The following is a 1,107,692-nucleotide window of genomic DNA, read 5'->3' as shown; positions in this document are numbered from 1 at the left end:
ATAAGAGCAACCCATTTAATGTATGTAAAAAATATTGTTCGCATGTTTAGGGCGCAATTTTTGAGTTTTACTTCCATGGGTGAAGTATTACTTGATGTTAGCAGGTAAAATGTCGATGCATATATATCTGTATGGACGATGATGTATTTGTATTTTCGAAAGCTCGTGAGGAACAAATCACGAGTTTAATTCTTGATCCACCCTCCTATGAGCAAACGGATGGATGATGCAAAAGTGGTATTCAGATGTATAACTGAGCACTGTTACAGTGGCTTCTGTAGTAACATATGTAAAAGTGGGCAGTAATTCACTTTAGTGTCTCCAGTTAGCTCTTCTGACAAATGAGAGTACATAATATTGTTTGTGTTCTGTTTCCTTGCTTCCAATAAGCAAAGCGTTTCTGTTAACAAATGTACCCTGGTAGTTGTCTTGTACTTTGCAGAAATTCGATGCAAAGTAGGTCAGCTTATCTCTGTTGACGTAGTTCTCTTAGCAGAGTTTTTTTCTTATGCATCATGGTGTTTGTCCAACGTTAAAGCACCTTTTAATTTATTAGCGCATTAAAAAATTGTATTTGTTCTCATGTGCTTTTTCTCTCTGTCATCAGTCCGCAATGTGTCTGCCAAGTGCAACCAAAACACTAGGCGTTATCTGAAAATGCAAGATATTGCATTACCACATGATTAAACACAACGATCCTTCTGTAATGGGGAATGGGAATTTTGGTTTTTGAAACCAGAAGTGATGTAATGGTTGAACTGGGAAATGTACAGCTTCTTATGTTAGAACACAAAGGGAGGCCAGAGAGAGGAAGGGCTATGTAAACCTAGGAACAAACCTGCAAAACATTAAGGGCCGATTGATAGTTTGGCAGACTGAGTACAGTCCATCAGAGTGGCAGAGGACATTACCTTTGATACCTTGGCTTACTATGCCTGCCAGATTTAGATATGACCTCAGGTCCACCGGGCATCTCTGTATGCTGAAAAGAAACGCCATCATGACTGTTTCTTTCAAGATACAAAAATGTTTGGTAGAAAGCTGCTGTCAGTTTGTGACTGTCTTCCACCTACTTTATAATATTTTTTGTTTTTGAGAAACAAACTCACAAAGTGGGAGGTTTTTTTTGTTGGAAAAAAAAAACCGCCAATGGCCTCACACTGCAGAAGTTTTCTCCCATGGCATGAGGGTCATTTTTAGGTCAAGCATCCGAGACCTATTGTGATTTCTCTTGTGGCTTAAAACCATCCCCCTGCTCTTGATTTGTTGTTTTCAGAGCCCTTTAAAAATCCTTGCTTGCTAGTGGCCAGTCCTGCCTCTTTGTCCCTCCATTTTGTCTTCTGTTCCAGGGACTAAGTACTGGCTCAGTACGCAACGGTTCCTTATTTGTTCTTTGAGGGACTATTTTTTTCCTTGGTTTCCTGCTCTGTTACTGTTCGCCTGTGTTCAGCTTTGGTGACATAACTCTTTAGCTTTAACTATAGAATTTCTCCCTCCCATCTTACCTTAATGCTACAATTGGGTCAGTGCTGCCTCCCACGCAGTGCCTTCCGCTCCATTGGTTGTATTTTTTAACCTTTTTGCAATTTTCCATGTCGATCTGCAGTTGGGCTTTTGTTTGGTAGGATATGACTTCGGTCTTCTTTTTACGGGTAGTGGGTTGGTTTTGTTTTCCTTAACTCAATTTAGTAATACACAAAACACTATATGCTTAAACAAAAAAACAATATTTGGGCATTGTCCTTCCTCTTTTTAAATGGTGCAGCACCCTTAGTGCTCGGTGTGAAGATGGTGCAGTCCTGCTATGCTTTCAGTTGTGGGTACAGGTACAAACTGGAGACGCCCATCTTTTACCACAAGTAAGAAAATATTCATGCTCTCGCGCTTTGAGCGCGGCACCATTTACTGTCTGCATTGTCATGTCTTAAAATATGATTACAGCCTATTATGCTGCCTTATTTTAGCCCACTCCAACATGGCTGCCCTTGTCCATGTTCTTTCCATCCTACAGGCATGCGCTGAAACTTTACTAATCATCTCTTTGCCTCTTTTACTTTACCACATTCTGGCGTTTGGCTTCCTGACAAAATCCTCACTGGCAAGTGCTGCCCCTTGCTCTACATTGAAAGTCTGTGAGGGTTCTTGTTTCACTATTTGTTTATGTTTGATACAATGGCTGTGTGCTGGAGCTCTTTAGCAAGAGCACCATAGAAAAATATTCCCTCAAGGTAGGACGGCTGGGAAGGGAAGGTAGAGCTAAACGTGGGGAGACCTTTGCATTGATCACACGTTGCCCGATATTAAAGCGTGTTCAGAGTTTTTATCTCGTGATTTCATTTGTTGTATTTGTAATCTTGCTCTTGTGAGTAAGGAATGAAGGCAACTCGGATCAGGATGTGATAGGATACGAGTTTAATAGACAGAATGAAGATGTCTGTAATAAATTCATGTCACACACCCCACTGATAACTCTGAAATTGGCCCTCTTCTTCAGATTGAATCCTACTGTCATCCGCCATTTTGATGTCTCTTAAATCCGTATAAACTAAAGTGAGTTTACTAAATCTGCAGTCTTTGCTTTTCTTGCTGAAATGATTTGAGGAATAATTTTAATGACAACAGATTTCCTTGGCACTGGATGTCATTTGATATCCTTATACGGAGCGTTGGTTATCACATTTCCTATTTATATTCTTCTCTTGAACGAATGAGGTTTATGGCAGTGCCCTTAAAGTCTTTCTTCCTTACTCGTTCCGACTTTTTAGACATGCGCTGTCTCTCGTCATACGAGGGCTTCTTGGAATCGATGCGATTCCTGAAGTCGTGTCTCAGCTCCGCCCCTAATTTCTATTGGCGTGCTTCATTTACCGTCATAGCTTATGCTAAACGGAGACTTCCAATTATAAATTAGGCTATTTAGTCCCTCCTGGTTGCCGCCTTGTCTCCTTTTGGCCCCGCCCCCTGGGATTTGGTCTTTTACTGGCGACGCGACACTCTCTCCTTCATTATTCGTTGTAGGCACTTTTTTCCATTAAGGAGAAAGCCTTTCCGCAATGGGGACGGCTCTTTCTTCTCCTGCAGCTCACGCTGTGACCGCTTTGAACTCAAAGCATTAGCGCTCATACTGTTTCCGTGCATCCCCCTCTCTCTAACAACATATAATAATGAATTCTGTTCGACTCGATCAACTCGTGAATGTCTTGCAGCATGCTCCACTACTCACTTGCCAACAATGTTAAAGGTAATCTTCATAGAACTCAAACTATTTGGTTTGGCAATTCGAGATTCGGGGGGTTCTGGTATTTGGACAACAACCGCCTCGAAACGGTTTCCTATCTTTATCCTGTCATTTTATTTGAAAAAAAACTTCACAGAAAAACGTCCTTTTGAATACCGGACATTGTCCTTGTATCACATAGCGCTCAATTAAAATGTGGACTTGTTTTCAGGGATATTTATTGCGCCCACAAAAAAAGTTCATACATAGACAACTCCACATCAGCATTCGTTTAGAGTTCTCATACGTCACTCTGGCTGGCAGCTGTTCAAGACCCTTATTGGCGTAGTTCCTTGGCTCTGAGGAATGGGCCCCCTTTGGAACGTGTAAGAGTCGAACTTAGTAAGACGTCTTCATTTATAAGGAATTGCTTTAAACTCATCGCGGGGTTGATTTTATTCACTTGTTCATACATCATGTGATGCTATTTGTCCATGAACATTTTCTAATCTGATGAAGGGGGTGGTGTTAAATGCTGTAAGTGCACCCCCTTCAGGTTCACTGCTTGGTTGCTGATGATAGGTCTTGTGAATGTTTTTGTGGACACTTTCTAAAAGAGACCCCCCCTTTGAGTGGACTTCACTGTATACTGGTTGTTTCAGTTCCAAAACCAAATTCTTATTTGTATTTTTTCTTCTGTAGCCATGTACCAGTGATCAATTTCTAGGAAGTTCTTTTCGATCACACTGAAATGTCATTAATGCAGCTTAGTTTTGGTCACATTGTGATGTTGGCCCAAGACATTCAAAAGATACTTGACCTCGGATTATTTTCTTACTTTTGTGGCCTGGAGAAAACTCTAATTCTGGTATTGTTGTGCTGCAAGTGTGTGCTTTTTGCCATCAAACTTACCCACTTAAGTTGCTGGGACATAGTTATCAACCGTGCACCAGGTCCAGGTGCACTGGGACCTGGGGGGCAGTGGGGGCCCTGAACCCAGATTAAGGCTTCATTTGTCTCCCCACATGGCGGCTAACCCATATGGTCCAAAAAACCTATTTTATAAGAGGGTCAAGAAAGGGACTTAGTTTTAGGACTAAAACACCTCCAATCCCATCTAGACACTACAAATAACCATCAGAAGGTGCACAGTCCAAATAAAGAAGAATAGCTAACCAATAATTACTGTAGAGGAATGCATGAGATCCTACAGGTAATTGGGACACCACCTAGCAGGAGGTAAGAGTCCATCAGCCCACCCTTATTGGCGGAGCATCGTCATTTGGAACTCTAAGGAATCACGGTCTGAGCCCAGGGTCGCGGGTCACCAAAGACTCTGCTTGGTGCGCAGGCCAGTGATACCCAAGAAGAAAACAGACTCCTGCCAGGGTTTGTACCCAAGACTTGAGGACTCAAGTGATGTGCAGTGCTTATATGTGATGTGAAATTAAAAATGAATACTTGGTCAAAAAATATGTTTAATGAGAATTAACCAAGTTTCATGACTAAAAGAACCTATATTCTTATTAAAATTCTATAGACTAATTCTTGGTTCAGTTATGGTGTGGTCGACATGTTTCAGCCGGAGTGGTCACTTGACCCGGCTTTCTTCAGGACCAAAAACACAACTAAAATGCTACTGCTAAACTAATAATAAGTGAAAAATCAAAACCCATGCAATCCAAATGTGAGTGTTGGGACCTCCCAGACAGCTCGTGGGCCAGTCTGAGGTATCGACGGACAGAGCGGTGCCTCCTTCTCCGAGCAGTCAGCCGGGTGAGGTGAGGCAGTTCTCCCACAAAAAGCTGGGAATGGAGACATTGTTCTTGCGCTCAAGCACGAGACTGTTTGTCTGGTAGGGTGGCATTTGCCACTTTCTTACCCAACACTCACATTTGGATTGCATGGGTTTTGATTGTTCACTTATTATTAGTTGAAACATGTCGACCACACCATAACTGAACCAAGAATTAGTCTATAGAATTTTAATAAGACTATAGGTTCTTTTAGTCATGAAACTTGGTTAATTCTCATTAAACATATTTTTTGACCAAGTATTCATTTTTAATTTCACATCACATATAAGCACTGCACATCACTTGAGTCCTCAAGTCTTGGGTACAAACCCTGGCAGGAGTCTGTTTTCTTCTTGGGTATCACTGGCCTGCGCACCAAGCAGAGTCTTTGGTGACCCGCGACCCTGGGCTCAGACCGTGATTCCTTAGAGTTCCAAATGACGATGCTCCGCTAATAAGGGTGGGCTGATGGACTCTTACCTCCTGCTAGGTGGTGTCCCAATTACCTGTAGGATCTCATGCATTCCTCTACAGTAATTATTGGTTAGCTATTCTTCTTTATTTGGACTGTGCACCTTCTGATGGTTATTTGTAACCCATATGGTCTCCTTGCTTTCACTAGTTGTTTACCTACTCGACTTAATCATAGTTGTATCTTATTATTGAATTGACTGTTGATTATTTTTTACGTTTTTATACACCAAATAGGATAAAAGATTAGCTTAAAAACAGTGTGAAATACTGCTACTTGCGCTAAACTTGTAACAGGTGCAACAATAAACAGAAAAAAATATTTGTAACTAATTTATTATTTCCACTCAGCTCTAAATGAGCCATAAATAAAGCACTACTATTTCTTTTCTGAAACCTATCCTCGAAAAAAACATATTTCCCCTTTCTCACCAGCTCCCAGGAGGACCCTAATAATACCTCAACCCTGTATCTTCACTAATGGCCTCCATCTATGTATTGTAACAACTATTATTACAATATAATTGTGCTCAGATGGCGGCCGAATCAGTGGCCGGTTAAGCGGGCGCTTTCTACCTCCGCAAACTTACTGATGTATTTTGAGGTGTTTCGAGGCAGTTGATGGCGTTTCTACGTGCCTGAGCAATCCACGGACTGCGGATTACGGATCATGGTGGTAGGATATTGTCGGTGTGGACTCCTTCGACGCTGTCTCCAAGGATATTGCCGCCTATGCTGTGGCGGCTCTCGAGCTCCGCGTCCGCCTGGTGTGAGGTGCGGAACCTGCTGCGACTACGGCGCCTTCTCTTAGGGTCTGCTTGCTACTACGTGCCTGTGAAGGTTATGGCAGGGAAGAATGTGCACCCGCGGGCTGGGCGCAACAGAGGTAATGCTCACTCTGCGGGCACTCCGGCGAGAACACGGCAGATGGCTGCAGGGGAGAAGCCGGCTGAGAAGGTGGGAGACGGGCCCGACGAGGTCTTAGGTAATCGGCAGGAGGCTAATAACGTGCCTAATGTATCCCAGGCGGTCGCTGTGGGGTATGCAGTGGTGGAGATGGGGGGGAGTGCAATGGATTCAGTACACCATATCCCTGCAATGTTTAAACTTAAAAATACAACACGAAAAGACCGAGGCTTAACTGGCGAGCCAGCTCTAGCTGTGGTGGGAGTACAGCAGAGTATAGGTGGCCAGAAAGCTCAACAATTGCCTCCAGCAATCCTGACCCCAGCCAGCCCAGGCAGTGGGATTCTGGGAGATGTAGTTCAGGGAGGTTTAGATCAGACATATACAGAGTTGGAGGAGGTGGTGCAACAGTCGATGCAGCCTGGAATCACAGGGATGTTGAGAAAATCGTCTGACCTACCTGATAAGGTCTCAACTACGGAGGATTTTTTCTCTTTATCTGATAGGTGCTCGGCCGATAGTGCAGTACAGGACTGGTTGGAGGCGGCCAGCACGGGGGCAGAGGAGGAGATCCTCGAGGATTCCGCGGAGCTTCCGGGGCGACGTGACCAGGCTGTTAGAAGTAGGACTGGGATAGGCTCAGAAGCCTCTTCCATATGGGATGAACAGAGCTCGCCTAACTTTGTTGGGATTGTCATATTTGGTGAGGCTGCCTCATCCGTAAAGGCTCAATTAGGTGAAAGAAATCCAGTGCCTGGAGAGATTACATTAACTACAAATTATGAGCTAACTATGACGCATAGGTCAGAGACACAGGCCGGCTTAACTCGTACTCAGAACGCCTGTAAACGTTTACAGAATGCTGTCAGAAGAGTCGCTAAGACATGTTCGGATGTTGCTATAAGGATGAGCGAGGCTGAGACAAGGATCTCCACACTGGAGGACGAACTTGCAGCTCAGAAGAAAACTGTGGAGTCTCTTAAAGCATATAGGGACGATGTCCAATGGAAAGTAATTGATCTTGAAAATAGGTCTAGACGTAATAACCTGAGAGTGCTGGGTGTGCCGGAGGGAAAGGAGGGATCTGATCCGTTGAAATTTGTGGTGGAGCTATTATCAGAAGCCTTTCCGGAGCTGGGACACTGGGAGTGGCAAAGGGAAGTTCAAAGGGCACACAGATTTCCATTTGCACAGAAGAAAGGGCAAGTGTCAGATTTCCCTAGGGCTATTTTGATTTCATTGAACAACTTTCAGGCGAGAGAAGAACTCTATGATCTAGCACGACCGAACAAACTGAGAAATGCCAAGGGGTGTGAATTCTTTGTCCGTCCGGATTTTTGCCAGTCTACAGTTGAGCAACGTTGGAGGTTCAGACAGCTTATCCCAATGTTCCAAGCCAAGGGGGCTCAGGTGTTCCTTCAAACTCCGGCTAAACTGAAGGTGGTCAAAGGTGGCCACAGTCATTTCTTTACATCCGAAGTTAAGGCAAAAGAATATCTTCAGTCAATTTAAGTACTCTTATAGGCCCGTTTATACATATGCACTGATGTTTGATATGGGAGTAAGTTGACTAATGGATTTGGATAATCAGGGAGATATATGGACCTATTAGGGATTGTATAGTGATTCTATAGGGCGGTTTTTGTTGAAGTCTGACTTTTTCTTTCAGTATTATGATATGTTTGTAAGTTGTTGAGGTGGATTCATGGGCACCGAGCTTTACCATCACTAGGGAAGAGTTTCCCAATGCCCTATGAGGGGGGTAAAGGGGGGGAATGGGGGGTTGGAAGGGTAGGGGTTGGGGTTGGGGGGGCTAGGGTTGGGGAGGTATTGGTGGTGGGGGTAACAGATTCAGCGAGGAGTAAAGATTTCATGTTTTATGTTGACCTGTTCCAGATAAAACAAGCAGGCATACAGCGCAAGATTAAAAAGACCGACTTAGGTGTCAATGGACAACAGTTATACACTGGGCAAACAAGCTGTCGGTCTAGAATCACTTGGTTTGAGAAACTTTATTGTACCAAATTTCTGAGACAAAACTTGGAACTGGATAAGGATTTTGGATGAGGAAATTAATATGCTGCACTCTTAAAATTTGTGGGTTGAACGATTCCAGGAAAAGACGGGTGTTAGCTGGAATTATATATGCATGTTCGTGGGATCTGCTATTCTTGCAAGAAACTCATATAGCATGGTCTAACAGGGCCTGGTTTAGTTCCCTTGGGTTAGAATTAGTAGCTTGTACATCTCAGTCAGTTAATATCAAAGGAGTTGCACTACTGGCTAAAAAGGGATTGTTGGAGGTGAGGAAGCATAAGGTTGATAAGCTGGGACGCTGGGTTATGACGGAGGTAGCTGTCTCTCAGCAAGTTATCACATTGTGTTCAATATATGGGCCAAATTTAGATGACCCGGATATCTTTCAAGAGATTAATACAGAACTTTCATTATACCCACAACCTATGATAGTTTGTGGTGATCTAAATATCCATCTTCATTCACGGTTTAATTTAAGAACAGCCGAATCCTACATGGGAAGGAAGCCACGAGGGTTTAGGGGTTTGCAAGCACTTGTCCAAGATCAAGGCTTATACGACGTTTGGGTGGAGCTTAATTCAGGTCAAGATGGCTATACATATTTTTCTGCCCCGCATGGAAAGATGGCACGGCTAGATTATTTTTTGGTTTCCGATGTTATTTTATCAAGGGCTTCTATTAAGATCCTCCCCAAAATAATATCTGATCATAACCCGGTGGTACTGGAGTTTGAGTGTACTGGTTTAACGTCTAGGATCAGAAAATGGACGTTTGATAGAAGGCTCCTTCTTAATGAAGATTATTGTAATTGGATGAAGAAATGGATCCCTGAATTTGTTCAGGTAAATATAGGGTCAGCTAGGATAGATGTTGTCTGGGACGCACTGAAGGCGGGGGTAAGAGGTGAGACAGTTAGATTTGTTGCTAGGAAGCGCAAAACTGACCGTCTGAAGTCTATAAACGATCTGGCCGCCCTCTCTCAGTTAGAGCAGAAATTAGTTCAAGAAATAAACAGTGGGGGTAGGGTCAAGGAGGTACAGGCGGAAGTCGCTGTCTGTCGAGCAAAAATATATCAAGGTTATGCAGATGAGGCAGCCGCCAAGTATCAGGTACATAGGAATGAATGCTATGAATATGGAGAGAGGGTTGGGAGAGTTCTGGCTAATAGACTACGCCAAAAAGAGGTCCATTCTAGGATAGTCAAGATTAAAGATATGGAGGGGAAATTTGTAGAGACTCCGTCTCCGATTCAAGATTCCTTTAAAAAATACTATGAACCATTATATACGGCAGAGCCAGTTGTAAGACCCGAGAGTTATCTTGATGAAATGCCGTGTTTAGGGTTAGATGAGTTGGATAAAGATGTACTGTCGGAAGTCCTCTCTTGGGAGGAGATTAAAACTGCTATGCTGTCGCTAGCCTCTGGGAAGGCGATGGGCCCTGACATGATCCCCCTAGAGTTTTATGTTAAGTTCAGGAAAATCCTAGAGGGGATAATGACCTCAGTATTTCAAGGGGCGTTTGATGGGGTTCCCCCAGCTTCTTGGTCTCAAACAGTAATAGTGGTTTTTAAAAAGAAGGGAAAGGATCCCTATGAGCTTTCTTCATATCGACCAATCTCTTTAATTAATGCGGATAATAAAATGTACTCGAAATGTTTGGCAAGGAGACTGGGGGCAGTTATTACCCCACTAGTGTCCTTACAGCAACACGGGTTTTCTTGCTGGGAGGGGGACTACGGACCATGTTAGACGAGTCATTTCCATATTTGATTGGGCCCAGGCGATGAGTGTTCCTGTAGGGGTGGCCCTGTTGGATGCCGAAAAGGCGTTCAACAGGGTCTCCTGGGAGTATTTATGGGCAGTGATGAGGTGGAAGTCATTTCCTAATGGCTTTATACAGGCGATACAGTCAATGTATTCCACCCCGGTGCAATAGTACGGCTGTCGGGAGAGGAGTCACAGAGGTTTTCGATAAACAGGGGCACCCGGCAGGGGTGTCCCTGCTCTCCACTTCTCTTTGCCTTATTTATTGATCCTCTTATCTCTAGACTGGAGGTTGATATGGAAATTAGACCGGTAATGGCGCAGTCATACTCAGTTAAAGTCTTAGTATATGCCGACGACTTGGCAGTGGTGTCTACAGATATGAATAAGGCACTGCAGAGAATTGAGGTTATTACTAAAAAGTTTGGAGCAGTGTCTGGTTACAAACTAAATTTAGGGAAAACACAAGTGCTACATACAGAATTTGGATTATCAATCGAGATGGAGGTAGTTACAGAGGCAAAGTATTTAGGCATAATTATCTCACCTCAAATTCAAAATATCCCAAAGATTAATGTGGAACCAATGCTCGCATCTGCGAACAAAACTTTGGAACGATTAAATCGGTTGCACCTGTCTTTATATGGAAGGGGTAATGTTTTGAAAATGTCGATTTTTTCCGAAGTTCTTATATTTGCTTCGGGCTATTCCAATTCTTTTTCCTAAATCTATATTTACTAAAATAGAACGAATGTGCTCACGATTTATGTGGGGTTACCGCCGATCTAGAAGAGCAATTAAATGGCTCTATCTGTCAAGGGAACGGGGAGGTTTGGCTCTTCCAAATTTTTATTTATATGATTGTGCCACGCTACTTCAATTTATGGGAGTTCTGGTCTGTGGTGGGATGGCGGTTTTGAATCCTGCTTTCTCACCCTCAATATATGAATGGTGTCTCGGGGAATCGGCGCAAGGGTTACTTTTAAAAGTTTTGGAGCCAAGCTACTACAAAAAGACTAGGTTTAAAATTATCCAGGCAGCACACTCAGTTTGGAAGAGGCTGTGTAAGCAGCTTCATATCCCTGGTATTATATGGTATACTCCATTGGATTCGACTGCCATACTACCTGCTGTTTTTCAGGATTAGATTATGCGGAGGTGGGCACAGAATGGCATTAAACTAATTGGGGACTTGGTGGAGCAGGGAGAGATGGTGTCGTTTTCAGCATTGCAATGGAGATTCAGGGTCGGAAATGCTGATTTTTTTAAATACCTGCAGTTGAGAAGTTTCCTGCAGGGTGCAGTTACGGGGGGTAGATGCCAGGTCCGACAGATTCGAATTCTGGATTAATGAAAGGGAACTCTAAAATAGGGCAAATATATATGGAATTTATGTTGATACAATCTGATGATATGACCAGACAGGAAGCAATATGGGAGGAGAAATTGCTGGTAACTAATCTGGATTTACAGCTGGTAATGCAAATTGCTGGCTCTATTTTGCTCTCTGGTAGCCTTAAGAGTCAGTCATATATGGCTGTGTTTAATTTATACTATACGCCTGCAAAGATTGCAAAATGGAAGGCGGGGAGGGGCGATAAATGTTCAAGATGTGGCCTTCATGCGGCAGATTCGATTCATATGTTCTTTTCATGCCCTGCACTTCAGCCACTATTGCTGGATATTGAGCGTTTTATGTTGCAATCTCTGGGAATTCCGATATGTATAACAGCAACTCTGGTTTTGTTTGGTATAGAATTTGGTATAGATTCGGGTAGGCGAGCGGCACCTCATAGGTGCATGTCGGTTCTGAGATTATGTATAACGTCACAGTGGCTTGACTCGGACCCCCCGTCTTTTGCTAATTGGAGGGCTAAGATTATATCAATATATAATATGGAATCGGCATTGTATAAATTGAAAGGTATGTCAAAGAAAAAATTGGGGGCCTCGTTATGGGAGCCGATAAGAAACTGGGTACAGTAAGGATGTCTAGTGTATCTGTATCACTGCGCTTTTTTTTTTTTTTTTTTTTTTGTTTCTCTCTGCCTTTTTCTTTCTTTCTTCCTTTATGTGCTCTGTTTTTTTTGTAATAATGTAATGCTACCCCGCTGAATCTATAAAATAAAAAAATAATAATAATTGTGCTCAGTTTGCCGAGGTGCCAAGAGGCAGTGTAAACGGTACAGGGCGCTACATAAACGCACACGCAGGTAATAGAGCATAACTAGTCAACACTTGTGCCCTGCGGTATTCTACAGGTTGTATGGCTGGTCAGACACATATCACGGAAGCACGTCGTAATAGTTTGAAATGCTGCAGAGACCTCCTTTTGATGCGTGCCTCTCTGGGTGTGAGCCAGCGGTGCTGTGTGTGTCTCTTTAAATGCCTGGTGATAAACTGTATCCTACAGGACACTGGCCTGCTGCCCCCGCCGCCCTACAGAAGCTGAGGGGAGGAATGTGCAGCCCGCTCCAGCCCTGTCCCAACTGTCAACCCTCTCACGTGCCCTCTGATCGCCTGCAGATGTGGCGCGGAAGGAGGTAGCACGCGCACGCAGCTGCACGAGGGACTCCCAGCCGCTGGACCAGAGAGGGAGCTGCCGAGCAGCGCCACTGGCAGCACCTGACTGGGGAGGAGAGGAGCCGGGCACGTAGGACCAGCGGCGAGGGATCGAGGGACTGTATCGTGGCAGGATGCGCCTTCAAGCCCTGCTTCTCCTCGCCTTTTATTACGGCGTAAAGGGCAAAAGTCTCCAGCAAGTGGACAAGAGGTAAGAATAAAGGCTTGGTATAATGGGCATCTCGGTGGGTTTATTGCCTGCAGCAACAGTAACGTAAAACCTTAAGGAGCAAGCCAAGTGCATTTTTATTTGCAGGTGCTTTTTGATTAATATATTTAATATGCTGCTCATAATACGTAATACATTTTTTTTATCGACAGTTTATAATTTTTTAGGTCTTTTTATACATTGTTTTCAAATAAGTGAGATTAAACATCTTTCAGATATTCAGAGTTTATGTACAGCTGTTCCTCGGCAGAACTATCGTCCAGGAGCGCTACCTCTTCTCTGGACCTGCCCTGCTCCTTAGCTGGAGTGATCCGTTCCGGTGGGCACCAGTCTTTCCTGTGGAGCAGCACCAATGTATTCATTTATTTATTTATTTATGTATACATACGTTTTTATATAGCGCTTACTTTACCCAGAGGTGTCAGAGCGCTTCTCAATGGAGCGAACTAATTTACAAAAAGGTATTAGGAGAAATATGGTAATAGGAGAAATATGGTAATAGGAGACAGCGAGACACTACTATATCTACAACAGTTACTCGTGGTAAAAGTTACAGAGTAACAAGTCACATATTCACACAACATTACATATTAAAAAAAGGAGCGATTAGGGTTATAAAAATTACATATTAACAAAATTGAGGTGGAGAGTCGTGGTAGCTCTATCCAGTGTGATATAACAATCAGGGTCATGACCTGGGATGAGGGGGCATGTGCCTGGTGGGGAGCTGGCCAGAAGAGTTATTGATAGAAGTGTCTTTGAAAGAGTAGAGATTTAAAGTCTGTTTTGAAGATCTAGAAAGAGGTGGTGGTGCGAAGGATTGGAGGTAGCGAGTAACAAATTCTAGTTGTATTGCCTGGGAAGGATTGCGCCATAAGTCTTTCCCTTTTGAAAGTTGGAGGTTCGAGCAGTAGATTTTTAGCATTGCGTGAGTGTCTGGAGCCGCCTGAAATTTTTAGTTTGTTGGCCTGTTGGCAGGTGTGGAAGTGTGTATGGATTTATGGGTGATGCAAGCAGCCTTATATATTGGCCTAACTTCAGTGGGAAGCCAGCCAAGAACAAGCATTTAAAATGCAATAGGTCTCGCCTTTGATTAAGTTAAAGCCATTTGCTTTGCTAATGGTATTGTTTATAGCAAAGCAAATGGCTTTAACTTAATGAAAGGCGAGACCTTTTGCATTTTTAATGCTTGTTCTATTTTATGGTTACACCAACTGAGTGGGAAATGATGCCCACATTTGATGTGACCTTTTTGCTATTAACGTTTCTTTATGCTAGAGGCCCATTGAAGTGGTTAACATAACTTTTTTTAATGCACCCCTAAATTACACAATTGTGTGGCTTCATTGCAATGAAAGCAAATTGTTTTTCTATACCCCATCTTATATGCTATTCTCTGTATGCTGAATGATTAAAAGTCTTAGCCTGGGATTGCCAGTATTTCACAACAAGTTTATTTACAGATGGCGATATGGAGCCCCATTAGACAACCACTGAGCACTCAGTAATATATTCCAGCCCTAAAGAGTACTAGCGCATTTGTTTTAAATAGGAAGCAGTTCGTATGATTAAGGGTATGACACTGTGACAACTTTACAATTCGATTTTTTTTAACAGGGGGTGTACCCAGTTCAGGCTGCCTATATACTCGAGCAGTGGAAACGAGCCTGTAGGCTAGTGTGCTTCTGCACCTTCTTGACTAACACCAAAGGCCTAGGTAACAAGTTGGCAAGCCCATCCACAAAAGTGGTAATCCTATAACAGACCCAGACAGTCTCCTTAAACGTGGGTCCTTCAGGGGACATTTATCATCGCTGGGGTGTTCTTACTTATGTTCCGGATAAAACCGTCTGAACAAAGCCAATCACTGTGGCCTATTCTGTGTTATGAGAGTGTGCTCAGTGGTATTAGGTCCACCGTGTCTTGCTTGCAAGCTATTGATTGGACAAGTGTGAGTACCTACTATTTTTAGCTTTGGTGTTAACCAAGGACTTTTGATTTAAATAAAATTAGATGTATAATACTCAGGGTTTCATCCACCCCTATTAATTCATTGATCTGTTATTGTGTCATTCACTTTCAGGGAGTACTCTGATGACAATATGCTTTGGAGATAGCAAAAATATTTTGCTTTTAGACATTTTTTTAAATTTACATTGATAAGGGCCTGGCAGCATCCCCTAACAAAGTTACAAAAAACGTCTGTCAAATTAAAACAAGCTTGCACAGCCATCTCAATGTGTTTTGTGTGAGCTGTGTTTTTTATATGGGGGGTGGGGGGCGCTTTACTGGTCTGCAATGGATGGGGAGGATTACAAGTTCATGCTTTGTGTTATGGGGCTGTGTTCGCTGCTACGTTTGGGATGTATTCACTCTGTGCCCTTGTTATTGACTGATGAACATTCAGAAGGGGAAGAATTAATGCCTGTTGATGTGCTAGGTTAGTGAGTTCACTGCTGATATTAGGGAAACTTGTCCATATTTGTGCCTTTACTGTGCGAAATATGAGCACCTGCTATTATCTTGCTAGTGTGCTATGTGACTACCCACAATTGTCTAGTTGAAATGTTCTTGGGACTGAAAGGTGGCACGTGTCATTTGCATGATCCTAGGGATGAGAATAGACCTGGGTAAGATTCCTGGTACATTTCAACTTTTCCTCATTGGGGTTGTGTAATCTTGGGTGGTGTATGACGGTGAATTTTCATGGTGTATTCCTGTTAGGAGCATTTACACTGGTAATGGAGCAGCATGTGCCGTTGTATACTGATGCTGCGTCTTAGCGTTTTTCATTGTTATGCTCAAAGGTGTTGTACTTGCTATTTCTTGTTTCTGTGCTTTGGTTGATGTTTCTTGCACTTTTGTTTTTGCTACGAGGGATGAGTCCTAATCTTTGTAGCTTAACTATCTCTTTGTCCTGATGTAGTGAATATTCCATGCATGATGATTTGAGTGTTGTGTATTCTGAGTTCAGTGGAGTATTTGTTTTTTTGCACTCTTTCACAAATTATCAGCGCATTGTATATATTGTATTCATGTAGACATATTTCATAACATAAAGAGGAAGACAAAAAATGGGTTTGAGGAAGGTAACATGGGAATAAGGGAACTATGGAAACAGAAGTAAGGACTGGGTAGGTGGGAGAAAGGAGGCAGACTGGAATAGAAGGTGCAAGGCAATGGGAGAGCAATAGGCAGAAAGGTGTGTGTAAGTATAGTGGACTTGCAACAACATAAGGAGGCTAGTTGAAGGTTACTCCAGGAAGAGCTTAAAATTTGAATGATGATTCTTTGTAGCCCAAACCTATTGTGAGCGAATTCCAAAATCCTGCTCCTGCACTAGAGTTGGATTGGTTGCCTTTTGGGTATATATTTCCATGTTTAAAATACTTACAATGTTTAAAACACTAATCCGATTTCTGCGTTATGTCTGAGGGCAGAGCATCTTGTCCCCATTGCTTCTAATCTTGTATCTTTTACATTTTCACTCACTCTGACAATAACTGGAATAAACCTCATCTTTGCTGAGGCTAACGTTCTTCAAATCTGGGTTGTAACCTTTGGCTGCTACACCCCACATTAGAAGCGCCACCAAGTGCCTTAAATGTTTGCTGTTTCACCAATTCTCATGAGACATCTGCTGGAAATACAGGAAATGTATGGTACATCATGCCTTCCCACAACTTAGACCAGTAGGTGATCTTGAGGCTTAGCTAGCCTAAATAGGTAGTCGTGGTTGGGGGATGGGTAAAATAAGGGAAAGGTGTGATTTATACTTTCTATTACAGGGTTGGCTTGGTTGAGACAAGTGGTCCGAGGTATTGTTTATCAATGAATCCATGGGGTTCTTCTAAGGTGCCCTGTACTTTTTTAGTATCAGTGCTTTATACATAGTACTAGAATAGGTTTTCAAAGGTGAAATGGACAGTGCCTGCTCTTGTGTAGTTAGTACACACAGCACGTTACTGACATAGGAAATTGCTGCATTGTAAAGAGATTCAGGGTTTTTAGGTCTCGCCTAGGTAGCGCTTGTGCTGTCTCTGCGGGACATACTGTAGTGAGAATATGGCCTTTAAAAGCTCTGCCCATTTTCAAGGACTGCCCGTTACAGGTGTTGGTTCTTGGCTCTTATTCTGCATAGGTAGAGGTGAACAAGGCATTTTGTTTTCTAAGGAGCTACTTCTTGGGACAAGTAAAGACTACATGCACCTACAGCATGTGGGATCAATGAGCAGACATAACTTGACCTGGATGATGCTTGGGAGCCAACTGTGGTCATGTGTTGGTTCCATGTGTTATGCAGAAGGGCAGTGCATGTGGGATGCTGGTGTTTTGTTTTGTGTAATTGTAGGTAACGTACGAGAGGTTTCTACGCAGGCGCGGTTGTTCCCCTTCTGTGAATCCTTTGCCTCTGCAGTTCCTCGGTATTACTCAAGTGCGCGACTATCCATAGTAGGCAGATCATACATAACCATATAAATATACATGACTTTTGTTACATCACTGCAGTGATAGGTATGGCTCTCATGGGAGTTGTTTGTGCTTCTCCGGTGGCTCTGTTCCTTGTGACTGGTTCAAAAAAGTTAGCAGTTTTTAGTTCTTGGAGGCTACGTCATGGAAGGGTTCAACTGCATATCAGAGAGGTGGACCCACTCACTTTTTCACCTCCACCTTGAGGGCCGTGGGTGTTCAAAAGACCACCCCGTAGGGCCCCTCGACCTTGCCCTCTTTCTATTTCCTCACAAAGTTCTGAACATACATCTCTTGTCCAGGCTGAGGTATTGGATATGGCAGCTTGCTGTTGGTGCATATAGATGTTCTGTGGCTGACCTGTGTCGTGCAAGGTCCCACTTCAATCCATCTGGGGTACGGACAGACAACTACAATCAAATAACTGTAGTTGGCGCATCCATCAATCATGTCAATGAAGACGATGTGCAGTGCATTAAACCACCCCCCAACACGGTCTAGGGATGGACAATGATATGACCTTGAGTGTGGATTTAGGTGAAAAAAAAGTGACAAACTGTGCACTCGTTTAAGTACATTGTTACTATTTCTGTAACATTGGGGATAAACCAATCGGTCTGAAGTTCCACCAACATATTTTGTTTTTTGCACTGTGTCCTGGAGGTGCAGTTGGGGCAGTGCTGTGTTTACCAAGCTCTGAGGCATGACTGGTTTTCCCGTGGTTGTGTGTCGATATCTGAACTCGTGCTGTCTGTGTGCAGCCCCTGTCTTTCTGTAACCATTTCTAGTGTTTCATGCAACTCTCTCCGATATTATATTGCCATTTCTGTGTTTGGTCTGTCCTGAGTGGGTTTCTTTTCTGCTGTACGAGGAGTATGTGTCTGTCCCCAACCGCTCTCTAAGCTGCCTTCTTTGCCATCTGGCCGGCTAGTGCATTTCCCTGTGATGTAAAGTTCTAACCCCCAGTATGCATGACACATTTTACTACGGCTTTGCATTACTGTTGGGTCAGTGCATTAATTAGTAGTTTAAGAAGGTCCTTGTACATTACAAGTGTACCGTCCTTTATCAGGAAGCCTCGCCTTTTCCACCTCCCTATGCTCAAATGCACTGTGGTGGTGACATAAGCTGAGTCCGAATAAATTGTTACTGTTTTCCCCGTGCTTTGGGTGAGAGCTTCAATCAATGCTAATAACTCTGCTGCCTGTGGTGAGGTAGGAGGGTTAGGTGCGACGTGACCTGTAGCTTTTCCGAAGGCACGCGGCTATAAGCTGTCATTGCCACTGCCCCTATCTTAACCCTGTTTCTTAGTCAACGAACAGTGCCTCACTGTCTGGAATGGGATCCTCCTCCGCCTGGCTGATTCCATCGGGGTGTATGCTGCACAGTCATGAATCTCCTCCTTCCTCCTGTACTTATTGGCTATGAAGGTGTCATGCTTCAGCAAGTGACATCGCACTATTTTTAGTGACGGTCTACAGAGCATAATCTCGTATCCGAAACCCGTTACATAGTCAGCGTGCTCTTACACTGAATGTTATGCATACAGAGTCAGCGGTGCCTCCATTATCATGGAAGTGCTTTTATCATTGGCAAAAGCTGCTGCTGGCAGAGCGTGCTCATCTGAGAATTGGCCCTGCATGAGTAAGTCTACTTGCCTGCTGTAGTACGCAAGGGGTTTGTGCCCCAATGGATATTTCTGTGTCAAGACTACTAAAATGACTCGCCAGTCACTGTGGCTGAATAAGAAGAATTCCTTATTATAGTCGAGTGTCTCTAACACAGGTGAACATGTTATCTTGGTTTTGAATTTACAGAAAGTATTGTGCATTTCCAGTGTCCACATTAGTTTCTCGCTGCTGTTTTTTGTCCTTTTCATAGCCTTGTGTAGGGAGGCAATGAGTGTGCTGTAATCTAATACCCACTGCTGGATGTAATAACAAAGTCCCAGGAGTTTTTGCATGCTCTTTTTAGTTTGTGGGGGTGGCCCCTGAAATTAGTTGGCCTAAATAGCTAACCTCTTGCTGTACATATTGCAACTTGCCATTCTCTACCTTGTATCCCTTCTCAGCTAGGGCAATAAGGAGAGCTATTGTGTACCGACACCATATTGATTTGCTTCAGAGGGTCTACATATCAGGATGTCATCCTCTTATTGTATCAGGGTGCTATTCGACTGGACGTTAGCCAGATCTCTCCTCCGTATTTGATTAAAGATATTTGGGGACTGACAGTACCCATGTGACAATCTCCGGAATAGCAGCTGAACCCCACGGAATGTAAATACGGTCAGCTACTGACTATCGAAGTGTAGTTGGATGCTAAAGAATGTTTTTTTTATATGAATTACTGAACAGTAATTTGCCTCCGCCTGTATATTTGTTAAGAGGATGGAGGGGTCTGATACTATATGGAACTCTGGGACCTCGATGTCATTGAGAGGGAGTAGATCTTGTAACAAGCGCCACATTTCCCTTTACTGTTTTTACGTGGAAAATCAGAGTACTAGAGGGGATACTCCCACTTAGAGGACCCCTTTATCAATTAGAGCCTCGATTGTGGGCACTATGCCCTCTTCGGCTTCCTTAGAGAGTGGGGTAGCCCCTTCTCTCAACGTTATTCTCAAGAGTTCGACAGTATTGATGAGACCTATGTCATACGGCCCTTTTGTCCACAGTTGCTATAGTACTTTTGACAAGTCCTGCTCTTGGAAGGTCGTTAGCACCGCCATTGGTTCTAGAGGTCTTATTTTGTACTTCTACTCTAATCTCTACCGGGTCTTTGAAAACAACTGTTGAAGTTCCTGGGTACTGGTCAAACAGCTGTTCATCTGTTACTTCTAGTACACTGAGGTCAGGTGTTACATGGATTATACATGCCCACATTACGTCTGCGTGGTTGGTGGCCAGCAAGACCCCATAACTAGGCCATATTTCCACTGCCTCTAAGCAGAGCAGTACCTCCTCCTGGGGTTCCCAGTCATTGTGTCCCTCCCGGCAGATTAGGCATTGGCTTGACAGTGGCAACCTCTTTGTCCCAACACTTCCGGTGTGTTTGCTGCAATAGTTAAGACTGCCTTAGTGTAGGCGGTCCGATCGGCAGGTGACGTTCTCATTGGTTCAACTGTGCTGTGGGGGCACCGTAATGATATGAATCTTAGGGTGAAACACCAGGGGTGGAGCAGGTCATAGTCCAGTCATCAGAGAAGTGAATTGTCATGTTCAGTTTGGCCATTAAGCCATGTCCCAATAGATTAGTTGGGGACAAGGGGTAATATAACAGATGCCCCTTCAGACGACTACCTCCTATATCCAATTCTAAGGTTTTTTTTTTTTTTTTAAAAACCTTTATTTCTTCAAGAGTCTGGACACAGCTATTCAGCCGACAACCCGGAGGTTCGGCAGCTTCGTTAGAGGAGGACAAAGAAGCGTCCACATTGCATTAAAGGAGCAGTGAAAAGATTCCATTTTTAAGTAAACACGAACAAACAACCAACCCCAGCAAGGCAAAAACACTGAATGCCCATGGTGAAAGCCCCCCAGGGGAGGCCGGACCCCAATCATCTAACAGTCACAGTACTGTGATAAGAGGAAGAAGGGGGACAGCAGAGGCCCAAGAAGTCAATTAATCATCACATCTTATATACTGAGCTGGAAAGAATGTCAAGAAGAAAGCTGTTCCTCGGGGGGATCCAAATCAGGGGCAAGACATATTCCCCCCCTGTATTGATTCCACCGCCCCCAGATGGCGTGCCACTTCCGAGGGCGGCCTCTAGCGCAATATACTGTCTTCTCCCTGAGCATACTCCAATCCATATTTTCTTTCCACGCAGTCAATGTGGGGGGCCCCGCGGAGCCCCACAATCGCGCGATATCTCTCTTAGCGACCATGTTACCCAGAGTCACCCATTGGGTCTGTGCCGCATCGTGATCAGTGGGCCCCCAGACATTCAGGAGACAACACCGCGCTTCCGGCTGCATAGCAATGCCCGTCACCTCCCCCATCACTGCATGGACTCTCCTCCAGAATTCCGCGATGACACCACATTCCCAGATGATATGCAGGAAAGTACCCACCATACCACATCCCCTCCTACATAGGCCTTCCTCAGAGAACCCCATATGAACCAGCCTTGGCCCCGTCACATACACTCGATGCAGTATTTTGAGCTGCACCAGCCTCAGACGCGACGGGATCGCAACCTCCTTGGGAGAGGAAACAGCAGACTGCCAATCCTCGTCATCCAACTCGAGTCCATCCCTAGTCCACTGGTCCCGCAGCCCCAGAAGCGCATCCGCCCGGACGTTTATCAATTTCTTGTAGATGAGCGAGATCGTGCTCTCAGGCATATGGCCATCAAGGATCCGGTCCTCCAAAGGAGAAGACTCCGGCACCTTCTCACCCTCCACGAGGACTGACCGGAGGGCATGACGCACCTGAACATAGCGGAAAAACTCGGAAGTCCCCAACTCATACTCCTTCTGCAACTCTTCAAAGGACTTCACCCTCTCCTTAATCAGCACATCTCCGACCCTGGAGATGCCGATCCGGTCCCATTTATCAAAACCTTTTGTATGCCAAAGCCTACCCAATCTTTCAGATTCAAACAGCGGGGTAGCGAGGGTGAGCCTATCCTTCCAGCCCAGCGAGTCAGTTGCCATCTTCCACACACGCACCGCCACCCCAGTGGGCCCCGTGAGGGACGAGTCCAGGGACCGCGAGTACAACGCCCTGTGATAGTTACCACCACGCAGCAACCACCTATCCATGGCATAACCAGGGCTGAGGGCAGGGCCATAGAGACCATGATTAATCGCGCTCAGCTGGGTGGCCCAATAGTAGCGTCGGATGTCTGGAAGCGCAATACCCCCATCATACCATGGAAGCGTCAACTTAGCAATTGCTATTCGCGGCCGCCCGTCCCACAGCAACGTTCGTTGGAGGCTTTCGATCTCCCGAAAGTATTTGGCCGGTACCCAATCTAGAGTATTCTGCAATGCGTAGAGGAACCGGGGAAGAGACATCATTTTGAACAAGGCAGCGCGCCCAACGAGGGAAAGCGGCAGCCTCCGCCAGCCCTCTACATCCCGCCGCAGGCGCGCCAGGGGGGGGAGCAGGTTCCTCTCATACCGCAAAGCGGAGTCCGTGGAGATAAAGATCCCCAGATACACGAAGCCCTGCTGAGCGATCTGGATCGAACAAGTTCGCGGGATCGGTGGAACCTCGCCACTCAGAACATATAAATACGATTTACTCCAGTTGATGACGAGACCCGAATTCCTACCGAAAGATGCAAGAACGTCACAGACCACTATCAGTGATTTCTTGGCCGAGGCAAGATACAACAGGATGTCATCAGCATATAGCGAAATGCGGTCCTCGTGTTCGGGCGACCATCTAAGTCCCCGTATATCCGGGTTCCAGCGTATCCACGCCGCCAGTGGCTCAAGGGCGAGGGCGAACAACAATGGCGACAGGGGGCAACCTTGCCGAGTGCCCCTTCCAAGCTGAAACGGAGTCGACGCCCGGCCATTTACCACCACACTCGCAAGGGGTCCCTCATACAGCAACCTCACCCAGCTCACAAAGCCATGGCCAAAGCCGAACTTGGCCAGCACAGCCCACAAATATGCCCATTCCACCGTATCAAAGGCCATCGTGGCATCGAGAGACGCCACAACGGCTGGTTCACGCAGCGTGCCCGCCCTGGCGATTACGCCATGAAGGCGCCGAAGGTTTAACGCGGTGTTACGATGCGGAATAAAACCGTATTGATCCGGGTGGATCAGGTCTCCAAGTACCCTGATCAATCGGGCCGCAAGGACTTTAGCCAGAATCTTCGGCTCGGCGTTAAGAAGTGAGATAGGCCTATATGAGGCACACTTATCTCGGGGTTTACCATCTTTGTGTATAACAACAATTGTCGCCAGTCGCTGATCCAACAGGAGGGTCCCACTCCCCCGCGCCTCCACGAACATGGCGCGCAGGTGAGGGGCAACCCTATCCGGAAACAGCTTATACAGGTCAATTGGCAAGCCATTCGGGCCCGAGGCCTTGCCCGAGTTCAGCGCGCGGATAGCTCCCGCCACCACATCGACCGTTATGTCTCCATCCAAATCGTCCCTATCTACGTCGGAAAGACAGGGCAAAGCGATATCACGCAAGAGGTCACGCGAGTCCTCGGGCGGCCTATCCGACACTGAGGCATAAACCATACGGAAATAGTCCGTGAAGCACTGTACAATCCTCTCAGGTTCCACAATCACCTCTCCCCCCTCTCCCGTCAACTCCGGCACTACTCTATTAACCCGTTCTTTTTTGTCCAGCCAAGCTAGGAGTTTCCCGGCCTTGTCACCAACATCATACAAGCGGCCCTGCTGTTCCCTACTCAGGGTCTTAGCAGCATTCGTCACCAGGTCCTTATACTCGGCTTGCTTCAAGCTCAGCTCATGCAGTGAGGCCTCTGTAACCTCCTCCTCTAGCGCTCCCTCCAAAGCCACGATCTCCTCCTCAACCTGCATAACCTCGCCATCTCTCCGCCGCTTGGCCGCCACTACAAGGGAGAGGGCCTCCCCTCGCAGCACGGTCTTAAATGCTTCCCACAGCGACACTGCCGAGCAATTCTAAGGTTTTTTGACTGGGCCCCTCATCGTACCGGAAAACCCCTGAGGGTCCATAGTGTCTCTTGATAAGGGGACTATCCATTCCCTTAAGCATGACTTTGTTGCCCCCGTGTAAATTAGGAAGCAATAAGGTGTGTTGTTTACTGTCACTGTTATTGTAGGTTCTTTAGATTGACACGTGACTGATAGTATGGGGCATGTGGTTGTGTGTGTGCCTGGTGCTGGGTTGACCATTTTTGGCCCCATGCCTTATTTTCTCCTGGGAGTTGAGGAGGAACTGTGACCATGTTTTGCCACTGGGAGTTCTGTGATGTCTGGCCATTTCTTTCTGTCCACTGTGTAATACTTCCCTGGGTCCCTCTACTACTTGATTTGTCCTTTCTAACTCTCTGCGGCTGTATTCCCATCGTTACTCCCACCTTCTGTGCCACCGTGGCTACATCTGCTCTTCCCAGGGCCACCAGTCCCCAGTTGGGTTGCAATGATTCTGCTGTGGTACCCTGGTTCTGCCCTGGCTTTTTTCTGACCTTTTTTTCTGATGGATACATCTGCCTGTGGATTCCTCACCTTATGAATATCACCTGCGCCAGCATTCCGCAGAATTTTTTCCTAGCTCTCCATGCCAACGAGGACGTCACAATGCTACGGCTCAGCATGCTACTCCACTTGACGTCACCGGAGCCATAAGAGAGCCTTGTCGGCGTGATGTCAGTTTTTTCCGCGCTGTCGACGTGTAACGGTTTTCTAGGACTCTCCATATTTTGTTGTTCCTTCATCTTTAACTGTTGCTGTTGCGATGTCGTCTTTGAGGAAGCCCGGGTTTAAACCCTGTAGGGAGTGTGGTGGTCACATGTCCATCACTGACCCCCATGAAGATTGCTTATGGTGTTTGTCGTTGGATGATGACGTAGAAGACTGTTCCAGTTGTGGAAAAGATGAATCCAAAGGCTCTAAAAGAACGGGGGGCTAAGCTTTTTATGGCAAAGGCAAAGAAGGAAGGAAGGAAGAGGCCGTAAAAGAGCTAAGTTGAAATCGAAGTTGTCGACTTCGCATACGTCGAGAAAACACAAGAAGAAGAGGAAACATGGTTCTCGGTGCCGTTCGTCGAAGGGTAAGGCTTCGAGGTCACCTTCGCCGGCTCCTCGACGTAGTCAGGAAGACTTTGTTTCTCCTTCCCCATCTCCTCGAGTGACTCAGGAGAGATCTCCTTCTCCAAAAGGCACTCCGGCACAGTCTCCGGCGCCGAGGGGTTCGCCAGATTCAGAGGGCTTGCCAGTTCTGGATGATCCTTCTCCTGTGCACGATATTGAACCTGTGGCTCTGCCAGTGGATCTGGCTGTTCTGACGTCTGATGCTCCTCATGTGGATGCTAGCTCGACTCCATATCCACAATTTCCAACTCCAGGTTCGGATCCAATGCATTTTTTAAAGGCAATGTATGGAGTATTTGCTAAGGCAGCCTTCCCCTGCGGAGCACCTTTGGGTCCGCTGGCCTTTAACTTGGGTGTGCCTCAGGACTATGCCCAGGCACCCTTCGTGCCTTTCATGCCGATGGCGCCGTCATGGCATGAAAGAGATTTTCGACGGTGTATATGGAGTCCCTGGCGCCATCTGGTGGACCTTCGTTTCGGCCTCGTATGGCTCCGATTCCACCTTCGGGTCCTCCTTCGACGCCGGCTCCAAACTGTCGACGCCGCATGTGGCGCCGCTGACTCCACAACCAAGGTTTCGTACAAGGAGAGTGGCACAGAGACTGTTGGAGGAGCAACAGTATCGGAGAGAGGAGGTTGAAGAGGGTGAGATAGATTAATCTGTTGATGAATTCGAAGAAATTCAGGAGGCAAGTGGACTGGACACCTCCCCTGAGTGGGAGTTTTCTTCGTCAAGGGCTTCTCCACCTCAAAAGGTAGCTCCTTATCATACTGTCATAAGAAAGGCTGTGGATCTTTTAGACTTACAATTACCTACTGCTGAGTATAGGCCGAATTTCCTCACTGAAGTTTTGCATTCCCCTTCTTCAATTGTTGAGCCCTTGTTGCCCTTTAATGAGTCTTTAACTGAGCCTATCATGGATGATTGGCGTAAACCTCTCTCTTCTCCTGCTGTGTCTAAATCTGTGGCAAGAAATAGAACTGCACCAGGAGACCCTCTTTTTCTTTCTTCTCATCCGTCTCCAGAAAGTTTGGTGGTACAGGCGTCCTGCTCTAAATAATCTTCAGGGGCTTTTCCTCAGGCTCCTGCCGACAGGGACTCTAAGAAGCTAGAGCAGTCAGCTAAAAAGGTCTTGTTCGAGGCATATGAGCTGCAGATTACACACTTGTGCAAAGATCGCCATCTGGTGTTGGGCCCGGATGTTTGCAGTTTGTTTTTCCTCTTGGAAAGTCTTTGGAAGTCACGAGGTCGGTGACTCCTCCTTTGGATCGTATTGCGTATGGGCTTCGGCTCCATCCTCAGATAGCTTTTTTCAGCCATCGGGCTTGGATGTGATCTTCGCGCTCTGGTTCCGAACAGCTTCCAGTTCGACGGTCGACGCGCAATCCTCACCTTAAACCGGGGTATTGTTTCGATCGCGATCTCCCCCACTCGAAACGCCTTCTCATCGGCACGGACCTTCAGTTCCAGTCGTCGACGGCGGCCTTCGGGCCTCTCCAAGCTTCGGTCCTGGCTAATGGAAAGGACTCCATTTAAAAAGGGCCCTCAATGTGGGTCCAAATTCCCCCTCACCGATCTCCACGAGGTATGCAATCTCTGCCTCTCCCCTGAACACGAGGCTCGAGACTGTCCGGCGTGTAAGTCCTTCCGGTCCAAAAAGACTATTCGGGACCGAAGATCCAGAAGAACTATGGCGCACTCCTCGACGACGATTCCGGATTACATCTTCGGAGAAATCATCGACGCTCCAGAGCAGTACACCGAAGAGGGCCTCGTCAGCGCTTCTGAGGCCGACGACTCAGATGTGGAGGACATCACCCCGGTGCAGAGGGTTGTGAGTACTGATCCCCTCCCCACACCCCTGCCGGCACCGAAAAAGGCTCCGGTCACGCCTTCGCCTCCGGGCCTAGGCAAGACCAAGGACACTGCTTTCAACACCCCACCTTCGGGCCCGGTGAAGAAGCCAAGCAAGCCTTCTGGCGGCTCGGGCTCGAGCCAGCCTACTCCCGGTACCGATAAACACGCTTCGGCGCCGAAAAAGAAGCCGACCCCCATATCGACACCGAGCTCCGCACCAAAGCACTCTGGTCGAAACCCAGCTCTTCGGCACCGACAACACCCTCGGTGCCGACCAAAGCACACAAGGCCACCGGCACCGACACTTCGAGGCCGAAATCCATCTCGGCGCTGACCAAGCATCCGGAAGTTCCCCAACCAGGTTCCAAACAACGAACCGGCACGGAAAAGCCTAAAAAGCCAACGGCACCGATTCCTTCGGCGCCGACGGACAGACCTGCCTCACCGGACTTATTTACACCGGATCCCTTGCAAAAAACACTCACCAATGATCCAAAAACTGGACATTTGCCCCTTTCTTCCAAAAAGAGACATTTGGAGAAACCTGCTCCACCTCCAAAGAGGAAGGACTCTGCTACCTCCCTGTTCAGAATACCTTCCCCTCCTCCTCCACCTCCACCCCCTCCGCCTTCTCCACCCCAACCTCATCGTTCTTCCACCCCTTCTCCACAAGATGATGATCACGGGGACCCATATGATGACATAGGGGATGTCCCACAGGACCTACCCACAGGGAACCTCACTCCTACAGGATCCCCAGACCCATGGGACGACTACAATATACCTGATATCCCCAACGTCCCACAAGATGACCTTTACCCCTCCAGGCCATCTCCACCAGAAGACTCTTCGGGGTTCCACCACCTACTGCAAAGGGCGGCACACTATCACGGGTAGACTTGCATACCGACCCCGTGGAGGAAGATTTCCTCCTTAACACGTTCGACACCACACATAGGTCTACCTCCATATTACCTATGCTTAAAGGAGTGGTAAAGCATGCGCCAGAGGTTTTTTTTTTTTTTTTTTTTTTTTTTTTTTGAAACCGTTTATTGCATCCATAAAAAGGTTACAGGTATGGGCCTACAACCGCACGGCCGGCCGCTAAAGCATCACAAATATAGTACATACAGACAGTAAAGGTCTCTCAGCGGTGTACAGTAGAAACACAGGAGTAATCAACGGTGCAGGCCTCACGGCGTCCTGCCACAGAGTACGGTTTCATTTTAAGGACTAACAACATCAACAAAAAAAAACCACAACCGCAAGGCAACCCGAGATTCAAGATGACAACACTTGCTCCATAGTGTGGGATCCAGACTGGCAGGAAAGATCTGAAGAGGGGGATGGGAGGAGATCAAGGACTGGGGGGCCGCGTGCCCGCGGCCGAGCAAGAGGGTCCAGCTAGGGAGACGGAGCAGGCGAGGCAGCCGGCAGCTGTGGTGGCTCACAAATGCCCCCACGGTAGGCGTTCCAGGGGCCCCAGATTTTCACCCACGCCCCAGGCTTACCCCTCGCCACATACACCACCCTTTCACGGAACATACACCAATCCATGTGCTCTTTCCAGGCCGACACCGCAGGGGGCCTCTGGGATCCCCACAATTGAGCAATATCACGTTTCGCTATCATGTATCCCAGAGTCACCCACCGCGTCTGCGGAACCGAGTAGTCATTCGGTTCCCATACATTCAACAAGCACCTCCTCGCTTCGGGCAGCAGCGCTACACGCGTGACCACACGCAGGACCTCATGCACACCACGCCAGAATCGCTCCACCTTCGGGCACTCCCACAGTATATGCATAAAAGTCGCCAACGCACCGCATCCACGCCTACACAGTCCGTCCATGGCAAAACCCATACGTAGAAGCCTCGGCCCCGTCACGTAGACCCGGTGAAGAATCTTGAGCTGGACGAAACGAAGGCGAGCCGGGATGGCCACCTCTTTCGGAGAGGCCACCGCGGACATCCAATCCTCGTCGTCCAGCTCCAGCCCGTCGGCCACCCAAGCCTCGCGTAGACTAGTTAACAGGCACGATCTATCATTAATCAGCTTCTTGTATATGAGGGAGATCGTGCTGTCCGGGACATGGCCATCCAGCACTCTGTCCTCCAGGGGGGAAGACTCCGGGATGGATGCAACATCCGGGAAGACGGAGCCCAGCGCATGGCGGACCTGCAGGTACCGAAAGTACTCACTGCCCTGCAGCTGGAACTCCGCCTGCAGCGTCTCAAAAGTTTTGAATCCCCCCCTCGTCCAAAGATCCCCCACTGTGCTGATTCCGATCGTGTCCCACTTCTCGAAGCCCTTCGATGTCCACAGGGAGCCCAGTCTCTCAGAGGCATACAGTGGAGACGCCCGGGTCAAACGGTCCTTCCACCCCATAGCTGCATTAGCCGCGTGCCAAACCCGCACCATTACACGCGTCGGTCCCGTCAGACGGGAGTCAGGCGCACCAGAGTACAGCGCTCGATTGTAATCGCCACCGGGCAGGAGCATCTTGTCCATCTCGAATGCCGGGTTCAGGGCGGGCCCGTAAAGGCCATGATTAATTGCAGCTAGCTGGGAGGCCCAGTAATACCGTTTAATGTCCGGGAGGGCGACCCCTCCATCGTACCACGGGAGCGTCAGTTTAGCCAGAGCAATACGCGGCCTCCCGTCCCAGAACAGGCGCCGCTGAAGGCCCTCCACCTCACGAAAGTAGCGTGCCGGGACCATATCCATAGTGTTCTGGAGGGCGTAGAGGAAGCGCGGCAAGGACATCATTTTAAACAAGGCCGCTCGACCGAGCGGCGAGAGCGGGAGACGCCGCCAGCGCACCACATCCTCCTTCAAACGCTGGAGAGGGGGCAGCAGATTCCGCTCATAGCGGGCCTCCGGGTCAAGAGTGATATATATACCCAAGTACCGGAAACCCTGGGAGGCAATCTGGATCGGGCAGTCCCGCGGCAGGACCGGAGCCTCCCCGGAAAGCACGTAGACGCAGGATTTCGCCCAGTTAATGACTAGGCCTGAGTTGCGACCGAAGGAGCGCAGAACATCAACTAGGACGATCAGGGACTTGCGCGGGGAGGCGAGATACAAAAGGATATCGTCCGCGTAGAGGGACACGCGGTCCTCGTGCTCGGGGGTCCAGCGGAGACCACGGATGGAAGGGTGCCACCGCAGCCACTCCGCCAGGGGCTCCAGGGCCAGGGCGAACAGAAGAGGCGACAGGGGACAACCCTGTCGCGTGCCCCGCCCCAGCGCGAACGGGGTCGACACACGCCCGTTCACCACCACCTGCGCCATCGGGCCCGAATATAGTAATTTGACCCAGCTGATGAAACCCGGGCCGAACCCAAACTTCGCGAGCATCGCCCAGAGATATGGCCATTCGAGCGTATCAAACGCCATGGTGGCGTCCAAGGACGCCAAGATGGCTGGCTCCCGCACAAATGGGACACGCGCGAGCACGCCGTGCAAGCGCCGTAGATTAAGAGCCGTATTGCGGTGTGGGATAAAGCCCGATTGGTCTTGATGGACCAAATCGCCCACCACGCCAACCAACCGGTTAGCCAACACCTTGGCGAGGATTTTGGGCTCCGCGTTCAAAAGCGAAATCGGCCGATAGGATGTGACCCGTTCACGGGGCTTCCCCTCCTTGTGGATTACCACAATTGTGGCCAGACGCTGGTCCGGCGGGAGGGAGCCCTGCGAGTGGGCCGCGAGGAACATCGCTCGCAGGTGGGGTGCCAGCACATCCGGGCGTAACTTATATAGCTCAATGGGAATGCCATTGGGGCCCATGGCCTTGCCGGATGAAATCGAGCGAATAGCCGAGGCAATTTCGTCCGAGGTGGGAGGGACGTCTAGCGAATCTCTGTCTTCCGCCGTAAGGGAGGGGAGTGCAATATCCCGAAGCAGGGCACGGGAGTCCGCCTCCGAACAGGGAGAAGCAGGGGAGTAGACTCCGCGGAAATAATCCGCGAAACAGGAGACAATGGCTTCCGGCTCCGTGGCACACGCACCATCCACACTCTCAATCAAAGGCACCACTCGGCTCGCTCTCTCTCTCCTATCCAACCACGCAATCAATTTACCGGCCTTATCACCCACATCATACAAGCGCCCCTGCTGCTCTCTACCAAGGCCCCTGGCCGCCTCCGTGACGAGGGCCCGGTAGGCCGCCTGCTTTAACTGCAGAACATGTAACTTGGCGTCTGTTACCCCGTTCCCCAGGTCACCCTCCAATTCCGCAATCTCGGCCTCCAACCGGGTCACCTCCTCCCGCTCACGCCGCCGGGCACTGGCAATAAAGGAGAGGGCCTCCCCTCTAAGAACCACTTTGAAAGCCTCCCATAGGGAGATGGCAGATGGGACCGACCCCACATTCTCCTCAAAATAGCGCTGCAAGGATGTGACCAAGTCGGCACGAATGGTGGGGTCGCGCAGATACCAGGCGTTAATCGGGGCCACCCTGCCATCCCCCCTCGGGAAGACATCGAAATGCAACAACAATGGGGAGTGGTCTGAAATACCCCGTGCCAGATGGCGCACCTCTCCCACCCTCCCCGCATGGGCCGCTGGGACAAGGATGTAATCAAGCCGCGAAAGACTACCATGGGCCCCCGAGTGGAAGGTGTATTGTTGCAATACGGGATGCTTTAAGCGCCAACAGTCCACCAGGCCCAGTGTGTCTAAAAGGCCAGGCAGCCACGCCTGTGCCCGGGGGAGGTCCCTAGGGGGATGGCGATCCATAGATCCAGAAACAACCGCATTAAAGTCCCCTCCAACCACCAATAGGCCACTCGGAAGTTCCAGAAGGAGGCGCCCCAGGTCCGCAAATGTAGTGGCCTGTAGCCCAGGCGGGACGTACACCGACACAAAACTGAACACTCTACCCTCCATACGTCCCGCCAGAGCAGTGTAACGTCCCCTCTCATCGTGGTGCACCTCATCAATCTCCAACGGGAGCGAGTTCCTAACCATAATACCCACCCCCCGCGAGCCTGAGGTGAAGCCAGAGTGGGCCGCCAAACGATATCCCCTCCGATTCATTGCATGAAAGGTGTTACCTATAAGGTGCGTCTCTTGCAGAAAGACAACATCTGGGGAAATACGTTTTAAATACTGCAGGACCACACCACGCTTAATCCTATCCCCCAGGCCGTTAACATTCCATGACAACACAGTCAAGTCCCTACCCCCCATCGTACGTCGAAACAATCGGTCGTCCCCCACCGAGCAGTCTAAAGACAACAAAACAGTCGCAGGATTGCCTTGCGGTACAAACAAACAACACACCCCCCCCACCCCCCGGTCCCAACAAAACTCCCCCCTCCCTGCACGAGCCCAGACAGCCCCCCCAAAGTGCAGTGTGCCTGTCGCCCCATAGCTAAATACTAATTAGTCCCCCAGAGGAGGAGGGAAGCCCCCAGCAGACCCCACATGACCTCCATGGGAGGGGAACCTACAGAAGCAGTATGTGGTGAAGGAACAATGTCCCGAGTAAGGCAATACAGTCACCCCTCAATTCTGAACCAGCGGGCCCCCCTCGCCAGCTGCGCTCCCCCCACCCCCTCGGCCCCGATCCCCAGGCAAGGTGTCCAACCAGTCCCCAGCCGCCTCGGGCCGGTCGAAGAAGTGCGTGCGACCATCCACCTCCACCCGCAGCTTAGCCGGGAAGAGCATTGAGTACTTAAGATTTAGGTCCCTTAAACGACGTTTGATGCCAATAAAGCTCTGCCGCTGCTTCTGGACTGCCGGGGTAAAGTCTGGGTAGAAGTTTACGTCCATGTTGTCCAACCTGACCGGTCCCTGTTGCCTGGAGGTCTGGAGGATGGCATCTCGGTCCCGAAAATTAAAGATTCGGGCAATAAGGGGCCGCGGCGGGGCACCGGTCTTAGGGCGGCCCCCGGGGACCCGGTGGGCACGTTCCACCGCAAAAAACTTACTCAGCCCCCGGGGCTGGAGATGGGTCAGGATCAAGTCTTCCACGAAGAGATCCGCCGCCTCCGCCTCACGTCCCTCCGGCACACCAATAATGCGGATATTATTCCTCCGGGCGCGACCCTCGGAATCCTCCAGTCGCCGGTCCATCAGGGCGCTCGCCTGGCCAAGCCGGCGCACCTCCTTCTGGAGGGCCACCACGTCAGTCGTGAGGCTCGTTGTGGTGTGGGTCAGGGAATCGACTCGGTCGTTCGTCTTTGACAAGTCCGCCCTCACAAGGCCCACATCCACCAGGACCGAGTCAATTTTTTGCGACAAGGTATCAAAACGCTGGTCCACTGAGGCCTTCAGTTCAGCGATGGCGCCCATGACGTCCCGGAGGGTTAGATCCACTGGGTGGGCAGGTGTCTCCGTCGGTCCCACCGGGGATGACCGCGTTGTCTCCGGAGAACCCCTTTGGAGCGTGTAGCGGTCCATACTATTGGCCTGGTGCGCCGTGCCACGGCGGGTCGTCTTCACCTTCGCCCGGTCGCCATCTTGTTTGGTGGCCATGCTGGCCCTTCCACCGTCGCGCCAAGATCTCCAAACGGGCCGTCACACGCGCCAGAGGTTTTTAAGGACCCAGTTAGAGCCAGGGTCATTAACCCGCGCATAGAGAAAAAATACAAAGCTGCCCCCACAGATCCCTCCTACATCAGAGGGCCAGCACCATTAGACTCTCTAGTGGTATCCACTGCACGTAAAAGGGCAAATTCCCAGGCGTCAGGCGAAGCACCACCACCTGACAAAGAGTCGAAGCTACTGGATGCATCAGGGAAACGCACTGCGTCACAAGCAGCCAATATGTGGCGTATTGCCAATACTCAAGCGCTATTGGCCAGATATGACAGGGCACATTATGATGAATTAGAGAGCATAATGCACCACCTCCCTGAGAAATATAAAGCTAGGGCCAACAAACTAATTCAAGAGGGTAAAACCATTACAAACACCTCTATACGCTTTGCCTTAGATGCAGCAGACACAGCTTCCAGGGCCATCAATACAAGCGTCCTCCTGCGTCGCCATACGTGGCTGAGAATATCAGGTTTTAAGCCGGATGTACAAGCCTCCATCCTTAACCATCCCTTTGACCAGGAACATCTATTTGGCCCAAAGGTAGATGAGGCCCTAGAAAAAATGAAGAAGGATACAGATACGGCGAAGTCCATGGGAGCCTTACAGTCACACCCTCCTAGACGCTCCTTTCGCCGCTCTTCCTTTCGCAGTACATCTAGAGGCTACTCCTCAGATACCGCGTCCACTTCGTACAAATCCCCCACTCAGTCCACCTTCACGAGGGGTTATCAAAGAGGCGTCTATAGGGGTAACAATAATAAAGGCAGAGGCAAGACAAACAACGCCCGCTCTGCCACAACGCCTACCCAATGACTTCCCCCCACTCCCCTAAGACCATTCCACTCCGGCCGGGGGCAGACTCCAACATTTCCTTCCCGTCTGGACTACCATCACCTGAGACAAATGGGTGACACAAATAATTCAATCAGGTTACTGCCTAGAACTGATATCTACCCCCCAAACATTCCACCCAGGCAGCGCCCAATGTCACAAGAACATTTAATACTCCTAAAGCAGGAGGTAGTCTCCCTCCTACAAAAACAAGCAATAGAACCCGTTCCTACCAACCAACAAAACATGGGAGTCTACTCCCTATATTTTCTCATACCAAAAAGGGGCAAGACTCTGCGGCCCATCCTAGATCTCCGGCCCCTAAACACATACATACACTCAGACCATTTTTATATGGTAACGCTTCAGCAGGTACTTCCGCTTCTCTCCCAAACGCGTATTTTCACATTCCGGTGCACAAAGCTCACCGCAAGTACCTCAGATTTGTAGTGGACAGACAACACTTCCAATTCAAGGTGCTCCCGTTCGGAGTCACAACAGTGCCAAGGGTATTCACCAAGTGCCTAGCATTGGTAGCAGCACATTTACGAAGACAACACATCCACGTCTTCCCATACTTAGACGACTGGCTGATAAAAGCCGGGTCGTACAATCAGTGTGTTCAGCACACATCTACCACCATTCAATTACTCCACCAGCTGGGCTTCACAGTAAACCACCAGTAGTCCCATCTCCAACCATCCCACATAAAACAATTCCTCGGTGCCACTATAGACACCTCAAGAGCACTAGCCTGCCCCAATCCGGCCAGGATTGCAAGCATTCAAGCTCTACACGCAAAATTCGCACTACAACACTCCCTTCCAGCTCGAGTGTTTATGCAACTAATAGGGATGATGGCCTCTTGCATTTTCATAGTGCCTCACGCAAGACTCCAGATGCGTCCTCTCCAAGAGTGCTTAGCGCGCCAGTGGAACCAGGCCCAGGGTCAATTAACAGATCTGGTGTTGGTAGACGATCGCACCCATCGCTCTCTGCAGTGGTGGAACACCACAAACCTTTCCAAAGGTCGACCGTTCCTGGACCCGGTTCCTCAAATAGTACTGACAACGGACGCATCACTCTCCGGCTGGGGAGCTCATCTACTACATCTCACCACACAGGGCAGGTGGACACCTCAACAAAAGTTACTCCATATCAACCATCTGGAGTTACTTGCAATCTTCTTAGCCCTAAAATCTTTTCAAACTCAAATTTCAGGCAAGGCAGTCCTGATCCGAACAGACAACATGACAGCCATGTATTATATCCAAAAACAGGGCGGCACACACTCTCCACAGCTCTCTTACCTAGCACAGAGCATATGGAGATGGGCAATACCCCAGAACATTTTTCTCCTAGCTCAGCATGTCCCAGGAGTCCAAAACACAGTGGCAGATCTGCTCAGCAGGCAGACACAACAGATCCACGAGTGGGAGCTTCACCCGCAAGTTCTTCACCCATACTTTCAAATGTGGGGGCATCCACAGATAGACCTCTTCGCCACCCACGAAAACGCCAAATGCCCAAGCTTCGCCGCCAGATACCCACACCCACTATCCAAAGGAAATGCGATATGGATGAACTGGTCAGGCAGATTTGCGTACGCTTTTCCGCCTCTCCCACTCATTCCACTAGTGGTGCGCAAACTCCAGCAACACTCCCTCACACTAATCCTAGTAGCTCCAACGTGGGCCAGACAACCGTGGTATACCACACTGCTGGAACTATCGGTAGTGCCGCACCAAAAACTACACCTCTCTCCACCCCTCTTAACCCAGAACCATAGAGAGATCAAACACCCGGACCCAGTGCAGCTCAACCTTGCGATCTGGCTCCTGAAATCCTAGAATTCGGGTACCTAAATCTTCCCCCTGACTGTATGAACGTCATCAGAGAAGCTAGAAGACCTACCACTAGAGCGTGCTACGCCGCCAAGTGGAAACGTTTTGTTGTTTATTGCCATAACACCATCAATCCACTCGACATGTCCATTCAACACATAATAGGCTACTTACTCCACCTACAAAGGTGCAATCTAGCCTATTCGTCCATTCGACTACACCTCGCAGCTATTGCAGCTTACCTACAAAACAGGCAACATCTCTCACTCTTAAGAGTACCAACCATTAAAGCCTTCATGGAAGGCCTTAAAAGAATAATTCCCCCCAGAGTGCCACCCTCACCTGTGTGGAACTTAAATATCGTTCTCACAAGACTAATGGGGCCTCCCTTCGAACCTCTCCATAAATGCGAACTACAGTTCCTAACATGGAAAACCGCTTTTCTTGTAGCCATCACTTCCCTTAGAAGGGTCAGTGAGATACAAGCACTTACCATTCAAGAACCTTTTCTCCAAATGCACCATAACAAGGTTGTTCTCCGTACCAACCCAAAATTCCTCCCTAAAGTCATTTCTCCCTTTCACCTAAACCAAACAGTAGAACTACCAGTATTTTTCTCGCAACCACAGACCGTTGCAGAAAGGGCTCTTCACACACTGGATGTCAAAAGAGCCTTACTCTACTACATTCAGAGAACACAACCTTTCCGTAAGACCAAACAACTGTTTGTTTCTTTCTCTCCACCACACAAAGATAACCCCATCTCAAAATCGGGGATAGCTAGGTGGATTGTAAAATGCATTCAAATCTGCTACCATAAAACAAAGCGAACGCTATCCATTCCCCCGAAAGCCCATTCTTCACGGAAAATAGGGGCTTCCATGGCATTCTTAGGGAACATCCCATTAGATGATATCTGCAAAGCAGCTACATGGTCAACACCGCACACTTTCACTAAACACTATTGTGTAGATGTGCAAACTAAGCAACAAGCTAGTGAGGGCCAGGCTGTACTCAAAACATTATTTCAAACCACTGCAACAGATACGGGTGGTCGCCGCTAATGGTGGGTACTGCTATATAATCTATGCACAAGTCTGTAATCTGCAGCTCATATGCCATGAACGGAATATGCTACTTACCAGTATGCATCTGTTCTTGGCATGTAGAGCTGCAGATCTACACACACCCACTTGCCTCCCCGGCTACCTTTATCTGTTCCAGTTTATCTTATTTAGATAGCACACACATGGGCATCTTCACTGTTACTACTACGCTCCATCTTTCCCTGCTGGCGAAAAAAAATCTGAGGATGGAGCCGAAGCCCATGCGCAATACGATCCCAAGGAGGAGTCACCGACCTTGTGACTTCCAAAGACTTTCCAAGAGGAAAAACAAACTGCAAACATCCGGGCCCAACACCAGATGGCGATCTATGCACAAGTGTGTAGATCTGCAGCTCTACATGCCAAGAACAGATGCATACTTGTAAGTAGCATATTCCTTCTTCATCTAGCATGGCACTAAAATCAACCAATGCTACCAGTTTGTTGGGCCATTATATACATGCTTTGATGGATTTGGCGAAGCAATTGGCGCCCAAGTTGCCTGATGAGGAGCATGGAAGTTTTATGGAGGTTCTGTCAGATGCTCAGGCTGCTGGTCGACAGGTTAGTCAATCTGGCCTGGATAAGGCTGATTCGGTGGCTAGAGTTATGGGTTCCTCCGTAGTTACCAGGAGACAAGCGTGGCTTAGATCCTCTGGATTTTCTCCGGATGTTCAGGCAACCCTTCTTGATTTGCCCTTTAATGGTTCGAAGCTTTGCGGGGAGATGGCTGATTCGGCACTTCAAAAGTTTAAAGATAGCAGAGCCACGGCGAAATCCTTAGGATTGCAAACCCAGTCGAGGGGGTTTGGTTATAAAAAGCATCGTGGTTTTGGAAGGTCTTCCTTTCGCAGCTTGCGACAGCCTCAGCAGCAGCAGCAAAATCCGCTCTATAAATCTTATAGAGGAAGAGCCAGAGGTTGCCAACGTGGTTCTGCCCGCAATCTCTCCTCCTCCTCTTCTACCTCCCCTGCTCCCCCTGGTAATGCAGGAAAGCAGCCCTAGATCCCCCATCCTGGGTCCTTTAGGGGGTAGGTTGTCTCACTTTCTACAGGGTTGGAAATCGGTAACATCAGACCTTTGGGTTTTAAACCTTGTAGAGAATGGATACGCCCTTCCCTTTCGGGAATTTCCTCCTCCTTGCCAAGGATTTTGCTCGGAGGACCATTTGCTTCTTCTACAGAAGGAGGTCCTTACTTTACTACAAAAAGGTGCGCTAGAGGTGGTTCCGGAGCAGGAAAGGGGTCAGGGATGATACTCCCGGTATTTCCTGATCCCCATGAAGGATGGCAGGTGGCGTCCGATTCTGGACCTTAGGGACTTGAATTTTTACCTGAAGCAGGAGAAATTCAAGATGCTAACCCTTCCTCAGGTTCTTTTGGTGCTGCAGCAAGAGGACTGAATGGTGTCGATCGATTTACAGGATGTGTATTTTCATATCCCCATCCTGACATCGCACAGGAAGTATCTCCGTTTTACGGTTGGGTTGCAGCACTACCAGTTTGCGGTCCTACTGTTTGGTCTTACTACTGCACCTCGAGTCTTCACAAAGGTGGCAGCTCATCTCAGAAGGTCAGGGATTCCAGTTTTCCCTTATCTGGACGACTGGCTGCTCAAAGTGGAGTCGCGGAGATGGTGCTTCATCATCTGTGAATAGCAACTCGGCTGTTCAACCTGGGTTTTTCTATTAACGTGCCCAAATCTCACCTGGTGTCCTCTCAGCGCAACCTGTTCATAGGGGCGGTACTTGATGCTACTGTGTGTCGAGCTTTTCCTCCTCCACAAAGAAAACTCGACATTCAGGACATGATTCCTTTGTTTCACAGTGGAGCGGTTGTTCCGGTCCTGAAGGTCCTTCGCCTGCTCGGTCTGTTCGCTTCCTGCATACTGTTGGTCAAACATGCATGCTGGCACATGAGGGCACTCCAGAGGTGCCTCCGCAAGCGTGGTTTCAACACAACGGAGATCTTATGGAGTCAGTCAGAATCTCAAGAGACGCTGCAGCGGATCTGACTTGGTGGAGTGTGCAGGGTAACCTGTCTCAAGACAAACCCTTTAAACCTCCTTCACCGGTGACCACAGTGATCACGGTTGTCTCCACTCTAGGGTCGGGTGCTCATCTGGGGGATCTGGAGGTCAAAGGTCTTTGGTCTCCAGAGGAAAGGTTGCTTCGCATCAACCTTCTTGAATTGCGGGTGATTCGTTTGGCACTAAAGGCTTTCCTTCCTTCCCTTCGCGGTCAGTCGGTTCAAGTCCTGACAGACAACACTACCGCGATGTGGTACATCAACAAACAGGGAGGTTTAGGGTCGTATTGTCTCTGTCGAGAAGCTCTGCGACTCTGGTCCTGGGCTCAGGACCATTAGATTTGTGTGTTTGCAAATCATCTAGCCGGTGTGCTGAATGTTCGTGCGGACAGTCTCAGTCGACAATACTCGGCCGATCACGAGTGGCGGCTTCATCCGGAGGTGGTCCATCACATCTTCTAGATGTGGGCGTCTCCTCGGTTGGACCTGTTTGCCACTCACGAGAACGCGCACTGCCAGTTGTTCTGCAGTCTCCAGTATCTGATGCAGGGAGCACTGGGGAACGCGTTTCAATTGGATTGGAGCTCCATACTCCTTTGCGCGTTTCCTCCCATACCCTTGATTCCTCGGGTTCTGAGGAAGATTCGCCAGGACCGGGCCCAAGTTATACTAATTGCTCCGGACTGGCCAAGAAGAGTGTGGTACACAGATCTACTTCACCTCTCATCGCACCTTCCGCTCCGTCTCCCTCTCAGGGCAGTACTCCTCTCGGAGTCGCAGGGGCAGGTTCTACACCCCCACCTCCGGAGCCTGCACCTTCATGCCTGGAGGTTAAACGGGGCAACCTGAGTTCCTTCTCTCTCCCGCTGGATGTGGTGGATGTTATTTTATCGCCCAGGCAACACTACACCAAGTCTGTCTACTCTTCCAGATAGTCTAGATTTGTTAAATGATGTGGAGAGAGGTCCATTGATCCTTTAAAGGCCCACTTATCAGATGCTCTTCAGTTTTCACTTTTCTTGGCCCAGGAGGGTTGTGCTGTGGCCACTGTTAAGGGCTATTTGTCGGCTTTATCGGCGTTTCTTTGTTTGCCGGATCAGCCGTCTTTATTTAAATCTCCTATTGTTTTGAGGTTTATTAAGGGCCTTACCAATAAGTTTCCGCTTACTCCCTTTGTTATGCCTCAATGTGATTTAAATCTTGTTTTGACTTTCTTGATGGATTCCCCGTTTGAACCGTTACATAGTTGTCCTTTGAGAATCCTGTCTTTTAAAACGATCTTTCTTGTGGCTATCACCTTAGCAAGGAGGGTGAGCGAGCTTCAGGCTCTCAGTTCAAAACCCATTTTTGACCATACATGCTGAAAGGATGGTCCTCAGGACCAGGACTGCTTTTCTGTCTAAGGTAGTTACTCCCTTCCATCTAGGGCAGTCCATTACTCTTCCTGTGTTCTATCCTCCCCCTCACCCTTCAAGGAGGAGGAGAGACTTCACCGCCTGGATCCTAAAAGACCGGTGAGCTTTTATTTGAACAGGACTAAGGACTTGCGATTGGACGATCAGCTTTTTGTGGGCTACGTTGGACGCATGAAGGGCAAGGCTGTGCACAAGCGCACTTTATCCAGATGGATCATCTTGTGCATCACGATCTGCTACGCCCTTGCTGGTAAGGAACCGCCTGAAGGTATTAGAGATCATTCTACTAGAGCAAAGTCATCCACTTCTGCTCTGACTAGAGGTGTTCCTGTAGCGGACATTTGTAAGACAGCGACTTTGGCCTCCCTCCACACTTTCGCAAAGCATTATTGCATGGACTCCGAGATGAGGAGGGAGGGCCACTTTGTGCGCCCTGTCCGGCAGGACTTTTTGGTATAGAAGGATGGACACCCTCCTCCGGGAGTGGGACTGCTGTGGGAATCTATTCATAAAGTGAGGAATGCACAGGTAGATGTATCCATCAGAAGAACAAGTTACTTACCTTCGGTAACGCTCTTTCTGGTGGATACAGAATCTGCCTGTGGATTCCTCACTGTCCCACCTTCCGCCCCGATGTCCACCCTTGTATACCATAAAGGTTTCTTTGTTTGACATGTTGTTTTACATTGTATCTTATATCTATCTGGTTCATTTATAGGAAAGGCTTATATTCTTTGGCTTTCCTTTTGATGTTACACTATGTGTATTTGTGTGAATATTGTGTACTGTGTATACTTTGAATCTGTTGTCGGTCCACCTATTCGCCTTGGAGGTATGGAAAAAATGGGTGGAACTGACGTCATCATGCCGACGAGGCTCTCTTATGGCTCCGGTGACATCATGAGGAGTCGCGAGCGTAGCCATTGCATTGTGACGTCCTTGTCGGCGTGGAGAGCTAGGAAACAATTCAGCGGAATGCTGGCGCAGGGTATAATCATAAGGTGAGGAATCCACAGGCAGATACTGTATCCACCAGAAAGAGCCTTACCGAAGGCAAGTAACTTGTTTCTCTCTCTCTCGTTCTGTATCTTGATGGGTAACCCTTTCTTCAAAACATTCTAGAAGAATGAGACTTGTGGGCCCGTGTTAGTCAATGTCTGTCTGGTTTCCTGTCCCCATCTTTCCCTCTTTCTATTTAAGAAACCATTTATTCTTTCCTCTGGCTTCATGGTCACTGCCATTAGCCCTCCTGCATCTGGGCGGTCAGGAAATTTTTCCCTCAGAGCGGTCCTGATCCGGTGCCTGTGCGTATGAAATGTGTAGTGAAAACGCCGTACGCCGGGAAGTTCAGGCATCGAAGTTTATTCCAATATACAGCAACACAGCAGTAGGGAAATCCGCCCGATTCAAAGCAGCCTCCAACTCCCACAACTGCTCTCCTAAACCAGCCCAACGACTCCCATCGCCTAGCAACACTCCAACATTCCCCATGATGACACCATCAAAGGAATGCTACGAACAGCACTGAATACACAATTCTCAGCTCACTAACAGTAATACAGAGCCATAACATAACATACCCTCCTTTCTCCTTTTTTTTAAAGAAAAGCACATAACTCAGTAAAGTCAAAAGTTGAAAGAAAACAAAATACACAAAAAAAAACATCAGCATATCGTATCAACATAAGCATTTCACATAAAAAAAACAACAGCATATCATATCAACATAAGCATTTCACGTACCGTATCTTATAGGAATCATTCTCTTCCTCCCGCTTCTCCTAGTCGGGACCTCGAAGGATCCAGTAACTCCCATACTAGAAGAACCCGAAGAAGGAAGCGGAAAAACATTTTTAACCTTAACGACTTTACCTACATTCCACCATTTGCCCCCCTCAACTTGAATGGAATTCCTTCCCACCTTGGTAACAAGAACAGGAGGCCCAAACTTACTCTCTCCCTTCTTGACATGTAAAGGGGACTTAATTCGCACCATGTCTCCAACCCCTACTGAAACCAATTTCACACTTTTTTTTGTATCGAACCATGACTTTTGTTTCATCTGTGATTTAGAGACATTTTCTCTCACCAACTTCATAAGTGAATCCACATCAGAAACATTTTTGATCCACTTATTCATCCAAGCAGGCTTTAAATTGGTGTTCGCCTTCCTCCCCCTCAGTAGCTCGAAAGGAGATACCTTTGTAGTTGAGTGAGGAGTGGTCCTGTAGAACCATAACATACTCTCTAGAGAATTGACAATATCCATGTTTCCACACTTGGCCCATCTAATACAGTCCCCCAGAACTCTATTCATGCGCTCCACAAGCCCATTAGATTGTGGGTGATAAAGAGAACTCTTTACGTGCTTGATGTTACAAGATGAAATGAACTTTTCAAAACCCAAACTGGTGAACTGAGTCCCATTATCTGTCACCAATGACTCAGGAAACCCCTCTCGCATGAAAACTTCTTTGAGGAACGAAATAACAGTGTCAGTGGAAACCTCCTTAGCCAATTTTATCTCAGGCCATTTTGACACATAGTCGATAAGGACAATAATGAACCGACTACCACCAGGCAACACATCAAGAGGCCCCATAATATCCAAACCCACTTTTGCCCACGGACTAGAAGGACATTCAATGGGAATTAGAGGAGGTGTAGCAACTTTTAATCCTTTGTCCCCCAAACGACATATTGAGCACAAATCAACAATTTCATTAATCTGGTTATCCATTGAAGGCCACCAGAAAAACTCACGAATGCGTCTTTTAGTGAGTGTCGAACCTAAATGACCCTCATGAGCACGCATAATGATCTCCCTCCTAAGACCTTCCAGAGGGATAAATCTGTCAGAACGAAGTAAAATACCATCTTCCAAAGAAATTTCTGATTGGACTTTCCAGTAAGGTTGTAAACTAGGAAGGAGAACACGCTCACTTGGCCACCCTGATTTCACAAAAACACAAACCTGCTGCAAAATCACATCTTCAGAGAGAGCTTTCACCCAATCTTCTTTAGCACCAACACCATACTTGATAAGATCAATTGAAGCAATAAGACAATCAGAATCTTCCTCACCACAATCATTCAAAATAGAATCATCCTTATCTTCATTAATCGGAAAGCAAGATAAAAAATCAGCCCTGACATTCCTGCCCCCAGAGACATGTACAACATCAAATTGATACTGCATGAGCCGTGACACCATTCGTAAAATTCTAGGGGAGCAAGACTTCCCAGTACTTGAACTGAGAATATTCACCAAAGGTTTGTGATCAGTCCTCAACAAAAAACGCCTTCCCCAAACATAAGGGCGAAACTTCTCTATTGCCCATAAGCATGACAATAATTCCTTTTCAATGACTGAATATTGAAGCTCACTACTTCTCAAAACCCTGGAGGCAAAAGAGACTGTACGTTCACCATTATTCTCGTTTTGTGTAAGGACCGCCCCCAACCCTACTTGACTCGCATCAACAGTTATACAAGAGTGTAGACTGGGGTCGAAAGGCTTAAGAGCTTGACTGTTCTTTAAACACTCCTTCACAGCCTTCAATGCCGAAGCACAATCATTGTCCCAATCAAAACTCACACCTATTTTGAGAAGAAGACTGATAGGACGTACCAAAGAAGCATAATTGTGAATAAATTTAGAATAGTACTCGAGGAGACCAAGCAAAGATTTGACACCTGATTTATCACAAGGAGTTGGAGCATGGGTAATAGCATCCAGTAAACCCTTCCTTGGCTTGATACCTTCACCTGAAATGAGATGACCTAAGTATTCAATCTCATCACAAAGGAAACTACACTTTTCAGACCTAACGCTAAAGGGTACACCCCTTAGTTTGCGCTTGATTGGAACAGCTCCATCCTTTACGAGTATCTTGTGTTTGAAACCTTGTATAGTTCCTAAATTCTTTGAAAAAAGGAGAAAGGAGTAAGTGATGCTCACTTTAAAATCTTTAACGTAGTGATAGACGTGCCGATCGTCGAGATCGGCGAGAAAAAAATAAAAATCTTTATTTCCGATGTTGTGAGTGGGTTGCTAAGCAACAACCGCAAGCTTGCGTGCGTATGAAAAGTTGTGGCCTACCGCGCATGCGTTAAGGATAAACAATGCGCATGGGAACACTATTCAATTTAACAAGATGCCGCCGATAATTGTCGAGCAATTGAGCTGAAGTGCGCCACAGCTTTGACGGAAATGAAGCTGCAACGAGGGTAAGTAGCGTAATGGGCCGAATGTTAAAAGATTAGATCTCTGTGTAGATCGTGTAGCGGGATCGGATTTCCCAATGATGTAGAAGGCGAAATTATACTGCCTTGACGATTTTTGGGAAGCGGAGCAAAAGTCAATAAAAAGAACAGTCTTACCGCTTGTTAAGACAAATTGTCTTTCGTAACTTTTTCATGCACGGTGAGTCGCTGTGTCGCAAAGAAGATCGTCGCCAATAATTGTAGTGAAAACGCCGTACGCCGGGAAGTTCAGGCATCGAAGTTTATTCCAATATACAGCAACACAGCAGTAAGGAAATCCGCCCGATTCAACGCAGCCTCCAACTCCCACAACTGCTCTCCTAAACCAGCCCAACAACTCCCATCGCCTAGCAACACTCCAACATTCCCCATGATGACACCATCAAAGGAATGCTACGAACAGCACTGAATACACAATTCTCAGCTCACTAACAGTAATACAGAGCCATAACATAACAAAATGCTAGCCCATCATGCTGGTTATCTGTTAGTCTGATTGCTGGAATTCAAGCTTGGATGAAAACCGTGTTGGTCTGTTCCCCTATTGGGCTGCTTAGCAGACTCTTAATGTCTCTTATTGTTAGGTTGATACCTGCAGTGTTTTTCTCGAAGCATGTAATCCATTTCCCATCCCAACCAGCAATGATGATAACTTTGTTCTCAACCCCTCTTCGACCATTTGGGCCCATGGCACGTATACGATCCCCACTGCGCCCTTCTGCAGTAACATGCCAATTCTCATTGTCTCCTCAACATAGCGTTGCCATCTTACGAGGCATTGCTGCTTGTAGAGGAAGTCCTAACTAAGGTTTTCTCCTTCATGCCTGATGCAATCCTCCGCTACTCCCATGTCTCCTGGCTCAGACGATCCTTTCCTCAGCCAAGACCTGTCGTATTGGTCCCTCTCCTCAGTCCAATCTGCTAATAAGTCATGAAACAGGTATGCAAAAGTCTTGCCTTCCTTTTTGGCTATTATCTCCCTCGGGGTTTGTTTATTTTTGTCTTTCACCCATGTGGAGCTTTGTGTATTCTCAGTGCTGCTTCCCTCATGTGCACGCACAGGTGCCATTTTGTTTTTCGTGCGTCGCAGGTACATAAGTACTAGGCTTTCTTGTTCCTTTATGTCTTGGTTAGCCCATCTCCTTTGTCAACTGGACGGTGTAGCTCTGAGCCCTGCTAGCAGCCTTTCATCTACTTACAGCTCTTTCCAGTGCTGTGCCCTTGTTGGAATGGGTAAATACGATGTCAATGAGTACCATGATATGTGCAGGCCCGACAATTGCAAAACCAATAAATCTGATTTCAACATATGCTGCAACCTATGCCTGCACAACAGCCATGATACTGGCAGTAGTAATGTCAATGTATGCCAAAATCTATGCCTGCACAACAGCCATGATACTGGCAGTAGCAATGTCAATGTATGTCATAATCTCTGCCCGAAAGATGATGTTGTTACCAGTAAAAGTGATATCGATGTACGCCATGATTTAGGAATGCATAACTGTCAATAACAATAAAGACAATATCAGTGTGCACTATGACAACTATACATGCATTGTTGAGAATGTCGATAGAGATGATACCAGTGACTGCCATATTATTTTTAGGAGTTCTGCCAGTGAAGTCGCATCATTGCTGTCAGATTTACCTATGGTGACCTCCCCATCAACCCAGAGTCAGAGGTATGTGGTCAGACCGGTCCTGCAACCCACACCGACGCCTATCAAATAACAGGTCACAGGTGGGGCCTCTCTGAACCCAAAGACAAACTCTGATACCAGGGAAAACCCTGATTGATCCTACAGTTAGATTGTTGCACCACAAACAGGTCTGAGGCAAATGGCCCCAATATAACAGTTTGTCCAAAGGCTCTCGTTCCCCACAAATACCACAAAGCTAGATACCACATGTAGATTGAAACACTCAGGATACGACTTGCACACCACAAGTAGTGATCATGCGCTCCTCATGTTGGACATCTGGACACACACACACACACACACACACACTGGCCTGCATTATCTCTCCCCCAAGCCAAGAGCTATTGGTGTCCTTATCAGATACCCAGCCTTGTTAATTTACGACTGAGATGCTTTCTCAAGAATGCAGAAATGGTTTTATTGTACTTCACAATATATATATATATATATATATATATATATATATATATATATATATATATATATATAAAAAATACAAGCCAAAACTTTGTACATTGGTAGACTTACCTCGGGCGCCTTCTGTCGAGGCTCTCCCGGCCGCTGCGTTTTATTAAACCAACTTGTTCCTGTTTCGTCAAACTACCCTTGTCTTTTAATTTCTTTAAGGTAAATTCATATCTTTGCAACATTTTGGCGAGCCAGCCAGGAAAGATTGGTTTATCGAGCCCGACTGCTGTCAAAGGACAAGAACCCCTGCCCGAACGAATTCATCTGTACAAACAAGACTGGTGAGCAGACGCCATAATTGATTAGAAGTTCTGCTAAATCCACGGGGTGTAGGTCTATCCAGAGGCAGCCGTCACAGGGTAAGAGACTACATCTGATCCTTAGTCTCAGTAAGTGGGGTATGGTAAAGTAGGACAAGCACAGATCAGTTTTTGCTTGTTCCCTAGTCTGCACGCTAGAGAAGGCGAATGTGACTACTATTGTTTGAGATCACTGTGGGGGACACATGATATGCCTTGTCCCTGTCTGTTAGTAGAGGATCGCTTGGACCTTTTGGCGTGGAACTGAGGTACGACTCGTCTCTGGGTGTTGGTATGAAATCACTGTGATCACGGGGTGTGGAACAGAGGTAGCGTCGTCCCTGGGTGCTGTATAGGGCTCACTTCGCTCTGCGTGTTACGCCAAGCGCCCTCCATACTCCGGCTATAGGCACTAGGAATGGACTAAGTTTTGGGCAAAAATAATCATTTTTTCTGTAGACCTTTCTTGAGAGAAGCAGGCAACACAGGTGAGAGTTAGAGGAAAGACAACACTTAAGGATGGAGAGAGAGAGCTCTGTCCTGGGAAGCCCAGCAGGGAGAGTAGTCCACTCCCACGTAGGGAGCAGGAGCTGGGCTTCAGGCCCCACATTGAGATGAGCCTTACTTAGTCACGCATATCACCTGACCTTTGGCAGAGGAGAGGGGCTGACTGGAAAAAAAGCAGTCAGGAAAGCCTGACAGGGACACAATTAAGACATAGAAGGAGCAGCATGGCACCCTTACACGTGCACAAGCACAGCAAGGACTTCTGCCGCTCCCCTTGAACGCACTCATCAACAGTACAACCCTTAGAGAAATAGTATCCAGAGAAGAGGGTGAGGCCTTTGTGTGACTTTTCTGTCATCTACTAGCCTGCTGGACTGAAAGGAAGGGAAGTTTGACCTTCCTTGGCCAGAGAAGGGTCCTTAGAACCCGAAAACATGGCCATTGCCAAGGACTGCATTCGGCATGAAGGAGGCGATCTGAAATGGAACTACCCCTACATGCAGGAGTGCGCGAGACGAAGGGCGAGCTACATCGAGGAGAAACCGATAGAGCTGTCCCAACCAAAAATGTGTCTGCACCTGCAGAAAGGTGCAGCAGGAACTATCTATGTGCCTTGGGAACAGATGGACAAAGAAGGGCTCAGGAATAAACTGCTCCCATTGATAGACGGCGCAGGGAAATGGATCTCATGCTTTGAAAAGAACACAGCGACCATACATTTAGCTGTAGGGCATATCAAAAGTCTGCTCAGCAGCCTCATTGGAGAGCAGACCAACATGGTGTTCTCCCAAACCTGCATCCCCACAGTCACGCTTATCAACACCGAGCTTGTTGGGCTGCATTTAACTCATTCAGGCACCAGATCTGGACAGCCCTAAGAGAGAGATTTCTTGACTGCCCAGACATAGGAAGACTGATGGCAGAGAGCATGAAGCTGGGGAGACTGCGTCTGAATTCTTAGACAGAATGAGAGAACGATGGGGGAAGGAGACAGGTCAGCGCTGGACCGACACAGGTCGCATTCTTCTATAATATCCTTAAGAGAGGGCTTCCTATTGAGATCCAGACCGGATAAGATAGTGTAGTAGGGCTGGACATCAAACCCTAGTGGGAAATACAGGCCCACATATTACACTATTACCGTAAGAGACAGGAAAAGGACAGGGAGAAGCAAGACCGAGCCCAAAGAGACTCCGCCTAACTGGCCCAACATAGCTGAAGAAGAACGCCCTGGTTTTATTGTACCTCATGATGTATACAAGAGACTTTCCTCAGACGCAATCTGTCGTACTCTCCAAGCCGCTTCGTTTGATTAAGCCAACTTGTTCTTGTTTTGCCAAATGCATCTTGTCTTTTCATTTCTTTAAGGTAAATTCATTTCCGAGAAACACTCTGTACCTGACCCTGCTTTCCTCATGAAAAGAGTGCGCTATCCTGTAATCTTGCTCTAACTCCCCGGTTGTGTGCCCTTTCTTCCTCGATCGATCTTCAGCTCACGCCTTTCTACCTCGCGCCATCTGGCCTGTCTCTTTTGCTCTGAGCTACGCGCTGCTTTTGTTAGCCTGGCTTGTTTCCTTCTCGGCTGCCTGGGCAAACCTTTTAACCCCACCCTCGTCATCAGTTTCTGTGGGACTGGAGCTCCCTTCATCTCCTTAGTTCGCTGAGTCGCTATTGAGAACCGCCACAGACTGACACTCGTTTATGCTCGCCTGAACCAGTAGGAGTGTGTATTTTACTTGCCTTTGTGTCACATGTTGAGCATGGTGGACGGGGCGTTGAGTTTTTGGCTGCACTGTATTTTTATTTATTTATTTATTTAGTGTTTTCTATAGCGCGGACATGACCCTGCGTAGGGTATCGGAGCGCTTTACAACTGAATTTCGGTGAAACAGAACCGAATACATTACAAGTCATTAGATGCCTACCAAGTTTAGAACAGAGCATTAGGCAGCAAAAGATAATATATACACATATTGAATTACCATGAGTAGTTTAAAGTAAAAGTAAAAGACTACAATTTGAACATGTATATACAGGCCCATATAAGGTTAGAGAGCAGCTAGCGGGCACATGGAAAAGTCATGATAGGTTTGTAGACTGTGACCAAGATGTACTTATGGGAGAAATTTCCTCATATAGAATGCTTTTGCTTCCTTTTTGAATGCCGTGATGGAAGGAATTCTTCTAATGTTAGGGGGGATAGCGTTCCAGATTCTTGGAGCAGCCCCGCAGAATGCTCTATCATAAGTTATTTTCTTACAAAAGCGAGCCGGTTTCAATAGAAGGTCTGCATGGCTCCTGGAAAATCGGCACCCTCCTGATAGCGTGAGTTTTTTTGCGGGGTAAACTGGAGTTTTGAGATGTAATGCTTTGTGCGTGATGCATGCCAACTTGAATTGAATTCTTGCTTCGGTGGGCAGCCAGTTAAGGGCTTTCAAGTGAGGGGTGATGTGGTCGAATTTTTTGGATCCAGATATAAGTCTTGTGGCAGCATTCAGACATGCTTTCAATGGTGCTGTTGAGATCTTGGGGAGGCCGGCCAAAGTTGTGCAACCATACTCAATCCTGGATATAACCAGTGCCTGAACTGCTGTCTTGAGATCTGTGTTATTTAGGAATGGTTTTAGTTTCCGCAGGTAACTTAAATGGAAACGGGCGTTTTTTGCCATTGAGTTAATGTGAGCTAACATGTTCTCCCTCCTAGGCCCGAAGCTTTGGAACTCCCTTCCGCAACCTCTCCATCTAGAAACAAGGTACACTCACTTCCGTAAAGCCATTAAGACCTGGCTTTTTAACCAGTGACCTGTTAAGGTTTTTCTCCTATAACCCTTTCCTGTCTCTCTGGTTCAGTATTCTGCTTCAGCGCCGGGAAGCCCTTCTTGGGTATCTGTCGCGCTCAATAAGCCCAATAAATAAATAAAAATGTTCAGGTTTTTGTCCAGAGTAATTCCCAGAGATTTAGTAGAGTCGACAATCTTCGGAGTACATTTTAGAGCAGTGATAGTGTTGGTCCATTCTACTATAATTGATTTGCTTTTTTGGGGTGTAATCAAAAGGAATTCTGTTTTCTGGGCGTTTAGCTTCAGGTGGTTAGCCGTTAACCATTGGATGGTTCTCGATAGTGCATGGTTCATGGTCTTTATCTCTTCAGATGATGAGACCTTGATGTACAGCTGGGTGTCATCGGCGTACATGTGGAACGAAATGTTCGCTTTTTGTAGTATATCCGTTAGCGGTTCTACGTATAGGTTGAATAGTGCCGGAGATAGTGTTGACCCTTGCGGAACTCCGATATTGTTGCTGGATGGTCCTGAGAGGGTTTGGTTGACTATGAATTTTTGTGATCTATTCTCGAGAAAGGATCTAAACCATTTAAGGACTGTTCCCTCTAGACCCATTCTGTTTTTCAACCGATCGACTATTTTTTCATGGTTCACCGTGTCGAAAGCCGATGACAGGTCCAACAGGATAAGGAGGCATGTTTTGTTATGGTCAAGTGCCAGTAAAGCGTCATCTACTATCTGCAGAATAGCTGTTTCTGTACTATGGTTTGGTCTGAAACCAGATTGGAAATCATTTAAAAGATTGAATTTCGAAATATGAAGACTCAGTTGTTGTTGGACACATTTTTCCAGAACTTTGGCTTGCATGGGAATATTTGTTACTGGTCTGAAGTTGTTGGGATCAGATGGGTTGTCTGTAGGTTTTTTTAAGAGGGGAATGACTTGACCAGTTTTTAGGCAGGCCGGTATTTGGCCTTGTGGCAATGAAGCGTTTATGACCTTTGTCCATGATGGGATTAGTAGGTGGTTTATCGCAGACCAGCACTTTGCCGGTATGGGATCGTTGTAGTGATTGTTAGGTTTAGTGGTTGACAAGATCTTCGCAATGTCTAGTTCGCTGACCGGCTTAAATCTGGACCACTGAGCCTTGTTTTTTGGTTTTTCTAATTCTTGTTGATTATGCTGATCCATTGAGAAGTCCTTATCTCTTTCCTTGTTTTCGGCTGCTTTTTTGAGCTCCCTCTCCAGTGCGTTGGCTTTGTCTGTAAAGAAAACGGAGAAGTCTTCACTATTCAAGGTCGTATTCGTGATGGTTGGTGTGGATTTGGCAGATTTATTTGATTGATCTTTTAGAAGATCGAATAGTTTCCTTGGTCTGTTTACTGCATTATCCAGTTCTTTCCTGAAAAAGTCTTTCTTAGATTTTAGAATGCTTTTATTGTAAGCTTTTCTGGATTGTCTCAGTTGGGTTAAGTGGGGCGACGAAGGGTGTTGTCGCCATTTACGTTCTGAGAGTCTTAGAGACCTTCTTTCTTCATTAAGGGCGCCGTTGAACCACGGGTTTTTGTTTTTTTCAGAGATTCTTTTTAGTTTAAGTGGGGCTATGTCCTCGATGATGCTTGACATTGTCTTGTTATAGTGCAGCGTGAGGTCATTGACGTCAACCATGCTCTTAGGCGGCTGCAGGTCTATTTCACAGCGCGCTGCTGCATTTTCCAAGTTAATTCTTCTGGTGTCCCGGGTCCATTTTTTTGGTTTAATAGATTGTGCGGTCGATTTAGTTTTTCTGAAAGGAATTACGAATGAAATTATGTGGTGGTCAGACCAATCACAAGGGGTGATTACGATTTTCGCGATCGCTTTCTCTTTTGCTAATATCCAATCTAAGGTGGAGCCTTTAGAGTGGGTAGGGAGTTGACATCCTTGAACTAACGCTTGCTCTTCCAGGAATGCTTTAAACAGTGCGATCTAACTATCAGAGTTATCCTCCCAGTGAATGTTGAAGTCTCCTAGGAAGATATCATTAGATTGCAGATTAGAGTTGGTGGTTATAATTTCTATCATCTGGTCTATGAACATGTTCTTAGTACCAGGTGGGTGGTAGATTGCATGTAATTTACAGGTTTGGTTATATGCCGAGCTAAGTGACATGCCCAGATATTCACACGATTCTAAGGGGTCAGCCTGTATTTTTGTGATGGTTATGTCTGATCTGTGTATACAGGCAATGCCTCCTCCCATTCTGTGACATCTGTCCTGTCTTAAAATCCGGTAGTTCGGGGGAACTAATAGGTCTAAGCATGGAGAGGACGAGTCAGAAAGCCATGTTTCTGTTAAAATGGTTACGTCAATTTCCTGGTTTAGTATAAGGTCAGCTATGTCGGATGCGTGTTTATTCGCTGAACGACAGTTGAGTAGTATGGCCCGGATGTGTTTTTGGGAACTGATTGTAGGCAAAATAATCTTTCCTGGCAGTAATGGTACATTCTTTAGGTTGCTAGCGTTTATCCTTCTATTGTTTGACTTTGAAGTTCTACCAGCGTTCGTTGGGATAGTTTGGATCAGGCTCTCACCTATCGGCGTAGGCATAGGGTCATATGTAGACAGGATGGATAATATCTCGCTGTCTGTCAGATAGTTAAGTTGCGCCCGAGGGCGGTAAATTCTGTTTGCTGCCTCCATGGGGGTGGAGCGGTGTTTAACTTGTGTTTCATATGAGGAATTCTGAAGATCCTCCATTTTAGTGAGCCATTGTTCAGATAGGTATAACAGGTTCTTCATGTCTCTAATAGCGAGAAGCATGGCTTTGTGAGTCTTGCTAGATTGTACATTGAAATTATTAGATTCCCTAATAGTTTGATCGGTTCTAATCTTTTCCGAGTCTAATCTGAGTTGGGCGTTAGTGGGCGGTTGTGTGGGTAACCCTAACGGGGGGTTAGCTGTGTATATCTCTGCCGGATCTGTGCATGATATTTTGTGATTAGATACAGATGCACGGATCCCTGTGTTGGTCACTTGGGGAACTCTCCCGTCAACTTGTTCAACAAGTGTAGTTCCCGACCTGCAGGCTGTTCCCAGTAGCGGGTTGGAATCGATGTCAGAGGTGGGAAGGGAGCTAGAGTCAAAGGGTATGGTACCTAGTGACCGCTGAGTGCTGCGGTACCTTTCTTCTGACTTACTAGTTACGTGATTTAGTTGTTGGGGTTCATCATTGGTGGAAGTGCATTCCCATGCCAACTCAAGATCCGACTGTTGGAGTTCTATCTCCCCGAAGGAAGGATGGGAGCTAGAGTCAAGGGGTAAGGTGACTAGTGTTAGCTGAGTGTTGAGACCCCCTTCTTCAGACTTACTGGTTTCATGATTCAATTTTTGGGGCTCATCATTAGTGGAGGTGCATACCAATGCCAACTCATGGCCTGACTGTAAGTGTCTGGTCTTGCTTGCTTTTGGATTTGTTAGACTTGGACCTAACTGTCCTTCTTTCGGTGGGGGGCTTGTCGGCTTCCACTATTATTGGGTTTGAATATCCTAACGCAGAGGGAGCTGGTGTGAGTACATCCATCCCTGCATATGGTGCGGAAGGTGCTGACGCCTTGTTTTCTATCGCCATTGTGGGTTTTTTGGTTTGAATTTCTTCAAAGATATTCCATAATTCTAAGCCTGACTTTCCTTTGTCTCTTGTCCTGCATGATTAGTCTTTATATGTGTTTTAGTGTGTTCAATTATATTTGTGTCTAATGTTTACTCCTTAGGCCTGGGAAAGGTGTGTGCTTTTGTGTATAAATTCAACTCTTGGCAAAACATATACATTTTCTTTATCTGTTTGAGGAAGCTAATTTTCCATGTGCTTCAACGGGGAATCCATGGTAATTTTAGTAATTTAGATAAAGAACTCAAATATGGGCTTGTTTAATCGTAGGGCCACTGTAATAAATTTTGTACTAGGAGCTCAGCGCTTGCAATATTTGCATTAAACAGTTCCAACGAACATTTCAATAAAAATGCATATTTAGAAGTACAACATAGGAAGAAAATGGCATATGTTTGGATACCATCTGAACAATATCAGTTTTTCACATCATACAGTTTACAATAAACAATCAATGCAACATCATCACATATATTATAGTGTCCAATAACGCTTGACAGAAAGAAATATTCTGTCCAAAAAAATGTATTGTGTTCTCATCACATATTATCCTCAGCAAGAGAAGACTAGCGTGGGCAACCTTCCTAAGCGAGCTGGGTAGTCAGCCAATATCTGCCCTTAGACAAAGGTGGTAATCATACAAACCATATCGTAAGATTTTGGGAGCCATCTGCCCCTCTTTGACCACACACAATTTATGCCCAGTTTTCTGAGTCCAGTTTTTACCTATGTCCGAATTCCGCTTTGTAACGCCCAAGTTCAAGCTAGATACACATCCCACACTCCTTCCAGATACTAAGGGTTTAAGAAACCTCTTTACCACTGGGAAGACGTTGAAGGCCCTCGCTTCGTCAGATAACGTGGAGAGAGAGAAGTCTCTTAAGAATTACTCGCAATCGGTCTCTGTTCTGATACCGACAGGCGCATATACACTCTCAAAGTGTGTAGCAAAGACTTCTGCTATATCTGAGCTTGTTGTCTGCAGTGTCCCCTTCTTGTCCATCACACCTGTCACACAGGAGCGTTCTCTATCCCGTTTCTCCAGCCACGCCAGGAGTTTCTACGCCTTGTCCCCTGTATCGTACACATTATGTTGAGTTGCGAGGGCTTACGCTCTCGCTTCACAGTCCGCTAGCGCTCGTAATTCACGTTGTTTTAAAGGTAGTCTATGCTTGATTCCACCAGCGGTGGTGGTGGCTGCCTCCCTCTCCAACTCGACTATCTCAAGCTCCAAAGATCTAATTTGAAGCACCTCGTCCTTTTTTTTTTTTGTGCCAATCAGAGCCTGTGCCAGCCCTCTCAGCACCGTTTTATAGGCCTCCCATATTGTTATGGGCGAGGCGCTGATCCTTTGTTTTCCTGAAAGTAGAGCTCCGACTCTTCTTGGAGCCGGTCTTGAAGTTCCGGGTCTCGTAAACGCCAGGGGTCAATCCTCGGATAAGCTGCCCTAGTCATAAGCGGTCCCCTAATGGCCACCTCTACCGGAGAGTGATCGGAAATGCCCGAGCCACTTGTCTTGGGTCTGTAAACTCGTCTACTTTATCAGTTTGTGTGAAGAGATAGTCAATCCTGGAAAAGGAGCCATGTCATGCAGATTAGTATGTATACTGGTTGATTGAGGGGTTGTGCATGCTCCATATATCCACCATACCCATGGCAGTCATGAAGTCTGCCAAGTCATGCTCGACAGCTAGAGCGATCCAGTTCTGGATCCATGATGGCATTTGTTTCCCCACCCACCAGTAGAGTGCCCAAGAGCAACTCAAGCAAGAAGGAACTGATCTTCGTGAGGGTTATCCTATGCAGCCCCCGGGGTACATAAATTGAGCAGAGCGCAATGGTGCGCCCCTCCCATTTACACGCTGCAGCCATGCTACAGCCTGCTTCGTCCTCCCACACGTTGGTTATGGTTAGCGGGAGCGCATTACGAACCAGAATTCTGACTCCCCAAGCCCCAGAAGAGAATCCAGAGTGGGCCACCTGCCTATACCAAATCTGTCCAGGGCTTTACACTTGCTACCCTTTAGGTATGTCTCCTGAACCAAGACTACATCAGGGGAGGTCTATAGATGTGCTGTAGGACAAGGCTGTGCTTAATTTTGTTGCCCAACCCGTGAAAATTCCAGGTCCACACCCTTAGGTTAAACTGTTCCCCCATGATCGAAAGCGTGGAGCATACCCCCAGAAGTCCTCCCCTCTCCCAGAGCCATTTCGTGGCAACCTGCTGTACCTGTGTGACTGCGGTGGTCATGAGCACATATGCAAACATGCAAAACAACATTAAATACCATAAGCTGGCTTGCATCACTCACAAGGCGCTATACTCCCAAGACCCCAGCTTTTCTCACCCAGAAACTCATGATATCCAGAGGATCCAGAAACTCACGATCCGCCAGAGACCTTTTGCTCCAACCAGCACGCCTGCGGGGGAAAAAAAACGTACAATCGGGCCTTCTCTATGGTCGCCCCAAGGATATGAAACTCACTCACGCCCACCATCAGAAGACTTCCATCTTTGGCACGTTTTAAAAAGGAGACCACATCTTTCCTTATGGGCAAATTCCTCGCTTAACGCTTGTATTTCAATCACCTCAGCAATTTTGTTTCTCCTTCTATACAGCATTAACCATGACTCTTCTGGATGATACCTACCCAGCACTTCTGGGCATCCCACCCGGGACTTGAGACCGCTGCTCTCTCCTATAATGTATCTACCTGTTTTTATACCACCTGTATCCGGAATATGTTACTGCCTATTATTTCTTTCCTTGTATAATGCATCTACTTGTTCCTATCCCAATTGTATACACCCGTCCTAAGACTGTTTGTACCACCTGTCAATCCTGTAAAGCGCTCTGATACCCTCATGGGTCTGGTTCGCGCTCTATAAATCTCTAAAATAAATAAAAATTCCCATCCCCCCACCCTGCAACCCTGTTAGGTGAGTAATAAACCTCCCAAACACAGAGTGCCTGTCACCCAAACAGTGTTATAGTAAACAGTAAAGAAGGGGCAGCGTGCCTTCCGCCAGCACGAAGCATGATCTAACCGCTGTAGTATACAACTAAACCCTTAAAGAAAATCTCAGTAGTTACTTAGTCCTTGCATACTCATCCCCTGTTTCAGAGTAAAGTCTTATAGTTCAACGCCACTAATGTCTCTGCAGCCCTTCATTTCGATGAGGAAACTCACGCCACCCACGTTGAGGAAACCTTCCCCCTCCCGATCAAGCCCAAACCCAAGAAAAGAAGCACTTAACGTCAATACTTTCGGGGGGGGTAGGCAACTCTTGGTCTAAATATGTTCACCCATGCTGTTTAAGGCCCTCTGTTCCATGCTCCGTCTCCCCATTTCCAAGCGTGCTACCAGTCCTGGGAGGCACGAGTCTTCCCTCTCTTACGCTCAACTTTACGCCAGCCTTCCAGTCAGTCAGTTGCCTCCATTGGTGAGTCAAAGAAATTAGTTTTTCCCTCATCCATGATTTGAAGATTTGCAGGGAAGAGCATCATATATTTTTAAAAAAAGACACATTAGGTAGTGGTGTCAATGAGGGTCGCACCACCAGATCGACTAAAAGTATCGGTCTTATACAATAGAAAAACAATTGTTACAAGAAGAAAAAAGTCACCAGGGTGAAACACCCCACTACCTAAGGTGTATTAGGACAAGAAACAGCAGTAACCTGACAAACATTTTTGAAAATAACCCTGGCACTCACAATATTACAGATTTCATTAAAGACAATGATCTGTCAGTTTGACCCAAAGAAAAAACAGGTAAGAAGAGATGCCACATAACACAGGAAACAAAGCAAATGTAATTATATATTCCATTAATAATTTATTCATATATTAACAATGTGTTATATTCGCTACAAAAGGGCATGCTTGACATAATTATAAAAGCTTTCTTCCAGGATGTAATGACGGTCCAGTCCTCGTTTCTGAAAACACACGAATGATAGCCAACGCGTGTTTCGTCACCACCGTGACTTTCCCAAGGCTGTAGGGACAATAGTAAAGAGAAAGCATGTATATAAGCATTTGTTATTTCCTAGATGATTTAAAAACTTTATTATCCACAAGGGACGATGTGCATTAAGAATAAAATTAAGAGAGTGAAGACATTACACAAAATGTGCAGCAAACCATTTACCCAAAAATGAACAGGTGAGACGGCCCGATAAGGTGAACAAAGAAAAATGAAAAAAGTGAAGGCAGAAAGTAAAATAAAAATATATCGGCGCCTGATATTCTAATACATAGAGTGCATAGAGTTACTAGCAGAGCATTGTGAAGAAACCTTATTCTTGTTACTACTCAATGCGATATAATAACCAGAATGTGTTTGTACCAAAAAGAATAGTAAATTGGACCCGTAACCTCTATATTGTCCCGATAGTACGGAGAAGCTCCACAATTCAAGATCCGTGATCCATCTACATGTAAATTCAGCATTCAAAGCTTGTAATGAATGGAAAAATGATTGTAAGAAAACACCAAAAGGCAAGTTTTACTGGTGCTTCAAGATAAATATTGGTAACTAGTTCAGTCAGAATGGCTCACTTTAAAGGTAGCAGTGTCTCATTCATCTCCGGTCTCCGTTACCGCTGATGATAGAAGTGAGCCAGTCTCCAAAAATGTTCCTATCCACGTATTTACTATGGAAAAGATATTATAGTTTCTATTATAAATGTCTTTAACATTTTTACATTCTTGATCTTATGCTGGATTTTTTGTCATATTAAAACTAAAAGTCCTAGATTGATAAATATCTCAACTTACATGAGAGAACAAGGCTCCTAGTGATTCCACAAAAACATTAATAGCGGCATCAGGGTTACTTTGATAGGTCCCTAAGACAAAGAGTAAATTGTTCAGCCATTGCATATTAGCTGACCCAAAAGAACAAATTAAAACTAAAACCAAAACAAATCCTGACTGGATGTGTAACAGGTAATTCTATATGTATTTTTCTGTATTAGTTTATTCACTTTTGGAAAGTTAGCCTCTCTCTCATTGTACTTAGTACGGTCTAGTATTTAAACATACCATGACTTAAGAATAAAACATGATATGTTCTTGGTATATGCCTTCTTCCATGGCCCTTGAATTATTTAAGATAGAGTACTGAAAATTAACCGTCCTAAATTCCCGACGTCAAGGAGACCATAAACCTATCTGTAAGAGATCATTCGATAACACTTGGTAGCCCGGGCAAAAGCACAGTGTACAAATCTAGCAAAAATATGTCGGTGCGCGTCACTATCGCAAAGTATCACTGAGACTTCACCCGTTGTTAGAAAAATAGAGCAAATGTACACAAACAGAATGGTAGCACCACCACTTCACATGGTGGTACCATGCTACGTTAGTAACCCTGTCTTAATGATATCACTAAGAAATTGCCCGGTTTTTGACACACAAAACAAATGTGCACTGACAAAATGGTAGCACCAACCATATCTATGATAATACCGTATTACAGTGCTAATCCATCCGAAAGGTGTGCCATTTGTTAAAAACATTTAGTCATGGGCAAAGACATGTAAACACGATCAGCAGCATTTCAACTCGATATGCCATATCCATTAATATATTAAAAACACCGAAAATGCATGGAAGTGAATTGCAGACACATGTTAGCTTTACGAGTTCATGAGCAGGCATGTTAGCTTTACAAATTTGCAAACAACTATTGTTTGTTTAATGCATACTAAATCGCCCGTCTACTAATAGCTATTTCCATAGAAAGCCTTCATCCTGCCACAGTTGTTAAAGAAAACATATTTGGAAGAGGCATATGTAACCGACTAACCTTATTTTGATGCCATTCCATGGGGTTTGATATTCTAAATATCAAACCCCAGTGGGCGCTGCTGTTTTGATACCCAAGAGTCGCCCCGCTGCCAGAACATGGCGGATCTACAGTGCACGCAAACTAGAGCGCTTTATGGAATGAGGAGGCTGCTATTGCGTGATTTCAAGGACCGCAGAGACAGGTACTTCTATCAGGATTAACCCTGGGTGTAGTTTGCGTAGCCGCGCTACGCGAAGCTACGGGAAGATGTTAAAGCTCTACGCGAGCGGGCGTAGTTGCTTGTTGCGCCCGTTCACGATGTGCTTTTCTTGTTCGGGAACGCGTTGTGCGTGTTCAGGACGCTGTTTGCGTTTTCGGGGGATAGTATCTCGCGAACTTGCCTATGCGGTCCCCTATGGGCGCGTCCATCTTATTTTTCAATTGTCCCGCCCGTTCGCGATGCCTAATTTCCTGTTCTGGGTCGCGTATAGCGTGTTCTCGTGCTCGGGGGAAAATATCGCGCAAACTTACCCACGTGATCACGTTGGGCGCGGCCATCCTGTTTTTCACTCTATGCTATGGTGCTTGGCCTACTTTTCTATCCTCCCTCAATCTTTGCAATCCTTAGTTTTTTACACTGTTTTTCTGTTTTTTTAAAATGTGTTCTCTCTCTCTCTGTCCCTAAGTATATTTTGCATTTTATTTCTACTTTTACTGTGTTGTTTTTACTTTTCTACTGTTTTATATTACTTACTTCTTTATCTCCTACTTCTTTCCCTAACTTTATTTTTTCCTTCTAACTTTTCTTTTCCGCCTCCCACACACCCAAGAACTATGGCGAAGGGTAGCACTACCAGCTCCAAGAGCAAGGCGCCTGCGCCCAAGAGCCGCCTGCCTTGCGGCACACTGTACCCTGCAGGGGTTCAGGCCCGGCAGCTTTTTTGCGAGGTGGAGGTGGCTGCCCTTGTTTTTTTTGTGCAGGGCCACCTCCCCTTGACCTTGGCAGCAGGCGGCAGGCCAGTCTCCGGGTACTCTACCCAGAAGCGTCACCGCCGGTGGGCAAAGGTGCGCTGGGCAGTGTTTCGCTGCTCAGGGGTCCGGCGCACCCATAACCAGCATGCCCACCGGTGGTCAGATATCCTGACCCGGGAGCAGGACCTGTTGGACCTGCTAGGTGTCGCGGTCGTGGGGCTTGGTGAGTAGCTAATATATAGTAGTATAAATATTGTGTATAATTTTTTTACGAATAACAAGAATACTGCTGCTTACATTGCAGGTAATTTACGTTTCAATATCTGTGATTGTAGGACACAGGTGCTCGGCGCTACTCTTATTTGTTTGAAACTTGGGCTGATTATTATGTAAGAGTTTACTTTAGAGAACTTAAGTTAGGTAATGCTATTGCTAGAGAGACTCTAGTCCTTCCTTTGTCCTCCTGTCAATTAGTGGTTGATGGGTTGATACTAGGTTTAGTTAGTAGATAATTTTTTAGTGGTCTGCGTGACGCATCCTCTGTCTTTGAGTGCTGCTTACCCCAGTCCTTAGTAGAACCTTTTGTAGTTTGTTTAGTGAGTGGTAGGCGTAGCAGTGTCAGTCAGTAGCAGAACATCAGACGCAACCAACCAACAATTTGGTGTATGCACAAATGTATGCATGTGTCCTCCATCTCAGCTATGCATTTTTGAGGGCTAAAATAAATGGAAAGACTTGGTGAACAATTGGCCCGTCTGGAATAGGTGGGCTAGGTCAGGTGGTACTTAGGCTTAGTTAGTATTCTGGAATCAGAATGGAACACTAGATTAGTGTTCATAAATAAGTAGACGGTCCGTAAATCCCGCGAGCCAGTAGCCTATCTGATTAGATAGGTACATTTTATTGCAATTAATGTTTCCTAAAATGTTTTTGGAGCGTTTAAAAAAAATAATAGCAATCATTAATGTTTGTCTCTTTCTTTATTATATCTTACATGATCAGCAGCACCCAGGGGCCCTGCTGCTGGCCCCAGTAAGTCCTCCAGTGGTTAATATTAACAATTATATTTCCCTAACTTTTACTGCACCTTATTTTTTCTGAACTATTAATTCTGGTTCCACTTCCTAATTCCATTTTTTACAAAAGCTTCTTTGATCTTAACTATCTATTTCTAAATTCTGGTTATCCCTGCCTCTAAGTTCTAACTGCCACTGCTATGACTCTGTACTACCACTATTAGTCTGTCTATAGCTAAGCTTGCCCCGTTGGCCACTCTTTATTTAAGGTTTTGAATAAAACTCAGATTGACCAATAGATCTAGCCACTGAGTCCAGTCCTTTGGGTTGTCCTCTTCTAGTCTTCTTAACCCCTTCGCTGCTGCGGACATTCCGCTGCAGCGCTGGGGGGGGCAGGGGGGCAGCGCGGTGGGCCTGTGCTCATGACGGAGCCGCTCCGTCATGAGCCACAGTTGAGCTGTGCTCATGACGGAACGGTTCCGTCATGACTCCGCCCATTTGCGTTGTCCCCCCGCACAGGCGGGGAAACAGCGCCGCGCAGGCGGAGCGGCCGCCAACAGGATTGTCATGACGGAACCGTTCCGTCATGAGCACACGCCAACCGTGGCTCATGACGGAACGGTTCCGTCATGAGCAGGGAAGCAGTTAAACTTGAGGCCTTGACAATTCCCACCAACAAAATGCCCAACCAGATATTTGACTATTTTTGATAGGATATAGTACATACTACTACTGATGTGGGGATTTTGCACAGCCACATACAGAACTATGCACAAGAAAATAGGATGTTGGTGATGGGAGGTTGGACCTTCCTCACACCTCAGTCAGAACCCACAATCCCCTGACCGACTAGCTATAGTGTCTCTTTAGGTCCCTGAACCCGAAGATACCAAATGATTACACAACCCAGAAGATAACATAACACCCTTTCGCTCACTCATTTGTGTAAGTCCACCACCACGCCAAATACCACAGAGTCTATGTGTAAGTTCAAAAGGTTTATTTTCAACTAACAAGCTCTGTACATTGTTATATGAAATTCAGTGTACTACAGCCAGCTCCAACAGCAAAATGCATAAGATTAAAACAATAAACATTGTTACAAGTGCATAGAAGACAAAGGATCTGTGCGAATTCTGGGAGACCCCTCACCGTAGAACGTAGAAGTACTGGTTACATGCATCATGAGCTCTGCAAATCTCTGGTTCGTAGAAGGGAATCTTCCGCCTGTTATGAGAAAAATGGTGCGCGTTAGATAGTATAATGCAAGCATTTCTCAGTCATGCCAAAAAGTGTAACATGTTATGGCTAAGCAATACGGACTAACCGAACTCCATAACAAAGTGGCTTGTTTTTAGACCTCTTGTACGCAACGCTCAGACAGTAGCTGTATGAGCTCATGTGGGCTCAAAGGCGTTTTACTGCACAACAAGCTGCGAGGTAACATGCGCAAAAGACATGAAGCTAAAATGGTTGCATGGTTCAGGCTAACTTTGCAAAAAGTAGAGTAGACTATAATGACCCAAGGGACCATAACACTACTAGTGTCTACTAGCTCTACTCTAGTACCCGATTTGGACTAGTGATGTATGTTGTATATGTATGTATTAACTTTTTTTTCAATCTTGCTAGTGAAAACTAATAAATAGGGGGAGGTATACAGCCATCTAAAAATGTGTAATGTTTTTTCCAGGCGTACTACCGACCACCAGTGCAGGCGGGGCCAGCACGATGGCGATGCGGCCATTCCGGAGGGGGCAGGAGATGCGGCACCTGCAGGAGCTACAGGGGGTGAGCCAGCAGCAGTGGCGGGTAGTGGTAAGTTATATTCATTACTTATTGACATTACACTAGCTGGAAGGGTGTTCACTTCACTCACTGTACTGTTGAGACTTATTAAGTATGAAGTTGTAGTGAACATTATACAATGGTTGAAGAAGACACTCTTTACTTAGCATTAGCAATGCATTAGCAATGTGAGTTGAGTAACCAATGGCCTCTTCTATCTGACTCCAACTCAGCTGTGAAAGTTTTATGGAGAAGACTAAAAGTCAGATCAGATGACCTTGATGGATGTGTTGAACAAAAAGGAAAAGAAGGGTGGAAGGAGGAAGGACGGGCAAGATTTAATATGACTGGCAAAGAAGGATACGTTGGAAGCATGCATAGGTGGCTGATCGGAATCAGCTGCATGGGTTGTTAAAGGATGGGTGGAAGGTAAAAGAAGATGCCTGCCAGGGTGGGAAACACAGTATGGGTGGATACTGGATAGCAAGAATCATCAGCGGTGTTTGGGTCAAACTCAAACCCAAGGCAAGCAAGGAAGGAGTGAAAGAATGGGTGGTTGTTGGTGAAACAAACTAAGGTTTGTTGAGAGATTAAGAAGAATGATAGACATTTACTTTGAATGGATGGATGCCTGGATGTATTCATCATAGACAGCATAGGTGGAGACTGTCACTGGATGCAGAGTCTTAGTTTGAAGAGAATTTAAAAGGAAACGCGCTAGATTAGCGAAGCCGAGGGGAATTTAAGTTGTATTTTCAGAATACAGTAAGTACCTTATGCAGTAGCGGTCGGTGGTAGGAATGCTGCCAGGTGGTGATGTGGGGAGGGGAGGGCAGGGTGGGGGGTAGTAAACTATGGATTACGGACATACAGGTAAGTAAACATAAAAATAAATAAAATTAATTTCATTGTGCACACTGCACCACCAAATGCGATGCAGTGTGCGCAACTAAATTAGTGTTATTTATTTATATGTTTACTTACCTGTAATCGGCCGTAATCCATAGTTTACTACCCCCCACCCTGCCCCTCCCCACGTCACCGCCCGGCAGCACTCCCACCACCGACCACTACTAACCTTATGTCATCGTCCCATATATAAGCAATGATCATTGGAACAGATATATAATCTACCTTTTTGTAGTAGCCAGGGCAGGGTGAAAGTTATGTTGAGCAATTGCCCTTCATGTAACAGAGAGAGTATTGCCAGTGCCACCCGTAATAGAAAAATACGATCTATCCCACCTGCAGACAGTAGTAAATAAAACTAATGTGAGTCTGCGTCATGACTCGTATGTTTGGCTTGGGTGCAAGCTTAGCTGACTGAGCTGGCATGCCGGCGACAACAAGGTTATGTTATTTCACTAAACTAGAGATAAGAAGAAAACTGGTGTACTGGAGTCCATAGTGCTAGTATAATGCCTGAAACTCCCACAAATGTTAGAGGCAGAGGAAGTGGGAGGATAGATACTTACCACAAATGTTATGTACTGTGCTTGCTGTTGCTACTGTGCCACTATGTGTTGAATTAATTTTGGGTTACTGTTTTCTTTCTTGATATAGATCCTCCTTCCCAAGAAAAACCAACATGGAAGGAATTGGCAGCAAGGGCCCGGCACTGGAAACTGGAGGCCATCTGCCAAGAGTACTGGTGGCTCAGGCGGAGGAGGAGGCGGCAGTAGCTGCAGCCTCCTCCAATGCCCCGGGCCCCAGCCAGGCCCCGCCTCCTGTGGTACGGTGCCGCGGTCAGGCAGCCGCCCGCAACCGCACTACTTTAACATCCAGCACTGCTGCCCCCCACCCTGGATGCAACGGCAGGGCATTTCGCCACCAGATGCTCCTCAGAATGGCACGCCTAGAGGAGCGGGTCAAGATCCTTGTGGACAAACACCTTAAAGCCAGCCGAATCTAAGGGCTATCTATGACCCTGTTGGATTGCCCCTTTCTTATTCCTTTTGTAGGTGGGTGGGAATTGGGCGTTGGGGTTTATGGACATTGTTTGGACTTTTTTGTTTTGGACATTGGTTGGGGTTAGGGAGAGGGGTGGATCAGGTGTGGGATAGTTTATTTTTGTTAGGGTAATAAATTATATTTATACTTAAACATACAATGTTAATGTTTTGTGGGAGGGTTACTGGTTTATGAATTTACATCACATTGTTTCCTTGCTGCTGCAGGGCCGCAGCCAGTGTTTGATTTAAATAATCTGCCAATTTTATAACACACAATCAGATAGATGCGGTACCCCTCACTGAGTTATATGTCCTACTAGTACTGTCAGTCTCTCCTCCTAGTCCATTATACCTCCCACCAAACTTATCTTACCTGTGATTGATGATGATTAAGCTCGGCACGGCGATGGCTGCATGGTTTCCCAAGAGAATGGAGAAGATGCCATGGTTGTGGTGGTAGTAGTAGACACTGGCAGTAGCATTTGCACAAAAAAAAGACTGTCACTCGCCTGAGAGAGACTGTGGGAGGAGTAGTAGAACAAAGTAAAGTACAGTACAGAAGAAGACTGCCAAACAAACAATATTGCAACGGCTAAAGTAAAATAAAACATAATGGTGGCGGGGACAGCCTAGTACAAGAAGTTACAAACTGTACTTGTGTCGAGTCACTTAACACAATCATAATTCGTAACATTTACTGCTGTGTTGATGATGAATCCAATCAATGCCGGCAATTAATTATGATGTATTAGCTCCCTTTGGAAAAAAATTTGGCTTGTACATAGACTGAGCATGGGTGGGCAAGCAGAAGAAGATCCTCACCCTGCCTTGAAATTGAATTAGTGTTGCTTTCACCACATCTGCCCCAGCAAGCGTGTGATCAATTGTTGGTGTCCATTTAATGTAGTCACACCTCAATATATATCACACAGCCCGGGGGAAGAGGGTTAGGGTTTGATGAATGGATGGGAAGGGGGGTTTGGGGAAAGGTTTGACAAAGAAAAACAGTACGCATGGACACAACAAACGCAAAACACAATCTTGGCAGATGACCATGATCTTATCCAATAAATCTATAAAGAGAGAAAAAGGAAATGCATTTGTTAGACCTGGCACATTGGCGTGAGTCTCCCTTCCATTTTTTCGTTGTGCCTCATATGTTTTTGCTGGTGTTAGTTGCTCAGGGCACTGTGCCACTGCTGTCCAGTGCCACAGTGCAAGTGCTCCCTATTGTAAATTAATGTATAATTTGTGATTCCATGATTGGTTGGTTTGGTTTACTTGTCAGACCCTAGTACAGTGCACCAGGAGTGCCCAGGGCTTGTAAACCAAATACTGCTGGTGGGCTTGCAGCACTGGTTGTGCCACTCACAGAAGTAGCCTGTAAACATGTGTCTAAGGTCTGCCATTGCAGAGCCTGCGTGCAGTCTGGTACTGTCATGCTGACTGGGCAAGTGCACCCACTTGCCAGTCCCTAAGCCTTCCCTTTTCTTCATATCAGACACCCCTATGGTAGGCCCAAGGGCAGGGTGCATTGTAAGGATAAGGTAGAACATGCACTGGTGTGTGTGTGGCATGTTCTAATAGTGAATTACGGCCATTTTCGTTTTTCACTATTGCAAGGCTACCTGATCTCCATAGGCCAGAATGGGCAGTTTGGTTATTACAACTTATAATCCTAACTGACTCAGGGAACATGGTAGAAATTCGAATTTAGTATGCCTGAACTCCGAATGATAAAATACATCTTTTAGTGAAGTTTGTTTTAACATCCTGTGTTTGAAAATGCCACTTTGAGAAAGTAAGCATTTTCTTGTCTAACCATTCAAACCTGCCTCTGCTAGGCTGTGTGTATTCCTTTGTCTGGAGTTTGAGTGACAGGGCTGGGGAATTCCAGGAGACAGGGGGAGGTGTCCCAGTGGTGAATAGAGAGATCTGCATCCAGATGGGTGGGAGAAGTTGCACCTGGGACCTGAATAGGGCTGTGCCTTCCCTCCACAATGCTGGCTCCACCTCCTGGGGAGCGGCTGATGTCTCTGCCCTGCACAGTGAATGAAGAGGAGGAATCTTGTCAACAAAGTGCTCCAGGACTGTACTTGCCTTCCAAAATGCTCGCTCCACCTCCTGTGGGGCGTCTAATGTTTCTGCCCTGCACTGTGAAAGGAAAGGAGAAGTCTGGTAAACAGGAGTGCTCAGGAACTGGTTTGGACTGGGCAAAGGCCCCTCTGCCTTCAGAGGACAAAGGATTTCTGGGTATAAATATTGGGACCCTGATCCCAAGAACTTAGATCACTTTGCGAAAACAAGAAGAACCTCTGCTGAGGGAGGAACCAGAAGAAGCTGAGGAGGAAGCTATCCCTGAAACTGGGGGATTGGCCTGCAGTGGTTGCCTTACTGCCAAAGAGAGGAGAAATGAACTTTGTGTGTACTTTTGCTCAACTTGTTAAGGATATCCAAGGGCTTGGAAAAGAGCTTGCCTCCTGCTGAAGTCTCAGGAACAACAGACTTCACCCCCAGCTCCCCAGAGTTCTTTGGAAGTACCTGCTGCTGTTGTTGGGCTTTCTGAGGGATTGCGTGTCACAAGGAGCTGGAAGCGCGACTCAAGAAGGAGAAGCGTGCCACCGTCGGAGCTGTTGTCGTCGCATCTCGTAAAGTGTGTCGCAGCTGCAGCATCGCATCGAGCGGAAGCATCTCGCATCATCCAGGAAGTGTCTCGCAATGCTGAAGAAATGTGTCGCCATCGTAGCTGACGCATTGCACCGCATCAAGAAAAGCGCCTCGCATCCATGGAGAAGCGTGCCTCCGTCGGATCTGCTGTCGTCGCATCGCGTAAAGGGGTGTCGCCGCTGCAACATCGCATCGAGCGGAAGCATCTCGCAAACGTCAGAGAAGAGTGTCGCTGCCAAGGCCGCTGTCGTCGCATCGCGTAAAGTGTGTCGCAGCTGAAGCATTGCGTCGAGTCTTCTCGCAACATCGGAGAAGCCTGCCACATCTGGAAGATCTTCACGTCTTTAGTTCTTTGCACCAAAATCTTCATCGCATCAACATCGTTGCAACACTTTTGTTGCCCTGCGTATCGCATCTAAAAGGTACATTGACTTAAAGTGTCGCATTTAAGAACTTAAAAGAACTAAGCAAAATCCTACCATCTAAAGTAACAGTATTGTGTGTTTTTGTCGTTTAATGGTCTTGTGGTAAATCCTATATAAAGAATACTTATTTTTAATATAAAAACCTGTGTGGTGTCCATCTGTAGTGTTGTCACTTGGTTACTGTATGTGTTCACAAATGCTTTACACACTTCCTCTGAGATAAGCCTGTCTGCTCGTGCCAAGCTACCAAGGGGGTGAGCAGGGGTTATTTTAGAAGTGTACCCCCTTACCCTGACTAGAGGAGAGGGTCCCTATTTTCACAAGTGCATACCTGTGCCAACTAGAGACCCCCAAGTCTAACAGCATGCATGATGAAGATAACTTGATGGTTAGTGAGTAGTACTTACTAACTACTAATAGACAATTAGACGGTACAGGGCAGCAGTATATTAATATGCAATTTGCCTTGCCTGTATGCCCTCAGAGAGACCCAAATTACATGTTGTACCGGGATTACTTTTAAAGATAGCAAAGAAAATTAAAAAATAGTTGTAGGGATCAATAAGCAAACAAACAACAACACAACAGACAGTCGTAATGATTGAAGAGAAAAAAGGAATCAAATTAATTAAAAGACGAATGATACTAAAGTTACTGTATTAACCTGGTCAAATTGTGGAGTTGCATCTCGTCATTCCTCTTGGTCCTCCCTTCCATGGACGCTCCGCACATCAATCTTGGGTGCCACTGCCTGCCTGATGCAGATTGGTAAGTTAAGTGTGAGTTGTTTCTCCCAGTATAGCACAGGGTAAAGGCCGGCCAGTAAGTGTAGATGGAAAAACAAAAGGGGTATTGAAAAATCAATGAATTTAAAAAAAAAAGCACCAATTACGGTGGAGCGCAAGAAGAGAAGAGAGAACACTTTCAGACTGAGGCAGCTTGCATACATCGTGTCTACTCTGTTTACAGCATTAAGCTACAACAACAGGACAGAACAGGCCCACGGCACCGGGCCGTGACCCAACCTCCATTTAGCTGAAATTTTGAAGAGAGCCAGACAAAAGGCATATACAGCAACCTAGCATTTTCAAAATTAAGTGACTAAATCAATGCACCGCTGTCAGTCATACCACTACACTCGACTTCACCTCTACACGGACATGTAGGTCTGCTGTGGTTCTTGCTGAATTGTTGTGTTTACCTTGTATGCCACTTCATGAAACTCAGTTATTCCATCAGTCATCTCCAATCCTATTGACTGACTGTGAAGAGTATAGTATGTGGTTATCATGGTGTCCAACTCAGTCTGTAGTGTACCAAGTGAGTCCAGAGTCCATATTCAAATATTCAATGGATCACCCTGCAGTAGAAGTACAAGTTTGTTACTAAACAACAAGTCTGTTTCCAGCATTAACCTGAAACAGGACACATATACAGCAACATAGCATTTTCCAAATTAAGTAACTAAATCAACACACAGCTGTCAGTCATACCTCCACTACTACACTTGTGACTAGTACTACTCGACTCCACCACTACACAGACATGTAGGTCTGCTGTAGTTGTTGACTTATTTACCTTTTATGCCACTTGATTTGAAAGTAAACACCAAGTTATTCCATCAATCATCTCCGATGCAACTAACTGCGTGCAAAGATAGTATGGTCATCATCATGGTGTGGGACGTGTTGTCCAACTCCAACTCAGTCTGTAGTGACTCTGATTAAGTCCTTATTAAAAAAATTGCAACGGATATTGGCCTGCACCTGCAGTAGTAGGAGTACAATTTGGTTATTAAACAACAAGAAAGGAAACATTGACTGTCACTTGAGTCACTTTTACTTGGTAGATTAACTAGTAGAGTTCGACTTCATGCACAACATCAACACAAAAAACAACAGCAATTGCTCGGAGTCAGCAAGCATCCAATGCATGCCATCATTACCTGTCTTGCGCTTCTCTTTGGGTGTCAGATCAGATGCCTAGTTCTGACAGGTGTGTGTTTTTTTTTTTTAACGAGTCAGTGGCCTCATTATTACTCCACATTAATTTTGAGTGTTGTTAGTCGCTGGTTGTTTTCTTCTTATTCATCTGTGGCACTTTGTCGCAGTTGAAGTTGGTTCACATGGTCAGCGCTGTGATGGGCCGCAGCCTGGGTAGCGGTCATTGGTCAATTGAGTTTGCAGAAATGCCAGCAAGTTTCTTTGAACATTATTGTTTTTGTCTGCCAAGTACCTTCTGTTCTGACAATGATGAGCTTTGGATGCCTGCCGAGGCTGTATCCTTCGGACAGTGATGAGTTTACTTTTGGATGCCGGCCCAAGTTCTGACAGTGAAGAGTTGTGGATGCCTGCAGAGGCGGTAGCCTTCAGACAGTGACGAGTTTCGGCTCAGAAACAAAACGGAGGATAGCTATAGTCACGTTTCACTTCTTCTGGAGGTACTGTTAGAGGCAACATTTTTTGTACTATTCTCCGTCCAATGTCTGGCTTGATGGAAATGTATTTAGGGTGAGTCAGGAAGATGGAGCAGGACTCTAAGGAGTGGAGAGTCAAATGAACAGAGGTGCAACTCCAATAGGGAAATAAAAAGAGAAGACGTGGTGATGGCTTTGTTGTGATTTCATTTGAACCAGAAAGACAGATACACACACAAATAAAGGAAGAAAGAAAGTAACAATTTGAAAGCCTAGTTGTCAGGGAAGAGGAGCTCATCCTCAAACTCTGGTGGTTCGAACAGAAGTAGGTCATGTAACCCGCTACTTCCGTCATCGAAGTCGCTCTCCTCTTCCTGCTGTGATTCACGTATTTTGTACTCCGGTGGTATAAAGTGCTGATTCATTTTGATCATGGTTAACCTCTCCATGCTTTTGGGCGAGAGACTGGTCCTTTTCAAAGTTTCAGTGGCACCAGCAGCACTGAAAACACGCTCAGGAGACACACTTGCGACAGGGGAAACCAGATACTTTATCGCCAGCCTGCTGAGCACTGTCCATTGGCTTCTTTTCCCATACCAATACACCAATGGGTTTGGATCCATGAAGACCTCTGTTGGGTCATCCAGATAGGCCTGGACCGTCCGCTCAATGCTCAGGGGTGCTCCGATGTGCTCGGCCTCTTTTGCCTTTGCATCAGCACTGGACTTACCATACCCCTGCCGTAGAAACCAATCAGTTGCCGATTGTTCTGTGGCTGATCCTGTTCTTGCTGTTGTTGATTTGTTGATGTTATTAGTAGTGTTGGTGTCGGTGACTGCTGGGAGGCAAAAGCACTGCTCTCAGGCTCTGAAGTAGAACTTGACTCTGGATGCCCTGTAGTACTTATTCTGGCCTGGGGAGGGGGGGGGGGCTCTAATTACCAGCCGTTTGTTTTCAAAGTCAGTGGCTTGCTCAGCTATCAAAGTTTTGTACTTGGCAACATCCACTTCTGAAAAAGGAATTACTGCCTTACTGTTCAGAAATACTTTGTACCGTGGATCCAAAATTATGGCAGTAATGTAATGTGGATGTGACACAATGTTATTTTGAATCCTTGTATTTTCAGATAAGCGAACGGCTAAGGAGTCTGCCAAATAATATGCGTCTTGTTTGTCATCCACACCTGCGTACGTTTCATACACCTCCTTCAGCTATTTCTCTTGCATGTGCAACAATGGGATAGCTTGGCCCGTAACATAGTCCTCCCTGCTGACTTCACGTGTGAAGACCTCAAAAGGAATTCGCATCTCTGTCAGGCATTTGACGAGGTCCCATTTGCCCCTCTCAACGGTCATGCCTCTCACAGTAGGATCCCCTAAGCATTGAGTGGTATGTACTGCTCAAACAGACGATCAAGCATGTAATAAGTTGAGTTCCAATGTGTTGGCACCTCTTTGAGTGCTTTGACTGGCATTTTATGCTCACGTTGAATGACCCTCAGCTGCTTCCGAGCTTTAAAAGAATGGCTGAAATGTGTGCATATTCTTCTGCAGGTGGCCAGTAAGTTGCTGACTTTGTATTCATTTTTCAGAAAGTCTTGAACAACAATGTTAATGCAGTGTGCCAAACACGGGACCCTGAAATAGCCACCATCTTTCATAGCCCTAACTACATTACTGCCATTGTCTGTGGCAACAAAACCAATGTTAAGCCCTCTTGGGTGCAGGCACTCAAAGACCTTGCTGTTAAACTCAGCCAAAATGTTTGCAGCAGAATGAGATTTCTCCATGGCAAACATGGCTACAGTTGCATGTTTGCGAGTGGCATGAAAAATCTCAGCAGCATCAACACCAGCAGATATCTGTTCTCTAACCCCCATAGAAGAGATGCAGTGTGCAGTGATGCACATTTAATCAGTGGCTTGGCAACTGGTCCACATATCTGTTGTCAGGTGGATACTCTGAACAGCACTCTGCTTTAAGGCTTTTCCAATCAATTCCAGCACGTCGTGATGTAGTGCTGGAATGTTAGGAGCACCAAAGGGGAACGTTGTCAGCGCGTTCTGCAATGGCCCGTAGGGAAGAAACTACATTTCCCGCTGGGCAATGCGGCGCGCCTGAGGCGTGATGACGCAGTGTCCAGCGTGTGACGCTGTTTTCCGGCGCCACTCGCCCGTAAAGGAGGGTCTGAACCGCCAAGCCGGTGCCGGATATTCCTTTCGTGTTCCCGAGTGCAGACGGTCTGGTAAAGCAAACGGTGGGCTGAAGTGGTCGGGTAAGGGTGCACCAGCACCAAAAAAGACTCCAGTACATTCAAGTGTTGGTTGGGTACGGGTGGAACGCTGGCGGCTGAGGTATTACCCACGTTTGTGAATCTTCACGGAGTAAGAGTCTCCTGTTCCTTCACGGAGTAAGAGTCTCCTGTTCATGGGGAGGCTACAATTTTGGCACAAACGACAAAGGTTGGAAGCGAGCTCATGGAGTGTACTGAGTGAACCTGTATGTGTGTGGAGTTGGAGTGTGAGAGAGCAGCCGTGAAGTAAACGGCTCTGGCACTAACTTTAAGCAAATACATCATACTCCGATAGAGCAGTATGAATTTTGGAGCACGTTGATAACTGGGTGGAGCACTGAGGGCCGAAGCCGGGATTCGAACCGGCAACTACAGAGTGCATAATAAACCTTGCCGAAGCCGTGTTGAGAAACGGTGGAGTTCACTAAATGTGATTTTGTTTGCACAGTCAGAATTGTTGGCTTACTAAGACACATTGTTTATTTTGGTTAAATCAATATCTGTTACCTGTTGTGTTTTAAGTAACAGGGAGGGGGCATTTCAAGAGGCTGGAAGTTCCCTGTGAGTCACATCCCCCCTCTGAAGTATAGGGTGAAGGCATGCCCTGGTAAAACCACAGAAGACAGAACCTTTCATGACGAAAATGAGATCCGGTGTTATTTTCTTTTACAGGTCTCCCTCCCTGCTGTCCCCATCCTTTCCTTCCCTCGCTTGATCCGATCTATCATCTGTGCTATAATAGCAGACAGAGGTGAGACGATCAAGAGGTGGAACCCTTTGTGCAACGAACCAACTCTGAGGTGTTCAACGAACTCTACGAGAAGCTATCAGAGCTGATATGGAATGGCAACTCTGGCAAAATAGTAGTGGCTGGGAACCTGCCATTTTGGGGAGATGGCTCTCACAAATTCCAGAAAACCCACCCCTTCAACAAAAGAAAAAGGGAGAAGGTCCAGTGCTAACATTTTAGCCAGCTTCGCATTGTACAAACGTGCTATTGGGTGGTTGCGTTCGTACTGCCCCTCCCCCCTAAACATGCTGATAATGGTAGGCTGCATGGTTTTCCTTTCTCTTAGGTTCAACGACGCACTTTTTTTCACTGCGGTACTCCTTGCTGTCTCAGGCTGACTCTTACTCTTGTGCAACTGAGATGTTGCTGAAGATGTGGGAGACAATAACACTGCACTGTTGGGGACTGTGCTACTTTGTGTACCACTACCAGAGAGAATGTCTCTCTGTCCTTCCTCTTCCACCATGATCGGATCTTCTACTAGTTTATCCCCACCAACGCCAATGGTTGCAGTTTTTATGCTACAAATGTGGTCCTCCCAGTCGATCAAGTGGTGTTTTTTCAGATGGGTTATTTGGCCTCCGGTACCTTAGTTTGTACCAAGCTTACCCCAACTAACAGGTATTACAAATGGAGCATATAGCAATGTTCTCCTCCTTTTCGCTAACGGTAAAGAAGTCCAAAACTGGGGAGCTTAGCTTTTGCCTCCTGCTGGAGGTGCCACTTCCAATGCCGGATGAACTGGAGGGTGTGCGTTGAATTTGATTCTGTGCTGTACCACTACCTACTTCTACTGAGGTGGTGGTTGTGCTGGATGTAGGCCGCTGCCGGGCCTTTGCTAATGCAAATATGGAAGTTGTAGGTCGTGTTGGTGTTACCTGTGTTGGAGGTATGCATGCTACATCCCTCCCAGTGATTTTGGATAGGGTAATAATGTTGGTCTCCATCTCCTCGGGGCCGGGAGTGATGTCCGTGATGAGTGGCTCATCATCATAATCCTGCTGTTCTACATCGACCTCCATAAGTGTAAGGCTTTCTGGAACCTTCCTTTTCCCTAGCCTGGTCTTGGGACGTGGCCCCCTCTCAGACTCAGTTTGTGGCTTCCAAGTGGCATCTAGATCATCAGAAGGGGTGCTTGGCGAAGAACTTGATGGGCTAACCCTCCTTTTCCTTGCTGGGGATTTGGAAGACAATAGATCTTCTGAATGAGTGGCTTCCTCTTCTTCCTCCTCTGCATGAGGCTCAATTTCCTGAACAACCCCTCCTTCGAGAGGAACAACTACTATTGCGGACGGTGGTTGCGGCTGTTGTTGACCACTTATCTGCTGTGTTTCCTCCTGCGTTGATTGGGTACTACTTTGAGATAGCGATAAGTTTATCTCAGGCTCAGTATCAGTGGTTTCCACCATTAGGCTGGCTACCTCTTCCACACTCATGTGCTTGGGCCTGGGTTGGTGGGTTGGGCCCACTGATGCGGAGGTGCAGCTTGCCACTTGGATACCGCTGCTGCAGGCGTCATTTTTGGTTTCCCAAAAAGGTTTTGGGCGGCACACCAGACTTGAGTGTCACTTTCTTCTTGTGTTCCTTCTTCTCAATAGCAACTTTCTTGGTACTGGAGGACCTGGTACCTGCATTCTTTGGGGGCATCTTCTTCAGATGTCAGCAGCACTCAGTTGCACAAGTTGCAGAGATGTCTGGTCGGGTCACTGTCACGTCGTGTACAGCAGCAGGACGTCTGTCTGGCAGCACAACGGGCGATGATGACACACTTCCTCCTCAGTCTTTAGTGCACCTAAAAGCAAAAAAGCCAGAAGATCATCAGTCAAACGATAGTACAATCAAACTAATATAATATATAACTTAGTGTGTGGTGGTCACAATTATTAAATTTTAGTAACTCCGTGAACAACAACAGTGTAGCCATTTATGAGACTTTGACAACAAGGCCAGGGCTTTCCTGGTGTACTGTGTACACTCAGGAAGAATAAGAATAGCAAAGAATAAAAACAAAAAAAATGTAGTGGAACCTTTTTGGCCTAAATTTGTGCATCACGTGGGATGGATGCAGCATCAGGGAGCTGCATCTGGCAATGGGGATGGATTTGGAAGCAGTAAGACAAGAGGAACAATGGAAAGACGCGCAGGCCTATGTGGCAAAAACAGCACACTACTAACTACAACCACAAAATGGCCCCCAGCTACATGGTCACTCACAGGCACAAGGCATGGCAAACAATGAACTCAAGCAGGACTAAATGGCCAGACAAAGGATGCCTGATAAACAACACAGCTTTAATGCAAAAACGAAAATCCACACGGCTAAAAACAGGTTGGAAAGTTACACAACAACCACAACACATACACATGCAAAAAAGGCATTTATTCAACACACCCAAAAAGTGAAATACACCCCCAAAAAATCTCACATTTTGCAATTCAATCCAATGTCATCCATGCCCTAAATGAAATTCAAAAGACACCACAGAAACAGTTGCTTTATGCACCCATGAGTACCTCTGGCCCTACTGGCTGAAAAGGCCTTACACACACCCAAAAAGTGAACCCCCCCAAAAACCACATTTTACAATTCAATCCAATGCCATCCATGCCCTAAATGATGTTTAAATTCAACAGACAACACAAAAACAGTTGTTTCATGCACCCATGATGATTGATGAGTACCTCTGGGCCTACTGGCAGACTAGGCCACAAGCTTGGAGGCCTATGGCGAAAGCACAGTGGGTGGTCCCACAAAATGGCTGCCACCACATGGCCAGGCTACCCACAACAACAAGAAAAGGAAGACAAGACAGACAATGCAAGCCTATGGCAAAAGCACAATGCCTGACTTCACAAAATGGCCGCCATCCAGATGGCCAGGCCACCCACAATAACAAGAAAGTGAAGAAAAAGGACAGGACTAGGAAGTTGGAGACTCTGGGGAACTACCTTTCTCCTTAAAAAAATTATAAAAAAAGAAAACTACAGCCAAATGACAACCTGGGGAGTTTTTTGAGCAAAATTAACAAAATCATCATTTTCGAGAAGGTTGTATGCTGCTCGAGAGATATTCTTCGCCGGATGGCAAATTCTGCGTGTTCGGCATCGCGATCTTCACAAAAAGTCGTTATCGCGTGCGCGAACACTCTTGTTGAACGCGCAAAGAAGAAAAAAAGTGTAAGTCCGCGTTGTCGCGCAGTGCGGAGTTGCCTAAACTATGCAAGCTGAACGCCCAGGGTTACCTATTGGCTGAAAAGTCCTATTTATTTAACACACACCAAAAAACTTAAATTCCACCCTAAAAAACACATTTTGCAATTCAATCCAATGCCATCCATGCCATAAATGATGTTAACATTCAACAGACAACACAGAAACTGTTTTTATGCACCCATGATGACTACCTCTGGGCCTACTGGCAGACTAGGCCACAAGCTTGGAAGCCTATGGCAAAAGCAAGTGATTTTTTATGAACTGAGAAATTCACTCACCTGTGATCAAGGCTTGCAGGAAGCTGAAACGAGTCAGGAAGCATGTGATACTGTAATTATTTCTCTGAAATAAAACGTTGGCAGTACCAGGAATTGGGCTTCTGCATTTTTTGTGGACATATATATATATCTATATATATATCTATATATATATATCTCAATTAAATAAGGTTGCCCTCAAAGAAAGACGCCGCACATGAGAAGTTGACACCTTTAATTGCGGACAACAGCAGAGACGGTACATTTACAAGAATCCTTGTTTATTATGCCAAAATGCCAGTCGCGTTTCGATCATCATTGTGTCCTTGATCACAGGCTCAGCAAATAAAGGAAACACCAGCATGATATAAGCCACCATGGGTGTCAGCAAGGTTGCATGCTGGTATTTGTGGTCTTATAAAATATCAAACCCCAGTGGGCGCTGCTGTTGTGATACCCAAGAGTCTCTTTACCCAATGGGTTAATCCTGATGGGAGTACCTGTCTCTGCTGTCCTTGAAATCGCGCAATAGCAGCTTCCTCATTCCATAAAGCACTTGAGTTTGCGTCCACTGTAGATCTGCCATGTTCTGGCAGCGGGACGACTTCTTGGGTATCAAAACAGCAGCGCTCACTGGCGTTTATAATTTGGAATATCAATCCCCATGGAATGGAATGGCATCAAAATAAGGTTAGTAGGTTACATATACCTCTTCCAAATATGTTTTCTTTAACAACTGTGGCAGGAAGAAGGTTTTCAATGGAGATAGCTATTAGTAGACGGGCAATTTAGTATGCATTGAACAAAAAATAGTTGTTTGCAATTTCGGAAAGCTAACGTGTCTGCAATTCAATTCCTTGCATTTTTGGTGTTTTTAATATATTAATGGATATGGCATATCGAGTTGTGTATATATATGTGTATATGTATGTGTGTATATGAATATGTGTGTATATATATATATATATATATATATATATATATATATGTGTATGGAACTTGTTCCTGACTCTCCACACTTCCCAGCCGGCAAATGTACGAAGAGAAGTATACGGACACCAAATTCTCGTGGTAAAAGCAGGTCTTTATTTGGGTTCAGCTTGTCAGACACGTTTTAGATAACACAGTATCCTTGATCACTTGCGGAAACGCAGTCCGCTTACTGTTTTTATATCTGTTATGTCTTGTGTGTTTTTCTTAGTGGTGCTCCCGTGTCACGTGATAAGTGGTAAACATAAAAAACATACTTAAATGGTGATTGCACTTACTTTGTTTTCCACAGAATTATTGCCGTTTGTAAACAAGCCGGATCGGTTTGTGGGTAAAGCTTGAAATTACAAGGATACATATGCCTACATATTGCTGTTTCTGTCTGCATGAATGCAGCAACATATTAAAAATTAATTGCGGATTCATATCATTGTCATAGGAAATTATTTCATGATATAAATACGGGCAAAAATAAGTTCATATATTGTCCTTTAGCAAATTTGCATGTAATTACTCATAAAAGAAATACAATAAATATGAAAGAAGTGGTCTTCATAGATATTAAGTATTAAAATTCACAATGAATAATAAAATTAATCACGCAATGGCTGCTGATTCATATTTGAATACATTAATATATGTACCTCTATATGCATATGTAAACCTGCCAATACCTCTATAAATATGTGCAAAAATTCACAAAATGTAAACAATTAAATGGCCTATATGTGTATATATTACCTACTGGCGGTCGCCAGTAGGTAGTTATAGTTAGGACCAAGTTTCCATAGGAAGAGCATTTCTTGTTTTGCTTATAACTTTGGCGTTGTTTGATGAATCTTACTGACATTTTCCAAACTAATTCTTTGTTCATATCAGCTCCTATGTGGGAAGTTTGGGGGTGATTTGTCAAGGGGGGTGGGGGGCGAGAAAAAAGGGTGTCCCAAAACGTGTTTTCTCCATGTTAATTTCCAAAGGAAACTTTAGACAAGGCTACAGGTCGAACGGGTGAACGGAATTACTCCAAATTTGGCAGGGGGGAGGGTCTTGGTTTAGAAAGCACACTTTTGTTTATTTGGTGTAAATCCATTCAGTAGTTTTTGAGAAAAATAGAAATTTACAGATATCGATATTTGGGTATTCTGCCATCTGATTGGCTGAGGCGTTCGAAAACGAGCTTGCTGCTTATTGGTTGTGATCGGTGCGAGCGGTTGCAACTAGGAGTGTTGGCTGCCATTTTGTGATTCCATTGAAGCGAGTAAGGGGAAAAAGGGGCGAAAAGAGTAGGAAAGAGGAGGGTAGGAACGCTGTGAAGTCTGTGGGGTGGTTAGGGTGTACTATACAGGGAATGTGAAGCGATGTATTCATCCCTACCGGTGTGAAAGTGCTGTTTTGCCCAGAGTAACATGGTGCTGAGGTGAGGTGCCGGTACACTCGGGGAGGAAACCGTGAGCTGATTGCTGTAAACTGTTGTGCTGTGGGCGCTGTAGGATACTGGCTGTTGTAGCATATCTGTGCGAGTGGTGTTAGTATGGGTTTAGAGTATAGCGGTGTGAGCTCTGTGGGGTGGTTAGGGTGTGCTATACAGGGAGTGTGAAGTGAAGTATTCACCCCTACCGGTGTGAAAGTGCTGTTTTGCCCAGAGTGAGGTGGTGCTGAGGTGAGGTGACTGTACACTCGGGATGAAACCGTGAGCTGATTGCTTTAAACTGATGTGCTGTGGGCGCTGTAGGATACTGGCCGCTGTAGCATAGCTGTGCAAGTGGTGTTAGTATGGGTTTAGAGTATAGCGGTGTGAGCTCTGTGGGGTGGTTAGGGTGTGCTATACAGGGAGTGTGAAGTGAAGTATTCACCCCTAGCAGTGTGAAAGTGCTGTTTTGACCAGAGTGAGATGGTGCTGAGGTGAGGTGCCGGTACACTCGGGAGGAAACCGTGAGCTGATTGCTGTAAACTGATGTGCTCCTGGTGCTGTAGCATACTGGCCACTGTAGCATAGCTGTGCAAGTGGTGTTAATATGGGTTTAGACTATAGCGGGAGTGGGAAGCAAACTACTCACCCTTACCAGTCTGAAGACTCAAATGGAGTGTTTTAGCAAGCAGGAATAAAGAAATAATCGTGAAGAATATAATGCAGAATGTTGCAATGCCACAGAAGACAAATGGTGAAATCAGGTGTGTTTAAGAAAGTGGTAGTGTGGGATAAAGCGATGGAGTCTGCAAGTTATGTAAAAAGTGTCTTAATGTAAGTGCCATAAATGGAATCACTGGTGCAAGAGCTAAGGCATCCAGCTGAGGCAAACTCCAACCGCTTCTGCTGTATTCAAAGCGAAGTTTCTGCATCAGTCAATTCCACATTACATGTTACAGTTCCATGTGACATAAACAATACCTATTAGACATGAATGACTGTAAATTGTAGAATGAAAATAAAGGTAGGATACGATTACCACACTGTGCCTACCAGTTCCTAAACAATGCCGTGTTTTTTGATCTTGATCGCCAGTTCGTGAGCAGAGGCTGAGGATGAGCTAATTTGTGTGAAAGGGCTTCGTGGATCAGAGGCAGGCAGAGAGACGTGTGTACAAAGAATAGATATGGTTTCAAAATGGATGTCGGGTTTAGGTTAATTTAGGAAGTAAATAGCGTATTTGCATAGGCCATACATCATCCATCCCTGGTTAGTGTGGAGAGGTAAGGGCCAATAATGAAAACAGAGTTCAAATGCCTAAGCATACTCAGAAAGTTATTATATGAAAATAGTTCAATTGAAGTGTATTAAAAAAATATGTAGGAAAAAGTAAAAAAAGTTGGAAAAAAGCAATCCAAGAATAAAGTAAATTTCTTACAAGTCTTGGAGATTGCAGTCCGGAAGTTCTTCAGCAGCTTGAGATGCGTAAAGTTCCAAGAGGCGATTGTTGCCATCGTGTGAGAAAAGCGAAGTGATCCAATTCATATCCTCGAAGGGACAGTAATGTTCCTCGAATGTTGGAGCGGCAATTTGAATTGGCAGGCAATCTGCGATGTTGTCAACGGTCTCATGTTGCAGGAGATCTTTTGCGGCTGCGCAGAAATTCCATTCCGCCACGTTACCTTTTTGCTTTGCATCCGCCATTGCTCCACTGCCCGAACAATCAAGTTCATGGTTTTCAAGATACTCCATTACCTGCTGGATATCGAGAGCGTTTGCTGGGATGTTGGCAAGGCATAGATCCATTCGCCAGTCGATTGGGCAAGTTTTGCAATAAAAAGATGGTTGCACACAGATTGTATATGTGTAAATAAATATTATGTTATAGCTGGCTCCGATAACAGATAGAGGCAGGCAGCCGAAAAGTTGTTCCATTTTTTTCACGGTATTGATGTAGCTTCGCATAGAGGCGTATTCTGTCGGACATGCTTGTTACCACAGGGAGTGTAGCCATTTTAAACAAGCTAAAATAGTAGTAGGATGGCTGCTAACAGAGCGAGAATTATGGGCACTGTTGCTGTTATTCCAGACATGATCGAATTAATGAAGTCTGGTATTAGACTTAAAAACAGTTTGAAAGCCGGTGAGAAGGCCGGAGGAGACAATGTTAAAAAAGTGTGCCAGACCTTAAATGTCAGATGTGTTGAAAATTGGGTAATAATTCACAAAGTCTAATGGGAGGTTCGTATTTAAAAGGGAGTGTATTTTACTTGAAGTTCGTGCTATCTGCAGTCGATAAATTACTTTTGGAGAAGTGAGGGACACTTCTGTTTGAAACAAAAGCGCTTTCAGTTTGCTCCATTTAAAAAAATCGGTTTTCAAAGTAGGTATTGAAGGCCAAGTTGAACTTTGGGAGTTACTTTGTGAGGGTGGAAATAGAGATTGCCAGAGGAAGTGATCCTGTTTGAAACAGTAAGGACATACGGTATGCCAGCTCACATTGCATAGCAGTCCATGTTATTAAGAAGCAGATAACTGCCGTTAGAAAGCTGTGTGAATGTTGGTCTGATTGTGGGAGTTGGCGTGCTTTTAAGAAAGCACGCACGATTGGGGGCTGTAAGCTTAGAAGCATCATGCAGTTGGACATTCTTGCATAGTAATGAATGATTGCCATTTTGGTCCCACTTTTCACCTGTGAGAAAAACTTCGGTATCCTCTTAAAGACAGCGATATGTAAATGGGAGAAAACACTGCTCGTGAATAAACGCGCTACCTTATATAATCACATACAACATGACAAACAACATGTACACCTAGCTGACACAGCGTACTGTGGGAACCGTGGCTAGCCATATACACAAACCAAACATATCATGGCACCTCTGCCACACAATGCAGAATGCTGGGAGAGATGGGGGCAAAGTATGTGCGAAGGTGGCAAGTGATTCTCGATTATAAAAGTATACAATGCAAAGTGTTGAGGGGATATGCCGGACAGACTTGAGTATGCAGAGCACAGACATCTACATGTCAACATATACTGACGGTCTATTGAGTGAAGTCGACAGTGGACGCTACCATGATAGTACATTCAGTAGGGAAGAATACGAAGACCTAGCGCGTACGTGCCCCCCCCCCCCCCCCCCCGAATCTTTAGAATAAAAGGCACGTTTCTCTGGGTGTGGTTCTCTTCCGGAATGGCGAACATGTCTGCGCAGCTTACACCGCCACGAGGCTTACGCCATGAGCGAAGTTGGCTGCGGGAATAATGCTCTCAGCCTGCTGCTACCCAGAAACCGTCATGGCCGCTGTGACGCACATATGCCCCACAGTTCACCTTTCGACACCGTCGTAGGTGAAAGAGGGCCCACCACTTGCCGGCGGAAGCTTTTGGGCCGAGGTCTGCGAGCTGGGAAGGCTCCTGAGATCATCGCTGGCTACCGCGACACAGGCAGATAGCGCCCAGCCTGAGGCCCAGCACCGTGAAGTGCTCTGTATACTACTAACACAGTAGTCGAAGAGGTCCCAACAGTGGAACGGTGTCTTGATCCCGCAATGGACGATGTTAGAACTGCATCTGAGAGTGCAGAGAACTGCATCTGAGAGTGCAGATGAAGGTACTCCTTTCGACCAGCTGTAACCAACTCTAGGTCCCAACAGTGGAACGGTGTCTTGATCCCACAATGGACGATGTTAGTACTGCATCTGAGAGTGGAGATGAAGGTACTCCCTTCGATCAGGTGCAAGCAACTCTTGGTCCCAACAGTGGAACGGTGTCTTGATCCCAAAATGGACGATGTACGATAGTACGTGCTGCTTGGTTTTCACAGAACTCACTCCGTTGAGGTGCATCAGACTCTGTGCTTCTGTAGCTAATTGCTGCACATGATTATTGGGGTTGGGTGACTGCAGTCGGTGGAGTACATCGCGGTACAGCAGGTACGAACAGTGGAACGGGGTCTTGATCCCACAATGGACGATGTTAGAACTGTATCTGAGAGTGGAGATGAAGGTAGTCCCTTCGACCAGGTTCAACCAACTCTAGGTCCCAACAGTGGAACGGTGTCTTGATCCTAAAATGGACGATGTCCGATATTAATTGCTGCTTGGTTTTGACAGCACTCTCTCCATTGAGGTGCATCAGACTCTGTGCTTCAGTAGCTAACTGCTGCTCATGATTATTGGGCTTGGTTGACTGCAGTCAGTGGAGTATACTGTGGTACAGCAGGTCGGAACAGTGAAACAGGGTCTTGATTCTGTGATTGAGGATGTCAGAATTTAAAGTTTGTGATGATTTCTGTGTACCCATTCCGATCAGTTGCAACCAACTGCGTGCTTCGGAATCCAACGGCACGTTGCTGTCAGGCGTTAATGACCACTGCCTCTGGTCTACACTGCGGTCCGCAGGGCTCACAATTCAGATCGAGTGGTGATTGATGACTTATAGGTCTAGTACAATGACCAAATTCTTCTTGGAAGTGGTAAAGAACACTGAATAACAGTGTACACAGTGGACAGCAGAGATCGCAATTCGAATTGTTTTGATTTATTTATTGCAGAGTTTTGTGTAATTTATGTTGTATTTTGTGAAGAGGACGTGAGAAAAAGTATTCATGGAAGACTGCTCACTACTGCCTTCAATTTACACTGCAGACAGCAGTGTTCACAATTCAGATCGAGTCGCTATTGTAGATGACGCAGTCCTGTAGGCAAAAGACATTGCTCCAGTGCGCTCTGTCCGCACCACGCATATGCATTATCACAGGGTCCGCACACGGTGTTTGTTGCTTCGCGTACGGCAAACAGAACAGCTCAAGTCAACGCCACGTGGCTGTGGGCCCTTGTTGACCGCTCTCTGGCCTACACTGCAGACAGCAGTGTTTACAATTCAGATCGAGTCGCTATTGCAGATGGTGTAGTGTTGTAGGCAACAGACATTGCTCCTAGTAAGGCCTGCCCACAGCACGCATCATCGCTGGCTGTGCACATGCTGAATGCTTTTGATGTGGCTATCTAAGTGCACTAGACCTGATGGACCCTTTATGATACAATCTTTTTGTGTATTATTTCAGATCTACTGCCTGTATCTTAGTATACCACAAGTTATGGTTGTTTTACGATAGAATCTTTTCTGTATTATTTCACATCTAGTGTCCCTACGTTACTGCAGCACAAACGATTGATCCTTTTATTATTGAATCTCTGTGTGTGATCCAATGATTACTGTTGTAGTTGATGCTAGCAGCAACCATTCCCTGAGGGCTGGTTTACACTCACCCCACACGCATCAAGCACAGAGGTCACTGGATATGTGACTCTGGCAATAAAAAGGAGTCCAGCGCACGTGCCTGTACCCACTTCCACTATCTATCTGTGTCCGTGTGTTCATTATGTATGCATGATACTGCCCCTGGGCCGTACCACATTACATTGTACTGTGGCATGCAACCATGTTACCTCTGGCAGTGTGGAAAAGTTCTGTTATTTAACTTTTAGATGCATGGCTTTCACAGGTGGAAGGCTGCTTTACAGAGCATGAATTTTGATGAAGATGATGGTTGCATGTTGTGTGTACTGTCAGATATGTGTACATAGCAAAAAGTTTTTTTTTAAACTGTAAGCAGGAGAGTCTCATCAAACGCTGTAGAGAAAATGGCGAAAATGGGTGGGGTCCTCCAACTGTTACAATGGGAAATGTTATGAACCAATCAAATGCTTTTCTTTAAGGTCACATGGCAATCGCACAGCGAGCGCGCAAGGACGCGATTTTGAGAAACTATTACCATAATATTAGTTTATTACAGTTAGAAATATATAAATGTTTAAAATATTTTAGATTATCGCTTGTTCTCATATACACTTTAAACTTATTTAGATATAGTTTCGAGACAAAACAAAAGAGGGAATTGCGTTCCCGGCAAGACACCATACATCTGAAGTAACACAGGGCCTGGCAGCATGCACTCGTCGCATACGCAACGCACAGCGGGCGTGACCCCATACATACATGACGTAAGGCGCGACTTGGTACTGCGTACCCGTCGCATACCAAAGTAGCATCTGGTGCGATCACATACGTATATGATGTTATGCGGGATGCGGTGCCATGAACCCGTCGAATACGAAATACGCATCCTTTACGAGTTTAGCAATGTGGCAGATTCGCATGCTGATGGAGCTTGGTACACTACCGGTACGGGACTTCAGTTTTCTCAACAAAAAAAAAGCTATACATACTTTTTTTTGAAGATATAAAACATTACATATTTTTCAAATTAAAAACAAAAAAGGATAAGAGTTCCAAAATATTACAAAATAATAGAAAAAATATAGGTTTTATAAATATTAAAATATGAAATTAACATTTAAAAAAACCTTTGAAATTCACTTAAAAAACCATAGGTTTAACAGACGTTCTAGTTAGGAATTAGCATTCAAAGATGTCATCAGTGATGTCATGAGTGATGTCACTGACCATGTCATGAGTGATGTAATATGTGACGTCATCAGCAGTGCATTGCGGGCTCGCGAGTTATAGTTAGCTCAACTAACTGTAACGGGCGAATTTCTCTGGTTTTATATGAGTCAAATGTCCAACTAACTATAATGTCCCTGAAACCTATGGGTTGTTCAGTGAATTTCTAAGGTTTTTTAAATGCTAATTCCCAACTATAACGTCTGTAAAACCTATGGTTTTTTCAGTGAATTTCTAAGGTTTTTTAAATGCTAATTCCTAACTATAACGTCTGTAAAACCTATTTTTTTTCAGTGAATATATATCAATTTGCAAGAACGCTCCTTCTGACTGCTCGGGACCCGCGAGAGGTGGCGCACACACCGGCGGAGCACGCCGGAACGTAGTCCTCTAGCAAATAAAGTCAATATCCTGCGCTCTCAGTAGCCAAAGACTCCAACAGATCAGATGATTCAAAAAGAGTGTTTGTTCACAACGTGTTTCGACTACAAAAGCCTTGATCACGTGAATAATTGTGCTTACACTGGTGTCTAGATAAAGTGTTTGACTGTGGTCATGGAGGAAGGACAACCTCAGTATACATAGTGCAAACACGGCAGACATCTTGTAACAGTATAAACCAGTAATGCTGCTTAATGCAATTTCAGTTAACACGCATATGTTTACATATATGTTCACGTTCCATCAGCAGGCATCTTCAGCAAAAAATGTGTTGTAATATTATGAGCTAAACTTCTTATATGCCATGCGTTTAAAGCAAACTGTGCATATTACATACATAAACATAATGTCTATAGAAAATTTGTTCGCATATAAACCAGCATGACAAAAATGCACAATACCATCGACAGATTTGTTGGAATCCGCGAATGCTGAATTATAAATTGCATTGCACAATAAATCACACATTGAATGGGCAAGTGCCCAGACATGACATGACCCCATCCGTCCAAATTGTGATAGATGGGTATCCCCTATTGTCCGTGAATACCTTGCAATACCTTCAAGAACATATTCTCACCAGTCCAAAATTCTGCATAAACAAATTACTATTTAAAATTATAATTACGATAACTGACTGTATCCAATGTGGAAACTAAAGTCCAATACTCTTATGCGCCACGTCTCACAGTACCCGACATTCAACAATAGAAGTGATAATGAGAGGAAAAGGGTAGGTTGCCCGTGAGGAGTGAGTGCTGGTGTCTGGGCCCCTTCCTTTCCTCCTGTAACATAAATCAGAAAACATAATGGAAAACAATTCACACATTCATTTAAAAACTATCTAATCTTTACTCTAGTGCACAATGCTGAAAATGGACGGAGGGGAGAGAAGAGAAAACAAAAGCTCACTTCAAGGACACCAACTGGAAAATAAGCACAATACCTTGATATAGACACATTATTCTCTGAGATGTATGGCCAATTCTTCATCATGATTAAGGCCCCCCCGGATCCTTGGTCTGGAAATCCACAATATACTTGGATTCCCTTTGCCTTAATCTCAACACCCTATTCCCTCCCCTAGGATTATTCATGATTTGTTCCAAAATAAAAAATCTAAGTAAGGTGGGGTCGGAATAGTGTTGGTCTCTAAAATGGCGTGCAACTGGATACTTTTCATCCACATGTGTGATGGCCCTGCTGTGTTCCAGTACCCGTCTTTTTGCCTGGAAAGTGGTACTGCCTATGTATCAGAGTTTACATGGGCACTCAATCACATAAATTACAAACGTGGTACTGCATGTGAGAAATTTATTAATTTCTTTGTCCACCCCAATTGTAGGTGGTCGTATTGAGGAAAGTACTATTCCTGCATGCCTTGCAATGGCCGCAGGGAAAAAATCCCTTGAGGCCATGTTCATGTCTCATAGGATATGTGGTCACATCACTGTGTACCACCGTGTCTCTGATATTTCTCCCTTTCCTGTACGTGATACTAGGTCGATTGGGAATGCTGGTGCCAATAGTATTGTCACTTTTTAGAATGTCCCAGTTCTTAACAAGGATTTTTTTAATATTGCCGGAATCGGCATTATATGTCATGATGATACGAGTGTTGTTTTCATCCTCTGTTATGGACTGTACAGGTTTGTCCGTTAAGGTGAGGGATCTAGATATCCCATTAGCTCTGTCTTTGGCTCTGAGTAACACCCAATTTGGGTAACCTCTGATCTTAAAACGGTCCAACATTTCCTTACTTACTTGTTGATAAGCATCTTCAGTATTACTGTTCCTCTTGGCCCTCAGCAGCTCTCCAAATGGAATACTCCACTTCAGAGTCTCCGGGTGACTGCTGAGGGCATGACGAATACTGTTACCTGCAGTGGTCTTTCTAAAAAGAGTTGTCCGCATTTTGTTGTTTTTGATGTCAATCCTGACATCGAGATATTCTGCTTGCTCTTTGCTAATGTGGCTTGTGAGGACAATATTGTTGTTATTGACATTCAGATCTTCAATAAATGTATGTGTCTCTCTCTCATTGCCCCTCCAGATAATAAACAGATCATCAATGTAACGCATCCACGTGGTTACATGTTCTAGATGGTGCACATACTCAAGGTTCGCAAATACCTCCTCCTCCCAGTATTTTCAATGAAAAGATTGGCAAAACTTGGGGCGAAGCATGAACCCATCGAAGTGCCAATTACTTGTCTGTACAGAACACCATTGAACAAAAAGATATTATTGGAGAGACAATAGTCTATCATCCCCAATATCATCTTACTGTGTTCTCTGAGCCTGAGTGGCCTATTGTTAAGAAAATGACCACACGCTTCCAACCCTTGTTTGTGATCAATGATGGTGTACAATGATTGTACATCAAGTGTGATGAGGAGTGAATCTTCACTCCACTTGATGTCTTGGATCTTTTTAAGAAAGTCTTTGGTGTCCTTGACGTAACTGGGTAAGCTCATGACATAGTCCCTGAGGAAGTGGTCCACATATTTACATGCTCCAACACACTCCCTCTAGATGACACTATAGGACGTCCTGGTGGATCTATGGGATCTTTGTGTAATTTGGGCAAAAGGTAGAGTACAGGAAGTATTGGATGGTCATTCTTGAGATACCTCTACTCCTCCCATTCCAGAATGCCTTTATCTTTCCACATAATGAGCTTATCCAAGATGTCAATGACACTGTTATTGTACACTTCTGTAGTAACAGGAATGTAGCTTTTGGGATCATCTAGTTGTTTCATGGCTTCGGCAATGTATTTGTCCTTATCCAATATGCCCACATTGCCTACTTTATCTGCGGGGCGTATGACAATGTTCATATCCTCTGAGAGAGACTTGAGAGCCTGTCTCTGATCATGGGATAGATTATTGCGCATGTACTTAAAGTTCTTCTTTTTATGTCTGAAATTGCATAAGGCTTTCGTGACACACTCATGAAAAGTGTCAATACTGTCATGTGGAAGAGTGGGCAGAAATGTAGATTTGGGTTTGAAACTTGAGAGAGCACTGTTGACAGTAGTCAATCCTAAGTTATCCAACGCTGCTCTGCCTGTTGTCATCAGCATGGGGGTCAGATGGATCACTCCAACCTTCCCTACTCTCCCCAAGACTTGCTTGCTCCAACTCTACCAAATTGATAAGAGTGTCAATGTCGCCAGTGGTGACATTGTCATGTTGTCTGGGAACAGGTAATCTAATTCTTCTATTGTCCCCCAATTTTTTCAAAGTATGCCATTTTTTAGTTTCAACTTTCTAACAAATTTAAATAAATCTATTCTGGCATCAGTATAGTTAAAAGATTTTCATCAAAAGAGAGGCCCAAACATAAAGTCCTTTTTTCCATATCAGTCATCACTCTTTTAGACAGATTTATAATAGTCCTATTTACCATTTCAGAATCCATCAGCGCATTCTTCTGGAGCGGGTTCTGTAATTTCCCATGCCACCCCTTGCTCTGCCTCTTCTCCTTTCGTTGCTGGAGTCTTTTTCTTCTGTTTCTACGATTCCCTGTCCCCTGCCTCTTCCCTGTCCTCGTCGTCCTTGTGTGTTCAATGCCCGAGTCTTCTTCGTTGTCCACCTGCTCCGGCGCAGATGGCGATATTCTTCTAAAAAATTCACTGGGCGAGTCGTAGGATCGAGACTGGATGCTCCTTCAACTGAAATATCTGACACGGTTTCACTTGCCGTAGAAATTGAGGCTGCCCGATCGGATTCTATGTCAAATGTTGTGGTTGGTGTTTCCTTCTTTTCGTAAAGATGGTCATATTTGCGACTGAAAGTGAGAATTCTCCCACTCTCATAATCGTTGTAATCTCTATTGATTTTTCTTTCCTTATGGGCTTTAATATCCTCTTCATATTTCTTGAGGCGATCTTTCATGGCACTTAATGCCCTTTCCACATTCTCGCGTTCAGTCACCTTTTTGAGTTCTTCCGTAATCTCTTGTATTTGTTTTAAGATAAAATCCCTGTCGATCCATGCATATTTTACCAAGATCTCTAACATCCTTTTGAAACTTAGTGCAGAATTTTCTGACCATTCCGTAAGCATGGCTGGATTGGGTGTGTCATATGTCTGTGTGGTGAAAATCCTTAAGCCCCTAGGTATCATTTCTTGATCAATATAATTTTGTAAGGAAATAGCTTGCCACCACTTCGAAATTTCTGTTTTTTTCAACTTTTCCAGTTTGGCCAATTTGTCATCCATAGTTGGAATTTGGACTGTCCCTAATGTTGTTCCAGCCTTAGTTTTAGGCTTTCTGGTGAAAAGAATCTGGGCTGCTGCCCTTTGTACCTCCTCTTCCTCCATAGTGCACTACACCCTAATAAATGTCAGCTTGTCTGTTGGAGTCGATCCTACCCCTGTTTCAATACAGGTTCCTCCTGCCGTTCATCTATGTATTCACCACATAAATTCTGGGAAATGTTCATGAAAGAGTTCAATGAAAAGTCGGAGATGCACTCAGCAATTGATATTGCTCCTCGGATTCACACAGGTAAGATGCCTTGTGTGTTGCTGTTACATGCACTCCTGACCAGAGATCTCAGTGTTACCGTGTTTCTTTCTCCGCGGAAAAACACAATGCCCAAACGGAGTTCGTAGCGGGAAAGTCCCAAGTGCCCAAAGGATAACGCGGTCCCTCTGCCACTGCCCCGGGGAGAGAGCCGGCAGAACCGCAATTCTGGTGTCACCCGCCCTCAACCCCCAAGGGACGGACAGTACGGGACCAGCACTTACCTTTGAGCATGTCGTTCCATGCACAATCTTGCTCCCGACTTGTCAGAACTTTCGATATACGGCCGGTCCAAGTGCAGTCCTCACTTTGTAACAATTTGCAAGAACGCTCCTTCCGACTGCTCGGGACCTGCGAGAGATGGCGTACACACCGGCGGAGCATGCCTGAATGTAGTCCTCTATCAAATAAAGTCAATATCGTGCTCTCTCAGTAGCCAGAGACTCCCAACAGATCAGATGATTCAAAAATCAAATATTGACTTTATTTTATATATATATATATATATATATATATATATATATATATATATATATATATAAATTCGTCACCGTTTACAACTTCAAATCCTTCAAAACAACGGATCCGGACCATGGTATTGTGCAATAATTTACCCTTTACTGGTGCTAGTCGGCATAACGCGTTTCAGCTCTCGCAGGAGCCTTGATCGCATGACAAAGTTTAGCGTTATCATTGGTGGTTTCAAAGTGATTGGTGCAGGCGTGAATACATTCACATGTGCAAAATACGCTATGGACATAAAAGAGTTACTACCTTGAATTCTTCAACGCACAAATACAAAAGGGTAACAATATGCAAATTCAAATACATTCATACCATTTGATTTTTAGTAAAAATACATTGCCTTATATCAGATCAGAGTACAATATTTCCAGTTGCTATATAACAAATTTGATTTTGTATGCATATCATACCTCCCAGTGTATTTGTCTATTACAGTCCTGGCGTATATCTGCCTTCGAGCTGCAAAAGTGCTATTGTGTTAAGGTGCCAAGTGCTAATCACCTAATTCCCTTGGTGTGTACCGCAACTTTCATTTATCAAAATTATAATTTTTTCTAGTTTTTAAGTGCTCTTTTACTGTGCTTAATAAAAAGTCTTAATTCTATGTGCGATTGTTCAATGTTTTTGAAAAGCCAAATGCTGGAGATGGTTTATTCCATTTACACTCTCTGGAATCAACCATCTCCAGCATTTGGCTTTTCAAAAACATTGAACAATCGCACATAGAGTTAAGACTTTTTATTAAGCACAGTAAAAGAGCACATAAAAACTAGAAAAGATTATAATTTTGATAAATGAAAGTTGCACACTTGCAAATTAATTCACGTGTACACTACAATAACCACAATGCACCATCAGGTAATTAGTAAAACCTGAGCACATGTAGAAATAAAAGAAGTCTGTGTCACACAAATCACATCTCGTGATCAAGCCTCAGGAGAGGTGAAACGCGTTGGGTGAAGCAGCGTCTTTGAAAATAAAGCGCCTTTAAACTTCAATACACAAGTGACTGCATCCTTAAATTCCAAATCTGGCCGTCGTAAGGCAGAGTTTTTGTTTTTCTGATTGAATACTAAACCGGCTTGTCCCTGTCGGAAAGGATGCACCGCCCTAGAGGGGAGCGCCAGCGTCAACATTGGGACACCACCGAATGAATACAAAAATAGACGCGAGGCAGCCGTCACGTAAAAAGAAATACTTGAAATTGGTTGGAGCTTTGTGGGATAGGAGGAAAGAAAAGTAATGGCTGAACGACTACATCGAGAGAGCAATTCGTAAAACCACGGAAATACTCTAGCGCGGCAGAGCATCTGTTCAAGGAATCTAATACGAACAGAGAACAGCAAATAACCATCACGAAGCAAAGTAAATCGACAATTAAAAGGACACGCGCTAAACTCGTGCAGCAAAGGTTCAAACCGTTAATGTCAAACTGCTCAGGAGTCCGGGAGAAAACAACGGATAACACGGAGCATCGGACACAAAACGGAGGGTAAGAATCTTTGCTTCTTTTTGCCTCTACTTGCTTGAAATGTTTAAAATTTGAAAGCCTAAACACACCTTCCCACAATTAGCGGAAACAACCAACACTATAAAGTATAGAACGTGACAAAGAGGGCCCCAAAATAATATCAGATTAAGGATATTACTTTTTTCCTCAAAAAACTTTATTGATTGCATTCGAATACAAATAGCCAAAATGGCTTTAGCAATGGCAAACTTCTAGGGACTATATCTCAACATTCTAAATAGTTCCATAAGTTAAGCCACATCAGTCAAAAAACAAGCAAAGAATTGAGGGAAATGGGACTCGTGTAAACAAAGGCGAAACAAATAAAATCAAATAATCGGAAAACAAACACGCTCACAATGGAAAAACGTGAAGCCAAACGGAATGCAGAAATATCCAACTTATTCACAGCCACACAAATAACAAGAACTGAAAGAGGAGAAATCACAACCAAATGTGACAATAAGGATTAACTAAGATATTGGGAAAGATTATCCAAAAAAGAGATAAATAAATGGTGGGAACTGATAACTCTGCAAAAATATGTAGAGGTCAAGCGAATCCCCAGAGGCCTTCGCCTTATGCTCATGCCAAGCCATCAGGACACAAGTGGGGAACTCCTACAAGAATGGGGAGAACACCTATTAGAATCATCAATGGGATTAATAATCATTCTAGTAAAACATATTGACAAAGCCTTAAAAGAAACGAGAAGTGAGCTGAAAACTTTGGAGGAAGAAATAAATAAAATGACCCTAATTGAGGAGCTTCAAAAACTCAAATCGGATATCTTGAAAAATTTAGAAAAGCATGAGGAACGAGTAAAACTCCGTAAACAACATAAATTCCTTCGTGACAAAATAGACTTTGAAGAAGGCAGAATCTTCACGTTCGGAAGACAATATGAAGAACGCAAAGGAAGAACACAATTGGAAATGACTAATCAACAATCATCAAGCTTAGACTCCCTAACAAGCACTGATTTCAGTGACTTAGAAGATCCCCAACAATCAACAGACCTGAGAAAAAAGACCAATTTTTTAACAGAAATGAGAATGGCTTTGGAACAACAAAACAAAACCAATCAACCGAAAAGAGGTGGTGGCAGAGGCAGAGGAAGAGGAGCACAGCGAGGAAGACAAGGAGATGGCAGAGAGGGAAGGGAGGAACAACAAAAAACAGACATGTGGTCCAAGGATCGCCTGAGACAACCGAAGAAACAGAAATAGAAGCGATAACCTTCAACTCCCAGGAACTTAATATAATTAACCTCTCACAAAGAATCCTGGCACCAACAGAAAATGAGGTTCTAAAGAAAGGATTAAACTTTTGCCCCACATCACATCTCGATATTGCTCAAACAGGAATAGACCTATACAAATACACACGCAAATTAAAATTGGCAGAAATCTATGCAGAGAAAATGAACAGCATTCAACAACCCACCACCAAACAAATCAAGAATAATCTTCAAGTTGAAGACCTCAAGAACTTAGAATTTTTAATGACAATGGGTATGACAACAGTATCCCAGGAAAGAGAAGCAATCGTGGAACTACAGGAACTCCAGTTGACAGAAGGAGCAGGTGAAAGTGGTCTCAAAATGAAATCGAAATACTATCCTATTTTACCAGCAGGCAATAAAATTGATGTCTTCCATGAGGCTATAATAGAAGATCTATACAAAATAACTAATTGCAAAGGAAAAAACAATCTTTCCAAGAAACAAATGGATACCTTAAAAAATTTACAAGAAGACAAAACAATTGAGATCAAACCCGCAGACAAAGGGGGAAACATCGTGATCATTAACAAAGAAGATTACATACTGGAAGCAAGAAGACAACTAATGGATCAATCATGTTACCAACAACTCAACAAGGATCCAACCAAGGAAATTCAACACAAATTGGAGGAGAACTTACAGAAGTGGTTTCAAAATGGACTATTAAATGAAGATGAATATCGCTATTTAAATAAAAAAACATCCTACCATGGCAACCTTCTATTGCCTTCCAAAAATCCATAAAGACCAAACAAATCCCCCAGGAAGACCAATAGTGTCTGCCAATAATTCACTACTAGAACCAATTTCGGATTATATAGACCACTTCCTGCCACCTTTAGTAACTAATCTCAGTTCCTACTTAAAAGACACAACTGATCTCCTAAAAAAACTGGACTCAATCATGTGGAATCCAACTTATAAATTAATAACCATGGATGTGGTATCATTATATTCGAACATTGAACACACCATAGGAACTGAAGCATGCAAATTCTTCCTGGGAAAAAGAAGCATTCAATATAAAGAACATAACGTAATGCTAAATGAAATGATCTCCATGTGTATACACAACAATATCTTTTTGTTTAACAAACAAATATTCAAACAAACAAAAGGATGTGCAATGGGCTTTTCATTCTCGCCAAATTACGCGAATCTAACAATGGGGTGGTTCGAGCAAAAAGTGGCATGGAATACAGCAAACTACGAATTCCGAGAAAAGATAGTTCTATGGCTTCGGTTCATAGACGATCTTTTGATCATTTGGGATGGAACCGAATTGGAATTCAAGACTTATTTTGAGAGACTGAACAATAGTCCAATGAACCTCAAATTTACATACAAACTCAACTCTGAAAGAGTGGAATTCTTGGACACAGAAATCTATGTTGAAAAAAACTCTCTTCAAACTACACTACATCGAAAGAAAACAGCAACAAACGCAATCTTGCATGGGAAAAGCTTCCACAGAGAAAGTCTAAAATGGAGCATTCCATATGGAGAGTTTTTAAGAATGCGTAGAAATTGCTCCGAAGATATTGAATTCCTGAAACACAGTCAACAGGCAGTAGCACGATTTCTCAAACGGCAATACCCGAAAAAAGTAGTGGAAAAAAGCTTAGATAGGGTGCTAACCTTAAATCGAAAAGACATCCTACAGTCACAATCCACACCAAAAGAAAAAGAAGAAACGATTATAAGACTGATAACCACGCAAAGTGCAGAAAATCATAAGTTGTCAGCAATAATCAAAAAGCATTGGGGAATCCTGCAATTGGACCAAACCTTATTCAAAATCATCGGTAACCACACTAATATCACATATCGAAGAGCAAAAAACATAAGTGATAAAATCGTACACAGCCACTTTCAAGAAGCACCTATAACAACTTGGCTCCAAAGAGTAGGATTCTGGCCTTGCAAACAGTGCAAAATATGTAAAATTGCAACCCCGACGAAAACTCTAGATATTGGGAAAGGCAAGACATGGCAAATTAAACAACATCTAACATGCAAGAGCACCCATGTAGTATACATGGTAGAATGCCCCTGCAAGAAACGCTACATCGGCAGCACAACCTTTGAGGTAAAAAAGAGAATCCTAGAACACACCCGAGCCACAACCCACAGAGATTCAACAAATGCCATAGCAAAACATATGGCCCAACATCACGATGGTAAATGGGAGTCACTAAAATTCTGTGCATTGGAACAAATCCCACAATCAGAGAGAAGCGGAGACCGAATAAAAACACTCAGACAAAAAGAATCCCGCCATATCATAACATTCAGAACTCTTGACCCTAGAGGATTGAATCGAAACGAAGAATTATATGTACATCTGTGAATATATTAGAATCAAATGAATATTTGAAGAATAAAAACTCACCAGAGAGATGAAGTGATCACCAAACAACGAGGATACGAATATAAACTGTGAATATAAAAAACTCACCAGAGAGTGTAAATGGAATAAACCATCTCCAGCATTTGGCTTTTCAAAAACATTGAACAATCGCACATAGAATTAAGACTTTTTATTAAGCACAGTAAAAGAGCACTTAAAAACTAGAAAAAATTATAATTTTGATAAATGAAAGTTGCACACTTGCAAATTAATTCACGTGCACACTACAATAACCACAATGCACCATCAGATAATTAGTAAAACCTGAGCACATGTAGAAATAAAAGAAGTCTGTGTCACACAAATCACATCCCGTGATCAAGCCTCAGGAGAGGTGAAACGCGTTGGGTGAAGCAGCGTCTTTGAAAATAAAGCGCCTTTAAACTTCAATACACGAGTGAGTGCATCCTTAAATTACAAATTTGGCCGTCGTAAGGCAGCGGTTTTGTTTTTCTGATTGAAAAAAAATATATATATATATATATATATATATATATATATATATATAGTATCATCAGTAACACTCTTTATATCAAATCTTTAATAATAATATATAAATATCTCCAAGTAGCTTCTTTACATTACAGAAATGAATACAGAAAGACTACCTCACATAAACAGATGACTCAGGACCACCTGACTCACTGCCGCATCAGTCTTCCATGCCGAATCCAGGCGGTAGTGGTTGGTGAGCATAAGGACGTTCAACCATGTTGCCGCTCTACAGATATCTGGGAGCGATACTCTGGCAAAAAGGGCTGTAGAGGCTGCCACCTTTCTTGTGGAATGTACTGTAACCTGTGCAGACAGTGGTCTTCCGGCTTTCTCATGGCAGTAGGCAATGGCAGATGATATCCAACGAGCAATACTACTCCTCGAAAGAGCGTGGCCTTTCCTTGGAGATGTAAACGATACAAAGAGCTCGTCTCACTTCCTGAAAGTCTTTGTTCTGTGAATGTAAAAATGAAGGCAATGTCGCACATCCAAAGCCCTCTCCGCAGGAGTGGAAGGGTTTCCAAAGTATGGGTCAAGTATTATCTGCTCATTTAGATGAAAAGAGGTTGTAACTTTTGGAATGAAATGTCGATTTTTTCTCAATAGTACTTTGTCTTGTTTAAACTGGAGAAACGTTTCAGAAAACGTGAAGGCCTGAAGTGCACTGATCCTTCTGGCCAACGTGAGCGCCAACAAGAGTGCTGTTTTCCACAAGACGTATTTTAATTCCACGTTATGTATCTATTCAAAGGGTGGCTTCATGAGTTGAGGGAGAACAGTGTTTAACTGCCAGGGATCCGCAGCGCGCTTCAAAGGTAGAAAAGTCCTGAAAAGGTCCTTGATGAACTCCTTTACTATTCTCGTAGACCACAGCAGGATCTCCCCTGGATTCCTGCCAAACATGAAAATTGCTGCCAGGTGCACCTTGATCGATGAATGCGCCAATTTTGATTTCACCAAAAGAAGGAGATAGGGCAGTGCTTGCTCCAGCGAAGAACGGAGAGGATGAATGCCCTTTTCAATGCACCAGTGGCAGAATCTCCTCCATTTTGATGTATTTTGATTTATTAGTGGAAAAAGCTCTGAAGCTGTAGGATAGATTACACTCTGGTGAAATGTCTAGATCTCTAAACTCATAGTCGTGAGGTTCCAAGCTGATAAACTCGGAGATTTTATCTGAGGGTGAAGAATCTGACCGCTGTCCATGGACAGTAAGTTGGGCAGAGTTTGAAAGAGAATGTGCGGGGTTATTGACCGAAGTAGAAGCTTCGGGTACCAAAACTGTTTCAGCCATACCAGGCTATGAGAATGAGATGGCATGGTTCCTTCTTCATTTTGCACACTACCTTTGGGATGAGTGGGAACTGCGGAAAGGCATAAGCGAATATTCCTGTCCACTGAATGTGAAGAGCGTTTGCCCAAGACTTGGTCTGAGGAATCCTGCCTGTCTGGGATGTGTTCTATTTGCATAGTTATCTTATGCTCTATCGGCCATCTCCAGATTTCTTGGGCTTGATCCAACAGTGTTCGAGACCTGGTGCCCCCTTGCTTGGTCAGGTAGAACATCGTTGTGGTGTTGTCTGTTCTTAACAGAACAGAAGCGCCTTGAATCCTTGGAAGGAATGCCTGCAGCCCTAAGAACACTGCCCTCAATTCCAAGAGATTGATGTGCATTTGCGCCTCTTGGACCAACCATCTTCCATGAATTTGTAAGTCTTGGAGATGTGCTCCCCAACCGTCCATCAAGGCATCCATTGTCATGATGAAACTGGATTGATTCACCTGCAATGATAATCCTGGAGAGATATTGCGTTCTTTCTCCCACCATGACAGGTCTTGTTTCATTGTCTGAGAGATGAGAATGACATCTTAGAAAGAACCCTGCACCTGAATCCACTGCATATCCAATTGTTCCTGAAGAGGTCTCATGTAGACGAGAATTTTTTATCAATGGGATGCATGATGATAGCATCCCTAGCAAAGACTTGTACTCTCTTACAGAAGTTGACTCTTTTGAGTGCAGCAGCGCTGCCATTTGCATTATCTTGTGCTTTCACTCTGGTGTGGTAAAAGCTCTAATTATTCTGGTGTTCAAAACCGCTCCAAGAAATGTCCGTTTCTGGCTTGGAATAAGACTTGACTTTTCCACATTGTGCTGCAAGCCTAGAGATTTGAAAAGCTGACGGGCCCGTGCAGATCTTCTTGCAGAGTGGAACGTGGACCCCTTCACCAGCCAGTCGTCCAGGTAGGGAAACACCTGATGGCCCTGCCTTCTCAGGAAAGCTGCTACCGGGCCATGCACTTTGTGAAAACTCTGGGGGCTGAGCAAAGTCCGAAAGGATGAACTTTGAACTGATAGTGGTACCCTGCCACCTCGAACCTCGGGAACTGACAGTGTTTGTGGAGGAGAGGGATGTGGGAATATGCGTCTAGTAGATCGAGTGACGTTAAAAAAATCCCCTTTGCTCACCAACAAGAGAATCTCTTGCAGAGACCGCATTCTGAATGGTTGTTTCTTGATGTATTTGTTCAGCTGTCTGAGATCCATGACCTGTCTGCATTTCCCGCATTTCTTTCTTATGAGGAAGAAATTTGAATGGAAGCCCTTTCCTCGTTGGTGGGAAGGAACTCGTTCTATTGCCCCCTTCGACAACAAAGTTGAAATCTTTTGCTTTAAAAGAGGAAGATGATGTATCCTCCTTGAAGGTGGATGGCGTGGAGGCTTTGAACAAAGTCCATAGTGTGGCCTCGATGGATGATTTCTAACACCCACTTGTCCTTCGTGATAGCTTCCCATTGATGGAAAAAATTGGACAGGTGGTGGATCCACTGAGGCTGGTGACAAGGAGAGGTGGCTGGTGGGCGAAAGACGTGAATGACGTCACCGTCTTCTGCAGGTATCTTGAGATTTAACTCGTTCCAAAGATCTGCGCCTAGACAACTGTTGGTTGTATGGCGCATTGGAAGCACACCACTGTTGCTTCTGCTGATCTCCGTACTGCTGCCTATAGCTCTGTTGGGAATAAGGCTGAAATCTGTACGATTGAAAAGACGGTCGCTGCTGAAACTGACCCGGTCCCCTTCCTCCACGAAAGGACTGAAAACGCCTTTGTTGTAGAGTTCCTAAAGAGCGTGCCGTCTCCGTATCAGTCTTGATGCCCTGTAATGCCTCGTCCACAGGTTCTCTCCATCAAAGGGCATATCCAGGATTTTCAATTAGATATCTGGACGGAAAGACGTAGCTTTCAACCAGCCCTGTCTACGGAGAACAGCGGCCCCTGCCATCTGCCTGAAAGCGGTTAAAGACAGATCCATAGCTCGGGCACCTTCCTGCCGAATGTCTCTTGCTTCCCTTTTCTTGTCTTCAGGTAGGTGTTCAAGAAGTGATGCCAGATCAGACCACAACTGGCAGTCATACCGTCCCAGGATCGCTAAGGCGTTGGAGGCCTTAATGGAAGTAGCTGCCATAGTGGCAAAGCACCTGCCGATGTTGTCCAGTCGTTTCCCCTCCCTATCCGGAGGCAATGAGCAAGGAGCTGTTGGATTCCTGGAGCGCCTCTGCACTGCTTGCATTATTACTGAATCCGTCTGAGGATGCCCAATCAAGCACGGAGGAGCTTGATTGGGCAGGGGAGGGGCTTTGTATTTTCTCTCCGCTCTTATTTTATTTATTTTTTTTCCTCATACACCGTGGAGGGCATTCTTGATGGGAAACGGAACACCCCCTCTCTCAAACGGCCAACCTGTTCCAACCCCATCTCAAAGGCCCGTACTGAGAGTAGGGTGGGAGACGAAACCCACAATCTAATACTGTTTTCCCAGTCCTCTCCAGTTCACACTACTGAAGGAACCCAGTGTTACTAAGGAGACTAAGGACCAACAGTGCCCGGGCAAAATCATAGGACTGCCATTTACCTATTTTGCCATGTCACCAAGGCAGCCCAGATCTTATTGTAGCTTGTACTGTCACAGGTCATATCCGATTCACTGGTAAGGATTATATATTTCAAACATTCCATGAAAGTTGAGGGATTTACATTTTTCCATGCCCTGCATACCGCCTTGCCAGAATAATAACATAGAAAATAAATTAAGAAACTAGATCGTTCGGGTTATAGTCTGTCGTAAGACCAAAAAAGATAGTCCCCGGGGTGATCTCCACTTGTTGAAGTAACACATCCTCCAAAAATTCCTGTATCTCAGCCCAATAATTAGAGATCTTCGGGCAATCCATGAACATATGGAGGTCGTCTGCCGCAGGATACTTACACCTAGGGCAGTGGTATTCTAGACCTGTGACCTTAGCTAGTTTTCTAGGTGTTAAATATACTCTGTGTGTAGTATATAAATGATTTCTTTTCAGTGCTGCGGGTTTGACAACTGCCTGCAGCATAGTAAAAGAATCCCTCCAAATACCCTTGAATTCATTGGATTTGAGAATGATGTCATTGCCCCAGAGTTTTTGGAGTTCAGATTCGGTCACTCCTCCAGTTTCTAAAAGGGCCCAACACCAAAAAGAAACCTCCCGTTTCCATGCCCCCCTCCTTGAGACTGAATCGAATTTTGGGTTTAGTTCAAAGTCCCAAGATTTTGTTGCCCACCATCCTGACAGCTGATAGTATTTAAATCTAGTAATGTCCCTCCTGTCAACCCCGATAGGGACTCCCAGCTCAAGAGCTGCGAGTCCTTCTGCAAATCACCCCAACAAAATATGCCTGCCATTATTAAGGGCCGGGATAATTGATCTTTAAGGCAGTCAGGGGTACCAGGAGAATCCTAAATTGGGGCCTTGGGTGCATAGTAAGGGATTTTGAGGCTTTTCCTGATGTATAGCCAATTCCTCTAGGCAGCACCCAGAATCTTAAGCCTAACCTTTTAATAAAACTTTGGATCCCCGAATTTAAAAAGAAAAAACTCTTGACCCTGGGGGATGTCATGCAGCAGAGCCTGAAATAATAGACCCAATGATGAGACATCCCTCTTATTGGCCAATATTCTAAAGTTTTTAAAATGAAATGAGTGACAGTAAGTAAATAGGTCTGGTAGAGCTAGGCCGCCCATGTATAGGCTTCTCCGGAGCTTTTTCCAGGAAATTCTGGAGGACTTGGTATTCCATATAAAAGACCCAATTTTTCCCTGCAGTTTTGCAATGTCTAATGTCATAAAAGATAATAGGATTGAGTTGAATAAGAAAGTTATTTTTGGTAAGATGATCATTTTTATCAAGTTAACCCTTCCAAAGATGTTTAAAGGGAGGCTAGACCATCGCTGCAGCAGACCACAGACATCCTTAGAGACTCTAGCCAAATTGACTTTAGGTATATCGTCGACTTTCTGGGCCAGATGGATCCCCAGATACCTCATGTGAGCTTGACCCCTTGTGTCCCCACTTCTTGATTCCATTCCATAATCTCGGTCTTATTTTTATTTATTTTAGATCCCGAGATCACCCCCAAAAAGTCGGCCTGATCTACTAATCTGGGAATGGCTTCAGCTGGATTTCTCTCCGTTCTTGGTAATACGACCGTAACAGAGCCCGGGTTTGTCATCAACTTTAGCCCTTCCTCTCAGATGTAATCTACTATTGGTTTGGATCGTACCGATTTCCTGGCAGGATCTTTGAAATCACATAGAAAACATTTGTTCTGGGTTACGGTAAGTGGTAAATCAAATCTTTTGGAAGCTCTTTCCAATAGCTCATGGAAGCCTCCAATATCCCCTGGAGGAGAACTCGCTGGAGATGGTGACGGTGAAGATGGAGCAACATATGGGGGGGCGATTTTAATTGCACCTTTGACTTTGGATGGGATAGATTTACTCCTCCACTGAGAGGTACGACAGCAGCCACTATGGCTAAGGGACTTAGGAACTGGATTGCGGGGTGGGGGTTCATAGATTCTTGGAGATTGCACAACACACAAAAGAGAGAAAAGTTCTTACTACTCCTGCCTGTACGACCCACACACAAGAATAGATATGTTCCTCTGTTCAGATAGGCTGGTCCGATGTTAACTAAGGCTGACTACCTAGGCAGATCCCTTTCTAAACATAGTCCCTTGCTAATGTGATTCACCCCTACTCCTGAGAGGGCCCCCATCCCACTGTGACACCTAGATCCCACCTTACTAGAAGACGAAAGCTTTAAATAACGCCTCTCTGAAGCTATGGCCACTTATTTTAAGAAAAACCAAGGGGCCGCTAGCTCCCTCTTGGTAGAATGGGATGCATTTAAGGTGGTAATCCGAGGACAGTCTCTAGGGCAGGTGGTGGGGGCCAGACGGGAGATTTCCCAGGAACTTGAGGCCCGGGAAGCTCAGATACTGGCATTGGATAGAGAGATAGAGTGAGGGGTTGAAGTGCAGAGTCGCCTAGCAGATGTGAAGAGTCTTTCTAACTCCCCATGGGACAGGTTAATGACACTGGATTACCGAACATATCAAGAACAGCAACCTGTGGAAGGGAGTAGAACGGGGAGGCTATTGGCCTGGTTAATCAGACGGAAAGCAGGGGAGCTCCAATTCCCAGTATCTGTGCTATAGATGGGCACGTACTTTGCTCTCCGAGGGACATTAATGACTCGTTGCGGGAGCACTATGAAAAAATGTATGGGACCCCAGGGGATGTACGGGGAGACGACTTGATGAAATATCTGGAAGGGCTAAGACTACAGGGATTAGACCTAGACTCTCGAATTGATGGCACTGCCAGTAAAAGTGGGGGATATCAGAGCAGCCATCAAAGAATTGGCGTGGGGGAAAAAACCTGGGCTTGACAGCCTCCCAGACGAATTTTACCTCTTTTTTTTTTTACCTGGTTGGAGCGGGTATATGTGACTGCCCTAGGGGAGAAACGTCTACTGCCATTGATTAGAGAGGCACTAGTGATTCCTTTACCAAAGACAAAGAAAGCGGTAGCAGAGGTAACAGAATTTAGGCCATTGTCCCTGTTAAACATTGACTTTAAAATCTTAAGCAAGGTGCTGGCGACTAGGCTTTTGCCACAGATGCAGAGATTTGTCCATACAGACCAAGACTGTTTTATTCCCTCCCGCTCCACATCCAACAACCTGAGGAGATTCTATAATGTTCTGTTCCATAGAGACTTGGGAAAGTACCCCGAAGCCGTGGTAGTAGCTGTGGACCTGGAAATGGCCTTTGATTTCCTGAGATGGGACTTTTTATTCACAGTAATGGGAAAGATGAAGATAGGTGATGGCTGGTCAAAATGGGTCCGCCTCTTGTACCAGAGTCCTAGGGCTAGAGTGCGCGCTGGCAACACAGTATCTGCCCAATAGTTCATAAATAGAGGAAGCCGCCAGGTATGTACCCTGTCACCACTGCTTTTTGCTCTAGCCATGGAGCCATTGGCGGAGCTACTCAGGCAGGAGGGTCTGAGGCTGGGAGTGGCTCTAGATGGGACTAATCATATAGTATCACTATACACAGATGACCTACTAATCTATCTACGCAATCGATCTCGCGAGATCCCGACAGTGTTGCGCTTGAGGAGTTTGCTGAGCTCTCGGGATTACGTGTGAACAAAAAGAAAAATGTGTTCCCGTTGAATCCTGCCCTTGCCCGACCACCGAACTTCCCACTGGACCTGGAATGGACGTCGACATCTTTCAGGTACCTAGGAATACAGATTTACTATTGTCAGGTGGACCTGTTTGAGGGAAACCTTGGAGGTGCCCTGACAACATTGCGGGCAAATGTGTCCTTCTGGCGTTCACTCAAATTGCCGGTATTGGCTAGGGTGGCATTGTCTAAGATGGTGGTACTACCATGGCTCTTATATTTCTTCCTCAACCTGCCTATGGTGATCCCGAAGAGTTGGGTTAAGACCCTGGACTCATTACAGAGAGATTTGGTGTGGGATGGCGGGCGTAGCAGGGTATCCCTGCAGACGTTGCGACTTCCACTCACGGGGGGAGGACCGGGTGATTCCGATTTTGAAGCTTACTGCTTGGCTGCACAGCTCCAGTGGTTGGCCAGGTGGCTCGATGGCTTGATACATTATCACTGCCGACTAGCACCGCTCCAATGGCCCTGCTCCCTATAATTCTCAACCGTTGCCAGAAGGTTAAACACATGGGGACATTACTCTCAGTGGCGGTAATGTGCTGGGATAGATGTACGGCAAGAGCTAAAGATACACTGCTTTATGCACCAAATATTCCACTAAGGGGATTACCGCAGGTAGGGATGGGTCCACCTCTTACTCAGCTGCAATTGCAGGGCTGGGAGGAAGCAGGAGTGTTGTCGGTTGGAGAGTACTACCGAAATGGGGAACTGCTTCCCTTAGCTGAGTTTCTGGAATATCATGACCTGCCACCGGGACAGTTTTTGAATTATCATAAGATACGGGGGCCACTGACTGAGTTGTGGGGAGGTGACCCGAAAGAACCTGTCACTCATACGGCCCTTTAGGCGATGGTGACTTTGGGGTCTGCAGGACACCTGGTAAAATGCCTCTACCTGGCAATAACGGAGATGACCTACCGTCCTTTGCCTCGAGTACACGAAAGATGGGAGGGCATCCTAAGTAGGCAGCTGACTGATAAGGAATGGAAGAAAGCTCTAAGAAGCCCAAAAATAGTGTCCAGAATGCAGCCTTTAAACTCATACAGTTAAACATACTCCATAGAACCTACTTCACCCCACACAGGTTAAATGTAGTGTATGGCAGCGATGACCAGGTCTGCGCCAGATGCTCACAAAAAGACCATGATTTTGACCATATGGTATTGTCCTGTCCTGGGCTCAACAATTACTGGAACAGGATCGTAGACACTGTAAACAGGGTTTTGGCTAGTAATGGCGCACTCCCCAGAGGTATGCCTTCTAGGCCTATTCCCGAGACCCAAATCCAAGAGAATGGGTCATAGGTTTGTAGACCTGGCTTTCCTCTTGGCTAAGAGGAGACTAGCTCTCAGGTGGAAGGCAAAGATAAATTCTTTAATAGTAGACTGGGAAAAGTATGTTTCCTGTTGGGCTAAAGCAGAGGAAAAGGCCTTGATCAGGGTAGATAAGATTACGAAGAGGCGCAAACCCTTGGCAGAACCATGGCCGGAAATATTAAGGGCATGGGACACACGAAATACACCTGACCAGGAGTCTCAGACGAGCACAGCTGACTCTGAGGGACTAGGGGAGGCACATACCCCCTAAACGTAGGGTTACTATTGCAGAAGAGAGGGTTGGGTCAGCCTTATCATACCATGCCACAACTTGGATGACCCCTTCGGTAGGTTGGTTGCCGGTCCTTGCCCTCATCTGCCTAGGGCTCTCCTTGCTTTACCCTCGCGTTTTCCCCTGCCCTTGGGGCCCTCGACCCGATGGAAGCACCAACCAACGTGTTTCTGATGTATCTACTGACTGGGGACGCCTGGTAGATTTATATAAGTTTTAGTTGAGCATCTATGTTATGGATGCACTGAGTGTGTTCCCTTTTTTTCCTTTTTTTTATTTTCTGAGTTTCTATATGGCAGCCATATAAGCATTTTCAATAGATGTACATACTAGATGGTTATTGCTGATGGCAAACCCAGCTCCAGTGGTTGGCCAGGTGGCTCGATGGCTTGATACATTATCACTGCCGACTAGCACCGCTCCAATGGCCCTGCTCCCTATAATTCTCAACCGTTGCCAGAAGGTTAAACACATGGGGACATTACTCTCAGTGGCGGTAATGTGCTGGGATAGATGTACGGCAAGAGCTAAAGATACACTGCTTTATGCACCAAATATTCCACTAAGGGGATTACCGCAGGTAGGGATGGGTCCACCTCTTACTCAGCTGCAATTGCAGGGCTGGGAGGAAGCAGGAGTGTTGTCGGTTGGAGAGTACTACCGAAATGGGGAACTGCTTCCCTTAGCTGAGTTTCTGGAATATCATGACCTGCCACCGGGACAGTTTTTGAATTATCATAAGATACGGGGGCCACTGACTGAGTTGTGGGGAGGTGACCCGAAAGAACCTGTCACTCATACGGCCCTTTAGGCGATGGTGACTTTGGGGTCTGCAGGACACCTGGTAAAATGCCTCTACCTGGCAATAACGGAGATGACCTACCGTCCTTTGCCTCGAGTACACGAAAGATGGGAGGGCATCCTAAGTAGGCAGCTGACTGATAAGGAATGGAAGAAAGCTCTAAGAAGCCCAAAAATAGTGTCCAGAATGCAGCCTTTAAACTCATACAGTTAAACATACTCCATAGAACCTACTTCACCCCACACAGGTTAAATGTAGTGTATGGCAGCGATGACCAGGTCTGCGCCAGATGCTCACAAAAAGACCATGATTTTGACCATATGGTATTGTCCTGTCCTGGGCTCAACAATTACTGGAACAGGATCGTAGACACTGTAAACAGGGTTTTGGCTAGTAATGGCGCACTCCCCAGAGGTATGCCTTCTAGGCCTATTCCCGAGACCCAAATCCAAGAGAATGGGTCATAGGTTTGTAGACCTGGCTTTCCTCTTGGCTAAGAGGAGACTAGCTCTCAGGTGGAAGGCAAAGATAAATTCTTTAATAGTAGACTGGGAAAAGTATGTTTCCTGTTGGGCTAAAGCAGAGGAAAAGGCCTTGATCAGGGTAGATAAGATTACGAAGAGGCGCAAACCCTTGGCAGAACCATGGCCGGAAATATTAAGGGCATGGGACACACGAAATACACCTGACCAGGAGTCTCAGACGAGCACAGCTGACTCTGAGGGACTAGGGGAGGCACATACCCCCTAAACGTAGGGTTACTATTGCAGAAGAGAGGGTTGGGTCAGCCTTATCATACCATGCCACAACTTGGATGACCCCTTCGGTAGGTTGGTTGCCGGTCCTTGCCCTCATCTGCCTAGGGCTCTCCTTGCTTTACCCTCGCGTTTTCCCCTGCCCTTGGGGCCCTCGACCCGATGGAAGCACCAACCAACGTGTTTCTGATGTATCTACTGACTGGGGACGCCTGGTAGATTTATATAAGTTTTAGTTGAGCATCTATGTTATGGATGCACTGAGTGTGTTCCCTTTTTTTCCTTTTTTTTATTTTCTGAGTTTCTATATGGCAGCCATATAAGCATTTTCAATAGATGTACATACTAGATGGTTATTGCTGATGGCAAACCCAACCAAACCCTATAATGCACTCTCCCATAGAGGGGATTTTAGTTATTATTACTGTAAAGCTAGAGGACGATTGACACTCTAGAAGGAATTGTACTGGGAACAACGAAGTGGGACAACAATGTTTTGACTCAGTGGCATATAAATAATGTAACATGGAGAAGGACGTTTGATAATGTCTTACGGATTGTCTCGCTGCTGTGAATATGAAACTGTATTGATTGTAACAACGTTAATTTTACAAATGCCAATAAAACAGATATTTTAAAAAAAAGATGGAGTAATAGTCATCCCATTCCCAGCCGACCATGTCTGTATCCTGAATAAGCTCTCCCTCCTCAGTCTGATCATCAGCATCACTTTCAATGTAGTCATCCCTTATTGTAATACTCAGAGGGGCTGGTTTCTCCCCCTGTGTTGGAGGTGGCAGAGTAACCACTGGCGATGTCGAAACCTGTATGCCAGGCCCCCCTGGGGTCAAAGGAACTGGAGCGTGAGTGTCCGGAAAACGTTTATAATAATCATGAAGCAGCATGTGCCTAAGGTCGGTAATGAGAAGTTGGTACCAGCATGGCATCCCTTCATACATTCTGATGTTCCTCTTATGCTTCATACGGATAATGCTCCTGAAAAGAATCATATCGTTGTGTTTGATGGCGAGCCGTGAAGAAGTAGTTCCCTTCCATGTACTCTGAGGTATCCTGGACATGAGCGTCAACCTCATTATCAGTGTCCTGGCACTTAAGGTTGCGAAGGACTGTAAGCTGGTCCAAACAAGCTCTTGTCCCCCGCTTCCTCTTTATCCAGAAGATGAGATGGAGTTAGAGGTGAAATCAATGTTAGGGATGTTAGGCCTGGAGACCTCTGAATCAACTGATGCCTTTTAATGTCCTTTTTATGCTCCATCAACAACACTGTCGAGGAAGGAAGACGGCTAAAGGTAATCACCATCGATACCGGTATTCTTGAAGGGGACTTGAACACTGTCGTCGATGGAGTTATCGTCGGCAAGACCGTAGAAAATGTCGTCGACTGAGTCACTGTCGTTGGAGACTGTGTTCGTCGATGAGGCTGTCGCCACTGCCACCGCCGACACGGATGAAGGCAGCACAGTACAAGCTCTGTCGTTCTTGAGACCGGGTCCATCTGCAGAGCTTTTTTTGTCGACGAAACCTGCTTCTGAGGCGTGACAAGCATAGAGGCAGAAGAAGAGGCTTTCTTCTGGTCAGAATCCTTAGATGGCTGTTTCATTGCTGCTTTCACAGATGTGGATGGTTTGTCAGCATTCATCTTCTTCGATTCTGCCTTTAATGAGATGGAGCCCTCACTGTTACCTTTCCTCTCAGATGAGGATGGACCAGGACTTTCCTCCACATCAGATCTGGAATTTTTCTTCTGAAGCCATAATAACAATCTGGCCTCTCTGTCCTTCAGAGTTTTGGCTGAAAATATCCCGTAATATTTACAATTCTTGGCAGTATGCTTGGGATATAGACAGTACAGACAGTCCTTGTGGGGGTCCTCAGAGAAAAGTCTTGCCTTCCCACAAGATCTGCAGGGTCTTAAAAGCCTTTTCTTAGATCCCTCTGACATCCTTGAAAGTATACAAGATAGAAAACAATACCTTAAACTGAATTCCGCAGGGTCAAAAGTTCACTAACTGAAAAACTGAGCAGAGCTCATGGAGACTCCCTCACACACGACGTGCGGTTAGAAATCTGAGGTATGGTGGCTCTGTAAGGGAGATGGGGTCTGGGTCTTGGCACTGATTGGTCAAAGTTTGGACCTAACATAAAGATGCAGGTTGGTTTTAAAATTCCCTTCTGTCTTAATGGTTTCTTATGTTATTATACTCCCACCATCACTATGGGGAAGATTCAAGCATGTGGATATATGAAAGATTCGATACTGGGGTTATATATATATATATATTGTACTGTGGAAAAAGGCGTTATGCCGAAACGAGTCCTGTCCCTATGCATGAGTTCTCAGTGTTGAAATAAACAACTGAATTTTCCCCAGAAAGCTGTCAATAACTAGTAGTCTAACTTTTCCCATGGAAAAAGCGTTTCTTGTTATGCTAATACCTTTGGTGCCATTTGATAAATCTTCACCAAAATGTCCAAAAAAACTGCCCTGCGTTGCGTAGTTCTGCATGGGAAGTTTCAGGGCGATTCGTGTAGCGGGGGCCCAGAAAATGGTGGAGTCCCAAAACTATTTTTCCCCATGCAATGTTTGAGGATTTTGCAGTTTTTAGGCACGGCTACAGCTGCTGAACGGATTTACACCAAATTTGGCAGAAGGCTAGATCTTGCTTCAGAAAGAGCCCCTTTTGTAATTTGGTTTAAATTCAGAGTTAAAGTGCCGCATAAATTATGCAAAAGAGGAGCAAAACACTCTGGGTAGTTCCCAAGTTTATGTAGGGAGCAGCTGATGTACAGAGCACCCTACAACACCAGCGGTACTCTGAACCTGCTCACCTCAAAGGTCTGTTTTTGTAGCAAAGTTTTTAAGCATAGGATTAGCACAGTGCCATCCACGCCGAGCTGTTAAATGACAAAAGCCTGTTACCACTGTAGGCACAGTATTGCAGTTTTGGAATGGTGTAAATACCATCCAAGCTAACCTGGAATTAATAAAAGCAACCCCTGACACGTGTTTTGCTATCGTTATAGCTCTACAGAGAAGTTTTTGTGCAAAAAAGAAGCAGGGACACAGTCTTTGTCATTTTACAACTCTACATGATGGCACTGTGCTAATCCTATGCTTAAAGAATTTGGCTTTAGAAATTGCAAAAGACTGTCCGTTTCTAGCTTGGCGTGTATAGCACTGTGCTAATCCTATGGTTAAAAACTTTGCTAGAAAAAGACATTTCCACCTAAGCTTGGGAACTACCCAGTGTTCTCTGCTTCTTTTTTGCATAATTTATGCAGCACTCTAACTCTGAAAGGGTTTTGTTTTGCTGTATATATATATTCAATGAAAGAAAACCAAGGTTTAAGCTTAGTTATAGGTATGAAAACTTTTTTCCCCTATACAAACGAAGATTGAACTACATAAACCTGAAAAAATCTACAGTTTATAGTTATAACTTTAATTTACAATGTTTCCACCACCTTCAAATTATTATAAGTAGCTCACCTCGTAACACACACCTTTCAGCTCGCTAACCAGACAATACTAATTATAACTTGCCACTCTACCATGCACTGTGTTGTGACAAATGTCATTTGAGAAGTTAGAAGTGTTATGAATTATGAGAAATAAGGTCTCTAGTTGGCAGAGGTTTGCACACTGTCAAAGTAGGGACCACAATACTAGTCAGGGTAAGCTAGGTACACACTTTAAATTAGCCTATGCTCACCCTCTGGTAGCTTGCACAAAGCAGGCAGTCTAAACTTATGAGGCAACGTGTAAAGTATTTTTGCAACACACACACAGTAACACAGTGAAAAAAACTAAAAAAGACTCCACACAGGTTTAGAAAAATAGAGAATATTTATCTGCGGTATTCAGGACCAAAACTAAAAAAATAAAACAATCAGTAGAAGACGAGCGATACGTTTTTAAAGAATAAATGAATAGTGCTTAGAAATCACTAGCAGTCAGTAGACTACTTGGAGTCGTGAGGGACTGGTACAAATCCAAAGTTCAGGGCAACCGTGATGGAGGACAGGTCTGCTACAGGACCCGGACTCTTGGCTGGAGCAAGTGAAGTCGGGAGCCTACTGTGTTGTTGTCAAGCCACACAAAGGTTGTCTCACATTGTCAAGATCTGTTGGTGTGAATGCAATGCATTGTTGTTGAACTGCACATAGTGTCGCTGTCAAGCCTCGTAGAGCATCGCCGTCAAGCTGTGCAGGCTATGGATCCGCTGTCGTCGAGCAGCCTATGCGCCGAAGGGCATTGCAGTGAAACACCTCACGCAGTCAGGACTATGCTTCGTTTTTTGAAGAAATCCACTGCAGAACCCGCTTCTGAGGCCCAGGACTAGAGGGGGCATCTCAGGCAAGGGTGGGACTCACAAAAGGCATGGTCCAGCAGCACCACCAGGATTGCAGGAAGTCTTTTGTGTCCCTGAGACTTCATCCTTGTCCTCAGCAAGGCAGAGCTCAGCAGGCAGCGGGGCAGCTCAGCAAAGCAGTTTCTCAGAACAGTCATTTAAGACAAAGTGGCAATCCTTAGAGCACAGCAGTCTTTACTCCAGCAAAGGTCTTCCCAGTTCCAGGAGTGTACTGATTTCGTGGGGTCAGAGCCCCAGTACTTAAGCCCCAAAGTGCCTTTGATGTAGGGAATGATTTCAAAGGAGCTCTCTGAAGTGCACAAGGATCACTTTCAACCAGTCCTGTCTCCCAGGCTATCGGTGGGGGGTAAATCTGTGCTTTGTGTGTGGACAAGACACTACCTAAGTGTAGGTATCAGCCCCTCCCATTCCTCCCTGCCCAGGATGACCCTTCATAATGCAGATGAGTCTCACTTTTTTGTGTTTGTGGCTCTCTAGATAGAATGTACACAGTGTAGCTGTCAACCAACCCAGACGTGTATTGGAATCAGGCTGCAGGCACACAGAGCAAAGTTAAGAGCAGAAATATGTCAACTTTGTGGCATTTCTGAAGTAATAATGTCAAATCCAACGCTACCACTAAAGAGGATGTATCATTGCCATTGCAAAGATATGAACCATGATCTTGGTTCTCCTTTCTCATCAGGAATTACAGCTTAAAAGTGTTTTAAGGAATTCCCAACGCTAGTCTAGAGGAGCCAGAGGAGTAGGCCTCAAGTAATGAGAAACAAATTCAGCTATTTATCACTACTAGGACATGTAAAACTTAAAAGTGCATTTCCTACCTTTTAGTAACACAGCACCCTGTCCATAGGGCTTCCTAGGGCCTACTTTAGGTGTGACCTATGTGTAATAAAGGGGATGTTTAAGGCTTGGCACGTGTTTTTAATTTCCAAGTTCAAGTGGCAGTGAACTGCATACACTGGCCTTTTATTTTTTAATAAAAGTGTGTTTCAAATCTCAGTTTGGAGTGTCATTGTTTGGAGCGTCATTCATGGGAGTGTCATAAAGTCAGGTGTAGTACAGTACGGTAAAGGAGAGAGCTTTAGAGTGGAGTGGAATAGAGAGGAATAACATGGTGTAAGGTGTTGTATAGTGAAGTGGCGTGGTGTATCAAATCGTGGGTGGAGTATCCTAGAGTCGAGCGACGTGTTGTATAGTGTAGTGGTCTGTCATAAAGTAGAGTTGAATGTTGTACAATGGAGTGTCATCGACAAGTGTCGTGAAATGGAGTGTGGTGGAGTGGAGTGTCATCGAGTAGAGTGTTGTAGAGTGGCGTAGAGTGCAGCAGAGTGTTATAGAGTGTAGTGGCATAGAGAGGTTTTCAGTGGAGTACAGTTTCGTACAGTTCATTGTTGCCGAGTAGAGGAGGCGGTGAATCTCGTATCGTTTAGCGTTTTACAGTGAAGTATTATTTGTGAGAACACATTACATGGTAGTGTGGCGAGTTAATGTTAGTGTTGTCTGGTTAGTGAGCTGAAAAGAGTGTGAAATGAGGTGCTTTACTTATAATAATTTGAAGGTGATGGATCAATTGTGAATGAAAGTTATAACTATAAACTGTTGAATTTTTTAAGTTTGTGTAGTTTGCACTTGGTTTGTTATAGAGAAAAAAAACGTTCTAACTATAAGCTTAACCTTTGTTTTTTTAAATTGAATTTCAATGGTATTTTACATATTTCATAAAAATGGGTTTCAAATTTTAAAGTCCAGTGTCGAGAATGTAGAGTTATTGTGTGGAGTTTCATACAGTACAGTGAAGGAGAGTGTTAAAACTCAATTGACATAGAGCGGAGTATTGTTTTTGGAGGCAGGTTGTATAATTGTCAGCTGTGCGGACACGCTGGATTCTGACTGCCTAAAGTGGTAACTCCCACCCTGTGTAGTTGCGCTTTCGCTTACCTCTACTTTGAGTTGCTTTCCTTGTAGTACACTAGGTACGGGGAGGTGCCTGGCTCCTGTCCCGGTTGGCGGCCATCTTAGGTCGGCCTTTTTGGCTGCTTTTAATTGGTTTTAAGAGTTTATTTTATCCTGCTTTTGTTTGGTTATTTTAACCTGGTTTCCTTTTCCCAGTACTTTAATCTGGAAGGAGAGCCTTAAACTATGTCTGGTAGACCTGGCCAACTGGATGAAGGACATTTATCTGAGACTAAACGCAAATAAAACAGACATCCTGGTGGTAGGGAAACAACATTCCATCTGGTCTACTTTGTGGTGGTCAAACGAGCTAGACCCTATGCTGATTCCCAAATCTAAGGTGAAAAATCTAGGAATCTGGTTCGATTCCAGCCTATCTTTTGCAGATCAAATCTCTACTCTTGTTGCACTTGTTTTGGAACCTTGAAAATTATTCAGACGATTTTGGAGCTTTTACCTGACTCCGCGAAAAGAACGGTACTCCAGGACCTCGTGATATCACTAATGGATCACTGCAATGTACTTTCTCTGGGGGCCTCTAAGGGCAGGCTTCAAATGCTCCAGAGGGTACAAAAGGCAGCAGCATGACTGTTGCTGAACATTCCCAGATGCGCTCCGATAGGGCCAGCTTTAGCAAAACTTCATTGGCTTCCCATTGAGGAGAGGATTTCCATCAAAGCCATGTTCCTTGTTTATAGGATCTTCACCAGAAAGGCTGTATCTATTTTCACCGATTAAACGGTATCTTCCGAGTCGATGTCTGAGATCATCTGGGACAGGCCTGTCCAAAGTTCCCAAATTCCTCAAAACATGTCTTGGTGGCAGCTTTTTTAGGTTCCTGGCAGCCAAGCAATGGAACCGACTCCCGCTCAATCTTAGACTAAAACCTGCTGAAGTGCTTTTTCAGAAACACCTAAAAGATTGTTTTTTTTTTAGAAATGGCCTTGTCCATTAACAAAGTTGGGACTCCCGTTATCAGTTTTGTCAGTTGGAATTCAGTGCGGGACACTCCGGATTGGGGGAACCAGGTGCTTTACAAAATGCTAACATGACATAACATGACATATTGTAGATTGGAATAGAATAGAGCAGAGTCTAGTGCTGTATTGTACATCGTAAAGTATTCTATAATGTAGTAGCATGATGTCTCATATAGTGGAGTCAAGTATTGTAGACTCGAGCAGCAAGTTGTATAGTCGACTAGCATGTCGAACCGTAGAGTAGAGTAGAGTGGAGTAGGGTGAAGTAGAGTGGAGTATTGTTAAGTGGAGTTTATAGAGTACAGTTGAAGAGAGTTTTGTGGGGTGCTGTGTTATATAGTGGAGTGCTATATCATAGAGAAAAAATAATTGGTATGTGGTTGAGTGTCATACAGTGTAGTACAGTGACATAGAGTGGAGTGGAGTGGAATAGAGTGTGTTCAACCGTGTTGTAGAGTGGAATTACATACAGTGGAGTTGCATAGAGCGGAGTATGGTACAGTGGTGTAGAGTGCGGATAAAGTGTAGTAGAGTGGAGTATAGTGGTGTGGAGTACACTAGAGTGGGGTAGTGTGGAGTGAAGTGTCATAGAGTGGATTGGCATTCGTAGGCTAGTGGCGTGGAGTGCAGTAGAGTGGAGTGGTGTACTATATACAGTCGAGTAAAGTGTCATAAATAGGAGTACCCTGTTGTACAGTATAGGGTAGTGGTGTGTCGCACAGTATTGAAAAGTTATGTAGACTACAGTAGAGTCTAGTTGAGCTTTTTGGAGTGGTGTACAGTACAGTGTTGCAGATTGTGGTAGAGTGAATTGGCATACAGTGTTATAGAGTGCATTTGAATGAAGTGATGTAGAGTGGATTGGCTTACAGTGGAGTACTGTGGAGTACTGTGTCGTAAAGTGGGGTGCAGTGGCATGCAAAGAGTTGTGTACAGTGTTGTATAGTGGAATAGAGTATCATAGACCACCACAGGGTGGAATGGTGTGGTGTGCAGTGGTAGAGCGATTTAGACAGGAGTACAGTTTCAGAGAGTAGCATACTGTATAGTAGAGTATTGTAGATTGGAGTTGCATAGAGTACAGTAGTGCGTCAAACAATGGAGCTGTGTAGAGTGGATTGTTGTGTAGAGTGAGGTAGAGTGTCATACAGTGGAGTAGATTCGAGTGCAGTGGCATAATGTAGTGGGGAGTAAAGTACTATATAAAGTATTGATGTGTTGTAGAGTGGCATGGAACGTAGTGTAGTTGCGTAGCGTAGGTAGTAAACTGTTATAAATTGGAGTGGGGTCTCGCACAGTAGAGTGGAGTGCTGTGTTGTATAGAAAAGAGTGGAATAGAGTGTTGTACAATGGAGTGTACGGACATAGAGTGGAGTATAGAGTTGGACAGTGGAGTGTACTTCAAGAGTGGCATCGAATGTTGTAAAGTGCCATAAAGTGTGGTAGACCTTTATAGAGGAAAGTTATATAGAGCTGACGAGTGTCATACAGTGGAGTGGATTACTCTAAAATGAAGTAGCACATAGTGGGATGCGTACAGTGCAGTGTAGAAGAGTGGAGTGACAGAGTGGAATATTGTAGAGTGGAGTGTTGTACAGTGGATTAGCGTAGAGCAGAGTGGCGTAGTGTAGAGTCAAGGAAACCTATAAATTGAACTGGCTCCACGTACAGTGGAGTGCGGTGTTGTACAGTGTTGGAAACTGTTCTGGAGTAGAGTGTTGTACAATAGAGTATACAGGCATATAATAGAGTACAAATTCGGACAGTGGAGTGTACAGGGATACAGTGGAGTAGAGTCTAATAGAGTGTTGTAGAGTTTTGTATAGTTGAGTTTTATGGCGTGGGGGAGTGTACACAAATGCCGTAGAGTGGAGTAGCTCACAGTGGAGTGGCATAAAGTGGAATAGCGTGGAGTGGCTTACATAGGAGTGGTGTAGAGTGGAATAGCATATAGTGGAGTAGTGTACTGTGGTGTGACATACAGTGTATTGTGGCTTGATGGATAGAGGAATGGGGTAGAGTGGAACACCATAGAGTAAAGTGTCTAAGATTGAAGTTGCGTACAGTAATATAGCGTAGAGGAGTGGTGTACAATGGTATAGCATAGAATGGAGTACAGTGGTGTGGCATAGAGTAGAATAGCGTGAAGTAAAATGGCGTACAGTGGAATAGCAGAGTGGTGTAGACCGGAGTGGGGTAGAGTGGAATAGCATATAGTGGAGTGGTGTCCAAAGGACTAGCGTAGAGTGGAGTCGTGTACACTAGAGTGGCATGGAGTGGAATAGTATAGAGTGAGGTGGTGCACAGTGGAGTGGCTTAGAGTGGAGTGGCATACAGGGAAGTGATGTAGGCTGGACTGGGGTAGAGTGTAATAGCATACAGTGGAGTGGAGGCCAATGGTATAGCGTAGAATGAAGTGATGTGGAGTGAAGTGGCATACAGTGGAGTAGCATACAGTGAAATATTGTACAGTGGAGTGTTATATAGTGGAGGTGCATATGGGGGAATAGTATAGAGTATAGTGGCATACAGTGGAATAGCATATACTAGAGTAGCGTATAGTGGAGAGTCATACAGTGCAGTGGCATACATTGACGTGACATAGAGTGGGTTTGCGTGCAATGTAATAGCATAGAGTGCACTTGCGTAGAGTGCAGTGGTGTACAGTGTAATAGTATATAGTGGAGTGGCATAAAGTGTAATAGTGTATGGTGGAGTAGTGTACAGTGGAGTGGTGTAGACTGGAGTGGAGTTGAGTGTAATAGCATATAGTGGAGCGGCGTATATTAGAGTGGCGACCAATGGAATAGCGTATAATAAAGTGGCGTAGAGTGGAGTGCCGCACACTGGAATGGCATAGAGTGGAGTAGCATACAGCGAAATAGCATGGAGTGGTGTAGAATGGAATAACTTATACTGGAGAAGCGTCCAGTGGAGTGGCGTAGAGTGGAGTGAAGTAGACTGAAGTAGCGTAGAGTGGAGGCGCATACAGTGTAGCGTTGTAGAGTGTAATCGCTTACAGTGGAGAGGCATAACATGGAGTGTCATAGAGTGCAATAGGGTATAGTGTAGTGACGTACAGTGGTGTGGCGAACGGATGTATGTGAAATTTTGCACGAATATAGAGTATGGTGAGCAGAGGAAGGCAAAACCGCAAATTGCGCAGCCTCCCATTTTTGGCCAGATTCGCGGACCGTCCCTACATGAAACCCGCCTAATTATTATTTTTTTTTAAATGTTTTTTTGGGCCCTAGGGGTCCCAGGCCTAGGGGGTCAGGTTGATTCTACCGGGTGTGGAGCTGCAGCTCACTTCTCTGGAAGTGGTCATTGACCCCTTAATTGGGGTGCTTCATCAGGGCCAAACAGGGGTTGAGCCTGTGCTCTCTTCAGTGAAGCACTGTTTAATATTTTGTTAAGCTCTTGGGTTAAACTCGTTTTGGGGGCCCCAGTGGACCAGTCTGTAGCTCATAGACACCACCCCTGCCCCTTGAGACCCAGCCAGCCTACTCCATGTAGCTTTGTGGTTCAGGCTGCCACAGCCTCCCTGACATCAGCGCCCTTTCTAACATCCCTCCAGACAGGGAGTCTTGATACTTTTTTTTTTTTTTTTTTTTTTTTAAAAACCTTTATTCGTGCATCTTAAAAGAACAAATACGGGCCTACAACCGTCAGGCCGGCCACGATACAGTAAAGCACTGATACCCACATTACAGCCCCCGTGCATCAACGGTCAGGATTAACAACAGGTTATACGTTACATACTGGAGATATCTTTGAAACCCGGGGAAGGAGAGGTGAAGGTTAATTTTAAGTTTTTTGATGATTTTATCAGAGAAAAAAAATCAATGAAGGATAAGAGCAAAGTAGATTCGAGTCCGCAAGATAGCTTCACCACACGGGCGAGCAGCAACATCAGTAAGAACAACAATGGGAGTAAAATCTCAATCAGTGAGGCGGTGCAGAGATATATCAGGATAGTCACATAAGCAAGTACGCGCCCCTCCAGAGCCGCCCCCACTCGATCCACCCCACACCCGGACCCCGAATCGAAGAAAGTAGAGCACAGAGACATAAAAGAGAAAGGCCCATAGAACTAATTGAGAACAGAGTATTACCCCCCCACCCTACACCAATGCGGAGGCTACGGCCTACCCCCCCCCCAGCATAGTGCCTGTCGCCCAATGAACCCGAAATATAGAGAAGAGAGAAAGTAGGAACAGAGTAAAGAAGGGAAGAAAGCAGAAAAGAAGGTGGGGGAGGAGCCCACTGGACACCAGAGCGCCCCGAACCATCAGCCAGTTATGGCCCCCACACACTGGAAGCCCTCTACGCCAAAAAACGGCATGCAAAGATACCATGGCACCACAGTTTAAGCAAGGGATTCAAGTCGCGACGAGTGCGCGCAAAACATACATACAGTCCCAGTCCCAGGCCAGCCCGTCCATAACCATAGCGATAGAAGTCAGTCTAGCCCTGGCCCGATCGCGGGCTTGGGATTAAACCAGCTCCTGCGTGAAGGCCCCATGTCCCGAGCAGACAAAGACAAGATGGCCGCTTGTGAGAGGATGATGAAGTAGGATCACGAAATGGCCGCCGACCACCGATTGGGGTCCCTCGTTGCACCACATAAAATCCAAACCTGGCAAGTAAGGTACAGGAGTTCCAGAAAAAGGCAGCAGTGGGCCACCGCGGACGGTCCCTCGAAGCCGTTAGGTATCGCTCAGCAGGATAGCCTCGCGGACGCGGTGAGGCAGGGAACAATGAAGCAGGCTGCCATGACCAGGGGGACAAAGTATCCGCAGTTGAGGTGGAGAGCGGTGGACCCTGGGCGCCGGGAGCGCTAGATGAAGGCACCAGTGTAGCACAATCATACACCGCCGCTGCGTCCCCGCAAGAGGACAAGAGCACCGGGAGACCTACGCCCTGTGGATGACAAACAGTGCGCTCACGGCCCGCAGCCGACAGTATGGGGTCAAACCTCTCGCTCAGCGCCTGCAGGCCAGCGCACATCTGTAGTTGAAAGTCCCGCAGGACAGCCAGAACGGAGCCGCATGTCAGCGGAAGCTGGGCCCCAACATCAGCAGCAATCCGGGACGGCACTGTGGAGCTGGTGTCCGGAAGAGGGAGGGCGAAGTGGGCAGCGGGCGAGACCGGAGTATCACCCCCCAGCCGCGAGCAGGCACTCAACGCCATGTTTTGCCGCTATACGGTGCACTGGCCAGGGGGGGGGGTCGTGGCAAGGGGTCAATTCCCCTCAGGTCTACGCCGCAACAGGAAAGGCCGACAGTCGCTTATCTTCTCGCCGGTCCCCCTCGCCGCTGGCTAGGCAATAGGCAAAGGGGGCAGCAGCCCCCCGCAGCTCGGTCCTCAGAGCGGGGCAGGAGACTCACCGCACCGGGGCCCACCCCACAGCTCCAGCCCGTCAGGCACAGGATGCAGAAGGTGTCCGGCCGTCTCTCCTCGGGCTCATCCGGCAACGATCCATGGTGCAAGGCGAGATCGGGACCGCGGGGCTCAGGTTAGCGCTAGCTGGTCCGGTAACTGCGGAGCTTCCAGGAGGCCGGCAAAGGCCGTAAGGGCGCAGGGTTCAGTGCCGAGGACAAAAGCACCCAGAACACGGGCATCCGGGCGGGTTGAGACTCCGGGAAAGCAGCAGCGCGGTCAGCTCGTCTTCGCACACGGTGCACCTCGAGAATCGGCAAGGATGAGCATCAGGATAGTAGTCCGAGGCCACGGACCGACGGAGCCGGGCGCTTAAGCGTCTGCTCCGGTCGCCATCTTGGCTCCTCCCCTCGAGTCTTGATACTTTTGATATGCATATTTTGTCTGCCCTGAGTTCCTCTTTGCGTTACTTAATAATGCTTATGTTCTGAGATGGTTTTCTCACGTGCCGTGGGATTCGGTCTCACACCTTCTCCCTTGCTCCCAGATGAGACCCACAATGATCTTACTCCGTTACTTCATGATGGCTTACAAGCAGCTAAATTGCTGATTCAATGTGGTAAGGATACCGCAGATTCTGTTGGGCGAGCCATGGCTCTTTCAGTGCCACTTTGCCGGTGTGCTTTGCTTTGCACCTCTGGCTTTTTAGAGACTGTTCAATCCACCTTGGGGAACATGCCTTTCGATGGTCAACATCTGCTCGGCGCTCACGCTGATTCCGCTTTACACTGTTTTCAGGACAGTAGGGGTGGGAGCAGAATCTTAAACCCTGTTTTGCTGTACCATCTGCTCCTCTTCTTCCTCCCGTACTGAGCTTTTCTGGTCTCCTTGATTTTCTAGTGTAGTGCTCATTGGCTTTTTTCTTTCGAACTTCAACTACTGGTGGCACCTGCTGAGGTGCTCCTGCAGGTATTTCTTTTATCACTTCTTAAACGATCAATGACTAGTTATGGTCCCCATTATTTGGGATGCATATTGTTTTATGGCCCTGTTGGGCTTCAGTGCCTGTTGGTGCAGGGTGTTCTTTTGCTTTTCATCACAGGTTCTCAATTGGGTATTTTGCTTGTATTGTGTGGATGCACTGTTACCTTGTACCCGTTTCCTACAGGGTAATTCATCTGTATGCTTTACATGCATTCCTACATATGTTTCTGGCACTTTACTACTCCATAAAGGGAACTTCAAATTGTGTGCTTTGGTAAGATGGTGTAAGGGGTTTCTCCTTGCTCCCCCCCTCTTTTGTTGAGTATATTCTCACCAGCCGGGGGTTCTTCCTTACACTCTATCTGTTGCCCTTTCTTTCCTATCGGACGCAAGGGAAGAGGGTACAATTCTTAGCATAGGGTACATTGTCTTATCCTGGCCTAGGCGGTGTTCCTTCTATAGTCTCTTTCAGGCGTTAGCACTCCTTATACTAGCTCTTGCTATGCACTGCAGGCAGGACTCCTACCATTTCTATTGCTCTCAAGGTTCCATGTGGGCATACCATGTCCAAATCTTAGCATGGGTGGATTACTCTGCCTACACCTTCTCTGCTATTCCACTGCTTGGACTGTTTTTAATCTGCTTCTGCCATGTGAGAGGCTGTTGTGCTTTTTACTTTTGGGAAACGTTTTTGTATCTGTTGGAAACATTTCCATCACACTTCCGATACCAACCCAAACACTTAGTACTGTACTGCTTGCTCTTCAGATGTTGCCTTCTACCCCTCCTAGGGATTTATGGCTGTTTTTCTTTTTATGTTTCTTCTCGAACGTGTGTTCCTTGACAACCCTCTCTTGGGTGTGGTTATTAAGGTGGTTTGGCCATCCTTTCGGGTTCTTACCGGAGAGTTTCCTTTACTTCTCGCGAGCGCGGATAAGGTTCTAACCCCTTGTGGGGTTGTCATCCCTTAAACTAATGAGTATGGAAAATGAAGAACTTGAGTGATCCCCAGGACCTTCACTCATGATGTTACAGGAATTGTTAGCTGGGCACAGATCGTCCAGTGGAAACTGGAATTTGTTTTTTTTGTTAGTGGATTTTTCCCTCTCCTTTTTCTTCCTTTGGAAGCGGTAGGGTTCTTTCTCCTCCATGGTCTTGGTATACTAAAGGTTTCTTGCTGTATTTAGATTATACCTTCTGCCCATTTTTATGGGTCTTGTATTATATTGAGACATTTGTTATGTGGCCTTCACACTTGTTATGCTGTATGCACTGCCACGCCATCTGTTGTTTCAGTTCCTTATATTGATCCTTGGTTTTGGACCTCCACTTGTCGTGTTTGCTTTTCCACAACTATTCACTCTGTCTTTTATCCACTGCTTCAGCCAGGTTCCCCTTTTCTGTCTGATAGTCTTTCTTAAGATGGATACTATTTATCTGAAGAGGCCTTCCCAGTGTTGACCTTTGTTCAACTTCATCTATTTACAGTCCCAGATAGTGGTCTTCAGTTCTCTATTCCAGCTGGGTTGATTTTCCCCTGCCATTTTCTTTTTCAGTTATCTCTCAGCCGCCTGATTGTAACCATTTAATCTGATAGAGACTTCTAGCTGAAGATTCCTTACCTTTGAATTCCCCGGGCATCTGGCTGGATCCGGAAACCTTTGCTGAGCAATTCCCCTTGCACACGGCATCAGGTGGCTCCATAACATTCCGCTTCGGTTATGATGTCGCGGTGCCTTTATAGGCGCTACCCAGGTGCGCGGACTTCAGTTATTTGCTTTCCGTGCCAATTAAGCGCTGATCCTGGAAGAGCTACCCCTCTGCTGCTTTTTGGCAGGTTTTTTTCTTGACTTCTGTCGAATTCAGAGAATTCTTTCCACATCTTGTGAGAGGGATGTCTTCAAGAAAGACCAGTTTCAAGCTGTGCTGTGCTTGCCATCGCATGATGTCGATTACCGATCCCTAAGTCATCTGTCTCTAGTGTCTCGAGCAAGACCATGATTCGAAGTCATGCTCGGACAGCCGAGCCATGGCTCCGAAGACCTTGAGGGAGTGAGCGATAAAGCTCCTCATGGCCCAGCAGTTGACATGACCAGCAAGACTCCACAGAGGTCCCGGTCCCGATTGTAGAAGAGGTGGTCATGGGACTGCTCCTGGAGCGCTAAGTCCTCTGCATTCCACTTGAGGTCCTCGGTGCACTCTGGAAAGAGGCATAAGAAGAAGAGGAAGTCCAAGCGAATTTCACCTTCACCTCGGCTGGCATCCATCGTCAAGAGCGGTAGGGAGCACCGACAGTTCCGCGAAGCTGGAGCCAGAGTCGACTTTGCGCCTCCCACCCTTTCCGCGAGCCGTTCAAATAAAAGAATTTTACGAGGCCATGCTCCGCGTATTTGAGCGTAACAACCCCACTGGTGTGCCTTCAGGCCCCGCAGAGTCAGAAGGGGCCCCATCGGGTTCGACGCCGTCGGCTCCGGCCACAGCGCTTGTGGGGCTTTAAGCATCCGATCCCAGATCTGGGTCGACACCGGTAAAGTCATCGAGTCCTTCCCTGGCGTCAGACCCAAAGTCAGTGCCTGCCCCATCCTCATCCTTGATGACACAGAGCCAGAACAACGTTGCTCGATGACTATTCCAGCGCTGATGGAACCCAGAGGTTCTCTGTTGTCACCTGAGCACTTTGAGGATGTGCTAGGCTCAGGAGAGGAATAGGAGGGGTCTGTAGACCCTCTGGAAGAGCAGGATGTCACTGAGAAATCCTTGTACTGGTATGGGGAACGTGGGGATGCCAGTGGACTGGACACCTCCCCAGATACTGGCATGCCCTCTCCGCCAACAGTGGGTACGGAGGAGGCTGCATCCTATGCCATGGTGGTGAAGAGGGCAGCTGAGGTCCTTGGACTAGATCTGCCCTCAGTGCAGGTAAGGACTAATCTCTTGACCGAGGTGCTTCTACCAGGGGCTTCCACTTCCGAAACTCTGTTGCCCTTTAATGAAGACATCCTTCTAGGCATGTGATCCAAGCCTAGCCCAGGAGCTCCTGTGAATAGGACGATTGGACGACACCATCACCCAGCTCTGGGCGGCCTTAAGTTCCTGAGCCAATACCCCACTCCAGAAAGTTTGGTGGTGCAGGCCTCTACGTCCCAGGGTGCGTTTTCTTCCGCCCCTCCGGATATGGAATCCAAGAAGTTGGATGCATTTGGGAAGAAATTGTTTTCTTCCTCCCTACCTAGCATTGCGATAAGTGAACACAGCATGCTTATTGGGTAGTTTCTCCTTTTCCCTGGAGGATGCCTGGGCTGGGCTCTCTCAAGAGGCCAAGGATGGGAGAAATGCAGCAAAATTCACCATACAGTTTGGTATAGATACGCCCGATGCTCTGGGCAGGTCAATTTCAACGACCGTGGCATTGAGGCGCCACACCTGGCTTCGAGCAACTGGCTTCTCGGGGGATGTCCAGGCTAATCTGATAGACATGCCCTTTGATGGAGCCTGCCTTTTTCGGGAAAAGGCAGACTCCGTCCTGGTCAGGTTTGAGGACTCGAGCTACGGCCAGATCCTTGGACCACTCCTCGTGGCCAGTCTTCCTTTCGTGGCAACAGAAGGGGTTTCCAGCCGCGTCAGCCCTATCTCAGCCACCACCCTGTTGTTGCAGGGATTCTGCTTATACACAGAACTATGCGTAGAACCCCAGGACCTCAGTGAATTGTGGTGTACCAGAATCTCACCTCAGAACCCAGAACCCAGTATCCGGCTAGCATAAGTGTCCCATTCGTTATCCGAGATTTGGCTCGGCGATCTCAATGAAAAGACAACCCAGAACAAGCTACTCAGTGTACTCTCAGGAATGGTGGGAATCGGAAATACCGGTTCGTATATTATTCTTACATCTGTCCACAACAAGAATAAAACAGAGACACGGTGAAAATAAAAAGAGTTTATTTTTATAGACCACGTGTCCTCATATGCAGTACTTTGGCTAATACAAGCAGACAAATGATTATAATAAAAACCATCAGCATCGTTACAATACCATAGAATAGAGAAGGAGTTATCATGTTATAAATGACAGTGGATACTACCACCTTCCTTTTATTAAGAAGCTAATATTACTATTATGCTAATAGAAGGTCTCTTAGGCTTGAATAGGGGACCCCATACCTCAAAGATCAGCTTAGTGAATTCACATCACAGGAGCATCAGGAGTCTTCTCGCAGGAAGGCTTGTCTTCGGTCTGAATATTAAACATGATGTCTGCAATATTAAAAGCACCAGCTTTCAGGTATTCGCAGCTGCCTGTGTGTTATGGCTAAATAGTGGGTCGATCAACCTAGAGTGGAAAACATGCATTGTCCAACAACCAAGACTGTTTTGTCACACCATGTACAGACCAAGGTCGCTGCGCAGAGCTCGGGATGGTAACAATAGATTGCTCTCATGGGAGGCAAAACTCGAGTCAGCAGTTTGTTTAATCAATAACATGTAAACGTGCAGTGTCGTGCGCAAAAGCAGCAAGATGGCTTTCTAACATCTAACGTGGTTATGCTAACTTAACAATGCATGGACGTATTACGGGAGTCCTCACTACATGCCCCCTTGATCGAATCACTAACCAGAAGGGAAGAAATGAGAGAACGCAGAGTTCAATTTCGATAAAGCAGGACAAGGCGAATTCAAATTGAAATCAAGCAAAAATATAAAAAACCTCAAAGGGGAAAAAAATCAAAACAGATGCTGCTTAATCCAGCACGCAAAAGTCACAGATAACGGAAGGTTCATGACATGGCGGAAAGAAGCACAGCAGAAGACAGTTCACTCAATCCATGAACGTGTATGCAGCATACGTAGCAACAGCTTCCAACAGAAAATCGTTGGCACCGCCACCAAAAGTTTCAGCCATCCAGTTAATCAAAGAAAAGGAACATACATGTTCTTCAATAAGCGGAGCCTCTAGCACGATCAGAGGGCAACCGACGTGTTCCTCCAGATAGCTCATATTCAAGAAGTCATAAGCAGCCCTTGCGATGTCCCAATTACCCAGGATGCCATGCGCCGCACCACAGGCCATAATCCGAACACCAGAACAGGCAAACTCGCGAGACACTAAGGGCCTCATCAGTCGATCATAATCCGGCACCGGAGACACCGTGTTGGTTAAGCACAAATCCAGAGGCCATTCAAAGGGACAATCTAGGCAGTGAAAGACAGGTTGCACGCAAGTGAAGTATGAATACCGGAAGGATAATCCATACGCCAGGCTCAAAGTCGCCAATGGCAGCGTACCATAATAGTCAAGCATCCTGTCACGAAGAAGGTGCAAACGGGACAGGTTGTCGTGTGGCACAGGAAGAGCAGCCATTTTGTAGTATGAAAAGCAAAAGTAGCACCCCTGCCACCAGCGCCAGAATCAGCGGGACACCTCCAAAGACGCTCGAGAATATAGAATGAAAAAATGCCGGAATTACACCAAAAATAGTTTGGAAGGAGGTCACGAGGCCGGAGCCCACAAGTTTAAAAAAATGAGCCAGGCCGGTCGTGGACGAGGCATTGAAAATTGTTTGGATCAAAGCTCCAAAATGCAGGGGGAGGTCAGTATTTAAAAGCGCCTGTACCTCAGTGCGTGTATTTGCTACGTGAAGGACAAATGTTTCTCGGGAGGAAGTCAAAGGAACCTCCTTTTGGGACAATAGAGCTCTTATTCTGCTCATCTTGTTGAACTCTGCTTTCAAGGTCGGAATCGAAGGCCAGATAGAAACATCCAGCCGCCCATGCGGGGGAGGAAATAGAACATCATTGCAGCAGACTACTCTCTGCGAAACAGTTACTATATATGGGATTCCCACTAACATCCCTCAGCAAGCTTCATTATTCAAAATCAAATAACTACCGTTTGCAAGCAGCGTGAAAGATGGTGTAATCACTGGTACTGGGATACCTTTGAGGACGCAGGCCAAATTCGGGGCGTGAACATTGCAAGCACCGTGCAACTGAATGTGCCTACATACCAAGGAATGATCTGGTGTCGCGGTACATTCCTCACCCTTCAGATAAACCTCAGTACCGTCTCTAGTACATCTATACGTAAAGGGGAGGGACCAAACCTCATGCATGAAAGCGGTACCCAGCTGTTCATATCTACCCAGAGCATAATGTTTCATACAGGACGTAAACTTGAAAAGCGCAAAAGGTAGAGTGATCAACCCATGTATTAACCACGTGGCCGAATTCAGCTCCGCCACAGAGAAAGGTAACGGCTCCAATTTTTCAATATGTAACAATGAATATGTAGCATCCTTCATGGACATGAACCGTTGTTTCTCAGTAAGGTTAAAGGGAAGAAATAAAGATGTTGTATTCAGAAAGTCCCAAGGGACCCTCCCTGCCTTTAACGTTTGTAATGTCCATGCAAACTGCATAACAGAACGCAACTGGTTTTGACCATGATACAATACAGACATATCATCATGCACAATATCAACAACTGAAGAAACAATGTTATCTAACGTATAAATTCTTGAAGAGAGAGTGTTAATGCTGTTATCTATAACGGCTAAAACCTTTTCCATATTTGCTTGGTCAATAGCCCTTAATCTAGAAGCCGCTTCAATTTGCGACAATTTCCATACTTCGTTGTAAATAGCATACGCCCACCTCTTTAATCTGCCACCCACAGGACCTTTAACAAAATCATTCAAATCTATTTTGTCATGTAATTTTGATAAATGAACTTTGACAGATGCCAAGGTGGAATGTCGCAGCCAGGATTGACATAATTTCCCTACAGAGTAGGTAGTTACTGTATGAGAGGACTCAAACCGAGGGTCCACGCGTTGTTGAGTATACCCCGGTTTGAGACCCATAAAACGACGTTGACAGGCATCGGAACTGCTTTGCCAAATTAACCACCCTTCATTACTAAATTTCGAAATATTGAAAGATGTATTAGAAACTAATAACTGCAAAGCAGGAAGGGACAAATCTGTGTGGTTATCCCAATTTGGGTAAGCGCCCAGATCCGGCACAGAGGGGAAATTTAGTTTTTTAGTAGTGGCCAATCCGAGACAGGTGGTCTGGAAGATTGTCGAATTCAAAAACAACATATGATTTGGTATAAGACAGGCACGATGTAAAGCTTCAGTTCCTTGAACCTGCCATGGTTTGGAACCCCAAACCGATTTGAGATCTATACTAGCCTTCCACAGATCATAACCTTTTGTTGACAACTCATCCATAAAGGACTTAGAATAGAGTAATTTGGTGTGTGTCAGTCTAACCTTTGAGGCAGACTCAGGCATAACTTTAAAATAAAATGATACAGGGTCGGAAACACTGAAATCAGTAAAGTAGGTATACTTATCAACTAAGGTAGGTGAACTACCGAAAGAGGGGGTGGGACAGTGTTCCCATTGGGTAAAATTTACAAAATTACGAAAAGTGTTTGCCTTATGCAGGAAGTGATTGCCATAATGTTGAAAACAATACTGTTCTGCATAGTTAGCCGCATTTTCATATAAATCTTCTGCATCAAAAGCGGCATAATATTTCAAATCAGAAAACAGTGCTTCAATGGCATGAACATCCCAATCATCAGAACGAATGTTCTGCTTAACCATATTACCCATAGAAACACGAAATACATTAGGCACATTGATGACCTCTGTAGGACCATGAATTTGGAATTTAACAGCATCCCACGCAATTCCATCCAAAACGGGCCAGGCAGTAATATTCACAAAAGTCTGGTCCCTTTTCATGATGTGGGACGATGAGTGGGGGGCCAAAGTTCCATTGATGAGTCCAATTGTTGATCTCTCTTTGAGATAATGTCCATCCACCTGACGGAAAAACACTATTACAAAGCCAATGGACATAAACAAAAAAACACTAAAAAGAAACAGCCAGATGTATGTCCAAGGGGTAACCAAAAAATGTCTTTTAAACCATCCAGCAAAAACAGCAATGTTCGAAGGTGTAGTGGAGGGCAATGAGTTAGTGTCAAAGGAGAAATGGGACTGGTCAACTGCCGTAGATTGTAAAACAGGCAAGTGACCATTTGTAGGGTAAGCATACTCAGTCTCTTCGGGCAGACCACCAGCCGGTGGTAGTAACAAAGGATCAGTAACTGACTGCATCTCGATGGCAACATCAGACAAGGTGTTAGAAGCAGGAACCAACATTGAATTTCTTTGCATCGTCTGGCATGAAACTGCTGGAGTCATACTAAGAAGTATCGGCCACTCGCTGTAGTTTGACATTGTCAATAGAGATGTACCTGTTTTCTTTTCGACCAGGAAGTGGAGGTAAAATGACTGTTCTTGTACCCTGCACTCCAAGCACTGGAACCGGTGCACAATAAGAGGGGCCGAACTCCTTCTTGTTCTCCACCTTCTCACGGACCAGGTCTCCAACTCGGGGTAGCCAACCGACTACCGGAATCTGAAGCTCAGCATCAGACGTGGAGGGCAAGTGTTCCTTCGAAAGAGTGTCTCTGGCTTCTTGTAAAGTCTGCAAAACAGCACAGTGATCATCTACGTCAAAGGGTGCGGTCGACGCCGCCATGTCTAGACCATCAAGGTCTGGGACAAACATCCTGATTCCGAAGAGCATCATGTACGGGGTCCGCCCACCCAGAGACCTTCTAGGGAGATTATTAAGTGCACGTTGGACGTTATACAAATGGGCTAGCCAGTTCCGGCCTGTGCCTAAAACACGTGCTGTCAAAGATTGCTTTAAGTCACGGTTCATTCGCTCCACCACACTATTACCCTCAGGTCGGTAGGGGGACGAAAATTTGACTTGGACCCCCATATTTCTCATATCCTCCTTGTAAGCCTTAGAGGCGAACGCAGGGCCCTGATCAGAATGGAAGGTACCACACGCAAAAGTTCCCACAAAGACACGCAAATCCCTGATGACAGTCCGCGAGTCAGCACTCCTTTGTGGCCATACCCAAAGAAAACGTGTGCACGAATCCACTGCAACCAAGATATACTTGTACGCAGTATCAGAAGAAAAAGGACCGCAGTGATCTAGATAAACACAACCAAATGGTTTATTAGATATGTACAACTGTGTTTGTGGTGGGCGCGCAACAGTGGAAGGTTTAATCTGTTGGCAAATGTCACAATCTAGTACATAAGCGCGCGCTTGTTTATATAAACCAAACCACCAGTAACGCTGTTGCAACAGAGATATAGTAGCGGACACGCCGGCGTGGGCTGACGCCAACCCCTCGTGCGCTGCTAATATCAAAGCTGGTCTGCAGTCCGCGTTGGGAATAATTCTGTCACCAACGTCGTTTATCCTCACTAACGGGACGTTATCAGGACTTAAGTGATAAATATAACGAGAAGGAAAACCCTTCGGGTAATCCCTTCCCTTCTCTGTAGCAGCAATAGCTGCCAAGATGTCATCATCAATCTTACTTTTGGATCTTGTAACTGCTGCCACTAAGTATGTAGCCACTGCGGTTTTAGCTGCCTCGTCAGCCAAGCTGTTACCGACAGCATGGACACCAAGTCGTTGGTGACCAAGAGTGTGAATAACATTCACAAGAGGGAGACGTTCTTTAAAGTCTGCCACTCGAACCCAAAGCAATTTATGCTTAATTGTGCTACCTTTGGTATCTCGGTAATCGTTTTGAGACCAGAAGTGTAAGTTGTCATTGTAGGACTGGACACAATAAAAGGAGTCACTTACTATAAGAGTCGTGACTCGGGGATCAGCAAACTCCAGTGCAAGCACCAGAGCCCGGAGCTCCGCCAATTGCGCGGTACAATCACCCAATGACTGCGTATGCACTGCATCAGATTGGAATTCACCATTCACGAATGTACCTACGACAATTGCGCAAGCCGCAGAATAGGCGTGCTTTGATCCAATCGCGGGCTGCGCCGAGCCGTCAGTGTATATGACACAATGGTATTCTTCGAGCGGGCGCAAAGACAGAGGAGCCAGATGAACGAATTCATACTGCAAGAACTCCTGAGTCTGTAAAGAGGCGTCAAAGATATAAGTGACATCTGGGGATGTCCGAGTCGTGGCCCATTGTATCCACCGTGGATGCAAAGCTTTAGAATTTGGTACACTTGCTTTAGTCACTGCCTCTAGGGCAGGATACGGTGTTACAACCAAGATCTGTTTTCCATGCGACAGTGCGCGTTCCTTAAGGATCGCCATCTGTACTGCCGTCAGAACTTTCTCGACGGTGGAAAAACGTAATTCAGCAGAGGTGTACAAGTGTGATTTATACGCAATGGGGACGGTATCGCCCTCATTGAACGTCAAATACGTGAAACCCACAGCGCCTGGTACTATTCTTATTACCAGGTTCGTGCGGTTATCACGCGTCAGCAAGTATTTTGAAGCAAGAAGATCAGCCTGTAAAGACTGTAAAATAGCAGAATGTTCTAGCTGCCAGCTAGACTTCGAAAAAGAAGGTTGTACCAAGGCGTATAGCGGCTTGATACGCTGGGCATAATCAGGAATATACGTACGGCCGAAATTCAGAAAACCCAGTAGAGATTGTAATTTTTTCAGTGTCGTAGGAGCACGCAAGCATGCGCACTTCTCCAGAAAGTGAGGAGCCAAACCCTTACCCTCGTTGTTGAGCTCGTAGCCCAAAAACAACACTGTATATTCCGCGATGTGAGACTTCGCAAAATTAAATTTGTAGCCATAGTCAGCAAAACTCACTATTATATTGTCGACTCGAGACAGATGTGGCATCAGCTCATCATCCGTGAGGTAGATATCGTCAACATAGGAGTATGCGTCGGGGTCTATTCTTTCTAAGAGCGAGACCACGCAAGCGGAAAAGACGCCAGGGCTGTTCTTATAGCCCATGGCTAATCTTGTAAACTGTTTCTGTTTGCCGCCCGAAGTAAACGCCGTCCACTGGCTACTCAGTGTGGACAGGTTGTGGCTAAAAAAGCCATTGGAAATGTCAAGTGTCGTTTTAAATCTCTTACGCACGAGACTGTCGACAAGAGCCGAGCTGTGAGTATTTTGTACCGCGCAGGTCCGGCAATGCGAATTTAGGTGCCGGTAATCCAAAACTAAACGGTACGACCCGTCAGGCTTCGTCACAGTGAATAAAGGGTTATTCATAGGGGACACACAAGTTTCAATAACACCCTGATATTCCAATTGTTCAAGGATTGCCGCGACGTGCGGTCTAGCTTCACGACGCATGGGATATTGGGGTTGAGGCTGGGGCATAGACCGCAATGGAATCTCATGGCAGGGGGACAGCCTGTCCCAACCCACTTGAGTACGATACACCGCCGGCGCAAGCGCCAGCGCCCACTCCTCAGCGTACACTTCAGCCTGGTCCTTAGGCACCGTGTGCGCAAAGGACGGGAGGATCACCTCCTCCCCTCTAGGAGCTTCTAAAATGAAAGCTGGGGGCCAATCCGCCTCCGCTAGGAGGATATCATAAGTGGTAGTCAGATTATCCCAAAAAATCCCCTTTATTGTACGTTGTATGTCACCCTCAATTAATAAGACTATTTCATAAAGTCTGTCAGGGGGAGCCACTCTGGTGTCAGCTGTTTCAACAGTAACCGATATATCAGTTGCTGTCACCGCCAGAAATGGACGCAGAGCTTGACGGACTATGGTAATTTCCGCTGCGCTGTCCAGTAGCGTCAGCGCCCATGTCCGGTTCCGAAGCTTTGTCCGCACTATCTGAGGCATATCTTGCCGTCAGAGCAGCCACTTTCTTCTTCTGAAACGGGGGTCTTTGTCGTGCAAATTCGTCCTGCTTGCCTTTACCTTCAGTCTGTCGGGGCTGATCACGTGTCTGTGGAGCACCCCGACCTTTGCCACCGCCTCCGCCACCGGACTGTGAAGCCGATGTTTCCTGTGAAGAACGAGGAGAACGTTGTTCAGAAACCTGAAACCTATCAGGAGACTTAATAGTAGCACAATCACGTAGATCATAAGTGCGTCCACTACCTGACTGAACGGGAGAGGCAGGCCGAGAGCCCTGTTTCTGCTGCTGCTTTCCCTGTTGTTTTGACCGCCAATTTTGTTTTGGAAAGTTTGGACGGTCATCCTTACCAGAGGCTTCCGCCTTACCCTGCTGCTTAATTTCGGGAGTTTTGACCACAGGTTTAACTCCTAAAGAGCTACGACCCAAATCTCTGTACGCTGACGAGATTATTTTCGCAAATTCCCGCGGCTTATCCTCATCAGCAACCTTCTTCAGTTCATTACGAACTTGGAACTGCATAGCATCACCTTTAAGGTTACACATCATCATGGAAGCCACCAGGTCAAACTGTCCGAGGAGCCGCATTCCTAATTCTACCGCAGACTCCGCACCGTGGTTATCTTGAACACGTTTAATAACGGAGGGCAGCACCGACATAGACGGAGTGCCAAAGCACTGCGAGTACGTCGCCGCAAAGACCTTGCCCCAGTTAACACAATCATCAATGTCGGGGACCAAGTCTTTAGGCCAGGGGTCTCCAACCTTTTCTGCAGTGAGAGCTACTTCTGATCCGTGAAATGATTGTGAGCTACTAAAGGCCAAGCAACTTGTGAATCGTTCCCAAAGTCTCTTCACGCGCAGCTTCATTGACGAAGGATAAACAGATACCCATTTAGTGTCTGTAATGCACAATATGAAACCAGAGAGCCCGGTATAAGTCCTGGCTTTCCTCTTCAACAAACTGCATACTCCTGACCTCTGCCATAACCAGCTAAGAAGACTACAACCATAAGAAATCTTATGGACGTGCAGTGCTGTTCAAAGCTGCAATCATACTAAAAACCATAACCTGCACATCTGTCTCTCACATCTTTTCATCCACCAAACTAGTACGTTCCATAACTCGGTATTCGAACCTCGGTGGTCATCATGCACAACATGGAACACTTCCCACATAGGCTCACAAAATAAAGATAACACCTTTCCCTCCACAAACCCTACACATGGATTGGCTTGCAGGGTAGTAAGCAGTATAAAGTAACAAATGCTGCAATACAAATATTTTATTACATCATACCTACTTTTTCTACTTTATCACATGACTAGACCTTGAAATGCATGAGTTCAGGGTTTGCACTGTACAAATTCTCTCCTAACAGACCATAAATGTGTTCCATGTAATAATAACCTATTCCACATGTATGGTTCACATGACTTGCCACTAAGTTCATTATCATAGAATTGTCATCAAGGATGATGGGAGTCCATGATTATTTCATGATTAAAAGCTATTACTTCTAAAAATGCCTCTTAATCTTCAAATCCTGGTCAGTGGATCATAGGACACTCACCAGAGTCCTGAACATACAGCTGTATGAAATGCTTCCTATTCGAAACGAGGTGCATTTGTCTTGAACTCTCATAGCTCCACTTTCCGCCCATCAAATAATAAATGGACAGAAACAGTGTACATTGCTGCAAATAAATATATTATATTGCTTAAGGATGTCTGGTCCTGGGCGCAGAATCAAATTTTACTTTAAATCATATTTAAATTTCATTTGGTGAAATGTTTTCAACCAACTCACCAGCTTGATTATAAAAGTTGGTTCTTGGGCAATAAAATGGTCACTAAAATATAACTATGAACTTGGGATGCAGGAAATCCTCAATCCACTCCACATTATCTGATAATAAACTGCTCCATAACCATTCCGGAACAGAGTGTAATAATGTGCCACAGACCAATTGTGATACTTATCAGTTAATAGAAAAATTAAGAACATAGGGACTGGGTGGACCAATAGTGCAGGACAGGGATACAAAGAGTTTGAATGATAAAAAAAAAAAAGTCTACGTTTATTTATTCTCTTCTCTAAACGTTTGGAAAACCTGTGTGAAATGAATTGGTATCTAGGGTTTCCAGTAACCAATAGGCAAGTGTTTGCCTCTAAATGAAAGCTACCTTAGCAGAAAGGCCAAAGACTGAATGGGCATGGCACCAAAATACGTTTATAACTACCTTAGAAGGTTTGATACAAGATTCAAAGAAATACACACTGCTTCAGGTGACCTTAAGTGCCAGATTCACATAAAATGTATATTCCAGGCATATGTTAAGAAAGAAGCAATTTACACCCGGGAGCCTACGTAAACCATGCATGGGTGAGTGATGCAAAAACTAGATTTAAATGTACTTTATGTGAATTTAATAAGCTGGAGGCGAGGTGGAAGAATCTGTTTTGTGTTTTACAAACAGGATTTTTATAGTAGCAGGAGGCCCGCGAAATAACAGCGCAGGACACACAACAGAACGGCAGGGTCTGAGGGGCCCAGTCAGGACTGGATTACAGGAACCAGGATATGCTGGGGAAGGTTGGGTAGGAACATGCACACGAGAGATGATGATAGCAATTTGTAACGTGCATAGTTACTCTAAGAATGTACCAGCGCGACGCAGCATAGATTGGAAAGTGATCTGAATGCTACACAGCACACTGTACACATTTCATCTGTATCAATGGGCGCCATGCACACGGTGCACAGTGTGGGTAGAAATGTTTCTGAATGACCCAACAAATCATCAGTTTCCATGCTCGGATTCTGAAAATGAATTATTTCTAGCACGCCATGCCAGCGGCAAGAACCTAAAGTTGCGGAGGGAATCTTTGAGCACTAGAACCCCGCAGCCATGTGTTAATGTTGTAAAATTGACAAGCCCTGGTTCCCCCCATCTGCTTCTGCCGCCTTTCTATGCCTTGTTCACAGCAGCAGGTGGTGATGTGGTCTCTCACTGGTGGTGACATCTCCTGCCCCAGGCCCTCTCTCCCTGTGCTCACTGACAGACTCGCTCTCCCATGTGGCCGAGGAAGGAGGTGGGAGGGAGGAGTGAGCCCAGCCAGACCCAGAGGCTGCTGCATGCCAGCAGAGAGGCGCTGCCTGCCCAATGAAAGCCAGGGGAGGCAGAACTGCCAACGACTGGGCCTCTCTTCTCCCCTCAGCTCACAGACCCCACAAATTGCATCCGAAGGTAGGAATGCCGTGAAGACAGCCGCAGACTCGCTGTTTGCTCCTCAGCTGCTGTTCAGGAATCACAGCAAGCTGGCCTTTCCCTCGTGCTCGGATTGGTTTCATAAGGAAAGTTTTCTTTATCTGGTAGCAAAGAGCCACCAAGCAACAGATCTGAGCTTTCGGCTTGGGAAATTAATAAACAATAACAAAGGGTATAATAAATAAAATATAGCGAGGGGATCCCACGCCCGGCAAAATTAAAGATGCTGACAAGACACTTTCAGATAAGCCCCGTCTCGTGTCCGGAGTAGGACAGACTGCGAAAAGGCACCCTGCGATCTCGAGCCCGAGAGGAATCTGGATTTTCCGTTTCTCCTTGTGGAAAGTCGCATGGTGAGATAGTATGCTCAGTCTTATCACCCTAAGAATAAGGCAGCAAAGCAGAGCTAAAAATGAACAATTTACCTCAACAAGAGCTACATAATTTCAACAGCCAAAGCCATTTGGAAGGAATTCTGTCCACATTTACTTGTTTGAAGTACTACTCATATTTTATTTATTTGAGATGCCTTGAATAACGGTATGCACAGGCATCTATTGGAAAAAAAAATAAAGCGCCTCTTGCCCACATATCTGCTGTCTGTCTGGTTCTGCTTAAGGTGGCTGACACTGCATCTCCTGTATTTCAGCATGGAGATCCAATTATGCCTTCCAGGCTGCCGCTCCGGCCGCAAAAGTGCACAGGATCATAGAAGGGAGACATGCAGCAAAAGGCGCGCATAATGGTTCTCCGAGGGCAGCAAACACTGCCCATGCGCTGGCTGATGTCACCACTCCACCCCGCCCCAGATTGGCTCAAATAGCAGGTGCTTCCTACGGCGGGAGAGAAGCATCTACAAAAGACCTAAAAAACAAACAAAACGACAATGATAGGCTACTAAAGTAGAAGTCAGATCGCGAGCTACTGAGAGGGCACCTGCGAGCTACCGGTAGCTCGCGATCGACCGGTTGGCGACCCCTGCGTTAGGCAAACTAATGGTAAGGATCCTGTGTTTCTCCACAGGAGATGTATTCGGATAAACCGCTTCTATCTGGTCAAATTTTTCAGCAAGCCAAAAGGGGAAATCATCCCGCGTTTGGGGGCGCTTGCCCATAACAGAATTAACCATAACAGGACTAATGACCACCGCGTGATGGTCAGTAGGCTGTCCCGCAACAGCAGGTGCCCCGGCCTGCACATTGCGCGACACATACTGCACTAACGCCTTATATACCGTAATAAGGGAAGTGTGTAGTACACGCAATTCAGCCACCGTCACCGTGAGGTAACGGGGATGAGGCGTAAATCCGGCTAGTACTGGCCAAGTGGCCCCGGCAATCGATAAAGGGCCCATTCTCGGCGGTATAACCACATGGGGAAGGGCCAAATAACATGCTGCCAAGCAGATATTGGTATTTCCTGTGTCCTATACGGCGTATAGTTCGCTGGCACTGCAGTGGCAGTGTAAGAATGGAAGGTATTATCGTCCTCACTCACTGCCGGAATCGTCACCCAAGAGTAGAACAACTCATATGGATGAGCCGCATCGGCTCCTACCACAAAGATGACGTTCCTGCCAGTGTCCGGCACCCCATACTGCGTCAAATGACGTTTCAGAGCTGCACGGCTGTGCGCCGCAATATCGACCGACATAAGGACAAGCTACACTCGAAGTAATCAGTAGCACAAGGGTTCAATAACCTTTTTAATGATCAAGCTTGAAGAAACCTATATCAACAGAAATAGGTAGGTTTAAATCCGTCAGACTTGTTATCCGGAAACAAGAATGAGGGTGTTGTGGACTAATATAAGCACTACTAAGGCGTTTCAGCTCATAGATCAAACGTTAGGTGCGCCATGTTGCAGGGATTCTGCTTATACACAGAACTATGCGTAGAACCCCAGGACCTCAGTGAATTGTGGTGTATCAGAAACTCACCTCAGAACCCAGAACCCAGTATCCGGCTAGCATAAGTGTCCCATTCGTTATCCGAGATTTGGCTCGGCGATCCCAATGAAAAGACAACCCAGAACAAGCTACTCAGTGTACTCTCAAGAATGGTGGGAATCGGAAATAGCTGTTCGTATATTATTCTTACATCAGTCCACAACAAGAATAAAACAGAGACACAGTGAAAATAAAAAGAGTTTATTTTTATAGACCACGTGTCCTCATATGCAGTACTTTGGCTAATACAAGCAGACAAATGATTATAATAAAAACCATCAGCATCGTTACAATACCATAGAATAGAAAAGGAGTTATCATGTTATAAATGACAGTGGATACTACCACCTTCCTTTTACTAAGAAGCTAATATTACTATTATGCTAATAGAAGGTCTCTTAGGCTTGAATAGGGGACCCCATACCTCAAAGATCAGCTTAGTGAATTCACATCACAGGAGCATCAGGAGTCTTCTCGCAGGAAGGCTCGTCTTCGGTCTGAATATTAAACATGATGTCTGCAATATTAAAAGCACCAGCTTTCAGGTATTCACAGCTGCCTGTGTGTTATGGCTAAATAGTGGGTCGATCAACCTAGAGTGGAAAACATGCATTGTCCAGAGCTCGGGATGGTAACAACAGATTGCTCTCATGGGAGGCAAAACTCGAGTCAGCAGTTTGTTTGATCAATAACATGTAAACGTGCAGTGTCGTACGCAAAAGCAGCAAGATGGCTTTCTAACATCTAACGTGGTTATGCTAACTTAACAATGCATGGACGTATTACGGGAGTCCTCACTACACTGTACAGACTGCCCAAGGAAGGTCGAGGTCGTGGACGCGGTGCATTCCGATCCAGGAATGGAGGCCAGAAGTCGGTGTCCACACTGCCCCCAGCAGACTCAGACTCCAAGCTCTCCTAGGCTGATTCTGCAGGGCCACACTACTCCAGTTGGTGGGAGAATTCATCATCTCCCCCTTAGTGGAGATCCATAACATCAGGCCAATGGGTCTTGCAGATCGTCCAGGAGGGCTATTCTCTGCCTTTCCTTTCCTCCTCTCATTCTGCTAAATCAGGAACGGCTGACAGAGGATCATTTAAAGTTGCTCCAACAGCAAGTTTCAGCTGTCTTGGCCAAGGGAGCTATAGATAGGGTCCCAGTTTCAGAAGTAGGCAGTGGTTGTTATTCCCGCTACTTTCTGGTTCCGTAGAAGAGCAAAGGATTGCAGCCCATTTTAGATTTTCAGACTGTTAATCTCCTTCTCAAGAAGACAATCAAGATCCTCACTCTAGCTCAGGTCATGTCTGCCCTAGACCAAGAAGACTGGATGGTACCGTTGAACCTGCAGGAAGTGTATTTTCACATCCCCATCCTGCTGGGCCACAGGCGTTACTTGCGGTTCAAGGTAGGCTGTGAGCACTTTCAGTTTACCGTGCTTCTCTTCAGACTTACCAGTGCCTCTCAGGTGTTCACCAAGGTGATGGCGGTGGTCGCAGCTCATCTGCGCAAGTTAGGTGTGTCAGTCTTCCCTTCCTCGATGACTGGCTGTTGAAGGCGTCTTTGCCCCAGGCAGTTGCCTCTCACCTTCAGATTGCGGCAAACCTCCTGCATTCGCTGGGGTTCTCTATAAAAGTGCCGAAGTCACACCTGACTCCTTCTCAGACACTCCCTTTCATTAGGGCAATTCTGGACACAGTGCAGTTTCGGGCCTCCCTACCTAGCAGCAACTCAAGGATACTCCGGTTATGATTTTGATGTTTCGGCCTCTATCCTGTATTTCGGTTAGACTGACTCTGAGGCTGTTGGGCCTCATGGCCTCCTGCATCCTGTTGGTGAAGCATGCCAGGTGGCCTATGTGGGCTCTGCAGTGGGACCTGGCATTCCAATAGGCACTTTATATTATGTACAAAGGTCCTTAAAAAACATTTATAACATAATGATAAATATAGACTAGGATCAGTATTATATTGTAGGATGTCCAGCCGGATAATTTTTTTAAATAATTCAAGAATTGTTTAGGCATATTCAAGAGCACACAAAGAAATAGAGTGGGACACAGTCCTGCGCCCTACATATAAACAGAAGACAATTACATTTGAACATTTAGTATTTCAGGCAAAAAAGCAAATGAAGCTTATGGTCAATGCTAATAAATGCAAGCTCTCCATAAACAATATTCACGCTGGGTTTAACACAATGGTTTAGCGTGTAAATATGTTCCAATAGGCACAGCATCGGAGAAATCTCGCTTACATGGTCAAGATCTTGGAAGGAACTGCGAGAGATCTGCAGTGGTGGTTGACGAACTCTGAGAGGTTCAAAGACCGACCCCTCTCCCTTCCCCAACCAGATCTCACAGTCATGACGGATGTGTCACTTCTGGGATTAGGCAGCCATCTGGGGGAGGTGGAGATCAGGGGTCATTGGTCTCTGGCAGAGTCAGGGCTCCACATAAATTTGTTGGAGCTTCGAGCAGTTTGGTTGGCATTGAAAGCATTTCTTTCCTCTGCCAAGGGGAAGCTAGTGCAGGTGTTTACGGACAACACCACCGCCATGTGGTACTGCAGCAAGCAGGGCAGGGTGGGATCATGGACCCTTTGTTGAGAGGCTCTGCGTCTCTGGAGATGGCTGGAACAGCAGGGCAGAACCCTGGTGGTTCAACATCAGACAGGTTCTCTGAACGCCAGGGCGGACAAACTCAGCTGTTGATGCCTAGTGGATCACGAACGGCATCTCCAGTCGGAGGTGGCGCAAGGTTTCTTTCAGCAGTGGAGAAAACCTTGGTTAGATTTGTTCGCCTCTGAAGAGAAAGTGCAGTGTCAGCAGTACTGCGCACTGGAGTTTCCAAGGTGGTTATTGCTCGGCGACGCCTTTTGTCGTGAGTGGAGCTCAGGCCTGCTGTTTTTGTGGCTCCGAGCTGGGAGAGGAGAATCTGGTATCCAGAGCTTCTGAAAATGAGCATCGATCCTCCAATCAGGCTGTCCCTTTTGGAGTATCTTCTGTCGCAGCAGCAGGGGTGGGTTCTACACCTGAACCTGTCAACTCTGCGCCTCCATGCGTGGAGATTGAGCAGAGACAGTTGATAGCTTTGACCACTCAGCGCGCAGGCTGGGCTTAAGCAGCCGCGTATCTGAGCAAAAGCAAAGTTTGCATAATATATTCCTCACAGCGACAACACATGTCTGACATGGGTCGTCTAAGATCTGGTGCAGGAGGCCCAACCGGCCAACTACCCCCATCCCGCCCCCAATCGGCTAAAACGTTGAATGAAACTTCCATTGATCCCATGTCCAGTAAACTAGATGCGGTATTGGCTGCAGTGGAGAAGCTAAGCACCACAATGAAGCTAACCTGGACCTCCCTCGAAAACAAAGCAAGCAGCAGCTGAAATTGGAAGCCACCAGAGCAACACACTATCCGAGGAAAGCCCGCATGACAGAACACGTCATGCGGAATCTATCAGCAGAACCTCAAACTCTCAGGACCTTTGCCAGAGATCACGTCTCACACGGCAGATGACATAATATAATAAACTGTTGGCTGCCCGATCAATTCCAACCACAATGCTATAGCGACGATCATGCAAGTACTAAGGGACTCGCATAGTACTGTAACCTTTACTCCTTTTCTAACTGTGGCAGCCATAATACCCTGCTCAATGAAAAAAAAAAGTGTCTGTGTAATTATGGCCGCTAAGATCTTGCAACTCTCGCTCATAGAGCGCTAGGTGGCGCACTAGCGAATGGACGCCTTCACGTGAGGCTCCCGCTGGTTGGCGCTGATTATCCGTGTAAATATCCTAATTTGGCACAACTGGGGGCCGTAGACGTCCGTGGATCGATGGGAAGGTCATCGGAGTGAGCTGGCCAAGGCTGAGAGATTTCGGAGTAGTGGGGACGGAGAACGGACACCCTGCATTGGCGGCGGAGGCGACGGCCGGAGACGCTGGGACGTACGGCAGGATTACACTGGCACGCAAGGCCGCGGCTGCGAGAACGGCTATCGGCCGTGGAAGCAGGAAATGCGCGGGATGCTCCCGGAGGCCGCCGAGGTTTGAATGCGGGTGAAGTGTGCGCTGCTCGGTGACCTGCTGTTGAAGGGGGAGAAGGAGTGTCAGCGGTGCCCCCTCCCCGCCCGCCTGCAGGAGCTGTGAAGGGACTGTGGCCGTCCCACGAGAGGAGCGGGGCCCTGGATCGCTACTGGAAGCGCTGAGTCCCGAGGTGCTGCGCTGTTACTTGTGAGGGACATCGCCCCCCCCCCTCCACCCCCCCCTCTCCGGAGCTGTGGGAGACGCGGTGTTGCGAGTTGTCAGGTACTGAGGAAGCAGAGTTGGGAGTGCTGGGGGTCGGGCGCGGTTGCGCCGAGTGGAGATACTGTGCCTGGAGGCGCTGAGGATCAGAGAGGCTGTGGATCTAACTCCGAGCTCCTGTTGTGACTGTTGAGGAGGGTGCTGGCCTGCTGGTGGACACTCATACTTTGGGCCAGTGAGAGGGGGGTGCTGCGTACGGCCCGATTTCCTGGTCCTACTGGTGCAGGTGTCTGCTGTGTCCTGCTACCTTTGAGAGTGCGCTGAGGGTACCGCTGGCGGCTGGGGTGCGGAAGGACTGCGCTGCTGAGAGCTTGGAGGTAGAGTCGGCGCCACTGGCGTTTGGGAGGAGATCCGCTTGTGGTCAGCCCCTTTGCTGGTGTCACGGGAGAGCTTCGTCCTGGGATCAGGATGGGAAGGACTGACGCGAGGCAGCCCAAACTCACGTTTGAGGCGAACAAGAAACCGGCCAAGTCTGGGGAGGAGACTCGCGGCCTGGCGGAACCACCTGGAGCGGCGGGAGGGTCGGCGGACGCGACGACAAATCTGCAGGAGGTACTACGGGAAATGCGACAAGGATTTGCGACGATCGCGGATAAGGTTGATAGGGTATCATCCTGAATGGAGGCGGTGGTGCAAAAACTGGACGCACACGAGGCAAGGTTGACGGTGGCGGAACAGCGGATCTTGGACGCCGAAGATAGGATGACGCAACACACCTCGCAGTTAACCAGAATGGACAACCTGCTGCGCCTCATTGCGGCTAAAAATGAGGAATTGGAAGCGAGAAGTAGGTGGAATAATGTACGCATGGTTGGAATTCCGGAAACAACAAATGTGGGTAAAATGGAGGAGTACGTCGAGAAGATGTTAGTGGCGGCGATCGGCTCGGAAGCCTTTTCTCCCCAATTCATTGTGGAGAGGGCGCATAGGGCCCTGGGCCCCAGACCAAAGCCGGGAGCGCCGCCCAGGCCGATCATTGCCCGGATGCTCAACTATCGGGACCGGGATGCTGCCCTACGGGCTGCAAGAAGCACGCGGTCGTTATCCTATGAGGGGAACTCCTTCACGCTATATCCGGACTTCACTCAAATAGTGCAAGAGGAACGTAGGAAATTCCTGGCGGTAAAGGCTAAGCTGCGCAATCTACAACTGGATTGCTCTACCCGGCGCGACTGCGAATCACATACCAGGGGAGACAGAGGTTCTTCACGAATCCTCAGTTGGTGGAGGACTTCTTAAAGCAATACAAGCATGCTCAACGGCCGGGGGCTGTAGCGGAGGACGACGCGGACCCCCAGCATAGAGAACTGGTGGATTGTGAACCGTGAGTGGGGAGGCCCTTGATTACCGACTGTGTTGGACGAGGAGGTGAGAGTGTCGCCCAGGACCTGAGACTGGGGTCCCTGGCTGTGAGACATTGCAATGACCCTTGCTGCAGGCTGGGTGTTGCGGGATAATGAGGTTTGGGGGATTGTTGAGAGTTTCGGAGGTCTCTGCATTATCAGGTGTTGGTTTGATTGCAGGGAATCAGGAGAAAATTTTGTTATGGCTGGCCAAGGGATGATGCTGGTGGATGATTGCGGACCTCAGGTGCTTCAGCTTCTAGCGCTGGCCCCACACCCCCCGCGTTGCCGGGCCGGACTGCGCTATGCGTGGTCGGGCTGGAAACCGTGGGGGGGGTATTAGTGGTGCCACCTAGGTACGCTTTCCGATGGGAATAACCCTAGTACATGGTTGGGGATCTGGGAGTATATTTGCCCGTGTTCTGTGGGGCATGTGTGGGAGGGGGGGGTGCAGGACTGGCAGATTGGGGTTTGCTTCAGTGGGAGTGGGGTGGGATCATGGGGTTCAGTTATGGTTTGGATGTTTGAAGTTCCAATATGTAGAAAGGAGACTCGAGCTGGTTGTGGGTTGCTTGTCTTTGGAGGCGAGAGATGGCAAAAATGCAATGCGCTATTGACATGGTTTTGTGGGAATCCACTGTTGTGGGGTCAATGGGGTTTACTATGGTGTGGGCTGTGTGTGGGGCGGAGGCGGCATACTGTTTTGGGGGGCTATTCGGACCTTGGGAGGGTAATGGATGATGGCTGAAAGCGCACGAATGTCGAAAGTCACGATCATGACCTGGAATGTCCGGGGGCTGAATGACGCGAGAAAATGTAGGAGGGTGGTGGCGTATCTAGAGCAGCATCGGGTGCAAATTGCATTGTTGCAGGAGACGCATCTTAGCCCCCGGGCCACCTATACATTTGCGAGCAAATGGGCGGCAGTGCGGAGCTTCTCCTCGTACTCAGGGTATGCCAGAGGCACGGCGATACTGATCAAGAAAGCGGTGCCATTTGTGTGGCTCGGGGAACTTGCGGACAATGAGGGGAGATTTGTCTTGCTGTGGGGTAGGCTTGGCACTGACACGGTCACTATAGTAAACTGTTATGGTCCAAATGTGGATACGCCCGCCTTTTTCACCATGCTGTGGGGCAAGATACTCAACACGGGGTCTATGCATATTATATGGGGTGGGGATTTTAATGTTGCAATGACTCCAGGGATGGACAGGTCGGACGGAAGCCCACAATATAATAAGGGAGCGAGGGACGCTGTGGCGGGCATAGTGGAGGAAGGGGGACTGGTAGATAGCTGGAGGTTCGTGCATGCTGGGGTTCGGGAGGGGACGCACTTTACAACGTATGCCAACACCTGGGCCAGGCTTGATTATTGCTTTCTATCTAGGGGATTAATGGGGGACTTAGGGCGAGTGACGCATCTGCCGAGGTCTTATTCAGATCATTGTCCAGTGCTGGTACAGGTAGCAGTTCCAGGTTATGGAAGGGCGGCGCCGAGATGGCGTATGCTGCCCACGGCACTGTTGGATCCCCTATTTCAGACAGAATTGGGGGAGGAGATAGCAGAGTTCTTTCCCCGCAACAAGGGGTCGGTGGATAGTGTTGAGACCATCTGGGAGGCATTCAAGGTGACGGTTAGGGGGTACTACATCTCTAAGAGCTTTGGGGTACTTCAGGCCATAAGCAACTCGCTCACCAAATTGGAGTCTGACCTGGCGGAGCTAGAAGCCAGAATGGCCCAGGAACCGATGGGTCCTATCCACAGGGAATTCAGGGAGGTGCTTACCCGGTATGAGCAGGAAGCAGATAGGGAGTCAAAATTCAGGGGCAAATATTGGCAGGCCCGTCGATATTGTGAAGGAGAGAGACCAGGCCGCGCTTTAGCGGAAATCGCTAGGCAGCCACGGGGCACCTCGCATATATTGGAGATACGAACACCGGGCGGGGTACTACATCAGGACACGAAGGGGGTCTTGAGTCAATTTACCGAACATTATGCAGGGTTATATGTGGCAGGTGGAGGTGAGGAGGTCAGACTTGGAGAGTTTTTGGATGATGTGGCATTATGTTGGTTGAGCGATGAACATAGACAGTTTCTCAGGGCCCCGTTTGAGTTGGATGAAATACGAGAGGCGATTATGTCTCTGAGTAATGGTAAGGCGGCGGGGCTGGATGGGCTACCGGCGGAATTTTATAAATGCTATATAGATAGCATGGGTCCAGTGCTTCGGGAGGTGTTTGAGGACTCCCTGGAGGTGGGAGTGTTGCCTGGGACAATGAGGGAGGTGTTGATTACCTCACTGCTGAAGCCGGGTAATGATCCGGTGGACTGTGATTCGTATAGGCCGCTGTCTCTGATAAACTGTGATGCCAAGATCTTGGCGAAGGTGTTGGCCACTAGACTATCTCTGCTTATGACTAAAATTGCCCTTCCGGATCAAGCGGGGTTTGTCCCGGGGAGATCCACTGCTAGTAATCTGCGAACGCTTTTTTCGTTGATCCACACGATAGCACCGGAGCTGCCTGTCGCGGCTGTGTTTCTTGATGCTACCAAGGCATTTGACTCGGTGGAGTGGAATTACTTGTTTGCTATTTTGTACCGGATGGGGTTCCCCAAGATCTTTGTGGCATTGATTAAATTGCTCTATACTGACCCGACGGCGAGAGTGCTAATTAATGGTGAGATATCCGAGCCTGTCCCACTGACCAGGGGTACTAGACAAGGTTGTCCGCTGTCCCCATTGCTATTCGCTATAGCGATCGAACCACTGGCATGCCGCATCCGTCAGTTGCATAAGCGTAGTGCCTTTAAATGTTACCAGCGTCAGATCGATGTATCACTATATGCTGATGATTTAATGTTGTATGTAGTGGACCCGCAGACTAACCTTAACCCACTGCTTCGAGAATTCTAGGTGTTTGGGCGATTATCTGGCATCCAAATAAACTGGAAGAAGTCGCAGTTTTTTCCCCTGACCCCTGCGGTAGGTCGATTCTCATTAGACTATCCGCTCGAATGGTGTGAGTCGGATCTTAGATATTTAGGGGTGCAGGTCCGTGAGGAGATGCTGCGGTTGAACTATGGTACTGCCATAACTAAGTTGGTGGAGGATGTTACTCGCTGGATATCCCTGCCATTTACGATGGCAGGTAGAGCCTCACTGATCAAAATGGTTGTGCTACCTCGATTTCTATACTTCTTTCAGAATATTCCATACTATCCAGGTGCGTTTTTTTTTCGGACGTTGCGTTCCGAGCTATTGCGATTGTTCTGGGCTGGAAAGCAGCCTAGGCTGGCTTGGTCGATCATTACCCAGCCGTATGATAGAGGTGGATTTGATGTCCCCGACTTCCTAGCGTATTATCTGAGTGCACAAGCCCACTTTGCTTATCATTGGATTGCACCTGCGCCATTTATGCCGCAATTAGCGGTGGAGGATTGGATAGCTCGACCCCTGCCGTTGAAGGGCATTATACAGGGCCCCGTACAGGTGATAGATGCGCCATTCAATACGGTGACGTGCACGGTAGATGCATGGCGGCGAGTCCTGCGAAGGGTGGCACTCAGTTTTCTGTACGCTCCCATGTTGCCGCTCGTTTATCATCCAGAATTGTCGTTGTTGCAGGAAGGAGGGTTCCAGGGGCTATGTGCTAAGATAAAGATCCGACATTGGGGTGATCTCTTTACTGGCGGTCGGTTTAAAACGAGAGAGCAGCTGTTCCGTGGATATCAGCCTACTCCGCTGGATGTCTTCTACTATGTTAGACTGCGGCAGGGGCTGCGGGCGATTCTGCCGCACTTTCTGCAGGAACCTGAGATAGTTAGGCCCCTACAAGTTCTGCTTACGTCTACGGATGGCAGGCATTTAGTCTCCCAACTATACAGCAGTATTAGGGAGCACAGTGGGGGCGTGGAAAGTGCGACGCTCAAACAGTGGAGGGCCGAGCTGGGCAGGGACATAACTGAGGCGCAATGGGCATATTGCTGTGAACAGACATCCCAGATATCGTCCAGTTGCAGATTGCGTATTATTCATTATAAATTCCTGCAGAGAATGTATTACACGCCTGCTAGAAAGTTTAGATTCCGACTATCGGACAATGATAGATGTGAGCGGTGCCACATGGAGGGAGCTGATTTCTTGCACCTGGCCTGGCTGTGTCCAGGGGTGGCTGATTATTGGTCGCAGGTGCATACGGCGCTAACCTCTATGTTGGGCGACGCGGTTGAGAGGGATCCACTCATGATGTTGTTAGGCTATACAGTGTCGATACCTAAGGGGCATCGGAAGTTTGGGAACATAGCGATTTTGATGGCGAAGCGGAGAGTTGCGTGTCGGTGGGGTAGGGGTCGCGCACCGAAATTTAAGGAATGGATTGAGGATTTACTGTACTGCCAGGAGCAGACGGCAATATACGCTGATACACAACCATTGAAGAGCAGGGCTAAGGACATATGGGACCCATTCAGGGCGTACTTAGCAGCACAGCCTAGCTCCGCTACCGGGGAGGGACAGGTCCCTGAGGGTGTGGGACAGACGGACGCGGTACACACTGAGACGTCATGCACTGAGGACAGACGGTGGTGCGGACAAGGTGGGTGGTAATGGATTGAGGGGCGCTAAGATATTCTGGTTAGGATGTGGTGTGTGTGGAGGGTATGGAATGTAGTGGTACGGGGTGCTCCTGGACACTCACGCTCCAAGGTTGACGCTGACGCATGGAACTGATGTGCCTGTTGGGCAGTGAAGTCAGCTCGTAGTCCCAGATTGTAGAGCTATCAGCAGGATTGATATCAGGACGGGCATGTTGGGAGTTGCCGCCGGACCTCCGGGTTGTAGGTCAATTGGCTGTGTACAGGATGGATGGCGCCGCTGGAGATATGTCAATTGTAGCCGGCCCGTGAGGTTGTAGGCGTGAGATTGTAAGCCTGTGACGTGTTATAATAAAGGTTTTGGAACTTTAAAAAAAAAAAAAAACTCTCGCTCATACAAATGACTTCTGTACTGACACTTTAACATATGTCATTGCGTTCTCTTCGACAAAGGGGGGGATCACAAACCCTCTAATTTCTACTGACATGTCGCCTGGGTGGCTCTACCCACTAGCCAGCTTTGGCATGTCTGTCTGTATTATGGTTTGGACGATTGCATGTTGCATTTTTGCCCTACGGGTATTACATGTTTTGATTTTTGTTAGCTTAGGCACCCAACACACACCAACTTGATTTAATATTCAAGACAACATACTCTGCCTTTGCCAAAGGCGCACTAATATGGGTCCGGCCAGGTACCCCATTTTGAGCAGATGAATTGCTCATAGACACAGGCGGTCGATATGTCTTGGTAAAGGGTAGACTGGATGGTAGACCCATAGTATTGGCCTCTATAAATGCACCTAATACTGAGCAAGCACTGTTTCTTGACTCCATATCGAGCAAACTGTTAACTTGGCATGGAATCTGGTTGCTCCTTGGAGGAGACTTTAACTGCGTACTTGACACGTCCCTGGACCACTCCTTTCCTCCTTTACCTGGGACACTCACTGTGGCGGCCATGAAGGCATTAAACTCTTGGATTACACAATGGCACGTGGTAAACTCTTGGCGGCAGAGAAACGCCAAGGACCTAATCTACTAATTTTACTCAGGGTCACACGGTTTATACGTCCGACTCAACAGAATACTTGTTACAGCGGATTTATTACCAGTTATAACCTAGCTCCAATATCTTGGGAGAACTAATTCCGATCACAACACACACACACACTACAAATAACATGAGACAATTACACATCTTCAATCCCCAGATGACGCTTGCAACACGAAACATTAGAAGACAAACCATTCCGAGAATCCTTAGGCACTGCTGTACTGAACTACTTCAACGAAAATGTAGGCACTGCATCATCAGCCCTCACTGAATGGGACTCCTTTAAGACTGTAGTGCGAGGACTTTGTCTAGGCACACAAGCTGGCATGCTTAGAACACTTGAGGCATACCTTACCAAGCTAGAAAACTGGTTAGCCCAACTTTAAAAGCACACATCCACAGACCCTTTAACTAGCATAAGATTGTGAGAGAGCAGGGCAGAACACACCCGCCTTTTGGAAAGACTCCGCTGTCTCAATTACTCCACACACACCCATAATGCCGCAGATAAAGCTGGCGTGGCTCATTAGGCAAGTTGATGCTAAGTCTCTTATCACATCCGTGTGCTCCCCACGAAGCACATTACTATGTTCACAACAGGAAATACACAAGGAATTCACACAACACTATGCTGCCCTGTATAAGTTCACAGTTATGGTAATGGCAAATGAGATTCACCAGTATCTCTCAGAAATCACCCTCCCTAAAATAACTCCAGAACAGAAATTAGAACTTGACGCCCCACTTAACCTGGAGCAAATCCTGGCAAGCATGCACTTCTTGCCACAGTGAAAACCCCAGGCCCAGACAGTTTGCCACCTGAAATTTATAAAGCCTATACTGCATTACTAGCACCTCAGCTAAAAAGAGTGTATGACGCCGCGCTAGCTACTTACACACTCACGAACACTCAATGAGAGGCACTGTTGGTCTCTCTCCCCAGATCAGACCAGACCCGGCCCTACTGGGTTCCACTAGACCACTAGCACTCCTCAATACGGACTATAGAATCTTAGCCTCTATCATTGATGCAAGACTAGCACCCTTAGTAAAGAAGTTACAGATTTGTTTCTACTAAGAACACTTCCCTGAACATACGAAGATTTTTCAGAATTCAAGAATACGCCACGTATGCTTGGCACAACTCTGGGTGCATGGTTCTGGATTTGGAGAAGGCTCTCAAATGGCCCTATATCTTCGAGGTACTGCACAACTACGGCTTCAGGTACGCTTTTCTCAAGCTGATTAAGCTGCTTTACACACAACCCATTGTTAGGATACGCACAGGCAGTAGAACATTGGAGAGTGTATCTATAAACAGAGGCACTAGACAAGGATGTCCCCTGGTCTCACTAGCCATGGAACCGTTCGCAACACAATTACGTGGCGGGGCAATAACTGGGGCATCCAACTGGGGGCCGTTATGCATGCAATCTCCCTATATGCAGACAATCTCCTGCTGTATCTAAGGGACTTGCATAATATCCCAGACACCATAGCGGAAACACTATGGCAATTTGAAGCGATGTCGGGTCTGAAAGTGAATTGGACCAAATCATGTTTGTATCCCTCTGGGGCTGAGACTCAGAATTAAGATCTGATAAATAACTGTCCTCTCAATTGGCAACCAAACTACTTCCGATACCTAGACATTTTCATTTACCACAGCCCCACTGACATCTTCGACGGTAACCTGACCAGATCTATTTCCTCCATCAGATCACAAGTAAAGTTCTTGAAAACGCGGCCATTGAATGTGCTGGGCGGAATAGCTTTGACTAAATTGGTAATATTGCCCAAGCAGCTGTACTGTTTCGCAAACCTCCCCGTTTATGCCCCAACTAAAATTTTTCACTAGCTGGAACAACTGATTCGAGACTTCATATGTAACAAAAGTCGACACAGATTAGCACTCTGGAAATTGTATGCGCCTCCAAACAAGGGAGCTGTCCCAAACATGGAGCTCTATTACCTGGGCTGCGCAGCTGCAGTGGGTGGCGAAGTGGTTCGCTGGGCTCAATCTAGCAGATACGGCCACAATACAACTATCTTGGACGTTGTCACCAATCTACCACTTGTTCCATCCATCAGCCCGGCCCTCCACCCGGTCGCTGCCTGACCCAGCCCTAGCTTACTGATGTCATAGATGTAGCCTATACCTCACCAGAAACAGAACTCCCTATGCTCCAGCACTACCCCTCATTGGTACTGCAAGAAACAAAACTGGCACTTCAAATGGTGCACTTGTTCATTTGCACGATGCGGAGATACACACCTTTGGTGACTTGTACGACGACGGCACACTGATACCCTGCGATCGGCAGACCTGTGAGAATGACTTGCCGGCAGGTCAATTCTTCTTACATAACTCGATCATAAGATCACTAATGGTGGCTTGGGGAGATTTAAGCACTGAACCACAAATGGATCTGTTGATTCAATACCTATACGTAATGGGGAATAAAAGCCACATTATACACTGGACGACAGAAGCATTACTAACTCACATTCTCCAACCTGCGCACACAGTGGGAGGGAGACAGGGGAAGACCATGGTCTGATAGAGAATGGGACACAATCCTTGCTAGTCCGATGCAGATCCCACGAAACGCCACATTTTGTGTTATACAGATGTACATCATACACGAAGCATAGATGTCACCAGATAAATTAAACAAATACTTTCAATTAACCAACTTGGCATACACCCATTGTAACCAAATGGGGGCAGATCTCCTCCACATGACATGGTCCTGCCCTATGCTGAGTATGTATTGGCAGGAAGTAACAGCGGTGCTAGCAGTTTACACTAATCGACCCCAATTACACACATGGGAAGAATGCATACTGGGAGTATTCCCCAGATCTAAGAAACATAAAGCTGCCACAAGATTCATAGATTTAGGGCTCATAGTTGCTAAAAGATTAATCACCAAACTATGGAAAAATAGGCAACCCCCTATCCTTAACAACTGGAAGTGTTTGCTTGTGGTATTGACTCGGGCAGAAAGAATAGCACTGCATAAGGAGGAGATAGCTGACTTACGTAAATACCCCATCACACAATGTTGGGACACAATATTGGCAGCAATCCATAATGCGGACCAAGGAACAGAGGTAAATAACTCACAAAATGCCAATGAGAGCATAGGGGATACAGAAACTTTAATGGTATACACTCTGGGCTCCATTCGCACTATTGAGAAGGGGCATCAACCAGGAGATGTGCGCAAGGGTAACCCAGGGGTGTGGATGAATACAAACTTCAATATAGGCTGTCCTGGGGAGGTGGGACATGGGGGCTGGGGTCGAGCACCCTCACGATATAACTCTTACAATGGACTGGTGTGATTTATGTGTGTTGGTTTGTTGCAATAAGTTTACTTTTACGTTAACAATGCATTGTTCCAATCCAAACAATATTGGCCACGGGGGGGCGCTAGCGGGCCCGAGGCAAGATGGCAGCACTGTAGTGCAGCTCTGCCGACTGGGCTAACAATCCATCAGAAAACTTCTGACCTGGTGTTTCATTGGACCATAACATTGGCAGCATTGAACAGTGGAACTAAAGCGAAACCACTTCTTATGAAGCAGTATTGTGTTACCGCCACCGCGAGCCATAATCGTGAGCCTGTAAACATAATTGCATGATTGGTGACGAACAAGATGGCGGCATGCCTGGTCTGAACAGCAACACAGCGTGGAGAAGGGCGGCGCATTCACTGTTGCACCGGAGCCTAACTGTAGTGTCGGACCGCCGTGTGAGTAGAGCCAACAGCTAAGTAAAGAACGAGTGCTGGTCGCAATCATCTGGCAGCTGTGGTGTGTGGGCGGCACCGTAAATGCCGCGGCAGGAAGTGCCCATTGTAATAAAAGCGGCGCAGCAGCGGACGGCCTGTGACTGAGGGCCCTTGTGGCACGACATACGAGTAGAGTGGCAGTGTGGCTGTGTGCGGCCCAGGGATCGTGCTGCGGGACGTACTGAGGCTGGGGGGCGAAATCGGACTGGGACTGCACAATGAGGTGTGACGTGACTGTGTGTCCCAGTGTCTGTGCAGTTTGAGGAGTGCAGAACATCCGACGCCCCAGGAGTGCTCGCATTTTGCTGACTGCGGTGGCGAAAGCTGCTGTGGAACCCCATTTGTGGATCGTGAGAGTAAAAGACACGGGTGATCGCTGTGTTCCCTGGCAGCAACCTGCGGATGCTACGGTCCTGGGTGTATGTGGAGGCTTGTCTGCTAGCCGTGGATGCACTGGATAAAGTGTTCAGTGATACAGTATTGGAGAAGTTGCTTAATTAGGAGCGAAGCCTGCCGGTGACATGCAAACAGCAGCGTGGAGTTGGTGAGTGCAAATGGTACAGCAGTGGGCGGCCTGTGCTGCAGATAAGGATGGCTGGCGCCTCGTGGATACGCTTGTGTTGAGAGCGGACGTGACACTGGAAACTTGTTGAAGGGTGTGGAAAAAAGTGTGGAATGGCAGCTGAAAAAAGTGCCAGCTGCGCACAGTGCTTGAGCAATATCCTTAACAGCTGGCTATAAAAAAAAAACACCAGGGGGAAGGCTGACCAGCAACAGCCGAAATTTTCATTTGAATCTCGCTGCTTGAATCGTCCGGTGGGGATGTACTCAGGCACTGAGCTGGAGCAGAGCCAATCGCATAACCCCACCTTAAACGCCACACTGCAGGCTATGCAACAAAGCTTACAGGCCATTAATGGCAAGATTGACAAATTTTCCCTCAGGATGGACAAGATGGCAGCCACATTGGACAAGCAGGGAGAACGACTTACGACAGTGGAGCACTGAATTACGGCCATTGAGGATGAGTCTCACTCCACGACGTGCAAGTATAAGGAAATGGAGAAATTGCTTGAGGTCATCAAGGCTAAAAATGAAGACTTGGAGGCACGTTCCCGACGTATAATCTACGAATAACGGGTGTTCCTGAGAGCACGAACACAGGCCGGTTGGAAGTTTACGTTGAGGGAATGCTGAAGGATTTGTTGGGAGCGGAACATCTCTCCAGGTACTAATTGTGGAACGCGCACACCGCTCGCTGGCATTGAAACCACCTTCGGGTGCACCACCGCGCCCAATAGTAGCTAAGATATCAAACTACAGAGATCGGGACACTGTCCTTCGACTGGAAAGAGAACAGCAAAACAAGTGCTACCAAGGAAATATGGTGTCTTTTTTCCCTGATTTTACTCTGGCGGTGCAGATAGCCCGTAGACAATACGCAGAGGTGAAAAAGAAACTGCGTGCGCTGGAGATCCCATATGCAATGTTATATCCCGCCAGGCTGAGGATAACAGTGGAGGGTAAAAAAGTGAAGATATTTCAGTCTCCCAAAGCAGCACAGGATTTTCTGAAACAAATTCAGGCCAGAAGGAAAGCAGCGAGGAGCAACGCATTGCCCACGCACTCTGAAAGATCGGATTCGGAGAAATAAAAGATGTATGTTGTCCAGGCTTACATCTATAGGGACTCTTGTAAGGGTTAAGGTAACCCCTCGCACATATAGCCTTCATGTGCACATGATATGCAAGAGGTGGTTACAGAGTGCGAGAAGGCTTCTTGCGCTCGTAAACTGGTTGACCCGCCAAACTGTAAGTGCTTTCGGTCACATTTATTTTTGTAGGTGTGAATGAGGATAGTGGCCGATGGACAGAGGGGGATGTGTATCCTCTACAGTATTATGAACAAGACATTATAGCCACTCGGGTGGGGGCCATCGGTATCTGTGTTAGGCATGTTGAGTGGGCGGGAACCACACCAAAAGTATTTCTCCTACAATATCGTGTTGTGTTCGCAGACTGTGGGCTTGCCTCCGAGTTTAGTACTGGAATATAACAATGGCTGGGGTGGGGAAATCTATTGTCTGTGTCTGGTTCAAGGGTGTTGCAATGGGGAAACCGGTTGGTCCTAGAAAAAGTATGCCCGGCCACGTCTGCTCTGCAGGTGGGAAACAGGTATCTGGTCGCCCCCCATGTGGGTATTCCCACATGGGGGAGCCCTTGAGCCTGCTTCAAACTTTATTGGCGAGCCCATCGGGGGTAAAATTAGTCACCCGACAGTACAACGCGATGCAGTCAGACACTGCACCTACTTCTAGTAAGGCATGGGAGCGGTGGGAAACGGCACTGGGCATCACACTCAACGATGGGGACTGGGAGTTCAGTTGCGCTGTGACCCGACGGCTGATGGCTAATTGCAATTTACGCATAATTCATTTTAAATATGTACAACAGTTATATTACATCCCCAAAGGTATGGGTTGAGGGAGATGGCTAGATGCAAAATGTGCCGGGTACAGGAGGCAGATATCATCCATCTGGCATGGTTGTGTGACAGGTTTCACTGCTTTTGGGTGTTGGTAACACAAGTATTAACCGCCATGATGTTGGAGGAGGTGGGTTGCACCCCACAGATATGTTTGCTGGGGTTGGTGAAACGCTTGAAGCCAGAAAACAGACTCTTGGTGTTGATCGCATCATTATTGGCCAAGAGAAAAGTGGCGCAGACATGGGACAGCAAACATGCTCCTAGCTTTAAAATCTGGTTGCAAGACATGGTGTTTTGTAGAGATCAACTGTCATGTTATGCCGAAGAACTTCCAGCTCTGTCTAGACCTAAGGACATTTGGTCTCCACTTACGGCATATTTGCTGTCTAGGCCCCTGGATGTCAGTCGACACAGGAACATCTTAGATGCTATTGTCCTAAAGTGTATAAAGGATTTGGATTATCGCAATACATATGTATGTTTAATGGTATACTGCAAACATCAGTGTATTTTGCTGTCACACATGGTTTTGTTGTTGCGTATAATACGCAAATGTTGTATGTTTCTGGAAATGCATAAAATAAGAATTACAAAAACAAAATATTGGCCACACAGACCCTGTGTAAACTGCAAATGACCTGTTGCCATATACGTTTTTCAGGATATAATATGCTTAAGGAAGTGTGAAACTTTTTTGTGATCTCTGATAAAACTTCTTTTATGCAAAGTGCTGATTGCTACTTGAAATTTGCCATGTATCCTGTAATGTTTAATTGTGGACATTGTACCTATAATATTAAACATGCAAATAAAGAAATGTAAACAAATAATGAACTGCTTAATGCAAAATAGCAAACATGATCTAGTTGGGGGTGTCTTAACTGCATTTCAAATCTAGACTGATAATCTAATGAGCTAATCTGCTGCAGTTGAACAGTGTTTGCTTTAAAAATGTATCTGTTGATGAAGAAGCACAATGCCATTCATGCCTTCGCTTCGAGTTAAAAACCAATAGCAATTTAATGCATGCAAACCGCCTGCAAAGTGGAAATATTTCAAAAATCTAACCATAGGAGCAACAGAAGCTGAATCAAAGATCAGTTGATTAGGAGACTCAGACCTTAAACACAGGAAAATGCAAAACTCTGGCCTTCAGCTCAGAAAAATACAGTCCGCAACCAGCTCCAAATCTAGTTCCCTGCAATGAGATTTGGAAGTTCGTCTCAAAAGTAATACCTTTCAAGTACACTTGGTATCTCCGTTGAAAAGCCTTTTGAAATTGAAAAGACACTCCCATAAACTGAAACATGTTATATCTCATAGATCTCTCATTTTCAGACCTGTATGTTTCCAACATACAGAGAAGGTTCTAGTGCATATGAGATCAGTCCAGCGTTGTTCAGGGAGATTTAGAAAATAGATATTTGTCATTAGCATATCCTGGCCCCAACTGCTGAGGGCTGTAACTTAAGGATGACACTATGTAAAATTGTAGACTTTTCACACTCTGAGACTAATATCACTGTGGGCGGGGACTTCAGACTTCTTATAAAGGAAGATTTGGGGGGGAGGAGCCAAGATGGCGACCGGAGCAGACGCTTGAGCGCCCGGCTCCGTCGGTCCGTGGCCTCGGACTACTATCCTGATGCCCATCCTCGCCGATTTTCGAGGTGCAACGTGTGCGAAGACGCGCTGACCGCGCTGCCGCTTTCCCGGAGTCTCAGCCCGCCCGGATGCCCGAGTTCTGGGTGCTTTTGTCCTCTGCACTGAAACCCTGCGCCATTACGGCCTTTGCTGGCCCCCTGGAAGCTCCGCAGTTGCCGGACCAGCTAGCGCTAACCTGAGCCCCGCGGTCCCGATTTCACCTCGCACCACGGATCGTTGCCGGACGAGCCCGGAGAGGGACGGCCGGACACCTTCTGCACCCTGTGCCGGACGGGCTGGAGCTGTGGGGTGGGCCCCGGTGCGGCGGGTCCCCTGCCCCGCTCTGAGGACCGCGCTGTGGGAGGCAGCTGCCCCCTTCACCTATTGCCTAGCCAGCGGCGGAGGGAACCTGCGAGAAGAGAAGCGACTGTTGGCCTTTCCCGTTGCGGCGTAGACCTGAGGGGAATTGACTCCTTGCTACGACCCCCCCCCGGCCATTGCACCGTATAGCGGCAAAACATGGCGTTTAGTGCCTGCTTGCGGCTGGGGGGCGATACTCCGGTCTCGCCTGCTGCCCACTTCGCCCCCCCTCTTCCGGACACCAGCTCCACGGTGCCGTCCCGGATTGCTGCCGCTGTGGGGGCCCAGCCTCCGCTTACATGCGGCTCCGTTCTGGCTGCCCTGCGGGACTTCGAACTACAGATGTGCGCTGGCCTGCAGGCGCTGAGTGAGCGGTTTGACCCCATACTGTCGGCCGCGGGTCGTGAGCGCACTGTGTGCCATCTACAGGGCGTGGGTCTCCCGGTGCTTTTGTCCGCTTGCGGGGACGCAACGGCGGTGTGTGACTGTGTTACACTGGTGCCTTCACCTGGCGCTCCCGGCGCCCAGGGTACACCGCTCTACACCTCAACTGCGGATGCTTTGTCCCCCTGGTCATGGCTGCCTGCTTCATTGTTGCCTGCCTCACCGCGTCCACTGGACTATCCTGTTGAGAGATGCCTAACGGCTTCGAGGAACCGTTCGCGGTGGCCCACTGCTGACTTTTTGTGGAACTCCTGTACCTTACTTGCCAGGTTTGGATTTTATGTGGTGCAAAGAGGGACCTTAATCGATGGGCGGCGGCCATTTCGTGATCCTACTTCACCATCCTTTCACAAGCGACCATCTTGTTTTTGTTTGTTCGGGACACGGGGCCTTCATGCAGGGGCTGGTTTAATCCCAAGCCCGCGATCGGGCCAGGGCTAGACTGATTTCTATTGTCATGGTTTATGGACGGGCTGGCCTGGGACTGGAACTGTATGTATGTTATGCGCGCACTGTTGCGACTTGTATCCCTTCGCTTACACTGTGGTGCCATGGTATCTTCGCATGCCGTTTTTTGGCGTAGTGGGCTCTCAGTGTGTGGGGGCCATGATTGGCTGATGGTTTGGGGCGCTCTGGTGTCCCGTGGGCTCCTCCCCGCCTTCTTTTCTGTTTTCTTACTTTCTTTCCTCTATTCCTACTTTCTTTCTCCTCTATATTTCGGGTTCATTGGGCGACAGGCACTATGCTGGGGGGGGGGTAGGCCGTAGCCTCCGCATTGGTGTAGGGTGGGGGGGTAATACTCTGTTCTTAATTAGTTCTATGGGCCTTTTTTCCTTTGTCTCTGCGTTCTACTTTCTTCGATTCGGGGTCCGGGTGTGGGGTGGATCGAGTGGGGGCGGCTCCGGAGGGGTGCGTACTTGCTCATGTGACTATCCTTTTATATTTCTGCACCGCCTCACTGTTTGAGTTTTTACTTCAATTGTTGTTCTTACTGCTGTTGCTGCTCTCCCGTGTGGTGAGGCTATCTTGCGGACTCGAGTCTCCTTTGTTCCTATCCTTCATTGACTTTTTTCTTGATAAAATTATCTAAAAACCTTAAAATTAACCTTCACTTCTCCTTCCCCGGGTGTCAAAGATATCTCCAGCATGTGATCCATAACTTGTTGTTAATCCTGACTGTTGACGCACGGGGGATTTAATGTGGGTATCAGTGCTTCATTGTATCGTGGCCGGCCTGACGGTTGTAGGCCCGTATTTGTTCTTTTAAGATGCACGAATAAAGGTTTTTTAAAAAAAAAAAAAAAAAAAAAAAGGAAGATTTGGGCAATCATTGGCCCTGTAAATTTGAACCAACCAGGACACATCTTTGTGAATGATATATTCTTTAAGATGCATGGCGCATACACCACCATAATGATGGGGTATTCAACATTCCCTCACATACACAATACAGTTATTCCAGGGTTTATCCCATTCTTATTGATAAAGTCCCCCTTTCGTTAAAGGATTATACATTTATAGAATCTATAAAACCAAGGAGCATGCATGTGTCCAGCAAATGTACACTGCTTCAAATACAGGTTGGTTTACTAGCACCTGGAGAACAAATGAAGATCTACTAAAAGATGAAAATTCACTGGCATTAATCAGGGACTCCTGATTTTTAGGACATTCTCTACCCCACAGATCTTCTTGCCATCATAGAGGCCAATATTGGAGATACCATGATTGGGATTATGAAAAACAATTAAGTTTATGATACCAAACGGAAAAAAAAAGATTAACAGAACTGAACAAAGACTCGGTAAGAAAGGTAGTGCCAATTTAACTGTATTACGATATTTTAAATAGGAGTGTTTTCAGTAGGAGGACGTACCTATGGTTAAAACTACAAATAGTCAAGAAATTCTGTGCATGTACTATAGCTGGAAGAGACGTAGCAAATTACTTGATATACAAAATAACTAAATGTGTTGCCAATAAAATATGGAGATGGCAAAATATGCACAAAGACTAATGATATTGCTGAGTTCCCTGGGCATATTGCACCTCATGGAATGCTCCGGCTTAAAAAATTGTCATTCTGCAATGTTTGTCATTTTTCAATACACTTGCTCTCTCAGTAATCTATGAGACTGATAAAACCACACTTGAAAAACCTGTAGATAAAAGGAATTACTTGTGGTTATTAAATCCTTAAAGATGGGTGTATCACCAGGACCAGGTAGATATGGTGCCCTTCTTTATAAACTTTGCAAGGAAGTGGTTAATTGAAGCCCTTTTTTGCTTATTGGAATTCTATGCTTGTTCAGGGAAGTTTCAAGTCACAACAGCGGAAGCTACTATTGTAATCTGTAAATACAGAAAAGGTGCAATGTCAAACAAAAAACTAGAGATTCATCGCTCAAATCAGATTGTTACATATTTGCAGACTTCTTTGCAGATCGATTAGAACCACTCGTCCAGCATCTAATTCACCCAACAAAGATTTTTGAGTGACTACATCAGACTTTCTCAAAAAAACTAAATTGATGAACTCCACAACAGCGGGGCTAGCCTTGACATTGAAAAGACATTTGATATAGTTGCTTGACATTTCTATATGCATCTCTTGTTCAAATTTATTTAGCAGAACAGTTTGTCTGCATGACCATGGCCCTTTATGCAACACCATCCATATGCTAATGTGAAAGTGATTGGTGTACTGTAGCTCCGCTTTCTTTTGTTGTTTAAACCTTTTCTTGAAAGCAGATTAACAATTGTAGATATTGGAAAGGCTACATATGTAGTTGAGACTTACAAGAATGACCTTGTAATCCTTACTGCTGAAGCTGATATGGCTAGGTATTCTTAATAAATCTCTTAAATATTCAGGGGTAGCAGGATACACCCTAAAAAACACCCGTTTGTTACCGCTACACCTGAATTATTCCGATGCTTCAATCTTGACCTGCCAATCCTAGTTCCTCATGTATTTAAGGATATGGTTTAGCAACAAATTTAAGATTCACCTCTCTATAACATAACATATATTTTTTGAGTTAAATCACATCAATACAGTTAATCCTTGCTAGGAAGTCAGAAGTACAGGTATGAACTCAAGCATGCTTTATCATTAAGCTCTTCCTGGCACCGGTTATCTGGTTCCTGGTGCGGGCTACTTATTATATAAAGGAACTTCAATGCTAGAGTTTCCCTTATATTGGGTGCATTGGAATAAATGAGTGGGGGCCAATTCAACCCACAAGGAGAGGTCAACATGTTTCTGTCCTAAGGTCTTCCTCTAAGTAGTTGTAAGGGCTCTCATCAGGACCATTGACCCTCTGCTGTGAAATGCAAAAGAGAAAGTGATTTTATAAGCGGTTATTTACAGATCTAAGGGCCTCATGTAGGTAGCCAAATACCGGTCGGTAACGGACGATTTTCGGTAATTATACCGTTACCGACCGGTATTTAGGCTTTTGGTATGTAGGGGGACAATTTCTGTATTCGGAATTTACCGAATCGGTAAAATTACTGAATCGGTAATTTTACCGATTCGGTAAATTCCGAATACAGAAATGAGATGTAGGGGGAGTGTGTGGGTGTTTTTTGGAGTCGGTATTTACCACCAACTAATAGTTGGTGGTAAATAATGAATGGATGTGTTTAAGCATTTTAAAGCGCTTAGAAGTGTGCAATGTGGCAGACATACATGCCCTTCGGGCATGTATGTGTGCCACATGTGCACACATGGCCGAATCAGGGGTGCAACAGGGTGTCAATGTGACACCCTGCCACCCTTGCATGTGTTCCCCCCATTACCGAATCTGTATTACCGAATTTTACCGAATCGGTAATATTTACCGACTCATTACCTACATAGCATTTACCACTTCATAAATACCGAATCGGTATGATTCGGTATTTATGAAGTGGTAAATGCAAGCCCACCTACATGAGGCCCTAAGTGTTTAATCCACCTGGTTAGAGTAAATAATTCATCTATAAAGCAAGAATATGCAGTTTAGTGAAGATTTAAACATTCAGGTCAGCATAGTGTGAAGTCAGTTTACATTAGAGTGGCAAGTAAGTGTCTACAGTGAAGTAAGTGCTACGAGAAGGGCTTCTGTTCTGGTAACATTACAAATATCTTACTCTTCAAGGGGGTTCTGTTGTCTCATCTCACCGATAGAAGGATAGGAACCAAGCTACTGATGAAAAACATAAAGCCTGTTAATAGATATACAAGGCTTGTTTGTTTATATGCAGGTTCAAATGCAAGTCAGGTTATAAAAATTGCTAGTATCTAGTTTTGCCCTATGTTGAGGGAGCAGGCAAGAACTTTGCAGCTTTAATTTCACATTCAGGTATAGGCACAAGTAAGTGACAGTACCAAAATCTCATTTTAAGCCCATCTACAGAGAGCAAGGGAGGCCCTTTAATGTAGAATGATAAGAAGGTGGTGTGATCAATTATAAAGCGCTGTGCCAAAGTCTGGCTAAATCTTGAGACACACAAACAAATGTAGGTACACTTTATTAGAACTGTCAGGGTCTCAATTTAAGCCCATCTCCAAGAAGCATTCAGGTCAAAAAGGGAAATTATGATGACACTTAAAGCTGCATGTCCAATTAGCCCAAATCCTACCATCTTACCTTATGCTTCTAGATCCGAACTAAGCATGTTGTCCTTCGCAGTAAGGGTTCATAGCCGGGTTATTAAGCCATTGTGTAAGGACGCGAAGCGGCACATCTTGCATCAGTGACCTCATGCACGCAGCGCTCATTCGGTATCATGGGAAAGTTAGTTGAAAATATTAAAATGTGTTTGTCGAGAAACGTAACATTTCAAGTTTTCTGAAATCTAGTAGCAAAAATGTATGGAAATTTATAAATCCATTTTTTAAGGAAATGGAAACAACTCTAGCAGAAAATTTAAAAAGTTAAAGTGAAAAGTGGCTATTAGTATGACTGTTGTAGTAAAATGTTGCAAAAGGGCCTTAATTGTCACAAAAAGGTAAAGCAACATAGTTTTACATAGATGTTGGTATGACCGTTGGTATTTAATGTGATGGTATGCTATATCAAAATGCAAGTCAGCAGTACCTTCACTCCAGGTCTTGTCAACCTTTATATACTTGACTATATATGCCTCCATGTAAGATTATATGCATGACTTTGAGGTTAGCTGTATTTATCCAAACACCAATCCCTTTTACCAAAAGGTACTTAATGTGTTCCAGTATTATAGAATTTGGTCAGTTATTAGAAGCATCATGGTAGATTTCCATGGTGAAGCCAAGTCTCTTAACCCCCCGCCACCCCCCCCCCCCCCCCCCACCCCAAATGTTGGACCTGACATCCTTGGCGTATTTTTCCCCATCTTTTTGCCTTCCATCCTCCTGTTATTGATTACTTTGTTTTTGTTGGTCAATTTACCCCTGCTCACCCTTATTAAAGTGCTTGTGCTCTCTCCTTTAAACATAGTTGAAATAGCTTACATCCAATTGGCATATTTAATATACTTGTAAGTCTCTAGCAAAGTGGTACTACATATACCTTGTCATGTCTTCCAGTTTGGCCTAGGGGGAAAAAATGCCATTTTACATGTACACAGGTGTGTCTCAAACTTGCCTTCACTTGTACACGATGACTTCTGACAAACATTTGCATCTTTGACAATCTGGATTAGTTTCTTGGAAACTACTTGCTTACAAAATCAACTTTGGAAGAACACTATCATTCTACCGTGACACCATGTGCGAGGTGTATATATATATATATTGTGCAAATGTGCTTGTTTTCGTAGGTATGGTGACATAGGTATCTATAAATCTGAAAGAAACACGTTAGTTAGATTCCTCACCTTAGAATATCCCCAGGCGTCAGGCTGGATCCGGAAAGATTTTTGTAGCAATATCCCTTGCGCGTCGCTAGGCGTCGTCTGCGGCTCCCCGTCCGTCGCCGGCGTCGTGCGCCGGAATGACGTCGTCGGAGTACTTAGACGCCGCCCTCACGCGCTGACATCCGTTCTTTTTTCCGCGCCAGTAAGCGCCGATCCGGGAAGAGCTTACCCCTAGTCATTTTTTGACTATCTTTTTTAACTTATTTTGGTCTATCGACTCGACTCTGGTGCCGGTAGGATGCCTAGTTTCAAAGCCTGTGACGCCTGTCATCGCCTGATGTCGGTGACGGATCACCATCGCCGGTGCCTTTATTGCCTGGGGGCCGACCATGACGCGGAGTCGTGCCTCGATTGCCAGGCCTTGACATCGAAAGCTAGGCGGGAGCGGTCCCGTAAGCTTCTCGAGCTTTGGCACTCAGCTCCACGCCGCTCTCGGTCCTGGTCCAGGAGGAGGTCCAAGAACCGGTCGCGGAGCCGCAGCCATCGTCATCGCTCGTCTGGGTCTTCGGTTAAGTCGAAGCACTCCAAGAAGTCCAAGAGACGACATCGCTCTTCGAACTCCCCTCGCCGGTCGCGCAACTCGGCTGAGAGTCAGGGTGGTCCCACCCCCGCGGCTCCGTCAGAGCCGCAGGAGCTGCGTCCGTCCCCATACCCGCCAGTCCCTGGGACTGACGCGACTCGGCCATGAGGGGCCTGGCTCCGCCGTCGACGCTTGTTGGCGCGCCTTCGGGCCCCGCAGGTACGACTGGGCGACCTCGCGTGCTGGTGGCCCCGGCGCCGTCGACGGCTCCGGCCCCCGTTCGCCGCAGGTCCCCGAGGGATCCAGGCCTGGATCTCGGTCGGTGCCGGTCGAACTCACGACGCCTCCTCTGCCGGTGCCGACACCAGTTCCACCTCCGACGCCGTCCCCGGGCGACGTCGTTCCCCAGTTTAGCCCCGGTCCGGGCCCGACGCCGGCACGGCGCCACCCGGCGCCGCTGCCGGCGCCAATTGGTGAACGCTTCATCTACTGCCCGGCTCCGATCATTCCTCCTGTTAATCGGGAATCGGATGACGAGGGCGACTGGGAGGGGTCTGAAGACCCTATGGCCGCTCAGGCCCAACTTTCTCAGGACTGGGCAGAGGAATTGGGGGATGCCAGCGGTCTGGATACCTCCCCGGACACTGGTTTCATCTCTCCTCCGACTATGGCCTCGGAGAAGGGTGCAGCCTTCTCAGTGGTGCTGCGCAAGGCGGCCGAAGTCCTAGGGCTCGAGTTGCCTGCTGTGACAGTGAGGACTAACGTCCTCACAGAGGTCCTTCAACCGACAGCAAGCTCCACTGAGCCTCTGCTGCAGTTTAATGAGGCCCTCATTGACGTTCTGCAGGGCACTTGGTCCAAACCCTCCACAGTCCCTCCTGTGGACCGGAACGTTGCCCGGCGCCACTGCCTTGCTCCGGGCGACCCCAGTTTCCTCTCCCAACACCCCACCCCGAGAGTCTGGTTATCCAGGCCTCAACCTCCCAATCCTCCTTCCCGTCCGCTCCTCCGGATCGGGAATCAAAGAGGTTGGAACAGTTTGGCAAGAAATTGTTCTCGTCCCTGAGTTTGGGGCTGCGGTCTTTAAATACCGCTTGCCTTTTGGACCGTTATTCCCACTCTCTGTGGGATACGGTGGAGGACCTGCTGCCCTTGTGCCCGGTGGAGGCCTGGACACGACTCACTCAAGCACTTGCTGACGGTCGAGATGCAGCATGGCATGCTATACGGTGTGGACTTGACACCACAGACTCGCTGGGTCGGGTGATTTCCACCACGGTGGCGCTTCGGCGTCACGCCTGGCTGAGGTCCACGTCATTTTCGGGGGATGTCCAGAGTTCCCTCATGGACATGCCCTTTGATGGCACTCGCGTTTTTGGTGAGAAGGCGGACAGTGCGCTGGCTCGGTTCAAGGACTCCCGGGCCACGGCCAAGTCCTTGGGTCTTTCGGCCCCGCGGCCGCAAACTTCTGCCTTTCGTCCCTTTCGTGGCCAAGGAAGGGGCGCCTCCTCACGTCCGCCCAGCCACCGGCCGCAGAACCAACCTGCACGCGGTCGCGGACGTGGATTCCGCCGAGGCGGTACTGGAGGTCAACGTGTCGGTCAGTCCACATCCACCCCGGCAGCATCCGCCTCAAAGCCTTCCTAGTCCGAGCTTTCAGGCCCATTCAACGCCAGTGGGCGGCAGGGTTCGCCATCACCTTCTCCACTGGCGCTCCATCACGTCGGACAGGTGGGTGCTGCAAATTGTCCGAAGGGGCTACTCCCTCCCCTTCGAGACGACCCCTCCAGCCATGCCACCGCTGAACCACCGTATGTCGGGTGATCATTTGCATCTTCTACGAGAGGAAGTTTCGGCCCTCTTGGCCAAAGAGGCCGTCGAGCGCGTTCCTGCTCCAGAAGTAGGTCGTGGTTGTTATTCCCACTACTTTCTGGTTCCCAAGAAGGGCAAAGGGGGCCTACGACCGATCTTGGACCTCAGGAGCATCAACGCCTTCCTCCGTTGGACTGGTTCAAGATGCTCACACTAGCTCAGGTTCTGGCTGCTCTAGACCCTGTAGACTGGTTGGTAGCGTTGGACTTGCAGGACGCTTATTTCCACATCCCCGTCCTGCCGGCCCAACGGCGTTACCTGTGGTTCACGGTGGGTCAGAAGCACTTTCAGTTCACCGTGCTCCCCTTCGGCCTCACCAGTGCCCCTCGGGTGTTCACGAAAGTGATGGCGGTGGTCGCAGCTCATCTGCGCCGATCAGGGGATCCAGTCTTCCCCTATCTCGACGACTGGCTGTTGAAGGCGGGCTCGCCCCAGCAAGTCGTCTCCCACCTCCAGACTACGGCCGACCTCCTGCACTCGCTGGGATTCTCCATCAATGTGCCGAAGTCCTACCTGAGTCCCTCCCAGAAGCTCCTTTTCATTGGGGCGGTTCTCGATTCGGCGCAGTTCCGGGTCTATCCGCCGGAACAGCGGGTCCGGGACATTCAGGCCCTGATTTCCATCTTCCGGCCTCTGTCCTGGGTTTCGTTCAGGTTGGTGCTGCGGCTTCTGGAGCTGATGGCCTCCTGCATCCTGTTGGTACCTCACGCCAGGTGGCGGATGCGGGCTCTGCAGTGGGACCTGAAGTTTCAGTGGGCCCAGCATCGAGGCAACCTGTCTGACCATGTCTTGATCTCGGAGGGCACTGCGAACCAGCTGCAGTGGTGGCTCACGAATCGCGATTGGGTCAGCGGCAGATCCCTCTTCCTACCCCAACCAGAGCATGTCGTAGTGACGGATGCGTCCCTCCTGGGATGGGGGGGCCATATGGGAGAGGCGGGGATCAGAGGACTCTGGTCTCCGGCGGAGACTCGGCTCCATATCAACCTATTGGAGCTGAGTGCGATCCGACTTGCACTAAAAGCCTTCCTTCCCTCTGTCCGGGGAAGTGTCGTGCAGGTGTTCACGGACAACACCACCGCCATGTGGTATTGCAACAAACAGGGCGGGGTGGGGTCGTGGACCCTTTGTCAGGAGGCTCTGCGCCTCTGGACATGGCTGGAACATCAGGGCATCACCCTGGTGGTTCAACATCTGGCAGGCTCTCTGAACGCTTGAGCAGACGAACTCAGCCGCCGGTGCATGATGGATCACGAATGGCGTCTGAACTCGGACGTGGCGTAAGGTCTCTTTCTGCAGTGGGGAGAGCCTTGGTTAGATTTATTTGCCACCGAAGAGAACGCGCAATGTCAGCAGTTCTGCGCGTTGGAATTTCCAAGGCGGCACTCGCTCTGAGACGCTTTTCGTCACGAGTGGAGTTGCGGTCTGTTGTACACCTTTCCGCCTATACCACGTCTGCCCAGAGTGCTGAAGAAGATCAGGCGCGACCGGGCCCAAGTCATCTTAGTGGCTCCGGATTAGGCACGAAGGTACTGGTATCCTGAGCTACTCAGTATGTCTATCGATTCCCCGATACGACTGCCTCTTCAGGAGGACCTTCTGTCGCAGCAGCAGGGGACGGTCCTCCACCCGAACCTGTCCAGCCTCCACCTCCATGCGTGGAGATTGAGCGGCGGCAGTTGATGCCATTTGACTTGCCTCCTGAAGTCTGTGATGTCATTCTGGCAGCCAGGCGTCCCTCCACAAAGACGGTATACGCCTGCCGGTGGAACAAATTCGTGGCATGGTGCACAGCAAAGGCTGTGGATCCCCTTTCTGCCCCTCTTTCTGAGGTTCTCCTCTTTCTTCTTTCTTTAGCCCAGCAGGGCTCTGCTCTGGGCACCTTGAAGGGTTATCTTGCTGCAATCTCTGCTTTCTTAAGGCTACCTGATCAGCCTTCTCTTTTCAAGTCCCCTGTTGTCTCCCGTTTTCTCAAGGGCATTACTCATATGTTCCCTCCTGTTCCATTCGTAATGCCTCAGTGGGACTTGAACCTTGTTCTCACTTTTCAGATGTGCGCTCCCTTAGAGCCCCTTCACAACTGTCCCATTTGTCTACTGACTCTGAAAACTGCCTTCCTGGTGGCTATCACCTCCGCTAGGCGGGTAAGTGAGCTCCAGGCTCTGTCTGCTAAGCCTCCCTTCCTTTCGGTTCATCCGGATAAAGTTGTCCTCCGGACACGTCCTTCTTTTCTTCCTAAAGTCTTGACTCCCTTTCACATTGGGCAATCTGTCACGCTGCCCACCTTCTTTCCGCCTCCGCATCCTTCAAAAGATGAAGAGAGGCTCCACCGTCTGGACCCAAAACGTGCGCTGTCATTTTATTTGGACCGCACAAAACAGTTCCGGGTGGACGACCAACTTTTTGTTGGATATGTAGGTGCGAAGAAGGGTAAAGCTGTGCACAAGCGGACCATCTCGCGATGGGTCGTGTTGTGTATTAAACTCTGCTATTCTTTGGCGAAAAAGGTCCCTCCTGTTGGGCTGAGAGCCCATTCCACCCTGGCCACAGCGGCGACAACTGCCCTGGGACGGGGAGTCCCCTTGCAGGACATCTGTCAGGCGGCGATGTGGGCTTCACTGCACACATTCGCCAAGCACTATTGCCTGGACAGCCAAGTCCGGAGAGACGGCCACTTTGGCCGTTCTGTTCTCCAGGACTTTCTGGTGTGATCTTGGTTCGCAGGCCCACCTCCGGGGTTGGTATTGCTGGGGTATCTATTCTAAGGTGAGGAATATAACTAACGTGTTTCTTTCAGATGAACAAGTTACTTACCTTCGGTAACGATGTATCTGTAAGAAACATTAGTTAGTTAGATTCCTCACCGACTACCCAGCCACCCCGTTCTGCGAACCGCCATCTAGGGTTAAGGTTCTCCCTTTCAGGGCCCTAGATTTTTTGCCACCAGTGTCAGTCTCTTGCATGGCTCAGCGTCCCTGGCGCGGAAAGCTATGTATAAGAACTGACGTCAGCGCGCGAGGGCGGCGTCTTAAGTACTCCGACGTCATTCCGGCGCCCGACAACGGACGCGGAGCCGCAGACGACGCCTAGCGACGCGCAAGGGGTATTGCTACAAAAATCTTTCTGGATCCAGCCTGACGCCTGGGGAGATTCTAAGGTGAGGAATCTAACTAACTAATGTTTCTTACAGATACATCGTTACCGAAGGTAAGTAACTTGTTCCACACAACCAATGTCAGCCTGATCAAGATCTCAGCCAAAGACAAGGATGCCTTTTCCTATAAATGAACATCCAGGTGTTGGCAGAGGAGTGCTTTGATATCATTGGCGATGTCTTTACATACTGATACTTCAGCCCATCAGCCCATCAGCCTACTGACGTCTCTGCGAGGTGTGTTAAGCACGTGACCACGACCGGGATCTACATTCTCTCCCTTTCAGGTAACAGAGGTTGGTTCATCCAATACGAAGATTGTTGGCAGAACATACACACATGCCCTAGACACTTAGGTTAGGGGAGGCATAGTAGGAGTATGCTAGTTTTATATTGTTTTATATGCTTGCATATATACATTGTTTTAGCACAATGGTGGAACTTTGTTCTGTTCACTATCCTAGTACTTATAATAACATTATTTTGCTTCTGTCGATTGATCGTTACATCACATATATTTTATACAAGAATTGCGCTGGTTCAATAAATATTGAAAACGTCCAACTTTTTCTCTGAGAGAAAAAAAGCACGAGTGGCTGAGCAAAAGGGTTCTAGGTCTGTTATGATTCCTGGGCAATCAGGGTTGTCATGTTAAGTGGTTGCCAGAACCATTTGCTACCCACTAAGTCTGTGGGGGTGTGTAGTGGCATTGTGAGCTAGCTGGCCTGTAGGACGACATATCCTGAGGGAGTGCAGAGAATCAGTCTGGCACCATCCCAACAGTTATGCTGTCCACAAAATTGCAGTTCCTACAGTAGGGTGTAAATTACACCTGTAAATTAAATGCTACTGGTGGACCACCAGCAATTATTGTGCCACCCATTTAAGTAGCCCTTTAAACATGTCTCAGGCCTTCCATTGCAGCATGTCTGTGCAGTTTGAATTGCAAATTCGTCCTGGCAAGATAACCCTCTTGCCAGGCCCAAACCTCCATTTTTTATACATATGTTACCCCTAAAGTAGGCACTACACAGCCCAGAAGGCAGGGTGCAGTGTATTCACAATGTTGGCCATGTACTTTTAAGCGTTACATGTCCTGGTAGCGAAAACTCCTTAATGTGTTTTTCGGAAACTGAGAGGGCTACTACTGTCCTAGGATAACATTGGGTTTCTTTATTACATGTAATAAGTAGTAACTTTCAATTCTGAGCAGATTGGATTGTCGAGGTTGGTGTCTAAAGCATTGAAATTCAAAATCCTCTTTAATGGTAAAGCTAGATTTTAAGTCACAATTCTAAAAAAAAAAAAACACTTTTAGAAAGTTGTCTGTTTCTTGTCCCAAATCATTTGGTGCCTACATTCTGTATCCTGAGTCACATGACTAGGTGTAGTTGGTAGTTGGTCCTTGTGTATTGCTCCCAGACAGAAACATTTTAATAAATGTTAGCATGATGGGCCATTTCTGTATTGAAGAGGGAGAGAGGCTGTCACCTACCACATTTGTGTATCGCAAAGGATCTAGCTGAGCATTCTCACAAATGGTTTGACACTAGTCTTTTGAGACCCAAAACAAGCTGGGGTCGGGTCAGGCAGGCGAAAATAACAAGAACTTCTGGGGGTGGAACCTCCAGAACCTTCTACTTCAAAGTGGGCACTATTTATTAATAATGGACCCTCAGACTGAACTCTTCGATATACTTTTGGGCCGGTGGAAGACTCCAAAGGACTGCTGTGCTTCTCCGCACGAAGAACTGCTATTCTGCTGCCTGAGTGAAGGGGTCTGTACCTGCATCTTGAGCCTAGGACCACCAGAGTTACTCCAAGGGCTAACTGGCTGCCCTCCTGAACAGAGCCACTGAAACAGAAAAGGCTGCAACCACCTGGAACCCAGAACCTGGACTCTGTCTACTGTGGCTCCTACAGCCCCAAGTGGTGCCACCCTAGTCCTGGGCCCTTGCAGGTGGATATGAAAGTGCTCTGCCAGCCCAGCTGTGGTCTTTGGGGCAGAACTGCCACAGTGCGAGCATCTCCAATGCCAAACCTCGCATCTAGCCCGCAGTCTCCTCTGAACTGTTGCTGTGTGATGCATCCTCCAGCTAGGCCATTTCATCGCAAGCTCCTCTTCTGCTCATCCTCGATGACAGCGCAGGGCTTTGCATCGCCATGCCGCAGCTTTTCTGGAACCACCACTTCGACGGATCCTCAAGCCCTCATCAACGGCATCCTCGATGACAACACAGGACTCCGCATTGCCCCGTAGCTTTCTCTGCTCCGCCTCTCTCGATGCACCCTTGATGCGAGATCTCACTACTATCCGCAAACCAGGATTTAAGGTAGATTGTTCGGAGTGCCTAACTTGTTCCCTGTAGCCAGCCCATGCTCCATTGCACTCGGCCTAAACTTGTGACTTTGTCCTGGTCCGGCACGACCTAATAATCGCAGTCGGCGCTTTGTGCTTGTGGGCACTCTTTTCACTTAAAATGTTCTCTGATTCTATTGATAGGTTTTTTGTCGTATTTGATCTCCTCAAATAATTTAATACATTTTGCTCTATTTTGGGATTTTTCTTTTGTTGTGTTTTCACTTTATTACTGTTTGATGTAATTTATACATACTTTGTTAAACCTGACTGCTTTGTGCCAAGCTACCATAGGGCTCAGCACAGGTTAATTTGGGGTTTGCTTATGTTTTACCCTAACAAGAATTGTGGTTGCTGCTTGAATAGGGTTTCCCACCCCTCAACCAGTTGCCCAATTTCCTACAACCCGTACTTGAATCAAGCACACGATCTGTAGCTTATCTGTTAGACCTGACATCCAAAGCATGGTATTCCCCCAAACCGTTTGCATTCAGCCCGTCTGTTTTGCTGCATTCGTTTTTGATTACTTTAGGAATCTGTGCACGTTACCACTGCCAACCAGTTGTAAAGTACTTGCACACTCTCCTTCAAGCATGGTACTATTAGCCTATACCTAATTGACACACATAATCTACTTCTAAGTCCCTAGTAAATGATACTACATGTACCCAGGGCCTATACATTAAATGCTGATAGTGGGCCTGCATCACTCATTGTGCCACCCACTACAGTACCACAGTAAAACACGTCTCAGGCCTGCCACTGCATCCTGTTGTGCAGGTTAAAACGGTCATTTCGACCTGGCAAACATTAACCTTTTGAAAAGGCCTAAACTTTCCTTTTTACAACTTGTAAGTCACCCCTAAGGTAGGCCCTATCCACCTAGAGTAGAACAGGGTGCATAGTATTTAAAAAGTAAAACACATGGGTTTAATTTGTAGATGTTCTGGCAGTGAAAAACTCCTAAAGTCGTTTGTCACTATGGCAATGTCCATCTTTACCATTGACAAACACTGGGTTATCGTATTATAATAATGATAATATTATACAGATTTATAGAGTGCATGGCTATTCCATTGAAGTGTGTCAGTGCTAGGATTCTGCCCAAAAGGAAAAGACTACTCAGATGGGAGGCTAGCAGTGTAGGTTAGAAAGCCAGGTTTTACGCTGTTTCCTAAAGAATGCTTCAGATGGTGATTGACAAACTTTTAAAGGTAGATATTCCAAATCTTGGTGGCCAAATATATGAAAGGACTGCCTCTTACTCTGGCTTTGTGTAATTTTGGACCTGAGCTAACCTAGCATCAGATGATCTTACGTTTCTCCCAGGGACACATGGTGCAATCAAGGATTGGAGCTATCATGAACCGGAGCTTTTTTTAAAGCCCTTTAACCCCTTCGGTGCTCATGACGGAATGGTTCCGTCATGACCCACGGTTGAGCTGTGCTCATGACGGAACCATTCCGTCATGACCACGCCCGCGCAAGATTCCGTCAGCACAGCGGCGGAATCTGCGCAGCATCGAAGGGGTTAATAGTACCAGGGGGATTTAAAAAGGATCAGAAACCAATACAAATCTTTCAAACTGCTCCCTATGGAAGCAGGTCTGGGAAGCTTCAACAACAAACGAGCAGCAGAGCCTTGAATTCTCTTTTTATTGTCTGTTAAGTTATGTTTGTGAGAGCTCCAGATATAGAATATTACAGTAGTCTAATCCAGAGATGACCAAGGCCTGTGTGATAGTATTTTGGGCCAACAGGAGTAGGAATTTCTAGATCTTCTGAAGGACTCTTTAACATCCCAAAGCATCGACCAGCTAGAAGATTTACTTATTTGTGAAATGACAGCTTGTCAAGATTTCTTACTTTTTTGTTTTGGGGATGGTAGAGGGCCTAAACTGGAAGGCCACCTTGTAGGAGATCAGATATTGGGCTGATTTCCCCGAATCAGCACCTTACTCTTATCACCATTTAGCTTTAAGCAGTTGTTATCCATCCTTATTGCTACTTCCAGGAGAGACAGCCCCCACTGAGAAGCAGTACTACTGATATTTTGGTGTGATCAACTGCTGGTTGTCTACATAAGAGATAATAGTGAAGCCAAAGGCTTCAATTACATCAGCCAAGGGGTGGACATAGACATTAAAGATAGATGAAAGTCCTTGTTGCTATATGAAAACTTTCAAATTAAACGTTTTTAGGGAGACCCAAAATGACTTTTCATGCAAGTAAGAGGCAAACCAAAGCCAAGCCTCATTGCCAATGCTGCTTTCCCACAAATACTTTGGGAAACCGTAACAAAGGCAGTGCTGAGGTCCAACATAATAACTGCTGCGGGACCACCTGAATCCAGGATGTGACGCCCGACTCGATGGTCCGTAGCAAGGCAGATTCTGTACTGTAAGATGGTCAAAAGCCTGATTGGGATCAAAGAAGAGAAATGTTCATTTCTATAAAGTTTGAAAGAGTTGCTTATTCACATGATTCTTGACAATCTTGGAGAAGAGAGTCACCTGGGAAATTGGTCAGTAGTTCTCAGACTTGAGCAGGTCGAGCTGTGGTTTCCTCAAAAGTGGAACTACCATCGCATGTTTCCAGCTCTGGGGTACAAATCCTGTGGCTAGTGAACAATTCAATAAGGCATAAATGATTGTTGATCATTGCCAACCCTGCTCCAGAAAATGTGGGGATGCAGGGTATCCAGAGGGGAACCAGATTTGAAAGAGGAGCAGAGAGTGACCATATTTGCCAATTTGGTAGCATCACATGTAGAGGGGGAAATAGGACGTTGTTGCAACAAGTAACAAACTGGGAAACAAACACCATGTACGGGATTCCTGCCCGCAGACCGCAGCAGCCATGATTATTAAGAACAAGATATCTGCTATTTGAAAGGAATATGAGGATAGGAATAATTACCAGATCCGGAGTTCCTTTCAAATAGCAAGCCATATTAGGTGCAGAAACATTACAGGCGCCGTGGATTTTTGCTTGTTGACAGACAAGGGAATGGTCAGTAGTGGAATCGCACTTCTCTTGCGGTATGTAAAAGCCATGGACCATAACTCATCTATGTAACTGCTCCCATGGGGTTCATATCTACCTATAGAGAAGTGTTTCATGCAGGCATAAAATGAAACATCGAGATGGACAACAAGATAACCCCGGGTATTAAACTATCTCCTGAATTAGTTTTTCTATATGTAGCATGGTATAACTCGCGTCTTTCATAGCCATTAATTGCTGTTTGCGTGATCTGAAAGAAACACGTTAGTTAGATTCCTCACCTTAGAATATCCCCAGGCGTCAGACTGGATCCGGAAGATTTTTCGTCAGCAATACCCCTTGCGCGTCGCTAGGCGTCGTCTGCGGCTCCGCGTCAGTCGTCGGCGTCGTGCACCGGAATGACGTCGTCGGAGTACTTAGACGCCGCCCTCGCGCGCTGACGTCAGTTCTTCTTTTTTCCGCGCCAGTAAGCGCAGATCCGGGAGAGCTACCCCTTTAGTCACTTTTTGACTAACTTTTTTCGATCCTTTTTTATCTTGTCTCGACTCCGGTGCCGGTAGGATGCCTGGTTTTAAAGCCTGTGCTGACTGCAACCGCTTGATGTCGGTTACGGACCATCACCGCCGGTGCCTTTACTGCTTGGGCCTCGACCACGACGCGGAGTCGTGTTCGGACTGCAAGGCCCTGACCTCGAAGGCTAGACGGGAGCGGTCCCGTAAGCTTCTCGAGCTTCGCCACTCGGCTCCGCGCCCCTCTCGATCCCGGTCCAGGAGGAGGTCCAAGGATCGGTCGCGGAGCCGCAGCCGACGTCATCATCGATCATCTGGCTCCAAGTCTTCGGGTAAGTCGAAGCACTCCAAGAAGTCCAAGAGGCGACACCGCTCTTCGGACTCCCCTCGCGCGACTCGGCCGAGGGTCAGGGTGGTTCCACCCCCGCGGCTCCAGCGGAGCCGCAGGCGCCGCGCACGTCCCCATACCCGCCGGTCCCTGGGACTGACGCGACACCGGCGGAAGTCAGTGCCTTCCTCTCGGCCATGAGGAACCTGGCTCCGCCGTCGACACCCGCTGGCGCGCCTTCGGGCCCCGCGGACCCGACTGGGCAACCTTGCCTGCCGGCGGCCCCGGCGCCGTCGACGGCTCCGGCCTCGATGCCGCAAGTGCCCGAGGGACCCATTCCCGAGTCCCCGCCGACGCCGGTCGACCTCGTCACGCCTCCTCCGCCGGCGTCGACACCGGTTCCACCTCCGACGCCGGCTCCGCTCGGCGTCGAGCCCCAGTTCAGCCCCGCTCCGGACCCGGCACCGTTACGGCGTCGATGGACGCCGCGTTCGGCGCTGCTGGAGACACATTATGTCTATCGTCCGGCTCCGATCCTTCCTCCTGTTTACCAGGAATCGGATGACGGGGGCGAATGGGAGGGGTCCGAGGACCCTATGTCCGCTCAGGCTCAGCTGTCGCAGGACTGGGCAGATGAACTGGGGGAGGCCAGTGGTCTGGATACCTCTCCAGACACTGGATTCATCTCTCCTCCGACTGTGGCTTCGGAGGAGGGTGCTGCTTTCTCTGTGGTGCTGCGCAAGGCGGCCGCAGCCCTTGGGCTCGAGCTACCTGCCGTGGCTGTGAGAACTAACGTCCTCACTGAGGTGCTTCAGTCTGCAGCAAGCTCCACTGAGCCTCTGCTGCAATTCAGTGAGGCCCTCATTGACGTTCTGCAGGGCACCTGGTCCAAGCCCTCCACAGTTCCTCCTGTGGACAGGAACGTCGCCAGGCGCCACCGCCCTGCTCCGGGCGACCCCAGTTTTCTGTCCCAACACCCTACCCCCGAGAGCCTGGTTATCCAGGCTTCTACCTTCCAATCCTCCTTCCCGACCGCTCCGCCGGACCGGGATTCCAAGAGACTGGAACAGTTTGGCAAAAAGCTGTTCTCCTCCCTTAGTTTGGGCCTGCGGTCTTTGAACACCGCCTGTCTTTTGGACCGTTATTCCCACTCTCTGTGGGATACGGTGGAGGACGTGCTGCCCCTGTGTCTGGAGGAGGTCCAGACACGACTTACCCAGGCTCTGGCCGATGGGAGGGATGCAGCACGACATGCTATCAGATGTGGGCTTGACACTACGGACTCGCTGGGTAGGGCGATTTCTACCACGGTGGCACTTAGACGTCACGCCTGGCTGCGGTCCACGTCCTTTTCGGGTGATGTCCAGAGCACTCTCATGGACATGCCCTTTGATGGCACTCGCCTTTTTGGTGAGAAAGCGGACAGTGCGCTGAATCGCTTTAAGGACTCCCGGGCTACGGCCAAGTCCTTGGGCCTCTCGGCCCCGCGGTCGCAAACTTCCGCCTTTCGCCCCTTTCGTGGCCAAGGAAGGGGTGCCTCCTCACGTCCGCCTAGCCACCAGCCGCAGAACCAACCTGCGCGCGGTCGCGGACGTGGTTTCCGCCGAGGCGGTTCTGGAGGCCGACGCGGTCAGCCCACATCCACCTCAAAGCCTTCCTAGTCCGAGCTTTCAGGCCCATTCCACGCCAGTGGGCGGCAGAGTTCGCCATCACCTGCTCCACTGGCGGTCCATCACATCGGACAGGTGGGTGCTGCAAATCGTCCGAAGGGGCTACTCCCTCCCCTTCGAGACGACCCCTCCAGCCATGCCACCGCAGCACCACCGTATCTCGGGAGATCATTTGAATCTTCTCCGCGAGGAAGTTTCGGCCCTCTTGGCCAAGGGGGCCGTCGAGCGCGTTCCGAGCCCAGAAGTAGGTCGTGGTTGTTATTCCCACTACTTTCTGGTTCCCAAGAAGGGCAAAGGGGGCCTACGCCCTATCTTGGACCTCCGGAACGTCAATGCCTTCCTCCGGAAGGAAAGGTTCAAGATGTTAACTTTGGCTCAGGTTCTAGCTGCCCTAGACCCTGGAGACTGGATGGTAGCGTTGGACTTGCAGGACGCATATTTCCACATCCCCGTCCTGCCGGCCCACCGGCGTTACCTGCGGTTCACGGTGGGTCAAGAGCACTTTCAGTTTACCGTGCTCCCCTTCGGCCTCACCAGTGCCCCTCGGGTGTTCACGAAAGTGATGGCGGTGGTCGCAGCTCATCTGCGCAGATCAGGGGTTCCAGTCTTCCCCTATCTCGACGACTGGTTGTTGAAGGCGGGCTCGCCCCAGGCCGTCGTCTCCCACCTCCAGACTACGGCGGATCTCCTGCATTTGCTGGGATTTTCCATCAACGTGCCGAAGTCACACCTGAGTCCCTCTCAGAAGCTCCTCTTCATCGGAGCGGTTCTCGATTCGGTGCAGTTCCGGGTCTATCCGCCGGAACAGCGGGTCCGGTATATTCAGGCCCTGATTCACATCTTTCGGCCTCTATCCTGGGTTTCGGTCAGGCTAGTGTTGCGGCTTCTGGGGCTGATGGCCTCCTGCATCCTACTAGTGCATCACGCCAGGCGGCGCATGCGGGCTCTGCAGTGGGACCTGAAGTTTCAGTGGGCCCAGCATCACGGCAACCTGTCCGACCATGTCTTGATCTCGGAGGGCACTGCACAGCAGTTGCAGTGGTGGCTCATGGACCGCGATTGGGTCAAGGGCAAGAGCCTCTCCCTTCCCCAACCGGAGCATGTCGTTGTGACGGATGCGTCCCTCCTGGGATAGGGTGGCCATATGGGAGAGGCGGAGATCAGAGGCCTCTGGTCTCCGGCGGAGTCTCGTCTCCACATCAACCTGTTGGAGTTGAGAGCGATCCAACTTGCACTGAAAGCCTTCCTTCCCTCTGTCAGGGGAAGTGTCGTGCAGGTGTTCACGGACAACACCACCGCCATGTGGTATTGCAACAAACAGGGCGGGGTGGGGTCGTGGACCCTTTGTCAGGAGGCTCTGCGCCTCTGGACGTGGCTGGAACACCAGGGCGTCACCCTAGTGGTTCAACATCTGGCGGGCTCTCTGAACGCCAGAGCAGACTAACTCCGCCGCCGGTGCATGATGGATCTCGAATGGCGTCTGAACTCCGAAGTGGCGCAAGGTCTCTTTCAGCAGTGGGGAGAGCCTTGGTTAGATCTATTCGCCACCGAAGAGAACGCGCAATGTCAGCAGTTCTGCGCGTTGGAATTTCCAAGGCGGCACTCGCCGGCGACGCTTTTCGTCACGACTGGAGTTGCGGTCTGTTGTACGCCTTTCCGCCTATACCACTTCTGCCCAGAGTGCTGAAGAAGATCAGGCACGACCGGGCCCAAGTCATCTTGGTGGCTCCGGATTGGGCACGAAGGTACTGGTATCCCGAGCTACTCAGTATGTTGACCGATCCTCCGATACGTCTGCCCCTTCGGGAGGATCTTCTGTCGCAGCAGCAGGGGACGGTCCTCCACCCGAACCTGTCCAGCCTCCACCTCCATGCGTGGAGATTGAGCGGCGGCAGTTGATGCCATTTGACTTGCCTCCTGAAGTCTGTGATATCATTCTGGCAGCCAGGCGTCCCTCCACAAAGACGGTATACGCCTGCCGGTGGAACAAATTTGTGGCATGGTGCACAGCAAAGGCTGTGGATCCCCTTTCCGCCCCTCTTTCTGAGGTTCTACTGTTTCTTCTTTCTTTGGCCCGGCAGGGCTCTGCCCTGGGCACCCTGAAAGGTTATCTTGCTGCCATCTCTGCCTTCTTGCGGCTTCCTGATCAGCCTTCTCTTTTCAAGTCCCCTGTAGTTACACGCTTTCTAAAAGGCATTACTCACACGTTCCCTCCTGTCCCTTTTGTAATGCCTCAGTGGGACTTGAATCTTGTTCTCACATTTCTAATGTGTGCTCCCTTTGAGCCTCTTCATAATTGTCCTCTTCGTCTGCTGACGCTTAAGACTGCTTTTCTGGTAGCCATCACCTCGGCTAGACGGGTGAGTGAGCTCCAGGCGCGGAAAGCTATGTACAAGAACTGACGTCAGCGCGCAAGGGCGGCGTCTAAGTACTCCGACGTCATTCCGGGGCACGACGCCGACGACGGACGCGGAGCCGCAGACGACGCCTAGCGACGCGCAAGGGGTATTGCTGACGAAAAATCTTCCGGATCCAGTCTGACACCTGGGGATATTCTAAGGTGCGGAATCTAGCTAACTAATGTTTCTTACAGATACATCGTTACCGAAGGTAAGTAACTTGTTCTTTACGTTTGGAACTTCAAGTTCACAAGAACCTGTTAACGAGCATGAGCCGGATTATAGGCATGATAGGTCCGTCCTTCACGCCTTTCAAACTGTCACTCTTTCACAGACACACAAAGCTATTTTAGCATGTAAATCATGTTCGCCATTGGATGCGTGCCCCCCAACGATACTACATCATATCATGGATATAGTAAATCCTGTGATTAATGACATTGTGAGTTCCTCTCTTGCCCCCGGCATGGCGCCCGATGAGTGGAAATTTGCTATAGTAAAGCCACATAAGAAAAAACTAAATCTGGACCCATCTAATCTTTCCAAATATAGGCCTATATCCCTACCACCCATTTTGGGTAAAATTACTGAAAGAATGGTCTATAAGGAACTCTCTAATTTTTCTGAAACAGCCCAGATTTTCCACCCTCGACAATCTGGCTTAGAGACCCTTGCCTCTAGTCAGGGTAAGGGGGTACACTCCTAAAATAACCCCTGCTTACCCCCTTGGTAGCTTGGCACGGCAGACAGGCTTATCTCAGAGGCAGTGTCTAAAGCATTTGTGAACACATACAGTAAGCAAGTGACAACACTACAGATGGACACCACACATGTTTTATATCACAAATAAGTATTCTTTATATAGATTTAACACAAGACCATAAACAACAAAAATCCACAATACTGTTACTTAAAAATGGTAGTTTTAGCTTAGTTCTTAAAGTGCGACACTCTTAGTTCAATGTACCTTTTAGATGCGACACGCAAGGCAATGAAAGTGTTGCAAGGTCGGTGATGCGCTGAAGATTTTGGTTCAAAGAAATAAAGACGTGAAGATCTTCCTGATGCGGCACGCTTCTCCGATGTTGCGAGAAGACTCGACTCAATGAGTCAGCTGCAGCGGCGGCACCCTTGTCCAGTGATGCGATGACAGCGGTTTTGGCGGCGACACTCTTCTCCGACGATGCGAGATGCTTCTGCTCGATGCTGCAGCGGCGACACCCTTGTTCAGTGATGCGACGGCAGCAGCTCCGACGGCGGCACGCTTCTCCGTGGATGCGAGGCGCTTTTCTTGATGCGGTGCAATGCGACAGCTACAGCGGCGACATCGTTGTTTAGAGATGCGGCGGCTGCGATGGCGACACACTTCTTCGTTGCGAGATCTTCTCGTGATGCGGTGCAATGCGACAGCTCCAGCGGCGACACCCTTGTTCAGAGATGCAACGGCGACACGCTTCTTCTCCGTGAGTCGCACTTCCAGCTCCTTGCGACACGCAGTCCCTCAGAAGGCCCAAAACAGCAGCAGGCACTTCCAAATAACTCTGGAGAGCTGGTGGTTGAAGTCTGTTGTCCCTGAGACTTCAGCAGGAGGCAAGCTCTTTTCCAAGCCCTTGGAGATCCTTACACAAGTTGATCAAAAGTACACACACAGTTCCTTTCTCCTCTCTTTGGCAGTCAGGCAACCACTGCAGGCCAATCCCCCAGTTTCAGGGATAGTTTCTCCTAAGCCTCTTCTGGCTGCTCTCCTCAGCAGAGGTTTCTTCTTGTTTCCCAAAGTGATCTAAAGTTTTTGGGTTGGGGTCCCAATATTTTTACTAAGTTTTCCTTTGTTCTCTGAAGGCAGAGAGGCCTTTGCCTAGTCCAAACCAGTTCTGGTCAGTCCTGGAGGTCTTTGTTGACATGACTCCTTCTTTCCTTTCACAGTGCAGGGCAGAGACGTCAGACGTACCACAGGAGGTGGAGCCAGCATTGTGGAGGGAAATCACAGCCTAATCAGGTCCCAGGTGCAACTCCTCCCACCACTCTACATGGAGATCTCTCTATTCAGCACTGTGCTGACTCACCCTGTCTCTGGGAATTCCCCAGCCCCCTGGAATTCCCCAGTCCTGTCACTCAAACTCCAGACAAGGAATACACAGCCTAGCAGAGGCAGTTTTGGATGGTTAGATAAGAAAATACCTACTTTCTAAAAGTGGTATTTTCAAACACAGAATGTTAAAACCAACTTTACTAAAAGATGTATTTTTATCATTCTGAGTTCAGGCATACTAAACTCGAATTTCAACCATGTTCCCTGAGTCATTTAGGATTATAAAATGTAATAATCAAACTGCCCATACTGGCCTATGGAGAACAGGGAGCCTTGCAATAGTGAAAAACGAAAATGGCTGTAATTCACTATTAGAACATGCCACACACACCAGGGCATGTCCTACCTTATACTTACAATGCACCGTGCCCTTGGGCCTACCATAGGGGTGTCTGATATGAAGAAAAGGGAAGGTTTTGGGACTAGCAAGTGGGTGCACTTGCCCAGTCAGCATGACAGTACCAGACTGCACACAGGCTCTGCAATGGCAGACCTTAGACACTTTTACAGGCTGCTTCTGTGGGTCGCACAACCAGTGCTGCAAGCCCACCAGCAGCATTTGATTTACAAGCCCTGGGCATGCTCAGTGCAGTGTACTAGGTTCTGACAAGTAAACCAAACCAGCCAATCATGGAATCACTAATCCATACATCAATTTACCATAGGGAGAGCAAATGCACTTTAGCACTAATCAGCGGTGGTAAAGTGCCTAGAGTCATAAAACCAACAAAAACAGGTCAGACAAAATACAGGACGAAGGCAAAAAGTTCAGGGATGACCCTGAAAAAAGGGCCAAGTCCAACACACAGAATATGCACTACTAGAGATATCAGACACTCTGAAATTCATCACAGATAATGGCAGGAAGGCAGTGCTGACCCTTCTCGATTTGTCTGCCGCTTCTGAGACCATCTCTCATGACATCCTCTTGGCCAGACTAAAATCTTGCGGCATTTCTGACACGGCACTGGCTTGGATCACGTCGTTCCTGTGCAATCGGAGGCAAGCAGTCTCCCTTGGCACCTTTCTTTCCTCAGAACGCAACATTACTACTTGAGTCCCACAGGGCTCCTCACTTAGCCCACTTTTATTTAATATATACATGGCCCTGCTTATTTCCCTCATTTTGGCCTATGGAATTGAAACAACATCTTACGCTGACGACACTCAGCTGATCTTGTCCCTTGACAAAAATTCCACGGAAGCTGAAGAAAGCTTCAAATCCTGTCTTACGGAGGTCATCAAATGAATGAAAAACAATCACCTCTGATGTAACACAGATAAGACAGAAATCCTGTTGATAGGAAAAGACAACCCCTTTCAACACAAGGTTTGGTGGTCGGAGGATGCAGCAGCCCCTCCATCCACTGTGGAGGTGGCCAAAAACCTGGGGGTGTGGTTTGAGTCCTCCCTCTCCTTCAAACCCCATGCACTTAAGGTGGCGGGTGCATGCTTCGGCTTAATTAAAACCATGAAAAAATTATTTGATTTGATTCTGCTTTCTGCGAGGAAAAGAGTGGCGGTGGTGCTAATACTTTAACGCTTAGACGACTGTAATAGCCTCCTCGCAGGGGTCAATAAATCAACCCTGAAGAGGCTACAGGTAGTGCAGCACGCAGCAGCAAGATTGATTTTAAAACTTCCCCGTAGGGCTTCAGCCTCAGCAGCGCTGAAAACTCTTCACTGGCTCCCGCTACACAGGAGAATTCTATTCACACTCCTTGTCACTACCTTCAGAGCTATTCGCCGACTGGGGCCAGTATATCTCTCTACAAGATTCACACCATACACTACAACAAGGACACTCAGATCTGCATCTGCAAACCTACTCAAACAGACTGGTTTTAAACTTAAAACGAGGGGAGGGAAGTCCGCAACTGTGTTAGGTGCAAAGGCTTAGAATCTTATTCTAAACAAATTGAGATCGATAGAATCTGAAATGCCGTTTAGGACGGCCCTACAGACTTGGATCTATGGAGCACCCGATGAACTTTGCCTAGCCCTCATCTAGGTCTCCATTCTCCATTGGTAAGTGTGTTATCTGTACAGTGCCAGGAGGCTCCTTTTGGAGTGACAGTTCACGCTTTATAAATGCCACATTTCATTTCATTAAATTGAATGGTAAGAACAATGCGCTACAATTCAGGTAATGCCAAGGTACGCACCCATTATTCAGTGTTTACAGTGTCCAACCAAATTGCATAACCGATCTAAGTTGATGTTAACCATGATACAAGGTAGACACTTCATTCTGCACAATATCAAAGGCAGAAGAGACAATATTATCTAAAGTATAAATATGAGATGATAAAGTATAAATGCTGTTGTCAACAACAGCAAGCACTTCTAATTGTCCTAATAACTTTGGCATAAATGCACAGCAGCCTCCATTTGCAACAGTTTACAAAATTCGTTATATGCAGCATACACAAATCGTTTTGAACGAGGGGATTTTGGACCCAAAAGGAATCAGAAAGTTTTATGTCTTCTGATAGAAGGAAAAGATGCTGTTTCATGGCAGAAAATGTGGAATGTTCTAACCATTGTTGACATAATTTACCTACAGAATAAGTGGTCACAGTGTTGGAATGTGGGGAACGTGGATCAGGTCTATTTAATGTAAACCCTGACGTAGTGTTCACAAAATAAGAATGATAAACATCCGTGTTCAAAGGCCTTAATGACCATCCAGATGGAGACATCGCAGTGGAATTAAATGTACCATTTTGTATCATACTATTTAGTTGCTCTGCAGTATAATTGGTATAAGATTGCAAATCATCAAACAGGGCCAAGGATGTAATAGTGGGAGTATTCAATTCTGTAATCTGAGCTTGCCCCAGACAAGTAGTCTGTTGGATGGTGTCATTAAGCAAAATAATTTGAGCAGGTATCAGACAAGCAAGGAATAAAGGTTCAATACCTTGGATCTACCAGGACTTAGTACCCCATAATGATTTCAAATCGATATTGTCTTTCCAATAATCGTATCCTTTCAGTGGAAAGTTGTCAATAAAATTAACTTGGTCTGAGTAACCATGTATTTTTTTCGAAAGATCGGAAGCCAATTTAAAATAATATGATACAGGATCCGAAAGGTTATAACCGGTACAATAAGTGTACTTCATTTTTTGCATTAGATCTACCCTGTGATGGGGTTGGACAATATTCCCATTGAGTTTTGACGAACAGTGCACCCGTGCACAAACGATGCTATGAGTCTTTGGGTCCATTAGGAAATTTCTTGCTTTATTCACATCTAATTTTCAGATTTGTAAAATTCAAAGGTTAAAAACCTCCAGCCCAACGCGTTTTGTTCAAACGTTCTTGAACTTCCTCAGGGCTGTAGATAATATACAAAAACTCAGCATAAATATAGACATAAATACACATATAATATACAAACCAACATGTAAAAAATTAGGACATAACTTTGTTTTGAATAATAAACCATAACAAAATTACATAATTTAGTGCTAGTAAACACTTATTTAACCAATAATACAGAGAATGGACCAAAAGAATAGACATCCATTAACGTCATCAGCCTATGTGTCTCATGGGTAATGAAAAGGTCTACAGAGATAAACATCACAAAATTCAAGTACAACAAAAATGTGCTTCCCCATTTTATACACAGTGGATAACTAAGTGAAACTGTCACATAAGAAACACATTAATAAGCGTATACTTACAATACACAAAGAAACAGATGAAAAACATGATTACCTCATTTTATTTTGTTAACACACTTAAGGCAATAACCTTATTGGGTGCGTGGAATCAAGTCATGATACTTTTAATACATTTCATTAATTTTTGGACGGAATGTCTTGCGCGTACCAAAAATATCCCATAGTCAACTATATTCCCAAGCGTGAGCCATTGCTACTACAGTTCTTTTACAATAAGTTTTAAATAACTACCTATTAATATATTAATACCTTAATGTTTGCAAAGCAAATGTACCTTATGCTTATATGCCGTTGCGCCTCTCTTTCAATACGTATTGATTCTTCAAATGGCCATATTGTTGCATTATACAGTAAAGCTGGCTCAAGTGTTGATTTATATAGTCAATATGGGGATATTTCTTCCCCTTGTCAAATACTTAAAAGAAGTTATAGACATTATACTGTAAAGTTACAGCAAATTGCCAGTATAATCCTTATTACCATAACCATTTACATTTTCACTGCAAAATCAGAATTTTAATCCCAATCACTCATTTGACATGCACCTTAAGGAAATCGGAGTTCACGTAGAGAGGTAATCAAAAATAAAAAATAATAATAAATATTCACCACAGATTCCATATTCCATTCCCCATGTACTCATTTTGACATGCACCTCAGTCAAGTCCCACACACGTGCCAATCATATTAGCCTATATTCACCTAAGGAGGCAACCGGAAGTAAAGCACAATTGTGAGTGAAACACAATTCTAAGCCTATTTGATCTATATCAAGATTTTAGAGTAACTTCACTTAAGACTTCAGTTTGAGAAGGAATCCTCTACAGACATATTTTAATGTCAGTAAACCAACTCTGCGTAGAAATGCACTCTGAAATGGGAAGACTCTGGGGACATAGCCCCTACGTAACATGATTTGTGCTGCCATGACATATTAAGAGCGGAAAAAAGTATCCTTCCGTTTCCCAATTGCCAGAAACTTACCGGCACAGGGCATTATGTCCCAGTCATTACGGAATGTAACTTCTAAGATCACATAAATAAGCTACGTGAACAAATGGTGGAGACAATCCCATTGAGCCCATTTCCTTACAACCTGCAAAAAATACCCTATCGCCACCTTACTTGAATCCGTATTGTCTTGTGCAAGCCCACATTTGGTTGGTCAAACGCGACCAATAGAGATACCCTTATTTATAAGTATGAACGACATAGGCGGAAAAAACGCACTTGCGTGAACACTCGTGAATCGTTCCTCCCTTTACAGGTAGAAGAAAATGCATACTTAACGTGGCAGCCATTTTGGAACTGTACGAGTAAATACATTTCTCGTACGTGTCCTGACTCAATTTTGTTTAATTCACAACCCTATGGGCCACATCAAACAATCCTGCTTAGCAAAACACTCCGCCTTATCCTTTGGCGTACAGCACCCTTCCAGATTGTTGTAGTTATCAAGATGTCAACCCACTATAGTAACATCAATTAAATGTAGTCGATAGAGAAACATGATAAACATGTATTCTACGGCAGCCATGATGGAATGGAACAAGTTACATATGCAATCATGATATACCAATGCTTGCCACCTTCACAGTTTGTTTTAATTACCAATCAAAAATTGCCAACCTACATTACTTAAAAGTCATGTTTATAAAAGCACCACCAAACAAACTAATGTCATTGCGGTCCTACAACATAATAACTAATGACTACAAAAATTAACACAGAGGCACATCCACCCGTAGCAAAAGAGTCCCTTATGTTCCCCATACTAAAATGTCATGAGGACTGATGTAAATGTAGATAATTAGAGCTTAGGCAATGCCTCCTTTTCAATCCGTGTCCTACCAAGTAACTGCCCAATGTCGTGCGGGGGCCATAATAAAAATGGCTTCCAAAAATGATTTATTACCCCAATTCGTGTTGGTATGTATCACATTCAAATCAATCATAAACAATCATCATATTCCTCCATATTGTTCACATTAGGGAACCATTTGCAATCTCCCCTCGAGTCTAAATATCGACAAATGAAACAACCCAGAAAGATGTGAAACTCATTGTCCGTTTGTGACCCAAGTGGGTGGCTCTAAGACGGCAAATCCATTTTGCTTTACTTTGTCTCAATGCCAACTCCAGATCGCCACCAAGAAGATTTTCTGGTGTATAATCAATACCAAAGAACCAAAAGTTGAAATCATTTGGATGATCAACCTTGTAATGCTTGTTCATAGCGTATCTGGTGTCACCATTCCGAAACGCCCGGCAATGTTCCTGTATACGTGTCTTCAAAAGACGAATTGTGATGTCAACATAAATCATATCACAGCTACATCCTATTCTTTAGACAACAAATCGTGTGTTGTAACTAATAAAGTGTCTTATGTGCTTCACTTGTATGGAATCTAAACTGTTCATTTTTACCAAAGCGGCACACACAGCATTCATTGAAAGTATAAAAACCAAATGGTTTCGACGGTAGCATTGTGTTCTTGTTATATGTAGGGGTAACGTAATGTGGACATAATGAATTCCTCAACATACGCCCCTTTCTATATACAACTCTGGGCTTCTTTTCAACCTCATTACGTAACCCAGGTACCTCTGTTAGAGGTCCATGTGTTTACGTGGATACCTGTAAATCTTGTGACTATGGAGTGAATATGTGGTGATGAATATGGGATTATTGAAACCTTGTTGTTTCCTATTCTGTTTGTTTTTTGGTTTTTTTTACTCGTACTCGGTTTTAAAGTGGCTACTCTAGTCACTTCCAGGACGTGCCATTCTGCCTTCACCAAATTCTTGGCCTTATATCCCGTGTTCAAAAACTGTGTTTTGATATGGGCAAAGTTAGCCTTGAAGAGTGAGTCCTCACTACAATTTCGTCTAACACGGATCATTTCTCCATATGGGATGTTCTTTATGACATAGGCCATGTGTGCACTGGTAGCATGCAGCATACTATTACATGCTGTCTCCTTACATTGCCATTGAGTACAGTTAAAGTGGGGATGTTGTCCATTTGCTCTGTGTAGAAAATGATGACCATAATGTTGATAACAGAACAAATCTGCATAGTTAGTAGAATTTAAATATAAATCTTCAGTATCAAAAACAATGTACTATTGCAATTCAGAAAACATCAATTGTACATCATTGACATCCCAATCATCTGATTGCAACCCAGGTATTATCACATCATGCATAGAAATACGGAATACATATGGAATCTGTAGGGTCTACGTAGGACCAAAACATCAAATGGTACTTTATCCCATGCAATTCCATTAGTGACTGGGACGGCTGAAATATTAAGAAGGGACTGGTCTCTTTTAATTTTATGCGAGAATGAATGTGGGGCCAACACCCAGTCGACAAGTTCTGCAGCAGAACGTTTCGGGAGGTAGTGGCCATTAATCAAATTTACATGAACAAAAATACCATGGAAAACACGATCCAGACATACATCCAAGGTGGAACCAGATAAGTTTGTTTTAACCAAGATCTGAACACACAAATCCTCGCTGGTGGTGTGGATAAAACGGAAGACAGTGAAGAATTGTCAGAAGAAAAATTGTCTTCATGTATATAGTAACCAGAAGAACTCAGCTGAAATAATGGAGGCTGGGATTTTTAATTTGAATTTGAGCTTGCACTCCTGTACGGGACTCAAGGGGTGAACCAGAATCCACTATTTCCATTGTGGAGGGTGTAGAATGTAAAATGGATATCCGGTCAACAGAAGGCTCGACATCCCCCTCCAGCAGCCGGGGAGAATAAGAAAGAATGGAGCTCACAGGCTGTAAGTGAATATCCCATCCTGGGACACCCCAAGGCATACTATTCAGTATTGGCCATATGGTGTAACTTGACATGCTCAATTGAAACAAAGTGATTATCTTTGTATCCAGGCAGAGAAGGTAAAACAGTCATCTGCACAGCGGTGAGAATTTTTTCAGTAGAAAAGAAACGCAATTCCGCAGGAGTATACAGATGCAATTTATAAGCAATTGGGACTGTGTCACTAAAAGTCACATAAGTGAAACCAATTACTCCGGGCAGAATCCGGATGACCAAATTTGTAGTATTTTATCTGTTTTGTAAGTAGTGCATTGCAAGTAAGTCAGACTGTAAAGCACGCAGCACTGTGGTATGTTCTGGAAGCCAAGAGGAAGTAGAAAAGGATGGGTGTATCAAAGCATAAAGCGGTTTGATACGCTGAGCATAGTCAGGAATGTAAGTCCCCGAAATTGAAAAAAACCTAGCAGCCCCTGCAATTTTTGTTAGAGTAGATGGAGGTTGCAGTTGAGCACATTTCTCAAAAGAATAGGGGACCAAACCCCTACACTCATCCTTCAGTTAATAACCAAGAAAGCGAACAGCCAGAAACACAATCTGCGATTTTGCAAAATTGAATTTGTAGCCGAGAGCTGCAAATCGTGCAATGATGCAATCCACTCATGCAGATGGGGATTCAGTTCATTGTCCATCAGGTATATGTCATCGACATAAGAAAAGGCATCAGTATCAATTTCATTCAAAAGGGACACTATGTGTGCCGCAAAAACACTGAGGCTATTCTTATACCCCATAATCAATCTCCCATATCGCCTACGAGTGCTGAGGGCGCAGAATGCGGACAAGTCCTGGCTCTCAGGAGCCAGGTTGTGACTAAAAAGCCATTTGAAATATCCAAAGTGCTATTAAAACTTTTGCGTACAATATTATTGATCAATGCTGTACTATGCATGTTTTACACTGCATAAGCACAAGTATGGCTATTTAAATGTCTATAATCCAAAGCTTTGCGATAGGAACCATCAGGGTTCACAGCCAGAAAAAGAGGGTTTTTCATCGCAGAGACACAGGGTTCAATTACACCCTGATACTCCATCTTTGCATCACATTTAATTTGATATTGAGGCTGTGGCTGAGGAACAGAGTTAACAGGCACAACATGAGAGGGAGATTGTTTATCCCAACCAGCCTGGTTGCGATATAAGGCAAGAGCTAAGGCAAGAGCCCTCTCCGAAGCACAGGCATTCTTAGTCTCATCAGGGATGTATTGCGAAAAGGAGGAAGTGATCACATTCTCACCTCAAGCACAAGCAGGAACAAATGGGGGGATAGGGCAATCGACCTTTGCTTGTCCCAAAAAATAGTATTTATGTTGCGTTTAATGTTACCTTCAATCTGAATGTCCACATGATAATGTCAGGGGGTGCTACACAGGTGTCCGCAGTTTCAGCTGTGACAAAGGTATCAGTTGCTTTCGCCTTCAGAGTGTCTGGCGCACTATGGTAATGTCTGCTGCGCTGTTGAGGAGAGTCACCACCCAACTCCTGTCTAGGAGGAGGGTTCTCACCATCTGGGACGTATCTCGCTGTCATTGCCGCAACTTTTTTCTTCTGGAACAGGGCTCTAAATGGAGGTGGTTCCTTTCTCTTGACTTTCACGTCAAAAGAGCACTTCGGCTCCCGCTTGGTTTGCTCATACTCGCCTTGTCTGGGATTTTGCCGTTGTCCTCTGTCATACTGTTGCTCAGACGATTCCTAAAAGGAACAAGGAGAACGAGGATCAGGAACCTGGGACCTCTCAGGAGTTTTAATCTTAGAGGTGTCACGTAATTCATATCTAGGTTGAGAAGCATCCGGTGGTGGCGAATCTTCACGAGACCTCGACTTCTATTGCTGCTTATTTTTGTACCATGTCTTCTTAGGAAAGACTGGGCGTCCCTACTTTTCAGGAGGGGGCTTACCCTGAGGAGAAGGTCTAACCCCCAAATTATTGTGTCCCAAGGATGTAGAAAAGTCAGCAATAATAATCTGCAACTGACATTCCTGATCAATGCCAGGAACCTCTGAAAGGCGAAGACGACCCATCAAAGCCACTACTTCACCTTTAATTCCGGAGACTACGGGAAAAATACCCAATAACGTCCTCCCCAGATCTAGAGCAGGACCTGCCCCATTTTTATTCTGTACCTATTTGAGAATGCTCAGAAGAACACTCAACAAGGGGGTGCCATAACAAAGTGTACACACTGAGGCAAACACCGTTCCCCAGGTGTTGCAGTCGGCCAAAGGAGGAATTAGACCACTAGACAAGCACATAGTAACGATCCTGTGTTTCTCTACAGGACCCTTAAGAGGGAAAACTGTTTCAAGCTGTTCAATTTTTTGAGCAATCCGAAACGGCTAGTCCTCACAATTGGGAGGACATTTGCCCATCACCGAATTAATGATAACGGGGCTAATCACAAGACATCCACCGTGTGCAGCCTGCACCGGAAAGCTTGTGCAACAAATTGGATCAGGGGCCTATAAAGAACTATCTGACCATACAATAAACAAACTTCTGTCAAATTAGCATTAAGATAATTAGGATGCGGAGTAAGCAGGCCAAAACAGGCCACGACAAACATCCGTGTTCGAAGGCCATAATGACCATCTGGATTAGTTGCTGTGCAGTATAATTGGTATAAGATTGCCAATCATCTAACAGGGCAAAGGATGTAATAGTGGGAGTATTCAATTCTTTAATCTGAGCTCGCCCCAGACAAGTAGTCTGTTGGATGGTTTCATTAAGCAAAATAATTTGAGCAGGTATCAGACAAGCACGGAATAAAGATTCGATACCATGGATCTGCCAGGACTTAGTACCCCATACTGATTTCAAATCGATATTGTCTTTCCAATACCCGTATCCTTTCAGTGCTAAGTTGTCAATAAAATTAGATGCATAAATTAACTTGGTTTGAGTGAGCATGTATTTTTTTGAAAGATTGGAGGCCAATTAAAATAATATGATACCGTATCTGAAAGGTTATAACCAGTAAAATAAGGTTACTTCATTTTTTTCGTTAGATCTAACCTGAGATCGGGTTGGACAATGTTTCCATGAGTATTGACAAACACAAAGGTGGAACGATGCAATGAGTCTTTGGGTCCATTAGGAAATAACTCGCTTTAATCACATCTGATTTTCAGATTTGTAAAATTCAAAGGTTAAAAACATCCAGCCAACGCGTTTCGTTCAAACTTTCTTGAACTTCCTCAGGGCTGTAGGTAATACACAAAAACTCAACATAAATATAGGCATAAATATGAATGTACACATATAATATACAAACCAACTTATAAAAAATTAGGACATAACTTTTTTTGAATAATAAACAAAACATCACAAAATTATATAATTTAGTGCTAGTAAGCACTTGTTAACCCAATAATACAGAGAATGGAGCAAAAGAATTGACATCCCTTAACGTCCTCAGCCTATGAGTCTCATAGGTAATGAAAAGGTCTACAGAGATAAACATCACAAATTTTAAGTACAACACAAATGTGCTCCCCCATTATATACACAGTGGATAACTAAGTGGAACTGTCCCATAAGAAACACATTAATAAACGTATACTTGCAATACACAAAGAAAAATAAAAAAACCATGATTACCTCATTTTGTTGTGTAAACACACTTAAGGCAATAACGTTAGTGGGTGCATGGAATCAAGTCATGATACTTTTAATAAATTTCATTACATTTTAGACGGAATGTCTTGCGCGTACCAAAAATATCCCATAGTTAACTATATTCCCAAGCGTGAGCCATTGCTACTACAGTTCTTTTACAATTAGTATTAAATAACTACCTATTATTATATGAATACCTTAATGTTTGCAAAGCAAATGTACCATATTGTTGCATTATACAGTAAAGCTGACTCAAGTGTTGATTGATGTATTCAATATGGGGATATTTCTTCCCATTGTAAAACACTTAAAAGAAGTGATAGACATTATACTCTAAAGTTACAGCATATTGCCAGTATAATCCGTATCACCATAACCAATTAAGTTTTCACCGCAAAATCGTAATTTCAATCCCATGCACTGATTTGACATGCACCTTAGACGAAATCCGAGTTCACGTAGAGAGGCAATTAAAAATAAAAGATAATCGTAAATATTCACCACAGATTCCGTATTCCATTCCCCATGTAGTCATTTTAAAAAAAAATATTTTTCTTAACAAAGCTCAAAAGACCATCGTATTCAAAGACAATGACATGAGTACATTGGTTGCCATATACAGAGAATCAATGTCAACATATTCTTGGATGAAGCAGAAATGCTTGTTGCCCCCCATCTTACCGTTATCCAGCCCCCAACAGCCCCTGTACCTCCTCCACGGCATCCTCACCCTCTCCCATTTCTTGACACACACCCTACTCTTGTACACTGTTTCCTCAGCCCTCTGACACCAATCAAGATCACGTTTCCATTCCTCCACCTGCGGGGGCGCCGGCACCCCCTAGCTTCTGGCAATATTGCGATTTGCCACCCCCGCCGACAAGACCAGCCATATCTGGACCAGTCTGCCTCACCTCTAATCATAAGTAAAAGCCATCTTGGATCTAATGGAACAGGCTCTCCCACCACTTCTGACATGACTTCCGTAACTTTCCGCCAGAAAATGGAAACCTCGGGACATTCCCACAATATGTGGATGAAGGTACCTTCCTCCCCGCACCCCCTGACACACAACGTGGACATGGCCCGACCCCAGGAGAATAGGTGAGTGCGAGGGTAGTATGTGCGATGGAGGATCATGAGCTGCACCAGTCGAAATCTGACGCGCATAGCCACTCCTCCAGTGCTCAGGAGCGCCTCCCGCCAATCCTCATCAACCAGAGCCCTCAGGCCGCAGACCGCAGACCCATGCCTCCCTAAGAGAGGCCAAAGGGTCCGGGAGGTTGTTGATCAATTTGCGGTAGATCGTGGAGGTGGGTTTCACCTGTATGGGGTCCAGCTGTAGCCGGTCTTCTAGCGTGGAGTAGTCTGGAATGAAAACCACCTGCTGGATATTGGTGCACAGAGCATGTAAAAGCCGCAGGTGCGTGTATCGCTGCGAATCGTGCATATCGTATTCTTTCTGCAGGTAGTCAAACATGCGAGGAGAGTACCCCCGCCACACGTCCCTCAAATATTAAATTCCAATCAAGCACAAGCCCTTGAACCCCAACAGTGTAGCCACCTCCCTGAGAGGGTTACCCGCCCAGAGTGGGGTTCTACCCGTCAGCCTCCCCGCCCAGCCCAGTAGTTTATTGGCATCTCTCCAACATTGGACCTCCACTTTAGTATGCTCCGCCCAGTCCGGGGGAGACCGATGGGAGTACAGAAGGGGTTCGCAATTGCCCTGTGGCATTGTCGCCCTGTCCACTCTGTAAGCTGGCTCTTCCATCCCTGCATAAACCCAATCATTGATCACCTGCATCTGGGAGTCCCAATAGTACAATCTAACATCCGGGACTGCAATCCCTCCATCAAAGACTCCTCTATGTGATTTGTGTAGAGCAATTCTCGGCGATCCTCCCACCCCAAGCAGTCCACACTTCCTGTGATATGTGCTTGAAAATAGTCGGCGGTATCTGAAAGAGAGTGTTCTGCATTATATAAAGAAGCCCGTCCCATAAGTGAGAGCGGAAGCAAGCGCCAGTGGCTAACATCTGCCGTCAGACGACTCATTTGAGGCCCCTGGTTCCTCTCCAGGAATTCTTTCTGGTCCCTGGTAATGTATATCCCCAAATATATAAAGCCATCCACCACCACTGGGGCCACACACCGCTGTGGAACCCTGGAGGGGGCCCGAAAGAGGAAAGATCACTGACTTTGACCAGTTGATATTGTACCCGAGTAGCTCCCAAACAACTCGAAGAAATGGAGGACCCACGCTATGGAATAGTACGGTCGTGCCAGGTATAGTACAATATTGTTGGCGTACAAAGAAATACGTTCTTTCCAATCTTCCGGCGCCCGCAGTCCCCAAATCTCAGGATCCCTCCTGACCCAATGAGCCAGAGGCTCCAACGCCAAGGCAAACAGAAGCGGGGAAAGGGGGCACCCCTGCCGAGTGCCCCTCCGGAGCCGAAAGGACCTAGACAGGGCACCATTCACCCACGCCGTGGGCCTCTCATATAGTAGTCTAACCCAGCTGCAAAAGTAGAGGCTAAAGCCCAGCCGCTGAAGGACCATAAATAGGTATGGCCATTCAATACTATCGAAGGCCATCGAGGCGTCCAGCGCCATCAATGCCGTCTGTTGAGACACGTTACCAATAGTCATGTGCAACACCCGATTGAGCCACCATAGGTTGTGCCTACTGCTTCTATGAGGCATGAACCCCGACTTGCCCACATGTACAAGGTCCTTGATCACCGATATCACCCTGTCCACCAAAACCTTTGCCAGGACTTTGGCCTCTCCGTTGAATAAGGAAATAGGACTGTAGGAACCGCACTGGTCTGCTGGCCTACCCTCCTTGTAGATCACTACGATCATGGCTGCCATTTGGTCTGCCGGTAGGTGACCCACCTCCTGTACCTCCAGGAACCTTTCTAAGAGCTGGGGAAATATGACCGTTGCCTGCTTCTTGTATATTTCTACTGGGAGCCAATTGGGTCCGGATGCTTTTCCGGATCTAAGCGAGTCCAATACTTTACCCAGCTCCTCTACTGTAAGGTCTGTCTCTAGATCGTCATACGCTTCTGGGGGCACCATGGGCAAGTTAAAATCCTGGAGGAATTCTGCACGGTCTGTTTCTGACCGTGTGCTCACCGTAGCGTAAACACGCTCAAATTGTGTTGCAAAGGCCTCTGCAATGTCAGAACTGGTGGACTGAAGCACGCCTTCTGCGTCTTGGATCCCCACCACCCAGGACCTGTCCCTGTCACGCCTCTCTTGCCACGCTAGGAGTTTAAGGGCCTTATCCCTGACATCATATAGGTGATGTTGGGTGGCTAGCTCATATGCCCGTGCCTCACCTTCCGCTAGGGCCAGAAGGTCCCGCTGTTTCAATGCCAACCGGTGACGTGCCTCCGCACACAAGGCAATCCCAGCCTCACTCTCCATCTGAATGATCTCTTGCTCAATTTGTCTACACTGTAAGGTCTCTTCTTTTTTCTGTGCCCCAATTAACGCCTGCCCCCGCAATACAGCCTTGTAGGCTTCCCACAGCGTGATATGCGACTGCACCGTCCCCTTATTTTCTTTAAAGTACAACTCTGAACCCTCCCGGAGCTTGTCACTAAGTAGCAGATCTCGCATCCGCCAGGGATCCTCCATGGGAAGGCTGTTCTGTCAATAATCGGGCCTTTAAGAGTGACGCAGACCGGTTAGTGGTCAGAGATCCCCCTAGCCATGTGTTGGGCGTTGGAAAAGTCCCCCAACCTGTCCATATGAGTGAACAGATGGTCCAGTCTTGAGAAGGACCCATGTCTGGCCGAGTAAAAGGTATATTGCCGCAGTGAAGGGTTATGGGCCTGCCACAAGTCCACCAGACCCAGCACCACCGCAAAATCTGCAAGGCCGCATTCCCCCTGTGCACGAGATTGAGAGCCAGACCTGCCCATTTCTGGGTTCCTTACTGCGTTTGTATCGCCTACAAGAAGTAGGGTGCCGAAGGGGAGGTCTGTTATGAGTGTACTGAGCTGTGGGAGGATCACCGAGGGAAGCCCCGGTGGTACATAGCATGAGCAAAAAACTAGTAAGCGCCCCTCCCATTTGCCCACTGCCACGGCAAAGCACCCAGCAGTATCTGTTCAAGTGTCCGTGATCACTAGGGGTAGCGCTTTGCGTATTAGGATCCCCAACCCCCGGGCCCCTGACGTAAACCCAGAATGGACTACCATTTTATAGCCAAATTGGCCTAGGGCTTTACCTCTGCTTCCCCTTAAATGCGATTCCTGTATAAGAACAACGTCAGGGGAATGCCTCTTAAGGTATTGCATCACTAACGCGAGCTTAATCTTATTGCCCAGCCAGTTCATATTCCAGGACCAAAACTTCACATTAGCCGAGTCACCCATTGGTGCTGCTTCGAGCTGTTAGCAATGGGGCGCACCTGCTCCACCCCCATACTCTCCGCGACAACCCTCCATTGCTGATAGATACATATGTCTCGAGCAACTGCCCCCCACAATAAACAAAAACAAACAACAATCACAACACCCCTCTCCCTGCTTCCCTGCTTGGTGAGTCCCCAACCTCCCACCACCCAAACTTCTGGAGTGCCTGTCGCCAATAAAAAACCCAGAACCCATTATTGAGGGGTCGTGGTCCAGCCTCCAGCGTGAAGAGAAACCTGCCTGCTGCCTGGGATTCTCAGCCCCACAACTACGCCCCGCCAGGCCCACTCATACAAACTTCTCCCTGCAGCACCGCTATCTCACTAAACAGGTCAAAGTAAAAATTATGCAGTGCTTATATCCCACCAACATGTGTTAAAAGTCCAGGCCCCAATGTCATGGTAGCAGCATATATTCCACCCTCTGTCCACAGGCCCCCCCCCGGAGCCACATCTTAGTCTCAGCCCACAGAAGGGTGTCTCAATAGCTACTCATCTATCCGTTGTCGGCACTTCTAGCCACTGGGCGAGCCCCCAGCCTCGTGGCCTGACTCCTCACCACCCCGGTCTGTCGCCGATCGTCTGTGCCCTCCTTTGCGGCCCACGGTGCGCCAGCCCTTCAGCCAGTCGCTCGCCTCTTCCGCCTTGTCGAAGAAGTATGCCTTTCCATTGCCATGGATTTTGAGTCAAGCCGGAAAGAGCATCATGTACTTCACGCTCTGTTCCCTAAGGGCTCATTTCACCCCATCAAAGGAGCATCGCTGGTGCTGTACATGCAGCATAAAGTCTGGAAAAAAACAGATCGTCGCATTTTCGGGCCTGAGGTCTCTATGCATCCGCGCCGCCTGCAATATAGCATCTTGATCCCTGAAGTTCAGGATATGGGCATTAATGGTGTGGGGGGTCCCCGGCCAGGGCTTATCCCCCAGCGCCCTGTGGGCCCGCTCTATTGAGAAAAACTGCGAGAGGCATTTTGGTTTTAGCTGGTTCAGAATTAAGTCCTCCAGAAAGAGGTCTACGGCTGGCTCCTCCATACCTTCCGGCACTCCCACCACACGGATATTGTTGTGCAGGACCCTCCCCTCCTGGTCTTGGACCAGGCATATATGTCCGCCTGGTTCTTCGTGAGGGTCAACACCTGCTCCTCAAGGCCTTTCGTTTTTGATTGAATACCCCCGATGTCCGCCTCCGCCGTGGCCACTTTGTCAGACATTTTGCAGAAGTCAGCCCGCAGGAGATTCACCTCTTTGGTGACAGAGTCCAATTTTGGCTCCAGGGTGCCTTTCAACTCGCAAATTTCCCTCATAATGTCTTTCAGGGTCGGGTCTGGGCCCTGGTCACCCACGTCCCCTTGTGAGTCTCCTCCGACCGCCCCAACGCCGCGCCCCATGGCGACCGTGTATTTATCAATTTGGTTAGCCTCTCCAGGCCCCATCCCCTTGGTGCGGCCCATGACACAGTCCGTGGATGCAAAGGGCCGCCTCCCACCGGCTTCGGCCCGCTCCGCAGTAACTGGCACCGTCTAGAGGGGCCCCTGCCCAGGCTTCTCCTTGGATGTGGGGAGTACTCAATCTATTCGCAGCCTGGCCTCCTGGGGGACCTTTTCCACTCAAGTGTGCTAGGTTGGGGCCAACCCCGGCCGATGGACGGCTGTAGGCAGCGCTCTCCACCAACCTCCCGGCTGGGCCAATGCACTTCCGGCCACCATGCACCCTCGAGGGCCATAGTCTTGCACCCCCAAAGGCTGCACCCAAGTCCCTCACTGCTGGGTGGAAGGGGGGGTGGGACACGGTCCGTGCCCCCGGTATTCCTCAAAGCCGTCTCAAAGTCACTGGACGTGCCCCCACACTGGCACGCGGGCGCCCCTCATCTCTGTAACCCACTGGCAAGGGCCCAAGGGCTGCTGGACTTCACGGCCGCACCCACACTAACCTAGGGCGGCTGCCTGGATACACCGCAATCTGCCTCCCTCGCTCCGTCAGGGCTGAGCGTCTTTGCCGAGCGGCGCTGCGGTCTCGCTGCAGGCAAGGCAGGCAGTTGTCACTTCGTACGCCTGCAAATGGTTTCACAGCATCGCTCCTCCTGAGGCTCCCAGGGGTCGCCATTCAAACCGACACTCGCTCCCGTTCTCTAATCGTCGCTCCGCTCTCCCACAGCTGTTTGCCTCCGGATTTTCAGTGTTTGTCAAGCACCGCCGCCACTCTGACTGCTCACCACTGTAAATCGGCCCTCCAAGCCAGGATTATATTGGATGTTCGGGGCAATTCCACTGGTTGCTAACGCAGCACACTCAGCCTGCGGCCATCTTCCGCGGCTGCAAGCCACGCCCCCCCATGTAGTCATTTTGACATGCACCTCAGTCAAGTGCCAAACACGTGCCAATCATAATAGCCTATATTCACGTAAGGAGGCAACCAGAAGTGCAGCGCAATCCTGAGTGAAACACAATTCTAAGCCTGTTTCATCTCTCTCAAGATTTTAGAGTAACGTCACTTAAGACTTTAGTTTGATAAGGAAGCCACTACGGACATATTTTAATGGCAGTATCCCACCTCTGCTTAGAAATGCAACCTGAAATGGGAAGACATCAGGAACATAGCCCGCATGTAACATGATTTGTGCTGCAGTAACTTATATCAAGTGCGGAAAAACAGTCAGCATCCTCCCCCTTCACAATTGCCAGAAACCAACCGGCACAGGGCATTATGTCCCAGTCATTACAGAATGTAACTTCTAAGCTCACATAAATAAACTATGTGAACGAATGGTGGAGACAATCCCATTGAGCACATTTCCTGACAACCAGCAAAAAATACCCTATCACCATCTTACTTGAATCCGTATTGTCTTGTGCGAGCCCACGTTTGGTCGTTCAAACGCGACCAATGGATATACCCTTATTTATAAGCACAAACGACATAGGCGGAAAAAAACACTCTTGCGTGAACACTCGTCGGCATCATTCCTCCCATTACAGGAAGAAGAAAATACATACGTAACGTGGCAGCCATTTTGGAACTGTACGAGTAAATACATTTCTCATACGTGTCCTGACTCAATTTTGTTTCATTCACAACCCTATTGGCCACATCAGACAATCCTGCTTAGCAAAACACTCCGCTTTATTCTTTTGCATACAGCACCCATCCAGATTGTTGTAGCCATCAGGATGTCAACCCAATATAGTAACATCCATTAAATGTAGTCGATGGAGAAACATAATAAACATGTATTCTACGGCAGCCATGATGGAATGGAACAAGTTACATATGCAATCATGATGTACCAATGCTTGCCACCTTAACAGTTACTGTTCGTTTTACTCACCAATCGAAAACTGTCAACCTACATTACTTAGGTTTATGTTTATAAAAGCACCACCAAACAATCTAACGTCATTGCGGTCCTACAACATAATAACTAATGAACACAGAGGCACGTCCACCCGTAGTTAAAGAGTCCCTTATGTTCCCCATACTTAATTGCCATGAGGACAGATGTAAATCTAGATGATTATAGCTTATGCAATGCCTCCTTTTCAATCCATGTCGTACCCAGTAACTGCCCAATGTCGTGCCGGGGCCATAATAAAAATGGCTTCCAAAAATGATTTATTACGCCAATTTGTGTTTATATATATCACATCCAAATCAATCATTAACAATAATCATATTCCTTCATATTGTTCACATTAGGGAACCATTTGCAATCTCCCCTTGAGTCTAATTATCGACAAATGAGACATTAACCCAGAAATATATGAAACTCATTGTCCTTATTGTGACCCAAGTGGGTGGCTCTCAGATGGCAAATCCATTTTGCTTTAGTTTGTCTCAATGCCAACTCCAGGTCCTCACCACGAATATTTTCTGGCGTATAATCAATACCAAAGTACCAAAAGTTTAAATCATTTGGATGATCAACCTTGTAATGCTCGTTCATAGGGTATCTGGTATAACCATTCCGCAACTCCCGGCAATGTTCCTGTATACGTGTCTTCAAAAGACGAATTGTACTGCCGACATAAATCATATCACAGCTACATCCTATTATTTAGACAACAAATTGTGTGTTGCAACTAATAAAGTGTCTTATGTAATGTGTTTGACTTGTATGGAATCTAAACGCCTTCTATTTATTTTTACCAAAGCGGCAAACACAGCCTTCATTGAAAGTATAAAAACCAAATGGTTTCGACAGTAGTCTTGTGTTCTTGTTACATGTAGAGGTAATGTAACTTGGACATAATGAATTCCTCAATGTGCGCCCCTTTCTATACACAACTCTGGGCTTCTTTTCAACCTCATTACGTAACCCAGGTACCTCCATTAGAGGTCCAAGTGTTTACGTGGATACCTGTAAATCTTGTGACTATGGAGCGAATATGTGGTAATGAACATGAGTTTATTGACACCTTGTTGTTTCCTATTCTGTTTTTTTTTTTTTGCTCATCCTTGGTCTTAAAGTGGCTTCCCTAGCCCCTTCCAGGACCTTCCATTCCGCCTTCACGAAATTCCTGGCCTTACATCACGTGTTCTGAAACTGTGTTTTGATCTGGGCAAAGTTAGCCTTGGAGAGTGAGTCCTCACTACAATTTCGTGTAACACGGATCATTTCTCCATATCGGATGTTCTTTATGACATAGGCTATGTGTGGCCTGGTAGCATGCAGGATACTATTACATGCTGTCTACTTACATTCCCATTGAGTATAGTTAAAGTGGGGATGCTATCCATTTGCTCTGTGCAGAAAATGATAACCATAATGTTGATAACAGTACAAATCAGCATAGTTAGTAGAATTCAAATATAAATATTCAGTATCAAAAACAGTGTAGTATTGCAATTCAGAAAACATCAAATGTACAGCATTGAATTCCCAATCATCTGATTGCAACCCAGGTATTATCACATCACCCATAGAAACACGGAATACTTTATCCAATACAATTCCATTAGTGACTGGGACCGCTAAAATATTAAGAAGGGACTGGTCTCTTTTCATTTCATGCGAGGATGAATGTGGGGCCAAGACCCAAGCAACAAGTTCTGCAACAGAACATTTCGGGAGGTAGTGGCCATTAATTAAAAGGAAAAAACAGTCCCGTTTCAAATCCACATTAACAAAATTACCATGGAAAACACGATCCAGACATACATCCAAGGTGGAACCAGATAAGTGCGTTTTAACCAAGATATTAACACACAAATCCTCACTGGTGGTGTGGATAAAACGGAGGACAGTGAAGAATTGTCAGATGAAAAATTGTCTTGATGGATAGAAGAACTCAGCTGAAATAATGGAGGCTGGGATTCTGGATTTGAATTTGAGCTTGCACTCCTGTAGGGGACTCAAGGGGTGGACCAGAATCCACTATTTTCATTGTGAAGGGTGTAGAAGGTAAAACAGCTATCAGGTCAACTGATGGCTCGACATCCCCCTCCAGCAACCGGGAAGAATAAGAAAGAACCGAGCTCACAGGCTGTAAAGGAATATCCCATCCTGGGACACCCCAAGGCATACTATTCAGTATTGGCCATATGGTGTAACTTGACATGTTCAATTGAAACAAAGCGATTATCTTTGTATCCAGACAGAGAAGGTAAAACAGTCATCTGTACAGCAGTGAGAATTTTTTCAGTAGAGTATTAACGCAATTCCGCAGGAGTATACAGATGCGATTTATAAGCGATTGGGACTGTGTCACTAAAATTCACATAAGTGAAACCGATCACTCCGGGCAGAATACTGATGACCAAATTTATAGTATTTAATCTGATTTGTAAGTACTGCATTGCAGGTAAGTCAGACTGCTGGCCACGCAGCACTGCGGTATGTTCTGAAAGCAAGAGGGAGTAGAAAAGGATCGGTGTATCAAAGCTTAAAGTGGCTTGATAGGCTGAGCATAGCGAAGAATGTAAGTCCTGCCGAAATGTAAGAAACCTAGCAGCCTCTGCTATTTTCTTTAGGGTAGATGGAGGTTGCAGTTAAGCACACTTCTCAAAGAAATAGGGGACCAAATCCCTATCCTCATTTTTCAGTTAATAACCAAGAAAGAGAACAGCAGAAACGCACTATGGGATTTTGCCAAATTTAATTTGTAGCCTAGAGCTGTAAATTGTGCAATGATGCGATCCACTCATGCAAGATGGTGATTCAGTTCATCGTCCGTCAGGTATATGTCATCGACATAAGAAACGGCATCAGTATCAATTTCATTCAAAAGGGACACTGTGTGCCGCAAAAGCACTGGGGCTATTCTTTTAACCCATAATCACCTCCGAGTGCTGAGGAGGCTAAATGCGGATAGGTCCTGGCTGTCAGGAGCCAGGTTGAGACTAAAACACCATTTGAAATATCTAAAGTACTCTTAAAACTTTTCCGTACAATATTATTGATCAATGCTGTACTATGTTATGCATGTTTTGCACTGCATAAGTACGGTATGACTATTTAAATGTCCATAATCCAAAGCGTTTCGATATGAACCATTAGGTTTCAAAACCGGAAAAAGAGGGTTTTTCATCACAGAGACACAGGGTTCAATTACACCTTGATACTCCACCTGTGCGTCACATTTAATTTGATATTGAGGCTGTGGCTGGGGAACAGAGTGAACAGGCACAACATGAGAGGGATCATTAAAGAGAAACAGTGTGGCTGACCATGGTTAAGCACATCAGTTTCAAAGTCAATGTATGAGTCCTTGGTTTGTGCACAACACGTCCGGAGTGCGCCACACGTATGCTCCACTGTAAAAACAGATACCAAACTGTTTGAGGGCAAGGACGGTGCACCACGTAACAAAATTCAAAGAGCTTCCAATCTTGCGAAAATAAGTTATTTTTCAATCTTTTAAAAAAGCCTCAGCCAACGAGTTTCGTTCCAATGGAACTTCGGCAGGGCTCAACACTCTCTTGTTGTTCAAGAGCGAAGGTTAAAGGAATCAAAACGGTATTCCAAGCGTGTTAGGTTCTCGTTCTCATAAGTGTCCTGTTATTGATGCAGATCACATGCTAATGATCTGCAATCCTTGCTCACGACCCTCTTACACAATATTTATATAGGAAAGACTAGCAATCTGTTTCCTTCTGAGTCAGAGGAGATCCTAATGGTCCATGAGCGTGGCACATATATCTCAAAGCGTGATGGGGCATAAATAACCCCCAGGGTAGGTCGACCGACCGTCCCACCCGTCTACATAGGTCCTTTGTTGAGAATCCTCCCGATTGTCTCGGTGCAAATCCGACCGTGAACGTCCCCGCGAATTCAAAGGGGACGTTCGCGGTCGGATTTACACCACCAGCTATAGTGTCTCACTTGCCCTCTTACTCAGTCACAGAGGAGCAAGTGATTAGACACCACAGAACACAACACTCCCGACCTTCCCAGGAATCGTGGTTACAGGACACACCCTTTCGCTCTCACACTCGTACTAGTCCACAATAAGTTCTGACAGAGAGACAAGGAAAGTTTCAAATGTTTATTTTAACTATCGTGCTCTAGTATGCAGTATACATGACCCAACAAGTAGGAAAATGCCTAACACAAATACCATTAGCATAGAAAGTAGTCCGTAAATCATAAATAAAATTAAATAAAAAAATTTAAATAAATGGAGCTGTCATTCTGTACAACAGTGTAACGTAACCTCCCTCCCCTTCAAGAGAAGCAGAATGATTATATATCAGATCTCTAGGTGTGAATAGCAGACCCCGTAACTTAGTAGACATGGATACAATTTCTATATTTTAGGTGCTGTCACAATCTTTTCCCTGGAAAGGTCCATCTCCAAGTGAGTGTTACCTATCTGTGCATACCTATATGACAAAAGAACGTGTTCCTACACAACAGCTGCATTTGTGGGTTTCGTCTAGGTGCTAGGGCCTGACCAGAACAGAATAACAAAGGGACATTGTTGTTTGACCTCGTCTACATGTTCACACTGAATCCCAGGAAGAACAGAACGCAAAAAGAACAGTGTGTTCTGTGTGAAAGTACAGTGTGGCACAAAGCAAAAAGTGGCAGTAGAGTAACGTGTGCAAAGCAGAGGGCAGTCTGCAATGTGCTCATGCTAACATAGGGAAAACGACAATGGGCTTGCACAGGACATATGACAATGCCAGTGCCCTGGGTCACTTGAGTGTTAATGGCTCTGCTGCTGGAGTTTGTGTATATCTTTCAGAAAGTAATACAAAGGGCCCTTAGGAGTGGACAGTTTGGGCCATCCTGGCACAATGACTGGGAAATGGCATTTCACAGCCCCACTTACACTTCAAAGGGCTGTGCTTCCTGCGCACACAAAGAAACCGGACTTCACGCATGCCTTCTCACCCCCAGACAGTTTGGAGCCTTGACAGGGTAAGGATAAGAATTTATTGGAACCAGATGTAGGGTATGACAGGGAGTCCTCCCCACACATTGGCTGGTATTAGAATAGAAAATCATGCTTACGCATTATTCTATATATCTTAGCATTCGCTTCGTCATTTTCTATTCCCGTGCCATTGTGGGTTATAATCAAAACTTATCCTTTGTCATTTATGAGAAGAGGCCTCAGTTAGGTTTCATTTCCCCAAGGCTGGAATTCACCTCCCTAATGAATACGCTGTTCTTATTAGCGCATGCCTTTCCCTTTAGATAGAAGCATTCTCCCACTTGTCTAGTGGCTGGCACAGGCAGAACGACCTTGAATGGTAGATAGTGTGTGCCTGGCCTCAGGATCGAAACGTCATTTTTTTCAAAGGGGACGTTCGCGGTCGGATTTACACCACCAGCTATAGTGTCTCACTTGCCCTCTTACTCAGTCACAGAGGAGCAAGTGATTAGACACCACAGAACACAACACTCCCGACCTTCCCAGGAATCGTGGTTACAGGACACACCCTTTCGCTCTCACACTCGTACTAGTCCACAATAAGTTCTGACAGAGAGACAAGGAAAGTTTCAAATGTTTATTTTAACTATCGTGCTCTAGTATGCAGTATACATGACCCAACAAGTAGGAAAATGCCTAACACAAATACCATTAGCATAGAAAGTAGTCGGTAAATCATAAATAAAATTAAATAAAAAAATTAAAATAAATGGAGCTGTCATTCTGTACAACAGTGTAACGTAACCTCCCTCCCCTTCAAGAGAAGCAGAATGATTATATATCAGATCTCTAGGTGTGAATAGCAGACCCCGTAACTTAGTAGACATGGATACAATTTCTATATTTTAGGTGCTGTCACAATCTTTTCCCTGGAAAGGTCCATCTCCAAGTGAGTGTTACCTATCTGTGCATACCTATATGACAAAAGAACGTGTTCCTACACAACAGCTGCATTTGTGGGTTTCGTCTAGGTGCTAGGGCCTGACCAGAACAGAATAACAAAGGGACATTGTTGTTTGACCTCGTCTACATGTTCACACTGAATCCCAGGAAGAACAGAACGCAAAAAGAACAGTGTGTTCTGTGTGAAAGTACAGTGTGGCACAAAGCAAAAAGTGGCAGTAGAGTAACGTGTGCAAAGCAGAGGGCAGTCTGCAATGTGCTCATGCTAACATAGGGAAAACGACAATGGGCTTGCACAGGACATATGACAATGCTAGTGCCCTGGGTCACTTGAGTGTTAATGGCTCTGCTGCTGGAGTTTGTGTATATCTTTCAGAAAGTAATACAAAGGGCCCTTAGGAGTGGACAGTTTGGGCCATCCTGGCACAATGACTGGGAAATGGCATTTCACAGCCCCACTTACACTTCAAAGGGCTTTGCTTCCTGCGCACACAAAGAAACCGGACTTCACGCATGCCTTCTCACCCCCAGACAGTTTGGAGCCTTGACAGGGTAAGGATAAGAATTTATTGGAACCAGATGTAGGGTATGACAGGGAGTCCTCCCCACACATTGGCTGGTATTAGAATAGAAAATCATGCTTACGCATTATTCTATATATCTTAGCATTCGCTTCGTCATTTTCTATTCCCGTGCCATTGTGGGTTATAATCAAAACTTATCCTTTGTCATTTATGAGAAGAGGCCTCAGTTAGGTTTCATTTCCCCAAGGCTGGAATTCACCTCCCTAATGAATACGCTGTTCTTATTAGCGCATGCCTTTCCCTTTAGATAGAAGCATTCTCCCACTTGTCTAGTGGCTGGCACAGGCAGAACGACCTTGAATGGTAGATAGTGTGTGCCTGGCCTCAGGATCGAAACGTCATTTTTTTGTTTTCACTGTTTACTGCATCTGCTTGGAAAATTCCATTGTGGGTGTGCCTTCATTGATTCTGAAATGTACATAATGAATCTCCATGCTTGCTGATGTCAGTCCCTCTGCAGCACTCCTAAGTGACTGGACAGACTTGGCTCCACTCTGAGTGTACCTGTATAAATAGATATTGGTTTGTATTCTCTATTGTCTGACCGACTCTTCATTTGGTATGGAATGCTGCGAGGTGGTTGCGGGTAACCCGGGCGACCCTAATTGGGCCACTTCCTTCACTGGCATCAATTATAAATGCTTGACTTCCAGAGCCACTCCTAAACCTGTGGAAGTTACAGAAGAAGGACAACCCTGCTACTTGAAGGACTGCCTTGGTGTCTGAGAAGAAAACCTGTATCTGCTTGCCTTCATGCAAGGCTACCCAGAGGGACTCTAAGGGTCAGTTGGGTGATCTGTGTGAGCAACAAGGACCCAACACGCTTCAGTTGACTCCCTGCAAATACCCAACTGACCTGCTGCAAATGGACCTGCCTGAGCCTGACTAGCCTCTGCTGGAGTGAGTCCCTGATTACCAAGAGGTGCCCTCAGCTCCTAGAACCTTAGCTGGCATCAGGGTATTCTTCCTGAAGAAAAGGTGAATTTCCTGAAGTTTGGGCTCCTCACAACAGCACATGTCCGTACTGCCTTCTCCAATGTGAATGGCACCTGGAAGTTAACTTTTTAGCAGGACTACCTGGTCCCAGTATTCAGCTATGCTCCGTTGTGGTCAGCCTGGACTTGTGACTTTTCTGTGGTTTAGTTCAACCAACCAGATGATCACAAGTGGCTCTTTGTAGGGCTGTCTTTTCAAAAAACGTAAAAATTTAATATCGCTGGTTCTACTGACTAGGTTATGTTGTTCTGGTATAAGTTTATTTATTGGAATTTACACTATTTTTCTGAATCTGTTTGTGCTTTTCCCTGTCTTTTGGTTTCCTTTTATTACTGTATGTGTGCTGCATAAATACTTTATACTTTGGTTCTACGTTAAGCCTGACTGCTTTGTGCCAAACTACCCGAGTGTTAGGGACAGCTTAATTTAGTGACGTTTGTGGTTCCCCTATTAAAGATTGTGGTTTTTGCCATAGTGGGGCTTAAACTCACCCCAACAATAGTCCAATTTTCTACTGTATCCTTTGTAAAATTTACAAATTAACCCTGGGCACTGTGCCTCCTGACAAAAATTAGGCAAGTCTGCAGCGGGAGCAAGACTTGGAATGCACCATTACTGATAAACAGGGGCTTTTCTGATGATTACTATTTAGAAGTACCATTTTCAGTCGCAGATACTTTACTCTTAAGTGATGATTCAAAAGACATACATCTCCTGCCATAGCCAGTGCAGAAAGATCTCTCAGAAGGAGGCGGGAAAGGGCATTCTTATCCTTGTGTTACTTTCCAAAGTAACACAAGGTGGTTCAAAATGCTGCTGCCCGTCTGCTTCTTGACCTCCCTAAACGCACCAGCAGCGGGCAAAACCTGCGCAACCTGCACTGGCTACCGGTGAAGGCAAGGCCACGTTTAAAGCCCTGGTAACTATTCATGAAGGACTCTATGAATATGGCCCCCTCTACCTCAGGAAGCGCTTTCAGTTCCACTCCCCCAGCAGACATTTGTGTTCCTCTAATATGCTACTGGCTTCTGTACCCAGATTCTGCTTGAAGAGAAAGGGCGGAAGCTCCTTGGCCTACTTGGCAGCCATGGCTTGGAACTCGCTCCTTCTTGATCTGCATAGTCTGCAGAATTCTACCCAATTTAGGAAGAAACTAAAAACCTGCCTTTCTCAATGATCTGATTTTGTGTTATTGGCTCTTATTATCTCTCTTTCCCTCTGCTGTCTCTTGTATTCGTGCTGGAACACTCTTGAGTAGCTGTGTGCGTTATAAAACCATAAACATAAACATCTGAAACACACATACAACATGGGTTTTCTCATATCCACATGGGCATTTGGAAACTATGTATTGCTAATGCATATATTCCCAATTTTAATCTTGAATATGAATGCATGAGTCTTCCGCTGTCTGTGGTTGTTGGATGTTCAGGACTCTCAGGATTGCACTAAAAAAGCAATAACATGTATTAGAGATTCTGGATACAGAAATCTTGTGGGATCTATACAAATCACGCCTCCATGGACTCCCATGGGTGTTTAGCTTTCAGAAATGTCTGACATTAGTAGGTTTCCTTCGGAGTCACCCAAGCTCAAATGCCGCAACTACCCAGATAGCCAGAATGAGTAAATTTCAAAGGAACCATCTTGATGTCTTTATATTGCATTTTGGGGCAATTCCTGCTGCGGGTAATAGGCTCTTCTACACAAGCGAGGTTCCTTTTTTATCGAAAGAAGTGTGGGAACATAGAATAGTAGAACAATTGTTATTATTTATTGAATTTCTCTCCGTATTTGCAAAATGCCCACTGAATCAGATAGTTACCATACATGTACATTTCTACAAATAGCAGCTATACTTGAATTTAATATCCTGTATACATTTAAAAAATGCCTAGGTTTCCTTCCTACTTACTTTTAGTTCATTAGAGTTTACCAAATGAATGATGTATTGTTGGTATACAAAGGAAACTCATTCTAAGCTGCATCTCAGTTGTTGGCTCTGCATATCTCGTTATTTTTGGACAAATGAACAAATACTATATATTCCTGCAATCAGACGAGTCTGACCGGCATAACGGTATATTACCGGTATAGACAAGCCACAATGACATATAATTATTAAAGATGAAATCTGTAAGAAAGTGGTCTATTAGTTGGGGTAGATTGGTGTTCACCACAAGTAAAGTCACTTATTAAGTCCATTCAAAGGTTTCTGTGATTTAAACTTAAGTTCAACATCTGGTAGCTGTGGCACAGAGCAAACATTTACCTTAGAGAAAATGTGTAAAGCATTTAGAAGTACCAAAACAGTTGAAAAGTGAAAAACACAACACAATAAAAATCCCACTCCAGTTTATAAAAAAATAGAGTAAGATTTATTAAGCAAAATAACACCAAAACGACAAACGTCCAATTAGGGAAACTGGAGATATGGATTTTTTAAAGATTTTAAAGAAAAGAGCTCCAAAAAGTGCAAAGCGTCAGTTATAGTTCTGTAGTGGCAGCCGATTGGGACCTAAGCGCAATTTGAGGCCGACCACGATGTATGTATCGGATACACCAAGTAGATTGTTCCTGCTAGGGCATGGAAGTTGGGAAATTCGAAAACGTTTCTAAGTCCCCTATCTGAAAAGGTACTTTTTGTTTTTCTGATGAAAAACGTCTCTGTACAGGACAACCCTGAAATTCAGTCCACGGCAGCAGAACTGCTGGTCGGATGCTTTTTATGCATGGTCCCCTTGAAGCTCTGCAGCAAATGTTTTTAAAACTTCTAAAACTTCTTTCGGTACCCAAACAACCACAGGTGCACACTTCCCTGGCTCTCAGGACCTCAGGAAGAACATTCAGAGAGTCTCAGAGTGTCAAGCAGAGGGCAACAGCAAAGTTCAGTCCAGGTCCAGTTGCCACTGGTCAACTGGGATACTTCAAAGGAATGTCCTTTTCAGCATTTATATGTTCCTAGAGCCAATCAGGAGATCAACCTTTCTGTACTTGGATTTCAAGTGGAAGGAGGTCCAGTCCATGTGCTTCATCAAGGTCACAGAAGCCATGTGCAGCAGTTTCAGTTCACGTGGTATCCTTTCTGAAGTCAGGCAGTGGTCTGAGGAAAGCTGGATGAGCGTCCAGCTTTGTAGAGTTCACAAGCCTTTGAATGGGGGACACACAAAGACACTCTTAGTTCCTCTCTGACCAATGGGCTAAAGGTTCCCAGGCCCTGAACTAGCTACTCTTGCGATAGTTCCTGTTTGCTCTACTACAAACAGGACCAAAATGCCTTGAGTCAAGGCGTTCTCAAGATGGTGAAAGCCTTTGGCCACACTGAACTTGAGCCATGAGGGCTAAGGTTGAGTGTGTAATATGGTAATTCTCCTGTCCTCCTACATCTAACACTAAAATCCAGTTTGAATTAGGCACTGTATCCACAATTGATAGGACAAAAGCGGGGTCCTCCAACAAGCGTACAGGTGACACACAAGAATTGTCCTACTTACACATGCTTCAGACAGACCTGTCATACAGGATTTGACACAAGTGGTCACCTGTAGGGGGCACATACCATGCCCTGCATATTCTTTTATGCTCAGTGGAGTCATCTCTGCCCAATTAGGTCAGCCTGATGTGAGCTCATGGTAGGAATGACATGCCTCATTCACGGCTGGGTTAAGGCTGGTAGTAGCTGGAGATACAGTCCATATTAGCCCTCCGAAAGCTAAGGGTAACTTTCTAACAGTTAGTTTTCCTTAATATGTATTAGAAACTTTACTTTGCCATTGATTTGATTTTAAATAACTATTAAATATAGTAGGTTAGTTATTTTTCTAACTGGTCCCATTCCCAAGTTAGCAGTATTAGTATTTTAATCTATACTCTTGTTTTCTACAGAGGATAGCTAGGCCTACCAAAGTGAAAATACCGCTTTGGGCCTTGTCACTGTAGGGACATGTTAATATTCATTTTCTACATGTTCCACTTTTAAATACCATGCACCTTGTCTTGCAGGCTGCAAGGTCTACTTAGGGATGACTTACTAATATTTAAAAGGGAGTTTTTTTACTTGCTAAAAGGGTTATTTAACAAGTCACACTGTGTGTTTAATCTTCAGCATCCAGGGCGCATTGGTAGTCCTAAAGCCATGTTTTCCATATTATACTGGTGGATGGCACAATATGTACTGCAGGTCATAGGTGACGTTCAAGTTTCCATGCTGTGGGTGCAGTTTCTACACCATGTAGTATGTCTTTATAGAAGTGTTAATACGCCAAACAGGGATTAGCCAATTTCTGTGTGTTTTAGGGGTCAGAGCACATACTCTCCTCACTTGCCAGCAGTGCCCCAGTGTGCAAAGTCTAAAAATCAGCAATAAAATTGAGCAAAAAAATGAGTTAGCATTATCGCACAAAAACACTGTCATCTATTTATACTTTTGGTACTGTCAATAATTTGCGATTTAAATTATTAATGTATTTGGGAAAACCATGAGCGACCTACTCAAATGACCTCTTGCTAATACAGATTTGTGTCCACTTTTAAGAAATCCGCACCTTTGCAGGTACATCCATGGGTTCCAAACCAGTTTCTAACACAAACTGCATGTAGGTATATGGTTTGAGAGGGAGCATGCCTTGGCAATTTCGGCAGGTAAATGGATGGACTGCATTTTTTTCTGTGGGCGTTTTATTGACGATATCTTGATTATTTGTACAGGTAGCTAAGGAGACCTGGTGGACTATTTTGAGTATCTTAACAACAATGGTCATAATGTTGCTTTCACTATGTGCCATCATCCCAATAGAATAACTTTTTTGGATGTGGAACTAAATATTTCTGACAACAACATTCAAAGTAGATTGTATCGAAAAGAAACGGCCATCTAACAATATTTTGAGAGCAGACAGTGTACATCCTCATAATGTAACTAATGGGATACCTTATGGTGAGATGATCAGGGTCAGAAGAAATTGCAGTGAAGAGAGAGATTTTGATACTTGTATGTATGGTTTGAAAAGTGAGAGGTTATGGGGAACAGGTTCTAAATTGAGCAGAGAAAAGAGTTCAAAACACTCAACTCTCTAATACATTGGTTAAGAAAGTAAGAAAAAGCCAGTCTGACAGATTTAGCTTTGTTTCTATCTTTAGTGAAAATCATTTATTCATCTACAAAACATTGTGCAAGAAATGGTCTCAAATAAGGGGTGTTCCAGGACTGTTCGACAGTATCCATGAGAGACCAAACATCACAGACAGAAAAGGACCGACCATTAGGGACAAAATCATGAGAAATTATTTGAGACCTTTAGATTCCCCCAATCAAAATTGGTTACCATCACAACCGACAGGATTTTTCACATGTGGTATGTGCATAGCTTGTAATTTTGATTTGAACAAAATTGAAGAGTTTTCGTATAATACGAGCAGCACTTACCACATTAAACAGTTCATTATATGTAACACAGTTTTTGTGGTGTATGTGATTGTGTGAAACTGTTCGAAGATTTATGTAGGAAGTTAAAAGAGTCAGTTGAAACTGAGAATCCATGAACAATGCAGATAGTTTGCAATGATGATGAACCTTTAGCCCAAAATATCAAGGAGAGTCATTCAAATAGTCGCAGTTTCAAATGCCATGGTATTTGAAGAGTAGATAAGGGTGAAAGAGGAGGAGAAAAGGATCTTGAAACTCCGACAAGAAGAGCCCAAATGGATTAGTCGTTTGAGAACAGTGCAGTTAGGAATGAACATTGAAATTGAGTTTCACTACTTTCTTTGATCATGGGTACACTGGAGTTTTTCTATGGGCGAAGCAGAATACAGGTACTTTGTGGTAACTGTATATGTCCACAGACTGTAGTTGATACCTAGATGGGTTGTTCACTATTCATTTACGGGCATATATACGGTTGGACAGGGCCGGCTTTAGTGTTGGTGGCGCCCTGTGCGACAATGTTTGTTGGCGCCACCCCAATGACCACATCAACCACAGATTCTCTCACTAGCACCCTTTAACAGTGACCAAGTCACCATAACCACACTCTCTCAGATGCATTGAATTCGTTATATAGCGCCACTCATACCAGTGTAGGGTGTCCGAGAACTTTGCATCACACACACATTACACAGAGACAATCAATCATACGTGTGTAAATCAGTGTATAGGAAATGTTACATAAGCCTAAGGACTAAAAGTGTAGGAGGCACATGTCATCCATACTGGTAGGCAGTATAGTTTAAGAGTGCTTGGTGTGGAGAAGCACAAACTCAGAGTCGAAAAAGAAACAGCATAGTTGGGAGTTTTCTTTAAAAATAACAATCGATTCCTAGCCAAATTAACCCTTTTTGCAACATTAATCAATGTTCTAATAATGTATACTTTGCAGTGTGTATGCAGTGCTAGGATGAAAGTTTTTTTATTTTTTTTATTTTTTTAAAGAAACCTTTATTACACAATAAAATACATACAAGGGCCTACAACCTCCAGGGCCGGCCGCTACAGAGCCCGAGGGCCCGCAATGCAACGCCACACATTCAAATGAACCAGAGGCGAAGCTCCCGGCAGTTCGTGAGCACATGCAATAGGCCGTGGCCATAGGCCAAGAGCAATCGGAAATAACAGATTCATTTTCTATTAAATACAAAACACACTCAAGGCAATGAGAGTCCGAAATAGCAGCGTGCGCTTCCCAGGACGGGGGACAACGTACAGTGTCCGAAGCAGTTCTTGACAGGAAGTGGAAGTGGGGGGCGGTGGGAAGACAAAACATGGAACACACCTCACACAATCCCGCAGAATGTGTGGCTAGGGGGACAAAGCAATATCAACCTCTAACGGCAGAGGCGGGGTGCAGATATGTCCACGATATAAATTCCATGGACCCCATACCTTATTCCATTTCCCAGGCTTGCCTCTCGCCACATACACCGTCTTTTCCCTAAACATACACCAGTCCATATTCTCCTTCCGTACTGCGATCGTGGGCGGCCTCGGGGAGCCCCACCGCTGTGCAATATTACGCTTAGCCACCATGTACCCCAAAGTCACCCACTGCGTCTGTGCCACATTATAGTCATTCGGTTCCCAGACATTCAACAAACACCTCCTAGCCTCTGGCAACAGAGCAACGTGCGTGACCTCCTCCATTACGGCGTGGATACCGTTCCAAAATCGTACAACCTCCGAACATTCCCATGGGATATGAAGAAAGGTACCCGACAAGCCACATCCACGCTTACACATTCCATCCCTCAAGTAACCCATACGTAGCAAACCGGGCCCCGTGACATACACTCTATGGAGGATCTTCAGCTGTACGAATCGTAAGCGGGCCGGGATCGCCACCTCTTTCGGGGAGGCCACCGCCGATACCCAGTCCTCATCGTCCAGTTCCAAGCTGTCGCCCGTCCATGCCTCCCGCAGACGGATCAGCAAGTCCGCGCGATCATTAATACGTTTTTTGTAAGTAAGAGAAATAGTGCTGTCGGGCACATAGCCATCCAACACTCTATCCTCCAGCGGGGAATTTTCGGGGATAGAAGCAGCGTCCGGAAAGACCGAACACAGGGCATGGTAGACCTGTGCATACCGGAAGTACTCTCTATCATTTAATTTGTATTCAGTTTTAAGCATTTCAAACGTTTTGAAAGACCCCTTCGCCCAAAGATCACCCACCTTACATATACCAATCATATCCCATTTCTCGAAGCCTTTCGTTTTCCACAAACAACCCAGCCGCCCGGAGGCATACAACGGCGTCGCCCGAGTCAAGCGATCCCTCCATCCCATCGCAGCACTCGCCGCATGCCACACACGTACCGCAACCTGCGTGGGTCCTGTCAACCGTGCAACCGGGGTCACCGAATACAGCGCCCTATTATAATCCCCACCCGGGAGCAGTAATTTATCCATCTCGAAGGCCGGATTCAAGGCAGGACAGTATATCCCGTGGTTCACCGCCGCCAATTGAGACGCCCAATAGTATCGTTTAATATCGGGGAGGGCGACCCCCCCATCGTACCAAGGGAGCGTCAACTTGGCGAGAGCGATCCGCAGCCGCCCGTCCCAAAACAGTTGGCGCTGAAGACCCTCCACCTCACGGAAATAACGGGCTGGCACGACATCCAGAGTATTTTGCAAAGCGTACAAGAAGCGAGGCAGCGACATCATTTTAAACAATGCCGCCCGTCCGAGCGGCGAGAGCGGAAGTCGTCGCCACCTCGCGACGTCGTCCTTCAATCGCTGGAGGGGAGGGAGAAGGTTTCGCTCATAGCGGACCGCGGGATCCAGAGAGATAAAGATTCCCAAATATTTGAACCCCAGTGTAGCAATCTGGATAGGGCAATCCCGCGGCAGGAGGGGGGCCTCGCCCGAGAGGACGTAAACACATGACTTGGCCCAGTTGATAACCAGGCCAGAGTTGCGACCAAAGGAATTCAATACGTCTACCAATACAATTAGCGACTGTCGGGGAGAGGTAAGATACAGAAAGATGTCATCCGCGTAGAGGGAGACCCGGTCCTCAAACTCCGGCGTCCATCTAATGCCACGCAGCGACGGCTCCCAACGCAACCAGGCAGCGAGAGGCTCTAAAGAAAGTGCAAAGAGAAGGGGTGACAACGGACAACCCTGCCGCGTACCTCTCCCCAGCGCGAGGGGAGCCGACACCCTACCATTCACCACAACCTGTGCCAATGGGTCAGCATATAGTAATTTTACCCAACCAATAAACTCAGGGCCGAACCCGAATTTCGCCAACAGGGCCCAAATATACGGCCACTCCAAAGTGTCGAACGCCATAGTAGCATCTAAAGATGCCAAGATGGCCGGCTCACATATAAACTCCGCTCTAGCAAGCACGCCGTGCAACCGCCTCAAATTCAGGGCGGTATTCCGATGGGGTATAAAACCGGACTGATCCTGATGAATCAAGTCGCCCACGACCCGAACCAGACGATTAGCCAATACCTTAGCCAGAATTTTGGGTTCTGCGTTCAACAGCGAAATGGGCCTATAGGAGGCGCAGCGATCTCGCGGCTTCCCCTCTTTGTGTATCACAACTATGGTGGCGAGACGTTGGTCAGGGGGGAGGAAGCCCGCCGCACGTGCCGCGAAAAGCATGTCCCGAAGATACGGCGCTATCTTATCGGGACGCAACTTATATAGTTCAATGGGAAGACCATTAGGACCCACGGCCTTACCAGAAGCGATCGAGCGAATGGCCAAAGCGATCTCATCTGATGACAACTTCGCCTCCATCAATATTGCATCAGCCTCCGATAGGGTTGGCAATGCAATGTCTCTAAGCAACAGATGAGAATCCTCCTCCGAACACACAGAAACCGGAGAGTATACCCCGCGGAAATAACCCGCGAAGCAATCAACAATCTCCACCGGGTCAGTCACACGCACTCCATCCATTCTCTCCACAACGGGCACCACCCTGCTCGCTCTCTCCTTCCTATCCAACCAAGCAATCAATTTTCCGGCCTTATCCCCCACATCATACAGTCGTCCTTGCTGCTCTCTACTCATCTCTTTAGCGGCATCCGTGACTAGCGCTCTATAATCTGATTGTTTGAGGCTGAGAACGTGCAATTTCTCATCAGTAACACCCCGCTCCAAGTCCTCCTTCATTTCAGCTATTTCAGTTTCCAGGCGAACCACCTCTGCTCTCCCGCACCTCTTAGTATAGGAGACAAGTGACAAGGCCTGTCCCCTGATCACCACTTTATAATCCTCCCATAGGGAGACAGCCGACGACACCGACCCCACATTATCATTGAAGTAGTGATCGGTGGACTTGACCAATTCCGCGCGGATCTTAGGATTACGTAAATACCAGGGGTTAATGGGCGCTACTCTCCCCTCTGCCCCAGGGACAACCTTCAGTTGCAACCATATAGGGGAATGGTCAGAAATACCTCGGGCCAAATGACGCACCTCCCCAATCATCCCAGCTTGGATCGCCGGCATAAGCATGGAATCAAGTCTCGAGAGACTCCCATGAGCCCCCGAGTGAAAGGTGTATTGCGCCTGTCCCGGGTGCATCAATCTCCAGCAATCTACAAGTCCCAAAGTGTCCAGAAAGCCACCCAACCAGGCCTGAGCCCTAGGGAGATCCCTGGGGGGGCGACGGTCCTCCAACCCGGATACAACAGCGTTAAAGTCACCCCCCAACACCAGAACCCCCCCAGGGAGTCCCAGGACCAGACGCTCCAAATCAGCAAATGTAGCCGTCTGTAATCCCGGAGGCACATAAACAGCAACGAGCGAAACACTCCTACCCTCCCATCTCCCCACCAGTGCCACATAGCGCCCCCTATCATCGTGAAGCACCTCGTCCACCTCCAATGGGAGAGAGGCCCTAACCAAAATGCCCACTCCCCTTGAGCCAGAAGTGAAACCAGAGTGAGCGGCAAGGCGATAGCCCCTCCTATTTAGGGCATGGAAGGAGTTCCCAATCAAATGTGTCTCCTGCAGGAAAACAATGTCGGGCGAAATCCGTTTCAAAAACTGCAACACCACCCCGCGCTTGATCCTGTCCCCCAATCCATTCACATTCCACGAAAGGATTCTCAATCCCCTACCCCCCACCCCACTCCCGTGCATGATACCCACATCCCGGAAAGCACAACCCGGACAAATCAGCAGAGAACTTCACATTGCCTTGCGAAACAAACAAACAGTCCCCAACACCCCCCCCCCTGCCCCACAATCCCCCAACCACAACTCCCCCCTCCCTGCACCCCTGCTTGAGCCCAAACAGCCCCCCCAACTCGCAGTGTGCCTGTCGCCCTAACATATACCACAAAAAGAACCCCAGAAGGAGGAAAGGGCCCCAATAAGCTCCCCACAACCTCCAAGCATTTGAAGGGCATATTGTGCCAAACTATAGTCCAGTTGAGCCAAGGTACAAAACGTCACCAGTCTAGTCCATCACCAGGAACCAAGTTCTAGTCCTGCTCCACCAAACCCTCTCCGCCATCCGACCGTCCCGATCCTGTCCCCGAGGCAGGGCATCCAACCAGTCTCCAACCGCCTCCGGTCGGTCGAAGAAGTGTGAGCGACCCCCGAACTCAACCCGCAACCTAGCCGGGAATAACATCGCATATTTCAGCTCCATGACTCTCAAGCGCCGTTTGACGCCCAAAAATCCCAGCCGTTGTTTTTGGACCGCTTGCGTGAAGTCCGGGTAAAAGCTGACAGTGGAGTTCTCAAACTTCAGCGGCCCGGCCACCCTCGACGCCTGAAGGATAGCATCCCTATCCAGAAAGTTAAAAAGTCGGGCGATTATAGGCCGCGGGGGAGCACCCACTTTGGGCGCACCGCCCGGAATCCTGTGGGCCCGCTCCACCGCGAAGAACTTGCTCAGCCCCTTGGGCGCGAGACGATTGATCACCAGATCCTCCACAAAGAGATCAGCAGCAGAGTCCTCCGATCTTTCCGGCACTCCAATGATACGAACATTGTTCCGTCTAGCCCTGCTTTCGGAGTCCTCAAGTCGACGGTCCGTCAGGTCACTGGCTAGCCGCAACCTACGGACCTCCGTCTGCAGGGCGGCCACGTCCACAGTTAGGCTCGACGCAGCTTGAGCCAAGGAGTCGACCCGCTCGTTAGTTTTGGACAGGTCTGCCCTGACCAAATTCACATCGATCAGGACCGCGTCCAATTTATGAGCCAGGGTATCAAACTGCTGATCCACAGCAGCCTTCATCTCCTCAATGGCGCCCATGACGTCCAGCAAAGTCAATTCTGACGATGGGCCCGAGACCTCTTTGGACCTCTCAGGCGATTTATGCGAGCCACTAGGGGATCCCTTTGCCTGCGCATAACGATCCATGTTATTGACCTGAGTATAGGCTCCCCTCCGGGTTGACTTGGGTTTCAACTTGTCTCCGTCTAGTCTCGCCGCCATCGTCCGGAGGCCACCAAGGTTGGCACCCGCCAGCACCAGGAACAGGGACCAGGCAGCTAATTCAATTGGACACAGCCGTCGCAGACAGTAAGCCCGTGTATAGTCCGAGAGTCAGGCCAGACACTCCGCCATCCGCGCCCCTCTGAAACACCAAAGTCCCTCATCCGATATCAGTAAACAAGCTTGAAAACGAAAGTGAAAGTGCGGGGTACGTGGCAGGTCAAGCCCAGCATGCCGCTGTTGTTCACTTCGTACCCGGGCACCTCACCAACTCGAGATCGGGACCAAGGCAAGAGCAGGCCGCAAACTTCAGAGCGCAACCATTCCGGTTCCTCGCGTCCGATCTGAATTTGGAAAACGGGTGGCACCTCAGCGCAAGTTCATCAGCAAAAGCCCGTCAAATAAACCAGGATTAAGTCAGGATAGACGTGGGAGGTTGCGGAGGCCCTCGAGAGCCGTAAGCCTACGCCGCCATCTTGGTTGCGCGCTAGGCTCCTCCCCCGGATGAAAGTTAATAGCTCACTAATCTCTCTCCAGGAAGATAATTAATCACACGAGTTATCTTGACATTTATGTGAGGCCTGGTAATTGCGGGGGAAAGAAACGCTGCAGCAGGTGCTTCAAAAGCATAATTAACTTTCAAACACAGCGCCCCCAGGAAGCCAGCACCCGGTGCGGTGGCACCGGTCGCACCGCCCTAAAGCCGGCCCTGAGGTTGGATGAGGAAAGGGTGGCTTTTTGAAGCACTGTCTTATTATTGGTTCAAATAGGTAAATATGATATTTTTTATTAATTACTGGACAGGACAATTGGACAGCTTAGTGTGATGTTATGGTTATTTTTAGAACATTTAAATATGTTATCATAACTTTTTCCTTTCCGTAAGTTTCTGTTTTTTGTAGCCAATATATGTATGTGATTAAATTACAAGTAATAGGTGGATATTTAGATAGGTAAGAATTGGAGGTGACACTATTTAATAATTGTTTTGGATTAGATTCAGAACGTTTTTTTTTATAAACTAACTTTTCCTCAGGAATATAATTGAATGAAAAATATTGAATTACAATGTGAAATTTTTTATTTGATTGGTCACAATATGATGAAGAAAAGGTGTTTCTTTGAAACATTGTTTCACCATTGGCTAAAAAGGCAAATACAACTTTGTGATTGGGTGTCTATCAATGTGTGATGAGGGGAAGGTGTATCTTTGAAACATTGTTTCACCATTTGCTGAAAAAAGGCAAATACGACTTTCTGACTGGTTGTCTATCAATATGATGGGACTGCGCATTTTGGCTATAAAGATATCTTGAGATTACCATTAGTCCATTTACTCACAAATTGGGTTTTCTCTTTTCACATCTTGTCAGGATGAATTTGGTTGACCTTAGTAGCAAGCATTTGATAGGAGGATTGGTTCAATGGACCAGAGTGGAAACCCCATACGTCATTATTTCGTTACAAGAAAGCCTATTGGTTATTTTCTATCCTTGAATGATATTGGCCAGGTAACAGGCTTGTTTTCTTACTGTGCTAGAGATTATGACCAATTGGGTACGTTCACCTTACATCATGTCAAGATAAACTCTGTTGACATTAGTAGCAAGCATTTGATAGTGGGATTGATTCGATGGACCAGAGTGGAAATATCATATGTTTTTATTTTGTTACAATTAAGCCTATTGGTTCTTCTCTGTACTTGAATGGTATTGGCCGTGCAACAGGCTTAAAAGAACCATCGTATGTCCTGGCTCAGTTACACTCTGAACCCTGTAGATGGTAGCTGTCGGCTTGGATCCATGGAAGAGCAATATAAGTAAGTGCTTGAGGCCTTTTTTGTTTGTGCCAAATGATAGAATGGTAGTTGTGTTTGAGGCTTAGTTCTTAATATATTGTATAAATTGGGGAATGAATGCTGGTGTAGTGTTCAGAAACATTTAATATTGTTTATCAAGGGGCCAGTAGCAAATTATGTTTGTAAATATTAGATATATTCGTTATACTTTTTTGTGGAGTGATTGCCATCTGTATCTGTTGTGGTTCTTTCCACAAGTGAGCTGCAGATAACAGCTTATTAAAAGTGTCTTTTAGTTAGTGTGAGTTATATATAATAATTATTCACTGGGTGTTGTGGATAGGCTATGTCTTATCTTGTATAGATATATTTTTTTTCAGTGGATCATAATGAATGAAATGAAATGAAAGTGACATTTATATAGCACATGGCTACCCGGAGGCCTCCCAGCGCTAGGCGTGACCAGTACTCAGAAACACAGACATTTAGGGGAATAGGAAAGTTTTAAGTTGTTTACGAAAGACATGGTAGCTTGGTTCCCTGCGGAGATGGAGTGGGAGTGCATTCAACAGTTTAGCAGCGTTAAAGGAAAAGCGTCGACCACCGATTCTGGATCTCTTGATCCTGGGTTTTTTTTTAATTAGGTGAAGGTCATCTTCGCTTTGTAGGGGTGGATCATTGCCGAAATAAAAGGAGGCTTATCCTTGCAGGGAGCTATGGATGATGCAGAGAGCTTTAAAGCTAATTCTTTCCCTCACTGGAAGCCAGTGGAGGGCGGAGAGGGCGGGTTTGGCTGAGAGGCATTTGGACATACCTAACAGTAGTCTTGCGGTGCAGTTTTGGACAGTTTGTAGTTTATTAATGACTGCGATCAGGGCCCCCAGGTAAAGTGTGTTTCCGTAGTCTATCCTTGAGAGTATCAGAGATTGGACTAGGATTTTTTTAGCTTGAGGGGGGAGAAGGGGAATCACCTTTCTGGCCGTTCTGATCAGGCCAAAGCATGTCGCAACCATCTTCTTGGCTTGCGTCTTGAAAGTCAGGTTCTGGTCTAACCAGATACCAAGGCTCTTTATTTTGGACTTGGGAGCTGGGGCTGGGCCCATACAGGCTGGCCTTGTTAGACCCCAGAGTCGCATATAGCGGATTACCCAAGATCATGATCTCCTTCTTTTCCCCATTGAGTTTCAGGTGGGACACCCCCATCCATTTAGCGACTTCGGATAGGCAGGTGTTTAGAGCCCCTGGGTGTGGTGTCGCTTGATTCAGTGATACGACCAGTTGGGTGTCGTCTGCATAGGTAATCATGTGGATCCCAAAAGAGGCCAAAACTGAAGCTAGAGGGGCCATATATACGTTAAAGAGGGTTGGGTTTAGCGAAGAGCCCTGGGGAACGTCACACGGCAGGGGCATGGGTTTGGAGCTCACAGTTCCTTCAAAGATCTGGAAGGAGCGTCCTTCCAGGAAGGAGCGCAGCCACTTTAGTGCGTTGAGAGTACTCCTATGTTTCTGAGACGGTGAATCAGAATGTGGAGATTCACCGTATCAAATGCTGAGCTCAGATCAAGGAATATGATGGCTGCCGACCCTCCTGAGTCTAGGATCTTCCTGCTTTCGTCCACCACCGCCAGCATACCAGTTTCCGTGCTTTGGCGGGGGCGGAATCCTGTCTGGGAGGGGTGAAGCAAGCTTGAGGATTCCAGGAAGTTAGAGAGAGTGTGACTGACGTGATTTTCAGCAATTTTGGCCATTCCTGGGAGAAAGGAAATGGGACGGTAGTTGCCTAGATCAGTAGGGTCCAGATGTGGCTTCTTCAGGAGTGCTTTTACCATTGCCCTCTTCCAACTGGGGGGGACTACTCCTGAAGTAAGTGAGGTGTTGATTACGTTTATGGCAGTGGGGGCAACTATGGATGCTACCTTTTCCAGAATGTTCATAGGAGCAGTGTCAGAATTGTTTCTGGGGGGGGTGGGTTGGACTCCAGCAAGTGTCTGGGGAGGGGGGATCCCCAAAAGGGCGCTCGTTTGCTGGGGCATGTTTGTCGACAACAGGTGGCAGTAATTTAATGATGGTTTGGATTTTTGCAGTGAAGAACTCTGCCTGTTTATTGCAGCGTTGGCCTGACAGATCCGGAGCAGTTTGAGGAGCCGGGTTTTTAAGGAGCTTATTAATCACACGGAACGTTTCTCTAGGGGAGTGTCACCGCTCAGGACTTGCAAGGAAAGTAGGCCTGAGCAATAATGTGGACTCGAGGGATATTGAGTTTTACGTCCTTTATTTATATATATAGAAACACCATGTTGGGTACGGAGACCATCGTGTGGGTATTGTAACCATACACCGGCCGTCACCATGTGGAAACCAAAGGACATAGGAAGGGCGGAAGGACACTGCGCCACAATGTGACCACCCACTAGCAGCTATCCGTTCTCTCCCGTGGGATGTAGAATTCCCCGGAGCTTCCTCCGTACCTGTTGTAGCCACACTTCTCCTGAAGTGTGGCGGGGCAATAAGAGTTGTCGTTGGCCTCCTGGCTTTCCCTCCACCGGGCTCCCACCGCGCTCCGTGCCAGGTGACACCTCCTCTGGCCGATAACCGCTTCTCTTCTCTGCTTCTTCTTCTTCTTTCTCCTTCTCCGCGTCTTCTTTCTTCCCTGTCTCCGCTTTTCCGACTGCTCTCCAGGCTTTTGCGCCGGCGTCTTCCGTATCCACCCTGTTCACCATCAGCGATGTGTGGGATAGGCTGGCGAAGGCTGACGTCACGGGGGCAAACTCCACCTCCGACGGGTCCGGATCGTCTTTAAAGGGGCCGTCTCATCCCTGTGGACGAGAACGACAATCACCTTCTGGTATGGGTCCGTCTGTCCTGTCGACCCCGTGACAGGGAGTTAGCGGCAAGTAGGATTTTTTTCTCACCTGCGCCTTTTTAATTTCGGTTTTGTACGTCCCGATGGCCTTCCTGTATTCGAGCTTCTTGTTGGGGGAAAAGTCTTTCCTCCAGGCTCTCTCTTGTGCTTTGCAACAATGTTTTAGGATGCGTAGTTCAGGGGAATACCAGGGGAATTTGTGGGGACCAAACTTTTTCTTCATGAGGATCTTAGGGAGGACGCGATTCAATGAGCCTTCTATCCAGCTACAAAAATCGCTGTCAGCTGAGGCTGGACTAGGATCAGACCTGGGTCTGGTGCTTTCCATTTCTTGAGCCCATTTGCCCAATGGGAGTTTGGACCAGGGTCGGTTAAGGGTACGTAGGGGTTGGGAATAATGGGTGGGGGCCTGGGGAGAGGGGGATAAGAAAGTGGTCGGACCAGGGAATGGGGATGGGGTTATTTCCTGTGAGATTCTCCAGATTGGAGAACACGGGGGTCGAGGCAATGACCAAGGACATGGGTTGCCAGCAAGACTTTTTGAGATAGCGGAAGAGCCGCGAGATCACTTGCTAATTCTTGTGCGAGAGCAGCTCCTTGGTCGTCGAAGTGTAGGTTAGGATCCCCCAGGAGAGTGAAATTTGTGGCCGTGCTGGCTAGGTTAATCCCTGCTTCTGTTAAACAGTTGCAGAATGTGCCTGCAGCACCTGGAGGTCGATAGATCAAGATGCCCGTGAACGAGAGAAGAGAGGTGAACTCTAACGAGAAATGCACATTCTCACATTCAGGTAGTGGGTTTCCTAGTAGGCGACAGATAAGGTGATCTTTGTATATGATCGCGATTCCCCTGCCCTTGCCAGTTCTGTCCACTTTTTGTATAAGGTAACCCTGGGGGAGTGTTTGCACAATGTCGGGCTCTGAGCTTGTGTTGAGCCATGTTTCTGTTAAGAATAAGACCTCTGGGGCTTGATCCTGTAATAGCATTGAGATTTCTGCGGTGTGTTTGGGCAGGGATCTGCAATTCAGCAGGAGGAGTTTGTAGGAAGCCATAGATGAGGGAGGGGTGGTGGGTAGGAGAGTGAATGTAAATGAGCAATGACGGCACTCTGTGGTAGGACTTTCACCTAGCATGTGGTGGTAGCAGTTGGGTCTGAGGGTGCTGTTTAGTAGATGGAGTTGGGCGCTCGAGTAACGGTGGTTACCTGGGTGAGGAGATCCAGGGGTCCTGGCCCCTGGGCCCTTTCGGACACAGACAGGCGCAGTGGGGCTTGCCTTTGGTGCATCCGCTGCGTGGTCGTGTCATCAGGCATTTTAACCGCTTCTCTCGGACGCCGGTAGCAGCAACTAGACCGCTGCCCCGTGCGCCTAAGGTGCTGAGGAGGAAGTGATGCGCGCACCCTCCTCCCCTAGAGCACTGAACACAGCTCTTCCGGGTGAGGGGGCGCCGTGTGGACAAGTGACAGTTTGATTTAGTTAAAAACTGTAAGATGTGCAAAGATACAATAGTTAAAAGCACAAGCAAGTACAACCTACGATCTCTCTTCCCCTTACGAGGGTTCCGAGAGACTGGTCAGCCTGGGCGCGGCACGTCATCAGGCGTTTTAACCGCTTCCCTCGGACGCCGGGAGCAGCAACTAGACCACTGCCCCGTGCACCTAAGGTGATGAGGAATAATGAATTCACTTCTGATGAGGAAGATGTAGGGTTGGAATAAATAAATTGGAGTTAAACATAGAATATTAGAACTTTATCTGATAATAATACGATTGAAGTAATATTTTAGGGATCCTGAAACATTATATTCCATATTGTATTCGGACTATCGACTGAGATCCACTGAATTGCAACGCAAAGCCTAACTAGAGATGATACACCTGGTGGACCATTTACTTACAAGTGAGGTTTATGGAATATGATTATATTATTTGGGGTCATGAAAATTTATTTTCTGCCAACAGTAAGAAATGTGGTGTGTCTTAATCTATCGTGGTAAACTGATTTGTATTGTAGGAATTTATTTACAGTCACATTGTTTTGTTTCTTATCTAAATTGTGTCTTCAATATGTATCAGTGTATTTTAGAAATATTCATTATAGATATCTGATCCTGCATGAATATACATATGTATTTATTTATCCATTTATAGAGCGCATGGTTACACCGCCGGTGTGTCCCCGCGCTAGTAGCAGACTCTCCAATGGCAGGAGTTGGAAGTAAGGCCTGTTACATCTAGCCCATGAGCATGTACCAGGGTTACCAGGGTCTATTCTAATTTCCTAGTGGGGAAAAGCCACATTTTCAGCTTTTTCCGAAAGGTAGCTTCACATGGCTCTATTCTCACATCAACAGGTAATGAGTTCCAGTGTTTCCCTGCTGGATATCTAAAAGACCACCTATCCTAGCCTTCCTTATTCTAGGTACAGTTGCTAGAGCATTTCCTTTGGATCTCATGTTTCTGTTGGGTTTGTAGGCTGTTATCAGAGTTTGAAGGTACCGTGGTCCTTTTTTTGCCAAGATTCAGTGGCGGTAGCACATTGTCTTGAACAATAATCTTTTCTCCGCAGGTAGCCAATGCAGGTTGGCTAAGGCCTTTGTAGTAGATGTTCTATTAGGGAGATTCAGCACTAGGCGGGCAGTTGCATTTTGTATCGATTAGCCTTTTTTTAGATGCGCCTAAATATAGGACATTGCCGTAGTCAATCTGAGAGGTGACCACGGCATGTGGTATAGTTTTCCTGGCGTTAACTGGTAGTAGATCGAGGACCTTCCTCAAGACTTTCAACGTCCCGAAGAATTTACCTGTTACTTTCCGGATTTGACTCTCAAAAGTCAGATTGGAGTCAAGCCACATTCCACGATTTTTGACTTCTGTTTTAGGGGTTGGAAGTTGGCCAAGCGTATCAGGCCACCATTCAGATGTCCAGACAGATGGAGCCCATCCCCCTATTATCACCTCTGTTTTACTGCCATTTAGTTTCGGGCAGTGATTAGACATCCATGCTGTTACCTCCTCCAGACATTGGGAAACTTGGTGGACAGTCCGTTCCGGGTTTTGAGACAGTGTGACAATTAGCTGAGTGTCGTCAGCATATGAAACAATAGACACCATATGACCTTGCACTATGCTGGCGAGTGGCCCCATGTATAAGTTAAACAGAATGGGACTAAGAATTGGGCGTTGAGGGGTTCCTTGTAATAGGGGAGATCTTTTGGGTGTATATGTGTCTTGCGTGACCTGGAAACCCCGTGATGCCAGGAAGGATATCATCCAAAGGAGGGCCATGCCCCTAACACCACTTGTCTCTAATCTTTGGAGAAGGAGGCTGTGGGAGACGGTGTAAAAAGCTGCACTGAGATCCAGCAGGATCAGTGCAGATATATGTCCTTCGTCCGCCCGTTGGTGTAGGTGGAGTCATGGTCTATTTGTATTGATTATTTGTTGATTGATATATGAAAATGATTTGGGTGCTTTAGATTGAAAAAATGTACATTTAAAGCAAAAAGTTGATCAAAAATGTTTTGTTTGTGTTTTAATCTTTTCAACCCTGATGAAGTCAGTTTAGGACGAAAGACATTGGCTGGGCTGAATTCTATGTCAGGACCGGAGGCGAGGATTATGCTCATCTTTCTCCACTTTAATGATAGCAGCCATTCAAAGTTAAACAAAATAAGACCACTATTCCCATGAACCATAGGGAATAATAACACAAGAACAATAGAGTGTCTATGGATAGATAGTCCTCTTCCAATGCACCAATCACAGGGCTCCTGGGAGTATGTAGTCCTCTGTTACTCTCCATTCCCCCTTTTTCTTCACTGATTGCAACCAGATAAGTGCTTTATTTTTTCCTCTCCTCATAACTTGTGGAATTCGTATTACTGCTCTGTTTTATGACATAATATGCGATAATAGAACTGTCTCTGACTCGCGGTAGCTTGCTTGTGCTCTCCGCTTTATTCTGAGTGCTGTTGTGCCCGTTTGATCTTATCTGTGGTAGAATTCATGCTTAACTGTGTTTGCGCGGCGCCCCGCTGCTTCTACGCCTATTTCGATCACAGAGTTTCGCCCGACTGAAGAGTTTCGGTGTTGTATAGCGAGGTAACCGCTACTCGGTTCCGCGCGCAAAGCAGTGGGAGCGCTCTCACTCCCTAACGGCTGCTACTGTGGTGCCGGCTCGAGGCGCTCCCTCCCGCCGCCAGAGGGTGCCTGTGCGTGTTCCTGGCTCGACATGCGTCTCCTGGCATTCCGCGCGTTCCTCAGCCAGAGACGTATCGCCGAACCGAGCCGTTGCCTGCCTCTACGCCTGAGTGGTCTGTTCCTGCCATGAGGCAGTGTTTTCTTCATTTCACGCCTCCGTGAACGCTGGCGCATCGACGAAAGTCTGTACCTGGCATTAGGCAGAGTTTATCTCGGTGGTTTCCCACCTTGGTGGTCAGTATTTGCATTAGGCCTTAAACCCACGCTCTCCAGCAGAGTCTGTACTGGGACATTGATTTATTGGCAGGCTGCCCTATATTAACACTGCACCAGGGCTGATTGTCCCAGGGTTTCTACCCAAGTTTTCACGCAAGCATTGCCCACACCTGATTTAGGCTGACACCCAGCCCCCCCCGTATATTGAGGTCACCCCTCTACACAATTACCCACTCACCTGTGTGACGCTCCATCTTCCTGGTAGCATGGAAGCATATGAGGAAGAGCCCTATCAGGATGATCAGTGGGAGGAGGATCCCCTCACTTCCCTTCAATGGGATGAGGACTTTTATGACGCTGTGGACGAATCAATACACAAGGTGGTGGAACAGGCCATGGCGCCCCTAGAGGACCGCCTGTCTCGCAGAATTGAGCAGGTTTGTGAGAAACTGGCTAAGGCGATGCAGGCTCTCCCCGCTTCCTCGCCCAACACCGGCGGAGCTCCCGCCAATTCTCAGCCCCCACCCGCTAAACGTAGAAACTCCGGGGTGGACATGGATGCTTTTGATCGCCTTAAGCAGGCGTTTTTAGCGAGCAATCCCAAACCAGTGACACCCACTTCACCAGGGGATGCCGAAGGCAATGTGGACGACGATGCTGGTCCATCCCGTCCCTGGCGCCAGCCCATCCGGACCCCGCTGCCGACGCTCAGAATCTTTGTGCGGATATGCTAGATCCTGACGATATCCTACACCCCTGATCCTCCGACTGGGCCCCCTCGGTGAAAGTGGCCCAGTACGTCGCCAGCAGAATCTGCCAGCCGTTAGAGGCCACAACCCGGAACTGTCTTAGGGCGTAATGCCCCCGACCTTCGCTTGCGGGGAAGGTGGTGGCTACCCCGGAAATTGAACCCCGTATGGCGACGTTTCTCCAAAAGTTTGTTAAGGACCCCAAGAAGGGTATTGACAGGTCCTGGCGCGCGTGCCAGGACAAGCTCCTCGACGCCTTGGGCCCCATTACGAAAATACTAGATATAGCTGAGGAGGCTAAACTGTCGGGCTCCCTGATATCCCCCGACAACCTCTCAGCCGGGCCAAACGCGTGGTGGTTTTCTTAGGAAACGCCAACTGCGCGCTTTCCACGGAAAGACGTCGGAGCTTGTTAATCAAAGTGGACCCCAAACTTGGGGACATGGCTGACTCGGAAGCGGGTTCCGTGGCTCAGGGCGGTCTCTTTGGAGAGATCAAAGAGCTGGGCAAATTCGGAAATACGTTTACCTACTTAGACAAGGCCCAGTTTTCCATCAGGAAGGTCTTCCGCCCTTGGGTTTTCCGGGGGGCCGGACGAGGCAGGGGCCGCTCATCCGCCGTCCTAATCAGGGCAGAGGGCAAGGCTCCGATAACGGCAACTACCAAGACCAAGCCAGATTCAGAAACTTCTATCCGACCAGAGGACGTCGAGGGAAACACAGAGGCGGCCGAGGCAATAGAGCCTCCAATTCTTCCGGTGAGTGTTCTCCCTTCTTCCCTTCTAAAAGTGGGGGGCCGTCTGGCGTGTTTTTTCCAGGCCTGGACTTCTGTCACAGGGGACGCCTGGGTGTTGGGTGTTGGTCGAAGAAAAGGTCTGCTCATTGCGCTACAAGAGGCGATCATGGGGGCGCTTCTGCACCCCAGTGGTTTTCTCAGCAATTTGTTCTTGGTGGACAAGACAGACGGGACAAAGCGACTGGTCATAAACCGTGTATCGCCACTTCAAGATGGAAGCAATCCATCCATTGCGCGACCTCCTCAGACCCAACGATTGGATGGCGCCCCTCAACCTCAAGGAAGCCTATCTCACGATACCCATTTTCTCTCCTCACAGACGGTTCCTGCAGTTCCCCTGGCGGGACAAGGTGTGCGAGTTCACCACTCTTCCATTTGGTCTTTCCTCCGTGCCTTGGTGTTTCACCAAGGTTCTTCGGCCAGTGATCGAACGCCTGAGGGCATCTGGTATGCGTCTGATCATATACCTGGACGACATCCTGCTCATGGCGCTGTGCCCCCAGGCCTTTTTGTGTCAGCTTCAGACAGCGATCATCCTCCTTCAGAGCTTGGGCTTCATTATCAACGAAGCAAAATCCACTCTTGTTCCTGCTCAGAAGGTGGTGTTCCTGGGGTTTGTGATCGACTCAGCGGCATCCACACTAAGCCTCCCATCTCGGAAAATGACGAAGATCCGTCACAAAATCAGGAGAGCCCTTACTCGGTCCCACCTGTCTCTGTGTCAACTTGCCTGAATAGTGGGTCTTCTATCGGCCTCCATCCAAGCGATCTTTCCGGGCGCTTTGCATTACAGGGCCCTCCAGCGCCTCAAGGACGGCCACCTTCGCTGGGGTCTTTCCTACTCTCAGAAGGTCACCCTCTCGGCCGAGGCCAGGGAGGAGCTCCAGTGGTGGCTTGCCAATATGGAAGCCTGGAATGGGCAGGCGATCTTCGATTCTGCGCCCGATATCATTATCGAGTCCGACGCAAGCGGGTCCGGCTGGGGCGCGAGGTGTGGAGAGTTCACTACAGGAGGTGTGTGGTCTCCACAGGAGCAACTGCTCCACATCAACTGTTCGGAGCTCTTAGCGGGCTCCTTCGCGATCAGGTGCTGGACCAAGGACTCGGTCAAATCCTGCATTCTCCTCAAGATGGACAACATATCGGCGGTCTGGTACGTCAACCATCTGGGGGGTACCCGCTCTCAGGCTCTGTCCGACCTGGCAGCAAACTTCTGACGGTACTGCCTAGATCACCACGTCTCGGTGACGGCGCAGTACCTCCCGGGTCAGGACAACCAGGTGGCGGATTTTCACTCGAGGCATTTACAGGACGTGAGCCCGTGGAAACTCCACCCGAGTGTGTTCGCTGATCTCCAGAACATCTGTGGTCCGTTTTTGGTGGACCTTTTTTTCTCCCGTTTGGATTTCCAGCTTCCCCGGTTCTTCAGCTGGAGGCCGGATCCTCTGCCGACAAGCACGGATGCGTTCCTGCAGAACTGCAGGGAGGAGGCGGGTTGCGTCTTCCCCCCGTTCGCCATGCTGACGAGGGTCTCGGCCCATGTTCGTCGCCAGAGGGCAGATGTGGTGCTGATATCGCCAATTTGGAGATCTCAAGCTTGGTTTCCGGTTCTTCAGGAACTTTCTTGGGATTTTCCAATCCCACTCCCCCGCTTCCCGACTCTTCTCCTCAATCCAGACAAAGCATCTCATCCACTCATCGCTCAGGGATCCCTTGCCCTGGTGGCGTGGCGAATTACCGGGGACGATGGGTGGTCCCAGGCCTTTCGGGAGCAGCTGAGAAGTTCATGTCCAAGGCTTGGGTCGATAGATAGTACAGTCAAGCGGTACCGCTCCACATGGAGACGATGGGTTCGATGATGTGTGCGACGGGGTCTTAATCCCGTGGCAACAGATGTGACTTCGATCCTAAATTTTTTGGCCCCCTTGGCGGTGGACGGGTTGGCCTATAGAACCATTAATACCTTTCGGTCGGCCATCTCTGCTGGTCATTCCATGGTGGATGGCTCCCCAGTGGGCGAGCAGCCTCTGGTTTGTCGCCTCCTTCGTGGTATTTGCCTCTCTCTGCCACCGGAACCTCGCTATTCCCAGTTGTGGAATGTCAATCAAGTCTTGAACCTGTTACTGTCATGGCACCTGACTGTTTCCTGTCCAGGAAAGAACTTTCAGCCAAGCTGGCCGTGCCCCTTTGCCTTATATTGTGCAGGCGAGTTTCGGATGTCCGAGCACTGGATGTCTCAGGCAGGATTTTCTCCTCCTCCGGGGTCACCTTCACGGTCCGGAGGCGGACGAAGTGCGGGACAAATTCTATTTCATACCCGGCCTTTCCAGATTCTCCTAAACTCTGCGTAGTGTCTTACCTCAAGGCTTATGAGGAAATGTCAGAGGAATTCCGTCCTCCAGGGGAGCGACAGTAGCTCATCGCGCTCAAGAATCCCCATAAGGCAGTCTCCTCCCCCACAATAGCCTGTTGGGTGCAGTGGGTGATGCAGGAGGCTGGTATTAATCTCCGGGCTTTTGGTGCCCATTCTACTAGAGGGGCCATGGCCTCTAAAGCATTTGCCCTGATAGCTCGTCTGGAAGACATTCCCAATGCAGCAGACCGGTCTTCGGACTCCACCTTTAAACGGTTTTATTTCAAGCCGGTGCTAGATATGGCACACTTGGTGGTTAGCAAGCTTTAAACGAGCATAATCCATGCCTCAGGTCCTGACATAGAATGAAAAATGTCCTACCTAACGTAATGGAAGGTTTCAATTCTATTAAGGACTTGGAGGCGAGGATTATCCCACCCAGGGTACCAGTTTGAGTGTTACCTTCCCGCCCTCGTACTGGGGTAAGTAACTGGTTTTCAGACTTCTTGAGGTTCTCTTGAGTAAGCATTGTGTATGTTATGGTGTCTTCCTTCCCCTGTAGGGTTAAACTTTAGCCACTACAGTCGCTTATACTGTGCCTTACTTCTGCAGGCGACTCTGGCAAGCAAGATTCATGAGGATCTGGGACTGGCTGACCTAGAGCGACGAAAGAAGGGGAATGGAAAGTAACAGAGGACTACATACTCCCAGGAGCCCTGTGATTGGTGCATTGGAAGAGGACTATCTATCCATAGACATTCTATTGTTCTTGTATTATTATTCCCTATGGTTCATGGGAATAGTGGTTTTATTTTGTTTAAATTTGAATGGCTGCTATCATTAAAGTGGAGAAAGATTAGCATAATCCTCGCCTCCGAGACCTTAATAGAATTGAAACTTTCCGTTACGTTAGCTAGGAAATTTTTCATTCATGTTTACATCTACAAAAAGAATAGAAATAAAGCAAGATTTTTTCATCAAGATTCTGTGACTCCTGTATTACTAATGTGCACTCCCTTAATTACGGGTTGGATAATTTATATATTTGGTCTATATTAATTATGATGTCTGGGCATCATCAATGATGGAAATGTGAAGTTTCTAAAAAAGATTAATGATATTATCAATAATAACATGTGTAGATAATAGACACTCCTGTCTTGTATGTGCATGTAGGTAGAATTCACAAAAATGGGAAAAATTCACTGCCAGTGAGAACATTTCAAAAACGGATTTAAATAAAAAGGTTTTTTTTCATACATCTCCATTTGTTTCTGAATGCTCTTAAGATAGTGATGGTAGCACAGCAAAACCTTTTTTGATTCCATCCTTAATAAAATAAAAATATGCTCTTTCTTGCTCAGTACATTTCTTCCATTTAAAAAACAAAACAAAACAATTCCCAACCTTCTCGCTTACTACTTGGGGAATCCACAAATCCTATATTCAGTGAGAATCCCTGGCATGTGTGCTTCCAAGACTCGAATTTAATATTGATACACTTTGAGGAAATAAATTGAAGAAAGCTTAAGCGCAAACTGCCTCAAGCAGAAAATAGGGCTGGGAGGATTTAGGGGGGGTGAAGAGCTTAAGCACATATGTGGTCAGTATTGCAAACTAAACATTTCTAAATCACAACAAATAAACTAATTTTTGGCAGTAGATTGCAAATTATCCATCTTCCAGTATTTTGATCACGGTCATCTATTAATCACAATTATTGTACTGTTTGCAGACATTGCGGAACCTTTCTCATTGATGTCATACTGCATTTTTTTATTGCTTATTTTTTATGATCATTTAGTAATACTGAACTGTATATTTTGCGCCCAGAGACCACAGTTTTTTCCATATTGTTTACATTCATGATGTATTGTTGATTATTTTTTTTGTGTTTTCTCCCGTGAACTTTCTATCATTTGAGTTGCTATTTGTCCAGTATGTATTCATAAATCTTTTTTATTATTTATTTTGAAAGTGTTGTGCAATCACACCTCTGGCTAGACACTGCCATCCTTGTGGCAACTCATAGTTGTGTTGTACTGTATGTATGTATGTATGTAGACCCGCTTGTTGACTGCTTATCCATGTCTACCTCGAGAGTGAAAAAGGCTTAGTGAGGACAACTTTCTATCACAGGCTCTGCCCCTAGAGCCCCAGGTAGAAGGGCCAGCTAGCATTCTCATGTTCTCAGTACTTCCTAATCCTATAGCTGTGGACCCTGCTGAGAAAGCCTGCCAGAATGCACACACCTTGTAGTCTGGATGCAAGTGAAGTGATGAATATTTCCATCCCTCTCCAAATCCACAGTCAACCGTACCTTAGATTGATTAGTAGTAGACCTAGGGAAACAGGAATGGATAAGAGAAAAAACAGGAAAACTGAATATCTCCACTCTGACTCGGCATCCAGCTGGGCATTGCCTTCAACTGGTTAAAATGATTTGAAGTGATTGTTCTTCTTTCGCTATAGAAACCAATCCTCTGTTTTATGAGATCACATGCCCTGATTCAAATACATTTGAGGTTATTTGTTCTTACAACTCCATTAGAATTATAAAGTTTACTTGGACAGCAAACAGTACCTTGTACAATATGTGCATCCAGATGAAAATATAGCCAAGTCTTATTAGTGGTGAAGATCCTTACGGTTTTTCATATACAATTTGTGTATAGTAATACAAGTTTATAATCTTTAATGGATAGTGATGAAACAGCATTTCAAGAAATAGTTTACCCTCACAAAAATAAATGGATTCCCAAGAATAGTTTTCTGCATTCAGTTAGGTCTTCATTGTATTCCAAAAGTTATCACAGACAGTTTCCAAGGTTTTCATAACTTTTTCTAGAGATCCTGGCTGCAACAACTGTGTATCTCAGTTGTGACTGTAGACGTGTATTATTCCTTGTTCTATTCAGGCATCTCATGTAGTGAGTGAATATAAAAGCTTCTCTCTCTGCAGTCCAATGCTTAATGTGCACCACCAGCCTGTCCATCTTCTGAACGCATACACCGTCCGACACATCAGGGTATCGCGCTTTTTGAATTTAAAGTGGCGAATGCAAGCTACAGATTTGACAATCTCTTCTGGTTATGAAACTCTTTTGTTGTAAAGCTCAAATATGTAGGTGTTTCTAATAGCTGTAGGAAACCAGATTGTCTAAGCATCAGGAATAGAGATCGCTCCCCAGATACCTGCTGTGGCTGAGATCCAAAAAGGAAAAACAATACCATTCCTATTAGGTACACAGGCTTCTTTGACGAATCCTCACCTTACTATAAGTAGCCTCTCACAAACAGCAAGGCCTCACTCAGATAAAACTGCATGCAGTAGATGAACAGACACACAAAATAATGTCCTAGTTGAGAAAAAAAAAGGTAGAATTCCCAGACCAGTTTAGTTAGAGAATAAATTGTGACAAAATTAATAACTAAAATAGAACAGTGGAATCAGGAGTTTTAAAAAAATATCAAAAAGTGTCCAGAGCAAACAATAGGAAAATAAAATGAATTTGTGATGCAGTGGGTTGCAATGGACCATGTCCTTTGTACTGGTAAAGTGATGTTGGATGCAAGCTGTAGGCTCATCTTAGTGAAGCTTAATGGAGGATGAGAACTGAAGTACTTTTTGTGGCCGTCAGGCAACTGAGTGGAGTTCAGACATGGGTTTGTAGTTTTTCTTAGACAAACATTTTACTTTCTCACCTTGTCTCATTTCTGGAATTAAAAATGTGTCAAGAGAGGCACAGTTAAGCACTGTGGCCATGCAGTGCTCTATGGGGGAAGATACATTGATCTTGAGGTCCTGCTGGACTTCGAAACTTCAAAAATCTCGGTACAAGCCATGAAAGCATATCCTCCAAGGGCATGTTTTCATCAGGTACAGTTGTATGCCTTTTTCTGCTCTTGCTGTTCACCTTACAACTTTAAAACTGTTTTGTAAGTTAAAGTTAGTCAGTGGGACAAGGCTGAAAGCTATATCAGTGTATGGCTCCTGAATGTCAGATATCTTGTTTTGCAGTCCCACTAGAGCCTCAAAATATGCAGTAAAAAGCTTAGCATAAAGAAGACCATGAACATTTGCCTGCAGGGTTTGTGTCTAGGGTAAATCGGCGTAGCTTGTTGTGGCCATTCAATCATTTTCAAAGTCCTAACTCCTCTCAAAGTTCTTGAACTCCAAAGGCTCCCAAACCCCTAGGGACAGCTTTTATGATTCAGGACCATGGGCTTAAAGAAACGAAAAAAAAGCTTTATCACACTCTTCTTGGGGATATTGCCAAAACAGGAGTTCACCACTAATTCTGCTGGCTTTGTTCTTGGTAGCTAAAGCTGTCTCTGTTCTTAGATCTTCACAATTTCCCTGGTTTGGGGGAAAGACGTTTCAAACAGGAGACTGGGTTCTCCCTGTCTAGACCTGGACCACCTCTTCCTTTAAGGGTCACAAAAAAGGCTAATATATTTAGTCTCAGATCAACCTTCTAGTTCAAGGAATTTGAGTGAGAACAACTCTCTTCAGTCCTTCCCCAGATGGATGGTTATTCTTCCAATATTCAGTATGCAGTCATCAGTCCTTCCAGCTACACTCAATTCCATACCCTGACAGTAGTAATGGGAGCTTTTATAGGATAATCTCAACTGTGACTATCAAATTTCCTTAAGTGTAACAAGCTAGGATTCCTGCACATGTTCCTCCTTTTACTGCCTAGCACCTTTCCCTAGTCTGGCATACTTCTAAAGCAAGTCCTCAATACTTTGTTCTTTACCTTTCTGAAATGGTGGGACTGAGCTTAGCCTATGTTTTCTTCTCTAGCCTAACTCCTCCTTAAGCCAATTTACTCTGGCCCCTAGAGGATCAAAGGAAAAGTCCATCCCTTCAAGATACCTCAGCTTTCCAAACCTGGGAAGAGAGGCTCTTTAGTGTCTGTAATGTCCCTTCCCTTCAAATAGGAGAATGTGAGTGGTGCTGTGGTTATTGAAATGATGTAACAAAGATCTTTGATTAATATTAAATGGCCATGTGTCCCAGATGGCCATTGAGAAGACAAGACTAGGTGCAAATCCCTTTAAGCCCTATGGTTCACTTCTATGGTAGGCAGTTTAAGGCCACCAGAAAAGACAGAAAATGTGTCAGCTTATAAAAATCAGTTTAGAAGCATATACATTTTTTTAAGTGGCACTGCTAATGTTTTTTTATTTTTCTTAAATCGGTGTAGGCCACAAAAATGGCATTCGTACCTTTTACTATATTGGAATTTAGCGGAAATATAGTGAGTTTTCCCTTCATAAAGCACTTTCAAAGTAAAGAAGGGCTTTTCTTTCAGCCGCTAAACTCCTGCTTTTCTCCATGCGTCGCTGTTAAAGATAAGCTGCTTCACTGGCTTCATACCTCTCCAAACTGATGTTAAAAGCATTTTCAGTCAACCAGAGGATAATAAAAAACAAGCATTGGAAATGCAATAGATCTCGCATTTGTTAGAGCTATTGGCATTGTAAATGAAAAAGTGCATGCTATAAAAGTATGTCTGTTGGAAACCCCCAAAACACAGTAAGGTTTTTTAGTGGGGTCACCAAGTTTTGTTCTGCAAATTGTGCAAGGTGAAACACAGACAAGCGGCAGAGAAGGAAACATACCTAGTTGCAGCCAGTGCTGTGGGGCCCCTCTGTGACACTGCAGACTGAAAGACTAAAGTCCCTGAAGTGACTAAGTGAGATGGGCTGCTTTATTGTATGTACCCTATTGCGACTTTCGGTTCTTTACCCTTAAAAGGCCCACAGTGCAATAAGGAAGTAATCCGTAGAGGGCAAGCTGTTCAGCTCTAAAAGTGAATGCAGATGTTTAGTAGACCCCCCCTGAACTTGCTTCCTTAAACTTATTTTCACACATGGTGATGGCTGCTTGTTTCCATCAGAATGCAACTGCATGCTCTGCGCATGTACATTTTTAGTAATTTTGTAAAGAGATGCTCTGACTCGCACCAACCTATTTGCATCATCTTTCGTTTCTTAAAATCTTGAATGTAGCTGTAACTCGTTTTTGTAAGTTTTACGAGTACCTATAAGTGGTTGCACCTACTTCCATGCTACTCTCATTCCTTATGTAATTTACTTTATTCTATTGTAAAGCGCTCTGACACCTCTGGGTATAGTTTGAGCTATATAAAAATGCATAAATAAATACATAAATGTGACATTTAGCTGCTTTTGTGAAGGATTTATTAACACACAGGGGCAGTTTGCTTCCATCACAGCAGACTTTTCTAGTAGCCCCCCCATGGACCACAGTGCGAGAGGGGGCTGTGATTTGAGCATGTCTGCTGGGATAAAAAACGGACTGCATAGTTTTTCTGTGAAATTACAGCAGACCGCGCATGCGCACTGATTCTTGACCTAAAAACACTTGTATGATTTTTAGGGTTTGGTTTCTTCCTTTGAGCTAGAGTGAGGTGAGACAGTTTACTGTAACAAAGCGGCTTGTCTTTCACCGAAGTGCCTGGAGAGACACAGGAGTTGTGGAGCTGAAATGAAAGTTGTTTTCCGTTAGAAATAAAAGTAGTGTGCATTAAAATAATAAAATGACTGGTGCCTAGCCAAAAGCCAGTGAGACAGGGCGTACCACCACTCTAGAGGAAATGGGAACTTGCAGCCAAAGAATGCTAACTGAGAGGAGCCAAACATTATATACAGCCAGCAAAGGGAGCCTTCTAATCGTCTGAGCAGCTCCCAATGTTCCAATCTGAGTGCTCATTTCAGATAGGTTATTGAGAAGGTGATCTTGTATTGATGTACTGCTCGATTTTCCCGGCTCTCTTGTGATTAAGGGGACTAATGTGACTTCAGTCTCTTTCCATCCAAGTCTAAGGGTTAGAGTAGTGTATAGAGCCTATTTATTAGGCACTTCGACATGATCCTGTGTTCTTCCCCATAGATTAGGGTTTGCACATATATCCTAGAGGATAGATCTGTTAGTATTAGGGGTAATCTGTTCTATAGTGAGGGTATTTCATGGAGTCGTGCTGAATCCAGGCCTGGTAGGCCTTAAACGGGAGAGACTCCATCTTTCTTTCCTCTCCGGCAGCTTGGAAAGTTTCTAGGTCGAGGGTGATGTTTTAGTTACGAGGTGTTATTCGCTTGGAGAGAACCGGTTCAGGCCGGCCCTTATCGAAGGATTGTATTTTTCTTCATGCCGAAGACACTACATCAGGCCGGCCGGCTGGGAACGTGTCCTTGGTACGGGGAGGTACAAGAATTTGGTGGGCGGCAGGTTACGGGCTGGAATTTTCCATGAGAAAATGCACCTCTATATTAGTGAAAGTCTGAGGCAGATACTTGCACTTGCTTTTTAGTCCGTAGGCGGCACCTGGCCGTTAAGCAGTAAAGCTACTACTTATTCCAGGGAAGACAGATGACAAACTCGAAGGTGGAGAAAAACCGAGAGATAGATATTCTTCTAACAGAATAGCCAAAGAAAAGAGAGTAGCCGATGAGGAAGAGGTCCCAGTGACTCGGAGAAGGAGAAGGGAGTAGATCCGTGACTGCGGAGGTGTGACTTCCAGGCAAAGCCGAGGCACAGACGAGAAGGGAACCTAGATGACCATTGAGTGCAGGCTACATACAACCAAGGTGATGTCAACCCCTTTATTATTAGAGTGTACAACTTAATCTATCACTTTTCTTTGCAGGTCATATGTAATATGTATTATGTTTTGTGAGCGTGTATGTAGTAACTAAATAAAGTATCCAGTTTGTAGTGAATCAACATGTGCTGCGTGTTCTTGTATAAGAGGGTAGCCTATTCTTCTAGTCAGCTGTGACTTGATATGAACAGATGTTAATCCTGATCAGGTAAGTGGTAGCTGAATAAGGGAGAAAGGAGCCCCTCGAACTGGGGAACAGGTTGTGCTCAACTAGTAGTCTTTGTGTGATCTGATACATAGTAACACTGGTTCCCTTGTTGTATGTCGTGGTAATTATAGGATGAACTTGTGCTAAGGCTGCCGTCTGGGTAGGAAGTCCTGGGTCCGTTTGGGACCGCGAGGCTGAGGCTGCCATCTGGGCAGGAAGTCCTGGGTCCGTTTGGGACCGCGAGGCTAAGGCTGCCGTCTGGGTAGGAAGTCCTGGGTCCGTTTGGGACCGCGAGGCTGAGGCTGCCGTCTGGGTAGGAAGTCCTGGGTCCGTTTGGGACCGCGAGGCTAAGGCTGCCGTCTGGGCAGGAAGTCCTGGGTCCGTTTGGGACCGCGAGGCTGAGGCTGCCGTCTGGGTAGGAAGTCCTGGGTCCGTTTGGGACCGCGAGGCTAAGGCTGCCGTCTGGGCAGGAAGTCCTGGGTCCGTTTGGGACCGCGAGGCTGAGGCTGCCGTCTGGGTAGGAAGTCCTGGGTCCGTTTGGGACCGCGAGGCTAAGGCTGCCGTCTGGGCAGGAAGTCCTGGGTCCGTTTGGGACCGCGAGGCTGAGGCTGCCGTCTGGGCAGGAAGTCCTGGGTCCGTTTGGGACCGCGAGGCCGCCACTTGTATTATAAGAGGTCTTGATATATATATATATATATATATATATATATATATATATATATATATATATATATATATATAATAGGAATTCCCTGTCCTTAGGTGGTATATATATATATATGTGGTTTCTTAGGTGTGGATAGGCCCTAGGGAGGGGGTAACGTTCTGGCTGGGTTAGAGAGGCTCTGTTGAGCGGGTTCTATCTGATCCAGAAAAACCAAGCAGAACATTTGGCGTCACGAACCGTTTACGAAACCTGTGTGCGTTGTGGTTGTCTTGTGTTTGCTTTCGGCGCGTGCGTGGTTTTGTTTGCATTTTATTTTTGTATACTTGTGTATATAGTTTTTTTTTTTTTCTTTTCTTCTTTCTTCTTTTTCTTCTTTTTCTTTTCCACGATGTTTTCTAGAAGATCTAAATCTACTTTTAAGTTGCCCGTTGATATTCCCGGATGGGATTCAACGCCTTATGAAGCCTTGGCCCGTGAGTGGGCTGATTCTACTGGTTTGAGTGAGAATTGGAATTCTTCTTTGGAGCTGGCGGAGCCGGCTAATGTGATTACTTGTTTGCAGAAGGCACCCATATCGAAGGGTGAAGAGATTCCTATTTTGGGGCGCAGAGGTTGGATTGTTCTGTCTGCGTATCGGATTCTACATGAGAGATTGTTGAAATTACAGATATCTCTTAAAGATGTGGAAGCGCACTTTGTTGAGATTCAGAATTCTCATACTTTGTTGCGGTGTCAAAATAAGTTGCTTGCTGATAAGCTGGAGACTTACCAAACTATTGCCGAAAGGGCTGCTGTGCGAATTGCTCGTTATAAATACAAGAACAGGCGCGGTCGGGTTTCGACGCGAAAGGTGCGTCTGGTCGTGGCGAAAGCCGGACTGGATTGGAATCCTGATGAATGGGATGGTAATATCTGGAATTCGAGTGATTCTTGTTCCTCGGGTGAGGAGTCTGTCAAGCGCGAGTCTTCTCGTTCCCGTCATGATTGTAAGTCTGCTTCTCGCACCTCTGATGGTGCACCCCGTGATTACGCTCGTTCTTCGGGTGGGATCGATACCTCTTACACTGATTATCCCTCTACGAGTTCTGATCGGGCTCCTTGTGATGCTCGTCCCGCGGTCTCTGCGCATCCAGTTTTTCGTCGGAAGTTGCAGCAGTCTCCCGCTGCTCCGCAGGGTATTTCTTTGGACTCTTTAGAGGACTTTACTCAACAGGAAATTAGTGATATTTTGCAGCGATTTCGGCAGCGAGCTGGTGAGACCTTGCTCACATGGATGGTGCGCCTTTATGAACTGGGCGCTGCTGGTATTATGTTAGATATTGGCGATTGTTTGAAGTTTTGTTCCTTGAGTTCGGATTCTACTGTACAGGATCATTTTCGTAACTATAATGGTGGTGGTCAAATTTCTTTGCTTCAATTGGCGACTGAGGGTTGTAATCAAAAGTATCCTACTGAGTCTGATTGGCCTGTGAATGACAAACCGTGGTATACTTTGCGCGACGCTGCACAACGTCTCAAAGAGGAGGTGATGAAAACGGCAATTTTTTTGGGTACTGCTGACAGGTTGCTTGATGGTTTGTTGACATCTTCTGTGCGGAATCGCATTATTCGGTCTTCCCCTGTTGCCTATAAGCAGGTCATGATGACTTTATTGATTAATCAGACTGGTAACGTGTTATCTACGGTACTGGAGTCGGTACGCCAACTCGGTGAGTTGGGTGAGTGGTTTAAACCTGAACGTCAGTCCCGGCCTGACACCCGTACTCCTGGTGAAAATAAACTTACTAGGCGTGATATCTTTTCTGGTCCTCTAGCTGATGGTGTGCGTAGGGAGGACATTGACGGTGAGACTACCGCTCGTTTGTGGGAGTTGTTTCGCAAACGTGGTTTGGATCGGAAGGAGGGTGCCCGGCGTGTTCGGACCACTGAGTGTGATCGTGGTGGTTCTGACGGTAGCGGTGATGACGACCGCCGTGGGCGCTCTGTTCGTCGTGATGATCGACGTTATGTACGTGATGTGTCCCCCCGTCGAGAGGGAGACAGGGAGAGAGAGGGGGAAAGAGAAAGGGGGAGAAATGATTATGTTTACAGCAGACGTAGAGATGATAGGGATCAATCCCCTGAGTTGAGGAGGAGAGAGGATCGTCACAGTTTGGTCGATCGTAACCTGCAGTACAATGCTGAAGACTCGAATCCGTTCCGTACGGGGAATGGATATGAACAGGAGGTACCGATACCTAAGAAACGTGAGAGTCTTTATCCTGATTTGTCCTGGTACACAGAATGCAGTAAGAATGACTAGGAAATAGGTCAAGCTCCGGTACACAGATGGGCTCACCGAGATGATAGACCCTATGTAGATATTGATATTTATTGGAGACATCGTAATATCCAAAGGGCCCGAGCATTGGTAGATACAGGAGCGGAGGCCACTCTTATTCATGGAAAATCAAAGAAGTTTACAGGTCAGCCTTTTACTATTACCGGATTAGGTGGAAAAGAAACCCCTGCAGTTCAAACTTTGCTTGAAATAAGAATAGGTAGAATCCCTAGAAAAGAATATTCTGTACTAGTGGTGCCACTCTTAGAATTCATAATTGGAATTGATATCTTGAAAGGAATGACGTTGCATCTAGATGATGGGTGTTACCAATTTGGAACCACGCATTATATATCGTCCAGACCTATACGGGTTGGTCGTTTAAGAATGCCTCCCATACAAGTTCCCCAGGCGACAAAAGTGGTTTGTCAGAAGCAGTATCGTATTCCAGGTGGCCATGAGGAGATTAGTACCACTATTCAGGAGCTGGTGGATGCAGGTGTTATAACCCCGGTTACTTCTGCTTGGAATAATCCTGTTTGGCCTGTACGTAAGAGTGATAATTCTTGGCGCATGACTGTTGATTATCGAGAATTGAACAAACACACGCCCTCTTTGACTGTTGCAGTGCCGGATGTTATTACCCTAATTGAAAGAATCCAAAAGCATCCAGGTACATGGTATGCGTCCATTGATATTGCTAATGCTTTCTTTTCTATTCCTATTGCCCCTGAGTGTCAGGAACAGTTCAGTTTTACGTGGAACGGGCGTCAGATGACGTTTAGGAGTCTTCCTCAGGACTATGTGCATAGTCCTACAATATGTCACCGGCTGGTGGCAGAGCATTTGGCTGAGGTACCGGTTCATTCCCAAATTCAGATATGTCATTATATTGACGATGTTTTGATCCAAGGCGATACACAGGAGGAAGTTCAGACCCAATTGGACAGGATCATTGAGTGCCTGCGTGGGAAAGGTTGGGAAATCAACCCAGATAAATTGCAAGGTCCGTCCCAGTCTGTAAAATTTTTGGGTATTAATTGGCATGAAGGGCACCGTGAAGTGATCCCTCAGGTTAAACAGAAGATTCTTGATTTTGCAGTTCCGAGGAATAGGAAAGAAGCCCAGAGCTTCATTGGCCTGTTTGGTTTTTGGCGCCAGCATATTCCTCATTTGAGTCAAATATTGGTCCCCTTGTACCGGGTCACGCGTAAAAAGAATGCATTTGAATGGGATGAACCACAGCAAGATGCGTTTAGTCTGGCAAAAGAAGCAATTCAACATGCTCTGGATTTATGGCCTGTACGTGATGGTGATGTGGATTTGAATGTGTCTGTACAGGGCCCTTATGCAAATTGGAGTTTGTGGCAGAAACAAGGCAGGAGTAGAGTACCGTTAGGTTTTTGGACCAAAAAGTTACCTGATGCTGGTGAGCGTTATACACCCTTTGAGAAACAGTTACTTGCTTGTTATTGGGCTCTGGTGGATACCGAGCAATTGACTTTGGGACATGATATAGTTTTGCGCCCTGAAATTCCTATCATGCAGTGGGTTCTGAGTTCGCCGAAAACTCACCGAATTGGACATGCTCAAGAGGCGAGTGTGATTAAATGGAAATGGTATATACAAGATAGGGCACGTGTGGGCCCGAAAGGAGTTGCTTCTTTACATGAGCAGGTGGCGCGAGCGCCGTCGACTGAGACTGAGAGTGAATGTTCCGTACCTTTAGCACAGGAGTCTCCTGTCAAGTGGGGTAAGCCTTTTGATGATTTGTCCGCAGCGGACAGAAACCATGTTTGGTTCACGGATGGTTCAGCGAGGTTTATAGGGACGACACGGCACTGGAAGGCGGTGTCCTATAATCCGGTCACACAGAAATTGCTGAGCACAACTGGTGAAGGTAAAAGCAGCCAATTTGCCGAGCTGTACGCTGTTTATCAAGTTTTGAAACAAGAGTTACCTGGTACATGTCATATTTTCACTGATTCTTGGTCTACTGCCAATGGACTGGCTGTTTGGTTGCCGACTTGGCATTCCCATAATTGGAAGTTACATTCCAAGGAATTGTGGGGAAAAGAGTTATGGCAAGAGATTTGGGAGATGCTCCCACAGAGTACTGTTACAATCTTCCATGTGGATGCTCACACCCCGATAGATTCTCTTGACAAATTTTTTCATAACATTGCAGATGAGAAATCTAAAATTGCTGAGGCAGTGGTGGACAGGCAAGATTCTGACATTGCGGGATTGGCGAAATGGGCACACCAGAAGGCAGGACATTTTGGAGAGAAGGCCACTAGCAGGTGGGCTGCTGATCGAGGAATTTATATTCCCCTAGATTTAATTAAAAATGTTATCTTACACTGTCCCGTCTGTGAGCATATCAGACAGCGTAAAGTGCCCCAAATTGTTAAAGGTCATTTACATCGCGGAAAACTGCCCGCTCAAATTTGGCAGATTGATTACATTGGTCCACTTCCTATGAGTAGGAATTGTCAATATGTTTGCACTATTGTTGATACATACAGTGGCCTGCTGGTAGCCCTTCCCTGTAAGCAAGCTACCCAATTGAATACCATTAAAACATTAGAATTGATTATGATGTATTATGGTGTGCCATTCCAAATTCAATCTGATAATGCATCCCATTTTCGTGGAAGATTGGTACAGGAATTCTGTGCGGAAAACAATATTGAATGGATATTCCATATACCCTACTATCCACAGGCCTCGGGCCTGGTGGAGAGATTGAATGGCCTGCTAAAGGACCAGCTGCGTAAGTTAACAAATGACAAGTATAAGAATTGGCGAGACTTTTTGCCTCAAGCGTTATTGATTTTGAATAACCGTCCTTTCCTAAATGCTGAATCCCCACTTATGCGTTTGTTTTCTCCGAATGTTGATGCTAAGCCCAATGAAATAAGAGAGACTATGATGTACTGGGAAATTACTCCTGGAGCTTTGGCTCCATGTAGAGCGACCCCAGGGTCGGCAGGTTTAGACTTGCATGCCATGGATGACACCGTTTTAAAAAGTAAGGATCGGGTCATCATTGCTACCGGTGTTGGTATTCATATACCACCTGGGAATTTCGGATTAATCGCCCCTAGATCGGGGCTGGCTGTAAAAGGCATTCAGGTGCTTGGAGGAATAATTGACAGTGATTATCAGGGAGAGATTAAGGTGCTCCTGCTGAATAGCAGTGAGGTTGACTTACTGATACACCGCACTGACCGAGTGGCTCAATTACTCATTATGCCTGTTTTCAGTGGTACATTAATGAAAGGCACTGCCCCAACTTTGCTCACTGTACGAGGCCAGAAAGGTTTTGGCTCTACGGATAACCCTGGGGCTAGGGTTTGGGTGCAGTCGCCTAAAAATCCCCCTGAACAAGCAGAGGTTATTGCCACTGGTCAGGACAATACCATTTTGGTTATGAGACCAGGGAAAGATAGCTGGGAGGCGGTCCCGGCTGACAAATGTTATTTACGAGAATGATTAATGCCTGTATTTGATTCTCTTTCAGATCATTCTTTGGACTGTTGCTGCAGGATGTGTCGGTACTGGACTCCTTTTGGGATGGTACGACGGGAAAGGAGGGATCCCGTCAACCCGGGATGAACTGAGAACCCGAGTGTTGCGTTCCTTCGCTGCGTGGGATTCATCATCGAACTTTTGGACATCATTAGCCAAGAGGGTGACTGATGCCCCTCACTTCTGTTTGACACCGATGAGATCTGTACATGATATTCTGGCGACCTGTCTGGTTGCTGTCCCTGCCTCGTTGGAAACCCTAATTCACATTTTTAATGTTTCAAAGGCTCGTCCCAATGTTCTCCTGGGTGATTTTGCTACCCATGTATATTGCCCTTTATGCACTGAACTGCCGAACGAGCCACCCCCCATCCAGTCCCAAATAGTTACCTATAATATCACACAAGGTGATTTATGCTTCTTTCTTACGTGTAATCCTAGTGCGATCTCTGAATGTCTACGCCTCAAACTAAAAGGCGCCACTTCATTTACCGCTCATGAACGGACTTTGTGCTTTCAAAGGACACCGACCACATGTGTTTCAGTTCAGAACAATATGACTTGCAATAGTTTGGTAGTTACCCCCAGTCATTATCGCACGATGTTACTACCTGCCGGATGGCTTTTCTCATGTGGTAATACTTCCTGGCCATATGTCCCTGCAAACATTTCCGGAGGCCCTTGTGCTATTACAAGACTCAGTTTGTTAATGTTTTCATCACATCCGAATGCCAACTCTCGTGTGATTCGAGATACTGTGATGTTACAGGAGGATTGTGACTCATCTTTGCATTTATATTCCAAGTCTGAATACCTTAGCCTGGCTATTTCAATTATTGGTGTTCCTGCTCTGGCAGTTTATAATGCCAAATCCATTGGGAAAATGGCCTGTTGGATGGTGAAATCCATTAATCATACTTCTACAGTCCTGTCCGACATGTTATTAGATGCCCAGGGTGAACGTAGGGCCATTTTGCAAAACAGAGCGGCCATTGATTATCTTTTGCTTAAACATGGACATGGTTGCTCCGATTTTGAAGGTCTCTGTTGTTTTAACTTGTCCGATCATACACAATCCATACGTGCACACATTGACAAGTTGCGTGATTTAACGGAAGAAGTTAGAAAACACGTTGATCAGGGCTGGTTTGACTGGCTCTTTAATTGGTTGCCTGACGTACACATGCTACGTCAAACATTAGGTGGTATTCTGATTGCTGTTGCTGGTTTGATTTCTATCTGTTGCTTTATTCAGTGTATTCCTTCACTGCTTCCATTCTGTACGCTCGGTACTAGACATAGATCAGTTAGCTTTGTTTCATATTATTCTTCCACAGATGTTAGCTCCATTTAATGAATGTATAATAGACTGAAGTCAAGGGTGAAATGTACTGCTCGATTTTCCCGGCTCTCTTGTGATTAAGGGGACTAATGTGACTTCAGTCTCTTTCCATCCAAGTCTAAGGGTTAGAGTAGTGTATAGAGCCTATTTATTAGGCACTTCGACATGATCCTGTGTTCTTCCCCATAGATTAGGGTTTGCACATATATCCTAGAGGATAGATCCGTTAGTATTAGGGGTAATCTGTTCTATAGTGAGGGTATTTCATGGAGTCGTGCTGAATCCAGGCCTGGTAGGCCTTAAACGGGAGAGACTCCATCTTTCTTTCCTCTCCGGCAGCTTGGAAAGTTTCTAGGTCGAGGGTGATGTTTTAGTTACGAGGTGTTATTCGCTTGGAGAGAACCGGTTCAGGCCGGCCCTTATCGAAGGATTGTATTTTTCTTCATGCCGAAGACACTACATCAGGCCGGCCGGCTGGGAACGTGTCCTTGGTACGGGGAGGTACAAGAATTTGGTGGGCGGCAGGTTACGGGCTGGAATTTTCCATGAGAAAATGCACCTCTATATTAGTGAAAGTCTGAGGCAGATACTTGCACTTGCTTTTTAGTCCGTAGGCGGCACCTGGCCGTTAAGCAGTAAAGCTACTACTTATTCCAGGGAAGACAGATGACAAACTCGAAGGTGGAGAAAAACCGAGAGATAGATATTCTTCTAACAGAATAGCCAAAGAAAAGAGAGTAGCCGATGAGGAAGAGGTCCCAGTGACTCGGAGAAGGAGAAGGGAGTAGATCCGTGACTGCGGAGGTGTGACTTCCAGGCAAAGCCGAGGCACAGACGAGAAGGGAACCTAGATGACCATTGAGTGCAGGCTACATACAGCCAAGGTGATGTCAACCCCTTTATTATTAGAGTGTACAACTTAATCTATCACTTTTCTTTGCAGGTCATATGTAATATGTATTATGTTTTGTGAGCGTGTATGTAGTAACTAAATAAAGTATCCAGTTTGCAGTGAATCAACATGTGCTGCGTGTTCTTGTATAAGAGGGTAGCCTATTCTTCTAGTCAGCTGTGACTTGATATGAACAGATGTTAATCCTGATCAGGTAAGTGGTAGCTGAATAAGGGAGAAAGGAGCCCCTCGAACTGGGGAACAGGTTGTGCTCAACTAGTAGTCTTTGTGTGATCTGATACATAGTAACACTGGTTCCCTTGTTGTATGTCGTGGTAATTATAGGATGAACTTGTGCTAAGGCTGCCGTCTGGGTAGGAAGTCCTGGGTCCGTTTGGGACCGCGAGGCTGAGGCTGCCGTCTGGGCAGGAAGTCCTGGGTCCGTTTGGGACCGCGAGGCTAAGGCTGCCGTCTGGGTAGGAAGTCCTGGGTCCGTTTGGGACCGCGAGGCTGAGGCTGCCGTCTGGGTAGGAAGTCCTGGGTCCGTTTGGGACCGCGAGGCTAAGGCTGCCGTCTGGGCAGGAAGTCCTGGGTCCGTTTGGGACCGCGAGGCTGAGGCTGCCGTCTGGGTAGGAAGTCCTGGGTCCGTTTGGGACCGCGAGGCTAAGGCTGCCGTCTGGGCAGGAAGTCCTGGGTCCGTTTGGGACCGCGAGGCTGAGGCTGCCGTCTGGGTAGGAAGTCCTGGGTCCGTTTGGGACCGCGAGGCTAAGGCTGCCGTCTGGGCAGGAAGTCCTGGGTCCGTTTGGGACCGCGAGGCTGAGGCTGCCGTCTGGGCAGGAAGTCCTGGGTCCATTTGGGACCGCGAGGCCGCCACTTGTATTATAAGAGGTCTTGATATATAGATATATATATATATATATATATATATATATATATATATATATATATATATATATATATATATATATATATATATATATATTCACTGAAAAAACCATAGGTTTCACACATGTTATAGTTAGCGGAAATTTTACTGATAAAAAACCAGTGAAATTCCCCCGTTATAGTTAGTGCAGGCAACTATAACTCACGCGACCGCAATCCTCTGCTGATGCTAATACTGTATTTAGACACTTATTTGCCCATGTCTTCTTCCATACATTTTTAGCTATACATATATTACAAATATTTTTTTTTCATAAAGACACATATGTCATCAGCAGAAGATTGCGGTCGCGTGAGTTATAGTTGCCTGCACTAACTATAACGGGGGAATTTCACTGGTTTTTTATCAGTAAAATTTCCGCTAACTATAACATGTGTGAAACCTATGGTTTTTTCAGTGAATTTGCAAGGTTTTTTAAATGCTAATTCCTAACTATAACGTGTGTGAAACCTATGTTTTTTTCAGTGAATTTGTACGGTTTTTTAAATGCTAAGTTACTTTACGCCATTCGTGGCGTGCGCGCCCACTTAACACAGTTCGTTCCGTGCGCGCACGGTGCGCTTCGCGCACCGTGCGCGCACAGTAAGCACGCGGTGCTTACTGTGCTTACGGTGCTTATAAGCCATGCACAAATGGTGCCCTTCGGGCACCATTTGCACACAGGGTGGAGAGAGTGTGGATAATTTTTTCTTTTATTATTTTTGTTAAAAATATTGTGGTTTTCCTCACGTCTGATAAGCCCTGCACATTTGGTGGCCTGCGGTCAGCAAAAGCACAGGGGGTGGGGAGAGTGTGGATAGTGTTTTTTTTTTTACATTTTTTACCGTACGCGTACGGTAAGCGTAATCGGCGAAATTAGCGAAAAAATAAAAATGGCATTTTTGGCCTTGGGGGGTCTTGGGGGACTCCCTCATCATGCCTATGTGTGTGCGAGCTGTCAAAACAGCTCCGTTACATGTGTATTGGTTTTATTTGACTACCTAACTCTCAGTGCGAGAGAGAAAATGGCGGCCGCCGCTTCCTGGTTTCGGCCGATTCGAATGTTTACTAAGATCTAAGAGCCAATCAGAATCGCGCTCGCGCACGCCACCGTACGCGTACGGTAAGCTTACGGTAAGCGTACCGTAAGCTGGCTCAGATATATATATTGATTTAAAGGCTATTTTCTCAGAATCTACTGAACAGATTTACACCAAACCTACAAAAGGCACTTCCTTGACCTGAGGACTACCTCTCTGCCAAATTTCAAGTAATTCTGTTCAGCCGTTCGGGCTGTAGCCCTGTCTAAAGGTCCTATGGAAAAATGCATGGGAAAAACGCGTTTTGGGACCCCCCTTTTATCTCAGCCCCCGCTTGACGAATCCTCCCGAGACTTTCAGGGTAGGAGCGGAGCGTAGCGCCCCACCTATTTTGAGAAATTCGCGAGGATTCGTCGACCGGCGCCAAAGTTATTCAAAATAGAATGTTGCGGATTTCCTATGGAAAAGGGGTCCTAACTATAACTACCTACTGGCGACCGCCAGTAGGTAATATATATATATATATATATATAATAGGAATTCCCTGTCCTTAGGTGGTATATATATATATATATGTGGTTTCTTAGGTGTGGATAGGCCCTAGGGAGGGGGTAACGTTCTGGCTGGGTTAGAGAGGCTCTGTTGAGCGGGTTCTATCTGATCCAGAAAAACCAAGCAGAACAATTGACAACATGTTGCTATTTTCAAAAGCACAATCTTTTCTACTAGTGCAGATTTGAAGTTGCTTTTTGCAATGTTCAGTGAGCTTTGGTAATTAGCGAAGCATTGCTGCCCACTCCTGCGAGCAATAAAAACATTTAATTACAATCTGCAGAGTTATGGGAGTAAATACCAGCTGTAATTGCGCTGCAGCTAAGTTTAGAAAGGGCATTAGCAAGTCCGCCTTCGACCTCACCCAAAATAAGGGGCGCTGTAGGAGCAGAAGCCGTCTCTTACCTTAAATGAGTTTCCATTCTACCGTGGCCCCCCCTCTTCCTCCTGGAGCTTCTGCCGTTCGTTTGATGAAAGGGAAGCAGAATCCGCAAAAGAAAAATAGGAAAAAAAGATTCATCTTCTATTTATCATTGGCGGATTTGGTCTTCCCCCTGACCAGAAGCAAGGGGTGGTTCCCATAAAGCTGTGTGTGACCCTAGTTGCTTTATATTAGCCTGAGAAAGTGCCACAGGAGAAAGAAACTGGGTATTTTTTTCATCCCATTTTTAAGGTGGAGATAGCTCCTCCAGCGATTCCAGGGTTCAAAGCACAACCATCTCAAGGACACTGAGCACGTGTTAACCTGCGTGTGTCTTCCGTTGTCTTGTGGATGCGGAGACACGCAACAGTACTTACACCTTTAAGGAAGGAGAGCGGACATAAGTTAATCAGTGCGTGACACACGTGTGAATTTCCAGCATGTACCTTGGTGACCAGTGCAGCAGATTGGTCTCGAATGAGGTGAAGGTAACAAATATTTACGGCAAACAGGATGGCGAGTGTAAACTTTGCTGTGTCGACTGGTTGAAAACAATACTTTGCAAGGAGGAACGCTACTGGATTTTGAGTCCTGGCTAGGATTGGTGGAACAGAGACTCTATAGGCTGGTATTTGAAGATTGCAAAAGCAATTGAAACTTGTTTGTCAGACATCGGTGACAACTTTTATTATGTTAGTTTATTGTTTTAGCCATCCAGGTAATGGTGACTACTTTTGCTACGAAGGCTTATGTTGGAAAAAAGTACCAAAAAAAGGAGAACCCTGGTGGAATATTGGTATTAGCAAGAGTTAACAGTGTATATATAAATTGGGTAATAGTTTTTGCTGTGGCCAATGTGCAATCAATTGCAGCTCCATCAACCGTTTTAGCTATTCCTGATGAACCCATCATGCCGTGGGGGACTGGCGAGAGGCCTTTGAAACCTCTTTGGAAGCTATAGGTGGTGTAATATTTGTTGCGAAGAGAAAATTGGCATTGATAAAACATAATTTGGGGGTGGAGGGCAGGACGGTACTAAAAAAATTGCCAGTACCTGCAAAGGATCATGAAGGAGGGGACAATGTTTCTGATATGGAAGAGAAGGTGAACAATGTGTTTGTGTCTGCTATGAAAGCACTAGAAGAGATCCATGGAAAGAAAATGTGTGGTGTTGTAGAATTACCGAAATTCTTCTCTAGAAGTCAGTTGCTTGGTTAGTGCGATAATCATTATGTTGCAGTTTTGCAAACTTTGGCTGCAACATGAAAATTCAAGAAGTTGCATGAGGACGTCATTCATGATCAATTAATCAACTGTACTTCAGATATGAAAATACAAGAAAAGTTATGGACTGTCCTTAGAAAAGTTTAAAATGCCGAATTGAAAATACCTCCTGCTATATGGAGGAGTTGAAAGGACACGAGGGAGTGTACAAAACTAACTTGAATCTGTGCAATCTACATAGCAGGTGGCATAAAAGGCCAAGAAGAAAAGAGACGACATGTTAAAAGATGGTTCTAGCAATGGAAAAAGTCACTGTATAGATGTGGCAGCGCAAACATATTGCACTTTTATATATTGTCCAGTGTCAAGGGCTAAATGTTTTAAGTGCCAGAGAATAGGACATTTGTCAAGGGTATGTAAGCAAGTGAGTACTGTCTCTAAGGTCAATGTAAATATGGTGAAAGAATGTGGGATAAATACCAAAGAAGTGGATTTAGAGGATGAAGTATATCTATTAGCAGTGTGTGTGATATATATCTAAGAAAACTGAGCTTAAAACAGGTGCTAGTGTTGAGCCCTATCATCCACCAAAATATTTGGTGAAGATATGCTAGAAAGAAATTGCTATGTGGGGAGATCCTCTCTCTGTACACTTTGGTGAAAGAGGAAACGTGGGGCAAATTGGGTCTGAAGGATTTGTTGGGAGCAGGTGGTGAATGGGAAGGCTGCTGTGGAGTGAAATTGCCTGGTATATGATATTTGGAGACAAATTTGCGTTTCAAGGGAAGATCTGCATGGGGTCGAGTTTATGTTGTCAAAAGAGGGAGAACTCGTATGTAGTGGGTGAACAAAGAGCATTGGGAAATGTTTTGAATCCTAATGAGGAAGAGCAAATTTTAATTTTGGATCAGGATGAAACCCAGGGAAGGGTATGTCAATTTCATAAACTGGTTGGAAGTGACTTGGAATGCCTTCCGAAGATTTATGCATAACATTTTTCTTAGAAAGGATGCCATACCCACTGTACACGAGGTGTGTGGTGTAGAATTAGTTCTAAGAGATTCCTTGAAAGTAAAATGTAATAGGTTAACCAAGAATAACATCACTGAACTAATAGAAGCCTATATTTGGGTCCAGTTGTTATTAGATGCACGCTTAATGGTAAGATATAAATGTGTGTGGATCGCAGCAAACTTAATAAAAACATGTGGGTGGATCGTTATCCGCTGCGGAATATGGATGAAATACCAGCCAGTGTGACTGGAGGACGGTATAATTCTACATTACATTTATCTAGTACTTACCATCATATACGGTTGCATCTTGACTCAATGCACTTGACCACAGGGTGCATTTTGTTTTGTGAGTATTTACTTTAGATTAGCATCTGCATCCACAGTATTCATAGGGTCATGCAGCAGTTTTTTGATGATGTTGAAAATGTGATGTTCTTCCAGTATGATGTGTTGATATGGGCAGCAAGTAAGGAAGGTAATGATAAATTCTTGAAGAAAGTACTGAATGTCTTGAAAGAAGCAGGACTGACTGTGGAGATTTGATCATTTAAATTTGCGGTTGAAGAAGTGAGTATTTGAGACATAGCATTTCCAGATCTGGCATAAGTTCAAAAGTTAAACTTATGGAGGCTATTGAGTACCATGTACCCAAGATAAGGATCAGTTCAGATCTTTTTGGATCTAGCAGAATACTATGCCAAATTTGTTGATAATTTCCCTGATAAAGTTCCACCAATGAGACTTTTAATGAAACAAGGTCAGAAGTTTGAGTGGACGCATAATGGCAAAAAGCGTTTGATTTGGTGAAAGAAGGTACAGTGAATGTTGTGGGTCTCAAGCCATTCGTTGCACTTGAGAGCACCTTTGTGGACACGAGTGCCAGCATGCATGTTTGGGTGCAGTGTTAATTCAGATAAACAAGGGTAATGGAAGAATAGTAGATTTTGCTTCTAGAACTTTGAGAGATGTGGAAATAAATTACACCACCATATAGAAAGAAGTGGTACCATGCTGGTGGTGTGTGCAACATTTTTGGAACTATGTGTGGGGTATTGAGTTTTAGGACAGTTCATAAACCTCTGATAGATTTATTTACTACCAACGGAGCTATAGAGTTTGAGGACAGTACCAGCTTCAAGAATTTTCTTTTGTCCTAAATATGTACCTGGGATTAATAATTTCAGTGTTGACTGTTTTTCTCAATTGCCGGTACAAGCGGGTGATTTTGAGCAGGAAGAGGACTGGATGGTTGCTGTTGTGAAGTGTGATTGTTTGAAAGCCATATTGGAGGAGGAATGGAAACTGACTTTGTCTAAGGATGCTGTTATGCAAAAGATCATTGAGTTTTTGCTATAACGTTGGTCATCATTTTGTGGGGAGATACTGGAAGTGATTGATTATAAGTCTATATGGAATGACTCTTATCAAAGAGATATTTTGAGAAGCAGTAACAGATTGTTGGTTCTATTGGAGCTGCGTGGTAGGATATTGGGAATCTGGCTTCGCTGACAACAGAGGGAGCAGGAGCACTCCCTCCCTACTTCGCATGATGCTTTGACCCGCCCTCTAGGCCTGGCCAAACCATCATGTGCACTTGTCATGTTCTCCATTTGGCTGTGCTACACAGCCCTGTGGAGAACATGCCCAGCCTCCCCAGGCACTATCACGACGCTGCTCCTGCAGCGTTTTGATTTGGCTGGCAGAGTCCAGAAGCTTTGGTGCTTCTGGTACTTCTTCCAGCAGAGAAGGAGACGGAGGAGAGGCGAGATAGGGGCGTGTAGTGGAGGTGGCAAAAAAGGTAGGTTAATTTTTTTATTTTTTCATTCCTTCCCCGGTCCTTACACCCCTGTTCACAGGCGGCCACCACTGGTTATTTGGAGTTCAATTAGTGAATGACGTTTCGAATGACGTTTCAATACCCTTGCTAAAGATGGAAAATATTGAAGTCAGTTTTCAGTTTTGGGATACCTTGAGATGTGTTCAGTATTCCTCCAGAAATTTGAAATGGCTCAGTTTTTTTTAACTATGCTTCGCAAAAGAATTTGGGCAAAACCAGTGGCTTGGCTTTCACATTATAAAGGCGGAACCTGTTGGCTTTGTCAGTGATTGTTGTATGATTGTACCACATGTTCAGATGAGTCAACCTGTTGTTTCTCATGAGTTATTTATCATATTTTGACAGGAAGGCAGTAACTGCACTATTATGTAAAAATATGTACTTCTATACTACAGATAGTTTAACGAGTGTACCATTGTTGTGACTTTTGAATTTCCATCCTATTCACCTTACATGCAAACTGATTCAGTGACTTATTTGTGCCTCGGCCTGCAACAGATGAGGTCAACCTGGCACAAGAAACGGCATTGGAATGTTAATATGCAGTGTGTTATTAAGCTTATTTTGCCACGTAGAACACAGCCAATGGCCGCCCATGTATAGTGCATATCAGCACAAGCGTTTTTATATGTACAGAAATTGTAATTTACAGATATTTTTTATTAGCACATAATAACGATTTCCATTTCTTTAAACATAGATACAAAAATAATTTTTACAACATTTACCAACTTAAAAATAAAGTTAGCTATTAAACATCTCAAGTTTACATCTAAAGTAAAAGCACATTATTTTATAATACACTGTTTAAATACTGTGGAGTGTCAATTCCCTGGTTCGACTTTGCAGGTATGAAATTGAAATTCTATGATTCTTTGTATCAGTAGTTATAGTCATCCTTCTTTGCAGTTACTTTTATTGTGGCTGTAGAGTATTGACAGTCGAAGGTTGTCAGATGAATATCTGCTCGAGACGTTTTTTTGGACCCACCACATGAGTGATCAATCTTGCAGTTGGAGGTATAGGCCGAAAAATTGTTTACTCTGTAAAGTTCTGCCTGGGTTTTGCAACACCCAAACCTGCTCATCAAAAGAAAGAAATCTCTACGAAATGCTTTTGTAAAAATTGCATATAAAAACGGGTTTGCACAAGAGTTCACCGGATAAAATAAAACAAGTAAAATTTTAGAGTTTGTCACAGTGATGAGAGGTACTTTAAAAGCAGCAGATATAGCAAAGAATGATATCGGTGCCATACAGGTAAAGTCAGTGAAAATCAATACAGCCATTTTTTTGGCAATTTTTGTATCTTGATTTGTAGTTGTCAGCTCCGGATTTTGAACTGCAATATAAATTTTTATGTAACATGCACAGATAATTATAAAAGCAACAACATTAATGACTAAAGTAAAGATTATATATGCCTGTGACAAAGTGGTTTCTATGTCCATAGGCAGGCATATGCTGACTTTAATGTAATTGCTGACGCCGAACAGGGGCAACAATGCAACTACAAGAGAAAATAACCAACCCCCAAACATAATCATTATGGCATGTCTTAATCTGATTTTTCGATCTAACTGCATTGCGTAAGTGATTGTATGCCATCTTTCTAAAGTAATAACAGTCAATGTGTAAACTGAGAGTTCACTTGAGAAAACTGTGAAAAAGCCAGCAGCACTGCAGCCGCTACCTGTTTGCCAATCAATTGCATGGTTATAGTACTGGTTTTTTGTTTGAGAGTCAACTGAGGCAATAAGCAGCAAATAAAGCCCCATGCAAAAATCTGCAAAAGATAGGTTGCACATTAGAAAACGTGGTACTGTGAGTTTGTAGTGACTTGTTAGCAAAACGAATAGGACAACTGCATTTCCAGCAATGGCAAGGATACTAATGAACCAAATCATGATCCGAAGAAAGTCGTATCCCATGATATCTTCACAAGGATTAAAAGCATCTGGCTCTGGAATGCATGTAAGCTTTTTAGGATTACATATGTAGTCGTAATCTGCAGGTATCTCGTCATCGAAGTTACTTGATGCAAACGTTTGAGATATATTCTGCTCTTCATACCATGAGGAAAGGTTGAAAAACTCATCCTTAAGCCTGGAATAAAATTAGACATGTTTATAAGAAGATTCCAGGATATATAATTCAAGGATAGATGGTCACAGAATTATTACAATTTGCATCTGTTGTCATTTTTGATACTGCTGATTCCTGCACTGTTGAAATCTTGCATGCTAAATAGTTAATACTAAACCTGTATGACTCTGGGATTGTTATATAGAACTTGGATTTATGGGTGCCTTGAGAATCCATTCAGTCTATGTATTAAATTCTTCCTGCAACAACTGAATGCAATGATTAATGACCCTCCTTCGACTGGAAATTTTAGCAGAATGTATGTCAGTTTTTGAATGGATGATATTGAATAAGGTGTCCTCAGGCACAGGACATGCTTTTAGGATCAATTCAATTGCACAGAATGACTGTTCTATAAGAAGTTTTCTTCTGCTGAATTATTTCACCTGGGCGTCTGTATTGGGTAAGCTCTTGTTACAAATTAATGCCCCTTCGACCTTTTGAGGAGTGCTCAGCATTGAAGCTTACTGTTTGACGTATACACATTTGCTGTTTTCGCTTTCAGATTGTCATCTATGATCAGAGGATTCATCAACCCAAAAAGCATTGATTTTGTTAAGTAGTCTACAAAGAGGATTTTCGCATACTTCGGTTTCCATAGCATGCTTTAATTGCATGACTTTTTAAAAGAAAGTACACCTCGCAAACCAGCAATTGCTCAAGCAATCGGTACAAGAACACGGCTGGAACAGTATCTCAGAGTACGGGTTAGGGATAATCATGATTTTTAATCTACATTTTTCATGGTCACTGCCTCTTTCAAGTAGAATATTGTAAGCTTGACGCTTGTCCCTTAGAGAAAGTTAAAATATCCCTATAGTGACACCAATGATGGGCAACAATGCAAGCATGTAGATGCCGAAGAATTTCTAAAGTCTCAAAGAGGTAACTAGATCCGTATGCACTAGAGCTACCCAACCTGAACACCTTTCAAATGGCATGTGTACAGCTGAAAGGGTGGCTAAATGAGTACAGAAATTCTCCAACAATATCAACTCTTTGCTGGGATGAAATAAGCTATATTAAACCAGTATTGCTTACCCTCTGTATATTTCCTGCTAGGACAATTTTACATCTCATTTTTAAACAATATGTTGTGTATTTATGTTTAATCAAGAATAGAACGCATTAGCGAATTATTTATTTCTCATAATTTGTGATTAGCTCAGCTGGTTCGAGGAGAATGGAAATAAAATTATTTAATTAAGTAAATGACTCAAGGTCCACCTGAGAGCCATACTGAGTGAGTGGAAAACAACTGATGTTATGTAGTATCACAAATGAGGTGCAGGCAGCCCAAGGGGAGTGTGAATGAGATCATGCTGGGCTGCAACTGATATGCGGCCACATCAATGTGAGTGACAATGAGGGGTGTCAGAATGAGATGATAGAGGGCCACCATAAGGTGTTTGTTGACAAGTGAAGTGCTAAATAAGGTCATGCAAGGTTTCAAATTAGATGTGACCAGACTGTGGGGAGGGGAATGAGACTATGGCGACTTTAGTCAACCAGTGAGATGAAGACATACAAGTCATCATTCAGTTTTTTTGGTTCAGGACAGCTTTTCATTGAAAAGGGCATTTTTGATTTATAAATTTGCCCTCTGTTACCAGATTGCCACTAAAAAGCTAAAGATGGCAGTGAAAAAAGATGCGTTTTCCACTTTCAGCCTCCACAGGAAATTTTGCTTGTGCCTTCAGCAAAACCCGTTGGATGGGTTCATGCCAAACTTTGAATGAAAATAGAACTTTTTCAGAAAGCATGCTTTTGTTAGTTTGGCGTTAATCCGTTCAGTAGGTTTGTGAGATGTAAGAGGTTGCCAGGTAGGCTTTAAAGGTTTATTACTTTTGTATGATTCCCATAGGTTGTATTTGAACTTTCTTTCAAATGTGATTGCCAGATGAAAAACTCAGAAGCCCAATTATGTAGATCAGTAATCTCAGATTGTATGAAGCTGGACAATTTCCTAGACATCCCTTGGCTTAAAACTGTTTTAGGGATTCAAAAGTTTAGATATCCCAGCTCTTTATCATACCCCACCTTTTCGTCATTGGTTTCCTCAGCACACATAAAAAAAACCTTTTTATCAATGTGCGTAAAAAGCACGGCTGGACGATAGCCAGAAAGAGTGCGGAGTTAATCTTCAGGCTCCACTATTACGCCCAGCACTTCACTTACAGTTTATTGTAGATGAAAGACAGAAGCTTCTACTCACAAGGTTTCGTCTACAAATCATACACTTTTTGGTGACTTACCGCTCCAAAGGTACCTGGTTTTCATTATTACCTCTCTGTCATTGTGACATCCCTGCTGAACAGAGCTCTTTGCACTTTACATTATTTTGCACATTTTATCTACATCAAAGTAGGCAGTTCTTGTGCCCCATATTGTGTGCTTTGGACTCAAGATCTCACACAGCAGCCTTTTCTTACTTGCAGTGTCTGGGAAATAAAACTGTAATTATCACTGATTTAAATTATATCTTAAGTTCCCTGAAGCTACGATATAAATATTGAAACTTTTTGGTATTGTGTTGCGGATATATTATTTAATGGATTCTATCTGAAGTTTTTATGGTGTATTATTTGTATTGTGTATTTTATGATATGAGTTTTATGGCTCGTTAGAGCCGAATAAAGAATTTGAGGATGATGATTGGCAGATGAAAGATTTATTTCTTCCCATTATTTACAAAACTGTGATCTTTTATTTTTTTTAAATCATGATTTTCTCACTGTGAAATAAAACAGCTCCACTACAATTAGGGGTAAGGGGGCACCCTGAGACATGCCCGGCACAGAGAAGTTCTTGCAGTGCACTTGTGTGTGTGTAAGTAATATTATGAAAGCTAAATTAAAATATAACAGGTTCTCCATGATGGTTTTGATTTTTGGTTTTCACACAGCCACCAATTTATACTTATGAAAATAGGCACCATTTTGAGTCCATTTTATTTTTTGGGAGGCACACAACGCACGTCATAAATCTTAGCTCTATACAAATTGATGTATTTAGTCTGAGCTGCCTGTCCTGCCCCGCCTCGCTCTGAAGCAGGAGACAGAAGAGAGGTAGTAAATCAACTTTCTGTAATGTGAGGTCTGATGCAGGGCTTACCTTTCTACAGGCCTTCATTGCCATTGTAGCCTACAGTGGTATCCACTGTAGGCCAGTGACTGTCACCTTCCTAGTTTCGGGCGTCAGATCTCCATCCCTGCGTGGGGCCAGACGTCAGGCATTCACAGGCATAGATCCCACCCTTTCCCATTCAATACATCATAGGACTGGATGCAAGCATGTGCGATTTGGCGCCTTGCCTTCGGTAATGGTAAGGGTTATAATGCTAATGTTGTGTCATGTATATTTTGCTGAGACCCCTGGTTATGCTAACCTCCCTATTGTGACATCCCAGGCCCTGCCTGCAGGATGTTGGCCCCATTAGATGTGTCACTGCTATATTTGTTGCCCCACGAAATTGATCCAAAAGAGAGTAGGGTTTTTGTTCCCTTGTGAAGTTGATTCAAATATCTGAGCCAAGTGCTTATAGTATACAGTTAAACACTGGAAGACGTTAAAACTGGCCCTTTCTTCATGCTCTTTACATTAATGCCAAAAACATGGATTAATTTCCGAACAATTAATGTTAAAACCGTTAAGGTAATGCATGTCAGTGATTTAGCTCCTCTTTTATTTCACATTATACTTCATTTTGCTTTCCCCAAGATTGTTGGCTATGCTATCATTTGTTTCTGTATTTTTTGTGCATCTTATTATTGTTACATAGTGCATACTTTGAGTTGTGCCAGGTGTTTATTAGGGGCTTTGACTGAGCGCTTCGAGGCTGAAGCCGGCAAAGCAGAGTGCCTGTCAGTGGGTTGGCCTCTCTGCAGAACACACAGAACAATGGTCATGTATTCCAGTTGCAATTCTGTGTAAGTGTGTGTGAAGGGGGTACACAGATGTCAAAATATTTACAAGGTGAAAGTAAAAGAAAATAAAGTGCTTAAATGTGAGTGACTGTTGTGTATGTTTGGGGTGGTGAAGTGAGGGAAATGCAAGGAGTTGTATTCGGGAGTGAGTAAAAAGAGGGTGCTGAAAAGGAAAGTGATGAAATTGAAGATGTGCAGGTGGATGAGATGTGTAGAGAAAAATGGTGTACATATTCAACATAAAGCGCACATAACTGAAGGTCAATACTCTTTCGACAGGACTCAATAATATTTAGTTCACATTCTCACACTTTCAGAATTGAAACTTTTCTAATGTTAACTGTAACAAATCATTGTTGTTACTCATTTATCTTAAACATCTAACAGCCATGAACACAGACACTTGTACTGGCAGGTGCTAGGTGTATGTCAGTAGTTGTGTTATATATCTGGATGCAATAACATCTTAGAGAGAAACCAAAATCCCAGTCGGGTGGCATATTATGGAACTCACAGAAATTTATTTTAAATGATCCCTTTTAGTGAGCCCCCACTTTTTCCATCCCAATTAAAGACTTGTCTGCATATATTTCTATATGTCTGATTGCAGCCAGCAGCTGTGGGTGCTTCCTGTAGCCTCGTTAGAGCATTCTCTTCCAAAGTCGATGCCGCATGCAGTGGAAGCACACACTTTAAAGGGCTAGAAGTGGTCATGCAGTACAATTTGTACATTACAGTAATTGTTGAAGGCAGTAAGATATGGGGCAGTTCCTAATGTGTTTAGTACTTTAAGTCTGTATGTTCCCACTGTTTTACACACCTTGCTTTTTCACTAAATTAATTTGCTTTAAAATGAACCATTTGCCAATTTCTTTTTTTCAGGAGGAGGTCCCCCCGCCCTCAGACCCCATGCTTGTCTATGAAGATTGCTCTCTTTGCTTACTACATAAAAGTCAAATACAACTTTTATGCGACACCACTTTCAAATGTCACCAGCCACCACTAAGCATGAGACAGTGCACATCGCTTGGTAAGCTGCATTGTACTTAAACCCTACCAAAACCAGGGGCTGTTTGTTAACTGATAGGAAAGTGGCAAATATCAGAAAAGTCATTTAACGGGATAAAAGCACTGCTATGCGCACCTCATAATTTCTTGACAAGACACATTAATAGGTCTAAATAAATTATACCCTGCAATACATTAGAACCTATCCATCAGGGATTTTTAAAGCGCACTACTCACCCTTGAGGGTCTCAAGGGGCTGGGGAGGGTGTGGACAGCTCCAGTAGGATCATTCGAAGAGCCAGGACATCATGTCCTTCCTGAATTGGTGCAGTGTCGGGCTCCATTGGAGGTGAAGGGGGAGTTTGTTCCAGGTCTTGGCTGTGAGGTAGAAGAATCTTCCACCTGGTCTGGTCCTGTAGATGCAAGGGATGGTGGCTAGGGAGACGTCGGCTGAGTGGAGTTTCTCTTGGGGGCGTGGAAAGAGATTCTGTAGTTGAGGTATTGTGGTCCGGTGTTGTGGAGGGCCCTGTAGGCGTGTGTGAGCAGCTTGAAGGTTAGTCTTTTTTCGACGGGGGCCAGTGGAGGTCGCACTGGTATAAGGTGATGTGGTTGACCTGTGGGATATAAAGGATTAGTTTGGCTGTAGCGTTCTGGGTGGTCTGGAGTTTGTGGAGGAGTTTTTTGTTGATTCCGGCATAGAGGGCGTTGCCGTGGGCTAGTCTGCTGGTGATGAGTGCGTGAGGGACTGTTTTTCTGGATACGGGGGATCCACTTGACCGTCTTGAGTAGTATGCGGAGGGTGTTGAAGCATGCGGAGGAGACAGCATTGATATGAATGAATAAATATAAAATTTATAGAGCGCTAACTTAGCCCAAGGGCATCAAAACGCTATAGCAGAACAATGTGCGGACAAGACAGAAGCACACTCAGACAGGGGTAGTTGTAAACAACCAGGTCTTTAAAGCTTTGCGAAAAAGGGAATGCTCTACCTGCCCGGAGATTTCTTCCGGGAGGGAATTCCACAACGTAGCTGCAGCTGACGAGAATGCTCTACCTCCCCATTTCATCTTTTTGAACCTTGGTACTATGAGGAGGTTTTTTCTCGCCGACCTAAGCTCCCTAATGGGTATATAGCGCTTAAACATGGATTTGATGCCCTCAGGTCCCAGACCATAGTAGGCATTGTGAGTCAAACAGAAGGTTTTGAAAAGGATTCTGCAATCCGGTGGCAGCCAGTGCAATGTGGAAAGAGAAGCCGATGCTGAGTGGTACTTTGGCAAGTCCATTACCAGCCTGGCAGCGGCATTCTGCACCTGTTGTAGGCGTTGCACAAGTCCCTTGTTAATACCCAAATAAAGAGCGTTAAAATAGTCCAATCTGGATGTTATTACCGCGATGACAGCTTGTTTGCGGGAAGCAAATGATAGGAACTGAGAAATCTTTCTAATGGTTCTGATTAAGCCAAAACAAGTCGACACTGTCTTGTTAATCTGTAAACTCAAAGAAAGGGAATTGTCCACTAGGACTCCTAAATTTTTCCCATGGGAGACAGGACTTGGACAGTTACCTAGCGAGTCCGGCCACCATTTGCTGGACCAGATATCCAAATTATTCCCGAATATTAAAACCTCGGTCTTCTCACCGTTTAACTTCAAGAAGTTTTGCATCATCCACGAGGCGACTGCTTCCATACAGTTTTTGAAATTGGTGGTGGATTCACTAATGCTATGGGTGATGAACACCATAATTTGAGTGTCGTTCACATATGACAACACTTCCAGGCCAGTGGGGCAACGTAAATGTTAAATAACATGGGGCTTAGGGAGGTGCCCTGAGGGACTCCACACAGAAGGGAATTCGGAGCTGAGTAGAAATTGCCCAATTTCACCGTTTGTGTCCGATCTCTAAGAAAGGAAGCGAGGAGCCCCAGAGCCGAACCACCGATCCCTATTTCCCTGAGACGGTGCACAAGTCTCAGTGGAGATAGGGTATCGAATGCTGCAGTAAGGTCGAGCAGGACCAGGAATGTGGTTTGGCCTGCATCCACCTGAGTACGGATGTTGTTAAATACTGCAGTAAGTGCAGTTTCCATACTGTGACAGCTTCTAAAGCCGTGCTGTGAACCATAAAGAATTTGATTGGCCCTTAGATAGGCACTGAGGTGAGAATTTAAGTTCTTTTCTAACATCTTGGCAGGAACTGGCAGAAGAGAAATCGGCCGGTAATTATTTTAGTTCCATAGGGTCCAATGAAGGCTTTTTTAGAAGCGGCCTAATAACTACAGCCTTCCAAGCCATAGGATATTGCCCCTCTGAGATGGCTAGATTCATGACCGTGGTAAGGTGGGGTATAATAGCTTCTCTGCCACTTTTAAGCACCTTTAGGGGACAGTAATCCAAAGGGGATCCAGAGGTGACTCCTTCTAGTAACAGGTCAGTGGTCTCCAATGATATGCTAGGAAACATGAGCAATCTAGGTGTCTCATCCTCAATAGCACTTTTATTCTGATAGATTACGGGCTGAGTGGCTGATTCCTTTTTTAGATTTGATGCTTCCAGCTGGGTATAAGTGTCCGAAATTTTTGTACAGAAAAAAGAAGAAAGTGTATCACAGAGCTCCTGCGAAGCCTCTGAAGAATCTATGACCGTGGGGAGATAAGGGAATTAATAATATTAAAAAGCTCTTTGGGGGATTTATTCGACTCTATTATTTTAGAGTAATATCTTCCCTTTTCCTCCATTATAGCTGCCTTATATTCTTTCAGGCATTGTTTATGCTTCTCTCTGCCTGCGGGTGCTAGATCAGTACGCCATGCCCTCTCCTGTTTCCTACACACCTGTCTCAGCTTTCGAAGTCTGTCGGTAAACCAAGGAGAGGAGGTTTTGTTTCTTGCTGTATAATGTCTTTTTACAGGTGCTAAAGTGTCCATGACCACTAGCAGCTTTTTGGATAATTCTGCTGCAGCCCGAGTAGCATCCAAGTGCTCTGGGAGCTAGAAATTTGTGAGGAGGTTCACAAAAGCCTCTTTACTAATATGATTGAGATTCCTCCTTTCAGCCATTTTCCTATTTTCTAATGGAGCATTGGTTGATGCCAAAATCCTTAAATTAAACGGAATGGCGAAGTGGTCTGACCAGGCGAGTGGAAGAGGCTCTCCCACCTTAATTGGTTCATCATTTGTAATGTAGGATGTGGTCTGCCACATGAGTGGGAGAAGAAACTAGCTGAGTAAACCCCCAGCACTTCATACTTTCCAGCAACATTTGTGTGTCATGACTTAAAATATTATCCAGATGAAAATTAAAATCCGAGAAGTGTAAAATTGGCTCTATCTAAGTAGGGCTCCAGAAGATTACCAAAATCTTGACTGAAAGAGGTCCTAGAGCCAGGTTGGCGATAGCAAAGAACCCCAGTAAAACTTTTTGTGGGATGGGTATTTATGGAAAAATATAACGCCTGGTACTGATCCAGAGAAGAGGTGAGTGGTTCTGAACGACAGATGAATGTGTCCTTCTGCAGAATACCCAACCCTCCACCCCGTCGTCCTATCCTATCAAATCTAGCTAAACTATAGCCAGCAGGGATTGCTTCTACTAGATCGGGGCCTGAGCAATCATTGGTCCAAGTTTCTGTTAGGAACACCCAATCCGGCTTTCGTAAGGAAACAAAATCTTTAAAGGCCACTTTGTTTTTAATTAATGATCTAACATTAATGAGGCAGCCAAGGATCAACTCCTCAGAGGGGGGCGGGGTAGTTATGTCCTTATTAGTAACAGCGCACTCCCCTTCTGACCAGACAGGACAATGACCACAGAAGGAGCAGTCCGGAAAACCATTCCTGACAAGGCTTTTCGGGTCCAGTGTATGGTAACATGGAGTTTCAGCCTTACAAAGATCTAGGAGTTCTTTTTGAGAGTACGTAATCCCTACCTTTGGAGCTGGCAGGAAAATACCAGCATCCCTGGCGGAAGGCGCGGTCTTGGCGCGGACGGGCGCAGACGGGCTTGCCTTTGGCGCGCGTCCTCTGCGCGGCGGACAGGGCATGCTATTTAAATAGTTTTCGCGCACTAGAGCGCTGACCGCCTGTCTCCGCCCCACTCCAGACGGAAAAGGAGTAGGGAGACCGCCTGCACCCTCCACAGCGAACGGAAAAACACGCGGTGGACCGGGGTGCGGGCGGAAGCACACACAGCGCTACCAGGAAGTCGGGAATCAAAAAAGTAAGAGCAATGCAAGTTAAAACAAATTGTGCAAGTTGCTCGATGAAAATCAAAATTATGGTATTAGCACCACAATTAGTTGTTGCATTTTAAAAGGTTTAAAACACAATATGCCCCAACAAGTTTAAAACACAGAATGCCCCCAACAAATGTTGTCTCTGCGTGAGCTAGCTTGCCTACACACGTCCGCTGCGTGGCAGACAGGGCATGCTATTTAAATAGTTTTCGCGCACTAGAGCGCTGACCGCCTGTCTCCGCCCCCCTCCAGCCGGAAAAGGAGTAGGGAGACCGCCTGCACCCTCCACAGCAAATGGGAAAACCTGCGGTGGACCGGGTGCGGGTGGAAACACGCACAGTGCTACCAGGAAGTCAGCAATCAAAAAAGTAAGAGCAATGTAAGTTAAAACAAATTGTGTAAGTTGCTCGAAAATCAAAATTACGGTATTAGCACCACAATTAGTTGTTAAATTTTAAAAGGTTTAAAACACAATGGGACACATGCATCAACAATGCCAATTGCGATTCCTTATTAGCGAAAAATAAGGAATCGCTAATAAGGAATAGCAAAAGGCTATGCATGTAGGAATCGCTATTCAAATAGCGATTCCTTAACTTTCCTTAATTGCGACTAGCAATTAAGGAATGCCGTCCCAATCATTCCTATGGGCCAACAGGCCCATAGGAATGAATTGGAGATTGCATGAGCAAATTGCGAGTACCAGTAGGTTCTCGCAAATTGCTCATGCAATTTCAAGGGTGCAAGGGTGTGAAAATGACACCCTATTGCACCCCTGAAATTGATATGTGCACATATGTAGCACACACACATGCTCTAAGGGCATGTGTGTGCGCAACATGAAACTTTGAAAAATGCACAAAAGTGCATTTTTCAAACTTTTAGCAAATTACCATGCAGTTCATCTTCATGGTAATTTGCTCACCCTATTAGCGAATTCGCAATTTTTTTAACTTTCATGCATTGCATTTAAGGAATCTCAATTTGGGATTCCTTAAATGCAATCGCAATTTAAGGAATCGCTATTTAAGGATTCCTTAAATAGCGATTTTTGTATTTGGGTTGATGCATTGGGATTAGGTTTTATTTACTCGCTAACGGGTGTTATTAGCGATTCGGTATTTTACCGACTGGATTTTGGCTTGATGCATGAGGCTGAATATGCCCCAACAAGTTTAAAACACAGAATGGCCCCAACAAATCTTGTCTCTGCATGAGCTAGCTTGCCTACACGCGTCCCTTGGCGATTCATAGTGAGTGATGAGTCCAGTTTGATGCCAAGGTTGAGTGCATGGTCCGTTGTGGTGGGTGGGTTTCCGAGGATGTAGAGCAACCAGGTGTCGTCCCATGCAGAGGGGGTGGGACCGAGGATGAAGACTTCTGTTTTTTCCAAGTTGAGTTTCAGACAGCTGTTCTTCATCCAGGTGGTGACAGATTTCATTCCTTCTTGGAAATTGTGCATGGTGAAGGAGAGGATCAGCTTGGTGTCATTGGTGTAGAAGACAATGTGGAGCCCCTGGTTTCTGACGATAGTAAACGTTGAAGAGGGTGGAGCTGAGGGAGAATCCTTGGGGGACTCCACATCTGATCTCTGTTGGTTCTGAGAGGAAGGGCAGGAGTATATTCTCTGAGATGGTTCTAGGATTTTCCCTGCCTGCATTACAGCGATAGAGTGGCATGAGTGCTATGTTTTCACTTTGCAAAAGCTAAGTCACTGACATTAACTGAGCTTTCCAAGAACACAGACGAAGCATTTTGCAGCACCAGTTATACCAACTGAAAGAAGGCACTAGAAAGGTTCAAAAAGCATCAGAACAGTTATGCTCATTCATATGCACTGAGTCAACTAGCACAGTATAGAAGAGGCCAACCAATCAATCAACAGTTATCACATCAAGTCCAACAACAACAGAAAGAAGCCTGGCTTGTCTTAACAAAATATTTTATACCATAGCTCTTCTGGTGAAACAAGGCCTTGCACTTCAAGGTCATGATGACAGCGATGGGGATTTCCGTCAATTTCTAAGGGCACGAGTAGAGGATGTACCTTCCTTGAAACTGTGGATTACAGCATATCGAACAGAATATTTCAACCCAGATATCCAAAATAAAGTTCTTCAGTTATTGTCCCATGCAATTTTGCATCAAACTTTTAAAAATATTGGTGACAATCCATATGCAGTAATTCTTGATTGGCACACTGGATATATCTGGTCAGGAACAAGAAAGCATTTGTATTTGTTACAGTAACCAATATTTGTACCCTTGTAAGCATTTTACTGGACTGTATCAGGCTCTATAAGTACTGCAGCTTCTGTAATGTTTCAATATTGCCATACAAGAACACCAGCAAACTATATCCAGGCTACTAGCTGCTGTGAATGTAGCAAAAAGTGCAATACTAAAGCTTTGTAGTGATGAGTCATTTGACAGTCTGCTCGATACCAATAACCACATGACTGCTAAGTACCATCTTAATGCCATTGAATGATGAAGGAGCAGCAGAAACTTTTCATCCTGCAACCGTCAGGGACTACTATCGCTCTCAGTATTTTGAATTTTTAGATACAGTTTCTCTTCATCTCGCTCAGCGTTTTGACCAGGAAGGCATTCAAACATGTAAAAAACTTGAGTAGGTGCTTTTAACAGGCAATGGCATTGATTCTCTTGCTCAGTACAAAGAAACTGACCCTTTGCTGCTCTCAACTCAGTTAACTATATTATCAAGTATGTTGAATTACTCTTCAGTCCCGGAACTGGCAGACATAGTCTGAAAAATGTTTCCAAGAGGGAGAGAAAGCTTCTTTTTCATAGGTGTAGAAGCTACTCCAGATTCTTTTGGTTATTCTAGCATCTTCTTGTGAGGCTGAGAGAAGCTTCAGTGGTCTCTGCTGACTGAAAACGTGGCTAAGGTCAACTATGTCCCAGAAAAGACTTAACCATGTTGCTATATGCAACATACATAACATAAACCTCTGCACTGAACGGCGCAAGAAAGTATTTGGCTTTGCAAATAAAGTTTATAATTTTATTATAGATTCATGCAACAAGAAACAACAATTTCTAATTATTTCAGTTGGATTTTGAGGTTTAGGAATGTCGCTAAGAGCATTTAGTTTATTCTTCCTTCTTTTCGTCCCACTGTTGCTTGCTTGATACATGAAGATGCAAAATTCATAAACATGTTGTTTCACATTTGGTTTTATTGCTTTTGTGAATGTGAATAACAATAAAGCAAACTTACAAACTGTGACCACATGACTGCCTTTATCAATAATTCACTTTAAAACAATGCAATTGTATTAGTTTAACTGGGCATGCGGTTCTCACACAACAGGCGATTCGTATAAGGTCACTTGAAAGTCCACAAGGTTGTCCCTGTCCCCCCCAGAAATGTACTGTCTCCTACACCCCTTAGTAGTACCATAAAAAAAAGGTATTCCAACACAACCTGGAATCCGCTATATGATCTGAGACCGAGGCCAGTCAAGCCCACCAGGCGCCAGCGATTATGCTGGCATTTTTATACATAGGGGTGGGGGCTGCCCATAATGGTCATCCCAATGTCCCCACCCCCCAAAAAAATAGCCTTAGTCTTTCTGCCCCCTTGTGGGCATATCAGGGTAATAGCCCCTGATTCTCCCCTCCCCAGGTCAGCAGAAAGCCCACTAGGCACTGACTGTTTTTTTGGAATGTGCCTACCTGTGGATTTTGGGTCCTAGCGCACCTGGCACCCAAGAAAACCTAACAAACCTATACATTTTTTACAACTAGCCGCCCAGGGGAATCCAGGATGTAGTGACTTGTGTGGCTCTCACTAAGTTCTGTTACCCAGAATCTCTTGCAAGCATCACACTTTGTAAAACATCTGCACAGATCCACAAGCTTCCACCCACCCCGCTTTCCCCAGAGTCTTCCGATAAAAATTATACCTCACTTGTGTGGGTAGGCTTAGTGTCCGCGACAGGAAACAACTAAACCGCAACGTTGACACACCACGTTTTTACATTGAAAACTGTACCTTTTTTCGGCAAAGTGCCTAGCTGTAGATTTTGAACCATAGCTCTGCCAGCACCTACGGAAACCTAATAAACCTACACATTTTTGAAAACTAGACATCCCAGGGAAGCCAGGATTGAGTGACTTGTGTGGCTCTCACCAGGTTCTGTTACCCAGAATCCCTTGCAAACCTCCAGCTTTGTAAAAAAGAAAATAACACATTTTCCTCATATTTCTGTGATGGAAAGTTCTGGCATCTGCATGGATGACCAAAAATTCCTCCCATCCTGCATTCCCCAAAGTCTTCCGAGAAAAAAGTTACCTCAATTGTGTGGGTAGGCCTAGAGCCCTTGACAGGAAGCGGCGCAAAACGCAACATGGACACACCACATTTTTACAGTGAAAACTGACCTTTTTTTTTGCAAAGTGCCTAGCTGTAGATTGTGAACCCAAGCCCTGTCGGCATCTAAGGAAACCTAACAAATCTATACATTTTTTAAAACTAGATACCCAGGGGAATCCAGGATGGGGTGACTTGTGTGGCTCTCACCAGGTTCTCTTACCCAGAATCCCTTGCAAACCTCAAACTTTGTCCAAAAAAAGAAATTCTTATCACATTTCTGTGATGGAAAGTTCTGGAGTCTACGTGGATCCACAAACTTCCACCCACCCCGCATTTCCTAATGACAAGAGACCCTGGTGAGAGTCCGACAAGTCACCCCATCCCTGAATTTCCCTGGGTGTCCACTTTAAAAAAATGTATAGGTTTTCTAGGTTTCCCTTGCAAAAAAAGGGTCAGTTTTCATTGTGAAAATGTGGTTTGTCCACGTTGCATTTTAGGCCATTTCCGGTCGCTGGCACTAGGACTACCCACACAAGTTAAGTACCATTTTAACGGAAGACTTTGGGGAATGTGGTGTGGGTGGAATTTTGTGGATCCACGCGGATTCCAGAACCTTCCATCACAGAAATGTGAGGAAAATGTGTTTCTTTGACAAAGTTTGAGGTTTGCCAGGGTTTCTGGGTAACAGAACCTGGTGAGAGCCACACAAGTCACCTCATCCTGGATTCCCTTGGGTGTCTAGTTTTCAAAAATGTATAGGTTTGCTAGGTTTCCCTAGGTGCCGGCAGAGCTAGGGTTGAAAATCTACAGCTAGGCACTTTGAAAAAAAAGGGTCAGTTTTCACTGTAAAAATCTGGTATGTTTCCTTCCGCAGGCACTAGACCTACCCACTCAAGTGAGGAACCATTTTTATTTGGACACTTAGGGGAACACAGAATTTTAGAGCAACTGTTATTACCTATTGACTTTCGATGCATTTATGCCTCTCAAATCTAAGACAATGTGTAAAAAAGAAGTCACTTTGAAAAATGTCCTATAATTCACATGCTACTATGGCTACCCACAATTTCAGAAAAGTTCAAATAGCTACTGTTTCTAAACTCTATATTTTGTTTCCATTTCAGGAATACATAGGTGTCTTTCATACTGATTTTTCACTATTTATATTTTCCCAAATGAATTGCTATATACCCGGTACACAAAAAAAGACCATTTCAAGATGCTGCTCAGTTATTGGCTCTGGGTTCCTCGGGTTCCTAGTGAACCTACAAGTCCTATATATCCTCACAACCAGAAGGGTCCATTGGACATAACGGTATATGACTTTAAAAAATCTGTCATACTTAGAAGTTACAGGTGAAAATGTTGCCACAAATGGCTGTTTTTTTCAACTCATTTTCTTTTTTTTCTATTTTCAACTGTTAGTTTCCATAAGAAAACCTTGAAGGATGTACACAAATTACCCCTTGCTAAATTCAGACTTTTGTCTACTTTTCAGAAATGTATAGCTTTCCATGATTCATTATTTCTTTCATACCCATTTTTACCATTAACTGGAAGGAGGTTGAAAGCACAAAAATTAGCAACAATAGGCTATGTCCCAGTAAAATGCCAAAACTGTGTAAAGTTTGTTGGTTGTCTGACAAAAGTCTGTCAGTCTCTGAAAGCTGTGAAGATGCTGATTTCAACACCACAAACCCTTTGTTGATACCATTTGCAGGGAAAAAAACAGACGATTTCCTCTGCAGCACTTTTTTTCCCATAAAAAAAAAAAAGAATTCTGGGTCCCCTCCAGGGTAATGAACAAACTTTGGTTACCTTTAAAATCCCCATGATGTTGGAAGAAAAGGACGCCAATTTGGTGTGGATACCTTGTGTGGTCAAAAAATTACAGGGGCCTAAGCGCAAACTACCCCAATTTGCCCCAAAAATGCGTTAGAACGGGGGGGGGGGGGCCTAACAGCGAAGGGGTTAAGCAGTGTGGTAATTTGTGGATATTACCTTGGTACCCATAGATTTTTTCAGCATATTTAAAATGGTTAAAAATCGAGAATACACTGTAGTACACTATATTTGTCAAATATAGTATATTACGGTGTACCGCTGTACTCCCTAGTCAGTACCGCGGTACTCCATCATTAAAAAAATATATATATAAACTTCTAAATATATTTCACTACCTATTGACACTTTAATAAAGTGGTAATAGGTAGGGGAAACATATCAAACCTAATACGTAACCTAAATCTGAAAGTGTAAAACATGATACAACCATGGTATACCTTAAAACAACATGGCTGCCTTTTACATTTGTTTAGACAGTCATTAGCCAATCACATAATGACTTGTATTTGCTATGTACCGTTGTGTTTTCTACAAGGCAAAATGCCTTATAACTTAAAAAACACTTACCTGTAGTACTAGAAAGGCTCATCTGTGTACCATAATGTGTAATCCTGCCAAATTTCATTCTAATCTGTCCAGCCGTTTTCACGTTATGTGTAAATACAAAGTCTATGGGGAAATGCATTGGGATCTGAAAGAATTTTTTGGGTCCCCTCTTTTTTCTTTGCACTTCCTGAATGAATCTCTGTGAAACTTTGTGTGCTCTGCCGGCGTAGAGAGAGGAAATGTTCTGCAAGGTTTCATGCAGATCCATCAAATGGGCGCAAAGTTATTAGCGACCAAAATTCCAAGGAATTCCTATATCTGGGAATCCTAACTATATCTAGAGAGTGGCTAGCACCACTCAGTTTTAATGTTTGTCTTTTTTCAGTTAATATATATATATCACAATGTTATAGTTGGGTATGATAATAATATCTTACTTTGCAATATTTTTAAAAACTTAGAAATTCACTGAAAGAAACAAAGGTTAAAGAGACGTTCTAGTTAAGGGAACATGTCTGTTAAAACATACCATTTTAATCAAACAAAATCACTGAAATTCACCACTTATAGTTATCTCAAGTAACTATAACTTATGCTGGAAAGTAACTATAACTTGCTCCCCTGCCATGTGCAGTGCTGTCATCAATGATGTAATTTCATATGTTGCAGTGATGTTTCCAGTAGGGTCATAGAATGAGTAATGTACTTTTGGAGGTAATTAGTAGTGCATGAAGAGCCTATGGCCAGGCCCTACTCACAACCCCTTGCTGGCAGCCAACCTCACCCTGCACACAGAGCACGCACAGCTGATTATGTATAACAATATAAATGGTGTCATTGTAAGTAAGGCTCTATAAAAAATGTCACCAATAACTAATCAGATTTATATTCCATGAATTCACGCATTGCAATTATTATTAAAAGTAATTGTCATAAAATATTTTGAATGAAGCCTTTAAAAAAAAAAAAAAAAATGTCAAAGTCTTTTAACGTTTTTCAAGGCACAAAGTACAATCATGGGACCAACCACTAGAGGTCTCTGCCCGTAGCTGAAGAGCATACAGCTCTAGCTCAGAGTGCTCTTAAGAAATATGGTAAGCTTTCCTGGGGTATATAATGCCCCACAGTCTGGCCTGCTCCCCTGCATGTGCACATCCTGGGTGCAGCGGGAGCTGGCTTTGCTCCTGCCCAGCGAGAGCAGGTTTTTTGCTTTGCTTCTGCAATGCGGGATCAGTCTGTTTCCCTGCACACGAGTGTGCAGGCAGGGAAAGAAATGGGTGTTCCCGCCCGGCAGGAGCATTTCTCTATGCTATAAAATCAGAATTGTAGCATTTTTTACCTATTTGCCATGCACGCTAATTAAAGTGAGCAGTTACATAATGAATCTCTTTCTGTGCAAAAACTGACAATATACTTTTCTGGTTTCTAGGTATAACGTTAAAATAGAAAAAAGCAATGAGAAGTACTTACATTGTGTCATTAGTATACATTCTCGGCGTGTTGTCACATTGTTTGGTAAAATTCTCAAATAACAAAAGAAGACTGTTTGGTCTGAAATTAAACCAAGAAATAGTTGAAGCTTTGATCTTCCCATTTTTTAATATGACAAAGTGGCTTATCTCCTAATTTTTCTTTTTTTTAAAATCAATTTTATTGGCATTTTGTAAAAACAAGGTAACCGTGGTAACATTTGTATCACTGTGACATGTATAACATTTCCTTACATATCCAAATATCTCCCCAACGGTAGGCGTAAAAAGATAAATAATAACAGGCCTGCCCTTTGCGCTAATCGTAATTAGTCCAAAAGTCCTGTCCATTTGCCCCATATTCGGTCGTATTTGTTCGGGCACCCTCTTGCCTCGTAAACTGCTTTTCCTTGGATAGCACCCCAGTCGACCCCCCTCCACCATTTCGTCACAGAGGGAGATTTTGAGTCCTTCCAGGCCATTGCAATGTCTCTTTTAGCAATCAACATGGCTGTTCCTAGAAACAATTTGTCGGCTTGGGAGCCATCCATTCCCTCCATCACCCCCAGAAGTAGAGCAGGAGGACTAAGGGGAACCTCCCACCCCAATATGCAGCTTAGTTCAGCTGTGATTGATGCCCAATATTTAGATATGACTGCGCAGGAACAGACCATATGAAAGAAGTCGGCTGGTTCATCTCCACAACATGGACATTGCGGGGCTGAGAGAAGTCCAGCTCTGTGCAGTCGTGCCAGTGTAGTGTGCAGTGGAGAAAATATATCTGTATAAGGTGAAGTCTTGCAGATATGGTGAGAGTTCTCTGGGCCATGAGAGCGTCCCTCCAATCTTCGTCCTCCAGAGAACCTATCCATCTTTCCCATCTGGTTCTAAGAGGGTCTAGCATGGATGGAGTATGGTTTATCAGGGATCGGTATATTTGGGATATACCACCCTTACCCTGGTCACCCATGAGAATTTTTGCTTCCAACGGGCTGAACTCAGAAAATGACTCTTGGTTATGGATGTGCGAGGCAAGGGCGTGACATAGCTGGAGATATTTAGAGAATTATGTGGAACGTAAGGAGTATGTGCGTTGTAAGTCCTGAAAGGAGGACATGTGTGCTCCTTTCTAGACGTCTCCTCGGTAGGTAATGCTTATTAGATCCCATGCCTGAAAGCCCGTCAGAGTCCCCACATCTCGCAACCAAGTGCAGTGCCATAGTGGAGTTTGTAGTGTGAGTCTGTTGACCCGGTGGATGTGCCTCAATGCCGATCGCCATGCTAGGAAAGCCGTACGAGAGACTACTGGTAGGGCCTGAGGGATTGGGACTCCGTACAGCATTGCCTGGGTCTGAGAGAAGCCAAGACGTCCCAGTGCAAGTCGATTTGCTGGATCCGACTATCCCCCGTTAAACCAATCATGAATTATCAGGAGGCGAGCGGCGAGATAGTATACAAAGGGATTCGTCATGCCCATTCCTCCTTCGTATGTGGTACATTGGCAAGTCGTGAGAGCCAGACGCGCTTTTGAGCCCCCCCAAAGGAAGTTACTAACCAACCCATCCAGATCACGAAACCAGCTGCGAGGGAGATGGATCAGGAGATTTTGGAGGACATATAAGAGGCGGGAAGGACCATCATTTTGAAGAGGGCAACTCTCCTGAGAGCGCTGAGAGGGAGTTTTTTCCATTGACGTAAGTCCTCTTTAGTGCGTCAGGGAAGTGGACCGACAATATGGGACCAGGTCAACTCTGGGAGAAGCGCCACCCAGATCTCAAGGTACCTGAAGGATAATCTTTGTATGGGCATGGTTGTCTGCCTGTTGAAGCATTCCCTGGAGGCATTAAGGGGGACCACCGTGGATATGAGTGGGTTAAGGCGTAGTCCAGACGCCCGCCCAAAGGAGTGAAGGATCTGCAAACATCTCGGCTCGGATCAGGCTGGGTCAGCGAGCTACAGGAGGACATCGTCTGCGTTCAATGCAATTCAGTCCTCCTGAGATCCCAGCCAGCGCCAACCTTGAAATTGTCACCTGTCCGGATATGACAGGCCAGAGGCTCAATCGCTAGGGCGAAGAGGAGAGCGGACATCCCTGCTGGGTTACCCTCGCAACCGGGAAAGCCTCGGACAATTGCCTATTTATAAGGACCCTAGCTGATGGATTAGAATAAAGCACTCCTAACATTTTCTGATAATAGGGTCCAAAGCCTGCCCTTACTAGCACATCTTGCATGTAACCCCAGTCAACCGTATCAAAGGCCTGCTCGAAGTCGAGTTAAACTAAGGCCAGATATGATGTAAGGAGGTTCCGGTAGGCAAGGGCCACGTGCAGGCATCGAAGGCAATGTTGGGTGCTGCGGCGTGGCATGAAGCCACATTGGTCAAGGTCTATGAGGGTGTGGAGCACTTTTTTCATCCACGTGGGCAGAATCGTTGCATATATTTTGACTTCAGTATTGATGAGGGAGATCATGCGATTTTGTGTACAGGAGACATGGGGAGGGTGCGTCTTTTTTATGACCACAATGGTGGCTGTGTCAGTGATGGAGGAGAACGACCTCTCTTCTATAGCTTCCTCAAATAGGGCATGGAACATGGGATCAGAGTTTTTCAAAACGCCGTGTAATACTCCGCAGGGAGCCGATCTGGGCCCGGGGTCTTTTGATCGGCATGAAAGGAGATTGCCTCGCTTACTTCTTCAGTATTGATAGACTCATCCATGGTTTTCTGTTCAATCTCTGATAGTCTTGGAAGGGGGACATTTTGCAAGAAGGCTGAACTATCACCCGTTGTGTGTGGGGAATCCGCTGAGTATAGTGTCTTGTAATAGTTTGCAAAGGTCTGCTCAATTGCTACGGGTGTCTGGCCCTGTGTGTCTCCACCCATATACCCTGGCAACTGAAGATCTAATCAGTTTGGCTGACTCAATGGAGATATTCCTAATTTCTTCCCGCACTAATTGCATTTGTCGGCGCTCCACATTCCCCTCCACCGTCGCCGCCACCCTTTCCAGTCGGAGCGACTTAGCTTCGAGTTGAGCGAGTTGGTGGTCACGGGTCTGATGCTTGCGCTTAGGGAGTCCTCTAGCGTAGCCCGAATTGTGGCTTTACTCGTCTCCCAAAGTGTGCCCTGGCCCTGCACTGTACCTTCGTTTGTACGGAAGTAATTACTGAGTTCCTACACAACAGTCTCTCTGTATTCTTGGTCTTGGAGGAACCAAGCATTTAGTCACCATATGAGCTTGAGCGTTGTCGTGGGCCCACCCACTTGCAAAAGGAGCAGGGCGTGGTCGGATACTCCGCGTGCTAGGATTTAGATTTCAGAAATGGCACGGCAATCGGAAGCAGGCATGAAAAGGAGGTCTATACAGGAGTGGTTGTGGTGCGCCGCAGAGGTGTGTGTATAGACATCACAGAGCCCCAGTGTGGCGGTCCAATCCCCAAGATGTCTGGCCCCCATCTTTCTATGAGAGGATATAGAACCCGTAGCGTCCTCCGCGGGCTCCGGGACAGCATTAAAATCACCCCCACAATCGTCAAGCCTTGGGGAAGAGCGGATAGTATTTTCAGTGCAGCTTGGAGCGTGAGCTCTAAATTGGCCGGAGGAGCATACTGTGATACTAGATTGATGGTGGCCTCTCCCAAGGTACCAGAAAGAGCTGTGAATCAGCCTGAGAGGTCGTTAACCACTTGGGTCATTGCGAAGGGAAGGGAGCGGTGCAAGAGTACCCCGAGCCCCCTTGGAAAACCCAGAATGCCATACCCTGTCAAATTCCTGACGCGCCAGGAAAGGGCAGAGGTTCCCAACTAGGTGTGTCTCCTGTAGTAATAAGATGTCTGGGGCGTTCCTTTGGACATATTTTAAAACCTATGTACATTTAATTTTATCTATGAGGCCATTCACATTCCATGTGAGGATTCTCATGTGCTCGCTTCTATGATATGGATCTGTCACAGTGGCAGTGTGAATGTCTGGAGCCGACCATTTGGTGGTCTCCAATTGATCAGGTATTGGGGCTTCCGAAGGAAGCTGCGTGTGCTCAAGGGTGCTATTTGGCCTATTGAAGGGAGAATCTTGCATATATTGAACAGTGTTACCATGGCACATGTCAACATGAACAACGTCTGGAAAAACATTACCAGTAGAAGATCCCAACCAACACACACCCCATACTTCCCCGAATAAAGCATCTATCCCCCAATCAACAAAGGCTCAGAGTGCAAACAAGTTAATCGGGGTCGTGGTCGATGACAGCATACTGAGCCCCTCGAAGCTCAATGATAATTGTTCCTCTGGTGTAGACTTCTGAATTAGTGGTGCTTGAGTTCATATGCGGGGGCCGCAGGAGAGATCAGTGTCATCTGAGCTGGGTCTAGGGCATGGGTACTCACAAACTTTCTCTCGGGGCCAAATTTACAGTGTGGTTTGTGGCCGAGGGCTGCACTGGTGGGGGCGGGGTCAGTAGGGGAGGGGGCGGGGCTAGAGCAAAAACAACTGGGACCATGAGGTTGAACACAGCCCCCTGCAGCAGATGCATTCGTCCACTGAGCCACTAGACCCGGCATATACACATCTATCTCTCTCTATTTCTCTTTCCATCTCTCTCTCTCCCTCTCTCCCTCCCTCTGTCTCCCTCCCTCTGTCTGCCTCTCTCTGTCTGTCTCCCTCCTTCTGTCTGTCTCCCTGCATCAGTCTCCCTGTGCCTCTCTCCATCTGTCTCCCTCCCTCACTGTCTCCCTCCCTCTGTCTCACTCCCTCTGTCTCTCTCTCTCTCTCTCTTATTCTCCCTTCCTCTCTCTCCCCCCTCTGTCTATCTCCCTCCTCCCTCTGTCTCCCTCCCTCTGTCTGTCTCCCTCTGTCTCCCTCCCTCTCTCTGTCTCCCTCCCTCTCTCTCCCTCTCTCTCTCCCTCTGTCTGTCTCCCTCTCTCTGTCTCCCTCCTCCCTCTGTCTGTCTCTCTCTGTTTCCCTCCCTCTGTCTGTCTCCCTCACTCTACCTCAGTGCGTCCGTCTCCCTCTGTCTGTCTCCCTCCTCCCTCTGTCTCCCTCTGTCTGTCTCCCTCCCTCCCTCTGTCTCCCTCCCTCTGTCTCCCTCCTTCTGTCTCCCTCTCCATCTGCCTGTCTCTATCTCTGTCTCAGTCTGTCTCTGTCTCAGTCTGTCTCTGCCTCATCTGTCTCTGCCTCTATCTGTCTGTCTGTCTCTGTCCCTGCCTGTGTCTGTCTCCCTCCTCCATCAGTCTGTCTCCCTCCTCCCTCTGTCTCTCTCTCTCTGTCTCACTCCCTCTGTCTCCCTGCGTCTGTCTCCCTCTGTCTGTCTCCGTCCTCCCTCTCTCTGTCTCCCTCCCTCTGCCTCCCTCCCTCTGTCTCCCTCCCTCTGCCTCCCTATGTCTCCCTCTCCATCTGCCTGTCTCTCTGTCTGTCTCTGCCTCTATCTGTCCCTGCCTCTATCTCTGACTCCATCTCAGTCTGTCTCTGTCTCAGTATCGTTCTGTATCTGCCTCTATCTGTCTCTGTCTGTCTCTGTCTCAATCTGTCTCTGTCTCTATCTGTCTCTGCCTCTACCTGTCTCTCCTGCTACCTGTCTCTGCTACTACCTGTCTCTGCCTCTACCTGTCTTTGCCTGTCTCTATCTCTGTCTCTATCTGTCCCTGTCTCTATCTGTCTCTGTCTGTCCCTGTCTCTATCTGGCCCTGTCTCTATCTGACCCTGTCTCTATCTTTCCCTGTCTCTGTCCTTTCCTGTCTCTATCTCTGTCTGCCTCTGTCTGTTTCTGTCTTTATATGTCTCTGTGTCTCTATCTGTATTTGTGTCTCTATCTGTCTCTGTGTATCTGCCTCTATCTGTCGCCTCTATCTGTCTCTGTGTCTCTATCAGTCTCTGTCCAAACAGGAAGCTTCCCAAAACGCCTTTTTAAAAGTCAGCTGGGAAAGCACTTACAGCTGACTTTTAAAGGGCCTTTTGGGAAGCTTTCTGAAGGTGCCCTTACGTCACAGAGGCGGGTAGTAAACATAGAAGATGGCCAAAGGAGCATACGTAGTGAATACCTATTTAATACATTTAATACGTCAAAAACAAGCCTGATAGTGGAACGCTCACATCCACAGCACCTGAACTACTATCCCTCTAATATTCTAACCCCTCTATGTTTATTAGGGGCTGTGTGCACACTGAAACGCACCCACTGTCATAGTGCAAGTCCCCATGGGATCATAACATTTTAAAACATAAGCACAGGTGCACCACACATCAATTTAAAAAAAACTGAGAGAACAATTGTTTAAACTGTATACAACGCAAATATTTTTCAAAGGTTTTCCTTTTATTCCAATACTGAATTTTAAAACGTGGTCGTAAACATCAGATTTCACCACGAAAGAACCGACACATTTTGTCCTACTAGAGGACTTCTTCAGGGCACTGATAGATTGAAAAGGTCAGTCTCGGCAAAAAGTAAAGCCAACGGATAACCAGAACAGCAGCCTGTGTGTCGTACCACGTCAGAGTCACGGTTATCTTAAAAAGTTCGATATCAAATGTATATGCAACATTCCTCCTATGAAGATCAAGAGGTTGCAGGAAGCAAAGATGCCAGTTAGGTCCAGTGCTGGGGCACCAACGGTTGCGAAAAATAATACGTAAAAACGGTGATTACACTTGAACTGGTCGATACTGCATTTGAGTATCAGTAAATGTGTAAATTCCTTGTCATGACACATATATACCAAAGGTACAGGTGGGACCCCAAGGAGGAGGCGCGCATGTGAATATTAATCTGTCCAGTCTAATTGTAATACCTCTGTCGAATCACATAGAGCACAAAAACATTAGCCCCAACATCGTATGCAGCAGACCCAATCGTGTCAATTCAAAAGCGTAATGTATGTTCAAAGTCAATGCCGGCTGCCGATATTAGGCTGACACCATATCTCCAATGGCCGGACCTCACGATGAGAAGAACTGTTCCAGATAACCGTGACTCTGACGTGGTACGACCTATTTAATATGTATTCACTACGTGTGCTCCTGTGGTCATCTTCTGTGTTTACTGCCAGCCGTGGAAACTGCAAGGCAAGGTCCATGGGCCGCCAGTAAAGGCGTGTTGGCCGCTGGCGGCCCGCGGGCCGTATTATGGGCACCAATGGTCTAGGGGATCCCCTAGGATCTGTTCCGTCCATTCGGACAAGGTCATTCACAGTCTTCCCGGTCTCTGGCGATTCATCTCTGTCCTGGGTCAAGCCACTCGGTGATTGGGACTGTGTTCCTTGGGGCCTGCATCTTCTACGGTATCCCGCATGTCGCCCATGGGGAGTCGCAGATTCTTTAGCAACTGGACCTTTCTGGTAGGTGGCTGCCTGTGCATTTTTGGGTAGGCGGAGTGGACACTCCTCAGTCGCCCACGCCAAGGCTGCCTCAGGTGTGTTGAAGAAATAGGATTTACTTTGGAATATCACTTTGAGGCGGGCTGGAAAGAGGAGCCTGTAGGACAGGTTTAATGCTTGCAGTTTTTGTTTGACTTGGACATAGGATTTTCTATGGGCCTGCACCTCTCTGGTATAATCAGGGAGGATCATGATTTTGGATCCCTTATAACTGAATTCTGGCCGCGAGCGGGCTTCCTGCAGGATGGCATCGCGGTCCTTGAAGTTAAGGATCTTCACAATTATTGGTCAGTGTGGTGCTCCCGGGGGAGGTCCATCTCCTAAATTTGAATGTTGCATTTAGCAAAATGTATAATTTTTATCTGAAAAGTTCCTACTTGACTATATTTATATGTGAATATATCATTTTGTGCTGCAGTAAAGATACCGACCTGCAGACGGTCCTGACCAAAAGTAGTGGAAAAGATGGGGAAGCTCCTGCTTCCCAGCTTGGTTGTGAAGGACTGGGCATACATAGTGCTTATAAGCAAACAATGAGCTATGAAAGTCCAAGCTTACAAAGGCCCCAAAAGCATGAAATATGAAAGCATAAGGGAAGCCACTGATAAATACAAAGGAGAACAGTACAGGGAAGAAAGGAAAAGAATATGCATCAGTACTAGCATTTTATGTAGGTAAATTGGGACCATTTGTAGAGACCTCTGTGATGCTAGCAAGTGGCTACTAGATAAGCCAAAAATTAGATCAGCCAAATAAAAGGAAAGCTTGGGGTCATCCTGTCATACATAGCAATAGAGATTTATTTTGCAAATAATTAAAATTGTTACAACAGATAAAACAAAACATATTAAACAATATTTAAACCAGCCTTAAACAGTACAAAATACATTTGGGCCCTGCTATTTGATTACAGAAAACAAAGGAGTTTAGATAATTAAGCATAGTGCATACGTTTTTGCTTTACATAAAAATCATTTTTTTGTGTGAATCCTTTGGTATATAGTAAATTAAGAAAATAATTGAAATTGCATTATTGTCAATAAGTATCAATTTACATTCTACCTAATTAGGAAACTCACTCTTTTGTAGTTTTAAAATAGATATGTCTAGAAATTTCACCAAGCAACCTATACATTGCCAGTCATAACCATCAAAACAATCAGAAGTTGCATAACACCACTGATTCAGACACTTTGAACAAGTGCTTCAGAAACCTTTTTCTCTCACTTAGCGGCTCCAAAAATATATCCAGAGTAGGTAAGTTAGGGTCTCTTCCCTTGCCCCACAGAGATGACAAGATAGACATTTAAACTGTGTGTTTCCCTTCCATGCAGATCTAAATTCAGAGAAGCATACAAGGAGTAGACATAACTTCAAATACATTTGTTTAAAAGTTTGAATTATAGGATCAGTTATATACCAGTGTGGCAAGAAAACATCAAATGCATCTAAAGTGTATTGTAATCTTTTCAATCTTTAAAATATTAAGAGTGCCACAAGATATGATGATTCAATAATTTTCTCTTGATCTCCCTCTTCAAAGTAATGTGTTGCTTGAATATGAATTTACCTTGAAAAAACAAAAGGCAAGGCATTTGGCAAAAGAGGAACAGTTGGTTTAATTAAAATAAAGTTCGACTGTGTACTTGGTGTGTGTGGGCTTGCGCTCGGCTGGCGGTGTGTGTAGGCTGGCGCTTGGCTGGCAGTGTTCATGGACTAGTGCTTGGCTGGAGGTGTGCATGGACTGGCACTTGACTGGCTGTGTAACTGGACTGGTGCCTGGCTGGCGGTGAGCGTGGACTGGCACTTGGCTGGCAGTGGGCGTGGAATGGCGCTTGACTGGCAGTGTGCATGGACTGGGGCTTGGCTGGCGGTGTGTGTGGACTGGCACTTAGCTGGCAGTGTGTGTGAACCAACATTTGGCTGGTGGTGTGTGGCTGACGGTGTGTGTCAACTAGCACTGGGCTGATAAGTGTGTGCACTGGTGTTGGGTTGGCAGAGTGTGCTCACTGGCGTTTGTCAGATGGTGTGTTTGAATTGGGGATTTTGCTGGCTGTGTGTGTCGGCTGACTTCTGGCTGGCGATATGGTTGGCATTCAAATGGTAATGGGCAGACATAGGGTTTTATTATGTTAACGGTTTATTTCTTGTCATCATTTGGGCTTGTAATGTTTTATTTCTCCTTTTTATTCTAGTGCAAAAGCTTTCATTTCCTGTGCTGTGACTCCTGCTTGTGGTTTCGGCACTGGTAGAGTTCCAGTTTGTGTAGTTGCATGTGTTTGGTAAGAAAAGATTTTCATACAGTTTACTGTAAATAAGAATAATTTCCCTGCACCAACATGATTTTTGTAAAACCTGTAATAATAGCAATATATTTAGCTTATGTTTTATTATGTGAGTTTCTCCTTGGATTTGTGCATGATGTGTATCATGTTGTCTTGTGTGTAATTTTCTTTTGTTCATTCTTTTTAGGGGGATAACGTTGGTGCTTGTCGTGTATGCGCAGAGTCGGTGCTGGTGAGTCTTGCTGTCTTCTGGTAAGTGAGTGGTATTGTTTTTCAGTATATTGACTGTGTGAGCTTTGTATTAATTGACTTTTCCTTTCAGATTACCAATAGTTTTACTTTCCGTTTTCTAAACCCACACTTTATTCATTACTTATTTTACACAGTGTTTTGCATTGTTGACTTATTTGTCAAGTTACTTTTCTTAGTAAGGATTATGGCTATCCGCAGAATTAGCTCTCTGCAGATTGTTGATATGCTTTGAGTCTTCCTCTGACCATGATTATGAGACTGACTCTGCATCTGAGGCAGAAAAGGAAGTTCATGATTCTAGCAGTGAATTTTCTATCCATGACTAATCATGTGATGATGATGCCACTTTCAGTGTGGAGGAAGTGCCTCATTTAGAGGAGTACACTGATGCGCCAATAGTGCAGCAAGAGGTATCTGAATTGCAGCCTGGGGCTGAAAGGCTTCCCATTGACAGAGCTGAACTCTGGGTTGCCCGATATATGGTGCAGCCGGCGTTTCCTGCCTTTAATGGTGTCGCAGGGTGTAGAGTGAATGCCGAAAGCTTTTTGCCTATAAATTTCTCTCAGTTATTTATGGAGGATGTATTTTTGGATGAGATTGTTGACCAGACTAATTTATGCGCTGAAAAGTATTTGAGGAACAATAGTGCCAGACTTAGGCCCCACTCTTGGACTACCCGGTGGACTCCCACAAATCCGGATGAGTTGAAGAAGTTCTTGGATTTAACTTTTTTGATGGGCTTGATAAGGAAGCCCTCATAGTCTTCATATTGGTCTACTAGTCCCTCGATGGCAATGGCTATATTTCCTGCAGCCATGAGTTGTGATCGGTATTTGATGCTTCTTCAGGTGCTGCATTTTGTTGATAATGCTTCACCCTGATTGTAACCGTCTTTTTAAGATTTGGCCTCTTCTTGATCACTTTGTAGATCGATTTTCTGAGATCCAGGGAGAGGAAAAGCTGTGGATGAGTCTTTTTTCCTGTTCATGTTGCTGTTTGGTTTTTAGGCAGTGCATTACTAGCAAAAGGGCACGTTATGGAATTAAGATGTACATGCCGTCTGAGAGTAGTACTGGATATGCTTATAATTTCAGGGTGTACTTCGGTAGGGATTCCAGTTTTGACCCCCCCTCCCCCTAGTTGTCCGTCCACTCTCGGAGTGAGAAAATTTTGTGGAAACTTGGTAGAGGACGTTTTAACCAAGGTCCCCATTTATATGTACATAACTTCTACAATGGTGTGCAATTGTTCAGGAAATTGTTCATAGTGGACACTGTTGCTTGTGGCACAACCCGCTCTAACTATAAAGGCTACTCAAAAGAGCTTGTTTGTAAAAACAAAAACTTGAGAAGGGACTGTGCAGTGCCTTGCGTAGTGATGAACTTCTAGTTGTAACATTTTCTGACATGAGAGATGTCTAAATGCTCACTGCCATCCATGATGAAAGTACTTCAACCTTTGACTGGGGTCAGGTTGCTGAAGTGCACAAATGGGTGTGCATTTTAGACTACAATAAAAACATGAGTTATGTAAACTGACTAGTATGTATTGTTTATATTTTTTGTTTATATTTCTTGGTTGGCATTAGGGTGATGTATTTAGTTAGAGCAGTTGTGTTTGTAGGTATAGTTTTGTATATATTTCCAATTGGTTTGTGTTTTCTTTTTTGTTCCAAAATATTGTGATGGCAGTGTGCGTGGACTGGCGCTTGGCTGGCGGTGTACATGGACTGGCACTTGGCTGGTATTGTGCTTGTACTGGCGCTCGGCTGGCGGTGTGCATAGATTGGCTCTTGGCTGGCGGTGTGTGTGAGCTGGTGCTTGGCTTGCGGTGTGGGCGAGCTGGCATTTGGCTGGCAGTGTGTGAGTAGTGTGGTTCTGCTGGTCACTACACACACTACTAGCCAAACATACATGTTGTGTCAGTCATGTGGGTGTATGAAAGTGATGAGCTCTTGAATGACGCTGTCTGTTGATGTGAGTATTGTAATGTGCTGGGCCCACGGCTGGCGGTGTCAATGGTCTTGTGTGTGTCACACATGAAAGGTGTGTGAATGGCCTGTAAACCGGTTAGCACCTTGTCACAGCTTTAAATCTCATGATTATTAACTGTGCATTTCATTTTTGTGAAATCTCTTGTTAATAAAATATAAATTTTTAACCTTTCACTCACCCTCGAGCCAAATCCAACCAGTATGTGTGTGTACAGCCTATACAGTAATATTTGTTTTTTCTGTCATTCTCTGCCCCGGTGAACGTTGTCTCTAGGGAGAATCTACCAACTCAAGTGAGGTATCATTTTTATCAGGAGACTGAGAGGAATGTTGGGTGGTAGGAAATTTGTGGTGGGAAGGTCATCCCACACAGAAATGTGAGGAAAATGTGATTTATTTATTTTTTTAGCTAAATTTGAGGTTTGTATGGGTTTCTGGGTAAGAACACGTTGAGGAATCTATGCAAGCCACACATCCCTGGACTCCCCCAGGTGTCTAGTTATCAGAAATGTCTGTGTTTCCCTAGATGGCTGTTGACCCCATGACCAAAAACGCAGGTGCCCTCCCTTTCAAAACCCGGTCGTTTTGTGATGGATAATTTTGATGTGTTTTCTAGACAAATGTTGAGTTTTGCAAGCGATTTTAGATTACATCTATGTTTTTTTTTGTGAATCATAAGTGTGTACAAACATCTCCCCAAAAATGTGTGGGTACATTTTGAGTCCACACATCCTAGTTAAAGGTTTTAAGCAGCAGAGACCTGTGGGGAAGGATAATGAGCACAGAATCTCATTTTCCTCCATTTGTGACAAAGTCGAAGGTATTCCCTTGCTGCTCTGTTATTCGTTGCCTCCCATGTAACAACTGGAGATGATGGTGGGGTCTGCCAATGCCTTCAGCTTCCACACCTAAGTTACTGGGAGCAATATTGTTTTTTACGAACCTTGAAGGACCTTTATGTGTCAATCCATGCATTAATATTTTCACCCCTAAGTTAAGGTGGGAATGTAATTTTGCAACCGACAATTCGCGAATCTCCACTGCTCACACATTTCAGGAGTGGTAGAGTATGCCTATAGAAAGGCAAACATATTGTTTCTGTTTTGGGTTCACGAGGTGTAGAAGCATTTTACCTTTTGTAAATGTCTAGATGCATTTTAAGGACTATAGATCCCTACTTACTAAATACAGACTCTGAGCCTGCATTTTTGATCAAGTCCTTTATATATATATATATATATATATATATATATATATATATACACAACAACCACGATGACGCTGTACCTCCTTCTCGGCGAACAGAGACACCACGAATCCCAGGAATAAGGCAAGATGTTATTTATTTAACAGATGCACAAAATCTGACGCGTTTCGGGCGGTTGCCCTTGCTCACAGATGATATATATATATCTATATAAAATAATCAGTGGGTGGGCATTACTGCTATTTTAAGCACCCTGTTGGCATGGTGATAGGGGCCTATTGATGTCAGAAGGCTCCCGGTCCCATATTAATGTCAACCATTGGAGCAGGCAGCACTGACATGTAACGTATATGGCAGTGCTTACGTTTACATTTCTAGCCTTAACCTAGTGGTAATAATGGAAATGTTTACTCTAGCTGCCATGGATTTCAGGAGCAGTGAAGGAGGCAGGACTGCATTAAGCCTTTACCTGTGTCAAACGTGGCTTGGTCAGGACTGCTATAGGGAAACTGGAGATGCTCCAAGTGCCAATTCTATGTCAGGACTGGAGGCGAGGATTATGCCTTCTTTCTTCACTTTTATTCAACAGAAGCCATCACAATTTTAAAGACAAAACTACTTTTACCATGAAATCTTGGGATAAATGTCCAATAGAAACAGAGTGAACGTCCAATCAGAGTGCAAACAGTCCAACATAGTCCTTCTTCACTGGAACCTTGTGCTCTTTCTTCGCTGCTGCGCAGCCGAGATAAGTCTTTAATTCCATTCTCTGTTGCATGGTTGTGTTTTGAGTATATTTCTGATGCGATAATGCACCACTTATTATTTATGTTATTACACGTTATTGATAACGCTGCCGCTTTGTGAAAACGCTGCCCCTTTGTGAGGCGTGTTGCCTCGTCCGAATTTCTCTTTGAACGTGTTCCTTTTTATCAGCGGTTTAATTTCCATTGTTTGATCTTAGAGGCTCTGCCACGTCTGCTGCCACTGTTGTGTGTGTTTCCCCTTAATTTGGCAGCTTCGGGACTCAAGAGCAATCTCCGCTCTTACGCGCCCCTGTCCTGGTGCACAGGTGGCCTCCCGCCACTAGAGGGCGCTGGAGGGGGCGCAAGCATGCGCATTCGTTTGAAATTCCTCCCAGTGCCTGTTCATCTTGCCGGCCTGAGGGAGACGCCTGGACGGGTCCGCAACGATCGAGCCTCATTTAAATAATAAAATTCAGGCCAATCGTATTCCTCTCACACTCTGCAGCTATGGGGAAAATAGTGAGCTGCCGAGTCAGTATAAACCATTTTCTACGCCCTTTGGGTCTGTACTATTGGTCCTAAGTGGGCTTTTGAGACACACACCCAGGCCGGCCTTCCTTGTAACTGTACCAGCACCAGGCAAGTGTCCCAGGGCTTAGACCTACCAAGATTCTTGCGAAACCCTTCGCATATCAATATTTACGGAATGCCTCCCAGTCCCCCAATAAGTGGTCACTTTGGAAGAGGGCTACTAGTCTGCTACACAGACTTCTACAATTCATCCTTCCCTCGCTAGTCCACTAACATACTATACTATGGACTATGAGGATGATTCCCAAGGGGTGGAGAACCCTATGGCTGACCTTTCCTGGGTTGATGGTTTTTATGACGCAGTGGATGCCTCAATCTATTGGGCAGTAGAGGAGGCTATGACCCACTTAGAAGAGAGACTCTCTTGCCAAATTGCCCAGGCATTTGCTACTTTGAATCCACCGCCCATGACCTTTCCTCCTCCCTCAAGTACCTTGGGAACTGCCCCTAAACTAGCAAATTCAACGAGCCCTCCTGCAAAATGTACTTGTGAGGCATGGGTGGATTTGGACGCCTTTGACAGGCTCCGTCAAGCTTTTCTTGCTACTCAACCCAACTTACCGGTAGGAGATGGGGGCTTAACTCCTAGCAAGGGTTCAGTCGATCCTGACAATGAGGCTGGGCCTTCCAATCAAGACCACTCCTCTCTGCCCTCTGACATTTCAGATATGCTAGACCCTGAGGGCATAATACATCCATCTTCTGAATGGGCTCCGGCCAACAAGGAAAGGAAGCCCATAACTGCCTCCATGCCGAATGTCCTTGTCCCTCATTAGAGGGAAAGTTAACCCTAACCCCGGAGATTGTCCCTCGTATGGCCACCTTTTTTAAAAACATTTATGAAAGACCCTAAGAAGGTTATCGATCGGTCTTGGCGTGCATTCCAGGACAAACTCCTGGATGCCCTGGTGCCCCTCACCAAGCTCCTGGACATGGCTGAGGATGCAAAAATATCAGGTGCCCTTATCTGCCCAGAGAACCTTTCGGGGTGGGCCCAAAGAGCTATAATTTTTTTGGGCAATGCAAATTGTGCCCTGTCAACAGGGCTTTGCCGCTCTCTTATCAAAAAAGTGGACCCTAAATTGGGATATTTGGCAGATTCCGAAGCAGGGGCAGTTGCAGAAGGAATTGCTCTTTGGTGAGACATTCATGAAGGAATTAGGGAAATTCATCAACACCTTCAATTCCCTAGACAAGGCACAGATGACCATCAAGAGGGTGTTCCCTCGGGTTTTCCGCGGGACTGGTCGAGGTAGGGGCCGCTCGACCGGCTGTGTCTCCAACCAATAGCATCAGAAAGGGCAAGGCCCCAGACAGTACCAGGACCAAACCAGGTTCGGAAACTTCTATCCCATGAGGGGGCGTTGTGGCAAGGGCAGAGGTTACCGAGGAGCAGCAACTTCCTCAAGCCCCAGTGAGTGTACTCACTTCTTCCTACTTAAAAATAGGGGGGGGGGGGGGCTGGCGAGGTTTTTCCGGGTGGGGAATTCCATCATGAGAGGTGCGTGGGTCCTTTAAACTATTAAAGGATTCCACATAATTTTTCGGGGAATCCTTCCAACGAGTCCGTCCTTGCCCCATCCATTGTCCTAACAGGGTGCTGCTCTGGTGGACCAAGAAGTTGCCTCCCTTCTCTCCAAGGGCACCATTTTTCCCTCCTTCCCCCACCGCGAGGTTTCATCAGGATGAGGTCTGAGACCTGTGATAAACTTAAGCAACTTCAATGAGTGGGTGGTCTACCACGTAGGGGATCCATCTCCACAGGGATGTGCTGAGATCCCTAGATTGGATGGTCCGTTTGGACCTCAAGGATGCCTACCTGGTTGTCCCAGTTTTTCCACCTCATCGCAGGTTCCTTCAGTTCATTTGGAAACATCAGACGTACAAGTTTGCGTCACTTCCCTTCGGTCTCTCCTCAGCTCCATGGAGCTTCACCAAGGTGCTCAAGTCAGTGGTGGAACATCTCAGGACTCAAGGTATACAAATGATGGTTTATCTAGACGATTTGCTTCTAATGGACTCATGTCCTCGTCAACTATTTTCCCATTTGCTGCAGAGTCTAGGCTTCGTGATCAACAAGAAGTCACTCCTATCTCCTTCTCGGAAGGTGACATTTCCAGGTTTCGTGATGGACTCTACCTCTCCTACTCTAAGTCTTCACTCCAGAAAGGTAGCGAAAATTCGACACGAGTTAAGGCGTACTCTGTCCGGGCACCAGGTGACTCTCAGACAGATAGCACGAGTGGTGGGCCTTCTCACCGCATCAATCCATGCCATCTTCCCTGGGCCCCTCCAAAACGGACCCTACAACGTCTAAAAGCATCCCACTTACGTAAAGGTTACCCCTACTCTCACAAGGTGTCACTGTCCGACGAGGCTTGAGAGGAAATCCAATGGTGGCTTGTCCACATGGAGGCCTGGAATGGCCGATCGATCTTCGGTCGACACCGGATTTGGTTATAGAGTCCGACGCCAGCAAAACAGGCTGGGAGGCCAGGTGCAGCTCTATTTCTACAGGAGGCTTGTGGTCTCAAGAAGAGTGACGGTTACATATAAATTGCTTGGAACTTCTAGCAGGTTCGTTCGCAGTTCACTGTTGGACAAGAGAGTCGAAAGCCCTTTTGGACCTGGCGGACGGATTTTGGCAGCATTGCCTGGACCATCAGGTGTCGGTCATGGCGGAGTACTTGCTGGGCCGCAAGAACCAAGCAGTGGACTTTCAATCCCCAACTTCAAGGATTCCAGCCTTTAGAAACTCGATCCGGAAGTGTTCACGACTTGTAACACCCAGTGGGTTCCATTCTCGGTGGACCTTTTCACCTTGAGATTGGACCACTAGCTTCCCCGCTTCTTCAGCTGGAGACCAGACCCTTTAGCGGGGGCCATAGATGTGTTTCTCCAGGACTGGAGTCAGGAGAAAGGGTACGCTTTTCCCTCCTTTGCGATGGGTGAAAGCATAGGTCAGGAGACGAGGGCCGGAAGTGGTTCTGATCACCTCCCTGATGAGGTCGCAAGTTTGGTTTTAAGTTCTACTGGAACTTTCTTGGGATTCTCCAATCCTACTCCCCCAGTTTCCGACTCTCCTCAAGAGTGGCGACCAAGTTCCCCATCCACTGATTCAGGAGAATTCATTGTGGCTCATGGCATGGCGGATTACCAGAGATGTTGGGAGGTCCCGGGCCTTTTGGCAAAAGCTGAGATCCTCATGTCCAGAGCGTGGGCAGACAGTACTGTCAAGAGGTATAGATCCACATGGGGCAGATGGTCCGATTGGTGTATGTGAAGGGACCTTAATTCCCTGGACGCAGATGTAGTCCACATCCTCAATTTTCTAGCCCATTTAACTCATAAGGGTTTGGCTTACAGATCAGTTAACACCTTCCGGTCAGCCATTTCTGCTGGACATACCCTGATTAATGACACAGCAGTGGGAGAACACCCCCTAATATGCAGATTACTACGAGGTATCAGACTCTCTATTCCTCCAGAACCTCGCCACTTGACTCTCTTGGACGTCAACCATGTCCTCAATCTATTCCTTTTCTGGCAGCCGAATCATTTTTTGTCTAGGAAAGAATTGTCAGCCGAATTGGCTATGTTGCTTTGTCTCATATCTTGCCGCCCGGTTTCTGATGTGAGGGCGTTAGATATCACAGGCAGGATCTTTTCCCCGACTGGGGTAACTTTCACTCTCCACAGGAGAAGTGTCGCACGAGAGTAATTTCTTACCCAGAGTTCCCAGACTCTCCCAAACTATACGTGGTGCGATGCTTAAAGCATATGAGGAAATGACCGAGGAGGTACGCCCTCCCGGGGAGCAACAGCTACTTATTGCACTAAGTAAACCCTTTAAGGCAGTCTCTTTCCCCACCATAGCTAGGTGGGTTAGATGGGTAATGCAGAAAGCTGGTTCAACCTTTGGATTTTTGGAGCACACTCGGCTCGAGGTGCTATGGCTTCTAAACCATTTGGCTTAGGCGCAAGTTTGGAGGATATCCTCAATGCGGCACTCTGGTCTTTGGACTCAACCTTTAAAAGGTTCTACTTCATGCCAGTGCTCATGGTGAGCAAGCTTTAAACTAGCATAATTCTCGCCTCCAGTCCTGACATAGAATAAAAAATGTCCTAGCTATCGTAACAGAAAGTTTCAATTCTATTAAGGACTTAGAGGCAAGGATTATCCCACCCTAGGGATTACTTCAAGGAAATCACCCTCCTCGTATTTGAGTAAGTAATTCCTGCATTTACAATTGACTATTAAAACGTTGGTATTGATTGCACACTATTGCTTTGCTCTTTGGTGTTATTCTCCCCACAGGCTTTAGTGGTTGAAGGCCTTGGTGGTGACAATGTTCCTTGTCTTTGCAGGATCTGATGCAAATAAACAGGATGCATGAAGGTGATCCAATGGCTGACTTTGCACGACGCAAGAGGACAAGGGGCCAGTGAAGAAGGACTATGTTAGACGGTTTGCACTCTGATTGGACGTTCACTCTGTTCCTATTGGATGTTTTTGTACTACATTTATCCCAAGGTTTTATGGGGAAAGTAGTTTTGTCTTTAAAATTGTGATGGCTGCTGTTGAATAAAAGTGAAGAAAGAAGGCATAATCCTCACCTCCGAGTCCTTAATAGAATTGAAACTTTCCGTTACGATAACTAGGAAATCTTTCATTCCAGCATTACTCTTTGAATGATAGATGCACTGCAATCTGCCCAAGTCATACCCAATGACACAAAACATTTTTTTTATACACTGGTTGTGTATACGTCATTTTGCACGGCACCTCTTATATTATAAACTGGCAAATGCTCTTTGTGAATTTGGACATGTGCAGTTCATGGAAAAGGTTTTTGTGAATCTGGCCTAATGTGTATATAGATGAGTGTAAATATAGCCTTTGTATCATGTCTTTCTCAGTTTTAAATATTGGTGAACCTAAAAGTAGAAACAATTGCAGTTGTCTCTTTGATGCAGTCTAATGCAGATTCGTTTTTTGAATGGTTTGGTACTGCCTGTTGAGACCAAACCAATAACCCTTTTTAAATGTCTTACCTGTAAAACATATTATGCATTATTAGAAATATGTTGGTAATTGGATACATTGAATTATAATAAGATGTACTTACTCTTTCATTCTCACGTTTCTAAAAGCACAACAATGGCTTGGATATGTCAATTTGGCCTCTATGAGATGAACAAATCTGTCCAAAGGTGGCAACTTCTTCAAAGAGTAGGATGATTCAGCAACTAACACTTGAATTGGCTCTAGTCCGTAGCTAGGTAAAAACTCTAGTGCTGTAGAAGAGATGTCCCTGAAAACAAGAAAACATACGTTTAATACCTGTAACGTTTTAGAAAGGTTCACTATTTGCTGTATTTGGATTAATGCATTGGATTGTGGCACACTTGCAGTACTGCATTAAATTGCAATAACTGAAAAGTCAGTGTAGGTTAAGATGTTAGATGATATTGTGCATTATGCTGTAACCTTAAAATGTTCTATTACTCTGTGGTCTGTATTCACCTAAGCCCTTCCATTACATTTAAAGTAAGTCATCCTATCAAAATTTGAAACACAATTTTTAATAAAAAAACATATGTACCCACACACCAACTAACATTCTACTCTTTATGATTGAAGAGTGCCAAATTCACAAAGCGTTTTGCTCCTGTATCTTACAATTACAAGTGGAAACAGATTTTTGGGCGAGGGTAAATACAGTTTTGCAATGCACAAAGTCTGATTTTATCATATTAAAAACATTTTTTACGTTTTTGTGTGAGTAATTTGGGGTGGGGAGGGGATATCACCAAGTAGGAATAGGCTGGATACACAATGTCAAATCACAGAGATCCTGAAAGAAGGATTTGGTGAAGGTTACATTGGCCCAAGGGAATGGAAGGTTTAAAAAAAAAAATGAACCCACTGATTCCGATTATGTACCTGTTCCCAAAAATACATAAGGAAGACAAATTGCCCCCGGGACGTACAATAATCTCCGGCTGTAACTCCATTCTGAAACCTATTGCACAACCTGTCGATTTATTCTTAAACCTGTGTGACACCATAGATTTCATCACTAAAATGGAAGGCCTGCAATTTAATTCTGAAAAAGAGGCAGGCCACTCTTGACGTAATATCACTGTATACCCTGAGAAGATGGATTAGAGGCAATTGAGACCTATCTTGAGACGAGACCAAGAACACAAAAAGTGCCCACTAAATTCATCATCGAATTGGCGACGTTCACCCTGAGGAAGAACTATTTCAAGTTTGAAGGTTTGCTCTACCAAGTCAAAGGGACTGCAGTGGGATGGTCCTGTGCTCCAGGGCTGGCAGTTCTGTAGATAGGAACCAAAAATTGATAAGCGCACTATCCGTGTTGATCGTTGTGGTTGGCTGTGGCGTGCTGCTGGGGTATAACTCTCTGGTCTAGAGTGTCAGAATTCAAATATGGCAAGCGTCTCCTGAAGAAGGGGACACCCCCCTGCGCACAGCAAGAACCCCTAAAGGGTTTAAAAAGTTTGATAATCAGTACACGGTGGTTTGAAAAAATAGTCGGAGACTATGTTGGGATGGTTAATTTGATGATATTTAGTTGATCATATCACAAAAGATTCATCCATGAATATTCAAGGTATCAATCCATTAGTTATAGTGAACCTTTCCCAATGCATTTCGGACCTATCACGACCTTCATCAGGGGACATATCTACAAGAAAAGTTTAAAGCAAAGAATCAGGAAGTAACCAAAAACATAACAGTTCATGTCAATGTTGGTATCATCATGGCAAAGCATAAAAAAGCAACTCATCAAATCCGATGTAACAGTAATACCCATCCTGAAGGGAAGGAACTGATGGTGTGGCTCACCAAGATAGGAAAGCAATTAAGGAAGTGCAATGTATCCTTGAAGAAAAATCGAGCCAGAATGGCAAACCAGCATCAAACCAGCGGCTTGCAGGAAAATAGACGAGTGATAGCTATCTCATAGAAAGTAGCGAAACGTAACCATACCAGAAAGCAAAAAGTGTTTTAACCAATAGAAAACAAATAGTGTTGAATAAAGTTTCCTCGTACAAATGAAAACAAACGTGATAAAATTGCCGCAAATCGGGAAATACGAAGGTTATAAAACGTGTTGCGGCCAGTAAAAAACGACTCCTGCTCAATGTGGTATCCTCATGCAAATAAAAACTGAAGTGGTAAAGTTGCCGTGAAACAAAGATAAACCCACGAAAAAAAGCGGTGGTTGAAAACGAAACCGTTCACAGAGTGTGATGAGTTAACAACGATAGAGGGAACGACTACCAGGTGACAGGGTAGAAGATTAAGCAAATATACTAAACGGTACAACTTACAATGGACAGCGTGTCACCAAGGTTATCCCGAGTTCCCCATGTTTAGTAATTGGAGACGCGAAGAGTATAGCGGTTATATGAGCATAGCGTGACAAGTGAAATAGAAAGAAGACTAGTGCTGAAAACAGATGAAGGATGAAAGGTTACAATGACGATGATAATAAACAATACAAGGAGTCTGAATAAATAGGAATCATGAGAAAGCGAGGATACACGAAAAGTTAGTGTAGAAGCTAATCAAGTGTCAGTGTTGTAAATAGAAAAGAATGAGAATAGTGGTAGAGAATAGAGATTGAACATTTTAAAATATAGAAAATATAACAATAACACAGTCATCAAGAAATAAACAAACAAAACTCAAAGGCCAGAAAATAAATGGACATTGAAAATAAATAGAACAATCTCCCAAAGAGGAAAAAAAGGGTTTCAGGAAATGTAAAGTATGAACAGAGATCTGTCACAAATGACACGAAAATTCCATACGATCGTTGAGTCCATGAGGCTTCATGGAGTTCAGAAGCTTAATCCAGTGATTTTGCCTTTGGAGAAGAAGATTGTGAACGTCTCTTCCTTTGGCTGTTTCAACGGTCTCTAGGACTATGAATTTAAATTGGCTGACGTTACGATGAAATTCAGAAAAGTGTGTGGCTATCACTGATTTGGTATTGTTTTTTTTTAATAAATCTGTTTATTGAACTTAAGCAACATAGTCATGCTTTATAGTTACATGTGTCGTACGTCATATTAGTAAACATATTTTAAAGGCAGATATACATTATTTTCGCTATGACGGGCAATCTTACCATTCACGCAGTGGTAATTATATCATACAATGTTCCTCGGGTGTTGGGACATTTGGGGGTTTGCACAGTCCTCCCCGATACACATTCCATTTAGACCATATTGCAATCCATTTTTTGGGGCACCCCCGAGCCACATAGACTGTTTTCTCTCTCAACATACACCAGTCCATGCCCCCTTTCCATTTCTTCAGTTTCGGCGGCACGGTGGCCCCCCATGCCTGCGCTATGTTACGTTTAGCAATCATCTGTCCCAGAGTGGCCCATATTCTCCCCTTCACATCGAGATCTGTGGGCTCCCAGAAGTTCAACAGGCATCTCTTGGCCTCGGGCATAAGAGGGACTCCCCAAATCGCGCTCATACATTGCAATTTTTGTTTTCAGTGGCCTTGAATTATTGGGCATTCCCAAAGAATGTGCATGAACCCACCTTCCATCCCACACCGTCTTCTACACTGCCCGTCTACGCTTTTGCCCATAATCCTTAATTGCTTCTCTGAGAGGTAAGCCCTGTGTAGGATCTTGAGTTAGACTAGCTTGAGTTTAGCAGATATGGCCACTTCCTTTGGCGATGAGAGTGCCTCCTGCCATTCCTCATCGTCCATTTCAAGGCCATCCCTTACCCATTTCTCCCAAAGCGCAGTGAGGGGATCAGGGGTATTATGAATACGTTTTTTATATGTGAGGGATATACATTTTTCCGGTAGGTGCCCGTCGAGCAGCCGGTCCTCGAGTGGGGATGACTCAGGCAGCTCCGTACCCGATGGGATATTCGCCTGCAGGGAGTGTTTAATCTGCGCATATCAAAAGCGCTCTGAGTCAGCCATTTCATATGTCTGCTGTAATGTTGGAAAGGGTATCACTCCCTCCCTCCCCCAGAGGTCCCTAATGTGCGAGATACCTATAAGGTCCCATTTGTCAAAACCTTTTGTCTGCCCCAATGTTCCCAGCTGTTCAGCATCCCATAGGGGGGTGGCCATAGTGAGCTTATTGGCCCATCCTAACGCTTTGGTGACTACGTGCCACAGCTGCACAGCGTGTTTCGTGGGTCCGGTAAGTGTGAACCTGGTTGGTTTGGAGTAAAGTGCTCTTGTGAAATCACCACCAGGTAATTACCACCTATCCATACCGTATGCCGGGTCATCCCCATACCCGTATTGGCATTGGTTGATTGCAGCCAGATGCGCTGCCCAGTAGTACTTTTTGATGTCAGGCAGGGCAATACCCCCATCGTACCAGCCGAGCGTAAGCTTGCCGAGCGCTATCCGCGGTCTACCGTCCCATAGTAGATCTCTCTGCAGGGACTCGACCTCTAGAAAGAATGCACGTGGTACCACATCCGGATAGTTCTGGAGGGCATATAAGAATCTAGGCAGAGCCATCATTTTAAACAATGCCGCTCTCCCGAGCAGAGACAGGGGCAGCTTTTTCCAGACTTCAACATCCCGGCGTAGCCTCCGCAGGGGAGGGATCACATTCTTCTCGTATCTAGCTCTGGCATCAGCGGTTATATATACGCCTAGATAGTGAAAGCCATCAGCCGCAACCTGTATCGCGCAGTCTCTAGGAAAGGAGGGGGCGGCCCCGTGGAGTACATAGATCGTCGATTTGCTCCAGTTAATTCGGAAACCCGAGTTTCGTCCGAAACTGGCAAAAATGTCTAGCACTACCCTCAGTGAACGCGCAGGGGAAGAGAGGTAGAGAAGGATGTCATCAGCGTATAGCGAAATTCTATCCTCCCACCACTCGGTCCAGCGAAGTCCGCAGACAGAGACATCACTCCGGATCCACGCTGCGAGCGGTTCCAGGGAGAGGGCAAATAATAGCGGCGAAAGAGGGCACCCCTGTCTGGTACCTCTGCCCAGGGCGAACACCTCTGACCTCTTATTATTGACCGCTACTTGTGCCAGCGGGTCCGCATATAGAAGGCGGATCCACCCTATAAAGCCGGGCCTGAAGCCCATCTTCTGAAGCACTGCAAAGAGGTATGCCCATTCTAAGGTGTCAAATGCCATGGTTGCGTCTAACGAGACCACCACTGCATCCTCTTGAATTCCGGGGCAGCGCCCCAGAACTCCGTGCAGGCGCCGTAGATTGAGGGCTGTATTCGGATGTGGTATAAATCCCGATTGGTCCGGGTGCACTAATTTAGTTATGATAAGTCAGAGTCTGTTAGCTAATAGTTTAGCCAGTATTTTGGGCTCTGCATTTAGAAGGGATATTGGTCTATAGGAAGCACACTCGTCTCTGGGCTTCCCAGGCTTGGGAATGGTGACTAGTGTTGCTATGCGCTGATCCCTTGGCAGCTTACCAAGCTTTTTACTATCATAGAACATATCTTTCAAATGGGGCACTATTTTATCTGGCTTGAGTTTGTACAGTTCAATAGGAAGACCGTTGGGCCCTAATGCTTTGCCTACTTTAAGGTCCCCTATTGCCTTAGCCAGTTCTTCTGTAGTGAGGTCCTCCTCCAGCATCTTGCGATCTTGGTCAGAGAGAGTGTGCAGTTTAATGTCTGCCAAAAATTCTGACGAGTCGTTCTCCGTGAACTCAGAGTCTCTCCGGTACACCCTCTCAAAATGTCTAGCGAATTCCCTAGCTATGTCGTGTGGTTCAGTGAGGATAATTCCCGATGCACTCTTAAGCTCTGGGACAACCCTCTGTGCCTTCTCTTTTTTATCTAGCCAGGCTATAAGCTTACCCGCTTTATCACCCTGATCATATATGCGTCCGTCCCTATCATGCGCCAAAGTTTGTGCCGCGTCTGTGGCTATAGATTTGTATTCTGCCGCTCTCAGCTGCAATTGGTGGGTGAGGTCGTCATCTAGACCGCACGCTGCTCTTTCCTCTAGTCTAGCGATTTCACATTCGACCTCCCTCAGCTGTTTTTCTTTATCTTTCCGTCTACCTGCGACCACTGAGATGGCCTGACCCCTGAGTACTGTCTTGAACGCCTCCCACAGAGTAGCAGGGGAATCCACAGTGCCCTCGTTGTCGAGGAAATATTGGTCGATGACTCTGCCCAGTGCTGCTCTAGTTTCTGGACCTTTCAAATACCATGGATTGATAGGTGGTATACCCTCAACTCTTTTGTCCCCAATCGTAAGGTGGACCCATATTGGTGAATGGTCAGAGATTCCTCTAGGCAGGTGCTTGATGTCTGTTGTTAGCATGTCTGCCTGCACAGGAGATAGGATATAGTCAATTCTCGAGAGCGTATGATGAGCTCCTGACAATAATGTGTATTCTTTACTATCCGGATGTCGCTTCCTCCAGAGATCTACAAAGCCGAAGGCGTCAAGAAATGTAGGAAGTCACTGCTGTCCCGGTACTATGTCCCGGGGTGGGTGTCTGTCCAACGCTCCCGAAAGGACGGCGTTGAAGTCGCCTCCAATCACCAGGCGTCCCTCTGGGAGCCCGAGTAGAAAAGTGCCGAGGTCTCTATAGGACTGGACTTGCAAGCCAGGTGGAATGTATACCGCCACTAGTACAAGCGTGCGTCCCTCCCATCTCCCCTCAACCGCCACAAAGTGTCCAAGCGGGTCCACCCAGTTTCGCTGAACCTCGAAGGGGAAGTTGTGGCGTAACAGGTCCCCTAGACCCGGTAGTGAACCCTGCATGTGCGACCAGTTTGTAGCCCCACCTGTTGAGTGCTCTACATGTGTTACCTATTAGGTGTGTTTCTTGCAGTAATGCAACATCTGGGGAGTGTCGTTTAAGGTGCTGTAACACAATACTTCTTTTGATTTTGTCCCCCAACCCATTGACGTTCCAGCTTATAAGTTTAAGCCTTTCATCCCAGTGCATGGTTGTTGTGAAAGGAGCTCGTCCCGAACCATTCATGTACCCTGCCTACCATCCGTCGTACGAACACTCTGAATTTGCATGACAAATAAGAACTCCCCCCTCCTCCCACTCCCCACCGCCCACCATCTCTCAACAGCAAACTTAGTAACTCCAACACCCAACCCCCCCTCCCTGCTACCCTGCCACGTAGGTTCCAAACTACCCACATCCCCAACCAGCAGAGTGCCTATCGCCCCAAAGGATGAACAACTGTGTCTTGGGGCAGTAGTCAATGGCCGACCCCAGCCGCCCAAGGTCGTATCCCCTGTTTCGCAGTAACATAACTCCCAGTCATGGGTATTAGAGCGGCTCTTCCGCTCGCGGGTGTAACTGGTTGTGATAGTACGTGAGGCACCCCACCCACCAATAAATGAGGTGGGTCCCATGTGTGACCACGAGTCCCCCAGGCACCCCCAAAGTGCAGCACCAAGGTATGTGACCTGTACATAGACCGGCGGGCCCATTCTCAGCCGCCCTTTGGGGCAGTACCTCCCAGGTTATACATTACGGTTTTTCGCCATCTGTCCCTGGCAGGTTCACGGAAGTTCTGCTCCCTTATCTTGGCGCATGGCCCGGGCTGCTGGACCTCGACCTCCAGTACGGTGTTCCTGATCCATAAGTTCTCCCGTAGTCGCTTCCTCACGATGCTCCGGTTCTTTGAGTTTCACAGTGGCTCTGGAGCCCTTCATCTGGTCCGACTTCCCCTCTAGCCAGTTACGGACCTCCTGGGGGTCGGTGAAGAAAAGTGACTTCCCATCCACAAGGATTTTTAACTTCGCCGGGAAGAACATCATATATTTGATCCCGCGCTGTCGCAAGGCTGCTTTCACCCCTTCGAATGAGCGCCGCTCCTGCTGTACCTTCTACGTGAAGTCTGGGAAGAACCGAATGTTCGCGTTGTCTAATTTAACGTCCCCCTGGGTCCTGGCTGCCTGCAAGATGGCATCCCGGTCTCTGTAGTTCAGGATCTTTGTGATGATAGTTCTGGGAGGCTCTCCTGGCCTTGGTTTGGGGACTGGCGCCCTCTGTGCCCTTTCTACCGTGAAGAGCGACGATATTCTGGCTGGCTTGAGGTGATTTAGGGTGAGGTCCTCCAGGAAGAGGTCAACGCTCGGGTCCTCCCGTCCCTCCGGGACCCCCACCACTCTAACGTTAATGCGCCGGGCCCTCCCTTCTTGGTCCTCGAGCTTCATCACCATCTGACGGTGTTGGTGAGTCAAGGCGTTTATTCTCTCCTCCAATCGTCTCGTGGTTGTCTGGAGGTCCGTGACATTTATCTCAGTCTCTTTGACCCGCTCGTTCATTTCAATCAGCATTTTGTCCATTTTCGTTTCAAGGGTGGTTCCCAGCCCTTTTATGGCCGCCATGATGGATTGCAGGGACGGCTCGGGCTCCCCCTGCAGCTCTTCCTGCGCGTCATCGGGTTGCGTCGCCGGCCTGGGAATGGCGTATTTGTCGAGCTTGTTGGACTGCACCGCGGTGCCATTTTTGGGTCTCATAGCTGCAGCGCGTCCGCTGTCGCAACGCCTCCAGCAGCCCGCACCAGCCGTCCCTCAGCGTAGATCTAGACGTGAGGGGTGTTTAGCAACCTGAGTGCTGGTTCTCCCTCGGTGCCCCCGCGTGTCAGCGTGGTTTTATTTGCCACAGCTTCTCCCCCAGACACGGCTGCGGTCAATGTTGCCCATTAAATGTGGTGCTGGTCGTCTCGACCCAAGCCCGTTCATGCGGGTCTCTCTGGCTCCATAAGTTTGCACCCACCGTGCGCGGTCACCCAGACCCGCGCGTTGATTCCACCAGTCCCCTCCTGGAGGAGTCGCCGCGTTCACCACAGTGCAGCCCCCGGGAGCCCGGTATCTGCTCTCGCGCCGTCCCCAGATCAAGCAGTGATCGCCTCAGTAGGCCCCAACTCTCCCGGTAGCGGTGCCCTCTGGTCTGGCTCTCGTCGAGTTATGGGTTGGGCTATGCAGGCCCAGGCCGGGCCCCTGCCGCCGCACTGATCAGCCTAGGCGCCGTCTCCGCTCACACCACGCCGCATAGCCAGAGTCCCAAGGCAGGCACACAGCGGGCACGCACCTCTCCGGACCTCCTCTCGGTCCGCTCACCTCCTCGTCACCGCAGGGGCAGCTCCAGGCACCTCACACAGCTCTCAGGAGGTCCGCCTCACAGCGCGCCGGCAGCAACCGTCGTCCCCCACAGGCCCAGTGTACCGCCGTACGCCTCGCACTGGGCCCTCCGCACAGTATACGTACTCCGTCCTCCCAGTCAGCCAGCCGTCAGAGTACTTCCCGGGATCCCTCGTTGCGGTGCCATCCAGCGCCCACCTTGCCTGAGGTAGCGGTAGGGAACGTCCGAGAGAGCCCTACGACACCGGCACTCTGTATGGCCTCTCGCGTTCTTCAGCCGGGCCTTCCTGTGATTCTCGCGCCCGCACTTAGTTTGTTTGGGCGCATCCACTCAGAGGCGTCGCCGACGTTGCTCTTCCCCGGCTCTCCCGGGCTTTTTGCTTGGATGCGGCGGTCTTTTCTTGGGTTTTTGGGTTCTGTGCCCCGTCCGACACTGATAGCGCCGCTCTACTCCCGCTCAGCCGGATTTTTAAGGATTTTACGGGGGTCTAGGGCCCCGGCTACGGCAGAGCTGTCGTGTTAAGCGGCCATCGCTATCGGCGCCAAGCCTGATTTGGTATTGCTGGTACGGATGTTACTCTTGTGTTCAAGAATTCTAATCTTGACTTTTCTTTCAGTTTTCCCGACATAAACAAACTCGCAAGGGCATTTGAGAAGATAAATCACATTGCTGATGTTGCTTGTGGTGTTGACTTTGAGGTTGATGTTGGTGCCTTTCATGGGATGGTTGATGTAGGATCCAGTGATAATACTGTTACAATTACTACAGTTGTAGCAAGGTCTAGTTCCTTTGTACATAGTAGAAACAGTCGTACTTATAGGTTGAGTAAGAATTTCTTTCAAGTTTTTGCCTCTTTTGAATGCGAAGATGGGTTTTTCAGTAAATAAGCCCTTGAAATCCGGTTCTACGGCCAAAATAGACCAGTGTCGCAAGATGATTTTTCTAAAACGATTGCTCATTGTTGAAAATTTAGAAACCACAACTGATCGTTGGCTGATGGATTTGACAGTTTTGGTTAGTAATTGTGTTCGGTTTTTCATTGAGCAACGTTGTTTGGCCTGAGCTAAAATCTGTTGTGGGTAACCGCGCTGAGAAAACTTCTTTACCATCGTTTCTATTTGTTCAGAACAAATGTCCGGTTGTGATACAATGCGTTTGACACGGAGTAGTTGTGAGTAAGGCAAATGATTTTACAAGGCTGGTTGGTGGAAGCTGTTAAAGTGCAAAAGATTATTGCGATCAGTTTTCTTGCGATACATGGTGGTTTCAAGTCTGTTGTTGATGCGACTAATCCTGACATCGAGAAATGTCGTAGTGTGTTCCTGAACCTCAAAGGTAAATTGTATCTGTTCGTTGATGGTGTTCAGAGAATTCAATGCTGACATAAGTTCAGGCCGTGGTCCTTTCCAAATAAAAAAGATGATATCGATGTATCTAAGAAATAAGATGGTATGTTCTTTCCAAATGTTAACACTCAAGATGTTCTCCATCTCAAATTTTTCCATGAAGATATTGGCGTATGCCGGTGCGGCACAATTGCCCATTGATGTACCAGTGAGCTGCAGGTCCCATTGTTCTTGCCATTTAAAGTAACTATGGTAGAGTGTGAAAAGTAATTCCATGAGGAATAATTGAAGATGAGGATCCAAGTTTGATTGTAAAAGGGTGTTTTCAGTTGCAGCAATACCCAAGCCGTGTGGAATGGAGGTGTATAAAGTTGTCACATCAACAGTATATAACCAGTATTCGTTATTATCATCTAGATTGATGGTGTTAATTTTGTTGATGAAATCCGTGGTGTCTTTGACATAAGTAATCATTCTCAGGACAAAAGGTTGTAAATATTTATCCAGCAGTTTACCGATCGGTTCATGGAGGCTTCCTCTGGTGGAGACGATGGGCCGAAAAGGTGGTTTGTCAATGTTTTTATGTATTTTTGGAAGCATGTACAAGGAGGGTGATCTGGGATGGCTTTTCAGTAAGAATTTGTAGGCTTTCTCAGAGATCACGCCATCATCAAGAGCTTTCATTAAATCTGTTGAAGAGTAGACGAAAATTGTTGAGTGGGATTGTGAGTCAGCCTCATGTATGTCTCAGTGTCCGATAAATGAGTGTGTACCTGTTGTATGTAGAACTCGGTATCCATAATAAATAATGCTCCTCCTCCTTGACCAATCAAAGCTACTCACACAACACTCTGCAAGAACATCATTGATGTTAAAGAAAAGAACATGAATGGCAACATAAACAATAAATAAAAAAACAAGCCTTACACTACTGCCTAGGTGGGCGTAAGGCACATCTATTTTTTTCTAACTGTAGTGCCTTTAATGCACTTCACAACAACAAACACAGCACTTTACGTGGGGCGATCCCAGCACTTTCCAACATGACGGTATTACTTTAGTCAGTAGCGGCACTTTACAGATAGAGCTGCCACTTTCATGTAACTACATTGGCTCTTCCCTGCTTGTATGGCCTGCAAAATCCCCACTGTCCTGAATGAGTTAACGGTGACGTGATAACAGCAGCTACAAGCGCAGTAACTCACCCAATACACTACGAAGAATAAATCAGCCAAATTACAGGCAATTCACAACCAAAACCTGTAACCGCACCAATGGGACAGTGATTGCAGTTTGTATCCACAGCTACAGCACATTTAATGGGACACCACCTGCTTCACCCCTTCAAGCACTTTCAATGGCATAGTAGCAGCACTTAGCATCTAGAACGGTGATCCACGTTTAAAGGGGCAGTGCGTGCTTGACGCTTAGCACACTTTTAACGGGACACCCCGGGCACATCTCAACATACCTGCAATGCTTTCCACGGACTGGCAGAAGCACTTTTTCGAAGAATTTGATTACATTTAGTGGGGCAGAGGCAGAGCCAGCAGTCTCAGCAGACATCCGCCACTGCTGATGGGGCAGTACGAATTATGCCGATCTCTGCGAGTCTGCTGCACGTGCGGTGGAGTAGTGAAAACACAAACAGATCTAAGAGCATCTTCTAGGACATGAAGCAGCACTTCTCAACAGAACTTTATGGGACAGTATCAATACATCCAACCCAACTCCACAGCATTTCATGGGACAGCATAGACGGATCCCATAGCATTTCACGGGACAGTACACAAACGTATCCCAGAAAATTCCATAGGCACTACAAAGAGAACCCGGAACATTCCATGGGGCAGTACAAACAGATCCCTGAGCATTCCACGGGGCAGTAGCACCAACAGACCTAAGAGGATGCCATGGGACAGTACAAACTGATCCCTGAGCATTCCATGGGACAGTAGCACCAACAGACCCAAGAGCATTCCATGGGGCAGTACAAACAGATCCCTGAGATTTCCACAGGGCAGTAGCACCAACAGAACTAACACCATTCCATGGGGCAGTAAAAACAGATCCCTGAGCATTCCACGGGGTAGTTGCACCACCAGACATAAGAGCATTCCACGGGGCAGTACAAACAGATCCCTGAGCATTCAGCAGGACGACCAAAAGCCTCTCACCCGACTCCTTAATCAGGCGAACAATCTCACCTCCTCTCTCCCCAATGCAGCATATATATCCATTGTATTTCTTTTTTAAATATTTTACAAGTATGCATAACAAAGTCTGTATCATCACGTTACCAATACATGTTACACATCATAAGCATCCCACAATGCCACATACAGTGGACTTAAATACATTGCTCCTGTGAACCTTGGTTCGAAGGGGTGATGTCTATACTATTTTAGGCCTCGACTGCTGTCGAGAAAAGGTATGCTGTAAACAGACTCCTATATATCTGTTGGCCTCGAGGGCCGCAGGAGTTCCTCAGCGTAAAAGTCCAGCTGAACTCTGCAGTATGCCATGTCCTTTATCCACTGATCAAGTTTAGGAACTGCTCTCTTACCCCAGTGAATAGCCACCCTCCTTTTTTCTAGTAATAAAGCTACTGCCACCAGCTCACGATCAGCTGGCTGCAGAGGCTTAACAAGGCCTAGGAGACAGATGTGGGGGGTGCATGCTACTTGCTCCATCACCATATCAGACAGGGCCTGTGTCACCTACACCCAGAAACTATGATTGGAGCCACACGCCCACACCAAGTGAATGAAGTCCACCTCCATGGCCCGGCAGCGAAAGCATTTTGTGTTTGCGCAGAGCCCATTTTTGTGCAATTCAAGAGGAGTATAATACATTTTTTGCAGACACTTAAAAAGTATAATCCCTAAATTACAATTAGATGATAGTCTGCTCCTGAGTGTGCAGTAAAAGCCGACGTCCTGTAAAGTGAGTGGGTTCTCCAGGAGGCTATTCAGTTTGTCTAGTATGATGCTCAGGCCTATAATTCTGTCTTTCTGGGAGGCATTGTATAATCTGATAATGAGACTTTTATTGATTCTACTTGTGAGTAGTGTCTTCAGTGCCCCCAGTGTGGGCGGTTCATCTGGGAAATGTGAGTAAAGTGCCTTCACGGCCACACAGAGTTGGTGGTACATAAAAATCAGCTGTGGGGTCAGAAGCTGTGTTTGCACTATGTCATCTAGTTCAATAAAACTTCCTCCTGGGTAAATATCTCCCATTGTTCTCAACCCTGCCTCCGATGGTATGGACAGTGCCTTGGGCCCCTGTGCAACTGAGACGGCCGGATGAAACAGCAGCGGCAATGCTGGTACGTATAGAGGGGACTTGTTTGCTGGATACTAACTGCATGCCAGGCGCTTGTAGTATTATGTATGTATGTATGTATGTATGTATGTATGTATGGTGCTGATTTCCCCTTAAGTAATGGCCGTTCACGCATGTGGAATAATAGGCTGTCTAGATTATATTTAATAATGGCAACCCAGGATGTTTTAACATCTGCACTTGCTGGGATGGGAGCCACAGTTTAATTTCCTCACCAAAGTTACTTGTGGCAGGGATTATCCCAATAAACTAAAGATTATGTGTGGGTATGTGATATTTGCCAGCAAATAAAAAAATCTACTCTTATACATGTAAGTCTTAGGGTGGTCTCCCCCCTAACCTTTTGTCTTCCTGTTCCATTTTTACTGACCTTGTTTTTGCTGGCTTTGGGACTATGCACTTTACTACTGCTAAACAGTGGGCTAATGTGCTTGTATGCTCTCCTCTAAACATGGTAACATTGCCTTATACCCTATTGGCATATTTAATTTACTTGTAAATCCCCAGTAAAGTGGCACTACATGTGCCTAGTGCCTGTAGATTAAAATGCTACTATTAGGTCTGCAGCATTGATTGTGCCACCCACTCAAGTAGCTCCTTTAACGCAACTAAGGCCTGCCATTGCAGAGACTGTGTGTACAGTTTTAAACTGACATTTTGACCTGGCAAAGTAAATCTTTTAATATAGTGTTTTGCACACACCCATTTTTATTTATATGTACCTAACTCAAAGAACTCACTTGTCTAATTCTTAATGTGTTCAGTTTGTTTGGCGTGCTGGTAAGGAATGAGGCTGCCTACCTCATGTACAAATTGTGTCTATGACAAGTGTAAAAGGTCACTTGCTACCTAGCCACACAGCATTAGGATCAGTCCAACAATCTTTGACTAGTTTTAAATTGTAATTCTTGAACAAAGAAAATATTAAAATGTATTTCACTTTTTTATTGTCGAAGTGACTTTCCACCCCTGTGAGTCACTCTTTCAAATAAACAGTATTAGAAAAGTCATACATTAATGCGTTATATGACTCCAACATAGGCGAATAAGAAAAGCATTCCATATTTTACTATTTAACAAAAAACAATGTTTTCTCATGAAGTTGTAATGAATGCCCAATGCATTTCGGGAAGAAGTTAATCTTTTTCCAGGCCCAAACCTTTCTATAAGCCACCCCTAGTGTAGGTCCGGGGAAGCCCAGAGGGAATGTGCAATGTATTTAAAAAGTAGGACATGTACTTTTCAGTTTTACATGTCCTCACAGTGAAAAACTCTTAAATTAATTTTCCATTACTGCAAGGCTCCTCTCTCCCATAGGATAATATTGGAGTTGCCTTATTACCTTTTATGAGTGTATTTTACAAATGGGAAGAGATAACCAGTTCATGTTTGGTGTCTCTGGAACCACAATTTAAGATCGGAACTTATGGTGAAGTTGGATTTTAAATTGCAATTCTGAAAATGCCACATTTAGAAAGTTAGCATTTTTCTCCATTATCCATTTAGTGCCTCTCTCTTGTCACATGAGTGGGCTTTATGTATTCTTCCTAGACACACAATAGGGAGCTTAGGCATGCCTGGATGGGCCATCACTGGCAAGATGGGAGGGAAGAGCTGGGCACAGCCCCACTTACACCTGAATAGACTTTGCCCTGCCTCCACACAAAGGGCTGCCTACCCCTTGTAGTTAGTTTGGAGCCATGACAGGGAAGGCAGGATGCCTGGGGACTTAAAGGGAAACCTCTAGAATCTTCTTCCCCCACTTCCGAGACACAACTGGGTATAGATATTGGACCTCTGACACCACCACTTCAGTACACTTCTGGACCTGTGGATACTCTGCTGAAGGACTGCCACTCTGCTGGACTCTTGCTCTGCTGCCTTCTTGCCTTGGTGAGAAGGACTGGGCCTGCATCTTGTGAACCCAGAACCCCACAGCGACTCCACGGGCTAGTTGGCTGGCCTCCTGACTTGAGCCTCAGGTACAGAAGACTCTTACAACCTTGTGTCTGCACCTGGGCTCTACCATCTATGAGTTTACCCTGCCAAGTGGTACCACCCCAGTCCTGAACTCTTGGAAAAGGAGTTTGGGTGCTTTTGCCAGCCTCTGTGAATCCAGCAGAACTGACACATCTCCTCTGCTGCGCAGCACAACCCTGAGCAGAATAGATGCATCTCTGCTGCTGCATGGATTGGACCCATCGCAGAGACCTGCATTGCCATGGCAGCCCTAATCACATTCGGAACTGCCTCTGCGCAATGCATCTGCAGCGCAGACCCTTGCATCCCTAGTCAACGTAATCCTCGACGAGGACGGCAGACTTTGCAGCGCAGCCTTGCAGCTCCTCAGAACAAACACATTGCTCCGACTGCCCGACACATCCCCGACTCCAGACTTCACATCACAAGCCCTCATCGAAGGGACCTGTGAGGCTCACTCAACTGTACCTTGCACTGCAGCTCACAACGCTCCGCAAACCAGATTAAAGGTACTTTGTTCAGCTGGCTTCACTGGGTCCCAGTAGCTGGCCCGCGTTTCATTGTAGTCGGCCTGGACTTGTGCCTTTGTCTTCGTGACAGAATATCCACAGTTAGTACTTTACACCATTTGGTGCTATTTCTATTAAAACCTTGACAATTGAATATCACTGGTTCTACTGATTGGATTTTTGTCATTTTGGTCTTGTTTTATTTATTAAAAACTACTCTATGTTTCTAATTCTTTTGTGGGCTCCTTTTGTGGTGTGTTTTCACTGTGTTACTGTTAGGAGTGTTGCACAAATACTTTACACATTGCCTCTGAGTTGAGCCTGACTGTTCTGTAACAAGCTACCCAAGGGTTGAGCACAAGTTAATTTAGGGTTGCTTGTGACTACACCCTGAGAAGAATCATGGTTGCTGCTTGAGAAGGGTTTCACCCCTCTCAACCAGTAACCCAATTTCTTACATCCATCATTAAGAGGTCAGAGCAAACCCCATTATTTTTTTTTTTTATTATTTTTATTGACATTTTGATTAAATGAACAATTAAGGACATTGTAGGATTCTTTGATGGTACATACAATTGACTCAGTAAGGTATGCATTAGTGCACCAGCCGATGCATTGCAATATGTGGGGTTCACGCTGACCTTAGCTTGTGGGCCCGTGGCATACATTGCAGCTCGTACCCCGTCTTTTAGTTTGGTCCAATCAGTCACTTGTTTCCGACAATAAGTCTATGAGTGGGGGTTCACATATATTTCCACGATAAATATTCCAACCTCCCCACACCTGTGTCCATTTTTGGGGGCAGCCTCTGTGTGCATAGACTGATTTTTCCACTATCATAACGCTGTCCATATCTTTGTACCACTGGCCCAGGATAGGGGTTTGATGGGATCCCCAGTGCTGTGCAATATTACGCTTTGCTAATATCATGCCCACTGTCACCCAGTCTTGTGCTGTGTGGTTGAGATCCATGGGTTCCCACACATTGAGGAGACACTCTTTTTAATGTGCGCATCACTGCGGTCCATTAACCCGCAACCTTCGGGCAAAGCTAGAGGGTGTGGAAGAATGTACCTGGTGCACCGCATTGTCTGAGGCAGAGTGGTGTGTCTGTCTGGTTAATTTTGTGTAGGAGTGTCCTAGTATAATAGGTGCGGTGTAGGATTTTTAAATGTACCAGCCTGAGTCTGGACGATATCGCTACCTCTTTCGGAGACGCCAATGCCTCCTTCCAATCTGCGTCATCCATTTCACCCACCTCTTGCTCCCATTTAGCTTTAAGGGCCGCAGTGGGATCTGGATGATTATTTATGAGTTTTCGATATGTTTGTGAGATGGCCTTTTTGGTGAGGTGGTCTGTAAGGAGTCTATCTTCCAGTGGTGAAGATTCTTTGAGCTGTGTACTTTGTGGAATTAATGCCGTGAGTGCATGCCTGATCTGCGTGTATCGGAATATTTCCATGTGTGCCAATTCGTACGTGGTCTGCAACTGAACGAATGGGACCATTTCCCCTTTTTTCCACAAATCTCCAACATTCGAGATTCCTATCAGGTCCCACTGTTGAAAGCCCTTTGTGTTACGAAGTTTGCCTAATATTTCCGTGTCCCATAATGGCGTGGCCTGTGTTGTTACTCCCTCCCAACCTGTTGGAAACAGCCCACTCCCACTCCGCAGGGTGGTGATGGACTCCCCGAACACACTGTGGTAGCTTGGCTCGAGTGGTCAGGAATCAGGCTCCGTGCTAAGCATACAACATACCCAAACAATAACCATGCGTGCATCCGTTCCAAAAACGACTCCACACCGTAAAAATTATGAAAATATTCTTCTTTATCTTTTTCTCTTAGTTGCTGATTGGAAAAATAAATAGGTCAATCACAATATACAATTTTAAATAGTGCAGGTTAAATAAATATTATCTGAAGATTCAATAAATAGGGGTGATCATAAATACAAGGGACATAAATATCAGTGCAGGTAATACAGGCAATTAAATATTCTGAGGCAATAAATACTGTACCAATAAATATTGTACACCATCAAGTCCTGTGGACCTATAAATATAGTGAAGCAATAAATAGGTAAAAACTCAATAAATACAGTACCCCCAATAAATAATTAAAAGTATACAGCAACACTCATGTAATCAGTTGACATTTCAATTCCTAAGGGCTGATTTGGCCCAGGCACAGCTTGTAGGGTTGTGGAAGGCTTGAGGGGGGCTACTCCCTGGCTGAGACAAGGCTGAGGCCTAAACTGAGGTAGATCAAAGGGGGGAATACCAGTGCCCTGGCTTTCTCTCTCCACACCACCTCTCTAGGTTAGTCCCAGTTCACCCCAGGCACAGTCAGGTTGGTTCCAGCACCTCCCTAGCCCCTTAGAGCAGTCTCTCAGATCTCCACAGGGCCTTAGGCGCCCTCTACTCCACTTACTGCCCTTTTTCTGATGTTCCGACGCCGCTGGAGTCGTGTCGATGCCGTGAGGCGGTTCCGGTTCGGTCTCGGCGGCCTCGGCACAATGTCAGTTCTAGACGACGCCGGTAGGCGGTTCCGGTCCGATGTCGGCGGCCTCGGTTCGATCTCGACCTCCGATTCGACGGCGTCGGGCAGTCTCTACTCGGTGTCGACTTCGGGCGGCTCCGGTCCGATGGCGCTCTCGGCTCCGATGACGTCGGCCGGCCTGGCCTCGATGTCGACTTCCGGCGACTCCGGGGTGCGATCCTCACCCCCGACCTCCGGTGCGCCTCCTCTCAGGTTCCGGGCGACTCCGGAGTGCGATCCTCACTCCCGACCTCCGGTTCACCTCTACCTCGGTCTCCGACGACTCCGGAGGGCGGACTTCACTCCTCCGATGACGCCGCTCGCTCGACCTCGGTTCACTTCCTCCTCGACCTCTGGAATTCCTCACGACCTCCGTCGGCGCCCTCTCACGACCTCAGGCGGCTCCGGGTACGACGTCTGCTTCTTCAGTCAGCGCCGCTTCTCCACCTCGGGCTCCAGGTCTCAGGCTACTCGACGCCGGACTCCAGGGAAACCAGTTTCCAGGTCAGGATCTTGCTGCTTTCTGCTTCTAAGGCCTGTTCCTGCTGTTCAGGTCCTTAGGATGAGTTTTTCTGTCTTCTTCCCACACAGGGCTATAGGCTGGGATCCATCAGTAGGGACAAGTATCAAGGGTGGGTTTATGGACCCCACTCCAGGCACAAGTTTCCACCCCTGCTGCTTCACTCCTTCCTCCTTCACTGTTGTGCTCCTCTCTCTTCACCAGTCAGGTGCCAACTGCCAGCTCCAACTGCCAACACTCTCTCTTATCCTCCCAACATTCTAAACGGCCTCCAACTGTCACAGAGTTCTGGAATCTCCTGGAATGTTCTGGAAGGTGCTGGTAGGTTCCAGTGGATGCTGGTGATGTCACAGGTGGCCACCATTTTGTGCTCCAGGCCCTCAGACAGAAGTTTCAGGGGTAGGTAAAATGGCCCCCTGAATCTGCAGCAACACTAAAAAGTCTGGTGGTTCCCAAAAAGGAAAAATTCAAACAGGGTTTGAGGCAAAAGTGGGACAAAATAAATAATGATGAGGAGGGACCACCCAAAGGGCTGACAGGTCTAACACGCGTCCCCCCCAGCTGAAAGTGGGGAGAGCTACCCAACCCCTTGGGAGTTCTCATCACTAAGGCGGAAATACCTTGAGAGACCGTCTGCATTGGCGTGGTCCACTCCAGGCCGATGTTCCACCTGAAAGTCCATCCCCTGTAGGGAAATAGACCACCTCAACAACTTGGGATTCTCCCCCTTCATTTGCATCAGCCAACGAAGGGGTCTGTGGTCGGTCTGAACCAGGAAGTGCGAGCCAAACAGGTATGGCCGCAACTTCTTCAGAGCCCATACCACTGCAAAGGCTTCACGCTCTATTGCACTCCACTTCTGTTCCCTGGGAAGTAGTCTCCGGGATAGGAAGACCACGGGTTGATCCAGACCCTCTTCGTTGAGTTGCGATAACACTGCCCCAATGCCATGTTCTGATGCATCTGTCTGGACAATGAACTTCTTGGAAAAGTCTGGGGCCCTTAAGACCGGGGCCTCGCACATGGCTTTCTTCAATCTCTCGAAGGCTTGCTGACAAGCCTCCGTCCAGACTACCCGTCGAGGTTGTTTCTTGGACGTGAGCTCCGTGAGGGGGGCTACGATGGTACCGTACCCCTTCACGAAGCGGCGGTAGTATCCCGTGAGGCCCAAAAATGCTCGGACCTCAGTCTGAGTCTTGGGGGGTTCCCAGGCCATGATGGCCTCGATCTTCGCCTGGAGGGGTTGCACCGCTCCCCTACCCACCAAGTGTCCAAGGTACACTACCGACCCCTGCCCGATCTGGCACTTGCTGGCCTTGATCGTCAATCCAGCTTGTCTCAGGGCCTGGAGAACAGCTTGCAGGTGACGCAAGTGATCCTCCCAGCTGTTACTGAAGACGGCTATGTCATCCAGATAAGCAGCAGAGAAACTCTCCATTCCGGTGAGGATCTGGTTTACCAGGCGCTGAAACGTGGCAGGTGCGTTCTTGAGCCCAAAGGGCATCACACAGAACTGGTAGTGGCCATTGGGCGTGGAGAAGGCTGACCTTTCCCTTGCTCCATCAGTCAACGAGATCTGCCAGTACCCTGAAGTAAGGTCAAAGGTACTTAGATATTGGGCAGCTCCCAGCCGGTCAATCAATTCATCCGCCCTAGGGATCGGATGAGCATCAGTTTTTGTCACTGAATTCAGTCCCCGGTAGTCCACACAGAACCTCAGTTCTGGTTGGGCACCCGGTGGTGCAGCTTTTGGTACTAGTACCACCGGACTGGACCAGGGGCTGCTAGAAGGTTCGATCACTCCTAGCTCCAGCATCTTAATGACTTCACTATGAATGCTGGCCTTCACCTTGTCTGACATCCGGTAGATCTTGGACTTCACAGGTGGGCTGTCTCCTGTGTCCACGTCATGGACGCACAGGTGAGTCCTACCCGGGACAAGGGAGAACAACGAAGAGTACTGCCCCAGGACCTGGCGACAGTCCTCCTGCTGTTCAGGAGTTAGAGATGGGGAGAGAATCACTCCCTCCACCGACCCATCCTTTTCTTGAGACGCAAACAGATCAGGGAGAGGCTCGCTTTCCACGTCCTCTCCTCCGTCAGTCACCATCATCAAGATGACTTCGGGCCTCTCGTGGTGGGGTTTGAGGCGGTTGGCATGCAGCACCCGCAGGGGCTGACGAGGGGTCTTCAGGTCCACCAAGTAGGTAGCCTTACCCTTCTTCTCCAACACCTCAAAGGGTCCTGACCAGCGATCCTGGAGGGCACTAAGCTCTCCTGGTTCGATCACCCACACCTTCTGGCCAGGCTCCAACTCCACCGGGTGAGCATTGTGGTCATACCACGCCTTCATTACTGCTTGGCTGGCTTCCAAGTTGTCAGAAGCTTGCTTCCACAACTTAGCCATTTGGCTCCGGAAGGCCAGCATGTAGCTCACCACATCCTGGGGGAGCTTTCTGGGAGTTCTTTCCCATCCGTCTCTCACCAGGTTAAGAGGTCCACGTACAGGGTGCCCATACAGAAGCTCGAAGGGGCTGAAGCCCACTCCCTTCTGTGGCACTTCCCTGTAAGAGAAAAGTAGACAGGGTAGGAGGACGTCCCATTTCCTCCGCAGGCTCTCAGGCAGACTTCTGATCATGCCTTTCAAGGTTTTGTTAAACCTTTCCACCAGACCATTGGTCTGGGGGTGGTAAGGAGTTGTGAACCGGTAGGTCACTCCACACTCCTTCCACATCGCCCGCATATACGCTGACATGAAGTTGGTCCCCCTGTCGGACACAACATCCTTGGGAAAACCCACTCGGGTAAAGATTCCCATCAGGGCCCTAGCCACAACAGGTGCTGTTATGGTCCTCAGAGGTATTGCCTCTGGGTACCGTGTGGCATGATCCACCAAAACCAGGATAAACCTGTGACCAGCTGTAGTCGGCGGATCTAATGGACCCACAATGTCGATGCCCACCCTTTCAAAGGGGGTGCTAACGACAGGAAGTGGTTCCAGGGGAGCTTTCAGCTTCACCCCTGTTTTCCCACTGGCTTGGCAAGACACACATGTGCGGCAGTAGGTATCGGACGACACTTTCATCTGAGGCCAATAAAAGTGTGGGACAAGACGGGCGAAGGTCTTGTCTTGCCCCAGGTGTCCTGCCAATGGTATCTCGTGAGCCAACTCCAGAAGGAAGGCTCGATAACGTTGAGGAACTACCAAGGCTCGTGACGATCCGTGTAGGGGTGCCTTGGGTTCACTGTAGAGGAGGCCATCCTCCCAGTAAACACTGTAGTTCCCTTCAACGTTCCCTGCTGCCTGGGCTTCGGCCTGTCGCCTCAGCCCCTCAAGGGTAGGGCACTCCCTCTGGCCCTGGCAGAATTCCTCCCTGGACGGGCCTCCCTCCACGTGCCACTCGGCCGGGATGGGTAGGTCCTCCAGGTTGGTAACGTCCCCCTCCGCAGACTCCTGGTCCACCACCTCCGGTGGCCTATCCGTCCTACGGGGTGGAGACGCCGAGGCAGGCTCCTCCTGTCCTCGGTTCTTCCCTTGACTGGCAGCTGGCTGGGCCTTTGTTCCAGGCTCCAGCCGAAATGAACTCCCTCTTCGGGTAGTCGCGGACCTTGTGCTAACACAGGCCCAGTCAGGTGTACCCAGCATCTCGGTGTGAGTCCGGTATTCCACCTCCTTCCAAGCGTTGTGCTCCATGTCATTCCCCAGCAGACAATCGACTGGCACGGCAGGGCTTACGGCAACTCGAAGTGAACCTGCAACCCCCCCCCATTCAAAGGGAACCTCGGCCACGGGATAGTGACCTGTTCTGCCGTCAGCCATCGCGGCTGGGTGGAGTACATCGGGAATTACCTGCTCTGGAGACACCAGTTGACTACGCACCATAGTCATACTGGCTCCTGTGTCTCTCAGAGCCTCCCCTCTTTGGCCGTTGATGGTGATCCACTGCCCATACTTTGCGGTATTTGCGGGCACCTGGATCTTAGGAACCATCTCCCGTTCTCCCAGGGACACTAAAGTGACACCCGCCCACTCCCTTCCCTTAGTTAAGGGCATCCCCTCCCCGAGCACTGCACTAGCTACTCCGGGGGTCTTTCCTCCAGTGGGAGGGGGTGGACGTTTCTGGCATTTCGGATCTCCTTTATAGTGTCCAACGCCACCGCACTCGTAGCAATGGACAACCCTTGGCTGCTGACTCTGGCCAGGATTAGGGTTTCTGGGCGGGTTAGCCTTAGAGGTGAATCCTGTTCCCTTCCCTTGGAAGTTATTTTGGGGGCCTTTGGAGAACTCCTTTTTCTTTTCCCCTCCCTCTTTCTTCTGGGGGGCGCCCTGTCCGGCCTTTTGAGTATCCCCTCCAGTCCCCCTTGTGGACACCCGGGTACTAGCCCAAATGTCCGCCTCCTCAGCAAGCTTCCGGGGACTGGTCAGCTTGCTATCCACCAGGTGTTGCCGCAGTTCAGGGAAACATTTCTCGAGCAGGTGTTCCTTCAGTACTAGGTCAAACAACTCCTCGTAGTTCCTCACTTCACTGCCCTGAATCCAACCTTCCATTGCCTTCTTCGCATAGTCCAGGAAGTCCACCCAATTCTGTGTGCCCAGTTTGTGACTACCCCTGAACTTCTGTCTGTACTTTTCAGGTGTTAGTCCAAACTTTCTGATGAGCGCCAGTTTCATGGCGGGGTAGTGGGTCTGCTCATCCTCCTCGAGGGCCAATAAAGCATCCCTACCAGCTGGAGGCATGTACTTGTACAATCCCCCTCCCCAGTACTTCTCCGGAACCCCATGGGCCCTCAGTGAGACCTCATAGGCCGCTAGCCACTTGGCGATATCGTCGCCCACTCCATAGCTAGCCACTATGTCCTTTGGCAGGTATGGTTTGGATTCCCTGGTGATCTCTTGGGTTTGGCTGCCACCATTAGGAACAGGTTGTGCCCCGATTCTCAAGATCTGAAGATCTATTTCTTTCAGTCGCAATTCGTGGGCCATCCTCTGCTCCTCCTTTTCCTTTTCCAGCCTTGCTAAGTCCCATGTGAGCTGTCTTTTCTCCCTCCGGTCCGTTAGCTCCACTTCAGACAAGCCACCGCTAGAGGCACTGCTGCCCTTCCTAGAAATGGTTCTGGGCCCTGCTGACAGGTTCCCCACCTCAGGTTGGTACATCTCAGCCCCCTCAGGGTCAGGCTCTCCATCCCTGTCTTCCTCCTCAGCCTTGCTTTCTCGGCGTGCCTCCCCCCAAGCCCTTAAGCTGGTTTGGAGTGCACCCTTCTTTGCTCCTGGGGGACAGTACACCCCCTCCCGCTGGCAAAACTCCCTGAGTTGGGCCACAGTGTAGGTTTCTAGATTTTCTAGTACAAACTCCATCTTGCCCACTCAGGTTAGAGGACAGGTTTTTGTGCAGTAACTATGCAGGGGGGTACCTTTAATAATACCTCCTCCCACCACCAGAGTAAATTTGGAAAAAACAAAAACCCACAATTAGGAAGGCCGCTCTTGAGAAAACTCCCGGTGTAGGCCTATGGACTACCCACAGTTATTGTTGAGTATACGTAGGCACAGCTCAATCCCACCACTGGACACCAATTTATGTTGGAAACAGCCCACTCCCACTCCGCAGGGTGGTGATGGACTCCCCGAACACACTGTGGTAGCTTGGCTCGAGTGGTCAGGAATCAGGCTCCGTGCTAAGCATACAACATACCCAAACAATAACCATGCGTGCATCCGTTCCAAAAACGACTCCACACCGTAAAAATTATGAAAATATTCTTCTTTATCTTTTTCTCTTAGTTGCTGATTGGAAAAATAAATAGGTCAATCACAATATACAATTTTAAATAGTGCAGGTTAAATAAATATTATCTGAAGATTCAATAAATAGGGGTGATCATAAATACAAGGGACATAAATATCAGTGCAGGTAATACAGGCAATTAAATATTCTGAGGCAATAAATACTGTACCAATAAATATTGTACACCATCAAGTCCTGTGGACCTATAAATATAGTGAAGCAATAAATAGGTAAAAACTCAATAAATACAGTACCCCCAATGAATAATTAAAAGTATACAGCAACACTCATGTAATCAGTTGACATTTCAATTCCTAAGGGCTGATTTGGCCCAGGCACAGCTTGTAGGGTTGTGGAAGGCTTGAGGGGGGCTACTCCCTGGCTGAGACAAGGCTGAGGCCTAAACTGAGGTAGATCAAAGGGGGGAATACCAGTGCCCTGGCTTTCTCTCTCCACACCACCTCTCTAGGTTAGTCCCAGTTCACCCCAGGCACAGTCAGGTTGGTTCCAGCACCTCCCTAGCCCCTTAGAGCAGTCTCTCAGATCTCCACAGGGCCTTAGGCGCCCTCTACTCCACTTACTGCCCTTTTTCTGATGTTCCGACGCCGCTGGAGTCGTGTCGATGCCGTGAGGCGGTTCCGGTTCGGTCTCGGCGGCCTCGGCACAATGTCAGTTCTAGACGACGCCGGTAGGCGGTTCCGGTCCGATGTCGGCGGCCTCGGTTCGATCTCGACCTCCGATTCGACGGCGTCGGGCAGTCTCTACTCGGTGTCGACTTCGGGCGGCTCCGGTCCGATGGCGCTCTCGGCTCCGATGACGTCGGCCGGCCTGGCCTCGATGTCGACTTCCGGCGACTCCGGGGTGCGATCCTCACCCCCGACCTCCGGTGCGCCTCCTCTCAGGTTCCGGGCGACTCCGGAGTGCGATCCTCACTCCCGACCTCCGGTTCACCTCTACCTCGGTCTCCGACGACTCCGGAGGGCGGACTTCACTCCTCCGATGACGCCGCTCGCTCGACCTCGGTTCACTTCCTCCTCGACCTCTGGAATTCCTCACGACCTCCGTCGGCGCCCTCTCACGACCTCAGGCGGCTCCGGGTACGACGTCTGCTTCTTCAGTCAGCGCCGCTTCTCCACCTCGGGCTCCAGGTCTCAGGCTACTCGACGCCGGACTCCAGGGAAACCAGTTTCCAGGTCAGGATCTTGCTGCTTTCTGCTTCTAAGGCCTGTTCCTGCTGTTCAGGTCCTTAGGATGAGTTTTTCTGTCTTCTTCCCACACAGGGCTATAGGCTGGGATCCATCAGTAGGGACAAGTATCAAGGGTGGGTTTATGGACCCCACTCCAGGCACAAGTTTCCACCCCTGCTGCTTCACTCCTTCCTCCTCTCTCTTCACCAGTCAGGTGCCAACTGCCAGCTCCAACTGCCAACACTCTCTCTTATCCTCCCAACATTCTAAACGGCCTCCAACTGTCACAGAGTTCTGGAATCTCCTGGAATGTTCTGGAAGGTGCTGGTAGGTTCCAGTGGATGCTGGTGATGTCACAGGTGGCCACCATTTTGTGCTCCAGGCCCTCAGACAGAAGTTTCAGGGGTAGGTAAAATGGCCCCCTGAATCTGCAGCAACACTAAAAAGTCTGGTGGTTCCCAAAAAGGAAAAATTCAAACAGGGTTTGAGGCAAAAGTGGGACAAAATAAATAATGATGAGGAGGGACCACCCAAAGGGCTGACAGGTCTAACACAACCCATCGCCCGTTATGCCGCGAACCATACGTTGATAGTGTGTGCTGTTGGACCTGTAAGGTTGGTTTTCCTGACCTTGTTGTAAAGTGTCCCCATAATCCCTGCAGCTCCCAGGAGGTGTCTATCCATCTGATATGCTGGGTCATCCTGCGGTATGTGAAGCCATTGATTTATAACAAAGAGCTGAGAAGTCCAGTAGTATAACTTGATATGAGGGAGGGCAATGCCCCCGTCATAGCAACTTCTCGTGAGTTTATTTAGGGCTATGCGCGGCACCTTTACATCCCACAGCAGACTGGTCACTTCTGCGTTTATATCTGTGAAGTACTTTGGAGCAACGGGGAATGGTGTATTTTGTAGTGCATATAGGAATCTGGGGAGCACCATCATTTTGAAGAGGGCTGCTCTTCCCAGTAGCGTCCGCGGGAGTGAGCACCAATGTTTGACGTCACGACGGAACCTCATCAGGAGCTTCGTGAGGGTTTCAGCAATAAATTGTGTTTTATCGTGCGTTACATATATCCCCAGATATTTAAACCCTCCATCAGCTATTTGAATGTCACATCCCCGTGGAAGCCGCGGAAGGGAGCCGTGTAATATGTAGAGAAGCGGCTTTGCCCAATTAATGGTGTAACCTGATACCCGTCCATATGATGTGCATATATCTAACAGGCAGTTAATTGAGCGCACCGGGGATGCCAAATATAACAGTATATCGTCTGCATAAAGCGAAATGCGGTCTTCCCAGCACATGGTCCATTTCAAACCGCGTTTTGCCGGGTCCTGACGCACCCAGGCCGTAAGGCGATAGGGGACAGCCCTTTCTCGTTCCTCTACCCAACAGGAAGTCTGTTGATATATGTCCATTCACTACAACCTGCGCCAGTGGCTGTGAATAGAGCAGCTGGACCCAGGCGCAAAATTTGGGACCGAATCCTAAGTGCCTAAGGACCGCAAATAGGAAGGACCATTTGATTAGGTCAAACGCCATACGTGCATCCAACGATGAAATAACTGCATCCTCTTCTATAATAGATTTGCGTGCCATGACCCTATGCAGGCGCCTCAGATTAAGTGCCGTGTTACGATTTGGCATGAATCCGGATTGATCTGGGTGGGTCACAGTGGCGAGATGCGGCAGCAGTCGCATGGCGAGGCAAACCCCATTATTGGTCTCCAATAAACCATTCAAAATGTTGTATCAGGGCCGTTGCGGTCCTTTACAATCTGCTAACTGCTTACAATATATTTTGGTGGCAGTAGTAGATTCATGTTCTTGGTTCCTATTTGTGTGGGCTGAAAAATGTTCCGATGCTAAAACTGTTATAAAGGATTTGCCTGTCTGATTGCCATGAGCAGGGTGCACACATTAGATTCAGAAAATGGCCTAGAGTTCGCCTCAAAGACTTACAGCTATGCAGTTAGTTTGGTGATTGGTGGTGATGTCTCTCCAATTCTGTTATCCATTAAAAGGTCATGCTAATGGTTTAGTGGACTGTGCTAACTGCATGCTTAAGGAAGCCATCATCTGTGTAGAGTCCAGAAAGCATTAAATAATGTGCCTAGCGGAGTGTTGGGATGTCGCATCCCATACGAGGTACTCTTCGGAATACCTATATATGTTCCTCACCTAGATTCTGGGAAGGTGGGGGAAGAAAATCTTTATGGCCTAGACCAACGTTGGACTGTTTTGCAAAAAAGCCAAGACATCAGAGAGATGCTTTTGAATGTCAAGCATTCTCATTCTGCCTTCAGCGGAGAGAAGGATTTGCCAGTCCTTCTAAAGTGGATCCCCATTGTAGGAGATCAGATTTGAAAAAAGATTCCAGACAAATAAGTGCTTGGACATGATATCGACCCCCTGTACGTATGTTGTGGGTTAAGGGCATCCACACTGTAGTGTTGCCTCCCCTGCCTGGCTCAAACAATGTAATAGACCAGTATAAATTGAGTCCGTCAAAAAGTGTTATCTGGCTGATTCTTTGTGGTTGTTACACTCAGATACAACAATGGAGGCCTCAGGTTAGAACGTCTCATTCTCTCCCTACCCTGCAGGAGATTCCTTTTGATGAGCTCAACAACCAAGAGAGCTTAAGTCACAGCCTGAGGACAACCAGAACTGTTGACACTTCTAGTTTACACACATTAAATTCCATGGAGGAGTTTGATGACTTTGTTTCTACAAGAACAACTGTGCAACACAATATGGAGATGCTGCCCATCAGATCCAGAATTTGGTGAGACTGAATCTGGATACATAGCAGTTGACTTTTTCTGACACAGCACTTCTGAACATTTCTAGAGTCTGGTACTGGTTTCATGATCGGTTTTGATAACACCATGGTCCTGTGTTTGGACTGCTACAGGAGTGTTCTTTATCATGGGGCTTTTGATGAAAACATTGTGATAATATTGTTAAATGGACATTATATTCCAGACACAACTGTGCCACAGATAGTGGAAAAAGAACTACAACCACATTTCTCTTCCCACAGAGTTCAAAGAGACTTGTATGCTTTGAACATTAGGGCTTACCAGATGATATGGCTTGGGAGAAGGTCCTTTGCCAGGTTGTGGGGCCTACTAAGATATTGCAATTACTGTAGTTTTATAAAAATGTCAGTGGATGATTTAACTCCTGCTTCCATTTCAGATAAATGATATATAAAGACGGTAAAAAGTATGATGTCTGATGTAGAAATATATACTACCCTTGAAGAAGAAGACCCATATTTGAATGTGCATAATTATAATGAAATGTATTGCTATCATCACTATGAACATCACTACCTCCATAGGACCATTTGCCACGCGAAATATACACTTATTCACAGTGGGAACTCTGCATAATACCTCCAGTAGACAGCACTGAATATTACATGAAGAAATGTCTTCATTTCTCTGGTGAAAACAGAGCAGATCCATCTGTTTTCTATTATAAAAAGGCACCTGAGGAAGTGCGAAAGCATATATTGACAAGTACTAAATGAATTTATTCTGATTAATTTAATGGAAAGTTAAACCTACAGACTTACGGGTATTGAAAAGAAATAGCAGACTTGAAGTTTTGGCAACTACAAGGCAAAGAAGCCCTATTTAGCGCATGTAGGATATCAGGGAAATTATTTTCATGAATTAAACTGTTTGGCAAACTTCTGTGTGGTAGTATGAAAGACATAGGTGACGCCTCCATTCTCAAGGCAGCGCGATTCATAGATTGGGGGCTGAAAATAAACACATCTGAAGACATTATAAATGACATGATTAAAAATGCTATGTATAATTCATCTATGTGATATCCAGAAAGTGTGCATTAAACGGTTCTTCTCTAAAAAATCCTCGTTTCAAAGCTAACTGTTCTGATCCACGTTTTGAGAGCATGGATGTACCTGTAATTGTTACCGCTTGTCAACATTAGTTGCAACACTGCAGTCTACCGGCCGTGAAGCTACATTTGTCACAGACCATGGATATTCCTGACTTTATTTTGGGAACACATGCTCCTAAAATAAAAGGCATTATATACTTTGTTTATAATGAGTTATTGAAAGTTTCACAGCAAGAAGCTGCTGAAAGTATTATGCAAATTGATAAAGAGAATTTGGAAAACGCTTTATACTTAGTCGACAATTGTGTGAATACGTTATGCAGATTGCAAAATGCGATGCAGCGCGCGCAACGAAAATCGTTTTATTTATTTAAATGTGTACTTACCTCCGTTGATCCATATTCCGGTGTTTACATTACCCCACCCTGCCCCTCCCCCGCCCCGCCTCACTGCCCCACGGAACTCCCTCCACGGACCGCTACTGGTTGTTATTCTGCGTCTTGAACAGGATGCGGTAAGGCCGGCATTTTATTATTTAAACAGCTTCCGTGTTGAAGTAGGTGAAAGGCACTTCACACTGGAGTTATTATGAATGCTGCAGGGAGCTGTTAATGAGATTCAATCATACATACCCACACATTCATCCTAAGAAGTAAGGTAGCTGTGCAAGCAGAGATGTGTAAAGGCTTGTACACTAAGATGGGGTGTATTTTTTAACACACTGAGAACAGCTTCCTGAGACATTACACCAAGGTATAGGGTTGGATCATTCCACCTGGGTCTGGCAGAGAATGGTACTCCTACAACGCTCTCATGTTCGACTAATGGTTCTACATAGGAGTCATATTAGGAACACTTAACATGGTTCGAATTGTTTGTATTTTTTACCATTTTAATAATGTTTATAACAATGATGTCTCATCTGTTTAATAATTGCAGTTTATCTGTAATATCAGATATCTGATTAATTCTTGTGAATTTTGTTTAGTGCGTTACAGGTTTCTGAACACATATATATTTATTTACAGTATTTCTTTGTTTTGTAAATTATCCCCTTGTTGGCTAATTACTTTGGTTTATATTGTTATCCAAGCTCACAAGGGGTTGTTGGGTTGCCCTTCTTACTTCTATATTTTCTGAGATTGCGCTGTAAAACATAGGGCACTGTTTAACTTTGCCACTACAGCATGAAAGTTCTACTTTATAGGATTTTGCCAAACTTTAATTTGATTACCAGGTAGCCACCTTTAACACAAAGCTACCCATTTAGTTTTTTTTTGTATTTACACAAGCAGCTTGGACGGCCCAATGGAATTTGTCCAGAAAATGTGCATCAACACACAGGAGACTGTCTGATTCTGGCGGTATGGCACACCACCACATAAAACAATTTAAAAAGTTATATATTTCTGTTTTGTCGCGGAAGCAGCCCTGTTTTGGATTTGCCAGCAGAGACAAGAATGAGTTGAGGCCTAACTAACTCCTGAAAATTGTGGGTAACCATAGATATATGCTGTTGATATATCGGATATGAAAAAAACTGCTGCACCTCAGTTTATGTTTGTTTTGCAGTGACCACGAGGCACATGATGTGCACTCACATTTTTGTAACTTGGAAGACGCAAGTGCCGATTTAGGTATGAAGACAGTGATTGATGTCTCTTGATGGTTATCTTTTTTTTAGGTGACGACAACAATGAGACGCTGACACTCACTTTGGAACACTGGTTATACTCAATTACCTTCATACACAGAGCATAATTACTTTTTGATGGAATAGCGACTATAGATATTGGTCCCAATGAATTCCTAGCACCTGATTATAGTGTCTTATAAATGGGCAAAACATGTTGATCCCTCTACCAACATTGGGTTTTTATTTTCTCAATTTCACTTCCTTGCACAACTTATCCACACTGACAGCTCACGTAGGGCACTCACTCTAACTAAACCCTCCAAAGAGCTCCTTCCCAACAGAGGAATTGTAGCCCACACCGTGAACATCAGTGAGTGGTGTAAGGAGGAACCCTTTGATGAAGTATGATTTCAAAGGGTGGGCAAGGGTTCTCATCCTAAAACAAGAACATTTGTCACAATAATGGAGACGGGAAAACTCTGAGCCACCCACTACGATTGACTCGAGTCTTTGTACATCCTTGTGCATTTGTTTCGTATTTGGGAGCCATGGACAACTGGTCTTAGAAATGCTCCCCTCTGACCCTCTTTGAATGTCAATGTAATAAATGTGTAACAATGAATTTTAGTTCGGTATACATGAATTGTTCATATTGTTCAAAACCATGCAACAAGACTGTGATTTATTGGCAAGCAGCACATTTCAGCTTTACGGGCGCACTTAGCTCACTTTGGTCTTGTCACTTCAGAGCACTCTGTTGCCCAATCGAATTCTTTTTCTATTTAATTATGCTTTATTGATCTGGCTTGCATATTCTTTCCTTGGACAATTTATGTGCCGTGAGCATACTATTTTACTGATGATTGACAATATTTTGATAGTTACAGCGCTACTACAATTTTAACAATATTTACTCAATAAATCTAATAGTTTAACAAGACCATGTAAATGCCTTTGTTGGAATTATTTGCAACGGAGGTTATGAGTCTACTTTGCCTTCCCTTGATTCTGCGTATCAACAGTTCTTGGTAGAACAGAAGCTTCATCAGTTCTTGGTGGAGAATGTAACAGGTATTGAAATAATTTAGCCATCACATTAATGAACAATGTTTGTTTGATAAGAAACCTCAGCAAAAGACTGTGCAGTTTGAAGGATTGGGACACACGAGCAAATGTTCTAAAGCTGTAAGTCTGTGAAGGTTGGTGTAGAAAAAAATAAAGTTTCCACTCCTTGTTGGTTTAACATTTCTGCTTCCTCCTATACTGTACATTAAGGAAACACAATATTTGACTTTAATGTGTATGTATTACTACTTCTTACACAACTCCACCCATGTATTCTGTCTCATCATGACACATACATGACATTTTCTGGTTACTGCCCTGCATGAACTTCACAATGTATCTTTTTACCTGCCGTGACACTTAGTATAGTACTTTTCTATTATGATATGCAGATTTATGGAGAGCACTATCACCCTTGAGCGTATCCTGGCAATAAGCAGGTGAAAGTCTAGGCATATGTAGGGCCTAGTGGGACTACTCCAAAAGGCAGGTCTTCATCTTCTTGCGAAGTTCAAGAAGTGAAGCGGAGGCTCTTATTTGTAGCGACAGGTCGTTCCACGCTTTAGGAGCGATGAAGGAGAAGGCTCGACTGCTGGATCTGGTTTTCCACATGTGTGGGATTTCTGCAAGGAGGAGTCCAAACAAGTGTGATTGTTGAGATATAATGGGCCAGTGTTATGTAGTTCCTTGAAAGTGTGTATAAGGAGTTTGAGTTATGCTCGTTTGTGAATGGGGGATCAGAGTAGCTCCTTCAGGTGTGATGTGGTGTAATGTGAGTGCGGAGTGGGAAGTTGAGAGTGATTCTGGCCCCTGAGGTCTGAATGGTCTGCAGTCTTCTGGTGAGTTGTTTTGGTGATTCCGGCATAGAGGGTGTTCTCGTAGCTTTATTGAGGTCCGGGAATGCGTGATGATTTTCCAGGTGCTGATTTGGTGCCATCGGAAAATCTTCCTCATCATCTTCAGGGTATGGAAGCATTAGGCAGTGATGGCATAAACTGTGACAGTCATGTCAAGATTGCTGTCAAAGATGATCCTGGATTTCTTGGCGTGGGTGGTGGGTGTCGATACTAGCTCTGTTGGTGCCACCAGGCGGAGTCCCACAGTGAGGTGCTCTTCCTGAAGATCATGATTTCGGTCTTGTAGGTGTACAACTTTGCAGGCATTGAGCTTGATTGGGGTACTGGGTGTCTTGTCCGTAAGAGAGAGAGAGTGAGTTGCTTGTCATCGGCGTAGAAGAGGATATTGATATTCTGAATGCTGCAACAAATGATGGTGAGCAAAAGACGATGGATTTAACACAGATCTCTTGACTGGGGGGTGAGTGAATGAATGACTCATTCAGCATTCTGTCCATCATTTTTTGCATAGGACTTTTTGCCTTAAGTGGGATGGGTATGCCCAGATGTGGTTACCATGCTCGCTGTGCAACTGGATTCAAGTGAACTTGGCTGAGGAGGGGTCATACCCCGAAACTGGTCCCAAGATGCTTGGTTCCAGTCCAGGGAGGACCGGGCATGGCAGTGCGGGCTGGACTGTTCCCATGAGGAGCAGGGTCAAGACTGATTTGCATATTGCTGGGTCTAAACCGAGGTGGCTTTGTGGGCAAAAAATAATGGATTTAACCCAGATCTCTTGACAGGTCATTCAGCATTCTGTCCATCATTTTGTTGAGTAGTACTTAATTGATATTGTGAGAGCAGATACTGCCGGCTACAGGGATCATGTATGCGTTGAAGAGGGTTGTGCTCAGGGAGATCCTTGCTTGACTCCACAGATGAGGTCACAGGAGTCCGAGTTGTGCAGGGCCAGGGTCCTTCCAGTCAGGAAGAAACAGATTCATCAAACTGCATGTTCCAGGATTCCAATGTCATGTAGGCATTGGATGAGGATGGGATGGGAGACTGTGTCAAATACTGCGAATTTTGTCCAGGAAGATCAGGTCTGCTGTGTCTCCTCATCATGCAGATTACATCTGTGGCAGGGATAAGGACAGTTTCCATGCTATAGCTGGGTCTTAAACCAGACTGAGTGGTATTGAGGAGTTGGTGAACGTTGAGGTATTCAGTGAGGTGACTTGATGATCTACTGTAAGACCTTGGTCGGAAATGGCAGGAGAGAGATCTGTCTGTAGGTTTTTAAATTATTTTACATTGTTCAACTAATATACAGCTTAATATTGCAAAGTAACATAATGACTGCAAGCACAGTTACATAGGTTTAGTGGAGACAATAAGGCTGCAACATTTACTGTCAGGGTAGCCAGGTTGACAACAATTGGAACAGTACATTGGAAGTTTCAGAATGCGATATACAGACATAAATAACTCGGCAATCTCGGGTGCCCACAGAAGTCAGAGTATACAATGAGAAATACCACTTAGTTAGATCGAGGCCCCAGTGCACTAACATGCAATTTCACATCTGCACGTCAGGAACAACAGTGCAAGGAAATATCATACTGAGTCCATCACTCATCCCTGACAGCAACAACCGACTCCTCTTTAAGATCAACTGTTGCAACGCTGGACAGGCAAGTTGGATAAGGTCCCCAAATGTCTCTAGGGCAACTCTGAGGTTGGTTGGAGCAATTCACTATATGTGTCAGATTGCACATTACAAAAGGCCATATCAGTGTACAAGACTTTCAGTGTCGGTGAGAGGGCCACGGGCCCAGCGCATAGCCACACATTGTCTTGCGAGTAGGAGACCGATGGCTACCAATCGTCTAACTGTCCCCTGAACTTCCTTGTTATAACCCAGCATCGCCGGTACAGGGGTAGGCTCCTGCATTTCGCCAGTGATGGCCTCTAGTTTACAGAAGGCTGCCTGTCAGGTCACATGCTTTCCAGGATATAACCAAGCCAGATGTGCGAATCCCATCTCCCAAAGTGCTGACTATTTGCACTATCAAGCAGACTATCCGTGGAGGTGTGCAGGTGTTTAGTCCATCTTATTGATGTCAACCGTTCAGTGAGCTAATCCTCACTACTGCACAACAATATTTCCATTGCTTATTACTGACAAGTATTCCCGAATCCCTCTACCACTCGAGTCTAGCTTTGGGAATTTCGGCCAATGTGCCTTTTGTGCAAACAAATAGTCCCTCCACCAACCGGCAGAGGGTTGCTTTCTGCAGGAGAGAGGACAGCGCCGGAAACTCAGGGGGCTCCAGAATGTCATCACTCAACAAACTCTGCAGTATGTCTCTCGCTCTATTATAATGAAATTGGGTGAGGAGGAAGGGCTTATCACCTCGCTCTTGAGACTCTTCCCATGTGCACATTGCGCCATTCTGAAAGCACGCACGCCAAGCTCCCCTAATGCAACTGATGCTCCTCGCTCCTGACCCATAAGGATCCATGAGCACCAAGCAAGGGTATGTGTGGCGATATAGCACGGAACCAGCTTGACGCTGCAGGAGGCTCTGCCAGGAGTGCACTGTGGCATTCAGGAAATCAAAGATGCCATGCCGCCGTATCAGGTCTCTAAATAATGTCTGGGGTAATGTGTGTGGTTCTGCAGCATCGCCCTCAAGCCATAGGTGTAGTAAGTTTCCCAGGCCATGAATCCAATAGTGTGCAAACATACTTGTGTACCACTCTGTAATATATTTCTCCAATCTGGGGCATTGAGCTCCCCCATATCATACGGCAAGGTCAGATTTTCCCAACGCACCCGCGGCTACCTTTCGGCCCAGGCCAAATGTATCATTTGGGTCCAAAGGCTATCAAACACTGCTTGAGGCAGTAACATTGGAATATTTTGAGACAGAAATAGGAATGTAGGAATCTACCATCTTCATTATGGCTGTCCATCCGATGAATGACAATGGCAAGTTAATCCATCGATCAACAGACTCCGAGAGTCTCTATGTTGCCCTATCATAGTTGTCTAGCATTACTACCACAGAGTCCGTGTGTACCTATATCCCCTGGTAGCGCATCGAGTCCATCGACCACTGCAGTGGGTATTCTAATTGTATGCTGGAGTGAGCAGGAATATTATGGACTTATATCAGTTCGCTCGCAGACCAGAGTATCCCCCGAATTGTACCACCTTGAACAGCACTGGGGTGAGATTGTGTTCCTGATTGCTTATGTAGGGCAGTGTGTCATATGCATATAGACCAAAATTATAGCATTTTAGCTTGGGAATCGCAGGCCCTAGTGTCTGTCTTCCTGGAGCGCACATGCTAGCATTTCATCAACCAGGTTGTACAACAGGGGAGACAAGGGGCAACCTTGTGTGGTGCCTCTTGTAATATCAATGGGAGCAGTAACAATGCCATTGACTCGTATTCGGGAAGAGTACCGTCACAAGGGGCAGGAAAATTTCCCCTACTCCTATGTTTCTCAGGATCGCAACATGAATCCCCATTCATCCTAGTCAAAAGCTTTTCCAGCGCCAAGGAACACAGCTGCTGCCCGCTCCTCTGGGCCTGGAGGTAACCCATTTCCACCATCTTCTCATACAAAATGACCAGGTGAGGGATACATTGGTACTGACAGGCCTAGTAGAAGAACCCAGTGAGCCTGTCAGTGCCTTCCCAAATGACATTTCATTTCTTGTAGCGCAGCAAATATCTTTTCTGGGCCCACCGGTGCCAAAGGTGTTCCCTGTGTTCTTTTTGTAAGCCAGGTCATGGCTATGTGGCAGCAGTGTCATTATGTGCGATACGCAATTTGAATAAGTCAGTATAATGTCTGCGAAATTGGTCAGATACGTAATAGCACTGCCAAAGTTGTACCAGGACGTTTGCCTTCTACGTATGTACGCACTACTGCAAACTTCCTTAAGTAATGTACCTCTCTCTGGACAGTTTTATTGAATTTGTCTATATTAGCTCCAATATCACCAAGGAGGTGATGATCAGCCTGTATCCCGATGCTGCAGATTCTAAATGAGCGATCTCCGTCTTGCCGCTAGCCAATCGACTAAACAACAACCTAACAACCCCAGAATGCTTAGATAACGTGACTCCCCGGATGTAAACCTTGAATTTTTCCCACACTGTCACAAACTTATTGACCATTCCCAAATTGATATGGAAGAACACGTAGATCACCTGCGCTAGTTCCTCACAAACCCCCGTGTGTAATAAAGAATATGGAGGGAAGCTCCAAGAGAACTCAGTCGGTCGCAGAGCACGCAGCTTCACCTCCAACAACACAGGTAGCTGATCTGAGTCTGTCCAAGATAGCGTCTCACATTGCTGAACACAGGATGCCAGTCCCTTCCATATCAGCCAAAAGTCTAAGGGTGTATAAAAATTGTGTATGGTGGAATAGTGGGTATATCCCAACTCTGTGGGGGACTTATAATGACATATCGAGCAAGCTCTCCTGACTTGCTATCCCTGTGAGAGCTCGAGCTGCTGATGAGGGTCTGCTTGGGGGCCCTTAGAGCGATCCCACTCCGAGCATAGCAACCAATTAAAATCCCCTCCCCAGATTTGTGGCAGGTCACCCCATTGTAATAGTCTTGCATTGAGGGAATAATAGAATTTTGGGTCATCGTAGTTGGGCCCATATACCCCGACCAGTAAAACCGACCAGGTCACCCTTGAAACAATGTGCCACCACAAATCTGCCCCCCGGTTTTATGCATACTTTTGCAGGCAGAGATCTGTCTGTAGTTTGCAAGCATTGAAGTGTCTGAAGGGGGTTTCTTCAGCAATGGGAGAACCATTGCATGTTTCCAAACATCTGGGAAGGTCTCGGAAGATGCGCTGATGGGTTGCAGTCCTCTGGAGTAAAGCATGGTGGATTCAGGAGTCAGATGGTGCCCCTGAGTGGATTGACTTCATTGTGGCAGCAGCTTCTTCTGGGTTGATGACAGGCCATGCGGTTAACATTGGTTCTTTGGATAAGATCTGGAGGAGTTTGGCATGGTCTGTCTCGTCCATTTGTGAGCCCGAAATCGCTGCAAAATGGTGGTGCTTTTGTTGCTGAGAGAATGATAGAGTTGGAGGCGACCAATGCTGAGGTGAAACCTTTCACAGTGGTTAAGATTTCTTTACTTCTGTTGGTGCTGGCATTGATGTGGTCTGATCATTTGGTAGTAGGAAGGGCATATTTGAGCTTGTTCATGCCTGCATTGTCCTGGCTCATTCATTCATTTGTGCTCATATTCTTTGCTGTGATGTTTCATCAATCTGGTTTCCTCTGTGTAATATGTGGTCTGAGGTGTGGATCTTTTTGTATTGTTGTGTTTGATGGGGGCCAGGGAATCTGTGTAGGATATGATTCAGTTGTTGAAATTCTTTATGGCTTTGGGTAAACTGTCGCTGTGTTTGGGCCGGTGGTTGTTGAGAGTGGTGTTCCAGCCCTTGTCAGTGATGTTATTCCAATAGCGGCGGACTGGTCTGGTGGTGGTGCATGTGCATTGGACTGGGACGGGGATGCTGTACTTGACAAGGGCGTGGTCTTTCCAGGAAACTGGTATGGGCTTGTCGACTTGGGTCTTTTTTTCTTCCTTTACTTAGTCCTCATATATTACATATGCAAATAGAACTATTGATGGACAGAATGCAGAACAATGTCATACATTCACCCCAGTACAGAGATCTGGGCCTAAATCCATCGTTTTTTTGCTCACCTTGCCATTCCAGTTTGGACCCAGCCATATGCAAATCAGTCTTGACCCTGTGCCCAATGGGAACAGTCCAGCCCAAACTGCCAGGCCAGGTCCTCCCTGGACTGGAAACAAGCATCCTAGGACCGGTTTCGGGGTTTCACCCCTCTTCAGCCAGGACAGCTTGATTCCAGTGGCATGGAGAGCACGGGGCTCACGTCTGAGCATACCCGTTCCACTCGGGGTGACAAATGCAAAAAGAACTATTGATGGACAGAATGAAGAACAATGTCATACATTCACCCCAGTACAGAGATCTGGGCCTAAATCCATCGTTTTTTTGCTCACCATGCCATTCCAGTTTGGACCCAGCCATATGCAAATCAGTCTTGACCCTGTGCCCAATGGGAACAGTCCAGCCCGAACTGCCAGGCCAGGTCCTCCCTGGACTGGAAACAAGCATCCTAGGACCGGTTTCGGGGTTTCACCCCTCTTCAGCCAGGATAGCTTGATTCCAGTGGCATCGAGAGCACGGGGCTCACGTCTGAGCATACCCGTCCCACTCAGGGTGACAAATGCAAAACGAACTATTGATGGACAGAATGCAGATCAATGTCATACATTCACCCCAGTACAGAGATCTGGGCCTAAATCCATCGTTTTTTTGCTCACCATGCCATTCCAGTTTGGAACCAGCCATATGCAAATCAGTCTTGACCCTGTGCCCAACGGGAACAGTCCAGCCCGATCAGTTGACTGGGGGTGAGTGTTTGATTTGCTCAAACGCTCTGTCCATCATCCCCTTTGGTATCGCTTTGTTCGCCCTAAGTTGGCAGGGTATGCCCAGAGTGGGTCCCTTCCTCACTTTCCCACTGGATTCAAGATAGCCTGGCTGATGAGGGTTATGAACCCGAAACCGGTCCCAGGATGCTTGTTTCCGGTCCAGGGAAGACATGGCTTGGCAGTTCGGGCTGGACTGTTCCCATGAGGCACAGGATCAGACTGATTTTCATATGGCCATGTCTGAACTTGGGTGGTGGAGTGAGCTAAAGAATGATGATGGATTAAACCCAGATCAGTTGACTGGGGGTGAGTGTTTGATTTGCTCAAACGCTCCGTCCTTCATCTCCTTTGGTATTGTTTTGTTCGCCCTAAGTTGACAGGGTATGCCCAGACGTGGGTCCCTTGCTCACTTTGCCACTGGATTCAAGATAGCCTGGCTGATGAGTTATGAACCCGAAACCGGTCCCAGGATGCTTGTTTCCGGTCCAGGGAAGACATGGCTTGGCAGTTCGGGCTGGACTGTTCCCATGAGGCACAGGATCAGACTGATTTGCATATGGCCATGTCTGAACTTGGGTGGTGGAGTGAGCTAAAGAATGATGATGGATTAAACCCAGATCAGTTGACTGGGGGTGAGTGTTTGATTTGCTCAAACGCTCCGTCCTTCATCTCCTTTGGTATTGTTTTGTTTGCCCTAAGTTGACAGGGTATGCCCAGACGTGGGTCCCTTGCTCACTTTGCCACTGGATTCAAGATAGCCTGGCTGATGAGAGTTATGAACCCGAAACCGGTCCCAGGATGCTTGTTTCCGGTCCAGGGAAGACATGGCTTGGCAGTTTGGACTGGACTGTTCCCATGAGGCACAGGGTCAGACTGATTTGCATATGGCCATGTCTGAACTGGGATGGCGGAGTGAGCTAAAGAATGATGATGGATTAAACCCAGATCAGTTGACTGGGGGTGAGTGTTTGATTTGCTCAAACGCTCCGTCCATCATCCCCTTTGGTATCACTCATATATTACATAGGCGGGAGGTGTAATCCGTAAGTGACCTGGGAAAGCAGATAATTACTAGGGTTTAACTTCGTTTGTTTAGCCTTCTTCATTCAATTGTTTGGCGGGGGGGGGGGGGGGGTTGCAGGAACCACTGCTGTACTGCTCCACTGTTTAAGTTTGTCTTTAATCCTTGGACTGTCGTAGTTAAAAGTTGTTTGTGTTCATAATTGCTAAAAGCTATTATCCCATCCCTAGTATGAGTGCAACTGCCCCGGACGAAAGAAGGGGTTCCCACATTTTCATTCTCTTTGTTGACCCGTTTAAACAGTCCAACCTGGCAATGTGCTTCGTAGAGTCCACCCAATCCAAGCAGGAAGGTAATGTGTCAGGAACCCATTTATGCATATTTCTGTTCATGCTATAATTATTCAAACAAAATGCAACTGGGTTTGTATCTTTCCCAATCTTTATGCAGACCCTCCACCTGCTAGAATCCCCAAAATAACCAAAGGAAGGCTTACCTCTGTCTACCCTTAGGATTCCCGTTAGCACCTTACCCACTTCTTTACAGGAGAGCAAGATACCTGGGCACTGTTATAGGAGATGAACGTCATCTGCATTTTTCATGATTCTCCTTAGGGGTTCAGATCTCACCGTTACCCAAAGTGTACACATGGATTCTTGCCGTAAGTGAAGAATTTCCGAACTTGGCAGGTCTGCCCTCCATATCTCCTCAGGCAATGTGGGATGCCATCTTCACCTTGTACTAAAGCCCAGTACCCCTTGGCCCCTTTGTTTCTGTGTATCTGTTCCTTCTGTAGTTCTTCCTCCCCTTCTGTTCTGCTCCCTATGTTAGATTGCTCTCGAGACCAGCTTACCATCTGATACTATTTAAATCTGTAGAGTCTGTTAATAATGGCTTTTGATAAGGGGTTCCATAAACCAAAGAACCTTCTTCAAATAACTGACCCCAATGTACTATGGCCGCAGTCTGCAGCAGAGTGGCTACAGCATCTTGTAGGCACTGAGGGTCCCCGGGGATTTCCATTTCGGGCCATACTGTTATAGTATGAGATTCCCAGAGTTTCTTCCAACTTGAATCCACACTTTACATGCTGCCGTTAGAACTTTCAAATGTGATCTTCTTAAAGCACTTGGGGTGTTTAAATATGAATTAGAAGTAACTGCCTTCCTCAGGGAGATTTTTTGGTAACGTTCTGTATCGTAGGGATAGCTATTGATAGCTATCCATTAAAAGCAATCTTGTATTTTAGAGGAAAAAGGCCTAATAGTAAAGTTGAAAATCTGGGAATGCTATACCTCTATTTTCTTTTTCCAGAGTTTTTTCCCAGCTACCCTTACGCTTTTGTTCCTCCATATAAAGCGATTTAATTCTCTGTGTAGTTTTTCAAACCATTCTGTTTTGTTTTTTTGTGTTGTAATTCTTTATTAGCAATTTTAAAATAAAATAACATCATACGAACATCAGCATCGACCAAACAGATACAATGACCACATTAGATATTACAGCAAAACAATGTGTGGTGTGTGCCTCTTGGAGATCGAAGAAAGTATTCAAAAAGAGGGTGGTAGGACAGAGGGAAGAGATAAGAAGACAGGATAAGAAGGGAGACATGCCTATTTCCGTGTATTAGTTGTTAAACATGCCATGTTGAGGTGTGGGTGAGGGAGGGGGGAGGGATTGACGTGTGGATGATAACATAGTATAGGGGGCCATGTCGTGTCTGATCACGCTGGGGTCGTGCCGGTTTCTAGGCACAGGGGATGGCTATGCCCAGAGTGTATAAGTCCGTAGGGAGATGTGGAAAGGTGATGTAAGAAAAAGGAAACGCCTCTGGCATGTGTTAACTGCGATATGAGGTATGAAAGAGGGTAGGTGCTCTGTTTTAAAGTTACATTGGTAATACCAAGGGCATAGTAGAGGCACAGAGAGGGGAGGGTGTTAAACTTCGTCAATTTATGATTAGCCTTATCGTAATATCTGGGTGTAACTTAGCTAATATTAGCCTGTGGGGCCACGGGGCCAGGAAGCCAAGGAGGAGGGGGGGGGGGGTAGGGAAAGGAGGGATAATAGTGATTAGTGGGGGTAAAGTTTTCACTGGGAGTGAGGAGGGCGAGGGGAGGAGGTAAAAGTGGGGGGTGGGAAGTGGATGGGGTAGGGGAAGGGAGGGAGGCTCATGTGTATGGGGTGAGGTAGAGTGAATAAAAGTAAGGCGCTGTGACGTCTTGATGTTGTCATGTTGATGTTGGAGGCAGACTTTCTGTCATGGGGCATCCCTCGCTGTCACTCTCTCTGCGTAGGAAAGGCGCCCACACCTGAAGGAAGAGGTCAGATTGGTCCTGGAGGTTGTATATGACTTGTTTGTGGGAGGCTGTGTGGACCATGGCCACTAACCAAGCCTCCTGAGATGGAGAAATCGGCACTTTCCACTGGCGCAGGATATATAGCTTAGCTGTGGCAAGTGCTGAATGGTAGAGTCGATGTTGTGGTTTTGACAATTCTGGGGATCACCGTAGGTCATGTAGAAGGATAGCAGCGGAAGTAAGCGGCAGGCGCCAGGGCATAGTTGTGCTCAGGGTCTTGCCCACGTAAGCCCAAAAGGACTGTACAGAGGGACACTTGCATATGATATGGGTCGTATCATAAGCCGCATTTGCGCATCTCCAGCAGTTTGCATGCGGGAGAAGGCCTGCTTTATGCAATTTCATCGGTGACCAGTGCAACTCGTGTAGGATTTTAAATGGACAAAATTTCAGTCATGCCTCCCGGGCACCCCTGTCCAGGTCGTTCAAGACTTCTGCCCACTCCTCTGTTTTATAAGAGACCGAGAACTGGGCTTGCCACCTGGCGCGAAGAGTTTGTAATAGGGATTGTGGGAAGAGATGAGCGGTGAGTACTCCGTTGAGGCTGCTCGTAACTACTTTGTGCGTTCCCCACGTGTGGAGGTTCGATAGCACTGGCTAGGTTGGTAGTGACCAAGGGCATGGTCCCAGACATTTCTCCTGCCAGTGGCAGAGCTGCATATGTTTGCAGGACGGAGACGTGGGAAGGCCAAATACCTCTTGGAGTTGCGCAAATGTCTTAAGGTCCCCGTCTTGGAGGAGTTGGTTCAGGGTATGGATGCCCGCTGTCTCCCTTAGGGGCCATGCCAGAGGCTGCCTATTGATGTGTATGCCAGTGTTCCCCCAGAGAGGGGCTTTCTTGTGAAATTGTGGGTATGAGCCCATCAGCCAATGCGCTTGTTGCCAGGCCTTGTGCATGGCTAATAATACCGGGTTTGAGGGGTCTTGGCGGCTTGCCCCTTGTTCATATAGAGCAGAGAGGCCTAACCCTGCAGATAGCAGGTGTCTCTTCATTTGCACCCATTGCGGTACATCAGGGGTACCTGGCAGCATGTACGCCATTTGAGAGAGCTGCAGTGCGAGTGCAAAGTGTTCTATTGACGGGAGGTTTAGTCCCCCGCAAGAAAGGCGAGCCTTAAGTTTCAGCACGCCCAGACGGGGCCTCAAGGAGCCCCACAGGAAGTATTTTATTTTGGAGTAGATTAAATGCAGTGTGGCCAGAGGTACCTGTAATGGAAGCATGCCCAAGGTGTAAATGAAGTGTGGGAGTGTGACCATGTGTACGGCTTGTACTCTGCCCCACATAGAGATCCCCAGCGCCTTCCATTTGTCAAAGTCGCGTTGCATCTGGGTAAGGTCTAGAGACTACTTGGAAACCACCCGAAAATTATATGATTAATCGGATTCTCTGTTATATTCTAAATGTACTGTCTTTGACTAATCACTATATAAACCAATGAGTTGTATCATCATGTATTTTGACAATTTAAACAAACACTAGACTGTGGTACGCATGTGTAATGGTTGTATGCAGTGAGCATGTTGCATAAATTATTGTCTCTGTAAATTCATACTGATCATGATTGAAAATTTTCAACAAAATCGTATATAATAATAACATTGTTTTGTATTTTTCTAATTCTTAGTGTCACTACTATTATTTGACATGTTTTGATTTTTCTATTGCATTGAAGTTGCCCTAGAATATTTACAGTATATAAGGTCTAGAGGTAATGCATTAAAAATGAAAGTGAACTTTGGAAGGATCATCATCTTAATTACATTTGTTCTCTTTAGAATAGAAACAGGGAGGTGTGCCTATAATTGCAAGAGCTTTTTTAGTTTCCAGCATGAGCCTGCTACAGTTTACGTGCACCATTTACTGCAAGCCTTTATTCACCAGTACTCCTAAATTTCTGATTTCTAACTTTTCTAAAGGACTATTCATTGGCCCATTCCAAGTCATAATCTCTGTTTTATCTTCCTTGACTAGGTAGCCGGAGACTCTCCCAAAAACTTTCAATGGTTTTATTATTGTGGGAAAGGAGGATTTAAAATCACGTATGTGAATTATAAGTTCATCTGCATACGCTTCCTTTTTAACGCAATCCAAATATTGGAAGGGCATGCTTTTCTGTTCAGGCCTGATTCTTCTAGCCATTGACTCAATATAATGGTTAAATAATAACAAAGAAATGGGCAGCCTTGCCAGGTGCCCCTGCCTATTGGGAATTGTGAGGTGCGAGAACCGTTGACCAATATCCTGGCTACTGGGGTGTTATATAATTGCTTCAAGGAAATGATCCCCAGTCCATTTTGTTTGATCACTTCATATAGAAAAGGCCAGCTGACTCTACCAAAAGCCTTTGCGGCATCTACCGTTATAACCGTTAGTGGAACTTCTGTTACCACGGCTACATCAATTGCGCTCACTAAATCATGAGTCAGCTCATAGAGCTGCCTATGCTTCATAAAGCCTTTTTGTTTTTCATGTACAATGTCCCCTAGTAACTTAACCAATCTTTTGGGCTGTATTTGCGTGTATATTTTGTAATCATTATTAAGCAAGGAGATTGGTCTGTACGATTCACATTTTATTGGATCTTTGTAAGGTATTAAGATCAGTGTTATTATTGCCTCATTCCATAACATCAGAGGGCTTTGATGCTCTATATAGATGATATTCAATAGTTTGGTCAGAATAGAACACCTTATATAGTTCATTAGGTATGCCATCCGGGCATGGCACTTTCCCCATTTGTAACCCTCTTAATGTTTTATCGAGTTCCAAATTAGGTATTTTTTGGTTGAGAAGCAGCTGTTTATACTGACCTAAGCTATGATGGGTATCTTGCTTTACGCACTCTTTGATTTCAACCTGTGTCGCCTTTAAGTCATCAGTTTATTACTCTTGGAATAAATCCACAAAGTCCCTTCCAATATTGATATCTTTCTTGCATTGTTCTTTAGAGGCAATAATCTCTATTTCCTTAATCACATTCTGAAAAATGTCTTGCTTTGTTTTCCAGGCAAGGAGTTTCTGACATCTTTCCCCATACTCGTAGTGTGCCAGCTTACTGGCATTCCATCTATCCTGCACCCTTCTTTCCAAGTATTCTGCTAGATGTCCCTTGGCCTCCATTCATTTCCCAAGAAACTCTAATTCTCTACAGGGATGAGCACAACTTTCCAGCTCATTGTTAATTTCATCTATTCTCGGCTCACATTTTTTTACTTTCTCTCCTTCTATATGCTGCATAGCTGATGAATCTCTCTCAAATGAAGTCTTTGTATATATCCCACACATTATGTATGGGGGCAGAATCCTTGTTTTAGTCAAAGAACTTTGCAGTATCTGTCTACAAGGTGCTTATAATTTCCTGCTCCCCGAATAGTCTTCTGTCTAGGGTCCATCAAGTCAGAGATTGCAGACTCTCCAGGGAGAGCTCCAGTTTTCCACAGCATGAACTAATAAGTGCTCTGGTTGATGTACTGCCCTACTGATACTTTTTCCAAGCTTTATATCTGTTAAAAAGAAATTTGACCTAGAAGCATGAGCATATTCTTTATTCTGATAGGTGTATTTTTTCGTCTGGCCTGCCTTTTGCCGTCAAATATCTATGAGACTCAGGTTTTTCATCAAATTTTGGAGGGGTTTGCCATTGGTCTATCTGTCAAGCACCGGGTTTAATAGTGTATTAAAGTCTCCTGCGATGACTAAATAATTCCTTGTATCAAGTAGGTGTTTATATAGTTCCCTGCAAGGGTTTGAATCATCTACATTAGGCCCATAGTATTCTACAAATGTATACCCCATTCTATGTAACCTTACATAACAATTAGCTTTCTGCACTTGGGTCTGCTATAAAGCTCTCTACCCTGGCTTCTGCATTGTTTTTAAACAGATTGTCACCCCTTTTACATTGCAGGATTGATTGGTACAGGCAAATTGATTAATCGATTTATGTATCTTTAGAACCTCCTACCATTCTTCTCATCGTAAATGCGTTTCTTGTAGTATTATGAGATCATTACTGGAGATTTTGAGCAATTCCAAAATCTTCCTTCTTCTGTTATTAACCCTCAAACCATTTACATTCCAGGATAATACCCTTATGTTGTCAGTCTTCCTTAATTCCTCCATCTTCTTTTTACATACTTCTGAACTAACCACCTCCAGTCAGCACTAGTTTTTTATACATAAAAGGGGACTACAATTGTTTTGTATTCCCCACATGCTCCCCACCCTGTGCGCAATAAAACTACACACCACTATATCTGCAGTGACAGTGTGTAACCCCCCTCTCCTCACCCCACTAATGCCCTCCCTGGGGAACCCTCCCTGTATCCAATCGGGTAGTGCAGCATACCCTTTGAGCTTAAGCTCTCTGGCTTACCTTCTATATCCCTTTCTGCATTTTTATGTGGCTAATCAAGTCATCAACCTCAGACACCTCTTTCAAATTGTGCATTTTATTGTCCCCCAGTGATTTCAGATCCTGAATACATTTCCCTAATTCCCAATGATGATTATGAGTAATTTTCACAATATCTGACCATATAGTATATAACCAGTAATTTTTCCAGAAATCCTTTGATTTAAGCCCTTCCATGAGGATTAGTTATATTATTACATAGGTATGAAAGTTTAAAAATATTTCCTTGGTTTCTCTAATTTGGGATTCCTTCTGAATGGATCACGATGGACCCTTTGTATGTCCTTGTCAAGGGAGTTTGTTGCTGCTATATATTCTCGGATCTGATCTATAACAAAACATTTCAAATTTTCAACTGCTGCCTGCTTTGGGATTTTTAAAAGCCTTAACTTATTCCTCTTGAAGTTGTTTTCTAATACTTCCAGCTAAGCTCTTTTTCTCCTGTTTTTAATGCTTGAATCTCTGATTGGACTTAACCTACTCCTGTAAAACCCCAAGTGAGGTTTCCATAGCGGATAATCTCTCAGTGCTGTCCCCCATTTTCGGCTCCAGGTTCTAACAAGCCTCCTGTATTTTCGCTTGATTATTTTCGGAGATTGTAAATTTGTTTTTAATATCTCTTGACAAAGAAAGTAATAAGGAGCTCACATCTGGTAGCTGTGCGTTTTTCGCTGTTACCATACCCTCCTCACAGTGGGTTAGTTGAGCCTCCGCCCCTGCCGAGTTATCTCCTGTGGGATCTTGAGAGAGAGACAAGAACCAGTTTGAGGGAGTGAGATCAGCCCCCCTAGTTGTCACTAACTGAGGAGATTGAGAAGCATTTGGTAGATCCAAATCCTGGATATACTCATTGTGATTCACCTTAGATGAACTATCCCGGGGGTTCAGTGTCCCAAACCTTAAAAAATTGTCTTAATGATGGTGTGATTTTATCTTTCCCTCCTGATGTGTTTGCTATATCCCTTATAGTTCTAGTAGCTCTCAGCTTCCCTATTTAAGTTGAGAACCGACCTGAGGTATTTACAGGGAGGGATGACGTGTGTATAACATGGGGGGGGGGGAGGGGGAGATTAGTCACCTTGTTCAGGTGCTAGCCGATTTGGATCTTGCCAAAATTGGTAGAAATAGATTCCAGGCGGTGTCTAGCGACATGGGTAGGGCCCTTTGCTTGCTGGGTGAGGCCCTGGCTTCCAAGGTCTTCAATGAGTGGTCTTGAGTTTGGGTCAGTGTCGTTTTCTAGGTGTAAGTTCAGATCTCGGAGTAGGATATAATTGCTAATATCGAGGGTGAGTGGTACAACAAAACCTGTGATGTCTCTGAAGTTGGTGCGTGGCCCCGTTGGTCTGTAGATGAGAGAGTGCCAGGTACAGTAAAGTTGACTGTGACGTGGAGCTTGAATAACAGGTGTTCCATTTTGGAGGATGACATGTCCGTGGATGTGGTGCAGCTGATTCTGTTCTTGTGGATGATGGTGATTCTGCCTGTGGGCTTCTGCAGTCTGTCTTGCCTGGCAATCCTGTTGCCAGGGGGGATGGCTGTTGCGATGTCAGTTGCAGATGCAGGGTTCAGCCAGGTTTCCACAGGAAAAAGCAGGTCAGAGGCACTGTCGTGCAGCAGATCCCAGATCTCTGTGGTGTATTTGCTGAGTGAGCAGGTGTTGAGGAGCATACATGCAAGTGTGAAGTGTTGTGTATGTGGTTGCAGGTCTTTGTGAATGTCAGAGAGTGGGGTGAGTGTGGGAAAGTGCATGAAAACTTGCTTGAAGTGCAGGAGAATGCTCCCTTGAGGTTGTGTGATGGGGCGAGGCAGCAGCAGGGTCTGTGGGAGCAGATGTCATCAGGTTAATAGGCCCTGTGCATAAACACTTCCATTTTACATATTCATGTTTAAAGTTGACATCCTTTTTAACGTGTGACTTTTAGCACCCATATGCTTGCGCACCATATGAAATAGTGTACTCAGAAAAGGTTTGCTTACAAATACATTTCTTCATAGGCATATTATCATAACTTAGAACATTCTGTCCAAAGACTGGGTACACTGCGCAAATTGGCCTTGTTTCTTCTCTGTTTGACAGCAACTCTGGGCGGGTAGAATCAACAATGACAACCAGACCAGAGCTCAGGCACAGAACAGATGGGTCCTGTTTTATTATACAAACTGCACCAAGCCTTTGTTTGGCTGAGGAGCATTTCAATGGATTGTCATGATCCCTGAATTCAAGCCCAGCTGAATTCCATCACTATTCTGAGAGGGACCACGGCCTGCTCTACACCAAGACTGGTTACCAACTGACACACTAAGGCAGGTAAATGGGGAGTTAGACAACTCTATAGTATCTGGCAGAATAGCATCCACCCTATGCTCTCTAGCATAGGCAGTTTCTTCGACTGATAATTGCAGCATACGTATTTTACATAAGGACCCCATTGCTTCAATAAATATTTAAAAGGCCTATTTGTGTATTTCTTGTGTCTCCCTTTGGGCATGCCTGAGTTAACAGCGAAAGGGTAGATCTGTTTCCATGATTTCCTTGGTGAAATTAGGGTTGTCATGTTCTGACTTTGCAGATACCATCAGGTACCTTCAGGGGTGTGGAATTTAGTAAAATATCTACTTGTCCATGGGACAGGTAGCTTCATAAATCTACATGTCCTGTACAAAATCCACTTGTCCCTTTGGTGCCTTGATGTGCACCGTCAAATAATGGCAGCAATCATTATAGAAGAGCTCGGATAATAGCCTCTCTGGTTATGTCAGGCTCATAGTATAGAAGGATTTAAAAACTAGTGATTTCCGTATTTTGCCTCTTTTCTGCAGACCTACACATTTATCCTTTCAAACATAGCCATCCATCCATCTTTTCGCTCACCCATTCTTCCTCTCATCCATCAATTTACCCTTTCACTCATCCATCCTTCCACTCATCCATCAATTTACCCTTTCACTCATCCATCTTTTCGCTTACTGATCCATCCACCCTGCAACCCATCTATCTTTTCACCCTTTCCTTCATCAACACATCCATCGTCCATCCAACATCCCTGTCACTCATCCACCCTTTCACTCGCATCCATCCTTTCACTCACTCATCCTTACACGTTAATTATGGGCTTTTGTCTGCCGAGCTCCAGACAGAAGAGGCTCATCAAGAGCTCCACCCTGCTGTAGCTGCTAAAGCGAGTGGTTCACAACACCCCTGGCCAAACCTATCCTTCCAGCTCCAAATCGACCATTCAAACTCATCCATCCCTCCTTCCACTCATCCATCCATCCTTTTGCGCATCCATTCATCCACTTTCACCCCCTCCATCCACCTTTTCACTCATATCCATCCACACTTTCACTCATCCCTCCATCCAGCCATCCTGTGCTCTTCCATCTTTCACTCCTCCATCCCACTCAAATCCATCCACCCTTTCACTCATCCCATCATTCATCCTTTTGCTCTTCCGTCTTTCACCCCATCCATCCTCCTTTTCACTCAAATCCATCCACCCTTTCACTCATCCCTCCATTCATCCATCCTTTTGCTCTTCCGTCTTTCACTCAAATCCATCCACCCTTTCACTCAAATCCATTCACCCTTTCACTCAAATCCATCCATCCACCATTTGACTCATCCATCCATCCATCCATCCACTATTTTACTCATCCATCCATCCACCGTTTCACTCATCCTTCCACCCATCAATCTTCACATCCTTCCACCCAGCCATCCATCCATCCACCCAGCCATCCATCCATCCACCCAGCCACCCATCCACCCACCCACCCACCCACCCAGCCATCCTTCCACCCATCCACCCAGCCATCCACCCAGCCTTCCACCCACCCAGCCATCCATCCATCCATCCTTCCACCCAGCCATCCATCCTTCCACCCAGCCATCCATCCTTCCACCCATCCATCCTTCCACCCAGCCATCCATCCTTCCCCCCAGCCATCCATCCTTCCCCCCAGCCATCCATCCTTCCCCCCAGCCATCCATCCTTCCCCCCAGCCATCCATCCATCCATCCTTCCACCCATCCATCCACCCAGCCATCCATCCATCCATCCTTCCACCCAGCTAGCCATCCAACCATCCATCCTTCCACCCAGCCATCCATCCTTCCACCCATTCCATCAGCCATTCATTCACTCACTCTCTCTCATCCATTAATCCACCCTTTCATTCAACCATCCATCCTTTCACTCATCCATCCTTTCACTCATCCATCCACTTTCACCCCATCCATTCCCCCTTTCACTCATCCATCCACACACATCTATTCACTTTCACCACATCCATCCATTCACCCTTGCACTCATCCATCCATTCTTGCACTCATCCATCCATCCACTCATCCATCCATCCTTTCACGCATCCAGCCTTATATCCACCCATGTATATATCCATCAACCCTTTCAAGTAAATTATGAACCTTTGTATGGAACTGCAGAAAGAAGAGGCCCATCAAGAACTCCACAGCTGCTGTTAGCTACAGTGGCGTGTTCAGATGCCCCTGGTGCAAGCACAAAGTGAGAGGAGAGGCCCAGTGCAAGGAGAGAAATTAGGGTGCACCTGAGCATTGCATGAATTCCCCATGGGTAAACTAATGAATTTTAATGTAAGCCCTGGATGATGTAAGATATGAGAGGCCAAGGGGAGCGGGGTTAGCAAGTACAGGCACTGGGTGAAACATAAGGTGCACAGGAAAGGCAAAGTGCAAAGGAGGGTTATGCAGGGGCTGCAAGAGAAGAGAAAGCATGGGCTTTACTGTAGGCCCCCGGAGACGAGGGCAGGAGGGATCTTGGGGCTGATTTGAGGCTGAAGGGTGAAGCACAGAACAAAAGGCACGGGTCACAAGGTTAAAGTCAGAGCATGAGCCAAGAGGCCCAGCCTCTTACATTTCAGTGATGTGAGTGTTCTGGAGCTGCATCTTGTGCTCGAAGAAAAGGAAAGGGCCAGAGGAGGGCCTGGAAGCCTCAGGGAGAAAGCAAAATGACTCTTGCCTGACAGTGCTGTGGATGTTTTATATGGAGCTGCAACTTTGAGCTCAGCTCACTCATGTTGTTCTGCTCTGGTGAAATTAAAGTGCAGGCCCCAGCTTTTGAATTGACCCTTTCACTGCCAATAAACTGCTCAGAGCTCCTTATTAACTGGCTGTGACCAAGAGGGTTAAACAGCTGTGTATCAGATTACCGTAAACCTGTCTACTTGTCCTTTGGACAAGTTAGAAATTAAAACCTCTTGCCCTTGTAAGAAATCTAGATGTCTCGGGCGTCGGGAGATAGGAATTCCCCACCCCTGTACCTTGTAAGGTTTATGGGTCCAGATGGTGCACTGTAAGCTAGCCAGGAACAAGGCCAACATTTTCAGATGGTTTGAGTGGACTCAGTCCCCATAGTTTTGACACTTAAGTTGCCCCAACACACAGTCTTGCTGGGAACCGTCTGAAATGGCGCCACCAATGTTCTAAGTCAGGCACTTATTTAATGGGTCTCCTGAGTAGTTTTCTTACATGTGCCCAAAGCCCCTAGTCACCATCCTAACTGAGACATCCATGGTGTTAAGGAAAACTCCTCAGTAAAATAGGTAACACCTATTTCTCGCTGTAGGATTTACAAGCTTGAACCTTCAAAAGGAATACCCCACCATAGTATAACTTCTCTGAACCCATTCACTAAAATGGCTAATCTAGTACCAGTGGTCATACCACTAAATTGCAGACTTGGGTAACACAGATGTTAAAACACCATGGGCTTGCTCTTATTGGAGGCCGATGAAGCATATATAAAGAGGCATTCTATTCATGGGTAACATTTACAGCAGCAGACGCAACCCCTAGAACATTTCATACATGCACTTAAGCAGCAATTCCTAATCATTATAGAGCTTACGAAGATTTAGAAACAGGAACACATAAACTAGTTCCAAGGCACCCTACTACATCCACTAGCACATGTCAGACTGGGTCCCCTCAGCAATGAGAGGGCAACATGGGCAGTCTTAGTCGGCTATACACCATATCCACAAATAGCAGAACTCACAGAAGCTGAGCTGCGTACAGTTTACACTGGGCTAGTTAGATTATACAGATGTATGACACAGTTCATTATTTGAACAATAATGACAAACCCAGCAATGACTGCTCAAGCTGTGCAACCACATTTGGAAATGGCAGTAATTAGTCCAGTAACCATTAACTCAATTATGGGAAAGATTCCCACCAGACGGAAGGAGATTCCATTCTGGATTGCACAAAAAACAAATAAGCTTTAAGCTTTGTTTCCCCATACGGGACCTCAAGATAAACTTAGAATTCTCACAATGTGCCTACCTTCAGGGATGGTTCCCCAGGTAGAAGAGATTACCAAAAAGCTCACCGGTGTCTGCTTTGGCACCCTCAAGGCCTTAAGAAGGTTCTTTCCCCTACACCCTAGAGAGGCTAAAGAGATGATAGCCCGTGCCTTGATTCTCTCCCGCCTCGACTATGCCAATGCTTTGTTCATTGGCATTCCTGGGTATTTGCTGAAAAAACTACAAACTATAAAGAATGCCGTAGCCAGACTCCTGTTCAACATCTCTAGGAGATCTAGTGTTCGGCAGCATTTACGGGATCTGCACTGGCTGCCTGTAGTCCAGCGGGTACAATTTAAGGCCCTTACCCTTTCGCACAGGGCCCTCCATGGCCAAGGCCCTGTGTATCTCAGGAGGCGTTTTGCTCTGTATGTGCCCAATCGATCCCTGCGGTCTGCCTCTCTACGTCAGATGACTATTCCGCGATTTCGTAGATCACGTTTGGGGGGCCAGTCTCTTTCTGTAAAAACAGCAGTTGCCTGGAATGCTCTCCCCTCAGATCTACAGCACATTCAAGACTTCCGTCTTTTTAAAAAACGTTTAAAGACACATCTGTTCAGTCAGCTCTTCTAAATGGCTCTTGCTTGCTCCACCCCCAGCTCACTCCCGCGCCAGGACACTCTAGAGTATTTGTGCGCGCTACAGGCTCTTTATAACATAACATAACATGGGGCATGGTGTTTGCTGCAATCACTACCATCAAGCATGGGACACCATCCTTAGCTGTTTTGCCTGAAGTACTCACACAAATTCAAAATCAATACTCGGCAGCCCCTGCCGTGGATTTAGGGATGAAGCCTATTGGTATTATGCCATGGTATCCTCTATTATTCTAAGTAACATTAAGTGGGAAGTAGCAGCTTTGGATGTACACCCACACCTTGTGCAGGTTACTCTGGCAGATCAAGAGCACAAATGATCTAAAATGATTGCTGAAACCTATACATCAATAGGTTGAGATAATTTAGGGGCCAGACCTTATAAACCACAACGTAGAGGTAATTCGGAAAAGGATCACTCAAAACAGGCACCAGAGTCTTCAAAAAAACTGGTATAATAAAAAAAATAAGGAAAACATTAAACCACAGGGTGTGTCTCCTCCACAGCAATCTCAACAACCGTGAAACAATTAAACAGCCCAATAGGTATACTTATACATGTCCTCGTTCCTTTCCAAGTCACCAGAAAAACCCTTGGAGAGAGGAGGACACTCAGAGGGCAGGTTGGACTATGAGAAACTTCTAGCATCACCATTAAAAGGGAAGAGAAACTTCTCCAACAAAAGCCTCAATTTAAGAAGAAAAAGGTAGCTAGTATCACGCTTAAATATGCCACAAAGTTTTGAGGACTCTGTTTCTGAACGAGGAGTGGGCTCTGATTTTGTTAAACAGCATAGCAGAAGTCACAACAGTTCACCAGAATCTTCAAAAGTTTCTGGTGGCAAAAACAACTAATGGATTTGTTCCAGTTGAAACAACAGATCAACGAATTAGTTCTCCGGGCAATTGTATAATTCATAACTCCAAATTGAGGGTGATATACCCCTTACTATTAACCTAATATTGGACTATGACATTCCTTTGGCTGAAAAAGATTGGTCACTTGAGTTTGTACGAAAATTGCCACCAGGGGAAAGTGTGATAGTACCATCCTTCTCCGTACTTGTTCCCAAAGCAGTTACACATGTGTGTGCCAAGGAATGGGCCTTTGCACACGCCCCAGCTGTTAGACCTGTCAACCTTAGAGTGGTGTTTCCCCAAACATTTTGCATGCTTACCTCCTTTTTTTGTTGGATGTAGGACTCTGAGCACTTTGCCACTGCTGACAAGTGCTAAAGTGCTTGTGCTTCTCCCCTAAACATGGTGTCATTGGTGTATACTATACACATTTGACATATTTAGTTTACTTGTGAGTCCCTTGTAAAGTGGTATACCATATACCCTATACCTTTTCAGACACTCGCCCCTAGTCACAGATCTGGGTTGAATCCATCATCAGTTTTTAGCTCAATTTGCCACCTCAGTTCAGACCCAGCTATATGCAAATCAGTCTTGACCCTGTGCCTCATGGGTACAGTCCAGCCCGAACCGCCAAGCCAGGTCTTCCCTGAACCGGAAAAAAGCATCCTGGGACCGGTTTCTGGGTAACACCCTTCATCTGCCAGGCTAACCTGAATTCAGTGGTAAAGTGAGCAAGGGACCCACGTCTGGTCATACGCTGCCAACTTAGGGCGAACAAAGCAAACACAAGGAGATGATGGACGGATCGCTGAAACTTTTCATACACTCTCCCCCAGACACAGATCTGGGTTAAATCCTTCATCATTCTTTAGCTCATTTCACCACCTCAGTTCAGACCCAGGTATATGCAAAGCAGTCTTGACCCTGTGCCTAATGGGAACAGTCCAGCCCAAACTGCCAAGCCAGGTCTTCCCTGAACTGGAAACAAGCATCCTGGGACCGCTTTCTGGGTAAGACCCTTCATCAGCCAGGCTAGCTTGAATTCAGTGGCAAAGTGAGCAAGGGACCCACGTCTGGGCATACCCTGTCAACTTAGGGCGAACAAAGCAAACACTTTAGACAGCCACAAACAAAGGAAGGGTGGGTGTGACAGAGAACTCATCTGCATTCTAATAGCTCTTCCTTGGTAGGATAAGGGAGGGAAAACTGACACTTACACCTGAATAGGCAGAGTCCTGTTTCCCACACAAAGAGCTGAGTACCCCCTACTGACAGTCTGGAGCCAGCGCTGGGAAGAAAGGGGGACCTGTGCACTTCTAGGACCTGCTTTGAAGTCACCCACTTTTCAGAGGCATAACTAGGTGTATGTACTGGGACTATGACCGTACCAAAACAGTACACTACTGGGCCTGTGAAGAACTCTGCCGGGAGTAAAGAGTGCTGTGCACCTAGGATTGCCACTCTGCTTAACTGCTGCTCTGGAAGAACTGCTTTTCTGCTTTGCTGTGCTGCACTGCTGCCTGCTAATGTCTGTCCTGCTGAAACTGGACCATCTAACTTGAACCCAAAGTGACTCCAAGGGCTTGCTGGCTTCCTCCCTGTTCTGAAGTCTCAGGTCCATCTAAGACTTCCTACAACCCTTCACCTGGACTCTGCCATTTGTGAGTCCTGCCCTGCCAAGTGTTGCCAATCCAGTCCTGGGCTCTTGAAAGGTGACTTCCGCTATACTGAACAATCAAAATCGACGCAGTGATGACTTTGCGCTGATCGGAAGCGATGCATTGCCCTTTGACACCAATGCAGGAGCTTATTGGCATTGCTTTGATGGACTGCGTGGCTGGACGGCGATGGACAACGCTGCTCAACGACGATGGTGCAGTGCATTTATCGTGAAGGGGTTAGGCGATAAAGCCTTCATTATCTGTGCAGATTGGAACTGACACATCGAGTCTTCAATGTCGACGCTTCCTCCATTCAAGGTACTTTTTAGCTGGTCCTGCATGAGTCCTGTAGCCGTCCTGCCCTCCATCTCATTGGGCTTGAACTTTGGATTTACTCCGGTAGAGCGTGACCTCAAGTAACTCCCTAAACACTATTTCCTTCTAAGCTCTACATTTGGATTTAATCTTTAAAAAAAATCATGACCCTGGTTCTACATATTGGATTGTTGCTGGTTTGGTCTTGTTTTACTCATAAAAATATTGCCTATGTTGTAAGCATTCCTGGAGTATTTTTGTGGTGTTTACATTGTGTTGCTGTGTGTGTGTGTTGCACAAATACTTTACACATTGCCTCTTTAGATACATCTGGCTGCTCTATGGCAAGTTAGAAGAGGGTGAGCATAGGGTATCTTTTAATGTGTATCTAGCTTAGCCTAACAATAATGGTGGTTCTTGATTGTGCAGGGTGCATAATCTGACAGCCAGAAACTCCATTGTTAATACCAGCATTATATTGTAATCATGTGGGCTGGGATAAAGATTCACCTAATATTATACATAATGACACAAAGAAAAAGCTTTATGGATAGATCTGCCAAAAACTTTATATCTCGACTGAAGTCTCAATCCAAGAAGAGAGACTCATATGATAAATATGCTACAGACATCGTGTGTAATTACATTTGGGTACAGAGTTTGGTATGTATCTTCTCTACCAGATAGTGCACCGCATAGTTGGGGACACATGGTGGGATACCCCTCAGTGTTTTGCATTGTTTTAATTCTTGGTACTTCTTTCCATGTCCCGAGTATTTCCTTTCTTACGAACATCTGGATATCTTAAGCATGGGGGCACAATTATACTCAAAAGATCAGGGTAGATTGAATGCTTTATATGAAGTTGGCATTTTTGTATATATTACTTTTATTAAGGATAAAACCATATATATATTCCTCTATATAATTGGTGTGAATTAAATCTAAATCTGCACACAACAGGGTGGTCGGACTCCCTATGAAGTCCTGTATGGAGCCCAGATGTGGGCTTCAGTCCTCAACAATCCTAGCAAAGTGGCAGCAAAGACATCTTTTGATATCAATGAACGTTTGGCTATCTTAAAGGATCTGAAAGACTTCTGGTACAAGCAATAGAATGAGCTCGAGAAACAATATGCCACTGGAGAAGTGAAGGTTGAACCAGCAACTCCTGGCTTGAATCTAAAGATTGGGGAACTGGTCCGAGAGAAGATTGTAGACAAGAAGGAGTGTGGCCCATCTTACAGAGCACTGGTGCCAGTCCTGGCAGTTGAAGGTACCAGAACCGCACTTTTACTGCCCTTTGCTGATTGGAAAAACAAAAAGTTGATTGACCTGATCAAACCACACCATGTGGCAAGTCTTGCACAGTAGGCCACAATGGTTCCTTAGTAGTTACCTGCCTCCTCTCACTGCCATAAAGGAGATACCTTTACAAGCATTAACCAACACAGAGGTTTCTGTTCTCCGCCTGGGAATACCTGACACTGAAGTTTTGCTTCTACCTCTTATATCGATAGACAGCATACAAACACTGTATGCGAATTCACCGTTTTCAACACCACACACCAGCAATAACGTTGTTTAATATGATTCACAAATTGAGTTACCTACTAGTTCCACACTGCCTGTGAGGTCCCTGTTTTGCCTCTGACTATTTTGTCAACATTGATGACTTTTCCTTGGATTTTTCAGAACCACCATTGTATGGAATGTGCGCATTTATAATTTGGCTCAAGACAACATATTTTGGCCCACTCTGGATTCACATTTGGATTTAGATTTTGTTGCTTTTCCTTGTCATCTGGATTGGTTTTGTGACAGTATTGTTTTTACTTTTAAGTGGACTTTCTGTCCCAGAACGCTCTGCAGTTGAGGTATTGAAGACCTATTCTTCATCACACAAAGTGTGAAAAGACCTGTTCCTGGTGAACATTTCAGTGAGTCTGGTAATTGATGGAAGTGTTTGGGATAAGGTACTATTTGGCATTTATGGTGCGACAGAGACTTTTCAAATAACATATGTATTCAAAATATCACTCAATAATGTTATCACTCCTGGCAGCATCTCTGATGATTGGGATATTAACCCTATTCCATCTATACTCTCCAAGGCAGAAAATTATGCTGTATTTGAGAGTGAAGCTGTGTATAGTGGTACAGCTAATTATGATGAACTGTTTTGTTACCATTATTTACACAGAACTAGTACTCCACTTGCAGTATTTAACTATACACAATCTTAACATTGCCCTACACTACTTTTGGGTAGTTCAAAAACATTCTCACAGAAGTTTGCATATTTTTCTGGCAACAACCCCGTAAACCCAGAGTCTTATTATTATAAACTTCTCCTTTCCTCGGTCAGGAAAAATATGCTGACCAAAATAAATGTAATTTACTTGGCCCCCTTTATTTACCCTTTGTTGATACAAGGGTTTGCCTTTTGGAAAGACAATATTGATTTACAAAATCTGTTTGGGGAACAAAAGACTAGCAAGTTCAAGATAATGAAGCTTGGTTTAGAGCATGTCTAATACCAAGACTGTTAGACCTGATACTCTTGAAGTAGTGTTTCCCTAAACTTTCTTGCTTTTTCCTCATGGGTTTTGCTGACTCTCTTTTTGTGGCCTTAGGACACTTTTCCACTGTAATGCAGTGTGAAAGTGTGCACGCCCTTGCTACACATGTTAGGAAGTGGTGCTTACCTGATGTTTTTAAACATGTCTAAAGTCTGCCATTGCAGGCCTGTGTGTGCTCATTTGCACTTATGCTTACGTTGACCTTTTTAAATCATTGACCAGTGCTAATGTGCCTTTCACTAACACTAGAGCACCCCTAGGGTGAGCCTTGGGGGGTGGAGCAAGTGATAAACGAAAGGCAGGCAGATACACGTGTGTTCCATGCCCAGGTGAACATGGGGGGATGACTGAGATTACTTTAAGCTGTAATAGTAGCTTACAGTAGAGCAACCTCATAATGTTTCCTTTAATTGGATTCACAATGACATACCCTCTACTGTGGTAAATGTAGATTTGTCCTCAATAGCTTAGAAATGGAACTTTTAGAAAGTGAGACCGTCTGTGCTCTTAAACTCTTTGTGTGTCGTTTAGTTTGACTCCAGTCCACACCCAAGACTTGGAGAGCACATCTCTGCACATCTCTGCATTCCCCAATGACAGCCATAAACATTAGGCATACAACTGGAATGACAGACCTCTGCCATTTAGGATCTGGCTGGATAAATTGGGGGGAGAGGTTTTGACACTTGGCCCCAGAGAAGCCAAATCATGGCCACACTAAATATTAAGATCTGTATTTAGACTGGACTACAATTTAGAGGACACATCTGTGGTTCAAAGGGGAGGCCTCAAACACCCTCACTTCAAAGGCACACTACAGTATAACTACTGGAGCCATACTTGTCTTGTATTGTCTTCAGATTGGACCTCTCCGCTCGCTGTAGCTGGAAAGGCGCTTTAGTTTATAGACCGCCTGGGTCAACACTAAATTTTACTAGTCTACTGCTCGAGTTTATCTCTCCTTATTTAATTGCTTCACGTAAATTTCTCCTGCTTGGAGACTTTAATATCCATAGCGAAGATGCTTCCAATCAAGACGCAAGATTATGTTTGCAAGACCTAGCAGCTGGAGGTTTAGCTATTATCAACACTGCTCCCACCCACATTGCAGGTCATACCTTGGACCTCATCCTCGCTAATTCTCTGGACATTAAATGTGGCGAGACTTATCCGCTTACATGGTCTGACCATTTTATGATAAATTTCCAACTGTTAGGCCCCATTGACCATGTCCTTGCGGTAAATAATAAATTTGGCTACCCGAGAGTACAGACCCTGGCACAAACTAACATCTGACCATCTTTCCCTGCTTTTTGCCGGGTGGGACTGGGACTGTATGCAAGGTGATGTAAATCAGCAACTTGACTCTTTTGATTTAGGATTTAGTAATTTACTCGATAAAGTAGTTCCTCTCAAACCTCTTAGGCATTCACCCAAAAGTTCCGCCACCGGCTGGTATACGTCTGCTTTACGAGAGGAGAAAAGTGCTTGTACAAAACTGGAGCTTGTTTGGCGGCGCTCGCATAATGAGCAAGCCAAAACTACCTATAAAGCAGCTATGATAATTTATCATAATAATGTTAAACAGGCCCGTAAAACGCATATTGCAGAGACTTTGGAGCATGCAGGTAACAACCCTAGAATGCTTTTTCAAATTGTGCGTGATTTTACGAACCCCAAATCTTGTCAAACCAGGGATATTTCTTCTCAGATACTATGCGATAATATCTCCTCCTTTTTTGTACAAAAGGTTGAAAAGATTTATCAAAATATCACCCTTTCCAATACTTCTATCCCTGTCCCTGATGTGACTACATTCCATCCCACTAGTGCAAGCCCTCATCTGACTACATTCCCTAATATCACCACCACTGAAGTGCAAACACTTCTGGAATGCACCAGATCTGGATCCCCTCTGGATATCATTCCAGTTAAAATCTCTTCTAGATTTGCGGCTCAGCTGGCTTCCCCACTATGCTCTATCATTAATAGCTCTTTGAAATCTGCTAGTCTTCCGCAAAGGTGGAAACACGCCCAAATTATCCCCATTCGTAAAAACCTAAACATCTCCCCTGAGGAACGGTCTAATTATCGTCCGATTTCTTTGCTTCCATTACAGAGTAAGATCACCGAAAAACATATTAATAAGCACTTATCTGCTTTCTTGGAGTCCTCTAGTGCTCTTGATATTTCTCAATCAGGCTTTCGTGCTAAACATAGCACTGAGACTGCCTTAGTGGAGGTTACAGACAATATTAGAATGGCTTTGGATCAAGGTCAAGCAGCACTCTTGGTGCTGCTTGACCTTTCAGCAGCATTCGATACCATCTCTCACCAAGTTCTTTTGTACAGATTACAAGAGCTTGGCATTAACGGATCTGCATTGAGCTGGCTGTGAGACGTTTTGTCCAACCGTACTCAGGCAGTATCATTGGGTTCTTTCTCTTCTGCTCCCTCACAGGTTACCAGGGGTGTCCCTCAGGGCTCATGTTTGAGCCCTACTTTGTTTAACATCTATGTAACACCTCTGGCTATACTGATGAGGGACTTGGGGTTTAATCCTATCTCTTATGCAGATGACACCCAACTCCTCCTCACCTTCGACAAAACTAGATCAGACATACAAACTCTTTTTTCTCGGGGTATGATGGCAATTGCCTCCTGGATGACAACTAACTATCTCCAGTTAAACTCCGAGAAATCTGAGATTTTGTTGTTTGGGGGTGCTGACATCTGCTGGTCGCCCAGCTGGTGGCCTGAGGAGTTGGGTAAAGCTCCCTCTCCCAAAGAGGTAGTTAAAAATCTGGGCATTAAGCTCGATAAGCAACTTACCCTTCAGACCCATGTTAATACAACTGTTGGTTCCTGCTACCATATTTTAAGTTTACTTAGAAGAGTCTTTCCGCTGCTCCCTCTTTCCACCAGGAAGACTCTAATTCAGGCTTTGCTCATGAGCAAGATTGACTACTGTAATGCTCTTCTTCTTTCTGCCCATGCAGCCTCATTGGACAAATTGCAGGTTATCCAAAATACGGCTGCCCGTCTGGTAACCGATTTACCTGCTAGGACTCCCTCACTGCCTTTGTTGCATGAACTACATTGGCTGCCAATCAAAAAAAGAGTGCAATTTAAAACAAGCTGCATGATTTTTAAGGCTATAAATGAGCTTAGCCCTCTTTATCTTGCTAGGAAATTGAAAGCATATGCTCTCTCAGATCAGGATCTAAAAAACTCCTTTCTGTTCCTAGAATAAACAAAGCCCGCACTGGTGGTAGGGCCTTTTCGTATCTGGCTCCAATGTTCTGGAACAATCTTCCCCAATATCTTCGTACGGAAATGCCCCTTCTCCAGTTCAGAAAGCTGATGAAAACGCATCTTTTCTAGTGTTGAGATAGTCTTCTGTTGCAAGCGCAGAGATACCCCTTGGGGTGATTCAGCGCTATATAAAATCATAAATTAAATTAAATACTTCAGCAGGGCAGGGATACACTTGTGGGGATGTGGGACCAGACATCCTGTACTGCGTGGTGCACACTGCCAGAGGAATCTGTTCTGCACAAGGAGGATTACTGCTGTGCACCCTTTGCACCTTTCCTGAATCGTGAGTGGCTGGCCTGGGATGGCTTCCTGCTGCTGTGTAGCACCCTAGAGTATGCTCTCCAAGGGCTTGTTGGCTTGCCCCATGCTCTTTGCGGAGGTCTCTGGGACATCAAAGACCTCCCGTGAGGGACCTACAAAGTCTGCGTGTTCCACCTGGAGAGCGGTGCCCTCTCAAGTGCCTCCCTTATCTGCTGGATAGTGACTGAAGTGGGGTTGAGCGGGGAACTAATTATTGTGCCTGGAGACTGGATTGCCTTGTGCGGAACCCCCAAAATATGCCCGCATCCAAGGAGCATGCACAACTTGTAGATGGTGAGCGGATTCACTGGTTGCGCAAATAAGCATGGCCCGCTTTGTTGTCCGTGCGCATCTCTCTCTTGCAACACACTACTGATTACAAGCTCATTGCGTGCGGTGTCCGATTCACAGGTTGTGACCCTTGGAGGGAGGGCGCAGCTGTAGTAGGGCCTCATTCTACATTGTGCGATACTACTAAACTTGTGACTGTGTGTGTGGGACTGGATTTACAGGTGCGACTCGTATCATCTTGCACCAGGCGTTGTGTCTCATTTCCAGGGAGATACAGAGAACCCGACTTATGATTCATTGTGATGGGATTGTCTGGGGCAACTTTGATAAACACGCTCCAGATGTTGTATATCACTTCACGTGGGATGCGGGGACAGCTACACCCCCCCCCCCCCATTCACCAAGTGTTCCATCTTGCCATCAGAGCGGTGAATCAACTTCCCTCTTCTCACCTGGCCCGATAACTTTGCCTTGCCAGGTAGTATCACCCGTATCGGGCCTGGGTGGTGAGAGTAAGTGAATGGGCTCAGAAACACTTCCCAGATCAATCAGAATTGGGTCAAGAGTCTGTGTGACCCCCCCTGTGCTTCGCAGAACTAGGATGGTGCTGGAAGGTGAATTGAAGGACCTCTTGATCTAACTGGGACAGCCTCTAGCCTGTTTCTGCTCCAAGTAAAGTGAGTGAACTTCCAGAGTGGTGGCCAACCCCCCCATTTGTCAACTGTTGCCTGGTTACCCTGATAGTTACTCCGGCCTTCTCCCCATGGCCCCTGACTAAGGGACTGATTACGATTGCAGTGAGACTGCCACAAACAGCCCGTCGGTGGGGGTCTTACAGCCATCGTAGACAGGTTCACTGCCTGCCATATTACAATGATGGGCAGTGTGATGGCGGTTTCCGTCTGCCACACATCCAACGGGCTCCTTGAGCCCAGAGGTGCGGCGGAGGGCCTTGTATTCCCTACAGTGGTGGCAGTGCCTACCAGGCACTGACGTAGGGATTACAAAGTCCCTCTCCGCTCACCCGATCATGGTGGTTAACCTGCCATGAATCGGCTGGCGGAAATGGACATTGGGGGCCCGTTGCAGGCCCCCCCTTCCTTCCTGGCCCTAAGCTGTGGGTACTGGGGGTGCCCCCCTACATATCTCGGCTTTATGTCGCAGGCACTGCATGGTGCCTGCCATGTAGTGCAGGGATATTTAAAGTGTCCCTATTTTGAATTGTGGCGGGTGCTGCAGTCAGCAGCACCTGCTGCAATACAAACTATAGGCATTGCGACCGCCATGGTAGCGGTCACATCATAATATCTAATGCAGTCTGTCTGGCGGTTCCGATTTCAGATAGGGTGGCAGGCGGACATAAATCCGCCCGCTATTGTAATCAGCCCCTAAGTCTGACTCCGGCCCTAAACCAATCTAGTAAGGGCTGGGGTGTTTTTGTACTCTAAACTTTGGGCAGAGTAGTGGGGGTAACTAAGAGGTGTGGGAGGGATTGTACCACAGGGTCCGCATTCCTATCATCTGACCTGCCGGATATAATTTGCACGGTTTGGATGCATGTGTGTGCAAGTGTGCTTCATACAGTCTTGGCAATGTCCTTTTAACTGCGTTACGGTGCTGTGCGAGAGTAGGAGTGTGCTGCATGAGAACAGCCTGTTGATAGTTGCACCACACAGCTGTGTTGTTTTACATGTTTGTTTCATTACCTAATGAATACTTCATTTTGACATTGGTTTTATCCATATTGCCGATGCCCACAGTGCTGCTGAAAAGTGTCATAGATTTCCATGTGTACATATTCCGATATCGTTGTGACCTGGGATGCACCTAGAAATGTTTGGATTTGAATTGTGTTGTTTGCCAGGGTGGGCCCGGTTCTGACAACATATCGCACCTCAAAAGGGTGCTGAGTTAAAATAGGATTTTTCCCAATTCTGCATATTACTGATATCATTTTAACAGTGTTGAGCCTAGTGTTGCTTGTAATATACACCTTGTGTGAAGTCTCTTTTGTGACACTCGGTCTATTTATTGTGTCAGAGTGTTGTGTCAATGCTTTTGACATTACCTCTGTGATAAGCCTGACTGTTCAGTGCCAAGCTACCCAAGGGTGAGTGCAGGTCATACACTGACTGTAATCATCTAACTCTGACAGGAGTGGTAGGTTCTGTCTGTCTTAGGCACAGCCTCAGCCAACCAGAAAGCATCAGTTTCAACAGAGACAAATGATTTTTCTGAACAAAACTGTACAACAAACATCCTGCCAAGGCTTCGCCAAGATAAAGGTTTTGAAAATTAGCAACAATTCATCAACCACATAGTTGGAAAGCTCAGCAGTATACTAAGGAATGGTACATATAATTTTGCCTATTCCAGTCCAGAGGGGTGGCTAGTGTGGCCATTAGATACTAATGGTTATCATGTCCAATTTTTGAACAACACGAAGGGTTTTAGAATAAAAAGGCCAGTTCCACGTTACTTGCAGACACAGCACTCGCAGTGGTAACAATTTACAGTGTGAGAAAGTTATGCCTTCAATGGTTACAACATTACACATTAGACGAAGTAAAAAAACACTTGCCTCTCCTTTCAGATGACAAGGATTTCTAGGAATTTTGGTTAGGTTGTAGAAAGCCACATCAGAAACGCTTTTTGTGTGCTGTATACTACAAGTTGTAGAAGGTGTCACAGCAGGAAGCTGCTGGGCTGATACGTGAGGTTGGCAGAGTAAATTTAGAAAATGCTGTAGCAGTAGTTGACATTGGTATGACTTCTTTATCCACTACAATTTATTCTCTGAGTAACATTGTGTAATCGGCTATTGGCATCATACAGAGTGACATATACCTTTTACAACAGGGACAAAGTCAGCTTAGATCTGTCATGCTATTAAGCTGGACTTTACAAGCTCTGAGAAATGGTCGCATTCCCTCGAAGGACTTGAATGTGACGGATTTATTTCTGCCATACAATTCAACACAAGAGCAGAAAACAAAGGCGAAGAAGGACGCAACATACACAATGTCAAACATAGAACATCTAGAGAAATTATCATTTACTGTAGTGGAAACCTAGTAATGGATTTATTTGTCTGCCAATTTCAACATTCCAGTTTAGGTCCTGTTTAACACACTGGTGGGCAGGTATAAGCATTAGGGGAGAGATTTGTACACAAGCCATGAGTCCTACCTTCTGTTGACAGGTGTAGGAATGTAGGAATGGAGACAATTAAGTTTTTCTTAGTAGAACAGACTGCGAGAATACTTTTGGCTATTCTTAGGTTTGTAGGAAGGTTACACTTCATGGAGCATGTAATACATCAATGGTAAACTTAGCTTCTTATGCGAAGGCTTCCCCAGCTGCTGTAATTCGGCCAGTATTCAGATTACTTTCCAATGGAAGTTGTTTGATGTTGAATACCAAGGTTGCTGTAGGGTGAAACCGGGAGTGCCCTATGTAATGGCGGTTTTCAGGGCCATGACCTGTTGTACAAATGTGCTTTTTCCAACGGCTCGAAAGGTTAGAGGGGGCTCCAATTTTTATTGTGAACTTTGATATTCTGAGCAGACTGAAAGACATTGTTTCAGAAGGAAATTTCTTTAACATCTGCAAAAAAGATGTTTGATCTGCAAGTTGCAAAGTCTTCTTCTGAAATCCAGTCGCTACTACGCACCAACCTCCCACAACCCTTTGGAGAACTTGTGCACCACATACTTAATGCTCCAAATAATGTGGGAGTAGTACATTTTTTAAAGCAATTTGGTCTTGGTTTGTAAGTACTTTCCAGACCATCTTTGGAGTGATTCCATCTTTCATACACTCCCTTTTTTCCAGCATCTTTGGAGGCATACCACTGGTCCTATTCCTCATTGTCGGGATCCTGTTTCAATTTTTGCTGCTCCGCAATGGATGTTACGCCATGCTTCCAAATAGGAATGGCATTACCAAATGTGCTGATGTGTCGTAAACGCATGATGCAGTATTTTGGTGTGCCCTTACTTCAAAAACTGATTGACAATTTATATTTTCTCAACAACTTACGGATTGTATGACCAGGTTATTCAATCATATTTTCAAGGGAAGCAGATCTCCGAGTTCCTGGTCTTTGGCCAAAAGTGTGGTATTTCCGCCCCAAAAAAGGGTAATGGAATTGAGGTGCTATTGCCCAATCACTCTGATGAATGGTAATTCTAAAATATATTCTAAAATCTTGCCTTTCGTCTAGCTCCAATAATTCATAAGATAGTATCAGTTCGACAACATGGGTTTATCCCAGGAAGAGTCACAATTGACCATGTGCCGAGAGTGATCTCGTTTTTTGATGCTATGTTGCATGGGATCCGATGGCTTTAATTCTTCGTTATGCAGAAAAAGCCTTTATCAGGGTCTCCTGGAAACTTTTGTGGGTGGCCCTGTCAAGGGTGGGTGTCGGTAAGGGATTTATTCAAGCAATTAAAATGCTATATTACCATCCGGTGGCCAGGGTATCTGTGAATGGGGTACTGTCAGATTCATTTTAGATCTCACGGGGGACTTGGCAAGGCTGTCCCTGTTCCCAGTTACTATTTGCAATATATATCGACCCCTTTGTACGTAGGCTGAAAAATAACAGTGCAATCTTACCTATCCAGATACAAGGGTGGGAAACCAAGACGTTGCCGTATAACGACGATACTGCCCTGGAGACCGCTGGTCCCTTAAGTGCACTCAAAGTGGTAGAAGATGAGGCAGTAATATTTGGGAGATTTTCTGGCTACGTGTTAAACAAAAATAAGACCCAGATAGTTATCAATGACAAAATAAAGCTGATTGATAAGCGGGTTGTGGACAAGGCAGTATATCTTGGAGTTAGTATTAAGGCAGAATTAGATAATATAGTCAAAGATAATACAAGACCTTCTTGAATAAAATCAAACTAGATTTGGGCAGACTAAATACCCTTCATCTATCCATAGTGGGTAGATGTAATGTCATAAAGAGGCTTTTTCCCCCCCAAGGTCCTCTATTTATTTCAGGCCATTCCATTGACATTTTCTATTCAGTGGCTTAAGAAAATTATTTATATAGATCTACACTAGACCTAGAAGGGCTCTCAAATTTCATATGTTACCAAAAGTGAGAGGAAGCTGGGCACTGCTCAATTTGAAACTATACTATTGGGCCATATTGCTATTACATAGCATAGTTTTGCTGCAAGAATACCCTGAAGAAGGGTTAGTAGACCGTGTACCTTCGCCGTACGAACTTTTAATGGGGAAGGAGGCATAGGGTTGTCTATTGCGACAGCTAAATGACAGTTATTACAAAAAAGTATGTTTAATTACTCTTTATGGGGTCTTTAAGGTATAGAGTGCTGCTTGTAGATTATTTGGGATCGGCAGACTGAATTTTTACACGCCCTTGGCAAATAACGCAAATCTACCAGAGATTTTTAGGGATCAACCTATGAATAATTGGGTCAAGGAAGGGCTGTTTAGGGTGGGATTTTTTCTCTCCCTTGGGCATAATCCCATTTGATGATCCTAAAGATAAATTTAATATCGGTTGGAGGAAGTTCTTTAAATACCTGCAAGTGAGAATTTATTTGTTAAGAAAGGGGGGTGGCCCAGCTGGGTTTGGAAAATGTGCGGTAGTCGATTGTGTGGAGATAGTGAGTGCTCGATTGGGGTAATTTATGGTCTTTTTAATTATGCAAAGAAAGAGGATTTGGATAAATATTCCCAGAAGTGGCAAGAGAAGGTGGGGATAACAAGTGTAATGTTGTGGTAATAATTGAAAAATGTTCAATAAAAAGTATTTTAAAAAAAGGAACTGAATGACGATTGGTCCTTGTCTTTTCGACATGTATGGGTACATTGCGTACAACTTGTGTTCCACTGTTTGATGTGCACATTTGAGTGTGCCTTGGATACATGCCTTGGAATGCAAATTGGTGCAATCTACAGATGTGGTATTGCTGATGGGTCCATTAAGAATCCATTTGGAAAGATTTCCTGTCTGTGCTGCAAAATGCACTTTATGATCCATCTCTGGATGCCTCGGCTCCTGGATTTTCAGATCCTGGCTCGTACACTACGGATGCACTACTGACTGTCACACCTTCAGTGGCTGCTGATTGGGATGGATACAATCATGTTTGTTCTTTGGAACTTCTGATTGGGGTGCCAACGGAAACATCGTCTTCAAAGCTGGAAACAACATTGTTTCTGCTAACTTTTGGAACAGTTAAACATTCATGCAGTTTCGAGAACTTTTTAATTCAGCAACTTTTTCATACAAAATTAATTTTTTTTATGCAGATATTATTTGCATATTTTTTAAATGGCTTTTAATTCAATTGAGCTTTCTTTATGCTTTGTTATTAAAGTGAAATTAGTTTTTACACTTTTAGGTTTCCTGAGCAATTGAAACTTTGATTTTAGTTTATTTTTAGGTTTAATACGAAGCTTTCATGAGTATGAAGTAAACTTACAGGCAAGGAGTGGGTGTTGTAAGGTTAATAAGCTGTGTGCACAAACACTTCCATTTTACATGTTCATGTTAAAATCTGATATCCTTTTGAAATGGTAACTTTTAGCACAATTTGCCAGCGTTTCCATATGAGATAGTGTACTCAGAAAGGGTTTGCTTACACATATATTTCTTCATAGACACATTATCAAACCTTGGAACATTCTGTCCAAGGACTGGGTACACTGCGCAAATTGGTCTGTTGTTGTTGTCTGTTCAGCGATTACTATCCCCAAAGACTGTTTTTAATCGGAACTGTACTGTATTGCGCTCTGCTATCTTTTCATTTTTGTGTATTGTACTGTATTGCTTTGGGGAGCGGGGAGAGACGAAGGAGGGTATTGTGGAGAATTGTGGAGTATTGTAATACATCGTTTGAATATTGCACTTACCCGCACTGTAAAACTCCTCATCCACTCTCGCACTTTGCGAGGGACAGGGCACTGGGTCGGAGCATTGGGTCCTTCGCACGGGTAGTTGAGAAGCTTTTCCCCCACTTCCGGTTGACACCGGAGCATCGCCATTTTGGTCGACGCTCTAGTAGTTGAACTACCACAGCCGGGCCCTATTTAGGAGGAGACATGCAAGCGCGCAGCGCGTGCGCGCAGCGGACGCGTCGATGGCGCGCCGGAGGCGCGCCAGAGGCAAGCCCGTCTGCGCCCGTCCGCGCCTCGTCCGCTCCTAGCGCCAGATACGCTGTGCGGCCCGCACAAAGTCCTTTTACATATACAAAGGAACAACTTCTGGATATTAGGAACAAGGTCAGTGGGGGAGAGAAGGCCACTAGGGCGCCGCGGCCTAGCCCGGTCCTTGAATGTGGCTTGCTCAACTGTCGCTCCCTGGCCAAACACCATCTGGAGGTATCAAATCTGGTGGAAGATCTGCAACTGGATGTCCTATTTTTGACGGAGACATGGTGTAGTAGTGACTCCTCGGTAGAACTGGGGCTTGCCTGCCCGGAGGGCTACAAGATCTTTCATAAGCCCAGAGCAATGGGGAGAGGCGGAGGGGTTGGGGTGATGTTCAGGGATATATGGGATTTTGCCCCGTTCAAGGTTGACGAGGTGGTGGGTATTGAACTATTGGGCTTCACCCTACAAGAACAGAGGGGAAGGCTCCTTACTGGGATGGTCGGATACAGACCCCCTAGTTCTAATACTCAATACCAGGCGCTCCTGGATGTCATCGCAGCCCAGTCACTGACTCACTCCAGAATGCTGATCCTGGGCGATTTCAATCTATGGGAGAATGGCAGTTTAGATGGCCACCTAAGAGACCTCAGGGAAACCTGTGAAAGTTGCAATCTGCATCAGCTGTTCCAACAACCCACCCATCAAGGAGGGCACATTCTGGATCTTCTGTTTGCAGACTGTAATGAAACTGAGGTGACCAACATTCTACCCCAGACTTGGACTGATCACTCGTTGATCCTGTTTCAGATTCGCTTACCTGCTGGAGAAGTAACTAGGCCACCCCTATAACATATCGTATGGGGAGAGACTGGGCTAAACTTATGAAAAGTCGGACGGAGCCGCTTTTTCAAAACCTGCCTCCTTTTGATCCCTACGAATCAGTGGGGACAAACTATTGTTTGTACCACAATTACATCTATGAAGTATTGGATCAGCACGTGCCTCTGAAGCGTCTGAAGGTCAAAACGAAACATTCTGCACCATGGTTTACTGAAGAGCTGAGCACTACTCGCAGGTCCTGTCGGCTGGCTGAGAGGAAATGGCGTAGGCACTATGCCGAGCATGACAAAGAGGCTTTCAAAGGGGTGCTAGCTCGGTACAAGGAGCTGATCGTTAAAGCCAAGGCTGACTTTTTTGCCAACACCATCTTGTCTTCATCGAATAGCGCCAGAGCTCTCTTTAAGATCGTTAGAGACCTCTCTACGCCCGCTAGTCTGGGAAATAAAGTGGTGGCCTAACAGGCACTATGTGACAAAATTGCCTCCCATTTTGAGGAGAAAATTTCTAAAATTGTTGGGGGCCTTTCGTTGAGTACCGTCTCCCCCCAAAATATTCATAGTCAGAGGCCGGTGGAAGAACCAGAGGTGGCAACCTCTCTGGAGCATTTTACACCGCTCACAGATGAGCTGTTTAACTGCTGTGCATAGAATGTGAGGTCAGGATCTCCGCTAGACCCCTTACCTAATAAGATCTGGAAAGAACATGCACAGGCACTGCTTCCTCATGGAACGGAGACGGCTCTGGTCACCGTGCTAGACAATCTGCGGATGCGGGCTTACAGAGGCCTTTCATCTGTATTGGTCCTCTTAGATATGTCCGCCGCATTCGACACGGTTAACCACCGAATCCTGTTGAACAGACTGGAACTTCTGGGAGTTAAGGGACGTGCCATGAAGTGGATGCAATTCTACCTTACTGGGAGACAACAGGTGGTCACCCTGTCCCCCTTCACCTCCAGCAAGACCCTGGTAGAGCATGGGGTCCCTCAGGGGTCGGCCATCAGCCCCATCCTCTTTAATATTTACCTGCAGCCACTGATCTCTATAATCAAGTCGTATGGGGTCGATGTGGTCAATTATGCAGACGACACCCAATTGGTGTTCTCATTGGAGGGGAAGGGTGCTTTGACTATGGATGACTTCCAGATATGTATGCGCCAGACTTCGGAATGGCTCAGGGCCAACTCACTGCAGTTCAATGGAGGAAAGACAGAGGTGATCTACTGTTCCTCTGCTGGAGTACGTGACATGCCCTATGATCTCAGACTGACCCCAGAGGCGGAACCCATTCTCCCTGTGACTACTGTGCGGAATCTGGGGGTCATGCTCGACAACAATCTTCAAATGGCCTCTCAAGCTAAAAAAACTGTGGGGGTCTGCCTTGCTCTCTTGAAGGACCTACGACAGATTTTACCGCTTCTGCCAGCAGAGAAAAGACCTTCGGTGGTACGCAGCATCATCTTGAGCAGGCTGGACTACTGCAACTCTCTGTACCTAGGAGCTCCCCTTTACATCTTCCAGAGCTTGCAGAGGGTCCAGTCTTTGGCAGCCAAACTAGCGTTGAATAAGAAACGCGAATTTTCGACCACAATGGTGCTACAAGAGCTCCACTGGCTTCCTATAAAGGAAAGGGTTAGCTTCAAAGCCCTATGCATTGCCTATAAAGCGGTACACGGCCTCGGCCCGACCTCCCTGCAAGAGAAATTGTCCTGGTATAAGCCTCAAAGGATGCTGCGCTCTTCAAATGCCTTTTTGCTAACTACTGGCAAGGTTAAGAAAGCCAGGATGGGGGACAGGGCCTTTAGCACAGTGGCAGCACGGTACTGGAATGATCTTCCGTTGAACATTAGACAGGCCAACTCTTTGATGAACTTTAGGCACAGCTTGAAAACCTGGCTATTCCCTAGGGAGAAGCCCCTGATCGTTTGATCTCCTATCCTGCACCTTTTGGCCGACCTCGGCCTCTCTCGTAGTCTGCATGCGGCTACCTGTCCGGTTAAAAGTTTCTCTCACCATCTCAGTCTAGCGCCAGGATACCCGTTGGGTGACAGTAGCGCTCTACAAGAATAAAATACAAAATACAAATACTATGGGTTGGTAGAATCAACAATGACAGCCAGACCACAGCTTGGGCACCGAACAAACAGGTCCGGTTTTATTATATAACCTGCAGCAAGTCTTTGTTCAGCTGAGGAGCATTTTGATGGTTTGTAGCGGTCGCCCTGTGCCTAAATTCTAGCCTAGTTGAATGCCATCACTATCCTGAGAGGGACGGTGGCTTGCTCTATACCAAGGCTGGCCACCACACATGCACGCAGACCACTCTAAGGTATCTGGCAGAATAGCATCCACCCTATGCTCTCTGGGATAGGCAGTGCTAGGTAGGAGTACAATTAGTTGTATTCATATAATCAATGCAGCAACTATAATGGTTGAATTATTGATCTTTTTCACCTTTCCTGTAATGCTGGTTACTATGCTCTGTTTTCTAGTACTGATATTTGCAGCACAAGTATATTACATAAGAATCAAACTGCTTCAACTAATGTTTGAAATGCCAATTTGTGTATATCTTGTGTCTTCCTTCGGGCATGCTTTAGTTAACAACAAAAGGGTAGTTCTGTTTCCACAATTTCCTTGGGGGAACTAAGTTGTCATGTTCTGGGGATGCAGATAATATCAGGTACCCTGTAAGGTTTTTGGGTCCAGATGGTGCACTGTGATCTAGGTCAACATATTCTGAGTATGAGAGGACCCAGTCCCCATAGTTTTGATGCTTATGTTTCCCAAACGCACAGTCTTCCTACAATAGTCGGAACTGTACGACACAGAGGGCTGCAGCACGGTGGCAGTAGGAGGAACAGGGTTCCTTGTGCAGTCCTGGCACAGTTGGGCACAGACATTGTTGCCTATGACACGCCTGCTGCAACTGTCCGCTACGCTTTCCCGCTGCGGCAATCAATAAGTAGATTCTCAGAGAGGAGAGGAGTGGTGGCCCTTCCTCGGCAGATGAATGATGAGAAATCCGGTGATGTTTCAATGTTTTATGGAAGCTTCTTTGAAAATTGGTGTCATGTCCCACACTAGTCAGCAGCTGTGCAGTAGCATAAAGGGCTGGCGTTGGCTCAGTGTCTGTTGGCCTTCAACTCTCCCTAGGTTTGGGTTTTAGCACCCTAAAGGTAGTTTTGAGTTGCCAACACAAGGGGTGTTTTGTAGGTCTCACTGTGTGGCACACTGCCAAAAGACTGGGCCTTGGGAGCTGCAAGTGATGGCAGGTCCAGCTGTTGGACCTTGCGATTCAGACTGCAGACAGCTGTCCTTCGTGGGAGCTTGCCAGGACAGATACTATGCTGGCCAAACCCAGCAGGTTTAATTTTGGTTGTTCTTGCGAAAAAAGGCCCTCCCTTTTCAATAAGAGTTATCCGTGTCAATACTTCTTGAATTACAAATTCTAAAAAGGTTGACCTAGAAAAGACATTTTGCTGTCTTTTTGTGCAATCATCCTTACGCAAAAACGACAAACCAGGAAGGTCCCATTACTAGCATTGTGGCCCGAGGCTCTTGGTTGTAAAGGTCACAATGTAAGGCTAGTGACACGGCTGTATTACCCAAACAATGAAACTCATTTTGTATGCGTTTGAATTAATTTTCTTCCGTGGAGCTTTCTTGGAAGTAAAGGCAGGAAATGTGAGGGTGTTTTAAGTTTTTTATGGCACAATTATCAGGCTTACAAAGAGAGGCAAAAGTTGCCAATCTTTGTTTTGTTTTGATGGGTAGGGGAGCAGGCTTTGAGAAAGGTGCAGAAGGCGCTGAGCTGTTTTTTTTGTCTTACTAAGCAGGGGACCAGGCTTGAGGAGAGGTGCATATTTAACCCTAGTGGACTGGAGCGTGAGTTTAAGGTTTGGAGAACAACCTAGGTAGGTGTTAATCATTATTATGGGGCCGGCAAGAGGGTATGTAACCCGTGAGGCGCTACACAATGCTTAAGACAATATACTTTGTTTTGATGGGCCTAGCACAGCGCTTTTGAGTGGGTGCTCTAGGGCTCTGGATTGAGGTTTATATTATTTCAGTAGACAGAGACTTGGGGAAAGCCTGGGATGTTCAACACTGTTTTCCTTTATTATACCAGAAGTTGCTCTTGGTATAAAGAATGTGTGGGGTCTGTAATTGTTTTGTCCATTAATTGGTGGGCTAGTTGTACATGTACACTTCAAACTTGTATGCAGCAAATTCACTATTTGCAACAATAAAAACTTTGACCTCCTACTAATATGCAAAATCACTGGGATCTACCTAAACTCTGATCTATTCAAGCAGTCTGGCTCATATCTCCTCTTGTTTTAAACACTGTCTAGTTCAATGCTCCTGAAAGAATACTGCCTAGCAGCCTTCTCAGCCAAGGCCTCATCCTCTGATACTCTGGCCTTCTATGTCCATAATCCTGGGCAAAATCACTTATATCTTGATAGTGGCTAAGGGAGGCTCCAACATATCCCTGTTTATGAAGCACCAATGGGGTACTCTATTGCCTAAAATTAAAAAGGCCTTATTCACCCACTGATCAACTCTTCTACTCCATGCCTGTCCTCTGATCAGCAAGCAACTACTTTTGAGCAAAAGAGTTTTGAATAGGACATCTCAACCCGTAGCCTGAGGAGTTTCTCAAACTGAGATGAATGCTGTAGGCTAACAGTGCAGTAACTACGCACCATGTAAGACTCATTCAGTCCTCATAAACACCAATCACAAAACCTAAACAATTGTATTCTACAGCTATATTTCAACAATCCATTCTCTGTTAGTAATACAAGAGGTCTGGGTGAGATGCCAACTCTTTAGCAAGTCATAAAAATGGTGCCACCTGCTATTAAAATATGTGTTTGCTTTTTTCCCACACTCTCAGTGTGCTACTGTATGTTTCCTGCACCCAAAGTACTTGAGTAGCCCTCTTGCTTACTGTAGAGCGACATTAGGTACCCCCAAGATACAATAACCAGCCTAGCTGTTTATATACAAACACAGAAGTACCTAACTTTTTGGCCTACTGTAAACAAAAAAGCTGAACCTGCCCAAATCTAGCAGGATCTAAGTGAGAGACCAGGATGTCTGACCCATGAGAAGATGCAGCCCAATTCAAAATAGTCATGGGTACTATAGAGCTATTGAGTAAAAATATCCTGTCCCTCTGACCACATTAATGGAGAGCATAATCAGTCAAGAAAACTCTTTAGCATCTTTCAGTAACAGACTCACCGAAAGGCTTTATAACACACCCAACTGCATTTGTGAGCTTTCATACTTCAACTCAAAACACATGAAAACGGAGAGGTCATTAGAAGCTATTCAGAAACATCCTCCTACCTAGTTATTCCACCACCCAGTTGGCTTTCATCTTTAACAAGCTTACATCTCACGGAGTAGTCAGACGTTGCTAGATTTGTTTTCAAAGCATCCAATTTACCAGTTGACCCACGTCCTGCAGCATGAATTAAACATGAATTCCTACCTTCACCAGTGACATCACAAGCTTAGTGAATATCTCCATCACTGAGGAAAGAATACCTCGCCCATTAAGTATTTCAGGACTCCTTCCTTCTTAAGAAATCCACTGTGGATCCAGAAACTGCAGCAACTTACAGGCCATGTTTTTGCCTTCTGTCTTGCATGGTAACCATGAGTGCCAGAAACATTCACATCGAGTTTACTGTGACATCAAAGAACACATTTAGATTACATATGAGGACATGTGATGGCATTTTGGACCGTTGGAACAGGGGTATGCTTTGTGAACTCATGGCTTTTCCAATTTATTACTTATACAACTGACCCAATTCCTTTATCTCCCTTGCTTCATTTCATTTGTTTTTGCCAGTGTTGGAAGAGATACAGAACAGGATAAACCTTGGTTTCAAGTGCTAAATAGAATACCATGTAGGTAGGAATACATCTACCTGTGTTTTACATCGAGCCTCAAATCATCTGGAAACAGGATTTCTGTTGAACAAACGTGAAAAAATAAATGTACTGCTTCTGGGTAAGTCATAACAGGAGTTGGACAAATAGAATATCATGTGCTTGACTGACAGCACCTTTAGTGGATAGTGCCCTGCTGTTACTTGTTTCACATATGCCTGGAGGTGCTGATGTGGTGGGGGAGTCTGTTTCCTTGGGGGCGAGGTAGGGGAAGAAGGCTCGGCAAATGCGGAGATTGTGGGAGAGGAGAAGGCTGGCTGAGCAGTGTTCTCTGGCCGTGGAGTAGAGTCGGATGCTGTTCCTGAGGTAAGCTTGGACTTAGTTGTGAAGTACCTTGTAGGTGTGCATGAAGGAATTTGAAAACAACGCATTTGTGGATTGGGAGCAGTTGAGGTCTTTGAGGTGTTTAGATATTTGGGTGCAGTGAGGAGTTTGAGAGTGATCCTGGCAGCTGTGCTCTGCATTACTTGGAGCTAGTTAATGAGTTACACTGAAAAGCTGCCGTAGAGTGTGTTAACGATTTGAGCCAGCTAGTGACTAGGGCTTGCGTGGCAGATCTGAAGGTGTCCAGGGGAGCCATTTTAACACTTTCCTAAGCATTTTGAGGGTGTGGAAGCATGTGGAGATGACCGATTTGATGTGATTGGTCCTGAAAATTTGGCTTTCAATCACAATACCTAGGTTCCTGGCAGCATTGGATGGGTGGGGGGAGTTAGTCATACCCCAGCGAGACACCAGCCTGAAGACCAGAAAGAAGTGTCTTTGTCAAAAATGGCTACTTCTGTTTTGTTGCAGTTGAACTTGAAGCAGTTCCTTTTCATCCAGTCTGCTACTGAAAACATGCAGCTGATGAAAAATAATGAAGAATAACAAGGCAGCGGAGCAGGAGAATAACAACCAGAGCAATAATGCTGACCTAGCCTTCCTTTCTCCATGTTGTATCCACTCTGCTATGCCATTTATATTGACTGCAGCATCAAAGTATGATGCCCACAGTAATTGAAATTGTGTTACGAAACTCTTAATAATTTTAATATACAAATAGATAATAGTGAGGATCCTCTGTTCAAGCGCTTTCTAGATACACTAGCAGCTGTTTACTTGGCGGTAGGCCCTACCGACTCGACGCATAAGGCTGGGCATGCCATCAATGGGATAATGTCTAACACTGCGGTCCAACTGAAGACTCCAAGCCAAAGAGTCTGGTCAGACCATGTATTAATTTCCTTTTCATTGATCTTGTCCTTACCCTCACAGAATGAGGCAGTCACACAAGCCTCCACAACACGACCCTGGAATAAAATCTTAATCTACGATCTCCAAAAGGTTTTAATTACTACTAAACCGGTGCTAACAGGAGAATTCATGGGGAACGAGAATTTTATTAGCGGACAGCTTGGGGGGCAGCCGAGGTGGTGGCACAAGTATCAACCACCCAGAAGGGCAGAGCAAAACGATCAGCCCACTGGTTCTCCCAGGAGCTTGCTCTTGAAAGGAAAAACTGTAAAATGTTAAAAAGACAGTAGAGACGAGAGTATAAAGAAGAGGATAAGATGCTATATAAAAGCGCTTAGTACATACCATGGGAATATAAAGCAGGCGCGTGGCACGTATTATACATGCTGCATCAGGGAGGCTGACAACTGTGGCAAAGGAATCTTTAAAATAATGTCTAAATTCACAGACCCAAAGGTGATGGCACCACCATGTTAGGTAAATCTGGAGCTATGCATGAACCTAAGCAATTTCTCTGATGATAAAATCAGAAGGATTCAAACAAATCTATTAATATCTAATATGGGAACCTATACAACTGGCCAAGGACCCTATGTTACCCACAGGTGATCGGAAGCTGCTACAATTTTCTCCTCCTAAAGAGGACGAACTGATGGATGCGATGAGGATGTGTAGGTTGGGCTGCCCGTCAGATCAGTTTCCTCCTCCTATTTTGAATTTAGTTGCTGAGACGGTCAGTCCTGTATTTTTAGAGGTTTTCATGGGCTCTTTGCAGGCAGGGATAGAGCCTGAACCCCGGAAAAAACAAAGGTGATCTCCCAATGCAGACCCTAAAGTCTTGTCAAACTTTAGACTGGTCTGTCTGCTGCCAGCCGTTGCAAAGATTCTCCCAAAAATTATTGTCTACTTAGCTATCTGTTTTTCTAACCACCAAAAACTTCTGCATCCATCCCAATCATAGCACCGAAACAGTGATATTGGAAATAACAGAATCCAGCAAGTCAAGCTTAGATCTGGGACTGAACATTGCCTTGGTTCTTCTGAACCAGGAGATATAAGAGCACTTCTAGTTCTCAGAAGATATTTCCAAAACAATTCCATGTCAGCAATATAGGGTTTCACTCATTACCATTATCCCAGTATAAGGCCCCAGGTCCGGGTGGGATTCCCCTGGACCTGTTTCGGAATAATAAAGACATGTCGGCCCAGGTCCTGACTAGGGTATTAAACTCAGCAGTGTCATCATCCATGCCCCATTCTTGGTCTACAGCCATTATTGTCTCTGTCTTCAAGAAGGGTGACAGGGAAACCCTCATTATTATTGCCCCATATACTTGATAGACTCTACTGTTAAGGTGATGGGTCGGGTCTTACTAAATAGGCTCTCTGAGTGGGCAGATTAAAATCCAATTATTTCTGTGGTTGAATATGGCTTCAGAATAGGTAAATCAACAGTAGGCCAATGCCTGAACGTTTATCTTTTGATATCCAAATATACAGCTGCCAAAGTAGGTTCTATCTATCTATGTTTTATGGACCTCACTGCAGCATTCGATAGTGTAAACCGCAGTAAATTGTGGTTACTACTAGATGAGTTAGGCGTCGAGAGCACAATAATAAATGTTTTAATGACTCTCTAGGCCCATGCATCAGCTACAGTCTGCTTTACTCAAGAGGGGGGACTCATTGATAATTTTAAATGTTCAAGAGGTGTGCGTCAATGATGCATTCTTGCCCCATTTTTATTTACATTATAAATTAATGGGTTAGAATCTGCCCTGATATCATTGCAGGCTGATACGCCGAGAATAGGCAGTAGACCAGTGCCAGTTCTGTTGTATGCGGATGATGCTGTGCTCATAGCACTTACTCCCAGAGCGATGCAAGTCCTAATTGATAGTTTGTATCCTTCATGAATGGGCTGGACCTGTCCCCTAATTTTTGCAAGTTGTTTGTGATGGGGCTAGGTGGCAGAGGGACTAGTTTGAAAACCTACAAGGCAGGCACTTTCAGCCTAGCCAAAGTCCCTGCCTTCACATATCTTGGTGTCCTATTTGATGCCAAATTAAATTGGAATAACCTGAGGGCAGAGAACCTATGGGGCATAAAAAAAGCCCTGGGAGCAAATTATGCATACAGATTGTAAACATTTTCTCCGAGGGGTGATCATAAAATTATATCAGTCCTTCTTTATTTCCAGGTCCTTGTACGGGAGTGAGATGAACAAGTTACTTACCTTCGGTAACGCTTTTTCTGGTGGATACAGTATCTGCCTGTGGAGTCCTCACCTTGTGAATATCCCCTGCGCCTGCAACATTTGGAAACTTATGTAGCTCTGCACGCCGACGAGGACGACGTCACAGAAGCACGGCTCTGCTCGCTGCTCCGCTGACGTCACTGGATCCGTAAGAGGACCTCATCGGCGTGATGACGTCAGTTCCGCCCTTTTTTCCGTGCCTTCGAGGCACACGGACGGACTGACAGCAATATATACACAGTACATAATATACAAACCAACACACACAGTGTGAAGATAATACAGGAAGGCAAAAGAAATAACACACTTCCTTTGACAGAAATAAATGAATTTTGAAACATCATCACTATTGTAGGTATACAAGGGTGGACAACGGGCAGGCGGTGGGTCAGTGAGGAATCCACAGGCAGATACTGTATCCACCAGAAAAAGCGTTACCGAAGGTAAGTAACTTGTTCTTCTGATGGATACATCTGCCAGTGGATTCCTCACCTTGTGAAAAGATTCCCACAGCAGTCCCACTCCCGGAGGAGGGTGTCCACCCTTCTATACCAAAAAGTCCTGAAGGACAGAACGAGCAAAGTGTCCGTTCCTCCTCACCACGGAATCCAAGCAGTAATGCTTCGTGAAAGTGTGGAGGGAGGCCCAAGTTGCCGCCCTACAAATGCCCTCCACAGGAACACCTCTAGACAAGGCAGATGTAGAAGACTTTGCCCTGGTAGAAGGAGCCCTTATACCCTCTGGAGGTTCCTTACCAGCCAAAGAGTAACAAATCTTGATGCACAAGATAATCCATCTGGAAAGGGTGCGCTTGTGCACCGCTCTGCCTTTCCTGCAGCCAACAATGCCCACGAAGAGCTGGTCGTCCACTCGAAAGTCCTTAGTCCTATTGAGGTAAAAGCTCACCGCCCTCTTAGGGTCCAAGCGGTGAAGCCGCTCCTCCTCCTTGGAAGGGTGAGGGGGAGGATAGAAGGTAGGAAGGGTAATGGACTGCCCCAGATGGAAAGGAGTTACCACCTTAGGCAGAAAAGCAGCCCTGGTCCTGAGTACCATTCTTTCAGCATGAATGGTCACGAACGGGATTTTGAACTCAGAGCTTGAAGATCACTTACCCTCCTTGACGAGATAATGGCAATGAGAAAGACCGTTTTAAAAGACAACAGCCTTAAGGGACATTTGTGCAAGGGCTCAAAAGGAGAACCCATCAGGTAAGTTAAGACAAGATTTAAGTCCCATTGAGGCACAATAAACGGAGCAGACGGAAACTTATTGGTAAGGCCCTTAAGAAATCATAATACAATAGGAGACTTAAACAAAGACGGCTGCTCCAGCAAACAAAGGAAAGCCGATAAATATCCCTTTACAGTAGCTACAGCAAAGCCTTGCTGAGCAAGAGAAAGAGCAAACTGAAGGATGTTGGATAAACAAGCCCTCAAAGGGTCAATAGACTTCTCTCCGCACCAAAGAACAAATTTAGTCCACCTATAAGAATAGATAGATTTAGTGGGATGATGTCTGGCAGACAATATTACATCTACCACATCAGGAGGGAGAGAAAAAGAATTCAGGTTGCCCCGTTCAATCTCCAGGCATGAAGGTGTAAGCTCTGGAGGTGGGGGTGTAGAACCTGCCCCTCTGACTGCGAGAGGAGGTCTGCCCTCAGAGGGAGATGGAGCGGAGGACACGAGGAGAGGTGGAGAAGATCTGTATACCACACCCTTCTTGGCCAATCCGGGGTGATCAATATGACTTGGGCCCGGTCTTGGCGAATCTTCCTCAAAACCCGAGGAATCAAGGGTATGGGAGGAAACGTGTTGTGAGTCCCATCTCTACTGAAACGCGTCCCCCAAAGCCCCCTGCATCGGATACTGGAGACTGCAGAATGATGGGCAGTGAGCGTTCTTGTGAGTGGCAAACAGGTCCACACGAGGAGTTCCCCACGTCCGGAAGACATGACGAACCACTTACGGATGAAGCCTTCACTCGTGGTCGGCAGAGAATTGCCGACTGAGGCTGTCTGCATGCACGTTCATAACTCCGGCCAGATGATCTGCCATGAGACAAATCTGATGATCCTGAGCCCACGACCATAGATGCAGAGCCTCTGCAGAGACAATGCGACCCCACACCTCCCTGCTTGTGACATACCACATCGCAGTAGTGTTGTCCGTCAGGACTTGAACCGACTGACCGCGAAGGGAAGGGAGGAAGGCCTTGAGTGCCAAAAGTATCGCCCGCAACTCCAAAAGGTTGATGTGAAGCAACCTTTCCTCTGGAGACCAAAGACCCTTCTCCAGATCCTCCAGATGCGCACCCCTCCCTAAAGTGGATGCATCCGTTATTACTGTGGCCACCAATGGAGGTAGATGGAAGGGCTTTCCTTGAGAAAGATTGCCCTCCACGCTCCACCAAGACAGATCCGCTGCAGCTTCTCTGGAGATCCTGACTGACTCCCTGAGATCTCCGTTGTGCTGATACCACTGCCTGCGGAGGCACCACTGAAGCGCCCTCATGTGCCAGCGTGCATGGTTGACCAACAGAATGCAGGGAGCAAACAGACTGAGCAGGCGAAGGACCTTCAGGACTGGAACAACCGCTCCATTGTAAAACAAGGGAATAATTTCCTGTATGTCGAGAATCCTTTGAGAAGGTGGGAATGCCCGACACACAGTAGTGTCCAGTAACGCCCCTATGAACAGGTTGCGCTGAGAGGGCACCAGGTGAGATTTGGGCATGTTTATCGAGAAACCCAATTTGTACAACAGCTGAGTTGTAACCTGCAGATGATGAAGCACCTTCTCCGACGACTCTGCTTTGATTAGCCAGTCGTCCAGATAGGGAAAAACTGGAATCCCCGATCTTCTGAGATGGGCTGCCACCACTGCCATCACCTTGGTGAAGACTCGAGGTGCAGTAGTAAGACCAAACGGAAGGACCGCAAACTGATAATGTTGCTACCCTACCGTAAAACGGAGATACTTCCTGTGCGACTTCAGGATGGGGATGTGGAAATACGCATCCTGCAAGTCGATAGACACCATCCAGTCCTCCTGTTGCAGCGCTTGAAGAACCTGCGCAAGGGTGAGCATCTTGAACTTCTCCTTCTTCAGAAAAAGGTTCAAGATCCTGAGGTCCAGGATTGGACGTAGCCTGCCATCCTTCTTCCGAATCAGAAAATACCGGGAGTAGCATCCCTGACCCCTTTCCTGCTCTGGAACCACCTCTATCGCACCTTTTTTTAGTAACATAAGGACATCCTCCTGCAGGTGAAGGTGGTCCTCTGAGCAAGTACCTTGACAAGGAGGGTAATTCGGAGGGAATTCCCGAAAGGGAAGGGCGTACCCATTTTCTACAAGATCTAGAACCCAGAGGTCTGAAGTGACCGATTCCCAATCTTGTAGATAATGGGTAAGCCAGCCTCCCACAGGACCAGCATGATCCAGAATGGTGGATCTAGGGCTGCTTTGCAGTGGTGGGAGGGATGGAGGAAGAGGGAGAGGAGGAGGAGAGCTGCCGACCTCGAGCACGACCTCTGAATCTGCCCCTGCAGCTCTTATACAGGGTGTTCTGTTGCTGTTGTTGCTGCTGCTGCTGGGACTGCCTGTAGGTCCGAAAAGACGACCTTCCAAAGCCTCTGTACCTCCTAAAAGAACCCCTAGGTTGTGTCTGCAGACCCAGAGATGTGGCCGTGGCTTTACTTTCCTTAAATCTCTCTAGAGCAGCATCAGCCTTTTTGCCAAAAAGCCCAGAACCGTCAAAAGGCAGGTCCAGAAGGGTTGCCTGCACATCAGGGGAGTATTCAGATGTTTTCAGCCACTCACTCCTCCTTGTGGCAACACAGGAGCCCATAATTCTGGCGACAGAGTCCGCAGTATCCAGGCCACTCTGGATAACCTGACGTGCAGCCACCTGAGTGTCTGACAGCACCACATTAAAGTTCTGTCTGTCCTCCTCTGATAACTTTGGGGCCAGTTGTTTAGCGGAATCCATGAGAGCATGGATATAACGGCCCAAGAGACAGGTGGCATTTGTTGACTTTAAAGCCATACTGGCCGAGGAGAAGACTTTCTTGGCTGATTGGTCGCGTTTTTTAGCATCCCTGTCACTAGAGACCTGAGGAAAGGCACTTGAAGACCTCTTAGAGCAAGCAGCCTGAACCACCAGACTTTCTGGAGAAGGATGAGAAGTAAGAAAGTCTGGATCACCTGGAGCCGCCCTGTACCTTCTAGGCACAGTTTTAGAGATCGCAGGAGCTGAAAAGGACTTTTGCCATACCTCCAAGACTGGTTCAGTGATGGCCTCATTAAATGGTAGTAAGGGCTCTGTCACAGTGGAGGGAGAATGTAAAACCTCAGTGAGGATGTTAGGCTTAAATTCAGCAGTTGGCAGCTGTAGATCCAAAAGCTCCGCTGCTTTTCTAATGACCGTGTGGTAGGGGGCCACATCTTTAGAGGGAGTATCTGATGGAGGAGTAATCTCCCACTCTGGCGATAAATCTAAGCCACTAGCCTCTTTCAACTCCTAAAACAAATCATCAGACTCCATGAGCTCACCCTCTTCCATCTCCTCAACCTGGTACCTTTGCTCTTCCAGGACTCTTTGAGCTTCTCGCCTGGACCTAATCCTCAGGACCGGAGTCGGTGGCGCCGCAACCGACTCCGACGGTGCCGGAGCCGGCGGAGAACACGGATCCGGAGGAGCAGCCGGAGTCGAACGAGGTCGAGCTGGAGCCGGTGAAGATGGAAGCGGCGGCGATGTCCTCGGCGCCGGGAAATGCCAAGACGGCGTTGCTGAGAAAAAAGGCATAAATGGAGCCTGAGCATAGGCTTGAGGAACCCCCAAATTGAACCATTGGACTCATGGGACCCGAAGGTGCTCCAGAGGGGTATATTGCTCTAGTGAAGACTCCATACATCGCATTCAAATAGTGCGATGGATCTTGTCCCGGGCCTGGAAAGGGGGGATATGGCTCAGACTGAGGCATAACCGTACTCGGGCCAAATCGGCGCCGACGGTGGAGCCAGCGGAGTTGAAGACTCTTCAGGAGCCGGAGCTTCTTCAACTGGAGCTGGAGAATGAGCCGGCGTCGGAGATGGAGCCGGAGCCAAAGAGTGCTCCGGTGAAGCCGCAGGTGAGGTCAGGCAAACAGGAGAAGCAGGAATTGAGACAGGAGAGGGAGACACAAAGTCCTTACGACGTCGAGAAGGTGAAGTCGATCTCGGAGCCGCTTCTTTATCCAAACGGTGTCGAGAATCATGCCTCTTCTTCTTTTTATGCTTCTTGGACTTAGAAGCATGCCCTGACGTCGACTTCGACGCCGACCTCGACCTTGACCTCGATCGTCTTCGACCTCTCTTCTCTTTTTTCATCCTAGCAATAAACAACTTGGCTTTTCTTTCTTTTACGGCCTTAGTACTCATCTTTTGACAGCAGGAGCATCCCTCGACGTCGTGATCCAACGACAGGCACCAGACACAGTCCTTGTGCGGATCCGTGATGGACATGTGCTTACCGCACTACCTGCACGGCTTGAATCCGGACTTCTTTGTCGACATCTTTTAACAAGAAGCAAGAAGAGAGAGAAACACCAGCAGAAACAAAGTAACTAGCCAAAGCTACGGAGAGTCCCAGAAAACCGTTAGCGTCGACGGCGTGGCAAAAAGGGAACTGACGTCATCACGCCGACGAGGTCCTCTTATGGATCCAGTGACGTCAGCGGAGCCGCGAGCGGAGCCGTGCTTCTGTGACGTCGTCCTCGTCGGCGTGGAGAGCTAAAAAAGTTTCTGAATGTTGCTGGCGCAGGGGATATCCACAAGGTGAGGAATCCCCTGGCAGATGTATCCATCAGAATTGGGGATACATGGCAGCTGACAAATTTCAGACAGTGCAAAATACATTTTTTAGACGGATCTTAAAAGTCTCAGTTTAGGAGTCCTAACTTTACTACTCTTAAACTGAGAAAAATCCTAACTTTAAGACTTTCGGTATTCACAGAAGGCATTTAGGAGTCCTAAAGTTAGGACTCCTAACTTCTGTGGATACCGAAATGAGTAAGTGCCTTTTGTGAATACCAAAATGGTAGTGGGTTTAGGATTTTGTCTTAAGTTAGTCCTGTGAATCAGGTCCCCAGGCTTTTAAGCACAGTTAATAATGTACGCTGTGACTCATTTCAGGCCAGAAGTGTGAGCACAATTGTCTGACAGTCAGCAAAATTTCAGATTTAGCTGCAGTATCCTCCAACCTGCAAAATGCAAATCACTCGAGGGAAGCTGGCTGTTGCATTCAACAAGTACATAAAGCATTTGCCACCAACAGGAATCTTCCTCTGCCTATTTTTTTCCATTTAAACTCCTGTGTCATCTCCATTGACTAAGATAAATGCTTGAGATGACCGCTGCAGGGAGGATTAGGCTCCATCAAAACATCAAAGTCTGTTAAAAAATTTGTTGTCACCAGTTCAACACCCTAACGGCAGTCTCATATACGTCCACTAAAAGATAATCTAACATTAGGCCCAATCAATATAAGCATGGTGGTTTATAGTCAACAAATTTATCAGCAAAAATAACTTTTAAACCACTTATGTACTGAATTCTAGCAAAAAACCCAACCAAAATCTCAACAGTCATTTATGAGTGGAGTGCATAAACACTTTATTCACATAAACATATAGTTACACTCACATTTATCCATTAACTGCTCATGAAGTGATGGCATGGTTTAAAACGATAAAAGGTGAAAAATGTTCTCAACTCAGACAATAAAAGGCTAATGAGAGATGTGTAGATAATAATAAGAATAACGTGCCCCAAACAGAGTGGTCCAGAAGCATAGCTTTATAAATGGTGGTGGTGTTTCGACTGTTTTATGAATTCAGATGTCATCATCAGGTCTGGTATGGATGTTTAGTTTTGATTAAAATGTCATCAACGGAGCTGGGAGGGATAAAATCAATAATAGACCATACATCTGGACAAGACCCCATAAATTGTAAAATCATAGAAAATGTCACAGAGGAGTCACTAATTGAAAATATTTAATGCTGAGTAAGGACTTCAAAGGAGTCAATAAGAGTCACTCAATAAAAGAAAAGTGAATGCAATACAAATAGGTAACTGTGACTGGTGTGACAGGGAATTGCACATGGGGGACACATTACGTAAGCAAGGGACAATGAACAGATGAACTTTAATGTTGTAGAGTGCACTAATCACCTGTGAGGGTATCCCGGTGCTTGAGCAGGTATGTAGTTCTGGTTCCTGCTGAATTACTTGAAGAGCAAAGTCTTCACATTCTTGTGAAACTCAAGTAGCGAGGAGGAGGCTCTGATGTGTCGTGGGAAGTTGTTCCATGTTTTGGGTGCTATGGAAGAGAACGAGTGGCCTCCTGCTTTGCTTTTGTGAATGCAGGTGTGTGTGCGAGTGTACGTGAGGCTGAGCATAGGTGTTTTAACAGCTTGTGAAAGTGTATGCAGCTGTTAAGGTATACGTTTCCTGTGTTGTGTAGGGCTTTGTAGGTGCATGAGGAGTTTGAATTGGTTGTGTTTGCCATGGAGCTCCCTGGTGAGGTGAGATGGGAGTGTGGTGAGGAAGGTTGAGTATGAGTCTTGCGGCATCATTCTGGATGGTCTGAAGTCAGTTCAGGAGTTGACTGGAAATTTCGGTGTGCAGTGCGTTGCTGTAGTCAAGTTGGTTTGTGATGAGTGCTTTTGTGGCAGTTCGTCTGGTGTTCTACGGAAACCACTTGAAGATTTTTCGTAGCAGTAATAGCATGTGAAAACTGAGCTCACTGCGTGGATTTGTGCCATCATGTTGAACTTTTCGTGTGGACGTGGGTGTTGGTGTGGTCTCAGTTCTGTCGGCTATCAGGTGCCATCCCACGAGGAGTTCTCATTTCCAAAGACCAGTACTTCAGTCTTGTCAGACTTCAGTTTCAAGCAGTTGGTTCTCATTCTTTCCTCTACCAGGGTCATGCAGTTGGTTCTGGTGGTGAGTGTTTTGTCCATCGAGGACAGGATGAGTTGGGTGTCGTCTGCGTAGAAGATGATGATGATGCCTTGAGATCTGATGATGTTGGCCAGTGGAGCCATATAGATGTTGAACAGTGTCAGATTGGAGAATAAACTCTGGGAGAACTCCACATACCAGTTTCTTAGCCTTGGATGTGAAATGTGGCAGTGTGACTCTGTGTTTTTCCTGTGAGGAAGGAGCAGATCCCGTTTAGCGCACGTCCTTGAATACCACAATTGTTGACTCTTCTTATGAGTGTGTTGTGGGAGACTGTGTCAAATGCCGCTGGGAGGTCGAGCAGCATGAGGGCAGCTGTTTCTCCTTGGTTAAGGATGGTCTTGATATAGTCGGTGGCTGCTATCAGTGCAGGGTCTGTGCTGTGATTTTTTTCTGAAGCCTGATTGTGAGTTGTCCAGTAGGTGGTGGAGCTCGAGGTTGCTTGTGAGTTGTTTGTTAATGACTTTTTGATTACTGTCGTTGGGTAAGGATGGAGAGACATAGGCCAGATGTTTGCCAGTTGGCTTTTGTCAGCTGAAGGTTTTTTAAGGTGGACATTGACTTCTGCATGCTTCAAGGCTTCCGTGGAGGTGGTGGAGGTGTTCAGGATGTGGATGAATCCTGTACTTATTGGTGATATGCCAACATTAAAGATGTGGTGTGGGCAAAGTTCTGATGGGACCCCAGAGTAGATGGTTCACATGATATTAACTGTTTCTTCTCTGGTGAGAGTCTTCTCTCTAATCAGGTGCATCGAGCATTTGACAGGTTGGAGACGCACCTGTGAGGAGGAGATGCACCTGCGAGGAGGAGGAGTCTGCCCGAGTTTGCCCGCGGTTTGCAGTCTGAGCGATTGGAGCCGAGTGAAGCCGGTGCCGGAGTGAAGCTGTGACCGGAGCCAGTGATCAGAGCCGTGATCAGCTGTGATCAGAGCCGGAGGTGGGGTGGAGCTGGGGTCAAGCCGAATCGAGCAAGCTGGTGTGGTGTCCCATTCTCCCGCTCCCCCACTCCCTGGCTCTCCCTTTTTCTCACCCGCTCATCGAGCGAGCGAGCGGAGCCGGTAACCAGAGAGCTGGGGTTGAGCCGAGTTGAGCTGAACCCGAGCGGCGGCTCACTCTCCCGCTCTCTCACTCCCCCGGCTCTCACATCTCACATTTCTTCACATCGAGCCGAGGCGGACACTTCCTACACCAAGGCAGACGTCGTTCTGACCAGAAGGAGCAGAGTGGAGTAGTGAGAGGTGCCGGAGCCAGTTCACCGGGCTGTGCAGGTAAAGCGAGCGAGTCTTAGCTAGATGCTCCCTGATCCGCCTCGCACTCCTTGCACCCATCTGGGTGGAATTGTGCTACTGTAGCGCGGCAAAAGGGATTGTTAGCCACAATAGCAAAAGTGGCAGTTCACCACAATAGCAAAACATCTGAGACCATCGGTACAGTACAACTGCCCTCCGCATCAAACCTGCCCAGCCAAAACAGGCCAGAGGTAGCTGGATAGAAGGGGCACTGCCGTGTGAGTTAATAATTAAGAACTCGCCCACAAAAATGAGTTGTTTCATGAGGAAACACGAGCAGAAATTTGCCAAAATCACACAGGCAAATCTACGAACATAATAAGCATCTAAGTAAAAGTTCCCTCAACCCCATCCCCGCAGAGTTTTTGCAGAGAACCCAACCACAAAGAAGGTCCAGCGAGCGGCTAATCAGCGGATTAAGTCAAGTAGCAAGGAGTATGAGAACAGGAAAAATCCGTCTGGCACCTACGAGCAAATCCAGGAAGAAGGCACTCACAAAAGACTTAAATCTTATTTCAAACAAAAAGAAAAAGAAAGAGAAATCCACTTTGCAAAAAGAGAGGCTGGTCTCAGCTCCAATGCCATAATCAGTCCTTTTCAAATTCGGGGGCAAGAACGGAAAACAGAAATTTTACTTTCTAAAGGATCCAATGACTGCAATTTACGCCTCCCCGGATGAGGCATCCAGCTTGCAAAATCCCATAATCCCCCAATATTCCATAATCTCCAAAAAATTAGGAGAAGCAAGTCCCCTATCCTCAAAACCGCAAGTAGAACCCCCCCAATTAAGTGAAAACACCCCACAAAACAGAGAACCTGGTCAGGAAATAAGCGTAGAGGTAGCTGATTATGAAGTAGAACCTATTAAAAGGGTATTGATAAAAACACCAGCACAAGTTCACCTGCCCATGGCCTCGTCAGATTTAATTAAGGAACGGGAAAGCAGAAAGAATCAAGATAAAAAAGGAGGCACAGGTAAAACTGGTTTCCAAGATATAATACAAATAGATGAATGGATCAGTTCTTTCTCCATATCAAATGACACTGACCTTATCCAAGCCTTGGAACTAAACACACAAACCAAAGAGGATATTGACACAAACAAGCAAAGGAAAATCCCAGTAGTCGGCTAACCTTCGAAATGTAAAGTCGGGGAGGAAGGAGGGGGGGGGGGGGGGAGAATCGCTTCCACACCCATAAAACTCTCACCCGGTCAGGACCAGCAGGAGGGACTGAAAATCATATAAATATTGTAAAAAATGTTATAATGAATTACACTCTTGGAAATATCGTTTTTAATTTGATTGCTTTTAAATCATGTTATGGTGTGCTTTATGGTTGTGAAATACCAAATAAAGGCCATTTGACTATCTAATCAGGTGGTTGTCATGATTGGTGATAGTCAAGTTGATGAAGAGTTTGCAGGGATTTGGTTGGTGTGCAAAGTTGCTAGAGATTGTCATGATTTTGCTATGGAAGAAGTTGGATAGGTCGTCACAGAGTTCTTGCGAGGGGGTGATGCTGTTGGCAGAGGCAGTGGGTGTGATCTTTGCTGCTCTAGGAGCTTCCTTCGATACATTACGCTAGTGCTCTTTTCGTGGTTCCTCTTAGTTCTCCAGTATTGTATCTTTTCTAGATTCACATGCTTGAATCCTCCCTGTTGTCCTGGTGAGCGTGCTAGGTAACAATAAAAATAGCAGATCTAAAGCATACCTATAATCTCCATTGAAAAGCAATCAAAACGTCAGCCAATTCGAGCAGAGACCCTGGAGTATTCATCCCCTGCAAAGCCATCATACCTCAGAATTCTTACTGCACGTCATGTGTTAGGGAGTCTCCCTGAGCTCTGCTCAGTCGCAGTGTTTCTCTATTACCCTTTTGACCTCCAGCTTTCAGCTATCATTTCATCACCTATCAACGATACTGTGTTTGACTATATTCACAAAGAATGTCAGAGTCTAAAAAAGGGCTGGTTAGGCCCTGCAAGACCTGTGGAGAAAGCAGACTTTTCTCTGAGGATCATCATGAATGTATGTATTACCTCTATCATCATCACAAACCCAAAGACTGTAAGTACTGCCATACGTTTTCTGTCATAACCCTCAAGGACAGAGAGGGTAGACTGCTTCTATTGCTCCAGAGAAAAATATCAACCTCTGAATTAGCCTCGGAGCGTGAGGAGAAGACTCATTCCTCCTCTAAGAAAAGAAACAAAGGAGAATCCTCTTCTCCTCACAAGGACTCTAAAAGATCAAAATCTCATGACAAATATGTTTCTGAGGAGGGAAAATCTAAAATAGACCAGTCTAGCCCTTTCACTTCTCTTCAGATTTCTGGCTCAGCTCCTCTGTCTGCACCTCATACTTCTTTCAAGGAGCCTTCCTCACTATCTGAATGACCATCGACGGCTCCGTCGTTGAGGATTCTGCTGTCTTCTGTGACAACCTCCGTTTTCACAACATTGACGGTCTTATCTGCAACATCCACCACGTCGGCGTTCAAAACATAAATGGCAACAGTGTCATCGAGCAAGGAGATGACCATTACTCCTCGGCGGTTGGACCTTCATCGTGGACCACCTCACCATCTTCAGCCACATCTATGGTTCCGCTGATGAAGACTCTTCACGCCACGTTGTTGAGGTTGCTTTCAGCTATGTCGACTGGCCCATTGACGCAGGGGAAAAAGCATTCTACCATCAAAGCCAGTCTTTCAGGACTATTCTGAAATCTCGCCATTGCCCCAACTCACCTCCTGGATTTCCAGAAATCTGAAGATGATGGCTTATTTGGCCATGCCTACAGTCCTTCCCAGTTAAAGGTTAAATGTCAGGGATCTGATGAGAAGGATGGAACGGATGACAATCCTTCTCCTTACCTTCAGGGTGACTACTCCTTCACGGATAGGGTCCTCCTTCAGCTCAACGCCTGGTCTCCTTTCAGGCGCATTATCCTTATGAGGAGCAAGAGGAGGAGCACCAACACCTTCAGTAACCCATCCCAGTTGATCCACCGGACAGCGATGACCAGTTAATGTAGGAGAGTGAACTCCACACAAATTCGGATGCTCCTGATGAATGGGATGCTTATGTTTCCCCGATGCCACCATCTCCTACCCTGCCAAGAGCTAATTCGCCTCCTGTGAATATTGGTGGTTTTCATCTTTTAGAGTGGACCTCCAACCGCTTTGACCTTCCTCTGCCAGTCAAACAAGTGGAGTGATTCCTCAATGACTTTAAACCTGGCACACAGGGCACCATTTGAGCTATCCCCATTGTGGATTTCTTGTGGCAGGAGGGACTCAAATTGATGAGATCACCAACATCCATTCCAGCTGTCGTGCCAAAGCTCGACAAAAAATATAAGGTCCTTGTAAACTCCCCCACGAGTCACATTGGGCATCCTCGGCCTGATTCTGCCATTATGCAGGCAGCGCAGCGTAGGTTCAAGAATCCATCTTCTCCATACACGGCCCCACCGGATAAGGAAGGGTGCTTTCTAGAAAATATAAAGTATTTTCTACCCTGGCGGCCACTTTCATTAGAGCCTCGAATGCCATGGACATACTGGGGCGATACGACCAACAGATGTGGTCTGACATCTTGTCTCTGTTGGAGTATTTCCTGGAAGACAAGAAAATAGAGGGGAGAGACATTCTTTCTGGAGGAGAAAAGGCCTCTTCCTAGCTGATTGATATTGCCATGGACATCTCCTTCATTGCCTTTAGACAGATGGCCGGAGCTGCGGTGTTGCGCCGCCAGGGATGGCTTAAAGCCAATACCTGCTGCCTGGAAGCACAGGCCTCGGTGTTAGACATGCCATTCGATATCGATGGTGTGCTCAAGTCCATCAAATCAGACACTGGCACAGCCAAATCACTCATCTGTTTACAGCAGCGGACATTTCAGCCCCTTTCGAGGCAGAGGAAGTGGTCAGGAACCTATCTAGATCGCAATTTCAGCAGCGGTTCCAACCTTATTCCCAGCAGATCTTTCAACTGTCTTATTACAGCCAAACCTACCAATAGAATACTACGCCATCGTACTCGAGGGCATCAGGGCACAGATTTCAACCATCAGTCGGGAAGTCTCAAGATTCCAACAGGAGACAATAAGAAGCAGCAGGCCCCTGCCACTACTCTCCCACTTTGATTCGGTTCCACCTTGTCAAAATTCTTAAATCAATGGAAGTCCATCTCGTCAGACAAATGGGTGTTCGATGTTTTCCAGCATGGTCACAGCCTGGAATTTGTTCATCAGCCTCCAAATTTTCCTCTAAGGAAGACATCTAATCGTCATCCTCAAATTCTCAGAAAAGAAATACAATCACTTCTTTTCAAGTACTCAATTGAAGAACTACCACGCAACCAGTGCCATATGGGATTTTACTCCCACTTCTTTCTCATCAAGAAGAAAACAGGGAAATTGAGGCAAATAATGTACCTCAGGTTACTAAACAAGTTCACCAAAAACCAACCATTCAGGATGCTCTCTCTCCAAGAGATCTTGCTGCTTAGGAGGAGGGAGATTACCTCACCTCCCTCGATCTTCTCTTTGCTTACTTTCACATCCGCATACATCCCAAGCTTCCCAGATTTCTCAGGTTCGAGGTGGCAGGGTGCCATTATCAATTCAAAGTGCTGCTTTCGGGTTGAAGTCAGCACCCAAAGTGTTCACCAAGTGCATGGCCATGGTGGCAGCTTTTCTTCAACTTTCTGGTCACCAGATATTTCCCTACCTGGACGATCGGTTAATCAAAGCTCCATCCTTCCAAACAGACAAGAAATCCACACAAGCCTCCTGACAACTCTTTCAGTTGCTTGGTCTCCGCCTCAACAAGGAAAAATCATTTATTTTCACCTCCGGGTTGCTGGTTTTCCTAGGGGTAATCCTTGACACAGAGCTCTTAAAAGCTTTTCCCACAAAAGAGAGGATTGCACGTCTGCAAAAAATAACACGTCTCCTGTCGGCAAAAAAGTCAGTTTCAGTAAGGACATACAAATCCATGCTGGGGATGATGTTATTCTGCATCCCATTGGTCCCCAACTGCGGTTCCCGCATGAAAGCACTGCAGGAGCAGCTTGATGCACAGTGGGCTTAATTTCAGGGTTAAGTAGATGACATTTCCATAACCTCAGAAATTACCTCAGCAATGTCCTGGTGGATGGTCAAGGACAACATCTTTCGGTGTCTCTCCTTCCTCCAGACAACACTGAAAAATGGTGATGACTGCAGGTGCCTCCATGGAAGGATGGGGAGCCCACCTCCAGAATCTAAAGGTTTACGGCAAATGGTCCAACCAAGAAGCATCGTGCCACATAAATCTTCTGGAGCTAAAGGCAGTATTTCAGGCTTTCAAGCCTTCCTCACAAGGATCTGGGGCTCTTCGGTACTCGTCAGGACGGACAACAACACCACCATGTTTTATCACCTCAAACAGGGTGAGACGAGGTCTCAAATCCTCTCAGCCCAAGCACAACCGATATGGGAGTGGCTGATGACCAATGGCATCTCATTAAAAGTGGAGCATGTGCCAGGATTACAGAACAAGTGGGCCAACTCCCTCAGCAGGGACACCAAGCAGTGTCACAAATGGGACCTCAGCGACAATCAACTGCAAAGTGTCTTCCAGTCTTGGGGTTATCCAACCTTAGATCTGTTTGCTACATCTCTCAACAAAAAATTCCTCAGCCAGGATCTTGGGGAAACACCTTTCACTTCTCATGGGCAGGTATGTTAGCTTTCGTATTTCCTCCTTTCCCTCTCATCCCAAGGATTCTGCAGAAAATGAAACACAAACTGTGCTGACTCATTCTCATCGCCCCGGCGGGGGCGAGACAATACTGGTACACTGGTACACCAAGCTGCATCTCCTATCAGAGTGCTCGCCCATTCAGTTTCTACCAGTGGAGAATCCCCTCTCTATGAACCAGGGCCAAGTGGTTAATCTGCTGATTTGTACTCTCCACTTATCAGTAAGGCTCCTCACCATGCTGAATTTGGAAACCTGAAAATATCTGACAAATGCAAATTGATACTTCACAAAACTCAAGCTTCTTCTACCCTCAAGTGCTACATGGAGAAATGGAAGTGGTTCTGTACATGGTGTGCTACATAGTCGCGTCATCCCTTTTCTTCCACGACTGGGGAGGTATTACCATATCTCGTGCATCTTGCCAAATCAGGTCTCTCTCATTCATCCATAAAGGTACACTTAGCATCTATTTCCAGTTACATATGACATTTTGGTCAATTGTCCTTGTGGTTCAACAGTCTTGTCAAGGAGTTTATAAAGGGTCTCTTCAGGGCTTACCCACCTCCAAAAGCCTCCTCCAGTGCTTTGGCAGCTGAACACTGTCTTATCACAACTCATGAGCCCTCTATTCGAGCCTATTAACAAGTGTGATTTCAAATTCCTTTCTTGAAAAGTGGCTTTCCTCTCAGCCATCACGTATGCAAGACGCATTAGCAAAAATCAGGCCTTCACCATAAAATAACCTTACTTTCAGTTCCTACAGGACAGAGTAGTCCATATCACTAATTCTTCATGCATTCCTAAGGTCCCTTCAACATATTACCTCAATGAACCAGTTTTTTGCCTACATTCTTACCCAAACCTTCTTCAACAGCAGAGAAGGCATTACACTCGCTGAACTTTAAGCATTGTTTGAGATTCTACTTGCAAAGAACTAAGCCTTTCCGCAAATCAACTCAGTTGCTCATCTCCTCAGCCTTACTCTCTGCCATGAGCAGGCTGGACATCCACGCCCTGCAAAGGTGAAGGCTCACTCTACTCGAAAGATTGCAGCCTCTCCAGCCCTATTCGCAGGTATATCTCTGCCTGGCATCTGCAAGGCGGCGACATGAGTGAATGCCCACACCTTCATGAAGCATTATTGCCTCGATGGCTGGAGAAAAGCAAATGTGGCAGTCGGTCAAGCTGCTCTGCGGCATCTCTTTGCAGAAGGTATGCAACTGATAAGCTCAACATTTTCTATGCTTTAATGTTAAGTAACTGCTCTTATTAGGTTTGGTAAAACATATTTCTATGTATCTTCTAATTTTGTGCAGTTTTTAAAGTCATATCCTTGGCTTGTATTTTGGTTCAGTGTCATGGTGGGATGGTTCGTCGTCCTACCACCATTAGTCTTCGGATACTGCTAACTAGTCTGATTCAAGAATGTGAATCTATAAAAGATACAATACTAGAGAAAACCAAGTTACTTACCTGTACACTTTGGTTCTACAGTATTGGTATCTTTTATAGATTCACATGCAACCATCTTCCTCCCTGTTCAGGCCCACCATGGCATACCTCTATTTGTTTTTTTCTATTTACGCTCATGCTCAAAATCTGAGGTATAGCGGCTATGCAGGGGATGAATACACCAGGGTCTCTGGTCTAATTGACTGAAGTTTGGATGTTTTACAACAATGTAAATAGGTTACTCAATATTATTGTTTTTCAATGGAGATTAAAGATAATGCTCTAGCACTGCTATTTTTACTGTTGCCATGGGACTCCCACAATGACGACGGGGAAGATTCAAGCATGTAAATCTACAAAACATATGGATACTGGAAAACCACACAGTGTTCAGGTAAGTAACTTGTTTTTTGCTGTTGGTAGCATCCGAGTGTAGCTTTGAAGATGGTTCTGTTGGTGTCTTCTTGGCTGCCTCTCCACTTTTTCCTCTAGCTGTTTGCAGTGTCTTTTGGTGTCCCAATAGTCCATTGTGGCCCATCTAGCTTGTTTGTTGTTTCCTGTCTGTTTGTTAAGTTTGATGTGTGCAAGGGAGTGCAGTTTGTGATCACCATGTTGATGTTGTCTGTTGGGTTGGTTTGGGTAGGCTCGCGTGGAGGGCACTGAACCATTCTGATTCTGAGATTTTGCTCCCACTGCAGGTAAATAGGGAGACGGTGGGTGAGTTAGTCTGCGGTGTGTAGATTTGGAAGTAGCTTAAGGAGTGGTTGGTCCATGTGAGGGGTAAGATTGAGTTGAGATTGATGTCATTGAAGGTGGTGAAGTTGGGATCCAGTGTGTGTCCAGCAAAGTGTGTGTTTCTGTGATGAGCTGAGTTAGTCCGATGTTGTTGAGGCTTTCTAGGAGTGCTGTGGAGCAAGGGTCATTTAAGTTTTCCTGGTGGAAGCAGAGGTAATGGTGATGGCACAATGAAGTCTGTAATGAGGTTGTTGAAGGAAGCGTGTGATCCCGGGAATTGAGTAGACACGGGTTCCATTTATAGTGATGTTTTTGGAGATATGAAGTGCAGATGTTCCATGAATAGTTGCTGAGCTAATGATGGAATCTTTGTAGATGATTGCTTCTGATGGCTGTCATGTTGTGCAATCTTGTAGACTGCCGAGATTGCCGTGGTGATGTCTGGTGCCGATGATGGGTTGAGCCATCTTTTCATGAGGAAGCGGTGGTCTGGTGGATTGCTGCTCAGCAGGTCCCAGATTTCGGTTGCATGTTTGCTGAGCAAGCAGGTATTGAGTAACTTGCATGTGAGTGAGTTTTGGGGTGCTCGTTTGCTGTTGCATGAGGTGTTGTTTGGGAAAGTTGTGGTGGCTGGTACTTGTGTAGCGGGGGTGCAGGAAGGATAGTGCCGGTGCAACAGCAGTGGTTGTAAGTGAAGGATCGATATCTGCTTCCGCCATCAATGAAGGACAAGTAACACTAGTTGATTTTTGCTTTTATATTAAATGGTGGACGCTCTACCAAAGACTGTTTACGACAGCTCTAAGTCATGTCAAGTGACTGAGACATGGACATACTTTTACCAAGCAGGACAATGTGATGTGACTTTATCAATGATTTAAATGAGAAATGTGGAATACAAAGTTTTAGAACAATAATTGTAGTTATTCATTTTGATTCTAGAACGGACTAAACGTCATTGTGTAATCGGATGTGACAAAATCGATTACGAACATTTCCAGACGCAGTTAATCGGAAATATAAAGTAGGTCTGTAAACGGGTATTAAAAACGTTGATTAGAATTGTTCTAGAAATTATCAGTCACAGATGGAGTTTACTGATGACTGTTCTGTTATGTTTTGTTAGTCAATAATTCCTTTCTAACTAAACTATATGTTTTCAGGTGAAGAAATTAGATTCTCAAAATGCATTGGACTAATTATCAACGGAAAAAGAACAATGTGATGAAGCAGTTCTGTTGAGAGAAACACAGTAGATTGATATATTTTAAGCATTTATTTTTGAAAATTGGAAATTTCAAAAGGTAGTTTTCTGATACAGATTTCTAACTGCAGATTCCTCACCTTTTGAATACTCACAGGCATCAAACTGAATCCAGAAACCCTTGCATAGGCAGTAGGTGGCATCATGTGACTTCATGCTACCTCGTGCTGCTCTGTCTCGTGCCGACGTGACATCTGGATCAGTATAAATACACATCACCTACTCTCACTGGTGTCAGTTCCTTTCTTTCTGTGCCAACTGATGCGGATCAGGAGCTTCAACTGTCATTTGACAGTTTTTGCCAATTTTCTCTGAAAATTGTATTTTCTTTCAACAAAATGTCACATAAATGATCAGGGTTTAAGCCATGTATGGCTTGCAATAGACAGATGTTGATTACAGATCCACACAACATCTGTCTTTGGTGTCTTGGTGCAGGCTACGACTTCAAGTCATGCTCGTCGTGTGACAAGAGGAACAAAAAGGCTATACATGACCGTGAAACAAAGTGGCTGTCACGTAGTAGAGGAAGTTTAAGACTTGGTCTTGATGGAAGTCTGCTGCTTCGGGATCCTGGTCGAGGTTGAGAGAGAGGACAGGCTCTCATTCCTGAGGTCGTTCTAGTGACCAAACCTCCTCCAAATCAGATAAATCTTGAAAAAGCCATAACAAACACAAGACATTTAAGAATGGGTCACCTGCATTGAGACACTCACATCATTCAGTCACACAATGCATCTGGCATCTCGAGTGCACAGAGTTGTTCCCCCATTGCAGAAATGGCAGCTGCGATGTTCCCTTTCTGGATTCCTACGGATCAGGTAGCATTGCTGAATCAACTCTGTCAAATAAAAGTGGCTATGGATAAACTTTCCAGAGCCACACCGGATCCCTTTGGTGCACCTTTGAGCCCTCTGAATTCAAGGAGGCCTCCAGCTAAACTCTTGCCAGCAGACCTGGCCTCATCAGCTTTGCCCCTGAATCTTGTTCTGAGGTTGATGTTGACATTGGGCCCAAAATAACACCTTTGCCTCTATCCTTAACACCACATGGTCATTACTGTGCCATTATAACTACTGTTGCTGACTGATTCAAGATCCGATCATACTGTTGGATTTAGAGCATGCTCTCTCTCCTATGTTAGGGGTCTAAGACCAATCAGAAACAGATATAGAAGGGAGAGAATTCATAAATGATATTCAACATCAACCTTTTTGTGCACAAGGCAGTTTTTTGGATGACCTTAGGGATGCTCATGGGTTAGTTACTTTGCCCGATATAGGATTGGCATAATCTAACCTTGCAGTGGCCACTGAGGAAACAGCTTCTCCCACCACAGTGTTACAAGAAGTGACAGAGACCTTGGACCTTGTTCTTAACACTAAGGGGGTGAAGACAACACTCTTGACAGAAGTGTTGAACCCAGCTCAGTCTTCCTAAGAGCCTTTGTTATCCTTTAATGGGGCTGTTAGAAATTGGGTTGACTGGCACTAGCAAACCTCAAATTAACTTCTGCTAACTCTCTGCTAGCATGGCACAGACCAGTGAGGCTTACCCTGAAGGCAATGTGTAAATTATTTGTGCAACACTTCAAACAATAAAACAGTGAACACACGGCACAAAAAGATCCCACACCATGTTTAGAACAATAGAGAAGATTTTATTAAATAAAACAAGACTAAAATGACAAAAATTCAATCAGGGATACCGGGGATATTGAATTTCAAAGTTTTAAGGTAAAATAGCACCACAAAGCGCCAACAAGGGATATCTGGTCACCTGTACAAAGTCCAGGTTTAGGCCAACCGCGATGGAGGCCGGGCAGGTTATAGAGACCAGGGTAGACCGCAGAACAAAGTATCTTAAATCTTGGTTGCAGAGTGTTGTGTGAATCCTGGGTGAAGAAGCGTGACACAGTTGAAGCAATGCTTTGATTCCGAGATACGGCGAGGCTGTGGTGGAAGGTACTGTTGTGTTGTTGTTGACGATCCCGTAGCCAGGGCTAGCTATGTGAAGTCCAGGCATTGAGAATGCAGCATGCAGCTGGTGGAGCTTCAGTTTCGAAAAGCTGCAAGGCTGCAATGCGGAAGTCGTTTTCAAGCTGCAGTCGACGAGATATGCGAGGACCTGGGTTGGAGATGTGCCGCACCTTTGTCGATGCATCTGTCTCGTGGTCTGCAAGGGTGATGCTGGCCTTCTGCACCGGGTCCAATCCATGCAGCTGCTGAAATACGTCACTTTTGCTCGAGCATGCTCTGCTCAGCCGAGGAGATGCGTCGAATCAGCTTGAGGATGTGCCGCTCAGCGGAGAAGATGTGTTGGTTCCATTGGTAAGCACCATAGGCCCACTTCCAAGCGTCCACAACTGGGCTGGCACAACTTGGCAGGGTAGATTTACAGATGGCAGAGTCCAGGTGCAGGTTGTTGGAAGCCTATGTCCCAGAGGCTTCAGATCAGGAGGCCAGCCAACTAGCTCTTGGAGTCACTATAGGTTTTGAGTTCAATTGATGCAGGCGTAGTCCTTCACACCCAAGCAAAAGGGCAGCAGGCCTGTACAGCAACGCTGGAGTCCGGCACAGTAGAAATCCAGCAGAGTGGCAGTCCTTTCAGCAGCACAACAGTTCTTCTTTCTGGCAGAGTATTCACAGGTTCAGTAGCGTACTGAAGTAGTGGTGTCTGTGATCCAGTACTTATGCCCACTGATGCCTTTGAAGTGGGGGGAGGGGGGAGACTTCAAAGATATGCCTTTGAAGTGTCCTGGCTCCAGACGCAATACAGCGGTGTATGCAGCCCTTTGTGTGTGGACAGGACACAGCCTATTCAGGTGTAAGCAAGGCTGTGCCCAGCTCCTCCCTCTCATCCTGCCAGAATGACTCATCAAGTCACACCTAAGCTCCGATTGTGAGTGGCTGTCTAGGAGAAATACACAAAGCCCAACTGCTAACTACACCCAGTCACGTGGCCAGAGACAGGATGCAAGCACCAAATGGCTAAAGCAAACAAATGCAAACTTTCTATAAGTGGGATTTTCAGATTTGTAATTTAAAATCTTACTTCACAATAAATTTGGATTCTGGAGACACCAAGCTTGAATCAGTCATATCTTCCAATTTGAAAATTACACTTATAAAATGTAATAAGGTAACTCCAATGGTATCCTATGAGAGATATAGGCCTTGGTGTAATGAAAAATGAATTTAAGAGTTTTTTCCTACAAGGACATGTAGAACTTAAAAGTACATGTCTGATGTTTTAAATACATTGCATCCTCCCCTCTGGGATGACTAGGGCCTTCACTTGTGGTGACTTATATGTTTAAAAGGAAAGTTTAGGGCCTGGCAAAAGATTTATTTTTCCAGGTCAAAATGCACACACAGATTCTTCAAAGGCAGGCCTGAGACATGGTTACTGGGCTATTTAAGTGGGTAGTATTTCATTTACAGGCCCTCTGCCCATTTAGTGCACTGTATTAGGGACTAAAATAAATATGCCAATTGGGTATAAGCCAATTCTACCATGTTTTAAGGAGTGAGCACAGACACTTTGGCACTGGCAAGCAGTGGTAAAGTGGACAGAGTGCTAAGGTCAGCAATAACTAATTCAGCAAAAAGTGGAGGAGGAAGGCAAAAGGTTTGGATGTGATTCTGCAGAGAGATGCATTTTAAACAGAGGCATCAGCGGATGTTCTATTGGGTACCTGGACAAAACCAGGATCTTGCCCATCAACTAACAGGCAGGTAGTAAGGCGCCATAGGCCATTTCCTGATGACCTCTTTGTTGCAGCACCTAACCCCAGAAAGTGTTGTAGATCAGGCTTCTAAGAGATGTACCAACCCAAATGTGTTTCCCACCACTCCTCTTGATAGTGAGCTGAACAAAATGGAAGCATATGCGAAGAAAGTATTTCAATCGACAAGCCTAACACTTAGGACTGTTAGGATGTTATGTCTTTTATGGAGATACGCCCATGCTTTATGGGATAAAGTGGCTGATGGTCTGCCAGCAATCTCTGATGTAGTCTGGCTGGTATTACTACATCTAGTCTATGATGGACAGGATGCTCCGAAGTATTCTATTAAAGCAGGCTTAGCTGCCACTGATTGTCTGGGTAAAGCAATTGGTACTAGTGTGGTGCTCTGAAGCCATGCTTGGGTTCACTCTATGTGCTTTCCCATTAATGTGCAACAATCATTAATGATATGCCCTTTGATGGTTTTAAGATTTTCAGTGTGAAACCGATTCAGCCTTTGAAAGGCTCAAGGACAGTAAGGCTACTGCTTGCTCATTTAACTTAGCTTCCTAAACTCAGCAGTTTCCCCAACAACAGTGCCCTTTTTTAAGCTTCAGAAGGGGATTCATGCAGGCAGGCACTATTCGGCTCAGAAATAGCAGACAGCCAGTCCTTTAGAAGAAAAGGTCAGAGAGCAAGTCATCGCAGAGAGGAAGTTGTATCAGTCAGGTCCCCAAGGTCAACATTTCAGTAAGTCTTCTGCTTCTCATAATGCAGTAGCAGCAAAAACTCTTTCATGTGGTCTTGACATCCCACGATCGGCGACCGGATGGAGGAGCATCACTTCAGATCATTGGGCGCTCCAGATCGTAGAACAAGGTTACTCTCTACCCTTCCTTTCTTATCCTCAGGACATGTTACCTGCACCACAACATCTCCCATAGGATTACCTGTCTATACTCAGAGGAGATGTTCTAGATCTCTTGGCCAAGGGAGCAATAGAGAGGGTGCCGGTTTCAGAAATTGGGACTTGTTTTTAACTTCTGGTACTTTCTGATTCCAAAAATGACAGAGGCCTTCGTCCTCCAAACTGCTTCTTAAAGAAGGACAAATTCAAGATGCTCACCCTGGCCCAAGTTATTTCTCCTTATGATTCAGGAGACTGGATGGTAGCGCTGGACTTGCCAGATGCACACTTCCACATTCCCATCTGGAAATCCTGCAGGCTGTATCTGTGGTTGCAGGTAGGTCAGGAACACTGTCAGTTCACTGTGTTTCCCTTTGGCCTGACCAGTGCACTTTGGGTGTTCGCAAAAGTGATGGTGGTGGTAGCAATTCATCTGAAGAGGTTGAGAATACCACATTTCACATACCTTGGTGACTGGTTCCTGAAAGCGGGTTCATCTCAAGCAGACGCAAACCATATGCAGACGACAAACCTGCTGACATTGTTGGGGTCTCCATCAATGTGATAAAAGTACACATAACTCCTTAACAACAGCTCCTGGAAATGGTGTTTTTCAGAGCTTTCCATCCACCTCAAGGAGCCCAGAGCATTCGGGCTATGATCCTGATGTTTCAACCTGCAGCCTGGGCCTCAATGAGGTTGTCGCTAAGACTACTTGGCCACTTGGCTTCCTGCATCCTGCTTATGGACCACGCTCGGTCACAAACGTAAGCTCTGCAGAGTAGCTTGAAGTCTCAGTGGGCTCGGCACCAAATAAATCTGTCAGATTTTATCCAGGTGTCAGAGGAGAGGGCAAAAGATCTGCAGTGGTGGCTGCTCGACCACAATTGTACCGGTGGCAGACTCTTCTTCCTACCTCTCCCAGATCTGACAGTCGTAAAGGATGCATTGTTACTGGGTTGGGGATGTCTTCCGGGAGAGGTGGAGATCAGAGGATTCTGGTCCCCAACGGAGACTCACCTCCACAACAACCTGTTGGAACTGCAAGCCGTTTTCTTGGCACTGAAGGCATTACTCTCACCCCCACGTTCAAGCTGGAAAGAGTGCAAGGGTTCACGAACAACAGTACCGCCATGTGATATTGCAACTTACTGTTGTATTCTCTGCCTTACTTCTTTTAGTGCTGTAGCCTTATGTTGCAGCTCAATGTTGCTAAGCTTATGTCATTTATAGTGGAATGTTCTATGGTTGCCTTGTTGCTGGGTTGGAAGGTATTCAAAAGGGTTTGAGGGGGGGGTTGGAGCTGGATGAAGAGCTGCCTATGTCTCCTGTCTGCCGTGTACCCTACAACGAATAAAGCTGTTAAACCTACTTCAACAGGCCTGCATTTTCACTACAAATTTGTGACGACGCGCTGGCAACACCGTAACACGCTGAACCCTGCGTGTGCATCCCGCTGTCCTACATTTCAAGTGAAGAAACCTAAAGGTTCCTACCTTCTTTGGCGGTAAGACTGTTTATTATGACTTTCCCCACTTGCCACTTCAGTCGTCCTCACGGCGCACTGCCTCCGAGTTACCTCGTGCACTGGCAAGCCTTGTTTCTCACATCGGAGTGTTCCCTTGGCGTTTTGGTGGCTGACTCTTTTGTGTTCTCACCGGAGATCCTCTTGCTACCCTCCAGACACCGCATCTCGTTTCCTTTTTTTGGGGGCGGGCGTACGCATTTGTTTGTGCGCATCCGATCCGTTCATCCAGTGGGCCCAACGTTTTGCCTGTCCTTGCCTGACTTTGCGCTTGAGACGTAACACGCTTATTTGCCCGCCATTTCTGTTATGTCACAGTGTGACTTAAAGGAAGGCTTTTACGGGCGCTTGACAACCAGTAGCTGCCTAGCAACGCCCTACGTTCAAGTGTGACGCTGGTCAATGTGACTGGCACACCTCTTTCTTCTTTCTTCAAACTTGGTTAAAGCATGGTGAGGCATATTTCGCTCCAGTACGTAGCCGGTCACAGTGATTGGCACACCTCCTTTTTCTCTGTTCAAGTACAGTACGGTGAGACGCTCTTCATTATTTGCATACACTTCTGCGGATATTTTTACGGTGATCCGCACACCAATACAGTCAAGGGAAATTTTCACATTAGAGCATACAATTGTTCATGCATGAAAAGCTGATCAAGGGGATTAGCAAACTTTTGTTGTTTTTTCTTGTTGACGTATTTTCACTTTATGTGATCACCACATCCCAAGTGCAATTTATTCTTTCTTCAAAACCAGCTTGCTAACATTCTTTTTCTTTGTATTTATACAATTTTGTGGATATTTCTTCGATGATCCACACATCTTATCGATGATCTGCACATCTTAAGTCTACATAGTGGATCTCAACAAAGTGATTATCATACTTTTTCCAGTTTTATGTTTAAACAGGGGAAAAGCGGATTATTATACGGTGATTCGCACACCCATATCTTCATATTTTTTAGTTTTTTTAATCATTCTGTTGTGTTTCCATGGTTTAATACTTCCTGTTTTCATTTCTGTGTATTTCTCAATTTTCATCTTTTTGGTGACATTCTTTAACTTGCGTTTTTCTTTCTCTTTTCTTCTTTTCCGTCTATATATTGATCATGCAATCTGTTGTTCCTCCTCCTTCTTTCTTGGACTCTCCTGGAGAACCTCCTGTTCGATGGGAGATTTGGTACGATGCTTTTAATACCTATCTTGGAGCAATTGGTGCTTCCAGATTCAGCAGTGAGCGCAAAAAATACCTTCTCCATTCTTTGGGATTTGAGGGTAGGTCTATTTTTAAGCACTTGCCTGAAATACCTCACCTTCCAGATGATGACGTTAATGTCTATCAAGACACCATTACAAAATTCCAAACGAGGTTTGACAAACAACCAAGCCTAAGGGTTTTACGTCACAAATTCTTTCAAAGACATCAAGGTGAAGGAGAAGATGTGGATTCCTATATCTCCGTTCTCTGCAACCTGGCCTCTGTTTGTCAATTCGAAGCATTTACAGATTAGTTGATCAGGGATCAATTTGTATACCAATGCAAGGACAAACAAATTCGACAAAAGTTATTGTCTCTAAGTAACCCTACGCTTGACGAGACAATCAAAATAGCAAAAAGTATTGAAAGGTCCCAGATTTCGCTGGATGAACTTGAGGACAAAGCTTTAGAATCAGTAAATGTTGTTATAAGTAATTCTAAGAGCAAACGTGTTGACACTCAATATTCTTCCCTGAGACCTAGTTCGAGTAAAAACTAATCTCTGGGAAAAAATGTGACAAACTTTCCTAACACAAAACAAATGTGTTATCGCTGTGGCAACCCTCCTCACCAGAAGGGTGGGAAGTGTCCAGGTGCTAATGTTACTTGTAATTTCTGCAAAAAAGTAGGCCATTTTGCAAAAGTATGTCTGAAAATGAAAAACAAAAGAAAAACGGTTGCATGCATGTTGGAATCTGATCAAGAGTCAGATTCTGACGTTGTCTCAGTAGTTAATGATGTGCATGATTCTGAACCTGTTGATGGTGATCCTAGTAACTGTGTTGATCCCATAGTTGAGATCTGTGTCGGTGATAAATCGCTAAATTTGCTTGTTGATTCAGGCTCCAGAATCTCAATGATAAGACAGAAACTATTCAGTGAAACATGGGAAGACAGACCTCTTGAGCCTCCCGATCGCTCCCCTGATTCATACGAGGGACGAAAAATTGAACTCTTAGGTTACATCGAAGATGTTTTGGTTTTCAAGGGAAGGAAAATTAGAGGCAAGATCTACGTTGCCCTCAAGGGATTGAACATTCTAGGTTGGTACCACCAAGGGTTATTTGGAATGATTCTCATTCTCAAGACAGGTAAAAGTTCTTGTAGTTTCAGAAGATTATCAGCAATGTAAGTGGAAGGAAAGGTTTCCATCTGTTTTCAGGAATGGTTTGGGAATGATACGAGGTTTCAAACACAAGATCATGGTAAAGGATGGAGCTCTTCCTGTTAAGTGCAAGTTGAGAGGTGTGCTTTTCAGCGTCAGGGATGATCTTGAGAAGGAACTTAAGTCCTTGTGTGATCAAGGCATCATCGAACCTACAGTGTCTTCTCTCTGGCTTTCGACATTTGTCGTTGCACTCAAGAAGTGTGGGAAGTTACGTGTTTGTGTTGACTTAAGGTCCTTAAATAAAGAAATTTGGGTTGATTCTCACCCCTTACCAAAGATTTGCGACCTGTTTGCGAGTGTTAGGGGTTCAAGATATTTTTAAAGTTAGATCTTGCCAGTGCGTATCATCAAATTCAGTTATATCCTGAATCACTGCGTTTGTGTCACCCCTAGGTACGTTCTAATACAAACGAATGCCCTTTGGGCTAGCTTCAGATGCCTTTGTCTTTCAACGCGTCATAAAGAATCTACTAGGTGGTATTGAGGGAGTTTTAGTGTTTCAAGATGACGTGTTGATTCATTGCAAAGACGTCCCGTCACATGATCTCTTACTGAGCAAGGTTTTGGGGATTTTTCACGAACATGGCATAGTGGTCAAATCAGAGAAGTGTAAATTTCTTAGTGAGGAAATTGAGTGTTTTGGTCATCTTGTTTCTGGTGACGGTATCAGACCTAGGAAGGGGCTGTTAGATGCTATTACTCATGCTGCTGCACCAGTGGACAAGACCGGAGTCAAATCTTTACTTGGTCTCTTGGAATATTATTCTAAATTTATTTCCAATTATGTTACCATTGTACGTCCCATCAACTCTCTTCTTAGAAAAAGGACTGAGTATACATGGTCAGATGAATGTGCGTTTGCTCTTAAACGTGTGAAAGAACAGTGGAGCACTTAAACCTTATGATCCTGATCTACCCTCATGCATAACTGTTGACGCCAGTCAAGCTGGGTTGGGGGTTGTTTTGACCCAGAATAGTTGCAATGACAAGAATACTATTGCATTTGCCTCTGAGTGTTAAGGGATGGAGAGCTTCAATACTCCGTCATAGGAAAGGAACTTCTATCTTGTTTGTGAGCAATCGAAAAGTTTCGCCCAAATGTCTGGGGCAGACATTTCTTATTGAGGACTGATCACAAACCTATGATCAGTATATTTGGTGCTGGTACTAATAAGTGTTGTTCCCTTAGAATTCTCCGGATGGTGTCTCGCCTCATGCAGTATCAATTTGATGTTGTCCATGTTTCTGGTGGAAGGAACATCAGGGCTGACGTTTTGTCACGGTTTCCTGTGAATGAGGATGAAGAGGAATATGGTTTCCTTGATTCTTGTGAAGATGATTCTGATGACTGTTTCGTAGCTTCACTCGATTTACAGGAACATGATCTTGGCACAGAGGAAAACTGGCTGAGTGCTCTTAGCAATGATGATGTCTTACAGCAAGTGTGTGAGTTTGTCAGGTGTGGCTGGCCCAGAGAACATGTTCTTTCTCCACGTCTTCAACCATTTTGGAAGGTTGAGTCAGAAATATCTCTAGAAGATGGAGTTTTGCTACTCTCAGACAAGTTTATTCCTCCCCAGAGCCTCAGAAAAGGAATGATTGCCAAAGCCCATGATGGCCATTTGGGTTCTACCCTTACAAAGCGACGTATTCGTGAGGTTTTCTGGTTGCCCTCTATGGATGTTGACATCAATGAAGTGGTTGATATGTGTGTTCTGTGTCGTACAGCTGACAAGGGGTTAAAAGTTTCGACACCACCTCTTCTTCCTATCGAGTGTCCGTCTGGACCTTGGACTAAGGTTGGTATAATGGGTCCTTTTGAAATTTTGCCTGGTGGTTGTCGATTTATTTTGGTGCTTGTTGATTATGGGTCCAAATGGCTAGAAATCAAATTAGTCAAAGATCCATCTTCTGCTGTTGTCATATCTTTCCTTAAAGAAGTGTTCAGTAGGGAAGGGTTTCCTGAAAGCATGGTCACAGACAATGGACCACAATTTGTTAGTGCCATTTTTCAGTCTTTTCTACAGTTATGTAATATTAAACATGTAAGGAGTTCTCTTTATCACCCCCAGTCTAAAGGACTCGTTGAGCGCATGAAGAGAGTGATGGGTGACTGTATCAAATGGGCCAAGTCTAGTAATTCTGATGTGGCGAAGTCCTTGGATAGCATGCTCTGGTTTTATAGGAAGACTCCCCATTCTACGACCAAAATATCTCCTTTTGAACTTTTAAGGGGAAGGAGGGCCAACACTAGGTTTAAGCCTGCTTGGATGAATAAGTGGGTTAAGACCTTATCTGATGTAGAAGGTCTTATGGATGTGGCAAGAGAAAATGTTTCTATCTCACAGTCTAAACAAAAGTCCTGGTATGACAAAAAGAAGCTGTTAAGACTGTCCCTGTTATTGTGGTAGATATGGTGCGTGTAAAGTCTCCCGTACATGTTAAAAAGGGGCAAAGCAAGTTTGGTGCACCCGTTTCTGTCACCAGGGTGGGGAGGAATGCTGTTCAAGTTGAGGGAGGAAAGTGGTGGAATGTAGGTAAGATCTTCTTTAAGACATGATGTTAATGTGTCTTCTGAGGTTCCTGTTAGGAAAAGCATGAGATCTAGAGCTATACCCAGCAGATACCGAATGTAATGTTATGCTCATTATTATTTCTGTTTCTCTTTGGCTTGTTAAGTTATTTTTTATTGTTTAATTCTTGTTTAATTGAGAAAAGAGGATATGTTGTATTCTCTGCCTTACTTCTTTTCGTGCTGTAGCCTTATGTTGCAGCTCAATGTTCCTATGCTTATGTTATTTATAGTGGAATGTTCTATGGTTGCCTGGTTGCCTTGATGCTGGGTTGGAAGGTATTCAAAAGGGTTTTAGGGGCGGTTGGAGCTGGATGAAGTGCTGCCTATGTCTCCTGTCTGCCGTGTAGCCTGAATAAAGCTGTTAAACCTACTTCAATGTGCCTGCATTTTCACTACACATACATAGTGGAGTGGGGTCAGGGAATGTCTGTGAGGAAATTCTACACTTCTGGAAGTGGCTGAACTTTCAGAGCAACACCTGACAAGTTCTTTAAATACCACGGTAGACATACCCAGCTTTCATTGCCTAACGGATTACATATCATGTCTATGCTCAGAGGTGGGGAAGGGAGCCTCCCAACAATGAGAATAACCCTATACCAATTTATTGGCCACAGTGTCACTTTGTTAGACCTGTCAGTCCTAGGGTGGTCTACCCTGTTTTTTTTGCCCTTGTCGCCACATTTTTGCCGCCATCTTTTTGTTGGCCCTAGGTCTCTGGGCGCCTTACCACTGCTAAACAGTGCTGAGGTGCAGGTGCTCTCTCCTACCAACATGGCTGCCACAAGCCCCTGCTACTGCGGAGTGGCCATTGCAAACACACACTAGTGGTTAGGAGCAGGCTGGGACATCTTGATATAGTATCTTTACCATCCCGCCTTTTTGTCCCATAGACTGTTATGTGGAAGCTCCTAGAACCTTCCAGCCCTGGGAGGGATTATGCTTTGCCGTCTTTGCAGGAGGGTCACCTGACCTGGGGGTATAAGGGGAAAGGAGGGAAACCGGACTAGTCAGTTGGGGCACCACTGGACCTGGGGGAACTTCTGCCGGAGCGTAGGCGGTTGGGCCTATGGGAGAAACCTACACTATTTGGACTGACTGTGTCTATGCCCTGCTGTACCCAAGTTAGAAGAGGGACTCTGCCTGCCTGCTGATCTTGCCTGGTGAGAGCGCAACCCAGGGGACCATCTCCAGTGTGCTGCAGGGACCTACCCTGCCTCTGATGCCTACCAACTCAACCCCTTTATCCCCCTCCTAAACCTGCCAGGGAGACCTGCCATCTTCTTGCCCCCCTAAGGCAAGTGCTGCCCTGGACACATGGACTGTCGCGGTGGGCCCTACAGGAACTGCAGGTAAAGCGCTGTGCCCCCCAAGCGCTGTGCTGCCAGAACTGGGCCCCTGAGGAAGAAGCTGACCATGATAGAGCGCTATGTCACCTCTCAGCGCTACTGCTTTGCCCCCCCTGGCTGCTGCTGTGCCTCTAAGCGCTGTACCTCTAAAGCGCTGCCCCGTTCAAGTGCTGTATCCTCCGAGCACTGGGCCTTCGAGGCGCTGTGCCCCTTTAAGCGCTGTGTGTCCGCCATCACCGCAGCGGCCCAGGAGCTTGCCGCCACCATGATCGCCTGTTGCGCCATCACCGCCGCGGCCCTGAAGCCTGTGGTATTGAGGAGGCCTTCAACGGATCAGCGCAGCTGGCGCGGCCCCGCTCACGTGACGGGGGGAACGCCGGCTGCGTCACCCGCCACGCCCCGTTAGTGCAGCGCAACTATTGGCCAGAGCTGCCGCACCCCCCCAGCGAGCCGCGCAGGAATTGGCCGCTGCGGGTGCGACCTGTGGGATTTGTGCCCGGGGTGAGCCCGGGACGAAGAAGACGGCACGAGGCGGAAGCCAGCCCCGGGCCTCGCCCCCGTCTTGTGCAGAAGTCGCAGGGAGCCCACTTTGCCTGCGCGGGCTCCCGCCTGGCCTGGAGGCCCCACTAAAAGGTAAAACCCCCTGGCGGGAGGGCGGAGAGACTGCGTGAACCGCGGGGCTGCCCAGGAGTTCCCATCGTCTGGCAAGGCAGCCCCACATCCGCCCCCTCCCCCGCCGGGGACTGCAACCGGGCCCGGCAAGTCCCCTCTGAACCCACAAAATAGAACGGCCGGGCTGGGGCCGATGATTATCCCCAGTTTGGGGGCCTAGCCATGTGAGTTGGCCTTGACTTGCGAATGTTGCGCCCATAACCCCCCCCCCACTGCAGAGAATCGTGTTGCCTTTGGCCTGAGGCCCTAGTAAAGTGGGGATTCCTGTTTTGGCCAGCACGGAACTTGGACACCTAGGGGAATTAATTGCTAGTTTGAGCCCTGATAATTCATTGGTGGTCATGACGTGATTGTGACCTTAAAATGTGTTTACTTACCAGATTGAATTGTTTGTTACACTGAAATACTCTGTTTACTGCCTGTGATGAATTCATGGTTGCCCAGAAATGCACTGATTTATTTACTCTAAGGAATTGATTGTTGCCCTGCAATGCCCTGGACCATTTAATCGAATGAATTAATAGTTGCCCTGCGAATATCTGGATAGCTACTTGAATGAATTGGCTGTTACTCTGGATTGCCTTAATTTCCCCTGAATGATTTGATTGTTACCTTGGGGAGCACTGATCTATTGGCCTGAATGAATTCGCTGTGGCTTTGAAGTTACCTGCATTGTGCTTGAAAATGAGTTGATCCATCACTAAGTAACATAGATAAAGAATCTTGTTTTATCAAACAACTTGGTGTGGTGTCCTTCATTGTGTGCGCGTCATTGAGTCCAAGTGGGTGAGTGCTGCACAACTGCTTTACACATTGCCTTCGGGTGCCTTCCTACCTCGCGCCAAGCTACCACGTCGGAATTGGTGACCCCAGTTCTAACACTGGTGTTCAGCTGTGGGATAGGGACTTGTGCTTGTGCAGCACCCTACAGGGACTCAGTGTGCGCCGCAATTGGACACCGGTTGTATTGCAAGCCTAACAATTTCCCTTGAATTGTCTGGGGCCCCACCTGTCAGGATGGAGTTCGAGCTGGCCAAACTAGAAATGTACACAGTGGCGCAGCTGAAGGAGTTCTGTCAGTGGATGGGGGTGTCCGTCAGGCGGGGCGCCAAGAGAGAGGAGCTTCAGAAAGCCTTGAGGGCATGGGTATTGGCCCACCCGGGGGGGGGGAGAGGGGACGAGGGACAGGGGGAGTCGGGTGCTTCGGGGGAGCCAGGCGCTTCGGGGGAGCCGGGCACTCCAGGAGAGTTGGACCTACTGCAGGTAGACATTAGTGAAAATGTGTTGCCAGGGAGACGTTCCAGGGCAGGCAGTAGTGTGTCAGCAGAGAGTGTGTCGGGGGAGGAGTACGAGGACAGGAGGGAGGAGAGGCAATTGAGATTGGAGCTTGCTAGGATGGAGAAGGAGAGAGAGGAGAAGAGGCTAGCCATGGAGGAGAGTAAGCTTGCGCATGAGCTCAGCCTGAAGGAATTGGAGTTGCGAGCATTGCAACTAGGGGTGCAAGGCAACAGGAATGGTGGCAGCGTACCCGCTGAGGCTCCACGAGAGCCTAAGTTCTACCTACCAAAGGAGGTGGTGTCCAGTTTTAGTGTTGGGGATGACATAGATAAGTGGTTGGCGGCATCCGAGGTGTCCTTGGTAGCCCATGGGGTGCCCGAGAGTTACTGGGGGGGTGGCCTATACCGGTACATGCCTCCCGTGGCAAGGGACACACTCTTGACCTTAGACAGAGAAGAGCGGACAGATTACCCTGTCATGAAGGAGGCCCTGCTTAGGAAGTTTGGTCTCACCCCAGAGAAATATCGCCAGAGGTTCCGCAACAGCCATAAGCTTCCCACACAGAACTGGGTGGATTTTTGTGATTATGCACGTAAGGCCTTAGAGGGTTGGGTGTGTGGCAGCAAATTGAGCGACTATGAGGGGCTGTACAACTTATTTTTAAGAGAGCACCTCCTTGATAAATGTTTTCCAGAGCTACGTCAACACCTGGTGGACCGCAAGCTGACCGACCCTCGGAAGCTTGCGGAGGAGGCAGATACCTGGGTTAGCAGTCAGGTGTTCCATAAGGGGCCCGGGGGAGACACCCCGAAAGGCAGACAGGGCGCACCCCAGAAGAGAGAGGGGGGATAAAAAGAAGGAGTTCTTTAAAGGCCCCCAAAATAGACCGCAAGGGAAGGGGGTACGTTCCCCACCCCAATCTGGATCACCGAAACCCACTTACCCTAGATGAGGGGGGTGAGTGGACAGACCTGACCCTGGTTTCACTGGGGGATAGAGAGATGGTCCCAGTGACACAGTTACCCTCAAACACTGCCAAGTACCAGCAGAGGGTAAGGGTTAACGGGGAGGAGGTGGAGGCTCTGAGGGACACGGGTGCCAGCATGACGATGGTAAGACGTCAGCTGGTGTCCCCAGGTGATTCCTGAAGTATTCCACTCGGTGGTAATGGCCGATAACCGACAGAGTCATTACCCCGTGGCCCAAGTTCCCTTTGAGTGGGGAGGAGTCTCAGGCCAGTTGAGAGTCGCCGTAAGCCCTGCCATGCCAGTGGATTGTGTGCTCGGAAACAACTTGGAACATACCACCTGGAAAGAAGTGGAGTTCAACGCCCATGCTGAGATGCTGGGGTTACCTGGACGGACCTGCGTGGTCACGAGGTCCATGGCTGCCCGGCAAGGAACTCAACCCGGTTGGAGCCTGGAACAATGGCCCAGCCCAATGCTGGTCAAGAGGACGTTGTAGAGGACACACCCTGCGAGATGGATGGGGAGCCCGCGGAGGTGGATGTTGTTACCGTGGGGGACTTACTGACCCCTGCAGAGTGGCAGGTGGAAGGAGGGCCTACCCAGGAGGAATTTTGTCGGGCACAGAGAGAGTGCCCCACGCTTGAAGGTATGCGGTGGCAGGCCGAAGCCCAAGCGACGAACCAAGAGACCGGCAATTACCATATTCACTGGGAGGATGGCCTCCTCTACAGAGAGCCTAAGGCTCTGATGCATGGGTCATCAAGGGCCTTAGTGATCCCCCAATGCTACCGGGCCTTTCTGCTAGAATTGGCACACGAGATACCACTAGCAGGACACCTGGGCCAGGACAAAACATTTGCTAGGTTGGTCCCACATTTTTACTGGCCCAGAATGCGAGTTGCCTCTGACTCATTTTGCAAGACCTGTAAGACTTGCCAGGCGAGTGGCAAAACTGGGACTAAGTTGAAGGTCCCTCTGGAACCGCTCCCGGTTGTCGGTACCCCTTTTGAGCGGGTAGCAATTGTCGGGCTGATAGACCCGCCGACTTCTTCGGGACACCGGTTCATCTTGATGGACCACGCCACCCGGAGGCAATCCCTCTGAGGACCATCACTGCACCTGCGGTGGCGCAGGCCTTGATGGGGATTTTTACCCGTGTGGGATTTCCCAAGGTCGTGGTGTCGGATAGGGGCACGAATTTCATGTCGGCCTACATGCAGGCCATGTGAAAGAAGTGCGGGGTGACCTACCGGTTCTCCACTCCTTACCACCCCCAGACTAACGGGCTCGTAGAGCACTTCAATAAGACCCTGAAGGGAATGATCCAGAGTCTGCCAGAGGCCTTGAGATGGAAGAGGGATGTCCTCTTACCCTGTCTGCTGTTCTCCTACCGAGAGGTGCCGCAGAAGGGGGTCGGTTTCAGCCCCTTTGAGCTGCTCTATGGCCACCCCGTTAGGGGGCCCCTCAGTCTTGTGAAGGAGGGGTGGGAGAAGACTTCTACCAAGCTCTCCCGTGACGTGGTCAGCTACATGCTGGCATTCCGCAACCAGATGGCCAAGCTGTGGAAGGAAGCCTCAGACAACCTGGAGGCTAGTCAAGCCGTCATGAAGGAGTGGTATGACCACAACGCTCGGACGGTGGAGTTGGATGTTGGGCAGAAGGTGTGGGCAATAGAGCCTGGAGAGCTTAGCGCCCTCCAGGACCGGTGGACTGGACCGTACGACATTGTGGAGAAGAGAGGCCAGACCACTTACGTTGTCGACCTCAAGACCCCCCGACAACCCCATCGGGTGTTCCACATCAACCGCCTGAAGCCGCACCATGAGCGATCCGAGCTTGCTCTCCTTATGGTGATGGATGGGAGCGAGGAGGAAGAGAGCGAGCCTCTTCCGGACCTTCTGGTGGCCCAAGAGAAGGATGGATCGTGGAGGGGGTGGTCCTCTCCCCATCCTTGACCCCTGAGCAACAGAGGGACTGCCGCCAGGTCTTGGAGAAGTACACCTCGTTGTTCTCCCTCACTCCGGGGATCACGCATCTGTGTACCCATGACGTGGCCCGCCCATGAAAACCAAGTCTTACCAGCTGTCCGACAAGATCAAGACCAGCATCCAGAGTGAGGTGGCCAAGATGTTGGAGCTGGGGGTGATCGAGCCTTCCAGCAGTCCTTGGGCTAGTCCGGTGGTGTTGGTGCCGAAAGCGGCCCCACTGGGCACCACACCGGAACTTCGGTTCTGTGTGGATTACCGTGGCTTGAACTCTGTGACCAAGACAGATGCTCACCCCATCCCTAGGGCGGATGAGCTTATCGACCGACTGGGAGCAGCTCGTTATCTAAGTACCATCGACCTGATGTCAGGATATTGGCTGATTGCCATGGCGTACGGAGCCAAGGAGAAGACTGCGTTCTCCACCCCCGAGGGCCACTTTCAATTTCGGGTGATGCCCTTCGGGCTAAAGAATGCTCCGGCCACTTTCCAGCGGTTGGTCAACCAGGTGCTTTCTGGCCTAGAGGCCTTCTCAGCTGCCTACCTGGACGACATAGCTGTCTTCAGCAGCAGCTGGGAGGACCATCTGGAGCATCTCCAGGAGGTGCTACAGGCTCTACAACGGGCTGGCCTGACCATCAAGGCTAGCAAGTGCCAGATTGGACAGGGATCTGTTGTCTACCTGGGACACCTGGTGGGCGGGGGTCAGGTGCAACCCCTCCAGGCCAAAATTGAGACCATCCTGGCCTGGGAGCCCCCCAAGTCCCAAACGGAGGTTCGAGCTTTTCTCGGCCTCACGGGTTACTACCGCCGGTTTGTCAAGGGGTATGGAACCATCGTGGCCCCCCTGACTGAGTTGACCTCTAAAAAGCAACCCCGTAAAGTCATCTGGACGGCTGCCTGTCAAGAGGCATTTGACACCCTTAAGCTCGCGTTGTGCACCGCTCCGGTGCTTTGGACTCCAGATTTCAACAAGGAATTCATCGTGCAGACAGACGCCTCCGAGCATGGCATTGGAGCGGTGCTCTCTCAACTGAATGAGGAGGGCCAAGACCAGCCAGTGGCCTTTATTTCCTGAAGACTACTCCCCTGGGAACAGGGGTGGAGTACCATAGAACGCGAAGCTTTCACCGTGGTTTGGGCCCTGAAGAAGCTGAGGCCATATCTTTTTGGCTCTCACTTCCTCATTCAGACCGACCACCGACCCCTTTGCTGGCTCATGCAAATGAGAGGCGAAAACCCCAAATTGCTGTTGTGGTCCATTTCCCTCAAGGGGATGGACTTTAGGGTGGAACATCGACCCGGAGTAGACCACGCCAACGCTGACGGTCTCTCTCGGTTCTTCCGCCTTAGTGATGAGAACTCCCTAGAGGTTGGGTAGCTCTCCCCACTTTCGGCTGGAGGCGACGCATGTTAGATCTGTCAGCCCTAGGGTGGTCTACCCCGTTTTTTTTGCCCTTGTCGCCTCATTTTTGCCGCCATCTTTTTGTTGGCCCTAGGTCTCTGGGCGCCTTACCACTGCTAAACAGTGCTGAGGTGCAGGTGCTCTCTCCTACCAACATGGCTGCCACAGGCCCCTGCTACTGCGGAGTGGCCATTGCATACACACACTATTGGTTAGGAGCAGGCTGGGACATCTTGATACAGTATCTTTACCATCCCGCCTTTTTGTCCCATAGACTGGTATGTGGAAGCTCCTAGAACCTTCCAGCCCTGGGAGGGATTATGCTTTGCCGCCTTTGCAGGAGGGTCACCTGACCTGGGGGTATAAGAGGAAAAGAGGGAAACCTGACTAGTCAGTTGGGGCACCACTGGACCTGGGGGAACCTCTGCCGGAGCGTAGGTGGTTGGGCCTAGGGGAGAAACCTACACTACTGGGACTGACTGTGTCTAGGCCCTGTTGTACCCAAGTTAGATGAGGGACTCTGCCTGCCTGCTGATCTAGCCTGGTGAGAGGGCAACCCAGGGGACCATCTCCAGTGTGCTGCAGGGACCCACCCTGCCTCTGATGCCTGCCAACTAAACCCTGTTATCCCCCTCCTAAGCCTGCCAGGGAGACCTGCCATCTTCTTACCCCCCTAAGGCACGTGCTGCCCTGGACACATGGACTGTCGCGGTGCGCCCTACAAGAACTGCAGGTAAAGCGCTGTGCTCCCCAAGCGCTGTGCTGCCAGAACTGGGCCCCTGAGGAAGAAACTGACCGTGATAGAGTGCTATGTCACCTCTCAGCGCTACTGCTTTGCCCCCCCGAGCTGCTGCTGTGCCTCCAAGCGCTGTACCTCTAAAGCGCTACCCCGTTCAAGCGCTGTACCCTCCGAGCGCTGTGCCCCTTAAGCGCTGTGTGTCCGCCATCACTGCCGCGGCCCGGGAGCTTGCCGCCACCGTGATCGCCTGTTGCGCCATCACCGCTGCGGCCCCGAAGCATGTAGAGGGCTGCCGCGGTATTGAGGAGGCCTTCAACAGATCAGCGAAGCCGGCGCGTCCCCACTCACGTGACGGGGAGAGCGCCGGCCGCGCCACCCGCCACACCCCCGTTAGTGCCGCGCAACTATTGGTCAGAGCTGCCGCACCCCCCCCCCAGCGAGCCGCGCAAGGATTGGTTGCTGCGGGTGCGGCCTGTGGGATCTGCGCCCGGGGTGAGCCCGGCACGAAGAAAACGGCGCGAGGCGGAGGCCGGCCCTGAAGCCCCCGGCCTCATCCCCGCCTTGTGCAGAAGTCGCGGGGAGCCCGCTTTGCCTGCACGGGCTCCCGCCTGCCCTGGAGGCCCCGCTAATAGGTAAAACCCCTGGCGGGAGGGCGGAGAGACTGCGCGAACCGCGGGGCTGCCCAGGAGTTCCCATCGTCTGGCAAGGCAGCCCCGTGTCCGCGCCCCCCCACCGGGGACTGCAACCGGGCCCGGCAGGTCCCCTCTGAACCCACAGAGTAGAACGGCCGGGCTGGGGCCGATGATTATCCCCAGTGTGGGGGCCTAGCCATGTGAGTTGGCCTTGACTTGTGAATGTTGCGCCCATAACCCCCCCCCCCCACTGCAGAGAATCGTGTTGCCCGGGGCCTGAGGCCCTAGTAAAGTGGGGATTCCTGTTTTGGCCAGCACGGAACTTGGACACCTAGGGGAATTAATTGCTAGTTTGAGTCCTGATAATTCATTGGTGGTCATGACGTGATTGTGACCTTAAAATGTGTTTACTTACCAGATTGAATTGTTTGTTACACTGAAATACTCTGTTTACTGCCTGTGATGAATTCATGGTTGCCCAGAAATGCACTGATTTATTTACTCTAAGGAATTGATTGTTGCCCTGCAATGCCCTGGACCATTTAATCGAATGAATTAATAGTTGCCCTGCGAATATCTGGATAGCTACTTGAATGAATTGGCTGTTACTCTGGATTGCCTTAATTTCCCCTGAATGATTTGATTGTTACCTTGGGGAGCACTGATCTATTGGCCTGAATGAATTCGCTGTGGCTTTGAAGTTACCTGCATTGTGCTTGAAATGAGTTGATCCATCACTAAGTGACATAGATAAAGAATCTTGTTTTATCAAACAACTTGGTGTGGTGTCCTTCATTGTGTGCACGTCATTGAGTCCAAGTGGGTGAGTGCTGCACAACTGCTTTACACATTGCCTTCGGGTGCCTTCCTACCTCGCGCTAAGCCACCACATCGGAATTGGTGACCCCAGTTCTAACACACCTCTTTTGCACCTTGAATTTCACAAGGCAGTATTCCATGGGAGATGCCGTCTGCCTGCATTGGGGATCAGGATTTCGTATTCCTTTCCTCCCCTTCCTCTCCTTTCCAGAGTGCTCAAAGAGATCAAACGAAGATCGGGCCCAAGTCATCCTAGTGGCTCTGGACTGTTCAAGGAGAATGTGGCAACTAGAACTTCTGACCATGAGCATCTGTCCTCCAATTCGGCTCCCTTGTCGAGACTACATTTGGTCGCAGCAACAGGGTCGAGTTCTGCACCTGAGCTTGGATTTACCCCTCTGTGTGTGGAGATTGAGCAGCAACAGTTGATGATTTGATCTCACTCTTGACGTAGTTGGTGTTATCTTAGGCCCAGGCATCTTTCTACCAGCACTGCTTATGCAGGATACTAGCTGAAGTTTGTGGTGTGGTGTTCTACCATCTTATCCAACCGTTACAAGCATCACTTTCTGATATTCTTTTGTTCAGTTTATCATTGGACCAGTAAGGCCTTTCTGTGGCCGCAGTTAATGGTTACTTGTCAGCCATTTTGGCCTTTCTACGTTTACCAGATCACTCGTATCTCTTCAAATGACCTATTGTGATACGGTTCTTGAAAGCTTTGGCTCACATTTCCACCTATCCCCTATGTAATGCCACAGTGGGATCCAATCCTGGTCTTAACTTACCTGATGTGCTTTCCTTTCGAACCAATGCACAGTTGTTCTTTGCAGTTGCATACTTTTAAAATGGTGTTCCTTATCACCCTTACATTGGCAAGTTGAGTGAATGAACTTCAGGCTATATCAGCAGTACCTCCTTTTGTCTCCTTTCTGGACCAGTTGGTCCTTCAAACCAAGGCAGCATTCCTTCCCAAGGGGCTTACACCTTTTTTGTGGGTCTGGTATATTGACGACATTTTGATGATATGGGGCTGCACTGAGAAAGAACTGTTGACTTTTCACACATATTTGAATATAAATGAAGTAAATGTAAATGTCTTTGTAATATAGTAAGAATAGCATCACATTTTTTGACTTGGAAGTCTACACGAAGATCCAGACCCTTAGCACTAGATTGTTTAGGAAAAAAACAGCCAGCAAAAGCATTTTAGACTTTCAATCAGAACACCAGCACAACCAGAAGAGAAACATACCATATGGCGAACTTCTTAGGCACAAAAGAAATTGCTCCAATGAAGATGATACCACTCAGAGAAGTGTGAAGCCTTAGAAAGACTTGCTGCAAGGAAATATCCATCTAAGTTTCTGTTAGATTCAGCAAAACGAGCCCATACTATATCTAGGGATACTCTTCTTAAAACCGGTAGTTGTAAACAAAAGAAAACACAACAAAGGCTAGATCAGAAAGTAAGATTTATTACTAAGTTCTTTGTTGAAAATAGAAAATATTCGGTATTCCTAAGAAACACTGGGTGATTTTACTGACAGACAAAGATCTGCATATTACTATAAGTACTAAACACGTGGTCCACTTTAGGCACTTTTATTTACTTGGTCTCTTACATGTAGAACACTTATAGCAAATCTTAAACTTCAAGTTCACGTACTATGCCCTTGCTTTATGTTCCTTCAAAGAAAATCCCCATTAGCACTATTTATTATCTAGTGCTGCACTAGACACAACCTCTTGAATATTAACATTAGATATACTTATGCATATACGTGGAATCTTGTTGCTCTTCCTACTTGCTAACACTTTGGTACATCTCTGATTAGGATATGATTGATTTAACTTAGATTCTTAAATTCTTAGCAATACTTATCTCAAGTCTAGTATTTAAATAGAACATTTTGTGTTTTGTTGATACAGAGTACCTGGGAAACCACTTCGAACTCTATATACAATCAACTTATCCACACACAACTTATTAATTGATGTTTTTTGGGAAACCTTTTTGTATGATACACTACGGACATATGTAGCTAGGTGAATGAAACCACCAATAGATTTAATGCAGTGATTTCTATGAGATAGTCGTGTCTATTGCGCTTCCACTCCAATGTTTATTTTTATTGGGACTTTAATTAACGTCAAGAAATGGGCAAGATAATTGTTATTTATATTTTGTCTGAAAGTGTTTTGGGCAAAGTGGCTGTAATATATTTTATTATCTTCAAGAAATGTTTTTCACAGTTAACATGAATAAATGATGTACAGGTATAATTATGTCAACCTTTTAGATAAAATCAAATTAATTCAGTTCTAAAAATGAAAATAAGTTTATTATTTCTTTTCATCCCTAAAAAAGTGATGTAGTCTGCCACGAAACATGTGTTGGCTGAAAGATGTCAAGTTGGCTCTACATAATAGAGTGATACTAAATTATCTTTATGTAGTAACCATGGATATTTGCTAACTGTTTAGTACCAGAATGACTGTATAATTTAATTCCAAGAATATATAGTTTTTACAGAAGAGTTATCTATTTTAAACAAAAGGAGTGAACCTTACTTTGAATTATTCTATGCACCCAACACATATTGTTACTAATTACCTTTTCATATAGGTCAGTCTATCACTCTATCTTCCTTTTATGCACCCTTTTACTTTTCACCCCTAAAGGAAAAAGAGTGTTTACACCACCAGAGCGAAGGCTACTACCACAGAGTTGGCATGTGGTGTGCCAGTCTTGAAAATCTGCCAGGCTGCTACATGGGCATCCATCCACACTTTTACTAAACACTGCTGTCTGGTTAGCTATTTCAGGACAGGCATTTCACATGTTCGGTCCTGCAGGAGTTCCTGGCTCAGCCATTCCACAGACCCACATATTCAAAAGGTCTGAGTTTATAAATCTTCATCTGAAGAACAAGTTACATACCTTCCCTAATGCCTTTTCTGATAGAATCTTTATCTAACTCCTCACCTGCCCTCCCAGGTTTGTGTAGGGGTCTCAAAAATATATATACGTAATAAGATTTCCATACTGAAAGTCTGCACACTATTTTAATGATGGTTTCTTAAAGCTCCACGTCTGTTGGCACAGACAGACTACAGAAAGAAACTGACATCAGCATGAGCTGGTGACCTGTATATACTGGTCCAGAGTCACGTCAGCACAAGATGGAGTGACACAAGGTGGCATGAACTTACATGACGCCACCTACCGACGCGGGAGGGAATTGCTATGCAAATGTTTTCGAATCCAATCTGACACCTGGGGGTATTCAAAAGGTGAGGAATCTGAGCTTAAATAGAGCCTCTACCAGAAAAGGTGTTACAGAAGGAAAGTAAATTGTTTGTTTTGCAGGAAGGAAATGGGTAGGATCAGTCCTTGGTACGGCTGGGTTGAAGATTCAAGTCATCCATAAAGATAATTTTAGAAGGGTCATAACATGATCAGTGCATTCTTCAACAACTGTGCAGTTTTTCCCTAGTGAGTATAAAATGTCTTTGAGTCACTTTCTTACAAAGGTAGAGGATTTAAGCTCTACTTTGAGACATTGCAATGTTGTATCTATATTGGATTGAATCTTTATTATAAATACAACCTTACTTCAGACTTACCTTTGCTTTGTAGTTGAATGAAAGAGACGTTGGATGGTTGGAGCGCGTCCATAATAATTATGGGATGCATCGGTTAACCATTTGTCAGGCATGATCAAGAGGTCAAGTTTACAGGAAGCGTCATTGCTATGAAGCGGATCTGCGATTGTGTAGAATACAGTAGGACTGCGGTTATGACTTCCAGTCATGTATAAAAGGCTCACGTAATTCACATAGATTCTACCGAGCACTTTTTCTCTAGTGTCATATAAAACAGATCACTTTCAAACAGGAGATTGAAAAAGCAAATGTTTATCATCACTGTTGTACTTACAAACGATTTGGTCCCGTAGCACCCTTGAAGACATCACTGTGCATTATTCCAAGGTTGTGATTGTCATTAAGAAACCTGTGAAACCCCAAATTATTAATAAAGGTATTATTATTAATGAAGCTGCATACTTTCATTCCAGTCCACAAGACTTCAGCAAATAGAGTCAGAGCCATGACATAACAAGTCAGTCTAAGCAAATTGCAAATAGTATACATGATGAGATGGCCCCTATAAATGTGCCAAAATTACTTACTATTCTTATGATCTTTCAAATAGTGACTCCCTCGGGGAAAAATTTAAGGCTGAGAAACTACAGAGCAATAGTGTCATTATCCATCTGAGTGTTTTAATATATGTTGAAATATGTAATACCTTAGATAAATTGAAAGGATGTATCCTCAATCGCAAATCAACACAGCTATAAATCCTTCAAAATCAGTTATAAAATATCGTCTAAATCCTTTACTGATCCCTCGAGTGGCCTCTACTGATGAGCATGCATGTTAAGTTCATTCTTACTGCTTCATTAAGATGAAGTACATTTGCATTTCTGTTCAAAATATCACACATTTCTGCATCTAACACTTTGTTTGTTCTCTTACTGAATGGAAAGATTTAAAACTGCTGATTGAAGCAATCGTTTTCTACTTTAAGGCCATGAAAAGTAGACGATCTTATGCTCTCTATTTTTTTTTTATTAAGACTGAACTTATGAATCTTTAGGGGACATTTATTGATATTTTAAAAGAGGAGATGTTGATCTTGTGAATAGCCACAAGTTTGTCATTTCTAGAGAAGTGTCTTGAGTGCTTTTTAGCAACACAATAACACCACACTTCTAAATCCCTTCTTAAAATCTATTAATCTGGCTTCTGTGTTGGCTATAGCACTCATATGGTAATCATGTGCTCAGTGTACAATATCATGTATGGGTTGGACTGGGTAGGGCGTGCTTATCTTCTTGTAACTGGACCTCTGTGGCTTGCAACACAGTCAACGTGCGTCTCTCTTTTATATTTACTTGCATGTGATTTGTGGCCAGTATCATAATTTCTGTCTAGATGTGCCCAGTTTATCTGTCTGCCGTCCATGACACACTTGCTCACACCATGCACTCAGTGGGTTCATCTTGTTTAAACTTTACATCTATAAATTGGGAAAATGCTCACTAGGACCACAGACAACAGCTCAGATGGCCAAACAAAAAGCTTTCTGCTCCCTCAGGAAAACCACATCAATTGACCAATGTACTTCAATATTTCCACAAAGTTAAATTGACATTTGTATACAACCCTGATTACCAGTCCCCTGTAGGGGTAACTGAGACCTATGGTTATGAAGAGAGACGAGGAAAGACAAAATATAAAGGTCACACAAACCATAACGCTAAAGAAAATCTCCTCTAGCTACTAAGGTCAACCTATAGATAGCCCTCATCTCCTTTGAGGAAGTCAAGAGAACGCAGAACACCACAAATAAGCAGGAGAAGGATGACTCTGAGGATGGGGGGTGGACTTAAATGAGGACGAGGAGGAAGGAAATGGCCTGGCCACAGACCTAGAATTGCGACACCCTAAGGAGAAGGAGAACTACTTTCCTACAGGAGTGCAGTCCCCTGCCAGGACAGGGAGGAATTTGGGCTCCGTAACCTGTCATCTGAGGAACTTGACAAGAGGAAGGCTAAGAGGGAGTTCAAGCTGTTGCTGGCCAAATTGAATCCAGAGGCTGCTAAGGAGCAGGCAGCTGCTAAGATGGCACTAGAGGAGATTGTTCCTACAGGAAATGCTGCCATAGCAGAAGAAACCTGAAAGAGCCTTAGAGCAGAAAATAATCTTTTTGGCAGGAAGGAGCTGGACCTCAAAGCCAAGCATTGTACAAGGTCCAGCAGTAATGGTGGTGGCAATATTTCTGTATCTACTGCAGATGTGAGGGTCCGCATTCCCCAAGACATTATGCTAGCTATGTGTTAAGGGATGACATTGATTATTGGTTTTCAGCCTATAAGGTAGAGGTGAGGATGCATAGGGTTCCAGAATAGGATTGGGGATAGTCTCTAGAAACACATGCCTACAGTGGGTAGAAATACCCTGCTAACACTAGAATTAGGAGACCAAGTTAGGTATGTAGTTATGGAAACCATTCTTTATCACCAAGTTTGGACATGCCCTAGAGAAGTACACAATGAGATTTTGGGACAACCAGAAGCCGGCAAACTGGTCTTGGGTGGATTTCCTTGATTACTGCAGTACGGTCCAGAGTGGTTGGATGAGAGGCAATAAAGTGAGCGATTTTAATGAGCTGTATGACCTGATGTTGAGAGAGCACATGCTCAGTACTTGCCTTACAGAGTTTTTCCAACACTGATTCAAAGCAAGCTTACTTCACCTAGAGAGCTTGTCTAGGAGGCTGACATTTGGGTCAACACCAGAGCGTCCAAAAACGTATTACGAGAGGGGGAGAATCACTGAAAAGGTGGGCAAGGCCCTCACCAGAAGAAAGAGGATAAAGACAATATAAAAACAAAGTTCTCTCATGGCCCACAAACGCAGTTCTCAGGGGAAGTATTCCCAGTCCCAACCTGACCAAAAGCAGAATGGGTGTCTGAAAAGAGGCCCTCAGGGAAGTCCTCCCCCCAAATGCTATGAGTCTTGCAGATACATAAGGGAGTGCCAAATTCCCCAAGAGGGTGCTGCTCCCCCCCCCCAGTGGTGGACAGACACTGGGTATGGCTAGTGTAGTGCTTGAGGAGGAGGTTGACTCAGTTAGCACAAGAGGTTGTGCAGAGAAAGCCTAGCTGTCCCTCGGTGACAAGGAGATAGTGCCAAAGGAATGTCAAGAGGACCCGGAACCTGGAAAATAACCCAGGTATCTGCCAAAATGAGGAAGGGCAAGGGTCATGGGAAGTTGACCTCTAAAACTCCCACAGTCCGAGAGGAGGCTGAGCCTGAGAGCGACACCCTGGAGACTACAGAGAGAGGACATTGCTGCTCTGGGAAATGTATCTGAGCTGGTTGGTTTGCACGCTGAGAGAGGGCCCACCAGGGAGAAATTCTGCAAAGCTGAGATGGAGTGCCATACTCTTGAGGGCCTAAGGCGGCAGGCCAAGGCCCAGGCTGCTGGTAACACCTCTAGTGATCACCTGATATACTGTGAGAAAGACCTTCTGTACAGAGAGATGAAAGTTTCTGGGAATGGGGCAGCCTGTGTGTTGGTGGTCCCTCAGTGCTACAGGGCCTTCCTAATGGGCTGGGCTCATGATATACTCCTGGCTAGACCATTGGGGCAATACAAGACCTTTTCATGGCATTACACCCACTTTTACTGGCCCGAAATGAGAATGACCTAAGATGTATTCTGTAGATCTTGTCCTACATGCCATTCCAATGGAAAGCAAAGGACTGTCCTTCCTGTCTTAGGCATTCCCTTTGAGTGGGTGGGCATCAACGTTGTGAGGCCCTTGTACCCCAAGACTACCCTGGGCAACAGGTTCATCCTGGTCTTGGTTGACCATGCCACTAGGTAACCAGAGGCTATAACTCTGAGGATGTTGTCAGGACCTGCAGAGGCCAGTGCATTGATTTTACATGGGTGTGATCCCCCAAAGAAGTGGTGTCCGACAGTGGCACCAACTTCATGTCTGCCTACATGAAGTCAATGTGGGAAGAGAGTGGAGTAATGTACAAGTTCTCCACACCATATCACCCCCAGACCATCAACAAGACCCTCAAAGGCTTGATTATGGACGTGTCAGAGCCCATGAGGCAGAAGTGGGACATCCTCTTGCAATGCCTTGTGAATTAGGAGTGGGAGCAAGCTCCCAAGAAACACCCCGCACCCCTCCCAGTATCTAGTCAGCTACATGTTGGCTCTCAAGACACAGATGAAGCACTTCTGGTACAAGGCTATGAAGAACCTGGCAGACAGTCAGGGGTTTATGAAACTCTAGTTGAGCTTCAGCCTGACCAAAATGTGTGGGTGTTGGACCCTGTGGAACTCTAGACCCTACGTCACTGGCTGTCTGGGACCCATGAGGCGAAGGATCGCAAGGAGGAGGTCTCCTACATTGTAGGCCTAAAAACCCTGATCAACCCCTTGAGGGTCCTGCAGGTCAACCGCCTCAAGCCCCAGCATGTGAGGTCTGAGGTTACCATGCTCTTGGTGACAGATGATTGAGCTTAGTAGGAGAGTGAACCTCCCCATAACCTCTTATCTTTCAGGGAGCAGGAAGGGTTGACTGAAAGTATCAACCATTCCCCTACTCTGACCCCAGAGAAACCAAGTGACTCTAGCCATTTTTTGGGGCACTTTGCCTTTCTATTCTCACTAAGCCCTGGTCTTTGTGTACCCATGACATTAATAAAGGAGAAAATATAACAGTGAACTATAGGATCTACAAGCTCACTTGACAAAGTTAGAGCCAGTATCAAGGTGGAAGTGTCCAAGATGCTGGACCAGATGCTAGTGAGCACACCAGCATACCTTGATCCAGCACAGTGGTGTTGGTATGCAAGGCCTCCCTACCAGGGCCCGCCCTAGAACTCTGGGTGGACTGTAGATAGCTCAACCCAGTCACCAAGATTGCTCCTTACCCCATCCCCCAAGCTGATAAATAGATGCTAAGTTCCTAAGTACCATCAATTTGATATCTGGGTACTGGAAGATTGCCCTCACCTCGGGGGTTGAAGAGAAATTTGCATTCTCCACCCCAGATGGCAACTTCCAGGTTATGGTGATGTCATTTGGGATAAAGAATGCCCCTATCACCTTCCTGAGGTTCGTCAACAGGGTCCTGGCTGGGGTCCTTCAGTGCCATCTGACTGGATTATATTTCAGTCTTCAGCTCCAGCTGGGAGGACCACCTGTTCCACATCCAAGAGGTGTTTCAGGCCATGCTGCAGGCTGGCCTGACTATCGAAGCTGGCACCTGCCAGACAGAGCAGAGATCTGTGGTCTGCCTGGGACACTAAGTAGGGAGGGGCATGGTGCTGCCCCTCCAAGCCAAGGTTCAGACTATACTAGGCCTCAATGGATAGTACAGGAGATTTGTCAAGGGCTATGGCACCATTGTTGCCCCCTTGGCAGACTGACCTCTAAAAAGTAATCCAAGAAGGTGATCTGGACAGAGGCCTGCTAGAAAGCCTTTGACACCTTGAAGGAGGCCATGTGTACAGCAGCAGCACTCAAGGCCCTAGTCTTCTCCAAGGAATTTTTTGATAAACAAGTTTTTATTGTTTTTGACAACACAACAGAGAAAACCTTTGGACCCCGTGAACCACCACCCCACAGTAATACATTAGAAGGAGCACCACAAAACCACTCTCCCCCCAAAACCCTCCCCCAACCGCCAAGTCGCCCTATGAAGGTACGTTGCCCAGCCATTTCCCCCAGACCTTTCGATATTTCTTGGGGCAGCCCCGCGCCTGGTAAAGAGTCCGCTCCTGCGCCGCACACCAGTCCACCCCTGCGCCCCATTTGGCTAAACTGGGCGGCTGCGGCTGTTTCCATTCCGCTGCAATGTCTCGTTTAGCCACCATTAAAGCAGTCATAAGGAACAGCTGTTCCGGGCGTGTGCCATCTAAGCCGTCAGTGATTTCCAGTAGGGAGTGTTTAGGTTCATGTGGCAATACCCACCCCAGGACCTCGACGCCCCTCCAGTATCCCTCCAACTCCGCGCACGACCACACCATGTGGAGGAAATCAGCCGGCTCAGAGCCACAGCGGGGACAGGTCGCGTCAGTGGAGAGGCCCGCTCGGTGGAGGCGGGCCGGCATAAGATAAGCAGTGTGAAGGTAGTAAACCTGGATAAGCCGCAGTCTGGCGGAGGCCGTCACTAAGCGGGGAGCCATAAAGGCGTCCCGCCAATTAGCCTCATCCAGGGGCCCCACCCAGCCCTCCCATCGTTCCTTAAGGCCCTCCAGGGATGTTGGGGTGCAATTGACAAGGGAGCGATAAATCCTGGAGATGCCCCCCTCCCTAAATTGCCCAGCATGACGTGAGCCTCCGTGGGGCTGTGGTCCGGCAGCCGGATGTCCAGCGGGGTGTATGTGCGTATGGCGTGTCGCAATTGGAGGTAGCGGTAGAATTGGGAGGAGTGGAGGGAGAAGCGCTCCTGCAGCTCCGAATAAGAACACATTCGCCCCCCCCCGCCAAACGTCTCCCAGCTGGGAAATACCGACGAGGTCCCAAGAGTTAAAGCCCTCCAGATCCGCGACCTCCCGCAGCCATGTCCCGTGCCACAGAGGAGTGACCCGGGTCAGCCTCCCAGTCCATCGGGTGTGACGGAGCGCCGCTCGCCAGGCCAGGAATATAGCTCTGGTGATATCCGGGCAAGAGGCAGGGATGGGGGCGCCATACAGACGGTCCTGAACGCCGGAGAAGCCCAGCTCCCCAAGTTCCACCCTATAGGCCGGGTCGGACCATCCCCCCCCAAACCAGTCGTGAATGACCAGGAGGCGGGTGGCTAGATAATAGAGGTAGAGATTAGACATGGCCAGGCCCCCATCGAAGGTGGGCAGGCGGCAAGTCGACAGAGTCAACCTGGGCTTCCCACCCCCCCAGAGAAATCTCGTCGCCATCCCATCTAGTTCACGGAACCAAGCCCGCGGAAAGGAAAGGGGGGTATTTTGCAGCACATACAGGAACCGGGGGAGAATCATCATCTTGTAGAGGGCCACCCGCCCCAGCGGGTTGAGGGGCAGCTGGTGCCATCTCGCCAAGTCTGCATTAGCTTTCTTGACCAGGGGGGTCACGTTGAGCGCCCAGCTCAGCTCCGGGAGGAGGGAGACCCAGATGCCCAAATATTTAAAGGACAACCGGCGGAGGGGGATGGTCCTCTGCCAATCAAAACAGTCCCGGGAGGGGTGCAAGGGAACCAAAACCGACTTCCTCGAATTCAGGGACAGACCAGACGCCCGGCCAAAACGACCCAAGATGGACAATGCACGAGGTCCAGAACGCGCCGGGTCGCCAAGATACAGCAGGACGTCGTCCGCGTAGAGGGCGATTTTATCAGCCTCAATGCCCGGCCATTCCCAGCCTTGAAGGAGATGGTCACTTCTGATCAGGGCCGCGAGGGGCTCCATCGCGAGCGCGAAGAGAAGGGGTAACAGCGGGCACCCCTGCCGCGTCCCCCGGCCGATCCGAAAAGGCCGCGACTGCACTCCGTTAACCAAGACCCTGGCACGGGGGCGGGCATACAGGACCCGCACCATCCCCATGAACTTAGGGCCGAAACCCACATGGGCCAGGACGTCAAATAGGTATGGCCACCCCACCGAGTCGAAAGCCTTTTCGAAGTCGACAATGAGGAGGGCGAGGTATGGAGTCAGGCGGTGGCGGTTAGCCAGGGCCACGTGGAGGCGGCGAAGACAGTGGCGAGTGCCCCGCGCTGGCATGAAGCCGCATTGGTCCGGGTGGACCAGAGTCGACAAAAAGGGCCGAAGCCGCTGGGCCAGGATCGCCGCGTAAAGCTTCACATCAGTGTTAATAAGCGAAATCGGTCGGTAAGCTGCTCTGTCGGTGTACGGCGGCGTAGATTTAGGCAAAACCACAATGGTGGCCAAGTCCGCTTCTAAGGGGAAAGAGCCCTTCTCGATCGCCTCCGCATAGTGGTCCCGCAGCTGCGGGACCAGGCTGTCCCTATATGCGGCATAGAATTCCTGGGGGAGGCCGTCGGGTCCCGGGGTCTTCCCCACGGACGTACGCCCTATCGCGTCCCCAATTTCCTCAAGGGAAATGGGAGTTTCCAGGCCCTCCCATTCGTTCGGTCGAAGCCGAGCAAGGTGCACGTCACTGGACGCGAGCAGAGTGGCCAGCGAAAGATCCGGTGCCCGAGCCCGGTAGAGCTGGGAATAGAATTGGGCGAAAGCAGCCGCTATCTCCACGGAAGAGGAATGGAGCACGCCCTCGGAATCGGTGATCGCCGGAATGATGCGCGATGTCCTGGGATAGGTGGCCAGGCGGTGCAACAGCGTGCCGTTTTTGTCACTCCAGCCGTACACCCGTGCCAGCGAAGACTGCCAGAGAAGCTTGGCCGCCTCAAGGGAGCGCTGCCGAATCTCCTCACGAAGGAGCCGCAGCTGCCGGTCCACAGCCGGGTCGTCGAGCTCAGCGGGAGACCGTTCCAACCGCAGCGCCCGGGCCTCACAGGCAGTGAGCTGCCGCAGCCGCGTCTGGCGGTGTCGCACCACGTGCGCCTTAGCCGCGCCTCTGATGGTCGCCTTGTAGGCCTCCCACAGGGTGCCCGCCGAGAAGACCGATCCCACGTTGGCGCAGAAGTACTGGGTAAGCTCCGTGCCCACCGCCTTACGAAGCGTCCTATCCTGGAGGAACCAAGCGTTAAAGCGCCACATCGGCCGGGCCGTGGGAGGCGGAGGGCCCAGACCCAGGAAGACCGGAGAGTGGTCCGAAATCCCCCTGGGGAGGATACGGATATCTTGGGGGACAAAAATCATGTCAATACGCGCATGAGAGCGGTGAGCGGCCGAGGTGTGGGTGTACTGGCGCGCGTGAGGGTGCCAGGTCCTCCAGGCGTCGCAGAGCGCCCGGGCCTCGGCCCAGCCTGCCAGCTGCCTCGCCCGTGCCGCACGGGAGTCCGACACCGGACCCGACAAGTCCAGCTGAGGGGCCAAGACAGCATTAAAGTCCCCCCCAAGCACGACATCGCCCAACGGGAAGGCATCCAACAGAGAATCTGCGCTGGATAACGCCTGCGACAATCCAGAGGGTGGCGCATAGAACGACAGGAAGCTGGTCGGCCTACCGTCGAGTGTGCCGCAAACAGAAAGCCCGGTTCCCTGAGGGTCATGGATCACCCGTGTGAGGACAAAGGGGGGGGAGCGTCGCAACAGGACGGCCACCCCGCGGGAGCCACGAGAAAAGCCAGAGTGCCACACCCGGTCATACCCGTAGCGGGCTAAAAAGGGACACCTCTCACCAAGAAGATGGGTTTCCTGAAGCAGGAGCACATCGGCCCCCATTCGCTGGGCGTACTTAAGGACCGCAGCGCGTTTAAGCCGATCCAGCAGGCCGTTGACATTCCAGGATAGGATGCGCAGCTGAGCCTTGGGGGCTAAGTCTTCCATGGGAACAGTGGGCGGGAATCGCAGCGGGGGCGAGACACCCAGGGGGGCGGCGGCAGGACACCGAGCAGCAGGGACGTGCGGGGAAGGGACAAGGTGCATGGAAGCGCCCCGGGGAGCATGAATGACCTATTAGGGGGAGCCAAGGAAGGCCAGCAGAGAGCGGGTGCTGGCGGAGCGCATGTGAGTGTCAGGGGGAAGCCACGCAGTGGCACTCGCAAGAAGCTGTTGTGTGATGGGTCCAAGAAAAACCAAACCTGAACTAAAAGGAACACCCTCCCTAGTAGGAACAACCGACAAGACCCCCCTCCCGACCCCCCACCCCCCACCCTACACTTCGAAAACGGAAGCATCTGTCGCCCGAACTTCAACAAACAACTACAAAGCCCCAAGCAGAGGCGCTCGGGTGTAAAGAGCGTGGTGGACCCCTCCTGAAGTACGGATGGAATGGTGCTGTCCTAGGTAACTACACCAGTGCGGAAAGCCACCGAGGCCAAGTCTGAGATTGAGGCCCGTGCAGCGGGACCAGGCCGTCGAATCCTCCGCCGAGACAGAGGACAAACAAAAGTCCCTTCAAATGGCTGGGCTGCGGGAGAGGTCGGAGAGGTCTATGTGCAGGGGGAGGGGGGGGGGTCGGGGACGGGTCAAGCAAAGGCGATGAGCGGAGGCGAGAGCCCCCAGCCGCCTGTGAAGAAGTCCCAGATGAGGCGCATGAGTCCCTTGGTCTCCTCCCCGACATACTCACGGATCGAGACCCCTTCGCCGCCCCGCCGCGGGGTCGCCAGGACTGCGTGCACCGCCTGCGTCGTGGGCGCGGGAGTCGAGCTGTGTCCTGAGTCGAGAGCCGCTGGGTTGGCGACACCCGCCCGGGCTGGCGCAACGGCCGTTACTCGGTGAGCCAGGTCCACGCCGCCCGAGGAGTGTCAAAGAATAATGTCTTGCCCTGGAAGATGACGCGGAGGCGCGCCAGGAACTGGAGTTGGTAGCTGAGGCCCAGGGAGCGCATCTTGTGTTTCACCTCCATGTACGAACGGCGCTGTTCCTGGACCTCGCGGGTGTAGTCCGGGAAGACCATGATGGGATGGTTGTTAAAGACCAGGGGGGCTTGCAACCGCGCTTCCTTCAGGATAGCGTCCCTGTCTCTAAAGTTGAGGATCCGCAAGATGAAGGGGCGCGGGGGGCCCCCACAGGGGGCCTGGCCGCCAACGACCGATGCGCCCTCTCCACCACAAACCAGGTGGACAAGCTGGCTGCCGGCATCCAAGATTTGAACCACTTCTCCAAAAAGTCGTTGGTGCGGCCAGACTCGACCCCCTGCGGAAAGCCCACCAGGCGGAGGTTATTGCGGCGGGCCCGGTTTTCGGCATCTTCCGCCTGTCGATGCAGCTCCTGAGAGTGGGTCGTGAGCTCCCTGACTTGGTCTTGGAGCTGCCGGATGTCATCCTCCGCCGTCGAAATACGGCATTCCGCCTCCGTGATACGGGCTGTGGTGTTGCGGAGGTCCTGTCGCAAGAGCGCGACGTCCACCTTCACCTCCCCAACCATCCCCTCCAGGGACGCGCGGGAGGCGTTGATGGCCAGCAGGATGGCAGCGAGGTCTGTGCCAGGAGCCGACGCCGTCTCACCGCCCGTGCCCGGGGGGTCCGGGGTCGTAAAGCGGTCGATTGTGGTCTGGTGGGACGTGGTCTTCGACTTGGCGCCCCTGTCCTTGCCCATGATGGTGCTCGGGATGAGTACGCCAGCGTCCGGGCTCAGCAAGGCGAATCGGTGGCCAGCCGCGCCCCTCCGCCAATCGACCGGCCGGCGGGAGGCCAGGGACTGGAGGTGCTAGAAGGGAGAGCAAAGGCAACGCCGTACCCAGGCGGGGGGAGGCCGGGAAGCCGCCGGAGATACCACAGCCCCGCTCCGGGCCGGGCCGCCCCCTCACCTCACCAGAGCCGCTCCGGCGCGGACCACCCCGCAGGCGTCCTCAGTCCAGGCACAGTCCCGGGGCCCTCTCACTGCAGCCCCTCACCTTAGGTCCACTGGTGCGCCCGATGCAGCAGGCCAGCTGGCAGACGCCCCCGGGTCCGGTCAGCAGCCGGGGGGGGGGGGAAGAGAAAAGAGCGCCGTCTGCCCATCCGCGGCGAGGCCCCACCAGCAGGGGGGGAGGAGATCCGAGGCCACAGACAGGAATGGGTTCCTACGCCGGCTGCGGAGGCCCGTGGCCGCTGGGCTCCGCCGCTCCCCGCAGTGGATCCCACCACACAGCTCTCCAAAGGGCCGCCGCCCGGTCACCGCTGGTGCGGGTCTGCAGCGGTGGCGAGAAGATACACAGGAGCCGGTCCCAGCGCGGCCCACACAGGCTCAGCTCGCCCGCTCCCGGCCGTCGTGGGCCTCCGCAGGTCCAGGGGGCACCCCACGGCTCCGGAAACAGCACCCTGCCGGGTCACCAGTGGTTGGGGCAGCGTTGAGGCAGCGGTCAAGCAGGCATCGCAAGAGGCAGCCTTCCCGGGTCCCGCAATGGCCAGCCAGCCGCCACCGTCCACACGGCCTGCGGCCCTCGTTGACGCCGCGGGGCTTGCGCAACTGCCAGCGCCGGCCACGGAACCAGCCCGTCGCGTCCCCAGCAGCCTCGTAACCAGGGGCAGCAGAGCTCAGCCCGGGGAGCAGGGAAACAGCCGAAAGTCGCACCGAGTGTGGTGCCTCGGTCCCGCTGCAAGTAGAGACCTCCGGATCACTGCTAGGACAGCGGGGGACGGTGAAAGGCCGGATGAGAGGGGTCAGGCATCAGGAGCCTCACAGATGGGCGGCCATCTTGACCAGCGCCACCTAGCGCTCCCCAACCTTACCCCTTCTCCAAGGAATTTATTACTCAGACAGACACCTCAGAGTTTTTCATAGTGACTGTGGTCCCACAGCTAACCGAAAAGGGCTTAGGCCAATCCGTAGGCTTCATTAGCAGGAGGCTACTTCCCAGGGAACAGAGGCTGAATGCAATTAAGAAGGAAACCTTTGCAGTGGTCTGGACACTGAAGACGGTGAGACCATACTTGCTTGGGACTCAGGTCCGGGTTCAAACAGACCACACACCCTTCAGAAGGTTAATGCACATGGGGGTGAGAATTCCACACTTGTGAGCCGGTCTATGTCCCTACAGTGGAACACAGTCCTGGGATTGACCACTCCAACGCTGATAATCTTTCCAGGTTTTTCCACATTAGTGATTAGAACTGACATGAGCATTAGTAGTTCTCCCTTCTTTCAGCTGAGAGGCTCAGGGTGCTCTCTCCCTAAAACATGGTCAAATTGCCCTACACTTTGATTGGCATTTTTCATTTACTTTTAAGCCCATGTAAAAAAAAAATGCATCTAGTGGGCCTGCAGTACCCATTGTATCACTCACTAAAGTAGGACCTTAAAACCTTTATCAGGCCTATGATTGCAGCTTATAGTACAGTTTTAAACTGCTATGTCAACCTAGTACACAACAGATGATGGAAGGATGCTTGCAATAAGTTTACCCACTGGCAATCACTCAGGTAGCATTAAAACCTACCTTTTGCCCACCATGCCCCCTCAGGTTTAGCCCAGATATTTGCAAATTAGTCTGTTCTGCTCCAATGGGAACAGGTCAGTCAAACTGCCAAGCCAGGCCCTCTCCGAACCAGAGCACAAGCAATCCAAGACCGGTTTCGCCCGGAGTGGGGCTCTTCAGTTTAGTGCAGTTTGGTTTGAGTGGCACAGTGAGCAAGGGATCCACATCTGGACATACCTTTGGCCACTTGCATAATTAAATCAAACATACAAAAAGTGATAGGGGGATGCTTGCATTATTAGTCTACCCACTATAAATCGCTTTAGGTATCATTCTAAACCATTGTTTTTTGCCGACCATGCCTCTTCAGATTAGACCCAGCCAAATGCAAATCAGTCTTGGTCGTGCTCCCACGTCTAGGCATAGCCTTGACCACTAGGGGCTTTACATCAGGGCAAAATCGGTCTTGAGTTGCTTGTGCTTTGATTCGGAGAAGACCTGGCTTAACAGCTCAAGCTGGACTGTTTCTATTGGAGCAGGGTCATGTTTGTGAAAACACTATGCAGCACTGCAAATAATATTAATCTTTGTGTCATCTTGTATATGTTGAGAGAACAAAGTTATGAAGAATTTTCCAAATTCTTTTTTTGGGTATGTTATTTGGGTAACATTCCCATTCTTATCTTGTTATGAATCTCTGACTTCTCTGCACTTTTAACTGCGATGTCAACAGGGTCTGCGCATTATTGCCCCTTCATAGAAAGTACAGCCCAGTTTCAAATGTGTCCTCTCAGCCAGTGCCTAACTTGTAAAAGAATGAATGCTGGTACCAGTGCTCTGCTCAGAAGCCAATGGACAGTGCGATTAAGTGTTGGCACACAGGATACACCTTTATCGCACTCTTGCAGGTCCCTGCTTTCTCCCTTTGTGACTGGTTTTTCCATCTTTCTCTTTCTTCTTTCCCCTTTGTGTGTTTTTCCCTTTTCTTCTCTTTGGAAATAGTGAGGTGTTGTCCTTCATAATGCCTGTAAAGAAGACTGTGATCCTCTGAGTCAGTCCTGCTTCATTACACAGTCTCTGAACACTTCAGCAGAGATTCACCTGTGGGCTCCCAGTCACACAAGCAAACATGTTGCAGGTAATTTCACCATGGCCAGGATCGGATTGCTGAAATAGCTGCAGATATTATTCTGTGCTTTAAGGTCTGGAACATAAATTGATCCTCTTGTAGATTCAGTGGACAAGGGAGAGAGAGAAGTCCCTAATATTTGGGTGCGGTATGTGCCAGGAATTCTCCAACGTTGATTTTGACAGGAGCTTACTGCTCCTACCAAAGTAGGGTTTCCATACTAAGCCGCAGTCTCCTCCGGAATCACCTTTTTCCTGCCCCTCCATAAGTGTACCAATAGTGACGCTGTCCAGTGTTTGGGGCATAGCTATTTATGTAGATGGTTATATGGTGGAAGAACAGCACTTGCACCTTTATGATGCTCCCCCTTAAGATTTCTCACTATTGTCACCTTCTCCCCTGCCCACTATTTTTACCTAAACATCCCCCCCTTTGCCATCGTAGTGGGTTCCGCTGCTCAGTGCGGTATGGGGCACTTCCTATTCCTAATTCTAAAGAGGTCCCGGTGCAGCAATTGGGTCTCCTGGAGGAATGTTATGTTTTGTTCATGTTGCTGTATTTAGTGCAATAATTTGTACCTCTTATTAGACAGGTTTAACCCCCACATGTTGAGTTAGATCACCTTGAAGGTATAGGTCAATATCTGGTTAAGTAAATGAATGTGGTATGGTACACTTAATCAAGTCAGAGTAAAATGAGTAATACAGTGATCCCAAATAGAAATTCAATATCCAGTATTTTACAGTTTCGACAAATCTAGTAGGTCTGTGTATATAGAACAACAAAACTTCTTAATATATATTCAGTAATTGTTGGTCTATTTGGCTAGCTCACAGTATAGCATCTAAACTCCTAAACCTCCAGAGGTATAGATGGTGTCAATAACCTAGAAATTGATTCCCCAAGGAAATCGTGGTAACAGTTCTAACCCTTTCATTTTTGTATGCATGCATTGCATGCCCAAAGTGTTCACAAAGAAAAGATACAATATTGCATTTAACAGTTTATTGAAAAGCTCTAATCTTTGTATATAAAACATGGACTGCGATTGTAAGTAAGATAAGACACGTTATTGTAAAAAGCATTATTAGAATAGTGAATTTAATCATTGTAATTGTTCATAATGTTGTGAAAGTTACTCCTATCTATTACTAGCCTCTATGCTAAAGAGAGCATATGGGGAGTATCCATCTGCCAGGCCTGTTGGAATGACCTAACCCCATACCTTGGTACTGAATACCAGAAAACCAGGGTTAGCGCATACACAAATGCACCTCCGTCTGAGTGTACAACTATCTTCCTTCTCAGGATGAAGTTCGGGGACAGCAGGACTGCATGTTACAGCATGGTACTGTGATGATTCAGGGAGGAAGTGAACTCTCACCAACTTCAGCACAGACTCTGCTTTTATAATAAAATGTCAAGCTTATCACACTGTGCCAGAGGTGCAGAACAGCCCTCAAATTTGACTAAAGCAGAAAACTTACCTCCTTGCGAGCACAGAAAAAAAAACAATGCTATATGTTCTGAGTTTGTGCGACCCCGGAACTAAATGTGCAGACTCCAGGGCGTGTACAAACCACTAATAAAATGATGGTAAAATAGAATGAGGAATAAAATGAGGACTAAACATAAGCCGCATAACACCAGGACACAGAAACCTGCAAAGAAGAGTACAACCAATTTACATAATGATTTCCAGTAGACATATCCTACAGGGATTAACAAAAGATCTGACCCCTCCTCAAACACCTTCATCCAACATCTTCCCCTGCACCACAACACCATCATGTCATTGCTGCTGATAGTCGTGCTCGGAGCCGGGTTCCCTTTGAGTACTGGACGCCCAATTCCAATTGGTCATTTGCTCACTGTCTTGAAGGTGCTAATCAAGTCACTTCTTTCTCTTTTAGTGTCTTCAGGTGATGGCCTTCGATCCATCAGAGTGTGGCCAACTCTGCTGCAACGTCTTGCATGAGACTTCTTTGCTGGTATTACTGGTTGTATTTCCAGCAGTTTATGCTCCTCGACTTGAAATTCTGGCTATAGCAGCCTCTGTCCAGGACAAATCTTGCCTTGTCGCTGGAAGATGAGGTGAAAGATATGGCCCCAGCAGTCCTTGATATTTACCTTTTGTAAATGGTCAATTAGGGATTTAAGATCTTTTCTTTTGTATGGTCTTGTAAGGCTTTGATAGGGTTCGGTAAATTGGGAAATGTACTCGCTCCCCGCTTATGTCCCATTTCTGTTGCACCAATGCGACGTTCTTTTCTTTTAGGACATATCGGTGGACTCTTATGAGGACTTCAGGGAAGATGGGGGAAGTACTTGTTTGGACCACACTGGAGTCCAGTCTAGTGCATTCAATGCAATTTGATAACTGCAGGCTGGGGGGTGGAGTCAGGCCCCAGTAGATCCTTCAAAATTGAGTGCAGGTCATAATCCGTTTTTTCTGGTCTGAACCTTTGGAGTCTGATGTTGTTGCAGCAGAATCTGTTGTCCAAGTCCTCTAATTGCCTCTGAAGCGGTATAAGTTGTTCTTGTAGCTGTAGAATTTCCTGTGTAATGAATTCCTACTCTTCAGCTAGCTCATCTTTGTTCTCTGTCAGCAAGGAGAAGAACTCCCGTAGTCACTGACACCCTTTTTTGGTGTCTCATGAGCTCTTTGTTAATGTCCATCTGGAGACGTCCCAGGTTCTCCTTGAGGCATGCAAATAACCCTACAAAATATTGGTGCGCTATCGGTGCCTAATTAGATTCTGTGTCTGACCGTTTACTAGTTCTTCCTCTGGGGGTCACTGGTTTGTCCTTCTGGCAGATGACCTCTTTCACTTGGGATAGCTTCAACCAAATGTCCAAAGAATGCTCTACATTTGACCTTTATCTGGAGTCATCTTGTCACTCCAAGTCATTGTTCAGGCTGCTGATAGTTAAGGGGGGAGCAAGTTAGGTCACGCCTGGCCTTTATCAGCTAGGGACAAAAAATCTAGAAGCAGCCAAGACAACCTCTTGGCTCAGTAATATGTCTAGTATCTGCACTCTGGCCCTGCACTAACATTTGCCAGGGATGAAGCGGTGTTCCCTTGAAGTGGTGTTCCCCCAGGCCACCTCACTGGCTATTCTACCCAATGGTTGATACCCAGGAAAGAGCTCAGCCTTCAGTGGGCAGCAATGGCCGTACCATAGGATAAGCAGAGGTCTAGTTCTGGTTTTGTTCCCCGAGTACAGTTCCTACACTCGCCTTGGCTATCCAGTGGGTCTACTTACCCCTGCACCCTGGCCACTACCCTGCTGGTCGAGGGTCTGCAAGCCTGTCAGCACTCAAGGCTAGAATCTGGTTCTGGTGCTTCCTCTTATTCATGCTGCCACTCCTTAGCTGCAGCACTCACAGGTTCCAATGACTGCCTCTGCTGCCACCTCCAAATCCACCTCACGCCAGCTCACCCATGGGCCTCTGCCAACCGAATAAAGCCTCTGCAGTCAGCCGGCTCTTGTCAGGACTGGCACCAACAGTGCTTCTGGATGGGCCCTCTACGATGGGCATTTGTGTGCTCCCTGAATGCGTACAAGACCCACAGAGGCCAGTTGCACCTTCCTGCCAGATCATTTCCTCAAGAACAGGGCACCGGCTGGTGTTTTCTTTTTCAGGACTTGGCTACCATCTTGGGGCTCTGCCTTGTTCTCGGGGCAGCTTGAGATATCAGGTCTGGCAGTGGGGATCCAGGCACATCAAACATTGCCCAGCCCCCTCCACACTCATGGAGAATCAAAGGTTTCCGTACCAGTGAAGAGCTCATCAATCAGATTCGCGGAATAGAGGGATGGAGATTCTCGTCCGTCTATGCTGCTACCTTAGTTACGCCCCCTGTGAAAATTCAGGATGGTAGAAAATTTGCTATTATCAATTATTTTTCACAAAAGATTGATCTTCTTATTTTTAATGTTAACAAAAAACAGTGTTTGCAACAAACTCAACACAATCTGATAGTGTTATGGCTTTTCTGAAAGGTTTGAATGACTCCTAAACTTAAATTCTGATTCTGAAGTACATTTTAAAAATATACAGCCTTCCCTGATATTTAATGTATATTCATTTAACTTTTTATTGTGAAGTGATGCTTTACTGGAATATATTGAAAGATCATGATAAGTCACTGTTTGGTTGTTGGCTCATTTTTTGAACAAACAACAAAAGCTCTACATCTGTGTCACTGGAAGAGTCTGATGAATGTAGTGGTGCAGTACTTTTGTAGATCAGCTTTCATTGCCAAACCTTACAGGTGTAAAACTTGTTGAAACTGTCTCTTCTCTCCACTACATTCAAATAACACTGTAAACAGCTAGAAAGGAAATGGAAAGCCATCCACAACACTACCAACAGAACTAGTTACAATGCTGCCCTCAGATGCTATCAGCAGCAAATAAGAGATATAAAGAAATAAAGCACTAATGGACCGCTTTGAAGAAATCTCAAACAGCTGCAATGAGATCTTCTCGATTGTCAAGGATTCAACTTCACCCTCAACCACTGTCAACAACATTGCTGCCTCCCAAAAACTCTGTGACAACCTATCCAACTTCTTCCACAGCAAATTCGCTAATATCCAAACTAACTTCGCACACCAACACAACCCCAGATAATTAATCACTAACCTACCCACCCAATCAAAATGGACACCTGACTGAATGCACAACCCTCACCATAAATGGAACTGTGGCAGTCATGCGAACCATCCATTTAGGGGCCTAAACCACCACCACATCTACAATCTGGGAACATCACCAATCAGCACCACCCTAATCCACATCTTCAACACCTCCATCATGTCTGCTCTTTCCCAGATGAATAGAAAATTATAAAAATCAATGCCGTCGTCAAGAAGCCCACAGCTGACCCGAATCAAATAAGCAACTTCCAACCCATCACTCTGCTCCGCTATCCAGCCAAAGTGATTGAGAAGGCAATCAACAAGCAACTTATAACCCAGCTCGAACTTCACCATCTTCTAGACAACAACCAATGAGGATTCAGAGAGAACCAGAGCACCAAAACACCACTCATTGCAGTCACCAACAACATTTAAATCATCATGGACCAAGGAGAAACAGCAGCCCTCATCCTCTTGACCTCTCTGCAGCCTACGGCACTGTCTCACACAACACTTTAAATCAGAAGACCCCACGAGATTAGCATACAAAGATCTACTCTCACATGGATCTCTTTCTTCCTCATGGGAAGAATCCCAGGGGTCAGGCTGCCACCTGTTACATCAGAGACCAAGAAACTGATATGCAAATTCCCACAGGGATCACCCCATAAGCCCACTTTTTTCAACCTATACATGACAACAGTTGCCAAGCCATGCAGTGTGCACCTCCTGCTTCCACATCCTACGCATGGTGCGAAAGATTTCGAAATGGTATTCTCCGAACACCAAATGGACCGTCATGCAAGCACTCATCACCAGCAGACCAGACTATGGCAACACTCTCTATGCCAGAACTTCCAAACAACTCCTACAGAGAGTAAAGACCACCCAAAACACGGCCGCAACACAACATAGGACCAGAATACCTGAACAACCGCATACGCTTTCACCAACCCACCAGACACCTAGGCTCTGCCTTACTCTCACACATTCCACGCATCCGCAAAAGCGAAACTAGAAGTCACTCCTTCTCTTACATTGTACCCAAGACAAACCCCCCTCAACACATCAGACCCCATATCTTAACTTCTTGAGTTCCATAAGAATCTGAAGACCTGGCTCTGCGTATGAGAACCTTGGGGACCTATACACCTGCTCAAGCACCTGGATAGTCTGTGGGGTGATTAGTGCACTATACAAATAAACATTACCAGTCTTCACAAAGTACCCTTTGTCTACTTTTCAGAAAGTGATAGCAGTTGTCTTGATTCATCCAAAAACCTCCACGAACTGAAAGCAGGGAGAAACTGCAAACAAGGGAAATAATATCCACTACTTGTGAAAAAAAAAATCTCTTTGCCCGTGTCCGTTAGCTTTAAAGAGGGTGATATTAGCACAGAAAAGCTTTTGTGGACAAGGCTTTTTGAACAATTACCACACACCTTTTTGTAGACCATGTCTTCCCTTTAAAAGAGAAAATATCGTTGCCATGGATTGTCAAATGGCTCCTCCAGGATTAGTCACAAATCCTAGCTGTTTTCAGAATCTCCAACATGGGACAAAAAAGGACACACATATAGCCAAGCTATCATTTGTGGAAATAAACTGTTACATAGGCATACACATGATCATTTAAAATGCCAGAAAGCCTAGTATTCTTTGGGGAAAAGACTTAGCAACCAAATACTAACAGTTGTTCTGCACTGTCCGCTGCCATGTGCCTAACTATATGTACACCAAAATTGTAATTTCTAAATTAACTATTGTTCCAGATTTAAGAAGTACCCAGCTGGCAGTGATCGTTATACCTAGTTTAGAAAGAATGTAAAACATCCTGGCTGGTGAGAACATTTTTTTTCTGTTCCATTAAGGACATGTAGTTGAGGATGCTGCATCATCAGCTTCATTTATTAGGCTCAGTAGCTCACCCATAGCTCTTCCATTGAAAACACCTGAAGTACATGTATGCTTCTTGGTTCACAAAATTAGAACAACCAATAGAAGACAGTGGTCAATCATTCAAAGCTGACAAAGTACTAGAGTAGAGTTTCTATCCCTCTTTTCTTTAGTGAAGCCAGGCTCCACTTCCACTGTTCATTTCAATCCTTATTCATGCTTCTGCCCGATGCTATGGCAAAGGAAAGGAAGAAATTAAAACAGGGGTTACAAACTAAATAAAACATGTCCCTGAAAGTGATGCATTAAGACTGTGATATCCCCAGAAAATGAAAAACACTACTAACTTCAAACATGAAGACCGCCTAGCCAAGGAAAAAGAAGCCTTACCCATGAGTGGGTTGTCAAATATGTCAAAACATCTGGTGGGATACTCCTCATCTTCGTGTCCCAGTAGAGAACTGAAAATGTCCTTCTCATTATCTAGAACATTTTACAGTCTGTGGCAGGACCAGAGAAGAGGATTATGCATGTTTAGAGCTTACTACTCATGTCAGAAGCCATTCCTTTTTTGGCGTAATGTAAAACATTTTAAATGTTGAATCGGCTGACCAGTCGGCCACAACCATAATGTCCTTCTAACAACCTCCTAATGAGAACTTGCTTTTCAAGCCAGACAGGAGCCACATACCAAAATATCAATTCCTGTCTACTGCATAACCCGCTGAAGCCATCTTGTGATGGGGTGGAAGAGACAAGACACTGGTGCACCCTGGTGGGTCATTGTTTAGGCACCATAACTTTAGAGCCCTTGAGTACATTGAATGACACGGAAATTGGAAAGGCCAGGAACTAGACATAGTCTTCCTGTCAATGGTGAACATTGCATTTGACACCATTCAAAATGGCATCAAACTGAGGAGCATAGCTATCTTGGCTGAAAATTCTTACCTCACTGTCTTGCCAAGATAAAGAGATTCAATACCGAATTACCATCCCATACATGGGAATACTGAGGATCTGGACCTACTGCACACCCCATATCACCACACACACCCCACATTCTTCACCTTTTAGCATTTAATTAAAAGGCACTTGTCCCTCTGAAACTGCCAACCTAAAAGGATAGTGTTAGAAACTGGCTTCCTGGTTGGTAGAGGTATGCACCCTGTCCAAGCAGGAACCAAAAACCTAGTCAGTGTAAGTCACAAACACATACCTTCTGGTAGCTTGGTACAGAGCAGTCAGGTTTAACCTTGGAGGCAATGTGTAAAGTATTTGTGCAACACTTCAAACAGTAAAGCAGTAAAAATGTCATTCAAAAAGATACCACACCTGGTTAGAAAAATACCACTCAATTTATTGAACAAAACAAGAGCAGAACAACAAAAACCAAAGAAGTAGAACCAAAGTAATGAATTTTTAAAGAATAAATGGAAATGTAGTGCTTAAAAGCATAAAGCACCAACCAGGGCTATCTGGACACACTAGACCGGGTCAAATCCAAAAGTACAGTCCGACCGCGATGGGGCGTGGGTCAAATATAGGGACCAGCCTTGCTGTAGCAGCAATTTATCCCCATTTCTAAGGGCTCAGGACTGGATTGGCACCACTTGACAGGGCAAGACTCACAGAGTCCAGGTGCTGTAGCAGGCGAGTTGGAAGCCTTTTATGTCCCTGAGACTTAAATCAGGAGGCAAGCCAGCACGCCATCGGAACCACCCTGGTTCTGGGTTCAAGTGATGTGGGTCCAGTCCTTCTCATCTAGGCAAGTAGTGTAGCAGGTCAGCACAGCAAGAAGGCACTTCTTCCAGAGTAGCAGTCCGGCAGAGTAGTAGTCCTTGAGCAGTCCTTTTTCCTGTCAGAGTATCCACAGGTCCCAAAGTGTACGGAGTTGGTAGGGTCAGAAGTCCAGTTCTTATACCCAGTGGTACCTTTAAAGTGGGGTAGACTTCAGAGAGGGGCTTTTACGTGCACAGTGGTCTTCCTTTCCTGCCCTGGCTCCAGACTCACTACAGGGGGATAAGCAGTCCTTTGGGTGGGGACAGGACAGTCTATTCAGGTGTAAGTCTAAAGCAACAACCAGCTCCTCAGTCCCATCCTGCCCAGGATATCCCATCAGGATGAATAAGGCCTATCAGTCACACCTAAACTCTCTGTGTGGCTGTCTAGAGGGAATGCAAAAAGCCCAGCGGTCACCCACCCTAGGCGTGTATTGGAGACAGGCTGCAGGCACACAAGACTTTGAGCAGAAATAAGCCATCTTTCTAAAAGTGGCATTTTTAAAATTGTAATGATAAATTTGACTTTGCCATTAAACAGGTTTTATCATTTCAATTCCATAGGTACTAAGCATGATATATTATCTACCTCCTTCCAATTGGGAATTACACACATTATACGTAACAAAGAATCTCCAATGTTAACCTAAGGAAGGGTAGGCCTCACATTAGTGAAAAACAAATATGGGAATTTTTCACTACAAGGACATGTAAAACCAAAAAGTACATGTCCTATCTTTTAAATGCACAGCACTCTACCCTATGGGCTACATATGGCATACCTTAGAGTTGACTTAAATATAACAAAAGGGGAGTTCAAGGCTTGGCAAGGGGTTTGAAATGCCAAGTCGACATGGCAGTGTAAACTGTACACACAGACTCTGCTGCAGTGGCAGGCCTGAGACATGTTTTGAAGGGATACTTAAGTAGGAGGCACAACCAGTGCTGCAGGCCCACTAGTAGCATTTAAGGTACAGTCCCTGGCCACATGTAGTGCACTTTACTAGGCACTTATAACTAAATATGCCAATTGTGGACAAGTCAATCAAACCATGTTTAGGGAGAGAGCACATGCGCTTTAGCACTGATTAGCAGTTGTTAAGTGCCCAGAGTCATAAAACCAAGAAAACAAGATCAGCAAAATTGGAGGCAAGCAGGAAAAATGTTTTGGCGATGACCACCATAGGTTGACAGGTCTAAAAGATTGAATGTCCTATAAGCTGAAACAGGGCGCCAAACACCAACATGACTACTGTCTCCATGCAAATCAAAACCTTCCTCTCAAATGACTGTGATCATCCAGCTTTTTCTGTAATCATCCAACTTTCCCTGTAGTTGTCTAAGTCATTAAGTATAGCGATCAATCTATAACCAATTAGTGTGACTACCCCTAACAATTTGCCTGATCCTGGAGAAGAGGGATTGGAATAATTTAGAAAATTCCACTAGAACTGTAAACCACGCTTGAAACCTCCTAAAATCTAGTCAGCTACTTGTCTTCTGGTTTGGGCCATAAACCTGCAAACTATGGCAAAGAGGGGAAATGTGTAATGCATGTCCTAGACCAATCTTTTATAAGCACATTCACCACAGTCACCCCTATGCCAGGCAGCTAGTAGTTCAGTCAAGAATCAAAGAGATCCATCTTGCAGAGATGGCATCACTATATCAGTGTCTGAAAAGATCCATCAATATAGTTGCCGGTCACTAGTGTTCTGCAGAAATCTAGAGGTCCAATCTGCAGTCTGTTCTTTGTCTATGGGGGGTACTTTACTGTCACCAGGAGTGTGTTACTTCAGGAATAATTGCCAAAAATCATTTTCCAGTTCTGCCAATATCATGGGCTAAGTGGCCTGTAGTAGCTTATGCAATGAATCAACAACATATTTTCCATTTGCCGCAGGATGCAAGTTAATTTTATCCTGCATTATGCCCTTGACCACAAAATAGAATACCAGAATCTCAAGGTACTTGATGTGACCACTTTCTCTCTGTGGAAATATCCCTATTTCAAGCTCCCTGGAACATAAAATGATAGCTTGTCTTGAACTGCTCCAGCCACCACAGAATACTTGTCCTGGAGCAGTCTGAGATGATACCAGCTCCAAACTGATGATGCCCCTCTAATGATGATAAGCTTTGAGTCTCCGCAGAGTGCTGTGGGGTAGCGACCTCGGAAATATAGCCATGATTGGTGATGACAGCAGCCAAACGATTCTGGCCACCTCTCTGAACAAGAACCTGTCCCTGAGGACTCCTCCTTTCAGTTCCTCCTTGATGTTTGCCACCTTTGTTACAGTCAGCCAGAGAATGGCGAGTATAGGAAGAATCCCAAGATAATCATGACTTGAGATCAAGACAACTTCAACATTTCCCTATTGATAAAAGCTCCAAATTCTGCAGAAGGGTTATTGTCACATTGTTCACATGCCCTGTCAGCCTAGTTGGGCATTGGATTATGAACAAAATGTCATCCTAGCACATCAGAAGTCTCACTCCATAAAACTCAAAAACGCCTCCATAGGTTTGAGGAGCTTGGTGAGGCACCATGGAGATGAGAAAAGGCCAAAGGGTAATGCTGTGAACTCAAACACTTGGTTCCACTACGCAAACTGAAGAAAATGGAGGTCACAGAGAGAAAATGGGGACAGACAAGTATGTGTCCTTCAGATCTGGCTGAAACCTCCAGTCAAATCGCCACAGAGCTTCTCTTAGAAGGAGGATGTCCTTTATCTTGAAATGTTGGTGTTTCAAACATTAGTTGAAGTCTACAAGGTCGAATAATGCACAGAGACCCTTTTAGTTTTTTTCCATCAAAAATAAGTTCTCCAGAAATGGGGAGATGTCCTATAACTAGCCTCTTAAACTTTCATCTTGGCCACCTCTGTGTCTAAAAGCATGCATTCCTGATGTGAAAAGAAGTGTGGGGCACCACTACAGTGTATATGAAACCCCATCACCGTCTGAAGAATCCACAAATCTTCCATAGTTTTGCACCACTTGTGGAATAGTCATGCCAGTATGCCCCAATACTTGCTAAGGAAAACTAATAATACTTACCAAATTATCCTCCTGGGGCAGTGACAGTGCCTCTGAAAGCATAAGTGATCTTGCTTCCTTTTTCTTCACCTCTAGAATGGAAAAATCCTCCAAACCGCTTATGGTCTTGCCATAGTATGTTTCTTCTAGTGGCCTGGCTTCGCTGAGAACTTTGGCTGGATAAAAGGCCTTTGTTATGACCAGCCACGGAAAAAGCTTTAAGTCCAAAAAACATTTAATGGCTGTTTGTGCATTGTCTGGGGAAACAAAGGTAGACACAGATTTACCCAGTATCTTCATAAAGGGGTCACCGCATGGCCATCACTGCACCATGGGCCCTGATACTGACGGGCCCGTTATGCTAACTTTGTGCTCATCTTAGTCAACAGAGTACAGTGCCTCTTGGGAGACAGCATGCAATTTGCATTTCCCTATGAGAATATGGCCTGTTCCAGGTGAACCACTCTATCTGACTCCTTGGTCTCAGCCATATTGAGAATTATTGGCAAGGTGCAGATGATGTCCAAGAGTTTACCCTCACATGCCTTCCAGGTTATATCTATCCCTCTCTTTGGATCCTTAATGAATTTGGCCAGAAAAGTAGTCATTCTTTTGGGAGTCTTGTCCCCTTTCCCCTCCAAAGAATCAAACCTCCTTGTTGAGATGTTTGTGTATTTTGTTACCAATATAATAGAGGTAGATCCATGTTGGGATGAGAACACAGATGTCAGAGATACTCCAGACAGTCTGCAAGGTGCAGGGACTATTAAGAAACGCCTCCCAAAGTCAAACGTGCCAAGAAATCATTTTCCCCTGTTGCTTGGGGCCTCAAGATCCATTCATTCTTCTACTCTCTATTGGAGGGATTCTGGGTGTTGGTCAGCCAAAATAAGCAGTTTTCTTCCTAGGGACCAAAGTCTTGTTTACCCTGTTGACGGAAAAGTTGATGGCATTAGACAAGCTTGGTCTCAGAGGTATGGGGGACCCCTCCTTCATCTCTACTTAATGGCCATTTTGATATTCTCCTAACTGAATTATTATCATGGTCAAAGTGATATTCGTACTTATGCAGTCACAACCTTGTTGCAGCAGAGATTAAAAGCACTTCCCTCTTAACGTTGCCAGGAGATGGCACTTGCAAGTGCTGGGAAAGAAATAATTATACTGCTGTTTGGTGTTTAGTGTTTATTGCTGGTGGTTGATGTCACAAAAGTGCACTCGAAGAATGTTGGGAAATATTGGCAACTCACTGACCAGAAGTTGTCACATCATGACATGCGGAAGGTAGGAAAATGTCTCCGCTGTCCTGCTTATGCACCAAGCCTGCAACTTCTCAGCACACCAACTTGTGCAGGGCTCCTTTGCTTCTGTGCAGGTAATCGCTCACAGCCTGGATGTCCTCACCTAGGACACGGTTTCCGTCCCTTGACAGCCAATAACAGTGACACAATATGCAAATTACCTAAGGCATAACCCACCAAACGACCCCTCGCTCCCCGATCCCCTGAAACTCACCACCTTGAGAACAAGGGGACTGAAACCTGCAAAGGAAAACACCTTACCTGTGTACAGCAAAAATCTAAATTGAACCGGAAGTTCAGTTAGCCACAAGCCGAAGTAATAAAAGCAAGAGACACCTTTGTAAGCAACCCCTCAAGTCAGAACGAGCATTTTCAATACAAATTGGTCTCACAGTTGTGGGAGTTAAAGGTGTTGGCGCTGTAAATGAGAATGTGTTTTACTCTTCTGTTTTGGATTGGAGTGTACGTATGTGATGTGGAGTGGAATTATTTGGTTTGGAATTGTTGGTTGTGGAATTCTGTGTGGTGGATTTGTGTAGTGGAATTATGTGGCATGGTGTGTAATTAAAATATGTAGATGGTAAGTATGGGGCATTGAGTGTATTGGAATTATGTTGAGTGGGATTGTGTGTCAGTGTAAATATGTGGAATGGCATTTTATGTGGTGGAGTGGTATGTTGTTGCATTTAAGTAGGATGTATGCTGTTGAATTGTGTGGCAGGATGTGGAATTCTGTGGTGTGGATTGGATGCATGTAGTGTGGTATGTAATTGTGTTATATGCAGCAGAGGGACAAGTATGGCAGGGCTGTGCAATGCCAGTCATCATATGGGTGGTGCATGAAACCAACTCACACTGTATATACACGCCAGAGCGTCCACTCAAAATATATGTCCACGTGTACATATATAAACGTGTAAGCGCTAAATGGCAATGGGTGGAAATGGCCGTTGGCTAGCTGGTGATAAAGAGGTTATCTGCTGGCCCTGAGGTCGCTATTATGACACTATGTCGGGCTAGTCAAGGTCACCATATGTCCACTTGTGTGAACATGGGCTCCCATGGAAGAAGAAATTGGGTTTGCGCTGTCGCTAAAGCTGGACCTAAAAATGGGTCTGATTCAGCACTCACTAGTGTACGTGAAATCCCATACACACAAACACAGTGATAACGCATGCACTTGTCCTGCACAGGGATCTTGCTCTTAACTGTCTGCAGCGACGCCCTGGGGTCAGACGGCCAGCTGTGCTGGGAGTTTGACGAGTCACACTGCGCATGCGCGGATCGACCACACCCTCTGAACTCCAGTCTTGAACACACATAGGAACTGAGGGTCAACGTGGTCTTAACTTCCGGTCCGATTCACAACTAGTAACCCTGGTTTAGCGCACGTGCAGTGACTAAAAACCGGTCTTACTATGATTAACAGTGTGTGCACAGCTCTCTGTTGTCGATGGGAAGTTAATCGCCCTCTGAACCTTGGGCATTTTGAATTCAACCTAATTGCATCCCCAATCACATGGGGTATGTCCCCCGGGCACTGGTTAAATGGTCCTTCAATGAGGTTTCAACAATTTGTCTGTCATTCAATAAAACGCAATTCTAGGTTTCAATTGTTGTTTGTATTGTTTCATCACAACACAACATTTTTCATATTCCACATGTTGGACTGCAGTTCCCAGAATACATCACTACTGGTGTATTGCCATCATTAGTCCCAATGCATTTCGGCCTATTGGCCTTCGTCTGGGGACGATCTGTAAACTTAAATATGGTTATAATTAATGAAAAACGAAGAAAACCACTGAGTTTGAATACATACAAGTGCAAAATTAATATAGGTGCAAAGTTAACCACCTTGGTGCGTAATCAAATTAAAATAACACATTTAGTGCATTATGTGTTCCACTAAGTCGGTTCTCAATTGTTTGAATGTATTCTCAGGAAAGAAGTTTGACTTCAAGTTTACCGGTGTACCATGGGGATGTTAATGGATGTTTTTATAGTCAGCGGTTGGGGTTCGTCATTCACCATCGCCTGTTGTGTGGTTCTTTAAAGAGTTATGGGTTCGGGTGCATGTAGTGAATGTCTGTCAGATTGCTGTTTAACCGTACGGGTGACGTGTTGTACTCTCACATGAAGTAGACGCTGTTAGCCATGTAAGATCTTTTAGTACCTTTATTCCAGTTGTACAGCAAGTAGGTTCACAGGTACATCAACCAGGTAAAACAGGTAACAGGATAAGGTAATGTAGGTTAGCCCAGTGGTCAGTCCTTGGTACTATGTCACAGCAAACACCTTTGTAGTATCAAACTCCCTTGGTAGTATCTAACCCCACCAGGAGCAGCCTGCCTGCTGCTCAGCCCATCTGTAACTGTCATCTGTCACCCAGTCAGACTTCCAACGTTCTATGCATCACAGCATTCTCAACATTCTACTCCAAACACTCGCTGTGGCTGAACAGCAGGAGAACTGGGAAACTGCAAGATATTAAAATACTATGCAGGGCATAACATATCCCCCTTCTTTTAAAATGAAAAACAAAAGTGACATTTGTACTATGGAAATGCCACAATGCAATATGAGCAAGCCATACACAAAAGAAAATACACTTGTAATTAAATAAATACAATAGATTGAGACAATAGGTAGCGTATAGCAAAAGGGGAACAAACCCGCAAAAAGCACATATTGCCAAGTCTCAAAGATAGCAAAATTACCCAAGAAAAGAATGAAACAAAACCAGGGATGTGCAAATAAGAACATCACGAGAGATAATGAACCATTCAAAGTAGAGAACGGATAAAATACAACAATTCTGAAAATTGAGTACAACGACCCATCCTCTCCCAAAAACAAAAATGAGAAAGTGTCATCGCGTTAGACAAAAGGTAACCACCTTTCCACTGTATTCGAGTCTAACTCCCATGCATGCACAACCTGAGTAGGATTGACCTAGAAAAACATGGGACCCATCCGACACATACCAACTCTATAGTACAATCCCTAAAGAAAGGGAACAAATGAAAAACACAGTTCCTAGCATAAGGAAGCTCACCTATGTTGTGAAGATGACACAAGCAAACCTTCACTCCTCTTGTGAGGTACAAAAACTCGGGATTATGACCCTAAAAACCACCCTAATGAAAGGGTCTCAGACTATAACAATGAATATGGGACCACCTAACTAAAAGATACACCCTGTGTAGGGGAACCGTACCCATAAGTCTAAACCAACCCAGAGAGGGTAAAATGTTATGTTAACTGGTGGAAACCAAGAAAACATGACCCGCGTCCGGGTTACCATAAGAAACTAATCTCTAAACCTTTAATGGGAACAACACCCATAACTCACCTTAGTAAAGGCTGCGTGTTACGCACTATGGAAAGGGGCTCGTACCCAGACCATGACCATCCCTATAAAATGGGACCTGTGAGAAGAAATCTCACTCACCAACTCGCCTCAATAAACAGGCCGCGTGTACCGCTTAATGTGTAACATGACCACATACCCACCCCAGAGCAGGGGTTCCAATAACTCTAAATGGGAAGGAACTAGAACCAAACCCATACCCATCCCTAAAATAGGGAACGTGTAAACACAGCCCCATAAAGACACTAAGAGGGCAACCTGTGGAATTAGAACCACTGAGGAGTAGGAGTAGACACCTCAACTTTACACTAACAAACAAAATCAGGCATACGTGTAGCCTCTGCCCAACAACACTAATAGGGCATCCCTTGCCTAAGGGTACTGTAACTATACGATGAGCGTTAACTGAACCACACCCCTGAAACTAGAGATGAACCTGTGATTACCACCCCGACATTATATGTCCTACCCATATGAAGGGAAACAAATACTGTGGAAAATCACACTCCAAAAACACTTTACATAAAATATGCAAACATTTTTCATGCAAAACATCTTAAAACTGTATGCACCGGTGTGCGATTTCTCACCCGAAAACATTTCCACCGTTAGAGTAGAAAAATCACCAACGCTCCAAATAGTCATTGCATAATGTTCAGCCCCGATGTTCAGAAACAGGAACATTCTCTGAATTTAACATTCCAGAAGTCCAGCGCCAAAAAGTAGATCCAAGAACTTTTTTTTTTTTTTTGCCACCGGATACTCTTAAAACTGAAGGAACCATAAACTTCCACTCACCGCTGGTGTAGCAATCAAACACCTGGACCATCAGCAGCCCGCTCACACACCAGTTGAGAAGACCTTCTCGATCATCTTCGTGCTTCAGAAAAAGATTATAGAGGACACAGGGCAAAATGTTACAGTTACGTGGTTGGCCGAATCTGCTGAACAACAAAACTTATGGACGATCGCCAACCTCAAAATGGCGCCACGCTTCATCACGCCGTGTCGAGTGGCTCACGGCACGCTCTGAGCGCCAAGCGTCGCATAACAAGCAGTGCAGACTCCGGAGGACGTCATAGAGGACCACACGAAGCCACGAGCGTCTTCATGGAGGTAAGATTTCACGAGCCATACAGAGCTCGTGCCACGTTTGAATTTGAAAAACAAATAGGCGGTTGAGAAACACCGCGACTCTAAGGTCTCAGAATGGACTAAAAACCCAAGACAAACACAAAAATAAGTCTCACCTGCCACTCCAAAGAGAGGCTCGTACTCATCCACAACTTGCCAGTGTCACTGCACATCACACACTTTCCTTCGTGTGAATTCTCCACGCTGAGGATGGCCCACAATGCTCATATTTCTTTAAAACCACATCGTTGTGAGAAGAAACAACCAACAGATCCATCAAAAACATTGTAGATCCTTGTACCCAAACCACGTAAAATCATGAGGTAAAATCGTTTTTTCAAGCACATGAAAACCACCTCCAGATGTCAGACTTGACGTGTGCTGTAACCCTCATGCACCTCCAAAGTAACGCCAACACCAGGCATCATCAAAATATGGCGTTAAACAGCAGTCCACGTTTGTCTTGATCTTTGCTGCGCCAAAGTACTTGTAGACATATACTTCCAAGCCATTAACTTTCCCTTTAGGCGCAGAACTTGTGGGTGTACGCACAACCACATTGTACAGCACTCTGTTGCTTGGGCTGTCCGATGTACAGGACACTGGTGGGGTTGCGAAGAGTGCTGTGCCACTTTCTTCTGTTGCTAGTGACATCTTGAGTTACTTCTTTAGTTGCGCTGTAAGAAATTTCTTCTTCTTTCTTCTTCTTGTTACTGTACCATCTCCCAGGCAGTGAGTACGTTTCCAACTCTCGCTCGTCGCCAAAAATAATGTTGTACTCTCACATGAAGTAGACGCTGTTAGCCATGTAAGATCTTTTAGTACCTTTATTCCAGTTGTACAGCAAGTAGGTTCACAGGTACATCAACCAGGTAAAACAGGTAACAGGATAAGGTAATGTAGGTTAGCCCAGTGGTCAGTCCTTGGTACTATGTCACAGCAAACACCTTTGTAGTATCAAACTCCCTTGGTAGTATCTAACCCCACCAGGAGCAGCCTGCCTGCTGCTCAGCCCATCTGTAACTGTCATCTGTCACCCAGTCAGACTTCCAACGTTCTATGCATCACAGCATTCTCAACATTCTACTCCAAACACTCGCTGTGGCTGAACAGCAGGAGAACTGGGAAACTGCAAGATATTAAAATACTATGCAGGGCATAACATGACGCTTGTTGCATGTAATGTAAACTGGGTGAGGTTCTACGCCGTGGCGCGGTTTGCCGTATTTACACAGATAACGGGAGTTCTAACAACCTGTGGTTTATGCGCTCGCATTATGCATGTGGCTGCTTACCGATGGTGCCAGAGTAGTTGTTCCTTTCATGCGCTATCCTAGGCAAATGTTGCTTGTAAAGTAATTTGTGTAGATGTGTAAACTTTAAACTGAAATGTCGGTGCGAGCGATTGGATGGCGGGTTACGCGTGTGCGCGGTATAATGGAGATTGAAGAAGGACAAATGTGTGATGTGTATCATATACATTGTGTTTGGCAGACATATTTAAATACTATGCTGGTGTTGCGTAAACGTAAACAGCTGATAACCCATGGTAAATAGTACAACTACATTTCATTCATGAATATTCCCAGTATCCTGCCAAACAAATACTCGTTAAGGCAATTCAACTGGAACAGAAACACAAATAAATCAATTTATGTATCGCCGGAGTGCATTTATAAATAATATTGGAACTCCATCCGTTCATAGTTCTCACGTTGTATTAAGTGGCTATGATTGTTTCTTCCTTCACATTTTTCAACGATTTCCAGTATGCACAACTTAAGTTGGCTGATGTTATGACCAATGTCATTAAAGTGTCCCGATACTCTAGATTTCATTTGCTTGGTTCTGATGTTACTCTTATGCTCATTCAATCGTGTTTTGATTTTCCTTTCTGTCTGTCCAACGTAGGGTTTTCCGCAGGTACATTTTAGCATGTACACCACGTTTGAGGTGTCACATGTGGCATTTACTTTTAATTTGATTTTATAACCTTTCATAGGATGTGTGATTCCTTAATAATGTTATTGCAATTGTTGCAGTTCCAACAGGGTCTGGTACCTTTATAGATGACTGGTTGGTTTTGGTAAGTGGTGCTTTTGATGATTTCGCCTACGTTCTTACCTCTGGTGCATGCAAAAATAGGTTCTTGATCAAAGATGTGGTTGAAGTCCTGTTCCAATTTTAATATCGGCCAGTGTTTTTTTATTATCTTTTTGTATGGGCCACTCATCGTTGAGAACTTAGATACTACTGTTGTCCGTTCTTGGATTGATTTCTGTTGGGAATGAATAGTTCTTCCCTGGATTTGTTTTGGCATCGGTTTTTAGCCTGTGCTAACACGTGATTCTGATATCCCCTTGTTTTGAATCTGTGTAGCATGTTGTTTACTTGTTCTCCTTCTTTGTCTTGATTTGAGACGATTCTTTTTGTCCTTAATAATTGTGTGTATGGCAAATGATGTTTGAGTGACTGTGGGTGAAAACGTCCGTATAACAGGGTGTTATTTCTGTCAGTTTCTTTCCGGTATAAGTCTGTTTCAAATACTGTGGGTGTTTTGAAGGACCTCATTAAAGGACCATTTAACCAGTGCCCGGGGGACATACCCCATGTGATTGGGGATGCAATTAGGTTAAAAACTGGTCTTACTCACACATCTCATTTTAACGTGTACTCTCCAAACTAGTAAACGCAGATCTACACTCACTACATCCGATATGTGTTCCCAGTTTCCGCTAATTTGTGTGGGATACAACTCTCCTGTCGGGTGCACAGATGTGGCCTTTATGTGCCCATTTGGTGCAGCCACCAAAAAAAACACGTGCTGTCAATCATTACCGATCTCTGTACTGGGGTGAATGTATGACATTGTTCTGCATTCTGTCCATCAACTGTTGTTTTTGCATTTGTCACCCCGAGTGGGAAGGGTATGCCCAGACATGGGTCCCGTGCTCTTCATGTCACTGGAATCAAGCTATCCTGGCTGAAGAGGGGTGAAACCCCGAAACCGGTCCTAGGATGCTTGTTTCCAGTCCAGGGAGGACCTGGCTTGACAGTTCGGGCTGGACTGTGACCATGAGGCACAGGGTCAAGACTGATTTGCATATGGCTGGGTTCAAACTGGAACGGCATGATGAGCAAAAAAACTATGGGTTTAGGCCCAGATCTCTGTACTGGGGAGAATGTATGACATTGTTCTGCATTCTGTCCATCAACTATTGTTTTTGTATTTGTCACCCCGAGTGGGAAGGGTATGCCCAGACGTAGGTCTCGTGCGCTCCATAACACTGGAATCAAGCTATCCTGGCTGAAGAGGGGTGAAACCCCGAAACCGGTCCTAGGATGCTTGTTTCCAGTCCAGGGAGGACCTGGCTTGGCAGTTCGGGTTGGACTGTTCCCATGAGGCACAGGGTCAAGACTGATTTGCATATGGCTGGGTTCAAACTGGAACGGCATGGTGAGCAAAAAAACGATGGGTTTAGGCCCAGCTCTCTGTACTGGGGTGAATGTATAACATTGTTCTGCATTCTGTATATCAACTATTGTTTTTGCATTTGTCACCCCGAGTGGGAAGGGTATGTCCAGACGTGGGTCCCGTGCTCTCCATGCCATTGGAATCAAGCTATCTTGGCTGAAGAGGGGTGAAACCCCGAAACTGGTCGTAGGATGCTTGTTTCCAGTCCAGGGAAGACCTGGCTTGGCAGTTCGGGCAGGACTGTTCCCATGAGGCACAGGGTCAAGACTGATTTGCATATGGCTCGGTTCAAACTGGAACGGCATGGTGAGCAAAAAAACGATGGATTTAGGCCCAGATCTCTGTACTGGGGTGAATGTATGACATTGTTCTGCATTCTGTCCATCAACTGTTGTTTTTGCATTTGTCACCCCGAGTGGGAAGGGTATGCCCAGACGTGGGTCCCGTACTCTCTATGCCACTGTAATCAAGCTATCCTGGCTGAAGAGGGTGAAACCCCGAACCCGGTCCTAGGATGCTTGTTTCCAGTCCAGGGAGGACCTCGCTTGGCAGTTCGGGCTGGACTGTTCCCATGAGGCACAGGGTCAAGACTGATTTGCATATGGCTGGGTTCAAACTGGAACGGCATGGTGAGCAAAAAAACGATGGATTTAGGCCCAGATCTCTGTACTGGGGTGAATGTATGACATTGTTCTGCATTCTGTCCATCAACTGTTGTTTTTGCATTTGTCACCCCGAATGGGAAGGGTATGCCCAGACGTGGGTCCAGTACTCTCCATGTCCCTGGAATCAAGCTATCTTGACTGAAGAGGGGTGAAACCCTGAAACCGGTCCTAGGATGCTTGTTTCCAGTCCAGGGAGGACTTGGCTTGGCAGTTCGGGTTGGACTGTTTCCATGAGGCACAGGGTCAAGACTGATTTGCATATGGCTCGGTTAAACTGGAACGGCATGGTGAGCAAAACAAATGGATTTAGGCCCAGATCTCAGTATTGGGGTGAATGTATGACATTGTTCTGCATTCTGTCCATCAACTGTTGTTTTTGCATTTGTCACCCCGAGTGGGAAGGGTATGCCCAGACGTGGGTCCCGTGCTCTCCATGCACTGGAATCAAGCTATCTTGGCTGAAGAGTGGTGAAACCCCAAAACCGGTCCTACGATGCTTGTTTCCAGTCCAGGGAGGACCTGGCTTGGCAGTTCGGGCAGGACTGTTCCCATGAGGCACAGGGTCAAGACTGATTTGCATATGGCTGGGTTCAAACTGGAACGACATGGTGAGCAAAAAAACGATGGATTTAGGCCCAGATCTCTGTTTTGGGGTGAATGTATGATATTGTTCTGCATTCTGTCCATCAACTGTTGTTTTTGCATTTGTCACCCCGAGTGGGAAGGGTATGCCCAGACGTGGGTCCCGTGCTCTCCATGCCACTGGAATCAAACTATCCTGGCTGAAGAGGGGTGAAACCCCGAAAGAGGTCCTAGGATGCTTGTTTCCAGTCCATGGAGGACCTGGCTTGGCAGTTCGGGCTGGACTGTTCCCATGAGGCACAGGGTGAAGACTGATTTGCATATGGCTGGGTTCAAACTGGAACGGCATGGTGAGCAAAAAAACGATGGATTTCGGCCCAGATCTCTGTACTGGGGTGAATGTATGACATTGTTCTGCATTCTGTCCATCAACTGTTGTTTTCCCATCAATCATTACCAAGACCTCAGCCAGGTGACTGTTCAGGACATGAGCTCTGTGGCACAGACTTTAACAGGCAGTCTGCAGGGCGTTCAGCTGCCCCCGCTGCTTTATGAGCAGATGGCTGCAGTTCATGAAGAGTGTGAGGAGCTGCAGTGGCAACAAGCGCTGCTCACACAGTGGGAAATTATTCCCAAAAATGTGATCCCAGCTACCAGAGTGGACCCCATGGACCACGTGGCTGCTGGAGCCCAGAGAACACCATTGTACTGGTCTGCGGCTGAGCCAGAATTATGCCCCGATGAGCCAGTGCCTGAAATGGGTTATCTCTCACTATGTTTCTAATAAAAATGTGCTGTTTAAAAAAACTATAATAGTACTTACTAGGGCTTAGCGGGCAGTCATCTTCAGCTGCCTGCATTGAGTCGGTTGGGGTGAGCCACTGTCAGACTGACTCTGTGGTGACTGCTGCCTGCAGAGGGTACTGTTGCGGCCAGCTGCATACCCAGGGTGATGGAGTTTATGCAGCCCCTGGTGCCTGCCGCGGCCAGCAGCGTCCCAACCACAGCCCGCATGGCTGGCAGGCAGCTGGTGAAGGCCTTGTTTTTCTTGAGCTCCAGCGGGGCGCTTTTCGGTAGCTTGGGAGGTGGCTGTGATGGGGCTGCGGTGAGAGGGGCACCCTCATCCTCCTGCGGGGTCCGCCCATCCAGCGAGATGTTGGTGAGAAAGGAGAGCAAGGGTCCATGCTGCGCCTCCTCTGGGGCTGCAGCAGCGGGGAGTCCAGGCTGCGGTGGTGCTGGACTCAAGCACTGCTGCCCATAGCAGTTGTATAACAAAACAAGCGCACCCCACAACCCCAGCGTGGACCTGGAAAGCAGCAGGATAAAGAAAAAATAGGTACACACACCGTCTAACAACGAAGTAAGGGGTCCAGTAGCCATGGGAGGATACTAATAACATCATGGCCTTACTAAGGCGGGACTAACAAGCCTATTATGGAATCACATGCCAGCATTTACAAAGGACAAAGATAGAAGCCAATTAAAAATATGGGCGGAGAGTGGGGGGCAGTTTGTCTCCCATACTCTACTACCGCAGTCTCGCAAAGCGAGCGGCACATGCACGCTGCCGCTAAAGCTTGACCTAAAAATATTGGCAAGGGAGGTGAGGTGGCAAGAAGAATCATCTATGCCTAACCCAGGGAAGATCAAATATCTCAGTTGCTTAGCAGCAAAAACAGAAGGGTGAAAATTCCTTTTAGAAACTTTGTTGACTGTGATGGCTTGTGATTGCCCATTGTTTTCTATTTGTGCTTCTAATTCCGGGAATCATGGGAAATGCAGTTCTAATGTTTTAGCACTAGTGCTTTGGCCTTAAACATTGAAAAAGATGATGCATAATCCTCGTGTACAGTTCTGACTTCGAAGTGTCAGGAATGCATTGAAATGTAGAATTGGTACAATCGATATTGGGAAACAGCACATTCTTTGTGCCAGCAATATATCCTCCAAAACCGTCCTTTAAGATCTTTATCCCACACCACATTATTATTTATTGTTTGGTAATTTGAAACACAATTGAGTCTTAAGAGAGAAAATACTTACAACTGATCCAACTTTGTCCCATTGAATGCATGACTTTTTATATCTACAAATCCGTTTCTGAACAGTTTCCTAGAAACGACAAATATACAGCTGTAAAATAATTTATAATATTGTTTCATCAAGCAAAACATGTCTAAAATGTGCTAAGATGTTTAATGCTTGTGTGTTTTTACTGTATTAAAACTGATGAATTCCAGATGATAAACGCACTCTTCAGTGGATCAACCAATTCCTCGTGGTGTGAAAACAAATCTTAAAGAAAGAGAAATGCTAACTTGTGTTAACACAACTCAGCGTAGATTACCACAACACTGTTTACTGCAGCAGATATTACTGATGTAAAAGGTGCACCACATGCCCAGGCTTGCACATCTATGACTCAATGTACACTTCACCTAAAAATGCAGTGGGGTCCATTTGGAGATTTATGGAAAACAAGATTTTCTTTTACTGTGCTGATCCATATTTATACCCATATCTATAAATGTTTCCACTGCTAGGTGCTGAACTGCACTTACGTATTTCCAGTGAGCATGCACTTCACATTGCGCGGTCAGCCAGGAACAACTAAATGCTGCATTCATAAGATCAATGGGTGTGCTCGATTAGTGACGTTATTGTTTGTCAAATCAGGGTTTTAGTTGCATTGCAGAGGAAAGAAAATTCACGGTGCTAACACCGTTTTCCTGTTCTTGCCTGCAATGTTTAAAGCAGCACAATATACTAGAGGTTCACAAAATTGTAAAGTTCACCTGGGCCCAAATGGGTCCTATTTCAAAATATGGTGCAAGCAGTCTTGCATTAGGATGCAGGACACTCTAGGCACAAATGCGAGGATTGGCGAGTGAATCAGGGATCACTGACAGAATATTGACCATCACAATATCGACTTACACAAATATCGAGACATAAATATTGTTGTAAAAAATATCGACATCCTATCTTTATAATGGTAAGTACAAAAATATCGGGAAAAAAACATTTTTTATATGTATACAAAATATTGTAAAATAAATAATACATTTAACTTTAAAAAAATTATTTAGATTTATTTGTAAATTTTAACAATTATAAGTAATAAATGTAATTAAACACATATATAAAATGTGATATATATATATTTACTTAAAAACAATTAATACATATTAATTTTAATTAATTTTCAAATGTTATAAATATATTACACATTATAAATAAATATATATATACATACACCTGTAACATAAAAATTAATTTAGAAACATTATATTAAAAATTAAAATATAAAAATATTTAATATTTTTTAAGTACATTTTGCACTACATTGAGTGTAACAGTAGAGAAAGTGTTGGAGAGCGGAGGAGTAAAAACTTACTATTCCCACTCCAGCGAGTGCAACAGTAGGGAAAGTGTTGGATAGCGGATGAGAAACAATGACTAGCAGATAGGTAAAAAATACTCCAGGAGGGTCATTCCGATGGCAGAAGAACCGCCACCGCAGGGCCATCGCACAGGATTTTCCCACTGCCCAATTAGGATGGCGCAAAGTCCGTCCGCTTCTTCACCGCCAAAGGCAATTGGTCCGATTGCCTGGCGGACTGTGCAGGGTGCCTAAAATGCCTTTTAGGCACCGTCCACAAAATTAGGATGTGTGTTTAAACTGGCCTCTCCATGTCGGCGGTGTGCTGCCATGGAAAGGCTGGTGGGGATTGGGGGCCCTTTGCGGGCCCCCTCTGTGTAGGGGGAGGGTGGTTGTGCACTGGGGGGTACCCATGGTACTCCCTGCATATTCCTGCACAAAGTGGCAGGCACTGTGTGGTGCCTGCCACGTAGTGCAGGGAAGTGCACTACGTGGCATGTATGCATTGCAAATGGTGCTGCAGCCAGAAGCGTCGTCCGCAATGCTCAGGACCCTGGATGCGCCCGCCATAGTGGCGAGCACATCCTAATTCACTTAGCGGGACCACCGCTTTACCGACGGACGGTCCCCAGCACCGCAACGATGGTGGACGGACTGATGTCCGCTCGCCATCGTAATGCGCCCCCTGGAAATGCAACAGTTGGGAAAGTGTTGGATAGGTAAAAATTAATATTCCAACTCCAGCGAGTGCAACAGTAGGGAAAGGGTTGGATAGCGGAGAGGTAAAAATTAGTATTCCCACTCCAGTGAATGCAATAGTAGGGAAAGTGTTGGATAGCAGAGGGGAATAATTTACTATTCCCACTCCAATGAGTGCAACAGTAGGGAAAGTGTTGGATAGCATAGGGGAAAAAAATACTATTCCCACTCCAGCGAGTGCAACAGTAGGGAAAGTATTGGATAGCAGAAGACTAAAAATTACTATTCCCACTCCAGTTAGTGCAACAGTAGGGAAAGTTTTGTTTAGCGGAGGGGATAAAATTACTATTCCCACTCAAGTGAGTGCAAGAGTAGGGAAAGTGTTGGATAGCGGATTGGAAAAAATTACTATTCCCACTCCTGCGAGAGCAACAGTAGAGAAAGTGTTGGAAGCGGAGGGGTAAACATTACTATTCCCACTCCAACGAGTGCAACAGTAGGGAAAGTGTTGGATAGCGGAGGGGATACATTTACAATTCCCACTCCAGCGAGTGCAACAGTAGGGAAAGTGTTGGATAGCGGAGGGGAAACAATGACTATTCCCACTCCAGTGAATGCAACAGTAGGGAAAGTGTTGGATAGCGGAGGAGTAAAACGTACTATTCCCACTCCAGCTAGTGCAACAGTAGGGAAAGTGTTGGATAGCGGAGGGGATACATTTACAATTCCCACTCCAGCGAGTGCAACAGTAGGGAAAGTGTTGGATAGCGGAGGGGAAACAATGACTATTCCCACTCCAGTGAATGCAACAGTAGGGAAAGTGTTGGATAGCGGAGGGGTATAAATTACTCTTCCCACTCCTGCGAATGCAGCAGTAGGGAAAGTGTTGGATAGTGGAGGGGTAAAAATTACTATTCCCACTGAAGAAAATTCAGATTCAGAAAAGAAAAAATATCAACTACAATACAAAAGATAATGAAAAACCAAAAAACAAAACATATATGAAAATATCAAAAACTGCAAAAATTAGAAACATTATAATGTTAAAAAAAATTACATACAAAGATGAATTTATATAAAGTTAAAAATAATTTACAAACAAATAAATATTTTGTAATAGAAATTATTTATAATCAAAAAACATTAATTATTACATAAATGTAATATTGTTTTCCAACCCTATAACACCACACAATTTACAACACACATATACATTTTAAAAAAAAGTGTACCTCCATAATTAATGATCAATTGAACAAATATTATTAATTAAATAACACATGAAAACAGATAAAAATGAATGTACTAACAAAACATTACCCCTATTGAACCAAAATCCACAAACAAAATAAAAATAAACAATTACCAAAAATAATTATCAAGTAATACATTAATATTAATGATCAAGTAATGATTAATTAATTTAAACTAAATTACTTTCCACCCTCTACCCCAATAAACACCACTACACACACCTAAAAATAATTACACAATTTCCATAACTAATTTTACATTATTAAATTAACATCAATTAACCACAAATCATTAATTAATTAAAAAAGATTTACTTCCCACCATTTACCACTATTACCCCAAAACCCACACATCAAATTAATTACACAATTGCCATATTTACATTTTAATTAATTAGTTAGCAATAATTAACTAATAATTGATTAATTATAAATAAATTACCTCCCACCCTATTCTCCTATAAACCCCACCACTCATTTCTAAAAAAATGACACCATTAACATAATTAATTAACAATTAATTCATTATTAACAATTAACAAACATATTATAAATAATTGTTAATAAATTGATTCCCACAATTGATACTATAAAATTAAATAAAATAAATATTATATAAAAAATATTAATAACTGTATTAAAATGTAATTACTTCCCACACTACTCCCCTGTCAACCCTCAACCCTCTCCTAAAAAAAAAGACACAATTAACATAATTACCAATTAATTAATCATAATTAACAATCCAAAAAACTTAAATAATACATTAATTCCCACAATTACCAGTAAAATAAATATATATATATATTAATTAATACAAAATAATAATAATTTAATTATAATTAAATTACTTCCCACCCTATTCCCCTATAAACCCACAACCCACTCCTAAATAAATGACACAATTAACATAATTACCAATTCATTAATTAATTAAAATTACCAGCCAATTATTATTTAATAATACATTAGTTCCCACAATTGACACTATAAAATCTAAATTAAATAAATACTAATAAATAACAATTTATATTTAATTTATTATAATTACTAATGATACCCAAATGATTTTACCATCCTCAATTTAAATTTTATTATAAAAAACATACCTCACAAGCATGGGCTTGTCGATGGTTTGGGGTTTCTTCATATTAGACAGAAATGGTTCACTTTTCCTATGCTTACAGAAGGAAATAAAGATTTATGAAAGACTCCTTTTTCACAAGTAAACATATCTTAATCCTGGAAACTGAGGAGCAAGTCACCACATACGCCTGAGGTATGGCAGAACTACTCACAAAAGAGCTCTTTGAACCCGGCCTGGATATTCAGATAAAATTGAAAGGTAAGTCAGCAGTAAGACACACCTTCTCATAGAAAGAACTTTGTGATTCGGTCTGTCTGATTATCAAATGTTGCTCCCCGCAGCATTACTTCCACTGAGGTAAGATTTGTCCTCCCAATATTAAGGGGTCCATTACGATGCCTGCCACCGTAACGGCAAAAGGGACCGCCATATGTGCGCGCAATTGACATTAGGATGCATACCCGCATTTTTTACATTGCGGCGGGCGGTGCTGTCAGCAGCATCCTCCGCGGTGCCTGCCACCTTGTGCATGCAAATGCAGGCGGGTACCATAGGTACCCCCCATGTGCACCCTTCACCCCCCAACACCCTGGGGGCCCGCTACGGACCCCAACAACAAAGTCCGCGAGCCTCTCCATGGCGGAAATGCCTGGATATTCAGATAAAATGCCGCCATGGAAAGGCGAGTGACCGCCTGCATCTTAATATGGATAGCGGTGTCTTGCAGACACTGCCACCATGTTAAGCCCCTTTTCCGCCCGGTCAACTCGCCGGCGGGCAGAAAACCAGTGGACGGTCTTCCCGTCCCATGGGTCCCCTCCGCCATCGGAATGTGGCGGGGGTGAAAAGGTAGGCAGGCGGTGAATGTTGGCGGGTGGATCGCCACCACCATGTGGGCAGTGGCGATCCGCCCGCCAACATAATCGGCTCCTTAGTGCGGCTTCAGTTTCCAGTCACCCAAGATCATCGTCAGTAGCTTGACCCCTCAAAATGAACGCTCATGCTGGCTCATCAAACGGGTCTTTACACAGTAACTTTTCGGGCAGAGTTAGTCATAGGTCACAGCTGCTTATCAAAGATAAATCATTTTAGATTGTTTGTTAGACTTAAATGACTCTAAACATAATGATTAAGGACCTTGCCGTGTGTGGTAAGGCTTTAATATATATTTTGAATGTCACATACAATAAAAGTCATGGTTGCGTGCTACTGCAATAGCTTGTTTAAAATGGATGCAGTGCATGGTGTAAGTACGGAGCCTCGAAGGCTAACTTGATATTTATGCAAGTAGCAAAGGAATGTTTGGCAGTGGCCTAACATTAGCTCCGTGGTGTGGGCAGTCCACTTAGTTCCAGAGGGCCCCCTCCATCACTGTGCACAGCACCAGGCCTGAGAGCTCCTGACTGGGTCCGACAGAGGGGGCGGGGGCTCCATGTACTTTGTAGGGGAGTCCCCTCCAGCACTGTGCACAGGCCCCAGGCCTGAGAGATCCTGACTGGGCCCGGTGGGGTGGGGGGGAGGGGGCTCCATGTACTTTGCAGGGGAGTCCCCTAAAGTTTCGCTACATTACTGGTGTTTGGATTCCGACATTTGTCTTAATCCAAGCTAACTCGGAAGCTGGGATATAGTAATTTATGTGCTCTATCTTTGATGAAGAAGGAAAAAGGTAGAATTAAGTATCTGCATTTATTTTTAAACAAGAAACATTGTTCAAATATCCTGTAGCAAAACAGGAGCCAAGCATGATCTACTCCCTTCTAGCTCCAGAGAACAACATGCATGAGATAGATATATAAGATAATAGTGAGAGGGGTGAGGTAAGACATAGAGGCTGATTGCTGGGGAGGCATTACACGACTTGGCATAATGCGAAGAAGTTGTGCAACCATATTCTTAGACAGCTATATCATAGGTAGGTTAACAGGAAGGGTAAAATGATTAAATATGGATGTGGGACAGGTATGCCCAGACGTGGGCCCCGTGCACACTGTGTCAATGGAACCAAGTTTTACCCGGCTGATGAGCCCATAACTAGGAGAAACCGGTCCTGGGTTGCTTGTGTAAAGGTTCAGGGAGAACCTGGCTTGGTAGTTCTGGCTGAACTTTTCCAACTGTAGCTGGGTCAAGACTGATTTGCATATAGGTTGGTCCAAACTGACGTGACATGGTGTGCAAAATAACAATAGATTGGGATGCGGCTTAGTATTTACCAGTGACTGAGATTAATTTGTATAATGGTTGCGGACCTGTTTAAAATGCATAGTTATTCTAATACACATGACGTAGTTAAATAGTGCAAAATAAATACTCTTACAGTGAAAAGTACCAATCATTGTGTGTAGATAATGTTTTTGGGGTATGGGACGAGGCTCTGTGAATGCCACCTGCAAATGGTAGATATTCCTACAGGTTTGTCTGACTCCTTTAATAAATCTATGGGAGAGGAATGAGAGACACCTGTCAGTTCGCCTTTTCTCCCAAAAGAATGCAGTTTCATTTTTGGGACTTAGGGGTGCAACTGGATGCGACCCCAATCATTTTGGGGCAATACAACATGCCTCTCAATGTAGGGCCTGGCCCTGATAGCCCTGTAACCCAAAAATAGGTTGACCGCATAATCTTAACCAAACATCCAGAGGTACTTTACAATCCTCCTTAGTGTTAGGAAAGATTTATTCTTGCACATCTAAGGTTTCTTGAGTGCTTACTGTTGGACTTGGCCCTTTTTGCAGGGTCATCCCTGAACTTTTTGCCTTCCTCGTAATCTTCTTTCTGACCTGGTGTTGGTGGTGTTAGGACTATGCGCAGGGTGCATTGTAGGTAAAAGGTAGGACATGTACTTTAAGTGGCTAACATGTCCTGATAGTGACAAACAGACATTTTGGTTTCTCACTGCTGTGAGGCTGCTCTCTCAAAGGAATGCATTGGGGATTCCCTGATAAGTGTTTCAGTGGTAATTCCCGATATGAGAGGAGCAGCATGGTCAAGTTTGGTATTTTTGTAATATTGATAATAAATGCTGCGTAATGGTGTGCGCAGATCTATTATCACTATTTTAGAAATGCCACTTTTCGAAGTTGGCATTTCTGTGTGCTATGTGTCTCTGCCTGCCTGATGTGTATTGCATGTCTGGCTCTGGAGTGACAGGGGCTGGTGAGGTGTGTGGCTCCAGAGGGGCTGGGTGAGTCAGCGCTAGGCTGAATGGGCAGATCTGCATTTGAAGTAGTGTGAGGAGTAGTCCCTGACCCTGAATAGGTCTGTGCCTGCCTGGGTGACTGCTGGCTCCGCCTCCCTGTGGTGTGTCTGATGACCGAGCCGCCACCTGACAAAGGGGAGCAGAAGCATTGTAAACAAAGTGCTTCAGTGCCCCCCAGACCCAGTTGGGACTAGTTCTCCAAGCCCTGTGTCAGGGCAGAACAAAGAGAAAAGGGTGTATAAATATTGGGGCTGTGACCCCATGGGTTTGTGCTGTTTTGGGTGCTTGAACTGCCGGGCCCCAGGAGGAACCCCCACGAGGGATCGCCCCTCAGCTGGACGTCCCTGTTAGCTGGCCTGCCTGGGCCCAGCTCTGCCCTGTGGGACTTTGGGGCAAGAGGAGAGGACTGCTCCTGTATTTTGGCACCACTTTGTGCCCAGCTTTGCCTTTTTGAGCTCTTGGCTCCTAGCACATCATGAGTGCTACCTTTTGAGGCCAAGAACGGGAGGAGCGCTTGTGCCCTGCAGCGTGGGCCGCGCCCACCTCCTAAAAGCAAATGGAGCCCACACCGCCCTGGGGCGTGAGGAGTGCCCCAGGGGTCTTGATGCCCTGAGCAGCGCGTAGAAAGCTGCATGACCTATGCCATACGGCGTGGAGACTGCGCTCCGTGAATTGTGACCAGGAGCAGATGTGCCGGGATCCTGTGAGTCGCCGCGGACCGGAAGACAGGCGAGGAGAGCCTGACTTGGGGCATGGCCAGGGCTGGAAGACAGGCAGAGGGAGGCCTGATTGCTGATGGGGCTCTACTCAGGAAGCAGAGAGCCCCTCGTGTTGCCTGAGGAGAGCGAGACCGGTGTTTGAAGAAAGACTGGAGCCCCGCTGGCTCCTTCATGCCGCTCACCACCTTTCAAGGCTCTCAAGACACGGTTGGTGCCGGTGCTTTATCTTCACAGCTGCACCGCTGATTGTGGGCAGCTGCAGCGAGAGGGCATGTTGTGTGGAAGTCCCGAAGTGGGGCTTCAGTGGCACAGTGGTGCCCAGGCTGATTTCCTCAGCGGCACCGCAAGAGCACGGGCAGCTGCAACGAAGGGGCCATTTCTTTTCTTTTGGGCCCACCTGCGAAGCCCCATGAGCCTTGTTGGTGCTCATTTTTGAATGCACAGCTGCACCGCTGGATACCAGGCAGCTACAATGTAGGGGGCATTGTTTTGGGTCCCTGGAGAGACCAGGGTGGGTTGCACTCTCGCCCCATTTAGAGCCCTGGCTTTTTGGCAGAGGGTATTTGGGCCCCAAAGAAGGCCAGTTGGCCTGGGGTCATTTGGTGTCCTGGGGTGGCGTAAGGCCCCCAAATGATGTGTGCACCTTCCTAGTGTTACTGGGGTGCACTGCTGGTTATTTGGATGTATGCCTAATGTGATGCCTAATGCTAATGCATAATGTGTTTATGCCTAAGGTGATGATGCATACATGGTATAAGCCTAATGAGATAATGCTGAGTTCAGTATTTTACAAGTAGTTACTGGTGGTGTTATTACTTGTTCTAATGGTTCTGACAGTGGCCCGATTGGCCCTGTCTTGTATATAATCCCCTGTGAATTATTGCCTAGTGCCAGGTGACACAGTATACATTTGTGATTATGATTCTAATGTGTTTATGATAATACCAAGGCTAATTTTGATATAACCTTGTGTGGAGTTTTTTTTGTTGTGTGCCTAGTGTGTCGCTGTTGTGAGTGCGTTGCGCAAACGCTTTACACATTGTCTCTAGGATAAGCCTGACTGCTTGTGCAAGCTACCAAGGGGGTGAGCAAGGGTTATCTTCAGCTTGTAACTCCCTTGAACTGACTAGAGTGGTGGTTTCTGCCTGACTTAGGCGCATACCCTAGCCAACCAGAAATCCCATTTCTTTTTTAACAACAAATTTTATTGATTTTATAGTAACAAGTGGGCGAAACCCAATAAGCGGCATATAGGTACATGACGAATAATGAACACAATATGTACTGGAAATATCCTCTCCAGGAGGTTTGCAGAACATCAGACCTACCAACCCACCCCTCACCCCTCCCTCTCCCCCTCCCCAACCCTGCACCACACATCCCTTGAGAAGTGATACGTAGTTGTACAATAAAGAGATTAGTTCCGCATCCATAACAAACTAACACATTAGATTGTTGAGTCATTGATAATCAATCGTTCAAGAGGGTCCTGATTTGCTGGTTGCGTTAAAAGAGACAGGTCAATACCCCGGTATTTTGCCCATCTGGCCCAGATCTTCCCATGTTTTTGTGGGCAGCCCCGTGCCTGAAACACCGCCACTTCAGCCGACATACATTTATCTAAGGCCGATTTCCATGCTGCTACCCCAGGGGGAGAGGAGGCCTTCCACTGCTGCGCAATGTCTCGCTTGGCTAAGGTGAGGCCCAGGAATAGGAGGTGTCTCTTGTATCTGTTACCCCCGATATCATCTGCGCTGTGGAGAAGTGTCAGTCTAGGGTCTGCCGGGATGTCCCACGCCAACACCCGCCCCAAGCAGTACAGCGCGCCCGACCAAAAGTGCTGCAGTGCCCCGAAACTCTAGACGGTTTGAAGGAACGACCTGTCATCGGAGTTACAATGGACGCATGTGGGGGACAGTATAGCCCCCATCTTCCAGAGGCGAAGGCGAGTATAATAAATTCTGAGGAGGTATTTGAACTGGATCAGCCGGTACCTAGAGGAAACAGAAGAATACCTGGGGCTGGCTAGGGCCTCCATCCAGTTGTTGTCAGTCAGGGCTGGTAAGTCCGCCTACCACGCCGCCCAGGTCCGATGTATGTTAGTTTTGGAGTGTGTGGTCAGGGTCTGATATATTTGGCGGATTTTGTGTGCCCCTAGATCGCCCATTAGTAGTCTACCTTCCATGTGGTGAATTTCAGGTAGTGATTGGAGGTGTTTAATCAGAGGAAAAAGAGCATGGCAGAGCTGCAGGTGTTTGTGGAATTGAGATTTGTGTAGGTCAAACTCCTCCTGCAGACTCTAAAAGGATTTAAGTGTGGGTCCCTGCATTACGTCCCCGAGTGTAGATATCCCTATATCATCCCATCTGCGAAACCCCGTCAGGGTCGAAACGGGCCGGAGGCGCGTGCCCCGCCAAAGGGGAGTAGTGTCTGTCAGCATGTCCCACCAACCCATGGACCTGGACACACGTCACCAGATCTGAATCACCGTTCGGCAGGCCAGGGGGAGCACCTCTAAGGATGAGCTACTGTATTGGAGATTAAGCAGCGGGTATTCCGCTAGGAAGAGCCTTTCTACTACATAGGCTGGATCAGCTTGAGAGTTATACCACCATTCATTAATTACCAACAGCTGAGATGCCCAATAATACGCTTGAACGTCCGCTGCCGCAATCCCGCCGCAGTACGTGGTTTGAAAACACGTCGCTAGGGCTACTCAAACCGCCCCTCCCTCCCAAAGGAATCTATTGAGGAGCGCATTTATTTGGAGAAACCACGACTGGGGAATGGGATATGGATAATTCTATAGCCTGTAAAGCAAGCGTGGCAAGGACATCATTTTAAAAATGGCGGACCGACCATATAGTGATAAGGGGAGGTAGGACCACACTGTTGTTTCCTCACGCACCGCCGGGAGCAAGGGGGCTATATTGCGTGACCACGCTATAGTGGGGCATCTGGTGATATGAACACCTAGGTACTTGAAACCCTGCTCCGCGACGATCAGCTGTGAGGCCGAAGCATGACTCCTCTGTTCGCCGCATATGGGGAAATGAACAGATTGGGACGGGTTGGCACATAGTCCAGTTGTCTCTCCAAAGACCCGCAAGATCTGGAGAACCCTTCGCCCAGTGACCCAAGGGTCAGAGATGAAGAATAACGCGTCGTCAGCATATAGCGCAATCCTGTCTGAGCATTCGGGTGACCAATCAAACCCCCGGAAGACCGCGTCCAGGTGCACCCACGCTGCCAATGGCTCTATAGCTAAGATGAATAAAAGCGGGGAAAGAGGGCAGTCCTGTCTGGTCCCCCTGCGGATGGGGAAGGAGGCAGAGTGGTAGCCAGCCACGCGAACCGTGGCCGTAAGATCTGTATATAGTAATTTTACATAGGCACGAAAACGGGGCCCTAGGTTAACGGCTTCTAGGAGTTTAAAAAGATAGGTCCAGCTCAATGAGTCGAACGCCTTATCGATATCTGCTAGTAGGACAGCCGCAGGGCGTCCCAGGTGGTGGGCCTCAGCCACAGCAATGTGGGCCCATCTGATGTTGTGCTTGGTAGAGCGTTGTGGCAGGAAGCCAGATTGATCTGGATGTACCAGGTCCAGAATACAAGTGCGCAGGCGATTGGCCAGGACTTTTCCTAGCAATTTCGGCTCGAAATCCAACAGTGAAATTGGACGATACTAACCTGGATCTTCTGGAGGACGGTCTGGTTTAAGGAAGACAACTATTTTGGCATGTCGCCAGTCTGGAGGCAGGATACCCTGTTCCGAAGCCATGTGTAGCACTTTAAGTAAGTGTGGGCCAATGGTCTCCATATGGGGGCGCATAAAATCGCATGGGAACCAGTTCGGGCCCGGTGTACGGCCCGGGTGCGTATTGGAAAGGGCTGCATGTAACTCATCTAGAGAGATTGGCTTGTCCAAGGCATCCCGTTGCTCGTCCGAGAGGCATCTGGGGGGGACATCTACAAGAAAAGCATCTATGAGAGGTTCGGCCAGTCCCTCGTGGTCGCTGTATAGAGCCACATAGAAATCGGCCAGGTCCTGAACTACTGCCTCGGGGAAGGTACAAGTATCGCCTCCAGCGGATCTCAGGAGAGGGACTTGTGTCGGGGATGCCCTAGCCTGGCACAGTCTATGGAGCATCTGACTAGATTTGGCGCCCCATTGATAAATCCTGTATTGAGTTGCTAGCCAGGCTTCTTTGGCATTATCTGTCAGCAGCTGGTGCAGCTGCTGTTGGACATGTAGTAAGTTACGGCGGGTACCGACGTCAGAGCCGCAGAAATCCCATTTCTAACACTTACCAGTTACAAAGGATCTGCCAAAATCATTAATTAGTACCAATTCCGATTCTTTGTAAACAACGGCAAGAGAAGCAGAGCAAGAAGGACTAGAAACAGTTGACGTAACAACAAAGAACATGCACACTGCCCTTTCTGCCTGTCAGACACCCACAGGATTCTCATTAACCAGAAGTAAAGCAGTATTAGTTGCCAGAGCAGACACATTATAGAACACATTCTATTCATGCATTTTAGGAGGAGCTGTGGCTGCAAAAATGCTTTTCACACGATATGCAATAATAGGTCCTGCAGCAAATTTGAAATCAGACAAATAATTGAAGTGCTGTTATACATAGAAATTATAACTCTATTTTAAGCAGGGCTACCACTTGTAACACATGCAATGTGTTTAGGTCACCTAACATTGCCAGCCAGACATGTCCCACATTAGCTACATATACACCTCATCTAGAAAAGGAGTGTTTGCCCATAGGAAAAACTAGGGAAATGAAGATGAGGTAATAGCCATATACAGACAGTTGACACTATTGGCTACATGTTCAAAGCATTTTTTAATGTCGCAAATGGCCCGATTTATGAAATGCTTTTTGTAACTTATTACTGAATCAAAATTTGGGTAATGGAATTCTGTATTAGGAAGGAGGTGTGTTGAGGACGTCCCTTCCTAATACCGGATTGGAATGATATGTACTAATGTTTTGTGACAGAAATGAGGTTGCAAAACATTCGCAATTTACTGCCAGTTGAAAGATGGTGGTAAGCCATGCCCACGGCCAACTGCCTACTATTAAAAAATGAAACTTCCAAGTTTCATTTTTTTTTCTTTTTAAGACAATCCTGTTTTTCTTTAAGGAAAACGGACTGAGTAAAAAAAAGATTCCTATATTTAAAAGCAATGCCAGACATGGTTGTCTGCTGACCTCAGCAGGACATCATCCCTGTGAGGGCTGCGATTCCTAATGGGTTACAAATTGCTACCTACATCATTAATATTCTTGAGGTAGGTCCATTTGCGACACCCTAGGAATAGCTAATGAAACTCAAAAGAGTTTCATACATTAGGAATAGCAATTTCCTAATTACGATTTGCAGGGAATCACAATTAGGAAATCGCTATGCGTTTGTACATCTGGCCCTATGTGTGTTAGAGCAGCTGGGCACTGAGGTCATAGCCACTACTGAAGCACCTATACATGCACAAGCCAGTGTCATTAATTCACAGACTATAAATGCAATAATGATGTGATGCCCAGCTAAAAAAAACAAATTGAGTTTTTGGTAGCTGGGAAGATCTATCTGTTGAAGGCAGTTTATCCTCACTCAACCCCACAGGATAAACAAGGCATAATTAATATTTACATTCCAATGGGAATACGACAAACCCACAGCAGTGCCAGTCATGGCGAATCTTATTTGCAACCTTATACACTACCATACATGGCATTTCTTCAGTAGTTGTGTTACCTTAGATTCTAAAGCAAATAAGACCAGCGCATGGTGCCTCACCTGCAGTAGGCCTGGATCTGAAACTGATAGGCACCTTGAATACTGTAGCTGAAATAGTTCTTGTTAACATTAAAAGTGATGTGGCTCTTTTGGCCATATGCCAAAGCTATGGTTAAACTCCACAAGATCAAAATAGATGACGTTCCCAAAAATTAACTCTCAAGTTTGTCTCCACTTAAAGAGACACCATAGGTACAAAGGACTCAGTTAAAACCTAATTCTGGAAATGAAACAAAGCAGGGTTTTTAGATATGCCAAGAGGATGGTGCAAAGATCTTGGGTGGATTTAAGAAAAAGAAGTTAAAATGTTATCACAGAGACAAATCGCATTTAGGGTATAATGTGAAGAATTGGAAAGGAATTAGGACTCCAGTGAGATATCCATTCTTTGATGAGGATTATTCTCACTCTTTTACTGAATTGTGGACATAAGAGTGCTAACCCCAGAGGTGGCCCTCTTCCCAGGGATCTGACAAGGGACAGACCTACCAGCCAGGAAGGGAGTACGGAAGGGTTTTCGGAATGGGACTGAAGCAACACTTCCCGAAGAGTGAAGAATCTGAAACAAGAAAGCAAGAAGTCTTACAAAACATGGGTCCTACAGAAGAATGGGGAATAGACAACAGCCACTCTAGACAGTGGGGCGGAAATCACAATAGGCCATTTGATTCTCACACGATTCCTGATCACGAAGGACGCTGACTATGTTCACGTGGATACACCTGATGGGCTTTTAAACAGTCGGGATTTACTTTAGAAACCATCAGATCCAAAAATTTTTTTTTTTTTGAAACCGTTTATTGCAATCTCAAGAATATACAAGTATGGGCCTACAACCTTCCGGCCGGCCGCTAGAATGACAGGAGCATATGACATACGTTCAAAAACACTTGGCCTTGCAGAGAAGCAGAATCAGGAGGTATCAACGTCGTGGGCCACATCACTCTGACCCCACAATACGGTTTCATTTTATACAAACAACACGAAAAATCACACCCGCAAGGCAACCCGCAATCGAAAGTAACAGCACGTGCTCCCCGAATGGGGGACCCCAGCCATCCACAGGAGTCTAAAGAGGGGAAGGGGAACAGATCGAGGACTGGGGGAACTCTGTGCCCGGGGCTGGGGAAAGGAGTCAACTAAGGGGACGGGGTTGGCAAGGCAGCAGGCAGCAGTGGTGGCGCGCAGATACCCCCGCGGTAGGCGTTCCAGGGGCCCCACACTTTCACCCATGCCCCAGGCTTACCCCTCGCCACATACACCACCTTTTCTCGGAACATGCACCAATCCATGTGTTCTTTCCAGGCCGACACCGCCGGGGGCCTCTGGGATCCCCACAGTTGAGCAATGTCACGCTTAGCAATCATATATCCCAGAGTCACCCATCGCGTCTGCGGAACCGAGTAGTCAGTCGGTTCCCACACATTCAGCAGGCATCTCCTCGCTTCAGGCAGCAGCGCGACATGCGTGACCACTCGCAGGACCTCATGCACACCACACCAGAATCGCTCCACCTTCGGGCATTCCCACAAAATATGCAAAAAAGTAGCCAAAGCACCACACCCACGCTTACACAACCCATCCTCAGCATAGCCCATACGCAGAAGCCTTGGCCCCGTCATGTAAACCCGGTAGAGTATCTTAAGCTGGACGAAGCGAAGGTGAGCCGGTATGGCCACCTCCTTCGGAGAGGCCACCGCGGAAATCCAGTCCTCGTCGTCCAACTCCAGCCCATCGGCAACCCAAGCCTCGTGGAGGCCAGTCAGCAAGCCCGATCGGTCATTAATCAATTTTTTGTAAATAAGGGAGATCGTGCTGTCCGGAACGTGGCCGTCCAGCACCCTATCCTCCAGGGGGGAAGACTCCGGGATGGAGGCGACGTCTGGGAAGACGGAGCCCAGTGCGTGACGGACCTGCAAGTACCGAAAGTATTCACTGCCCTGCAGCTAAAACTCCGTCTGCAGCGTCTCGAATGTTTTAAATCCCCCCTCGTCCAGAGATCCCCCACTTTACTGATGCCTATCGTGTCCCACCTCTCGAAGCCCTTCGAGGTCCACAGAGAGCCCAATCTCTCAGACGCGTACAACGGTGATGCCCGGGTCAAACGGTCCTTCCACCCCATAGCTGCGTTAGCCGCGTGCCATACTCGCACCATGACACGCGTAGGTCCCGTTAGGCGGGGGCCGGGCGCGCCAGAGTAGAGCGCTCGATTATAGTCGCCACCAGGCAGGAGCATCTTGTCCATTTCAAATGCCGGGTTTAAGGCGGGCCCGTAAAGGCCATGGTTAATTGCAGCTAGCTGGGAGGCCCAGTAATACCGTTTAATATCCGGGAGGGCAATCCCCCCGTCGTACCATGGGAGCGTCAATTTCGCCAGGGCAATACGCGGCCTCCCGTCCCAGAACAGGCGGCGCTGTAAACTCTCCACCTCACGGAAGTAGCGCGCTGGGACTAAATCCATAGTGTTCTGGAGAGCGTACAGGAAGCGTGGCAACGACATCATCTTAAACAATGCCGCCCGGCCGAGCGGCGAAAGCGGCAGGCGCCGCCAACGCGCGACGTCCTCCTTCAAGCGCTGGAGGGGGGGAAGCAAATTCCGCTCGTAGCGGGCCTCCGGGTCCAGAGTAATATAAACACCCAGGTACCGAAACCCCTGAGAGGCAATCTGGATCGGACAGCCCCGCGGGAGGACGGGAGCCTCCCCGGAAAGCACGTACACACATGATTTAGCCCAGTTGATGACAAGGCCTGAGTTGCGGCCGAATGAGCGCAAAACATCAACCAGGACAATCAGTGATTTACGCAGGGAGGCTAGGTACAAAAGGATATCGTCAGCGTATAGGGACCCGCGGTCCTCATACTCGGGGGTCCAACGGAGACCACGGATGGAAGGGTGCCACCGCAGCCACTCCGCCAGGGGTTCCAAGGCCAGCGCGAACAGGAGCGGCGACAAGGGGCAGCCCTGTCGCGTGCCCCGTCCCAGCTCGAATGGGACCGATACTCTTCCATTCACCACCACCTGCGCCAAAGGGCCCGAATACAACAATTTGACCCAGCTGATGAACCCCGGGCCAAATCCAAACTTCGCCAGCATCGCCCAAATGTATGGTCACTCGAGCGTGTCAAACGCCATGGTGGCGTCTAAGGACGCCAATACGGCCGGCTCCCGCACAAACGGGACACGCGCGAGCACCCCGTGCAAGCGCCGCAGATTGAGGGCCGTGTTGCGATGGGGAATAAAGCCGGACTGGTCTTGGTGGACCAGATCGCCCACCACGCCGACCAGCCGGTTGGCTAGCACCTTGGCGAGGATTTTGGGCTCCGCATTCAAGAGCGAGATGGGCCGATAGGATGTAACCCGGTCCCGGGGTCTCCCTTCCTTGTGGATCACCACGATTGTAGCCAGACGCTGGTCCGGCGGGAGGGAGCCCAGCGAGTGGGCCGCCAGGAACATCGCGCGGAGATGGGGTGCCAGTACATCCGGTCGCAGCTTATACAACTCGATAGGGATGCCGTTCGGGCCCATGGCCTTGCCGGATGCGACCGAGCGTATGGCGAGGGCAATTTCGTCGGAGGTGGGAGCGGCATCTAACGACACCCTGTCCTCCACCGAAAGGGAAGGCAGTGCGATATCCCTAAGCAGGGCATGGGAATCCTCCTCCGAGCAGGGAGAAACCGGGGAATACACATCGCGGAAATAATCCGCGAAACAAGAGACAATGTCTTCTGGCTCGGTGACACGCACACCATCCATCCTCTCAATCAGCGGGACCACACGACTCGCTCTCTCCTTCTTATCCAACCACGCAAGCAGTTTACCAGCCTTATCACCCACATCATACAGTCGCCCCTGTTGCTCTCTACTGAGGCCCCTGGCCGCCTCAGTGACGAGGGCCCTGTAGGCCGCCTGCTTAAGTTGTAGGACATGTAGTGCAGCATCCGTCACCCCACCCTCTAGATCACCCTCCAATTCAGCAATTTCGGCCTCCACCCGGGTCACCTCCTCCTGCTCGCGCCTCCGGGCATGGGAGATAACGGAGAGGGCCTCCCCTCTAAGAACTGTCTTGAAGGCTTCCCACAGGGAGATAGCCGAAGGGACGGACCCCACATTCTCATCAAAATACCGCTGCAAGGATTTAATCAAATCAGCGCGAATGGTGGGGTCGCGCAGGTACCAGGCGTTGATTGGAGCTACCCTGCCCTCCCCCCTCAGGAAGACATCAAAGTGCAACAGGAGCGGGGAGTGATCTGAAATACCCCGCGCCAAATGGCGTACCTCTCCTACCCTCCCCACATAGGCCGCAGGGACAAGGACATAATCGAGCCGAGAGAGGCTACCATGGGCACCCGAGTGGAAAGTGTACTGCAGCTGCGTGGGATGTTTTAAGCGCCAGCAGTCCACCAATCCCAGTGTATCTAGAAAGCCGGAGAGCCACGCCTGCGCCCGGGGGAGGTCCCTAGGGGGGTGGCGATCCACGGTCCCAGAAACCACCGCATTGAAGTCCCCCCCAACCACCAGAAGCCCCCCCGGAAGGTCAAGAAGGAGGCGCCCCAGGTCTGCAAAAGTGGTAGACTGTAACCCCGGTGGGACGTACACTGATACAAAGACAACTACTTTGCCCTCCATTCTCCCCACTAAGACAGTGTAGCGTCCCCTCTCATCATGGCGCACCTCGTCTATTTCCAACGGGAGCGAGTTCTTCACCATGATGCCCACCCCCCGTGAGCCCGACGTGAAGCCCGAGTGGGCCACCAAACGATAGCCACGCCGATTCATGGCACAAAAGGAATTACCAATAAGGTGTGTCTCCTGCAGAAAGACCACATCTGGCGAAGTTCGTTTCAAATACTGCAGGACCACACCTCGCTTGATCCTATCCCCCAGTCCATTAACGTTCCAAGACAATAAAGTCAGATCCCTACCCCCCATCACGTACAGCAGCCATCATTCGTCCCCCTGAGAGCACCTTAAAAACACCAATACAATAAAGGGTTTGCCTTGCGGTAAAAACAAACAACACCCCACCCCAACCCACCCATCCCAACAAAACTCCCCCCTCCCTGCACCCCTGCATGAGCCCAAACAGCCCCCCCAAAGTGCAGTGTGCCTGTCGCCCCATAAATGATTAAACTAACTAGTCCCCCAGAGGAGGAGGGAGAGCCCCCAGGAGACCCCGTACTACCTCCACAGGAGGGGAACTTACACGAATCAGTCAAAAGTGACGATAATGTTGTCCAGAGCGAGGCCTACTATTAGTCCCTCAGTCCTGATCCGGCGAGCCCTCCCCTCCAACCGCGCCCCCCCCACCCCCCCGGCCCCGATCCCCGGGCAAAGAGTCCAACCAGTCCCCGGCCGCTTCGGGACGATCAAAAAAGTGCGTGCGGCCATCCACCTCCACCCGCAACTTAGCTGGAAAAAGCATCGCATACTTGAGGTTCAGGTCCCGTAGACGACGTTTAACTCCGAGAAAGCTCAGTCTCTGCTTCTGGACCGCTGGGGTGAAATCAGGATAGAAGTTTACGTCCATATTGTCGAGTCTGACCGGTCCTTGTAGCCGAGAAGTCTGCAGGATAGCGTCTCTGTCCCGAAAGTTGAAAATCCGGGCAATGAGAGGCCTCGGAGGGGCTCCGGCCTTAGGTCTTCCTCCGGGAAACCTGTGGGCACGTTCCACCGCAAAGAATTTACTCAGCCCCCGGGGCTGGAGATGGGTGAGAATCAGGTCCTCCACAAACAGGTCCGCCGCCGCCTCCTCACGTCCCTCCGGCACCCCGACAATGCGGACATTGTTCCTCCGGGCCCGACCCTCGGAATCTTCCAGTCGACGATCCATCAGGGCGCTCGCCTGGCCAAGCCGGCGCACCTCCTTTTGGAGGGCCGCTACGTCCGTTGTGAGGCCCGAGGTAGTGTGGGCCAAAGAATCGACCCGGTCATTGGTCTTGGATAAATCGGCCCTTACCAGGCCAACATCCACGTGGACCGAGTCAATCTTCTGCGCCAGTGTGTCAAAGCGCTGGTCCACCGAGGCCTTCATCTCGGCGATAGCGCCCATGACATCTCGCAGGGTCAGATCCGCGGGCAGAGCAGGAGCATCAGTCGGGCCCTCAGGGGACCTACGCGGCACCTCAGGAGATCCCTTCTGGAGGGTGTAGCGGTCCATGTTGTTGGACTGATGGGCTGCGCCACGGCGGGTCGATTTCACCTTTGCCCGGTCGCCATCTTGCTTTGTGGACATGGTTTCAGTCCCCAAATCGTGCCAATCACCTCGGAAAAGGCCGACAAACCAGTTCACGGGCTCCGGGGGGGGCAACCACAGGTCCGCAGGACGGATCACAGCCGGCGGGCCGGCAGGGCACCCCAACGAGGCCACACCACCGCACACCGCCCCGCAACCCAACCTCGCCTACGCAGCAAGGAGAGTGCAAAAGCGAAAGTGAAAGTGCGGGGTACGCGAGTCGCCCGGCCCTGCCCGCCGCTGTTGATCACTTGGTCTCCGGATCGCCCCACAACTCCAATCCGGGGGGCCGGCGTGGAGAAGGCCGCAAACCTCACTCGGTGCTCCCGCCGGTGTCCGAGGTCCAATTTGGAAGCGGAAAACGGGTGACACCTCAGCTCGGGCTCACCAACACAGTCCCCTCATCTAGGACAGGATATTGTCAGGATTTATGTAGGAGGTCACGGAGGTCCTCGGGAGCCTCGCACCTACGCGGCCATCTTGGTTGCGCGCTAGGCTCCTCGTCCCATCAGATCCAAAATTGAAGGGGACATTGAGTAGAAAATATTTATGAATTTCTGGACTCACAAGACAGATTCCTTTGCTATTACACCTGCTAAGGAAGACAGCCCCCACACTTTACTATAAATGCTTGAACTGGAGAAGTTATGATGTGAAACCTCTCTTTGCTAGTGCCCTACCCACTCAATAAATGGTATACCACAAAGTGGGCCTTAGAAATGGCTACAGTGCTGTATAAGACTGAGGCAGGTTGTGTAAAAATGCTGTTGCACGTGTGATCTTGAGAGACACTGCCGGTTCAAAAACAGTATCCTAAGAAACTGGAAAAAAGGCAGTATCTAAAATGCATACTGGATGAATTGCAATATCAGAGAATAATCACAGCATGCCAACCAACCATGAACACCCCATTTCCCAGTTCTGAAACCAGGTAGGAACTGGACCTTTGTAATTTCAGTCACTAATGTAAATCCTATAATGTACAGAATGCGCATAGTACTGGATCAATGACTCTATGGGCTAAAAACAAAACCACAATGGACATAGTGAATTGGTTCTTCACCGTAAACATAGCTCCTGGATTGTATCACTTAATGTTATTCACATTTGAAGAGACATGACGTAAATTTACAAGACTACTCCAATATTATAAAAATAGCCAGGGAAGTGAGTCTGCTTGCATTAGTGAATTGCTGGAGGAGGACATGAGCATGCTATCTTAGATAGATGATATATGCAAAAACAGGTGATGAATTAAATGAACATCTTCAACACGTAAACAAAATAGTCGCAATAGTTGAAGAAGCAGATTACAAACAAAATTTCAGAAATTCCAAAATAAGGTATTTAAATCTACTATTTATAGGATATGAGTTAACCTGCGATGGGATAGGACTCACATCAGAGTTCCTAGAACATTGTGGGACATGAAACCCCCCAAATACTCTCAAAAAGTTATTAGCTTTAATGCAATTTCTGAATGGAATGTTGGACAAATCTCCCATATAATGCATAGAGAGTGAAGCCACTATACTATCTGATCAACCCTACCTTTAAGGAAATGCACTGGGGAGAAGAACATGCTCAAATCCCAAGGGACTTACAGGAAGACATGATTTCAGCAGCAGGTTTACAGACATAGGAGAGCACATATAAGTTAGTATTAAGAAACCTTCCTAGACAATAATGGTTTACGTTCATCTACAATGAAGGCGAGACAACACGTCACATATAATTCAACATTTATATTTTACAGCTTGGGAGCGCTTCCCTCGACCGAGAACATTCTCGTGGCAATGCAAACATCCATCATTAAATAAAGAATCACTGCACAAGGCAATAAATTAGAGGTAGCTACTAAAGCAAGCGTACCAAATTCTAGAGCCTTATATCGCAACTGGGTGCAATGTGGTGGGAGCCAAGCCTTCTCAGATAACACATTAGAGAATGATCTGACATTAAAAGCACAGGAAATGAATGGTGAATGAATGAATAAAAAACGTTATTTAGTTAATTTAAACGGCATGGGGGAATTTCACTAACACACAACAGCAAACATTTCAGAAAATTAATTTATAATTTAAAACTTCCATTAGAAACTAGTAAAAGTCCAGCCATCAGTAGTATCAGATGCCCTAAAATTGCAGATAACAGTACAATACAGTTAAAATCTCAAAGTAGTCTTTAAAATAACTATTTCAAAATCTTACATGAAATAATAAAGCCTCTATTTAACACTCTAAAATGGTTGAATTAAACCAATGCTATTTAGCATTGAAAATCTCAACTGAGTGGTAAGGTCTGGTACACGTAAAAGTTGGTTGTGTTAAGTTTCATTCGTCCTTTGCAGTTACCACCTTAATTGCCTGTTTTATGGATTTAACTTAGGGAAATGAGGTTTGCAAATGATCCGCATTTAGGGCTTAGGGCACGGCCTCATTGGCCCAGTGGCAGCCGCTGTTAGATAATGTCTACAAAGTGTGTCCATGACTTTTTGCCGTATGCACTACCTGATGTTGGAATGGATAGGAGGAGACCATCCCTGACGGACTTCTAAAAGTGGAACTAGAAAAGGCCATGAACGTAAAATGGCGTGTATAACAGATTCGGACCAACTAGTTATCAAATAGGGCTGAATTACATTGTCTGTATAGGAATCAACCCTATACGGAGACATCTTTTTTACCTTTAAATTCGGCCAAGTCAGCTGCATGTGAAATTACTTTCACTTGCCTTTTCAAAACTTTCTTAAACTGTGCCACAGATGTTGGTAAGCTTCAGAGGGTATCAGCCTGTAATGTATACAAAGCCGATTTAAGATAATTTAGTTAGGAAGTTGGAAAATATACTCAAAAAGCTTGGAGAGTAACCCATTAAGCCACATGCTGGCCAAACCTGGAAGAGCCGGGAGGCCAATCCATATACCAAGGAAGGCAGGTACCTTGCACATATGACCATAAGTAAAGGTGATATGGAAGGAGCTTCCAGTTTGTTGTATAGATGTTTCATAGCGAACCGGAGCGATGCTACTTTGGAGTTTAGATAATCAAGGTGCTCTCTTGGGGAACCTTTATCATCAAACCAAACTTCTGAATAGCAGTACTTTCTTTGTCTTCCAGCAAACTGATCCCCGATTGACCGCCAGGTTAAATTACAGTGCTTGTTGCTAAACACTAAAACAGCGCACTTATTACAATTCATGCTCAAATTATTAGATACATTGTAAGTATTTAGTGCATTGAGGGCTTTTTCTAATCCTGTTGTAGTGTGAACCTGATCACTATATCATCTGCATAGTGTAGAGACTGTAATTGTTTTGATGCTTAATTAGGAGAGCAGGTCCCTTGTACTTTGATGGCGGCTGGCAAATCTGCTGCATATAAAATTAAAGAGCAATGGAACCAGCACACACCCCTATTTAAGACCTCTGATTATTTAAATCTTTTTAGAAATGTCCCCACGGTTGACCAGTTTCACTTGCACCCGGGTATTCCAATATAAAGACTGTATAGCTCTCAAAAACGGAGCCGGGATCCCCCAGCTCTGTAGTTTAGACCACAGGATAGAGCAATTTACTCCATCGAAGGCCATGGGTTAGTCTATGAAGCAAGTAAACAGGCTAGTGTGTTTTACTGTTAGCATCTTCTGAATGACTAAGGAGAGGCTGAGAACGTTGTCCAGAATGCTACTGGCTCCTCTGGTCAGTTTGAGTGAGGAGGTACTAGGTTGGTGGATTCGACCCAGGATTCTGGGGGCATATTATCAAGCCAGGCGATAAAATTATCGCCACTTTAGCGGCAGAAAACTGCCGCTAAAACGGCGATAATGTGCTTGATAATATGCTCTATGGAATTCCAATTGAAGCTCATGTTAGATGTCCTTCACATTTAACATGGGCTTCAATTGGAATTCCATAGAGCATATTATCAAGCCCATTATCGCCGTTTTAGCGGCAGTTTTCTGCCGCTAAAGCGGCGATAATTTTATCGCCTGGCTTGATAATATGCCCCCTGGTTCTTTGAAAGGTGTTTTGGTGTAAAATTTAGCCTCTACGTCAAGAAGGGTAATCATCCTTTGGTTCCCAGGTATCGTATGAGGGATAGACCCCTTCCATGATGTGGGAACACACTCTGTTTTAAATGCATAGGAAGCTAGGTTTGTTCGAAGTGGTTACCAGCAAGCCAAATGTGATTTGAAAAGGCCATTCGAGAGACCGTTGGGTCCCAGGGCACCATCTGATTTGGACCCCTTGATTATCAACCTAATCACATTGGCTTTCACTGGGGGAAGAGGCGTAAATTGGTATAAATAGACAGGACCACCCCTGTCTCTAACCTACATATATTGCCTCTATATGGGATGACCATACTGGCTCAGGAATGATGTTACCCTGCTTTACGGGATGCTGCGGTCCAAGTTTATTTATAAATACCCAAAACTCCTTTATTGAGCCGGATTTACAAATTTACACAACCTTCACCTATTGAGATTCCTTATAAGCTCTTTTTGCCTCCCATATCTTCTGCTTGTATTGTTGAAGTAGAGTGTGTACCCTACTGTTAGATGGATTCAGGGATAGTGCTCTAGCTTGTTTTGCTGCCTAACTTATTTGTTTCTTTAGTTCTCTAATTTCCTGAGTGAACCACACATTTTGGGCTTTGGCTCCATGACTGGAGCAATGTCTGCTATTAGATTGTATGAAAAAAAGTATAACAGAGTGTTTGCCAGATGGGATCAGATATGTGATAAATGTTACTGTGGGCTATCAGCGTCATGAATAGCCTGCAGATGGTCCTGAATGCTGTCATTAATGAGCAATTTGTCTATCTGTGTATTTATGGAAAAAGACCACCTGATTCGTCTCAGAAGTTGTGAACCCAAAGGACCCCCGATTGTCTAAAGGACTTAATACCTTGTCGGACTGTAAAGTGTACAGTTACTTTGAATGACATGATCGCTTTCCACAGGGGGGATGATGTTAAAAGAGGAAAAGCAACCAAAAAATGTAACGGAAACTAAAGTATAGTCTAAGATTGCATTTCTGAATCTAGAGGAGTGTGTGCACTTCATAGGGATGTCACCCTCCACCCTTCCATTTAAAAAGTGTAGGATATAAGCATGTAGCCACCTGCTTAGCTGGTGGCCCGTCGAGTCACTATGTTGCATACGTGGTTGAGCCCAGGGAACACCCCAGAGTTTATCTATCAGGCTGGGTATCGAATCTTCTGATGTGTCATATGCAAGATTTGAATTAAAGTCATCTGTTAAAATACTTAATGCATTTGGGCATTCGGATCCGCGATTAGTAAGAAAATGTCACCAATTGTTTGATGGTCTCAGCTTTAAGCTTAGCATTAGAGTGCAAATATATACGTTTTTCAGCACCAGGTGAACAAAGGAGCTCCTGCCCTCTTTAGTAGTTATGATAATTACCTGAATATTGTCAGAACCAGAATCTATGCTGACAGAGTTACAGTCCAGTGTGTTCGGGATGAAGACACATTGACCACTCTTTAGTTGCCCCCACATTATCCCTTTATGGCATTCACTTGAAAAATATGGTACCCTGGAAGGGCCAGTGGCGTGCAGAGCCAAGATTCTTGTATTCTTGTTCCAGAAAAGAGCAGAACTCACCAGATTCCAATATTTTGGACAAACCTGCAACATTTCAGGATAACACAGAAAGAGATTGGTAGTTAGTCTGTGGTGGAATGGCAATGGCTGTTGAGGATACCTTATCAGGCTTCTTGTCAGAAGAAAATTTGTTGGTACGAGTAATGGTGTCTCGAGTGAGTATTCATGCTAGCAAACTCCAATCCTCCTACGACAGCTGAGGATGCGTCTTGATTGAAAAAAAATAACTCTCTGTTCCCCTTGTGCAGTTTATTACCAGATCAGTGTGTGACTGTTGGGTCTCTGATGCAACTACATGATCTTTTAGAATTGATCTTTTAGAATTTGACTGAATATTTTGTGAATTAATTTACTGTATGGATGGTTTCAAAAGAGTTAGGATACCCAACATGTACTGGTAAAGATAGAGTAATTCCCCAGGTCCTAAGTATGTCTTTCCTGACCTGCTGTAAGGCAGCTTTGCGCCTCCAGGTAACCCTCATGCACTCTTTGCCAGGGAACACTACCTTGTCCCCAAATTTAATCGAGAGAATGTCCCCTGTGGTGAGTGAGTGTGTATAGGGTAAGTGGTTTAACAGATTAAGAATGTTTCTTCTGTTTAGTGTATCATGTTGCCCCTTTGTCATGTGTCCTGGTGTTAAAATAGCTGTGTAGTAGCCATAACACTGCATACCTCGTACAGCATAGTGGGTGGTCTTTTGTTGTGCCTCCTAGGGGATGTTCATTGGTAAATTGCCCGCTGCCCCCCACCGCCCTTAGTGCCCTCCTTTTTGTGTGTAATTCTAAAAGACGTTGCCTCTTCACCAGGTACTAACAGTTGTTTGTTTGAGGTTTTGCGAAGATGTATAAGCTGCAGCCACTTTGGGTTCCTGAGTTGCTGTTTGATTTGCAACACAGCCATTGATTGCTTTATTTAACTGTGCAACTGAAAGTCCTTGTCACTCAGCAAATACCAGGGAAGGGTGTGGTTTGCATTTGTAGACTGCAACAACCAGTGAGAGGATGAAGGAGAAGTGGCCAAAGCCCAGGACTCCCTGTACTAGGTACTTGCAAATTTGATGCCTTGTTGCTGTTTTCAGATATTGGATAAACATTGGTGTTGGTTCTTGTAACTGTGAGGGAGTTTAACATGATTTTCAGTTTCTGTGTGAGTGGTTTAATCTCTTCTATGGAAGATGAAATTGGTAATGCCTCCTTGTTCATATTATCCGTTCATTGTTCCCATGAGGAGGGAATAATGACAGCCCTTAAATCTTAGTTACCCCCTGTACTGCGTTGAGATGTTGTTAGAGCAGCTGATCATGATTTCAATTACCTGTGCGAGTTCTGGTATCTGATTGTGGTATTGGCAAAGGGCTGAGGATTCTTAGATTTTTACCACGGTACTTATGAGCACTGGCAGTCCTTCCAGTTGGTCAATGACTGAACCTCAGATGCATGGGAGCAGTGAAGATCTTGCATCAACTATTGTAGAGGTGATACAAGAACCTCTGAAGAGTGTCATAGGGTCAACAGTGTACTACTAGAGATAGACTGAGAATCTATGACAGGGCTACCACTCTGTGTGGTGACTTGAATGAACCTGGCAAAATGTGACTTGGGTTCAGGGAAAAGAAGGGGAGACCCAGAGAGACTGTAATCAAGCTGGGTGTCACAATCAATGAGAGAATAGGTAGTACCCTGTAGTGGACAGTGTGAGAAGGCACCCCCGTGGGAGAAGAATTTTTTATTCCAACAGGGTGTGACGTGGACTTCACGGATACTATTTTTTGCTGCCGGGCCGAGTGAGTGATCTCATGCTAATTGTGTCAGTTTGTTTTAGTTGAACCTGTATAATGGCTTGAACTGTGATTATTTTGGCATGCCTGGTTTCACCCCCACCTCATGAGCTTTATCCTCCTGCTGCCCTAGTTGTGTCCTAACTAATATTTCGGTAGATCCTAGATGCTGTTGGCTGGTCTGGACTCCATTGACTCATTATTGCCCTCACTTGAATGTAGAGGTGGGCTTGTCTGGTACAAGTGTAGAAGCAGAGAAGGAGGTAAAAAGACAGTCTCTGACTGCTGATGGAAGCCGTCCGTCTATTTCTAAATTGGAAAAAGTCTTACTTCTGGTGACAATCTATGTTCGCCGTGAGGGCTTGATGTGCCTCGAGGTATTTACACAGGCCATTGTTCGTCAAAAGAAGAAAAAAGCCAACAGAAAAAAAGAAAGGATACCTTTGCTTACCGGTCGCCGCCTCCACCCACAGCTGTGACTCAAGATATGTAAGAATGCAGTTGTAACAATGTCCTTGGTGAGGTCTATGCAGGGTAAACCCCTGCCTGTGTCTAACTGACAAAAGCTTGGCTGTGATTAGACTCTGGTTTCTGGTCTCTGATTTAAAGCCCTGTGATTCACAGAGAAAACTGCTCTGAACCATAAAGCCTCCTTAACCAACCTACTACAAACCCCAACCAAGCCCAGCTTCCCAAGCCTGGGAAAAAATGTGCTGGGCGATGGCAGGGGTAAGACAAGGTTTGGCAAAATGAAGTGCAGTCACCTCTAAGCTGGAAGCTGGAAGTCTACAGTACTCTTAAGACTCACAAGCCTGGGCATGAAGCAGGACCAGTGCCTCAGGCAGTCCCGAGTGAGTTACCCTGAGACTAAACACTGAGCCTGTGGCACAACTAGAGCAGTTAAAGTAAATTAAAAAACAAGAGCGATGTCACCCTTCCCCAGTGCCGCTTATGTTTTTTGATTCGAAAGCTCAGAGCGGTAGAAATTCAGACTTCGCGCCCAAGGAATGTCGCTTGCCAGCATGATTCTTTTGGCACTTTTGCCCGCTCATGATTTCTTTGTACGCACTTAGTCATTTGATTGGAGCACATATTATTCTAGCATGACAAGGCTGGAGGCTGTAGCTGAAGAGGTCTTCATAAGGCCAGATACCTTCTGCACAAGTTCCCACTGTATCAGTAAATCAGAGAGCGGGAGAAGCCTGACTCTCTAGCCCAGCAGCGAAGTTTAGCTCGGCAGGTTTGTCTCAGTTCTATAGACGTCCCAGGATTTCAGGGGTGGTAGGAAGGGTCCAGCCTGACACAGCCAAGGTGTCTAGGACCTCAGGAACAGCCTTTGGGGGTCAGGGCTCACTACAGCACATGCCAACAGCAGGGCAGTTCCAGTTGGAACTGGGCAGTTGCATGAAAGTACTTTTGTAGCTTGTTGTGTCTGTGTGGCTTAAACAGGACATCAGCCTTCAAACCTTTGGAGGCACTTCTTTATCCTGGGTACTACCAGAGCAGGTTCAGCCCTTCAGAAGTTTTCCCAGGTCACAGCACAGACAGCAGGTTCAATTCCTTTCTCATTTTCCTCTGATACAATTGTGGTCTTAGGAGGGTACCGGGATGCCACATTTTTGCCTGGCACAGGCTTGTGGGTTTGGGTGCTTCCTGGCTCCTTCCTAAATAATGGAGTAAATGTTCTCAGAGGTTACCCTACCCCCATTTGCAGCATTTCCTGTGTGCCCTAATATAATCACACCCACAGAGCCCCAGTGCCTAAATCCACGATGAGGAAACCCTTCTTCCCTTGTGTAGAGCCTGAGTGCTTACCCCAGAGGTGTCAGAGAAATGAGCAACCCTTCTCTCTGTGGTCACTTCAAACCTGCCATGGAAAAGCTGGCAGAAAGGAACATAAGGGGCCCGTAACAGGCCCCCCTTCCCCTGGCCTTCAGACATGGAACCTGGGTGCCCCCCTACATATCACTGCACCATGGTGCCTACTAGGCAATGCAGGGATATGTAACATGTCCCTTTTTTTAGATTGAGGCAGGTGCTGCAGCCAGAAGTACCCGCTGCAATCTAAAAGATAGGCATTGCGACCGCCGTGGTGGCGGTCACATTGTAATGCCTATTGTGGGACCGCCGCCTTGTAGGTGGGTGGTCCCTTTCCTCGATACGATGGCAGACGGACTGAAGTCCGTTTGCCATCGTAATTATCCCCTAGATTTACTGACAAAATATCGACCCCTAAATTATCCACATACTAAAATATTGTGACCAAAATATCGATGTCAAAAATATTGTCATCCTATACTTATAACGGTAAGTACAAAAATATTGAAAAAAATACATCAATGTCATTCATATAGTTATTTTGATTTTTAAATACATATTAAATAAAATCATAATTATTAAATATATTTAATAGTAACATTAATTTAAAAAAATGAAGACATATTTCATATATATCTTAACAAATATAACAAATAATCTTATTTTAAAAAAGTTAAACCCACATACATAATAATAATTATGAATATTTACATATATCTACTTACAAAAAAGTTATAAAACTAATAATTTTAATTTATATTAGAATTTGAAACTAATGGTAATACAAATAAATATATATTCATATACCATTAACATTAGGGGGCCGATTACGATGTCGGTCAGAGTTGCCTTCGACCGACACCGCCGTGGTCTCGTGACTGTTCTAACTGCCTGATTACGATGCGACCGAACACTGTTTGGTTGCATACTCCCATTTCTCTTTGGGAGCTTGTGCAATGGTTGTAAACTGGCCATAATAAAGGCTCCCATGAAGAAATGGGTGTGTGTGTAAAATCCTGCACCCTGTGGCAGGCACCCTATGGTGCCTGCTACATAGTGCAGAGATTTACAGGGGGGCATCTAGGTACCCCCTCGACAACTAACCATATGCAGTGGAGGCAGGGGGGGGCCTGCTAGGTTGGTTTCTCACAGCCTTTTGTGTTAGAAAGGCCAGCACGGAAAGGCTGTTGGAAACCATCATTGTAATCCCGAAGGCAGAAACAATGTCCAAAGGGGATTATGGTGCGGGTCCGACTGGCTGGAAGTCTCCAAGAGCCGGATGAAACCGTGTCGAAATGACTGGCTGGTTTTCGCTCTGACAGCCGACATCATATTTCCGCGGTTGGACTGCAAACCGACCATGTCGGTCGGAAAGCATCTGACCGTGGAGACTTTCCGACCGACATCGTAATCGGCCCCAAAATCTTTACAAAATAAGTAAGAAAATTGCACAACTTAAAGTTCTTTAAATTTAGTACAAGTTATTTCTCACATTTAAAAATATTAATAATGTAAAATATCATAATTTTAATTAAACCAAAACATAATAATATACATTATAACAGCATAAAATAAATGATAAAATACAAAATGTAATACAAATACAATTCCTACTACAATTTATAGAAACTACACAAACTATTAAAATAAATATATACAAAATGTACTACTCCCACCTCACAGAACGCAAACATGATAAAACTGGGTAAAATCTACAAATCTCATTTCAATAAATGCAACAGTACTACAGGCACTGGATTTAGGATAGGTAATAATTACTGTACCCCTTCCAACCAGTACAACAGTAGGAAAACTGTTGGAGTGCGAAGGGAAAAAATGTACTATTCCCACTCCAATAAATGCCACAGTAGAGAGAGTGTTGGATAGCGGAGGGGTAAAATTTACTATTCCCACTCCAGTCAGTTCAGCAGTAAAAACAAACAAAATATCATCAACAAAATAAATTATTATAAAAAGAAAGTAAATTAAAAAAAAAATATATATATATATATATATATGTTGAAAACTAAAATAAAAATATGTAATATTAAAAATAAAAAAAATAAAAATATTACGTTATTACGTGTGATATGTTAAATAAACATCACAAATCTGTACAGATTTGACTATAACTAAAATACAAAATTAATGTTCATACAAATGAATATTTTATTTAGGAATTATTTATTAGCAAAAAACATTATTTATTACATAAATTTAGTTTAGTTACTTCCCACCCTATAACACAACAAAACTCACAACCTGCACCTAAAAAATTCTTTAAACTATTAATATAAATATTCATCAACAAACTCATTTTCCTTACTTCAATATGAATTATTAATTAATTATAATTAATGTACTTCCCACAATATACCGCCACAAAACAAACAAAACACATTTAACAAAAAATTATTTACACAATTAACCTAATTATTAAATTAATAATTAAAATGAATTGAATTATTGTTAATGGCTTAAATTAATTTAATTCCCACCCTATACCCTATTTAATTGCACAACTAACATCATTAATTATCAATTAATTAATTATTATTAATAAACAACTAATTCTTAATTAATGAAAAATAAATTACTTCCCATCCTTTACCCCTATAGACGCCACAAACCGCACCTAAAAATACATTACACAATTAACATAATTATCAATTAGTTAATTATTATTAATTAACAACGTATGATTAATTTGTTAAAAATAAATTACTTCCCACCCTTTGCCCATATAAACCCCACATCCCACATATACAAATTACCCCGAAAAAATGTATAGCACAATTAGCATACTTAAATATCAATTAAATAAATAATATTAAATACAAAATAATCCTTAATTTATTATAATTAAATGACTTCCCACCCTATACACCCACAACCCCCTACGGAACTAAAAAACTAAAATTTGATTACATTAAATTGAATAACTCCTAAAAATGTAACACATATATTAAAAACATAAACAATATGTATACAAAACAATTACATCACATACTAGAATATATACTAAAATACATAACACTAATTAAAAAACAATATTTTAAACAACTATATTTTTGCAAACGATATTAATGACATATATTTTTAAAATCGATATTGCTTACCTTAAAATCGATATTCTTGACATCGATATTCTTGTTGATGATATTTTCATATCACAATATTTTAGACGCAATATTTTGGTATGGGGATATTTTTTTCGATATTCTGTCTAAGGTAACAAAGAAGAGGCTGGTGCAGGTGTCATCTGGCATGTTTCTGTGACAGAGGAGGCACCTTTGAAGTTAATTAAGTTCCAAGAGGAAAAAATCACCCTGTCACACCCAAGTGTTTGTCTTCTGCTCTAGGAGCACTTTTGACACCTGATTAAAGGTAACTTTCTCAAATATCGTACCTTAATATTCATCAAAACTAAATTTTATTTTCGACTTAGAATAATGAGGATAGCAAACAGTACATAGGGGCTCATTAGGATGGTGTAAACCGGAACCGTCCGCCATGCATGTGGCGGTACCGCACACTGGATCAGGTGCGACCGCCACCGTGGCGGTCGCATCCTGCATCTTAACATTGCGGCGGTTGCTGCTAACGGCAGCACCCACGCATTGCGAAAATGCTATGTTGTGCATTTCACAGCACTACGTGGTAGGCACCTGCCATGTAGTGTTGCGAAATGTAGGGGGTACCCATGGTACCCCCAAGTGCACCCTGGCCTCCCCCAACACAAGGGGGGCATGCAACGGGCCCCCAAACCCAATCCTCAGTAGCCTTTCCGCCATGGAAAGGCTGCCTCCAGCCTTCATCGTAATTTGGCGGGCGGTGCCTGCTAGGCACCGCTGCCATTTTACCAGTGAAGACCGCTCCACCAGGCAATCCGAAGGATTGCCTGTGGCGGGACCGTAGCAGACAGTCTTTGCGACCGCCACGGTCGTGGTGAGATTCCCCCCTAATTTGGCAGGGGGAAACTTGCGGTCGGCGTACAGAAGGACCGCCACTGCATGGCTGGCGGTGGAGGTCCTTCTGCCATCGTAATCGACCCCATAGTATGGATCACTTCAGAGTTACAGTAATAGGTAATGCACAAAGAAAACGCATCATATCAATCACTGCCCAGGTTTTAGTATGACCACCACTTCCCCCAGATCTTTCCATGATTATGAGGACAACCCTTGGAAGTTTATATGGGTTCCTCTATCTTTGCTCACCTGTCCATTGCAGACCGCCATTCAGTCAGTGTTGGTGGCCCCGGGGATTTCCAGTGTCAGGCTAAGTTGCGCTTGGTAATCATAGCATAGAGTAAGCATAGAGCCAAGGTGTGCTTTCCCAAGGGACCTCCCAATCCCTCCATGATGCCCAGCAGTGGAATACGGGCGGAGTAGTCTACAGGTCTCTCTATGATTTTGTAAGTGTGTTAAAGATCACAGACCAGCATCAAGCAACAACCAGGCAAGTCAAAACCATATGTAAAAAGTTGCTATCATTCCTGACGTATGTGGGGCATGTGGGGCACGGGTTACACCCATACTCTATAGTTACTGTGGGTTGAGGGATGAGACATGTCGACATCTTAGTTGTAGGCGGGAGGTGATTGCCAGTTCACGGGGGCTATCTTGGCATTCCTCTAATTGACGTTGTCAAGGGGATCAATCCATCCCTCTCTTTCAATCCAGTGTGTGGCAGAAGAGTCAGGGGTATTATTGACCAGTGATGTGTATAAGCTTGAAACACCGCCCTGGCCTAGTAGAGCCACAAGGACCTGGAATTCAAGTAGATTATATTCCTGCAGTTCAAGGCATTATGGTTGGTATACCAATAGTGCATGGCACAACTGTAGGTATCTAAAGAAATGGTCTTATGGAGTTTAAATTCCCCCTGCATGTCTTTGAAGCCCGTTATCGACCTGCCCCATATGTTCTTGGGGTGGGAAATGCTAATGAGGTCCCAGCACTCGAACCCCTTCATGCCGGAGGTCTGGTGGAGCCAGTTATCCCATCACATGGGGTCACTTGTGTGGATTTACAGTCCTAAAGGAGCCAGCGAAGGGTACACCACCAGCAGAGGAGAGTGTTGAATGGGGGCAGCTGTATAGGAAGCATAGGATGTATTGGCGGGCTAAGAATGATCTTTACAGGCAAAACACAGGGTTGTCTGTGCCTCTGAATAGTCAGTCATTAATTATTTGGACCTTTGAGGACCAGTAGTATAAGCAAACATCGGGCACTCCCATTCTACCAAGTAAAGCAATTGAACGTATCTATGAAAGGCAATTCGTGGTACCTTTTTTCCCATTAGAAGGTGTGCACCACTTTTGTTAAGATGGTGAACCAGGATTGAGGGACAAATAAGGGAAAGTTCTGCAGAACATATAACAGTTTCAGCAAAATAATAATTTTGAAGAGTTCAAGGTGGTCTAGTACATTTATTGGTAAGGTAGACCCATTTAGCCATGTACTGGTGGACCTGATTTGGAAGTGGCATAAGTAAGCTTGGGCTCTAGTGCAATAACATACACCCAGAAAGTGCAAACTCAGTCTGCAGATGGGGCTGGGGGGTGCCAGCCAATGCCTTCTCTGCTCCTCTGCAGTGGGACCAGGATCAATTTAGGCCAATTAACTGTAAGCCCGGATACCTCACCATACAGGTAAAGAAGCTGGAGGAGGTGTGCCCCTGAGTGGTGCAGTTGACAAAGAAATAGCAATATGTCGTCAGCATAGAGTGTGGTTGGGTCCTCTAGGCCATCCCTCCACTGAAATCCCCAGATTTTGGTGTAGCAGGGCGCCCAGGCTGCCAGGGGTTCAATTGCTAGGGCGAAGAGCAGGAGCAAGAATAGACATCACTGTCTGGTGGCCCTGCCAATCCGAAATGGTAGCGAGGCACCACCATTTACTTTAACCTGCGCTCGGGAATGGCCTTAGAGCACTTTACCAACTGAAAGGAAACATGGCCCAAATCCCATTTGAGAATGGACTTGAAACAAAAAAAAAACAGTCTAAGGAGTCGAAGGCCTTCTCAAAGTCCAAGCGCATGAGTACTGCGGGGTCCTTGAATTGTTGGTGATGTGCCATGGCCAAGTGTTCTCTGTGGATGCAGTGGTGGGTGCTGCAGAGGGCCATCAGCCACACTGGCCCGGATGAACGAGAGAGTTCACTAACGGTAGGAGGCGATTGGAAAGAATTTTAGGAAAGATTTTGTGTTCTGCCTTAAAAAGGAAGATTGGGCGGTAGGAGGAGCAGTCCTCGGAGGGGCTTTCAGGTTTTGGAGTACTATTATAGTACCAAGTTTGGGAGGGAAGTGGCCAATCTCTGCAACTTTTTTTAGTATTCAGTCCATCCAGCCCTGGTGTTTTACCTGACTACTGGCCCGCCAATAGCATCGGCAACCTCTACCGCCATGAAGGGCAGTATAATATCACCGATATGTTGTTCGGATCGGCAGGAGTAGATCAGTGGTCAGGCAGCAGATAGCTTCATGTGCAGAGTGGTGTCACCCTGCATACAGCTTGCTGTAGTTAGAGGCAAAAGCAGCCACAACCTCTGAGGAAGTCTAAAGCTGCTGCTCGCATATAGTACGGTTTGTAGGAATCAGCCTGTAAGTCACCTCGCGGGTCAGAAGCCAGTACAGAAGTTTACTGGGTTTATCTTCCTGATCCTAAATACATCTGGTGGAGGCCATCTAGCATTGCTTGGCTTCTTCCATGCAAAGATGATTAAGGGAAGATATGCACTTCCCCTTTAGTCTCAGGGAATGGTCTTCTCTTTGCCAGTGGTATCTGTGTTCAAGAGGCATAGATTCCACCTCGAGATCGGAAACTATCTGGAGTGTACAATTTAGTTCAAAGAAGAATGGGCTGACCCTACCCCACAGAATCGTCTTTCCAGCCATCCACAGGGTGCCCTTGGATTTTACAGAGTCCACATTAAGATCGAGTAGACTTTTAATTCCTGAAGCATGTGTAGCAGGGCGCCCAGGCTGCCAGGGGTTCAATTGCTAGGGCGAAGAGCAGGAGCAAGAATAGACATCACTGTCTGGTGGCCTTGCCAATCCGAAATGGGAGCGAGACACCACCATTTACTTTAACCTGCGCTCGGGAATGGCCTTAGAGCACTTTACCAACTGAAAGGAAACATGGCCCAAATCCCATTTGAGAATGGACTTGAAACAAAAAAAAAACAGTCTACGGAGTCGAAGGCCTTCTCAAAGTCCAAGAGCATGAGTACAGCAGGGTCCTTGAATTGTTGGTGATGTGCCATGGCAAAGTGTTCTCTGTGGATGCAGTGGTGGGTGTTGCAGAGGGCCATCAGCCACACTGGCCCGGATGAACTAGAGAGTTCACTAACGGTAGGAGGCGATTGGAAAGAATTTTAGGAAAGATTTTGTGTTCTGCCTTAAAAAGGAAGATTGGGCGGTAGGAGGAGCAGTCCTCGGTGGGGCTTCCAGGTTTTGGAGTACTATTATAGTACCAAGTTTGGTTGGGAAGTGGCCTATCTCTGCAACTTTTTTTTGTATTCAGTCCATCCAGCCCTGGTGTTTTACCTGACTACTGGCCCGCCAATAGCATCGGCAACCTCTACCGCCATGAAGGGCAGTATAATATCACCCGATATGTTGTTTGGATCGGCAGGAGTAGATCAGTGGTCAAGCAGCAGATAGCTTCATGTGCAGAGTGGTGTCGCCCTGCGTACAGCTTGCTGTAGTTAGAGGCAAAAGCAGCCACAACCTCTGAGGAAGTCTAAAGCTGCTGCTCGGATATAGTACGGTTTGTAGGAATCAGCCTGTAAGTCACCTCGCGGGTCAGAAGCCAGTACAGAAGTTTACTGGGTTTATCTCCCTGATCCTAAATACATCTGGTGGAGGCCATCTAGCATTGCTTGGCTTCTTCCATGCAAAGATGATTAAGGGAAGATATGCACTTCCCCTTTAGTATCAGGGAATGGTCTTCTCTTTGCCAGTGGTATCTGTGTTCAAGAGACATAGATTCCGCCTCGAGATCGGAAACTATCTGGAGTGTACAATTTAGTTCAGAGAAGAATGGGCTGACCCTACCCCACAGAATCGTCTTTTCAGCCATCCACAGGGTGCCCTTGGATTTTACAGAGCCCACCTTAAGATCAAGTAGACTTTTAATTCCTGAAGCAAGTGGGCAGTGCATTGCCCATTGACCAGGCACCAGGTGTTTAAGTGACGCACCAATCTGTCAAATCCAGGATGCCTTCCCATGTGTAGCATAAACAGAAGATGGCCAGAGATGCTCCGAGGCTGAATGTGAGTTGCTCGTACACTTGGGATATCTGTGGCCGGGAGGAAGAAGTATTAGAACAGGCTGCAGTGGGCCAGGGAGGGATGGGTCTATTCTGTCGCCTGTGGGTGCAACATCCTCCATGCATCACAGAAGCCCAGGGAGGCAGCCCTGTCTGCAAGTGTGGACAATAGTTGTGGTTGTAATACCCGTACTCCGGAGGCATCTGGTTTAGGATCCATCACAACATTAAAATTTCCACAGATAGTGGTGGGTACTGGCAGCAGAGCCAGGACAACATCCCTGAAGCAATCCAGGAAACACCTGGCCAGGTGTTGGGGAAAACATTCACCTAGGGGTTTGTAATATTTGCTTCTAGAAGGCCCTTGACCCAGACATATGTCCCTCTGACATTAGAGGCAGAATGAGTAATGGATAAGGATTTGTGGGGAAGGATTGCACCACTGGTTTGTCCTGCATAAAAGGCTGTCATAACTGAAAGGGGTCAGGACAAGGCTTTGGGTCCTCCCGAGGTGGTGTGTTTTTTTCAAGAGTAGTATGGCAGGGAAGTGGCACTCTGCGAAAACAACACAATTTCTCAAGTAACTCCCCACGAAGCCCCTACACCATGCTTAAACACCAAAAGCATCTGTCACACAAACTCCCAGTAAAGCATAACTAACAAACAAAAGGTGTGGTAAGGCAGTGTCCTCCCGGTTCATTTAATCAAATAGAAAAGGATGTAGTCCTGCTGGCTCAGAATGTATGAGTTTAAAAACACTAGTATAGTGAGAATTCTGATGGACCTGTGATGCTGCATCGATAGGCCCAAAAGAGGGGGTGTCTTAGCCTGTGTCCTGAGTCAGGCCGCGCCAAAGCTGGAGCCGTGGGATTGCTGTGATTTGTGGCCTCTCCTTCCATGCCACTGCTGTGGTCACCCCCTGCATCAGAGAATCCAGGTAATCTGAAAGAAACAGTTAGTTGTAGTTTCCTTACCTTAGAATAAAATTTACCCCAGGCGTCAGACTGGATCAGGAGATTTTTCTTTAGCAGTACCCCTGCACATCGGTAGGTGGCGTCGGTCGACTCCACATCCGTTTTCAGCACCGTGGTCACCAGAATAATGTTGCGGTGCCTACTTAGACACCGCCCCTGTGTGCTGATGTCAGTTCTTTCTTTTTCTGCGCCAGCCTAGCGCAGATACGGAGAGAACTACTCCCTAGCCACTTTTTGGCTGTCCTTTTTACGACATTCTGTTGACTTCTTTTCGAGTCTATCAAGTCCTGGTGCGCAAGGGCTGTCCCAGCGTCGGACTGGTTTCAAGTCTTTGGGGGTCTTGTCACAAGATGATGTCAGTGACAGACCCACACCTCGAGTGCTTGTGGTGGCTGGAGCGCGACCACGACCCAAAGTCGTGCTCCGATTGCCTGGCCATGCATCAGAAGACCTAAAAGTTGTTTAAGGCCCGGTGATCTGCTCTGCGATGTTCCCGGTCTCGTCTGAGAGGAAGGTCTCAAGGCCGCTCGCCAAGCCCCCACTCCTCATCACACTTAAAATCGTTGAGTTCATCAGGTAAGTCCAAACACAAGAAGAAGGCGAAGAAGCACATGCGCTCTTCACCTTCTCCCCGTCGGTCAGTTGACGCAAGGCATGATTCGGAGCTTCGTTGCTTGAAGTCTCCGTCGCCGGTGCCTGATTCAGGGATGACTCCGCGCCTCCCCCCATTTCTGGGAGCCGGAGCATCCCCTGCTCAACTTTGACACTTTTACAAGGCCTTACACCTAGTCTTTGGGCGGCCCGACTCCGCTGTTGCGCCTTCGGGCCCCGTGGAGCGGGTTGGGGGTTCCTGGACCTTCGATGCCGGCAGCTCCTGCCCTAATGACGCAGGAGCCCCACGGATCCCGGCCTGAATCCATTCCAATGCCAGTTGATCTCACATGACCTTCCCCGGCGCGATTCCCTACAGACGCTGTCCCTATCCTCATCCCCAAGTTGGACCCGGAACCAGACCGACATCGGCCAACGTTGGAACCAATGCCGGTGGGTACTTTTGTTCCCCTGTTCATCCCTGGTGTTCCCGATTGACCAGAGAGTGGTGATAAGGACTGGGAGGGGTCGCTGGACCCTTTAAGTGACCAGCTGGAAGAACCGGTCTGGCGAAAGGACCTGGGTGATGCTAGTGGTCTGGGCACTTCTCCAGACACTGGCTTGCTTTCTCCCCCTACCATGGCTACTGAGGAGGAGTGTCCTATGCTGTGGTGGTGAGAAGGGCAGCTGAGGTCTTGGGCCTTGAGCTCCCTTTGATGGCGGTACGGAGTAACCTTTTGACAGAGGTGCTTCAGCTTGCGGCGTCCACTTCTGAACCCCTACTGCCGATTAACAAAGCCCTCACTGATGTCTTCCTAGGCACCTGGTTCAAGCCAGTACAGGGGACCTGTGAAGAGGATAACTGCCCGCTGCCACCTCCCTGCCGCAGGCGACCCAGTGTTCCTGACCAACACCCTTCCCCAGAGAGGTTGGTGGTCCAAGCCTCTTCTACAGAGGGCCCATTCCCTTCTGTCCCTCCAGATAGGGATTCCAAGAAGCTGGACCATCTTGGGGAGCAAATGTTTTCTTCCTCCAGCTTGGCACAGCGGTCCGTGAATACCGCATGTTTATTGGGCTCATACTCATACCATCTGGGTTACAGTTGCGCAGGTGCTGCCTCAGTGCCCGTAGGAGACCCGGGCCGTTCTTTTCCAGGTAGTGGCGGATGGGAGAGACGCAGCCAAATTCACAAACAGATGTGGACTGGATACCACTGGCTCAGTGGGCAGAATGATTGCCACGTTGGTAGCTCTTAGGCGCTATGCCTGGTTGAGGACATCTAGCTTTTCGGGGGATGTCCAGTCAACCTTGACGGACATGCCCTTTGATGGCCGTCGTCTTTTTGGTGACAAAGCAGACTCGGCGCTGGAGCGCTTTAAAGATTCTCAGGCTATGGCCAGATCTTTGGGCCTCACTGCGCCTTCTCCCCCACTCCAGTTTGCTTTTTATCCTTTTCATGGCTACAGAAGGGGCACCCAACTACCTCGGGCCCAGTCTAGCCACCGGTTCATGCAAACTGCCTAGCCTCTGTGTGGTCGGGGACGTGGGACCCAGTGACCTTTCTGGTCTGGGAGCAAGCGGGTGGCCCAGTACACCCTCCCCCCCGCCGCAGCCTTCAAACCTGCCTAGTCCAACGTTTTAGGCCCTTCAAAGGCCAGTGGGAGGAAGAATTCACCATCATCTCCTCCACTGGAAATCCATCACATCGGACAGGTGAGTTTTGCAAATAGTCTGAAGGGGCTACTCCTTCACCTTTGAGACTACCCTTTCCTCCATGCCACCATCTTTCGATCGCATGTTGGAGGATGATTTGGCCCTTCTCCAGGAAGTTTCAGCTCTCTTGGCCAAGGGAGCTATAGAGAGGGCCCCTGCACCAGAAGTAGGTAGTGGTTGCTATTCCCGCTACTTTCTGATGCCCAAGAAGGACAATGGCCTGCGTCCTATTCTAGACCTCACAGCCCTCAACCGCTTCCTCCGGAAGGAGAAGTTGAAAATGCTCACGTTGGCTCACGTCCTGTCTGCCCTCGACCACGGAGACTGGATGGTGTCATTGGACTTGCAGGATGCCTATTTCCATTTTCCCGTCTTGCCAGCTCACAGACGCTATCTATGGTTCACAGTGAGCCACGAGCACTTTCAGTTCAGTGTGCTCCCCTTTGACCTTAGCACTGCCACTCAGGTGTACACAAAAGTGATGGTAGTGGTCGCAGCTCATCTGCGCAGATCAGGGGTTCCAGTCCTCCCCTATCTTGACGACTGACTTTTGAAGGCAAGTTTATCCCAGGCTATCGTCTCCCACCTCCAGATTACGGCAGGCCTTTTGCACTTGCAGGGGTTAACTATAAACGTGCTGAAGTCACACTTGACTCCCTCTCAGACACTCCCTTTCATCTGAGCTTTTCTGAACACAGTGCAGTTTTGGGCCTATCCTCCCGAGCAGCGAGTCCAGGATATTTGGACTGTGATACCGATGTTTCAGCCTCTATCCTGGATTTCGGTGAGACTGACTCTGAGGCTGCTGTGACTCATGGCCTCCTGCATCCTGCTGGTGGATCATGTCAGATGGCATATGAGGGCTCTGCAGTGGGACCCGAAGCTCCAGTGGGTGCTGCATCAGGGGAATCTTTCAGACTTCGTTCAGATTTCAGAGGGAACTGCACAACAACTGACGTGGTGGTTAACAAACTGAGCTTGGTTCAGAGGCAGATCCCTCTCCTTCCCCAATGAGATCTAACAGTCGTAACAGATGTGTCACTCCTGGGATGGGGCGGCCATCTGGGAGAGGAGTAGATCAGAGGCGTCTGGTCTCCGGCAGAGGCTGGACTCCATATTAACCTGCTGGAGCTCTGGGCAATCAGACCGGCACTGAAGGCATTCCTTCCCTCTCTCAAAAAGAAAGTGGTGCGGTTGTTCACAGACAATACCACCACCATGTGGTACTGCAACAAACAGGGCGGGGTGGGGTCATTAACCCTCTGACAGGAGGCTCTTCGCCTCTTGACATGGCCGGAGCATCAGGGCATGACCCTGGTGTTTCAACACCTGGCAGGGTTCATTGAATGTCAGGGCAGACAAACTCAGCCATCGGTGCTTGGTTGATCACGAATGATGTCTTCATTCGGAGGTGGTGCAAGGTCTCTTTCAGTGGTTGGGAGAGCTTTAGTTAGATCTGCTCGCCACCGAAGAGAATGAGCAATGTCAGCAGTATTACGCGTTGAAGTTTCCAAGGCGGCACTCGCTCAGTGGCGCATTTTATCACGAGTGGAAGTGCAGCCTCCTATAAGCCTTTCCACCTGTACCACTTCTGCCCCAAGTGCCCAAGAAGATCAAGCGCAATCAGGCTCAAGTTTCATGTGGCTCCAGATTCGGCACAGAGTCTGGTACCCCGAGCTCCTGAGCATCGCCATCGATTCTCAAATCAGACAGCCCTCTCCAGAGGATCTTCTGTCACAGCAGCAGGGGATGGTTCTTTACCCGACCCTGTCCAGTCTTTACTTCCTTGCGTGGAAATTGAGCGGCACAGTGACAGCATTCGACCTTCTGTCCGAAGTCTGTCATGCCAACTTGGCAGCCAGGTGCCCCTCCATTAAATCGGTATCTGCCTGTAGATGGACAAGTTTGTTGCATGGTGCACAGCAAAGGTTGTGGATCCCCTTTTTGTCCCTCTTTCAGAGGTCCTCTTGTACATTTTTTCATTACCACAGCAGGTGTCTGCTCTGGACACTCTCAAAGGCTATCTTGCTGCTATCTCTGCTTTTTCGGCTGCTAGATCAGCCATCCTTATTCAAGTCTCCTATTGTAAATCGGTCCTATAAGGGCATTACTCATTTATTTCCTCCATCTCCTTTCATAATGCCCCAGTGGGACTTGAATCTTGTTCTAACATATCTTATGTGCGCTCCCTTTGACCCTTTTCATTACTGTCCTCTTAGGCTCCTTACTCTGAAAACTGCTTTCCTTGTAGCCATCACCTCTGTTCACAGGGTGAGTGAGCTGCAAGCTTTTTCTTTCATGCCCCCTTTCTTCTCCGTGCATCCGGATAAAGTAGTGCTTAGAACGAGCCCTTCGTTCCTTCCTAAAGTGGTTACAACATTTCATTTAGGACAATCCATCACCTTGCCTACCTTTTTCCCACCTCCTCACCCTTCCAAGGAGGAGGAGAGACTCCACCATCTGGACCCTAAATGTGCACTGTCATTCTACCTTGACCACACCAAAGATTTCCGGGTCGATGATCAACTCTTTTTTGATATGTAGGTGCCAAGAGAGGCCGGGCTGTTAAAAAATGTACCATCTCTCCATGGTTTGTCCTTTGCAGAAAGACCTGCTACGCTTTAGCAAATAACGATCCTCAAGTGGGGCTGCGTGCTCATTCCACAAGGGCCACGGCAACAACCACTGCATTGGCACGTGGAGTCCCACTCCTTGATATCTGCCTGGCGGCAACGTGGACATGTCTGCACACATTCACCAGACATTACTGCAGGGTCAGTCAGGTTCAGAAGGATGGCTATTTTGCCCGTTCTGCCCTCTAGGACTTTTTAGTCTGAACTGTGTTTGCAGACCCTCCTCCGGGATGGTATTGCTGGGGTATCTATTCTATTCTAAGCTAAGGAATCTACAACTGTCTCTTTCAGATGAACAAGTTACTTACCTTCGGTAACGATGTATTTGTAAGAAACATACGTTAATTGTAGATTCCTTACCACCCCACCCATACTCCCTGTTCTGCGAACTGACTTCTAGGGATAGGACTCCCTTACAGGGCCCTAGTTGTGGTGCACCAGTGGTCAATGTCTTTCATGGCTCTGCGCTTCTGGTGTGGAAAGTACTGTCAGAACTGATGTCAGTGTGCAGGGGAAGCATCTAATTAGGCACCGTGACTTCATACCGGCGACGATGATGGATGCGAAGTCGACCGATGCCACCTACCGATGCGCAGGGGTATTGCTAAAGAAAAATCTTCAGATCCAGTCTGAAGCCTGGGGGAAATTCTATTCTAAGGTAAGGATTCTACAACTAAGCTATGTCTCTTACAGACACATTGTTAGCGAAGGTAAGTAACTTGTTCTTCTAGCACCATTTTTTTGTGCTGTCTGCACCACCACATCCACATCCACCACCATTAGCCATACCTCTTCGAGGTCCATTGGGGTTGGGGGCATTGTGTCTCGGGAAGGGGAGTGACATGTGAAATCCAAGTTCCTTGCCGAGGCCCAGGCCACCTTCACGGAATCGAAGAAGGAGGCATGGGATTTGTGAAGGAGCTTTCATTTGGCCTGAAACATAAACATGTAGAAAAGGTTAATTGCCCAGAGCTTTCATTTTATGGAGTTAAAGGTTTTCTGTTGTGTCTGAACCAGACAAGTGTAGTCTAGAAAGATGAGGATAGACTGGAAGAGAAAGAGTACTTTCATTCTCGCTTCCCTTAGTCTCTATATTTGAGGACTTTGGCAATAAGATGTCTGGGACGGGGAGAGATCTGGTAGTGGTTGTTACATCATTGACCGGTGTGCCTATTCTAGTACGAAGCAGGTCGGAAGCTGATCTGCTGGGAGCAATGATGCAATCCAGCCCTCTGGGAATTTTTCCAGGAGATGGGACTTCAATCCCTTCTGGAAAGCCAATGAAATGAAGGTTGTTCCTAGGAGCTTGCTTTTCAGCATCTTTGGCTTGTTCCTTCAGGAATTTGGAGGATGTAGACATGTGCATAATATTGAGTTTACCTTCAGGAACAGTGTCTTCAAGTTCCAAAATATTTCCTTAGGCATCGGTGAAGCTGTCCACAACATTGCACAAGTCTTGGTGCAAAAGGCCACATCAATTGCTACCTTTCCAATTTCAGTGTAAAGGGTTGATTAAGACACTTGTGTAGCTTGCAGGATAGAGTCAGTGCCAGCCATATCTAGGGGTGCAGGGGTCAACTGAGGGGGCCATTGCAAGACCTAGAGGCATATCCAGAGGTAATGGAAAATCTATCAATTTTTGGTCTGCGCCATGCTCCCTGTTGTGGCGTCTCAGGTCTTTGAGTCCCAAATGGGTGGAGGATCAGCCCGCTTGCACCACAGGTCCACAGTGTATGTGGGCAGCACAAGCAGCTGAGTGCTCGCGGGTGGAAAGCAGTTGAGTAGAAAGAGGCCATTTGGGGGCCCAAGGTCCACTACAAGTGTAAGATCTTCAGGGTGTGGAGGTTTCGGATAATGATTTGAAGCCCCACATTAATGTCTTCCATGTAAATGTAGGTGTGGGGGAGGACGCCACAAACTGGGCAGGAGATTCATCTCCTAAAGGTATCCCATTAGCCCGCTGGGTCTGGGCCCTTTCCACTCACCAAATGTGATTGTTGCAGGGTCACACAGGTTGGCGTATCCCCATTATTCTCAGTCCCAGGCCCCTTACGGCCAGATCCAGCACTCAGAACAACATCTGCTCAAGTGCGACTATGTAGCGGTGAGACCCGCAGGCCGGTGCGTGGCAGTATGGTCGCTCCCATCTGAAAGTGGCACGCCCGAGATGGCCAACCCACTGATCTTCTGGGAGATTTTTTTGTTTTGCCCTGAGGATAGTCTTGAGCCACCCATGCTAGGAGGTGTCTAATGTGGACAGCCGGACAGGGTGCATTTGCAAAGACCAGGAGACCGTCAGACCACTGAGGGCGGGCCCTGACTGCCACCATGTTAAATAGTGCTCTCGGCCTGGGTGAGCTGTCAACTAGGTCATCCAAGAGGAAGGGGACCTTTGCACCCGAAAACAGTCCTCAGAGCATGGGAAATCATCCAGGGAGGGGGAGTAGGGACTGGGTCGGTTAGTAATAGAGGCGCCAGCAGCAGGAATAGGACAGATGCGAGGATCGGCTGCAAGAATTCTTTAAGGTGCGTCCGCCATATTGGCTGGTCAGGCCACAGCTCACTGAATTGAGCTTTTAATAAATATTACAAGAGTCCAAGAATTACATTTCTAGATGTTTCCCCACTAGAGATAGCATTATTACATTTAATATTGCCTCCCAATATTTTCCTATGGAACAGCCAGTCTTCCTACAGTGAAAATAACTTTTGGGGCCTAGTCACTTTAAGGACATGTAAAACATTTACCTTCTACATTTCCTACTTTTAAATACCATGCACCCTGCCCTACGGGCAATATGGCCTACTTTAGAATGACTTTTTAATATTTGAAAGGAAGATTTAGCCCTGTTAAAGGATTTTATTTTGATCGGTTGAATTGCAGGTTAGAAGCTAGCTGCTTTAATCAGGCTACAATTGTAGGCCTGAAGCCATGTTTTACACCTCCCTGTAGTGAAAGGCACAATGAGTGCTGCCGTCCACTAGTAACATTTACCTTACTGGCTTTGGGTGCGCTTTGTACCATTCCTAGGGACTTATACGTAAGTTAAATGTGCTAATTAGGGGTATACCAATTTCATTATGTTAAAGGGGGAGCATAGGCACTTTAGTACTGGTTAGCAGGAGTAAAGTGCACACAGTTCTACAGCCAGCATAAACAGACAGAACACAAATCTGGCAGCACACCATTTTGGATACTCTGCACATATTGCAAGAGTGCTACTGTTAGCTGTTAATGTCCAATATAGCTTGGGTATATGTACTATAGTGCAAAATCTACAGCTGATAAAACCTGTCATTAGAGTGAAACCACCGCAAACCCCTCATTTGAAAGTTTCCTCACACATAGCCTAATTAAGCCATGAAATAAATATAAATACGTGCTGGAACCTGTAGACTTCTGGTATGACCACAGTGCCAGCTCATGGCTTGCCCAGTTGCAAAATACATTTACTTAGTAGCAATAGATGATGTGTGTACCTTTCACTTAGATCACAGGCCAGCTTTTACCTCTAAGGTATTAGCGGAAATACTTGTTGTGGAGTTAGTACGCCCCTAATTCTCACATCCCTTTAGGAGCACCTCAAACATATAGAAAGCCAAAAGTATGCTTTAACCAGTCTTTACTGTTAGAGCCTTAGATAATGTTGCATCTGGCTAAACAATCACTATGGCGCACAAAGGGCATTAAATAATACAGCAAGTTGTCTCTTGAGGAGCTGTAGATCATATGAGATGTTATTTGGCATGATGATTTACATGCCGGACCTTCTGGGAACAGCGAATCCTCATGATCTGTTACATGATTTGAAGTTCACCCAACAGAGACTGAGTGAACCTACAGTGGCTGCAGCCCCATTGACATCTGCTGTTATTGGCTAGTTACCCAGGGTTGGAGAACATGTGGGTCCAAGATAAAAAGAAGGTCAAAGAAACAGAAAAAGTGGTTCCTCCTTTGGTGTGCACCTACCAATCATAGCAACAGAAGGAACAAGAATGGCGATTTTACCACTATGACCTGTAAAGAAGAAAAAGAGTCAGCAGCACATCGACTTGGTAAAACCATGCGATATGGCCCATCCTGTATAGATGACCAATGCAGCTTAGAGAAATGCCATGCCATGTGCAATCTACAAGAATGGTAAAGTATATCACAGTTGGAATTCTCCCAAAAAGATGAGCAGCTAGGTCCAAGCATGTATCAAAAAGCAGTAAGCACTGTAATGTTTGAAAATGCAATAGCAGCAGCATTACACTACCATTGACACCTGTCTGATAACATGATGAAAGTTTAGGTTAAAGCACCAGAAACCCACATATGCTAATTCTGTACTGTTAGATTGTGATATGTTTGTTGTCCAGTGGATTGCTGATGTTAGAATTAGAGATTTGAAATAACTGTCATGCAGAGTTCACACCGAAGTTGGTGAAAAAGAGGGGTTGAGTTCATGAAATGAATACTTATTCAAAGTTGCCCCATCTGGGTAGCATTGACATTAATTTTTACTTGGCTGACCATGTTGGTGCTTCTAATCCAAGTGGCACATGATGTTGCTTTCTAGAAATTGCAGATCCAAATTAAGTAAGAAAGAAGCAAAACAAGCAAGAAGGACTACATAGAGTCACTAGGAGTGTGTTGAGTTAGTGTACAGTCAGAATAATAGTCACCCCGGGAACTTGAGTTTCCAGAACATAGGAAGAGCAGACATGGGGCAAGCGTCCCATATATTTTTCCTAAACTTAGATAACTTCTTATCACTAAGTTCTCTTGCCAGTGACTGGGATAGGAATACCGTAAAGACCTTGCTTGCAGATCTACAGCTTATTCTTCAATGTACAATACAGATCCTCCTCTCGCTACAGAAAATTGCATGTAATTGTAATAACTGATAGAATAATTGGATTTAACGTATCCATGATGCTACTAGAATGGTATTTTTGCACAATTTTGAGAGCACTGTGCCCTGAGCTTTTCTAAGAGTGCCATGGGGTAGACAGATTCCCAGCCATGGACATTCTTGACCCTGCAAACCTGTCCTGGCAGATAATCCTCTGGAGAAACCAGACTTTCCACCACCACTAGCTGGCGAAGATATCCAGCAGAGCAGTGGCAGGGTCCCCATTCACTGTGACTCTGTAAAAGTGATTCCTACCCCCCTCGGGGAACACCAGTTTACCTTTTGAGTCTGCTTCCCAGCTAAGAGCTACTAGGGCCTGTTGTGTGTCGCTTTAGATACCCGTATATAGGTCTATTGAATCATGTCCTTATATAGGCACAATGGACATGTCCTTATTTAGGCATAATATTCCAGTCCTTATTTAGGCATTGGCCATGCAGATCCAAATACAGGCATGGTCACCTACATCCGTCCAGCCCACGTCGCAACAAGTTCTTAGAAAACAGACCCTTAAGCCATTGGGATTTTCCCTGCTGGGATTATTGATTTCTCCAAAAACTCATCGATTATGCATGAACTACTATTCCTTAGGGGTTCATTCAAGACGTCTTCCTCTGCCCGACTTTACGTCAATGCTAGCATTCCTAGACACCTTCCAGGTATAAATATACCTTCACTTGCCCTGGCAATTCACGGCACGGCACAGCTCGGCTATACAGCTCGCCATGGCAAGTCCTGAAGGAGTTTGAGTCCCCACCTGACGCACTGAACAGATGCTGTCTTCCCTGCATGCAGAGATTCCAGCTTCCAGTGTTCCAACTCCCCTTGCGGGGTGTTAGAGTTTGCGATCTGGAAAGAGATTCCCACCTCTCTCATTCTAAGGTATGGAGCTGACTAGAACCTAAGGAAATTCTTGGCATCTCATATAAAATACTAACTTAAGCTCAGACCAACTATAGCTTAAACCAGCACCTACATCCTACCTCGCACTACATTCAAGTTAGGTACACTGGGGGAGAATTACTTAGAAGCACCAGATGAGTATCCACTTTTAGCCTGTGTATTTATGTGTATGGATATAGATATAGGTCATAGCTAAAAGACAATGCTGTTACAGTTTTACTTCTTCTTACTGCTGACGCTGTGCATATTATATCTTGCTTACTGTCTAATGATCGTGACAGCTCATATCTCTTACACGAGAACTAAGACAGTTCAATAAATCCTTTTTTATTGAAAATGCCCATCTTCCTATTTTCTATGTAACTCTGAAGAAACTAAGTATGTGAAACAGTTATCTATTGTTTCTACGATTCTGAGACACGTTCCGATTCTGAAAGGAAACAAAGTTGTCATGTTTATGCGGCTGTCAGAAACGAATCTCTTCTTGTTCATTCGAGAAGTTTCTAGTGACCTCTGAGTTAGCTGGCACACAAGTAATTAAGTTTAATATACTTGATAGGAGCATACTGACCTCAGTTCTATGCACAGAACTATAGTGTATACTATTCCAATGCGCAGAGCCTATAAAGGAAATAGGAACTACACTACATGGCACCCAACGGTTTGGTAAGGCACTAATTTAACGCTAGATACTGGAGTAACTCAGTCGTGCTTTTCCAATGGGGATCACACCATATCCGGAAGACTGCACCACTTGAGGCACAGTCTTTGCTGCCATCAATACTAAAACACACGGTGGTCCGTCTATTGCGGTAATACCTGATGTCCTGAAACAAATTAAAAATGAATACAGGGCAGAGACTGCTCTGAACTTAGGTATGAAATTACTGAAAAACTTTGACCAGGTCTCAACAATAATATTATCTAATAATAAAGGAGAGGCAGCATCAGTGGCAATCCGCCAGAAATTGAGAGAATTTGATGTAACAGAACAACAAAAAGAACTACCCAGAATAATAGAAAAATCTTGGGCAGGAACTGTTTAGGAGGGAAAACACTTAAACCACAACTGTCTGACGATCCTGAAAAGGACTTAATTGAACACAATCCTACATCTTCTAGAAAGAAGTGGGAAAACAAAACACAACTTTCAAAGGAGAACCGTTCTCAATCCCGAGGTAGGTCTCTTCAAAAGGAGCCTCTGAAAAGAGGTATAACCTCAGGAATAGGGACAATTTGAGAAAACCAGACAGGTATCAAGATACTGATAAACGTTCCTCTCGTACCTTGCAGACATCTTCACAGACATCCAAAAGAAAAGGCCGGTCAGAGCAAAAAGAAGAACGCGTGAAGTCCAGAGACGATCAACACGTTCAGAAAAATAAACCAAAACCTCAGTTGTCCAAGAAAAAAGTAGCAGGTCTGAGGATCAGAAGTGCCGAAAATCCTGAGGAACAACTCAAGAACGGAGAATGGGCTCAGACAATGCTGGACAGTGCACCAGAAGTAACAATAGCTCGCCAGAACCTGAAGGAATTTCTGGAGATAGTGGGCTTGAATGAATACATAACAGTTGAAACTGTAGAAGCAAGGGTTAGTTCTCCAGAAAAGTTATATGAAATAACACTCCAGATGGAGGGAGACATTCCAAGAAAAGTGAAAGGACTCTTTTGGGAGAAGCTTTCAAGGGGTTATGAACTACTTCTAGCAGAAAAAGACTGGCTACCATAATTTGTCAGGGAGTGCCCACATGGCGAAGACATAATTATGCCAGCCTTCTCTAGCCATGTTCCAGTACATCTAAAATATACTTATGCCAGAAAATGGGCAGCAGCCCAAGCTCCTGCATTATATAAAAATCATGTCGGTGGGATGAGGGTTCACCTCACCATAAAATCCAATTAAAAACTCAACCAACTGCATAAAGGCAGTATCCTATTAAGCAAGAAGCTAAAAAACAGGTCAGGGAGATCTTAGATTAACTTGAATATCAAGGGTGATTGAAACATGCACGTCATCAATGAACAATCCTTTGTTTCCTGTTGCAAAACCAGACAACACATATCGTCTAGTTTTGGATTACAGACACCTGAACACTTGTTCTAAAACATTTGCAGTGCAAAATGCACACAGCACAGCATTAATGAATAACATTGTGCATAAAAAAATAAAACCACATTGGATATTTCAAATGGTTTCTTTTGTCAGAACATAGCACCTGAAAGTAGGTACTTGACAGCTTTCTCAATAATGGGGACCCAGCGTCACTTTTGTCGACTCCCACAAGGGTTCAAGAAGAGCCCGGTGTTATTCTCAGCAAGAGTAACAGAGTTACTACAAATTTATGATGATGAGGCATTGTCATATGTCGATGACATATACTTAACAGACAATAACCTGGATAGGTACTTGAACAGGGTAAATACCATAATACTGGGATTTGCCTCTGAGGGCTACAAATTCAATTAAAAAAAATCAAGAATTGCCCATATCAATGTCCTTTTTCTAGGATATGAACTTTCAAGTGAAGGCAAAAGCCTGGCAGCAAACTTTTTAGAGAAATGTGCGCTGCTCCAACCTCCAAAAATGCTGAAAAACTTAGTCAATTCTAGGTTTCCTGAATTTTGGAAGAACGCGATTCCTTTTACTGTGAACAATCATATAATGAATATTTACAGAATTGGCTTCAAAATGGTTTCAAAGATGCAAAAGGTGGCACAATTAAGCATAAGACGCTTTGGGAACAAGTAGTTCAGTTGAGAGACAGACTACAAAACACTCACGTGATACACACGCTGAGTCATCAACGTGATGGCGTTCACATTGCAGGGAATTCATTGGCTGACGGAGCAGCGAAGGGCGCTGTGCAAACGGCTTCTGTAGCTGCGATCACTCGTTCACAAACGAAAATAGACAGTGAGATATTTCTGGCTGTCAATGCTTCAAGCAAAAGCAGCGGCGCAGCGTTACCTAAAAAGTTTTCACTCAAATACTCATACATAATTGATGCAAACAATGTTCCTTTTGCTCGAATCCCTGGAGTGGGGGATAGGGTAATTCCAAACATGGAACATAGATTAGGACTAATCCTAGCAGCGCATGAAGGGATAGCCTCTGCCCATGCAGGTGTTTCCGCCCCAGTATCACTATTAAAACAGAGATATTGGTGGCCCGGCATTAGGAAACAGACCAAAAACGATGTTTTGGAATGTGAAATATGCCAGAAGATGAAAGTCTCTACAGTGAAACGTCCTGCGCAGACACCCCTGTTATTTCAGGTAAACCATTAGCTTGTGTTTACCTGGATCACTGCGGTTCCTTGCAAAGGGATGGTAACTATAAATATATCATGGTTGCAGTAGATTCGTGCTCAAGGTTCCTACGGATGTGACCTCAGCGCTCGGCTGACGCTCCAACTGTTATGAAAGATTTGCAAGTCTTTATCGTCACATACGCAATTGGCACGCTACACTCTGACTAGGGCCCTGCGTTTAGCTCTCGAGCTTACAAAGAAGCCATGGAAAAGTTTGGGCGTTGCATTGCGGTACTCTTCTCCATTCCATCCTGAGGGAAATTCGGTTGTGGAAAGAAAAAAACGGGACATAAAGCGGTCTATAACAGCTAGAGTATTAGGTACGGGTGACGGGTGGGACAAACATCTTTATTGGTTCCAATGCTTTTTAAACAATATGCCAAGAAGTTCTCTAGGGGGAATCACTCCATAGGAGGTCCTCTTTGGGACAAGAATGTGGGTCCCAGATCTAGAATGTGCAGGCACAGTGGTGGAAAATAAACCTTTTGATATCAAAGATTGTTTGGGTGTTTTACAGGACTTAAATGAATTAAGAACGAAACAAAGCAACGTCATTCTGAAGCCAACAACCACTGGGGAAAAACCAGCTGTCCCAGCAAGGCATGTCAGGATACCAAAGATTGGGGATCTTGTCAGAGAAAAGATCGTGGATAATAGGAATTTGGCAATACGAAACCAACAGAAGGTGCACAGTCCGTTCAGACCAAAATAGCAGACCAATAGTTATTGTGGAGAAGTACATGAGATCCTGCAAATAGTTGAGACACCCCCCCGCAGGCGGTAAGAGTCCATCAGCCCACCCTTATTGGCGGAGCATCGTCATTTGGAACTCCAAGGAATCACTGTCTGAGCCCGGGGTCGCAGATCACCAAGGACTCTGCCTGGTGCGCAGGCCAGTGACACCCAGAAAGAAAATGAACTCCTGCCAGGGTGTGTACCCAAGTAATCGAGGGCTCAAATGATGTGCAGTGCTAGAAAGTGATGTGAGGTTAAAAATGAATACTTGATCAAAAAATATGTTTAATGTGGATCAACCAAGTTTCATGTCTAAAAGAACCTATAGTCTGATATGAATTTTCAGAGGCTAATTCTTGGTTCGTATAAAAGTGTGGTCAACATGTTTCAGCCGTTGCGGTCACTTGACCCGGCTTTCATCAGGACCGAAAAAACAACAAAGGAAACAGCTACTGCCAAACTAATTATAAAGTGAAGGATCTAAACCCATGCAAACCAAATGTGAGTGTGGGGTACGATCGTGGCACTTGCCACCCTACCAGAAAAAGCTCGTGCTTGAGCGTAAGGACAATGTCTTCATTCCTGAAAAAGATTATAAACATAAACCTCATGCATATCAGAACAAAACTACTAATCGCCAATAGGCAGAGCTGTATCAGCATCGCCTTGATTAACAAAGAAACTCTTAACGATGTTTAAATATACAATTGTATGTAAAAAATGGAGAAACTCACCCAGCTTTATGTGGGAGAAAAGCCTCACCTCACCCGGCTGACTGCTCGGAGAAGGAGGCACCGCTCTGTTTAAATGTGGAGAAAGAAGCCAGACAGATTGCAAATTGATACCCATCTGCTCAAGGCTCAACACACGTACTTTTAAACATATCAAAAAAAGACCTGCAGTAATTAAAAAAGTCCAAGACCTCGTGACTCCCAAGATATATCTTGTATTATTTAGATGATGTCTATTTACAAACCCCTATCAGTCATCTAGTGTAACCAGGTAACAGGTAAAACTATGAATAATTATTACCTATGTGAGTAAGGGAGATGCTGTAAGTTAGTGAAAGGCTTACTCTAGTGGCTGAATATGTCCACATTACTCTACAAACTAAGTCTGGAATGAAATTACATCCAAAAGAAGTTTACAAGGACAATCAGCTCAGGCCCAAAGAAACCTCCTACCTTACCTGTCCGTCGATACCTCTGACTGACTCACGAGCTGTCTGGGAGGTATCGGCAGGAAGGGGAGGATGCTATTTATAGCGCTTGCGTTTGACGTGCTTGTCTGTAATTAAAGTCAGCTGTGAATAGTCGTTAGTAAACACGAGCGTGTAAACAAGAAAGCGCATGCGCCTAGTTAGGACGCATTACGTCAAAAGCTAGCGAAATATCTGATGTCAAATGCGCATGCGTCAGCGGTGGACACTCTGAGGTAGTGTCGTGTCTACAGAAATCTCGGTTGTTCAAAAAGTAATGATGGAGATAAAGGTAGCCACATGGTGAAAACGCAGGCGTGTGGATATACGAAGCATACAATATAAATCACTCCTCAAGTGAAACCTCGTATGCCTATCGCGCACGCGCCAGTAAGCAGTGTAATCTACCCACGCATGCGCGAAGCGTCGCAACAATGTAATGAGAAATAAACAACTAGACCACCGATGCGGGTCATTCCAACGGGATGTCGCAACCGCAATTAGGCACTCTAGTGTTAAAAATCAAAGGGGTCGGGGGAGGATGAGTTAATACTGCCACCTTCCAATTAAATATATAGGTTACACAGTCTTGTATTAGTTATTTACAGACTTCAAAAAGGGATTGGATCATGAAAATGATACAGGGACAAGAAAAGGGGTGTAAATGACCACCCATGACAATAGGACAATCGAAAACCATATAGTCCCAGCAGGATACGCTGTTATGTCCATATACCCGAGGCTGCTAAAACAGGTGTCATGTCGAAGAGATATAGCAACCTCATCAATGTAGATAGTGGCCTGAAGGGCCCACTAATCAGTCCTGCTGGGAAGAGTATTCACTTTAGCCCCTCTAATGCCAGTTTGGTACAGAACTGACATCCAGGTTATGACATCAAGGGTCAGAGTGGTGGTGACTCACATTAAACGGTCCAGTACCCAGATAGTATGCTGGTCAATTATATTCTCCTTATGAGGCGATCTATCTGAGTCCCCGAAATTATCTGAGGACAAACAATAAGCCCAAAATCAAAACAGATGAATATAAAGCTTCACATATCAGCAAACCATTGGGTGCTGTAATAACACCAATTCAGTTGACATGTAAAGGTGTCTTATTGGGAGAAATACGACACCTGAACCCTAGAATTCCCGCTAGGGATTGAATAACTTATCCCTCAAAATGAGAAATGCATCTCGTGATGATCAAACGACAAAAATAGGTCAACTATCAGTGTTCATTTAGATTCAAACGATCTTCAGGAAAGCAGTTTCGCTGACTTAAGTGTAGACAGAAGCCCACGATATGTTGTCGTTCAGTCCTTTAGTGTCAGTCTTCAACTTGAAAATCCATCTTTGTTCTTTGGCAAATAAGAACTGGGAGACGTCCGTTATGTGTTGGGGAATAAACGGGCGTTCTAGTACAAGCCACCTGAGGTCCTCAGCCTTGTGTTTTTTGGCTAGGAAATGCTCAGTCAGACAGGTGGATTGTTTCATGCAGCGGATGGTACTTTTGTGCTCGCTGATGCGAAGCTTAACTTTGCGTGTGGTGTACCCTATATAATGTAGGGTACATGGACAAGTGATTCTGTAAATTACGCATTCTGAATTACAATTCGTATGGTTGCGTAATATCCAGGGACGTTCTGTGCCTATGTCCACTGATGTGGTCTTGATGGTCTGAGGACAGACGCTACACGTACCACACGGAAAATGGCCTCGAACTGGAGGTAGTGACCACAAAGTATTGGTCTCACAAGTGGGATATGACAGCGGTCTTGTGTGGACCAAACTGTCACGCAAACTTGGGCCCCTCTTAAAAGCAAATAAGGGAGGCGAAATTTTACCAGCCGCTATGTTCAGTATCTGCCAATGTTTCCGTACTGTTTTTTGTATGTGATTGGACAGAGTACAGAAGGTGGTGACAAATGTGAGTCTCTCGTTGGTAGTCCTAGACACGTTGGTGTCCAGTAGGGCATCACGGTTGTTGTTTGATGCCCGTTTCCAGGCTTGTCGTACTAGACGTTTAGGATATTGTCGTGATTGTAATTGTGTAGCTAGTACTTCAGCATGTTTATCAAACAACTGTCTGGTGGAACAGTTTCTGCGGATCCGCAGAAACTGGCCAACTGGAAGATTCTCCCGGAGTGCCTTAGGATGATGGCTGTTGAAGGACAACAGAGAATTTTTGGACATGGGTTTCTTGTACAGTTCAGAGCTTAATGAATTCTCGTGAACGAAGATAGAGATATCTAGGAAGGCCAACCGGTGTTGATTGTATTCGATGGTGAAACGCAGATACGCATTCTGTTGGTTAAGCCAGGAGTGAAAAGCATGAATTTCGTCGCTTGTGCCTCGCCATACCACCAGGATGTCGTCTATGTATCTCTTCCATAGCAACAGTTGGTGACGATATGGGTTACTGTGGTTGAGTACATAGTTCTGTTCGAACAGATGGACATAAAGGTTGGCGAGGCTAGGCGCGAAAACAGTACCCATCGAAGTACTGCACATCACTTGAGCCCTCGATTACTTGGGTACACACCCTGGCAGGAGTTCATTTTCTTTCTGGGTGTCACTGGCCTGCGCACCAGGCAGAGTCCTTGGTGATCTGCGACCCCGGGCTCAGACAGTGATTCCTTGGAGTTCCAAATGACGATGCTCCGCCAATAAGGGTGGGCTGATGGACTCTTACCGCCTGCGGGGGGGTGTCTCAACTATTTGCAGGATCTCATGTACTTCTCCACAATAACTATTGGTCTGCTATTTTGGTCTGAACGGACTGTGCACCTTCTGTTGGTTTCGTATTGTCTAGTTGGGATTGGAGGTGTTTCAGTTCTTAAACCAAGTCCCCCCTTTTCTTGACCCTCTTATAAAATTGTTGTTTGGTTCTGAGAGCAGCTACGGCTGCGGGTCATTATTTCTAGACTCTAGGAATCTCTAGTAGTCGTATACCGCTCCCTATTGCCCTTGACCTCGAGTTTCTCCCCCACAATGGCCGACTTCGCAGGCCTCGCTTTTGATGATGAAACCTTGAGCAACATTTTATCTGACAATCCCAGTATCCTAGATTCCTTACCAGAGATCACAGGGAATCCTAAGGATGACTGGGCTACTTTACTCAATCTCAGGAAGAATCAATCACGGACCGCAGTTCATGGCCTAGTCATGGCGGAATATCTGCGAGGGAAATGTGCCCCCACGGGGTTGATTGTGACAAACGCTCCGAGATTGTTCCTCACAGATAAACAGTTTATACGAGATTGGTCACTTATAGCCTGGCGGTGTACCCGTGACTGGCTAATTCTTATTATCAGCACGGCGAAACGTCAGGCTGATGCAATTCTCGTTGAAATTCAAACTTTGGAAGGGCAAATCAAAACTACCATCACAGCAGCCCTTTTCAAAAAACAAATGGATGAGACAAATAAAACCAATAAAGAGTACAGGGATAATATCTTGATCAATAAAATCGACAAATTCAAGAAAGATCTGGCCCGATTCTCATGGGAGAAGATATACACATATACAAGTGACACCTATGTAGCCCCCACATTTAACAACAAGGGGAGACGCTATGTGTTGGAAAAACACACTCCCACACTGAAAGGGTGGTGGTGTTCTTCCGGACACACTGTGGTAGCTTGGCTCGAGTGGTCAGGAATCAGGCTCCGTGCTAAGCATACGACATACCCAAACAATAACCATGCGTGCATCCGTTCCAAAAACGACCCTACACCGTAAAAATTATGAAAATATCTTTCTTTATCTTCTTTTTCTCTTAGTTGCTGATTGGATAAATAAATAACAATCACAATATACAAACTTTTTAGATAGTGCAGGTCAAATAAATACTGGCTTAATGATTCAATAAATAGGGGTGATCATAAATAATGAAGGCATAAATATAAGTGCAATACATACAGGCAATTAAATATTCTGAGGCAATAAATACTGTAAACCAATAAATATTGTGCATCAATAAATACTGTGGACCAATAAATACAGTGAAGCAATAAATAGGTTAAATACAATAGATACAGTGCCCCTAATAAATACTTAAAAGCTGACAGTGACACTCATAGAATCAGATCACTTTTGAATTCCTAAGGGCTGATTTGGCCCAGGCACAGCTTGTGGGGATGTGGAAGGCTTGAGGGTGTCTACTCCCTGGCTTGGACAAGGCTGAGGCCTAAACTGAGGTAGATCAAGGGGGGAATACCAGAGACCTGGCTCTCTCCCTCCACACAACCTCTCTAGATTAGTCCCAGCTCACCCCTGGCACAGTCAGGTTGGTTCCAGCACCTCCCTAGCCCCTTAGAGCAGTCTCTCAGGTCTCCACAGGGCCTTAGGCGCCCTCTACTCCACTTACTGCCCTTTTTCTGATGCTCCGACGCCGCTGGAGTCGTGTCGACGCCGTGAGGCGGTTCCGATTCGATGTCGGCGGCCTCGGCACAATGTCAGTTCCTGACGACGCCGGTAGGCGGTTCCGGTTCGATGTCGGCGGCCTCGGCTCGATCTCGACCTCCGATTCGATGGCGTCGGGCAGTCTTTACTCGATGTCGACTTCGGGCGGCTCCGGTCCGATGGCGACCTCAACTTCGATGACGTCGGCCGGCCTTGACTCGATGTCGACTTCCGGCGGCTCCGGAGTGCGATCCTCACTCCCGACGTCCGGTGCTCCTCTCCTTAGGTTTCCGGCGACTCCGGAGTGCGACCTCCACTCCCGACCTCCGGCACGATTCTCTCAGGTTCCGGCGACTCCGGAGTGCGATCTCCACTCCCGACCTCCGGCACGCTTCACCTCGGTCTCCGGCGACTCCGGAGGGCGGACTTCACTCCTCCGATGACGCCGCTCACTCGACCTCGGGTGACTTCCTCCTCGACCTCTGGTACTCCTCACGACCTCTGACGGCGCCCTCTCTCGACCTCTGGCGGCTCCGGGTACGACGTCCGCTTTCCAGTCGGCGCCGCTTCTCCACCTCGGGCTCCAGGTCTCAGGCTACTCAACGTCGGACTCCAGGGAAACCAGTTTCCAGGTCAGGATCTTGCTGTTCTCTGTTTCTAAGGCCTGTTCCTGCTGTCCAGGTCCTTAGGATGGTTTTTCTTGCTTCTTCCCACACAGGGCTCCCGGCTGGGCTCCGTCAGTAGGGACTAGTATCAAGGGTGGGTTTATGGACCCCACTCCAGGCACAAGTTTCCACCCCTGCTGCTTCACTCCTTCCTCCTTCAGGTTTCTGCTGCTCACTCTTCACCAGTCAGGTGCCAACTGCCAGCTCCAACTGCCAACTCTCTGTCTTAGCTTCCCAACATTCCAAACCGCCTCCAACTGTCACAGGGTTCTGGAATGTTCTGGAAGGTGCTGGTAGGTTCCAGTGGATGCTGGTGATGTCACAGGTGGCCACCATTTTGTGCTCCAGGCCCTCAGACAGAAGTTTCAGGGGTAGGTAAAATGGCTCCCTGAATCTGCAGCAACACTAAAAAAAAGTCTGGTGGTTCCCAAAAAGGAAAAATTCAAACAGGGTTTGAGGCAAAAGTGGGACAAAATAAATAATGATGAGGAGGGACCACCCAAAGGGCTGACAGGTCTAACACTATGGATCCAATTATTCATCGTCCGGGTCCGAAGTGGGATCTGATGATTCTGATTCTGGTGCGACAGGGGCCCCACAAGGAAGAGGGAGAGGGCAATCCCGCAGGTATAATAGAAGGAGGGGTAATCAAAACTTCTACCCCAATCAAGGTCAATGGTGGCCACCGGCCCCTTGGGGTTACCAACCACCTCCTTTTCCGCCACACATGCACACCTATCCACCTCAGCAGCAATTCTTCCCTAATCAGTCTTTTTTAGAACAGGGACAGGGACGCAGCAGAGGCAAACGGAGAGGAACTCCAACGGTCCACTGGCAACCAGACCAGACTTTTCCCAACACTCGGAGCAGGAGGGGCAATCAACAACCACCAACGAACTCGACCAGCGAGTAAATGATCTCGTAGTTAATCTCAGTTCGAAAATCCTTACGATCGATGAACAAAATGTCCTAAATAGGGGTTTGGGCTTTGTTCCCACACACTCAGGTGATCCTTTCACTCTGAGATGTGAAATTGAGAAATTCTTCAGGAAGATTCGGCTGCATTTCTTCTTTAAAGAAAAAGATTCAGCAGTCCCAACCCTTGACAACGAGACTAATGTTGTGAACACGGGACTTCGTCCTAAAAGTACTTTTACTCCTCTGCCCCACCAGGTCCCTTCACAAGTCTCTACCTTTGAAAAGGCGGTTGTTCATGACTTGATGGCATTGTATGACACCCGGCCTCACTTCTTTTGTAACTTCTCTAAGAAGGATAAAACTGCCCTCCAGAATCTCACTAAAGACACGTCGGTCATCATCAAGCCGGCAGACAAAGGCGGGGCGACAGTCCTACAAGACACTGTCGTCTACCGGGCTGAATGCCTTAGACAGTTATCAGATCCTAAATCTTATCGGGTCCTAGAGTCAGATCCCACTTCTAGACTCTCCCTAGAGATCAAACAGCTGGTCGAGGAAGGGGAGGCAGAGGGATGGATAACATCACATGAGGCTAAATTCCTGGTGACCAACAACCCAGTGATGCCCTACTTCTACTGCCTCCCCAAAATTCATAAACAGCAACGACCGCCTCCTGGACGTCCCATTATTTCTGGGATTGGTTCATTATTGGAACCTCTGTCCAAATTTGTAGACGTGTTTTTACGACCTATGGTCACTGAGATGCCAACCTATCTCAAAGACACGTCTGATGTCCTACGAATTTTACCTGAGGTTGAATTCAACTCTGATACTGATCTCTTGGCTAGCCTGGACGTAGAGTCACTGTATACGTGCATTCCGCAGCTAGAGACCCTCGATGCCATCAGAGGACTCTTGGAAGCACGTACTTTGGACAGCATCACCCCGTCCCTTTTATCATGGAGTGCGCCAGACTGGCCATGATGGAGAACTACTTCAGGTTTGAAGATCAGATCTTTCTCCAGACATCTGGTACTTCGATGGGTAGTGTTTTCGCGCCTAGCCTCGCCAACCTTTATGTCCATCTGTTCGAACAGAACTATGTACTCAACCACAGTAACCCATATCGTCACCAACTGTTGCTATGGAAGAGATACATAGACGACATCCTGGTGGTATGGCGAGGCACAAGCGACGAAATTCATGCTTTTCACTCCTGGCTTAACCAACAGAATGCGTATCTGCGTTTCACCATCGAATACAATCAACACCGGTTGGCCTTCCTAGATATCTCTATCTTCGTTCACGAGAATTCATTAAGCTCTGAACTGTACAAGAAACCCATGTCCAAAAATTCTCTGTTGTCCTTCAACAGCCATCATCCTAAGGCACTCCGGGAGAATCTTCCAGTTGGCCAGTTTCTGCGGATCCGCAGAAACTGTTCCACCAGACAGTTGTTTGATAAACATGCTGAAGTACTAGCTACACAATTACAATCACGACAATATCCTAAACGTCTAGTACGACAAGCCTGGAAACGGGCATCAAACAACAACCGTGATGCCCTACTGGACACCAACGTGTCTAGGACTACCAACGAGAGACTCACATTTGTCACCACCTTCTGTACTCTGTCCAATCACATACAAAAAACAGTACGGAAACATTGGCAGATACTGAACATAGCGGCTGGTAAAATTTCGCCTCCCTTATTTGCTTTTAAGAGGGGCCCAAGTTTGCGTGACAGTTTGGTCCACACAAGACCGCTGTCATATCCCACTTGTGAGACCAATACTTTGTGGTCACTACCTCCAGTTCGAGGCCATTTTCCGTGTGGTACGTGTAGCGTCTGTCCTCAGACCATCAAGACCACATCAGTGGACATAGGCACAGAACGTCCCTGGATATTACGCAACCATACGAATTGTAATTCAGAATGCGTAATTTACAGAATCACTTGTCCATGTACCCTACATTATATAGGGTACACCACACGCAAAGTTAAGCTTCGCATCAGCGAGCACAAAAGTACCATCCGCTGCATGAAACAATCCACCTGTCTGACTGAGCATTTCCTAGCCAAAAAACACAAGGCTGAGGACCTCAGGTGGCTTGTACTAGAACACCCGTTTATTCCCCAACACATAACGGACGTCTCCCAGTTCTTATTTGCCAAAGAACAAAGATGGATTTTCAAGTTGAAGACTGACACTAAAGGACTGAACGACAACATATCGTGGGCTTCTGTCTACACTTAAGTCAGCGAAACTGCTTTCCTGAAGATCGTTTGAATCTAAATGAACACTGATAGTTGACCTATTTTTGTCGTTTGATCATCACGAGATGCATTTCTCATTTTGAGGGATAAGTTATTCAATCCCTAGCGGGAATTCTAGGGTTCAGGTGTCGTATTTCTCCCAATAAGACACCTTTACATGTCAACTGAATTGGTGTTATTACAGCACCCAATGGTTTGCTGATATGTGAAGCTTTATATTCATCTGTTTTGATTTTGGGCTTATTGTTTGTCCTCAGATAATTTCGGGGACTCAGATAGATCGCCTCATAAGGGGAATATAATTGACCAGCATACTATCTGGGTACTGGACCGTTTAATGTGAGTCACCACCACTCTGACCCTTGATGTCATAACCTGGATGTCAGTTCTGTACCAAACTGGCATTAGAGGGGCTAAAGTGAATACTCTTCCCAGCAGGACTGATTAGTGGGCCCTTCAGGCCACTATCTACATTGATGAGGTTGCTATATCTCTTCGACATGACACCTGTTTTAGCAGCCTCGGGTATATGGACATAACAGCGTATCCTGCTGGGACTATATGGTTTTCGATTGTCCTATTGTCATGGGTGGTCATTTACACCCCTTTTCTTGTCCCTGTATCATTTTCATGATCCAATCCCTTTTTGAAGTCTGTAAATAACTAATACAAGACTGTGTAACCTATATATTTAATTGGAAGGTGGCAGTATTAACTCATCCTCCCCCGACCCCTTTGATTTTTAACACTAGAGTGCCTAATTGCGGTTGCGACATCCCGTTGGAATGACCCGCATCGGTGGTCTAGTTGTTTATTTCTCATTACATTGTTGCGACGCTTCGCGCATGCGTGGGTAGATTACACTGCTTACTGGCGCGTGCGCGATAGGCATACGAGGTTTCACTTGAGGAGTGATTTATATTGTATGCTTCGTATATCCACACGCCTGCGTTTTCACCATGTGGCTACCTTTATCTCCATCATTACTTTTTGAACAACCGAGATTTCTGTAGACACGACACTACCTCAGAGTGTCCACCGCTGACGCATTCGCATTTGACATCAGATATTTCGCTAGCTTTTGACGTAATGCGTCCTAACTAGGCGCATGCGCTTTCTTGTTTACACGCTCGTGTTTACTAACGACTATTCACAGCTGACTTTAATTACAGACAAGCACGTCAAACGCAAGCGCTATAAATAGCATCCTCCCCTTCCTGCCGATACCTCCCAGACAGCTCGTGAGTCAGTCAGAGGTATCGACGGACAGGTAAGGTAGGAGGTTTCTTTGGGCCTGAGCTGATTGTCCTTGTAAACTTCTTTTGGATGTAATTTCATTCCAGACTTAGTTTGTAGAGTAATGTGGACATATTCAGCCACTAGAGTAAGCCTTTCACTAACTTACAGCATCTCCCTTACTCACATAGGTAATAATTATTCATAGTTTTACCTGTTACCTGGTTACACTAGATGACTGATAGGGGTTTGTAAATAGACATCATCTAAATAATACAAGATATATCTTGGGAGTCACGAGGTCTTGGACTTTTTTAATTACTGCAGGTCTTTTTTTGATATGTTTAAAAGTACGTGTGTTGAGCCTTGAGCAGATGGGTATCAATTTGCAATCTGTCTGGCTTCTTTCTCCACATTTAAACAGAGCGGTGCCTCCTTCTCCGAGCAGTCAGCCGGGTGAGGTGAGGCTTTTCTCCCACATAAAGCTGGGTGAGTTTCTCCATTTTTTACATACAATTGTATATTTAAACATCGTTAAGAGTTTCTTTGTTAATCAAGGCGATGCTGATACAGCTCTGCCTATTGGCGATTAGTAGTTTTGTTCTGATATGCATGAGGTTTATGTTTATAATCTTTTTCAGGAATTAAGACATTGTCCTTACGCTCAAGCACGAGCTTTTTCTGGTAGGGTGGCAAGTGCCACGATCGTACCCCACACTCACATTTGGTTTGCATGGGTTTAGATCCTTCACTTTATAATTAGTTTGGCAGTAGCTGTTTTCTTTGTTGTTTTTTCGGTCCTGATGAAAGCCGGGTCAAGTGACCGCAACGGCTGAAACATGTTGACCACACTTTTATACGAACCAAGAATTAGCCTCTGAAAATTCATATCAGACTATAGGTTCTTTTAGACATGAAACTTGGTTGATCCACATTAAACATATTTTTTGATCAAGTATTCATTTTTAACCTCACATCACTTTCTAGCACTGCACATCACTTGAGCCCTCGATTACTTGGGTACACACCCTGGCAGGAGTTCATTTTCTTTCTGGGTGTCACTGGCCTGCGCACCAGGCAGAGTCCTTGGTGATCTGCGACCCCGGGCTCAGACAGTGATTCCTTGGAGTTCCAAATGACGATGCTCCGCCAATAAGGGTGGGCTGATGGACTCTTACCGCCTGCGGGGGGGTGTCTCAACTATTTGCAGGATCTCATGTACTTCTCCACAATAACTATTGGTCTGCTATTTTGGTCTGAACGGACTGTGCACCTTCTGTTGGTTTCGTATTGTCTAGTTGGGATTGGAGGTGTTTCAGTCCTTAAACCAAGTCCCCCCTTTTCTTGACCCTCTTATAAAATTGTTGTTTGGTAATAGGAATTTGGGCCTTCTTTTTTTTTTTTTTTTACATTTTTTATTATTTATTGCCACAAAAAAGAGGAAGAAAATAATTAAGAAAAAGCATAGAAATGATAGTAAATATAAGGCAACATTTTCAAATACAAATACATCAGTATGAATATGCAGAGCATAAAGAAGCATTACAAGTAAAAAGAAAGAAGGAGGGAAAGAAAAACACAGGGAGAAAAGAAGAAAGTACAAAAAGAAAGAACAAGAGAAAAAAGGGACTACATACAATCATTAATTCCACTGAAGACAGGACCAAACCCTTCGCAACTTTGACACGGATCGAGGGCCTCTAGCTTTTGCCAGTGCAGTTTCCATTTCAAAGATTTCCCTCAGCAGAGACCAAAATTCGTTAATACTGGGAGGTGTAGCATGTATCCAAGAACGGGCTATACAAAGACGAGCACAAGAGGCAATAATAGAAGCTAAGGGTTTTGAAAAAGATCCTGATTCGGTGAATAGTCCCAGCAACAGCTCTTTCCCTGTGACCGGGCTATCAAAGCCAACCCAAGTTGACAGAGCCAGAGCAATGTTAGACCAGAAAACCTTCAACAAAGGGCAGGTGAAAAAAATATGGTTTAAATCTGCAGCAAATTCCTGACATTTTGGACAGTTGCTCTTAGCAGTAGTTGAGCTATTAGCCCATTTAGAGATTCGCTCGGGAGTGTAATACAGCATAAAAATAATTCTATGCTGTTGTAGTTTTAAATTGACGGATGCTACAGGCGAATCGATGGTTTGAAGAGACTCTTGAATTTCCTCCCTAGAAATAGCAGAGCCAAAAGCCTGGCTAAGTTTAGCTGCAATTTGAAGACCGTCATCTCCAACTGCCCCAATGAGTTTTTGATAAATTTTACCGATAGCTCCTCGCCCTCTGGTGCTAACAAGTATAGACAAGAACTCACATGAGCTGAACAGCTCAGATAGTCCCCGACCTCGAGTAAAATAGTCCCTGACTTGCAAATATTTGAAAAAGTGGGCGTATGAGAAATAGAATTCTTCTTTTAGTGATAAGAAAGTTCGAAAACCCTGATCATCGCACAGCTGACCCATCCGCATTATGCCCTTAACTTGCCATTCTTTCCCGATATGATCGTGGAATATATTAGGAAACAGAGGGTTCCCCCATAGCAGCGTATATTGATGCAAGTCGGGTACTGCGTAGGTTTTGCAGATTTCACACCATATTTTGTTAATGTCTCTAACTACCTTAAAGCGAACTCGTTTGAAATAGTTGGGGTCAGATGTTTGGTATAATAAAAACCCAGTATTAGGCACACACGCCAGTTGATATAAAAACCAATTGGGATTTGTTTCAGTTCCTCTGACTAAACTCTGTATCCGTCCCATAAATGCCGCCAAGAAGTATAGCTTAAAATCGGGGAGTTTGAATCCGCCCTGTATATATGAGAGTTTTAGAAGTCGAATAGCTCTTCTAGCCCGTCGATATTCCCAAATAAAACTGCCTAAGACACTATCGAGACGTTCGAAAAAAGAAGGTGGTATAATTAGTGGGATGGTATGAAAAAAATATAAAAATATCGGCAGAATATGCATTTTAACCACATTGCACCGCCCATAGATACTGAGAGGGAGACGGTGCCAGCTCCGTAACTTCTCTGCTACTTTCTTTAATAATGTATCATAGTTTAGTGGGACAATTTCATTGACTTGACTACTAAGTCACAACCCCAGATAAACAGCTGTCTTTGTAACACCAAGAGTTACTGGGGGGGAAATTAATTGAAAATTTAGGATCGTCTGTGTTTTGTGCGAATTTAGCTTGTAGCCAGAGAAGAAGCCAAATTGTTGTGCTTCATTCATGATTGCGGCGATAGCTTTGACAGGGTCGGTTGACAAGATCGCAATGTCATCCGTGTAAGCGGTTAATTTTAGAATGGTCCCATTCAAGATAACTGGATCAATATTGCCATTAATGAGTAGATGTTGAATAAAAGGCTCGATATAGATAGCAAATAATAAAGGGGATAGAGGGCAACCCTGCCGGGTCCCCATTTGAACTGAAAATGATGAAGAAGAAAGCCCATTAAGTTTAATTGTAGCTGTTGGGTGGTTATATATTTTCTGTATCGCCGAGATAATCCTTTGACCAAGGCACATACAAGACATAAATATCCATAGTGTTTCCCATGTCACCCGGTCGAAGGCCTTCTCGGCGTCTAACATCAGCATACCTATCTGCTGACCTATCTGACCAGAGATATTGAATGCATCTATTGCAGTGTTGATATGAGCAGAAGTGTCTCTTCCGGGTACGAAGCCGTGCTGCTGTTCTGAGAGTATTAGATGAATTACTGGAGCTAGACGGGCCGCGAAAATATTAGAAAAGAGCTTAGCGTCGGCATTAATCAGCGCTATCGGTCGGTATAAGCTCATATCATTAATAGGCTTCCCCTTTTTTGGGAAAACAACAATGTTGGATATATTTCACGAGAGAGGGACTTCTTCTCCTTGAAAAATAGAGTTGCATACCTTAAGGAAGACAGGGACCAATATATCTTTAAAGAGTCTAAAAAATTCCAATGGAATCTTATCTTCACCGACTGCCTTGCCAGCCGGCAGAGCCTTAATAGCTTCCTCAATTTCACATGTATCAATAGCCGCGTCCAATGCCTCAGCAGCCATCGGACACAGGGTTGACAGCTGACATTCCTGCGCATAATCCGAGATGATCTGTTTTCCCAAACTACTTGAACCGCTATACAAGTTAGCATAGAATAACCCGAGTTGTTTGACAACGTGAGCAGACCTCGTGTATATCAAGCCGTCCACCCCTTTGATAGTTTTTACATGGGTTTTAGCATTTTGATTAGCTAGTAGCCGACCAACTCTTTCGCCGTACTCGTACTGTTTAGTCCAGAGCTTAAGATAGTTATTAGCGACTTTATCTTTTAGCCGTCTTTTGAGCTAGGCCCGTGATTCTACAACATTTTGACATAATGAATGTTCAGTCCCACTCTTTGTGATACTAGCCGCAGCGTGCTGTCGCTCCAAATCTAAGCACCGTTTTTGCTCCTGGTCCCATTGTCGAGAGTCCAGCCTGTTTTGCCTTATGATAAATTGGAGTGTAACTCCTCTCACATAAGCCTTTAAACAGTCCCAGACAATTGCGATTGATGCCGAACCCATATTAGAGTCGATATACTCCCCAAGTGCCTTACGCATCAGCTCTATCTATTCTGAATTGTTAAGAAGGTGTCTAGGGAAAGTAAAATCCCTGGTTGGTGCTTGTGTGTTTGACTGTAACTGTGCTATTAACATAACGGGGTTATGATCGGAAGTGATTTTAGGACAAACTACCACCAGTGCATTCTCCAAGATAGTGTATTTAACAAAAATCATATCGATTCTAGAATAGTGCTTATGGGGAGATGAAAAAAAGGTGTAGCCCGGGACATTGGGGAATAGCCTCCTCCAGGAATCTTCCATCTGATGCAAATGTAAGAGCTCATGTATGGCATTTCTAGTTTTACACATTCTGGCGCGAGCAGAACATTAGTGGTATCAATCCTCATATTCATTATGCAATTAAAATCGCCCATCACTATCTTATCGCCAGGCCATTCCAACAGCTCGGCGCTCACTTGATGGATAACGTCTGGGCAATCTGTGTTAGGGCCATGTACCATACATATTGTGAACGTATGTCCATAAAACGGAATTTATAGGATTGCCCACCTCCCCCTAGTATGTGCGAGTGAGCGTTCAACGGTAACCTGACACAGTCTAGATTTTAACAGAGCCACCCCACGAATAGATACTGTTTGTGATGTGAACACCATAAGGTCGTATCCCAAGTGTTTAAAGAGTGCTTTGTCTTTATAAGCAATATGCGTCTCTGCCAACCCTATAATATGAGGCGTAACTCTTCCATTACTAATTGTCGTTTCCCCACTTGATTCAATCCTGCTACATTCCAGCACATACACTTAAGTTCTGGCATTGTAAAATATTCTAAATTCGGATTGTATTATAAGTACTCAATATAGAAAGCTCCTCTGTCTGTTGCTCTGCATAAATAACAGTGTTTAAACTTTCAAAGCTGTGGCTTTTGCCCCCCCCCCCAGGTAGCCATCCCTAGATGACCCTACTTCCACCCCCCTCCCAATTACTAGAAAAAGGAATTACCCCTTTCCCTGCTGTCCCATGGTGACAGCATTGCGAAGACGCCCTCCCTGGATCCCCCTCCATCCCCGTGACCCCCACTATCCCCACCTCTGTCCCCAACCCTATACTTCAATCATACCTACTGAAAAAAGAGAACCCCAGAAAGAAGAACAGAGAGAGAAAGAAAAAAAAAGGGACAATGAAGAGAGGAAGTCTCTTAGGAGTGTCCGTTGTAGTATCCGTTATAATGCAGACAGTAAGAGTCTATTTCCACAAGGACATCCTCTCTTAGGGATACTGCGATGGGTTTAAGACTATAGATGCTACTTGCTAGCCGATTGCCATTTGCTCACAGCTTGTTTGGCGTCTTGCTCATTAAGAAAAAAATATTGTCTGCCATCCTTGACTACTTTTAAACGTGCAGGCTCTTGCAAGAACACCTGTGACGAGACAATCTTAAAAGGATCTATAAGTTGGCGGAGCCTCCACCGTTTGTCCATAGTCGCCTTGCATAAGTTGACGGGGGAAAAGGAAGATGGAGGTGTGATGCCGCGAATGCGTTGACGCTCTCCCAGCTCTTCTTACTCCTCCGTTAGTGCCTCAGTGACTCTCTACTTGAGTTCCCCCGCAGATAACATGTGTCATTTTTCTAGCTGCTAACGGATCTACGGTTAAACATGCTGGCTGAGATTTAAGCATTCGGCGTGCGCCTCAAGGACCTGGAACAGGGCGCCTCCTCCGAGGTGTGCTCCGACATTGCTGGCTGTATCATCCAGTTGCTTACTTGCCTGTTCGCTGATGTAGCAAAGCCGCAGGAATCACAGTAGCCGTCGGAGCTGTGAGAATCGCTGGACGTGAGCTGCAGGACGCTGCTCGCCTCTGGGGCCACGGTCCCGCTGGGTTGCTGTGCTGCCTCGCTTGGTCTCAACGGCTCTACAACAGACTCTCTGGCTCCCCACATTGTCCTTTCCTTAGCTGTGGACCTACGAGAGTTACGGGCTTCTCCGTCCAGGGCTTCCTTCTGTCCCACTGCTGACTATTCGATTCCCAAGGCTGTTTCGCTGGCTTGCTGCTTGTTGGAGTGGTTTGGCTCTCGTGATAAGAGGTAAAAGCAGCAAGTGTGGAGACGGGCATGTACACTTCCCTCAAGGACTGTTTCCTTTTGATCTTTTGATCTTTGAATAATTATTTGTAGCTGAGACTCTGGGGAGCATCTTCGAATAAGAGGAATCGTTTTTTTGTTGCTTTTTTTGGGGCTGGGATTCGATCCGGTCGAACCAGACACTTTTTTTTTTCTTTTTGTTTTTTCTCTTTACTCTCCATTTCCACCATAAGATTGGCGGATGTGTCGCATCTCAACCTTAAACCGCAGGGTTTCCCAAAACCACTGCGCTTGGTGGTTCTCCTCGTCAGGCCCGCTCCAGCTCTTTTATACACTTCAAATCCCCTCAACTGCTCCTATATTGTGTTCTGCTTCTGCTTCTGCTACTTTTTCAGGGAAAGCATCTCTACAAGAAATGGGTCCACCGCGCAATGTAAAAACCAGGCGCAACGAAGTCGTTACACAGGCGGAAACAAGTGAAGTACTCCGTGTGGGGGGTAGAGACAAGGAGAAGTAGAAGGCTACTGGGACAACCGGGAATAACGGGGTGAGCAATACAGCTCCCTCTACAATTGGTAAGTGGGTGCCGTCCAAGGGAGAGGTCAAAACTTTTATCTCTAGACTTTTAAACGCTAATCAATCTGTTGCCTCCCCGACTAATACATCTGATGGAGACCGGACAGACCTTGGTGATGGAAGGGACCGGAGACAACCTTCATCGGCTCCTTTGGAGAAGCCTGACCCTCTACCCGGTAGTACTTTATCAAAATCTTCAACTCCTTCAACGTCTTCAGTCTTCTCCCCTGATCCCCATCCTCAGGTGTTAGCTCTGAATCTGTCAGAAGCTGGTGTTAAAAGCTTCAACGGTGCAGGAGAAGATGCTCCTCTCTCCAGCATTCCAGCCTTCTGTCGGCACTGAACATTCAGAGAGCAGAAGCCCAACAATACTATCTGCAGGCTAAAATTAATAGCTCTGAAATAAAGCAAGCATTGGCGGAGGTCACATCCAAGGTCGCCCAACTCTCTTCCGAAGTCGCTGACTTACAACAGCGAGTGGTGGAGGTGGAAGAAGCTAATACATCTACAGTCAATCTTGTAAAAGCGCAGGATTCTCAAATGGCGGGAATACAGTTCAGGATTGAAGATCGGGAAAATCGCCAGAGGTGACAGAACCTGCGAATTTTGGGAATTCCAGAGGGCAGAGAAGGCAGCGATCCACGCGCTTTCATCTTCATTCTCTTCCAAAAGGCCTTCCCTGACCATGCAGACTGGGATATGGACACCCAAGTCCAAAGAGCACATAGACTACCGTTGTCAGTTTCTGCCTCCCAGGGTAATCAAGCTAAACCAAATTTTGCCCGACCAATTTTGGTGTTCCTGGGTAACTTTTTTTGTGCTAAGCAATATATTTTAAGGCGCGTCCTGCAGCCCCAGTCAAGGTAGATACAATGACTATTTTTGTGCGGGATTTGGGCTTTCTTACAGACAACCAGTCCCTGTCCTAGCAATCCACGGATCAAGAACAGTATTCTGCCACCCCTTGCTGGTAAAAAGGAGAAAAGATTTGTGTCCATCGACCACATCAAACCACATCATGTGGCCAATACTGAATGGTAGGCCAAGTGGACTCCGACCAAGTAGCAGACACACTCCTCTAGCTACTATCCAAGAGGTTCAAACTGAAAGACTCATCACCTTTGAGACTCCAACAGTAAAAAATGAAGGACTAAGCAACAATGCTATGGAACTCGTTGCTCTTGAAACCCAAATAACAGTTCGCCCTGATACATCTGTCTACACCAACGTAACACGTGATCAGCTGGTGCCAGCGATTTCAACGAATCCTGAAGCAATTCCAACCATTGACAGAACTGCCTCTGGCTATTTCATTAACTTTGATACGTTTTCCGAGGATCCCAGCGAACCAGAAACAACACCAGCAAAAAATACTTTGAAAGAACAAGCACAAGACTCTTTTCTTCACTTGAAAAAGACTTATCTGGTTTCACCATGGATTGAACTATGGATTATTTCTGTAATTTTCTTCTTTCTACTTTGGCTTGCTTTGGTAATAACTCTGAGCATGTTAACAGAGGGAAGATATATTCACTTGGACACAGAAAGCAGAACTGTGAACTTACTTTTGAAACCACACAAATCATCCCATTGTGAAGCAAGAGACTTGTCAGCAGTGAACATCACCGCCGTTCCTATACAAGATGGTATCGTTTGGGACAAAACGGATTATGATATATTTGGTCCGTCTGAACTTCTGAAGATTCCACACTTATTCAAAATATCATTAAGTGACTTTATTACCTCTAGTACCTATTCTGATGATTGGGACTTTGAGACTGTTAAAAACATGATGTCTGATCTAGTAAGGTCTGCTACATTTTCTAACCATGAATATTTAGAGGATTCAACAGACTATGAACAGCTTTTTTGTTACAACCACTATGGTAATAATTTCTTGCATAAATCTACAACTCCTAGAAATGTATTTTTGTATCACCAATGGGAACATTGTCCTACACCACTGAGGGGTAGCTCAAAAACATTAGAAAAGAAGTTTCCATATTTTTCAGGATACAATACATCCATCTCAGAAACGTTTTATTACAAAAATGTCAACAAAACAGGAAAGAAAAATATGTTAACTACAAAACAGATTTATTCTGCATCTTTTATTGAATAACTGTCTAGACCGGGTTTCGATTTTTGGAGACAAACTATTGAAACACAATCTGGCTTGGGTACCAACATATTGGCAATTGCAGGGGATAGAAGCTTTGTTTAGAGCCTGCATCATCCCACAGCAGATAATGTTTTTGAATGACACTGTCCAACAAGCATCTTGCCTTGGATTAGCCAAGATCAAAGACATGAACACTCCATCCATACCTAAACCTGCCAGTAGTAGCACGACACAGGGGAAGTCGACATACATGAAATTCTACAAAACAACCGAACAGATTCCGAATGGGAAAAATGGTTGCTCTGGCCCATAGACACAAACAACTGTGAAGAAAGATTCCTGAACAGAACACAGGGCTTCACAATCAGTAGGCCAGACCCACGCTATGTCCAAAGACAGCATCCAGGGGTAGTAACAACATGCAATGTAGGAAAATTATACCTCGACTGGCTGCAGACATCTACACTAGAGGATGTGAAACAACACTTATCTCTACTTAAAGACGACACAGACCTTAGGGATTTCTTGCTAGGACCAAGAAAACCGCGTCAAAAACGTTTCACATATGCAGGTATCTATGCTGCTTATAATGAAATATGGAAGGTTACCCAAGCAGACGCTGCAGAGAGAATACGAGAAATTGATCGTATTAATTTAGAGAAAACTCTCGCTGCAGTCGACAATGGGTTAACGACTCTGTCATCCAGGATATATTCATTGGGCAGCATTGTATCCTCAGCAATAGACATTGGGAACAAGATTTGGTCCAGTTGCAACAAGGCCAGTCTCAATTATGTTCTATTCTGTCATTAGGCTGGACGCTAAAAAACTTGCGTGCAGGCTATGTGCCTTGGCGTTTCATTAACACGTCTTCTCTGTTCTCAGAATACAATCTCACTGATAAACAGATCGAACTGGCACAAAGGGGGGCTAAGTATTCAATGCTGAGCATTGAAAAACTGGAAAAAATTCCTTTTACGGTAGCAGAAAAAACAGCTACTGAATGGATAATCCATGGCAAAATAACTCTGCCTGTTACAACCTTCCATTTTTCAGTATTGCCTCAAATACATACCAGCGGGCAAATATGAAAGGTTGGGTAAAGAATACATCAGGACATCCTGGGATTACCTTACAAACAAAGATGTTGGAGTGGGGGGCATGAAGTGTTTATTAGCAGTACACACTGTGAAAATGCACTGAGCGGTTCACCCATATGTCCGGATATTAGTTTACACCGGGCCTGTAGCGGTTCCATTTCAAACTTATCCTCCCACCTGCAGGGTTCACCAGCCGCTGTGATTAATCCAACGTTTGGACAACTTTCGAATGGGAGTTACCTCATGTTGAATGATCAGAGCTGTTGTGGCATGTTGCCAGGTATCCCATATCTAGCAACGGTTACTTCCAGGGTCACTTGCTGTAGGCAAGTCTTGTTCCCCCAAATAGACACAGTCAGAGAGTCGCCTTTATGGCCTTCACTGAACATCTCTTCTATACGAATTGATACTCTAAGCAGAGTAAAAGCCATTCTTTTGCAGAAAACTGTGCCTTTGATCTCTGCCAAAAAAAACTATAATCTACAAATTGCAACCACTTCGGCTGAGATACAGGCTCTTTTACATACCAACTGCCCTACACATTTCACGGAAATGTTGGGACGTATCCTAAACATGTCTGATACGAGTGGTATTGTGCATGTATTTAAGACCATATGTTCAGGACTGTTAACACCTTTTCAAGCAGTCCTCGGAATCATTCCTAACTTTATGCACTCGGTGTTTGGTGGTCTGCCGCTTCTTTTAGCACTCATTGCGGGAATCCTATTTTTTTTTCTCTTGCTACGCTATGGCAAGCCTATCCACCAGCGTCACTCCCAACAATTTGGAGAAAGTGCTCCTAGAGAGGAGGTGTCGTGAGTGCATAGTACAACTACTGGGTTTACCTCGTCTACGAGAACTGAACACCACATGGTTTCTGTCATTCAGACCAATCGGGCAGGATTGCATCTTACCTGTTCTGCGTTGCCTGCTTTGCGCTGAAGAATGCATGCTAGACATATGTCTGACACTTCCATCAGTCATGCCTACGGATATCGATAATCTGCTGGACCCGATAACGGCCCATGCTCTGTGTTGTCCCCAGCGGCTACCAATCCTGATGACGGCATTCATTGAGATCTCACAGACGCGACATGCTACTGCTGAGGTAAGAGACTGATCAACAGGCGCACAGGTAACATCGAATACTGCTACTGACGATGTTCCACATCTATGTCTAGTTAATCTTCAAAATGAGGTATTTGACCTGTCACCAATATCGGTGGACGACTTCTTGTCTACAAGATTGGAGGATTACATGTTCTCTCCGACAACTTCCACTAACTTTTGATTTGGCTCACATTGTACCAGACAGTCACTGAATTTGGCCTTCATTTTTCTAAAAACAAAAGACGGAGCTTGTAACTTTTCATTTTTTTGCTTTATTGTTTTTTTTTGTGCTTATGGACTTTGCTTATAGAATAACTATTCATAGAGAATAGATTTCCTTGAACATTTCCAGGGACACGTTGTCATCTTATATTTTTTAACACCGATGTATTCATGACATGAAATGGTTTGTTTTTCCTTTCTGTACCATTGAACCATTTCATTGTATGTATATTTGTATATACTTGTGCTCATTCATTTAGCGATCGTTGTAATCTGTTTTGCTTAGAATGAGACTTGCTTTAATTATGTACAGCACTATTGCCTTTTAATGCATAGCCACTGTTTTTAGAAGACGGTTTTGATGCTTTTAAATATGTTTTTAGTGAATCATGTGATACTCTATTTTCACATATTTATCATGTTTAGCATTTAGTAATGACGTTCTATCGAAAGTCGAGTGGGAGTTGTGTATCGTTTTAGATACCCGTATATAGGTCTATTGAATCATGTCCTTATATAGGCACAATTCAACATGTCCTTATTTAGGCATAATATTCCAGTCCTTATTTAGGCATTGGCCATGCAGATCCAAATACAGGCATGGTCACCTACATCCGTCCATCCCACGTCACAACGAGTTCTTAGAAACCAGACCCTTAAGCCATTGGGATTTTCCCTGCTGGGATTATTGATTTCTCCAAGAACTCATCTATTATGCATGAACTACTATTCCTTGGGGGTTCATTCATGACGTCTTCCTCTGCCCGACTTTACGTCAATGCTAGCATTCAGGTATAAATATACCTTCACTTGCCCTGGCAATTCACGGCACGGCACGGCACAGCTCGGCTATATGGCTTGCCACGGCAAGTCCTGAAGGAGTTCAAGTCCCCGCCTGACGCACTGAATAGACGCTGTCTTCCCTGCACGCAGAGATTCCAGCTTCCAGTGTTCCAACTCCCCTTGCGGGGTGTTAGAGTTCGCGATCTGGAAAGAGATTCCCACCTCTCTCATTCTAAGATATGGAGCTGACTAGAACCTAAGGAAATTCTTGGCATCTCATATAAAATACTAACTTAAGCTCAGACCAACTATAGCTTAAATCAGCACCTACTTCCTACCTCGCACTACATTCAAGTTAGGTACACTGGGGTAGAATTATTTAGAAGCACCAGATGAGAATCCACTTTTAGCCTGTGTATTTATGTGTATGTATATAGGTCATAGCTAACAGACAATGCTGTTACAGTTTTACTTCTTCTTACTGCTGACGCTGTGCATATTATATCTTGTTTACTGTCTAATGATCGTGACAGCTCATATCTCTTACACGAGAACTAAGACTGTTCAATAAATCCTTTTTTATTGAAAACGCCAGTCTTCCTATTTTCTGTGTAACTCTGAAGAAACTAAGCATGCACGAATGACTGAGTGAAACTGTTATCTGTTGTTTCCACGATTCTGAGACACCTTCCGATTCTGAAAGGAAACAAAGTTGTCATGCATATGCAGTTGTCAGAAATTAATCCCTTCTTGTTCATTCTCGAAGTTTCTAGTGTCCTCTGAGTTAGCTTGGCACACAAGTAATTAGATTTAATATACTCGATAGGAGCATACTGACCTCAGTCCTATGCACAGAAATATAGTGTATATTATTCCAATGCGCAGAGCCTATAAGGGAAATAGGAACTACACTACAGGCCTCCTGTGGTTAATCCTCCTCCAAAACTATACTGTTCACTCATGTGGAGTGCCCACTAGTGTTGGCCTTCTTCTTGGGGTAAGAGGAATTTTCCTTTCTGTGCCTCGGTTGAAGGTTGTCAAAGCACCTACCCTGCTCAGAGGGATCCCTACCCGTGGGTTCCCACTTCTCTGCTTTCCAGGAGTAGTTTGGAATTCTTTACCCTTTGCAGGCATTTGGGGCCATACTGAGCGTTCTTTTTTGAGAGGTATTGTGCTCCTCCTTTACCTTGATCCTGGTTACACCCCCTCCTATTTGGAATCACCCCCCTCCGTTGTATCTTTTGATTGCCCTAGTGCATACTCACACATCAGCTGTCCTTCTGCATTTCCTGGATCTATTGAGTCCACTAGATGCTTGTGTAACTCAAAATAACAACTGATCAAGATGTGCTCTTTCATATTCAAATTGTATACCCCAACATAACTATTCACAGCGTTGCCCTTAACCCATCCTTCCAGTACTTCCAATGAGGTGTTTACAAAATCCACCATTGATGTTCTTGTTGGTGTGTGTTCCTGTACTTTTTCTGGTAGTTCTTCTGGTACTTCAAGTGTGAGACCAAACATCTGTACTAGTGCATACTTCATTTGGGTGCACAATTCAGCTACACCTCCTCCAGAGTCAGAAGAGTATCTCTTCCCAGTGTAGGTACTAATTACCACAATAATACTCCCCAGTGGTGATGGTGTACATGGCAGAATATTAATACTGTTTCATAGAAGGCGAACCATGTGTCAATGTCATTGCACCGCAAAGCTAAGCCCTATTCTCTTTGGTAAGGGGGAGGTGTGTGGCCCCCTACAGGCACCTCACCATTGCTGCCACCATCCTCAGTGGACTGCATGAGTCCCAATCTGCCGCCTTCTTCAGTACTTGTTTCGGTTCCTCCAGGTCCTTTGCTGCTAATTTGGCCTGCAGCTCCCTTGCTGACTGCTTGTTGCTGTACTCTATCAGCCAGATGGCCTTCTCAGAAGGGCTTTGGCTTTTAGAGCATGCAAGAGCCCCCCCCCCCACTCCCACCTTGAAGGGTCACTGGCAAGTCCATGGTGGGACAGGATGTCTACTGCACCCTCCCCTTACTTTTCCTCAATCTTTTCATTCTCATCTGAGGTGGTCTGGAGCTGGAAGTCCTCTTGCCAGGCCCTGATGGCTTTGTGGAAAACCTCTTTCTTGCATTTCCTACAGCCTTCTTTGCATGTGCATGCCCCTCAGCTCTGCCATGCTAAGGCACTCTATGGTAGACAGATCTCCCTCCATGTTTTAAAAAACCACTTCAAAAGTCAGTTTTTGCATTTAATTAAATTCACGGGTTTCTAATTTCAACTTCTAAAACTGAGTGGTACAGCTAAACACAAGTTGTAAATAAAACTGCTGAGCACCAGTGTAAAAAAATGAATTATTCTTTTTGGTGGATTGTAGCACACCACACGTAATAAAGTCACAACTCAATAGGTGCAGTAAAAGGTTTCAGTAAATTAAACCTGAGCTCAACCGCTGGTAGCTATGGTACAGAGCAGACAGGCTTTCCTGAAAGAAAATATGCAAAGCACTGAGAAATACCAAAACAGTTAAAAAGTGAAAGACATAAAACAAGACAAATCTTACTCCAATTTATAAAAAGAGAGAAGAAATTAATATGTGCGGTGACTTTCCCATAAGATTGTACGGAGATCGCGGTTGTGTTCTCACACTGCACGCGTCCCCCGTGGGTCCCCTGTGTCACTACCTTGGGTGTTTCCTTGGGATTCCAGCGATTGTACGTGCTTTAGGCACTGTGCCTAGTCAAGTCGTGGTTCTTATACCACTTTCCTAATATATGGTTTGGTCTCCCCCTGGGGCCCATTGTATATTGTGCTATTTACTGTTGTTTTAGAACTGTATTATTGTGTGTCTTGCTCTCTAATCTCATAAAGAGGTTAGTAGAGAGTGTTTAGAAATACATACATATATTTTATATATATACCTTGTGTGGTTCTCCTTTCATTTAGTTATTAAAGAGCTTGTAATCTGGTAAACCACGCTGCTTTACACTCCTTCAAGACTTAGCCTGAAGGCTGCTCTCCATAGCTACCACTAGGATAGCTTTCAATAAAGGTTGTCTTAAACCTAATCATCAATAAGGGTTGTTTAGACTGGTGCAAGGTGCCCACTATACCTAGTGGACAGCATATGCCAGGCCATCTTCTCACACGTAGGACATCTAGATACTCTGGCATTGTCCTGAAGTGACTTTAGAAAACAGGTTCCATTGGTGGATGTTCAGCACATACCGGCACACCAAAGTGCGGTAACCCATTTAAAGGGCAATTCTACTGTTATCAAAGCTGAGAAATCTGCAGTACAAGTACATCAAGTAGTTGTAATAACCAGGCTACAAACTAAGATCAACCTGAAAATGCACTCTGCAACAATCATCATACAAATAGACAGACCCAACTCCAGGCTTTCAGGCAAAATACATCTGTTTCTTGGAAAATCAAGGCTACCTAAAGTTAGAGTCTAGAAAGTCGAAGAGCAAGATATGTCTAATGATTTAGCTGTTATTAATTGGAGCAGCTATGATGGAATGGATTTAGATAATGCAGGAATTTCTGCACCTCTGTATTACTACAAGAATGTTATTGATGGCCATCAATACCAAAGATGACCTGGCTGTAGGTACTACAGTGCAAAATTACCAGTTAATGAAACCTTAAGCAACAGTATGATCATCTCAGATACCCCTTGAAAATCAGTTCAGCCACTTTAAATAAGAATACCCATCACATTTGTCTGCTCAAACCAGTAAATTAATATAAATATATATTGGTAGTGGTAGCCTCCTGTAATCGCTTTACCTGGTATAGCCACAGCACCCAGCTACATCTCGTGCAATAGCACAAATTAAGGACTTAGTAGAAATGGGTGGAGTGTGAATGTTTCACTCAGATGAAGGGCCAGCTATCACTATCAAAGTATAAGTGTAGGAACTCAGTAAGGGAGAGTAAACCTTCACTTTTCCACATCGTAAAGCCCAATTTACGCAGAGTAGTAAAGAGGATAAATAGCATGCTTAAACAAGCCTTGATTGGAACAGTCTTAAGTGATGGTGCAGCCTGGCTGATTAACATGTACGATTGCTCCAATTTTAGAGGTTGCCATCCCACCAGAGGATTGCGTTGCCCATAGTTGGAAGCATCTTTATGGATACAAGGCTCGAAATAAAGGCGGGTTCAGAGGAGTTAGTCTTAGGCATTCTCAGTTAAAGCATACCAGGACTTTTTCATATCTGGGCATACAATTAGATTCTGGTAGTACTTGGAAATATAATCTCAAGCAGAATCAGTTTGAGGGCAGTAACTGGTTTGTTTGCTTTCTCAATGAAATTATGGATGAAAACCATTGGACAGACAAGAGTAATCTGTGACTAGTGTCGGGTGCATATGGAGCAGACATCTGGGGGTATGCAAACATCACTAAATTGTAGAATTCCCCAATAATTTGTTTCCAAAGACTGCTCTCATTCCCCACTATCTGCTCCACATATGTGATCCATAAGCAATTGGGTCTACCCTTTTTGGAAGACTACATGAGGCTTTGTCCTCATCTCCTCCGGTAAAAGGCATGGACTAAGAAAGAACCTAAATTTAGCAGATCAACAACATTTTTTATACCTTGGCCTAGCCCTCCATATTTCCCGGCTACGACTATGAATATTTGTATCAAGCTGATGAGTCCTAATTTGTTCAGTGACACTATGTCACTGAATTTGATCAGTTAGGAGGACTAAAATAGTTGTGTCTTCAACCATTCAAAGGTGAAATGTAAAATAGAAAGGAGGAGTTAAGCTTAGGCATTCTACATTCCTGCTCAGCTAAACAAGCATGTTTGCCGTTTTCTCAACAGGACCCCATTTCTGTAAATATAAAGAGCCCCAGTGTGAAAGCTACCAGGTCAGCTGACATTCCACTGGACTTGTTCAAGGAGAGCATCCAGTGCTGGGGGCCCCTTTTAACTAATGTTTTGAGGGCAGCATGTAATACAGGTAAATTGGAATCATGGTCAGAATCCTTAATTGTTCCAGTCTATAAAAAGGGTAATTGGACCAATCCGACTTGCTAATGCCCTATTTCACCGCTACAAGCCCTAGTGACAGTTGTGGGCTGCAACAGTGGAGGAAAGATAACTCTATGCTATCTGACATGCAATATTAGTTTTGCAGGGTCATAGGGACTGTTGAACAATGTCTGAATCTGGGACTCTGATTTCTAAATATGTACTGTGGCTAAAAAGGGTACAATGTATCTAGTCGTTATGGCTCTGTCAAGTACATTTGAATGTGTTTCACACACTCTAAGCAGGGGCACTTAATGGAGAAACTGGGGTTGGAGACTCCAAATGATCACACTTCTTTGAGATATCTATGTTGGCACAAGAGTAAAGTATGCTCTCAATGGGCAATGCAATGAGGATTTCAGCATGATTTGAGGGGTTAAACAGTGGTGTGTCCTTGTGCCTTTCTTCTTCACCCCCTACTTTAACAAATTGGAGAGGGTGATTGAGAGGTGTAGGGACATGCCACCGAAAGGTCATCATTCAGTGTTGGCCCTCCTGTATGTGGATGACACATTGCTTATGTCCCTTACCACAAGGTGTCTGAAGCTACTTTTTAATACCTATACAGTTTTCATGGATGAATTTGATCTTTGGGTCAAAATGGATAAAACCTATATTATGATCTAGGTTTCTTACCGGCCTGCCTCCTGTCATTTTATCCAAAGGCATTCCTAGTTAAAGCAGACCAGGACCATTTCCTAACTAGGATTACAATGTGATTCTGGTAGTACTTGGAAATGTAATCTCAAGATGAATCAGTTTGAGGGCAGTAACTGGTTTGTTTGCTTTCTCAATGAAAATATGTCTGAAACTCATTGGACAGATAAGAGTAATTTCTCAGGCTAAGTAAATAGTGTTGGGTGCATATGGAGCAGACATCTGGGGTATGCAAACATCCCTAAATTGTCAAATTCCAAAAATGTTTGTTATCGAAACTGCTGTCATTCCCTCTAGCTGCTCCATATATGTGATCCATGAAGAATTGTGTCTACCCTTTTTGGAAAACTACAAGAGGCTTTGTCCTCTTCTCCTCTGGTATAGGGTATGGACTAAGGAAGAACCTAAATTTAGTAGATCAACAATAAAAAATTGTTTATACCTTGACCTAGCCCTTCATTTTTCCTGGCTCAGGCTTCAGTGACTCTATGCCATTGAATTTGATTAGTTAGGTGTACCTAAAATCTTTGTGTCTTCAACTATTCAAAGAAGAAAGATGTAAAATAGAAAGTCATAAAGCCAGTGTTCCCTTGCATGCTCATGTGGGTGACTGAAGGTTTACATACTTTTTTGGATTTTGTACTAAACCTTCAACATAGATTTGTATTAACTAGACTGGGATGCAATACAGTTCATTGCTTGTTGAAATTCCCAAGGCAACATGACCGGTCTAGACAACTAGTAGCTTGTCCTTGAGATGGCGTTGCAAATCAGGATTCAAGGCACTTCATTATAGAAATTATAGAAATGGTAGACAAGCTTAAGTCTTTTTGCAATAAATGTTTCAGTAAATACCTATATTGGGCATGCCATCAGTATCAGAAAAAGGCTTGGGCCACATGTAGCATGCATTTTACCAGTTTGCGACCGGTAAAATGCTTTTTGGTATGTATGAATTCCAATTTGCGATTGAGTAATATGCTACCGAATCGCAATTCGGAATTGCGAAAACATACCGATTCGGTATTAGGAAGGGGTGGTTTTAGGGCCAATCGCAGAAGTATGTAGGGTGTTTGTGACCGAAATGTCACAAAACATTTGCATCTTGCCACCTACTTCAAGTAGGTGGTAACCCATTTGCAGACAGGAAGAGGTCCCCAAGGGAGCCCTTCCCCTTAGTGAATGTTCATAAAAAATGTTTTTTAGGACCCCGCAGTGGTCCAAAGGACCACTGCCTGCTCTTAAAAAATTCAAAGAAAACTTTTTTTTTTTTTTTTTAAATGCAGCCCTCTTTCCTTTAAGGAAAGAGGGCTGCATTTAAAAATAAAATGATTGCTTTATTTAAAAGCAATCACAGACATGGTGGTCCGCAGACCACCATTCCTGTGATTTGAGCAATTCCTAATGGGTCGCAAATTGCAACCTGCCTCATTAATGTTAATGAGGTAGGTCGATTTGCGACACATTAGGAAACGCTAAATGAAACTCATGGAGTTTCATACATTTAAATAGCGATTACCTAATTGTGATTTGCAGATATTCGCAATTAGATAATCGCTATTTGAAATAATGATACACGTGGCCCTTGGAAGTTTTATTTAACCCTACTGGACAGCTAATGAGTTTTGCTATGAAGAATGGGGGTTTGCTTGAGAACAGTGCACTTTTGTATTTTGCAGCTTTTATCGTTTCATTTGTTTTTATGGTGTTTTAGACTTTATATATGCATTGAAGAGAATATAGAATTGTTAATGAGTTTGATCTATATTATGTATGTTACTTTTATGGTTTTATATAAAACGAATAAGGTTGCCATCTGAATAATGAATTTGTATAGAGAACATGGCCGTATTGCTGAAACACTCACCATTATGAATTGTTATATGGCATAAAAATGTACCAGCTGGACTTTCCATAAGGACAACATCTTTATGATCAAGCATGTCTTGATCCGCTACAGGTAACCTGACAGAGTTTGAGTGAGTGCTTTTTGTATATACTATTTATTCAGTTAAACTTTTTTAGAAATATCTGTACTTGCATCATATGTAGAAGAATAGTATTAATCATAAGGCAATATTATACATAATTGACCCGCAAAAAGTCACAGGATGGACCAGGGGCAAAACTGAGGGCCATACTTCACCACAGTCAATTACTTAGGAATGGAGCTTGAAAAAATATCTTGAGCAAGAACTATTACAGCTAGATTGCTGGCATATATCAACACATAAATATAAAGTAGAAAGCTTGATGCAAACATAAACATGGACAAAATTCAAAATGTTTTATATTCAAAATATCAAAAATATTTACTTGGTACACAATTAATGAGAAAGCTAAAATGTTCTTGAGAGGCTATCCATGCAACTGTTGAAAAATAGTATTTTATGATAAGCCAAGCAAGATTACATATCACAGACATCCAATGCGGTACTTTGATAAAAATACAGTCAATTTGACATATTTTCAAATAACCATGAGAATGTCTGTCAGTAAGAGGTGTAAATTCCTATAATCAATGGTTGATGACAATGTGACCTATCATATTATGGAGGGCTTGGAGATGTAATTACTATGCGCGTTTCGGTGAAATGCCGTCATCAGGAAGCCGTCACATTAATATCTGTAAAAAAGCAAAGGAGTAGTCCAATGGTATTCGTATAAAATTTGCCCTTGAAAAGATTATTAATTTGTCATCAAAGTAGTTGGAAAAGATAGATTTAAAACAGTTGATGTGCTTACCACCAATAGACGTGTTGTTGTAGCAAGAAATAATTGGTGAGTGGAAAAAGAGGGCGTAAGGACAAATGAACTATTGATACCCAGTGCATAAACAGGAGACTGTGTCCTAAAAAAGTGAATGATAAGTTTTGATCAAGCTAACTTACATATCAAAATACTGATGGAGCATGCCATGCCGTGTCTTAAATTAAAAATTAAAAAGGTAACTTAGAGTAATAAGAAAGTACCTTAAAGTTAGCATGGGAGTTGTCCTGGCCTACAGGAGTGGTGGCCAAGTCCCTCTGGTGAGCAAACTGCAGTTGCAGGCAGGAAAAGAATGGACATATGACCACCGCTGCGCAAATGACATACACTGTCAAAAGGCCCACTATCAGAAACGAAAAATTAATAAAGAAATAACTAAATTACTAAATTTGAACAACATGATGGGCAGAGCATATACACTGCGCCTCTAACTGGGGCTTTTTACTGTGTATGTATTAGGGGACAGCCCTCTATTATATAATTTTCTTACCTAAATATATTTAAAAGCTCATTAGCTGATGCAGGTATGTCAAAAGGAAGTATACAGCATGCATAGGGAGCGCATCCTGAAATGAAATAGAATTGTATGTTATCCCAAAAGGTGTAAAGAATATTTATACTGGACATACTGTGTAATCAATAGATCCACTAATGGGTTCTTCATGGTTATAGATTGACTTCTCAGTCACTACCTATAGAGTAAAAAATGTCCTGCAGGGAATACTTATAAGCCGCAAGCTCACCACGATGTGGAATACATTTATGATACAGCAGTCAAAAAAAGGAAGTAGAATATGGAAGATGTGGGCTCTACCTATGTATGTGGTAATACGCTTACATAAAATATTTACATGGCTTACCACAGGTTTTTCTGTAGCTGGAACCACATAATATAGAGTCTAGGAATATAACTGCAATGTGTCCTTATTAAAGGAAACAGTTCTTCTTCATGTAGCAACAAGAAAGTTCATCCTTTCCATTAGAAATGCGCCTTGCCACTGGCCTTTTGTTTTCCTTTTCGGTTCACTTTATCTTAAACAACTCCTTTGTTTCCTTTAATTAGGACACATTACAATTATATTGTTATGTTTGTCATGTTAATTTGTATAGCGCATTAATCACCCAAGAGGTTATCAGGCACTTGGAAAGGTCTGTGTGGTCACCAAGGTGCTTATACGAAGAGATAGGTCTTAATCTTCTTAGGGAACTCAAGTAGTAAGGAAGATGTTCTGATGTGTTGATGGAGGTCATTCCTTGTCTTGAGTGTGCGATGCAGAAGAATGAGAAACCTCCAGTTTTGATTTTGCAGGTGTAGGGAATGTATGAGAGTGGGGAAGAACGTAGGTGTCTGGTAAGTTGGTGAAAGTATTTGCGGCTCTTCAGGTTATTCTGGTCCTGTGTTGTTTAGGGCTTTGTATGTATGCGTGAGAAGATTGAATTGACTGCAATTGTGAATTGTAAGCCAGTGAAGCTTCCTGATGTATGGCGTGGCATGTAGAGAATGAATCTTGTGGCGGTGTTCTCGATAATCTTAAGTCTGTGTAGGTGTTGTTTGGAGATTCCAGCATAGAGAGTGTTGATGTAGTCCAGCCTGCTGGTGAAAAGTGCTTGCATGGCGGTCCATCTGGTGTTCGGACGCAACCATTTTAAGATCTGATGCAGCATGTATAGGATGTGCAAGCAGGAGTTGCACACTGCGTTGACTTTAGTCGTGATGTTGAGCTTGTCATCTAAGATGATTCCTAGATTTTTTGTGTGGTCTGCGGATGTGGATGTTTATCCTAGCTCTGATGGCCTTCCTTCGTGTCAGAATTGAGCTTCAGGCAGTTGATTCACACCCCGACTACTACCATGGTCATGCAGTTGGTCAATTTGGTTCTGGTGATGGTTGCCTTGTCTGTCAGGGAGAGGATAAGTTGGGTGTTATCAGTGTAGGAGATGATGATGATGTCTTCTGGTCAGATGATGTTGGTGAGCGGTGTTGTGTATATGTTGAAAATGATGGAGATGAGGGATGATCCTTGTGGGACTCCACATATCAGTTTCTTGGACTCTGGTGTAAAGGGTGGCACCCTGACGCTTTGGGCTCTTACCGTGAGAACGTAACAGAGACATTTGTTGATGGCTTTCTCAATCACGTTGGCTGGAAAAGGGAGCAGGTAGATGGGTGACAAGTTTGCTATGTTGATTCAGATCGGCTGTGGAGTTCTTGAGGAGAGCATTGATTTCTGCAAGTTTCCATTCATCTGTGAAAGTGGCAGACATGATGGAGGTGTTGATGATGTGGGTGAGGGTGGTGCTGATTGATGGTCCCAGGCTGTAGATTTGGTGGGGACAAGAGTGGAAGGTCGACATGACTGCTGCTGTGTTGTTTATAGAGAGGGTTGTCCATACAATCAGGTGACCGTGTTAGTTGGTGGTGGGTAAGTTAGCGATGAGTCCGCTGGGGTTGGGGTGGGGTATGGCGTTTGGGGTCTAGCGACATAAGGAGTGCTGCAGAGTATCACTGGCTGGGGATCGGACCAGGGTACCTGATGCTGTGGACGGACACAGACAGGCTTGCCTTTGCCGTGCCCGCTGCATATCCGTGTTTCAACTGCTGTTAAGAAGGTCCTGGCAGCAGGGAGGAGTGCAGGGTGCCTTGATGTCATTTCCTGTGTTGATGGTGGTGGGAAATAACATCCTCTTGCTTGGCTTCTCCTTTTAAAAGTGGTTTTGGTGGGGAAAACCAGTAATGTCAGTTGTTGCCCAGATAGATGAGGAGAAATTGAGTGGTCACATCCTGTGCAGCTGAATAATGGGAGATCCAGTCATGTCAATTCCTGTGCTGATGGGTGATGGGAAAATCAAAATCAATATTGCAAATCAGACCCTTATGTTTTGGGGCGAAATTCATCAAATGTTAAAATGGTGTGTGTTTTCATTGTACTATTTAGATGGAAATCTAACAAGAGGTATGGCAAGTAAGAAATGGTATGGAGCACAACAGATGGGTAAATGTCCAAAACGGTGGTATAAAGTATCTGATCAAAAGTCCAAACTAAGTGTAGTGGATCAGGTTCCAATTTATTCCAATCTTGAAAAGATCATATTTCCAGTTCCACAAATATCAACTCCTGCTGTAAAGGGATATATAAAAAAAAGTCCTTATGACGGAAGAACCCGCAATGTCATAGAATATAACCAGTTGTTGGTACAGATATTGTAGAAGCAATTAATACAGCCAGCACGTGTTTCATCTCATAGACTTTTTCAAGGCTGTAAAATAAATGCTAGTACTGCAATAAACACAATTTTATGAACATAGGCGAAGGAAGGGGGATGTGTTATTTACAGAATATGGGTGGCAAAGGCAAAACAGATCATGGTGAGTAGTAAAGACCGGGGAAGCTATAACCAAAGTTAGGGGGTGAGTCCGATGGTGGTCAGACGCTTGTCTGACTGTCATCATTTCAGGCCCAGGACCCCCCAATAAGTAGTCGGCGATCCCAATCGGCGAATTATGATCCGACCACTGTGTAGGCAGTTGGAAACATACCTTTTTGCATTGAGGCATGTGCTGCAGCCCAGAAAAGGGCTGCAACACAAGCCTCAATGCAAAAAGGCGCTGTTTAGAAACATCCCTGCACCGTGTGCCAGGCACCATGTGGTGCATGGCACAGGGTGCATGGATGTTTCAGGGGGCACCACAGGTGCCCCCTGGACTCTAGAGTGGAGGGCCTGGGGGGGGAGGGAGCCAAGCTAGTCGCCCTCAAAGTCGCTTGTGGTCTGCCTTTTCATGGTGGTCGGACCGCCATGAAAAGACAGATGGAAAGAGACATCGTAATCCTGACGGGTCATTCAGGGATTACCTGTCAAACCACCCTGATGGGATCTCTGAACCTGTTGGAGGCAGCGGTCTTTCCCTCTGCCCACAGTGCTCCGACCATCGGCATTGTAATCCGCAGGTCGAAACAAGGCCCTGGATGTCAGACGGACTGCCACCGATGGCCTGTCGGTGGCGGTTCGTAGGACATTATAATAGGGCTCTAAGTCTTGAAATGGACTGTAAAAGTATATAAAACTTGCACATTAGAAAAAGATGTCTCAGTATGTAACTACCAAGTGATAATGCTATCGGCAATAACCACATTGCGAACTAAGAAAGGAGCACGGGCACAACATTATTACACTTTTTCCCTAACTGCATGCAAAGAGAGACAAAAGAAAGCAAAGCAATCAAACTACCATCCGGATGTCAGAAGAAAGTTATCATATGGCATTAGTAATTGATGATTTATACATCTAAAAGCTGTAGTAAATATGATAGTGAGTAGATAGCCCAATGATTTAAGTAATGTAAAAGGTAATCAAGGAGTACTAACTGCAAAGTGTCCTGTACTTCTGATAGAGTAAATTCTTGAACTATGAGGTTGTTGCAATCCACAGAAATAATCATGAGTTGTATGATATAGTTGGAAGATGAACTTGTTGTATGTAACAAGGTCTTGCAGTAGATTGTTGATGGTTCTACTCCCCTAACGTACGAATATGATGTGAGCAATCTTAAGTTAATAAGCAAAACTGAGCCACCCTAAGAAGCATACCTATTGATTTGTTTTATTTGTAGAGCTATGTCTCTGATATTTGTATCCTATTGAAATGCACTGTAGAACATGCCTGGTTTTGAAGGTCACAGAAGCAGCATATAGAATGTTAAGTCATTTTACATAAACATATATATATATATGTATAGTGACTTAATAACATATATATATGTATAGTGACTCAATAACATTGTATGTTTGATATAAGCTTTATTTCGACAGAGATGTCATAAAAGCTACGATTACAATAAAAGCACATTGCTATTCTTTGAAAGACCAGAATACAGATTTACAGCGTCATTGCATTTGCGAATATGTTACTACAACAAAATGATCAATTAAGCTCATAATACAATGTTGCGAATATCATGTTCAAAGAGTTGAGAGATTAAATCTTTAAAACAGGGAAACAATTAATATATACACAGTTTAGTTTGAATTATCTAGTAGATATCAACATTAAAAACTAAGAAAAAATCATGTAATGCTTCATTGTTACAATGGAATATTAAAAATTCAAAAAGACATTCAATTTTCCTTGGCTAACGGCAAACATTTTAGCGAATAAAGTGCTTGTGCATAATGGATCCAGCAACTTATATAAAAGGGCTTTAAGGTCCCTGCTAATCTGCTTTCAATTAAGGATGTCTTTCTTGTAAGCACCTTACACCTTATGAGCCATGCTTGTCCTAGAAATTTTGCTACACAGCATGCGTAAAACGGCCTGGAATCAGACCAAAGAATGCGTATTGCTGTATAGTAGTCTTGTGTGCCCAGTTGTCGACAGAGCGCTTTCAGCCATTTTGCCCGCGATGATTTATATGCCGGGCAAGCAAACATTAAATGGGCAGTGCTTTCAACCGGGGCCTTACAACATGGGCAATTTTTATCCTTGCTTGGGCCCCACTTTGTTGTTGCCTCGAGGACAGGGAGAGTTTCAAGCCTAAAATGGATGTAGAGTGTTCTATCTCTTGGTACTTTGATTGTGTCGAGGAAGGGCTCAAAGTATCTAATTTGCTTGTGGGAACATTTTATATATCTATATATATCATTTGAGGTAGAAATCACCCTAAATACATTACAGCTGGTAGAACTTCTGAAGCGCTACAAATAGAGGTGCTTTCCATAGCTGGAGGCGCCTGCTGAAGGTGGCAGCGTGGAGGTCATAGACACGGCCTGGTCGATGGGGGTGAAGCAGATCCGCATGGCGGCGACACCGGAGGGGTGCTCACCGTAGAGCGATCCACGTGGCACCGACCTGGATGATTGCCGGGGAGGAACGAAGCGACGACGACTCCTAGTAGATCCCTGGATAACGCGGTTAATTTGATCGCAGCGAGTGGCCTTACATTATTTGCTGTGTGGAGCCCACCGCTGCTCCTGCCCCGAGAGGCGGCAGTTGTGTGTGCCCTCTGGAGGAACCACTGAGTAAGGAGCGGGGTCATGGGGAACCGCAACACAGATCTTCGCAGTACCAAAGCCCATCACGGTGAGTGAGCATATCGCCACACCCCATTCCGACATTTTCGTATGCCGTGACTTACACCGCAATATAAGCTGGAACGAGGCTGTTAACTGGATCTTTGCTCCATACCCCGGGGTGGAATGCGCAATGTGGCTGGTGTGTACAGGGTACATTTGAGGGCAGTGTACAGGATACATTTGGGAGCAAGAGAAAGCTGGCACTGAAGCTGTGGCAAGTGGTGGAGTGCCCTCTGCCCATTTCAGCTGCAGCAATGACAGCGGAGCATCCTTAGTAGGAGAGGAGTGTATTATAAAGCCTACAATGCAGAGCGAGTGGAGTGCTGCGGCCCTTACTCCTATATCACCATGTCGCAAACAGCCAATGCCGCAATTGTGACACATACTGAGCCAGTAAGATTTAGAGAGAGTAGTGGAAGCAGTGCCACAAGGATTGTGGCTGGAGGTCTCTGCAGTATACAAACCCACAGACGCTGGGTGAAATGACCAGCACAAGGCACCAGCACCCAAGCGGCAACTAATTGCAGCGCTCTACGTCCTCTACAAAGGGAACCACAGGCCCTGCGTGAGCTGCAGATCCTGGGAGGCCGGGGAGGTAAGCCACCATGTGGAAAGTAGATAAAACCCAGCTGAAATTGCAAATTGCAATTTGAACAACCCAAAACATCAAGACACAGAGAAGAGGGAACAGAATCAGCTGCTTCAGACGAGAGGGATGCAACTGATGAATTTAGGGCTGATTTACGTCAGATACCGATGGCAATGCGGAAGAGCCTCGCCACGACTGACGGTAAGATAGACTACCATTCCTATCGGATGGACCATATGATCAAACGGACTGACAAACATGCTGAACGCCTGGATATGGCAGAAAGAAGCGTGTCTGAGGTAGAAGATGCCCAAATGGAGACCAATAACAATCAGAAATTAATGGGGAAGCTCCTAACATCAATGCAAGATAAGGCCGAGGACCTGGAAGTGAGATCCAGGCGAAACAATATACGCATAATAGGCCTGCCTGAAACTACAGCAACTGGAAACATGGAGTCATACACAGAGCAGCTGCTTGTGAACTTGCTTGGTCATGACACATTCTTCCTAGTGTTCATTGTAGAATGTGCTCATCGCTCCTTATCTCCTAAGCCACCTCCTGGCGCCCCCCGGCCAGTGATAGCACGGCTGCTAAAATACAGGGATAGAGACGCTGCGCTTAGGCAAGCGCGAGGACTGCAAGAGCTTAAGTTGGAAGGCTCCGTGCTGTTGCTCTTTACAGATTTCACCCAAAGGGTGCAGGAGGCGAGAAGGCAATTTGTACCCATGAAGCTCAAGCTAAAGGAGCACAATCTGGAGTACACAATGCTATATTGAGCCAGGCTAAAGGTCACTATAAATGGCAGCTCCAAAATCTACACTGACCCCAAACTGCTTCAGCAGGCCCTCAAAGAGTACATACAGTAAGTCGGAAACACGAAAGCGATCTACAGAATTTGACAAGCAAGACAGAACATCCAGTGACGACAACCAAGATTTACACTTAACTACCTAATGCAATGTTCATTTCAAACTCTAGGTATAACGTACAAAGTTCATATATGTTGGACTTCATAATGAATATTAAGAATAAATAGGAACTCAGAGTTGGGAGGCAACAGTAGCTATAGCAGACTGCAAGGTATCATCTGAGCTGGTGCTGAACCATTTATTAATGCCATATTCGTTGAATGTCTATTAATTCCCACTGTAATGAGTAATATACGGAAATGAATTGCACAATATACAACTATTAATCAATTGGGGAACATATGGTGGTAGGACGGTTAGATACCACAGGAGGACAAGTGTATTCACCGGTAACATCGGCCCGTGTGTTATTCACTTTAAGGCAAAGATGCTTGTTTTTCTTTTTGTTGTTATGAAACTAATTAGGGTAATGTTTTGATATGACAGGGAGGGTAATTTACTGTCTATGCCCAGTTGGGGCCGGGATAGCGTGGGTGGGGGGTGAGGTTTTTGTTTTTGACTCTACAGTATACATGTGATATATGCACAAGGCTCAGAGATGGAGGCTGTCGCGTCTGGAGGGGTGGCTGGAAATAGATAGATGGATTGCTAAATGGCACTAAACAAACTAACACATACCTCTCCTAACAGAGACCGGTTCCTGACATGGAACATCAGAGGCCTCAACGACTTCAGGAAGTTTCGTAAAGTTGTTGCTTATCTTAAGCGGCATGAGGAGGATATTGCGTTGCTTCAGGAGACACATCTCCCGCCTAATAGTAATATGCTCACCCACAAGCAACTCCTAGGACACTTTACGGCCGCAGGGTTTACCACACATGCTAGGGGGTTCTGACGTGGGTAAATTCAAAATCAGGTATTACATTGGAAGGGTTAGACATTGACCTCAACGGTAGATATGTGATTTCACGGTGTCATGGACAGGGTGTGGACGTTTATGAAGTCAGAATTTGTGGGCCAAACTATGACGATCTGCAGTTTTATGCACTATCCGCCCGTATGCTGCAGGACACCCATATGCCACAAATATTGGGGGGCAATTTTAATTGTGTTCTAGATCCATCCCTCGATCAGTCTAAAGGCCCATCCAGACACCCCTCAGCGACGGCTAGAGCAATTGGAGCATTACTACGCAATTGGACCTCTTGGACGTCTGGTGAATGTGATACCCTGGAGCAGGAGGGTTCACTCGCTATTCAGCCCAATACGACATCCACACCAGAATTGGTTATTGGTTAGTCTCTAGAACACAGTTTCCCCGTGTGGTTGATTGCACGCCACTTCCCTGCTCTTTTTCTGATCACTCCCAAATATTGATGGATATTGATACTCCCCCAAAGAAGAGCGACCCTTTCACATGGAGGTTTCCCCCATATTCATTATTAGGTGCAGTCTTTAAATCTGAGATGGCCTCAGCTATAGAAGACTTCTTTAGAACAAACTTTGGGACGGTCGATCACTTATCCACAGTATGGGAAACGTTTAAGGTGTTCATTAGAGGGGTAGCCATATCCAAGCATGCAGGTGTGATCCACTCTTTAAGAAACAGACTGTCAACACTCGAGGAGCAATTGGTTAGTATGGAGCAGATTCTTTTTCAGGGTCTCAGAAGATCTAAAAAAACTCTTGAGGAACACCATAAAGTTGCAGATAGTGAAGTGAAGCACATGGGCAAATATGCTACCGCTAAAACATATGGCGAGAGTGAGCGCCCAGGCTCAGTTCTCACTGCGTTGATACCGCGCAAAAGAGAATGATCTGTTGCGAAAGCCATCAGAGATGACCGACAGATTTTGCAGATACTACACAGATCTATACAGCTCCAAAATAAAGACAGATGACTCAGCATTAGTAGAATACCTAGAGCGCATACAAATGCCATGGCTAACTACTGACCATAGGCCACAACTAATGGGGCCGCTGGACTTCAATGAAATCTGCACCGCGCTTAATGCTATGTGTGACAGTAGCGCACCAGGACAAGACGGACTAACAGTGACCTTTTACAAAGCATATAAAGAGCTCCTTATACCGCACTTAGCTACTCTTAGAGAGGGGTGATGCTCCCCACAATGGGGGAAGCCTTGATTGTGACTCTGCTGAAACCAGGTAAACCCCAACCAAATGCTCGTCCTATAGGCCACTGTCACTTCTAAATGTGGACACAAAAATATTTGCTAAAATTCTAGTGAACAGATTGAGTCTTTAGTACCCTACCTGGTCGGGCCAGAGCAAGATGGATTTTTTCTGGGGTGCGCTTTAGCATATCATTTGAGAACGGTATTTGGGGCGATACAGCATATAAAACCTGTGGTCAAAGTGCCTGTGCTGTCTTTCTAGATGCAGAGAAGGCTTTTGACTCAGTGGAATGAGCATTTATGAAGACAGAACTGAGACGGGTTGGGGTGGGCGAGGTCTTCCTCAATTTGGTTACGGTCTTATATAACATGCCAGTAGCCAGGGTCAAAATCGGTGATACGGTCACAACTACCATTGAGGATTTTTTTTTGTTGATTTTTTTTTGTTGCTCCCATTGAGATTTTGAGAGGGACACGACAAGGCTGCCCGCTATCTCCATTACTATATGCAATAGTTGCGGAGCCATTGGCGTGTGCATTAAGGGAGTATCATGGACATAGAAGAATTAGATATCCTAATTACCATCTCATTGTATCTGCATACGCAGAAGATATGCTTTTATACGTCTGAGATCCAGGGTCTAACCTAACCTAACCATGGTACTTAATGAGTTTTGGAGCCATATCAGGCTTCAGAGTTAACTGAGCCAAGACCATTATTTTTCTACTGACTTCGGCAATGACACCAATCGAATTGGACTACCCACTACAATGGTCCTCTGACCCAGTTCGTTATTTAGGCATACAAGTTCATGGACTAGGATTTGTTGCTCATCGAGAATTACGGGAAGGCAATTTCTAGACTTGAGGAGGACATTAATCAGTGGATTCGCCTCCCACTATTGTTAATAGGTCGCATTTCCCCTTATGAAAATGGTAGTCCTTCCTAGATTTCTATTCTTGTTTCAAAATATCCAGATGATACTCCCAAAACAGATTTTTAAAGTTCTTCAGTCATTATTGATAAAATTAGCCTGGGCGGGAGAGCACCCTAGGCTTAAATGGGACATACTCACATTGCCCTATTCCATGGGAGGCCTCAGTGCTCCAGATTTAGAATTATACTACAGTACAGTGTTCATACACACATTATTGGATACACAACCCACAGAACCTTCCACATTTACAGATTGAAAGGATAGCTGCAGACCCTTTCACTCTCCCCAAAAGCTGTTTCAGGTCCCTGCCAGGCAACCCGGCATACTGGATTCTATTAACTTCACTGTTCACGCTTGGCAGACCATAATAAACAGACAGGCAGGTTAACTTCTGTACTCCCCCTTGACTTCGGTGGAGTGGTGTCATTGGCTTTCTGTTAGTAAAGAACATCAACTGTTGTTTTTGCATTTGTCACCCCGAGTGGGACGGGTATGCTCAGACGTGAGTCCCGTGCTCTCCATGCCACTGGAATCAAGCTATCCTGGCTGAAGAGGGGTGAAACCCCGAAACTGGTCCTTGGATGCTTGTTTCCAGTCCAGGGAGGACCTGGCTTTGCAGTTCGGACTGGACTGTTCCCATGAGGCACAGGGTCAAGACTGATTTGCATATGGCTGGGTTCAAACTGGAATGGCATGGTGAGCAAAAAAACGATGGATTTAGGCCCAGATCTCTGTACTGGGGTGAATGTATGACATTGTTCTGCATTCTGTCCATCAACTGTTGTTTTTGCATTTGTCACCCCGAGTGGGACGGGTATGCTCAGACGTGAGTTCCGTGCTCTCCATGCCACTGGAATCAAGCTATCCTGGCTGAAGAGGGGTGAAACCCCGAAACCGGTCCTAGGATGCTTGTTTCCAGTCCAGGGAGGACCTGGCTTGGCAGTTCGGGCTGGACTGTTCCCATGAGGCACTGGGACAAGACTGATTTGCATATGGCTGGGTTCAAACTGGAATGGCATGGTGTGCAAAATAACGATGGATTTAGGCCCAGATCTCTGTACTGGGGTGAATGTATGACATTGTTCTACATTCTGTCCATCAGCTGTTGTTTTTGCATTTGTCACCCCGAGTGGGACGGGTATGCTCAGACGTGAGTCCCGTGCTCTCCATGCCACTGGAATCAAGCTGTCCTGGCTGAAGAGGGGTGAAAGCCCGAAACCGGTCCTAGGATGCTTGTTTCCAGTCCAGGGAGGACCTGGCTTGGCAGTTTGGGCTGGACTGTTCCCATGAGGCACAGGGTCAAGACTGATTTGCATATGGCTGGGTTCAAACTGGAATGGCATGGTGAGCAAAAAAACGATGGATTTAGGCCCAGATCTCTGTACTGGGGTGAATGTATGACATTGTTCTGCATTCTGTCCATCAACTGTTGTTTTTGCAAGAACAAGAAGTACTGCAATCTCTAGCAACACTTAACATTAATAAGATGGGTGATCTATTTTCAGATGGCTGGGCTCGCGGATGGGCTGAAATTGAAGCAGAGGGGCATGATTTTATGCCACTCACACATTATCACTTTTACAGGGTCAAACATGCACTACAAGAGCTATTTGGGGACGACATGCAGGAACCCCTCTGAATTGTTGACCCTCTAATTTCTTCTGCGCTCTGTATCCCCTTCTAAGACAATAACCACTTTTTATGACTGGACGCAAAACATCTAGGAGGCCGCAATCCACCAAAGCCAGGCTGGAATGGCAGGGGCACCTTGGATTATTGTTCTAGATGATAGCACTTGGCGGTATTGCTGTGAAATAACTCAGCCCATTCCACTTAATGAGAGGCACCAACTTATCCATTTCAAATTTCTTAACAGGTTCTATTACACACCGGAGAGATTATTTAGGTATGGTTTAAGGAACACAGAAACATGTGAGTATTGCAAGGAAGGTATAGCTGGGTTCATGCAAGTAGCCTGCTTTTGCCCGAAGATCTCAGAATTTTGGGATAAGATTATACATACCTTAAACAAGGTTACAGGGCTCTCATTGACTCCAGACCCAATGCTGGCGTTGATGGGTTTCACTAAAATTCTGAAGAAAGGGAATAGCAATGGGCTTACTGCTCACTAAGCGTAGAGTTGCAATGTGCTGGGCTCGAGGTCCAGCTCCGAAAATAGCAGACTGGTCCAAAGATGTGTTCTATTGTAATACGCAGTCCGAAATTTATAACAAATTATTACCTCTTCAAAATCGTCCTAAAGGTTTTTGGGGATTATAAAAGCAATATCTTGTAGGGAAAGAAACTGGCGAACCGGAAGGAAGAGATATTGAATAGACTTGTTCGACCTCTATTTGTGCTGCAAATGGATTGCTGTGGTATATGTAAGTAGTTGAATAAGATGTGTACTGAGGAACAATAAGCACCGTGAATATATGCATCACCTTTTTTTCCATTTTTTTTATCATAAGCATGCTGTTGTGCATCTGTAATTCACCATCTCTCTGTATGTGATGTCAATTATGTTTTTCCAAAGTATTATGAAGACATGTGCCATCTAATTCCATGGCCATGAGCCATTATTACACTCTAAAACGATGAAATAAAACATTTTCTTTTTAAATGGTGAGGTCTAAGGCAGTTTCACCCTGTGAATATGTTGATGCTCTGCTGGCATTTGATGAGGCATGTCTCAGATTTTTTTTTTTCTCTAATGATTTTCTCATGGGAAATTATGGTTGGTAATTCAGAGGTTATGAAGAGGACGCATTTTGTATAACTTCACAAATATCTTTCTAACCCATGTGAGACAAAAACTCTCACATGCTGAGAGAAACACTACTTCCACAAGCAGCTGCAGTCTGTAAACTTATTGCCAGGTGTTCTACTGCATCTTCATCAAAGAGTTCTAACAACTAGAGTGCTAACATCCTATACTCATGACTAAAATGAAGCACTCTTGGCCGCTATGTTGCTGGAATGGGAACTGTTGAATTTAAAGCCTATTCAATGCAGCAGGCTGAAGTAAATGAATATTAGGGATCAATTAAGTTATGATACCAGCTGTTTCAAGCTGCCAGGGGAAGTATATATGTTTTTATCCATATAAAGCGTACACTTTTTAAAGTGGCTAAACATGGTTAATGAGAGCATTCCATTTTCACTTCTGCTTCCTAAGACAATCCATCCTGTCTGCTGCAGAAATCACCGTCATTTTGCAAGTTTTTTGAATCTTTGATTTCAATGCATGAGAGTAGATTTTTTAGAGGTGCAGGAAGAGTAACACCTTGAATGGATTCGCTTTTTGGACATTTAATTTTTCTTTATACTTCTCCAACTTACTTCTGTATATAGTTGGATTTCCCTGCATGAACATGCACCTGCTTCAAAATCATTTGTATTTTGACTTAATTGTAAGGAAATTATGTAACAATTAAAAAAATATATAGTGTTGTGTATAAAAATCTCTTTTTGTATTCCGTACAAACATTTACATTTGTAGGTAATGAATTAAAAAACATGTTTTTAATAATTAACATTGTAACGCAAACCCAGCAGAGGGACAATGAATGTAAAACACAGGGAAAACTGTAATGCACTGCTCAAATTTCACAAATTGGGAATACTGTAAGCATGTAAAACAAACATATGGAAAGGAATCTTTATGGACTTCAAGAACTTGTAACAGCAGGGATGAGAACTATCATGTACATCTTCAGACTTTTACATAGGAATACAAATATTCTAAAGCTTGTACTATTAATGGTCCAGGAACAAACTATTTTAAGTAATCTTGTTTAGCTAGGGCTAGTTACTAGGCTTCTCACCTATTTTGCCTCTTCCTGTGTCCTCGGGGAGGATTACTACCCTCCCCCTTGCCTGTAAAGAAAGGACAGAGCTAGAGAGGTTGTGGCAAGAGGGATGGGATCCTGCAACCTGAGAACTAATGATCGATTCTTCAAGGTTTAAAAGATATCTCTGCAAGGACCCAGTGACTTGCACACATTCACTGAGCTGCTGCAATTAATGGTACCTGGAGCACCTTATTTTAAGCAAACCTCTTTAGATAGGGATATAGGCTACAGCTATTGCTCATCTATTGTGCCACTTCCTGTGTCCTCTGGGAGGGTTTTCTGCACTGCTAGTAAAGAAAGGAAACTGTGACGGGGCAGTGTGGAGAGGTTCATGTTCCAGGAACCTGTGAACTGCTGATTGGTTAAGATTCAAAAGACAGCTGTGACAAAGAAACTATAACTTTCACACATTCATCGAGATGGTACGATTAATGCTGCATGGAGCACCTTACTGAGCAATCCTGTTTAGTCACTACAATTGGCCAGGTTCACATTTTTTGACCCTTCCTGTGTTCTTGAAGAGGATTACCTAAACTTTGAGTAAAGAAAATTATAGTGTGGGAAAGTAGGTGTGAAGGTGGACAAGCTCCTGGCACCTAAGAATTGGTGACTCGTTGAGACATTTTGTTTAAGGAAAGATACTCCCTAGGAGTGCTGTAAATAGAGTGACGCAGATAAGTTATTTCAATGCCAAATACAATGTTAAGGCCCTCAGGCTGGAAGACGGGATCCCTATGTTGGAACACAAAGTAGAACTGATAGGTATTTTAATGATGTTGTTGACCCAAATACTGATCAGCATAGTGCTAACATTCCTAAATTCACATATCAAATCATAGTCCCATTTTAAAATCTACTCAGTTGTCAGTCTCCCTTTGTTTAGATGTAGAATAATTGCATGGTATGGAGTAGAATGTTTTCAAACTTTAAATTGTTACTACTATCTCTCCTCTATCTGATGACACACTTAATAATCTATAGGTGCTAAGGGAGCTCCAGAAGGAATAAGTCAGGAAAAATAAGAATAAATGTAGGGAGGTTGGTATCAAGTGAAGCTACTTACAGCATAGGAATTCTTTTCAGTTTCCTTCGGTATATTGGATATAACAGTCCTGGCCCCTTGATATACCTCCGTAAAAAATTGTTGTCCTGAGATTTTCCCTTTTGATGTGTGTTTTTGTGTCATTAGAGAAGTAATTTAGCTGGGGTAGACATTGCTAATTCGGGCCAAATGTTTCTGGATGACATTTTTAAAAAGGGCGAATGTGTTGCAGTGATGATGCAATATTTCAGGAAGCACAAGACTTATATACTTCATTTTGGTGTCAAAACAGGTTTTGGGGGTTAAGTAGTCTTATAGAGACACAATATTACTCCTCAGAGCAACCCTGCTGCCATTTTCCAAAATGGCGGCTGTATAATGATGAGTTTTAGCCATCATATTGGTAATATATTTTGATATTGTTTTTGTTTCAGGTTTTCTATTGATTCAAATTTGTAAACATGAGAGAAGTAGGTGGTAGCAAATGATCTTTACCTCCTGACAGAGTGTTGCTAACTAAAAAATCCAAGGACTCCTTCAACAAAGAAAAATGTATCATATGCCAAACTATTCCGAAAGAAAAGATAACATCAACTGCGGCTAGACAGAAGAGAATTCGAGATACTGCAGAAATATGGCAAGATGAAGTTCACAAAAGAGTGAAACTGATTGGTGAAGAGTATCAAATATTTTATAATTGTAACAATAAGTGCTAAAGGTCATACAGTGGAAAAAAGCCTGGAAAAAAATTGTCTCAAACTAGTGGAAACCAGTGAATCACAACAAGAATTCGAGCCTTCTGAGAAAGCGACAACAACCAAACCCAATGCCCATCCACTTAGAAGATCCATGGCTACCCCTCTTCCACCTCCAACAACTGATCAGAAAGCAGGGAATCTACAATGTTATCTGTGGTTTAGCCAGAACAAGGGCCAAAGGAATTGACAAAAGAACAAAGAACAGTGTATGTGAGTCTCAAAGGGCAAACATGTTTTTATCTGCAGCTAGTTTCCTTCAAGATAAGGCTCCCAGCCGAGTAGCTGAGCTAAACAGCGAAGTGAATGTATCTGCAGCGGATTTGTATGCCCACCTGAACTACATGCGTGCATACATTAAAAAATATGAATGTACAATGAGCTCCAAGCAGCAACATAACTGCCAGACCTCAGTTAAGTTTGCACTTTTTGAAAAAGCCAAACCACTCTTGGAGTGCTGGCTACAGGTTCGCAGTCAGTGAGATCAGAGAAATAATGGTCAACAGTGCTGAAACTGTATAGATCCATAATAATTAAATTAAGATTTTTCCAGTGAGAATGCACAATCACAGAATTTGATTTTGTCAGTCTAACAAAAAGAATGAGCCACTAATAATGCTCTCAGCTGATTTGACTCCTGAAGTTCTCGCTGCCAAAATAAGATCATAGGATGCAGTATAATCACCAGGAACCATTTTAAGAAACGTCCTGAAAGCTTAGATTTTGGATTTAATGAAAAATTTTGTAATGCCCCAGAGCTCCACAAAACATGGGAGTCAACAAGAATGCCTGATGTTGTCTTAACATCATTGTTTAATATCAGCAAAGCAAAACTGTTGCAAACTAAAGTTCTTGAGTACGGAACAGAAGCCGACAACATTGATGATGGCTTTAAGGATATAAGCGAAGAAGTAGAAGACAATCCCATGAATCGAGCAGTATATGGTATGCAAATGTACTGTCTTTTCCATCATGTTTTATGAATTACATCACAGCCAAAAGAAAACTCCGCTACACATGATGACTGCCCACGCAATCTATGACAAGTGCAAAGGTAGAGAGCTAATCACTTAAATAAATAGGATTGGTGTAGCAACAAGTAAGAATGACATAGTACAGAGCAGGAACTTGTTTGCAGGTTATGCTGAAAACTCTTGTGAATCTGACAGCTCACCACTTCCAAGTCACTTTACCAGGAAAGGATTTACAATTGCTGCTCTTGATAATTTTGATTTTGAAGACAGCTCTTCTTTGTTTGGAACATCCAGCACGCATGATACTGCCATGGTGCTTTTTCCAGACTGTACCAATGCAGTAGCTGCTGGAAAGCAAGCTGTGTCAGCTGTATGCATAAACAAACAACGCTGCAAACTTATAACCCAACTGCCTTGCCAACGTGTGCAGAATCCTGACAAGCCATCACGTCTCAGTCTACCAGAAGATTTGAAAGTGGCTGAGGACATGGATCTTTTTCTACCTGATGATGCAGTCCGCAAAGCTGATTTAACTGAATTTATCATATCGCTTATTCGGTGTGGAATGGAAGATAAAGAAAAGCCAGTTCCTCCTTGGGCTGGAATTCATGCTCTGATCTTCCAGAATACCGTCCCACTGAAGAAGGTTGGATTTTTATAAGTGATACCATCTCCAGTCACAAACTACGCAACACAACTCTAAAAAAGTTAAAAATGTATGGGCTCAGCTTGAAGACCAACCTATACTGCCAATTTTCTGCAATGAAGGTGTTTTCCGTATTGTAGCTGACATTTTTATGAGCAAACCAGTAAAATTAGATGGTCTTTATCTTACAATGGGCGTTTTTCACATGACAAAAGTTGCGCTGTGGTGTGCAGAAAGTCATGTCAGAGGATCTGGCATAGACAATGCACTTATTGAGGCTGAAATCTTTGGAAGCTAAACTGTCCAGTCAGTATTGAGTAGAACTCATTATGTCCTTTCATTGCAAGGTATACTCATCATATCTGAAGCTATAGAAACATTGAGTTGGAAGGCTTTCTTGAACAAGAATGAAAGATTAGGTTTTGCGTATCTTATCTCAGTAGTGAACAAGGCACAGGTTGCACTTGATTCAAAAGACATAATGCTAAGCCAGGCAATGTTCAATAAACTCAGTTCAACATTAGAAAATCTGAAACCCAAGTTTGTAGAGTTTTTCAAAGAATGTGAAGAAAAATCAGAACTTTGCAAGGACTGGAGAAATGTTTTACACAAGATAGCTCTAGTAAATAACTTGGTACATGCTGATCGGGAAGGTGATTGGGAGCTGCACGTTAAGACTGTGGAGTCACTGATTACTGTGTTTCTCGAATTCAATTGCATAAACTACCTGAGATATGGATCCTGGTATTTGGAAAGAGTGAAGAAGCTAGAGGTTGAAAAACCATACCTCTACAAAAAATTCATCCATAGACATTTTGTAGTGAAAGATAGAGAGGGAAGGTTCAATGCTGCAGCTGCAGCTGCAGATATGAAACTGGAACAGATGATCCAGAGATCACAGAAAAGCTCCAAGGGAATTGTTGGTCAGACAATGTAAAAGTGAATATGTTGCTCAATGTCAGCTAGTTTACCATGAAGTCCTTTCTATTTGCAACATTTTTAGAGAGATGACATTCAAAATTAATGGACCCCTTTGAAATGACTGAGCCTGTGCAGCTACACTACTTCGTGACGGAACAATATATGGATAACGATATAAAGACACATCTACTAGATGTCCTGGAACATGGATTGGAACTATATGCAGAACTGAAGCAGGAGAGATTTGTATTGAAAGAGAAAAAGCTGTTTGACATAATCACTAAAGTTAAACTTTCACGCTTTTATTGCCATAGTAAGAGTTTTTTCATCCAACCAGCCACTACAAAACAGGTTACAAAAAAAACAAATTTCGTGAGCACATAGAGAGATGGAGGTAGCAAAAGAAACGGGTGAATTTATCAAGGACATTCTGTTGCATAATCTTCTTCCAACAAGCGCATTATTTGATGGTGATGTTGCAACCAAACCAGTGAAGCACAAACTCATAATAGCTTGAAAAAAACCTTTCATCTGAAGAATTTCAATTTGAAAAGGTGTCCTCATTGAAAACTACTGTTGTTTTTGGCTATATATCACAATTGTGACTGGTCAAGATTTCATCCATTCAAAACTTTAGAGAGGTCATTCAGACTGTTCTACAGATATCAAAGTCAGTGTGCACCCTGCAAGAACTGCACACTGTCTTTGACAGTTATCTTGAACTGTCTGTCAAAGAATGTGAGAGAATCAGGTGAATGTCTACAAGTGGAGTAATTGACCTTGTCTGCATCATAAATTCGACACATATACCTCTGCAACTTGATAAATTCTGGTCATCAACCTCGAGCAAGATGAATTAGAAGATGTAAACTCGCCAAAACATTGCTGATCTTTCAGTGAACAATGACTTTCCAATTATTGCAAGTGGAATGATCGTCAATGAGGAGTTGATGCCAGCAGAGAAATATTCAAAAGGTATGGACCATATTGTTCAAGAACGTAAAAGCAAATTAGAGGAAGCTGCCACATGCTGAGTGGGCTGGTCGAAATGGTTCTAATTGAGTCATTGGACTGTCGAATGACACAGATGTTATTATTGAGCTACTTAGATTTATTACAATGTTCCTAAGTCAAGGATTGTCAGAGTTATGTATAAGTTATGGATCAGACGAGAAAAGACACTTAATATGCTTTATATTCTGAACAAGAGAATTTACCCAGAAATGCCCAGTGTTCTTATCAGGGCACATATTCTTTTTAAGAAATCTTTTTATTAACAGTCATCGACATACAAGGGAGCATTGCAACAATTGAATATCAGTTTAGGCATGACAGAGTTTGGCATTAGTCATTCACATTATACACAGTAAGGACAAATCATAGGGAGAGCAAGTCATCTAAGGCATGTTGCTGAGGTGGAGTACTAATGTTCCCCCGGTACGAGTACCAGGCCCCCATAATCGGGACCACTTTTTGGGGCAGCCACAAACAACATACACTGTCTTTTCACTGAACATGCATCAGTCCATACTTGACTTCCATTCTGCCAGTGTGGGCGGTGCTGCGCCCCCCAGGCCTGGGCAATGTTCCTTTTTGCTAACATGAACCCCAGAGTTGCCCATTGTGTCTGGTGTGTGTTCAGATCAGTCGGTTCCCATATGTTCAATAAACATCTGCGGGCTTCCGGATGAAGAGGAACCGCAAGGACTGCCCCCATCACTTCATGGATATCCTTCCAGTAGGATTGAATGTGTGCGCATTCCCAGATGATGTGCATAAAAGTGCCCGTGTGCCCACAACGCCTACGACCCCTGTTTCTGCTCTCCCCATATGTACCAGTCTAGGCCCTGTAATATATATCCTGTGTAGGATTTTAAGTTGCACTAGTCATAGTCTTGCTGGAATCGCTACAACTCTGGGGGAGGACACAGCCTCCTGCCACTCCTCATCGTCCATCTCAATGCTGTCCGCCACCCATTTTTGTCGTAATAGGGAGAGAGGGTCTTCCATGTTGTATATTAGTTTGTTATAGATCAGCGAAATGGTCTTCTCCGGGAGGTAGCCATCTAATATTCTATCCTCCAATGGGGAGGATTCTGGAGGGGAGGGACCCTTTGGGAGGGCTGAGCATAGGGCATGACGCACCTGTGCATAACCAAAATGCTCCGAATCCACCAGTTCGTGTTGGCTTTGAAGGGCAGCGAATGTTTTAATTTCTCCCTTTTCCCACAGGCCTTGAATTCGTGAAATGCCAATTATGTCCCACTTGTCAAACCCTTTTGTCGTCCACAAGTTACCCAATTGCGCAGAGTCCCATAGAGGGGTGGCCAACGTAAGTTTACCCTCCCAGCCTAGGGATCTGTTAGCGGCATGCCACACATTTATCGAATGTCCAGAAGGGCCCGTCAGGGGAGGCCGGGCAGGTTTCGAATAAAGCGATCTATTATAGTTCCCTCCCGGAAGGAGCCACTTGTCCATTCAGTAGCCCAGATCTTCCGGGTCACTATAGGTGCTGTGATTAATTGCAACCAGGTGAGCCGCCCAATAATATTTTTTAATGTCGGGGAGATAATGCCCCCATCATACCATTTTAAGGTAAGTTTCCTTAGGGCTATACGCTGTGTTCCACCCCATAATAGTTCTCTCTGGAGGCGCTTAATTTCTTTAAAATAGGCCAGAGGAACAGTGTCGAGTGAGTTTTGTAGGGCGTATAGGAAGCGGGGTGGAAATCATTTTAAAAAGGTCCTCCTTAACCAGGAGGGACAGAGGGAGAGATTTCCAACTGGCTATATCACGTTTTAGCCGCGATAACGGGGGAAGCAGGTTGTTATTGTAACAGAGTGTGGAGTCTAAGGAGATGAATATCCCTAAATATTTGAACACCGTGGTACTGACTTGAATTGGACAGTTATGAGGCAGGGCTGGTACTCCCCCATAGAGGACATATAGATGGGACTTGGTCCAGTTAATCGTGAACCCTGAATATCTCCCAAATACCGCCATTATATCCAGTAAGGCGATTAGGGGTTTTTTGGGGCCGGTTAAGTAGAGCAATATGTCATCAGCATAAAGCGATATGAGGTCCTCCCAATCCGGTGACCAGCGAAATCCGCAAATTACTGGGTCCCGTCGGATCCAGGCCACCAATGATTCCAACGCTAAGGCAAATAGGAGAGGGGAGAGTGGGCATCCCTGTCGGGTGCCCCGGCTCAAGGCAAACGGGTCCGACTTTTTGTTATTGACCACAAGGTCTAGGAGGCGCACCCACCGGATGAACTCTGGGCCAATCCCCAGTTTCAGGAGCACAGCAAGGAGATAAGGCCGTTTGATCGTATCGAAAGCCATAGTGGTATCCAAGGAAACCAAGATAGCAGGTTCCCGGATAGTGTCGGGCCTGCCTAGGACCCCATGGACTCGGCGCAGGTTCAGAGCTGTATTCCGATGTGGAATAAAACCAGACTGGTCAAGGTGTACGAGATTTGGTATGATTTCAACTAAACGATTAGCCAATACTTTTGCAAGAATTTTGGGTTCAGCATTTAGGAGGGAGATAGGTCGATGCGAGGCACAGTCTGTTCTGGGTTTGCCTTCCTTATGAATAGTGCCAATATTGGCAAGTCTTTGATCTAACGGTAACTCCCCACTCTCCCTGCTCTCCTCAAACATGGCTTTAAGGTGGGCGGCCAATTTATCAGGATTAAGTTTATACAAATCGATAATGATCCCATTAGGGCCAGAGGCCTTCCCTGAGTTGAGCGATCTAATTGCCTGTGCAAATTCGTCCGTAGTCAAAGAACTGTCCAATAGTCGTCTTTCAGTCAAGGAGACGGTGGGCAGTGTTATGTCCCTCAATAATTCAGCTGAGTCTTCTTCGGTGTAGGGTGCTACCGCCGTGTACACTGCTGCGAAATGACTGGCAAATTGATTTGCAATTTCTTGAGGGTCTGTTATGCTGACATTGTGAGTGTCATGGAGAACTGGTACCAGTCTCCTTGCCCATTCCCGTTTATCAAGCCAGGCTATCAGTTTCCCAGCTTTATCTCCCAGATCATAAAGTCTCCCGAGTTTCTCCCTCCCTAATATTTGAGCTGTGTCTGTAACTAATGCTCTTTATTCGTTCTGTTTGAGACGTAACGGATGGAGTGATTCAGGAGCATCATGGAGCTCCATTTCCCTCTCTAGCTGGTAAATTTCATCACCTATGTTAGACATCTCCCTTTGTTGTTCCTTCTTGTGACCCGATACTAGGGACAAAGCTTCCCCCCTAATTACCGTTTTGAAAGCCTCTCAGAGTGTCTGGAAGGAGTCCACTGTGCCCGCATTTTCACTAAAATAGAGGTCCATTGCGGTTAGAAGATCCTTACGGATTTGGGGATTGCGGAGGTACCAGGGGTTAATCGGGACAACCCTGCATACCCGTACATTATCCAGGAGCATATGTACCCATAAAGGTGAGAGATCGGCTATGCCTCTGGTTAAGTGTCTGATCTTGTGGACATGTGAGATTTGGGAGCTGGGAACAAAAATATAGTCAAGTCTAGAAAGGCTGTGGTGGGCACTGGAGAGAAAAGTGTGTTGTTTTTTTCTCTGGATTGTAGGTACGCCAGCTGTCCATCAGCCCAATGGCCTCGAGGAAGTCAGGTAGCCATCTAGTGGTGGGCCCCAATTCACGCGGGGGTGAGGATCCATGCTTCCCGAACCCACTGAGTTAAAGTTAACACCCAGTAATATTAGTCCCTTCGGCAGTGAGAGAAGTGTAGTGCGGATATACTGAAATGTTGTAGTCCGGAGGCCAGGTGGGACATAGATAGACAGTAATGTAATGGTGCGCCCCCTCCTAGGACCCAGCAATGCCTACATATCGACCCCCTATCGTTTGCCCAAATGGAATCTACACTGAGGGGGAATGTGTTCTTTACCATAATACCTACTCCTCTAGAGCTTGTTGTGAATCCTGCATGTGCCACCAATTTATATCACCCCTGCTCCTTGCCCTACAAGTGTGACCTATCAAATGCGTCTCCTGAAGAAGGACGATGTCAGGGGCCTGTTTTCTGATATATTGAAGAACGATACCACGCTTAACCTTGTCTTCAAGCCCATTGACGTTCCAGCTTAGAATTTTAGCACTTTTATCCCACTGTGTCTGCATTAATATTGTAGGAAGTCTCTAGAACCTCAGTCACGCCTGTCTCAATGCTCGTCGATGTGAAAATTGCAGCAACAAACAACATCAAACTTCCCTATCAACAGCCCCCCTCCCTGCTTCCCTGCCCTCTGGACTTGAAACTGCCCATACGAAACTGGCAGAGTGCCTGTCGCCTAACTTCTAATACTAAATTAAGAAAATTGGGGAATGCAATGCCCCTAGTTCCCCCAACCCTCTCCCATAAGCACTGCGCTTGATTCCGAGAGGAAACAGTCTGTCATTAAGTGGTCCGATGCTTAAACCTGTTTCACCCCTTTTACCGTTCTCATAAAGCACTACACCGGCCATCCGAGGCTACACCACGGACCATCATTTCTCCGGTGGAGTACACAAGTGCACAATGACGCCTGTTCCTTTTTTAACGCTTCTGAGCCAGGTCCCTTGGTTCCATCCGTCCGAACTCACGCTTTGTGGGACTCCAACCAGGTCGCTGCCACCTCAAGGTGGTCGAAGAACTAGGCCCTTCCATCTTCTTCCACTCGAAGTTTAGCCGGGAAAAGCATTGCATATTTGAGGCCCTTGTCCCTAAGCAGTTTGTTGACACCCAAAAAGGATCTTCGCTGTTTCTGGACCATCTGGGTGAAGTCTGGGAAGAAGGTAAAGTCGGCATTTTCAAACCGGAGCGGGGTCCCTGTTCTGGCGCGCTGAAGTATGGCTTCACGATCTCGATAGTTGAAGATCCTGGCTAGGATTGGACGTGGGGGGGTCCCGGGCTTCGGGCGACCCCCCAGGATGCTGTGAGCTCGCTCTATGATGAAGAATTTCCCAAGTCCTTTGGGTTTGAGGTGTTGAAGGATAAGGTCCTCCACAAACAGGTGTACTGCCTCCCCCTCCGCTTTTTCAGGAACCCCTAATATGCGGATGTTGTTACGTCTAAGACGTCCTTCATAATCATCCATTTTGGTCTCTGCGAACTTCCTGAAAGACTGCAGCTCGCCAATCTCGGATTGTATGTGGGAAGTATCTTCCACCAAGCTATTGGTCTTGAGTTCCACCTGCTTAAGCCTCTCATTATTCTTGTTTAGATCTGCCCGGATGAGATTTACTTCGAGAGATATGGTGTTCATTTTATGTTCGAGGGAGGTTTTGATCTCTGAAATTGCTGCCATGACATGAGGGTGGGGTCCTTGTCTGGGTTCCCTGGGTCCCCAGCAGCCTTATGCTTGGGCGAATGATCCTATATACTCTTTTTGGAGAAGGCGTACTTGTCCAGCTTATTTGTTTGAACTGACTTGATGCCTCTCGAGGATGCCATATTATAATCCTGAGGCAGTCTACTGCTGTTTGTGAGAGGATTTCCCTGTTGGCAAGTATGGGTAAGTACTCCGTTCTGTGATGCTGCCAACAAAGGCTCCAAAATCACTGGGTTAGAGCCCGGGTGTGTTACAGGCCAACTACAGGGAGGGAGTTCATGAGCGGTCAGCGTTCGCCCTGTGCGCAAATATCCACTGCTTAACGGTCACCGCCTCTGAGCCCCGATTGGGAACAGTCAGGCAACTTAGCCCGCCGGATGTGAAGCAATGCCACCACCTCCTCACTGGGACATCTCATGCTGGACCATAATAGCTCTGTCGCCGTGCCAATCCTCGTCCCCACTATGATGGGGTTCCAATCAATTGAGCCAGCTGCTCCCCGGTGCCCCAGTCATAACAAGTGGAACATCCGCTACAGTATTTAGAGGCCAGCTCCGTCAGCAGAATGACACTGGCGGGGGAGGGAGAGGGGGTCCCACTCCAGCACGAGCGAAACTCTTCCCCCAGCCACGTCCCAGCCCGACTGTGACGCTGGTCTACAAACGCCTGCAAAATGGTTGCACCAGATCAGCGTTTACGGCACCGCGGCCCCAGCACCTTACTTGCTCTTTGAAACCTTGTGGACGGCCAGTCCGGCCGCGTATTGCAGTGGAGGTATGTGGGTGAGATGGTCGATCAGGGATAGGTGAGCCGGGGTCAGGCAAGTGTTCCTCCCGCCTGCGTCAGCACGCACGTGCCGTCCGTCTTTACTCGAGGTCCCGGCTCTCCCGGTCCTGCAGGCCCTGCGACGCAGATGGCGATATCTCGCCACAGAGTGCAGCGTCAGGCCCTGGTCTTGCAGCAAAGAGGTCTGGGCACCTTCCGATCATTGGTTTCCTCCGCAGATGGACAGGATTTTTATGACGGAGATGTGGGTTTGGGTTGGGTTCGCCGGAGCCCTACGACGCCGGGGCCATTTCGCGTCGCCGCGAAGCCACGCCCCCCCAGGGCACATATTCTTACGGGTGATGACACTATGAGCAAAATTGGAACAAAGCTTGGAGCTTAAACTGCTGAACCTGTGAAGTTTCTAAAAGGATTTGCTAATACAGAAGAAGAATGTGACTTTAAAGACATAGACTAATACCTTGTGTGTGTGTGAAAACGAGTTCTGACTGTCACACACTTGACGATCTTCAGTACAGTGAGTTCATGAGATCAGTCCCGCTAAGTGACCTTCTACCGGCGTCATATTCTGTGTGGACACATTAAATGAGCATTCTACTTGATCAGAAGATGTGTACATTTTTGGATCATCCATACGTAGAGAATATGTGAATTTGGTTGGGAAGATATTGATGGGGTGCTAAAACCTGCAAAATTGCTAAAGTCTCTAACCACAGAACTTATCCATACATGTTCTTGCAAAACCTGTGTTACATAAAATGTCACTGTCAATATGCTATTCTCAAATGTTCCGCATTCTGCAAATGTAACACGAGCTATTGCTAAGTGAACTATGAAAATGTGTCTAAAACAGGAGTGATAAACATTATTTTTTGTTATATTCAGATCATAAACATTGTTTAGGGTATACATAAAACCATTATTACTTTTTTCATCTCTATATATTTCTCTTCTTCCACTATTATAGCTGCCATTTTGGAAAATGGCGTAAGGGTTGCTTTGAGGAGTTATTTTCTGTCTCTATAAGACTACTTGACCCCAAAAACCTATGTTTTCACACCAAAATGAAGTATGTAGGTCTCATGGTTCCTGAAATATTACATCACCACTGCAACACACCCGCCATTTTTAAAACGGTCGTCCAGAGAAATTCGGTCATGTTTACCCAAGCTATATTACATCTATAATCATCCTAAAACACAAATCAAAAAGTGGAAATCTCTGGAAAACATGTTTTTTTATGAAGGTATATCAGGGGACCTGGATTATAAAGGGTCTGCAACTTTCTTAGTATGTTACATATTCCTTATTTAGTATTGAAAAATCTTTTTGTTAAAATACATTTTTCATGTTTGCTCTCAGTATGACACAGTGCACAACTTTTTAGAGCCTTGTATTCTCTATTGACGATGATGTATTCAGCTTAGGAAAAACAACAGTTGATGGACAGAATGCAGAACAAGGACATACATTCAACCCAGTACAGAGATCTGGGCCTAAATCCATCGTTTTTTTGCTCACCATGCCATTCCAGTTTGAACCCAGCCATATGCAAATCAGTCTTGACCCTGTGCCTCATGGGAACAGTCCAGCCCGAACTGCCAAGCCAGGTCCTCCCTGGACTGGAAACAAGCATCCTAGGACCGGTTTCGGGGTTTCACCCCTCTTCAGCCAGGATAACTTGATTCCAGTGGCATGGAGAGCACGGGACCCACGTCTGGGCATACCCGTACAAATGCAAAAACAACAGTTGATGGACAGAATGCAGAACAATGTCACAATGCCATTCCAGTTTGAACCCAGCCATATGCAAATCAGTCTTGACCCTGTGCCTCATAGGAACAGTCCAGCTCGAACTGCCAAGCCAGGTCCTCCCTGTAATTCTTTTATAAATAATGTCTAAAGTTAATTTAGAAAATTAGTGGGGCTTAGTATGAGCACTTTTAAAGGAAGACTTGATTTTCCTGTCAGTACCAATAGCTATAAAAAATACATGGACAAACAATCTTCTCAATGAGTTATGCCTATGAAAATGGTTAAAGTAAACATAAAAAGAAATGTTGCTGAGGTCAATAACCTAATAAGAGGATGTTGTTTTTCATGAGCTCCAGGACCTAATGGTCTTGCCACTGAATTCTTTCAGTCAGATGCAGAAAACTGGTCTAAGTTACTTTGTCCCTTTAGATAGATTGGAGAAGGATCTGGTAGACTGGCAGGTCCTCATGGGAAATCTGTCTCTGGGTGTGGCGGGAGGATGGATTTGAAGAGGCGGGGTTTGAAAGTTCACAGGAAAGAGGCAGTGATCTCTGACAAGTACTCCTGATGGCGCGGTGAAAATAATTTGTATAGAAACGTCTTTCAGTGGTAACTACATGGAATGGATCTGACGAGGGGTCAAGCGGAAAATGAATGACCTTCAAGTGGCCCAGGAGGGTGCTTTATGTGATTGCACTTTACTTAATGTTGGTTTGGAGTTAACCTTTAATTTTTTGTCTTGTTTCTATGCCTGTGTGATGCACGTTTTTATAGGAGGAAAGTAGTACAACATAGAATGTGTCAATGTATTTTGCTTATTACACAATGCTGTACGATACGATATCTAATAAACAGATTGCACACAAAAACAATCATTACAGTTACCATTCCTCCAGAATGGAAAAATTCAATTCACCAACTCATCTATTACTGGGGCTCTATGTCTGATCCCAGAAGATATAGGTTGATAGTGCTCTTAGTTGTGGATGGAAAGTATTTTTGCCAGGATATGGCCCTCTGCACTGAATACCTTGGTTTAAGAAAGACAGCTTAATATTTTTACTCAACCCAACTTTCCAAATAAGGGGTCTATTACGATGGCGGGCGGACAAAGTACCCCCCATGTGCACCCCCACCCCCCAACTTCCTGGGGGCCCGCAACAGGCCCCCAACACAGAAGACCGCATGCCCTTCCATGGCGGCATCGCCGCCATGGAATGGACAATTACCGCCATCATCATAATATGGATGGCGGTGTCTTGCAGACACCGCCACCATATTGTACATGTTTTCCGCCTGGTTGAAGAGTCGACTGGCGGAAAAGCGGCAGACGGTCTTTCCGTCCGCCGCGGACCCCCCAGCCATCCTAATATGGCGGGGGTCTTTTAGGTATGGATGGTGGGTGGATCGCCCCCGCCGGGCCAGTGGTGACTACAGCCAGCCCGGCAGGGGCGATCCGCCCGCCATCCTAATAGGCCCCTAAGTGTTCAACTCTAGATAATATCATGACGTTAAAGGTATCGCCTTACTCAGCAAAATTTGTAAAAGAAAACCTTATGGTTGTTTCATCATCTACAGTGCTGCCTTTGATCATATTGTTATGTTATGTTATTTATATTTTTATAGCGCACAGCTGCCCCAGCAAAGGGGCGTCCTGGCGCTTTGACAGACACTATAACATAACACACAATAAAAGAAAAGGAAATTAAACAAACACGGGAAACAGGAAAGTTTTAATCGCCTGCCTGAAGGCGAGCAGGTCTTCAAGAGCTCGGATGTGTACCGGAAGCGAGTTCCATAAACCTGCCGCGAGCACCCTAAAGGAGCGGCCACCCATACTGCTCAATTTAAAGCGTGGACAGACAGCCAGATGAAGCCCCTCCGATCTCAAGGATCTCAAAGGAATATAGGGCGTGAGTAGGTTGGCAAGTGCCGGCGGCGAAGAAGATTTCAAAATTTTAAAGGTCAGGCACAGCGCTTTGAACTGGATTCGCTGTCTGACCGGGAGCCAATGTAAGGCCGTGATGGTACCAGACACTGAGCAATGTCTAGGGAGGCCCACTATGGCCCGTGCCGCGGCATTTTGTACCCTTTGGAGCCTAGAGGCCTCCGCTTGATTCACCCCTAACAGCAGTGAACTGCCGTAGTCCAGCCGAGATAGTATAGAGGCCTGGACCACAAGCTGTCTGGTAGGGGGATCAAAGTACTTTAAAACCGGCCTTATTCCCCGCAGAATGCCATAGCACGTGGCAGCCACCTTCTTGGTGTGGTCCCTGAAGGTGAGCGCAGAGTCCAACCAGATGCCTAAATTTCTCACTCCAGAAGCTGGAATGGGAGTGACACCCAACTCTGATGGCCACCACTGGTTACCCCATAGCTCAGCGTGCTTCCCTAGTACCAACACCTCTGTTTTGGTGGCATTCAACTGAAGGCAGTTGGTGCGAAGCCAGCTTGCTACTGCCATCAGACCCGCTCGGAATCTGGGGGCCTCCACCTCAGGGTCTCCACTAAGTGTCACCGCTAGCTGTGTGTCGTCCGCATATGAGGCCATCGTAAGACCCCACTGTTTGACGACACCAGCCAGCGGTTTCACATAGAGGTTGAACATAGTAGGGCTCAACGAGGATCCCTGTGGTACCCCCAGCTCCAGGGGATAAGTGGCGGATTGGCCAGGTGGTATAGCCACTTTAAAGGATCGATCCGATAAAAAAGACCGAAACCACTGGAGAGCGAGATCAGTCACTCCCGCCTCCTGTAAGCGTTGGATCAGTATATGGTGGGACACAGTATCGAAGGCAGCGCTTAGATCTAATAGTAAAAGCGCTGCAGTACGACCTGAGTCCAGTACCTGGCGAAGATGTTCCGTGATGTAGAGTAATGCCGTCTCGGTACTGTGTCCCGACCGGAAGCCGTTCTGACTGGGATCCAATATCTGGTTGCGAGCCAGATGCTCAGACAGAACAGAGTTGACGTGGGCTTCTGTTACTTTGGCAATCCAAGGCAACAGGGATATGGGTCGATAATTTTCTGGCAACCGGGGGTCAGAGTTGGCTTTTTTTAGTATAGGAGTAACCACTGCCTGTTTCCATGCCGTGGGTACCGTTCCGTTGGACAATGACATATTGATAAGATTCAATATGGGGTCACGGCAAAGTGTGTTGATAAAGGCTGGCTTTAACGGGTCCGAGGGAGAACCTGACTTGACCCTGAGGCTAAGCCTGTCAAAGGTCTCAATAGTCAGTTCAGGTAGCATAGCAAGGGTCTCATATCCCATCGTATCGGGGACAATAACCTCTCGGTTCTGGTGGAGTGTGTCAAAACCTTGGTAGATTTTTTTCACTTTCTCCACAAAAAAGGAGGCCAACTTATCACAATGGGAGTCTGTGCAAATCACCTCTGAGGTGGATCTGTTTTTCATAAGGTCCTTCAGTACCTTAAAGATCAGTTTTGATGGGTTGGGGCTGGTAGCAAATTCTTGAGCGTAAAATGCGGCTCGTGTTCTGCAAATAGCTCTATGGTAGAACTTCAGCTCAGTAAAGTACCGAGTTTTCAGAGCAGGGTCATAGGATCTTCTCCATTCCCTCTCTGTTTTTCGGCAAGCTTTTTTCAGTTCTGCGAGTGACTCATTATACCAAGGACTAGGTGTTTTTGTCCGGCCTTTCGACCACCGTAGAGGTATGAGAGAGTCCAGGGCATCGGTGATCCAAGCGCAGAACTGTTGGTAACCTTGTTCCACATTAATGAAGGTGCTCAGAGGTTTCTGTTCCAGTATGCTATAAAACTCTTCAAGCCTAAGCTTGTGCCAAAGCCTTTTTAGAATAGGTCTGTCCACAGCTATAAAAGGCTTATCGTGGACCGGACAAAAGGCTTCTACCAGCAGATGATCAGTCCACCCCATCAGCCTCGGATCTGACAACCTCACCCCATCAAGTGTGGAAAAGAAGGGGTCCAAAATATGGCCCCCTGAGTGGGTTGGAAGGGTGACGAGCTGAGTGAGTTGAAGAGCTTCAAGGTTCGCCAGCAGAGTGCTCACAGTAGTGGATGACCCATTATCAAAATGGATGTTGAGGTCCCCCACGATGTTGAAATTGGCACAACCGAGTGCTATAGGACTGACCATATCGGCCAGTGCGGACCTGAAGACAGAATCATTGCCGGGAGGACGGTAAATGAGCATACCACTGAAAGTGAATTGATGGGAAAAAGCGACTTTGAAAATAGCTCTTTCACATGCAGGTAGTCCCGACGGTTTCCATTCAGCTGGAAAACAGGATTTGACTGCCATAGCAATACCACCTCCTCTTGTGGTCCTATTGGAAGTGAAGACGGTATAGTTCTGAGGGAATGCAAGATTCAATATGGCAGAATCCGAATCCTGAAGCCAGGTTTCTGTCATTAGAAAGACATCGGGGTCCTCTTTCTCAAGCAAATCATAAATGGACAGGTGGTGTTTTACCAGCGATCTAATGTTTAGACACCAAATACGAAGATCTCGAGATGCAACACACGTTCGCGTAACAGGAATAGCATCTTCCAAGGAACGGATTTTAGTAGGGCTCTTAAGTGACCAGCCTTTGCAGGCACAGCTGTAAGGGCCGACTAAAGGGTCCACAGGCTTACAGACACATCCTCTGGACATTTGCCCTATGTCCAGCAGCTCGGACCGTGTGTAAGACAACATACCTGCCAGAAGCGGCGAAGCAACACCGCGACAAAAAACAGAGCCTGCCCCGCCTCTCGCTGCCTCGACGCGGACGAGCGCAGACGGGCAGGACTCTGGCACGACTCCGGCTAAGCGACGGCGTCCTCACCTGCGCGTCCCGCTGCGCGGGAGAGGGGAGCATTAAGTAGGCTCACCAATCCTAGCGCGAGCGCGAGGACGCTCCAAGATGGCGCCCGAAGCTACATTTACAGCCCTACCCAAAATGGCGCCCACAGTGAACCACCCCCGGGATCCAGGCCCGCCAAAACGGCGGTGAGGGAGCCAATTATATGCGGAATGAGGAAGGGGGCAAGACCCTGCTAAAAACAGGGGAGAAGTGCAGCAAAGTAAAATAAAACAAATTCACAAAATCAGGAGTTTTAAAAAGCGAAGCGCCAGCAGCAGCGCCAACAACAGCGAGTGCGCAATAGAATAAGCGTCTGTCAAGCTGAGGGCAGCTTTGGAAGAAGGTGCATGACTGGCATGAGATTATTATGGCACTCTTAAGTTTATTAAGACCGTGTCATGAAAAATCCTACGTCAGTGTTGAAGTCAATGGATGAGGCCTGTCACCAAATATTCTCCATAGTCAATGTCTTAAAACAAGGATGCAATTTGGCACCCTTGGTGTTCTGTATTGAAATTACACCCTTCATCCAATTCTAACAAAACAATCAGTCATTTAATTTACATAGGTGAATTGGTTATAGCGTCAAACACACCTATTGGCTTACAAGGACTTCTACCCAAAAATTGAAGCGCACATGGCATTTGAATAACAAAAATATTTAGGTGGTGTCCCTTTATTGTTTTTTGGATATGATGTTAGACGCACACCCAAAATGGGAGAGTTATCTAACTAAACTAAAATCGAGATGCATTCTGGTGGTATCTGGAATCTTGTGATTCAACTGGCTTTTTGGCAGAGGAAGTCTTGTTTAAAACATGTTATGTTGTTTTTTGCTAATCGCCTGATATGGGGACTGTAGAACTTAACACTTAGGTGCCGATTACGATGTCGTGCGGAAAGCCTTCGACCAACAGTCGGATTCCCCTAGACCGTGTCGGAAGCCATCCTCTCGACTCGGTCGGAAACAATTCCGCCGATCACGTTGCTTGCGGTCGTAAGAGAAACCTTTCGTTCATTCCGATTTGGTTCCGACCAGCACTCAGAGGATCCGAGTAAGTCGGAGCTGATTCATACAGCTCTACAGACAGCATTTCCGACCGACTGATTATGATGTCGGATCCTGACAGGCTTTCCGACTCGGTGTGTCTGACACATAAAGGCTGTCAGAAACTGCTTTTCAGGGCTCCTAGCAAACCCCCCTGATGAAGCTCAGATTTCATCTGGATTCAGGCATTGCTTTATTTTTGTGTTTCAGACAGACTGCATTTTAAAATGACACTTTTGGTGCATGCCAAGTGAAAAACATGAAGAGGACTGCAAATGAAATCATGTAAAACCATGTTTAATTAATTAATCATGGATCTTTAATGTGTTTAGTTTAGATTTAACCTCACTATAGAATGTACATTTAATTTAGAAAACTTTTTTTTTGAACTTTTAAAGTAGCACATAATTGTGCTGAATTAACGTGTATTTGCAGTGTAGAAAACTTGTGATTTCAGTTTCCTTTAGAAGGCTCTCTGTGGCCTCTTTAGCTTTGAACATAAGAATAGAATGTGTGTTCTCTCCTCCAGCTCCTTTTCCTTGTAATCTACACTCCCTGTTTCCGTCTCAAGAGACTTTGGCTTTGTTGCATATCTAGGCAATGCATATTCAGTTCATAACACATCTTCTTATAATGTGTATTAATTAATCAACCATGCACCAAAACTACATGTGGGGCAAACAAATTTTGCATGAAAAGCTATTTAAAACATTAGAGCATGTTGCTATGAGTATGTATTAATTGTTTGCGCTTTGAAAATTTGCATTGGTGCATGTTTATGCTATGTTGTACATTGCACATTTTTGCATGTTGTGCACAAATGATAGAAAAGCTGCTTTAAACTAATAGCTGTTGCTGGGTAATACCTAATACAGGGTACTAGTATGGGGGAGGTCAACTTAATGGGGTTTAATTCATAAATTCATATTTTTTTGTGTTTGTTTTGCTTTTGGGCACACAATAAAAAATGGCTGCCTAGGAATCCAGCATGGCTGAGAATTGTTAGCAGTGTGCTGAATGAGAGACGCATGCGCAGAAGAATGTGCCAGCTGCATGAACTGCCAAGTGCCTCAAGTGACACGGGTCAAGGCAACAGTGATCTGCACACTCCTGTCACCGTGCCAATGTACCAATGTTTGTGGGAAAGTGTCATCCCTGTGTGCGATGTGAAAGAGAGACAGGAAATTGATTGATACATTTTGTTGCAAGAAATGTTCTTATTTATACATGCTATGTATATTGTTCTTAGCATTATGCCCCTATTGTCAGAACCGGTATGGGTTGGATTTGCAATGAGAACAGGATGATGAGACCCCGATGTCATCTGTGCTAACCAATCACAGTGCGAGTTTCTACTGAAACTGCAACATTACTAGTATAGTCAGCCAAGAATTAGAGTATTAATAATGACCCCTTAGGGGGCGTGTCAGTCTTACAGGAGAGGAGAGGAGAGGAGAGGAGAGGAGAGGAGAGGAGATGGAGCAGATCTGACCAGATATCATTTGGGTTAGGTACGTGCACATCACGGGTGCAGCCTAGGAGGAGATTGCGTCCGAGGAGACACATAGGGAGGAGGGGGCCTTGCTCATATTTTTTTCAGAGAGGCCTAGGCTAGCCTTGCATGTCATATTTTTGGCAAGGCCGATCAAATTCTTCTATGGTCTTGTGAAGGGAGGGTATTTTCAAGGAGGAGCTTCTCTGTCAGACATGGAGAGGGAGAAAGACAGATGAACAGACCAGCAAAGAGAGAGCAGCTGAGAGATCAGGACAGGTTTTTGTCTTATGCATTTATTTCTCTTTATGGGAGATTTTTGCTAATTATTAATTATTGATTAGCCTTGCAAACCTCACTCTTGAATTATATTTTTCCTGAAACTCTTTAAAGAGTTCTGACTGACAAAGAATTAGGGGTTTCCCTTTCTTTATGGAGTGCTCTGTATGCAATCTATAATATGTTTTGTCTTAATTCTATTTTTCCAATTTTTTTCAATTCTGTAACCTGATTGATATTTGACTAATGAATAAAGGGTCAGAGAAACTTAACTTTGACTAGAAAATAAAACCCTTTAAAATATTCACAACTCTCTTTATTGGCTTAAATATTAATTTCATTTAGATTTTCCATGTTTATGTAAAGTCTCCTGAAGGTGATAACGCTGTGGCAAAGGTCCATCACCTTTAAAGCTGTAAACTAGAGGTAAAAAATGTTTTGCATTGAGAAATTACCGTGAAATTACCGCTGGATCACCCCTTCATCCGGGCGCTCTGGCTAGGGGACATGGGGGTCCCCAAGGGACCCCCATTTGTAAAACCATGCACTTTGTAGCAGGCACCATGAGGTTCCCGCAACAGGGTGCAAGGTTTTTCTGCAGACACCCATTTTCCCCATAGGGGCCTGTGTTGTCCGTCAGAACACAGGCTCCGAGTCCTTCCGAAAGGTGTTTGGAAGCATCATAATCGGTCGTGCAGAACCGCCGATCGCGAGTCGATCTGAACCAAATACGGCAAGGAGTCGGGCGTAAAGTTTCCACACATCGTAATTGGCCCCTTAGTAAGACAGTGAATTGAACTGAACGTATACAATTTTTAGAACCAATTACCTTTATCAAGTCTTCAGCTTAAATCTTTATTAAAAAGACATGGTAGAAAACACTGTTTTATTATTGACCATGAAGCCTGCGACACCATTAAATGTAACAGTTCATGCATATCCCCTTCATATTTATACCTCTGGCAAACAAGGATATTTAATTTCAAGTCCAACAGCAAAAGTGAAACATGATTTTATACAACTTAGATTTTTTTATTTTCCGATTTTGCGATTTGATGTTTCTTGGCAACTCAGTGGAAATATTTTTTTTTTTTTTTTTTTTTTTGTGTTTTAAAAGTTTTATTGAACAATAAGTCGATTACAAGCACGGGCCTACAACCACCAGGGCCGGCCGCTAAGTACAGAATGAAATATACATTTATCAAAGCTGCAGTCGGTTCCCGGGGGTCGGCCCCGTAGTGAGTCCGGATAGTTCTAGAGGCACAGGAGACTTAGATCAAACAAACACAGAAAACTAAAAGAAAAACAAAAGGCGAGGCATAAAGACAAACGGCGCAGGGCAGGCTTCCTCCGGGGAACTCCAGGTCAGACCATTAAGCAGCACACGACAGGAAGGAGTACCGGGAGGCTGGGGACGGGGGGGGGGGCCAAGGGAACTGAACGTCCATATATAGTCATTCCAAAAGGTGCCCGGAACCGTCAAGGGTCAGGGGGACATGGCGATATCGGTGTCCACCAGGGGGGGCGTACAGATACCCCCGCGATAAGCATTCCATTGCCCCCAGATTCTGCCCCATGCCCCCGGCTTACCACGGGCAACATACACAGTCTTCTCCCTGAACATACACCAGTCCATATTCTCCTTCCATACTGACACGGTGGGCGGCCGCTGGGCACCCCAAAGCTGCGCTATATCTCTCTTGGCAATCATGTTCCCCAGGGCCGCCCACCGAGTCTGAGCCGCGCTATAATCATTGGGCTCCCACACATTCAGAACACAACGACGCACCTCCGGCAGCAGCACAACCCCAGTGACCTGTCCCATAACCGTATGTACCCGGCGCCAGTAGTCCGCCACCTCGCGGCACTCCCACAGGATATGGAGAAAGGTGGCACTGAGCCCACAACCCCGCTTACAGAGCCCATCGTCGGAATATCCCATCGAGACCAAGCGAGGACCCGTCACATACACCCGGTGAAGAATCTTAAGCTGTACCAACCGGAGACGGGCCGGAATGGCGACCTCTTTGGGGGACGACAGTGCAGACTGCCAGTCCTCGTCGTCCAATTCCACCCCATCCCCCGTCCACGCCTCCCGAAGGCGCACCAAGAGGTCAGCCCGATGATTAATCAGTTTCTTATAAATTAAAGAAATAGTGCTGTCCGGGACATGTCCGTCAAGTATGCGGTCCTCGAGGGGCGAGGAAACCGGGATCGTGGTCCCCTCTCCAAAGACCGAGAGCAGGGCGTGTCGAACCTGGGCATAGCGGAAGAACTCCCTATCCGTAAGCTCATATTCGGCCTGAAGAGCCGCGAAAGTCTTAACCGCGCCCTTATGCCACAGGTCTCCCACTTTGCTGATGCCAATCGTGTCCCACTGGTCAAACCCCTTCGTAGTCCAGAGGCTCCCCAGGCGATCGGAGGCAAACAAAGGAGTAGCACATGTCAGTCGCTCACCCCAGCCCGTGGCAGCAGTGGCGGCCCTCCAGGTCCGCACAGCAATCTTAGTAGGACCCGTAAGGGTCCGGCCAGCCGAGCGGGAGTACAGCGCCCTGTTATAGTCCCCGCCGGGAAGCAGGAACTTGTCCATCTCATACGCCGGGTTCAGGCCAGGCGCATACGTGGCATGGTTGATGGCCGAAAGCTGCGCGGCCCAATAATACCTGCGAATGTCGGGAAGCGCGATGCCCCCGTCATACCAGGGGAGAGTAAGCTTAGCAAGAGCAATACGCGCCCGCCCGTCCCACACCAGTCTCCTCTGCAGGCTCTCTACCTCCCGAAAGTAGGCCACTGGGATGACGTCGAAGGAATTCTGGAGTGCATAGAGGAACCTGGGAAGGGACATCATTTTGAACAGCGCGGCCCGACCCAGCGGGGACAGGGGCAGCCTGCACCACCTGGCCGTATCCTCTCGCAATCGCCGAAGCGGTCGCAGGAGATTCAGCTCATAGCGAGCCACCGGGTCCAGCGAAACGTATATCCCCAGGTACTTAAAGCCGCTCAGTGATACCTGGATCGGAAGCCGAGGCGGTAGGAGTGGAGGACCACCGGAGATCGGATAGACGCAGGATTTAGACCAATTGATCGTGAGACCCGAATTATTCCCAAAGGAAGTCAGAACGTCAAAGAGGACGTTGAGCGACTGCCGCGGTGAGGTGAGATATAGGAGAATATCGTCCGCATACAGCGAAACCCGATCTTCAAAGCCCGGGGCCCACCGGATCCCTTGAAGCGAGGGCTCCCAGCGGAGCCAAGCCGCGAGTGGCTCCAGGGCGAGAGCGAAGAGCAAAGGGGACAACGGGCATCCCTGCCTCGTGCCCCTGCCGAGGGCAAAGGGCCGAGAGACCCGCCCGTTCACCACCACCTGAGCCATGGGCCCCGTGTACAGAAGCTTCACCCAGCCAATAAACCCTTCCCCAAAGCCAAATTTAGCCAAGACAGCCCAGAGGAATGGCCACTCGATGGTGTCAAAAGCCATCGTGGCATCCAAAGAAACCAGCACGGCCGGTTCGGAGAGGAGCTCCGCCCTGGCAAGGGCGCCATGAAGACGCCGCAAGTTAAGAGCGGTGTTACGATGCGGGATGAATCCGCATTGGTCCGGATGAATCAGATCGCACACGACGCTCAACAGACGATTGGCAAGGACTTTCGCCAGGATCTTAGGCTCCGCATTTAGCAGTGAAATAGGCCGGTAAGAAGTACAGCGATCTCGCGGCTTGTCCTCCTTGGGGATAACGACTATCGTGGCCAAACGCTGATCGGCCGGGAGGGAACCCGCCGCCAGAGACTCACGGAACATGCGACTGAGGAAGGGCGCAAGCTTGTCAGGGCGCAATTTATATAGCTCAATGGGCAGACCGTTGGGACCCATAGCCTTGCCCGAGCGAAGGGAGCGGATCGCGGTCGCTATTTCATCCACCGACAAGGGGGCGTCCAGCCGCTCACGGTCCTCAACGGACAGGCAGGGCAAGGCGATATCCCTCAGTAGAAGGCGAGAGTCGTCCTCATCCCTGTCAGTCACTGGGGAGTACACAGCCCGGAGGTGGTCGGCAAAACATTCCACAATCTCGCCAGGCTCCGTCACACACACACCATCCGCAGCACGCAACTCCGGGACCACACGATTCACTCTCTCCTTCCTGTCCAGCCACGCGATCAACTTTCCCGCCTTGTCCCCGGCATCGTACAGTCGACCCTGCTGCTCCCTATACATAGTTTTGGCCGCGTCAGTGACCAGGGACCTATATTCAAACTGTTTCAGGCTGAGGGCATGGAGCCCGTCCGGAGTAACATTCGCCTCCAAGGCCGACTCCAGCCCCAAGATGTCAGTCTCCAGCCTCACCACTGCCTCACCCTTGACCCTCTTAGCCACCACTATCTGGGAAAGGGCGTGTCCGCGGATCACGGTTTTAAAGGCTTCCCACAGGGACATTGCAGAAGACACCGACTCCTCGTTATCCAGGAAGTATTGGTCCATAGCCTTAACCAGGCTGTCACGAGTCGTAGGGTCTCGCAGGTACCATGGATTAATGGGAGCGATCCGCCCTGCAGACCGCGGCCCGGTGTCAAAAACAAGCCACAGCGGAGAATGGTCGGAGATACCCCGCGCCAGGTGCCTGACCTCTCGAATCCGACCAGTCTGCGCCGCGGGCATAAGGAAGTAGTCTAACCTAGAGAGACTCCCATGCGCCCCCGAGTGAAAGGTGAATTGACGTTGGGTCGGATGCATCAATCTCCAACTATCCACCAGGCCGAAGGTCCCCAGCATCCCACCCAGCCATGCCTGGGCAGCGGGGAGGGTCCTTGGTGGGTGACGATCCAGTTCACCCGAAACCACTGAATTAAAGTCCCCGCCCATGAGCAGGAGGCTGTCCGGAAGGTCAAGCAGCATTCGACCCAAGTCAGTGAAGGTGGAGTTCTGGAGGCCCGGGGGGACGTAAACTGAAACCAGGGCAAGGGGCTGCCCCTCCCACCTCCCAATCAAACACACATAGCGCCCTCTGTCATCCGAGACTATCTTAGTGATCTCCACCGGAAGTGAGGTTCGCAGCAGAATGCCCACCCCCCTGGAACCAGTTGTGAAACCAGAATGGGCCACGAGGCGGTATCCCCCCCTGTTCATTGCATGACAAACATTGCCCACCAGATGCGTCTCCTGGAGAAACACCACATCAGGAGTCAGACGACGCAAATATTGCAGTACTACACCCCGCTTGATACGGTCCCCCAACCCATTGACGTTCCATGACATAAGCCTCAACCCGTCCCCCCCCATCCCCCCCAATAGATCAAGGGTCCCCCAGCCTGCAGCACAGTTCCCAAATGTGGACAAAAATCAGTACCTCGCCCTGTAAACAAAAAACACACAGCAAAACAAACCCTCCTCCCCCCCAACCCCACCCCAGGACCAACTCCCCCCACCCTGCACCCCTGCGGGCCAAAAAACCCCCCCAACTTGCAGTGTGCCTGTCGCCCCACTAACCCCATTCTACGAAAAGAACCCCGAGGAGGTAAGGGACCCGTCCCCGCCCGCCCCCCTCACTGGTCCTGGTAAAACACAATATGCAAATGAAATAAGACCCGATTGTACTGTGCAAAAAGGCAGAATCAAGGACCAAAAGTCATTCTAAAGGGGACCCATCACCTGCGGTGCCCGCAGAGGGTCCGGGACGGCCACCTCCGTCCGGCAGAGAGTCCAGCCAGTCACTTGCAGCCACAGGAGAGTCAAAAAAGGCTGTCCGATCCCCATGTTCCACTCGGAGTTTTGCAGGGTAGAGCATCGAATACTTTAGGCCCAGCTCACGGAGACGACGCTTCACCCCTTGGAATCCCATCCGTTGTTTCTGAACCAGTTGCGTGAAGTCCGGGTAAAAATTGATGGTCGAGTTCTCATGGCGAACCGGGCCGTGGGTCCGTGAGGCCTGAAGAATAGCGTCGCGGTCCCTGTAGTAGAACAGTTTGGCCACGATAGGCCTCGGGGGGGCCCCCGGCCGTGGCCGACCGCCCGGAACTCGATGGGCCCGCTCCACGGCAAAGAACTTACTTAGGCCAGCCGAGGACAACTGTTTCAGGATAAGTTCCTCGACCACGAGGTCAACCGGGCGGCCGTCAGAGGACTCCGGTACACCTATGACGCGGATGTTGTTGCGTCGGGCCCGTCCCTCGAAGTCCTCAAGCCGCCGGGCCATATGGTCGTTAACCACCCTAATGTCTCCAAGCGCGGCCCGCAGATCCGACACATCCGCACCGAGGGTGGAGGTCCGTGCGTCGAGAGCCTGGACCTTCTCGTTAGTTTTGGAGAGGTCGGCCCGGATCAGGGTGACATCGATCGCGACAGTGTCAATCTTACGGGCCAGGGCCTCATATTGCGTCGCGATGGTTTCCCTGATGCCATCAATGGCGCCCATAATGTCCTGCAAGGATAGTTCCGTAGTGGCGGTCGCGCCTCCTTCCGCAGTATCCGAGGGGAGGCCAGCAGCGCCAGAGGGCCCCCTGCCCTGGGTGTAGCGGTCCATGTTATTGCTCTGGACTGCCCCCCCGCGGAGGGAAGCCTTGGTCTTGCGGCCCTCGGGACCCCCTTTGCCCCCCATGTGAACACGGTCACCCGAGGGGACCTCCAATCAAGAGGTGTAAGGCACCAGCTAGAAGACCACAAAATGTCGGTATAGGGGGTCCGAGGCGATAGGCGCTCTAGTGGCAGATGAAAGAAAACCTCATGCAGAGGCCCAGGAAGCACCTCTCCACCCCGAGCGCACCTCCCTGCCGGTCTCCTGAAGTGCAAAACCGAAACCGAAAGTGGTGGATCGGCAGCTGGCACCGCGCTGAAGCCGCTGTTGTTCAATTGCAGCCCGGTCCCTCGGGTCACCTTCACCCCGGTCACCTCCGTCGGGTGGGTCCCAAAAGTTCCGACGACGACAACTCAGGATTCCCAGGTCCGATTTGAGTTTTGAAAAGAGATATACGCTCAGCTGGTCTTTATCTCCCAGATTCCATAAGCCAAGTCAGGATATTCTCAGGATAAATGCCGAGGAGCAGAGAGGGTCCGGGGAGCCCTGTGCTCACGCGACCATCTTGGATGCGCGCTAGGCTCCTCCTCCCTCAGTGGAAATATTAACAAACTACATAGATTGCGCAAAACATTTACGGAGACTATCAAACGGGAGTTGTCTTTGTTCTCTCTATGAACCCATAGCTTAAGGCTTTTGAGGCTATATTTTAACTAAGCAGCTGTCAGGAGTGTAAAATCAACATCTTTTTACTTTAAAGGGACTTCTAAATGTTATATTAGTCGGCCAATGAAACATATGCATTATGCTTCTATTAAATTAAGAAATAAACAAAGCAGGAACCGATATTGAGCGTCCTGATTAAAGTGGTATTTTAGTTTCTGTGTTATGCAAGGCTGTCAGTTTTATATTTATTTTCCTTTTTGTTTTAACATTTTTATTGCTGAATTAACAGTCAGATGCTGTGCGGTTTACCTGCATGTGGTTCTATACTGTATTGTTTCAGAAACATTTTGCCAAACAATACAGTTTATTCATTACCATAAAGCTGTCTTCTCTAGTAGCATATCTACCAGTGCAGGGACATTCTGAAAGCCCGGTGAACACTAGGAGGGATATTATCAAGGTCAGGCGATAACTATTGCCAACGCCAGTTAGCAGCAGTTTTGTTATCGCTGCCTAACCCTGAAAACTATCGCCATGTTAGTGGCTTATCATCAAGCCGTCGCTACATGGCGATAGTATCAGGGAACGGCGGTGAAAACTGCCCCTAACATCCGCTGGAGATACCTAGCAATAGGCCCATTACTGGCAGAAAGGTGCCGCTAACTCAGCGATAAATATGCCCCCTAGTAATTTAAACATGTGAAGCAGTGGAAGTGGTAGTGGTCTTCAGAGTGTCTCACTCACTCCTGTTCTCCCCTTGAGACAACCTTCCTCCACAGTCCCTCACTGACACCTATGCCCTTTCCCTCCCCACCTCTTTCTGAAGCCCTCCATCTGTGAATCTCCCACCTCACCTCTTCCCTGTCCGCACCCTCTTCCCGCTCTCTTCTGCGCATACTTCCTTGTAGCTCCCTTCCCCGCACCTCCCCACACAGAATGTACCACTCACCTCTGAGCCCTGCATTTTCTTTACCTTTCGCTCTGTCAATATTTCGACAGCTGTGTGCCTCAATAACACACTTTTGAATAGAGTCACAATTACAATTGGCCCACGTGGCCGCTGCTCTGTGTGCGCTGCAGAGAGGCCAAGGATTGGATGAGCAGTTCATCTGAAAGGCCCCACTGAGAGGAACTCACTCTGCCTCCAGCCTCAGCTGCAGAGCTGTCAATCCTGTCCCCAGCCTGACCTTTCACAGATACCTAGCGGTGAATCTCGCCACACTAGGCGCTATACACGAGTAAAGTGCTGCATGAAAAGACTGCACAAACACATCCTGGAAAAGCACTTCCTCTCAGGAATGCAAGGGTACGTAAAAGGTGATGTGTGCACAGGGACACACGGCCGGGTCTACCGTCACCGGGGTGGGGCATAAGGGGGGCCAGGACATTCACAGGTGGGGAACTGGACCCATCTGCCCCCACTGCAGTGACGCCACCAGAGCTGGCATCACCAGAGCACCCCTTCTGTGGGTTTATGCCCCCTGGCATTAGGATGGGGGCCCCAAACCTTGTCAGGTCCTAATACCCATTATCAAATACCATTGTTGACCTCATTGCACCCCAGGGTCTCCCATCCACCAACGACATCCTACTAGGTGATGTCAAGTTCCACCTTGACAACCCCAATGACCAGGACACCACCGCCTTCTGGGGAAGGTCCCCAACATCAGACGCAAGCAGCAACTCACCTCAACAGGCAACATAGCAGGACATACGGTCGACCACGTCACCACCGCCAGCGGGAGCTTCAACTTCAGCCACAACACCGGACTCTCCTGGACCAACCATCATTGTATACATCACGTCTTCACCATGCCCACCGTACACCACCGCCATCATCGCACACATCACAGATGGATCAAGTCTACTGAAGTACGTCTCGTTAACTCCCTCAGCACCACCACTAAGCATACGCTTACAGACGATGACACCGCAGCGCCCAAACACAACCGATGGATGTCCAACTGCGCCGACACCCGGGCACTCCTCATGGACGGCACTGCGTCAGCACCTTATGCCTGCCTGATGGAGTTGCGTCATGGTTGTGAAACGACTGCAGCAAAGCGTGACTTTAGCGCAGACAGATACATCAGGATTCCAGACTTATCTGTCATTACTTGCGTCATGGAGCTCTGTTCAGTGAATACTGCGCATCCGTGGTGTTGCATGAAGGGGGTAGAGAAAAGTTTTGCAACGCTGTCCTGTTGCAGCGCTGAAACACTTTTCATAAGTGAGGCCCAGGAATGCACACTATCTTATTGATGGTGCACAGTCATTCCCTGTAATTTTGTGGCAGGGCAGCGCAGCAACATTGCTTGCAGCGCGGTCCAGCAACAAATCCTGCTGAAATGAGGCCCCAAAGGTTAACTCCATTTTAAGACCTGATATTTTCTGGTCTTAAAAAACTGCCTCCAGTTGCAGTTAGAGCCATTTTTGGGGGTCCTCTGGACTTAAGGAATCCCCTTGTGAATATGGAAATGTTGGGTTAACGGCAGATTTTGCATGGGAACGCCTACCTTGCATCTCATTAGCGATAAATACCGCTAACAGAAGTCGCGATCTTTTAAATGGACGTTTTTGTCAAAAAACTGTCGCTAATGGCTGTTAGCGACAGCTTGCTAATAAAGCAATAAAATTATTGCCGCATTACCGGCAGAAAAGTGCCACTAACGCAGCAATAACTGCTTGAGAATATGCCCAGATCTTTATTAGAACTCTGTAATGTTCAAAGGCAGCTGTTGGGGGAAAAGCATAGTGATATGTGGATTGATACCATGAGGCTTGTTTCAGGTCTTAGCTATAAATCACATGGATAGCTATCAACCAACTTAGAGTCAATCAAAATGCAGCATTGTGGTAGTGTACGGCTGTCTGATTTTTAAATATTATTATTGTTCAGGGGTACAGAGGGGGCTACATTTTACTGCTTGCAGATAAAAAATTCTTTGATAGGTTAGATCTGACTCCTAACACTCTATATGAACATACCAAAGTAGGGAGATGTGAGAGGCTTGCCAGTTTTCCTATTCTCCCAAAATGCAGTAGTTTACTTTTGGGGCTTACAAAACCTAACAGGTGTGACCACAATAATTTGCCAGAAACGACACATTTCCTGAAGAACCATAGATTCAATTGCTTTCCCCACTTCTAGGAATTGTTTTTTTTTAAAAAGATCTTTTAATTGAACAATCCAAAACAAGAACAGAAAAGAAAGTAAAATACAGTGCGGTCATTAATAATTTCGAACAGTCACAGTGCATTGGTACAATATCGATCAGTATGATATCTAGGGCCCATAACGAGACCCCGTATCTCAGTAAATAATTTACGATCTAAACTTTATTCTTCCCTGTGGTCTGTTGTTGACGGGAAAGTGTTGTTGAATGGGGTACATATCATTCCTCTAGTCACATTCCACGCACCCCAGATTCTGGACCGTTTTTATGGGCACCCTCTTCCCTCATATATCACTCTTTCCGCTTGCATGCACCAATCCATATCAGTCTCCCACTCACTGAGTTTGGGCCTAGTGACCCCCTTGCATGTTCTTGCTATGTTCCGTTTCGCCACCATGCAACCAAGGGAAACCCACACTCTCTCAGCTTGTGATAGGTCGGTTGCCTCTCATATGTTGAGGAGGCACCAGCGGGGCGAGACCTCCATTGTTTTGTGACTGGTTGAGAACATTGCCGATGTGACCCTCTCCCAATATTTCTGGATAATCGGGTATTTCTACCACTGGTGCAGGTAGGTTCCTATTTGGCCGCACCCCCTAGGGCACGCCGTGGAGTTCAGGGCACCCGTTTTGACCAATACCGAACTTGTATAGTATGCTCTATGCAGGAGTTTGAGCTGGATACATTTAAATCGGGATCGGATCGCCACCTTCCGGGGGGATGCCAGTGCCTCCTGCCAGTCTTCGTCGCTATTGCCCCCAACATCCTCCACCCATTTTACCTGAGTTTTCCCCATTGTGTCCGGTGTATTGTTTAATATTTTTTTGTATGTCAGAGAGATCCCCTTATCTGGTAGGTAGTCATCTAGGAGTGTAACTTCTAGGGGCGAGGAGTCAGGCAGCTCAGTACCTTTGGGTATCGCCCTCTGCCACTTCTAGGAATTGTGGCTTTTCTCTATTGACACTTTGCCCTTCCTCCAATAAAGTCCTGCTATTATTGCCCTAGTTACCACTTCCAAACAAGAGATGTAGGCAGGGATTCTGTTTTGTGGCTAGTTACATCTCTGTTTCATGAGCATCCCAAAAGGGAAGCCCCAATTTTAAATAGGGTGGCAGTATTTACCCTGATTTAAACGTGAGGCAGTAGTTTAGAGGCGAGTTCTGCCCACTCCGAACTGAAGTTGGCTCCCCATGAGCCTTTTCCTGGGAATTAGGACGTCCCTGGGGCCTCCCCTAGTCAATAGGAACATCTCACATAGGGTCAAGGTAACCCACTGGCCACCCTAATGCTCCCTACGTAATGGCCTTTGTGGAATCTCCTCAACTTTACCAGGTAGCTCAGGAGTGCATTTAAGGATTTACTGGGAGACCCTTATAGTCTGTAAGGAAGGCGTGCTTATTGATTCCAAGGATAACCTAAGTTCTAGGATTTAGAGTATTTAAGGAATTTCTAACGTTTTAGGACGAGGAGCTGTAGCAGAGTGGTGGCCACTCACCTGTTGTTCTTCATAGCAAAATGAATACATGATCATTATGATGTCTGCCACCACACTGCCATTGTCCTGCGGGGCCCTCTCTGTCCTAATCATTGAAGAATAAACTCTCAGTGCTGTGACAGAAGGATGACAGTGTAATGCCCTGGTGTATAACTATATAGGAACTTCAGTACATACACAACCCGATTGCCACCCAGGGCCCCCATACTACATGCACTAATATTCCAGAGTAAGTGGTTGATCTAAAAAGGGAACACCTGAAAACCTTTGTTTTGTTTCAGCTACTTACAATGTCAGAGGTTCACTGTTCATTCCTTGGAAAGCATTTGGTGGTATTGTTGTTACGTGTATGTTATCATATACCTCTCTGTAAAAGACAATAGTAAATGGAGCATTATAAACAGAGTAGCACCATGAAAGCCTTAGTGTATTGTAATCATTTTGGTAATACTTACAAAATGAAGTTGAGCTGGGACGAAAACACCCTTGTTACATCTGGAAATACTCTTATTCCTGTGTTGCATATACTCCTAGGCAGAGGTACAGTTAAATATGTTAAAACATTTGACTGTATTTACTTGTACAACTAAATCAGAAAACATATTGCAAAACATTAGAGACAAGACTGTATCAAAATATTACTGTCTGGGGAACAGTATGCAATTGGCGAACTTTTGTCTATTTGCCCACTGTACGCTATAATGGAAAGTGAACAGGTTACTCATGTTCTAGTTAAAATAAGAGGCTTTCTGCTGTGTTGCTCACTTTTCATATTTAAATTGTACCACAAAAGTACAAATCGAGGAGAATCTGGGTAGCTAGCAGACCATGGTATGTCTAATTGGTGTTCTAATACTCAATATGTTCTTGTGGTGGAACCAAATTTCAGTTTATAAAGTTTAAATCTGTTGTTATTTCTAGATGTGGAGCTGTTGCTTTAAAAAACAAAAAATAAAAAACACATTTAGAGGCTTTGTCTGTGACTACAGCACTGTAACTGCCTAAACATGATGAAGCCCATACTGCATAAAGGTTCAAGCAGTTTCTCTTAAGGAGGCAAATGCCAGTACCTCTTAGCACATTAGCATTGCTGTCTCTCAGAAGATATGTTCAATTGTTACTAAAATACTGAGCTTAATGTATTCCTCAGAATCACATCATCTTGATTCTTGTTAAAAATTGTATATCTTCTTGAAACCTAATGTATATTGTCACCTATGAGTATCATTCTGTTGTTGTGAGGTTGGAGGTAATAATTCAATCCAGCAAAGAATTTGAGTTGTGAGGTCACACTCGCCAAAGTAATGCAAAAGAGTACTGTTTTGTTTCCAATTTCTTACAATATGTTTCATTTAAACATATTCTTTATCAATCTGAAGTGCCAGAACACAAATGTATTGAGTTGGAATCACCTGGTCCCAGTCCTGTTCTGTCTGTACTCTAATGAGCTTTCGAAGGATATCCTAGCTGCAGCAAAGGGTAACTCTCACCATTAGGGGTTCCCTGTTCCTAAACCGCTGTATGGCCAGATCCTATTATGCTGGCATGCACTCCAAAGGCCCTTCACTAAAATGAAAGCCATGGCAACATACTGCTGTAAATATAAACTGCAATTGAACTTCAAGAAATTAAAAGATATGTCATTTCGTCAACATTACAATTGCACGCTTGAGTTCATGCTTGGCTGTGGCTATCTGAAAGAGGTTAATGTTCTTTCCTGTCTAAGCATAACATTCCCAAACACCATGTCATGGAAACTGCACATCGAAGCCACACAAGATAAATCAGAGGAGCCTGGAATGCAATCTTGTGCTTCATATGAAGACATGAAAGCTTTGTCAAAATTCTGTCTGACACGTGTGGTAGTACTATGGCCAAAGGTGCAGAACTAATGGGTCTTGACTAAAATACTGCCCAGATTAGCATGAATAAAAGTTCCTTTTAGAAAAAAGTTGGTTTGTCCTAAGGAGTTTCCCGTCCATTGTGGTTGCCTCAGACTTGTCAGATTCCCCTATGGAGAATTGTAGGAGGAATATTCTAACCTAACATAGAATAAATTGACATGTCTCTTAACTGACTAATTTGGAATGAACACTGTGCACTGTTTAAATCATTAAGACATTTAAAGGCTCTTAAAAAAGTTGCTGCAGCTTAAACATGTATTGGTCACTTGGAAGAAATTCACAGAAAGTAAACCTTCATTAATCACAGTGTTGAAGGGGGTGATGACAAGTCTGGTGCGCTGGGAAAGGTGACACAAATTTAGAAGACTATGCCCACCTCACATGGCAAGACATCTACAACCATTCTATGTTTCAACAGCCATATTTGTTTAAAATAACAAATCTTAAAAAGAGGCATCCTCTTCCTCTGGAAATTATGTTCACAACCTAAAAGCAGCCACGGCCGCTGCAGGTAAGAGCGGTGGGGCCAGGTGAGGGGGGATTTCGAGAGACTACTACGAAGGACAATAAATAAATAATTAATTTTCCCTTGTGGTCGTCTCTCTAAATCCCCCCTTACCTGGCCCCACCGCTATTACCGGCATCGGCCGCGGCTGCCTAAATGCCATATCAACAAGGATTTGCCCTAAAATCTTCACCACTTTCTTGATTTTTCTACGCTATGCTGACCTGAAATAGGCACCACTGATTTCATGCATAATGTTATAGGACTATTTACTACTTGTTGGGAGACGGGGAGGGTTAAATTTGAGTAATGGCAAGAGAAGCACGCCTGGGAAGATTGCTACATGCCTCAACCATGACCAATTGACCTCAATGAATGCTCATGCTCTCTAGCTCACTACTATATCACCTTGAATGAAGGCATACATTTCCAAGACAATACATGACTCCCTTACAGGACAACATTGTGCAACCAGTGGCAAGAGGAAGGACACAGAAAGAAATCACATCGACACGCTGAAGCAAAGAACAGCACTTTCAAGACACAAAGGATAAAGTCACAACCAACTTCCTTCCATTTCTGAGATGCATAAGTGGTTCCATGTCAGCAACAGGCGCATGCAGAAGGGTCACAGAAGAGACACTCTCTGCAGTTGATTTAAAAAGTACCTCAGAAGAAAAGGAAAACAATACTGTTAGAAATGGTAGTCTCTAGTTGGCAGAGGTAGGTACCTTTGTCCAAATAGGGATCCTTGCTTCTAGTCAGGGTAAGGGGGATACACACTTTAGATAACCCCTGCTCACACCCTGGGTAGCTTGGCATGAGCAGACAGATTTATCCCAAAGGCAATGTGTGAAGCATTTGTACTCAAAACACACAGTATTACAGTGATAACACCACCAATGGACACCATACCAGTTTAGGAAAAATAATGTATCTTCATCTAAACTCAACAAGACCAAAACAACAAAATTCCAATATACATGTAATAAGAATATGACTTTTAAAAAGGTTTCAAACAACTTGGTCCATAGAAAGCCCTGGGTGCATGATTTCTAACAAAGTACCTGTAGATGAGTCAAAATTCACAAGGCCAAACAGCCGCAGAGATGGGAAGCGTCAAGAAACAAAGAGATGCGTCAGCTCCTGAGACCGTGGGGAGACTATGTAACATTTCTGCTGCACGCAGGAGAAGTGATGCATCGAATCCGGTCTGTAGGGGGAAGTTATGCGTCGACTCCAAGATGGTTCTGGTCCGTGGATGATGCGTCGGGAAAACTTGCCGCACAGGTGCAATGTGAGGAAATCTGGGATGTGTCGGCAATCGATGCAGCAGCGTTGAGCGGTGCTGCGTCAGTTTCTTCATCCGCGATCCCTCGAAGTGTCGGTTCTTGCTGCGGCAACAGGCGCTGCGTCGCTTTAGGTTGTGGCATGCCGATGCGGGGAGATTCTTCTCACACATCAGTGTTGCATCGGAAAAACGGCCACAAGAAGAGCGATGCAATGATTTCTTCAGTTCTTTAGGTTTCTTCCAGCTCCTAGCAGCAAGCACAATCTCCAGAGGCTGAGAACTTAAACAGGTACCTCCTGGCAGGTCAGAACTCTCAGCAGCAGAGTTCAGGGGAACTGGGGGTGAAGTCTTTGTGTCCCTGAGACTTCAGAACAGGAGGCCAGCACACACTGGCCCTTGGAGATCTTCTTCAAGCAGGTTCAAAGCAAAGTTCCAGTCATTGTCCTTTCCTTGGTAGAAACAGCAACTGCAGGCCAACCCCACAAAGCACGCAGCAAAGGGGCAGTACTCCTCCTCACAGCTCTTCTCCTGGGCAAAGGTTCCTCTTGAGTCCAGAAGTGATCTAAAGTTCTGGGGTTTTAGATCTATTACTTATACACCAAAATGTCTTTATTCTCATTGTGCAAGGGTCTCTGAGCCCAAGCCAAACCAGTTCTGTCCTCACTGGTGGAATATGAACACAGGGGGTAGAGACAGCATTGTGCAAGAGAGACAGCCCCTATTCAGTTGCAAGGAAATCTCCACCCAATACTCTAAATTCAGCCAATGTCTATTCAGCTCACATTACAGTCATCCAGGAAGGGCCAGGCACACCTCAACCCCCCCAGTAGCTGTCTACAGTGAATGAACATCCCCAACCCCTCTCTCTCCAAAACCACTCAATACACAAACAGGCAGAGGCACACAAAATGGTTAGACAAGAAAATGACCACTTTCTAAAAGTGGCAGTTTCATATACACAATTTAAAAACCATCTTTACTAAAAGATGTGTTATTAAATTCAGAGTTCAGAGAGCTTTAACTTTATTTCGTTATCTTGTCCCAATGGGAAGTTATACTTGTAAGATGTTACAAAGCCACTCAGTCAGTCAAATCACTATTCGAATCTTATATGATAAGATCATAAAAGTACAAATATAAAAATATTCAACAATAAAAAAAAATCCATCATAGTGCAAAATGGTGAAAAAAACAGCTAAAACCCTTCATCATTGTGCAAAATATTGAAAGGACAAGTAAAAGCATTGATTTAAAACTAAATAGAACATATAATTCATAGATGATTATTGTGTAATCGCCTGGTCTTCCAGAAAAGGAGTAAATAAGACCCCACGGAATAGCTGACTAAGTGATCAGACAGTGATTGTAAAAAATACATTCCTGGGCGGCATTGTGTGAAATTATATTTTTACATAAGTGGCAGAATGAATCTCTTAAAGTGTTCCACATAAAATTAGCACAAGAAAAAAATATGTAAGTTTGATTGTGTGGAAACGCCATCACATGGACAGGCAGGAAGATCATGTATGGAATAGATTCCCGATGGGTGGGCCAGCATGCAAGGTATAAGGTTCAGATGGAACCTTAATAAGATAAATCTATGGCGTGGGTTTGGTACAGTAAGTAAACATGAGGCTATGACTTTGTGGCCAATCAGACGTTCTATATAAGATTTTCCAAAATATTTTAACAATTGGTTTTAAATCTGTCAGTTGTCCTTTATCAAAGAATCGGGTCTTTGTCTCCTTTTTCGAGATGGTAAAGCAATTTGATGGTGAAGTGAATAAGTGCTCTAGACCAAGGGAAGAGAAGCTATTTTTAATGTATCTAATCAACGGGATCCTAAGACCATATTCAAGAGAGAGACAGTCTTCTCTTAGCTTCTGTGTGAGGTTAACAGAGTATCTTCTCCAAATAGAATGGTATAGTATAATTGGAGCCAGGCTAACTGTGTCATTAATAAATGGAAAATCCAATTCTGTGTGACAAATAAAATTAGAGCAACATGAAGGGAAGCCAACTAGATAAGAAAAGGTATCAATTTAGGCTATTTTCTGGCCAGCTATATAAAAATTTGGAACCTTCCTATCTTTACGGCCAGTGATTAAAATAAAGGACTTCGCCTCATTGATTTTTAGATCCAGACTGTCCATGTAACTGTAATAATTTCTGTAGGGCTAAGCCCATACTGGCAATTAACACTGCATCGTTTGCATAAAGAAGAATTGGGGAGCGCACATTCTTAATCTTAGGAATATGCGAGGTTGAGTTTGACTGGGGTGTTTCCACCCCATTGGAATAGATGGAGAAAGGAAAGGGGCAAGTACACAACCCTGCTGAATGCCCTTGTTGATTGGTAACGACCTAGTGCACTCTCCCTGTCTCCCGTAATGGTCGCAGGCTGTAGCCGAGGAATAAAGCTGCCTGATAAAAACAATATTGGCCTCATCGATGCCTGTTTCTTGCCCATTTCTTGCATGATGCTCCACAGGTGGTGATGAGCAACACAGGCAAAAGCTGCGGCTAAGTCTATAAATGCCAAGTATAACTTGCCTTGCTTGGCTTGAGTATACTTAGCAATTAACAGACTTAGATTGAGGCATTGGTCCTGGGTACCTTGCCCCTTTCTAAAACCATATTGCACTGGAATCAAGACATTATTATGGGTGGCTCATTCCTCTAATCTATTTAATAAAACTCGACCCATAAGTTTAGCCGTGCTATCCAGGAATGAAATTGGTCTGTAGTTTTTGGCCTCGGATTTAACTCCTTTGTTATAGATAGGAACAAAGATGGATTTCAGACATGAGTCCAGTGGGCCCACAATGTTAACTGCATTAAAGACATTTGTCAGCACTGGTCCCCATAGGTCTGGCTGCTCCATGAAGATATTTATCGAACTACTATCCGGGCCAGGGGCTCTATTGCTGGAGCACTGCATAAGAGCCTCTCTAATCTCATAAAGATTCAAAATGAGAGGAGATTTGGAAGCAGCGATAGTGGCTACTCGCTGTGTAGCCACTCCCTCAGCATTTGGGTTGAATATTGAGGAGAAGTGTGTGATCCAAGATTCCTCATCCATGTGACTGTCTAAGCTCGAATTCATGAATGGTTTGAGAAGGGGAGCATTGATAATTCTCCAAAAATCACTGGCATTATTTGAAATGGCTGCTTGATATAGTTGTTCCTAAGCTTCTTCCTCAAGAGTTTTGGTTCTGGCCTTCCTTGCCTCTTTATATCGGAGACGCAGAAACTTAATCAGTTCCGCAGCTCTAGGGGTGGATCTAAGGGCCCACAGCATTTCCCATTCTATCCATTGGGGCAAGATAGCCATTCAATAGTGAAAAATGAAATTGCCTGTATTTCACTATTAGAAAATGTCACACACACCAGTACATGTCCTACGTTTCACATACATTGCACCCTGCCCAGGGGGGTACCTTGGGCCTCCCATAGGGGTGCCTTACATGTAAGAAAAGGGAAGGTTAGGGCCTGTCAAGTGGGTGCACTTGCCAAGTCGATTTGGCAGTTAACAAACTGTGCACAGACAATGCAGTGGCAGGTCTGAGATACCTTCTCAGGGCTACTCATGTGGGTTGCACAATCAGTGCTGCTGCCCACTAGCAGCATTTGATTTACAGGCCCTAGCACACTTCAGTGCAGTTTATTAGGTACTTACCAGTAAATCAAATATGTCAATCGGAGAGAACCCATGGTAATCACAATTTACACAGGGAGCACTTGCACTTTGACACTGACCAGCAGTGGCAAATTACCCAAAGCATCTAAACCAACTAAAACGAAATCCAGCACAGCATCAAAAATACACGCGGTAGAAGCAAAAAGTCAGAAGAAACCACTCCAAAGATGCCAAGTCTAACAAACACAAACACTGCTACGCTGGCCCAGTAAATTGACTGTATTGCTAAGAAAAGGTGAGAGTATCTCATTTGATAACTTAAGCAAAATAGTTTAATACATGTGTCAATCTTTCATAATTTAGTCAATTTAACCTGAGAACTAATGCAGTATAACTGCAGTGTAAAGTGATTTCTGACTAAGAATGACATATATTCAACAAGAGGGCATACAAAACAACTGTTGATTTTAACCATTTGCGAGCCCTGAAGAGTGAAGAAACTAATAAGAACTTGAGAACTAACAGTTGTTGCAGGGCAACACATTTCCTCCCTTGTATCAGAAGTGGGAAAAAATGGAAGCCTTCTGGAGCAAGCAACAAGCTGAGTGAGCAATTGTGATGCTCAAAGCAGACTGACCAGTTATTTTTTATACTTTCCATATAGAACTAACCTGAGACAGGAAACAGAAAGAACTGAAAGTAATGTTTTACCATAATTTATTGTAAAGGTTACTTAGAAACAGATGATAAAGTGTGTATACTTCCGAAAGAAATAATTGACTTGGAACAGAACTAAGGTAAAATGAAAGGCTCTGGGTTCTCAATGGACAGAGTCTGAACTAAACTACACAGGGTCTAAAAAGTAGGGAGAAAATGTCCACTTGAACCCGGCAAAGTGTTTGATGTGGAACCCTAGACTGCTAACCAGGAGCAATGCCAAAAAACTTGTGACGAAACAGCCCAGCTGACAATGGCTGGACTTCCAAATGTGCGATGCAGTTGGCATGTATTGTCTCAATACCACCTACCCAGAAAACCCTCCCCATCCTAATCCAAGATACAGAATGGAACACCATCCTAGATGCTAAGAGACCACATTTACAAACAAGACTAGAGTTAACTATATCTTTCAGTCTGAGGGTAGAATCAACCCTCTTGTAAATACTAAGATTTTGAACACTTTCCCTTCCCTCAGGATGACCAATTTTCCCCAGAGGGCTTAGAAGAAAACGATGTACCAAACGAGGGATAAGAACTTGAAATGCTAACTCCCCAGAAGTCCCAGAGGGAAGCTATCCCTTCTAAACAATCAGAAACTAAGGAGTTCCTCTATAAATTCTACAGTCACATATTTAATTTACTTCTTACTCCTCTTGTCCTTTACATAACTGATGAGTAGATGAAAGAACTCTTTTCTTCCTAAATCTTTCAGCAGATGGATCTGGTTTAAAAAATGATACATGAGCGGAAGTGGGTATCATCCAGAAAAATTGCAATTTTAGTCGGTGAATGAGTGAATAGATAATATGGGCAAAGTATAATAGGCCATAGTGTCTCTGACCCAGTTTAGATCTATGAAAAGTCTATGAGGAGTTATCTCACATTGAATTTGGAGCCGGTTTGTGAAGTCTTTTTGTCTTAATTTATCAAGAGTTTTATTCTAGTCTCTCTCCTGTCTGATGGTTTTCATAGTTTCCAATGCTGTGGGAACTTGTTCTTCAACATAAGAAGTTACTGTAAGGACCTTAGGATGGAATGTATAGGTTGCAAAAAAGGTATTACTTCCAAAGAAGAATAAATAGCATTACTATAGGTAAACTTTGCAGTAGGCAGGAGAGATTTCAAATTTGTTTGGGTGGCATTTACTATAGAGCAAAGGTAAGTCTTTCTGATTGACTTTTTATCTGGGCATGAAACCCAGATGAGATTAGCATTGTGAATTGTAGAGTTGAAGCCACAATTTAGAGATGAACTGAGTATCACAGACTGAAAGTATCCTTGTTGGAAAATTTAAAATAAAAATAACCTCAAAAAGCACAAAGAGCCAACTGGGAGAAGCTTGTTGCGCTATAGCAACACAAAAGTAAGATTTAAGGCTGACCACAATAAACCGCAGGTTGAAATACAGAGGGCAGATAGGTCCCAGATGAAAAGTTAACTTCACACTTATAGTATTTCCAAGAGGGTAGAGCCCTCAGAGGGGAAAGGCTGCAGGATGGATCTGAAGACAGGCTTTTCAATGGCGGGCTGACGAAGGACCAGGTCCTGATGAAGCAGTCAAAGATGCTGGGAAAAGCTCAGTGTGGGAAAAGTCTAGAGTTCGTGCCCAGGAAGTCATCTGGATTGATCGGATGCTGCTCAGTCTGGTCTGTGCAGATTTCTACCTTCACCTTAGCAGTACAGGCTGACGGCTGTAGCGAAGAGGGTTTTAAGTCATTGGATGCTGGTCGACATCTGGCCTACTGAAATGGATTTTCTGCTGCTGAGAAGAACCTAGCGGGAGCTGCAGCGAATTCAGGCCCATCAGCGGATTAGCTGGCAGGCTGCTCCCAGTCCCTTGACAATTCACTAGGCAAAAAGTCTGCAAATAGTTTATAGGACTTGGGTTTACAGGTTTAGGCAGGAGGAGCACACTCTGACACAAGCCTAGGGTTCTAAGGCCTCGGGAACAGCACTTGGGAGTCCAAACTTGCTCCGACAGAAGCCTTTTAGAAAAGTGAGCTTCTTGCAACTTTTGCGTCCCTCTAGCTTAAAAGGAGGTCAGCCAACTGACCCTGGAAATTCAGTTCTTTGCCCTGTGCATATATGGGTAAAGGCCAAGTCCTTAGGGTTCTCCTTACAGGTATTAACAGCAGGTGTAGTCCTTCTTCTGTCTTCCAAAGGTCCAGAAGTGTTCTGAAAAGGGTGACCAGGGGTGCTATATTTATGCCTGGCTCTAGCCTATCGGTTGGAGTGATTCCTAATCCCTCCCTAACTAAGAGGGAAAAGTTCCGGAGGTAACCCTACCTACTTTTGCAGCAGTTCCTTTGTGCCCTACCGCAAATAACCCCACAGTGCCCTTCTCAACCTGATGTCCAGATGGCAGCACCTTTCTTACCTTGTGCAGAGCTCCTGTGTCCACCCTAGAGGTTTGGCCAGGGAAATGAGCAATCCCCTCCTCTGTAGTTACTCAAAATCGGTTCTTGGGACAGTCCGTCTTCTACTGGGATTGGTGCCTGACTATCTATAATGACAAGAGAGGGAGCAGGCCCAGATGTTAGCTACGTCTGCCTGTGACAGGGTAGGCCTTTTTGAAGATAATTAAGTCCTTGGGCACTGCTCAAATGGTCATCCTGTCATAGGAACAGAGAACCTCCTCACACCCAATACATTTATCTTAGCTCTGGGAGCAAGTTCACGCCACATCAAGGACCTATTCAGCTCCTGGGTTACAGTTGGAAGCTTATGCAAATGAGTTTCTAAAGACTTTAGGCAGGCAAAGGTGACTTTTTAAAAATAGGTTTTGTAACATATTTAGTACAAATCTGGCTTTACCAAAGAACTGGATTTATAATAAATATTTTAAAAAGCATCAGAAATTTAAAGCTGGGTCCTGGGTGGAGATAACCTTTGTTAACTTTAACATTATCTACCAATGCGTGCCTATGGAACAGCTAGTCCTGCTACAGTGAAAATAGCTTTGTGTGTCTTGCAATAGTAAGCACATTTTGTTTACATTAAACATTTACATTTTCTACTTTTAAATACCGTTGGACATTCTGCAGGGTGATTCCCAAACTTTTTACCTTTACCGTCCTGGTTTCTGAACACATTTCTGTTGGCTCTTAGGACTATGCACACTTTACCACTGCTAACCACTGTTAAAGTGCTTGTGCTTTCCCCTTAAAACAAGGTGGAGTTGGTTTATACCCAATTGGCATATTTAACTTAATTGTAAGTCCTTAGTAAGGTGGCACTACCTGTGCCTAGGGCCTCTACATTAAATGCTACTAGTGGTCCTGCAGCACTGACTGTACCGTTGCATCCCTTGTTGACAACGCTGGACTCCACACCGCAGCCTTCCAGGTCCTTGGAACCGATGCATCACCCTGACTGTGGCGCATCCTCGATGCCGGACTTCACATCAGAAAACCCTCATTGGCGGGATTCTCGACGACGATTCTGGGCCTCGCATCACAGCCTCGCTACATCTCAGAATCGATGCTTCGCTTCAGCTGTGTGAAGCATCTTCTACGCGGATCCTTTAAATGCTCAGCAAACCAGGATTTAAGGTATTTCGTTCAGTTGGCCTAACTGGTTTTCTGTAGCCGGCCCTTGCTACAAGACAATTGGCCTGATCTTTTGACTTTGTCCCGGTCTGGCGCAAACACATATCCACAGTTGGCGTTTTGTGCTTTTTGGCGCTATTTTCACCAAAAGCTTTAAAATTGCATATCTCCACTTCTACGGATTGAATTGTTTTTGTTTTGGTCTTGTTTTATTAATGAAAGATCACCCTATGTTTTTTAACTAGGTGTGGGATCCTTTTTGTGTGGTGTTTATCACTTTCTTGCTGTTTGAAATGTTGAAAAACACTTTACACACTGCCTGTAAGTTAAGCCTGACTGTTCTGTGCCAAGCTACCAGAGGGTTGACCACAGGTTAATTTAGGGCTGGCTTGTGCCTCACCCTGACAAGTATTGTGGTTGCTGCTTGACTAGGGCTCACACCTCAGTCGACACCAACTCAATTCCTTACAAATACCATGCCCCCTGCCTTATTTTGCAAAATAATTACTTAAGATGACATATTAATTTTTTTAAATGAGGTTTAGGCCTGTCAAAAGGGGTTAACTGGTTATTGGTGCAGGCTTGCAGTCATGGTTTGCACAGTCATCTAGTGGTGGCACAAGGTGTGCTGCAGTCCACTAGTGACATTTAACTTACAGACCCTGGGTACACGTTGTACTATATAATAGGGACTTATAGGTATGTTAAATATATCAGTTAGAAGAGTAGCCAATTTCAACATGTCTTAGGGGTCAAAGCACATGGATTGGTGCCTGGTTAGAGAAGTTCCAGTGCCCAGAGTCTAAAACCCAGTAGCAGCATGGAGATGACCATGTAAAGAGAGGCATTTTCCTTCCAGAACAAAAATAAAAGAAAAGGGAAGCATCATATGGACATTTAGAAGAAGTCATTAATCTGTTTGAGCAATTATTCTGAAGATATTCCTGAAGACCTTTATGCTCACTTGGTGAGACACAAAAAATATTTCGACTAAATGGAGCTACTGCACCAAGTAATGAATCAATTGAGCAATCAAAATGTCTATGAGGTAGTAAAAAATTCTTTTTTTGTCTCTATAATGACATCAGAAAATTAAAGATACTTGGCAGGAATAGATGTGCTATAGTTTATGTTGCTTATGTTTGTTCCTTAAATTGCAAAGTGGTCTTCAGAATAATTAACAATTGCAATGTATTTAGATTGTTGATCAGTGGAAAGGGCTTGCATTCCGTTCTTTGGGGCATATCAACAAGGGCTTTATCTCTGCTTTTTTGGCTTTAAAAGCCAAAAAAGCAGAGATAAAACTAGCACCCTATCAACAACAGGGTGCTCACATGCAAATTTGCATGTTAGCACCCTTTTACTCTACGCTTCCCTTTGCATCTCTAATGAGATGCAAAGGGGGCGTTCCAGAGTACAATAATAGGAGAAATGTCGCTAAGCGACATTTCTCCTATTATCAAGAATGTCGCTAACCCTGTTAGAGACAAAAAAAGCAGCGCTAACCGCGGTTAACGCTGCTTTTTTACGTCTGGTATTTTTCAGACTTAGCCATGATATCCTATGGAAGGAGGATATCATGGCTAAGTTTGCCTGTCCCTATCAACAAGGTAACGTGAGATTATCGCTGGGTTTCCAGCGATAATCTCACGTTAGCCTGTTAGCGTGAGGATTTTTATCGCTATTGAGATAAGCGTTGCTAATAGCACGCTATCTCAGCGATAAAAATTCACGCTAGCCGGCGATAATTATCCTAGCGCTAAGTGCGCTTAGAGATAATTATCGCCGGTTGTTGTTGATATGCCCCTATATTTTTCCTGAATTAGATGGGGTCTTCGTGGGCATTTCGCAGTAAGGTGACATTTAGTACCACAGTATAGACAAAGCTTGATCTTCCGTCTTCCTCTCTCTCTCCTGTTCAGATAAAGGACCATGAGGAAATCCTAACTGCAAAGTGTAATCAGTCAAATAATTTGTGCTTTCAAGAGCACTGAACTGAGCTATGTAGGTCTGCAAATCCATAGACCCATGCTGAATTTCCAATAGATCGTCTTGCCCCTATACCTTTCGTTTGTCAGCCTAACATCTCTTTAAAGGCACTTAAAAAGGCTGGGTAATTGTCAAGCAGAGGACTGGATTCTGATATGAGGTGTAGTCCATGCTAAAGTGGTTCCTGAAGTATTGCTACTACTAAAGAAAACTTTGGCTTTATTACGCCTACATAAGTGCGGATTGAAGGTAACATGGATTAACTGACCAGGACAAGACTATCATGCTATGAGTTGTACTGGCAAAACTGTGGTTTCTAGCAAGTTTTTTGATAATGTAGGATGATAAGACTTGTAGTGTTCTCAACATTCTAAGGGCATAATTGTTAACACTTTCAGTCAGAGAATCAGTCAGAAATGAGTGCACCAGCATCAGCACCTGAGTGGGAATTTATTTAGTTACCACTACCACTTTTGCATGTGCAAACTTAGCCAAAAGGCAGTGGAGCACTGTATAGGGTCACAGACAAACCTGAAGTTAAGTAGTGGTAGGAGTGATAGCTGGGTTGTGGATGGTTATTGCACAGTGATATAGTGTTCTTTAAAGTGTTGAGTCTTCAACTCTCTTCTAAATTGGAGCAGCGTGGGACTGATACCGATGGGTACAGGGGTGTTTTAGAACCTGGGTGCATACATGGAACAGGCCTGCTGCCTTGCTTTTTCCTGTATGCACTCCTTAGTCCACAGTCTCATTGTGTTCTGGCTCTGAGTGTGCCAAAAAACCACCAGATATGGCGATATTGTCTGCAGGATAAGCAGGTTTGATGGCTTTTTCAATGATGCATCTGGTTTTGAAGATGGCACGGTCTGGTGAGGGGGAGCCACTGGAGTAATGTGATAATATTTTGTCAGGCCCTAGATTAGATGGGCTCTGTATTGTGTAGGAATCCCTTAAGGATTGAATCTGGAAGGCTATAGACAAGGGTGCACACAAAATGCAGGTTATATATTACTTCCATACATTGTCTCCAGACAAATAATCCTCTCAGGAGAAGGTCTTCTTGACCGGATGGCTGGGGAGGGGTTGTTCCCTACCCTGATTACATTTCACAGGGTGCAGCCTGCAGCACACACAAAGGAACCTGACACCAGGCCTGCCCTTACCATTGTCACCCTAGACGGTTTGGAGCCCGGGCCAGGGAATGGGGCAGATATGACAAGAACCAGTTTTGGGGATAGGTCAGGGAATTCTCCCGCACAAAGGATGGCACCAGGTATAAAAGTAGAACCATCAGAACCTCACATCAGTACACTCCTGGACCTGTGGAACATTCAGAAGAAGGGCATCCCTGCTGACTGAGGAAAAGGGACTGCCCTGTTGACTAAAAAAGGAAGAGTTGACCTGCTTGCCTTAAACTCAGGCTACTCAGAATGAATCCAAGGATCGGTTGGCTGACCTCCTGTGTGAGCCACATGGACAAAACAAGCTTCCAGAAGACGCCCTACAGTTGCCAGCTGAGTAGCACCGAATGGACATGCTGGAGTGAGTCCTGATCTCCAACAGGTGCCACCAGGTCCTGGACCTTTGGCTGGCATCAAAGTACACTTCTCTTGAACAAAAGCAGAACATACAGGGGCTTCGGGCTCCTCCTGGCTGTGAAGTGACCTCTTGTGCTGAAAATCAACTGCCTACAACCACCTACGCGATGCTCCAGCGGGACCTTCTCTTTACGCCTAGAGTGATGACTGGAAATTCGAGACCTGCTTCTTGCGCTGAACAGCAACAGCCCTCTACAGCTGCCAAAGTGAAGCATAAACAATGATCGGCTCTTCACGCTGCAGAATGAGAGTTCACGGCTTAACCTGCTCCATGCACCAACAGCAACCTCCTTGTAGTCCCCACCCACGTGAACAGCATAGTTTGTGCGAAGTTGAAAAGGTATCACTTCCCCAGGACTAACCTGGTCCCTGTATCTGACCTGCGCTCCCTAGTGGTCTGTATTTTCATGGTTGTATTTTGTGCATCTGATGCAGACTAATTGCTTGTAATATCACTCTTGGCATGCCTTTTCCTTCATTTATTGTCACTCCCTTTTATGTATGCTTCTGCAAAGTTTGTTATTTTATCAATTCAATTAGGTTTCATTCAGTGCGTCCAAGGCTATTATGTGTTTGAATCCCTCCTGAGGCGGAAGCCGGGAGGTTGCTGTGCTACTTTGTAAAAATGTTATGTTCCTTGTATTTTAAAACTGCTTTGCCTACTTAGCTCGACCAGCTTGATCTACTAAGCGTTATTTTAACAATTGTTGTAGTGATCAGCTTGATACAAATATACTTGTATTTTAATGCTGTGTGTAACGATCGGCTTGACTCACTAAGCCTTTTAAATTTGCACTTCACACTTTGTTATCCCCCCGCTCTGCTTGGACCTCTCAGCGCGGTCTCAGCACCTCCCCACCCTTGTATTCTCACACTTACTGGGTCCGTCCCGGCCGACTCAGGCGCTGAGGACATTTCTCCATCCCGGGGCGTCAGACGCTTCCCAGTGGACAGCATAAAAGAGGAAGGGCATGCCTCCGCGCAGCAGACGCGAGCAGCGGTCGCGCCGGGTCCGCGCCGGAGTCGTGCCAGAGTCCTGCCCGTCTGCGCCCGTCAGCGCCAGGGAGGCACCAGGGGCCAGGCATACCACTCCCCAAAATATAGATCCAGGTATTTCCAGGGAATTCATACTTTCTCTCAATAATCACTCTATACATTGTTAGAATGTTCTGAACCCTGACACATGGGTAGGCCCAGTCGGCTGTCAGTACTGTAAAGCTACTTTTGCCCCAGGGCCAGCACCCAATGATAAACCGCAGCCTATTGTCCTGCAAGGGGGGCTCACTAACGCTAGGTCTCTGTGCAAGAATGCTCTACACATCCATGACCTGATCATGGAGGGGGATTTAGATTGGCTCCTTATCACAGAAACCTGGCTAAAGGCCTGGTGCAATCTGGATATAGCAGTGGCCCTCCCGCAAGGCTTCTTAATTCAACATCTGGATAGGCAGAAGAAACGGGGAGGAGGGCTGGCCATCATCTATCGTGACACCATGAAATGTACCACGTATGAGCTACCAGATATCAAGGGTGCAGAGGCCATGGCCTTCTGTTTAAATATCCATGATTCTTTTACGTTCTCCGGTGCCCTGGTGTACCGTCCCCCGGGCCAACCCAAAGATTTCCTGGAAAGCATTGGTGATGTTCTGAGCGAGCTCACGCTCAGATTTGCTCACTTTACGATGCTTGGAGATCTCAATCTCCATCTAGACTCCCCGGAAGGACCAGGGGTAGCCCGTTTCATGGACATAATCAGCGTCCTCGGCCTTAAACTGATGACGCAGGAACCTACTCATACCGCAGGCCACATACTAGACTGTATTTGCTCCAACTCAGACGCTTTGACGATCAAACCCCCTAGCATCCAAACCTGGTCAGATCATAAATTTGTCCCATTTGACCTGTCACTGGGAAACAATGCTCCAAGGAAAACCACTAGGAAAATAACCAGGAGTTCCAAACCTGACTGGAAAATATCACCTACCCAGCCAGATCTCTTAGGGAAAGCAATAAAGAGCAAACCCACACTAACTGGCCACACCTCGACAGACAACCAGCTGTTCTGTGAATGGATCATGTCACTTAGCAAGCCCTCAGATCCAACGAGCTCAAAAAACAATTCACGCGGTATGAAAAATAAAAAGAGTGCCCAATGGTTCTCACAAGCGTTAAAAGTGGAATTAGGCGAAGTTAGAACGTTGGAACGAAGGTGGCGTAGAAACTATGAGGCCAACGATTGTAACCTCTATAAAGCAGCCCGGAGGCAGTACCATGCTTCAATTAAGCTGGCAAAAAAAGCCTATTACCTTGAGGCGATTTCCTCTTCTGATAATGGACAGAAAGAAATCTTTAAGATCGTAAATAGTTTCACCAACCCCAGAGCCCTCTCACAGGAAATCCCACCATCCTTGCCCCTCTGTAACTCCATTGCCAACTACTTTGAAAAGAAAATCCTAGACATCGTCAAGGACTTTCCAAAACCGATACTGACCGCCTCAGAAACTGAAAGGAGGGAGTCAATCAAGGAAATCACCAATCCACAAGTATGAGAGGCAACACAAAAACAAAAGTATTGAGTAATTTTCAAAGTGAAAAACTGAGTGTTGAGTCCACACAACTGTAGAATATTTTCATAAATCCATTTATTTCAAACTTCAGTGCGACCTGATCTGCAGCCAACGCGTTTCGCCCAAACATGGGCTTCTTCAAGGCTAGGTTAATAGTGTATGAGCACACGTCAAATTGAATTACGTAGTAGCGTAAAGAGAACAACTGGACCTAGAAATGAGTCTAACTAGGTGATAGGCCAGTGATTGTTGAGCGTCCGTTTGGGTGTGCACCAAAAAGAGTCTATACTGCCAGGTTCTAATCAGTCGAATTGTGTGAATCTCCGTGAGTAAAGTTCAGCCAGAGTCCGAGGCGCGATGAATCACGTCGTGTTGAGACGGATATCCGTACAATTCGACCAAAGTCTGATAGGGGCTGAATTTGACTGAAGTAGGGCATGAAAAGATGACTGCCGGACCAATACCCTGTGATGCGCAAGGAAAAATGCCCAGGTCTTAGATGCTGATATCAGCAACCATCCCCCACTAACATGGTAAATAGCTACTTAGTATTTATCCAGAGGATCACACACTCCACGTTTCTCAATATTATTCAGATGGTGTATTCAACTTTTAGCGTGCAGTAGGGTTTCACTCTCTGATCCAAGAGTGTATCAATTCAGTAATTCAAAAGCGTTTCCTGCTGGGGATCGTCCCCTCTTTGCACGGCTTGAAATCCTAACCAATAGGATTGTTTGTAAAGTTCATGAATCTTAATCACGATTGAAGACTCAAATATTCTGAATAAATTTTTTATTCATGGAATTACCAATGAAGTTGTTATAGGTGGTTGTCATTTGTATCCATATTGAGTAGTAAATACAAATTTCAAAAATCAAAGAGCTTGTTCATAAACAAAAATAAAACCATCCCATCCCAATACGATTCAGGCCGAATTAGCCCTTCATCAGGGGATCATAAATATGCAAAACAGTAATGTGCAAAAGTCACAACAATAGCCAGCCTCCTGGCTGTACCAACAAAATCATGTATGTACAATACAGGTATGTTTTGAATATGACACTCACACCTCCTCTTCAAAAATATAAGTCCAACAAACTGTGTCATAGTGCCCGGATGATCCCGATAGAGAACTCCATAGATTGAAATCAATAATGCATACATTTCAGCCAACCGTGTTCATATAGAGCACCAGTCAATCATGCCCCATTGTGTACATACATTGAAAAACATAACCTAATAAAACTGAAATAAATCAAGTCCTCGTATGCAAATGAAAGTGCCAGTGCCTGTTTAGAGAACGTTCTGTAAGTGATGGTCCAACATGTGTGACACCGTGAAGAAAATTACACTTACTGGTGAGACAGTGGGTACTCAAACCCAACCTGGTGAACCTGATCCGTTCCACAGCATAGTAAACGCACGTGCAGCGATGTGAAGATAAAAGAACTCTTAAATCTTTAAAGGCGCGTCTTGTAGCATTGGTTACATTTAACAAATATGTGACCCGCAGTGTACTCACGAAACAGAAAACTATAGACGCGTCCCAGTGCTAATAACAATTAAGATAAAGTGGTCAGAATAGATTTACAAAGGTCTTAGGTCGGTGCGGAGCATGTGAACGTTTTCTCCCATCGGCGGTAGTCCGAGATGTTTCCAAGAAGCCTTAAAGCTACCCGGGTAAATTAGGTCAGTTAGTGAAAAGTGTGCAAATCGCGGCGGCCATATTAGAAGGTGTAAATCACCTAAATTAATAAAACTGAAAAAATCATGATAATGTTATACACAGAAATAAACAATTTTCGGGGCCATATTGGAATATTCAATCTTGCAAGTGAATCAGAATGACTGGAAAGTTGGTGCATGTTCACATTATGTTGAATTGAATGGAGGCCATTTTTAAATGTATCTCACAAGTAAATCAAAATGATTGTTAAATATCCACAACCGAGGGTTTGTAATAAAGGTAGTGAGATTACAGATAACAGCTGAATTCCATCTTATCATTCAGACCATTAGGCATCAAGGTGTCCAGTCTTTTGATCCAGTAATTCTCTTTATGGAGGAGGTGTTTGTGGTTGTCTCTTTCCTCCTTTTTTTCCACTGTTTCCAAAATCATAAATTTTAGTTGACAGATGTTGTGACCAAATTCTAAGAGCCACAAGCACTGACCCACAATTTTTCTTTCGGCTTTCCCTATGTGAGTCAATCTGCATGGGCATTTTAGAAGATACACCACATTCATGGAGTCAGAATTGGCTGTAATTTTTAGTGCAAATTTATTGCCTTTCCTGGGATGACAAATCCATGTGCGTCTTATGATGCTGTTGCAATTGTAACATGGAACGGTTCCTTTATATGTCTGAGTTGTTGTCTGTGAGCAATCAAATGTCGTTCTGAAAAAATCCCTTTAGAATCAGGTTTGATTAGCAACATCGGCCTCTGTTTTATGATGATTCTCTTGAAGTGCATACTCATAGTTGAAAATTTGGAAATTGACACCATTCTCTTTTTTGACTATTTCTTGTGTTTAGAAACCAATAGTTGCTGTTGTGTTATTGAGGTACAACGTTCTTTGGCTTCCTTTAGGACCTTTAGAGGATACCCTCTGTTTTCAAATTTCTGAGTCATGTCTCTGACTTGTTCATCCAATAGCTTAGGGCTAGAAACAATACTTTTCCGTGCACCGTGGGTAGCCGATGTCGTGAAGAATGCCTTGATGCACTACAGACATTGAGAGGGTACTAAATGTAACTCCCCTAGATTGGCCTACAGACTGCACACAGCTAGTACTTTGCAAACCCTCTTTGTTGCTTTCTGGGCCAAGGAACATAATGGGACATGAATCAGACAGTCATCAAGGTATGAGAATCATGTAGACCCCATACAGTTTTAGAAACCCAAACAGAGGTGCCAGAACTTTGATAGAAACTCTTGGGATTTTCAAGCTGAATGGCAGTACAATGAATGGAAAATGCTGATCACATACACCATACAAGTGAACTGTCTCTATCCTTGTCAATGAAAACCTAGAGACAGCCATGTTGATGATCCAGTGATGAAGGCAAGTCTTCAAGAAGAACCATTAGAAGAACATTTTGTAGAGTCAACATTTTGAAACATTGGTGTAGAATCCATTGGTTCAGAAGTTTGAAGTTGATTGCACCTCTGAATACTCCATCACCTTAGGAACCAGGAATACAGTTGAATAGAATCTAGAGTCAACATCTTCTTTTGTAACTACCCTAATAGTTTTTTGGGCTAACAGAATCGATAGGCCCTGCTTCAGTGGGGATTGCTTGGCAGGATTTCATGGCTAAGGAGTGAATCGGACTACTGAATTTGGATGAAGACAAGTTCATTCCAAGCAATTTCTTGTATTCACTACACTCTATACCATACACTCCATATCCAAAGATTGGATGCTGATTTTATCCATTTGGCCACGAAAATGTCTGTTTTCTGGGGAATCCATTGATGGAGAATGTTTTTTACCTCTCTGAGTGTGAAGGCAAGATTTTCCCATGCCAATAGGGGGAATAGAATATTTTAAAGGAAATGCAGGTCTGAGAGAGCAAGACCCAAACTTCCCATCCTTAACTACATCTTCGCTGAATCCTGCATAGATAGACTGAGACTGGAATGGAAAGGCATATTTTTCATTTTCAAAGGCCCTTTTCACGACTTCATCTAATTTGAATCTGAGCAATTTCTTACATCAGTTTAATATCAACCTGTTTCTCCATTGCAGACTAAACTTCTGTGCAATCAGTCTCATCCTCGTGAGCTCATAAAACGTAGAGAAATCCTATCACAGTGATTTAGTTACTGCTGACTATAGTCCTACATGCATAGGTAGCATGGTTCCTCCGTACACCTTATTAAGCACCAAGTCTACTTTCCATATAGTGGATCGCTTGAAATCAGAACTTCCACAGATATAGAGAGATGACGCCTAATGTTCAGGAGAATGGCATTGCCTGGAACCTCATCACATAGTCATAACCCATCATGCACTACTGATTATAATTTAAACATAAACTTTCTAAAAGTATGCTTTTCTGTATCATTCCCTTTCAATAACTAATTACATAGAGGTGCCGATTCCGATCTTGTAAAACCCGGGAATTCCACGTTACAAACCAGCAAGTACGATTCGTACAGAAATACCATTTCCGTACGAATCGTAAAAAACACCGTACGACTAAAAAATACATACAATTCTGATCCTGGACAGCGCGTACGCGATGTCCGCACGGAGTCAGGCAGCGTTTTACGGACCAGCAAGTACAATTCGTACCTACAGCACTCCGCACGGCTATATTTTTACGGGAGCCAAAAAGTGCCGGAAAAGCTAAGTACGCTGCGATGCATGACGAAAAGGGGGCCCGGTACGTGACGTACACGCCATCACCCACATCGTACGTGTCATCATGTACGGTGCGTACCCCAACATTGCATATGTACGGTGCGTACATACGCGCTGTTGGGGTACGCACTGTACATAGGCCAACAGTGTGTTTGTACGGTGCATATGTCCACACCGTTCCCCCCACCCGCCCGTATGTACGGACCGTACCCCCCCACCCGCATATGTCCGAACCGTACCCCAGGCGTACCCCAATCCTCGGGTATGTACGGACCGTACATACGCGAGGATTGGGGTACGCCTGGGGTACGGTCTGTACATACGTGGGGTGGGGGGTACGGTGCGGACGTATGTGGGAGGGGGGAGGCTGGGGGGGCCATACGACTCGTACCCCGGGCACAAGTGTACTCGGGGTAGGGGTCGTACAAAGTTCGCTCCGTACGGGGCCTTTTCCATGCGCTTGTGTTTTCGGACGGGCGGTACGGATCGTACTTGCGCGCTCGGACTTCAGTTTTACGATTTGTATGTAAAACCGTCCGGGGACGTCTCGTAGACTTTTCCCGAAGCGATTTGTATGTATTTTTCACGTACGAATCGTACTTCGCCGTTTGTACGGGACTTGTACGATTCGTACGTAAATAAATACAGATACGAGTCGTACAGTACTTTTTTTTAACAGATCGGAATCGGCACCAGAATGTTAAAGGCGAATTGGACAGTTGCTCATATTTATGAAAATAACAGGGAGGGTTAGATCTCCCATTGGGCTTGTAGTGGACATAGAAGATCCAGTTTGTTTAATAGAATTAACTGTGACAAAGGTTGCATTTAAAAAAATATATATAACCTTAACCCTGTCTGTTAAAACTCAGTTACCTCACCTAACTGTGTTGGCTCTCGTTGTTTTCTCTTGTCGCTCACTAAAAACCACAGGAAAAAAAAGAAAATGCTCCTTGGGCTTTTCCTCAATATCAATTTGAAAGCTGGACCCTAAAGGTCAGCTGAATCTCACTCACCAAGATGAAACAGGCATGAATTGGAAACAAGCTAAACTGGGTAGCTTGTCCATCGCCCTTTTCCCAACTAAGCTTCTTTTAGGATTCCTAAAAATCACAGATTACTATTTCACAGGCATTCTCTTCCTTAAGTGTTTAACTTTAGCCTCTTAAAGGTTTAGCACTTAGTCCTGTATATCTGAATGTTTTTCATTTTCATTTGGTGTTCCTCAAATCTGAGAGGAACTTGATGCATGATTTATGCTATCTTTAAATCAAAAGCTAAAATCACCTCTTGTATTTTTAATTCTTTCACCACTGATTAATCACAATTATTTCAATTTTCCAAGGGCACTTGGACAAGATTTTCTTTGACACTTAACAATTTGAAGTTTAGTGAGAGAGTTTGATCTGCACGGACATCTTCTGTAATGTCTTTACTAACCATTTGTTCTACATGATTACAAATGATGGAGCCTTCCTATTGGCCCACCTTAGCTAATGGTTTAAATAAATCTCACAATCACCTTGCTTGAGAGAGCCATCATTTCCAAGAACATATGTGTTGTAATCTCATATCCATAGTCATAATGGTACAACAATATGCCTTTAGGTATTCTCTTTAGTCTCTCTTTCTTTCTGTTTGTGGTGCCCAGATCACCAGAATTGACTGTAGGTGGGTTTTTACTTATCTCATCATATTCTGGTCATCAGTGTCCTAGGGATGACCTGACATTGGGTCAACAACATCTTTTTCTGCACTGGCTTCTTTAAGGGTTGCTTCTTCCAAAAACATGATTAGCTCTCATATTATCATACTTAGACCTGAATACGAGTTTGGCGGTCCGACCGCCCAAACACTGTGGCTGTGTTCTCTAGAACACCACAGTGCCAACGGTCTTCTGACCGCTGTATTATGTACATATACGTATGGCTGCGGGGATCTTGCGGCAGTGATGATTACTCTTCCATATGCCTGTGTGAGCATTTCGACTATATATATGTGTCAAATGCACACATACGCATGATACATGTGGAAAAATATCACCTACCCATTGCCAGGCAATGGGTATATGTTACAAAAAGGACTCACCTGTATACTGCCCCAAAAAGGGTCATAATCCTCTGGGTGAAGATGCTGCTGTGAAAGGAGACCTGAAGAAACCCAGCTCGTTGAAAAGCCAACTTATAATATGGATGGTGGTGAAGCTCCCTCCCCTGTACTGCCCTATGGCAGCTGCTTTTTCACGACTGCAACCCCGGCGATCTGCGGTGTGCTGGCGGTATCGACGGTCTAGCCGCAGTCTTTCCAAATGCGATCCACCCAGCTCCAAATACGGCGATCAGACCACCAAGCTCTCGATGGTTGGACCGCGACCGAGGGTATGTCAATTCACGGACCACCAAACTCGTAATAATGCTCTTAGCCGAGTCTTGATACTTCTTTCTATCACCTTCTATGGACTGCTTGTGAACTGTTCATGTCTGAGACCTCTACAGAGAGACTTTTATTCTTGTCCAACTGCGATGATGCCTATATTTTGTTATTCATCATTTTAGGAGCGGGCGCCTTAAATGTAACTTCCGATAGACAGCTATCACGTGCACAAGAGTAGACTGTATGTTAGCAGATTCTCTTCCTTTCAGCGTTAACATCACTTCACGGACCTTATCACGGTTATATTTACATTATTCTAGTTTAGCTTCCTCCCATTTTCATGTACTGATTTTTAATTTTAAGATTGATGATGGTCTAAAGCCTAAGTGTTAGAAATGGGGTTTCTGGTTGGCTATGGTGTGCACCTAAGCCAGGCAGAACCCACCAGTCTAGTTAGGGTAAGAGAGTTACACACCTAAGATAACCCCTGCTCACCCTCTCGATAGCTTGGTAGAGCAGTCAGGCTTATCTCTGAGGCAATGTGTAAAGATTTTACGCAACACACTCCCACACTAGCGACACACAAGGCACACCACAAAAAGTGACTCCACACAAGGTTATATAAAAATATCCTTTGTATTATACATAAAAACACATTAGACCACAAACACATAAATCACTTTTCCATATAGGCAATTGTCATGACGTCACGTAGAACATAAACCATTTAGCCAACCAGGCAATTGTCATAACATTACATTTAGTGGAATGAAGTAAATACTAATACTTTGCACATGTTACATAAACACTCTATACCAACATTGTACGATTATGTGACGTTACAATGAATGCCATTACATGGGCTGCTGTTGCAACGCAAAACTTTACCCCGACTTTCTGTCGGGGGTGCGCTGAAAGTTGGTCTAGATTAATTTTCTATTCCAACTCCAGTGTGTGCAACAGGAGGAAAGGTGTTGGAGTTAAATCCAACACCTTCTATCCACTGCTGCACACCTTTCGCGTTGCAACGGCAAGGCGCAGTTTGTAGAGGGGCACCAGATACCTTGTAAGGTATCTGGTGCCCCTGTTCCCTTCACGTAGGCTCCTGGGCCCCCTGACCACCTACAGCAGAGAATGGAATACTTAGCTCCAAGCAGCAACGAGCACTCTAGTGCCAGTGAATTATAGCCACTTGGGACCGAGAAAAGCAGTGTGGCAGGCGGGCAGCGAAGAAACAAGAGGTACGTCCGCCCAAGACTGGGTGAACACTGCGGCACTTGTGGGCCCTCTAGGCCACTTAGAGCTGTGGCGTGGGACATTGCCAGGGAGAACGCCTCCGTTGGGGGAGAGCCTTCAACTCTAGCACCCCCGGGCTCTCCTTCTTCTACCCCCAGTGCAGTGCAAAGCCTCTGTCAGGGCAGAGCCTTCTGCCCTACACCCTCCTACCATGCTTCCTGCAACCACGCGGTGCAGCTGCTCTGCCTTGGCAAGGGAGCACATAGTGCGCTATACACATCGATATAACATAACAATAACAGCAGACCAATGTGAACTTAAGGGCGCACAGAACCTCCCAAGAGCACTTCCTAAACTTCCCTCAACCTCTCCCTCATTCTTCATCCAGACAGATTTCTAGGAAGACCCCCATACTGTAATAGAGCAAGAGAAAATGTGCCACAAGAGCCCCCCAAGGCTGCAGTCTTCTGATGACAGCCACAACAAACCTCTTCACTTCCCTCATGAATGCTGAATCTAAGCGGGACTTGAAATCCTAGACCTCGCCTATTTTCATAAACAGGAGGATTAGCAACCATGTTGTTCATGCAGGCGTCACCGTCCATGTCTGCTACTGTGTCATTACCTAGATATGTGCCGGGGCAAATGTATTTGTGAGCGAGGGTTCAAGAAATGGACATTTTGTAAATCAGTGTACCGATACACAGATACAACCACCCATCGTCCCTCCTCTCCTATATCCGTCCTCTCTTCTAGAAAGCAGAGATCAGAAATATCACAGGACAACTAGGAAGTGCTATAGAACACATTTGTTTCATCTCTGCATCTTTAATATTGCGCTTAATTGTAATACTGACGTGTCTGATCACTTTTTTTGTACTTTCCAGTTCTTGAGTGAACACTGTAACTTCAGAGGAGGTGGGCTTTTTTTCTGTATATATCTTAATTTTTACATATGAAGGGGTGTGACACATTTTTTGTGGCTCGAGCTGACGTGTATTAAGTTGGAGGGCACGTACTTTGGATATAGCTTTCAAGTACATTTCTGAAATAGAATAATACATTTTGTGTTTCTGTCAACAGGTTGAACAAGATTACAAACATGTTTTTACAAGGTTTCAAGACATTTCCCAGGATCATCCTTTTTAATTACCTTGGGTAGGGTATATATGTCTAAATAATTACGTCTCAACCTCTCTTTTGGGTCTTTAATATTAAGAGGATGAATTTTTGGTGCATCATCATTATCATAATATTTAGCGGTGTTCCATTCATATCTTAGAGATAAATATTTCATTTTCGTTTACGAGTAAACTCCTACTTCCATGCCGGACCTTAATACATTATGTACAGGGCTCCTTAACAAACTGGCTCAAAAACCCTGTCTTACTATGACTTATTGAACAGATTGGCATACTCACCTCCTTCTTAGAACACAGTTGTAAAATTCTGACCAGCCACTTTCCTTCAATTTCTGATTCTTAAATGCTTTCAGCCTTCTCTCCCTACCACCCACACCCATGTGTGTGCCATTCTCGACAATGCTGCTTTTCAAACAAAGCCGAATTCTGCTCCAGAAACACCGTCTCTGACCTGTGACTAACATTTAAAGTATGCTAGTCAAATGAATGCATCAATGAGACCTAACTGCACGCATGTGCTTGTGTGTACTTCTGTCTGTGCTTTTGAATTGAACTGTGCATAAACAAATGAGAGAAAATAAAGAAAATTTCTTACAAGAATTTTAACCGCGGGAGATTTGAAAATGCTCCATTTTCAATGTGCAGCAAATGTTTTGTGTTCCGGATTAGTCTATAAAACATAGAAAAAAGATAATATCAACCTATGTGAAAATAAACACTTGTTTTTACTTCTGACTTTACCATTTGAATTGAATTTTAACATGCACGTGCTCACAAACAATAATACAAATGCAAATTCATACAAAACCCGATAATCGTCCGTACGGGTGAGTATGTGAGATCACTGGTTGATAAAATATCGGATTGGTTATTCCTTGAATAAAATGCAAAAAATCATAGTTTACACATTAACGTCCCATTCTTTTTAAAAAAAAATAGTTTTTATTCGTCAACAAACACATACATTGCAGGCCCCTGAAGTCCCAGGGGTACCGGCCCAAGCATTGCACCCATGATGTCATTGACATTTTACCGTAGTAGGATACTTGAAAATGCACTTCAGTTGAAAAACAAAGCCCCAACCCTCCCCCCCCCCCACCTCCCGGATCCCCCCGACCGCACCATACCATATCTAACAAGTGACATCTTGAATGAGCATAAGCTAGACAGTTCTGACCCCAGTCCCTGCGCGCGCCCCCTCTCCCCCGGGGAACTAGATGGACACCTCCTCCCGCTCCTCCCGAACCGGCTCCAGGGGAAGACCCCTGTAGTCTGCCCAACGCTTCCATATCTTGTAATGTTTATGGGGGCACCCCCTATCTGCAAATATGGGGAGCTCCAAGCCCATGCTAAAGTCCAAACCCCTCTTCCATACATTCAGAGAGGGAGCTGCCGGAGCCTTCCATGCCCGGGCGATATCCCTCTTGGCCAGTGTAAGGCCCAACAGCAGTAAATGTCTCTTATATATATTGCCACCAATATCGTCCATAACGTGCAGAAGTGTCAACTTAGGGTCTGCGGGAAGATCCCAACCCAGCACCTCGGATAAGCAAGACAACACCCCTCTCCAAAAACGGGATAGTGACCCACAGAGCCATACTGTGTGAAAGAAGGAACCCTCCTCCTGCTCACATCGGAGACACTCCGGAGAAACAATCAGGCCCGCCCGCCACAGCCTCCTACGGGTAAAATAAGCCCTATGCAGGTATTTAAATTGTATGAGGCGTAGTCGGATAGCTATGGCTGCCCCCCAGGGCGAGGCCAACGCCTCCGTCCAGTCCGTCTCGTCGAGGGGGCCAACATCGTCCTCCCATTTCCTCTTGAGATGCTGGAGCGAGGGGGAGCTGTGAATAATGAGCGTTCGGTATATCTTGGAGATTTTCTGCTCTTGTAAGTCACCCATGAAGAGCTTCGCTTCCACTGGGCTAAAATCAGCTATGGAGTCTAAGCCCGCCAGGCTGGGGGAGAGTGCATGACGGAACTGGAGGTACCTATAGAACTGTGTCCGCAGCATGCTGAATTCTTGTTGAAGATCCTGGAAGGACTTCAAAGCGCACCCCCACACCACATCGCCTATGGTGGAGATGCCTATCCGATCCCACCCCTCAAACCCTGACAGGGCCGCCATCTGTGGTAGTCGCCCATTGTGCCACCCGACGGAACCAGCCCGGTGGAATCACATACGGATGATTCTGCAGCTGGTACAAAAGGCGGGGAAGGGCCACCATCTTGAAAATCGCAGACCGGCCGAAGATGGTGAGCGGCATGCGGGTCCACAATTTAATGTCTTGACAAACACGTTCCCACACGGGCACCACATTACGCCCCCAAGAAACCGCCGGGGTAGTTGATAAGAACACCCCTAAATACTGAAGCCCCCCCCCGCCGCTATCCGCACTGGGGATGCCCACCCCTGCAACTGAGTCGGACCCCCCAATACCCACAGGGTAGACTTCCGGGGGTTCATGAAGAGACCCGACGTCTCACCAAATATCTGCATAATACGGAGTAGCCGGGGCCCCGTGCGGTCAAGGTCTGTCAGAAAAAAGAGGATGTCGTCCGCATAAAGGGCTATACGATCGGCCAGTCCATTCTGCCACTCAAATCCGGAGATTTGCGCGTCCATCCGCACCCACACCTCCAAGGGTTCCATGGCCAGGGCAAAAAGATACGGGGACAGGGAGCACCCCTGGCGTGTTCCACGCCGTACGGGGAACGTCAATGAGGACGCCCCCGCTACCCTGACCGAGGCCGTAATCTCCGTGTAGAGAAGCCGCACATAGGATATGAACCACGGCCCGAAGTTCAAGCGTTGCAGCAGCAGGAACATATATCGCCAGCTCAGGGAGTCGAACGCCCGATCCATGTCCGCCAAGAACAGGGCTGCTGGAACCCCCAACCGCTGCACTTCAGCGATCGCCACGTGAGCCCGCCGAATGTTATGTCGCGTGGCACCAGAGGGCATAAACCCCGCCTGATCCGGGTGGACCAACGAGGTGATGTATGGCAGAAGACGATTGGCCTATGCTTTCGCCAGAATTTTTGTCTCCACATTGAGGAGGGAGATCGGACGATACGAGGCATCCTCCTCCGGGGGTCTGCCCGGCTTGTGGAACACTACAATCTCAGCATGCCTCCAGTCCCAGGGTAACAATCCACGCTCTCGGGCCTCCTCCACCACCGCCGTATAATGTGGACCTAATTGTAGGAAATACTTCTTAAAAAACTCACTCGGGAACCCATTCGGGCCCGGGGCCTTGCCCGGTTTCAGCCCACCCAGCGCCTCCCCTAATTCTTCCACCGTTAACGGAAGATCTAATGCCGTCCTTGCCGCCTCTGATAAAGCCGTGATAGGGTGATCACGCAGGAACCGCTCCACCTCCGCTTCCGTGAGGCATTCGCAGGGACTATATAGGCCTGCATAGTATGTAGCGAAGCTATTGGCAAGCGCACCCGGATCCACTAGAGGCATGCCCCCTGGGTCCACTATCCCTGGGAGGTCCTGGGTATGATACACCCCCTGAAACAGCCTGTGCAGCATTGCACCCGACTTGTCCCCCCATTGGTACACTCGACTCCTAGTGGCTAGCCACACCTGACGTGCCTCGTCAAGCAATAGAGAGCCGTATGTCTGCTGTGCGTAAAGTAGCTGCCGACGATACGCCTCGCCCCCATCCTCCCGGCCCCTACGCTCCAACTCCATGACCTCAGCATCTGCCCGAACCAGCCCCGCTCGGCGCTCGCGGCGGGCCGCCGCACAGTATGAGATATCCGCTCCGCGTAGTGTCGGCTTCAGCGCCTCCCACAACATGTCCGCCCCGGACACGGATCCCACATTCCGTGACAAATATTGATCGACCGCCGTAGTCATATGCACCCAATAGTCATTTTGTTGCAGATGCCACACCGAGAGCCTCCCCACGCCCCCCATCCGTATGACCGCAGACACCGGGGAATGGTCCGATAGCGAAAGAATCTCCGCTGCCTCCAACCAGGACTCTGCGGCCCCAGAGAGGAAGATGTAGTCGAGTTTCGTCCGTACACATTAACGTCCCATTCTAATCCAAACGTCCCTCACATTTAAGATAAGAAATAAATTAACACGCATTTAAATAACGTTGTTTTCACGTCTGTTTCTTCAAATGAATAAATCCTTCTATGCTAATTGCAGCTTCATTTGTATAATAGGTGCTGAGCATGAGCATTGGGCACGCGGGCCAAGGTTTCAACCGAATGACAGCACTGCTCTGCACCAGATTGATTTCGGTCACTTGTTCAGGAAAATAGATAACTATTTCACGAAATGACTGATGGAACAACGTTAAGGGGCAAAACGAGTGTTCTTTAGGTAAAGGTAGAAATAGAGGTTAAAATGAGAAGTGTAATATTTATTTTTAAAGAGCAACCCTTAGTTAAGCTTGTTTTCCTTCACAAACCATTGTCTAGAAACCTAAGTACCTGTTACTTCTAATGGACAGTCCATCATCCAAAATTTGGGACACTTGCTTACCTAAATAGATTGGATGTATTACATTATTTGGTGCTCCCTGAGCTACTAGGGATAAGAAACATTAGATCACAGGTACACCAGCTTGTAAAGCGATAATCATAGTATCAGCAAACGTTTTGGAGAGGAGCTACTTTTACAATCCATTCAAACGAGGCTGTGATTTGGAAGATTCCCAACATTCGTTAAAAAAAAAGGTGATTCAGGATATTTCGGGCTCCAAATTGCTAGATGTTATTTTTTCACATGCCCTAGGGTCTTTAAATGCTAGACTGTATTCTGATATGCAAGTTAGATGTATCCACCAGGATGTGGGGGCAAGGCATTAGATAAACTATTGTGGTAAATTAGAGTTAATTTTGAACTTCCGCCCGGACAAACTCATGTTCGCACTGGGTTTCAAAGATCAGAGCCTCAACTGGCTTTGATGTTGGAAAACCTTCACCAGGTGGTCCACCCACCACTGGAAAACCGGGTCACAGTGCCACCTGCCCGCACTGTTTAGAGGTTGTGACCATCATTGCCTTTTTCCTTCCTGGGACCACCATACAAGGTATGTTGGTCCCAGGAAGAAAAATGTGAAAAAGTTTGTGACGCTCAGTGACAAAACTCTCTTCATGTTAGAAGGGCCGTTTGTTGGAGGACCGACAATGCTGAGTGGGGCGAAAAATCATAGCAGCCCACTCAGAGGGTACATCTGGCACACCAGCGGACACACTTTCATCACTGAGGTCCTGGCCATAACATTATAGAGGCCTTTGACTTAACCTGTGATATGAATCCGTCTTTCTTGTTACAAGGGGTGTCTTTGACCTTGGCTCAATGTCCACTAGTGAAATTTCTAACTCCATGGAACGTTCAGATCGATATGTTTAAATATCCATCTGCTCTGTGGGCCCCACTTCTCGCAACTGTGGTCCACTCGATGCGTTATGGTAACTTTCCATTGAAACAAATGCTTATATATCTTGGAGAAGGAGAAAAAGGGAATATCCTACCTGCTACAGACCAATTTCTCTTCTAGATTTCATGGTCAGGTTGGTGGGCAGACTTCTACTGATGTGCATTCAGGCATGGGCTGAGGAGAAGGATGTAATGTCGAGATGCATTATGGTTTCAAAACTACCTAAAGACAAAAATGCAGAAGCAAAACGGGATGCAATCGCATTCAGGCCAGCTTTGACTCTGCGGGCCTGGTGCAACAGTCTGTGTTGTTGCCCCCTCCCCAGTTAGCTTCTCCACGGATTCCCTCATTCCCACCTGCCACACGTCCCCCTCATCTTTCGCTAGACCCTCTTTTACATGTAATTAATTTCTTTTATAGCACTCCTCATCCCAATGCAGGCTGCACATCACTCACATATTATACAGAGACAATGACTCATACACGTGTTTAAATCACTCTATAAGAAATGGTAGGGCTACAAGTTATTGTCACATGTCATCCATACTGGTAGGCATTTGTTAAGATTGTTTGGTCTGAAGAAACACACATTTTGGATTTGAAACATAACAGAGTGTTTGGGATTATCTATATTAAAAGAATTTATTACTGCCCAAATGAACCCTTGTTAGCAATCTTAGAATAATGAAAGATTGAGAAAAGAATCTGAACCTATGCCTTGCAGTTTGCATGAAGCTGTATGATTCGGTGGTACATTTCTTACATGACTTCCCCTTTCTATCTGAGTACATTCATAATTGACAGTTTAGAATGTTGTGGTGGTCGAGAATCACCTCAGTGTGAGGAGAGCCTCAAAGATGAATAAAACGAGTACCTACTTTGTAGGATTTTTCGTATTTTTTATGTCACTGGCAACTTGGATGATATGGTGAAGGGGACAGAATTTTCATCTTTGCCCCACGCTGTTGCTCTTCATAGACAGCTAACATCTACACAGAGCTACTTGATTAATGACATGATTTCCACCACTTTAAGTTAACTTTTTGTTCCAACACTCTCTGACCTGCTCACTGATACCCTCCTTTTAGTTGATATCAGTTGTTGGTGATATAGCGCACTTTTCAGGGTTATGCCAAGAGGGGCTCTTAATCCCAAAATTTAGGTGGAGGGTGTATTTCCCAAAACTCATATGCAACAGGATGGTTGTGATTTAGACAAGCACAGTTATAGGAAAATGAACATGCCACAGAATTATGAAACACATGACATTGTGAAGGTGTGCCATTTATCATACATAAATCATAGAGTGCATCATACATCAAATAAGGCATATGTTCAGAATAATGTGCAGTTCATAAATGCATGAGAATTCTTCTTGTAGTATAACCCAGGCGATGTCTTGATATTTTCACTGTGACGGCTCTATCCTAGAGTCACAGATGCCTGTCACCTTCTCGTTTTAATAGTCATATGCACTGGCGGCTCCTCCATTGGGTGTTTGGGCGCCGCCCCACTGCTTTCTCGCAGTGTGAGAAGGCAGAAACATAAATGGTAATAACTACCATTTATGTTTCTGCTTCTCGCACTACGAGAAAGCAGAAGTGCCTGGTTGGGGGTGGGCGGTCCTGCTCGAAGGCAGGGGGAGTGGCCTGGCCACTGTTGTGCATACTGACTGAGGGCTGACCAAACAGTCAGTATGCGCAACAGTGGGCAAGCCACTCCCCCCTGCCCTCGAGCAGCCTACATAGAGAAAATGGCCCGGTGGGGCGCTCTCAGAGTCGCCTCACCAGTTGTGGTTGGAGGAGGGAAGGGAGGGAGGCTGCCTTACCTGATGACCCGAGGAGAGCTGCAGCCGGTGGGCCTGGAATTCGAAAACCCAGGAGTCAGGACCGGACGTCGGGAACCTTCCAGAAGATGGCGCGGAGCGGAGGGACGGTAAGTTTTATTTTATATTTTTCTCCCATTACACCCCTTCCGCCTCCCCCCCCGCGCGGCGCGTTGGCCAATTTCAAATTACAAGCCCCGCCCCCACCCGCCCGTAATGCTGCCCGCGACTTCTGGAATGAGTGGCACACGCAGACGTTGTAGTGAGTTATTATAAAGTGTTCTGAGGATGTTGCAATCAGAGCCAGTGCAACATTAGGACCAGTGTGGGACAGTGTCTGGGGGTGGTCGCACATAAGACCACAGTAGGGCACCACAGTAAAAGAGGTAACCTCAGAAAAGCCGTTGCTCAGGGTGAGGGCCCAAACGGCAAAATATCATTTTGTTTGGAGCTCCACAAATCCTTACAGCCGTGCTGGTTGGGTGAGATCTGGCTTAGTAACCAGAGCTGCCGACGTTGGAGTCTGTGGAGCCATGTTTGAATCCTATCCTCGGCGCTTGAGTAAACATCGTGTGATTCTGTGCAAATCAATGACTCTCCCTGTGCATAAAACAATGTGAAATGAAATATAATTTCCACCTGATGTGCAGTTCCCCCTGCCTCCCCCCACAATTAAGGTACAGTGCCTCCTATCTAAGTTAGCACTACATACATACATGTTTTACAAAGAGATGGCTTTCGAGGGGTGTTTTGGTTTGGCGTTTCGAGGCCATGCACTGAACACAAGTCACAGGCACTTGTCACAGGAAAACTGAGGAATTATAGTATTTTCCTTTGACAACTGTTGGCAGATGAACACAGTTATGAGGGTATGTGTTCAATGCCTAGATATGTATAATTCCGTAACCCCAGGACCCGCTCTCTGCAATAGTCCTCACTGTCGCCAACGTGATTTCATCTGTCACCTTTGGGCACCGCTTTTCCCTTAATGATCAGATTTTCCACAACCTGATCAATGCCACTGATCTTCTCATCAAGTTTATGGGCAGCGTCTATGGAAGGGTGAGACAAACAACCTTCTTTTACTCTTAGAAATAAAACCCTATGATCCTAATGGAATGGGTCACGCACATTGCGCTAAAGGGGCCATCTAATGTAGAGAAATATTAAAGTTCTTTTTAACTTGTCCTGCCACACTAACAATCATCAATAATATTCAACCTAGAATGGTATTTTGTTTGATGTTTGATTGTATTTTGAGTCCTATTATCACATCATTCACTGGTTGATCCCCAATGCATGACATGTGTATCAATGTATTTAGAACCTCGAAACAAGTATTATACTCTTGCATGGTTGTGTATTGCTAGGTTTTGTGAACATTTGCACTAGATGGAGCCTTATATGCCTGTTCACTTCTTTTTCCGGTTAGTGGAAATACATGTACATAAGGTTATGACCATAAATCCTGCCAGCTGCTGCCTTCAATATGTTCCTGTATTTATCGATAGTAGCCTGCATGCTAAAAAGGCTTTTCTGCAGAGGGGAATGAAACATCTGCTAAGCCGAAACAACACGTCGCTGTAAGTTGTTTCCATAGTCTAAGCCATAGATGGATGGGTGGGCGTAAGAGTTGCAGGACAGTTTGTCCAGAAGGATGGGAGGATATATAATGAATGAACGGACGAATGCTCCATATGATGGACCAATGAATGGATAATTTTCTAGTATATGGATACATGGATGCGTGGGTGGATGAGTGAATGTGAGAGTCTCTAGAAGGATGGATGGATGTATGCATGGAAAAGACAGGAAAAGACAGGTAAGAGCAGTTCCTCTAAATGGCCAAGAATGTGGGGATTCGAAAGGATTAATATTCAGGTGAGGAGCAGACACGTCCTGTTTTGGCCTGCCCCCCGCCAGCGTTTGGTGGGACCGTTCCAGTGGTCCGGTTGCTACTCCTTTACCTATGAAGCTCTGAACCCCTCACTCTGAGGCGGAGCCATTTATTCTGTACCATACTTAGGTTCAGCTTTACATGTGGTTGACCTCCAATACCCCGTTATAAGAAACTGAGGTATATGTACTTATTATTGGTCCCACGGTCCTGAAGAAGTGTCGCTCGAACTTGAGCATCTGTGACACGAAACATGTTGACCCCTGTCAACTATAGGCTACCCTGATACCTAGAATCACCTGAGTAGCCTCCCTGGTTTTACCTAGTCCCAGCCCTACCTAACCTTATTAAAACTACTGAGGGGCCAGGGCCTATTTTAATCCTTTCGAATCCCCACATTCTTAGGAGCTATTACCCTCCACAATCATTTACATGGTCTTCACACAAAACGGCGTTCTCAGATCAAAAGATCTCCGATAAAGATGCCACCAGGCCCGTCGGACATTGCAGCGCCGGTCCGACGAGGAGCACGCCCAATGATGAAGCATGACACCCTAACAGGTGTGTGAGGGCAACAAGATCTGAAATTGAACTTTCCCTTCTCAGATCAGATTAATCATTACTATCTTTTCCAAATTGGCCATTTAGAGGAACTGCTCTTACCTGTCTTTTCCTACGTAGACCCCTGGGAGCATTAGAACAGGACCTCTTTAAACAACCAGCTCTCGTGTCCCCCCTTCCTGATTACATGGATGTATGCATGAACAGATGCTGTGAATGATGGAAACATTGATGAATAATGGGGGTTGATTTGGTCAATGATGAATGGGCTGAACACCCTCACTCCGGCTGGACTCTTTCGCTATGTAAAATTAATCGCCAACTTTTACACCCTACCACTTTGAAATGTCACCAGCCGCCACTGGTGATATGCAAACCTCATATTTACACTTGCTGATTACTGAGTAGACACCATTATGGGGGTTATCCAATATTTTGACTACATTGCATTTTAGGAACTGGAACAAATTCCTGCTTTGACAGTCCACCATTTAGTGTGTCACCCTTTTGTTTAACGATGATACGCACACATTATTCATTTTATGTTGCCTTCAGGATCACCACCTTGGTTTATTGTGTACTTTTCAGTATACTCATTGTTATTTTTATATTGTAGCCTTACTTTTAGTATACATTATTTAGTTGTCCTTCACACTCCCAGTTCTTTCTCATTCACCCACTACCTTTTTTAAATGATATTGGTGAACCAACTTTACCTTGCAAAGAGTGGGCCAAATCATTGGAATCTTATTTAATTGCAATTGGGGGTGGACGTTTTAGCCCTGTACATAAACAGTTATTTTATATATTTGGGGAATTCAAGGAAGGAAAATTACCAGAACCTATTGAGTCCCGGGAGGGAGAGGGAGAAGGGGAGTTAGATGTATGCAAAACAACACCGATTAAATTAAAACAGCAATTTGATGACAGAATCAATGTTTTACTAGGACATAAGCTTTTCAGTCATAACCAATGAAAACCAAAAAGTGTAATCAACTACATTGCTGTTTTTAAGGAAGATGTCTAAGGTGTGTGATTTTAGCGGTCTCACTGACTCTGATAAGAGATAAAATAGTTAGGTGTACAAACAATGATCATATCCAAGAAAAATTACTAGCAAAGAATTCTTACTTACAAGGAGTGATCGAGATTGTAGAGCACCCTTTATGTATCAAAGACATGTATCTATTGGAAATAGATTTTTTTGGTTTGCTAATAACTTTGATGCCGTTTGACGAATCTTCATGAAACTTTCCCAAAAAGTATCATCCACCTCAACTTCTCCCTGGAATGCTTCAGGGGGCAAAAAAAGGGGGTCCCAAAACATGTTTTCCCCATGCAATTTTCAATAGGAAAATTGAGCAACAATACCACAAAAATTACACTGTAATAACATCAAATTAGTCCGAAACCTAGACCTTGATCCAGAAAACGTGGTTTTTGGTGTAAATCCGTTCAATAGTTTAGAAAAAATAAAATTATAAATGTATGCATGTTTCATGCCGTGGAAGATTGAACAGATCCACAATCTGCTAAAAAAAAGGGCAGGCTCTTGCCCTTTTAAATCTTAATCAGTGCACCGGTTGGGCCAGGTTTGCCAATTTATTATTTTAGGGAGAGGGGCATGCAGTTACCCCCCTAAAGCCATTAAATAGCCCCTGGGACTCAATCCACTGGGTCCAGATCACATTTTTAAGGAGAAGGGCCGTTCTTCCCCAATCCCTGAGGAATTACATGACACCAGAGACCCTATCCCCATGGACCTAACCAAATTAAAGGTTACTGTGGATCCAGAGCATTTAGAGAGCATGGGGTCTCGGGAGATCCCCATGGCCCGACTGCCCCACTGGCTCCCCTGCCTGCATCCATCCGAGGGCCTCTCACAATGCACTGCTTTTACCTGGGATCTCAAACCTTTTATGTAATAAGAGCTACTTATGTTCAATGAAAATCATCAGAAGCTACTGATATTATTACGGTTATTTTACTGTATTACAAGATTACATTAGTGGCTACCATATGCAAGATTACCAGCAGTAATCACCTCAGTGCATTAAGCACGGTTACAAGCAGTAATGTAACAAATACTCTGTCAATGTGGATTGCCTCTGGATGGGTATTATATAAAAGCCATAGCTGCAACGCCTCTGGCACCAAGTTACTAATATCAGTAATACATCTCCCAACACTGTGTGATTAATCACTCAAATATCAGCTTGAAATATACTTTGGCAATTTAGCCATTTTCCTTCAAACATCAGCTTATGAGTTCTGAAAATACACACATCTTCACCTCGAATAAACACTGGTTAATATGTATAGATATTTTTTTACATTTTCATCTAACTATAACGTCACTTTAACTTTTGTTTTTTTCAGTAAAAAAAATATATGTACTGCACATACAATATAAACTTTCTCTTCCTGTCCTTTGGAAACTCCTTCCTGTTCGATGATGAGCCCTTGGTTATTTTGGATTTGGTTTCTGGAGGGAAAGCACCACTCATTTTTGCCTACAATCTCTTCTGCATCATCCACCCTTGGAAGTTTTTTCATTTTTTGGACAAAATCAAGTATGTTAAGTGCAATACTCTGCAAAACGCTTGATGATTCAAGAGAGAAGGAATCACAATTTTTTCACATTGTGTGTGTTGCTAGATAGCCTCAAGATTGCACTGGGGTGCAGAGGAAGCCTACGTAGCATTAAGAAATAAAAATGTGAGAGCTACATACATTTTGCCATGGTGGCAACATGGTATTATTTATTGATATTTCCTCATTGTTCATATGTTTTTGTTCTGATTTGTGATTACACTGGTGTTTTACTGTTAGGGGCACAGTCTGCTGTAAGCCACTGATATATTTTTAATGTAGTTTTCAGATTCTCACTGCTGCTATGCTAGAGACATTTTTATTGACTGATGGTATTGGGTAATTTTTAAAGTTAATGTAATTTTTTTTTGCCGTTGTCCTAATTTTTTACATTCTTATTGCTGCTTTACTTGTGGTACATTGGACCATGGATGGGCCTGGGTGTCAGACTCAAGTTACCACTAACATGTAGAAAGATATGTTACAGCATGAACGGGGTGTAACTGATCAGTCTCCTTCCCAGTCAGGAGTGCCAAATTCGTCCAATGCTGCAGTCGATTCTGATGGCAAAGAGTGCGGAAGTGGGATAAGGATATGAATGAAGGCACTTCGGGTTCTAGTCACACAGTTTATCTTGTCAAAAGGAGGTTCTCTCTGGGGTTCTACAGTCTTTCACAACTGGCTGTGCTTATAAACTAAACAGAACACAAGACTACTGTTACTGCTCTTACAACAATTTTCTACAGAAACTGAAACAGTACCCAATTAATACTCTAGCAATAAGGCAATTATATTAAATACTCAACAAATCAATGGTACAGTTACATTTATATTACAAAAGCCAAGGGAATCATTGTGAGACTGGTCCTGTTCCAATATCCTACAGACAGTTGTTAAAGCGGCACAACTTGACACAGAACAGAAAGAAAGATTTACTCGAGGTTTGTAAATAACTCTATGAAGGCCCAAGAGGCGGTTGTTACAGCAGAAATTAGAAGGTGAGACAGAGTTCCAATACTAGGTGCAAGAGGCAGCTCAAGAATCCACTAGTAATTTTCCAATCCAAACTAATAAATCTAACTCTTCCTGCTACTCACTAACCTGAGGCACCAGAAAACAGTACTGGAAGAGGTCCAACGATGCAAGGCAATTCTTTGAAATTGTGCTCAAGAAGATGTTTCAAGGTGCACCACAAGCAGAATACTGAGAAGACGACCTTGTCGTCTAGCTTGATTATTGTCTCAGCTGGAAAGCCTAGTACACCAGTAAGGAGCAGAATCCAAACAGAGAAAAACTAATTTTGCAGTAAATTCTCAAATACCAGGATCCTTCAATCCAGTGGGAGATCCTCTAACCCTGCTGTAGATCATCCTGCTGCAGCCTGCCACTGAGATGGAGAACATTGTCACAGCCTTTTGGGTGCTCATGTGGGGACAGCATTGGCTGTAAGGGTGATGGAGGGGGGTCAGAACTGGGATGCACATGTATGGGATCCACAATTTTGGGTGGCATGACTTCTGTCATGCCAGGGCCAACGCCTTTCTGAGTGGCATTACCCTGAGCAAGTTGTGGAAGAGGCAGCTAATAATGCCAAGGACAAGAGGTGGATGAGAGTAGGGCCGAACACATCCTGCAAGCCATAACAGGCACATTTTTCGTATATATTTGTGCATTCTTTTTCCTTTAAGGCTTGTTGGCAAAAGGGGAAGAAAGGGACTTCAGTACGGGCAACCATCTTTTCTTTGTTCTACATGACGCCTTCTTCCTTGCGATGTGCTCATCTACCATTTTGTGAAATCTTTGTGTGTATCTGACTAACAATTACTAACCATTTTATGTTACTTTTAAAAATCTTCTGCTGAGAGCATTGTATGTTGTGACAAATGTGTTTTCCTTTTTTCATGTATATAGCTTGTTATTATATGGTGGTAATGGGCAGTTTATTGTAGTCAGTGGGTTGTTATTAACATTTGTAATTAATGTAATTAATTTTTGCCAGTCCATTGTTGGGGCCACAAGTAGCCCCTTCTGTAATATTGATAGTGCTGGCAAGCATGCAGCGCCAGCGCTATCTTGAGAGCATTCCCTCATGTGGATGGGCAAAAAGGTGGCACACTGTCAGTACGCCACCCGAGGGCAGACCTCTCAATGGATGAAAGGGGGTCCCATGGACCCCCCAGACATCCCCTTGCAGGTGGTTGCAGTCACTCACTGCACCCGTCAGAAAGGGGACCCATCCCCCTCCTTGAAAAAGTGCAAGGTGATTGCCACCTGAACTGTGAAACACTGAGAGACTTGTAAACAGCTGCTCTGTATTTCACTGAATGCTCAGCCACAAGGACAGACAGCACATTCACATAATAGGGCGCACTTTCCCTGTTAGCACCACGCCCACCTTTTGAAAGGTGCGGTATGGCGCAAACAGGACAAGTGCACCCTCTGTGTATTAGGGCCCGAGGTACTTATTTCCCATTTCTTTGATTTTCCCATATGTTCTGTCTCACAGATTGGGCCCTCTCGGCTATGCTTAGTGTTATTTTTAATTTAATATAATTGACTTTTGCCAGCCATCCCTGACTCCAGTAGAGACCTAATAGCCCTTGGAAGGACAACAGGTATTTATTTCCCATTTGTCAAATCTTTCCACATGGATTGGGCCCTCTAAGCCATGGTTATTATAATTGTGACATGTATTAGACCGGAGTCACACCATGCTCGACAAAGGAAAAGGAAGCTTCCTGTAAGCCTAGTTGGCAGTGAATAAGATGAACAAATGACTGTTCAGTGTTGAGAGTGGCACAGAGAGGGTGCCGATCACTTCTATTCAACCTGGTACTGGACCACCACCTGCTTCCATCTTCTCAAAATCCCTAGAAACCAGCACCAACAACCCCAATTGCCATCTCAGCCTTCCCTAAGGAAAAGCAGAAGTAGCCTCTCTCCACCACAACATTCAGCTTCGACTCCATATGGATGCTCTCCTCCCTGGGTTCTCTACACTTAGACTGAATGAAAACCGCATTATAGACTGCACAGCTTTCCGCATACCAGTGCATCGTGGGAAGCTAAAAGGAAATTATTGTAACTGGGGCCACTTGACCCATATGAAAAACCAGCATCCCGTACATTGCTGACAACACCTAAAAAGGTGGCTGTTGCTAAGTGGGAAGAACTTCAAAAAACAGACTAAAACTTGCCTCGAAAATCAGCCCTGTCTCCAGTAGTATGTACTCATTACTGGCAGCAACTTCAGCTTGGCAGAAGGATAAGAGGGTTGTCACAGTCCCCCAAAGCAGCTATGCTACCTATCTCTACAGAGGTCAATTGATGTGGGATTGTCACAAAAACAAATACAACAACCCACTACCAAGGCTGTGTTCATAAGGAGTCCCCATACCACCTAAACCATAACCTACTCCATTTATTTGATGGAAAAATGGTCAATATTATAATGGAATTATTTGCTGATTTGATGGAGAGCACTGTAAAGTCCATCCATCTCTCAACAGACATGTGGGCCTACTCTCAAGCTAGAGAGTGCATGTGTATCACAGCACACTGGGTCTACTTCCAAGGGGTAAGAAAAGGAATGCCAGTTGTACCCACCAATGCTGATGCTTTTGGAGCCATTTGCCAGCATAGAATAGTTGCAATGTTCTCCATGGAGAAGGTCCACATAGCTACCAACATCTTGAAAGAATTCAAATACCAAAGTCTTTAAAATGCTTTGTCCCAGAGCTCTTAGAATTGGAATAGCTGCTACTAACAATGGCAGTTAAATTGCCAAAGATATGGCAGATGAAGGATGTTTCATAGTGCGATATTTAGCTCTCGGCATCAAGCTAGTCCAGAAATATGTCACAACTGCTGCAGCAGAATCTGCCAATGGTAAAACAGTCACCATTTAAAGACACACCTCCTGCTTCTAAGTTAACAACACCAACAGCATCAGATCAACCAATCCTCTGTGAGGGTTATTTTGTGGCAGTTCCAGGACATAAATCATGCACACTGGTGCAAGAAATTCAGAAACAGCAAATATCAACAACTATGGTAATAGAGAATATGGTACAAGACAACTGGGAAGACCAAATATTATTCTACTTAGTGTAAGAGCCATTAATCTATTGGGACTACAGGCTGGCAATAAAATATTTAGCACCATATTTCGCCAGTGTATCCTATGAATAGGCTTTCAGTGCAGCTGGTGCAATTATCATGGTTGGAATGATCAGCCTCTTTCCTCAAAATGTGGGGAGACTGACGAAACATCTAAACGAATAAACTTTTATCCTCAGGAATTGTCAGATTCCAGAAGACAAAGCATTGGATGAGGGTGATTTTTTCCACATTTAAAATATAGGGAGTGATCTCCCTCCAGACAAAGTCTCTGAATATATGGACTCTTTTCTGGACCAAAATGTAATACACTAGTAACATAACAGAAATGCCTGCTGTAAAAAAAAGTAAGAACAGAAGAGTTCTCAGGGTGTGCAAGAAATGTAAATAAACTTAAATGAATCAGCGTGTAAGGCAGAAACAAACAATCAACAGCACTTCCACGTTTGCTGGTGACTGAAAGGTAAAAAAAAAAGAAAATACTCTTAGGGTCAACCATAAACTTTGCATGAGCAATGACCTCTAAGTCCTCAGTGGATGTCTCCTTTTCCTGCCGAACCTTTCAACCTCATGCATTGGGAGAACATTGAAAGAACTGCACAGCTTATGTGTGTCACTTCCATGAAAGAGGAGACAGATAGATAGACATAACACTTAGATCAGGTGACTTGCATTAATTTATTAATGCTAAATGAGGAATCATTTGATAGACGGAAGAGGCTTAAGTGCACATGATATTTTGAATGTTTGGATGGTCATTCAGGGTGCACCCTTCGATGTGTCTCTAGGAGTTTTACTTGATTGGCCTTTTGTTAATTGCTCATAAGCATCTCTTTGATTTTCTGATAACTATCATTTTACCTTCACTCAAAGGCACAGTTTTCTTATTCAACAGGTCTGTGTCTTTTGGGAAGAAAATAAAATCTGCATGTTCAATCAAAAACATTCAGTTGAAGTACCCATCTCCACTCACTTCTATGGGAAAGGACTATGGACTGTGCAGAGGTGATTTATTTAGAATAATGTTCACTGGTGGCTCAAATGCTAAGTGATTCATGTTGTTGACATGATGGGCTTAGCTAAACTTGACTTTTTATAGTTTAGGTGATCAAACCATTCATGGTACATGTAGCTAGATGTCTGCAATTGGTATTAGATTGTCCTTTGATCAATGGTACTCAAACTTATGCTTCGCACTCCGGGTCCTCGAGCACCATGTCCTCCTTAACTCAAATATTATCCTTTTGTTTCTTCCTTCAACAGGCCTCTTTTTCTGCAAGAAACCACAATGGCTGTTCTGTGCTGCGGTTCAACCCTGCCCCCAATATGGACAATGCCAGAATGTGCTTTTTCTTAGAAGTATTTTCAAGCTGTGTGTGTCTTCCCTATTCTGCGTTGCAGCCTAAGTAACTGCTTTGGGAATCTGTGGGCTGCTAAAGACTATTTGAATAGGTTAACTTAACTATCATCTTCCCATGCCAGGTGTGCTGTGCCCATGGAGTGGCTGAATAATTTTGCCTACTGTACTGAGATGTTTTAACTACCACACTGGTGCACAGTACTTTATAATGTGATATTAAAAAATTATAATAAAAATGATGTTAAAAAATGGAGTGGCTGAATACTGTCTCTGTGTAATTTCCTATATCTATCCATCGATTGCTTCCCTACTACTCTTCCCCCCACTTGTGAGATCTAGTGTGCTTTAATCAATTTCCACGATCAACAGCTCCCACACTTGGTGGGTGCATGTGGTGTAAGGCTACACTGTTACAGGAGGGTTAAAAAATGTCACATCTCCCACACCAGCCCTCACCTTACCCATGAGATATGCCTGTGCTGAAAAAAGGTACTTAGTGGTGAACTAAGGGTAGATAGTGTGTATTTTATTATACTCTACGCACCCCAAAAAATTGATTTGCTGAAGAAACCTCTTCCTGATTTCTGACTTGTACACTGGCATACAACAGAATAATCAATACTTTGCCTATAATGTATATGCCTTTATTATGTGTAATACACTACATGTGAATCCCAAAAATATTGGTTGCTGAATTTTGTAGAAATTAAACTGTCTGCAGTGTTGAATTATGCTGGAATCTGTTTTGAGTTTACAGTAGCGACAGGGGTCGTGAGGCAGGGGAAGGGGGAATGAGGGAGGAGGGAAATAATAAAAAAATAGCACTTACCTCTTTACCACTGACTGCCAGCCGCCGCCTCTTTTTTCTCCGTCCTCCTACTCAGCAGGAAGCACACAGCCTCTCAGAATGCCCTGACCATCACAACCCTGCCTTAGCAGCATTTTAATTGGTCTGAAAGTCATGTTTCGACGCACAGACAGGGGCTGACAGGCTATGCATGTTCTCCACGCAGGCTGCAATACAGCCTGCATGGAGAACATGCAGAGTGCGATTGATGCTTTGGCCAGCTCGAGACGGCCGGCCGAAGCCACCACTCCTCCCCCTGGACACGGGGAGCCCAGCTCAGCCCCCCCACCTAGTCTCAGCTGCAAGCTGAATACAAAAAACAAAATGATAATAACGTACGTTATCATAATTCTTTTTGTTGAATTCAGCTTGCGGATGAAGCAGTGGGGCGATGCTCCTCCGCCTTAGGGCAGCAGCCACCACTGTGGGTTTACCACTGACTCTCTTCTTTCATGTTGCAAAATACATTTTGCTAGTTCACATATTCCACTTGAAACATGAAACATAATTTTCTGTGGTCTGATCCCTGTTTGCGCATGTTAGGCCTGTCAGCAATTAGTCCCATGGGCAAACCTCCTGCATCAATAGCTACTCACATGGGTGTTGAGTTGACGGCCATTCGCACTCAGGTGCAGAAGCAGAGGGAGAGTTTTGTGTTTGGGAATGTTTGCAGTGCAGCATCTGTCATAGGGTTCTTCTGAGTGGAGATTTCAGATGGGAGGGCCACAGCCTTTACTAAAGGAAAGGGGCTCCAGTTACAAGAAGTTACAAAGGGAGGAATTGGGAAGATTTCCGATATTGATTGCAGGAGGCAGAAGGCCCTCCATTGGGTTTGGCTGGCAAGGGAGAGATCACATAGAATGATTTAGAGAGAAGATGATGAAACCTTTGGTCTTGTGATTTCATGATTTACTGGAGGCATCTCCCACACCACAAGCAAAGGAACCAGTGCCCCTTGTTCTTTTTGCAGAGTCCGTGGAGCTGTTTCAATGGGAGAAACATTGGTGCTGCTCTGGAAAGTGTCACTCAATACCAACCCTCAGCTTCTGCGCTACATCATGGGTGGCTGGGGTCCAGCAGAGCGGGGCTCTGAAAGGACTTACAGGCAACAGCTGAAGCTTGTACTTATGCTGATCTCTATCACATGGAGGTGAGAGGGCAGCAGCTCCCATTTACCACTGTTCCCCCACGTAACTGCTCCTCCAGGTGCTATCCATTGGGGCAGGGAGGTTGTTGGTCAGTGCTGGAGCCCCGTTACAGGCACGGATTATTTGTGCCCATCAGAGCAACACCTAAACATTCAATTATGTGAGGATGCCTTGCTCCAAGCTGCAACTTCCCAGTTTCATCTAATTCCCTCCACCTCCCTGACTGTTCTCCTCTTGGGGCTTTCACCTGTCTCCTCCATATCATCTGCCCTCTTGTCCTGTACAGAGTTCTGTTTCCATGAGCAACTCCAGTGGTAATACACAGCAAAGTTCACTGTGAAACTAAAAGTAGTTTTTTAACACAAGGGCAATCCAGTAATTGCCAAGGACCTGGGCAATTGGTTAAACAAGGAACAGAGGTCCCTAGTTGAAGGAATACGCATAAATTATATGCAGTCAGATGGCAATTTTAATCAATTAAACAATTAAACTCCCAAAAAGGCACAGTGAGTACTGCTGCAGAATAACATGCTTGGTGCTCCTTCATAAGTGACACACGCATGTGATAAACATGATCATCCTGTGTGTTAAATTAAAATATATTCTACACTTGCACTCTCTGTGTCGTTGTTGTGGCTTTCATTCTTTAATTGATTAAAATTGTCATTTGCCTGCATATGCCTGCAACTAGGGATCTCTGTTTCTTGTTCTACCACTGTCAAATTAGAGCCATAGAACAAGTTCAGTCTTTCCCCAGGCCAGACCCCCTGGCCAAACCCATGCCACACATGGCCTGGAGACTTAGCATAGTTACATATGGTAATCAAATGTTACTTAACGTTAATAAAGATCCTAGAAGTTCACAAAAAACACAAAGATTAAAGTGGCATTCTAGTTAGGTGTGGTAATAATATCTTACTTTAATTTTTTATTTAATGTAGCATGTTAATCAAAAAAATAAATCGCAGATAACTTAACTTAAGTAACTATATCTCACGCCGTCGCCATGCACTGCATATGACCTCACATATTACGTCACTTATAACATATTCTATGACATAATTGATAGCAAAACTGATGAAATCTGAAATGACATCATTGAAGACAACACCGTGAATGGCGAGGGTGCAAGTTATAGTTACTTCAATTAATTGTAACTGGCGAATTTCAGTGTTTTTTTTTTGTCTCAAATGTTACGTTTAAACTGACATTTTCACAATACATATTTATGTAGTTATAGTTACGACCTATCTTGAAAGTTTCGGGGTGATCCGTCAAGCGGGGGCTGAGAACCAGGAGGTGCTTAAAAGAGTGTTTTCCCCATGTTAATTCCGATAGGACCTTTAGACACAGCTACAGCCCGAGCTGCTGAATGGAATTACACCAAATTTGGCAGGAATTAATGCATTCATTCATCCATCTGTTTTTTCAACCATTGACTCCTTCTCACATACCCCTACAAACACATCCACACACTTGCCAATCTCTTTCAGTAATAAAACATCCACTCACAAATTCGGCTGTTTAATACATTTTTCCATGCACATTTTGACATCAGAACACACTGGTGATAAGAATATGATAGGTCTGATTTTTAAAGGAAAAGTGAAATACAGACACAAATCCACAAGTGAAAGAAAGTACCTCCAACTTATTGTCGCTTGTTAGGGAACTTCTAACAGCAGATTTTCATCTGCATATATCACTTCTTTCACAGATCAGATACTTGATTAAGATCAAATGATCTTCTAAAAGGAGAGACACCTCACCTAACAGGACATGTGATTCTGCAAGTCAGGGTACTGGTTATGACATTTCAGAAGCTTGTTTCAAGGAACTTTGTCTCAAACCTTTAAAGAGGTCCTGGCTCGGTGCAAGTCTCCCAGGACCCCTTTTGCAAAGACAGAGTTTATTGATCGTTCCTGTTTCTTGCAGTGATGTTGGAGATGATTCTGATTGTACCATCATGTCAGACTCCAGTGGGAGATTGGTGGATATAGAGGGTTTGAATACGGTCCTGTCTCACCTGAGGAAGAATTTGGGACTTCCTTCTGACTCATTTGAAGATCCTTCTTACAGTTCTGTGATCTTTTCATAGTTTTTTCACCTCCAATTAGATCTCTACCTACAATACATGGGTTCCAGTTTAGAAGAATGGAATGACATGGAAAAATCTTCTATTGCTCTATTTTTTTAACTGGGATGTAAACTGTGGATAATCGAGATCTTCCTCTTTCTGGTGATCCTATGAATTTTGCAGGTAGATCGACTGTGATTTTACTGGAATTTTTCCCTTAAAAGGTGGTGGATTGGTCCCTATGTAAGGCCTGGGCAGAGCACCACATGTATTTGCATGAGAGCATCAACGTACTCATTGTATGCTTCCTAGAGTTTGGCCAGCGCCTTTCAGGCTCTTTCCACCTCTATCCTGGAGTGTAAGGATTGCACCGATCTTCTTGCCAATGTGGAATGACTAGATTACCTTTTGGCAGGTGCTTATTTTGACATTCTGAGAGATACAGCTATTTCCTCTGAAGCAGTTGTTGCTGCTCAACGTTGATGTCTGGACCCATGATTGAAAGAGAGAGGTTGTTCGGAAATATGCTTTTCTTTCTCTGCCTTCTTTTGGACACTCTTTGTTTGGACTTCAATTGGATGATATACTTTACAAGTCTTTCTAGAACAGACAGCATACCTTGCCTTTTACTTCTAGCAATAAGGGCTTTGGTTTCTTGAAGTTGTCTTCCAAAACCAAAGGTGCCAGTCATTTCAGGGGCATGAACTGGGAATCCTTGTCTAAGGCCTCTTCTGATTCTACAACCAATCCTTCAGTATCTCAGTTAGTGGGAAGGTTTAGATGCTTCTTGGACATTTGGAAACAAGTCATATCAGATATCTGGGCATTGGATATTTTTTTATTGGAGGGTACAAAACTGAGTTTTTCTCTGTGCCTCTGTATTCAAGGTCTTTACTAACTCCTGGGCTTGATATTTGGCAAACCTGTAGGCTCCAATGTAAGGAATTAAAACCCTCTAAAACAAGCAGGTTACCACTTGTGTTCCCCAGAAGGAACAGAGAAAAGGCATATACTCTCATATATTTCTAGTCCCCAATGTATTCAGATTAGGATGCCTCAATCTGAAATGTCTTAATCTGTTCAGTGGGACTATTCACTTCAGAAGTGACACTCTTCAGTCAATTATTCCCCTCATCTACTGTGACCCTATCTTCACGTCCCTATTTGGCCATTAAGCTTTTCCAAAAATTCTAGCACGGTGTTTGCTTGCCTTCACAACAATGGAAGATCCATCCATATCCAGATCACCACTGTAAGAAACTGGGTAATTAGTTGAATCTGATAAATTCCCACCTCAAGTAATAAACACAAGCCTTGTGAGGGTTAACCAGTAAAGGCACTTAATAAACCTGAGGCTCAACCTATTGGTAGCTGTAGCACAGAGCGGACAGGCTTAACTTAAAGGTAATGTGTAAAGTATTTATACAGTAATAAAGTTAAAATGCAAAACAATAAAAAATCACAAAACAAATGAGAAAAATTGAGTAAAATTTAATAAGCAAAATGACACCACAAATACAATAATACATTAAGCGATGCCAGAGATATAATTTTTAAAGTATTATCAAGACCTATGCATAATTTGATGCTAAATCAGATGGAGGGCGGTTCGGATACACTAACCAGGTTTATCCTGGTCGTAGATTTTACCTTCTGACTCTAGTCCTTCAGTCCCAATTTACCACAGATGTACACTTCTCCAGCCTCCCAGGACATCACGGGAAGCACTTAGAGACTCACAGCGTGGCAGGTAGAGGCCAACTACAGGGTCCAGTCCAGGCCAGTTACTGCTGGTCCACTGGGCAGTTGCAGGAAAAGGACTCTTGTAGCTTGTTTTGTCCCTGTAGCTTTAACTGGAGGTCAGTCTTATGACCTTTAGAGTCCACTTATTTTTCCTGGCAGCAAGGAGAACAGGTTCAGTCTTCTAGACTCTTTTCAGGTCTCATACAGCGGGTTCAGTCCTCTTCTGGCAGCTGGATCAGTTCTCTTCTGACCTTCCACAGGTTCAGGAGTATTATGAAGTGGGTGCCTGGAGATGCCACATTTAACTCTGGCACAGGCTAATAGATGTGAACGACCCCTGGGAATGCCCAACGAATGTAGAACATTTCCCGGGCTAACCCTTCCCCTTTGGGCTTTTTGAAGATGGCCCAAGTCTTTTGCCTGGGCTCCTAGGGCTGGGAGTGTACTATGGTTATCCTAGTGTCATCCCACATCTAACACAAAAATCCAGTTTGTGGCAGTTCATGTCCCTGTACCTAAACCAACCTCAGAGACAGGAGTCTGGTAGAACAAAGCTGAGCTTTCATCATACAGACATGGGATACTGTTAGAAAGTCATCCTTTTGCCCTGTTCAGCCCATTTTATTCTAGAATTATACTGGTGTTAACTGACTCTGACTGTGCCCTGGGCTTTGCTAAATAGGCCCAGGGCCAGTGCTATGTGTAAAAAGGTACATATAAGGGGGTACACTTACACTTGACAATGACAGACCCTATAAATCCCTAGTAGATAATAGTGCCAGGGAGTGCAATCAACCTATAAGTCCCTATTATATAATGGGTCTTGGAGGTTAAGAGGCCAACAGACTTCCTGCACTTGCATGTGTGCACTGCTGAGTACCTGCTGTCAATTTAAAGACAGCCTGGCCTTGCAAACTGTCTTAAAAAGTAAAATTGTTTGCAAACTCGACTTTGGTGGTATGGGCACTTTAAAAGTGATCATCTACCTTATTTGTACATATTAGGTGCTTCCAGGGTGCCCTCTAGGTGTCCCAGGCATGGGGCGTCTTGTAACTATAAGCAGGGGCCTTCTAAAATATGTTGTATATGCCCTGGTGAGGGAAAAACTGCTCATTTCATTTTTCTCCATTGTAGATACTTAGTTCCACAGGCTGACATTGCAATATTTTTATTTAGTTATAAATATTTCTAGTAACTGACTAAAATATAATTCAAGGACTTAAACGATTGGTATTGATAAATCCAACAACTGGACACTGTTGAATTTTTCATATCTAGTAACTTTCTCTTCTGCAAGCTAAAATTCAGCCTTTTAGTGGTCTCTGCTGATTGGTTTGTCTTAACAGGCTTCTTTGTTTAGGTGATAAGTGACTCTGGAGAGAAATCATCCATGTTCGATTTTGGAAGTGCAATGCTTGGTGGGATAAGAAGATGCCACACTATGGAGGAAGTTGGCATGCTTTTGGCTCGCACCCAACATCTCATTAGACAGAGGTGGCCCCTGCTTGTCGCCCCAGAAAACTGAATAAATATGTGAGAGCTGCATAGTTTGTCAGATTTGCTGCATGAAACTACAAGAAGAAGAAGGACTTCCCATGCTGGAATCTGGATTTTCACCCAAAGGCCTGCACTCTGACTGACTGTGCCTGCTGCTCAATCTGGTACTACAGCCCTGGGGACTGTACCTTGCTTCAAAAAGGATTAAGGAGTGGACTCCCTGAAAGCTGCAAACTACAGGTTAACAGAGCCCACCTGCATCATCTCCACCAAGAGTCCCCATGTCCAGTGGGCATTTAAGAATTTGGCCTGGTGCATTGTGGGAATTGTAGTCCAGACATCCCAGGGACCATCTAGGAGATTCCAGACCTTTAGATTGGTGTATTGGACACTTGGAACCCATAAGGATTCCTTTAGGAAGCACCTCCTGAGGTTTGGAGAACTTTTGTGAAAAAGCTCAATATGTGACCATCCTGGCGTTCAGAGTCAAGCCAACTACATTCAACCGCGACCTGGCCTGGATTTCAGGTTTGTCCAGCTGAAAACTCTGGTGCTCCATACTTCCCGGATTGGACAGGAGCCTCTCAGAAAGCCAAGCCGGCGAACCCTCATCGAATCTGGCCTGCTGTGGAAGGTCAATCGAAGTCGGAAGAAAAAGCTCCCGAAAAGTTTTTTAAGTGTGAAGATAAAATTTTGATCAGGGCCTCCTGCTTAATGTATCTGACCAGGGCTCGATCGTGGTCGGCCTCAAATGTTGACTTTGTCCCAGCCAAGTGTGAAACGGTGTCCCAGAGTGGCGCTATATGTTTTTAAGCACTATGAAGTGGTTAATCTTTAAAAATTCATATCTCTGGTTCTCTACATTGGATTATTGTTGTTTAGGTGTCTATAACAATAATTCCTATTTTTATAAACTGTTGTGGGATTTTTATTGTGTGTTGTGTCTTACTTGTTTGATGTATTGGTGTGTTTAAATGCTTTACATTCCTCTCTCCTAAATTAGGCCTGACTGCTCATTGTCAGCTACCAAGGGTTGAGCAAGGGGCTAATTTACTGAGACCTTTACTGTACCATGGTGGGTGCATACTTACCCCTACTAATAACCTACTTTCCAACAGATACACACTAATCATTTTGGCAACTGCCTTCACCCTTTGAAGTGCACCCCAAATGTTATATATAAATCCAGCAGACCTGTCTAACAGGATGTCATACTGTAATGTCAAAAAGAGGCCCACTATGATTGGGGCCTAGTTGGTTGGGGGACCATAGAAGGGTCCCGTCCAGGTGTCAACTAGCAGTTGTCTGTGACGGGTGAGGCTTCTTAAAAGTGTGGCCCAAGTGTTGTTTGAAAAATCCCATGAGACTTGTCAAATAGGATGTGACATTCAAGCAGGATGTGATACTTTAATGTCAAATAGGATCCTCCCAGCTCCCTCTACATCTTCTGTCATGTTCAAATGGCTCATCTTGGGGGCAAGTTTCCACCTCTTTCATGCCTATTTAAACGCTAATCATTGACTGGCTGAAGTCAGAGAGCAAAATGCTGATTTTGCTTCCAAGGATTTCAGGCAGGGCAAAGGTAACTTTCTAAATTTATACTTTTCTGTAATTCTTTAAAAAAGCAGGCTCCACCATTGAATTGGAATTTTAACAACTAATAAAATAGTTGTTTAATTATTTGTCTAGCTAGTCCCATTTCAAGATACATTAGCACCAGCCAGCTTGCTATAGTGAAAATTGTGTTGAGATGCTAGTCACTGTCAGGACACGTTTAACAGTAAATGTTTGCATATCCTACTTTTAAATACCATGAACTCTGCGTCATGGGCAATGAGGCCTACAATGGGGGTGACTTTTATATATTTAAAAGGAAGGTTTATGCCTGTCAGAAGAGGTTATTTTCGACAGGTCAAATTTGCAGTTAAAAATAGCCAGGATACTGGTAGCAGGCCTGCAGGTGAGTTTATATTGACACTGTAGTGGAAGGTACAATGGGTGCTGATGTCCTCTTGTGATATTCTAACTTACAGGCCCGGGGTACATGCTGGTATCATATACTAGGGACTTATAGGTAAGTTAAATATGCCAACCAGGAACATACCAATGTCATCTTGTTTAAAGGGGAAGCACAGCACTTTAACATGGGTTAGCATGGTCCATCAGCTAGCAAAAACAGTCAAGGCAAAAATATGAAAGAATTCCCTGCAAAAGATGGTCATTCCCAACAACTTCCTAGTGCATGCCCCTTCAAGTAATCAGTTTGTGGCAGGGGTGAAGTTGGTTTGCAAGGTATTGACCTCCCTGGGTTTCTTCATCAACCTGAAGAAATCCACACAGGATTTCTAATTTACAGGAGGATGTGGAAATGCTACCCTTGCCCCTGGATCATTCAGGCCATCTCCATCTGAATTTGATGTCCTTGCTCACTCATGGGCAGCTCCAGCTAAAAGCTGGATTTAGATCCAAGTAGAGAAGGTGGGTATTTTTCATTCTTCAGAGGGTATAGTTTGCCCTTTTCTCTGGAGATCCTGTGTCATTTCCTAGTGTATTCTTGTTTTGTGTATTTCTCTCTAGGCATCCGCAGTCTTTGTTGTTCTATGAGCACATCTCCACTTGGTGGAGTGTTGAGACACTCCTCAGTTGGTGGGATCCAGCCTCTTGTGTTTATAATCCTAGAATTCCAGTTAGGGTGTAGATTGCCCAGGACCATTGTTCGTGGTTGATCCCAACTTGCCTGGACAGGACCTTGCTCCTTGCATCACCACAGCTGGTCATTCTTACCACAGGTGCCTCGGGCCTTAGTTGGGGAGCAGCTTGGGAATATCTTTCAGCCCAGGGCATGTGTTATAAGTGGGAGCTGGAGTATTCTTTCAACTGGAAAGAGCTATCTCCAATACTGAGATCATTAGAGAATCTCTGAGTCAAGTGTTTCCCCTTTCTCAGGAGTTTTGCTTGTCTCTGGAAGCATTTCTCCAGATGTAAAGAAGATTTGCCAACCCTGTAGCAAACTAATTTGCTACCAAGGCCAACACCCTGGAAATAAATGCCTGGAGTATGAACGTCCCTGATTTGCTCAGTCCAAAGATCTCCTCTTCACATTCCCTCCTTTCCTATCATACTGAAGTTGTAAGGTTGTGTTCTGATGTGCCACCCGAGGCTCATCCTTGTGGTATCTTTCTGGTCCCGGATATCCTGATTTCTGATCCTCTGCCAGCTATCCATTGACTCAAGAATAGATTATTTGTGAGGATCCAACTCCTCTTTGCTCTCCTCCTCTGTCGGCAATCCTCTCTTCTGAGAGGATTGTGACAGAATCCTCTCTGTCATGGTGGAGGTTGAATGATTAGGCTTTAATATCTAGGCTTGTCTAAAGCTGTGGCTACAGCTGTTCAAACCTCCAGAAAGATGTCTCGAAAAAAGGCATAAAATCACCAAAGGGGCTCCTTTCAGAAATGGTATGGGTGAAATGTTTGATCCCCTGCGAAGGGAAATGTGGCCCGATCTTGATCCTTCAGTTCATAAAAGGTGTGCCTGGGGTCTGACATTTCTGTCACCTTTGTTCACCTCTGTTTTCTTCTTTTTCAAAGCTGTTTTTTTGCTTGGGTATGTCCTTACATGTATGGATGGGAACAAGGAAGAGAAATAAGGCTGTAAAGTATATATTTCTTACCAGTAATAGCATTGCTCTAATTTTCTCTTTCTTATGCTAAGTATTATACCTTCCGTCCTGTGCCCAGTTTTGGCCTTTAGTTTAGGGAGTTATTCAAGGATGTGGGATGGGCTTGATGCCCTCATATAGGGTGTTTAGGGAGGCTATATATGTGTCTTTGCTGTGTGTATGATACCTGAAGGATGTCTTCAAGTAGGCTGGGCTTGTTCACATGTAAGGTCTGGGGCGAAGAAGTGAAAATAGTGTAGTGCTATTAATTGTAAGTAAATTAAATATTACCTCTCAGCTATAACTCAAGACATTTGCCCTTCCTGTATATCCTTTCTTTCTTGTGCTTTATACCAAAGGCTTGTGTACTTCCTACACTTTCTAAAATCATTCTTAGCCAAGACATTTGAGACATTCTGAGCTGTTTCCAGACTTGTTTGTGTCCTAAGATCCTAACTATATACTTCTGAAGTTGTTATTTGGCATTGATTGAGGATTGGAAAGCAGTACTGGATAAATGCTTTTCTATGTGCCAGACAAAGATCTGCATGTCAGAATCAAATTAGAGGTTATCTACAAAGCAATATGTGTATATCTGGTATGAGAAGCCTGCCACTTTGTCATAATGCCATGTCAGCATAACAATATTCAAGACTATACTCCAACTACTGCCTTTCTTCACCTTGCACATGTTAACAGATCAAAACCATGCTGTAATCAGTGCTGCAATTCGTAAAAGTCCTTTCAAACTTGGTGAAAAAAACATCTAGTAAACAGAATATACTGCAATTCGGTAGTCAACACTTACAGTTCAGTTAGGTTTGGAAGGTCTTCAAAAGCATTAACTTCTATTTTTTCTATAGAATCACTCTCAGAGATTAATCTGTAAATGACCAAAGAAAATACATATTAATTACACTATTATTTAAATAAATCAAATAATAGATGTAAATGCTTAGTATGTACTTGTTGAATCACAGTTAGTTGACTTGTGAAAATGAATTTTATGTCAGGATAGGAGGGGAGGATTATTCATTACTTTCTTCTTTATTTTCTCCAGCAGCCAGTTAAACTCAACGGGCCTGATTCACAAAAGTAAACTGAGACGAAAGTCTAACTTCACGGCCTTTTAGTATTCACTACTCGTAAATGCCCTTTGTGAATACCGAAAGTCGTAAAGTTAGACTTTCATCTTATTTTACCTTTGTGAATCGGGCCCTCTATATATGAACTACAGTTTCCAGAAACATAGGAAAGAGACAACAGATATAATCCAATCAGCATCCTCTATCTCTTGAAGAGGCTCTACAGTTTGGTGTATACTCCACTTTCTTCAGTGCCCCAGAAGCAGGATAGGTATCGATTTCTTTACTTTCAACCTTGAATTTTGGATGGGTAATACATTTCTCAAAAGCATTTCTTAATAATAATGTTTTCTCCCATTCCCACCCCGAGACCACGGACCTGGCTTAGCCGAACGTGTGGCACACTCTTAGGCATTGCAGAACAGCTGGGACGTGCATACATGTGGAGTGGTCCTAGCAGTGGGTGCGCACAGGTTTTGCTACCGTTACACCATGGCGGCCCCCTCTCTCTCCCAATTAAGACCTCCAACTGCTAGAGGGCACCAACCCTCACTCTGCCTGTTGGTGTAGTACCCAGAAAACAGAGTCAGGTTTGTGTCAAACACACAGATTGAGGGCAACGAGTGGAGATTAAAATATTCACAGTAATTGACTGCACATGATCGCTTCTCTTCCCACAGGGACTGGAGCTAAACGTCCCTTACTGTATCATGCTGTTTTAAGCCATGTCTTTCACCTCCATTGCTTTGAGGACAAAGACCAGGACCCAGCCTGTGTAACCAGAGGACATAATGTACCTTAGCCCCATTGGATTTAACCTGCAAAATAATACAGCACTAAATGGAGTGCGTTCCATGGAACAATGGTCTGGTCGAATCGATAGACGCTTCCGTTAAAAAATCCTTATCAGATGCACTAGTGCCACTAGAGAGGAGAATCATCTAACTGGCCACAGACCTACTAGAACCCCTTAGATAGGGAAACTAGCATCTTCTGCAACCATATCATTAAAGAGCCATGGAAGTTGATCTACACCTTCACCTCACTGGACAAGTCCCAGGCTTCTATTAAGATAGTCTTTGCCCCCAAGGCTTTTACCGGGGTTTGATGAGGCAGGGAGCACTCAACGGATTACTTGTACAACAACTCGCTCCATTGTAGCCAAAACCTCAAAGGAGACCACTGGCAGTGTCAGAGAAGGTTTGCAGGCTTGTTCCCCCTAAAGTGTGCCGCAAGATCATGATGCCTCAAATGAGTGACTTCTAACCCTAATAAGTCTCCCCCTTTCTTCCCATGGAAAAATAAAGGGCAGGTTACCACTTTTTTCCCAGAACTAGAGATGGCTAACAAACAATGCTTGGGTGTTACAGATGGTCAGCAGATGGTCAACAGGTTCCAAATAGAGTTGTATGTTTCCCCAAATTTGCCCTAATTTGCTGTTCTTTTTAGAAGTAGACTCAATAGTAGCAGACAGAGGTGGCAGATCTCAAGACCAAGGATGCCATCTCCAGGCCTTATCCCACGAGGAGTTCTAAGCAGTCTTTCTTGCTGAAAAATAACTTTCATGGCCATAGCTCCATTATAAACCTGTGGCAGTTCAACAAATGGCTCTTATTCTGCCACTTCAAAGAAAGAGCATCCACCTCTTCTGAGACATTCTACAGTAAGGAGACTGGTTGGTTCGTCTGGACATCAAAGACACATAGCTCGCGATCCCCATCTTCAAGCCGCACCGCAGGTTTCTCCAGTTCCTATAAAGGCAACAGATCTACAGGTTCAAGACACTAATGTAGATGGTCTCCCGGCTGGAAGGCTTAAGACTTGTCAGCAGTAGGGAGAAATCCCTACTACATCCCTCGCAGGAGGTGACCTTACTGGGATTCGTGATAGAATTGGTGAGAACTACACTCAGCCTCATCTCAAAGAAAATAGCTTAGATTTGTCAGGAGCTGTAGGGAGGAATGTCCGAACCCGGAACTTCTCTGTGTCAGACTGCCAGGATTGTGGAACTGCTAGGCTCTTTGAGACAGGCAATCTTTCCATGACTTCTCCATTACAAGGCCCTAAAGAAACTCAAAGCCTCACACCTGTGAAGAGGACTAGCATACTCAGAAATAGTACACTATTTGGAAAAGGCCAAGGAAGAAACTGGTGGTGGACATAGCCTACTTGTTGGTAAGGAAGCTTTGAACTCGCCTTCAGTCTTGACATATAATGAAAAATGCCCTAGCTAATGTAAAGGAAAGTTTAAATTCTATTAAGAACAGAGAGAAAAGAATTGCCCCACCCATGGGTTTTCTTGGAACCCAAACACACCCAGATTTATACAAAGATAATTTTCCAGCAATATGTATGGTGAAGTTACAATCTTCTATATTTAATGTAGGTCATATTTTTATTTTGAATTGCTCGGTCGTACATATAACTTCATTTGTCTTACATGGTACACTAATAAAAACAATTTCTCCACAGTCTTAAGTAATGACCAGAAATTGGATTAATGCAGGACAATTAGAATTAATTGTGGCTGTTGTGTGAAGAAAGCGGGAGCAATGAAGCTGAAGAGTCACATTAACAGATAGGAGGATGCTGATTGAATGAAATGTGTTGTCGCTTCGCTGTGTTTCTGGGATGCGCAGTTGATATATATTGAGGTTATGTGACTGCTGGAGAGCTTAAAGAAGAAACTAATGTATAGACTTCACCTCCATTTACTTCATAGAACTCAAACTTTCCTTTACGTTAACTATGAACATTTTTCATACTACATATGTAAATAAAAATTTCAAGTAATATGTAACAAGATCTGACACGATAAGCAAGAGAACTTTTTTGCCACACTGACCTCTACTGTCTGATCAATGGTGCACTAGATACACTTTAAGATACTTGGTCTAGCCTGTAGCAAGAGTGGATGAAAGCACTGTTGTTTATGAAGGGTAGAATAGGAATGCAGTGTTTATATTAAAGTTAAGAAATCATTATTTATTATTAAGCTTTTTAGTGCAGGTGTTGGCCCCAGTGCAACCCTCAGCTGATGTTAGAGAAGATTTCAAAGGAACCTCCGGTGCTTGCACATGAGGTGCACTGACATCACAAACCCCCAACAGAGCGGTGAGGAAGGTGCAGATGAGTTTTCCCCTCAAGTGTCCGGTGCGAGTCCTAGGTCCCAGGTGGCCTACCCATGTTTGTGGGAAAAATAGCTGGTAAGGGGAGAGCCCCCCGTTTACAGGGATGCCTTCCTCAAACAAATTCATGCCTGTGGTTTTGCAGATGGGTGCAATCCACATGTGGGAATTCACTAGACACCAGGTAATGTGGGGGTCTATTAGTATGGCAGGTGGAGGCACCACCGCGGGTGTGACAGTGGCGGAAAATGTTTTTTTCCACATGTTAGCAGAGGTCCTCATGCCCGCCATATTAGTATGGCCAAACATAGCCCATTTCCCGTCAGCCGTTGTTTGATGCGGACCGCCATCAAAGTGCGCCCGCCACCGCGGTGGTGGGAGCCAATAGAGACTCAACGTCATGCGGAATGACGTCCCATCTGCTGTACGAATCAGGATGCCCCAAACATCCAGTCACACCACAGCGGAGACACCGCCCAACCAGAGACGGCGGAAGCACGACAGCGGCGCATGAAACCAGAGTCCCGGTCCCTTCCACCCGGTCCAGACCACAATGGATCCAGCTCTACACGTCTTCCCAGTGCTGTACCTGATACATTACCAGCAACTCATGGACTGTCGCGGACGACACAACAGGTACGCAAACACACAATCCCGCACACAACCACAACACACAACTCATGGGCTGATATAGGGTTCCTGTCCACACCAGACACCCTGGTGGGGACAGGAACACATCCACAAGTGTACCCACACATGTCCTACCTATCACAAAATCACCCCTCCGCATCCAGGTCACCCATCTACCGCGATCATGAAGTAATGTCCCGGTCACGTCTCTGCAGCGGTAAAGACGCGTGAAAACATGTGCACAATGCAGAAGGAAGGGCCAGCACCAGGCATGGGCAGTGCCACAGGGCCACACCTCCACCCTCCCCACACCAGCCCCCCAACATGAAGGGACATGCCATGTGCCCCCCTGTGCTCCCCTATGCACAATAACCAGCCAGGTGAACCCACACCCTGCACCACACACAAAACAACTAGGGAGACAGCCACAGCAGGTGTGGCTGCAGAGGAACACACAGCACAGAAGCACAGGGCCAGGGCAACCCACACACCACAACAACACCACACTCACGGCAAGAAAAGTCCAAGCACAAAATGAACACACACACAGATAATGAACAATCACTCTACTGGACACACAGCCTCCCAAGTCACACAGACATACACACAGACATACACCACACTGACACACAGCCACATACACAGACCACATGCCAGCAGCAATGGAGCACAACATATGGGAAAGCTAAAGTGAGGTGCACACAAATGGCAGGCCAAGGAGCTAACCACCAAGCATGTGTACATCACATGCAAGAGAAGTAACATATAACAACACCCTTAGCCCTTCAAATCACACATGGCTGGCACAGTGAGTGAATTCAAATCACAGTCACCTCAGTGCAACAACTCAGGGAGACAGCAAGTCAACCCACGTATAGGTACAGGGATGAAAGGAAGGGTATGAAGTCAAACAGTGAACAGCCACATATCTGTATCCAACTACGTGACATGAGTATGTCAGCAGCACAACACACAGGGCCCATTGCAACACTTCATGACTGTCAAACACAAGTAGGAATCTTCACACATACCCCCATCACACCTGCAGCACAAAACACCAGTGTCAAACACACAGAAGGGTGCCAATAATGTCCAGTCAATACACTGACAAACAATCACACTCCCTGGGGGGTATCCACAAACATCACACACACACAGGGATGCCTGAACCAATGATTGCACAAAAACAACAGCCAAACACATAACTCAACAAAAACACACACAGAACCACAAGACCAGACATGACCTGTGCAGCAAAACTGTTGAAATGAAATGGGAGCACAGACAGAACAGGAGTGCACACCTCATCAGTCGGGAACAATGCACAGACAACATACCACAACACAGACAAGAACAGACAAGAAGTGCACCATCACAAAACAATTATGGACACAAACTGGGAGAAATGGGCCTACAATGACACACATACCACACCACCCATCAAGTCGACATGGTGTCACAGTGAACTCCATGCCTGCACATGCAAAAGAATGACAAGAGACAGCTCAAATATGAGAAGATAAAACACCAAGGGCGCACGTAACACAAGCACAGGAACTAGAATAGACCTAAGTTCATGTGACAGTCACACAAGTGCACTCCTTTTGTTATATAGATTCAACCAACCTATTATGTATCTCAAACTGTATTGCGTGCTACGTGTGATGAATGTCTGCCTTACATGTGTGATCGAAACAACAGTGGGCCAGGTTCCCAAAGGGCAACCTGTTCTCAAACGTGCACAGCTTGGGGGGATAAATACAATTAATTTGTCCGTTTTTTTTACCTTATACCAGGTTTATGCATGTTATAAAGAATTGTTTATTGAGCACAAGTCAGCACTGGGCTTTTAGCATGTTTATATAAAATCCCGGAAAGGGTTTTGGCACTATAAACACTTTGTACAATTAGCAATATATTGTTCGTCATATTTTCATTAATGGTACCACAGAGTGCACGAGAAATGATTACATTTGTTCTTTTTCAGATTTGTTTCCCCTGACGAAGGGACAGGTCGTCCCGAAATGCATTGGGCTTCGCTATGTTTGGGTTTTGTTCTTTATGTTTCCTTGCATAAAACAAATGTGTAAATAACATATGATGATCTAATCTTGTTTGCAAGAGTCTTGAAACGTAGACTGATACTAGTACTGTGTATTGTTTATTAAATGAAATACACACGCAGTAAAACATATGATTTATTGTAATAATTTAAGGTAAAACAGACAAATTATTTGTATTTATCCCCCCAGGCAGTGCATGTTTGAGACAAGGTTGCCCTTTGGGAACTTGGCCCACTGTTGTTCAGACACACAAGTAAGGCACACCACACTGGCAACACACATCTGAATGAAACACACCACACCAACAAAACACACACACTGACATGCAAATAGAACACCACACACAGAGCATCTGTCAACTGCAAGAGACAACACAGCCCAAACACTGCACACAGCCACATCAAACACACAACAGATGCACATGCCAATAAATCACATTGCAAACACGGCAGGACATCAGGGAATGCACACCAGGCAAGGACAAGGCAACATACACTCACAGCACTGCATGCACAACAAGCAGTGTGTGCACAACAAACATACCAGTTCCACACAGATATGAGTGACACACCATGAACACCCACTATAACAATCAAAACAGCACACAGACAACATCACACTCAGGAAGTGAAGCAGTACCTCAGCAAACACACATACAGCTAACCCAACACCCACAGATGCACAAGTCTGGGACCCCAAAGTTGACACAACATGACCAGAGTACTGTACAGCACAAACAGTTGAACTGCATATGAGCAACCATGACTGCTAAACAGTACAAGAAAATCACATTTAACCAATTGTGAAAAAGTCCTGAGTGGCACATTGCTCCTGTGCACACATCTGCACCACAAAGCACAGTGTTACAAATGAAGTGATGGGGAGGCACACACACAGGCAACTCAAGGGGACAGCTGACATGAAAGTGAAGTGTTTTGTACGTCAGTAGTGGACATGGCAGGAGCGTACCATACACAAATAGATGGAGTGCACACTCACAATAGGTAGGCATCTGAAGCACAGATAGTGGATGGTATGACACCACATGCCATACTGGAGGCAATAAAGCCCCATGTGATAGCAATGCATGAGAAAACACACCCACAATGTCAGGTGGCTGAGAAGGTCTGCACAGTGACCACAAACAGTATCAAGACACATGGCTGATCAACAAAACACAACACTGACTTGCCATTCACACACTCTGCATACTCCCAATTGTCAAAAACAACAAGTAGGAGTCAGCTAGAACTGCAAGGACACACCAACACACTGCACAGTGCACAACATACAACACACACGTGCTCACAATCACAGGGCTGAACAATCACACAAACAGGCACTCTACTCCTGGGTGACACATGTGTGTAATTGACATTGCAGGGGAACACACACATCAACACTCCCGACTAATTCACCCCCTTCACACTGCAAACTTCTTGACCACCCAAGTGCACACATTATAAGTAACCCATGTGACTAGGATGACTGCCCATCACAAGATGACTAGACACCAACAGTGCTGGGCACACATAAAGTAAGATCACACATACATGATTTTCCTGGCCAGCCTGCCTGCCTGCAATCCTGTGGATAGAATCCCACTCTGTGCTGGCAGTGCCTCCAAACCTGACATGTGTACAATACAGCTAACATGATCAAAGAATGATAATGATAACGGTATGTCAGCAAAAACCACCATCATTGCACCCACAAGCATCAGAGCCAGGAAGAACTTAAGTCCCGGTCACCCCTGTAAAAACTAGAAACAGTGAGACAAGCCATTGGCAATGTTGAAGTGGCATACAGAGCATGTGTCACAGTAAAACATACCCACACAGAAAACACTTTAATCAGTAAGGACACTGACAAACCAGACAACAGGAGCAACTGTCTTTATTCACATATTGCACAAATAGGCACCAATATCAGACAAGAGGAAGGCCAGTGGCCAGCACAAAGTGCAGAGTAGTTACATGAGATGCTGCACAGGCAAGGGGCAAACGGCAGTGAACAACAAGGCCAGTGGCCAGTCCAATGTGCAGAATAAGTCCATGAGAAGCTGCACAGGCAAGGGGCAAACAGCAGTGAAAAACAAGGCCAGTGGCCAGCACAAAGTGCAGAGTAGGTACATGAGAAGCTGCACAGGCAAGTGGCAAACAGCAGTGAACAACAAGTCCAGTGGCCAGCACAAAGTGCAGAGTAATTACATGAGAAGCTGCACAGGCAAGGGGCACACAGCAGTGAACAACAAGGCCAGTGGCCAGCACCAAGTGCAGAGTAAGTCCATAAGACGTTGCATAGGCAAGGGGTAAACAGCAGTGAACAACAAGGCCAGTGGCCAGTCCAATGTGCAGAATATGTCCATGAGAAGCTTCACAGGCAAGGGCCAAACAGCAGTGAACAACAAGGACAGTGGCCAGCGCAAAGTGCAGAGTTAGTCCAGGAGAAGCTGCACAGGCAAGGGGCAAACAGCAGTGAACAACAAGGTCAGTGGCCAGTCCAATGTGCAGAATAAGTCCATGAGAAGCTGCCCAGGCAAGGGGCAAACAGCAGTGAACAACAAGGCCAGTGCCCAGTCCAATGTGCAGAATAGGTCTATGAGAAGCTGCACAGGCAAGGGGCAAACAGCAGTGAACAACAAGGCCAGTGGCCAGTCCAATGTGCAGAATAAGTCCATGAGAAGCTGCACAGGCAAGGGGCAAATAGCAGTGAACAACAAGGCCAGTGGCCAGCACAAAGTACAGAGTAAGTCCATGAGAAGCTGCACAGGGAATGTGTGCGACTGTACCCTGCCATGGTCAGCAACACAGTCAGGGGGATAACAATGGGCAGTACAGGCACCTCTGTGGGCAAGACAGGTGTGTGAGGGTGACTACCACTCAGACTTGGCTGTCAGTCGGACTGGGAGCTGGCTGTGTGTCGGGGACAGTTGGAGGACTTGACCGGAGAGAGAGAGGCCCAGCTGAGGTAGAGGCATCAGTGGCTTGGGAAGCCGTAGGGCTGCTTGGACCTGGTGGTGTAGTGGCACGTGGAGGTGGAGTCATGCTGCCGTGAGACACAGTGTGGGTGGGAGATTGTGGAGGGGTGCCTTTCCACTTCTTGGGGAGTCGAAATGGCTTCCCTGTCTTGGGATTAATGGCAAGTGGCGTTGACACAACAGGCACACTCACCACCAAAGCTGCATCAGGTGCAGACTTTGGCCCTCCGTCTGGGGACAAGCTGGATCCAGCTGTTTGCTTGGCCTGGCCTTGTCTTTGCCCCTCCATCCCCTGTTTGCCAGGTTTACCCCCTACAGTGCCCTCCTTTCCCTGCTTCACAGGGCTTTGGATGGGAGTTGAGGTTGTGGGTCAATCTGCCTTGGAGCTCTTCTTATGTGTACTCTTAGCAGGCACCATCTTCTCAGTGGGCACAGAAACTGTCTGCTTGTCTTTGCGAGACACTTTAGGGACAGGAGAGTCCTTGGCTGAGGAAGCCTCTGAGGCATGTGACCCTGAGGTCTGCTTCTTGGCTTTGTGGCCCTTGGTGTCGCCTGACGGGCTTTTGTGTTTGCGCTCTGGGTTGGCTTTAGTTTTCTGTGGGGATGGTGTCTGTGCCCTGGACCGCTTGGGCTGCTGCTGCTGTGTGCTGCGTGTGCTATTTCTTGCCCTTGATGTCTGTTGCGTGTGGTCACTATCGTCAGATATGGCCACTGGCAGGGGGGTGGACAAAGGGACTGGAGCTGGACTCCGAGATTGTGCCAATGAAGGGCTGCCGTCACTGAGGACACCCAGAGCCCACACCTTGCATGCAATGGCCCTCCACACGGCCTTGCGCTGGTGTACTTTGAGCTGCAGGCATGGGAGACAAGAGGGGGAAAACATCAGTGGCACAGTGTTATGTGCCAATATCTCTCAGTACAGTAGCATGATAATAACTCATTCCAAATCCACAGATATTTCTAACAGAGTCAAGAATGCATCTCACATGGAACATCAGCATGGGAGAACCACATGTAAATGCATGCAGGTGTGAGGGTGGACACAGTGCCTGCCCATCTCATACACATGCAGGATGCCAGCACAGAAAGCCATGTGTAGTCTGCCCACATCTACTGTCCATTTTTAGGTAGAGCAAGACATACATTACATATCAATATATGTTTGGGGGTAGACTCACTGTGTCCAACACTGCGCAGCCCTCAATGTCCTTGCCCTGTGAATGGCTCTCTGTGTCATGGATGTCAGATTGAGGGACATGATCTCACAAACCCACACCCTTCTCACAAGGCCTTTCGTGTGCAATCTACAGGGCTGAGATGGCTCATTGATGGAGAGTAAGGAAAAAAAGACACATGTAACACTGTACATTCAGTGATGTGTCCTTGTCAGATTGGGCGGTGACTGTGCAGGCCAGGTGGGCTCACACTGAGAAGGACAACAGGGACCCAAACAGCCATTCACACAAGCAATCACTGTCCTGACTCCTGCATTACCAACGTGCTGCGTCACTGTATGGCTGACAAGACAATACATTACCCTCAAATCTTGATGTGCAGGCAGGGAAATGTGTGAAATAGGCTACACACCCCTTCTCCCTGGAGAAAGCATGCTAGGCAGTGCATGACAAAACTCCACACTCTCAGGCACATACTGCAGCAGCTCAACTTCATGTGTGCCCTCCGCACTCTCGCTCACACTGTTGAAGACTTACCACGACATTTGGGGCACCATATAGCCTTGGATACTGTGTGGGCACCTCGTCCACCAGGACCTCCAGCTCCTCGCTGGTGAAGGAACTGGCCCAGATCTTCTCAGTCCTCGCCATCAGTGTGGCCAGGAGACAGCAGCAGCAGTAGTTGGTGTTGAGGGGTGGCAGGCAGCACTCCCTGGATACAGCGCAGTTGGTGTTGAGGGGTGGCAGGCAGCAGTCCCTGGATACAGCAGCAGCAGAAGTTGGTGGTGAGGGGTGGCAGGCAGCAGTTGTTGGATACAGAAGCAGCAGCAGTTGGTGGTGTGGGGTGGCAGGCAGAAGGCTCTGTGATCTGTGGAAATGTGAGGCTCTTCCCCACACATATATAGCCCTCTGGGCTAATTTCAGAGGTTCTAAGCTGCTGCAATTGGTGTTCCAGGTCATCCTTTTTCAAATGCATCCAATGACGACCCCGCGGTGGCGGAGCACGCCTACCGCGATTTTCAAAATTGCATTAGGGTACCACAATTGCAGTTCCCATTGGCTGTAAGGGCATGGTCCATGGCGGTGACACACCGCAGGGGCCAGGCAGTAGCTACTTCGATTTGGGTACCATACATTGACATGAGTGACCGTGATTTGGGTGGCGGAGCATGCCAACCACCATTTGGCAATACTCATATGCCTATCAGTACCACGAGTGTGGCTTTTGCGGTGACACACTGCTGGTGCCAGGCTGTAGCTACCGCGATTTGGGTGCCATACATTGACATGAGTGACCGTGATTTGGGTGGCGGAGCATGCCAACCGTCATTTGAGCATGTGTATATGCCTATCACTACCGCCCTTGCATTTTGGAGATTGGTGGTTACACACTGCTGGTGCCAGGCGGTAGCTACAGCGATTTGGGTACCATACATTGCAATGAATGACAGTGATTTGGGTGGCGGAGCACTTTAACAGCACCTATGGACACATCATGCTGTGACAATGGCCAATGGGCAGTTATCACCAGTGCACAGTGGCCACATGATTAATGGCACATCATTGTGCACACAATGCCAAGGTCACATCGAGCCCACTGCTAACTACACATGCCATGTTTGTGCATGTGATTTTGAACATTGGCATGTACTCCCTCACATGTCACTTTTGATATTGATGGGCATGTACACAGAACAGTGTTGTGATGGACTCTCCAATGGGTACACATGTCAATGTGTGAAAGGGCTGAGAAAATCACAGTGATGTATGTCTTAATGAACAATGTGCATATTTGCCTGTCTCATTTTGTTGGCTCAGGCACACACTTGTTGTTTACGCACAGACTGCGCTCATTGTGTTGTTGATGTGTGCCCTGTTCAAATTAAGCCTGAAGGTGTGGCAGGTACAGCAGCTAGGTATAAGATAGTAGTGTTGCAGTTTCACACATATGCAGTATGAAATACTCTCAGGGCTGCTCATGCTAGATGTGGCCATATCCCTTTGTGCATTCTCATAGTCAGATATTGTTTTGGAGGTACTTGCTGTGTGAAAGGGGACAAGTGTACGAGTAGTGTAGCTGAAGGTGTCCCTACATGTAAGATGGTCTGTAACTCGACTGTGATGACAGTCATTGTTGGCGTTGTGTCAGTCAAAACGTAAGATGTTGTACACATCTCATGGTGTATTGCATTGACATGTGTCCCCTTTCATCTCAACTAGGAGGAGACCAAATCTGCATCGTCCCTTCACAGTGCTGGCAGACATGGAGAATGAGGAGATCATCAGGAAATTCCGTATAGATAGAGCCACCCTACGAACCCTATGTGCTATGTTAGAGCCCCACCTGCAGCTTTGAAGAACATATCCAACTGCTTTCATCCCAACATCGAAGGTAATGGCGACCCTGAATTTTTTTGCCACTGGATCATTCCAGCACATGGTGTCCAGCGCAGGTGGGATGTTGCAACCTATGTTTAGCATGGTGCTACGGGATGTCCTGTCCTCTCTGATGATCTACAAGGACAGATATATCCATTACCCCAGGAGGCATGAGTTGGCGGGTGTTAAGGGTGATTTTTATTTCCTTGGGCACATCCCTCAGGTTGTTGGTGGCATTGATTGCACACATGTTGGGCTGGTTCCACCACAGGCACGTGATCACGTCTACAGAAATCGGAAACATTTCCATTCCATCAACGTGCAAGTGGTGTGCCAGGCGGATATGATCATCTCGCACGTGTGTGCCAAATTTTCAGGCTCAGCCCATGACTCATACATCATGCATAACAGCATCGTGCCCCAGCTGATGGCTAATCTGATTCCTGAGCGGGCATGGATTGTGGGTGAGTATGCAGAGTCAATTAGCGTGCTGTGTGTGTGACATGCTGTCCTCTGCCACAGTTGTATCACAAAGTAGGTCTGTTAATCTCACACCTAGGTGACTCTGCATATCCCAACCGTCCTTAGTTGCTAAGCCCACTGCGCAATCCCCAGACACTGGCTGAAGTCCGCTACAACGATGCCCATGGGAGGACCCGTCGTGTGGTGGAGTGTACTTTTGGTCTCCTTAAGTCACGGTTTTGCTGCCTGGACAGGACCGGAGGTGCCCTGATGTACTCGCCCCAGAAGGTGTGCCAGATCGTTGTTGCATGCTGCATGCTACACAACCTGGCCTTGCGCAAGGAGATCCCCCTGCTCCTGGATGGTGATGAGCAGCCGAGGCCCCCGCCTGCAAACCAACCCATGTCTAGTGACAAGGATAGTGGAGAGGAGGAAGGTGTTGACCTGCGTCAACAGCTCATCAACCGCTACTTCACTTGAAGGTAAGTGACAAGGTGCAACGGGGCCATTGTCTGCCGATGCCATTGTTGTTGAAAAGGTCTATGTGAGCTTTGTGACTGCAGCCTGTTGTTGACTCAGTGCTGGCTGCCAATGTTTAGGGAACAGGGTAGTTATGCACGGCTACAGGATGTCTATGTCGGTACTGTTGCTCATTGTAATGTGCGCAGATTGGAGAACCTTGATGACAAGTGTTGTGTGCTGGCTGTGATGCCACCGCCTGACTAGTGACTATTGTTCTTTTGTGTTTTCCTATCCATGCTCCTGTGACATTGTAATCATGGTTAACATTGCACATACTGTGATAAACATGGAGCAGACACAACAACATTGGTGTGTAAGGAGTGTTTATTTACAATGGGTATATGTGACAGGGGAATGAATATTTCCAGAAATGTGAAGGGTGAAGCAATGAGTTGTCAGTGATGGTAGATGAGACAATTGATTCCTCACCACATTGATGTGGTGACCCAGTCCAACAGACGGATGCCATTAACATGGCAGTGTGGGGAAGGACAGTTAACAAAGTCAATGGCAGGGGTGAAGAGGTGTGACATCATGACTGGCTCCTTGGATGGCGTTTGGCAGGTGCTTTGCCACAAGTTGCTCCCAAGAATTTCTTTGGACTGCCCCTTGGTTTTTTGGCGGGGGGGCCACAGCTGCAAGGCCAGTGGGGTCTGAGGATTCACCCCTCTCCGTGTCCACAGGGGAGGATGGGCAACTGGCATCCTGCGGGACACCAGAGGGAGGTGGAGATGTTGTTTGTGCCACTGGCCTGATCCTCAGTACCGCCACGAGCTGGCCCAAGAGGTCCACGATTTGCCCCATGCGGTTGTCCAAGGACCTCAGCAGCTGTTGGAGCTCACGGGCATCTTGGTGAGCCTGGCCCGTTTGTCCCTGGACCTGTTCATAGGCCCCAAGGACTCTTGTGATGCTTGCCAGGGCTTCGGTCACATGGTCCTGTTGTCTTCGTATCTCCCTTACCTGCCCTGCTGTCACGGACCTGTTGCCTCACCACTGTATGCACACGCCTACTCTCCCTGCCATCCGCAGTTGTTGGGGTAGTGTGGTCATCCTCTGGGGCAGGGCGAGTGTTGCAGCCAGCACTGGTGGTGGTGTGGCCGCACAGGTCATTACAGCAGGGGTCAGCATTGTTGTTGTTGCTGAGGGGCCGGGGTGTCCTGGGACCTGTTGCGCCCTGGCATACCAGATGCGCTGGCTTGGAGATCCAAATCCTCAGAGTCCAGGGAGTCCGCATCAGAGAGTTCATGATCCGGGGGAGGAGGCAGGCTCTGCAGGTTGATGTTGTCATCCTCTGCAGTCAGTTCTTGGTCCCCTGTGGGACAGAGGGGAGATGGTCATTGACATGCACACCTCAAGCTTGATGTTCAATGTCTCTTATTTACAGGTAATGCAACACACATTTAATTATTTCACACATTGTATGTCTGCACAGTGATGTACATCATGACTTGATGTGGGGGTACATACATTATTTTTACATGGTGTGACATGTCAATGGATACCATACCCCACGTGAAGATTTTAGTATTACGATGAAAGGTTGTCATCTGACAACTGGCGCATATACAACTTGATGTGAAGCATCTTTGCTGATTACTCTACCTGGCAGCCGTTACTACTGCGCATGAACTAGCCATTGTCATCTCATGCATACCTTTGTCCTGTCCTGTCCTTTGATTTCTTTGTTCAACAGACCATGCTTGTTTACTTTTCCTAAGGTTCTTCATGATCAGCCCCCATCGAAGTTACAGAGAGCATTTATTGCTGTGCATGTTGGTGCCCTGATTTGCTTCAACCTTGGATTTGGTGAGTCACACTTCTGTTGTATCGGTGTCAAAGTGTTGTGTGATGTCAGGCCTTGTGTTGTCATATGTCTCCATGATTTTCTTGAGGTAAGCTGGGGTGCATGCACTGTCTGCTTACCTGTCCTGTTGTCACATTGTGGTGAACTTTCTGGCACATGCTTCTGGGTGGGAAGGAGTGCTCCATCCTGCTCAGGAATGGGACAGGGGTGCCTGGTGGGTGTTGTGGTGCAGGCCTCCCACCCCCAAACAGCCCTCCCTGGGAAGATGGCTACCTACCTGTGAGTTTGGTTGATGAGATACAATGGCTGCCACATGCTTCTGGGTGGGGGAGTGCTCTCCTGCTCAGGGGTGGGGCAGGGGTGCCTGGTGGGAGTTGTGGTGCAGGCCTTCCACCCCCAAACAGCCCTCCCTGGGAAGATGGCTACCTACCTGTGAGTTTGGTTGATGAGATACAATGGCTTCCACATGCTTCTGGGTGGGGGGGAGTGCTCTATCCTGCTCAGGGGTGGGACAGGGGTGCCTGGTGGGAGTTGTGGTGCAGGCCTCCCACCCCAGACAGCCCTCCCAGGGAAGATGGCTACCTACCTGTGAGTTTGGTTGATGAGATACAATGGCTGCCACATGCTTCTGGGTGGGGTGGAGTGCTACATCCTGCTCAGGGTTGGGACAGGGGGGGTCTGGTGGGAGTTGTAGTGCAGGCCTCCCACCCACAGACAGAACAACCTTGGTAAATGGCTACCTACCTGTTAGTTTGAAGTGTACAATGCAATGGCTGCCACATGCATCTGGGTGGGAGGGAGTGCTCCATCCTGCTCAGGGTTGGGACAGGGGTGCCTGGTGGGAGTTGTGGTGCAGGCCTCCCACCCCCAAACAGCCCTCCCTGCGAAGATGGCCACCTACCTGTTAGTTTGGTTGATGAGATACAATGGCTGCCGGGTTGGGTGGAGTGCTACATCCTGCTCAGGGGTGGGAAAGGGGTGCATGGTGGGAGTTGTAGTGCAGGCCTCCCACCCACAGACAGAACAACCTTGGTAAATGGCTATCTACCTGTTAGTTTTGAGTGTACAATGCAATGGCTGCCACATGAATCTGGGTGGGAGGGAGTGCTCCATCTTGCTGAGCTGGGGGACAAGGAGGCATGATGGGAGTAGTAGTGCAGGTCTCCCACCCCAAACAGAACGAGCTTGGTAAATGGCAGCCTACCTGTTAGTTTTGAGTGTACAATACAATGGCTGCCACATGCATCTGGGTGGGAAGGAGTGTTCCATCCTGCTCAGGGGTGGGACAGGGGTACCTGGTGGGAGTTGTAGTGCAGGCCTCCCACCCCCAAACAGCCCTCCCTGGGAAGATGGCTACCTACCTGTGAGTTTGGTTGATGAGATACAATGGCTGCCACATGCTTCTGGGTGGGTGGAGTGCTACATCCTGCTCAGGGTTGGGACAGGGGGGGTCTGGTGGGAGTTGTAGTGCAGGCCTCCCACCCACAGACAGAACAACCTTGGTAAATGGCTACCTACCTGTTAGTTTGAAGTGTACAATGCAATGGCTGCCACATGCATCTGGGTGGGAGGGAGTGCTCCATCCTGCTCAGGGTTGGGACAGGGGTGCCTGGTGGGAGTTGTGGTGCAGGCCTCCCACCCCCAAACAGCCCTCCCTGCGAAGATGGCCACCTACCTGTTAGTTTGGTTGATGAGATACAATGGCTGCCGGGTTGGGTGGAGTGCTACATCCTGCTCAGGGGTGGGACAGGGGTGCATGGTGGGAGTTGTAGTGCAGGCCTCCCACCCACAGACAGAACAACCTTGGTAAATGGCTACCTACCTGTTAGTTTTGAGTGTACAATGCAATGGCTGCCACATGAATCTGGGTGGGAGGGAGTGCTCCATCTTGCTGAGCTGGGGGACAAGAAGGCATGATGGGAGTAGTAGTGCAGGTCTTCCACCCCAAACAGAACGAGCTTGGTAAATGGCAGCCTACCTGTTAGTTTTGAGTGTACAATACAATGGCTGCCACATGCATCTGGGTGGGAAGGAGTGTTCCATCCTGCTCAGGGGTTGGGCAGGGGTACCTGGTGGGAGTTGTAGTGCAGGCCTCCCACCCCCAAACAGCCCTCCCTGGGAAGATGGCTACCTACTTGTTAGTTTGTTTGTAGTGATCTAATGGCTGCCACATGCTTCTGGGTTGGGTGGAGTGCTACAGCCTGCTCAGAGGCGGGACAGGGGGGCCTGGTGGGAGTTGTAGTGCAGGCCTCCCAACATCATACAGCCCTCTCTGGGAAGATGGCTACCTACCTGTGAGTTTGGTTGATGAGATACAATGGCTGCCACATGCTTCTGGGTGGGGGGAGTGCTCCATCCTGCTAAGGGGTGGGACAGGGGTGCCTGGTGGGAGTTGTGATGCTGGTTGCTTGGACACATGCCACCCTGTAAATGTTGTGTAGCTTTGGGGTAATTCAGATGGAGTGAATGTTACATCTGTGAGACCTGTGTTGGGTGTTGTGGTGCAGATAGATGGACTTGGGCCTAGGAGGTGTAGCTTTGTAGTTATGCAAGACAGTACATAGCAGTGTGATGGTATACATTTGTTTGTACTTACCAGTCTGCGCTCCCCCTGCTATTCCTGTGAGACTGTCTGGATGCAGTATGGAAAGCACCTTTTCCTCCCATGAAGTGAATGTTTTTAGTGGAATGGGAGGGCCACCGCCAGTCCTCTGAACCAGCTCACGGTTCTTGCTCCTCTTCTTCTTCACGACTGTCTTCAGGTCATGCCACTGCTTCATGATTTCATTTCTGTTGCGCTGGGTCGTCCCTACTGTATTGACCTTGTCAACTATCCTTACCCACATTTGTGTTATGGTGGCTAATGGTGTCTGTTGGACCAGGTTACCAAACAATTGTGGTTCAACTCTGATTATCTCATCTACCATTACCTTCAACTCACTCTCTGTGAATTTTGGCATTTTCTGTGGTGCCATGGTATGTGATGTGCCAAGGGGTTAGAGGTGCAGGTATTGAAGTGGTGGTTGTGGTGGTGATGTGTATGGTGTGTGATGTGCAAAGGGGTTAGAGGTGCAGGTGTCGAAGTGGTGGTAGTGGTGGTGATGTGTGTGTGGTGTGATGATTTGCCTCTCCTTTCCTCTGTGGTGTTTGTCCCTTCACTTCTGGTGTGTTGCAAAGGATTGTGGTCAGGGAAGGGGCTGGTTTTATACTCAGCTATGTGGGTGTGTCAAAATGGGGTATTGCTGTCAGTTGTGTTGTGTGGGTTGTCCTGGGATTTGTACTTTTTTGAATTTGCCATGGGGGTGTCTTTGGGATGTGTTAGGTGTTTTTAGGGGCAGGACTAGTTTGCTGTGTTCACTTCTTGGCCTTGGTGTGTATTTTCATATCAACCGCCATTTTTTTCACGGAGCGTCCGCAGCAGTGGCTATGCTACAGCCCTTCCGCCGTATCTCCCATTCAACACTGTTTGCGACCACGGCGGTCGGAAACAGTGGAACATACTGCGGTCACAACGTGGATATCCTAATTTTCCGGGCGGTGTCTCCCCTGTCCTGGTGGCGGGTTGGTGTGTTTCCACTGCGAATCCGACTGCCGTGAACAGGTTTTCTCCTTTTCTGCCCACTACGGGTGTTTTTTCGGTGGCTCTTACTGCCACGGTCGTTTTTTTTGGGCGGTAGATCCTAATTGGACCGCCGGTTTTGCCACGTACCGGCAGGCGGTTGTTTTCCGCTACCATGGCGGTTGGGGTGGTTTTCTGACCGCCATCCTAATGGGCCCCGAAGTGTTTTTGGGTGGTTAGCCCCTCTGGCATATGCCCCCTCCCACTAGTCTGAGGGACAGGTTTTTGCTGGCTTTGATATTTCCACAACACTGAAAAAAGCTCACACAAAAAGCATGCAGCCTTTCATACCTTGGAAAACTGCAAAGCGTATGTTTACAGCTTCAAAATTGTCCCAGTGTGCAAATGTGAGCTACTTTTTAGGTCTGCACTAGGCATGATCTTTTGATTTTAATAATATATATATAGATAAAATATATTTATATATATATATATATATATATATATATACAGGAGAGTAGTGCTATGCTAGAAAGATTCAGGGAAAGAGGCTACCCCAAACAGGTATTGAAGAAAGCGAAGGACAAGGTTGACGAGATCAACAGAAGTGATACCCTGATTTATAAAGGACCATCGGAGGATGTGGCAGATAGCGACAGTACCAGGATTATACTTTCATATCACTCTGACGTTGACAATATCAGACATATTCTAGTGAAGAATTGGGACACCCTTAAAAATGACAACGTCATAGGGAGGATATCCAAGAAAGACCTAGCATCACGTTCAGGAGAAGTAGGAACCTCAGGGACATGCTTGTGCACAACGATGTCACTAGACACATGACCAACAGCGAACACAGTCTACAGGGATTTTTTCCCTGTGGACATTGCAAAGCGTGCAAACACAGCATGTTTTGCAAAGAATGTACATCAGGGACTCAGAGAAAGGCCATTACACAATTTCTAACCTGTAGTACCAGGTATGTGATATACGTCATAGAGTGCCCTTGCAAACTTTGGTACATCGGCAGTACCACTCTGATGGCCAAAAAACGAATCCTTGAACACATGCGGGCAATAACCAACAGAGATCCGAAATATCCAGTTGCCCGACATTATCAAGCTAAACATTTTTCTGACTCCTCAGTTCTCAGTTATTTTATCTTGGAGCAGGTCAGCAATGACCCTAGAAGAGGAGATAGAACACTGAGACTCAGACAAAAAGAATCCAGATCTATAATAGATTTTCAGACTAAGATCCCGGGGGGGTTAAATCAAGACGAGGAATTAGCCATACACCTCAAAACAGAATAGTTTGTCACCTGCCTTGGGCTTTCCATTCTACCATAGTGCCTTTACTATTCTATTTGGCGTCTCACCCAGCCTCTGTGTAATTCTATATATTTATCCGTTTCTATATATGTATCTGTTTCCAACCTCCATTTTTCTAAGTAGTGCATTTGGAACTGTATTGTATGCTATGACCCTTGTTGTGGTCCATCATTTTCACATGTGTATTTGTCTTGTTTCTTACTTTACTACTCCTAAACTGAGAAAAATCCTAACTTTAAGACTTTTGGTATTCACAGAAGGCATTTAGGAGTCCAAAAGTTAGGAGTCCTAACTTTACTATTCCTAAACTGAGAAAAATCCTAACTTTAAGACTTTCGGTATTCACAGAAGGCATTTAGGAGGCCTAAAGTTAGGACTCCTAACTTCTGTGAATACCAAAATGAGTAAGTACCTTCTATGAATACCATAATGGTATTAAGTTTATGATTTTGTCTTAAGTTAGTTCTGTGAATCGGGCCCACAGGGTATAAACTTATGATGGAGTAAATAGAGATTGATAGTATGAATTCATTTTTCCTCAATTTTATATATCTTTAAGTTTTGTTACCGGGCTATGCTTATGCTGAGGAACACTACTGACACAGGGAGAAACAGCACAAAGAAGTAACACCATTGAGGAACCTCTTTAGAATAATTGGCTACTTCAGCCTAACGTAGTAAAATTAATTTAGTTGATACGATATACTACCATTTCGTGCTGACCCACAGGAGGGATCGACATGCTCTTGGTTTTATCCCCAGAAATTGTAAAAACTGAATCAGGAATAGGGGCACTAGACCCTCGATCAATTCACTAATTTGGCAATCCCATTTTTCGAAACTTTCTGTTTTCCTTTTATTTTCCTTTGATATCCTTTGTTACTAAGCATGATGATAGGACCAATATTATCATATCTGTTCAACCCATATATCGATTGATGAAATGAGTTTTGTTAAATTAAACTCAAAACACGAGGGCAGACCATGTTTTCAGTTAAGGCCACAATGCACTATGGCAAATGTATTTCTTTTTACTGTCATGATAGTAAAAATAACAAAAAAGAGTACAATGTACTAATAATACTGTTGTATAATTATATACTGTTCTGTCTGCCTCATTCATGGATATTTCAATACTTGATTAAGTGTTTTACCTTAGTTTATATACGATATACGTAACATGATGCCTTATTATCTCAGTCTGTGCCTGCTGGATCGCAATCTTGCAAAGTAGAAACGAGCATCTGTTGTCTATGCCCATGAGAAACACAGTTGCACTGATGTAGTATTTAAAGATCAAAATGGATTGTTGTGGTCATGTTACCAAGACAAGCGCATCGAAACGAGTTATCTGTTGTAATCTGTCTGTTATCTGTTGTCGTCTGACTGAAAATAAAATTGCTATCTGTAACGCAACTCCGGAGTGGCTGGCCTTCTTCCCGGGATATGTTTGGGGAAGACGGGTTCTTCTGTATGTGTATATGTATATGTATATATATATATATATATATATATATATATATATATATATATATATATATATATATATATATATATATATATATATATATATATATATTATATATATTTATTCACTTAAAAAACCATAGGTTTCACACACGTTATAGTTAGGAATTAGCATTTTAAAAACCTTGCAAATTTACTGAAAAAACATAGGTTTCACACATGTTATAGTTAGCTGGACATTTCACTCGTAAAAAACCATTGAAATTCCCCCGTTATAGTTAGTTCAGCTAAATATAACTCGCGCGACCGCAATCCACTGCTGATGACGTCACATATTACATCACTCATGACATGGTCAGTGACATCACTCATGACATCACTGATGACATCTCAAATGACATCACTGATGACATCACTGATGACATCATCCAGTGAATATGTGTCTTTCTGAAAAATAAATATTTTTTATATATGTATATCTAAAGGTTAATGGAAGAATAAATGGGTAAATAAGTGTCTAAATGGATGTTTTTTTTTTTGTAAAATTAATTGTATAACTGACTTATTAACAGTATCTTAGTGAATACAGTGATGTAATATGTGACATCATCAGCAGTGGATTGCGGTCGCGCGAGTTATATTTAGCTGAACTAACTATAAAGGGGGAATGTCAATGGTTTTTTACGAGTGAAATGTCCAGCTAACTATAACATGCGTGAAACCCATGGTTTTTTCAGTAAATTTGCAAGGTTTTTAAAATGCTAATTCCTAACTATAACGTGTGTGAAACCTATGGTTTTTTAAGTGAATTAGCAAGGTTTTTTAAATGCTAATTTCTAACTATAACGTGTGTGAAACCTATGGTTTTTTTAGTGAATTTGTAAGGTTGTTTAAATGCTAATTTATGTATGTATTGTTATATTTTTTATATATTTATTTTACAATAAACTACCTATGTATATAGTTATAGATTGACTGTATCCTGTAATATGGAATGGCTCGTTTAAAATGTTTTTTTTTTTTTAAGGGTTTTTCACCGTGCGCACACCGCGATTTTTTGAAAAAATAAAAATGTTTTTTTCACCCTTCGGGGTCCTCCAGGAACCCCCTGACAAAGGCTAGGGGGTCAGGAACTCTCTACCCTGCCCCCTTTTCACGTTCTCCACCTTTGTTTTTCACTGCCACACACAAAATGGCGCCCGACACTTCCTGATTTCGACCGATTCAAATGTTGACTGACATCTAACCACCAATCAGAATTACGCTCGCGCACGGCATCGTGCGCGCACGGTGCGCGTATATAGATATTTATGTACTTTTAACTGCAATTTTCTCAGAAACTACTGAACAGATTGACACCATATATGCAAAAGGCACATCCCTGACCTGAGGACTACCTCTTTGCCAAATTTCAAGTAATTCTGTTCAGCCGTTCGGGCTGTACCTTCGACTAAAGGTCCTATGGGAAAATGCATGGGAAAAACGTGTTTTGGGACCCCCCTTTTTTCTCAGCCCCGCTTGACGAATCACCCCGAGACTTTCAGGGTAGGAGCTGAGCGGAGCGCCCCATTAGTTTTGAAAATTTCGCGAGGATTCGTCAACCGGCGCCAAAGTTATTCAAAATAGAATTTTCAGATTTCCTATGGGAACTCGGTCCTAACTATAACTATCTACTGGCAACCGCCAGTAGATTATATATATAAATATATATATATATATATAATATAATTTTGATTACCGCCTTCTTGTAACCTATTTGTATTTTCTGATATTATTATTATTTTTTTTTTTTTTTACACATCACCACCACATTTTACTCAATTAACTCCTTTTACATCTGGCAAAATTCACTATTTTGTGTTTTCTTCGGATGCTTTGAGACCTTATTTACTGATATTTTTAGTCTGTTTTCTACTTTCACTGAATTTTGGTGTTGCTCCTCCATTTATTTCGTCATCATACTGCATTGCATCATGTGATCAAGCTCCCTGCGTGGAGTGAAACGCGTCATGGAGGACACTGGTCCTATGATTAATTGACATTTAAATTCTTTGGGAGAAATAAATACCTGCTTCATACATTCTTTGCTGATTTTTTTCGGAGGAAAGAGGCCCGTACCTTCATGTTTCTGCTAATGTGAAGAGCAGAGAAGGACTGTTTCTATCTCTAATTTTCACCGGAGCAGGCTGTTTCCGGCGTTTACGGACCCTCCCGTGTTTGCTTCTGTGAGGCACAGCTTTTCTACAGCTTCCTGCGTCTCGACGCATACAGTGTTTTGCTCGGAAGAGACTTGCTTCTGCTGTGCCCCCTGTTTAACCCGTGGATATTGAGATCACCGTGGTGCTGACTGTTCTCCTGACGACGTGAGTTTGCTGAGTCCGTGTGGTCGGAGGACCGAGGGAGCTGCATTTCTCACCACCGGTAAGGAGACCGTCGCGCTTGGTGTTATCTTGAATAAGGGAGTTAACAGGTCACAGGATTTTCCTCCATTAATACACTTGCAACCAACGGAGCAGGACCCACGTTATCAAAGTTTAATTATGTTTTCCAGCGATGCCATGCGCAATAGGGAATCAGCGGCGGATGCCCTATTCCTTAATCTTCCTGAATCTACAAAGGAACCGAGCAGTTCCAAGCATATTGCAGCAACCAGTGATGTGAAAACACTCTTAAAGACACTAAAGAAACTACTCAAAAGTGAACTGTCTAAATGGTGGGAGAAAAGTCTTTGGAAAAATACAGAGACGCCAATCGTGTACCAAGGGGGCTACGTGTGCTCATTGCTCCTACATTCGAAAATCCTAACCCAAGTATGCTACAAGAATGGGCAGAAAACTATTTACAAGCATCAATGAATATGATTAATATTCCGATTAAATATGCGGAAATTGATCGTAATGCCCTATTAGTGGAAATTGATCGCATTAGTGGGTTACTGGATGCAACAGGTCAAATTGAGGCGATAAATAAGGGGAAACTTGACATTGACACACGTATGAAAAAACATGAGGATGTGATCAAAGAAAGAAAGGCTTTCAAGTTTGCCCGTGATCAGAACGACTACACCACTGGTAGAATTTTTACATTCGCACGCAAGTATGATAACTATAAAAGACAAGCATTATCTGGCGGTGGCACACGTGACAGACAAGGAACCCCTAGCAATGAGGCACAAATCAGTGATGGCGATTCTGATGTAGTATCTCTGACCACTAACAGTGATTCGGAAGATGGTCAACCGGGTACATCGTTGCCACTTTCTTCCAATATTCCTAGTTTTTCTCTAGTGGAGGAACTGAATTTTGTGAGCGAGGACCGGAGGTACGCCTTGCGCCCCCGCAAACCTCAATTCGCGCAAGGGGAACAATCAACCAACGCAGGAGGGAGAGGAGGCTCAGGCACCGCCAAAACTTTCTCAAGAGGGAATTCGCGAAGAGCCTGGAAGAAATAACAAGCGTTACTAAGAATACTGTCATTAATCTAACTGATACAGTATTATCATCAGCAGAACTGCAGCTCCTGTCCTTAGGCCTCTCGTTCTGTCCCAAACACCGTTTCTCCTACAATCAGACCAGAATTGATTTATTTAAATTTGTAAAAAAAATAAAACTAAAAAAATATTTTCAACTGAACATTTTCGAAGGTAAATCTTCTGGTTCTGTCAAGAAAACCACCGCCTCTCTGGGTCCTCTACAAGTCAAAGACATCCCAAATTTACAGACATTAATTGATCTGAGCAGCGAGACTGAAGGTGATGAATCAGCTATGGCCACCCCTGATATTATCCGCCCTAAGACAGCCTCCAGCACTTTCCGTCCCACTTCCACTTTTCTTCCGCTAATGCCTAAAGACGCTGTCGATGTCTTCAGTGACCGTGTTATCACTGAGCTCAAGACACTTAACAGGAAGGTACCTTTCCAATCACGAAAGAACGATTACCGCAATAAACAATACCATGCCCTTATTTCTAAATTGCAACACAATCATAATCTTGTCATCAAGAAATCTGATAAGGGTGGCAATACAGTTCTATGGTCATGTTCGGATTATTTAGCAGAGGCAGAGCGACATCTTTCGGATACCTCTTGCTATAGACATTCGTCCAAATTTGAAATGAAGGCTGCAGAAGATACAACTCGGAAGAAAATCCTCCATTGGAAGAGAATTGGTCTTTTATCTAAAGATGAAATGAACTTTCTTTGTATTGACCATCCAATCACTCCTATGTTGTACTTTTTACCGAAGGTCCATAAGAATAAGACTCCTGTCCCTGGTCGCCCCATAATCTCTGCACAGGGCAGTATGAATGAGAACTTATCAAAATATGTTGATTTTTTTCTGCAGCCCCATATGATTTCGCTGCCATCCTTTATCAAAGATACTACGGATTTTCTGAATAAAGTTAAGGATATCACATGGTGTTCAGACTACCTACTGGTAGTGATGGATATAGAATCCCTTTATACAAGTATTGACCATAAACATGGCATAAATGCCACTAAATACTTTTTGGAAAATAGGGATATCAACATGCTGAAGCATAACACTATGCTCCTAGAAATGATTGAAATATGTCTATCCACTAACTTTTTTCTTTTTCAGAATGACTACTACCATCAGGTGCGCGGGGTGGCCATGGGGGCTTGTTTCTCCCCCAGCTACTCATGTCTTCATGTAGGTTGGTGGGAGAGCAATATCCTCATGGTCACTCACGAGCGTTGGTGGAGGCATGTAGTCCATTATTGGCGGTACATCGACGATATATTTTTGGTTTGGAAAGGTTCTGAGGAAGATGCTAGGATTTTTGTTGAAGACATTAATGTGAATGAGTTGAATCTCAAATTTACTGTGTCCATTGACAGCTCCTCTGTAGAATTTCTAGATGTCTTGGTATATATAGACAATGACAGACTTTGTACTAAGTTACTTAGAAAAACAACTGCGGGGAATTCTATTCTCCATGCTACGAGTGCACATCCTCGGCATTTGATTAATAGTATACCCTATGGCGAATTCATTCGTATTCGAAGAATTTGCAGTACTGAATTGGTCTCCACTGAATGTCAGAAGGCAGCATTCATTAGATTTTTGGAAAGGGGTTATAAAGCTCATCTCTTGACCCTCGCCCTTAACAAGGCCAATAGTAAATCTGGGGAGAGTTTATTGCAGCCCAGTACTAAAAATGCAACTGTGATTTCAGAACTTTTGGTACAGCCAGTACGTTTGATCACCACATTTTGTACTCAAGAAAATGCCATCTGCAAGATTATCTATTCAGAATGGCCTATTGTCCTAACAGATAACATTCTTGGCCCCATTCTTCCTAGTCTCCCATCTATTACCTTTAGAAAGGCTCCTTCAATGAGAGATGCCCTTGTGAGACCTATGCTTGCATCCAGTACCAAAGGCACGTGGCTTTCCAGGACGGGCTTCTTTAAATGCAATTCTTGCCGAGCTTGCACTTTCGCAACTAACAGTACGCACTACAAAACAGCTTTTAGCGACAAGGAGATAGCTATCCAAGGGCATTTAACTTGCCGTACAGAATACGCTATCTACAAACTTAAGTGCACTTGTAATTTAGAATATATAGGCAGCACCAAACTTCCGGTGCATAAGCGTATTCTCCAACATGTAAGAGCTATCGTCAACAGTGATCATAATTACCCAGTTGCTAGACACTTCAAATCCATTCATGAGAATAAATTAAAGGATTTGGAGTTTACGGTCATTGGGTCAGTTGCCAACCCCGGACGGGGTGGTAATCGTGATAAGTTATTGAGGCAACAGGAGTCCCATTTTATACTTGCTCTCGATACTAGAGTCCCCAATGGCCTTAACATGAATGAAGATCTGCACAACTTTTTATGATTGCTGTTGTACACCAATTTTTTAGCTTTTTTAGAGTCGTTGTCTGCCATATTCTGTTGTACATTTCAAATCTAGTCTTTACATGTTTTCTCATTTTTGACTTGCTGCTATTGCTCTTTTTATCTGCTAAATTTATAGCGCTATTTTTGCACTGTTTGTTCACCAGCACCTTAGTTTTTAGATTTTTTACAGACTATTTATTATAGGGGTATTTATTAATTTTTTTATTTTTATGTATAGAGGTCATTTAACTAACTATAAAATGTATAGAAAGAATTTTTTTAGACATCTTTTTATCATGAGGTTTTAGCTATTTATGAAGTCCGGCAGTTTATATTGTTGCACTGATATTGTTGGAATTTTTTGATTTAGATTTTACCTTGACACCAATTGCTTTACCTACTGTCTTTTTTACTTTGTTGATGATTTTTAATTGGTAACAATATTAGCTTCTTAGTCTATTGTATGTATACATTTTAGTCTGATACTTGCCTGTCCTACAATATCTTTGGGATGGTCGCATGTATCTACATGGTGTGTCTTATGTTTAGTTATATCTAGCTACCTCTCAATGGCATTTTACCCCTTAGTTGTTTTTTGGTCTCATTCTTTTAGTGTCCGCAATCAAGTGTATAAATTGATATGATTTGTCAGATGCATGTTATGAGTTAGTGGTGGGCATTTTTCAATGGACACTAGTCCTTATTTTATCAGATTCTTGCACATTCAGGTACTCATTGAAGCGGTCCAAATGCACTATGTACTAATTTTGATTACCGCCTTCTTGTAACCTATTTGTATTTTCTGATATTATTTATTATTTTTTTTTTTACACATCACCACCACATTTTACTCAATTAACTCCTTTTACATCTGGCAAAATTCACTATTTTGTGTTTTCTTCGGATGCTTTGAGACCTTATTTACTGATATTTTTAGTCTGTTTTCTACTTTCACTGAATTTTGGTGTTGCTCCTCTATTTATTTCGTCATCATACTGCATTGCATCATGTGATCAAGCTCCCTGCGTGGAGTGAAACGCGTCATGGAGGACACTGGTCCTATGATTAATTGACATTTAAATTCTTTGGGAGAAATAAATACCTGCTTCATACATTCTTTGCTGATTTTTTTCGGAGGAAAGAGGCCCGTACCTTCATGTTTCTGCTAAAGTGAAGAGCAGAGAAGGACTGTTTCTATCTCTCTCTCTCTCTCTCTCTCTCTCTCTCTCTCTCTCTCTCTCTCTCTCTATATATATATATATATATATATATATTTCATTTTTCAGCGAGGACTCGTTTTGGCGGCATACGGCGCTCTTGGCGGTGCGAGCTGCGTGGAGACGGCAGAGTCAGCCGTTATAAACATCAAACAAAGCTCCTTCTCAGGATAAATCCACACGCACTCCCTGGTATGGTGTTATTTCCAAATTAATTTAATAATATCCATAGCATGGCAAGCAGGTAGCAAAAAAACCAACGCGTTTCAGTCAGCTGTATATATATATATATTATCTACTGGCAGTCGCCAGTAGATAGTTATAGTTAGGTTCCCATAGGAAGTCTGAAAATTCTATTTTGAATAACTTTGGTGCCGGTTGACTTATCTTCGTGAAATTTTCAAAACTAATGGGGAGCTCCGCTCAGCTCCTACCCTGAAAGTCTTGGGGTGATTCGTCAAGCGGGGGCTGAGAAAAAAGGGTGGTCCCAAAACGCATTTTCCCCATGCATTTTCCCATAGGACCTTTAGTCGAAGGTACAGCCCGAACGGCTGAACAGACCTACATGAAATTTGGCAAAGAGGTAGTCCTCAGGTCAGGCATGTGCCTTTTGCATATATGGTGTCAATCTGTTCAGTAGTTCCTGAGAAATTCAAAATCAAAATCACATATATATCTGGGCGGAGCCTAACCTCACATCTCATCGTGAGATCTGATTGGCTGTCAGCACTTCATCCAAAAGTGTTCGCAGCCATCTTGGGACCAATATACATGATAGCACCTCATTAAAAAGCATTGCAGTTAATAGAAGGTTTTAAGACTTCAGTTACATTATAAATCATTTGTTGATGGTACCATACTCATTTTAGGAATTGTGGTGTGTTCCAAGGTGATTTTACCATGTGGAAAAGCCTTTTTCTGTGATATCATGAATCATGTTTGAGAGAAAACCATTTTCTCATGCTTTTCCCACAGAGGTTTGGAAAGTTATCTATAAGCTAAACTGAGAGCATATTTTCTGTAAATTCACATTATCTTTCTCAGTCATGTGAGAATGAAGTCTGACATTCTCAGTAAAACATGTACATCCAACAAGGGCAGAGACTGTCAGTTGATTCCTTTGTGTTCTACTGCAGCTTCCCAGAGTGTTCTAAAGAACAACTAGAGCGCTAACAGTCCTACTTATGACAAACGTATTGCACACCTGAAGCCATCTTGAATGGAATAAAGTGGTAACTCTTAAAATATTTAATTTAAAAAGGAACACAATGAGGGGTTCATTTTGCCATAGAAAGTATGATTAGTGCTGCAGAAAGAAAAATTAGGGCACATTTTGAGTGACTTCTCAAATCCTCTTCTATTTCATTAAAAAATTCTGACATGCAGACTGAAATATGCACTTTCAATACCAGCAGCAGACTTCCCTGGTGAGCAGTAGCTTTACTAAAGTGATCTAATAAGCAACTACAGTGCTAACATTCTGAATTTATGGCAAATGTGTGACACATCTGAATGCCTTCTTGATGGAATCAAAGTAAAAAACTGAAAGTATTTCCTACTGAGGAGACTGTAGTATACGAGGAAATTAGGAAACTTCATAACAGATAAATCTCCCAAGATGGCCACCAGAGACAAAAGAGCCCAAATGCAGCACAAATATAACCCAGATGTAGCCCAATGACAGAAGTGTGCAAAACACATTTTTTGTGTATTTGCAGTTTTATATAGTGCAGACTTGTCAGGTATTGGATTGCTTTACATGAGCATTGGTTACATCACACAAGATCAAATTCATTTTGGTTGTAGACATGGGGAGATTAAGTGATTTGGTCAGAATCACAGAATGTTGAGCTGAAGCAGAAACTCCAACCTGGTTCCCCAGTTGCAAAGTCTGCAACTCTGGAAGTAACACCACATCCTCTCCCCTAGGTGCAACATTTAATCAAGTGGTCAACTGGATAAAAAAAATAAAGATTACAAATTATTTAAAAGTTCTTTGTCGCTATTTGAAAACTCAGAAAATATGTCCTCAGTTTAATTTTTTAGAGCACTAACAATAATTTTGATGCAAATAAGACCCTCTCATATATGTAATTTCTATAGGAAATGCTCTAGGTATTACAGTTTTGATTACATCAAGATGATGTCAGGCGTTCCACACTTTTGTAATAAATATAGAATGTTAGCAATCTAGTTGTTCATTGGGATACTGTTGAGAGGCCGAGGGCAAGGGCACGGACTCTGAAAATTGAAGGCAGGTAGGAGAGTGCAGAGGCAACAATTTGACCACACTGGGCAGGCAGGAAGGGCAGTGGCAGCACAACAGACAATGGAGGACAGTGGAAAGGGGGGCAGGGGCAACAAACCAACAATACAGGACTGGCAAGAGAGGCTGTGGCAATATAATAGACCAATGTGGGCAGAAGGAAGAGGCAGTGGTAGTACAACTATACATGCCAACAGCTCAAATGGGCTTTATTTGATCTGTCTCCTGTCTACAATCTCCTCTTTTTCAATGTAACTCAAAGGGGAAAATCAATACCCCAGTTTTTTTTCAATATCTCCCTCTTACCAAGCTCAAAAAGTTCGCAAGTATGGTACATTGGATCATGGTAGGCAGGAGGAATTGGGGTAGGGACATGGACTCGGATAACAGAGAGCAGGAGGGACATGGAGAGGTGCACCAAACTGACCCTACAGGGCAGGCATCAGGGTTTGCAGCAGCGCAAAACACCAGACAGGGCATGCGGGACGGGAGTGCAGCACAACAATCCATAGAAAACAATAGGGAGGGGACAGGACCATGCACATGGACAACAGAGAACAGAGGGGAAAGAGGCAATGGTAGCTAGCTGACCATAATGGACAGACAGGAGAGAAAGCTGCAGCATAACAGACCATAAAGGGCAGGAGGGACAGATCAGGGGCATTACAATGGAACAGACAAGCCCGGAGGGAGGGAATAGAGGTCTGCACATGGAGACAGAGGGCTGGGGGCAAGGGGGCAGGGCAGGAGCAGCAAGATGACCATGGAGGTCAGGCAGGATGGGCACTAGAAACAAGACACACCATGGAGAGCAACAATGAGACTATGATGGCATACACACAGACCATGGAGGGAAGGTGGGAGGGGGTCAGGGGAAGCTAGCTGACCACACAGGGAAGGTGGGAGGGGCCATGGCAGCACAGAAGGCCATGCATGGCAAGCGGGAGGGTTAGTGGCAGCACAATGGCTATGATGAGCAAGAAGGAGGGTGCAGGGGCATGCACAAAGGACCATGGAGGATAGAAGGGAGGGTCAGGACCTGGGCACAGACAAGAGAGTTCAGGGGAAGGGGCCTCACAACAGACAGCGCGGGGCAGGCAGGAGGAGCAGTTGCAGCACAACAGACCAGGGAGGGCAGAAGGGTGTGGCAGTAAAATGGACCATGGAGGACAGGAGGAAGGGGATAGGGGCATGGCATGTGGACAGGCAGGGTGGAGGTGGCAGGGACAGGTTGCAGTCATCTGACAATGCTAGGCAGGTGGGAGGGGAGTGGCAGCTCAACATAACACTCAGAGTAGATAGGAGTGGCAGGTCCATGGAACATGGTGGGCAAAAAGGATGGAGCAGGGGCATGTACAAAGACATCGGAGGGCAGGGGGAAGGAGAATAGGGGCAGCAAGCTAAGCACAGAGGCTAAGCAGGAGGTCAATGATGGGCCATAGAATTGGGCAATGGAGGGCAGGAGGAGTGGACTGGTACATCATGCTAAATGGAGGGCAGTGGCAGCACATCAGACCATGCATGGCAGGAGGGAGGAGGCTAGGTCCATGGATTCAGACAACAGAGGATAGGGAGGAGGTAGATTGGGCAGCAAGCTAACTGTTCAGAGAAGGTGGGTATTAGGAACTTTATTGTTTTTTAAATGTGTTTCTGTGCGAACTACTTAAAATATGAACAAGTATGCAGCATAATCTCACTTTTATTCAGGAATAAGAGGACGTTTGTGACTGTGACTCTGGGCTCCCTTGGGAGAAACACCCCCTGACCCTCCACCCCCCATCGCAAAATGTAATGCCCGTGAAAAGGGTAGGTGAACGCAGTGTTATATAGAACATAGTCCTGAGAGCACGATTGAAAATGAAAACAAGATATAGTATATGGTATAAACTATGCACCAAAAAGTGTGATATAAGATGAACCGGGCGTGAAATATAATATGAAATACATTGTGCGCAGTGACAGATTAATTGGAGAGCGCGAGATAGCACAGGTACTAGCGCGTGCTATGCGTTATGCGCCTTGGAGTGTAATATGCACAGGGCAGTGTTGTGTAACCTAACTAGTCTCTAAAGTTGTAATATAAAATATGTGCTGGGGAGTGTAACATTGCATATGCACAGTGACAAAGATATGGATCCCAGATTGTAATATGTATGGCATAGCGCTGTCCATTATAACATAGGCATCGAGGAAGGCACGTTAGATGGGGCAATATAACCCGTGCGAAGGCAAGTGTGGCATGACATATTCACGGGGTGGTGTTACAGTGCACATGGGCTAGAGAGTGTCATAGCATACGCACTAGCTGGTGGAATACAACACAGAGGTGTGTGGCACTCGGTGGGCACTGGTGGGTGTAACACAGAATTGGGCTCAGCCAGGAGCACGCTGTGACTCTCAAGTGAGGTTTGTCTTCTTTCCAGAGAGTAAAATAAAAAGTATTCCACATCCGGCGGTGGATGTGTGTTTTATTAACTGTGAGGGGGGTTTCTTGCATAGTTTGGTCGAATTTTTGTCGAATCCCCTTTAAATGGCTTGGTGTGCGTGTGTATTAAATGTGCCCGTCAATAGCTACCCATCTTTGTATAAATAAACGACAAGGGTGTCTACTTGGAGAGTACCCACCGGCGGGGGCGCCGGGATTAGGCAGGGTAGGTCTTCAGACACGTCAGAGCTTCACTAGCGGTGTAAATACATTCCACGTGGATTCATTGTATGCATAGTCGCCTTTTAATGAATATCACGCAAATCGTCATGGTGATAGGTACATACGGTTTGTCCAGCATGTCCTAGGTGTTTCTATAAATATATATTTTTTTTAAATAATAAAAAACAAAGGCCGGCCCCGGGGGATGGGGTCCCCGGGGCCATAAGTGGCCTGAGGAGGGGGGCAACGCAGCCCCCCTTCTAAAGATTTTTTTTTTAAAAAGGCCATGACTCGGGGGTTGGGGTCCCCGGGGCCGATTAAGGCCTTGGGAGGGCCAAATTAATTTTTTTCAACAAAAAAAATTAGGGTGCAGGCCTTGGAGGATGGGGTCCCCAGGGCCAATACATTAGAAAAAGAAGGGGGGCCACACAGCCCTCCTTCTTAAAAGAATAAAATAAATAAAAGACCGGCATCGTGCCGGAGGCTACGCCCCCTCCTTGCAGCACTCTGCAAACGCGCCCCCTGGCCAGTTGTAAGTTGGGGAATTAATTCCCCTTCAATACTGAGGGTCCCTGAGGGCCAACTAGCCCAACAGGTATCTCCAGTATGCGCCAGGGAGCTGCGTTGCAGACAGGTGTTCTGAGGCCACGCCCCTTTTCACACCTCTATGCAACGCAGCTCTGTGGCGCTTACTGGAGGTACCTAGTGGGCTAGTTTGACCCTAGGGACCCTTAGGATTCAAGGGGACTTCATCTCTCAACTTAGAACGCCCACAGGGCGCGTTTACACAGTGGTGAAGGGAGGGGACGGGGCCTGAGGTGACATGTGCAAACACGCCCTGAGGTGCGTTTTAAGTTGGGGAAATAATTCCCTTTCAATCCTGAGGGACCCTTGGGGCCAACTAGCCCACCAGGTGCTTCCAGTAAGCGCCACTGCTCTGCGTTGCAGAGAGGTGGTGCAGGCCGTGCCCCTTTTTACACCTCTCTGCAATGGCGCTTACTGGACGTACCTAGTGGGCGATTTTGCCCCTAGGGACCCTCAGGATTCAAGGGGACTTAATCTCCCAACTTAAAAAATGGCCACACGGCGTATTTACACAGTGGGGAAGGGAGGGGACGGGGCCTGAGGTGACGTGTGCAAACACGCCCTACGGCACGTTTTAAGTTGGGGAAATAACTCCCCTTCAATCCTGAGGGCCCCTGGGGGCTAACTAGTCCACCAGGTGCTTCCAGTAAGCGCCACTAAGCTGCGTTGCAGAGAGGTGGTCCAGGCCGTGCCACTTTTTACACCTCTCTGCAACGCAGCTCTGTGGCGCTTACTGGAGGTACCTAGTGGGCTAGTTGGACCCTAGGGACCCTCAGGATTCAAATGAACCTAATCTCCCAACTAAAAACGGCCACAGGGCGTGTTTACACAGTGGTGAAGGGAGCGGACGGGGCCTGAGTTAACGTGTGCAAACAAGCCCTGTGGTACATTTTAAGGTGGGGAAATAATCCCCCTTCAATCCTGAGGGACCCTGGGGGCCAACCAGCCCACCAGGTGCTTCCAGTAAGCGCCACTGCGCTGCGTTGCAGAGAGGTGGTCTAAGCTGTGCCCCTTTACATCTCTCTGCAACGCAGCTCTGTGGCGCTTACTGGAGGTACCTAGTGGTCTAGTTGGACCCTAGGGACCCTCAGGATTCAAGGGGACTTAATCTCCCAACTTCAAACGGCCACAGGGCGTGTTTACACAGTGGGGCAGGGAGGGGACAGGGCCTGAGGTGACGTGTGCAAACACGCCCTGTGGTGCGTTTTAAGAGGTAGTTTTAATCCCCTGCCCTATTATATACTAGGGGCTTACAGAGGAGGTCATGCTAATCACAGGGGGACCCCAACGCATAGTGTTCCCTAGTGTATGTAGATGTTTTCACTGTATTCTGAGTGTCTTTTAACATAGCACTGGCTCTAGGACTGGTTAGTCAGACTCAGTTACCACCAGTATCCGTCTGAAAAAGTTGAGGGTACAGGATGATTTTGCAACAAGGCTTCTTTCTGCTCTTCTGTTTGTTCTTTCAGCACGTTATCCTTCTTCCTGCACTTTTCTTCATCTTTGAGGACTTCTGTTGCTTGTTTCTGCATTTCTTTTTTTTCTTTCTGTGCGTTTTTTCTTCTTTCTTCACATGTCCTATGTCTGTAGGCATAGTTAGAAATTAGCATTTAAAAAACCTTTGAAATTCACTGAAAAAAACATAGGTTTCAGGCACGTTATAGTTAGGAATTAGCACTTAAAAAACCTTAGAAATTCACTGAAAAAACCATAGGTTTCAGGGGCGTTATAGTTAGCTGGACTTTTCACTCGTACAAAACCATTGAAATTCCCCCGTTATAGTTAGTTCAGCTAACTATAACTTGCGCGCCCACAATGCACTGCTGATGACGTCACATATTACATCACTCATGACATGGTCAGTGACATCACTCATGATATCACTGATGACATCATCCTTGTGATAGAGTGGCAGACCTCCTCTCCCCCTAATATAACCTTTGATACACACATTCAAAAATAGAAACTAAAATTTTCAAAACAATGGACATACCAATACCAGTTACAACAACCTATTCAGTAATTCTAAGATCCACATACACATCCACTCATTCACCAACCGTCCTATACAGTCACTCATACCTGTACTCACTCATCATATGTACTCATACACCTATACATCCTGTTACACAACGCCACACATCCATAGAGTTACTCACACACATAGTCGCTCATGCTAATAAAGAATCAAACATCCATTTACTTTCATATACAGTTATACACACACCACCACCCTTACTTCTACAGAAACTTACACATACTTAGTCTTTTAAACAATCACTTATAGAAACACATACTTATTCATACAGGAACTCTTTCAATCTCTCACTCTGACATATACTCACTTATGTACACCAATAGTCACATATACTAGTTTAAAACATATGTAGTTACACATAAAGACACTATTGAGACACTCATTCACTCACTAACACACCCATGCACACACTCATCCACCCATACAGTCCTGCACACATGCTGTCTTCAACACATACAAACAGTGAGTCACTCATTCATGCACCTATACACTGCGTAAAACCCCCCACCGAACCATACAGACACTCATACTGATACTCAAAAAACCAACTAATAACCTATAAAGACACTCATGTAGCTACTCACCAACCCATGCAGCCACTTATACACAAAGTGGGAGACTGATACAGATATTTACATATTTAAACATTACTCACTAAGCCATGTATTCACTAAGATACACTTAATCAGTCAGTTATACAATCAATTTTTCAAAAACAAATCATCCATTTAGACACTTATATACCCATTTATTCTTCCATCGACCTTGAGATATACATATATAAAACATATGTGATTTTCAGAAAAACACACATTCACTGGATGATGTCATCAGTGATGTCATCAGTGATGTCATCAGTGATGTCACTGACCATGTCATGAGTGATGTAATATGTGACGTCATCAGCAGTGCATTGCGGGCGCGCGAGTTATAGTTAGCTGAACTAACTATAACGGGGGAATTTCAATGGTTTTGTACGAGTGAAAAGTCCAGCTAACTATAACGCCCCTGAAACCTATGGTTTTTTCAGTGAATATATATATATATATATATATTATCTACTGGCGGTCGCCAGTAGATAGTTATAGTTAGGACCGAGTTCCCATAGGAAATCTGAAAATTCTATTTTGAATAACTTTGGTGCCGGTTGACTTATCTTCGTGAAATTTTCAAAACTAATGGGGCGCTCCGCTCAGCTCCTACCCTGAAAGTCTCGGGGTGATTCGTCAAGCGGGGGCTGAGAAAAAAGGGGGGTCCCAAAACGCGTTTTCCCCATGCATCTTTAGTCGAAGGTACAGCCCGAACGGCTGAACAGAATTACTTGAAATTTGGCAGAGAGGTAGTCCTCAGGTCAGGGAAGTGCCTTTTGCAGGTCTGGTGTCAATCTGTTCAGTATTTCCGGAGAAAATAGCATTTAAAAGCATATAAATATCTATACGCGTGCACCGTGCGCGCATGTGCACGCACGGTGCCGTGCGCGAGCGAAATTCTGATTGGTTGTTAGATGTCAGTCAACATTCTAATCGGTCGAAATCAGGAAGTGTCGGCCGCCATTTTGTCTCTCGCACTGAAAAGGAAAGGGGGAAAAAGGTGGAAAACGTGAAAAGGGGGCAGGGAAGAGAGTTCCTGACCCCCTAGCCTTATTCAGGGTGTCACAGAAGGACCCCCATGGGTGAAATAAACATTTTATTTTTTTTTATAAAAATCGCGGGGTGCATGCATGGTGCACGCACGGTGCATGGTGCGCGCAGCGCAACGTGCGCCCAAAGCACACGCACGGTGCGCGCACGGTGAAAAACCTTAAAAACCGTACAAATTCACTTAAAAAAACCATAGGTTTCACACACGTTATAGTTAGGAATTAGCATTTAAAAAGCCTTGCAAATTCGCTTAAAAAATCATAGGTTTCACACAGGTTATAGTTAGGTGGACATTTCACTCGTAAAAAACCAATGAAATTCCCCCGTTATAGTTAGTTCAGATAACTATAACTCGCGCGACCACCACTCTATCACAAGGATGATGTCATCAGTGATGTCATCAGTGATGCCACTGACCATGTCATGAGTGATGTAATATGTGACGTCATGAGCAGTGGATTGCGGGTGCGCGAGTTATAGTTATCTGAACTAACTATAACGGGGGAATTTCATTGGTTTTTTACGAGTAAAATGTCCACCTAACTATAACCTGTGTGAAACCTATGGTTTTTTAAGTGAATTTGCAAGGTTTTTTAAATGCTAATTCCTAACTATAACGTGTGTGAAACCTATGGTTTTTTAAGTGAATATATATATATATTTTTTTTAAACCAACTTGCGCATAGGAGTGCACTCAACTTTCCCCAGCAACACTGGCATAAACATAGCAGCCTGCTTCCTGTGGTTCAATTTTGAAATGCCGACGCACTTCAGGGCAAAAAGCCCCTTCTTCATGGGCTCAACAGAAACACTTGAAACGCTGATTGCTCTTTCCGGTACACATTTATTTCCGGCATTTAAATGTCAATTGTCCGCCCCCAGTGGCTATTTGCATAGTGCATAATCGTTCTGAAGCATGATGGGACATCAAGTCCTGCAGCGTTAAAACATTATTTCTTAAAGTAAGTTTGAATGTTAAAGTTGATTTGAATTCATTAATACCTTAGTAGGCTGTTGCACAGAAGGCAGACTACATCCGCCTGGGTGAAGTGCTGATCCACGCTGGAAGGTACAGCTGGCAGCCTCGTAGCTGGTTCCTTTGTTTTCACCAGCAACGATGGTGCCACTCCTCACGGCCGGACTGCCGTGTAAATATTTTAAACCAATGTGCCCTTGCGCATAGGAGTGCACTCAACTTCCCCCAGCCACACTGGCATAAACATAGCAGCCTGCTTCCTGCGCTTCAATTTTGAAATGCCGACGCGTTTCAGGGCAAAAAGCCCCTTCTTCATGGGCTCAACAGAAAGATTCAAAAAGCTGATTGCTCTTTCCGGTACGTGTACCGGAAAGAGCAATCAGCTTTTTGAATCTTTCTGTTGAGCCCATGAAGAAGGGGCTTTTTGCCCTGAAACGCGTCGGCATCATCCAGTGACTGTGTGTTTCTGTAGAGTTTAAATTTGTTTTATATATATGCCAAGCTGTATTGAAGAATGCGTGGGTGTATAAGTGTCTGTATGGAGGATTTAGTAGGTACGTTACTGACTGTATAAATTAGTGATTAAATGTGTCTTACTGAATGCATGGGTTAGTGAAAAAACTGAGTGAAAGTCTGTATCAGTCTGTCTGTTGTTGTGTAAGCTGCTGCATGGGTTGGTGAGTAGTTGCATGAGTGTCTATATGGGTTATTGATTGCTTGCCTGAGTATTTATATGGCTGCTTGAGTGTGTGTGTGGGTGGGTGGAAGGTGTGTGACTCTGTGCATAGATGTGTGAGTGGTTGATTGACTGGGTGTATGGGTTCAAGAGTGCATGTGGAAACAGCTGTATGGGTGGGTGAGTGTGTGTATGGGTGTGTTGGCGAGTGAATGGATGTCTCAGTGGTATATGTGCAAGTAACTACATATGTAAAAGGCAGTATATGTGAGTGATGGTGTATATAAATAACTATATGTGAGAGTCAGTAATTGTGAGAGTGGCTGCATGGATGAGTGTGTATTTGTATCAGTGAGTCTATAAGAGAGTAATTATGTGTTAGTATCTATGAATAAGTGAGGTGGTGTCTGTATAACTGTATAGGTGAGTAAATGGAAGTAGGATTGATTCTTTGCATGACTGACTAGGTGTGTGAGTAGCTCTGGATATGTGGCAGTGTGTGAGTGTCTACATAGGTGTATGAGTGCATATGATAGTGTTATATTGATGAGTGACTGCATGTATGAGTAACTGTATGGGTGAATGAGTGGATGTGTGTGTAGACCTAGGAATCAGTCAGCGCGTAATTAGTAACTGGTATTGATGTGTCTATTTTTTCGAAAATGGAAGTCTGTATTTTAGAGTGGGTGTAGCAAAGGTTATATTCAGGTGTGAGGAGGTGCATCAGATTTTCACATGGATAATGTCATCAGTGATGTCATTTGACATGTCATCAGTGATGTCACTGACCATGTCATGAATGATGTAATATGTGACATCATCAGCAGTGCATTGCGGGGGCGTGAGTTATAGTTAGCTGAACTAACTATAACGCCAGAATTTCTATGGTTTTATATCAAGTGAAATGTCCAACTAACTATAACGTTCCTGAAACCTATGGTTTGTTCAGTGAATTTCTCTAGTTTTTTAAATTCTAATTTCTAACTATAACGTGTCTGAAACCTATGGTTTTTTCAGTGAATATATATATATATATATATATATATATATATATATATATATATATGTGTGTGTGTGTGTGTGTGTGTGTATGTGTGTGTGTGTGTGCATGTGCGTATATATTACCTAGTGCCAGTCGCCATATAGTTAGATCTGCTTTTCCATTGATGGAATGTCTTTTGGTTTGCTAATAGCGTTTGCCCCATTTGATGAATCTTCAGAAAATGTTCTAAAACAAAGGTTTATCCACCTCAGCTCCTTCCTGGAAAGTTTTGGGGTGATCAGTCTAGCGGGAGCCGAGAAAAAAGGGGGTTTCCAAATCATGGAATCCACATGCATTTCTATAGACTTCTTTAGACACACAAAAACTGCTGAATGGAATTACACCAAATTTGGCAGCAAGCTAGATCTTGGTACTTAGATTGTTCTTATTGTGATTTGGTATACATCTGTTTAGTAGTTTTTGAGTAATTAAGGGTAAACAATTATTGTATATTTGGATGGTTGGGCTAGCAAGAGTCCCACAACCCTCCAGTGAGAGCGCAAATAAAAAAATTGAGTTTTGTGATTTGTCGAGAGGCCAGTTTCCCACATGAGCTTTCACACTCTGCGAGTACCGCAAGCGCTCTGATTGGTTGCCTGTTGAAATGTTAGAAATGAAATGGTCGCCATTACTGTTTACTGTGAAAAATTGGAGGTGTTATGGAAATAACATTTAAAAGCTATATATGGAGGTAGCAGAAAGGCATGCTGCCCCCCCTAAATTAGAGAGGAGGTGTCTATGGGATAACTGCTGTGAAGAAATTTTTTAAATATTTTTTTAACTCATTTTTACAATCTCGCAGGGCACTCGCGGGAAAACGAATAGTAAAAAGAGAGGTTGAGGTCTCAATACACTCCATTAGTTGAAATGCATTTTTTTGGTGCTTGTTTGTAAGAGAAGGTGTTTAAGAGATAAGTACTGTGATGAGTAGATGGTTATCTTTTAGGGGGTTTGTTAAATCTTGCGAGCATCCAGTGAGACACACATGGGAAAGCCTGCCATGAAGTATTTGAGATCCTCAATGCTTTCGTGAGATTCACATGGAAAATTACTAGGCCTGCCATGAGGTATTTTATGATCTTGCAGGAGTCTTGCGAGGAGTGAAAAAAAGGGGCCTAAGCTCAATTAAGAGATGTGGCGCCGTGGCCAGGGCGACTGACTCCGGACGGTTCGATCCCCAGCGCCGGCGGCAGATTAGCCCAGCACCATGTGACTCTGGGCAATAGCTTGCTTAATGTTCCCGATGGCCCCCAGCGCCTAGAGACCCTTAGGGGTGATTGTTCGCGCTTTACAAATGTGGATATTATATTCTTATTACATGGTTTAAAAAATGCTGTGCTGTGATTGGGTGCAGAACCAGAGATAGCTCACTTTGTCCTTGGTGCTTGGGAGGAGAAGGAAGTCTCTTTGATTGTGCTCAGCAGAAGTCAATTTATCTGGAGTTGAAAGAGAATGGTGTGGTCATTTGCATTTAAAAAAAGAAGTCCAAGTTGAGGTATTAAGTAATATATGTCATAAACTTTGTTGTGAAATGTCAGTAAGTATAAAAATGTTGGTAAACTTATTCCACACTATGTTTACAGAGTGAAAGGTTGTTTGGGGAGGTGTAGATGTGTTATTATAGCTTTTGTGAGGTACAGCTTAGAGAGATGTGAGCTAAGTTTGCAGGATGTGTTAAAAGTGAAGTGTCCAAAACTGTGTGTACTTGTAAGTAAAGGAAGCAGTGTTTCTGAAATTATAAAACAAAGAATGTAATACTACAAGCTAGACTGTTTGTATGAGTTTGATTGTACGTTTACTTTAGCCCTATGAAATGTTCGAGTGGTGTATGCCATTTGTAGAGTGAAAAGCTGTGGTAAATGTTAGCAAGGTGCCTCAAGAAGAATGCATAACTTTATAAAGTTTTTATTAAATGAGGTGTAAAAATGTATTTGTGCAAAAAAGTGCTATGGGTGAGGGTGTGGAATTTTTCAGGAGAAAAGAATAACAAATTGCTGCTGCATTAGATGTAAATATGTGATTGTGAGTGAAAAATGTAGAAAGGTTTATAACATACATCGATGTATCACTTTTATTATTTATTGACCAGTCTGTAACTTTTATCTTTTTGGGTTATTTTGTCTTTTTTAAGGGGTGAATGGAAATTTGCCTCTGATTAAATAATTATTTGTTTAAGCAGCAAAGAAGAGCCATGTTAAGACAAGCAGGTGTATTGTGCTGTTTAGCAATAACTACCTCTTCAGGCACAGTGTGTTCATGTTGGAAGGATGTGGTGGCGCCAGTACAGTTAAGTAGTTCAGCAGCACGGACTAACTCTGCATGAGCTAGGCTTTGTGAACTGTAATTTGTAGATATGCTGCTTTGCTGGGGCTTTAAGGCAACCTAGCCTGCCATCACATACCAGGGAATTGAAGAGTCTTTGGCAGACTAAGGTGGCTAAAAGGCTGGAAAAGAAGTACTACCACAATCAAAAGACAGTAGGCAAATAAAGCAAAAAAAGGGTGAGGGGTGTATATAAGTTGCTTATGAGTGTTAGAAAAAATTGTTGTAGTTTTTCTATTGTTGTTAAATTGTTTTGTTGTAATAGAAAAGTTTAATGTTACTTTGGATTACTTTCCTTAATACTTATTATAAATTTCAAGCATATTTTAGTATTGCAATATTCAGTAAAACTGGCAGTTCCATGTTTAGGAGGGACTGTGAATATGCTACTACACGGGTGCAGAGAAAGAATATCGAATATAAAATATCGATTTACACAAATATCGAGTTAAAAATATCATGGGTCAGAAATATCTACAGACAAATTCTCGTAGTGAAGAATATTGAATTTAGGTAAGTAATATCGATGTTAAAAATATTGAAGTGTAAAATATCATTTGCAAGAATGTAGTTGTGAAAAATATCTATTTTTTAATAATGTTATGTATTTTAACATATATTTTATATGTATGTGATGTTTGTTTTTTTGTATAAGATGTGCTTGTATTTTTAATATATGTGTTACATTTTTAGTAGTTATTAATTTTTTTAATTTGATTTTTGCGTTTTTAGTTACGTAGTGAGTTGTGGGTTTATAGGGGAATAGGGTGGGAAGTAATTTCATTATATAAAATTAATTGATCATTTTTAGTAGTTATTAAAAATAAATTATTTGAATTCTGCATTTTTAGTTCCGTAGCGGGTGGTGGGTTTATAGGGGGATAGGGTGGAAAGTAATTTCATTATATTAAATGTATTCAATATTTTTATTAATTATTATTTGTTTATTGAGATGTTATAGTGTTAAATGGGTAAAGTAATGTATTATTAATTAATTAATAATTGGTTGTCAATTCATTTTAATTAGTTATTTGGTAATTAATTATGGTAATTGTGTAATTAATTTTAGGTGTGTGTTGTGGTATTTATAGGTGTTAAGGGTGGGAAGGGTGGGATAATATTTATCTTCAATTGATTATTTAATAATTTGTTCTTAATGAAGTTTGATTAATTAATTAGTAATTAATTATGGTAATTGTGTAATTCATTTTAGGTCTGTATTGTGGTGTTTATAGGAGTAAAGGGTGGTAAGTATTTTGTGTTAATTAATGTTATTTATTTGATATTTATTTTGTGTAATTGTTTATTTTTTGTATGTTGTTTTTTACTTTTAAAGTGGGTATTAAATACATTTTTATATATTTAATTATTAGTTGTTAATAATAATAGTTTTTCTTTTCAAAATAGTACTTTTATTGTGTTTTATTATTTTGTAGTTTAATGTAGGTGTGTGTTGTGGATATTATAGTGTTAAAATGTGTAACCAATACTTTTTTTTTATTAATAAGAGTTTTTTAATTGATTATTTATTATGTTAATTCTGGAACTAAATGTAAATAAAAATGTTTAAGTGTTTTGTTATTGGTGTGGTGTTATAGGGAAGGAAATGCGTTTATGTTTTAATAAATGTTTTCTTTGTTAAGATTTGCTACTTTTAAATAATTATTGTTTCTTAACTTATTTATTAATTTATTTTATACGTTTTTTGTAGGATTATGTTATGTGTAATTAATATTATAATATGTGTTCTTTTTATATGTTTAATGTATTCAATTTTATATTTATAAAATATTGTTTATTTATTTGTATGATTTTTACAATTTTGTAATATTGTTCTTTTTTTAAATTGTTTAAGTGTTATTAGTAATTTTTGTTTCTCTACTATCCAACACTTTCCCTAGTGTTGCAATCACTGGAGTGGGAATAGTAATTTTTACCTCTCTGCTATTTAGCACTTTCCCTACTGTTGCATTCAATGGAGTGGAAATAGTAATTTTTCCCCTCTGCTATCCAGCACTTTCCCTACTGTTGCACTCACTGGAGTGGGAATAGTAATTTTTGCCCCTCCGCTATCCAACGCTTTCCTTACTCTTGCACTCACTGGAATGGGAATAGTAATTTTTACGCCTCCGCAATCCAACATTTTCCCTACTGTTGCACTCACTGGATTTGGAATAGTAAACTTATTACTCCGCTATCCAACACTTACCCTACTTTTGCACTCACTGCAGTGGGAATTGTAATGTTTACCCCTACGTTATCTAACACTTTCCCTACTGTTGCACTCACTGGAGTGGGAATAATAATTTCTACCCATCCGCTATCCAACATTTTCCCTACTGTTGCACTCACTGGAGTTGGAATAGTACATTTAATTCCTCCGCTATCCAACACTTACCCTACTTTTGCACTCACTGGAGTAGAAATAGTAATTTTTACCCCTCTGTTATCCAACACCTCCCCTACTGTTGCACTATTTTGAGTGGGAATAGTAAGTTTTGCCCCTCCGCTATCCAACTCTTTCTCTACTGTTGCACTCACTGTAGTGGGAATAGTAATTTTGACCCCTCCACCATCCAACATTCTCCCTACTGTTGCACTCACAGGAGTTGGAATAGTAAATGTAATTCCTCCCCTATCCAACACTTACCCTACTTTTGCACTCACTGGAGTGGGAATAGTCATTTTTACCCCTCCGCTATCCAACACTTTCCCTACTGTTGTACTCTTTGGAGTGGGAATAGTATTTTTTACCCCTACGCTATCCAATACTTTCCCTTCTGTTGCACTCTTTGGAGTGGGAATAGTAATTTTTTCCCCTCCACTATCCAACGCTTTCCTTACTCTTGCACTCACTGGAATGGGAATAGTAATTTTTATGCCTCCGCAATCCAACATTTTCCCTACTGTTGCACTCACTGGATTTGGAATAGTAAACTTATTACTCCGCTATCCAACACTTACCCTACTTTTGCACTCACTGCAGTGGGAATAGTAATGTTTACCCCTACGCTATCTAACACTTTCCCTACTGTTGCACTCACTGGAGTGGGAATAATAATTTCTACCCATCCGCTATCCAGCACTTTCCCTACTGTTGCACTCACTGGAGTGGAAATAGTAATTTTTGCCCCTCCGCTATCCAACGCTTTCCTTACTCTTGCACTCACTGGAATGGGAATAGTAATTTTTACGCCTCCGCAATCCAACATTTTCCCTACTGTTGCACTCACTGGATTTGGAATAGTAAACTTATTACTCCGCTATCCAACACTTACCCTACTTTTGCCCTCACTGCAGTGGGAATAGTAATGTTTACCCCTACGCTATCTAACACTTTCCCTACTGTTGCACTCACTGGAGTGGGAAAAATAATTTCTACCCATCCGCTATCCAACATTTTCCCTACTGTTGCACTCACTGGAGTGGGAATAGTACATTTAATTCCTCCGCTATCCAACACTTACCCTACTTTTGCACTCACTGGAGTAGAAATAGTCATTTTTACCCCTCTGTTATCCAACACCTCCCCTACTGTTGCACTCTTTTGAGTGGGAATAGTAAGTTTTGCCCCTCCGCTATCCAACTCTTTCTCTACTGTTGCACTCACTGTAGTGGGAATAGTAATTTTGACCCCTCCACCATCCAACATTCTCCCTACTGTTACACTCACAGGAGTTGGAATAGTAAATTTAATTCCTCCCCTATCCAACACTTACCCTACTTTTGCACTCACTGGAGTGGGAATAGTCATTTTTACCCCTCCGCTATCCAACACTTTCCCTACTGTTGTACTATTTGGAGTGGGAATAGTATTTTTTACCCCTACGCTATCCAATACTTTCCCTTCTGTTGCACTCTTTGGAGTGGGAATAGTAATTTTTTCCCCTCCACTATCCAACACTTTCCCTACTGCTGCACTCACTGGAGTTGGAATAGTAAATTTAATTATTCCGCTATCCAACACTTTCCCTACTGTTGCACTTATTATGTTTGGAAATGTAAATTTAATAGTTCAATGTTTTAATTTATTTTAGAATTTTTTTTATTTTAAATTATTGATATATATATATATATATATATTTTTTTATATAATTATAACGTTTAAAAATCAAATAAAGATAATAGTTAATACATTATTTTTAAGTAAATATATGTATTTGTATAATTTTGTATTTGTTATCTCCAATACAGAAGGCGGTGAGGGCACCAAAGATGTGCACACTGGTGAGTAATTTAGGTTATTCCAAACAGTCTCGTATTTGTTCAACGCTTTACTCTCAGAGGTCCCACCGCCACTGGGCCACAGTCCTCATATAGTCACCAACTCTTTGAAAGGGACGTCTTAATTCCTACAATTCTAATCAATCAATTATTGATGTAATCATTCGATAAGAATCAAGTCCAAAGGCAAGCTTGCATTTTTTGAAAAATTCTGTTGTTTATTTCAGAAACAGTCTTTATACTGAATCCAAAACCTCATATAACATAAATCAATCAGCCTACGTGTTTCGTTCACACTTGGACATCATCAGGGCTCAAAATTAGTTCAATGTATATTCACTCCATTTAGTTATCCTCAAGTTCCTTTCATCAGCCCATTAGTGGGGAAGTTCTCTTTTTAGGGGCCGATTCTGATACCAGCCGCAAAACGAACCGACCGACACGGACCCGGACCGAATACCGACCGACACGGACCAGCGCCGTACGACCCGTGCAGTACGATGCAACACGAGTGAATTACAACCGACACGTACGAAATACAAGCCGTACGACCGAGCCTTAGGGAAAATAGTGATCCAGTCGGAAAACCGACGTGAATTTCACCGACCGACACGAACCCGGAATGAACCCGACTGACCAGTACCCACGATGTCCGATCCGCGCAGTACAATGCAATGCATGTAAAACCAGACCGACTCGCACGGAGACCAAGCCGCACGACCGACACGCACAGAAGGGCACACAAGCAATAGAGACATTCGCGACCGACGCGTATCAAACACAGAAGATAGGCAGCGTGAACGAGGCGGACAAGCCCTCACGAGACAACAGCAGCGTCCGTTTCCGTCACATGAACGTCTTCTTCATGCCTACAAAACAGAAAGGAAAAAAAAACAAAAAAAGGACCAAATAAGCAATGGCAAAGCCAATAAATACCAAAAAAAAAAACATGGGACAAAGACACACCCACAACTCCAACTATATAAAGGACTACAATCACTACCATCATCCCTTGCAAACAGGAGACACAGCCAGCAGCAAACACCATTACACAGCAACCACAGACACACTCACAACTCACACATCTCACAACCCATACACCATCAGCACCTCATCCAAAAGCACACACACATACAGCCAGCAAAACCAACACCAACCCACCTTCACTTGCACCCTCACACACACATCCCTCACCACTACCACCCATCACCATGCCCCCAAAGAAGAATCCAAAGTTCACAGATAGTGAGTTAGAAGTGCTGGTAGACGAGATCATCAGAGTAGAGCCACATTTGTTTGGTACATTGGTCCAAAGGACCCCCATGTCACAGAAAACAAAGATGTGGGCGAGGATTGTGGACAAGGTGAACGCTCAAGCACCAGCAAGGCGCACAAAGGACGATATCCAGAACAGTTGGTATGACGTGCGCAGGAGGGTCAAGAAACTCAACGAAAAAGATCACGCCCTGAGTCAGTGCACCGGCGGTGGCCTTCCTGCCAAACCAGTCTACTTCAGGACCTGGGAGGAGAAGGTGCGGGACATCCTACCACCAGAGAGCGTCCATGGCCTACCAGATATCCCAGAGCCTGGTGAGTACACAAACAACATACCCAAGATTGTGTGGCAAGGGGACAGTGAAACCATGCACCGCAAGCAAAGCTACAGTAACCAATAGATAATCATCCCAAGATGTGTATGCCAGTCAAACAAACACACTACCTACCATCTCATAGTGACTTGGAACTGTGTCATGCACCAACCTACAAACAAATAGAGCACGCCAGTGGCACAAAGCTAAATAGACACTGCCAGACAGTTTGCCGCCACAAACACACTACCTCACAGCGCAGCTGACTGACAGGAAGGAATTGTGGGAATGCAGGTGAAGTGAGTGTGTGCAAAAGCATGATGGGGCCTGTAGTCACAGAGAATGCTCCCCCTCCTGATTGGCCCATCAAGACCTCACTGAAACATGCCCACATCACAGGGAGTGGACAATGACTGACAAGATGGCTGACACTGGGGCCTGCTGTGGGGAGCACAATGCCCTGCTAGGGTTTGTGTGAAAATCAGAAGCAGGACACCACTGACTGACATCCTGAAAGACAACTTGCACACCCTACAATGAAAGCACGTTTCATGATGGGAAGGAGCCCTGACCATACTTACCAGTATGTGGAGACACGCCCCCCCTCAACACAAACTCCACACAACTCACCGGGTAGAATGCATTGACACAAACCTCATTGAAATATCAGCAAAAGATATCCCATACTGGGTGCTGCTGTGTGAAGCACAGGGGCTCTCATTGGACTTGTAGCCAAACAAACACCAGGATTTCACAGTCACCCATCTTGCCATTGCTGTCACACCCCCTCACAGCGAAGCAGAGTCAAGAGGAAGGAAGTATGGGCATGCTGGGAAGGGGGTGTAGCCAAGAGTATGATGGGAGTCGTAGTCACAGACAATCTACACCCACCCACATGGCCCAGCAAGCTCACACTGAACCATACTCGCCTCACAGGGAGTGGGAAGGGACTGACAAGATGTCTGACACTGGGCTCTGTTCTGGGGAGCACAAGGTCATGCTGGGAAATGGCCAACAACAATATCAAACTCTGTCCGTGACAAGCTGGAAAAAAGCAGTGTACAGGCAGGCATCTGTTCGAAAAGTAGAAAATGTCATGTTTGTGAACCATCAATGCATGTAGAAACATAACTCACATCGTGTGTTTCTTCCAAACACAGGTGGTGCTGGGCACCCAGCACCAAATGATGAGGATTCCCCGGCCCAGACTCTGGTGGACACTGAGCTCTCTGGTCTGACTCTCTCTCTGTCCTCTTCGGATGACGACGACCAACCATGACCTCCGGTGTGTGCCATCATGCAGCACCAGCAGCATCAACATCTGCACCCCCCGTACCCACGCCTCCCGCATCTGGACACCGACAGGGCACCCCCGCCAACACGGACAGAACAAAGCCAATGAACACCCACAGCGCAGGGACACAGGACCCCCAGGAAGCTACAGCAAACACCACCAGCAACACCACCCAACGGGTCCCAGTGTCACCTGTGCGTCCCACAGCTGGTCCTGGCCGTGTGGATAGGGGTGCTGGGAGGGGTGGGAGGCAGAGGGCGCGCCTTGCAGAGGGGTCTGGACTGCATGATGACCCCCACCTGGCACGCATCATAGATGCGTACCAGGATAGCACTGGAGGATTTGGCCAGGTAGTGGGGATCCTCAAGGACATGCAACACGAGCAGGTTGCCCACCATGCCCGCATGGAGGCCAAGTGGGATGCCCTTACTGCGGTGCATCGGGACATACTCCAATGCCTCCGCCAGACCAACACCAGCCTGTCCACACCTCCCTGTGTGGCCACAACATCTGTCGCAACACCGTCTGCCAGCGCCACAGGGAGGGAGGAGGACTCTGGCAGAGAGTCCCCTGCACCACAGAGGCCTGCACATGAGGATCCCCCCGTAAGAAGAGGGGTCGTCCAAAGAAGGACATGTGAGAGGCAGATGTCCCAGCACATCCCCCAGGGACTCTAAACCTGTTCTGGACAATGTTCTTTTTGCGCAACCCGTTCACCTTGTCCAATCGCACACAACTCGCCCACATGACATGGAGGGTTCATGTTGGGCCAATGTAGCAGATGACTGTGGACTTTACTCTGGACATCTCATCTTCCAACTCTAATGTGAACTTTGGATTCCAAAAACAATGTACAGCACCCACCATCCTGTGCCCTCACACATGTTTGAAAATAAACTCACCAGTACACCATACTTGCCTCTGTTGTGATTCCAACTTGTCATGTTCAGGGAGATGTCGACCTGCTACACAACACAGTGCATGCCAAATACTGCAACAATGTGACCAACGTAAGGTGAGTCATGGTGATGTAACACATGTGAGGGAGACACACCACTATGGCACCACAACACATACTCACCATGGCCATGTTACTCATTCCACACAATGATGTTGACCTGAAACACATTGGCATGCACAGACACAACACCAACCCCAGTCAGTGGTAACAAGTCCACAGGTGAGGTAAGCAGATGTCACTCAGATGTGGGAAGACAGACAACACACATAACAAAGCATAGCACAGGTTCCTTACACATCAGCAACACGTTTATTCCACAATAGTTGCACGGTAATACTACGTAACAGTGGACACACGCTCACAAAGTGTTGGAGAATTGAAGTCCAGGGATGTGTGGTACATCAGTTGATGGGAATTGACAACTTCCACACTGGTGTTGGCTTCTGGGTGTTGGGGGTCAGTGTTGACCAAACAACAGGCAAAGTACCCTGGGAAGGACAGACACAAGACACAGTCAAAAGCACAGCAGAACAGGAGAGAAATGCAATACACATGCACAAAACATGTTGCAAGAAACCTACACAAAAACAAGTTAGCAGTACTACCCTATTGTGGAGTACACACCACCTGAATGGACACATCACTGCACGCATCCAGTCAAGTGGCACACAGACACACTCAGACAGCAACAGAGCTGCCACAACACATTCCAGGCTACCTCCATACATTCACATAACAACACTTGAAACTCACATTCAGCTGAAGAAGTTGTTGATGAGCTGTGAGAGGACGTCACCCTCATCCTCACTATCACTGGCATCTTGGCCCAGCCCGGCATCCTCCACAGGTGCCGGCGGTTGGTCATCGTCATCGTCATCCTGGATGAGAGGCACCTCTTTCCGCACTGCCATGTTGTGTAGCATGCAGCATACAAGGATTATTTTGCACACCTTTGCAGGCTCATATGGGAGGGGCCCACCGGTCTTTTCCAGGCCGCGAAAGCGGCTTTTAAGTAGGCCAAATGTCTGCTCAATCACCCTCCTGCTCCGACCATGTGCCTCATTGTAGCGCAGCTCGGCTGGTGTCACAGGGTTCCTGAGGGGTGTCAGCAACCACGGCATGTTGGGGTATCCGGAGTCACCTACACACACAAAAATGAACAAGTAGCTGAGTTTTGCAGGAGTGCGGAATACATCATTTACAAACACACACAATGAGAAACAGTCAGTACACACCGACAAGCCAGGCATGCTGAGCTGGCATCTGTGACATCAGCGTTGCAATGCGACTACTCCTCATAATGTAGGCATCGTGCGCAGAACCAGGGAACCGTGCACACACGTGTGATAGACATGTCAGCAAGACATACCACCAGAGCATTGATGGAGTGGTAGTGCTTCCTGTTCCGGTATGCCTGCTCATGTGCTTGTGGTGGTATCCCGGCCACATGTGTCCCATCAATAGATCCGATGACGTTTGGCATCCTGCCCAGTGTATAAAAGGCATCCTTTATCTCCGGGAGTTCAGCTGGGCTAGGGAACTTGATGTAAAGGTCTAGGAAATGCAACATCCCCTCCAAGACATCACGTAGCACCCGACTAAACATCGTTTGCGACATACCACCAGCAGTAGCCACAGTGTACTGGAAGGTACCAGTAGCAAAGAAGTGCAGGGCTGCCATCACCTTCACCTCTGGGGTCAGTGCTGTAGGGGATGTCCGGCCAGGTAGCAGATGTGGCGCCAACTGCTCCGCCAACTCCTCAATCAGTGGCCTGGTGAAGCGGTACCGTCTGATGCAGTTGCGTTCCAGCATGGTTGCAAGGTCTGGGAACGGTCGATGGACAGCTGGTGCCCTGCAGTACAGAGATGCACAAAGGAAGATTGTCAGTTCATCCACCCATGTGGCCATGACCAGGCTCAATCGCACATGATATATCATGACATTACACAATGTACTGAGGTGTGTGCTGTTGGGCATGGACACATATGTCACCTACATGACCACCACCTCACACCTCAATTTCACATGTCCACATGAGTCCCATGTAGTGCAATGGCCAATCATCTGGCTGTGTCACCCAACCTATGTACTGCTGCAACGTTCCAAACACACACTACAGTAACTAGTGAGGTCTGATGTCTCCCAGGCATCACAGATCTTTGCCATGCAGAAACCCAGGGTCCCTGTATTGCCACATCGACACTGGCATGGACATAGCGTATCACGTACACACCACAAGGCAAGCGTAAGTCCCACAGGTAGTGGCCACTGTTGTTCCTGCCGGCCCTACATGTACGTCTCTTAGACACACACACACCATCAAGGTTGATGCATATACCACATGGATGTGGAGACTGCCACCCATTGGGCACATTTGATCAGACACATCTGAGACACAACATGCACACAGACTCTGGGTACACATCAGTATTGTGGCTACAGGTCCCACTGCGATGTACATGCATTCACCCCCTGGACTCAGGGTGTATGTGACATGTCCCAAACATATCCAACATGAAACTGTGTCCGTGACTCATGCCCATTACTGTACAATTGCACATCACAGTGGTAATGTGCACAACACACAAAGGATTCTGCCCCCATGTACACGTGCACAGCCTGGGAGTGGCTGCACAAAAGTGCCACCCAACAAACCATATGTGCCCCCCCAAACACCCAGGGAATGCAGCCTTACATGCCATGGGACACTGTGTGGCCAATGCTGTAGTGTGGTAGGTGTGCACAGGTGTCCCTGGCCAGTAAATGTGTGTTGCATCCGTAGAATAGTCACACTAATGAGGTCCGACGCGGGTGACAATGCGTACGCATTGCACGGTTCATGACCGAGCCATGCGTACGCTTTGTCATTGAATGCAATGAGGTCCGACGCGGGTGACAATGTGTACGCATTGCACGGTTCATGACCGAGCCGTGCGTACGCTTTGTCATTGAATGCAATGAGGTCCGAGGCGTGTGACAATGCGTACGCATTGCACGGTTCAGGACCAAGCCGCGCGTACGCTTTGTCATTGAATGCAATGAGGTCCGAGGCGGGTGACAATGCGTACTCATTGTACGGTTCAGGACCGAGGCGTGCATACGCTTTGCCATTGAATGCAATGAGGTCCGACCCGGGTGACAATGCGTACGCAATGCACGGTTCATGACCGAGCCGTGCGTACGCTTTGTCATTGAATGCAATGAGATCCGACGCAGGTGACAATGCCTACGCATTGCACGGTTCAGGACCGAGCCGTGCGTACGCTTTGTCATTGAATGCAATGAGGTCCGACGCGGGTGACAATGCGTACGCATTGCACGGTTCATGACCGAGCCGTGCGTACGCTTTGTCATTGAATGCAACGAGATCTGACTGGGGTGAAATGGGAACACATTGCACGGTTCATGACCAAGCCGTGCGTACGCTTTGTCATTGAATGTTATAGGTCCGACGTGGGTGACTATCATGCATACGCGTCGGGCAGGCATGGTCCGAGACAGGCGTACGCCTTGGCCATTGAATCGTATGGAGACGGGTGCATGTGTATTTCCAAAATACCCGTTGTACAGTCAGTTGAACGAGTCGGGCGCACCCATTGGCTCCGGACTGTCATGGAGACGGATGCGGATTCAAAACTTGTACGAGTTGTGCACTGGAAATTCAGTTGGATGCCTACAACAATGTTGCAATTTCAAGTGTTTCATGAAGGTGAAGATTTGAACGATGTGGAAGGCGTGTACGAGTCTTACATTTAAATGAATTGGCCAGATTCATAGAATGCAACCGTGTTGGACCTATCATTTTAGACACGTGGCACAGATTCTGCCTCTGCAGCACAGATATAAGGCTGGCTGGCCCCCAGGGAGCTCACTTGCCTGCACTGCATGCTACTGGACCACATCCCTGCTACCACTGCTGCTGTCTCTGCATCCTCTGGCTCCTGCTATGGCACGTACTCTGGAGAGGGCCCCAGCCTTCACTGAGGAGGAGAACCAGGCCCTGCTGGACGGGCTCCTTCCACAGTACAGCAAGCTCTATGGGAAACCAGGGGAGCAGGTGAGTGTGCAGTCCACTGCCTTCCTAATTATACATGTTGTCTGACTAGCAGGACTAGCAGTGTGTACACCAGTGGCAAGCATTCTCACTGACTACTTTCATGACCCAAAGTGTGTAGGTACATGTAATGAACAGGTGTCCTGCTGCTAAAGTGCATTGGTGCAAGCTTAAACTATCCAGGCATTGTTAATATGTCAGACATGCAGGTGTTTTTTCCTTCCCCATGGTTGCACTACCTTTGTAACTCATTTCCCTTTGTGACGATGACATATATATCCAAATGTGTGCTGCACAAATCTGGGGCATGTGTGTTAATGTACTTTTCACTTTGTCATCCTCACAGGTTGATGCCCACCAGAAGCAGGAGATCTGGCTGACCATCGCCCGGGCTGTTCGTTCGGTGGGGGTCTACAAGCGCCGGATCCGCAACTGCCAGAAGAGGTGGCAGGACCTTCGGGGCTGGACCTGGAGGATAGAGTCCAGCTGAAGCTGTCACCTCCGCGCAGGAGGGGCGGACACCAGACCCTGACCCCCCACATGCTCTGGATACTGGCGGTGGTCTTCCCGGACCTGGATAGGCAGCTGAAGGCCAGACAGCAGCAGGAAGGGGGTAAGTCCATGCCTAATCTGTGTACTGTGTCTGATATGCCAATTGCAGTCTTTTGGCCTGGTCACACTTCAACATTACGTAGGTCTTTAGTCCAATACTCAGGTCCCTCAATTGTGTGATGACCCTCCTCATCTGTTCCACAGGTGTGGCCCCTACAGTCTGTTGCTTGTGTCACTAGGGCACTGTGTCCCTGCAGTCAGCTATGCTTCATCTACCAGACAGCATCTGTTCCCGTGACTCAGGTGTGTGTTTCATGGGTGGGTCAATTGTTTACCCAATGCCTGAGATCTAACATGTGATCTGTGTGGGCCCTTGAGATGTGTTCCAGTTGCTGGTCTGACTCCCCACATGTGGCTGGGGTATTCCAAACAAAACCATGCAGCAGGGGACTCCAATTTTGGAGCCTTTGGAGTATGTATATCAAGTATGTCACACTTGCTTAGCCACCTGACTACTGTCCAGGTCCAAACACTGTTTCATGTAGACCTGGCCAGTCATGGCTCCTCAAGGGCATTTAGAAACACTCTGTAATCCCACTCCTGTGTATCAAATAACAGGTTGTGCTTAGTGACATGTGCCCTCAGGTGTCTGCCTCTGTGTCATTAGGGTGTGGCTTGTTATTACGGACAACTGGGGTGTCCATGATTCAGAGGGTCAGCATGACATCTGAGATGTTACTGTGAGAGACAAGACCTGTGTGACATATAGGTGTGTGATCATCTGACAGCACACAATGGTGTATGCAACTGTGTCCTTCATGCAGCTGGGTTACATGCATGGCAGACTGTGATGTGTTAATGTACAGGGAGTTGTGTTTGCAGAGACTCATATGTCTTATTTGCATGCTGTGGGGTCTTCTGGGTCCTGTATATGTTGTTTGCAGGGGATGGGCAAGTGCGCCGACCATCTGCAGAGTTAGCTTCACCCCTGAGCTAGGATTGTGAGTCAGTGCATATTGTTGTTGTCTGGATGCCCTGCCCCTGTGACAGGAGACAGTGTTGACTGACTTTCTGGGCATCCCAGTGCCATGGCATTTAACTTGCTATGAGTGATCCTGCATTGTGTTCAAGTGTGCACCATGCACCCCATTGTGGCATTGCCCATTAGGTCATGAGAAGATCATAGTGTGTGTTGCTGGCATGCATCACAAGCATGTTAAATGAGTCTCTGCCCATCCCTTCATCCGGACACCTGTACTGAGTCAGTAGCAAGAGATGTGCTGTGTGTATAGTGACACACTCCTACATGTTCACTTGCATGTCCAAATGAGGTGTGGGTGGTGCATGTCGGCACATTGGGGTGTTAGCATCCAACATGCAACAGACATATGTGTGAAAGTCAAGGAGGGATATGTGTGCCATGGTTGAGGTTGAGAATGACAATTGGCTTATTCTAAACAGTGTTGGCACTTTGAGCTGTGTTCAGCTGATGATGCCAGGGCTTGCTCTGTGATGTGATGAACTCACTGTGGTGTGTGCACAGGAGGGGAAAGCTCCACGGACCAGGAGGAGCCACAGAGCCTGACAGGGACAGAACGAGAGGAGTTGGGGGGACCCAGTGGCACGGAGGGCGAGTGGAGCCACACAGAGGAGTCGTCAGCACCATCACCCCCAGCTGAGGGCCACAGCAGCTCTGAGGATGACTCCCTTGTGGAGGCGGGTGTCAGCAGCCACCAAACCCCAGCTAGTGGGGCAGTCCCCGCCACCACCACCACCACCACCCTCCCATCGGCTCCCATCCCAGAGGTCCCTGTAGGCTCCCGTGTTCATGAGCATGTCTCCTTTGTGCCAGGCACCGCACCCCCTGCCCCTGTGTCCCCTGCTGCCCTGAGTGAGGAGTCTGTGGACTTACTTAGACAGATCCATGTAGGGCAGATGTCGATGCTGAAGGTCCTCCATGCACACACAAGTCTGTTGACACAACTGGTGTCGTTCATGGAGGGCATTTCCTCGTGCATGTCTGCCCTACAGAGGAACAATCAGTCCGTGGCCTCCTCCCTGACTGCAGCAGTGTCCCTCCTCCAACAGTCCTGCACCCCTCCTACCCCTGCACCACCCACGATTCCTAGCAGCCAACCTGTCCCAAGCACACAAACACCCAAACCAAGGTCTAGACGTGCACACAAGCAAGCGCAGGGGACTGATACCACACTCACAGGGGCCGGTTTGCAGACACACACACAGTCATCTACACCACTCCGCAGTCCTCCGAGACCTCTCCCTCCCAGCCCCCTTCCCTTGCATCACCTGCAACCCCATCTCCCCAGAAGCTCTTCCTCTGTGACCTTGGCCTCTTTCCCACCGACCCAGCAGATCCTGATTGCAAGGGGAAGAGGCAGTTCCCACACACAGAGGGGAGTGCCCCTCACACCCGGACACCCTCCCCAGCCACAGTCAGACTGAGACCCCCACCCGCAAGTCCCCGTGGAGCCGGAAGAGCAAGTCCCCCTGCCACCACGCAGCTCCAAGGCAAAGTCTCCGCCCTCCATCCCCAGGCCACCACTCCAGAGGTTCCCTGCCACTCCCTGCCCCAGGTTCCCCCACCCACAGATACACCATCCCCAAAATGCTAAGGCCATCCCCCCTACCACTTGCTCCTCCACACCTGGTCAGACGGTTAGTGCCACTGATGTGGGGACCGTGTCCCCCCCTGTCCTGCCGACCTCACCTGCCCCCCATTCCGCTCCCATGGATGTAGGCACTGCAGTGGAGTTCACAACCACCCCGTCTGACTTGGGCACCGCAGTGGGGACCCAATCCACTGCATCTGACCGGCCCACTGGAGTTGTGCCGGCACCCACCCCATCTGACTTGTGCCCCACAGTTGTGACAGCACCCACCAATTCAGTCAGCTCCACTGCAGTTGCAAGTGTCTCGCCTGCATCCACCACCTCTTCACTGCCTTCTTCTGCTGCGCCCTGATCCTGTCCCTGCGGTGCCTGGCCTGCCCCCATGTATTCCCCTCCAAGGGGATGACCCGGTCCTTAGCAGTGCAGGCAAGCAACGTGTGACAGTTGTCACTCTAGTTCACTCCTTGGCATTTGGACATGGACTGGCCATTGGCCTTTTGTTTGAATGGCCGTTTAACTTTTAATATGCTGAATAAAGTTTTTTTCTTTATCCCTGTGAACTTGATTTAGCTGTACATTATGTTGATGATGTTTAACATTTCATTTGCATGGTCACATCTCTGGCTTGCACCCATGCACATATGATGTGCTTCCCATTGTCCAATTTTTCAATTCCACAAACTTTGTGCGCATCACCACTGGACCTACAGGTGTGGGCATCATTGGTATAGGAGCAACTGGGTCCTCTGTGCAACTTGCTAGACATATGTTTTGAGTATGTGCAGATGAGTTAGGGGAGACTCACTGTCAGATCTGTGCTCTTCTCTCCACACAGGAGCAAAACGTCGCAAGTTCCTAATGCCTCCCTCGGTCTTCCCAGCGACCGCCTTGAATACGTGTCGCCAAAGAAACCCAAAGGGGGAAAGGGGATGGGACAGAGAAGAGACAGTCACTCAGCAACTCTTCTTTCTTCAGCCTGGACGTCTATCTATCTTCAGCTTTTCTCCTGGGCTGACTGGTTGTTGCACTGAAAATAAATGTTCACATTAAACTTAAAAGATATCTTAACTTAATAACTATTCTTTGCATACGTGTTTTTTTTTATTCTGTAAACCTACCCTGTCTGTGAGTGACCAATGCCTCTCTTCTAGTATTCTTTCGTGTCTTAAATTTTGCCTTCCTTCTGGTGCTGTAGACTAAAATATTACATGTGTTAGCTTGTTACCTTGCATTAAACTACTCTTTGTTTCTTGTCTTTTTCTACAGTCTTCCTCACCAGCTATATCCTGAAGGATGCCTTGAACTGGATACTCCAAGGTAAGTTGTATTTCTATCGCTGTTTGCTCACGCTATTCTTATGTGGTGAGTAGTTTCCATTTGAATGCCTTAATACTGTTTTTTCTGCTCTCCGTTAATCTTTTACTTAGGGGAATATTAAATCTGCTCCCAAAGTTTTCTTCTTTTTGTCTCCACACCTTAGTACCTATCTTTCACTGTTTGTCATTCATTTTTAATATTTACAGGTAATTACTAATTACAGTTTGGCACGTCTATATTAGCTTAGTACAGACGCCGCCACACAGTCATTTATTAACTGTGCTAAAAATCTTCTTATCAGTTTTATTTACATCTAGAACAGTGCGCTTGCCAGGAAATTGAGCACCAATTCCGGAAGGCGCGAACACCTTCAAAATATCTCAAAAGATTTTCACGGTCTTACTTGAGTTGCTATGACTCCGCGACTCCGTAGTATCTCACACAACTAGGAATAAACGCGACTAATATCTTCCCTCACAAACTACGCGTCGCTCACTGTTTTCGGTCTTCTCTCCTCAGGTAACTTCGGTGAAGTGCGCCGCTCCTCAGACTTGACACCTGGATCTAGCTGATTGGATAAAAACACTAGAACGCTAACCTGCTATTCACACGACCAACCCTGCGCCCATTTTGGATTGAATCGGTTAATTGCCTTGTCCTTAGATGATAGGATTTTAGAGGGTTCTTTCTCACACGAAGCTTGTAAGTTGGATACGGCCTGACAGTCCTGACACTCACGTACCCAGGCTGTTGTGACCAGAGCCTTCATTGTGTGGTAACTGATGGCTGACTGACCAAGTGTTCTGCAGACATGAGTGAGAGGTTCTGTAAATATGTTTGGCACAGCTGGGCTTCCACAGGAGTTGGGTCCCCTCAAGTAAGTGTGTTGTCCCGTGACATAGCCTGGGCCCATGGTGTGTGTTGTATGAGCATGTGTGTGTGTCCACAACCCTGTTCATACACAGGCAGTGTTCCCTTGATATGTTCCTGTTGTTGATGCTTGCTGAGTGGTACTGGCTTCATCCCACTACTTGCCATGGGCTACCAGATGTGTGGGTACATGACACACTACTGTTAATTGGTGTATCATCATTGCGATTTGTCAGTTCTGAGTGGTGATGATGTTGTCAGACACAGATGGGACACAGTCAGGGTTCCCCAAGGCACTTGTTTATTTGCAAAATCATGTAGTTGTCCCTAGGTGGTACCTTTCAGGGATTGACACATTTGTATGTGTGTGTGACTGCTCCCACTTGTCGGGTTCATGTCTGCAATGTTGGCAGGTGTCAGCATGTGTGCCTTGTGGTTCTCCTTGGCTTCTGCATTGTCCTGGGACTGTGGCAGGTATTCAGAAGGTTACGTGAGCTTTGAAGTCATGGCCATGTACTGCATCCTGTGCAGTATGTCTGTCATTCAAGCATGGCGGCAGAGGCAAGAGGTGCCCCGTTCTTTTCTCGTTCATTGAACTGCAGTGAGCCTAACTACCGCGCGCCCTGTTACAGTGGCGGATTATGCCAATTCTGATCCTGCTGTGGGGAAGTCTGGTCGTGTTAGGAAAGCTGTGGCCAACGCAATTCAAAAGAAGTGAAATCACTTTGCGGGTTGGAAGCATCTCTCGTACCAGTGGAGGAAGATCTTTCATCCATTATTGTGACTGGAGAGTGCGAAAGTGACAATGACATGGCAGAAATGCCAAAGAAGGTGTTAGCAGCAGGGAAAAAGAAAAGGAGCAAGAGAAACGAAGAAACCTTACACAGCAACATTGGGGATGACTAACCCATAGACATTTGGCTGATGCTTGCCTCCTATATACGCCCAGAAGATATCGTGAAATTTTCTCTTATTTGTAAGAATGCCTGGACTGTTACTTGCACTGCAGCATTTTGGATGAGATTGTACAAAAGGCACTATCCAACTACTGCTCTGCTTCCAGTCCGCTTGAGGCCAGAGTGCATTGAAAAACTGTGATGTCTGCGAGCCTGTGTGATCCGTTCATTGTAACATATGTATGAGCCATTTACTTCTCGACTGGCAAAACGTCCTATAATCCCGGAATTGACTCCTAGCAATTTAGCTTATTCTAAATGTTTATTTTTCTGGTGCAGAAAGACTATTGGGATTCGACAAGAACCAATGTGGGAGTTTAACTTCAAGTTCCAAAAGCAGTTTCCTAGATCCAATAAGAACAGTCATCCTGTACTGCGTCCTCCTTCTAGATATGTGGAAGTGCATACTAACCCAGATCAGGACTGCTGCCTGCTGCAAGTCACCACCCTCAATTTTAAATTTATACCAGTTGTCATGGGCATGACATTATCCTGTCTCCCCCTGTTCTTTTTGAATCTTGAAACTCATCCGGCAGAGCCCGAACCGCATGGCCGATTCCCGATGGAACTGCACCGACAGCTATAGGGGAGATTGGCCCTGGCACACCGCTTTGGCCGTCACCTACCCAGCCGGACTTTGGACATATGTCTCGCCTTTCTCTCTGCCGCTGTCTCCTTCCAATGGACTCCCAGCTCCCCCTGTTCTTTTTGAATCCTGATACTCGTCCTGCCAATAACTCCTGTATTTAATTTGTAATTTTTCTGTAATTAATGTGAATTTTTCTGTAACTGGTAACACGCTGTTTCTTATGTAAAGCGCTCTGATACCTCCGGGTCTAGCTAGCGCTATATAAAACTCTCTAAATAAAAAATAAAAAGAAATTCCCCAGGATTGTAAACTGTCCTTGTGTGATGTGTCTGTGCACCTTAGTTCCTCCCAACATTCATGTGTTTGTCATGGGTGCATGTGCAATGTCACCTGTCCATGTGGGCTTTACAGATGCACATTGTTGCAGTTCAGGGTGTGTCTTGTTGAGGCTGAACTGATGTAAATGTTTGCATGGATGGTCCCCTAGCTCCCGTTTGTCCATGGATTAGGGGCCATGCTGAGTGATTTGTGTTTGTGTATGTGTGATGTACGTTTGTGGAACAGGACACATGTCTGGGTTTCCGAGTTTGTACGACATCTGCCTTTGTCATCACAGTGGAGGTGTCATGCATGCTTGTGTCACCCCAATATCTGGTCCCTGGGGGTAGTGCTTGTTGGAGAGAGGACCACCGGGGAGTCGGGGGGACTACTCCGGGGCACCTTTCTACCGCAAAGTTATAGCCGAGCGCCGCTGAGAAGCCCCCTAGGGGAGGTCCTTCTCCTGTGATCGTACTAGGCCCAGTAACACCACCACACAGGACTCCGTCTCAGTTGCTTATCTTGGTTCTTTATCAGTAGTAGCACATTCAATATTTACAGTGGGATCGAGTGATCCAGTAAGAGTCTCAATGTCCTTGGAGGGATAGGGTAGCGGGACAGTCTTAGTACCAGCTAGGTACGGGAAGGCTCTGCGCCAGACCTTGCGTGCTGGTCTCAAAGCAGCTCGGACGTGGAGAGCCGCGACGGCGTCAGCAGGGCTCGGGTGGTAGTTCCGCTTGGGTCGAGCCGCGACACAGTCAGCAGGGCTCCGGTGGTAGGTCCGCTTCGATCGAGCCGCGACGAGGTCAGCTGGGCTCTGATGGTACGTACAACAAGGTCGGGCCGCGACAGCGTCAGCAGGGCCCCAAAGGTTCGTGAAGGTCTTTAAGCACGGTGGAGCCGCGACGTCGTCAGCAGGGCTCAGAGTGTGGTTTCAGGATGAGTCTTTCTCCGTAGGGTCAGCCGCGATCCGATCAGCAGGGCTCTTGACTCCGGGATACAACTGTCGTCTTGTTGCCGGGTCGCCCCAGATATAGGTCTGGAGCCCTTTGATGTCCGGACCCTTGCGCCCGGGGGGGCGGAGAGGCCGGGTAGGGAGCGGCCCGACGCCCAGCAGGAGAGGCGCCAGGCCCCAGAGAGCTGTGGGGCGATCGCACCTAGGTGTGGAAGGATGGTTGGGGGTCCCATCGATACTGCCCTCTACCGGGAGTGGGAAGGGGGCACGTGGTATCCCCCGGGCCAGGGGTTGGCGCCTCGATGTCGGGCCTCGCTGGGACCGAGGCCGGGTGGAGCGGGGTCACGTAGGTGGTTACGTAGAGTCACGTACAATCCAAAATGGAGGAGCCCCGAGGTGCATGGGACCTCGTGCGGCTTAGCGAGGGGGAACAGGACCACGCCACGAGGCCGGCTCCAACAGTGCTATTGTGTGTCAGTCTCTTGCTGTGTTAGTTGGTGTTCATTCCAGCTTGTGTCACATGTGTCTTTTGTGCTCCCTCTCATCTCACAATGCCTGATTGCCCACTAAGGGTGTCCCAATTATGGTTTACTTTTGTATGGCACTGTGTCCACATCTGTGTCACTGTGGTTCTGCCCCCCTCATGTGTTGTGTAGTTGCCTGGGGATACTGTGACACACACACACACATGCTGTGTCAGATGTGCAGTGTGAGGTTGCCTGTTTGTGTTTGTGCATCTGCATCAGTGCATTCGTATTGCTGTTGTGGGCCTTTGTCTGGATGCTGTTTCTGTGATTTTCCCTGCTGTCCCTGTGAGTCATATCACGTCATTGTGCACATTCATCCTGGTTGTTAGGTGCCATTGCTGGCATGGAATGGGAGTTTGTGAGCTGACACCTACAGTCTACACAGGTTGTTTTGATTAGTGTGTCTATTTTCGAGATGTGTGTATGCTTGGTGATGGTCACTTCTGCTCTTGTGTCATTGTACACTGTATGCATTGTCAGCCCCCATGTGTGGTGCTTGTCTGCACATGGCCGAGAGTGTGTCAAGTTTTCACAGCACTGTTAGCCTCACCACATCTCTGTGGGAATGGGACACAACCACTAGTTTGCCACAGAAGTGTTTAATGGATTGGGAGCAGGGATCATACATGCTGTTTGTTATTTGCAGCTTTGACCATGATGACACTTACCTTTTGGTCACTGTGATGAGGGGGGGTTTAGAACCCATCACCACAATGCTTAACATCTGCTGCAGTTTGGAAGACCACACTTAACTTCTGTTCTACTCAGTGAGGGGGTGTTCTTTTTACATTGCCACAGTGCTATGGTGATGCTTGCCTTGTGTAGGGCACACTCATTTGTTGGTCACACGTGCTGTTAGTTACATTGTATGTTCGAAGTCATAATCACTGTTGTGGGCATTTGCCACAGACTACACACTGTTGTCATGATGTTAGGGGGATGTATTTTGCTGACATACCTAATGTTGGAGTATGATGAATGTGTGGCGCATCACCCATCCTATGAGTGGGGGTGGCATAGGTGATGGGCAATAGGTCCCCTATGAGTGGGGGTGGCAGTAGTGATGGGCAACAGGTCCCCTAGGGGTGGGGGTGGCAGTAGTGATGGGCACCAGGTCCCCTATGAGTGGAGGTGGCAGTAGTGATGGGCAACAGGTCCCCTATGAGTGGGGGTGGTAGGGGTGATGGGCAACAGGTCCCCTATGAGTGGGGGTGGCAGTAGTGATGGGCAACAGGTCCCCTATGAGTAGGGGTGGCAGGGGTGATGGGCAACATTAGCCCTATGGCTGGGGGTGGCAGGGGTGCTGAGGAACATAAGCCCTATGGGTGGGGGTGTTAGTGGTGCTGGCCATGCAACCCCTATGGTGGCCTGTTGTTAGTGGCCAGGATGTGGATCCCCTGTGTGTGTTACATTTTGCGGGTACGTGTTGTTTGTTTATGTGGTAGGTGTCTGACTTACCGCCTGCGCCGACGGCGTCGGTTCATGAGCCAGTCATAGATGTAGAGTACTGGTATGACCTGCACAATGGGATTCATGATGTGTTTGTGTCGTACACGCTGCTTGTTGCTCCGTCTCGTACCTGCTGCAAGCTGGTCTGTCTCGTAGCCGTGGATTGAGTTGTGGCGCGAATCGTAGCTGATATGCTTGTTTTCAGGATGCTGTGACATCCCGTACGTGGCGACCCATCGGGCGCATAGGGAGAACGCATCGTACTTGTCATGCCGGAAACTGCTATGGATACTGCTTCCGGGCGACTCGGTTCAGCGTTAGGAGTTACGGCTCGGACGGAGAATGGAGCTTGAATCACAGCCTACGTGTCGGTCGTGTTTTTGGCAGTTATGCACATCGTACTTACTCTGCAGGACGGACCGGCTACGGGTATGTGTAGGTCGCACGGTCTCTCGGAGAGCTGTCCGACCTGGTATAGGAATCGATCCCTCAGTAGCGAGTTTCCATCTAACGCGTCTGCATCCTGGCCGGTATTAGAATTCCTGCCGTCACTGGAGGGGGGCTGTGCGGCCTCCCTCTCGAGGCTGATTTCTGCCCCCCAGGGATCCCATCCCCAAGGTCTAGGCCATTATATATATATATATTTATTTTTCGAGGGGCCTGTGTGGATCCTCTCCTGAGGCCGATATTGCGCCAGGGACGCCATCCCTCGGGGCATGGCCACATCCCTACTTTTTTTAAATAAATATAAATGGGTAGGAGAGCCTGTGCGTCCCCCCTACCCGGGCTATTTTCGGCCCCAGGGACCCCATCCCCCAGGGCCTGCCCTTTATTTTATTTTTTTGGGAGCGGTGCCGCACGGCCCCCCCTCCTGAGGCGGAAACCATCCCCAGAGGCATGGCCACATCGTTTGGGGACCGCGGGGGGAGCCTCAAGACCCCCGGTGTCCCTGCCAGCTCCTTGCCTCCTGAGGGAGCTGGCATTGCTTTTGGGCTTAGGGAGCTGCAAACAGAGCTCCCTCTGCCTAAAAGCAATTCTGCCTCCCTTCATAAAATCGAGAGCATTTTTCCTGCTCTTGCTTCCATGAAGAGAAGCAGAGTTTGCTACTGCAACTACAACTGTAATTGCAACTTGGAAACCCGGAAACTTGAGAACCTGGGGGGTGGCGGACCCCAGGGCCATGGAGGGCCTCTGGAGAGGGTTGCACAGCCCTTGCCCTATCTTCACTGTAGCCTCGGGGAGGTGGTACCCAGGGATAGGGGTCCGCAACAGACCCCAGCCTTTACTTGATTTGTGCCCCGGGGAGGTGGTGGTCCCTGGGGCAGCGGTGGAGCACGTGGCCTCCCCGCATTTATTGTAAATAGCCCTGGGGAGGTGGCGGTCCTCAGGGCAGCGGGGAAGGGTGTGCCCCCGCATTTGAATGAAAATAGCCCGGGGGGGTGGCAGTCCCTGGAGCTTCGTGGGGGGCAGGACCCCCCACACATTCATTTTTAAAAGAAAGGCCTGGGGAGGTGGCCCCTGCATTTTGCAAACAGAGCCCCGAGGAGGTGGTGGTTCCTGGGGCTGCATGAGGGGGCAGTAGCCCCCACACACTTTCATGATATATTAAGCCCTGGGGAGGGGGCGATCCCCGGGGCTGTGGGGGTCGTGTATTTCCCTGCATACATTCTATAAGCCCAAGGGAGGTGGTGGCCCCCGGGGCATGCAGGGGCCCACATGGGCACGCGCATCACATTTTTCATTGCCCCCGGGACCTGATCCACCCTGAGGCTTAAAGAAAACGAAGCGCGGGAGCCCATGTTTCGTTTTTTAAAATATTTATGGCTGGATTTGCGGATCCAACATGAATCCCGTCAATTTTTTTAAATGCTTTTTTTGGTCCTGGGGGTTCCTGAGGGACCCCCTGAGTAGGCCTTGTATGAGTAATTGAGCTGGTATGTGTATAACTGTAGAGGTGAGTAAATGGCAGTGTGATTAATTATTTGCATGACTGACTAGGTGTGTGAGTACCTCTATGGATGAGTGGCGGTGTGTGAGTGTCTATATAGGTGCATGAGTGCATATGATAGTCCTGTACAGAGTGACCATAAGTATGAGTGACTGTACGGGTGAGTGAGTGGATGTGTGTGTGTAAACCTAAGAATCAGTAAGTGGGTATGTAGTTATTGGTGTTGGAGTGTCTATGGCAGTCTGTAATTTAGAGTGGGTGTATCAAAGGTTATATTAGGGTGTGAGAAGATGCATCAAATTATCACATGGATGATGCCATCAGTGATGTCATCAGTGATGTTACTGACCATGTAATGAGTGATGTAATATGTGACGTTATCAGCAGTGCATTGCGGGGGCGTGAGTTATAGTTAGCTGAACTAACTATAACAGGGGAATTTCTCTGGTTTTGTACGAGTGAAATGTCCAACTAACTATAACTTTCCTGAAAACCTATGGTTTTTTCAGCGAATTTCTAAGGTTTTTTAAATGCTAATTTCTAACTATAACGTGCCTGAAACCTATGTTTTTTTCAGGGAATTTTAAAGGTTTTTTAAATGCTAATTTCTAACTATAACGTGCCTGAAACCTATGGTTTTTTAAGTGAATTTCAAAGGTTTTTTAAATGCTAGTTTCTAACTATGGCTACAGAGGTAGGACATGTGAAGAAAGAAGAAAAAACGCACAGAAAGAAGCAAAAGAAATGCAGAAAGAAGCAACAGAAGTCCACAAAGACGAAGAAAAGTGCAGGATGAAGCAAGACATGTGTAGAAAGAACTAACAGAGGAGCAGAAAGAGGCCTTGTTGCAAAATCATCCAGTGCCCACAAGTTTTTCAGACGGGTACTGGTGGTAACTGACTCTGACTAACCAGGCCAATGCTATGCTGAAAGACACTTAGAATACAGTGAAAATACCTACATACACTAGGGAACACTATGCGTTGGGGTACTCCTGTGATTAGCATGACCTCCTCTGTAAGGCCCTAGTACATAATAGGGCAGGGTATTAAAACTACCTCTAAGTCAGAGGTGCAGAATTATGCTATTTTAACTAGTAGTCACGTTTGCAGAGTGGTGGAGAAAGTGTGCTGGGTGTCCAACCAACACTCAGGAATTCCGCTGCGTAGGACTTACAGGAGGTACCAGGAAGGATTCTTGGCCCCCAAACTCCCTCAGGACTAAATTGGACTTCATCCCCCATCCCGTAGTCTGCCACAAGGCACGTTTGCAGAGTAGTAGAGAAAGGGGGCCATGGCTTCCAAAGACGTCTTAGCAATCCCACTGTGTGGGACTTACTGGAGGTAACAAGAGGGGTAGTTGGCCCCCAAGGACATCCTTGGGGGCCAACTTCCCAAACTATTACCTCCAGTCAGTCCCACACAGCAGCATTGGTAAGTACTCGTACCAGGCCACGGCCACTTTGCCCACCACTCTACAAATGTGCTCCCTGGCACGCTCTTGGATGGGGATGGAAGTCCCCTTCACTGCTGGGGGTCCTTTAGGGGCCAACTAGCCTACCTTTTACCTCAAGTAAGCCCCACGCAGTGGGATTGGTGAGAGGTAGACAAAGACCATGCCCCCTTTCTCCACCACTCTGCAAACGCGCCCCCTGGCGCGTTGTAAGTTGGGGGATTAAGTCCCCTTGAATCCTGAGGGTCCCTGGGGTCCAACTAGCCCACCAGGTACCTCCAGTAAGCGCCACAGAGCTGCGTTGCAGAGAGGTGTAAAAAGGAGCGTGGCCTGGACCACCTCTCTGCAGGCCACAAAAAGTTTTTGACAAAGACTGTGTTGTCGAAACGCGTCAAAGTCAATAAATACGAATTTCCCGCGAAACGCAAATTCTGAGTGCGACTTTTTCTTGTGCTGGAGCAGCGCGATGCGATTGCAATATATAGATATATATATAAACAAGGCTTGGATGCCTGGCTCAAACTGCCGCTGCTCCAGAACGAAGGGCACGTAGTCCGTGCGGATCATCCAGGCAAGATCCGTTATAAATCCTCAATATTCCTAATTGTTGGTGAACAAGCCTGCATGACAGGCGAAACGCGTCCAGCAGCTGACAATTAAATAATTGGTATTTCAGCAATACACGGCGTCGTCATCTTTTCACTTTGGTGATTAGGAATATTGAGGATATATATATAGATAACTGCAAGCAGTCTCAACATATCCAGGTCAGTGGATAGAGATGACACGAATCCCAAAATTCAGGCACAAGTAGATTTATTTGATTATAGAGCCAGCGAATCAGACGCGTTTCGGGCCGTTGCCCTTGTTCACAGATATAATATATATATAAATGTCTTACTATCATCTATCCATCTATCTATCTATAGATAGATAGATCGATAGATAAAGTAACTTCTGTCATATATTATTAGGATATTGCAAGTCACCAAGGAGTTGCATGACCTTATAGAGGAACAAGGCTGAAGGCCAAGTTAATTTTTTAAGGTTATGGAACTCCGAGGTGACTCGAAATATCTTTATCATGTATAACAGGGGTTACTTTATTCTTTTTAATACATGGTCAGTCCATCACCTTTCCTACAAAACACTTGAATCCTTGGTGCATAGCTCTTTCATATGAGAGAGAGAGAGAGCATGTTTGCAAACATGAAGAAGAATTTAGAGAAAAATTAAACACATGAAAAAGCTGTTAGATATCTGTTGCAAAAAGATATTTGAAGCAGTTTAATACAAGTTAGTTCTTTCAAAAAATGGCAGTAGGAACTTGCAGAAAGATACTAACATTTCAGTAACTATGCAAGGAATGCAAAAAGTAAACATTATAAAGAAATTAGAGACAGGCTTTTATACAGGGTTTGCAGACTCCCATGTAGATAGTTATAGTTACAACCTAGTTTCCATAGGAAATCTCAAAATTCTATTTTGAATAACTTTGGCGCTGGTTGACAAATCCTCGCGAAATTTTAAAAACTAATGGGGCGCTCCGTTCAGCTCCTACCCTGAAAGTCTCGGGGTGATTCGTCAAGCAGGGGCCGAGAAAAGAGGGGGGTCCCAAAACGCATTTTCCCCATGCATTTTTCCATAGGACCTTTAGACACAGCTACAGGCCGAACGGCTGAACAGAATTACTTGAAATTTGGCAGAGAGGTAGCCATAAGGTCAAGGAAGTGCCTTTTGCAGGTCTGGTGTAAATCTGTTCAGTATTTCCTGAGAAAATAGCATTTAAAAGCATATATATATGTGGGCGGAGCCTAACCACATATCTCATCCTGAGATCTGATTGGCTGTCAGCACTTCGTCCAAGAAGTGTTGGCAGCCATCTTGGGACCAATATACATGAAAGCACCTCATTAAAAAGCATTGCAGTTAATAGAAGGTTTTAAGACTTTAGTTACATTATAAATCATTTGTTGATGGTACCATACTCATTTTAGGAATTGTGGTATGTTCTAAGGTGATTTCACCATGTGAAAAAGCCTTCTTCTGGGATATCATGATTGAGAGAAAAATATTTTCTCATGCTTTTACCACAGAGGTTTGGAAGGTGATGTATAAGCTAAACTGAGAGCTTATTTTCTGTAAATTCACATTATCTTTCTCAGTCATGTGCGAATGAAGTCTGACATTCTCAGTAAAACATGTACATCCAACAAGGGCAGTTGATTCCTTTGTGTTCTACTGCAGCTTCCCAGAGTGTTCCAAAGAACTACTAGAGCGCTAACAGTCCTACTTATGATTAACGTATGGCACACCTGAAGCCATCTTGCTTGGATTAAAGTGGTAACTCTTAAAACATTTAATTTAAAAAGGAACAAAATGAGGGGGTTCATTTTTCCATAAAAAGTATGATTAGTGCTGCAGAAAGAAAAATTAGGGCACATTTTGAGTGACTTCTCAAATCATCTTCTATTTCATTAAAAAATTCTGACATGCAGACTGAAACATGCACTTTCAATACCAGCAGCAGTTTTCCCTGGTGAGCAGTAGGTTTACTACAGTGATCTAATGAGCAAAAAGAGTGCTAACATTCTGAATTTATGGCAAATGTGTGACACATCTGAATGCCTTCTTGATGGAATCAAAGTAAAAAGCTGAAAGTATTTCCTACTGAGGAGACTGCAGTAAATGAGGAAATTAGGAAACTTCATAACAAATAAGTCTCCCAAGATGGCCACCAGAGACAAAAGAGCCCAAATGTAGCCCAAATATCACCCAGATGTAGCCCAAGTATAGCCCAATGACAGAATGTCCCAGAATGTTCTTAAAAACAACTAGAGCGCTTACTGTCTTCATTATGACAAAAGTATGGCACACCTGAAGCCATCTTGATTGGAATAAACTGGTAACACTTAAAACATTTAATTTAAAAAGGAACACAATGAGGGGGTTCATTTTGCCATAGAAATTATGATTAATGCTGAAGAAAGAAAATGAGGGCACATTTTGAGTGACTTCTCAAATCCTCTTCTATTTCATTAAAATATTCTGACATGCAGACTGAAACATGCACTTTTAATACCAGGAGCAGACTTCCATGGTGAACAGTAGTTTTACTACAGTGATCTAATGAGCAACTAGAGTGCTAACATTCAGAATTTATGGCAAATGTGTGACATATCTGAATACCTTCATGATGGAATCAAAGTAAAAAACTGAAAGCATTTCCTACTGAGGAGACTGCAGTACATGAGGAAATTAGGAAACTTCATAACAAATAAATCTCCCAAGATGGCCACCGGAGACAAAAGAGCCCAAATGTAGCCCAAAATCACCCAGATGTAGCCCAAATATAGCCCAATGACAGAAGTGTGCAAAACACTTATTAATTTGTGTTTTTGCAGTGTTATATAGTGCAGACTTGTCAGGTATTGGAGTGCTTTACATGAGCATTGGTTACATCACACAAGAACAAATTCATTTTGGTTGTAGACATGGGGAGACTAAGTGATTTGACCAAAATCACAGAATGTCGAGCTGAAGCAGAAACTTCAACCTGGTTCCCCAGTTGCAAAGTCTGCAGTTCTTGAAGTAACACCACATCCTCTCCCCTAAGTGCAACATTTAATCAAGTGGTCAACTGGATAAAAAAACATAAAGATAACAAATAATTTAAAAGTGCTTTGTCACTATTTGAAAACTCAGAAAATATGTCCTTATTTTAGTCTTTTAGAGCACTAACCATAATTTTGATGCCGATAAGACCCTCTCATATATGTAATTTCTAAAGGAAATGCTCTAGGTATTACAGTTTTGATTACATCAAGATGATGTCAGGCGTTCCACACTTTTGTAATAAATATAGAATGTTAGCAATCTAGTTGTTCATTAGGATACTGTTGAGAGGCAGAGGCCAGGGGCACGGACTCTGAAAATTGAAGGCAGGTAGGAGGGTGCAAAGGCAACAATTTAACCACACTGAGCAGGCAGGAAGGGCCGTGGAAGCACAACAGACTATGGAGGGCAGTGGAAAGGGGGGCAGGGGCAACAAACCAACAATACAGGACTTGCAAGAGAGGCTGTGGCAATGTAATAGACCATTGTGGGCAGAAGGAAGAGGCAATGGTAGTACAACCATACATGCCAACAGACCCGATTCAGCCAGGAAACGTCCAATGTTTTTAAGCTCAAATGGGCTTTATTTGATCTGTCTCCTGTCTACAATCTCCTCTTTTTCAATGTAACTCAAAGGGGAAAATCAATACCCCAGTTTTTTTTCAAAATCTCCCTCTTACCAAGTTCAAAATGTTCGCAAGTATGGTACATTGGATCATGGAAGGAAATGGGATAGGGACATGGACTTGGATAACAGAGGACAGGAGGGACATGGAGAGGTGCACCAAACTGACCCTGCAGGGCAGGCATCAGGGTTTGCAGCAGCACAATACACCACACAGGGCATGCAGGACGGGAGTGCAGCACAACAATCCATAGAAAGCAAGAGGGAGGGGACAGGACCATGCACATGGACAACAGAGAACAGAGGGGAAAGAGGCAATGGTAGCTAGCTGACCATAATGGACAGACAGGAGAGAAAGCTGCAGCATAACAGACCATAAAGGGCAGGAGGGACGGATCAGGGGCATTACAATGGAACAGACAAGCCAGGAGGGAGGGAGTAGGGGTCTGCACATATAAACAGAGGGCTGGGGGCAAGGGGGCAGGGCAGGAGCAGCAAGATAGCCATGGAGGTCAGGCAGGATGGGCACTAGAAGCAAGACACACCATGAAGAGTAACAGTGAGACTGTGATGGCATACACACAGACAATGGAGGGAAGGTTGGAGGGGGTCAGGGGCAGCTAACTGACCACACAGTGAAGGTGGGAGGGGCCATGGCAGCACAGAAGACCATGCATGGCAAGTGGGAGGGTTAGTGGCAGCACAATGGCTATGATGGGCAAGAAGGAGGGTGCAGGGGCATGCACAAAGGACGATGGAGGATAGAAGGGAGGGTCAGGACCTGTGCACAGACAAGAAAGTTCAGGGGAAAGGGCCTCACAACAGACCACATGGGGCAGGCAGGAGGAGCAGTTGCAGCACAACAGACCAGGGAGGGCAGAAGGGTGTGGCAGTACAATGGACCATGTAGGACAGGAGGAAGAGGATAGGGGCATGGCATGTGGACAGGCAGGGTGGAGGTGGCAGGGACAGGTTACAGTCATCTGACAATGCTAGGCAGGTGGGAGGGGAGTGGCAGCTCAACAGAACACTCAGAGTAGATAGGAGTGGCAGGTCCATGGGACATGGTGGGCAAAAAGGATGGAGCAGGGGCATGCACAAAGACATCGGAGGGCAGGGGGAAGGAGAATAGGGCAGCAAGCTAAGCACAGAGTTTAAGCAGGAGGTCAATGATGGGGCATAGAATTGGGCAATGGAGGGCAGGAGGAGTGGACTGGTACATCATACTAAATTGAGGGCAGTGGCAGCACATCAGACCATGCATGGCAGGAGGGAGGAGGCTAGTCCATGGATTCACACAACAGAGGATAGGGAGGAGGGGGATGGGGCAGCAAGCTAACTGTTCAGAGAAGGCGGGTATTAGGAACTTTATTGTTTTTAAAACATTGTGTCTGTGCGAACTACTTAAAATATGAACAAGTATGCAGCATAATCTCACTTTTATTCAGGAAGAAGAGGACGTTTGTGACTGTGACTCCGGGCTCACTTGGCAGAAACACCCCCTGACCCTCCACCCCCTATCGCAAAATGTAATGCCCGTGAAAAGGGTAGGTGAACACAGTGTTATATAGAACATAGTCCTGAGAGCACGATTGAAAATGAAAACTAGATATAGTGTATGGTATAAACTATGCACCAAAAAGTGTGATATAAGATGAACCGGGCGTGAAATATAATATGCAATACATTGTGCGCAATGACAGATTCATTGGAGAGCGCGAGATAGCACAGGCACTAGCGCGTGCTATGCGATATGCGCCTTGGAGTGTAATATGCACAGGGCAGTGTTGTGTAACCTAACTAGTCTCTAAAGTTTTAATATAAAATATGTGCTGGGGAGTGTAACGTTGCATATGCACTGTGACAAAGATATGGATCCCAGATTGTAATATGTATGGCATAGCACTGTGCGTTATAACATAGGCATCGAGGAAGGCACGTTAGATGGGGCAATATAACCCGTGCGAAGACAAGTGTGGCATGACATATTCACGGGGTGGTGTTACAGTGCACATGGGCTAGAGAGAGTCATAGCATATGCACTAGCTAGTGGAATACAACACAGAGGTGTGTGGCACTCGGCAGGCAATGGTGGGTGTAACACAGCATTGGGCTCTGTCAGGAGCGCGCTGTGACTCTCAAGTGATGTTCGTCCCCTTTCCAGAGAGGAAAATAAAAAGTATTACACATCCGGCAGTGGATGTGTGTTTTATTAACTGTGAGGGGGGTTTCTTGCATAGTTTTGGTCTAATTTTTGTCGAATCCCCTTTGAATGGCTTGGTGTGCCCGTCAATAGCTACCCATGTTTGTATAAATAAACGACAAGGGTGTCTACCGGGATTAGGCACGGTAGGGCATCAGACATGTCAGAGCTTCACTAGTGGTGCAAATACATTCCACGTGGATTCATTGCATATGCATAGTCGCCTTTTAATGAATATCACGCAAATCGTCATGGTGATAGGTACGTACGGTTTATCCAGCATGTCCTAGGTGTGTCTATAAATATATATTTTTTAAAAATAATAAAAAACAGTGGCAGGCCCTGGGGATTGGGGTCAAAAAAATATAATTAGGAGACAGGCCCTGGGGGATGGGGTCATCAGGGCCAATAAATTAGAATAAGAAGGGAACCACACAGCCCCCCTTCTTAAAAAACCTAAAATAAATAAAAGACTGGCATCGTGCCGGAGGCCATGCCCCCTCCGTGCAGCACTCTGCAAACGCGCCCCCAACAGGCATCTCCAGTATGCGCCAGGGAGCTGCCCTGCAGACAGGTGTTCTGAGGCCAAGCCCCTTTTTACACCTCTCTGCAACGCACCTCTGTGGCGCTTACTGGAGGTACCTAGTGGTCTAGTTTGACCCTAGGGACCCTTAGGATTCAAGGGGACTTAATCTCTCAACTTAGAACAGCCACAGGGCGCGTTTACACAGTGGTGAAGGGAGGGGACGGGGCCTGAGGTGATGTGTGCAAACACGCACTATGGCACGTTTTAGATTGGGGATATAATTTCCCTTCAATACTGAGGGCCCCTGGGGGCTAACTAGCCCACCAAGTGCTTCCAGTAAGCGCCACGGAGCTGCATTGCAGAGAGGTGGTCCAGGCCGTGCCACTTTTTACACCTCTCTGCAACGCAGCTTTGTGGCACTTACTGGAGGTACCTAGTGGGCTAGTTGGACCCTAGGGACCCTCAGGATTCAAATGAACTTAATCTCCCAACTAAAAATGGACACAGGGCGTGTTTACACAGTGGTGAAGGGAGGGGACGGGGCCTGAGTTAACGTGTGCAAAAACGCCCTGTGGCCTGTTTTAAGAGGTAGTTTTAATCCCCATGCCCTATTATATACTAGGGGCTTACAGAGGAGGTCATGCTAATCACAGGGGGACCCCAACGCATAATGTTCCCTAGTGTATGTAGGTGTTTTCACTGTATTCTAAGTGTCTTTTAACATAGCACTGGCTCTAGGACTGGTTAGTCAGACTCAGTTACCACCAGTATCCGTCTGAAAAAGTTGAGGGTACAGGATGATTTTGCAACAAGGCTTCTTTCTGCTCTTCTTTTTGTTCTTTCTGCACGTTATCCTTTTCCTGCACTTTTCTTCGTCTTTGAGGACTTCTGTTGCTTCTTTCTGCACTTCTTTTTTTTCTTTCTGTGCATTGTTTCTTCTTTCTTCACATGTCCTATCTCTGTAGGCATAGTTAGAAATTAGCATTTAAAAAACCTTTGAAATTCCCAGAAAAAACCATAGGTTTCAGGCACGTCATCAGTGATATCATTTGAGATGTCATCAGTGATGTCATGAGTGATGTCACTGACCATGTCATGAGTGATGTAATATGTGACGTCATCAGCAGTGCATTGCGGGCGCGCGAGTTATAGTTAGCTGAACTAACTATAACGGGGGAATTTCAATGGTTTTGTACAAGTGAAAAGTCCAGCTAACTATAACACCCCTGAAACCTATGGTTTTTTCAGTGAATATATATATATACGGAACACCACAATCCCGTCACTCCAACTCCTCGGATAGCCAGATCAAGGTCGTGGGAATGCGACCAAAACGCGTCATGTCAGGGTGCTCTGAATAAAGTTTGCACTGAACATTCAATTTTGGTAGTACGCTGTGGTCTGTAGCTGTGTATCTTATTGGAGACTACGGAGAACGGAGAACGGGACAGTGAACTTTTCATCTATTCCTGGCAGAGTATGGCTGTCTCTGCCTCTACGGACCCTCCCTGTGCTCAGTGGCAGGTTTGCTTACGGCCAACATCGCGGAGGCTATCTTCATGTGACCCGGAAGGAGTTCTTTGCAAACCAGCCCCTCGCTGACGTGACTCTGCTGTATTGTGAGCCCCGGCGGCATCGGAGGAAGACGGAAGGCTCGCGTGGGGTTGGAGGATGCCAGCGGACCATCTTTTTTCTTTATCAGTAAGCCTGGGCCACACAGCGCTGTATAACAAGCGGGTAGCAGGGATAGTGCTGAAATTTACGAAGGAACGTGTCTTTGAATATTGAAGTCAGCGTCCAAGTGCATATTCTAACTTTAAACCGGATAAAAATGTCCACCCTGTCAGACACGCTAAGTGATCGAGAAGCTGTAGCAGACACCCTATTCGACAATTTGCCTGAAACTGATGAGACACCACGGGGCAGTAACGATAAAATTCTGAATGTGTCAAATGATGTTAAAACACACCTTAGAACTCTAGAGAAACTCCTCTGAAACGAGTTAACGAAATGGTGGGAGAAGCGGTCGCTTGAAAAATTCAAAGAAGTGGGGAGAGTACCACGTGGGTTGCGAGTTTTGATTGCTCCATCATTTGAAAACCCCAACCCACTAATGCTAAAAGAATGGGCCACTGATAATCTTGAAGCCTCCATGAACATGGTTACAATATTAATTAAATATGCTGCCATCGACAGAGAGGAAATACTCAAACAAATTGATTCCATCAATTTGATTCTGGCTGACCACGAACAACAAGATTTAATCAAAAAGAGCAGAGCTGAAATCGATTTACAGCTCCAAAAGCATGAGGAAACGATCAAAGCTCGCAAAATATTCAAATTTACAAGGGATAAAAAAGAATACGAAGCTGACAGAATATTTACCTTTGCACGCAAATTTGATATAGTGAAAAGACAAGCAATGGGGCCTATTATACCATCAGCTACTATAACTACTTCACGCAATACCGAGATCAATGAGAGCGACCGTAGCTCTGTGGCAAGTAGTACAGGATCACAAGAAAGTGGACTGAATCAATACCCATTAGTCTCTCACCATCAGAAGAACTCCGTTTTTTAGTAGAGGACTGCCGTCAAACTTTACGGCAGAGCACTCAAGCGAAGAGAGACCCAAACGGAGGTACAAATGCAGACAACAAAGGCGCCAATGCAAAATCAGGAAACTACAGGGGAAGATGGTGCAATTTAAAGAAGAAAAACTAAACACTGACCAATCAACCCACGTGGACAACACTGTCATCAATCTAAGCAATTTTCATCTTACTGCAGCAGAAACTCGATTATTATCTTTAGGTTTGTCATACTGTCCGCCAAACCGATTCAAATATGTGCAAACTAGAATCGATATTTTTAAATTTGTCTGTAAACTCAAGCTTTTGAAGCATTTCAAATTGGATAAAGCTGCGAGCAAAGTCACAACTATTTTGGAAATGGACAAACCAAGCAGCAAGCTACAAGTAGGCGACATTACTAATTTAAAAAACATTCATGCGCTTGTGGTTAATAGTGATGATGGTGTTTGCAGCACACAGGACCAACTAGTTAATCTTGGTACCTCCGGCAATCAACCTGCTCCAAGCCCTTTTCGGCCACAATCTACATTTATTCCACTCATGCCCAAAGATGCCATCGACACGTTTAGTGAGTGTGTCATCAATGATCTAAAGGCTCTTAATTGTAGAGTACTGGCGAAAATGAAGCACTGCTCTTACAGAGATATACAGTATGCAACATTAATGAAAAAGCTAAGAGACAATCCTGACTTAATTATAACTAAGGCGGATAAAGGTGGCAACACGGTACTGTGGCCCAAAGCGGAGTATCTGCAAGAGGCATAGCGACATCTCAATGATGCCTCATGCTATAGAAAAGCCATGACCAATGATATGAAACAACTGAAGGATTTGGTTCACGAGGTACTTGGGCAATGGAGAAGGGATGGCTTACTGAATAAAAATGAGTACTGCTTTTTAAAAGTTGATTTTCCCATCACAGCGGTACTCTATTTCATCCCAAAAGTACATAAACAAGTGTCACCTATTCCGGGTAGACCTATTATATCGGCGCAGAGGAACCTTTTTGAATCTTTGTTCAAGTACATGGATTATTTCCTACATGATTTTGTTGAGGAATTACCATCCTTTATCAAGGATACCGGACACTTTTTATCCAATGTGCAATCAGTGAGATGGCAGGATGACTATTTGTTCATTGTTATGGACATTTTTTCTTTGTACACCAGTATACGACATACTGACGGGCTAAATGCAGTTAAATTTTACTTGGAAAAAAGAAGCATTGTTTTTTACCAGCATAACAATATGTTATTACACATGATTGAACTTTGTTTACAAAACAACTACTTCATGTTCAATAATGAGGTTTTCCAGCAGCTGCGGGGCGTGGCCATGGGGGCTTGATTCTCCCCCAGTTATGTGTGTTTACACGTCGGTTGGTGGGAGGAGCATGTCCTCAGGCAGACCCACGGCAAACTGTATGAAACCCATGTTGTCTGATGGTATTTGTATTATCTGGAAGGGGTCATTTGAATCAGCCAACAATTTTGTGGATTGTGTTAATAACAATAGTCTCAACTTAGAATTCACTGCTCAGATCAGTCCAGAAAGAGTTCAATTTCTAGATGTAGAACTATATATTGAAGACAGCATGCTACAAACAAAGCTCCATAGGAAAGTGACAGCAGGCAATGCAATTTTGCATGCCCACAGCTCACATCCCCGTCACCTTTTGAAAAGTATCCCTTATGGAGAATTTCTCTGTTTAAGACGCATTTGTAGCTCTAACAATGATCTGGTGAGTTGTCAAAATCAATCATTTGACAGATTCTTAGCCCGTGGTTATAAGAGCAGTGATTTGAAGTTAGCTCTAGCCAAAGCAAACAGTATGGATCATACTGATTACCTTGGCACAGTATCCAATAAGACAGTACGTAAAAGTACCGCTACTTCCTCTGAATCAGCTCCTGTCCGGTTAATCACCACCTTTTGCAGTCAGGATAAAGAAATAAGAAGGGTCATCTACAAAAACTGGCCTATTGTTCAAACTGATCTTACCATGTCCCAATTGGTCCCCAATCTACCTCAGATCACTTTTAGAAGAGCACCCTCCATGAGAGATGCTCTAGTAAAAACGAGCCCAGAAATAACGAAGGTAGGCACATGGCTGTCCAAACGCACCGGGTTTTCTAAGTGCAGTACATGTATGGCCTGCAAGTTTGGAACTACCACTTCTGAGTTTACCAATGCTTTTGAATCCAAGTCTACCAAAATATCAGTTTTTTTAACTTGCAGAACGGACCATGCAGTCTACATACTCGAGTGTTCGTGCAAGTTAAAATATGTGGGTAGCACGAAATTACAGGTATTCACTCGCATTTTACAGCACCTTTGTGCTATTGTCAACTCGGACGCCAGTTACCCAACTAGTTCACCAAAACAACCTAAATGATTTGAGATACTTTGTTATTGATGCGGTGCCCAAACTATCGAGAGGTGGCAACAGGGAGAAAAGACTAAGGCAACTTGAATCCCATTATATAGTATTACTTGACACCAAGATGCCAAATGGGCTCAACACGGGAGAGGATTTGCATAATTTCTTATAAATACAGTTTATCCTCTTCCTGTTGTTGCTTATCCTGTTACTGTATCTTAGGGGACTTCTTGTTGTATTCATCAATTCTACTGTCCTTTTAACCAATTTCATGCTCGATTTTTAACCTGATTTTAACCTTTTGGGGTTACTTTTGGGTTTTTAACTTGGGTGTGTGGTTGGATTTTTGGACGGTTTTCTTTGATGTGACATGGTGATCCTATTTTATTCGGTTCTACATCAGTATGCATAGTACTTTACATCCTATTCAAGTATAGGGCCGTTGTTATAACATATATGTTGAACCCTTCCTATGCTGCTTAATCTTTATGTGTTTTGTACTGTGTCTCTTTGATCTCTGTATATCAAAAAGAAGGGGGAAAGAGAGGTTTTTTAACGGTTAGGTTCACCCTCCCATTGTGTATATGATTAAATAAATAATCCGAGTCTTCAGATTATGAGAACCTAACCAAAGGGTGTGAGGAAAGCACTTGTTTCCCGAAAGAACACCCAGGCAAAAGAAAGAAAGGGCAATTCCTTTCTTTAGTCCCCTCACTCACCAGGGTTTCCCCACGGTGACATGCTTCATCATTGGGGTCCTCTCAGTCCTCTACGGGCTGAGGCGTGCTGCGACTTGCGGATTTACGTAGGAGCACTGAACATGACTATGTGTTGTGCAAGTGTTGTGGTGTGGAGTGGTTTAAAGTGAGTTAAAATAATCAACTAGTGGGCCAATATAAATTTTAATGTTGCTCCTAGCTAATTAATTAAAAAGTGGGTGATATGCTAGAGAAAACTACTATAATGGGTAAGTGTACCTAGCATACGGTCGACTAGTTTCAAGCTTCCCAAGCTCTTCATCAGGACTACACTGGGACCAGCCCAGTGTAAGTACCACTCCTAGAAGACCTAATTTGGTGCAATAATAAGTGAAAAAAACACAAAACGCTGTGCAAAATTTGCATGCGTTAATCAAAATACATACGTAAAGTACGTCTAATGAAAATCTGTAGGATGGAAAACAGACGTTAAAGGAGAAAAGGCAGATTATGCATTATTGTCATAGGATAAAAAAGTGATTACACTATGCACCAGTGTCGCAATGCTCAATATTCACATATTCTTATTGTGCCACTGTATAGTTCTCCAGACAGTACATCTTTCATGCTGGCGTCTAGCTATATCGTGAATAAAAGGTGATCGTGAATGCACGAAGTGCACATTTAATAATACACACAAGGTCAAAAAACATGCGTCTGACAACATAAATTACACACAAGACAAACAAAAGTACGAAAATACATACATTTTAAAAGGCAAAACTGTGCCTCATGGTCGACTGAGGGGGGGTTGGACACTCGTACACCTAGGATAGAAGTACAAGCGATAAAGTAAAAAGTTCTTGGAGCGCTGTCCTGTTAGGAGATCCAGCGCAAAATGAAGAGAGTTAAAATGAAGACCCATCTAAATTACGATGGGCCAAGGGCATCCCGCTGCTGCGTGGTTACTCACTTGTACTCGTCAGGCCACCCGCCGGAAACACCTACTAGTAAGCTGCCTCGCCGACCGCATACTGAATGGATGCGAGCCGGGTGCCTTGATATCTACCTGGTGGGGGATGTGAAGAGGAAGAAAGGACTCGCCGGTTGCGGTCGCGCTCAATGGCCGCCATCTTGGAACTGGCAAATATCGTAAATAGATTAAGAGTAATTCAAAAAGGAATTAATTGTTAGCAGTAAAAAAAAAGGGATTAGCCATCCGCTGCGTTTTTCTAAGAAAAACGGATAAGGAAGAGCTCGCTGGTTGTAGTTCCCCTCGATCGCCGCCATCTTGGAGCAGGCACCAGTCGTGAAAGTTAATAAAGACTAAAAATTAAGAGAAATTAATTTTAAGCAATGACGAAAGAGGTTATGCTCATCTGCTCCGTTCAGCGCACTAAAAACGGACAAGGCTGAAGAGCCTTAGGGTGTCATTTCTCGTAATTTGAATTGGTTCGGCCATCTTAGGTAGGGAAAAGAGTGTAATTTCTTAAAAGGTTATCAAGCAGTGCCAAACTGATTTTCTTGGTAGTCAATAAGTTCCTTCCCCACAGATTGGGAAAAACAATTGTCCCATTAGTACCTCCTTTCTCGGTTCTGAACAGACCCAATTACACTTCTCATGGGTGAATGAAAAGACAGTTACCTCAGTTGTAATAGTGATTGTAAAGACATCTTGTGAGGTGCCCCAAATACTGGAGAGTAGTTGTATATCTCATGTTTTATGAAAAACAATGAAACGCAATGGCGTGCTTGAATTGCACAATATAATTTGATAGGCTCATGTATTCAGGGTGCCAAAATCAGAGTGGTTAAATAACAAAGGGTTGCTGACAGATAACTCAGTTTGTTGTGAAATGGCCCCATGGTATATCATCATTAAGGCCGAGGTCGTCTGAACGCAGTTTAAACACCCAACGTTGTTCTTTTTCGTGTAGATTCTTCTCACTGTTGGGATAGTTGTTAACATGTTCAAGAATGACCCAGCTGAAGTCATTTGGTGTATGTTGTTTTTCCAAGAAATGCGTCGTCATTTTGGTGTTATTATGTTTGCATCTGAAGTTGCTGCGGTGTTCGACCATTCTCGTGCTCACTTTTCTTGTGGTCATTCCCACGTAGTGGAGATTACACACGCATGTAATGAGGTATACTACCCCGGTAGTGTTGCAATTCGTAAAAGATCGCAGATTCCACGTCATGCCATTGTTGCAGGTAACAATATTAGTTGCTGTGGTTAGGAGACATACGCTGCAATTGCCACAGGGGTAATGTCCCTCTGGGAGTGGGTGTAGTAGGCGTACTGGACCAACCGTCCTTGTCGAATTAGGTCTGGTATGTACCAAGTAGTTCTTGATGTTTTTTGCTTTCTTATGGCTAAACATTGGTAGTTGCAGATTTAGACCTCCACTATTGAGGATTCGCCAATGTTTTTTAATGATCTTGGTCACCTGATCTGATGCGGTGTTGAAAGTTGTAATGCAGATTTGTCGTTTCTCATTCTTATCCAATATTTTTTCAGGTTTAGGTTCCAGAAGCGCATCCCGGTTGTTGTTGGATGCTCGTTTTTGTGCTTTGGACACAAGATGTGGTGGGTAATGTCGTTGCATCAATTTTTTGGATAGATCTTGAGCTTGCCTTTTGTAATCCTCTCTCGTGGTGCAGTTGCGTCTTAGACGCAAGAATTGCCCGAAGGGTAAATTATCTTTGAGACTCCTCGGGTGGAAACTTTCATATACCAAAAGGCAGTTTCTTGCCGTGGGTTTAAAGTGTGTGGTCGTGATCAGGCGGCCGTCGTGCGCCGATATGTTAAGGTCAAGAAAGACCAACTCTGATCTGCTCATGGTGAAGGTGAACTTTAAAAATTGATCTTGTTGGTTTAACCAGAGAAAGAAGCATTCAAAATCCGTCTCTGGCCGCCTGATATTGGATAAGAATGAGAAACGACAAATCTGCATTACAACTTTCAACACCGCATCAGATCAGGTGACCAAGATCATTAAAAAACATTGGCGAATCCTCAATAGTGGAGGTCTAAATCTGCAACTACCAATGTTTAGCCATAAGAAAGCAAAAAACATCAAGAACTACTTGGTACATACCAGACCTAATTCGACAAGGACGGTTGGTCCAGTACGCCTACTACACCCACTCCCAGAGGGACATTACCCCTGTGGCAATTGCAGCGTATGTCACCTAACCACAGCAACTAAGATTGTTACCTGCAACAATGGCATGACGTGGAATCTGCGATCTTTTACGAATTGCAACACTACCGGGGTAGTATACCTCATTACATGCGTGTGTAATCTCCACTACGTGGGAATGACCACAAGAAAAGTGAGCACGAGAATGGTCGAACACCGCAGCAACTTCAGATGCAAACATAATAACACCAAAATGACGACGCATTTCTTGGAAAAACAACATACACCAAATGACTTCAGCTGGGTCATTCTTGAACATGTTAACAACTATCCCAACAGTGAGAAGAATCTACACGAAAAAGAACAACGTTGGGTGTTTAAACTGCGTTCAGACGACCTCGGCCTTAATGATGATATACCATGGGGCCATTTCACAACAAACTGAGTTATCTGTCAGCAACCCTTTGTTATTTAACCACTCTGATTTTGGCACCCTGAATACATGAGCCTATCAAATTATATTGTGCAATTCAAGCACGCCATTGCGTTTCATTGTTTTTCATAAAACATGAGATATACAACTACTCTCCAGTATTTGGGGCACCTCACAAGATGTCTTTACAATCACTATTACAACTGAGGTAACTGTCTTTTCATTCACCCATGAGAAGTGTAATTGGGTCTGTTCAGAACCGAGAAAGGAGGTACTAATGGGACAATTGTTTTTCCCAATCTGTGGGGAAGGAACTTATTGACTACCAAGAAAATCAGTTTGGCACTGCTTGATAACCTTTTAAGAAATTACACTCTTTTCCCTACCTAAGATGGCCGAACCAATTCAAATTACGAGAAATGACACCCTAAGGCTCTTCAGCCTTGTCCGTTTTTAGTGCGCTGAACGGAGCAGATGAGCATAACCTCTTTCGTCATTGCTTAAAATTAATTTCTCTTAATTTTTAGTCTTTATTAACTTTCACGACTGGTGCCTGCTCCAAGATGGCGGCGATCGAGGGGAACTACAACCAGCGAGCTCTTCCTTATCCGTTTTTCTTAGAAAAACGCAGCGGATGGCTAATCCCTTTTTTTTTTACTGCTAACAATTAATTCCTTTTTGAATTACTCTTAATCTATTTACGATATTTGCCAGTTCCAAGATGGCGGCCATTGAGCGCGACCGCAACCGGCGAGTCCTTTCTTCCTCTTCACATCCCCCACCAGGTAGATATCAAGGCACCCGGCTCGCATCCATTCAGTATGCGGTCGGCGAGGCAGTTTACTAGTAGGTGTTTCCGGCGGGTGGCCTGACGAGTACAAGTGAGTAACCACGCAGCAGCGGGATGCCCTTGGCCCATCGTAATTTAGATGGGTCTTCATTTTAACTCTCTTCATTTTGCGCTGGATCTCCTAACAGGACAGCGCTCCAAGAACTTTTTACTTTATCGCTTGTACCTCTATCCTAGGTGTACGAGTGTCCAACCCCCCCTCAGTCGACCATGAGGCACAGTTTTGCCTTTTAAAATGTATGTATTTTCGTACTTTTGTTTGTCTTGTGTGTAATTTATGTTGTCAGACGCATGTTTTTTGACCTTGTGTGTATTATTAAATGTGCACTTCGTGCATTCACGATCACCTTTTATTCACGATATAGCTAGACGCCAGCATGAAAGATGTACTGTCTGGAGAACTATACAGTGGCACAATAAGAATATGTGAATATTGAGCATTGCGACACTGGTGCATAGTGTAATCACTTTTTTATCCTATGACAATAATGCATAATCTGCCTTTTCTCCTTTAACGTCTGTTTTCCATCCTACAGATTTTCATTAGACGTACTTTACGTATGTATTTTGATTAACGCATGCAAATTTTGCACAGCGTTTTGTGTTTTTTTCACTTATTATTGCACCAAATTAGGTCTTCTAGGAGTGGTACTTACACTGGGCTGGTCCCAGTGTAGTCCTGATGAAGAGCTTGGGAAGCTTGAAACTAGTCGACCGTATGCTAGGTACACTTACCCATTATAGTAGTTTTCTCTAGCATATCACCCACTTTTTAATTAATTAGCTAGGAGCAACATTAAAATTTATATTGGCCCACTAGTTGATTATTTTAACTCACTTTAAACCACTCCACACCACAACACTTGCACAACACATAGTCATGTTCAGTGCTCCTACGTAAATCCGCAAGTCGCAGCACGCCTCAGCCCGTAGAGGACTGAGAGGACCCCAATGATGAAGCATGTCACCGTGGGGAAACCCTGGTGAGTGAGGGGACTAAAGAAAGGAATTGCCCTTTCTTTCTTTTGCTTGGGTGTTCTTTCGGGAAACAAGTGCTTTCCTCACACCCTTTGGTTAGGTTCTCATAATCTGAAGACTCGGATTATTTATTTAATCATATACACAATGGGAGGGTGAACCTAACCGTTAAAAAACCTCTCTTTCCCCCTTCTTTTTGATATACGTTGATTACAGCACACAGCTGAGGGAATCTGTACCTTGATCACAGAATCTTAGTCTGACATCCAACATTACACACCATACTCACACTTTTACCAACCATGGCTGAAGTTACGGGCCTTACTTACTCACAAGAAGAGGTAGACAGAATCATAGCGTCTATGCTACCTCTAGCAGGAACTAACACCAGAGATACATCCGAAGCAAGCCAATGCTGGGACGAATTGACTGAATTGAAGCGGGAACAGATAAAAACACTAATACATGGTATTATGATGACAGAGTACGTGAGAGCCAACATCGCGCCACGTGGATTAATAGTCAGAAATGAACCCTTCATTTTTCAAAATGATAAACTATTCAAGAAAGACTGGTCTCTAATATCATGGCACTGTACCAGGGATTGGTTAGTGCTAATTATAAAAACAGCTACTCGTTTATCTGAGGAAATGAAAATTGGAATCCATGATCTTGAGATTCGTCTGAAAACCTATCAAACTACAGCGGAGTTAAAAAAACGATTGGAAGAACTTAACAAAAGCATGGCCGAATTTGAAATTGGTTTGAAAGATGCCAAGTACATTAAACTAAAAAAAGACCAAAAGAATTTCTCTCAAGAGAAAATGTACCCCTATACCAGGGACGACTATACTCCATCCAATCGCAACCCCGGTTACAACACGGACAGCGATGGCTCGGATACTGGCTCTGATTTTTCAGACCCTGGTGGTAATTACATCCCCACGAACCGAAACAGACGACCAAGAGGAGGACGCCCTAGGAACAGAGGTGGAGCAAAGTTTGGCTGGTCCCCGTTACAGAACGCCCCACACTATGGGCCTCCACCCCCACAATTCTTCTATGGGCCGCCACCTTTTCAACAACCATATCCTCCACAACCTTACCCGGATTGGGAACCCCAGAACCAAGAATCCAATCAGTCTTTTTTAGGGAGAGGCAAAAATCCCCCAAGAGGAAGAAACAGACGCGGCCAGCAAGTGCAATGGGCACAGCCACTGGAATCAGTGAGGAGTCACACACGGAGCATGGGCCCACCGAATCTGCCCTCAACGAGCAACAACCCAGCCTGATAGTCAACCTATCTAACCATTCTTTAACACCAATTCAAAAAAATGTGTTGGAGAAAGGTTTAGGGTTTGTACCCACAGCAACCTTGGATAAATTTAAACTGATCTGCGAATTGAAAGAATTCATACGCAGAGTCAAGTTGGAAGTATTTTTCAAAGACAAAGAACCAGACCTTACATCTAAGACGGACACAGGACTGCACAAAAAATCAAATTTCACACCTCCTCCCAATACCCTTCCTATTGAATTACTAGCATTCGAAAAAGCAGTAATTAAGGAGATTAGGGAATTGGACCCTAAATCCATAAGAGTTTTCCATAACACGAGTAGAATTGAACAAGAGGCGATTCACCAACTCTCCAAAGACGAAACTATCACAATCAAACCAGCCGACAAGGGAGGAGCCATAGTCCTGCAAGATACATCGGATTACCAAACTGAATGTCTCAGATTGCTGGACGACAGAAGAAACTACCTAGCTATACCAACCAACCCAACTGAACGGCTGAGGATAGAGATTGCGAACTTGGTCGAAGCATCCCTTATCAATGACTGGATTAGTAGAAAAGAGGCGGATTTTCTTGAAAACAAGCGACCAGTCATCCCCTACTTTTACACTATCCCTAAGATACACAAGTCTATGGTGAAACCACCTGGCAGGCCCATAGTTTCAGGGATTGGTTCTATTTTGGAACCCCTGTCTAAATTCGCCGACGCTTTTCTGAGACCACTAGTCCAAGCGACCGACACGTATCTACAAGACACTAAAGCTGTTCTGTGTCTGATTCAAAATCTAGATTTCAATCCTACAACCAGCATCTTAATCAGCCTTGATGTGGAAAGCTTGTACACCAGTTTACCACACAAGGATACACTGGATATCCTTGAGGAAGTACTCTTCGAAAATGATTGGGCTTACCACACACCCAGACATGTGGTGTTGGAGTGCTGTCGACTAGCTCTAACAGAAAATTTCTTTCAATTTAATGATTCTTTGTTCAAACAGACCCACGGTACGAGCATGGGAAGCACCTTTGCGCCGAGCCTGGCGGGGCTCTACGTACACCATTTGGAACGACACAAGATCCTCCATAACATCAACCCACACATCAACAATATCAAGTTATGGAAGAGATACATCGACGATGTGCTCCTCATCTGGGAGGGTAACGAGACGGATTTTGAATGCTTCTTTCTCTGGCTAAACCAACAAGATCCATTTTTAAAGTTCACCTTCACCATGAGGAGATCAGAGTTGGTCTTTCTTGACCTTAACATATCGGCGCACGACGGCCGCCTGATCACGACCACACACTTTAAACCCACGGCAAGAAACTGCCTTTTGGTATATGAAAGTTTCCACCCGAGGAGTCTCAAAGATAATTTACCCTTCGGGCAATTCTTGCGTCTAAGACGCAACTGCACCACGAGAGAGGATTACAAAAGGCAAGCTCAAGATCTATCCAAAAAATTGATGCAACGACATTACCCACCACATCTTGTGTCCAAAGCACAAAAACGAGCATCCAACAACAACCGGGATGCGCTTCTGGAACCTAAACCTGAAAAAATATTGGATAAGAATGAGAAACGACAAATCTGCATTACAACTTTCAACACCGCATCAGATCAGGTGACCAAGATCATTAAAAAACATTGGCGAATCCTCAATAGTGGAGGTCTAAATCTGCAACTACCAATGTTTAGCCATAAGAAAGCAAAAAACATCAAGAACTACTTGGTACATACCAGACCTAATTCGACAAGGACGGTTGGTCCAGTACGCCTACTACACCCACTCCCAGAGGGACATTACCCCTGTGGCAATTGCAGCGTATGTCACCTAACCACAGCAACTAATATTGTTACCTGCAACAATGGCATGACGTGGAATCTGCGATCTTTTACGAATTGCAACACTACCGGGGTAGTATACCTCATTACATGCGTGTGTAATCTCCACTACGTGGGAATGACCACAAGAAAAGTGAGCACGAGAATGGTCGAACACCGCAGCAACTTCAGATGCAAACATAATAACACCAAAATGACGACGCATTTCTTGGAAAAACAACATACACCAAATGACTTCAGCTGGGTCATTCTTGAACATGTTAACAACTATCCCAACAGTGAGAAGAATCTACACGAAAAAGAACAACGTTGGGTGTTTAAACTGCGTTCAGACGACCTCGGCCTTAATGATGATATACCATGGGGCCATTTCACAACAAACTGAGTTATCTGTCAGCAACCCTTTGTTATTTAACCACTCTGATTTTGGCACCCTGAATACATGAGCCTATCAAATTATATTGTGCAATTCAAGCACGCCATTGCGTTTCATTGATTTTCATAAAACATGAGATATACAACTACTCTCCAGTATTTGGGGCACCTCACAAGATGTCTTTACAATCACTATTACAACTGAGGTAACTGTCTTTTCATTCACCCATGAGAAGTGTAATTGGGTCTGTTCAGAACCGAGAAAGGAGGTACTAATGGGACAATTGTTTTTCCCAATCTGTGGGGAAGGAACTTATTGACTACCAAGAAAATCAGTTTGGCACTGCTTGATAACCTTTTAAGAAATTACACTCTTTTCCCTACCTAAGATGGCCGAACCAATTCAAATTACGAGAAATGACACCCTAAGGCTCTTCAGCCTTGTCCGTTTTTAGTGCGCTGAACGGAGCAGATGAGCATAACCTCTTTCGTCATTGCTTAAAATTAATTTCTCTTAATTTTTAGTCTTTATTAACTTTCACGACTGGTGCCTGCTCCAAGATGGCGGCGATCGAGGGGAACTACAACCAGCGAGCTCTTCCTTATCCGTTTTTCTTAGAAAAACGCAGCGGATGGCTAATCCCTTTTTTTTACTGCTAACAATTAATTCCTTTTTGAATTACTCTTAATCTATTTACGATATTTGCCAGTTCCAAGATGGCGGCCATTGAGCGCGACCGCAACCGGCGAGTCCTTTCTTCCTCTTCACATCCCCCACCAGGTAGATATCAAGGCACCCGGCTCGCATCCATTCAGTATGCGGTCGGCGAGGCAGTTTACTAGTAGGTGTTTCCGGCGGGTGGCCTGACGAGTACAAGTGAGTAACCACGCAGCAGCGGGATGCCCTTGGCCCATCGTAATTTAGATGGGTCTTCATTTTAACTCTCTTCATTTTGCGCTGGATCTCCTAACAGGACAGCGCTCCAAGAACTTTTTACTTTATCGCTTGTACCTCTATCCTAGGTGTACGAGTGTCCAACCCCCCCTCAGTCGACCATGAGGCACAGTTTTGCCTTTTAAAATGTATGTATTTTCGTACTTTTGTTTGTCTTGTGTGTAATTTATGTTGTCAGACGCATGTTTTTTGACCTTGTGTGTATTATTAAATGTGCACTTCGTGCATTCACGATCACCTTTTATTCACGATATAGCTAGACGCCAGCATGAAAGATGTACTGTCTGGAGAACTATACAGTGGCACAATAAGAATATGTGAATATTGAGCATTGCGACTCTGGTGCATAGTGTAATCACTTTTTTATCCTATGACAATAATGCATAATCTGCCTTTTCTCCTTTAACGTCTGTTTTCCATCCTACAGATTTTCATAAGACGTACTTTACGTATGTATTTTGATTAACGCATGCAAATTTTGCACAGCGTTTTGTGTTTTTTTCACTTATTATTGCACCAAATTAGGTCTTCTAGGAGTGGTACTTACACTGGGCTGGTCCCAGTGTAGTCCTGATGAAGAGCTTGGGAAGCTTGAAACTAGTCGACCGTATGCTAGGTACACTTACCCATTATAGTAGTTTTCTCTAGCATATCACCCACTTTTTAATTAATTAGCTAGGAGCAACATTAAAATTTATATTGGCCCACTAGTTGATTATTTTAACTCACTTTAAACCACTCCACACCACAACACTTGCACAACACATAGTCATGTTCAGTGCTCCTACGTAAATCCGCAAGTCGCAGCACGCCTCAGCCCGTAGAGGACTGAGAGGACCCCAATGATGAAGCATGTCACCGTGGGGAAACCCTGGTGAGTGAGGGGACTAAAGAAAGGAATTGCCCTTTCTTTCTTTTGCTTGGGTGTTCTTTCGGGAAACAAGTGCTTTCCTCACACCCTTTGGTTAGGTTCTCATAATCTGAAGACTCGGATTATTTATTTAATCATCTCTTTGATCTCTGACATGGCACTATGAACTTTGGGAGAATGTATTGTTATCTGTCCCTGATGTTTGTCTATTCATTGGTTTGTAATTTCTACATATATTTTGCACTTACATTATAGATCCAGATCCACTAGGATTCTATTTTCTGCTGCTTATGATGATACTGGCCCAAGCATTTGCACTTTAATATACTTGTGCCCTATTGGGTAGTTCTAATAGGATGAAATGACTCTGTTTTTATAAAAGCTTTTTTGTTTTTATGCATTGCTCTTATCAATCTATATATATTAACTTATGTTTTATATATTATGATATTCTGCACTTGCACTTTTATAGCAATTACCATTTGTCGCATTTGTAATGCTGAGGTAAATGATGCCATATAGAGTGTGTTTTTTTTTTAACAATGAGCCATAGCAGAGTTCTTTCTCAGATTTGTCCTATTAACCAGATGCAATATAGTGACCATGGCCCTTTTTAATAGCAGCTGTAAGTGCTCCAAACGAATTTCTTAGGCAACATCCATGTACATTATTTTTGGGAATCTGCTACAGTTTCCTATTGATATGTTTACATATTTTTAAATTTGCACTTATTGGCCAAGTATATGAACGGCCGGGAGATTAGGGGTTCTTTTTTCCGTCTCCCATAAGTAAAAAAGTAAACATACAATTTTTTCCTTTTTTTATTCATATTTTCTTACACTTTATTAGAACTAGCACTGTGGTTTATTTACATTTAACCTCCCGCATAGCCAGTCACAATTTTACATGATGATGTTATGAGCAGGAACCTTTTATAAATGTTCTCCTTGAATTATTGGATAATAGGTGTATACTATATACATTATAGTCTGTTTTTCTAGATTTTAACATTTCACCTTCATGTCTATGAATTTGGGTGTTCCTGTTCACTGCAGTATGTTGTACTTTGTGAGAGTATTTAAAGGAATACTTGATTATAGCGTGTTATGTGATCAAGGTCGTGGGAACGCGACCGAAACACTTCATGTCAGGGTGCACGGAATAAAGTTTGCACTGAACATTCAATTTTGATGGTACGCTGTGCTCTGTACCTGTGTATCTTCCTGGAGACTACGGAGAACGGGACGGTGAACTTTTCATATATATGTATATATATATATATATATATATATATATATATATATATATATATATATATATATATATATTCAGTGAAAAAGCATAGGTTTCACACATGTTATAGTTAGCTGGACATTTTACTCGTAAAAAACCAATGAAATTCCCCCGTTATAGTTAGTTCAGCTAACTATAACTCGCGCGCCCGCAATGCACTGCTGATGACGTCACATATTACATCACTCATGACATGGTCAGTGACATCACTCATGACATCACTGATGACATCTCAAATGACATCACTGATGACATCACTGATGACATCATCCAGTGAATGTGTGTTTTTCTGAAAATTAAATATGTTTTATATATGTATATCTCAAGGTTGATAGAAGAATAAATGGGTATATTACTGTCTAAATGGATGATTTCTTTTTGAAAAATTGATTGTGTAACTGACTGATTAAGTGTATCATAGTGAATACATGGCTTAGTGAGTAATATTTAAATATGTAAATATATGTATCATTTTTTTACTTTGTGTATAAGTGGCTGCATGGGTTGGTGAGTAGCTACATGGGTGTCTATATAGGTTAATAGTTGGTTTTTTGAGTATTAGTCTGAGTGTCTGCATGGTTCGGTGGGGGGTATGACGTAGTGCATAGGTGCATGAATGAGTGACTCACTGTTTGTATGTGTTGAACAGAGCATGTGTGCAGGACTGCATGGGTGGATGAGTGTGTGTATGGGTGTGTTAGTGAGTGAATGACTGTCTCAATAGTGTCTTTATGAGTAACTACATATGTTTAAAACTAGTATATGTGACTATTGGTTTATATATGTGAGTATATGTGAGAGTGAGAGATTGAAAGAGTTCCTGTATGAATAAGTATGTATTTCTATAAGTGATTGTTTAAAAGACTAAGTAAGTGTAAGTTTCCGTAGAAGTAAGTGTGGTGGTGTGTGTATAACTGTATATGCAAGTAAATGTATGTTTGATTCTTTATTAGCATGAGTGACTATGTGTGTGAGTAGCTCTATGGATGAGTGGCATTGTGTAACAGGATGTATAGGTGTATGAGTACATATGATAAGTGAGTACATGTATGAGTGACTGTATAGGACTGTTGGTGAATGAGTGGATGTGTATGTGGATCTTAGAATTACTGAAGAGGTTGTTGTAACTGTTATTGGTATGTCCATTGTTTTGAAAATTTTAGTCTCTATTTTTGAATGCGTGTATCAAAGGTTATATTAGGGGAGGAGGAGGTCTGCCACTCTATCACAAGGATGATGTCATCAGTGATGTCATCAGTGATGTAATTTGAGATGTCATCAGTGATGTCATGAGTGATGTCACTGACCATGTCATGAGTGATGTAATATGTGACGTCATCAGCAGTGCATTGCGGGCGCGCGAGTTATAGTTAGCTGAACTAACTATAACGGGGGAATTTCATTGGTTTTTTACGAGTAAAATGTCCAGCTAACTATAACATGTGTGAAACCTATGGTTTTTTCACTGAATTTCTAAGGTTTTTTAAATGCTAATTCCTAACTATAACGTGTGTGAAACCTATGGTTTTTTCACTGAATTTCTAAGGTTTTTTAAATGCTAATTCCTAACTATAACGTGTGTGAAACCCATGGTTTTTTCAGTGAATTTGCAAGGTTTTTTAAATGCTAATTGTTTTTTTTTTCTTCTATTTTTTTTAACATATTTTTATTTTATTTTTCTTACCTTTTATAAAGACTATGGTTAAATTTTTAAAATTCTTTAATATGTTTTTTTTTTAATATATTTTTTAAAATAAACATGTAAAATTTATTTGCAGTACTTTTTTTATTTTTTTTTATTATTTTTTTAGTACGCGTACCGTAAGCTTACGGTAAGCGTACGGTTTACGCAACGCCCGTAATTTTTCTACGCTGCTTGCGTATAGTTACGCAATTTGCGTAGCCGCGCGTACTCCACGTGGGACGCGTGCGCGCGTACGCTACACGCGCACGTTACGCGGAAGTGTCGGGTAGTGTCTGTTATGCGCATGCGCGCAAGCGCGTGTCTTTTTTACGCGCATGCGCACTTTTGACGTAAGCGTACCGTAAGCGCACCGTAAGCGTACGGTAGGTCATGTGATCATGAAACACAACTTTTGATTGGTTGAAACTACTTTCAGTTCTAGAACTCTCCTACACCACACCCATTCCCCTCATTTCTGCTTGTGATCCCTTAGGAGAAGGAGCTGGGTTGTCTTTGTGATACGATGGCAGAACAGCAGAGCTCTTCTGAGAGTGAGGCTAGCACTAGCAGCACTGTTTTGAGGCAGAGAGCGAGGAAACAAAAGCCCTCTTATGTATGGGATTATTTTACTTTTCCTGAAGGCCAGCAAAAGGTGAATGCACCCTTAGTAACTTGCAAGCTGTGTCAGCGTGTACTTTCAAGAGGTAATCCTGACAGGAAGTATTCCTTTGGGAATCATACCATGAAGAGACACCTCAAGGATGTACACAGAAGGACACATGGTCATCTTTTTGGAGGTAACTCTTCAGAAAGACAAGCAAGTACATCCACAGCAGCTCAGCCTGGACCATCATCTGCAGAGCTGACTCCTTCTTCTGCAGGTCAGGTGAGCCCTTCATCTGTGGGGGGAGCATCTCCTTTTGCTGGCCCTCTGGAAATGAACCCTCGATTTCGGAGGGTTGATATTCGATGCGCCTTTTGTCAAGATCTAATTTGCCATAGGGAGACCAGTGTTTCCCTAGTGAACAACAAAATAGATCAGCACACTTGTCGCTTTGAATAATTTTCCCATTCTTTCTTTCCTCTGTCCCTGCATGAACACAACGGTTCTTTTAAGAGCCAACCTTATCTTTCATCTTTTTTTTACATATGTTTTTAAAAACTTTTTTTTTTTTTTTTTTTACCGTACGCGTACGGTGCGCGTACCTTTTTTTTTTTTTAAAAAAAAAACACTAAAAATCAATTATCACATTACAAGGTCTTTGAGAGTACAATTATTATTATTGACTTACCATACCCACTCAAAAAAATATTTATTCATTTGTTTTTTTTAAAAATTGCTTTAAAAATGGTTCTCTGCCTGTAATTCCTATTTGCACACAGAGTCATGTTTTCACATTAGTCCCAAAACGAAATTTCTTTGCCAATTTGAAAGCACACTTACTGCTCTTTTTGTTTGGCAAGTGAAAATCACTTTTACAGACTGACACATTATGAAACCACTTTTTTGATTTTTTTAAATGCACATGTCCAAACTGCTTTTTCAGACCACCACCATGTTTAACCTGGGTGGCTGCCTACATTCCAGAAAGGGCAACCAGCCTTAGTGATGCTGAATGTATTTGCATTACAGACTGAAACCTGAAAACCCCACTCGCTTGTAAATACTGTGCATGATTATACATGGCAAGCAGATGGGTGTGTGCTAAGAGTCTGCTTCTTCCCCCAAAAAATCGCTCCCCCTTTTTCCTACTAATGCAACTGTGAAATCACCAGAAAAAAACGCAATAAATCTCTGCCTGTAATTCCTATTTCCACACAGAGTCATGTTTTCACATTAGTCCCAAAACGAAATTTCTTTGCCAATTTGAAAGCACACTTACTGCTCTTTTTTTTGGCAAGTGAAAATCACTTTTACAGACTGACACATTATGAAACCACTTTTTTGATTTTTTTAAATGCACATCTCCAAACTGCTTTTTCAGACCACCACCATGTGTAACCTGGGTGGCTGCCTACATTCCAGCAAGGGCAACCAGCCTTAGTGATGCTGAATGTATTTGCATTACTGAGTCCAACCTCAAACCCTTAAACTATTCTTTTTTTTTCCAGTACACCTTAATTTATCGTGAAAACATAGTCCATATTATTTTACATGTTCCTCACATTTAAATTTCTCCCAAAACAGAAAATGATAAACGCAACTTCAACAAAAAGAATTTCCATTTCTATTATTCATTTCTTAATTTACCATATACATCTCCTCTCAAACTCTAACCTCACCTTTAAAATTAGTTAGTTGTGAAAGAAATGTGGCACTCAAACAGCAGATTATCAGAGCCAGGATCTCTGTTCTGTTCACCTCTCTCCTCTCAGCAGAACCAGATAATGGCAAACTTTCCCTCTATTTTTCCACACATATACATGTAAGTTTCAAATCTCAGTGCTTCCCCCTTTTTTTCAAATGTAATCACACATTTCTATTGGTTGAAAACCAACCCTTTTCCAAAAGTACCCTGCCCCCAACTTGACTTCTGCCTAGTACCCTTCCCCCAACTTGACTTCTGCCTGCTACCATAGCAACAGCTCATGGAACACTGCTGTGTGGAGTTAGGTCAGAAGTTCGCCACACAATGTTTCAATTCCACAGAGCAAGAGTGCTTGACTTTTCAAACCTAACAGCAAATCCATAGTACTGTTCTTTGGTAACACATTTTTTTGTACCAATACAAAACATGCTTCTATTAGTTTACACATACAGCCTACTTTTTATTCTAGAATGGTATGAAACAGCCAATCAGTTCTTTTTGTTTTGAAAAAAAATATGTATGCCTCCATTTCCAAACTGTCTTTCTTTTCATATTGCCATTCTACTGAAAGACACCTCCTGAGTGCATCCAGTTCTCCTTTGAAGATGTTCACAGTGTGGATTGTAGGGCACAGCTATGTCTTCTGGAGTGAAAAGTTTGCAGAGAAAACAGATATGGTGAGAGACCTTGCTTTGCCAAATGTAGACATTAAATGGATTGGTCAGAGAGGGTTAAAGTGGCACCAATTGATGCCATTGGTGAAATCCTTCATGCAAATCCAACACCCTGACCTCATAATAGTGCACTGTGGTGGCAATGACCTAGGCACTTTGACTGGGGTAGGTCTGGAAATGCTTATGAAGGACACCTTTGCACAACTGTTTTCACTTTTCCCTAAAACTGCCTTTGTGTTTTCCAACATATGCCAAAGGCAAAAATGGAACTGGTCCAATCATTTCTGTCCGCAGATTGACAAAGCAAGAAAGCACGTCAACAAATCTGTTTCTGCTTTCCTCCGTGACTATGGTATGGGTGCCATTTACCACAACAACTTGCGTTATGACATGCAAGACATTTATAGAGGAGATGGTGTGCACTTCAATGATGAAGGGAACAGAGTCTTCCTCTTGAACCTTAGACTCTGCATCGGTACTTACTTGTAGGTACCACTAAAAAATCATTTCATAAACACAACAGCTCTTTTTAGAGCCCCCTAATATCTAAACACTTAAATCTGAATTTCATTTTTTTTTTTATTTTTTTTTCTACCGTACGCTTACCGTAAGCTTACCGTACGCGTACCCCGTGATTTTTTTAAAAATCAATAAATGTTTTCTTTGTACTTTTCAGTCCTTCTTTGACCCCCTCACAAATGTAAGGGGGTCTGTAACTCTCCTCATTGCCCCCTTTTCTTGTTTTCACTCTTTTTTTTCTGAGTGAAACACACAAAATGGCGGCCGCCGCTTCCTGGTTTCGGCCGATTCGAATGTTTACTAAGATCTAACAGCCAATCAGAATCGCGCTCGCGCACGCCACCGTACGCGTACCGTAAGCTTACCGTAAGCGTACGGTAAGCGTACCGTAAGCGGGCTCAGATATATATATTGATTTAAAGGCTATTTTCTCAGAATCTACTGAACAGATTTACACCAAACCTACAAAAGGCACTTCCTTGACATAGGGACTACCTCTCTGCCAAATTTCTAGTAATTCTGTTCAGCCGTTCGGGCTGTAGCTCGTTCTAAAGGTCCTATGGAAAAATGCATGGGAAAAACGCGTTTTGGGACCCCCCTTTTATCTCAGCCCCCGCTTGACGTATCCCCCCGAGACTTTCAGGGTAGGAGCGGAGCGTAGCGCCCCACCTATTTTGAGAAATTCGCAAGGATTCATCGACCGGCGCCAAAGTTATTCAAAATAGAATGTTGCGGATTTCCTATGGAAAAGGGGTCCTAACTATAACTACCTACTGGCGACCGCCAGTAGGTAATATATATATATATATATATATATATATATATATATATATATATATATATATATATATATATATTCACTTTAAAAAACCATAGGTTTCACACAGGTTATAGTTAGGTGGATATTTCACTCGTAAAAAACCAATGAAATTCCCCCGTTATAGTTAGTTCAGATAACTATAACTCGCACGCCCGCAATCCACTGCTCATGACGTCACATATTACATCACTCATGACATGGTCAGTGGCATCACTCATGACATCACTGATGACATCATCCTTGTGATAGAGTGGCGGTCACGCGAGTTATAGTTATCTGAACTAACTATAACGGGGGAATTTCATTGGTTTTTCACGAGTGAAATATCCACCTAACTATAACCTGTGTGAAACCTATGGTTTTTTAAGTGAATTTGCAAGGTTTTTTAAATGCGAGTTCCTAACTATAACGTGTGTGAAACCTATGGTTTTTTAAGTGAATATATATATATATATATATATATATATACATATGCCAAAACAATCCGTCGCAGTACTCCACTTCGCAGGCGCTGCACAAGAGACGGTACGGACCCAGATTTTCGTGCAAATTATTTTATTTCATTCAAACCGGCACTGCCGCCATGATGCGTTTCGGCTTCAAAGAAGCCTTGATCACATGACGCCCAGAGGAGTGACCATAGAATTTAAAGTGCCAGTGCAACAATCATGTGGTTATGGGTACATAGACATCGACAAAATACTTCGAAATTTTACAAATGTGCAAATTGCTGTTTTTCTTTGTGCAAAATTGCATACATTGACAAAGAATGCCTCAGGAACCAAGATTATAGGCCTATAGACATCTACAATAAAAGTTGACTAGTGCAAATATTGTTTTATAAATGTGCAAAATGCTGCTCTTGTTTGTGCAAATTCGCATTGGTTAAAATACCTGTCTATTGACTTCATAAACACGTTAAAAACCAAAACTTCAGAAGCCTAGACATTTGTATATTGCTATCCTGAATATACATTGCATATAAGCAAATAACTGCAAATTATGTGCAAAGTTGCAAGGATTTAAAACAGTGTCTATTATAATTAAAAAACACGTTAAAATCAATCCTTTGTCATAGCTTAAAAATAAGTTTGAGACCACATCGTTCAATTAGCCGACCATAGAATGCACGAAACGACTTGAATGCAGATTAACATTCAATATTAACAACAATCATATGAATTTATATTGTGTTGTGTCATCATTATTGACAAAAAATGTTAGTCTTTGTGGACAACCCGGTGAAATGGACATCTCAAGTTAGTGAGGATACCTAAAATTATTGTTGCTGCAAACCAGCCCGAGTGGGCTATCATGTTTTATCTCACTTGACCAATCGCCATGTGTTAAACATGCCATCCACCTAGGCGTCCCTTCCAATGCATTCTATATGTGGTATCCCTATATACTATATAGTAATATTAAATAGAATATGTATCTTTTGTATGTTTCAGAGATTACAGTATGCAATTCAGCCACTCAATAGATAAATCGTTGTCGAAAGAACCCATAATTTAAAAATTTCAAAATAAGTGTAAATGTGCAAAAATCTATTTATACAATTTTTAAAGCTATATATTAACCCACTTACTACATAAAAAAAGCATGATGTTAAAATTTAAATAGCAGAGGAGGTGGTTGAAACTCATCTCAAAGTTGTTTTAAATCAATAATCAATTACTACAGAAAGCATATATAATCCATTTATAAACAAGTGTAGAGATCTTCACTGGAATTGAGCCCATTGGGCACTTTGGAATCCAACTCCAGGATATACCTGGTCTCTAATTTTCTAAGAATTGCCTCTCGGTTACCACCTCGTCTGAGTGAGAGTACCGTATCGATCACGTAATAACTGAGGTGGTCAAGACAGTTATTATGGCATTCTTTGAAATGGCGGGCCACATGATACGCCGCATCACTGTTATTGATTGCCCTTATGTGCTGGAGTATCCGATTGTGGACCTGCAACTTGGTGCTCCCCACATATTGCAGGCCACATGAACACTCCAGCACATAAACGGCATATTCTGTCTTACAGGTTAATCTTTTCGAAATGGAGGTAGGAGTTCCACTGAATGGACTGATAAAAGTGGTTTTTTTTTGCCGTATTTGCAAGTTTTGCATACAACACACTTGCGACAGCCTTTTATGTCCTGCAGCCATGTTCTAGAAGCTATTATTTCAGGGCTACTCTTGACCAACATGTCGCTCATGGAGTGTGCCTTGCTAAAAATAATAGCAGGTTTTTTAGGACAAGATTCCCCTATGACTGGGTCATTGCATACCACTACCCAGTTCTTGTTGATTAGGTTACGCAAGGCCAAATGTTGCCTGTTGTAAGTTAAGATCAACCTGGGTGGATCATTGTTAGTACTACAGTTGTCACTGGGTTGGATGGACTTTTTAGGCGCAAGGGCTTCTGTTCTTGAAATTATCATAGTCTTATTCATTGCCTTCTCTAGAACATTCCTAGAATATCCCCTGATCAAGAATCTTTTCATACTCTCAGTTTGTGCTAGTGAACATTCTGACTCAACACTGCAGATTCTTCTGATTCACAGCATTTCCCCATAGGGAATGCTGCGAATCAGATGTTCAGGGTGGTGGCTGGATGCGTGGAGTATTGTGTTGCCTGCTGTTGGCTTACGGTGTAGGTTAGTTTCCAAATTACCATGATTGGTATAAACCTCTACATCCAGGAAGTTGACTCTTTCCTTGCTCAAATGTGCGACAAAATGCAAATTAAGCTCATTGTCATTGATATTGTCTATAAATGTCAAGGCATCTTGTGTATTGCCTTTCCACACAAGGAATAAATCATCTATGTAGCGATACCATCTAATTACATTGTTGGCCATCACTTTCGCAAATTTGTTACTGAGGACTTGCTCCTCCCAAAGGCCCATATGCAGGCAGGCATAACTTGGGGAGAAGCAAGCCTCCATCGCAACTCCTCTCATCTGTTGATAAAGCTGATTGTTGAATAAAAAGAAGTTATTGGTCAGGCAAAAAAAAATCATATTCAACAACATCCTGTTGTGGGTCAACATGCATAATGGTCTTTTGCTCAAGAAATAGTTCACTGCCTTGATGCCGTCACGATGATGGATGCTGGTATACAGCGTGCTAACATCTAAGGTGATAAGAAGATAATTGTCTTGCCACACAATGTCATGGACCTTTCGTAAAAAATCACTGGTATCTTGTATGTATGATGCCAAGTGTTTAACATGTTCTTGCAGAAAAAAATCCACATATCTGGACGTGTTCTCTAGGATGCTGTTACGGGCTGAAATTATCGGCCGCCCAGGAGGCTTGTTGGCATCCTTGTGTATTTTAGGGATGAAATAAATGACCGGGATTACTGGATAATCATTTTTTAAAAACTTCAATTCATCCCCACTGAGTAAACCAGCACTTTTCCATCCTACCAGCTTGATATAGAAGTCACTCCAAGCCTGCTTGACTGTTTTTATATCACTGATTTTGTAACAGTCTCTGTCTTTTAGTTGACAATAGGCTTCCTCCAAGTACATCTCACGTGGCCATAAGACCACATTGCCGCCTTTATCAGCCTGTCTGACAATTATGTTGTCTTTGGATTGTAATTTGCGTACCAGTTGACCATAGCAGTTGTTGCCCCTTGATATTGTGCGCCATGATTTCAGCGTGGAGATATACAATTTTTCCAACTGGTTAGTCAATAATTCATTAAAGACATCCAAATTGTCATATAACATGATTGGATTGAAGGTCGACTTGGCCTTAAAATGTGTTAAACCAGCAACGCCAGCGGTTGCTGTCATGGGGTTGCCACTGGTTTGGGAACACTGTGAACTGGCACTTTCTTCACGCAGTTCCTGTAGATCTTGTAAGAGCTCCATATCTCTGACTGTCAGTATGAATGGACTGGTTATTTCAGGAATCGTGGTTATTTCTTTATTTGGTTGACACTTCTTTTGCAACAAGTGAAATTTGCGTAGTTTCAATTTCCTTGTGAATTTATAAATATATAATTAAATTGATGTTATACTATGGTAACTATAAATTGTGCCCCACCATGATGTCATTGCAGATGTTTCAGTGTTGTAATCAATGATGTCATAGAACATGACATGTATGTTGGTATGTGTTGGGTGATTAGCAGTAGGGCATGAATAATAGTTGCTAGAGATAACTATAACTGGTGAATTTCAGTGGTTTTATTATTTATTTTTAGCTTGAAGTGATATTTTATCACCACACAAAAAGCTAACCTCCCTTGTGCGCTACTGGGGGTTGGCCACAGATAACCAACCCCACAACAGTTGCGGCCACAGGGCATCCCAGAAGCAAGCAATTCTTTTTTATAAATATTGTGGGGTGTGCATGGCTCCAAGCCTTTAGAGCCCCAGGAACCCCATCAGCGGGCCGTTTTATTTAATTAAGGGGCCGTGGAGCCCGTCCACCTGAGCCTCTATAAGCCTTGGGGATCCCATCCTTGAGACTTTTCAAGAACATTTAATGGGACAGGGGCACATAGCCCCCCCCCCCCAAACCAATAGTGCCCCCGGGAATAAATATATATTCAAAGGGGAAGGGGCACGTGCCCCCCTCCTGGAGTCAATATTGGCCCCAGGGACCCTATGCCCCAGGCTGAAATAAAAAAATGGAGAGGGTGTGCATGGCCCCCCTCCCTGAGCCTTAAAAGGCCCTGGGGACCCCATCCCCAGCACCTAGAGTCTTGGTATTAGGGGAGGGAGTGCCCGGCCCCCCTACCCAAGCCTTAAAGGGACCTTATTGCTAGGGTAAGGCGTCATGCAGCTCCGCTCCCCAAGTCCTGGGGAACCCATCTCAGGGGCCTTTTCTTTAATAAAGGGCAGGGGCATGCATCCCCCGCCCTGAGCAACTATTGCCCCAGGGACCGCATCTTTAGGGGTTTTCGTTTTTTTTTAAAGGAAAGGGGGCAAGAGGCCCCCTTCCCCGAGCCTCTAGTGGCCTTGGAGACCCCGTCCCCGGGGCCTTATCTAACACCCCAGGTGGACACCCACAAAACACATTGTTGCCAGCATTGTTCCCCCATAGCAGGAGCAGCTGTTGGTGTTTGCTCCTGTCGGGCAAAAGCAAACAGAATTTCCATGTCCACAACAAAATGTGATTGCACCTCGCAGGAGCATTTTCAAAGCTCCCGCCAGGTGGGGGCACATTGGCTTTCTCTTGATGACAGTTGATGAGTTCTTGATCCTGTATAAAGGGCAACTGCAGTTCAGGTAGTACATATGAAACAAAAGAGCCAAAAATAGCGTCAAGATGCATCGTGTTGCTTGCCCTTCCATGCAAGGAATCAGTGTAAAGATTATTTGGGAGTTTATTCAATCACTCCTTCATACAGGGTATACCCTCTATGTGGACAACTCCTATATAGGAGTTGAGATGTTCAGCAAGGTGTACAAAGCTGGCACTGTCGCATGAGGTACAATTCAATGTCACTGTAAAGGATTCTTGCAGGAGCTTGTTTGTTTGTTTGTAAGATGCTCCAAAAATCTCAGAGAACTGCTCACAGTTAAATTCTAGGCAAGATTTATAAGTGTTCACTACACTCCATGATGAGAGTACTTCCCCAGTAAAGTATTTGATGTCAGTTTCCAAGCCCAAATGTATACTTGAATACCAAAAGCACATGGTCAGAGTGGACATGAATGACCGGGTATTTCAGCCATACAATCCGAGTTGTAAAATCTGCACATGGTATAAGGTGTTTACCCACCTCATCCTGTCGCCACTATACAATGCGTATGTTGTTTTCCGCCTGACCAGAAGAGGAAGAAGGATGTCTTTCCTTGACATTCAAACAGCCAAATTGAAAGTTTTACTGCTGTAGAAGAAGTACCCTCTACTTCATCTGCTGTTGAGGCTATTGCAAGGCTGCAGGATTGGCACTTTGTCGACCGCGTTCCTGAAACAAAGAAAAATAATCAACCATGTTGTCAATATAGTTTGCTCTAAGCAAGGAAAGAGGCAGGAGAATAGGAAAACCCGCCCCTAATGCCCATCTCAGGTAGGCCTATGTTTCAGATTGCTTGACATTATAAAATATAAAAGTGAACTTTTGGGAAAATGACTGAGGTGCATCTGTCATACTGATAGTAGGTACCTTACAATGGCTGTGCATATACACATACAGTCTGTAGGGCACTACTTGAGTAGGCAAGCCACCTTTCAAATTGTTCCTGAAGGTCTGTTTGCTAAATGTCAAGTGCATTATAGTCACAGCACTGCACATAAGGATGGACGGGACATTCACTATGTTTTCACAGAGTACCATATGCACCAAAACCTAGCTTTGGAAGTGCTTTTTATGGAACTTTGGACAGTCTTCCCAGTATGTATACCTTACTTTTGAAGGTAGATATGTTCAGACAGTTTGATGAATAGACGTAGGCCAAGTCCTGAAGACATCCTCGGACACCCCCCAACATATATCCACATACTGGAAGGAGTTGGATTCAGCACAGCAAGTGCACTAAAGGTGTAGGAAAGAGAGGTCTTCCTGAGCCTCAGTGGCTGCCAACGGGAGGCTTAATGAAGGTTCACTTGGCATTTAAACCGTATTAGTCAGGACTCTGAAGGTAACAGCGACATGTACAAGTAAGGAAAAGCTTATCCCAGGTGTGTTTACCATAGAGATATTTTACAGGTAGAAGACAGATGATCAAGGTACATGAGACACACAGAAATCTGCACACAGCACTACCCACATGGGACATATTTATGGCCTGCTTACTATGTTTATCTTTGAGCTCACAGGCCATACGTTTTAAAACTAAGCTGACTACATTTTGTTTTAAATCACTTGAGCAGATTGCTGCAGCACAAACACACTCATAGGTTTCAGTGACTAACTATTTAAATTGTATTTTTGCAGAGGTCAGCTCCTGATGGTATTGGAAGACTAGAGAGTGAGATATGCTGCTCTTGCTCCTGCATTGGCAAATGTTTCTCAAGGTTACATCTGCAGTGGGAGGGATAACCTGTTGTGCTTATGTTATTGATTGCACAAGAAAGGAGTTGTTAAACGTTTAATGAATGCATTACTGTCTTCCTTGCTGGAGAACCAAACAGTTATGTACATTTCCATTGCTGAGGTAGTGTAGGTAGTGCTTCGAATTTGTGTGCAAACATTACATGAGCATTGACTCGATGTGCATCATTCAGCTGAATAAACTTTACTCACAATAATCAATCCTGCTAAAGGATTGTATTGTAGACCTCAGCATTTACAGTTTGGTGGAGAAACGTGGGCACACCATTAACACTTATGGTCAGATTAGAGGATACTTGGCAGCCGAGTCATGGTGATCCCAGTAGACGTGAAAGGCATGCTAAATGGAATGATATTCGCTTAATATTCCGACCTCTGCTTGAGGTCCTGACGTGGCTGCATTGGCCACCGAAACCAGTTCTAGGATGCTTGTTTTCTGGTCCAAGGAGGACCTGGCTTGCCAGTTTGGGCTGGACTGTGCCCATGAGGCACTGGGTCAAGACTGATTTGCATATAGCCAGGCCTAAACTAGGGGTGGCATGGTGAGAAAAAGAATGATGGATTTAACCCAGATCTCGTGACTGGGAGTGAATGTTTTGATTTGTTCTGCATTCCGTCCATCAACTGTGTGTCTTTTGCTTTCTCGCCCTAAGTGCCCAGACGTGGGTCCCGGGCTCACTGTGCCACTGGATTCAAGCTATCCTGGCTGATGAGGGGTGAAACCCTGAAACCAGTCCTAGGATGCTTGTTTCTGGTCCAGGGAGGACCTGGCTCGACAGTTTGGGCTGGACTGTTCCCATGAGGCACAGGGTCAAGACTGATTTGCATATGGCCAGATCTAAACTCGGGTGGCATGGTGAGCAAACAAATGAAACCGAGATCTCTTGACTGGGGGTGAATGTTTTGATTTGTGCTGATTTAGATCATTCTGCTGCTAATACCTTGCCTTGCACACTACTGGAGACTAGCTCCTTTTTAAATTGCTTTTTAATTGTTTTTTGGCAGATAGGATTGTGGTGTTATACTGTGTATAATTTAATATTTGTGCTCCTTATTACATTGTGAGACTCCTCGCCCCCCCCAGCCTCGCACTTTTGCACCTTAGAAGCTTTTTTGAAGCTTTTCTCACCACTTCGGTGATTCCTTCGACGCCCGCCCGCCATTTTGGGTGTAGACGCTGACACCACGCTCTGTGTGTCAGCGGTCTAGTCTTTGCCAGTCCCCTCAGCCACACCCTATTTAGGCTCATCACTATGCAAGCGCGCAGCGATCGCGCGCAGCGGCGCGCCGGAGGAGAGCCAGAGGAAAGCTCGTCCGGGCCCGTCCGGGCCAGGACGGGCTTAGGGCCAGGATCCTTGGCGCTTACTACAGAAAAGCGACTGAAATATTCTCGGGAGGAAATTATGTCGCTGCACGCCCCTAAAAAAGTAGCATGTAAGTACATTCACAAGGGAGTTAAACCCTTTACTGCATGTAGGAGCTGTAAGGTGATACAAGCTGACAGGGGCAAGAACACTCTGTCAATGGCCCTGTTAAATTGTAGATCTCTGCCCTGCCATGCGCTAGAGATCAACTTCCTGATACAGGACCATGACTTGGACATTTTGTTTTTGACAGAAACCTGGATTACGGCCAGTTCAGGTGCGGACATGGTTCGTGCCCTCCCCCCAGGTTTTCTTATATACAATCTGGATAGACCCCTGGGCCGAGGGGGAGGCATAGCCATCATATATAGAGATGTGTTTGTGTGCAGGGCTCAGAACAGTGAGACACAGGATTGTGAAAGTTGTCAGTTCTCCCTGCGGACCTCCCCTACCGTCACAGTTTCAGGTGGGCTGATATATCGACCTCCAGGAGCCCTGGGTGGCTTCATTAGCTCCCTTATGGAAACAGTCACGCTGCTGGCCTCCTCTACCACCAACTTTATGGTGCTGGGGGATTTAAATCTCCATTTTAATGAGCCTTCAGATTTAATAGCTGCAGATTTGTGCTGTGACTTGAAAGCATACAACCTGAAGCTAAGCAATCTAGGTACCTCTCACATTAAGGGTCACCTTCTCGATCCTATCTTTGCAAACATCCCGCACCTAGAGGTTCTGTCCGCCTGTCCCTTACCATGGTCAGATCATTTCTTGATACCTATGACCCTGCAATGTGACCCAAGGTCCGTTCTGTCCCCTAGAGTCTATTCCTTGGAAAGGGCTTGGTCTAAACTCTCAGTTGAAAGTTGGACTGCGCAGCTTGAGAGTTCATGCCCTCCCTTGGCCGCTGACCCGGCAATGGCCGATTTGGTTTTCGATCAGTGGGTGACCAACTCTTTAGATGCCATTTTGCTCAAAAAGAGTGTGGCTAAGAGGGGGAATAGAACGGGCTCGGCCCCATGGTACACACCAGAATTGCGAACCCTGAGGAGAGGATGCAAGAAGCTGGAGAGGACCTGGAGAAGGGACTGGGGGGTGGCCAGTCGGGAGGAATATCGCGCAGCAATTAGGATGTACAAAAATGTCCTGCGCGGTGCTAAGGCCCAATTTTTTGAGGAAAAAATAAAGAACGCGTCCAACTCTTCTAGAGAGACCTTTAAAGTGGTTAAGGAGCTTCTCAAAGTCCCTGAGCCACCAGTCACCCATGATAATCCCGCTGAGAAGTGCAGGGAACTCGCGGACTACTTTCATCTGAAAATAGAGAATATTTTATCTCTGTTACCTCGGGCTTCACAGAGCACTGACTCAGTGAGCCAAGGAAGAGTAGTACATGCTCTACTGGATTCGTTTGACCCGATATCAGAGTCGGAAGTCATAAAGGAGCTTAGCTCTATGAAGAGCGGCTCTCCAGGGGACCCTGCCCCGATGAGGTTTCTGAAACAGGTGGCATCTGTCATCGCGGCCCCGGTCATGAACCTCATCAATATATCCCTTACTCAGGGTGTGGTGCCAGCAGGCTGGAAAAGAGCTGTTGTAAAGGCTCCCCTGAAAAAACCTAGTCTGGATCCATCGGACTTGGCAAACTTCAGGCCCATCTCTCTGCTGCCGGGACTTGGTAAGATCGCAGAAAGGCTGGTTAACCATCAACTGTCCGGCTTTCTGGAGTCCAACGGTCTGCTACGAGAGACTCAAACCGGCTTTCGACCGGGTCATGGCACCGACACCGCCCTATTGGCAGTTGTGGACGAAGCAAGAAGCATTCTGGATTCAGGAGGGTCAGTGGCAGTGATCCTCCTGGACCTCAGTGCAGCATTCGACACTGTTAACCACCAAGTGTTGATCCAACGGCTGTCTAATGCGGGGGTGAGAGGCATGGCGCTGCAGTGGCTTCGCTCTTTCCTTACTGGCCGGACTTATCAGGTCTGGGAGGGCAGCAAGCGGTCTTCACCAATCCCCCTCCAGTGTGGGGTGCCACAAGGCTCCTCTTTGAGCCCCACATTGTTTAATGTGTACATGGCCCCCCTGGAGGATGTGGTGTCGCCATTTGGGATAAAAATCGGCAGCTACGCCGATGATACTCAGCTGGTGGTGGCTCTTTCCCAATTGGTGAAGAATCCGGATGTACTGCATCAATGCATGTCCCAGGTGTATACCTGGATGTGCGAATCAGCGCTGAAACTGAACGGTTCAAAAACCGAAATTATGTTGCTGGGGTATAAGGCTCCCTCACTCCCTCAGTCTAGCTGGCCTAGCTGCCTGGGGGATCTCCCCTGCCCCAAGCAGGAGATCAAGAGCTTGGGAGTCTGGTTGGAGCATGATCTTTCTTTTAAGACCCAGGCGAAGAAAACGGCAGGGATTTGCTTTGGGCTTCTTCGCTCTGCCCGCAAAGTCCTGCCCCTTCTTCCTCCCACCTCAAGGAAGTTACTCATTCAGGGGTTGATTATATCAAGGCTAGATTATTGTAATGCGATCTTCCTTGGCGCCCCGGAAGCAACGTTGAGGAAGCTCCAGCAAGTACAAAACGCCGCGGCCAGGTTACTGACCAACGTGCCTAGGAGACAGTCGGCTGGACCAGCCTTGAAGACCTTGCACTGGCTCCCTGTGCAGGAGAGGGTCAAGTTCAAGTCTCTCTGCATAGCACACAAAATCCTGCAGGGTAAAGGCCCCCCTATTCTAAGGAAGTTAGTGGTGCCCTATAAAGCCTCCAGAGCCTTGCGCTCCGGCCAGAAATTCCTACTCCAGGTTCCTAGGGTGTGTAAGGCCCGTACGGGTGGCAGAAGATTTGCGGTCCACACAGCCACCCTTTGGAACGCGCTCCCGCTGGAGCTGCGTTCAGAAATTGCCACTCTTCGCTTCCGGAAGCTGTTGAAATCCTACTTATTTCCTCTCTGATGTGTCTGATGAGGTCTTGGCCAGGGTGTGTCTGAATAAGCGCTGGGATGCCCGAGGGTAACTACGCGCTATAGAAGACTGATTACAATTACAATTACAATTCCGTCCATCAACTGTGTGTCTTTTGCATTGGTAAGTGGCACATGTGTAACTCTAGATGGTCTTTGGGCATGTCAAGTGGCGTAGGGCGGGGTAAATAGAGTAAAGGGTAATTGAGAAACAAATAGACTGCAATCAGGTCACCTGTAAGAGTTAAAAGACATGCTAGGTTTTTCTTCCTTTCCCCATCACTATGGAATAGGTTTGAGGAGCTGGAAGATGATAAAGACTGTTTTGTTGAATGTTCTCCTGCTCCTGCCTATGTGCATAACAAGTCAATGAAAAAATTGTCAGAGGAGAAATATTTACTTTTAGAGTATTAGGTCAAATGGTAGAAGAAAGAACCTGCATGAGAAAGTTTAAGTGGAGATGTATTTGTTGAATGAATAGTACAGCCAGTGGTCGGGCATGGGTGTGTATTATCGATGTATTACTGATACAGAGAAATTGGGGAGTTGTCTGCAGAAAAAGAGTATACACTTGCCATATTTGTTAAAACTTGAATGGAGAAATGAGAAATGATAAGTAAGCCAACATTGAGGCACTGGTTTGAGGATTTTTTGGAGAAGATAAGAAAGTGGGAGGATATGAAAAGACTGAAGAAGGAATGGAGTAGAGGGGGCTCTGAGGATCAGGTAACAGGGTCTGATGGCAAAAGTGATATTCCAGAAATGCATTTACTTGAATGGGTTGAACCAGAGTATCTGCTGAGAGGGCTACTGGGCCAGATGGGCAACCAATTAATCAAGAAGGACCTTACGCAGAAGGGAGAGTGAATGGTCATCTTTTAAATTTATTGGTTGATACCGGGCCTGCATGTTCTGCCATAAGATCTATAGGAATTTCCCAACTACCCATCTTGATATAATAGTGTAAGCAGTCGGTATTTCCAATTCTATTATTACTCATCCCACTTAGAACCTTGTTCTTATTACTTTAAGGCCTATTACTGAGATTCTGATCATTTACACCAGTCCTGTGAATTTGTTGGGAAGAAACCTCTTCTGTAAAATGAATTCTACTGTGTATTGTACCCCTGACGGTGCGTTCATACAGACAAGAGACCCTGAAAGTTTTAAAGTGATGATGATTCAAAAAGTCCCTTCTCTGGAGTCAAGTAAAATGCTGGAGGATTTTGGCAATACTGTTCCTGTTGAGCTCTGGTCAAAGAAAGGTGGAGATATTGTAAAATGTACAATGCCCAACCGGTTCAGGTGACATTGAAGGTGGGTGCAAGATTGTTGCAAATTTCCCAATGCAAGTTGCACCCACAAGTAGAGACAGGAACTGAGCCAGCAATACAAGATTTATTACAAGAGGGCAACGTAGAAGAATAGAGTTGATTACCTGTAACAATCCACTTCTTTGTGTGCGAAAAGCTGACTGCCTTTCTTGGAGGATGGTCCAAGATTTAAGGGCTGTCAATTACATAGTGGTCCCTAGTTCAACTCTTCGTTTGAACCCGGCTGTGATTTTTCTCTCAGATCCCGCCACAGCAGATTGGTGTATTGTTGATTTGAGTTCTGTATTTTTCTTCATACCATTACAAGAGGACAACCAATATTTTTATTTGCTTTCAGATTACTGAATGTGGTCGTTAGTTGCGAAAGAATCCCACAGGAGAATACAGAGTTGTTATACATTTTCTCTCAAGCGCATTATAAATATTTAGTATCTCTGCATGTCATCCTTTGATCTGACCTGATACATGGATCTGAACCAATAGAATGATGATTTGCTAGTCAGTTCACCTACCATGGAGGCCTGTAAATGGGACTCTATCACTTTGATGAATCATTTGGCTCTAAGTGGAAATAAGGTTTCTGTAAGAAATTGGGTTGTTGGTTGACTGGGGTCTAAGCCCTGGTCAAGTAGCAACCACAATCCTTGTCAGGGTGAGGTACAAAACAAACCTACATTCACCTGGCTCAGTCCCCTGGTAGCTTGGTACATTGCAGTAAAGCTTAACTTAAGAGCAATGTGTAAAGTATTTGTGCAACACTTCAAACAGTAATAAAGTGAAAACACCAACAAAAAAAAGATTCCACACCAAGTTAGGATACTACAGTAATTTTTAATAAATAAAGCAAGACAAAAACAACAAAAAGCCAATCAGTGGAACCGAAGATATGCAAGTTTAAAGATTTTAGTGAAAATAGCACCAAAAAGCACAAAGTGCCAACCACAGAGATCTAGTCACTCCAGACATGGACAAAGTCAGAAGTTCAGATAGATTGTAGATCTGCTACAGGGACCCAGTTAGGCCCCCTGAAAAAAGTACCTAAAATCCTGGTTTGCGGAGTGTTGCAAGGCTCCAGGTTAAAGATGCACCACACAGCCATGGCGATGCATTGCTTCCAAGATGTGGCAAGGCTGCGATACAAGGGTCAGCATTGTCTTCGAGGATCCCATTGACTGGATTTGCGGTGAAGTCCAGCGTCAAGGATACAGCATGCAGTCGGGGTTATGTTTCGGTTCCAGAGAGCTGCGAGGCTGCAATTTGGAGGCCGTTGTTGCCATTGAGGCTGCCATTGAGGAGAGATGCGAGGCCCTGTGCAGAGGATGCGTTGTGCAGCGGTGGTTTTGATGCAGCTACGAAGGTGATGCGGCTCTTTGTGACGGGTCCAATCCTCACAGGCTGTTGGAAACCTGTTGTTTCGCTGAGGCTTCAGATCAGCAGGCCAGCCAACTAGCCCTTGGAGTCACTCTGGGTTCAAGAGATGCAGGTCCAGCCCTTCTCACCAGATGGGCCATACACTTGATGGAATTTTTACTGACAATCCTACCCTCACTTCCCCTACTAAACTTCCCATTACTTGGTTAGATCATATGGTAGTATATTGGAATATTAAACTTGCCGGTAAACTTCCCACTGCCATTGGAAAATCTTTTGTTTCTCATGCCTGGCATAAGAGTCAAGCCTCGGAGCTGAGCGCTCTTCTTGCTGGTTTTCAGCCGGGTCTGGTGACTTAGTGGACGAATGCATCCACTGTAGGGGCCTTTGTTCAACCTCATGGTCACAGATTCAAATCCCAGCAGGTCCACTCAGCCTTTTATCCTTCTGAGGTCGATAAAATTGAGTTGGGTTACAATAAGCAACTGTTATTCCGCATCAAGAGGTCTACAGGTGAATGTGCGCTTTGCAAATAAACATGTTATGTTTTTTGGTCTGGCTGAAAGCTTCAGTTAATTAATTAACTACTGCAAACACCAAAATATCTGTCAGGAGCAAGTCCTCGGCACCATGTTTGGTTTAATGACAGTTTAAGGGCTGCTAAACAAGGGTGCCGCAGACAGGAGCAAAATTGGAGGAGAGCTTATTGCCTGATAGAGAAATAAATATAAGCAAAGTATAGCACAATACAAAACAATCCTATTGACTGAAAAATCCAAATTTTTCTCTAAGCAAATTAAATCTGCCAGTAAATCAAGTAAGGCACTGTTTGAAATTGTTTCTAAACTTTCTTCACCAGGAAATCAGCAGGTAGTAGCCAGGCGTTCTGCAATGAGCTAACAAGTGTTTTTCAACAGAAGGTGGAGGTAATCTTCAATAGATTTTCCTCCAGTATCACTATAGACCAGAACAGAATCGATATCAGTCCATGGGTGCATTGACAGATGGGTTTTTACAGCACAAGGCCCAATACAAAGCTGAAACGTTCATGGACGAGGTAGAGCTCACTCTTGCTGGAAAGCTGTACCTACAGTTTAGAGATGGGTCACTGCACTTGCGTGCTTTCGACTACAAATGGTCTTCCTCTTATGGTGGAGATGACCAGGTATGTCAGAGCTGTGGTAGGTCTACTAAAACCGTGGGAAGTTATGTTATTTTGTCCAGAGTACAGACTGGCCAGGTCAAAACGGATTAGAACTTTTTGTAGGAATTTGGGTTTTGCCCAGCACACGAGGGCTTTGAGATTACTTCAAACGGACACAAGCCAGCATATTGTATTTGCAGTGTCAAAATATTTATTCACAATATGGTGTATTAGGAAGAAGTTCATCCTCCCTGCCTCAGCTGATCAAGACACCTGGAACCACGAATGGTAATATTGGAACAAAATACTCACGCTCTCTTTAAAACTTAGACCTAGAGCCTGCTCCGTATATTTGATGATTAAAGTCTGGAAATTTTTTATTTATATTGCTTGTTTAGGATATGGACGGGATATGTGCTTTTAAATCGCCTATTTGAGAGTAACTGCCCTGACATTTCCAAACACACGTGTGTACAATCATTAAGTGAAGTTGTGTTAATCTAATTTTTAAAGGCTTTTTATAATTTTAAATGTTTTAATGAACATGGAGAAGGATGATAATCTTAATTTATTGGTGGATTTTATATAACATTTTGTACTTTTATTTGCTTTCTGTCTTTTATGGCGCAATGCCAAAATAAAGATTGCTTTACAGTTAGAGAAGTGAGAGGTTTCCTTGTTATGGTAGGATACAGCCTCCAGTGGATCCCAAACTTCTCACTCTTAGCTCCACCTCTTCAGCGCTGGACACAGAACAATGTCTCTGCCCCGGGGCCCTGGTCAGATGCGTGTCAAAGGAGCTGAAACATACTTAGTGTTCATTTCCTGCTGTAGGAATGCCTGATTAGGACAAATATGTTTTTCTTCTACTTCATGGTGAAAGAAGTGTGCTAATTGTCTGTACTAATGCAGCACCATAGTGACTGACAAGTCCCAGTTGCATATTTTTCAGTTTCATTGCACCCCATACCGGTAGCTCTCCTGGGGTGAATAAGAACCGTTGCAGATGCAGTGGTTCTGGTTCAACAGCCTGATTATACTTGTTAAGGTATCCTGTGACATTGGCTGTACCACATTCCTTTGAAATCCTGCTTGGACAATGTACAACTTTGTAGAGCTACAAGAGCGGCCCATAAATCCATGAGACAGGGTATAAATGCTTATTAGAAACAATGGCTATCCTAGGTATCACTTATGAGAATAAAGTATTTGGCAGGCTAATTAGGCCCATGCATGCAAGGCTGTAATAATAGAATCTCAACAAACATTCACACAAAAAACCGCCATACTAGTTATTTTGCTATTACATTTTTCGTATCCCTTGGCACACAAATACTATAATATTAATAACACAATCATTAATCATAGTGCAATAATGTGCACGGTGTCCCCAGTGAAGCAAAACCACAAGCAAATGGATTAGAACAACTTTGTAAATTACTCAAAGTGCCTGTGTGTTTCTCATAAGAAACAACTACAAGAAATCATCCTTGATTGTCCATTGGCCATATATAGTAGCCACGTTGCTTGTTAAGCTTACAGGATATTTTTGAGACTGTATTTTGAATTTATAGAGTTACCTGCCTGCAGGGGTTACCAAATGTCCTGACTATGATGTCCATGTTTTCCAGATAGGTAGAGGCCTAGCTGATGTGCAGATAAGATGCAATTCCCATGGCAAAACTGTTACAGATGCAGCTGATTCCACAGTATGGATTACCGATGTACATAGAAAGTGAATAGGATGGACATTTCAAGAATGAAATAATGAAATGAATATGTGAGACCACTCAGAGATTGCATTTTGCTTATATCCCCTAGCCTTTGGCATGGAGGGGGAGTGGATCCTGTGGAAAAGGACTAGCTGGCACAACTGTGTGCCCCACCACCTTGAAGTGGCCTGAAAATCTTCCACTGGTGCTCATGAGCATCTGATGCATCCCAAACAGAACAAGCATTGGCATAGCCAATAGGTCTCGCCTTTGGGACCTTATAAGTGTTCAGCCATGCAACAGTTGCATAACTAAATACTTATAAGGTCCCAAAACCAAAAGCGAGACCTATTGGCTATGCAAAGTGATCACGATCAAACATCAAAGTGGCCTTGCGGCCGCGTAAGTGAAAGTAATTGCGGTAAAGCGCGGTACGCGCGCCCGCGCACATGCACTGTAGCTCTAGGCTGGCCTGGTAGCACTTTTTGGAGCCCTCTCAATAAGTCTCGCCAGACCAGCGCAAGCGCTGGGTCAGGCGAGACCTAAAAACAGGACTGCCTCCACATGAAACTCTAATGGGCAGATGAATAAGAGGTCGTGGGGTACCAACTGCTGCTCTGTTGTGGAAAACTAATGACTTGATCATGGACTATTCTAAGCAACTATCTAATGTGATGCACTCTGTGTCTTGCCAGGTTCAACAGGCTGATCGGGACCCATTGACAGCTGTATGTCATAATTTGCAACCTGGAGGTTGGGTTCTAATGAAAATCCATATACAGAAAAACTGTTTGTAGCCGTGGCGGAAAGATCCTATCATGTCCTCTTGGTTATGAACACTGCTGTGAAATGTGAGGGATTGTTGACCTGGATGCATGCATTGCACACGAAGAAGGTGAGAGCACCAGAAGAGGAAGGTAAAGACCCCCAAACTCCCAAAATGAACTGTTCCAGGCAGGCACTGCAACATGGGTCAGCAGGTGAGATAAATGGTAGAGTCATTAGAAGCCAGCAAAAAAATATATTTTAATAATCTAAGAAAAACATAATTGGGGTCAGGGGCAGATGATAATCCTCCTCATCAACGGTGCTGCATTTGCTACCTGTACGATTGTACTGAAATTCTCCTTGCTGATGCTATTGATTCATCTAGTAGGGTATGTTAGGTCCTCCACCCTACAGGTACTCTGCGGGATGGAAAGAAATGATAAAAATATGCACACTTCTTCTCAAAATGAAAAGAAAAGATTCAATGGTCTAGCTTTTTCAGACTTAGTACTTGACTATGAATGTATCAAACTGTTGGATGTGCACTCACATACCTGTCTGTCTAGCAGAGGAAGTTATTTATGCACAGTGACCTCTTTCTTTTCCGTTGTCATGTGTTATTTACCTGTCCTTGCTTACTCACAGGTACCCAGAATCTTTCACTGGAGATCAAGAATTTAGATGAATAGAGTTAAATGAGAGACCAAAATAAATTAGTTTTGAAATACCTAAAGATGTACAATGCATGTTTGCTGAAGTGGAAAGGAGTTTTTAGAGAGAACAATACTAAAACAGGGGCAGCTTCTCCATGTGGGCAGAGGAGTGTCGCCCCACTGTTTTCTCGCAGTGTGAGAAGCAGAAACATAAAATGGTATTATAAATACCATTTTATGTTTCTGGTTCTCGCACTGTGAGAAAGCAGAACGGTTTGGTTGGGGGCGGACGGGTGGGCGGTCCTGCTCTAGGGCAGGGGAGGAGTGGCTTGCCCACTGTTGAGGGTGCTGACTGTTTGGTCGGCCCTCAGGGGCCGACCAAACCAGTCATGCACACACTGTCTTTTCTCCTTGTAGGCTGCATGCAGCCTACATGGACAAAATGGCCTCTCCATAAGAGCCTGATTGGTTGACATCCTAACCAATCACGGGGCTGCCATTGCAGCGTTGTGATTGGCTTAGGGGAGGGGAGGGAGGCTGCCTGCTTCCTGTTCCTTCGGAGGCAGGCAGACACGGACCCGGTAAAAGTATGTTTTTTATAATTATTTAACCCCCCTTCCCGTGCGACCCACCCCTTCTGTGACTATACTAAACATTACCCACATTTGCAGGAAGGGGTAATGTGATTTCATAATGAACCAATATCAAGGGAGAATACTTTGCTACTAACACACCTAGTTCTGAATTTGTGGCATGAGAGGGCAAGGACTCTTTACATAGCCCACAAGGGAACTAAAACTGTATGTGAGAATAACTGCATGTACATTTTTAAAATGCATGAGAATTTTATCTGTTACAACAAGCTAATTTATAGTGATTTGTATCATGTCTGGGAAAAGAGTTTACCTTTCACTATCAGTCGGAGGGTGTGGGTCCTGTTATTTAGCTTTGGTTTTTCTACAAATATATCATACAAAACGATTGAAGAACATCCATATTTATCATGAGAGAAGAGATGCCAAATAGACACTTTGGATATTTTCTCACCCATCAACCCTCCAATAGGTATAGCCTTAAATGTAGTAAAATTGAGAAACCAAGCAAAACTAATTGAGAGGTTCACTAATGATAACTTTCTAATATTACTGAAGAAATTATCATGATGCGCAGCACAATCATGCAAACATGATTGCTTTAGATTTGATCCTGGTTAAGGAAGGCAGGGTATATAAGATAATCAAAATGCAATGTTGCACTTTTATCCCCGATAACACACAGATCTTATATTTGACATTTCAAAGGTATCATAGGAAGAGCACAAAATAAGGTGGCCAAGTTTTTTGGAGCAGTTAGGGGCCCACCTATGTAATTGGGGAAAGTGGACTCTGGGACTCCTTGGAGCAGTAATTGTCTATTTTCTCTTTTTAATATTACTAATATTCACAGGACCTAGCTTGTGTTCGATGTGCCTAAATATGGGAAGGAACTGTAGATGTTTGAAAGGCTCCAAGCAGGAGCTAGGAGGCAGAAAGGGATTATGAATTCCAGAAAGAGGCTGGGCATTTGCACAATATTGCATGGTAAGATTGGCACTTATTGCCAAGAGATGGGAAATGTGATCTCTTCAGACACAATTATCAAACAAAATCAACTCTATCTTGTTTTAAACCATGCAAGTGCATGGCTGCAGCACAAAAACATGCATAGATTCCAGTGACTAACAATTAAACTTGTATTTTTGCAGAGAGTAGCTACGAAGAGCATTGGAAGACTAGGAAATGAGAGAGGATGTTCTCGTTCCAGCCTTGACAAATGTTTCTCCAGATTGCACCTGTTGTTTCACTAATGTTATCGATTGTACCAGGAAGGAGTTGTCACACGTTTTATGAATGCACAACTGTCTTCATTGCTTGAAAACCAAACCGCTGGGTAAATTTCCATTGGTGAGTGAAGGTATATCTGTCTGTGGTTAGAAACTAGGAGCCTGATTTACAAAGGTAAATTACACTTCTGAGTACTTTTTTGTTACTCACATAATCGAAGTGCAAGTCTACTACTAAAAAAACCCCAGTAGTGAGTCCAGCATCACAAATGGCCTACCACTGGTACTGCAACACCCTCCTATAGAAAATAATGGAGGTATGGAATTAAAATAACACCTCTTTGGAAATAATGTTCAATTATTTAAAATAGTTAAAAAATATATATAAATATAATTTATTGTTAAAATAACATAAAAATAGCACTTTTATTATTTAACTATGAAATATTATGATACTCTATTTTCAATTTTAAAATTAAACATTTAAGTAATCAGGATTTTCATTAAAATATAAACAAATTAAAATATATATATATATATATATATATATATATATATATATACATATACAGCGGTTTGGTTTTCAAGCAATGAAATGGGGGGGTACGGCGCGTACATGCGGGGGCTGGGGGGGGTACGGCGCGTACATGCGGGGGCTGGGGGGGGTACGGCGCTTACCGGGCCACCTACTCTGGTCGTTTCGCGCCGTACTTCGCATTTCCGGCACTTTTTGGGTGCCGTAAAAATATTGCCGTCCGGACTGCTGTCGGTTCGAATCGTAATTCCTGGTTCGTGAAACGCGGCCTGAGAGCGTCCCGACGTCACGTCGGCGCATTCCCCGGATCCCATTTGTATGTATCTTTTCGTCGGCCGGTGTTTTGTACGACTCGTACGGAAATGGTGTTTCCGTGCGAATCGTGATTGCATGTTTGTAAATTTGTACGACCGGGTACGAGTCGGACGGAAAAAAGCCTCCGTCCGACGGTTCGTACCCGGTTTTTGCCGGATCGTAATCGGCACCTGAATGTATGCTTCCAATCTTTGGAATGTTTTTACTAAACGAGCTGGATCTTGATTGGTCCCTAACATTTCAACCTGCCTGGTTTACCTGTGTTTAACCCATATTCCACTGTATCTGTTGCCCCTTCCAATGGGCACTGAATATTTGCCTGGCCTCGCAGACATCTGCTACCTTGGAAATTGGACTACTAATGAGTCCCTTAGCGACCCATTTTCAGAACTGTTCCTTGAGTTTACGACTTCTTCACAGTGAGAAGTTTGAGCCACTAGCCTTTGAGGACACTTATGCATCGGCACACGGATCACCGAATACTGGCTTTGCTAACATCGATGCAGGTTGCCCAGTAACTGTCTCAGCTTCTGCTGAGACCGGTGATTATATATGCTCTTTGAAGCTTGTGACATGGGTGGTCAACCAATCCTCATGTGCGGAATCAGACTCCTTAATGGAGTCTTTAGACTTTGAGATGGCAAGTGACACAATGGATTCCTCCCAAACACCATCATTTGATTTTATTCCCAAATTGGCATTATCTTCTATTCGTTTTCAGTTACTTTGAATTCTAAACTATGTTTTGAGTGTGTTTACCTTCAGATTACATTTATTATATTTGGTATTCTCTTTAGTGCTGTTATCCTGACCAAAGGAAGGGTGTAATGGGATTCAAGAATGGCCTGTTGTGGTTTCCCCTGTTAGCCTAATTGTGCATGTTGTAAGCCATCTTTACTTTTGCACATGTTGCTATGTAAGCACGCTTGCATTTGTGCCACATTGTACTTTCACATGGAACCTGTATATGTTTTCTCGTTCTGTTCTTTTCCTGAGATTTAGTCTGAAAACTCTAGTCACTGTCAAACAACAAAGCCCCATGTTATTCTTTCTGGTCGGAGACTAGCACCTAGATATAACACGAGTACGCAGCTGCTGATTGTGAGCACACACACTTTGTCATATAACTAAGCACAAGAGTTTAAGAAAACACACACTGGGATGGGATTGCTGCATCTGTTGAGATGTAGGACGTCCATCTGTGTATGCTCAAGTACAGAGTACGCACTAATCCCAGAAATCTTTTAAATATAATTATCTAGCTTCGGTAGACAAACAGGGGGCTTAAGCTAAATCTGTCTTATACCATGACACTTGATACGCATTTGTTTTCGAATTGTGGCACGAATACTGCATTTTAGAACACAATTGTTTAAATAAATATTCTAAACTTCCTTTGCGTCTCTTGTTTATATCATTGTGGACGAGTGAGAAAGCAAAAGGGTGTGTCCTGTTACCGCGATCCCTGAGAGGGTCGAGAGTGTTGTGTTCTAGTGTGCCAACTCACTTGTTTTTCTGGTAAGGTTAGGAGGGCGAGTGAGGCACTATAGCTAGCTGGACTAAGGGTCATAGGTACTGAGGTAGTATGGTGATTCAGTCCCTACATGCCGATGTTCTATAGTCCCAAGCATAGTTTTGTTTCTGAGCAGAATTCCTGCAACAGTAAGGGGTAATAAGGCATTCAGGGATAGTTAGGGGTAGTAAGATATACGTAGCACTCGAGGGATTCCATTTTAAGCAATTTTATTTCATTGCCACCATCACCAATGTGTTTCGACCATTGCAGTCTTGATCACTGTTGGTTGAGTTCAATTTTTCTTTCAAATTATGCATGACTACCCACTTAACGCGTAATGAGGCATTGTGGGATATGTAGTTTAACCATTGCTCGTAGTTATCGATTTAGCATTTAAAAAAACAAAAATTGTTATTGATGTCAACATTGATTTCAATCTTTTAATATAATTGGGTTTAATGTATTTTCCAATTTCAATGCTTCTTCAATTTCACCACGGCATTGAGCCTGATGCATGACACACCACTTGGGTAGTGGGGAATTCACCATATGTATCTTTATTATTTTGTTCCTTTCACAAAGTTGCCTCCTTTGAACTTTCGGCTCGGTGCAGGTGTTGATGGTGTCTTTTATTGTATCACATAATCACTAGTACGAATCCAAGCATTTTATGCCCTTGGTTCTTTTTCAATTATTTTGAGTAAAGATGATGGATACAATTTCAATTTGAGCTAAGTGCCAATATTAGTATATGCCATACTACCCTAATGCATTGTCGATTCTTTCTTTAATCTTTCAAACCCCTTATATTAATTTGATGGAGATCTTCGTAATTACAACTGACTGTGCTTACAAATGTAAGGACCCTGTTGCCTGCAAGATAACTACACTTGTGACTGCCTGTTTAGTAGTAAAATATAGCAATAGTTGGTGTTTAGTGGAGTTATGGCCCCGGTGCCACTGCACCTGCTGCACCATTCAAATAATGACCCCAGTGCCTGAAAGATAACTGCACTTGTGACTGCCTGTTTAGTTGTAAAATATAGCAAAAATCCGTGTTTAGTGGGGTGCCTGGAGCTTTTGGTCCTGGTGTCACTCACCAGCTGCACCATTGAAATCATGACCCTGTTGTCTGAAAGGGAACTGCAGTTGTGTCTGCCTGTTTAGATTTACATTTTAGCAATAACCTGGGTTTAGTGGGGTCCCTAGAGCTTTTGGCCCTGGTGCCACTGCACATGCTGCACCATTCAAAACAAGTCCATTTAACTACAAGGTAACTACAATTGTGACTGCCTGTTTAGTAGTCAAATATAGCAATATTATGTGTGTAGAGAAGTCCTGACAACTTTTGTGCCCGGTGCTACTGCACCTGCTGTACCATTCAGATCATGACCTTGCTGTTTGCAAGGTAACTGCCCTTGTGTCTGCCTGTTTAGTAGTAAAATATAGCATAGCTCTTGTATATTACCTTTATTTTTAACATGCAATGTTTACTACAACATTTAAAATTTGAGCATAATGACCAAAAATCAATCAGATAATGACTACAAAGTGCAAAGAAAGGTATTGAGGCGAGAATGGGAAATGCCACAAACGTTCTAAAGCATCTGCTTTACACAACAAAGTAGTAAAAAGCAAACCTTCCAGCATACTGTTAGAAGCTGTCTAACTTTTCAATGGGAAGAGATCTTATCTTGACAGTGAGTGGAGCTTAAACAGTGTGAACAGCTTTAGTGGAAGTATTGTAAATGCATGTGTCCAGGGGACGTTAACAAAATAAATACTCCACTCAATTGTGAATGAACACAGTAATTCTGCATTGGGAACTTATAAGTGCCCCCTTTTTCAAGATATATTAAATTCAAGCGATTGAACAAGCACTGCGCAAGCGCCATGCAGGCGAAACCTAAAGACAGCTTATTATTAATCACAAAGGCGAAACCTAATGCATGTACCAATGCGTGTTCCTTATGTCAGGGAGATCTCTCATTCGGACAGGACCCTCCCATAATGTCTGTGCAGCGCTCAACCCTTTGGGTATGGCTCTGCAGTCCTTAGAAGCCAGGCGCTGCATGTGAATTCATTACTCTCAATGTGGTCTTCAATGGTGCCATGCACTTGCTGGTGGTGCATATGTGGGACACAGTGCAAATCTCCCATAATTTAATACAAGGACGTCCACAGCACTCTGTGAATTTTAAATCTAAAAGCATTTGTTCAAGGCACAACACTGCAGCAGCGAAGCGTTTTGAACAAACCTGTTTTGGACACGATTGGTGAGCCCGGTTTCTATTTCACATCTCATATGATTTAATGTGTGTCAAATAAATTTGGCTGAGAGATTTTGTTTAATAGTCATGATATAAATGTACTTGCCGAATTGATTGACAAATGGGTCTCTTGGTTGAGCAATTCGATATGTAAAGGGACAAAGCCATTTTGACGGGCTATTAATTGAGAAGGCTGTATTTTAGTCAGCATGGGCCTATTCCCAGTAACAATATCAAAGATGTCAAACGAATATAAATGTAGGTATGCTTCTGATGTGAAACATTATGTATAATCAAATTTGTTTTTAATGCAAAGACATTGTTAACTACATGTCCCAGAATGCTTCCTTGGAGGCAGGATGGGTAAATTGTATACATTATGAAATAGAAAACTGGCTCACCAACTTTGACCAAGACTGGTTATGTCTGAATATGTCAGCGTTGCTGTGTAGTGCCTTCAATAAATGCTTTTGGATTTCAAATTCATCAAGTGCGGTGGATTTCCTTATGTGTGTCCCACGCGGGCACCACATGCCATATTATATTTAGTCAAATCGGCCCACAGTGAAAGAAAGTAGGGAAAAAGGAAAGTCTGGTTATCACTACTACACTTGAATAAATCTAATCTAAATTTAGGAAACTTAATTTGTTAACACAGGAAGTACGGTTGCTACTGGGAACTACTTCCATAGTCATAACTTAATAGAAAAGAAAACTGTCAATCCCTAGGGTAATTTTGAATGTTTTAAAGCCAAAGATTTATTAGAAACCCACTTTGCTACCAAAGCCAGGATAGTAGGCTGCATTTGGTCTCCTCATAAGAAAGGGGTCAAACATCAACCCTGACCCCTAACTTGAAACTTAAACTCTCTGTCTACCCCATCCCATGGAAGTGGAGTACAGTGTATTTTATTTATCATGTAAAGACATATAAATCCATTCTTAAACACATTTTTCATACAATATATGTATTTTTGAGCCCTATTTTAAAACAGACCTCAGACCCAGCTGTGTTTTTCTCAAATTTAGAAAAACACAAAAGTTAGCCAAACCTATGTTTAAACTCATCGTGCAACAATGAGATAAATGCCGCAATACAGTCATCTTTGTGTAGTCTGTTAACTTCAAATTTACACTATAAATTGAACAGTGCACCCCCATAGTTACATATTTTGTCCTTTAAAGCAAGCAGCTGTCTTACTGTTATTTTAATCATGAGCAAGCCATTGGCAGAAGCACCCAGGATGTCTTGTACTATCATCTTCAGCAAGGCAAAGATGGCAACATTATTAAATGAAATTCAGATTGTTCCTCCAACCGGATTTTAATATATAAGCGTGATTCATAAAAGACTGCATCTTAAAATTATAGATCTATTTGAGAAGCTGACACAAATAAGGTTGGGAAAATAATGACTTAAAAGAGCTCAGGATATAATTTTATTTTTATATTTTTCAATTGATACAAAATCTCAATCTTGTCAAGCTAGCTTTAAGTAAACTTTTAAAACTGCTGTTAGTTGAATCCTGGTGCTAAATGGCAGCTGTAGATAACCCTGCAAGTGATGTATGCAAATATATTTGCCATGTAGAAATGGCTGATTGATTATAACTGAAAGAAGCTTGCCAAATCTGAGATTTCAAGGATCACGGTGTGATTTTGTTTTAGTTGAAAACGTATTTTATGTATACGGAATCAAGTTTGCGAGCCCCTTTATAAAAACAAATTCCTTTCAAATTGGACCAGGAAATAAAAAAAAACACTGTAAAACAGCCTCCAGAGCCGTGAAGCACGTCTGTCATCATCCAATGAATTAGTCTGGTCTTAGATTTTAGGAGAGTCGGTGAGGGTCTTTCAAAGAACACAAAAATCCATAAAAAATTAAATCAGTCAACTCAGCAGAGAGTGGTAATCCAGAGAAATCATTATAAAGTGAATTCAACCTCTAATTCACGGGGATAGAGACCTCTGACTACTACAAAGCTTTTCTATTACTACTATCAAAGGTTCCACTTACAAATCTGAACATGATGCTACACCTCAGAGACATCTAAGGGAGGCCAGAAAAAGCAAAAAGAGAAGTAATGGAGTGGCATACCCCTGAGGGATACATAGAAGAGGAAAGAGGTAAATGTAATTAAATTGTTTTAAAAATGCATCAGGATGTCTCTCTTGGGAGTGATGTTCATGTCATTCCTACAATTGAATATTGTGATGAGGAGGAGGGACATTGTTTAATGACCACAAACCATCTGCAAAGAACAGTTTATAATGTACAATCTATCGGGTCCATAATAAAATATAAACAATGTTCATTCTTAAATTACATTACATATATTACTATGAATAAAGAATTCTAAATCACTGTTTTTATCCTCACTCTGGACATTCTCTTAGTATTTCTAGAACAGATATACATACTTTGAGCAGAGTCAATGGTGACATTTTTCTGTGCAAAGGAAATTACTATTAGTGTTTACAATATAAAGCTTTAATAGAATTTGATCAAACTTAATGAAGCATGCTAACAACTCACATTGTTGCGACATCCTCACTTATTCCTTTAAACACTCTTGATGGAATTACTTTGACAGAAATGTGCGTAAAAGACCTGGAATAAGAAAGAAAGGACTTAAAAATACTTCCACCTTCGGCATTGTTTGCAGTTGAATAAGGTGCATTGTAAGTATCTCTGAAGGGCATTCTGTTTCTTTTTGCTTCCCCGTCAAATTAAAATATAATTTTAAATTGACTTTGAAATGTTATGTTTAGGTTGATAAAGGTAGATTTATTTGATTTTTGCTTTAAACAAAAGCAGATAAATCCATTATGATTTCATACAATTTAAATGCATAAAAGATAAGAATAAAATGCACACTTGTAAAACATATCTGTGCACGCTGATTTATTTCAAACATCATCATTTGGTTTCTCTAGAGATAATATTTGCATATGCTGTTGGCTGATATGTTAGAGCAGAGGGTATTTTTTATTGGCATCCAATTGAAACTGAATCAAAGGGTGTAATACTTTAGGGTTTCAAGGGACATCTTAGAAATCTTGAACTTTGCTCTTATTGTTTATGATGACACTTTAAACCCCTCATTGGAAGAAAGTCCCATTATTGACGCACAATGATCTACAATTCTATATGTCGTGTATTGCTTCCGTTCGAGAAAGTCTATGCGAAGGCTTCATTGAGTCAAGTATTTGTTCTCCCTCTTATTCACTATATGGATTTTTTTCTATAAACCATTTTATTGAATTTTGAGAGTACTGCCATAAGATATAACAACATTGCAACAACGGCGCTATGTCTCCTGATCTCCTGCTCCCTGCTCTCACGCCACCCTATTTCTCGCCACTGTAGGGATATTCTTAGGTGTATGTACTATGATCCATCGATTATCAATGTTATGCAGATTTTCAATAATGGTGAATATACACACTCAGTTAACAGAGAGAGAAACAGCTTATTCTACAACAAAGAGTATTAAATACAAACAGACATATTATTTTAACAGGCTGATAGGAGAACATGTTCAAAAGTATTATGGGTTTTTGATATTTCCTAAGTTTTCTTTTAAACTAGACCATCGTCACCAACTACACAAAGTTGGTGGATATTTTTTTTAACCAATTGGTGAAAATTCCTGCAAAATGAAGTTCAGTACTAAAAACTAGCAAAATCTCCTTAGTCAGCTTAAACAGTCTATGACATAAAAAGCATTTGCAGATAAAAATCTGTTCTAAACAAGCTTTTTTTCTGCTGGGAAATTCTGTCGAGAGGCCAACATTTTGCAAGATGATGAACAATGTTGTGAAGTTTGTTACCTCTGCAAAACGAAGCCACCACAATTACAATGTCATTCACCCTCAACAATAATGTACTGACTTTACTACCACAGTTATCCATTGCTTATTAATGATCTATGCTGCCAACATACATACATTAGCCTACAATTAGAAAATGAGGAAGATTTGTGTTTTTCACATGAATAAATTGGTGGGAAAAAAGTGATTATATAAGTAATAATGGGTAAAAAATGTATACTGATCCATAATTCAACTCGAATTGAATGCAGCTTCTTGATATAATAATTATTTTATAGGATGATTCTCTGATTTATTTTTCATTATTTATTTAGTATTTTTATTGCTAAACTTATATATGCCGGTAGTATTTCTTGTGCTAGAGTCTAATTTTAGGAGTTTTGACAGCATCAAATTTAGTATCCAACCAATTCTGAGCAAGTGGCAATGATTTTGCAATTCAAACCTGCTTAGTTGATTCTTTTTTTAAATACTGTCTTTATTATCATACAATGTAACAAAATTAGAAACCTCATTGCCCATTAGAATATCATTTTACTTTTGAAAGAAATCTATTCTTTAATTGAATTTCTTTATTTTTAACACTGCTTGTAAGAAGCAGCAAAAAGAATGTTCTTAAAAAGATGTGGTATTAAGTAAACCGAAACATATCGGCCTATGGTCGTCTGCAGAGCAAGGGACCAAGAGAAAATCTGGTAAGCTTAGCTCTAATCACTTATACATTGATGAATGTCTAAGGCCCTTACTGCTTGCTACATCAGACCTTCACAACTAAAATGCAAAATTGACCACTGGGAGCACATGGGACATTAATATTATATGGCATAGGTGTAACTTAGGCACTGTAGGCACTGTTTGCCCAGAAGTAAGATTCCAGACTCATGGAGAAGGTCCATAATCCATCTAGTATACAAAAATGCCCGCCACCCCTCGGATGATCCAATGAACTACAGATTGATAGCTCTACTGTAGGTAGAGGCTACATACCTCACAAGTCTATTGTTAGTAGACTTTGAAGCGTTGTCTCAGGAAAAAACATCATCATACTAAATCAAACAGGCTTTTAGACTGGAGTTGGTACTATTACCAAAATCACTGCCTTGTTTATATTATTAGAGGACTCTCGGACTAAGAAATCTTTATCAATTCCTGTTTTGCTGATCTAAATGGGCCGTTTCATACACTATCGTGAAATATGTAATTGTCCAAACTGAACGAAGGGGCATTCTTCCAAATCTGTTACAAGCGATACAACTGTTACATTCACACACGTGGGTTCAAGTAAAGCTGATAGAAGGATACACATTGTCTCAGAAAATATCCACAGGTGACAGTTTAAACCAAAAATGTGTTTTGGTTCCCCTGCTTTTGAATCTATATATTTCCGACTTAAATGACACAACTAGCAAAGAGAACTCTCCTTCACAGAGATTTGCTCATCTATTACTCCCAAGCTTGCAATATGCTGATGACATTAACATGCTGAATCAAACTGAAATAGGTTTACGGAGGTTACATTTAGCACTCAATGTATACATTACTATCAACCACATGAAGATAAATATGAAGAAAATAAAGGTGATAGTCCTCGGCTCTCATAAAAGAAAAAGCTGAACATTTTCTGTAAAGGAAACAAAATAGAATCTGTGGAGGCATAAACTTACCTTAGATTCACCTTTGATAAAAAAAAAGTTAGAAAGATAAGCTCCAATCTTTATGAGCAAAGGCCAATTTTTTAACATCCAGTTTTAAAAGGATAAGCTCTAAAAGAAAAAGGCAACTTTTGAAGAGTGTAAAAGCAAAACTAAAACCCACAATAACATATGGGACAGAGATCTTATGCGGAAAAGAAGCCAGTATACTTTACGTAATAAAAGTCAATGCATATAGACCCTTGTTAAAGCTGCTCAGGCACACATTTTCTTAGAATTGGGGCTAATTAAACTGCATTTAGCCCGGAAAGGACATTTATTATACTTAGTAAGAAACTAAAGCAAAAGGAACAAATGATGAACGAAATGCTGAACAAGGCAAACATGAGCCATCGTTCTTTTGCTCACCACGCCACCACAGTTTGGACCCAGCCCTACGCAAATCAGTCTTGACCTCGCTCCTCCTGGGAACAGTCCAACCTGAACTGCCTAGCCACATCCTTCCTGAAACAGAAACAAGCATCCTGGGACCGGTTTCGGGGCATCACCCCTCATCAGCCAGGCTAGCTTGAATCCAGTAGCGCAGTGAGGACGGGACCCAGTTCTGGTCATACCCTTCCCACTTAGGGTGACAAAAGCAAAAGGAACAAATAAGGAACAGAATGCTGAACATTGCAAACAGTCACCCCCAGTCACCAAGATCTGGGTTTGATCCATTGTTCTTTTGCTCACCACGCCACCACAGTTTGGACCCAACCATATGCATATCAGTCTTGACTCAGCTCCTCATGGCAATAGTCCAGCCAGAGCTGCCAAGCCAGGTCTTCCCTGGAACGCACACAAGCATACTGGGACTGGTTTCAGGGCATCACCCCTCCTCAGCCAGGCTAGCTTGAATCCAGTGGCGCAGTGAGCACGGGACCCACTTGTAGACATACCCTTCCCACTTAGGGCAACAAAAGCAAAGGGAACAAATGATGGACAGAATGCTGAACAATGCAAACATTCACCCTCAGTCACAAATATTAATCCATCGTTCTTTTGCTCACCACACCATCCCAGTGCCACTGGATTGAAGCTAACCTGGCTGATGTGGGGTGATGCCACGAAACTGGTTCCAGGATGCTTGTTTCCGGTCCAGGGAGGACCTGGCTTGGTATTTCGGGATGGACTGTTCCCATGAGGAGCAGGATCACTACTGATCTGCATACGACAGAGTCCAAACTGTGGTGAGCAAAAAAACTATGGATTAAACCCAGATCCTTGTGACTGGGGGTGGATGTTTGCATTGTTCAGCATTCCGTCCATCATTTGTTCCTTTTGCTTTTGTCGCGCTAAGTGGAAATGGTATGCCCAGACATGGGCCACATGCTCAGTGTGCCACTAGATTCAAGTTAGCCTGGCTGATGATGTATGATGCCCTATAACTAGTCCCAGGATGCTTGTTTCTGGTCCAGGGAGGACCTGGTTTCGCAGTTCAGGCTGAACTGCTCCCATGAGTAGCAGGGTCAAGACTAACTTGCATATGGCTGGGTCCAAACTTGGGTGGCGTGGTGAGCAAAAGAACAATCGATTAAACCAAGATCCTTGTGACATGGGGGTGAATGTTTGCATTGTTCAGCATTCCGCCCATCATTTGTTCCTTTTGCTTTAGTAAGAAACTAAAGGATGCCCCAAATAACTCATTAGACAATGTAATCTGGCAAGAAATAACCAGATCAAAGCCAAACAATACATGGCACAACCATTTGAACATAGCCTTAGACAGTCTCCAATTACATAATTTATGGACATCAGCAGCGACATCATCCAAATTCAAGCAAACACTGAACACATCAGTCAAATCTATCTTGCATCTACCGAATAAAGATGAATTTGCAACACAAAAAATGAAACGCATGTGGGGATAGTGATAAATACATACAATCCGAACAGTCAGAAAACCTATCTGGTGTTCACTTTTCTGAAAATCTCACATTGAAACTTCTTTCTTACAAAATGTGTGTTTTTCTGACCAAAGACCTATCCTCATAATAGGAACATGCTTGGCCAACAAAAATATGCAGACTCTGCGGCTACAAAACTGTATTCATACTGCACATTTTATGTGCAGCCTGGAGTTGTTTGACTGTCGGAAATCGCTGCTATGACTATTTTTCATAGCATTGAAGGTTTGTACATGCAGACAAGCATTAATTCAGAGTCATAATAGTGAACATACCCAGCTACATTGCCGGCTTGTAAAATGTACCTGTTTATAACTGGCAAGCTTGATTCAATGGGCTAATAATTACCAGACTGTTACAAACCAAAGGTGTTTACTTATGTCACCCCACATAACCTGGGCTACGTTCAACAACAAGTAAAGAAGAGATGTATAGTGGAGTTGAATTATGACCTGTGGTAATTTTCCACAATGAAATCAGTATTTCTTATTGCAAATTTGACTGTATCAAATAATTTCTACTTATCGACATAGTTTATTAAAAGTGTCAACATATATATATATATATGTTACCTAATGGTGGTCGCCAGTAGGTAGTTATAGTTAGGACCTAGTTTCCATAGGAAAAACATTTTTTGTTTTGCTAATAACTTTGGCACCGTTTGATGAATCTTCACAAAGTTTTCAAAACTAGATTGCTGCTCACTTCAGCTCTGCTGTCTTGAAATTTTTGCGGTGATTCGTCAAGTAAGGGCCGAGAAGAAGAAGGGGTCACAAAACATGTTTTCCCTATGCAGTTTCTCTAGGGATTTTAGACATGACTACCACCCTAATGGCTGAACAGTATTGCACCAAATTTGAAAGACAGATAGCTCTTGCTCTAAAAAGATCATTTTTTGTTATTTGGTGTGACTATGTTCAGTAGTTTTGTAGTTATTAAAAGAAAAACAAATGTGCATACCTAGAGGTGCAACCCTCCGCAAATGATCTCGTGCAGAGATCTGATTGGCTACCAACACTTCAACCAGGAAGTGTTGGCTGACATTTTGGGACTTGGTCTCAGCCAAGTCCCAAACGAAAAGCTAAAAAAAACAGAGAAGAGGTAGGATATGAATACCCTGACCTTTTAACCCTGGTGCTATGGTCCTCTGGGGCCGTGCGAGGGAAAAAAACATTTATTTAAAAATGTTTGCTGCAAAGGAGGAACTGCAAATCCGTGGCTAACGTTTTTTTTAAAACAAGCACAGTCTCCCTTGTTTATTTAAAGATTAGCACCCAAACAGGCCAGGTCTGGGGGGAATTTTATAAATGTTCTTGAGCAAACCACCACTTCTCCTTGGCAACCAAAATTTTCTCTACCAAAACATTTTGCATCCTCTCACTCTCATGTCTTAGCCACAGAAGCAGCAGCTGGGATGGGGCTGGAGCTGGGAGTCAAAGTAATCAAAGTACGTACTTTCAATCCTTCCTTAAATGTTAGCTGCAGAGGGGGGATGTAGGAAACTGGCTCTGTATATGATACTGCCACTAGAGATGGTATATCGTGTGCAGAGTCCATATGCCTAACCCCAAGGAGTGTAAGACATTTATTGCACCACTGTGACCAATAATGGACGCATGACTCAGGAAGGAGATCCAGACCAGTTCTAGAGAAATTATACTTTGTATTTTATTTTAAGACCAAGACCTTGTTGCTAAGGTAAGTTTCAATTACAGATACTTTTCACAATCAAAAGTCAACTGTGCAATATTTGGACAGTTCAAGATTATCCTGTGGAGGAAAATCAATTGAGGGCTGTATCAAGCGAGTATACACCTTACAGTTCCAGTCTTCGAGTGGTTAGACAAACACTGTCGTGGGGAACAGGGACATCCATATGGTGCGGTAGTCAGTACCTTTTGCCGAGACGGTCGATACTGCTGATCATTTTTACCTTTGTGGTCAGCTGATGCAGTGAGCGGAATAGGTTTCAGCAGGTGGCCAACACAGTTACAGTCATGGTTGCTTGAGGTCGGCAGCTGTGGATCCGATTGGGGGTCTGTCGCCGTCGGATTGTCCTGGGGAGATCGCGATCAGGTAGGTGGTGCAGGAGCTGACCGACAGGGCCCCTGGCAGGAAGGTACTGGCTCTAGGGCACGGAGCTGTGAGCAACTTAGGTCATGGGGCTGAGAGGATCCCTCGAAGTCGGGGAGGTCATCTCATTGCGGTGCTTCCTTTGGGCAGGGTAGAGTTGCGTTGACACACGTGCCAGTCATCTACCACTGCAATCTTCTGGAGATCTTTGGTAGCAATGAGACGCGTTGAAACCAGTGTCGGTCCTTGTTAGACCTGGCACCTTGGCGTGGGTCTCCCTTCCATTTTTTGCTGTTGCCTCATGTGTTTTTGCTGGTGTTAGATGCTTTGGGCACTGTGCCACTGCTGCCAGTGCCACAGTGCAAGTGCTCCCTATTGTAAATTAATGTATGAATTAGTGATTCCATGATTGGCTGGTTTGGTTTACCTGTCAGACCCTAGTACAGTGCACCAGGAGTGCCTAGGGCTTGTAAATCCAAATGCTGCTGGTGGGCTTGCAGCACTGGTTGTGTCACCCACAGAAGCAGCTTGTAAAAGTGTGTCTAAGGCCTGCCATTGCAGAGCCTGTGTGCAGTCTGGTACTGCCATGCTGACTGGGCAAGTGCGCCCACTTGCCAGTCCCTAAACCTTCCCTTTTCTTCATATCAGACACCCCAGTGGTAGGCCCAAGGGCAGGGTGCATTGTAAGCATAAGGTAGGACATGCCCTGGTGTGTGTGGCATGTTCTAATAGTGAATTACAGCCATTTTCGTTTTTCACTATTGCAAGGCTACCTGTTCTCCATAGGCCAGAATGGGCAGTTTGATTATTATATCTTATAATCCTAACTGACTCAGGGAACATGGTAGAAATTCGAGTTTAGTATGCCTGAACTCAGAATGATAAAATACATATTTTAGTGAAGTTGGTTTTAACATTCTGTGTTTGAAAATACCACTGTTAGAAAGTAGGTATTTTCTTGTCTAACCATCCAAACCTGCCTCTACTAGGCTGTGTATTTCTTGTCTGGAGTTTGAGTGACAGGGGCTGGGGGATTCCAGGAGACAGGGTGAGTCAGCACAGGGCTGAATAGAGAGATCTGCATCTAGATGGGTGGGAGGAGTTGCACCGGGGACCTGAATAGGGCTGTGCCTTCCCTCCACAATGCTGGCTCCACCTCCTATGGTGCGTCTGGTGTCTCTGACCTGCACTCTGAAAGGAAAGGAGTCTTGTCAAAAGTGCTCGAAGACTGACCAGAACTGGTTTGGACTAGGCAAAGGCCTCTCTGCCTTCAGAGAACAAAGAGAAACTGGGTATAAATATTGGGACCCAAACCCAAGAATTTTAGATCACTTTGGAAAACAAGAAGAAACCTTTGCTGAGGAGTGGAACCAGAAGAAACTGAGGAGAGACTGTCCCTCAGCTGAAGTGCTGCTTGGGGGATTGGCCTGCAGTGGTTGCCTGACTGCCAAAGAAAGGAGAAAGGACTTTGTGTGCACTTTTATTCAACTTGTGAAGTATCTCCAAGGGCTTGGAAAAGAGCTTGCCTCCTGCTGAAGTCTCAGGGCCAACAGACTTCACCCACCAGCTCCCCAAGAGTTCTTTTGAAGTGCCTTCAATTGTGCTGGACTTTTTGAGGACTTGCGTGTCGCAAGGAGCTGGAAGAGCGACTCAAGAGCAGGAAGCTTGTTGCCAAACTGTCACTGCCGCTTCACAACGCGAAGCGCCTAGCATCACCGGAGAAGAGGATCGACATCGCAGCAGACGCCGCCGCATCACCGGGAAGCGCGTCGCAGAAGAATCGTTGAGTCATCGCAGGTCCACCAAAGCGCATTGCATCGCCAGGAGAAGAGGATCGACGTCGCAGCGGACGCCGCCGCATCACTGGGAAGCGTGTTGCAGGGCCTGTCGCGGCTCATCGCAGGAGACGAGGATCGACGTCGCATCAGATGCCGCCGCATCTCCGAGAAGCGTGTCGCAGGGCCTGTCACGGCTCATCACCGGAGAAGAGGATCGACATCGCAGCAGGCGCCGCCATATCACCGGGAAGAGTGTCGCAGGGCCTGTCGCGGCTCGCATCATTGTGGAAGCAACTCACATCGCCAGGAGAGAGGATCGACGTCGCAGCAGATGCCGCCGCATTACTAGGAAGCGTGTCGCAGGGCCTGTCGCGGCTCACATTGTGTAAAGCATCTCTCATCGCCGGAGAAGAGGATCAACGTCGCAGCAGACGCCGCCGCATCACCGGGAAGCATGTTGCATCAAGGAGAAAGCGCCATCTTTCTTTGCACCAGATCTTCAATGCATCATCGTCCTTGCATGTAAGGGACTACCGCATCACCTTTCCTGCAACACTTTCGTTGCCCTGCGTGTCGCATCTTAAGGTACATTGAACTCTGAGTGTCGCATTTACCATCTTAAGAGAACTAAGCTAAATTCTACCATTTTAAAGTAACAGTATTGTGGATTTTGTCGTTTATGGTCTTGTGTTAAATCTATATAAAGAATACTTATTTTTTATATAAAACTGGTGTGGTGTCCATCTGTAGTGTTGTCACTTGATTACTGTATGTGTTCACAAATGCTTTACACACTGCCTCTGAGATAAGCCTGTCTGCTCGTGCCAAGCTACCAAGGGGGTGAGCGGGGGTTATTTTAGGAGTGTACCCCCTTACCCTGACTAGACGCAAGGGTCCCTATTTGTCACAGGTACCTACCTATGCCAAATAGAGACCCCCAAATCTAACAGTCCTCAACTGCTGTGCTTCTTGGAGTTCTTTTGTAGCAGGTAGTCGTGTTGACAAGTGTCGGTCCTCTTTGTGGGGGTTCTTGGGGTTTGTTCTTTTTGGACAGGTCTGCTGTCTGTGGGAGATTTGAGTCTTTGTTGAAGGCAGCAGTCCTCCCAGGGTTTCAGAGGTCTCTGGCTGTAAGACAGGTCGCAGGTTCGCAGAAGCTGGAGACAGGCCAGTAGGGCTGGGCCAAGTCAGTCGTCGTCTTCAGTCTTCTCTGCAGGGTTGTTTTCTTGCTTCTTAGGTCATCACAGATCTGGGGGCTAGGTCTGGGGGAGCCACCTAACTACTAGATTTAGGAGGCATTTTAGGGAAATAGCAGGTAGGACCAAAGGGATCTCACCTGGGGTGACTAAACCCTCTCTTATGCCATCCTCCTGTGGGAGTTCTGATTGGAGGGGTCCCTCCATCTTCAAGATGGCGAGGACTGAAAAGTGTGCTTCACCTCGTTTCTCTCCACCTTAGGGGTGGGGCTGACAGAGGTGGGCACACCTTCTATTTTTTTTTAATTTTGCTGCAGGTTTTCCCACCCAAAGTGGGCTTGTAAACCAGGGGCTGTCATCTGCTGCTAGCAGCAGAGGTTGGGGATAGCATTTCAAAGGTGGTAGGCTTTTGAAGCTTCCCTTCTTCAAGCAATGGCCCATTCTGGGGGAGGAGGCATGGCACCTCTGCCCTGGATGTGCATTGTCTCCCCAGAGAGCAGGGGCTCTCTACCCAGGGGTCCAAAAATATGTCTGCAGGTGGTTGGCTGACTAAAGCTGGTCAGAGACCACACCAGGGTTGGTAGGAATTCAGGGGGCACCTTTGAGGAGCCCTCTAGGTACATGGCACAATAAATCCCACAATGGCATCAGTGTGGGTTTATTGAAAGGAGTAGTTTGGTACCAAACACTCCTGTACTCAGTGGAGCCATCATGTTGCTGTGGAACTCGAGTAGTTGAGTTCCCAGCCCATGCACTCATTATGGCTACCCTGGTACTTACAATATTAGGAAATGGTGCCAAATATTGTAGGGGCACATCTGCTCATGCAGGTAGGCCCTCACCTATAGGACAGTGCACCCTGCTTTAGGGCTGTGAGTTCTGCAAGAGGGGTAACTTCCCTATGCAGTCAGGCAGTGCTAGCAGGCATGGTACCCAAGCACGGTGGCAGGTCAACTTTGTCCTTTTCTCCCTCACAGAGACATGCAGGCTGCAAGGCCAGTGGCATGGTCCCCGTGAGGGGGGCCCAAGGCAGCCTCTTCATCTCCCAGGCCCTAAATGCCCAGACTACCATTTACTAGGGACTTGCAGGGGGCAGAAGTGACAATTGAGAGTTTCTTTTAGGGAAGGAGCATTGGCACAAGGCACCTGGTTGGCAGGGACCCTGTGCACTACATTTGAAACCACATCAAAACCACATCACATGAACCCTTGCAAGAAGTGGGGGGCTAACAATGCAAAAGAGGCACTTTCTCACAGGCAAACTTGACGAACATTGGCAGCTTGCATCGTAAGCGTTCCTCGTAGACAGGTGGCCAGAGAGGCTCTTGGCACACTGGGTCATTCATGGGAATGCCTCGGTAGGTGAGGCTGGTCCACTCTTGGGAACTCCCAATTAAAGTGTTCGGGCCCAGCTATAGTCTTCTGGGTGCACACGGAGCGCTGCTGCCATTTCTAGCCGCTTGCTTTATCTGTGTCTCTGAGAGCAGCCCCAGCTGCAGCTGGAAGTGTAGAAATGCCAGGGGAGCCCGCCTTGCCAAGGGTACCCGTGCTGATGCTAAGCTTAACACAGCTGGCTTACCGCGTATGATAATTAAATAGCTGTAGGGAGGTTACGGGGAGTGGACAGGAGTGGGCAGGGAGGATGCTCTAGTGCTGATCAGCACAGTTTGGGAAACAGTCAGCATTTAACGCAAAAGCGTTAGCCCAGGGTGCATAGGCAAGCAAGGTGGACGGTGATATCCCAAGGACATGGCAAGCCCAGCGATCAGAAGTAAGAATTGCTAATCATGTCCCATCCCGGTCAGAGTCAGCATCCTGGAGAATTCACCACTCTCTGCAGCCTGCGTTGCCTGCGGGAGCAGAATAAGCAAGCTGCCAGGACACGTGGCAATTGATGCACGGGCATCCTCTCCCTGCAGTGAGCTCGTCCCACCCCAAACAACAAAATCTACCTACTACTGCCCACAACAAGGGAAGTGCCAGTAACTAACAAAGAGGCAAACCTGGACACGATGTACCCCTTCAAGAAACCAGATACCCCCTGCAGCACTCACTGCAAGGCAGACATCTTATGGCCCCATCTGTCAGTTATTATGCAAGACACAAGGTGGCATGGCTCACTGGTAAATATGATTGTGTGTGGGTGGGTGGGGCGAGGGCTGTGGGTTATTAACAACTATTCACACTAGAGCACACTGGTATTCGTTAAGGGAAGGCTGTCAGTGGTGGAGTGCTGGCCATCGCCATCACTTGTCTTAAGGGCCTTGATTACTCTTTCTGTGCAGCTGATAGATAATATTGAGATGTGTCTTCGTAACACACCCCTCTTTATTTACCTATGTGTTAGAAATCCTGTGGAATGCCATGGCATTCTCCTTTCCCCTGCACCCCAGAAGCGCACCACTAGTTTAAAATACAAAATACCTAAACATGCAGTGAGGCGGGAATAGTAAATGACAATGATTAGCAGCTCTTTGTCAGTCAAGGTAGCCTGTCAGCAGAAGGTTTGTCCTGGAAGTCAGCCTCTTCATTGTTACTTCTCTGTCTGATCTCCATAAAGGAGTTATGGGGTACCGCAGCCTTCCCTCGCCCCTACTTCCAGAGCTATTTATTGGAGGCCGTAGTGCCCACACCACTCTGTATTGGTCCTCGGTGGAATTGAATGCAGGCATGTCACGTATCTATTGTGAAAACTAGTCTGAGAGGAGAAGTGCGAGGTGTGTTTGAGGTTCTTTGCGTGTCTAAGTTGGACAGTGTGCATTTGAGGCTTGCTACCGGTGGTAGAAGTAAAGATTCTGCATGCACACATATAAGCCGAAAGATTGTGGCCATTCTGCTAGACGGCTGGGAATAATGTGCAAAGGCTGCAGTTCCACTAAGAGCTGACAGCGCACCTCCCATGCGTTGCTTGTTATTAGTGCTGGCGTATTCAGAAAATGATTACAGGTTTCTTTAGCATAAACGTTGTATATTCTACAGAAAGTTCTGTTCAGATGTCTCAAACATCATCTCACTATAAAGTTCTATCAGAATTTATAAAAACATTTTAGTAATGGATACGTAAAAAAATATCTCTGCTTGACTCAATTACTTACAGAAACAACGATGAAGCCCAGCAGGGCACAAATGCCTTAATTAAGCTGTCAGTATCGCTCAGTGATGTTCCCCTCCGCCCTATTTCAATTAGCAAAAACGCCAAGTAAGATACTTGAATTGTAAATCAGTTCATTTCGCCTGTCTTTGTAAGAGTAGTTTGTCCGTGGTTTGCCTCTTGTTTCTCTTTTGTTTTTCTCAAACTCCCTTCCCATCTCTCTAAGGAGAAATACCATGATCTCCGCCCCACACATGAAGGATGTCCTATTGTCCCAGCTCGCGTTGGAGGCTTGTTTGGGAGGTGTTCTCTCAGGCAGCACTCTCCTTTCCCACAGTCTGGTTTGTCGCCTGCAACAGTGGAATATCTATGTGAGCAGCTGGACAACACTCTACAACTAAGTCACCAGTAACCAGGTGCCCCGGTGTTTGCTCCTTTAACTAGTGTAATAATTCCCCTCATATACTTGAAATGAACAGTCTATATAGTGTTAGGTCCCATCTCCACCATAAGAATTCATAGTCACTTGTATCTTTTTTCTCCCAGCAAGTGTGTTCAAGTCAGAATTTGTTGTCGATTATCTCATTTATGTTAAGGCAATGGAAGCACTGTCCGCAATATCTACATAAAAAAGAACACACACACTTTTGTAAGTAAACGCACAGACATCAAAGTTTCTACGCTGTGTGAAGGAGAGAGCAGAAGAATGCTATATATACTGAAAGTACTGTTGTTGTTTTGCTCTCTCCTTGTGCACTACAGGCTGCCATGCGCCAATGCAACCTTACACCATAGTGCAAGGGGCTGTGCTTTTTATCAAGCATAGGTTTTGTACTGAAAGGGGATCCTTCTAATACAAAAACGATGCTTTAATACGTTTGCCACTTTGTATGTGTGCTGTGCTGTGCAGTGCCACACATGTGCACTGGAGATTTTTAAAACTTGCTCCAGAGTTAATAGTGACTTGAAGAGCCATATGTTTTTGGTGCGAATTCCTGTCCACCGGTGTTAGTAGACAGGGATTCCTATCAGAACCCATGGGTGGTTCCTTGATTTGCTTTGGAAAGCAAATACCCCAAAACTTTGTGCCGGGTTTATATTTAAAAAACTGATGGAAACACAGCATAAAGTGATAGTAGATCTGGGCCTGTGTTTCCTATTGAGAAGGGAGACATGCAGTATTGGCAAATCGGTAGGGCTTTGATTCTCAGCTATGCACCAGATTGATTGGTTTTGCCAATGCTTGTTCATCTAGGAGTCAATCAAAATTATTTTCCTTTGATCATAATCTGACAACATAACTGCAACTCCAGCCAAAGACAGCAATTGAGGGCAACCCCAGGAGAAAATGGGAAGAAATTGAGAAAAATCTGAAAAACAAGCAGAAATCTCAGACTGGAGTACCACCTCATTGTGAGTCTGAGAAGGAGGAGGTTATCAATTGATGTACTGTAAAAGTTTGAAATAGTCAGATTAGTATCAGTATACTGAGGACCAGTTTTTCTACTACACCCATGAAACTTGGATCACAGACACTTAGACACAGAGGAGTTCAGAGGAAGGAAGGAGTGACCGAGCTGCCTATTTCCACGGGCAAAGCTTTTGACAAAGGTTAATCTTAACAACAGAACTCTGAGCCAGAATCCAAAAAAGAGAATACAAATATTTGGAATGAAAGACTTGTTTCAAGAAAGAGAAGGTACCAAGCTTAGTCACCAAGAAGAAACACCATGCCTCCAAAAAGATCTCTTGCGAAATAAGACATACGTTGTGACAAATTTAGATGATCCGTCAGACTCTTCAGCTTCTGGCCATGACATCACCTCATAAATATATCGCCATAAGTTGTGATTTTAAATTGTGAGTCCAGAGACATCAAGCTCTAAATCTCTATCTCTTCCAAATTGGACATTACCCTTAAAGGTTGTTTTAAGGCAATCCTAATGTTAACCAATGGAAGAGATAGGCCTTGCAGTAGTGAAATATGAATTTAGCAGTTTTTTACTAGCAGGATATGTAAAACTCAAATTACATGTCCTACCTTTTAAATACATTACACCCTGCCCATAGGGCTGCCTAGGGCCTACCTTAGGCGGGACTTATACGTAATAAAAGGGAAGGTTTGGGCCTGGCAAATGGCTTAACTTAACAGATCGAAATGGCAATTTGAAACTGCACACACAGGCTCTGCAGTGGCAGGCCTGAGCCGGGTTTAAAGGCCATTGAAGTGGGTGGAACAATTAGTGCGGCAGGCCCACTAGTAGTATTAAATGTACAGGCCATGGGCACATATAGTGCGCTTTACAAGGGACTTACAAGTAAACTAAATATGCCAATTGTGAAAATGTGAGTACAGAGTATATGCCCTTTAGAACTGTTAGGATTGGTAAAGTGCCCAGAATCCTAAAGCCAGCAAAAACGAAGTCAGCAAAACAGGACGTCAGAAGGCAAAAAGTCAAGAGAAACCACACCAAAGAAGGCCAGTTGAAGCAGTAATGAATCAGAACCACATGTGATTCCTCGTCTGAGTGAACCAAAACCCAGGCTCAATATCCTTTACAACCAAAGGCTAAGCATGATAGAAAAGTTGTTCTAGCAGACCTACAATCTGGGAAGGTAATCGCACAGTGTCATTCGAGCTTGAACACCTCTCTTTTCCAAGTGGTTAAGCCAGATAGCTCATAATGTCTTGTAATAGACCAAACGAACCAAACTTCCACACATACAAATGTGATGTAGAACATCAATAGTACTGGGATATGACGAATTTGGCAAGTAATAAATATGACACAAATCTTCCTATCGTAAATAGATTTTTAGAACCGCTTTCCTTAGTGCAAACATTTTTTAATATAATTTACTAAGTGAGACAAGCAACTGGTCATAGACTCTGTAGAGAACTGTGCCACCTCTCCACGAGCCAGATGTACAACTCTTTTTAGCAGTCGCAAATGGGAAATCGGCCCGTTTGCAACCACTAAAAAGGTTTGTGGTGTTTGCAAACTGTATTACCGACTCGCAAAATAGAGTTTGTGAGACGCTATTAGGAAGGGGTGTGCCAAGGGCGTCCCTTCCTAATAGCAAGTCGCACTAGTATTTACAATTGTTTTGCGACCACAAATGCGGTCACAAAACAATTGCAGTTACCACCTACTTGAAGTAGGTAGTAAGCCAGTTGCAAACTGTAAGGGGTCCCCTGTTGGGCAGCTAAATGTTTTAAGAGCGGACCACTGCCTACTCTTAAAAAATGAAACAGAAACGTTGAATTTTTCTTTTTAAATGCATCCCATTTTCCTTTAAGGATAACGAGCTGCAAAACAAAACTGCTTTATTTAAAGAGCAGTCACAGACATGGTGATCTGCTGATCCCAGCAGGCCACCATCCCTGTGAGTGCTGGCCATTCCCCATGGGACCTGCCTCATGAATATTAATGAGGCAGGTCATTTGCGACTCCATTGGAAATCGCAAACAGTGTCTCAGACACTGTTGTACATTCCATTTTGCGAGTTGCAAATTGCGAGTTGCAAAAACTCGCAATTTGCGACTCACAAAAATGGAATGGTCGGTCATCTGGCCCCAAATATGTTCAGAAAATTGCATGCCCTCATGGGTTATTTAGATTTGCAGGGGCATCTGCCACATTCTAATGAGTGGCTGAAACTGTTATACAATCTGGTAATGCCCAAGGAAGAACTGGAATGATGCCCATACCACCATCTTGCATAGTTTACCTGCAGAAATGTTAGAATCAAAATTTCTTCAAACAAGTGATAACAAACGGAACTTTAGTATTATAGAATGAGCGGCATATTTGTATTCTATTTGTGTTCAGCAACGAATTTCTTCAGTAGAAAACATTTTCACGGCAGTACAGACTTCCACTATAGCCATTGCTCAAGGGGGGAAGGTAATAGTGGTTGGATACCCTTTGCCTGTGTTAGGTGCAAATGCCCTGATGCAAATATCTTATACAGTTTGAGAGCAACCCTGTATATAGAAACCAGGACGTGTTGCGATACCAATAAGCATTGCCTTCGATTCTGCACATGCTACCTGCGCTTGAATATAACAACCTATTTTCTACAGCGCAGCTTGTACTAGTCATGAAACAGAAATATTCTCCTTCGTACACTTCCCTCTATGAAGTCTTTCAAATTGGGTAATTCCAAACATTACAGGATCACACTGAAAACGTAAGTGACTCTACTGTGCAAGTTATGAAGATTCAAGCTCTACAGAAAGTAAGCCCTGCACTAATTGTGTCAGATTCAGCTTTCTGTGTGCAAGTTTACAATAGAGGCCTGCCTCACCAGTGCTTGAACAGATCCAAAGACTCAAAAGATAAGTCTATAAAGGCTATGCAGCTTTTGAAAAGCCGTGTTGCAGGACAAGCTATCTTAGCAATATAGCAATTTTAGTAAAGGGAACTACACAGCTGATGTGGCTCCAGTGACACTGGTTCGGAACTTTAAGGTTGCTGCTGTTACTCAATCTCAGTCCAAGATTAATGCAAGTACCACAATAACAATATATGCATCTGCACATTAAAAAAGGAACACATGAACTCCTTGTGGGTTTTCCAGTTCAGTACATCTAGAGTTTCATACAGGATACCCCAATGACCTATATTCAAGGGATGTGGGGGTAGATAAGCATAGACCCAATTAGACTGTTAGACTGAACCTCATAAAGGTAGTCCATGAGACCATGAAATCTCCCCATGCAGGCAATAGTGCTAATTTATCTATGCTACAGCAATAATTATGGTGGCTATATATGTCTAAAGTCACTAGTAAATATGGATGCGCTGCAATGTACTATAAGTCAACAAGTAAAGTCTTCGACGACAAAGAGGCCCTTCCTATGCCACTTGCCGTGTCAGGTTGCATATTCAATACTATTTATGTCAAACACATCGGGCTAGATTTCCCTGACTATCAGGTTTGAATGTTAATATTGGTTTTACAAAACTAAATAAAAGGAAAATATTATACACTAATGTATTTTGTGTTATTAAGCATTGTTATTTAGTGGTCTTCGCATACTGGATCAGTTCAGTCCAGTGCTTAATTTGCAAAAGAGTGAGTGCCGAAGCCCAAATTATTGCTCAGAAGCCCTCAGCTAGTGCTATCAAAGTTTGGGGTTCTGAATACCAAAGCTGCGTACTTGATACCTTCATATGCCCCTAATCCATCATCAGACACTTCCTTCCAATGTATCTCACTCATGCAGGTTCTTTTTCTTCTCAGCATTCTCCCTTTGTCATGGTTTATGCATCCTTCCCTTCATTCTCCTTTCTCCCTTTTGTTTGTTTCTCCCTCTTGTTCTAGGTCAAAGTCTGTGGAGATAAAATACGTTCTGATCCCCCAAAAAGTGCCAGTGGGCCTGACCTGAAGCCACTGGCTCAAATTTGGCACCAGTTCAGTTTTAGTTCTTGGTTTCAAACATGGAAATAGGATAAATGGAGGGGATAGAAGGCATAACGTTTACATAACTGGGTTAGGCCCTTGTTAGAACTGTGGTTTTTGGTTGTCAGAGTATGCACCCTGTACAAGCAGGAACCATTATTGTAGTCAGGGTAAGCCAGCTACACACTAATAGATAACTTGTGCACAACCTCGGGTAGCTTGGCACAGAGCAGTCAGGCTTATCTAAAGAGGTAATGTGTAAAGTATTTGTGCAACCCACTTACAGTAACACAATGAAAACACTACAAAAATACTCCATACTGGTTTAGAACATATTAATATATTTTCATGACTAAAACAAGACTAAAACGACAAAAATCTAATAAACAGAACTGTAGTTATGAATTTCAAAAGAATACATCAAATAGTAGTACTTAGAAGGAAGTAGCACTTAGGGGTTGCTTGAGGTTGCACTGGACTGGGGTTAAATCCAAAGTTGAGGCCGACCACGATAGAGGGCAGGAGGGCTACAGGACTCACGCAGGTCCCGCTGAAAAAGTAGCTTGGATGGAGCAAGCATTGACGTCGAAGGTTCCGATCCGCACAGGTGATGAAGGCTTGGACGATGAATCCCTTTACAATGTAGGCGCTGCGCCGTCATCAAATAGCGCTGTCCATCGTCGCTGAGCCGTGCGGTCTGTCAAATCGATGTTGTTAATCAGCTCCTGCGTCAGTGTCGAAGGGCAATGCATTGGCGCAAAGTCATCACTGTGTCGATTTTGATGGTCATTTACAACAGAAGTCACATTTCAAGGGCCCAGGACTGGATTGGCACCACTTGGCAGGGCAGAACTCATGAAAGACAGAGTCCAGGTGCTGCAGGGTTGAAGGAAGATGTTGATGGCCCTGAGACTTCAGAACAGGGGACAAGCCAGCAAGCCATTGGAGTCACTCTGGGTTGGAATGAGATGGGTCCAGGCCTTGTCCTCAGCAGGGCAGAGATCAGCAGGCAGCAGGGCAGCACATTAAAGCAGTAAAACAGTTCTTCCAGAGCAGCAGTCAAGCAGAATGGCAATCCTAGTAGCACACTAGACTTTACTCCTGGCAGAGGTCTTCACTGGTCCAGTAGTGTGCTGTCTTAGTAGAGTCGGACACCCAGTACGTATACCCAGCTGTACCTATGAATTGGGAGTGACTTCAAAACAGGTTGTTGAAGGGCCCTTTTCTACTCAGCCCTGGCTCCAGATTATCAGTAGGGGGTAATAAGCCCTTTGTGTGGGAAACAGGACACTGCCTATTCAGGTGTGAGTGGCTGCTCCCCTCTCTCTCCCTGCCCATGAAGAGCTATAAGAATGTCGATGAATGCAGATGATTTCTCTGTCACACCCACCTTTCCTGTGTTTATGGCTGTCTAGAGGGAATGCACAAAGGGTAGCTGTCACCCTCCCCAGATGCCTATTGGAGACAGGCTGCAGGCACAAAGAGCAGTAAGAGCAGAGAAGTGCCCAAAAAGTGGCATTTCTAAAATAGTAATGTTAAATCCAACTTAACAATTAAAGAGGATATATCATTACCATTCCAAAGATATAAAACATGATGCAGCTACTCCTTTCTGATCAGGAATTACAGCTTAAAACTGATTTAAGCAATTCCCAATGCTAGCCTATGAGAGGAGTATGCCTCACAGTAGTGAAAAACAAATGTTGCTGTTTGTTGCTACCAGCACATGTACAACTTAACAGTACACGTCCTACCTTTTACTTATGCAGCACCCTGCCCTTAGGGCTACCTAGGGTCTACAAGGGACTTACAAGTAAACTAAATATGTTAATTGTGTATACACCAATGTTATCATGTTTAGGGGAAAAGCACATGCACTTTAGAACTGGCCAGCAGTGGTAAAGTGCTAAAGTCCTCAGAGTCCTAAGGCCAACATAAAGATACAACAGAAATAGGAGGAAATCAGGCAAAATGTTTGGAAGAAGACCTCCCGAAGAATGACAGTTCTAACAGACCTTTTTCGCTAGAACCCAGTTCTCTACACTGTAGACCAGGGGTCTCCAACCGGTCGATCGCGAGCTACCGGTAGCTCGCCGAACCCCCATTAGTAGCTCGCGCCTTGCATCTAAAAATTTTGCATCCTATTGTTGTCATTTATTATTCTTGGGCCTTTTTTTACAGCCGTTGCCTGCCCTCACCAAACCCAACTGCTCAGATTGGTCTAACTGAGCTTAGTTGGGGCGGGGCAGGCCAAAGATGACGTCGCTAGTGCTGATCTCCTCCTCCAGTCCATGTTACCGGCCTGTCACAGCCCGGCACCGCCCTCATGATCCAGCACGATGTATGCTGGTGCAAAGAAGCAGGTCCTGGAAAAACCTGCTAGCATGCAGGTGGTGCAAGCAGTATTGAAGTGCTAGGAACCAGCGCCACCTGCTTTTTTTTACCTTGCATCCTGGCAGAGAGAGAGCACAGCTGCTTCCTCTCAGACGCTCAAGAGGAGCTCTCCCTGGCAGGCCAGCACCCGCAGGTCTCAACACAGGGCAGGAAACATGGCGCATAGCGTGGTGCGATGGGCCCACTGACAACAGACACTGTGTCCGGAGTGGTGAGCAGGGACAGTGAAGCGGTGATGAAGGGGTCCAAACACCAGCCGGGGGAATGGAGAGAACAAAGACAAATGAGAAGGGTGGCCGAGGCAGGTCGGGCTGCGTGGAGGTTCGAGAAGGAGGTAGCTGTGAGAGAGAAGGGCGGAGGAGGAAGAAAGGCAGATGAGAGTGAGAGACAAGCGAGGAGCAGATCAAATCGGTAAGCATTATACCTCTTAATGCGCTGTTCTCCAGACTGGAGCTGTGATGTGTGCTTTCTGTACTGTAAACGTGCTGCAGGTATGCCACGGGCACTTGAAGTACTGGGTCTTGTTAATAGTGAAGTATGAGCCTGCCTTGTCCCATCTGCTCCCGAACTACTAAATATATTATTGCTAAAGCTAATTACATTTCTGGGGATTTAAGAGTGAAAGGGGCCCAAAGGATAACTTCAGCAACACTGCCTGACAGTTTGGAAGCAGCCAAAATGACGACTAACAGACAAAATCGAAAATGTCTTTTTTCGCTTTCCAGCTCTGGGGTTTACATCAGGAGAAGCAGGGTGTTGCCAAGTTTCAGTTTCCTTTACCGAAGGCACAACATAAAAAAAATCCCCACGTCTGCACTCCGAAAAAGAATGTGAATTGCTCCACTCTTCAGAGCAGCTTTTAATTTCTGATCCAGTTTTAACTCTTTCAATCCCTTCTTTGGACAAGCCATTGACAGCATAGGCATGCTCGTCAAAATTATAAATGTGTTTATATTTAACATTCAGGGATAGTGATGTGTGTTTTCAATGTTTAACACAGCAGCAGCTCACTAACATTACTGCAAATAATCTCTGTGCCACCATCACATTTCTAATATGTAATGTCCTTTTTCGATCTATTCTAAATGAAGAAACATTTTTATGGATGTTGCATGAAACATAACACAACATTTCTCTGCAAATACTCTGTAATAGACTCACACATCAGCCACATTCAAAATAAATTAAAGGAAAATGATATATAAATCAATCGGTTTAAAAATAATTAAAGGTTATCCAGGCAAGGCTCTCTGCAGAACAACGCTGGCTGTATCAGGGAACCTGAATGGTTGGAGCTCTGGGCCAGAGCCTATTTTGTCCATGCCTTAAAACGTCTCTGTTCTCAGTGCGTGTGGCAATCAACACTAACACTGCAGCAGAGTTCTGGATCATGGACAGACCTGGAGTATTCTGAATAAAACCCATAATTAATCAAACTAGTTAAAAATTATTTAAAGCTGAACCAGGATGGGACATTTTAAAACTGGAATAAAAAAGAGTATGTGGTGAAGGAGAAATAATTGAGGTTGTTCACAATAAAATGAGTCTTTTTTTAAATCTTGTGACTGCACATCTAAGCTAGACTTCAATAATTCACATTTGGTATGGAATATATGTTGAGGTTTAACTTTCGCAGTGTGTGAACAATTTAGATCGAGGATAACAAAAGCAGGTCATAGGCTTGTATCCGGCAGTATTTCGTTACACTTTCCAGGAATGCTTCCAAGCAAGACAAACTTTTGCTTCAGGTAGCACAACCTGCAGCTGTCTATAGCTTCAAAAGAGGGAGAGTGCCCCCTTTTCTTCAAACCACCATATGGGCTTGGAAGAAATTAGGCTTAAAGTCAATGAAACTGGGCGTGGGAGGGGTCTCTCGAAAAAATGTGCGAGTTTCCTAGCCTTCAGTAGCTCACGAAAATTTTCGCTGCTCAGATGTAGCTCTCACTACAGAAAAGGTTGGAGACCCCTGCTGTAGACAGTGCTTTTCCCTATAACTTCTGTCATTTAAAACTGAAGTAGATTATTATATGCACTCATGAAAAAATAAGCTAATCAGAATAGTTTGATATTGCTAATCATTCCAATTCTCAGTTATTGAACTAATGGAATACATTTGTGTTTTTTACCCTTGACAATATTTATTAGTTAGTCGTTTTGAAGTTCAAGAATATCTTAATTATATTTTATGTACGTTATTGTTCATCTGAAGGCATTACAGTTTACATGTTGATATATACTAGTCTTCAGTCTTGTAATCGTAGTAAAAAGTATGTTTATTTTGACAATGGTCCATTAAATTGTAGTATATTATAAATAACATTAAGCAATAAAACACACGAAATCCACCTATTCAATCATAGCCAATAAAAACCTACCCACTGCACAAGTCACATCTCAAACCTTTTATATAATAATCTTATAACATCCGTCCTTGCCTTTCATCCATCCCTTCCTTTATCCCATGTTTGATGAACACATTCACCTTAATGCTTTCAAATAGAAACAGTCCCTAAACACATGTTCACTAGAGCAGTGCACCTTCAGCTCACAACCACAGTTGCTATCATCATCCGAGAGAGCTTTCACACACTCTTTGTACATATAGAGTTTTTATAAACAAGAAGTAGTCCTATTTGGAATATCAGCATAGTTGCATACATCTGAGCATTCTGTAAATTGGAGAGGTTAGGGTACACCTTTGCAGTCTGCCAGGACTCTCTCAAACAAATGTGTGGAGATCTGGAAAACCAAGGAGCCTTAATCTCTAGCCACTGAATCCACAGAACTCCTTTCTTTTTTAACTCCTCTTGGGGTAAAAGAAGAGGGAGCTCAATTCTAAAATCATTTATATTAAAATATTTCCAAACTCGGAAGCTGTTCTCTCACACCTGCAGCCCAGTGTAATTTGCTCTGACAGGTTTTGTTCATACAGAAGGTTGACTCTTTCGGTTTGGAAGCAGTTAGCTGTTTGTGCCACAACCCCCGCTGACCCACTCACTTGCCCCTTCTGGGTAAGATACAGTTCCAACAGTTTGGCCTGGTTTCAACTCTGACCGCGCTCTTTGGGAAATCCTAATAGATTTTTCAGGCATTTGACTTGCAACTTCTCCCACTCGTTCTTTAAACCCAGACTTAGAATCTCTGCCTCACTAAGGATCTGTGGAGGAACTATTGCTCTGTATGCGATGAATACTGGGGGGCAGATTTACAAGAATGCGTCATTTTCCCTGCGCCTCATTGAAAACCCTTGCGCCACCATGGATGCACGGTATTTACAATACAGTGCACCATGGCACAAGGATTGACAGATGCGTCAGAAATTCTGATGCATCTGTTGGTGCAAAGTCACGCATTGCCGGAGTTGTGTCACAAGCACAACGCAACTTCAGCAATGCATGGGGAGGAATATACTTACTGTGCTGCGTCAATCCTTACGCCTGCTCCAAGCAGGCGTAAAGTTTTGACGCAGTGGCATCCTAGAAGTGGCGCAGTGAAATCTTGTAGATTTCACTGCGTCACTTCTACGAGGCGTTCCTGCATGGGAATGCCCACCCTGCATACATTATACCTGACGCAGGTATAATGTGGCGCAGGGCTTTACAAGGTGACGCATCTCTCTAGATGCGTCACGTAAATGGGCCGAGACATTTACACCACCGCTGCGTCACAAAAGTGACGCAATGGTGACGCAAAAGTGATGCAAGGGGCTTGTAAATCTGCCTCTGTAGCTATAGTGGGGCCACAGAAATCCCTTATAAATCGTTTTTGAACCTCCCCCCCACAGTTCTCAGGGCTCTTGTTTTCATGATGTCAAGAGACAACTTCCATTTCAATTCATTAGTAAAAGTCATGCCGAGTTATTTATACGAGGAAGTTTCTTTCACAATTCTTTCCCTGATCGATCAGGTAAAAGAGATGCTGTTTTTTCACTTGTCGGAGTTTTTATCTATATTGATTATTAACTTATTGGCTCACGATAGTCGTTAAAAGTGACAAGTTTCATTTGCAGCCCCACTTGAGTCAAATCTAAAATAGGTAGTCCATCTATAACTAGCAAGGAATGTGCCTCCCCCACCATCTTTGGAGATCGTGAGTGCTTGTAAAATCTTCAGATGGTCAGCAAGATATAAAGCGAAACTTCAGTCTTGGAGACGGAAATCACAAATATCTTTGAACATTTGTAGATGATTGTGGTGCTTATATATAGGTCATTCATGTGTTGTCATTGTTGTCATTACTTCGAGCCAATCCTTATGAGCAAATGGCAGTTTCGACTTCCAGCGCCTCAAGAGGCAAAGTTTTCCTACTAATAGGACAAAATTGATCCTTTTTAGTGGGACTGTTCAACCCTATAATATTCTGTGTTCATGTAGATCGCTAGTTACAGGGAAGGAGTTATGATCAGGCTACGTTTGTTCTTCATGTACATAATACTGGTTCCCAGAAGGTATTTATAGTAGAGTAGGAATAACGAATAGGAATCATGTTTCCCATTATTGGCCACAGCAGATTGTAGTAACAGGACGTTGGGGTCAAATTTACTATATATAGTCTATATGGGACCAACGGCTGTTTCCCTATTTACCAGCATATATACACCCTGGTTGCTGAAGATCTGTGTTCTTGATTTCTTTGGGAGTACCCACAGATGACTGCGACTGCTTGCGTGATCATAAACGTCTAGCTCCAGGCACAATTTGGACATTTCATAGAGTGACCAGGAATTTGCAGCAAAAACTTTTGATGACACAATGTCTGCTCTGGAAGCCTAACTGTTATCCTTGCATCCAGCGGTGGCCGGTAATTCAAGCAAAAGGCGGGCGGACGGGCGGGCCACACACACACATACACTCACCCCTCTACATGAATCACACCCCCATGCATTCACAAGCATGCACACATAAAGCCACAAATCACAAGCACACAAACCCATTCACAACACACACTCACAAATACACATACATTCCTAGCACACACATATGCACGCACCAAACATTAAAATACATAACACCTTCTGCAGCATCACAGTGAGGGAAGCCTATGTAGTTTCAGAAGAGTTGCCACCTCCTCCCATCAGCCAATGAGGGATATGGCAGTCCCTGCCTCATCACAGAGTGGGAGTGGGTCAGTGAGACTGATGACCCACCCACTCTGTGACGAGGCATCACTGATAGTCAGTCTGCCCAGGGCACTTCAGGGCTTAAAACTGAAGTGCCCAGGTCAGTAATAATTTCTCCAAATCACTTAGCAGCACCAGTCTCACTCAGTCTTCTGATATAAATAATGCAGTTCTATTGTAAACTGGTGGGTCTCCTCTGCTTTAGACTCATTGCGCCCCCTCAAATGTCCTCAATCACGCCGAAACAAATTAGTCTGAACCTATATTCACAGCAGGTCTTAGCCTAAAGAAAAAAAAACAATGTAAAGCGTAAATGACGACACAACTCTGTACAGATAGGACTGCTTTTCATAATAAAACCACTGATATTTACATTAATTTTCAAGGGAAACCTAAGCTTAGCTCGCTTACATTATATGAGACAGCGTTTGAGCGTCTCATGAGTCTCTTTAGACAACCTGCGCTCATTTCTGTTGCAGAGACACATGCTGCTACTGTATCTAGAAAATTGGGTTTGGCAAGGAAACAGCTCTTTTGGCATTGACAGAATTTCCAAGACCCGTTCTTAATAAGGGTATGTCGGCTGCCTTGATAGTATTGGATGTATTGGCAACCTTTGATACAGTTTCCCATGCCATTCTTATACAACAACTCCACAGTATAGAGAGTTGTAAATCAACCCTGGCTACTATCGTTTCTATCTATAAGGACACAATCTAGCTCTTGCCCTCCTGTTCAGTTCTGCTCCTGGTATGATCAATCAGGGTTTTCCTCAGGGCTCTGCATTTAGCCCTATCCTTTCCAGCAAGTACATCACCTCTCTTGCCTCAGTGGTTGGGGCTCAGTGCTTCCATATTATATACGGCTCAACTCTTTGTAGCCGTCACAGATAAGTGAACCGCCATCCAAGATAACTTTCACACTCGTCTCCCATCCATTGCTAAATGGATGAACAACAATACCCTGAAAAACAATGGAGGTAAGACTGAGAATTGTTATTTAGGCAACAGCCCTCTCTTTCTTCTAGCCTTTGGTTGACTTCAGAGCTTGTTCATCTGCCATTAATTCCTTCTCAGCGGGAAAGGCGGACTTGAACCTAAATCAAAATGTCTCTTTTGATGAAGAGGTTTCGTTAATAGCTGCCACTTGCTTTGCATTGCTGAGACCATTAGAAAAGTGTTTCCACTCATTGATCCTGCCTCCAAAAGGACAGTGGTGCAGGCTTTTTATATTTTTTATTTTTATATTTTTTTATTGGAAGAATTCACAAATACATCAAAATATCATCTTTTACAATTGTTCTTAAAAAAAAATACAGCTCCTTTCTGCCATTCATGTCAAAGCTCACCTTCAACAATACTTTAAGCAAATCCTCCTGTACATTCCTATTTACATTTCATCATCAGACTCTAATTACTTTAGATTGGACCATAGGACTCCATTGTACATAGACCTACCTAATTCTGTAGCTCACAGACTTCAAGAAGTCCAGAATTAATCAGCATAACTATTTATGAACTTTACCCATGTGTGTTTCTGACCTTCTTAAAGAATTGAATTGGTTGACAATTGACATACAATGCATGTTCAAGGCATGTGATTTGGTCTTTAATGCACTTGCCATCAAAGGACCCTGCTACATCCATAAGCTGATTAACTCATATTTGCCCACCAGATCATTGCGGTCTGGGAGCACAAAACTGTTCAGCACTTCAAAGGTGAAGCGTTATTGGTTTGGTAAATGCTCTTTTACTTTCTTAGCAGCTAAAACATGGAATTCCCTCCCTCTTGAACTCCGCCCCAGAGAATCAGAGCCTCTTTTCAGAAAAAAAACTTGAAACCTTGTTCTTTAGTCTGTAATGTGAGCTTACTTTCTGCTCTTTGCTATCTTTCAGTTTAGAGCTCCATAATACCATGCTAGGTAAAAGATGCGCTATATACATTTTTCATTCATTTATTCATTTTGGAGTCTCCAGTCTTGCAGTCATCCGGAGTGCCCTAAAGGTGTCTGTTTTTCCAGCAGAGTTTGTAAGAGTAGGATTAGCAGCATGGTGCCATCAACACCAAGCTGAAAAATTACCAAATTATTTTACCATTCCAGGGACAGGATTACAATTTTGGATTGGTAAAATACCATCAAAACCAACCTGGAATGAATTAAAGCAACCCCTGACACGTGTTTCGCTCTTATTTGAGCTCATCAGGGAAGTATAGTTTTGTCCAGACACAAGGGAGGAACCAGAACAAATCAAAACTCTGCTAAAAGAACAGATATTTAGGTGAGCCGATATGGCGTGTTGGTGGTGTTGTAAAGTGCTCTATATATAGTAGCTGCATTCCACCTAAAACTTGGGAACTACCCAGGGCATTGTTTGTTTTATAGACAGACAGACAGACAGACAGACAGACAGACAGACAGACAGACAGACAGACAGATAGATAGACAGATAGATAGATAGATAGATAGATAGATAGATAGATAGATAGATAGATAGATAGATAGATAGATAGATAGATAGATAGATAGATAGATAGATAGATAGATAGATAGATAGATAGATAGATAGATGTGTGTGTAGGAACATGCTCCCTTTTGTGTGTCCGGCCCAACCTATTCTGGCCTTTTTGAACTCTCCAAACTGAGATACTGCTGTTAAGTGCCCAGTGTATGTGCTATGATGCCTTAAAAACATGTTAAATTGGAATACACCTAATTGCCATATATTTATCTTACCTACACATCCTTAGTGTATGGTACAAAATGTACCCAGAGCCTGTAAGTTAAATGTCACCAGTGTTCTGCAGTATACATTGTGCCACCACTGCGGTAACAGTGCAAAACATGACTGCAGGCTTGCCACCAGTAACCTATCTGTGCAGGTCTAACCTGCAAATTCGACCTGTCAAAATCAAACTGTTTGACAGACCTATACCCCCTTTAAAATATGAATAATTCACTCATAAGTAGGCCTCAAATAGCCTTTATGCAGGGTGCAGGCTATTTAAAAGTAGTACATGTACACATTTAATATTAACCATGTCCTTACAGTGACAATGCCTTAAAAATCTATTTTTACTGTAGCAGGGTTAGTTGTTCCATAGGAAAGCATTGGGGTACATTATTAAAGTTAATAAAGTTATCTCCATCTAGGAACCAGATAAAAAGTTAATTCTAGGCCTTTTTAAAGTATTAATTACAAATTCAAGTAGTTGGTAAAGTTAATTTTTAACACATATTTTACAAAGGTACCTTTAACAAGTCACATTTTATATACCTAACGCCTGCAGAAGCCTATTTGCATGAGCTTCCAACTGTCACCCAAGAGATGAATAGCTCGTTTATGAGATGTTAATTGACTCCCAAAGCTAAGACAAAGAGCTTGGGTGTGGGGAGGTGCCAAGTCCTCTGACAGGATGACTATCTGGGCAGTGCCCAGGAACTAAATTATCTTCAAGAAGCCTGCCCTGTCAGATGAAGATGTAGGTCATACCTGGGTCAGCCCCCTCCATTGTCCTCATAAACAGCCAGGCACCAATCCCAGTGGGAGAGAAGCCGCCCTCAGAACTGGTTTTGCGTGACCACAGGGGAAGATGTGCTCATTTCCGTAGCCATACCTACAGGGTGGGTGGGTGTGCACAGTTGTTCTGCATAGTAACTGAAAGGTTCTGCAATACTGGAGTTAGGTAGAGTGGGGCACTGTAGTTTGTTGAAAGTAGGGCACACAGAAACTGGTGCAAAAGCTGGAAACATTTTCCCTATTGGTTAGGAAAAGGCCAGGAGTCACTCCCACCCACAAAGTAGTGCGAGGCATAAATGTGGCACCTGCAGGCAAAGTCTTCACATCACCACTGGACCTTTACGATATAGAAGGACTGCACCTGTTGTTGTGACTGGTGAGGAGGCCCTAAGGGCTTGACCTGTTCCCACTTGTACCCAGGTTTAAGAAATGGACTCCCAAGATCAGTTGGCTTTCCACCTGTTAAGCTATAGGGACACAAAAGCTGCAAGAAGCTCACTTTCCTAAAGGAGTCCGCCTGACCAGTTTCAACTGGATCTGCCCTGAACGCTGCTGGTGGCTTCAGTGGAGTAAGCCCTGACTCTCAAGGCTTGTGCCTGAGGTCTTGGAACCCTTGGCTGGAGTCACGGTGTACTCCTCCTGTCTAACCCTAAAAACTGGGACTTTAAACCTTTTTCAAGACTTTTTGTCTGGAGAGCAGAGAGAAGGCCAAGACAAACCTGCCAAAGAAATCCGATGAAAGTGTGTTGTTGCTGGCAGTGGCAGCTGGTGACATTTGAAAGTGGTGAGGCGTAAAGATTTGGCATGACTTTTATGTATTGAGTGACCCGAGCAAGCTTAATGGACAAACGTGAGGTCTAGGCTGGATCCTCCTCCAGAGAAAAAAATTGAAAAAAAGATTAGAACATTTTTAACCACCTCTCTTTCCTCTTCAGCATCCTCTTTTCAATCTTCCCCGAATGCACTTCCTTTCATCTCCCTCACTTCACCACTTCCAAACATACAATGTGTAAAGTATTTGTGCAACACTTCAAACAGCAAAACAGTGAAAACACCAAGCAAAAAGATCCCACACCAGGTTAGAAAAATAGGATTTACAAATAAGACCAAAACAACTAAAATCCAATCAGTAGAACCGAAATTATGACTTTTTAAGGAATAAAGCATAAAGGGCTAACCACTGCTATCTGGTTGTTTTGGACTGGTAAAAGTCATAAGTTTAGGCTGACTGTGATGGGGTGTGGGTGGGATAGATTTCAGATTAGTCCTGCTGAAGTTTTACCTTGTCAAGTTTTTTGCCAAGAGCCCTGTTCACATTGGAGAGGGTTGCCGGGAGCAAGGAGAGCGTTGCGGGTGGTGGTCATAGTGATTCAAAGAACAGGCAGGGAGTCATGGATGGGTGAGCTGGAGCTTTGTGTTGGCAGTTCCCCAAGAGCTGGCAATGCTGCTGTGCCAAGTGACGGGCTGGAGGCAACTCCCACTGAATTTCAAACCGAACGGCGCGGTTTTGGTTTGAATGGGCCTGTTTGCAGTCATGAAGAGTCCAGCACTTGATTTCAAGAGCTTGAGAGCCACACCAAGGGCCCAGGACCTGAGAGGCATTACTTGGAGGTTGGGAAGTCACTGAAGACGGGTCCAGCAGCAGTTGAGAACCTTTTATGTTCCTGAAGCTCAGATCAGGAGGCCAGCAGACTAGCCCTTTCAGTCACTCTAAGGTCCTGGGTTCAAGATGCAGTTACAGGTCCAGCTCTAGTTCCCCAGGCAAGAGGGTAGCCGGCAGCAGTTCCTTTAGAGCATCAGTATAGGAGAGTGGCAGTCCTTGTAGCAGCACAGCCGTCCTTCTTCCTGGCAGGGTATTCACAGGTCCAGAAGTGTATTGAAGTGGTGGCGTCTGTGGTCCTTCTTTTATACACAGCTGTGCCTTTGAAGTGGAGAAAAGCTTCTAGAGGTATACCTTTGAAGTGCACAGATCCTCTGCCTCTCCTGCCTTGGCTCCACAATAACTAGAGGGGGTAGGCAGTCCTTTTTGTGGAAACAGGACACAACCTATTCAGGTGCACGTGAGGTGGGCCCAGTTCTTCCCTCCCATCGTGCCTGTGATGGCCCATCCAGTCACACCTAAGCTGCCAGTGTGTGTTGCTGTCTAGGAGGAATAGACAGAGCCCAACTGCCAGCTACACACAGTTATGTGAGCAGAGACAGGCTGCAGGCACCAAATGGCTAAGGCAAGAAAAGATCAACTTTCTAAAAGTAGCATTTTCAGAATTGTACTTTAAAATCCCACTTCACCGTAAGTTAGGATTTTTATTTAGGATTATAGAGACACTAAACACAAACTGTTTATCTCTTTCAATTTCGAAATGACACTTAAAAAACTGTAATAAGTCAACTCTAATGTTATCCTAGGGGATAGATAGGCATTACAGTAGTGAAAAACACATTTTTCACTATCAGTACATATAAAACTTAAAAGTACATGTCCTACTTTTTACATACATTGCACCCTGCCCTCTGGGCTATCCAGGGCCTATCCTAAGGGTGACATATGAATTAAAAAGGATGGGTTGGCCCCGGCAAAAGGTTTACTTTGCCGGGTCGAAATGGGAGTTTAAACTGCATGCACAGGCTCTGCAATGGCCTGTCTGAAACATGTTTACGGTGCTACTTATTTGGGTGGCACAATAAGTGCTGCAAACCCACTCATAGCCGATCAACAACCGATCAGTGTTTCAAGAAACACACAAATGAGATTCTGATTTACATACTGCATCGTAAAAGCATGCAGAAATTTAGAAATAGATTTCTGATACCACCTAACAGTCAATAAGCTGATGTGAAATTTGACATTTTAGTGGCATATGTACTTATGCAGGGCCGACTTTAGGGCAGTGCGACCGGTGTGGCCGCACAGGGTGCTGAACTGCGGAGGGGGTGCTGACCTCGGGTGGGGCACTGTGATATGAGGAGCACTTTTGCCCAGCAGTAGTGAGAGAATATGAGAAGGCATTCATGGGGGTGTGAGACCCCAAAAATGATTGTCGCACCGGGCGCCAACAGTGCTAAAGCCGGCTCTGTACTTATGCTTGGATAAACGTGGTCAATAAACAATAACACAGACAATTTCTATATAGGAATAAAGCTGCTTTATGTTTTAGGAAACCAGATAATAACACTAGTATGTATAACGTGAGCACTGACACAGACAAGAGAAGCAGATGTTACGTGAGGTTATGTTATGCTACGCACTTCGCAAAAAGTTTATTTCAAGTGTGTTTTAAATTCTGTATGATGTATTAATGTATAATGTAGAAATGAGACTTACAAATTTATATGTGAAATGATAGTGAGTGTTAAAATGTTATGAGTACCCTATACTTACATTAATTTATTACAGTTATAAAGAAGCGATATTAATATGCTTAATTGAAGAAATAATGCACTGTTCTATGTAGCGTGAGACTCGTCTTTTAGCACAATTTCATTGTGCATGAGCTGTGTTTCATGAAGGCTTCAAACTCTACTTCCTTTCCTGGTATGAACGTATGAACTGAATAGTCTGGAGCCTATGGGAACTTTTTGTGACGTTTCAATTGTGTTCTATCACTGAATCGTTTCCATTCACGTTTGTAGCTTACTTGACAAGACTTGCAATAACAGTGTTACCTCCTAGACTCGAGCAATGCTTGAGAATGGACTGACAAGAGATGAGAGCATGAACTAGCCTACTTTTTAAATGCAACAACCGATCATATGACAAAACTACAGTGGTCCTAAGAAAATTGTGAGTAACAGATTACTTAATTCTTCTGGATTTGTATACTTTTTACATACTACATCATCAACCTATCGTGGGCAACCTGTGGGACAGAGTGGTCTGACACATTTGGTGATGTCAAAGGGTGTAAACCTGGAATCAATGGAGTATAATTGCCTAAATTATGAACTAAGGGGCGTCTCTCCTTTACCCATCTTGTAGTACAGAGACTGATGATTTGTACTCCCAGAAACAACGCAAACTGTGATGAAATACTGCGTTTGTGGCCGGCTGGTATCCTATTGTAGTGGAACCTTTTCAGCTGAAAGGGTTCATAGAAGAGCAGCTATGGCATTGATGCCGCAGTGCTGACAGAGGCAGACGACTTTGTCTATGAACTGGAACCGGTCATTCAGAATTTGCTGAACTTTCCTAGAGGATTATTAGGGGAACCGCTCTCTCTCTCTCTGATCTGAGCTTGCTGGCGCGGAAAAAGATAGAACTGATATCAGCGCGCGTGGGTGCGTCTAAGTAGCTCCGACGACGTCATCTCTGTGGCTACGACGCCAGCGATGTACGCAGAGCCGCATGACGACGCCAACCGACGCGGAGGGGTACTGCTGACGAAAAACTTTCCAGATCCAGTCTGACGCCTGGGGATATTCTAAGGTAAGGAATCTATCACTAACATGTCTCTTTCAGATATGAGATTCAACTGATTTTCTGCTAATTCACTATTCTACAGTCAATAAAATCTCCCTGGTTTGAGAAAGATAGCTCTCTCAATTCTGAACCTTGCAGAATTTATGAATGCTTAAATTTCACCTAATTTGAAATTAAGGCTATGTGCTAATCCTTTGATACTTAACAGAAGTACATTGTTATAAAATATTCTGCTTCATTTATTTGGTTGTGGCTAAATTCAAAATTGATTTGAGGGTCAACTAAGTAGGAGTGGGGTTTTTACATGAGAGATTATTCTATTTTTGAATGCTAGCGATTATCTATTCCAGGTTCTCATTCGATAATCGCTCATACCCTAAATATTTCAGTCCCTTTCAGCACAGAACAAGATCCATCAGAGGACCTAGGAGATTTGATATGGTTGCTGAGGGTATTCTGTGACAAAAGATACTAAATCAAATCAAATAAAGTTATAAGGCCCAACACGTTTTACGCTACAACAGCATTGTTGTACTGCCTTATAGTAAAAAATCAATAGGAGGCTCTGCTTTCTCACTATACACTGCCAGGATCTTGAACTCATTCCGGGCAAAATAAAGACATCCAGGAACATTTAAAGATCAGAAGAGACGTGAAATCATGCTTATTTAGAAAATAATTACATCTATCGCTGGTCCTTGGACAGAACCCGGAACAATAACCATCCTACCAGTATAAGCACAGTCCAAAGCTAAGGAACCGTCCCAACCTGCTCAAAATACCAAGGAGGCGGGCACAGGCACTGACCCAAACTAGGAGGCTTGACCAAACATAACTTCACAATGACCTCGACATATGCATGGAATATAAGAACTATGCCATCTCAAACTTAAGAAAGGCCCCTACAGTCAGTAGTAGGAGTACCTTCTGCCACTCTGCACCTGAAGATCAGAGACATGCCTTATGACACACAGGAACGTAACCACAGGATCCCCCTCACTTCTCAGACTTAGTAAGCAATGTTTACCCTACCACCAAGCTATAACCACAAGATAGAGGAGAGTAACTCTGTTCTTTGACAATCCTTCCGGTATAAATTTGATGTAATCCATATAACTATTTGATATAGTTCACTAATTCACTACCTGATCCCTCCTCATCAATTGGATTGGCATATAAAGTGTGAAAGGACCTGTGGAACCCTGCTGGCAACTAGATGGCACAGACACAGGGGGGAACAACCTTTACAACACAACTTTTACAACGCACTACACTTACAACGCATTTTTTACAACGCAACATCCACTACAACGCATTCCATTACATCGCATGACACTACAATGCATTTTTAAAAACTACCTTTACAACGCATTCCATTACATCGCATACTACCTTTACAACGCATACCATTACAACACATAATATTACACTACACTATCCAACACTTACCCTACTGTTGCACCCCCTGGAGTTAGAATAGTAATTTTTACCCCTATACTATCCAACACTTACCCTACTGTTGCACCCCCTGGAGTTAGAATAGTAATTTTTACCCCTACACTATCCAACACTTACCCTACTGTTGCACCCCCTGGAGTTAGAATAGTAATTTTTACCCCTATACTATCCAACACTTACCCTACTGTTGCACCCCCTGGAGTTAGAATAGTAATTTTTACCCCTATACTATCCAACACTTACCCTACTGTTGCACCCCCTGGAGTTAGAATAGTAATTTTTACCCCTGCACTATCCAACACTTACCCTACTGTTGCACCCCCTGGAGTTAGAATAGTAATTTTTACCCCTACACTATCCAACACTTACCCTACTGTTGCACCCCCTGGAGTTAGCATAGTAATTTTTACCCCTACACTATCCATCACTTACCCTACTGTTGCACCCCCTGGAGTTAGAATAGTAATGTTTACCCCTATACTATCCAACACTTACCCTACTGTTGCACCCCCTGGAGTTAGAATAGTAATTTTTACCCCTATACTATCCAACACTTACCCTACTGTTGCACCCCCTGGAGTTAGAATAGTAATTTTTACCCCTATACTATCCAATACTTACCTTAAATGCAATGTAATATTATGCGTTATAATTGTATGCGTTGTAAAGGTAGTATGCGATGTAATGGAATGCGTTGTAAAGGTAGTTTTTAAAAATGCGTTGTAGTGTCATGCGATGTAATGGAATGCGTTGTAGTGGATGTTGCGTTGTAAAAATTGCGTTGTAAGTGCATGCGTTGTAAAAGTATGCGTTGTAACGTCATACATCCGACACAGGCCATAGCAGCCCGCCTAACTAACCACTCAGTTCCAAACAGACGGGCCTACCAAAGAAAACTGCCGCACATTGCAGGTCACCATCGGATTCTAATATAGTCCACCCTGCAGGTCCCAGATAGTTGCACACTCTAACATCCTATTGTGACAAAACTGATGATGATGATAACGTAGTGCATTCGTGACGACTTCCTTTACTTGACATCTCGTATTGGCAATCATATAATGGTGGAATAATGCAATCTATCTGGGCATCTCGCTGGTTCCTCCCCCCTCCCGCTCTTTTTCTGCACCTATCACCTGTCCCCGGTCACAGGAAGGGTCGCCTTCTGCCATAAGCAGCTCAGGAAATCTGATCTAGAACATAAATACAAGCTAGCAATCACAATAACGGGGTTATTCAGAAGTACCAGAATAACACAAATGATGTCTCTTTTACTTGTCCTCACACCACCAACCGCGTATCCCATAACACCAGTGCTTTAAATGGGCCGGTACTCACCGGTACTGAGTACCGGCACTTCCAAATTTTCTAGCCCTCAGTGCCGGCACTTTTCTTTAGTCAGGGAGAGTACCGGTACCCTGATTGATGTCACGTCAGGCTCAGGGTCCCTCTGACTCCGGATCTCGCAATAACACTGCCATGAAGTCGACTTTTGCAGAGCTGCTGGTAAAGTCCTGAGGCGCCCCTTTGTATTTCCTCACACTGCAGGGGTTTGAGAGGGCTTGCGTCACGTCACGCTGTGATTAACAGCGCAGGGTCTAGCCAGACCTTGCACTGTGGATTAGGCGTGTAACACCCATTCAGCAGGAAATGCTTTATGTTTTTTCAGCGCAGGAGCTGCTTCCCTTTGTGTGCCCCATCAACACTAATGGCTGCATTTACATAACAGCGAGGGATCCATGGGTGTGAAGGTAGCCCTGCCCAAAGAGCAATGTATAGCAGGGAACGCTGCAGCGCTCCAGAAAGGAGCTCCCCTGACAACTGCCAATGGATCTGGCTGGGGGAAACGAGATGAACAAAGAAGGAAGGGGCGGGAGGGATGTAAAAAGGTGAGGTGACAGCTGAAGGTAGGATTGGCACTTTTTTCCCCAGTTAAAAGTACCAGATATTTGTTCAGTTGTGAAATCTGGGCTTAAAAATGACATTTTAACACAAATTAGTGCAGAGTTCAAAATCTGTTGTGTTTATTGTTAATTTAATTATAGTGTGTAAATAAATATATATACGGAAATACTTGTGCACTTATGAAGTGATTCAATGATTTATGCCTTTATTTACTGTTTATAGATCCTATGTATCATCACGTCTTGCTCTTAGCCACGCCCCTAGCCCCGCCCACTCAACACACCTCTAGCTTATTTTAATGAGTACCTGCACTTATTTTTTCCCATTTAAAGCACTGCATAACACGATAACAGCCCATCGGTGGCCATCACTCTCAAAACGGAAACACTACCTGTAACCGCAATGGCCAAAAGTGAAGGAAGCTCACTTGCAACCACACACCCTCACAGTGCAGCTTGCTTCTCGTGTGGTCGGACAAGTGCTTCAGCGTCACCTAAAGGGGTAGTAGGCGTTATACAAATCATGCCATGATACAATACAAAGAAACAAAATATTGCCGGCCCTGTAACCATTAAATAGAAGGAAGTTCAGGAAATGACCACACGAGGGAAACCTATGCTTAGTTAAAGGACGTCTGATGCAAGTAGAAGGCCGACATTCACACTGTTTATTAGGGCTGATTACAGGAAACCCTTATGTTGTTTGTCTGGCAGGCGGGCAACTAAAGCCAAATTTCGGGGGGGGCTGAAAAACTTTCGGGGGGGGCTAAGTCTTCCAGCCATAGGCAGAGCGGCTGTAAAAAGGGGTGAAAATACAACAAAAGCCTCATTAACGAGTAAATGGTCTTTTAAAGACCCGTGAAGTACTCTGGTGCGGCTGCAATTAGACGGACGCCAGCCCGCGAGGCTGTCTCAGCCGGGCTGACACACATGAGGGGGGGGGCTGAAGCCCGGTGAGCCCAATGGGTGTTGCGCGCCTGTTGTCTGGTGTGCAGGATACTCGGCACAGCTAAGTGAAAGTGTGTAGTACAGGCGTTGTGGCTCTTGGCACAGAAATGTACCAAAATATTAGTGTTGAGAGCCATAATGGCGGCAGGCGTGCTCTCTGTGTATCTGGTTGTGCATGAAATATGCCCAAGCTCTGCATGAGTGAAGGGCACATCAGGCCGATATCAGTCCTGGATGGGGAGTGGGTGAAGGGAGGGCTCTGCCTTTGAGAATGTGGGCACAAGCTGCTGAGAATTAAATGAGTCCCTCTCATGCATTCTAATGGGAAGAGGGGGATTCGCCCAAACGGCCGGCCAGTAGGCTTAGGTGACGGGTCCCAGCGAGTGACAGTAACTAAGGAGGTCAAAGCCTGTCTGGCAGGCCCTTGTGACCTCATCACTGCTTGCAGCCCGGTCCAGCACATTGGCATTGACCACCCGCGCTGCAGGCTTAGCCTGGCTGCAACTTCAGGATACCACAGATGAGTCCAGCACAGCTGATTACTCAACAAACTTGAGTGCAGCAGTGGGGGCAGTACCAGGCCGGGTGAGGTGAGCTTGGGGGGACAGGGAGTTAAACACATTTCTTGAAAGGACCAAATCGTTTTATTCTATTACTATGTTTGATTGTTTTCACCTTCAGGTAACAGCGTATAAAATAAAGGCGCACTGCACATTTAAAATGTAAAGTAAATGCAAGTTTAAGTAATCGGCAGGGAATGCATTTGTTTGCATTATGAAAGCTTATTGATTAATCCAACCACTGAAGAAGTCTCGGAGGGCTTAATTATGAGTCTAGCGATCCATGGAATAACTGACTCGTGGAGGGTCAACAGTGGCGGTCTCCCGACCGCCCTATTACAATAAGGGCAGTCGGACCACCCTTGCCCCACAGCAGCTGCCAGGGAATATGGTCCCGCTAGGCATGTTACAAGTTTCCTCTCTATGGTTTTGAAAACCACGGTGGAGAGGAACCAAAGGGGGCCTTACAGGGCAACCTGGTGCCTCACGCCCTGTGGATGCATACAGTGGGGGGGGGGGGGCACAACTCATGCCCCTCCCTGTGTGCATGCACCCTAGTTCCTGCACAGCATGGACTTTACAGTCTATGCCGTGCAGGAAATGTTTTTGCGTTCCCATTGCTGTGTCCATTTTCTGAGGCACCTCCGTGGGAACAATAAAAACCAGCCCGCAAGACAGGAGGAAACTCCTAATCTGGCTGGTGGTCAGACCACGGGTTGACCCGGCGGCGACCACCAAACTTGTAATCAGGCACTGAGTGTTACCTGGCAATGTAGGAAAAGAATCCAGGTAAGGTTGGATGCAGACTTGTACATTTATAGTGCTACGACGTCCCAGCCTATGACTTAAAGCGCAGTGACTATGCAACTCATTATTGTAACACTGTAAAATATGCCATTCGAAGTGTCACACATCTTGCTGTGGAATGTCACTCATAAGTACATTGAAACAATGGAAATGTCAGACATTAGCAATCTAAACACTTAGCAGCTATGGGTGAGAGGTGAATACTTGGCTGGGCTGAGTGAAGTCCTGACTGACAAACTCTCAAGCCTATGACGAAGAAATCTATTGGTTGAAATTGGTGGTTCCAAACCCACACTTTGTATATTAGTACCATCAGGTCTTTTTGACAGCTGTGTTGTCAAAACCAATACCTAAAAACGTCCTACTGTCAGCGGCAGTGTGTGTTTTACCAAATTTTCCATCCAGGACAAAGTCATGGTGATAGACTCCATGTATGTCCCCAATGGAAAAGAAGTGGATTTCCTCTCTAGACCAAGACCGCGACTGAAGTTACCAGATCCAACGTGGTAGTGGGGCAGCCTGATCTTTACTATTGATCCTGCTATCCATAGGTCAGAAAGACCCAACATGACTAACAGCAGGGACTGGAATCTGCTCAATGACCGAATAATGGTCTGTGCCTCCTATACATCTGCAGCCCTATTTGTGATAGAGGCGAACTACTCAAGCATGTTTATGCATCACTTTCCTCATATCAAGTTCACTACTACCTGACTTGTCATACTCTTCAAACATGACGAGCAGCATTGTGGAACTTTCACCAATACTTCTGAGTGGCTTTCCATGTTTTCACTATATACAGATCTGTGGCCCAAAACATATTCAAAAAAGATATTCCAAGGAGAAACAAATACTGCAATCTCACTTTCCCAACTTTCTGTTAGGTAATAATTGTTTCATATCCTCTGACCAAGTCCTATGGGCAGCTAGGAAATAAGTACCAGGGGAACTCTATTCTAAACTGCAGGGAACTGGCTCTGGAATCTACTGTCATAGGCCTCATGGTCAAACAAGCTACATTTGCAGCACAACTCAAGGCATTGTGAAAGGCCAGATTCAACCTCAATGCTAACTGAATTACTCAGCTTGAATAAGCATTTGCAAAAATAAAATGGACTCTGAAAAACACAGAAAGGTTGACAGACCCCCTAATGCACACTTTAGCCATAAAGATTTATCGTTTGCAATGTCAGCCCTCCAGAACCAGCAAAACAAGCTGCACGCGTCCTTTGACATTTTCAAAGAATTTGCAGTATTCTTCATTCATCTTCATGAAGTGGATCAAGTTTTGACTACTGTGGGACTGGGCTGTCACCAGAAGCACAAGACATGCTGAAATGTAACATCCCCATAGATAACATAAAAAAAACTGTTACGGTTATGTCCATAAGTAAGATCCGGGTGAGACGAATTTCCCATAGAACTGTTCAAAATTACCATCTAAGACATTTTGACTTTACTGTATAGAGCATTTAAAGGTGGTGAATTCTCAGATGTAATACATCCTGACTCCAACTGTGCTGCCATATCTCTCACTCCTAAGCTTGGGAAGAACCCCTCTTGTGCTGCAGCTACAGACTCATATCCGTGGTCAATATAGATATAAAGTCCCGCTGCAAACCACTGACCAGCAAGCTTAAATTGGCAATCCCTAATCCACTCAGACAAGCTTTGTGCCAGGCAGCTTCTCTGGCGATAATATCGAGACACTGCTACACCTCCTGTGAATAGCAATATCCATGGATCCTGAAAAGCTACCTAACTGTATGAAATAGGATTACATTTTTAGGACAATGGACAAGGCTGGTTTGTGCTTAGGATTTATGAACAAAGTCATACTGGAACTTGTAGCAAGAATCAAGTGTGGCGGATACCTGCCTGAGCTGTGCACTATCCCTTCGTTTCCTTGCAGCATCTAGCTCTCTACAGAGACTTATGGTATCTGCTGATATCGTTCTCCTCACTGTATCACAATTTACTTCCTCCATACCGAAGCCGATGGATCTTATTTTGACATTCTTGCTCTTAGGCTATCGAAACGAGTGAGAACAGTGAGTATTGCCAATGGCGAGCCAAGTTAGGAAATCACCATGTGTGGAAAACCTTTTCACTAGCAGGGGTGTAGCTTCAGGGGGGTGTTTGGGGTGTCACACCACATTTTTGGCTTGGTAGTTGGGTCCGGGGACCCTGAGTCAGGTCTGCTGTGTCTGTGTCAGCTTTACTTGTCATTCTGATTTCACTAAGAGGTTGTAACTTGCTAATTTTTTGGATCAGTAACTTAAATATATTTAGGCCCAGATTTACACAGATTTTACAACAGGGTTGTGTCACTTTTTTGATGGAACCCGCGCGCAAAAAAAGGTTTTTGTATTTACAATGCCCTGCATTGCGTTGCCTTGCATTACTTTGCATCAGGTACGCATTCCATGGGTGGTGCATGGGTATTCCCATGCATCCTCCCATGGGTCTTGATGCTACCCCATATTTACAAAGAGTTGGAGACATGGATTTGTGTCAAAATATTGTGGCTACCTGAGGCTGGCATAATAAGGAGAAATATCTCTATTACTCCGTGTTATTTTCTCTTTGCATGTGTCTGTAGGGCACATGAGAGAGTAAAAAGCCTTCAAGCATAGTTTTTGTGCAGGAAGGGTATCTTGATCCTGATCATAAGGCATACACCCTTGCGTTATGGCACAAGGGTGTCTACTTTGACGCTCAGCAGCCCAAAGGGCGCCAGAGTATGGAGAGACCAGAATTGCACCATTTCTTTGAAGATATTGTGCAGTTCTGCTCTCTTCAGGTGATGCAGCGCAGCAACTTTGGTTGATGTGCTGTGTTGCGCCACTTCTTTGTTAATATCCCCTTAGTGACCGGTTTACAAAAAAAGTAGTAGGTCGGGGGCATGGCTAACCGCCGACGGGAATGGCCGCTCGGTAGCTCAGCTCCTGAGCACCACTTCCCAAAATATCTGATTAAATTGAAATCCCCCAGCCGGATCCTTGCCCCGAGGGATTCCTTGTATGCAGAGGCAGCCTGAGAGGTGTGGGTGAAATTTGGAGCAGATCGAGGCAGTATTCCGGAGAGAGCTCCACGCACCAGATCACCAGGAGCCCCGTCGCCAGCGGAAGTGAGGCCGGGCGGCGGGTGAGTGCTACTTGAGACCGCTAATGCGGCCTGGCCCTTGTGGAGGCCGAACATTATAACCGGGACATAGCCTGTCGCTGAGACTCCGCACGGCCACTCAACAACTGACTGCAGGGAACAATACACGGCCCGAGGACCTGGAGGGGCCGGAATTGAGACGCTTTTCCTGGAGGCCCCACGACGTGAATTTGTGTCTACGCCACTGTGAGTAGTGCTAAACCCGGGTGGAAACCGTCCCGCAGCCCCAGAGCCTGAAATATTTAGATCCCATATGCCGCATTGTTAAACAGTATACTACCCTGTGACTCGTGGTGGATGTGGGCGATAGTGGCTTTGGACTTCCTTGGGTCTGCGTAGGCCTGGCGAGCTGCCCCAGGTATAACCTTGAGTGCCCGGCGTAGGCACCACTGCGCAACATTACTCCCATCTGAGTGCCAGGGCCCGGAGGTGTTTCACGGCAGGAGCCTGATGTGGGGTTTGTTACGATTGGAGACAGAGAAATAGGAGACTACGGTTCCACCACACCACTGAGAGGGAAGGAGTGATCTGCCACCACTGCACTCGGGGTGGGTCACGGAGCTGATGTGACCTCGCAGATTCGTTTGGGTGCCTGACCCCCCGCCCAATGGCCTGGCTGACTGTGGCGCAGCAAGTGAATCAGAAGGCTGAAGAACCTTGGTAGCTAAACGGAGTGGGGGTTAACCTGGCTCCGGTTGTGCGGCCAGCCCCGGGGGCAGTTAAGGACAGGGCGGAGCTGGACAGTGTGGGTTCCATTGAGAAGTGGTGGTCGCAGTGAGACTGTGCCAGCGTCTTGTAAGCGGGGTGCCCCATCCAAAACCGACGGGCCGAGTGGAAGATTCCACTGCAGGCGCGAGGAGTAACGGACGCACCCCGAAACCGTGTGGTGACCACCAAGTTGGATAAATTTGCCTGGCAACAGCAAAGGAGTGAGGATCGGGGGAAGACGGTAGCCCGGAACTACGCCATGGAACCCACGAACAAAGATATCCTCGAGGCAACAACGTCGGTAAGGACCTCCCTCGAGTTGCGGATCGCTACAGTGGCAACAGAGGTGGCTTTGATTCGGGAGGATATGAAGAAAATTACGGAGCGACTGGGCACAGTAGAGAGTACTGCCAAGGAACTTGTCACAGATACCACCCTTCTTAAACAACAGATGACTGAGCTGCGTACTTCCCACGAGGTAATGGCTCTGCAGCTGGATGACTACGAAGGAAGAATGCGGCGCAACAACGTCCGCATTCTTGGTATGCCAGAACGCGCTGAGGGACAGGCCGCTGATCTTTTTGTTGAGGACATAGTTCTTAAACATTTGCAACCACAAAGTCTCTCCAAATGCTTTTCAATTGAACGGGCTCACTATGTGCCAGGGGGCCGACCGAAGCCGGGTGCGCCCCCGCGGCCACTCATGGCCCGGGTGTTTAACTTTCGAGACCGGGATGTCATCCTTCAGACGGCGAGAGCAACCCCCCCACTAAACTTCGAGGACAGTAAGATCATGTTCTTCCCTGACTTTACTTTGAGGGTGCAGAAACAACGCCGCAGTTTCCTGGAGGTAAAACGGGCCCTCCGGGACCAAGAGGTTAAATACACAATGTTGTTCCCTGCCAAACTGAGGGTGGAGGCCAATGGCAAGCTTTGGTTTTTCACTCGGCCGGAGGATGCCTGGGACTGGCTAGAAGGCTGGCGCACGGCTGGGAAGAAATCACACAAAGGGTCCTCCGCTGCTGGCGGAGCTTTAGACTGGCGCAAGCAGAGACGCTCTCCTCCGCATTCTGACACAGATTCCCAGGGACACACAGGGGGGCGCTGACCTTGAGGTCTAGTAAGAATCAGTCGCATGCACTCCGGGTTGTGGAAGCCATCTCGGGTGCTTCAGTGTCGTGGCACAAGTACTGTTACTCAAGTGAACTTGTTTCAAGTCTCATGGTGTAGCTGGGTGGGCCAAATGGTCCAGGTGGTTATTCAAGACTGGAGCCCAAGTTTGTTGCGTAGGCCCAGTGCCCTAATGGGTCACTTAATGTCCTGATTATCGTACTGTTTTTCTCACTTTAATTTGCCCCAGAGTTTCTATTGCAATTTAGCGGGCCACAGATGCTCCTGATATTGTACGAGAACACTACCATATAGGTGTAGGGTGGGCCAAGTGGGTCCACCAATCTGTGTTTTTACCTCGGGGGATGGTTGGGCCGGGATGGATACTGTGTAATGTATACATTTGTGGTTGGGAGTGGGGTTGCTCACGTTCCCTAAAGTTGTTTAAGGGTGGGCGACAGGCATTCTGCATGTTGGGGGTGGCGGGCGGTTCTAGTCCCGTTGTGCAGGGAGGTAGGGAGGGGGGGAGACCTCAATTGGGAGGGGCAGGAGGGGGATTGATCTATTGGGAAGTTTCTGGTTTTGAGTTTTTTGCAGCGGTGAGTAATGACTATTGGAATGTTAACTTCTCATTTGGCATCAAAAACTTACATGTTAACATGATGTTTCATGGCAGTGGAATATGACTTGGCACTCTTGGGGTCGCTCTGATGGGAGACTCTGGGGGGACAGGGTGTGACGGGCTATCCAATGTAATAATTGTATTGTTGGCTGTTAGAAGGGGGAACCCCTGGTTGGCACAGGTAGGTACTTGTGACAAGCAGTGGTCCCTTCTTCTAGTCAGGGCAAGAGAATTACTCCCTCAGAACAACCCCTGCTCACTCTATAGGTAGTGTGGCGCGAGCAGTCATGGCTAAACCTCAGGGCGTTACGTCAGTTAAGCATTTATGAGCACACACAGTAAATCACCAGATCCCCCACAAATGGACGCCAGGCGTAAGTTGTATCAAAAATACGTATACTTTATGTAAAAGGTTCTTTGTTATGCAGACTTAGTACAAGACCATAAATAACGTTCGTGAAAGGGGAGCCACAAGATGACAATTCGGCACAGTTCTCTTTTGTTGGTAAGTTCTTTGTTACGGGCGCTCTGTAGCGCTCTCTTGGATCTGTCCAGCCACGGTGAAACGCCATGCGCCCAGGGTACAGTGATACGGGAAAATCAGAACGTTGCGGACCCCGAGTCCGATAGAGTGTTCACTGTACCTTGGTTCGTGCGGCGGGTTGGACGCGTCTTCGGTGGGGGTGCAGCTTCGGCACCTTGAGGGACTCCGGATCTGGAATCAGCGGGCGGCTTTCGGACGACTGGCGCGGCCCAGGGCCTCCAACACAGACGGTGCGGGAGGTCACCTCTGGGGGCGACGCGGTCTGAATCTTGCGGGGAGGCGAAGCGGGGCAGCCGGATACGTTACGACGTATGGGCGGCCGTCCGGGGCTTTGAACTCGCGGTCCGAGCAGAAATCCGGTGGGAGGGCGAGAGGGCACCAAGCCCACTCCAGCAGCAGGCGGGTGACAGGGAAGCGGGGCGGCCAGACCCGAGGGGTCAAGAGCGACTCAGGTAGAGCGGGGCTCTCGGCGAGTGGAGGCGGCCAGGCTTCTGGGTGTCACGGCCCTTGGAGGGGGGGGGGGGCAGGTGCGCAGAGCACTCCGGCGGGAGAAAGCACACGGCTCGATTCACAGACGAGCGGAGGCACGGTGAACCCACTGGTCCGGGGGTTCAGTTCAGGGGGCAAGCTCAATCAAGCCCTTGGAGATTGCTGTGAGCACAAGTTTTTGGGTCAAACAAATAAAGCAAGTCTTATGCAGGTTTCTTCTCTCCTTTGGCAGCGAGGCAACCACTGCAGGCAAGTCCTCCAGACTTTAGGAACAGCGTTTCCTCCTTCAGCTTCAGGTTCCTCCTCCTCATGCAGAGCGTTCTTCTTGGTCACGAGCAGGATCTGATTTCTTAGGAGCAGGGCTCCTTCTTTTAAAGCGCAAATCCTTTGTTCTTTGTCGCCAGGGGGCCTGGGCCTGGCTCAGTCCAGTTTTGGAGCACTTTGTTGTGGTGACTCTGCTCTTTCTTTTCAGCAGCAGGGCAGAGACATCAGCCGCTCCACAGGGGGCGGATCCGGCTTTGTGGTGGCAGAGCACAGGTCTATTCAAGAGTCAAGGTGTACTCCTCCCACCCATCCTGGTGTGATCTTTCTACCCACCACCTGGCAGCCAACCTGTCTCCTGGAATTCCCCAGCCCTGCTCCTCTTGTTACTAGGCAGAACACACACACAGCGCAGAGGCGGACTGGATGGCCAGATCAGTAAATACTAACTTTCTAAAAGTAGTATTTACAAACACAGGATATTAAAATAAACTTTACTAAAAGAAGTATTTTATTATTCTGAGTTCAGGCATACTAAACATGACTTTCTACCATGCTCTATGAGTCCACTGGGATCACAGCGTGTAGCAATCCCAGCAGCCCATTCTGGCCTATGGAGAGCAGGTAGCCTTCACTAGTGAAAAACGAAAAGGGCTGTAATTCACTAGTAAGACATGCCACACACATCAGGGCATGTCCTACCTTATGCCTACAATGCACCCTGCCCTTGGGCCTACCAGAGGGGTGGCTAACATGCAGTTAAGGGAAGGTTTAGGGACTGGCAAGTGGGTGCACTTGCGCAGCCAGCGCGACAGTACCTGACTGCGCGCAGGTTCTGCAGTGGCAGATCCTAGACACATTTTACTAGGCCGCTTCTGTGGGTGGCACAACCAGTGCTGCAGCCCACTAGCGGCATTTGTATTTACAAGCCCTGGCACTCCTGGTGCGCTTTACTAGGGGTTGACAGTAAACCAAATAAACCAATCGTGGAAGTCAATTCACATAATACATTTTACCATAGGGAGCACTTGCCCTGTGGCACTGGATGGCAGTGACACCGGGCCCAGAGCAGCTAACACCAGCACAAAAATACATTGAGGCACAAACAAAAATGGAAGGGTGACCCACGCCAACGGTGCCAGGTCTAACATTGACATATTCTGATGGCATCTGGTCAAGGACTTAGAGTGTCCACCTGGAACGAAAATGGGCTGGGGGATAAAATTAAAAGGGGCATTGTTCTGCAATATATACATCGGCAAGCGCTTGACATAATTCTGCTACAAGAGACCCTTCTGATAGGGAATTCGTGCATGGCCCTGAACAAGAAGGGATACCGCATGGCGGCACACTCGGGTTTTACCTCAGGATCTAGAGGGGTTGAGATTTTCTTACGCAAAGGCTGCCCCTATGTGCTACATTACACCTGGACAGACGTACAGGGTAGGAACGCAGCATGCACAGGTACGTGGGACGGTAAGGTCCCTAATGTGGTTTCAGTGTATGCCCCTCCAGGTTTACAACGTCTAACATTGAAGGATGTGGGGCATTGATGTTGGACTTGCCCATGGGATCACTGGTAATGGGGGGCGACTTTAATTTGACTATGGACAGACTACTCGACCGGTTCCTGCCCAGACGCGACCCGGCAAAAGGCTCACAACTCCAAGATTTCACTAATGCTCTGGGGATGGTAGATGTATGGATATGGTCGCACCCACACTACACGCACTACACGTTTCAGTCAGGTGTACATGGTAGTCAATCACGTATCGACTATCTGTTCACTCTTGCCCAAGACATAAACGATTTCACCGACTCAACTTGCTTGGCATGATGAATATCAGACCACTCCCTAGTTTTGACAGTCTTTGGTACACAACACACTAGACGCCCCGGCCCCATCATGATACAGCCATGGACATTGAGGATACCCCACATTCAGGAAAACCTTCGGCAGGAAACAGACTATTACTTTGAAGAAAATGTGGCATCGGTCAAGTCGGCAGTGACACTTTGGGGTGCATATGGGGCGGGGATTTTTGGGCAGGGCGCTGTTTCTGATGGTGGGCCACAGAACCGAGCGTAACCGGAGGGTGGTCGAATTGGAAAGAGATATTTTGCAAATGGAGGAGGCCATCTCTCAGGCCCCTGATCCTGACACTCAGCATCGAATCAAAATTAAAAGACAAGATTATAGACAGGTCCTTCTGGAGGACGCCACTATGCGTTCCCTGGCTACTCGTCACCGGATCTATGAACAGGGAGTGCGCACGGGTAAACTTCTGGTGTGGCTGGAGTGCAAGGAGCAAGCAGCGAGATGGGTGCGTGCAGTAAAGGGCCCTGATGATGAATTGATAACTGACCCACAGGGTATAGCTGATGCTTTTGCGTCTCATTTTATGGAAGTATATAGAGTCTGACAGGCTTCACAAGCCTCGATGGCAGCAGATCTCCTGGCCACTATAGAGGTCGTGTGCATCCCCCAGCAGGATAGAGAAGCATTGAAGGCGGACATCTCTGTGATGGCGGTCCAAAAGGCACTACAAGATGTTCGGGCCGGCAAAGCAATGGGTCCTAACGGACTGCCTATCGAACTCCTTAAACCAATGGCAATGAAGTTAGCGCCCCATTTGAAATTTATATAATGAATGTTATGAATCAGGGGATATTCGCATGGCTGCCATCGTAATTATTCACAAACCCGGTAAGACAGCGGAAGTTTGCAAATCGTATCGCCCTATTTCACTGATTACGGTGGAAGCCAAAATCCTGGCCAAACTACTGGCCAATCGACTGCTCCCATATCTTAGTGATTCAATTCATCCTGATCAGTCGGGCTTCATGCCAGGTAAAAATACGGCACGAAATCTGCGACAGGTACACGGAGCACTGGGGCGAATGGGCACCATCGAGGAGGAAGCGATTTTACTGTCACTTGATGCCACAATGGCATTTGACACTATAGAATGGGTGTATTTGCTGTTCTGGCTCGTATGGAGTTTGGATCCAAACTGATTAGGTGGATCAGACTATTATACACGCAGCCCACGGCGCACGTCTCGGTAAACAATCATGGCTCCACCACTTTTCCTCTCTGTTGTGGCACAAGGCAGGGTTGCCCGCTGTCGCCGCTTCTCTTTGCCATGGTGCTGGAGCCACTCGCTGTATGGATCAGGGGAGATCCAGGTATAAGGAGCATCAAATGGACGACTGACCATGAGGACCGTACATCGCTCTATGCGGACGATATTTTGCTCTATCTGGCCTCTCCAGCGCGCTCGCTACGATGGGTATTACACATCTTTCATATATTTGGAGCGCATTCAGGGTACCAGATAAATTGGTCCAAACCCCAGTTGTACGCACTTTGGGGAGAGCCCACAAATAGTCCTCGTGGTTATGATATTCCAGTAGCGCGTCAGGGTTTCCGATATCTGGGTATTTTTATTACATCCGACACTAAACTCTCTTTTGAACGGAATCTGATGGGGCCCATACAGAGGTTTAGGTCGGATGTTATGCACTGGCGATCATTGCCCCTTACTCTCTTGGAACGAGCATCCCTGTTTAAAATGCTTGCCCTGCCACGCTTTCTCTACGCTTTGCAAAACACTCCCAATCCGGTTCTGGAGTCCTACTTATTGCAAATTGAAGGGGTGGTGCAGGGATTGCTGTGGGAGAATCGACCGCCCAGGATTGCCATGAACAAACTTACCATGGGGTGGTACGACGGAGGTATAGGGTTGCTGGACATACGCCTCTATTATCAGGCATTGCAGTTGATGGCCATTAATAGATGGGCGTTCACTCCGCATGATGATCCTAGCTTTCGGATGGACCATTGGCTAATGGGTAAAGGGGGCTACAATAGGGCTCTATATACAAAGCACCAGAAGCTGCAATTGACTGGCCTCACGGCACGTATGGTGGAAGTGTGGCATGGAGTCCAGCGTAGGATGCCTGACTAAGGCAACCCCCTTGTGGGAACCTGATATTTTGGGCCACCTCAGTACCTGTCCGGGCTTTGATAAATGGGACATGATTGGGATCTCGACAGTGGGGGACATATGGGTGAAAGGGAAGAAAGCAACGTTTGCGGACGTTCAAACTAAGTATCAACTCGCATCTTCAGAGGCTTTTCGATAGCTTCAAATTAGTTATGCCATGGCCCTCCCGAGGGGTACCTCCCTACCGGATTTCTCCCCGTTGGAGGACAGACAATTGCTGGACCCAATGAAATGCAAGTCCATTTCCCTCACGTATTAGAAATTAGTGAACAACCGAATTGACCCAATGCTGATACTGCGGTCAAACTGGGAGACGGATCTGGGGGAGGTGGCCGACGAGTACTGGAGAGAGGCGCTGGCCTCTCCCCATGAGGTGGCGGTTCCTATGCAACTTCGGCTGGTCCAGCTCAAGATTCTTCATAGGGTCTATTTTGATGCCAAATTGTTATTTAAATTGGGTAGGAGACCTGATCCGCTCTGCCTCCGGTGGTGCAATCAGACTGGCACATTTACGCATATTCTCTGGGACTGCCCTCACATACAACAGTACTGGAAGGACGTGACCCGACAACTGGCTAGGGCTTGTGACAAACTCATTCAACCATCTCCCAAACTTTGCCTCCTTAATATCTAGGAGGCTACTGACCTCTCACAGGCAGAGCAATCATGGGCCACAATGGGTTGGACTAGCGCCAAACGCAATATCGCCTAGAAATGGGGGGTGGACACAACAGCACACGTAAGGGGCTGGGCGAAAGACATGGACCATGCCATGATTGCTGAAAAAACGGTGTTCAAAGGGAGGGGGTGCTCTCGAAAATGGGACCATAAGTGGGGCAATTGGAACAAATATAGGGATGAGATTTGCATTTCTCCTACGGTGGAATTGAGGAGGGAGAGACAAACATTGTTGGAAAGAGAGGGTGAGATGATAGAAGCCCCCACACTGTGCGGCCGAGGATAAGATGTTATAGCAGATGGACCAGTTGATGGTTTTCTCACAGTTTTATCCCGGGTACACTGCTGTAACCATGGAAGAAGGTACGCCCTTTGAAGATAGCGGATTTATGTATTCCTGATCCTGAAAATCCTGAAAATGTTGTGAAAATATGCTGAGATCTTGTGTAACCTTGCCAAAGATGAGTGTATAATGCCTTTCACTGCTGCATTTTGTTATTAAATAAAAACAGTTAAAAAAAAAAAGTAGTAGGTCTTCACCCAAAGAAGTACACTTTGAATGTATGCAAATTTGCTACTTTTTAGAATTCACAAGCATTGGCAGTAGTCGGTTTGGAAAGCTATGCCAATGTCAAGCATGTTACTGGTAATCAAACACCCAAAAGGTGATGGTACAAATACTTGCAAATAGTCTCACCACTAGCAATCCCGTGAGGTAGCATTAAAAGCTATTGTTTTTCACCTATTGTGCCACTCTAGGGATAGGGCCTGATTTAGAACTAGCAGATGGAGTAAAGATAGACAGGTTGGTGGAGGACTTTACTGCCTTTACTCTACCTGCCAAATTTAGAGATGTCCACCAGCCTGGTACCATATCTGTACGAATTGGCAGGAACTCGTCATGGATGGAAGGCTCCATCAAACATGACAGCTGGCCGTCAAATGTTTCCAACGTTTTTTATTTTTCAAAAGCAAACTTCCAAAGTGGGAGTTTTATTTTAAAACATAACAAAGGTAATGATGACTCCTACAGCAGTTTTTTCCCACAGTGTGGGGGTAATAGATTTTTTGTCTACTGTCCGCCAACAGTATGTACCTGGCTGTGATGGACAGCTGAAAAAAAGCCATCTGACCATCAGGTCTAAATAGGGTGGACAGTCTGATGACTTACTTCTGGTGGCACCTACTCCATCAGGCTGTCAAACGTTTTATACCGACAGGGTAAGTTTTACTCCGTCGGCATAAAACATGTGGTCCGCCAGACTCATAATCTGGAATGCAGACCTTGAACTTGGTAGACTGGTACTCTTCATCTTTGCAACAGAATACCTGTCCACCAAACTCTAAATCAGCCCCTGAAACCCACCTAATGCAGATCAGTACTGACCCTGCTCCTCATGGGAACAGTCCATCCCGTACCTTGGTCACCTCACACATTCACCCTGTGGCCCACTGCTTTTTTAGTGTGGAAATTTAGGATTCACACCTCCTGCATCTCACTAACTATGCTGCGCCCCTGTTCACTGGGTCCCAAAGGCCTAAAACTATGGTCTAAATAACATGGTGAACAGCAACTTGGATCTCCTCATGCAAAAGACCTTCGCAGACTTCCATCGCTGGGTACGCCTTTAGCTGTTACTGTGAGTTACTCTGTCACACTTTAAATATGAGCTTGACGTGCTACCTTTAGAGATGCCAAAGCTACTTTTATTAAGCACTCTATGATACCCGTGTTGTGTTCTTGACAAATACAGTTTAAACTTTATCGCAGCCTCCGTGCTGAGGCTCTTGCAAAATGTACGATTTGGCATCAGCCCTAATACTACTAAGAGTGACCAAGACAATGGGCCCGACTGACAAAGGTAAAGTTAGACGAGAGTCTAACTTTTCGACTGGTATTCACAAAGGGCATTTACTACTCGTAAATGCCCTTTCTGAATACCGAAAGTCTAACTTTACGACGTTCAGTATTCACAAAGTGCATTTACAAGTAGTAAATGCCCTTTGTGAATACCGAAATACATAAAGTTAGAATTTCGTCTCACTGTACCTTTGCGACTCGGCCCAGCGTTTGTACATTGAAAGGCTTGCTCTAGGCAGGGAATCTAAAAACATTTGAAGAATTGGCCTCCGAATTTGGTCTTCACGCTTCGCAACAATGAAGATATCAACAGCTATGGAACTGTTTGAAATCTGCCCTAAGTTCACTCCGTGTAGCCCCCTCCTCCACCCCCACAATGGTGTGGGTGTACTCGCATTCTTAGGATAAAATTTAAGAGGTGTGTAATCTGGACTGTACAGCACAATTATACGGTTACTTCTCTTCTCTCCAAATGCTCCATCCCTCAAGGTATCCTGACAAAAATGCCTAAACATACAATACACAGATGAAGAATGGTCTATTTTCTTGGCCTAGTATGACAGAGGATGTAGGTAGACCGGCTTTAAATAGAGTTAAAAATGTTCGTGATTGCCATTGGTCGGCACACAAATTTAAATCTGTCAATCTTAGCCCCAACTTTGACTTTTCCAATGCAAGCAGTTAGATTGTGGCATTTACACATTCTTTGGCCAGGCCCTAATAATAATAACACCAGGAGCTTGTAATATTTTCATTCAGAGTTACTGTGCCTGAGTGGTCATCTGTCTATCTGTAACAATAAATATTGCCCAATCAGATTTTCAGTGAAAGCGTATTTTCGCAACAGAATTAGTTTACAGCTACCCTTGGGATGCCTGACAGATATTTGGCCTTCGGGCTGTTGTGCAAAGTGAGTAACCCTCTGCATCCCCACAGCCTGAGGCATTGCAGTTTTCACCCTCATAGTCTCTCATATCTCATGGGCTCTGTTGCTGCCTGCAAGTCATGAAGCCACTCATGCCTCCTCAGCCCATTTACTGTGTACTCGCCTAGAGAATTTGGTCCTATGTAGGAAACATTTTCTGGCTTCATTACGATACTATGACTAATGGATGAAGAGAGGCAGGAGGATAGAGAATGAAAATTTTCCTAGCTAACGTAACGGAAAGTTTCAATTCTATTAAGGACTCGGAGGCGAGGCTTATGCTAAACTTTCTACGCTTTATTCACAGCAGCCATTCAAAGATTACAAACTACTATTCCCATGAACCAAAGGGAATAGGAAAGAAACAATAGAGAGTCCCAGGATAGACAGTCCTCTTGCAGTGCACCAATCACAGGGCCTCCAGGAGTATGTAGTCCTCTGTCCCTCTTCACTGTCTTTCTTTCGTCGCTCTAAGCTAGCCAGTACAAATCTTCAGGAGTCTTGTTTGCCGGCGTCGCCTGCAGAAGCAAAGCACAATGTAAGGGACAGCAATGGTTAAGGTTTAACCCTAGGAGGGAGGGAAGATTTCAGCACAAGAACAAAATACACAGAACAATTTCAGAACCATACAATAGAATCATCAAAGATAACATTCGTTACTTACCCAAATACGAGGGCGGGGTACAGACCTGAAACAGGTACCCTGGGTGGGATAATCCTCGCCTCCGAGTCCATAATAGAATTGAAACTTTCTGTTACGTTAGCTAGGAAATTTTTCATTCTATGTCAGGACCGGAGGCGAGGATTATGCTTGTTTAAAGCTTGCTCACCACCAAGTGTGCCATATCCAGCACAGGCTTAAAATAAAACCACTTAAAGGTGGATACGGAAGACCAGTCTGCTGCATTCAGAATGTCCTCCAAGCGAGCTCCCAGGGCAAACGCTTTAGAAGCCATGGCCCCTCTGGCCGAATATGCACCAAAGCTCCGCAGATCAATTCCGGCCTCCTGCATCACCCAACGAACCCAGCAGGAGATCGTGGGAGAGGACACAGCCCTATGAGGCTTCTTTAATGCAATGAGCAAGTGTTGTTCACCCGGAGGCTGGAATTCCTCAGACATCTCTTCGTAAGCCTTGAGGCAAGCAACGACGCACAACTTAGGAGAATCCGGGAAAGCGGGATAAGAAACTGATTTCGTTCCGCATTTTGTCCTCCGTCGGATCGTGAAGGTCACCCCGGAAGGAGAATAGATCTGTCCTGACACATCCAGAGCTCGCACATATGAGACGCGCCTGCAAGATATGAGGCAGAGGAGCATGGCCAGCTTGGCTGAGAGTTCCTTCCTTGATAGGAATCGGTTAGGTTGCCACGACAAGAACAGGTTGAGAACCTGGTTCACATCCCACAACTGGGAGTAACGAGGCTCTGGAGGAAAGGAAAGCCTAATGCCACGCAGAACGTCGACAAACCAAGGGGTGTTCGCCCACAGGAGAGCCATCCACCATGGAGTGACCAGCCGAAATGGCAGACCGGAAGGTGTTAATGGTCCTATAAGCCTCCGACAAGGCTGCCAAGAAGTTCAGAATGGACGTTACATCCGCTGCCACGGGATTGAAACTCCGTCGCAGACACCAGCGAACCCATCGTCTCCACATGGAGCGGTATCGCTTGAGGATTCTATCGGCCCAGGCCTTGGACATGAGTCTCTCAGCCGTTCCCGAAAGGCCTGGGACCGCCCATCGTCCCCTGTTATCCGCCACGCCATCAGAGCCAGGGAGCCCTGGGTGACGAGAGGATGGGGAAGTCCGTCCGGACTGAGCAGAAGAGTCGGAAAACGGGGGAGTGGGATTGGAAAATCCCAAGAAAGTTCCAGAAGAACTGGAAACCAGACTTGAGACCTCCAGATGGGTGAAATCAACACTATGCTCGCCTGCTGGCGACGCACCTGGGCCGAAACTCTCATCAACATTGCGAACGGCGGGAAGGCATACCCTGCCTCTTCCCTCCAGTCCTGCAGGAAGGCATTTGTGGCCACCGCCAATGGATCCGGTCTCCAACCGAAGAACCGGGGAAGCTGAAAATCCAGATAGGAAGTGAAGAGGTCCGTCGAGAAAGGGCCCCAGATGCTCTGAAGGTCGGCGAAAACCCCCGGGTGGAGCTTCCAAAGGCTCATGTCATGGGAATGCCGTGAGTGGAAATCCGCCACCTGATTGTCGAGACCCGGAAGATATTCTGCCGTAACCGAGACATGATTATCTAGGCAATACTGCCAGAAATTTGCTGCCAAGTCCGCCAGAGCGTGCAAACGCGTGCCCCCCAGATGATTTATGTACCGGACTGCCGAAATGTTGTTCATCCGGAGGAGAACGCAGGACCGGACCGAGTCCTTGGTCCAACATTTGATCACAAACGAGCCCGCCAACAGCTCCAGACAATTGATATGAAGCTGTTGCTCCTGCGGCGACCACACACCTCCTGTAGTGAACTCTCCACACCGCGCGCCCCAGCCGGATCTGTATACGATTAGACGCATGCCTGACACACGCAGACGTTCGATCACCGGCCGCAGAACCTTGGTGAAACACCAGGGCGCATAAGAGAGGCCGAAGGGCAGAGTGGTAAACTCGTACACCTTGTCCCGCCAAGGGAATTGAAGGAACCGCCTGTGCGGGGGGAAATATGGGAATGGTAAGATAAGCGTCCTTCAAGTCGAGGCGCGCCATCCAATCGCCGGGTCTGAGGAGGTCACGCAGTAGATGGATGCCCTCCATCTTGAAGTGGCGGTACACCAGCCACCCATTGAACTCCCGAAGGTTGATGACCGGATGCTTTGTACCATCCGCCTTGTCCACCAGAAAGAGGTTGCTGAGAAAACCTCGGGGGTGTGGAACGGACTCCACAATCGCCCCTTTGTCTAGAAGAGCGGAGCCCTCTCGGTCGACCAGAACGGCGTCGGAGGCCGAGAAGGAGAGAGGATGCGGTGGAAGGGGTTGTGAAGGATCCCCGTGAAACTCTATATGAAAACCTCGGATGGTCTGCAGGACCCAGGCGTCTCTGGTGACAAAAGTCCAGGCCTAGAAAAAATGCACCAGACGCCCCCCCACTTTTAGACGGGAAGAAGGGAGAACACTCACCGAACACGCTGGAGGCTCCACCGCCTCGGCCGCCTCTGCCTTTCCCACAACGTCCTCTGGTTGGATAGAAATTGCCGAATCTGGCTTGATCCTGGTATTGACCACCTCCGGAGCTTTGCCCCCTGCCCTGATTTGGCTGGCCGGACGAGCTGCCCCTACCTCGTACGGCCCCCCCTGAAAACACGAGGACGGAAAACTCTGCGAATCGAGGATTGGGCCTTGTCCAACGATGTGAAAGTATTCACGAACTTGCCCAATTCCTTGATGAAGGGTCCCCGAAAAGTCCTCCTTGGGCCACAGAGACAGCCTCCGAGTCGGCTAAATCCCCAAGTTTGGGGTCAACCTTGATAAGTAAACTCCTGCGCCTTTCTGTAGAAAGCGCGCAGTTGGCATTTCCAAGGAAAACTACCACGCGTTGGGCCCAAGCGGAGAGTGTCTCCGGAGAAATAAGCGACCCTGACTGCTTAGCCTCCTCGGCCATGTCCAGGATTTTAGTAATGGGGCCGAGGATATCGAGGTGCTTGTCCTGACAAGCCCGCCAGGATCTACCGATGCCCCTTTTAGGGTCTTTAACAAACTTTTGGAGAAAGGTGGCCATGCGCGGGTCAATCTCTGGGGTAGCCGCCACCTTTCCCTCCAAAGTAGGAAGGGGGCACTCTGTCCGCAGACAGCTTCTAGCTGTGGCCTCTAACAGCCGGCGGATCCTACTGGCTACATACTGGGCTACTTTGTCAGAGGGGGCCCTGTCCGAGGACCGGGGATGCTGGACATCATCGGGGTCGGGCATGTCTGAGCAGAGGTTCTGTGGATCAGAAGGAGGGTCAGGGTGGGTAGGGCGCCAAGGATGGGAAGGGCCAGGTTCATCGTCCGCATCCCCTGTATCGCCGTCCCCCGGGGGAGTTGAAGGCCCATGAACAGGCTTGCTCGCCAAAAACGCCTGCTTAAGGCGGGCGAAAGCATCCAAATCCACCCCAGAATCTCTAGGACGCTTAGCAGGTGGGGTTTGGGAATCGGCGAGAATAACACAGTCGCCGGGCGCAGGAGCAGGGAGGGTTTGAGAAGCCTTGGTCAGTTGAGCGCAAGCTTGCTGAATACGACGAGACAGGCGATCGTCTAAAGGAGCCATGGTCTGCTCCACTGCCCTGTAGATGGAGTCGTCCACCACGCTATAAAAATCATCATCCCACTGAAGGGACGTGAGGGGATCCTCCTCCCACTGGTCATCCTAGTAGGGCTCCTCTTGATATTCTTCCATTAGATCAGGAAGCAGAGCGCCACTCAGGTAAGTGGGTAATTAGTGAGGGGTAGCCTCAACTACGTAGGAAAGGGCTGGGTGATAGCCTAATGTTGGGCGAGCTCTGCCCGCGTGAATACAGGGCCAAAAGCCCTGGGACACACAGCCCTGGTGCAGTAAGTTAAGGGGACGGCCTGCCAGAAAGAAACTGTCCCACTACAGACCCCTATAGGAGCGTTATAGATAAGGCCTAAAGGTACAGGCCCCCTGAGTAGTGTAAAAAACACTAACACCAACACTGCCTAATGGCAGGTACAGACTCGCCTTTAGAGCGCGAGCGTTCGCGGGGGCGTAAAGTGAATAAAATGCTGCCTAAAAGGCAGTTCTACAGCCTACAACGGGCATGCTGGCAAGCAAGGCTCCTACGATCGTCCGCGTCTCCGTTGAGCAATGCGCGGAATGCCGGAGACGCGGACGAGCGAGAGGACGCGTCTATGCACCCTCTAGCGGTGGGAGGAGGACAGCGCGAGCCCGCACCACAGAAGACCCGGCTGTTAGGGAGTGAGACGCTCCCACGGCCGAGCGAGGGACCGAGTAGCGGTCGTCTCGCAGAAACGGGGAAAATATTGCCAAGTATAGTAATTATAACAAGACACAAAACGCACCTCGCGTGCAGCACAAGAACGGAAAGCAGGCCCACGACAGGTCAGCAGGTAACGCGCTATACGAGTACTAAGATAAACCAGTGAGGTAAAACCCCAGAACAATAACCACAAGCATATATGTAACCATACTGCGCGCAGCACCACCAGTGAGAGCAAAACACTTAAAACTGTATAGAACACTGTAAATAATTACACATCATGTATATAATTACACAGCATAAAAACGACACTTAGCTTTGGCTGCAGCAGCGAAGAAAGAGGGACAGTGAACAGGGACAGAGGACTACATACTCCTGGAGGCCCTGTGATTGGTGCATTGCAAGAGGACTGTCTATCCTGGGACTCTCTATTGTTTCTTTCCTATTTTCTTTGGTTCATGGGAATAGTAGTTTGTAATCTTTGAATGGCTGCTGTGAATAAAGCGTAGAAAGTTTAGCATAATCCTCGCCTCCGGTCCTGACATAGAATTACACAAACGTGATGCTTTTTTAGGCTCCATTGTAAGGATGTAAGACTGGGTGACGGGGAAGCCATTCCTGCAAGACAATCCACATTTTTGCTGTGTCCAGCATTTATGTTTGTTTTTGACACCTGATATTTTCACCTCTGGAGTGGTCCAAATAAACATGCTCTGATTTGAGAAGATTAAGCCGAAACATTTTGTGCAGTTGTCTAAAGTTTAGGAATGGCAACAGGACAGAATATATTCAAAACTTGCACCGATAAACCTAAAATGATAATCTGTGTTTTAAAGATCCTGTGTTCCCTGCAGCTTCGGCTCACTCAGTGATTAAAGGTATAGCATGGACAAAGGAATGAATTAACTAACTTCTATTAGAAAAATACTACAAATTCCAATTTTACATCCTAGAGATAATCAATAATGGTATGAGAAATACAATGCAAAGATTAGATTTAAATATAGCATGGCTAAAGCTCAATTGCTGTATGAAGCAGGGGACATTCACCTTCTTGGCTAGCCCCCCTGTGGTGCATATCTAGCCTCTTCTTTTCACACATGATCTATTAAGGCCTGAGGAGGGCAGCAATTGGAACATAAAAGGCAGCACATTCAATAGACTTAAGAAAGTGAAAACGTGTTCTATGACTTCCAAGCAACATCTCATTGAAAATATCTTTTGTGCTCCATGTTCTTTTGAGAAGGGGACCTTCCTCAAACACGTCAGGCTAAACCTGGCATTGGTGGCATTGGAGCTGGCAGTGATGGAAACGAGGAAATGGAGATTCTCCTTGATTATTCTTGGAGTAACTTGGCTGGCTTTTGGAGGAGCTTAAAGCGAGAGGCTGAAGAGTAGGTTGTGCCTGGGGTCTGGTACTTTAATTTTTTTGTGGTGAAAGAGACATTTACATAGCTTTTTCCAGAAAGCATATCCCTGGAACCGAAACTGACCCTCAATTTGTACCAGGATGTTATAGGTACCTTGACTCTTGCAGCATAGACCACCAATACCATTTAGCTTAACCCCATAACTAATACTAGTAAATAGACAGGGAAGTGTAAAACCCTACAGAGAAGAGGGGCAGACTGGAACCTCTCTTGATTTGAGGAATTTTTCAATAGCTAAATAAAGGTATCTATACATGAAAGAATGAAGAAGAATCTAATATAACCAAACTGTGCCCTACAGTAGTACACCAAATGAATATAAAGATATGCACGGAATGAGGTAATGGCTTAAGGTGAACTGCAGAAGATTGTGTTTTCCACACTTGCTTCTGTAACATTCAGAGCTTTTTCCGTACATACAGAAAATACACTAAAAGAATAGGATAAGATGTATTCTGTAAAGAAAACGGATGTTAATTCTAATGCCATACAATGACAAATCCTAAAGTTTCCAAAGCATAAGTAATCTTACTAACGCTAACTAAAATTTACTAAATCAAGTGGAATTTTCAAAGTCAGAAGAGACTCATTCAGATGTTGAAAGACTTGCTCAGTAGCTTTTAGAAATAATTCAATCATCAGAAAAAACAGTAATTCTTCAGAATGCAGCAAATACTCTACAGCCAACTTTTGCCCATGCCTTTCCTAGAATGTTTCAATTTTTTGGGGCAGTTTCTTCCTCTGGAATGTTCTTGCATAAGGTCAGAAGCCTCAGCATAGTAGTTCCCAATGCTTCCAAGGCATAACATCATCCATCATAAGAGAATGCAGCCTGTTGGGTACTGTAGTTTTCAGAATTAGAAACATTGCAACATCACCTGTAGCTGTGAATAGGCCATATAAATGCCACTTTTCTGCCAAAAATCAACACGCTCGTCTAGATATCTTCTAAGTTGAGATAGGAACCTGACAGTGAGCCATTTTGCTCCCGAATGTGGGTGGAGAAATAATGGGCCTTTTAGTTAGATTTGCGTAAAACTAATCACCAGTCACAGGCTAGTTGTACCCTCTAAATTGTCCTGCTTGACCTGCACTGGGCAAAGGGGTAACATGAACCAAAGATGAACTATACTATTGGTGCTGCATTGGTGTATTCCTATCTGCCTGCCAGGGGCCTATGCAGGGCTCTGTTTTATATCTTTAGGACTCAAAGGCTACTCTAAAGATCCAGCGGCATTGGTTTCTTGGTAACCCCCAACGGCAGGCTGATCTAGGTGCCACTAGCAATACCTGCTTGATCCCTTTTGGACTTCTTTCAAGTTGCTGTGGCCTGAAGGTTGCAAAAGATCCTCAAGACAGATGAACATTTGCCCACAGGGATGTAAAACAGTGGGCCATCTGCAACTGGACATTTCTGCTGCCTATGGAACTTTTCCCCTGTGGCTAGGAAGTGCAGCAGGGCCAAGGATAAAGGGAGCCGTTGGTGCTACAAAAAAGACAAAGTAACCAAATGTAACTGCAAAAGGCAAACTGGTATCTTTTGGCACCTTTTATATAATTTATCACTGGAGGACATGGACAAAATGCCACAACTTTAATATTTTGTTTTGTCTCTTGGGGCTTTCATTGATTCAGCAGATATATTTTTTTTTGTCGGGGCTTTCTCCACAATGTCTTCCAGCCTGACTCCGCTGAAGACGTTCCTCCTCAGCAATCTTTGAAAGTCCAAAGTTCACACTTTTGACTGGGATGGACCACCAACATTTATCTGGCCATACTTTATAGTGAGTCGGGCGTGAAGTGTGTATTGGTTCCAAGCTACCACATCACATAGAATAACATTAGATTTTTTCTTGACTATTGATTTTAATGGAACAATTTCTGATTTGCAATAATCCCTGATCCCTTTGACTGACTTTCTTCATTTTATTTTCTCTTTCTTACTAACTTGCCTTGGAAATGTAAATTGTTTTCTAAACAGTAATTTTATATTGGTGTTGTTGTAAATGTACTCAATGAATTCCTATAGGAAATGCCTTGCTGCTTGAACCAAGCAGGGGGAGATGGAAAGCAGGTATTCCTCAGAGATGCCAGTTAATATTTAAGGAGTTAGGTTCTGAATACAGTGGCTGTTGGACTGTATTGTCTTTGTTAAGTATGTATATTAGCAAACTTCATTTACAGGATATTATTGATCGAGTGTATCATCTGATGTGGCTTGTGAAGCATATATTTGATTCATGATACCTAATCAGGTATCTAACACGTGCATTGGGAATCGACATGTACTGAATTTCTTGTGAATATTAGTGTAAATTTGCACTCCACATAGTTTTTCGAGTGTAGATAGGGATCTCACTAGTCCTGAAGAAGAATCTTGGGGAGCTTCGTAACATGTTGACTGACCTAGGAGGCACAGCTCATTGAGGCATATTTACCTACGTCCCCCCATTTTAATAATACCAGCTCACAGGTATATTAAAAATTATTTTCTAAACTGACGAGCCAGGTATTTTTTTACCTCACCCACCCATCCACTCCTGACCCTCGCACTCACTCCCCAACAAAACACATAGTCGTTTTCACAACAAAAAGGTGCTCCCACGTAATCGTAGGTTGTAGCACACCCTGTCCCGTAGAGGGGCAGAAAGACCCCTATGATGAAGCATGACACCAAGTGTCCTTTTGGTGTGTGAGGGGTATTTTCAAAACACTGTGTGTTTTTCCACCATTGTAGGAAACATACATTACCCGGGAGGACATGAACATATTCTTTCTGAATCTGAGGGTGGATCTTTATGGTTTGTAAACTACAGAAGGAGGAAGTATCCACCTCCAATACTTTTGATAAGTAGTACCTCTCCCCTCTCCCCTTGTTTTTTTCATTGTGAAGCATATAACCATTTACCAAATGTATAAGTGTAAATTATCACCCTTTAACCTCCTCCCACCCACCCTTGAAGAATCCATGTGGATAACAATCCATAGTTCCTATGTATTGTACAAATGGTGCACATTTGATTGCCGCGTTAGGATCCTACTTAGTGCTTTTAATATCAGACAGGGGTAAGCCTCGTCTGGTCCAGTCCCTCCAGCTCACCCCCAGGTCCCGAGTCCTCCATCCGTACAGTCGTAGGCTGTACATCATCAGCCGTGTCCAGCAAGTCCCGCTTGAATTGGCTTTGTGTGTGTGAACAGAGTCACATCTCATGTCAAGACTAGATTGTAACACCGCTCTCTCTCAGATTTCCAACACTGGTCTTCCCTCACATTAGCTAATGCTGGCACTGCTACTTCTCTAATGCTAAGATGATAAAAACAGAGATAGGTCAGGAGTTCCTCTCTTCACCACCTATGATGCCTCCAGTGTTAGGTCACCTGATCTGGAAGCTAGACTAGGGCACACCTTAAAATGCTTTAAACGGCCTTAAGGAGCTTCTATTTCAGGAGTGCCTCGATCAGAAGTCCTTCACACAGGAATAAGGTTCCATAAAGGGACCCCCAAAGGACGTATTACTGATTATATCCATATAAAAGGAAGAAAGAGAAGAGGAATACAGTATGTGCAGCAAATACACACATCTAAATATTGCATGTTTTTGAAAATAAAACAATAATGGGCAGAGTCTCTGTTTTAGAAATACATTTCAAGATTAACATAAAACGCAAACTGGCACATTGAACTGATGAAAGCTTAGACTTAAGAACCACAGAATACGTTTAAACCCACCTCCGAAATGTAGAGAATTAAATGTGTGGAAAAAACAAATCTGACGACTGTAAAGCAGTGCTTGGAGGAGCCGTGTCATGGGATTCCACGAAAGTGCACCGGGGCTGAGGATTCTTAACCTGACGGTCGAAGATGGAACAGAGTGCAAACTTCATTTCCTTTGAGCCTGGTAATTCATGTTTTATAAATAATTAATGAGTAGGAATTCCACTTTTGATCTGCATACAAATGAGCAAGTTTTCGAGGAAATCGTTTTCCTTCGGATACAAATTTAGAAGCGGAATGGCTTTGATGTATGCTTTCGTTGATCGTCTGAGATTGCATCTCACATCTAGCCTCCCAAATGGAAAGAAATGAAAGCAGGCCGTGACCGTTGGCAGCAGTGCCTTTCCTGTACGCCTGAGTGTAACCAGCATGGAATGTCGCGATGGAATCGCTGCTGGCTTCCAACAGCAGAACCGAGCACAATTCTGTCATCCTCCAACTTCCGTCAAACAAGGGCCGATTGGTTAGAAGAGCCATCCAATCCAAATTCCTCGTTTTTGTACAGATTAATATGTCCGTTAAAACATATGCAAAATATGCGTTAATTTACTGTTCAAAACTTATGTGGTGATTAGTATAGCAGGCGGATCGCCACCACCCGTATGGCGGTGGCGATCCGCTCGCCAAAAGTCACCGCCCACATCACTCCCCCCCCGCCACATTACGATGGCGGGGGGGGGGGGGACCCCAGCGGACGGGAAGACCGTCCGCCGGTTTTCCGCCGTTAGGCAATCCGCCCGATTGCCTACCGGGCAGAAAAACAGAGCAATATGGTGGCGGTTCCATGGCGGAAAGGCATGCGTTTTTTTCTGTGGGGGCCCGTTGTGGGCCCACAGGGTGTTGGAGGGGTGGGGGTGCACATGGGGGTTACCATGCATTGGCACAGGCAAAGTGGCAGGCACCTTGCGGTGCCTGTCACCTTGTGCATGCCATTGCACGACGTGCATTCCCAGCATTGTGGCGGGCGGTGCTGTGAGCACCGTCACCACAATGCTGGGAATAGAGGATGCCACCGCCACGGTGGCAGTGGCATCCTAATTGCCGGTGCGGGTCCGCCGCACCACTGGAGGCCGGTCCCAGCACCGACATCCTAATCGGCCCCTTAGTGACGTACAGAACTTTAAAGCCACTTGCTTCGGAATACAAAAATCTCGCTAAACGCATGAAAAATCATACATGAATCACAATTGTTCCACTTCCTGGCAACCTCTGAGTAAGTGCTTAAGGATGTGAATTACACGTTGGTGGACAGTATAGAATCTGTACGATGGCAAAAGAGCTTAGGTTCTTTATCCCAACGGTTCTCCATCCATCTATTTTGGAGATGGCCCTTCGCTTATGCCTGTACCTTGAAAAGAACCGCCATTACGTTGGTTCCCTTTACATTACAAACTGTTTGGTGGATGGCTATTGTCAGTTTTGGCGGTCATAGCCCCAGACTTTTCTTTTTTGGGTTTTCAGAAACAAACTCCTAAAATGGGAGTTTTTTTCTTCTGAAAAACAAAAATCTATTTACCCCCCGCCCCCACTCCTGGGAGTTTTATCCCAGTGTGTGGGAGTCAATATTGTTTTTTCTCTGTCTCTCACTGCCAGGCTTTTCGTGGCAGTGAAGAAAAATAAACTCATCACACCTGTTTGCTCTAAATAGAGAGGGCGGTGTGATGGCTTTACTCCGATGGCCCCTACTCTGGATTAAGTTATGGAGATGGATCAAACATTCCATCGATGGAGCCAATAGGGGCTTCTTTAAATGGAGACGGCCGACCAAGAGTTTGGTGGACAGGATATCGGATATTTTGTCATGTTTGTGACAGTACCCTGTCCCCCAAATTTTAAATCAGCCCCTAAGTTTCTAATACATTTGTAGGCTATATAGGGCAATCTAGATCCCTAATATGGATTGAATGCTCTTGCAGACCAACAATACAACCTTATTTGATCGGAATTATTGTGTCCCTTGATTATTTAAATATTCACACCTACTAATCTGGGAAACGTGCAATAAGTATATTCAATAAAATTAGGCAAATTGTCAAAAAATCTGCAGTCTGTATCATGCTTTTTACTTACTCCTACGTGTAGCTCATACATGCCAACATTTCTAAACAGAAAATAGGGAGCTATTGAAAAAAGAAATTGGCGTAATTTAATATCCCCATTAGGTAACATTGACTCAGAAGCAATTTTAGGTGGGCGACAGCTAAAAAAATGCATTTATTAGCTTTAAAAATTGGGAGTACGCTGCCTGAATAATGTCAGTTGGCATGTATGGTACCTGGAACAAAAATGTCACAGCAATCATTACAACATGTAGTAAAAGAAGAAAGAAAATAAGAGGAACACTGGGGGCAACAGATCTAGGCACTACTTGGAGAGGGGGGTTTGTATCCCCAGGTCCCACAGAGCAAAGTAGACCCTATTTGGGGAGCTGCAGGTATTTTATTTTACTTCCATCTGCTTTTACAGTGCACCTACGTATGCTCAGAGATAATCTCATAGCATGTCCACTATTCCCTCTAAATGAGCACAGTTTATCTGTGCCTTCCATGTGTAGGAAGCTGGCTTTATATGTTGTGTTGCCATTGTAAGTGCCCACCATGCAAAAAGTCCAGATGACCCTCATGTGCTTTATAGGGCTTATTTTAATAATCCCAAGTGCTCTATTTGTGTTAGTGGTCGAGCAGTTTAGGCTTATGAGAGGGGAAATTAAAGCATTTGTTGAACGTCCAGAATCAATAAATGATGCACACACTCAAAAAGAAATCAGAAACCAATTTATATAAAGAACAGATTTTTATAAAAATTTAGACAAGATCTTTAGAATAACTTTCGTATTTTTGGAGATATTGATTTTACAAATACATAGCAAAAATACTCAAATTACATTTTTTTGAGGTATGTCCTTCGAACGAGGTAATGTTATCCTATGGGAAGAAAAACATACACAGAATACATAAACTTGCAGTCAGGGTTCGGGGTGCCCTGTTGGACTTAAGATGCTAGGGTGCCAAGGTCCAAAGAGCTACTAGCAGTGTTGGGTTACCTGCCTTGAGATGTACGGGTGCAGATGTCTGGTTATGATGGTAGCCTCGAGGGCTGCACCGTAACAGTCAATGGGCACCTGAAAACAAAGGCTGCAAGGAGGGACTTGGGGAAAAGTCTGGGTGAATTCAATGGGGAGCTCAGGCCTTGAGGACCCCTAGGCCAAAGATGCATTCAAGAGTGACAGCCCCAGGCTGTGGTGGAGCTCGGTGTACAGATTCTTGGCTGGTTGGCCACTGGAGGTCGAGGCTCTCACGGTTGTCGGCCGGATCTGCACAGGAGGGAAAAACAAGACAGCAAGGCCACTCTGGTTATGGATCTCATTAGTCCTGAAGTCCCTTGTCATGCATGGAGGTTTTCTCCAGTGGTGGTGTCCAGGCTGGACACAAACAAGCCTTGGCTGGTGCAGGTGCTCTGGTACTCAGGGTATTGGTGCAGGGGAGCTCCTGGAGGGTATACCATCTTGAAACTTGGCAGAGAGATGGGGCTGACCTCCTAGAGACACAGAGTCCTCTTCCTGAAGTGATGCTCTCTCGGTGGGGCTGATGGCCAGCAACACGATGGACTGGGCATATGCGGGCAGAACCTGCAGATGTAGGGAAATGGCTCCTGAACCACAGTGGAGATGCTAGCTGGTTGTAGAAGTTCTAGGCAGTCTCAAATGTTGAGGAAGATGCACAGATGCAGGACGAGTTGGGTCTTTGCAATTGTCAAGGCACAAGCAACCAGGCAGTGCTTGGCGCTAAGCAGGTCGTTGGTTCTCGGGGGTCGGCTCTTCTTTATCCTTCTGTTCCCAAGTAGTTGAATCTGTTGGTGTGGTGTCTTGGAGACCCCTAAATACTCAATTTAGGGGTGTTTAGGGGAATATATGGTAGAAGCCAATGAGCTTCCTATCATTGGGGTAACTACACCCTCTATATGACCACTTCCTGTGGAGAGTGGGCATAACCTTGACCCAGAATTTTCCATTTTCTCCAAAAGCAAGATGGTGAAACCCTTCTCTGGCTGTCTGCTTCAGGTTGCCCACCTTAGGGGTGTGCCTAGCCTGTAAGTACAACATTCCTCCTGAATATCTAATTTTCCTTCTGCTCTTGAGCCAAATGAGCCCCAGAGCTGGGTGTGGCATTCTCCAGGTCTGGGGGGAAACTGGATCGTATATCAAGGGTGGCAGAGGCTTTGAAGCCTCTGGCCTTGATATGCTGAATCACAAGCCATCCTGCTAGAGGAGGTGAGAACATTGTCTGCCAAGCAGGCATTGTTTTGACCTCTGAGAGTGCAGCCTCTCCCTTGAAGGTGGTCAGAAACTCATCTGTAGTGGCAGGCTGGTGGATACCAGTCAGTCAACACACTAGGTTACAAAAGACACCTCTAAGGTGCCGTCTGGCTGCATGTCTTCGAAGAATCTGATACCAGTATCAGTATGAATTTATTAAGATAAGGTGTTAGATACCAAACACTATTATTTTCAGTTAAGCCATTATGTATTTGGGTACCTCGTAATGACTAGTGCCCAGTACATACCTTTAAAAGGGCTTCCTGGCCACTTGCAGAGCCTAGCAATTGAAGTAGGCATCACAGGGGCATATCTGATCATGCTGATGTGCCTCCACATGTACCATAATGCCCCCTGCCTTAGGGCTCTAAAGGCCTGCTATAGGAGTGACTTACATATAGGATATGCAGTGCACTTTGGCATTGCACACAGGGAGTGGGCAATGTTGTGTTTTCGGAATGGTCTGCACCATTTCACACATCATGCAATGGCAGTCTTCATGCATTTTGTGTGTGAGTCCCTTAGGGTGGCATAATACACCCTAAGGGACCCTCGTTTATACCCATGCCCTGGGTACCAGGGGTACAATTTACCAGGGACTTACAAGGGTGCTAAAGTCTTTGCCAATTGGATTACAATTAACATTTGTCTTGTTTTAGGGAAAGAGCACTGGCACTGGGGCCTGGTTAGCAGGGACCCAGAGCACTTCCAATCAAAAGCATCAGTACCAGTGAGCACAAATTGAGGGCGGCTATGTAAAAAAGAGGCACTTTCCTACACCTTGCTCCTCCTCCTCCCCCCTGTTCACCAGCTCTTCTAATGGTACCTGGATGGTAGCTAATTTTGATATGGTATGGATTCCACTTTCAACATATTCCAGTCAGCCCAACATGACAGGAGGTGCAAAAGCAAGATTGTTTAAAAAGTGAAAGTAAACCCGTAAGATGCATCGCTCTATACCCTGTGACTGTCCCCAGGGGAACTATTATACCCTGTGTAATTTGGTACATTTCACTTCCCCCTCCCCTGCGCCCTGTTTGGCATGTGCCATGCCTTTGTTTGCCAACATTCCACAGCTGACACCAGCTGACTGGAACTCGTGGTGGCGTAAGGCTGGAATAGAGACGACTTCAGTACTTTCCTGCATTTCAGTCTCCTCTTTGTAACATTGGCGACGATTTACCATGTGGGGATGGTTCACCACCACCCCCAACTCATACTCCAGTGTCAGTCGTACCTCCTCTTTCAAGACCGTGAGTTAAATGAACCTGTGAGTACTCATAAGCTTTTCTTACCATGGGTGAGCCGAGCCCAGCTGATGTTGCTGCCTGTCATATTGGTAACCTGAGAGGGCTACAATCTGGTGGATTCCTGGTCAGCATTCTTTATTAAATCTGAGGCAGCTCCTCACATAATGCTTCTTTCTGTTTGGGCCTTCATTCCAGTGTGACAGCGTGAAAGCTCTCCTCCGCTGTGTGGCGTTTCTTGCTGCTGTTATTTGTTGTGGTCATGAGATCCCCGAATACTCTTTAACTCCTGCTCCAACCGTCCTCTGGACGTGGTTTTACCGTGTAGTGCCATGCACGAGTTTTCGATTTGGACCCACGCTGTGCTGCAACCTTATCACGTCATCCCTGGTCTCTCCGTGACTTGGACGGCTTCCTGGGCGTGGTGCGGCAGCAGAGATTACCTCAGAGGTGGGTCCGGCTCTCTCTTATCAGCAGAGGGCAGTCCCATCTTGCATGGGCTCGCCAGCTGACGGTGGTCCCTTCCTGCACTACTCCGTGTTGGGAAACTACTGCCTGTCAGCCCACCAGATTGGCTTCACGCCAACGGGTTCAGCTTGCACCTGTTGAACTCGGTGCCCCTTCATCATTTGGATCACTTCTGGCCTTCCAGAGCTATTTAGCTGATAGGCAAAGCTACTTTCTAGGTCTCTTTGACATATTTGGATCTTCATTGCCTGTCAGTTGCATTCACTGATAGGCACAGGTGCACTCATTATTTCTTCTGCAACTTGGGATCACCATTACCTGTCAGTTTCTTTAGCTGTTAGGCACAGCTGCACTAAAATCTTCACTCCGCAATTGTGGCCTCTCGTCGCCTGTCAGTTCTCGTTGATAGGTACACCTGTCTCCTCTTAGATTTTGAATTCTGATTACTGTTTTACTGTTAAGTTCTACAACAGCGTGTCTTGCTTACTCTGGGTGTACTTTTGTTGCATGTTAGATTGGTTTGGCTGATAGGCACCGATTCTTATTTATCTGCCGACCAGTTTTCCTAACCCAGAAAGGCTCAGGGCTGCTGTTTTGATCCACCATTTCTTTCCTTGCTAGGTATACAAACTGCTCCTCACACGTTTCGCTGATGGGCACAGCTGTTCCACTTTTGGATATCGTCAAGTATAATCGTCAGTCTGTCCTTTGGTTGTCACGAGGTTAGGCACAGCCTGCAGTTCCTGAACAGCTCTGCCCAAACACTACATTGTTTTCTTCCTATTAGTTGGCTGGCATTTGTCATCTCTTCTAAACCGATTAACTATGGCCACTGCGAATATGTCACAGCCACCTCTGTTCCTCAACGAGGTGGGAGAACCTTTACTACCATTGATTTGGGCTATTGGAGTCCTACCTCATTGCTATTGGAGGGGAGACATTATCTCTATTACATAAATTACACACATCACTCCACAACGTAGGTATTGAAAGTCTTAAGACATATAATAACATTGCATTGACCTCACATAATGAAGCCGATAGCGATGAAGACGAGAATGTTTTTCAAGTAGCAGTGTACAGATTAGAGAAGCATTTTGGGAAGAAAATAACTGTAGTACTTGAAAGGCACAATTTGTTTTTCAAGGATACAAGGTGGAAATGAGAAAGTAAAACCTTTTATCGCAGCATTAAAAGTTCTAGCTAATACATTTGAATTAGAGTCCCTTCAAGATTCCCTTATCAGAGATTAATTGGTCAGATGCACCAACAACCAGAAGATCCAAGACTCATGGTGGCTAACCCCGATCTCAAGGAAGCCATTGACATAGCTATTGGGATTGAACATACCGCAGACTGCATGGTTGCTATGAAAGATGGGGTGACAATCAGGCAGATGTTAATGGTATAAATAAACAGGAAGTAGGGGAAGATAGTAAAAACAAAATTTCCAACACACGGCCGTTAGGCGCTAGACCTAAGTGTTACTGATGTGACAGTCCAAGTCACCTAGCGAACAATGTGCTTTGCGAAGCTAGAACAATGGTATGCCACAAGTGTGGCAAAAAGGTTCATTTGGCGAGGGTCTGCAGGAAACAGCGTACCAAACCTGTACTGTCTATTGAGTATAAATTGCCTCCAGATAACAAGTTAGTATTCCAACTGCAAAATTGTACGGATACTACAGGTTTCCCTTCAAGTTGCATCAGGTTAAATAAAAAACACCATTGTCCGTTTTTGCTGACTCATGTTCCCATTGCACATTAGTGGATGTCAAACTGTTTCCTGAGTTATTCCCCTCTTGGCAAGAGGTCCTGCAGTCTCATGACATTCAACCAGGGGGCTACAACGGGGACCCCATACCATTGCTTGGGATGACTACCATGGAAATTGGGTCCTTGAGTTGATTAGCAAAGACTGGCAAAGATTGGAGTGATGCAATGGAGTAGAGTGGTGTATTCTGGAGTAAAGTGGCAAGGGGTGGCAAAGAGGGAGTTGCGACCAGTATGTTAGAGTTGAGTACAGTGTGGTTGAGTGGCATAAAGTGGAGTAGAATGTTGTAGAGTGGCACAGAGTGGAGTAGAGTGTTGTAGAGTGGAGTGGCATAGAGTGAAATAGAGAGTCCTACAGTGGAGAGGCGTAAAGTGTCATATGTGTCATAGACTGGAGTGTCGCAGAATATAGTGTCGCAGAATATAGTGTTGTGGCATAGGTTGTTGTGGCATAGAGTGGAGTGGGGTGGGGTAGAGAGGAGTGGCGCAGAGTGGAGTGGCATCTCATTGAGTAGAGTGGAGTGGCATGTGATCAAGTGGCATGGTGTTCAGTGTCTTCAAGTAACGTGTCATAGAGTGGAGTGTTGTGTCGTAGAGTGGAGGGGCTTGTTGTAGAGTGGAGTGGTGAGTCATAGAGTGGAGTAGCGTGTTGTAGAGTGGAGTAGTATGTTATAGAGTAGTGCAGTGGGTTGTTGTTGAGTGGCGTACAGTGGAGGGACATAGAGTGGAGTAGTATTCTACAGTGGAGTGACAAGGACTGGAGTGTCGTACAGTGGAGGGGCGTGTTGTGGAGTGGCATGTTGTGGAGTGGTGTGTCGTAGACTGAAGGGGCACAGAGTGAAGCAGGGTTGAGAAGAGTGGAATGGCGTGGAGTGTCATAGAGTGGAGTGTCGTACAGAGAAGTGACATGTCATAGAGTAAAATGGCATGTCATACTGTGGAGTGTCTTAGAGTGTAGTCAGGCGGCATGTTGTAGAGTGTCATTTCTCATGTATAATTTTTTATTTTATTTCAGTAGGTACTGCAGTAACTTTCTGGGTAATTTTTTTAAAGTGGCCCAGGACATCATAACGTTTTTTTTAAAATATACAAATCAATACAAATAGTTTCTCCAGGGTGTAAAGTTTCCTAAATGTACTCATGTGTTTCTATACATAACACTATATTTCACATGAAAATACGGAACTAAGGCAATATGTAGTCTAAACAATATGTCTGGCTGAAGACACCACAGAGTTTTGCCGCTCCTGTTCCACTTGCCAAGCCAGTGGTAACGCAGGTGGCACCACAAAGGCCCCCCTGATGCCACTTCCAGTGGTGAGGGTTCCTTTTGAGAGGGTTGGGATGACATAATTGGTCCCATGAACCCTCCACAGCATCTGGGCACAGCTACATACTAGTGGTGGTGGACCATGCCACTGAGTACTCAGAAGGCATTCCCCTTAGAACCACCACTGCTCCTGTGGTGGGCAGGGCCCTCTTGGAATTTCTTTTCCAGGGTGGGATTCCATAAGGAGGTTTTAACTGACAGAGGTACCAACTTCATGTCCAGTTACATCACTGCAATGTGGAAGGAGTGAGGAGTGAATTACAAATTCACCACACCCTATCATCATCAATGCAGTGGGTTAGTTGAGAGAGTCAACAAAACCCTGATTGGCATGATCATGGGCCTCCCAGAAAAGCTTAGGCGAAAATGTGATGTCCTTCTACCCTGCCTTCTTTTTGCATACAGAGAGGTCCCTCAGAAGGGGGTTGGCCACAGCCCTTTAGAACTTCTGTTTGGGTATCCAGTTAGGGGTCCTCTGTGTTTAGTGAAGGAGGGATGAAAATAACCTCTCAAACTTACCAAACAAGACATAGTGGACTATGTACTTGGTCTCCGCTCCAGGATGGCTGATACATGAAGAAGGCAAGTAAAAACCTGAAGGACAGTCAAGAATTGCAAAAAGCTTGGCATGACCAAAAGGCTATCCTGACTGTTTACAAGCCAGGCCAGAAGGTGTGGGTGTTGGAGCCTGCGGCCCCAGCAGCTCTCCAAGATAAATGGAGTGGATCCCACACTATCATTGAGCAAAAAGGGGAGGTCACCTACATGGTGGACCTTGGCACTCCCAGGAGCCCCCACAGGGTGCTTCAAGTGAACAGGCTCAAACCTTTTGTAGACAGGGCTGACATGGGCTTGCTCATGGCAACTGATGAGGGACAGGAGGAAGAGAGTGACCCTCTCCCTGATCTCCTCTCACAAAACCCTGATGATGGGTCAGTTGATGGTATAGCCCTGGCAGGCAGCCTCACTGACCAACAGCAGATTGTTGCAGGAAGGTCCTCAATCAATATAGTCATATGTTTTCTTTGACACACAGTCAAACCACCTGGTGTACCCATGAAGTGGACACAGGTGAGAGCCTACCTGTCAAGAATAAAGTCTACAGGCAGCATGACCATGTCAGGGATTGCATCAGGCCAGAGGTCCAACAGATTCTGGAGTTGGGAGTGATTGAGACCTCAGATAGCCCTTGGGCTAGTCCAGTGGTCTTGGTACCAAAACCTCACACCCAGGGTGGTAAGAAAGAGATGAGGTTTTGTGTTGACTACAGGGGACTTAATGCAGTCACTAGGACTGATACTCATGCATTTCCTTGGGCAAATTAGCTTATTGACACTTTGACCTAAGCCAAGTTCTTGAGCACCTTTGACCTAACTGCTACTTTTTGGCAAATCAGACTAGCTGATGATGCCAAACCAAAAATATCATTCTCAACCCCTACTGTGCATTAATAATTTATTGTGATGCCCTTTGGTTTGAAGAATGCATCTGCCACATTCCAAAGGCTGGTGAACAAAGTTCTCACATGTCTGGAAGCCTATAGTGCAGCATATCTTGATGATATAGCTGTCTTTAGCTCCAACTAGGAGGATCACCTGGTCTACCTGAAGAATGTTTTGGAGGCTCTGCAGAAAGCAGGCCTCACTATCAAGGCTACTAAGTGCCAGATAGGTCAGAGCAAGGTTGTGTACCTGTGCCACCTTGTGGGTGGAGGTCAGGTTCAACCACGTCAGAGCTCCAACTACCCAGACTCAGGTCAGAGCTTTCTTGGGCCTGACTGGGTATTACAGGAGATTTGTAAAAGGATATGGGTCCACAGTGACTCCCTTGAATGATTTCACCTCCAAGAAAATGCCCAAGAAACTTCAGTGGACAGTTAGCTGTCAGAAGGCATTTGATGATCTCAAGCAGGCAATGTGCACTGTTCCCATTCTGCAGAGTCCTGACTACTCCAAGCAATTTACTGTCCAAACAGATGAATCTGAGTTTGGGGGTAGGGGCTGTGTTGTCACAACTTAATGCAGAAGACCAGGATCAACCAGTAGCTTTTATTAGAAGGTTGACCCCCAGAGATAAACGTTGGTCAGCTATAGAGAGGGAAGTCTTTGTTGTGGTCTGGGCCCTGAAGAAGTTGGGGCCATACTTGTTTGGCACTCACTTCATTGTTCAGACAGACCACAATTCCCTCTTATGATTAAAACAAATGAAGGGTGAAAACCCCAAACCTTTGAGGTCCATTTCCCTACAGGGGATGGACTTTACAATGGAACATAGACCTGGGAGTAACCATGCCAGTGCAGATGGACCCTCCAGATATTTCCACTTAGAAAATGAAGACTCAACTTCGCAAAGTCAGTCTCATCTCCTTATGTTTTATTTGGGGGGGAGGGGGTTGTGTAGGAAAGTAGGATCTGCTTCTTATGGTTACCCCCACATTTTGTCTTGATGTGATGCTGTTTTTGACTAGTCTGCCTGGGAACATGCTAATCAGGACCCCAGTCTATATGCTTTCTCCCTAAACTATTGTGTTCAGTACTGAGGTACATCCCGCATAGGATACTGGGGTACCCTTGTCAGTCCCTAGTACATGGTACCCATGTACCCAGGGAATAGGTACCCCAGAGGTCTCCCAGGGGCTGCAGCATGTATTATGCAACCCATGAGAGACCCCTCAAAATGGAACTACAGGCCCGCCATTGCAGCCTGTGTAAATTGGTGCATGCACCACTTGCTAAAGATATAGGTTTACTATATCTAAGGGTCACTGCACTTAAAACGTATAAGTTACCCCTATAGCAGGCCTTTACAATCCTGAGGGCAGTGTGCTTGGTGCTAAGTGAGAGGGTGCCCCTGCATGAGCAGGGCACCCCTGCAGCCTACGGAGTGCATTCTCCCGGGTTGTCAGTGACGCAGCCATATACTATATAGAGTGGCACCGCGCAATCGAACGATGACCATCTCGAAAATGTCTGGAATGAATCCTATCATGTTTGGTATCAGACATGTTGGAATCATACCGCCACACTGTAAATGGTGTCGGAGGTATGATTACAAGCACTGGAAGAGCCCTCCATTAGGCTCTCAGTGTTCCCGGTACCAGCCTTCTAGTCCCAGACAGGATTTAGTGTATTAGGGCTGGGTGGGTGTGCCTGCCAGCACCTGAAAGTCTGCATGAGGGGCACATTTCGTGTCCCTGTGCATAGTCCAGTTCAAACCAGTCCTGGGAGCCGTTGGCTCCCACTCTGGTGCAAAACTGGACAAAGGACATGGGAGTAAACTCCCCCCTGTCCAGACCCTCACCTGGGAGGGTCCCCTGAATCTTCCCAACCCTCTCCTTAGGGTACTTAAGGGCTTACCTGGGTGTAGGTCCCTAGATTAATTGTGGGATAAGATTCAGAACTGAAACCACTGCACTTCTACCATCTGGGCACTTTGGACTTCGCTGGACATTGTTTGGGGCTGACTTCGTCTCCCTTCGAGTCTGCTGCATGGTCTGTACCTGTGCATCATACAGGAACCTTCTAAGGCCTGTGAAGCATCAAGGACTACCGAAGTGGTCTCCCTTGGAGTGAAGGACTCACTCCCCTGCATTTGCAGGCACCGCAACTAAGTCGACCGGTCTGCAGATCCCGAGCTCCTCTGGACTCCGTTGGCTCTGCAATACAGGTGATGATTTTCCTCAGCTATCGAGGCCTGCTCTACAGTCTTTCCAAGTCTGAGGCCAGTAGTCCTTGAGGGGGTTGCAATAACTGAACCCCTGGGCACCACGACCCTTTTGCAGTTACAAAGGCTTGTTGAAATCTTTGCAAGAAGATCTTTGGGCTCCAAGTAGCCCCAACCTTGAGCACCTCCATTGACCAGAATCTTTGACCACACCACATTGTGTGCATCGTGGCCTGCATCTTTTGGTGAGATGCTTAAGGTCCTCTCGTGACTCCTGGGCCTCCAGCCTGTGGGTCCATTTGAGGGTCACCTTTGTTTTTCTTGGGCTCCACTGATTGCTCGGGCCTGCCCTGACTCCCCTGCTTATGGTGAGTTTCCTGGACCTTGCTGGTTCCAACCGTGCACCTTCTTGACTACCTGCGTGGGTTGCATTTGTCAAAGCTTGTTGGTGCTCCTGCCGACCCCTCTGCCCTCGACATCCTTCGTGGGACAGCTCGAATCTGGGTCCTTGTCATCCTCAGCGTCACCTGCTCCTCGCTGCTGCCGAGTCAAGGTCACCATCACCCTTCCTGAAGCCCCCGACATCGGAGGGCATCCGTCTTCCAAGTCTTTTGGTCACGCCCGAGTGACAGAGACTCTGTCCCCTCTCCTTTCAGGTACTCCTCTTCAAGAATCCATGTATGGATTCCTCCGGACACTTTCCCTTCTTCCAGCAGCAGCACTTTCCTGAAGTCCTCCATTGGGTTCGACGGCAGTTTTCGACACTACTTAGCACCTATGCACCCAGCTTCCCTGGGATAGGGAACTTGGGTATCACAGTATCCACGGGTGGGGTGGCTCACCAACCTTCTGTCTTCCATGGGGTTTCTTCAGGGTCCACTGGGAAGGGTCCCGAATCCTTAAAATTCTAACCGCAACTTGCACATAGACTTGTGCGGAGCACGCGGTCGTGTTCACACACTGCACACGCTCTCCGTGGGGTCCCTATCTACTTACCTTGGGTGGTTCTGTGAGTCCCCAGCAATTCTATGCCCTCTCGACATTGTCTTGACTCAAGTCGTGGTTCTTATACCACTTTCTTAGTATATGGTTTGGTCTGCCCCTGGGGCCCACTGTGTATTAGTGCTATTTACTGTGATTTCTTTGCTTAAGTATTGTGTGCTTTGTGGCTATCTCCGTGTAGGAGATACTGTAATGTAATAGATAGTGTTATATAATAAATACATATTTTTATAAATACTTTTTGTGGTTCTTTTTCATTTAATCCATACTATAAGATTGCATTCTGGTAAAACAAGCTCCTTTACACTCTTTCAAGACTAAGCCTGAAGGCTGCTCTCCACAGCTACCACTTGAATAGCTTTCTAAGGTTGTGTGAGACTTCATAAATCACCATAAGGGTTGTCTGGACTGGTGCAAGGTGCCCACTTACATTAGTGGACATCATATACCAGGCCAGCTTCTCACAGGGTGGCAAAGTTATTACCAATCAAAAATCCTATGAATTCCCATCTCTTGAAACCCTAACTGTAACTACAGGGAGGCTACTGCCACTCTGTAATGTATAAATGTTTAGCTTGTCAGTGCTCAATAGCAACAAGCGTCTACTTGCACTTTCATTACACTTCCTTAACAACAATAAGGTATCGCCATGCTCTTTGAGTTTGCCAACTTGAAATCAGCAATTAGCAGTAGCTATTTCAAAGGTTGTTCCTTGTGTTGCTTAGCAGAGGACAAGTCCTGAGAATATGCCCTCTCGATTTATGTTGCAAGTTGCACAGACTGCATTGCTCTACACAAGTTACTTTATTCCAGGAGCCATCTATTCCACAACATGCCAACTGAATAAATCAAAGGCCTGAGTCTGCACCCAATGTTATCAATGAGTGGTAGAAACAGACAGCATTTAGTGTTAAGAGCACAGTTGTTCGTGCTTAGGTTGTCTATGTTTTTCTCAAACCTGTGCTCACACTGGGCACAGCTGTGTAATTGTTTTGATGTGAAATCACTTCCTAAAGTACATACATTTAATTCAGAATTTCTTCAAGTTAGTGGTCCAGACAACATAGTTCAGAAAGTAAAAAAAAGACACTGCTTACTGTTTCCGAATTGTGCTGTGTACAGCAGATTCACTAATTTGGACACATTTTTGCACTTCAGAAAGTGCAATTACATACAAATAGAGGGCACGCATTCATGATAGGTTCCTATATATCATGTTAGTCCTGCACCTTTATACTTATATCAATATCATGTGCCAGCCTCTCGTGCAGCAAGGTTCCAGCCCTTATATTTATTAGTTATTCATACATTTGTCACATGATGCCCCTGGTCAAATGGCAGTTTTGTGGTCAACAACACCAATAGATCACACATGAACTGGAGAAACAGGGAGTCTGTGTTGGCCAATAGAACAAGGAGCAGGCCTGGTTCTAGCGACGGGCCGCAGTGGGCTAGGCCCACCCAAAACATGACCATTGGCCTTCCCATTCACAGCAGAAGAGCCACAGCACCTTCATGTTGAGGGCCATACGTTGTGATTTATTTTCACTTTGTTTACTTTAATTATCACTCAGGGGTCATCAAGGAATCTTTAGAAAACATCTTAAAATGCATCGGTTTAATAATAACTGTTTTAATTATGTACTGGTAAGGAGAAAAGGTCTGGCTTTTGATGATTTATCATATTTTTGTACTTTATTACATAAAAAATACTGGTCATGCCGGTAAAAAGAAAATAGTCTGGAGGCAAGCTGCAGTGGGAAGGTTTGTATTTAGGAAGAGTGGACATGGGTTTACCTGCCCAAGGGTGCAGCAGGTGCAGTGGCACCAGGACCCAGGGCTATGAATGCCCTTCTGCACCTGAATTATGGCTTTTTCTGGGTGGGGCTTCTGAGAGTGTTTTGTAGTTTAGTCTGTATAGGATGTGTGCTGTGATACACTGTAGAATGGGGCATGCATTATACTATTCAGATAATGGCAGTTCATTCCTCATTGGAAGAAAGGCCATAATGTGGAATTAAAATGCTTACTAGAATATAAGTGTCTGTCTATTCTCTGCCAGATGCTGGGGTAAAATAAATAACCTCTCTATCTCAAGTGCTGGGCTGGATTTATTCTCACCAGTGTGGCAGAGTTCAAATGGGCATATATCAGAATCTGATATCTTGTCACAGTACACATTGCACATTCCCAGGTTAAAGTTTGGCCACTGCAATTATGAAATGTTGTGGCTGTGGTGTTTTCTGCATAATCATGGATTTGCCGCATTTCCCACATAATCCATGATACGCTGCATGACCTGCAGATTTTCAAAAAAATGTTAAAAACAAAAGGTTTCTTTCGTAAATGGATCACAAATTGCTAAAAATACTGCAGCACATGTTGCAGCACAGTTAAAGGGCCTTCTCAAAGATTGACTGGCCACTTTTGTGTTGCTTATTGGTATACTTGGGTGGAAAACTTGTACTACTGAGGTCCAGCCTATGACCAGATAATGATAACAAGTGTGAAAAAATGACGAAGTAATGAAGTAATACTATCACAAAATGAACCGCATTCCACCACCTTATTTGTCTTTCCTTGTTGCATAACTTAGTCAACCCTGCTGCATAATTTGGTCCTCCCCGCGCATAATTTGAGAGGTCCTGTTTAAAGTGATCTTACTCTTCACATGTACTCGCAATGGTGCTGATGAAAACTCGGTTCAATAAAGAGCCACCAAAATGTATGCAATGTGGCATGATATACACATGGTGGCATTAAGGCTACTTCTCCACAATTACTTCAGAACTAAATAATTGTTCCACAGGTATATTTTAAAATTGACATCACTAAAGTTTTGCCACAAAGTATGATTTTCAGATAAATGGATAGTCTCTGCATACATCACAGCATATACTTTATACAACTATGTTAAAACCAAATATGTATAATTTTTAAGACAAAATTTCATCTGTTCTATTTGGTCACATTTCCTAATTAGTGTGTGGTTACTTTTTAAGTTTGCCTGCATAGCACTAGGTTTTATAAGGTTTGCTTTTAGAGTGAGAGGTCGCACAGCTGATGATTCATTCACAGAAGCTGCAGAGCATGTGGCCATTCGACCTTCAGAACCCAAAGCAGCATCACATACACATTCAGAAAATAAATGCTGTCTGCTTGCCTCAAATAAGTTATTGTGCCATTTTATCAATATAATTTTGCACACCCATCCAGTGCTTAATGAATACAAAACACACCACATACAAGCACCGACCGAGGCACTATGCCGATATTTTGAGGACAATTGGGGGTCGGCCTCGAGCTGAGCGGTCAAATGGGAGGCCATAAAGGTGGTTATACGGGGAATATGTATTAAAACGTCCTTTGGAGTCCGTTGACAGCTGGAGAGAGATGTAGCCGCTCAGGAGGCAATTCTGAGTGGATTAGAAGCTGAGGTCCCCAAGGACCCTCAGAGACTGGCGGAGTGGTGTAGGGCTGAGGATGTCTTGTTGACGGACCTCCGTAGACTGGAAAAGGACATATACACGGTCTATCGGCAGAGATTGTATAGAGAGGGCGACAGAACTGGAGCCCTATTAGTGAGACTAGTTAAGCAGGAAACCCCCGTGGCCCTGATAACGCAGATTCGCAATAATAATGGAACTACGGTCTATACACAACAGGCGATTTCGGAGATGTTGGCTAGCCATTTAGAGCCGTATATGCAACCCGGCCTTCCTCAAGCAGGGAATTAATTAGTGCCCTTTTAAACAAGGTTGAGATCCCCCAACTAGAACCTGAGGATAAGGAGGTGCTCTGTGTCCCGATTACAAAGAAGGAACTACTGCTGGCCATACATCGACTGAAGCCAGCCAAGAGTCTGGGTTCTGATGGGCTCCCGGCGGAGTTCTATCGCCACTTTGCCCGGCTGCTAGCAGACAGACTGATAGAAGTCTATGATGAAGTGCTGGGAAAGGGATCCTTACCCCCCTCCATGTGAGAAGCGTTGGTTGTCATGATACTGAAAAATGATGGAGACCATCTCCTACCCAACTCCTATCGGCTAATCTAGCCATTAAACATTGATGTGAAAATGCTCAGTGGGATTTTGGCAGAACATCTCCTCCCAAAGATTCCCCAGCTTATCCATTTAGACCAAGTGGGATTTATACAGCTGTAGAGCACGACTCATAACCTGCGCTGCCCGGCACACATATGGCAGGCCCCAAGCTTATTGGAGAATGATTATGCCAAGGCAATGTTGGATATCGAGGAAGCCTTCTATTACGTTGACAGGCCTTATATGTGGCAGGTTCTCCAACGCATTGGCGTGGGAGAGCACATCCTCCAGTGGGTGCGGTTTCTCTGTTTGGCCCCCATGGCCAGAATTTGAGTTGGGAAGACGGTGTCTAAATCATTCAAGCTTGGTCGAGGTACCTGCCAGGGGTGCCCCCTTTCACCCTTGCTATTTGCAGTGGGCATGGAGCCCCTGGCGGCACGCCTGTGGGATGTGATTGGGCCCTGGGGCATAAAATTGGGGATGACTAACCATGTGGTGTACCTCTATGCGGATGACACGTTGGTCTATTTATCACATCCTGCTCATTCCGTGCCTCTACTAATAACTGAGTTGAGAACCTTTGGTGACATCTCAGGCCTCCATATTAATCCCAGGAAGTCCAAGTTGATCCCCCTGGGCAGGCTAGCCACAGTACCAGTGAGTGAATTGCCGTGACTCAGATTACCGTGGGTGGGCGAGGGACCACGATACCTAGGGATACGCTTGGCACATACAGCCACTGCTTATTTGGACTTTAATATTGGGCGGGTGATTGAGGGACTACGAGGATACACATGGTTCTGGAGGGATCCGCCTTTGTCGGTCATGCGGCGCATTGCTATTGCTAAAATTATTGTTCTACCTCGCTGCCTCTACGCAATGCAGCACTCGCTCTACATGATCCTGCGACATCATTTTCACATACTGGAGAATCTAATGGCAGACCTCTTATGAGGGAAGAAGCGCAGAAGGGTAAGCCTAGCAACCTTGCAACGAACGTGGGTGGGAGGGAGACTGGAGGTTTCGTGATTGGGACTCTATTATCTGGCCTCCCAGCTGCAACATGTGATCCATTGGCTGGACAACGAAGATAACTGGGAGAAATGTCTGCTGACTGGAATGTATGGAGATCAAACACTAGTAGAGCTCCTGATGCTGGGATGTGGTTTCTCACGGGAGAACCCGTACATTGTACAACATGTATCCACAACGTGGGAGAGCATGGTGCACCGGGTAGTGCGGTTCAATGCATATGCTCCGGATATGCCTCTGTGGGAGCTTCGCCCTTTTGCTAGTATCACCGACTCCATGTCGGTACGCTGCTGGAGAGAGGGAGGCTGTCTCAATCTAGAGGATCTCTATATAGACGGGAAATTCATTACTCGAGCGAAAGCACAGGACACTTTTGGTTTGGTGACAGGTCAGTACTTGCAATATGCGAAAATCTCAAGCGTGGCCCGAGAAATCTGGCAGGGATTCCCGGAGGAAGCCCCCACCCCCAACACACTAAAGGTCATGTTGTATATGGCGCTGGGTAGGTGGCTGGTTTCCTATCTCTATAGGGCACTGAGAGAAGTGAGCGAACCTCTTAAGATACAGCAAAAATGGAATGCCGTGGTGGATGGGCCTCTGCCGGAGAGTGATTGGAGAAAACTCCAGGAGTGGGTACAGAAGGTTAGCGCTAATGCACGGTTTAAGCGCCTTCATTATAATATAATCCACCAAGTATACCTCACCCCATGCACATTACACATAATTTACCCATCTTGTAAGAATGAATGTCCAAGATGTAATGAGCATGAGGCGGATTTTCTTCACATGATTTGGTCTTGTCCGCTATTGCTCACTTACTCGGATGAAGTACTCACACAACTACAAATATCGATGGGCTGGATTCTCCCTAGGTCCATTAAACAAGTTTGATTGGGACTTTTACCGACACCACAACATAAGAAGCTTTGCAAACTGTTTGCTCATCTGGGGTTGGTCCTAGCCAAGAGACGTGCGGTCATTGCGTGGATGCATCTCGCGACCTGAAGAATGGCTCAGAGATGTGTGTGCATGGGCCACTGCAGAATCGCTGTGCATGAAATTTGTGCGGAGGGATGTGAGAGATGGAGGCGATCTCCTGGCATGGGCTTCTATGCTAGCAGAATTGAAAGACACAGAAGCCCCCGGGTCTCAGGACGCCCCGGAGTGGTAAGCCTCTCTCAGCGAGCAACAGAATGATAATCCAGCCGAGGCCATGCTCAGTGACCCTGATGTTAGGTGGAATACTGAATTTCTTCATGTAACCATGTAACTTGACACAGATCAGAGGGGGAAGAGAGGGTGGGTGGTGGGGAGTTTAACTTACTATGATGTTTACTGTGTAATATGCCATTAAGGGTTGTGTGGGTCAGGATGCGGTTCAGAGCTTGGTGTTTGGTGCAAGCTATGGCTCACACGTTCAGATGTAATGTTTGTGTTTACAAATGCTAATAAAAACAAGTTTAAAAAAAGCACCCACCACATGCATAAACAACATGTGTATACCCATACACACAACACATAAGCACACTCACACCAGGCTCAAACGAAAGCTGCACACAAAAATATCTACATCAGACTGGCCATGCCACACATACGCAAAAGCACCAAAGGCATGCACACACATACAATATTCACTCAAACTGCACATGTACATCTGTAGTTCCCATATACTAGAGATATACTATCACAAACTTTCACTATTCACAAACAGAGCCTCGAACACTGCAAGCCCCGCACGCTCTCGGTGCTTCCCTTCCCTTGGCTGAATCTGTCTAGAATTTATATATCACAACGACCATCCAACTGCCTGAAATTAAACCCTGAGAAGAATGAAGTTGTGATCTTTGGGGAGAGCTCTTCTTCATGCGACTACACTGGTGGCCAACAGAGCCAGGACCTACTCCTACCACCCCCATCACCCATGCCAATAATCTTGCAGACTGTGCACCACCCATTTGTGGCATAATGTCAGTGTGTATCCTGATGATCTTTTTGCCCCTACACCCTCATCCGTGATATGGGGTGGGTGCAGAGGCAAAGTAATTTCCTCATTTGCATGGGACCATGTTCCTATGAACGGGAATGCACTCGCAAGAGAGTCCTGGTTCTACATGTGCACCAGTGCTATCAGTATTATAAAAGGGGCTGCACAAGTGGCCCCCTTCTGTACTACCATAGTTCCCTGGGGTGCACAAAGTGGGCCATTGTGCTCTTGGGGCTTCTGTGTGATGTGCTCCAGAAGGTTACCTCTTTAATTGCAATTACCAGTTTTATAATTGGCAGGTATGAAAACTGCTCTCAGGTATCAAGAATACTGCTTTCTTTTGTTCCAAATTTGTTAAACCTTTTTATCAATGAGAGCAAAAGAATGACATGAAAATAGACAGTTACTAAGATTGCAGTGTGCAAAGAAATCGGTGTTGGGAAAATTGCAAGGAGTAAATTGCCACTCTTCCTAGTGCACGGATGCAAAGGCTTGGGTGTGGTTACAGGGACCTCCTTATACTTGAACTGCTATTCATACGGATGCTTTTATTGAAGCCTGGGCTGCTGGGAATTACAAGGGTTAGGCCACTCTGTATGGCTGTTTGGAAGAAACTATAATGTAAATCCAGCGTTTGTAGGCTACCACCAGAACTGTAAAAATGTGCCCACCCGAACGCATCCTTGACCCATTCAGATATACATTTCTGGAACCCGGGCCTGACAAGGAGGGGGGGACGAGCCCCACTATTCTCTACACTTGTGGTATCGAAGTGTTTTTTTAAAAAAAAAAACCTGTTTAGAAAGTGCTCCCAAACGCAGAGCACAATCTTTCGGAAGAACAAAATGATTTCAAAACGAAAAAGTATTTAAATAAAAAAAAGTCATTCATTTATATGAAACGCTTTTGTTGTAATTCGACTGCACAAGAAAGCAAAATTTCAAAGTCAATAGAGTTACTGCTGCACTATAGTTGTAGCTCACTAAAAAGTGTTTTCACAACAATGTTATCTAAGTGAAAACACAGCTACCACCTCATGTCTCCGGGACAGAGGAGAGTGCAAGACGCCTGCAGCAGCTGGTTGAAAGCTGCAGTGCCTCGCACGAAAGTAAAATACTGTTTTGTTTACAATGTGCTTCTAAAAGCAGGGCACAAGGAACAAATGATTTAAAAATTAAAACTCTACCTTGGTGAGAATAGAAAGCGAGCCGAAGTGAGCGGCTGTTGAATGCATGTGGCGAGCTTCCGGGATTCGTAACAAAAAACAAATTTATTGGCAAGACCAAAACTAGTAGCCCAAAAAAGTAAATGGAAGGTGCCATTAGTTCACAACCCCTGCCACTCAAGTGTACTAGTTTGCAATTGGCTATGCACGTGTGCAGAGGAAAGATGCTGTCACTGACCGTGTGAAAAGTCTATGGCTAAAGTGAGGTGACCTGTTGCCCCATGCTGTATGCTGTGGTAAGCTGAAGCAAAAGGTGAATGACAGCATAACAGACCAATGGAGAAGACCGCTGATCAAAAGCCCCTTGGTGTATGTATATACCTATGTATTTTATATTCATGAATTTTTCTGAAAACATAAGTCTGGCGAGACATGTAAAGCTGTCTCTAGGCCAGACCTAAAAATTAAAGATAAAGTGCGAGGGCTATTATTGCAGTTGCCCGCCCTTAAAATTTAAAATATGTAAAAATAAAAAATATATAAGCGAGGAGCGAAACGACGGGCAGAGCGAGACCATTGGGGAGTAACGCTCAGATGAGGATTAGGGAATGCAAAATTGAACGATTCCACATGTATAGAATGTGTCATTTTCATAAAAAGTATATGTATGACATGAGTAGTTGTCTGCCTGAAAATGTACGTGAGGAGTAGGCTTGCACACTACATTCACACCAGGCACTTACTCAATGTATTTTTCATACAGTATATTGACCCTTCTTCACACAGTGCATGTGGTCGCAGCACACAAGCTTCAAGATTTATGCAAGACGTTTTCAGGTGAAAACATTCTCCCACAGGAAAAAATAACATGAAAACGGGAAAAAGTGTAAGAGGGAGAAAAAAACTATGCGAAATAAACAAAAAACAATAATCTGGATTTATGACAGATAACACTCTCCTGCTCTTCTAAACCCATCATACATCAAGTGCAAAATTGGCTCTCATGTATGTGAAAATGCAAAGAATCTGGGCTACTTTTTCCCTTACCCCCTCCATTGGAATGTTATAGATGCCTGATGAATAAAAGGAGTTAGGCTCAACTACAATTTACCAATTATTGTGTAACCCATTTGGTCACCCAGTAAAGCTCATAGTTGATTGATGGAATCAAGAATGGATTTTTTACAAATTCAAAGCCAAGCTAATATAATTAAGTTGCAGAAAATTATCATAAAAATACAGAATCACTAAGAGATATCCAAAATGACGTACAAAATGTATCCCCAATAACAAAAAGCATATGAGGAATTCTGAATGTAGCTGCAATACAGAGAATGAGAAACACACTCTAGTGAGTAGATTGAACGTTTCGATCCTCCTGCCTACACATGGGGTTGTCTGAAATGATCTACTAAACTCTATTCTAAACTAGAAATCAGCAAAAACCTATTGTCAGGAAAACTGAAAAAGGTGTCAGCATACTACAACCTCTGTAGAAGTTTTCTCAATGGAAAGAATATAGTATAGCATAAAGCCACACAACAGAGATGTGGCAAGGAGATCTGTACCTCTCAGAGCCTAAAGGGAATCGAAATAAAGCTGAAGCATATTCTCAATTATACCTACGACGGACCTTTGAGAATCCCATGCCATATGCCTCATTATTTTCCATCTTCAAACAGCACAACTTGGCAACTACCTTTCTTCCTTTCCTTTGGTCCACACATTAAAACGTCCCTGAATTCCTCTTGGGATTCTATTCTGCACAAAAACTAGCCCTCCCTTCGTTTGTTAAAATATCTTGTTCTTGCCAAAACATACTCCTTTCGAGCCTCACTATCTCGTTCATACAATGCGCCTTTCTTTAACCATGTGCTCAAAGCAACTGTACCTGCAGAGGAGAGAAAATCATTGCATCCAAAGCAAACGCTCATGTTAAAGTTAAAAGATTGAGAAATCTCAGTGCTTAAGGCCTTTGGTCAACTTAGTGCAGCAAGAATCTCAGCAGATGTTTAAATGCACGATTACAGACACATATATAGTTATAATATAGATGTAGAGCACTGTTCAAATGGATACATTTTCAGTTATAAAATAAATGCAGAGTATTATTTTAAATGAATGCATGACAATATAAGAATTACATTATTATTCAAACTGCACAAATGTAGTTATAAGTTAGAACTGTATTCGTTGTTAATGTAATGAAAAACGTTAATATGCTCATTCATATAAAAGTTGAGATTACACAGTAAAAGCACCTTTTGCATCTTTTCAGGTACATTACATTACATTAACAAAATTACGCAGCTCCATATTCCAGAAGAATGCAGTAATATTGAGCCACCAGTCAACCACATGTAAGTTTGAAAAGAAAATTGGTGCTGATGGCTCTTCGGTGTTTTACTGTGACTGAGCAAACACAGTAAATCCTCTTGTATACACCTTTCGCCAGCAAAAATCAAATAAACCATGTCCAACTATTGGGAGAGTGCCTTATTGCAGAGTTCTCCACGAACCTTTGTGTATCACAACTGGAGGGGATACAAAACAGCTACCTACCCACAGATCCTGGGTGATAGTGCGTCTGGAGTTTTGCGTAAGCCACTTAAAGATCTTGCCAAGCATGCGCAGGATGAGAAAGCATGAAATGATATAGTGTTGACCTGAGAGTTTATGGAGAGTTCGCCATCCAGTAAAATGCCTGGGTTTCTGGCGTGGTCGTAGGGGTTGGTATGTGGTCGAGTTCCATCAGCCACCAGGAGGCATCCCAGGGGAAGTTCTTGTTGCCGACGATCAGCACTTCAGTCCTCTCCGTGTTGAGTTTGAGGCAGTTTTCCTGCATTCAGTTCACGACACTGGCCATGCAGTTATGGAAGTTCATCCTGGTGGTGGCGGGGTCTTTGGAGAGGGAGACGATGAGTTGGGTTTCTTCCGTTTAGGAGATGATGTTGAGTCTGTGGGATCTGATGATGCTGGCAAACGGTGCCATTTAGGTGTTGAAGCCGGTGGAGATGAGTTGTGAGCCTTGAGGAACTCCACAGATGATTTCCTTGGGTGAGGAAGTGAAGGGTGGAAAGCGAACCCGATGTGTTCTGCTGGTAAGGAAGGAGCCGATCCAGCTGAAAGCGGTTCCTCGGACTCTGATGTCGTGCAGTCTGGCAATGAGCATGTGGTAGGGGACGGTTTCAAATGTGATGGAGAGATCTAAGAGAATTAGTGCTGCTGTCTCCCTGTGATCGAGGAGGGCCCAGATATCATCGGCGGCTAGGATCAGGACTGTTTTGGTGCTGTGGTTGCTGCCGAAGCTGGATTAGGAGTTGTCCATTAGATGGTTTTGTTCCAGGTAGGTTGTCAACCGGTGGTGATGGCCTTTTTGATGATTTTGACTTTGGAAGGGTAAAGGGGAGATATGTGTGTAGTTCTTGAGTTTGCCGGGGTGTGACATTGGTTTTTTCAGAAGGGACATTGACCTCCGCAAGCTTCAAGTTTTGGGAGAATTTGCCATGGTTAGGGAGGCATTGAGTAGGGTGGTAAGATGTGGAGGTTGAAGATGTGGTGTTGGCACGTGTGTACGGGGGCCTCCAGTGTATCGTTCTCATGATTGTAGTGGTTTCGTCAGTGGTGAGGTGGTTCTAGGCGATTAGTTGGGATTCCATTGTGGGTATGGGGTTGTAGTACTGGTTATTGAAGAAGTCAGTGGGTCTGCTTTAGGTATTGAAACTCCTGTACGTTTTGGCGATTGTGACTTGGAAAAAGTTAGTGAGGCTGTTACAGAGATCCTATGAGGGGTGATGTTGATTGTAGCTGCGGCGGGATTGCAGAACTCCTTGGCAATGCTGAAGAGTTCTTTACTGTTGTTGGAGCTGGTTATGATGTGTGTCACCAATGCCTTCTTCTTTGCATCTTGGAGCTGTCATGGTTGAGTGTACTTTTGAAGGCGTTTCTGTTGGTGGTATCTTTGCTGGTTCGCCAATTCCTCTCAAGTTGTTTGCTGATGCACTTGGAGTTCCAGAGTTCCTCATGTACCAGCTGGCATGTTTTGCGGATCTACTGTGTTTTGTGTTGCTACTGGGGCTGATGCTTTTAGTTCAGTATGTGAGCTATTTGTTGAAGTTTATGATGTTTTGGTCCAGGTTGTTGGAGCGATTGGGCTGATTGATAGCCAGGAATTCCGCCCATTCGGATTCTGAGATTTTGCACCTGCTGCAAAAGAGAGCACTGAGCGGCATGGGTTTGGAGGCACGGGTATTGATAATGTTGAAGTGGACAATAGAATGGTCGGACCATGTGATTTCTGTGGCGTGGTTGTATTTGAATCTGTTACTGGAGGTGAAGATGGGGTGAAGTGTGTGTCCTGTCATCTGCATGAGGTCGTGGACGAGTTGGGTTAGGCAGAGAGTGCCCAGGCTGTTGTTAAGGTGGTTGGTGTTGGGGTCAGTGAGGTAGTTTGGGTGGAAGCTGAGGTTGCCCAGGAAAATATAGTCCTAGAAGTCAATTGTGAGGGAGGCAAGAATTTGACGATGGAGTTACAAAAACTGGTTCGTAGTCTCTGCGGTCTGTAGGCAAGCGTGCCCACAATTGTTTTTTTTCTGGCCTCCTGGAGCCTGAAGTTCAGGTGCTCCATGACCGGGAGAGCGTTGTTTGTTGTAGTAGAGCATAAGATGGGCTCTCTGTGGAGGATAGCGATTTCTCCTATTGGCTTGTTGATGAGGTCACAGTGGATGATCTTGTAGCCTATAGGTACTGCCATGACGATGTCGGGGTGGAAGATGGGTTGAGCCAGGTCTCAGTGAGGAAGATGATATCTGGCTCCAGGGTGTTGATGAGGTCCCAAAATGTTTGCTGAGTGAACAAGGTTGAGTACAGGCGAGATGGTCCTGTGGGGCCGGTGTGGCAGGAGTGGTGGTCTGCTTGGGGTTGCGCAGCGTGATGTTGACCATTTTGGTGTAGTGTGTAAAAAGGGGACAAGGGCACCCAAAGGAATTAGACAGGGACCTTGGGAAGTTAAGTATTACAGGAAACAGTGGTCCCTGAAAGCGAAAAAATAGTTAGACATACAATGAATATAGTCAAAATTGGTACTATATTATAGCCAATGTCCAGCCGGGCATGGCAACTTTAATAAGTAGAAATAATTAGCAGTGATCCAGAGAATGTAAGTAGAGTCTTAGTGGGACACAAGCCTGTATCCTGAGACTTACATATCATGAGGACAACAAATTGTGAAACACATTCAGGCAATTACAGTGATGTTTCTGTTTTAGAGATAATGAGTAGTGAAACATCTAGTACAAATATTGCCACCTTCACAATGTGTTATGTACAGAAATTTTAAATGTGTAAGGTGGACAACAAAGTCGACGACGTTTCGATCCTTATCAGAGGGATTTAGGATCATCATCAGGACTAATCAGTTAAATTGCCCATATTTAAATGCCTCGTGTTACCACTTAAGGCAACGGAGCGGGCGCCGCGTCTAGGTCGGATAACTGGTACGTAAAATATGGATGGACGCGTTTCGAAGGTACAATGCCTAGGAACTTCAATTTCCGGAGTGGGAGACACGGTAATAGGAAATCTCAATGTGATTAGAGAGACGAATTCCGTGGCCATGCAAAGGACAGCGCGTTCGGACGATGCCGGATCGACTGTCATTTTGGTGTAGTGGCAGTGTGTTCAGGTGAAAGGGCCTACTGTAGAGTGCCGGGTGGCGCGGCAGCAGCGCTCGTGGTGTTGTCTGGTATTGAATGTGAGGATGGCAGCAGAGGTGTAGGTAGCTGCAGGGAGAGTGGGTACCATAATGCGTGGCGCTGGACACGGTCCAGACGAGACAGGCTTGCCCTTGGTGCGCATTTGGTGCACCAGTGGCACCGCACACCCGCTGCACACATCCTGGGAGGTGGGAGGGGTAGTGGGTGGCAGTGGATGGGGCTTGCAGAAGGTTGGAAGATGCTGGGCAGGAGCAGCAGCAAAGGGGAGTGTGCTGGAGAACGAAACAAGCATTGGCATAGCCAATAGGTCTCGCCTTTGGGACCTTATAAGTGTTTAGTTATCCAGCACAATATCCTTGGTGAAACAACATTAACTGTTGCATGGCTAAACACTTATAAGGTCCCAAAAGCGAGACCTATTGGCTATGCCAATGCTTGTTATTTCCTTGCCCTAGACCTGCAAAGTTGGGTCAGGGCATGCATTCACATCACGACGTCATGCATGTTACTGTGCCGTATTACATTCTTCCAAAACCTTCAACACAGAACAAACAGCCGGAACCATTGAAAGTACTGTTCATTGAGAGTGCAAGCTGTGGCGAGTACCGCCATAGGCAATGCTCTTAGTCACAGTCCTTGAGTTTTTTTGGGCCTTGTGATAGCGGGTCTCAACCAGTAAGGATGACCTCAAGTAGTCGGGGATTGGCGGGAGGTTCAGGTATCTCTGATGACCTGGCTATTTCAGGGCTGAGGGGCATTGCTGCTTGTGGTGATGGGGTACACCTGGGGGTGCCTATAGTCTGAGCAAGGCCCAGGCCATCTTCTTCTTCTCCTTGTTGGGGTGTCTGTGTGGTTTGCTCGTTCGGCCCAGTTGTTCATTGGGACTGCTAAATGGATACCTTTGGGTATTGCAAACTACCCCTGCACTCAGCAACAATGGAAGCAATGTAGAATGGAGGCGCCAGGATACCTTTGAGGTGAAAGATAAGCTTAACAAATATCAATAATAATAATAACTGGTGAAGGTGGATACATTTCTCTAAACACATTAGGAGTTGTTCTTGGCTGTAACCATCCTACCCTTTACTCTTTCTGGCAAAGAATTGGAGGGGCCATGATTCAAAGTGGAGCCGGAACTTCCTTCCGGGGCATCGGTATCCGGACTTGGATCCAGTCCTCCACCTCAATGTCGGACTCTGGCTCTGCGGGCTTGGTTGGCTTTGTTATTATGCTGCATTCTCCTCCGCAGCATGGCTACAGCGTCCACATGTTTCGAGAGTCCAGACTGCATTATGTTATCCCGTACGGCTCTCCCAAACAGCACATCTGCCTGTACTCTTTGCATTGTGCTGTGAGAAGTGCGTCTGTACACTCCCAGAGTCTTGTGGATGGCCTTTTCTACATCGGTTTGCTGCACGCAATCCAGATTATCCTATTGAACGTGGGCATCAGTTTCTCAACCTAGCCGTTGGCTTGGGGCCAGGGTGGTATGATCTTTCTGTGGGTGATTGTGAGGTACTGTAGGTATTGCTTGAACTCCTGGCCAAGAAAGGGGGGTCCACTGTCGCTCGAGAGTGTTTGGGATTACAAATATCGGAAATATCTTGTTGAGGCACCTCTTGGTGTGTTTGAACATTGGCCAGTTGAAGTATATCTAGTATGAGAAATTTCGAGAAGGCATCTGAGACAAATAGCATGTGGCGTCCATTGGGCAAAGCACTAAAGTCTATACTGATGACACACCAAGGGCCATCACTAGGGCAGACTTTAGCGGCTGGAGGTTGTCGATCTGGCAGCTTGCTGACTTAACACCAGTGGCATTTGGTGAACATGTCGTCAACCTTGGCATTTAGTGCAGGGAACCAGAATTTTCGCTGCAGACAGGCCTTTGTCATGGTGGCACCTTTGTGACCTGCTTGCAGTAGGCGAGGGGTGACAATTCTGGTGCCGTTGTAGGAGGAGGCTCTAAGCTTATGGCGGACATTCCAGAGGGATGCAAGGTCACGCTGCTTGGTGATGTCTTCATATTTTGTGTTGTCTCTGAGAGAGTCCTTCCACTTCCCAGATGCAGCTGCATCCCAGGCTTTGTGAAAACACAGGTATGAGGCGGTGGCATTGGCGATGTCCTGTAAAGAGAGAATCTTGTGGCACTCTAGCTCTGTAACCCAGTGGATATAGTAATCCACATCAGACTGGGGGCTGGAGGAGCTGCCGCTGGCAGGTGGGGGTGTTGTGTCGTGAGAGATAGTCGGTGGGATTGTCACAGCCACAGCCTGGTGTGAATCCCACTGACATCTGATATTTGTGAAGCAGCAGGACCCACTTCTCCCTGTAGATTGGTGGATGGGGTGCGGTGCCTGAAAAGTTGGGTGTCAATGGTGTATGTTATGTGAGGACTTGGAAGGGACGTCCATAGAGATTAAGATGAAAATGTTGACAGCCCTACTTGATCGCAAGAGCCTTATTTTCAATTTGGGCATAGCGTTCTTCAGTGTGTATGAGGGATCTGCTGGCAAATGCAATAGGTGCCCAACAGTCATTTCCTGCATGATGCATGGGGAAGGCTCAAGACCGATGCGGTTGGCGTCGACAACCAGTTCAAAGTCCTTTGCAGGGTCAAAATAGGCCATCACGGTGTTGCAGTAAAGTGCCTTTTTGATGAATGGCAGCATCTTCTGGGGTCCCCAACACCAAAGGCATCAATGCTTTTGTGAGGCGTCTCAACAGGTCTGACAGCGTAGTTAGGATGAGGAATTAACCACCATCAGTATGCTGTGAGGCTGAGGAAGCTCCTGACCTCAGCCACGGATGAAAGAGTAGCCGCTTTCACAATGTTGCAGCAACAAATGACAGACGGAATGATGAATAAATCAAACATTCACCCCCAGTCTAGAGATCTGGATTAAATTCATTGTTCTTTTGCTCACAAACCCACCCCAGTTTGGGCCCAGGCATATGCAATTCAGTCTTGACCCTGCTCCCTGTAAAAACAGTTCAGCCCGAACTGCCAAACCGGGTCCCCCATGGACCGGAAACAAGCATCCACAATGTCAGCGCACTTGGAGGGATCAACTTTGATGCCTGCATCAGAGAAAATATATCCTAAGACTATCTCTTGGGGAAAGAATTGGAATTTTACACGATTGAGAGTGAGACCGGCTATATCAATTCTCGTAAGGGTGGCATGCAGGTGGCGACAATGGCTTTCAAGAGTGGGTGAATGGATGAGAGTGTCGTTGTTGATGCTGATGACCCCTTCTAGGCCTGCTTTACCTCACCAACTGCATATTGGAACACAATATTCCAAAGTTGAGCCTCTTGTAGCGACGGAGGGTGGACAACATTCTGATGTATATACTGTCCTCATTGAGTTCAAGCTAATGGTATCCCGAGTTCAGATATAGCGTTGAGAATCACGTGAAGCCATTGATGTCAGCAATTAGGTCATCAATTGAGGAGGATATGCCTCACTCTCTCTTTATGGCCTAATTGGGAAGGTGTATGTCTGTGCAGATTCGAATGCACCTCGGCTGCTTTGGTTTGTTTGCAACCCTGATGGAAGATAACCATGGGGTCGGGCTGGATACTTTTTCGATGACACCAGTGTATTTCAGCTTTTGGATTTCCGCTTCCACCGCAGGAAGGAGGAGAAACAGCATTCTGCAGTGTCATAGGGCAACGGGGAGGACCATTAGGTCGATGTGGATGGAGATTATAGGCTCTTTAAAGTGGCCCAGGCCAGAGAAGAGGAGAGGGAATTCAGGGGAGGATGTGATCGACATCGCATGAGAAGTCTCCAATGGCCGCTGCAAAATAAATGAGGTGCAGGTGTCCCGCAGTATTGCAGCTGAGGAGTGTCTCAGAGTTTGATGCGGTAACAAAGAACCTCGCTGGGCAAGAGTACCAGCCATAGAACACTGAGCAGGTGAAGACACCAGCAAGTGAGATGGATGTGGAACTTCCAAAGGTGAAGATGGGAGCTTCCGTCAGCCACAACAGGGGCTGTGGAACCAGGGTGTGGAATGGGCCAGGCTGGTGACGTTAACCAATGCTCCTGTGTTGCTGAACGTGGTGACCGGGGTACGATCAATTCTGACTTGGCAGGTGGGGTGTGCATGTCATGCTGGTTGGTCTGGGTGTAGAGTGCAGGCGATCAAGAAGATTTCCTCATCATCTTCTTCTACTTTGGCGCACCTAGAGCTGGGGCTGGCTGCCATGTTTTCCAGGTCTGAAGCTTTGTCGTGATCAACAGCTTTCACTCCTTGGCATCTGGGCACACAACCGCCTGGGCACATTTGTGTTTGACGCCCACCGCAACAGACTTTGGCAAAGTGGTTGGGCCAAACACACGCAGAGCAGGTCTTGCCTCTGATCAGGCTGTTAGAAGGTGGGTGCGGGGAAACACAATGAAAGACTGCGTGGAATTGAGTTTGCTGCTGGCAATTCTTCATTAATTTCAAGGAAATCAACAGTAAAAGTCTGCCCAGCAGACCATAAAACAGGTCCACAAACAGCCATAAACAAACCAGCTCACACACCTGTCAGACCAATCCATCAGGCACTGTCTGGTTGCCCTTTAGGCAAGTCCGACCCTGCACTCAATCCTTAAATACCGTATCAGATCGACATGAACAAGTAATGTTGGATTCCATCACATTTGGAAACTTTCACACAAGCCGTCTGCACCAACATCTCAAATGTCCCCTTGGAGGCAAATATTTACTGTTACTATGGAATTTGCCCACCCCAGCCCTTCAAGGTTCGCAGGAAATGAAAGTACAAGCTTTTTGAGGCCTAACAATTTACTCAAAATTACCTGCCAGGGGACCAGGTAGGAGGAAAGCAGGCTCGAACGACATATGCAAAGCATCTCTACCCTGCAGAGTAAACAACCAACCTGTTTTGAACCATCACACACCACAGCCACTGAACAGGAAGTCAGGGCCTGCGGGCAGCCAGCTGCAAGGCAACCAGTTAAAAACAAGCATTGGCATAGCCAATAGGTCTCGCCTTTGGGACCTTATAAGTGTTTAGCAATGCAACAGTTGCATAACTAAATACTTATAAGGTCCCACAAGCGAGACCTATTGGCTATGCTAAGCGGCCGTGCGGCCACAAAAGTGATCGCGATCAAACATCAAAGCGGCCGCGAAAGTGAAAGTAATCGCGGGCAAGCCCAAAACTTGGAAAGACAAGAGTAGGCTTTAAATAAGAGTGAAACACAGATCTCAGCAAGGTGTCAGGACGTTCCTACCATATGCCACGGAATGGAATGATCGAAAGTCAGATGTTTTGTCATTTCTGATGCTCCAGGCAAAAAACGGTGTTATTCCATGCACAACACACATGAAACAAGCTTTGGCGACGCAGCCGCGAAAGTGACGCGGCCGCGAAAGTGAAAGTGATCGCGATTGCGATCGCGCCGGAGGAAAGACACATGGCGCTGCGCGTGTGCACGCTCACGCGCACTCAAGCTTTAGGCCACAGGCAGCACTTTGAAAAGCCATATACAAAATGTCTCGACCAGGTCAGCGCATGCGCTGGATCAGGCGAGACCTAAATACGGCCGGAGCAGCAGCAAAAATGGGCACAGAGGAAGGACAAAATGGGGCAAAGAGAAGGAGAAACCGAGGCATAGGGCTAGAATAACGGTGAAAAGCACAGCAGAAAGGATGAAAAAGCAGGCACAGAACTAGAAGAAGGGTAAAAAGCGGGGCAGAAAGGATGAAAAAGGGGGCATAGAGGAAGGAGAAAACAGCACAGGGATGAAAGAAGGATGGAAAACGAGGCCGGAAGGCTGAAAAAGAAGGCATGGAAGAAGAAGAACATGAGGGACAGAGATGCAAGAGAAAGAGAGCCTGAGCAGCAGCAAAAAGGGCACTAAAGAGATGACGAGGAAAAGAAGGCACGGACGAAGCGGCGCTGAACCACGGCTGTCCAAGAGGCCAGAGAGAGGTATAAGAGAGTTGGGCCTGAGCAGCTTCTTTGTTTCGCAGATTTATACTTTGCAGACCAGTGACTGCTTACAGTGTTGTACACTATTTCCACCTGTGATTTGTCCCATTTTCAAGTGTACGCAGCAGTGAGTCTGAGCATGGGCTCCTGATAGTGCGCATTAGACATAGTAATATACCAAAAATACAAAAACATATATTCTCAGGTTCCGTTTCTGGGGCGGTAATAATGTTTCAGGCATCTAGTAGAAGGGACCGTGCAGGTATGAGTTTGATTAACTAGCCACTATTGCTGGCTCTTCCCTTTTTACAAGGTACTGTGTTGGGAATTGAAATGGTATTTAATAGAAGAAGATAAAGATCACATTCGATACTAGTTTTTGACAGCTGTGTACATATATAAAAATGTAAATGTTTCTGATTAGATTCTACATTTGCAAAGTGATGTGATTTTCATTAATAGGTTCTTCCCCAAGCTTGCAAGGAACTCATGAATGCATGCACCTGATTAAGCACATGTATGTGTTGGGTTGGGAAAGTGCTGTGCATAGTTGGAAACGTACCCCTGCCGTGAGTGCCCATCTGTGCTGCTGTCTTTATCCCTCATGCTGATTTTTTGTCAGAGGCAAACATGATTCATGCGTGTGCACCATGACATAGGCCTGTACCACAGATTGCATTCTTGTTGGACCGAGACCGGGAGGAGCACCCAAAGTGCTACCTTCATAGTGGTGGAATGCTACCGCCTTCACCAGGAGACAAGCAGCACAAGCGTGGTGGTGGTGGTAGCATACCATGTAGTGTTCAGTAGTGGTGAACAGGACCATTTTACCCTGTGTCACTGGAGTGAGGTCTACAGTCTTACCTTTTTAAAGTTCTGCTACTGTATGTTTAACTCACCCCATGGCTTACATCATGTAGATGTGGAGTGGATGTATGAGCGCCTGAGAAAGGTACAGTATAGAGATGGAGCAGTGCTGTGCAGTATGTGTGTGATTAGTTCATGTACTGAGTGTATGAATGCCAGTAAGAAATAAATGATACAAGAGATGTAGTGCAGTGCTGTGTGTGAATGAGATCATGTGTTGTGCAGCGTGCATATGGTAATTGTGTGTAGTGGCAGCGTGCTTGTTTTTAAATGGCACACACTCGTTAAATATAGAAAAGCTTCAGTGCTGAACAGTGCGCACAGACTGAGTGTATGTGCAGAATGCATGTGTACATGTAAGGGTACAATGCATGGAGGTACTAGTGCTAAATAGTAAGGGGCATATGTACAACCCCCTATCACAATCACAACGTCACTTTTACCGATGTTATGGTGGCGATAGGGGCTGCACCTTATATACAAGGCAGCGTTAAGCCACTTAAATGTGGCTTAACGCTGCCTTGTACATAAGGCCCTGTTTCACGCTATGCTTAGCATGAAAGGGGAGGGCAGTGGGTGTGCGGGGGGCGTTCCACCGCAACACCCATTCATTTTGACGCTGCACCCTATGTACAAGGGTGGCATACATAGGAGGCAGCGCCACAATTAAGACCAGGTAATTCCTGGTCTTAAGTTGGCGAAACGAGGAGAAATGCATTATTTCTCCTCGTTTTTGCTTTTTCCATGTGTGCTGCCATGGTTTACACCTTCCTGTACATAAACAATCTTTAATAAAAAAAAAACATTTTGTCACTTTCATGTGTGCTGCATGAAGCAGCACACATGAAAGTGACAGAATGGCATTTTAGGATTGTTTATGTGCAGGAAAGGACACTTTCCTACACATAAACAATCCTCCCCTGAACGCAGACCCCTTCAACTATGGTGCAAGGGTGCCTGTCTTGGCGCTAAGTTGCTAAACTTAGAGCCATCGCAGGGGGAAACGCAAGGCTGTACCACATTCTTGTAAATATGGTGTAGCCTTGCGTTTCAAAAGTGGGGGAGCATGGCGTTAAGCCAAGGAGGCTAACACCATGTTCCACCACTTCCTTGTACATATTCCCCTAAGTGTGTTGTGAATGTACACTGAGTGAGTGTACCTGCAATGGCACATTACATGGAGGACCCTTGGTTACATTCTGGGAAGCTCAGAGGTGAAGATATAAGGAGGAAAGGAATCTCTTCAGACAGATTTGTGTATTGCTGTATTCATGTGGGCTGGGTTGAACACACACTGGAGAGAAAGAGGAAGGACTCCCATTTCACTTCAAAAGACGGCTCTTTGATTCAGTGATAGATACCAGGGAAGGAGCTTGGACAAATCTCAGAAAGGGAGATGAAGCTGACAAGGGAATCATAAAGAGTGGGGCTGGGGATGTGGGATTAACCTTTTGATGCACATATCACTGTGGCTGACATCCAGGTGTAAACTCTGGTCACTACCATGAATTGTGTTGTGGGATAATCAGCTTCAGAGTCTTACCTGATGTGACAGTCATTCATGAGCAAAGGAGAAAAGGAGAAGTGCCATCCTCAAAAGAAGCAGAACCCCAACATTAAACTTTAAAAATTCAGATCCTAAATTACATTTCAGTTTCTTGAAATGGAATATAAGAGGGCGAGGTTGAGACTCCAAAATCTGTCATCTGCCAAGCAGCCAGATGGGCTGTGTGACAAGGTGAAGCTCTGTATGGCAAGGGATGGGGAAAAGGTCTGCTAGTCTCTCTGCTGAGTGTGGGAACATCACCCATGACACCAAGATCACGGCCCTGGAGCCTGAAACATCAGCTCCTGCCTGCTTACCAAGAACAGTATGCCCTGTGAGGAAGAGGGGAGCGTTGGAGGGAACATGGTCCAGTGGGGAGCCCTGCGAGAGGATTCCCTGAGCAAGTTGTGAGGCTGTAAGTCAATTGGGTCACTGACCACATACAATGTCTGTTCTGGGACCCCTGTTTGCCAGGAGAGGGATGCTGAAGACCTAGGCAAGAGTGAAGCACCGAGTGGGCCTGGGTAAACCAGTACCACCGGGCTGCGGTGAATCAATATGCCAGAGGGGGCCACCAGTAAAATTATCCCTGCTGAATCGCTGGGACCTGTGACTCTGTGTGGGCGTTTGCACCCAGAAGGTCTAGACCCATGTTGCCCAAGTACCATGTCAACCAAGTATGCCAGGAGGGGCTGCCAGTATCAATGTGCAAAAGGATTTGGGTCGTTACCCGAAAGAAAGACTGAGGCTATGTTTAGCGGGTTAGACCCGCACTGCGTTGGAACTGCACCTGACATGAGCAAAGAAAGGATTCCCCTCCCCAGTAAAGATAACATACCATATCTTTGCAAGCTTGGAACTGCTCCGACAACTGAGAAGGACTCTGACATTGCTGCTCAGATGTTTGTATAAAAGCAAGTATTTGACCAGATATTGATTTATTGTTTGTTTTGTATGACTTTTGAATTATGAGTCATATTCACTGACCTGTATTTACACTTCACACGAAGTAGCCTTGATTGGCCAACCACAGCTACCACTGACAGTCGAATGCTGAAGGGGTACTTGGCCCAGTTGCTCAGGATCCATAGTTGTTCAGCCTCGGGACATCAGGAGTAAAAGGCCTCAACCACTATGGTTAGGTTCAGTAGCATTTGCGTGCCCGATGGCCCTCTTAAAGAGGTTCTGACAATTGGCGATAAGCGGTAGGGTGCCTAATGTTTAGGAGCCAAAGATACAGGGGTGGTATTGTCCATTTCCAATCAGCACCACTACTACAAAAAGTTTGTTTCTTCTACGCACAAAGTCAACACGTATAGGCAATGGAGAACACAGAGTTGAGAAATGTCCTCAGTACCATGTCCTTAGATGAGATGAATGACTTATTTAGGGACAGAGAGTGGAGGATTCTCAGGAATAGGGCCAGAGAGGTCCTTGCTAATTTCATTAGGGACCAGGTTCAGATACCGGGTGAAAGGTAGGAGACTATAACTGACTCTGGGGAGGGAACCATGGTAGGAATCTGGGAAGACCGCACTGTGGATTCAGGCTCTGAGATCCCATTAGCACAGATATATCCCAGACCCACGGTGAGAGTGCCCCCTAATGCATTTTTTAGAGTTTTACCAATACACTCACCACTTTTAGTTTCCAGAATATCTCAGATGTGTATCCCACCTCAGAATGCTAAGGTACTGCTGTCCCCAATTCTAGGATTAGATTTCCTGGATGGGTTGAGCTTAGCAGCGGCCCTGAGCTAGCATTTGGCACTTTAAAAAGCTTAGGCTGGGGAAGATGAGAAGGCCTGAGAGTTTGAGAGGGAAAAGCTAAGACTAGTTCACTGGTAACAAGAGAAGAGGAGGTGGGAGAGACAAGAGAGGAATAGGCCAGGGAAGAGACATTTTGAAAAAGGGAGGAGAAACGGAGAGAAAGGGAGGAAGAACAGAATGAAAAGGAGAGAGAGAGCTGGAAAGGAAAAGTTAGCCCTTAAGAGAGAGAGAAACGTCGGATGGCAGCAATAAACAACTCCATCCAGGATAAGTTACTCTATTTTCTGTTCAGGCCAGGTTGTGACCAATGTCCCAAAATATCTTGATCTTGTGTATGTGGAAGGTCAGGATGTTTTGTTGTGGTTTTTGAAGGACCCTTGTAAAGTGCAGCCCTTAAAAGAGGTGTCTAAGGCAGATGCCTCAATGGGGCGCATGCAATTAGAAGGGACAGCCATCATTGGGAAAATGCCAGTGGCAGACCAGATGGTGTATGAGTGAATGAAGGAAGCTCTCATTAGGAGGTTTGGGCTGAAGTCAGGTCAATTGCTGCAGAGATTCTATTAATGCAAGAGGGCAAATGGTGTTCCTTTTGAGACTTGTATTCATGGTATATCCTCTTCCATGCTCATGACGTCTCCCGGCCGTCATGTGTCACGATGGGCGTGTGCGGACGACGGCCGGGAGACGTCATGACCACGCCTGCGATTGGAATGTCAGCACTGCAGTAGCGCTGCGGCGGAATTTGCGCCGCAGCGAAGAGGATATTACATGATAGGAATGAGTGGACAAGAGGGATGGAAGCCAAGGATTTTCAGATCCCTTAAGCAGTGATGGTGTTGGAATGGGTGAATATGATGTCAATGAACACCATGATATGTGCAGGCCCAACTACGGCAATATCAATGCATGCCATAACTGGTGCCCGCAGGACGATGCAAAAACAACAGTTGATGGACAGAATGCAGAACAATGTCATACATTCATCTTCATTCACCCGCAGGACGATGCCATTACCTGTCAATGTAATATCAATGTAAATCATAAACTGTACACACACAATGGCACCGACACAGGCAATGATTAGATCAATGTATGTCATAATCCATGCACAAATGACAATACTGTTGCTAGTAAAAACAATGTCTATTTATTTTTGAATCAAGTAAACTTGACTGTGCCAATACCAGTAAGAACAATATCAATGTATCCTATGACAACTGTGTCCACAATGTCAAGGATGTCGATAGAAATTTATTGTTATCAGGAGTTCCAATGAACTTGTATCATTGCTGTGGGATTCACCCAAGGTGACCTCTCTATCAACCCCGAGTCAGTGATACGTGGTTAGATAAGTCAAATACCAGGTCACAGGTGGGATCTCTCTTAACCTAAAAACAAACACACACCCATATAAAATAGGTCTAAGGAATTTGTCCCAAACAAACACGTATGGCCAAGGACTTGCTTTCTCCAAAGTACCACTAAGTACTGATCACGCACTCCTCATGCCAGACATCTGAACACACATACTCAGGCCCACCATAGCTCTCCCCGAGGTCTAGAGGCATCTGTTTCCTTATCAGATGCCCGCATTTGTTGGTTTATGACTGAGCTGCTTTTTTTGGAATGTAGAAAATTGCTTTATTGTACATCATGAACTGTATATAATGGGGGTCAAAACTTTGTACTCCGAGAGACTTTAAGCAGACGCATTCTTTCGAGGCTCTCCTGGCTGCAGTGTTTAATTAAACCAACTTGTTCCTGTTTTGCCAAACGCCTCCTGTGTTTTAATTTATTTAAGGTAAAATCATACCCGAGCAACAATGGTGACAGGGCAGCTCAAGGAGGAGTGCTCTACTGCACTTAGGCAATACCTATTAGATCCAGCAAAACTTGAAGTGTTAGCTGATAAACGGTTGTCTAACAGGGTTCACAAAGGGCTGGAGCAGCATGGTTCTAAGACAAAGTAGCAGAAGAACACTCCACATACTGGTTCCAAACCAGATAGTAAGGGCCAGGGTAATTCTCATGGGATTTGAGGAGGGCCCAGGATACATGGTAATGGTAATGGCGTGTCCAGAAAAGAGCATCATGAGAGGGGAAGGCAAGGAAGCACTTTTAAGTCCAAGATGGTGACATGTTGTAGGTGCCACAAGGGGGAACTTTACATGAGAGACTGTCAGGAGAAGTAACTTGACTCAGTGACATCCATGATAGCAAGCATGTTGCACGTGTGTGACGGTACCCGAGAGGGATTGGTTACACTCAATGTAGTAGCTGTAGATATTTAGAAAAGGGACCCAGATGCTCTGAAGCCCATCAATCCTAACACAATGGGATTTCAGCATGGAGTTAGTATCAATGGGAGGAAAGTGCATGCACTGAGGGATACTGGAGCTTTCTGCACTATGGTTGAGAGGAAGTATCTTAACCCTGAAGAGATACTCCCTGGCCCCAAGGATACAGGATTGGTAGCCAGTGGAGAGGGCATGGAGTATCCGCTTGCTAGGGATGAGATTGAGCTCAATGGCAAGGCGGCCATGATTGATGTCAGGGTAAGGGAAAAGCAAGAAGCTGGATGTCTCTTGGTCAGTGATTTGATTGCCCCTGGGTTGATGCCAAGACCAGAAGCCGTTATGGCTTGGACAACATCAGGTGTGTTGACCAGAGCATGGACTGCATGTCAGTTTCAGGTTGAGGCTGGGATCATGTTAGAAATTGTGGTCTCTAGTTGCAAGGTTGTTATCCTGTCCAAGGGAGGACCATTCTTCCTAGTCAAGATAAGGGGTATACACTACTGAAATAACCCCTGCTCACCCCCTTGGTAGCTTGGCCTGACCAGTCAGGCTTATCTCAGAGGCAGTGTGCAAAGCATTTGCACATAACATACAGTAATACAGTGAAAACACTACAAAGGGACATCACACCAGTTTAGAAAAATATCCAATATTTATCTGTGTAAAACAAGACCAAAGCGATAAAAATCCAACATACAATAATCAGAACATGCACTTTGCGAGAACATCCTCAAAAATGCAGTTCCTTGAAATCAGTAGCTCTGTCCGGTGCTACCACGGTGCTAAAAACAACCAAATCCAATAGTTTTGGCCGACCACATCGGTGCGGACCAGAGTTGGTGTCAGAAGACATGTAGACAGTACCTTTTGTTCCGGCCGACCGTGGTGGCGTGTTCCAGCGGCCATCGAGGTTGCGGTGTGGAGTGAAGCGGTGCGTGTGCGGTACCCTCAGGTTGCGGTGCAGGGGAAGGCTCTGTGATGGTTGTCCAGCAGCGTCGGTGAGACCAGGACTGCAGTGTGAAGCGGGGCGGTGCTCGTTGCAGTGCTAACGGTCATGGTGCAAGCATCGGCAGCCATCGAAGGTCGGCAGTCGATGGGGCTGGCATCAGTAGACCGCAGCTGTGGTGTGGTATGGAGTGGTGCTTTGTGTAGCTTACGAGCGGTGCCCCAGACTACGGGGCAGACCACGGCAGCGATGTCAGCTGGCAATTGTGTCGTTGGTGAGACCAGGGCGGCAGAGTGAAGCGAGGGGGTATGGAGTGCAGTGCTCACAGGTCGCGGTGCAAGAAACGGCTTGATGGTGGTGGCGGTCGTCGTAGCCGGTGAGACCAGGGTTGCTGTGCAAAGTAAGGCAGTTCCCTCTGCGGTGCCTTCAGGTCATGGGCCTGCCGGTAGTCTCGGTGGCAGCGTTGGATTGCAGTTTCCCTCTGTGGCAACTGAGACACATGGCCCGAGAAGCGGTACCCAGAGGAAGGTAAAGTCTTTGCTGTTCCTGAGACTATTTGAACAGGGGGCAAGCTCTAACTCAAGCCCTTGGAGAAACTCAAACAAAGAAGTTTCAAAAGGTTCAGTCGAGTCCTTTCCCTGCCCAAGATAGAAGCAGCTACTGCAGGCCAACACAGCAAAGCACACAGCAAAGTGGTAGTTTCTCAACACAGCTACTCCAGCTCCTCTTCTTGGCAGGATTCTGAGTACTAAATTGTTCTAATATTCTGGGGTCTGGGCCCCAATATTTATACCACATTACCCTTTGTTCTCTTGTGGCAAAGAGTATCTGTACTTAGTCCAAACCAGTTCGATCCTCTCTGGCTCAGCTTCCTGGCAGGAGGCGGAGACAATATTGCGTAAGGCCGACCAGGCCTATTCAGGTGCAAGGAAATCTCCTCCCATTACTCTAAATGCAGCCCGGTCTATTAAGCCCAGCCCTGACTCATCCAGGAAAGGCAGGACACATTTAACCCCTCAGCCCCCAGTGGCTGTCTACAGTGAATCCACATCCCCAGCCCCTGGCACTCCAAAGCCAGAAAGTCAATACAGAACCCAGCAGAGGTACACAGGATGGTTAAGCAAGAAAATATCCACTTTCTAAAAGTGGTATTTTCAAACACACAACATAAAAATCATCTTTACTAAAAGATGCATTTTTACATTCTGAGTTCAGGCATACTAAACTCCATTTCTCTATCTTGTCCCAATGGGAAGTTATACTTGTAAGATGTTACAAAGCATCCTCCATTCTATCCTATGGGACAGATAGCCTTTCAAAAGTGAAAAACGAAATACACTGTCGTTCACAATCAAAACATGTCACACACACCAGTGCATGTCCTACCTTGCACATACACTGCATCCTCCCCATAGGGGTACCTTGGGCCTACTGTAGGGGTGAATTGCATGTAATAAAAGGGAAAGTTAGGGCTTGGTAAGGGAGTGCACTTGCCATGTTGACATGGCAGTAAAAACTGTTCGCAGACACTGCAGTGGCAGGTCTGAGATACCTTTCGAGGGCAACTTCTGAGGGTGGCACAATCAGTGCTTGAGGCCCAGTAATAAAATTTGTCTTACAGGCCCTGGCACTCTCAGGGCACTTTACTAGGGACTTACCAGTAAATCAAACATGCCAATCATGGAAACACCGATTCATAACATAATTTACAGTAGGAACACTTGCAATTTAACACTGAACAGCAGTAAGAAAGTGCGCAGGCACACTAAACCAACAAAACCAGGTCAGAAAGCGAAAAGACAGGGGAAAGCAAACACTAGGAGATTATTCCAGTCCTCATCGTTCTTTAGTTCACTTTGCCACCCCAGTTCAGACACAGCTATATGCAAATCAGTCTTGACCCTGTGCCTCATGGGAAAAATCCAGTCCGAACTGTCTAGCCATGTCTTCCCTGGAATGGAAAAAAACATACTGTGAACAGTTTTGGGCTAACAGCCCTCATCAGCCAGGCTAGTTTGAATCCAGTGGCAAAGTGAGCAACGGACCCATATCTGGGCATACCCTTCCAACTTAGGACGAACAAAGCAAACACAAGGAGATGATGGCCGGAGCGCTGAAACTTTTCAGACACTCTCCCTCAGTCACAGATGTGGGTTGAATCCATCATCGTTCTTTAGCTCACTTTTCCCCCCCGGTTCAGACACAGCTATATGCAAATAAGTCTTGACCCTGTGCCTCATGGGAATAATCCAGTCCGAACTGCCTAGCCATGTATTCCCTGGAATGGAAACAAGCATCCTGTGAATGGTTTCGGGCTAACAGCCCTCATCAGGCAGGCTAGTTTGAATCCAGTGGCAAAGTGAACAAGGGACCCATGTCTGGGCATACCCTGCCAACTTAGGGCAAACAAAGCAAACACAAGGAGATAATGGACGGATTGCTGAAACTTTTCAGACACTCACCCCCGTCACAGATCTGTGTTGAATCCATCATCGTTCTTCAGCTCACTGCGCCACCCTAGTACAGACACAGCTATATGCAAATCAGTCTTGACCCTGTGCCTCATGGGAACAGTCCAGCCTAAACTGCCAGACCATGTCTTCCCTGGACCGGAAACAAGCATCCTGGGACCAGTTTTGGCATAACAGCCCTCATCAGCCAAGCTAGCTTGAATCCAGTGGCAAAGTAAGCAAGGGACTCATGTCTGGGAATACTCTGCCAACTTAGGGAGAATAAAGCAAACACAAGATGATGGACGGAGCGCTGTAACTTTCCAGACACTCACCCCCAGTCACAGATCTGGGTTGAATCCATCATCATTCTTTAGCTCACTTCGCCACCCCAGTTCTGACACAGCTATATGCAAATCAGTCTTGACCCTGTGCCTCATGGGAACAGTCCAGCCCGAACTGTCAAGCCATGTCTTCCCTGGACCGGAAACAAGCATCCTGGGACCGGTTTCCAGCTAAAAGCCCTCATCAGCCAAAAGATGCCAGGTCTAACAGATCATCTCTGATTTTTAGGGACAAGGCTGTTTGCAGGAAAGCGCAGACCCCAGGGAGGGAGCTGCTGTGGAGGTCATAGTTTGTGCTCCAGAGTGAGAGGCGGATGATGCTTCCCAAGTGGACCATCTGCCGGAGTCTGGGTTGCTTCAAAAACTGCAGTATTTGTTAACTGGGCAGACTCCAGGGAGGGAGCTGCTGTGGAGGTCATAGTTTGTGCTCTAGAGTGAGAGGAGGATGATGCTTCCGAAGTGGACTATCTGCTGGAGTCTGGGTTGCTTCAAAAACTGCAGGATTTGTTAGCTGCTGGATGGCCTAGCCAGGAAGGTTTCCACAAGGCATTGAAAGAGTGCCATTTGCTTGTGGGACTTCGAAAGGAAACCCAGGAACTGGTCAGAAAAGGAGTGGTCGGAAAACACTATGTTGCCTGGAAGGATGGTCCACTTTATGGTGAACCGGTAAATCCTGAACTAGGATCTAGCAGGAAGATAGTGGATCCAGTGCGCAGGAACGCCTGTTGTCACTGGCCATACAGTGCCCTTAGTAGGACACTTAGGGATTAGAAAAAACCATGATAGGTTGTACTGTATGTTCCACTGGCCAGGGATGCACAGAGAGACAGAAAGGTTCAGTACCTGCCCCTCTTGCCAGCTGAATGGTAAAACAGGAGGGAAGTCTGTTTGAGGAGGTGGAATTAGACACTGTTGGTCCATTTGACCCCCCTTCACAGTAACGCAACAAGTACATCTTGGTTGTTGGGGATCACACCACCATGTACTCTGAAGCTGTACATCTAAGGAGCATGACTGCAAAGGTGGTAGCAAGAGTTCTCCTTGGTATTTTTTCTAGGGTCGGATTTCCATGGACAGGAATTTCTGACCAGGGAATCAACTTCCTCTCTTCTTATATGAGAGAGAAGTGGGAGCAAGCTTGTGTGACATTCCACTTCTCCACGGCATACGACCCACAAAGTAATGGTTTGGTGAAGCAGTTTACCAAAACACTGAAAAGCACGATGAGAACTTTGCAAGACAACCTCAGGAGGAAGTGGGATTTTCTCCTGCCATGACTATTGTTTGCCTAGTCTACCAAGAGATTCCGCAGTAGGGAAGAGGGTTCAGTCTCTTTTAACTTTTGTATGGACACCCAGTGCGGACTCCACTCGCCTTAGTAAGGAAGTGTGGGAAGGAACCTTAATTTCCACAGAAGGATACAGTGGACTATATAATTGGCCTCAAACCGTTGATGGCCCAATACATGATTCAGGCAACGGAAAACCTTCAGAATAGCCAAGGAAGGTCAGGAGGTATTTTGGAGCTTAAGCCTTTTTTGTCCCAGGGCTTTGGAGAACAAATGGTGTTGGCCATACAAAGTAGTTGGGAAAGTGTCTGAGGTAAACCACATGGTGGACACAGGTGCCAAAAGGTAACCCAAGAGGGTGTTCCATGAGAACAGGCTGAAGCCTTACCTTCGGAGGGTTTACACAGTGAATGTCATGGCTATAGCAGTGGAAGTTGAGGAAGATAATTAGCCTCTTCCTGACTTACTGCATAGTGACATGAAAGATGGCACTGTGTAAGGCGTTCAGTTAGCCCCTGAAGTAACGTCTGAGTAGCAGAGATAGTGTAGAGGGGTGTTGGACGGTTTGCTAACTTGTTCTTGCTGACTCCACGCTTGACACCTGTCTGTGTGCGTGACATAGACATGGGTAATAATCTGCCAGTGAAGGGTAGAATGTAGATCCTATCTGACCGGGTTCAGAGCTGCATTAATGCGTAAGTTGCCAAAATGTTGGATCTGGGAGTCATTGATAGATCTCGTAGTCTTTGGTATAGCTGTATGTTTCTAGTACCAAAGCAAGGTTCTACTGACTTGCAGTTCTACGTGTACCACCAATCCCTCAATGAGGTTACCAGGACAGATGCCCATCCAATCCGCAGAACGGGTGAGCTGGTGGATCAGTTGGGTGCTGTTAAGTACTTGAGCACCTTGGATCCGACCTGTGGTACCAAATGCTAAGGAGAAAACTTCATTTTCTATGCCAGAGGGACTATATCAGTTTGAAATGATGCCATTTAGATTGAAAAATGCTCTTGCCACTTTTTAGCGCCGGGTGAACCATGTTATCATAGGGCTGGAAGAGTTCTGTGTTTGGCCTACTTAGATGATATTGATGTATTCAGCAACTCCTGGAAGAATCACTTGGATCACTTGAGGCACATTGAACAGATGTTAGCAAGGATACAGGAGATGTAACTGACCATCTAGGCAACTAAGTGTGTGGTGGGGCGGCCATAAGTAGCCTAACTTGGGCATGAGGTAGGAAACAGGAAGATACGCCTGTTTGATACCAAGATTCAGTCTGTGATGGAGTGGGAGCTACCTATTTCCCAGACTGAAGTAAATGCCTTTTTTGGAGTCACCGGGTAGTACAGGAGCTTTGTGGCAAATTATGGGAGTATAGTTACCCCATTGTCTGCTTTGACCTTTAGGAAGCAGCCGAAAAAGGTAATATGGACTGCAGAATGTCAAAAGACATTTGAGAAACTGAAGAAGGCACTACGCACTTTACCGGTACTGAAATTAAATGGCTACAGTCAGCCTTTCATTGTAAAGAGGGATGCCTCTGACAAAGATGTTGGAGTGGTGTTAGCTCAACTGGATGACAAAGGTAGAGAGTGTCTGATGGCCTTTTTTAGTAGATTACTACCCAGAGAACAGAACTGGGCAGCAATTGAGAAGGCGTGTTTTGCCATAGTGCGGGCTTTGCGTAAGTTCTGCCCATATTTGTTTGACACTAAATTTGCCATGCAATCAGATCATAAGCCACTGAAATGGTTGATGGCTATTAAAGGGAGAGAATCCCAAGATGTTGACATTGTCTATTTCTTTGCAAGAGTTAGACTTTGTAGTGGAGCACAGAGCCAGATTGAGTCAGGGGAAAGCTGACAGACTTTCTTGTCAGTTTTACTGATCTGCCCATCCAGCTGCTCCAGGTTAGTTAGTTAGTTAGTTAGTTATTTGTACACTTCTATAGCGCACGGCCACTCCACTGGAGTATCCCGGCGCTTTAACGAAGACTCCCAACCGAAGATGGGGAAAAACATAACACCAAAAGGGCATACAAACACAGAAACAGCATCAAGATTACGGGAAGAGCAAAGTCTTAAGAGCCTTGCGGAAAGACAGAAGACTAGAAGTCTGTCTTAGAGAGATTGGAAGATCAGGAGATAGGAGTTGGTTCAAGGTGTTCTGTACTGGGAGGGGCATCAGTTGGGACGGAAGAGTTCTCTGCATGATCGAAGACATGTACTTCTACCCTGAGTGCCCAGCTGTACTGATGTCTGGATCCCTAATGCTCATTCTTTGTCATAGGCTAACACCAACCATCTGTACGCACCATGACATTTACCAGTGACATGGATTGCGGTCTTGTTGGTTTGTGAGTGGCAATTAAAGTGCTACCCTCATAGTGGTGGAAGGCCACATCCTTCATCAGGAGATTTTTTGTTTTTCCGCTTACAGGCTTACAGACTATGCAAAGATAGTAAGTCGCTAGTCTACTGTTGACCCTCTGGCTTTTGCATTCACTCCTGGCCCCTTTCTCGATATTTCCCTGTTCCTTTCATTCTCTTTCAAACTGCAATTTCAAGTGGTGCTATGTAATACCTTCGGGTCAAGTTTACGCTATAGAAAACTCTGTAAAAAATAACAACAAAAAAGTGATGTGTGCAATCCTTGTCCTGATAATTACTTGGGCTAACACAGGTCGAAATGCCATCAAAAGAATTCCGCGGACTTAAGGCCTCTGGCACTTAACCTGCTTTTGTAAAATGACTCCCCCCAGTATTCATGTTTTGTACCATTTTAAGTAACGCCCTCTCGCTATTGCCTTCACCTTGTTACATGCTTGAGATGCGCTCTTTACCTTCTCATGAGCACTATGTGCGCACTTTATTTTGTTGATTACACTTACTTCTGAGTAATTATAGTACTGGTGTCTGAATTAATTCTTATGCCTACTATTGAATATAGACTGCAATAGTCTCATCACTTTTTCTTGTAATTAATTTACTGTGTACACAATCCACTACAGTACTACCTGTTGAGACATTGTTGTATGCTATTACAATTGCTCAGGTCTCAACTGGGCTTACGGGTTTCCTCCTGTTGTGTTTACTATTCACCAGGAGTTAAGCAGAATGAGCACTCTAGTGGCAGCACACCGTGTAGTGATCAGTAGTAGTGAACAGAACCTTTGTACCCTGTGTCATGGAAGTGGGGCCTACAGGCTCCCCCACCGTTTTAAAGTTCCGTTGCTGTGTGCTTAATTCTCCCATTCACCTACATCAGGTCAATGTGAAGAGCTGCACAGTGCAGGAGTAGTGACTCTGAGCTGAATGTATGTGTGTCTGAGAAAGGTACAGTACAGAAATAGATCAGTACTGTGCTGTATGTGTGTGGTTAGTGCATGGACTGGGTATATGTGTTTGCATGAACTGCAATACATGAAGGGTGAAGTGTTGTGCAGCTCACACATGGTAATTGTGTGTGCTGACAGTGTGTGTGTTTGTCAGTGACACACCCTGGCTAAATATAGAAAAGCTTCAGTGCTGAACAGTGCATGCAGACTGAGTGTGTGTGCTGAAACTTTTTATTTTAAAATGGAATCCTGTTTCCTTTAAGGTAAACAGGCAGCATTTATGGCAGCATCTATTGTTTAAAAAACAAACAAATATTGCTTTATTAAAAAAAAATCACAGACATGGTGTGATAAGGGCGATTCTTAGTGGATTCCAAATTGTGACCTACCTCATTAATATTCATGAGGTAGGTCGATTTGTGACCCACTGGCAACTACTAACTTAAAAAGAAAATGTTCCTACATTTGGAATAGAGATTACCAAATAGTGAGTCAGAAAAATAAACATTTGGAAATCGTCATACTAAATGTATGCACATCTTGCTCTAAGTCCGAGGGTCTTAATTGTTAGTGGGCTTGAACTTAACACGCATATCCTTGGGGAATTGCCTGCTGCTTGTGCTATAGCTACCATTGGTTGAGGGGAGTTTCTTTGAGACGGGTGCTGAGATCTAACCAGGATGTGTTTAATAAGCTGCTAATGGTTCCCTTTTCATAGATAATTAACCCACTCTCTGACATTTGTACATGTGTTTAACGATATATTTAGTTATGTGTGTATGTTTCTTTATTTTGTATTATGTAAGCGTGTTATGTATTGGTTTTCTGAGAATTGCTTGAAAACATATTTTATATTTTAAACGTTTGCAACAGTTTAATCTATGTATGTGTATATGTCTTGTGTGTAGTACTGAATACTTGCATGAGTCAATACATATTTGTGTGTGCATCTATCTGTGTTTTTATGTTTGTATATGCCTTTATATATATGTATGTGTATTTTGGTATTTTGTATAATGTGTATTCTATGCTTCATTAATATAATGTTCTTGAATATCGCTATTTGTTTACATTAAAGATGATTTTAATGTTTTCAACCATTAGCCTGTGAATTTCTGTGTGTGTAATATTGTGTTTATGTGTGAGTGAATATGCCTGAGTCTGCAACTATGTGATTTTGTGTTTTGGCTTAAGCCTTTATTTATGAGCACGTTTGTATGTGATTGTGTCTACATATGTGTATATATATTTTTCGGTTTGCTTATAATTTCGGCGCTATTTGAGGAATCTTCATGAAGTGTTCCCACAAAAATTTGCCTCTATCTCAGCTCCTTCCAGGAATGTTTCGGGGTGACCCGTTGAGTGGGAGCCGAGAAAAAGGAGGTGGTTCCAAATGTCTTTTCCCCACTCATTTTTCCACAGGAAAATTGAACAGTGATACAGCAAAAACTGCTAAACGGAATTTCACCAAGTTTGGGAAAAAGCTACATCTTGATCAAGAATGCGTGCTTTTTGTGATATGGTGTAAATAAATTCAGTGGGTTTTCAGAAATTAAGGCTCAAAAATCTTGTATAATCCATGGAGTGGAGAATCCACAGAGCCAAAAGATCTTAAAATAAAATCTGATTGTCTGCCACCGCATTAACAAAGATGTAGCGGCAGACATTTTAGGACTTGGGGACTGAGTCCCAAGTCCTGTAAAAATAGGTTAGAAAAAGATATAAGGGGGCAGGGTAGAGATACCCTGCAAATGCCCCCCTCCCCCATAGCAGTGGTGAGGGTCAAAACCATAAAAAAAGTTTCAGCAAATGTGTGGTGGATCAGCAAATCTACAGTAACATTTACATGCTTTAAAAACAAAATCTCTGTGGTGGTCCAGGGCCCAGTGGGGTGGTACAATGTGTTTTAAAGGGAAGGGGCATGTGCTCTCTTCCCTTAGCCTCCTTTAGGCCCCAGGACCCCATCTCCCGGGGGTGATGCCTGAAATAAAGGGAAGGGGGTGTCCAGCCCCCTTGCACAATACCCCTTATAGCCCCAGGGACCCCATGCCTTGGGTCGATATCTTAAACAAAGGGAAGGGGGACATGCAGCCCCTGTCCCTGAGCCTCTGCAAGGTTCTGGGGTCCCCATCCCCCAGCATTGTATATGAATATGAAATGAAGGGAAGGGGGCATGCATTCCCTGGGGCCATCTTTAAACTTAAGGGGAGACAGGAATGGGGCCCTACTGCACAAACCATATAATGGCTCCAGGGGCCCCATTCCCCAGGGCCAGCTCAGGTACGGTTTCCCGGGGACCCCAACCCTAGGACACCTTGATTCCCCTGCTCACAAAAGCACTAGCAGGGAACTGAAATTTTTTTCCCTTCCGGAGGGAGCAGAAAACTACTCTCGGCAGGTGGGAGTACATATGATTCTCCTTGCCCACGCTCTTGTGGGCAGAGAAATGCAGAATTGATCCCGCCTGACAGGAACAAAAGAAAAACTCCCCCACAGCCCCCAGTGTAAAAAATGTGGGGTGTCCACGGTGGGTGCCGGGGCACCCCAGTTAGTTAAATAAAATAAATACAAAACTGTAAACATGTGGTATCTGAGGAGGCCAATGGGCCATCTGCGGGGACCCAGTGGACTGGGTTGACATCCAAATAATTAAAGTATAATAAATTAGCAACTCACTTATTATATACTGCTCGGGCATGGAGCTCCCCATAATGCGCTGCAAGGGCCTTTCTCCTTTTCTGTTTTACATTACATAGACAACCTTGCACACCCATGGTGGTTGGGCTGAAGGCAGAGCGCAGCGTAAGTTTGGGTGCCAGTAGAGGGTTGGGTGCAGGGCCTGGCCTGAGGCCGTTCCCAGCACCCAACCACATGCCACACCTGGGCAAAGGCCATGCACAATGTGGGTTGGGTGCTCCTCGTGTCCATCCCTATACCTCACACAGCGATGAATGCCTTATTTTAAATAAAAAACTGAGAAAATCACTGAAAAAACAAAAGGTTAAAGTGATGTTATAGTTAGAAAGTGAAATTATATCTAACCTTACATTGAAAAAAAAGGTGATATTCACTGAAAAAACAAGTGTTATAGGGACTTTACAGTGAGGTGAAAATGTCAGTTAAAACATACTGTTTTAAACAAACAAAACCACTAAAGTTCACCAGTTATAGTTATCTCAAATAACTATAACTCATGTCCAAAGTAACTATGCCTCACACCCTTGCCATGCACTGCTAATTGCCTCCCATATAACATCACTCATGACATGTTCGATGATATCATCGAAAACATCACTACATCTGGAAATAGATCATTGATGACAACACTGTGCATGGCAAGGGCGTGAGTTATAGTTACTTTAGGGCACGAGTTATGGTTACTTGAGATAGCTGTTAGTGGTGAAATTCACTGGTTTTGTTTGATAAGGTTTGGTAAAGATTGGGGTGAATGGAGATCACACTACGGCTAACATGGAAAAGGCAAGCATTATCAACCAACAGCTCGGGTTCACAGAGACAATGCAAAGAAGAACCAGGGCAAAACATTTCTTATAGTAACTAAAGAAATGAGGTACCTGATGTCTTAGGGGATTGTTGGAGGGACTGCGGGATAGTCTTTAAAAAGTAATTATTGGCTAAAGGACCATGTTGTATGGACGTGTGGCAGTAATGTGTTGATCGAATGTATCATTGTAGATATATATTGCTTTAAGTATGAAGGAAGAACAAATAAGGTTTTAAAAAAAAAGAAACCAGACAACTGACAGCCATGGATGTCAAACAACATTCACTTTCTCCAACAAGGAAGGATTAGAATGTTGTCAAACCCTTTGTAACCTTTTCAAAATGAATTTAATATCCTAAAAAGAGTTTGGTAAGTAGGAGAGAGAATAATAAATGCATCCCAGGGAACAACAAACATATTATGCCTTATCCCTCTAATGTACCATGCAAGGTCTCCTGCTTTTACAAAACAATCTTCCTAAAAGCTATGATTCAAACATTAACGTGAATGGAAAGGCAGCTCAGCATTAAGCTAAACAGTGATTCTTTTGCTTCGTTGCGAACTTTCAAAGTTGTAGACGTGGCTTGCCTTCAGCACTAGATCAAAAATAGCAGGATTGTAGACAAAACCTGTTATTTCCATGCACTTCAAAATGTAAAGATGTGATTTTGTAATTTCTAAAAAGCATAATGCAGTTATTCAAAGCACTACACACCCACACACACAAACTCTCTCTCTTTTTAGGGAAATGGCCATGTCTTCCATTAGTGCTGGAACAATTTTCAGAGCGGGGGGTGCTGCCATCAATGTTACATCACTGAAGCCATAGGGATTGTGAAAAACTGAAGCAAGGAACAAAGTATAGCAAATGCATTCATCGGGAGAGTGTTATGGGTGCAGTATGGAGCTTTAGTACTTTTGCGGAGAACACTGTCGCACATTTGTTTCTAAAGCAAGGTATGGTAGCGCAGTATGATTAACAGACACCATATTTTCCATTTAAATGGCCACTAAGTTTGCTCAGACATACATTTTCTGTGATAAAAACACACAAAGGACAATATGTGGAAATGGGTTTCAGAAAATAAGAATGTGTTGATTTGTTTTGATTCTATTAAAATCTTTTTTCCATCACACTTCAGAACTACAAAAACAATGGTTCTTCATGTGTGCTTTCCAAACTGCAGATATATGGTGAAACATATGTGCAGTTCATTTACATGTATTTAAATTGTATTGTGTGTTATCAACAATTGCATCCTACAGCCTTTCCTTTCACACTTCATGTACCCCTGCAAGATTTTCACATAGTTCCATTAAAAAAATCATCTCACTTTGGAGTTAACACCAATCTCCATGATAAAATAATTAACTACAATTTGCCAGAAGCTATTGTCTGAATTTTGACCTCTGTGTTTGAAGCAAAGCAAATGTTACTAGATAAAAACAGAATTCAAATGCATCTTTATGGCTCATTCACCTTCTTTGGTGTAGCTATTTTGTGGTGGTGAACCACCTTCAGCACCCTTTCTTCCAGAGCCTATGTTGACTTTGCACAAAAACATGAAAATTCTGCCGGAAGCAAGGAAAACACATCCACTATTCGTTATATTACACAGAACTCCCAAGTGTCCTCAATGGCTATTTTATTTAATTTTATCCAGTGTGAACTTAGTATCAACATCAGAATGCTTTACGTTCAGATGAAGATTCATAGTTACAGAGTTTAGAACAAAGGAAGATGTACTGAATAATGTAATTAGGCTATTCAATAAAATATATATTAGTACAAATGTATTCACTATAATCAAACAAATATATAGAAACATATTTTCTCAGAGGAGGATGATAACTACACAATCATTTAAAAATCTCACTTTTCATTGAAAGTTAAATGTTGCAACTCAGATAATCATGGTGCCACATTGCAGGGTTGGGAGGAATTCCATCTCAAATATCGATGTTTGGAAATTGTACCTGTTTTTTTTCCACCCACGGAGTGGAAGTGGCCATGACTTGTTGTTCATGGACTGGAAAAACAAAAGCAAAGTTGCTTTTTGAAGCACAGTGAGAGGCTGAGTGGGCAAATAATTTACTTTCATGCTGACTGGATTTCACTCAAGCTCCTCTGCTGGGGAAGTTCCTTCAAAGATCACTGTCGGGCTGGCTGTTGAAATTAAATAAATGGAATTACCATTAGAATGATTAGAATGGCCTGCCCCAACAGTGTTCAATGTCATAGAATTCCTTGTATTCCTCAATGCCTGGAGTGAGGAATTCTTTTTTGATTGTCATTTCTCCTGCATTGCTCCTTTTTAGGTCTCGCCTGACCCAGCGCATGCGCTGGTCTGGCGTGACTTATTGAGAGGGCTCCAAAAAGTGCTACCAGGCCAACCTAGAGCTACAGTGCATGTGTGCGGGTACGCGCGCCGCGCTTGACCACGATTACTTTCACTTTCGCGGCTGCACGGCCACTTTGATGTTTGATTGCGATCACTTTCACTTTCACGGCCGCTTGTTTACTCTCTTTTTTGTGAGTTGCTCTCCCCTTACACTTGCTCTCCGAGTTGCTTCCCCCACCTAATCCCCTTTGGCATTTTTTTAAAATAATTTATTTAAACCATCCCTACGTTCTAGCCCTTGCTGAATGCCACTGAATGGCTGACTCTCCCCGTCCAGTCCACTGTTTTTCCCTGGATATCGCAGGCACCTCAACTCGCTTTGAAAAATAATTCACAATCCCCCTTCACCCAGCTCCTTTATTGCTCCACACTTCAATCATAATTACGGCAATCAGGCCCTACTTCACTTAAATGGAACCCGCTCGCATCTCTTAAATTGCCCCTTCACCCCCCATCACCACTTGCAAATCTGTCATCATGCTCATAAGCTTAAAAACGAGCATTGGCATAGCCAATAGGTCTCGCTTTTAGGACCTTATAAGTGTTTAGCCATGCAACAGTTGCATAACTAAATACTTATAAGGTCCCAAAAGCGAGACCTATTGGCTATGTCAATGCTTGTTTTACAATCTATGGGAGGCAGATACAGATCTACTTACCTCCAACACAAACAAAAGAAAACACAGCCCTTGGATGAATGCAGAATTAGATCAAACAACAAAATGCTCAATTTCAATGTAACTGGCTCAAAACAAACAACCCTATAGACAAGATATGCATGCACGGACACAACAGACGATGCACGTCAATGCCCTGCCCCAACAGTGTTCAGTGGCATAAGAATTCCTTGCATTCCTCAATGCCTGGAGTGAGGAATTCTTTTTTGATTGTCATTTCTCCTGCATTGCTCCTTTTTTTATAATCTGTGGGAGGCAGATACAGATCTACTTACCTCCAACACAAACAAAAGAAAACACAGCCCTTGGATGAATGCAGAATTAGATCAAACAACAAAATGCTAAGTTTCAATGTAACTGTCTCAAAACAAACAACCCTAAAGATAAGATATGCATGCATGGACACAACAGACGATGCAAGTCAACAATCAAAAAGAAAAAACAAACTATCCTATTCAAACCAAATCTACTATGTAAAGTGCGACTATAAAGAATTCCATAAATTACTGACCGATTTCTGTAAGCCAAAATGCATAGAAGCCACCAATCCCATTTCTGAAGATTTTTGTGACAAACTGGCTAACCATTACACATCTATATTGTTGGCTACCTTCTTTAACAATAAAAACCAACACAACAACTACGCTCCTTCAAAGAACTTTTACTCACTGAATTCCTAGAGTTTGCAAGGCAAGCAAGCCAGTCGGGTGCCCCTTTGACCACATTCCCCCTCAAATTTTTAAAAACATCCTACTATCATCTTCAGCAGCCATTTCTGTAGAACACTTGTCAATTGCTCCTTAACAACAGGAGTTTTCCCAGAAGACTTCAAAAAGTCATACATATACCCCCTTTTTAAAAACCTGACCTGGACAATCCAGACCTTGACAACTGCGGACCCATAGCAAATGGACCATTCCTGGACAAACTTATAGAAAGAGCAGCTTTTATCCAGATGTCACAGTTAATTGAAGATCATTCCATACTTTATGATGCCCAAACTGGTTGTCCAGGAAAAGTAATTGAATCAGCCCTAATCTCTTTCTGGGCTCACCTTACAAACACAGTGAAGCAGAACAGAGTTGCTGCCCTTCTTCTCTTGGCCTTTTCAGTGGCCTTTGACACACTGGGTCATTATGCATTCATCCAAATACTGAAGGAAGCCAGAATAGAGGGAACAGCCCTCATTTTGATCACATCCTACCTACACCACAGAACAAACTTCATTCGTGCCTTCCATTCTATCCTAAGCATTATGACATAATAGCAGAAGTCCCTCACGACTCAAAAATCTCACCAATGCTTAACAACATCTACATGAAATCATTACCAGATCTGATCAATGGATTTAACAATCTGCTTTAACTACGTAGATGACACCAGATACTTCTGAAATTGCAAAGCTCAAAGAACGTTAAAACATCAAAACTCTTTGATTACCTGCGGGCCATTGACCAATGGATGAAATGAAGCAACCTTAAATTGAATGCCCGCAAAACTGATATACTCACATGTGGTGACTGGAAAACCTATGACCCTCTCTGTATCTGACCTGATGATCTAGAACCACCTCAAAAAATATGAAAGGAGGTAAAAAAAAATTGGAATTACCATGGACGCCAAACTGCCTCTAAATCCACAAGTGGATAAGGTAGCTAAATTAAGCGATCTCACAATGAAAACACTGCAACTCATCTTCCCGCACCTAGGATTCCCACACAAGGTTCAAGCTACCATCGCTGTTGTCCAATCAAAATTCGACTACGCTAATGGTCTGACTCATGTCTCAATTTTGTCAACTATGAGAAAACTACAAGAATTCAGAACGCTGCTGCTAGAGTCCTCCTACAGGTAAAGCCACAAGCACACATCTCCCCTGCCTTTACGGCACTACACTGGTTACATAGGGGCATATTAGGATCTCGGGCAGATTGCCACCGCCAGCCCGGCGGTGGTGATCCGCCTGCCAAATGTTCCTATTTCACCCCACCACATTAGTATGGCGAGGGGCGCCGTGGCGGACGGAAAGACCGTTCGCCGCTTTTCCACCGGTCGGATTGCCAGCCGGGCGGTAAAGGCACACAATATGGTGGCGGTGCCTTGGAGGCACCGCCATCCATATTATGATGCCTGCGGTGGAATGCCTTTCCATGGCGGAGGCTCCGCCATGGAAAGGCCTGTTGGAAATCACTGTGGGGGACCATTGCGGGCGCCCGGGGGTGAAGGGGTAGGTGGCTGCACTGGGGGGTACCTATGGTACCCCCCATCGGTGGCAGGCACCGCACGGTGCCTGTCACGTTGTGCATGGCAATGCACAACATGGGCTTTAACATTGCGGCGGGTGCTGCTTACTGCACCGCCTGCTGCAATGTTAAAGTCGAGGATGCGCCCGCCAGTGTGGCGTGTGCATCCTAATTGTCCTGGCGGGACCGGCCCGACTCTGGCGGTCGGTCCCGTGTTCCGTTACGGCACGCGTACACTTTGTGTGAGAAGAGTTTCTCACACAAATATGAATAGCAAATATGAATAGCAACAAAGGGGAATAATGTGTGTACAATGTATGATCCCTTTGTTGTCTTAAATATCTTATCCCCGATGGCTGGTGACCCCTACATGTTTCACTTATATTGTGATGGAATACTTTTGTGGGTTACCTTGTTCTTTTCGACTGGTTACCAGTTACAATTAATTGTCATTTGAAAATGTTTTTTACATTTTTTGTTAGTTTGTCTAGATGTTATTTAATTGTGAAGTGTAGTCCAAACCTGTCTTGTGAACTCACAAAGGAGTATCAATGAAATACATTTAAATAATTAAATGATGTAGACCATCACATTAATAAATTTTGGTCTGAGTCATTAAAACTTTGGCATTTTTCTGGTTTAACCAAATGTAACTTTCTGCCATTGTCTATGGTCACATGACTGTCACTGGCTCTCCTGTGGTGTTTTGTGTATTCCTTCCAGCAATGGAGACAAAAGGGCATTTGGAGTGGGGCAAGATTTCTCTCTCCTGAGCAAGATGTCTTGGAGGGTTGAACTAAGTGTTCCTGAGCTTCAAGTGTTGTCTCAGGGCTTACCGAATCCCTTCCTGACATCTCAGTGCTGCATGTCCTGCCACTGACAAATGCAACTCACACCTAGGCCTCTCTGCCCTTTGTCACCCTGGACAATTAAGGAAAGGGGAAAGGTTAGACAAAGTGAATGTCCCCCAGTGAAAGGCTGGCACTGGGGATAAAATTAGCCACTTCAGAACTTCTCATCAGAACACCCATGGATCTGTGTATGATTTAGAAGACGCACTGCCATGCTATCTAAAAAAGGAAGACTTGATCTCCTTGCCTTGAACCCAGGACTACCAGAAGTCACTCTGAGGGTCAGCTGGCTGACCTACTGTTTGAACTACAGGGACACAACAAACGTCTGCAGGCTCTCCTGCAAGTGCCCAACTGACCTGCCTGGGCCCTGCTGCTGGGCACTTCTGGAGTGAATTCTGATCCCCAAGAGGTGCCCCCAGGTTCTTGAACCTTGGGTAGCATCCGAATGTACTCCTACTAATCTCCAAGTGAAAATCCAGACATTTTAGGCTCCTCACGACTCTTCATGCCGAATGATGACCGTCCATGACACCCAACACGAATCTCCAGCAATGACTCCTCTTCACTCTAGTCACTGCACCCCGCGTCAGCAGTGCTAGCACGCACAGACTGCCAGTGTGATGGCTCTTGACACTACAACTGTGTCTGTCCATGATGCCCAGTCTTCTCCTCGGTCGAAAAACAACCTACTCGTGGCTCCCGCCAATGCAAATATCCACCAGCAGCTCCTCGAATGATGTTAGACTCAACAGGATGAACCTGGTCCCTGTATCCAACCCACGCTCCATCCTGGTTGTCCTGAATTTGTGACTTTAGCCCGGCCAACACAAGCAGATAACTGAGTGCTAATTTTTTCTTTTTGGTGTTGTTTTCATCTAAAACGTTCAAAATTCATAACTCTGGTTCTACTGGTTGGATTTTTTTATTTATTTACTCTGTGTTTCTAAATTAGTTTGAGCTTTTATTTGTGCTGTGTTGTAACTTTTAACTGTTTAAGTGCTGCATACATACTTTACACATTGTCTCTAAGTTAAGCCTGACTTTGTTTGTAACAACCTACCAGAGGGTTAAGCACAGATTTATTAGTGACTTTTTTGGTTCATTCTGAAAAGGATCGTGTTTATTATTTGAGTGGGGTTTCTACCCATCTCAACTAATACCCCAATTTCTTACAGTTGTTTATTAAGGTCCTCCACTCGAGCAACCTGGTGCTCTTTTTGTTGCTTTCATATGTGGAATAGTTAGGTAAATTATAAGGTGAATTCTTGCAAGATTGTTGAAAACAAATCACTTAATGATTATTTTACCAAGTTAAAAAAATTAAAAAAGTGATTAGATTATTACTACTAGAGTGGATATGTCTTTCCATGCCATTTGTTAGGGTTGCTGTCAGAGGTTAAGATCTGAAGTGGATCATTGCTTGGTCACAATTGAGATGAGGAATCTGTGATCGTCTTCCAGAAACTTGTTGGTTGTAATTTTCAAATTGCTGTAGTGGATTAGGTGTTCGGATCCCTTCTAATTACAGATTGTTTTGGTTGACGATGAATTGTTTTCCTGGTTTGTTTTTTTAATTTTAATTATGGGAGATATTTTGGTCTTTCACCTTTGGAGACTTTAATGCCCCATTTGGCCAGGTAGGTTCATCTTGCCCACATTTTTTTGGGCTATTATTTCCGAAGCCCATGTTTGTGTAATGTTTCCACTATGCCTCTAGTTTCAGACAAGCCACACAGACAAGTTGAGTTTACTCCTATTAATTCTGGAAATGGGTTTTGTGTTTTAAGGATGTTTTGGCGGTTTAAAGATATTATGTTGGTCTTTTGGCTTACAGTTTGGACAAAGGTCTAATTTGGTTATTTCATAGTTGTTGTCAAGTGGTACAATGTCTTTGGAGTTGATAATTATGAAGTTTGTACACAAAGGGTTAGTAATTACAAGATTATCTTTTCATGATGCTGCGATCCCTGGTTTGGATTGGGAGTCTCCTTGCTTACTGCTTATTCGTCCAAGCAGTGATAGTGTGTTGGTGTCTATGCAGTTTTTTTAACATATCATGCATGGGCTGTTCAGCAGTCCGTTTAGAGGATAAAAGTCTATCGGCCTAGTATGCAAAACCCTCTATGATTTTTCCTAGTACATTTGCTGTGTTGCTTGGTTAGATATGTAATTATTCAGTAGGTAGGTTGGCTCCAGGTAGAACTATTTGTGACATCAAAATGGTATTGGGTCAAAATGAGTGGAACATGAAAGAGGATTTATCAATGCAGAATTAGGGTTTAGTTCTGTAGTAGTTACGTTTATATTTACCTGATAGTAGACACTATTAGAGTTACATCAATTTGACTTGGTTAGTTACAGATTGGGTAGTTTTTATTTGTTACAATTTCGGTCGGAGTTAGTTGATTTACAGATTACTTCACTAGATGCCAATTTCTTGTTTAAATTCTTCAATTTATTTTTTTTAACATAATTTTCATGTTACATAATGGGCCTCGGCCCTCTGTATATATTTGAAGGACATACATTATCAAGAGTACCAACATATACTTTAACTGTTACACCTGCAAAACCCGCAGGCACAATAACCAAAACATGGCACAGATAAACCAAGACCCAATGAAGCTCAGCAAATCAGGATATGGGTAAGTTTGGACGGTAGCGTTACATTGTCAAAGCTGCCCAAAAATCAGTTATATGTAGGAGGGCAGTCTTATGAGGGGTCTGTGGAGGGTGGGGGGTAGATATATGCCCCGGTAATTCACCCAATGGGACCATATCTTTCTATGCTTCTGGGGGCTGCCCAGGGCCTGGAAGACAGAAATCTCTGCCCCTATGCATCTATCTAGGTTATTTTTACACTTACCTGTTGTTGGAGGTGACGTTCCTTTCCACAACTGGGCAATGTCTCGTTTGGCAAGGGTGAGGGCCAGGAAGAGCAGATGTTGCTTAAACTGGTTCCCACAGATCCCATCTGTACTATGGAGTAGAAACAACCGCAGATCAAATGGGAGATACCACAATAGGACTCGGCCTAGGCAGGACGCAATCTTATGCCAGAATGGTTGTAGTACGCTACAGCTCCAGACTGTGTGCAGGAAGGCCCCCTCCTCCCTCTCGCATCTAAGACACATGGGGGACTGGATGACACTCATTTTCCATAGGCGGGATTGTGTGAAATATATGCGGTGCAAGTACTTGAATTGGATGAGGTGGTATTGTGTAGACAACGCCGCGCCCCGAGGGCTGGCCAGGGCTTTTGTCCAATCGTCGTCAGTCAAATCAGGTACGTCCTCAAGCCATGCTCCCCTAGTCTTGTGTACCATTGTATGGGTGTGGGTGGTCAGCATCTGGTAGATCTGGCGGATCTTGTGTGCTCCCAAATCCCCCATCAATAAGCGGCCTTCAAGAGGATGAAATGCCCGTCCCTGCAGGATCCCTACGCCTCAGGTAGGTCATCGCTGCTGGAGTGTCCTAGGGGTGCCACCTCCTCACTAGGCAATGTGGTCTGCGGATCTCTGCCCGGGCCTGTGTACCAGTAATTGCGGCCAGATGTGTGGGTTCGAGTGGTGCTGCTCTCTCAGTGGAGCCCGGTCTCGCTTTCTTCTCCCTGGACTACTGCAGGCACACCGGTAAGCTTCCCTTGTTTTCCCCGCAAAGGAGTGTTGCTGCCCAGTTTCAATATGAAGGGTGGGCTCACGGGCAAACTCGTGCTAGGCCCGGGCCCCATGCCCCAGGGCAGATGGATTCTGGGGAAGTACACTAGCCGCAGCTAGGCCGCACGGGGCCAAGCGTAGCACCGTTGTGTGTCTCTCCTAGCCCTAGCCCCGCCAAGCGTTCGCTGCGTCAAATTGGCCCCTGCACCTGGGATGCTGTGTGGTGTGGGGCGACCCAGCCCAGGTGAGGGGGCGCATCGCAGGATGTGCCTGGCCAGGAACTCTTGGGCGCAACCGCGTTGGCAACAGGCCGGGCCCACTCGAACTATGGGTCCGCTGTCTTCCTCGGATCGAGCGCAGACCCGAGGAGCCCATCTCGCAGCGTCATTTTTCGCAGCTCCGCCTCACCTCCAGGGGCTTGATTAGCTCACTTTTGACTCTTGGGCCACCCGCAAGAATGGTGACGTGGGCGCAGAGCGGCCACCAGCCTCGAGCAGGGCCAGACTCACGCTGCACCTCGGTCGGCCGCGATTTGCAATGCACTGGCCGATCAACGGCGTTCCTTCACCCAAAGTGAGGTGCTTGTTGTCACTCACCTCCGGCGGCCGATGTGCTCCGTTTAATTGAGGATTTGGTTGGATTTAAGTTAGTTGCCGGCATGGACGTGCGGAGCCTTGTTAGGCTGCGTCCGCCATGTTGGCTGCCAAAGCCACACCCCCCCTTCTTCAATTTCTTAAACTTACATTTGCTTGAATACGGTTGAAATTTGTCAGTACAATTTCCGATTTACGGGTTTAATGTTGTTTTGTCAATCTGCCCACTTTGTAACAGGACACCTTTGGACATTTTATCACTTGGTTCTTGATGAAAAGTCACTGGTTATTTAATCAAATAATCCTAGATTTTGGTTCCTTTTTAGACGTGCTAATATTGCTGTTGGGAAGATCAGCAATGTCATGCATGTATTGGTTTGATGTTAGTGTTATAACAGTGTAATTTAGCCTCCACCCATTTATTTGTCACAATTTTGCAGTTATATATTCATATATGACGTTCTATTCACTGTGTGATTTGATTTCCTTAAGGTGTGTGATGCATTTAAATGTATTAAAGGATTGTAATCATAGCAGAGACTAGCGGTTTGGATACAAGTGCACACATGTTCAATTGAACATTTTAATTATGTTTTCTCTTATTTACGTTTTCCATTCATTCTTAAAATTATATGTGTGTACGTATAATTATGTATTCGAAGTTCATATTGACTACTGTGCTAAATTAGCCTGTCTACAGGCCTCAATTGAAATGTGTTTAGCCTTGCCAGTATGTTATTTCTTTACTCTTGCAGGTGTGTCATCATGCTTCTCGTTAGCTAGAGAAAGGCGTATTGTTTGATTGAGACTGTCACTAGCGAGGCCAACGGGGAGAAACCTGGCAGCGAACGTGGAGATATAATGGCTAAAGAAGGTCTACTGTTTATCATGTACCAGGACAATGAGACCCTCAAGGTTGCGATCTGCAATCCAAGTTTTGAATAGATGGGAAATAAGAAAGGGTGCGGATGCTCCTCTCAGCTAACAATTTGGTTGGTTACTTGTGGCGTAAGAAGAGATGAGGATGTTTTTGAAGCTCCTGTTATTTTAATTAGCATTCCTATAGTTAGTTAGGCAGATTCTTTCTTGACTTTGAGAGGGACAGTCCTCTCTGCTTACCTTTCCTGCAAGTGTGAAGCTTTAGGTTCAACACATTTTCCGAAGATTTCTAAAGAAGTCTGTACTATTTGAACACCTTTTCGGCTTCCTAAATAGAAACCCGGAATAAATGGTCCTGTAGTTGATCTATGTTTAGAAGAAAGAAGGGAAGTTTCTTTATGGAACGCCTATTTACAACAATTTGTTTCATTATTGTCGTGGATGTCACTATTCTGTATGTCATTTTCTTAAGGGTTAATCTACTGAGATATTTCAACTTACCAACTGTATTGGTGTATCTCTTGAACTTATTTTATTCTTCTTACATGCTGGAATGATTAGTAGCCTAAATAAAATCTATTCAATCATAATTGGTGACTCCTGGTCCTTAGTGTGGAGTCACAATGGCTTGACAAGTCAGAAAGGTTTTGCTGATGTCTTCTCCCTTACAGAGCTTCAAGTCAACCAGCAAAGATCCATACAACCAAAGGGGAAACATCTTTCACAACTTCACTAAAAGATAGAAGTGCAAGTACCAACACACCATCAGTACATTAGTGTTTCCTAGCTGATATTTCGTTTTTAGTTGGAAGAAGTTGCAACAAATTGATGTTGTCTTCAATAATGCTTATTCCAAGTCAAGTATGCATTTGTTTGAATTTTCTGCACGATTTAGAGTCTTCGTGCAAAGTTTTTAGGTGGAGATTCATATTTTTCAATAATGAGACTTGCTCAGGAAGCAGTGGTAAATGGTTGGCCAAATTGTCAGACTTCTCTGACAAGCTGGTGCTGATTGGCCCCATGGATGCTAATAATAGTTATGTAGGAGGGGTAATCTCAATATCCATTTGGTTTTGTGTTTTCCAATTTGGTGTCATATTAGATGTTAGACCTGGCATCCTTGGTGTGGTTTCCACTGACTTTTTACCTTCAGACCTTCCTTTTGCTGACTTCGATTTTGCTGGCTTTAGGACTTTGGGCACTATACAACTGCAAACCAGTGCTAAAGTGCATACGCTCTCTCTGCTGAAAACATGGTAACATTTGCATATCCACAATTGGCATATTTAATTTATATATAAGTCCCTAGTAAAGTACACTACATGTGCCCAAGGCCTGCAACATTAAATGTACTAGTGAGACCGCAGCACTGATTGTGCCACCTACCTAATACGCCCTTTAAACATCTCTCAGGCCTGGCACTGCAGAGCCTCTGTGTGCAGTTGAAACTGCCATGTAGACTTGGCAAGTTAACTCTCTGCCTGGTCCAAACCTTCCTTTTAAATACATATAGGTCACTCCTAAGTTAGGCCCTGGTCAGCCCGAGGACAGGGTGCAGTGTATTTGAAAAGTAGGACGTAGTGAGCCTGCAGCACTCATTGTGCCACCCACTTAAGTAGCCCTCCAAGCATGGCTCAGACCTGCCATTGCAGAGCCTGTATGTGCAGTTTTATACTGTCACTTCGACCTCGTAAGATAAACCTCTTGTCAGGCCTAAACCTCCCCTTTTTATACATATGAGTACCCCCGAAGGTAGGCCCTACCTAACACACAGGGCAGGGTGCCATGTATTTAAAAGGCAGGGCATGTACTTTTAAATTTTACATGTCTTGGTAGCGAAACCCCCCAGGATTCGTTTTTCACTACTGCAAGGAATGTCTCTCCCATAAGATAACATTGGGATTACCGTATTACATTTTTTAGGTCTAAATCCCACTTGTGAAGAGAGACTTTTCAAGTTTGGTGTCTCTGGGCTCACAATTTAAAATCACAACTTGTGGTTACGTTGAATTTTAAATTGCAGTTTGGAAAATCACACTTTTAGAAAGTTGGCATTTACTTACTTTATCCATTTGGTGCCTACTGCCTATCTCTGTTCAGTCTGGGTTGAGTGACAGCTGAGCTTTGTGTATTCCCTCTAGATAGCCAAACACAAAAGGAGCTTAGGTGAGCCATCTTGGGAGATGGGAGGGAGGAGCTGGGCACAGCCTCACACTTACACCTGAATAGACTGTATCCTATCCACACACAATGAGCTGCATATGCCCCTGTATTGAGACTAGAGCCAGGGAAGTGAGGGAAGACATATGTGCACTTCAAAGCTTTCTTTGAAGTATCCCCCAATTCAAAGGCACAACTAGGTATAAGTAATGAACTTCAGCCACTATGACTTTTGTACACCTCTGGACCTGTGACCACTCTGCCAGGAAGAAAAACTGCTGTGCTGTTGGAAGGACTGCCACCCTTGCCTTGCTGTGCTCTTGCCTTCCAGAGCTGCACTGCTGCCCGCTGTTCTCCTGCCTGGTTGAGAAGGACTGGACCTGCATCACTTGAACCCAGACTGACTCCAAGGACTTGCTGGCTTGCCTCCTGATTGAAGTTTTAGGGACATGCAAGACTTCAAACCACCCTGTTTCTGGACCTGGACTCTGCCATCACCTGCCAAGTTGTGCCACCCCAGTCCTGCACTTTTGGAAGTGGACCTAAAGTGTTTGCTCCAGCGGAACCGGTGCATTCCCTTCTGAACCAAAGGCATCACCGCTGCTGCGTAGATCGGACCCAGCACATTGTCGCTGCTGCATGGATCAACTTGACGCATCGCCTTTTGACCCACCATTGTTTGACGCTCTTTCCGGTGCAAGTTCTTCTTGTATCTCTGCAAACATTCACAAAATTACACACTCTACCGCACTTCTTACATTCTCTATAGATTGCAGGACACCTTGTATGTGACAAATAAAACTCTAATGGTATGGTCAGGCTCTGTACTGTTCCCTCAATGGAAGCAAAACCAGTATATCTTTAATGTTTCAACAGGGATGATGATACATGTGCTGCACTGAACCACGTAAAGCAACACACACGAAAATAAGAGAAGCAAAGGATATCATTCTTATCTCTGACTGGATATCTTTGCCTGTGAATGGCTTCTAGTGCTCCCAAAAGTCAATGTTTAAGCTGAATGGACAGGCCCTGACTTTGGACAAACACAAAAGTGTTCCAAGGTACCCCACATTAGGAGTATCAAGGTCACGAAGTATGGCACTACTCTGAAAAACTGGCAGGTTCGGGGAAGGTGCATTTCAGTCTGATGATAAACCTACTCAGCATACCTCTGTGACACACACTCACGTCAACGACAAGAGATGAACCGACGGGGCTATCACATCAGCTGAATAACAACGACTGAAGCGTGTAAACCAAGAACTCCGCCCTTAACTTAAACCCTGATAGGAAACAAAACTATATTAGAACCTTCGCATCACGTCAGTGCTGTGTGTCGGTAGTCATGCACATGGAGCACTATAAAAAATGATGTGAAAGTGATTATAATGGCAGCTGCCATACTAGTGGGCATTCAGCAAATACAGTCAGTTGGAAAAGGTCGGGAATTTCGCTTTAAAAAACATGATAACTCCCTTATTGTTGGCACTTGGGGGTAGGAGTTAGTCTAACGGCTAGGGCCGTCGACAGGGTTGGATTGGTAACGTGGGCACTCGGGCAATGCCCGAGGGGGCGGTGTCTAGTTCCAGCTGTGGGCTGCTTTTTTGGCAGCCTGGTGGCCCAATTTGGGTGATTTCTGCGTTGTTCGATGGCGCCAGCGGCCTAGTGGGTGCTCGAGTGGCTTTTCTGGAGGCAGATGGGCGTCCATTACCTCCCTTTTATCAACGGAAGAGGTGTCACTCCCTTTCTCTCGCTGGGCCGGCCACATAATGTGTTCATACAGAGCGGGGGCCTCAGCAGAAGTGACCTCACTTGTTTTCAGGTGTGTTTCGCCAGTGTAAACTAGTTCGTGCATTTTTATTACCCCCTTTTCTTAAATAAAATTTCGCCGAAGCAGTGTTTTGCGGAAAGGAAAAATGCAATTGTGGGCCACATTTATTGAGTACCCGGGCCGAGTTTTAATCCCAATTCAACCCTGGCCGTCGACCACCGGGTTCTAGTCTCGGCAATGACGCTGAACATCCTGTGATTCTGGGCAAATCACTTAATCGCCCCATGCCTAACAAAAATAAATGTATCCTCATGTAACACAACTGGTGCTAATGTAAAGCGCTTTGATACCCGATACCTTTAGGTCAAATTTGCGCGATATAAAACTCCGTAAAATAAAAGAACTACAAAAGGAAGCAAAACGTGACTTATAGGCTCCCTCCAATCAAACATGAGCACGATGTATGGCAAGGGCAGCACAATTAACATATGTATCAATTTTACCTAAGACAATTTTCTTTTTCAGTGGCAGAATGCTTTCCTGATAACATACTGCCAAATATGTATAAATGCAGTTGCACGGAGTTCCCTTAGGACCAGAGGTTTAAATCTCCACCGGTCTCCCCCTCGGAAATCCTAATTTCATCTTCTCACTTGTCTAACTAAAGAAGGTTCTTTTATAACTCTGTTGCACAAACCACTCACTGTGCTTGGTTTCCATCTCTGATTTTCTTCTCCAGGATATTTATTTCCATTACAGGTGCAGTGAGCCACACAAGCCATTAACATAAATAACATAAAAAAATGTCCACAGGAATCTCTACAAAATTTTCAAAACTAGTATGACAGTCTGTTCAGTTAGTGCTTTGAAAGTGTCAGGGTTATTCGTCAAGTGGGGGCTGAGAAAAAGGAGGGGTCCCAAAACGTGTTTTCCCCATGCAATTTTCCCTAGGGATTTTAGACACGACTACAGCTGGACGGAATTACAACTAGTGCAATGTAATGTTGTAGGTCCCGGGGCCCTCATGCATACATCATGACCACACGGACGCACGCAGATAGTTTGTGGAATTGGCTTTGGGCACGTGCGCCCGGCCCCTTTATCGGCAGGGTCACATGTACAGTGACGCCTGTGCTGGATGGGTGTGGGGTGAGTGTAAGCCAGCCCGCACGGAGTGGTTGGTGCCGGCAATAACTTGAACAGAGAACACCATTAAAACGGAAACAGAAAACACCAGCATTACAGAGACAAGATGGTGGTAGCTGGAGCAAGTACAGAGGTCACCCAATCTGCAAACAGAAGTGTCCGTGAGTTGCAGTGCACTGAGGTTGGGGCACTAGAGCTGAGCGTGCTCATGTGAAGAAAATGTCTAGGATTGTGTCCCTTCGGGTTATTCCTGATGCAGCTGCAGTGGGGTGTATTACATATACATCATCTTTCTCATCATTGTCCCAGGTCTCCCACACTGCCTGAGGTGACATTGCTGCGTGAGCTCACCACAGCACACAACTCATTCAGAAATGGTCAATGAGTCGTGGTGCACTGAGTTAGTGGCACCTGGAGTACTGAGCATGGTATCAGGCAGATGATAGCATCCACAACAGGTGTGAGCAACTCACTTAGTCTGCCAGTACGGCTGTTTTGACTATTGCAGTAGGCGTTTGGAGGTGGTTCTGGAGGTGGTGGCGTGTGCCTTCTGCAGTGATGCAACGTCCGGGACGGTCAGAACTCGATTTGATGTGTGAGCCCTGGTAGACCGCAGTTGAGGCCGGAGGCAGCGGACAGCACAGGGCCACAGACACATGGCGTTGATGACCCCAAAGGCATCGTCTCAGAGGCCATCCAATTACCCACCGGACAGGGTCCCTGACTTGAGCTGCACAGAGTTAGTGGACCTGGATGCACTGTGGCCGGCACAGGCACACCCCAGGAGACGGTGACTTGCGGTGCAGTGAGATAGGGCCACGTGAGCTGAGCGGGTCCTCATCAATGTCCAAGGTGAATGTGGCAGAGGGTTGCGGGGGTCAGTGAAAGGTGTCCTCCAGGGCATGATGCATAGGGTAGACGCCATCCAGAAGCGGCAAATTGAGGAGTGGAATGATACAGCCTCGTTTTCCCCAAAAAATCAGTATCACCAACATGATGATGAAGACAAACCCCAGTCCATAGACTCAGTCGCCACCAAAGTTCAACCGGAAAGTGTCCATGGCTGTCGGGGAACAGACTTAGTGGCACAGGAGCTGAAGGGGTATGCAGTCTGCAATGAGGACAGTACAATGATATACAAGCTGCCATAAGTAAATCAAGACTGAGTTCCCAATGTGTGACCTACTCTACCGCAGTGTAGGTCGATCACCTCCGTAACGAGGATCCTTTTTGCCTCCGGACTGCACCTCGTCTTCCTCTTACTCCTCTCCAGGCGTTCAATGATATGAACTCTGCCATACACAAATCAAGACTCAGTTCCAACTGTGTGACCTACTCGACCGCAGTGTAGGTCGAAGGCAGTAGTCAGCGAGGGACCACAGACAGGTGTCATGCAGATGCGATGCACATAGTTGGTGGCAGAACATCGAAGGAAGTACAGTGTTATAAACTCTGCTATAAAGTGTGTACTCTGCCATTGCGTAATTAAGACTCAGTTCCAAATGTGTGACCAACTTGGCAGCTGTGTAGGCCGGTGGAGTATGTCAACGAGTAAGGAGTACTGCGGGCCTGTGTTGCGGAGGCCGTGATGGTCTGAGGAGGCTGCTAAGCTTGTGGGCCTTGGGCTTGGGGCTTGCGCTGGCATGTGGTGGGTCCTCCTTAACACAAGCCAGTGTTGGCAGGTGAGCAGTGAGGCCTGGGTGCGCAGGTGCAGGAAAGACGGGTTCGGAGACAAGCGGGCCGGGGTGCAGCAGGCGCACAGGATCGCAGGCAACACCAGTCATGGCGACGGCGTCGGCCTATTGGCGGGCTGAGAGGTGCCGCCCTGGCAGAGACGTTGGGCATTCTGGAAAAGAACCACACCCGGAACTACGTGCTTTTTATTCACACCCCTACGCTACCCTGGAGTACGCCGTGCCGGCCCACTCCGCTCACACTTACAGGGGGGGATGTCAGAAGCTGCATTTCCGGGATCTTCCCCACTGGCTGGGATGACATGGTTGTGTCCACTGTGCACTACACTCCATACACCAGCAGTGCATGTGGACTTGGATATGTCTGTGGTCTGCATACTGCAGTCTGTCCAGCACATCTCCGCCACACTTGGCATTGTGTACCTTCTCATTCATGGGTCACTTGCCTCCATTACACAAGCCTGGTTCCCACCCCTCCTCACATTCCGCTATTGTGTGGCTGAGGTGCCATGCCATTGATGGCTGATGTACATGGCTAGCCCAGGTTTCCACAGTAAGATATGCTGTCGTCTCTGGTGGGTGGGCATGTTGTTTGGCATGTTGAATGTGAGCCTGTGATGTGTGCATTCCCAGAGTTGTGAGCTGCATGATTGTGGAGTTGGGAGGTGCGGTGTGTTTATTCGGCACTTGCCAACGAGCAGTGCATTTCCATGGGTGCCATGCTGTTAGCGCTGGTTGATGATGGACTGTCAGTAGAAGTAGGTATCATGCACACTACCTGGGTAGTTGTCGACAACATTGGTGGCGATTCCCAGGTGGTCCACTGTTGCCTGCACATTGATGGAATGCATGTGCTTTCTGTTGAGGTAATTGTGTGCAGTGTCACCAGGGGCACAAGTAGGACATGTGTGCAGTCAATTGCCCCCTAACATGTGCAGGAAGCCAGCTATGGCGTAGATGACTTGCTTGGTCTCCAGCTGTTCCTGCACAGTGTGGGGGGAGTATAGGTACTGGGGTACCGAGCTGATGATGGCATCCAAGACAGTTGTGATTAACTTTGATAGGGCTGGCTGTGAGACTCCTCTGACTCTGGCGGTTGTTGGTTGGAAGGTCCCAGAGGCCAATATGTGCAGCACAGCCAGCAACTTTGTTTGCGGAGGGATGTTGGTTGTCCGCTGTGTTGGTACCGTCAGCCTGTAGGCAATGGTGGTCAGGATGCGTAGGATGGTTGTCCTTTTGAGCCTCTAGTGGGCAATGACATTCTCTGGTGTTGGGTCTGTGAGGTTGTTGCATCTTCTGAAGGTACACTGTCTTGGTCTGCACTGCCTCTGTGGTGGTCCGGGGGGGAGAGGGGAGATACGGGGGGTGGCGGTCCTGGGTGGCGGTGGGTGTTGTGGCCCTGTTGGGGCTCAGAGCTGCATGATCAGTGGCTCCATGGCATCTGTTGGTCTTCAGGTGTGGCTGTGGTCTGAGCTCACTTTTCTGGTGCCTGTTGTTGTCCGACTTTGCATCAGGTCAGAGCAGGTGTTAATTTCCTGCTGCTAACGCGTCTTATCGCATGTTTTGTGATCTTATCGCCGATCTGGCTTGTTTGTGAGAATGTTGAGGTGTGGTGTTGTTGCGGCTTTTTGCTTGGGAATGCCTACTCTGCATCTCATTAGCGATAGTTGCCGGGGTCATCCGTGGCAATGTTTTTTGAGGATGCTATAGCCGGAAAACTGGTGATAACTCGGCGATAGGCCCTTGAGAATATGCCCCAATGTTGCTGTGAAAACGCAACAGAACCGGGAATCGGTGGCAAATTTTTTGAAAGAAACAAGCGTGGGCTCAGGTGCTTGTTTTGAATACAGCAAGTCCCTGCGGCATTATTTAGGAAAAGGAGGGGCCTCACTGGGCCCTACTCCTGAGGCTCATTTAGCCCCAGGGACCACCACCTCCCAGGGCTAAAGAAAGATCAATGGGGGGCTGTGCGCCCCCCCCCCCCTTAAACCCTGGGGACTACCACCTACCCGGGCCTTAATAACACCCAAATGTAAGTCCCCCAGGGCGGGATTGCTCAGATCATGTTGGAGGCCCCTCCCCCTTTCTTAACCACTCTGAAAGAGGGGGCCTCCCGGTGAACTACTGGTTGGGGGATGAAGTCCCTTTGGTTCCTGAGGGTTGTTGGCGGCCAAAAATCCCTATTGTGCCACAAGTATGACCCCCAGACCAATGGCAGCCACCACAACACAAATGTGGGGGGGGGTTGGGGGACTGACAGAAGGGACGACAAGGAAAAATTATGTATTTTTTTACTTACCTTTTCCCCGCAGCCTCCGACAGCTGCCGTGGCCTTGGAGCTCTCCCAGCACTCTCTCGCAAGGCAGAGGCTGCTCAGCCAATCCTGGTGCTGCTCTCCTGCTAGGAGAGCGGCACCAGGATTGGTCTGTATGGCCTGCTCTACCAGTCTGACACTGCCTGTGAGCCTGTGGCATTTCTCTAACCTGGCTGTGAACACAGCTGGGTTGAAGAAAAAGAAGTGTGCATGTATGTTTGGCCGGACTAGGACAGCCGGCCAAACATACATGTGCACTTCTAAGTGCCACCACCTGCCTGTCATAGGCGACTCCACCCTGCCCTGCAAGCATGTCAGAATCAGTCAAAGAAAAATAAAACATTGTTTCATGATTTTACTTTTCTCTGGCTAACTCAGACGAGTAGGGTGATGCTCCTTCGCCATTAATGAGGCACCACCCCTGCACCATAGCAGGATTGCTCAGACCTGCACCTTTTCTCAACCACTCTGCAAAGGGATCTCCTGGCGCAGTGCTGGGTGTGGGATGAAGTCCGCTTGCCTTCTGAGGGTCATTGGGGGCCAAGAACCCCAATTGTCGCCACAAGTAAGTGCCCCACAGCGGGATTTTCAGACCTCATCAGAGGCCCGCCACCTTTCTCAACCACTCTGCAAAGGGGCCTACTGGTGCACTACAGTTTGGGGCATGAAGTCCCCTTGGATGCTGAGGGTAGTTGGGGGCCTAGAACCCCTATTGCTACCACAAGTAAGTCCCACACAGCAGGATTGCTGAGACCTTGTCGGACTCCCCACCCCCTTTTCAGCCACTCTGCAAAGGGGCCTTCTGACGCACTACTAGTTGGGGGATAACATCCCCTTGGCTGTTGAGGGTCAATAGGGGCCAAGAACCCCTATTGGTACCAGACGTAAGTCCCCCAAAGTGGGATTGCTCAGATATTGTCCGAGGCTTGCCCCCCTTCTCAACCACTCTGCAAAGGGGTCTCCTAGAGCACTACTGGTTGAGGGATGAAGTCGCCTTGGCTGCTGATTGTCGTCGGGGGCAAACACCCCCTATTGTTACCACAAGTAAGTCTCCCACAGCGGCATTGCTCAGACCTCGTTGGAGACTCACCCCCTTTCTCGTCCACTTTGCAAAGGAGCCTCCTGGCGCACTACTGGTTGGAGAATGAAGTCCCCTTGGCTACTGAGGCTCGTCGGGGGCCAAGAATCCCTATTGTTGCCAGAAGTAACTCCCCACAGCAGGATTGCTGAGACCTCGTTGGAGGCCCGTCCCCTTTCTCAACCACTCTGCAAAGGGGCCTCCTGGTGCACTACTGGTTGGGGTGTGAAGCCCCCTTGGCTGCTGAGGGTAGTTGGGGCCCAGAACCCCTATTGTTGCCAAAAGTAAGTCCCCCACAGCAGGATTGCTGAGATTGTCAGAAGCCCCACCCCCTTTCTCAATCACTATGCAAATTGGCCTCCTGATGCACTACTTGTTGGGCGATGAAGTCCCCTTGGCTGCTGAGGGTCGTTGGGAGCCAAGAACCCCTATTGTTGCCACAAGTAGATTCCCACAGTGGGATTGCTCAGACCTCTTCGGAAGCCCTGCCGCCTTTCTCAACCACTCTGCAAAGGGGAGTCCTTGGACACTACTGGTTGGGGGATGAAGTCCTCTTAGCTATTGAGGGTTGTTGGGACCAAGAACCCGTATTGGTGCCAGAAGTAAGTCCCCCAAAGAGGGATTGCTCGGACATTGTCCGAGGCTCGCCCCCTTTCACAACCACTCTGAAAAAGGGCCTCCTGGAACACTATTGGTTGGGGGATGAAGTCGCCTTGGCTGCTGATTGTCGTTGGGGGCTAAGAACCCCTATTATTACCACAAGTTAGTCCCCCAAAGCAGCATTACTCTGACCTCATTGGAGGCCCCACCCCCTTTCTCAGCCACTCAGCAAAGGAGCCTCCAGGTGCACTACTGGTTGGGGATGAAGTCCCCTTGGCTGCTGTGGGTTTTTAGGTGCCATAAATCCCCTATTGTTTCCACAAGTAAGTCCCCCATAGCGGGATTGTCGAGACCCCATCTGAGGCCCCACCCCTTTTCTCAAACACTCTGCAAAGGGGCTTCCCAACGCACTACTGGTTGGGGGATGAAGTCCCCTTCGCTGCTGAGGGTTGTTGGGTGCAAAGAACCCCTATTGTTGCCATAAGTATAGTCCCCCACAGTGGCATTACTCAGACCTTATCTGAGGCTCTCCCCCTTTCTCAACCACTCTGCAAAGGGGTCTCCTAGAGCACTACTGGTTGAGGAATGAAGTAACCTTGGCTGCAGATTGTCATTGGGGGCCAAGAACCCCTATTGTTGTCAGACGTAACTCCCCCACTGCAGGATGGCTGAGACCTCATTGGAAGCCGCGTCCCCTTTCTCAAGCAATCTGCAAAGGGGCCTCCTGGCGCACTACTGTTTGGGGAACGAAGCCCCCTTGGCAGCTGATTGTCATTGGGGACCAAGAACCGCTATTGTTGCCACAAGTGAATTACCCACAGGGGGATTGCTGAGACCTTGTCGGAGGTCCTGCCCCCTTTCTCAACCACTCAGCAAAGGAGCCTCCTGGTATACTACTGGTTGAGGGATGAAGCCCCTTTGGCTTCTGAGGGTTGTTGGGTGCCAAGAACCCATATTGTTGTCATAAGTAAGTCCCCCACAGAGGGATTGCTGTGACCTCGTCTGATGCCCTGCCCATTTCTCAATCACTCTGCAAAGGGGGCTTCCTGGCACACTACGGGTTGAGTGATGAAGTCACCTTGGCTGCTGATTGTCGTTGTGGGCTAAGAACCCCTATTGTTACCACAAGTAAGTCCCCCACAGTTGCATTGCTTAGACCTTGTCGGAGGCCCCGCTCCCTTTCTCATCCACTCTGCAAAGGAGCCTCCTGGAGCACTACTGGTTGGGGGATGATGTCCCCTTGGCTGCTGCGGGGCGGTTGGGGCCAAGAACCCCTATTGTTGCCAGTAGTAACTCCCCCATAGCAGGATTTCTGAGACCTCGTTGGAGGCCCATTCCCCTTTCACAACCACTCAGCGAAGGGGCCTCCTGGCACACTACTGGTTGGGGGATGAAGCCCCCTTGGCTTCTGATTGTTGTTGGGGGCCAAGAATCCCAATTATTACCACAAGTAAATTACCCACAGGGGGTTTGTGTGAGACCTTGACTGAGGCCCCATCTCCTTTCTCAACCACTCAGCAAAGGAACCTCCTGGTACACTACTAGTTGGGGAATGAAGTCCCCTTGGCTTCTGATGGTTGTTGGGTGCCAAGAACCCCTATTGCTGCTACAAGTAAGTACCCCATTGCGGGATTGCTGAGGCCTCGTCTGAGGCCCCGCCCCTTTCTCAACCACTCTGCAAAGCGGCCTCCAGGCACACTACTGGTTGGGGGATTAACTCCTGCTGGGGTTGTTGGAGGCCGATAACCCCTATTGTTGCCAAGAGTATACCCCCCACAGCGGGATTGCTGAGACCTCGTCTGAGGCCCCACCGCCTTTCTGAACCACTCCGCAAAGGAGCCTCTTGGGGCACTACTGGTTGGGGGATGAAGTACTCTTGGCTGCTGGGGGTCATTGGGGGCCAAGAACCCCTACTGTTGCCACAAGTAAGTCCCCCACAACAGGATTGGTCAGACCTCATCGTAGGCCGGCCCCCTTTCTTAACCACTCTTGAAAGGAGCCTTCTGGCGCACTAGTGGGGTGCGCTGGTAAACTCTGATCTGCCGGTGGTTGGTGGAGTTTTGCTGAACTTCGTGTTCCAAGCAGAGCACAGAGTGGCAACACTCTGCAAACTCTGCCGGAAGAGCGGAGTTTACTGCCCACCCCTATCAGAGACTCACACACCTACTCGCAGGCTCACTCAGACACTCATACATCCACTTACTGTCCCACTCATACTCTATTACACCCACTTACAAACTTACTCAGACATTCATACACCCTCTGAGACACTCACTCAAACACTTAGGGGCATATATGGCAAGTGAATAGTGAAGCGTGGCATTAAGCAAAGATTTCTAAAGGTTCGTCATTCTGAAATCGCAGGGATGCACCGTATTTACAATGGTATGGGCCATCCCTGCATTTTTCTAGCACTGGCGCTAAACTCAGCAGCCTAGTGCCAACTCAGGCACCCTTGCACCATAGTGCATGGGGGCCTGCATTGAGCAAATGTTTGTTTTTGTGCAGGAAAGTGTCCCTTCCTGTACATAAATGATCACTAATGGTGTTTTGTAGCTCCTATGTCTGTTGCATTGTGCAGCACACATAGAAGTTCCAAATTGTAATTTTTTAATGATTGTTTATGTGCAGGGAAGAACACCTTCCTGCACATAAACAATAATTCATGGCAATTTGCTGTTTCTATGTATGCTGCACGATGCAGCACACATAGAAACAGCAGAAACGAGGAGAAATTAAACATTTCTCCTCGTTTCGCCATGTTAAGACCACGTTTTCCCTGGTCATATTTTTGGCACCACCCCATATTCACGTCACCCTTGTAAATAGAGGGCAGCATAAAAATCAATGGGTGTTGCAGCAGAACACCCACCGCAACACCCATTGCCTGTCCCTTTCATGCTAAGTGTAGTGTGAAAGAGGGCCTTATTTACAAAGTGGCATAAATCCACGTTAAGTGGCTTAACGGCGACTTGTAAATAAGGCAAAGGGATTAGCACTTGTAAATATGCCCCATAGTGTCAATGGTTAGTGGTTACAGTTAGGAAATGAAATTTTAAAAACCTTACAAATTCATTTAAAAAAAATAAAAAGGTTACAGGAATATTATAGTTAGGAAATAGAATTTTAAAAAACGTATAAAGTCACTGAAAAAACAAAAGGTTACAATGACGTTATAGTTAGGAAATAGAATTTAAAAAACTTTAGAAGTTTACTGAAAAATACCTAAGGTTACAGGGATATTATAGTTAGGAAATTCAATTAAAATAAACTTAGAAATTCACTGAAAAAACCAAAGGTTACAAGACTGTTCGGCTCAGATTTCAACCATACAAAACCAGTGAAAATCAGCAGTTATAGTTACCTGAGATATCTATAACTTATGCCCCCGCAATGCACTGCTTATGACCTCACAAATTACATCACTCATGACATGGTCAGTGACATCACTGATTACTTCACTGATGATATCTCAAATTACATCATGGAGTTCAGGTTTCTGGGTGGTAAGAGAATTTTTAGGGTTTAGGATGGGTTTGGGTTTTTCTGTGGTGAAGGAATTTTTAGGGTTGAGGTTGAGTTTTGATTTTTGACTGGTAAGCACATTTTTACAGTTTATGGTGAGTTTGGGTTTTTGGATGGTAAGGCAACTTTTAGGGTTTAGGGTGGGTTTGAGTTTTTGGATGGTAAGGGAATTTTTAGGGTTTAGGGTGGGTTTGGTTTTTGGGTGATGATATATATATTACTAAGGTATGGTGATTTAGCTATAGACATTTACGGACAGCACATTTCCATTCCATTGAAATGACCACTAAATTTGCACAGTACAATTTTACTGATAAAGCGATATAGCCACACATGGTAATGTGTGGAAATTGGTTTTAACAAATATTTGTCATTTGTGCCTCACCAAGTAACATTTCTTGATTTGTTTCAACCCTATTAAATCTTTGTTTCCATCACACTTTAGAAACAGCCTTTTCTTTCACACCCGGAAGATTTCCACATAGTTCACTTTATAAAATCTTCACTCTCTGCTGTAAGGAAAAGAACCCTTGGTAGCCGGTTGTGAGCAGGCCGACTTAACTCGGGAGACAGGTATTAAAGCATTTTATAAACATTGATATATTAAATAAGACATAACACAGAATAAAAATCCCACATCAATTTTTAAACATAGAAAATTGTTTTATCTTTAAAATGACACCAAAATTACAATAATCCAATATAGGGAACCAGAGATATGAATTTTGTAAGATGAAACCCTTTCTAGTGCTTAAAAACATATAGCGCCAACTTGGGACATCTGTTCACATTTGACTGGGACGCGGTCCCGCCAAGCATATGGATGCCTCTGGACTGTCGTGCCACCATGAAGTGAATGGCACTTCCCTGGCGGTGGCGGCCATCCCAGGGCAGCACGACCACTAGGGTCGTAATGTGGGGGTCACAGCAGCGCCCCACAGCCAATCTGGCAGTTTGAGGACCGCCAGACTCGTAATTGGCCCCAAAGAGGAAGGCCTTGGTAAAATATTACCTACTGACTTAGAAACATTTCTGGAGGATTTTCTCTAGACTGCGTGCAGTCTCCTCCAGCAGGTCGACTTCAATGCGATGATGTCGTATTGATTCTCAGTGAGGCTCCAGTCAAATCCTGGAAGTCTGGAGCTCTAGGGCTTTCAGCAGGACAAACCTGAAATCCAGGCTGGGTCACAGATGAAGGTAGCCGGCTTGACTCTCGATGTCGAGTCGGTCCCCTCATGGAGCTTTTTCCAAAAGTTGCTCCAAACTTCTGGAACTTCTTCCTGACGTTACCATTGAGGGTTCAACGTGTCCAAAACACAAATCTAAGGTCTAGACGCTCTGAGATGGTCCTTGGAAGTTTGGGACTACAATTCCCACAATACACCTGGCCAAATCCTTAAAAGCCTAGTGGATGCACTCGAGGCTGGGGACTACTTGAGGGAAATGGTGCAGGGAAATGAAAGAGGTGTCATCATCCACTTCTGTCTCAAACTTACTCTTTCAGGCCCCTATTCACCATCCCATGATTCTCATATATTTTCTTTTAAATTTCTAGATAGCGGATGCTCACACCCCGTCCTGATGACGAGCTCACATTAACAGAGGTTGAAATACCATTGACAATAGAACTGTATATGATCCTGTATATTGTATAAAGTAACCTTGAGGAGTCATATGTCTTTTTTATGTGAGATGTACGGGATGGTATGCCTGTACTCTCTGTACGCTTTCTCTGTAAATATGAAGGTGACAAACCCTGTGGGGTCACTGCAAGAGATCCAGCCTTCCAGGAACACCATTGGGTCTTTGCCCTCCACTCCTTTGGGCATTGCTACCTCCTTTAAATTACTGCATCTCGCTCTTTCTTCAGAGTCTCAGGGCCTTCCTTCCAGATATCGTACTCAGTTTGTGAGATCTCATGTCTGTTGTTATATTTCTTTAGTTTGGGGTTAGATGTTTGAAAATTCAACTCAGCTCATGTCATCCTGTCAATGAGTATCCATTGGCCATCCCTGACCAGGCCTAACTCTATTGCCATAGCATCAATTTTTAATCCCAGGTAGCGTTGATAGCAGTGTCTATGATGGCTGAGATCTTGGATTTGTTGTGGCCTCATTTCCTGCTGACATCTGTGCTAGAGTCACCCTGTTGGCTTTACTGCCTACCATGTTGAGGGGAGCGTAGTTCTGGGTGTAATTTACGTCCTGTCAGTGTACTATGGACAGGGACCCTATGAACCCAAGATCACCGCCCCTAATTGCAACACCACCTGAACTCCTGGTTGAAGGACGGAAAGAATGTCATGCTCTGTAAATATGTAATATATAATTGTCCAACCCTAATCCCTTTTTAAAATGTAATCTTAAGTGATTTGCAACTTGTATATATGTAACTCTAACCAGTAGTATCTGCGTAGATGTATGTACTTACTACCATTCTTATGTAAACTTAGTGTTTTTCTGTTTGTATCTTTTCCTTGAGTGAATTTTCAACTTGTATATATGCAACTCTAACCACTAGTATCTGTAGTAGGCGTATGGACTTACTACCATTCTTTTGTGAACTTCGAGTTTTTCTGTTTGTATCTTTTATGTAACTCATATACTCCGAAGTCCTTATGTAACGTAACTGGTCCTTTTGTAAAGCGCTCTGACACCTTTGGTAAAGTTTGCGCTATATAAAATCGCAGTAAATAAATAAAGGGACCTCAGAGAACACTCATGTCTTGTGACATTCAAGTTACCAGGGACGTTTCAACTCCATTATTGCTGCTCTTTGTCTGGATGGAGTTGAGGTACAAGCGGAAGATCACTGGAGTGAGTTGCATATGTACTTTTATAGCAGAATGATTAGCTGCCATTGGATGGTTTGAGGTGTGGATCTGGCTCTCTTCCTTCATGGATGGCAAGGGGAGGACCAAATTCTCAGCAAAGACACTGCAAATAATGGATTTGGAGTCCTCTCTCAGCAGCCTGGAACCCACTGAGCTTTTCCAAAATGCCAATCAACTACACTGCAATAGGAACGTCTTTCTCTATGCAGATCAACTGCCGTGATAGGTCTTTATATGAGTCATACGGTCAGGGTGCATCATAAGTGGGCATGAGGATCTCTTCCAGTGTCTAACATCAGCGCAGTAGAAGCACTCTGCCACCCAACCCAAGGATGTTTGCAGCAAACAAGAGGGTGGCAATTCCTTGCACAGGCGGCCAATATCTTGAGGCCACTCACACTCACCATTTGGCACCGGATGCACTGATCAGAAGGTGAGTAATAAGGACTGTGGCAGTTCAGGGGGTACACCAAGTGGTCCCACTAATCACCAATTAGACCCTCAGCAACCCCATGGGTCATCTCAGCGTTCCCCGCAGCCAGCGCTCTGTGGCTGACCAAAGGTGATTGAGGGCCAGCATCTGCCTCACAATCCCAGTGTTTCCTACTGGTTGTGGATAGGCCAGTGTTCCACAAGTATCTCCGTGCTGGAGTCATTCGGGCCACGGGAATGCTCCTCGCTACTCATGGCACCATTAGGTCCACAACACCCAGTAGCTCCTGGCTGCCCCCTGTGCAGCCCACGTTGGAAACCCTATAATCTCTCCTGTGGTGTACAGGAGGCCAGGTAGCCCTTTCAAAAGGTAACTTAGTGCATCTGCTGGACTCCACAGGCCTGAAGTGTTAACGCATAGCTCAGGTTCAAAATAGTTGATGGAGGATCTTGGGGCCTGCAGACGCAAGCCTCTTTATGCTCCGTCCTCCATCTTTGCAGCCTTGGCCCCTCCCCCATCTGGAGCTCATTAAGAATATCCTTTTGCTGTGCTCTGGGTGGGAAGGACCTCGAATGGTCTCCCTACTATGTAGTCTCAAAGGGGTAGTACTGCTTCACTCTTTCTCTGCAAGCCCTAACTGGTGGCAGCATTTCATATTTTTGAGGGTATTTGGGAATTTTGCAAATATTATGTGCAGAACATTTAAAATAGTGGACGACAATCTTTGGAAGGAGTGTACAATGTAAGTGCCGTACAAACAATACAAGTGCACCTATTGGTAGAGTTACCAGTGGCTAATAAGTAACATTTATTTATGTGAGAATTTTTATTTGCGAGATAGAATTATATACATAAGCACACCCGGTCTTCCACTTCTTCTTTTTCTGATGGTGTTTTCTAGGGCTATTTGGGAGGGTTTGGAGGGCATTTCCACAAGGTTTCCTGAAAGAACATTACCCTGGAATGTTAATTCAGTCATCTGAATGCAGGCAGTGACCACGTCATTCCCAAACTCCACGCTTAGGTGGGAAACTGTGACTTGGTCTGATTGGTTGGACCCTTTGAATCTGGAGCATTTATTGCCTCTGATTAGCTGAGGGCTGTAGCCAACATGCCTCAACTTGAGGAGATAGGTAGATGCTGGTGTTCAACTTGCTGAACACATTTTGGACTTGAATGTGCCTGGACCCTGCTACTGTTGGTTCTTGCAGAATGTGGATGTAAATGTTGCCTGTTTCCTCATACCTAGGGTGAAGTGTCATTCTGGACCTCTACAGGCTACGTGAAAGCCCACTGCTGGCCCAAGCAGTCCAGAGACGCAGACATGACTCGATGAAGCTTGAAGGTCTCTCTACTCCTCACCACAGACTGGAGGAAGAATGCCTAGGAAACCTACAACTACACACCCGGATGGGCTGCTAGGTGACTCTGGCTGGCCTTTACACTACTTCTCTGCTCAATATTTTAATATTTGGAGCCTTTTCTTTTGACTCTGCCGCTGTTGTGGTGGTCCAGAGCCTGGCAGGTGTGCTAGCTAGTCGGATCGCCAAAGGACTTTCTAGCCTGTAAAAATACCTGTGTTTGTGGCCTGCATCCTTTTCTGTGGGTCAAACAGTGGTCTCTGTATGTGCTGGCTGGAACAGCGCATCCACAGAAATGTGCCCAGCAAGTATCCGTACAGCATTACTCAAGGGTGTCTGTAATACCAGTCTTACCCCTCTGTGATCATCTTCCCCCCAAAGTCCCCAAAATATCAGGTACAGTCAGCCAAAATGAAAAAAGCTGATGGTAGTATAAACCTCGTTTCCTTGGGGACAATCTACCAGCATCAGTCTGTTTTAAATTGAATGTTAAATGACTTTAAAGAAATAATGCATTCATTCAATGTTACATAACACTCTAAAAAGGTGCCAACAATGCTACGCGCGGGTTATTCTGAGGTAGCAGTCCCGTGGCTACAGAAGAGGGCGCCCGCGGGGCATACGGGAAACGGGTCAGATGGCCTCAGTATGTAATCACACCTCTCAGGAGTGACACTTCTAGCTTAAATCAGTAGTTTCGACACGGATAATTTTGTTTCAAGTGTTTCAACGCAAGCAATTATCAGTTTCAGCAGGCAGCATCTGTTCCAGGCTGCACTTTGCCAGACTTGTAGAAATCATTTTTACTAGCTGTGTCCAAAGCTGAGAGTAGATCGATAAACTGACAAGAAAGATAACGCGCTTTATGATGAATGCATTCTATGACTGAACACACTGTCGGGTCAATGGAAGTTAAATCGCTATCAACCACCAATACGGTCGTTGGGAAATATATGGTTTTCAATCTCGTAAACCTCAATATAAGCTCTTAAGTACCACAAGTGTTACCTGTAATTTCTGAAAATAGAAAGGGTATCTTGTTTGGAAGATGCTTGCTTCTCCTCTTAATAGAAAGCATAACCTACCGTAACGCCATAAATGGCGAAGAGAAGAAACACTTTTAACTGTTTTAAAAACGGCAGAGTGAATGACAATAACAGGAGTGCTTAATTTGAGCGGGTGGCTGCCAGTGGCGGCAACCGGTGTTTATTTTGGGTGACTATAAACATTTACCTAGAACAATAGAGTGGTATACACACAAAACGAAAAGGCAGAGGAGGAGAATTATGGAAAATCGTCACAAAGGGCAAAACAGGAACCTGCAAAAGTGAGATAAAAGGGTCAGGGAGTGTCTGGTAGGGGATTAAGGAGCCATGAGGTGCGTGTAATACTACGCAGCCGAGTCATGAGGTGGATGTAATACTACGCAGCCTTGCTATTCAGCGCGCCGACACTTAACTGCACCGGCCGGGGGCATCTGAGCAGACCCTTGGGCACTTATTATTTTACAAATTAAGCACTGCATAACATGCAGATTTTCTAAGCAGTGGTTCTTTAGTATTTGCAGTAGAAGTTAGCACATTAGGTATTAAAATAAAGTTAAGTCCTGTATGTATATGTTCATATATATATATAAATATATATGGTACTTGTATAGTGCAAACCCTAGCAATGGCCTTTATGTATTAAAAAGGGGGGCTTTGGCCTGGCCAAAGGATTCTTTAACCAGGTCGAAATGGCACTTTAAAACTGCACAAACAGGTGGCAGTGGCAGACCTGAGACATGTGTAAAGGGATACTTAAGTGGGAGGCCCAATCAGTGCTGCAGGCCCACTAGTATACTTTCATTTACAGGCTCTAAGCACAGGTGGTGCTATTTAACTAGGGACTTTCATGTAAATTAAATATAACATTTGGGTATACGCCAATTCCAACATAAGGAGATGACACAAGTACTTTAGCACTGGTTGGCAGTGGTAAAGTAGTGCACAGAGTCCTAAGGCCAACAAACACAAATACAGCAAAAACAGGAGGATTGAAGGCACAAAGTTTGGGGATGACCTTGCAGACTCACATGCACCACCGCCAGACCAGCAAGCCAAAACTGGAATAGCATCACTGACAAGGACTGGAACATCGCTCACAACACTCCTGACCCAAGTACAACAACAGTCTCCCCAAGTCATCAAGAATTTCAACAATTGGATCACCTCCTTCACTAACCCCCTGGCTCCCCTCAAACACAGCAAGATCTGGACCCCAGGCCAGTTGGTACATGGAGGAACACAGATCGACAAAAACCTACTGCAAACAACTGGAGCACAAATTGAGAATGATCAAGGACAATGCAGAAAAGGGCACGTTCTAAAATCCGCACTGAGACACTATCATCCAATGATCTAGACCACCAAACTCGCTGCTTTAGTGCACCGCATCAATACCAGTACCAACAGAGTTAAATAAATGTTTGCCATTGTGAAGGATTTCACCTCACCAACAGCTGCCTCCAACTTTATTACCCTCTTGCAGGAACTCTGAAACAATCTGGCTCAATTCTTTAGCAAGAAGATTGCTGTCATTCACAGCAACGTCAGCCAGAAACCGAACCCAACAGACTTCTCCAAACGCCTCCCGATCTTATCCAAAGAACCACTGCTAACTACATGGACCGTCATCACCTTAGAAGAAACCACTACGAAGCCTATCCACTCAGGAGTCAATTCAGATACTGTCTCACTATGTCTACTCCAGAGGATTGCAACGCATCAGTACCATGCTAACGTCCATTCGGAATAGCTCTGCCTCTTCTGTGACCTTTCCAGATGATTGGAAACACACAACTGCCTTCCTTTTGTTGAAGAAACCATTTGCGGATTCTTCAACATTCACTAACTACCATTCCTGGCCAGGGTCTTACAGAAAATTATCAACTGATGCCTCACCAAATACCTTCTCAACACCACATCATGCTAACTGCCCTAACTGACATCAAGGATGACATCCGAGTAACTCTGGATAGAGGAGACACGACGACCCTCATCCTCCTGGACAACCCTGCAGCACTAGACACAGTCTTTGACTACATCCTCATCCAACACCTACAAAACATCAGACACCCAGGACACACACTCCGATGGATCTGCTCCTTCCTGACTGGAAGGACGCCGTCATTCAGCCTGGCGCCGTACACCTCGTACACCCACACCTCATCTGCGGAGTTCTGCAAGGATTCTCACTGAGCTGACCCTCCTCAGTGCATACATGATCCCTCTAGCCAGCTTCGTCCACCCTCATGACATCAACATCCTCTCCTACACTGATGACACACAGATTATTTTCTCCCTCATGGACAAGACTCCCAGCACCCGGATCAAGTTCAATGCCTGCATCACTGAAATCACACTCTAGATGAAGTCCACCACTCTGAAACTCAACACCAACAAGACCGAAATCAGGATCTTTGGGAAGAGCACTTCACTAGGGAACCCCACCTGGTGGTCAACTGTGCTAGGACTGACACCCACCACCCACCACCCACGCCAAGTACCTCAGGATCGTCATCACCAGCAAACTCGACATGACCACCCAAGTCAACATTGTCACAGCCTCATGCTTCCATATCCTGAGGATGCTGAGGAAGATTTTCAAATGGTTCCCAATCATCACCTGGAAAACCATCATCCACACCCTTGTCATGAGCAATCTGGACAGTAATTAAAAAAAAGAGCTAAAGAGGGATCATATGCCAGAACACCCTCCACTCAACACTCATATTAACCACAAAGATCTGGCACAAAAAGGCACTCTTTGATTTAGCTAGGATTAGGAAGAGGGAAGATAGTTTTATCATAAACCTCAATCACCTAGTTAATATCTTGGTAGCTGGTATGTGGGCCCAAAGTTCCCACTAGTCCTTTTTTGATGTTGTTTGTCCAGGGAGGTGATTGTTGACCTCGTTAGCCCTGATGAATTTGCCACAAAGATTATGGCAATGAAACATGTTGGCCGTCATTAAAAAAGTTCATAACATGCTGTGTTTTTAAACTTGGGATAGACTCTCAGTCTGGAATAAAGGAGAATAGCACCTGTTAGTCTATTTCCCTTTTTTATTTTTAGTTTGAGACCTCTTTGGTCTTATCTTTTTCACGGGGGACACAAGTTTATTTATTTTTCCTCTCCTCTTCACTGGACATATCATTTTGTTTTGAGAAAGTTATCAATGATGAAACAAACGCGGGCAAGATGGTGAGAACTTGCCAGTAGCTCCTCTGGTGGTGCGCACGTGAGATACTTTCTCTTTTCTTACACAATTTTTTTCACACATATACATTGGAAGTCGGTGGTATATGTAAACCGAACACAATAGAAATTCTTTTCAAAGTACTGACTGTTCACTCTTTCTATTTTGTCTGTTTTCTTTATTTTTTAGAGAATAAGGCACGCTGGATTGGGTCATACCAAGATAATAACTAGGTGATTGAGGTTTATGATAAAACTATCTTCCCTCTTCCTAATCCTAGCTAAATCAAAGAGTGCCTTTTTGGGCCAGATCTTTGTTGTTAATATGAGCAATCTGGCACCAGGAACACCATCCGACGGGGTCAACAAAAACTCACCAGACAGCTACAGACCATTCAGAAATCGGTGGTCAGAATCACTCTCAACCTCCAATGCAGCACTCATTTCACACCACACATGAGGAGCTCCATTGGCTTCCCATACAAAATTTAGCACAATTCAAACTCTTCACCCACACTTTCAAGGCACTACATGAGACTGATGCAGCATACCTAAACAATTGCATCTGTTTTCACAACCTTTCCAGTCACCTCCGCTCATCTGGACTCCTACTAGCACACATTCCACGCATATAGAACCACATCTGGCAGTAGAGCCTTCTTCTACATCCTCCTAAAGCATAAAATGACAGCGATTACACATAAGAGCCTCCTCCTAACTTCTTGATATCCACAAGAAGGTGAAGAGCTGTCTTTTTGAGTAGTCCCAGTAGGTCCTAGACACACACCTGCTCAGCACCAGGATACCCTCAGAGATGATAATGCACTCCACAAATCTACATAACATAACATAACACTGCATACACCCCTACAACCTTTTTTCAACATTCACAATGAGGAAGGGCTCTGAAAGGAACTGTTTCCCATTTGTCAGGCCAGTTCCAACCCTAATCTGGTTTAGAAACGATTTGAAGACACAACTGTTTAAAGAACTCTACATCATGGTGCAGTAACAACCAACTTCTGCTCTCAGTACCCATCAACTAACCTTTCACCTATATCTTCCCTACCATTACACTGCATAACGGTTCTTGGGATTGACCTTTTACCTGGTTACGTTACTGCATACAGGAAGTGGGGTTTTCCCTGAAAACTAGCCTCATCCATTATACATGAGGATTCTTGGAAACTCTGCAAGACTACCATCTCCTGCATAATAACTATGTACAAGGGTCACTCCTTCCGTCATCCTAAGTCCGACATGACACACCAAGGTAGAACCCCTGAGGGTACCACTTTAGGAATATAAACACCATATCTTGCTGAGGTAGTCAGAGGAGAAAAGAAGTTCCATGCTGGCACTGACGCGAGACGCTGGGGTTCCTGCCCGCAGACACTCCAGCTCGCAGTGGCCTGACATCCCTTGGGGGGTGTCAATCTCGAGACCAAGATGGGGTCAACAGTCTCTTACTTTAGGTAATGGGGTTGACTTTATCCTAGAGGGATTATTGGCTTTTACACCTACATACATGCTAGGTACACTTAGGTACATCTAGTTAGGGATGCATCATAGGAGTACGCATTCTACTGTCATGTATTTTGTATACGTGCCTGTATTCATGGTTTTAGCACGATGGTAGAAATCTACCTTCCTTTTACTCTGTAAGTGCTTATAATCATTTATATCTGTTACTGTGTAATGGTTGTTTCGGCACACCTATTTTACACAAGAATGACGCTGGTTTAATAAATGCTTATTGAAAATCGTCCCCACCATTTATTCTGTGTATCTCTCTGAGACAAAGTGAGCCCGAGTGACTGTGCGAAAAGTATTGCACTGTTTCCACTATCCTGAGGGATGAGGGTTGTCATGTTCGCTAGCTACCAGGAACTATTCTCTCCTTGGATTGAGGGGTTTCTAGTGGCACTGTGAGCTAGCTGGTATACAGGCTAACATACCCGGTAGGGGTGTCTAGAATCAGTTCGGACACCAATCCTGCAGTGTATGTTGTCTAAACGGGCAGATCCTTTATAGCTTTATCGGAACGACAGCAGACTAGAACAGACAATAGGTTCCATGCCTGAACATAGAAAAATGGTTATGTTTGTGCTGCCCAAGTCGTCTTGGAATGTGAAACAAGCCATATGTATGCTAGCTGCCTATTTTTAATTGGAAAGTGTAGGAAATTGTGTTAGTGTCTGAGGCAGGGAACCCCTACTCAAGCAGAAACCACAATCTCCGTTAGGGTGAAACACAAGTGAACCCCAAATTAACCTGTGCTTAACCCACCGGTAGCCTGGCACAAAAGCAGTCAGGCCTAACTTAGAGGCAATGTGTAAAGTATTTATTCAGCACTTCAAACAGTATAAAGTGAAAACACAACACAAGAAAAATCCCTCACTAATTTACAGAAATAAAGTAAAATGTAATAAATTATTTGAGACCAATACACTAAAAGTCCTATCAGTAGAACTGGAGATATGTAATTTCAAAGATTTAAGTGACTGGCACAGATGATGGATACAGGGGTCTGAGAGGCCCTCTGCGATAGAGGGATAGGAGAGAGGCGACTTTAAGGGGAATGAGTGACCCAGAGGTACGGCCTAATTGATAGGCGCACAGCGCAATGTCTTCTGACTTCTCCCCGCCCCTTGGACTTGGACTCTCCTGTCATTTGCACCACAAGGTGTGAGTAGTTTAACAGCCATTATTAGACTGCAATACGCGTGACACACACTCCTGTGGATCAGGCTGTATCCACCCTTCCGAGACGTAGTTAATATACTGTTTTATTGGTTGTTTATTTTACTTAGTTATGATTTCTCCTGGTTTCCCCTTCTTTCATTGTCATACACTCAAAGTCAATCGAAGATCGCAACCCAAGACCATACTGAGAATTTATTATCAACCACACTCAGCTCAATTTGTTATGAGATGGGGGAAGTATATGCACATGTCTGATCCTGCTGACAACTCCAGGAATCAAGACCTATAATTACTGCAAATAAGTGGATTGAACCCATGGCTATGTATATTGTGATTTTCCATACATACTACTCTATTTCTGCAGTATATATAGGTAACCGCCTGCCAATTGAATATTAATCGAAGAGAAAAATGCATTTTGTTTGTAAATGGCTACCTTGCACAAGAAAGTACTCAAATGCCAATAAACATATCTTTAAAAAAAAGATTTAAGTGACTGGGTCGGATAAAGGGACCAAGGTTATGTTTGCTAAAGAAACTACCTTAAATCTTGTTTTTCAGAGCATTGTGAGATCCTAGCTCAAGGATGCATTGCGCAGCAGCAGTTCAGAGGAAGCTGCAGGTCTATGTCACAGAGTCCTGCATCTATGTTGAGGATGCTGACGATGAGGGGCTTGTCAAGGCCTGCATCAAGGAATCGTTGTGTTGTGGCGGTTCCGAACTGGAGTTGCGAGGAGATATGTTGCGCTGCAATGGTTTGCCCCACAGGACCAAAGCTGGGTTGTCAGAGCACCTTCAGGCCCACTTTCAAGGGTCCTGGACAGGGGTGGCACCACTTGGGGGTTAGGACTCACAGCAAGAAGAGTCAAGGTAAATGTAAATTGATACTTGTATAGCGCACTACTCACCCACAAGGGTCTCAAGGCGCTTGTACGAATACCGCTGTGGAACCCTTCCTGGCTTTCCCTGTGAGGCGTCCACTCCTGGGCACCCCCAAGGTGGAAGCCAGGCATCCTTTAGCATTGTGGGGGCCGTTGTGGAGATTAAGCAAGCTATTGTCCAGAGTTGCAGAGTGGGACTCCATGATTGGAATAGGCACAGAGGCGAGAATTAAAAGGTCCGTGGAATTTTGAGCCCAAGACCCGCCGAGGCAGGGAATTGAACCCTGGTCCCGGGCCATACCTCTGCATCAGGGTCTGCCGCTCTAACCATTGAGCCACACTTCTCCAGGTACTGGGTTCCAGTTAGTTGGAGCCTTTTCTGTCCCTGGGGCTCTGATCAGGATGCCAGCCAACTAGCCCTTGGAGTCACTGTGGTGGTCCTGGGTTCAAAATGCAGGTCTAGTACTTCTCACTCAAGCAGCAGGGCTACAGAGTAGCATCCTTCTTGCAGAGCAGCACAGCAGGCCTTCTGGCTCGCCCAGAGGTGTACTAAATAGTTGGATCTGAGGGTCCATTATGTATACCTGGTGCCCACTTTGAAGTAGGAAGAGGTTCTGGAGGTTATCCCCCCACAGGTGCTTGGAATTTCCTGCCCTGGCTGCAGCTTGTCTGGTGGTCACAAAAAACTAGTGTCAATCCCTTTGTAAGTGTGTTCAGGCAAAGCCTTTGTGATGTGCAAGTGTTGTAGATGACAGCTCCCCCCCTTCATCCAGTCAGAGATGGCCCATTCTGTTCTATTTCCCTTTTTCTCACTGTCTGGCAGCCTAACACAAAGACCAACTGCCAGCTATATCTATTCATGTTACCCAGGATACAGGCTGCAGGCACCAAATGGTTAGGACAGAATATGCCAACTTTCTAAAAGTGGCATTTTCATAATTGTGACTTAAAATCCGACTTAACCATTAAAGATGGTTTTAAATTACAACTCTTTAGACACCAAACTCGACATTCACAATTTCTCCTATTTGAAAGTTAACACGTATTAAATGTTATAAGGTAACCCAATGTTATCGTATGGGAGAGGTAGGCCTTGCAATAGTGAAAAACGAATTTAAGAGTTTTTCACTACCAGGACAAGTGAAAGTAAAAAATACATGTCTAACATTTTAAATATGATGTACCCTGCCCTATGGGCTGTTTAGGGACTACCCTAGGGGTACATTATATGTATACCAAAAGAAGGTTTAGGCCTAGCAAAAGGTTTCATGTGCCAGGTTGAATTGGCAGTTGAAAAACTGCACATAAAGACTGCAATGGCGGTCCTGAGACATGTTTAAAAATGTTACTTCAGTGGGTGGCACAATAAGTGCTGCAGGTCTACTAGTAGTATTTAATTGACAGGCTCTGGGTACATGTAGTACTACTTTACTAGGGACTTACAAGTAAATTAAATGTACCAATTGGGTGTTAGTCAATGTTACCATGTTTTAGGGAGAGAGCACAAGCACTTTAGCGCTGGTTAGAGGTGGTAAAATATATAGTTCTAAAGCCATCAAAAACAAAGTCAGCAAATAGAGGAGGATGGAAGGGAAAAAGCTGGGGGAAACCACACCAAAGATGTCAGGTCCAACAAAAAGTGTTGCATGAAGGCATTAAGGAGGTTCTAACCCGTTCTGATTGGTTGAGGACAATCAAACAGGATTGCTGAAAAATAAGGTTTTTATAGACATTCTAATGGCTGCCCTTGTGATTGGCTCCAACAAGCCATTTAGCAATGCCTTGTCCTTGCTCACCCATGATAAGGTGGGGTTGGCCAACAGGTAGTATTGCAGTGGCTCGTGGATCACTGAGAAAACCACTAAGGCTGTTCACACGTTTTTCAGTATGTGATAAGTGGAAGCATTGTGGAAATGTACCCAAAAGTGAGCACACTGGTGCAGGGTCACCCTCTTGTCCACGGGTCCAAAGACCAACAAAATAGAGCAACACTGGAGTTGAAATACAATAACAAGTTTATTAATCACTCATGAGTGGGACCGCGTCCACACAACACTCTCAAGTGCTGCAGAAGGTAGTACACTTGAACTCACAGACCATTGTCCTTATATACTCTTTTTCTGCAATGTAAGCATGTGGACAGAAATGGAAGGAACAAGTTTAGAAATAGCTATCAGCAAACAAGGGCAGCTGGATAACCACTTGGTCAGCAAATAGGGAGGGGGAGCAGAAATGCTTATGGCAGCAGTAAATGGTCGACAGTTAACATCTGAGACCAAGTGCACTGGCAGCTACAAACCCCCAGCACGTACATTGCTTAGCCATGTCAGGAGGGCAACTAAAATAGATGGCACAAGCAGAGTGAAAAGGCAAACAGAAGAGTATGATAGAATTACGAAGGAAATGAAATGGACACCACAGTCAAAATGGCTGTTGCTTATGCTAAATAAAATATTACTCCGTTCCACAGCATAACCAAAAAAAGGCAGCTTTGTCCTGAAAGTTGCTTTCACTTACCACAAGCAAACAAAAAAGCAGTCTTTGTAAGAACACTTAATATATGTTTAGGCCACAACTGGAAGGCAGATCTTCCATTGATATTTCCTATTCTGCCACATAATGTTTAAGTTAGACATTGAGGGGCTTATTTACAAGTCCCTTGCACCGCCGGTGCGTCACTTTTTCCCATATTAAAAGTGGCGAACCGGCAGCGCATGGGGCTTGTAAATAAGCCCCTTAATTTCTCAAGATAATGTGGTGCAGGACTAATACTTTACATTCTCACAAATGTTATCTATCTCATGTGTGGCGTTCTCCATCATATGTACAAAAATCATCTCCAGGTGTGGAGGCAGCGTTTTTGGTTTAAAATTTGGGAGGTCTGCTACTAGCAACTAGGGTCTCAGCAGCACCATGTATGAGTAACAACCGGTAGACAGAGGAGTGGTGGGTATGGAGCAAGAGATGGAAATAGAGAGAGAGATCCTGAAGTAAAGTGGAAAAAGAAGCTTAGCGGAGAGACACGTTGAACGATAACTGGGGATAGCGAAGTGAGGGGAGTAGTGAAAGGACCATGCACTCCCATTCAGTGGTACAAGTATAATGTTGCATAAACATTCAGAAGGAAAAATAGTTCTAAACCACAAGAACATGGAGAAAAACTATCAAACTAAGAGCACACTCCTTAGCTAGACAATATAAGCCATCCAACAGCAGGTGAGGGGCAGACGCACATTCCACTTCAATCACATTCTACTTATTGGAAACTATAAGTCTGCCAAAAGTCTGTAGTGGAGACCTGAAAATGGCAAAATAATGATCTAAAGGGGTTTTGGCATATTACCTTACTTCACAACATTGAATCTATAACAAATGGGTCATTAGTAGTGCAGGTTAATGGGCTTACAGGAAAACAATTATTATTAGGTAATCAAGCTGGCTTCTGATCTGTGGTCTTAACAATAAATTATTTAAATATATTACACAAACAATTGAAAACTGAACATTCCTATTTCATACTCAAGCACTCAACTATATAGAGAGACCCCATTTATGAAAAATGCTGAGTTTGAGACAAAATGTCTAGCCTAAATTTAGCATGCCTATACCTACTTTATGCATAGTTTCTTGCAAGAGGTGGTAGAACCCAAATTAGCCAGTACCCTTTGTTAGAAATGGAGGAGGATGACAAGTGTTCATTAACCCGATACATTTCTTTTTATTTACCCCTTAAATTTTGTGCAACTACCGTTGTGTATGTGTAGTATTAAGTGTTAATTTCCACTGATGGTATCACACTCCAGTGATTATCCATTTCATTAAGATAAAAAAAAACTACGTAGTTGGATTGTGGCCCTATGTACGGAGTACAATTATTTGAATTGTCAGACAAATAAAATGGAGAGCTGATTACTAATTTAACCAAATTTTCAAGATAGCATGAGCAAATATTAATTGGAACCTCAGTTGATAATAAAAATTTGGCTGTAAAGTTTTTCAACAACGTATGAAGGACTTAGATATGAAAATAGATTCTGTTACAGTTGCGAGTACACGGCACGTTAAATACTTTTCAATTATATTTACAGTAAAAAGAAGGATTGAACAATCCAAACTGACCAAACCAAATAAAATGTTACAACCAAGATATCTAAAAACAACACAACATATTGTTTGACGGCCCAAAAGTCATTGTGAAAGCCAGCACAATCTTGAAAGGGGAACACATTGCAACAATTATCTGATGGATGATTGAACAGTGTTTCACAATCACAAATTGATCATGAACACTCACGGATTACTAACTGACCAAGTTCACAAACACTTTAAAATGGCATAATAATAACAGTCCTCTCGCCAAAACTGAGATGCTTTGTAATGAGTTTTCAAACCTTTGTTAGTCACAGTCCGAATAATTTTTACCACTGAAAACAAATAGAAACAAAACATAAACATATTGGCAGGCAAAATACATTGTACCAGCAACAAGGAAAGCGTATTGGAACTTGAGAAAGTGAGTTACTGGGACCAGGAAAATAAGACTATCTCCTGGCTTTTGGGGTAGTAATGTTGGCCCCTAAATTGGCGATATCTCATGACCTAGGGACCCCAGAGGCACTGGTTCAGCAGCTTCTCTGTCAGGGGATGGACAACCGTTGTGTATTAGGAGTACAGGCTGCAGCCTGTACCACAGCAAATGGGTGGAACCCCAGAGTCACAAATGGCTTGCTTAAAGCAGAACTGGTTTCTTTCAATCTGGTTATCTCACAAGCAAGCAAGGCACTGCAGAAGAAAATAATAAATATTATTAGTGTGTGCATGGAGGCAGTGTCCTCCCCAGACAGAATCATCATTCAGTTCATCTAAACTTTTACCAGTCCTTTCTTGGGTAAGTCTTATTCAAGTTTCTGTGAAGGAGTAGAGATGGCTTCAAGGCACTATGTTCGAATTACTGGATTACTTAGGCAGGCAGCGAACATCCTGGGACTTAAGGTCAGAAGCAGGACATTTAATGGGTGCTTCAGAATGGCATTCAAATGTTTTTCTAGCGAGGAATTGGCAGGACTGTGATCCAAGCTGTGAAAGCACCTATAACAGTAGGGTCAATGCATGTCCATGTGTAAGATGTGTTTACCAAGATGGTCGGAGGCTCCAGCATAAATGATCAAGTTCAGGCAGTTGGGCCCCAACCCACTTCCAATCAGGGTAAGTGCACGCTCTAAGTTTAAGATGATAAGCCAATCAGCTGTTTCTATTAAATCCAAGATACGGTTCATTTTTGTAGTCGTTTATTCCACAGAGAAAACCACCAACATCTCAGGTGGTCAGACAAGCATAGAATGATTGATCCATGACATTCTCATGGATCACTTCCTTCTATGACATGACCTGAAGTTTCAAATGCAACAAGAATAGATAGGTTACAACACATCCCCCTTACAACAGAAATGAAACAGAAGAAATAAGGAAACTAAAAACAGGTTCATATAAGCACGTTATGTGAAAGAACAAACCTATATACAAAATAAGATGTAATACAATACAAGAAAGCACAAAACGAAAGAAATAAAAAGAACATAATCTTTCAACTTTGTACGCAAATGCCTGCATCTTTTCACAGAAAAACTACTCTCATCACTGTCACGAGATCAGCGCTTCCAGGACCATCATCATCAGAAGAAGCAGTAACAATGGCACTAGGAGATTTCCCAGCGAACTTCACAAGTCTGGACATGCTCCAAGTGCTGCAAGTGTCAACTGTCACAACATTATACTTGTTGGACTTGGCCCTTTTTGCAGGGTCATCCCTAAACTTTTTGCCTTTCTCCTAGCCTTTTTTCTGACTTGATATTGGTGGTTTTAGGACTCTGGGCACTTTAGCACTGCTTTTCAGTGTAAAGTGCGTGTGCTCTCTGTGGTAAACATGGTAACATTGGTCTACACCTGGTTGGCATATTTATTCTACCTGTCAGTCCCTTGTAAAGTGGTATCTCAGATACCCGGGCCGGTAAATTAAATGCTACTGGTGGGCTTGCAGTGCTGATTGCGCCACTCACCAAAGTAGCCTTTCAAACCTATCCCAGGCCTCAGCCATTGCAGGGCCTGTGTGTGTAGTGTTACTGCCGCTGTGACATGGCACCTAAAGTGTGTGCCATGTCCGTGACCCCCCTTTTACTGCATGTCAGTCACCCCTAAGGTAGGCACTAGCTAGCCCTATGGGCAGGGTGTATTGTAGGAAAAAGGTAGGACATGTACCTTACGTGTGTGACATGTCCTGGTAGTGACAAACAGCCATTTTGGTTTCTCACTACTGTGAGACTGCCCTCCCATAGAAATTGGGGATTCCCTGATAAGTGTTTCAGTGGTAATTCCTGATATGAGAGGAGCAGCATGCTCACGTTTGATATATTTGGAATAGTGACAAAAAATGCTACGCAATGGTGTGCGCAGATTTATTGTAACTATTTTAGAAATGCCACTTTTAGAAGTTGGTATTTCTGTGTGCTATGTGTCTGCCTGCCGGATGTGAATTGCATGTATGGCTTTTGAGTGACAGGGGCTGGTGAGGTGTGTGTGGCTCCAGGAGGGGCAGGGTGAGTCAGCACTAGGCTGAATGGGAAATCTGCATTTGGAGTAGTGGGAGGAGTAGTCCCCTGACCCTGAATAGGTCTGTGCCTGCCTATGTGAATGCTGGCTCCGCCCCCTGTGGTGTGTCTGATGGCAGAGCCCCCATCTCACAAGGGAGGGTGTCAGCACTGTACACAAAGTGCTTCAACACCCCTCAGAACCAGTTGGAACTGGTTCCCCCAAGCCCTGGGCCAGCGCAGACAAAGGAGAAATGTAATATAAACATAGGGGCTGGTACCGCATTAAATGGTTGTGCTGTGTGCTTTCTGGTGCTGAGGGGACCTGCTGCTGCTGTCCTTCAGGAGGAACCGCCACGAGGGACTGTCTCCCTGCTGGAGGACCCTGTGAGCTGGCCTGCCTGGGCCCAGCCTTGTGCCCCTAGAACTTTGCTGGCTGGAGCTGTGGCTTCTAGCGCCTCGTGAGCACTATATTTTAATTGCCCAAGAGATGAGCTTGGGCTCTGCAGCTCTGAGCTGCCACTTACTTCGAGGGAATCCCGACGTGGGGATTTCCCCACCTGGTTCAGAGGGAAGCGGGAGCCCACCCCCACATTGCTGCTCCTTTGGCGGGAGACCACCCCTCATTTTGCCAAGTTTCAGTGGGAGCCCTCCCCGCTGTTTCATGCCCACCCTGCTGTTGTGTTTATGTTAAAATGGGTGCCCACCCCGCATTGCTCCGGCGAAGAAGAAAGAAGTCGCCGAAAGTCACCGACATGACCCGGAAGCCATGCGGCCTTGCCTGGTTGTGGGCGGGGCCTGCAGCATCTCACGTCCGGAGCCTCGCGGGCTCCACGCCGAAGTCCGGGTCCCAGGAAGGGGGACCGGGTGAAGTGAAGAGAAGCTGCCCGACGGCAGGAAGGAGGAAGCCGAAGGTCCGTGTCCTGGCCATCTGGTTCCCTATGAGGAGGGAGCGGCTGTACTGCGGGAATGCAGCCTTGAATGGCACGAGGACGGGAGCAGCATCGGAGAGCCCTGGTGAGTGGGGATCCCAGTGAGCACTGTTGGTGCCGAGTTGGTGCCATTGCCTCAGCGGCCCCTCAGGGTAGCGGGCCGCTGTAACGTTTGGGGGCCATTCCCTTTTTAGAAGTCCCAGAGCGGAGCTCCCAGGCGGCAGAGTTGTACCAGCGCCATTTTCCTTTGGGGGCAAGTTGTATTTGAGTCCCGGAGTGGGGCTTAAAAGGGTACAGTTAGTGCCACTTCTCCCAGTGCTGTAATTTCCCCAGCTGCCCTGCAAGAGCGCAGGCAGCTGCAACGTTGGGGCACCAGAAGGAGCCCGGTGATCGGGGCTCCTCATGCATTGTTAGTGTCATTGCTAATTTTTCACACAGCTGCACCACGAGAGCGCGGGCAGCTGCAACAAGTGGCATGTTCATTTTTACCTCCAGGAAGGGGTGAGATTCACCCAGCTTGGCGCACACTGATTTTACTGCCAAGACAGCCAGAGGGCCAGTAGAAGGCCCTACTATTTAGCGCCCTGACATTCTGGACATAGGGCAGTTGAGCCCCAGAGAGAAGGCCAGTTGGCCTGGGGTCAGTTTTGTGATTGATGCCCCTTACATAATGTGTTTATTCTGATGATTTATGCACCATGTGTTGATGCCTAATATTATGCACCGTGATTTATGCATAATGTGTTTATGCTAGTGAGGCCTATTGCGTAATGTGTTTATGCTTATGAGGTTATTGCATAATGTGTTTATATTGGCGAGGCCTATTGCGTAATGTGTTTATGCTAATGAGGTGGGCCTATTGGGTTTATGCCTAATGTGTTAATGCTGAGGTCATTATTCCAGTAGTTACTGGTTATGTTTTATATTTACTTACCTGTTCTGATGGTTCTGACAGTGGCCCTATTGGCCCTGTCCTATATACAATCCCCTGTGAATATTGCCTAGTGCCAGTTGGCACAGTGTAAATGTGTGATTATGTTTCTAATGTGTTTATGATAGTACAAAGGCTATTTTTTATATAACCTTGTGTGGAGTTTCTTTTGCCTAGTGTGTTGCTGCTGTGTGAGTGTGTTGCGCAAACGCTCTACACATTGCCTCTGGGATCAGCCTGACTGCTCGTGCCAAGCTACCAAGGGGGTGAGCAGGGGTTATCTTCAGCGTGTAACTCCCTTGCCCTGACTAGAGTGGTGGTTTCTGCCTGGCTTAGGTGCATGCCCTAGCCAACTAGAAATCCCATTTGTAACACTTCTTGATAGCAAGGATGGTGTAAGGGCCCATAAAACCAGAGATACCCTTGCAGGTATGTCTCGTTTTTTTCACTAAAACTTGATCCCCAAGACACCACTTCCTCCTTTTCACTGACATTTTTGCATCATACCTCAATTTATATTTTTGCTGGTAGTCCAAAAGTCTGGACCGCCTCGATTCTCCAGTAACACCCACTCTGTTACAATCAGGTAACCACACAGGGTTCAACTTAGAAGTGGCTTTTCTTCCCCTTAAAGCCTCAAAGGGAGACCTCTGTATGACCAAATTAGGAACAGTGCGATGAGCCTACCATGTTTCTCACAAAACACTACTAAACAACAACCTTGATTCAAGTGCCCGTTGAGCACAGCTTTTAACCACCCTGTTCATCCTTTCCGTCAAACCGTTAGCTTGTGGTGCATACATGGCTGTCTTCTGATGGACAATATTAAAATCTTTGAGAAAAACACGCATTTCATGAGACACAAATTGCACTCTATTGTCTGTGACTAAGTATTTCAGAACACCCTCAGACACAAACACATCCTTGAGAAAATCAATCACCGTTTTAGTATTAACTACAGCCACAAATTTGGTCACAACCCACTTGGAAGTGTAATCCACTAACAGAAGAACAAACCTCTCGTGAGAGGGCATAAGCTCAAAAGGACCAATTAAATCCAATCCTAATTTGGACCACACTGTATCTGCGACCTCCACTGAAGACAAAGGAGCATGACTGTTGACATGAGATTTGTCATTGGTAGCACACGACAGACAGTCCTTGACCACACCTTCAATCATGCGGTCCATCCCAGGCCACCAATTTCTCTGCCTCACACGAGCTTAAATGAGACTTCTGCCCAGATGTCCCTCATGAGCAAGAAGATTAATGATCTTGTCTCTGAAATCAGCAGGTGGAACAACTCTATATTCCCTCATGAGATTGCCATGGTAGAAGGTCAAATCATCCCTAACAGACCAAAAAGGTCTCAAGTCCTGATCAAGGGTTTTATAATCAGGCCAGCCTTTGATAATGTTCACCTTAAGAGAAGAAAACACCTTGTCCTTGTCAACACTGACCAGCCATTCTTCATTGGACAAGGCAAGTTCTGCCACCCAGTTCACACACTCTACCTCAACCTCACTTTGCACATGCCCCAAGGGCAGGCGGTACAGACAATCAGCAAACTTGTTACTCAAACCAGTTATGTACTGCACACAGAAGTTATACTCTTGAAGTCCTTTACTCCAACATTTAAGTCTAGGGATCAAGTGTTCCTTATGATGACAGGAAAAGACTTGCAACAGGGGACGGTGATCAGACCTGACCAGTAACGGAATACCCCATAGATAAAACTTGAAATGTCTCACAGACCAAAACACACTCAAAGCTTCCCTCTCTATACAAGAGTAGCTTACTTCAGCATCCCTGAGTGCCCTGGAAGCAAAAACAACCACTCTTTCTTCTCCCACAACAACCTGAGAAAGCACAGCCCCCAGCCCCTTGAGACTAGCGTCCGTGGTCAAAATCGTTTTTTGCTTAACATCAAAATGCCCCAAGGTTGGCATTTTCCCAATTTCAGCTTTAATTGTCCCAAAGGCTTCCTCACAGTCTCCGGACCATTCAAAACGTGCACTCTTCTTCAACAATGCCCTGATGGATTCAACCACACTTGCAAACCCCAGCACAAATTTGGAGTAAAACTCTGCAAGTCCGAAGAACGACCTCACTTGCTCCTTATCCACAGGGGTGGGAGCCTTCACAATACTCTCCACAAGTTCCATTGTCAGTTGAATTCCTTCTCCTGAAATGACATGCCCAAGATAAGTAACCGATTTCAGACCAATACAGCACTTTTGTCTTTTTACAGTAAGGCCTTTTTCTTTCAACCTTTTCAACACACTTTCCAAAGTCGCACCATGCTCCATTTAATCTTTTCTGTAAATCAGGATATTGTCTTGAAACACCCGGACGTTAACCAAATCACCAAGGACTACCTTCATAACCCTCTGAAAGCAAGCCGCCACTGAGGCTAGACCGAATGGCATCCTTAAAAAACGGTAAGCCCCCCAAGGAGTTACAAAGGAAGTCAAATGTCTGGAGTCCTTGTGCAAAACAATCTTATGGTACGCAGACAAGAGATCCAATACACTAAAAATGTTGGCACCCTTCAATATGCTAATGGACTCAGAAATATTCCAAAGAGACTGACGATCAACCCATATCCACTCATTCAATTCACGCAAGTCCACACACATCCTGACATTAGCACCACCATCCTTGGGAGCCAAAACAATCTGAGCCAACCATTCTGAGGTTTCTATTTCTTCAATATCTCCCAAATCCAACAATTTCTTAAGTTCTACATTTAAAAGCTTCATCATCATGTTATGCACCCTTCGCACTGTATGTACACATGGTTTGGCCCCTTTCGTCAAGATAATGCGACATCCCAGTGTATCCGCAAACACTTCAGTGAATTTCTCAAAATATTCCTCTCCACAACTCGCATAATCAACCAGCATAACCTGATCTTTAGGGTCACTGGCACCAGGAATTAACATAATTCCCAAATCACGCTAGTGCCTCCACCCCAACAAGTTGTAACCTGTTTCAGCCACGTCCACTTTCCCAACGGTGTGTCAACCTCTAAATTGAATTTTTGCCACAACATAACCAAGCACATTAATTTGTGAACCTCCATAACTAACTGGGTTAATGTCAGGAGGCAGAAGGGCCATGTTGCTTAACCCCACACTTTCATACCACTATCGGTTACTAATTATGGTGAAAGGTGAACCAGAATCATCCAACATAACAAAATCACGCCCATCCACAGCGATATCACATTTTGACATTATCACCTTTCCAGAGTCAACTTCAACATCACCCTCCATAACATTTAATAATATGGTGCATACAGTTTCAGACATGTTCTCAGTCACACGATTCCTCCCAGAAGATCTACATACTCGAGCATAATGGCCCTTAATACCACATTTCTTATACATGGACCCTCTTGCATTACAGTTGGGATCATTTGAAAGATGCGAGAAACTTCCACATCTAAAACATCTACTTTTCTGAAAGTCATTGATACTCTTGTTCCTGAAATCAGGATCAGAACTACGCTGTTGAGTGTCTTGCTCGGGACGCGATGAAACATCCCTGTTAGAGTTGTGCCGGTATGTGTGTCCTTCTCAGCACCCTTGTTTTTATCATTGGAAGAAACCTTGTAAACATTGTCATAAGATGCTTGACAATTGTCTGAGTCAAGCATGGCATGTCAAACAAAAAAGGGTATGCAGTTCCTAACAGGGCAAAGGGAGCGAGGTCAGCTAAGTGAGGGAATGCTATTCCATACTGGTGGGAGGAAAAAAGGGATTCCTCCATTTGTTATTAGGGCCCTCACACACCCAGCCAGCTGCGTGTCATGCTTCATCATAGGGCTTGCTACCCATCAGGTCGCCGCTGCAATACTCGAGGGGCTCCCTATAAGGGGCTCTTTGGCAGAGATCTTTTATTCCAAGCCGTTTGCTGCCATGGGTGTGAGTGACCTAAAGGTGTAGATGGGTGGATTGAGGGTCATTGGACCATGCAAAGGTTAAAACATAAAATGGAAGTCCAAACAGAATCATTTTAATGAATATGGCTTCCAACCTGGCTAAAAAGTCAAAGTGGCGCACTCCTGATGTGATACGTCAGGATACCACGCTCTACTTATGTGGTCGACATGTTTCTTACCTTGGTGTCAAAAAGATATAGCGGCAATTTATCAGGACCTAAAGGTACAATCTATCTACACTATTTGTGGTGTTCTAGTTAACTGACCGTCTGTGACCACAGAAAGCACCTCAAATGTGGTACCTGTAAATGTGATGGCCAACCTAGTGGGACAAAATCAAGATGATTAGACAACAGTAATGGTTCATTACGGTTCATTCTTTAACATATGTGTCCCCTGTAAGAATCACCATGCACGGTGCACATGGAGGAGGTACAATGCGGGTAGTAAAATCATAGTGCCCAAAACATGCGTCACACAATTATGACATGCTGGTGAGAAAAAGAAGGATCAAATGATGAATAAAAACACACAACTATAATAGCCCGTATTTTCATGGAATCAGAAAATGTCGGACTCACCCAAGTTCGATTGGTGACTCACACCATCGACTCTCGGCAGGAAAAGACACCTGGTAATTCCAGTGTCCTAAAAAGGGGGTCCATAACGTGCAGATAGTATAAAAGATCAAGTTCCACCTGGTGGTGGGGTGTATGGATCAGCAAAGCTCAGCAAAGATTCACAAACAAACACTTGTCAAAAGGTAGTGAGCAGGTTAAAAACGGGCCCAGTACGGAGAACGCCGTGTTCCCCCTAGGGCTCCATCCTTTGGCCCTTATCAAGAACAGTTGAATACTCACAAGTTCACAAGGTGCCGTGCTCAGAAATCAGGGCTCCTGGTATCTGTGGAAAGCGAAATCGAGAAAGCTTTGTCTGGAATGTGCCCTGAGTCCTAGTGATAAAGAAGCCCCTGGTGGTTCAAGGTGTGTCCGCTGGCTCGTTAGATCAAAGGCGCAAACTCACCTCTCGTAAGAGAGTAGGAGAATTAACCCTTGGAAGCTCCGAGTGTCACAGGGAGCTGGTACTTATGTGGCGCCAACCGCGAGGTCGTCAGTGCACCTACCCAAATGCTGCCGGGGCCGGGAGGTACTGGCCATCTCCCTCGTGGGCCAGATGTAGCCCCAGTTGCTAGCAGCGGGTGGGCGGGGTGACCAATTAGCAAGGGCTGGTGCCCTGGAGCGCCAACCCCCAATGGAGAATGCAAGCATGGCGGCCAAATTAGGGGAAGCGTGCTTTACCGATATCAATTGCATTTCGTGGTGGCCATAGTGGAGTGTGCAATGCGTTATGTGCCCAGGCCCCGGGGTTACCGGTACCTCTTCCTGCAAGAGGTAAGTGGTGGGGTGGAATATCCCCACGGACCATGTGGCCCCGAATTGATGGTGAGAACGTGGTCCCTATGTGTGAATGGTTGTGCTGATGAAATGCTCACGGACTGTCAGGCGTGATAGTAGGCTTCTCGGGAGAGTGGATGGTGGTTAGCCCATTGCTAATGGTGCACTGGTATTGGTCCACTGCCGGGGGTCAGATGTTGCTCATGTACCACTGGTTGGAGTTAAGTGTGCTCACCAGTGAAACCCAACAGTGGGGTGTCGATGTATCCAGGATGTCCCTAATAGAAGGACAGTGTGCTGTTCCTATGCGTAGAATGTCGGAACAGGGATGTCAACATTAGTTACTGATCAAGGGTTAGCTGCGTAGCAGCTGGTAAAGATGCATATCAACTACCCAGTGGAGTTACAATTGCTGTTAATGACCAAAATATTAAAAGTGTGAGTCAGTATGCAGAAATGAATGGGACCCAGTTGTCTCTAGTCAATGTAGTGTCGTCCCCAGTGGGCTGCTATGCGTGGAATGTCAGAGCAAAATATTTCTACGTTTGTTGCTGACCAGGGACTAGCTGGGTAGCAGCTTGAAAAGGTGCCTAGCACCTACCCAGTGGAGTTAAAATTGCTGCTAATGACTAAAATATTAAAAGTGTAAGTCACTATGCAGACAAGAATGGCACCCAGTTGTCTATAGTCAATGCTGTGTCGTCCTCAGAGGTCTACTATCTGTTTAGTGTACTCCATGGAATGTCCTCATTGAGTGCCTGCTTGTCTGTAGCTAGATAGTGCACCCATCTCTGTTCAGTCCTGAACTGTGCTCCTGTAGCCATTTTTGGGTGAGCCTCGAGGATGACCCCGAGTAAAGTGTCTAGTGAGTGTTTTACTAGTTCAAAGAGTGTGCACATCTTGGTGTAAACACCTGATGTTGCTCCAATGTTCCGTGATATGTGTTTTAATCATCCTAGTCGTCATACCAATGTAGCGGAGGTTACATGGGCAGGTGATCATGTATATGCAATTGGCAGTATTGCAATTAGTGTGTTTTCTTAGCTTACATGGGAACCTACTGGGAAAAACTATTTCCTTAGTCATCTCAGTCAGGGGACAGACAGTACAGGAGCCACATGATTAATGTCCCATCACGGGTGGGAGATCCCGGAGAAGTCTCTGTGGGTTTACGTTGTGGATTTTTGGTCTTGTATGTATAAGCATGTCTTTGAGGTTGCTTGCGCATTTGAATGCAAACCTTGGTGTAGGCAAATTGAGCGTGCCAGTTATGAGGATACCCCAATGTTTTTATTATGTTTCTGATCCTGTTGGAGTCAGGGGTATATGTGGTAACACAGGTAAGGGCCTATGTGGGATCTTTGTGTTTGGTTTCTAATAGGGCTTCACGGTTATTGTTCCTGGCCCTTTTCATAGAAAATACAATGTTGCGTGGTGTGTATTCTCTTTTACTGAGAGTGCTTGCTAGATTGGCTGTCTCCATTTTGTAATCCTCCAGAGCAGTACAGTTTCTCCTGATATGGAGATATTGACCAAAAGGTATGTTTTCTTTGAGTACTCTGGGGTGATGGCTACTAAACAGGAGGAGACTATTACTGTCGGTTCAATCAGGGGGTTTGTATAGCCCGCTACTCACCCATGAGGGTCTCAAGGTGCTAGAGGGGCGGCTCCGGATCAGTCGAAGAGCCAGGTCTTGAGGTCCTCTTCCTGAATGCGTTCAGGGTCGGGGAGCGTCTGATGTTCACAGGGAGCTCGTTCCAGGTCTTGGCTGCGATGTAGGAGAAGGCTCTCCCACCCGTTCTGTTTCTGCGGATGTGGGGGACCTCTGCCAGGGCGAGGTCGGCAGAGCAGAGGTTCCTCTTGGGTATGTGGAAAGATACTCTCTCGTTGAGGTATTTGGGTCCGATGTTGTTGAGGGATTTGTAGGCGTGGGTGAGGAGTTTGAAGATGACCCTCTTCTCGACAGGGAGCCAGTGGAGGCCACGTAGGTGTTGGGTCATGTGTTTGTGACGCGGAGTCCTAAGGGCGAGTCTGGCTGCGGCGTTCTGGATGGTTTGGAGTTGGTGTAGAAGAGTCAGAGACGTTTTAATGCAGGGGCAAAGTGGGCTCTGGCCCAGGGCCCCAGCCTTTCAGGGGGCCCCCTGACAGTCAGCTCCATTCTCCAGAGTTTTACCCTAATGACCTTGAATATTTCCTAAACAGTTTGTTTTAAATTCTGTTTTCCTTTCATTTATTTCTTATGTACCTGATGTGTGAGAGACTAGTACAGCCATTTTGCAGAGAAATTTTGTGTAATATACATAAAAAACGTTTATTTTAGATCAAAACAAGGCCTAACATATAAGAAATGGGAGGGCGTCACAGAGATTATTTGCAGTAATATTGGTGAGCTGCTGCTGTGTTACAATATTGAAAACACACATAACTATCCCTGAATATTAGATGTAAACACATTCAGGGCCTTATTTAAAAGAAGTGATGCATCGCTGTGTGAAAACAGGGATGCGTCGCTTCTTAGTGCGCCCTCGTTGCGACATTATGGATGTGTCATATTTACTGTATGACGCATCATGTCGCAAGGAGTTACAGATATGTCAGTATTTCTGACGAATCTGTATGCGCAAAAGTGATGCATTGCTGGGGTGTGTCTGAAAATACACGCAACTCCAGCAATGTGTCCTTTCACATGGGGCAAGCCCCATGTGAAAGAGCCCGCATCAGTCTTATGCCTGCTGTGTGGCAGGTGTAAGATATTGACGCAATGGCGTCCTAGAAGTGGCGCACTGAGTTCTCATAGATTTCAATGCGCCACTTCTACGAGGCATTTTGAGGGCAACACCCACCCTGCATACATTATGCCTGGCGCAGGTATAATGTGGTGCAGGGGTTTACAAAGTGAAGCATCTGCCTAGATGCATCACTTTGTAAATAGGGTGTAACATTGCACATATTTTATGCTGCCGGTGCATCACAAAAAGTGACGCACCAGCGGCATAAAAGTGAAGCAAAGCCTCATAAATAAGGTGCTTAGAATTTGGACGAGTGTTCCTTTGCACTGTCAGGGACCTAATGAAATGAAATTTTGTATTTAATAAAGCGCGCAGCTACTCAGACTAGAGAGTCCTGGCGCATGACAGTGGGAGGAAAACATGCGTAAAAGACCCATCAGTTATCAAAAAGCCAGGTTTTTAAGTTCTTCCTGAAAGAGAGTAGGTCTGTGGTTAGTCTCAGAGACTCAGGGAGGCTATTCCACAATTTTGGGCCTAGAAAGCTGTGGGATCTGCCTCCAATGCGGGCACTGCATATTTTAGGCATGATGGCCAGGTTGGCATTGGAAGAATTTAGGGGTCTAGCTGTTGTGTAGCGATTAACGCGCTTATTTATGTAGCCGGCTCCTAAGCCATGGAAAACTTTAAAGAAGATGGTCATCGCTTTGAAGCCGATCCGTTCTTTTATGCGGAGAGACTTAAGAATAGGGGTCATACTAGATCTGGGTTTAGGTCTCAGGATGGCTCTGGCCGCCGCGTATTGTACCACTTGTAGGCGCTGGATAAGGGATTTGGGAAGACAGAGGTACAAGCTGTTGACATAGTCAAGCTTTGATGTCACCAGAGTCTGCACCACGATCTTTCTGCTCTCAAGCGGTAACAGTGGCAGGAGTTTTTTTTAGCATCCAGAGTATGCCAAAGCAAGTGCCATTTAGATTTTGAATTTGAAAGCACATGGAGTGTCTTGTCTATGACAATTCTTACGTTTTTGACTTTCTCCTTTTCAGCGGGCGGGGGCGGCAGATCTTTTGGCCACCAAGCGCTCAAGTCAGGCGTTTATGGATTACCAAAGAAAACAACTTCAGTTTTGTCAGGATTGCACTTCAGCTGATTGATCTTAAGCCAGTTAAAAAACTTTGTGAGGCAAGACCTAATCATTGCCCCGTTAAAGTCGGTTCCTTTTTCACACGTAAAAATCAGCTGAGTGTCATCAGCATAGGAAACAATTTTGGCGCCCTCTTCCTCTACCAGAAATGCAAGGGGGATAGATATATATTAAAAAGGGTAGGACTGTGAATGGAGCCCTGAGGGACACCTACATTCATGGCCGGAACTGGGGATGAGAAAGGGGGGAGCCAGATGTCCTGAGATCTATTTGCCAAGAAGGATGACATCCATTGTAAAGGCGGTCCCCCCCCAGACCGATGTTAGCAAGTCTCTCCGGGAGCCTCTCATGTGGGACCATATCAAAGGCCGCCGACGTATCGAGCAGTATCAGAACAGTCTTGCCTCCCTGGTCCAGCTTACCCTTGAGAAATTCAGTCACTTCCAGCAGAGCGGACTCCATACTGTAGTTAGCCCTAAAACAGGATTGGGACTCATGAAGGAGCTTCCCATCTTCAATGTGTTTTGGAGGGCCTTGTTTACATGCTTCTCTAGTACTCTGGAGAGGGTCGGAAGAAGGGAGATTGGCCTGTAGTTGGCAGGGTCCGTCGGTTTGGCGTTAGCCTTTTTTATCAGTTGAAGAATCTTAGCATTCTTCCATAATTTCTGCATGTTGCCTGAGGAGAGAGAAGCATTAAAGAGCTGGTTTACTGTGGGGTTTATGGTGGGAGCTAATAGGTTCAAGATATTCCCTGGACATGGGTCAGTAGGAGAGCCAGACTTAATGCTTTGGAGAGGGGTCAGTGACTCTTCAAGCTGAAACTCAGGGAAAGCTAGTAAAGCTGTAGGATCCAAGAGGTGAAATTTGCTATTAGAACTAAGGTAGAAGGTCAGTTCTTCCTCTGAGATGTTAGTGAAGGCTTGTTGGATCATGGAGATCTTTTTGTGGAAGAATTCAACTATTTACTTAGACCATTCTTCAGTGCATGACCCTTCCTTTGTGCCGGCTCTCAGGGCAGTAAAGGATTTAACTATGCTAAAGATTTCCGTACTCTTATTTTGGGCATTTTCTATCTTGGTTTGAAAGAGGTTTTTCTTGGCTGCCTTCACGAGAATGTAATGAGCTTTTAAGGTGTCTTTATACACCTTCCTGTCCTCAGGTAGATAGGATTTACGCCATTTCCGTTCAATTGTTCCACAATTTCTGTTGCGAGATCTAAGGGAATCGTTAAACCATGGAGCTGGTGGGGCTGACCTCTTTGAGGAGCAGCAAACAACCAGTACCACTGCATCAATGTTGGTTCGGAGCCATGAATCTATTGAGAGGGCGCCCGAGTCGGGGCAGCCAGACCGCTCTGGTGAGGAACGACCGAGGGCGTCTGCTAACATCGGGATGGATATTTTATGGAACGTCCTGTAATTTGAGACCCTCTGCCCTGTGTTAGCTCAAGGGGCTGTGGCAGAGTTGGGAATGACGAATTTTAATAGGAGGTGGTCAGACCAGGTAATGGGAAGAGGTAGGCTTACTGATATGTCAAAGTTGTGAACGATTTGGTCTAGGGTATGGCCCTTCTCATGGGTGGCCAAAGAAACAGATGAAAACATGTTGCAGGCCTGCAGCGCCTCCAACAAGGAAATTGTTTGAGGGTCTTTTCCATTGTCCATATGTATATTAAATATCCCAGAATGAGGCAGTTGTATTTTAAGGCCAGGGAGGTGGAGGCTATATTAAGCGTAGTAATAACATTTCCAATAGCACTGGGAGGTCTGTAAATCAGAAATCCAGCTATGCTATGATGGGGGGATAAGGTACAGCAGAAGCCTAAGCAGTCTAGTTTTTTATTGTAAATTATGGCAACACCTCCCTCCTTCCCATTCGATCGGTCCCTCCTAAGAATGTTATAACCCGTAGGGATGGCCGAGGTGATAGTAGGGTTGGAGGCTTCAGACAGCCAGGTCTCAGTGAGAAATAAAAGATCAGACTGTTAGTCTAAAAGTAGGCCATAAATGTATGGTTCATGCTTTTGTATAGAGCGACAATTTAAAAGGGTTGCCTTTAAGTCCTCTGTTTTCTTATTGTTTTTACACTTATTGTTGCGTGGGAGGATATTGGGTGCAAGTTTCCTGGGCTGGAGGAGAGTCCAGTTGCACTTATTGCATCGAAAGTCTACCTCCAACCTCGGATCAGCGGCTTTACAGTGACATAATGGTAGCCGCCTAAGGCTAAGCAGTTTTTCTCTATTGCAATATAGTGGAAGAAACTCACTGGAGGGGAACTGGGCAGCATGGCCGGCGCCGAACGCCTCCGGGCGCAGACAGGCTTACCTTCGGCGCCAGCAGCGCGCCCGCTGTGCACGTCCACTTAGTGCGTCCGTTTGCATCGGGTATATATATGGTTATGGCTATGATGCAAACTGGATTGCCAACGCAGCTGAGGAAGTGGAAACTGCATAGGCATAAGTGAGGAGCCCGATAGCAGCCCCAGTACAATCGGCGTATCAGCCACGGCTGACCAGGAGTGGAGGAAAAGCGAGATGCAAATCGAAGCAGCTAAGGAGGTGTAGGCAAGCAGAATCAAGTAAAGTGCAAGTGCGCATAGGTAGGAGAAATTATTAAAAAGCACAGAGTAATTCAGCCAGACATATACAATTTAAAAAGTAATAAAAACCTAGTAGCAGGGCAGGAAACACTAAATCCTACATCTATCAGCTGCGCGCATCCGTTTGCATTGGGAATATATAGGCTGATGCCTATGATACAAACTGGATCGCTAGCACAGCTGAGGAAGTGGAAACTGCGTGGGCAGAAGTGAGTAGCCCAATAGTAGCCCCAGCCCTCCACACAATCGGCGTATCAGCAGCAGCGGACCAGGACTGGAGGAAAACCGAAATGCGAATCGGAGCAGCTAAGGAGGTGTTGGCAAGCAGAATCAAGTAAAGTGCAAGGGCGCATAGGTAGGAGAAATTGTTAAAAAGCACAGAGTAATTCAGCCACACATATACAATTTAAAAAGTATTAAAAATGTAGTAGAAGGGCAGGAAACCCTGAATCCTACACCTGTAAGCTGCACATGTCCATTTACATCGGGAATATATAGGCTAATGCCTATGATGCAAACTGGATCGCTAGCGCAGCTGAGGAATCGGAAACTGCGTGGGAAACAGGGGCTCAAATTAGATCATAAATTCAAAGTTGTCCTGAACAGGGGCCCCCAAAATATGTTTGGCCCAGGGCCCCCCAAATCCTTAAGATGTCCCTGAGAAGAGTACTGTTGATTCCGGCATAGAGGGCATTGCCATAGTCCAGTCTGCTGGTTATGAGTGCGTGGGTGACATTCCTTCTGCAGTCAGGGGGGATCCATTTGAAGGTCTTGCGGCGGATGCGCAGGCAGTTGAAACTAGTGGAGGCAACGGCATTGATCTGGCGGTTCATGGAGAGGGAGGAGTCAAGGTTGATGCTGAGGTTTCGTGCATGGTCCGTAGGGGTGGGTGGGTTCTCGAGGGCAGGGGGCCACCAGGTGTTGCCCCAGGCGGAGGTGCAGGGTCCAATGATGAGGACCTCGGTCTACTCTGAGTTGAGCTTCAAGCAGCTGTCTTTCATCCAGGCTGCCACGTTCTTCATTCATTCCTGGCAGCAGAGTCTGGTGTCTTCGGGATTCTTCGTGAGTGAGAGGATGAGCTGGGTGTCGTCAGCGTAGGATACAATGCTGAAACCATGCTGTCTGATGATGGCGCATTGAGTGGGGCCATGTAGAACAGCATGGGGCTGAGTGATGATCCTTGGGGTACTCCACAGTTGATATCGGTGGGTTTGGAGAGGAAGGGAGGGAGTCTGATCCTCTTGGTTCTTCTGGAGAGGAAGGATTGGATCCAGTCGAGGGCGGTTCCTTGTACCCCTGCGTCGTGAAGTCTGGCTGTGAGTGTGCGATGTGAGACGGTGTCGAAGGCTGCGGAGAGGTCTAGAAGGATGAGGGCCGCAGTGTGTCCCTGGTCGAGTAGCATGCGGATGTCGTCAGTGGTGGCGAGGAGGGCGGTCTCTGTGCTGTGGTTGTTGCGGAATCCAGACTGGGAAGCATCTAGGATGGAGTTCTCTTCGATGAAGGCGGTCAGCTGGGCGTTTACAAGTCTCTTGGTGACTTTTCCCGAGAAGGGGAGGAGAGAGATGGGCCGGTAGTTCTTCAGGTCCGTAGGGTCGGCTGTTGGATTTCTTGAGGAGGGGTTTAACCTCTGCCCGCTTCCAGTCGTCTGGGCAGATTCTGGATCTGAAGGAGGCATTGATGGTCCGTCCTAGTTCGGGTGTGACAGCGGCGGAGGCCCTGTGGAATATGTGCAGTGGGCAGGGCTCCTGAGTGGGTTTCTTCATGGTCGTGGTGATGTGTTCGACAGTGGCGGGATTCCAGGTCATGATGGTTGGCTTATCGGCGGCAGTGGGTGGGAAGGTGGTGTACGGCGCTGGTTCACTAAAGTTGTCGTAGAGGACCTTGATCTTCAGATGGAAGTAGGAGCTGAGTTTGTCGCAGAGTTCAAGGGAAGGTGATATGTCCGTGGCTTTGCTGGCGGGCTTAGCGAACTGCTGTATGACTTTGAACAGTTCCTTGGCATTGGTTCCGTTGGTCTGGACTTTGTCTCTTATGAAGGTCTGTTGGTGTTTCTTATGCGCTGGTGATATTCCTTCAGGGCGCTCTTGTGCTTGTTCTGTGCTTCTGTGGTTTTCTGGTTTCGCCAGGTTTTCTCTAGGCGTCTGCAGGTGCGTTTGGCTTCTTATAGTTCTGTGGTGAACCAGGCAGCCTTCAGAGGGCATTGTTTGGCGGGGTGGCGGAGGGGAGGAAGCTTGTCGGCGCAGCAGGAGATCCAGCGGTGAAATCCCATGGCTGCGGCATTGGTGTCGGTAGTGGCGCCAGGGGGGTTTTGGAGGAGGGTGGTATTGAGGTGTTCCTCTGTGACCTTGCTCCAGTTCCGTTGTGGCGGGCGCGGGGTGGGCTTGGGTGCGGTGGTGGTGTTGAAGGTGAAATGGACACAGTGGTGGTCCATCCAGAAGGGCTCGGTGGTGTGGCTGAAGTGGATGTTTGTCCCTCCAGCGAAGATGGGGTTGAGTGTGTGTCCAGCATTGTGGGTGGGCGTGTTGACCAGCTGCTTCAGTCCGAGGTTGGCGAGGTTCTCGAGGAGAGTGGTGGAGTCACTCGTGCTGGATGTGGAGAGTCAGAGGGGGGTCTTGTGTGCGATTGCGAGTTCTCATCCTGGGCAGTCGGGGTGGTCCTTTCTCTGGATCTTGTAGCCGTCGGGGATGGCAGTGGCGATGTCGGGGCCGGAGGAGGCGTTGGTCTAGGTTTCCGTGAAGAAGGCGATGTCAGGCAAGAGGGTGTCGATCAGGTCCCAGATTTCTACGGCATGTCGATGCAGGGAGCGTACGTTGAGGAGGATGCAAGTCAGGGTTTCTGCGGTGCGTGCATCAGGCGGGGCTTCGGTGGTAGTGGGAGCTTTGTCGATGGTGAAGGATCGGTGGCAGGGTCTGCATGAGAACTGTCCATGGATGGTGTTTGGCGAGGCTCTTGTGCAGTCGGCGTGTCTTCCGGGATTGAGTGCTTGTAGGGTGGTTGAGTCATATCGGTGGGCTGTAGGAGAACCAGGGTTCCTGGCGCTGGTCGCGGTCGGGTCGCGGACGGGTGCAGACGGGCTTGTCTTAGGCACATCGCATATCGGTCGCCATAAGTAGGGGAGGGGAGCGGGATCCAAGGTGGGAGGTGGGAGCGGGGGCTGTGACGGGGTGGGAGGGGCCGGAGGGGCAGCAGCGGCGGGAAAACCATGCAGAGGAAAACTAGCACAGTAATTGATCAAGAGCGAGAAAAAAACGACCAACGGGAGAAAACAATCAGGGAGCAGGCACAGTACAATGCGACACAGTAAAATGAAAGTTACGAGTAAAGTCAAAAGTTACGAGACTGGCAGGCTGCAAGCATGAACCCTGCACAGCTGAGGACTCGAGGCTGCGGCGGTGAGGCGGCGTTGCTGGGGAGAGTGCTGGCCTGGACCGGAGGTCTAGGTATCACACGCGCTCCCCCGCAGCGGTCGCCATAAGTAGGGAAGGGGGGCGGGATCTGAGATGGGAGGTGGGAGCAGGGACTGTGACGGGGTGGGAGGGGCCGCAGGGGCAGCAGCGGCGGGAAAACCGGGCGGAGGACAACTACCACAGTAATTGATCAAGAAAGAGGAAAAAAATTATCAACAGGAGAAAACAATCAGGGAGCAAGCACAGTACAATGCGACACAGTAAAATGAAAGTTACGAGTGAAGTCAAAAGTTATGAGACTGGCGGGCTGCAGGCGGGAACTCTGCGCAGCTGAGGAATCGAGGCTGCGGCGGTGAGGCGGAGTTGCTGGGGAGAGTGCTGGCCTGGACCGGAGGTTGGCTTTCTGTACAGGGTAGTGTTCAGTAGGCCTTCAGAAAGCCTGATGTTGAGGTCAAGGAATGGGATGTTTGTCTCTGAGATAGTGCTAGTGAAGTTCAAATATGGATTCGGGGTATTTATCCATTTGCAGAATTCCTCACAGGTCGACCTCTCACCCTTTCAAAAGATAAGGATGTCATCGATAAATCTCTTCCACAGCCCAAGGTTCGATGTGTAAGAGTTAGATGCATCGAAGATAACTCTTTCTTCAAACGCGGCCATGTAGAGGCATGCCACATTCGGCGCAAAAGTACTGCCCATAGAAGTGCCCTGGGTCTGATGGTATAGTTGATTGTTATACTCAAAAAAGTTCTCCGTCAGGGCCAATGTGGCACATTCTATAACAAAGGGCACTGATGTGTGGGAGACCCAGTCTACATTGTTGAGGGCATCCTTCATGGCGCTCAAAGTGGCACGTTGAGGGATGTTGGTATACAGGGCCTCAACGTCCAGGGTGACCAGGAGACTAATCTCCTCTGGACGTTGAACCTCCTCGATAAGGCTCAAGACATCGGAGGTGTCTAGTAGAAAAGATGGTGTCTTTCTAACCAGTGGTTGCAAAAAGTGGTCGCAAAATCTTGACAAAGGTTCCAGGAGTGAACCAATCCCTGAGACGATGGGTCTACCTGGGCCAGGGGCGGTGCCCTTATGGATCTTGGGCATGATGTAAAAGTGGGGCACTCTGGGGTCTTTGGTAATGAGGAAGCCAGCTTCGTTTTTTACTGATCCACCTTTCTGTTTCTGCAGAGAGGACCACTGTTGCAATAATTGTGGAAAGTTGTGTTGTAGGATTGACAGCAATGGGAGTGTAGTATCTGCGGTTACTCAGCTGTCGGTTACATTCAGAGTCATAATCGATGGTGGACATGATAACTGTTGCCTCTCCTTTGTCCACTTGTTTGATTGTAATGCTGGAGTCGTGATTAAGGGATCTGACAGCTGTCAATTCTGCTGATGACAGGTTATGGAAAGGGGTGGGACTGGTGCTGCTGGCTAGGTCTTTGAGTACGGCTTGCTCAAAAGTAAGTACTTCATTTGGTACCATTCCACTGTTGGGTGTAAAGGTGGAAGGATTATGTAGCCCAGAGTCCCCGGTGGGGAGTGTGGGTTTGTCCTGAAAGAATGCCTTGAGGCGTATTTTCCGGAAGAAGCTCTGGATCTCGCAGTTGTGGCAAAACCTGTCAATTTTGGGGGTGGGAACACATCTCAGCCCCTTCTGTTGGACCCGTTTCTCTGGGTCAGTAAGTTTCCTTGGCGAGAGGTTGACTATAAATGTTTCTTCTTGTCTGGCTCCGTGTCTCCACTGAGAATTGTGGTTGTTCCTGCTATTGCACTCGCTTTTGGTTCCCTCTTCTTCGCCCTCTTCCTCTGCCCCAGCCTCTGTCTAAAAAAGGGGGGTTGTTACCTAGTGGGAAGAATTATGGTTGTCCTTCTGAGTACATGGGGAATTGCCAAAAGGGTGGTCCCTGATAGGGTGGCATGTTGTAATTGGGATACACAGGACGTGCATTCCGTCTGGAGCTATCGCTACCCCAGCTGCCAGTACTCAAGTCACTGTTGGTTGAGGAACCTCTAATTGTGGTATTTGAGCCCTCATCTAATGTGTTGCTCGCATTTGCTCGGGTGAAGTCTGCTTTCAGATAAGGATATACTTTCTCCTTGTCAAATTTATGTATATCCTTTTGTAGCTTTGTGATCTTCTGTTTAATTAAATATTCCTTATTCTCTGCGATCTTGGTATTTATTTCCGAGAGTTTGGTCTTAAATGCAGAGAGTTGGATTGTTGTTTTCAGTGTGCCTTCTGCTATCTGGATCCTGACCAATAGGGCATCAGCGATCCTTTTAGCGGTGTTGATGATAAGAATGATCCAGTCCCTAGTGTATTTCAATGCTACTAGGGACCACTCTTTTTTAAAGACAGCATCTTCCAGGAATAGACGTGGGAAATTGCTTACTATGAGACTATTGGGGGCTATATTAGCCCACAAGTACTCGGTCATCATGGCATCATGCAGTGTGATCGTGAGCCACTCACGTTTTATGGAGGTCATGTTGATGCGCGTGACAGAGGCAGACTCTTACATTGTGGGTGAGAGGAGCGCCTGGGAAAGGGCTCCCGGTCCCACTTGCTGAAGCAACTTTGCTAAATGTTTATTTTTAAATTGAATTGCACTTTGTTTGATGTATTCTACACTGCCACCGATTAAAAAACGCTGATATTTTTTATTACATTGCCGATTTGCCTACCTGCACGGAGTCCCCGGTCCACCACCGATTTTTCGGATTGTGTGGAGGGACGCCTACGTGCTAGAGGAAGAATTTCCTTTTCCGGCCTTGCTCCAATCAGCTGCTTCCAGCTGATCACGCTCCTCCTTAAATATAGAATGCATCGCGCTACGCGCAGCGGATGCATACAGCGGGCGTGCCGGCGGCGCGCCAAAGGCAAGCCCGTCTGTGCCCGTCCGCACCAGTCAGCCGCCAGACGCCGGACGCGCTACCCGTTTTACTAAAGCTGGGCTGATCTATACAAAAAAGGAGTTGCTACTTATTAGGAAAATGGTGAGCAATTGCAGACAATCCTGTGAGACGATTATTGAGGGTCCTTTCTGTTGTTTGAGCTGTGGCTTTAGTGCTACCCCTATGTTGACTCCACGTACACTCCTTCCACAACCCAAGAAGGCTGTTAAGATCTTTAATTTTAATTGTCAATCGTTAGTTAGACACCATGCTGATATCTATGACTTGCTGGAACATTCCTCCCCGGATGTGCTCTTTGTCACCGAAACGTGGCTTTCGAATGAGACAACTGTGGAACCTGTCCTGGCCCTTCTGGAAGGATATAGCATCCTTACTCTTAACAGGGTGACAAGAGGTGAGGGCATTGCGGTGATTTTTAAATCAGACTACCCTTGTATATTCACCAGGCACACTATTCCCGGTAGTGAATGTGCTCTTTTTAAGATTACCTTCAGCTCCAACTATACCATGTCAGGGCTCCTGATTTACAGGCCCCCTGGGCCAGCCACTGCTTTTAAGATTGCACTTGTAGAGGCGGTGAGTGCGCTTGCAATTAATACTGCCAATTTCATTCACCGGGGACCTGAACATCCACTTAGAGAAATATGATGACCATGATGTGGCAAATTTGATAGCAGATATGGCAGCCTGCCAATTAATACAACTGGTATCAGGCCCTACTCACGTAGCTGGCCATTTGCTGGAACCAGTTTTCACCAATATAGCTTCGCTTACAGCCCTTGCCCCCAAGCCCATGGGATGGTCTGACCATTATTTGGTCCCTATGTCCCTTCAGGAGATATCTCCTTTATGGAACCTCGACCAAACATCCTTGCTGAAACGCCCTTGGCATAAGCTTAACTGGGATTCCTTCCAGACCCAACTATATACAACATGTCCTAGCCTTTCTAACGACCCTGATGAGGCGTATGGGGCCCTTACAGATTGGATTAGTCAGCCACTGGATGACCTAATTCCAGAGAAAATGTCCCTGAATCGTAAAACGCGATCTAAGCCATGGTATACTAGTGAGCTGGCCGATCTGCGTAAAGAACGAAAAAGGCTTGAACGTATTTGGAGAAGGGACTTTAACATCAAGGCGAAAGATAGCTATCGCTTGGCAGTCAGAAGCTATCATAAGGCCATTCAACTGACGCGTGCTACGTTCTATGCCGACTTAATTCACAACAGCGATAACCCGGCAAAGAGCATTTTCACGATACTCTCCAGCTTTAAACCACAGCAAACCGACGCAGGGTAGAAAATAGTGAGCAATGCGAGGATCTTGCCTCCTTTTTTATTAGGAAGGTAGATAATATCTATAGGTCCTTTCCTGCCAAAGCTATCACTCCTTCAGGGGTAGGGTGTGATCAACGTGCCAATACCTTGGAGTCCCTTGCCCCCATTTCCACAGACCATTTCCAAATACTCTGTAGGAAAATTAAATCTGGCTCTCCGGCTGGTCCCCTTAAACCGGAACAATTCAGAATGCCTACGATCTTGCCCTCTTTGAAACAGGTAATCAATATGTCACTCTCCACTGCGATTATGCCTAAGGCATGGAAACATGCCAACGTGCTACCTCTACTAAAAAAACCTTTGCTGGACCCGGCTAAGCCCGAGAATTATCGCCCCATCTCACTACTCCCGTGGGTAGCCAAGATTATGGAGGCACATGTTAACTCACTCCTCTCAGACCTCTTGACCGAGAATGACATACCGGACTCCTCCCAGAATGGTTTTCGACCTGGTCACGGCACAGAGTCTGCTCTCTTGGCTGTGACAGAGCATCTCTGGTCTGTGTTAGACACTGGCCAGACGTCGGCACTGATCCTGCTGGATCTCAGCGCCTCGTTTGACACGGTGTCTCATGCCATTTTGTTACAACGTTTGGAGGAGGCGGGCATTGTCAGCTCGACCTGGAAGTGGTTTTCTTCATTTCTTAGTGAGAGGTCCTTTAGGGTTGCTGTCCCCCCTTTTTCCTCAGGCATTCATTCCATCAAACAAGGTGTCCCACAGGGTTCCTCCCTCAGTCCCCTGTTATTCAATCTTTATGTCCAGCCGCTGGCAGCGGTGGCGAGAAACAGAGGACTGACCATGGTCTCCTACGCTGACGACACTCAGCTGGTGGTAACACTTTCTAGCGACACCAAGAGGGACGCCCTGAAATTTCTAGGCGGCCTGGCGGTGGTCGCTGAATGGATGACAACTAATTGCCTCCAGCTGACCGCTAGTAAATCTGAGGAGTTGTTGGTAGGAAAGGACCATGGACTTTGGAGTGAGCTTTGGTGGCCAGAAAATTTGGGGAGTGCCCCCCCCCCAAGCAAGCTGTCAAAAACTTGGGAATCTGGTTAGATTCATCGCTCACTATCTAGTTCAAACGAAAAAGGTAGCTGGGACGTGTTTTGGGCTCTTGCGGGGGCTTAGACCCCTATTGGGGTTTTTGGACCCTCCTACGTGCCAAACTATTATCCAGGCAGCTATAATATCCAGACTGGATTATGCCTGCTCCCTGTATTTAGGGGCAAATAAGCCCGAGATTGCACGGCTACAAAGGGTCCAGAATGCAGCGGCCAGACTTCTGATCGGCTTGCGCAGGTCCTGTCCGGTGTCACCTACAATTCACCGGCTTCATTGTTTACCGGTGGCCAGAAGAATAGAATTTGAGGCCCTTTGTATTACTTTTAAGGCCCTGAAGTTCAACACTCCTGGTATTCTGGCTAATCTCGTTACCCCCTATGTTCCTACACAACAGCTTTGGTCACTTGGACAGCACTTGGTGAGGGTCCCCAGGTTCCAGAGAGTGCGGGCAGGAGGCCGTTCCTTCCGCAGTAGGGTAGCCCTCCTTTGGAATTCATTGCCCACTCACATTCGCAACTATACTAATTATTTAAGGAATGTCTTAAAAACCCACCTCTTTCCCAGCATGTAGTTTCTGTCTCCTTTTGCGTTAGTTGCCTTGCTGACAGCGCTGGGACGCCCCTTTGCTGGGGCAGCTGTTGCGCTATATAAATGGCAGTAACATAACATAACCAGTCTTCCGACTGGTTGCCGGATGCCAAACTACCGTTGGCTCCCAGAATAGAGGGTGTTCTCAGAATTTCAGCTACAATTTCATCACCAAATCTGAGTCCCTGGTTCTCTTCCATCATAGTGGTATGTTCAAAGTTGAGGTAGGGGACACTCAGTAGGTGAAGTAGTCCGGTGGCTACTGAAGTATAGAGAAGACCAGGCAATTTGCCCGTGCATACAATTAAACCAAGAAGGGGTTACTATGAGCTTTATCGAGGTCCTGCATACAAGCCAAATAGAAGTCAAACAAAAAAGGGTATGCAGTTCCTAAAAGGGCAAGGGGAGCGAGGTCAGCTAAGTGAGGGAATGCTATCCCTTAATGGCGGAGGAAGAAAGGGATTCCTCCTTTGGGAATTAGGGCCCTCGCACACCCAGCCAGCTGGGTGTCAAGCTTCATCATAGGACTTGCTCTTTGTCAGGTCGGCGCTGCAATACCTGACGGGCTCCCTATGAGGGGCTCTTTGGCAGAGATCTTTTATTCCAAGCCGTTTGGTGCCGTGGGTGTGAGGGACCAAAAGGTGTAGATGCAAGGCATGAACATCACTTTGACCATCTTCCTTATCCACACGGTTCTTCCTAATTTCCTTTACCCAAGTAGAAGTGTTTTCCACTCCTTCAACAATAGCTATGGCTTCTGCCAAAGACGGATTCTTAATTAGCAACTTCTCTTGTACCCTGTTACTTTTAGTGCACCTCACTAACTGATCTCTCACCGAGGAATCAGATAACTCACCAAACTTGCATGATCGTGCAAGAGTCTTTAGAGATGCTACATAACTTCCCACTTGTTCAACTAGCCCTTGAACTCTGGTGAAAAATCTGTGTTGTTCAAGGACTACATTGATACGAGGGCCAAAATACCTTTCCAGCATTGTCATCGACATTTCATAGACATCAGCAGGTTCTCCATCACTACTGCCAACAGGTATTAGATCCATGCTGTCATACATGTTCCTCCCTTCTACACCTAAATTGTGCAAAAGAATAGCTTGTTTCCTAAAAGCAGAAAATGTTTCCCCACCAATTGCTACTATATATGAATCAAAAAGATTCCTCCACTTTCATGGAAGAACGGGATCCCCCTTCTCTAATAAAAATGCAGGGGGTTGTGACATGCTAGTTGAAGTGGCCATGCTGGTAAGAAAGAGTAGTTGGAGTTATATGGTAAAACAAAGTGATGCAGTATATTGTATAATATGTTTATACTTGACAAATCTTTTTGTTATAATAAAGTGTAAACAAAATACTTTAGCAAGTGAAACTCAATTTGTTGCTAGAGATATCTGTCGTTCAAAGTTTTTGCCAGTGTCACAATGAGTAAAAAATTAAGCAATCCACTGTCCAAAAATAATTAAAGTTGCAAAATGGCAGAATAATTCAACAATGCCAACTCTCACCATGAAAGTGAAGAAGATCCATAAGCTCCGACATCGGAGAACGACGTATGTTGCCTGTGTAAATAACCACCTCCAAGATGGCCGCACGCTGCGTGATGAAATGACCTTATCAGGTGTACGTCGGCGTCTGCATACGCTGTGCATCAGCAGCAGGGATGGTAAAGAGTTCAGCAGCAAGGGCGTGTGTGTAGCCAGGGTGAGCTCGCAAACAGGCGAACTCGGGAACAGGCGCATCTAACCAACGTGGCTCACGGACTGGCAGTTGATGGGAGGTGAGCCTCGCACCAGCGATCCAACCGTTACTCTGCTAATTACTCACAGTTTTGCAGAAACTTGAAATTAAGCCAAATCCCTGCCGCAGTTGTACACAGTTGATACAGGGTAATCCATTGTAGACGAATCTCCGAAATGTTTCCGGGACAAAATCCATGTAGTTTGTAAAAATAAATCTTCGTAAGTTGTGGGTCCACAAATGTAGGCAAACAGGGGAATCGGTGGTCAAATTGCCTGTCCCCAATCAGGAGAACTCCATCGTCGCCAGTATTAAATCCAAGAAACTGTTTATTTTCTGTACTTGTTTATTCCACAGAGAAAACCACTGACATCTCAGCTGGTCAGCCAAGCATAAAATGATTGATCCAGGACATTCTCATGGATCACTTCATTCTATGGCATGAGCTGAAGTTCCAAATGCAACAAGAACAGATAGGTTACAACACATAGGTTACAACAGTTTCACTCTGAGGAGATTTTAGTAAAGTCTCCACTTGCCCTCAATCAAGAATGCATGATGATGGTGACTGCCTACATTGAGTTGCTTACAATCAAGTGGCTGTTCTGGTGCAAAACCTTTTGTATTCTCTCCGACAGCCTGGGAAACAAAGAACAAGAAATGAAGAAGGGATCAGAATGTTCTTATCATCCTCTGTAGGCAGCATCTATCCTCCATCAAGAAAAATACAACAGGTAACTGTAACAACAGGTTCACTTCACCGCTGTGCAGCATTTCCTGTATGCACCTGTTGCTATGATCATGATCAATTTTTCGCAAACTATATGTATAATATTTGCCAACATTTCCAGCACACAAATAAATAAACACAAATTATTTCTGCCTACTTCAGTCCTTTGGACTACATTTACATAGGCACGTTAGTAGGCATCTCTCTCTCAAAGGAGGGTTCACAGGCTTGCAGCTTAGGTTTGAGGGGCCACATAACACAAAAAGAACAATGGATGTCTAGTAATAGCATTTGTACTGGTTATCTATCTCCTGCTCTCTCCCAAAAGTTGCAGGGCATTGTGAATAATAAAACAATACTAGGTATCCTGGTTTGTGCATTCCTTCCACCAGGTGAATGTCCTCACTGGCTTACTAAAGTATCTGCAGTAAGATGGTGGTATGCTATATTTACAAATCACTACTAAATGTACCCACTTTCTCCACATTAAGAATTCCTCTCTGTCCACTCCCATAACATAAGGTAGTATAACACTTAACAAGAGGGAAGAGCTGGTGCAAAAGTGAAAAGGAAAGATTAGCCTGTCCTCCATAAAAGCCTTGAATGCATCTACCTACAGGTATTATGTGCAGATGCTATACTGAACAACAATGTAATCAATATACTGTACATGTTCAAACCTCTAGCGTAAAATAAGAAGTTTTGGAATGATATCTCAGAAAGTTAATTTTGCTCAATGGATTCGTGCTCAGGTAATCGCAGAAGAACTCATTAATCATTTACAAATGCAAGAAACCGTCCGAAATGACCTTATTGTATGACTACTACAAAGACAGCGTTGGGAAGTTCAAAGTTGCATGTTCATCCCATGTGACATGGGTAATAAACTTGCAACACACAGATTGAAGAGAGTGCTAAAACCAAACACTCAACGCTACCTTTGGTGTGAATAGAGCTGATCAAGAAGAACAGTTCATTACATAATTAAACATAGATTTGTAGCGCTCCTCTTTATCATACCTTCAAGAGTCAATTTCAGTTCTCAAAATAATATGGTCATCGTGGAAAATAATTTGAAATAATGTATTCTTACTTCAGTACATTTAGTAATAGTCAGGGCATACTACAAACATCCCAAATGTGGGGTTAGCTACTGCTTTCTATGTGCTGCATCCTGAACTATTTCAATTAATGCATGCACACAAGACTGCAATTTATGTTTGTAAATAGGAAACACGGCCAGGAATGCACTTAGCACTCCACGTTCCTGTGTGCTAAGGTTACTACCTCGGACTCTTCTTACGAGGGTTTGTCCTCCAATTGAGTGTTTCCTGTTTACTGTATACACAATTACTGAATGTTCATAGTAAGAGTCAGAGCTGTTCCTGTTCAACTAATTGTCCCCAAGTCTCTACAGTCACGCACCCCTTTGCCATCCACACAATCCAGTGTCCAGGGCGGGAAGCAGCCTTTACAACGCAACCATTACAACGCCTGCAGTTACATCGCGTGCCGTTGCAACGAAACAGGTGTGCAGCAGTGGGTAGAATGTGTTGGATTTAACTCCAACACCTTCCCTATTGTTTCACACACTAGAGTTGGAATAGAAACCTAAACTATTCCAACTTCCAGCGCTCCCATTGGGGTAAAGTTTGGCGTTGCAAAGGTATGCGATGTAATGGCATGTGTTGTAACGTCACATATCCTCCAGGGCAGGAAACCCTCATTCATTCGTTATTCCCACAAGGAATAATTGCCTCTTGACCAAGTCTGATATTGTAGACTATTATATGGGCTTATTCCCCTAAGACACATGTGTTCTGGTTCTTTTGAAGCCTATAGAGGATTCCCTTCCTGTAGCTCAGTGTAGATGATGGTACAGTGCTCAACATGTGCCATTACCAATGCACTGGTCTGCTTGGCCCTATATTCTGTTGGAAGCGGAATTAAAGAGTGCTGAAAGAAAATGTGACTGTCAAATGTTATACTTTTGATGTGCGAAAAGGCTTCCTCTCCTCCTTCTGCTACAATGTTGAGGTTGCCTGTGGTAATTTATTGGAAGATCTCTTTCATCCAATGGAACATGTGGTCAGGGCTTGTGGGTTTGCTGGCCAGCTAGAAGTGGATGTAGGCAACGTTGGTTTTTACAAAGAGGTTTGTGTTTTACAAGACAGAGAGTTAAGATAGGAAGGTAGAAAATTGTGATTACCTCATGGCAAAATGAATTCCAGAATCGTTTTGGGAGTCCAAATGTGAATAACCCAAGTTATAATAGAGAACGTCTCTGGAGAAGTCCTTATATTGACGTATGAGCATGGGGGTGCTCGGAGAGGACACAATTAAAGGGTAGATAAAGCAAAATCAACTTTGCAGTCAAACTATGAAGCAAGTTGAACAGAGCTTGTCACCCAGGCCTCTTTAGAGGCTGAAAATGCCTTTCTTTGACATTCCTTCAGTTAGCACATAGTTTATTGCCATGCAATTGAAGGTATCTGGATAATATTTATTTGGGTGTTGTTACCCTGAAGCCTCTCCTTTAATGTCTCAGGACTTTGTTAGCCATCTTGCTGAGAACGCTGATGAACATTTAAGGAAGGCATTAGATGTGTCCAAGATTGATGATTTCCTTTAGTCCAAGTGTACTTAAGGTGTCTTTGGATAACTCAGTCTGTCTTAAATGTGGAACACACTGAGCTGGTAATCAGAAGAGATACAGGTTCTGTGAAAGATTCCTCTTGTGAATAAAAGAGGATACCGGCTGAGTAAAAAGAATCCCAATACATGTAGTGCTACTGAGTGGTAAAGACAGGGTGCAATTTTAAAACATACTTGATGTTATCACCTAAAAGGAGGTATTCATATCTTGTATTTAAATGGAGATGCTTACCTTAACTACCAACACCAAACCCTAGCCACTATATTGCCACTGTGGCAAAACATCTTTGAAACAGTGGAGGAAGTCCTCCATTTCAGTCTGGCCACCCTGGATTTGTTTTGTTTTTTTGCAAAACATATTTTTGCTGATTGTAGAACTGTATGCACTTTGTCCCGGCTAATCAGTAGTAAAGTGCCTGTGCTGCTCCTTTAAGCATGGTCAAATTGACATAAGCCCAATAGGCATATTTAACTTACTTATATGTTTCTAGTATATGGTACAAGGTGTACCCAGAACTTCTAAGTTAAATGCCACCAGTAAACTGTAGCACCTATTATTCCATCCACTACAGTGGCAGTGTAACCATGGCTTCAGGCCATTGTAGACTGACTGCAGCAGTTTAAAAACTGCAATTCTAGCTGTTAAAATAAACCCTTTTGGCAGGTCTAAAATGTACCTTTAAATATAAGTCCCTTGTAAGTAGACCTTATAGCCTACAAAGCAGGGTGCATGGTATTTAAAAGCAGGACATGTAGAACACTAATGTTAAACATATCCTTACAGTGACAAGCACCTAAGCCATATTTTCACTGTTGTAAAGCTGACCGTTTCATAGAAAAAATACAGAGATGCACAATTACATTTTTTATAATGCTATCTTTGAATCAGAAACGCCTAGAAATGTCATTCTTTGACTCTTTGTAATATTTATTAGAACCCCAGTTCTTCGGCAAAGAAAGATTTTTAATGCAAAGTACAGAAAAAGTACTTCTTAAAAGTTACCTTTTGCCCTGCCCTCTGGAGGCTAATTTGAATTAACCTCTATCTACAGCCCTCTAAGTTTGCAACCCCTGAATGAGTTGTAAAAAATGCTCCCAGAGCAGAGACAAAGGCCTGAAATGGGGCGGTGTTTCTGTTCCTCTGGCAGGATGACTATATGATGGTAGTGCCCAGGCACTTACTTAGTCCCCTGTCATAGGCAGAAGTTCAATGGCACCTGGCCAGGCCCATTCCTTTGTGTTCCCAGTCAGACAAGGTCCAATCCCATTGGGCTGGGAGCTGCCCCCAGCACTGGTATGAAATGACCACAGAGGAGGGATTGCTTATTTTCCTGGTCACCCCTCTGGAGTGGGCAAACATGCTCTGCATACAGGTAGAAGGCTTTTGTTGGTATGGGTGGCAATGAAGTCAGTGAATACCATTATATGTGTAGTGTCAATATGGGACCACTTGAACCGCTGGACATGGTGGCAAGTCGGTACGCATGGTGTGATACAGAGCTCACATCTCAACTTTTTTTTTTTTTGTCACAGAATTCTTTTAGTACTATTGATTCCGACACTGGTAGTATCTAAAAGAAGTGAGAGGTGTTCCCCTTTTTCTCTCTGCTTGGACCACTGGGCATCAGGCAGTCTGTACGCACAATTCCTGGGTATGATATAGAGTGTAATGCAGAAGTTAGAGAAAATTCGGACCTTGGGGAATCAGGTGTAGCTTGTGTCTGGCTGCAGAGAGCTGATAGGTATCAGGTTACTCCTTTTTCTCCGCTGAAATCATTGCTATGTTTTGTCTATCGAGCCGATATTGACAGACTCGCTTAGCTCCGTGCACCACACAGAGCATCACCTCTCCTGGGGCTATATGTACTAGGAAGGGGCCAAGTTTTTTTGGACAAAATACTATTTGTTTTGCTGTCAAACCTTTTCTCTTTTAGTATCTCTAGATTTTTCCCATTTCTTCATTTATTGATGTTGTGGTGCTGCTGAAATTATCAAATCATGCTTCATGTTTAAACGATACGTCATGTTAGTCTATGCTTTATGAAATAACAACCATTTTTTCCAAATCCGAAGTTCTTGATTGCTAGTTTACTGCTACAAATCAACTTGCACTGCTCTGAACTAACAAATACGGTCTGTTTCAGGTTATTACTATTTCATTGCATTTGTCTTTTGTTTAGTGTTAAATGTCCATTTTTCAATGCGTTGATTGATTTTTATAGAGCTCGTGACCACTAGATTGTTTTTGGTACCACCTCGTGCACACCGTTCCCCAACAATAAGAATAGAATTTGTAACTATTTAAAGAATCTTGAGACAATACACATTATCAAAATCCTTAAAACAAGTTGCCCAAACTGTTATGGAGACTCCACTAAGCCATATGCAAGCAAGGTACCCCACCCTGGTTAGAAAACTAAAGAAACACTGCTACCAGTGGCACGTCCACATCAGAACCCTCGCATTTCCCTGACCTGAGGGGGGAACGTTTCATACGAACATCATGGAGAATACCAACACTTATATTCAGACCAGATTCAGGGGACAGGAGCAGGTCAGCCACCAGAGCAGTCTTTTTGGACCTCAGAGATGAAAAAATTACCAGCTAACTTCCAGGTAAATTATAGCAAGGAAAGAAGGGGTGAGATTTGCCCACCTATTTATTGAGCTACTCACTGAATGAATGAAGGAGGAAAGCCAGATCAACCGGTCCTGGCTAAGAGGGGGTCATTTGAGTTAGAGGACATGACGATGGTGGAAAATTGCATCAAATACAGGAAAGGGAACCCCGACCTGCAAAGGGGGAAAGGAAGCAGCCAGAGAGGAAGAAGGAGACTAGAGTAAAAAGAAGGGAAGAAAAAGGGGACCTGAATACTGCCGAAATCCAATGAAGGTAAAGGGCTGCATGGGTCAGAACAGCTGTAGACGCAATGGCACAGAAGGTGATGGTGCCAATGTATGCACTGCCGCAGTAATCAAGAAAGAGACAGCATGTAGCCATAAGGTTCGGGAAGTAGTTCAGAGACCAAACCACCCCCTCCTCCATCCTCACGACCCCAAATGAATTGCTGACCCCAAGTCCATCAGACGTAAGGGGCACCCCCATTACGCACTGAGAGCTCTTGGGGCTGCTAATAGATGCAGTAACTTTACCTAAGCGCATAACCATGGGGAAGTGTGCTGCCCATAATGAGGGCAAATAATTCATGCCCTGGGAAAACAAGTTAGCAGACCAGATGGCGAAGCGAGCAGCATATGGGAGGATTTGCGAGGCTCACATACATCCCTTGCAGCAGAGTGAGGAGAGCAGACTATCCCATGACAAACCATACATGGAGATGGTAAGTTTGTGTCTAAGGGAACTACAGGAGATGCACCAGCTGAAGGAAAGAACCGGTGACTGACCAGGGGCTCTGCACAAACCTCGTATATTGGCACACACTGTCCGGGCATGTCTAGTTGACAGAGCCTTTCCCCAACTACACCTACCCAAAGATAACATGGCAGCAGAGCCTCAAAGTGACTGGCTTATCCCCAACATGGCTAAGATATTAACGATGTACCTCACCAACTGCAGTGCTTGTCAACTGTATTCTCCCAAACCCAGGCTGAAGGTCGTCTCATTGGCAATTCCTCGACCCACGGGACCATTCAAAGCCATACATAACGATTTCATCAGCATGACACACCTATGTGCCAACTATCGATACCTGATAGTTGTGGTCTGCCCTTACTCCAGGTGGATTGAAGTCGGCCATTACGTGCACTCTGACGCCAAGGCTGTGGCCAGATTCCTCAGCAGGGAGATGATATTGAGGTAGGGAGTGTCTGTTGTCATCCAATCTGGTAACGGCAGGCACTTTGTCAACTCAATGTTTGACACATCTGCATCCTCCTGAGTATCACCCACAGATTGGTCTCAGTGTATCACCCTCAACGCAACAGAATTGTTGAAAGACTAAACAGCCGTCTCAAAAACAAAATTAACAAAATCTGTGTCAGTTTTATTAAAAAGTGACTCCACTGCCTCCCCCTAGCCCTCTTTGTATTAAAGAACACACCCAGCAGCATTCATTCCCTCACACCTTACCAAATTGTAACAGCAGACTAATGGGGAGACCCATCCCATTGACCCGGACAAAGTCAAGTGCTGAAGCGAGCTCCCCGGTAATGAAAGATAAGCTGCATGTTTACCTCTATGAGCTAACTAAGACTGCTAAGTTCTTAACCAAACAGATCCACCACCGAAGCATTTGGAGGGTAGACACCAGCCTAAACTAGCAAACCCCTCAGCCAGGGCAAGAAGTTTACTTATGCAATTTCTTACGGACGTAGAATCAGGCAAAGTTCGAAGGGCCCTACAGAGTAGTATTCTCAACTCCAACCGCCGTCAAGAAAAAGAAGCTTGGGCCCACCTCTCGGATTTATGACCTAAGCGATGAGCTAGGCTCCTCTCCCCAACTAACTTACAAAAGCTAAGGCACCTCCAGCAGCCAGCAAGAAAAAGGACTGTCCCCACTGTAGCAAGGAGAATGGGAAACCCATGATAAGAATATCACTAAAACTGTTTAAAAGTCACCATCCCCCCTAAAAATTCTAGCACCTACTAAAATCAATATAAACCTTGCCATTCCACTACAATTCTATCACTTCTTTCCAATACCACTAGGGAAAATGTGTTCCCCAATAAAACCACAGAGCGTATTGTTTACAAATAAACACAGAAATGTTCCAAAACTGCCTAATAATGTGTTTTATCCAAGGTAACCTGCAACTCACAGCTCTCATCCTACAGGTCTGAGATCAAACTACAAGTGCACCAACACTGCCGCGGCCCGCCATTCCATTGATCAAAACTTTCAAAAGACTTTTCACAAGGGCAGTCGCTCAAGTAACACAGATTCCGACTTTTGCAACCTTGTTTTTGAGGACCATTTTCTGCTCCGCACCAAGACAGAGACCCCGCTGGGCACCCAGACAACAGACAACAAGCACCAGACAACTGACAACGGACAAAAGACAACAGACCCAGACAACAGACGATAAACACCATACAACAGACTACAGGCCCAGATGACAGACATCTCCCCAGGAGACGATCCTACAGCCTAAGAATGCTTTCTAAGTTATGTGTTTTTGCACTTTTGTACATGCTCTACTTAGCCAGGGTGCTCTCGAGCCCCTCAAGAGCCAAAATGATGCTTATTCTCATGAGCTCTACTTCTACATTGTTGCAACGCATGCACAGAGACCTCTCTCACATTATATACACCTACACTGAATGAAACTACACAGCACTCCTACACAACACCTGGTATCAACACATGACCAACGTTGGCACACAAACTATGAACCGGTTATGTTATATCTACTCACTGATACCTCACGCCATAGGTGCAGGCAGGCTTTACTTATCACAAGAGATAGCCCCAGAAAAATCAAAGTGCCTCGTCCACCTGTACTTCTGTAGGATCAGGGCAAAGATCCAACCCAATAGAGTAGAACCCTGTTGGACACTCGTAAACATCAACCGGTATGAGACTAACCCCACTGCACTGTATCTCCTCACCGAGCCAAGTGACATCCAATCCAGGGAAGACAGGATGCACAGAAAGGGTACCATAGGGAGGCCACTGTTTGGCCCATGGATTTCGTAGAAAAGAAGTTTCTGGAGGTAGCAAGACCGCTGCACCAGTGCAGAAATACTTCCGCTCCGCCTCCGTCTGCGGTCCCAGACAGCCCTTTACATCTTTGGGGCCACCTTCTTTAACGACAAATGAATCCTGGACATGAAATTCCAGTGCAGGGATGCTCATCTCAATCACGCGGGGGTAATTAGTCCAACGGCAGCATAGGCATCCCATGTCAGGATATCTAGGATAGCGAGATCAGCAGGCACAGAAGGCTGGAGGGGAAGAGGCAACACCTAATTGTAAATAAACTTACACTGTACTCTTTATGTTTCATAGGCAAAGTAACTATACCATTGGGCAATAACGTAAACTGCAGCATGGTAATTCACATACTGCACCTGCAATGGAGCACCTCTACGTTGATGGATTACGTGCGACCTTGCCCACATCCAACTCATCCCTGTATGATGGGGCCTTTGTAACCTCATGACCATACACAACCCATCCCTAGTCATCCCTGAAGAAAATCTGTCCGAGCTGTCTTAACATCCGTTACAGAAGAAAACAACTTTGCATCAGACTGGAAAGAGAAGAACTGTTGATTATTTTCTGGGCTCAGTACAAGGACATTCTAGAATAATTTAGACTGCTCACATAGACTCAAGAGGGTCAGTACCCTTCTTCTCTATGCAGACAAAAGCAAACGCCCGTTGGTTACAGATGGGAAATTATTAAAATGATAATCAATAACACTGAGCTCGGCCTAAACGCTATCAAGCAATAACTGAGAGCCATCCGCATATGGAGATGCAACATAGGTATGTGTTGCACTTGAGGACTGCGATGGAGGGTGGGTGTGTGCTAGATACCACATGTAGATAGAAACACTCGGCCAATCAGAACACGACATGCACACTACACATAGTGATCACACGCTCTTCATGCCGGACATCTGGACACATACACACTGGCCCACACTAGCCTTCTACGAGGTGAGTGCCATCTGTGTCCTTATCAGATGCCCACCCTTGTTAATTTATGACTGAGATTATTTTTTGGAATATAGAAATTGTTTTATTGTACCTCATGAACTGTATATAATGACGACCAAAACTTTAAACACATGGGGGCAGATCTATGTTGCAGTTGCGCCACTTTTACGCCGTCGTTGCGTCACTTTTGTGACGCAGCGGCGGCATAAACCCTGCACCACGTTGCGCCCTATTTACATCGTGACGCATCTATGGAGATGCATCAGGGTGTAAAGCCCTGCACCACATGAAACCTGCGTCAGGTTTCATGTGGGCGTTTCCACGCAGGGGGGGCGTTCCGTCGCAGGAACGCCCCTGAAAAGTGACTCCGTGAAATCTATCAGATTTCACTGAGTCACTTTCCCAACGCTGATGCATCAAAGCCGTGCGCCTGCTTGAAGCAGGCGTAAGGCTTGACACACCATGTTAGGTATGGGGTAGGTTGGAACAGTGCTGAAGTTGCGTCGCGCTTGCGACACAACTTCAGCACTGCGCCAACCTTACGCTGGCAGATACGTCACGCATCTGCTTGTCCTTGCGCCACGATGCACCGCATTGTAAATGCGGCGCATCTGCGGTGGCGCAAGGGCAAACTTGCGTGACACATCTTCCCTGGCGCATCCATGCTGATTTGCAGGGATGCGCCAGGGAACATAAATCTGCCCCAAAGAGACTTTGAGCAGACGTACTCTGTTGAGGCTCTCCCGGCCGCAGTGTTTAATTAAACCAACTTCTTCCTGTTTTGCCAAACACCTCTTGTCTTATCATTTATTTAAGGTAAATTCATATCTGAGCAACACATTCCCCATCTTGGATTTAGGTAGAGAGGGACACTGTGGAATGGTTTTCTGTAGGGCACACAGTAAATGTAGCAAACGTGGGTAGGGTAAACCCTGTGATATTTTACCTTATTGGTTGGAGAGGAGCTAGGAGTCATCCTCAACCACAAGCTGCTGCCAGGCATAAATGTGGCACCCTCAGTACCCTCCTCAGAACACTACTGGGCATGAGGAAGCTCACAAGAGGTGTGAAACTGTTGTCTGTAACCTGAGAAGAGCTCTTCAGGACTGGACATGCACTCTGTTGTACATAGGTAAAAAACGTTTACTCCAAATCAATAGTTACTTGACAATACCAGGATTAACTAGCATGCTCTTGCCCCTCTGCTCCACCTGTTCCTCTGCTGCAGTACTCTCACTGCCCCAACAGGTCATATTGCGTCTCTTTGAGTGGCAACAGGTGAGGAGTACTAGAGATGAGGTGGCACCTTTTGTTTTTATTTAGCTTCTTATTTTTTTCCTTTCCTAAATTTTAATCACACAACTGCATGTTTAAATTTTATTTTCAAACACATGGCTATTCCTTTGCAACCCCTTAATTGTCCCTTTGGTTTTCAATAAGGACTTTTAGGTAACTGGGATCAGTTTGAAAAAGGCATTTTGACTTTATAGAGTGGGTTTTGGGGGAATATTAGCTCTTGAAATACCATCACGGAGGCATCAAGAGAAACACCTCTTCTCACCCTAAAAGCATGGGAATACTTTCTAAATGACAAGGAGCTAAACCAGGAAAATCTCCGGAAAAGAGAACAATGGAGCAATAGTTACCTTGTCACTAAATAAAACAGGATGAAGAAAATTACAAAGAAGGTGAACTTTTTAGATCTCGTTGGCCTTCCTGAACAAGAAACATTGTGGGGAATTTTACTTCTGACAACCTCAAATACAGAACGTATTTACCTGCCACTGGATCAAAACAATCAGCTGAACAAAACCCAGCTACATCTGTATTTATTGGATTAATGGGGGCGTTTCTAGATTTCACTAGTTACTTTGAGTCTGACAATAGGAAGGCTCTTGAAAATGGCAAGCTAGCCAAGCCCGACCATGCCCAAACTACAACCCTTCGTACCTCGGTTCAGGGAATGAGACCCACTGCTATACACACTTAATTTTTGTCTCCCAGATAAGTGGTCTCAGTCTACAACTCGCCTCTGTCATCTGCACTAGCCAACTGTGAGAGCACTACATGTAAGAGCCACTCGGTAGGCGATTAGAATTACTAACTTGTAGAGAAAATCTAGCTGACAACTCAAATGGTCAGTTTGAGTTGTTTTCCTCAGGTGACTGCAGTTTAACTTCAGAGCAGAAAGAAATCTCACCCACAACTAGTGACCTAATTGCATATTGGCAGGATATGAACAAATCAGTGTAAATATTTGCAGCAGCTATGTCACATTAATCACACAAAATGGAAGTACAAGTTGACCTATTACAAACAATGGTTACTGCCATTGTAAAACTCTACACTAACCTGAATGCATTGGAAGCAAACACAGTTAACTTGAAAATTATGGGGGATATATACAAAGAAGTGGAGGAAAGAAGCGTGAGCCTTCCTGGCTTAATGCCTCTCTCCCCCACTTCTGAAACGCAAGACTGCACCATATTTACAAGAATGTGGTGCAGCCTTGCGTTTCCCCCTTCGATGGCGCTAAGTTTAGCAACTTAGCGCCAGCACAGGCACCCTTGCACCAGAGTGCAAGGGTGTCTATGTGCCGGGTAGGATTGTTTATGTGTAGGAAGGTGTCCCTTACTGCACATAAGCAAACCTAGAAATGCCATCCTGTCACTTTCATGCGTGCCGTGACAAAATGGCATTTTAAAACAAGTTTCTTTATATGCAGGAAGGGACACCTTCGTACACATAAACAATCCTCCCCTGCACACATGTTATTTACTAACACACACATTACCAGCATATTCATTCACCATATGCTCGCTGCATAACACTTCACCTTTCATGTATTTTACTCCATGCAAGCACACTTACACCCATCACATGCTTTATCGACACATGCACTGCCCAGCACTGCATCTCTCAAAATGTATTCTTCTCAGGCATACATACACTTAGCAAATTTACTAACCACACATGCACTGCACAGCAGTGCTCCATCCTTGTACTGACCCCCTTCCCAGGCACACATACATCCATCACAGAGTCACTACTCCTGCACTGCACAGCATCCCACAACTACTTGATGTAGGCCAAGGGCGAGTTTAGCATAAAGCAGCAGAACTTTTAGAAAGATGAGTGAGCCTGTAAGCTTCACTCCAGTGTCACGGGGTAAAAGACCTGTCCACTACCACTGATCATTACACAGAATACTGATAGATAGATGGATGAATGGATGGATGGATGGATGGATGGATGGATAATGAAAGTGTGAAGGGATTATTCCTAAGGAGGGTTGGGTTTGTTCACTTTACATGTGCAGTGTATTTAAATGTGAGGTCAAAGTGTGAGATATTCAAATGGTCTACTGGTGGTAGTAACAGCAACTAAGGCGAGACCTAAAAAGTAAACTCTGCATACTGACCCGGGACACCAACATGGGGTTAAAACACGGTTGTTAGATGTGCTGCTACGGCCTTTTCATCAAGGGGTTAATAGGGCAAAGTTCAGAGTCTGCCGATGAGCCCCAGGGGGAGGATGGTCTTAGTGGGGAGTATATAGTCCAAGGCATTGTATAGCAGCATCGGTATGCCCTGCTTACGTCACGCATCGGAGGGTTTATTTATCTCTAAATGTTCTCTTGCAAGGGCCAGTCCTACACGCAGCAGGGGTGGGCTCCTCTGGGCGAGTGTGACTTACTCACACCACACCGAGGAGGGAGACAACCATCACCTAGTGCAGAGAAATACAGGTCAGGCACCTTCAGCGGACAGAAGCACCTGGGGTGGGAGAAGTCCGGAGATGCACGTCTGCCGCCACACCTTCTACTGAACGTACTGTGCTCTGCCTCCAAATGCAAATCTTCCCATTGTGAACGACATTACTTGTAGCAAAAAAAAAGTGTGACGCCCTTTTCAGAGAACCGACCTGAGAGTGAAAGTATGTTTAAGGCGAGCCGTGCACAACAAAAAAAATGCGCGGCCACCATCTTTGAAGATAAACCTTGGCTAACATAAGTAGAAAAACATAGTTTTCTGAAACAACAGATCATGAATTTAAGCGGAAGGAAACTGAACTTAGGCAGTGCCCCTCTGCCGAAAACGGAAGTGACATTCCACTTAGGATGTAGCAACCAAGAACGACACTGCAGTGAGCCAATGGTAAGCAGCAGGCGGGAGCAAAGTCCTTTTATCTACTACACCAGGTCTTCCAGACAATGCATGTGCACTGCCAAGGCTAGACCTAACAACAAAGGGAGCAGATAGGGACTTGAGCACTTTAATATAAAGGGATATGTATAACTTTGCCCCAAGGAGGCCATAGATCTTACTTGTTGAAACAGGAGCAGGAGAAAGAGAACTGTAGAAAATTTGAGTGGCTCCTCCTTGCACTCAATCAATCTTGCAATCCAGCCTCAGAATTAAAAGCCTTGCTCCAATCGCAGGTGCAAATAAAAACAAAAATTCAGTGCTCCTCTCGCCATCAAGCCGTATCGATCTAGGTCCTATCCTTTTGGGATCAAGGAATGTTGAGGTTTCATAAGCTTGGATAGGGATACTGTTATTCAAAACCATATAAACTCTTACCACATATTCCATTTACAAGAAACATGGTTTGTGAAATGTTACCCAATCTCAGGATTTTTATTATTTCATACATCAGGGATACTTTCAGGTACAAGGCGAGGACCAGCTGGGGACCTGGTGCTATACATCTGAGTACAACTTGATTTTGTAGCTAAAAACAGTCTCCACAAATTCTACACATCTTCAGGCAATTACCATCATAACAAAACATTTAACTTATTCTCTTAATCGGATAATAATAATGAACAATTATACACATCCTTCTAATAAATCGAAAAAACGCATCACCAATAATATTATTACACTATTAAAAGATCTTATGCAAATACAGTAATGTGGAATTATTGATAATTGGTGACTGATCTCAATCTCTTATATCCAGAGCAATCTAACGAGATCTTCGAGGAGCATGACCCATGATGGGGCATCCCAGAATTAGTTTTAAAGTCCCAAGACATCTAATCCGGGTTACCATTTCTAGCAGCTTCTCATATATTCTAGGTCTGTTAATTCTAAATGGTCTTCGACCAGGGGATCTGCCAGCTAGGAGTAAAAGAATGCCTGAAAACTAAGCCAGAACTTTGGCCTACACTTTTGTATCACCATCTTTTTGTCTATGCTGTTGAAAACATTCAAATTATAGAATGGTATGATGGCGACCATTTTCCACATGAGGCTCCTATTAACCTAAAATTAAGTCTAACACACTCATCCCAAGTTCTGGGCCACACATCAAGTGCAATGAATCTAAAAGGTTTAAATGGAATCTAAATATATCTGTAAAAACTACAGACTAGAATCAGCTATCTTCAACAACATGTTGGAAAGCTGAAATGCTAGTGTTTCCAGTAGAATACTTGGGGTTAGTTATATAATTAGGAATATTTATAATGGAAGAACATCACAAACCCCTAGACACGAAAATGATCAACTCATGGTACTCTGTGGATTTAAAATCTGAAAAAAGATCCCTCAATAATCTGTTAAAACAAATTATGTCAGTCAAAGTAGATGAGAGTACTCCAAGCAGAATTAAGCAATTTAACAGAAAGTGAAAGCAATATAAAAAACACCTATGGGATGCCAAACGCCGTATGCAGGAGGACCATTGGTGTACGCTATTTGTGATATGCAAGTCTAAAGATCACAGGTAATTTTGAAATAATATAAATTAATTTGAGTCCAACACTAATTTGAAAGCAGGAAACTCCATATTAGCCTGTGTCTGGGAAAAATATGCATTCTTGTTGAATAACAGAAAATCCTCAACATTTAAAAATGAAGTTGATTTAATGGTGCTAGGGGGTATCAGCCACTTGTATTTCAGGGTATATGATTGGTACTCGGAGAAACTTGTATCAGTCATATCAGGAAAGAAAGACCTTATGGAGGTCCTGGGCCAACTGGCATCCCTAGCAATATTTTCAAGATTGAGGATTCTTACTGGGCCTCTTGGTAACCCCGCTCTTGGATGATTGCTTTAATTCTCCCTCTATTCCACCTTCTTGGAAGAGTTCCATCCTCTGCTCTGCCCACAAGAAGAGATCAATGGTAGAACCTACAAACTATAAAATGATAGCCTTTCTTGATGTAAATGCTAGGTTATGGGGATTCACTATTGCTAAAAGATCTAAAAGGATGGTCAGTCATAAAAAACCTGATTCCTACGGTATGAAACATGATTCACAGCAAATAGTGGTGCAATTGATAATATCATGGCATCAATTTTGTCAAACTACTATTTTGTGCCCTTTTCAAAAATTATAAAAACAAATTCAATTGCATTGATACAAACGAGCTCTGAGCAAAGCTGAACGCATTGATGTATGGATTCAAAACTGGTAAGAGCTATCAAAGGTCTTTATACTCACACTTGGATACAAGCTAAACTAGGCAATGTAAGTCATTAACTAGGAAAATATATGCCCACACAAGGCTGTGTCCTTGCAAATATCCTATTTAATTCATACATTTCAGACATCAGTTCTTCTCTATCAAATTCTGTCCACCAAAATTAGGAGGTATATCAACACCCTTGCTCTTGTATGTGGATGATACTGTCATCTTCGATAGAACTAGCATGGGTCTCTTGTACACTTTAACTCTTCTTGGAATCTAAAGTCATGAAAACAGCTTAAGCATAAACCACGACAAATCTAATTTTTGAGTTTTTTAGTAATGGGACCACATCAAAATCATGTTGGAGTCTTAATGGAAATCAAATCAAGATAGCCTAGGTCTACAAGTACCTTGGAATTTGACTCCAAGACAACAGGTGTCTAACTTACCATCACAAAAAATTTGAATTAAATGTCATTAATGTTTCCTGCGATAAGGTTGTCCACTGATATATATATTTTTTTCTCAGACATATTGGAATGGGTTATTTCTTAGCACCTTCAACATGAATACATGCTGACCCAGTCCATCTGTAGACCTCCCGAAATTTCTCGTTGCTTAGGCGCACAGTCAACCTCGCCCACGCTCAAATTAAATCAATCCACTTCCTACATTCTTCTTCATAAGGCTCTGCTCGGTTCCTAGTTCTATTGCTGATTTTTATTTGTGTCAAATATTTTATACCCCATCCTTTCTAATCTTAAATCTGGGCTCTAATAGCTGGACCAGCCTAAGGATTGGTCATAATTTAGGGTTCCTCTTTCCTATCCCTCTGCAGGTCTACCTGTCTTGTCCCTGACCCCTTAACTACCACCGGAAGTTTCTCTCCTGGGCCAGGCTCATCGCCACATGTTCCAATCAGAAATCTAAAATAATCTCAGTACATCTATCCGGTCACAGGTTGGTATGTTTGGGCATTAGGTTCATTGCATGTTTATATACAGCCGATCTTAAGAGATAAAGTCACTTACGCCTTTCCCTTAAATTGTATTTGGGCCCCCCTCCACTTAGCACCCTCTTGGCCTCCCTCAGAATTGAGTTAAAACCTAACCCCACTGGATCCAATGCCTCCACAATCAATTACCCTCCTAACCTCTCCAAAAATGCGACCAAAAAGCGCAAACATCGCCTACTCAAATCCAGACCTGAAACATTCATCTTAGACATCTACCTCTGTCCAAACAAGGGTATTATATCGAATGACCTCATCTTCTATTCCAGAAAATGGGCTTGTTGGCGGAGTGTCTTCTACTCCATGCTTCGAATAACGGACAAGAGGAAAACAGCACATGGTCTCGAATTAACAGCTTCACCCTCGTCTTTCTTCAAAGCAAATGCCCCCATCAGCCTCTATAATACTGGTATCATTCTATGTCAAGCCTCTAATGTCGATATAACTAAGATGGACGATATTTTCCCTTCACTCAAGAAAATGGTGACCGCTAACTCCACTGTTACCTATCCACACCCGCCTAGCCCACAGGATTTAACCAGCCCACCCCACAACACTTCCGGGAACACTGCAATTTCTCATAACTCCTCTCATTCCATAGCAGATTTTAGAGACAGCCAGTCCCCTGTCTCAGTCTCTCACTCCTATCGACCCTCGACTCAGATGGCCTGCGGGCATACTGGTACACCCACCTCACCAATATCAAGTCAGCTACACAGAAATTCCCCTACCTCGATCCCACGGTCCTCGTCATCCTCTCTATCAGGGCACAGGCGACTGGACTCTATTCACCCTAACCCACTCAAACGCCCCTTGATCACCTCCTACACACAATACCTCCTTTCTCCCACCTTCACCAGCCACCCCATTAAACCAAACAGGGACTCCGCAAGCCACTAACAACTCTCTCTCTTCCCTGGAACACTGCATCTCCGCCCTAGACCATTCAGGCACTCCTCGAGGCCCCCCTCCTCCGCAGGCTCACACCACTGAATCGACACCCGTTAACCAACACTCAGACCTGGTTGCGCGTTTGGATGAGACATCTCTCCAACTGCACCTTCTCTGGGATCAACTACGTGACCTGAAAGCCCTATCATTTGAGCACCTTCCACTGCTCAGCTCTCTCACTTCCTTAGGAAAGCTGCCCACAGTACCCGCTAGCGCTCTCCCTTGCCTTGTCCAGCACTCCTCGCACCGTATCTCAAAAACCTTACCCTCCCTAATGCCCCATCCCACCCTAGAAGAATGAAGGCGGATCTTGCAACCAGTGACATCGAGGATCTACTCCTCTCTTACGCTATCACTCAAGACACCATCAAGACTCCTCTAGATCAAATTCAAGCCATTCACACCAACCCACACAGGGAACCCTCATACAACCTCAGAGTTGTAAATAGTTACAACCTCAAGCGAGTGAACATCATGCAGTCTCTTACCTCACACACGCCGTTACGGCTGAAATGTGTACTTCTCAACTACAGATCAGCCAGTAAACATGCCTCCGATATCTTTAACCTCATCCAAAACAAGGATCTAGATATTATCATCCTCACAGTAACCTGGCTAAATCCCGCTTTCACCCCTATCCTAGATAGCCTAGTTCCTCCGAGTCATGATATAATCTGTCTTGACAGATCTAAGAAGCAGGGCGGTGGACTAGCTTGTATACACCGGAACACACTCTCGGTCTCCCACACAGAAACTACCATACCACCCTCCAGTGAACACCTTTGTCTCAACATTTCAAGTAAATACTTACTGGTTTGCAAACTTCATACGTTCTACCACCACCCGGAGACAATCTCTCCTTCATTGAACAAATAATGGAAATCATCTCATCCAATGACTTACTCCTCAGTGTAACAAATCTTCCATGGAGATTTTAACCTTCACTGGTCTAACCCTAATGACCATGCGGTAACCGGCCTAAAATCCTTCTTATTGGATCACGAGATGACCCAATTCTGTGACAGGCCAACTCACAACAAAGGAGAAATTCTCGACCTCATCATATCAAAAGGAAATATTGTCACACTGGATGACATTACCCCATGTGATTTGTCCGACCATCACATAATCTCCTTCCTTATTAACTGAAGAGGCACTGAAGAGGGTTCAACCAAAGAAAATTAAGGAATGGAAAAGGGACCTCAGGAATATCAACACGGAAGATCTAACAAGCCAATGTACATTTTCCATGTCTTCACAAATCAACACAACAGATGTTCTTGAACTCACTGAATTCTATAACTCTGCTATCTCTAATATCATGAATTCCATAGCTCCACTTCAACAAAAAAATGCCATCTCCAAACCCTGGTTCAACAACAATCTAAACTCGGACCGCCGTAACTTAAGGACAGCGGAAGGATCCTGGAGATCCAAACCCTCCTCGGATCATCTAAAAGTCCTCACATCGGTAAGGAGTTCCTATAATTAAAAAAGCAAGAGTGCTAAGGCTGACTACTTCAGATCCCAACTTAACCAAGCTTCAAATCGCCCAAAGAAACTTTTTGAAATTGTTAAACAACAATCGGTGAAAGCACCCAACCACCCATGCCCTGGAGAGGCCTTGCCTTCATGCGACAAACTGGCTGCTTTCTTTAAGGAGAAAACAATTCTCATCAGTTCTGACCTTGAAACAAAGAAGATCCTTATGTCAGCTGACGAGATTACGTCTACTCTGGCTCTCTCTGAGAGGATCAAAACACTCAATCTTAGCACCAAGAACAATGCCTCAAGGGGTACTTTTACTTCCCTCAGCGAAAGGGACATCTACAAAACCCTTCAGCGCATCAACCCTTCTAATCACTTCAGTGATCCGCTGCCACCGAAGGTATTAAAAAAATTAAGGATGCCTTCATCGCCCTGTGGACAAGGATTGTCAATGCTTACAAGGCACGATACTGGAATGCCTAAAAGCAGCTCAGGTTACACCGATTCTAAACAAACTAATGCAGATAGAACTGATCTCAACAATTTCTGTCCCATCTCCAACATCCCCACTCTGGCTAAGCTCCTAGAAAAATGCGTGTAATCTCAACTCTGCACTCACTGAGAGAATTCCCAACTCCTGGATCAACTTCAATCTGGTTTTCGGAGTGGCCACAGCACGGAATCGGCGCTCACTCACATTATGGATTACATTTTACTAAAGCTAGACCAAAACGAATCCTGACTCTTAATACTCCTAGACCTTTCTTCTGCATTTGACACTGTTAATCACGACATCCTCTTATCCATTCTTGGGTCTGGTATTGCAATGGTTCTATTCCTTCCTGCACAACAGATCCCAAAGAGTCAAGGTGAATCATTCCTTATCCCTGCACTCTACAGTTTTCATGGGGGTCCCAAATGGGTCTGCCTTATCTCCTATACTCTTTAACATATTCATAGAACCATTAGCAAAAGCACTAAATTCCATGAGCACTCTTTTTCACATGTATGCGGATGACATGCAACTTTACCAGAAAAACACCTCTTCTGAAGATTTCACTGCACTCAATTCCACCCTGACGAATACTCAAAACTGGCTAACGGAGAATCACCTCCTGCTCAACACCTCCAAAAAGGAATTCCTTCTCATATCTCTGACTAATCACACCCCCAAGATAGACTGCTGGATGAACCTCCTCACAGCCTTCAACTGCTCTCCTCACATTATTGACTCAGCCAAATCTCTCGGAATCACCCTGGACATGCACCTGAACATGAAGGATCATATTAGTAAGGCTTGCAAAGGTGCTAACCACTTGAGGAGCCTCAAACCATTCCTCCTATTAAATTACTTCAAGCAGCTGGTTCAAGTGCTTGATTTGCAGAGGCTAGACTATGGCAGTGCTATGCTCTGTGGCCTCCCCAAATATACCTTGGCCCCAATAAGGGCTGCCCTGAATGGAGCAATTAGATTGATTACGGGTACAAAGAGAAACACTCACATTTGCCTATCCTTAAATCCCTAAATTGGTTACCACTTGAAGCAAGAATACAACTAAAGATCGCCTGCATGACTCACAAAACCCTCCATTTCAATACCCCCTTGTTACTTGGCGCAAAAGCTAGAATGATCAGGAGAGGGTAGATCATCTAGAAGTGCAAACTCTCTCCTCTTGAAACCAAAGATTTTCTGCAAAAAGAGAATGAGGCACAGAGCTTTCTCAGGCGCGGCCGTAGTTCTGGAACTCTCTCCCACGGGAAGTCCGCAGAATCTCGTCAACGGCTTCTTTTAAAAAGGAAGTGAAAATAATCCTTATGAACCAGTTCTTGCCTTAATAGAACATGGCTTATTTGTCTCACTCACTGCCCTCGGACTAACTACTATATTAGACTATCACTTGTGGAGTCCAGAGTTGATTGGTTATACTCTCATAAGTTATGTGTGTTCTTCTCACAGTACACTTTGTATTATGTAAATGTGATGTCCTTTGATACCCTCTTGTCACTGTTTACTTGCATGCATTCTAAAATGACATTGGTTTGAATCCCTTTATTATTTATGACACTCCAAATTGTGACGCGCTCTAATACTCATTGGGGTCTTGTTCGCGCTATACAAAACTTTATAAATAAAAAGTAAATAAATACAAATAATATGACTATTTCATCATTTAATACACTGTTGGTGATCCTTTGAATGACATTGTTGCCTGTTCTACATTATGGCTGGGAAATATTTCAAACCCCTCAAATATTGTGGCTCAACATAATTCAATGTAACTTATTCAGCAAGATTTTTTTCTCATCCACTTTCTGCATATCAAGCACAGCTATGCTTAGCGTTCTGCTTGTTTAGACAGCAGTTCTTACAAGAATAAAACATAATCAGCTTTTCAAAACCGCAAAGGCAGACTCACTAAAAAAATTATTTATCTTGAAAATATGGATCGAACAAGTAAATTCGACAGCTAAGCCAAGCTTCATATAGTGCTAATTATTTAAAACAAGCAAGGAGTTTGGGAAGCCAGGTATCCATGGCAGCAGCGTAAGGTAGGTATTCTAAGGAATCAAAAGTATGCTCTTTACTTCAAAACAGACTCAAAATCCTGTTATCTGCTAAAACACCGTGATATATTATCATCACCCTACAGTAAAAATACATTGCATCCCAATCTGGTGAGAAGCTCCTCAACGAAATGAAAACATTTTATGCTAAACTTTGTTTTGGACAATTTGACTTCGGAGAGGGGTCTACCAATAATGGAAAAATCAAAGGTCATCCGATGCTTGGTTAGTAAGATCGGTGGGGGGGCAGGGGGGGGGGGGTGAGCATCAGATTTCCCATCAATCACACTGACATATTATGGTAAAATACATCATCTGCGAAGAAGGACATGGGGGAGGTTATGGGCAGTAGACAGGGAGATGAGTGCTGTTAGTGGTAATGTGAAATAGCCAGCATTTTGTAGAACTTCAAAACAGAGAGGAGAGAGTGTATGTGTGTGTTTTAGTCTGTGTGTTCACGTGCAAATCCTAGGTAAAATCTAACAGACACCTCACCTTATCCCGCTGAAAGCACCTGTACTCAATTATTTACTACAGAATACATTTGTTGGGGCGAGGTGTAATAGCTCCCCATCCCCCGAAGCTACTTGGATGCCTGCAAATTCTGTGCCCAATGCAGAGAATGTTTGGCCCAAAGCCTTTGCTGCTGTTATAGTCTTCACATAGAAAGAAAGGACTTTCCAGCCTTCTGTTGTCTGTGTGGATTAAAACCTGTGCTTCTGTGGAAAAATAATGTTTTAACACTGCAGAAATGCAGTTGGGTTACCACCTAGCTAAATTTAGAAAATAGCACAGAGTAAGCTGCCTGCTTGGACACAGCAAGTAAAGCTTTACTTTTAACCAGTTGATTAACCAATTGATTATCTCAGCAGTATTAGCTTCACTGTTCAATTTAAGTATGAAATTAATGAGGATTGGTTGTCTGTTTTATTGATATGATAATGGTTTTATTTAACTGCACAATACATGTATTATTATCATTATTATTATTATTATTATTAAGTGGACTCCAAGGGCCATAAGGCTGACTTCCTGTTCAAGGAATAGGGACACAACAAGCTGCAAGAGGCTTTTCCTGCAACTGTCAAGCTGAACAGTTCCAACTGCACCTGCCTTGGACCCTTCTGTTGGCCTCTGCTGGAGTGAGTCCTGACCCCCTAATGCTGTTCCTGAGGTTCTGGAACCCTTGGCTGTGTCCGATTAGATTTGCCCTACCACCCATAAAATCCTGGGACTTAGAAACATTTGGGCTTCTAAGGAATCCAGAGGACAGGGAAAAATCTTCCATGTTGATCCCATGGGGGTACATTGCTGCTTGGCCAGAAATTCAGTTTCTCTTGCTCAGAGCTTCTCTGCAGCAGCAAGTCCAATTCAGTGGGGCCAAACTGAGAAGGTACTCCACATCATTTATCCCTCTTCGGCTACAGCCTGCAAGCCATGCCCCACTGGAGGAACCAAAGCTCCCAAAAAGTGACAGAGAGCGAACTAAACATTTTTGACAGTGCAAAAAGGACAAAAGTATCCGGCTGGCGAGAGACCTTCCCTGGGGGTGTAATTCTGTACCAGGACTTCATCTGGTGGCTATCTGACCTCTTGTAGCCCTCCACAATCACAACCTTCTGCATTGCTCCGCTGCTGATTTTGGACTTCCATTTTTGAGACCAAGTCCTAAGGTAAAACTCCTGACTGGGTCAAACCTGGTTTCTGTATCTGACCCACGCTCCATCGCGATTGGCCTCAGTTTGCTCCTAGGGATACAGTATACCATGACCAGTTGACCGAGATTGGTGCTGAACATTTTTTGACGTTATTTTTATTTAAAATGCATATATTCATAGCTCTGGTTCCACTCATTGTGTTTTTGGTTCGCAATGAGAAAGAAAGGGGACTGGGAGCTAATAAAGGTCCAGTACATGTGCTCCAAAGATCATATATAATTCAAGAATGGGGGGTTACTGTTCCTGTTGAGACACCAAGAGTGTCATGAAAATTAAGAAAGTTTTACTGAGACACTTCCATATTCACTTTCCTTCACCCCACTGGAACACTCTTACACTCATCAAACAGCGAAAGAATAAAAAGATTTCCGTTAAAGTGACCCTTTGGGAGACCCATAGGGCATTGCAGTGCCGGCCCGATGAGGAGCACCCGCCCGATGATGAAGCATGACATCCCTAGGGATGTGTGAGGGCAACATGAGACACTCCTGTTGACTGTCCCCTACATATTGGTGCAGTGCATAGCAGTCTCTTTCTTCATTTTCTCAACACTCTTCATGTCTCAACAGGTACAGTAGCGCCCATTCTTGAATTATATTTTGATTTCTGTGGTCATTTAATATTTTCAAATTTACTCTATTTTTCTAAAAATGTTTATTTTTTATTTTTTATGTTGTATCTTGACTTTGTTTCTGTTTTGATCCTGCATAAATACTAGTCAAAGACACATTGTCTCTTAAGCCTGACTGCTCTGTGCCATAGCTGCCGGGGGGATGAGCTCAGGTTAATTTGGTGACGTTAGTGGTTCAACCTGACCAGGATTGTGTTTATCATTTAAGGTGGTTCATCAACCCCCTTAACTAGCATCTTAATTTCTTATAAACTGTAATGCACTTTCTAATTACCACACATATTGTCATAATCATTGCTGCTTACGCTAAAAAACCTATGAGGCAAGGTATGTCCTGTGTTTGGTAAGTTCTGTTATTATTGTGGTGATTCAATTTCTCAAGCATTAACATTTATGAAGAATATGGACAGTGAAAAACAAATTATTATCTGTAATGGCACCGACAGCAATAATAATGAGTGGGTGCATTTTCTATGTCTGCACAACTACACACACTTAGTTATGTGCACCCAGCTCCGACAGAGAGAGAGAGACAATGCGCCCAATTATGGAAGAAATGTGCTCTCGTCAGTGCAGTACAGTGACAAACTCTGACAGTTTACCTCTGCACTGAGGAGGCCACAACAATGACAGGCAGAACAGCGACTTCAAAAGCAGCCTTCCAGCTGCTCAGAGCCTGGGGTGCACTGATGCAGCGTTCATGCTTACAGCCTTTTAGTCTTTCAACCCACCGCTGTAATATGGCACTGGTGCTAAGATGAAGCATTTTTTCATTTGCCTGGGACCACGCCACCATGCAAACTAAGCAACACTTCCTTGAGACCACGCCAGTGCACATTTAGCACCAGTTGAATTCATATTACAGGAGGGGACACACAAGCCTTTGGGTCTGTTGTAACCACAGGGCGTCAGAAGCAGACGTACTCACCTATGGTGCCCCGGGAAACATTGATTAAAGGGCCCATAAAGGCAGAGTTTCCTTTGGATGCAAGACACCTTGCAGTGGTACACCAAAATCAAGGGCAACTTCATGATGAAATGTACATGTCTTACAGAACGTTATTTTCGGAAACCTATAATGTGCAGGCGCGTGATTTGAGTTCGTTACACTGAAAGGGCTATCAAGAAAATGCAGATGGTGACAGTTCAATAGTCCACCGAGCTGGCGCGGACGGAGGATAGGTTCCGAGTCTATCCACATCAAGGACGGCTAACACTGTACTATTCAGTGTTATTGTTTAGCGCCTGCTCGCTGGAACCAGACGCCCTTAACTCCAGGGCATTACTAATTTTTAAGTAACCACTTATTAGGGTGCTGTACCAGTGGTAAGTATTAGTTGCTGCCACCACCAATAAGTGTGTGTACTTCTCTGGTCCTGAAGAATTGCGGTCTAGTTGACCAATGCAAGAAACATGTTGACCACTTGAGCGTAATTCAGACACCCTCACTGGAAGATTACGCATGTTTTTGTTTTTAATTAAGAGTGGGACCGTTCTTATTAAAACTTGTTATCTAGGATCTCCACTACTTACTTTTAACACACTTAGTCTCACACGCACTTCACTATAGGGCCCTCACTTGCACTCACCAACCGGCAAAGAATGGAATAAAGATCTCCACTAAAAGGCGCCTTTAAGGTCGCCGATCGGGGATTGCAGCGCCGCCCCGATTCGGAGCAGACCTGATGATGATACTTTACATCTGGGCCACCTGCTGACGATACATGACAGCGAGTCTGCCGGATGTGTGAGGGTCTTTTTCCTTAAGGAGGAATCACCTCCTGACTCGTACAATTTCATAACCTTTGATAGCCTCTGTAGGAACAGCATACCTTTATTCATTTAGATTTATGCCTGGGCTGAGTATGCTGGACCTGTCCTAAATAGCCCCTTGTTCCTCCTTGTTTTGTATTGACAGTTCAATAGACTCACTGAAGATGACTGTGGACCCCTCCTTCCGTGACATCCCTCGTGCTTCAGAAGTGGAGTAATGTGTGGCTAACTTCACAGCAGTCTCTGACATGGCGGAGAGCAAGCAAGTGTCTGAACTTTGTTCGACTTTAGCATTACATGTATTAAAGCATAGCAAAAAGAGATAAATAAGTAGAGTTATTAGACAAATATACTGAATACCATGTCTAATATTCCACTTTGGCGTACATGACCTGTGAACATGATCAGTCTATAAATAGGCCAGACAAATTAGACCTATCAGTTTACTTTAGCAATCAAAGATGTGAAAATGTCATTATTGGTGATAAAGAACAGCACCGAGAAATTGGAAGAACCATAATGGTTGGATTTTTATTAACATTGCCATCTTTTATTGAGTCATAAAAGAGCTGGGCACATTAATTGTTCATTAAAGGCACTAAAAGGGAAAGACAGTGAATACTGACCTAGCCTCCAAGGTGTGGGGTCACTCTACAGATAATGTGTGAGGATTATAAGGAAAGTCATTAGGACTATTTCAGAAGGGAGTAAAGAAGCATCCACAGTGAGTGTTGTGAAGCAAGTCATTTGATATGTGGGTATATTACTGATTTATCAAATATAAATTAATTAAAGGGTATCGGACAAGGAACGTGAAACAGTAATGCAAAGTAAGAGTTGTAAGGAAAATATACAAACCAAAAAGAGTATTTATTTGAATTTTTCGTAATGCCAAATGTGCATATCACCATAAAAAGATGCAACTTTAATAAGCATCCTGTGAATCAAATCAGAAGTACTCTGATGGAAATTATAGATAAACTATTTTCAGTATTTTAAAACTGTCAGTTAGCAGCAAGTAATGAATTAGCCCCAAATGTACACACAAATGTAACATCAGAAAAACCAAGAGCTTATTTCAATAGTAAAAACCTAAAGCAATGGCAAAAACATGGTTCACTCATCTAGGATATAGCATAATAAAGCAGTGATATATTTATTTTCTCTATATGTGTAATGGGCGGCTTGCCAGAGTGGCAGTAATAGAGTGTTTGTACAAGGGGAAGCATATGAAAATACCTAGATCCCGAGGAGCCAGGTTTTCAATTGACTGCTGACCTTGAGGTGGCTGGGTGGGCCTAGCTCTAGCTGTCTTAGTACTAAAGAGCTCTTTACCTTTGCTCTTGGAACAGTGAAATCTCTCGCACTTTTGGTAATATTCCTATATTTTTTGATGCAGAAGATATTAGTATTTGCAGAAGTGTAATTGGACTTCTTGTCCAGAGGATTCTGAATTCAGAAATCAAAGATACTTCCATGAGCAGCTTTGTAATAATACAAAGTATTTTCAGCTCAACACAGTTTGCAATGGTCAATGGGAAAGGAACACAAAGGAAAGATGTGGCAGAGTATTTTGAGAGTATGTAATTGGAGAGTAAGAGGTTGAAGTTATTGGTGAAGTTTGTGTCTTTTGTTTATTTGTAGCAGAATAACCTGGTGCTGCTCGAAGAAGGCCAGCTGTGTTGCTAACAAATTTGGGGGCCTTTGACAATGAGGAGGACATCAGTGTTAAAAGCTGTGGGCCTGATTCACAGAACTAACTTAAGACAAAATTCTAAACTTACTACCATTTTGGTATTCACAGAAGGCACTTACTCATTTTGGTATTCACAGAGGCACTTACTCATTTCAGTATTCACAGAAGTTAGGAGTCCTAACTTTAGGACTCCTAAATGCCTTTTGTGAATACCGAAAGTCTTAAAGTTAGGATTTTTCTCAGTTTAGGAGTCCTAAAGTTAGGAGTCCTAACTTTACTACTCCTAAACTGAGAAAAATCCTAACTTTAAGACTTTCGGTATTCACAGAAGGCATTTAGGAGTCCTAAAGTTAGGAGTCCTACTGTCAGGGGTCACCCGAGAAACATTGAAGAGGCATCAGGGATTGCAAACGAGCCTCGGAAGCGATCCGGACTACAATACCCAGGAGTCTATGCGGGGGCCACGTTGATGACGTTAGCACGTACCCGGATGGAAGGTATTTTACTTTCAGCGAGGAAGCAGCGGGTGGCGGTTACTCTTGCCGCTGAGACGCCGAAGGTCGTAGAGGTCCGGTAAGGGTGCGCACTGCCCCATATCTCTTTGTTACATGTTAATGTTGCTCAGCGGATGCGGCAACCCTTGACGATAGCTAAATACGCTGCCCCGTTGGCTGAACCCATTACCGGGTTCTTGCGGGAGAGCAGAATAACCTCGCTTGCTCTTTCCTGGTTACAAGCTGGGTGCGGGGCTCTTTGCGGTACGGAAGGGAGGCGGCTGCCTTCCTTAAACCTTTGTGGCATTCTCTCTTGGTTGGCAAACCCTGTTACTTGTGCAGAGAGAATGCGTAACTGTGCTTGAACAAGCAGCATTTCCCTAGGCTTGTTTTTTCTTTATGGTGATACTCTTTTGAGAGCTCTGTTGTGGATCTTCCTTGGATTCCAATGCAAGGAGGACGAAGAGAGTGTGTTGTGACATGTTGTTTTGAGAAAACACACTCTGCGTAGAAAGCACAAGCAACAAATGTATTCTTTATGATTATAGTCTGAGAAGTATCAGACACTTTGAGTTCTCCTTCCGCTACCTTATACCTTGTCTCCTGAGGAGTTGCGTAGTTACTCATTCCTGATTTGAAGGAACTCCGTGTTCATTCACCATATGATTAAGCGCCTATGCGTGGGCCATCTTTTGTGTTATTTCACTACAGGGGAACGTGCATTCACACAAGTCAGCCCTGCACCCCTGTTAAGCCACGCACAGCACATCCTTGGGTAGGTGTTATCACCGGAAATAAGCGAGAGGTCGGTGAGTTAGTGTGCTCTTGGTGTTAACGTGTTGTTTTATTTGTAGATGTGTATTAAGCCCTGATAACTACTATATGCTGACTAGAATGCCAGGAATTTTTCTTTACAGGTACATATACAGAGTACAAGGGGTCTGTAGTCTATTCATAGTTTCATATGTGTATGTGTGTTCATTGTGCCTTACCTGGTCGTTATTCTTTACAGGTCTCCCTCCCCACTGTTCCCATCCTTCCCTTCCCCCGCTTGATCCCTCCATTGAGTCTGTAAGGCTAAACCAGACCGTGGTGGTATCGAGAGGTGGACCATAAAGAGCAACATACGACCCTGAGGATCCAAGGCTGCAGCACCTAACTTTACTACTCCTAAACTGAGAAAAATCCTGACTTTAAGACTTTCAGTATTCACAGAAGGCATTTAGGAGTGCTAAAGTTAGGAGTCCTAACTTTACTACTCCTAAACTGAGAAAAATCCTAACTTTTAGACTTTCGGTATTCACAGAATGCATTTAGGAGTCCTAAAGTTAGGACTCCTAACTTCTGTGAATACCGAAATGAGTAAGTGCCTTCTGTGAATACCAAAATGGTAGTAGGTTTAGGATTTTGTCTTAAGTTAGTTCTGTGAATCAGGCCCACTGAGCTTTAACTAACTGTCCCATATTCTGGCATTCATTTCTGTTAATCTAAGGGTGTTGGGGAGATTCGCTAGTTAAAGCCCACGGTAAAGGTCAAGGCATACATGAATCAGTATATGTCTATATGTCCCCACTGGCAAACCTAGTGGAATCTTACGGTGTACAAATAGTTTCTTACGCCCATGAGATGCAATTGATCCTTTCCCTGGATAAAAACACCCCTAATGCATTGAGCAGTTTCAAGGCATGCTTGTCGGCTGTGTTTTAATGGATGCGAAAGAGCTGCCGACAATGCAATGTCAGCAAAACAGAAATGTTGCTCTTTTGGATTTCTCCACCAAGCTGGGACAATGGCATCTGGCCTTATGGTGTCCCACCCCTACCAGACCCCAGCCACGGTGGCATGTAACTTGTGGGTGAAACGTAATGACTCTCCCTCCTTTGCCCCCCCTCCCCCCAAGTGGCTGGGGTAGATGGTCCCTGTTTTGGACTTCTAAAAATGTTTAAAACGTTTCTATATGTGCTCCCTTTACTGCAGCAGAAACGGAGATTGGGGCATAATCACCTAAACGCTTGATTATGTCCATGCACTATATTGGAGGCTGCCGGCCTATCTTTTGAAAAGACTACAGCTGTCCCAGAACACTACTGCTTGGCTCCTGTTGTGACTCTCCAGAAGAGTCCACAACCAACCTTTCTTGAAAGAGTTAGACTGACTTCCTATCAAGGAACTAGTTAGGTTTGAAGGGTCCTGACGCATAGAGCTTTCTATCACACTGGCCCTCAGTACCTTTCCAACAGATGTATATCTTATTTACCTTTAAGATCACTCGGGTCCTCCAACTCCTGGTTAGTGATGATTCCTCAATTCAGAAAGAAAAAAATGGGGGGGGGGTGCAGCTCCTACTCATACCTCACTGCAAGGGACTGGAATGCTCTTCCACGACAGCTTTAGGCCACAGAGGACATCCAGGCTTTTAAATGACTTCTCAAAACTTGGCTCTTTGGGTCTACTTTCTAAATCTCAAGTCATATGGGATTAGTCTTACAGCCAGCGCTAGGACACTCACTGAGTAGCTGTTGCACTCTATAAATCCCAAATAAATAAATAAATAAAAGCAGAAGAAATGGATAATCTGTGTCAAAGGGATGAGGTAGTGCTTGAAGAGAAAGACTTGGGCATTATCACTGGTGTTGGCAATGGAAGCAACAAAATGGCTGGGGAGCATAATCTTTTGTGACCTATGATTAAGCAAAGACACAGAGCAATATTTATGGCCAAGAAAATGCAGCGCATTCCTGCCTTTTACCATGCTCTGGCAAGCTTTTGGCTGCATAGTTCCTACCCAGGCACTCATGCCCCATGGCGCAAGAGTGCCTGCGTTGTAAGGAGGAATGTTTTGTGCAGGATGGGGCACCTTCCTGCACAAAAACAATCCCTAGAGGCTTTTTACCTCTTTCTATCTGTGCTGCTAAATGGAGCATATATAGAAAGAGGAAAAATCAAGGAAAAATAAAGATATTTCTCCTTGTTATGCCGTAGGTTTTTTGACACATTCCCAGATCTGCTACTTTTGGTAACTCTTGAAATGGGTCAAAATTCATAAATGTTCCGTGGGAACAACACGCAACATCCATGGAAACACCTACCTGGTGCATAGTAATGCAACACCGATCTGCGCTGTTTTGCATTACTTGTGATTTATGAAGCCACTCAGGGCCACAAAAGGTGGCCTTGCGTGGCTTAAAAAATCTCATTTTGAAGTTGCGTCACTCCTGCACCCCGTTGCCTGGTGCAAGAATGACACAAAGTTGCTCATAAATATGCCCCAAAGGGCTAATGTATGGAGCCATGCTTCAGTTGGCAGACACACACAAAGAGCTACTTTAGAACATCTTGTCACTGCAAGCAGATTTCATATTGGTCCTCGAAAGACTATTTTTATCCCATGCCACCAGCAGTCTCTACGTCCTTGGAGCAGTCTGCTTCTCCACTTTGGCGGGTCTTTTGTCACCTCCAGGAGATCTACCTTACACCACAATTGGCGTTTTAACCTACTGCAAGCTTCATATCACTTCTGGCAGGAAAGAAGAGTTTTGCCAGCTTAACAAGTATATTGCATGCCCGCCTAATATTTAAGGGCATTTCATAATAGTAATAAGAAATGTTCTTTGTATTCATTTAACTTACATATCACAACATATTTAGAGAAAGCCTTTCAGTTAATAGTATCATCGTGCTACCATAAACTTTAGAGTACCACTTACAATAGGGTAATGTAGCTATTAAGTAACTCTCAAAACAAAAGCTTCATTCCTGCAAATGAAGATGAGTAGTTTGCTAAACAAACTGGAAGAGCTTTACATAAATTGTACAAAAAAAGAAAGAAAAAAAAAGGAACGCCCCGTGCCCCATGCAACTGTCCAATCAAAAAATTCAGCTGAAATGCAATACTTAAAAAAAAATATTTCACATGTAAAATATTCAACATCTGGAAGAATCTAAAACCAGAATCCACTAACACGAAACCAAAACACCAAAACATCCCAAATAACACCTGGGCTCTGTTTTGTCAAATAAGCGAAACTCAATTAGATAATGACATCAAATGACTAAAGCCTATGGGGCATATTATCAAGGGCCATCTCGCCGCTTATTTGGCTTTAAAAGCCAAAAAAGCGGCAATAATATTATCTCCCTATCAACAACGCGGCACTAACATCCATTAGCGCATGTTAGCTGCCGTTTTTGTAACGCACGCATCTTAGCGATATTCATCGCTAATGAGATGCAAAGAAGGCGTTCCTGACCAGTACTCCATGTAAATAATCGCTAACAAGGCTTCGCGATATTTACAAGCATGGAGCAGATCCGCGAAGCGATGAAATAAGCTGCGCTAACAGCGGTTTTCGCCGGAATCTAATGCCTGGTAAAATCCTGACTAAGCTATCTGTAATATAGGAGGTGGATTTACAGGTTAAGTCCACACTCCCATATTATCAAGCATTCCCTTAGCCCTGTGAAATCATCGCATGATTTCACGCGCAATTGCCGATTATCGCCGTCTATCGCTGGTTTTCACATCGCCATTTAGCAAAGCGTTGCTAATACGCCGCTAAGACGGCGATGTGAATCAGCGATAGACGGCGATAATAGTAAACGCAATAAGCGCGATTTGCAATGTTTATCGCATTACCTTGATAATATGCCCCTACGTTCCTTGCTCATAAGCCACACAATTGTTTGGAGTCTCGTGAATTCCTCACTTACTGGAGAAAAATTCCCAGACACTCAAAAACTGGGACTAAACTCCCCTCTTCTGAAAAAACTGAATTAGGCCCAAACTCATTAGCTAGCTATAGACCAGTGACCCAAATCTGTCATCGCTTGGAAAAATAATTGAATGATAATTAGCAAGCCAACTCAACACATTTATACAGCACGAAAACCTGTTTCAAGGCCAGCAATCTGGTTTCGGCAAAGTGCATAGCCGTGAAACCAATACAATTAAACATTCATTACATGTTTCACAATGGAAAAGCATGTCTGAGGACTCTGCTACATTTAACAGCAGCATTTGACAACATTAATGGTCAGAGAATCAAGGAGACCCTCGCTCGGATCTCACTAGGTTTTTCAGTAACTAATTAACCAAAGTGCCTTTAGTCTTTTTCCCAGGAAAACACATTCCAAATTAACTAAAAATACTCTATGAAAAACGTCATCCTCACAGCATATATCAGCTTCTTACTTCAAGCCTGTCCCATCGTTGCAAAAACTGATTAGTCCGTTCCTCTCCCAACTGTCAAACTAGAATGTCTACGCGCCAAAGTCTTTTAATTCTATCAAATGCTTCTGGGCCCAATTCAAAATGGTGCCCAGATCTTGCAAGATCGTCTTGCAGGTCTCGCCGTGTTAATTCCAAGAGCCCGAGGGAGACCGCAGCCGAAGAGGATCTCATCCTTAAATGAAGCTCTGCCTCATGCTCCTTGGAGCGAGCACTTCCAACAACCTCTAAATATTTTATCGTTAAGCGCAACGCACACACTCCCGATTAGGTCTGGTAATTTCAAACCGGAACCTACAACCTTTCTTCAAAAAATTAAACCCTTGCTATTGATGGAGCAGGTAAAGCAAAAATGTGTATACCTTCTCTATTTTGGATGAAAATACTAATTACATAATCAATTTATATTTTTAATATTAACTGAGTGCTGTGTTATACTAATCAACAACGTGCTTTTTTTATAAACACAAATTACACGTCGGACTCATTGCTATTTGCATGGCAGAATAACTCTAATAACTAATCGTGGTACGCCTATTAATAGTAGTATGCGTGGTGATAGAATATTGCATGATTTATGTTGCTTTGGTGACGTTTGCGTTCCTGTTGATGCCAAATGGTGAGTATTATTGCTTTAAATGTTGCTATAAGCTAGGAAACTACTAATACATAAAGGGAGTTGTGTGGGTTTAACATTAGAATCTTCATTTCCGCATAGTAATTATTCTTTTGTGTTTGTTTTGCTTAAGTTGGCATTCGGGCCTACCAAGCCATGACATTCAAAATGGAGTTCAGAAGTGGCCACCGTCTCATGAGCGCGATGTCTACTGCGAAGACTCGGATGGCTCCATAGATCTCCAGGCATCCTCAATTCAGAGCACAGTGTTCCTGGTCAAGGATAGGAACATGGAGGACTGCCAAACTTCAGTCAGTAAAACTTGTCCGGAGGAAACAATAGGCACACACAACCAGGAATCAACAATGTTGCATGAGTATGACATAGACCGAGGAAGTGAACCAGCAACTTCTCTGGGAATCCAAGTCAGTGGGAAAACTGGACCAAATAGCAAATTTCGCCAAATGGACCAATCATGTTCTTTCCTAGTCTAAGAAATGTTTCATGTTACCCAGAATTTTATTATAAAAAGGGTAGTAGAATAGGGAGGAGTTATCACCTTCTACCCCAGACCATTATCCACAGACGACGACAGACGAGCTACAGACTGACATGCTTGCACGATTATTTGGTCCTTTGGAGATCTTTGGGACTGTGTCGTGCTGAGCAAAGAACTTTCCCGGACTTTTGAGTCTTGGCCTGCTTTCTATAGGGACAATTGAGCAAAGAATTTGGTTTATGCAGAGCCAATTGAATTAGAAAAGACCCCGATAGCAAGAATAGGTAAATATAAAATGTCATGAAATTTGTGTTGATTGACTGCAATTCAAATTTGATTGACCGAAATGCTAATTATATGATTGCAAACAAGGATTTAGATAAACTAATTATTGATTAACTGAAATAATGAGTTTGTGGTTTCTCCAGTAGGTTAGTAAAGGATTTTGAAGCTTTAATGTGTTTTAGCTGGTTCTAAATCACCATCAACCAGTCCAACTAATTGGTCCATCGACCAAGTGGTGGAGTGCCTTAATGTTAAGGTTAAGATCCTACAGGTGTTGATGTAAATATGTATATTCTGTGATAAATTTTCTTTCCCTATAGGTAATAAGGTACCCCTTCACATGTCCTCCTGTGCGCAGACTCGTGAGAGAAAAATGCATGAGTGTTGGTGTCATGGGCCCCACCAATGAATGCGTGTGTGAATGAGTTAGTGTGATGACGGGTCTGCGATGCAGGGATGTTATGTAAAATTTACCCCAGTTTCGCGCTGGATCAGTTTTTCTGGTAGCAGAGTTATGATTTTATTGCATTGATTTGGTGATTATTGATTATTGATTGATTGATTTTTTATTTATGTTCTAACAGTCTATGTTGAGTCACGTCGCGTTCTATGTTGTTTCTGAAGACTTCTGGGATGTAGGAAGTTGGATGCTCTGTAGGTACACGGGGAAAACGTGTGGTAAGTGAAGTCGCACGGGGTATTGTCTTGCTGCCCTGTAGGTACACGGGGAAAACGTGTGATGATTGGAGTCGCACAACGCATTGTCTGGGTTTGAATTGGAACATCGTCATGTGTTATCATTAGGGACATTTCTGTGTGAAAGTGGTGTATGGGTAGCGAAGGGCACCTGTGAAATTTCGGTTTTAAGTAACAGGAGTCAATCGTGAGCTCTGATTATGCTTATCACTGGAAAGGTAATAGGTCTCCCCAAAGCTGGTAAGAAGGGTAAAGTAGAGGGAAGTGCTACTTTATCAACAAATGAAATAATTCTGTGGAAGGGCAGAGGTAAGCGCTGCTCTCAAGAAATACAGGATTCTTGTATAAATGGACTACATTTTCCGTATGAATGTGTGTAAGTGAAATAGCATTCGGTTTTATCGTGAAACTCTGGCCTTAATTCTCAGAAGCAGTGTTGTCTCCACATGTGTTTTATCTCCAGAGGAACGGTTAGCTAATGCTTTTTAGAAGGGTAAGGTAGAGGGAAGTGCTACTTTATTGGCAAATGAAATAATTCCGTGGTAGGGCAGAGGTAAGCGCTGTTCTCGAGAAATACGGAATTCTTGTGAAAAAGGTCAAAACTATCTCTTTGGTTAGCGAAGCGGACAATGGTGGTGTTTTTATGTCGTTACTAACAGATTTTGAGTGAAAAAGAACATAAGAAAAATGTTGCTGATAAATTTTGTAAAGGAGGGGTCAGCAGAAGCAGGAGTAGCGAGAACAGCTGACGTCAGAAAGACCGCGCTGGGATTGGCCAGCTGTAGAGTGACGTAGACGCACAGGATTGGTGCGTTAGTGTAAGTTGCGCTCGGAGTGGAGAAGTGACAGGGTGACGTTGACGCTCCGGATTGATGCGTTAGTGTAAGTCGAGCTGGGATTGGAGAATTGCAAAAATGACATAGACGCCCGGATTGGTGCGTTAGTGTGAGTCGCGCTACGATTGGATAAAAACACAGAATAGTCGTAGAGGATATATAGCGATACCGAATAAGGAAAATGATGGATTACGATCCACCAGAAAAAGAGAAAAGGTCCTCGTTTGCAAAGATTAAGAACCTATTTAAAAAGGATAAACCGATTGTGACTAGAGAAGGACAGTTGCTTCCTCCGCCGAAATCGCCCGCATCCCTCATGGTTGCAAAATATGGGTATCATACATGTATTTGGCTAGATAATTGGGCAAAGTACACAAAAGATGATGGAGTTTTAGCATTTCCAGAAAATAGTTCATTTAATTTAGCGGTATTAAGAAACTTAAGAGAAAGAATGATGAGACTAGAACCGAGACCTAGACCTACTCAGTTTGAAGCATTAACAGAATGGGAAGATGAGATTTATGAAAGAGAGCGACAGCGAAGTGGCGGAAGGTATAAATACATGTTTGGTAGACCGTGTGTACAGGAAAATCATGATGACAGAATGAGGAGATGGCGAAGTGCGAATTTGGCTGATGGGATGTTCCCTTTGAGAAATGCTGAAGAGACTAGTGGTAGAAAGTGTACAGAAAAAAGAAACAATACAGGGTCAGAAGGCTACAAGTATGGTGTGAATGAGTCGGAGGATGATATAATCGAGGACATGTTTTATAAAAATCCTCCCCCGTACCAACCAAATTCTATGTTGTTGACACCTAGTGCACCAGTAAAAGAGGCACCACAAAATATAAAATTTGAGTCAACGCCACCTAGGTAGGGAAAAATAATCCCTTTAGAGAATCGGAAAATACACAACATGGTAGAATGACAAATGAAAACTCAGCTGAATTAGCCAGAACTACTCTGGAGTTAACTGAAAAGATTAGGAAATTGACTAAAAATATGGAAGCTGTAACTGTTCCTGTAACAATAGAACCAGTGATGCCTCTTTTTGATAAGCAAAAGGATAGTGAACATTGTCTAACGATCCCTTACAACAGTAATAAGCAAAATGAAATGGGAAAAAGGGAATCAGGAGAATATCCATGGGGAAAATTGTTGGAAACGTCTGGATTAAGTACTCCTAAAAATCTGACGGTGAATCAGAGCCTAACGAATAAAACACTAATGACGACAGAATCAGTACCAGGATCACCAAAGAGTTTAGAACAAGTGAGAAATGAAACGATTCCTGTAGGTCCCACTTCTGAGGAATTAAGCGAATGGTTAAGAAGTTTACAGCAAAAAGATGCCGAACCTCCACCTTTAGATGTGGCAAAATTAAAAATAACTTTAGAAGAGTTAATAGTAGGAACTATTCCCACAGAAAAGTTAAAAGCATACCAGGATGAAGGACTAATGTTTCTATGTAAAAGTATAACACGGAGAGCGAGAAATTAGCATGAAAGATTGGAAGAAGTGGCGAGTGAAATGGGTATCGATTTTGAGAAAATAAAGTCATTACAGAAACCATACAGAGTAGACTTTGCTGAAAAAGACATTGAGAATTTGAATACTGCAGGGAGAATAACTCAAATTAAAGAGCTAATTGTTTTACTGAGAAAATGGGGCCATGTAGATAAATGGAAGAGCAGGTGGTTTCGGAAACGAGACGATGCAACAGATAAAACGTTTGCCGCTTTCCCAGTAAGAGAAAAAGAAAAAGTGGTAACTGAGTGTCCCATGAGGGAGATTCCAGGAGGAGGCTTTGTGCATGTCCCCTGGACTAGACAAGACATTTTATCATTTACAAATGATTTTCCCCGTTTACGCGAGAAACCTGTAGAGTGGTATAGGCAGGTAGACAGGTTTGTCAAACTATCAAAAGTACTGTGGATTGACTTGAATAGTCTATTTGACATAATTGTGCCAGCAGACCTATGGGCAGAATGTAAAATTACAATAGCTTGACCTACTCAGGAATACCCTAGAGATCCTAAAACAGGTGCCCCTGATCCAGAAGTAATGAGAAAATATGAACAGGTAGTTACCTTTCTGAAAAAATAAAGTACCTCAAAAAGAAACTGATTGGGTAAAAATTGATAGAACTCACCAAGAAGTAAAATAATCTGTACATGCCTATTATGAGAGATTGTTATTGGCTTTTAAACAATAAAGTGGTGATGAAAATTTGAGTGAGAAAGATTTAAGTCATTTTGTATATCGATTTGTGTATGGGTTGCGACCTGAAGTAAGTGAAATGATTAAACAGCATACTGTAGATTGACAAAATACAAAGATAGATGAAGTAATGAGGCATGCAAAATATGTTAGCGATGAGATTGAAGCCAAGCAACGTAAATTAAAAGAAAAGGCCATGTGGGCTCAAGTAAAAGTGGCAGAAAGACAGGAAGCCCAATTGATTGAACAGGCAAATGGCATGGGCCATATGAAATAGAAACCCAATATTGGAAAGGAAAAAGGACAGATTAATATAGAAGAAGCCAAAAAAAAGTGGCCATGTCATAACTGCGGAAAGATAGGGCATTGGAAATCCGAGTGTAAATTACCCCCAAGTGCTAATGGTGATAATGCATCATTGAATCCACAGATGCAGAATGAGGTGAGTTGTCAACCACAGCGACAGCAGCAGGTTGTTGCCCAACAGTGTCAGGTGTCAAAACCGCCTTTTCCACAGAGCGTAAATCCTCAGAGATACAGTAATGAGACAGGATTCTACACCGAAGAACACGTGACTAAGCTCCCGCACACTAGTGCTGTTTCGCAGCATTGGCTGCAATGCGATGAGAGTGTGTCAGAAGAGAGTTATTGACGGTGCTGAGGTAAGGAAGAAGACTGCGTACTTGGCGCAACTCTGGAAGTAGACCAGACAGACCCTTTTGTGGATGGAAAGATAAATGACGAAACCATTACTTTCCTAGTGGATACTGGTGCTACTCGCTCAACTGTTAGATCAGCTGATGTTAAAAACCTTCCTCTCTCAGATGAGACAATCCAAGTAGTTGGAGTATCCAACAGACAGATAAAAACATATCTTACTGAACCAGTTAAGGTTAAAATAGGGAAGTTTTCTGAGATGCACCGTTTTGTCGTGTGCGATACCAGCCCTGTAAATTTGTTAGGACGGGACTTGTTGTGCAAGATGAACTGCACAATTTTCTGTACTCCTGATGGCATAACCTTTGAGACTTCTGATGAGGATGTACTGTACAAAATGACTATAGCTAATATGGAACCGGAGGTTACTGAGGCATTTGCTGTATTTGACCCAGAGGAATTGCCTCAGGAATTGAAGAACACAGTGAAAACGGAGGTATGAGATTTCACGGGAGAAGATGTAGGATTAATGAAAAATGTAGATCCCGTAAAAATTACTGTAAAGGAAGGAGTAAGTTCCCCAAATATTCCACAATATAAATTGACACCAGAAATAATTGCAGGAGCTACTCCTATAATAAACAGAATGATTGAACAAGGTATTTTGAGAGAAATAATGAGTAGTCCATGCAATTCGCCGATTATGGGTCTGAAAAAGCCTAACGGAACTTTCAGGATAGTGCAAGACCTGAGAAAAGTCAATAAAATTGTTGTATCATGTTGTCCCATTGTACCAAATCCTTCTGTGATTTTATATCAGATTCCTCATGATGCAGAATGGTACACAGTCATTGACTTGTGTCATGCTTTCTTTTCTATTCCATTGCACCCTGATAGCCAACAGATTTTTGCGTTCCGGTTTGGCAAACGTACTTTGGCATGATGCCGAATCCCACAGGGGTATACATAAAGTCCATCGATATTTAATCAGATTCTGAAGAAGTCCCTAGAAGATTTAAAAATGCCCGAAAGTTCGAGAACTCGAGAAGCCTGTGTAGTGGATACTGTTGCATTGCGGAATCATTTGGCAGATGGAGGACTTAAATCCCCATCAAAGTTACAATTTTGTCAAAAAGAAGTATTTAGGCCATAAAATCGCAAAAAGGACTAAGAAATGTGACTGCAGATAGAATCAGGATAATCAAAGGAATGAGAGCCCCAATGACACAAAGAGAAGTGAGAATGTTTCTTGGAATGGTTGGATACTGCCGTCAGTGGTTTAGTAATTTCTCATTGATTGCAAAGCCCCTGGTACGTTTGACAAAGAGTGATGTAAAAGACCCCATTGAATTGAATAAAGAGGAATTTAAGGCTTTTAAACAATTAAGAGATGGTTTGTGTGAAGCCCCAGCTCTTGGCATGCCTGATTATGAAAAAGAGTTTGAGCTCTGTTGCAGCAAAAGAAATGGATGTGCGCTTTCCGTACTAGTACAGAAACATGGAAAATTGAGAAGACCAATTGCATATTTTTCGGCTATACTAGATCCTGTTGCTGTGGCATTACCTGGTTGTTTGAAAGCTGTAGCAGCTACTTGTAAGAGCTTGGAACAGAGTGAAGGAATTGTGATGGGATTTCCTGTGAGAGTGTTTGTTCCTCATGACGTGGCGATCCTTTTAACTAGGAGCCACACTCAGTTTATGACGCATAGTTGTCTAACTAAGCATGAGAAGGTCATTTTAGGTGCAACAAATGTGAGCCTTGTGAGGTGTCTTAATGTGAACCCTACGACATTGTTACCTGATGCAGAGAATGTGGAAGTCAGGGATGATGTGGATCATGACTGTTTGGAAGTGCTTGATTTTTGTACTAAGCCACGCCCTGATATAAAAGATGTACCTCTGAAAGAACGTGACTATGTGATGTTCGTGGACAGCTCATGCTTGAGAACAGATGAAGGGATTTTGAGTGCAGCGTACGCAGCTGTATTGGAAGCATTTTGTCTGAAAGGAGTGAAATCAGCCCAGGTTGCTGAACTATTTGCATTAATAAGTGCGTGCAAGTTGGGAAAGAATCTGAGAGTCACTGTGATTACTGATCGTCAGTATGGCTTTGGTGTGGTGTATGACTTTGGGCAAATTTGGTCCCAAAGAGGATTTTTGACATCAAGTGGAACTCCTATAAGGAATGCTGAAGTGGTTGGAAAGTTGCTTGAGGCGATACAGCTGCCTAAGCAATTGGCAGTAGTAAAATGTGCTGCACATTCCAAAACCGCTGGCTATATATCAGCGGGGAACGAGTTTGCTAATGACATGGCACAATATTGTGCACGAAACCAGAATTCAGTAAATCTTGGAAGGGAAAAAGAAATTAATTCATGTCCCTTGCTTTTTACTAACACTGTGAATACCTGGGAGGAGGCAAGGCAGTTGCAAGAAGAGGCAGGAAATGAGGAAAGGAAACAGTGGATAAAAGCAGGATGTGCACCCCGAGAGACAGATCACGTTTGCGTTTAACGGGATGGAAGACCAGTCATGCCTGACAGCATGGTCTCTACCATGGCACGGATATATCATGGACAAGCACATGTAGGAAGAGATACTATGGTCAGACTTTTCAAACAGACATGGTATAATGCCAAATTTAGACTTGTAGCTGAGAGCCTATGTCAGAGATGCCTTATATAATAATAGAAAAAAGGAGAGGGACCCCTTAAGACTCAAGGGAAATAAGGTACTTAGAACCAGAGGAAAGGAAGAATTCCTTTGATTCTACAATTTTAAAGCATAAAATACTATGTCAAAAATCTATATGACAATGATTTTATTCAGAAAAATATTTTTCTCATTATTTCAAAACAAGTAAAATCACAAATCATATCATAATCCTTCAAGTAAAATTATTTAAAAACATCCTACAGTACATATCAATCAAATATAATTGTCGTTAAACAACAAAACACAATTATGACCAGCATAATATGGAGACAGACACAGATGTAAGACCCAGCTACTATTCTTTACAAGTGCACATCACATTGGACTCAGAATCCCAGCTTCTTATACATTGATGAATCAGTATTTGATTTGTCTGTATTGGTCCTTTGATTGTGCTTTCCACAGCGTCGACGCGTTTCGATGGCTTTAAACTGATAGTGCCATCTTTATCAAGACAACATAATTCTGTCTCCCACCTTAATTAGTCTTATTCCTAAATAAAATAAATGTATATAATTATTGATCCAAATAATACATGTAGTTGCTGATTACAACAATCTCTTTACTAATATACTATCCAATTAGTGGTGATTACCCTGTTCTATTTATCTAGTGGTTCACCCAAACAGATCTCCCCTCAACCCAACGGGGGTTAAAACAATTGTATTGTGACTCCCCATTTAAAGTTAGGTTGTGCGGCCCCTCACACAATTCATGTATAGCGAAGCCTACTGTTTAAGTCATAGGAACCTATAGATGGCTGTTACTCTAATCTGCCACCTTATTCCAACTTTTAAATACTCTGATATTGACCCTTTCCTTTATTGACTTTCGTTTACACAAATCGAGTAAACATGATAGAACGACCTATATTTGCAAAAATACAATTTTTTTCAAAATATTGTTTAATTTTTTATTACAATTTATTTCTTGGTCTTTACTAGTCTATGTAAGCCAGAGACCCATCTATTAGTTCCCTGATTTAAATAATTGCTCACCTTAGGATGGGGTGAAATGTATGCGTGCTCCTGGCTTTCTTTTTTGACTAATTGCACAGCAAGTTATGTAAACCTCACGTCCTTCTACCTTCGCTATTTTGTAGTAGAATGCTCCACCTCTTCACAATCTAAATAGAGGGAGAGGGAGTATACACATTTCCATTGACTACAGAGTATTGCCCCTTGTTTTTCTTATTTATAAACGAAAAGGAAAGGAAGCATATACGACTGATATCAGTCCTCTATTTACCTCATTCGTATTAGAAGACCTGTTCTCTCTATTTACCGTTCTTCAACTTAGTTGGTGAAGAGTACCCACACCACGAGGCTTGAATTCCTCTTCTTTGTTCCGGCGGGTCTAACAACAAAAGTATATAGGTATCTTTTAGGCAAAAGGACACGCAATCCTAAGCTAATATCGTTTTAAAAGCCTCTTTTCCCTTACCTCTGTTTTACTATCTGTCCTCCGCAATACGGGTGTTCGGATCCGAGTAATATCGCTATCGTCTTGCCAAACTTCCTATTTAGCTACTGTCTCTTGCTTTCTAATTGGTTAACCCTCATCATGTGGTGCGGGTCTCGTTGTCATTTTTCTATACTGATTATGGATTGGTTACTAGAGTCACATGGTCCGGCTTTATTCCTTCACTTTTTTATTGATTCTACCGAATCTTGTAATTGTTTATCAAAAATTACTAAATTAAATACATATCTCGTTTATTTCCTCTATAATCGCTACATTACACGTGCACATTGTTGATGTCTTTGCGTGTCCGAGTCAACATTTCTTATATTACCAACCGAATAGTTGGGAAGGGACTATCACAGATGCTTATATATGCTTTTTATCAAGTCCTTCTCGTATGTATATTGATACTACTTAATCCATCCACAATATTAGGAAATATATATTTCTACTACAAAATAACGAAGGTAGAAGGACGTGAGGTGTACATAACTTGCTGTGCAATTAGTCGAAAAAGAAAGCCAGGAGCACGCATAAATTTCACCCCATCCTAAGGTGAGCAATTATTTAAATCAGGGAACTAATAGATGGGTCTCTGGCTTACAAATTAGTAAAGACCAAGAAATAAATAATAATAAAAAATAAACAATATTTTGAAAAGCAAAATATTTTTGCAAATATAGGTCGTTCTATCATGTTTACTCGATTTGCATATTTTAAACTGCCCCAGTAAACGAAAGTGAATAAAGGAAAGGGCCAATATCAGAGTATTTAAAAGTTGGATTAGGTGGCAGATTAGAGTAACAGCCATCTATAGGTTCCTATGACTTAAACAGTAGGCTTCGCTATACATGAATTGTGTGAAGGGCCGCACAACCTAACTTTAAATGGGGAGTCACAATACAATTGTTTTAACCCCCGTTGGGTTGAGGGGAGATCTGTTTGGGTGAACCACTGGATAAATAGAACAGGGTAATCACCTCTAATTGGATAGTATATTAGTAAAGAGATTGTTGTAATCAGCAACTACATGTATTATTTGGATCAATAATTATATACATTTATTTTATTTAGGAATAAGACTAATTAAGGTGGGAGACAGAATTATGTTGTCTTGATAAAGATGGCACTATCAGTTTAAAGCCATCGAAACGCGTTGACGCTGTGGAAAGCACAATCAAAGGACCAATACAGACAAATCAAATACTGATTCATCAATGTATAAGAAGCTGGGATTCTGAGTCCAATGTGATGTGCACTTGTAAAGAATAGTAGCTGGGTCTTACACCTGTGTCTGTCTCCATATTATGCTGTTCATAATTGTGTTTTGTTGTTTAACGACAATTATATTTGATTGATATGTACTGTAGGATGTTTTTAAATAATTTTACTTGAAGGATTATGATATGATTTGTGATTTTACTTGTTTTGAAATAATGAGAAAAATATTTTTCTAAATAAAATAATTTTTATATAGATTTTTGACATAGTATTTTATGCTTTAAAATTGTAGAATCAAGGGAATTCTTCCTTTCCTCCAGAGATGCCTTATATGTCAGCAATATAATCCTGGAAGAAAGACAGTGGTGAGCCTAGGAACAATAGGACGAGAAGGAGGGCCATTCACCAGAATGCAGATTGACTTCATTGAAATGCACCCCTGCAATAGACAGATATGTTGTAGTGGTAGTTTGCCTATTTTCACGATGGGTGGAAGCATACCTGACTAGAAGGAGTGATGGAATTACTGTAGCAAAACTACTATTGAGAGAGTTCATTCCCAGATTTGGGAAACATTTTCATAATAAAATCATGAAACTGATTTGTGAAGCATTGAATGTACAACAGAAACTGCATTGTGCTTTTCTCCCGGAGGCATCTGGTGTGGTGGAACAAGTAAATGGCACCATTAAAAATAGATTGGGAAAAATGTGTTTAGCCACAGGTTTGAAATAGCCTGATGTCTTGCCTCTAGTGCTCATGTCTATTAGATCTATCCCTGATAGGAATACTGGCTTGAGTCCCCATGAAATAGTAATGGGGAGGGCAATGAGACATGTTTTCATTCCTTTCAACAAACTATCGCCTATATCTGATGACTTGGTGTTGGATTATTGCAAACGGTTGGCTGATTCCGTTCATTCTGTGTTTCATCAGGTTGGATCGGATGCCACCACTCTTGAAAAGAAGCCAGCTCATGATCTAAGCCCAGGTGACTGGGTGAGAGTTAAAGTGCATAGAAGAAGAAATTGTCTGGTCCCACGGTGGGGTAAACCACACCAGGTAATCTTGACTACGACAACAGCTGTGAAATGTGCAAGAGTGAAGAATTGGATTCACACTAGTCATACCTTGCGAATTCCTAATCCAGCAGAAAACAGTGAAGAAGAATACTTTGAAGAATCTGATACCAGTTCCAAGTCGGATTCAGAAGAAATAAGAACAAGACCAACTCCTGAAAGGGGGGAGTTAGAATCAAGTCCAGTAATAGCACCAGAGAATCTACCATTAAGAAGGAGATTGCAGATTTCTGACACTAGCTCAGAATCAGATACTGAACCAGGACAAGTACATGAAGGAGTAAACGAAAACAGTGAAGAGACTGTCAAAGAAATTCTTGATAAAGAAGGTCCACATGAAAAATCGAGAGAAATTCCACCTGAAATCACAGAGGTAGATGGTGAGGTACCAGATACAGAGAGAGAGGGAAAGATTGTTGCGGAAGACCCCCGAGGAGGTGTAGGGAAACCACACATCCAGGTAGAAGGGACAGTTAGTCAGCAGGAAGATTGTGTGGAAGAAACACGAGGAGGGACAAAATTAGATAAGAAAAATGAAGTTGCGGAAAGAAAAACTACTAAAAGTAAGAGTCAAGGTGGAACTGAATCTGAGGACAGTGACGAAGAAGTACAAGAAGGTCAAGATCTGAGAAAAAGAGCATGGAGAACTGAGAGAAGTGAAAATGGAAATAAGTTGAAAAGGCCAGCAAAAGAGGAAGTTTGGCCAAACAAGATAAAGAGATTAAGATACCGATTGACATGAATAAAGTCATCTAGAGCTGAACAAGTGAATGAGATGTTTAGCCAAGAGAAATCAAAAGGCATTGAACAGACACCGTTAGAGAAAGGAAAACGGACGAAGAAACCCAACCAGAAGTATAAGTCGCCAGAATGGTCATACGTGGCACTTCCTGAAGAAAAAGAGGAAGCAGACAGCCAAGGGGATCAAGGGGTGACTATACCAGAAGTGGTTGAGGAAGACGAAGAATCAGAAATCCTGAGAGTTATCTTGTCCGACATCGGGGAAGAGACGGATGTTCAGGAAATTCTGAATGACAGCTGTGAGAGTAAAGTGAAAGATGATCAAATGCCAAATTGAGGAAACCAAGGTGTTCCCAAAGGAGAAATTTGAAAATTACCAAATGAAAGACATAACCGAAAAGAACCAAGTAGATGTTTAGAGCCTTGGGTTTAGACAAAACTAGTTGTGTGTAGACGAAGCTAAGTCAAAAGAGACTGATCATTTTCCGAAATGGCAAACACAGAAAGTAGAAAATCTACATGTGTGTTCCTAAGAAGATGGTGCAAGGTGTGTTGCTGTTGTACAGGATTACTAATGCTTCTGTGGAGTGCGTTAGCTTTAATAGTTTCATTTAAAGTAACATTTGAAACGATAGAAGGTCATAGTGAGAATAAGTCTGATGTAGAAAGGATTCATGATATTCGTCCGACTAAAGAAATAGATAGAACTTACTTACATAAAGATAGGTCCATATCTGATTTTTCTAACAATGTTTTCTCAAAGTTGTTGTATGAATATGTAAAAACCATGGATGTGAGAGACTGCTATGTCTGTATGCAGTTACCTGCATCAGTGTCTGAGGGAGTAACGTACCATCACCTTCCAGTGACATATGGAATAACATGTAGTGTATTAGCAAGCTTGTTTTATAAAACAGGGAAACTAGAATATTATTTTTCTGATGTAGATAACATTTTTTCACAAGTACTGGTAGTTCATGAATTAAATAGGGTAAAACCTGGTAAAGTTTTAGGTGAATTGTTCCTAGAAACTAGAGAATTAACCTTAGAATCAGTGTTTAGAAATAATCTCACTTGTAGTCTGAAGAGAGAAGAAAATACTTTTCTAGCTATGGTAGGAGAAAGGAGAATCAAAATGCAGAAGAAGATACCCGAGGGAAAGGAAGAAAAGACAGCCTGGGACGTTGAAAGAGAAAAACATCTGAAAGGAGAAACTAGTCCAGCTATGGCTTTAGATTGGCCTCAGAAAGGGAAATTGTGTATTAGAAGAAATCAAACTGTGTATGATAACTATTTCATAGGTGCGAGTGATTGCCATGATCCTATAGAATCATAGTTGGATGGAGATTTAAAGGAGGAAATGATCCGGTATTCCCTGGATTATATTTTATCTGCGGTAACAAAGCTTATTATCGATTACCGGACCATTGGTATGGCATATGTTATCTAGGCCTGGTCATCCCAAAGATATTTCATGTGGGAAGGGGAAAAGATGGTGCGCATGAGTTAGGTAGACAACTAACATGTAGAAGGAGGGAGAGTTGGTCAGAAATTGTAGGGGATATTTTTGGAGCACTGATACCAGCAGTTGGAATATCTCTGAATGTACACAAAATTAGAAAATTGTCTACGGTAGTGGATCGCTTATCGACAAGCACTGCTGGAGTTTTCTTATTAGTAAAAAAAGAAATGGTTGCCATGCGAGCCATGGTGATGCAAAATCGACTTGCCCTTGATATTATTTTGGCCAAAGAGGGTGGAGTCTGTGGAATGCTGAAGGTGCAACATTGTTGTACTTATATTCCTGACGAAAGTCAAGATTTGAAGACATACATTAAGAATATAACTGATTTGCACGGGGAGATTGTTCCATTGGAGGTTGAAAGTGTTTGGGAAAAGATTGAAAAGGGTTTTCTACTATTAAAGACTTTTTACTAAGATTAGGTAGTACCTTTATTGGTAAAGTTCTAATTCCAGTAACATGTGTGATATTTTTAGCATTAATTTTGAGATTAGGATGTTTATGTAGCAAAAGAAAAAAATTATAAAATCATATAAAAAGAGAAGCTGCTAAGAAAAGAGAGAAAGAAAGAGAGGAAAGAGAAATTGAAGATATAGAATTGGAAGAATGGAAAGAGAATGTGTATAAAAAGACAAGAGAGGAGGAAACAGGGGAAACAATAATGTGACCTAACAAAACTCAAGAGAACTGAATTAATTTCTATTATAATATTAAAAATCACCAAAGGGGGGATTGATGGAGCAGGTAAAGCAACAATCTGTATACCTTCTCTATTTTGCATGAAAATACTAATTACATAATCAATTTATATTTTTAATATTAACTGAGTGCTGTGTTATACTAATCAACAACGTGCATTTTTTGTAAACACAAATTACACGCAGGACTCATTGCTATTTGCATGGCAGAATAACTCTAATAACTAATTGTGGTACGCCTATTAATAGTAGTATGCGTGGTGATAGAATATTGCATGATTTATGTTGCTTTGATGACATTTGCGTTCCTGTTGATGCCAAATGGTGAGTATTATTGCTTTAAATGTTGCTATAAGCTAGGAAAATACTAATACATAAAGGGATTAGTGTGGGTTTAACATTAGAATCTTCATTTCTGCATAGTAATTACTCTTTTGTGTTTGTTTTGCTTAAGTTGGCATTCGGGCCTACCAAGCCATGACATTCGAAATGGAGTTCAGAAGTGGACACCGTCTCGTGAGCGCAATGTCTACTGCGCAGACTCGGATGGCTCCGTAGATCTCCAGGCATCCTCAATTCAGAGCACAGTGTTCCTGGTCAAGGATAGGAACATGGAGGACTGCCAAACTTCAGTCAGTAAAACTTGTCCGGAGGAAACAATAGGCACACACAACCAGGAATCAACAATGTTGCATGAGTATGACATAGACCGAGGAAGTGAACCAGCAACTTCTCTGGGAACCCAAGTCAGTGAGAAAACTGGACCAAATAGCAAATTTCGCCAAATGGACCAACCATGTTCTTTGCTAGTCTAATAAATGTTTCATGTTACCCAGAATTTTATTATAAAAAGGGTAGTAGAATAGGGAGGAGTTATTACCTTCTACCCCAGACCATTATCCACAGACGACAACAGACGAGCTACAGACTGACATGCTTGCACGATTATTTGGTCCTTTGGAGATCTTTGGGACTGTGTCGTGCTGAGCAAAGAACTTTCCCGGACTTTTGAGTCTTGGCCTGCTTTCTATTGGGACAATTGAGCAAAGAATTTGGTTTATGCAGAGCCAATTGAATTAGAAAAGACCCCGATAGCAAGAATAGGTAATTATAAAATGTCATGAAATTTGTGTTGATTGACTGAATATCAAATTTGATTGACCGAAATGCTAATTATATGATTGCAAACAAGAATTTAGATAAACTAATTATTGATTAACTGAAATATTGAGTTTGTGGTTTTTCCAGTAGGTTACTAAAGGATTTTGAAGCTTTAATGTGTTTTAGCTGGTTCTAAATCACCATCAACCAGTCCAACTAATTGGTCCATCAACCAAGTGGTGGAGAGCCTTGATGTTAAGGTTAAGATCCTATAGGTGTTGATGTAAATATGTACATTCCGTAACACATTTTCTTTCCCTATAGGTAATAAGGTACCCCCCCACATGTCCAGCGGATACATCATCCTCCAGTGCGCAGACTCGTGAGAGAAAAACGGATGAGTGTTGGTGTTATGGGCCCTACCAATGAATGCGTGTGTGAATGAGTTAGTGTGACGACGGGTCTGCGACGCAGGGAGGTCATGTAAAATTTACCCCAGTTTCGGGCTGGAACACTATAAAAAAAACTAGTCCTAGTGAAAGCCTTTTTACTAAATCTCTCACAAAGATCTACTTTTTATCAGCTAAAACGTATTGCCTGAGTAAATTAGAAGCATGCTGTCTTTTTTTCAATTAAAATTATAATACCTCGTAATATCAACCTACACTGAATTAAATTTAATAATACTTTAACAAACCTTTTACACTATATTAGTTGTATAACCAGCCCCTCTACAACAACATACAAATATAAAAGTACTTATCTGTGTCAGAGCGGCATTTAAAAGAGGAAGAGTGTTCTAAACAAGGATTATTTATGGACAGCGGAATTCTAAGTCAACATTGTTTATGTTGAACGTTCTTTAAAGGTGCTGCAGTTGAGTGGCAGTAAAAGATGTATGCATAATGGTAGCCTTCGGTCTTGAAAGGAAATCAAGGAGACACTCAAATCTCACTGGGTTTCTCAGTGAATTTTCTAAGATGGTTTCCATCATACATAAAAACAGAAAATAGTTAGTGAAAATTGGTGTATATTGATTAGAAATCCATCCAGGCCTTTAAGGAGAACTGCAGGAATCGATCCTTGTCGCTACTCTGTTTAACCTGTATGCAAAACTAAATGGTTGTTATGTTAAAAGAGTCTGAGATTTTCATTCATCAATATGTGGTTGACACACAACCATGCCTGAAAATCACAGAGTTCAACAATGTCACTACCCTCAAAAACTTTCCAGCAACAATCCAAGTTGTTTTACAGCCTGAAACTGACAGAAACTGGATAACATAATTACATTTTGGAAGCTTCTTGAATTAACTAATTTAGGAAGTGAATTCTCTTAGTTTCTAAATAAACTTGAATTTATCCCTAAAGTCTCATATTGATCAGACCACATTAGGGGCCGGAACAAAACGTTTCTCCCTAAAGTGCCTCAAACCTATCCTCAACAAACAAAACGTGAGGTCCGTTATGCATGCCACTGTCATTTTAAAAAACTGGCTATATAAATGCTCTGGTCACATGAGCTATGAAGACATCATTGGCACATCTAAAAGTACCCTTAGACTCAGAGGTTGGATAACAATGAACATTAAGAAAGTTGATCAATTACATATTACCCACCTTGAAAGGCTTCCACTAGCTCCCTTTAGAGACCAGGATTAAATGTAAACTCATTTGCTTGACTTTCAAGGCCTTGAAACTGGGCCAACGTCTCAATCTTCATTGTCTGTTCACATCTCTGATGATGAACTAATTCAGATGAGCTGAAGCTTCCCTCTGTCTGGAAAACAAGAAATGTAATTCCTTCCAAGCCTCATATAAATCCTCCCTGTGTGCGGTAGCTACGTTATCGTGATATCAATTGTAAAGAAGACCTGTGCTTATGAAAATAAAGGAAATATTTTCCATTCTAAAACATTTAAATATTTCATTTACCAAATTTAAAATATCCTCAACTGTTCCTTCTCCGCTCCTTCCTTCTAACTACACCTGGCCATTTCTCCTCACACACACATATGACCCATATTGAAGAAATGTTTGGTAAACTATAATCTTTTAATTGTAAACCTGATTCTCAGGGAGAGATATTTTATTGTGAAGTGTGCTAACACTCCAGTGGTAGAGCAGCTCTGTCTGAGAACCTGAAATAAACAAATATATAAATAAATAACTAAAATAAAGCCTAAAATAAAGCCTCCATTACTACTTTTATCTCCTGGCACATGTCCAATCTGGTTTCAGATCTTCAGCAAATGTGGGCAGAGAACTCTGCTCTGCCAGCAGAGTTTACAGAGTTTTGCCTACTCCGCGCTCCATTGACAACGCAGAGTTCAGGCAAAACTCTGACTCCGCAGTGGAGCGGAGTTAGCCAGCCCCTCCACCCTCGCTGCCCTCATCCGCACACACCCCTACATTGTACGTCTTGCACGCGAGGAGGAGAGAGAGACCGCGGTGAGGAGGAGTGCAGCCCGGAGACGCCACAGCAGGAAAGTGCCTTTTTTTGTTATAATTAAATTGGGGAGGGTGGAGGGGAGAGGAGCAGAGCGAAGCGAAGTTCCACAGAGTTTGTTTCCAACTCCGTGGAACTCCGCGTAGTGGCACTTCACAAACTCTGCCCAGGCTTAATCTTCAGACCCCACAGTGGCTCAGATTCAGCATTAATGCCAGAAAGGCATGAGCTGATGTAGGCTGCAGCTGTGTAGGAATATGACAATGCTTTGCTTCTTAAACCTCTTTAGGGCTTTAAATAGAAAGTATCAGCATGTTATCTTCCAATGGTTTGGGTGGCATAATTAATTTATTTCATATTGAGTTTGTTGATAATGGTCTTATCAGTCCTGAAATATTCTTTACAATCCAGCACCCTCTTTTTAATATTATATCATACCACTTTTCTAACTCATATAGTCGCTCAATCTTAAATATCATTCATTAAAGGATGACATTCAAACTTCAGATCTAGACCGAATCTCATTAAAATTACAAAATGTCCAGAAGTAGGTATATATAATGAGTAAGATACTCGATCAAATAGCCCACTATTTAGCGCAGTAATATTGCACCTAATAAATTCAGGTAATCCTGCACATCAGAATGGAGGAAAACACAGTAATATCACATATGTTTCCATGTTGCAAACTGCAAATCTCAGTATATGATAGTTTGGCCCTACACAAGTTGAACTAGATAATACCTGGCATAATTGATGCAGGAAAAAAGCGCAGAATTTGCATACTAAGTGTAATCCTGATTTAAGTGCATACTCACATTTGTGCACCCAACTGCATTATTGGGGCACTTAGCTGGAGGTCCTAAGTGCCACCCTTTATTATTGAAAGTCAAAAATGGACGACAACGTGTCCAAGCATAAAGCATTGTAAATTTACACTTGCAAAGTTGGAGTTTTTCTATGGGTGTTGTATGAAAAGCAACTAAACTAAAGGCCAGATTTGAAATCTGGTAAGTGCCCGTTTCTTTGCCATCGCCCTGAGATTTAGAAATGACCGCCAAGCAGGCATTCACTTTTTAAAGCATTGCCATGAACTGCTGTCACATGACGGAGTCCGGCACCAAACTGTTTTCCTTTTGAAAATAAAAGATACAATTCTCCCTTCTCCATGCCATAGCAGTCCTCTCCCATGGCGCGGGGAGCATTTAACAGTTTACACTGCCCCTATCCACCAAGGTTTTCCTAGTGGTGACGGGCAATAAAAAGTTACCTCTAATTCCACCCATCTAAATTAGGTGAGCAAAATTAGAGGTCTGCCTCCGATGTCCCTTGCTCGGCAGGGCCGTTGGAGGGGTTTAATAATTGTGGAGACACAATAGTCTTGATTTGATTACCCAAAGGTTTACCCACATCTAAATTCCGTAGACGGACCTTTATTTAGTATGTATTATCCATCACTGTTGCAACAGAGTATACATACCACCAACATAGAAATTTGGCCCTAAATCCAGAATATGAGATTTAGAGGAGTGAGAACTGTATTTATTTTTCAATTTCCTATAGTACTGTTGTACATAGAACATAATACGGCACTCTACATATAACAATAAGAAATGACCATACAGCATACTGCTGGATTAGTCAGATGAAAATCGTTCAAGTGCTTTTAGCAGCCTATGATGATCAACATTGTGAAATGCTGCTTACAGGTCAAACAGTATTAGTCGGCAAGGATTGATTTAATCCATAATGTGATAGTTGTCATTGATGACCTATGACTCTGTGCTGAATCTAGCTCGGAAACCTGATGGATAGTCAGCAGGGACATGATTACTGAAAATATATTTGCTTAAGTGTTTAGTTATACATAATTCAATGGCTTTAACTAGCCCTGTAAAGCTAGTAACCAGTTTGGTGTTTGGAGGATGTTTGGATTAAGGTGTAGCATTTACAAATGGTAGTGCTCTGGCCTGTTTTATAGAGGTTTTTAAAGTTCTGAGAAAAAAAGAGGCATTGAACAGCAGATGCCAGGACTTTTCAAAGGAAGGATTTGATAATGTCTAAAAAATACTGATCTCTTGAAAAAAGTTTTTGAGTTTTTAGCTCTTCATCATTTTTTGTACTATTTCACGTGTTATAGGCACTTAGGTTTTCCAAGAGACTGATGTTCTTGGGTGTGATAGAGCAGGAACATTTTGCTTAAATAAATCTAATAACAGAACTGAAAGTTTAGCTAGACATTAACGTGAAACACTTTGCAGAAATGACATGTAGAAAAAGGTGTCATTAAAAGACATGCTAAATTAACATGTAGCTTGCTTATTGGCACTAAGCATTAATTTCCATCGTAATTTCATTGCAAGGGTAAGACTAGGCCTCATCTTTTTTCCTATGTTTCCTATTTTCTCTTTTGATAAATACTTGCTTTATAGACTGCTGAACCATGCACAAATGTACTCATTAGTTGACCCAACCTGGACTTGCTTAAACTTGTTATTGCTGTAGAATGTGCTACCTTTAAAAAATGTATTTCTTCTTTTTTCAAGCTACATTTTCTCATTCTATTTAGATTGTTTTCTAGCTACCACGTACCCACGATCCTGAATAGGGAACAGTATATTAAAGCAAATAGCTTACATGAATACGTGAGTTTCATGAGTTAACCAGTTTGCTGAAATAAAACGTTTATTGCTTTAAAGTAGTTCATTGTTGTGAAGTGGAACACTGAATAATTTATAGTTTAGACTCGCTGAATTTCTCAGGGAGACCTCACCTAAGACAACTGCAACAAGTATATAACTGTTTAGAGACTAATGGATACTTTTAGATTGTACCTTGACGACATTGTGAGTTTCCCGTGGGAACAAAGGAAGAAGCTGAAATGATCTAACATCGAAATGGATTGATACATGTTTTTGTGTTTTATATTAGTGCTTGATTCCTAGTTAGAGCAGCCACTTTTATCTGTTCTCATGAGAGTTTAGATGCTCAGACCCTTTTGGACTATTGCAGAGTCTTTCCTTTAGACACTGGCTGTAAGCAACTGCTGACAGTTTTTGCAGCCTGTCACTTTGGCAGTGACTTCTCCTAATTTACCTTTTTGCTTATTATTTTATGGGTGTAACTACTGCCTCAACTGTTGCTCGCATAGAGAGACTCGGTTAAGTTTTCCTGAACTGCTATTTATGAGAAGTTCAACTTCTTAAATGCTCCACAGATCTTGCTCTTTCCAAGAACTCTTCATGGGCTCTACTTCAATTCTGAATCTGATTTAGTGTAGAATAGAGACTATTTCCTTTATGGAGCACGCTTGTTAATTCTATGCATGTTATTGATTCTAACCATGATTTTCATGAGATTTCTGTAAGCAGATTTATCTGACTTACTAATTGAATAAACAGAAAAAAGCAAATCTACTAAACTCTTAATGAGAAATAAAAGTTTTTGAACCGATCCTAAAACTCTGATCATAGACTAAACTAATTTACTTTAATGATGATGTCTATTGAGATGTTTTCAATGTATGCTCCATTCTGTAATGGTGGCAATGATCCATTTGCCTGAGGAAGAACAGTGTGTGGTGTCGAAGTCCATCAATGTTAGTTACAGGTTTAACTGATTGATTTAAAATTGACTTTTGCGTCAGCAGGTGATGAGTGTGATTTTGAGATAATTTGGGCTCAGTTTTGACTGTGATTATTTTTATTTCAGCCCTGGAAAAAGAAAGTAATTTGTTTCAATTTGTAACTGATGGAGGACATAGCAGTGCATCTTTTGAATATAATGAGGTCGCAGTTTGCTCCTGAATAAAGTCTTTGCTAATAAGTAAGCCCTTTTGTTACCGTATATCAAGGTTATGATTTTCGAACTGTATTATGCTTTTTCAACGTTAAGTAGAATTGTTATCAGAACTGTAAACCAAGAATGGCTCTACTTGAATTTAAGATGTTTACTTTTTTAAAGAGTAATAGAGTCAGTGATGTCAAGAATGTTTTTGTACAAGTTCAGAATCGCAGCATTATTCTTTGTGAGCATCATGAAACTTCCTTTGGATGGTGAGAACTCATGGAGGGAAGATTCTCTGATACTTCTGGTGTGCTGTACCCAGATTTCTTTTCTAGTTTGATTTAAGCTGGTGAGGCTGGTTGTCTGTAATGGTAAGGAAATGTATTAGAAGATCATACCAGGCACCTACACATGTAGGGAGAGAAACGTTTTACTAAAAATATACGGCATGTGAGTTTGAGAATTCAACTTTTGTTATGAGTTGGCAGTGCCTAAAATTGAAATAAGTCATGTATTTAGAGGTGGTTATCTAGTCCCCAGTAATTATTTGACTTTGAGTTTCCCCAGTGAATCTTAAAGACTCCCAGGAATACATTTTAGTGGGAGATCATTTTGTTCCGTGCAATGTTTTCAACTATTTTGCCAGTGAAGGTAGTTTTTAGGTAGGGTGGGTAGTTGATGTTATGCATGGATGTGGTGTTAGTAGGAGAAATTTAAATGGAGACATTTTAAGTATTTGAAGGTAAGGTACGGCTTGGGGGGAGTATTTTATATGTTAGATAGTGGTGTGGGAGTGGATGGGACTAATAGGTTTGTCTACAGGATGGGACCCTTGGAGTAAGTGTGACTACGTGACTACGTGATTAAACAAAGGGTCTGCCCGCATCTAAATTCAGCAGACGAACCTTTATTTTGTATGTATACTGCGTCACTGTTGCAACAGAGTATACATACCGCCAACATATAAATTTGGCCCTAAATCCAGAATATGGGATTTAGAGGGGTGAAAACTGTATTGAGCTAGGCTTTAAAGGCTCAGAGTGAGGGTGCACGGTATTTAAAAAGTAGAACATGTTTTCTTTTTTTGTTTGTTGCATTTGTAGAGCGCATGGTGACCCGTAGGCATCCCAGCACTAGCAATGCAAAACAGAAACCACCCAAATGCTCAGTGGGGCATTAATTATCAAATAACCTCGTTTTTAGGAGTGTTCAGAAACTAGGTTTGTTGTTGGTGAGTCACACAGAGAGAGGGAGAGTCTTCCAGAGTTTGGCTACCTTGTAGCTAAAGGAGCATACACCACTTGTTGCTCTACGTATGGATGGAACTCCACTCCACTGTCTGATGCCAGGCATGCATTGGTAGAATGTAAGGCTCTGTTAGGTTTGTAGTGGGAGATCAAAGGTCCAAGGATTACAGGGCCTTTCATTTGAAGTGCCCTGTGAACTATGCATAGGGCTTTTAATATCACCCTTATCTCGACTGATAGCCCGCGCAGGGTAGCCAGGACCTGCCGGGCAGACTGAGGTCTGGGAATGTTCAACAGAGCTCAGGCTAATGAATTCTACATCACCTGTAGTTTTTTGATGACCTATTTAGGGGCTCCCAGTTAAAGTGAATTCCTGTAATCCAGGAAAGAGAGAATAAGTGCCTGTACCACGAGTCTTCTGGAAAGGAGGTGAAGCAGGTGTAATAGTTTACTGAGCATTCTGAGAATGCCGTAGCAGCATGCAGAGAGTTTTGTAACCTGGGCTTCCATGCCTAACCATACTCCCAGACTTTTAATAACTGCTCTGGCGGCAGGGGGTGCACCTAAGCTATTAGGCCAACCCAGATTGATGTGGGGAATTATGTTATTGCCCAGTACCATGAGCTCTGTTTTCTCCCCATAGAGTTTGAGGCAGGTGTCTGCCATTCCGCCTGTGACTTTCTTCAGGCAAGGACCTAGTGTGGGTGATTGAGGGTCTTTTCCTTGGGTTAGGGAGAACACCAGGTGGGTGTCATCACTCATCAGCATAGGAGCCCAAGGTTATCCCGAATGCCAGCACTATATCAGCCAGTGGATGCATGTATATATTAAAGAGTGTCGTACTCAGGGACGAGCCCTGTAGAAATCCACAGCTCAAAGGGAGAATGTCCAATGAGCATGCTCTGTCAAAGACTTGAAAAGTCCTGTCCTTCAAAAGGGAGGTAAGCAATTTTAGTGCCAGGCCCTCAACACCTGAAGTATGGATTCTGATGATAAGAATGTCATGTCATGAAAGCTGCACTGAGGTAGAGGAGGATAATCGCCGCTGTACCTCTTCAATTAAGCAGCATTTTTGCTTCCTCTACTACCACCAACAAGGCAGCTTTGGTACTGTGCTTAGGGCAAAAGCCTGTCTGGGTGGGTGAAGAGTGTTATTTGTTTCTAAAAAATCAGAGAGATGTTGGTTTATGTGTTCCTTTACCAGTTTAAATGTGGGGGGACATTATTCCATCACTGAAAAGGTGAGTTACGTCGCTTTAGGAAGAATGTGTGGTAGAGCTGGGTCAAGCGGGAGACTGATTTGATTTTACTGAATATAAGTGAGAAGCTATCAGGTGAATTACGTCACTTTAGGAAGAATGTGTGGTGGAGCTGGGTCAAGCGGAGACTGATTTGATTTTACTGAATATAAGTGAGAAGCTATCAGGGGTAATATTGGGAAAGTCCACCAAGCTGATATTCTTCTCTGTTTGATTATTGTTAATTTGGCTGGGACTACGATCCTTGCTGGGAAAGTGAGGTAGATATCAGTAATCTCTTTTAAGAAAAAGCTTGCAAGATCACTGCAGCATGTTGCAGTGGGATCAGGGTGACACTATACGATGGGGGTTCCAAAAGCATTTTCAGTATCTGGAACGTCTCACAGGAGCCTTGGAGGTGCTATTGATCCTTGCTTCATAGTAGACTGCTTGTGCTTTTTTGATTTTAGAGTGATACCTCCTCATGGAGTCTTTTTATGAACAGATTTACTGAGTTCTCCTGAATTCCTCCTCCAGTTCCTTACCACCTTTTTACAGGCCTTTTTTAAGCTCAGGAGATGAGGGGTTAAAAAGGAGCTGATTTGTTCTTGGTGTGATGCCTAAGTGCTATTAAAAGAATGAAGTGGACCAATGAGTAATTATCCACTGGACAACCTTATCATTTGCAGTCTGAGGGTCCTTACCAAGATCAGGTCTAGATTCCCTAAGGCTTAGCATCCATTTTTCGCAATTGAGTTTTGACCAACTGCTGGATTTCCAAGTGAATGGTCTGGGGGGTCTGCTGCTTGGGGTGTTCACAATGAAGGGGGTCAAGTGGTGGTCTGACCACACTATTAGTAGGGGTTTCAGAACATCGAGAAAGGGATCATTTGAAAAGATGGGATCAAGCAGTTGTCCTTTCTCATGGTTGGAACCAGGAACTCTTTGGGACATTTTTAGCGCTAGTAGATCATTTAGAAGCCCTGCTGTTTTTGGACCTACTGGCTCTTCTAAGTGAACATTAAAGTCGCCTAGAAGAGTAAAGTTTAGCTTATTGAGAGCCCAGTTAGCAATAATATCAGAGAGTGCCTGTATAAAGCGCCTAGATGGGCCTGGGGGCCTATAGAGGAGCACCCCAGAGAAGGTAACATCAGGGGTCAGGGAGATGGTGAATGCCATACCTTAGCAGTCAGGGATGGAAATAGGTTTGTGTAGGCATTTAAAAGTGTCTTTAAAGATTATAGCAAGCCATCCTCCCTTCCTATCTGGTCGATCTTTTCTGCAAGCCTGAAGGCAGGGCTTGTGAAATATCTGGTCCAGATTTTGTGTGGAGCCAGGTTTCAGTCAGGAAAACTATGTCCGTTTTTTTTTCCACTAAGACGGTGAAAAGTTTGAGTTTGTGAGCGGGCAGGGATCCACTGTTGATCATGTTCAGGCGCCAGTTAGTCGGATTGCTACTGGTATTCTTTGAATTAGGAGTGGAAAGGGAGTAGAAAGAGCATATCTTACATTTCAGTTTCTTGTTATATAGATCAATTGAGTGAAGACACTCTTCCTTAGTAGTTCCTCTAAGAGCCTTCAATTGTGTAGAGGAGTATATAAACTTACTTGATGTTGGTTGACCAGGGTTTCTGGCCCCTGGTTCTGTTCGGACATAGAGGGGTGAAGATGTCCTTGCCTTTGGTGCACCACGGACACATCTGCTGTGTGCGCCCGCTGAGGGACTGTGAGCTAGCCTTCATTAGATAGTGCTGATTAGTCAGCAGCCTATGAGCAACTGGAGCGCCAACCAAGATAGCATCTCCAGTGGGCTAGTCCCCCCGAGCAAGCGATTCTCTGTCTGCAGAGCGCTGTGTGCAAATCGGCAGGTTTAACTGGCAAGTAACATACCTTAAAAACTCTGTTTCAGATTTTTACTAAATTTACCAGCGTTTTTAAAATGAGGTCTCCCTTGGTGCAAATTAGGTATTAAAACTCAGGCTCAAATTCTGCTCAAATTCAGTTTTCCAGTAATTATTTGTGGTATATGCAAGATAAATCACCCCTGTTGCATGCCCCCATGAAGTGCTTGGTGGCAGCGTATTACGTTAGATGAGAGGCCGCGCTGCGGCCTTCATTAAATAGTGCTGATTGGTTGGCAATCTTTGAGCAACTGGAGCACCGACCAAGATGGCGTCTCCAGTGGGCTAGACCCCCTGGGCAAACGCTTCTCCCCCCGCAGAGGGCTGTGTGCAAACTGGCAGGTTACAAAGGCAAGTAACTTTAAAAACGCACCTTAAAATCTCCATTTCAGATATTAACTAAATTTAGCAGCGTTTTTAAAATGAGGTCTCCCTTAGTGCAAATTAGGTAATAAAGCACAGTAAACACATGTGTTCTCCTAAAGTCATTTTTGACTATCTCTCCCATATACTAAAACGGGGTTTCCATATTACACTTCATTTATGATACCTTTAGTTTGGAAACAGATAGAGATTTGCTTCTTCCACTCAAATGAATTGTAATTTAAAATCCTCTTTAATGGTAAAGTCAGATTTTAAGTTACTATTCTGAAAGAGGTACTTTTATACATACATATAAAGTTGCCATTTCTTTGCCTGAACCAAATGTGCCTTTCTGCCAGTGTCTGAGGCCCCATGGCTGTGAATGACTCTTCAGTGGTGCTTTGTGTTTTCCTTCCAAGCATGTGGAGAAGAGGGCCTTGGGTATGTGGTAGGGTGTGTCTCTCCTGAGCAGGATGTCATAATACTCACCCTTCCTGAGTTTCAAAGGATAGCCTTAGGGTTTACCGCCCCCCCCCCCCCCCTTCTGGACATCTAAGGTTTGCCTGCCCGGTCACTGCTAAATGCAGGTCACACCTAGTCTGCGCAGTCCATCGATACAAATCTCCAGCGACGACCTAACTATTTGCGCCAAACCGTGACTGTTTGCACCAAATCACCGGCTCCTCAGGACGACAGCCAAAGCAAAGTTCTGCTGCTGCTCCCTGCGTGGACTTCAGATAAGGTAAAATCATCAGAGGGAAGAACCTAGTCCCTGGATCCGACCCTCGCTTGACGATTGATGAATCCCCCTGATTGACATGAACTGGTGACTTTGATCCACTCCAGCGCACCCAGATAACCGCTTTGTGCTTTTTGGTGCTGTTTTCACTAGAAACTTTTTTAAAAAATCATTACTCCAGTTGCATTGAATTTTGGTGTCATTTTATTTATTAAAATTAAGTCTATTTTTCTAAATTTGTCTGGGATTTTTCTTGTGTTATGTTTACCCGTGTTAGTGTTTGAGTGCTGCATGAATACTTTACACATTGCCTTTAAGCTAGGCCTGACTGATTTTGTACCAAGCTTCCAGAGGTTTAAATAGTGACTTTTGTGATTCACCCTGATAAGGTCTGTGTTTAATATTTGAGCGGGTCTTCCAATCCTCTCAACTAATAACTCAATGTCTTGCAAAGACCATTTGCTATGTGATGGCTACCTCTGTACTACACTGAACCCTGATCACTTATACATAATGTGGCCTTTTATGAGTAGATCATAAACTACATGGAGGATGAAAGTTTCATGGATGAAATCTCAGATTCCATTGATAAATGCCTTCAGGGATTGCATTCAGATATAATAATCTCCAAGTGAAGGTGATCATTTGCAATTACGTTGCAAGGTTTTCTACTGTTTTTTATTCACATTTTTCATTTTACCAAGGGGGGTTGATAGGACGTAGTTTCAGGAGGCAAACTTGTGAATCAGGTGCAGACAAATATAAGGGAAAATTAACCAATCTCCAAATAGATTACACTGCCTTACGCCTTCAACTGAATGGAGAAATCACATATTCATATGTTGCTCATTTGTTGGATCAAATGTGAAAACAATGTGTACCATGATGTATGTGGGTGTAAAACTGTGGAACGTAGATATTAGGCTAAGAATATTATGTCTCCCTTGTTATATAGCTTGAGGTATGATATGTACGTTGAATGGTTGCACCCCAATGCACACTTTGGCTTTGCAGAAGTCAAATGAACTAATAGTGGCGCAATTTATTTGATACTGAGTGATCCGCGAAGACCTGACTTTATTTAGGTAGTTGACAGTTTGCATTTATATCCAAATTTACTCAGTAATGCCTCTGTTTGTCTAATAGTACTTAACACTGTCATGATTTTTAAGATTCAATTACCCATGTGATTTACAGTGTACTTATAATGGATTTGATGCACGTATGTAATACTGTTGCCGTCCTTTTTTGTATTGAAGTGTATCCGATGAATCGATAACAACAACAAAACTGAGGAGGATCCTGAAACCTTGATTGAGCTACAGATGACTTGAGTTGCACCATCTGGCTCAACCATTAACTCAATTCTCCTCCACTATTTAGAATGTCCTACTACCACCCTCCTGCAAGGATGTTATTTATCATTTTCTCTTGATTTCTCCCATCACCTGTGTTCCAGTTCATTAATAGCACCATAGGCAGTCTGCCAGAAATCGGATGGTGTCCGTTCTGACTAGCAATTTGCCTCTGCTGGTATCAGGAGAATGACCAATGCCCTTAGTCATCCTGGGGAGCAAATGATGAGGTGTTACTTATGTCCTTGTGGACTGCAGAACTATCCTAGTCACAAGCTCCATATGAAAATAAACACCATATGTCCCACCCATCCTCTCATCCATTTCTCTGGATGAGTGATAGTGGCTTTGTTTGGTCATTTGCTGGCATCCACACATAGCTCTTCTGTACTCACAATTGTGGCGGTGAGGAGGCAAGGCTGTTGTGATTATGAGCCGCAATGTCTAAAACAGCAGGAAAATAAGAAAAGGTTGACAGATTTGGTGGCGGGTTTGAGAAAGATTTATTTGTAACTTTAATTGGTGTATTTTGGATTGTGCATGTTCTACACCTTCCCCTGACCAATGCTGTGCTTTGAATTTTATTTTATAATTCTCTGCCCAATCCCTCAGTCTTGTGAATCCACTTCCCAGTTTGCCACTGTATTGTTACTCTTGTATGGTCACATAGCCTGCATTCCTCCCTCCACTACATTTGTATTATCACATTTGTCACATTTATCGCATGTCTCCTGCTTGGCTGACTGAATTACTTGACCTTGGTCAACTTTTAGTCATCAGCATGTGTCTAGTCATCATATTTACATTGTGAGTGTGCATGTTGACTGATAGGATGAGTACAATACAGGCCTACAGTTACATATGTCAGAATAAGAAGCATGGTGAAATTCAGATGGGGCACATTCACACACATACAATCATTACACATTACATAGATCTGCATGCTTGATAATGTGGTGACATGAAGAAGTGATGCTGGTGGTGTGTTTTAACTGTGTGTGCGCATACAGGCCAGTGGGAAGCAGTAAAAAGTGATCCAGTGATTTGAACCCTGTGAGTTGCTCAGTTGTTGGATTGGTGTCCTCTTTATCTTAAGCAAAGCAATGTGCATTGTTGATATTGGGGAGTAGCATCTTCCTCACCAGTTGCCTTCTGATGGGGGCAGCATTTGTAGAGGCATTGCAGGGGGCAATATGCCTCATGGAGTAGATTCAGTCAAAGGAGTAGAAGAGTATTTGTAACAAATTTGCTGCAATAGGGTCTGAATGTAGTTATTGTGACCTAATATTTTATCAGCACATGAGCTCACACCTGTAGGCTCTTCCTGTGCTAGGCACCATCATATTGTAGCTGAAGAGGGCTCCACAAGGATGGATACCTTCTCCAAAAGGTCCCACTGAATCAGATTTGCTGCTGAGAAAATTCTACGATTGGGAGCAACCTGAAATTCAGACCCAGCGGCAACGCATCTTCGTTGAATTTACTTGGCAGTTTGGTACAGCTCTCCAAAGGTCTTTGGAGCCAAAATGTTTCTAAGTCCTAGGCTTTAGGATAGTAAGGAAGATACTATATGACACCAGCCAATGGTCCAGAACCTTAGGGACAGCACTTGGGGATCAAAACTAACTCCAGCAGAGGTTCAGGGCAGGGTTCAGGGCAGATCCAGTTGAAACTGGTTAGCAGGGCAGTTGCAAAAAAAGGCATCTCATAGCTTGATTTTAGTTTATTTATTTATTTGTAAAGCGCCTGAATCACCCCCCAAGGGGTATCTCTGCGCTGTCAGAATGCTACTGCCAGCCACATAAAAGAAACGGATTAGAATAGTAGGGTTTTGAGGAGTCTTCTAAACTGTAGATGATCAGAGCATGTCGCTGGTGTACAGGTAGTGAGTTCCAGAATGTTGGAGCCAGGTGGGAAAAAGCTTTACTCCCCAAGCGCTCTTTTTTATAGCGACGAGCAATGAGAAGAGATTTGGACCCTGATCGGAGAGACCTGGACGGCAAGTAGTTGGTAAGTTTCTCTGCTAAATAACGGGGGCCTTTGCCATTCAGAGATTTGTGCACAGTGCAACAGATCTTAAATCTAATCCGCATCCGCACTGGCAGCCAATGTAGCTGAAGGGGGAGGGAGGCTGTTCGAGGGGGAAGATTAGCTACCAGGCCAGCAACAGAGTTTAAAGATGCTTCATTTGCTGAAATCAGCAGGGAATTGCAATAGTCCAGGCGGCTTAACAGTAGTGCCTGGATAAGTGTTTTCCACATCTTTAGAAGCAAAAAGGGGAATACTTTCCTTAGGAGACCAAGCACATGAAAGCATGACCCAACGGTAGATGTAGCGTGCTCTTTCATTGTCAACTTCTGGTCCAGACGGACACCCAGATTTTTAACCACTAGTTTGGGAGTCAGTGCAGTGCTCAGTTCCTCAGGCAACCACCCAGGGGACCACCTCAACAGTGCCTCGTCAAACTGCATAACCTCTGTTTTCCCCGCATTAAGCTGGAGGACGTTGTTACGCATCCAGCCTGCAACGGTACGCATACCCTCCGAAAAGGTAGACTGGGCGTTAAGATTGTTCTTATCAACGGAAAGTAGGAGCTGAGTATCATCAGCATAAGACATAGGAAGAAATCCTAAATTCTTTAGTAATCCCGCTAAGGAAGCAACATAGATGTTAAATAAGGTGGGGCTCAGGCAGGAACCCTGCGGTACTCTCTTAGTCAGTTTAGGAGTGTTTAAACGGAAAGGGCCGAGATTTATAGTTTGTGTTCTGTCAGACAGAAAACACGTCATCCATTTCAGAGCACTCCCTTGGAGGCCAATTTCCCCAATTCTCCTGAGCAGAGTCTGATGGGAGATAGTGTTGAAGGCTGCCGAGAAGTCAAGCAGCACCAGAAGCACCGCTTGTCCGTTGTCCAGGGACATTCTAATGTTGTCAGTAACTTCAATCAGAGCTGTCTCCATACTGTGTCTGTGTTGGAAACCCGACTGAGGCAGTCGAGGCAGTTCGAGGCTTTGCCAAAATCAGACAGATGTCTATTGATATGCTTTTCTAGTAAAACCAAAGGGGATGATGGACGGAGTGTTGAACAATGCAAGCACTCACCCACAGTCAACTGATCTGGATTTAATCCATCATCATTCTTTAGCTCACTCCGCCACCCCAGTTCAGACATGGCCATATGCAACTTTTGGTTTTTGGGGCATTCCCTGCCTGTTCAAGTTTCTGCGCTATGTGGGTTCTGCAAGCAGTTTTAATATTTTTATGGTATTGGGCCAGTGCAATTTCAAATCTTTCTTTATTCTGTATGTCATGTGACAGACGCCAGAGTTGTTCCAATTTTTTACACCTGCTCTTTTCTATTCGGAGGTTTGGAGAGAATCACGCTGTCTGAGAACACCTTGCTATGCTGGAGCATTTTTTCAGCGGGACCAGATGATCGATAGTCGTTTTAATGGTAGAGTTAAAGCAGGCCAGGCAACCCTCAATGTTGTCTGCGTCAGAATTCTGTGGTCTAGGAAATATATTTTGAAAATCCTTCGGCATAAGTTTGTACCACTGTCTTCGCCACCTAGGTGTGTTAGTACGGGAATTGTTGGCTGTCCCAGGGCCCCGAATATAAATCTCCAAAAGTTAGATAGATCCTCCAAGGTGGGGGGGCATAGCTATTATCCATAAGGACTGCATTAAAGTATCCATACTTGACCAACTAAGTAATGACATACTGGAAATCTTGGTTTTTAGAATTGATCTGCTCTCCAAACACTGCTGGAAGGGTGCTCTGGTCTACCGGCCCCCGGGTCCCCTTTCTAATTTTTCGCTTCTACTAATGGAACTTATCTCTCCACATGTGATCTCTACTAGAAACTTTTTGCTTCTAGGAGACTTCGATGTCCATAGTGAAAACACCACAAACCAAGACACAGCTACTTTTCTGGCAGACCTAACTTCACTGGAATTAAGTAAGATCAACAATCAACATTCAGCATGGCATATGCTAGATAGCTTGATGTGTCCTTGTAGCTTGAACAGGAGATCTGCTAGGCTTTCCTAAGGTCACATACAGCAAGTCTAGTCCTCCTCTGTTCTTCCACAGGTCCAGACAGTGTTCTGAGAAGGGTAGTGAGGAGGCCACATTTATGCCTGGCAACAGTCTGTGGCTGAGAAAAACTCATGGCCACTCCTTAACCAATGTGGTAAAGGTTCCCTGGGGCATTGTACCCACGTTTGCAGCATTTCTAGTGTGCCCTACAACAAACAATGCCACAAGGCTCCTCTCTACCTACAACTAGGGCTGCAGAGCCTTTCGTCCTCTGTACAGAGCTTCTGTGCCCATCCCAGAAGTGTAGCCATGGAAATGAGCTGCAGCTCATCCGTGGTCACTCTAAACCTGGTGGCAGCACCCCTCCCCCTGGGATTGGTGCCTGCCTGGCAGTGGGGATAAAGGAAGGGGGCTAGAAACTGCCAGGTGACAGTTTGAGCTCATTTGAAGCTCATGCAATGGCCTTCTAGAGGCTTCAGGCAGTGAAAAGATAACTTTCTAAAAGTACCTTTTCCAAACTTTGTATTACACATCTGTCTTCACAAGTGAATTGGATTTGTAATAAATATTTTAAAAAGTCCAAGACTGAATTTGTAGCTGTTTCTTAGCCGGAGATAGCATTATTTAATGTAATATTGTATCCCAATGCTTTCCTATGGAAGAGCCAACACTGCTACTATGAAAATGGGTTTGGGACCTTTTCATTGTTAAGACTTGTATAAAATAAAGAGTAAGAGGCAAGGGCATACATGTCCTTTTTTTAAATACCATGCACCCTTCCATGTGAGCAGTAAGGCCTACTTAGGGGGGACTTACTAATATTTAAAAACAGCTGTGGTTTCTCCTTTACGGTAGAGGAGCGGTGTCCCGCCTGCTGCGAGTGCAGCAGTAAACCAACAGGGAATTTGAATAAATAAATAAAATTGTCTCATTACCAATTGTTATCATGTGCATGCTACTGGCGAGTGTGATGGTGGTGTGATTCCTAATGCTTGAATAGCACCAGAGGGATTCCGTGAAAAGTGCGGAGTGCGCATGTCAGGTTGACCAGCCTTCTTTCACAACCAGCCCGACATTCTCACTTCTGCACGCACCAATCCTGCAGCTGTGTCAACAGCCGGAGGGTTGCAGCCACAGGCCCCCAGTCACAAAAAGAACGCTGGGTTAGCCTGCTCCATCCAATCCTGACGCTTCTCTCATGCTGAAAACAGCATGAAAGCAGCTGCAGGATTTGTTAGTTAGCATTGTGCTGGCATGACCAGACAGCAGCCTCGGGGGTAGAGCAGTGCGCGGGCTCTGCGGGAGAAAGACGATTGTGACCAGTTGGCTGCAGGCTTTGCCGTGCATGACTGAAATTCAGGGAACAAAGCCTGCAAGAGGGAAAAATTAAGTGAAGTAACACGGAGCTGTACAATTGTGAACGCCGCACATGTTTAACTTAAAAATCATTACATTGGTTCAAACAGTTGGGGAACTTGACATTACATTGGTTCAAACAGTTAGGGAACTTGACAATGGGAAGCAAAGGAGCGTAACAGAAAAATATTATCAAAACCTTGAAATTTAAGTTTAACCTCTCAAGCTACAACCAATAGTTTTTACCTCCAGTGTTTTATGAGAGTTCTGGAGGGAAAACTCGTGGTATGAAATATTGGTTTGTTTCTAAAAATTCAAGTGCTGATTAATTTTACAATAGCAGATGTCATCAAACATGTCTATGCAGCTCATTCCCTTGGGTGCACTTATTCGTCGATGACGTCTTCTGTGCCGTTACTTTGAACCTGGTAGGGTAGCTGAGTAGTATAGTGCACCTGCAGAGAAGCCAGTATATTATCTATAGATCACATGTTTCCTGGCAGAGCTGACTCAAACGGCCATCCTTCCAAACTGATAAAACCTTCAAATGCAGCTTCTGTTCACAAAGGGCTTCGTGATGCACTGATAGATGTATGCACGTTTAACCAGATAATAATTTAGATTTATTTCCTTGAGATCATTTCAAAACAAACACTCTGGGGAGGTTCTTAATCTGCAAACTCAGACTCCGAAAAGAGAATCGGGAGTTGGTCTACATTATTAAAAGCGCCCTTTGAGACCATATGTGACCCATGTCGTGGACTTTAAAAGAACATAAGATAGGGGTAGGGGATGATTGCTTGTACACCTCCCGCAATATGCGGGGTGGGGGAGCTCTGACGTCAATGGCTGCTCATGCTCCGCTCCTGCCGCGCGGATTCATTGCAGTGATAAAGAGGGCGCACAGGCGCAGGTTTGCTGCCGGCAGGAGCCCTTTATTAATAGAGCTGGAGGTCGAGCACACTGTGCGAAAACCGAGGGGCAACATTTGAAAGGTGGCAGGGAACCAGCTTCGTGCCAATAGTGTGAAAAACTGCTTCTGATGCACAGCTACCGGAAACTATCACAGTCACCTTATATTCCCTCCTGGATTCAAGCACCCCCTCTCCTAATCCAACGTAGAATGAATAAGAATGTCATGTTTCTTCTCTATGCCGTACTTTTTAATGATTTTTTTAAAGTGAACGATTCAACTGGTTAATATTCGTGCCTTTTGGTAGTGTCTGTTGCCGTAGCACTAAAAAACCTAATATAAGAGCTGCTGGTTTGCACAGAAAACAAGATATTGATGTTTCATCCATGTGTTTTCTTTGTGTCAGGTGTATAAAGTAGGTCCCTGTGACATTTAATGGGTCTTGCACGGCTAGTCTGGTCTGCTACCGCTTGCGATCTCTTCTTAGTTGAGCTTGCTCACTTTACCCACTCCTACATAAAGCGCGGCCCAACTTTTATGCCTCACCACTTTGAAATGTCACCAGCTGCCACTGTTTAAAAAGAAGATTTAGGGTTATTTTGAAAGGTTGAATTGTAAGTTTAAACCTAACCACAGCCATGCTATGGAGGGTAGGCCTGCAGTCAGGGTTCCACTGTCACTGTATTGGATGGCACAATAGGTGATGCAGTTCACTTGTGATATTTAACTTGTACCATATACTAGGGAGCGATCGGTAAGTTAAATATGCCAATTAGAGGTATGCCAATTTAACCATGTTAAAAGGGGGAGAACAGGCACATTACCACTGATTAGCAGGGGCAAAGTGCACAGAGTTCTACAGCCAGCAAAAACAGTCAGGGTACAAAACTGGGGGGACATCACACAGAAGATGATCATTGCCAAAATGTAAGTACTCAATTGTACATATTTTGTAGTACAGACCTTCAGGAGATACAGGAGAGTATAAGCAGTGTTTGCCAATTCAGGTGTGTATAGGTAAGCAATATGTAACACAGGAGGAATGAAGTAAGAACATGGAAATAGTAGGACTGTGAGAAGGAGACAGGGTCACCAAACTAAAGACAGCAAGCAGACACCAAGACTTGGGGGAGAGAGGGACACCAAGAAAAGGATACAGTGGGAAGGAGGCAGAGACACAAATACAATAAATAGGCTACTGATGCTGTTTGATCCACCTGGTCATGCTGCTTTGAATTTAGAGTAGATGAAGCAACATACGGCCTACTTAAGAGGTTACCTCGGGAGGCAGAGATCTGTGGCTAGCTTCCAACTAGGCATTGCATTTTGCACATGCATCCTGGTTAATCTGTACTTGACACACCAATTTTCATCTTGCCACCTCCTATTAACATCACCAGCTATGAACAGCTTCATTCTAGTGTATTCACCATATGCTATATGTCCTTCCTGGCAACTTCACTCAGGTTGTCAGGTACAACATAACAGAGCTCTTCGTGATAATGAAACACAAAATGTTTTGACTTCCGCCTCCTGTTCCTCTTCAGTGACTTGACATCTGTCAGGGGACTACTGACCAAGTTCAGGTTGACAGTGTTCCCCAGTTAATGGAACAGAGGGCTTAAGCTGTAACTAATGGCTATTCATGGTCTTTGGATGATTGGACATAGGGGTGTCTATGACATACACAACATGTAGAAGGTTGGATGGTTAGTTTCTGTGGGTTAGGTACATTCTGCTCTTACCATTATTCCAAAACATACAGTGGTGATATGTGTCACTGCATGTGCATAATCTATATGTAGACACTGAATGCCATTCTGGTTTTAGTGTGTACATGTCTGACACTTTATTATGGTGTGCAGAATACCAATGCATATGTTTCAATGACCATAGCACTTCTGTCAGATCTATGAGTTGAATGAGATCTGCATGGCTTCTTTGTGAATTCAGCATTTTGTGAAACTTACACACATCCCTGGGTGTAGTTTTTTGTGTGCAATATAACAGAGCTGCATCGAACAATAGCTTTATAAGTTCCTCCCTAATGCCTCTGGGGTCAGTTGCAGTTTGCTCAAAATACAAAGACCGATCTTCATGTAAATGAGTACGCTGGCTGTTTGACTGCTAAATACAAAGCCAGGTTCATTATTTAGGAGCAGCAGTCAATGATCACTTGCCTTACTGGAACACACTGCACAATCGTCTCTCCTACTCACGTTTCCTACAAAAGTGCAGCCCATGTTACAATAGGTCTTCACAAATATGATCATGTCATCTGGGGACAGTGAGACCATGATTGGCTAGTTGATGGACCTGGCCCTTTTTGCAGGGTCATTCCCAAACTTTTTACCTTCCTCCTCCTATTTTGCTGACCACCTTTTTGTTGGCTTTAGGACTCTGGCCACTTTACCACTGATAATCACTACTAAAGTGCATGCGCTCTCTCCTCAAAAACATGGTATGATTGGTTTACATTTTGATTTATATGTAAATCCTTTGTAAAGTGGTATAACATATACCCAGGGCCCGTAGATTAAATGCTGCTAGTGGCCTGTGCAGAAAGAACAAATAATGGACAGAATGCTGAACAATGCAAACATGCACCCCCAGTCACAAAGATCTGGGTTTCATCCATCATTCTTTTGCTCACTACACCACCACAGTTTGGACACAGTCATATGCAAATCAGACAACTTTTTTTAAAGAGTTTTATATAGACTCGAAGATTTCAGGTATCAGAGTGCTTTACATGAGCACCAGTTTCTTTACACAAAGATACATTCATTTTATGTTAGGTACAGGGAGATTAAGTGATTTGCCCAGAATCACATGATGTTAAGCGTCGTTGCCGAGACCTTGTCTGCAGCATTGCTTGCACCCCCCACAGAAGTAGCCTTTCAACCAGTCTTAGGCCCATGCTCAGTTTATTGCCATTTAAAACTTCTTGCCAAGCCTTAAACTCTCCTTTTACTACATATATATCAGCGCTACTGTAGGCCCTAGGTAGCCCTATGTGCAGGGTGCTCTGTAAGCAAAAAGTAGGACGTATGCCCTTATTATGAGGCATGTCCTGCTGTCCTGGTAGTGACAAACAACCTATTATGTTTCTCACTACTGTGAGGCCTACTCCTCTCATAACTAGCATTGGGAATTCTATTTTATGTGTTTAAGTGGTAATTCCTGATCTGAAAGGAGTAGCGTTGCCATGTTTGGTATGTTTGGAATACTAGTGATAAATCCTGCTTACTGGTGTAGTTGAATTTTACATTACTATTTTAGTAATGCCACTTTTAGAAAGTATATAGAACAGATGATGGCCGGAATACTGAACAAATCAAACATTCAGCCCCAGTCACAGATCTGCGTTTAATCCATTGTTTTCTTGCTTACCACGCAACCCCAGTTTGGAGCCAGCCATATGCAAATCAGTCGTGGCCCTACTCCCCATGGAAACAGTCCAGCTCAAACTGCCAGGCCAGGTCCCCCCGGACCGGAAAAAAACATCCTGGGACTGGTTTCGCTGTATCAACCCTCGTCAGTAGCGGCACATGACTCCAGTGCTTGGTGCTTCCCTCAGCACCTTACTCTCCAAGGGGAGAGGGATGCCACAACATCGAGAGGAACCCTGGTCTTGTAGGCTAGAAAGTGGCACAGCGCTGCGATACCCTACAGTGATGCCATGCAGTGGGCAGGGCCTAGCTGCCAGAGAGGGATCGTCGAGCTGGCGTTCTCCGCTTGCTGGGGCTGACGAGCAGCCCCTTTGAGCCCCACTCCGCCTAAGAGGCATCACCTACCTGCATTTGCCTCCACTGCTTTACCGTGGGAATCCCTCAGCGAGGCCCTTCCAGCTGAGAGGAGGAGACCGCCCCTGAAAACCCGCAGAAGGTACTTGGAAAGCTGCACCGCGTGCTTGCGGGTAGCTGCCTATGGGGGCATTGTGGTGACACTTACTCGCTTTGGGGGCACTCATTCTGCAATACATCGCTACGGGCAGCCCCGACCGCCTCGAGGAAGTTGTTGAATTGAGAAACTAGGAATTACCATATTACACATAGTAGGCGTGCAGAAAAGTAGGCCCGCAGAAGTTCCTGCAGCCTACATGTCACGCCTAAATACATTAGCTTCATGTTAGACTCAGAAATCTACCATAATCCTGTAAATAGAAGTGAAGATGCACTAAATTCTATGTTGTCATGTTTACATGTGGATTCCATGCGTTTATTTCTACCCAAGTCTGCCGTACCTACAAAGTATTTATGGTTTTCTGTTAATATGGTGACTTGTGTTTTCTTGCCCTCACCAAACTGCTGCATTTCATGCCCTGACGTTCTAATTGTATCTCGTTCTGATTCTTGCACTGTGACGATAATGAGTACTGACTCAGGATTTGCATATTATGTGCAGTCTTTATGATCATTGTTATTTTGGTCTATGTTATGTACAATATACTATATAGTTGTATATTAACCTGTGTGGAGTCTCATTCGTGGTGTATTCATGGTGTTTCTGTGTGAGTGTGTTGCTCAAACGCTTTACACATTGCCTCTGATGACAAGCCCGACTGCTCTGAGCCAAACTTCCAGAGGGTGAGGTTATCTTTGGTGTGTAACTCCCTTCCCCTGACTAGAGTGGTGGGTCCGGCCTGGGTTAGGTGCATACCCTCGCCAACCAGAAACCCTATTTCTAGCACTAGCCATCACCTGGAGAGTCAGACTCCACTTTTCCCGCCTGCTCCATGAAAGACTACAAAGTCAAGATGTATTTTGCAATAAAATGTGTAGATCCCTGACTCTCAGGCATCTTCAGTCCAACAGCTATCAAATGATTTTTCTTCCATCTTTGGTTTAAAGGTGGTGGGTATATCTTAGAGCGCCTCAGAGAATTTAGGGTCAATTCAGCAATCTTTTCTTTTAAAAGCCTATAAAACGCAAAGGTCATAAGGTCAGGGAAATCATTCCTGTTTCAGGGACCCTAGTTTTCATCGCATGCTCCCTTGGCCAGTGACTAGCGATAATTAATCCGCGTAGAAAAGAGTAAGGGCTTTCTGTACAAAATAGACCTCCTCCTAGGTTCAGCTTTGAACTTTTTGCATCTTTCGTGACCTTTTGTCCAGCTGTAGGACCCCATTGGCGAGAGGGACACAGGAGTAGGACTTCAGGGCTGTAGTTCAATTTCAGGTCAAGATGCAATACAAATTCGATACATCTTGCGAGTGAAGAATATACGGGCTGTTGCACGGTCGACACACCTTATGTGAAAGTTAAAAAAATGATCCTCTGCATAGTTCTGATAAAAGAAAGGCCAAGAGGCAAGGGCATCATTAGTCATATGGCCTGGTGATCCCTTTCCATGTGTGGGAGCTGGTGTAATCTGGGCCTTGAACAATAAACAGAATGCACGAGCTGCACAAATGTGCTTCCCAGAAACAAAATACATGTGTTAATAGAGCACATATCTTATGAGCTATTTAGCCACTTTTTTAATTGATTTTTTTATTTGTATTAGTCGTGGACGTGACAGAAATGTATAACATTGTAAGAGGGGTTTTGCTACTATCCTTGCCAATGGAAACCTGAGATGGGCCAAATTACATAAACTACCTCGTCGGTGCTAAGTTAAAATCAGTACGATATATTGCACCCTATTTTCTTCCCACTTCACCCCCTAAACAAAGTTCTTCCAACAGCAAGTTAGTCAGGGGCTAACAGAGGTGCAGCAGGTGCAGTGGCACCGGCGCCCGGAAGTCCGATCGGCCCACTGAACCCTGTTTACAGCTACTTCTGCTTCCCAAGCAGAACATTGGGGGCCCCGCTTGCACTGGGGCCCCAGACACCCACTGCAGATGGCAGATTCTCTGACTAAGAACAAGATTTAGGAAGACAGTGGTAAATGATATCACGGTGAGTGTACGCTGACGCTCGCAGTTTGGGAGCGTTAACAAACTCCTCCAATAGATCGATGTATGATTGTAGTAGTCTGCAGGTTTCACCCCCATTCACTGGTACCACCTAGAATCGGTTGTGCCTGTCTTGTGTGTTATATACGTTTCTAATTAAAAAATTGATCGACAGAGTCATCCATTCATCCATCTCAGTCTTAAATGTGCGCAGCTGAGGCTTTCCATAGAGCATTCACTTCTTAAGCAAAACATCACATTCAAATTAATTCTATTTTCACGTTTATTTCCCCAAAAGTAAATATTGCTCACCAAGCTGCGAGATGTCACTTCATGGACTAGATTGTGTTTTTCGTATTTATTTATACCACTTCTTGCAGATAATTTAGTATCACGTGTGCAGTGAACTTCAGGCGCACCAGTATCAAGAATACATTGTATTTATAAATCCACTCCATTCATACAAATTGTGAAATCTGTAGTGTCACATTTGTACCCTTTTGTGCTCCAAACCATGTGGCATTTTCATGCTTTCGACATTTGCCACTTTGTGACCAGCAGACACGAGTTAGTTTAGTGGTTTGTCGCAAACGCAGGCAGCAACGGGACGCAGGTCCAGGCCGAGTCTTCCGGGGTTCCTCGACTCCTGGGGAAGGAGAGACTAGACCAGGTGCCCTATTTCAATATCTTATGACTCGTGCGCCACGCAGGAAATATCACTGAACCCTGACATACACTGTCCCGTGGAGAAATGATCAGTTTATAGCAGTGAACTGCGGGTTGTGTCAATCTGTGAAAGTCTGTAGCCGTGCTAAGGAAACAGTCACCTCTAACTAGTAAGTGGCATATTTACAAGGAGTTAACACCACCAGAACTCACTTTTTCCAACGTTCTGGTGACTTTAAACTCCTTCATCTTATTTACAAGGGGGCGCAAAACCACTTAACGCGGCTTAACGCTGGCTTGTAAATAAATAATGCCCCTATTCACGCAGCACTTAGCGTGAAAAGGGCGTGTTGCAGGGGGCGTTCCCCCGCAACACCCATTGCTTTTTGACACTGCCCCATATTTATAGGGTATGGGCAGTGCCAAAAATACTGCCAGGGAACACCTTGGCAGGTGGCAGAGTGGGCTAAAGAACGGTGATGGATTAAACCCAGATCAGTTGACTGGGGGTGAGTGCTTACAATGTTCAACACTCCGTCCATCATTTCCTTTGGTTTTTGCTTTGTTCGCCATAAGTTGGCAGGGTATGCTCAGACGTGAGTCCCTTGCTCACTTTGCCACTGGATTCAAGCAAGCCTGGCTGAAGACGGCTGAAATGCCAGAAACCGGTCCTAGGAAGCTTGTTTCCGGTCCAGGGAAGACATGGCTTGGCAGTTCGGGCTGGACTGTTCCCATGAGGCACAGGGTCAGACTGATTTGCATATGGCCATGTCTGAACTGGGGTGGCAGAGTGGGCTAAAGAACGGTGATGGATTAAACCCAGATTAGTTGACTGGGGGTGAGTGCTTGCTATGTTCAACACTCCGTCCATCATTTCCTTTGGTTTTTGCTTTGTTCGCCATAAGTTGGCAGGGTATGCTCAGACATGAGTCTCTTGCTCACTTTGCCACTGGATTCAAACAAGCCTGGCTGAAGACGGCTGAAATGCCAGAAACCGGTCCTAGGAAGCTTATTTCCGGTCCAGGGAAGACATGGCTCGGCAGTTCGGGCTGGACTGTTCCCATGAGGCACAGGGTCAGACTGATTTGCATATGGCCATGTCTGAACTGGGGTGGCAGAGTGGGCTAAAGAACGGTGATGGATTAAACCCAGATCAGTTGACTGGGGGTGAGTGCTTGCAATGTTCAACACTCCATCCATCATTTCCTTTGGTTTTTGCTTTGTTCGCCATAAGTTGGCAGGGTGAGCTCAGACGTGAGTCCCTTGCTCACTTTGCCACTGGATTCAAGCAAGCCTGGCTGAAGAAGGCTGAAATGCCAGAAACCGGTCCTAGGAAGCTTGTTTCCGGTCCAGGGTAGACATGGCTTGGCAGTTCGGGCTGGACTGTTCCGATGAGGCACAGGGTCAGACTGATTTGCATATGGCCTTGTCTGAACTGGGGTGGCCGAGTGGGCTAAAGAACGGTGATGGATTAAACCCAGATTAGTTGACTGGTGGTGAGTGCTTGCTATGTTCAACACTCCGTCCATCATTTCCTTTGGTTTTTGCTTTGTTCGCCATAAGTTGGCAGGGTATGCTCAGACGTGAGTCCCTTGCTCACTTTGCCACTGGATTCAAACAAGCCTGGCTGAAGACGGCTGAAATGCCAGAAACCGGTCCTAGGAAGCTTGTTTCCGGTCCAGGGAAGACATGGCTCGGCAGTTCGGGCTGGACTGTTCCCATGAGGCACAGGGTCAGACTGATTTGCATATGGCCATGTCTGAACTGGGGTGGCAGAGTGGGCTAAAGAACGGTGATGGATTAAGCCCAGATCAGTTGACTGGGGGTGAGTGCTTGCAATGTTCAACACTCCGTCCATCATTTCCTTTGGTTTTTGCTTTGTTCGCCATAAGTTGGCAGGGTATGCTCAGACGTGAGTCCCTTCCTCACTTTGCCACTGGATTCAAGCAAGCCTGGCTGAAGATGGCTGAAATGCCAGAAACCGGTCCTAGGAAGCTTGTTTCCGGTCCAGGGAAGACATGGCTTGGCAGTTCGGGCTGGACTGTTCCCATGAGGCACAGGGTCAGACTGATTTGTATATGGCCATGTCTGAACTGGGGTGGCAGAGTGGGCTAAAGAACGGTGATGGATTAAACCCAGATCAGTTGACTGGGGGTGAGTGCTTGCAATGTTCAACACTCCGTCCATCATTTCCTTTGGTTTTTGCTTTGTTCGCCATAAGTTGGCAGGGTATGCTCAGACGTGAGTCCCTTGCTCACTTTGCCACTGGATTCAAGCAAGCCTGGCTGAAGACGGCTGAAATGCCAGAAACCGGTCCTAGGAAGCTTGTTTCCGGTCCAGGGAAGACATGGCTTGGCAGTTCGGGCTGGACTGTTCTCATGAGGCACAGGGTCAGACTGATTTGCATATGGCCATGTCTGAACTAGTGTGGCAGAGTGGGCTAAAGAACGGTGATGGATTAAACCCAGATCCGTTGACTGGGGGTGAGTGCTTGCAATGTTCAACACTCCGTCCATCATTTCCTTTGGTTTTTGCTTTGTTCGCCATAAGTTGGCAGGGGATGCTCAGACGTGAGTCCCTTGCTCACTTTGCCACTGGATTCAAGCAAGCCTGGCTGAAGACGGCTGAAATGCCAGAAACCGGTCCTAGGAATCTTGTTTCCGGTCCAGGGAAAACATGGCTTGGGAGTTCGGGCTGGACTGTTCCCATGAGGCACAGGGTCAGACTGATTTGCATATGGCCATGTCTCAACTGGGGTGGCAGAGTGGGCTAAAGAACGGTGATGGATTAAACCCAGATCAGTTGACTGGGGGTGAGTGCTTGCAATGTTCAACACTCCGTCCATCATTTCCTTTGGTTTTTGCTTTGTTTGCCATAAGTTGGCAGGGTATGCTCAGACGTGAGTCCCTTGCTCACTTTGCCACTGGATTCAAGCAAGCCTGGCTGAAGACGGCTGAAATGCCAGAAACCGGTCCTAGGAAGCTTGTTTCCGGTCCAGGGAAGACATGGCTTGGCAGTATGGGCTGGACTTTTCCCATGAGGCACAGGGTCAGACTGATTTGCATATGGCCATGTCTGAACTGGGGTGGCAGAGTGGGCTAAAGAACGGTGATGGATTAAACCCAGATCAGTTGACTGGGGGTGAGTGCTTGCAATGTTCAACACTCCGTCCATCATTTCCTTTGGTTTTTGCTTTGTTCGCCATAAGTTGGCAGGGTATGCTCAGACGTGAGTCCCTTGCTCACTTTGCCACTGGATTCAAGCAAGCCTGGCTGAAGACGGCTGAAATGCCAGAAACCGGTCCTAGGAAGCTTGTTTCCGGTCCAGGGAAGACATGGCTTGGCAGTTCGGGCTGGACTGTTCCCATGAGGCACAGGGTCAGACTGATTTGCATATGGCCATGTCTGAACTGAGGTGGCAGAGTGGGCTAAAGAACGGTGATGGATTAAACCCAGATCAGTTGACTGGGGGCGAGTGCTTGCAATGTTCAACACTCCGTCCATCATTTTCTTTGGTTTTTGCAGGGAACACCTTGGGGCATATTATCAAGAGCGGCGTTAAAAATTATCACCAGTTTAGCGGCAGAAAACTGCTGCTAAAGCGGCGATAATGGGCTAGATAATATGCCCTTGAGAATTCCAATAGAAGTCCATGTTCTGGTGTGAACATGAGCTTCTATTGGAATTCTCCAGGGCATTTTATCAAGGCCATTATCGCCGCTTTAGCTGCAGTTTTCTACCGCTAAAACGGCGATAATTTTAACGCCGTCCTTGATAATATGCCCCCTTGTCTTAAACAGGTAATACGAGGAGATTATTTCTCTTCGTATTGTGCTCTTTCCACGTGTGCTGTATTCTAGAGCAAATCACCTGTAAAGATTGTTTATGTGAAGGAAGCATCCCTTCCCGCACATAAACAATTTACCCTGCAGCGCAGGCACCCTAGCAAAATGGCACTAGGATGCCTGTGCTGGCTCTAGGCACCTTTTTTTATGGCTAGGGGTAATGCAGGACTGCACCACAGTTTTGTGAATATGGTGCATCCCTGCGTTTTGAGACTGTCAGTGTAGCATTACCTATTTTGGTGGAACAGCACACTCTGCCAGTTTCTTGTAAATGTGCTCCTTGGTATCAGGAGAGCATCTTTGGGAATTTAAGAGGCTCACTTGAAACACACTTGCAGCACTGCTGTCAGATGCCCAGCATCTATCTATAGTTGTGATTATGAACCGTAGACGTAGGCGAGACAACAACTTGACAGGGAGGGCTGCACAAGAGCCGAGCCGATGGCCTGGCTTGGCCCTTGGAGCCCATGTATGAGCCGAGTCCCGAAAATGTGTGTCAAGTAAATCAAACTACAAACCACGTAAAATAGTGAACCAAGAGGTAAAACAGCTATCATGTGAACCTAGTCTGTGGCCCAGTCTAGTGTATTAAATCAAGAGCAATAGGTTTCCGTACAACTAGCATTGTAAACTTGTGAACGCACATACTTGAAACTGCTTTCATACGATTATGAAAAAAAGGAGTTTTGGTGAAATAAAATATTTACTTAAGATCATACAGTTTAAGCGGGGAAGCTCTGGTTCATCCAGGTTCTGGTTTTACTTTCTACTAATCAGCCAGTGAATTGGTATTTATTTGTCTCCCCTCTTTTATAATATAAATCTTTTGTTTTCACCGCTGTTTATATTTCTGCAGTTGTTATGCAGCGCGAGCTCTACCCGATGGTCTTGGATGGGTAGATTAAGTCATTTGCCCAGAATCACACGATGTTTAGGCAGTGCTGAGACTCAAAGGCGTTTCCCCAGTTTCCAAGTCGGTAGCTGTGGCCATAACGCCACATCCTGGGTACAGTAAGGGGAACAGGCAGAAACCACATGAATACTCGGCTCGTTAGGGGCTGGAGGTTCCACCTGGATTCGAGTTGAGCCAGAGCCAGGCCTCAGGCTCGAGCCTGGCTCGAGCTTTCATTGACTCGGCCACCTCTAATGAAACTGTCACAGCAACGTTGATGTTATGTAAAGCCGGCTTCATGAAAGCTAATATGCTCAAGAATTGAAATTATGCACCAAAAGGGTCATTTTTCATCTAAGCAATGTCTCACATATGGTTGTGCTTATATATCTGTCCAGCGGCTAGATAGCAGAGGTGACCAGCGGTCAGTTCAAAACATTTCCTTAGAGCAAATAAACCGCTGTGATTAGCACCTGCCCCCATCAAAGCATCGGTACCCCCCCTGCTGACTCACTGCTCGCGGTACCGGAGAGTGGCACATGATGACAGAGTTATGCTTGCAGGCAGGGTCATTGTCGGAGCATAGAGGGATCTGCAGCTGGCCAGCGCCGCTGGAATAAAAGACCCCTAAATTCCCAATGCATGGAGCTGAGCACTGAAGGTACCCGCCGACTTCAGGTCATGTGCAGTACCTGCCACTGCACTAAAATAAACCTGGCGCATCACCGTTCCCTGGCAACAGCCCACCCATGAGGGGTGGGATGAGCTACAGTCACTGCTCCCTGGGCTGCAGAAGGGAACCAGGGGCTAGAGGCACAAACCTTGAGCTGGCCGCATCTAACCAAAATGGGCTACTGAAGCTCCCTGAAGCAGTGTGAAACTATTGCATTGCTAAAAAAAACCAGAACACATGCACTGCACTAGCAGCATTCCTTCGGTAGAGTAACTCACCTACTAGCTAATAAATAGCATGACAGTCAGAAAGAAATATCCTCTGAGCTAATCCAAAATGGGAATGACAATTTCTTAAAGCCAATGGCTAGATGAGGCTGACCCCAACAAACCAAAGGGCTGAAGAAGCCTGACCCAACCCCCGCCTTTTCCTTTTCCTTTCATATTTACTCAGTGACTAAAGTCAGATGTCAGGCATAAAGATCACTAGAGGGCGTCCAATACACTCTTTCATAGAATGGAGACGAGAAAGAATTAAAGCACAATAAAAAGAAATGGTGGTTTGGTGACTGGGCTTTAAGCCAGTGCCCTTCAAGAAAAAATACATGTCCATCTGAGGATCTAATATTGTTCTGAACTGTACAAGGGAGGCAGTGCAGCACAGTGCCAGATCTTCAGTGACAGGGAAGAAGTCAAACTATGCATCTGTGATAGACCAGCACTCAGCCATAACACTATCAAACATGCACAGCTTGTGTTCTTTGTGGGTGCACAGCACTACCTCTTAGCAAGAGAGCTGTAGCCAAAAATCAGATCTCACACCTCTTCAGCAAAGTGCTGTTCATCCAAGCCCCACTGTCAGTGAGAGGGCCATGTGCCACACCTATCATGTTATTGACGGTGCAGGACAATTTACAGACCAATCCCTGTGGGACTGCTGATGCTTGATAATGGACTGTGTTACAGACCATGGTTGGTTGCTCATACTATTAGGGTCAAACAGGGTCTACCACGGGGCTAGCACAGGGAAGCGTGAGCTGTGAAGCTGAATGCAATCTGGGTGAGGCAAAGGAGGGAAAGCTATAGCAGGATAGGAGGGCAAGGAAAAAAACTGGGAATGCTTTTGTATGTGTGTGTGTCTCTATGCACTCGTATGCTGCATGTCTGTGTATGTGGGTGGAAGCGTGTGTGTGTGCGAGAGTTCCGCTGTTTGCAAGGGTCCTTCCACGGAGCTGACTCCATAGCAATCCAAACCCTCCCAAGGGTCCCACCCTTGGAACAATGAAGCCAATCATTGATGTACTGAGGGCATCCTTAATCTGATGTGCTACCCTGCTATAATGCCAGCCCGACATAATCGTAGTAACACTTAGGCTATTGTGAGCATCCATGGTCTGATGATGCCCACTCTTCGTATAATGCTGATGAAGGCATAATGGCGGTAATTAGTGGCACTTAGTGGGTATCTTTGGCATGATGATGGCAACCCACGGGATTATGCTGACCTTACCGTATTGATAGTAATTCTTGGCATGTTGTGATCATCCATTGCAGACAGCGTCCACCTCTTTCCTAACTCTGGATTTGGCGTAGTAAAGGCAGTTCATGACATAATGTGAACAAGAATGGTATGAATCCCTGCATGATGTTGGCCCAGGTGTAACAGTGTTAACTGTGGGCATCATAGCGCCAAGACGCTCCTGCTGGGTAAATGCACTCTTTAGAAGTACAATAAATATAATAAATACAATGAGTAACCCACCACAAGTACAATCATAATGGAAAATTCCTCCATAAAGCTGGCATCCACGCGATGATCTCTTGCCACATTGACATTCAGGGGAGCATTTGCAAACTTGACTTGTGGTATGTATGAGTGTGAGGAAATATCAAGCCAATGTTTAGACGAACATGTATTTGCTAAAAAGGAAAAGCTAGTATTTAATGTCAATAATATGCTTTTTCGTGCAAATAACACATTTTTATTTTGAAGAATATATTGTACCACAATGAAAAGCACACGTGATAGTAAATATATGCATTTTTCATAAACTAGCAAGCTAATGTTTGAGGAAAAGATCACTGCATTTTGAAATGTATATTTAAAGGAGACATTTGAGTAGTGATGATCCCTACTACTGCCTGAGACCTGAGCTTGTGTTTATGGTGCAGCCTGTCTTATGCCCAGACCTGTAAAGTCTCTGTCACCTGAGCAGTGCCACTGTCCAGAACGCCTGTGATATCTGATCAGCTCTGCTGTTAATGTCCTAAAACTGTGAAATGTATCTCTTTTTTAATTTTTTGACTCAGCAATCTCAAGGTGAGTCTCAGTCAAAACAAATGGTTGAGCATCTCTTCAGAAGGAGAAGAATCAAAAAATGAAAGGAAGTGAAGGGCAGAAGTAAAGAAAGATGCAGTTAACAAGTATAGGCACGTTAAATGGATTCTGAACTGCCTGCAGTACTTTTGTATTTTTAAAAAGTATTTAGATAAATTGTACTTTAAAATGCACAATGTTACCACCGATTTTTTTAAATGTATCTTGGGAGTTGAGCCCTCAATAGCCCCTGAGATGGCCAGGCTTGCTTAGCCAACCACTTTCAAAGATCATGTGCCCCTTGTGGTACAGACTGCTACACAATGTGTTTATTAATGTTGATAATATATTTATTTTAGAGCTAGATTCACAAATTCCCTTGTTGAAAAGTCCTAAAGTTTTTCCAGTTTTGTTATTCCCAGGTTTGGAGTACACCTCTGCTTTTTAGGGATGCATCAAGGATCCCAGGAATATTCGAGGAAATGTATAAGTCATTGATTTACTGGAAAATCCAGATCATCAAATACACTCATACGATTTTCATCAGGTGAAGGATTCCGCCTGTGTAAATGTTGCATAGCTGTGCTTTAGCAGATATAGCTTTTCCTTTCTTCCACAGACTGTGCATCTGCAAGTGTATGGATAAGGAACAAAGATCCTTACCTAAACCGGTCCTGAAGGAAAGACCGATTCGAACATGTAGACAGGCAGTGAAAGCCCGCTTCGAAGGAGGGGATATCCAGCTAGCCTGTAGCCTGGTCCGCTTCATGAGCGCAGCAGGAACAAAGTTAAACCCAGCAGCTAACTGATTTACTGGACACAAACCTGCGATTATCGCTTACCTTAAAAAAGGCTGGCAAAATTTCTAATGGCAAAGATCCAAATGAACTTCAACCACCCCGAAGAAATCCTGTTTTAACATAGATATTACGGCATACATTGTTTAAAATCACTGTTCATTTTTCAGCTTCATTAACATGGTTTTATGGATTGGGGGATAGATATTACGGCATACATTGTCTAAAATTATTGTGCTTTTATAGATTTATTAACATGGTTTTATGGATTTGTGGATTTTTTTAGCATGGCTGTAATTCTGCAATGGTTTTAAGTAATCAGGCAAATAAAGATTATCTATCATATCTTTCTTCCACAGAGCAAAAAAAGTGTTTACTGGGAAGAAACTTCTTTCCACAAACTCCCATCATTTGTAGAAGTTTGATCCTCTTCCCCTTACAAATACATCCACACCTCTTTTTGACAGAAACAAATGCGCATGTGTTTACCGGGTGGGAAACTACTGTCCAAAGGTTTGCCCCCTGAGCATTGCAACCACAATATCAATGGGACAAAATATTGAGAACAGAAAATTGAAAATAAAACATTGACACACAAGTAAATGTAGATTTCCTATACCTAACTCCACATCCTATGTACCTACCTTGTGCAATGTCTTCAAGGTACATGTGGAGTTAGGAATAACAAATCTACACTTCACTATATGCACATACCTTTTGATATTTTGTGTTTCGATATTCCTTTCTCAATATTCTTTCACCACCACATTGTTGGTGTTGATATTCATTAGTACAACCCTGTCTAAAGAATGTCGAATATCCCCAGATTTTCGAGTTAGATGGTGTTTGCTCATACTCGGTGGCCCACCCAGAAAGAACCACAGTCATGCCACTATTTTGAAATGTAAACATGCCCACATGCCTCTGGTGGAATGGCTGTGTTTCAAAATACAGTTTACGGATGTAAAGTTACTCCTGTACTGATTCTGCGAATGAAGATGTGAAACTTTGGTCTACCGACAACTTCAAAATTTGCGAACATATACGTGACAAGAATTTTCAATTCTATTAAGGACACGGAGGCGAGAATTTTCAGTAAAGAAAATAGAGAATCTGAGCCTCCGGTCCTGACATAGAATTAGGCGCACAAACCCCTTTTCTGAATCGGTGCTTTGTGCACTTTGTGACCTTCCTGGGAGCCCCAAGAGGCGCTTATGAACTTTGCAGAGCAAACTTTCATTAGTCACCTCAGGCCCGCTTTTCCTTCCATCACACAATTTGTATGGAGAGGAGAGGCCAGAATTCTCCCATTTCCAGGGTTGACACATCTTTTGACCAAGTCGACAACATACCTAATACCAGTACATGGCACACTCCTACATCTACATGTTTAAACACGCGATATACCCTTTGCTTTAGCACAGTCGATTAACACAACATTGGATACACGGTGTAACTTTATTTTCTCAACCTGAATTACAGTGGCATGCCTACTGAATACACTAGTAATTACGCCTGTCCAAGGTACCTTCATGTGGAACAAGAACAATACAAACCATTCCTCAGTACATAACGAGAACGACTGTATCAGCTGACCCGTACTTAATTAGAAAGAGTTCCTCACACAGTGTACTGTACAGAGGCTTATAATATACTCCTTACGTCGTTGACCTTATTTTATCAGAAACATTCGGTGGTGCAGCCAAAACAGTATAACGTGGCGTGCAGTAGAAGCGCGCGCTTCATTAAAAGTGCTTCACGTTAGAAGAGGGACTCATTTCTCATTTGACGTCATGCCCACGCTGACGCCGCCGCAGTGCATTTGTACGCAATAATACACCTGCAAATTGATATAGGCAGAACGAACTCACAGAGGGGTTTATTTACAAGCCCCTTGCGCCACCCTTCCGTCACTTTTCCCATGTTAAAAATGATGCAAAATTGGCGCAAGAGGCTTGTAAATCTGCCCCGCAGTATGCTGGGACTAACTTTTCTGAAGCCCAACCAGCAGTTTCTGAAACAACCCTCCAGAGCCATCACGCGGCAGCACAGCAAGTGCCCGGAATTGTTTGGGTTCCTGGCAGCGCGCCCCCCTAAAAGAGAGGACAGGTCAATACTCACAGCTCAAGGGTGATTTTCGTCTTATTGCCAGGCAGCGAGGAGCCCGCCGCTTGCCACTGGCACATCAGATTTCGTCCGGAGCATTGGCACAGCTGTTTGCACGGGTCAATCTGTAGTGAACTGGCAGGACTGAAGCAAACAAGGAAGAGGAGCAGGCAGGACACATAAAAAGTCCCCATTGTGAGGTGGCTTTGAGGGTTTCAGTTCCAGCAGCCAACTAGTGCCATTGTCTTTGCTTTTTTTAAGTTGGGCAAACGCCGGGGTGAGGAAGAAGAGAGAGAGCAAAGAGGTGACGCGGGCTGCCGCGCGAGCAGGCAGCGTGTGATTTCTCCTCAGCTCTAATCTAATAGATGCTCACTGCGAAGTTCCCGAAGAGCTCCTCCTGTCTTTGCCTCTGACGAACTGCCTATTTATTTTTAACCCATTGAATTATTTTCATGTGCGTTGCCTCCTTCAAATTTCAATTTAAGTTCACTAAAAGTAGCCAATTGCTTTACTTTTCTTGCATACCGTACTGGACACACATTCGTTATTTGTTTAGAGAACAGTGCACGGTGAAATGCATCTTCTGCGCAGCTCGAACGTGGCTTGTGTCTACATATTGTGTTGTTTTGGGCAATCAGTCCCTTGAGTTGCATCCGGCCACAGCTTGAACTCTAACTGTATTAAAATACACTTAACAACCGTGCATCGCCATCTGCAGACAGATATCTGGGCTCCCTTAAGGAGAGCATAGTTGTGATAGACTGAAGGTCTCCCCCAGCCCCGTCTTATCTTAACCAAGTTCTACTTCCCCTGGCGTTGCTCGAGTGCCTCTCCCGTGACCTCCTAGGATGTGTCTCTGTTGACATCAAGGCCCCTGGGAAGGTGCAGCAATGCAGGGTTACCATGGCGCAGGATTGACTGAAACGTGCAGTACGGATGCGGCTAAGTTTATGTAGCCACCATTATTGACTTGTCTTGCATTGAAACACGTGAGCATCAATTCTAAACCTGCACTCTGAGAATCCCCACGTTTGAGAAAAGCATGTATGTTGTGTTAGCAGAAAACAACATAGACGTCTGGCTAATTCTTATAATGAAAGTCCTTTACTCTGCCCATTACCGCAGTGTTTTTAAAACTGTCCCTTGTTGGTGAGTGTGGAGTTTGTTCTACAGTGACAGTGAGGAGTTGGTATAAGCAGCAATTTCCCATTTCTAGAAAAGAAACAACCCCTCCGCAAGTTTCAAGTTTTATTAACGATGCAGATCTTACAATGAGATCTACAGTATACAAAATGACATTCATTAACACAAATTTTAAAAAGCAAGTTATCATCTCAATTGCAGCAGTTACCGTTGCAATACCATTTGCAACAGCCCCTACGCCAAGCTGTACCAGCTAAATAGTTATGCATTTTTAACCAGGGCTTTAAGTGGGATGAAAAAAGTGGGGGGAGCCTCTAAAGAGGGCACGGCCTATGTAATTATGGCATGGCTTTAACACGTAAACTGAAGGCCTCATCTACAAGAAACTGCCGCATCGGCATTGATGCTTCAGTTTCCTTGCGCCTGCGTCAAATGTCTGTGCTACACCATGGATGTGCAGTATTTACAATACTGGGCTCCATGGGCGAAGATTTAACAGATGCATCAGAAATTCTGATGCATCTGTTGGTGCAAAAGTGATGCATTGCTGGATGTTGGTCGTAAAACTGACGCAACTCCAGCAATGCGTCAGAACACAAAAGCAAGTCCGATATTAAAAGCCCTGCATCTGTCTGAACCGGCGTAAGGATTTTGACATAGTCAAGTAATAGAGTGACGCAGTGAAATGTAAATTTCACGGCGCCACTTCTATGTGGCTTTTTTGAGTGGGAACGCATAGCCTGCGTACATTATACTTGGCGCAGGTTTAATGTGACGCAGGGCTTCACATCTTGTCCATCTGCATATCTTAAACCTAATCTCTTTCCTCCTCTGCACTTTTCACTCTCACCTGAATGCCCTTCCTCGCATCTGCTTCACATCACCACCCCACAAACACACAATGTGTGCACTCGCCTGTAAGTCCTGCATTTCCTTTTACTACCCTGTCAATATTTTGACAACAGTCCGACTCCTTCAAACACATTTACAAAAAATCACAATTGCAACTAAAATAAGTGACCCTTGCTTTTTGCTCTCTGTGGGGAAGCCAAGGAATCTATGGCCATGTATTCTGAAAGCCTTTTTGTCCCACAGACAGGCACCATGAGAAACTGGCACTGCCTTCAGCCTCAACGCCAGAGATTTCAATCGTGGCCCATTATAAACACCTGGAGGCCGGTCAGTCCTAATATGCACTATGAAAAAGCAATATGATACACACAAAAAATACAGAAACACAATGTTCTGGTAATAGCTTATTTAATCTTGCATTCCGCAAGAGTGTCAAACATGAAATATAAACAGGAACTAAATTGCTGACATGGACTGCTTTGAATGTGAGAACAACCTTACTGTTCAGACATTGATCCGTGTTCTTTGCCAGTTCACTTATAGACGTGAATCTAGGGCCTAGGGACCCCTTTCGATGTCCGTTTTTAATTACTACTGGATCTGAGGCGCGGAGGGACTCAGCCCACTTAAACCACATCCTTAAAGAGTAAGTAAATCAAAAAGATGTACACCCTTTGGGGGTTTTATGACTCTATTTGTAGGAAAATTGCAGATTTTGGGAACATCTCGATATACAATTGTACTGAATCTGGCTACTGGCAGACTATGGGTAATAGAGTCTTAAAGTGAGATATGACTGAGCTGAATACCACCAGGCCAGAGGGACACACAAGAACAGCCCAGCCTTTTCCCAAGGATGTGCATGGTACGCCTTGGTAATTTGCCCTAAGCAGAAAGGTTATAAACCATTAGAGAGATATAGACAGAATCACAAGGCTTAATCCTGAAAAAGGCGCAGAGCTATTCGACAAGCAAAAGGCTTAACACAAAACTGATGAGGTATTTTAGATCAGCTATCATATATTTTGCTTTGGTGCAGTAACATTTTGCACAAACATTTTAACTGACCAAGAGGTGCAAAAAACTATTTATGCACTCGGCTATCAGTGCAAGTCAGATATTTGCAAATGCCAAATGTTTAAATACCTCATTTGAACTAGTCAGACAATGCAACTGCCATTTTTGCACCAGGCTGTTAGGGCAAACGTTGGTGCAAATTTACCATTGTTCAGGGCTGTGCATTACTCCCTACACCTGCATAACTGATGCAGATTGGAGAATTGTCATTCACAGGTAGAAACTAAAGATTCTCTAATGATTTTAATTGCACATTCTTTAGTAGTGCTTTCCATTTCTTGCTCCATGATGTTGCCCAGTGAAATGACCAGGATGGCACAGACTCTTGCTGTTTCAGTCTTCCTTTGTTTCTACAAAGGTTACCCGGCTGACATTATGAAGGCGGCTAAAACGGTCAAAAGTGATGAGTGTAATGCTTGCAAAAGTCATTGATACCGGTAATCACCCAGGACAGATCCCATTGCTTGATTTGTAAGATAAAGAGTGCTGGTGCATAAAGCTCTGCGCAGAACCACTCAGCGTGCCGAGTACCAAGGCTTGTACTCTTAAAACGATTTTGTGCTCCTTTAATTAACTGTGAGACTCTCCCTGCCCCTTTATCTCACTCTTGCAAGCTCCTTCTTTCTTCCTCTCTGACGGTTTTAGCTTCTTTCTATTCCTCCGTCTTTCTGATCTGTGTGTTTTCCTGCTCTTCCTCTCTAAATATGTCATATGGAAAAATAAGTGCCAGTCCTAAAAAATAAGGGCCCGTGTCCCCCACCGGCTCAAATTAAGTACTGACACTTGTATCCCATTGTGTTTTTTTGCCTGTGTTTACACACTAGGAAGACAGCAAAAATAGGTAAATCATTCTTGGTCCTACTCCAGTAGGAACAGTCCAGCCTTGACTTCTAGACCATGGCCCCTCTGAGCAGGACACAGACAACTCCAGACTAGTTTTGTTCATGCCGAGCCTCAACTGCATTTTGATCCTATGCCATAGGAGGCATGAGACCCACATCTGTGCATTACATTAAAAACACATGATCTGCAGGTGGGCGGCCACACTTCATCTGCAAGGACATACTTAATCATTCAACTACCTGGGCTCTTGGCAATCTTTCTCGAGACTGGGGACCGGGGGGGGGGGGGGTACTCAGTCAGCATTGCTTGACATTATTGTCAATTTATAACATCTTAGAACAAGGAGACACTGCACTCCTTATGGTCTAAGAATGTGCACAACTAATTGCACCCAGGTTGAAGGGGATTGCAGGCTATATTATACACGTATATTGTGGGCTCAGTTCAGATTAGGTGAGCCATAGTTGGACTGACCTTTCATTCCATTGGGCTGGAGCCAATGGAGGTCGGTTTTGAAAGCCCAGGGTTGCTTCTAATGCCTTTGCCATTTTCCCTAGCTCTGTGAGATTAGTATTAGCGGGCACAGAGGGCGTGACCAAGATGGCTGCTGGTTAGGACATGCCTCGATCAAGCTCCATCCTCACCATCTCTACAGCATTGACCAAAGCCCTTACCCACTGAGTTTGGCAGCCCCCGCCAACCTCGGACTCCTGTTGTTGCCCGGGGAGCTGACAATGGAGGACTCGGTGCCCCTGCGGCAGAGTTGGCAGTGGTGCCACTGAGGCGCATGGCGGCCGTCGGACGCTGTTGGTGACTTGGACGATGGGGTGGGGCCTTTCTACTGGCCATGCGGTGTGGGCCTGCGGATTCCCCCGGGTGCTCTGCTTTGCCTGAGGAGTGGAGCTCGGCCCTGCACTATCCCCGCGACGCATTGGTTCCCTTCTCAGCTAACGGCAATGAAGCCTGCGGGGGTGTTCATTATGGGGGAAGCCTTTGCCTTGGTCCCAGGCCTCAAGGGTGATGGCCGTGGGACCGGCCAACCATTGGATGCGGGTGAGCTCCCCCACAGTGGATTTCACAGACTACTCCCAAATTGCATGGGCCTCAATCAGCAGTATTGGAGGACTACACTGGGCCTACAGAGCCTTGGAGGTAGGCAACCCGGGCAACAGCGGTGCCTGACCTGGGGTCAATATACTGATGCTGTGGGCCTGGTTTCCTGATCTGGTTGAGTGGCCCCGAAACTGCACCTGCTCCCGCACATACGGTGCCGTCTGCCCTTCTCTTACTCTCGCTTTGTGCTAACTGAATCTTCAAGGAGAGACTAGAGAAGATCCCCCCGCATTCGCTTCTTGGGGTGATCTGGGGTTGACCTGGCCTAGGAGTGAAGATACAGGATCCGGTGTGGCTGCAGGGATCCTCTACAAGCCTGCCCTTCTTGTCCCTAGAGTGGTCTCCCTCTATGATGTTTCTTTGGGGGGCCAGAGTGACACCAGAAATGAACCCGAAGATGCGGTCTGCCCATTGGCGGTTGGGGTGTGCGGTGCTGTGGGGTCACCGATGCTCAGCTGCAAGTGAGTGGACCGGAAATCGCGGTTCCCTGCTGTTTATATGCTGGATTCAGCCCCTGCTGAGATTTCCCCCCTGCCTCAACTACTGTCTGTGACTTGGCTTACCACGATGCCAGGACTAAGGGTAAAAGGAACCGTTCCCTGTGCTTATCAGACACCCAGGAAGAACCACAAGGAACAAGACGGCTGCTGCGAACGTGGAGTTCCCAACCGAAGCAGAAGATGTGGAGAGTCCAGTCACCTGCAGGTTCATGGAGTCCCTTTTCACTTCCTTACGCGAAGACCTGCAGACAGTCAAGAGAGACCTCTCCTCAGACCTACATGAGGACCGTAGAGACTTGGTCAAAGTAGGAGAAAGTGTTGTCACCATGGAAGATGGAGTCACAAAGAAGGATGAAGAAGCAGAAGGCCTGCAACAGGAAGTGCTTTGTCGCCGGGAACAACAAATTGACCTCTAGGCATACTTTGAGGATCTTCAAAAGTGGTCTAGAAGAACATTGTATTTGAGATATTCCAACTGACGCAGAATGCGCTGACCTGGAGGAGGATGTGCAGGCCCAGGGTCACTCCATCATGGGAGGCTCGGCAGATGTTATGATTAAGCTGGATAGATGTCATCGTGTTAGGCTGCTGAGACAGGTGAGGATCCCTCCGGCAGACATCTTGGAATGTGTTCACAATTTTCAAATGAAGGAATCCATCTTGCATAAATCCTGAGATGTCCATCCAGTTCAATTCAGGTGCCATTTGCCGCAACTGTACCAAAACTTAATGATAATCTCACTACCAAAACGGCATGACTTTCACCCAGCCACAGCCTATCTGGTGGACATTGGCATTTCCTATTATTGGTGTTATCCATTCAGGATTATCTTTCACCTTGAAGGAAGAGTGCTCCAAATCAGATCCCTCTCTGAGGCCTAAATAGTTCTTGGTCTAGAATATCCCTCCCATGATACACATTCTTTTGACATGCAGGATCTTTCGGGGTCTCGCCAATGTCACCGGACCCGATATAACGCAGCCCCTGGGATCTTATGTTCTGACCCTGAGACCATGTATATACAAAGGTATCCCCCGGTTGCTTTTAAGCCTAAGAGGAGGGGGAGAGAAATCAATACAAGAGAAAAAACCTCTTAGCTAGCCTATCTAATTTTTACAATGGTAATCACTCAAACTAGACATTTCCCCTTAGCACAGAATCTCACTGTACACATTGCTTTTCTTTTTTATTTTATTTATTTATCAAAAATGTTTTTTTTATATCATATACTTTTTAAAAATAAAAATATAATTAATTAGATTCGTAAAAGCATTTACAGATACGACAAAATCATGATGTCATGTCAATTTGCAAGAGACCATTGTTAGCTTCTCTAGGTTTTAGAAGCAAAATATAGTATCCCCCAAAGAAAATATAACACCATCAACCTTTCAATCTCACCTTTCATTCTGCTCATACATACTATGAATCATACCAACACAAACAAAAGGTCACAATAAAAAACTTCTGTAGTGGAGTCCTATTCATAAGTCCTGTAATGACAATTTTCAAAGTACACAGTTTTAACAATCACAGGTCCGTCAAATTAATTTCTCATAGAATATTCTTTTCAGTTGATTCTTGGGTAGGACTCCCAAAAGTGTAATGACTGGTCTACGCACATTTCGTGACTATCAATACATTTGTATCACCTTCATCAGGACCAAAAAGACAAAATAGATTTTCATCTGTATAGTGGTCTGGGGGTCTATATGTATCTAAGAACATAGGAATGTCTCTATTTGGAAGCTCCGAATCATTGTGATCAGACAGTTGTTTTCTCACAGGAACAAATTCCCTGATGTAATTATAGTCTCTTCTCTTCCCACTGTAGGCCTCCTGGGACTTAAGATTGTTAGCCGTAATGTTCAGGGCCTTAATATATCCCACCAAGAGGTCAGCCATTCTCTCTCTCATGAAAAAGTCAGGCAGTGATATCGGTCTTCTCCAAGACACCCACTTTGTCACCAAGGATGTCCGCAGAATGCAGCCCCTTTGGTTTCCACAGCAACACTAGTCGTCTGGTCCCTCCAAAAAGGGTGGGGTTGCCATTCTCTTTTCAAAACTCTTTACAGGAGAATTCTAGATTCTGTGGCAGAGGCCAAGGGGCGTCTCCTTGCATTTCGTCCCAAGGTTGGCTCTTTCCACTTCACTTAAGCTAAGTAAGAAAAACAGGAGAGCTTTCTGACACAGTCCCTGGCCGCTGTTCTCCACACTTTCGACGCGTCAATAGTGGTGGTGGGGGGTGACATGAACCTTGTAATGAACTCTGACCTGGATCGTTCCGGCCAACAATCCGCACAGACTGGGGCATTCTCACCTTTGGGTCTGTGCTGGCTTGTAACCCGCATGACGTGCGGCGATGGTTGCATCCCATCACTAGGGGCTTTACGTTTTGCTCTGTTGTCCATAAGATGTATGCAAGGATCGATAATTGTTTGTCAACCCAACTGTACTGGGCCTTATAACCGACGCTACTATTGACCCACATTCTCTCTCAGATGATGCACCTATTTCCTTGACGATTCTTCTTCCTCCCTCCCCATCTCATTGCTCATGTTGGCGCCTCTGTGAGACAATGTTAAATTCTCAGCCTGCAGTTGACACAATTCGAACAGTGATCAAAGATTACTTAACTACTAACGATAACAGAGAAAATTCTGCTTGGGAAGCTTTTAAATTGGTGGTTCCAGGAGAATTTATAGCTCTTTTTGCTGCTGAGAATTTCCAGCGTCGGGATAAACGTTGCCGCCTTGAGCAAAAAGTTTCTGAATTAGAAGCCGATTCATAAACGGACTGGGGGTCCTAGGATCTGCAGAGAGTTGGAGAAGGCTCGTCTTCAGCTTAAACAATTAGACCTGGATAGACTGGAATTTGCCATGCTGCACCTCAAACGTCAATTTTACCTTGGCAGCAACCGTTGTGGTTGCATGTTGTCTCACCATCCCTGCAGTAAAGTACATAATGGGTCGGGAAAAAGCAGTCGAACTGGTCCCAACTCAGAATCCAGTTGCGATGAAGGTATCGCCTCAGGTTTACAGACCTTCTATACCTGTCTTTATTTGTCTACAGATGACCTTGTTAGTGCCCTGTGAAATGTTTCTGCACTATTAGTCTTACCTCTCTACCTGCTGAGGAGTCTCACATTCTTGATCAGCCTATCCTAATCGAGGAAGTGGTATCGACCATAGCGCGCCTAAAACCACTGAAAGCTCCTGGACATGATGGTTTTAGTGCCCCGTTCTATAAGACTTTCTGCCAAGACTTAGCTCCTTTACTCACTCGACTTTTGGCTTCTTTCTCTAAAAAGGGCTCTCTGCCGGATTCCATGCTGGAAGCCATCACTTCGGTCATCCCCAAGCCGGGCAAAGACCCCACACTTTGCGGGTCATATAGACCCATTTCTCTTTTAAATGTGGATGTGAAGTAGTTTGCTAGCATTTTGACGCAGAACCTTAATCCCTTAATGCCAGGTCTTTATAGACCCAGATGAATCCGGTTTTATTCCTTCTCACCAGTGCGGAGACAACACTAAGCATTTCTTTCACCTGTAGATATAACACATCGGTCACGCAAAAAAGCTCTGGTTTTCTCTATTGATGCTGAAAAGGCATTCGACTGGGTAAACTGGCCTTATCTTTTTGACACACTTTGGATTTTTGGCATTGGAGAGAGATTTAGGAGATGCATTTGGAGCATATACAGCACTCCTTGGGCATTGGTTAGGGTAAATGGAGCTCAGTCCTGTCCATTACCCATCCTCCTGAGCATTTGTCAGGGATGCACTCTTTTGCCGCTTTTATTCAAGCTATATGTAGAGCCCCTAACGTAAAGATTCAGTGATAACTCAGATGTTAAAGGGATTCCTTTCGGGGCTGACACCCATTTGAGAAGTCTCTATGCCGACAATGTCATTCTGCCCATTATGGAGCCTTTGACCTCTCTTCTGGCATTGATTACAGACCTTCAGCTATTCAGTGAGATCCCTGGGTTTAGGGTTAACCTGCAGAAATCATAATTTTTTAAATCTTTTGGCTGCATCTGCGACTGAGACTGCCTTACGTTCTCAGTTTCCCTTTGAATGGCAACAGATGCCATTCCCAATCTAGGCATTACTTTGGCTCGCACCATACCTCAAACGCTAGCCCTCAACTGTGTCTCTTGTTACCCAAACTCGTGAGGACCTGCCGTTCTGGAATTACATTCTTCTCTCCTGGATGGGGCGTGTTGCTGCAGTTATCTATATCTTTCACACTCTAACTCCTCCTCCTAACACTATTCATTTCCTACAATTGGATGTTAATACATTTATATGGCGGGTTGGAAGCCTCGCCTTCACAAACACATTATGTACCGCTCAAAGCAGGACGGGGGAATCGCGCTACCCCAGTTGCTGGGATATTACCAAGCTTCCCAGCTACAGTTCTTGTGGAGTGGAACCGGCAACTCTCCGAAAACATTGGAACTTTATGGACCAAGCAGTTGCGAGTACAAAGATTTGGGAAGAGATATGGCTCCCCTGCAAGCATAGAGCTTAGGGCCTTTACTCATCACCAGTTATGGAGGCAGTCATCAGGGTCTTGGACTCAGTTGCAACTAGGGCGCACTTACCACTTTCCCTTTGCTTACTCTTTTTGCTAACCCTGACTTCGTCCCCGGTATGTGTCAGGGCCGATTTCACCAATGGATTGATGGGGGTTGTAAACAGATGGCCTGCCTTTTTGACGTACATGGCCTTATTTCTTTTGAGCAACCCAAAACAGACTATTCCCTGACTGATGCCGACTACGTCTCCTACTTACAATGACGTCACTTGGTGACAGGGGCTGAGATGCGACATCGTGCAGGTATACCCACTGGCTGTTTTTTTAAGGTGGACAATAGAGGCTTAATGTTGGACTTGGCCCTTTTTGTAGGGTCATCCCAGAACTTTTTGCCTTCCTCCTGTATTTTTTCTGACCTGTTGGTGGCGGTTTTATGACTTTGGGCACTTTATCGCTGCTGATCAGTGCTAAAGTGCATGTGCTGTCTCTTGTAAACTTGGTAAGATTGATCTACACTTGTTTGGCATATCTAATTTACCTATAAGTCCTATAAGTACACTGGTATAACATATACCCAGGGCCTATAAATTAAATGCTACTGGTGGGCTTGCATCGCTGCTTGCAGCGTTGCTTGTGCCACCCACCGACATAGCCCTTCAAACCTGTCTCAAGCGTGTTCCACTGCAGGGCTTGCGCGTGCAGTTTACTGCCGCCGTGACGTAGCATGTAAATTGGTTGCCACGTCTGCAACTCCCCTTTTACTGCATATAAGTCATCCCTATGGTAGGCCCTAGCTAGCCCTATGGGCAGGGTTCAGTGTAGGTAAAAGGTAGGACATGTGCCATAACTGTGTGGCATGTCCTGGTAGTGACGAACAGCCTATTTGGTTTCTCACTGTTGTGAGGCTGCCGCCTCATAGGGTTGCATTGGGGATTCCCTGAGATGTGCTTCAGTGGTAATTTCTGATCTGAGAGTGTTAGCGTGACCATGTTTGGTATGTTTGAAATAGTAGTGATAAATCCTGCTTATTGGTGAAAGCAGATTTATTATTACTATTTTAGAAATGCCGCTTTTAGAGTGGGTATTTCTGTGTGCTTATGTGTCTTTGTGCCCTGCCTGGATGTGTATGACTGACAGAGGAGATGGGATGTCCATTCACGCCAGCCAGTCCCAAGGGGGGTTGGGGTGTGTCCTGCCTTTCCTGGGTGACTCGGCGCTAGGCTGAATAGACCTTATCTGCATTTGGAGTGGTGATAAAAGTTGCACCTGTTCCTGAATAGGGCTGTGCCTGTCTTCCACAATGCTGGCTCCACCCCCCAGTGGTGTGTCTGGTGCCTGGGCTGGAAATGTGAATAGGGGTGTTGTGCACTTCAATGTGAACCCATGAAAAAAGAAAACACTGCGTGTCACCAGAGGATTGCTGTGCTTGCAGGGAACCACCACTGTGACTTTGCCTTGTGTGCTGATCTGGTGGAGGAACTGCATCTATGCCCAAGGGCCCTGTGTGCTGGCCTGCTGCCAGCTTTCCTAAAACTGCATGCCCCCAGTGCTCTTAAGGGAGCCATCACACAAGGAGCGCTGTGGACTGTTCTTGGGGGCTGCTCTGTGTTGGAGAAAACATAGCGCTGGTGAGCAATTGATGTTCCCTTTTACTTGTCTCCATGGTGGAGACAGGCAGAGCGCTGTAATGACCTAGATCAGAGTGCGTGGGAAGCGCTTTGTTGTTGACCCAAATGTATGAAGTGCAGTACGTGGAGCGCTCTTCCCTTTGCAGGAGGGAGCACTGTGAACTAGTGCATGGTGAGCACTTTGATTCTCAAAATGCGGCAGGCGCAGGGGAGTGCAATCGCACCGTGAGGAGACGCCGCAGATCAGAGGTCCGGCAGGAGGGAGCTGCCTGGAAGGCGTTGCCAGGCAACCAACATGAACACAAAACGGCTGGGGATGCGTTGGCATCATCATCCGCACCAGCCACAAAGGGCCTAAGTGTCCGCGCAGGGCCCAGAGAAGCAGCACGTCCCTCTGGAGCCCGGCAGGGAGCTGAGTGCCTGTAGGACTGGCGTGTCCTTGACCCAAGCCACGCTGCCTGATGAGGCAGCTAGAGACCAGTCGAGGTCTCAGAAGTGCCCTTTGTAGGAAGCGGGCCAAGGCAGCTACACTGCCAGTCTGAGGGCAGCAGCTGCTGGCTTAGGGGAAAATGGGAGACCAAGGGAGATCTTCCCCCTGCCCAGTTGCAGTGTAAGTGCCTCACCTCCTTCACATCTGCACCTCTTGGGGACATTGTTGTGTTTGGCAGCTTGGGGTAAACCTCGACAGAGGCTCCCACTCCTCATCCAGAAAGAGGAGTAGTATTAGCGATTCCCGAATAGGAGGGAACCATCCCGAATTGCCGCATTCCCTGTTGTAGGCGGGCACGTGGCCCAGAAGCCTATGGGAATGATACAAGGACACCAGCTACCCACATAGGAATGCAGGTGCTGCGCTGACAGTTGTTCTCATCTATGGTAGTGTGTACACTAGTAATGTGATGTGTTGTACCCTGATGTAATGTTGCCTACTACAGGGATATTCACAGTGATGGTGATTTTCTAATATGTGCACTCTACAAGTGTTTAATATAGTGCAATGCTGATGAGGTTGATGCATAATGTTTTATGCTAGGTGCAATCCTACTACTAGTTGCTGGTTATCCTAACTGTGATGTTTATGACAAGTGCCCGATTGGCAAGGTGGTTTGTGTAATCCCTGTGACGTCATGAAAAGTGCCTAGTGGCACAGTAATTTATGTGATTGTGATCTAATGTGTTTTTACGAATAATACAAAGGATATTTTTATATAGCCTTGTTTGGAGTCTCTTTTGTGGTGTGCATCCTGTCACTGCTGTGTGATTGTGTTGCGCAAACGCTTTACACATGGCCTCTGGGATAAGCCTGACTGCTCTGCCAAACTACCAAGGGGGTGAGCAGGGGTTATATTCAGTGTGTAACTCCCTTGCCCTGACTAGAGCGGTGGGTTCTGCCTGGCTTAGTTGCATACCATTGCCAACCAGAACCCCATTTCTAACACTTAATATCCGAACTTTATGCTCTGCTAGGAGGTAAGGGGCCCTAGATCAAATCTTGGGCTCAGCTGCGTTTGGAGTCCGAGATAGGTAGCCTCTCTCTACCAAAGAATTGGCTTACATATTTTACTGGGTACACCACACGGCCCACTCTTTGGCCAGCACTAAAACCCCTTACAAAATTGCCTCATATTGGTAACCCTGGGCGTAGTTCACGTAGTGGCGCTACGTGAAGCTACGCAAAAATGTTCTTGCACTACGCGAGCTACGCGTAGCTTCGCGAGCGTGCGTAGTTGCTTGGGGCGCACGTTCGCGATGCGTTTTTCTTGTTCGGGAGCGCGTTGTGCGTGTTTGGGGTGCTGTTCGGGGAATAATATCTCACGAACTTAACCATGCGGTCACCAATGGGCGCAGCCATCTTGTTTTTCAAGTGTCCCGCCCGATCGCGATGCCTTATTTCCTGTTCCGGGTCGCGTATAGCGTGTTCGCGATGCGCATGTCATGTTCGGGACTGCATTTTACTTGTTTGCGACGATTATTGCGTGTTCGCAAGAAATATCGCGTGAACTTACCCACGCGGTCGCGAATGGGCGCGGCCATCTTATTTTTCACTCTATGCTATGGTTCTGGGCCTACTTTTCTATCCTCCCTTAATCTTTGGAATCCTTAGTTTTATACACAGTTTTTCTGACTTTTTTTTATTTATCATCTATCTCTCTCTGTCCTTAAGTTTATATTTTGCATTTTATTTCTACTTTTACTGTGTTTTTTTTACTTTTATTACTTCTTTCTTACTTCTTCCCCTAACTTTCTTTTTCCCTTCTAACTTTTCTTTTCCGCCTCCCACCCACCCCAGAACGATGGCCAAGGGCACTGCCACTAACGGCTCAAAGGGCAGGGCGCCTGTGCCCAAGAGCCGCCTGCCTTGCGGCAGAATGCGCCCTGCAGGGGTTCAGTCCCGGCAGCTTTTTGGTGAGGCGGAGGTGGCCGCCCTTGTTTTTTTATTCAGCACCACCTCCCCTTGACCTTGGCAGCAGGCGCAGGCCCGGCTCCGGGTACGCTACCCAGGAGCATCACCGTCGGTGGGCGAAGGTGCGCCGGGCAGTGTTTTGGTGCTCAGGGGTCCGGCGCACCCATAACCAGCTGGCCCACCGGTGGTCTGACATCCTGGACCGGGAGCAGGACCTGTTGGACCTGCTAGGTGTCGAGGTCATTGGGCTTGGTGAGTAACTTAGTATAAGTATTGTTGTGTATAAATATTTGACGAATAACAAGATTACTGCTGCTAACGTTGCAAGTAAATTACATTTCAAAATCTTCTGTGATTGTAGGACCCAGGTCACAGTGCTCGGCGCTACTCTTACTTGTTTGCAACTTTGCTGAAGCTTGGGCTGATTAATGTAAGAGTTTATTTTAGAAAACTGAAGTTAGGTAATACTATTGCTAGAGAGACTCTAGTCCTTCCATTGTCTTCCTGTGAAATAGTGGTGGATGGATACTAGGTTTAGTTAGTATTAGTTAATACATTTTTTACGGTCTCCATGACGCCTCCTCTGTCACTGAGTGCTGCTTACCCCAGTCCTCCGTAGAACCTTTTGTAGTTTGTTTAGTGAGTGGTAGGCTTAGCAGGGTCAGTCAGTAGCAGAACAAGATCAGATGCAACCAACCCACAATTTGGTGTATGCACAAATTTAGGCATGTGTCCTCCATCTCATCTATGCATTTTTGATGGCTAAAAAAATGGAAATTATAAGTCTTAGTGATCAATTGGCCCGTCTGGAATAGGTGGTCTAGGTCAGGTGGTACTTAGGCTTCATTAGTATTTGTAATCAGAATGATTATGGAACACTGGAGTGTTCATAAATAAGTAGACGATCCGTGAATCCAGCAAGCAGCCCAGTAGTCGATCCTTCTGATTAGATAGGTCAATTTTATTGCAATTGTTGTTTCCTAAAATGTTTTTTGATTTTTTTTTCAAATGATTTATTTGTTTCACAGCACTCCTTAATGTTTGTCTCTTTCTTTATTATATCTTACATGAACAACAGCACCACCCAGGGGCAAGAAGACAGGGTCCGAGTCGGCGGGACAACAACAACCAGGAGAGGACCGCTCCTCTACCGAGGCTCCTGCTGCAGGCCCCAGTAAGACCTCCAGTGGTTAATATTAACAATGATATTTCCCTAACTTTTACTGCATCTTTTTTTTCCGAACTATTAATTATGGTTCCACTTTCTAATTCTATTTTTTATAAAAGCTTCTTTGACCTTGACTATCTGTTTCCAAATTCTGGTTATCCCTGCCTCTAAGTTCCTTCTAACTGCCTCTGCTATGACTCTCTGTACTACTACTACTATTAGTCTGTCTGTAGCTAAGCTTGCCCAGTTGGCCACTCTTTATTGAAGGTTTTCTTTGGAATAAAACTCAGATTGAACCATAGCTCTAGCCACTGTGTCCTGTCCTTTGGGTTGTCCTCTTCTAGTCTTCTTAATCTTGAGGCTTTGAAAATTCCCACCAACGAAATGCCCAACCAGATATTTAACTAGTATTTTGGATCGGATAGTACATATTACTACTGTTGTAGGGATTCTGCAGAGCCACATACAGAACTATGCACAAGAAAATAGGATGTTGGTGATGGGAGGTTGGACCTTACTCCCACCTCAGGCAGAAGAACCCACAATCCCCTGACCGACTAGCTATAGTGTCTCATTAGGTCCCACTCCCGACCCCCCACACAAGATACACAATGATGATGAGACAGACAACCCAGAACATAATAACACCCTTTTGCTCACTCACTTGTGTAAGTCCGCCCCACCACACCAAATACCACAGAGTCTATGTGTAAGTTCAAAATGTTTATTTTCAAATAAGTAACAAGCTCTGTACGTCGTTCTATGAAATTATTACTACAGCCAGCTTCAACAGCAAAAAGCATAAGATTAAAACAGTAAACATTTACAAGTGCATGACAAGACAAAAGATCTGTGTGAATTCTGGAAGACCCCTCACCGTAGAACGTAGAAATACTGGTTACATCATGCATCATAAGCTCTGCAAATCTCTGGTTTGTAGAAGGGAATCTTCCGCCTATTATGAGAAAAATGGTGCGCGTTAGATAGTATACTACAATAATGCAAGCATTTCGCAGTCATGGCAAAAAGTGTAACATGTACATGTGATGACTAAACAATACAGACTAACCGAACTCCATAACAAAGTGGCTTGTTTTTCGACCTCTTCACTTGAACGCAACCGTCATGTGGCCTCAAAGGCGTCTACTGCACAACAAGCTGCGAGGTTTAATATGCGCAAAAAGAGTAGTAGACATGATGAATCTAAAAGGGTTACATGGCTCAGGCTAACTTTCCAAAGAGTAGAGTAGTACTAGATGACCCTAGGGACCATATACCACTACTAGTGTCTGTCTACTGACTCTCCTGCCCTAGTACCCGATTTGGACTAGTGATGATGTATGTTGTATTAACTTTTTTTTCAATCTTCCTAGTGAAAACTAATAAAATAGGGGGAGGTGTACAGGCATCTAAAAATATGTAATGTTTTTTCTAGGCATACTACCAACCACCAGAGCCGGCGGGGCCAGCGGCGATGGCGATGTGGCCATTCCGGAGGGGGCGGGAGACCAGGCGGCACCTGCAGGAGCTACAGGGGGGGAGCCAGCAGCAGTGGCGTGCGGTGGTAAGTTATATTCATTACTTCTTGACATTACTACTAGATGGAATTGTGTTCACTTCACTCACTGTACTGTGAGACTTATTAAGTTGTAGTGAATATTATAGAACGGTTGAAGAAGACACCCTTTACTTAGCATTAGCAACGTGAGTTGAGTAACCAATGGCCTCTTCTATCTGACTCCAACTCAGCTGTGAAGGTTTTCAGATGACCTTGATGGATGTGTTGAACAAAGAGGGAAAGAAGGGTGGAAGGAGTAAGGACGGGCGAGATGTAATATGACTGGCAGAGAAGGATATGTTGGAAGCATGCATAGGTGGCTGATAGGAATCAGATCAGATGCATGGGTTGTTGAAGGATGGGTGGAAGGTGAAAGAGGATGCCTGCCTGGGTGGGCGACACAGTATGGGTGGATACTAGATAGCAAGAATCATCAGCGGTGTTTGGTTCAAACTCAAAGCCAAGGCAAGCAAGCAAGGAGCTGACGCATGGGTGGTTGTTGGTGAGACCAACTAAGGTTTGTTAAGAGATATATAAAAAAGAATGATGGACATTTACTTTAATGGATGTATGCCTGGATGTACTATCATCAATAGACAGCATAGGTGGAGACTGTCACTGGAGAGTCTTACTTTGAAGAGAATGTAAAAGAAACTGCGCCAGAGTAGCAAAGCGGAGGGGAATATAAGTAGTATTTTCAGAATACAGTTGACTCACAGTAGTTTGCAAGCACATCTTATATATATATTATCAAGCGCCTTCCTCCGACTCCGAGGACCACTCCCTACCTATGTTAATGTATTTTCGATTGTGTCAGCCAGCCTGCAAAGGGTGGTCTATCTGTTGGTTACACAATCAATGAAAACAAAGTACCCTATGCAGTAGCGGTCGGTGATGGGAGTGCTGGCGGGCGGTGACGTGGGGAGGGGCAGGGTGGGGGGAAGTAAGCTATGTATTACGGCCAAATACAGGTAAGTAAACATAAAAATAAATAAAACGATTTTCATTGTGCGCACTGCACCGCCAAATGCGATGCAGTGCGTGCAACAAAATTTGTTTTATTTATTTATATGTATTGTTTACTTACCTGTGATTGTCCATAATCCATAGTTTACTACCCCCACCCTGCCCTCCCCACGTCACCGCCCGGCAGCACTCCCACCACCGACCGCTACTGACCTGATGTCGTGTTACCATCTATAATATAAGCAATGATCATTGGATCCGATAAATAATCTGCCTTTTTGTAGTACCAAGGGCAGGGTGAAAGTTAAATTGAGCAATTGCCCTCATGTAAGAGAGAGAGTATGGCCAGTGCCACCCGTAATACAAAAATATGAGCTTCCCCACCTGCAGACAATAGTAGTAAATTAAAACTAACGTGAGTCTGCATCATGTGACTCGTATCTTTTTCTCTTGGGTGCAAACTTAGCTGACTGAGCAGGCATGCTGGCTACAACAAGGTTATGTAAACTAGAGATAAGAACAAGACGACTGGTGTGTACTGGAGTACATAGTGCTAGTATAATGCCTGAAACTCCCACAAATGTTAGAGTCCGAGGAAGTAGGAGGATACTTACCACAAATGTTATGTACTGTGCTTGCTAGTGATACTGTGCCACTATGTGTTGAATGAATTTTGTGTTACTGTTTTGCTAAGAGTATTGGTTACAACAATGTTCTTTTTCTTTCTTGATATAGATCCTCCTTCCTAACCAAAACCTACGCGGAAGGAGTTGGCAGCCAGGGCCCTGCGCCGTAAACTGGAGGCCATTTGTAAGGAATACCGGCGGCTGGTGGCTCAGGCGGGGGTGGAGGAGGAGGCGGCTGCAACTGCAGCCTCGTCCAATGCCCCGGGCCCCAGTCAGGCCCGCCTCTAGTTTTACGGCACCGTGGTCAGGCAGCCGCCCCTCGTCGTGCCTCAATATCAAGCACTGCTGCCCCCCACCCTGGATGTAACTGCAGGGCATTTCGTCGCCAGATGCTCCTCTGGATGGCATGCTTGGAGGAGCACCTAGAGGAGCGGATGAAGATCCTGGTTGACAAACACCTGAAAGCCCTCCAAATTTAGGACCTTGTTGATTTGCCCCTTTTTGAATTATTTTTGTTGGGTGGTGGGTTTTGGGCGTTGGGGTTTTTTCTGGACATTTGGGACTTTTGGACATTGGTTGGGGTTAGGGAGGGGGTGGGTCAGGTCAGAGTGGGATAGTTTATTTTTGTTAGGGTATTAAATTATATATTATTTACTTAAACATACGATGTTAATGTTTTGTGGGTGGGTTACTGTTTTACGTATTTAAGTCACATGGTTGGTTTCCTTGCTGCTGCAGGCCCGCAGCCAGTGTTTGATTGAAAAGATCTGCCGATTTTGTAACACACAAACAGATAGATGTGGTACCCCTCACTGAGTTATTTTATTGGTCCTAATAGTACTGTCAATCTCTCCTAGTCCATTATACCTCCCATCAAACATATCTTACCTGTGATTGATGATGATGAAGTTCGGCACTGTGATGGCTGCATGGTTGGTTTCCCAAGTGAATGGAGAAGATGCCATGGTTGTGGTGGTAGTAGTAGACACTGGCACTAGCATTTGGGAAAAAAAAGAGACAGTCACTTGCCTGAGAGAGACTGTGGGAGGAGTAGTAGAACAAAGTAAAGTACAGCATGGATGGGCAAACAGAAGAAGATCCTTGCCCAGCCTTGAAATTCAATTAGTGTTGCTTTCACCACATCTGCCCCAGCAAGCGTGTGATCAATTGTTGGTGTACATTTAATGTAGTCACATCACACCTCAATATAAATCACACAGCCCGGGGAAGGAGGGTTAGGGATTGATGAATGGATGGGAAGGGGGGTTTAGGGAAAGGTTTGACAAAGAAAAACATACAGTATGTATGGACACATCAAAAGTAAAACACAATCTTGGAAGACGACCATGATCCATTATCCAAGAAATCTATAAAGGGAGAAAAAGGAAATGCATTCATGATGATGAAGAGAACTTGATGGTTAATGAGTTGTACTTACTAACTACTACACCATTAGACAGTACAGGGCAGAAATTATTAATATGAAACTTGCCTTGCCTGTCTGCCCTCAGAGCGAACCAAATTATATGCTGTACCGGGCTTACTTTTATTTTTAAAGCTAGCAAAGAAAATGAAAAAATAGTTGTAGGGATCAATTACCAAATAAACTGTAAGTCTCACATTAAATATGATCCTCCTGTGGCAAAGAAGACAAAAAGGACTGACTGAAAAAATATCTAGGTTATGCAAAATAGTACAAGATAGTTAAACTATGATTCCCATCACCCACAGCAAGTGGCTTGCTTCATCATTTGGGAACCAGGAACTGTCATTCGACCACTTACTACTATGAAATGTAGATTGTGGTCTGCAGATAAGTCCCCGAGTGAATAACCGTATCATTTATATGTGAGAAGCCAATATTATTTCAATGGGGTGATGTTTGCAGTGCCGGTGATAATGTGAAAAACAGAAAGGTGATATTAAAATTGGCTATCAAGGCCCAAAGATGATGTTATGAGGCGCTGCCCTGATGCCAAAGTAAAAACAGTGCTTATACAGCTTGAAATAATAGCTGTGAAGAAAACAGGTCTACATGTTTCAGCCCATGGATATTCGAATCCGGGCTTTCGTCAGGACCATGGGATAAGCTACTGCAAAAAGGTGTTAATGTATGAAACAATAAAAATATTTTCTATTTTGTGACTTCTTTGAGTCCCAGGGAGAATGGACAGATAGTGATTCCAGAACCAAACCCGATATATTGCGGGTACGCACCTCGCCTCACCTGGCAACTGCTCAGGTCATGAGGCACCGCTCTATCCATCTACACCTTTTTGCAGTAGCTTATCCCATGGTCCTGACGAAAGCCCGGATTCGAATATCCATGGGCTGAAACATCTAGACCTGTTTTCTTCACAGCTATTATTTCAAGCTGTATAAGCACTGTTTTTACTTTGGCATCAGGGCAGCGCCTAATAAAATCATCTTTGGGCCTTGATAGCCAATTTTAATATCACCTTTCTGTTTTTCACATTATCACCGGCACTGCAAACATCACCCCATTGAAATAATATTGGCTTCTCACATATAAATGATACGGTTATTCACTCGGGGACTTATCTGCAGACCACAATCTACATTTCATAGTAGTAAGTGGTCGAATGACAGTTCCTGGTTCCCAAATGATGAAGCAAGCCACTTGCTGTGGGTGATGGGATTCATAGTTTAACTATCTTGTACTATTTTGCATAACCTAGATACTTTTTCAGTCAGTCCTTTTTGTCTTCTTTGCCACAGGAGGATCATATTTAATGTGAGACTTACAGTTTATTTGGTGTATTATATGTTGATTTGGGGATAAAAACTGTTTAAGTCTATAAATCTATCCCTTAGACCCCCACTCTTTGAGAGATTTATATTTTCTACTGGGATCAATTACCAAACATACCACAACACACAGTCGTAATGATTGAAGAGAAAAAAGGAATCAAATAAATTAAAAGACAAATGATGAATGATACTAAAGTTACTGTATTATCCTGGTCCAATTGTGGAGTTGCATCATTCTCGTAATTCATCTTGGTCCTCCCTTCCATGGACACTCCGCACATCAATCTTGGGTACCACTGCCTGCCTGATTGGTAAGGTAAGCGTGCGTTGTTTCTCCCACTATAGCACAGGGTAAAGGCCGGCCTGTAAGTGTAGATGGAAAAACAAAAGGGGTATTGAAAAATAACTGAATTAAAAAAATAAACTCAATTACAGTGGAGTCCAAGAAGAGAAGACAAGACTCCTCTTGAGAGAACACTTTCAGACTGTGGCGGCTTGGATACATCGTGTCTACTCTACAGCATTAAGCTACAACAACAACAGGACAGGAGCCAGCACAGAACAGGCCCACCACGGCACAGGCCCGGCACCCAACCCCCATTTACCTTATATTTTGACAGAGCCAGACAAAAAACATTTTCCAAATCAAGTGACTAAATCAATGCACCACTGTCACTCATACCACTACACTCTACTCCAGTCCACACCACTACACGGACATGTAGCCTAGGTCTGCTGTGGTTCTTGTTGAATTATTGTGTTTACCTTTTATGCCAGTCCATGAAACGCAGTTATTCCATCAATTATCTCCGATCCAACTGACTGACTGTGTGCAAAGATAGTTTGGTCAGCATCATGACCGTGTGGTACGTGTTCTCCAACACCAACTCAGTCTGTAATGACTCTGATTAAGTTTATAATATATTCCATATTACAAAATTGCATCGGATATTGGCCTGCACCTACAGTAGTAGGAGTATAATGTGGGTATTAAACAACAAGGAAACATTGACTGTCACTTGAGTCACTTTTACTTTGTAGATAAACTAGTATAGTTCGACTTCATGCACATTCACTCGTAGTCAGCAAGCATCCAATGCAATGCATGCCATCATTCATAATAATCATTACCTGTCTTGCTCTTCTCTTTGGCTGTCAGATCAAATGCCTAGCCTTCTGACAGTGATCAGTTTCGGCTCGGAAACAAAACGGAAGATAGCTGTAGTCACGTTTCACTTCTTATGGAGGGACTGTTAGAGGCAACATGTATTGTACTATTCTCCATCTCCATCCAATGTCTGGCTTGCTTGAAATGTATTTAGGGAGAGTAAGGAAGATGGAGCAGGACTCTGAGGAGTGGAATGGACAGTTATGCACAGACCTGCAACTCCAATAGGGAAATAAAAAGAGGTGACGGTGTTGATGGATTCATTGTGATTAGATTTGAACCAGAAAAACAGATACACACACAAATAAAGGAAGGAAGAACAATTTGAAAGCCTAGTTGTCAGGGAAGAGGAGCTCGTCCTCAAACTCTGGTGGTTCGGACAGAAGTACGTCATGTAACCCACTACTTATGTCATCGAAGTCGCTCTCCTCTTCCTGCTGTGATTCACGTATTTTGTACTCCAGTGGTATAAAGTGCTGATTCATTTTGATCATGGTTAACCTCTCCACGCTTTTGGGCGAGAGACTGGTCCTTTTCACAGCAACAATGGCACCAGCAGCACTGAAAACACGCTCTGAAGAGACACTTGCAACAGGGCAAGCCACATACTTTATCGCCAGCCTGCTGAGCACTGGCCATTGGCTTCTTTTCCCATACCAATACACCAATGGGCTTTGCTCCATGAAGACCTCCATTGTGTCATCCAGATAGGCCTGAACCATCTTCTCAATGTTCAGGGGTGCTAGGATTTGCTTGGCCTCTTTTGTCTTTGCATCAGCAATGGACGTACAAAACCCTTTCCGAAGAAACCAATCACCTGCCGTTTTTTTAAATGTGGCTGATGATCCTGTTGGTGCTGTTGTTGATGTTATTGCTGGTAGTGTTAGTGACTGCTGGGAGGCAAACGCACTGCTTTCAGGCTCTGAAGTAGAACTTGACTCTGGGTGCCCTGTAGTACCTTTTCTGGCCTGGGGTGGCAGGCCTCTAATTAAGAGCCGTTCGTTTTCAAAGTCAGTGGCTTCCTCAGCTATCAAAGCTTTGTACTTGGCAACATCCACTTCTGAAAAAGGAATTACTTCATTACTGCTCAGCAATAATTTGTAACGTGGATCCAAAATTGAGGCAGTAATGTAATGTTGATGTGACACAATGTTATTTTGAATCCTTGTATTTTCAGATAAGCGAACGGCTAAGTTGTCTGCCAAATAATATGCGTCTACTTTGTCATCCACACCTGCGTACGTTTCAGACACCTCCTTCAGCTCGTGCTCTAGCATGTACAACAATGGGATAGCTTGGCCCATAGTACAGTCCTCCCTGCTGACTTCACGTGTGAAGACCTCAAAAGGAAGTAGCATCTCTGAAAGGCATTTAACGAGGTCCCATTGGGCCATCTCAGCGGTCATGCCTTTCACAGTAGGATCGCCTGACCTTTTCATGACATAAGCATTGAGTGGTATGTACTGCTCAAACAGATGCTCAAGCATGTAATAAGTGGAGTTCCAATGTGTTGGCACCTTCTGGATGAGTGCTTTGACTGGCATTTTATGCTCACATTGAATGACCCTCAGCTGCTTCCGGGCTTTAAAAGAATGGTTGAAATGTGTGCATATTCTTCTGCAGGTGGTCATTAAGTTGCTGACTTTTCTTTCATTTTTCAGAAAGTCTTGAACAACAATGGTAATGCAGTGTGCCAGACACGGGACCCTGAAATAGCCACCATCTTTCATGGCCCTAACTACATTACTGCCATTGTCCATGGCAACAAAACCAATGTTAAGACCTCTTGGTCGCAGCCACTCAAACACCTTGCTGTTAAACTCTTTCAAAATGTTTGCAGCAGTATGAGATTTCTCCATAGCAAACATGGCTACAGTTGCATGTTTGTGAGTGTCATTAAAAATCTCAGCAGTGTCAACAACACCTGCAGATATCTCATCTTTAGCACCCGAAAAAGAGACCCAGTGTGCAGTGATGCACATGTAATCAGTGGCTTGGCAACTGGTCCACATGTCTGTTGTCAGGTGGATACTCTGAGCAGCACTTTGTTTTAAGGCTTTTCCAAGCAATTCCAGCACGTCGTGATGTAGTGCTGGAACAGCAACTCTGGCGAAATAGTAGCAGCTGGGAACCTTCCATTTTGGGCAGATGGTTGTCACAAATTCCAGAAAACCCTCCCCTTCAACAAAAGAAAAAGGGAGAAGGTCCAGTGCTAACATTTTAGCCAGCTTCGCATAGTACAAACATGCTATTTGGTGGTTGCGTTCCTATTGCCCTCCGGCCTAGTAAACATGCTAAGAATGGTAGGCTGCGTGGTATTCCTTCCTGTTATGCTCAACGTCGCACTTTTTTAAAAAGCAGTACTCCTTGGTGTCTCAGGCTGACTCTTACTCTTGTGCCACTGAGATGTTGCTGAGGATGTGGGCGTTACCACTGCAGTGCTATGGACAGGGCTACTTTGTGTACCACTACCACAGAGAATGTCTCCTCTTCTTCTTCTTCCTGTTCTACCATGAGCGGACCTTCTACTCGTTTATCCCCACCAACACCAGTTTTTATGCGATGAAGGTGCTCCTCACACTGGATTGTGTGGTGTATTTTCAGATGGGTCTTTTGGCCTCCGGTACCATAGTTTGTACCAAGCTTACCACGACTAACAGAGGTATGACAAATGGAGCATATAGCAATGTTCTCCTCCTTTTCGATAATTGTAAAGAAGTCCCACACTGGGGAGTTTAACTTTGGTCTCCTGCTGGAGGTGCCACTTCCAATGCCGGATGAACTGGAGGGTGTGCGTTGAATTTGACTCTGTGCAGTACCACTACCTACTACTGCCGAGGTGGTGCTTGTGCTGAATGTAGGACGCTGCCGGCCCTTTGCTAATGTAAATATGGAAGCTGGAGGACGTGTTGGTGTTCCCTGTGTTGGAGGTATGCGTGCTACATCCCTCGCAGCCATTTTGGATAGGGTAAAAATGTTGGTCTCCATCTCCTCTGGGCCGGGAGTGATGTTCGTGATGACTGGCTCATCATCATCATCAGCATCCTGCTCTTCTACATCAACCTCCATAAGTGTAAGGCTTTCTGGAACCTTCCTTTTCCCATGCCAGATCTTGGGACGTGTCTCCCTCTCAGACTCAGTTTGTGGCTTCCAAGTGGCATCTAGATCATCAGAAGGGGGGCTTGGCAAAGAACTTGATGGACTAACCCTCCTTTTCCTTGCTGGGGATTTGGAAGACAATGGAACTTCTGAAGGAGTGGCTTCCTCCTCTTCCTCTGCATGAGGCTCAATTTCCTGAACTGCCCCTACTTCGGGAGGAACAACAACTACTATTGTGGGCGGTAGTTGCGGCTGTTGATGTTGACCACTTATCTGCTGTGTTCCCTCCTGCGTTGATTGTGTACTACTTTGAGATAGCGATAAGTTTAGTTCAGGCTCAGCATCACTGCTTTCCACCATTAGGCTGGCTACCTCTTCCACACTCATCTGCTTGGGCCTGGGTTGGTGTTTTGGGCCCACTGATGCGGAGGTGCTGCCCCCAGCTTGGCCCCTGGACACCGCTGCTGCAGGCGTCATTTTTGGTGTCCCAAAAAAGGTTTTGGGCGGCACACCAGGCTTAAGTGACACTTCCTTCTTCTTCTGTTCCTTCTTCTCAATGGCAACTTTCTTGGTACTGGAGGACCTGCTACCTGCTTTCTTTGGGGGCATCTTCTTCAGATGTCAACAGCACTCAGTTTCACAAGTTGCAGAGATGGCTGGTCAGGTCACTGACATGTCACGTCGTGTACAGCAGCAGGAAGTCGGTCTGGCACCACAATGGGCGATGATGACACACCTCCTCCTCAGTCTTTTGTGCACCTAATAGCAAAGAAAATATAGTAAAATCAAAATAATATAATATACAACTTCTTAGTGTGTGGTGGGTGGTCACAATTATTACATTTTTTTGAGTCAGTGAACAACAACAGTGTAGCCATTTATGAGACTTTGACAACAAGGCCTGTGCTCCTGGTGTACTACTGTACTGTGTACACTCAGGAAGAATAAGAATAGCAAAGAACAAAAACATAAATGTAGTGTAGCCTGTTTGCCCTAAATACAAATATATCCATCACATGGGATGGATGCAGCATCAGGGAGCAACAAAAACGAACACATACACATAAAAAGGCATTTATTTACAACACCCAAAAAGTGAAATATACCCCAGAAAAAAAGTAAAACCCACATTTTGAAATTCAATCCAAAGCCATACATGATGTTGAAATTCAACACACAACACAAAAACAGTTGTTTAACTTCCATGCACCCGTGATGATTGATGAGTAGTACCCCTGGGCCTACTGGCAGACTAGGCCACAAGCTTGGAGGCCTATGGAAAAAGCACAGTGGCTAGTCCCACAAAATGGCCGCCACCACATGGCCAGGCCACTCACAAAAAAAAGAAAAGGTCAGGAATACAAGACAGACAATGCAGGCCTATGGAAAAAGCACAATGCCTGGCTTCACAAAATGGCCGCCACTCACATGGTCAGGCCACCCACCACAATAATAACAAAAAGTGAATACAAAGGACAGCAACAGGAATTTGGAGTCTCTGTGGAACTTACTTCCTCTTTTAAAAATGTTTTCAAAAAAATAAAAGTGACTTCGTGCTCCAAACTACAGCAAAATGACAACCTGAGGAGTTTTTTTTAGCAAAATGCATCAAATCATCGTTTTCGAGAAGGTTTTATATTGATCGCGAGATATTGTTTGCCAGATTGCGAATTCTGCTTGTTCATGATTTGATGATGACTACCTCTGGGCCTACTGGCAGACTAGGCCAGAAGCTTGGAACAGAATGGCAAAAGCAAGCACACTGCCTGGATGGCTCCACAAAATGGCCGCTAGCCACCCACAACAACAAGAAATGGAAGACAGACAATGTAAGCCTATGCCAAAAGCACACTGCCTGTCTTCACAAAATGGCCGCCACACACATGGCCAGGACACAACAACAACACGCATAAGCCAAGGGGAACAAAGAAAAGACATGCAGGCCTATATGGAAAAAGAAGCACACTACTAAACAACCACCACAAAATTGCCACAAGCCACATGGGCACCCACAGTCACAAAAGGCCATGGAAAACAATGAACTGAAGCAGGCCTATATATGACCGGACAAAGGAGGCCTGCTAAACAACACAGCTTTAATACAAAAATGAAAATGAACAGGGCTACGAAAGGATTGGAAAGAAGTTACACATCAAGCACACACACACATCCAACAAAGGTATTTAATTTAACACACACACACCCAAACAGTGAAATACACCACAACCACATTTAGCAATTCAATCCTATGCCATCCATGCCCTACATGATGTTTAAATTCAACAGACACCACAGAAACATGGACCCATGGGTACCCTACTGGCTGAAATGGCAAAGAAAAACAACTAGGCGCCTATTGAAAGTACAGGCCACTCAGAACAATAATTTTTAAAAACAATGAAAATCCCAGAAAAATGTAGGTACACCACAAACAAGCCCCAATGAAACAAACATGTACACCAATTCTCCAACTTACTTGTAAAATTAAATCTCAAACCAAAAAGTCCTCAAATAAATCCAATCCAATGATATGATGCAGAAGACAGACACAAAAAGTGATCCTTCCAGCTCCAAATCCAAATGAAAGTGAACAGCACATGGACAAAGCACTGGGAGAAGCCTGCTGGACAGGAACAGGAAGTTGGAGACTCAGGGGCACTTCCTTCCTCTTGAAAAAAAGAGTACAAAAAAAAAGAACTTCTTGCACAAAAGACTACAGCCAAATCACAATCTGAGGAGTTTTTCTGAGCAAAATGATCATTTTCGAGAAGGTTTTATGACGCTCGAGAGATATTCTTCGCCAGATTGTAGTTTATGCATGTTCGGGATCGCGATCTTACCAAGACAGCTGCTGGAAGTCAGCTCGCGTGTCTGAATGACGTGTTTGCGTTTGCACACTCTCGCGGGATTGATTCGAGTCACTCCTGCACTAGCGCTTCAGCTAACAACATCGTGTGTGCCTAGCTATTGGTGTTTTATTTAAAAAACGTTTTTATGCTTGCTACCTTGTTGCTGCTACTGTTGTCATTTTAAATTGAATTGTACTCTGACTCCCCGGTCCACCGCAGCGTTAGGCTGATTGTTGTGGAGGGAGTACAGAGCGCGTTCACTTCCTGGTGGTGCCATTACAGGGCGGCCATCTTAGGGGGTTGACGCTCCAGTCTCCTCTGAGCCTTGACTATTTAGGCTCCCAGCACCTACGCGCTCGAGAAACCTTGATTCGAGTCACTCCTGCACTAGCGCTTCAGCTAACAACATCGTGTGTGCCTAGCTATTGGTGTTTTATTTAAAAACCGTTTTTATGCTTGCTACCTTGTTGCTGCTACTGTTGTCATTTTAAATTGAATTGTACTCTGACTCCCCGGTCCACCGCAGCGTTAGGCTGATTGTTTTGGAGGGAGTACAGAGCGCGTTCACTTCCTGGTGGTGCCAGTACAGGGCAGCCATCTTAGGGGGTTGACGCTCCAGTCTCCTCTGAGCCTAATCTATTTAATCCACTGTTGCACCGCGCAGCGGCACGCGCATCGGGAGCGCCGTAGACGCGCCGAAGAGGCGCCAAAGAGAAGCCAGTCTGCGCCAGTCCGTGTTCAGACGCTTCCAGCTCCAGTTCCCGTCCCCAGTTCCGCTGATATGGTAGGTAACTGTGTTACTTACAGTACTCCATTGCTGCATGCACTACGTTCTACCCCTAAAGCTGCCTGCCTACACTCGGTCTTGCCTGTAAACTGGAAGGCCCGCTGTAAAACCTGTGACTGGAGTGCTTTACCTCCAAACTCAGGGAAACATCCCCTCACGTGCAAATGGAAGATGTTTCTCCTCAATTGCCGATCCCTGCCAAAACACCATATTGAACTAGCTATGTTGATAGAAGATCTTAAACCTGATGCCCTTTTTTTAACGGAGACTTGGCTTCAGCTAGATATCGATCCTACAATTGCATGGGCCACCCCCCAAGGCTATACCTGTAAACGTTTGGACCGTAAGACAGGTAGAGGGGGAGGACTAGCCATTATTTACAGGGACAATTTTAGATGTCGTGTCACCCCATCCTCGACGACAGCCTGTGAGACTTTACACTTTACTCTTGAATTCTCCCCCTCAAACACTTTTTCTGGTATGTTAGTCTATCGACCACCTGGCGCCCTTAGCAATTTTGTCACCAATATAACGGACACAGTCGCCAAATTAGTGCTTTCTTCGGCAAATTTTACTCTGCTAGGAGACCTGAATTTGCACTTGGATGTCCCACTTGACTCAGGGGCCAAAAGCCTTCGATCTAATCTTCAGGCCATGGACCTGCTTCAGAAAGGCTTTCAACCGACGCATATCAGGGGCCATCTTCTAGATCACATTTACAGTAATCTAGAGAGCCTAACTGTGGAGACACCCATACCATTACCCTGGACCGATCACTTTCTGGTACCTTTTTCTTGGTCTACCGGCAGCTCTCCTGTTCCACACACCTACAATAAGCGTTGGGGAAGAAAATGGGCTTCACTTCCACTCGCTAAATGGAAACTGGCTCTCATTGATCAGCCAGCCCCGAAGGCGACTAACCCCGACACAGCCACTGTCAATTTTGACAATTGGATCTCCAGCACCCTCGATCTAGTCCTTCCAAAGGAATCTTTGCATCTAATAAATAGACCCAAAGTTGCTCCCTGGTATTCGCCTGCTCTCAGGACTAGGAAACAACTTTGTCGCAAACTAGAGAGAGCCTGGAGACAAGAATATACTCAATCCAAAACAGTGGAGTACCGAGCTGCTATAAAGCTTTATAAAAATGAAATTAAATCTGCCCAAGCTCAATTTTATGAATCAAAAATTCATTCAGCTGCCAACTCTCCTAAGGAAATTTTTAAAATTGCTAAATCCTTAATTATCCCCCCTCCTCCTGAGCGCCAGTCACTTGACGGCGCAAAAACCCGTTACAATAACTTAGCAATCTTCTTTTCTCAGAAGATTTCAACTATCTATTCCTCTTTCTCCATAGCTGGTGGGAACTTGGAGCCTACCACCACAATGGATCCTGACACGATGACTCCTTGCCTGTTGAGTAAATTCCCTCTTCTAGACTCCTCCTCATTGGATGGAATAATCTACAAAGTCACCTCGGGTTCCCCCAACGACCCAGCACCTCCTCAGACTCTTATCAAAGTCATCGACGTCATCCATCCTGTCATCTTGGATGTCCTCAATGCTTCCATTGCTTCGAATTTTGTCCCAGTTCAATGGAAGTGTGCGATGGTTAGGGCACTTCTGAAAAAACCCACCTTAGATCAGAACAACTTGGCCAACTTTCGCCCTATCTCCCTACTTCCTTGGATGAGCAAACTTCTTGAGAGACACATTAATAACATCTTAGTGGACTATTTAGAATCCAATAGCCTACTATGTGCCTCTCAGACGGGCTTTCGCCCTCAGCATGGAACTGAAACTGCCCTTATAGCAGTAACAGAAGAGACTAGAGCGGCGCTGGACCAGGGAGGAAAAGCAGCCATCATATTACTCGACCTCAGTGCCGCGTTCGACACTGTCAACCATGCCATCCTATTACATCGTTTGAAAGGCATGGGTGTGTCGGGCGCGCCCCTGGAATGGCTGACCTCCTTCCTGGATGAGCGTTCTTTTCAGGTGTTCGAGGGTGAGACGACTTCTGCCAAGCAACCACTTAGTTGTGGGGTCCCGCAGGGCTCGTCCCTGAGCCCCACTCTTTTTAATGTTTATATGCAACCTCTAGCAAATATAGTCCAGCCCTTTGGTGTGCGTATTGTCACCTACGCAGACGACACCCAACTGGTGGTCTCTTTGGACCACTTGGAGGGGTCGTCTAACACCCTGGGTCCGTGTCTAGAGGCTGTTGCTGAGTGGATGCACTCGTCTTGTCTTAAACTTAATGGGGAGAAGACGGAGATCATGTTATTAGGTAACTCTTCACCGAACACCTTGGCCTCCATTTGGCCTACATGCCTTGGCACTCCTCCCCTCCCTAAGCCCCAGATAAAGAGCCTTGGAATTTGGCTTGACAGGGCGCTTGACTTCTCGGTCCAAGCTACCAAAACTGCCTCAACCTGTGCGGGGTTAATGAAAATGCTCCGCAAGATTCTTCCTCTGCTCCCTTTCCAGGCGAGGAGAGTCATGGTTCAGGCCCTGATTCTCTCTCGCCTGGATTACGGGAATGCCTTATATTTAGGCGCCCCTGCAGCGGTGACCAAAAGGCTCCAAGTCACCCAAAACTGTGCCGCCCGGCTATTGTTTAATATTCCCCGTTGGCAATCAGCCAAGAAAGCCCTTAAGGAGCTTCACTGGCTTTCAATGACTGCCAGAGCTCAGTTTAAGGCTATGTGCATTGTGCACAAATCTTTTCATCGAGCAGGCCCTGCCATCTTGTTTCCCTTTGTAGTGCCTTACGTCCCTCCCAGAGCCCTCCGCTCCGGCTCACTGCACTTAGTAACTTCAACAAAGGTTATCAATAGCTCGTTGGGGCGGTCGCTCCTTCTCACACTCTGCTGCCAAACTATGGAATTCCCTTCCTTTGAGTATTAGACAGATCAACAATAGGCTGGCATTCAGGAAAGTCCTAAAAACTCATTTGTTTGCAAAAGCGTGTTAATGTACCTTGGAGCTCATCATAGTAATCTGCAGAAGCGCGACGAGGCCTCCGGGTAGTTACGCGCTATATAAATATAATTTTTCATTTTTCATTGGGCGGCCATATTACAAATCTCGTGGCGCACGGGAACGGAAAGAAAATCGAGTTGGCGAACGCAGAATCACGGTAAGACGCACGCGTGAGTATGAATATTGAGCGCGCGAGGAAGCAAAACAACTACGCTACGCTGTAGATTGCGTAGCAATCAGCAACTTCGCGCTCTACGCGAATCGCGAAGTTACCTAATCTTCGCAAACTCCACGAGCGGAGCGTAGTTCACCGCCCAGGCTTACATATTGGCATCTCACCCTGATGAGACTCAGTAGGTGGAATACGGGGCGCTTCGGGGATTTCTGAAGAGGCAGTGAGAATGCAGGGACCCTGCTTCATCTTTTGTGGCACTGTTCCAAGCTCACTAGATACTGGGAACAGGTCTTAGATGATATTGACTGAGCTTTTAACGCTACCACCCCAAGATTCCCATCCTATACCATCTTGGGCCTTCCAAACCTCCTAACTTACCCCCTACATTCCAATAGAGCAGAGGTCTTCAAACTGGGAGGCGGCCCCCCCAGGCGGCCTTAAGTGATCTCTGACAGTCTTTGGCCTAGAGAAGTATCATGCTTTGTTTCGAGTGTCAAAAACATGAACAGCAGTAAGCCATTTTGTAATTGGCCATCACTAACAACTTTTGTCATGTATATCCTGACTGGGAGTATGTGTAAAAAGGGATAACAGAGCTGAACTACAATGTTTAAATATGTTTAGACATATTTAAACATTGCCAATTTTGCAGCCTAAGTGTAAAAAAATTGAGGGGAACTCGAGGAGTTCTTTTTTTTTTACAGGGGGTGCGCAGCATTAAGAAGTTTGACGATCACTGCAGTAGAGGAAGGTAAATGCTCTTGCTTTAAACGCTGCTCAACAAGTGATACTTTCTTGGGGTACGGACAAGACTACAGATTATGTCTCCTCATTGCAAAGATTGTGGTTCCTTCTGGGGATGAAGAAGTTTTCCCTAGCAACAACCCCAGATCGCTCCTCCTACTCAGAACTCTGGGCCCTCCTCATTCACATTCTATTAATCATTATTTCAGGAGCTGACATGCCCGTCTTATCTACAGCTCCTTTGTCTGACTCCTGGGATGTCCCACCCCAAAGAATAGCCAGCCTTGGTCGTCCCTATACTAGACATAAGCCCTTTCGCCTAATTGATGTTCGCCACATTGTTTGCTTTTTCTTTCAAAAGCTTGAAGGATCAGTGGGGGAGGGGGTGGTTAATAATTATCTTCTTTGTTTTGTTTGTACTTACCAGCCTGATTTACGCAGCCGGCCCCTGTGTTGTAGGCAGATGCTGTGTCATACATTTGGAACAAGAAGCAGGGTCTAGTTTTACCACATAGTGCCCCAGGCACATTCTGTCGGCATCTGAAGCATGAGAGTGTCAATTGATCCTTTTAGCATTTAGAGATGGTTGTGTTAAAATTGTCCACACTACCTTGAGCGTCTACAGAGGCAGTAGGCCCCATGCCCTCCTGTAACCTCAGATCAATCTCTTCATGAAGGCCAATAACCTCAGGTCACTGTCTTTCTGATGAACACGTCTTTGAGTCCCTGTCCTCTGCATTTACATCTTTCTGAACATCAAGAAGAAGTAGCATAAACAGGATGCATCTGTCATCTAGAAGAACAAAATGATCTACGATTAAGAGTGGGGGCCTACTGGGACTTTCTGCAGCTTTGGAAACTATGATAGTGATAGGGCTTAAAATAAACAATAGCCTTATAGGGAGCTTCTGCCTTAAAGCTTCCGAGAAGTGATGCAAATTGTTTTTGATAAAATATGCAACTTTTTGTAATGTTCTGCAGTCAAACACCTGCTAAAGTTGGATCTTGCAGTCAAAGGTTCCTCATTAAAAGTGTATAAAAAGGCCACTTACCGGCCCATTCGTTGATCACTTCACACACTTGTTTTTCATGGTGAAGTGCTGCTGGTTAATCGTTTTATATAGCATTTTGATTGAGGTTATAATGCTTCATTGTACTTTGATATTCATTTTCTCTCTCTCTCTCTTTTTCCTTGCATTGCTGTGATTTTAAACTTACTAGATTGCATGTTTTTGCTCATGATCTGTGATGTGTCTTTGACACTTTTAACTTACTAGATTGCATAGTGTTATTTTTGATTAATGATGTGTCTTTGACATTTGTCTCTAAATTGTTTGAAAAAATTGTGTCACTCCTGATTCAGTTCCTGCAGTTTCAGACGTGTGTCTTGTTATTTCAGATAGCACATTTCCGGGCTAAATTATGTGGCAAAAACCACACTCCAACAGACATAGCAGCACGGCCGGCCTCTAGGGGTTGTAGGCGAGATGCCATGTTTATATATGTATTGACTGTGTTAATAATAATAAACAGAAATGATCTAAAAAAATAGCAGCGGGCACATGTGTCTTCAAGAGAGTAAGAGGGAAGAGAGGGATGGAAACAGAGTGAGAGATCTGAGAAGGGGAAGAGAGAGTAGAAAAGGAGAGAGGGAGTATGCTCAAACAAACCTGGTCCCTTCCTCTCTTTGCTCATTCACTCTCTTTCAACCCACCCATTCTTCCTCTCTCCCTCACCTTCTCCTTTTTTGTCCCTTTCTGATCGCGCTCCCTCCATCCCTCTCTTCCCCTACCTCTCTTTCTAGCTCTCTCTTAAAGCTAGTGTGCCTACTGCAGTTAGTCTCGAGGAGCTAGGAGAAGTGACAGAAACATCAACAGTGGTCCTGGGATTTCAAAACCCGTCTATAGTGAATGCAGCCCACCACGGGAATGCCCAATGGAATAAAAGACCAGTCTGGGGCTCCACAAGTCAAGTCCACAGAGTAACAATGGTATGGCTATAAGGACAGCAAATGCCAGAGCAGACAGGGATGTGCTCACCAGGCAATGCCTCCGCTGTCCCATGTGCACTTGTAGCTGTCATTCTCTGGAGAGCCCGTCTTCATCACTGGTGTCGGGTTCAAAAGGCTCAGTACATGTTCATGAACACGAACAGTAATGAAGGTTGGTTCTACAGCAGCCTGCCTTCATCTTGTAATTGTAATTGTAATTGGGATTTCTAGAGCACATTATCACCTCCAGGACTCTAAGCGCTGTGAGAGAGAGCCCTTCCGTGGCACATGTGCCAGAAAGTGTGAGAATGATTGGTTAGGTTGTGCCCCAGGCTTCCGCAAAGAAAATAGTTTTTAGCTTCTCCTAAATGGGAGGAGGGTGGGTTCCTTACGAAGATTTGCAGGCAGCTTGTTCCACAGTTGTGGGACTAATGTCGAAAAGGCTCAGCCTCCTTTGGAGGAGGTGCTAAAGCGAGGGCAGGCCAGCAGGCCTGAATCCAAAGAGCGGCTGGGCGTGTAGTGTGCCAGACAATCTTTGATGTAAACTGGGGCCTGGTCATAAATGGCTGGTTCTTTGCCTGACTGGGAGCCAGTGCAGCTGTCGTAGAAGGGGGTTGGGGTGGGCCCTCCTTGGAAGTCTGAAGATCAGTCTGGCGGCATCGTTCATAATAACTTGCAATTTGGCAAGCAGCTTTTCTGGGAGGTCGATGTACAGGGAGTTTCCGTAGTCCAGTCGTGTCACTATCATGGCAGATACCGCCATTCTGAGTGTAGTGAAGGAGAGGAGGGGGGCCAGTTTCCGTAGCTGCCTTAGCAGGCCTACGCAAGTTCCTACTACGGTGGATACCTGGTGGGACATGGAGAGCTTGGCATCAATTTTGATGCCCAGGTTTTTTACGGCCTGGGCCGTATCAGGATTTGTGCCAAGCTGCGGAGGCCAAAATAGGTCGCTCCAGGGATTGGTGTCCGTGGTGATGGCCAGTACCTCAGTCTTGTCAGGATAAATTTTTAGGGAGTTGGGGGTCATCCAGTTTACTGTGTATTTTGAAATGTTTTGAAATCGTGTATGGGCAGAGGGGGAGTTGTCTATCTGGATGATGATTTGGGTGTCATCCACACAGTTGTAGATCTGGCACTCCATGTGAGTCAATGCGGCCACCAGGGGCTGGAGGTTGGAATTGAACAAGAGGGGGGATAACGCCGAGCCCTGTGGAACCCTGCACGTAAGTTTGCCGGAGACAGACACCTGGTCGGCCAACTGTATTCTCTGTGATCGGTCTGTTAGGAAGGACGTGAGCCATCTGAGAGCGGGTCCCTGGATGCCCATCTCCGAGATCCGCGACAAGAGTTGGTCATGGTTGACTGTGTCAAATGCAGCGGACAGGTCCAACAGGACCAGGGCACTTGGCTTTTTGTTGTCGGCCATGAGCCTAAGTTCATCCATCACAGCCAGCATTACCATTTCTGTACTGTGGTGGGCCCTAAAGCCTGCCTGATTGGTTTGCAGTAGCTGATTGACTTCTATGTAATGTGACAGGGTTTTCAGCACGTGCTGTTCCAGCACCTTTGCCAAAAAAGGGAGCTCGGAAATTGGCCTAACATTTTTACGTTTCTTTGGTCTGCCCCTGTTTTTTTCAGAAGGGGAATGACTCGTGGTTCCTTAAAGTCGGTCGGGACGTGACCAGATTCAAGAGACCGATTTAGTAGGTCAAGGACCTCGCTCTCAACCCTCGGGATTGCCATACGGTGGGCAGGGGTCAGCTGGTGACCCAGACTTGACCCGGCCCATTAGGAGGGTCAGTGAGTCATAGTTGAGCTTTGGGAAGACGGTGAGGGCTTTGTCGTAAGCATGTGGTAGGGGGGCCGATACTAGGGGGCAATGGACAATGGGGGTAAGGTGGATATCTGTCAAGAGGTCCTTGACTTTAAAAAAAAAGAAGGACTGGAACATGTTACAGTCTTTGGGGCCAGTAGGGTGTATCCGTTCTTGAGATTGCCTCAGCTCTTTTAGAATCCGGAAGGTCTCCCTTTGTGTACTGTCAGCGGTCAGGATTCTAGTTTCATAATATTCTGCCTTCCTTGCGATAATCACTTTTTTATAGGCTGCGGACATTATTTTATATTCAGACAGAGCCTCTGGGACATAAGCTTTACGCCAGGCTCTCTCGCCCTGGCGTAGGGTCTGTTTCATGTTTCTTAAAGTCTTGTTAAACCAGGGTGCCCCTTTGCCTTTGTTCCTCACTCTTTCGCTACGTGTGGGAGCTACTATATCAATGGCATTCTTCAGCCTCATTGAGAGGGAAACACTTTCTAGATCAAGGTTTCCCTCTGTTAGTTTTTGAGGGGCTGATTAATGTAGAATTTTAACCAGGTCACCTGCTTTTATTTTATTCCATCCCAGCAACTCTTTCCACTCGGTGGGGGGGGAGGGTGGACTGCTTGTCTCGTGGGTGGAAACAAGCCTCTGATTAGTTGGTGGTCAGACCAGGCGCAAGGGCTGATATCCGTTAGGCTGGCTGATGGGTGGGTAGTCCAGACTAAATAAAGAATGTGGCCCTTATCGTGGGTGGGACGTTTACCAGTTGTCTGAGTTCCAGAGTAGCCAGTGCCTCCTCCAACTGTTTGGCCTGGCTGTCTTTGGGTGTCTGATCCCAGTGAAAGTTGAAGTCCCCCATCACCAGGATGCATTGATACCTGGAGCAGAGATCACTGACTAACTCGGTGAAGAGCTCAATGAACTTGGGGGGCGTTCGAGGGGGACGGTAGACTACCAGTATGATTAGGCAGGTAGTCTGGGAGCAGGCCTTGGCTCCTAGAACCTCTGCCCCCTCGATGCTTTCTGCGCATAGGGTCTCAGTCTTTTGTTGTTGGTTGTGCAGGATTGCAACCCCCCCTCTAGTGCTGCCTGGTCTATTGTGCCAGAGGGCAGCATAGTTCGGGGGAAGGGCTGCTACCATGTCAGGGGCAGAGGAGTCTTCAAGCCACGTTTCTGTGACCCCTAGAATGTCCTGGGAGTCCTCTTGGAGGAGCGAAAAGACATCAAGATTATGTTTCTGTAGGGAACGAGTGTTAAGGGTAGCCACCCATAGTCCCTGTGGGCTACCGGGCCAGGCCGATCTGGATGGATAAGTAGGGGGCCTGCACTCCTTACTACTGTTTGAGTCCTTAATAGGCCTTCAGCCCTGAGGGCGTCCTCTACGTTATTATCAAGCGAGACGGTACCTTGGGCTAAGGCCAGAAGTTCCTCCGCGGAGTACGGGGAGTGGGGACCAGGGGTTCTGGCCCCGGTCGGTCTCGGACTGGCGGAGACAGGCTTGCCTTAGGCGCCCCCTCGGCGCACCCACTGCGCGCATGCGCTGCAAGCCTGCTACAGCGTGACAAATAAATGCTTAACTCCTCCCACCCACCAATCAACCCTGCTGTGCAGCAGCAGACCGTCCCTGAGCACTAGATCGTACAGGTAAAGTGGAAGTGTCCCTAGGGTAGAGGAAGTGAGGGAGCGATGAGTGAGCTAAGGTACAGTGCAAAGTACAATGTTAAAAAAAAGGTTTCCTTCAATTAAAAAAGATTAAAAGAGCTTCAAAAGCCAATTTCTGTGCAGCGCCATGAGCAAACCACCATGGGAGGTAAGCGTGTCTCTCTCATGTCGTGAGGGGTAGAGTGGGCTAAGCTCTCTTTAGCAGTCAAACCTCTTTGGGCTTGTTGTGGGCTTCCATGCTGGGCAGGGTCAGAAGAGTAGACAATAAGAATTTCAGCACGGTCAACATATTTAGTCTTAGCCAGGAAGGGGTTGGCTGGATCTCAGACAGAACTCAAGCATGCACTAACCTTGTCTTACAGAAATCCACTGGAGCAATTAATATCCCACAGCTCTCCCCCTGTGATGTGGACTATAAACTCAACAGAGATATAGAATCCAAGTGGGTGAAAGAGAGGGCTTGATAGAGAGGGTATAAGACAGATGGATTTTGCAGTGTCATATGTTGAGGTCATTTATGACATCAACTTTACTCAGTTTAATGTGCGTCTTCTTATAGCTGTTGTCTAGTGAGCGAGCGATCTACGGTGTGTTTAAAGATACAAATGTTTGGAAGGTTCTTGACAACAAATAGGTGCAATGCCAAAAGTTATCTTTTCTTAAATGATTAAAGAATACCCTCTCAAAACACGGGGTTGACTTAATGACCAGGACCACCAATTTCTTGTTGTCCTTATTAGTTCACTTTAGACTTGTACATAAACCATAAAACAGCATTTAGTATTATTATTTCTCCATCCTTAGACACTGAGATTCTATTTCAGAACTCACCTGCTCGATCAATGGTTGTGGTACAGAAGGTGAGTCTTGAAGAAGGATTTTATCTGCAAGTAAGCAGCTGTTTTCACTAACAGAAATAAGTCTTCATGTACCACTGCCAGTGTACTAGTGCTATTCTTTCTGAATACTGTTTTACTCAAACCTAAGCAATAGTAAACAAAGATGGCATTTTCTGTAAAAATACTGTAATTTTTTTAGTTTTGTCTCAAAACAAGTTTAATCAAATGAGCACTGTCCCATTTAACTTCCTTGTTGTTTATTCAAGAAATATTATTAATGGCACAGTACTTGTTAGTTGGGATTATGCACTCTTTACTGATCACTGTCTCATTTTTTTACTCGCAAAAGCACTCAAGCTTTCAGAGATGAAGAGACACTCTGATGAGTGAAGAAAAGAATGCTCATTTAAAGGTAAGTTTTACTCTAAGGTGGATGTGTTAAATAAGGCATGGAGAATTTTCTCATAATGTTATTGTCTCTTTCTAAGGTTCTAGAACCTATTCCAAACAAATCTCTGGACTCATGAATGGTGTGTCTATGAAAACACTGGAGCAGGTGAGCTGTATGTAATCTCTCCTCAAAGTCTCTGTAGAACTGGCAAAGAGTTCTAGAAGGGACGCAACTTTTATACAAAGTGATGCTTGAGAAGGCCGCCAGGTCACACGATCAGAGAAGTGTCAAGACAATGTGAGGTTCCACAAGACTTTCCATCAGTACACTGACTCTTTGTAGCCACATCTTTACAAGCCAAGAGGCCAACAAATTGACGTTCAGTCCTTTTCACATTGTGGTTGTTAGAAATTGGGGGTCTGGTTGGCAGAAGTGTGCACCTTGGCCAAGCAGGAATCCCAATCCTAGTCAGGGTAGGTCACAACACAACCTAAATTATCCTGTGCTCACCCTCTGGTAGCTTGGCACAAACAGTCAGGCTTAACTTAATAGGCAATGTGTAAAATATTTGCACAACACTTTATACAATAACACAGTGAAAACAGCACAAAAGGACTCCGCACCAGGTTAGAAAAAAAGATTATGATTTTATGAAGAAAACTATACTAAACTGAAAAAAATCTAATGTGTAGAAATCAAGATATGGGTTTTTAAAGATTAAATGCAAAATATAGCGCTTAGAAGCAAGTAGCACCTAAAGAGTTATTTGGTCACACTGGACCGGGTCAAAGTCAAGAGTTCAGGCCAACCCCGATGGGGCACAGGCCGCATACAGGACCCATGCAGGACCCGGAGCAAAAGTACCTTGATTCTGGTTGCAATAGCGAGATGCGTTGGTGATGCCCACACAGTTAAGGTGTTGGTGATGCACCAGTTAGTTAACATAGCGTGGGTTCTGAAGTGTGACAGTTCTGAAAGTTATGTGCCGGGTTTCTCCTCGCTGTAGAAGCAATGTGTTGATCTTCTGCAAACAGTGGCAGTGATGCGTTGGTTATGAAGTGGTGGTTCTGAGTGCATTGCAGGGCTTCTGAGTACGATGCACCTGTCTGGTTCCCCCAACAGCGACGATGCATCAATTCTGCTCTCACAGAAGAGGATGCATCAGTTCCACTGGAGCAGACCCCTTGGTTCACTTCCCAGGGTCCAGGGCTTGGGTGGCACCAATTTTCAGGACAGACTCACAAGCAGATGAGCCAAAGGAATGGAACAGGAGAGTTCCAAGACTTTTGTGTTCCAGAGACTTAGGTAACAGGAGGCTAGCCAGCAAGCCCTTGGAGTCACTCTGGGTTAAAGTGCTACAGGTCCAGTCCTTCTCACCCAGGAAGAGAGAGAGAGAGCAGCATCAGGCAGCAGAGCAACACAATAAGGCAAGAGTTCAGTAAGCAGCAGTTCCAGTAGATTGGCATCCTTTGAGCAGCACAGCAGATCCTCTTCTTCTTGGCAGTGTAAGGCGTTGATAGTGTCAGAGTTTCAGCACCTTTACCCAGTGGTGCCTTTAAAGTGGGGGGGACCTCAAAGCATGCTTTGAAGTACACAGAGGCTCTCCTTCCTTGCCCTGGCTCCAGACACACTGCGGTGGGGGGGGAGTTATTGGTCCTTTGTGTGGGGACAGGACACAGCCCTTTCAGGTGTACATGTCAGCTCCTCCCTCCCGTCCTGCTCAGGCTGGCCCATCTTCATGCAGATGACCACTCTGGCACTCTTACCCTTCCTTTGTGTTTGACTGTCTAGAGGGAATGCAGGAAGCCAGCTGTCACCCAACCCAGACGTGTTGTCTAGAGACAGACAGAAGATACCAAGGGGCAGATTTACCAGCCCCCTGCGCCACCAGTACGTTACTTTTTGTGATGTACTGGAGGCGCATTTCACTTCTCCATATTTATAAAGAGAGAAAAAGCCACCCTGCGTGACTTTGCCTCTCCTTGTAAATATGGCTTCTTCACACTCAGCACTTTGCGTGGAAGGGGTGTTCCATGAGTGTTGCTGTGGGTGTTCCCACGCAACACCCATGGAAGGAGACACATTTCCAGATTTATGAATAATCATAAATCTGGAAATGCGTGGCAATGCTACGCCTTCCCAGGAGAGGTGTAGCGAGGCACAACCAGGAGAAATGGTTTTATTTCTCCTCGTTTTTTCCTCTTTCAAAGCGTGCTGCATTCTACAGCACGCATTGAAAGAGAAAAATGCCTGTAGTGATCGTTTTTGTGCAGGAAGGTGCCCCTTCCCGCACAAAAACAATCTCCCCATGACGCAGGCATGCACCCGGGTGCAAGGGTGCCTGCGCATGACTGCAGTTTGTGCGCCAGCGCAGGGGAGAGCACAGGAATGCGACATATTATTGTAAATATGTCGCATTCCTGTGCTTCGAAAGTGCCGCAGCGTGGCACAGCCAAAAGGCTTGCGTTGCCACGCTGCGGCACTTCCTTGTAGATCTGCCCCTAAATGGCTAAAGGAAGCAATTGCCAACTTTCTAAAAGTGCCATTTGCTAAACTGGAATTTAAAATCCAACTTCACCATAAGCTGTGATTTTAAATTGTAAATTCAGTGACACTAGACTTGAAAAGTCTATCTATTTGGAGAAACACTAAAACATGTAATAAGTCAGTCCCAATGTTTTCTTATTGGGAGGGATAGGCCTTTCAGTAGTGAAATATTATATTGGGAGTTTTCACTTCCAAGACATGGAAAGTTTAAAAGTACATGGCCTGTTTTTTTTTTTAATACACTGCACCCTGCCCTATTGGTTATATGGGACCTACCTTAGTGGTGGCTTAAATGTATAAAACGGGAAGGTTTAGGGCTGGCAAGAGGATTTACTTGCTAGGTCGACATGGCAATGTGAAAGTGCCCACTCAGGCTCTGCAGTGGAAGTCCTGAGACATAGTTATAGGGCTACTTGTGTGAGTGGCACAAACAGCTGCAAGCCCATCAGTAGCATTTAATTTACAGGGACTAGGCACATGCAGTGTACTTTACTTGGGACTAATAAGTAAATTTGGGGATGAACAAATATTGCCATGGTTAGGGTTGGTGAGCAAGCACTTTAGCACTGGTTAGAAGTGGTAAAGAGCTAGAGTACTAAAGCCAGCAAAAACAAGGTCAGAAAAATGGAGGGAGGCAGGCAGGCAAAACGTTGGGGGAGGACCACCCTAAGTCTGTCAGGTCTAACATGTGTCCCCCCCAGCTGCAAGTGGGGAGAGCTACCCCACCCCTCGTGAGCTCTCTCCACTAATGTGGAACAATCTGGAGAGATTATTAGCATTGGCGTGGTCTGTCCCCGGGCCATATTTCACCATAAAGACCATTCCCTGTAGGGCGATGGACCACCTCAACAGTTTGGGATTTTCACCCTTTACCTGCATAATCTATATGAGGGGTCTTTTATCTGTCTGAACCAGGAAGTGAGTCCCAAACAGGTATGGTCTCAACTTTTTAAGTGCCTAGACCACAGCAAGAGCTTCTCTTTCATTGGCACTCCACCTCTGTTCCCATAGAAGTAGCTTCCTGCTAATGAAGGCTACCGGTTGGCCTAGGCCTCCCTCATTCTGTTGTGCGAGCAATGGCACAATGCCATGCTCTGATGCATCTGTCTGCATGATGATTCCTTGAAGAAGTCAGGGGCCCTGAACACAGGTGTTGTGCTCATGGCTTCCTTGAGAGAGTCAAAGGCTTTCTGACAAGCCTCTGTCCAGATCACCAATCTAGGCTGCTTCTTAGAAGTCAGCCCAGTTAAGGGGACATCAATGGTGCCATAGCCCTTTACAAATCATCTGTAGTAGAAGTGAGGGCTCACTTCTGTTTGGGTTTTAGGTGGGTGCCTGGCCATGACAGTTTCAATCTATGCCTGGAGGGGCTGCACCTTGGCTCCACCTACCAGGTGCCCCAAGTACACCATAGAACTCTGCCCAATCTGGCATTTGCTTGCCTTGATTGTCAGGCCGGCCTGTTGCAGGGCCTGAAGCCATTCATGGAGGTGATGGAGGTGTTCCTCCCAGTTGGAACTGTAGACGGGGATGGCATCTAAGTAGGGGCCACAGAAAGCCTCTTTACCAGTCAGGATCCTGTTAACCAACCATTGGAACGTAGGAGGGGTGTTCTTCAATCCAAAGTGCGTCACCTGGAATTGGTGATGACCTCTGGGGCTGAGAATGCCGACATCTCTTTTGCCCCCTCAGTCAAGGTGGTCTGCCAAATCAAAGTTACTGAGGAATTTGGCAGCGCTCAGCCTGTCAATGAGCTCATCAGCTCTGGGGAGGGGGTGTTCATAAGTCCTAGTGACTAAGCTGAGTCCTCTGTAGTCCATTCAGAACCGGGGTTCTGGTGTGGCACCTAGTGGGGAAGCCTTTGGTACCAATTCCATGGTGCTGGACGAAGGACTATTAGCAGGCTCAAACAACCCTAATGCTAGCATCTTTGAGACTTTCTCCTTGATACTGGCTCTCACCCTGTCAGGCAACTTGTAAAGTATGTTCTTTATAGGGCTGTTGTCCCCGGTGTCAACATCATGGACCCACAGATGTGTGACTCTAGGGGTGAGGGAGAACAATAGGTCAAACTGTTCCAGTGACTAGTAACAGTCACCTTGCTGTTCTGGGGTCAATGTGCTAGAGAGTTAGACACTCTACACTGACACATCTTGTTTCTGTTCAGAGAGGAGGTCAAGGAGAGGTTCACTTTCCTCTTCCTCAGCTGTCACTAGGCGCATGCTCACTTCAGACCTCTCGAAGTGAGGCTGCAGTTGGTTCACATGGAGCACCTTTAGGAGGCTCCTAGGGGCTCTGGAGGTCCACCAGGTAGGTGGTCTCCCTTTCTGCTCATTTATCTCATATGGCCAGTTCAGCAGTCCTGGAGAGCTCTGGGCACTACAAGTACCATGACCCATATGCTTTGGACAGTCTGAAACTCCACAAATGTGGCCTTCTGTTCATAATAGAGTTTCATCAACTCATGGATGGTCTCTATGTTACTTTTTGCCTTCTTCCAGAAGTGGTGCATCTGAATGCGGAGAGCCAGCATGTACCTGACCACATTCTGAGGGTGTTTTTTTGAGAGCTTTCTCCCACCCCTCCTCCACGAGGCTAAGAAGTCCACTAGCAGGGTATCCATAGAGGAGTTCAAAGGGGCTGAACCCTACTCCTTTCTGTGGCACCTCCCCGTAGGCAAAGAGAAGGCATGGTAAGAGGATGTCCCACTTACTCGTCATGGGCTCAGGCAGGGCCATAATCATGGCTTTCAAGGTCTTGTTGAATATTTCAATTAGACCATTGGTTTGGGGGTAATTGGGTGTGATGAACTTGTAGGTTACACCACACTCATCCCACATGAACTTTATGTACGCTGACATGAAGTTAGTGCCTTTGTCCAACACTACCTCAATGGGGAACCCAACACGGGTAAAGACCCCCATCAGAGCTCTCGCCACCACGGGTGCAGTCACTGAACTCAGAGGGATTTCCTCTGGGTAGCGGTGGGCACGGTCCACCAAAACCAGGACAAACCTGTTACCTAAGGCTGTCTTTGGGTGCAAAGGTCCAATGATGTCGATACCCACCGTTTCAAAAGGGGTACCAATGATGGGTAATGGGATCAGTGGAGCTTTGTGTTTTCTCTCTGATTTCCTACTGGCCTGGCAAGTGGGAATGGATCTGCAGAATACACCTCAGGCTGTCTACATTCGGGACCAATCAAAGTGAGAGACAAGCCTCGCAAAGGTCTTGTCTTGCCCCAAATGTCCTACCAGGGGAATTTCGGGAGCCAGGTCAGTAGGAAGGTCCGGTAGCATTGGGGAACCACCAGCACATGGTCTGCCCCAGCCCCAGGAACCTTAGGCTCACTGTAAAGGAGATTGTTCTCCAAGTAGATTAGATGATCCCCAGAAACCTTTCCTGTTGCATGAGCTGAGGCCTGGCGCCTCAAGCCCTCAAGAGTGGGACACTCTTCTGCAATGGCCCAACCTCAGCCTGCATGCGGAAAGCTCAGGTAGGTCATCTAGGGCAGCAGTGTCTTCCCTGGTTGGCTCGGGGCCTCCTCCTCAGGGACTCTGTCAACCTCCACCACGGGAACCTCAGGTACTGGTTTCCTGTGCCCCTAGCCCCTCTCCTTGGCAGCTATCTGGGCAATTGTTCCAGGCTCCAGACATCCTTGACTCCCTTTCCGGGCAGTCATGGCGTATGGGCATACAGACCCCCTCAAGCAATCCCATTTTCTCCAAGTGAGACCTGAGCTCCACCTCCCTCCAGGTAGGGTGCTCCAGGTCATTGCCTAACAGACAATCAACAGGCATGGCAGGGCTCAAAGCAACTTTCAGAGAACCTGAGACCCCACACCCCCATTCAAAGGGAACCATAGCCACTAGTATATGGCTCTTGCGATTGTCATCGACTATGACTTAGTGGAATGTGTTCGGTAGGACCAGCTCTGCAGACACCAACTGACACTTGACATTCGTCATGCTGGTCCCTGTGTCTCGGCGAGGTTCCACCCATTGCCCATTAATGGCGACCCACTGCCTATACTTTGAACTATTTGCAGGCATGTGGACTTTTGGCACCATTTCTCTCTCCCCCATGGATTCCAGGGTTACCTCTATCACTTCCCTAAAACTATCTGGGAATAACTCCTCCCTGAACGCTACATTTGCCAACCTAGGTATCTACACACTGGTGGGGGACTTTGCCCTCTTGGGACATTTGGAGTCGATCTTAGAGTTGCCATACTTATAGCACTCTGTACATGGGGCACAAACCTCCCTGTATTATGGTTAAAGAACCATTTCCCCTTTGGATCAGACTGGGACTGGTTGCCACTGCTCCTGTGGGAATTACTTTGGGGGCCTCTTGAGAACTCCTTGTTTTTAAGTTTTTTCCCACCTCTTTCTTCTGTTGGGAACCCTTGCCACCTTTGCGGGTGTCTCCCCAGATACCTTTTTGGACACTCTGGTGCTAGCCCAGACATCCACCTCCTCAGCAAGCTTCCTGGGGTCATCAGCTTACTATCAACTAGGTGCAAAAACAACAATTGATGGACAGAATGCAGAACAATGTCATACATTCACCCCAGTACAGAGATCTGGGCCTAAATCCATCGATTTTTTGCTCACCATGCCATTCCAGTTTGAACCCAGCCATATGCAAATCAGTCTTGACCCTGTGCCCCATGGGAACAGTCCAGCCCGAACTGCCAAGCCAGGTCCTCCCTGGACTGGAAACAAGCATCCTAGGACCGGTTTCGGGCTTTCAGCCCTCGTCAGCCAGGATAGCTTGATTCCAGTGGCATGGAGAGCAAGGGACTCACGTCTGAGCATACCCTTCCCACTCGGGGTGACAAATGCAAAAACAACAATTGATGGACAGAATGCAGAACAATGTCATACATTCACCCCAGTACAGAGATCTGGGCCTAAATCCATCGATTTTTTGCTCACCATGCCATTCCAGTTTGAACCCAGCCATATGCAAATCAGTCTTGACCCTGTGCCCCATGGGAACAGTCCAGCCCGAACTGCCAAGCCAGGTCCTCCCTGGACTGGAAACAAGCATCCTAGGACCGGTTTCGGGCTTTCAGCCCTCGTCAGCCAGGATAGCTTGATTCCAGTGGCATGGAGAGCAAGGGACTCACGTCTGAGCATACCCTTCCCACTCGGGGTGACAAATGCAAAAACAACAATTGATGGACAGAATGCAGAACAATGTCATACATTCACCCCAGTACAGAGATCTGGGCCTAAATCCATCGATTTTTTGCTCACCATGCCATTCCAGTTTGAACCCAGCCATATGCAAATCAGTCTTGACCCTGTGCCCCATGGGAACAGTCCAGCCCGAACTGCCAAGCCAGGTCCTCCCTGGACTGGAAACAAGCATCCTAGGACCGGTTTCGGGCTTTCAGCCCTCGTCAGCCAGGATAGCTTGATTCCAGTGGCATGGAGAGCAAGGGACTCACGTCTGAGCATACCCTTCCCACTCGGGGTGACAAATGCAAAAACAACAATTGATGGACAGAATGCAGAACAATGTCATACATTCACCCCAGTACAGAGATCTGGGCCTAAATCCATCGATTTTTTGCTCACCATGCCATTCCAGTTTGAACCCAGCCATATGCAAATCAGTCTTGACCCTGTGCCCCATGGGAACAGTCCAGCCCGAACTGCCAAGCCAGGTCCTCCCTGGACTGGAAACAAGCATCCTAGGACCGGTTTCGGGCTTTCAGCCCTCGTCAGCCAGGATAGCTTGATTCCAGTGGCATGGAGAGCAAGGGACTCACGTCTGAGCATACCCTTCCCACTCGGGGTGACAAATGCAAAAACAACAATTGATGGACAGAATGCAGAACAATGTCATACATTCACCCCAGTACAGAGATCTGGGCCTAAATCCATCGATTTTTTGCTCACCATGCCATTCCAGTTTGAACCCAGCCATATGCAAATCAGTCTTGACCCTGTGCCCCATGGGAACAGTCCAGCCCGAACTGCCAAGCCAGGTCCTCCCTGGACTGGAAACAAGCATCCTAAGACATGGCTTGGCAGTTTGGGCTGGACTGTTCCCATGAGGCACAGGGTCAAGACTGATTTGCATATGGCCATGTCTAAACTGGGGTGGTGTAGTGGGCAAAAGAACGATGGATTTAACCCAGATCTCTTGACTGGGGGAGAATGTATGCATTGTCAGCATTCCGTCCATCATTTGTTTGTTGTAACGCTTTTCGCCCTAAGTGGGATGGGTATTCCCAGACGTGGGACCCGTGCTCACTGCGCCACTGGAGTCAAGCTATCCTGGCTGATGACGGCTGATAGCCAGAAACCGGTCCTAGGATGCTTGATTCCGGTCCAGGGAAGACATGGCTTGGCAGTTTGGGCTGGACTGTTCCCATGAGGCACAGGGTCAAGACTGATTTGCGGGGGAGGAGCCTAGCACGCAACCAAGATGGCCGCGTAGGTGCGAGGCTCCCGAGGACCTCCGCGACCTCCTGAATTAATCCTGGCGATATCCTGTCCTTGTTGAGGGGACTGTGTTGGGGAACCGGAGCTGAGGCGCCACCCGTTTTTTGGGCTCGAATCGGACCCCGAACGCCGGTGGGAGCATCGATTGAAGGTTGCGGCCTTCTCCTCGCCGGCCCCCCGGATTGGAGTAGTGGGGCGATCCGGGGACAAAGTGAATAACAGCGGCGAGCGGGGCTGGGCGACTGGCGTACCCCGCACTTTCACTTTCGCTTTTGCGCCCTCCTAGCTCTCAAGCCGGGTCGGGCTGCGGAGGCCTTGTCCAGGAGCCCGGCTGACCCGCCGGTGGTGGGTTGACCCGCGGTTCGGTGGTCGCCCCTGCCCCCCCCCCTGGCACCCGTGACTTGGTATAGCGGCCCGTTTGGGGAGCTTGGCACGACGGTGGAAGAGCCAGCATGTCCACCAAACAAGATGGCGACCGGGCGAAGGTGAAGACGACCCGCCGTGGCACGGCGCACCAGGCCAACAGTATGGACCGCTACACGCTTCAGAAGGGTTCTCCGGAGACATCGCGTGCATCCCCGGTGGGCCCGACGGAGGCATCTGCTCATCCGGTGGATCTGACCCTCCGGGACGTCATGGGCGCCATCGCAGAGATGAAGGCCTCGGTGGACCAGCGTTTCGACACCTTAGCGCAAAAAATAGACTCGGTCCTTGTGGATGTGAGCCTTGTGAGGGCAGACTTGTCCAAAACAAACGACCGAGTCGACTCCCTGGCCCACACCACAACGAGCCTCACGACAGACGTGGTGGCCCTCCAGAAGGAGGTGCGCCGGCTTGGCCAGGCGAGCGCCCTGATGGACCGGCGATTGGAGGACTCCGAGGGTCGGGCCCGGAGGAATAATGTCCGTATTGTGGGGGTCCCGGAGGGACGAGAGGCGGAGGCGGCGGATCTTTTCGTGGAAGATTTGATCCTGACCCATCTCCAGCCCCGGGGGCTGAGTAAGCTTTTTGCGGTGGAGCGTGCTCACCGGGTCCCCGGGGGCAGACCCAAGACTGGTGCCCCGCCGCGGCCGCTCATCGCCCGGATTTTTAATTTTCGGGACAGAGATGCTATCCTCCAGACCTCCAGGCAACAGGGACCGGTCAAGCTTGACAACAAGGAGATACATTTCTACCCAGACTTTACTCCGGCGGTCCAGAAGCAGCGACTGAGCTTTCTTGGGGTTAAACGTCGCCTAAGGGACCTGAACCTCAAGTACTCAATGCTCTTTCCAGCTAAGCTGAGGGTAGAGGTGGATGGTCGCACGCACTTCTTCGACCGGCCCGAGGCGGCTGGGGACTGGCTGGACACTCTGCCTGGAGATCGGGGCCGGGGGGGCGGGGGGGGCGCGGCTGGCGAGGAGGGCCCGCCGGATCAGAATTGAGGGGTGACTGAATAGGCCTTGCTCTGGACGTTGTTCCTTCACCATTTATTGTTTGCGTATGTTCCCCTCCTATGGAGGTTGCGTGGGGTCTGTTGGGGGCTTCCCTCCTCCTCTGGGGGACTAGTTAGTATTTTAGCTATGGGGCGACAGGCACACTGCACTTTGGGGGGGCTGTCTGGGCTCATGCAGGGGTGCAGGGAGGGGGGAGTTCTGTTGGGACCGGGGGGTGGGGGGGGTGTGTTGTTTGTTAGCACCGCAGGGCAAACCCGCTACTATGTTGTTGTTATTAGGATGCTCGATGGGGGACGACCGATTGATTCGACGTATGATGGGGGGTAGGGACTTGACTGTGTTGTCATGGAATGTTAACGGCCTGGGGGATAGGATTAAGCGTGGTGTGGTCCTGCAGTACTTAAAACGTATTTCACCAGATGTTGTCTTCCTGCAGGAGACGCACCTTATAGGTAACTCCTTTCATGCAATGAATCGGCGGGGATATCGTTTGGTGGCACATTCCGGCTTCACCTCGGGCTCGCGGGGGGTGGGTATTATGATCAAGAACTCGCTCCCGTTGGAGATTGATGAGGTGCGCCATGATGAGAGGGGACGCTACACGGTTCTGGTGGGAAGAATGGAGGGTAGAGTGTTTATCTTTATATCAGTGTACGTCCCGCCTGGGTTACAAGCCACCACATTCGCGGACCTGGGGCGCCTCCTTCTGGACCTTCCGAGTGGCCTGCTGGTGGTTGGAGGGGACTTTAATGCGGTAGCCTCTGGGTCTATGGATCGCCATCCCCCTAGGGACCTCCCCCGGGCACAGGCGTGGCTGCCCGGCCTTCTGGACACGCTGGGCCTGGTGGATTGCTGGCGATTAAAGCATCCCGCATTGCGACAGTACACCTTCCACTCGGGTGCCCATGGTAGCCTCTCGCGGCTTGATTACATCCTTGTCCCGGCGGCCCATGCAGGGAGGGTGGGGGAGGTGCGCCATCTAGCGCGGGGTATCTCAGACCACTCCCCATTGTTGTTGCATTTCGATGTCTTCCCGAGGGGGGATGGCAGGGTGGCCCCAATCAACGCATGGTATTTGCGCAACCCCACCATTCGTGCCGACTTGATCAAATCCTTACAGCGATATTTCGACGAGAATGTGGGGTCGGTCTCCTCCGCCATCTCCCTGTGGGAGGCTTTCAAGGTAGTCCTTAGAGGGGAGGCCCTCTCCTTTATCTCCCATGCCCGGCGGCTCGAGCGGGAGGAGGTGACCCGGGTAGAGGCCGAGATTGCAGAACTGGAGGGTGACCTGGGGAGCGGGGTAACAGACGCCAAGTTGCATGTTCTACACCTAAAGCAGGCGGCCTATCGGGCCCTCGTCACGGAGGCGGCCAGGGGCCTCAGTAGAGAGCAGCAGGGGCGATTGTATGATGTGGGTGATAAGGCTGGCAAATTGATTGCGTGGTTGGATAAGAGGGAGAGAGCGAGCCGCGTGGTGCCTTTGATTGAGAGTGTTGATGGTGCGTGTGTCACCGAGCCGGAAGCCATTGTCTCCTGCTTCGCGGATTATTTCCGCGAAGTCTACTCCCCGGTTTCCCCCTGCTCGGAGGAAGATTCCCATGCCCTGCTTCGGGACATCGCACTGCCCTCCCTAACGGTGGAGGACAGGGATTCGCTGGACGCCCCTCCCACCTCGGACGAAATTGCCTTGGCTATTCGCTCGGTTGCATCCGGCAAGGCCATGGGCCCCAATGGTATTCCCATCGAGCTCTACAAGCTACGCCCGGATGTGTTGGCGCCCCACCTGCGCGCGATGTTCCTGGCGGCCCACTCGCAGGGTTCCCTCCCGCCGGACCAGCGCCTGGCCACAATTGTGGTGATCCACAAGGAGGGGAAGCCCCGTGAACGGGTCACATCCTATAGGCCGATTTCGCTTTTGAACGCGGAGCCCAAAATCCTGGCCAAGGTGTTGGCCAACCGGTTGGTTGGCGTGGTGGGCGACCTGGTCCACCAAGACCAATCTGGCTTTATACCGCACTGCAACACGGCGCTCAATCTGCGGCGCTTGCACGGGGTGCTCGCGCGTGTCCCGTTTGTGCGGGAGCCGGCCATCTTGGCGTCCTTGGACGCCACCATGGCGTTTGATACGCTTGAATGGCCATACATCTGGGCGATGCTGGCGAAATTCGGGTTCGGCCCGGGTTTCATTAGCTGGGTCAAATTGCTATATTCGGGCCCATTGGCGCAGGTGGTAGTGAATGGGCGAGTCTCGGCCCCATTCGCGCTGGGGAGGGGTACGCGACAGGGTTGCCCCCTGTCGCCTCTCCTGTTTGCCCTGGCCCTGGAGCCCCTGGCGGAGTGGCTGCGGTGGCACCCTTCTATCCGTGGTCTCCGCTGGACCCCCGAGCATGAGGACCGTGTGTCCCTCTACGCTGACGACATCCTTCTGTATCTCGCCTCCCCGCGTAACTCACTGATCGTCCTGGTTGATGTTTTGCGCTCATTCGGTCGCAACTCAGGCCTGGTCATCAACTGGGCGAAATCCTGTGTCTATGTGCTTTCCGGGGAGGCTCCGGCCCTACCACGGGACTGTCCGATCCAGATTGCCTCCCAAGGTTTTCGGTACCTGGGTATCTATATCACACTTGACCCGGAGGCCCGCTATGAGCGGAATTTGCTGCCCCCCCTCCAGCGCTTGAGGGAGGACGTGGTGCGCTGGCGGCGTCTGCCGCTCTCGCCGCTCGGCCGAGCGGCTTTGTTCAAAATGATGTCCCTGCCGCGATTCCTCTACGCCCTCCAGAATACTATGGACTTGGTCCCGGCACGCTATTTCCGTGAGGTGGAGGGCCTCCAGCGGCGCCTGTTCTGGGACGGGAGGCCGCGCATTGTTCTGGCTAAATTGACGCTCCCGTGGTACGATGGGGGGGTCGCCCTCCCGGACATTAAACGGTATTACTGGGCCTCCCAACTAGCTGCAATTAATCATGGCCTTTATGGGCCCGCCTTGAACCCGGCATTTGAGATGGATAAAATGCTCCTACCCGGTGGCGATTACAATCGCGCGCTCTACTCTGGCGCGCCCGACTCCCGTTTGACGGGACCGACGCGTGTTATGGTGCGTGTCTGGCACGCGGCTAATGCAGCTATGGGGTGGAAGGACCGTTTGACCCGGGCGTCACCGCTGTATGCGTCTGAGAGGTTGGGCTCCCTATGGACGTCGAAGGGCTTCGAGAAGTGGGACACGATCGGAATCAGCACGGTGGGAGATCTCTGGACGAGGGGGGGATTCAAAACTTTTGAGACGCTGCAGGCGGAGTTTCAGCTGCAGGGCAGTGAGTACTTTCGGTACCTACAAGTCCGCCATGCGCTGGGCTCCGTCTTCCCGGACGTCGCATCCATTCCGGAGTCTTCCCCCCTGGAGGACAGAGTGCTGGACGGCCATGTACCGGACAGCACGATCTCCCTCATATACAAAAAACTGATCAACGATAGATCGTGCCTGCTGACTAGTCTCCGCCAGGCCTGGGTTGCCGACGGGCTGGAGCTGGACGACGAGGATTGGATCTCCGTGGTGGCCTCTCCGAAAGAGGTGGCCATCCCGGCTCGCCTTCGTTTCGTCCAGCTCAAGATCCTTCACCGGGTTTACGTGACGGGGCCAAGGCTTCTGCGTATGGGTTTTGCTGGTGACGGACTGTGTAAGCGTGGCTGTGGTGCGCTGGCGACTTTCATGCATATACTGTGGGAGTGCCCGAAGGTGGAGCGATTCTGGCGTGGTGTGCATGAGGTCCTGCGTGTGGTTACGCGTGTCGCGCTGCTGCCTGAAGCGAGGAGATGTTTGCTGAATGTATGGGAACCGAATGACTATTCGGTCCCGCAGACGCGGTGGATGACTCTGGGATACATGATAGCTAAGCGTGACATTGCTCAATTGTGGGGATCCCAGAGGCCCCCTGCGGTGTCGGCCTGGAAAGAGCATATGGATTGGTGTATGTTTCGTGAAAAGGTGGTGTATGTGGCGAGGGGTAAGCCTGGGGCGTGGGTGAAACTCTGGGGCCCCTGGAACGCCTACCGCGGGGGTATTTGTGAGCCACCACTGCTACCGGCTGCCTCGCCTGCTCCGTCTCCCTAGACGGCCCCCCTCCCTCGGCCGCGGGCGCGTGGTCCCCCAGTCCCTGGCCTACTCCCATTCCCCTCCTCAGAGTTCTGCTGCTGGTTTGGATCCCCCACTTATGGAGCACGTGCTGTTACTTTGGATCGCGGGTTGCCTTGCGGGTGTGGTTTTTTTGGTGTTGTCTTGTTTCAAGAAAAGGGAACCGTACTGTGGGCTTGGAGCTGTGTGGCCTGCACCATTGATTACTCCTGTTTCACTGCTCTGCACTGCCGAGAGACTTTTGCTGTATGTATGCAATATGCTTTTGTCATTCTAGCGGCCGGCCGGGTGGTTGTAGGCCCATACCTGTAACTTTTACAACCTGCAATAAACGGTTTCAAAAAAAAAAAAAAAAAAAAAAAGACTGATTTGCATATGGCCATGTCTAAACTGGGGTGGTGTAGTGGGCAAAAGAACGATGGATTTAACCCAGATCTCTTGACTGGGGGAGAATGTATGCATTGTCAGCATTCCGTCCATCATTTGTTTGTTGTAACGCTTTTCGCCCTAAGTGGGATGGGTATTCCCAGACGTGGGACCCGTGCTCACTGCGCCACTGGAGTCAAGCTATCCTGGCTGATGACGGCTGATAGCCAGAAACCGGTCCTAGGATGCTTGATTCCGGTCCAGGGAAGACATGGCTTGGCAGTTTGGGCTGGACTGTTCTCATGAGGCACAGGGTCAAGACTGATTTGCATATGGCCATGTCTAAACTGGGGTGGTGTAGTGGGCAAAAGAACGATGGATTTAACCCAGATCTCTTGACTGGGGGAGAATGTATGCATTGTCAGCATTCCGTCCATCATTTGTTTGTTGTAACGCTTTTCGCCCTAAGTGGGATGGGTATTCCCAGACGTGGGACCCGTGCTCACTGCGCCACTGGAGTCAAGCTATCCTGGCTGATGACGGCTGATAGCCAGAAACCGGTCCTAGGATGCTTGATTCCGGTCCAGGGAAGACATGGCTTGGCAGTTTGGGCTGGACTGTTCCCATGAGGCACAGGGTCAAGACTGATTTGCATATGGCCATGTCTAAACTGGGGTGGTGTAGTGGGCAAAAGAACGATGGATTTAACCCAGATCTCTTGACTGGGGGAGAATGTATGCATTGTCAGCATTCCGTCCATCATTTGTTTGTTGTAACGCTTTTCGCCCTAAGTGGGATGGGTATTCCCAGACGTGGGACCCGTGCTCACTGCGCCACTGGAGTCAAGCTATCCTGGCTGATGACGGCTGATAGCCAGAAACCGGTCCTAGGATGCTTGATTCCGGTCCAGGGAAGACATGGCTTGGCAGTTTGGGCTGGACTGTTCCCATGAGGCACAGGGTCAAGACTGATTTGCATATGGCCATGTCTAAACTGGGGTGGTGTAGTGGGCAAAAGAACGATGGATTTAACCCAGATCTCTTGACTGGGGGAGAATGTATGCATTGTCAGCATTCCGTCCATCATTTGTTTGTTGTAATACTATCAACTAGGAGCTGGGGAAACTCTGTAAAACAGATACCGAGCATGTGCTCTCTAATGATCAAATGATCTAACCCATTAAAATCATTAACTTTGCTGGCCCTCATCCAGCCATTCAGTGCCGTATTGGAGTATTGGATAAATTCTACCCGTGATTGGTTGGGGAACTTCTGGCTTTCCCTGAATCTTTGGTGACACTTTTCGGGAGTCAGCCCAAATTTGGCCATCAAAATGGCCATCCTAGCAGTTTAGTTTCTAACCTTTAATGTCAGAAGTGTGCCCCTCCCAAGTGTTGGCACATGTTTCCACAGACCCCGCCCCCCACCCCCTCTATCCCCACCCCCTCTATCCCCAAAGCTCCTCAGGAACTCTGTGCACTTTGAGTGCAACTTCATAAGCAGAAAGCCACTTATCAATGTCATCTCCCACCACATAATCAGGCACCAAATTCTTGGGTATACGGAACCTTTTGTCTCCATCGAGTACTGCATGTATGCTGCCACCATCACTGCTGCATTCTGCCTGCCTACCTGGCCTTGATCTCCAGCTATTTTAGACTCAGTTTGTGAGCCAGAAGTAGTTTCTTCTCTGCTAAGGCTCTTTCAGCCTCACCACTTCTCTCCTCAGCTTCCATTATCAATCTTGCCATCTAAAGCTTGAATTTTCTCTCCTCCCCCCTCTCCCTCAGCTCCTCTGAGGATAGACCATTGGCCGAGACATATCCTGCTCTCACAAGGAGCTCAAACCCAGGGGGTCCCACTGCAAGTGGTTCCTCCAAAGAGCCATTCTAAGGTTCCTCCAATTCATCATTCACTTGGGAGCGGGCCTCAGCCCAGGCCCTCAGCGCCTTCTGAAACTTCACCTTCCTGGTGGCTCTTTGAGCAGGTACCACCCATTTCCATGCAGAAGCTTTTCAGCTGGACCACTGTATAATCTTCTAGCTTGCCCAGCAAAAACTCCATGGTTCCATTTGCTGAACCAGCCAGAGACAGGATGTAGAGGTTGAATCAAAAAATGCAAAGCAGAGAAAATTGAAATAAACTTGAAATGGTCTTGGCTGTAGATAAGTTGTGAGCACCTAGCTGTTGTAAGGCACTTCACAAACACAAGTCCTATTCCACCACTGCCGCCAATGTAAGAAATTGTGTTTCTTTTTGGCAGAGGTTTGTACCCAGTGCAAGCGGGAACCACAATCCCGGTCAGGGTAGGTCACAACACAACCTAAATTGTCCTATGCTCACTCTCTGGTAGATTGGCACAGAGCCGTTAGGCTTAACTTAAGTGGCAATGTGCAAAGTATTTGTGCAACACTTGGTACAACAACACAGTGAAAACACCACAAAAAGACTCTACACCAGGTTAGAAAAATAGATGATGATTTTATAAATAAAACAATACCAAAACTGAAAAAATTCAATGTGTAGAACTCAAGATATGAATTTGCAATTATTCAATACAAAATATAGCACTTAAATGCAAGTAGCGCCCAAAGAATTTATTGGTCGTGCTGGACCAGGACAAAGTCAAGAGTACAGGCCGACCACGAAGGACCACAGGCTGACTAAAAGGACCTACCCAGGCCCCAGAGCAAAAGTACCTTGATTCTGGTCGCAACAGTGAGATGCGTTGGTGAACCCCAACGCAGTTAAGGTGTTGGCAATGCATCATTCCGTGGATGAAGTGTCAGTTCCAAAGTGCAACAGTTCTGAATGTGATGCGCCGGGTTTCTCTATGCTGTAGAGGTGATGCGTCGATCTTCTCCATGCAGTGGCAACAATGCATTGGTTCTTGAAGTGGTGGCACCAAGTGCATTGTGGAGGTTCTGAGTGTGAAGCACCTGTGCGGTTCCCCCAACAGCGCTGATGCATCAATTCTGCTCTCGCAGCAAAGGATGTATCGGTTCCACTGGAGCAAACCCCTAGTCCCTCTTCCAAGGGTCCAGGACTGGGGTGACGCCACTTGTCAGGACAAACTCACAAGCAGATGGGCACAAGGGTTGGAACAGCAGGATTCTAAGTCTTTTGTGCCCTTGAGACGTAGGCAGCAGGAGGCAAGCCATCAAGCTTGTGGAGTCACTCTGGGTTCATTTGATGCAGGTTCAGTGCTTCTCACCCTGGAACAGAGAGAGCAGCAGGCTGGAGGGCAACACAGCAAGGCAGGAGTTCATCAAACAGTACTTCTAGCTGAGTGGCAGTCCTTAACCTGCAGAGCAGTTCCTCTTCTTCCTGGCAGAGCGGTAACTGGGCCAGAAGTGTAGTGATTTGGTAGTGCCAGAGGTCCAGTGCTTATACCCAGTGATGCCTACAGAGTGGGGAAGACTACTAAGAAAGCTTTGAAGTGCACAGAGGGTCTCCCTTCCTGCCCTGGATCCAGGCATATTACAGGGGGTAATCAAGCCTTTGTGTGGGGACAGGACACAGTCCTTTCAGGTGTGCCAGCTCCTTCCTCCCATCCTGCTCAGGATGGCCTATCTGCATGCACATGACCACTCAGGCACACCTCCTCTTCCTTTGTGTGGGACTGTCTAGAGGGAATTCAGGAAGCCAACTGTCACTCACTCCAGACGTGTGTTCCAGAGACAGGCAGAAGGCACCAAATGGCTAAAGTAAGTAAATGACAACTTTCTAAAAGTGGCATTTGCTAAACTGGAATTTAAAATCCAACTTCACCATAAGTTGTGAGTTTAAATTGTGAGTTCAGTGACACTAAACTTCAAAAGTCTAGCTCTTCACAATTTTGAGTTACACTTAAAAGATGTAATAGGGTAATCTCGATGTATTCTTATGGGAGAGATAGGCCTTTCAGTAGTCACAAATTAAATTGGAAGTTTTCAGTTCCAATACATGTAAAGTTTAAAAGTACATGTCCTGCGTTTTAAATACACTGCATCCTGCCCTATGGGTTATATAGGACCTACAGTAGGGGTGCCTTATATGTAAAAAAAGGGAAGGTTTAGGCCTGGCAAGAAGGTGTACTTGCCAGGTCAGCATGTCAGTGTTAAACTGCCCACTCAGGTATGCAGTGGCAGGCCTGAGACATGGTTAAGGATCTACTTATGTGGATGGCACAATCAGTGTTGCTGGCCTGATTGTAGTCTATACTATAATGTACAGGCCATAGGCATACATAGTGCACTTTACTGGGGACTTATAAATAAATGAAATATGCCAATTCTGGATGAACCAATATTACCATGTATAAGGGAAAGAGAACAGCAAGTTAGCAGTGACTAGCAATCATAAAGTGCACATAGTCCTAAAGCCAGCAAAAACTAGGTCAAAAAAATGGAGGGAGGCAAAAAGATGGAGGAAGACCACCCCAAGGCTGCCAGGTCTAACAGTGGTACTGCAAAGGAGGCCTTTAGGGCTCTGGGGAAAGAATATGAGTGGCAGAAAGCCCGAATATTTCTGTGGCATTAAAAGCATGATAGGCTGGTCTATGGCACACGCTGTGCAATGCATTTTCAGCACATATGGTTTGTACCATAGTATTTTTCCTTATGTATTTGATGCACAAAAAAAGGTATTTACCCAAAGCTTGAATTCAAGGAGCCATATTTGTGCAGTAAGGT

General features: G+C 45.5%; 1 protein-coding gene across 1 annotated transcript; it reads right to left on the bottom strand.

The window, feature by feature from the left end:
• Positions 1-259,007: 259,007 nt before the first annotated feature.
• LHCGR (luteinizing hormone/choriogonadotropin receptor) lies at positions 259,008-1,048,701 on the bottom strand. The gene is made up of 11 exons (XM_085609368.1): positions 1,048,397-1,048,701; positions 775,958-776,032; positions 649,200-649,274; positions 620,249-620,323; positions 593,227-593,301; positions 593,061-593,138; positions 460,260-460,328; positions 422,596-422,670; positions 297,465-297,650; positions 277,887-277,967; positions 259,008-260,473 (listed from the first exon to the last, which is right to left on the bottom strand). Exons 1-11 carry the CDS (start codon positions 1,048,573-1,048,575, stop codon positions 259,249-259,251), a joined length of 2,193 nt encoding a protein of 730 aa, XP_085465494.1. The 5' UTR covers positions 1,048,576-1,048,701; the 3' UTR covers positions 259,008-259,248.
• Positions 1,048,702-1,107,692: the final 58,991 nt, after the last annotated feature.

Source organism: Triturus cristatus, chromosome 6, assembly GCF_964204655.1.
Source record: "Triturus cristatus chromosome 6, aTriCri1.1, whole genome shotgun sequence".
Classification (NCBI taxonomy): Eukaryota; Metazoa; Chordata; class Amphibia; order Caudata; family Salamandridae; genus Triturus; species Triturus cristatus.
Note: the sequence above shows the minus strand (reverse complement) of the source record. Positions and strands in the feature narration are given on the sequence as shown.

Excerpts from the sequence above, each read along its gene's own strand:
- LHCGR (XM_085609368.1), bottom strand. The coding sequence starts at position 1,048,575 with ATGGGGACTTTTTATGTGTCCTGCCTGCTCCTCTTCCTTGTTTGCTTC. Across the intron at positions 593,139-593,226 it reads TCCCAGCTCAACTTCATTTT|AGAGGTATATGATAACATAC; the intron begins GTAAGTATTACC and ends TGTCTTTTACAG. Across the intron at positions 422,671-460,259 it reads GGGACAAAGTTGGATCAGTT|GTTTCTTAATGACAATCACA; the intron begins GTAAGTATTTTC and ends GGGGTTTCACAG.